Source organism: Pogoniulus pusillus, chromosome 22 (assembly GCF_015220805.1).
Source record: "Pogoniulus pusillus isolate bPogPus1 chromosome 22, bPogPus1.pri, whole genome shotgun sequence".
Taxonomy (NCBI): domain Eukaryota; kingdom Metazoa; phylum Chordata; class Aves; order Piciformes; family Lybiidae; genus Pogoniulus; species Pogoniulus pusillus.
The window spans coordinates 16,728,997-17,829,278 of NC_087285.1; the positions used below are offsets into that span (position 1 = coordinate 16,728,997).

The following is a 1,100,282-nucleotide window of genomic DNA, read 5'->3' on the forward strand; positions in this document are numbered from 1 at the left end:
CACTGTGACTGCCTGTTAGGAATGTTTGCACAAAGAGTAAGAGCTTTCTGTACCTAGGCTCCTGGGTTGGAGCAAGCCATTCACACTTGTGACATTTCAGTCCACATGGATGTGTTTCTGAAAAGAACAGTAGGTTAATTTCCATCTTGGGCACCACAAAATCCTTCATGTAAGGAGAGGCTAATGGAGCTGGGGTTGTGCAGCCCGGAGGAGACCTCACTGCTGTCTACAACTACCTGAAGGGAGGCTGTAGACAGGTGGGGGGTGGCCTCTTCTGCCAAGCAACCAGCAACAGAACAAGAAGACACAGTCTCAAGTTGTGCCAGGGGAGGTATAGGCTGGATGTTAGGAGGAAGTTCTTCACAGAGAGTGATTGGCATTGGAATGGGCTGCCCAGGGAGGTGGTGGAGTCACCATCCCTGAAGGTGTTTAAGAAAAGACTGGATGAGACACTTAGTGCCATGGTCTGGTTGATTGGCTAGGGCTGGGTGCTAGGTTGGACTGGATGATCTTGAAGGTCTCTTCCAACCTGATTGATTCTGTGACCTTCATCTCACTTTTTAAGTAGATGCAATTGCCTCAAGAGCAGAAAAGAAGATACAGCATCAGATATCAGATGGCATCATATCAGTCAATCCAGAGACTATCAACAGACTGTGCTCAGATCACTTCACTGTCTTCCCAAAATCAAAGTTGTAGGCCATTACAAGAGAGGACCCTCCTTTGGACAACAGCACAGATGGAGGATTAGTTATTTAAAACAAAAAAACAAAAACCAAAGGAAAGAATCCTTGCCCCTATATTTCATTGTTTTAGAAATAACTATGAGGATTCGAAGTAATTATTATTCAACTGGAATTTTTTGGAGGTGAAATGATCGATCTCGAAAGTGAATCTGTAAATGATACTGCACGTGGGATTTTGTCAGACACAGGCTATTGCTGCCATCTGCTGAGGAAGGGAGAGAACAGAACAGAAATAGCCAAGTGTCCAAAATCCTTTTCTGTTGGCCATTCCAGGGAGAAATTCCTTCAGAGGTGATGACGTCAGCAAGCCCATCTTCACAGATTCACAAGATGAAAAAGTGTAAATGCACTATTTTAATTCCTCCTAAAGCAATACTTGACAGGGGAAAATAAAGGGGGGGAAAAAGCAAGCAGTGAAGCCCAGCTGTTTGTTACAGTCTTTATGTGGTCAGCTTTTGTCTATTCAGATGATAGAAGGATGCAAACACTTTGACAAGAGTAATGCTTCTCCGATGTGTGAATGAGATACATACCCTATCATCACTACCTACCACATAGAATCTTACCACGTGTTGGGCTGGAAAGGACTTTCAAAGGTCACTCAGTGCAAACCCCCTGCAGTCAGCTGTGACATCTTCAACTAAATCAGGTTGCACAGAGCCTGGCCTTGAATGCTTCCCGGGACGGAGCATCATAGAATCAACCAGGTTGGAAGAGACCTCCAAGATCATCCAGTCCAACCTAGCACCCAGCCCTAGCCAATCAACTAGACCATGGCACTAAGTGCCTCATCCAGGCTTTTCTTGAAGACCCCCAGGGACGGTGTCTCCCCCACCTCCCTGGGCAGCCCATTCCACCACCTCTAGAGGCAACCTGTGCTAGTGTTTCACCACCCTCATTACAAAAAAATCATTTTCCTTTTATCCACCTTAAATTTCCTCTACCTTAGTTTAGAACCATCACCCCTTGCCCTGTGACAACAGACTCTGCTGAAAAGATTGACCCCATCTTTCTTACAGGCAGGTCCCTTTAAAGAACGAAGGGCAGCAATGAGGTGCCCCTGGAGCCTTCTCTTCCCCGTGCTCACAGAGCTCACGATCACAGTATACGATCGCTGTGCAGCTAAACGGTTAGCGTGTAAGAACAGCGTTGGCAGATCCTGACCCACGTATGCTCCTTCAAAGCAGTTCCTTGCCAGCAGCTGGGACACGCTGACCCCAGAGTCTCTCTTCAGACACTACTTGGACGTAGTAGATCTCTCCTAACGCGAGATCGGTGGCTGCAGTCCCCACAACGGCTTTGACCTCACATCTTAGGAGAGGGTTGTGGTGAGGAAGCGGTTGAGATGTGGCCCCGGCCCGGCCGGGACTGCTACCTCGCCCAGGGACAGCGCAGCAAGCCCCGGCAGCGCCGCCGGACCGTATCGCCCAGCAGCGGCCGGGGCGGAGGACGCGCCACGCCCCTCATGCACCAATGGGTTGCTCCGATGGCACTTGGCACCGCCTCCCCAGCCAGGCCCTCTGCTGAGTGGGGCAGACTCTTGACTGATGTTCGGCATGTCCAATCAGAGCGTGCCGCCCCGAAGCCGGCGACCCCATAGAGGGGAAGGGACGTGCGCTGCGGCCGGAAGTGGGCGGGTGGCGGCTGCGCTGAGCGGGCTCGGCGGGCAGGTGAGGTGCGGCGGCTTCTTTCCTGCGCGATTTGGCGGCTTTCCTCCGCCAAGTATGTGGCTTAGGCGCCGGTGGGGTCTTGTATTAGCGCACCCCCGGCTCTTCTCTCCATCAGTGTCCTGGCGAGCCCCGCCTCGATGCTTAGGCCTTCCCAGAGCCTAACCTGGCTTGGCCTGGCGCACATCAGGGCCGGTCGGCGGTGGCTGTGGAGCCGCGACAGGAGGCCGCGCGGTCCCCTGAGAGTAGTACTTGCCCACTGCTGGTGTGCGCGATTTCCCCACTGGTTGGGCGCAGTGTTAGCGGGGCTCGGCTACAGAACAAGGTCTCCCTTCTCGTGGCAGCCCAGATTACAGGCTGGTCTGCCCTGGTTTGGGAAACGAACGCTCCATGTGCTTCTAGTGACGGTAATCCTCCTAAGAGCATACATTAATGAAAAGCTTGCGTGGACGTATTCGAGAGGTTTCCTGTATTCTACACATTGAGATGGCTTTCTTCTGGCCTCTTTTCTCTCAGTCAGCTCTTTTATATTGCCTTTGTTTCTCTTTATTCGGTAAAGTTGTCTTGCAGTTTGTTTAACATCTATTTCTCGGGATGTTCCCTAGGGATTTTTGCCTGGCAAAAATGGGTGAACCTCAGCAAGTGAGTGCCCTTCCTCCTCCACCAATGCAATACATAAAAGAATACACTGATGAGAATATCCGTAAAGGCCTGGCTCCAAAGCCACCTCCACCTGTGAAAGACAGCTATATGATGTTTGGCAATCAGTTTCAGTGTGATGATCTGATTATTCGACCCTTGGAGAGCCAGGGTATTGAACGGTTACATCCTATGCAGTTTGATCACAAGAAGGAATTAAGAAAGCTTAATATGTCTATCCTGGTTAATTTTCTGGATCTGTTGGATATCTTAATAAGGAGTCCAGGGAGTATAAAGCGAGAGGAAAAGCTGGAAGACTTGAAACTGCTTTTTGTTCATGTCCATCACTTGATAAATGAGTATCGGCCTCACCAAGCTAGGGAGACACTGAGAGTCATGATGGAGGTGCAGAAACGTCAGCGTCTGGAAACAGCAGAGCGATTTCAGAAGCACTTGGAGCGAGTTGTAGAGATGATTCAGAACTGTCTGGCTTCCTTGCCTGATGATCTGCCTCATTCAGAGGGAGGACTGCGAGTGAAGGTGGAAAAAATGGATACTGATGATAACAGCAGTTGTCTGGGGCAGAGTGAAATGCAGAGAGAGCGTTCTGGTGGCAAGAGAGATCAGGTTTTGGACAAAGATGCAGCTATGTGTAGCATCATTGATGAAATGACGTGAAGAAAACACTAACTTATCATAGTGATGGGCAGAATGTTTGGTGTTGGACAAGCAGATAAGGTGTTTATTGTGCACCTGCTGGAGGTTGCAAGTGACTTGTTTTCTGTTACACTTTGCCACTTTTGGCTTTTTTTGTGTATATCGCTGTGTTATTTTTATCCCCTTTGCTTTATAATGTGGAGAAGCCAGTCAGGGATCTGACCAAAAGAAATTGCATTTGGCAATTCTTGCATTTCAACTATGTGCTAGTTGTGTACAGTTTCAATGGGTCCTTTCAGGAACATGCAATTAAATATTAAAAATAAAATGTATGAAGTCTGCAAAATCCATTCCTATTTTTTTCGTGGTGTAACTATACTTGAGAGAACTTAAGAACTCCTTTATTTTGGATATTACGTTGTGTAATTTGTCTTGTAGAAACATGTTGTAGGGAGTCTTAAAAGGACTAAATGAACTAAAAAAATAATTGGATTTTGATTTTCTTATGTAAATTCCAATCAATTTACAAAAAAAAAAGTCTTTTTTAACACACAGATGCTTAGACTAGCTGATGCTTCCTTTGTAGCTAATATATATGTGTGAAATGACTCACTTTGCACTGCAGATGCTTTGTATTTGCCCTTTAAGTGGGTTCTGTGCCAAGCTGAGTGTTTCTCTCAGGAGTGAGAGTCTGAGTAATTTGCCCTTGTCCTAGTAGAGAACTTTTTAAGTTGGAAAGACCTTGCAAGTACTACATGAAATAAACCCCATATCAACCATATTTAAAGAACATTGAAGTTGCATTAGCCCAAAGCAAGAAGAAGAGAATGATTTGATAAGGAAATAGTGTCTTATTTACCTTATCCCTTCTATCAGGGAAATCCTACTCCCATGTCTTCATGGTTTCACAGTGCAGTATGGATGGTTTCTAAAGTATGTACAGCACCCCACAGCTGAGAAAACTTTGAGTGAGGGAACTTGCAAAAACACAGGTTTTAAATGTGATTTAATAAGCCATGTCCCTGCTAATAGTGTTGTTTTCAGAAATGTTACTTAAATGAGCAGGTGAAAGTATTATGTGTTGGGGATTGAGCTCAAGGCAGATGAAGATGAAAGGAACTGGAGCAAGTTTATGACTCATTGGAGAACATCATCTGCTATTTTAAGTGTGCATGACATAAGTAGCAATAAAGAAGCAGAAACATGGGGTTTCTTTCAGAAATGTAAAAATAATTTTGTGAAGTTAACACTTTTATCCTTTATTGAGCCACCATTGTTTCCTTCCTTCTCTCCAGACTATTGCTTGTAGGTGACTAAAGCAGTTCCAAGTGAGCAGAATTAATTTGCTGCCTACTTTGCAAATATTTCTCATCTTCAGCATGACATGTTTAGTGCCTCCTGAATGAGAGAAGTCATGCACTGTGGAACTAGAGTTTGCCAGAGTGTTTTAATTTTGCCCTTCAAAAAGAATTCTTGCAGATACTTGATGCTTTTCGTTGATTTTGGTGTCATTTTTTGGCTTTAAGGTACTATAGTTTCAAAATCCTGCACAAGTTGAGTTCTAGCAGCAGCTAGCAATTGCAATATACTTGCTTGTGAAACCACTGAAGCTAGGGGGGATTATATCATTTAAAAACACTCCAGACTGCTTTTACTTTGCAAAAAGTGTAATGAATAATTTGTTTATTTCAGATTGTTATTTTCTGTGTTTAATGAAAACCTTCAGAAAGCTGTGAGTGGCTTCCTGGGCTTTTTCCAGCCAAAACAGTGAATTTTTCTTCCATGGACAGGTCAAAGCAGTGATAATTTTCCTCTTTTGGTGTTAGAGCTTTACTTGGGGAAAACAATGTGCTGCAGCTGTGGTGAAGGCAGGGGATGGCACATGGCTGTCAGCCAAGGGAAATGGGCATTTCACATCTTGGGTGATGTGACTCATAGACTAGCAAATTTGATTATAAGTGTTTTCTCTAGTGTGTTAGTCAACCTGCTCCTGGTAAGATCTCTCCTTAGCTCAGCAAATACTGATTTTCTTTGTGAGTGTGATAGAATTTGTAGTATTCTGCTCCTGAAATGTATTGGAAATGCATGTCTAAGGATCACAGGATGTTAGGCGTTGGAAGAGACCCAAAGAGATCATCGAGTCTAGCCCTCCTGCCAGAGCAGGACCATATAATCTAGCTCAGGTCACACAGGAACACATCCAGACAGGCCTTGAAAGTCTCCAGAGAAAGAGACCCCCACAACCTCTCTGGGGAGCCTGTTCCCATGCTCTGTGACCCTTAGAGTAAAGAAGTTCCCCCTCGTGTTGAGGTGGAACCTCCTGTGCTGCAGCTTATACCCATTGCTCCTTGTTCTATCCCAGGAAGCAAGTGAGCAGAGCCTGTGTGTCCCCCTTCTGACACCCAGCCCTCAGATGTTTCTAAATGATTATTAGATCCTCTCTCAGTCTTCTCCAGACTAAAAAGCCTCAGGTCCCTCAGCCCCTCCTCATCAGCCAGTGTTCCAGTCCCCTAATAATCCTCATAGACCTTTGCTGGACTCGTTCAAGCAGATCCCTGTCCTTCTTAAACTGGGGAGCCCAAAACTGAATGGAGTACTCAAGATGGGGTCTCACCAGGGAAGAGCAGAGGGGGAGGAGAACTTCCCTTGATCTGCTGGACACACTCTTTTTAATGCACCCTAGGATCCCATTGGCCCTCTTGGCCACAAGGGCACACTGCTGTCCCATGGACAACTTGTTATCCCCCAGGACTCCCACCTCCTTTTCCACAGGGCTGCTCTCAAACAGATTACCTCCCAGCTTATACTGGTGCAGTTTATTGTTCCTCCTACTCTACACTTACCCTTGTTGAACCTCATTAGGTTGCTCTGAGCCCAGCTCTCTCTTAGGAAGTGTGATGAGATGAAGTTAACATCAGGTGTTAGGCAGCAGTTGGATGTTTTCTTAATTCAAAACAAACCCAAACCAGAACAAAAAGGAAGAAAAAATGAAAAGCACAGTCCCTCTGCTACTCTGCCTGAACAAGCACAGGGATAACAGGCATATGTTAGCTGGAAAGTTCCAAAAGTTTCTTGATACAGAGAGCCAAGTCTGTGACCAGTGAGAGAAAAGCTCTGATTATATCAGGGGAAAATGCTTTTTTAAGAACTCAGCTAGAAAATAGTACAACAAAGAGATATTTCCAACAGTGCCTCTAGGCTTATTTCAATACTGAATCTCGTGGTTGGTTTATGTTTTCATGAAGTATGATATGACTGTGCTCTGAGTCAAGAAAAATTGCAGCCACTTTCAGGGCTGCTTGAAAAAGATGATGCTGGCAATTTTTCTGCATAAATGGTGCTCATCTCTTGCACAAATAGACATCAGGAATTCAGAAAACAACTCAGAAATTGTATCAAGGAATTTCGTATGATCTGTGCTTGAAATGAAGCCTAAAGCAAGTGGGTTAGCTCTCCCCTGTGCCTTTCACATCCTCCTACTATGTGACCAGAACAACTTTCTTGGGGTTACAGCCGGCAGTCTGCACGCAAACTGCTGTAGGCTGTGAACCAAACAATGTGGGTGAAGAGAGTAGAAGGGGCTCAGGCAGAGCTCTGGGATAACATTTTCTTTCTTTTCTTAGCCAATTTTTTATTTTATTGAAGATCTCAGATGTGGCCCATGCAGAGGAGGAATCCATATGGACCCAGGGATGTGTCCTGCATGTTTTTACCTGTTGAATGATCACTATCATGGCACATCTGTGGTGAGTGGTGTCACCCAACTTCTGCCAGAGCCAGCTTGCCCTGCCTTTTCCTTTAGTGCAAAGCAGTTCAGGATCCTGCCATTAAGGATCAATTGCTTCTGTAGCAGCTGTCTGCAGGTTCCTGTTTCTCCGCAGGAGAAAAGAGAAAGCATCTTAGAGTCCTGCTTCCAGCCACTGCTTACAAAAATCCCCTTTTATCCCTCTTTCTCCAAGTTCTCTCTACAAGTATGTTGATAGTCTGGCTCATGGCTATTTTAATTTCTTGAATTTCCTTCTTTTTGCTTAAAGAAACTCTCACTCTGATGATTGTAGGGGCTTGGTTCTCAGTGCCAAGCAGCTCTGTTGGTTCTGGTTCTAGCCCAGTGTATGGTTTTGGGTGTGTTTCTGGGAGCATTTGTGTTGTTTCAGTTATTGACAAAACCCAACTCCCTGCAACTTAAATTTGCTTGTATAAAGCAGTGCAAAATTGGTTGGTTACTTTTGCAAAGAAATTTGCTTGCCTTAGAACAAAATGCACTTGATCATAGCTACAGCTCTAGTCCAAACAGTATAAAAAGACTGAAGAAGAGTTAGTTAATCCAGGGACAGAGTGACCAGGGGCCACCATTTCTCAAAACCTGTATTTCAACAGTATTATGTCAAAGTCATTCTTGAGCCTTTTAAATAAGTGACCTCTGTATTCTTTGTGTGTTATTTTGTATAGCAAAAGCCTGGATTCATACTTTTTAAGGGTCATAGGATGAAAGACTGTGACTGTCTTAGGATACAAATGTGTAACACCAGGACAGCTTGGTGATGCTGCCACATTAGAGCCACCAAAGCAAATCACACTTGCCAGCAATGCTCTGAGCTGCTTCTAAGTGTTAGAACCAGAAGCTGATGATTAAATGCTTGAGTACTTCCTCCCAGGAGTCTGTTATTTTTCTAAGTCCTTTCTGTACCATGATCTATTACTTACAGTAATCTCTTACCCAAATTCTATCTGCTATGGCAAAAAAATCCCCCAGAAGTGGGGAGCAGTGTGGGGCAATGGGTTACTAATGGCTGTATCAGCTCTGCGGTGTGAGCAGTAGTTTCGTCTCGGGAAAAGAAGAAGCAGCTTTTTGAAGTGCTGCCAAGTGTTTTTTAGCCTTTTAGTCAAACCACAGTCAGCAAGACTTCAGCTGTGAATGTAGCAGTGCTTGGCAGTGCTGCTACAGACTGACAGACCAAGCACCGGAAGGGTGATCCGGATTAGACCAAAGGGCATTCTTGGATGTGTCTGAACATGTGTACTAAGAAGTAAACCCAGGAGTTTACCGAAAGTTTTCTTGAATGTGCCTGAGGGGTGAAGAGGAGTTCTGTTCCTTATCTTCAGCCACAATGTCTCATTTCCTCACCAATTGGATTTTTCTGATCCTGTTTACAGGTAATTAAGCCGCAACTAAGTGAATAGGTGAAGGTGGATGGGAGGTAGCATGCATTAATGTTTCAGAAGGTTGTAAAGAGACATGTTAAAAGGAGAAGAGTGGCCACATGGCACAGGAACTGCAGTGCTGTGCTATTAAACAGTTCTTTATCACAGTGGCTCAATAGCCTTCTGATGGACTTATAGCCTTTTTAACACCGAATCGTGTTGAGGATATGATGGTTTTAAAGATGCTGCTTCTTGGGCTCTCTGTAGTCTTGTTAGTGAATGATCTTTTGGGCAGATAATAGATAATATTAGCTAATAATGCTCTGAGATGAGGAGAGAATTGAAACCTTTTTAGAAGACATAAACCCTAAGGATGTTTCATCTCATCAGGCTTTGTGAAGATGAATGCTTAGGAAGACAAATAAAATGTCAGGTGTGGGTTCTGGTAGTTTTCAACCAATATGAAATTTAATTGGTAATTTTCCTTCTTTTTTAAATTTTTTTCCCTTTCCCTGAGGAAGAAGTCTTCCTAGGAAAACGTTGTTAAAGGCAAGAAAACAACAGGTTGCAGACAAACATTAAAAATTTAGTGGTAGAGTGTGTTCTGCAGAAAGAACAGGGATATTACAGATATAATTTAGTTGTTTATGAAGCCTTTCATGATGAGATTCATGTAGAGCCTATTTGTTAGATTAAATAGAATACATTCTTTTCAGATATTAGTTTCTAGTATGCTATTGTGGCAAAGCCTGTAAATGCAGACTTGTTTTGAGCTGAGCTGGGCTGGGGAAAGCAGATTTTTCACAAGGGACAACTGCACTCAAGCTATAGAGTGCTTGGGAGTCACAGCCACATGTTGGTGGACCTGCCTTGGGAGCCCTTCCTAATAATAGACTGGGCTAGACTTTTGCTAGAGATAATTTGCTGCCTATAGCTGCCACAGAGAATTCGATCCCTGCAGTGTTTATATGGATAGATCAAAATATTTACACATATGGTCCCATGTTACTGAGTTTGAAAAGATACCTGCATAGTGCTAAGTGCAAACAAGTTCTCTTTGAAGTACAAGCAGGCAGGAGCCCTGCTGTGTAACCTGGAAGAAGGTGGTTACAGGATAGCTGTGAATGGATCACCAGAGCACAAGTTATTTTGCCTGGCACTAAATATAGCTTTTATTCAAACCTTCCTGAAAGGAATATTGACTGAAGTGGTCCAAACACAGCCAAAGAAACATGAATAGGCTTCTGCCTGCTGGGTCTTGCTGTTTTCACTCAATAGCATGAAAGAGCCTTCTGGAAATGTGAAAAATTACTTTTAATGGGAACCAAACAAGTTAGAAACTGCATGAGGGAGGAAAATAAGGTAGTGAAAGGAGAGAGTAAAATTTCTCTGGAAGATATCTTCTGAGAGAAAAAAGACAAAATCTGTCATCGAGGGGGGAAAAAAGGGGCAAGGTGTTCAGCAGTGAGCATTCTGATGGAACCTGCTGTTTGGTGGCTTTTCACTGAAAGGCAGGTAGAATTTCCCACAGTGGCTTTAATAGAAGCCAGTGTCTCACCGTTCCCTTATGAATCACTTGGATTAAATCTGAACTAAGATGGGGGTGAGGAAGAGATCTAACAGTCCAGATGTGGCTAAAGAGAATCTACCTCGTTGTGCAGATCCAAACTCTTTTCTCTCTTCACCTCCCTGGCTGGCTGCAGAGGCTGCAGGAGGTGTGATTCTTCTTTCTCTAGCTATAGACACATTCTGAACAAATCATAGAATCATAGAATCAACCAGGTTGGAAGAGACCTCCAAGATCATCCAGTCCAACCTAGCACCCAGCCCTATCCAGTCAACTAGACCATGGCACTAAGTGCCTCATCCAGTCTTTTCTTGAAGACCCCCAGGGACGGTGCCTCCACCACCTCCCTGGGCAGCCCATTCCAATGCCAATCACTCTCTCTGTGAAGAACTTCTTCCTAATATCCAGCCTATACCTACCCTGGCACAACTTGAGATTGTGTCCCCTTGTTCTGTTGCTGCTTGCCTGGGAGAAGAGGCCACCCCCCACCTGGCTACAGCCTCCCTTCAGGTAGTTGTAGACAGTAATAAGATCACCCCTGAGCCTCCTCTTCTCCAGGCTAAACAGGCCCAGCTCCCTCAACCTCTCCTCATAGGATTTGTGCTCCAGGCCCCTCACCAGCTTCGTTGCCCTTCTCTGGACATGTTCCAGCACCTCAACATCCTTCTTGAATTGAGGGGCCCAGAACTGGACACAGTACTCAAGGTGTAATCCCTGGCTCCATCGTTGCTCCTCACTGTGTCAGTGCTGTTGGCATCCACAGCTCTGTGTAGAAATCCCAATCCAGCTGACACTTATGAGTTGGAGGTAATGGGTCGTGCTGGCTATGTGAGAAGCTTCCACTTGCCTGCACTGTGCTCAACAACCATGTTTGTCTTTTTTCTTCCACAGCCTCCCCCGTATCAGGTTCAGTAGTGAGAGGCAATGTTGGTCAGAATGTCACCGTGCCCTGCTTTTACAATGTTAAGATGACACAAGGCGTCACATCAATGTGCTGGGGTCGTGGCAGCTGCCCCGCATCAAAATGTGAGCAGACCATTATCTGGACAGACGGCTGGAAGGTGACGGAGCAGCACAGCCCTAGGTACGTGTTGAAAGGGAACCTGCTCGTGGGCGACGTGTCCCTCACGATCGTGACCGCTGAGGAAGCAGACAGTGGCACCTACTGCTGCCGTGTGGAGGTCCCAGGCTGGTTCAATGATCAGAGGAGCAACCGCAAGGTGGTGATAGAGAAAGGTGAGTACAGAGGTAGCTTTTTCATGGAGCACAGCACCACTGAGCTTTCTTAGAATCATAGAATCAAGCAGGTTGGAAGAGACCTCCAAGATCATCCAGTCCAACCTAGCACCCAGCCCTATCCAATCAACTAGACCATGGCACTAAGTACCTCAGCCAGGCTTTTCTTGAAGACCCCCAGGGACGGTGCCTCCACCACCTCCCTGGGCAGCCTATTCCAATGGGAAATCACTCTCTCTGTGAAGAACTTCTTCCTAATATCCAGCCTATACCTACCCTGGCACAACTTGAGACTGTGTCCCCTTGTTCTATTGCTGGTTGCCTGGGAGAAGAGGCCAACCCCCACCTGGCTACAATGTCCCTTCAGGTAGTTGTAGACAGTAATAAGATCACCCCTGAGCCTCCTCTTCTCCAGGCTAAACAGGTCCAGCTCCCTCAACCTCTCCTCATAGGATTTGTGCTCCAGGCCCCTCACCAGCTTCGTTGCCCTTCTCTGGACATGTTCCAGCACCTCAACATCCTTCTTGAATTAGAAGCGCTGCTGGAGAATTTAAGGGGAAGCGCAGCGTAGGGTAAATAAGCCATCTAAAGTGCTGTACTTGAACCTTTTGCATAGCAAATGATACTTCATTGGGAGGTGGTGGAGTTGCTGTCCCTGGAGGTGTTCAAGAAAAGCCTGCATGAGGCACTTAGTGCCACGGTCCAGCGGACTGGATAGGGCTGGGTGCTAGGTTGGGCTGGATGATAGTGGAGGTCTCTTCCAACCTGGTTGATTCTATGATTTTCCCTGCTTGATTCCAGAGTAAAGCCCAGGGACACACAATCAGTACAGGGCATTTTTAAAATCAGCTCTTCCTTTGATCTTTATGCTCTCTACAAAGAGCAAAACTAATCATATATGGAACAAGTAGCTGGCTTGTGTAGCTGATGCTAGCGAGATTTTGGTACAGGAACACTTTCTCACTATTTAAATACACTCTGAAGTCAACTAAAACATATCTTGGTTTTGTTCTATTTTTTTTAACATCAGCTAAGATCTCAACTGCAAGTCCTCACACTTCCACCTCTGAACAGACCTCAGGTAACTATATGCAAATATTCATCTCGATAGCATATATAAGCTATGCTGCAAATGGGGATCTTAGGAAGGAAGCAAAATGATCATAGAAATGTCTTGACTACAATTCACTAAACATTGCCATAGAAGCAGGGGTCAGAACTTGGATTTAAAGTCTGTCTGGCAGTATGTAAAGAGTCCAACAGAAAGAGTGTGCCTACATGAGAAGTTTGCTTCCGGGTCTTTTGCTTAAGTTGATGGTTTGTTGGTGCTGTGAACATTGTTTTTCTTGTAGGTGTTTTGGTACTTTGTTTTCTTGGTGGTATAAAATCTCGCCTTGTCTTCTGGAAATGCATCTTATGAACAGTAAACCACATATCTCAGAATCATAGAATCAACCTGGTTGGAAGAGACCTCCAAGATCATCTGATCCAACCTAGCACCCAGCCCTATTCAGTCAACTAGTCCATGGCACTAAGTGACCCCTCCAGTCTTTTCTTGAACACCTCCAGGGACGGTGACTCCACCATCTCCCTGGGCAGCCCATTCCAATGGCAAATCTTCAGGAGCTGGGTGTGGCCACTGCTTAATAAGCTTATTTGTCACTCTATAACATAGAACTACTTTATTTGGCTAGCTTAAAAGTGCATCTGATTCGGGATCCCATCTCAGTAGCAGTCAACAGCAGATAAAGGATCATGGACATGCTGGAGCATGTCCAGAGAAGGGCCACGAGGATGCTCAGAGGGCTGGAGCACCTTTCCTATGAGGACAGACTGAAGAGTTGGGGCTGTTCAGTCTGGAGAAGAGGAGGCTCCCAGGTGACCTTCTTGTGGCCTTCCAGGATCTGAAAAGGGCCTACATGAAAAGCTGGGGAGGGACTTTTTAGGCTATCAGGTAGTGACAGGACTGGGAGGAATGGAGCAAAGCTGGAAGTGGGGAGATTCAGCCTGGATGTGAGGAGGAAGATCTTCAACATGAGAGTGATGAGAGCCTGGTCTGGGTTGCCCAGGGAGGTGGTTGAGGCTCCATCCCTGGAGGTGTTTAAGGCCAGTCTGGATGAGGCTGTGACCAGCCTGATCTAGGGTAGGGTATCCTTGGCAGGGGGGTTGGAACTGGATGCTCCTTGTGGTCCCTTCCAGCCCTGACTGATTCTATGATTCCATGAAACTTTATTACAAAGCCAAAGTCCTCTTCCACCCTGGCATACTGTGCCTCACGTCCTCTGTAGCCTTTGTGTATTTACTAATGTAAGGCCTCTCTTTTTAAGTAGAAGAGACTGTGAACAATTATTCCCCACACAGTTTCTCTATCCCACTCACAAATTTATAGACTTCTATTGTCTACACACTCTTTCTTTTTAAGTCTGAAAAAGCCAACTTCAGTTTCCAGTCCCTGAGAGAGCTCATAGTGGAACAACAGCTCATTCTCTGGATTTTCAAATCAAAAATCAGGAGTGCTGGGTAGCAGAGATTTCTTTCTCCACATCAGGTATTTCCAGAGAAGCAATTCTAAAATGTTACAACAGTTGCATTTCCTTTTTGGAAGAGGAAGTGAAAACTTTCTCATACTGTTTCTGTCCTAGCTGCAAGCAACATGGCTTCCACTCCCATGACTCATGGGTTTGCTTAACCCTTTGACATCCTCCTTAGCTGCTGCTGGAACTGGGATTTTTACAGGTTAATATGTGCATGCTTCTACAGAGGGAAGGTGGAAAAGGCAGATGGCTGTGTGCCTCTGATGTAGGACTACCCCAGCAGTCCAAAGGACTCTTGAGAACAGTGCTTCTGGCATAAAGGCAACAATTTAAAGTATCAAAGGAACCAGCTGGGACTGTCCTAATGTGAACAGAAAATTTTCAGGAAGTTTATATATAATCTGACAACACATAGAGAAACAGAGACTGATGATATGGAAGACATCATTTCATAATTCTGAACTGTAAGTACTGCCAAAAGCTCTGCAACACGATCTGCAGGTCTTTATGCAGAGATATCCCACTCTGCTTGGTCTATTATGTAGCTGTCTGGGACTTCATAAGTACCAGTAGCTTTGTCTAACTGTACCACTTGCTCTTTCAAGGTCCTGAGCTAAGCTTAATCACTTTGAATCAGATAAGTTTGCTTAGGCAGCCATTGCCACTTCTTGGTTCCAAAAAAGGTGCCTGCCTTGGTAACTCTTTCCTTCTAGACCCTGTGTTGAGATAAAAGCAAGAGCTAAGTCTTTTCTGGAAGAAATTCACAGCTCTGAAAAGGGTGGCAGAGGCTGCAATAGTCAGAGTTTTGTGCTGCCCCTGAGGACACCAACTGCTTTACGATCTGCAGACCTGATGCTCCTGACACAGAGATACTTAAGCTTGGTGGTCCCAAGTTAGCAGCACAAACTCATCTCTGCCAAGGCAGAATGGTTCCCTATGCAAGTGGTGTGTTTTTTCTTGTCTTTGCTCAGCTCAGGGGAGCACCAGTGAATCATCCTTTACCACTGCAAGAACGTGGCCATCGCTCTCTGCTTCAGAAGCTCCTCAGACTGTAAGCATCTCTGTTGTGCTGTAGCACAGTAAGATGAACTGGACAGAAACGAGAGGTTACTGGGTCATCCCTGCAGTTCACTTGTACTCCTGAAGTACAATTGCAAACTTAGTGCTTATGAAAGAGAAAACTGCCTTGCCTGCAGAAAGCACTTCCTGCTGCTGCAGGAAGAGCTTTAGCAATATCTGTATTGCCTTTCAGGCCTCTGATCCCTGCTCAAGCACCTTGGACTGCTTGGATGTAACTGCAAACCTGCAGGTATGGCAGGATGTGGGGAAGAGTTGAAACTGGGCAACCTGACAGCATAGGGGTGTCCTGCGCTCCCTATGCGAATGAGGTTCAAAGGGGCAGCTCTGTGTCTGCCCTGCTGAGTCCTCCAGTACATACTTCAGGGTGACAGGCAGTAACATTACCCAAATTTTGTCAGGAAGACAAGACAGCCAAGCTTGTCTTTGGGAAGGCCTGCTGTGATGTACTGCTGTGGGCATGTAAACTGCTGCATGTGCAGGCTGGAAGTCAGAAGCCTTACTGTGCTTCAGCATCTATCCAGACCTGGATTTCAAATGAGAGGTTAGAACTTCAGAAAGAAGTTTTGCCTAAATAATGACCACTGCAAGGAGAAGGCATATTTGCCTTGAGCAAGTACTGAATAAGCTGTCAAAAAGCTGGGAGATCAGAAGATATTTTAATCATAAAAAAGAATATCTTCACTAAATAGTATTAAACCTGAATGAATGTGATTTGTCATGACTTCAGATCCCTTCACAATCCCAAAACATAATGTGTTTAGCAGTGTGCTCAGGGAGATGGTGGAGTCACCATCCCTGAATGTGTTCAAGCAGCATGTGCACATCAGGTATGGTTTAGTGGGCATGGTGGTGCTGGTTTGATAGTTGGACTGGATGATCTCAGAGTTCTTTTCCAACCTTAACATACCTGTGATTCTATGATTCGCACAACTGTTACAGTGATTCTGCTTGAAACTAGTCCTGTACCCCAAATTAGGCTTCTGCTCTCAAGTGTAGCTTTACTGCAGGGTTGCAAAATGCCCAAATGGGTATTGTATGGGTGTCTTGCCTACAAAGTCACTGATGCTCATCTGGTTTGTGCCTGACAGGACATGTCTGTATCGCTTCCCAGGCAGCAGTATTCAGAAAATGGATTGTACATTGGGATTGGTTTATGTGCAGTACTTCTAGCTGGCCTTATTTTGGCTCTGTTCCTCACTAGACGTAAGTACTTTTCACAAGTGGTTGTCCAAGGTGCATCTATTCACAGCCGTGGTGGAATGCCACAGGTCTTCTACTTCAGGGGTGTGATCTAAGGTCTGTGATGGCTTCACCCTCTGCCCTGCTCTGTGGTTGCTTGCTCAGGTCTTCCCCTTAGCCTCTAAAGCACAAAAGGGCAAGCTGCCGGTGTGGTGTTGTTTTTTATCTCAGTCTCCTTAGCAACCGCTCAACCTGGGGTCTGATGAGGAAATGCAGAGTACAAGCCCATATCTCCTGTCCCACTCATTTCCTCCTACCCATTCTTCAGTTGCTGTCACATCCCAGTCATTCCCAATAATAGGAGGGGCACTAGTTTCATGTACCCAGTATTCTTCTGTATCCCAGATTTCCTGCATAGAGGCTTGTGGTCAGATCAAGCCATATGAACTAGGTCTCATGGAAATAATGGGGATTTCCTCTTCTGAAAACATTTGTTTACAGTTCCCTTATTTAGTTTCAGATTCTTGAGGTTTCTTTTTTGAATCCATTACTTTATTGACTTCCCATAGCCTTACAGAAAATTATTTATTGTCGTTTTTCTTTATTTTCATTCTGGATGGAGCTCAGAATTTTTATCCAATCGGAAGAAGAAAAGTGACTTTTCAAAGTAAGTGGTCTATTTCTTTTCTGCTTTAGCCAGCAGGACAAATTCAGTTGCAGCAAGAAAATGCAGTCAGTATGCTGACTCCACCACATGCTTTGGCTTGCTTTCTTAATCTCAAGTTTATAGGAAACATTGGAAGAACAACAACCCTCCCTGCTGCTTTATCATTAATTAGTAAGCAAACATGAGTGTAACTGTCAGCTCATTACATTAGGGAGCATGCAAACTTCACGTGGGGCTTATCTCATGAATGGAAAGATGATTCATTATCAGTCATGTTTAAATGAGTGCTTTTGCATAGATTACAATTTTCCACTGAGCTGATTGATTTAGTTACCTGCTTTTCTCTCTTCCTATTGTTGCTCTTTTGTTTAACCATGTGGCTTTCACTCTTTGTGCAGCTTCGTTGCATTTTGGAGGCCAGGAGGTTCAGGGAACCATAATGCCCTGGAAGATGAGATCCATGTAGAGGAAAACATTTATATAATACACTAAGAACTGGATGCATGCCTGCCTTTGTCGTCACTGGGACATTCAATGCAAAATGTTAGCTGCTTGGCAGCTAAATGTGACTGGAATACTGAAGCATTATTCACATCATTTGAATAAAACAAATAACAACTACACTTTCAATTAAAATCTTTATCAGTGTCTTCCAGAAACAGAAACCCCACTGACTCGAATGGAAATTTCCAGAATCTGCTTATCAACCCTAAAAAAAGAAAAGTTCCCATGATATTTATTACCTGCCTCAAATTATCTCTTCCTTGTTGGGAATAAAAGAGGAAGTGCCAGAATGACTACTCCATCACTAAAGCAAAACCACACATGTTTCAAAAAACTTTGTCTTTACCATGTCTTGCATTTGCCAGCTACAAGGGTCCAGGCCATCAGAGGGCAGAAGCATTCTCATAGCTGCCATGACAACGATAACGAGGCTCAATCCTACTGGCCACAGCTCTGACTTCTTGCCTTCAACCAGTTCCCACCTTGCCTCACTACCCAATCCTCTACACCACACTTCCTCAGTTTAGCTGTGAGGATGCTGTGGGAAATGGTGTCAAATGCTTTCCTGAGATCAAGATAAACCATGTCCACTGCACTACTATCATCTGTCCACCTGGTTATGTCCTCATAGAAGGCTAGCAGGTTGGTCAAACAGGACTTCCCCTTGGTAAAACCATGTTGACTGCTCTCAGTGATCTTATGCTTAATACACCTGGAGACAGCACCAGGGAGAAGTTGCTCCATCACCCTTGCAGGGATGGAGGTGGGGCTGACCAGACTGTAGTTACCTGGGTCCTCCTTGCCCTTTCTGAAGACTGGAATGACATTTTCTTCCCTCCACTCCTCAGGCATCTCTCCTGTTCCCCACAACTTAACAAAGATGATAGAGAGTAGCCTAGCAACAAATTCTGCCAGTGCCCTCAGCACCTGTGGCTGTATCCCATCAGGACCCATGGACTTATGGATGTCCAGACTGCTTAACTGATCCCTAACCCAGTCTTTGTCAACCAAGGCAAAATCCTCCTTTGTTCTGACTTGCTCTGGGGCCTTAGGAGTCTGGGCCTATGGAGAACAATCCTCAGCAGTGTAAGGAGAGACAAAAAAGGCATTCAGTAACTCTGCTTTCTTTTTGTCCTCTGTCACCAGGGCACCCACCTCATTCAGCAGTGAGCCTACATTGCTTAATGTTAGTTTTGTCCTGCAACATATTTGAAGAAGCTCTTACTGTTGTTCTTAACCTCTCTTACATGGTTGAATTCCAAGGAGGACTTAGCTTTCCCAGTTACCTCCCTACATCCTCTGGCAACAGTCTTGTATTCCTCCCAAGTGGCCAGCCCCTCCTTCCATGACCTGTAAGCTCTCTTCTTCCACTTGAGTTTGCCCAAGAAGTCCTGGACAGCCTGGCTAAGGTGAGATACTGCAAGCGAGTGTGCTTGCAATGACTCATGAAGGAGGGAAAGGCTCCTTGTTCTGTTGAGGAAGGAAGGAATGGAAAGCAAATTGAGATAGATGACTCTGGTGTGCTTTGCATTTTCACTTTTGTGGTGCATTATCTTGGATCTGTCTGTTGGAGCAGGCCTTGGAAGCTAAAAATTGTAGAGGTGAATTCATTGTCAACTGAAGAACTCCACTGTTAGGTGATTCCTGATTGCTGGGCTGGGGAAGACAACAGAGGAAACTAGCTTTGCCATTTTCTTTCTTCATGTCACATGTTGGCTTGTGCAAGAATGTACTGAAACCAAAGAGAACCTGCAAACTGTGTTTTGCATCTGGCTATTAGTAGAAGAGCTAAAGAACAGTGAATGACTCCACTGCAGATGTAGCTTTTCCTCTGCTTGGCTGAGCATGTTGCTGCTGTGGGCTCTAGCCCATGACTAGAGCTGATAGAAGTCTGATCTGATCTCTGAGCTTGCTGTCAGAAAACACCTGCAGCGAGCTCTAATTTCTGCAACTTTCACCAAATTGATTTCTGCTGTGATGTTTTGGGCTCCCCAGTTTAAAAGGCACAGGGAGCTGCTCGAGAGAGCCCAGAGGAGGGCTAAGGATGATAAGGAGACTGGAGCACTGCCTGATGAGGAGAGGCTGAGGGACCTGGGGCTTTTTAGTCTGGAGAAGAGAAGACAGAGAGAGGATCTGATAAATGTTTATAAATATCTGAGGGCTGGGGGTCAGGAGGTGGGGGACAGGCTCTGCACACTTGCTCCCTGGGATAGAGCAAGGAGCAATGGATGGAAGCTGCAGCACAGGAGGTTCTACCTCAACACGAGGGGAAACTTCTTTACTGTAAGGGTCACAGAGCACTGGAACAGGCTCCCCAGAGAGGTTGTGGAGTCTCCTTCTCTGGAGACTTTCAAGACCTGTCTAGATGTGTTCCTGTGTGACCTGAGCTAGACTCTATGGTCCTGCTCTGGCAGGGGGGTTGGATGATCTCTTTGGGTCCCTTCCAACCTCTAATGTCCTGTGATCAGAGTTAGACAAATATGGGCTTCCACAAATATCTGATCCCAGCTATTCATGCTTTTATGGAGCTTGAGAAATACTCTTGCAGACTCCTAATCATGGGAATTGCTTGCCTATAAGGTTTTTTTTTCGGTGTTGTTTATTTTGTTGTTGGGTTTTTTTTGTTGTTTTTTATATGCAGACTAATTCAGACTAATCTTAGACAATTGTCATGCAAAATGAATTTATGGTCTATCTGATAACCTAAATCTTTCTTCAAGTTTCCTTTCTGCTCTACAGTTACTTGGTAAGCAGACTGCAAAGGTTGTGCAGAGCAAGAACCTTGCCTTGGATGTGCAGTGCAATACATACAAAAGACATGCAGGCAGAAGCTCTCTGCTTTTGATTACTTCCACTCATGTCAGTGGATCTTGGAACAGGCACTGCAAAATGAGGCCCAGAGATGTACAGGTGGAGCTGATTCACCCCCTGAGAGGTGGTCCAGCTGCACACAGGCTGGCAGCATATTGAGCATGTGATAGGGCTGCAAACACATCATTTTGAGACAGCACTCTGCTGTTCCTTTGTTGCCTGCAAGAAGCCACTAGATAGCAGTACAGATGCAGAAAGCAAGCTGTGTTTTTCTGGTTCTTCCCAGGACACTTGGGTGTTGAGTGGCCTTCTTCAATTCACTGTGCTGCATTTAGTCAGGCCTTGCTAAAGAGACAAAGCTAATGTGATGCTGTTGTTCACTCTCTTCCTGTCCTAACCATCTGCAACACACTGACCTACTCTATTTTGACAAGTTTCATGGAAGCTGCTAGCTGAATAAAGATCCAATTTTGTGTCCCAGGTGGGATTCAGCTGCTCCCTCCTCAGGCTCTACCTGATGCTCCTCAGGCATCAGCTTGCAGCCACTGCTTAACGGTGAGCAATGGGAGAAAAAGGAGAAACTGGGATCATTGCAGGCAAAAAGTCTGCAGGATGTTGGACACATCAGGTTTCATTAGTTCTGCTCACAGAGCAGCTGGGGCTGTGTGTACTGGGCATTGTGTGGACTGTACCTGGTAGGATATTTTAACTGTTTGCTGGTGAACCTGCCTTATAATGTTGACAATAAGACACTGATGTATGGTTGTGTCTGTCCCATTGCTCCCACGTTGGAGCATGTGAAGCTACAGAGCAACACAGTGGCATCATTTTGATTCAGAGTAAGGTCTTAGAATAGTTCTCTGAACTTCATGCTGCTGGCTACAGCAGCATTAGTTGGCTACATGCTGGTGAAAGAAACCAGGCATCCAAGCTTTGCTGGAGCCTGTTGAGGTTCTACTTCTTGCCAGTGTGATGTGGTGGTGGGGTGGTGGGTGTGGATACTAATGAGAGGTTGTGCTAGTTTGAAGCAAGCTGGAATGTTTTGGTAACAGAACTAGATAACAGGCAGTGAAATGAAAAACAATTGTGTCTACTTCTCTCACAGTCACGCTGAGAACTCTGGGAAGAAGAAAGACTTATTCTCCATTTTGTTTCTCACTCTTGCTTTTGCCTTGGACCTGGTCACATCTCATTAACCCTGCTCCTACTAACCTTGCTCCCTAACCTCTTGGCTGCACCTCTTTTCTTCCTGAGAACTGGGGTAAGGTTGAGAGGGCCGGGGGGAGGTGTTGGGGTGGTTTGAGAGCCCCTCCTGGGGACTCAGGTTTCTGGGAGGGGAGTTGTGCTTTTGTATTGTTTATCCTTTGTATATAACTGTATATAATTGTATATAACTGTATATATTGTAAATAGCTGCTTGTAAATTCTGCTAGCTGTAAATAAATTGCTTCATCTATATTCCCAGGGTCCGTCTGAGTTAGCTGGGGCAAATTCAAAAGTGGGGGGGGGCGGGGTAACCCCCAAACCATCACATTTTTAATTGGCTTTCCCAACGTGGGGCTAGATATTTCAGTGAGTGGAAATTAGCTCTGGGAATTAAGATGAAGCTAATCAAGCAGCTATTGTATTTGGTTGGTGCATTGCTCTGGTCTGGTTTTGTTTACTTGGCATTTAATTGGATAAAAGCTCAAATTGTTGCTTATTTCATTGATCTGGCTTATAATAAGGCTAAAGCTAAGGTTTCAGATATGTTCTGGAGCTGGGGTGATTTTATTCTTGGTTATGCTGGTTTTAATATCTCTGAGAATATTACCAAGGAAATTACAGGAGCTCTGGTCAATAATGTGACAATCAATGGAAATTCTGCTTTAAATATGGCTCTAATGAGAGTTATTCAGCCTAAGACAGGAATTCCAACTGTTTGTATAGGCACATGCTCGTGTAAAACTGTTTTTCTTCTCACAATTTTTAATATTTGCCTCATGATTTTAATATTCATATTAATTTTGGCATTATTGGTGAAAAATTCAAAACCAGGTTCTGTAAGAGCTAGGAAAAATTCTGTGTCTCAGAAGCAGTCTCTTTCACAGCAAAACAAGGGAACACAGTCGTCGGCTTCCCCCTTGCCAGCCTCTGCCCCTCCTTCTCCAAGTGCTGGGAACACAGCCAGTGTTCCCGCCACTAACGTAAACAATGATAAGGATAACCAAAACAAGCCACAGAGTTCAGCAGGAGCCTCAGGAGGACAGGCAAATACCCAAAATCAGAATGTCCCTAGCAAAAATGAAAACAAGTCAGGGTTGGCAGGCATCCCAGGAGGACAGGCAAACAATCCCACTAATGCTAATGCTAATGCTGGTAACGCTAGCCCAGTCAGTCCAAATCCTAATGACACCAGCTCAACCATCTGTCACTCAGTCATCCACAATGCACTGGAGAAAGGTAAAGCTCCAGAGCACATCCAGTACATCGACGACATCATTGTGTGGGGCCAAACTGCTGAGGAAGTCTTCGAGAAAGGTAACAAAATCATTGACATTCTGTTGCAAGCAGGTTTTGCCATTAAGAGAGACAAGGTCAAAGGACCTGCCAAAGAAATTCAGTTTCTGGGAGTGCGGTGGCAGGATGGTCGCCGTTACATTCCTCAGGATGTGATCAACAAAGTCTCTACCATGGCAGTTCCCACCAGTAAGAAGGACACACTTTCTTTCCTTGGTGTGGTGGGATTTTGGAGACTACACATTCCTGGTTTCAGTCAGATTGTCAAACCTCTGCATGATGTGACTCGTAAGAGAAACAATTTCGAGTGGGGACCTGAACAACAAGCAGCCTTTGATCAGATCAAACGAGAAGTAGTCCATGCAGTGGGCTTGGGTCCTGTGAGATCTGGTCCGGACATTAAAAACATTCTGTACACGGCTGCCAGTGACAATGGTCCAACTTGGAGTCTCTGGCAGAGAGCTCCACATGAGACACGTGGTCGTCCTCTTGGTTTCTGGGGACGTTGTTACAGAGGTTCAGAGACAAATTACACTGCAACAGAGAAAGAGATTCTAGCAGCCTATGAGGGAGTGAAAGCAGCTTCTGAAGTGATTGGAACTGAGTCACAATTGCTTTTAGCTCCTAGACTGCCAGTTCTGAACTGGATGTTCAAAGGCAAAGGTTCATCACCACATCATGCCACAGATGCAACCTGGTCTAAATGGATGGCTTTGATAACCCAACGAGCGCGAATGGGTAATCTTGACCGACCTGGTCTGGTGGAGGTGATCACCAACTGGCCGGAAGGCACAGACTGTTCCAAACCTCCAGAGGAGAAAATAACTCGTGCTGAGGAAGCTCCTCCCTATGGTGATCTCTCTGATCAGGAAAAGAACTATGCTTTGTTCACAGATGGTTCCTGTCGTCTTGTTGGGAACAAGCGAATATGGAAGTCAGCGGTTTGGAGTCCAACCAGGAGAGTTACCGAAACGAAAGATGGCGAAGGAGAATCCAGTCAGTTCGCTGAGGTAAAAGCTGTTCAACTTGCTCTTGATGTGGCTGAACGTGAAAATTGGCCTATCCTTTACCTCTACACCGACTCGTGGATGGTAGCCAATGCTCTATGGGGTTGGCTGAAGGACTGGAAGAAGAATGGTTGGCAGAGGAAAGGAAAGCCTATTTGGTGTGCTGATCTATGGCAGGACATTGATGCACGGCTGGAGAGAACTCCAGTGAAGGTGCGGCACGTAGATGCACACATGCCTAAGAGCAGAGCCAATGAGGAACATCAACATAACCAGAAGGCAGATCAAGCTGCTAAGATTGCTCAAGTTGATACCAACTCTGAACTTGACATTGACCTTGATTGGAAACACCGAGGTGAGCTGTTTTTAGCTCGGTGGGCCCATGACTCATCTGGACATCAAGGCAGAGATGGAACATACCGATGGGCTCGTGATAGGTCAATTGACTTGTCCATGGACGCTATCACCCAAGTCATCTATGACTGTGACATTTGTGCTGCTATTAAGCAGGCTAAGCGAATCAAGCCCTTATGGTATGGTGAGAGATGGTCAAAGTACAAGTATGGTGAAGCCTGGCAGATTGACTACATCACTTTACCTCGATCTCGTTCTGGCAAGCAGTATGTGCTAACGATGGTAGAAGCCAGCACTGGATGGTTGGAAACCTATCCAGTTCCACATGCTACTGCACATAACACCATTGTTGGTTTGGAGAGACAGATCTTGTGGAGACATGGAACTCCAGAGAGAATTGAGTCAGACAATGGTACTCATTTCAAGAACAATCTTGTGAAAAACTGGGCCAAAGAGCATGGTATTGAATGGATCTATCATATACCCTACTATGCACCAGCTTCAGGGAAGATTGAGCGCTACAATGGTTTGCTGAAAACCACCCTAAAAGCCATGGGGGGTGGAACTCTGAAAAACTGGGACAAACATTTAGCACAAGCTACCTGGTTGGTAAATAGTAGAGGTTCAGTAAACAGAGCAGGACCTGCACAATCAGATTTGGTCCAAACAGTAGACGGTGATAAAGTTCCTGTTGTACATGAGAAGAATCTGTTAGGGAAAACTGTTTGGGTATTTTCTCCTTCGGGCGAAGGGAAACCTGTCCGAGGGGTGGTTTCTGCTGAAGGTCCTGGTCATACCTACTGGGTAATGCAGGAGAATGGTGAAATCCAGTGTATTCCACAGAGAAATTTAACTTTAGCTGAGAGAGCTTAAATTCAGAGTGTGTAGCATAAGTTGTTAGGAGTTTTCTGTTCTAGGTAACATCGGCGCCCAACACTGAGAAAAATCTACAGTATGTGAGCACGAACCCAATATCACCTGGGAGTCCCTGTTCTGAGCTTTTGAATCACCTACATCTGATTGAAGTGTGAACTGAACTTGTATATATTGCTTTAGATGTAAATATTGGTTTAGATTAGTTTGGATAATTCTCAGCGATACTCTGAGCGAAGTAGACAAGGGGTGGATTGTGCTAGTTTGAAGCAAGCTGGAATGTTTTGGTAACAGAACTAGATAACAGGCAGTGAAATGAAAAACAATTGTGTCTACTTCTCTCACAGTCACGCTGAGAACTCTGGGAAGAAGAAAGACTTATTCTCCATTTTGTTTCTCACTCTTGCTTTTGCCTTGGACCTGGTCACATCTCATTAACCCTGCTCCTACTAACCTTGCTCCCTAACCTCTTGGCTGCACCTCTTTTCTTCCTGAGAACTGGGGTAAGGTTGAGAGGGCCGGGGGGAGGTGTTGGGGTGGTTTGAGAGCCCCTCCTGGGGACTCAGGTTTCTGGGAGGGGAGTTGTGCTTTTGTATTGTTTATCCTTTGTATATAACTGTATATAATTGTATATAACTGTATATATTGTAAATAGCTGCTTGTAAATTCTGCTAGCTGTAAATAAATTGCTTCATCTATATTCCCAGGGTCCGTCTGAGTTAGCTGGGGCAAATTCAAAAGTGGGGGGGGGGCGGGGTAACCCCCAAACCATCACAGAGGTAGCCTCTGACTCTGATGTGCTAGAGTCCAACAGACCTGCAAGTCCAGGAGTCCATTGCTGATATTGTCTTGAGTGGGGATATCAAATAGCTGATTCTTCTCCAACCTCTCTGTGCTACTCAAGGTTTTCTGGCCCTGGTTGTGGTACCACTTAGGCTTTCTGTTTTCCAGGTTTACTCAAATTGGACTCCCTATCTAATCCTGCTCTTGCATACCTGCCACCATTCTTTTTGCCCTTCCTTGAACCCTGTCTGTATCTAGCCTATGGTTTAAGTGGGCTAGAGCTATACATATGATCCAAGGTATGTTTGTAGAGTTGTGTAATGCTGTCTTCTCCTGTTTTCTACCACTTTACTTATATTCAGTTTGCCTTTTTTAATGCTACCAAGCAGAGGGGTGAGATTTTTGTAGACTTCACTACTCTTGATAAGCCAAAAATCTCCTTTTTGAAGGGATAACATTGAGCTAAAGTCATCATCTTATCACTGGAACTTGAAATTGCTTCTTCCATTTGCACCATGCTACATTTATTTGCACACAATTTTCTCTGCCTGCAATTCTTCGTTCCTGACCTTAATGCTCTGAATTACTTCTGCTTTATTGCTGATCTTTTCCACAGCAGAACTTAGAGATAATTTCTTTATCTATTGGTTAGAAAGCACAAAAAAAATGTCAGAAGGTTTAAAAAGTATTTCTTGGAGATTGTGTTACAGATCATTTGGAAGGACATTTTTTTTTTGCAAGAGAACATTTGCCAGGGCGTTTCCAGGGCTGTCTTTGCAAATAGAAAATATGAAGCTGGTGAAATAAAGAGGGAAGTCTTGAAGCAGAAGGCAGAATCAGAGGAAATCAAGGGATTAAAAAAGTGCAAGTTAAGAGAAAAGTCAGAGGTGGAGTCTAAACCAAGCACTCTGGAGTGTAAAAAGCAGAGAGCTTGCTCTCGCTGCTCAGCACCACAGAATGGTAGCGTGCCTTTTGTTCTGTGCAAAGGCAAAACAAATGGCTTATTGAAATCTCTCATGATAGCACCATGCTGAGTGTCTTGGAAGAGGAAGGTGAACAGAACAGAATGGCATAGAACAGCTCAGTTCATCATCTAGTCCAATTGCCTGACCACTCAGACAAACAAAACTCAATGCATTCTGTTAAGGACGTTGTCCAAATGCCTCTTATCACTGACAGGCTTGGGGCATTGACCCAAGGAATGAGCTCTGGGAAACTTGTTCCCATGTTTGCTTCCTCTGGTGCAGCTCTGAACCATTTTGATGCACCCTGTTATTGGATATAAGAGAGATTGGCATCTCCTTCTCCACGTTCCCTCCTCAGGAAGCCATTAGGAGCAATGAAGTCACCCTTCAGTGTCCTCTCTTCCAAACTAGCCAAACCAAGACTCCTTATCAGATGTTCTTTCCAGCTCTGTCACCAGCTTTGCTGGCATCCTTTGGATGTATTCAAGTACTTTCACATTCCTCTTAGATTGCAGGTCCCAGAACTGCACACAGTCCCCAGGCTGAAGCTGCACCATTGGCAGCTCCAGCTGAAGAATCACCTCCTGACTGGCCTCTATCCGGAAGCGTAGGAAGGAAGCAGTTGTGCTACATAAAATCTGGAAACGGAGAAATGAGACTTGAGTGGAGCTCACTCAGCACCTCTGCAGAGCACAGATTTCTCTCCTTCCAGCCACTGCCCCGGAGTGTCCATCAGCTAAAATGTCCCATTTGGTGGTGTTCCGCTGGCTCGTGGCACAGATCTTTATAGGTGAGTCTTCACCTGCTTTTTGTGTTCTTGCTCAGGAAGGAAGACTTGGGTAAAATGAAAAGCAGTGACACTTCTTCTGTGAAAGCAAAGTGCTAAAAAAAGGTGGTAGTTGTATTCAGAACTTCAGAAGTTTTCTTAGCTTACTGACTAGGTGAGATTGTTTACATTTTATTTTGCTTCTTTTTTTGCTTTTAAAGGGTGTTTGTCATTTCCTCTCTGCACAGGTTTGGTTAATTCCCTTGTCCCCCCCAAATTATCTGATTTCTTTATTAGTCTTGAAAGTGTGCTGCTGGCTTTTCCTCTTCATCTATCTCCCCATGACACTACAATGTTGGCAGGGTGTAATGAGTCATAGAATCATAGAATTAACCAGTTTGGAAGAGACCTCCAAGATCATCCAGTCCAACCTAGCACCCAGCCCTAGCCAGTCAACCAGACCATGGCACCAAGTGGCTCATCCAGTATATACATGACAAAGAAAGGATTTTCTGTAACTCTGAGGGCTGTCTGCTGTTATGAACTGAGTATGGAAGAGCAGGGCTGGAGATTCATCTCCTTTTACTCCCACACATTCAGTGCATCCACTTAAAAATTCAAACCCTAAAAGAGATAGAAGTCAAAGAAGATTAACTTGACAGATTGGATCATGCAAGAGTGGTTGGTACCAGGTGGCCAGCACCAGAACGAGAGGACACAGCCTCAGGCTGTGCCAGGGGAAATTTAGGCTTGAGGTGAGGAGAAAGTTCTTCACTGAGAGAGTCATTGGGCACTGGAATGGGCTGCCCGGGGAGGTGGTGGAGTCGCCGTCCCTGGAGCTGTTCAAGGCAGGATTGGACGTGGCACTTGGTGCCATGGTCTAGCCTTGAGCTCTGTGGTAAAGGGTTGGACTTGATGATCTGTGAGGTCTCTTCCAACCCTGATGATACTGTGATACTGTGATGCCAGCAACATTTCTGAATGAGCACTGATAATGCAGCTTCCAAACTGCCTGCAGGGGCTCAGGAATGTGGGATGCAATCTCCAAGTGGGAGTTGTGCTTTGAAATTGTTTGGGCATTCCAGGAAATTCTCTCTCAGGTGGCTAATTATTAATAGCTCATCTGTGCCAGGATGAAATACTACCATAACTGCTACAGCAACTGCAATGCTTTTAAACAGGTTTGAAAAGCAATGGAAGAGTCTGGTCAGCAGTCAGATGCCTTGAGAGGCAAGAGGTGATCCCTGCCCCAAGGAAGCAAAGTCCCACAGCCTCCATGATGTCTGCTGCACAAGTGGAGCTTTGCCAGCACTTTGTTGTAGCCCAAAGAGTTCCAAAGTAATTTTTTTTGGGGGGGTCTTTTGCCAGTCTCAGCAGAAGAAACAGGAGGGCTCTTTCCTTGCCATATCTTCAGCCTCAAAAGAAATTGGTGGTACTCACCTCCATTTGCCCTTGTTTCAAGAAAGTTCTTATATGCAGAGCTGCTGAAGGGCGAGAATGGTTTCTTGCTACCTTCTCTCTAACTCAGCTACATGCTGAGAATGGGTAGTTTGAGGCAGGAAACCAGCAGAGAGGGCACTTAAATGCTTCTTTTCTGCTTCTCAGTCATTTTCTCTGCACTTTCATCAGTACAGAAGCTTCAGAGAAAAAAAAAGAATAAAGATTAGGGTTGATAAGGGAAAGATGGCAAATATCTTCTCTAAAGAAGAAAATTTATTCCAGAAACAGATCAAGAAAAAAATATTTTTCACCCAGCTGTCTTTGCTGGAAGATGTCTGTCTGTCTGTCCATCCAGTGGCAAGTCTGCAGGACAGAAAACTGCTCAACAACAGCTCTTGGTGTTGCTGCTTGATAGCTGTCATTGCTGAGGGCTGGTTCAAGAGAGACTATACTCAATGTGTGTGCTGCTAGAAGCAGAGAATCATAGAGTCAGTCAGGTTTGAAAGGGACCACAAGGAGCATCTAGTTCCAACCTCCCTGCCATGGGTAAGGACACCCTAGCCTAGATCAGGCTGGTCACAGCCCCATCCAGCCTGGCCTTAAACACCTCCATCCATGGGGCCTCAACCACCTCCCTGGGCAACTCATTCCAGCCTCTCACCACTCTCATGCTGAACATCTTCCTCCTCGCATCCAGTCTGAACCTACCCACCTCCAGCTTTGCTCCATCTCTTCTAGTTCTGTCACTCCCTGATAGCCTAAAAAGTCCCTCCCCAGCTTTTTTGTAGGCCCTCTTCAGATCCTGGAAGGCCACAAGAAGGTCATCTTGGAGCCTCCTCTTCTCCAGACTGAACAGCCCCAACTCTTTCAGTCTGTCCTCATAGGAAAGGTGCTGCAGCCCTCTGAGCATCCTCGTGACCCTTCTCTGGACACACTCCAACATCTCCACATCCTTGTAATAGTGGCTCCAGAACTGGATGCAGTACTCCAGGTGGGGTCTCACCAGAGTGCAGTAGAGAGGGAGAATCACCTCCCTTGACCTGCTGGCCACACTTCTCCTGCTGCAGCCCAGGCTCTGGTTGGCTTTCTGGGCTGCAAGTGCACACTGCTGGCTCCTGTTGAGCTTCTCATCCACCAGGACCCCCCAAGTCCCCCTGCTCAGTGCTGCTTACCAACCAGTCATTGCTCAGTCTGCATTTGTGCTTGAGATTGCCTCCACCCAGATGCAGGACCTTGCACTTGGTCTTGTTGCACCTCATGAGATTGGCTGGTGCCCACCTCTCCAGCCTGTCTAGGTCCCTCTGGATGGCATCCCTGCCCTCCAGCCTGTCTGCTGCACCACACAGCTTGGTGTCATCAGCAAACTTGCTGAGGCTGCACTCAGTGCCACTATCAATGTCACCAACAAAGATGTTGAACAATACTGGTCCCAGGACTGATCCCTGAGGGACCCCGCTTGTCCCTGGCCTCCACTTGGACATGCACCCATTGACAGCTGTATGGTCCAAGCAATTATGAATATTCCTTTCTATTCTGAAAGATATATTTGGTATCTGGAGTCCATTTCTCTCTCACTTGGATTAAGAAATTAGAGCTGCAAACACCACTGACTTCAGTAGGACCACCCAGGCATAGCTGATTCTCAGAGTGCCTTGGGTCAAGTATGGATGCTGTGGAGGATCATTGCCACAGATGCTAGGATGTCTCAGGAACCTCCTACTTTTTCTTTATGTTTTACTACTACTTCTGGAAAATATCTGTGGAAGAGGCTGCACCTGAGAAGGAAGTTATTTAGTCCTGGCAGAGGTTCATAATGGCTGAATGAAGACTGTTGTGGTATTGAAGCTTTCCATACCAACCTGCAGTGCAGGCAGCTGTTAGCAATAGTAGCTTCACATAAATTAAAAGAGGATTTGAAACTGCAAAACCTGTAACTTTCTAGCACCAATACTGGTGGGAAACTGCACTGGAGACACTCTGGAGCCTTGTGTCTTGCTTCTTCCTCTGTGTATTTATTTATATATTTATTTATTGAATAAATTGAGGGCTCTGCTTCTTTCAAAGGGAAGAGCAGGCACATTTTGATTTGTTAAAGGCTTGCTTAATGCTCTAAACTTTTCTGCTGTGCAGGACTGGGATGAAATAAGAATAGAAGCTAGCTTCAAACTTTTCTGCTGTGCAGGACTGGGATGAAACAAGAATAGAAGCTAGCCTCAAACTTTTCTGCTGTGCAGGACTGGGATGGAATAAGAAGAGAAGCTAGCCTCAAACTTTTCTGCTGTGCAGGACTGGGATGAAATAAGAATAGAAACTAAGCCCATTTTGCCTCATGCAGTAGTGACTTTAACTCCAGGAGCAGTTCAATATGGTTTTTGCACACATCTTTGCTGGGGTGACTGGTAAATACACACTGTCTTAGTGACTAACAACCTCCATCCCTTTGGGATGGTTTTAAGGTCAGCTGGAGGACTTGTGCTGTTCTGTTGTCACAGAAAGAGGCTGTTTGCTTGTTTTGCTGTAACCAGGCAAATGAACTGGACTAAAGGAAGCAGCTGTCTTACAAAGCCTTATCCTGCACACAGGAACTAATTTTTGGGGGGGCACATCCTACCTCATTTGACTGCAAAAGCTTCTGTCCCTCACACCATATTGCACGTTGCTTTGTCTGCCTCTACTCTTCTAGCCTTTGGAGCTGTGGAAATCTGAAGGAGTTGGCTTCTCTTGCCAATGGGCTAAGCAATAATGAAGCTGAAATGTCATCCCAATAACAAGTCGTGAGACAGCCTGCCACAGACTAAAACCTCACTCAGGGAGTAGCCCATTAAAGACAGAACAAAGAGACATGGACACAGTTGGAAGCATCTGTTTGCTATCTGGGAGTCATGCCAAAAAGAAAAGGCGTTCAAACAGCTGGCAAAACAGAAAGGTTTGGCAGACCAGAACTGCAGCTGGTGATAATAGCAGCAACTGCTCTAAGTCCTCTTTGAAGTAAGCAAGCTAGTCATGAGTCATCAGATCTGAAGCAGAGGACCAGATCTGGATGCTCCCCAGGTCTCCCAGTTGCTGCTCCAGCATATGTAAATGATAACATGGGAGAAAAAGGCAACAGGATAGGATGACCAATACAGGTGAATGTAGATCAGAAAATATTTGCTTGTTCATAGGAACCTTTTTTTTTTTGGTGTGTGTAGTGCCTTCCATGAAGAAGAAATCTCTTTCAGAACAATCTGGGAACTGAATAGGCAGCCAAGAAGGAATAGTGTGTAACGAAGATTCAAACTAGGCACCAAGGAGTGTGTTGGCTGTAAACACCAGCTAAATCTTGGTCATTAGGGCTCAGAGCATAAGGAAAAGGTGCATATGGTCTTTTTAACATCAGCATAACATGAGCAGTTAAATCTTCCACAGTGCTCTGCAAGGTAAGTGAGATAGTTGGCAGGGATTGCTCAGAGAAAAAGCAGTGCACTTTCTGAAAACAGGTTCCCATCATTAGATCCTACAGCTCTGCCAGCTTAATTAGGCCCTAATTTCACACATGAATAGGTGTTTTGGAACCTGCTATTGAGACTGTCAGAGAAAGGCAACCATAACAGCATTTTCTTTCTGAAGGAGGTGATGGTGGACTGAGAAAACCAGATGCATTTCACACCAGGTTTCTGAACAACTTTCAAAGGGTCTCTTGGAAGAGGAGAGAGGATGGAAATACAGTTCCCAAATCCCACTTTCACAGGTCTAGTCTGCACTCAGGCTGCCAGCAACAGACCTCATCTTCCCTCACCACGTATTTGATGGTGACTGGGGCCAGACCGTGGAGCCTCTCCACCACCAAGCCAGGCTGTTGCTTATAGTACCCTAAGCCAATAGCTGCTTCAGGAGAAGGCTTGGGGGGATTAGCAACTGTGGCTTGTCTGCAGGCAGGGGTGTAGTTTAGGTAGAGTCACTCATTGAAGACTGCCAGCATTCACCTTCCCTTCTTCTTCCTTGACAGCCCAGGCTGCGTCTGAAGCTGTTGTTAGAGGAGTGGTGGGGCAAAGTGCTCTGCTGCCTTGCTACTACCAGGTGGCACGACATACGGATATCTCTGACATGTGCTGGGGCAGAGGCCCCTGCCCAAATTCCAAGTGCAGCAACAAAATTTTGCACACCACTGGGAACAGGGTGACGTTCAGAAAGTCTCAGGAGTACAACCTCCAGGGCTATATTTCCCACGGGGATGTGTCTCTCACGATTGGGAGAGTGAAGGCGGAAGACGCGGGCACATACTGCTGTCGCGTGGAGATCCCGGGCTGGTTCAATGACATCAAGCAGAACATACGGCTGGAGGTGGTCACAGGTGAGTTTTGAGGACCTTTGTGCTACAGCCAGCAGGGAGAACAGTCTCAGGAGGTTAAAGCTGGAGTTTTTCACAGGATCGCAAGATGTTGGGGTTGGAAGGGACCCAAGGAGATCATTGAGTCCAACCCCCCTGCCAGAGCAGGACAATACTATAATACACATCACAGAGGAACACATCCAGAAAGGCCTTGAAAGGCTCCAGAGAAGGAGACCCCACAACCTCTCTGGGGAACGTGTTCCAGTGCCCTGTGACCCTTGCAGTGAGGAAGTTCCCCCTTGTGTTGAGACAGAGCCTCTTTTGCTGCAACTTACACCCATTGCTCCTTGTCCTATCCCAGGGAGCAAGTCAGCAGTACCTGTCCCCCCCCCATCCTGACCCCCATTTATCAAATAGTCTCTCAGTCTTCTCTTCTCCAGACTAAACAGCCCCAGGTCCCTCAGTCTCTCCTCATAAGCCATGCCCTCCAGTCCCCTAATCATCCTTGTAGCCCTCTGCTGGACCCTCTCCAGCAGATCCCTGTCTCTCTTCAACTGGGGAGCCCAAAACTGAACACTGTATTCAAGATGGGTTCTCACCAGGGCAGAGTAGATGGGGAGGAGACCCTCCCTTGATCTGCTGAACACACTCTTTCTTTGTTCATTTTGGCAACAAGGTTTTCCTCAGTGCTGTAGTTTTTAAGACAGGTCTGCACCCAGTGGCCAGTTTGACTCACAATTTTGATGAGAAAATAGTAATTTTTACACCCCCCCCCCCTTCTTCCCCCCCACTTTCAGACAAAATCCCCTTCCCATTATTTTGCTGAGTTGCAGGCTAAGGAAAAGAGTCCTACAAAGTCTGTGCTTTGCAAAGCAGAGGCAAAAAGATTGCACCCCACACACTGCAGAAAGACATGGTTGTTCCTGGCTTTTAGAGAGTGTTCAGGAGTGCAGTTGGTGTTGTGCCTCTGTATGCCTGTTGTAAATGATGGAACAGGAGACTCTGTGTGTGTGTGTGTGAATCTGCAATCCTATGTCTATCCCTAAGGTGAAAGGCAACAGGGTTTGTAAAAATGCACCAGTTGCAAAGATTGGCAAGAAGCTTGTAACTGAAAAGGGGGGAAAAAAGAGTTATTTTATTTATTCTCTTTTTATGAGGGCATTGAAAAGAAAAATAAAACATGAAGCTTGGAGACTTTTCCATTCTACCACACAAGGTTCTGGTCCTTCCATTTCTCTAACAGCTTTGAAACCTAACAAAAAGAAAAACAAACAAAATAGCTGGGGGGGGGGGGGAGGGAGACAGGACTCTTTAGGATATCAGGTAGTGATAGGACTTGGGGAAACAAAACAAAGCTAGAAATGGGTAGATTCAGACTGGATGTTAGGAGGAAGTTCTTCAGCATGAGAGCGGTGAGAGCCTGGAACAGATTGTCCAGGGAAGTGGTGGAAGCCTCATCCCTGAAGGTGTTTAAGGCCAGGCTGGATGAGGCTCTAGACAGCCTGATCTAGTGTGAGGTGTCCCTGCCCACAGCAGGGGGGCTGGAACTAGCTGATTCTAGTGGTCCTTTGCAACCCTGACTGATTGTCTGCTTCTCTGACAAAGAAACCCCCACATGTGCTCTGGCTGGGACATGTTTTCTGCTAGTTAAACAGCCCTTTTAAGCACTGACTCTCCCACCTTCATTCTCAGTATTTTAGCAGCTAGATAACTTTTACTCATTTCTTGGCTGCCTTTCCTCAGGGTGGGTTGTGAATGCTCTAATCCAGATTTTCTCTTGGCTATGCTTCTTCCATGCAGCCCCTCCAGTGACGACAACCACCACGAGAAAGGCTCCCGTTTCCCCCCGACGTTTTAAAAGAACAACAACTGTTGCTCCCCAAGTAACCTCTGATCATCAAACAACAGCAGAGGCTTCTGTCCTTTGGACGACCACCATCCCAGAAGCAAAAACTGACACCACTGAGTCTCCAGCAGTAATCACGGAGGAGCCCATTGCTGCCCCAACGTCTGCTGTGACGGAAAACAATGCTTTTCAAGCAACTGCTGTGGCAATTAGCACTTCTCCAGGTTATTCAGCTGGTTTCCAAGAAGATGACATGAGGACTGAAGATGATGGCATGCTCTTCCTATCTGAGTCTGCCCCTCTTCCTGGAGGTACAAACAAATAAGCAGCAGCAATCCTTTCTTTCTTTTTTTGTGCAGCAGGTATGGTCTGCGTTAGCCTGACTCTGGCATCACAGACACTCTCCAGGTACTTCTGTTTGCACCTGGGAATTCTTCTCTGAGATGCCTATAAGTATTCCTCAGTAGGTTTAAGGAAACACAGTATTGTGGATGATGCTAAACTGGGGTGAATGGCCAAGAGAGCAGAGAATCATGCTTCTATTCAAAGGAGTTTTGATAGGCTTGAGAAATCATGTGACAGAATCTTCCCAAAGTACATCACAGAATCATAGAAGCAACCAGGTTGGAAGAGACCTCCAAGATCATCCAGTCCAACCTAGCACCCAGCCCTATCCAATCATGGCACTAAGTGCCTCATCCAGTCTTTTCTTGAAGACCCCCAGGGACAGTGCCTCCACCACCTCCCTGGGCAGCCCATTCCAATGCCAATCACTCTCTCTGTGAAGAACTTCCTCCTAACATCCAGCCTATACCTACCCTGGCACTACTTGAGACTGTGTCCCCTTGTTCTATTGCTGCTTGCCTGGGAGAAGAGGCCACCCCCCACCTGGCTACAATGCCCCTTCAGGTAGTTGTAGACAGTAATAAGATCACCCCTGAGCCTCCTCTTCTCCAGGCTAAACAGGCCCAGCTCCCTCAGCCTCTCCTCATAGGATTTGTGCTCCAAATCAGAAATACAAAGTCCTGCACCTGGGATGGACTAAGAGAGATTCACCCTAACTATGCACTGTTTTTCTTTCTTGATTTAAGAAAGCAAATTAAATTGGTCTGCTGTAAAGGTTCACTTAGAACTCACTCTGCTTGAGCAATCAAGTCAGTGAGGATTCAAACCATGCTGAAAACTGAGTACTGGCATTGTCACCACACCTGAGGGCTGCTGCTGTTGTTGGTATTTGTTATGATCAGCGAATTAGGATCATCCAAACCTAGGTTTCTACTTTAGTCACATTAGTGTCTTCTTTTTCACAGACAGAAGTCTGCACACAAAGCTGATTTTGGTACTTTTTGGGGTCTTGTATCAATGTGAAATTCTATCTGACTTAAATCTCTGAGGACAGCTTTTCTGTGTCCTCTCTTGTCTTCCAGATGTAGCAACGTGGCACTTGGTGCCATGGTCTAGCCTTGGGCACTGTGGTAAAGGGTTGGACTTGATGATCTGTGAGGTCTCTTCCAACCTTGGTGATACTGTGATACTGTGATACTGTAACGTGTCCCTGTTAAACTTGGTAACAGTAAATCATCTGGTAACAGTTAATCATCCACACCCAAGCAGTCAAAAACATCTAACCCCAGGCCATACAAATCAAGTTATCTAGGTTGGATGAGCTGCAGCTATCGGAACTGAGGGGCAGGTTTTCAGCCCTTAGTTGCAGATGCAGAGTCATGCAAGCAGTTTTGAATGTTGCACAAAGACCTTCCTAATCCATGATCTTTATAAGCACTCCCTTTTCACTTTCTTTCAGTGACTACTGAATTACTAAGCACACCTCCTGCTGCAGAAGAAACTGAAAGTGCTCACACTTCTCTCATGGTGGAAGACCTGCCAGTTATAGGTGAGTAGGATAGCACTGCAAGGTCAGAAGTTGCCTGCTCATAGAATTGAAGTTGTCATAAGCTAAAGTATTGGCTATTCTGCAGAGAGCACCAAATATGTGCTGATAGCTCTTCACTGCACCTGGAAATAAGAGTTATTTGGAGCCCACATAAAAATGGTTTGAAGTCAGTTGTAATAGTAGCTGAGAAAAGCATGATTTTAAGCATCCAAAGGAAGCAGATTTTGAGTCACTCACTGCTGTCAAGTATCTCAGGTCTGAGAGAAGTTAAGAACTGGTCTTTGGCATCGTCTGAGATGAATTCTCAGATATCAGATTTGCCATCACTGTGAGTTCATTGAACTTCATATTTTAAACCCTCTCTGATTGCTGTCTGCTTTGAGCCTCTGTGCTTGTTTGAAGCTGGCTAGAATGTTTAGGTGAGAAGAACTAGATTACAGGCTGTGAAAGGAAACGATGGTGATGTCTACTTCACTCATAGGCTTGCTGAGATGTATCAGAACAAGAAATAAAAACATAGATAAGCACTTCTGCTGCTGGCAAGCTTGGAGCTGCATCTCTCTTCTAAACTCACCCTCTGTTTCTTTAATTAATCCACTTTGCTTCCTAAACCCCTGGCAGAACCTCCATTCTTCCTTGGGACTAGGGTAAGGTTGAGAGGGGTAGGGGGAAGGTGGAGGGACGGTTGGGAGCCCCTCCTGGGGACTCAGGTTTCTGGGAGGGGAGTTGTGGTTTTGTATTACCTTTTACCTTGTATATTCCTGTATGTACTGTAAATATCTGCTTGTACATTCTGCTAAGCTGTAAATAACAAGCTTCATTCAATTTCCAGAGCTGGCTGAGTCTAGTCTGGGTGATTTCCAAAGTGTGTGTGTGTGTTGGGGGTGGGTAACACCTAAACCATCAGAGCCTCACTGAATGTGTGGCAGCAAGCTCAGGTCTCCAGTGCTCAACATGTGTCCTTGGGTATGATGCAAAGCAGCAGGCAGTTACCATGACTGTCAGTCATTCCTTTAAGAGGAAAGGCACCAGGTATACAAAATTATATCCTATCTGAGGAGCAAACAAACTTACATGAAGCCTGCACTTTATGTCTCTCAATCAAGTATAAAAGTAGAAAGGCTCAAGTTATCTATAGCCTGCTCACTACATGCCCTCAAATGAGTATTTGGAAAAGGAAAGCCAAAATTCAAGGACAACATGTCATGTTTGGATGTGAAGAGTCCTTTTAGTTTCAATTAGTGCCAAGGATCTCTTCATTCTTAAAAAATACAGTATTTAGATCTTTTTGCCTCTCATTTTTTCCTTCTTTCTCTCTCTCTTCACACCCCCCCCCCCCCCCCCCCCCCCCCCCCCTCCCCCTTCCCCCTTTTTCTTTTCTCTAGACCTGGAGGCTTATAACAGAAACAGAGTTGAGACAACTGTCTCTTTATGCCCTTGGAGAGGGCTCACAGAAAAGACTAAACTGGTCCCCTGGGCATTCGTGAGGCTTTCTCGTCCTTTCAGCTGTCATCTTTCTGATAGGGTTCTAGATAATGTGTCAGTTTTGCAGAGGGTCTTGCCCCTGGGAATCTGGGGGCAAATGAAATTGTGACTGTGACCACAAAGGCAGTAACAGTAAAAACTGTACCAGGGCTATGTGAGTCATTGACTCTCCTACCCATGCCAGAACTTGTGTTACGCTGTTTCTGAGAGCCAAACTGTCACGATGTGTGAAAACCCTGCAGCATCATTGAGCACTGTCTAGTAAAAGCCACATACCAAGTTAAGTTCATAACTCAGTCCCCTCTTGCTCTGTGAACTAGTGCACTAAATGGACCAACTTCAGCTTCACTGTGATGTTCCTTCATTTAGATCTGTATTTCGTTTCCTATCTCTGCTCTCTGCAGTGCTATGCTTACAGAAATGAAAACTCCTTCACAGCAGACAGATTTTTACTGTTCTGCTTCATCTATTGCTCCTGGGAAGCCTCTTCCTTGATGAAGACTGGCATTTCCCAGTGGTTCCTGATATACAATGGTTTCTACCACTGTGGTGGAAACAGATTGTTCCCTTTTGGCTACAAGGAACTGTTTTTCTCCTATGGAGGGCCACGTTTTGCCCTCCTCATTCTCTGAGAGTTTACTCCTTGACTAGAGCAGTGACAAGCACAATGTTCCTCACTCTTTCAGGAGACTGTGCAGTTATAAATTCATTCTCTTTTATTTTCAGAGAATTCAACAAGGTCAGATTACAAGGCTGAGAAACATGATGATAATGGAGATAAGGTAAAACTTTCCAAAGTCTCAAGAGTGTTTAACTAGAAGGCAGAAGGACAGAAGGACATGCTAGTGAATTTTGATGCATTCATGCTAAAAGGGCAGTGTATGCTAACAACAGCTTGAACTTCTTCTGTTCAGAAGTAACTCAGGAACTATCTATTCACCTTTCCGTTGGATAGAGCCAAACCTCATCCCCCTGACTCTCCCCTAAGAGAGGCAGCATTAGCATCCATAGGGTGTGACAAGGCAAAAGGCAGCTTAGGAGGGCTGTTACACTTCTTTGTCTCTAATTAAGAGAATCATAGAATCAGCCAGGTTGAAAGAGACCTCCAAGATCAGCCAGTCCAACCTAGCACCCAGCCCTAGCCAATATACTAGCCCATGGCACTAAGTGCCTCATCCAGGCTTTTCTTGAACACCTCCAGGGATGGTGCCTCCACCACCTCCCTGGGCAGCCCATTCCAATGCCAATCACTCTCTCTGTGAAGAACTTCCTCCTAACATCCAGCCTAGACTTCCCCCTGCACAACTTGAGACTTTGTGCCCTTGTTCTGTTGCTGGCTGCCTGGCAGAAGAGACCAACCCCACCTGGTTACTACCTCCCTTCAGGTAGTTGTGGACAGCAAGGAGGTCCCACCTGAGCCTCCTCTTCTCCAGACTGCACACCCCCAGCTTCCCCAGCCTCTCCTCACAGGGCTGTGCTCCAGGCCCCTCACCAGCTTTGTCACCCTTCTCTGGGCATGCTCCAGTATCTCACCATCTCTCTTGAATTGAGGAGCCCAGAACTGGACACAGTACTCAAGGTTTGCCCTGACCAATGCAGAGTACAGGAAAAAGAGAAGGATGAAGGTTAGCCATTAATAATGAGTTCACAGTAAGTGGGATGGATCTAGCCTCAAATACATCAGAAGAAGTTTTAAGTACTTAAGAGGAAATGAATGTTGTTTATGATGATCAACCTGGCATGTTTTCTTTGTACTTTGACATGCAAGCTCAGAAAAGCATTGCAAAATGGATGTGGCACTTGGTGCCATGGTCTAGCCTTGAGCTCTGTGGTAAAGGGTTGGACTTGATGATCTATGAGGTCTCTTCCAACCTTGATGATACTGTGTGATACTCTGAAAATCAAGTCCAGGAAGAATATTTCAGAGCTCTTAACCACTATGGCATCTGCTACAAGAGCAGGTCTGAAGAGAACGTGCTTCTAAAGCCTTTTTTCTTTCTGTTTTCTGCCTTCCAGTTTCCCAGCTGGGCCATGATCATTGCCTGTCTCCTAGCAGTGTCTGTTCTTTTCATATTGGTGCCCTCGGTGTTGTTTTGGAAACGTAAGTCTCCCTAAGGACATAACTGATTAATGTTTCCAGTGCTGGCCTGGTGCAGCTGTCCTTCTGCAGCTCTGCTTAATTTTCTGCAAATCTGCCATGGCCCTGGGTCATTTTATGGGGGTTGCTGTCCTTACTCCAGGGCTGTATCACCGAGAGGAGACCGGGGAGCATGAGTTGGTGGGGATGCAGCAAGAGGAGACCTGTGCAAAGAACCTGTTCACTCACTTGCTGCAGGTCTGGCTCATCTCTTTGGCCCTTGCTTTATAGCAAAGTGGTCCTGTGCTTTCCTAGAATTGCTCCTGACAGAACATTGATGTAACAGATCAGAATGAGATCCTTTCTTCCCTGCTTAGCCTGTGGAAACATTACAGCTTGCTGGTTTTGCTTCTGAACCCATGTGATGAATTCATTAGAATTAGAGATTTGTTTTGCCATTGTGACATTAATATTATTTTGCTTCTAGGTAAACACACAAAGAAGTTTATAATGAGAAGGTAATCCATTTTGTAATTTCCTATTAATAGTTCCAGTGTAATTTTTCTTAGAGGCAGGAAGGTGTTGGGCATCAGTTGCGATGGGTGGATTATTGGCTTGTGTTGCTGGCTACCAAAGTTGTCTCATTTGAGCAAGCTTCAGATAACATCACTCCACAAAATCAGAGGGGCTCCTGGATACTGATTCTGTGTAGCAATGCACAGACATCCAGAGCACTGGAGGACCTGAGCAACTGTTATTTGCTGTTATGCAATGATCTCAGCTTAAAGAAGTACCTAACCTGCTTTATTCTTTGATCAAATATCAGGGCATGACCCTGCTGGGGTTATTTTAAAGAGATGAAGTGATAAATTGTTATGATGATCAGCTGGCAAAATGATTGGTCAGGCAGGAATCAGAGATTTATGGACAGTCCTCCATGGAGTGGTAATTCATGCCAATACACAAAGAATGGCCTTGTGAAGGGTAAACTGCAGCAGTGTATCGAGCCAAGCTTTCCACCACTAGAGTTCTCCAGCTCTCATGGGGCCACTGCACTCTCTCACACACTCCTTGGGTCACACTGAAGTGTCTAAGGTGACCAAGGTGATAATTTTGAGGCAGGTATGAAATGCAGAAGTTATGATGTCTCACCCTGTGGAGGTGTAACTGGTAAGTGCACATGTTCTGGCTTATCTTAAAGGATTTTCTCTAGGGAAACCACATGGTAGTCCAATGAGGCATCCTCCCTTTGCCAAAGACCAGTACTTTTCAGTGGTAGATGGTGTCCTGCTGCACACCTCAGCAAAGAGATAAAGACTGGGGGCCAAGGAATTTTTCCTGCATCCCATGATGTTTACCCTCCAGCTGTCACTGTGATATCTGAGCAGCCCTTCCCTGGCCACTAGAAGAAAGCGAGCAAGGTAAAGAACTCTCTAGTGTAAAAAGTAGGCACTGCACCATTGAAGTCAAGGGACTCAGTGGCTTCTGGTCTCTGTTTCAATGAGAATTTGCTGATGTTACAAATAGGAAAGGATGCTCTGAAGCAGCAGTGTGCTTCTGGCCCATCCATAGTGAGCTATGCTTCTCACTACAGCCTTCAACCAGCAAGAGACCTTGAAAAAGTCTTCAGTGGCCCTGAAGGAGAAACCAGCACACTTTCTCTGTGAGCAGCTCCAACATCCTCTGCAGATGCCATGGAGAATAAAAACGGGCTTGTTTCATGCTACATTGAGAGATGTTTATGAGCCCTCAAAATATCAGTGGCTGTCAACCAAACAGCGAAGCTTCAGCTGTGAAAAATTAAACTCTTTGTGCAAATTTTGCTGTGTCACCTTTAAAACTCTTTGCATAGAGAAGTTTCTTTGGGAAGGTGATTATGCATTATTCATAGGTTTGGTTGGTGTTTGTTTTTTTTTTCCCTGGGATCTACCTTTTTACTAATACCACACTATAGAATTGATTTGGTTTTCTCTATTTTTACTAATGCTCTTCCTTGAATACAGCTTACACTGTGAGAAACTGAAGAGGGAAGAAAGGATGTAGAATGTTGCCTAACTTCTAGTTGCCAAAGACAAAAAAAGAAAGAAAGAAAGAAAAATTCAGTAAATAAAATGCTTATTTCTTTCATATAATCAAGGGAAAACATTAAGCCACAAGACTGCTGGAAGTATAAATCAAAATCACAGATTACTTAAGGGGTACCGATGCTGCCTGTGCTTCAGCATGTTTGAATGACCCTTGGGGACTTTGTTAATAAACTTTGTAATTTACCACTAGTAATTGTATTTTTTTTTATGCCACATCCTGAGGCATATCATAGAATCAGTCAGAGTTGGAAGGGACCACAAGGAGCATCTAGTTCCAACCACCCCGTGCCATGGGCAGGGACACCCTACCCTAGAGCAGGCTGCCCACAGCCTCATCCAGCCTGGCCTTAAACACCTCCAGGGATGGGTCTCAACCACCTCCCTGGGCAACCTATTCCAGGCTCTCACCACTCTCCTGCTCAACAACTTTCTCCTCATGTCCACTCTGAACTTATCCACCTCCAGCTTTGCTCCATTCCCCCCAGTCTTGTCACTCCCTGAGAGCCTAAAAAGTCCCTCCCCAGCTTTTTTGTAAGCCCCCTTCAGATCCTGGAAGGCCACAAGAAGGTCACCTCTGAGCTTCCTCTTCTCCAGACTGAACAGCTCCAACTCTTTCAGTCTGTCCTCATAGCAGAGCTGCTGCAGTCCTCTGAGCATCCTCCTGGCCCTTCTGTGGACACACTCCAGCATCTCCACATCCTTCTTGGAATAGTGGCTCCAGAACTGGATGCAGTACTCCAGGTGGGGTCTCACCTGAGCAGAGTGGAGGGGGAGAATCACCTCCCTTACCCTGCTGGCCACACTTCTCCTGCTGCAGCCCAGGCTCTGGTTGGCTTTCTGGGCTGCAAGTGCACACTGCTGTCTCGTATTGAGCTTCTCATCCACCAGCACCCCCAATCCCTCCCCTCAGGGCTGCTCTCCAGCCAGCCACTGCCCAGCCTGGATTTGTGCTTGGGATTGCCTCAATCGAGATGCAAGACCTTTTTGAACAGGATTAGTAATTCTCCAGCTGTTGAAATGCCTGATGTGCTGTCTCAGATCTCCAAAGAAGTGCTGCAGCATTTCCAGAGGTGGGAATATGCCCAGAAGATCAACCTGCAGGGAAATACATCTCAAAGGGACTCCACAGGCTCCCCCCTTTTGTAAATCCATGTGTCCCCCCATCAATGTGCATAGGGGATCCCCTGGTATCTGTTTAGTATCACAGTATCATCAGGGCTGGAAGAGACCTCACAGATCATCAAGTCCAACCCTTTACCACAGAGCTCAAGGCCAGACCATGGCACCAAGTGCCACGTCCAATCCTGCCTTGAACAGCTCCAGGGACGGCGACTCCACCACCTCCCCGGGCAGCCCATTCCAGCGTCCAATGACTCTCTCAGTGAAGAACTTTCTCCTCACCTCGAGCCTAAATCTCCCCTGGCACAGCCTGAGGCTGTGCCCTCTTGTTCTGGTGCTGGCCACCTGAGAGAAGAGAGCAACCTCCTCCTGGCCACAACCACCCCTCAGGTAGTTGTAGACAGCAATAAGGTCTCCCCTGAGCCTCCTCTTCTCCAGGCTAACCAATCCCAGCTCCCTCAGCCTCTCCTCCTAGGGCTGTGCTCAAGGCCTCTCCCCAGCCTCGTCGCCCTTCTCTGGACACACTCAAGCATCTCAATGTCCCTCCTAAACTGGGGGGCCCAGAACTGAACACAGTACTCAAGGTGAGGTCTAACCAGTGCAGAGTACAGGGGCAGAATGACCTCCCTGCTCCTGCTGGCCACACCATTCCTGATGCAGGCCAGGATGCCACTGGCTCTCTTGGCCACCTGGGCACACTGCTGGCTCATGTTCAGGCAGGTATCAATCAGCACCCCCAGATCCCTCTCTGTCTGGCTGCTCTCCAGCCACTCTGACCCCAGCCTGTATCTCTGCATGGGGTTGTTGTGGCCAAAGTGCAGCACCTGGCTGCTTAGAGTTGCCTTTTGGTCCTCATGACAATGACCTTCCAAAACCAGTAGCTCTCATGGTGGAGTCTTCTTGGTGATGCACCAAGCAGCCCCATGGTGTTTCCTTTAGGCCCCCAGCACTCTGTTCCGTGGTAGCATAGTTCTGGCTGGCTGGGCTTTGTATGGGTAAGACTGAGGCTCCCACTTCCACCACTGCTGCCCATTTACCTTTCAGAGAACTTTCTGGTGAGAAGCACAATGCAGATCTTGGCCATCCCACACGAGGTGAGTGGGGCCACCTCAAGTGTTTCTCAGCTTCACAGGCAAAAATGCTGTGACCTCTATGGAAAGGCTTTGGAAACACTAAAAACAGTGAAGAAGAGACAAAAGACAGCATTCACCTGCTGCTGCTTCTAGTTGGACAGAAGGCCTGGGAGAGAGACTATTGGTGCTGCTAAGGAAGGAATTTGTCCTCAGTCCTTCTCTGCAGCAAAAAGCTGCGCTCACACTCTTACCCCATCCTCAGGGGCACCAGTGGGATCTGCCATCCCTGTTTTCAGCATTTGGGTGTTGCAGAGTTGGCAAGCAGGCTGTGGCTGGTTAAATGCTCAGACATGTCCCTGTGTTGTGCTTAATGCTGAGGATGAGGGTGGTTTGGACATGTAACTGTCTGGGCATGTGTGTGGTTGGCAGAGGACAGCAGCCCAGCTCTATGTTGTGTGACCTGGCTTGGCCCCGTGCTGCCTGAGCAGGAGGCAGGGCTGCTGGCAGCACAGAGCAGTTCAGGGAAGTCCCAAATCCTCTCTGTTATCCTCAAGCCCTGTGAATGCTGCCACAATAGCAGCTCTGTAACACTAACCTGCTCTTGCACCACTCAGCTGGGAAAACTGGAGCCTTCAAGATCAGCAACACACAGGAGAGGGCAGCTCATCATTTCACCATGCTAGTAACATCCTTTCTGAGAGGGTTTTTTGGCTGTGTTTCAGATAGGTTGAGATTTAGCCTTTAAAAAGCACACTGAGTAACCAGCCTGGGAATGTTAGTAAAGTGGAACTGGCTGCAGAAGCTGGGTTTTTATCTATGGGATACACTGCAGAGCTTTTGTGTACCTCCTTGAGGTCCTCACTAACTCTGCTGCAGTGATTATGGGAACACAGCATGGGAGAAGATTCAAATCCATGCCATTGAAAGATCTTGATGTCTGGGTTCACTGGTCCCTGCTAGGGCAGGTCCAGACCATGGCAACTTGAACACTTTGTGTTCAAAGTGCTTAAGAGCATACTGTGGGAATAACATCTGATCAGAAAAAACCACCATGTGGCAGCTCTGGTCTTGCCCTCTAGTCATGCTCAAGGCTGTGGTGAGACTTTCTGACTCTACAGCATCTTCTTGCAGGCTGTGAGTTAGGGTCAGCAGTCTCACTCAGTTGAGCCTGGTTTCAGGATCCTGCTGTGCACCCTGATCTGGTGGCACTGTGGGAGACAGGAGAGTCCCTAAACAGAAGATGTGGCTGCAGGCTCCTAGGTTGGGTTTGCAGGGCTGAGACCAGTGTCTGCCCCATGCTGATTAGTGCAGCTGCTGCTACCCCAGTACTCAGCATGTGCTGAGTCCATGAACCTGTGACTGCTTCGACTCATGAATCCCACAAAACTCTGTGAGAAATAAAAGAAGGGGGGGGAAAAAAACCCAAACAGTTTTGATATACTCCTTTAAAAACTACCCCAATGCCCCCAAACCCAAACATCCTTCGCCAACAATAAAAACAAGCAAACAAACAAAACCCAATCACAAAATCCCCCCCTTATTTTTTTTTCCTTCCTTCAAGCAAACTTGCTAATTAAACCAGCAACTGCAATTTCCAATTGGCAAGGCTGAGTCAATCCTTTTGCTCTTATTAATTAGCTCTGCACTAATGACTTCTTTAGAGCAGGTCTGCCTCTTGCTGGGGAAGCTTCTAGTGTGTTTGCTGAGGTCCTGCTTTGGGGAGCTGCACAAGGGCAGAAGAAATAGGAGTCAACAAAATCATTTGATCTGATCGACCATGTGGAAATGCAGTCCAGGAATACTGTAGGGGAGCTCTGAGTGTAAGTTATGTCTCTGAGCTTTTTTGGTTTATCTTTTTTATCCACCACAGCTGCTAAGGTTTAGGTTCAGAGTAGCAATTGGAAGCAAAGAATCTGGGATGGTTATTTTTAAATGAGAATACATTGAAGTAATTTTTGAGGAGCTGACTCTGGCTGTCAGTATATTCAATAAAAGGTTAAAGGGAATGCTTTAAAATATATCTAGAGGAAAAAGAAATGATGTTTTCCAAAAGCAGGAGAAGCCCCAGAATGCATTTTCTGGGTCTAGTGAAGAAAAACTGGTTGAAAGCAGGATTTTAGAAGGAAAAGACTGTCACAGAGTATATCAATGGCATCTGGAAATGTTAGGCTTTCTTTTTAAGACCTCTGCCTTGGAAGGAAAAAGAAGTAGTGCACTTGAGTAAACATCAAGCAGTGCAACCAAGAAAACCTTCCAGTAAGCAGCTATAACCAATACACAGAATTTCAGCTGTGAAGTTCTATGGGGCTCGTTTCAGAGAAACTTGGACAAAAGCTGACCCCTGGCAGGTGTGAGGCTTCTGCTGCTGTGTCTTGTATGGGATGCAGGTTGCACTGCTACAACTTGTTGCTGCTCTTTGTGCTCTCTGAAGTAGATCTCCCTGCAAAGTCTGCCCTCACTGCCTCCCAGATTGCTGCTGACAAACAGTGCTGTGCCATTGGCTTTACGACTGCCATGCACTTCCCAAAAGCCTCCAGGCCTCCCAGACCTTTCATCCTGCCACCTCTTACACTGGCCAAGTGCTAGGATCTGGAATCATCCACCTTTAGCTCCTCTCCCCGGTGCTCTGAGCTGCTGCAGTTATTGCAGCGCTCACAGGCTTGCACCGGGAGCCTGTGGTTAGAATGAGGCTGGGTTTAATTTGTTCAGAGTCCATGTCAAGCCTAAATGGTGTTACATCTGGGGAGACTGGCTCTGCTTCATGGAGCAAGGTGGGTAACTAAGGATTTAGCTTTTGGTCCAAGTAATAATTTCCACTGGACTCCAGCACTTGGTGGACAATTGTCTATAACAAAAGGACCAATTAAATGGGGTAAAGAAGTTCTGACGTGAAGAGATAATGACTGAACTACTCGATTAGCAGGGAGGAAGTACAGAAAAGCAATTAAAAAGGGAGCTCTAGCTATTCTGAGACATGGGATTGGCTACTGAGAAAACAGGAGGAAGTACTGGGGGTGGGGAGGGCAAGTGCTGAGTTAGGAATACAAATCCTTTAAAGAGAAAGCAGAGGAATGAATTAAATATCATTTTGAGATTAATAAGAGACCTCTCTTAATAGACTTTATTGGAGCTGACTGCTCTGGTGGTCCCTTTCCAACTCGGCAGCACATTTCATTATGGTTCCACCTTCGTTTCCTAGCTGGAATGTGCTTTTCTAGGCATTTTTTAAGGTTAATATAAATAAATCTCTGGATTCCAAAAGTGGAATCTAATTGGAGCTTAAGAAAGAGAAAGCAGGAGGGAAGAGCGTGGCTGAGTACATAGGAAATTAGAAATAAGAATAAATAGCATCATGGGACTTGGGGAAAGAACAGAGATAACCACACAGTGTGAGATGAATGCATGAAAATGTGGAAAATTTTAGCCCGGTAGAAAGAAGATCTGGGATGTGCTGCTGCAGGCTTGACAGCAGATGGCAAAATTGAGCTACAAAGACAGATGAGGGAAGCGTTGGAGAGATTAGAAGAGGCTGTAAAGGCATTGCAGATTCGCTGCCATCAAGCAGAACAAGTGCAGCCACCTTCAGCCACCATGGAGGTAGCATCAGGATCTGACCTGGTGGCCGTCTCCAATGAACGCTTTTGGCATGCCTGCCCTGGGCTCTGCCTTGTGTGCCCTCCAGCAGCACAAGTTTTCTGCAGGTCTCAGTAACAGGTGTTCCTGATACTGTAATTGGTGCTCTTGAGGCTCAGCCCCAGATGGGAGCAGAGTGGCTTTGGTTTCTCTTGCTAGTTTAAATAGTAAGCCCCAAGCCTCAACGCCTCCTGCAGTCACTCTGTGACAGAAGTGACTTGGCAAAAGGAATGTCTGCTGTTAACCATCCTTTAGCTCATCTCAGCATCCATTCCTTCTTGCTGTCAGGTGCATAAGAAAAGGTGATGGCCTTTCTCAAAGAGCCCTTCAGATGATGGCTTTGGGGAGTGCTCAGAACTGATGGAAACACTGAGATTCGACTGGGGGCCCATACACAGGCATGGCTCTCCTCCTTCATGTATGTTTGTATCCTCTGTGATTCAGCTGATGTTAATGTACCTCACTGTGCTCAGTTTTGGGCTCCCCAGTTTAAGTGGGACAAGGATCTGCTGGAGAGGGTCCAGTGGAGGGCTTTGAGGATGATGAGGGGACTGAAGGGCATGGCTTATGAGGAGAGGCTGAGGGGCCTGGGGCTTTTTAATCTGGAGAAGAGAAGACTTAGAGGGGATTTGATAAATGTTTGTAAGCATCTGAAGGCTGCCAGGCATGGGGGCACAGGCTCTGCTCACTTGCTGCCTGGGATAGGACAAGGAGTAATGGATGTAAGTTCCAGCAAAAGAGGTTCCACCTCAACACAAGGGGGAACTTCTTTACTGTAAGGGTCACAGAGACTGGAATGGGCTTTCCAGAGAGGTCATGGAGTCTCCAGAGAAGGAGACTCCAAGGCCTGTCTGGCTGTGTTCCTCTGTGATCTGTGTTAGATAATATTGTCCTGCTCTGGCAGGGAGGTTGGACTCAATGATCTCCTTGGGTCCCTTCCTACCCCTAATACCCTGTGAGCCTGTGATCCTGTGACCTTGACTCCTTGAAGGTAACTCGCTTTTTATGATTAGATGTACATCTAATGAAGATTCAGAGCTTCAGAGTTGCTCTCAAACACCAGAGCTGGTGTCATGATTAACAGCCATTCAGTAGCTAATACACACTGCACAATCACCTGCATATTTAATACTGGGCAGAGAATTTCTGTGGAGGAATAGAATCATAGAATCAACCAAGTTGGAAGAGACCTCCAAGATCATCCAGTCCAACCTAGCACCCAGCCCTATCCAGTCAACTAGACCATGGCACTAAGTGCCCCAGCCAGGCTTTTCTTGAACACCTCCAGGGACAGTGACTCCACCACCTCCCTGGGCAGCCCATTCCAATGCCAATCACTCTCTCTGGGAAGAACTTCCTCCTAACATCCAGCCTACACTTCCCCCAACACAGCTTGAGACTGTGTCCCCTCGTTTTATTGCTGGTTGCCTGGCAGAAGAGGCCAACCCCCACCTGGCTACAACCTCCTTTGAGGTAGTTATCCAGTGATGAATCATTTATGGGCTTTTGGATCATTCACTTTGCACTGAATGAAGTTGTCTCCCTTTCACAAAGTGAGACCCCCCCCCCCCCTGACATGGCCTGCGTCACAGACCAGGCTGTGCAGTGATGTGTGTTGCTGGGATGAATTATTTATTGGACGTTTTAGATCACTTGCCCAGCAATGGAATTTTAAATCTGTTCATATCCTTTCCTAAGTATATAAAAAGGATTTTATGTACATGAAATTCATCTCTCCTTCTTCCTCGCACTCCCTCCAGTGCACTAGTGAATTATCCATGAAGCTTGGGTTGGGTTAGTTTGGGATGCAAAATTTTCTCATAGAGGATGCAATGGCAGTGTCCTAGCCTGGGGGATTGTGTTTTGGGCCTGGTGTGCAGAAGGTGTTGCATGAGCCCTTTAGAGCTCAGTTGTGTCCTATTTTAAATATTGGGAGTGGAATAATTGGGATTTCTTGGCTTGTAATACACATGCAGGCTGGGGACAGAGTGGCTGAGAGCAGCCAGGAAGAAAGGGACCTGGGGGTACTGATAGATAGTAGCTGAAGATGAGCCAGCAGTGTGCCCAGGTGGCCAAGAGAGCCAATGGCATCCTGGCCTGGCCAGGAGCAGTGTGGCCAGTAGGACAAGGGAGGTTATTCTTCCCCTGTACTCAACACTGGTCAGGCCACACCTTGGGTGCTGTGTCCAGTTCTGGGCTTCTCAATTCAAGAGAGATGTTGAGGTACTGGAACATGTCCAGAGAAGCACAACAAAGCTGGTGAGGGGCCTGGAACTCAAACCCTATGAGAAGACGCTGAGGGAGCTGGGGATGTTTAGCCTGGAGAAGAGGAGGCTCAGGGGTGACATTATTGCTGTCTACAACCTCCTGAAGGGAGGCTGTGGCCAGGTGGGGGTTGGTCTCTTCTTCTAGACAGCCAGCAACAGAACAAGGGGACACAGTCTCAAGTTGTGCCAGGGAAAGTATAGGCTGGATATTGGGAGGAAGTTGTTGGCACAGAGAGTGATCGGCATTGGAATGGGCTGCCCAGGGAGTGGTGGAGGCACCATCCCTGGAGGTGTTCAAGAAAGGACTGTCTGAGGCACTAAGTGCCATGGTCTAGTTGACTAGACAGGGCTGGGAGATAGGTTGGCCTGGATAATCTTGGAGATCTCTTCCAACCTGCTTGATTCTATGATTCTATATTATTTTGGGGAAAAACTTCATCTCACATCAATTAATTCCCAATTCATAACAACCACACACCTCCACATTAGCACAATCTAGGCAAGAACAGCCCAGTCTTTTGCATGCATCACACCTTGTTTTTCTCATTAACCAGGTGTCCCCCTATCTCTTCTCCCCCTTGGGAGGCATCCTGAAGCCACAGGAGCCAAGGTCAAAATGCTCAGTCCGCTGGTTATTATTCCTTCTCACATTGCATCCCCACAATGGTGTAGTCATATTAAGCCCAAGGGAGCTGTGTGCAGGGAACTCATCAGTGGGCCTTAGTGTGGGGAGTATGGAAACTCCCTAAGACTGTAATGATCTAGCTCTGTTGTGTTGTTTGTTTGTATTTTTAATGTCAGCCTGTAAACATCAGCTCATGCCAAGACTGAGCTTTCCCAGAGCATTCCTGTGAGCTCTGCTTCAAGGACAAGGGGAAATCAGCCTCTCACTGGAGTGGTGAGTTGATGCTGCTTTTGAATTCTACTTGGTGTTTTATATCCTTGGTCCATTATCTAATGGAGAATATGATGAGGTAATTATGGAAATACACAAATTGCAACCTCATGAATACCAAAGAAATTTGTGGTGATCCATGCTAAAAGAATGCATAAAAATGCAAATCATTTGTAAATGGGGAGCAGTAAATCTTGTTAATATTAATAACTGAGAGTGGTTAATTGCATCAAGTCTGGATGAATTCTAACCAAATCCCTCTGAAGAGAAGTTTTTAAGGCTCTGTTCTGTGAACTGTGTACCATGAGGTTAAGGGGAGCTCTGACTTGGATTCACTTAGTAAGTGGTTGCCTTTGACTCCCTCCATAGTCCAGGGAGGGAGGCTGGGACTGGTCCAGAAGGTGACCCAGCCCACCGAAGGGAAGGTGTGAGGTCCTCTTTTGTGGCAGAACTTCTGAACTCAGCTGGGGACTCCTAACTCTCTGCAAGACTCTGATTCCATTTCATAGGGACTCATCATTAGGAGGCTTTGTGTCTGCTGTGTGGCTCTAGCAGTACAGTTAGGTTAAATAGGACTGTTGAAGAGAGTGTCCTGTGTGTATGAAACCTTGTTGCCTTCTCAGATATGCAGGTTCTGTCCTAGCTGGACCAGTGCTGGAGAGCATGGCTGAAATCAGTGACAGTGAAATTAAACCTCTCCAGTGCCGAAGAGGAATGGAGCTGGTTTTAAGCTTACTGAGTGATGCCAAATATGAGCATACAGATTACAAAGCCTGCAGAGGTCCTGTGGCAACAATGTCACCTGAATGGTCTAAACCAGTTCTAAGACTGGAAGCAAGATGCTGGGAAACTACAGAGCCTCCCCTTCTGCAGCATAAACTCTGCTTGACTGGGTCTTCTGTGGGCTGACGATGGGGTTAGGGCTTGTCTTCAGGCTGCTCTCTGGGTTTTGCCACATCACAATGCATCTTGCTTGGGTTTTGCCACATCACATTGCATCTTGTTTGGGTTTTGGCACATCACATTGCATCTTGTTTGGGTTTTGCCACATTGCATTGCATCCTGTTTGGGTTTTGCCACATCACATTGCATCTTGTTTGGGTTTTGCCAAATGGCATTGCATCCTGTTTGGGTTTTGCCACATCGCATTGCATCTTGTTTGGGTTTTGCCACATCACATTGCATCTTGTTTGGGTTTTGCCACATCGCATTGCATCTTGTTTGGGTTTTGCCACATCGCATTGCATCTTGTTTGGGTTTTGGGTTTTGCCGCATCACAATGCATCCTGTTTGGGTTTTGCCGCATCACAATGCATCCTGTTTGGGTTTTGCCAAATCGCATTGCATCTTGTTTGGGTTTTGCCACATCGTATTGCATCCTGTTTGGGTTTTGCCACATCACAATGCATCCTGTTTGGGTTTTGCCAAATCGCATTGCATCTTGTTTGGGTTTTGCCACATCACAATGCATCCTGTTTGGGTTTTTCCACATCACTTTGCATCTTGCTTGGATTTTGCCACATCGCATTGCATCCTGTTTGGGTTTTTCCACATCACATTGCATCTTGTTTGGGTTTTGCCATGTTGCATTGCATCTTGTTTGGGTTTTGCCATGTTGCATTGCATCTTGTTTGGGTTTGCTCCCAGCAGAAAGGTAGAACATCCATCTGTGTTCACAATTTTGCCTTTTTTGATCTGTTGTTGTGATACCTCTGGGCAATTACTGGGGGGGGTGGGGTGTTAGGAGTATGCTGGGTTGAGGTTCCCCCTAGATATCCACTCACTGAAGAATTCCCAAGCCATTACCAAACTCTTTGTTTGTTTCTTTTCCTTTAAACTTTGCCAGGCTTCTCAGTGACTGGATGTTTGGTAGGTTCATATTTATCAGCTTGCTCTTCCCTCTTTAGTCCATTCATTTCCTGTCTGTAGCTGAGTTATTCTACAGAAGAAATTAATTTTATAATACAAAGATACTGGATGGCACTTTCAGACATGATGCCTGCAGCTTCATAAAACCTGATGGAGGAGAGAGGAATATTCCAAGAGAAAACGAGGAGAGGTCATGATTTATTGCTTATAAACAGCTCCCTGGATCTTATTATCTTTGCTGTGTAGAAGCCTGGGGATCTAGATTGAGCTTTATAATTCACATCGAAATTCATTCTATCACATGTCTCCTGTAAAGTCACATTCTTGAATGATACAGCAAACCCTATTAAACAGGTACTCATTAAACTACAACACCTTATAAATCCTTCCTGAGTTTTGTTGACAGTACACATCAAACACAAACCATTAAGTGCTTTTCATTTTCCTGGTAGTCTGCGATCATAATGCATTACATGACAAAATAATGTGTTTACATGACAGATTTAATGCTTGATCTGCTGCATGAAATGCTTCTGAGCACCAGAAGATAAGAGAAAAATGTAACATTATACTTCCAAGTGTCTATTAATTCTTAACTAATAATAAATTACAGTGGGATGTTGATAGAAATGGATGAGAGAGACACATACACATGGGAGGAATTCATGAGGATCAGCGACACGGCAATGAATACTAAATGCAGACATCATAGCCAGAGCTAAAATGAAGCATTTCTATGTTGGCAAGAGAGCTTCCAGAGCCTGTGGACTTGCTGCTGTTCCATTTGAGTGTATTTCCTCTTTTGTAACAGGCACTGGCTTGTAGTGAAGGTCATGTAAGACAGATTTACTTTCGCTTGTCTCTCCCTCCAAAGTTGTGCCAGAGAGGAGTCCCAGCTTGCTCCATCCTGGGAATTGGCCATGGCCAGCATTCAAACTGGACACCAAGCCTGAGGCATGAGAGTTCCCTGTGCTGTCCTAGCAGGTCTTCCTACCAGCTCTTTGTGTTGTGCTGGACCTGAAAGGGTTACCCACTTGTCCCTCTTAAACCTTGTGAGCAGAGTGGCTTATCCAGTCCAACCTATCCCCCAGCCCTATCCAGTCAACCAGACCATGGCACTAAGTGCCTCAGCCAGGCTTTTCTTGAACACCTCCAGGGATGATGCCTCCACCACCTCCCTGGGCAGCCCATTCCAATGCCAGTCACTCTCTCTGTGAAGAACTTCCTCCTAACATCCAGCCTATACTTCCTCTGGCACAACTTGAGACTGTGTCCCCTTGTTCTGTTGCTGGTTGTCTGGCAGAAGAGACCAACCCCACCTGGCTACAAGCTCCTTTCATTTAGTTGTAGACAGCAATGAGGTCACCCCTGAGCCTCCTCTTCTCCAGGCTAAACAACCCCAGCTCCCTCAGCCTCTTCTCGTAGGGTTTGTGTTCCAGGCCCTTCCAGGCTTGACACAGTGAGTTCTTTTTCCTCACAAACTGTCAGACTGTGCCTAGCCTGACAGCTGAAAGGGCACCGTGGGATGGGTCTGTGGACCATGATGCAGCTCTGTGGACCTTGCAGCTCCACAGCAAGCCTCTGCATAGATGCTGTTCAGGGATGATGAGGGACAAGGGCAATTACCAACCTTCCTGTGGTTGGGAAAAACAAACAAAAATCAACCCTTGCTTGCAAGTGCTTGTTTGCAAAGTGTCTCCTACCATCAAAAGAAAATAACCACATTTCTATGTTTGTTTGGACTTTTTTCCATCCAAAAATTTATTCCCCCCCTCCTTGGCCCCTCAGCTGGGAACTAATCCATTCCTGTATCTCTTGTACTGATCCATGCCACCTGTGCACAGTGCTGGGCTTGTGACTTCCCACCCTCATCCTACCCCAGGCTATGCAAATCAAACCTCAAGGGGAATATTGCTGCCACTTGAATCAACTGTTGTGTTTCAGCAACGACTTTATGCTTTGGTTTGGATATTGCTTCCTAATTATCTTCCAAATAGAGCACTGATAGATTTAGTCTCAAGACTCTCTGTGCCAAATTTCATGTTTTGCTTTTTAAAACTTCTAAGGAAACTGTTTTTACTTGTTTGTTTTCATCAAAAATGATTGCTGGGTTTGGAGCTCCTTTATGAGGGAATGGTTATTCCAACAGGTCTCATTTCTGCACAGTGCTACTGGTCCTCAGACAACCCTTTCCCTCCATGCATTCCTATTTAATTCATGACTTAGTTGACTTCAAGCCCCAGCAGATGACTGCCAGGGCCTTGAATTTGGAATTTCAAGAGTGGTATTCAGCCACTTCACAAGTTTAGAGTGTGAGGGCAGCTGGGTCTATTAATCTTTAAAAAGAACCCAAATCTCTGCCTTTTATTGCAAGCAGGAGCTAAGGAGGAATTGGTATGTGGGAAAACAATGCTCTAATAATGACATACAATCAAAGGGAGGGTAATAAACCTGCTAGTTCTCTATATTTACTGGGAGAGTTAGCTGGGGAGCAGGAGCTGAGGCTTGCTTTAACTACAGACAGCTTTCCCCTTTCAGTTTTTATGGCTTTCTCAATCACTTTGCTCATCTGCTGCTGGAGTCTTTTATTTGCTGATAAAGGCTGTTAACCAGTTGGAAAGTCAGGCCAATGAAGTTATGTAAAAGGCAGAGAACAGTTTTTGATAGGGTAGAGTCACGATGCCAGAGGAATGGAGGAGATGAGAGGGCTACTGCCCCTCTTGTAAGAAAAGCCAAAGTCCTGAGAAGGGGAAAGAGTGCAGTGAGCCACTTATCTAATCTCTTTCTCTCCCTAATCTATTTATCTAATCTATTTTCCAAGCGTGTCAGAGTTCAGTGAAGGTCTGGATGATACTGTTAGTCATGTGATGTACTTTTAGGTAGTTCTGCAAGGAGCAGGAAATTTCTCTCTGTGATCCTTATGGGTCCTTTCCTACTTCAGGTACCCTATGATTCTATAATTCTTCATGTACACTGCTTCTTGACATCTGCTGGTGCTGATGAGACAAGAATTCTTTCTTATTCTGTTCCCTCTTTTCCAGAGCAATTTCTAAAGTCCCCTTTAATGAAGAAATGAGTAGCAAGGGCTGATTTGCAATAGAAGAGGCTGCTCAGGCTGCCTTGCCCAATGCAGTGGTGTGAGCAGCTTCTCTTAGTGAGGAAATCATAGAATCAGCTAGGTTGGAAGAGACCTCCAAAATCATCCACTCCAACCTAGCACTCATCCCTGTCCAATCAACTAGAACATAGCACTAAGTGCCCCAGCCAGGTTTTGCTTGAACACCTCCAGGGATGGTGACTCCACCACCTCCCTGGGCAGCCCATTCCAATGCCAATCACTCTCTCTGCCAACAACTTCTTCCTGACATCCAGCCTATACTTCCCCCATCACAACTTGAGACTGTGTCCCCTTGTTCTGTTGCTGGCTGTCTAGGAGAAGAGACCAACCCCACCTGGCTACAACCTCCCTTCAGGTAGTTGTAGACACAATGAAGTCACCCCTGAGCCTCCTCTTCAGGCTGCACACCCTCAGCCTCTTCTCACAGGGCATGTGTTCCAGGCCTCTCTCCAATTAAAGCTCAGGAAGACTTAGAGGTACACTAAAAGCGACTTTCAAACTGACTTTGTGGTACCTTTCTTTATCTGGAAGCAAACAATGATGCAAATGGGAAAACTTCCTGATTTTAACGTTGCAGTTTTCCTCTGAGCAGACTTTAGAACTGTGTCTGTGCAAACCTGGATACAGGGAGCAGTGCTATGGCTGTACTATTTGCTTTGCTAGCAGAGTTTCTAGGATCAGAGCATCAGACTTGTGTAGGCTTTCTCATGTGCCCATGGGTGCATTGACAAATCCCAGGCTCTGCTGAGAATTCAGATCTACTTGTTTACAAGCCATGTCTGGCAGTGTGATCTTATTTCATGGCATTTTGCCTCCAAGGCAGTATTTCTAACCTCTGGAGCTCTACACATGATGCTACTGCAAAATTAAAGAGGACAGTGCTATTAGTTTGAGGTCTGAGAGAGATAGTCAGCATGGAAAGCTGGAGTGGAGGGCATGAGGTCTTGTGAGCCACAGTGAACCTGGCTTTTTTTTTTGTTGTTTGGGATTGGAAGTTTTTCTGGCAGAGGCAACAGCAGTGCAGAGTGTGTTTTGTTGTGCTTCCTCAGCCTTTATTTATTTATCTATCTAGGTATTTATTTATTCCTTTCTGAGAGAATGAAAAATTAACCTGCAATGTCACATCTGGAAGGTCATGGACATTTATTTTGTGTCTGTGTATATATATATATATAAGATATCACAGAATTAACCAGGTTGGAAAAGACCTTTGAGATCATTGAGTCCAACCTATCACCTAATACTTTCTAATTAACTAGACCATGGTACTAAGTGCCTCATCCAGTCTTTTCTTGAACATCTCCAGGGATGGTGACTCTACCACCTCCCTGGGCAGCTCATTCCAATGGCAAATCACTCTTCTGTGATGAATATATAGATACATATATATATACACACACATATATATATGCACACACACATATAAGCATATATATATATATATATACACACACACACACACACATTTGGAGGTATGTAGGCGTGTGTGTGTGTGTATATATATATATATATATATATATTACCAGGGTTTGGGCAGAACTGAATAGTCTGAGAAAATAAGGAGAGTAAGCAGGATTGAGTAAGTGAACTGATAAGGAGGCACAGCTGCAGATGAATGGCCTTGGGAGGCTGGCAGAGAAGCTGAGGGAGTGCTGAGCTCTGCAAGAAGCCAGGCTGGTCAGCCCTGGGAACAAGCAATGTTATGGCTAAGTTGTTGCAAAGGGGGATTAAGGGGGGTAGTTGGTCAGGTCTGCCTCTGTGTGTGTGGACAACCCATCTCTGCTCTGTAAGCCTATCAAAAGTACTCACCCCTCTACCAAGCTCCACTATGTAGGTATCAGGCTTAGCTTCAAGAAATGGATTGGCCATTATACATCACATTGGTGTAAGTCTGTGTCTCTCCCTCTCCTGCACAGCCTAGAAGAGAGGCCAACTCAGCAATATATACACATAAACATCTTCTGTAGTCTTTAAAGATAAAAAATAAAGAAGAAAACCATCAGAGAAACAAAAGCCCAAACCAAACAACATTAAAAAAAGAAAAAGCTAACCAAAAACCCAATCCCAAAACCCAGACCATAAAACTTTTCCCAAGCTACTATCTTTCAGGTCCCTCTAGCAAATTGCTCCTATAACTCAGTCAACCTGAGTGAACTTTAGACATTTTCTACAGTCTTAAAAAGGTTTGCAATTTGCTTTAGCTCACTTCATGTCTCCAGAGCTGTGGATTCTCTTTAAACCTCTACTTCTCTGCAAGTGTTTCAAGGTCTTGAGTACAGCAATGTTTAGTTTTCCAAAAAATTCCTGGAAAAAAACATTTATTCTTTTCAGATTGTCATCTTGATGTGATTCATCACTTGGAAAATTGATTTTACCAATGCATTTTTGTTCCCCTTTGAATCTTTTTGCCCTGAAACGAACTGGGAAAGAGTCCTGCAGTACTTTCCTATAAAGTCTCCCCTCTCCCACATTGTGTAGGGTAGAAAAGCACCTCCCTCCCTTTTGCTTGTAGTCCTGAGAGATGCCCTTGTTCCCAGAAAGAAATATGAAGTCAAAACTGATGACTCTGTCTGGAAGTAGCCCACTGTACTGTGGACAGCTCCTCCTCAGAGCACAGCAGTAGTGTTGGTAGCCTCGGAGAAATATTGCTGACTGCAACAACCAATTCAGTGGATTTTCCTTTTCCTCTCGGGAAGCAGTTTGCTCAAAGCCCTCTGCAATCACAGAGCCTGAGAGAATAGTTTTAGAAGGTCTAGGAAAGGATTTACTCTGTGTTAGCCGACAGACTGCAATCTCCAGTTTAGAGCAGTTAATTGAAAACCAGGGAGGAAAGGCTGTTAAGAGGTATAATGTGAATCCTGGCTCAAGGTACTAAAGTCCAGCTATCAAACCAGGTTTTTCTCTATTTCTTTCTTGAAAGAGGTGCAAGTTCAAGGGACAGAGATCTGAAAGGTTTTGGGTGGTCATAAAGCTGCTTGGTAGTGATGGAACATGCCCTGCTTGCAGAGCAAAGTGGGTGCAAAGGGGCTTGCTGTGAAAGCCCAGTAGGTGTCTGACACTATGTTTGTTAGGGTAATTGATTTCCTCTGCTCCTATAAACATGTGTGTATGAACTTCCCAAACTGCTGTTGTGTCTGCTCTCTCTCTCCTCTAGCAGTCTGGAATTTGGGTCCAGAGCATTGTGACTACTGTGTCTGGATCTGGGCTTACTGTGTCCAGTTCTGGGCTCCTCCATTCAAGAGAGATGTTGAGGTGCTGGAAGGTGTCCACAGGAGGGCGCCAAAGTTGGTGAGGGGCCTGGAGCACAGCCCTGTGAGGAGAGGCTGAGGGAGCTGGGGGTGTGCAGCCTGCAGAAGAGGAGGCTCAGGGCAGACCTCATTGCTGTCTGCAACTACTTGAAGGGAGGCTGTAGCAAGGTGGGGTTGGTCTCTTCTTGCAGGCAAGCAGCAACAGAAGAAGGGGACACAGTCTCAAGTTGTGGCAGGGGAGGTCTAGGCTGGATGTTAGGAGGAAGTTGTTGTCAGAGAGAGTGACTGGCATTGGAATGGGCTGCCCAGGGAGGTAGTGGAGTTGCCATCCCTGGAGATGTTGACTGGATAGGGCTGGATGCTAGGTTGGACAGGATGATCTTGGAGGTCTCTTCCAATCTGGCTGATTCTATGTTTCTATGTAACTTGGTTACAGCAGAGCAGGTTGGTGCCCTGACCCTGTGCCTTCTGCTGCCTCACAGGCAGTGGTTGCTGTGCTGGCACTGGACAGATTTGCCTAGATGCTTCATATTATGGAAGATCACTTCCCAGACTGTGGTCTCTTAACTGTATATAATAGCACTGAAGGTCAGCCTCACCTCAGAGGAGGCTGATGTGAATCCTTTTAGACAAAGTGCAGCCAGTGAGTCTGCCCATGTGTCTGCTGGTGTGTGCAGTGGGTTCCCTTTTCTACCCTCTGTGGGAAGGATTTGAGATCTCTTTGGCTGAAGTTAGATTTTCTGATGGAGAAGAATTAAAAATGGATTACTTTTTTTTCCTAGCAGGCTCCACTACTTTCCTGCTGGGGCTATTTATGTAGATCTGGATTTAAACATCTCCTATTTACCCATAAATTGTACTAACCTGGTAAAATCCACGCCACTTTTAGGCAAGTCTGTTCCACTTGGAAAGAAGATAGAAATCTTCTGACTTCAGAAAGCATTCCTAAAAAGCTCTCATCTGAGGCACAAGTGGGGTCAAAGGAAGCTAGAAACTGAGACCCAAAGTTTTCTGTGCCTCCTCCTCTCCAAAGCTGCCAGCTGATACCAAAATCTACTGGTGGTGTTTTCCCACATTAAATCCCCCCCAGCCATCAGAATTTTTTGCTTCCTGACACTACTACTTGTGGGTTAATAAAATCCAGAGTCTTAACAGGTTTGGCTGCTCTCCTTCTGCTGCAACATCTTTGAACCCCCTCTGAGATCCAGCAATGAGACACACAAGCTGGATGTCCCCTCCAAGGGGCTCAGCCTGAAGGTGACACTGCCTCAATACTGAATTTCCTGTACAATGTAAATGCTGCAGCATTCTTCTAGGACATGACCAGAGGAAGTAGAGGGCTGAGGGCAAAATGTCTTCTTTTTGAAGTAACCCACAAATTCCAGTGTGTGCTCATGCACTGGAAATAAGAAATTCATTTCCACCCTTCTCCTGAGGGCATCTAGCCTCACTTCTTCCAAGGAGGTGGCCAAGCCAGTGGCTGCTCTGCAGTAGTGACACTTTCCTCCATCATCTGCAGATGGGATACTGGGGAAAAAAAAGAAGAGTGAAAAAAACCGAATCCTACTGGTGACAGAGAGAGAAAGCACTGCTGGAAAGGAGTGCAATCCATGGAAAGGCAGACCTGAGCTCCACGAGACTCTGCCCCACTGTTGTTTTTTCCATTCAACAGCCATTCCATAAAGCTTTTGGACCAGGAACAAAGTTCTTTTCCCTCTCCTTGAATGTCTTAGCAAGCAGCTTATATCCACATAGATCTTGAGTTCCTTTTGCCTGTTAAGAAGATTGCAGGTGGATCATCCCTCTGGGTGGTTTGGCTTTGGCAGGGTCATTTCCAAGACAGCTGCTAATCCCTGTGCAATGCCTCTCTTTCAGGCCCTTCACTCTGGGATCTGGATCTGCTCCAGTAGCCAAGCACCTTTACTCAACCCCAGAAACTGGCATGCCTAAATTTCAGATGCAGAAGGTACTTTCATCCAGCCCCAAGTGTATGCACACAGGAATAAGTAAGCTACTTGATGAACTGATTAAAGATTTATAGTTCTCAGAGTATATAGCTGTCTTTTGGGGAAAATCCTGGATCAGAAATCCATCTCTGTCCTCACTAATCCGTGTATTATTCTGTCTCATTACTCTGTATTGATTCATTTCCATTTCATGTTGCAGCATTGGGTGGGTGTCTGATACTGCAGTACATTATTTAACTGTTTCCTGACTGACTTTGGCATTTGGTGGTGCCTGTTAGCAAGGTTGACTCCTCTCTATTTATTTAATGATGGTGCCTCAGTTTTTCCTACTGGTTGATTTGCTGGTCATGTTCTGCCTGAGTCCAAAGTTGACTCTTTTGTTCCTTCTCTTTTCTCTCCATTTTACGACCTGCTAAATTTTATCAGGAATTGGGTTTGTCTCCTGACTTTCCAATTGATGCAACCCACATTTATGGTGCCATTCCCTGGGAATTAACATAGGGAAATGGAGTGCAGATAGATATCCTCTGCTATCACATACCTCTAGGCTGCCATTCAACCACTGGAGTGAAGTACATGGAATATTTAGGGAGCTTTACCAGACCTCTAGGCTGCCATTCAACCACTGGAGTGAAGTACATGGAATATTTAGGGAGCTTTACCAGACAATGAGTACCCAGACTGAATTCCATGCAAACTCAATGTAGTAGGACCAGAATTCTGCCTGTTTTCTCTCTTCATCTATATATTTTTGACTTAAAATTTCAAGTCAGGGATTCCCTTCCCTCTAAGGAAGGGACAGTGAAAACTGATTTCCAAATCTGGGTTCCTGGGCATTATTTTAATACAGATAAAAAGCCTTTTCTCCTCCCAAAGCCCACCACACCACAGGTACTTGTCTCTAAGAAGTGTTTCTTGCCTTCTAGTGATGAGTAAGTTGCTGTAGCAAGCCCAAATTGCTGCAGCAAGCCTAAGCTTGGGCTGAGTGTAGATTGGGCTGGCATTGCTAGCACAGACACAGATCACAGAATCGCAGAATGTCAGGGGCTGGAAGGGACCTCTAAAGCTCATCTGGTCTAACCCCCCTGCCAGGGCAGGATCACCTGTATCAGATCACACAGCAATGCATCCAGGTGGGTTTTAACTATCTCTAGAGAGGAAGGCTCCACAACTCCCCTGGGCAGCCTGTTCCAGTGTTCTGTAACCCTCACAGTGAAAAAAATTCCTCCTCAGCCTCCAGCCATTGCCCCTTGTCCTGGCATTGGGCAGAGCCTGGCTCCAGTCTCCTGACACTCACCCTGCATGTATTTATAACCATTCATGAGGTCCCCTCTCAGTCTCCTCCAAGCAGCACAGCCTCAGCTCCCTCAGTCTCTCTTTATAAGAGAGATGTTCCATTCCCTTCATCAGCTTTGTGGCTCTGCGCTGGACTCTCTCAAGCAGTCCTATGTCCCTCTTGAACTGGGGGACCCAGAACAGATGCAGAAGGGTGATGTGTTCTCCAACTGCCTGCTTGCACAGCCCTTGTCTTTATTAACAACTGGCTGGTCCCTCTGCAGAGGGACTGCTCCATGTCTCTCTGGGCCTGACCCACTTGCAGCCTCTCATCAGCTGTGACGGGCTTTTCATATTTTAAAATGCCAGAGAACATTTATCAGCCCCAGTGGTGATGAAACCCTTCTTCAACATTCCCAGGCTTGTAAAAGTGGTGTTGCAAGGGACTGCAAAGCACTTCTGTTTAGTTTCAAATCCACTTGTAACAGCTGGACTGGATCATCTCTCATGCTCAGAGCATCACAGCACAGCTACCCTTCTCAGCAGGCTGCTTTCTCCACGTCAGCTGCATCCCTTCAGGATGTCTCTCCCCCAACTGGCCCTTCCTGAAATGCATAGCAGATGCAGAGGAACATTTTTCCCTTGGGATTTCTCATCTGTTTGCTTTGCTGAACTGCCTGAGCGACAACAGCAATACCTCTAGCATCACTCTCCATCAGTTAGAAAATCCTGGGAGTTCCCTACAGAGCAGCTCTTCTGCTCACTTCCTCTTGATGCACAATAATAGTCAAAGACAGCTTGACTCTGCTGTGTAACTCCTTCCTTGCTTGGCCAGAATGCTCTCTTTCAGGTGTTTTGAGGATGTGGCAATGCCTGAACTTTGGGATTTTTGCAACCCAACCATGCCACAATTGCATTCATCCTGCAGCTGGATAGAAGAGAGTCAGCTGTCAGAGAGATAGAGTTTAGGGGTGTTCTCTTTCCCCTCTACTCTGTCCTGGTGAGACCTCATCTTGGATACTGTGTTCAGTTTTGGGCTCCCCAGTTTAAGAGGGACAGGGATCTGCTGGAGAGGGTCCAGTGGGGGGCTATGAGGATAATTAGGGGACTGGAGCACTGCCTGATGAGGAGAGGCTGAGGGACTTGGGGCATTTTAGTCTGGAGAAGAGAAGACTTAGAGGGGATTTAATAAATGTTTATGAACACCTGAGGGCTGGTCAGGAGCAGGGAGACAGGCTCTGCTCACTTGTTCCCTGGGACAGAACAAGGACCTTATAGTAGCCTTCTAGTAACTGAAGGGGGCCTACAGGAAGACTGGGGAGGGACTACTGACAAGGTCTTGTAATGACAGGGTGAGGAGAAATGGGTTTAAACTGGCAGAACTAGATGTTAGGAAAGGGATCTTTACAGTGAGGGTGGTGAGACGCTGGCACAGGTTGCCCAGGGAGGCTGTGGCTGCTCCCTCCCTGGAGGTAATCAAGACTAGGCAGGATGAGGCCTTGAGTGACCTGTTCTAGTGGGAGGTGTCCCTGCCTATGGTGGGGGGTTGGAATTGGATGAGCTTTGAGGTCCCTTCCAACCTCAACCATTCTATGAACTAACATCCTGGGTTTGTCTCGCCAGTGGCACAGCTGGGAGCATGACTCACCTTCTTCCTTCTGCTTGCTCCTGGGCGAGTGAGCTGGAGATGTTCCCCTGTCTTTGATTTAAATACTCCCTGTGATAAAAAAGAAACTCTATCAGGCTTTAATGGAAGATGTTCCCATGGTTAATTTCTCTCTTTGATTTGCAAAAGAAAAAAACCCTAGAAATTGACTCCTCATAGTTAGCTTGGCTTGATCCAGTTTCTGCTTCCAGCCTTTGGGTTTTATCCTGCCCCTGCCTGCTAGATTAAAGGGTTTTCCCTTAATAGAAAGTCATATGGATATTCTAGTGACCTCTTAGCCTTCTCTGAGTGAAATCAAATAAATGGAAACTCTTTGGTGTCTTACTGCAGGGTAAGCTCTCCTGACGAGGGTCAGGGCAGGTTGGTGGGGGTCTAGGTCAGAGATCACACACAAAAAAAGAGGAAAATATTTGTGTCCTTGTCCCACTTTCTGTAAACCTAAAATAGATGAACAGTGAGAAGGGATTGGGCACTTAAATACATTTCCTCTCTCCCCTCTTCATGATTCAAATTAACAGAGAACTAATGGATGAAATTAATCAGGTGCTGGTTCATCCATCTCCTTCATGAAAAGGCAGGTGAACATTAAACTGCATTAAGCATTGCTTTTTTTAGGAGCAAATTGAGATTCCATACAAATGCTGTTAATTAAAGATTGAGAGCCAATTACATGAATATATACAAGAATGATTTGAATACAGATGCTACAAGATTGAAGGAGGGACTAAAGAAACCTGTCTATGCCCCTAAAAGCCAATTTGAACACCTAGTGCTTCATTTCATACTTGATAAAGGCATTTAGGCATAATGAGATAATAAATCTGCTGAAAAACAGGACAAAATTATTAAAATTGGAAGTTCTTGAAGTGCAGAACTTGCCAAGGGTGGAAATGGGAAAGAAGTGGGTTACTGGGGGTATCTGATAGGAAGAGCTGTACCCATGCGATTGGCTGGCAGGCAGGCAGGCAAAGGAGTGGCCTCTTTGGATTCCTGGTCTTCCCTCTTTCTTCCCACTCTTCCTGATATTGCTGTGTGTCTAACAATCCCTACCCATTGTTGTGGAGAATAGGCTTATCCATGTCCTGCCTTACCTAGGCACGTTTTTCTGCTCCACCAGAAAGGCAAGCGGGAAACGGACAGAAAACCTGGAGCCAGAGAGTCTGGGCTGCCCAGGGTCCTGTGGTGTAAGGTACACACACTTAGCTTCTGCCTGCCTAGTGCCAGGCCTGTGCTTTTCCCAAATTAGGGAAAAGTGAGCCTGTGGCTTTGCCTATATGGTAAGATTTGGCTAACTGCCATCCTGATTGGCTGTTCTTGTGTCCAAAGGGCAATGAATCTCGGCCCACATTGATAAAAGGAGATAGGCAGGTGAACAACCTGCTCTTGCTTCCCTGCTCTTTGCCTGCTCTCTCTGTTGTGCCCAGCCCTGCTGCTCTTGCACACTGCCTTATGCTTGCCTGCTAAACTGCACTGCTGCAGGTTACCAGGAGCAGACCCTGGATGCCTGCATGCCATTGGCCTGTGTGGCCAGCGTGACATCATGCTGAGACTACACCACATCTACTCTGCACCTGAAGGTCCTGCCTAGAATCCCTGGCCATATATACAGATGGTCCAGAAGAAGCCAGGAGACAAAGTCAGAGATTGTCTGCGTCCTTTCCCCAGAAGCCAGGAAGATTCAAGCCTCAACATCCAACAAGACAGAATCCCCTGAAAGCATTTGGGCACTGTCTGGACTGTGGGCAGCCCCCACGAGGGTAACTATAATAATCTGTGAGTAAATGCTTAAATACCTCTGTAATTCTCTATTGCCTTCTGCCATAGAGCAGAAAGAGCTTGAGCCCATCTAGCAGGCAAACAGCATATTGGCCACAAGCAGCATTTGGCTGTGGGAATAGTCTATTCCAGTTCAATTAATGCTAATATATTTTGCTGGTTATATTAGATGTAGATTATATGCATAGATGTTTCCATAACTGTGTAAGAACCAAAATATTATTAAAATTAGGGGTTGGGGGTGGTGAGAGTTCTGAATAGCAACATTAATAAACAATATTAACTTGGAAAAATATCATAGAATCATAGAATCAACCAGGTTGGAAGAGACCTCCAAGATCATCCAGGCCAACCTAGCACCCAGACCTATCCAGCCAACTAGACCATGGCACTAAGTGCCTCATTCAGTCTTTTTTTCAACACCTCCAGGGATGGTGACTCCACCACCTCCCTGGGCAGCCCATTCCAATGCCAATCACTCTCTCTGACAAAAACTTCCTCCTAACATCCAGCCTATACCTCCCCCAGAACAACTTGAGACTGTGTCCCCTTGTTCTGTTGCTGGTTGCCTGGCAGAAGAGACCAACCCCACCTGGCTACAGCCTCCCTTCAGGTAGTTGTAGACAGCAATGAGCTCTGCCCTGAGCCTCCTCTGCTCTAGGTTAAACAACCCTCCCTTCCATAACACCCATACCTCTGCTCTGAAGGTCTGCAAATGAAAATGCAATCTCTGCCCAGTGATTCTTCCAATCTATGCACGTTTTCTTGTCCAAAACAACAGAACAAGAAGTCAAATCTGTAAGAAACTGATCACAGGAGCAGAGTCCTGTTGAATAAAGGCAGCATAATTTATCCCTTAAATAATAGGAGATTTGGGATGGTCTTGAATTATGTGGGGTGAATTTCATGGGTTTAGTGACCTCCAAGCAAGGATAAAAAGAAAATATATGACTTCTTATCTATAGCCACAAATAAGATACAGCTCCTGGACACAGAGGATGAAGGCACTGTAGTTTCAGGAGCTATGTATGGAACTTACATTTGCAATCATTTCATTTGTTATAAAACATTGATAGGATGAATTCAGTGCCTCCATTCCCCTCCAGAACTGACCTTCTCCTAGGAACAGGCTGCTGAAGCATTTAATATTTAGATTGCTGCAAAAACTACCTGCAGCAAAAAAAACTGAAGCAAGAAAAAGGGAATATGGTATCAGGGCTTTGTCACAGAATACCTTCATTGCCCTTTCAGTTCAGGTTAAGGAACATTAGGCAGCAGAACCCCCTCAGATCTCACTTGGCAATTGCAGAGCTGGCATTTCAATGCTCATTGCTGGGATAGCAAAGGTAGGTTTGGCTCTGCCTCTCTGCAGATGAATATGAGGAAGTTTTGTACCTTTCCTTGAAGTATCTGTCTGTCATCACATCCTTGCTTGATAGCTGTGAGGACAAGAAGGCTGTGCTGGCTCATACCAGCAGAAAATTTTAATGCAACAACATCCCAGTAATACAATAGAGAAAGGTCCTCATGAGATGATGAGGGAAAAATGCACTGAGTGATCACAGGAGTATCTTGTTCATGCCATAAGCACTAAACCATAACAGCCAGAAACAGGTTAGGTCTCACCCTCCCATCCTAAATTCTAAATCCTGGGGGATTTAGTCTTTGTCTCAGGTCTCCCAGGGGCAGCATACTGGGACAGAGGAAAGTTGAGCTGTGTGTTATGCATATATTTTGACGATGTTACACCCAGAACAGAGGAGAAAGTCAAAATTGGTTTGATTGCAGGCAGATAGGCACTGTCTCTGCCAGGAAAAGCAAAGAATCTGTGCAAAGAAAGGCAGTGTCTTTTGGCTTGCACTGTGCAGAACAGAATAGGTGATATCACAGGAATGCTAGGGATGATGGCAAGGGAAAAAAAGTTGGGACAGAGCAGCTCCTTGAAAATATTTGGCCATTAGGTGACATGCTTTAGCTGTGTTTCCATCAGTCAGTGCTGGATAACAGCAGGCAGACACAAACTCTTCTGGGTGAGCCAAATGTAGCTGTCTGGTTCAGTTTCATTCACGCAGGAACTTGACAAGAAATCTTCTGATGAAGAACCTTCCACTTCATCCAATTCCTGATTAATTTCATTCTCCACTTAAATGCCATTGGAAATTCAGGCATCAGCTCCCTTGTGTTCAGAATAAACACCACCAATATATTTTGCTTGGTTTATATCTCTTTAGGTAGGTATTGTGAGATAATTTGGTCACCAGAACCCAGGTGTAGCTGTTTAATTTGTGCAGAGGGTGGCATTTCAGCACCATGGAAGGCAAACCAGACCAGGAAAAAGAAAGTGTGAGTAACAAGAAGGATCATAGAATCATAGAATCAACCAGGTTGGAAGAGACCTCCAACATCACCCAGTCCAACCTAGCACCCAGCCCTAGACAATCAACTAGATCATGGCACTAAGTGCCTCATCCAGGCTTTGCTTTAACACCTCCAGGGACAGTGACTCCACCACCTCCCTGGGCAGCCCATTCCAATGCCAATCACTCTCTCTGACAAAAACTTCCTCCTAACATCCAGCTTAGACCTCCCCCTGCAAAACTTGAGACTGTGTCCCCTTGTTCTGTTGCTGGTTGCCTGGGAGAAGAGACCAACCCCACCTGGCTACAGCCTCCCTTCAGGTAGTTGTAGACAGCAATGAGGTCTGCCCTGAACCTCCTCTTCTGCAGGCTGCACACCCCCAGCTCCTTCAGCCTCTCCTGATAGGGTTTGTGTTCCAGGCCTTTCACCAGCTTCAATGCCCTTCTCTGGACACCTTCCAGAACCTCAACATCTCTCTTGAACTGAGGAGCCCAGTTTCAGGGAACTTTGGCAACCAGCAACAGAAGAAGGGGACACAGTCTCAAGTTGTGCTGGGGGAAGTACAGGCTGGATGTTAGGAGGAAGTTCCTGGCAGAGAGAGTGATTGGCATTGGAATGGGCTGCTCAGGAAGGTGGTGGAGTCACCATCCCTGTAGGTGTTGAAGCAAAGCCTGGCTGAGGCACTTAGTGCCATGGTCTAGTTGACTGGACAAGGCTGGGTGCTAGGTTGGACTGGATGATCTTGGAGGTCTCTTCCAACCTGGTTGATTCTATGATTCTATCTGGCTCATGCCACTGATGTCTCTAATGCCTTTGGTCAAAACAAAGACTCTGAGAGCAGCACAGAATAATGCTCTCCCAGAGTCAGAGAGATGAGTTTGCCATTTCCTGGCAGCAAAGTGTGTAGAAGCACATCTGTTCAGCTCCTTTTCTGTTGTCTTCTGCTCCTATAACAAAAGATGAATACATGCTTGGCCATCCCTCGAAAGAGCAGCATTGACTTCTTAGATGCCATCCACATCACAATGACTCAGTTGAAAACGATGGCTTATGTGGAAAAAGCAATAACATTAGGAGCATTTGAAAGATTTGTGGCAAACTTAGATCAGAGTTCTAGGGAAGCAACTAGATTAGCACTAATTAAAAACTATATTTTAGATTTAAAAGAACCAGTAATGTATGGATGTAAAACTCTCAGGTTTTTGCTCCTGACTTCAAGACTTGGTTTGTTGTTGCTGCAGTCAGCAAATGGAAAGCTCCTGGGTTTTGCAGTGTGCCTTGCTGGGGGTGGGGGAGGGAATAGTGGAGATAAGAAGTGGGCTGGTGGGGAAGGCATAAATATTCCTTTGAAAGCTTTTTTTAATATCCATGTATAAAGGACACACAGCCTGCAGTGACCTCTCCTCAGGTGATGGAGTGCCTCTGCTTAAGGTCACTTACTTATGCTTCTATTGTTTGCTTTGGAGCCCACCTCTCTTCTTGAATAATTCACGAGCATGCTTAGACCCAGGCACCCTCTTTAATGAGCTGGGGAAGCAGCCAGGACTTTGAGCTGCAATCAGCTTCAGAAGCTCAAGTGCAGGGCACAGGGCTCCAACATGCACTGTGTTGTGCAACTACATTGGTCTTCCAGCAGCTTACACTCAGCAACAAGAGGAGGTTGTCAGAGCCCTCACAGTGTTTCCTCCTCTTCAGCCTTTTGAGATAAAGTTTGTAAGAAGTAAAGGATAGAAATTTATTTTCTGCTGTGAGGACACATTTATGCTTCTGTTATGAGCAGCAGATCTGTTACGAGCTAGTGTGAGGTGTCCCTGCCCATGGCAGGGGGGTTGAAGCTAGATGATCCCTGAGGTCCCTTCCAACCCTGACCATTTATTCTATTCCATAAGAGTAACCAAACATTCCATTCATAAAATCATAGAAATAACGAGGTTGGAAGAGACCTCCAAGATCATCCTGTCCAACCTAGCACCCAGCCCTAGCCAATCAACCAGACCGTGGCAACAACTTCCTTCTCCTAACATCCAGCCTAGACCTCCCCCAGAACAACTTGAGACTCTGTCCCCTTGTTCTGTTGCTGCTTGCCTGGGAGAAGAGACCAACCCTACCTGGCTACAACCTCCCTTCAGGTAATTGTAGACAGCAATGAGGTCTGCCCTGAGCCTCCTCTTCTGCAGGCTGCACACCCCCAGCTCCCTCAGCCTCTCCTCACAGGGCTGTGCTCCAGGCCCCTCACCAGCTTTGGCGCCCTCCTGTGGACACCTTCCAGCATATCAACATCTCTCTTGAATGGAGGAGCCCAGAACTGGACACAGCACTCAAGGTGTGCCCTGAGCAGTGCTGAGTACAGGGGCAGAATAACCTCCCTTGTCCTGCTGGCCACACTGTTCCTGATGCAGGCCAGGATGCCATTGGCTCTCTTGGCCACCTGAGCACACTGCTGGCTCATCTTCAGCTACTATCTACCAGCACCCCCAGGTCCCTTTCTTCCTGGGCGCTCTCAGCCACTCTGTCCCCAGCCTGTAGTGCTGCTTGGGGTTGTTGTGGCCAAAGTATAGAACCCTGCACTTGGCCTCATTAAATCTCATCCCATTGACCTCTGCCCACCCATCCAGCCTGTCAAGGTCCTTCTGCAGGGCTCTCCTACTCTCCTACAGATCCACACCTGCTTCTAGCTTGGTGTCATTTGCAAACTTACTGATGCTGGACTCAACCCCCTGGTCCAGGGGATGGTTGACTTCAATTAGTTTGAGCCTTAGGTCTGTTTGGCTTGTGTGAAACTGAAATAGACTTACAGTTAAAGGAGATTTGTGTTCTCCTGGTGTAATGGTCCTGCCTTTCAGTTTTTACTCCTGTTGTTTGTAGCACAGGCTACCTTGGGATTGTCAAACCTGGGCAATGATATGGTTTTTCTGAATTCTTGTTTCCCATTGTAAAATGAGCTTTAAAGAGCAAGGTTCAAGTCCCACAAAGGTAGAGTTTTGGGTTGGGTGTTTTTTTTTTTCCTGAAGGAGTGCTGCTAAATTGAAACATTTGTTCTTCTCCATAATGCAAAATAAGTACTGGCATGAAGAGCTCTACCACACTGCTGCTGAAGCAGCTCAAGTGTTCCATCTTGACATTTTCAGAATGGAAGACAGATGTTACCAAGATGTTTATGGGATGGCCTGTGTTTTTCTTTAATGAAGAAATCATTAGTGAGCAAATGTCCACAGAAGGGCTGAACTTCAGTGGAATGGGATTTTTCTGGTAGAGAACCTTACTGCTGCTTTTACTTGGCAGCTAATTGGCACATCCTCTCCGTGCACATGTCCTTGATCCTGGTCGCCTGATTTGATCAGAGCATCTTCCTCCCAGAAGACATTGCCCTGCATACTGCTTTGTGCCACAGCCCCAGGGCTTTTTGCTCTGTGGAGATGCCCTGTGAGAGCTGCACAATCTTTCCCAAGTGGTGCAAGGGGATTTGTGCTGGCCTGTGAATGAAGGTGAGTTGTGTCCATAGAGATCAGTTGGCTGTAGCCTCAGTGCTAGGGAAAAGCTCTCTCTGAGGACCAGTAGAGATGGTTTGTTATCAGATGCCAGAGCTGAGGTGAGCCCCATGAGCTATCATGGAAATCTTGTGTAACAGCACATATGGATTCTCTCTGTCACTCTGTCTTGTTGTAAAGCCTGGGCTTTAGAGATGGGAAGACTGGGATATGCTGGGCAACTTTGAAATGCTCTGCACTGACATACTTCAGGAAAAAATGGGGGTGGGGGTAAAAAGGCTGTGTTTATGTGTATGTAAACTCTAGTCAGGCTGGTGTCTTTTCTCACTATGGCTGTGTTGTGCCCATTCTTCTCTGCTACCTATGGCTGCAGAGTATAATGCTGATTGACCATTAATTGCTCACTGATTGATAGAAAGCATAACTAAGGTTTTATTGTGTAAGTCTGCTTTCACTGAATAAGAACATTAACATTGGCAAATTGATATTAAACAGAGATTCAGGGCAGTAGCAGCTCCAAAGTCCAATCACTGCTTATTCTTCTGAAAGCTAAAGGCAGAAATTGCAGTCCTGCAGGTCAGACCAGAAGTAGCAGTGTTGGGTCTTAATCTTAGCTCTTCTCTGTGTGGGCAATGACAAGAGCTTGATGGAAAAAAGCCATCTGAGACCTAAGGAGACAAAAAGACATGCTCAGCAGAGGTGCTGCATGAGGAGAGGGCTGACAGTGGTAATCTCATTTTCACTCCTCTATGAATTATTCAGAAGTTTTGGTCTTTGCAGTGCCAAAATATTTTTGCAGTATCAGAGCCAATGGCATCCTGGCCTGGCTCAGGAACAGTGTGGCCAGCAGGACAAGGGAGGTTATTCTGCCCCTGTGCTCAGCACTGGTCAGGGCACACCTTGAGTAGTGTCCAGTTCTGGGCTCCTCAATTCAAGAGAGATGTTGAGGTGCTGGAAGGAGTCCAGAGAAGGGCAATGAAGCTGAAGAGGGGCCTGGAGCACAGCTCTGTGAGGAGAGGCTGAGGGAGCTGGGGGTGTGCAGCCTGCAGAAGAGGAGGCTCAGGGCAGAGCTCATTGCTGTCTACAACTACCTGACGGGAGGCTGTAGCCAGGTGGGGTTGGTCTCTTCTGCCAGGCAATCAGCAACAGAACAAGGGGACACAGTCTCAAGTTGTTCTGGGAGAGGTCTAGACTGGATGTTAGGAGGAAGTTGTTGGCAGAGAGAGTGATTGGCATTGGAATGGGCTGCCCAGGGAGGTGGTGGAGTTGCAGTCCCTGGAGATGTTGAAGCAAAGCCTGGCTGAGGCACTTGGTGCCATGGTCTGGTTGATTGGCTAAGGCTGGGTGCTAGGTTGGACTGGATGATCTTTGAGGTCTCGTCCAACCTGGTTGATTCTAGGATTCTATGATTGTGAGCCCAACATTTCCCCATAGCTGCTGGAAGAAGAGATGATCCAACTGCAGGAATTGAAACCCCTTGAACTCCACTCACCTGTGGGATGCCAGGGCTAGGCTGGCTGAAATGTGCTTTCTAACAAAGCAGAGCTGGGCACCAGCAAAGCCACTGCTGGGCTCAGCAGATGCAATCCAAAATCTGTATGCACACATCTGTCTGGAGCTCACTATGGATTTGTTGCAGTTGTCATAGCCTGCCCCCACAGAACCAGTGCTGCAGGAAAATAGTAACACAGAGATCCCCACATTTGAAAAGCACTGAGCCTTTGCATGGGATCATTTCCCTGGAAGGTACATCTATATATGGGACAAATGAAAATTCCTGCTTGATTCTCATCCTGCAGCTCCAGATCGCTGAGGCTGCTGGAGGATACATTTCAGGCACCTTTTAGTCTTTCTGCTGAAGGTGGCAGTGCAGCTCCTTTTCTTCTAACCGTCCCAAATCTGAAGTGATGAGTTATTTGCTATGGTCCAAAGGGCAGCAGAAAAGCCTGACCAAATTTAACTAAACCAGAAGGGCACAAAAAGGATTCTGAACAAAAAGTGAGTGACTTGCTTGCCCTGCCCATCCCTTCTCAATTACTGAGAGCAAATAACTTGCGTGTAATGGCTATGGGGGGAGAGGCAGGGAAAGGAATCAGGAAAGTCTTTCTGAGAAAAAACCCAGGGAGCTGCAGGTGGGAAAAGCAGATGAACCCCACAGCATTTGCACAAACACAGTCTGTGCCTGGCTCGCTCGGGACTTCACAACTGGCCTCAGAGCTGACACTGAGTGGCAGCAATCTGGCACTTGGGGCTCTGCACTGGGAACCTTCTCAGGCTTAATGTCTATCCCTTGCACCATGGCTTGGAGGAGCAGCTCTCCACAGACCCTCAGAATACATGCCAGCAAGGGTTTCCTTACTTTTCCTAAAGGCATAAGGAGAATTAAACCTCTTAGCTTCTTCTCCTCCTGCCTGATGTACTGGGTACGTGGTGCAGAAGATTCCCATCACATGGGTGATGTCTGTACGACTGTCAAGGTCAGACTTCCCCAGCACTACACAGGCACCCAGTGTTCTTTCACTTCTTAGACTCCAGATGAAGATTTGTTTTCTCTTGTGAACTGTGTTGGGGTAGTGGAAGGGAGGAAACCAGCAGTAGTGGAGCAAATGCTCCAAGTCGTGTTCAGGTAGGAGAGGGAGCTGGTGGGACTCCTTCTTACCATCCCAGATAATTCAGCAAGGGAACACCGTGTTTAGGATGGATTCACCTTGACAAAACTGTCCATCAGACCATAACGAGTTCAACAGACCCAGCCAAACATAAAGACACAACTGCATGGGGCTGAAGAAGCTAAGGTGTTCTGGGGTTTATCCAGGAGAAGGTTAAGAGGTGACCTGGTCACAGCCTGTAAGTAACAACAGAGGGCAGAAGAAGTTTTTTAATTGAAGGGGAAAAGTAGAAGTATATTTCAAAGGCTATAAATAGTAGCTACATAAACCTAAATGGGAAATAAGATAAGCCATTCAGTGGCTACCCTGGGCAGGTAATAGGAGGGTATGAGCAAGATGTCTTTCCTGCCTGTATGCAACACCATGTGCACTAATCTACAAAGTCCATAAAAGCCTTCCTGCAGTTTAGCTTGATTCCATGCAGCACAGGAAGAGTAAACAGAGAGGAAAAGTATATGGATCCAGGTGATGGAAATTTACTTTTGACTGATTGAAACTGAGGTGACATAAAGCAGATGGGTTGTCTTTTTTTTTTTGTCCCCTCACCACTGCTAGCTTAAGGAAATGAAATCTTTCATGATGATCCAATTCTTTATTAATTTTCATACAAAGAACACAAAATATTGTGGCTGTGGAAGAGCTGAATGTGAAGGAGAAGTAAAATATGTACATAAGCCAGGATAACTGACAGCTTTAATACATTTTCAATTTATATGTGAATATAGACACAATTCCCCCTTGCATAAACCAAACAGCTAGCCACAGGGTATAACATGGGAAGCATAAAATCAAAGCCATGTGCAGCACTTGAGCAGAGAAAGAGTGGTAGAGTGGTGGCAGAGGGCAGGTACTGCCTGTTGGCTTGATGGGCTGAGCACCTCCCTCCTTCCATACTCATCTTTGCAGTGTACTCTCTGTGGCCCAGACAGGCACAAAACTCTGGTCTCAGTGTTGAACACTTTCTTCATCAGTAGCTCAGATGCACTGCTAGAATCAGAGAAATCATCAAGGTTAAGGAATTGATTGTAATGGGAAGGGAAAGCTGGGATGACCAGACCCTAGCTGTTTGCTAGCAGCTTCCAGACTGCCCAGAGAAGCTGCTTCAGGATTGTTCTAAATTGCCCCAGGCTCCAGTTAGAGCCCATGTGCCTTCAACAAAGCTGGTGAGGGGCCTGGAACTCAAACCTTATGAGGAGAGGCTGAGGTAGCTGGGGTTGTTTAGCCTGGGGAAGAGGAGGCTCAGGGGTGATCTTATTACTGTCTACAACTACCTGAAGGGAGGCTGTAGCCAGGTGGGGGGTGGCCTTTTCTGCCAGGCAAGCAGCAACAGAACAAGGGGACACAGTCTCAAGTTGTGCTGGAGTAGGTATAGGCTGGATGTTAGGAGGAAGTTGTTGGCAGAGAGAGTGATTGGCATTGGAATGGGCTGCCCAGGGAGGTGGTGAGGCACTGTCCCTGGAGGTCTTCAAGAAAAGCCTGGATGAGGCACTTAGTGCCATGGTCTAGTTGACTGGATAGGTCTGGGTGCTAGGTTGACCTGGATGATCTTGGAGGTCTCTTCCAACCTGGTTGATTCTATGATTCTATGATTCAGGCACATTGGTGCTGCAAAACTACCCTAGCCACCTCGTGATGCTTCCACCCCAAATTCTTGGCTTGTTTAAAAAAAAAGGGGGAATTAAAGGAGAACATCCACAACAAAAAAGAAAAATAGTAAACAAGGAGGAACAGAATAAGAGAGAGAAGAGCTTAAAGTGCTGTGCACCTGCAGCAGCAGCCTGCCCGGCTGTGCCCACTGCCGCCTGGTCAATTAGTAGCATACTCAGGTCATGCTGCTGATTGGCACCCTGGTGGGGGAGCTCAAGGTCACACTGAGGCTCTTGGCCTTTTTGGAATCTGTGTAGCTGCATGACACAGAGAAACTTCATTAGGGATAAGACCAGCTCCCTATAAAGGCTAAGTTCTGATGAGTGGAGCTTTTCCTCTTGTGCCACGATGAGGGCTGCTTGAATTAATTTAACACAAGCAGCAGCCAAAGCCTCCCAGGCAGCTCTGCACTCTCCTTCCCCAAATGGCTGTTTTTTTCCCCACTGGCCTGCCCCATGATTTTCAGCTAAAAATTTGCAAATATTTAGCATACACCACCAAGATTTGCTGCAGCTGCTCTTCATTCTTCCAGGGTGGCCTCAAGCTGAGACTGGGCAGGTTTAGATTGGACATTAGGAAAAGTTTTTTTACAGACAGAGTGGTCAGGCACTGGAATGAGCTGCCCAGGGAGGTGGTGGAGTCACCCACCCTGGATGTGTTTAAGAGTCATTTGGATGTGGTGCTTAGGGCTATGGTTTTAGGGTGAATCTTGTAGAGTAGGGTTCTAGGTTGGATTTGATCCTGAGGGTCCTTTCCAACCTGGATGTTTCTGTGATTCTGTGACAGTTCTTATGCAGCATGTTATTTTCTAGGAATTTTGCTGGTGATTTCTTGACATTTCTCACAGAACAGAATCATAGAATCAGCCAGGTTGGAAGAGACCTCCAAGATCATCCAGGCCGACCTAGCACCCAGCCCTAGCCAATCAACCAGCCCATGGCACTAAGTGCCCCAGCCAGGCTTTTCTTCAACATCTCCAGGGACAGCAACTCCACTATCTCCCTGGGCAGCCCATTCCAATGCCAATCACTCTCTCTGCCAACAACTTCCTCCTAACATCCAGCCTAGACCTCCCCTGCCACAACTTGAGACTGCGACCCCTTGTTCTGTTGCTGCTTGCCTGGCAGAAGAGACCAACCCCACCTGGCTACAGCCTCCCTTCAGGTAGTTGTAGACAGCAATGAGCTCTGCCCTGAGCCTCCTCTTCTGCAGGCTGCACACCCCCAGCTCCCTCAGCCTCTCCTCATAGGGCTGTGATCCAGGCCCTTCACCAGCTTCTACCTGAAGTGTTCAAGGAAGATCTGGATGAGACAGTGCCATGGGCTGGTTGATTGGCTAGGGCTGGGTGCTAGGTTGGACTGGATGATCTTGGAAGTCTCTTCTAACCTGCTTGATTCTATGATTCTATGATTCTATGTGACATGGTTACAGCAGAGCAGGTTGGTGCCCTGACTCTGTGCCGCCTTCTGTCTTGCAGGCAGTGGTTGCTGTGCTGGCACTGGACAGATTTGCCTAGATGCTCATAATCACTTTCCAAACTGTGATTCTATGAGGTCCCCCCTGAGTCTCCTCTTCTCCAGGCTGCACACCCCCAGCTCCCTCAGTCTCTCCTCACAGGACTTGCTCATCACTTTCAAAGCATTTGCTTGGTACTTTTCAGGCATCTATCCTTAGGTTCTAGGAGTTCATACCAAACCTTGTGAGAAGTTCCTTACTGCTTTCTAGGAGTTGTGCTGGAGAACTCTTTCAGCTGCTGTCCACAAATTTGGGTGGGAATTGCCCCATGCTTTCTGGGAATTTTCCCACTCCTTCCTAGGCATTTTCCTACAACACTCAAGGATTTCCTCCACTGCTTTCTAGGCATTTTGCTGCTGCTTTCTAAGAATTCATTCTGCTGCCTCACTTCTGAGGCAAAAATCCTGTAATTCTGCAAGAAGTCCATTCTTTGAGCACATCCTTGCCGTGCCAATGGTGCCCAGGTTGTTTGTGGTCAGGTAAAGCAGATCATGGCAGTAACATGGAGAGGAAAATACAACTGCTACATCTTCATCCATGGTTACAATCTCATTCTGCTGCTGCAGTTTCCAACTGTTTCATGTCAAAGCTGAGATTTGAGGAGAAACTTCTGTGCTTTAAAAGAGTTGTTTTGGTGTTGGTTTCCCCCCCCCCCCTCAGCAGAGCAACACTTAAAAGGAATTTTGCAATTAGACTTGCTAATGTTGGTGTGTGGTAACAGCCAAGCACGATGCAGCCTTTCTGTTTGGCACAGCACTGATGAATTGTCAGGAAAAGGAGCTGATTCACTTTACTAAATTAGAACTGATGCCACAGGCACTGTGAATGTTAACATCCATGTAATTATGCAAAATATTTGTACTTTTATCTACCTTAAGCACGGTACAAGTGTACAAGACACAGAGGCTGTCAGAAAAACACCCACAACTTAACCAAAAAAAGAAAACTTTCTTAACTCCTTGGTTCCCAGGGGAGGAAGAGAAGGAAAAAGAAAGAAAAAAGGAAGGTGTAGAGACAGGTTCTATCTAACTTTGCTTTCTGCAGAGTATCATCAAAAGCAGAATAATGCAGGATTCAGAGTCTGGGCTCATCTGCTGCCTGGTAATGGGAATTTCTGGGAGCAGTGCTCCTTCCACTGCAACCCAGGGAAAACAAGGATCACAGTCCTGGTGAAGAACCATGAAGTCTGCACAGGGAAGTGGAAGAATAAGATATAGAATCATAGAATCATAGAATCAAGCAGGTTGGATGAGACCTCCAAGCTCATCCAGGCCAACCTAGCACCCAGCCCTAGACAATCAACCAGACCATGGCACTAAGTGCCTCAGCCAGGCTTTTCTTGAAGACCTCCAGGGATGGTGACTCCACCACCTCCCTGGGCAGCCCATTCCAATGCCAATCACTCTCTCTGTGAAGAACTTCCTCCTAACATCCAGCCTATACTTCTCCCAGCACAACTTGAGACTGTGTCCCCTTGTTCTATTGCTGGTTGTCTGGGAGAAGAGGCCAACCCCTATCTGGCTACAGCCTCCCTTCAGGTAGTTGTAGACAGCAATATGATAGGAGGAAGTTCTTCACAGAGAGAGTGATTGGTAATGATGGAACATCCCCTGCTTGCAGAGCAAAGTGGGTGCAAAGGGGCTTGCTGTGAAAGCCCAGTAGGTGTCTGACACAATATTTGTTAGGGTAATTGATTTCCTCTGCTCCTATAAACATGTGTGTATGAACTTCCCAAACTGCTGTTGTGTCTGCTCTCTCTCTCCTCTAGCAGTCTGGAATTTGGGTCCAGAGCATTGTGACTACTGTGTCTGGATCTGGGCTTACTGTGTCCAGTTCTGGGCTCCTCCATTCAAGAGAGATGTTGAGGTGCTGGAAGGTGTCCACAGGAGGGCGACAAAGCTGGTGAGGGGCCTGGAGCACAGCCCTGTGAGGAGAGGCTGAGGGAGCTGGGGGTGTGCAGCCTGCAGAAGAGGAGGCTCAGGGCAGAGCTCATTGCTGTCTGCAACTACCTGAAGGGAGGCTGTAGGCAGGTGGGGTTGGTCTCTTCTGCCAGGCAACCAGCAACAGAACAAGGGGACACAGTCTCAAGCTGTGCCAGGGGAGCTCTAGGCTGGATGTTAGGAGGAAGTTGTTGTCAGAGAGAGTGACTGGCATTGGAATGGGCTGCCCAGGGAGGTGGTGGAGTTGCTGTCCCTGGAGGTGTTCAAGCAAAGCCTGGATGAGGCACTTAGTGCCACGGTCTGGTTGATTGGCTATGGATGGGTGCTAGGTTGGACTGGATGATGTTGGAGATCTCTTCCAACCTGGCTGATTCTATGATTCTATGACACACATATGGAGAAGGCAGACACACATAGCAGTCCCTTTATAATGCCTCTTGCTGAGGTTTTGTTTTGGTCTGTATTTTTAAAGCCATTTCCAGGTATCACCACCCTTTCCTGCCAAGCCAGAGAACAACTCCCCTGTCTGAAGTTGCTCTGAAGAAGTCAGAGGGAGGTAAATCACATAACATTATGGAGGCCATTGATTGACCTTTTCTGCTTGCCAGCTTGAACTTCTTGTCTCAATGGTAGGACTTGACACAGGACAAGACAGGTAACAGTCTGTGGAGCTATGCCAGCACGTTTCATCCTGACAGACTCTCTCAAGCTGAACTAATTGAAAGGATAAGCATGTTTAGAAGTGATAGTGGACCCATTCCACTTGTTTTCAGGTCCCTTTGGTGACAAGAGACAAATTTTTGCAGGTCTGTAGTGCCATTGGAGTCCTACTTCTCCCTATTTGGGGAAAAAAAAAAGTTAAATCTTAATAGTTTAAACACTAAATCATCCACACAATTGGAGCTGCCAAAGGAATTGTAGAAATAACCCCAAATATATGATTTAACTTTCAGCTGTTTAAAGTTTTGATCTGAATTTAATTACATTTGAGGAGTGGAGGTGGTGGTGGAGGTGTTACTATAGAACACTAAAGCTGCAACACTTGCCAATTTCCAGGTGACTTCTCAAAGGAGAAATGTCCTTAAGAAGGGTTTCAAGGTCAGTCACATTTATTTTTAACAACAACAAAGAAAAGAAGGTTAGGTTATTGAAAAAGATTCTGATCAGCAAACTCCTTGATTCTTCACTTTGGTTTCCTACATCCTTTTCAGAACACTTTGGCTCTTTTTCCTGCTCAGGCACCCAGCAACAGAACAAGGGGACACAGCCTCACGTTGTGCCAGGGGAGGTCTAGGCTGGATGTGAGGAGGAAGTTGTTGGCAGAGAGAGTGATTGGTGTTGGAATGGGCTGCCCAGGGAGGTGCTGGAGTCATCATCCAGGAAAAGCCTGGCTGAGGCACTTAGTGCCATGGTCTAGTTTATTGGATAGGGCTGGGTGAGAGGTTTGTCTGATCAATCTTGGAGGTCTCTTCTAACCTGCTTGATCCTATGATTCTATGATTATTTCTCTAAGGAGCTCCATGCCTATGCTGGGAGAGGTATTTGACCTTTGAATGTTAACAGTCATTCAGGTACCAACTCGTTTAGCAGAACAAGCACCTTCCTTCAGTAAGCTGCACCTTGGCTGACATGTCTAAAACCATCACTCCACAGCAGAACCTGGGAGTGTCCTGGGAGAGATGCTGTTTGTCCATCAGGCTTGAGAAGTAAACAACTCTTCATCAATATTAACATGGTTCTGAAAGTCAATACCCAAAAGCTCTGCTTATATTCCAGGAGATGGGGTCAGTGCTATAAAAAAAGCTTGGCAGTTAATTCCCCTTCCTACTTTTCTGATAGCCATTGGAGAGAGGTGTTATTAGTGAATCAAAATGTTTAATTTAACCTCAAAGTACCTCCAGAGCCTTGCAGGCTTTGAGGTTCTCTGCTGGATCTCACTGTAGAAAGGGATTTGCTATTTCCTTGTACAAATGATGAGTTTTAATTCCTAATACTGGAATTATCAGCAAGGTAAATATCAGCACAGTGTTGCAGTGGTCAGGGCAGGTTCTGCCATACCAGGAGAGAGTTAAGGAGAACAGACATCTGCTACAATCCATGACAGAAGCAGGATGTAGCCCATAGATGTTCTGAGTTTGTTCTGGTGTCTGTGGTTTGGTTTGGTTTGGTTTTGCCAAAGAGAAAGCAGGAATTGGTGATTTTGAAGTGGCAGCCTGTCCTGAGCCAGTAAAGCTTTATTCCAGCACATCTCCTAATCCATCTCATTCACAAAATCATCAGCTAATCCTTTCTACTGGTTGTAATCATCTACAAAGCTTCAAAGCCATTTCTTTCTCAGATAGCACATTAAACAGAACGGGTTCTGCTGTAGATACTTTACTACTCAGCAAAAGCAGTCATGTTTCAGTGAGAAACTGCACTTAAGCAGGACCTAACTGTAACAGCTACGGAACATCAGTGGTGTTTGCTGCCTCCTCTCAGGAGTGATGGCCTCAGGGCAGGCATTCCCATTGCTTGGTTGTGGTTAAAGCTTGAGGCTTCACAAGCATAGCTCGTCATGTTAGAAGAACTAACTGTTCCTTCTCCTAAGATCCATTTGATCATTTTATCTGAGGGTTATACACATGGGATTGCTGGCAGGTGCTCCCTCTCAGAGAGCACTGGGAGTCTGGATATGGCACAGCCAGAGAGGGATGGAAATGAGCTGTGTCACAGCAGGATGCATGATTGTCCTCTTCCCTAATACTGTCCAAACAACTCACAGTGATGAGGCTGAGTCCTGCCTCCTATGCATAAACACAGTTTATTTGCTCTTCTGGCCAGAGGCTCAGTGGAAAACTGTGCAAGTGGCTTCTCACAGATGCTTTTCAACCCTAGAGGCACATCAGTGAGGAGCGTCTGTGTACGCCTGCGTGCATAGATGACAAAGTGCTGGTTTGCCATCAATAGAGTTTTGGCCTGTGGACAGAAGGAAAAATATCCTCATTAAAACACCCTCAACAAACAAAATCCCAACACCCTCCTGCCCTCCCCATCCCTCATGTTGTGATTTAACCCCACCTGGAGTACTGTGTACAGCTCTGGAGCCTCCAGCACAAGAAGGACATGGAACTGTTGAAGTGAGTCCAGAGGAGGCCATGAAGATGCTCAGGGTGCTGCAGCAGCTCTCCTATGAGCACAGGCTACAAGAGTTGGGGATCTTCAGCCTGCAGAAGAGAAGGCTTCCAGGAGACCTTGGAGTGGCTTTCCAGTATCCTACAGGAAGACTGGGGAGGGACTATGGACAAGGTCTTGTAATGACAGGATGAGGAGTAATGGGTTTAAACTGGCAGAGGGGAGATTCAAACTAGATGTTAGGAAAGGGTTCTTTATAGTGAGGGTGATGAAACACTGGCACAGGTTTCCCAGGGGGGTTGTGGATGCTCCCTCCCTGGAGATGTTCAAGGCCAGGTTGGATGAGGCCCTGAGTGATCTGTTCTAGTGGGAGGTGTCCCTGCCTATGGTGGGGGGGTTGGAACTGGACTCCACCACCTCCCTGGGCAGCCTGTTCCAGTGCATGACCACTCACTCAGTAAAGAACTTCCTCCCAACAGCCAACCTAAACCTCCCCTGATGCAACTTGAGGCTGTTTCCTCTTGTCCTATCATTAGTAATTTGGAAGGAGACCACCTCCAGCCTCACTATGACCTCCTTTTAGGTAGCTGTAGAGGGCAATAAGGTCCCCTCTCAGCCTCCTCTTCTCCAGACTGAACAACCCCAGCTCCCTCAGCCGCTCCTCACAGGCCATGTTTGACAGACCTCTCCCCAGCCTCATCTCCCTTCTCTGCCAGTCTCACATTAGTACTGTTGAGCTGAGGTGTTCCTGGGGGCTGAAGTCTGTGGCTTCAGGAGCCCTGCTGTAGCATGGTCCTTCAAGTCACTTAACAGCCTTTTTTATTTGGTTTGGGTTTTTTGTATGGTGTGGGTTGGTGCTGATGGCTTGACAACACATCTCAAGCATCTTTAGAGTCTTGTCCAAATAGGCTACTTCAAGATGCCTCACATGACATCCCCCAGATCAGATCCACTCCTCATTAGGAGATTTTGGGTGCTGTTTAAGCAAGGGCAAGACAGCAGTGTGTGTCCTCCAACAAATGGGATGTGACTCAGGGAGAAAGTCTGGCTAATGTCCTGTTCAAGGCAGGATTGGATGTGGCACTTGGTGCCATGGTCTAGGCTTGAGCTCTGTGGTAAAGGGTTGGACTTGATGATCTGTGAGGTCTCTTCCAACCCTGATGATACTGTGATACTGTGAAACCTGGTGAGGCACTGCTCTTTGGTCTGCTTGCCTCCTTGTGGTGTCATTTGCTGGAAAGCAAGAGCTGAAGTGAAAGGAGGTGGTTTCCAGTCACTAATTTCAAGCTCAAATAATTGCAGCTGCTGATGGCATAGGAGGGTTGACAGTGCAAAGCTTGAAGTGCTAATTATCCCACCCTTAAGCAAAACACCCTATTTTTAAGCCAATAGGTTAATACACCAAGATTTAGCTTGGGAACAGTCTCCAAAGTTGTTTGGAATTCTTTCTTATGCAATGACTAGGTGAAACATTTTGTCAGTCATGAAATCTGTTCTAAATCCAAGAGAACTGCTGAGAAAGAAGCAGTCTGCATGTGATCAGAGAACAGTGGTGCCTTCAGATTTGCTCTTGCAGGACTTTTCCTATTTCAATTAGCAGCCAGGATGCATAAGAAAAATGTTTTCTCTGTCTCCTACATAGATTTGAGACAGCATAGAAGAAGGCAGAAGTTCAGCTGAGCAATGGCTAATGTACACAGGAGGTATTTGATTTGTATCAGCTCTCATAAATAGCTTGAGCTCTGTGTGCGAGTCAGATGGGAGACTGCCAAACTTCTGTGTCAACATCACAGCGGCAGCAATGAAAAAGAAAAGAGGAGACACCAGCACAGAGAGCAAGCTCTGGGAACAATCCTTCCCAGTGTGACTTTCTGCATTGTTAGACCAAGAAGGAGCAGCTAACTGGAGAATGATTTTCCTAAGAGAATCTCACCTTTTGCTCTCAGTTGCATGTCAGCAGCTCGGCTAAAGCAGTTGGAATAACACTTCCAACAGAAGAAAGTTCAGATTGCATGGCGAGGAGTGCCAACTGGTTGGATAAAAGCAGGATGCAGAGATGACAGATGAGTTCCACTAAAGGTATTTTGCAAGTCAGAAACACTTTCACCTGGGCCTTTCTTCTGAACCAACCACTAAACGAGGCAGCTTTAGAAGGCTGCTTCCCTGGGACGTGTCCTTTTGCAGAACTCTTGTGGTTGCTTTGCTAACACTTCAGAGATCCAAATCCTGTTTTCTCTGAAGCCAGCTTTGCTGCACTCATAAATAGTGGTCCTGCTTGCAAAGTCTTACTCATCAGTGGAAATCCAGACAATAACATTTCTACTGCATCTGCTCCATGAGTGGAAAGAATTTTCTAGGTGAGACCTTTAAAGATGTGCTGGTCCTGAGCTTTCAGAATAGGCTAATGACACCTGGATGCTAGCTCTGAAACTATGGCTGGGAAAAAATCTCTGGGTAAACCTAAGCAGGATGTCTATAAATGTTTCATTGCTCTGAATATTTGCTGAAGTTCTGTTCTCCAGGCACTAACTACAGAGGGCAGAAAATAATCTCTTACATTCCCTTTCATATTTCACCCAGCTAATGCTCAGAGAAGATTAACAAAACTGTTCTTTACTCTGATGTGTCTTTTATTTTCTTGGGTTTTTTTGGGTTATCTTTTATTTTCTTGGGTTTTTTTTTTGTTATCTTTTATTTTCTTGGGGTTTTTTGGGTTATCTTTTATTTTCTTGGTTTTTTTTGGGTTATCTTTTTATTTTCTTGGGGTTTTTTTTGGGTTATCTTTTATTTTCTTGGGGTATTTTGGGTTATCTTTTTATTTTCTTGGGGGTTTTTTGGGTTATCTTGGTTATCTTTTATTTTCTTGGGGGTTTTTGGGTTATCTTTTTATTTTCTTGGGTTTTTTTGGGTTATCTTTTATTTTCTTGAGTTTTTTTGAGTTATCTTTTTATTTTCTTGGGGTTTTTTTGGGTTATCTTTTATTTTCTTGAGGTTTTTTTGGGTTATCTTTCTATTTTCTTGGGGTTTTTTTTGGGGTTATCTTTTATTTTCTTGGGGTTTTTTTTGGGTTATCTTTTATTTTCTTGGGGTTTTTTGGGTTATCTTTTTATTTTCTTGGGTTTTTTGGGTTATCTTTTTATTTTCTTGGGGTTTTTTTGGGTTATCTTTTATTTTCTTGAGGTTTTTTGGGGTTATCTTTTTATTTTCTTGGGTTTTTTTGGGTTATCTTTTATTTTCTTGAGTTTTTTGGGGGTTATCTTTTATTTTCTTGGGTTTTTTTGGGTTATCTTTTTATTTTCTTGGGGTCTTTTTTTGGGTTATCTTTTATTTTCTTGGGTTTTTTGGGTTATCTTTTTATTTTCTTGGGGTTTTTTTGGGTTATCTTTTATTTTCTTGAGTTTTTTTGGGTTATCTTTTTATTTTCTTGGGGTTTTTTTGGGTTATCTTTTATTTTCTTGAGGTTTTTTTGGGTTATCTTTCTATTTTCTTGGGGGTTTTTTTGGGGTTATCTTTTATTTTCTTGGGGGTTTTTTTGGGTTATCTTTTTATTTTCTTGGGGTTTTTTGGGTTATCTTTTTATTTTCTTTAGGTTTTTTGGGGTTATCTTTTTATTTTCTTGGTTTTTTTTGGGTTATCTTTTATTTTTTTGGGGTTTTTTGGGTTGTCTTTTATTTTCTTGGGTTTTTTTCGGTTATCTTTTATTTTCTTGAGTTTTTTTGGGTTATCTTTTTATTTTCTTGGGTTTTTTTTTGGGTTATCTTTTATTTTCTTGATTTTTTTGGGGGTTATCTTTTTATTTTCTTGGGTTTTTTTTTTTTTGGGTTATCTTTTATTTTCTTGGGTTTTTTTGGGTTATCTTTTTATTTTCTTGATTTTTTTTGGGGTTATCTTTTTATTTTCTTGGGGTTTTTTTTGGGTTATCTTTTATTTTCTTGGGTTTTTTGGGTTGCTTTTTGTTGTTTGGATTAGGGTTTGTTTTTTTTCCATGTGTTCATTTTGGTTTGTTTTCAATATCTGGAACCAGATATGAGGGAGTTTAAATTATTAAACTTGTGGTAATTCTATGACAGGCCAAAATTAATACCAACATTGCTCTCTGAACTGTGTCTCAGGAAACTTACTATGGGAACTGGACTGGTGTGCCCAAAGAAGAACTCAAACTGGTTTATATGCAGTAAGAGCAGCCACTGTATGCTTGCCAGCACCTACATAATCCATCCCAAGCAGAATCTGTGGCAATCTCTCTAAGCAGTTTAAAGGGAACTGCTTTGTACCTCAGACCTCAAGTTTTCTTCACTGGTGGACTCTGAGAAAGAGGGAGCTCAGCCATCTAAGACAACATCTTCCCCACCTCCTCCCTTTCTTCCTGCTTTCAGAACTGCTCTCTCCCATTTCATATTTACTCAGCGTGGTGTAGAGTGGCTGACAAAGTTTTGCATCTTTCACTCACAGGTTACTTTAGAGAGTGGCATTTGTGTGAGTGTTTGCTTACAAGTGCTAACTGAGCTGTTCAGCCATCAAATACTACCTGCCCTGAAAATAGTGCAGTGTGCCCAGGTGGTCATGAAGGCCAATGACATCTTGGATGTATCAGGAAGAGTGTGACCAGAAGGACCTGGGAAGTCATTCTGCCCCTGTGCTCAGCGCTGCTCAGGGCACATCTTGAGTGCTGTGCCCAGTTCTGGGCCCCTCAATTTAAAGAAAGATGTTGAGGTGCTGGAATGAATCCAGAGAAGGGCAGCAAGGCTGGTGAGGGGGCTGGAGCACAGCCCTGTGAGGAGAGGCTGAGGGAGCTGGGGGTGTTCAGCCTGGAGACAAAGAGGCTCAGGGGAGACCTTACTGCTCCCTACAACTACCTGAAAGGAGGTTGCAGCCAGCTGGGGTTGATGTCTTCTGCCAGGCACCCAGTGACAGAGCAAGAGGACACAGTCTGAAGCTGTGCCAGGGCTGGTTCAGGCTGAATCTTAGGAGGAAGTTCTTCACTGAAAGAGTGATTGGCATTGGAATGAGCTGCCCTGGGAGGTGGTGGAGTCACCATCCCTGGAGGTGTTTAAAAGGAGTCTAGATGAGGCACTTAGTGCCATGGTTTAGCTAATTTGAAGGTGCTAGGTTGGGCTCGATGATCTTGAAGTTCTTCTCCAACTTGTTTCATTCTGATTCTCATTCTGATTCTGAAATGCAGCAGTGTGTGGAATTGTGATGCTCTTCAACCACTTTTGTTGAGGAAGCTCTGGAGGAAATAATGAAATGCTTTGGTTTCATGTAGCAGAAGAGTTTATCAAAGCTTCAGTCAGTGCAGAAGTACTGATGTTCATCTGGAAAATGGAAGAATTAACCTGCACATAAAAGCAACACCATGAATTTTCAGAAATCAAAGTTCAGCTTTACAACATGGATTAGCCTTTCCTTTTTAGCAGCATATGGAAGGTAAAGTCACTGCCTGATGGGTTGCATCTGACAATGAAAATTACATGGTCTGACAGCCTTTCTGCTTAAGCTAGAAGGTCAACTTCCATGGCAACAGGAATAATTCCTTTTTGTAATTGTTCAGGGTAAATAGAAGTTGCTTTTGTAAGTTTCAGCCAGACATCAAGTATAAAATCTTGTGGATTAGTTAAGGTGGGAAGCAGATTGTCTCTTCATAGGTGTCTCGAAGATGAGTCAATGCAAGATTGCAGCAAAAGATAACTGCTGCAGGTATCTTCTTGGTCTCTGTTTCATTTCTTCTCTTTGTCAACTTCTGCTTTTCCCAGATTTTGTCTAAGCTTTTCAAACAGCTTCTGCATGACCTAATGCTCAGGTGAGTTGCAGATAGAAGGATTCTGTGTTAACCCCTGCAAGAGAGCTGTAAGGATGCATTTCAATAGATGTTTGTAAACATCTGAGGGCTGGGGGGCAGGAATGGGGGGCAGGCTCTGTTCACTTGCTCCCTGGGACAGGACAAGGAGCAATGGATGGAAGCTGCAGCACAGAAGGTTCCACCTCAACACAAGGGGGAACTTCTTGACTGCAAGGGTCACAAAGCATTGGAATGGGCTTCCCAGAGAGGTTGTGGAGTCTCCTTCTCTGGAGACTTTCAAGGCCTGTCTGGATGTGTTCCTCTGTGATCTCTGTTAGATAGTGTGGTCCTGCTCTGGCAGGGGGTTGGACTGATCTCCTTGGGTCCCTTCCAACCCCTAATATCCTGGGATCTTCTAATATGATAGATACTGGAGCACACCTAGGAAAAGCTTCAGGTTGTCTGAAATACCCAGATTGCCTGAAGCCTGTTCTTGCTAATTATTTCACTGTGTGTTAGAAAAGAATCTCCCAAGAAATGCCATAATCCCAGCACAGAGGTGGCTCCTATGGACCTATTCTAAGCCCCAGGTTTCCTGATCCTCACACATTAGTCTCCAAGTCAATCTTCCTCAAACACTTTGCTCTAATTTTATCATGAGACTGAAAACTCACCAACACAGCCTGAGTTCCACTTGGCTGCTAAAAGCCAGTAACAACACTTTGCTGAATATTAATGCTTCCTCCTACATGAAGCTCTTCCAAGTCTGTGCCAGCTAGTAGCTGCTCTGATAGACAGAGTGTGAGGTATTGGCAGAGACAAGATTCAGGGCCCCAAAGTGAGAAGCTCATCTCTTTTGCCCTACTCAACTATATGTCAAATGTCAGTTCCACCTTGGTGGTAACTTAGATCTCTTTGCATTCTTAGGCTAGAGCTAGGTGAACTCAAATGAGCCTCAGAGTCACTATCTGTACAACCAGGAGTTATCTCTCTCTCTCTCAGCTGCCCTTCACACTGGTTTTATGTCTAGACAGAGGTTGGAAGAATGCTGTTTCCACATTAACTTTGTGAAACTTGCTGGCTTTTGTAATTCTGGAAAGCAACTTTTTGCATCTGAGAGGTGTCTCATCTGATGTCTGAAGAATCTACTGCAGGAAATGTCAAATCAACATTTCCAACCTTCTGCTAGTTACAGGGAATATAAGCAGAGGAAGACATCTGTCAGTCTTTTGCCAGCTGAATATCTGGGAAATAAAAAGTTGGCCCAGAAAAGTTGGTGAACTGGGGCATTTTAACAGCTATTTGTTAAGCAAACGTTGGCAATTAACAGAGAGCTTAGAACATTGCCTATCAGGTGTTCCGTGTGCCTGGCATCTCATTACCTAACCTACAAGTCATAGCTGCATCTGTTACTTAGTGTCTGGCTGAGAGGACCAGCTCAGGAGCTGCACCAGGGAGAAAACAAAGGTATTACACTAACACTGGAAAAATAAAGGCAGGACAAAGAGGTCTTGAATGGAGCATCTTCTGCACCCACGACTTTATGCTCATCTCTCTAGGTTGTCCCTCTGCTGGGGCAAATCCCAAGTTTATTGGAGACAGGAGCTAAATTCAAACTTATGTTCAATTACCCTAAGGATCATACTAAACCCAGATATTTTTTTGCCTACTACTGCTTAGTTGTGCTGTTTTTTCCTTCCTTTGTAATGATACAAGTCTTAAAAGTCTGAACACTGGAGATCTCCAACTCCTCTGCCTCTTGAGAAGCCACTGTTATTTCTGGTACCATTGCTGATAGCTTCCTCATTTGTGCCCAACAAAGGGACAAAAGGAATGCTCTGCCTGGCCAGAAAGGGAAGATGAACCTAAGACAGAGATGAAGGTCCTTTTAGTTTGACGTTCCTCCAGCAGTGCATTAGTTCTCTATGCTTTGGTCACTGTGTTTGACTTTTGACTCCCAGTATTAACAAGCAGGGAAGGAACTGGGTAGATTCAGACTGGACATGCAGAGGAAGTTCTTCACCATGAGAGTGGTGAGAGCCTGGATGAGTTGCCCAGGGAAGTGGTTGAGGCCTCATCCCTGAAGGTGTTTAAGGCCAGGCTGGATGAGGCTGTGGGCAGCCTGATCTAGGGTAGGGTGTCCCTGCCCATGGCAGGGAGGTTGGAACTTGCTGATCCTTGTGGTCCCTTCCAACCCTGACTGATTCTATAATTCTAACTGTCTTTTCAGGAAGCCACTCCATAAAATTCTCTGCATGAGAGAAGATGGAGTAGCCAGGCAATATACCAGTTCTCATATCACAGTGGTGATATTTACTTGTCTTCTAACCCTGTTCTTCCTTCTTGACACTGTCTTCAAATCTGCCATGCAGCAGCAGATGCCCAGGACGTAGAAGCTTGGCTTCAGTGGTCAGTAATTAGAGACACTTTCTTCCAGAGATTCAGAACTTCAAAGATAATGACTTGGAGATCTGAGCCTCTCAGCACTGCCTGTGGCTTTTCCTGCTGTTAGATTCATACATTCAGGTGGCATTCACCAAGTGCTTTACTGAAGATGATTTATATCACAAGATGAGCGGAGACCTCATTGCTGTCTACAGCTACTTGGAGGGACATTGTGGAGAGGCTGCTGCTGGGCTCTTCTCACAGGTAATTGGAGACAGAATAAGGGAGGAATGGCCTCAAGCCAAGACTGGGGAGGTTTAGATTGGACATCAGGAAAAAGTTTTTCATGGAGAGAGTGGTCAGGCACAGGAATGAGCTGCTCAGGGAGGTGGTGGAGTCACTGACCCTGGATGTGTTTAAGGTTCGTTTGGATGTGGTGCTTAGGGCTATGGTTTAAGGTGACTCTGGTAGAGTAAGGTTATAGGTTGGACTTGGTGATCCTGAGGGGCTTTTCCAACCTGGATGTTTCTGTGGTTCTGAGAGTTAAGTTGGTTGAACCTTGTATCTAGGCAGCAGATTCTCAGTCTAGCCATACTCCCAGCCTGAGATTTGACTGAAAGATTGATTTCTTTGCACAAGTGGGAATTATTCCTGATGCTCAGGAGTCCTGCTCCCTTCTGAGGGGATAGCAGATGTCCTTGACTTCCTACCCTCTGGAGAACTGACTGCTAAAGAGGCTGCAAGCATTAGTTTAGGTTGCATGCTCTTGCCTGTAAATGGAGCACTTGCATAAGGGATGTTTCAGTCTGCTTTAGCCTCTCTCTTTACACCTAATCAGCCTTTTCATCTTGTGAGAGGTGTCAGGATGTCAGAGGCTCTCTGAGACAGCTCCCCGCCCAGCCGAGCCAGAAGGAGCTTTGCCTCTCAGGCAGTCTGGGACATAATCCATCCCATTTTCCACAATGACTGTAATCCTAGCGCTGTTTAGTCAAGCATGGCCATGCTACAATTAGAGCCAAGGGCTTTAAACATCCAAATGATGCCACTGGCAGAGCCTGTGCTCCAACGAGCAACCTGCCAGCACCTCCTCTGTGATTTGTGCAGCCTTTTCCCAACCAATAGCTGAAGTGCTTTAATGTGGAAGGAAAGGCTTTTCCAAGCTCACCTCTGACTTCCATACATTCCCTTTACTCCTTCGGCACACTTTGTCTCTGGGCTTTTAAATAGCTGCCATGGCTGAAGGGACCTCCTTTTCCATAGGAAGCTTTAAAACTCTGACTCTCCTATTGGAATGCTGAGTGAAGTTCTGAACACCAGCTCCAGTGCCAAAAGAGGGAAAAAAAACTTAGCTCCTCTGAGAATTCCTTTCCGTGCAGCATGTAGGGAACCAAAGAAACCCAAACCAACCTAGCCAACAAACCAAAAAACCTCTCCAAATTCCTTTCATGTTGATGAACAGAAACCCCCATCCTGCTGCCATGGCCACATCCACTCCTGAAAGGCAGCTACTTTGCATCCTTCCATTAGCTGCTTCTCCTTAGGTACTTGAATGGTGCTTTGGGACATGGTTCAATGGCCATGGTGGTGTTAGTTCAACAGTTGCACTTAGTGATCTTAGAGGTGGTTTCCACTGAAACAATCCTATGATTCCATGAATGCTCCCACCCAATCAGACCTCGTTGTGGCACTTCTGGATCAGGAAATAAAATGCCATCAGCAATTCTTTCAGCTGTCTTTTTGCTTGAGCCTTCCTGTTGCAAAGGATTTTTGTTAATGTCAACAGCTTCTTGAAAGGCTAAAGCTGAAACAGTGTTCCCTGGAAAATGCAAATCACAGGTGGATGTTAGCAGCCTAATGCAGACGAGCCACATTCTTGTGCCAACAAGCTTCTAATGCCTGTAAGTTGACCTGTTGACACATTAAAGACTTGTAGTTCCCTGCTCTAGCCTACTGAGTTCTCATTAATCACAGCGTGGAGCTGTGCAGGGCAGAGATGTCTGAATGGTGCAGGGCAGCATCAGCCCAGAGGTGCTGAGGGTGAGTGCTGCTGCCTGGCGTAAGATGATGCAGGGGGTTGTACACACCTGACATGCTGGCCTGGTTTGTGCTGAGCAGGTTTATCTGCTGCTGTTTTGGTGGAGGATGACTGCCTTTCCTGTGCTGGGTTTCTGTGTACTTAGTGTAAGCAACAACCTTTTAATTCTTCTCCACTGCAAGCAAACTACCCCACAAGATTCCACTTGGCTTCTGGAGTGAAAGGAAGCTGCCCAAGTGCCTTGGGGTCCTGCACAGCATCATGTGGTTGGCTGGTAGTGGGCTGAGGGTGATGCAGCCTCTGTGAATTCCTGATAATTCATTTCTCTGAGGTGGCAGGGAGTGAATTTAACATTTCTGGATTCTCTTTAGGTCCTCCTAAGGCAAGAGTCAGGCATGTGTGATAGAGCTTGCTCTTTCAATTCTGTCAACAGTAAAATAACAACATCCTCGAGTTCTAACTGCTCTCATAAATTGAGCAACTGCAGTCAGGTCAGATGCAGTTATTTGCTGGAGTCAATGTAACTTTACAACTGTCTGGCAGTGAATTCTGGTGCACATGAAACCAAAGCCATTAGAGCATTAGATCAGCTTCACATCTGATGGAGGCAGCTGGTTTCTCCGAGCTCCCAAGCATGCTGCATTTATTTCTGTTGCATCCTGGTTTTTGCTGTACCTGAAACTGCTATTACATGTGCATTGGAGCTTCCAGCCTCCTGCCTGCTGCCTGATGGAATGGTCTGGGCAATGTGCACCTCACCTAATTATTGTTTCATGTGGTGAGATGAAAACATAAAAAGCCAGCCCCTTTCATATGCAATTAGGGGTCACTTTATATAGGTCATGTAATGTTAATGGAATTTAGCAGCTTGTAAATGGTTTTTAATTGCAAATAATTTGTTGCAATTTATTAATTGTTAACCCTGAATTGCCTGCCATGTCCATTCCTGCACCATCCAAGGCTCATCTTAAAGTCCTCCTTGCCTTCATAGCATCTTTCTGCTTTTAACCTCACTTCCTGGAGGCAGTGCCCCAGAAGCTGCAACAAATCCAGAACAGCCCAGTCCAGTCCAGGCCAACCTGACTGCTCTGCTTTTGGTTTGTGCCAAGCCACTCCTGTCTATGTTCTCATGCTAGCTTCCCTATCACCCCTCTCCCTGCCCCAGATGCTACTGAATGCAATTCTCAGCTCTACTAGGAATCCAGCCAGGTTTGCTTGTGCCCATGATCCATGCTTACATTTCAGAAACAGGGCAGCAGCAGCCCATTAGCTTAAGAGCAGGTTGGCAGCTGCTTGGCTAGCGTCAGGACTGGGGCTTGGCTGCAGCCACGCAGTCAGAACAGGTATCTCAGCTGAGGAGAGGGGAAAAAAAGACCCACAAAAGCATTAATTTAATGTCATGCTAAAGGCCACTGTTGGTGTGGAGCCCTCAGTGCAGAGCCCATTCAGTGCTGGGCTGTCCTTGTGTCTTTTACAGCGTGGCTGAAAAGAATTAGTTTAAAAGCAGGATGTGGCCTTTTTATCTCCCAATTTCATTGTTCCATCATTAGCCTTTAAGCAGCAACTCGCCCTACTTCTGCTTTAGCTTAGCATAAAACCAGAGTGGTGAGGCAAAGGTGGGAGGTGGTGGGTGACACTCTGTGTCTGTAGAGCCAAAAGCGCTCCTGTCACCTGGCACTGGATGATTGCAGTGCACAAGTGGGGGCACAGGGTACCTTGGGATAATGTTAGCACACCAGGCTGGTGTTTGCTAGGAAGTGGATGCTTAATTTTTATCTTGGTCTTAAATGTCCTTAGTGTACAGCTCATCATGTGTACTGCTAAATGTCTTCTGCCACAGGCACAGCACGCTCGTGTCCCTTGTCGCCACCCCGGGCAGGGCTGTGCTGCCAGTTTATGTTTCCTTTGACTGCTAAAAAGTTCATTGCAAATTAATTCATAAATAATTCATTGGACCTTGCATTCTGTGCTTCAAAGTTCACTGTGTAGGTGGTAGGTTGTGGGTTTGCTTGGAAGTGACAGTGCCTTTCTCCTCTTTTATTTTGGTGGTGGTGTTTCTCTGTGTGTGTGTGTGTGTGCAGAGTTGCCACAGCATTCACAGCCTGTTGGTTCCACTATAGATATTTTAATGTCTTTATAGCAGGCAATTTAGTTATTATGGTTCAAGGTGATTGTACTGCAAAAAAAAACCCCAAACAAACCAACAGCCAACCCTCTCTTCTGAGCTTGGGGTTTACTGAAAACACCCAAATGCTTTTGGGAGTTGTTACAACTGACACGAAAAAGAGCACATTATTCAGAAATGTATCTTCCTCCAGCCCCATGCATATACACACACACATTTTCCCTCTCTCTCCTCTCTCTCCCCTGCTTCCCAATCAGCCAGCTATTATTCCTAAGCCTGCTCAAACTGGAAAGCAATGAAAAGTTTTTCATTAGCCTGGTTTGCAAAGACAGGTTTGTTTGGTGGGGAAGCGTTAAGATAAAAGCAGTCTTCTCTCTGGGACCAATGTCAGCTCTACCACTGCTTATTTCAGCCCTGGGGCCTTGGTTTGTTCCCATAACAGCATTGAAATCCATATGAATATGTTGTGTGGGATGTATCTTGCGCCTTGTGACATAACTGTTGCCATGGCAAAGTGGGGATGTCTTGCTATGGAGCACCCTGGCTACTATGGGCAACCTGGTCTAGCTAAGGATGCCCTTGCTGACTGCAGGGGGAGGGGTTGGGCTAGATGAGGACCCTTTCAACACAGACCATTCTATGATTCTATGATTTTTATCCTACGTGCTTGCATGGCTCCATCCTGCCATGCTGGGAGGAGTGGGGCATTCCTTCATCACTCTGCCTTATGTCCTGAATGCACTGGGGATGCAGCAGATTGCAGCTGCTGGGGCATGGTGCAGCCAAACCCAACTGCAGCAGCTTCCATCGAACCCTCATTCCCAAGGCAGGAGATGTGGATGTTGGCTGGACAAAGGAGGAGATCTCAGGCTAAGAGAGGCAGGCAGCCACACAGCAATGCAGCATGTGCATGTACTACTGCTTCTCTTCTTTTGCCTTCCCCTCCCTTTCTTTTTCCTTCTGATAGATCTCCTCAGTGTGGCAAAGCAGATGTAAGACCTACATTCAGTGAGGAAAAAAAAATCCCATCTCAGTCATGTTCAGCATCCTTTGGCTGCCTTGGAGCTCTCAGCTGCTAAACTCAAGTTGTGGGATGAGTTTTGTTTTACAAGGTGCTGAAATCCAGAGCAACACTGAGGGCTTATGGTTCCCTGTGTACTTGTGGGCTATGCTGTCAACTAAAATACTTCTGTTCCCCAGCCTAAGTCAGGCAGCGGCATGGGAATGGAGCTATTGAGGAATGAGAGGTGGGACCTGGAGCCTCCAGAGTGGTCCATTCCTGGCAGAGGCCCTGGCTGCCCACCAACTCTACCCAGCTGCTGTGTGCTGCAGTGAGGGGAGCACAAAACCAAGCCAGAAGAGCTCATTTCAGAGAATCAGAAGGTGTTTTGTGCTTGTCCCCTCCCTACATGCTCCCGCTGAATGGAGCAGAGCAGATGGCCACACACATTCCTCAGCGAAGAGGCAGTGGGGGATTGTCTGCCTCCATCACCCTGCTGCTTATGAGGCTGAAAGCAAAGCCTAGAAGTAAGGTGGCAAAAAAAAAAAATCATCCCTGAAAGTGTGAAAAGGAAACTACCACAGCTGATGTCACACAGGTCTAGTCGATGGCCTGAAGCAGAGCTGTTATGTGAAGGGCTATTCACAAAGCCCAATTTTAAAGAGTGCAGATCATATCAGTAATGTATATTACAATAGCCCAATAGTGTGAGTCAAATATTTAAAGACTACCTACATGCTGCTTTTTATTCTGAAATGACTGCACAAAAGAGCCAAGTTCTAGCTGCTGGCCAGACTTCTTGCTTTTTTCCCTCTATTAAATGAGGCCATATAATTTTCCTCTGGGATCCATTTGGCACTGGAGCTATTTAGGTCTGAACCTTCGTCACTAAATTCAGGAAGATTTCTCTGTTCGGTTTAAAGAGAGAAGAATCAAGGTCATAGAAGTGGAGTTAAAAAGGAACAGCTACCTCTCATCACTGATTTCTGGACACTGGTCATAAAAACAAAACTAATCACCTCTATTTAACAACTCAGCTTCAGCAGCAGTAGCTTGTCTGGGCTTAGATGAAAAATACAAACCCCCAGCTACACTCAGGTTTTAAACTGTTGAGAGGTTATTATTTTACAGAGGATGAAATGGACTCATTTAATCTCAATGATTCTTTTACATCTTTTTTTTTCTTTTTTTGGGGGTGTTCCTCTTTTTCTGTTTTCTATTTAAAACAACACAAAGCAGCAAATTACCTACAGGGGTAGAAAGGAAAGAAAGCAAAAATTGGGAAGCACTCCTGGGAAAAAAAAAAAAAGAAAAGCAAAATACCTGGGAAGAAATTACACATTGATACTTTTCCCAGGAGTTCAATTTTGAAAGACAAATCCTGTTGTTAACTACAGCTTCCCCAAGCTTTAAAAATGGTTAAGATACTGCTGCTCCTGAGCACCACTGCACTTAGCACTGCTAGCGTGGGGGCACTGTGAATATGCTGCTGTTAAGGCTGAGTTTCATAACTGCTCACTGCTTAAATCACACCACATTTACAGGCAGCTGATGAGGAGTTTGCTGGTACTGGGGAAAGATCTGGCCACTGACTGCTGAGGCAGTGCTGGTGCTGCCCATGCAGCTACACTGAGCTGCGTCTCCTGAAGGTGTTGGGAAGTTCTTTGCCAACCTGCTTCTTAACGGGGGTTAATTCATGAATTGTTTCGTTGTCAGAGTTCCACGTTCAGGCCAAGAACTGCAGCTGAAATTCAGCTGAAAGATGTCTTTTTCTTTATATTAAAACCAAAAAAAGGCAAACAGACCAAAGCCAGTGAGTGAGAAAAACACTCTGCATGCCCATGAAAAGAGCACTGAGTGAACTTACCTGGAGCTTGGTAAACAGCAGCCCTTGCAAACTGGTAAACAAGCATCCCCATAGCCTGGATTCTGGCAGTGTCTTCAGCTGTGAGGACTGGGCTCCAACTCTCTGTGCACTTGGAAGGCAGGCACAGCTTTTCAGCCGGATTGCATTCTTGCTCTTCGTTCAGATAATGAACCTCAATCAATGCTCTCATTTACTGACAAAATCCAAGGCGAACAAATTCATATTTAAAACCCAGCTCCTGCAAAATGCCCTCAGAAGTGATTGCCTGGCATGTGCAGAGTCACTCATGAGCATCTGATTAGTTAGCCAATTAAAAGAAGACTGATGGATCGTTAAAGCAGCCAGAGGTTTTCAAGAGGCTTTCTGTGAGTTGGTTCAGGCTCCTGGTTTTTCAAAATGTTTTAATTTCATTTTTTTTTCCCCAGTCTGACTTGAGCTTGTGCTCCTTACAGTGTGTGCAGCATGGGATTTCACCTGCCTCTGACTCCTCTTGGAAAACCTTGGGGCCCTGCTGGTTTGGAGCACAAGCAGCGCCAGATCCCCGCTATGAGTGAGTCATCCTCTTCGAGAGCTTTCTGATGCTCAGGCAGCACCTCAATGCCTGCAAAACTTCTTGGCTGTGAGTTTCTAAGGCTAGGACAAGGGTGAGAAGTTCAGCAAACTGTAAGCAAGACAGTAACTCAACTATCCCCCAAAGGGAAGATTTCTTCTTTTGCTGACAACAGGTTTTCTTCCAACAGCCAGCCACAGAGATTCTCATTCCACCCTCTGCAGCATTTGTGACATGAATAAATCCTGGACATGTTGCTGTGGAATGGATCACTGGTGTGATCCAGTCTGGCATACCCTAAGGACAGTTGTGCTGGGGTAGGTACAGGCTGGATGTTAGGAGGAAGTTCTTCACAGAGAGAGTGATTGGCATTGGAATGGGCTGCTCAGGGAGGTGGTGGAGGCACCGTCCCTGGAGGTGTTCAAGAGAAGCCTGGATGAGGCACTTAGTGCCATAGTCAGGTTGACTGGTTAGGGCTGGGTGATAGGTTGGACTGGATGATCTTGGAGGTCTCGTCCAACCTGCTTGATTTTATGACATATCTATTCCATATGGAAGTTTGAGATCTGATTCATGCTTTCCATTCCCTCTCCCCAAACCACCACCCCCAAAACCCAACAACAACAACAACAAAATACCCCAACCCCAACCCAAAAACCCAAGCAAAGAAAACCCTCTACATCTCTTTCCTTCTTAACAATCATTATTTTATTAATATATTTTACAAGATTGATTGCAGTTGAAATCATTTAAATACAAATTCTTTCTTTTTTTTTTTTTATACAGAAAGTGTAATAAAGTTAAAATAGTTCCTTGTGTAATTCATAGCATTATTGCAATGCTTACAAAATTTTGCATAGAGTGTGCAAGGATTGATGTTATTCCATACAAAAAAGCTTTATATTTCCCCACACAACCACACACATACATAAATTAATTAAAAAAAAGAGAGGGGGAAAAAAGAAGTAGTCAAAAAAAAAAACCCAAAAAGCCAAACAAATCTGAATTTCTTCATGAGAACAGTGGTAGAACTTAAAATTCATTTTGTCCTGTTGACATGATCAAGGTCATTGGTGGTTGGCAGAGGTCAGACAAGGTATTTTACCATCACAGATGAAAACTGCTAGAGCAGGTGGGTCATGCCTTTTATCCTACTGGTGTAGGTTTTGCTTCAACTCACACTGAATGCTGCTTTTCCATTGGGTCTACCTACACGGAGCATTTGTGGGTTAATAGCAATGATTCTATCAGTGTTTGTGCACAAGGAAACTAATTGCAATAAGGGGTGGGCAAAAAACAACCCCAAACCAAACCCCAAAGGAATCTGAGTCAGATCCAGCATGTTGATCCCCCTCCCTGCTCCCACATTACTGCACAGTGCAGGTCCAGACCAAGACTGGGCTTTCAGCTCAGGAAAAGCTCTGACCTAGGGAGGAACAAACACAGTATATGGTAACTGCTCAGATCTGCTCTTTAGGAGGTCTCTGGCACGCTCTCACTCTGTGGTATTTGTTCATCTTAACTTCTGTGCTCACCCTGATAACTCACAAAAAGTGAATTCCTCCAGCAGCATCTGCCCTGTGAAAGACACCCTACAAACAGTGCAGCCCTGCTCTACCATGAATGGGACCAGCAGAGCCCTGGTACCTGCCCAGTGAGACCTTCTTCACGCATAACTCACCAACATGGGTGAACATGCTTCCATTTTCAGGCAGCAGCTTGAGCTGGCAGTGACAGGAAGACTTCCCACAGCTCTTTATCTGCACTCATGAGAAAAGGAAACCCCAGAGGCACAAGGACCCTCCATGCCCCAGGCTGATGCCAGAAGCACCTGGACTATGGTTTAGACAAGACAGCTGAACTCTTCCTTTCGATTTCAAAAGAGGTGGAAACATTTTAGGGCCAAAACCTCAGCTGGTGAAGGCTACCAGTCAATTAAATGGAGGCAGATCCTGATTTACACCAGTGACAGAGTCAAATCCCCATGCTGTGAATGGTCTTGGTGCACTGCTCCTCCAGCCCAGTTTTCCAAGGCAAGCATCATGCCTTGCTTATATTTGTGGTGCAGAGGACCTGGTGATGGAAATAAATGAGAAAGGGCAGAACCACCCACCAGCTTCCCTCACCCAGCAGGCTTTCTGAGCAGAGACAGCAGACCAGAGTACCATCCCCATGGCATCCCCTCGGATGTTGTACTAACAGGACAAAGCAGAGGGGGCTTAAAAAAAATATTCATCAACTCCTTTTGGAGCTGCTGCCAATGATTTCAAGGTAGCCAGAGGCTTGTTAAAAGCAGCAGCCAACAACTACTAGCATGATTTATACCACTCAGAGTGCAGATACTTATCATCTGTAAAATCACTGATACTGCCCAAGCGTTTCACTTGCTGCTGCATCAACAACAGCACCAATACCAAGCACAGGAGCCCAGAGGAAGACTCAGATGAAGACAAAATGATCAGGTTTTGGTTTTGTGAAGGAGCTAGCTCTCTGCTCTGAGGCAGCTGCCCTAGAGCAATCTAGCCGTGATGCTGGGGTGCGGTGGTGTCTGCAGCTAAGCGAGCATGAGGGGAGCTCTAACATCAACACTTTCTCAGCCAGGGGCTGGCCTTTGGTAAGAATAGAACCACCCACAATTATTCTTTTGCTCTCCGGCCTGAGCCTGCCTCAAGATGTTTCAAGGACTTTGTTATGAGGAATTTTTTTTTCTTTTAAATATCAAAGAAACTACATTGCTTTAGAAAGTGATAAAGCATTTAGCAGTAGCAGGCTTTGGAACGCTTTTATCTCCTACTGCCGATTAAGCCTTTTCAACGGGGCGGAGAGGAGAGTACAATGCAACTTAAAATTCCTGTTACATGCAAAGATGCACATGACCTGTGCCTTGCTACCAGCCTATTCCTGTTAGAGAAAATACACTGGAAAAGGTGAGACTTTCCATTTGGGTAGGATCTGATGAAAGGCTTCCAAAAAGCCCTTTTTAATCTTAGAAGAAAAGGCTGTTTAACTAAGGCTGCATGTTATTATCTGAGGCATTTGGTAGCAGGCAGCAATGCACATGCAACACTTTCTCCCAGATTTCTCCTTCTCTTGCTGGCAGAAAGATTCAACCAACTAACCACGAGAGCAACATACAATTATGTATCATTTCACAGTGGACATGTCCTGCCTGGTTTTCTGATACTGATTGAAACCAAACACAGCTCACTCTATGGAGGTGAGTCGCCTCAAGGGAAATCCGTCTGAACACACAGCTACCAGCTGGTGGCAGAGAATCCTAGTGACTGAGTACTGTGTCCAGTTCTGGGCCACTCAATTCAAGGGACATGTTGAGGCACTGGAACATGTCCAGAGAAGGGCAATGAAGCTGGTGAAGGGCCTGGAGCACAGCCCTGTGAGGAGAGGCTGAGGGAGCTGGGGTTGTTTAGCCTGGGGAAGAGGAGGCTCAGAGCTGACCTCATTGCTGTCTACAACTACCTGAAGGGAGGCTGTAGCCAGGTGGGCATTGGTCTCTTCCCAGACAACCAGCAACAGAACAAGGGGACACAGTCTCAAGTTGTGGCAGGGGAGGTATAGGCTGGATGTTAGGAGGAAGTTGTTGTCAGAGAGAGTGATTGGCATTGGAATGGGCTGCCCAGGGAGGTGGTGGAGTCACCATCCCTGGAGGTGTTCAAGAAAAGCCTGGATGAGGCACTTAGTGCCATGGTCTGGTTGACTGGCTAGGGCTGGGTGCTAGGTTGCCCTGGATGATCTTTGAGGTCTCGTCCAACCTGGTTGATTCTATGATTCTATGATTCTAAGGTGAGAGGCTTCCTGGAGTAGCACCATTGCTAACTTTCCCACAGGAACTGCACTTGTAGCACATTAATTTTTCAAGGACTCACACCTCTAGTTCAAAGTGACTTGGATGCAGAATCTCAGCGGTGCACTATGGTTTGATTTTCCTCTTCACTTTGGATAGCTTAAATATGCATCCATCTTTTCCTGTGTATGGAAAGTGTGTCGCTCTTCACAAGGGCACAACGCAATTGGAGTGGCAGGACAAGAGAGTCTGGAATGATAAAGCCTCAGGGCTGTATGTGCATAACCACAGGCTTCTCAACCACAGCTGACTTAAAAGCTTTCTAAACACAAGCTATTCACTACAATTTTCATCAAAGCCCCAAGCCACTGTGGTTATTGTGGATGGAAACAACAGCCTAGCAATCTTGAACAGCCCAAGCTGTAAGTGGTTTCAGTGACAGTAATTCCACTGTGTGCCATGAAAGATCAAGTATAATTGCTAGCATATTTAGTAAAATGGATATTATTAATTTAAAGTATAATAGTGTAAACAGACAGAGAGGTGTGCTGCATTACTGTGATTAGGGTGATGTCTCTTGCCATTTCTTTCCTTTTCCTCCTACCTGCCCTGTTTAATTCATTCCACTCTTGCTTGAATAATCACATCAGTGCCATGTTAGTGTTTAACCCTGCTCCACTCGCAGGCATAAACTCAGCTACATCAGCTGTGAAAACACAGCAATTGCTGGGCAGAATTTACCTAAAGGTCCCCAATTTCACCTCAATGCCACTGCTAGACACAAGTTTTGTTTTTAGGGGTATGTGAGACTGCAAAGTGATAAAAGAGGCTGAGGGAGTGGGAGTTGTTTAGCCTGGAGAAGAGGAGGTTCAGGGAGGATCTATCTCACTGTTGTCTACAACTACCTGAAGGGAGGCTGCAGCTAGGTGGGGTTAGTCTCTTCTGCTAGACTACCAGCAACAGAACAAGGGGACACAGTCTCAAGTTGTGCCAAGGGAGGTCTAGGCTGGATGCTAGGAGGAAGTTCTTCTCAGAGAGAGTGATTGGTATTGGAATGGGCTGCCCAGGGAGGTGGTGGAGTCACCATTCCTGGAGGTGATCAAGATAAGACTGGATGAAGCACTTAGTGCCATGGTCTAGTTGACTGGACAGGGCTGGGTGCTAGGCTGGACTGGATGATCTTGGAGGTCTCTTCCAACCTGGTTGAGTTTGTGATTCTATGATATGAAGATGAGGATCCAGGGGCTGCTGACCACCTGCAGGCAGCCTTGTGCATGGCTGGACATCAGCCACCCAAATATTAAGCAGCAATTTCAGAACTGAGGAGAAAGGTTAAAATGGGGAGAACGAAACTGGTGCCAGGAGAGCGTTCTTCAGCAGCAATGGCAATAAAGAGGTTGGTATTTTCACATTCCAAAAGCACCAATCCAGTGCTTGGCAAAGCTTCCCAGGAACGTGCCCTGTGCTTGCTGGGGTGAATTCTGGATGATGACATTTCAAAATGGAAAATGTCAGCCATAAAAGAAAAAAAGAGCATAGACTCTAACTTTTTGGGGTTTTTTTTGGGGGGGAGGGGTTGTTGTTTTCACTGTATGCACTTCTAAAGTGAAATCATTACGGCAGACTTATTCTTTCTCCCAGAGCAGCCACTGGATTTCCACACCCTATGAGGAGAGGCTGAGGGAGCTGGGGGTGTGCAGCCTGGAGAAAAGGAGGCTCAAGGGTGACCTCATTGCTGTCTACAATTACCTGAAGGGAGGCTGTAGCCAGGTGGGGTTGGTCCCTTCTCCCAGACAACCAGCAACAGAATGAGGGGACACAGTCTCAAGTTGTGCTGGGGCAGGTCTAGGCTGGATGTTAGGAGGAAGTTGTTGTCAGAGAGAGTGATTGGCATTGGAATGGGCTGCCCAGGGAGGTGGTAGAGTCACCATCCCTGGAGGTGTTCAAGAGAAGACTGGATGAGGCACTTAGTGCCATGGTCTAGTTGACTGGATATGGCTGGGTGCTAGGTTGGACTGGATGATCTTGGAGGTCTCTTCCAAATTGGTTGATTCTATGATTCTGCTGGAGTGCAGGTAAGTGAACAGCCTGTAGCATTTACTCCATTTATTTACACTTTCAGCCCAAGATGAGGCCTTTTAGCCTTTCAAATTGTTTCTCCACATTTCAAATTTCAGGTTACCTTGCCCTCTGCAGACATCTTAAGATGTTCCACATTATTTCCTTTTCTCCCCATTAATGAACTCGGAGTCTTCCTGCCACTTTACTCTCCCAAATGCAGCTTTATGATAAACCTGAATGTTTTCCTGCCCAGTTCAAAAAAGCACCATTAAAGTTAACGCATTTCAGGTGTGAGGACAACTAGAGAAGGGATGAATTTCTCTAAGTCTTTGGTCTTTGTCTCGTTCTCTTTTGCAAGGGGAAAAGTTAAAGCCATAACAAAAAAAGAAGACTGGCTTTTGTTGTAAACAAGTTATGTGAGGGTGTACACACACACACACACACTGCTATGTATTTGTGAGTTGTGGCAACAAAAGCTGATTTCCTTCAAGAACATCTGCATCTGCAAACTAGCTATGAGGTGAAGTAACCTGACATCTTCACAGGTTCCAGCTGAGGGAGCTGGGGTTGTTTAGCCTGGAGAAGAGGAGGCTCAGGGGTGACCTCTTTGCTGTCTACAACTACCTGAAGTGACGTTGTAGCCAGGTGGGGTTGATCTCTTCTCCCAAGCAACCAGCAATAGAATGAGGGGGGACAGTCTCAAGTTGTGCCAGGGTAGGTATAGGCTGGATGTTAGGAAGAAGTTGTTGCCAGAGAGAGTGATTGGCATTGGAATGGGCTGCCCAGGGAGGTGATGGAGTCACTGTCCCTGGAGGTGTTGAAGAAAAGCCTGGATGAGGCACTTAGTGCCATGGTCTGGTTGACTGGAAAGAGCTGGGTGCTAGGTTGGACTGGATGATCTTGGAGGTCTCTTCCAGCCTGGTTGATTCTATGATTCTATGACTCTCTCTTTAACCTTGGAGCAGTTTCTAGGGAGGTGTTTTTTTTTTTTCACTTAGACATCACTGCATATGGCAGATGGTATTTTTAGGCTTATGCCTTAAACTTCTTTTGTTTGTGAAACATGGTATTTATGATTAAAAAGAAGCCCACACTTCAAAACACAACTGTTCAACAGCACATGCCTGAGCTAACCAAACACAAAGCACTCTTGCACATGCTTAGTTTTCTAAAAATATTTATGTAGGGAAGAGGCCTCATACATATTTTAGAAGCTGTTGGCTTCCCCTTGTGATGACTTCTTTTAGTGTTAACATTTCTTTGTACTTTTAAGCTACCCATTTCAACTGACTCCCTCGGTAATATACTTCAAAAGTGAGGAAAAAAACAACCAAACCACAAACCCAACCCCCAAACTAAAAACAACCACAAAGAAACTTGGAGAATATATACAGTTGTTTAGTCAATATCAGGATCAGCTGCTTTTACTAAGGGAAGATTCAGATTGGATGTCAGGGAAAAAAAATCATCACCACGAGGGTGGTGAGACACTGGAACAGGTTGCCCGGGGAGGTGGTGGAAGCCCCATCTCTGGATATACTTAAGGCCAGTTGGATGGGGCTCTGAGCAATCTGATCTAGTGGGAGGTGCCCCTGCCCATGGCCAGGGGGGTTGGAACAGGATGATCTTTGAGGGCCCTTCCAACCCTGACAGTTGTGTGATTCCTTTACAAAAGGCATCTTCCCTCACCTATGACAGCAGAAAGGTCATTCACTGCGTATGGATGAGGTACTGGTGCCAAGTTCCTGACTGCTTACTGGAGTGGTGCATTTAGAGCAAACTGAACAAGGCTTCAAAGCCCTATAAAGTTAAGAGTTACAACACATAAAGGCATTTATGAATGCTGCAGTATTCACGGTTGCCCAAGGTGTAGTGACATTATACTATCATAGTCCCTAGATTAGCATTTCAATGCGGTTTTAGTGCTCCAAGTCTCAGCGCAGACCTGCAGCAGGAGTCAGTCCCACAGCCACCCTGAGGGCTGCCAGCACTTCTGCTGCCCTCCGAGCTCTGAGTTGTCACCTATCCATCTCCTGTCCCAGCTCAGGCCACGAAGTCGTTGGCATCTCTTGCACTGAGCTCAGCAGAAACAAATTCAGCATCCACCCCAGCCTTGCCTTAGCGTTAGGAGGTAAAACTAAACTCTGACTTGAGACCAACTGTATCTCCCCAGACAGCAAACGCCCACCTGAACAGAACTGCAGGCCTGATTCACAAAGAAGTACACAAACTCTCGTCTGGTTCTGGCATTTTATCTGATGAAATTCCAGCCAAGGAGCCTCCAGTTTAAACGAACTCAGGGAAAACCAAGCCTACAGGTACAGCAACTGGGAGGGATTTCTGGGAAGGTGGGAGGAAAAGGGATGCTTGTGCATTTGCCTTGTCCAACGGGTGAGTCAGCCACTCCGCAGCAGCCCCCAACAACAAACTGAAGCAGGAGACAGCTGGATGAGCTTACATGCTGTTTTGTAAACATGCCTGTGTTCTTTTTCCCCCTAGAATCTCAGAAACACACTGCTGTCTGCTCTGCTTTGCTGCTCACTGAGCAGCAGGGGACTAATCAGGTGGCCAACACAAGCACAGGCAGCATCATCTAAACTTCTCTCTTAAAACTCAAGTGGGGCTCAAATGATTTAGGAGTCTCTATAAGGGGGCAGACTTCATTGCAATGACTCCTTGTCTTTCAACACAACATCAATTTTCATGCCCTTTTAACATGGAAACACGAGTGTAAAATATACTGAATCAACCGGCATTTCCTTTGTGTAGGCATCGTTAAGGTACCCTTTGCTCATCTTGGAGAAGTCTCTGCAGTGTGGCACAGATGCAGAAGATTGTTCCCTAACAGCAACCCAATAGAAAATCAGACCAAAATAAATGGCTGAAAGTCCTTAAGCAGTTTTATGGCCTCCAGGATAGGTGATAATCTCATCCAAGAGCCCAGCTGAGAAGACCAATCGCTTATGATTCATTTGTTGGGATGGAAATCCTCCACAGAGCAGCTAGAGAGTGCATGGAGATGAGGACAGAGTCATGGGCATCTTGGGAGCAGAGCATGGAAATAAGGATGTAGCATCCTAGGTGGGTCAGTCCCTGTGTCCAGCCCTGCCTTTCTCACCAGCATTAGCACCCCCAGGGGTCAGAAAGTTAATGTGACTCATTTTCTATACAGGGTGATGGCTTTAGACTGAAAGAGGGTAGATTTAGATTAGATCTAAGGAAGAAATTCTTCACTGTGAGGGTGGTGAGATGCTGGAACAGGTTGCTCAGAGAAGGTGTCGATGTCTCATCCCTGGAAGTGTTCAAGGTCAGGTTGGACGGGACTTTGAGCAACCTGGTCCAGTGGAAGGTGTCCCTGCCCACAGCAGGGAGGTTAGAATTAAATGATCTTTAAGCTCCCTTCCATCCAAAACCCTTCTGTGATTCCATGATTCTCTTCCTGCAGCACATGTCTTCACAACTGCTCACATGGCATTTGTTTCTGAATAGGACCATGCAATGCCTGCTATAAAGAGTTGTGACTGATATCAAATGAGGCAGAGAAAACAACTCTACAGTGAATGTACGACTATGAATGGGACTTCAGTCGTGGTCCCAGAGGTAAGGTACACAGACAGTATTTTGCTATATTTAACATGGTAAAAAAAAAGGCTGTATCACTCTAGATGCCCCTACAGTCTTAATGCATTTCATTAATATCTGTTTTAAGTTGCACAACCAGTTCCCAAGACACCCTCCTTTCCCTCCCCCCCCAAATAAACTAGTTTTAATAACAAGATAAATATGATGTGCTTCTCCTTGCTGAGTGCATTGACTTAAGGCATAGGCACAATTCCCCTCTTTGAACAGAGATGGTAAAGTCCTGTGTCCCAATACAATTATTATCCTGGGTGACCCTTTGCATTCAAACATTGACTCAAGACATAATAATTACAGGAACCACTCATTAACATATAGTTTGAATTCATTAATTAATCAGAACACATTACTGAAATAAAAGCAGATCATTCAATCCTATTTCAGGAATCAATTTTAAGGGAGGGCTGCTTTGTTAGGCAGCAACAGATCTAATCTAAACTCCATAGAAATCTTTCCTTTGAATCCAGTCAAGATTTGGGTTGAGATAGAACAATTAATTGAAGAAATAATAATAATAATAATAATAATAATAATAATAATAATAATAATAATAATAAAAAACCAACCCTGGTACTCTCCAGACCACAAGAAAATAGGTAGGAACTGTTAAAAATGGAAAAGGACAAATTAGTTCTGAAGATATCTGTCAGCTACATTTTATCTTGAAGATAGCCTGAAGAACAGCAGCTTTGCTTTGCTTTGCTATCACTATGGATGGGCACAGATCTGTCACAGTTGCATATGAGGTAATACTTTCAAGAGCATCTCAGTGGCTTAGAAACCTTTTTATGTCCTTGGACGTTTTACTGCGACTTGGATACTTTTGCAGTAATTAATGTATTTGTTTTTCAAGGCTTTTTACATGCACATGGATGCAATTATGGGTCAGAATTCAATGATCTGGGCTCTTCTTGTTATTTTTTCCAGAACTTGAGCAGTGGAAGTAATGTTACCAGATAAGATTTCATGTTTTATCCTGCCTGTAAGTGATTCACAGACTGTAAACTAAGGAAAAACTTACAACCGTGAAAAAAATTCATCCACAAAGTTTGCAGGGCTCAGGTTCTAGAGGAACCAGCATCCAAAGCCCTTTGCTTTCCAGTAATCCACCTTTGTACCTATCTTCATAAATCTTAAACAAAATATCAGTTTCATTGTCAGCATCTCTGAAAATTGCAATCTCCACCAAATCTAAGTGACCTTGGAGGGTATATGCTGAAAAGAAAGATGACAATACAGCACCTGTATTCCACACTCCTTTTGTGTGAATGCCTCTGTGTCTGTGGGCACAATAGGGTCATTTTTTTCTGTTTCTATAGGTATTGTCAGGCAACATTCACAGCTTTAATCTCTTGAAACTCAAAGGTGCTAATGGATCCGGGACACCAGTTAACTAAGGAGGTTCTGGGTCATAATTTTTTCCTTCCAAGAACTAAATGCAGTGCCAATTTTGTTAGCACGTAGGTGACCTTAGGGTAGGGTTAGAGCTAATGTGTCATATCCGAATAGCACAAGGCAGCCTTGGCCATGCACAGGCAAGTCCCAAACCTCTCTAGTAAAACAGATCATTATTCCAGCAAGATCTGAACTTCTCTGCTGCAATCCATTTCTCACATCAGGCAGCCACGCTTCAGGTGAAAACTGAAGTGCGCGATCTAATCTCAGGTATCCTGGATTACTCTAGTATGGGTAATTCTTGGAGTTAGTTTGTTTCTTTTCCTTATGCCACTGATTTAATGGTGCAAAAATAATCAGAGATGCTTCTCTTCCCTTTGTATGTTGATGGGTCTACACCGGTTCCAGGGTGTTGCCCAGACAGCAATCCTATTGCTCCGAGAACACGATCGAAAAACGAGGGGCGATCATTAAAACTATACTAATACAGAAGGGTCCAGAGGGGCATGGACTCCAAGTCAGCAGATTGTACCAGTAAATTTTGGTGTGGGAAAGAGAAATGCTACACAAATGTAACAGGGTCACCCTGGGATTCCTTGTACTGAAACATCATTTTACACAGAGGATATATATATATTTATATATCTATTTTTATATAGCTATTCACACACACGCGCGCGCACACACAAAAAAAGTCTTTGATAGGCTTTCTGTGTTCTAGTAAAAATAGTTGGCAGCTGCAATCTGTGAGACCAGAACTGGCTTTTGTGCTGCCTGTGATGCCCCACCACAAATTGTCTCTCAAAGGCAGACGCTCGTATTTATCTGGCAGGTCGAGCTGGTTCCTGCCTGAGACAGAAATAATCTCCCATTGGGACACACACAGAGCTCGTAGATTTTTTGCCTGGACCCTGCAGAAGAGGAAGATCCTTGAGGCAAGTTAGGTAGTTTGATTTTTGCAGAGTTCAACGTTATCTGAAGTTGGATGGAGGGACAGAAAGAAAGAGAGAGAGAGAGTTAGTGGCGAGCTGTTATTTTTGATCTCGTGTTTAAAGAAGCTTCCCTTGGACAGCTCAGCAGCTCCAAAATCTGAGTAGGCAAGCCTATCAGGATGGCAAAGCCTGACACAAATCTGGGGAGGGCAGCCTATCTGCCTTTACCATCAGCCACCTAAGACCTCCAGTTTGTTTCTGCTAATCTGCCTATCGCATCTCCTTGGCTTGTAGTGTCCTGGGGCACGCCTGTGTATGAGCTAACCCAACCAGAGGTACCCCACTGCAGCGTGGGGAGCACCTATGGTTTACGTCCATGCAAAGACTCTGCTCCTCCAGCAGGACTTCTGTCACCCCACTGCTGGCTTGCAGGCTCACAGTACTGTCTTTTATGTATATTTAATGTACACATGTAACACCTTTCTGTACATTAAAAATAACTTACATGCCATGAGAGACCTGAGCTTTTCCTGCTAAAACAGAACATAAAAGGGAACATGTGGCAGCTCTCAGACACGTGGCATGGCTGAGGAGGGCACAGTGCGATAACCTGCACACCAGAATATTACAGGGTGACTGACAGTATTGGCTCTTATCTTGCAATTACAGTAAGGCTCCAGTTTAGAATCCAACTATCTAATCTCTTGAAGGAGACAGGTCAATGTATGCATTTTTAAAGCAACTTAGTGTTAAAAACATTAAGGCGAATGCCTTGGATTTCAGTTGCAGTATATTAGGTAGGAAGGGCTGTATGTGTGAGAGGGTTTTTTTTTGTTAACACCCATGGTCTGGGTATGGAAGGTCTTAAAATGCAAGTATTTAGGACAGGAACTGCAACAAAAAGCCCATTCTATTAATTACATCTGACACTAAGATAGAAAAATGTGAGCCTATGTTGGAGCCCTTTTGCTGGGAAGCTTGAGTTCAACAGGAAGATCCTGACGAGGCTCTTGGTAGATTCCCCACCAGAAGCTCCTCAGCCACATCTTTTGGTGTCTTCTATCATTATAGCAGGAGGAGGGGATGAGAACCATGTGCCCATGCATTTTTGAGACACCAGAAGAGGCTTAACTCAGCATCTATTCTACTTTTGTTTTCTTATCAGCTTTAGTTATTCTTAAGCTTCCCTTTGGAAGCTTCCCCAGCGCAACAACCTGTGCCTCCTGATGCTCCCTTTCTTTCCAAGATGAAAACATCAACGACAAAAGCATTTCAGATCAATAATGGTATATTAAGCTCTTCTTGTATACAAAAATGTATGATAAAAGATTTAATTATGTTGGCCAAGTAAATCTCAGTTTAAAGTGACAAGGAAACAAAGAATTTAGGAGCACTGTGTATTTTACAGCTGCATAAATCTGCTTGAACAACAGATGCTATTATCCAAGCACTTTAAAAATAATGAATCAGCCTTTGCCACGGAGCAAGGCTTGTTTGCATGCTGTGTCCAATCACTGCTAGCAGAAACGAAGCTAGGAAGTCCTGCTTCACCAATCCCTCCACACCAGTGGCTCAAATGGAGCTGGTCCGTGACTCAGAAGGCTACCAACCTACAGAGGATTTGTGGCTTGGTTTGTTTTCTGCTGCAAGTCTCAATGTCTTTCACTTACCTCTCCATCTTTGGATTCCAGCCTGAGCTCTGTCCTGCACGTGGCTTTCAAGCTGCCCGCCTCGGCGTTGATCTCGATGCCTTTTGGAGCTTCCATCACCAGAGCCCGTGTAGGTGACTCCAGTCTGTAAGAGAAAGGGGAGTTGGAGAGCTCGGTGCCTCCTATAGTCATGCTTTATCTCAGGCTCTCATCTTGCAAAGCTTGACCATCCACTGCATGGCACCTTAGGACCTGCTGAGGTTCAGATGTGTGCCTGGTCTAGTCAGTGGAAAGAATTCATGCCCACTGTAGTAGAACACTCCACAAATCCACCCTGATAATGTTTCACATCAGCTTTGCTATGCTTTAAGTGCTGGGGCAAGATACAGAGTGCAGCAGATCTGCTGTGATCAGCTGGCTCATAAGCAAGGTCAGATTTCTAACTCGCTGGTGCTAACTGGGGTATTAGCAAAGCTTTAGTACCTACACAGAGAGTGCAAGCACTTGTCTTACTCAAGCCACTGGTCAAGCAGGAACAAATCAGTTCTCCAGACTTCCTACAATGTGAGGATTGGAAGTGTCTAAGGCCATAAGAAAACTGATGAAAATGACCCAGCTGAAGACCTCAAAAATCTTGGTCACAGCCAGGCCCTCCTCTAAAGTGCTTTGACCTCTCCTAGCCAGGGATATGACAACTCTGTCATAGCACTAACACAGCTAAACCTTTTAGTTCAGGCATTTGGCCTTAATGCTGTAAGAAGCAGGAGCACAAGGTTCACTCTTCCATGCTGATAATCCATTCATAGGTTTGTATTATACTTGTCTCTTCTCTTCTCTATAATACAGTCTCTTATGGCCTTCTCTATTGAAAATGGCTATAAAACCCAACTCTCCCTCTTTGGGAATATCCTCTTACTTGATTTCATCACCATTTATTTACTGTACTACCACAAAATCTAGGCTCTGATCTCCTCAGGTGAAGGATGTAGGCACAGAGAACAGAAACTCCTCTGCTTTCACTGCTCTGGGCAGGCAGCACAGACAGAACTGAAGCAGAGGGCATCACACAACCGCTGGGGTTACTTGGGCAGCTTTTAGGATTTGCTTGCATGACTGCAGAGGCACTTCAGCTGTTTCTCTGCTCTTCATATATAATCATTTGTGCAAGTAAGTGTATTCTTAAATGGACTCCTGCTGGTACTGAGACAACATTATGGTAGAATAAGGGAATTCAGCTATATTTATTGCAGCCAGCAGTTCAATAAAGCAAAGGCACAGTTCCCTCTGTGTGGCACTTTTCAAGTTATGACTTTCCTCCTTGTTGGTGCCTTCATATGGCTGCTTTCTGAACACCCTTCCCTCATGAACTCAAACTCATCTGTAATTTCCTGGCTGACTCTGCTAAATCTAAATTTCAGTGAAGAACTGAGGCATATGAAGCCCAAGGAATGAGCATGGTCTTATGGTTAGCAGCTTCTGCACAATCTTTGTGAGCTGCTTTTTCTTTGCTCTCTGCAGGGAAGTTACATCTCATATAAACCTTCTTCTGATCTCTCCACTGCTATCACCCCCTTGGCTGGTTCCTGTACAAGGAACCTAAGATTAAGACTGCTGATACTTTCCCCCCACCCCCTCCTTCCTGCTTGAATTGCAGATTGCATGGAGGGGAAAAACCTGCAAAGAATGATTGACATTAAATAGTGCTACTTGGCAAATGACTCCCTCTGACCTTCCAATTGCAATAACTGCCCTTCCAATATCTGTTAGAATTCCTTTATGGTAAAAATAGCCACAGCACTCAGCCTTAGGGCTTGCACATGCACTCTGGTGGCATTCATTATGGTGGCTTAACTTGTTGTCTGCCCCATGCCATCCCTAGAGATTCCTGCCCTTGGGCACGGTGTGTTCTCATACTCTGTGGTGCAGCTCACAAGCTGATATCTACTCTAAATTAGGAAGGACAATCTGCTTGCACTATGTACCCAGGATCCAATCTGCAGAGGCTGAGATGCAGGCACATACTCCCTCCTGCCACCTCTGCTCCAGAGGCAGGAACCTCCAAAGGAGAAGCAGAGAGCTGGTGTCAGTAATGTCTTAAGTCATTGTAGTTAAATTCACCAAAGGATATGTCCAAATCCCAAGACAGCTGAGTTAATCTAAGGATAAAATAATTCCCAGAACCATGGCCAGGTGATTCTTCAGCTCTCCAACAACTCAGCAACTCTTTAATTTCTCTGATGTCCTGGCTGTCTCAATATATTTGTTCACCTGTTCATCTTGTAGCTCTTCTGCCTACTGAGAAATAAATCTTGTAAGTGCAGAACAGTGTTTGGACACTACAGTGCAAAAGCCCTCATCTGCAGCAGTGGCAGCTCTCAATTCCTGCCCTGTACTGCAGCAGCCTCCCAGTTCCACACCATTTTTTTACTGGAGAACACAGTGAGCTGGGAAATTGGTGTTTGTCTTCCCATGGTGGGGATGGATCAAGAGGGACCTTCGCCTTTCCCATATGCACACAGGTTCCCATAACATTAAATCAAGTTAAATTCATGCTTTGAGCAAGCTATTGAGTACCTGAGAGTCTGTTAGATAACACTGTCCCAAAGTTTCATTCCCTTCTCATATCTAACAAAAGGACTGAGTTGCTTTCCCTTCTCTAACCAATGAACACCTACAGGCAGCACAACAGCATCTTACAAGCACTGAGGACAATCTATGCAATTAGACCCATCCAAAACCCTGTAGGGCTTCTTGTGTCATAGAGGTATGAAGGACCCTCTTGAGCATTTCCTGATAGTCCATAGCTCCAACGCTGGAGCTTTGCTGCTTCACAACCTGCCCCGCTCCCTGCAGCACTGACACCCACTCTGTCATCCTAAATCAGTAGTTCAGACAGTTGCAATCTTGCTGGTATGCTGAAATGAACCCAAATTTGCCCCTTTAATGCTAAAAACACCATTTTGAGGGCCAGGCTTGCCTTCTTTTCAGCAGAGCCTTAATGGTATGGAGATGACTGCAAGCACTGCAACAGCAAAGCACAGCTCTTTCAGCAATGAGAAACAGGCTTGTAGCCCACATGGTTTCACACTTGTGCCATGGGTTTAGAGTCTGACTCTCCTCTCTCTTCCATGCTCAGTATCACTGTAACTGTTTGCATGGGGCTTTTGTCCCAGTTTATGCTTCTGTAAACAATGAGAGAAAGATCTTAATAATTTTTTTTCCTTAGCATTTGAGGGGCAGATGATTGTAAAGGATTTAATTTGATGACTTTCTGATATCCCCAATGAATCCCTGAGACACTTGCTTTTAAACCAGGACTAGAAAAATCTATGCAAAGCCAGAGAAAGCAGTGGAGGATTTTATGCTCCAGGGAGTTTGAGTAATGTTTACTGAATACTTTCATTTGAAGCAAATGTTTAAGAGACACTTTGTTTTTAAACCTAATTTTGTCTTCCAGAGCAGAACCAATTTGGAGACTAATAATGAAAGAAAATGATTTAGTGATGAACAGATAATTTGTTCAAAATCAACATTTGTTTTCCAGTGAGGTACTCTGGAGCTTTCAGTAGGATTCACATCTCCTGGTTAGGTGTAAGCCTGCACTTACAGCAGTAGGCTGGCAAGGCGGCTGCGTGAATATAGATTGTTTCATTATTTGCTCCTGCTCTTGAATTTTCCATCCCAGCAATTGGCACATAAGCCCTTTTTATTGACCATGGGTGCTGCTTATTTTTGCTCCAATATGTCTAGGACTGAATTCTGACCCCTCTCTCAGAGCTGGGCAAGGAAGGTAAATTCACCACTATCCACAGAGTAGCAGCTTGCTGAATTCAGGATCGAGATATGATGTTGCCATAAAATTGCTCCTGTCTCACCTACAGTCTCCTAGTAGGTGGATGAAGAGACATTCTCCTGTCTGGGTGATTACCCACAACACAAGAACTTCTCCTACAAATCCCAGGTGTCAAGTAAGTCCAAAATTTTAAATGAAAAGCTACAAGTAACAGCATTTTCTGAACTATCAAAGGACCCAGGTTTCACTTCCTACAACAGGTGTCAGGGGCTCCTGAAAATCCCATTGAGCACCTAAATGCCATAACAAATCTGACCCTTAATCTCAGTTCTTAGTTCTGCAACAGAGGTAATAGCACTTCCCAGCTCCACAGGGAGGATAAAAAGATAAATATATTAGTGGTTGTGAGGCAGTTACACACTGTAATAACTGAGGCCAGGCAAGTACCATAGCCAAAGATAGATGGTTGGCAGATGGGTAACTGATCTTTCCAAAGCTGCAATATTAGGCTTTTACCTTCAAAAATACTGTTGGTCTTGTTCCTCCCACTGAGCACACTTGGCCTGCATATCAATGTGTGAGATGATGTATGCAGAGGAAGCCTTTCTGCAGCACACCATGCTTAACAGACAGTGCTAAATGTGCCTCTTAAGCCCTTTTACTCAAACCTATCACTGAAGCATCTCACATTTTACAGAGAGGTGATGACACGTGGGCAGCTCACAGTGACTCCTCTCCAGCTATCGCTGGAAATTTTGTGCTCCTGGGAATCAACAAGGAAGAAAGAATTTTCTGTGTCCTCCCTGCTCTACTTTGAAAACTTCAGCAATAATTTAAAGGAGGCCAGCACTGGAGATTGCATTGTGGTTTCAGTGAAAGTTGTTCTCTTGGAAAGATCATTACTTACCCAGATTTCCAGGTTTCATTTCCTTCATCATAAACAGTCACATTAATCACTCCAGTACCATGGACTATAGTTCCTTCTTGTCCCTCCCTTCACCCACTCTAAGATACTGTGCTATTTTCCTTGCTGTTATTGGAATGGGCTGCCCAGGGAGGTGGTGGAGTCACCATCCCTGGAGGTGATCAAGATCATAGAATAGAATCATAGATTTTTTTTGGTTGGAAAAGACCTCTAAGATCATCCAGTCCAACTGTTAACCTGACAACACCATGGCCATCAAATCATAGAATAGAATCAACCTGGTTGGAAGATTATCCAGTCTAATCCATCACCCAACCCTGTCCAATCAACCAGACCAATCAACCAGATAAGACTGGATGAAGCACTTAGTGCCATGGTCTGGTTGATTGGCTAGGGGTGGGTGCTAGGTTGGACTGGATGATCTTGGAGGTCTCTTCCACCCTGGTTGATTCTATGATTCGATGAGCTGCCTTTGGAATTTGGGGAGAAGAGAGGCTATTACAGATGCAAAAGCAGGAGCTGTTAATGTGCTTACAATAAAGTGGACATAAAAGACTAACACAGATAATTCAGGCAGGAAAAATATTTGCCAGGGTTCAGCACTGATGCAAACTGGACTTGCAATTCCTTGCTGGTAACAAAAGCTGCAGCACAGCAGAGGGATGATCTGCTGTGCTCGTTGAAAGGAGTTAACATGAGCTGGGGACCTATTGCTGGCACTTTAAAATGATTTATTACTTTTAAAAAAAAATTTAATATTTATTTTTTTTTTAAAAGAAGGAATGGCCTCAAGCTTCAGAATTTCTTCTCCTCAGCAGGATTTTGCTGTGTAGGGCACTGATTTTTCTGGCAGTATGGAAACGGGAAGAGACATTTACTCTCAGCAGGCAGCAATGCTTATATACTCCTGAGTTTACTCTCAAGAGGAGCATATGAGGCAGCACTGTGGTAACATGACTTAATTTAATTTTGCTAAAAACCTCTGGACTGAGCATAGAGCATGTATTACTGCAGCTGTAGCCCATTACTTCTAATGACTCTAATTATTTCTTATGGTATCCATCTGACCAGCTATAAGATTTCACATTGAGCATAAAATTAGCCAACGTTACCACTGTGCCTGCTCACATCTCATGCAGTTGGTAAATTATGCTAGCAAGTAAACGTAGAGCTCCATCAATTTGGTGGTAATGAACCAGCATCTTAGGTTGAAATTTGTGTTCAGCTTTATCTGCCTTGTTTCAATGAAATCAATGGGATCACCCACTCACAGTCACACTTCTGACTCTATTATTTGCATGTTATCATGTATATTCATAGAACAAAACACAGTAAGAACTGGAAGTTATTTGGCTTTTACTGGCTTGCAAAGAGAGCAAGCTTAGTTTCTAGGCCTACAAAGACTTAAAATAATAACAATAGCAGGTTGGACTGGATGATCTTGGAGGTCTCTTCCAAACTGGTTGATTCTATGACTCTATGAATATTAATTTATTATTATTATTATTATTATTATTATTATTATTATTATTATTACCTTTGCTGGAGAAGGAACAATGAGTTGGGTCTGCACTGACCTGGTGAAAACCTGTAAACCTCAAATGATTCCAATTTTAAGCAGTCTTGTAATCTCCCAGAGAGCAAAAGACTCCACCCTGAGCCCTACCCTGTGTCATTAGATCTCCTTCCTACTGGAACTGCCATTTTATGAGAACAAAATAAGGTAAAATACAGCAACAGTGAGCTTGACATGGAACAAGGAAGACTTAAAAGAAAAAGGAGCTGGCCCCAGTACATCAGAGTGAGAAATTAAGAACAAAAGGGGAGAATGTATGATTTGCCCAGGGAGGTGGTGGAATCACTGCCCCTGGAGGTGTTGAAGAAAAGCCTGGATGAGGCACTTAGTGCCATGGTCTAGCTGACTGGCTAGGGCTGGGTGCTAGGTTGGACTGGATGATCTTGGAGGTCTCTTCCAACCTGGTTGATTCTAGGATTCTTTTTCCAACATCCCATGATTTTGACATACATGGCCCAGCACAAAAGCAGTAAGTACTCTGAGAGCTTATGGAAGAGATTATCACTAATAAGAAAACATGTATCTGTGTTATTTATTGCCTAGTATTGACATAAATCTTCTTCTCAATTGCATTTTAATGAAGCACACCAATTACTGTTTGAATAGGGACATCTGATTGTAGTCTCAATCACCAGAAACAAATCTTGCTTATGGAAGGTTTCCAGGGTATTTTCTTTAGAAACATTAATTACAGAAGTAAACAAGGCTATATTATTATCATGTCACCCCACTGCAAAGCCTGCCTATTGCTCTAAATACTGTTTGGTTTGAGAGCATGTATCACTGTACAGTTTCCAGTGTTTATGCTGCAAATTTAATAGATGAAAATTCCACTGCAGTCCCTACTCTCAAACAGATTTTTATGGCTGTTGGTCCAAAGCCTCATGTAATTCTGAATGTGATCTAGTGCCCAATGAAGGAAATTCCTATCAGCTATCATCCACAAACCATGGTTAATTCCTATGGAAAATCCAGTTAAATCTGCCAGAGACCTGCCAGAAGAGGTCTAATGATGCTTTGCTGGAAAACACATTTTCCTAATTGAGCTAGAGATGTCTGGTTCAAAGGGTGCAGCGACTTTGCTTCTCAGTATTTGGGCAACACAGATGCTAAAGAGATTCTGTACAAAGCTCAGTAAAGAGAAAAAAAAAACAACAAATGAAGGAAATATGAATTAACCTTCTCTTTAATGCTTGTGCTACTTTGAAGCTAGCTAGAATGTTTTGGTGAGAAGGATTAGATCACAGGCTGTGAAAGAGAAAAGCAATGATGATGTCTAATTCACTCATAGGCTTGCTGAGATGTATAACAGGAATCCAAACACAGTAAAGGAGTCCCTGCTTCTGCTGGAGAGCTGGGAGCTGCATTTTTTTTCTCTCTCTAGCCTCTTTGCATTTCTCTGATTAATCCACTTTGCTTCCTAACCCCCTGGCCAAATCTCCATTCCTCCCTGAGACTGGGGTAAGGTTGAGAGGGGTGGGAGCAGGTAGAAGGGAGGTTGGGAGCCCCTCCTGGGGACTCAGGTTTCTGGGAGGGCAGTTGTGCTTCTGTATTACCTTTTTCCTTGTATATTTCTGTCTATAACTGTCTATACTGTAACTATCTGCTTGTATATTGAGCTAAGCTGTAAATAAAAGCTTCATTCAAATTTCCAGAGCTGGCTGAGTCTAGCCTGGATGATTTCCAAAGTGTGTGTGGGGGGTGGGTAACACCCAGACCACCACAATGTTGCTCATAAGCTTGGTCACAGAACCTTGTGAAGAAGCTACATAAGTAGTTCTCCTTGGATTCTGCAAGTGTTGCAGTCCCTGATGGATGGATGAAGACCTGAGCATGTACCTGTGTGCTTGCTTCATCCTCACCTCCTGGAGCACTGAGTCGACCAAATCCTGACCACTTCTCTCTCCTTCAGCTCTGCTAATTCAATCCCAAGCTAATGCCTGGAATCTCACTTTCCAACTTTCCCTCCTCTTCATTTATTTATTTATTTGTTTATTTCTAAAGCAGAGCTCTAAAAGCTGCAATACAAAAGGAACTGCTTCATCACAAGAAGTGCAATGCATTTGCTGCTCTTTTGGCTAACTTTAGCTTAGTGCCAAATGAACCAGTTTAGACATTTTTCACTTAGTTTGAGCCACAGGTACTGTGCTTAGGGAACTTTTGCTAAGCAGAGTCCATGTGAAAACAATACTGTCCTGACCACACACTGGAAACATCTTAGTATCTCTTCAGAGTATAGTTTTGGGAGGAGGGCTGAGTAACAGAGCAGTCTGAAATCATTACAGAGCAGATCAAGGCCAGCACAAACCCTATGAGGAGAGGCTGAGGGAGCTGGGGGTGTGCAGCCTGCAGAAGAGGAGGCTCAGGGGGGACCTCATTGCTGTCTACAACTACTTGAAGGGAGGTTGTAGCCAGGTGGGGGGTAGCCTCTTCTCCCAGACAACCAGCAATAGAACAAGGGGACAGTCTCAAGTTGTGCTGGGGGAGGTCTAGGCTGGATGTTAGGAGGAAGTTGTTGGCAGAGAGAGTGATTGGCATTGGAATGGGCTGCCCAGGGAAGTGGTGGAGTTGCTGTCCCTGGAGGTGTTGAAGAAAAGCCTGTCTGAGGCACTTAGTGCCATGGTCTGGTTGACTGGATAGGGCTGGGTGCTAGGTTGGACTGGATGATCTTGGAGGTCTCTTCCAACCTGGTTGATTCTATGATTCTATGATTCTGTATGCTCAGCTAATGCTCAAGGAAGTTTGGAAGGGGTCTACACAAATGAGTAATCAGGAGTTTGCAAGCATGGTACTGGCTTGCAAGACTAAGCAGGTGAGAACCAATTTCCATTTTCCTCTAAAAAAAAGTCTTTCCTCACCAAGAGTTCAAGCATATACCTACCCTCAGCACCCTGGAAATGCCTTGTTGTAGTCTTCTACAACACTTTGCACTAACTGAGGATTATTCAGAGTACTAAAAAGCAGCAAACTAGGAAAACATAGAGAAATCCAAACACAGTTTTAAATGCTTTGCAATTGGCTACCATTCTAAACCATGGGAATTGCTGAAGAAGATGCAATTGTATGAGCTGTCCTAAATGTTTTAGAGTTTAGGTGTTTAGTTTGGCTTTTAGAATAACTTCTGGAATGGTTGCAAGGACCTAAATAGAATATTTAGAAGGGAAAAGCAGAGATCAGACAGAAGACTCCTAACATAGGGAGAAAAATGTACCATGTAATACTATTGAGACCCGGTTTCATTATGAACTCAAGAAGTGGTGAAGGGTAGAGACTGCCAAAGAAAAGAAGTATGAGATTAATGTTTAACAAAGTAGAGGTATGGCTGAGGAAATTAAAATCATCCTCATAATTAAAAATTTCTGTTGCTTATAAATCAAGGAAAGAAATTATCATAGAAATTGGGAGATAGTCCAGAAGGATGTGTGGTAAATACAGATGTGGTTTAAGAAGCTGATGTATTTAAGTGGCCAGGCAAGGGATTTGGGGATGTAAAATGAATTATTCCTGGTTTAAGTGTAGGTATGACTTCAACTCCCCTCACTCAATGGGTTGTGAGCAGATTGGTCTTGCTCTGAATCTTTCCTGTGTCTGACAGACCCAAGCAGAGAGCTGTCTGCAGGATTAACTCCATCCTGTTGTGCTCAATCTTTTGGGCTTAATTGATAAATTGGAACATTCAGAGTCACCAGTGTGTCACATGGTGGGAAACCTCCATGTAGCAGAGGAAGATGCTGTGTGGCTGGGGGCTGCCGTCATCTCTTGGCAGAGGTGTTATCATCTGAGAGCATGGGTGTGAGTAGTAAAACCACAGCTACTGTCCATAGGTCAGATGGAGAAGATTCAGCCTGCCAGGAGCCAGCCATATGAGACATTATGAAATACTAGAGTCAGCTTTGGCTGAAGGAAAGTGTGAGTACTAGGAGGATGCAGCCAGGCTCTCCTGGGTGATGCCCTATGCCAGGACAAGGGGCAGTGGGTGGAAGCTGAGGCATAGGAAGTTTCATTCAAACATGAGCAGGATTTTTTTTCACTGTGAGGGTGAGAGCACTGGAAGAGACAGCCCAGGGGAGCTGTGGAGTCTTCTCTCTGGAGATATTCTAAACCCACCTGGACGTGTTCCTGTGTGATCTGATAGAGGTGATCCTGCTCTGGCAGGGGAGTTGGACTGGATGAGCTTTGGAGGTCCCTTCCAGCCTCTGATATTCTGTGATTCTGTGAAAAGCAAAGGACGGATGTCCCCTCTCCTGGCATGATCAGAAGTGGGATAGTAAATGACATGCTCACCGAGCAAGCTGAGCTGTAACTAAGCCCTAGCACTGCCACTGACGCCACTAATTAGAACTCACAAGCCCTTAATGAATTTTATTACAAAAAATTCACCACTAAATGTCTTACAACTTAGGTAGTCTGGGTCAGAATTGGTCAAGTAGTGGTCTGAAAGTTCCTTCATAGAATCATAGAATCATACAGGTTGGAAGAGACCTCCAAGCTCATCCAGTCCAACCTAGCACCCAGCCCTATCCAATCAACCAGACCATGGCACTAAGTGCCTCATCCAGGCTTTGCTTGAAGACCTCAAGGGACGGTGCCTCCACCACCTCCCTGGGCAGCCCATTCCAGTGGGAAATCACTCTCTCTGTGAAGAACTTCCTTCTGTCTGTGTGTCCTAATACAGCATGGTCATGCCTCTGTTCCCACTGACCACTGCTTCTCTGTGCAGTAAGCATGGCAAAGGAACAGACTCCTCAGTCAGATGTGCCAGATCTACTTTATATATAAATCACATTAGGGGTATTTTTGCTTGTCTGCTATACCTTGTTACATAACTTAGTGCAGTACAATAAAGCACACTGAGAGAAGAAAGAAAATGCTCTGCCTGTGGGGTGCATTAATGAGCACAATCATTTCAAACATGGAGGAGAATAATTACTTTTCCTGTTACCATAATTGCCTAAACCACAAATGCATTTTTCAGAAACAAAGGTTGGGCTGGTGTAAGTTTCTAATTAAAGGTTGAAAGCTTGTAATTAAAAGGCATAAATTGGAAGAAACCCTTTCAAACAGCATTACAGAAGAGGCTGCTAAAATTGGGTATTATCTTGACATACTGTTGCAGACCCAGGGAGGAATAAATGACATGGAAACAAAGCACTGCAGCTCTTCACTGGGGCCACTGACACCATGTGCTACCTAACATAGAGTCACAGAATCAACCAGGTTGGAAGAGACCTCCAAGCTCACCCAGCCCAACCTAGCACCCAGCCCTGTCCAGTCAACTAGACCATGGCACTAAGTGCCTCATCCAGGCTTTTCTTGAACACCTCCAGCGATGGTGACTCACACTGCTGCCATCAGGAGTATGACAGACATCACCAAGTAGGTCTGTGGGGCCACTAAATCTCCTAGAAGCTCCAAGCCATTGGACTGAGTAGAGAGACAGCTATCATGTAGCCTGTAGGTAACACCTGAGGCTCAAAAGGGCATTTTCCTGAAGCTTTATGGGCTTCTGCATGGTGGCAGCAGGAGAAAGGTCACCTCATTGGCCTCATCTGATGGAAAGATGTGAGTTGAGTCAGCTAAAGCTTGCTAGATTAGCCCATAAAACATTTGCTAACATATAGACATTACACAGTGCTCTGCAATTACATCCATGTACGTGACCAACAGGTCAATTCAGGCACAGTTTGCAGGTTTGCCCTGCTTTGGAAGAAGGTGGCATGAGCCACGTCTGGTTTTCAGGGTGTTAAATAATCCTGCTGAGCAGACCAGCATGTCATCACTGACAGAGAAACTACTGTCACAGGATCACAGGATGTTAGGGGTTTGAAGGGATCCAAGGAGTCCAACCCCCCTGCCACAGCAGGACCACACAATCTAGCACAGATCACACAGGAATGCAACCAGACAGGCCCTGAAAGTCTCCAGAGGAGGAGACTCCACAACCTCTCTGGGCAGCCTGTTCCAGTGCTCTGTGACCCTCATAGTAAAGAAGTTCCCCCTTGTGTTGAGGCAGAACCTCTTTTGCTGCAACTTACACCCACTGCTCCTTGCTCTATCCCAGGCAGCAGTGAGCAGAGCCTGTCCCCCGGCTCCTGGCCAGCCCTCAGATATTTATAAACACTTATGAAATCCCCTCTACATCTTCAGACTAAAAGTCCCCAGGTCCCTCAGCCTCTTCTTATAAGAAATGCCCTCTGGTCTCTTAATCATCCTTGTAGCCCTCTGCTGGACCCTCTCCAGCAGATCCCTGTCCCTCTTCAACTGGGGAGCCCAAAACTTAATGCAGTATTCAAGATGAGGTCTCACCAGGGCAGAGTAGAGGGGGAGGAGAACCTCCCTTGATTTGCTGGGCACATTCCTCCTAATACACCCCAGGATCCCATTGGCCCTCTTGGCCACAAGAGCACATTGCTGTGCCATGGTTAACTTGTTATCCACCAGGACCCCCAGGGCCCTCTCCACAGGACTGCTTTCCAGCAGATCACCTCCCAGCCTGTACTGGTGGAGTTTATTATTCCTCCCCTGTCCCATGATAACCCAATGTACCCAAACGAGAAGATTACTGGCAGGGGTGCAGCGCTATGCAAACAGTGCAGTCATTGTCCTCTGTACTCTGCATGCTTTCTTCTGTATCAGAACTGCTTTATGAAATGCTGATCTATGTTTCTATTCTAAACTTCTTTTTGAAGTCAATCTGCCATGGGATTTTTACTTGCCATTTGGTCAGAGAGAAAGGAAAAGGGTCAGGTAGATTAAAAATCTCACGTGGAGGGTGCACAGGTTCAGCCTTCAGTACTTTCTGCAATCATGATTCACTTTTTCTTCTCTCTGATGATTTATTCTATTCTTTCTAAACCAGATTTGACTTAATAATAAATCACTCACAATGCAAAACAGAGAGATAAAAAAAAAAAAAGGGGAAAAGAAAGATTTGAAATGGCAGAATGGACAAGAAAACCTGCTGGAAAAAAAGAAGTGTCTATCTGCATCACAGAGTTGATGGTGATACCCTTTGGAAACACGCACACACTTGCCTAAGTGGATTTGAAGAGCTTATTTAGCACGACAAATTGGCTACAACCTGACAGCTATTTCTGAAAACCCATTTATAGACCTTCAGACACTCACACTCCTGTGGCACAGCCATTCATTGTACAGTCAATTTATAATGATTCCACCAAATTAAATCTTTATTAACAAACTTATCGACTCCGGCTTTGACTTTTTGTCCCCTTTTTAATTAACTGCAGTAATGAGACAAATAACATCCAATAGAACAACTGACCAAACATTTTGTTTAAAACCTGCAGTTTACTTCAAGCAGCTTCACAAAATAATGAAGGCTGTATTGCTGCTTGCTAAATGTCAATTTTCACACTCTGTTGAGTCTTTTCTGAAGCTCGTCAGCCACAAATCTGTAGTAATTTCCCCCCTCTGAACAGAGCTATATAGGACATACAACAGGTTTTCACTTACTTGTCATTTTTGTGCAGGAGAGGCACCATTTGCTATCCCCAGTGTGCTTACAAATGGTAAATATGCATAAATAATACATTTAAAGGGATGCCTGTGCCAAAGTTGTGGCCTCTTTCACAGTCACAATCTACACCAGCAATAAGGTTGTATGTCTGCTTGTGTAACACCACAGAAATGATCCAAACTCCTCAAACCCAGCCCAGCACCATCCTATTTTCAAATGTGCTGGGCTTCTGTTCAGAGTTAGGGAGGGTTTTCACCCTCCATGCCAGTTAGTTACAACTTTTCTCCCCATTTGGAAGCACAATTTCTATTTTCAGACGCAATTCCCTGCCCTGCTGCCTGGCAGACAAAAAAACCCAGCCTTGTATGAGCAAGTCCAACCACACACAGGGACTTGGCTCCAGTGAGAAATGGACTTGATGTACATTTTACTGGGGAAAAAAAGGTAAAAAGTAGTGCACTAACTCAGAGCCATCTTTCATAGAATCATAGAATCAAGCAGGTTGATTCTCCAAGATCATCCAGTCCAACCTAGCACCCAGCCCTAGCCAGTCAGCTGGACCATGGCACTAAGTGCCTCATCCAGGCTTTTCTTCAACACCTCCAGGGATGGTGAATCCACCACCTCCCTGGGCAGCCCATTCCAATGCCAATCACTCTCTCTGCCAACAACTTCCTCCTAACATCCAGCCTATACTTTCCCTGGTGCAACTTGAGACTGTGTCCCCTTGTTCTGTTGCTGGTTGTCTGAGAAAAGAGACCAACCCCCACTTGGCTACAACCTCCCTTCAGGTAGCTGTAGACAGCAATGAGGTCACCCCTGAGTCTCCTCCAGGATGCACAACCCCAGCTCCCTCAGCCTCTCCTCATAGGGTTTGTGTTCCAGGCCTTTCACCACTTCATGGCCCTATAAAATGCCTTTTACAGGGTCAAACCCACTGTGGCAATCACTACATCTGACCTAACTTTCCCCACGTTTTACTAATTGTTGAAGTTGAGATAACAAAGAGGGATAACAAAAGGTACTGTTTAGCTCAGGATACTGCTGCTGAATAGGGAGGATGTCAACCAGTGTCTAGTCTTGATTTCTGGCATAAACCAGCCTGGAAGTCAGTTGCTCACTGCTGTGTCCAATTTAGCTGAACCTGCTTATTAACAACACAACCAACTTTTCATAAGTCTCCAGTGATACAGCTTTGTCTATATCCCTCCTTTATAGCACTGCTTTGTAACCTGTTTTGACAATCACAAAATCACAGAACTTTACAGGTTGGAAGGGACCTCCAGAGCTCATCGAGTGCAACCTCCCTGTCAAAGCAGAATCCCCTAGGGTAGTTTGCACAGGAAAGCATCCAGGTGGGTTTTGAAAGTCTCCAGAGAAAGAGATTCCACAACCCTCTCTGGGCAGCCTGCTCCAAGGCTCTGGTACCCTCACTGGAAAGAAGTTTCTCCTCATGTTGTGTTGAAACCTTCTATGTTCCAATTTGTAGCTGTTACTCCTTGTCTCATTGCTGTGCACCACCAAAAAGAGATTGACCCCAGACACTTGACATCCACCCCTCAGATACTTGCATACATTGATCAGATCCCCTCTCAGCCTTCTCTTCTCCAGACTAAGAAGTCCCAGGCCTCTCAGTCTCTCTTTGTAAGGATGATGCTCAAGTCTGCTAAATTTTCCTTGTTGCAACTGTGCAAAGAGGTGAAAACCAAACATATCTTCTCTGGTGGAATGCCAAGATAAACCCAGAAATGGGCAAGTCAGCTGAGGGCTGAGGGTGAGAGAGACTCAGTGCTCCCCCATCTGACTGGCTACCACTTCATCATCAAGCAGTTTGGCAGGGCAACAGAAAGGATGGGAAGTATTTTAAGTTAAGTCTCACAGATCTTTGATAGCCTAGAACTGAAAATCAGAAAGCTTTTTCAGGCATCCAACTAATTTCTTGCTTTCACATATGGAAAGGAAAATAGGTTGGGAAATGCTGCAGAGAACAACATAAAGTGATTGTGTGGGTGGGTGGAAGGAGGAAAGGAGCAGAAAGAGACTGGGAAAAAAAAACAAAACAACCCAACTTGCTGAGAAAGAGAGTATAGAGATGTCTCTAAAGGGACTATTTAATTCTAGGAATAGGATGTTTTGAAAACTCTTAGCATCAATTTATCTTCAACTAAAACCAAAACTGTTTTCTGTTTATCTTCTGCACATAATCATGCCTGAGTAAAACATGCATTTTAAGGCAATGTTTGGCAATCTTTCAAGAGACATATGCCAGGTGATATTTTTCTTAACTAAAAGAGTGTCTGGACCTGCTGGTGGCAATTTAGTGTGTGCTAGATGACCACATGAGCATGAACCCACCTCTGCATAGGGCAGTTACATCCCTGTCCCACTCCACCTGCAACTGGTGCAACTCAGAGCTATGAAGCACTGCTGCTTGCAGGTGTTTGTCTAAAGAATCAGGGAATCATAGAATCAACCAGGTTGGAAGAGACCTCCAACATCATCCAGTCCAAACTAACACCCAGCCCTGGCCAATCAACCAGACCATGGCACTAAGTGCCTCAGCTGGGGCTTTTCTTGAACACCTCCAGGGACAGCAACTCCACCACCTCCCTGGGCAGCCCATTCCAATGCCAGTCACTCTCTCTGACAACAACTTCCTCCTAACATCCAGCCTAAACCTTCCCTGGCACAACTTGAGACTGTGTCCCCTTGTTCTGTTGCTTCTTGCCTGGCAGAAGAGACCAACCCCACCTGGCTACATCCTCCCTTCAGGTAGTTGTAGACAGCAATGAGATCACCCCTGAGCCTCCTCTTCTTCTGTTGGCTCTGCTTAGGCTATTTGTTAGGTGCCAATGGGCTATGGCTGGCATCCAAGCTGTAGGATGTTGACCTTAGAATCGACCAGGTTGGAAGAGACCTTCAAGATCATCCAGTTCAACCTATCATCTAGACCATGGCACTAAGTGCCACATCCAGTCTTTCCTTGAACACTTCCAGGGGCCTTGTTTGTTTTAAGGTATAGAAATCTCCATCTGTTCTCCAGCTCCTCACATCAAACACAGCAAAATGAGTAGATGTTCACTGTTCTCTGACTTCCATGAGGTTCCTTCCATCTTTCCTTGGGCAAGTCTGTCGTTTGACTGTAATAACTTCTCTTATATGACTTTTTAGCAGATAACAAAGAGACAATTACAGCTGCTAATGGAAGAGGTCAAATGGAGGTGAAATGAAATGTATTAGAAAAAATGAACTCATGTCAGAAAGCCTCCATACCACTCAGTGGCATAACTGCTTCCTAGAAGAGGTTTTTAGCTGGGAATTTAATTTCATTTTAGTTTATTTTGATTTTAAAAAGAGAGGCAGGCAGGTAGGAGAACTGTCTTTGTGGCTGATGCACTGCAATTCAATTTCCAGCCCTGCGATGAACTGCCTCCAAGACCATGTGTGAGCACATCCCATGCTCCCTGGGTTTACTGCAGCATAGCAGTGGTGACTAGCCCAGCAGCAGTAAGTCACAGAATCACAGAATCAAGCAGGTTGGAAGAGACCTCCAAGATCATCCAGTCCAACCTAGCACCCAGCCCTAGCCAGTCAACTAGACCATGGCACTAAGTGCCTCATCCAGGCTTTGCTTCAGCACCTCCAGGGATGGTGACTCCACCACCTCCCTGGGCAGCCCATTCCAATGCCAATCACTCTCTCATGGCAATAACTTCCTCCTAACATCCAGCCTAGACCTCTCCTGGCACAACTTGAGGCTATGTCCTTTTGGTCTGTTGCTGGGTGCCTGGGAAAAGTGACCAACTCCACCTGGCTACAACCTCCTTTCAGGTAGTTGTAGACAACAATGAGGTCACCTCCAAGCCCCTCCTTCTGCAGGCTGCACACCCCCAGCTCCCTCAGCCTCTCCTCATAGGGTTTGTGTTCCAGGCCCTTCAGCAGCTTTGTTGCCCTAATTCTTCCCAACACAGCAAAATGATACATGCAGCTCTTTGCTGCTGACTTCTCCTAACACCCAAGGCAACTCACTTGAAAACTTTCTCATAGCAGACTGTCACCTGTGCTGCAGAATGTGGCCCTGAGCCATTATCTGTACAAAAAACTTCTCCAGACAGTCCAGTGTGGTGGGACTACTCCCAGGTTACACAGAGACAACCCCACTGACTTCCCAAGTACTGCCTTTAAAGGAAGTCAGTAGAGTTACCTTGGGAACATAACATGGGAAAGGAAACTGGACATTAAAATCAGCCTCAACTCTTCCTTAGCATGGTCAAACAGTAAGAATGAAGAAGCATTGGAAGAGTCAAAAAAATGATTGTGGTTATTTTACAGTCTTCAAAACCACCAATAAGCAAATCTGCAAGGTATTTTTCCCCCTGGAATTCCTTGTTTTGTCTCAATTGCCTGCACCCTCATGGTATCTCTCAGCAGACACATCAACACTATATATTGATTGCTTGCTAAGTAGCAGGAGGGAAAATAAAACAGGGAAGAACTTTGTTTAGATTCTATCACACATGGAATCAGGACAATTTGCTGTGGGTGGCCACCACTGCTAAAGCCTTTCTGGTGAAAATTCCTACCTTGGTATTCATCTGTGTTGGTAACCAAGGCTGCCACTGAGCCATGCAGGGCAGAGTTAGGGTATCTCTCTTCCTTTCTGTTTAGAATCTGGAGTGTATGAAAGATGTCCTGATTTCTACCATTTGAAGCTGTCTCTTTGCCAGGTTTCCAAATGCCATCTGCTTCCAATTGACAGAAAAGTGCTATGCACTAAGGCTGACCCATCACACCCCTAGCAGGAGGAGCACCAAAATCCAGCATTCCTTGGAACACCAACATGTCCCAGCAGGCAGGAGTGGTTAACTGCAGTTGCAGAATAGTAAATCCAGTGCTCATCTCAGCTTTGTCCTGCCTCAAGCCCCTGCATTGCTGCATATCAGCCAAAAGCTAATCCCAGTGTGCCATGTCTGGTCTCCTTTTGTCTTTCCTTCTTTGCTCAGGACACAGCAGGTGCAAGAATTACCTCTTTGACTATTTGCACAGCATCATGGCTGCCCAGGGAGGTGGTGCAGTCACTGTCCCTGGAGGTGTGCAAGAAAAGCCTGGCTGAGGCATTTAGTGCCATGGTCCAGATGACTGGTTAGGGCTGGGTGCTAGGTTGGACTGGATGAGCTTGGAGGTCTCTTCTAACCTGGTTGATTCTATGATTTTATCTACAGCATTTTAGGAACTAATCCTATGCAAGAAATTTTCAGCCAAAGATGCTTTGCACACCCAAATCCAATTAGCTGTGAAGTGGAGGGGAAAATATTTAAACAAACAGGAGCATTAGAAAGGAGTGGACATTTGTAAAGACATTTACTTATCTGCTGGTCTGCTTTCAAAATTCTGACATTGCATCTCCCTGTGTCTATTGCATGTGAAGGAGTTAACTCTATCTTATCTTCATGGAGTATCTGCTACCAGATCTTCTGGCCTAAATGATTTCCATTCTCACATAACAAGCCACATTAATGCTCAAGGGAGGGAGCCTATTTTATCCTCAGACTCAGTAAAAAACATGGACAATGGGATCATGAGTCCCATCACTCAGGTCTTTCAACAGAACCTGACTCTGGCATGAACAGCAGGGGAGAGTGAGACAGCTGCCTCTTATAAATCTTGGAAATTGCCGAAGAATTACTCTTCTGCCCCTCAAATGTAAGTTCACTGCAGTTCTTGCTTCAATGATTCTCACAGTCCTCTTTTTTTTTTCTCCCTGTCACCAGGAAAACCACTCACCAGGCAGAAACAACATTTGCTTTTGGCCTAAACCTGAACATTTGCAGGTTTTAGTGTATAGGTGATGACGGTAACCGAGACCCCAGGGCAAACCCATTGAAATGACCTAAGCCCCAAACCAGCACAAATGTGGAACACAGCCCTGTGAGGAGAGGCTGAGGGAGCTGGGGGTGTGCAGCCTGCAGAAGGAGAGGCTCAGGGTAGACCTCGTTGCTATCTACAACTACCTGAAGGGAGGTTGTAGCCAGGTGGGGGTTGGTCTCTTCTGCCAGGCAAGCAGCAACAGAAGAAGGGGACACAGTCTCAAGTTGTGCCAGGGGAGGTCTAGGCTGGATGTTAGGAGGAAGTTGTTGGCAGAGAGTGATTGGCATTGGAATGGGCTGCCCAGGGAGGTGGTGGAGTCGCCATCCCTGGAGGTGTTTAAAAAAAGCCTGGATGAGGCACTTAGTGCCATGGTCTAGATGACTGGACAGGGCTGAGTGCTAGGTTGGACTGGATGATGTTGGAGGTCTCTTCCAACCTGGTTGATTTTATAATACTCTGCCACTTCAAAAGAGTTCAACTCCATCCCTGCAGCATGTGTGGCGGATGAAGGGGGACCTGCTGAGCTCCTCCAGTGGGAATGCTTGCCTAGAGCTGCAGGGTCCAGCAGGGCATAGCTCTGGCAGTGGGGATGAGGAGACAAACTTGGGGGGCAGATTTCACCCAGCGATGTAAGCACACTCCTAGCATGCTTCTACAAATGCAGCATACAGAGTATCTTTACCTCCTCTAAAGGATATCTTTTATAAAGCAGTCACATCCTGACAGTCATGCTGCTTTAACTTTACTGCTCCAGTTAGAAGTATAATGTAGGAAGAGCTTAAAGAGATATAACTGGACAGGTCTGTTTTAATTGCTCCCACTAGACCTGTGCTCTGTGACCTTGGACATCTACAGAGCCATAAATACAAGCTTTTGATTGCTGTTCCCATAGTGACTGACAGGAAGAACACACTGGAGGGTGTACTAGGAGTGCTTCAAGCAGGCAAGCAGCAACTGGAAATGATTAAGTTCAGAAGCTCTGGGGACACTAATGTCACTGTAGGCCAGCCAACCTGGAAGATAAACACTGCTCAGCACCACAGAAATGATTTTTCTATTTGCTTTCCACTGAGAGTGAACCAGGCTACACTACAGGCACTAGGCTTGGCAAATGAGACCATGAGCTCTTCTGAGGCAAATTTACCAGCTCTTTCTGCTGCTGGAGATGTCAAAGCTACTGGTGGGGCCTGTCACATTTGTGCTGTATACACTTACCATTGAGGAACAGGAACATCAGCCCTGGAGCTCAGTAAGACCCACAGAGCAGGGAGCATCTCTCACAGAGCTCATTTCTACATGGAGCAACACGCAACATAGGAGGCTAAATCATCCCAGGCAAAGCTGACAGATATCTGGGCTGTCCCTCTTCCAGAGTCAAAGCCAGTGCAGTTATTTTTGTAGTGCTTTGCATTGTGCACTGAGAGGGTCACTGGGTTTGGTGTGGAAATAGGATACCTTTGGCATCCCACTCCAAAAGGGTAAAGACTTGGCAGAGTCACCTGGGGAGCTGAATGTAGCTTGTTCTGTGACTGCAACACCCAGCTCTTGCTCTCACTGTGTTCTGTGCTGTGAATGTAGAAACAGAATTCAAATAGCTCTAAACTCTCCTATTTCAATATAAGGAATGGTAGGGTTTCAGGAAAAAAAAGTAGAGACACATGCTGGTGGCCTGAGCATATATAAAAGCAGCTCAGGAATATTTATATTAGCAGAGTGCACAGCAGGAAAAGTTGAGCTGTGGTAAAGGCAAAGCTGCCAGAGTATTTCTGAGTGACTTGCTGAATAGCCTGGCATGGTGTGCTTGCTGGCTGCCTATCCACATAGCTTCATTAACTCCCTGGTGATCAGAGCCTTACACATCACAGGAGAGGGAAATTTACATATGGCCACACCTAGCACTGCCCATAGATCACACCAAAGTCATAGCTCTCAAAACCACAGTGGCCTCACCACCTCCTTGACTTTATGCAGGTTTGGAAAGGAAAACAGCAGTTCAACCATCCAGGGTAAATCAGTAATTATTCAGATAGAATGCAGCAGTCTACCTGTCTACACACTTTGTACATTACACATGAGTCTTCAACTCATGTATATGAAACTCTGCAGACTTTGGTATTGTGGTAACTTTAATACCAAAAGAAAAGAAGTGAGCCAATAAAATAACAAGGTATCACTCCTCTCTTACGACATGTATATGTAGGGTCTGCCAGGGCAATTATGGCATGTCTTGAAGTCAAGTTTATTTGTCTTTTATGAGAATGAATGAATGAATGAATGAATGAACCAGGTTGGAAGAGATCTCCAAGATCATCCAGTCCAACCTAACACCCAGCCCTGTCCAATCAACCAGACCATGGCACTAAGTGCCCCATCCAGGCTTTGCTTCAACACCTCCAGGGATGGTGACTCCACCACCTCCCTGGGCAGCCCATTCCAATGCCAATCACTCTCTCTGCCAACAACTTCCTCCTAACATCCAGCCTAGACCTCCCCTGAGACAACTTGTGACTGTGTCCCCTCATTCTGTTGCTGGTTGCCTGGGAGTAGAGACCAAACCTCACCTGGCTACAGCCTCCCTTCATGTAGTTGTAGACAGCAAGAAGCTCAGTGGCACACCAGAAGGAGACACTGCACTATTGTCATGCAGTAACTTATTATCCCAATCTCTTCTCTTATGCCTCCAGCCTTTCACTGAAAGCAGATTCCATCATTTTTCAGGTAGCTGAGTCAGATCTGCAAAGTTTGCACATTCTCAGAGTGCTCACAAGCACTTGAAGCAGTAGCTATTTGTTCTCTTTAAGTTTTGGTTCCCCTTAATTTTGTTTTTCAAAGTAGAAAATGCAAGATTTGTCCAATTTTCTCTCCCTCTTTTTTAATGATCAGCTTATTACCCCTTGAGAGTCACACAGGGCAGATCACCACACTGAGAAATCGAGTGTCATGAAACAGTCAATCTCTCAGGTGCTCACATGTCTTAAGACACTTTGGGAAATATTGACTAATAATAATCACTGCCTGCCCTGTTTCACTGCCAATCTCTCCTTCAGAAAATGCACTTCTTAGAGTGGAGAAATGACACATTTTAGGGGAACTTTGCATTTTTCTAGCTGCAGCAAACCACAGGCAGAGTAGCTGACGGGTCCTGATGGATAACACATACACTAGCAGGTTCCCAGAATGCTTATCTCTGAAAAGAAGGAAGCTCTGCAGAAGTGGTCTGGATAGCTCCATAAATCAATGCCACACCGTTAATTCCTGACAGCCACTAAATATTAAGGGATGGCCAATTTAAAGGATTGGTCCTACAAAACTCTCGCAGTCATTCTTTGAAGAGGGCCATAATTTCCATTTGGGGAGCAAGAGAACCATTATATGTAAGTATGCAGTGGTTCTGCTGACATTTCAGCCTAGATCTTGAAGGCTAATTTTGCTCTTCATCACTCCTAAGTAAAAGCCTAGCCAAAGATGTTGATTCTGTTTATATGGAGGTTTGGAAATTGAAGCCAGAGAAACATTTATTTCTTGTAGGATCATTCAGTCCCTTTGACAGGTTAGCCAGTGCTGTAACCCACCATAGCCTGGACTAGGAAAGCCAGGCAGTAAGGAAATGTTATGTGCTTTGCTTCACCTAGAAATGGAGAGCATCTAGCTAGAGGAAAGCTCCCTCAAGATGGTGATTATGAAACCAACACTCGCTTTGGTATTGCGCAGACACTCTGACACACGGCGGGAGTCAGAGGAACGCTTCTACCGTGTATCTGAGCACCTTTGCCTGCAGAACTCCCACTGCAGTGACATCGATTCCCCTTTCAGATCACATCAGCTCACAAGGTATGATGCAACATCATTGAAAACGAGCATGCATTTATTAAAGGTTACATCAAAAAATATGCAGGCACCTTGAAATACTTTTCAGGCTGTGACGGCGGGCAGAGTGACTGAATATATGTCAGAGGTTTATGATGGACTCTAAAGTGTCTTCATTTAAGAGGCAGCATCCCTTTTTATAGGCATCCTTTATTGCTTGATTTATTCTTTCTATCTGTAACTAACCTCTAGACTCATAGATTTAGACTCTGGTGTGATGCTGCTTGAATGCTGCGCACCTCAGAGCTCTGCAAAATGTTCTGACAAAATCATTGCTTGGTCCTTTCTCACTGGTTAGAACAATGCTGGTGGCTGGAAAGATTAAATGACACCCCACTGCTCCACTGAGAACCCATAAAGTCAACATATTTAGTGGATGTTTTTGAGAATCTGTCACATGCTAAGCAGGAAAGGACTGGGAGAGATTTAGTGTTCCATTTTCCACTCTCTTTACCATTATTGCCTTTGATGTCTTCAGTAAGACCAGGGCATGAGGAACTGAGCCTAAGTGAATAACAAACTACTCTCTTCTTGACACAAGCAGTTTGATCCCATTCAGTGAAAACAGCAAGTATGGAAGTAGGCAGGGCACAGACAGGGTAAGTCCCAAGCAAAGGCAGCTACCAGATCTCAGGGCTGAATTCAGGACTCAGGTTGTTTCCAGATGCACAGCTCATGCAGAAACATGTACAATATCTTTACAAGGCAACCTCATGAACTTCAATTGAAGCAAATCATACAGAGGTGATCAAGAAACATAACATGCCATGTAAGGTCAGCTTTACCTCATGACTTCATGCAAACTTACTTTCTTTAACAAAGGCAAAGCACTGCCTGCAGGATGTAGCCTATTAATATCAACACTAAAACTGCATCAGTAATCCCACATCACCAAAATTTCTCTGCTGTAAAAACTGTTAATGAATAAAGCCAATGCCTGCAATACAACACACCCCTAGAAGTTTGGATTTGGAGAGGGCACAAATGCATTGCCCAAATCTCCTGGTATTGTATGGCTGGGACTGGCTCTTTTAACTGTGCCCCCAGGACAGTTCATTATGCCCCAGAGGAAAAAGAATTGGTTACCTGGCACTGCAGCAGCTCTGCTATGAGGATAGACTGAAAGAGTTGGGGCTGTTCAGTCTGCAGAAGAGAAGGCTTCAAGGTGACCTTATTGTGGCCTTTCAGTATCTGAAGGGGGACCACAAAAAATCTGGGGAGAGACTACAAAAAAGCTGGGGAGAGACTTTTTAGGCTATCAGGGAGTGACAGGACTAGGGGGAATGGAGCAAGGCTGGAGGTGGGGAGGTTCAGACTGGGCGTGAGCAGGAAGTTGTTCAGTATGAGAGTGGTGAGAGGCTGGAATGGGTTGCCCAGGGAGGTGGTTGAGGCCCCATGGCTGGAGGTGTTTAAGGCCAGGCTGGATGAGGCTGTGGGCAGTCTGATCTAGGGTAGGATGTCCCTGCCCATGGCAGAGGGGTTGGAACTGGATGATCCTTGTGGTCCCTCCCAACCCTGACTGATTCTATGATTCTACTGAGAGGTTTGGAGGTTTAAGACAGAAACACACAGCAATAATGAAGGACTTCATTTTTACACCCTAAGAGACTCTGTCAGAAATGTCATTTGTAATTCATTAGGTGCATACAAACCAAACAAAAGCTTGCTAAGTAGTTTTTAACCTAGAGAACTCTGAGTTTCAACCCTTGGCTGAAAGCTCAGGATCTTTTCCCAAGTTTCTGTATGCTTTCCAGGTGCTCCTTTTGGCAGCAATTGAGTACCCAGAATGAAATTCTTCAGATTTGTAAGAAAGCTTCGCTGTTTAGACAGAGCTCCTCAGCTGATTCTTGTAAGATATCCTGTTGGGTGTTTTTTTTTTTCCCTCCTAAAGAGACTTTTATTGCAATGTGAATTTATTACAAACCATTTCACATGCACACATTTTCAATCATACCTTGTGGGTCATATGAGAGAGAATTTAATTTCAGAAACCTTAGGAAGCAATAATAATCTTTAACCTCTGGCACTGCACGAGAAGATACTGCATATTTTCCATCAAAATGAACAGCTCTAATAACCTTCCATTAATATCCATTTATATTTATTACTCCTTCATTAAAGTTAAGACACCAAATCCTCACTAAAATATATATATATATATATACTGACATTTTACTTCTTTCTCTGTCTTTTAAAATGTTAATATGTAAGGAAGTGGACAGGACATGACACATTTTTATCACTGTCACACAGTTCAGCACCAGGAGCATAAACCCTTTGTGCCTTGCTTTTTGCCCTTATTATATCAAATATAAGCATATTTTCACTGAGTTCGCTGGCAGGGAACATCTCCTTACAGCAGCACATCCCCTCATTATCCAGCCCTCTCAGCTGTTCTCAGACTCACCAGGAGGCCATTTCCCCTCTGCTTTACAACCTCTTTTATGATCCTTAATGGCCTAAGTTTGGGTTTTTTTTTTTTGGTTTGCTTTCTTGCTTGATTCTCTTATGTCATTTTGCAACATGTCCTCAGCCAGCCTTTCTACAACCATCCTTAATGACATGAAACCAGGCAAAGAATATAACAAGGGGACACAGTCTCAAGTTGTGCCAGGGGAGGTATAGGCTGGATATTAGGAAGAAGTTCTTCACAGAGAGAGTGATTGGCATTGGAATGGGCTGCCCAGGGAGGTGGTGGAGGCACCGTCCCTGGGGGTCTTCAAGAAAAGCCTGGATGAGGCACTTAGTGCCATGGTCTGATTGATTGGCTAGGGCTAGGTGCTAGGTTGGCCTGGATGATCTTGGAGGTCTCTTCCAACCTGGTTGATTCTATGATTCTATGATTCTATGAAAGAGGGAGAGAATGTGTTTTCCTTTTTGTATCATGACAATTAAGAGATAACTCACAAACTGCAGCAAATTCAACATGAGAAATAGAGAACTACACCTGAGTTGCAGCTGGAAAAAGATCTGCCAGGTGACTTCCAACAACCCAACACCCATTCTTGTTATCCTAACATGACAGAAAGTTCCTCTCCTGCAGCTACTGCCCACACCGTGGGACATTTGCTTCTTCCCTCTGGAGAACCAAGTTGTACAGGTGAATGTGGTGGTTTGGGTGTTACCCGTGCCCCCCCACTTTGGAAATCACCCAGATTAGATTCAGTCAGCTCTGGAAATTTGAATGAAGCTTATATTTACAGCTTAGCACAATATACAAGCAGATAGTTACAGCATATACAGTTATAGACAGAAATAGACAAGGGAAAAGGTAATACAGAAACACAACTCCCCTCCCAGAAACCTGAGTTCCCAGGAGGGGCTCCCAACCTCCCTTCCACTTTCTCCCACCTCTCTACCTTACCTCAATGTTGCCTTGTGCCCCAAGAAAGAATGGGGGTTGGCCAGGGGGGTTAGGAAGCAGGTGGATTAATCAGGGAAATGGAGGGTGAGGTTAGAGAGAAATGCAGCTCAGAGCTCAGGCTGTGCTCAAACTCCCTTATCTATGTTTGTACTCCTGTTCTTATACATCTCAGCAAACCTATGAATGAAGTAGACATCACCCTTGTTTCTCTTTCACAGCCTGTGATCTAATCCTTCTCACCAAAACACTCTAGCTAGCTTCAAAGTAGCACACTGAACATGTTTTTTTGGGCTTTCTTGGAGCCACTCACCTGCTTTTGGGCCATTACTGGATTGCAATTACTTTTCTGCTTCCTCATCTGCAAGGCCCCAAAGCCACACTTGAACTACATGCTTGTGAGTGGAGTTCCTCTTTCTATCCAAGGACACAATGTCCTTGTGTAGCTGAAGGCAGACATGGTGTTATTTTACCTGCCAGCAAAGCCATGTGTATGTATTGAGGTATGTATTTATGGCAGCCACCTCTGCTGATGGATGAAATGGTAGCTGTCATTTTGCCTTTCCAACCAGCAATGGTCCACCTTTAATGTGGTGCTTTCACACATTTGGCCTCAAAAATATGCTGCTTTTTTCAGTGAGTTACTCCAGTGCCAACTCAGCTGGGAATCAGGGTAGGGTACTGGCAGCTTCAGAAGTGTCAGCAGAATCTGGAAATGAGGTGGTAAAGCTCACAGGCTCTCAACATTACTAAGAGAAAAGAAAGAGGAACCACTTGCCAGCTTCTGCCTGTGCTGCTGGCACAATTTGCTTCTGCATTTCCATTTCCTTCCTTCATGCAACATGAGCCTGCACAGGGTGAAAGATGGGTCACTGACCATCTCCAGTCCAACAGTGCTGGCCCCAGACGGTGCACAGCAGCACACAGCCAATGCTCACCCACTAAAAACACAGGATTAGCATTCTAGAACAACTAGAGACCTGGGGAACAGCTTTGGGTTGTGCAGGGCACCCCAAAGATGGACATGGGTTTGACTGCTCAGTCATATTTAGAAAGGGATTTTCATTGGCCATGTGCTGTCTTTGTAGGGAGAGGCAGAGCAGAGTCCAGACACCATTTGAGAGCAGGGAGTTACATTCCTTTAGCATGAACTCAGCAACATCACCTGGTCAGAAATGATTGCTATTCAAAACAGCCAAAGGTGTCACAGTAACCCTTGGGAAAATTCTATACTGCAAAATACACGAGAGGTAGAGCAGCAGCAGCCACCACACGTTAAAAAGATACAACCATTTCAAGTCCTGAGGAAATGACATAGCTACTCCTGTCTGGCCTACAGAAAACAGCTCTGTTCCACCCAAAACATAATTTCAGAATAAAGGTTCTGTAGGCACAGTGAATATTTATGATTTCTTTTAGTAAGGACATAAAATAAATACTGCTTTCAAAAGAAAGAATCTCATTATAATTATGGGCACATTTCTCTCCTCTCCTTAATAAGGTTATGCACAGCTATTGATTTCTGACTACAGTCTAAAGTACAATTAGTGTATTTGTAGAAGTGTCCTTTCTAATCACAGTGGACTTGTACAGCTTAAAGCATCTCACTCAAACTAAAGAAGTGTTCCTCCCTTGATACAGCCAAACCCTCTGGCATCAGAAGATTGCAGTAGGAAACAAAACCCTGAGGAATCCCTCTCTTGGGCAGGAGTCCTGGCTTTGTCCTTCCCTCTTTTGCACCAGGTTAATGAGAAGGCCGTGTTAAAGGCTCAGATTGAAGGAAGCTGCTTCAGAACTGCTGCTCTTCAGCAGGTGAAGCACTGACTGAAGTTCCTGTGTGGGCTCTGCATGGCTGCAGGCACTGGGAGCTCTGGTTGCAGAGAGCTCTCAGACTAGAGTGGGAAGCCTCAGCGGGGAGATATTCCTTCCTTAAAGGCAGGCACTGAGTGCTGAGTAAGGAAAAGATATTTACTTTGCCTGTTTTGCTCTTCACTTTGGGTTTTAGAAATGTGAGATAGGCAGCTAGAGAGAAGTATAAAGGGCCAGAGAGAAATACAAAAGAAACCCATGTATTTTTTCTACCCAAAAGCAAACATGGTGCTCAGTGGATTACATTCCTCTCATTACTTTGAGATAAGAACAATGTTCAAAGGCAAATCTCCTCTTCTGAGCTAGTCAGTCATTTTGAACACGACTGCATTCTAAATATCAGAGTATGTGCAAAGGATTGGGATCACAGTGATAGGTGGGTAAGGTGCTTTCCTGGCCCCCTTTCTATTTACTTCTGTATTTCACGCTCAATATCCTTGGCACCAACAGCTCTATCTCAAGTTCAAATGTTATGATAAAACAATAGTTACTGAGCCTCACACAGAACTTTACACATGCTGCATCCTAGACCAGCACACCAACCTGCTCACAGTGCAGCATCTCCCACATCACAGCACCACTAGCCAGACTCAGCTGCAAGGCAAACATGCAGCCCAATTTGCACTGAAACTGAGTTGCCTGCTCTTTTCTCTAGATAATAAGAATCATAGAATCAGTCAGGGTTGGAAGGGATCACAAGGATCAGCCAGTTCCAATCCCCCCTGCCATGGGCAGGGCCTGGGTAGCTGCAATTGGGAGCTAAGGTTTCTACTCAAAGAGGTGAAACAACAGAGTGCTTTATGGGGACAGGCTGAGAGACCTGGGGCTTTTTAGTCTGGAGAGGAGAAGTCTGAAAGGGCATTTAATAAATGCCTGTAAATATCTCAGCTGCTCACTTGTGCCTTGCGACAGGACAAGGGGCAGTGGATGGAAGCTGCAGCACAGGAGGTTCCACCTCAGCACAAGGGGGAACTTCTTTCCTAGAAGGGTCTCAGAGCACTGGCACTGGCACAGGCACTGGCACTCCCCCAGAGAGGTTGTGGAGTCTCCTTCTCTGAAACCTTTCAAACCCTGTCTGGATGTGTTCCTGTGTGACCTGAGCTAGACTGTATGGTCTTGCTGTGGCAGGGAGGTTGGACTTGATGATCTCTGCAGGTCCTTTCCAACCCCTGACATCTGAGATCTTGAGATCAGGCTGGCCACAGCCTCATCCAGCCTGGCTTTAAACACCTCCAGGGATGGGGCCTCAACCACCTCCCTGGGCAACCCATTCCAGCCTCTCACCACTCTCATGCTGAACAACTTCCTGCTCACTCCCAGTCTGAACCTACCCACCTTCAGCTTTGCTCCATTCCCCCTAGTCCTGTCACTACCTGATATATAATTGCAGCTTTTAGGCTGCAACTAGTCAATGACCTGCATATCCTGTTACAGCTGACACCCTTGTGCTAGTTTGAAGCAAGCTAGAACGTTTTGGTAAGAAAAAGTAGATAATTGGCTGTGGAAGGAAAACATTGGTGATGTCTCCTTCCCTCAGTCTCGCTGAAGAAGAATGTAAACATTAGATAACATTTTCGCCATTTATGACTTCACTTTCTGGCTGGGCTTGGATGGAGCTGCATCTCCCTAACCTCACTGCCACTAACCTTGCTTCTTAACCTCTTGGCTGAACCTCTTTTCTTCCTAGGACTGGGGTAAGGTTGAGAGGGGCAGGGGGAAGGTGCAGAGGTGGTTGAGAGCCCCTCCTGGAGACTCAGGTTTCTGGGAGGGGAGTTGTGTTTCTGTATTACTTTAAACTTGTGTATTTCTGTATATAACTGTATATACTGTAAATATCTGCTTATATATTGTGCTAGATGTAAATAAATAGCTTCATTTATATTCCCAGAGTCTGGCTGAGTTAGCTGGGGTACCTTCTAAAGCGTGGGGGGGTGGGTAACAGCCAAACCACCACAATCCTCAAAAAGCAACCCTTAAAGCCTGCAGAAGAGGTGTCTCTCCCAGGGCACCGGCAGTAAGGGGCATCACTGTGGAACATGGCAGCCCTCCTTAATCATTAGCAGCATGTAAATGAAAGGCAACACCTTCTACAAACATCTGCATTCTAGAGGTTAAAGGGCACTTTCATCATTTTCTGTAGGACCTCCCAAAACTCACCACCTCAGGGCGCAGACTAACCTAGCAGAGAGATACATCAACGTTAGATGTCTCACCACATCCTTTTAATCAGCGCACAGTCAATAGTCTGCATTCTACCAATAACTAATTAGTTTTGCAACTTATTTCCACAGATGTCATTGCAAAATCTATCTGAGGAATGTCATCTGCACTTGAGAGAAGGACAAGCATTGTAATTAAGTATTAAGCCATTTCACCAGTGTGAGTCTGCCATGGAGTGTGAAATGGCTATAATTCACATATTGAAGACCTTGCATTTATTAGCATCTATTTTCTACTCAAGGTTAACGGTGTGCTGCAGAGAGAGTTAAAAAAAAAACCCAATAGAGGCAGAAAAAGCTCACATTTTTGTTACCCAAATGGGTTTATGTGCACGTTTGAGTGTACAGATTGGTCACACAGATAGGGGTTCTCTCGGGTGCCAGAGGACTTCTGGCTCACGCACCTCTGTGGAAAGCACTCGAAGGTTAGATGAAGGCTCTGATTACGGAGTAAGAGACAACTCTGCTGTTGAAAGCTAATGACAACCCTGGATGCGACGCACCTGGGCAGGATACAGATCTTGTGTACAAGAGAGATATTCAATCTGAGATAACAGTCAGGATTGATGATCAGTATCTCCCAGAAAAAAAGGCTTTGTTTGCATTAGGAAACCCCTACAGAATAAATGTAGAGAGAGAATAATGAACCAGGGTGTTGAATTATTGTATTCAGGGCCCTGGAAAAGTTAAACTGTCTCTGTCTGGAGCCATTGCTCCAGCTGCGAATACGCAAAGGAGGAGTCACAGAGTCACAGAATTTACCAGGTTGGAAAAGACTTCCAGGATCATCAAGTCCAACCTATCACCTAACCCTTCTACCTTTTGGGTGATTGTTTTCTGCATCTTGAAATAGAATAAGTCCCACACACACTCCTTCCCCTGCTAATATGTGTTTTAATCTACAAGAAAAAACATTCTGGTGTTTCAGTCTACAAGAAAAATCATTCTGGTGTTTTAATCTACAAGAAAAATCATTCTGGTGTTTTAATCTACATGAAAAATCATTTTGGTGTTTTAATCTACAAGAAAAAAAATTTTGGTGTTTTAATCTACAAGAAAAATCATTTTGGTGTTTTAATCTACAAGAAAAATAATTTTGGTGTTTTAATCTACAAGAAAAAAATAATTTTGGTGTTTTAATCTACAAGAAAAAAAATAATTTTGGTGTTTTAATCTACAAGAAAAAAAATAATTTTGGTGTTTTAATCTACAAGAAAAAAAATTTTGGTGTTTTAATCTACAAGAAAAATAATTTTGGTGTTTTAATCTACAAGAAAATAATGTTGGTGTTTTAATCTACAAGGAAAATCACTTGTGTATTCTACCAACAACCAAACAAGAGAGATACTCCCACTGCTATCTCATAAGCAAAACAGCTTGGCAGCAATTTCCTTTAGGAATTTACCTTTCACCTCCCTATTCCCACTCCTGTTTACAGGTGAGGGGCTCCGTAGCTCTGGTGGAACATGCATGCTCTCAGCAACATGCATGCTCTCAGCCTTATGTGCCTGCGAGTGCATCTGGGAAGAGCCACTCACCCTATTGCAGGCTGCTCAACCACCAAGTCCGACTGCTTTGTCCCTCTTCCCTAGCTTCAGTCTACCTCATTTTTTACTGCAGTGACATACTGTGTTCAAAACATCATCCTGCCAAGCTCCCCTTTCTGCCAAGCCTGCTTTCACCCTCCATTAGCCCTCTCTGAAAAGGATCTGCCTGTCTATGGACAGATGCTATTAGCGGTGCTGTGAACAGGGCAGGGTCATGATTTATCCAGCCGGGATAACTCAGCAAATCCCTGTCAATGCCTTTGCCATTTCTCAGGCATGTACCTGCGGAGTATCATAGCCAAATCTGGGCTTTGCCTGTTAAAAACAAGGGAGAGAAGGGCACAAAGAGCTAAATCCTCCCTTTCTGGTGCCAGGTGTGAAAACAATGAAGGCCATTAAGAGAAGATTTGCTGGGGTAAGGAAAGGGAACAGCAACCCCCTCTCCTTTTCTTTTTGCAAGAGAAACACTTTAACAGGTGGAAAGCCCCAGCAATCATCTGCCTCCTTAACTCGAGGCCTTTAATTTGGAAGGCATCACAAGGAGCATCTAGTTCCAACGCTCCTGCCATGCCCAGGGACACCCTACCCACAGCCTCATCCAGCCTGGCCTTAAACACCTCCAGCCAGGGGGCCTCAACCACCTCCCTGGGCAACCCAGTCCAGGCTCTCACCACTCTCATGCTCACGTCCAGCCTGAACCTCCCCACCTCCACTTTTGCTCCATTCCCCCTAGTCCTGTCACTCCCTAAGCCCAAAAAGTCCCTCCCCAGCTTTTTGTAGCCCTCTTCAGATACTGGAAGGCCACAAGAAGGTCACCTGGGAGCCTCCTCTTCTCCAGACTGAACAGCCCCAACTCTTTCAGTCTGTCCTCATAGCAGAGCTGTGCCAGCCCTCTGAGCATCCTCCTGGCCCTTCTCTGGACAGGCTCCAGCATCTCCACATCCCTCTTGTAATAGTGGCTCTAGAACTGGATGCAGTACTCCAGGTGGGGTCTGACCAGAGCGGAGTAGAGGGGGAGAATTACCTGCTGGCCACACTTCTCCTGCTGCAGCCCAGGCTCTGGTTGGTTTTCTGGGCTGCAAGTGCACACTGACAGATTATAGTGAGCTTCTTGTCCACCAGCACCCCCAGATCCCTCTCCTCAGGGCTGCTCTCCAGACAGCCACTGCCCAGCCTGGATTTGTGTTTAGGATTACCTCAACCCAGATGTAGAGCCTTGCACTTGGTCTTGTTGAAACTCATGTGGTTGGCTTGTGCCTACCTCTCCAGCCTGTCCAGGTCCCTCTGGATGCCATCCCTGCCCTCCAGCCTGTCTGCTGCACCACACAGCTTGGTGTCATCAGCAAACTTGCTGAGGCTACACTCAGTGCCACTATTCATGTCACCAACAAAGATGTTGAACAAGAAAGTTTCTTCCAAGAGCAAATATTTCAGAAAGACTCAGCTGTCAGGGGACAGATCAGATGTGGCTTCCTAGATTAGAAAACAGAGAATGAAGAGGACCTCTGGCATTCAAAAGAAACTCACCAAAGTCCACTTTATTAGTGAATGAGCCCAAAGTTTAGTAACTAGGAATCTGTCCTCCAGTTTTACTTGTATACTGATGTGTGCAGGTTGATGTTTGTGGCAACAATCATATCAATGCCACCCATCTGTGCTACGTGAAAATAACTGCATTTGTTACAACATGGAAAGTAAAGCTCACCCCAAGTCTGTTTCCTGTGAAAGTGGTGGGACTACCAAAATTACTGTGATTGGACTGGTATAACAGAGCAAACAACTCTATCCTTTCTGGTAAATCAGCTGGAAAATAACACCAGCCAGACACAAGGCTACATTGGCCACTTCTCCCTTGCTGACACCTCACAGGATTCCCCAAGCGTTTGCTGTGAACTGAAAAATGTTTCAGTATCACACACCAGTCATTATAAATGACTTCCATTTCTCACCAATTACTTTCCTTTTCATACCATTTTTGTGTGTGTGTGTGTTTTTCCTCCAATTTCTGGTCTCTTAATCTTTATTAACGTAATGGGGTTTAGACAGAAACATTATTTGTGTTCATACTTAATGAAAATGCCTCTGCTGCCTTGTGGGAAAAAAAAATGTGGCTGAGAGAAACCTTAATTTGATAAGAATTATTGTTTTGCAAAATGAGGATTGTTACATTAGCTCAGCACTGTATTTAAATTGCTTTTTCTTACAATAGGTCTCACTTGGACTATTTGGATAGTTCAGTGCCGTACACGGTAAGGTAAAATTGTGCTAATAAAATCAAGCTGCAAGTACATTTCATCTGCCATTTGGTACTTTTGAGTGCTTCATAATTAACTTTGGTCAAAAAATTACCTCTTTGAGCCCAAGGGATTAATTCTCCTTTAACTATATTTGTGCATTAAAGGGAAAACAGCCACCCCTTGGCTTCCTGGCCTTGGCTGAGCAGCTTACTGCATTTTTAAGCTACAATAAGTGTGGAGGAACTCCAGGTGTGTGCTTCCTCCCCCCTCATGGTGTGAATTTCATGCTGTCTGATTTCTTTTTATTTAACTCTGGGAACAGAAATGCCTTAAAGCAAGTTTCCATGCTCTGGGGGCTCCTGCCCAGCGTGATGTGGACACCGGGGAGGTGCTTACGCTAGCTCCTAGCCCAGGGATGGGATGGATGCTGTAACAGTGCCCACCTGGTGCACAACCTCACAGCTTCCAGCACTTAGCAGTTAGCAGCAGCATCCTGATATTTTTTCTTCTATTGGATCACTCACTTTTTAATCCCCTTCTCTCAAACTCTTTGCCTTCTTCCCTACTCACCAGCCAGTCTAGCCTTTATTCCTCACTGCAGAAGGCCTCTGATCTTGTGTTTGTCAGACAACTTCTGTTAGCCTCTTTGGCATATATTTGCCTTTTTGAAGAAAATAAACAGAGAAAGGCATGTGATTGCTGCCAGTGTCAAGGAGAGGCTCTCAAGACAGGCTCTTGACAAGTTACTTGCATGCTACTAAAACAATCCACTGAGAAAAGGTCATTTTGAATTCAACTTTTATACATAGGCAAACACATTACCATATGTCAAAGACACCAACCTGCATTAAAAATAGCCAGTGTAGATAAGTACAAATAGTTCAATGTCCAAACAAATCTCCCAAGCCTCTCCCTTGCCCTAAACCATTTAGGCAATGTTAAACATTCCAAGAATATGAAAATAATTTGGATTTGTTTGATTTCCTTTTTACTGTTTTTGACCAGTTTAGAAGTGAGAAGAAGGGAACAGTTACCAAAACTTTACTTTACATAAACAAAAGCATGGAAATGTTCACAAAGTATATAAAGTAGTTTTTCAATCACCTCTAGTTATTAGATGATGATTATTAATGAATATTCTGAATCCCAAACAGGACACATTGAGCCTAGACTAAATAACACCTTGCACTAATGAAGACATTTATGTGCTCTGGCATTCCCAGAACAACTGGTGCTGAATAGGACTGTTTTAAGACATGTGAGTCTGCCTGCAGCACAGGAAAGCACCTTCTAAAGAAGAACCAGCAGCAAAGTCCAGACCTGTACCCCATACCAAACCTTGTGATGGGTTTAGCAGGTAAAGAAAAAGCTATGCACATATTGCTACCTGAATTTGCTCCACCTAAACCATTGCAGACAAATGTGTTGTGAGAAGGGCACTCACAAAAGAGGACCACATCTTCTCTGTTCTCCAGGACAGTAAGCATCTTTTAGAGCAGGCAGTTCCTAATAAACGAATTAGGCTATAGGAACTGAAGATTATTTATCAGCTCTATAGGGACAGAAAGTCTGCTAAGAATGTGTGTGCTGTTGCTTGGAGCATGTCAGTCTTAGTGACACATGGGCATGACTGGAGGCCTTTGGGAGATGGGAGAAAAAGAAGGAAAGGAACAGAGCTGACTGGCATGATAGCATACTGCCTATCTTGAGGGGAAATCAGCCTGTCTGTTGAGGAGAAGAGGAAGGGAAAGGAAGCCATACAGATGGTCTGACTCCCAGTGGTGACAGGAGCAGTTGGTCTCCTCTCCTTCCAACAGCGACAGTCGCTGTCACCTTATTTTGAAGTCTCCTAAAGAAAAAGTGGGAGTCAGTATGGTACTGAAAAGAGCAAATGGATAAATCACCAACTAATTGTAACCATTTGGTCTAAGAAGAGTGATGGAGGTTGGCGCCTGGCGACAGCCTGCAAGAGCTGAATGTGCACTTTCCCCCCCTGAGAACTTCATCCTTAGGAGGAAAGAAAGTTTGCACTATTTATTACAGAGAAAGGTCTTTCAGAGTCAAGCCAGCTACTGAGTGCCTGTTTACAATGCTGCTTTCCCAGCAATGTATGACAGCTTGGGACCCATTGGCTGCCATCTCATTCAGCCCCATTTTACTGCAGCATCTTTTTAAATAGGCCAAAAGGACACCTTATGCACAGAGTCTGCTATCAAAACAGGAAGGCAGCAAAAAATGTCCCTCAGAGTAAGATTACTTTCCCTGTTAACTCTGGACTGCACCCAAAAGACACCATTTTACCTAAGAAGCAGCCTGTGCTCCAGTATGTAGAGAGAGAAATGGATGGCTCTTGGTGTGAGGAGGAATTGCTCTTGGAAAACCTTGCTTTCTCTACACAGTGCTTCCACTGGCTCTTTTCTTCTCAGCATGGTGGAGAAAACCACTTAGTTTTGCCAAGGTGACATTTTCAGAAACACACAACACGTTTTAGGGTCTGTGGGACTGTGTTTTACAAGGGAAACGTTATTGAATGGTTTTAAAGAAAAGAAAGGAAAGAAAAAGGAAGGGGGAAGGGGGAGAGGGGAGGGAAGAAGGGGAAAAGGGGAAAGGGGAAAGAAGAAGGGGGAAGGAGGAAGGAAGAAGGGGGAGGAGGAAAAAGGGAAGAGAGAAGGTGAAAGAGGAAGGAAGAAGAGGGAGGGAGGAAGGAAGAAAGGGTTAGAGGAAAGAAAAGGAAAGGGAAGGAAGAAGGGGGGGAAGGGGAGAGGAGAGGAGAGGAGAGGAGAGGAGAGGAGAGGAGAGGAGAGGAGAAGAGAGGAGAGTAGAGGAAAGGAGAGGAGAGGAGAGGAGAGGAGAGGAGAGGAGAGGAGAGGAGAGGAGAGGAGAGGAGAGGAGAGGAGAGGAGAGGAGAGGAGAGGAGAGGAGAGGAGAGGAGAGGAGAGGAGAGGAGAGGAGAGGAGAGGAGAGGAGAGGAGAGGAGAGGAGAGGAGAGGAGAGGAAGAAAAAGGGAGGAGGGAAGGAAAAAACCCACCAGATTTTTACATGGTATTTGTCACTCAGTCCACTAATTTCAGAGTCAGTTATTTAACACCTCTCTCCATAAAACAAGTGGAATAACAACATGAATTTAAAGCAGATCAAATATACTGCATCAAGTCCTCACATGGACATTGCCATTAATTGTTTTCAGTTTCACTTAGCTTAATTTTCTTCAGAACAGAAGCATACTCAATCAGATTAATGCCATTTTAATTCACATTTGTCCCCTCTAATATGACACCCTACAATTACATGGAGTAAATTGCCCTCCCATGTTTAGAAATGTCCTAAGGAATCACAAAACTCAGACCTAAACCTTGCATCTCTTTTGCACTGTTAAAAATGGGATCTGGTTTTCTAAGTTAGATGCCAGTGGATGTTTTAACCATGACCTTGCCATGTTTTTTTTGTTTGTTTGCTTGTTTCCTAAAATATCAGTAAGTATGGCTTGTGCCAGAAAGCCTTTGTCACCTGAACCTCACCTACAAACTCACCTACCAGCTGACCACTCTGTTTGTTGGCTCTGTCCAGATGAAACAGAGAGTCCTTGTTCCCTGCCCTTCTGGGGCTTCTGCCACCACAGCAGGCCCTGTCAGCTGCACTTGAAGCTGAGCAAAGACCATGTTTTCCCCCTTCTTTTTTCTAAAAGAAGTGTACTAAAATTGGGAAAACTAAAAGGCAGGGTTAAAGTCACTGCATGGAGAAAAGAGAACAAACTTCCATATCGAAATGAATCACACCACCACTGCACTTGCTGTCTGACATACGATCCCCAGAGTGCAAAATGGGAACAATTAGAGTGTGTTCAGAGAGAAACTGAAAGATAGAGATAGAGGAGGCAGCCAGGATATTTTTCATCTTCCACGGTGATCTATCTGGGCCATAACTGTCCTTAGCATCAGAGCAGAGAGAGTTAATGAGAGGTGCTCTCCCAGCTCGGTGCATCTGCAGTAAATCTGCAGTGCTGGTGCACAACTTCAGCTGTCTGCAGATTGCTTCATCCCTAGCAGCTTCCAGGAAAGAAGAATTTTCAGCCCAAGACCTAAGGACAAGATGTCCTTCTGGAGACTTTTTTTCACCTTCTCTCTCTCTTTTTCTAAGGAAGGGCAATTAGAGCATTGATGGCAAACCTCTCTTGGTCATAAGACACCAAGAGATTCAGTCAATAATTTATGAGGCCATATGATTAGTCTGTTTGCAGAGACCAGTCATCCAAACTACCCTGCAGTGCCACACTGGGTTTGGTTTGGGGGGTTTGTTTTTTAAATAAATAATGCTTAGCATTAGCTTGAGGGCAGAGCTGGTTCCAAGGAGTTGTGCTGTTTATTCCCTCCTGACACAATGCTGTCAGCAAGAGGTATCTCTGTGACTGTGAGCAGTTATGTGCATGCCAGACCCTGCGCAGGTCACGAAGGGTTTGCATTTCTGCAAGACAAATAATGCTGGAGAGTGTTATCCTTTTGCCTGCTGCTACTGCCTGTGGCTCAGCACAGACTTCAGTACCTCTCTGCTCAACCAGGATAAGCTTTCCCTATTTTCTTTTTTGAATGCTGAGCCAAGGGTATGCAGAGCATGTGACAGAGGAGAAATGATGCTCTTACAACCCATGATTGCCTTTACCTTGGCCATATTACATGCAAACACAACAAGTCCCTTCTCTTCCAAGGCATCCTCCTAGTGATGCCTTTCAAAGCGAATCCCCAAGCTCTTATGTGAAAGCAGAAATGATGCCCAGCAGTATGCACAACTCCAACAAGGTGCCACTGAGTTACCATGAAACCATATTCCAAAGTTTACCTTAGTTCCTTGAAGGGGTCTGCCCTGACATTGGGAGTTTCTATAGATTTAGGGAACACTGTGCCTTCTGCTCCTGAAATCACAAAACAAAACAGAAGACAAATTGTAAACATCATAAGCTGTTATCAGGGGAGTGATCAAATCAAACCTAGGTGCAATTTAACCCATTGCCTGACCCCATTTCTCTCTTGCACACATCCCTTCTGTCCCTGGGAAAAGACAGACCTTGATTGTCTGAAATTGGTTGCCTTGATTACAACTAGGACTAGCCTGCAAACTGCACTTCTGGATGTATGAGCAGCTGCTTGCATCCCAAATCTGGGAAGTGTTTGCTGCCTCAGCTGATGCTGGGAGCTTGTAAAAGATAGGTTGGTGGTAACCAGGCATCTAATCCAGCTACATCACCCATTAACAAACCTGAGTGGGTTTTCATGTCTTTTGCTGTGTTCTGAGAGATACTCTAAAGACAAAACCAGATTTTTGCTCAGTTACTGCAAATGTCTCTCCAGTCAGGCTGTCTCCTGCCTGGGGAAAGGGAGAGAGCTGTTCACCTGATGAAACACAGAACAAGCCCTAGTCCTAGCCTGAGCGCTGCTTTGATGTGTAACAGAGAAGTCATTCTGCTCATTTCCCTATTTGCTGAGTGGTTTTAGATCACAAGCTGTAATGTCCTAGGTAATGTAAACAGCTTTCTTAGTTTCAGACCACTGCAATCCTCTTCTATAACCACCTGCAAAGCCCAGGTTGGGCCATTTCACCCAGCCATCCCTGCATCAGGTCCACATATTGTGCCCAAGCCGTGCTGTGTCTCTCTGGAAAGAAATGCTCTCCCTGTATCATTGTTCTGATGAAAGGCAGCCCATGCCATCCTCTGGTAAGCCTTTCCACTAATTTTACTTTAAAATGTCACCTTAATTGGCCTAATTTCAGCTTTCAGCCACTAAGCCTTCTCATGTCCTCACCATCGGGTCTGCACGAGCAGACTCTCTGCCTTGTGGAGATAGTTACTGATGGTGACCCAAGCATTCCAACCTTCTCTGAGTCTCTGAAAACTCACAGCTTTCTGAGTCATTCAATCACTCACCGTGAAGCTGACTTTCTGGACTTGTCATTGCTCTTTTCTGAACCCATTCTACTTTTGAAGTGCTCTCTCGGGACACAGCAGCTGCCGCTGCCGCTCCCTGCCAGAGAACGTCATCTCCTCCCTCCCATTGACACTAAGCGCAGCTCAGAATGGCACTAACTGCCTCACACACAGCAGTGCACTGGAAATTAATGTTCACTTTTCTCTAATATATAGCTGCCTACCCAATGAGCAAGTATGACCTGTATTCTTAAATCTAAGCCTGTGGTCCTGCCTTCAGACACGCTGTGAACAGTTAGCCATTTATTATCTGCAGTCACCACAGCAGGTTCAGTGTCAGCACACAAATGGCACCAGTGGCATCTTTTAATTTCCCTAATTTCTTTGATGAAGCTGTTGGTGCAAACCACAGATCCTGATGAGACCTTTTCTAGGTACTGTTTTAGATCTCCCTTAACACATGCTATTGTAATTGTTACCTATACATAGGCTGGAAGTCGCTGCTACAGAAGAAAAAATGCTCTGAGAAGATGCAAAACAAGTTAATACAACATCCTTTTGCAACCTCTGCTGTAAGTGAGAAACACCTGTGCTTTGAATGAGGCTGCACTTCCTTTGCTTCATTATTACATCTGTGATTCATGGTGCCCAGAAAGCCCCATCCCTGGAGGTGTTTAAGGCCAGGCTGGATGAGGCTCCAGAAAGCCTGATCTAGTGTGAAATGTCCCTGCCCATGGCAGGGGGGTTGGAACTAGATGATCCTTGTGGTCCCTTCCAACCCTCACTGATTCTATGACTCTGTCCTGTGATTATTAGCTTAGTTTCTCCAAGCTGTCCCACGATCACAGTATCACAGTATCACAGTATCATCAGGGTTGGAAGAGACCTCACAGATCATCAAGTCCAACCCTTTACCACAGAGCTCAAGGCCAGACCATGGCACCAAGTGCCACGTCCAATCCTGCCTTGAACAGCTCCAGGGACGGCGACTCCACCACCTCCCCGGGCAGCCCATTCCAGTGTCCAATGACTCTCTCAGTGAAGAACTTTCTCCTCACCTCCAGCCTAAATTTCCCCTGGCACAGCCTGAGGCTGTGTCCTCTCGTTCTGGTGTTGGCCACCTGAGAGAAGAGAGCAACCTCCTCCTGGCCACAACTGCCCAATCAGGTAGTTGTAGACAGCAATAAGGTCACCCCTGAGCCTCCTCTTCTCCAGGCTAACCAATCCCAGCTCCCTCAGCCTCTCCTTGTAGGGCTGTGCTCAAGGCCTCTCCCCAGCCTCGTCGCCCTTCTCTGGACACGCTCAAGCATCTCAATGTCCTTCCTAAACTGGGGGGCCCAGAACTGAACACAGGACTCAAGGTGTGGTCTAACCAGTGCAGAGTACAGGGGCAGAATGACCTCCCTGCTCCTGCTGACCACACCATTCCTGATGCAGGCCAGGATGCCATTGGCCCTCTTGGCCACCTGGGCACACTGCTGGCTCATGTTCAGGCGGGTATCAATCAGCACCCCCAGATCCCTCTCTGTTTGGCTGCTCTCAGCCACTCCGACCCCAGCCTGTATCTCTGCATGGGGTTGTTGTGGCCAAAGTGCAGCACCCTGCACTTGGAGCTATTGAATGCCATCCCCTTGGACTCTGCCCATCTGTCCAGGCGGTCAAGGTCCCGCTGCAGAGCCCTTCTGCCCTCCAACTCAGTCACATCTGCACCCAGCTTGGTGTCATCTGCAAACTATGCTAAAGAAAAAAAATCAAAGTGAAAAGAAACACTCTAACACTTACAAAAAACCCCAACCCTAACTCCTTTTTAACTTAGAGAAAAACAAAGTAATCTCAAAGCCCATAAAAAGTAGTCTAAAGTTTGAAGCTTTATACTTGGGAATTGAAATTGATCCTATGGCACAATACAGATATTTAGCTCTTAACTTTACTATAAGCCTTCACCATTACCAGTTGTCAAAAGCAGCTGTACCTTGCCAGCCATGAAGGTTATTATTATCAGATCTGTCTTCCCTCAACAGTTTCCAAATGATTTAAGTCTCTCCTTATCCACACAATTGCCTTGGCTATTTGCTTTGCAACAAAACTTAGACAAAGATGCAGTTGGCAGATATCTGCATAATAAAGCAAGGTTTTGGTGAAGGGAGGAAGATGAAGAAATGCAGATGGAGAGGTGCACGTAGATATTCTTGTACCTTTTCCACCTGTATTATGTAAATGGTGACTTTACGTTGGCAATTCTGATTCATTTTTACACCCTTTAGGTCTGCTACTTCGGTTATGCAAAGCCCCAAATAATGGTCTGCACATCACCAGAATTGCCTGCAGAATACAGAGAGACTTTAGTGTGTTTCTAATGACTTGGGGTTTTCCAGGCTTTTCTGATTTAATTGGAATGAATGAAATAACTTTGGAAACAAAGCCAGTGAAGACTTCATTGCAGTCATTTCAGGAAGGCTGAAAATGAAGATGGCTGCTATTCCTTCCTACATCTCTTTTCCTTTCCCTACACACAGTTCTTAAATCCTTTATTCCTGTTTTCTTCATTCCCAGATCCATGGAAGAATGTTTTATCCACTGGGAACAGCAATGAGATCTCTAAATCCTTCAGTTTCTCTCTTGTAATACGAATTAGAGGTGAACACTATCTGTCTTGATAAGGTTTCTTGCCTTGACAATATCATTCCTTATTATTCTGTTTTGAGAGCAGAAGAAATCCCCAAGGGCCACCTGTCTCTGTCACTGAATAGGACATCAGCCACAAGGGGATGCTGAGGGACCAGGACTGAGGCATCCCTTGACTTGGCTGTCAGCAGCTGAGGGACTCCTTGAGCTGGCCATCACCCAGCCGCTGGAAAGACACTGATAAGCTTTCTTCACCTCACCTCATTATCATTTTAAGTGTCTCCATTTCTGTAGCAGGGGCCTCACAGATTAATTAAATCCTCTGGACAAGTCCTTCCTTTGGTTTCATCTGCTGTCTGATGATTTCACTGGACGCTTGTTCTGCCTTGGACTGTGAAAAACAGTAAATAACCATCCTCTTCTTTTCATGCCACTGGAAATTTTATGGACCTCAAATGAATCATAGAACCATAGATCATGGAATCAACCAGGTTGCAAGAGACCTCCAAGATCATCCAGTCCAAATGTGTCCACTCTCTCTCCTACACTGAAGAATTTCAATCTCTGCCTGGAGGATCAGCAGCTTCTGCAGTGCCTTTTGGTGGAAACAACTGCCTTGGACAGATTCAACTACAGTGGACACTTGTGTTGAAGTGTGGCACTTGGACAATATGGCAGTTCCTAATCAGCCTGTGATAGCATCAGTGCTAGATGGTAAGTGAAGGCATTAGGCTGGAGAAAGTGACCTCATTTGGTGGTTTTACTAAAGGCTTTGGCCAGAAAAGAAAGAGAAAGTTTTAGGGAAATGTGCTGTTGACAGCAAACTGGGCTACTCTGGCTCTGCAGAGAACTGTGATGTCATGGCTAAACAAATGTTTGACCCCAGGAGGTGGAAGAAGAGAGAGAGAGTGAAATGTAGAAATCTGAAGTCCAAAGCCATGTGTTTAGAAAGTAGCAAAGATTTCTTCTCCGTGTTGGATGCTTCCAGGATGGGAATGTTCCTAGATAAAGGCTAAGTGCTACTCATGATTCACGGCAGCAGCACAGAGAAGGCAAATAAGACATTAAACTGAAAGGCAAATGTAAGTGTAGCAGGAAGGGGGAAACAATCACATTATTTTAACAATTATCAGTGAATACTTGAATTACTACATAGCTTCCAGCTCACCCTAAGTGCACAGGAAAGAAATACTGTCAAGACTGCAAGAACAGACAAAGCCTATCCCCCAAAAGAAGACTAGAAGGACTTGGCTTTTTCAGCTTAGCAGCATGATGGATAAGGAAGGATATGAATAGGATAATATTGAATATAATGCTACTGTTGGCATGAGAGCAAGTGGCAATAAACTAGTCCTGAATATCTTTGGGAAGTGTTTTCTAGCCAAAAAAAGGAGCTAAAATGGGAGCAGCTTTTCAGTTAGATCTAATAAATGCATGACTGTAAGATATGGCGCCTAAAAACCAGGGGACAAGATTTGCAGGACCAGAAAGGATCTTTTAGTCCTGCACTCTTCTGGTCTTATTTTAACTTTCCACTACCTGAAGAATAATTGGAGTTTGGTGAATGGTAATGCACAGCTCCAGCAGTTCAAGAATTAGCTGCTATAATCTTCATTCTCAACCAAATCTACACACCCCTCCTCTCCCTTTACTGAGTATAAAGTGAATGTAAATTGATTTTATTATTATATGACACAGCTTCAGCTTCCTGAGTGATCTGTTATTAAAATACCTGCTACCTACCATGAAAAATCCATATCACAAAACTCCTATTTCATTCCAAACTACTGAAAATAGTTTTTTGAGGTTGGGGTTTTTTTTTCATCATAGGAGACTCTCTGCTGCTGCTGCAGGTAACTTACCTGCCAACAGCCAAAGAATGTTAGGAGAAAACAATCATATAATTTGTATTTAAGCATACTATGCTGTACATCCCTAGGGAATAAATTATTCCTTCTCACAGTATTATATCAGAGTCACTTCTATTAAAAGCCATACCTACTGACTCCCTCCTCTGACACTGTGTAATTTACCACCGATAAACGTTCATAAACAGTTTGACTGAAAAATCCATAAAGCCATTTCAGCTTTATTTTAAGTTCCATTTAATGCCCCTCAAAAATGATTTCATCAATGTGTTTCCATTAGCTGGTTCTCTGCCCAATAACTTAATTCCACACCATCAGTCAGGAACTTATAAAGCATATGACAGGATCTACCTGAAGTGTTTGGAATCACCATAAAGATTTGCTCAATGAGCAGGTGTTTTTTTCTGTTTCCTTCTAGTGCATAAGGTGTGGAAATGTCCAAGACCCCTACATACATCTTCACTCTCCATATCTGAGGTGATGCAACTTGTAACTGCTGCATTGTCTGAAAAACTTAATTGGTAGATGTTCTGAGATAGGAGCTTTAGCTTGGGAGACTTCTTCACAGAGAGAGTGATTTGCCATTGGAATGGGCTCCTGTCCCTGGAGATGTTTGAGAATCACAGAATCATAGAATCATAGAATCAACCAGGTTGGAAGACCTCCAAGATCATCCAGTCCAACCTATCACCCAGCCCTATCCAATCAACTAGACCATGGCACTAAGTGCCTCATCCAGTCTTTTCTTGAAGAAACTTCCAGCCAGATGAGTCTAGTCTGGGTGAATTCATTGGGGAGGGGTGTGGTGGGTAACTCCCAAACCATCACAGCCCTCTTCATCCACATGTGAAGTTTGTTGATCAATCTCATGAGCTTTGTGAGAGAAGACCAGAAAAGACTGGATGAGGCACTTAGTGCCATGGTCTAGTTGATTGGTTAGGGCTGGGTGCTAGGTTGGACTGGATGATCTTGGAGGTCTCTCCCAACCCGCTTGATTCTATGATTCTATGATTAGTAACAGCCCACCAAGCCAAAGGCCTTGGTATGAGTTCAACACTGTCTGGGTGTCAGGAGCTCTCTAGGCAAAAGAGGACTTAAAAATGCTCCAAGAAGGGAAACACATCTCAGCTGGAATAATTATCTTCTTAACCAGAAACAAATCCAACCAGTGGAAAGTGGGCAGCAACAGCTCAGCTTTCAAGCTGCCTCTCATTTTCTCTGTGTGCTGCAAAAGCACCTGAGCTGCTTGACACTGTCCTGGTACCTTCTCTGGTGCAAAAGCAAGGGCCACCCCTTGCTCCCTCTGTCCAGACACAGGCTCCAGCTGTCATGGCAAGCTAGTGATAAGACACTATTCTTCTGCACAATACTCGCTCTAGGCTTCCACTGCTATCAGCTGGAAGGGAGAGAAGCGCTGAAACGCAAGGCGAGGAGAGGTATTTTTAGACTAATGATTGATGCTCCTGCTGTCAAGGGTAGGTGGCAATCAGCTGAACAGCACTTGGGGGTGAGCAGCATGTGAAGGAGAGAAATCAGGTTTCTGCTCAGGTGCAGATGCACCTGGCTAGCTCTTCCTCACTTGCCCTTTTTCTTTTCTTTCCAGACAACACATTGCTTTCCCTCTCTGTGTGTCCTTTCAGCAACAATCTGAGAGCCACAGCACACATTTAGTGGTGCATATCCCTGCTTTGTAATGAAACTGGCATCTCAGAGCCCTGTGACGGACTAGGTAATGAAGTTGTCTTAAGTGAACTTTCCTATTTAGCGCCCTGCCTCAATGCAGTTCTGTCCAAATGAGGGCAGGAGAAGGATTTGCTGTGATTCTTTTTTTTCTAGAGGTATAGCATGCTGGTGATGCTCATAAACTACCTCTATTACTGCTATTATTGATCAGGACACGTTCAGCAATTTGTCCATGGAGGCACCCATCTGACGAGGTTCTCTCCTCTGCTGGTCTCAACAGGGTAATCTGTGACAGTCTCAGAAAACTGTCATGCAAACAGATGCCCAGAAAGTAAATACAACACAAGGAAAAATGATTTGTGCCTGCTTCTTTTAATTCCTAGCTTTAAAAGCCTTATCTACCCTTAATTTGTGTTTTAAATGGATGGACACAGTAAGTGGTGTTTCTCCCCTTGAATCCCATCAAATCTGAAATCAATAGGAGCTCCACTTCAAGGCCCAACAATAATAGCCTGGCTCAGTTAAGCCAGTGCACTGAACAAAAGCCATAAAGCTTCATTCACCTTTCTTTCTATGATACTATAAAAATAGTTCACTGCAAAGGTTTGTCTGTCTGTCCATCTCCATTGTCAAAGTGCTGGGGATGGGCAATCTCTGTAATGAAATCATGTGCAGCATCAACAAAGGTCTTCATAATTAAAATGCAATATCACTTATTGAGATTCTTTTAGATGTAGGCACATGGGAAGTGAGGCAATTCCTAGGCACTGGGCTGTGGTCAGACAAGAACTCCTTGTGACTCCGGCACTGCCAGCTCTGCTGGGTGGAGTAGAAGCAGTTCTCTGACTCATAGTCCTAAGAAATGAATGGAGCTCAGTTTTAAGGCAGAAAACTTGCAGACAGTAAGATGAGCTGCAAGCTCTAAGCTAAGCATGTAGTCATTAGTGGTGCTTGTGTCTGCAGGCACATGTTGATCTTCCACAGCCTAGCTGCAGTGGCTGAATGCATGAGAAATGTAAAGGGAGTAACTGAGAAGAACAGTTGTACCCAAACTAACCAAAGTCACACAAGTAAAGGTTATGACAACTTAAGCTGACCTCTAGACGTTCCCTTCCTGACTAGTCTCCCTGGACTGCAGCAAAGCCTTTGACACTGTCAGCCACAACAAGCTCCTGGCACAGCTGGAAGCTCCTGACTTGGACAGATTCACTCTAAAATGGCTCAAAAATTGGATGGAGAGCCAGGCTCAGAGAGTGGTGGTGAATGGTGCCACATCCAGTTGGCAGCTGTCACTAGTGGTGTCCCCCAGGGATCAGTGCTGGGCCCAATCCCGTTCAATATTGTCACTGATGATCTGGACAGGGGGATTGAGTCCAGCATCAGTAAGTTTGCAAAAGACACCAAGTTAGGAACAGGTGTGGATCTGTTGGAGAGTAGGAGGGCCCTGCAGAGGAGCCTTGACAGGCTGAACGGGTGGGCAGAGGCCAACGGGATGAGATTTAAGAAGGCCAAGTGCAGGGTTCTACACTTTGGCCACAACAACCCCAAGCAGTGCTACAGGCTGGGGACAGAGTGGCTGAGAGCAGCCAGAAAGAAAGAGACCTGGAGCTACGGGTAGACAGTAGCTGAACGTGAGCCAGCAGTGTGCACAGGTGGCCAAGAAGAGCCAGTGGCATCCTGGCCTGGATCAGGAGCAGTGTGGCCAGCAGGACAAGGGAGGTTATTCTGCCCCTGTACTCAGCACTGCTCAGGCCATAGCTTGAGTGCTGTGTCCAGTTCTGGGCTCCTCAATTCAAGAGAGATGTTGAGATGCTGAGAGGTGTCCAGAGAAGGGCAACGAAGCTGGTGAGGGGCCTGGAGCACAGCCCTGTGAGGAGAGGCTGAGGGAGCTGGGGGTGTGCAGCCTGCAGCAGAGGAGGCTCAGGGCAGAGCTCATTGCTGTCTACAACTACCTGAAGGGAGGCTGTAGCCAGGTGGGGTTGGTCTCTTCTGCCAGGCAACCAGAGACAGAACAAGGGGACACAGTCTCAAGTTGTGCTGGGCAAGGTATAGATTGGATGTTAGGAGGAAGTTGTTGGCAGAGAGAGTGATTGGCATTGGAATGGGCTGCCCAGGGAGGTGGTGGAGTCACCATCCCTGGAGGTGTTCAAGCAAAGCCTGGCTGAGGCACTTAGTGCCATGGTCTGGTTGATTGTCTAGGGCTGGGTGCTAGGTTGGACTGGATAATCTTGGAGGTCTCTTCCAACCTGGTTGATTCTGTGATTCTATGACTAGTTTTGGGGTCCTTCAATGCTTTTTTCTGCAGCTCAAAAGCATCAATGTCATAACTGAATTTCTTGGCATTCCTGTGCCAAGTTGCAAAGCAATTCAGAGAAGCACCTGAAGTAGCAATACACAATGGAAATTTATCAAGCAGAATATTCTGTGAGCTTTGAGCAGATCAGCTTGTGAAGGCTGGGGAAGACACTTAGAAAACAGAATATAAATCTGCCACACTTTTAAACCTGATTTCAGTGTTTGGTAAGTGTACAGTATGTTTCTTTCATAATCCTTGTGACATTTAATCAATATTAATCTGATGGTGGATGATTCCTCTTTTTCCTTAAACAGGATTAAGGTAACACAATCTGAACACACATTTCAGCCAGGACTCAAAGCCTATACACTTTACATAAATGCTGTCCTTTTTGCCTGGGATGTACTTTGAAGTAAAAGCAAACACAAGGAAAACTTCTCAGTACATCTGCCTCGTGGTTCAAAAGACAAGTTTACAATTTGGGTGAGTGGATGTTGAAAAAGGAGGGCAAATGTTAGTTGAATTTGTCATTCAGTGCAGTGGACAGTAGTGTCTATGCCTACTGCCCTCAAAGCAGCAAAGCAATCAGAAGCATTCATTCAAGAACTGTATGTTTAGTTCAAGATCTGGTCATTTTAATTCCTTCCCTTACACTATAGGGGGAAAAAAATGTTCATTTGGAAGAAAGCATCCAAAATCTCACCCCAGCCTCTGGGGTTATAAGAAACCCTCCACCCAATTCAACCAAACAATCTTTTCTATACAGCTTGTTAATTCTTTGTCACTGCTGATTCCAGATTAAATCATTTTATCACATCTGGCTTTTCCATCAAGATGGCAATAAGGCAATTCCTAATTGAGAGCAAAACAACCAAAGAATTTTTCTTGTGGCTTTAATCACTGCTCTTTAGTTTTGCTAAGCCTACTTTTTTTTTTTCCCAGCACCACAGCTCTACAATGAGTCCAAAAGGAATTTGATGAAAGCTGAGAGCTACAGACAGTGGAGGTTGTTACCAGTCTTGGTAGTGCCAGTGCTAAAAGCTGGTATCTTCATTTGTCTGCATTTTCCCCTACTTGCCTCAGTTTATTCTCAGTTCCTCTTCCACAGGCCCAATGACTACATGACAGCTTGGCAAGTGCTCCAGGGCTGCGTTGGTATTACTGCTTAATTACCTATAGGGAGTGTGTATTGAATCCTTATAGCTGCTTCCTAAAGAACTTCATACATCTGCAGCAAAAGGTCAACTGCCTGTCCAAGCCTTGGGAGCAGCATGGTTGTGGCATGCTCTTTTCTCTTGCTGAGAGCACAGAAGGGAGCACTGGAGTAACTTCTACTCCAGTTACCTTTAAAACAGCCTGAGTGAGCAGGAGCTCATTTGCAACTGGATGAACTGGGAAAGGCTTCTGACCCCAGGCTGGTGGTACAGTGTTACCTTCCAGAAGCACAGCGAGGTGCCCCAGCAAGGTTCCAAGAGCATGCTTCTGCATCACCGAGTCACATCTGAGTCAGAGCAACTCCCTCTCCGCTGCCTTTGCAAAGGAAAAGAACCATAGTAGGAAAATGCTTCAATCTGCTTAGCAGTGAGTCTTGTAGCACCAATTCTCCTCTGAAAAAGCTGCTGACAGAGCTGTAGTCAGGATGTGGTTTTGAGGACAACCTACAGAACTCACAACACAGGGATTCAAGTCTGGTATTTATCCTCAGGGGTAAAGATGCAGTGAACCCAATGGTGAGCACTGCAATACAGGAGAGATGTGGAGGTGCTGGAGTGGGTCCAGAGGAGGGCAACAAAGCTGGGGAAGGGCCTAGATAATAAATCTTATGAGGAGCAACTGAGGGAGCTGGGATGGTTAGTTTGAGGAAGAGGAGGCTGAAGGGAGACCTCATTGCTGTCTACAGCTACCTGAAGGGACATTGTGGAGAGGCTGCTGCTGGGCTCTTCTCACAGGTAAATGGAGACAGAACAAAGGGGAATGGCCTCAAGCTGAGACTCGGGGGGTTTAGATTGGACATTAGGAGAAGGTTTTTCACAGAGAAAGTAGTCAGGGACTGGAATGAGCTCCCCAGGCAGGTGATTGAGTCACCCACCCTGGATATGTTTAAGAGTCATTTGGATGTGGTGCTTAGGGCTATGGCTTAAGGTGAATCTTGTAGAGTTGAAGTTTGGACTTGGTGATCCTGAGGGTCTTTTCCAAGCTGGATATGTCTGTGATTCTGTGAGGCCACAAAGCTCCCTTTAACTCTGGATCAAGCCTGATTTCAACACTTGGCTATGAGGGTGGTTCCCTCTGCCACAAACAAATGAGCAAAATGCCACTTTGAAAGCATAATGGCTGTTGTAAAGGGCAACTGTGCATGGCCTGATCCATAATCACTTCTGAACAAGGATGCATGCAGCAAAAATGGGTTGCAATTCCTGGAGGTTGTTCCATTTGTAGCTTACACCACCCTCAGCAATGACTGGTACCAGCCCAGCAGCCTTGTGGATTAATTAGATGTAACTACTCTTGCACTCATTAAAGTTACTCTGCTGTAAACACAGCAGCAAACACAAGCTGGAAAGGACATGCCAAGAAGATACTCAAATTGTGATACTGAGGAGAGGCCTACAACTAGTCTGGCATTACAGCCACAACTCTGCAGGATTCCTCCCAGATCAAGTTAATATGAGCTCCCTGAAAACATTTATGGATGTGGAGCTGTAGAGACAGCTGGGCTAGTTTGCACAGACATGAGCTCACCAATGAAACCCAGCACCCTGTGTCCTGCAAATAACAGAGCAGGTTACTCCCTTTGCCCCAACAGCAGAAAATCCCAACCAAATCCTCCCATTTCTAGGGGGAGGTGAACCTGCCTATGGTGGGGTGTTGGAATTGGATGATCTTTGAGGTCCCTTCCAACCTAAACCACTCTATGATTCTATGATTTCAAAGACCTTCCCAAATGGCAGTCATGCAGTGATCTCATTGGCTATAAGCTTGACCTAGGTTGCTTTTATTGTTGGTGTTCCTCCACCAAAAGCTCTAAAGTCCTTAATATACAGCCCAGTAATAAAATGCTGGAAATGTGCCTTGGAATGAATTACTCCAACCTTATTAATTAATTTGCAATAACATTTCAACAGTTGACTTCTCTCTTCAGGTGCATCCCCAGGCACCTGCAGAGAAACTAGAAAAAAAATGCTCCCAAACTAATGTTCCTCAAAGTCCAAGCTCTGGTCAGTATTTGCATGCCCCATACAGTTCATTGCCCAGAGGGAATATGCTACAGTGGAAAAAAGCTACAAGGTAGAAATAGAGCTACTGGCTCATTATTTGAAGGGAGGGCATGCAAAAGGTTGCTGAGATCAAAGGTATGTTTTAGCCAGATGTGGTGATGGGAAGGACTGTGATGTGGGAAATCACAGCTGTGGTTGTTTAGCCTGGAGAAGAGGAGGCTTAGAGGTGACCTCATTACTGTCTACAAACTGCCTGAAGGGAGGCTGTAGCCAGGTGGGGTTGGTCTCTTCTCTCAGGCAACCAGAGAAAGAACAAGAGGACACAGCCTCAAGTTGTGCCAGGGGAGGTCTAGGCTGGATGTTAGGAGGAAGTTAGGCTGGAAGAGACCTCCAACGTCATCCAGTCCAACCTAGCACCCAGCCCTAGCCAGTCAACCAGACCATGGCACTAAGTGCCTCAGCCAGTATTCTCTTAAACACCTCCAGGCACAGTGACTCCACCACCTCCCTGGGCAGCCCATTCCAATGCCAATCACTCTCTCTGCCAACAACTTCCTCCTAACATCCAGCCTATACTTGAGACTGTGTCCCCTTGTTCTATTGCTGGTTGTCTGGGAGAAGAGACCAACCCCCACTTGGCTACAACCTCCCTTCATGTAGTTGTAGACAGCAATGAGGTCACCCCTGAGCCTCCTCTTCTCCTGTATGGTTGATTTACAAAAGGACAGCAGCCAGCCCATGCAATCCAACCTCCCACTCAAACCTTCCCCCTCACCCCTCAAACCCAGGGACTTCTGCTGTTAAGCTGCAGCAATGCTGTCTTCTGCATTTTTATCTCAGCTCACTGTAATGTATATGGATTCCCATCAATATTTAGTCTTGAAATAAATAAATAGGTTAAATCCATCATAAATATTAAACACCAGGATAAGCTGGCACATTTCCCTGAAAACAAACTCCCCAAAATAATCCCCACATAGATGGCAAGGCCCTTGGGAGAACTGACACTGGCATGTCATCAGATGTTGTCTTATAAGGCTGCACTAAGCATCTGACCAGAGTTTAATTTCTCTAAGAAGTTATGCTGATTTAAATTGCTTCAGATTTAATTAAAAATGCTTTTTTTTCTACAGAGATAATAATGTAACTCTGTTAATTAGTATCAAGTGGCATCTAGAGGGCATATTTAAAAACTAATCTGGAGAATAAATAGAGCTAATTAAGACTCAGAATAATGCTTTATGATTGTCTTTTGTTTATAAATGCTCTGACGTTCAATATGTGATTAAATGAAATTGGTAATTAATATATATCAAAGTTTTGGGGTTTTTTTTCAATGCTCTTTTAACTGAAGACTATTTATTAAGCACCATTTTTCAGGCAGTCTGAACACGTTTCATTTCTGGGAAGAGGGAGGAAGGGGAATCTGCTGCATGATGTACCACATATGAATTCCATTAAGAACACCTCTATTGTCTGCTGTAAGGAGCCCTGTGTCTTTATCACCCACCATGGGCCAGCATCTCCACATTCCTCTTGTAACAGTGGCTCCAGAACTGGATGCAGTACTCCAGGTGTGGCCTCAGCAGAGGGGAGTTGAGGGGGAGAATCACCTCCCTCAACATGCTGGCCACACTTCCCCTGCTGCAGCCCAGGCTCTGCTTGGCTTTCTGGGCTGCAAGTGCACACTGCTGGCTCATCACAGTATCACAGTATCATCACGGTTGGAAGAGACCTCACAGATCATCAAGAGGTCCCAGCTCATGTTCAGCTTCTCATCCACCAGCACCCCCAAGTCCCTCTCCTCAGGGATGGGACTTGCTATACATGGAGGCATTAGCCTGTGTTGACCTTCTGTTAGCCAAAGTGCATTGCTGACTCTGCATATGGCCAGTGCAGGGAGGGTTTGCACTTCACTCCCTACACAACCCCAGGAGCAGCACCATGGTTCTGTTCAGGGAAGCTCTGCAGGGAAGGTTTGCACTTCACTCCCTACACAACCCCAGGAGCAGCACCATGGTTCTGTTCAGGGAAGCTCTGCAGGGAGGGTTTGCACTTCACTCCCTACACAACCCCAGGAGCAGCACCATGGTTCTGTTCAGGGAAGCTCTGCAGGGAAGGTTTGCACTTCACTCCCTACACAACCCCAGGAGCAGCACCATGGTTCTGTTCAGGGAAGCTCTGCAGGGAAGGTTTGCACTTCACTCCCTACACAACCCCAGGAGCAGCATCATGGTTCTGTTCAGGGAAGCTCTGCAGGGAAGGTTTGCACTTCACTCCCTACACAACCCCAGGAGCAGCACCATGGTTCTGTTCAGTGGGAGGGGAAGTGGCAGATTTTGTCTTACAAATCTAATCCTTGCAGAACCAGAGTTGTGGTTCTGTGGAGTGAGGACATCTCCAAGGTTTTCAGTAGAATTTCTTTCATGACCATGAGGTGCTCTAACACTACAAGAGTAATGCTTGTACAAGAAAGAAGTGCTAACAGCCAGGATGTTCTGCCATCTGATTCCACCATAAGAGTGAAGGAGATGACAGGACAACTGCAGGCACTGGCAGATGAGCCTAGAAGAAGAAGAAGGAACAAGAAAGGACATAATGCTCAGATTCTACATGACTTTTTGCAGGCAAGTGTGAGCTCCTTCTGAGTCATCTGGAGCAACACAACTGCTGAACTCCTGGCTGGCTCTATGCAAGGCAGAAGGAACTCATCCTTGCTTCTGTAAAAGCTTATGTAGATGTTATCAGACCTGACCATGGCCAAAGGGCTCAGAGGGCTGCCCCTGTCCTCAAGCATTACTTTCCACTCTCTCCTATGACAAGTTCCACTGGATTCACTAAATCAGATAAAATTGTTCAAGTACTCTAAATTACTTCATGCATGAAAACCAGAGGGGACCAACTCTGTCTTTCTGTGTCCTTTAATGGTTAGAAATCAGAAATAACTCCCCAGCATAGAATTAAAATAAAACCCACTTTCATGTGGCAATCTGCACTACTCATAGAAGCAGGGAATCATAGAATGAACCAGCTTGGAAGAGACCTCCAAGATCATCCAGTCCAACCTAACACCCAGCCCTAGACAATCAACCAGACCATGGCACTAAGTGCCTCATCCAGCCTTTTCTGGAGCACCTCCAGGGACGGCAACTCCACCACCTCCCTGGGCAGCTCATTCCAATGCCAATCACTCTCTCTGCCAACAACTTCCTCCTAACATCCAGCCTAGACCTCCCCTGGCACAACCTGACACTTTGTCCCCTTGTTCTGTCTCTGGTTGCCTAGGAGAAGAGACCAACCCCACCTGACTACAACCTCCCTTCAGGTAGTTGCAGACAGCAATGTGGTCACCCCCGAGCCTCCTTTTGGAGCACCACCAAAAGCAGCACATAGAATCACAGAATCATAGAATGGTTTGGGTTGGAAGGGACCTCAAAGATCATACAGTTCCAACCCCCCACCATAGGCAGGGGTACCTCCCACTAGAATATCTCCTACTTGTATTTGGGTTTTATTCATATCCACCAGGAAAGGACCTGGGAGTCCTGGTGGATAACAAGTTAACTATGGCACAGCAATGTGCCCTCCTGGCCAAGAAGGCCAATGAGATCTTGGGGTGTATTAAGAAGAGTGTGTCCAGCTGATCAAAGTCAGCTCCTTCCCCTCTACTCTGCTCTGGTGAGACCTCATCTTGAGTACTGCATTAAGTTTTGGGCTTCCCAGTTTAAGAGGGACAGGGATCTGCTGGAGAGGGTCCAGCAGAGGGCTATGAGGATGATTAGAGGACTGGAGAGAATGGCTGATGAGGAGAGGCTGAGGGACCTGGGACTGTTTAGTCTGGAGAAGACGGAGAGGGGATTTAATAAATTATAAACATCTGAGGGCTGGTTAGGGGCAGAGGGGAACATGACAGGCTCTGCTCACTGCTTCCTGTGATAGGACAAGGAGCAATGGGTGTAAGCTGCAGCACAGGAGGTTCCACCTCAACACAAGGGGAACTTCTTTACTGTAAGGTTCACAGAGAACTGGAACAGGCTCCCCAGAGGGGTTGTGGAGTCTCCTTCCCCGGAGCCTTTCAAGGCCTGTCTGGATGCATTCCTCTGTGATCTGTGCTAGATTGTGTGGTCCTGCTCTGGCAGTGGGGTTGGACTCAATGATCTCCTTGGGTCTCTTCCAACCCCTAACATCCTGTGAACCTGTGAATTCCTTATTTTTCCAATGCTAATGTTGCAAACTACTGTAGCTACCCAGAGCAGAGAGCAATTCAACAAAAAAAAAGCAAGCATCTCTCTTCTGATGACAAAGCTCCAGCATTACTTTGTAGAAGAAACTTTGAGAATCAGCTCTGAAGAGCATACAAAGAAAAAAGTATAAAAGTAATCATCATTACCAGGACTAAAAGCTAGCCCCAAGCCCCATAACTGCTTCTCTACCCTCTACAAGATGACTTAGATGCCAAATTGCAGACAGACAGCTCCTTCTACAAGTAGGTGTTCAGCAAGTTGAGATTATTTACATCACGTAGATAGGTGTCAGCAGACACATACCAACAGCACCTGAGATCCCAAACACCAGAGAAATGATCAAAGGAACTTGTCTGTGTACTACAAGTTGGACTAGCCTCAAGTGCAGACAAAATCACTGGAAGAAACACGAGCATATGGTGTGACACTTCCCAGCGTGGCAAACAGCCATGGCAAACACTTTTGGAGATAAAATTAGATTGAGGAAGAGAAGCTGGAGAAAAACAAAGCCAAACATGAACTCTGAAAGCATTTCAGCTCAAGGTCATTGAAATACTTGCCATGTAATATCACCATTGGTAACATTCCACAGTTTGTTTTCTGATAGATGTGCATGAGCCTAATAAACCCCAAGAAACACTCAGCTGCAGATAAAAATGAAAGTACACTACAGTGGTTAGCAGTATTTTTGATGCTGCTCATGCTGGAGACTAAAACAAGGCAGAAACTCAAAATAGATATAAAAATTGCTGGCTTCTCCAAACTACAGAGTAAATAAAAAGCAATATTTTTATAAGCTAGTGATCTGAAAAGGAGTACTTGAAACTGGTAAGGCAAAGTTTCTGTATCTGTTTTCTATTGCTTTAAAAGAATCAGTGATATAAATCTCTCTCATTTTAAGGTCTCCAAGAAAACACTTTCAAAGTATTGCCTCCTGACTTCACTTACCCTGCACAAAGACTGTACATTTAATTAGCTCTGAAGGGGGCAGTGTGAAGGGAGATTTGTGGTAGCACATGGATCAAGACAAATGTTTCCCAGCCTTGTAACAGTGATAAAAAAAAGTCTTGAATGGTCCTTCTCAAAGTTTTAAGTTAAAAAAAGATACTGTTGATGTGAGGTTCAGCATTTATCCTTGTTATAGCTGGTGACTGAACCAGACCAATATGTAACAACAGTGACCTGCAATGAGCCATGTCTACACATGGCCTGTCTACAAACAGGAGCTATTTAGAACAGGGTGACATCAGGTAAAAAGAAATGTGAAGGGTTGGATACAAAGTTCCATTCATGATGGTTAGATTCTGAGGCACTCCTTTTAAGCTCCTTTAGATTATACATAATCTATATGTTTGGCAATATGTAGAAATAACAATAATAACAACAATATATTATGTATAACTGTATATAGATTAATAATAGATAATAGATAATATCTATTATTAATAATATATAATAGATATTATCTATTATATATTATATTTAAGTAATATTTTATTATATATTTTATATAATGTAGATTAGTAATTATTATTATTATTATTATTAATAATAATAATAATAATAATAATTGTTATTATTATGTACTCTGTATAATTCTAAGCTACTCCATTGATCTCTCTGCTTTTTAGATGCTTACTAGAAAAGGAACAATTTAGAGCCAACAGAAGCATCCAAATCAAACCTTTAACAGACAGGCATCAGTGCACCCAGAGAGACCAGAGGCACTGTTATGTAACTAACTGCTAGCAATATTGAGCTACCCAGTCTGGTCCTACATGAAGACATTAAGGAGCAAATCTTAGACTAACCACAGAGTAGGGATTGAACTGGAGAGCAGGAGAATTCAAGTTCCTAGTAGGTAATTTCATGTAATTCTCAAATCACATTTAAAAGGTTTACTATTGTCATAACTGCTTCTTTCTCTGAATTATAAACCATTAATCTAAACAAACAGCAAGCAACCTCCCCTTTCAAACTCCCCTTTCAAAATGTATCCCCAGTTTCTGTTAGGAACTACTGATGCAAAGCCTCACAGGCAGGACAGCTGGGGAGGCAGATCTTGCACAGGTAAAACTGGAGCTCAGGCTGCCCTGTCTGAAAAGACAGAAGGGGAAGCAGTGGCCTTGGGCTCTTCTCTGGTGCACAGGACACTTAACCCTATCCACAGCATAGCTGAAGAGAGCTCAGAGTGGATTGTGGCTAAGGAAATATTGTTAATATAAACCCCATCAAACAGAAAATTTATTTGGGCTGCCAATTCCTGTTGAAATTTCACTGCAGATTTCTTCCCTTGGAGTTTGCTTTAGAATAAAGGAGGAGCTGGTGAAAGGAGAGTGATTAAAAAATTGAAGCCTGAGGCTTTCCTATGCACAGTGCCTGCATCCTTAAGAGTGATCCCTTAGTGTCCTTAATTTCAGGCCCAAAAGATGAAGTTGTTCAGTTTCCAAAGCTGGTTTTAAAGTTACTTTACTGAGTCAGATAGACAAACCACTTCCAGGGGACTTTTCTTTCTGGAGGGGAAATAACATATTGTGCAAATTAAGAAGCCTCTCAGACAGAAACTCCTGGCCATTATCTGCTTGGGAAAGATTCAAAGCAATAGACACTGAAAGGCTTTATCTCCAAAAGAAGCTTTCTGCAAGCATGAAGGAAAATCAGGCACAAGTCTAGTAAAATTTGAAGAGGTACATATTAGAACAGTGACTTAGTGAATAATCTTTTACCTAAAACTCTCAATCTCTCTGCTCCAACCACCACTTCGTTGTCATCTGCAGAAAACAGCAATTTTCCAGAGAGGGTTTTCACCTCAAATTTTTGGCTGTGTGCTTCCACTGCTTGGGGACCTAGAGGGAATAAGAGATTTACCACAATCTTTTAGTGAAAATTGTAATAAAATACACAGGAGCTTCATGCATTTAATAAATCCATCTGCTGAGATTCCCCTAATAGCTCTGCAGGTACCACCTGCATCTGACACATCCAACAGGGAAGTCTGTGCTTTTCAGAGGGTGACCTCCCATTAGAAAAAAGGCACTGTTTTCTACCTGAATAACAACTCCTCAACTATTTCTACTTGTGTTTTTGTTAAGGCTTATGCATGACATAAAATCATGGCACAGCTGGGCAATGTTGACTAAAAGGCACTCGCATGTGAAACAGCAATGAAGACACCCAGCCACGCTTTAGGAGTATTGGTGCAGCTCTAGGAGGCTGCAAGAGCTCCCAAGTCCATTTTGCTTGGACTGATGGTGTGGTGTAAAAGATTCGTGGGTTTCTGCCTATTAAATACACCTGGATGAAAATGGTCTCAGTGTCATGCACAGTCCAACTTTAAAAAATGGAGAATAGACAAATACCAATCCAGGAGCAAATGCTTTCTTTTAAACCCTTTCAACTATGTGCAGGCCAAGACAATGTCAGGCTCTCCCCACATTACTGAAAGTTTTTAGCATGGTAAAAATTTCCTTTGTGCTCTTATCTCCATCCTGTTACTTCTCCTGCAAGCTGCTGGGCACTGAAGTGCTGGAAAGCCTCCGGCAATGTGGTTTGTTGTGGAGTCTGCATAAACATCAGCTGCTTGCATAGCAATTCTGTGCAGGTCTGTGGCTCAAAGGCTACAAAGATCAAACCCCTTGGTTACCAACCTAAGTTAAACTTTGGACAAATCACCATTTAACAGCTCTGAACAACCCAGTTTGAGCCACAGACTCTCTGGAATACGTCACTGTACAAGGCAGTTGATCTGACTTTGCATTAATTCTGGTCATCCTCATGACTAGCCTCATTTCTCTTGTCTCTTGAGAGAGAAGGCCTGAAGACTGATGTGTTCTAGGATAGGCAGTCTCCGACTCCATCTATACCCACCGCTGCCTGCACAAGTCACCTGTATTGGTATAAAGGCACACAAAGAATGATGTGCGTGGTGCAGGCTACAGAAAAGTGAGGCTATGCTGAGATCCCTGGAAACACTTAAAAATCCTGCAGCTCTTCTGAGAAAATCCAGTACTTTCAAGTTGTAAGTCTGATTTACATCTTGCTAATTAACTGCCTCCCTACTCCTCACCACAGCATGCACTATGCGGGACCATATATTCACTTCGCTCTGAAACTAAAGCTGCTGAACTCAGTAACCTGAGCATCGCTGCAGGAGACATCACTGGCTGTGCCCTCCCATGCTCTTGTGATATTGAGGTGCTTAACTGAACCAAACAACTCCTTGAAAATGTATGGAGAACCAACAAACCAACATGTTCATTCCGAATGTGAGAATCTGGGAGCTTGGGGTTGAATTTATTTCCTTCCTCCCGGCAATTTTCATGCATGCTGCTTAAATCATTGCTTACTGAAGCTGCATATTTAATTATTTAATACTGTGACTAGAGGGCAAGATGTTATATAAGCAAACCAAACAACCTACTCTCACACAGAAACAACATGTTTATGGATTACTGGCTCTGCCACACAGAAGAACTTCTCCCAGTCCCTAGATAAATCTCAATGAACAAATATATATCCTATATATATTATATATTACCAAATATAATGCATGAGGCTCTTTCAATCCAAATTACACAAGCATTCTTTCAAAGACTTGCTGTGCACCAGGGATTTATGAAACACCAATTTTCTCATCAAGCACACTCATGTTTGGGAGCACAAAAGTGTTCTTCAGCAGCAGTAAGGCACAGAGAACTCTAAATTGCCAAGCGTCCCAGCCCTGCCACAGTTAATATGCAGAGTTCCCAAGATCCTGGGAATGTTAGAAGTGTCTGAGGGAAAGCCTGTGCCTGTTACAACAAAAATGTCAGCCTGCATATGTTCTTCTTGACCCTGAAGTTGTACAACTAACCTTTCTGTCTCTGGATTGGCTTTCAAATGAAAACGATGGTCTGCTTCGTTATCAGAAGGTACCAGCCAGCTGCCTCTCCAGCACAGCTTTCATGTCTTTAGCTCTGTTTCTACAAAGTGGGGCAAAGTTTTCATTTGTACTTCACAAGAGACCTGGGCTCCTCTCCTGTGTGCTGTCTAAAGCCAGCACAGCATCCCACAACACAACCACTTTCATCCTTACTTAATTCTTTCATGCAGCCTTTCCCCCTCCTTACCTGTTACGAGGCGAGTAAGGACTTTAGTCTTCTCATTGAGGATGTTCACTGTCACATTTCTGGCAGACTGGAAGTACAGTGGATTGCCCTGGAACGAGACCACAGGAGCAAGTACGTGAGACAGGGGCAGCTGCCTGAGACTGGTCTGCCTGGGGCACCTGGAGCTTTGCCTAGCACTGCTGGGCTTTTGTCAGTGGCCCAGGTTTGGGTGTGTGGTTGATGAACAGGCTACTCTGCATCAATGTTTACTGTCCAGACAAAACCACAGTCCACATTTCTGTTTGGCCCAGACAATGTCCCCTTGGTTTAAGGCACAGTTGGCTTCACTGCCAATATAAGCCAACCAACTCACTATTTTGAGATGTGCATTTGATACAGGACCTGACCTAAGTGTCCTGAAGATCACAGTGCTTTGGGAGGGGGCCTGACAGCAGCAGTCCATCTCAATCTGCAACACTGCAGTTTCAGGTGGCTCCAATGGGTGACTCTGTCTGCCTACCACGCGGCCACATGAGCGAGCCAGGACCAAGTGCTGTCAACACGAAAACTGTATGAAGCTGTACAAAGTGCCTTTGATCTCAAAGCAGTGAGGACCCATCTGGCATGTACCACTGTCACATTTGACACTGGCACACTGCTCGGGACCAGACCCATCCCATTATGTCTGCAGACGCCTAAGTTTTCCCCATTCCCCACTTGCCCACACAGGTTTCTACCCATTTTTACATTTCTATGCTTTAAGTTTAGGTCTGAGAGAAGAGCTGGAGCAGCTGTCAGCACACAGGAGTCACACAGCTACCTGGCAGCATCCATCTCAGGTATTGCTCCTGCAGAGCAAAGCCCAAGAAAACCCACAGAGAAAACCATCTGGCTCCTTCTGTGTGCAAACACATCCAAGACAACTGGGAACTTGTGTTTTCTACAGGCAGCCCCAGCCCACACAGCTGGTTTCTCAGAGGCTATTAGCCACCTACAGCACTAGCACAGGGTGACCTCAACTGAAATCAACCAGAATTCTGACGTGTGAGGTGGAAATTCACTGCCAGTATCTCTTCATAATGTCTACAGAAGGCAGCTATTTGACTTTGTTTATGGAGTCATGCTAAAATGCTTTGAAAAGGCCAGGGAACCTTCTAGTCCACATTCAAGTGGAATATCATTCAGTCTTCACAGTTTTGAGACTCTTGTTACTAATCTGCCTAACAGCAGACTGCACTACAGAAGTACTACAAGATAAGCCAGGTGGCTCACATAAGAGCCATGGAAGAAGTTGCTCTGAAGAAGTCCTTGTAAGACAAGCTAAGAGCTGGTATCCACCTACAAGATTTGAAATACATAATCAGGCCTTGAAATGCTTACCCCAGCGTAGTAATCTCATTCACTGATTCAGAGCTCAGATTCAGGCAGCCTTCAAAAAACTGAATTTCCCTAATGGAAGAGTTATATTTTTATTGGTCTGCAGGGAAGGAAGGTTTCAAGCACTTAATGCAACGCCCGCTCTCATTTCCATAATTCTTCTTCCATTAAGAAATGAAAAAGACCTGAAAAAATTACTCCCTTTTGCTCAAAATTCTGCATATTTTCTCTCCATCACCTTCTGTTTACAAAGGTAACAGCACTGACATCTTTCACTGAGCATTTAAGAAACATTTCTCCTGTTGCAAGCTTGGTGGTGACATCAGCTTCCTTCAATCACACACAGGAGAAGGAAATAATTAAAGCAGCACGCGAGTTCTTGAAGCAGTTAGCAATTACAACTGAAATGACAAACCCTTTCCCTCCTCTTGCACTTTGTTATCATGAAACAAAATATTCTGGTGCACGAGAGCAAGTGGAAATCTTGATCTATATGGCATTATCACCAGCAAAAAAATGATTATGCAGTGAAGCAATAGTCTCATAGGCTGTCATAACACCCAACAGACCTAGAATTAGCATATCAGCATGAAATAAATAAGCATGCCTGACTAATTATGACACTATTCAGTATGAGACATGCCACACTTTGGAAGTGTAATATGCAACAATCCAGGCCCAAATCTTTTCAGAGAAGTAATACTAAAGAAATAAATAGATTTTATTCTTGGCATTGATGCAAAGAAAGTGGAAGTGAATGGAAAAAGTGGGTAAATTATTCTTTTGGATTTAAAAGAAGTCGGGAAAATAATGTTCTTTTTTTTTGTCTATCTGCTTCTCTCTGAGAGGTTCAACTCAATTCTTCAGAGAAGCACAGAGAATCATAGAGTCAACCAGGTTGCAAGAGACCTCCAAGATCATCCAGTCCAACCTATCCCCCAGACAGAATATATCTGGTGTCAGCAACCACACAACAGCCTGACATACTTCTGTGCCTGCGCTACTGGATACACTGAGAAATCTTTCTCTCTGCCATTTGTTCTTCTTCCTCTCACCAGAAACACAACCAAAAGGTTTCCTTGCACTTCTCTCTGCAGGAGCAGACACCAGTCCCAATCCACCTGCTGCCACTGACTTGCTCTTTATGCCCAGACTTCAGCTGTTAGGACTTTAACCTCCTCACAACAACTCTTTATTAACAGTGGACTGTTAGCAGAGTCCCAGCTCATGCCCATCATTATCCATCCCATTGCACTGCACTCAGCTACAGCCCTCCAAGCAACTTCCTATAAACCTTGCACATTAAATCAGTGGTCACTTCCCTTCTGAGACTGTTTGTACATTAGTGTTTCTTTCCAGTGGCTCCTCTGATAACTTGACTGCTTAAACTAAACTAGAGACATCTACCAGAGCAGGATGCATTTTTCTCCCGTAGGCTTTCCTGTTTGCTTCTGATTTATGTAAAACATTTTCTTTGCAAGACACCAGTGGGTGACCCTTCCCTGGGCTGCAGGTCCATTTATGAGGGCAGGTGAGACTGAGATCTTTTAAGGACTATTTGGGTCAGTTATCTACTTCCTGTCTACCGTGAGCTACTCTTCACCTGTGCAGAAAATCTTACCTGGAAAATAGATCATTCCACCTCTTACTGCAGCCCCTCACTAGCAGACCCAATGGCTTAACAACAATGCAAATGCTTGCAGACACAAAAAAGACCCTCCCCTACCCTGGGATGCAGGTCCATTTATGGGGGCAGGTGACACTGGGATGTGTCAATAATATGTCAAAACAGAACAGCCTCTTCCCTCCTGAAGCAGTGAGGTATCCAGCAAAACACAGGAGACTCTGTAAAAGACATGGGCTGATTGCCAGGTCAAACACATGGCAAAACAAGCCACAACAGCTCCCTAACTCATCTTCCCTTGTCTCACTTTGGAAGAGATGCTTAAAACTTCTGTATCAGAGAGTACAAAAGAAAAAGCACTTTAAATGACAACCTTAATTTGCAGCTGAAGCAGTCACAGCCAGTGCCACCTTTAAGGCAATTCAGTTCTTTCGCAGATGTCCTTAGAGTGGTTTAGGGAATTGTTACAAATATTTGTGAAATCCTTTTAAATTTCAACAGGTAATTTGAAAATAAGGCATCACTGTCAGTATGTTTCTAATCTGAGTGGTCAAAAAGAGTAGTTTTGATTTGATGCTGTGGATTCAAAGGCTTCACACAGTAAGTGCAAGGGAAGCCTGGGCATGGTGAATTTCCCGCAGGCTTGACAAAGTAATGGGAAGAATGAAAACATTAAAACGTGATTCAGGTTGGCAAGGAGCAGTCTGTGGAGAAGCTGCTCATGGTACCATTTTCCTGCTCAATTTTGCCTCTCGCTGACACTGCAGAAAGCAAACACTGCTCCATACACAGCTGGACTGTCAGAGGGCAAAACTTTGTTTCCTGTAAAGCAAGCAGCCAAGCCCAATCGGACAGCAAAACCTCTCCTTCACCTGGCCAACAGCCACAAGCAGCACGGTCACTTGCCTGCACCTTCATGTGTTGCTTTAAGGAGCTGCTGAGAGAGGGGAAGTATTCATGTGGGTTATAATAAATATATTTCTTTCCTAAAGTGCATTCAGTCCAAGTTTACCAGCAGTAAATGTGATAATAGCAATAACAGCAATGATACTTAGACTCCTGCATTGCATTTTCCATGGGTAGGAGAATATCACAGCTGCAGCAGGCACCATTCCACAGTCTGGTGTTGGAGCAGCAGGTATCCATTGCTGGGACACAAAGCAATTAACTTTTGGGCACCTGAAATGTCCTTCATGAGAATCAGTAAACTTCATCACAATCAGCTAATGAAAATCTACAAAAGAGATCACCTCTGTAGTGCTTCCTCATGTACCCAGACCCACCTGCACACACAGCCTGGGACACAGCACTGCATGCAAGTTTATTACTGCAGTGGTCAGGCATGTCTGAGGCTTACCAGGAAAGATGACTTTTTAAGCCTTATTCTGTCATTTTTGGTCAGTTGACACAGATGTGCCTAAGTATCCTTAACCTAGTTTTGCGTGTTCTTCTATGACCTGTTTCATCCTTCAAAGGGAAGCACCAGTAACACTCTCACAGCGTGATGCTAAATGAAGAGTTTCCTGACCACAGAGATCTCCAGAACCTGCTGTGAGCACACAGTCAAAAACCAGCAGACCTAACCATGGGTGTTCATATCTTCCTCCTATTCCTGCCTTGAGAGCTGAAACTCCTTTGGGGAGAGTTTGATGCTGTAAAAGCTCAGAGTTTCCCCCATAAACGAGAATGTTGAGGGAAAACAGTTGGGTAGAAAATCTTCAGAACTGGTAGCAGATACTGGAGAGATCAAGCAATTGGCACCACTGTGAATCACAGCAAACCTCACCAGAACATTGTACAGGCATTGTGCACCTCCTGAAAAGCAGACAGAGCACTGGACAGTGCCTATCTTTGGCTGTGACAAACTTGAGATACCTAGTGACCCCCATTCCTATGATCTTGCTTGGAAGGACAGCCTGGCTTTTATCTGCATCAACAGCAAATCTCGACCTCAGGCCAGACTTGCAAGCCAACCATTACTGTTTCTATTTCAAAAGTAAACCAAATAACTCTTCTTCATGTTTCTGATCTAACTCCTCACAGCAAGAACAGGATTTTGTCCAGAAGCCTTCTGGCACAAAAATTTAAGTCATGTAGCTAAATCCCTAGGTGCCAGATTGAAAACATCCCTTAATATGATTTGAATGTACTTTTTGTGGCTTAATCACTGAGTGTCTTCTGACCTTGACTTTGTCCTTCAGACAGTTGAACGAGTGTAAGACGTTCCCTTCTTCAGTAAAACTTCTGCTTTGACAGTCTAAGCTTTTCATAACAGAACGAAATCAAACCACGAATGGAATTGCTAACAGATTAAAATGAATGCTACAAAATGTCCCAGCATGTGCTATCCTAATATCTAAAGTTGATTGCTCTTAGGAAGGAGGCAATAGGTCCAAGGGAGAGATAACAAAATGTAGTCTGCATCCTCTTTTTCTGGGAAACAAAACTTCTTTCACCACGGTAATGTGGTCAGGTCACGTAACCTGGATCAGGAATGGAGGTGATACAGCTCTGATCTGCACCTAGCACTCAGACATAAATACAGCATTGTGAGCTTAGTGCACTGTGCTCCAACTTCTGATGTTTTCCTAGGGATTCAAATGCTTAAACAAAACTAACCAAAACTCATGTTCTTTCAGTGCAAACAAAGTGCAGCCACCTTTGCAGAAAGATATGTTCTACAGTACCACGAAGCTCAGAAAATACTGTGCTGCAAACTACCCAATGTGACACGTTTTAATGGCATAGATAGTGCACATGTTTTATGTCCAATATCCTCCTCTTTTATGGCATTTCTTGAAGTTCATTTTAATAACAATAGAAACAAAAGATAAAATTCCCCCAGCTGCATTAAAGCAATTACGACTCTGACTCTTCTTTTTAAAGTGCAAAGAAGGCAGGTCTGTGATGTGAGATCAAAATGACTGGGTTCTGCTTTTGGATGGCTAGCCAGGGGAGGTTGTATCCCTCAAAGTGACTTATTTCTGGCAATCCAGGGTTTTCTCTCTTTAGAATATAATATCCACCCTCTTTGAGAGGAGCTGTTTCCTCAAGATGCTTAATCAGCTGCTTTGCAGCTGAGATTCTTCTGAAAATTAAATTACACCAAGTCTGCTGGCATTAAAAAACATCACCAAGTTGTTGGATCTGCCTTGACTTCTTTGCTATTCTTTTTTCTTTACTCCATTGACTTACAAAGAAAATGATTATAATATGATAAAATGGATAGGCATGCAGATAAAACTGAAATGCAACTACACATGTTGGAGGTCTAGTATCTATGGGGGTAAGAAATATGGATTTGTAATAGCTGAAGGTTGCTGCACATTCACAAAACTTTCTGCATTGGTAGGACTGGAGAGAGACTGTTTATGAAGGCCTGTGGTGACAGGACGAGGGGCAGTGGCTTCAAATTAGGGAAGATCAGATTTAGGTTGGATGTTAGGAACAAGTTCTTTGTTATGAGGGTGGTGGAACACTAGGACAGGTTGCCTAGGGAGGTGGTTGGGGCCCCACCCCTGGAGATATTCAGAGTGAGGTCCAACAGGGCTCTGGGCAACCTGATCTAGTTGAGGATGTTCTTGCTGACTGGCACTGGAAAAAACCTGACACATTAAGTATCAGATACATTAAGTACTCAGGACCAAGAGTCCTCCAGCAAGACATCTTCAAATAGCTGAAATTATGAGAATAGCACAACTTGTAAAATAACCAAATAATACTGAAAATGCTTCAACCACTTCACTGCACACAGAGTTCATCCAAAGGTGCTATACCAGAGTTGATGAAATGTGTGCTGATGATTAACTTTGCATCGCTAGGGAATGGCTCTCCCTTGCACAAACTAATCAAGAAACTGTAATGCTCTTAAAGAGAAGAACAGCAGTCCTAGGTTTTGAGCACACTGATCTCACCACTTCCAGTAAAAATAAAGCATGTCTCCATCAACCATTTCAATTTACTCGAACTCTTCTGCACAGATACCAAACCACAGCTGCTGCTTAGGGGCAGCTTGTACTGATCTGATCCTTGTCTATAGGAGGTGTTGCGGCGGCAGGACTATGGATTTGTGCTAAGCTGTTTTCTGCCTCAGGCTATCCTAGTTATGGTCAGACTCCAGCAGTGAAAGATCTGCTGAAGTGAACACACTGTAGACAGGCACAGGATCATAGGAGAGAGGGAGGGAAAAGCAGAGAGCTCTGCTGAGGTTTAAAATATTCTAAATCACCCAACTATATCGCTACGGCACTGCTCGTAACTTACTCCAGACAAGTGTGCAGACCTCTGTTCATGTGTTTTCATTTTTATGGCCTTTCTAGTATGCCTACTGCCTGCCTTAAACATCTTCTGAAACTGCTGGTAAATCATACCTCACTATCTATAAAAGGCATTTGAAGACAATAATAAAATTATACAGAACTGGTAATTTCTGAGTTACTTTCTCTAACTGTCAGCATTACTTGGAGCAGAGTACAGCCAGAAACATTTAGGATCTCAGTTAGTGAGGTGAATGCATATTAAAGAGTACATATGGTTAGTACTAAGAAAGGCACAGTAATACCTTCCTGAAGCCTGACTCAGCAGACACTTGGGTTCTACAACACTCACAGGCACCTTTCAGGCAATCTGTCACTGCACTGCACAATGCCAAGTCATATATCCAAATATTTTCCTCCAGGAAGGTTTTATGTGGCTATCTCTGAACGTTGCTTTGAACTTATAACTTCCTTTGCTGCCTGTCACAGATTGCTTGGTTTGTACCACCTGCGGCCACAGGCAGCTTAGGTGTGACCCGCAGCACTTTGAGCTGCCAGCCAGCATTCATCTGCAGACACTGGCAAGAGTTAGGTGTAACTCACATGGCTGAAATGGTACAGGTAGCCCCTCTGCCTCACCAGAGAGAAGAGCTGGCAGAGAGTGAGTTTGGAAGTAGGCTGTCAGCAGAATCTGAGGACTTCACTCCCATGCTTCAGCCAAGGCTGCGCTCCCCCCTTCAAGCCTTGTGACCGAGGCTGGTGACAGGCAGAACTCTTACCTCAAGAAGACTCCTGAGTGGAAATGTAAAGGAGTTAGTGGGTTGCAGTCCAGTTTCCTGATGGCTGCCATCCCTCCTGCCAAAGTTGCCATTAATAATGTCCTTCCCCTCCTAAACTGGTGGGGATCCTTAGTAGGTGTTAAGCATTGGTGCTAGGTTGGACTGGATGATCTTAGAGGTCTCTTCCAAGCTGGTTGATTCTATGACATTCTACGACATATGCATGTACAACACGAAACACAGGCAAGATCCTAGCAGAGGCCCCTGGTGTTACTGAAATTCAGCTGCTCCTAATAAGAAGAAGGGAAAACATTCCCATCTGTCTGGATCAGGAAAAGGAATTCATGAGTCTCTGATTCATCCGCATCCATATGCTGATATGTAGACAATACTTATGGACACATAGACATATGCAAGGTAGCCAGCAACAGAAATCAAATCAATCACAGATCACAGCATGCGATTTGCCTAATTATGAGTAACACCTCACATTTTTTATCTAGGCAAAAAGCACTTTGTGAGGCAGCAGATGGCATTGCTAGGGGATGGCACCGTCCTCGACAGTTGCAGATGCAGAGCGTTTACACAGCACGTTGGAGGGGGGAAAAAAAAAGACACAACAACACAAGCTGCTTCCTGGGAAAAAGATTCAAATGGAACAAGTGTCACCAAACAAAACACACGCATTTATTGATGTTCTGAACTTATCTGATCCAGCCTCTTTCCTCAAATCAAATACACAGGCGCAGGCCAAGGAGTGATGCTATCTAGGCATCATTAAAGTCTCTTAGATAGAGCTGCCACGTGAGCTGCCTAGCACAGAGAAGCAGAGATGCAGACCAACTCGAGTCTAGTTCCAACCCGCAAACAATTTAAATCCACACAAGCAGAATCAATAGGAAGAAGCCCTGCAGAGAAAGCAATTACAGTACAAAAGCAACTATATTACAAGCACGGTTGTGGCTGGGAGGCAGGATGCAGAAGGCCATCCTCACTTCTGTGATTACCCAGTGGAGTTGTCTCCAATGCATCTGGCCTGTGAAATGACAAGGTTCAGCCCGGACATGTTCCTGCAATCAAAGTGCTTTTGTTTCTGGGCTTCTGTTGCAATTATAAGGCGGCTCTTTAGGAGACCTGTCCTTCAGGTTTGCTGTGCTCCATGGGCAAAAGCAGGCATGTGCATCAGGAAAAATGTCTGAATGCCTCAGAATGCTCTCTTTTCAAGAGTTTTTTTCGAGTAATAACCTCATTTCCTGGATCTGCAATTACATATTCATTGGAGACTGTGTCCTTGCCACTGTACAAGACACAAGGAAATATCATCTGACCACTCCTGGTGATAGAAAGTTCAAGTTTTCTGTTCAAATTCTTGCCTTTATTTGTGGTTTCTCTATGTTTTTTCCCCCCGAGCTGCTGTAAGCACATACACTGACGTGACAGGCTTGAAGCAGCCATAAAATGATTGATGAAAACCATATTTTGGCCTTGTTGTGGGAATATTTATTGTAGAAATACACTCTGTTAACTCTGTAGGAGCATATCTGAGAAAACAAGAAGGACAGAAAAGCCTGGAGAAGAGGAGGCTCAGGGGTGACCTCTTTGCTGTCTACAACTACCTGACGGGAGGCTGTAGCCAGGTGGGGTTGGTCTCTTCTCCCAGGTACTCAGCAACAGAACAAGGGGACACAGTCTCAAGTTGTGCTGGGGGAGGTCTAGGCTTTATATTAGGAGGAAGTTCTTGACAGAGTGATTGGCATTGGAATGGGCTGCCCAGGGAGGTGGTGGAGTTGCTGTCCCTGAAGGTGTTCAAGCAAAGCCTGGATAAGGCACTTAGTGCCATGGTCTAGGTGATTAGATGGGGCTGGGTGCTAGGCTGGACTGGATGATCTTGGAGGTCTCTTCCAACCTGGCAGACTCTATGATGATTCTAAAGGCTGGGCCCACAGTTGAACCTTTGGTACCAAAATAATTTGATTTGCTTTAATTGTGATAGAGGGTGATGAGGTCACGGAAACTTTTGCACAACCACTTTTTGGACTGTGTTTACCCAATCACTTTTTCTGCTGTTTTTTTTTCAGTACTCAGCTTTAAGAAGCTCTGTTGGTCTACATGACTAGACAGAGGCTTCCCTATAGAAATAAACACAGAGGTCAAACTCACCTGCAGTGCCATTAACTGTGTGAGTTAGTGTCAGACACAAGCTGGCTCGGAGAGGAAGAGCTGCAAACCTTCATTCATAGAATCATAGAATCAACCAGGTTGGAAGAGACCTCCAAGATCATCCAGTCCAACCTAGCACCCAGCCCTGTCCAGTCAACTAGACCATGGCACTAAGTGCCTCATCCAGGCTTTTCTTGAACACCTCTAGGGATGGAAACTCCATCACCTCGCTGGGCAGAAAATCTTTGAGTGATCACTCCTCTCAGAGAGGTTGAAAGTCTAACAGCCAAGGCAGCAGTACACTTGAAAAGGTAAAATGACAGATGTAGCTAAGCATGTGACACAAAATGGGATTGATCTGAAACAAAGATGATAAGCATGGGGGATGATGCTACACAAGACACATACCTATAGAGATAGGCAAAGGCCTGATGAGTTGGATGATTGCAGGAGCAGGGTGGTTTGTGCTGGGATTTGACTGTATCTTGTGGCTGGCATTCAAGAGACTCTCTTGAGTATCTACTTTAAGGTGAAGAAAGGAACACCAGGTACTGTCATGGTATAGGGCTAAAGACCAAAAATACTTCCCTAGTCAACACCACTGAGGAGTAGTATTTTGAGAGATGTCAGGCTTGCACAAAGAGCAGCAGATGCTTTCTCCATGCCTGGAAGAGAACAGGAAATGTTGTTTGGGGAAACGGTAAGTAATGGCAAAAGCAGCCAAAAAGATTAGTATGTGTGAAGGTAAAATTGAGCACAGGGAGGCATATAAAAGTCAAGAATCCTGATTTACTATTTGGGAAACCACCAGGGTGGCTCAGCCTGTCTGGCTCTCTCCACTCTTAAACAGAAAGCATTTTCTTCCTGATGTTTTCATTCCTGGAGTTCTTTCCAAACTCTGGAGGAACAAAATTGCTCTGTGAAGTCACCTGACTAGTGGTTCCCACCATGAAAGGTCCTACCTGCTTGTTCCTATTTCTTCTACTTCCTAGAATGCCTCATAATAGAGAATGCTGCAGAGAGAAACAAAAAACCTGCTGCTCTCCCAGCTGTGCACCAACATCAAAGTTCATCATTTATAACTAACAGTTGGGAGCTTAAAGAAATCTATGTAGCAAAAATCATTTTGCAGTAGGAGTTGAGGATTTCAAGAGGTAGCAGAATACAGATAAAATATTTCTGGCTTGAAGCAACAGTAAATATGCAGTAGCAGGCTCCTCTCAAGCCAGCAGTATTGAAAACATAGATGCCATTACCCTATGTGACCTTTACTACATTTAAACAGTGAAGGATGTGCTGCAAGTAAGTGGAGAGGATGCACTCTGAACACTCGACCACAGGAAGTGTCAGAGGAAACATGTTCAGGTTCATCCCACGCAACCAACTCATTAAATCAGTTCAGGTTGATCACTTACTCTTGACCTTTTACAACAATTAGTCTGCAGTTGGGCTATGGATTATTTGGCCATTCACTGTGTGGCTTCACCTGTGCTGCTCAACACAACAGCAAATCTGCTTAAAGAAAAAAATCAACAGCTCCAAGGGGAGGAACAAGAATGCCCCACTTTGTACTCCTAACCTGCACAAAATGCTTTGAAAAATCATGAGGTTTAGAAAAATGATGAATTGTTCATGCTCTTATAGATCAACCTACTCAAGGAAAGACAGTAGCTCTTGGCCAAAGAACTGAAAACCTGGCTAGAGAGATAGGCTTGTTCCGTCAGACAAATAACCTCTTCTCTCCTCAAGCAACCCAACTCTCTGTAATTTTATTTATTTCTCTGCTTTTAAATATTTATATCTTACAAAGGTTGTCACTGGGAAAAAACACATCTTACTCTTCAGCTCTGCTGCCTTGGGCTGCAGTGTTGTCAGGTTGCATCCAAGAGGAAGGCTCAGCTTACATTAATACTTGGAAAAGAAGACTTTCTAGGCACTGTGAAGAGCGATACAGATGACTCAGTGAACAGCAAGCTTCTCTCCAACCCAGTAGCCACCCATTCATGGTGCCATGGGCAAGCTTTTGCAGCTGATGCTGGTCTCTTACTAGACAGGCAGAACTCAGATGTTAACCACTTTTATTCATTAAGTGCCCCATGACAAATCCATGCCTTGTCTAAATCAAGAGAGTGACAATAGAATGGTATTGCTTTCCTTCAGGAGAAAAAGAGAAGCAGAGTTTCAAGCTGTAGTTTGAGAGAAAAGAAAAACTTGGATCACAAAAGTAATTTTCTTTGCCTCAGGGATGATCTCATTGCTGTCTACAGCTACCTGAAGGGAGGCTGTAGCCAGGTGGGGTTCGTCTCTTCTGCCAGGCAACCAGCAACAGAACAAGGGGACACAGTCTGAAGTTGTGGCAGGGGAGGTCTAGGCTGGATGTTAGGAGGAAGTTGTTGGCAGAGAGTGATTGGCATTGGAATGGGCTGCCCAGGGAGGTGGTGGAGTCACCATCCCTGGAGGTGTTCAAGAAAAGACTGGATTGGGCACTTAGTGCCATGGTCTGGTTGACTGGCTAGGGCTGGGTGCTAGGTGGGACTGGATGATCTTGGAGGCCTCTTTCAGCCTGGTTGATTCTATGATTCTATGATTATCCAGCCCAATCTTTATTTTACGTAAGGACGGCAAAAAAGGGATCATTCACTGATGGACAAACAAGGAAGAAATACTGTGAGCTGACACACCTGGAGTTTTCTGTTACTCTCTTTCAGAGGGGAACAGACTCCCTGCTAGTACTTCATACAGCTGCCTCAGAAAACCTCAAGGCCAGACTGGAAGCAAAGTTAAAACCTCTGGACTCAGAGTTAGAGCAGATGAAGAAGAAATCATTGGATATATAACATTTTACATTAACACCGAGAACCATCAGTAAAAAGTAGCAAAAAAGAAACTAACAGAACAGGGCACCATGGAAATTGCTTTCCTTCACCTCCCCAAGAAGGGAAGTTTTACTTGAAAATACCTGCCAGCTCTGTTCCACACTCTTTCACACTTGAGGCATGTGATCTGCTAAAGCGAGCACAGGCATGGACACAAAATTCCTCACACCAATCCTCAGCTGCTGTAGAAGTGAAGGAGCAAGCTGCTTTGCTCACACTCATCCTAGTCTCCTCTTCCACTTTGTCTACCTATTGATAAGGTAACACCTTTTGAAGGAAAGGGCAGCATCTGTCCCCATGTTTGTACAGAGACCAGCAGGATGGACACCTGCCAGTGGCTTTGCAATGCCACATATGCAGCTTATTTAGAAATCACAGGGCATAGCCCAGCAAGCAAAACAATGAACACTCAACTCTCTGCATGTGAATAGTCTCACTGATGCCATTAAGACACGGAGCAATGGGCATAAGCTGCAGCACAGGAGGTTCCACCTCAACACAAGGGGGAACTTCTTGACTGTAAGAATCACAAAGCACTGGAACAGGCTCCCCAGAGAGGCTGTGGAGTCTCCTTCTCTGGAGACTTTCAAGACCTGTCTGGATGTGTTCCTGTGTGACCTGAGCTGGATCGTGTGGTTCTGCTCTGGCAGGGCGGTTGGACTCGATGATCTCCTTGGGTCCCTTCCAACCCCTAACATCCTGTGAGCTTGTGAAATCACTTGTGTCTGTAAATTATGCACATAATTAAATATTTAGCTGGGCTGAAGTCTAAATCAGTGATTCACCGACAAGTCAGCATGGCTATGTCTGTGACTAGATTTATCCCACAAGTACAGCAGTGTCCTGCACTCCAACACTGTGCTGGCATGGGACTTTCCCTTCTTGATAGACACTGGTGCTCCTGGGAGCAGACAGCCAGGCAGAGTCTTAGACAAAGAGAGATCAAAAATAGAGATGTTTCAACTAGGGGGCTGTGAACAGCCAAAGAACTCTTCATTTTTCTTTCAGAAACAGCAAGTCAGTTTTCCCAAGACCTTCAACCAATTTGCCCTAAAAGAACAGAATCAAATTTAGAGTTGTTCTCAGTCTGCTCTGTGTTCTTCTTTCTCAAAATCCAACATCTGTCATTTAGAAAGAGAACAATCAGAGAAAGTCTTATTACTGGCACAGCAATGGGTAAGTGAAACCTGGAAGGTCTGGCGTTCCTTTGCTGCTGCAAATCAAAGAACGCACAAACCGAAGTGTCTGTAAACCCAGCTGTGTGTGCCTGTACTTCCTAATGACAGCACAGCTTGGCCTGCCAAGTAATGATTGCCTTACAAAATACATAACTCTGCTGCTGAGAGTTTTGATCAATGGAAAAGTTGCAGAAGTATTTGCTATCCTGTGGTAAGAAGATATGAAGCTCTCTGCTCTTGATGATGCTCAGAAATACCAGAAAAAAAAAATTCTTTGTAATTGGCTCTTGCTATTGGTCCTTTAGTGTTTCCTTTGTCTGTTTGTCTGTCTTCTCTCTACCCACACCTGAAGGGAGGTTGTAGGTAGGTGGGGGTTGATCTCTTCTCCCAGACAACCAGCAATAGAACAAGGGGACACAGTCTCAAGTTGTGCCAGGGGAGGTCTAGGCTGGATGTTAGGAGGAAGTTGTTGGCAGAGAGAGTGATTGGCATTGGAATGGGCTGCCCAGGGAGGTGGTGGAGTCACTGTCCCTGGAGGTGTTGAAGAAAAGACTGGATGAGGCACTTGGCGCCATGGTCTGGTTGACTGGACAGGGCTGGGTGCTAGGTTGGCCTGGATGATCTTGGAGGTCTCTTCCAACCTGCTTGATTCTATGATTCATACTGTCTAAAGTTTTACTGCTTTTATCATTTTTAGTAGTAAGAAGTTGTTTTAACATTTCAGCCTTTCCAAAGCAGCCAGAATCCTGACTGTCAGCAGCAATGTCTAGACACAGTAAATCCTTAAACTCAAGGCCTTTGCCCTTGAGAGAGAGAAATGCAGCACGTTTTTCCCCAAGCAGTTTCAGGTGCTTTGTAAAGCTTATGTCTTTCTGAGGCTACAGCTTGTTAAGATGGAATCTGGATCAAGTTTTAGACTGAGAATTCAAGGCTACTCTATGAATGTATTGAATCCCACAGGCTGGTTCAGGTCAGCTGTAGTCAACTACCAGCAGAGCTTCTCTTTTAACAGTAATACCTTTCTGGCAATACAAGTCAGCAACAGAAATCCCATAATCAGCAGGTGTGACTGATGTGTCCTGCACTCGTGAGTCCCCCTATAAGCCCTCTGTGCTGGTTTTCCTTTTTTTTGAATATGAGATTAAACACAGAAAAATAAGGATGATGTACAGCTCCTGAAAGTTTAGAAGCCTGTAGGAATACTGAGGCCATAATAAATAGCTAATTAGGAAAAATGAGCTGCAGAGCAGCTTCCAGGGTAATTTGTAGAGGTAGAATGCAAATTCAAGATGTCAAACTGAAGCTGAAATAACAGCAACTAGAGGAGTGGTGCATATCCAGGGAAGGCAAGAAACTGCCTGCCAAATTCATTCAGCTCAGCCATTCTTTCTTTCAGCTTTAAAATCAATAATTCTGTATCTTTCCCCTTTTGGGGGAATAAACTAAATCAAATGTTTCTTCTAGTCCCTTAGGTTCTAGTGAGGAGAGGCTGAGGGAGCTGGGGCTGTTTAGCGTAGAGAAGAGGAGGCTCAGGGTAGACCTCATTGCTGTCTACAACTACACGAAGGGAGACTGTAGCCAGGTGGGGGTTGGTCTCTTCTCCCAGGCAAGCAGCAACAGAACAAGGGCACACAGTCTCAAGTTGTGCCAAGGGAGGTCTAGGCTGGATGTTAGGAGGAAGTTGTTGCCAGAGAGAGTGATTGGCATTGGAATGGGCTGCCCAGGGAGGTGGTGGAGTCAGCGTCCCTGGAGGTGTTCAAGAAAAGCCTGGCTGAGGCACTTAGTGCCATGGTCTAGTTGACTGGCTAGGGCTGGGTGCTAGGTTGGACTGGATGATCTTGGAGGTCGCTTCCAAGCTGGTTGATTCTATGATGCTATGATTCTATGATCCTAGTGCCAGCCCTCCTGTCCCAAGGCTCACAAGTAACTGAAAAAATGATCTTAGCTGATTAGCAACATTTCTGCCCCACCAAAAATACTCAGCCCCACTGCCCTCCTGTTCACAGCTGAAATGCAAGCAGGCTCTGGGATCATGGCAGTAACACATTGCAAATGCTCAGAGACCACAAAGCACCCAGCCTTAACTAGGAGGCTTACTTTGAGCTGTGATGCACATCACTTGCTTTTATGACCACGGCTACAGCTAGAAATGTTTAAAACAAAGAGGAGGTGGGAATTGGTTCAGTACAGCAAAACCAACACAGGAACTCAGCCCCTCCCCTCTCCTTACACAAACAGCTCAAGCAGAGAAATTTCATCTGTCAAGGGGAAAAAGTCAAACACATCAGGAGATCATTTGGGAAATTCTCCCTTTCCTTCACGTTTCGCTCTGGAGCTGTTAGTTACCAAGTCCATGGCCCACACTCCCTTCTTAGAAGGCAAAAGCAGCCACTGACTGTAAAGTGGTTATTCAGCTCATGGGTTCAGATCCTTCTGCAATGACCATATTGGGTTTTCTGGATGTGAGATCTCCACTGATGTTAGGATAAGAAAGTAGCAACATGCTGCTCCCAGAGTTAGTTCAGAGGTTCACCCATGATGAAAATACAGATAAAAGCCGAGGTAGGTAGCCCACTTGGCACAGCTGATTGACTTTAATAGGTGTTGATTACACTGCTCATATTGCATGAAATTAAAAAGCTTACAAATGTTATGAGCCATTACCCTTCCATTTAAGAGAGCTTATGACAAGTTAGCAACATTTAATGAAATCCTTTTCAAAATGCCATAGGCAGCCTCCACGAGATTTTGCTTTGAAAAGCAGCTTGTGGAGTTCTTTCACAAAGTTTGTTTACTTTGGAGCTCTCTCTCTTGCTCTTAGAGTCATAGACTCACAGAACCAACCAGGTTGGAAGAGACCTCCAAGATCATCCAGGCCAACCTAACACCCAGCCCTAGCCAGTCAACCAGACCATGGCACTAAGTGCCTCAGCCAGGCTTTTCTTGAACACCTCCAGGGACGGTGACTCCACCACCTCCCTGGGCAGCCCATTCCAATGCCAATCACTCTCTCTGCCAACAACTTCCTCCTAACATCCAGCCTAGACCTCCCCTGGCACAACTTGAGACTGTGTGCCCTTGTTCTGTTGCTGCTTGCCTGGGAGAAGAGACCAAACCCCACCTGGCTACAACCTCCCTTTAGGTGGTTGTAGACAACTCTTCTTTGGGATACTCTGATTTTGCAGCTCTTTCCCTGTTGTGCTCTCAGTAAGTGGTAGGTAACACCAGCTCCTTAGACAAATGACAGAGAACAAAGCAAGATTTAATTCTGGTGTTGTTGGGAGTACCTCTTCAGCCAGCCTACAAGATTTGCTTTCAAATTCAAAGCTGAGAGACTTCTGGCCAATCTCTATGAAGGTAAAGGAAAATGTTTTCACACTTGCTGTAAAATTTGCTTAAACTTCCACCTTTTCAGCACACTGGAAATATCACAGAGCCACTAACTGCCCCCAAAGCATGGGAGCAACCAAGGTTCAGGCTGAGGTAGGCTCACTAGATTTTACTGCTTAAGAAGGAAATTCATTAAGAGAAGAGCACATCAGTTTTATCAATCCCACTGGACACTGGCAGCTGACTGCCACATGCAGACTCAAATCTGCTGTGGTTGGTGATGGCAACAATATCTGTACCTCAGGTGAGGACACTTCTGCCCAAATCATGCTTTTCTTTAACTTGCTTGGCTGCTTCTGCTCATTTTTCCTGCTTGCCCTGCTGACAGCCAGCTCTTCTATCTCTTGATAGCTGTTGGGCAAGCAAGGCTCAGACTGACCAAACTGAGAGACAGTTACAGCAAAAGCACACTGGCACAGAATCTAACAAGAAGGTATCTGGAGTGGTGCCACAACCAATACTTAACAAACCCCAGGAGGAGAATGGGAGATGGCCAGGCATGGCTGGGAGCTCTCTTTTGCTGGCTCTACCATCAGGAGCAACCTTGTTCTTTTTTAGAATTGTTAGGGCTTTTAAACAATATTATAACATCTGCTGCCAAAAAACGACCAAGAAGCTGTGAGCTATGAAGATGCAATTAAAGGAGGTATCTTGCTTCAGAAGTGGGCCTTGCATAGCAGGAATTTTCTCTACCCAAAGCTATGGTGGCAGCCAAACTGCTCCAGAGGCCAATGCCAGAAGACCAACATCTCCAGGAGCTGTCAGAAGCACTTATACACTCGACCAAGAAGCTGTGAGCTATGAAGATGCAGTTAAAGGAGGTATCTTGCTTCAGAAGTGGGCCTTGCATAGCAGGAATTTTCTCTACCCAAAGCTATGGTGGCAGCCAAACTACTCCAGAGGCCAATGCCAGAAGACCAACATCTCCAGGAGCTGCCAGGAGCTCTTACACACTCACTTATATCATAAAGCATGAAAAAAAACAGGTTTCTCTCTTCTTTGAAGAACCAGTCACTAAGAGAATAGTTAAATACTGGCAGATATAATAGCCAAAGAGGTTGTGGGAGTGTGCAGGGACTGCTAAGTGACAGCAGCACGGGGAGACAAACTTCATTTCCACCCTGTGATGGTTTCAGCAAGCGTGCTGAAATCCTTAAGCACTTTGCTAGACCAAATCATCAGGAACTAATTCAATATCCTTTTATTGCTCTGTAAACTCTGACAAAGGAAGAAAAGGAATTATTCTTTTCTCCTTCCTCAAAAAATAGCAGCCTTCTGTCATGCTATCTATCTGCACCTTTACTGAGAGCTAGATTTCTGCCACACACTTTGAGCATCACACAAAGTTGCAATTATCCTGCCATCTGCATTGTCTTCCCTCACGGGTGAATGTTGCCTTTTCATCCAAATTAGTATGTTATATTGTTTATGAATCTGTATTTGTGGCTAGGAGGCAGGCATGCCCCATTGTGGGCACATGTCATTGTTTCATCCAAATACATGGTTTATTGTTTCCTCCCTGCCTATTTTTAGCTCTGAGGCAGGTAGACCTGCGGAGCAAATAATAGAAAGGAACACGTCCCTCACAGAACTGCTTCTGTGCTTTCAAATTACACCACTCTTCTTCCAGAAAGGAACACAGTGAGACAAGTACATTGGCAAAATAATTATTTATCACTCTTAAAAGCTTCCTTTAAAGTTTCTATCATTCACATACTGGCTGGGGAAAATGTAAAGTACAGGCAAGCATATTTTATACACTTGCTGGTCTAGCTTTTATGATGATGAGAACTTACTAAACACGAGTAAAGGGAATACTAGTTATCAACCTTCATTCACAACTGTAGATTTTTAAGGCCAAACAGATGCTCCTGCAGAACCACAGCCAAGTGTGGATGACAGGCCCAGTCCTTCTTCCTCTGTAGTTGCATGTTATCTAGTATGTCTTCGAATGAGACCAGGCTTGCTCCAATGCTGCTCTCAGTGAGACACTCACTGCTACACTGAGCAGGATAGCCTGGAGAAGAGGAGGCTCAGGGGTGATCTCATTGCTGCCTACAACAACCTGAAGGGGGGGATGTAGCCTGGTAGGGGTTGGCCACTTCTCCCAGGCAACCAGCAATAGAACAAGGGGACACAGTCTCAAGTTGTGCTGGGGGAAGTACAGGCTGGATATTAGGAGGAAGTTGTTGGCAGAGAGAGTGATTGGCATTGGAATGGGCTGCCCAGGGAGATGGTGGAGTCAGCGTCCCTGGAGGTGTTCAAGAAAAGCCTGGATGAGGCACTTAGTGCCATGGTCTAGTTGACTGGATAGGGCTGGGGGATGGGTTGGAGTGGATGAACTTGGAGGTCTCTTCCAACCTGGTTGATTCTATGATTCTATGATAGGGACATCTAACATCACTCAAAGAAAGGGAAATGCAAAAAAAGCTGCATTTAGGATCCTTCTTTTAAATTCTTCTTTCATTGATTAAAAATAACAAGGAGTCAACCTACAGCATTAAACTAGCTAAATACACTAAGAGACTCAAAATCTGCTCAGTGAATTTTGTCATCACTTATATTTGTGCAACAATAGAATGGCTTAGAGCTCCCCCAGGCAACAGAAGACAGAGATTGGTGCCCATGTTAGATCTGTTCTCCCAGGCTCTCCCATCAGCATGAGAGCTGAACAAAGAAGACCCCCAGTCAAGAGCTTTATACTGCAAAAAACTCTTTGTCAGGCAAATCCATAGTCTTGTCTTTAAATGGATTCAGGATAAGAAAACTTAAGCCCAGGTGTAAACATCTGCAAAGTGAGCTTGATATTTTTTCTATCTCTGCACTTGAAATAAACATCAAAAGGGCAAACTCATCCTAATCCTAGCACGGCAATGTCTTTCTCTGCTTCCTAAAGCTAAGATTATCATCACACTGGTTGTCACACAGCTCTTGAGAGAAGTAATTCACCTGATTTCCCTGTATAATCACAGCACAGGATTTTATGTTGGGATAGAAAATAGCTTCTTCTCTCTCTTGCCCTTTTAAGGGCAACTCACTGAGCTGGATGTGGCAAGCTTCAAAACACTCCTGCCCCACTAAGACAGCTAAATCTTTACTCATCCTAAGTTTCAAGCAACCTGTCAGACAGCAGCTCCTCTCAAGAAAGGCAGGAAAACTTCCAGTCTTACATTTCCATTCAAATTAAAGCAATGAAGACCGAAGACCACAAAACTGTTGCCATTGCTTTCTGGCACATAAAATTAACAATTTGTGCTGCTGCGTGCAACTTTCAGTCAAAGTTTGTCTGATTTATAAGCAAGCAGATGGTTCACATGATAGCCCACAATAAATTACAACAGTTAGAAAGACAGCTACATTTTGAGAGTGACAGTGCAGCTGAGCTACAGATGGGTTTATAGATGACCCTTCCAATTTTTAATAATCTCCATAATTTATGTGCAAGTAAAGAAATGCAAAGATTCCTAATGCACCTTCTTGACTAAGTACAAATCACTTTTATTTACACAGGCAATACTTCATGGTCCAGTTAACTTCTTAATTAAAGGCAGAAAGATGCTCACGTTCCATGCAAGTGGCATGGAAAATACTCTTTAGTGTGCAATATGTTCTGCTGGGAATTTAAGATGCTCTGAATGCTCCTGGAAAAGTGAATGCCTCTATCTTAGTTCTTTAAAAGAAGACTACAAGGATGCAAATGTTGCTGACACCAGTTACTATTCATTAATCTCCAGATCAGCTTTAGGCTCATGCAGTGACAAGGCTATGTTTAGATGTAAGTGCTGATGCTTAGAAATAGGCACTACAAACCCAATTGTACTGAGCCAGGACTAAGACAGGGAAACAAGAGGCTCTGTGATTAGGATGAGGGAGGGAACTGGGGTGTCACACTTCGATGAGGGAAAAGTAAAGCAAGCGTGGGGGTGGGGTGTGTTATTCCTGTGACAGCAGGCAGTGATGATGCAGACAGAAACTGGAAGCAGTTTTATGAAGCCAGTTCATGTCAGTGATTTTGATAGAACTTCTCCAGTATGGGACTAAACCACATCGGCCCCATCCTTCTGCTACCATTTTGGAAAGAACTCCCAGAAAGATGCCTTTGTTGGGTTGTCATCAATTGCATGCCACAGTACAACAGTTCTTAGTTCTAATTTCAAGTGCAATGAGTTACCTTCTGAAAACAGTACAGCTAAATGCAACTATTCTGTCCAGAAGGCAATGAAGGGAGCAGTATTTGCTAGAGCTCCTTAAGGTACAAATTACAGAAATACAGAGGTCCCTGGGGATATCTGAAGGCTTTTTGTCCTCTCTACACCTTGGTCTTCCTTTCCTGTCAAATTAATCTGAAAAAGAAATCCACTTCAAAGTGGGAATCCAAAACTATCCTTAAACCAGAAGGTACAGCTGCTAGGAAAGCAAGTCTATGTGTAATTTTAGTTACCACCTTCCTGGGGCTTAAGAGATAGAGAAGAGAAGAGAAGAGAAGAGAAGAGAAGAGAAGAGAAGAGAAGAGAAGAGAAGAGAAGAGAAGAGAAGAGAAGAGAAGAGAAGAGAAGAGAAGAGAAGAGAAGAGAAGAGAAGAGAAGAGAAGAGAAGAGAAGAGAAGAGAAGAGAAGAGAAGAGAAGAGAAGAGAAGAGAAGAGAAGAGAAGAGAAGAGAAGAGAAGAGAAGAGAAGAGAAGAGAAGAGAAGAGAAGAGAAGGGAAGGCACCAGTGATAAATGCAAACTTTCAGGAATTATCACCACTGATGTTCTGGAGATATTTCATCAGGGATTGCCCAGCTCTGCCTGCAGCAGGGCATCACAGGGAGCAGCACTGCAAGACACACCAGTGGGAAAATGCAGTCCACGAAGGTCTGCAGCCACTTGCACAAAAGGAGTCGTCTGTCATTTCCATGCAGCACCAGCACCCCTTCATCCTCTACACAGATTGGCAGAGAAATGAAATTTGTTGGTTTGGTGTGTTTCTTTTAAATGAAAGTCTTCAATAAATTAGCAGTATCCACAAAGTCTTTTGAACTTTAAGTAAAACCATTATCTGTTACTGCTCACAAGTCTTAGGTCAATTAAACATATGAAAAATATTATATGTCAGCTTATTTCTGGGATGCTCTTTCCCATTATTTGTCATATTGTTTCTGTTACCCTTTTGCATATTTAAAGCTGCATGATGGACTTCTGAGAACCCAAAGAAGATTACTGTGGAATTAGTACGGATGTTCATCTGTGCTGCAGAATGCTGAGTTGGGCACTTCATTTTAGCAGAATTCATCAAGTTCAGGAACTGCTAGCATGCTTCCTCCCAAGAGAATACTGGGTCATGCTACTGTTCTTCAAAGAAATGTTGCACTGGTTATGTAATAATGGTTTAAAAATCTCCCGTAGCTATTATCCTCTGTCTGATCACACTCCCTTTGTTTGCTTACGAGAGGCCAAATTCACACACAGCACAAGAAAGCAGAAGTTGATTGACATCATTAGGATTGCCCCTATTGTCCCCACCCCAATAGTAATTTCAGCATTATTGTGAGTAATTTGAAACTCAGCCTAGGCTATTCCATTTTAACTCCACCAAGAAGTCAGAGAAACTATACACATGGTTTATGCAACCATGGTCAGGCCTTGAGTCCTGTGTCCAGTTCTGGGCCCCTCAATTCAAGAGAGATGTTGAGGTGTTGGAGTGTCCAGAGAAGGGCGACAAAGCTGGTGAGGGGCCTGGAACACGAACCATATGAAGAGAGGCTGAGGGAGCTGGGGGTGTTTAGTCTGGAGAAGAGGAGGCTCAGGGGTGACCTCATTGCTGTCTACAACTACCTGAAGGGAGGTTGTAGCCAGGTGGGGTTGGTCTCTTCTCCCAGGCAAACAGCAACAGAACAAGGGGACACAGTCTCAAGTTCTGCTGGGGAAAGTACAGGCTGGATGTTAGGAAGAAGTTGTTGGCAGAGAGAGTGATTGGCATTGGAATGGGCTGCCCAGGGAGGTGGTGGAGTCACCATCCCTGGAGGTGTTCAAGCAATGCCTGGATGAGGCACTTAGTGCCATGGTTTAGTTGACTGGCTAAGGCTGGGTGCTAGGTTGGCCTGGATGATCTTGGAGGTCTCTTCCAACCTGGTTGATTCTATGATTCTGCAGTTTCCAGGATTCATCTACTAAAGCCAGCAGAGATGCTTCAACTCACTGGGCTGTGGACCAGACCCTCTGGCTTGCAGCTAGATCCTTCTCTGGCTAACAGCAAAAGTAATCCTGGAGGAGGGGTAAAGCAAGGAACAGACACACAGGCCTTACACCTTACACAAGTATCTCTTGTTCCTTGCATTCATTAAACTGCCAGCGGTGTGGAAACCAGTTTCATAACCTCAAGGAGGGGACACCTTTTGTCCTCCTTGCTGTATTAAAATGTAGATCGATATGATAATACAAACCCAGTAAAGTCCACAGTAGCAAGAAGTGGTTCTCAAGCCTCTTAATAATCAAATATTATTTCCAGAGATCTAACTAGAGAAAAAGAAATGTAAGCAGCAATTTGCCAGTCTATTCATCAAACTGAGTGCTGCAGCTTTCCCTCACATTTTATTTTACCCAGGGTATGACATTTAAGGTTCTACAGTTCTGTTTTAATTCAGGGATGAAAACGTTTATAGATATGAACATTTTCTTATTAGCTTTTCTTCCTAAATGATTATGCTTGTTCAAATCAATTCTTAGCCATCTTAGAGAGGTTACAACCTTCAGTAACTGAACCAGACATTGTACTGGCTGTTGTGTTGATTATGCTGCGAGTCGGAATTGCTGCGAGAGCACTGAAATGCTGAGATAAAAGGATGCTAACTTTATTTAATTAGCTATCTGCCATTGTTATCAAAATGGAAGGTTAGCATCTGACTCAAATTAACACTTTGGATCAGGCAACAAGCAGACAGCATCTTCTGAGAAGGACCCTGGCAACTCTGTAAGTGTTTCAATTTCAAAGCTGCTCAGGACAAACAGGATTGCATTAGAAAGAGCAAAAGTCACTGACAGCCAGTGAAGTGCTGCTATGAAAATGCTATTTCAATCACACTTGGGCTCTTTCTCATTTTCAGTTGTTAACATCTTTGCCACTTTTGTCAGGCAGTCTCTCCTAGCAGCACTGAATTTCAGCTTCACACAACATAAAACAGGACTGAGCTCATCACAGAGGTTTATTGTGCCAGCTGACATCGGATCAGGGCCTGATCTGTGCCAAAGCATCACCTCTCTGCCCACTTGAGAAGTAACTAGTTAAACACGAGCTGGATTCCACAGCTGCCAGCCATCCCTCTACCTCACAAATACGAGGTCTTTCAGTCGAGGGTCACCAAAGATTTATCACAAAACAAGACAAAAAGACAATCTAAAACCCCAAAGGTCCTGGAAGCACTTTAACTGTGGCTTGCACAAACTAAACCTGTGAATATCAACTTTGTCACCGCTCGGAAGATATAGTACCCACATTAAGCCCTCAAAGGACATCCACTAACTCACTGCCCAAATTACATTTGTATAGAGTGGCCAAAGTAATTTATCCAATAACCACACCACCCTGCCACTTCATGATTTCTTGCTGTTAGTGCCACAGAAATGTGATTAATCCTTTGCCAACAACTTACTGGTCTTGACCGGATTTCTTTGGCGTAGAGAGGTTTCAAGAATTCTGAATCTCCTTCAAGTTTTAGACCTTTTTCTGTGATTCTCAGGTTCCCCATTCCATCCTAAAACAGACAAAAAAGAAACAACCCTATTAGTTACAGTTATTAAAGTCATCAGGCTGCCAACAGTAGCTGATTCTTTCCCCCCTCCTGGAGCACAATATGTAAAGCACTGGGAGGCACTTAGAAAATGCAGTTACTTGTGTTATCCTTTTAGCTCTGCTTCTGTGAGAGGGGAAAAAAAGTCAGAACAATCTGCAATGCCCCCCAGTAAAGCATTTACACAGATGAAAGATGCTCTTTTAAGCTAGTCATCTCAGAGAGATGCAGTGATGCTCTGTATTAACAGGCATCTATTAGCTGTAATATTCACTGCCTGCCTGTACATTAATACACCTTCTCATTCATAGCAAATCCATATAAAGACTACATGGTTAATTCTACTGAACTCCACGTAGAGAATATGTGATTAATTCCACTGAGCTGACAAAATAAGGTTAGGCTGTGTAGGAGTACTGCAATAAAAGGTGGTTCACTCCTGGTATTTGGGGAAACATGGAGATCTTTGGTGGGACTGCTCCAGGCCTATCAGCCCTTACAGGAAAACAAAAAAAGGTGTGGAAACCTGTTGATTAGTTTCTAGTCTCACAGTCTGTCCTACACTTTTGATACTGTTAGGATGCCACCCAGCTTTATGAGACTGTATATTTATGCAAATGTTTACTCTGGGAGAAGGAGGTTGTAGCCAGGTGGGGTTGGGCTCTTCTCCCAGGCCATCAGCAACAGAACAAGGGGGCACAGTCTCAAATTGTGCCAGGGGAGGTCTAGGCTGGATGTTAGGAAGAAGTTTTTCCTAGAGAGAGTGATTGGGATTGGAATGGGCTGCCCAGGGAGGTGGTGGAGTCACCATCCCTGGAGGTGTTCAGGGAAAGCCTGGATGAGGCACTTAGTTCCATGGTCTAGTTGATTGGATAGGGCTGGGTGCTAGGTTGATCTTGGAGGTCTCTTCCAATCTGCTTGATTCTATGATTCTATGCTACAACAGGAGTAGGCTCCTCAGAGAGGCTGTGGAGTCTCCTCTGGAGACTTTCAAAACCTGTCTGGATGCATTCTCGTGTGACCTGCACTGGATGCGATGGTCCTGCTCTGGCAGGGGGGTTGGACTCGATGATCTATGGAAGTGCCTTCCAACCTCTAACATCCTGTGATCTTTCCAATAGGCTGCCCCACTGTGTTGGGCTAACACCTGACCTTTTCTCTCCCAGGCTGATCAGCTCAGGACAGGAGCCCTCGCTCTGCTGCTTGCACAGCCCAAGCACACACCAGCAACCTGAATCTTTATGTACAAACGTTTGGGTCTCCTGAGACGTTTTCATGCCCTTCAAACCACCTTTGCAAAGCCCATTGGCCAGGCACTGACTGATGTAACATGCATTACTATGCTTTCCTCATTTGGATTTCACAGTTGCAGCTCTCTATCCTCACCCTCTCCCCAGCCCTCCCAGGCTCCCCAGTGCTTCCATGGCAAAACCCTTCGTGACAAACGGACAAATGGCCTGAAGTGTTGGCTGCAGCACTTCAGCACATGACTGCAAATAGTTTCTTTTCTCTAAAAATGGTTTAGTTATATGTGCGTAAAAGATATAATAAAACATCTGACAAACCATAATAGCAAAAGAAACACATGTCAAAATTTTATATGAGTTTCTGCTACAGTTTTTATGCAGTAAGACAGGTAAGTATATGGATACATTGGCACAAAGCAGAATGGGACCAAACTCTATTCCACCTCTATGCTCTGAAAGTCATAACTTCCACTAAGACAAGGGGTTTAGGCTCATTTAGGCTATAATTATTAAGAAAAGAGTGTGTGTGTGTGTGTGTGTGTGTGTAAGAAACATGGTGTGGACAAAGAATTGCACAGTTAAATGTATAAGCAAAAGCACATCAAACGCCAAGGGAGGTGGTGGAGTCACCATCCCTGGAGGTGTTGAAGAAAAGCCTGGCTGAGGCACTTAGTGCCATGGTCTAGTTGATTGGACAGGGCTGGGTGCTAGGTTGGACTGGATGACCTTGGAGGTCTCTTCCAACCTGCTTGATTCTATGATTCTATTCTAAATGCAAGATACTGTTTCTAAGATGCAGCATCATTGACAAAGTCTCCAAGGACTGAGGTAAGTTGGTTGGCTTGTTAGTTTTTTTCTGAGTGAAAGATGGTCTGAAGAATACCTTTTAGCACAAATCTGACATCACTAGGATTTGAGACTGATGCCAGCAAAAGCTATGTCTACGTATGTATAAATTAATACTGGGTAAAGACCAAGAGTCAAGTAGTCAAGAACTGCTGCAAAACCTCTCAAGCATACCCCTGAAGGAATCTGTTGCCTTTTTTTTTCCTCTTCAACTACCTGAAAGGGCATTGTAGCCAGGTGGGGGGTGGCCTCTTCTCCCAGGTAACCAGCAATAGAACAAGGGGACACAGTCTCAAGTTGTGCCAGGGTAGGTATAGGCTGGATATTAGGAAGAAGTTCTTCACAGAGAGAGTGATTTCCCATTGCAATGGGCTGCCCAGAGAGGTGGTGGAGGCATCGTCCCTGGGGGTCTTCAAGAAAAGACTGGATAGGGCACTTAGTGCCATGGTCTAGTTGATTGCATAGGGCTGGGTGATAGGTTGGACTGGATGATCTTGGAGGTCTCTTCCAACCTGGTTGATTCTATGATTCTATGTTATATGATCCACTGTTCCTGCCAGCTCTGATTGAAAATTTAAGCACTACAGCACAAAATATATACATATATATATACCTCAGGATCTCCAAGATATGTCAGGATACAATAATCATAAAACCTCAAATCATAAATGGAGTAAATAAGAGAAGGACACTGCAATGAGGGACACACACATCAGCACTTCCAGGCAACAGGATTCATGTTATGGTGAAAGACATGTTGAAACAAAGGCCATGAAGGCCATAGGATGGCAGGAGCAGTAATGTGGAGGAATCACTGATCTATACATATGGAAATGCCATACTGACTGGCATCTTGTTACACAGTTTAGGGACCCAGTGAAAGGCTTGTCTTTTTTTCAGGTGCTGCTAGACATGTCCTTAAACACCAAGCTCCAAATCAGAAGACCCACCTCAGCACCTAACTCACAGATGTTCCAAGGATTTAACAGGAAAGGGATGTATACTCTGACAGAAGCCCTAAGAATCACAGAGTCACAGAATTAACCAGGTTGGAGAGACCTCTAGGATCATTGAGTCCAATCTATCAACTAACCCTTCTAATTAACTAAACCATGGCACTAAGTGCCTCATCCAGTCTTCTTTTAAACACCTCCAGGGATGGTGACTCCACCACCTCCCTTGGCAGCCCATTCCAATGCCAATCACTCTTTCTGTGAAGAATTTCTTCTCAATGTCCAGCCTGAACCTGCTCTGGAGCAGTTTGACACTCTGTCCCCTTGTTCTGTCACTGGGTGCCTGGGAGAAGAGACCAACCCCCACCTGGCTACAACCTCCTTTCAGGTAGTTGTAGAGTGCAATAAGGTCTCCCCTGAGCTTTCTCTTCTCCAGGCTGAACAACCCCAGCTCCCTCATGTGCTCCTCACAGGGAAGATCAGGGGAAGACCAGAAGAATCCAGGAAAACCACATGTGTTTGGATGTAAGTCTTACAAGTTTTTAATCCAGCTGCAAAAAAAATAAAACACCTCTGTCAACTTCCTTCCTGCACTGAGCATGCACCTCCAGCACCACAAGTGGAATCCCTGTCACTACAAGTGAATGGGTACCCTGAACTGTTGCCAAAAGGTATGAATTTGGAGGAATAAAAAGCAAAGACACAGCACAGCTTGGCAGCGACACCAGTCACTTGCCAGAAGCCATCCTGCTCCGGGAGGCATTATCACTCCCAGGGTGTACCCCGCTGAGTAAAGATGGTTCTTGCCATGGCATGGTGTCTTACTAACAAAAAGCAGGCTTAGGCATGCTGGGTGATAAAATGACCACTGTCATCTCATCTTGAAACGAAAGCTGTAAGCAAACTTTCGGGAGTGACACGTGCTGAAAATGCTACTGCTTGTTGAAGGGAGGGGAATGAGAGATGGGTCACAAAGTGCCACTTGCTACATTTCTTGTCCCAGGCGTAAATTATTGTCTTATGAATTCTGGATTGGTAGTGGGGCAGAATGGGTTCGTTTATCTCAAGCAGAAGGATGAAGGAAAATGAGTGAAATATGATTATGCACCGAAGAGCCCAGATTAAATTTTGATAGTGGTATGCTTGGCGATTTGAGCGAGCAGGAATTATTGCAGCTTGCTGCAGATCCTCACACCTTCTGTGCTGCTAAAAAACCTCTACTGGTTTTTTCTCCAAATAGGTATTTCAGTAAGGTTACAAGCCCTAAGGGCTTTTACACTGCAGGGTCTTCTCTGGTTCCATTAAGGAAAGCTGCAGGTCATACAAGCCACATACAGTTGCAAGAATGACTACCTCTGAGGATACTCAATCCTGATCACTTCCAGGGCTCACTGCTGAGCTGAAGTGGGTCGATAGTTTACCAGCAATATGGACTGATGGATAAAGGGACCTGCCAAGTCACCACTGAAGCTGTGGCAAACTAGTTCACAACTATATTCTGTCCAGAGTAGTGATACAGATCCAGCATTTTATTCTGCTTCTCTCTTGGGTGTTCCTCTTCCTTCCTCTCCTTCACCCTCTAAGTGCCCCTGGATTTTTATATATGAAAATCACACAAACAGATCTCACATTTAGCTTACAGCTGGCAAGTCCTATGCATCCCAAAAGAGATATCCTGCCCACGAGACAGTATACGACAACCAGATGTGTTCTCTTACAAAACCACTGGGATGGAGAAAAAGAGGCACTTTCCTGTGTTTCTCCTCTCAAACTTTGATCCTTCCCAACCTCAGATCCCTGCTCACTTTTCTCTTCTCCTGCTACTGCCACAACTAATGAAAGCTGCACCCACCAGACTTCCCCAGTGTCTGGGACCTGGATGCACTGCTTAGCACTGACTCTTGCCACGATTAACTCTCTGCTGCTCGTGTTTCTCACAACTAAAGATGACAGCTTTTGTAACAAGCCTCAGGGTCAGCAGGTGATAAAACAAGCAAAGTTTGTCACGTGAGTTTAAAGTGAATGAGTATTCTGGCCTCCTGCAGTACAATCATTACCTTCCATTAGGAAAAAAAAATACAGAGCTTGGAGAATTTATAGAGAGAGACCAAAATACAGAGACATTAGTGGTGAACTGTTGAACGAAAGACTGCTTCACATGTTGTGTTGGAAAAAGCATCTTCATCCTCGCTAAACTGTATTGTTTAATAACAAATACATGTCATGTCCTGATACACAGGACATGTTCCTATGGAATTCCACAGACTGTGACCTATGAATGCAGCAGAAGGCTACCCAGAGTATCACACAGTATCACAGTATCACACAGTATCACCAAGGTTGGAAGAGACCTCACAGATCATCAAGTCCAACCCTTTACCACAGAGCTCAAGGCTAGACCATGGCACCAAGTGCCACGTCCAACCTTGCCTTGAACTGCCCCAGGGATGGCGACTCCACCACCTCCCCGGGCAGCCCATTCCAGTGTCCAATGACTCTCTCAGGGAAGAACTTTCTCCTCACCTCCAGCCTAAATCTCCCCTGGCATAGCTTGAGGCTGTGTCCTCTCGTTCTGGCACTGGCCACCTGAGAGAAGAGAGCAACCTCCTCCTGGCCACAACCTCCCCTCAGGTAGTTGCAGACAGCAATGAGGTCACCCCTGAGCCTCCTCTTCTCCAGGCTAACCAATCCCAGCTCCCTCAGCCTCTCCTCCTAGGGCTGTGCTCAAGGCCTCTCCCCAGCCTCGTCGCCCTTCTCTGGACACGCTCAAGCATCTCAGTGTCCCTACTAAACTGGGGGGCCCAGAACTGAACACAGCACTCAAGGTGTGGTCTAACCAGTGTAGAGTACGGGGGCAGAATGACCTCCCTGCTCCTGCTGGCCACACCATTCCTGATGCAGGCCAGGATGCCACTGGCTCTCTTGGCCACCTGGGCACACTGCTGGCTCATGTTCAGGTGGGTATCAATCAGCACCCCCAGATCCCTCTCTGTCTGGCTGCTCTCCAGCCGCTCCGACCCCAGCCTGTATCTCTGCATGGGGTTGTTGTGGCCAAAGTGCAGCACCCTGCACTTGGAGCTACTGAACGCCATCCCCTTGGACTCTGCCCATCTGTCCAGGTGGTCAAGGTCCCGCTGCAGAGCCCTTCTGCCCTCCAACTCAGTCACATCTGCCCCCAGCTTGGTGTCATCTGCAAACTTGCTGATGACTGACTCCATGCCCTCATCCAGATCATCTATGAAGATATTAAAGAGGATGGGGCCCAGCACAGATCCCTGAGGGACACCACTAGTGACTGGCCGCCAGCTGGATGTGGCACCATTCACCACCACTCTCTGGCTCTGGCCCTCCAGCCAGTTCCTAACCCAGCATAGACAGAGACCACAAGGTTTTATTAAACATTGTGTGTGTGATGGTGTATATCCTTATCTGCCACTCCATTGCTTGTGAATAAGGGAAAAAAAAACCAGCAATACTGATTATCTGAGGCACTGACATCTGACAATTGCTGTTTCTTCCCTTTTTATTAGTAAACTCCTCAGCAGACAGTGAATGATTTTATTGTGTAAAGCACAAGCCAGCTCTGTGGGAGCTTCCAGGAGGCAAGTCCCAAACCAGAGGCACAGATTCTCTTTTTATGTAATTCTTTGTACAATTTAAATGCTATTGTTAACTGCACTGTGTTGAAAGGGGACAGTTACGGTAAAACTCTGAATAACACAAATGTCATTTTGGTGATGCTGAAGGACAAAGAATTCGTTGGGTTTTTTCTGTTAGTAGCTTGAGAAGCAACTCAGCTTTACAACCAGTTACAAATGATGGTGGTGAAGCCCAACGGTGCTGCTATCACCAAGGCTCCTCTTTGCTTTTTGGTTAGCAGTGTGGCTAAACATGTGGGTAAAGCTTAAATGGTTTTTGTTTTCCTTCTCTACTATTGTGGATTTCTCTTTTGTTGTAATGTGTGGCTGATAGCAGGGAGGTCCAGGTAACAGGATAAGAACGCACAGCCATCCTAACACAAAAGCGCTGTGGTAAATACATGGAAGTGGCATTAACTGCACCAACCTGGACTGCTTATACATAGAAACAGGAGTCATTTTCATGCCATCCATGGACAGCTTTATTAGATCAGGCTGGGCTCATGCCACAGCTTAATCCAGTCAAGAAGCAAGGTGGTGATAACACATATTCACTGTGGCCCTTCATGCCAGGATGCTTTGTTCTTTACAAATAATAAATTCAGCCTCACACTCCTCTAAACTTCCTCTGTTCTCCTGGCATTTCTGACCAAAGAGGCAAATCTGCTGTTTACTGAGGTCTTTCTAAGGATTTTAGGAACACCAGTGATAGGGAACGCAGAGTACTCCAGCTGTTTGCTGGCCACCACTGGCACCAGTGGGTGTTTGCTCATCTTTTTTTCCTCTACCTCCACTCCTTTTCACTTCTTCTCGAGAAAAACTGCTGGCAAGGTTTGTCTGTGCATGGCAGGTAAGCATTTACTTTTTTTTGCTAGGAATAAATTGAAGTTATGTTTGGCAATGTCCTGTGGGAGAGAATTATCTTTGGAGACTGCTCATGTCAGATGGCTGAAACACCTGATTATCGTTGCCTGTATTATTGATTGCTGTGCTCTGCATCGCTTCCAGGTATGTGCAAGTTATTACACAGCTCAATAGATCCAAAGTTAGGGAAAAAAAAGAAAAAAGCAAGTGCAACTGACCTGTTTTTTGTGGGGTTTTTTTTTCTTTTCATCCTTGACTGGGAAGATTTTTGAGCTGTTTTGCCCCTGACTTGACATTAAAATGTTTTCAGATTCCACAGATTTAAGGAAGGTCTGTACAGATACACCTTGTTGCTGGTTTCTCACAGCCTCTAACACCTACTTGCTCTAACAGGATCTGTTTTTCCTTCTTCTCCTAATTTTCTTCAATTAATTGGTCATCTTGATAAAGAACATAGTATCCAGCTGTGGGTGAGCAGCAATATCATCCTATGGAAGCCAGGAGAGCCTAAACTCCTACCTGCAGCACCAGTCCTATAAAGTTAAAGCTGGTTGCACAGCACAGTCTGGAGCAACAAATATACTGTAAGCAATGAGACAATGTGGGACAACTCCTTCCTCTGACACATGACCTTATTTTGAGACCTTATACATGCACTCAGGTTTGTGCAGACAACACAGCCACCACATAAATCATGTTCTTGCAGGCACAGATACATGCTTATGCTTTGAATTCCACTATGAGATCTCATGTCCACAACTGGCATTCACCTCCCTCCCCTTCTGCTTGCTTATTGACCTCAGACGTCGCTGTCAGATGTCCTACTGGTACTAAATGTTTTCATTTAAAGGTGACACTTGCAGCACAAGATAGCTGTGCTAAGACATAGGTGGGTGAAGGAGGGTGACCCTGAGCACCTTGCATTGCTATGAAGCAATACACATGCCCCCATCCAGGGAAGCAGTGAGACACAGATGAAGTGCAGCTAAAATCTCTGCAGCTTAATTGCTGCATTAAACCAAGGCTATAAATGGCAAGACTAACAAGCAGCTCTCGCTGCTCCCTCCCGAAGGCTCCCTGCAGAAGCTGGTGAGAGCCTGTGAGAAGCCACCTCTCTACAACCTCTGGCACTGCAGTCATCAGTTACAGGGGGACACGGGAGTGAACGAACAGAGACCAGCCATGGGAGTCACCCAGTGGAGAACAACCCCTAGAATCTACTGTCAAAGCTGTACAAGCTGAGATGCAGAAAATCTCAACTTCTCTCCCATCAGACTCACATGCCATGATGATGTTAGAGATGTCGTCCATGTACATCTTCCCACAGTGCCTTTCCTCCTGTTTCTTCCATGCTGACCAAGCGCTCACCAAAGCCACTGCCATTTATCAAGAAGATTGCTTGAAGAGCCCTATCAAGCTGTCACTGAACTCAAATGCAACTCAGGCATTGGCTTTAGTGGAAGTTAAGAAGAAAAGCCTCAAGCAGCAGGAAGCACAGGATCAAAGGTGATTTCCAATTGCTGTTTCAAATCAGCTACAACTGACCAAAGCAACTTGAAAGAATTCCAAACTAGCGCTGGAATAACTTCCAAACAAATCATTCAGCCAGAGCTGGAAGAAAGCTCAGTTCTGGATTTACTGCATATTGTTGGAACTATTTAGGCAAGAAGTATTTCTTCCCAAAGCAAACTGCTGGTGAGTTTACTCAAAGTATGATCATGTGTGACACAACAAACCCAGTATCGCTATAAAATAAGCACCCAATTTGAGAGTGCCTTTTTGCAGGGGAAAAGATTAGCAGACCTTCTGGGGAAAGGATGATGAATCCCAACATTGCTACTACAATACAACCATCATCTGCAGAATTTCTCTCTAGGGCAATAGTTTCCATTTCCACTGGTGCAGCAAGGAAGAGATCAAAATTTGCCTTTCAGTGCCTCCCAATTCCCCGTTATGCAGCACCTTGGCACCGAGCATTGTAAAATGAGACATGTTCCTGCTTTTTTTGCTCCAACACAAATAGTAAGGTTTCACATCTCATCAGCAACATATATTCCAAATGTGTCCCTTGAATTCTCCACCTTTCTTAGTCTGGCTCATTACCATATTTATCACAGTATCACAGTATCACCAAGGTTGGAAGAGACCTCACAGATCATCAAGTCCAACCCTTTACCACAGAGCTCAAGGCCAGACCATGGCACCAAGTCCACCACGTCCAACCTTGCCTTGAACAGCCCCAGGGACGGCGACTCCACCACCTCCCCGGGCAGCCCATTCCAGTGTCCAATGACTCTCTCAGGGAAGAACTTTCTCCTCACCTCCAGCCTAAATCTCCCCTGGCATAGCTTGAGGCTGTGTCCTCTTGTTCTGGTGCTGGCCACCTGAGAGAAGAGAGCAACCTCCTCCTGGCTACAATCTCCCCTCAGGTAGTTGTAGACAGCAATAAGGTCACCCCTGATCCTCCTCTTCTCCAGGCTAAACAATCCCAGCTCCCTCAGCCTCTCCTCGTAGGGCTGTGCTCAAGGCCTCTCATCAGCCTCGTTGCCCTTCTCTGGACATGCTCAAGCATCTCAATGTCCCTCCTAAACTGCTAACCACAAGAGAAAAGTCCTATGCTTCAGAAATTTGTGTGTGCTCAGAAGTTGGGGGGGGGGGGGGGGGGGGGGGAGGGGGAAAGGAAGAAGTACTCTTAGAATGCAGGATTTTAATAATAAAACTAGGACATAAATCCACTGTACAGTCTGAAGGGTTTCAGAAAGGGGTTCCATAAATGATGGTCTGAGACTCCTGAATTATGATAGCCTGCCAATCACCAAATGAAGGAAGGAATAAACAACTCTTATTGCTTTTTTAAACTACCAAGGTCTTGGACGTGACATCCCCTGTGGCATCACTCCACATCCGAGTTACACTAGGGCTGAACTGAACTCACTTATCTTTATATTGCTGGAAGAATCTTTCAGGGAGAAGGAGATCTTTTTCCCCCCCTCCTTTCTCTATCTCAGTGGATTCCTTCTGTAAGTTCTGTACTTACACTTTGAAGTAAGATTTCTCTGACTAATCCAGTATTTAGCAATTCCCCCCAACCAGCAATGAAGCTGGCAGATCAAGGGCTGGCTGTGAAAAGGAAAGTACCAGGTCTCACACTGGCATTTCTGAAGGTGAGCTCTTGAAAATGAGGCAAATTATTGGCTTATTTTTCTGCTGATGTGAACGTGCCAAAACAAATCAGGGGCATAATACCAGGTCTGTTCAAAGAAAAAAGGCTCAGATGAACAAGCTTTGGTTTCAAACCCCTGTTCAAGATTCACACCAACACTCAAGGTATCACAAATATAAGCATAGGTGGAGAGACTCGGTAGGGCTGTGGCCACTCACAAGTCTCATCTATAAAGCACTTCTGAGGATCCCATCTCAGCAGACTGATTTACAGTCTACAGGGAAACTTGAACAAAGTGCCTGTTGAACTGACCTTCTCAGAACCCACTGCACCTGCATTATGTACTGGCTGCTATGGCAACATCAGCCTCCGAAGGTAGGCTAATCACGATGTGAATTCCTATTTTCAGTTGCTTCATTTACTCTCCTCCACTATTATCTCCTCTGTTTCCAAAAGCCTGGAGAAAACAGGGTGAATGGGGAAGAATATTTTCAATGCACCTCAATTAATCACTTCTAAGCCCAGATTCAGCTAATATTAAGCACTTAACTGATGAGCCTGCATTTGGAAGATAATCAATCCATGCTACCTCTGCAGTCAGGGGGAGAGAAAATGGCCACAGACTCCACCTAGCACCCACATCAGTCTCTGGAAGTGCTATGGAGCTCCTCCAAGGTGACTTAGGTGTTTTTTTTCTGGAAGCCTGTGATAAACCTGTATGTCAGTAGCACGCAACAGAATTCAAACAGAAAATAAGTGGGTTGCCAGGCAAAACAATAAACAAATACCACAAAATATACTTTGAAAATGTGATTCCAACTATACTGATGTAGAGGGGCTCCAGGGATTATTTTAATGATTTCTTTTTTGGTTTTAATCAAGTCCCATACTTTGAATAAGAGATAGGAGATTGGGTAGATTCAATTTATTTGCAGAGGTAGCTAAAGAGGAATTTGCTTTAAAATCAAATTCTCAGCGTTAAGAGGAATCCAAAGTTCCCTTGTTAAGAAGCTGCCCTCACGGCTAAGGAATTTTTATGGCTGCATTCATCACTAAAAATATATGATTTTGCTCTTCCACACTATCAGAATACACTGAGAAATAATTTAAACTGTCTTCTAGACTTATCTACAGTGTGTATATGACATTGTGGTTACCAAGGGAGGCTCTGGGGACAACAAAGAAATAAGAGAACTGCAAGTGCTGCTCCCAAAGAGGCTGAAATCAGTATATTGCTTCTGCTGCTTTTTGAACAATTGCCAGCAAATAATTATTCATAGAGGAGAATATATGGGTATCTTTAAGGTCCCTTGTCACCACAAACGGTGGGCAAAGACTGAGATTGGATCTGTGGAGTGTATCTCCTGATTTCAAATAGCTCCACCAGTTTATGCCCAGCTGGTATTACCCTAGAGCAAAGAAGCAGTAAATGGAGGGCTTTTGCATGACAGGCTGTGATGGGCCAGGAGCAGCTATGGGACAGGAGAGGAGTAGCAGCCGCTTCATTACTTGTCATCATTTACTCCTCCCTGAGCTCCCAGCCCCAAAGTAGTTAGCAACAGAATGAACACACAGCCATATAACCAACATAACAGTCCCACCTCCCTGCATGGCATGCCCCATACTGTGTGCATGCACATGAACACCTTTTTTGGGGAAACCAAGGCACAGAGTCAGCCATCTATCAACAGTCACACCAGAAAGCCTCATTAGAGCTCCCAAAGCTTCTCTCTAGCACCTTGTTGTGCCACAGCACTGCAGCTGAGAAACTATATATATCCTGCTCCTAAGAAACAACAGGTTAATTTTAGCAACTTTCAAATGCCAACAATTCAGACTTCAGCTTCTCTCTCTTCTCTCTGTGGTCTGCATTCCTCTGCTTCCCTGCCAGAACATGCATTATGCTTAATGCCAGCTGTCTTCCTCATGTTTTAGTGCACATTCAAAAGTGTTTACTAGACTGAAAACAATGGTCACTGCAGAGCAAGGGAACTAGGAGCTTGCTCGTAATCAACTGTTCACTGTGAGGGTGGTGGAAGACTGGAACAGCTTGCTCCCAGCCCTGGAGACCTTTAAGCTCAGGCTAGACAGGGCTCTGAGACATCTGATCTAGCTGAAGATGGCCCTACTTACTGCAGGAGTGTTGGACTAGATAACCTTTAAAGGTCCCTTCCAACCCAAACCACTCTATGATTGATTCTAACTGGAGTCCAGAAGCATCCTGCAAGACAGTGCTTCCTGATATCATAGAATTACAGAATCAAGCAGGTTGGAAGAGACCTCCAAGATCATCCAGTCCAACCTAGCACCCAGCCCTAGCCAGTCAACTAGACCATAATTTCCAGAATTAGCATTGTGGTAGTTTATACTTCTTGAGCTGTGTAGGCTGGATGTTAGGAGGAAGTTGTTGGCAGAGAGAGTGATTGGCATTGGAATGGGCTGCCCAGGGAGGTGGTGGAGTCACCATCCCTGGGGGTGTTGAAGCAAAGCCTGGATGAGGCATTTAGTGCCATGGTCTGACTGGCTAGGGCTGGGTGCTAGGTTGGACTGGATGATCTTGGAGGTCTCTTCCAACCTGGTTGATTCTATGAATTTCCCTACTGTTTACTTTTAGAGGAAAACAAAGGCAAAACAACCTTCTCCTCTCCCCCTCCTCCTTCCCCCCATATCCAGAACTCATGCACAGGGTGTTTTTCATTTAAAATTATTTATTGAGTGGGTGCTTACTGAGTCACAGGGGACTTTTACCAGATGCCAAGAGATTCTCTTGGAAGTCAGGAATGCAATATTATGTGTATGTAAATCAGGCAGTTCTGTGACATAGCCAAGATTCACATACAAAAATATACAACTGGCATTGGCAGACTACAACTGAGCAAAACCACACCACCTCCTTTTTTTTTAAACACTTCTTCAAACAGAGAGTCTTAAAGTCACAGGAAAGTGATTGCTCCTACCACGCTTTGGCCTTTAGAAAACATAGCCCCAGGTGTACTTCATTACATAAATACACCTTTTTTTGTAGGGGATTAGCAATTCTTCCTGCTTCTGCTCCTTTTTAAAATGTGCTGCCAGCAGGAACAAACTAAATCACTCATATAACCTGGTCTAGTTGAACCTGGTCTAATTGAGGATGCTCCTGCTGACTGTGGTGGGGTGGAGTTTAGACTAGATGACTTTTGGAGGTCCTTTCCAGCCTGGACCACTCTATGAGGGAGGTGATTCTCCCTCTCTACTCTGCTGTGGTGATACTCCACCTGGAGTACTGCATCCAGTTCTGGAGCCACTATTCCATGGGGGATGTGGAGACACTGGAGTGTGTCCAGAGAAGGGCCACGAGGATGCTCAGAGGGCTGCAGCAGCTCTGCTGTGAGCACAGACTGAAAGAGTTGGGGCTGTTCAGTCTGGAGAAGAGAAGGCTCCCAGGTGACCTTCTTGTGGCCTTCCAGGATCTGAAAGGGGCCTACAAAAAGCTGGGGAGGGACTTTTTAGGCACTCAGGGAGTGACAGGACTGGGGGGAATGGAGCAAAGCTGGAGGTGGGGAGATTCAAACTGGATGTGAAGAGGAAGTTTTTCAGCATGAGAATGGTGAAAGGCTGGAATGGGCTGCCCAGGGAGGTGGTTGAGGCCACATCCTTGGAGGTGTTTAAGGTGTTAAGCTGGCTGAGGCTGTGGGCAGCCTGCTCTAGGGTAGGGTGTCCCTGGGCATGGCAGGGGCATTGGAACTAGCTGATCCTTGTGGTCCCGTCCAACCCTGACTGATTCTATGATTCTATGATTTTATAACCTGCACATTTATTTAGTTAGTTATCTGCTGTGTGCAACCTCACCTCAGCTTTTCAAATCTTTTTCATTAGCACCAAGACCACCTAAATAATGAAATCTTTAAAAATAAATACTAAGTGCCTCAGATGTTTATCGTGAAACATCTTTGAATCCTCTGCCAGGCATTGTGCATTTGTGACATGAGCTGCTCCTGGACACAGTTCTGCAGCAACACCAGCACTAGTACAAAGTGATGCCCACTCTCTCCATCCTGGCACAGCAAGCAAGAGTGAGCAGAGTATGTTTAAATGTGATATAGTTTCCAGTGGTTGTCTGTAAAGTTTGGCAGAAGCCCCTGGTTATGCTCCCCAGGAACCTTCCAAAGAAAACAATCCAACAAGTCACAGGAGGAGGATGCAGCACTCTCTGCGAGCAGCTGCCTGCTCCCATGGGGCAGCCCTGACCAGCGCTCGGCACACTTGCATGCAGCTCACAGCACGGGGGGCAGCCAGGATCAGGCTGCATTAAAACATGCCAGAATGATGAACTCAGTGAAATGCTTTTGATCAGCAAGTGCTGCTGGTTGGAAGCACACTGGTATGCTCCTCAACACATCCTGTTGTAGACAGTTGGCTGGCTCAGCTGCAGCAAGAGAGACTGAGCTCTCCATCACGGTTTGGACAGGGCTCTGAGAGCAACTGAGATGTTTCTTACAGCTTTTTTGTTGTTTTGGCAGTCTGTGTTTTTTTACTGCCTGGATAAGACTTTTCTTTCCAAAAGAAGAACCACCAGGGGATAACGAGACATTATTGCTTGGTTAGGGACCAAAAAATGCTCAAGAAGGAATTTTTATCCCTTAAAAGAATGCAAAACATAGAGAAAAACCACTGAGGCTAACATCTGTATTTCCTTATGGCGGCCCCTTGGCTGTCTTTCAGATTGCCTGAAGCCATGAGATATTTTTCCCTCTCTGCACTGAGGCCACACATCAGCACCACGCCTGGGACGTGGCTGTGGCAACAAGGTAGGAGCTCTGCATGACTGTTACCTCCTTCCCTTCCCATCTACCTGAATCCAAAACAAGATTTCTCTCTCTTGTTTCAGCTTTTACCACTGACCTACTTGACAACTGTAGTGAATTTAATCTCAAAACACTCAAGGATACAGGGCAAAAAAGATTTTTCCCAGGCTACAGATAAAGAATGTAGTTTCAAGAGCTTAAATGGCTCAATGGGACATTCTGGTGACCGAAGAACCTTGTGATAAATTTGGGATATTAATGTAAGAATGAAGTCACACTGCTAGAAGCAATATCTTATTGACAGAACTGCTAGAGAGCTGCAAAGGTAATAAACAAAGAATTGAGATGGATTACTGGTGATATGCTTTCGAGTGCATTACTCAATGCCAGCTGTCAGATACCTTGTGAAGTCCTCACACAGCTGGGTTAAATAGTGCACCTCTAAATACCTTTCTCAAATGGGGCTGTTAATGAGAGTAACTATGGCACATGTGACCTGTAATTCAGGTAGAGGTACCAATGGAAGTGCTACAGCTGATTAGTCTGATTGGTTATTTCAAGTCTGCCTTTGCTGACAGCATAAGAGATGTACATTTGATTGCTAGCACTATGGCTATGTACCATGGCTATTTTGTCTCTCAAGGTGGGAGGGGGGGAAAGGTTGTGGTTTGGTTTTTTTTTTCTAGTTACTGGTGGGGCTTTAAGGGCTTTAGCTGTCTTAGCAATCAGTGAAATACACTGAGTGTTTCTAGGAATTCTCAAAAGACTATCTAGAACTCCTAACATAAGGAATGGGATCAGATCATAAGGCCAGACCAGAAAGGCAGGCACATCCTGGGCTGCATCAAAAGATGCATTGCCAGCAGATCCAGAGAGGTGATTCTGCCACTTTGCTCTGGTGAGACCTCACCTGGAGTACTGCATCCAGCTCTGCAGCCCTCAATATAGGAAGGACATGGACCAGATGAAGCAGGTCCAGAGAAGGGTCATGAAAATGGTCAGGGGGCTGGAGCACCTCTGCTACAAAGGCTGAGTGAGCTGGGGATGTTCAGCCTGGAGAAGAGGAGGCTCTGAGGAGACCTAATATCAGCCTTCCAGTACCTAAAGGGAGCCTATAAGAAGGTTGGAGAGAGATTGTTTGCAAAGGCCTGCAGTGACAGGACGAGGGCAATGGCTTCAAACTACAGAAGAGCAGATTTAGGCTGGATGTTAGAAACAAGTTCTTTACTATGAGGGTGATGAAACACTGGAACAGGTTGCCCAGGGAAGTGGTTGAGGCCTCATCCCTGGAGATCACAGGCTATTAGGGGTTGGAAGGGACCCAAGGAGATCATCGAGCCCAACTCCCCTGCCAGAGCAGGACCACACAATCTAGCGCAGGTCACAGAGGAATGCATCCAGACAGGCCCTGAAAGGCTCCAGAGAAGGAGACTCCACAACCTCTCTGGGGAGCCTGTGCCAGTGCTCTGGGACTGATATTCAATGAAAGGCTCAACAGCGCTCGGGGCAACCTGGTTGAGAATGTCCCTGCTGACCACAGGGGGCCTTGCACTAGATAACCTTTGGAGGTTCCTTCCAACCCAGACCATTCTACGATTCTATGATTCAGAACAATATGCTCCTATGGGATGTTTGCTGCTCAATCCTGAAATGCCTGACAAAAATCTCTTACTTTAATTAGTGTTCCAAGCTTCTGTAGGCTGTAGGAGACATTCCTCAGAAAGCAATGTTTATGCCTCCCATGCTCAGAGATTATGTCATAAAGTTTACTTCCAATAGTTGCTACCAAAGGCGAGCAGCAAATGCTGCAGATCAAAATGCTGAAAGTCCTCAGAATCATAGAATTAAGCAGATTGGAAGAGACCTCCAAGATCATCCAGGCCAACCTAGCACCCAGCCCTGGCCAATCAACCAGACCATGGCACTAAGTGCCTCATCCAGTCTTCTCTTGAACACCTCCAGGGAAGGTGACTCCACCACCTCCCTGGGCAGCCCATTCCAATGCCAATCACTCTCTCTGACAACAACTCCTTCCTAACATCCAGCCTAGACCTCCCCTGGCACAACTTGAGGCTGTGTCCCCTTGTTCTACTGCTGGTTGCCTGGAAGAAGAGACCAACCTTCACCTGGCTACAGCCTTCCTTCAGGTAGTTGTAGACAGCAATGAGGTCAACCCTGAGCCTCCTCTTCTCCAGGCTAAACAACTCCTTTCCAAAATCAAAAAAGACAAATATCCACAGCTCTTGAGAAGTGGCAGTGGAAGTCTTTGTAACTGTAAAGACCTTATTCAAGAAAAGATCAGTCTAAGAGCAGAAAATCCTTTGTATGCAACTTAAGGATAGTTTGAGTTATTTTGGGAAGGATTTTAATTTCTGTGAAATTATGAAAGAACCAAAGGGATATCTCAAAAGGCAGACTCAACTGAAGGAAAACAAACATTAAAAGAGTAATTATATAGAGGCAGGGAGTATTTCTGCTACTCAAAAAAACCCAAACCCAAAACAAACAGAAAGAAAATTGGGATTCAGCTGCAAGCTCATTAACAACCTGTATTTTCAAAGCTTACTGATGTGTCTAGGGCCAATATTTGATGGAAATATTGAAATCCAGAGTAAAGTCAACCCCAAAATCTGACTCAAACCCATCCCTCATTCAGCATTTCTTCAATCTCAGTATTTCTCAGCTTAGTTGCATCTTTCCATTCTTTGGGAGCTCTGCTTCTACAGTAGAGGTAAATCACTTGAATATCTACTATGAAGCCGTGCAATGAGTTTGTTAAAGTCCTGATAAAGGTTTATGTTGGGTTTGGGGTTTTTTTGTTGGTTTTTGTTTTTTTCCTTCTCAATCACTGGCACAGGGGAAGGAAATCTTATGTAAATTAAGATAATAATAGCTTCATTTGTTAAACATCAGACTAAGTGTTTCTGCAGAAGTGATGGAAAGTAACACTGGTAAGTAAAGAAAATAGCAGGGTATAAAATTCTTAATAGTCATTAATTGAGGCAAATTAATGACTATTATCAGGCAGCTCCCTGAATGATGTTCAAGTAACTGAAACACATTAATTGAATTTGAAAAATTAAGCTCATAGCCTTCACCTTTGCTCCTTTTAAACAATTCCAAAGGTGTGCCAAAGACCCAAGTCACCTTCAGCAAAATTCTTTGTCACCTGTTAGCTGTTTTGTTTATTGTGACATAAAAGAGGATCCTCCAGTAATATCTTTTTTTCTTACCATAATTTGTGGCTCAAGATGATCAGAGTCCAAACCTCTTTCACTTGACTGTTTTGTATGGTGTGTGTCCAAGGTGGATCAGAGGCACACCTGCCCCACAGCCTCCGGAGTGGATTTGGAGGACATGTCTCAAGGGGCTGGGAAAAGGGCACTGAAACCGAGGTACAGAGCCTGGTGATGGGAGGGAAGGGTGACACTGCTGCTCCAACACATGCACTGAGCTCAGCAGTGCTAAGCATCTCCAAATCATAGAAACATAGAATCAACCAGGTTGGAAGAGACCTCCAAGATCATCCAGGCCAACCTAGCACCCAGCCCTAGCCAGTCAACCAGACCATGGCACTAAGTGCCTCAGCCAGGCTTTGCTTCAACACCTCCGGGGATAGTGACTCCGCCACCTCCCTGGGCAGCCCATTCCAGTGCCAATCACTCTCTCTGACAACAGCCTCCTAACAACATCCAGCCTGTACTTCCCGCAGCACAACTTGAGACTGTGTCCCCTTGTTTTCTTGCTGGTTGCCTGTGACAAGAGACCAACCCCACCTGGCTACAGCCTCCCTTCAGGTAGTTGTAGACAGCAAGGAGGTCCTCCCTGAGCCTCCTCTTCTGCAGGCTGCACACCCCCAGCTCCCTCAGCCTCTCCTCACAGGGCTGTGCTCCAGGCCCCTCACCAGCTTTGTTGCCCTTCTCTGGACACATTCCAGCACCTCAACATCTCTCTTGAATTGAGGAGCCCAGAACTGGACACAGCACTCAAGGTGTGGCCTGAACAGTGCTGAGTACAGGGGCAGAATAACCTCCTTTGTCCTGCTGGCCACACTGTTCCTGATGCAGGCCAGGATGCCATTGGCTCTCCTGGCCACACTGCTGGCTCATTTTCAGCTATCTACCAGTAGCCCCAGGTCCCTTTCTTCCTGGTTGCTCACAGCCATTCTGTCCCCAGCCTGTAGTGCTGCTTGGGGTTGTTGTGGCCAAAGTGCAGAACCCTGCACTTGGCCTTGTTACATCTCATCCCATTGGCCTCTGCCCACCTATCCAGCCTGTTTGGGTCCCTCTGCAATCCCCCATCTTTCTCCAGACCTCAGCTGCAAACCACACAGGCAGCTTTGCCCACCCTTGCCAAGAGAGCACAGTCCTTCAAATCCACATGGGTATGCCTGCATGGTGCTGCCCAGTGCCACACAGAGATACCTGCAGTGCAGGAGCTGGCAGAGGCAGCACTAAAACTCCATTAGTGCCAAACTCCACTGAGCTCTAAATAAGTGACCTTGTGGCTCCCTACACAGAACTGTGCTGTACAGTACAAATTTATCCACATAAGCCTTCCACTATTTCATTTCCCTGCAGGTCTCGTGTCATCATTTCATTACATGCTGTCCTTTTCCAGCAAAACTACATTTTACTTAAAAGAGGGCTGTGAAGAATAAATGCAGCCAGAGTTAAACAAATAAGTCAGGTCTGTGGGTGTACTGAACTTCTAGAGGGATCTTGCAGCACTTTCTCATTTACCCTGAATGAGCTGAACTCTGCTTTGCTGTAACATGAAAAGTAATTGCATTGCCTGCACAGCAACTAATTTTTAATGGTTCCTTTTTCTGCTGCATCTTATGCTGTGGGTTTGGTTCTTTTTTCTTTCTGAGGAATCTCTTGTTTGTCAGAGTAAGGCAGGGATCTCTAAATCACTGAGAAACACAATTTTGTTTACTCAACTTTTGCATAAGGCAAACAACTTACATTTGCTTTACAAATTCTCCTCTGGCTATTGACTTTGTACATTATTAGTGGCTTGTTAAGCTCGCTGTAAATCTTTCAAAAGGAGTCACTTCATTCTGTAAGCTCTCCATGTTTTGGCTCCTAGCTGTATTTGGGACTGTGCTCAAATATTTGTTTTCTTCCATGTTCCAAGAAATATCTTATCTGTCTCTACAATCGCTCAAGGAATTTTGGCGTAAAACTGCCCTTTATTTTCTGGCCAAATGGAAAACATTTGATCACCAGGATCTCTTTCAACTGATGAATACAGACCCTGACTCACCAGTCATTGGCTGCATGTGGTCAAGCCTTCACCCCTGCAAGGAGCTGCTGCTATGCACAAAGGGAGAGGGTGGCATTGCTGGAATAGGTCTTCTCCTTCATACTAGAATCACAGAATAGAAGCATAGAATGGTTTAGGTTGGAAAGGACCTCAAAGATCATTTAGCTCCAACCCTCTGCCACAGGCAGGGACACCTCCCTCTGGAATAAGTTGTTCAAGGCCTCATCCAGCCTGGCCTTGAAGACATCCAGGGAGGGAGCAGCCACAACCTTCCTGGGCAATCTCTGCCAGTGTCCCACCACCCTCACTGCAAACAACTTCCTCCTGACATCTAGTTTAAAGCTCCCCTTTTCCAGTTTGAACCCTTCATTCCTCATCCTGTCATTACAAGACCTTGTAAATAGTCCCTCCCAGCCTTCCTGTAAGCCTCCTTCAGCTACTGGAAGGCTACTCCAAGGTCTCCTCCAAGCCTTCTCTTTTCTAGGCTGCAGAGCCCCAACTCTTGTAGCCTGTCCTCAGAGTAGAGCTGCTGCAGCACCCTCAGCATCTTCCTGGCCCTCCTCTAGACTTGCTCCAACAGTTCCATGTCCTTTTTGTGCTGGGGGCTCCAGAACTGCACACAGGACTCCAGGTGGGGTCTGAGGAGAGCAGAATAGAGGGGCAGAATCCACTCCCTTGCCCTGCTGGCCACACTGCTCTTGCTGCAGCCCAGCACATGGTTGCAGTCTGGGCTGCCTGTGCACACTGCCAGCTCACATTGAGCTTTTCATCAACCCAGACCCCCAGGTTCTTTTCCTCAGGGCTGCTCTCCAGTCATTTGCCACCTAGCCTGGAGCTGTGCTCAGGATTGAACTGTAATGTCCACTTCATGGACTTCAAACTCCTGTTTATCACTCACACTGCTTTTAAGACATGCAGTTAACAAAAACTTGTGCCCATAGTTAATACAGGTAATATTTTTAATTGTCTTAGCCACAGAACACCAGCAGCTGTCCTTGGATTTATCTACAGAGTGTCTTTTGATTGGAATGGGAATAGATATGAATGCCTATTAATTCAAGTGAATTAATGACCTTATATATCCTAGCATGGACTTTGGGTAGATAGTTCTTCAGCAAAACAAAGGAGCAGGCGCTTAACTGTGCTTCACTCTGGGCTGATCCATTAACTGTTGTGTGTCCTCTCAAGAATCTGTGTTCATTAACTCAAGTTAATTGCTATCCAATTGCCTTGAGTTACAGTACTCCCCTAAACACTAGTGCAGGAAAGCCTCCTAGAGATGCAATGTATTTACCCATTAAGTAAGCCACACCATGTATTGCTGGTAACTGATTACATCTAGCTGTGAAATCACAACTTCACAGTTACACTTTTCTTAGGAGGACTTCTCTTATACAGGTAATTGGAGTGATACCATTTCCTTCTTGCTCTAATAAAGCACACTGGCATTGATATTACTATTACTACACTTGGCCAAAGCTGTTCCCTGACATCCTCTGTTTTTCTATATAAACCATTCATTCAGATGGAAAGAATGGCATGCATTTGACTTGATGATTGCAGAAGGGCACTCACATCACTGCAGAAGTTTTGCAATCTTTAGGGCTATTTTCAAACCTCTCAAAGATTTTTTGCCTCAGTCTTCTCACAGAAAATTTCAGAAAGGTACCTTACCCACTTCATATCTCTTGATTTTTTGGGCTCCTGCTAGCAGCAAGACAGCATGGCCAGAGCCTTTCTTTTCACAAGCTACAGCAATTCTGATAAACAACAGTTTAGAAACTAGCTAGGAACAATTGACAAAGATCTCAGGCAGTCATCACAGCAAGAAACTAAAGCTTTTTAATAATAAAGCACACCATTGCATGAGCAATATGCTGGCATCCTCCTGCAACACTGAGATGTATTTAAAGCATTTTAAGTGATCGATAACTTCACAGTATTTGAAAAGAAGACAGTTAAGGCAACTTCACCAAAGAAGAACTCATGGGTTTTAATTGTTTTTAAACATAATTTCCACATTAAAGGTAAAAAACAAAAAGAATTAGAGCTAAGACCAAAGGCAAAGCTGTAACAATAAATGTTTTTAAAACTAATGAATGGCATTTGAATGTATTTCTACTCAATATGTCCTCCTGGAACTAATGGAGCCCCTCTTGGGCACTTATATCAGATGAACAAAGAATAATTGTGAACTCTTAAAGTTGTTATATCCAACTGGCACTCTAAAGCTCTCCTGATGTGAATCTGGGATATGAGGAGGAATCCCACCCCAGCAGCTCCCCATCTAACCATCACCCTGTGAAAAGCTCTTTGCCCCAGAGGAGAGTTTTATTGTACCAACAACAAAGCAAAGACATCATAAGCACTCATTTGCTCCTAATATTGCTCAGTCTATGCCATGAGAGAACTTTGAACACTTGTTAAAGTTCTATATTACTACAACAGTGAATCTGGAATTTGGATGTGGATGTGTGGAAGCCTACCCAGCTTCTGCCAGGGCAGCTTGCACAGCTCCTGGTTATGATACTTGTCAAGATAGGGCAATAGGCAGAAGTGGCCCTGTCAGCTCAGAATGCACCTCTGCATCTCAATGGTTGCCTGATGGGCAACACGAATGGAAGAGACAGAGAGAAAACATCAGAAGGAAAAGAGAAGGAAGCATTAGAAAAGGCAGCTCTATGGAGCATATATAAGAATAGCACCAGATTCCTTTGTTTCTGAATCACAGTGACAGGATATAACCAGTTGCTTAGTTAACACTCACTAAACCATGCAAGAGTGAATCTGCTTACACTCACTGGGGCAACAGATACTGCAAGCAACACATGGCTCCTCCTCTCCCTGAGCCACATTACAGAGAGTGGGGCAGGACTACAGGGACAGGATGAAGACACTCTGGCAAGAGATAGGATCTTGCATGCCTCAGAACGGATTCTAGCCCCCCTACTCATTACTCTGTCTGCCTTGCAGGGCACTGCTATGCAGAGAGCACACAGAGAAGCTGCATTGAGCTCCATGGCTGGAGAAGTCCTGATTTGGAGAGCAGGGATGAGCATCAGTCATCAATGCCATGTCTTATCCACTCACTGACTTCTCGATGCCATTGACCCGAGGACTTCAATCAAGTCAACATACTTTCTTCCTTCTCTTCCTCCTCCTTGATACAGTAATGAATTATAGCACCTCTAATGCCAAGCAAAAAAGCCAAGCCAAGGAGAGGCCACAACAGAGCTGTGCTGAATTGCACAGCATATGGTTAGCACTATCAAAGCAGCCAAAACTCAACAGTGACTCGCAGTGAATTTCACACAAGGCTCCCATCAGGATCAGCTCTTGCCAGTTGCTAATATCAGCATAATAGAAGGGGAAAATTTCCAAGCTGTACATGGCCAGGCAGCATCTTCTCCTCTCCATGACAGCACCTTTGGAAGCAGGTGCTAAACAGTGCCTGCCTCCTCAAGATCTTTCCAATGTCTCAAATCCCCTAATAAAGGAATGACCAATCCTTTCTTTCAAGGCAAAACCCCATGCAGGGCATGTCTTTTTCCCAGTGCAGAAGACCTCTCTGTACAGTTCCTAGGGAAAAAAAATCCCCAGGGTAGTTGCTGTCTACAACTACCTGAAGGGAAGCTGTAGCCAGTTGGGGTTGGGCTCTTCTGCCAGGCAACCAGCAACAGAACAAGGGGACACAGCCTCCCCACCTGGCTACAGCCTCCCTTCAGGTAGTTGCAGACAGCAAGGAGGTCCTCCCTGAGCCTCCTCTTTTGCAGGCTGCACACCCCCAGCTCCCTCAGCCTCTCCTCACAGGGCTGTGCTCCAGGCCCCTCACCAGCTTTGTTGCCCTTCTCTGGACACTTTCCAGCACCTCAACATCTCTCTTGAATGGAGGAGCCCAGAACTGGACACAGCACTCAAGGTGTGGCCTGATCACTGCCCATGATTAGTTTGAAATATCTCTGTATTTCACTAGCAAGAATCCAGTTTGGAGTCCTTCAGACATCCCTCTGGGACTGCTTTCCCCACGTGTGTCCCAGTTCCATGGGCTTTGTTAACATATCTTGGTACAGCTGCACGATAATTTATTCATGAGCATTAAAAAAAAAATCATTTAGATTTCCAAACAAAGTAATGCATGCTGCTGATTCATTTACTCCAAATTAAAAAGCTTCATCTTCATCTCTCTCTCCCAACTCTCAGCATTTTAATTGTTTCTTCCTTCATTGTTAGATCAATATCAATCATTGTCTTCAGTTACCAGAACTTGCATGTTCCTGAAAACGATGTTAAATTTAGATGCTAATGAAAACTGTTTACACTGTTTAACCACAGAAATGAAACCTCTATTACAAACCATAAAAAACTTGTTACTTATAACAAGAAACCTTCATTTCTACCTCAATCTTCTTCCCACCATCTGCTGTCCTACAAGACCCATCCCAGAAAGCAGGGATTGAACAAACGAACAATAAAAAGGGTAATTGTTAACTTTGCTTCACAATGCAACAAGCATTAAAAGGATGAAAATAGTCCCATTAACCATTACATTGAATCATAAAACCACAGAATCAGTCAGGGTTGGAAGGGACCACAAGGATCAGCCAGTTCCAACATCCTGCCATAGGCAGGGACACCTTACCCTAGATCAGGATGTCCAGAACATCATCCAGCCTGGCCTTAAACACCTCCAGCCACGGGGCCTCAACCACCAACCTGGGCAACCCATTCCAGGCTCTCATCACTCTCATGCTGAACAACTTCCTCCTCATGTCCAGTCTGAATCTCCCCACCTCCAGCTTCGCTCCACTCCCCCTAGTCCAGTCACTACTTGACAGCCTAAAAAGTCCCTCCCCAGCTTTTTTGTAGGTCCCCTTCAGATAGTGGAAGGCCACAAGAAGGTCACCAGGTCACAATAAGGTCAATAATTGAAAATAATGTTACAAAGCAAACTACTCCACCTATGCCAGCACGTGCCAACATTCCTTCTCTTCAGCTCTCTTCCCAAACAATGAACCAGACACCCACCTAGAAATATATAACTGACCCACAACGCCCACTGAACTTTCTGAAGACAGAAGAAAAGGCCAGCTATTAAAAGAAATATGACAAATATATCCTACCCTAACAATAGATGAGAATTATTCTTTCACCTAACCCACCACACAGCTAGAGTATTTTAAACATTTATGTTCTAACTATATAAATAGTATTTGCTCAGCCAGTCCCTCAGAACTGGCTACATGAAACGCTGAGACTACACCTGTGTCATTCCCAGATGTTTTCCTCAGAGGTCACCATGGGTCTTTGTACAATTACAGACACTATCATGTTCTGGGAATTGCTGCATCAATCAGCATCAGCTTCCCTGCATGTGTGGATGGAGAGAGCTTAAGGCAGACAGTGGGTTTCCAGGATAAAAGCCACATTCAGAAAAGTCCACTCAAACCAAAAAGGTCCAAATCTCCTAAATCACAGAATGTCAGGGGCTGGATGGGACCTTGAAAGCTCATCCAGTCCAACCCCCCTGCCAGAGTAGTATCACCTATACCAGACTACAGAGGAACACGTCCAGGTGGGCCTTGAATATCTCCAATAGAGGGAGACACCCCAACTCTTCTGGGCAGCCTGTTTCAGTGTTCTGTCACCCTCACAGGGGAAAAAAATTCCTCCTTATGTTTAAATGGAACTCCCTATGCCTCAATTTCCACCCTTTGCCCCTTTCCTGTCATTGGGCATCACCGAGCAGAGCCTGGCTGCATCCTCCTGGCACTCACCCTGCACCTATTTATAAACATCGATAAGGTGACCTCTCAGTCTCCTCTTCTCCAAGCTATAACATAAACTGTCATTCACATTTCTTGTATGAATCCCAAACCTAAATGTGGGGGAAGGCTAAAATTATTACACAACTCAAAGGGAATGTTTTAATTATTTGCTGTGCTGCAGTAGTGAAGCAACCTTGGAGAGTCATCTTTCCTTTTTATTGGGGTAGATGAGACGCAACCAGACAAGGTGAGACAGTCTACACTGCATTTTACTTCTTAATGCTTGAAAATCTTTATTTCTTGTTCCTTCCTGATCTGCCCCCAAAGAACGCTCAAGACACTTCCATGGGGCTTGTAGCACGAAGAAAACGGTTTCATTTGTGACTTGTACACCAGTTATGTTCCAAGGAAGACCAAGAAAATCAAACACAGCCATGCTACACTGCTGCTAAATAAAGTCCCATGAAGGAGGAAGCTAATGAGCTCATTTGAGTAATAATGTGGTAATGTGGTTTATGCCATCTGGAATGCAGAATGAACATCTCGTTCACTCTCTGCTTTCTCTCTCTGAGTCCTAATCCCCCCCACCCCTTGCTAATATACATGACTGCAGGGAGATTGTTTAGAGTGATGATGTAAATCCACTGGCTCCCAGAGACAAAAGCACAGATTTGTATATTATATATTAATAAACCCCCAACAAACATACAAAGAAATAAACTGTAGGTAAATGCATCATCCTTTTTATAATTTGGGCAATTTGGTTGGAGAGCTACAGTCTACCTCCTGACTGAGCTAATTCTCTACCTCAGTTACCTTACACACCTTCTTTAATGAATACGTGTTCCTTTGATTAAATTAACATTTTTGTCTACCTAATTAGCCTGAGAAACCTGTGCTGAACCAATCTGAAAGTGACTTCATTACTGCTCATTGGTGCGTGTTTGCTACCCATCACTGTCAACTCAACAGGCAAAGGATTAGAAGAACATTAACTCTGGCTTATTTGGCTTTCCATAGCCACCGTCACACTTGGAGCGTGCAGCCAATCCAAGCTTTCAATCGACCTGGTAGGACAGTGACAGATGTTTTAATCATGTGGCTTCATTCATTAGAGCTCATTTGCCTGGTTGGCCAGGTTTGTGCTTCTGAGAGACAGTTGAAACAAAAAAAAATTAATTAAACCTAACCAGTTTAATTACCTTTTTCCATTCATCCTTCAGCTAGAAGAGTTCACAAGTAATGCCAAACTGAAAATCCAAATAAAACCCAGTTTATCCAGAGCAATGAGCTAATAAGCCTGCTGACCAGAAGATGCATCACTGCTTGTCTAGGAACATAAGCACAAGTTGCTTAATAGGCACTTAATGTACATCAGTTAACAAAATCATACCAGAGCTAATGAATATATATAATTGGGTAGGCAGCTGCCACTAAAGAGAAAAAAAAAGTTAGTGAAGCCACTTTGCTAATTCAGTTTGCAGAGACAATTAGAGAAGGCCCTTGAAGACAATTCAATAGACACTGCTAATACTGTGACTCCTATTGATTATTTGCATGGTGATATCACCTTGCTTCACTCCCGACCAGCTTCTCGTACAAAGAACACTCATCCACCTGCAAAATGCTAAAGAAGGAAAATCAAACAAATGTCAACCCAAAATTTGATACATTAAATAATTAAGTTTAAAACATGTTATATTAAACCCCATCAAAAGCAGTGATGGAGTGTCCAGATTTCAATGAACCTGCCAGGATTCTTCTGCTTAGCCATCACTTTAGATTCCATCTAATGCAGAGGTAAAAATGCAACTAAAATACTTTTTTTTTTCCCCCCTGAATAAGCTCTGGGAAGATCTACAGCTCAAATCTGTGGTGATAATTAGTGAAATCTGCACCATAAACTCAGCATGTGAGGCTCTGGAAAACCTCTGCCAGTGAAGCTGATACTGAGCACTATCTACCACAAACTCTCTGCCTGTTTTGACTTTCTGCTTCCACTTGCTTTGTTCTTTCACTATCAAAGACCTTGAAGTCTCACGTCGCATTAAATGTCATTCTTCAACAAAATAAATCTCTCTCTCCATCTAGAAACCCTTCAAAACATTAAGAAAGTTTCATGTTATTTTATATATGGCATTATAAGAAACCCAACATCTGCATGGAGTGAGAGAATGCTTCTGGAGGTTGTTATCAAAGATACATTTGACTCTTTCCCCTATCACCACAGACTCTTTTTTTAAACCAATTCCCAGCAGCTGAATAGATATGAGAGAGAACTGAGACAGGAAAGAAAATCTTTTTTCCAAGATCATCCTTGAATGTACAATACAGGATGCTCTAGCAAGCCAGAATGGTCCCTGTGACATGGCTCACAGAACCGAGGAATAGGGAGATGAGGCAGAGGCAGCCTGAAGGACAACCTACTCAGACATCATCCACCAGCAGTGGATGGAACCCTCAGCCCAGCCCAAGAGGCAAGAAATCTGGAGATGGGAAAGCACAATAGCATCATCTTCCCTCACACCATTTATCCCCCTGACCACCAAAGAACCTAAACAGTAACTCATGACCTGCAGTATAATTTAGCAGATCGTAACTACATTTTTGTCTGCAAATAATTTCTTAGAAAGCTCTGGATAAATAATAAATAGCACTACACACATTTTATTCCAGTCATAGTTTGCTCTTATCTTGTCAAAAAGATATTTTTTTCCCCCAAAATATCCTGTGGAGACCATTTGGAGTTTGTTTTCATTTTCAGGCTCTGCTGAACTAAGCATTTGATTCAGAGAAAATAACAGGTTTGAAAGAAAGGCTCTGGGAAACTTAAACATAACAGATGCTTATTTGCAGACATCTGATTTAACTGAACTGAAAATCCCAGTCTAAATCCTGAAAACCATAAATGTCAGCCAGCTAGAACAGAATAATAACCACTTATCGATACGGATGCACCTAGTAGATAACAGAGTTCCTGGATCATAATATTCATATAACTGCTCTGCTTGCTTCTCCCAAGCTCTCAAATTACCCCTGGCAACACAGTATCTCATTTCTCAGGGCTGTGCCTTGATGGTTCACAGTGAAGGGACTGATGCTCTACAAGCAGGGAGTTTTCTTCCAGTATCAGGTGTGAACTGTTTAGCCTGGAATTAACATGCAAGGATATTCCCAGCAGCATAAATGGCCAGCAGTGGTCACCTGTGCCACTTTCAAAAGAGCCCACTGAACACAAGATGACAACTCACACCTCCTAAATCTAAATCTCTTAATCTCTGAAATTACAGAACGTGTGTGATCAAAGTAAACTCCCAGGCAAAACCACTCCGAAACATCAAAGCAGCCCGGATCAGCATTTGGCTTTTCTGAGTGCCCATAACGAGGCAAACTCAACTCAAACAGCACTGAAGTATCCGAAAACACGGTGAAGATAATCACCTGGAAATTTATAACCACTTGAAACAAAAACCTTAGCACCAAAAATCAACCCAAGAGCACACTGGCATTTTATTGACAGCTGTGAAATTTCAGCTTAGAAACTAGCACCAGGTCAGGCTGTTTAATACTTTCTTATGCTTTTCTCTTCACCTGAGTAAGGGATAAGACACTCACAGTCCAAACAACTTGGATGGCACTTTGCCCTTTAGCCTGCAAGTTATATGTCTCCTGTGCTCTTGGCCTTTTGAAAGCAGACCCAGGTTACCTTCATATAACATGAGTCACAATCTCAGTGAGGTGCAGCCTCGCTGAGGTTATCTCTGTAGCCAACAAAAATAGCAGTTACTGGAGGGGTGACTCATCTTGCCCAAATCAGATGTCTCCTGTGGGAAGTACTAAACCACCTCTTTCCTTGGATACCTGAAAACCAGCAAAGGAAATCTCAGATGGGATGTGTAACGTTCTGCATTCCGTCAGCCCACGGTCTAACCCGGCCGCGTTAACGCCACACCATCTTCCTGTTTGTACTTCTAATTACTTTCCATTACACTTCCAAATTTGTCTGAGAATTACTTTGAGAAATGTTGGCAGTTTGATCCCCCCCTGATTTCTTAGAATCATGGCTCAAAGCCCAATGCGACATTAATGGAGTTTAATTAAATTCATTATGCCGTTAATTCAGAGTGATCTGAGACAGTCTAGAACTCTGCTGCTGATCTCAGTGGGAACTTGGCTCAACATTTTCAGGACAGATGAGCTGACAGACAGGGAGGTGGCTGGGTAAGGTTGACTAGAGGTACTGTCTGACTGGATGAGTCACATAGTGCCATGGTCTAGTTGACTGGCTAGGGCTGGGTGCTAGGTTGGACTGGATGATCTTGAATGTCTCTTCTGATCTGGCTGATTGATTCTATGGTTTTCATATCACAATATCCTGTAACTACTGTAAAATGCACCAGACATATTTTGTTGGGCAATTAGGTGTTGTCTAGAATTTGATGAAAGCATGTGGTAGCTTCAGTGAGACGTTATGCAAATCTCTCAAGAGGAAATATGGATGCTGCATCTCTTAAAATATTGATTCAAAATGAGGAAAAAACCTTTTTTTTATTAAATACTCCCTGATGTACATGTAAATGTTTATGCTGGGAAAAGATGAGATGCTAGCATCAGTCACCATAAAGTGAAAAATCAATTTTGCATAAAAAGTAGCTTATTCAAGTTAGCTGTGAAACAGAAGAAATTGATTACATCACTATATATTGCAAAGCGGTTGCTCTCTCATGTTGTATTTGGCAAGCCAGGGCACTGGGAAGAGACAGAGTTATTAAATGAGGCAGCAGTAAGAGAAAAAAAGGAAGGGCAGCAACATGAAAAGGAAACAAAAAAGAGGAGACAAGGAGCTAATAATGACATGCTCTGTGAGTGGTCAGGAAAGCAAGAGAAGACAGATCACTGTACAGTCAGGGAAGTCAAGAAAAGAGATCAATGTAATACATACCATGGGGCATAAGGCAAGAAGAAATGCAATATATAATGAAGGGAAGCAGCATTAAAATCCTGGGTCAGAGCTCACTGGGTGCTCTGTCCTTTTAGCTGTGCGCTGGCAGTCCAGAGGGAATTAAGCCAGCAGTGGAACATGACCGTGCCAGCCCAGCCAAATATTGGCCTGGGGCAGTGTGTCCCTGAGGGCCACTCTGGAGCTGCGTGTGGCCAGCTGAACACAGCTCATACCGATGTCAGCACTGCTTCAGTCCACCCTGATCACAGGGTATTTACAGTAAAAGGCAAAGTAAAGAAGGGAGCAGCACTACAATGGGGTCCTGGGCAGCTCAGCTCAGTGGTAAACACTGCAAGAGCAGGACTCCTCTCCATGCTCTTGATGGGGCTCAGTGCTAGCTTCATTCAAATACCTTCATGGAGAGCAGAAGGCAAAAAAGGTCACACAAACACAGTTAATAGGAAAAGTGAACACACAGCTTAAATACTGCATGCACTGCTGCAAAACACTCGAATGTGTCCAGAGAAGGGGGATGAAGCTGGTGAGGGGCCTGGAGCACAGCCCTGTGAGGAGAGGCTGAGGGAGCTGGGGGTGTGCAGCCTGCAGAAGAGGCAGACCTCATTGCTGTCTACAACTACCTGAAGGGAGGCTGTAGCCAGGTGGGGTTGGTCTCTTCTCCCAGGCAACCAGCAACAGAACAAGGGGATACAATCTCAAGTTGTGGCAGGGGTGGTATAAGCTGGATGTTAGGAGGAAGTTGCTGGCAGAGAGAGTGATTGGCATTGGAATGGGCTGCCCAGGGAGGTGGTGGAGCCGCCGTCCCTGGAGGTGTTCAAGCAAAGCCTGGCTGGGGCACTTAGTGCCATAGTCTGGTTGATTGGCCAGAGCTGGGTGCTAGGTTGGACTGGAGGATCTTGGAGGTCTCTTCCAACCTGGTTGGTTCTATGACTCTATAAAATTGCAATAGTCCTCTTTCTCCAATGACCTTTAGAACACCTCTTATGTCCTTAAGGGAGCTGAGCACTCCAGCACACCCCACTTCTAGCAGTGACACCCCACTGAATAGAAAAAACTTCCTCTGTGTATTCATAGCTCCTAAAACTCCCATGCTTAGGATCAACAGGGCACGAACCCAGGCGCACGGCTAAGGCGCTGCGCTCCTCCTGCCTAAGCGCGTATCAAAAATGTAACGCTATAAAAGCACTTCAACACTATTTTGGCTCTTCTGTGACACCGATATTCATTTCCCCCTCCACATTATAGCCTCACTTCTGAAGTTAGAGTAGTAAAAGTAATATCCCTTTGCCACAGGGCAAAAACTTTCATTCCACACTTATGTAATGTATGTTTCTTCGGCGGGGAAAGTTAGTGAAAAATGAGCTTGCAGAAGTGACTCTCCTTAAAGTTAATGTTCCAAGCTTTTTTTTTAATGTGATGTGTGTAAGTGAGGTTTTACATCCAGAATTTATTAAGTAAGAAGAGTTGGGCCTTAAAGGTGCTAGCAAAACCCTGAGGACACTGCAAGAGTATAGTCCAGCCTTTTAAATTAGATACTAATTTCCCCTCTCCCTTTTTTTCCCCCCTTTTCTTATTCATGGACTGCTTGAGGTGAATGGCTACATGGAAAATAAAATACAGAGCCTGATGGATATTGTTGAAAGCCATTCAAATATTCCACTACCCATAATGACACAGGGAAGAACTGTATCTCACGTCTTCTGGAGAGTCCATTTAATCTGCCAGACCTCCATTAGTAATTACTTTCATTATTACCCCTGTCCCAAAAAGGCTATTATCTTTATCAAATAATTGATAGTTCTGACTGTCCCCTTGCAAAGGTTGCAGTCTAAAATTTTTGAGAGAAAATCAGACTGGATGCCTAAGTGCTGGATGTTTGCAGCCAGATAAACCCATGTCTAAATCTGTGCAATAAAGACCTGGGCACACAGATAAGTCAGTGGAGCCAAATGCAGTGGTGAGGGTCTATCGAGACACTTTATCGTGCCTGTTCATATTTGTAAACCTGGGGTAAAAGCTGGGCAGCTATAAAGAGCATTCTGCAGTTTAACAGGGTTAAGCTAACAGGAATTATCTTGCATTTGTGGTGGACAAGCAGCATTTAGCTGCACAGCCTATTCTTTGGGATTTGATAGCACGTGGGAGGATTTGAAAAGACATCTGAACGCTTTGCTCAGGCACATCCAGGCCTGGTGATTGTGTCTCAGCTGGGATTGACCAGCAGCATGGCACCTAAGGAAAGAATCACATTTCCCCTATTGTTAGTTATCATAATTCACTGAGGCTGCAAAAAGACTTACCCATTTCCTGCCTCTGATAAGAAAAGGACATTCTGTGCCCTTTGTAAACATGCCCATTTCTCCACTGTTTTCATAGCTAATCATACAGCCATAGATCAACCAGGTTGGAAGAGACCTCCGAGATCATCCAGGCCAACCTAGCACCCAGCCCTATCCAGTCATCTAGACCATGGCACTAAGTGCCTCAGCCAGGCTTTGCTTCAACATCTCCAGGGACAGTGACTCCACCACCTCCCTGGGCAGCCCATTCCAATGCCAATCACTCTCTCTGCTGAGAGCCCCATATGGCCAAAAGGCTTATGGAAAAAAACCCACTAAATGTGTAAGCACGAGCACATGCTTTGGCTTCTCATACACTGTGGAATGCCTGCATTTTATAATCATGAATCCATGTTTCTGCTTATGTGCTCAACATGTTTTACAGTTCAAAACTGTGAGTCCTTACTGAGTTCAGCTACAAACACATTTATTTCGAATAAGGTTTTGCTGGGTTGGATTTTGGCTCTTGTTATGTGAAATAAGATTTCTGAGGCCACATAAAGGGCAAATGGTTCTTGCTTTTAGGTACTTTACCAAGAAGTCTCCTTTCATTCCTTAAAGAAAAAAACCTTTCCCAAGGCAGTTTAGAGTATCTAACAATTACCCATCTAAAAGGCATGTTTAACTCTTCTTGTTTATAGATCTGCTGGATAATATTTACATGTTCCCAGCTCTCACTGAGCTCCTCTGGTGAATTCTCCTTCCCTACACACACCACGAGGAAGGTCCTATAATTTCAAAAGTAAATATTTTTACTTTCTTTATAAGCACACTGGAGTAATTAACCCCTTTAGAAGTTAGTGTATTCATTTCTCTAGGTATAAAAGACCTCACCTGTGCAGAATAGTTTTAATTTACCCTGGATTGCAGGAAGGCTCAGAGGTTGCAGAAGGCTTTCAGCACCTAAGCACACCTTACCCTCATCTTGCTGCTCACAGGTTTCTCCTGGTTGCAGTTCAAGTTTCTTGTTTTTGCCCTTCCCACAGTAATCAGGCAGATCAGGCAGTTATGAGGACTAAAAGTTCCACAAGATGATGATGGGCTACGTAATAAAGTCACACGAGTTTTTTGGACTCTGATAATGAACCTTTGGAAGGTAGGAGAGCCCTGCAGAGGGACCCAGACAGGCTGGATGGGTGGGCAGAGGCCAATGGGATGGGATTGAACACAGCCAGGTGCAGGGTCCTGCACTTTCGCCACAACAAACCCAAACAGCACTACAGGCTGGGGAGAGAGTGGCTGGAGAGCAGCCAGGAAGAAAGGGACCAGGGGGTACTGGTAGATAGTAGCTGAACATGAGCCAGCAGTGTGCCCATGTGGTCAAGAGAGCCAATGGCATCCTGGCCTGGATCAGGAACAGTGTGGCCAGTAGGACAAGGGAGGTTATTCTTCCCCTGTACTCAACACTGGTCAGACCACACCTTGAGTGCTGTGTCCAGCTCTGGGCTCCTCAATTCAACCTGAAAAAACAACCCTGTTTCAAACTGCTCAGCCACACTGTATTATTTTCTTTTCCCTATCTCATCATGATCTTTGCTTTGGTTCTGGAAGCCATTCTGAACCCCGTTACCTTTGTAAGGAACTATTATGCCTCAAATTCTAATTCTTCATCTGCTTTAAGAGAGTTAGTAAAGAGCTTTCACAACTTTGATGGGGCTACATCTATATTTCAGGATTGCTTTGTGGGACAATACATCACAATGGCAGATCCTTTGGCACCCTGTGGCCTCCCATGCATATGTAGCTTGAATTATAAAGACAGTAACATACTAGTAGCACAATTAAAAACATGTTTAGCATTCCCTCAAGGAACCACTCCTTCCAATTACTTTCTGCTAAAGGTGTATTAACCTGCTGTGGCAGCCCACCACGACGAAGACAACTGTTGTTCTCATTGCTTAAGTTTAAATACTGAGTGTGAAAAAACACTCTGGATTTCCATAACCTTGAAATGTCACCACACATGGATTATACTTATGCTTAAACACAGCCTGCTCTTTTAAGCAGAACCTTTACAAGTCCTCACACACAAACAGGGCTTCGTGCACTTTGGCAGCAACACATTTTACTGCATTCCATTTGCTGTGGGAATGCAATAAACAGGAGGTGAATGTGTAATCATGCAGCTAGGAAAAAAGTAATATGTAGGCAAAGAGAAAAACTAAAAGCAGAGACAAGAAGGGAAGAGCAAGACAAAATAGACAGACAATGTACTTTCATGCTAACCTTTTCATTACACTGAGAAAAAAAACCACATATAAGCAAGGCTGTAAAATGCATCAGGGTGGAAGGGACCCTTGGAGGTCTTCTAGTCCAACCCCTGCAGAGTGAGCAGAGACATCTTTAAGTTGCTCAGGTTGCTCAGGGATGTGTCTGGGGATGGTGCCTCCACCACCTCTCTGGACAACCTGTTTCAGTATTTCACTGTAAGGAACTTACTCCTAGTGTCCAGCCTAAATCTACCCTGCTCTAGTTGAGAACTAGTGCCCCTGGTCCTGTCACTGCATGCCTTTGTGCTGCAGCAAGCCTGTTTCAGCTCACCCCTGGACAACTCCTTCCAAAACACCACTGAGGCATACTGCCTTACTCCTGGTGAGCAGTACGCTGCTAGAGAGCCCACTAGTTATGCCCAGACCAGGGGCCAAGTATTCCTGACACGCTCTGGAACCTGCAGCACCTACACACCACACTTTTGCAGAGACAAAACGAAGCTTGCCTTTCGCAGCTTTTCTGCACCAATTGCCTAACAACTTCCAAGTGCATCCATAGGTATCATAAGCTTGCAGACCAAGGCAGGCTGATAGCTTGCCACATCAGTCTGCAGTTAGTTTCTGTGTGCAGCTACTGCTGTTATCTTGTACTGAACTACAATAGCTCAGCCGATACGTGAGAGCGAACAGAAGCTGCACAATGACAGCTTGGCCAGTGATCTGCTCTGCAAATCGCTCAGACTAGCTTCAGCTTATCGAAATCTGTCTTCTCCAGAACAACCTCCAAAACATGACTAATAGGCTGATTCTCCTCCAACAATATCTATCTTGGTTCCTGCTGTAAAATAATCAATTACACTAAATGGAATTATTTATACAGAATACGAAAGCAGTTTGGCTTCGGTGGAAGTAATATGCTTATCAGATGGATTAAGATCTAATAGGCTTTTCTCCCTGAAAGTATAGCTGTTCCTGATAGTCTATCGAACCTCTTATGTAAATTACTTTGCTCTTGACAACATAAATTAGATAAAAGAACTATATTCTGTTTACAGGCCTCAAGTAACAAGATTTTAAATATATTTTAAAGCAGTGCCAATAGAATCAAACCCAGCATTTATGAACTGAGATTGCCTTCGCTTAGTCCCACTAACGAAACCAAAGTGAACTCTGCAGACTTTTTGTTAGTACAGTGACTCCATGAAAATCAAATATTTATGTCTTTGGTCTAGACGACTTAATATACAATTTCTCTATCACAGGAAAAAGAAGGCAATGCCTTCCTTAATGCATGCCTTAATGGAGCATCGTATTTCTCTAGGATGAGCTGAGAAACGCTGAGGGCTGCACGACAGAGTTCAAGGCAATGGTTAGAGGGAAGGAAGCAGCAAGAGCTCATGACTGAAGTGAGCTGGGGGTGTGCAGCCTGGAGAAGAGGAGGCTCAGAGCAGACCTCATTGCTGTCTACAACTACCTGAAGGGAGGTTGTAGACAGGTGAGGATTGGTCTCTTCTGCCAGGCAAGCAGCAACAGAACAAGGGGACACAGTCTCAAGTTGTGCTGGGAGAAGTATAGGCTGGATGTTAGGAGGAAGTTGTTGGCAGAAAGAGTGATTGGCATTGGAATGGGCTGCCCAGGGAGGTGGTGGAGTCACCGTCCCTGGAGGTGTTCAAGCAAAGCCTGGATAAGGCACTTAGTGCCATGGTCTGGTTGACTGAATAGGGCTGGGTGCTAGGTTGGAGTGGATGATCTTGGAGGTCTCTTCCAACCTGGTTGATTCTATGATGCTATGATCACCAGCACATAAGGATGCCAAAAGTTGCCTGTTCATGGAAAAATCACAGCAGAGCAATGCTCCACAAAAACTTATTCAGAAACACATTCAGTAAATGCCATTGGAATGGGCTGCCCAGGAGGTGGTGGAGTCACCATTCCTGGAGGTGATCAAGCAAAATCTGGCTGAAGCACTTAGTGCCATGGTCTAGTTGACTGCATAGGGTTGGGTTGGACTGGATGATCTTGGAGGTCTCTTCCAACCTGGTTGACTCTATGATTCTATGAAAATGTATTCAGATTTCTAGGAGCTGTGCTTTGTCTTCATTTCTTACCATTTTCCTTTGGAAGATGGTAGAGGAGCCCTTGTACCTCAGTTAGAGAAAGAGTGTTCCTCCTGTCCTTGGAGGTGCATTACAACCCCTGAAACTATTTGTAATACCTTTATCATAAGCAAGTCTGCAAACCCGTTTGTTAATATGCTTGCAATAAGGAGAGGCAATGCCTAAAGCAGAAATATATTTAGTAATAAGGAAATGGCATTTTTCAAAAGCAAAACTTTGGACTTGCAATGATCTGGAGTACAGACAGATTTGGGGATTTGTAGATTCGTTTTTATAAGCTGGGTAATACATTCCAAAAAGCAGTTTGGCTCTGTATGCCCATTTCACAGTTCTGGACTAATTAAAATCAAGTAAATTACACTTGGCCCAGAGCTTGGCTAAACAAAAAACAACACCACACACTAAAATGAGTCTTAAATAATTTCTCCAAAGCCCAGCTGATTTTCCTTATGAGATGCAAGCAAGCATTTGTGCCAAACGAGAACACGTAATTTATGATGCCATTGAAAAGCTGGTAACTGTTTTTCTTACCTGAAAAAAAATGGTTTAAGAAATGAATCCCTGGCTTGATTATGATTCACTGTGTGTATCAGTCCTCTGCATCATGGGACTAGAGTATCCTTTTATCTGTGTGATTCGTCAGGACAGACTGAATAATGACAAGTGGAGTGCCAAGCCGGAGTTTACTTGCAGATTGGTTAACATCATTTTGTTCCCAGAACAAGTCTCATCGGCCCTTATCAGGAGTCTCCCAGAATTGTTTGAAAGTTACAGGCAGCACACCAAGGAAATTAATTTCCCTGTCTCCCTCCTAGCGTTGTCCAAATCTTGTTACCTTTATTCACACGAAGTAATTCAACAACCTTAGCACAAAGTGTTGCTACGTTTTTGCTTAGTCTTACAAAACCCAGTAATATAGAATTTCTAGGGACCTGTGCAGGGTTCACTTTCCATTAGGCTTGCACAGGATATTTTCTTTTATACACACATATTTCATTGCTGTTTATTCTGTATTTACTTGCAATGATTATGAACTCACTCTCTGTGAAGAACTTCCTCCTAACATCCAGCCTATACTTTCCCCAGCACAACTTGAGACTGTGTCCCCTTGGTTGCCTGGGAGAAGAGGCCAACCCCCACCTGGCTACAATGTCCCTTCAGGTAGTTGTAGACAGCAATGAGGTCACCCCTGAGCCTCCTCTTCTCTAGGCTAAACAACCCCAGCTCCCTCAGCTTCTGGCTAGGGCTGGGGGATAGGTTGGACTGGATGATTTTGGAGGTCTCTTCCAACCTGGTTGATTCTGTGATTCTGTGAGTCTATGATTCTATGACTTTAGGAGAGCCTTAAAGGAAACATGGTTCACCCTGCAGCTGCAGCTTGGACTCAAGGGGGTGTTCAGCCTGCTCCATTCGATGACCCAAGGATGCCACTTCTCCTTTGCAGCAAGATGCAGTAGGGATGTTTTAATACCTTGGGAAATCCCACACTCTGTATTTTCAAAGAATGTAGATCTTCTGAGCTCACTACCAGAATTAGGAGAAGTGTATGTGAATCAGGCTATGTTTTAGTCTTCTAGTCTGCTCCCAGATTCCAGCTTTATGAATGAATCAAACAGAAATGATACAATGGGAAGCACTTTGCACAATGGAACGACTGGGAAAATGAATTCAGGGGGAAAAAAAGTTTTCAGATAAAAGAAATTGCACTAAGACCTTCTAACTGAAACAAGGACAGATGCAGCTTTTAATGCTGGTTTCCTACAACAAGCAGGATGTATGATCATACCCTGCATGTCTGCATGAGCAACTGTGTGTCTATGCCATGAATTTTTAAACACACTGCATTTTAAATCAAATTCAGCAGAGATGATCTGGATGATGCCTTTGCCTTATGCTTTAGTAGAGACTTCAGCACAAAACAATGCAGTAAAGAAAACAAATCCATGGTTTGAGCTTTACAGTGGTTCTCAAACAAACTTCTAGTGTTCTATCTCACATTATTGTAATGACAGGACGAGGAGTACTGGGTTTAAACTGGCACAGGGAAGCTTTAGACTACATGTTAGGAAGAAGTTCTTTACAGTGTGGCTGGTGAGACACTGGCACAGGTTGCCCAGGGGGGTTGTGGCTGCTCCCTCCCTGGAGGTATTCAAGGCCAGGTTGGGTGAGGCCTTCAATGATCTGTTCTAGAGAGAGGTGTCCCTGCCTATGCCAGGGGGTTGGAACTGGATGGTCTTTGAGGTCCCTTCCAACCTAAACCATTCTATGATCTGGAGCTTATGGGTGGGAGCATCAGTTGTGACAGCTGCATTTTTGCTTTTTTTGATTGCATTCAGTGACTCTGTGCTCCACAGCCTCCCTGGAGATGTCCAAGGCCAGGCTGGATAAGGCCTTGAACGACCAGTTCTAGAGAGAGGTGTCCCTGTCTATGGCAGGAGATTCCGGAACTGGATGATCTTTGAGGTCCTTTCCAACCTAAACCATTCTATGATTCTATCAACATCTGTGGAAACTGCCCCAAACTACCCACAGCAGCATAGCCTCAAGCAAAAAGTACTTTCTACCCACCTTAGTATTCTGAGTCCTGGGAATTGTTTAGAGAGCCTGCCTGTGGCTCCTTCCAGCAGTCCTAATTCTCAGGGAAGTTTTGCACTGAAGCTTTTTAAAGCGACTTTGTTCTGATTCAGACATGCAGCTAAGAGTGCAGCAGTGACTCACGGGGCAATGGCTAGATGGGGTTTCTGTTTCAGACCCAGCAACTCCAAATATATTCCTCCAAACAGACGCTGCGGTCAGATGTGCTGTTCTGCACAGAGCCGAGCGACTGCGAAGTCGTCACCTTGCACCCACCCACGCTCAGCCGCTCCTCGGTCCACCCCCACACAGGGCACAGCACACCCAACCATCCCTCGACCCAGTTCTGTCAAACCAGTCTGGATTTCTGAAACCTGCTATTAAAAGTGGTTTAAGCAAGTTTGGATCTTCGTGACAGAACCAAGAGAGGGAATGACAATTTGTGCCTTTGTGCCAGCAGATGAGAGACAAGCAAGAAACCTTCAAAGGATGAACCTCTTCTGAACCTGCTCATCACTTCTGACCACTGTGTAACCCTCCCCGGGACCAGTCACCTTGCTGAGCTATGCTACGCTTAGAATCATAGAATCAACCAGGTTGGAAGAGACCTCCAAGATCATCCAGTCCAACCTAGCACCCAGACCTATTCAAACAACTAGACCATGGCACCAAGTGCCCCAGCCAGGCTTTGCTTGAACACCTCCAGGGACAGCAACTCCACCACCTCCCTGGGCAGCCCATTCCAATGCCAATCACTCTCTCTGCCAACAACTTCCTAACAACATCCAGCCTATACTTCCCCCGACACAACTTGAGACTGTGTCCCCTTGTTCTGTTGCTGGTTGCCTGGGAGAAGAGACCAACCCCCAGCTGGCTACAGCCTCCCTTCAGGTAGTTGTAGACAGCAATGAGGTCTGCCCTGAGCCTCCTCTGCTGCAGGCTGCACACCCCCAGCTCCCTCAGCCTCTCCTCACAGGGTTTGTGCTCCAGGCCACTCACCAGCTGTGTTGCCCTTCTCTGGACATGTTCCAGCACCTCAATATCTCTCTTGAATTGAGGAGCCCAGAACTGGACACAGCCACACTCAAGCTGGGCAACAGCAAAGAGAGCGTATGAACTAATTCAATGCTCAGCTTCTGCCTTCACCAGGTTTGAAGACCTGCTTTCATTTATTGATTTATAGGCTGCAGGCAGTTATATTAAACAAAATCTACAGCACTTTACTGAGAACAAGAGAAAAAACACTGAGGATGCAGACCTCTCCAATGTGGATGCTGAACAGATGTTTTTAATGTCTATCTGCATTTTGAACTGAAATTAAAGGGCACAAATCTCAAAGGCTTTAAGATCTCTGCCAACGCCTTGTGAATACTAACGAATGGCACCTAATGATCCATCAAAAGATGGGATTTTTCTAATTCTTCTTTTGGGGAAAGTAAAGATTTAACTAACTAAACAAAATAAGAGATAGAGAAGTGGAAAGGGGGAAAAAAAAGTATCAAATAATAAAATCAAGAACTTTAAACAGGATCTTAAAGCCCCAGCTACAAAGCCTGACAGCCATGCAAAAGTCTGACAGCAGAGATAGGGTTTAATATTCTTTTATATGAGGGAGCTTTGAATCTCATTTAATTTTATCAGACTTAGAATCATTTGCTAGGGGCCAGACAGCCAACTAGTGTAAATCAGTTGAGCTCCATTAACTCCTATGGAATTACAGTTTCCAATTTACATCAGCTGAGAACCTTGCTGTTATGCTACTATTATTAGCTGCTATTTATAATGCAATAATACCTAAAGCAGTCATCTCTAACATGTGGCTCAACAGGCTTCCTGACATTGCCTGCAGACTCTGCCCCTCCAGCAGATGTTGCTCAGAGCAGCAAAGTTGTCTGTATGTTCTTGTCCCATATCCAACCAGCTGGACTACTGAAATTGGAGTCTACTGGCTAATATTGAAGTCTGAGCTAGGTTTGCTATGATGATGATGGTAATAATAATGCACTTTGTTACACAAAAGCTGTCTCCTAAAAAAAATATTTAATAGTGGCAATCTGCTGGAGATTAGGAAGGATTAAAAAGAGATAAATGATATGGGGTTACACAGAAGGCTGGCTGTAGAGCTGCAGGAAGAAGCAGAACATCAGCACCATCCACTGTGATGTTTGGGCCACTTGCTTCTCAGGAAGTTAGAAATCATCCATATTCAAAGCTGTATGGCATGACTGCAGAGATCCAAATCCAAATCAGCTCTTGCAGTGAAAAGAGTCAGTTTTTAACTCAGAATTTCCTAGTCTTAAAAAGAAGTTTCTGAAGTTGATGCATTGGGAATCTTCACACTACCTAAATTTAGGACCTAACTCCTGTGCTTAAATTAGGTGGTTCGAGGCATTCCCTCAAGTGCCATTTAGTGCAAAAGCACAACTTAGATACCCTGAGATATTTTCTGAAGGATTCTAATTCTCTCTTTTGGTGGTTCAGAAGATGCTAAGGGACTCCTCCTCCTCGCAATCAGACATCAAAATAGGTTGACAACACAAAGAGCTCCCCACACTCATCTTGGGGATGCAGACAGGTTTCTGTATCTTCTTGTGTCTCTATTGTTGCTTAGAGTTCATTTATTAAGGATGTACATCCTGCTCTGGCACTGTCCAAAGAAAGAACCTCCTGTGCCCATGAAGCCCACAAAGGTCAATCAGCTACAATCCTTCACATTATGTACAAAGAATCACAGAAATATTTACAATGGAAAAGTCCCTCAGGATCACAAAGTCCAACCTAGAACCCTACTCTGCAAGATTCACCTTAAACCATATTGCTAAGCACCACATCCAAATGGCCCTTAAACATATCCGGGGTGTGTGACTCCACCATCTCCCTGGGCAGCCCCTTCCAGTGCCTGACCACTCTGTGAAAAACTTTTTCCTAATGTCCAACAGTCTAGCTGACTGGCTAGGGCTGGGTGCTAGGTTGGATCTTGGAGGTCTCTTCCAACCTGGTTGATTCTATGATTCTATGAGTCTATAATCTAAACCTCCCCAGTCTCATCTTGAGGCCATTCCCCCTTGTTCTGTCTCCAATTACCTGTGAGAACTGTCCAGCAGCAGCCTCTCCACATTGTCCCTTCAGGTAGTTGTAGACAGCAATGAGATCTCCACTCAGCCTCCTCTTTCTCAAACTAAACAGCCTCAGTTCCCTTAGTAGCTCCTCATAAGATTTATTCTCTAGACCCTTTGCCAGTTTTGTTGCTGGAATGTTTTCTTCCTAACTCTGTAGGGCAGATAGAAACAAAAGAGCACATGCCATAGATTTGGTCCACTCCTTCATTAGCTATTTGACCTTCACACAAAACTGCAGAGCTTTCCTTCACACCTGCTAGATTACCTGCAGTTCCTGTTCCATGCTCCCATTCAGTCTCCTGCTACACATAGTGAAGGCAGACCCCAATCACAAAGCTGAAATCCCCTTCAGAGACGATCCAGAATTTTCTTTGAGGTTCGGCACTAGCCTATTCCTACATGTGCATCTGAGGTGCACAGATCCACTGGGGCCAGGAGGAGGCAGAGTAGAGACACCAAAGAAATGATCATCCCCATTAACGAATGCAGCATGAGACCCCTATCTCATGGCATGATCAAAACTTGGCAGCATTTGTAATCAAAGCAACCTATGTTCCTTCCCTGTTGGCTTCCCGTTTTGAAGCTGAGCTCCCCTTAAGTTCAAGGGCTTGGGAAGAGAAATCTAGCACAGAGCTTTCTCTTTTTATTTATGAACTTCTACTCTGCAGACTTCAATCTCACAGGTGCTCGAGCTTCTGCAAAGTCTCTGAAGCAAACAGGACTGTTCACACTCCTGAAGTGCAGTCCTTTGCTGGATCAGGGTGCCAGTGTCAACCTTTCTGAGCTCTCTACAGTCTGTTCAAACATTTTCTAAGGCACATGGGTTACTGTTAAATATAGAAAGCCCTCTGTTCAATTTTTTTCTTCCCCAAGACTGTCACACACTGCTGAGTTTTACAGCAGTGCTGTGCACAGATCTGCAGAGCACAAGGCTGCCTCTGCTTGTCCAACCCAAGGCTGCTTGGAGAGGCTGAAGACAGATCACCTCCAAATTTACAAATACTATGAAAAACTTTCCTATTAGGATCCAAGAACTGTTACTTGTTTATAGCAAAGACCACATTAGAACATCTTCTTCTCCCCCTGTCAATAACTTGGCTGACTACAAATCTTGAGCCATTTGTTGGGTTTGTGCTGCTCTCTAGGAGGATAACCGAGAGCTCTGTATAGACTGATCAAGCAAGCCATTAATATTTCACAGCTGGGCTCAGGTTGATTGGCAATAATTATTCCACAGATTATTTTTTCATTTGAAGTGCAGCTGGTCATCCATTACTTTCTCCACGGCTTTGAAGGTCCAATCATTCCAATTATTTTTATCAACAGGAGACAGGTAAACTGGTTCTATGGAAATCTTCCCTGACATGGGCATTGAGCAGGCGACTGGAAGCCTACCTCCATTACAAATCTGCTCTTGAGAGCTGAGATGCTTATGTACAGTGGCAAACTCTTCCTCTGATTTCCCAGTCTAGAACACAATATGTTTTGCTGCTCTAAGAGCCTGAAGCTTTGGCCTGTGCTTAAAGCTGGTGGTCACTCAGCTTCCCCTGTGTGCTCAGATACCTTGGACAGGACTGGACCATCAACTGGTTTCCATCAATGAAGATATCAGACAAGTCAGCAAGTGGCATACTTCAAAAACACAATAAAGCCTTGCACTGCCATAGGACAATGGCCAATCTGGTTCCTGAAGGTCACATAGTGTTTTCTTCACATATCAGCTGTCCCATCAGTCATGTAACACAGTCCAGGCAGGGCCACTGGCTTAGAATTCCTGGAGAACTCCAGGTGGCTGAAGGGACACAAAGGCGACTATCCCACATCAAGGGCATCTGCAGAATTCAGATACTGAAAAGAAGGATAGCTTTCACATGGTCTCACAGCAGGAATCATCTGCATTGTCCAGAGCAAAGGAAGCCTTTCAAACTTGCCCACATTTCTTGCCAGCTTTCTCTTTGCATGTGACACCATAACTGACACTAGGGAGCTCAAAACCTGCAGTGGCCTGAGCACTGCAAATTCTAAGGTCAGAAAGGGTTCACCACAAAATTGGCAATCAGATTCATCCTGCAAGAAAGCATTTAATCTTGGAAACATCAGCTGGATTGAACCTGACTGCTGATGAGTTATTCTGCCTTGCTTGACTGGAAGGTCATAAACATTTCTGGTATTGATGGCCTGGTGGAAGTCAAGGCTCCATGCAGATGGACTGTTCGCTCCCCATTCCTCATCCACCAAGAGCTTTCTGCTCCACTTGTTCAGCAAGTGGGCACTTTAAATAACGTGGGAAAATGCCACTTATCTATTCATGGGGTTCTCCTGTCTTGCTGCTGCAGTGCTGCCAAGTTTGCTTCAGGACAGAATTTCATTCTGCACCCATTTTTCTTCATCTAAAGGTCCGTTTAAGAGATCTGCTCTACATTGGTGTCAGCTGCTCTGTTCTGACAGCAGCTACATTTGTTTCACCCTTCCAAGTGGGAGTAAGATTCCTTCCCTTTGACTCAGTGGGAGGGAGACTTCTGCAATTCTTTTCATGCCATTGCTTGAGTGTGAGCATTGCAGCAGCTCCTCCTACATTAAGACCAGACTACTAAGATTGACAAAACGAGGCTGTAGGGCTCTTCTTCTCTCCATTATTCTGATCAGGCTCTTCAAAGAATCATAGAATCAACCAGGTTGGAAGAGACCTCCAAGATCATCCAGTCCAATCTAGCACCCAGCCCTATCCAGTCAACTAGATCATGGCACTAAGTGCCTCATCCAGTGCTTTTTTTGACACCCCCAGAGACAGCAACTCCACCACCTCCCTGAGCAGCCCATTCGAATGGGTTCATTCCAACTTCTCTCCAGTGCCACCCACAAGCAAAATAACTTAATGTGTGTGCTAGGTGTGCACTGCCTTCTGCATTTTGACATGTTCCTCTACATAACTTGTAATATGACTCCATGCTCCACTGGAAACACCAAGGCAGTGAGAGGAATACAAGCTCAGGGCAAGATGCAGAGAGGTACATTTGGGATATTCTCCTTCACGCACTGCATTGCAGCTACTGCCTCAAACCTATGTTGCTAACGATCCTCAGAACTATTCATGCTTTGCCATGGTGCTGGTGAGGGGCCTGGAGCACAGCCCTGTGAGGAGAGGCTGAGGGGGCTGGGGGTATGCAGCCTGCAGAAGAGGAGGCTCGGGAGTGATTTCATTGCTGTCTACAACTACCTGAAGGGAGGTTGTAGACAGGTGGGGGTTGGTCTCTTCTGTCAGACAACCAGCAACAGAATGAGGGGACACATCCTCAAGTTGTGCCAGGGAAGGTCTGGGCTGGATGTTAGGAGGAGGTTGTTGCCAGAGAGAGAGTGACTGGCATAGAACAGGTCACGCAGGAATGTGTCCAGGTGAGTCTCCAGGAAAGGAGACTCCACAACCTCTCTGGGCAGCTCATTTCAATGTTTTGTCACTGAAAATGACAGTATAGACTGAATGTTAGGAGGAAGTTGTTGCCAGAGAGAGTGATTTGCCATTGGAATGGGCTGCTCAGGGAGGTGGTGGAGTCACCATCCCTGAAGGTGTTCAAGAAAAGCCTGGAGGGGGCACTTAGTGCCATGGTCTGGTTGATTGGACAGAGCTGGGTGCTAGGTTGGACTGGATGCTCTTGGAGGTCTCTTCCAACCTGGTTTATTCTATGATTCTACCTTGTGAGAGTCTGCACACTCCCACCTGGCTTCTTGTGGAGAGATACCTCCCCAAAGTCAGCAAGTCCAAGCTATCTGTGAGCATGTTTGTGAATGCTGAATTGGGTTTCTTCTCTCAAGGAGCCACTCCAAGGCTGAAGACCCACCTCTGCCCAGTGGTAGTGCCAATAAGAGCCCTGCACAGAAGCCAGCCTTTGTTATGCAAGACACAAGAGATTATCCCTACACAACACATTCACTTAAAACACTTGGAAAGTGCTATTAGAAGTGCCCTTATTTCAGCTCAGTGAGTATGAAATACATGCATAATATTCAGGAGTTACGAGGAGATAATTTTATTGGCTGTAATAGCCCATCTTACTGAGTCCCTGAAGGCACACTCCACAACCCACCAAGCACAGGAGTGTCCCACTGGGTATGTCTACACTGCTTCTTTATGAAAGAGCAAAAAGGAGTCCTGGGAGCTGCTGAGAGCAGAGTGCCCTGCCACACTCATCTCCTGGTCACAACCTCCCAGATGACCTGCAGACCTTGCCCTGACAAGGCTGAGTGCAGCTGCTGCCCTCCAAACTTGGCTCCCAACAGCCTGAGCCACCTGGTCTGCACAGCTTCCCACAGTCTCCACGGGCTCCAGGCCATATTTCCCAGACAGGGCCTCAGGCTGAGCTCCCAAGATTGCTGTCTGGAGGGACAACAGGTTTTGCATTGGGAATTTCTACATCCCAGCGTGTGCCCTGCTCTATCAGGAAATCTGGGGCAATCAAATATTTAATGCACTGAACGAGAGAACTCCCAGCTAAGAGGAGCAGCAATTAAAGACCTGCTGACTCATCAGATATCAAAGGAGAAGCAACACAGTGGGGAATAGAAATATTCTGAAGGATCCAGACATTTGCAGTGCACTGGGCCAGAAATTCACATTAACAGCATCCCAAACAAGTTGGGAACAATGTTTGCTTAAAATCCCCAGTGGGAAGCTGCATCATCATGAAGAAGAAAGAACAAAGAGAAATGGCTATTTTGAAATTTATAAAGAACACATCTTTCATTCTGCAGCAAAAGAATGATGGAAGATGGCAGTGTTACACTCCTAGCTGCCTGGAACCTGTCTGGACAACTCAAGTGGTGATGTAAGGGCTTTGGAAAACAGGCTCTTTCAGCTTTCTCTGCAGTCTTACCCACTTCTATGTGCATACATCAGGCATGCATCTGTATTTCATCATGAAGTCAGTCTTGCTTAGTATCTGCCTCTGTGTCTGTGTGTGCTGCTTGCTGGCCCTGGATTGAAGCCCTGACTGAAGGATCACAGGATGTCAAGGGTTGGAAGGGACCCAAAGAGATCATCGAGTCCAACCCCCCTGCCAGAGCAGGACCACACAATCTGACACAGATCACAGAGGAATGCATCCAGAGAGGCCTTGAAAGTCTCCAGAGAAAGTGACTCCACAACCTCTCTGGGGAGCCCGTTCCAGTGCTCTGGGACCCTTAGAGTAAAGAAGTTCCCCCTCGTGTTGAGGTGGAACCTCCTGTGCTGCAGCTTCCATCCATTGCTCCTTGTCCTATCCCAGGGAGCAAGTGAGCAGAGCCTGTCCCCCATCTCCTGACCCCCAGCCCCTAGATATTTACAGACATGTATTAAATCCCCTCTCAATCTTATCTTCTCCAGACTAAAAAGCCCCAGGTCTCTCAGCCTCTCCTCATCAGGCAGGGCTCCAGTCTCCTAATCATCCTTCTAGCCCTCCTTTGGACCCTCTCCAGCAGGTCCCTGTCCCTCTTATCCTGGGGAGCCCAAAACTGAATGCAGTACTCAAGATGAAGTCTCACCAGGGCAGTGTAGAGAAGACACATGTGAGTCTGATCACAGATCTTACTGTCACATCTGATTTGGTTTGAGCAGAAGACAGTGCATGAAAACGCTGAATCAGCATACTGGTGACACACGTGGAAAAGGATTAGAAAACAAAGCTCAAGTCCAATAAGCCTCATTCCTGAGCCCAGTGAAAGCAAAACTGGACCTGCAGCCATTAATACCCCCATGAGCAGGGCTGCTGCAAGTACACGGGTTCTCTAAGTGCAAGCACTATATGAAGTGATTTGGAAAGTTCCACAATTGACTGCGAGGAGATATTAAAAACATGGAATGGTTCCTACAGCTGATGATCATAGAATGAACCAGGTTGGAAGAGACCTCCAAGATCATCCAGTCCAACCTAGCACCCAGCCCTAGCCAATCAACTAGACCATGGCACTAAGTGCCTCAGCCAGGCTTTTCTTGAACAGGCATCTACTACATATTTCTACACCTTTATAGATAAGTGTGATGTCACTCACTGGTCATCAGCCAGGCAAAGAGTAGCACAGAACTTTGTAATTGCTAGACAGACCAAGCACCTTCCTTGCTGCAAAACTATGCTTAAAAGCAAGTAACTGCATAGGTCAGTACAGAACTGGTGACTTGCACCCTTGCAATTTTTTCCCTTGTGAAAGTTCTCTCTGTCACCAGATGGTTCACTTCTCCAAATGTCACTACCAAAAAACCAAACACCTTTTCTTTCTGCAATATCAGAAGTGTGAACTAAAAACCACAATGGCAAGGCAAAGTTTCTCCACAATGTTCCTCTGCTTCCTTTTCAGTAAGCCTTCCTGGTATCCTGCAAATATCCACTAAATTCCTCAGCTGTAGTGACAATATTCTGATTTCACTGCCCAAAGAAGGTCACCTGAGCAAGACTATACACCTCAGTTCAGGTGCTCATCTTTAAGTTTGGCTAACTTTAAAGCAAAGTGTCCTTTAAGTGCACATCACTTTAGCCTGAAAATACTTAATCATTAACAATTTAAAGCAGAAAGGAATTTAAGTGAGTTAGACATCCTGTAATGGGCCTTTTGACTAGGGCCATTAGGAACACTTTGGTTCAGTTCAGACATAATTTATCATCCGCAGTGGAATTCACCTGAAAGGCAGGCAGTGCCTTCTGCTCTTGTAGCTCCTCTCTTAAAAGGGAAAAAAAAAGAAAAAGAAAGAAAAAAGAGAATGAAAGAAAAAAGAAAAAGAAAAAGAAAGGAAAAAGAAAAAGAAAGGAAAAAGAAAAAGAAAGGAAAAAAAAATCCATTCAGCTGTTCTGATGATCTAAATAGCTTAAGGTTATGAATGCCAGATAGCTCCCAGCTAGGCGTTTACTGCTGTCTTTAATAGCCCAAAACCTATCAGAAACCTCCTGAGGCTAAATACAGACAAGAGAGGAAAAATGTAATCATTTTACATTTCAGTCCCTGGTAGGAGAAACCTGCTGAAGGAAGGTTACAGCACTATAGACTGGTCTCCACACCATTTCCAGCCCACCAGTTAATTATCACAGTGTGGTCAGCTTTGCTGACTCCAGGGCACCCATGAAAGCAGCAGAGCTACCCGGGGACTTCTGCAGCAGCATCTCCCAACACTAATGTACTTCTGGATGGCAAAATAAATGAAGGGAAGGGCACAGCTTAGCTATTAAACAGCAACAGGGCCATAAAATAAGACATTTCAGCATTTACGTGTGAGGTTTAGGCAGGTGTCAACTTCCAGTGCTGCTCCAGTTATTCTGTGGAATAGAAAGCCTGACAGTCTCCCTAAGCATGGCTCATTTTTATACCAGCAACATATAAAAATGCTGATGCATTATACTGTTGTGTATAAACATTAAAAAAGTAGCAAAAGCAAGCCAGAAAATGTTTAAGTCCTTCAGAACTTAATAGGAAAAATATCCAGCCATCTTTCTGAGTGATTACAGAAAATTACATCCCTATGAAAGAACTCTGGAAGGTAACAAAAAGCTGCTAGGATGGACATGTTCTCTGCTTCATCTAGGAGATTCTGAATGTCATTTCCAACCCAGCTGTAGTCATTTTGTGGCTCTCAAGTCTTAAACTTTTTTTTCCTACACAGACAAGTTCAGAAAGGGCATAAAACAGCTGAAATACAGCTCAAAACAGCAGACTATAAAAATGCCATATTCTCACATTACACTGCAAATACTGTACTGATGTGTGGTACCTTCCTCCCTTTCCCATAATTTAGGAACATACATGGTGGCACTTCTACTGCAGAAATCTGGGTACAGCCAGGCCAGCCAATATCAGCATAGAAAAAAACCAACATCGTGTTGAAAAGAAAGGTTTGCTCCTTTGTTTCTAACAGCACCATGTTGAACACCTGACTGGGCATGGCTGGGAGTGACTTTTAGTGGAGCTAAGATGAATAAGGTTGAGAACTTCTATAAATACAACCAGCAAACTGCCCATTAGCCAGGCTCTTCTCTGTGCTAGTTTGAAGCTAGCTAGAATGTTTTGGTGAGAAGGATTAGATTACAGGCTGTGAAAGGAAAACAATGGTGATGTCTACTTCCCTCATAGGCTTGCTGAGAGATATAAGAATCCAAACACGAATAACACACTACTTCTCCTGATAGAGAGCTGCAAGCTGCATCTCTCCCTAGCCTCTCTGACTAATCCACTTTGCTTCCTAACCCCCTGGCTGAACCTCCATTCTTCCTTGGGACTGGGGTAAGGTTGAGAGGGGTAGGGGGAAGGTGGAAGGGTGGTTGGGAGCCCCTCCTGGGACTCAGGTTTCTGGGAAGGCTGTTGTGTTTCTGTATTACCTTTTACCTTGTATATTTCATAGAATCAACCAGGTTGGAAGAGATCTTCAACATCATCCAGGCCAAGCTAACACCCAGCCATATTCAGTCAGCTAGACCATGGCACTAAATGCCTCACCCAGGCTTTGCTTCAACACCTCCAGGGATGGTGACTCCACCACCTCTCTGGGCGGCCCATTCCAATGGCAAATCACTCTCTCTGGCAACAACGTCCTCCTAACATTCAGTCTATACTGTCATTTTCAGTGACAAAACATTGAAATGAGCTGCCCAGAGAGGTTGTGGAGTCTCCTTTCCTGGAGACTCACCTGGACACATTCCTGCGTGACCTGTTCTATGTGATCCTGCCCTAGCAGGGTGGTTGGACTGATCTTTCAAGGTCACTTCCAACTCTTAGGGCTCTGTGATTCTGTGATTACTTTCACATGACAAGGATGGACAGGGAGAGGAGTGGAACATGCAGACTTTGAGACTACTGTTGGCTTCAAAGTTTTTAAACTTCTAATTTACTCATTAAAACTGAATAGAGACACTTCCCATTGGACTCTTTATCCATAGGATAAAAGTAAGTGGTTGAGCAGTAGGTAAGCCATGGTAAGGAAGACTGCACCACATGCCTTGAGGTCATTTGCCCCCCATCCCCACAGCACAGACACGATGACAGCAGCCTGGCAGTACAGGAAACTGCTCTGCTTCCCCTTTTTGTCATTTTAAAGGATTTTCATGGGGGGCTGGCAGCTTTGGTAACTGATTAGTGCATATTACTAAGACAATTCACAGGGCTTCTATAAGCCAGAAGGAGTCACATGCTGGGAGATCTGCCTTCTGCTCTAAATATAGCAGTAAGAGAAATGAAATCCAAGTGCCAGATTTCAGTGGGATTTCCCAGGGTGAAAAGCATCGCACACATGGCTCATTAGAGACCTTTAAAACAAAACCAAGAACTACAGATTGCATCAGTGTGTTCTCTTCCTGGTGCTGTTACTGAAAACACTTGGAATGAATGGTGGTCATTTCCCTACCATGAATCTCATCACCTCTCTACTCTCGTTTTCAGCAAGCATTCCAGCCAGCTCATCCAATAGGAATATCCATGCTAATAGTGACTGAGCAGTGAATTTAGCCATTAAACTTCACATTTCTTACTGGATGGATTAATTTTAAGAACAGGAACACATCAGATTAGGAAAAGGAAAGAAAGAAATGAATGCAGCAGATTAGCTGACTCCCATTTACTTGAGTCCATGTACAATTGTCTACCACTTCCAAGTTTCTGTGCCACGATTCTGAAGCTGGGTGCCTGAATCTGTAAGATTTTGGAGCACAGATCTGTAGTTGTTCCCAGCTATTTCTGTCCACAGAGCTCTCTCCTGGGCCCTTTTCTGTGTTTTGTACTGCACAAAGTCTCTCAGCATCTATGTATTTGTTTCAAACTGACAAACATAATAGGTTAGTGAAATCCATTTGAAGTGTCACTCTACAGATGATTACCAACCAAAAGCAGCAGTCTTTTTTTCCCTCTGTGAGGGAAAAAAGAGAAGTTAAAAAAACCTCCCCAAGCCAGGATACACTTTTTTTCCCCACATTTTCCCTCTCTTTCAGAGTTTAAAATCCTTCCTTTCCCAGCCTTGCCTGCTGGAGCTCTATGCTGCCAGCCATTTCTTCTCTCGTTTATACCAGTGTAAACCTGAAGCGATGTCACTAAGCTACATCCCTGTAAGAGGAGAACCAAGTCATGCATCAAACAACAGGCTACTTACTCCATGTTTACTTAGCATACTCTACAGGAAATATGGAATTAAGTGCCTTCCCAGCCTCAGGCTCTGACTACACCTGCAGCATAGATTATTGCCCCAAATTGGGAAGCTTGTCTCTGATGCAGGCAGTTCCTAGAGGGCAACCTCTTAATGTCATTTTGGTGAGTGCAAATTTGTTATGAGTTACAGTGAGTTGGTACCTGGGAGGATGGGAAACACAGCCACAGTGCTGCTCCTGTGGGTGGGAGAGCACAAGATGCCTCAGCTTTTGCTGCCTTGCAGGTCTCCTGACATGGTGAGCACTGGGGTCTTTCACTGGCACCACTGTTCCCATACAAAGAATTGTTATTTCAGTCCTGCATATGTGAAATCTTCTCATTTTCTGCTCAAATAAAGAGGGACTGACAAAGTAAACTACTCTGCAGAAATTCTTCCTGTTAGAAGAAAGGTGTAACAGCAGTAAATTTAGCTCCACTGGGAAAAAGAAAGGAATTAACTACACCTGCCCTTGAACACAATGGGTTTTCTTGACCAGTGTGCAAGACTGAATCCTTTATAACACTAACAAAGACAAATATCTTTGGTCAATAGGTCTTGACATGTAACTTCAAATAAAGATGAAATTTGCCTTATAACCTGTACCTGCTGGTGAACTGAATCATTCTTCCTTCTAGACAGTGAATGCAGTTCTCTGCAAAACCACAGCAGAACTGCTGGGATCTACCCAATCTTCCTATAACCCAGCAAGAAGCTGCTCAGGTTAAAGTTCCCCCTCTTCATAAGGCTTTGCTGCAAATCTTCTCTCATTCTCAGCTGATGATAACTCTCCACAAACAAGTGCTTGATGCAAAAGTGGTTTGTGTGCACAAACAGGTAATTAGCAGGAATTTGCTTTCTAGCACTCAGAGGAAATAAAGACTGCAAAAGGCATTTGATTAGTTTCCTAGAAAATAAATTCTTTAAAGTCTTGTTTTGAAAGATGAAGTATTTGTTGTCAAAAACACCCTGCAAAACAATCTGCATCAAAATCAGCACCTATACACACCTGTATCATAGAATCAACCAGATTGGAAGAGACCTCCAAGATCATCCAGTCCAACCTTGCACCCAGCCCTGTCCAATCAACTAGACCATGGCACTAAGTGCCTCATCCAGGCTTTGCTTGAATATCTCCAGGGACAGTGGCTCCACCACCTCCCTGGGCAGCCCATTCCAACGGCAAATGGTAAGTCTTGCACCTACATGAAATACAAATATTTGGGGTCTCTCTCTCTGTGTGTAAAGAACTAAAGCACCTTTTTTCCCCCTCAAAATGAAAGGGTGCACTTTCCCAGGCACATTAGAGACAGGTCACATACAATTTCATGTCTTTAACTGGAGCTGCACCTTCAAAAAATATGACAAATCTGCTGCTGCCAAGCAATGACGTTTCCATTTCTGACATTTCACCTGTAGCCCTCTAAGAGGTCATCCTGAAAGATTTCAGTCCATCTAGACCTTTTTTGTGTGTTTCAGCACACAGTGAACACAACCTTTAGGATAATAAAAAGTAGCAATCAGATGTGTGTTGCCTCTGGCTGGTGTGGCACAAGGCACTAATGCGCGGCGCAAGAACACAGGAAAGCTGAACGCTCTCGTCAGTTGCAGCACTGGTAGAATAAACAGTAGAAAATAGCCATGTCTGCTGCTACAACACACACACACACACACTTTCATTTCTGTCATGCTTATTTTCAGATCTGCAATACAAGGAGGGATTTTAATAGAGCTGAAGGGTGCAATCAGAGCGACAGCACTGCCAGAAGCGGCACGGAAATGCTGATAGTTGTAATTAGGCAGAATGCGTATTGAAGTGCTGCATGCTTGAGCATGAGGCTTTAATGTGAGGTGCTGCTGTGCTCCTCCCCACACACAGCACCCACAAGCACTCCCCTCCAGCCACAACTCGCCTCTCTGTGTCAAAAGGGCACTGTGGCACCTAGGTGAGGTAAGCAGAGCTGGTTCCTAATAGCCATGTAAGTGATGTGTGGTTTACAAAGCCTGCTTTTATGTCACTCCACAATTACCACGATAAGGTGCTAGCAAGCAACCAAGAAGCTTGCTCAAGCCCATCTATGAGAGAGTGATTTGCCACTGGAATGGGCTGCCCAGGGAGGTAGTGGAGTCACCATCCCTGGACGTGTTGAAGAAAAGACTGGATGAGGCACTTAGTGCCATGGTCTGGTTGACTGGACAGGGCTGGGTGATAGGCTGGACTGGATGATCTTGGAGGCCTCTTCCACCCTGGCTAATTCTATGATACACTCTCATGTCAACACCAAGTGCCAAACTATAAACAGTTTGTTCTGAGGAAGATCCACTTCTTCCAGGAAAAAAGACTAAGCTTGTGCCCTTGGGCACTGTACAGGTGAAGGGGCACAGAGATGTTTGAGATGTTCACAACCCCAGAGGCAGCACTGCTGCTTAGTCCTCCACACTTCAACCTTGCAAAGCCTCTCTCCTGTGCTATGTGTGACAGGCTAAGCCAACAGGCTCAAAACTTTTCTCTGAAATAACCAAAATATCATGAGAAAGGAGTCAACAAAAACTGTACAAAGTTAGAAACTTGTGATGGAAATTCAACCATCAGGAGGACTTAGGCAAGATGTCTACCCATAGCCCCCTGTGTGGGACATCACCACATAACATGTCCAGTTTGAGAGGATGGACTTGTACCCCTGGACTACTCAAACACAGCACAAACCAGGCCTTTGAGTAATTAAGCTTTAATTTCAGCTACTTAAGTCACAGTGAAGAATCATTCACAAGAATGCTCAGTCACCTTAATTGCATAAAGATGAAATAATTTCCAGGGACCTCGTGTGTGGGTGTAAACTTTCAAGTTCTGTTATTTTTTTTCCCCCTTTTCTTGTGGTGGGGTGGAAACTCTAAAGACTTCAATTAGAAGCAATTACTGGAGATGCAGAGGCTTCTGTGAGGTTAAGCTGCCCTTCGTTTTCTCAAGAGAAGCCTTTAATTAAATGCAAATAATCACAAATTTCATAGAGCAGATTGCCATAATTTCACTATTAGTTACTGGATCTCATTTGAAAAAGGAAAAGAGGTGGGCAGCAGCACTGGGCGGATGCAAAGTAATGAGAACTCAAGAGGTCAAGGCTGAATTACCTGTGTAAATCTATTTCTCTTCTATAAATCTGTCTGCAACCACATAATTTCAGTGTTAACAGGTTGTCCTTCATGCAAGTGCACTGGAGTGTAGACCCATAGAAGCTCAGGCCTCAATACAAATAATTACCTCAGTCCATCTTACTGTTGACCACAGTGGCGAAGGCAGGATGGGTAATGGGGAAGATGTAATTGAAGGGGAAATGACCAGAATTAAATGCAAGCTATGATGAATTCAAATGGTATCTTCAAGCTCAACACCATAGCAGAGCTCTGGAAGAACAGGCACGTGTATTTTAAATACATCTATCAAATCAGGTATGGTAGTGAAGAAGCACAAGAGATAATAGAGAGTCTGCAGAAGAGGAGGGGAGAGACAAATTCTTCACAACCACAGGTCTGTAACTCGTACTTAAAACCATCAGTCTCTAGGGCAGGTTCTGACAGATACAGAAAGAGAATGCATATAACTCTAGAGAGAATATGCCACTTTTTTTCCTACTCTCTTTCTTTAGTCAAACACAATCTTGTCCTAGACAGCAGGCGGCAGTTAGCTCACAAGCTAGGGCTTCTGCCAGAGGTGAAGTTTGCTGCTGCTCAGTACTCTGAGCAGTGCACACCATTTCAGTGTAAAGGAGAGCCACCTCCATCCACTTTCCATGGATTATCCTACAAGCCAAGGGGCAAACAGCAGAGGTGCAGCAGAAAATGCCATGAAACATTTTAAGAAGCAGCTTTCTGAGAAGCTGATGGCTTTGCAGTTCCAGGATGTGTTCAAGGAGGCATGGAGGTTACTCCAAGCAGCACCTCAGTCTTCAGGCAACCATGCAGAAGAGGTGCTTCAGAAGAAGCACATTTTTGTTATAGCAATGGCCTTTAGGGTTTCAAAGCTGAGAAGGTCACAGAATCAACCAGGTTGGAAGAGACCTCAAAGATCATCCAGTCCAACTTATCAACCAGCCCTATTCAATCAACTAGGCACTAAGTGCCTCAGCCAGGCTTTGCTTCAACACCTCCAGGGACGGCCACTTCACCACCTCCCTGGGCAGCCCATTCCAATGCCAATCACTCTCTCTGGCAACAACTTCCTCCTAACATCCAGCCCAGACCTTCCCTGCCACAACTTGAGACTGTGTCCCCTTCTTCTGTTGCTGGTTGCCTGGGAGAAAAGACCAACCCCACTTGGCTACAATGTCCCTTCAGGTAGTTGTAGACAGCAATGAGGTCACCCTTGAGCTTCCTCTTCTGCAGGCTGCACACCCCCAGCTCCCTCAGCCTCACACAGGGCTGTGTTCCAGGCCCCTCACCAGCTTTGTTGCCCTTCTCTGGACATGTTCTATACAGATCATTGCTCCCTGTCCTGCCAAGAGCTCAGTAGGGATGTCAGGAAGCTCAGAAGGAATGGAAAAGCACAAAGGACAACAAAAGCAGCAGTAGAAAACTTACTCTACAGCTCAGCTTGGCACATCTGTTTTGTTGGGCGGTTTTGTTTGTTTCATTTGCTTGTTTTGCTTTGGTTTTTGTGGATTCCCCAATTAAATCATTTCTCCTGCTGTACAGTGAGAGTATGGGGAGGGATCAGATTGTAAGGTATGCAGAGGAGTAACTGATTATTGACATTTTAGTAGTGAGCTTGGTTTTGTTCTTTTGCACAGTTATAATAATACCTTTTACATGTTCTCTGAGAGACAAATCTCTCTCTGCTTCAGAACTGCTAGTCTGAAGATCTTTTGTTGGCACTGAGACGAATGCTAATGTGAAATATCTTATTTCTTCAGATGAAAGAGAAGCTGAGAGCAATCTCCTTTGGAGGGAGGTGGCAGAAGCGGGGATCTGGGATCAGGAGTTTATGACTCATCTCCCTGCACAGCCCTCCCATGCCCTCTTGCAGCTCGCTGGGTCCTGCTGCCGTCACACTGTGAAGCAGCTCTGCCCAGTCTGATAAAGCTTCCCATCAGGCAGCACACAAGACTCTCTGCTCACAGGCAGGAATGCCCAGAAATGAAGCATTATGCCAGAGACCAAAAGCTCAACCTCATACTGAAAACCACCCAAATCTCTGCTGCTCTCCCTGCTTCTCCACCTATTTTTATCCCTCTGTCTTGGAGGGATCAAACAAAGCCATAATGTATTTTAATGCAGCAATGTGTTTTCCTGCTGTGGAGATAGGCACAAGAAAGGATATAGAGGCTCACCAGCATGGCCCACACAGCAAATCTGCCAGGTGGTGTTCTGCCTGCACGCACACACTGAGCTGCAAGCATGAGGACAGAGATGCTGCTGTGTTTCCAACAACTTTCTTCAAATCAGAAGTACTAACCAAGAGATGTTGAGTCCTAGGGCATCTCAGTGTCAGGGCTACATTCACTAATGTCCACCAGTAGCACCAATAACATTCTTTTTCTGGTATGGGACATTTACAATCTCACTCATTCCTGCTGAGTAGTTAAGTACACAGCTTATACAGCATTTCTGCAGCAGAGACACCAATAGCATTGGTTTGTTTTGCCTCTGAAAAACACCAGAAACTAATTAGAGTTGAGATATTCCTGTCTCCTGGACACATACTTTTGTTCACATTTCTCAAGTATGAACAGTGGCTTAGACACAAGTGAGAGCCCTAACTCTGTCCATTTAGATGGAAGCACAACCATCTAAGTCTCAGTTCTCCACAAATGCCAACTCAAAATATTTGAGGGAAAAGGATTATCACAGGCTCACAGGATATTAGGGGAGGGAAGGGACCCAAGGAGATCATTGACTCCAACGGCCCTGCCAGAGCAGGACCACACAATCTAGCTCAGGTCACAGAAGAATGCATCCAGACAGGCCTTGAAAGGCTCCAGAGAAGGAGACTCCACAGCCTCTCTGGGGAGCCTGTTCCAGTGCTCTGGGCCCCTTGCGGTAAAGAAGTTCCCCCCTGTGTTTAGGTGGAACCTCTTATGCTGCAACTTACACCCGTTGCTCCTTGTCCTATCACAGGGAGCAGTGAGCAGAGCCTGTCCCCCATCTCCTGACCAGCCCTCAGGTGTTTATAAACATTTATTAAAGCCCCTCTCGGTCTTCTCTTCTCCAGACTAAAAAGTCCCAGGTCCCTCAGCCTCTCCTCATAAGAAATGCCCTCCAGTCTCCTAATCATCTTGGACCCTCTCCAGCAGATCCCTGTCCCTCTTCAACTGGGGAGCCCAAAACTGAACACAGTACTCAAGATGAGGTCTCACCAGGGCAGAGTAGAGGGGAAGTAAAACCTCCCTTGATCTGCTGGACACACTCTTCTTAATACACCCCAAGATCCCATTGGCCTTCTTGGCCAGGAGGGCACATTGCTATGCCATGGTTAACTTGTTTTCCACCAGGACCCCCAGATCCCTTTCCACAGGGCTGCCCTCCAGAAATGAACAGGCTGCCTTGTGCAATAGAGAATAAAACCAAAGAATTGCCTAAATGATTCCAGTGCAGCACATTCAGCTCGATTTAGTGGTCCTACTGAAAGATTTCCTGTTTCACTATTTCTTTTGCTCCCATGCCATATCTGTAAGCACATTCAACGATAGGGCAGGCTTCTGAAAAACCCAATGGTTCAGCAGAGAGTAGAGACAGTGAGGTAAGAATATGGAGTCCTTTCAGTACTTTTTGGCAACAAGGAAGCTGAGAGCCTTAACTGCTTATTCTGGCTGAGAAAATGTAGTACTAGGATAATAAAAATCAAGTATTATCAGGGACTGAGTTTTCAAAGGCATAGCACTAGAAGAAACCAGTGCACAATAACTCAGCAAGACACCAGCGCCAAATGCTTGACACTCTGGAGGCCACATCAATGAAGGGGTCAGTCTTGTAAAGATATCATGCAATATCCTATTAAAGCTGACTATATTATTCTAAAGTCCAAAGGAGTGATGGCAAAAAGGTATTCTATGCTGTCTTTAAAAAAGAAAAGGTAACTAAGATCAATTGGAACTATCTAGGAACGAAATTCGGTCTCTAAAGAGAGTAAAAGAAAACTATAGCACATTTTTTTCCCCTCAGTCCAGGAGGAAGGGAATTACAATTTACTGTAAAAAAACCTCTAAGTAAAAAAGCATTATGGTGAAGGATTTGATCAATTGATGGCAAAGACAAGACTCCTACTGAATTCCATGGGGCAAGGATTCCACTAAAGAAACTTCTTCACTAAATAGTACAGTCACTCGTAGTGTTGCTGGTGATGTGAGATCACTACAAGATGAACATCTTTATATTGATGCAGTCAAGGAGGGAGGAAAGGAAGCACACAGAGCTCTTGGGTCGTGCAGGCAGTCTCAAAACAATTACTTGGTTTATAAAAGGAGCTGCATGAATTAGGCTGGAAGAGTGCACAATTTTGGATGCATGTGTGCGAGGGCGAGAGAGGGGAAGGAAAAAAGAAGTTTATTCTTCTGTTAGGATATAGCAATACTAATTCTAACTCTGAACAATTTCAGCTGACTGATTACAGTTGCACTGCAAAGCAGAAGCTGAAAAGCAGATCAGATTTCTTTCTCATGTGGGCCATACCATTACACCTAAAGAATTTCATTCTCATGTTGGCCTTACCATTACACCTAAACAAACTCCAGAGGAATCATGAAAGGTGACTATAAACTGCACAGTCATTTTCTTCTTCATTAAAAAGAAGACATCAGAACAAAGTCTGTTCCTTTAAATCATCAATACAAGAATCCTGCCTGTTAGAGCAATGAGCTTGCCTGACTCGAATCCATCTTTACTGCTGTGTTATTACCCTACTGTTTTCCTGTAATTAAAATGTGGCAGGTAGTTTACACACAAGAGGGAGTAATTGTATTGGAAATAACTGTTCATAACCAAAGTTTAAAAGCTCATTTTTCCTATCAACTTTTAATAAAGGAAGATAATAATGATATTTAGCATTTGTGCCACCTAGAGCAGCATTTTATCTCTCTAAATTGCTAACATTTCATTCAACAATGCTAAAGCACACCCCTTCAGCTAAGAATGCAGCCTGCAGGAAGAGAAAATCTGAACAATAGCAGTCATTAATTCCTGTCCAATTAAAATAAGGAGAATATGGCTGAATCTCATGCTAAAGGACACAGACCTTCAAAAAAACCTTGTGTGGTTCTGGAAGGGAGAATTTCAACCTCAGCCTGATCCGATCAGGGGAGGAAGATTCACCTCTCTCTGCATCCAGGAGGCCTGCAAGGTGCTTTTGGGGTCCTTTGACCAAGGAGGAGTATATGCATTTCATGCAGCTTCCCAGTGGAGTTTCAGCTGAGGTTCCCCAAGTCTCACTGGAGCTACCTAGAAATAAGAAGCTCTATTCTGTTTAGAACCCTTCCTGCTGTCTAACAGATGATAGTGGGGTACTACTGGATAACAGTTTAGACTCCTAACATAGTTTAAAATACCAGGCACCGCATGCTGCCTCTGTGGAGTCAATGCACTGCCATTGCCCACTATGTGAGCCTTCTCCTATTTAGAATAAAGACATTGGTTTGCTGTGTTTATGTAAGCATATCTCTTGTGCAACAGGAAGCTTTTAAAATGGTTTTAGTTTACTATTAATAGTAGAGATTGAGATCCCCAGCACATCATAGGCACACAGCATAAAACAGGCAGGTACTTACATGCACAGCCACAGGCAACCCTACTGCTGAAGAGCTGCATCACTGAATGTAAATGCATGTGGACCACAAAGAAGAAGGTTAAGAGCTGTAGCTCCAGCCTTGTAATCAGACTGGCATATATGAACCCTTGCAGAGTCTGGGGCAGCCTCATCCAGGTTCTGTGTACCTAGATGTTAAACACTCCCCAGCTTGAGGCTGAGGCACCACCACACAGAACTGGAAGCAGGACATACTCCAAGCCTGAGCTGGACCTGCAGACTGAGAGGGTGAAGCACACACAGAGCCTGCAGGCAGTGGTGTTTTCTCCCAAACTCAGTACGTGCAAAGCACATGCTTCTACCAGGCATGTCCAACATCTAAATGAAGCTGAGTTCCCTTTACCTATGTATTATCAGGAAGCTGGGTGCTGAATGGTGGTTTCTACCTCAGGTTAGAACACCAAGAGGGTGTATTTGGGTTTGAACCCAAACTGGTGGCTTTGGTCCAGATTAATTCTTTGGTTTGGCTTAAGAATCAAAGTAAGGTTTTGAGGTAGCAACCTTCAAAGAGCTTTCCATAGTTCCAGAGCTGCATGGCCCTGATGTAAATAAATGGGACAAATGGACCTGGCTATAGCAACCAGCTGTGGGACAGGCAGGTGATATTTCAGGCCCTTCTCTTATACAACCTGTGCCTGATAAAGGCCTGTAAAAGAAATGGAAGATCAAATACTACTTGAGAAACCAATGATGGTGCCAGAGGTCAATGACCAACTGGCCCCATGCAGAGCTGACACTGCTTTGACAGCACTGTGTCAAAGGCAATAGGCACATATAAATTTGTCTAAGCCTTGAACAGTCAGATAAAAGGAAAACCTAGAATAAATCAGTAATGCCTTGCTTACTAAAAGCCATGGATTGGAAGGTCATGGTTTGATTTTACAGGAGTTGTCTCCTGGAGCATGAGCCAGGAGGACATGCAGAGAGGACAGAAAGGGAGGTGGAAGTGGAGTGGATGGGTGCTGCCACAACGTGCATGAGAAGGTGGTGTTTTTTTTCCTCAAGATTGTCTTACTGCATCTCCTCCTCCTTCTCCACTCCCTATTAGCAGCATTTTAAACATCCCCAAGTTTTCTTGAGCAGGTTTGCTGTGCTCGTTAAAATACTGTGAGCATTTATTGGCTATAATGAGCACTCATTAAATTCTGGTAAGTGCCAAGACTGTTCTGTGGCACTGAATAGACTCAGGTTCTGGAGGAGAGCTCAGGAGAGGGAAGGTACTGGAAACACTACACTTTCTACAAGAACAGAACTACAAACTTTCCCCTCCTTTTTTGCTCTGCAAGCACTAGCACAGCTCAAACCCGTTAAGCAGCAGCTATTGCTTTACTGACTACTCAAATCATTCTCCAGCCCCAGAAGGACTCTCAGCTCCTCTTATCAGAACAGGAACAAATTAAAGATTTTTCCATATTTACATCTCCTCATTTGAGAATTTTTCTACATTTGTTGTTTAGAGATAAAAGTCTGCCTCTAAAAATTCACTTAGCAAAGTGGTTTTCTCAGCCTCAGGGAATGGTGCAGGAGGGATTGCAGAGCAGGATCCAAAGCAGCTGGTGAGGCTGCAGGAGTCCAGGAGATGAATGGGTGCATACTGGGGCAAGGATCACATTTTACATGCCTTGTTCTTCTACTTTTTTCCAATTGGCTGTGTCAGAGACACACATCCTGACGAGTGTGGCCATGCCTGTAACCACAAAGTGGTTCCCACTGCAGGATTCAGTGCTACCATCTGTCTTTTTATCACTGAGTGCTGTTCATCGCCTACTAACATCAGAGGATATGAACTAACTAAAACCATACACAAATATACTTTACCCTGGACTAATCCCCAGTGACTCAGAGAGCAAGTGACTATTTAAGGAAATAAAATCAGACAAGAGCTTGAAAATCAGTGCATTAAAAAGAAAAAGAAAGGGGGGGAAAAAAGCCAGTGTATATCCTAGTGGGATGGAGAGAGCTGCTGGAAGTAGGAGGTTTCTGTAGGTATCCCTTCTGCAGATGTCCTGCAAAATGCAATGCAGTACTGGAGGGGAAAGGAGCAGAGAAGCTTACCTGACTTCCTAAGCAACTTGTGGAGAGTTGACTGACCACCATCATCAAATAGCAGAAAGCACTGTTCTGACATAGTGAAGTTGCATTTCTGAAAGGTGATGATACCCATACCACTGCCTGGATGATGAGCCTACGACCAAGCCTTCCATCACCTCAGAAATATCTGTTTTTCAACTACTTGCATCTAAAGATCACAATTCAGCACAAAATGTCTATCAAAACAGCATTGATTTCACAAGACTAAATAACTGCCCTGGCTTAGCATTAATTGTTCCAGTTTGGCTCATTCTTCACCCACTCATTGGAGCTTTTGGTGGATTGCTGCTTTATAATTGCTTGCTCCCTAAGCATGCAAGCATTGCAATCTTCTGCACACCTTGTCAGCACGCTGGTTAGAGAAAATGAATGCTACATGTTCCCCTGACACAGCATTTTGTCTGCTGGACACTCTAACTCAGAGATTGTTTACTCAACTTCTCATGGCCCATTAATGACATAATGTTGTACACAGCTGTTTAGGGCTTCACAAGACCAAAGCAGAGAAAGAAATGCTGAGCGATTTCAAACACGCTGCTGACACTGGAGCCTAGTAAAGTCCTTGAAAGCAGTCTAGGAGAATTCAGCCTTACAGTTCTTTCATGAAGTAAATCCAGGTATAAAGTCCCAAACTCAGATTCTTCTGAAGACTCAAACAATCCTAAAATAACCACATTTGACCATGGTGGCAATGACTGCTTTGAAAAAGAGAGGACCGATGATTTCATGTCAATCACCCTACTGGTCCAAATTACCTACTGAAGAACTGGGACCTGCCATACATGAAGGCTCAAAAGCCTGGGAAGTGGAGTATGCCTGGTTCATCAAGTCCAGACTTCCAGGCTGCTTAAGCAGGAGTGGTCATGGAAATGGCCATGGTATGTCATGGAAAAAGGCAATTTAAGGTCAAGGAACTCCTTATGATCTCGAAAAGCATTTTAACAGAGTTGAAGTGATGCAGAGAGCACTCTGAGTGCAGAAGGCACCACCTGCCCCACTGTAATCTACCTCCTAGTACAGATGCCCACCACTTTCCTCGGGGCTTCTGGAAAGCTAACTCTGGCCAGGAGATCTGTTCAGCAGGGGAGTGTTACTGGAAGGACTGATGTGCACCACCCACAGCACAATGAGGATAAAGATATGGTCTACCACACCCAGAGAATCACCCTAGAAGTTTTATTTTCCTTCATGAAACTTCTGGAAGCATTTCATTAAGGAACAACATGAATTTTCCCTGAGAAAAAGGCAAAAGGAGTTTCTTGACTTTCAAGTCATGAAAAACCACCAAATCACAGAAAAAGTCTAAAAGAAAGGCTCAAACACATTTCCACAGCCCAGTTCATACTAAAGTACTTCATTAACACAACACTTTGGAACTGAAAATTGGGGGAGGGTGGTGTCTGTTGTTTACATATACACATCTATATATACAGCAGGTAGGAGGCACATGATTTGCAATGCTGAGCTGATTCCTCAGCCTGGCAACACTGCAGACATCTCCAGCAGATAGAGACAATCATTGGGCAAATTTGTTTCTCCCTGTGGTAACGGCAATCCATGGCAACTAAAACATCCCATTATCGAAGCTGCATCTGAAGCCACACTCAGAGGAAAGACCATCACCCTCCCTCTCATTTTCCCCACACCTTTCAGGGTAACCCCTACTTACAATTGTGAAGTTCATAACCTTCAGAATCCAGATGGTCATAGCAAGGTTCACCAGGATTAAAATCATTAGGAGCAGCACAAAGAAATAGAGGCATCTCTTCCTCCAGCCATAAATCCCCACTTTGTATACCTGGGGTCCTTCCGAGGTCTGCATGGTGCTCCGGTGCGTGTACTGTTCCTGAGGCATCTGAAACAATCACAAAGAAACAACCATGGGTATAAAGCAGCAAGGCAAAGCCGACGATAAGAACTGCTTTTATGTGTCAGTGCCTCTTAGAGGGGTTTGTTGTTTTCAGAGTTTACCAGCTGGGCAGCGTCTCTTTTGAGATCTTGGTTCTGCATTATTTTTCTGTCTGCTTACTGCATGCAGTAACAACCACAGAAAGCATTAAAAAAAAAAACAAGAGAGAGAATTTTAGGTGTTAAATGTATAGCTACATTTATAAATACATTTAAGCCCACTGTCTGAAGGTATCCTATGGAGATCACTCTTAAGTGGCTCTGTTCAGCGCCCCAGGTTTTGCAAGGCAGGCACTCCAGGGCCTCTAAGGATCCTGAGGGGAAAATTTTGCATGCGTTTGGTAAAAGCAGTTGAGTTCAGCAGTTTGGTTTGAAGATGCAATATTCCTTCTCAGAGGCTTTAATTTAAAGAAATCAAAATGAAAAACAAACAAACAAACAAAAATCACCTCAAAGAAAACCATTCCTTCCAGGCAGCGAAAAAAGGCAAACGGGAAATGTTTGCCTTTCTTGCTTTCCACACCTCAAACTTTCTTCACCAAGTGAACTTGAATCATAGAATCAACCAGGTTGGAAGAGACCTCCAAGATCATCCAGTCCAACCTAGCACCCACTCCTAGACAATCAACCAGACCATGGCACTAAGTGCCTCAGCCAGGCTTTTTCTGAACACCTCCAGGGACGGCAACTCCACCACCTCCCTGGGCAGCTCATTCCAATGCCAATCACTCTCTCTGGCAAGAACTTCCTCCTAACATCCAGCCCTCGACCTCCCCTGGCACAACTTGAGACTGTGTCCCCTTGTTCTGTTGCCTGGCAGAAGAGACCAACCCTCACCTGGCTACAGCCTCCCTTCAGGTAGTTGTAGATAGCAATGAGCTCTGCCCTGAGCCTCCTCTTCTGCAGGCTGCACACCTCCAGCTCCCTCAGCCTCTCCTCAGAGAGCTGTGCTCCAGGCCCCTCACCAGCTTTGTCAAGGTTGTCCTGATGCCACATCATGAACAAATTATCCCCAAAGATCTGTGCTGGTCTAAAATGACTCTGGTACCCTGGGTGGGTAGGGCAAGCCAGGACAAGACTGAGGCCCAAACTAAGGAAAGAGGGAATGAAGAAAAGCTGGTGCTGAGGAAAGCAGTGAAGCAGCAGGAAGAACTGATTTAAGTGTCCTCTGTGGTAAGCACCGTGCCCCCTCCTCCACCCTGGCACCCATCTAGCAGTCAGGGACCTGTCTGCTTCCACGTGGTTGGAAAGGGAAGGGTGCAACTAGCTTGGATGGGGATCTGGAGGACAGCCACCCCACAATGGCTGCAGGCACATGGAGTTGTGCTTCTGTCAGCATCCTGTGCCACACAAATGGAAGCATTTCTGCTCTCATCCTTCACACTGGCGGTCTGCAAAAGCCACATTCATGGGCTGCCCCCAGGGATCAGCTTATTCCGTTGTCAGACTTGTTTGACTCACAAGCTGAGGCTATCTCACCCTCTCCAATCACACATAGTTTGCTGGATGTTTTGCATTTTAGACTCTAGACAGATAAGAAGCCACCAAACGTGTTCTTGCACTACTGATTTGACACCACAGGCTTCTTCCTCAGGGTTCTGGCATCAACATTTGTATGCAGACAATTATAAAATTCACATAGCAAGAGGAAATAATGCAAGTTCCTCTCCGTGGGAGTGTGATCTGCGAGGGTGGAATGAGACAATGGCAGAAATTAGACGCTCATTGATAGCAGCTTATGTTTGTTTTCCATTACTTTCCTGGTTTTCTTCCTTACATTTGGTTAATAAATTCATACTCCAGGATCTAATAACATTCAGGATGCAGTCAGTGGTGGGGTAGAGCCCATTTCAAGCCAATGCAAGGTGAGCTTCATGGTAGAACTTTTACTCCGGCAGTGCTGCACCAGGGATGAAGTTCACACTTCATCTTTGCTGCCGCAGTGCTGAAGCCCACACGTTGGAGACAAAGGCTGCCTGAAGAACCAGCTACTCTTTTTTTTTTACCTTCCACTGCTCTAGAAGTTGCTAAGACCTATGTTTTCTGACCTTGCTTAGTGCTGTCACTTGCAGCAGAAGGGATCAGCCACGAGCTTTCACCCCTCACCCAGAGTGAAACAGGTGCTAAATAAATCTATTCAGGCACTAAATTCTTTTCAGATCAGAGGCACTGAATCTCTCCCAGTTTAGACCTGTACATTCGAGGTGTTCCAGATGGCTGTCTTTAGTCCAGGGAGGCTGGTACGCTCACACCTCTGCTCTCAGCCCAACAACGATGCGCCTCTGGAAGGTGGAGGTGCCCACTTCACTATCAGCAGCTGTGTTAATCCCCCACATTCATACCCAGTAAGACTCAAAAACAGTAACATATTAGGTCCTTCTAACATTTTCCTCTCAGCTTTCTGAACAACTGTAGTTTAAAGAATTTCCTCCCCCTTACTCTTGAGGGCTATAGTTCACCAAGGAGAAAAAGCAAGTCTGACTCGTGCATAGAAGGGCACTGCAAAGGATACCCACAAGAGACAGCTCATGGTACCAGCACTGCCAATCTGCAGGCAGCTGCCAGGCCAAGCTCCCTCCTTCTGAACAAAGGTGCTGCCTGCTCTGGCTAAACTCTAACTAGAACAAGGCGAGCTGCAGACAGCCCGTCCACGCCTCCAAGCCCGTCTGCTTTATTCCAGCTTTCTCAACTGATCTAAAAAAAGGATCTCAAGTCCCTCCAAATCCTGCCTCATTTACAACCTCAGAATGCCCCAGTCTCAGTTATTGCTGAGATCTGCAGCCTCAGTTAGTGCAGATAGTCGTATTATGCTGGGAAGAGCTCATGGTAAAATAAGCCTGTCCTTAACCATGGTTGGCTCAGCCATTTCAGCTGATATCCATTCAAAGTACACCACCAGAAAAAGTCCATCAGTATTAAAGAGCAGTTTTCAACAGTGCAAGCAGGTTCACCATCAACCACTCCTCCAGTTCACACCAGCTAGGGTATCTATACAGCAAAACCACTTGCAGCCCAAATAGATCCATAGCTTTTGGCAACAGGGAGCAAAGCAAGTTGGTTTTAGCCTAGGTGATCCTGCTTTGGCAAGGGGGGTTGGATTTGATCTTTGGAAGTCCTTTCCAGTCTCTAATGTTGTGTGATTCTGTTACAACAGATCCAGCTCTGCCTGCATCAGTGTTTTTGCTCATGGGTGTCAAGTCAGCAACTGTGGAAGGCTTTGCAGCACAGAGCTCACCAGAGAGGAGCTCAGTCACCAACAAATACACTCACTTGGAGGAAAAAGAGACCTTTTTTACACTGCTGCAACCACTCTGATATGTGCAAAGGGAAAACTTCAACAACAATAAATTACAGAGTTTCCACTACCTGGGGGAAATTACAACCACAACTACTGTACAGTCAAGGATTTTATTGCCTAATATTTTAACAGGGGATCCTGGAGAGCACATAATAAATGCAGCCTCTCCCTTGGAGAAAATTAACAAATTGCATTGCTCACCCTCCCAAACCATGAACGAGGTTTGGCCAATAAGAATCAGTATGAAATACCCAGCTCAAAATATCTCTTTATTGCAAAACTTGTTATTCTCTTTATCTCATTCCTGCTCTCTCTCCTTTTGTTTTTCTTTTCCTATCTTCTTTTCTTTATTTGCTGCCTGTAGGATGGAGAAAACAGCATATCCAGCTGGGGCAAAACTTTGCAGGCATCAAAAGAATTTATAGGAGCAGAACATAACAACAAAGAGCAACTTGCGTCCACACAGCGGTCTGACTTTGGGAATTCCTCCAATTCCAATAAAATATTTAGCTCACAACTGTCCTAGCAGAGATGGAGCAACTAAAGTGCTACAACACGCAGGAGGAGCATGAGTTAGCCATGCAGCATAAATGTGTAACAAGAAAACAACATGGGAATCACAGAGAGCACATTCGCTCCATACACACTCTCACGCAGTGATATTTACAGCTGTAGATGATTTCTAGCTTGCATTTCACAGAATCAGAGGATCAGTCAGAGTTGGAAGGGACCACAAGGATCAGCTAGTTCAAATCGCCCTGCCATGCCCAGGGACACCCTACCCTAGAGCTGGCTGCTCACAGCCTCAGCCAGCTTAACACCTTAAACACCTCCAAGGATGGGGGCCTCAACCACCTCGCTGGGCAACTCGTTCCAGCCTCTCACCACTCTCACGCTGAACAACTTCCTCCTCACAGCGAGGCTGAACCTACCCTACCCTGTGCTTTGCTCCATTCCCCCCAGTCCTGTCACTCCCTGAGAACCTAAAACGTCTCTCCCAGTTTTTTTGTAGGCCCCCTTCAGATACTGGAAGGCCACAAGAAAGTCAGCTGGGAGCCTCCCCTTCTCCAGACTGAACAGCCTCAACTCTTTCAGTCTGTCCTCATAGTCCATGTCCCCTCCTGAATTGTGAAAATCAAATGAAGATGCTCAGAGGGCTGGAGCAGCTCTGCTATGAGAGTTGAGGCTCTTCAACCGGAGAAGAGAAGGCTTTGAGGAAACCTTGGAGTGGCCTTCCACTATACTGAAGGAGGCCTACAGGAGGGCTGAGGAGGGACTATTTACAAGGTCTTGCAATGACAGGACAAGAAGTAATGGGTTTGAACTGGCAGAGGGGAGATTCAAACTAGATGTTAGGAAGAAGTTCTTTCCAGTGAGGATGGTGAGACACTGGCACAGGTTGCCCAGGGAGACTGTGGATGCTCCCTCCCTGGAGGTGTTCAAGGCCAGGTTGGATGAGGCCTTGAGCAACCCGTTCTAGAGGGAGGTGTCCCTGCCTATAACGAGGCGTTGGAACTGGATGAGCTTTGGGGTCTCTTCCAACCTAAATCATTCTATGATTCTATAAAATGTTCCTATCTGCAGTTCTCTAGGAAGAGAAGACAGAATGATGGCCAGAGAGTGCTGAGGTGTGTTAAAGAGATGAGTGGAATCCAAAGGCCTGCAAGGAACCAGCTATACCTGCTATCAATAATCTCCTCTATGTGGGAGGGAAAAGTATGCTACTCATAGTTTGCATCTTAGCAACTTCTCCTAACTCAAGCATTAAAAAGAACTAAGGCACCAGAAAAAAAAACCCAAAAAACCAAGAAACAAAAGAGCCCCAACTCCCATAGCCTGTTCTCATAGCAGAGCTGCTCCAGCCCTCTCATAGTTTGCATCTTAGCAACTTCTCCTGACTCAAGCATTAAAAAGAACTAAGGCACCAGAGAAAACCCAAAGTATTACTGTGAAAAGACATCCAGTGGTTGCTCTTGCAAGGTCCTCCCCCCACCTTTCGATTCCAGTGGTTGCTCTTGCAAGGTCCTCCCCCCACCTTTCGATTACTGACTGAAGGGGGAAGGCTGCTAGCTCTTTAATTGGATTTTCTTCTTCAGGAAAGCCACCTAATTTCATGAAAGTGGTGAAAAGATAATACTGAAACAAACACAGAAATTGGAAAGAGAAGCAGTCCTTCCAGAAGCCACATCTGAAAGTGTCTGCCTGACATGAGAGGGCTCAAAGGCACCCATGCACAGCACTGGAGCATCCTTCGCACATGTACAATTCCAGTTGTAACACAAGAAGTGCAGCTTGCCAAACCTTCACAGTTTAACCACAGGCAATATTACCATGGCTACAAAAGTGTAGCCTGGAACCTGGGTAATTCTCCAAGGAATTCTTGCTGCTGCACAGAAACAAAACCCAAACCAGTAGCACTAAGTTTTGCAGAGGAGCTGCACGCTGCATGCACATGAACAGTGCAAAAAGGGCCTGATACAAAATCCAGCCCATTCAGAGAAGCTATTCATCCTTTTGCCTTAGCATACCTTAGAGATATGGCCCAGGAGAGGAAAAGATCCACTAGTTTTTTGAAGGCCACTGGAAGAGTCACATCACTATATTTTCTGACCCACACAGAGTGAGTACTACCAGCAAAGGAGCTTCAGCAGGTGCTGTCTGTAAAGCTGAAACCAGGCTCAGGTGAAAGGCATCACAAATCAGAACTGGCACTCAGCTTCCATAAACTACATCAGTTATGGCAAATATTCATTGCATGTCTCTCTCCTTTCTGTTATGTCCTTCCGGCCTGAACAAGTGGACACAGTCTCAAGTTGTGCCAGGGGAGGTATAGGCTGGATATTAGGAGGAAGTTCCTCATAGAGAGAGTGATTGGCATTGGAATGGGCTGCCCTGGGAGGTGGTGGAGTCACCATCCCTGGAGATGTTAGAAAAGGAGACTAGATGAGGTACTTATTGTCATGGTTTATTAGAAGGTGTTAGGTGATAGGTTGGACTGGATAACCTCAAAGGTCCTTTCCAACCTGGTTAATTCTGTGATTAGAAAAGCCTGGATGAGGCACTTAGTGCCATGGTCTAGTTAACTGGATAGGGCTGGGTGATAGGTTGGACTGGCTGATCTTGGAGGTCTCTTCCAACCTTATTGGTTCTATGATTCAATCAGGTTGCACAACCTCGATTAATGATTCATCAGGAAGAAAAAAGTTCTTTTAAATGCACAGGGGTGGATAAACACCTTTCCCTTGCAAACATCAGAGCTGTAACATCCCTCAGCCATGCTGGCTTTGTAGGCTCAATGAGGGCTATGTATGGGGTGAGGCATAACAAAAGGAATCAATAACGTTCCTGTGCCTGTGAGGGTTTCTTTGATCAGTGCTTAAATGATGTATGCTTAGTAATAGAACAACTTTAAGCTAAAAATGGTTGCAATCTGGGGAGACAGCTTCTCTCTTATGACCCCACTTGAAATTTGCTGCTGAAAATGCCCTAGAGCTCATGAAAACCACAGCACAGACCAAAATCCCCTGAGCCCTGCACAGCCAATATGGCATTTCTCCTCCCTACCTACTTGGTACCAAAGTTTAACCTCTTCTTGAGAAAACCCAGGAGCATCTGACCTCAGGCTAACCTGTAGCATGGTGATGGGAACACGTTTCTAGAGATAGGGGTTCAAATTCCCTCAGGCTTTGCACCTACATTTCTCCCTTCTGTTTTCTCTGTACCTACCACCACCATCTTCTCTCTTTATCTCTCTCTATTTTTTTTTTAATAGAAATCTTTTGTTTTAGGCTACAATGAGTAAAAAAACCCCAAACCAACAAACCAACCAACTAAAAAAAAAAAAAGAAAAAAAAAAAAGAAAACAAAACCAAAGCCTCGAAAAACCCACAAAAACACAAACAAACCTAAAGTCCCTTCAAAGGTGCTCTTTGTCATATCACTGCATGGCAATGCACTTGGATTCACTAGCCGTAAATGCTCTGCAGATTCATCCTCTTTAATTCCTCTGTCTTTTAAGTGCACATTGCCCATCAAGTTCACAAGAATAGACATTTCTTGAGCATGACTGCGAATACAATTTGACATGAAGATGAATGTTTTGAGCCATACATCAACAAGACTTTTTGCCTCTCCACTCCCCACAAAACTCTCTCTCAAGCTTGACACCACCAGGCCCATTAATCTACAAGTGCTGTGACCCAAAATTGATTTATGGCCCTGGACACGGACCAGTCCACAGCCTGGGTCTCCATAAAAGGATCATACTCTGGAAAATGACTCCTCACTCTTCTCACTTGTAGCTTGGCCAGCAAGGGCTGAGCAGTGGGGAATAGCCCAAAGGATAAAACACATGCTGGGATAGTTAAATCTTATAGTAGTTTTCTCCAGTGCCATCTAAGCCATGAGCTTGGGCTCTTGTTCCTCAATGGTTGTGCCAGCATAGCCTCTGTCACTGCCATTGATGTCCCAAAAGTTGCAATTTTCCTGCTCTGGCCTTCCATGAGTTGGGAAGATCTAGTTCTTCTCGCCAAAACATTCTAGCCTGCTTCAAACTAGCACACCATCATCACTCAATGCCCACTTCTCAGACTTCACTGCAATGTGATATGTGGCCAAAGAGACACAGAAAGGAAGGAAACTTCCCAAATATCATTTTCTTCTTTTCTGATTAGCTTCTATCAGAGGGGTACATCACACTCTTCAAATATCTAGACTGATTCCAGCAAGCAAGCCCACCAACAAGCTCTGCCTGGTCTGCACAGTCCAGCAGTGCATGCTTTGCCTGGTCCATGGGAAAATACCACTTTTCCCATCCACATTCTAGCATCTTGAAGAAACTGGACTCATTCAGCACAGACAGTTGGGGGATATCATGGGGATTCAGCTCAAAGCACCTCTAGTGCAGCTCCCCCAGTGCTCCAGGCTGCTGCCTACCTCTAGCATCTTGAGAGCTCATCTAAGTTCCCCAGTCACTAGAGCTGACAGCGTTTTGACAGTAAATGTGCTTGAGAGTAAGTCCACTGCAAAGGCCTCAGTTCATAAACCAGTATCTCTGAGTAGATCAGCAAAAGAAAAGCTGAACCTGGGATTTCTGCTCTGCTCCATCAATGATCTGCATTCAAGGACCACTTACAGTAAAACTCAAAGCATATTACACTTTGCCAGAACAAAACAAAACAACAAGTAGCTCCATCTCTGAATAGCATCTTGTAAACCCAAAGTGGTATTTTATTGTGCTGGTGCAAGAGTCTGCAAGCAGTGTCATGTTACCATTGCTTCTCTTCTCTGAGAAGAAGAGAAACATGTCTGCTCTCCTATATATGAGTGCTCCTTCTAAGTTTTAGACTTCATTTCATGATAGTCACCTCCTCTCTCCTTTTTTTTTTTCAGAATTAATGAGAAAATGGAAAAAGTTTCTGCAGCAAGTTCTCTTCTGTATCCAGCTCGTCAGCAAAGAATGCCCTGCGATTCGCAGCGACACATTCACACTGCATGCAAACATTGTAGTGGCTTTGCTGCATTCGCACGCTGGTTCCTCTGCACCACTCTGATGATGTGAAGCAATCATGAGCCTATGTCCGTCTGTGCCAAGTTTATAAATGCTCTTTCCCACCAGAGTGTCTCAAAGCAGGGTGAACAAATATGAGAACCACACTAAAATAGCCAGCAGCAGGTGTGGCTGCAGGAGGCTGTGCGAACAGCAAGAGAAATATAATCAACTGAGCTTGAATCAGAAAGCAAGCTACAGGAGGTGAGAGTTGGAAGACTTCTACCCCAACACACTCTCATTCCACTGTACCAAGAAAGAGATATGGATGTAGGAATGTGCAAAGCAGGATCGTAATATAGATTTATACTGCTGGAGTCCAACTGGCATGGCACAGATTAAGAACTGTGGGCTTGAGCATGTGCCAGGATCCAGAGCAGAGTTTCTGCAGTGATCTTTCTCGTACAAGTTAAAACTCGCTTTGCTGCATCTTCCCTCCAAATGATGTGCTTATTGTGCTTTATCCATTTGTTCATTCACACAGACACACTTGCTTTCTAGTTTGCTCTTGGGAAGGATCAGGAGAAGACATGTATGTGTTAGGGTGTGCTAATGTCTCTCTTATCTCCCAAGATCAAGAGAAACTCCAATTTAACTTCAGATGCATAACATACTGTCCATATATGCACATACTCTCCGGTCCTTTTGGATACAAAGCAAAGCTTGAATACTTGTCATGGGTGGAGCTGCAGAAAGGTCACTGCTGACAGGCTGACAGGGAAAGGCTCAGGAGCAGCTGCCAGAGTTACGGAGGAAAATATCACCTCCCTTGATCAAATTCAGCCCAGGGTGTTGTGAAGAGCTTCCTCTGCCCTGCCTGAACTCACACCCACACACCAGTGTCTTCAGCTGGGGTTCTGTGAAGAATGGATACAACAAACAGCCCAGAGAGGCATTCAGGCATCCCATAATCCAGACCACTCCTGTACATGATGAAAAACCTGCACTGGTCATCTTAGCCAGATGTGGAGCAGGAGCACCCCTAAAGCTAGGTATGGCAGCACGGCCCCAGCTGCTTCTTGCTAAGGCAGGTGTATTTCTGTTTCTTTGTCTCTCTGGCTCTTCAAAGCTGGTGATCAGAACTGGGAGGTGCGTTGCTGCATGATCAGATGAAGGAACCTGAATTTTCTGGGTTTTTTTAGGGGAAAAAAAGCTTGTAACTAGCAGTCAAGAAGATAATAGGCTGACTGGATGCCTAAATTATCAGCTGCTGAGAGGAGCAATAGAGCTCTAAGTCTGCAGGGTAAGATGGTAGCCTGTGAAGGCTCAAGCAGCCTAGATCATGGGAAACCTTCATTTAACACAGCATTTTCACCACAGGTGTATTTTCTGCAAAGCAAACTTAGAGCTTACTAAGCCTCTTCAGTTTCATCATATGCCTCTCTTTCACAGCTCATCTCTGTCCTTCCTCTCATTACCTCCTGGATGTTACAGTACATCCTTATGTATGAGAGGATGCCTTTCCTGCTCCCCACATGAGCAAAGTTCCTCACTTGGCCCAAATCAACCCATTTCAGTTGACCATCACTTTCACAGGAAACAGATATGGTGGCAAGGAAAAGATGCTCCCAAACACCTTTCTTTTTTCCTCTTCCATCACATAGCATCTGTTTGTATTGAACCAGATAACATTCCCACTGACAATCAAAATCCACTGAATCCTACTCTTTCCAGGTAGGGTTTGCTGCCTGCCATTATCCTTTGGAGTTGCCTACATATATACTTCAGCAGCGTTCCTGGGAGAAAGCTTTGTCCCTGCCACATTGGATCTGATGCACTGAGGTGGTGAACTGTCACTGATATTTTCTTTTTGATTGCCAAGATGAATGACTGAGCCCTGCATGTGCAATCCCACTGGATGCAGTCAAAGCAAACTGCGGGGTCTGCTCTCATCAACCAGCCAGAAACGCTTAGCTCTGTCCCACTGTATAATTTAATATCCTTAATCCATTCCTTGATGAGAGAAGCAAACACCACACACCACAACTAGAAAACATGCCTGAAAAGCACTTCCAACACATCAAATAACATCACTGTTAAAATTCAAGGAAGAGACATTAGCAGAGGCAAAGAAGTTTCTGAAGCTGCACAAGCAGACTCCTCCCGACACCTCCATCCGCCTTGACGAATGTGCCGTACCCTAACTCCCAAACACAAGCCTGCCATATAAGGTGCTGGTATCTCTGCAAAGGCAAGACAAGCTTTAATGCTGCAACTAAAAGGATGAAAGAGCACTGCCTAAATCTGGCAGGCTCCTAAAGAGAGAGCAAGCTTTTTATCATAAACGTTTCTTAAGTTACTTGGAGAAAGAACCGCAAATCAGCAGTTGCAGAGAGAACAGCCTCTAAATTAATGATTTTCCTTCTAATCTGCTCTACATGGTTTCTGACTGTGCTGTCTGTTGCAGTTATCTTATGCTTTATAAAATACAGAAGAAAATATGCAGAGAAACCACAAGGCAGTTATTATTACTGGCTTAACACCCCTTTTCACAAGCTAGCTGTACCAGGAATTGCCGAACAACCCCCAGACAAACATGCTTGCAATTCATTAAGCAACTACAATACAACGGTCATATAAATAGAGGACTGAATTGCACTTTGCACTAAAATCTGTAAGGGGCAGATGGTCCAGAGCCACCCTTTTAGTGGCTGCAGTTTACATATGTACTTATTGCCCCAAACTGCAAAAGTTGGGAGTTATTTTGTCTCAGCGCTCCCGCAGCAGGAGTTGCTTTGCTTTCTGACTTAGTACTGAAGCAAACTTAGCCAGAAACCACCACCCAGCCTCAAACTTCTCCCATCCCTCCACGAAAGTGCCACAACTTCCCATTCTCTCTCTCTCTCTTTTTTTTTTTTCCTTTAAAGAAGAGTCTGAAAGCAAGAAGGCTCCTTGCAGGAGCAGAAAAGAACGGCACATCAGCCCGGCTGCAGCAGGAAGCAGGCACGCAGCTCTTACCTCTGCCTTGGGGGACAGCTGCAGAGCTGGAGGGGTGCTGGAGGCTGGGGAGAAGATGCAGCACGGCTTTGGGAGCAGCACGAGGCCCGGCCTGTGCTCATGAGCTGCCCCTGTCAGATTTTCCAGCAGCAGAATTGCAGCCAAGTCCCTGCCCATGCCTGAAGAATTTCCTGAACAGCACTCTCGTTCTTTTTCTAACTGCTTTGAAACCACACTGTCTGTACTTCAATAAGGCTTTGTCAGGCCAAGTTACAGCTACTGGGCTGGCTCCAGATAGCAATTGCAAACAGATGTGTTTTGTATTAAAAGCCCCCTTCTCCGTGCACACATTCAGACAGAGACACCCCCACCCCCACATCTGCCCCCAGCCTTGATCCTGCAGGTCTTGCCTTTGCAGCTACAAAGCTAGCCCGTTTGGTTAAAGAGAATAAAAGGATTACATTGGTGGTGATTTGCTTTGGGAAGAGGAAAAAGAGGGTGGGAGGAATCCCATTCCTAGAGATAACACCTTACCCTGCTTCAGCTGCTTTGCTGGTACCAACGATGACAGGTGCCCAGGATAACAGACAGCTTTACCAAATCCCAGCAAGCAAGCAAGCAAGCAAATACAGGAATTCAAATTTCTGATCACCACTACTCTCCTCTTACCTTTGCCTCTGTCTCTTCTAAAAACTGTGAGAAAAGAATGCATATTTTTAGCATCTCCAGACTCAGTTCAGCACATCAGAATTGTATCCTAATCTTGACACACACTCCTGTAGCTGCTTATACTAAAAATAATAGAACTATTTTTGAGTACTTTCATCCCTCTCTACTTTCCAGCTGTCCAAACCCTTAAAAATATTTTAAGCACCTTGCATCTCCTTTTACAGAGCATTAACATTGCTCTGGGGTTGGCTTAAGGAAAAGAAATAGAAGACAAAATGTTATACCTTTAGTCAGAATGGGTCCCAGTTCTTAATGTCAGTAATCATTTCCAGACAGCACCATGGGTCAAGGCAGTGAACGTGGGCTCTGCAGCTCGAGATGCCCTCTGCCTGGCATGTGCCCGTGAAGCAGAGCCGGAGTAGATGAAACACACATGGATGTCCCCCTTATTCCACCACAGCTAAGTCCCACCAAAGATGAAACACAGCAGCAGAGTTGTCAAGGTAACAATATAGAAAAGAAGACAGTTTAAAGAGAGAGAGTTATATTTTTCCCACTTCATGTTCCCTTTCAAAACTGTGCACTCCACTTCCATTGGGTTGCTCTGTTCTCTGTTTTACAGAGGTGTGGCAGCCAGATGAAGTGTTTACAAGAGACAAATGTGGCTGAGGAGTGGAAATAATTGGAAGCCTTATGTATGGTCTGATCTGGAGCTCATTGAAGGCAGTGGGAAGCCTCCCAACCTCCGTGGGCTGTGGATTAGGTCCATAGCATGGGCTCATGTAGTCACTGGAATGCAAGATCTGCCTTACACACACTGGCAATGAGATCTGAGAAAAACCACATGGGTCTGCCTACACAGAAAGGCTGCAGCACTTCATCCATCCATCTAGCCTGTTCTGAGAACTGCTCTGGTAACACTGTGAGTGGCTCTCACCTGCAGCCTGCCCTGCTACCAAAATGCCCTCTTCTTAGCTCCAACCAAGAGCAGGATGCCAATCAGCAAAATGGCCCACATGGCACAGGCCAGATTCTGGCCACATAGCCCAGCACCCAAGTGCACTGAAATCAGTGGGGATGTACACAGGGTGTGATGCTGTTCTGCAGAAGGGCTACACGAATATACATTGCACCCAGTCATTCTGCCTCAGTTGTCAGCACTGTAAGCCAAGGGAAAGGCATGCACACACACACACACTGGCCACACACAACCACTGGTGATAGCATTTCAGATTTATTTGCACAGCTTGTAAAGAGCCATTTTGTGCCAGAACAAAAACCACAGACTTTTGGACCACAAAAGCCAGCAGAGCTGTCGATGCAGCTACAGGAGAGTCTCCTTAGCTGGCTGCAGTGGCAATGATAATACTCTTTGGGCTGGCAACCAGTAAGGGCTGAAACCAACGGCGCCTAAAACCTTTGCAGTCTCAGTATAAATAAACCGAAGCAGAAAAATATGAACCACAGATTCACATAATTAGATTTTCAAGACAATCAGGCATCAGCAGAGCTGTCTGCAAGATGATGGTAGTCTTTGCCTTCTGTCTTAAACTTCCTCATGGTCTTTACTCAGCAAACCAGTTAGTTTGGTGACAGGCAGTAACCTCAGTGGACAGACAATGTGTTTTGAGGCAAGCACATGTTTCAAGGCTGTGTAGTCCAGGACTTCTTACAGGAGCCTGGCTCAGGCAGGGCCAAAATCATTTCCCACATGGCAGTGCAGTACTTTGCAATCAGTCAGCTCTTTACATAGAATCACAGAATCATAGAATCAAACAGGTTAGAAGAGACCTCCAAGATCATCCACTCCAACCTAGCATCCAGCCCTATCCAGTCAACCAGACCATGGCACTAAGTGCCTCAGCCAGGCTTTTCCTGAACACCTTCAGGGACAGCGACTCCACCACCTCCCTGGGCAGCCCATTCCAATGCCAATCTCTCTGCCAACAACTTCCTCCTAACATCCAGCCTATACCTCCCCTGGCACAACTTAGGACTGTGTCCCCTTGTTCTGTTGCTGCTTGCCTGGCAGAAGAGACCAATCCCACCTGCCTACAGCCTCCCTTCAGGGAGTTGTAGACAGCAATGAGGTCACCCCTAAACCTCCTCTTCTCCAGGCTAAACAACCCCAGCTCCCTCAGCCTCTCCTCATAGGGTTTGTGCTCCAGGCCCTTCACCAGCTCTGTTGCCCTTCTCTTGACACCTTCCAGTACCCCAACATCTCTCTTGAATTGAGGAGCCCAGAACTGGACACAGCACTCAAGGTGTGGCCTGACCAGTGCTGAGTACAGAGGCAGAACAATCTCCCTTGTCCTACTGGCCACACTGTTCCTGATACAGACCAGGATGCCACTGGCTCTCTTGGCCACCTGGGCACACTGCTGCCTCATCTTCAGCTACTATCCACCAGTACCCCCAGCTCCCTTTCTTCCTGGCTGCTCTCAGCCACTCTGTCCCCAGCCTGTAGCGCTGCTTGGGGTTGTTGTGGTAACTCGTTGGCTTTCAAACGTTCGTCCATGTGAACCCCTAATTATTTGTCTAAGGAGGTAACAGTTTCAGAGAGGGAGATTTCCATGAACCCTACACAAAACTCTCTTTTCTCTCATCTTTCCCAGTTCCCTTGGGAATAGTCTATACATCTGTGGGCCACATGCTGCAAAGCACTGCTGGAGATAACTTAATCCCTTATTAAAAATGTAAATGATCTCTTCTGTTTATGTGCCATACTTTCTATTTTCAGAGTATTTATGCGAGCTAGCAGCATGCTGGCAGGTAGAGACATGGAGAGGTGACAGCATTAATACTGCATTTTTTCCACTGGCATAATTAGTAGGCCAAGTCTATAAATATTTACATTAAATCTGCCAGGCATCACACCAACCTCATTGATAACTTAAGGCTATCTTACTGTAAACTGCAGTAATGACTAACTGTTTTGTCATCAAGTAATATATAAAATGCTCCTCCAAGCTAAGCCACTTTGGCTAGGTTGTTTTCATCTTTCTCACTTGAGCATGGGGTTTAAAGGTGCTCCAGGCATCAGAATTGTGGCTCAGGGACTGTTCTACTTTTCTGCTATCGAGCTACCATTTGTAATACCACTTGTGCTACCAAAAATATATGAACCTTGCAAGTGTAAAACTTAACTTGATGTCAACACAACTATCAATGTAACTGCTGTTATTTCTCAGTACTGGCAGGGTTATGAGGATCAAAAAAAAAAAAATCAACCTTACTGAGCTCTTTGGGAAGATAAAATCAAATTAACTCCCTTTGAGAGCTCTAGAATCATTGCAGCTGGTGACTGCAACATGTAGGGACTTCCATTTCTTGCAGAAGATCCACTCCACCTGGTTCCATGACTTTCTACACCAGAAAACATGAGAGACCTACAAAAGGCAGGAAGAAAAGTTTCCTCTTTGCCATTTATACCTGTCCTTAATTATGCACAAAAAAAAATAATTAACCAGCAAGTCATTGGAGTTTTTCTTTCCCTTGTACTCTGCCCTTTCAAGGCCTCATCTGGAGTACTGCATCCAGTGTTGGGCTCTCCAGTTCAAGAAAGACAGAGAGAGAGTCCAACAGCAAGCTACAAAGACAACAAGGAGACTCATCCAGGCATAACTGCATAATCAGGGAGGTTGGACTAGATGATGTCATAGAATCATAGAATCAAGAAGAGACCTCCAAGATCATCCACTCCAACCTAGCACCCAGCCCTGTCCTATCAATTAGACCATGGCACTAAGTGCCTCAGCCAGGCTTTGCTTGAACACCTCCAGGGACAGTGACTCCACCACCTCCCTAGGCAGCCGATTCCAATGCCAATCACTCTGTCTGCCAACAACTTCCTCCTAACATCAGCCTTGACCTCCCTTGGCACAACTTGAGACTGTGTCCTCTTGTTCTGTTGCTGCTTGCCTGGCAGAAGAGAACAACCCCCACCTGGCTGCAGCCTCCCTTCAGATAGTCATAGACAGCAATGAGGTCACCCCTGAGCCTCCTCTTCTCCAGGCTGCACACCCCCAGCTCCCTCAGTGTCTCCTCACAGGGCTGTGCTCCAGGCCTCTCACCAGCTTCATCACCCTTCTCTGGACACATTGCAGCACCTCAACATCTCTCTTGAATTGAGGAACCCAGAACTGGACACAGCACTCAAGGTGTAGCCTGACCAGTGCCGAGTACAGGAGAAGAATAACCTCCCTTGTCCTACTGGCCAAGAGGTCTGCTCCAACCCCTACCATTCTGTGCTTCATTTTGGCATTTTCTAGCAGTTGAAGATTATTTCATATTTACTATTAACGATATTCCCAGTTAATTCCCTTTCACTGATAATATCTGCTCACATAGAAAATCAGACTTGGGGTTTTCATGCCATGTAGATTTCCAGGAACCTGCTCAAACATCCCCAAATCTTCCTAAGAAAATCATGGCAAAACAGATATGCAGAAAGAGGCAGCATGTAAATGCAGCTGTGTGTGCACCTGGAGTGGAGGAAGAAGTCAGATTTTAATATCTGAACGAGATAATTAAGCAATCCTCTTGTTTGAGCTTTCTCTCCAGTGATTTTCTTTTTAATCCATTAAATGTTTTGAAATATCACATCAGAATAAATATAAATGCCACAATAGTTTTTTAGTCTTGGCTGAACAAAACCATCAGCCTAATTATTATCATCTTAAATCACCCTCAGCCTTGGACTCTTCTAACAAATCTCATGCACAGCTGTGAGGAAAGGGAGAAGCCAAGCCTCATATGAGTGTCACATCCTTAACTGCAGAACTAAGGTAGTTTTGGGGTTGTAAAATTAACTCTCTCAGATCAGAAGGCAGCTATTGGCATTCTTGATGGATTTGCTGAGCCCTGAGCATCCAGAGAGGATGGAGGGCAACATAAAGAGAGGGGAGGTGTGAGTTCCCCAAATACATCTAGCTAGTGGCAGTAGCTGTAGGAGAGGAATGCTTCACCAGAGGGAGAAACCCCATCTCTGTGTGTGTGTGTGTGTGTGTGTGTGTGTGCAGGAAGGGAAGGCCTGATTTGATGGTAGGGAGCAAAATCCTATTTAAGCGCTGCAGCTGCGAATGAATGAAGGCACACAGGTCATCAGGTAATCACACAGAGGGCTGAGATGGGCTTGTTGGACAAGTGAAAAGGAAATGGGAGAAAATGAAAAAGCACTCGTGTGTGTGTGTGTGTTCAGCTGTAAGAAGCCTGTTGTGACTGTGCCTGGAGAGTAACTGACTGAGCATGCAACTGTGCACTGGGAGCAGCCAGACCTGCAGCGCCTACATCCTCACCCACTGCTCTAGTTTCTTTAGAGCAGATAAACACAGCTACATCTCAGCAAGAAGCTATAAATATAGGACTGGTTATGAGATGCACAATCTTCTAATTCTTGGAAGCTAAAGACAAAGAGGGGCAGAGCTAATGCTACTCTGGCCCTGCTCTTGCAGACAGGCTTTCCAGGTTGCTCTGAACTCCAGTAACAGCAGAGATGACCCTGAAGGGGAAACCTTGCTTCACACAAGACTAAGCTATTTAGATCCAAGTGCTAAATTTTGGCCCTTCTATTCATCTGAGTTAGCAAACAAAGTGATAGAGTAAACGAACCAAGGGAAACACTGTAAAAAGCCCTGGTGCCACAGTAAATGTCCAGGTGAGCTGGGGAACAGGAGAACAGCATTCAGTGTCACTTGCCCAAGGCTGAAAACACAAGGCCAGTTCAGGTGAAGGACTGAGATTTATGAGAAGCCAGACCTGGAGAGCTGCTGCTCACAATCCGGGGTTCAGTAGCATCTGCTTCTCTGCTGCTACTATGAGACAAGCATCTAAATGGCAAAAAGTCATCATCAAAGGCAGAGATCTTCCACTGCACAGACTTAGGAGAGCTGTAGAAAAGGGAGAGTGGAGAATGGAAATTCGAGTATCCAGTGTGTCACAACAACAGCAGGCTCATGCTTAATGTTGCTGACACCTGCACTGAGAGCAACCTCTCCTAATGGCTGTTTTTTTTTCTTAGGGTCCAAGACCTGCAGACTCCCTGAGCCCATTTGCAGACTGCAGTGCACCTAATCAGAAAGCTCTGTGCCATGCTGCTTCTCCCACAAAAGCTGCAGCAGTGTTTACCTGTTGTCCAAAGAGCCACTGCCAGGGCCTCATCCAGCCCTCTCCCCACCCCCAACCACTGCCTTGCAATTATTCTGATCATCTCAGCCATTTGCAGGCTCTTCACAGGAATAATTGAAGGCCAGTAGAGCTTGTTAATAGGTAAAATGGAAAGTGTTCCTTTTCATTTCTCCAGCAACATTAAGGTAATTATCCTGAATCATTCTCAAACTACGTGGGCTGTAATTTGGAGGCAATATTACTATTACAGAGCCCTGTTCTTCCAAGTCAGCATGTGTCATACTCCCCATCCAGAAGTTATTTATCAATAATCAGAAATGTCTTCATCTAAAAACAACAGAGCTTCTCCATTTGCAGCATCACAAGGAAGCAGGAGGAGCGTGACCGTGCCAAAGTGTGCCGCTTCCCTGGCTTCTACCCCTCTGGTATAAGAAATGCAAGCAAGAAAAAAAAAAAATAGCTGTGAAGATTAATTTCATACAGATAGAAGAGCAAATGTGCAGTTGGCCAGGCCAATAATTATGCTTCTATTAAAGTCTTAACAGTATCCAAATTTATTACTCTTATCTGAGCAGCCTTACCCTTCGTTCTCATACAGCTGCTCACTAAGCTTTGGTTAGATATATGCCCCAGCACAGACAAATCTTCACCTCAGCCTGCAATAATCATCTTTAGGGGGAAAAGTTTCAAGTTTCTCTGACAGGTCTATCGTGGTGGGGATTTTTGGAGCATGGCTATGCCTTGCTGCTTACATTTAACACAGAGCATGGTTGCTGGTCAAGCAGAGCTGCTCAGCAGTCTGTGCTTATCACAGTCCTTCCCTCTGTGCTCCCAGCTACTTTTACTCTGTCAAGAAAGCAGCTCTGCTTGTTCTTACACTCAGATATCCTATTATATCACAAAGTTTAACACCACCAATGCACCCGAGTTCGGCTCCACCGAACAGTTTTCGTAGGCAGCATATCTGTATCTTGACAAAGCCATTAGGAGGACTCTTGCTGAACACTAACAAGGCAGACTGTCAGTCCATGAGCAGTATTGGACACTGCCCTCTGTTTTAATGAGCTGTGTGTGGTGTGACATTCTGGACAGCAGGACTTTTGCATGTTCCTGTGAGTTTCCCGAGATGAGCAGCAGTGACCTTCATACATAATATCTGATCCAAAGGAGAACTCTTGCCCTCTTCCCATGGCATTAGCTAGTTGCCATCAAGCCAAAACAAGACATGGAAACTGATACAAAACTGGGTATAGAGAGATGAGATTAGATTTAAGAAATCCTGGGTTTTTTTCCACAATGAGGGGAGGTGAGACACTGACCCAGCCTGCCCAGAGAGGTGACAGAAGCCCTGCAGCCCAATGTCCAAGGTCAGATTGGACCTGATCTGACAGAAGGATGTCCCTGCTCACAGCAGGGCAATTTGGCTTATGACCTTTAAAGATCCTTCCCAACCTAAGCCATTCTGATTTTAAAAACTGATGCACAACATTCACTCTAGAATAAGAAGCAAGGAGATAGCAGCTCTGGGAATCAAACTGATGAATGCTTTTTGCCCAAATTCCTTAGCTCTGCTTATATCCTACAAGAGGTTGTAAGATGCATGCTGTTCACAAAGCAGCTCATAACAGCATGCAGGTAGTTGGAGATGTGGCAGAGTAATGATTATGCTTATATACAGATGCACATATGCACATGTCCCTCACGTGTTCTGAGTTTCAACAAAGAGTGAGGAGGAAGGTTTAAAGAGCAAATTGATAAGAACATTAAACCACACGGAGATTCCATAGAATGGCTAAGCCAGAGAGAAGGAAACCAGTGTCTGGATATTTACTTCATTGTGCAAAAATTCTAGACTCAGATCTATTTACAGAGATATACCCAAGGGCCTTTCCATCTCAGCATCCCTGCTCCAGTTATTGGCAGGATGTCACAAAGGGTAAAAAGTCACTTAATTGGGAAATCCCTTTATCACTGTAGCTGTTGCCTCTCTTGGAGAGGATGCCTTCTGCTTTCTCATACTTAACCAGTGTCTCAGAGTCCAGGCTAGGGTTTTTTTCCCCGTGTTCAACTGCAGCAGTAAGGGCTGCAATATCCTGCAGCCCTTATGTAAGGGCTGCAAAGATGAAGAGACCACTTGTACTTGCTCTGCTGCCCTTTGTCTAAATATTTATCTAGTTCAGCAGCTGGTAAGGCTTAGTCCTCACTGCAGCACCAGAGAGGGCTGCAGCCTCTTCTGAAGAGTCATGCCAAGGTTGACTGTAAAAATATTTGGCCCCACAAGAGTAGGGAAGATAAAAACAAGTGTCTCATCCCTTCCTTTGTGGAGTGGAGAGTCAACATACAATTCAGTTCTTGGCACCACCTTTTTATCCCATAACCTTGTAATTGCAGACTTGGATTAGCTGTGAGCACAGTGACCCCAGCAGCCTGCAGCAGCACCATACTGCAGAAATCTTTCCTGCAGAGTGGAGGAATGGAATGACATCCCTCTTGCAATGTTAGCTTCTACAGTAGAAAAAGGAATGGCTTATTGTGAGGCTCCCTCTCCAAGCATCTGAACGTAGCCTATGGTTTGGCAGCAAGGAGATTTTTTTTGGTTAGTAGGACATGGGGAAAGCCTTGTCTCATTCACTATTTTGGAGTGAAATTTCATCAGTGATATGATTAATGTTAACATTATTTCTGCCCTAAATTCTCCATTCTCTCAGGCTAAAAATATGGTCCTAGATTTTCTGATACTGTCCAACAAGAATCACAAAGGGACTGAGGGAAAGGAGAGTAAAGGAGAGAGAGAGACAGAGAGATGCTTTGTGTCTTGTATCTACGCTTCCTTTTAGGGCAAAGCAGCTGTTGGGAAGGTAAGAGAGCTGTTCTCTTCTAAATTGCAAGGGACTCTATCTGCTCACTTTTGCCCCAAAATGATGACATGTTTGCGAGGATGCTTCTCAAAGTGTAACACAGTTTTCATGTTCTCTCTGACTCACAGATATAGTTACAACCACAGTTTAACACTCCAAAAATCACTATCTGAGAATTAAAACTTCCTTACTTTATTTTGTTTTTTTTTTCCATGTGCCTTTCTGTCCCACTGCACTACTCTCATCATTCACAGAATCATAGAATCAGCCAGGTTGAAAGAGACCTCCAAGATCATCCAGTCCAGTCTATCCCCCAGCCCTAGCCAGTCAACCAGACCATGGCACTAAGTGCCTCAGCCAGTCTTTGCTTGAACACCTCCAGGATGGTGACTCCACCACCTCCCTGGGCAGCCCATTCCAATGCCAATCACTCTCTCTGCCAGGAACTTCCTCCTAACATCCAGCCTAGACCTTCCTTGGCACAACTTGAGACTGTGTCCCCTTGTTCAGACATGTTCTGTCCTCCCAGGGTCTGTGGACTGGGGGCATACTGAAGCTGGAAGTAAACTTTCCCTCCACTACAGCAGGAAATACACCAAGCGAAGAATTCAATCCCTCTCCCTCAAAACCTGCTTCCAAATGCAAAGACGACTTAAAAAAGGGGCTTAGTGATTTTTGAAGTCCCTACCTTGCAGAAGATCAGCACGAGGTAAATCAACACATCATTTATTCTCAACGACGTGTGGAAGCGTGTATGTATATTTAAGTGGAGTGATATTAAAGTAACAAGTAATATATTGTTACAGTGGGGTTAGATGTGAATTCTGCAGCAACAGCTCCTATCTGAAAAGGCCAGAAGTTAAGTGTCTCTCAGCATGCTGCTCTAGCAAAGGAGCATCTGCCCCCTTGTAGGAAGCAGCACCGTGCTTCATTTGCATTAGCACTGCTGAGCACAGCCTCCCCCTTTCACCCCTTCAGCTATTTATCATCATCATAGAAAATCAGGAGCAACTTAGCACCGTGTTAGAGAAGTTTCCATCCCTACTGCCACACAGAGGTTGAACTGATCTCCCTGCAATGCAACAGCGAGGCCAGCTGCACTTCTTTTAACCTAAATCATGCAAGCAGTGAGGCTTCAAAGGAGAGCCAGTGGGGGGAATGTGTGTTTGCAGGGGATGCTGCTGGGAGCAGGGTCTGGAACAGTCCCAGAGGTTTATGTGTTTATCATCCCAACACATAAACTTCCTCTATTTCAGTAGGGCTCCCTTTCACTTACTTGTTTTTATTATTCTACAGCTGGAACCCCACAGCAAATCTCTCAAAGGTTAACAGGCCTGTCCAGAAAGTGCAAGAAACAGCCCAGCTACAGCCCATGTATTTTAATGCTCTGCATTACAACAATGAGCTATTTTTATACTGGAGAGCAGTCCACAACTAGCAGTATTTTGGTACTTGTGTAAGATATGACAGAGGCCAAGCAAAGGTGCAATAACAGCTGTAAGACAACCTGCCTGCAAATAATAATAGAAGACCACCATAAAGAGGGAACAGGAGAGAGAAGGAAAACAACAAAGTGGGGAGATTCAGAGAAACTCCAGCAAGGGCACCTCCATCTGCTAGCCTTGGAAGTGAAGTAAATGTTGTGGTGCTACAGCAGGTCGGCACACATTTCAGACAGATGGTGATCCCCGTGTGAAATCAGTCAATCTTCCTTTGATAGGTTTCAGAAGCCCTGCTGCTGTCTTGCTAAGAGAAATGACACCTTTATGCTGAAAGTTACAGGTTGTTGCAGGCAAAAGGACAGAAATACACCCACACACTGTCCTGGTCTGCTGTACACTCAAGCTGGCTGTGTATTTTGCTTGCAAGGAGTGCTTGAGACATCTCTCAGCCACGTGCTCTCCAAACCAACATGTTTTAGAAGCTATTTAAAAAGGAAAGGTGGTTAGCACAAGACATGTGTTACATCTCCTCATTCACTGCAATGCAGTCAGCAGTAAATCTTTAAGTAATACTTAAACCTCACGCATCAGTAAAGGATTTCTGAGAGCCTTACGATAAGAGATTGTTGCCACGCCAAAGTCAGGGCCCATTGATTCTTTGGTGGTGCAATGAAGCCTGAACTTGTCTCAGCACTGGGGAAAAGGACATTTTGCCACATTAATCTTAGAAAGGTTGAGTAATCCTTTCCTCTTGCCAAGGAGCAGATGACCACCTGGGCTGCATCAGGAGAAGTGTGGCCAGCAGGTCGAGGGAGGTGATTCTCCCCCTCTGCTCCGCTCTGGTGAGACCTCATCTGGAGTACCGCATCCAGTTCTGGAGCCCCTGTTCCAAGAGGGATGTGGACAGGCTGGAGCATGTCCAGAGAAGGCCCACAAGGATGATCAGTGGGCTGGAGCACCTCTCATATGAGAACAGACTGAAAGACTTAGGGCTGTTCAGTCTGGGTTGGTTCAGACTGGATGTGAGGAGGAAGTTCTTCAGCATGAGAGTGGTGAAAGCCTGGAATGGGTTGCCCAGGGAGGTGGCTGAAGCCTCGTCCCTGGAGGTGTTTAAGGCCAGGCTGGATGAGGCTGTGTGCAGCCTGATCTAGGGTAGGGTGCCCCTGCCCATGGCAGGGGTGTTGGAACTAGATGATCTTTGTGGTCCCTTCCAACCCTGACTGATTCTTTGATCCTAAAAACAGCGTAGCTCTGGTTGAGATCCACTGCTGCCCTGTGCTGTCGGAGGTGGAACCAGAGGCTCCTGCATCAGGAGATGCACCAAGCAGGGAGCAGGCCCCCACTCATGCAAATACTTGAGCACATCATGTTTTAAATCCTTTCTGTAATAGGTGCTTACATGAGCATTTGATATAACCCAAATTACATGCAATTCTATCCCCAGACAACTGGAGTAACCCCTGAGCAGAAACTGGAGTAACCTATGAGCAGAATATCTCAATAAAAACCTGCTTTGCTGACTCTTTAAATAAGCACCAGAAGCCCATCAGCCTTCTGCATTCTCCATCATTTTATCTACTTTCAAAAGTAACTCAGGTTGCCCATGTGATCTCCTTCAGGCCTTAAAGCTGTGAGAGTGAGGGCCAAACTGTCTATCTGCAAGACACATCACAAGGTGTTAACAGTCAGTCCAGGCATGAAGGCTGGGACCACGCCTAGAGAGTAAGGGCCAACAGTTTTGCACCATGATAACACCTTTTACATCAGGCCCTTGAGAGATTTCAGCCCTGTCTACCCTAAATTATTTGCATTTTTATATAAGGATGAACCCAAGAAATACTTAAACATAAAATCTGTCACAATTATGTGCTGGCATTTCTTTATAATTATCTTAAATACTTCCTTCTCGAGAATATGTGGTTGAAAATGCAGGAAAATTATGCTGATCCTTTGCTCATAATTAGAAGGATTCAATAAAACCTGGTGCTTAGCATGTTTTGCATCTGTATGCTCTTTACAGAAAATTAATCTCAAAGATACCTCTCTCATTTTGCAGCCCTTTGCTACACAGCACATCTGATCTGGCAAGGATGGTCTTCATAAACAAGTACCTCTTGAGGATTATTTGAGGTCATTACTTTGACCACAAAATAGTTCCCTATCACTTCAGTTTCCCCTTCTGCTAATGTTATGCAAAGCTTGGAGAATCATGGGCTTTGGCTTGTTCTGAGAAGAAAACACTTATGGCACTGGTGATTCTTCTTGGAAGCCTGGTTATTTATGAGTAGAAGCATGGAATCAAGCAGGTTGGAAGGGACCTCCAAGATCATCCAGTCTAACCTAGCACTCAGCCCTAGACAATCAACTAGACCATGGCACTAAGTGCCTCAGCCAGGCTTTGCTTGAACACCTCCAGAGATGGTAACTCCACCACCTCCCTGGGCAGCCCATTCCAATGCCAATCACTCTCTCTGCCAACAACTTCCTCCTAACAGCCAGCCTAGACCTCCTCCAGCACAGCTTGAGACTCTGTCCCTTTGTTCTGTTGCTGCTTGCCTGGCAGAAGAGACCAACCCCACCTGGCTACAGCCTCCCTTCAGGTAGTTGTAGACAGCAAGGAGGAGGAGGTCATCCCTGAGCCTTCTCTTCTGCAAGCTGCACACCCCCAGCTCCCTCAGCCTCTCCTCACAGGGCTGTGCTCCAGGCCCCTCACCAGCTTTGTTGCCCATCTCTGGACACCTTCCAGTACTTCAACATCTCTCTTGATTTGAGGAGCCTAGAACTGGACACAGCACTCAAGGTGTGGCCTGACCAGTGCTGAGTAGAGGGCAGGAATAACCTCCCTTGTCCTGCTGGCCACACTGTTCCTGATGCAGGCCAGGATGCCATTGGCTCTCTTGGCCACCTGGGCACACTGCTGGCTCATCTTCAGCTACTATCTACCAGCACCCCCAGGTCCTTCTCTGCCTGGCTGCTCTCAGCCACTCTTGTCCCCAGCCTGCAGCTCTGCTTGGGGTTGTTGTGGCCAAAGTGCAGAACCCTGCACTTGGCTTTGTTAAATCTCATCCCATTGGCCTCTGCCCACCCATCCAGCCTGTCAGGGTTCCTATGCAGGGCTCTCCTACCTTCCAACAGATCCACACCTGCTCCTACCTTGGTGTTATCTGCAAACATACTGATGCTGGACTCAATCCCCTTGTCCAAATCATCAATAAAGATACTGAACAGGACTGGGCTCAGCACTGATCCCTGGGGGACACCACTAGTGACAGCTGGCAACTGGATATGGCACCACCACTCTCTGGCCCCAGCCCTCCAGCCAGTTCTTGACCCATATCAGATTGAATCTGTCCAAACCACAAGCTGCCAGCTGTACCAGGAGCTTGTTGTGGCAGACAGTGTCAAAAGCTTTGCAGTCCATGTAGACTGCATCCACAGCCTGCCCCACATTCTCATTCACAAGTTACATTTCCATGGTGGGAAGGAAATAGTAGGAAAGGGAGGGGGGAAATAGTAGTAGTCTCAGGGCTCACTGCTCCAAATATCTTCCAACCAGCGTTTAGCCAAAGCATTTGCTCAAAACGTTAGCTGCTTCTTGAAATTGAAAGCAAGGATGAATATGTACATTTCAGCACAAAAATGTCTTAATTAGGGAGCACCAATGAAGCCAAAGCCACAGGTAGACTCATAAACCCTGTTGGCATAGTTTACTTCTGGATCCAATCATGTTTGGATTCAGAAAAAGAATGCCTAGGAAGTGATAAACAATTGTCTGCTTTCCTATGCAAAATGGCCCTTTGTGTCATGGTAGTCTTATTAGTTTTCCTGTGAGTGCAAAAAGTTAACTAAAAATGCTTATGTGTACTAAAAGAGCCAAAAGATGTTTATGGAGCTTCTTTCTGCTGTCTCCCCAGAGTGGTTCAATGTATCTTCAACCCTATATATAAGCATCTTTATTTACTGCTCTGAGTATCTGATCTTCTTTTCTCTCTGTGTGAGAAATTTTTCTTCTTCCTTCTGACTGCTGTTCCCATTTTTAAGCCTGAAGAATACAAAGTAAATATGGCACTGCATATAAACAACACACAATACAACAGAGCTTCTAAATCCAGAGTCAGCTGAAGACACCAAGTTTGGTTTCTTTCTCAATGATTGATGTCCTCTAGAAGAAATAATAATTAGATGGCAAAAGGAGGAGGAAAAGAGGCATGTGGAATGATACAAGCATTTAGTCAAAACATAACTGAAACACTGATAAAAAAATAATACTTTAAAGATGCTTTAGCCTGAATAAGACAGCATTACTGTCTGTAAAATGGATGAAAAATCAGGCCCCTCCAACAAGAAAAGGACTGCAGAAATTTGCTACACGCTAATGCCATCTACCAGGCATCAGTGGAAGTAGCAGGAAAAAAAAGTCAAATAAAACACTACCAGAAAGGTTAAGTTAGAATTTGTGCCTCAGCCTCAGGTTTGCTTTTTTTTTTTTAGCAAGTATCAAATTCAGAATAGAATCATAGAATCAGTCAGGGTTGGAAGGGACCACAAGGAGCATCTACTTCCAAGCCCCCTGCCATGCCCAGGGACACCCTAGCCTAGATCAGGCTGGCCACAGCCTCATCCAGCCTGGCCTTAAACACCTCCACGGATGGGGCCTCAACCACCTCCCTGGGCAACCCATTCCAGCCTCTCACCACTCTCATGCTGACCATCTTCCTTCCCACCTCCAGCTTTGCTCCTTTCTCCCCAGTCCTGTCACTCCCTGATAGCCAAAAAAGTCCCTCCTCATCTTTTTTGTAGGCCCCCTTCAGATACTGGAAGGCCACCAGAAGGTCACCTGGGAGCCTCCTCTTCTCCAGACTGCACAGCCCCAACTCTTTCAGTGTTCTTCTGTCTTTCCTTATTTTTTTTTTCAGAGCAAGGATCTCAGGGCATCCACAAATGCAAATATTTATCACTTCTAATTGGCAAGGTTATGGAAAAAAACCTTTTTCATTTCCCTTCCAACACAACTTCGAGGCACAACACATATTTACAAGACTCTATTGTCACTCTCCTGAGAGCTGCCACTCTCTTATGCAAGGAAAACACTCTTATTTTGTGACAAATCCTACACTGTTTCAGAACCTACTCAACCTACATTGACTATTTTGATCAGTGAGTCCTAGCTCAGGAAGCTTTGCAAGTAGTCACACTGTCAACATAATAATACTCCTTATCTGTATGTGGAGACCACTTCCCAAGGAGTCCCTGATAACTGTACAGAGGCTGCTACTTCTCTCATCCCAAATGGCCTCAGATTTATAACCAGCTCCAAAGGACACCTCAAGCACTTATCCAAAACCTTAAGAACAGAGTTGCTTTGCCAGAAGAAACATTCTCACTGCTGCTGAAGATGAGCTCCTCAAGTCACCTCTTCTTAGAGCTCCTCCTCCTTTCTATCCTCTCAGCCATGCCTTTTGTGCAAAGACAGAAAGCTGAAACAAATGAGCCTCAAAGGCAGCACCAGGAGTGCATCTGTGTCGTTTTAGGGAACACCTTTGTTATTGCATCTTTTGGAGACAACTTTTTTACTGAATCCCATCACATCAAGACAGCTGACTTGCATGGCCACTGATGCCCTGACTTCTTTCTCTGAGCTCCTCCCCTGGCAGTTCACTTTCCTTAGCAAGCCCAAGGCAGCTAGGCTGTGAGTAGTGCTTTGCCTTAGTTTTGCAAAGACAAAGACTCCTGCAGTTGGAGCACTTCTTTGGCCAAACTTTCTACAACTGCTGATGCAGCTCTCATCCCATATCTACCTACAGATCATTCCTTGACTCCTGCCAAGAAAATTCTAGACATGGTCTGAATTCTTTCCTGCACTGGCCAGCTCTTGTCTCAGTTTTTGCAGTTTACAGCCTCCTGGAGGACTTTTTGAAGTCTATTTGTGCAGGCTTCAGCTCCTGTTCTGAGACTTGCTTTGTGTAGATTTTTATAGGTTCTCAAGCACTTAACTTTGACATACATGCAGAAAGCTATGAAATCAGTCTGACCTCTCATGCATTAAAACCCATCTGTGCTGTAGCTTAGGCACAAAAAAAAAGGGCAAAATACACAACAAATACAGGTATAATGTTATAGAATTCTCTAAGCAGCACAGGACCCTAAAACACTGAGACAGGAAAGAGTGGCCACGACCTTCTCTTTATCCTATGTACTTTTCACAACCTGAAGCGAGGTTGGTTTGTTGTATCTTTCAATTTCCCTTTTGAATGCCCACCAGAAACAAATAGCAGATGCCTGTACAGTCTTACGACAGTGAGAAATAGATGCAGCTATAAAATCTGCCACTGCTGTGCCTTGGATACAGTCTCCATCTGCTGATGCATGTACACACAGACAGTGAGGGAGGGACAAAACAGTATCTGAAACCAGCAGAGCACAATGTGGACCTGAACCATTTGGTAAGACTAAACTTCCACTTCAAAAAGAACATTATCTACCTATGCTCCTGATATTTCAGACACAACCTCATTTCTTCCAGTAGCTAAACTTACCTGAAACTAATAAACTAAAAAAGACTTTCAGTTCCTAATATCTCTTCAGGAAAATACTCCAGAAACTCAGACACTTAGAATGAAACAGAGCAACATCAACTCTTTACATCAAATTTATCTTCCCCCCCCCTCCAAAAAAATACTTTGACATATCAACCAACAAAGGCCGTAGCCAGAAATTCTGCCATTGTCTCTGATCTTCCAGAAGGACAGAAACAAGAGCTTTTTAGCCACCACACCAAGCCTGTCACTACAATGGAAAGTTTCAAATGATGAAGCTGTACTGAATAGTCACTGATTAAGACACTGCAGCCGTGCTAGGAGTTGTTGTTGATTCAAGGTGAGAGGAATTGCACTGAGCTGGAGTTAGCTGGCAATGCACAAAGAGGAATTTCCATGTTGTCAAAAATCTTCTGCTGTGTCTGATTCTGGCATTATTTCCTACTGGCTTCTTAGGAAAAAACAAGCCCTCATCACACTGCCTTTGGTGCTTCTTTTGCTCCTTGGATGAATATTCTGCAAATGCAAATAAAATGTTCAACAGCAGCAATTTACTTTCTGTCTCTTATAAAAAACGATTGCAGGCAGCCTGGCTTTTGTATTGGGAGCTGGAAGCAAGTGTGTTACAGCAAAGCCTCTCTGCCAGGTCTGAGGTCCCCTCCTTCTACCCTTTGCTTTCTGCGAGATAACAAGAATAAGGCACCACAAAGGCCACATTAACGTGGTGCTGGTCTCTCTGTTTTGTCTCATCTCTACTACAGTTAAGTGCCTGCATGACTCTAGCAGGATGTAGCCACTCATGAAATTTAGTGATGATGATCTAAACCCATGTCCCTGAACTGCAGAAAGAGGCTGCACAGACAATCCCAAGCTGGGCACAGAATCAATACCAGGGAGGAATATTTCATTATTATCACAATGTAAGTCTAAGGTTTCGACAGCCTGTGTCAGGAGAGCCGAGACCTGCCATCACAAAACTTTTATTTCCTATCTGTTGGGCTTTTAAGCTTCCAGCTCCCCAGAGTAACAGTCATGCTTGAGACTGCCAGGGCTTTTTTCTCTCCTGTATCCAAAACTGCAAACATGCAGTGCAACCATGCTTAAGACTGTTGACTCTCCTCCCTCTTACAGAACACCATTTCATTGCCTCTGTTTTGCCTGTCTTTTCCTTCTCAGGGTACTGGCAGCACATGGGTTAATGAGATGATTATCTGAAGGGAAAACATTTCCAATAAATCAGCAGATAGCAAAAAGGGGAAAAGTACTGGAGTAATTTTTTCTTCTCACAATTTCATTATGCTCTTGGCTTTGAGCCATTGTAAGGTAAATCACCCAAGTCATGTAGCACAGACATTTCTGAAGGGACAGTTATTTAAACCGCTCTGTAAGGTGCACTCCTTGTTTTGAATGGAGAATGCTGCTTATTTTGTATGGCACTTTATGCACATTTAAAAGTTTTGAAGAGAGAGCTGCAGTCAAAGCCAGAGCTGTAAATTTGTCTGCAAACAGCACATCACGCCACCAGCCTCAGTGCAGTCCTCACAGCTCACATTCTCTTTTCCCTCTAGCACTCGCCTCTTCTAGTCCCTTTTGGCAACAACTCCTGGAGTCAAGCTAACCAAGGGCAAGCCTGCTGAGCTGGTGATGCTCACTAACTCACTTCTCATGTCTATCATCCTCTAGTATTCACTTACCAGGCACTGGCTCACAGCTCCTCAGCAAACACTGAAAATCTGCAAAATTGTTCTGCTTCTATCACTGGGAAGATGAAACTCCCAGGAAATAGCAGCTGCTGGCAAGAAGTTTTGAGAGTCTTGTCATCCTCTTTGTCCCCTACAACACCAGTGTGACTGAGAGGAGACAGAGCAGGAACAGCAACCCAACAGCAGAACATTGTGCACAAAGATGGAGTGTGAATAAAAGGCAAATACCGTAGTGCTGCAGGTAGCCTTGAAAGCGTCGGCTTCTGCCGGCACAAACTGTTTTCCAGCCCATTTTAATGGCTTCTAACTTCATACAGTGCCATTAATGTTCAATATTTCTCTCTTTGCAGCTCACAGCTTTCAACTTAATGTGTTCATTGTTACTTCTCCTCTCCTCCTCAGAAGTCACTGAAAGTGCATTTACCTTCACGATTCGGAGTTTTACACAATTTACTGAAACACTGAGCATCCAATTACAAAAATCACACATAAAAACCAAGCACACCAAAAGAATCTCCAGGTAATACAATAAAAAAGCACCCTCACACACACTCTGGCAGACAGGAAACCCAATTAATGCCTTACACAGAAGCTCTTTGTGTTTGCACTCAGGCTGGAAGGGAGAGCCTCGCATTTGCTGCACGTAGATGCGGCACAGCTTAGCTATTTCCTTTCTGGCTGTTCAAAGGTTGCTTGCTTTCACCCTCCATCCATTGCACCAACCTCCTGCGTGGGCAAGGTTCAGCACAGCAAGAAGCTGCTGCAGGAGACAGAAATTCTTTATCCTAGTTTCTAAACTAGTTGACAGACATTTCCAGCTGCTTTTCAAAGCACGTTCCCCTGCCAGTCAAAATTACAGGCTATAATTAAGCAGGCAATAGCTAAGCAATGTCTGTCTTCTACCCAAGAACCCAATGAACAGATTAATTTGCCAGTGAAACAGAGTAAGATGAGTTCCTACCAGGAAAAAAAAACTGGCAGAATCAAGGTACCATCAAATTCTTTTTTTTCCTATTTAGCAGCAAGTTAAATCCATTATTCTTCTGCAACACAGAGTTTCAAAAGTTGCCAAGAACTCAGAGCTTTCTGTACTAGCCCACACCAATGCTGGTGATCTCAGTTCAGCCAGCAAATTCAGCTCATGAAGACATCAATGTGTCATTCAGCTGCATGATCAGGATACTAATATCTTCTTCTATCAGGCAAGTTTCAATTTGGTGTCCCATGAAAATAACATTTGCTACCCTGCACTGGGAACTCACCAGCACTAATCTACCCAGAGCAAGAAATAGAACCTCCCCAAGGAAATAATACAGAAACACTCTATCACCTTCAGCTTCCTCTTCCTCTCTTGGTGCCCTACTGTCCTTCTAGCACACTCGCAGTAGGCACCTTAGCATAGACCTGCAGAAGCGTGTTGAGGACCACAGATCTCACCAAGGCACCCACTGTGCTGCCTCACAGCTATTCAAAAATGGCATCAGGTATCAGAAGGACAATGAGCTGACACACAAACCACTGTAGGGATGACAGAATCTGAGAGCTCTTGTAGGCTCTTGAGACCTTCTAAATACCTCAGCTCTACCTGACATTTCTTTGTGCAGTATCTGGTATCTTTACTTTGCATCATTGAACTTTAATTAGTTTAACAACTTGCAGGGGACTTTTTAACTCAACAGGTTTTCCACTGTAATGTTTGGTTGTAGCAAGAGATCACACTAAGATAATGAAAAGTATTGGAGCAGCTGAAAACTTAATTAAAACACGTAAAAATTAATTACACTGCTCATCATTGATTTTGTCTGGGAAAAAAAAAAGAGCTGATATTGCAAATAGGAAATCAAAAGCAAAGAGCTCACATGGAGAATTGCTGATGTATTAGAGGAAAAAAAGATGCTCCCGCTGAGAGGAGCCATTCACGCCAGGTCCACCACCCAGTGCTGAGCTGAATTCCATCCCACATTGCAAAATTGCCAATCAAGCATCAATAAGGAGGCTGATTAAGGTGAAGCCAGAAGAACAGAATACGTTATATGAATAACACAACTATTATGTAGACAATTGTACGTGAGATTAGAATCACATGATTAATAAAGCCAGCCTTCCCAGGAGCTTTTGCTGCCTCTCTACAAAAACAGGAGTTCAGCAGTGTAGCCATGAAATTGTCATTCCTCAGGCTCTCCAGAAATGTCTCAGACACCTGCCTGTCCTAGGACTGCACCATTTGGTGCTGCCAACAGGGGTTAATACACCCCTTAACGGCCACAACTGAACAGGACCCTGCTCATGCCTGCATTCAGCCCCCACTGTTAGGGTGGTAAAGGAAGCAGGTCAACGCTCTAATCCTTTCTGCTTTATCCTGGAAAAATTACAGGCTGTTTTCTAACTGAAAACAATAATAATCTCTCCCTGCTGTCAGTTCCTGAGCTTGTTTACAAAGCATAATTATATCCTATTTCAAGTTGGAATCAGCAGAACCAGTTAATGCATGCTTTTAATAAAATACCACAGCACTGCAAGGCCAACCCAGTAGTGGAATTCATTTTATCCAACGCTCTACCATAGACTCCTTTGGGCAAGTCACTTAACTTCCCTCAGCCTCAACTATGGAACGAAGGAAAAACACTGTTTTACCAAAACCAGCAGAGAGATTATCTCATATTTATAAAGCCTTTTCAGATCCTCAAGTTAAAACCACAGCAATGTAAAGAAGTACTGACCCAGATAAGGGTTAAGAGCAAAATCTTTTTTTTCCCACTGACAGCTCTCAAATGACCTTGTAATGTTAGGATTTATTTTCACATGCAAAGAAAGATGTGTCGGGTCTGGGAGCCAGGTTTTGCTCTAACTGAGGATGACTTGCTATCAACAGGAAAACAAGTTTAGTCACTGATCCAAATGTCAAGAGCTGCCAAATCAGCGCTTTGATGAAATGTCAGGAATACTAACGCGGTTTCAGGTCAGCTCTGATTTAACACAGCGGAGCCAAAATGGAATCTGGTCACACTGGGTTTGGGGTTTTTCTGTTGTTTCCTTCCTCTCCCCCCCAGGAAAATAACCAGGACCCATCGCTACATGCATTATATATACTTCTTCACTTTCTTTGAAGCCAAGCTGAACAAGCTAGGAAAAAAAAAGCCAACATCTGAACCCATAAATATTTCCATTTCTGTGTTTTAGAGGACTCTGATCTCCACATGCTGCAGCTTCAGGAGTACAACTACCCCATTTAATGAGACAGATGAAGCATTCAGATTTGTTTGGTTTTTTTTCCCCACACCTGCCACTATGCCTTGCACAGAAAGATTGCATGCAAAGAGTCTTCCAGACATAAGGGTGCTCACAGGAATCAAAACACAGCCTTTTTCGTGGATGGATGTGAAAAGGACAGAAAGCACAAAGCAGGCACATACAAAAAAAGATAATTGTGTTCTATTTTCTTAGCTAGCAACAACAAAAAAAAATGACAAACAAACAACTAATAGCTGTTATTTGAATTCATTGCATTAATCCCAATGGGATGTCTCTTTTGGTTAAAGCAGCCAGATGTTTCCAAAGGCAATATTTAAAACATCCATATGCCATTATAAGTAAAACTCCATAGGAAAAGAATGGCAATCAAATCCTTGGCATGGCCAGCAGTGTGCAGCCCAGAGGGTCAACCAGAGCCTGGGCTGCAGCAGGAGAAGTGTGGCCAGCAGGTTGAGGGAGGTGCTTCTCCTCCTCTGCTCCTCTGGAGTACTGCATCCAATTCTGGAGCCACTATTCCAAGAAGGATGTGGAGATGCTGGAGTGTGTCCAGAGAAGGGCCACGAGGATGATCAGAGGTCAGGAACAGGTCTCCTATGAGGACAGACTGAAAGAGTTGGGGCTGTTCAGTCTGGAGAAGAGGAGGCTCCCAGGTGACCTTATTGTGGCCTTCCATTATCTGAAGGGGGCCTACAGAAAAAGCCAAGGAGGGACTTTTTAGGCTCTCAGGGAGTGAAAAGAGGACTAAGGGGAATGGAGCAAAGTTGGAGGTGGGTAGGTTCAGGCTGGATGTCATTACAGGACCTTGTGACAGTCCCTCCCCCAGTCCTCCTTCAGATACTGGGAGGCCACTCCAAGGTCTTCTCAAAGCTGTCTCCTCTCCAGGATGAAGAGCCCCAACTCTTGTAGCCTATCCTCATAGCAGAGCTGCTGCAGCCCTTTGAGCATCTTTGTGGCCTCCTCTGGACTCTCTCCAACAGTTCAATGTCCTTCTTGTGTTGGGGGCTTCAGAGCTGTACACATTGCTCCAGATGACACTCTGCAATGACCCATATGCTTCATGCTGTATTGATGCACACAGGAGTGTTTCTAAAGGACCTTTTATGTGCAAAGTAGAATTCTGCTCTCAAGTTTCAGCACACACTTTAAGCCAATTATCTATCCAGTATTACATACCGAGGAAGTCGTACTGTGGTACTTGAAAACCCAAATAAGGTCCTGTTGCCAGCATGGCAGCAATTCACTTTATAATCCAACCTGGACAGCACTTCCATAGGAGAGGATATAAAAGTATCTCCTGCCAGGAGAGCGCTGCCAGGTTCTTTATAAATACTACAGAAGTTTCCCGAGCAGGTGGCCCATCAAACTCAAATAATTGATCCATGTCAGCTAGACCTGGAAGCTCAATAGTACAGCACATCATTACAGCAGTCAACATAAGAAGAAAGTCCTTGTGGTTTCCCCTGCAGCAAGCAGTTGAAAGGAGACTGAAAAGCTCTGCTATCTTTTCAGCTTTGCACATGCTTCCCTTGAAGTCTTCAGGGGAACAGCAAATACTAATAACCCCTGCACCGGGCCCCTCCTTGAGGACTCACCTGCTTTGCTGAACATAGGAGCATGATAATATTCTCTCTTTCTTTATTGGAAGCAGTTCAAGGTGGATGAAAAAGAAACAAGAAAAGAAAAGAGAAAAGCTCCTTGGCAGGTTGAAGCAGTGCTGTTAAATGGCCCATTTCCCCAGGTAATGTGCAGGTTTAAAGGGAGACTTTCCTCGGGCCCACAGGACCACACTGCTCTTGGTGGCACTGCCATGATGACTGTGACAGTGTTACAAAGGGCACCAATTCATTAGCGCGGGCAGATGCAGCAGTTGCAGCTGAAATCACTTCACTGCTGCCTCAAAACTACCTGCTGGAGGGGACAGACACCCTGGCAGGGATGGGGTCGCCACTGTTTACAGCCTGACTCCTTCATGCCAAGGGAATTACTCCCAGTTACGGTGGTCTTCCCTGGTCACACATGGACATGACTCCTCCACGTCAGGGACACAAAACTCCTCCATCACTGCACTTCCTCAGGTCAGCCACCACCTAAGTTGGTTATCATTTCTGCTTAAGCATCCAAGCCTCCATTGGAAGGCAGAGAGCTGGAAATTTAAGGCTTGGAAGTAACTTACTAACTCCGCACTAGAACTCTGCAAAGATAAAAAGTGATGTCTGAATCATTGCAGGCGCAGAAGAAAGCTCTATCAGCCCCAATCACTTCATGAATTATTTATTGCATTTGCACAGGGAAGTCAGAGGGAATGCAGCTATTAAAGCAGTAGCCTGCAACCTGTTCTTTGCCTGTAAGATCTTCCAGTGCTACCCACAGCAATGAGAAATGAAGAAAGTATGAAAGGCAACGACTGGCACTACCTATGGAGTGTTGCTCCTTCAGCATCAAGCCTGCAGCGCACAAAAAGTTGCAGACCGCTCCTTCAAACAGACATCACTACAAACTATCATCTACAGAATGTATTTCTTTTCTTATGTTAAGCATCTCTGTTCCTTCGGGGGGGTTAAAAATCACCTGGAAACTTCACCAATGACTGTGCATCTAACACTGTCACAGGTGCTTGCACAAGTTGTTTCGAAGCATTGCAAACAGTGCAGCGAGGCAGTTAGGGGTGGATGCTGCTTGCCAAGCAGGAGAGGGAAGGTTAGAGAGATTTTGTGCCACCAAATACATACCAGAACATTGCCTCAGATATTGAGCTCAAAATTAGCTGTACTTGTGCTGAAGTTAGCCTAGGGACTGCAATATGAACAAGCCTCATAGCTCCCACTGAGATCCTTTGCTGCTCACAGTCCTGAGAGGGGGCTCCCTGCTGTGAGATATGGAAATGCAGACACTCCTAAGGGAAAGAGTGAAAGAATCCTCTCTTTCTATCCCCTCATTCTCGCTACATGTAAAGACTCAAGATGCAGTTTCACAGTGTGGCAGGTAAACATGGAACCTTTGAAAAGCCATTGTGTGTTAACGGCTTCATTCTTACCACCTATAAGAGGAGTGAAACCTACAAGTGCTAGGACCTTTTCCAACTCAGAAAGATGCTGAAAATTACTTGGACATTGGACCATTGCTATAGACAAGTTTAGAAGCTTACTGGTTTGACTTTGGGGCTTCTTTTATTACCCCTAAATTTTAGACTGTGAAGCACTAAGGTCAGTGAGCTCAGACCTCACCTCCCATTGCTCCCACTAGCCAACTCCAGGGCAGCTCTCAGCAGAAATCAGGCAGAGCTCAGGTTAAATCACCCCCTGGAGAGAAAAGAGAATTCTGGGTGCTTGTGCTCCCACCTAAACCTTCCAGCAAGATGTATAACATTACATAAGATGACATCAAGCCTTTATTTTTCAGTTTCCACCTCCATAAGTACGTATAATAATACTGAATTGTAAGGCTTAATTAGATAATTAACATGAAAGTGCCTTTAAAAAGACTATGTACACACACAGCACTACTGTATTATTAGTGTAGGCAGGCATGGGGAGCTCTTAGAGATTTTCTAGCACATTATTTGTTATTCTGGAAGAAGTCTTTAACTGCATACAGCAGTAGTATAATTATTATCATCATCAGATTCACTTCCTAAAGTTATTTATGAAACACTGCAATGAAAAAAAAATAAATTAAAAGCATCAGGCTAAGTAGCACTAAGCTGAGTTTCTGTTTTGTTGTGTGTGCTGATTAGGAATGCTGCTAAACTGTTGCTTTGCTGTAGTGAAAGTGCTGGTGCCAGAAACTTGGTTATATGTTTGCCACTAGAATCATCAGCATTCAGATGCAAGTGGTAGGTATCAGCAGTTTCCATACCTGTTTGGTTTTATTTGCATTTCTTTGCAATGGGACTTTATAAACTTTTTTTAGAGGGTGGGAATAGGAGGAGTCTACTGAAAGATTACAACAGCATGCAGAATCTTTGGAACTTAAATTCTTGGAATGGGTTGCCCAGGGAGGTGGTTGAGGTCCCATCCCTAGAGGATAGGCCAGGCTGGATGAGGCTGTGGTCAGCCTGATCTAGGGTAGGGTGTCCCTGGGCATGGCAAGGGGGTTGGAACTGGCTGATCCTTGTGGTCCCTTCCAACCCTGATTGATTCTATGCTTCTATTGGACCTGGCAAGGCTGCTCTTCTCATTCTTAGCAATCAGGCAAAACCAAGGCTGCTTTTCCATGTAAAAAATTCCCTAGAGACTATTTCATACTGTCCATACTGCTATGGCATAGGGAATGAAGAGGTCAATTCTCCCCATAAGTGCACAGAGGCTTCCACATACCTACTTCCTATCAGCAAGAACATGAATTAGCTGAACAAATTCTTTTCAGAGCAATAAAATGGCCAGGAATTGCATCCACCAACCTGCAGTTTCTAATAGTCCATATCAGTGCTTTCTAATTTTGAAGAAATCAATAAACCAACCTATTCTCCAAAGAGCAAATATCTATAAATCTCATTTCCAATAATAAATTTTAATTTTTTTTATCCTGCTCACTTTGATCAGTCTCCAGCACTCTGGTACAAAAACCGGGCAGAAAATGCGTTTCCACACAACTTTAATTGAGTAGAAAACCCTCCATAAAAGAGCAGGAAAGAAATCTAAACAACATCAAATATTTATATCATGGGAAAACATCAAGAGATCTTTTCTGCAGCTTGTACTGTATATATTTCACATGTAAATTAAGCTGAGTGGTTCCTCTTCATAGCTTCAAGCTGCTGCTAATGCTTCATAGATTTTTCAGGCAGACAAATATTGGTGAAAAGAGTTTTATAGCCTTCATACTGAATCACAGAAACAACCAGGTTGGAAGAGACCTCCAAGATCATCCACTCCAACCTAGCACCCAGCCCTATCCAGTCAACCAGACCATGGCACTAAGTGCCCCATCCAGTCTTCTCTTGAACACCTCCAGGGATGGTGACTCCACCACCTCCCTGGGCAGCCCATTCCAATGCCAATCACTCTCTCTGCCAACAACTTCATCCTAACATCCAGCCTAGACCTCCCCTGGCACAACTTGAGACTGAGTCCCCTTGTTCTGCTGCTGGCTGCCTCGGATAGGAGATCAACCCCCACCTGCCTACAGCCTCCCTTCAGGTAGTTGTAGACAGCCATGAGGTCACCCCTGAAGTAGAAGTCAAACGCACTGACATGTGGCCTTGGCTCAGTCTCATTATAATTTGTACCCCTGGTTTAATTGCTGCTGTTTGAATGCAAATCATCCTCTCCCTTCATGCAGCTCTGCCATATTTAATGTCAAGAGTGGGACATCCCAGACGTGCTGGAGTCTGCATGCCTTACACTAAAACTAGTGCTGGCTTACACCAAAACTGCAGCAGCTTTGGAAGGAAGTTCAAAAAACCCCTGATCTGCTCTTTTTTTCCCAATGCAAATCAGCACTGCTTCCTCCTGCCCTGGCTTCACTTACAAACATAATCTGTTTGCTGTTTCTAAATGCTTAGACACGCCGCTTCGACGCAGCCCTTGTAGCGCTCCCGCTCCGACAACGCAGTAACGGCAGTACATGGCAAGAGGCGAATTACCTCCAGCAGCTGGCAGCTCTCACGTCAGCAATTCATTGAGGTTTCCAAACAGCATTAGGATAAATTAATGCTTGTGATGGAAATTGGCCAATGCAATTAGATCACGGTACTTACACTCTGACATTTTCTATTAGCAAAAAATGTATGCCAATACCGCTAGGTATTGTGCATGAGACAAGAGACAATTCATGCCATGGACTGCCACTTAGCCAAAACAATGGACTGCAGGATGAGCAGATGGCAAAAGCCTGCCATTCTCCTACCTGCTTTCGGCCTCAAGTCTCTGGCTGACTACAAAAGCAAACGGCATCACTTTAAAATATGTAACAGCAACTGTTGTAATTAGCAAAACCATCATCCCATTGGATGTTTTCCAAGCTCAGGAACGATGGAAAAGTTTAAATGCCTTTCAAAGGGAGCTAAACACATTCTGAGAGGGCAGGTCCAGGATGGTCTAAACATGATTGCTGGCTCAAAATGTCCTTCTGAACTACGAACTGTCAGAAAGTAGGAGCATATGGCCTGAGATGAATCACTTCATCCATCCTGTTTACTTCCTATGTGACAGCATCCACTACAAGTGACAGATGAAAAAGAAACTTTTGATACCTTACCCAGATTGGTCTAACACATTTCATAACCCAGGACCTCCAGGAATAACTGCTCCACAAGCAGAGCAAGTTAGTGGGCAGGATCCAAACAGGAGCTGGGATGGAGGACAGTGTTTCATGGCCAACTCAGGATATTCATATCAAGTATTTGAACAGAGATACCTGCCTGTGAGGCATTTTGTGCCATCCTAATGGGAGAAGAGGGAGAAGACCCTTTAACCCAGACCTGTAAATCCACGTCTGCTTTAAGAGATGCATGCTTGAGGCTCATTGATGCGCCTAACAGCAAAATTGCACTTAAGCACCTTATTGAATTCACATGGATTTATCAAAGCAACTCAGTAATTTATGGACCTGAAGCCTGAAAGTGAGAGTTTCTCTTGTTTAACCTAAAGGCATCATCTCGGGCTAGCAGCTGCAGAAGGCTTATCATCTTTCCTAGCTCAGCCACCAGGGAAGGAAAAAGACACATTCTCACTGCATTATACCCGATAGGTGCATACAGTTTCTTTCCTTACAGATTCAACCAAGCAATGACCTACACTTGTGTTTGATAGAGATAAGTTAGTGAAAAGCTATACATACGAAGAAGACAACTGGCTACTCTGTCTGACTTCAGCTGGGATTTGTTTCTCTTCTGAGGATTCTTGGTTCAGTTGCAGTTCCCTGTGGTTTTTTTTTCCTGCATAAGCAAACCTGTCTCGGACACAGACTGGGCTTCCTGGGTTTCCCCTGAAGATGCTGCCCTGAGATGGATCACATCATCAATGCAGTGCAACCCCCAAGAAACTCTGAAGCATGTGTGGATTGTACTGTATTTGCTCCAAGATAAAGTCAGACAACAAAGTGTTTCAGCAAGGATTTTTTAGCATAATCTGTGGCCAAAAATTCAACAGGAGACAGAAAAGCCTCAAAAGGCAAAAAATAGAACCAAGCATATTCAAATCATGGCTGCAGTTTTGAGATGCTGCTAAAGATGACTGCAGCCACAGAGCATTTTTCTGCAGCTTTCTTCCCCCTCAAACTGTTAAATGCCAGTTGACCCTGAGCATGCAGTCCCAGCTTTTCTGAACACATCCAGAGTGTGACAAACGCCAGGGAGGATAACCTGACCTGTTCCCTCTCCGGCTCAATACATGTACTTTTGCCATCACGTTCATACTGCACTATCAAGTATAGGATAGCCACAACCCTGGCATGTCTGCCTGAGGGCATCTCCCAGCATGCTTAGCAGGATGGGGACCAGAATCATATCATGAGGATGCTTGGGAAGCCTTCCAGCCTAGACAAGGGCAGCATATGATGTCTGCAGGGCACCTCCCTGCAGCACCCATGAGCATTTCTAACTAATGCTTACAGTTAGAAGATCACCCATTTCACATTCCTACTGAAAAATAAAGTGTGTTTGAGGAAGCTGGAAAAAAGGCAATCTGAACACCTACACTTAAACTGCTGACTTCAGACTACTGTTGCCTTTGTAGTTTTAAGTTCTGGTTTTAGGTAGGGGAAGGCTGGACAATTGCATTCAACTATGTAGCCCAAAGAAGCATAGCAGACATGAACTGAACTGGATCCTGAGTTGGCTGTTTAACAGGGCTACACTGATTTGCATCCAGTGAAGATCAAACCCATGCTTTTCTTAGCCTGCTAGAACTCAAACCATTAAAGAAACAAATCACCTTTTATCACAATAGCCTCATTATAACTACATAAAGTAATTCTAAATGGAAGATGTATTTACTGTGGAATATGCATACACATATTCAGAAAGCTATTATGTATGGAAGTGTATTTGAAACCCTTTGGACTTAGTACTACTTCTTCAGCACCAACATTTATCTCTTAAAAATGAATAATACATTTACAGGCTACCTTTTATTTTAAAAGCAGAGTCAGTGGTGGGAAAAGCATGCTTTGCTTCTGACTAACAGTAAGCAGCAGGGATTGCACCTGATCTGTCCCCAGAGAGTAAAGCACTGTTCTGATGTTCCATCCTGCAGATGAGAAGAGCAAAAAAACAACCATACTACTGCACATCACCTGTGCAGTGATGGCTCTCCTAAAACTTTCCAGTTAACTAGCGTGTCCAACTTGCTCTACCTTGTCCTACATTCAGTGTAGGCAGTGTCTTAGGGTGAGAGCAAAACCACAAGTTACTCTCCTTAGTTACAGTCTCTAAGGCAAGCATAATGTATCAGAAGGTGACTCCGGACAGCTTTATCCTGCACAGTGCTTTTCCAACACCATTTGTTTGTACTGAGCAGCTGCAGAAGATGCAAGAGCCAACACAAGAGGCATCATGGTGAAGAAGGAAGAAAGCAAAAGAGTCTTATTCAGTGTGAGTCAGAGGTCCAGGGGGATCTGCATTCTCAGAAACAGCAGTAGGAGATAAGCAACAACAGCCTTTTTTCTTGGCTTTCCCATCAGGCTGTTGCTTCCCAGAAGAAGAGCTTCACAGAGCACATCTGCCCCAGACCTCGGCTTCATCCCAAGAAACTCACCCTTCACCCTGCCAGGACAGCAGTGTTGCTGACATCGCTTTTGTCACACAGAGGAAATCAGCAAATGAGAGCAGTCTGGAGAATATTTCTGTCTTTTCTCCACCCAGCTTAGCCAAAACCTTTCAGAGGAACAAAATCCCCATCAGCTTTATGGTCTAACTGCCTCTGCTGCATCATCACCTGTTTCCTTGATCAAGGAGAGGAAAACCCCATACCAGAACCAGCCCAGACTGCCACCACCTCAAACTTCATGCGGGAAGGGCTGGGAAAAACTATGCAGGAATTTTAAACGTTGTATAGATTTTATCTTCCTTTCCCAAATCTCTGTGCTCCCTCTGTGGTCTAAACAACCATACAAAGAACTGCAGGCTGGTATTCAAGGAAAAGGCTTTGCCTCCTTCATTCTCTCAGCAGCATTATCCATCCCTTCAGCAGCCCTTCCACCACGGAGCATGGCATCCTGAGTACAATCGATGCTTAAAACATTTGAAAACAGGACTGTCACAGCCCACGAAATGCACAGGATTTAACGTCTGCAGAAGCACAAAAGCACTCTCTCCAGAGCACTTAACATATTGACAAGCCATGTGAAAAGGGAACGTTTTTCTCCAAGCTGCTGGTTATTTTGGTTCCTCTGAGGAAAGCATCTCTATTGCAGTGTCACACAGAGACAGGGCCCCTCAGATGCTGCAAGTCCTCGGTCTTCTCTGCATTTTATACCAAAATAATCATGCCAATTAATCTAAGCTGGGTGGGGAATCTTAAACTGTATGCAAGCAGGTCTGTTTGATGCCTCAGAACATTTTCCAAGGGAATGTCTATACATGGCAAAAGATTTAACTTCCAAGCTTTGGTTTCAATAACTTGAAAATGGCAAAACCAATCATGCAACCAAGTGGCAATTCCCTTAATTCATAGAATGATAGAATCAACCAGGTTGGAAGAGACTTCCAACATCATCCAGTCCAACCTAGCACCCAGCCCTAGCCAGTCAACTAGACCATGGCACTAAGTGCCTCAGCCAGGCCTTTCTTCAACACCTCCAGGGACAGTGACTCCACCACCTCCCTGAGCAGCCCATTCCAATGCCAATCACTCTCTCTGGGAAGAACTTCCTCCTAACATCCAGCCTATACTTCCCCCAGCACAACTTGAGACTATGTCCCCTTCTTCTATTGCTGGTTGCCTGGCAGAAGAGACCAATCCCCAGTTATAATTAAGGGAGTCAATTCAGAATCAATAAAAGGACAATTAATCTGTGGATGTCACTGGCTCTGAATTATGCTGATAGCCCCAAAGAGGCGACCCAGTGACCTCCAACACTTCTGCCAGGGTCTGAAGGTTTTCACACACTGATCTGTTATTTTATGACAGACGTGCTGTTAGAAAATACACTGATGACACTGTCAGGAAATACTGAAGAAGAAGTGAACTGAAAAGCCTGTGCCTTTCAAAAATCGTTGCAATTAAACTTGTTCTTGCTTTGGATCGTCCTAAAGGCACGAAAGTCCCATTGCCAGGAAAAAGGGGATTCAGTGGAGGAGTGTGTGTGCTCTCCTGGGGACTGAGGATCCAGATGGTCACTCAGGACCAGAGCTGGAAATAACACAACCCCATGATGCAGACATCATGGTATTTCCTGACCTAAGCCACTCTGAGTTGCTTAGCCCCTGTCCCAGGAATCAGGTTGTACCAGTGGCACCAGTGGTGCCAGGTGTGGCAGGACTGGCACCGCCATCAGAACGGTGTGAAAAGGACAACCACCACCAGCATCACTCTGAGCTGCCTTCCCTTCCTAAGGGTTTTCCAGCAGGTCTCCGGCAGGTCTTGGAGGGGAGGAGCACACAATTTAGCACAGCTCCTCTGTCCAAGGCAGCCTCTTCTTTTCAGTTCTCATGGAAATGGGGCATTGCAGGGTGAAAAAGAAAAGAACAAAACTGTAAGTCTTTTGGTTTGTTCCCTTTCACACACCTGGGCACAGATCACCATGGCACATGCAGATTTATGTTATCAGTGAAACACACAGACTGGCACAAAGAGAAATTACTTGGCTTGTTTCAGGACAGAGTTTAGCAGCTCGTGAGACATGTCAGTGCTACAGAAAGTAAATGCAGTGAAATTTAACAGAAGAGAGGAGCCGGTTTTGTGGAGCGACTCCCTCCTCAAAAGACAATCTCTCTGACTTCGCTGGCACTTCATTACTTATGGAATATGGGGCTACTGGAGCATGTTAAAATATCACATTCTGAGCCCTTGTAAAAGTGTTATATTAAAGAATATGTAAAAGCCAGAAGCAGGGTAAGCAGAGGTGCAACTAAGCTACCATCCAGGGGTGACTTAAGAAGCTTATCTGCATTATTCTGCACCACTCTGCACTGACAACTTTAACAATCACTCTAAGAAACATCTTATTTCCTCCACCACATCCCATGCATCTGCAGCTAATGACATATCCAGAAGAGACTTCATTACAGATGTTTTATCCTAGCCCACACCCCAGGAAATGCAGCTTTGACTGACTTAGCCACGTATCTGAGAACAGTGACTTGATCTGCCTCTTCATTTCTACTCTTTTCCTGGTTCAGGGCTATAGCTCATCTTTTGGTGCCTTCCTGTGTTTCTTCCTCATTATCAAGCCCCTGTCTCATGAATTTTGAGTTACACATTTCACCTCCTCTGGCAGGAGTTCTCCAGTGTGAGATGACTAACAGACATTAAATTGTTAGTCTTATGTTCTCTTTAAAATATGCTCAGAGCAAATGCTAATAGCAGCACATCTCAAAAGACTCCTACCAGCATTTGTCTTGATCTTTCATTACCCATCTGTCAAAACCCAGGTGACAGTTACAAGTTTAAATCAAAGTTCAGAGGCACCTCTCTTCAATTCAAAAAACCCTTTTGCCTCTCAAGGCCTACATTTTAAGAAGCTGGGTGTGCTCATCAAGTCTCAGCACTTGAACTGGTGGCAGGAGACTGCCTACATGGGCACTGCACACAGCCAGAAGAGCTAGGCAGTTTCACATCTCAGAAACACTGGAGGGCAAATAAATCACAGCCCCTGGGTTTACTCTGTACCTCCTCAAAATGGTTCACACGGCTTCAACTTGCCAAACCAGGCAGAGCAAGGTGATTTCAAGTAAAAAGAGTGGCACCAGCTCAACAGCTGGCATCACCAAGTCAGGCAGATACTTGTTTTGAGATGCTGGAGATCATCAAGGTGTGCTAATCTGATTGGAGAGGGAGATCAGCCACAGTGTGAGACTGTGCTTTGGCATGAGGGAGGATCATGGAGAAACACAACCAACAGAAAGCTCAAAATCCTCGTCTGCCATTCCTGTTTCTGCACTGGAGTCCCAGCTCTTTGGATACAATCTACAGTTCTAGGGATTGAGGTATGAGACTCGGGGGTGATCTCATTTCTGTCTACAACTACCTGAAGGGAGGTTGTAGCCAGGCGGGGGTTGGTCTCTTCTCCCAAGAAACCAGCAATAGAACAAGGGGACACAGTTTCAAGTTGTGCAAGGGGAGGTCTAGGCTGGATGTTAGGAGGAAGTCCTTCCCAGAGAGAGTGATTTGCATTGGAGTGGGCTGTCTAGAGAGGTGGTGGAGTCACCATCCCTGGAGGTGTTGAAGAAAAGGCTGGATAAGGCACTCAGTGCCATGGTCTGGTTGATTGCTATGGCTGGGGGATAGGTTGGACTGGAAAATCTTGGAGGTCCCTTCCAACCTGGTTGATTTTATGATTCTATGAAGTTAATCTTCCCAAACTGCTTTGACTAGAAACCAGGCTGAACAGAAAACTCAGATCCAAGTAAGAAAACCTTCCCCAAAGCTCTGGCAGACTTGTGTGCAAACAAGTGCCCGCTGTTCAAACAACCAGCAACTGTCAATCATGAAATCATCAGCCACAGCCCAACACTGAGTTTGTTTAGCCAAGTGTTTGTACTGCCTGCTGTAGACTATTACTCCTATGCATTTCCAACAGTTGCAGCACACTTCCCAGCTTTTATTTTGTGTGGTTTAATTTTACTTGAATGTCAGACATCTATTGAAAAGCACATGGAAACAGACTCTCTGGTAACTTCTGGGTATAGATGAATGCCTTTGCATAGAATCATAGAATCAAACAGGTTGGAAGAGACCTCCAACATCATCCAGTCCAACCTAGCACCCAGCCCTAGCCAATCAACCAGACCATGGCACTAAGGGCCTCATCCAAGCTTTGCTTCAACACCTCCAGGGACGGCAACTCCACCACCTCCCTGGGCAGCCCATTCCAATGCCAATCACTCTCTCTGCCAACAACTTCCTCCTAACATCCAGCCTAGACTTCCCCTGGTGCAACTTGAGACTGTGTCCCCTTGTTCTGTTGCTGGTTGCCTGGCAGAAGAGACCAACCCCACCTGGCTACAGCCTCCCTTCAGGTAGTTGTAGACAGAAATGAGGTCACCCCTGAGCCTCCTCTTCAGCAGGCTGCACACCCCCAGCTCCCTCAGCCTCTCCTCATAAGGTTTGTGTTCCAGGCCCCTCACCAGCTTTGTTGCCCTTCTCTGGACACCTTCCAGCACCTCAACATCTCTTGAATTGAGGAGCCCAGAATTGGACACAGTACTCAAGATGTGGCCTGACCAGTGCTGAGTACAGGGGAAGAATAACCTCCCTCATCCTACTGGCCACACTGTTCCTGACACAGGCCACAGTGTGTCCTTCAGAGCGGATAGAGCTAAACTGATGCTTTATCGGACACCCTAAAAAGTTCACTAAGGGACTAAGCACTACTTACATCTTACAAGCACAACTTTCAGATCAAACTGTCGGCTTTGGATTTCTCTTTCTGTTCTACTAATTTGCAGAAAACTTCCACCAATTCCAAATTAAGTGATCACCACATCCCAGTTTCATGTTGGAATGGGTATGGAAAGTAGCTTGCACTGCACACAAACAGCATGTTCCCATGCAGAAATGATTTTGCAATTCCATTATTTGCAATCACCTCGCAATGTTATGCTTCAAGGGTTGATTTTGATACCCTGAATAGAAATGCTGTTTCCACATCCCTGTCTTGCTGCAAGAGACTTGGCAACTCAGTGTGTCCCACTAATCCTGTGGTTTTATTCGTAGGTCACATCAGAGGTGAAGCTGCCAGCACCAGTGAGGGGTGCGTATCTATGTTCTGATCAACCCTTCTTCAGCTTAACCTTCATCTTGTCTGCACACTCCAATTGGACTTAGAAAACAACTTGGGAGCTTGTTCTAAATAACAGCAAACCCACAGAAGCAGCATCTTAAAGGTACCACTGCCTAGATGCAACGGGTCCTCAGGAACCTGACTCACTTTTTGTGCCAGTTTCTTAAACGAGACCTAATAAATCAGGCTAAGGCTATAAGCCAAGCAATGCATCTTCTTCGGGGGATGGCAGAATACAAATGCAATAATTCATTCTGATTATGGTGTTTGATTACTGAGTGTTAGAAAAGGCTCAAAGAGAATGTAACTTTTAATTATGCCATTTCATGGCAGTTCATTGCAAAGCCAGAAGCTCTTTTCAGGGCCGTGCAAATGTTTGCCTCATTCCTGATAAAGCCTGAAATATGTCTTGGTGCTTACCATAGCCTCTGGGCATAGTCTGTATTCATTCTTGCACATCTCACTGTTGATTTGCTGTATTTTTGCTGCTGCTACCCTAGCAACCCTATGAAACACAAAGAGCTTTTTTCTGTGCCTCTCATTTATATGAAGGGGGGTGAGGAAAAAAGTATGTAGATATTTCTAAATAAACAACACCTGCTATCAAATGCAAAGTCATGCAAGAGTGGAACATGGTTATTGTCATGCAAATTATGGTTGACCAAGAGCTGCAAATAAATACACCCCAAAAGCACTGCATCTCCTCTGCATACATCACACTGAGCACGGCCACATACTTCTCTCTGGGGGATCCCTGACATAAATATAGTAGCCTAAGGCTGAAGGAGTAAAGTGAGATTTGAATATGCTGTGGCTATTTGAATGTCTTCTGTATGCAATGAAGGGCAGAAATACTTCCAGCTGACTTTTTTTGTTATTATTATCATCATTTTTTCACTTAAATATTTCAAAGGTCGATTCTTTGGCACAAATCTTTGAAGCCCTCCCAGCAGACAGCAACGTCCATTTGTGAAGTTCAAACAAACTAAGAGCAACTCTTACTTCACCATCTCCTATATTCTGGGAAAAAAAAACATCTTGGCATCTATCACTGAAGTGAAGCAAAAGCATGAAGGGAGGCTGCAGCCTGGTAGGGTTGGTCTCCTCTCATAGACAACCAGCAATAGAACAAGGGGGGACAGTCTCAAGTTGTGCCAGGGCAGGTCTAGGCTGGATGTTAGGAGGAAGTTGTTGGCAGAGAGAGTGATTGGCATTGGAATGGGCTGCCCAGGGAGGTGGTGGAGTCACCATCCCTGGGGGAGTCAAAAAAAAGCCTGGATAGGACTCTTAGTGCCATGGTCTGGTTGACTGGCTAGGGCTGGGTGCTAGGCTGGACTGGATGATCTTGGAGGTCTCTTCCAACCTGGTTGATTCTATGAAGAACCCACGAAGTCTCATGTTTGGATTAATACTAAAGCCTGTGTTTATAGGCAAGTGTGTGTAAGACAGATGGACATGCAGGCTGTAGATCCTTTTGAGTTTTACATACGGGGAGGCAATGCAAAGAGTCAGAAAAGCTACAGAGATGGATATCACAGCCTGTGTCAGTGGCAGAAACAAAGGAGAGAAGATATATTCAAGGGATGCTGCACAGAAAAGTAGAAGCATGTCACAAAAGCTTGGAGATGGGGGAGGATTGAGAAGTGACACCACTGTTGTGACACAGGACAGCAGTGGAGCTGTCAACATTAACGGGAAAAGGAGAAGGCTGGGAGGATTTTGAAGGACAGATAAATAGTTCAGGGTTTGAGCTGTTGGGCTTCGGTTGTCAACAGGGCACCCAGGATCTGCTGAGGAAAAGGGAATGGAAAGAGAAATCTGTGAATCATCAGCTCTGGATGGCAATTAAAACCTTCATGCCATGAGCTGCTCTGTCAGCAAGCTCATCTCCTGCAAGATGGGTGGAAGCTGATCAAAACTTGGCATTTTTTACCTAGAGGAATTGATGCAACTCATTGTTTGTGTCCACTTTCTAATTATGCTCATGTGGAAATTTAGCATATCTAGGTCAGAGGTTTGCCTGGGCTGTCCAAATGAGCCACCCTTGCCTCCAGGTTTTAGTCCATGAGGCCCTAGAGACCAGTTGCCAAGAGAGATAGGTACATACTGAAGAGGTAATTTTGAAACATCCATTCTCTGCATGGTAATTAGACAGAGCCAGCTGATTAGGCTCACGGTTAAATTAGCCAGCCTGCCTTTGAGGCTTGCTGGGGCAGCTCTCCTCCCAGAGCAGTCTAAGGCTTATCAATTTATTTCATGTTGATTTGTCAGGACCATGCTGTATTATTATAATTTCCAGCATCTGTTCTTATCATTTTCTTGCTTTCTCATCTCACAATGGCCATGGACACTTACATCAAAGAGAAAAAAACAACCCAAACCATTATACAGAGATTAATTTTTGTTTCCTTTTGCATGCACAACTTGCCACCTGACACTGAGGTGCTTCAAATGCTCACTCCCAGGCAGTTTTCTAGCTACAATCCACATTCATTCAGGCTGAACCCCCTCATCAGGTTCAGCCTACCCACACAAATTCATCCAAAGTAGAGATACTTATTACAGGGCTTTGAAGCAGATGTTTCTCCCATCTCTCTACCCTTCTGACTGCCAGAAGCCCTGAGGCAGTCACCATCTACTGCCCATGTCAAGCTCTGAACCTGTTTGTGCTTCATATTTTCTTGGGGTCACTGCAAAACAGCAGGACCGTGCACAGTTTTTATCAGAGATGCCAGTGAATATATTGCTTTGGGCTGGTTTTGCATTGCACAGCAAGAGAAGAAAGTCACAGTGCCTCAAATGGAACTTTTTGTCACCACTCCAGGAATTGCAGGACCTTTATCTTAGTGTATGATTTGCTCTTGCATCTTAAGGGATTCTGAAGCAACTCCACACATCTCTATTTACCAATCTTTAAAAAGATTTAAATGCAAGCATTTTCTCCTTAGAACCTGTGAATGGAAATGTGAATCAAGCAGCACTAACACAGTCAGGAATTAGGCATGTATGCTCCCTCCCACATCCCTACACCTGGCATCTGTGATGCTCTTGTCACCAGGGAAGTCCCCCTGCCCCACTATGCACCTAGAAGACTACAACCAGTTCTCACTATAGTTGTTTTGAATAGGCTGCACTGAGCAACCTGACCTGGATAGGGATGAGCATACTCTATCTTTGTACCTGCCAAAGTGATACAGCCCTCCAGAAGGAAATCAGCAGGTGGAACTGTACACAGGACTCTCAAAGTCCTTGAGAAAGCCCCACTGCTAAACTCTCCTCCAGAAATCCTATGTGTAATCCCTTCACAGCTACACTTGTCCCATGTAAGCAGGGCTTGAGTAGTAGCTCAGACTGCTTCAAGCTTTGCTGCTTGTGAAAATGTCACCCTCCTGTTTGCAGTCATACAAAATGGGCCATCTTCCCTCCCCAGTCCTTGCTTTTCTCCCAGGGAAAAAGGGCAGCACTGGACATGTTTTTCACATGGGTTCACAGAAACATCTTCCTACAGCCTGGGCAAGGAATGCCTCCAGGGAGAATATCATAAGGACTAGCCCATAAAGTTAAGTCAGCTTCTCCAAAGTACAACACATGCAAAGAGCCCCTTGACACACCACTGTGAGTCACAGGTACAGATTTTAGATGGGTGTCAGAATTCAAAGCAAAGCTTAATGGCATTTACTGTTCAGAAACAAGCCTTATTTTTAATACATTTCTCAGACTTGTCATTAGGCACTTCTGATTTACAGTATTAATGCCAGGCAACCGTGTTACCTTCATTCTTCCCTGCAGGATTACGTGAGAATATTCTTTAGAGAGAATATCACACTGGGCTAAGGTTAAAAAACAATCAAGACATGTAGCAAGCTCCAAGGTGCCTTCTTGTATCTCTGAAATATAAATGATTCTGAAATACATAGCCATAAAGTCAAAGCTTTGCTAAGCAAGTAACAAATACAGGAGGAAGCTCTGCTTCCAGAGGCTCTGAATCACACCGACAGCTACAGTATGTACGAGGTGAAACTATTCCTGAGGACGCCGAAAGCTGTCAGCGGAAGGTAGCAAAGCACTGGCCAGTTGCTAGACTTTGGCTGTAATTCACTCGGGAATCCATGCAGGGGGATGGACCTGCAGCTTAGAAAAAGTGCAGGATGTGTCTCAGGGAGACTTTTATATGCAGATGGTAAAGACTCAGGGTCTTGCGCTCTTCCGCCAACGACTCTCACTAACCGCTAAATACTAACTGGTGCCAGATTGAAGAGGAGGCTCAGGGGTGACCACGTTGCTGTCTACAACTACCTGAAGGGAGGTTGTGGCCAGGTGGGGGTTGGTCTCTTCTCCCAGGCAACCAGCAACAGAACAAGGGGACACAGTTTCAAGCTGTGCTGGGAGAGGTCTAGGCTGGATGTTAGAAAGAAGTTCTTCACAGAGAGAGTGATTGGCATTGGAATGGGCTGCCCAGGGAGGTGGTGGAGGCACCATCCCTGGAGGTGTTCAAGAAAAGCCTGGATAAGGCACTTAGTGCCATGGTCTGGTTGATTGGATAGGGCTGGGTGCTAGGTTGGACTGGATGATGTTTGAGGTCTCTTCCAACCTGGTTGATTCTATGATTATTAAATGGTTGGGGAATTTCTTTCTGCCTCCTCACAGCAAAATATCACTGCTGGACATAATCAGTCAAAAGACACAAACTCACTTTGCTTTAAAAAATTCTGTCCTTTAACAACAGGAAGAAAGTCAACATACACTGATGAAAAGTACTTAAGTGGGACACTGCCTGTATTTATGAGATCAATACTTGTGTTTTAGGACTCCATGAGACTCTTTTTTTCTTTGACAAAGAATTTTTCTTTTGCCAAAAAAAAAAAAAAAAAGAAAAAAAAAAGAAGAAGGAAAAACTACTTTCAAAAGCTCAATTGGGCAAATCATCTCCTAAGACTCAACACAACTTCTCCCACTTAGGTCTATTAACATATCAAAACCTATCACCAAGTTCTGGCTTTTCAAGATTAGTCTTCCAAACACATCTCCAGTGTGCTAGTTTGAAGCTAGCTGGAATATTTTGATGAGAAGAATTAGATGCTAGGCTGTGAAAAGGCAAAAATGGTGATGTCTACTGCACTCATAGGCTTGCTGAGATGTACAGAAACAAGAACATAAACATAGATAACACAGTTGCTGTGTGTCTCTGGCTATCTGCACTTTTCTTCCTAACCTGCTGTCTGTGTAACTAATCCTTCTGCTTTCTAACCCCTCTGGCCAATCCTCCAAACTCACCTTGAACATAAGGCAAACTCTGGGATAAGGTAGAGGAATGGAAAGGAGGTGGAAGGGTGGCTGGGAGCCTCTCCTGGGGACTCTGGTTTCTGGAAGAGGTGTTGTGTTTCTGTATTACTTTTAATTTGTATATAACTGTATATATGTATATATTTGTGTATATATGCCTGTATATTGTACTGTGGGATCAAACACATTCATTGGCATTTCTCTGTGGAGATGTTAATTTCTCCATCCACAACTGAGACCCACAGTGAGAGGTATCAGATCAAGGAAAGTGGATAACTTCATTGTGCTATAAGGAAGCAATTTTCCCTATCTATGGCAAAGAAAAACATAGGGAGCACAGAAAATTACTCCAGTGGGCTACAGCAGAAAATCCCCAGGGGTTTAAAAAGAACCTGTGACAAGACCTGAAGGGCAAGGCTCAAGTTCTGCCCAGGGAAAGACAGGCATGCTTTCACCCATCTCAGCTGCCTCTCTACCCAAAGCTGCAGGAAGGAGCCGACCCTCAGTTGTGTTTGTTGTCCCTGAGCAGCCACTGTGCAACCACAATTTCTAAGGGTATAAAGAGCCTACTGCTAGGTGAGGATGAAGCAAAGCAGAAGCAGGCATGTTAGGATTTCTATTTCCATCCCTAAGTATCAAGTTCTTGAGCTACCCAAGTCACAAGTGATGTGTAGAGGAATCTGGTGCCTGGGCAGGCACCCAGCCAGAGGTGGCAGGAGGGAAACCCTCTGAGAAGCAGCAATATTGATCCAGCAAGCTGTGGTCCAGGCAAGAATCACTAGCACACAGGAAGTGTAAATACACTTCCACACCTCCTCTGAACCACAGCCTCTGTTAGTTTAACCTGTGTCACTGCAATTCTCTTTGACTCTTATTTTGTCCCCTAGGCATGTAAGCCTTCTTGAATGTAAAATACTTGCTAGGAGACATAAAGGAATAATGTCAGAGGCCTGATATATGGCATAAAAGACAATGAGACAAACTTCTCTTAATTTCTAAAATACAGCTTGCAAGTTATTTCCAACTATTTCTTCTTAGTCCAGATTCAAGGAGGAGTTACTAATTTTTGTTTTAATGACAGTGAATTTAACTTGTTGGTTTTTTTTTTTTTCAAGCTATTAAGAATACAAAGAGAGTTATATATTGAGTAATTCCAGATAGAAGTGCATAGCTGTGTCTCTGCTAGAGGAATATATATAAGATTATGCAGATCATTAGTCAGCTAACTTCAAGCACATGCCACATGTTAGAACACCCAGTAATCTGTTCTACAAAAGAAGCCATAGTCAGTAATGATCAGCCTGATTTGCCTGACAGAACCTTACAACATTTCCAAAGCAAGTGCAGACCACAGGACTGCATTTAAAACCTCTGACAGGAGCCTTGGTTTTTTTTCTACTTACTCTCTGTAATCCCCTACAAGCAAGCATAAGCTGCTGGAGGCCCAGGTGCAAGAGGCTGAAAAGCACTTTGAACACCAAGCAGAAAGGCAGCACATTGTCTGCTCACATCCCATAGGTAAGCATTTATCAAATCCAAGATAAAAATCTGGCAAGTTTCATATTAAAGGAGCCAGAATGAAATCAGTGATATGCAAGTGCCTTGGTGCAAAGCAAGTGAAAAAAAATTCAAACCAAAACAACAATCCTAAACCCATATCCTACCTCTCAAGCTGTCTGCAGAACAAGACCTTATAATCACATGCAGCATGAAAAGAATGAGTGAGAGTAAGTAGACACCAGCACCATTTTTCACTGGCAGATCATAGAATCATAGAATCAACCAGGTTGGAAGAGATCTCCAAGATCATTCAGTCCAACCTAGCACCCAGCCCTAGCCAATCAATTAGACCATGGCACGAAGTGCCTCAGCCAGGCTTTTCTTGAACACCTCTAGGGATGGCAACTCCATCACCTCCCTGAGCAGCCCTTTCCAATGCCAATCACACTCTCTGGCAAGAACTTCCCCCTAACATGCAGCCTAGACCTCCCTGACCTCCCTGGGCACAGCTAGAGACTGTCCCCTTGTTCTGTTGCTGGTTTCCTGGGAGAAGAGACCAACTCCCCACCTGGCTACAGCCTCCCTTCAGGTAGTTGTAGACAGCAACGAGTCATAGAAGTCATTGCAGTCATAGAATCAACCAGGGTGGATGAGACTTCCAAGATCATCCAGTCTAACCCATCACCGAGCCCATGAGGTCACCACTGAGCCTCTTCCTCTCCAGGCTGCACACCCCCAGCTCCCTCAGCCTCTCCTCACAGGGCTGTGTTCCAGGCCTCTCACCAGCTTCACTGCCCTTCTCTAGACACGTTCCAGCACCTCAACATCTCTCTTGAACTGAGGAGCCCTAGCAGCTCCTGGTTATGTTGCACAGAAAATTCATGTGATACATAACTCTAAATGCAGGTTTGCTTTCCTCTCTCCTATTTATGACAAAACCAGAGCTTTGGCAAGCAAAGATTAAAACACCATTTTAAAAGTAAGATCCCAGTTCAGCAGAGCACTGATGCCCCGAGGCACTTCCAAGTTTGCCTGGTATTGCTCAAAACACGACCGAAAATCGTCAAAACCTTCAGCATGCAAGAGCAGCTTTCTCTAAACAAGTAATCTTAATGTAGATGGATCTTTTCAATTCAATTTCCAAGCCAAGCAATGTTTTGTGATTTAGTCCCACTAAACCTTAACAAAACAGCACAAGGAACACATCTCTACCTCAGCTGTTGACACAGTCTATCAATATTAAAATAATCTGGCATGGACCAGCTTCCTAATAAGCACAGCATTCCAGAGATGGTGCAAAACAAAACTGTCTTAACTGTGTGATTTGTGGAGGATACAAAACATAAAACCTAGGCAGAAGGAAAACAAAAAAAAAGTTGTCATTGGCACAGCAAGATGTAAAAAACAACAACAACAACAACAAAACAATTACAAGGCTGAGTACATTAAATTAAACTCGGTGCAGTCACTCCTGACACAAGTCCTACTGTCGGTAATTGCACGTATTTGGACTTGTAATTGTTAAAAACATCACACTGCAAGTGCTTGATGCATCTGAGATTCTGCTTCTGAAAAGCCAGACAAAATTCCCCATAGAAATCTCAGGCTTTGTTTTAACGTGAGCTCCTGTAATATTTGATTCTTTGCTGCTGCTTCTTTCACTGTTTATTGCCTAGGGATCAAAGATCCATTTTGTAGTGAAAACAAACTCCAAATCATTGTTTGCATGCTCCCTCACCACAAGAGACTTAAGAGGCACAGCTAGAGTGACTGAAACCCATTCATCTCCCCAAATTTCTGATCCTCTAGGGAATCTAGAACAATGTTTTAATAGGGCTCTTGTTGTCAAACTACCACAGCTTTCATTCTCAGTCATCAAAGTCCAAACTCAACAAATTCAATCTGCAAAGACCAGCAGACAAGACCCCAAGTGACACCTGAACTCCTTCTCAGCAGATAAACTGAATCACTCCTCAAATGGATGTTGTCTTAAAATGCTCCAAATCTGCACTCATAGAATTACAGAATCATAGAATTGTTGGGACTGGAAGGGACCTCAAGGATCATCTACTTCCAACCCCCCTGCCATGGGCAGGGACACCTCACACTAGAACAGGTTGCTCAGACCCCATCCTTATTAGCCTTAAAGACCTCCATGGACGGGGCTTCCACCACCTTCCCTGAGCAATCTCTCCCAGTGCCTCACCACTGTCATGGTGAACTTCTTCCTAATATCCAATCTGAATCAATCCACTTCTAGTTTTGATCTCTTCCCTGTGGTCCCATCACTACCCAACATCCTAGGAAGTCCCTCTACAGCTTTCCTGTAGGCCCCCCTCACGAAATGAACTTACCAAAACCATTGCTGTATTAAAATGCTTCAAATCAACACCCATGAGGTCACAGAATCATAGAATGTTTTAGATTGGAAAAGACCTCAAAGCTCATCCAGTTCCAACCCCCTGCCATAGGCAGGGACACTTCCCACTAGAACAGGTTGCTCAAGGTCTCATCCAACCTGGCCTTGAACATCTCCAAGGAGGGAACAGCCACAACCTCCCTGGGCAACCTCTGCCAGTGTCTCACCGCCCATACTGGAAAGAACTTCTTCCTAACTGTGCTAGTTTGAAGCTAACTAGAATGTTTTGGTGAGAAGAACTAGACTACAGGCTGTGAAAGGGAAACAATGGTGATGTCTACTGGAACAGCAGTTCTAGTGGCATTGCTGATCACAATTCAGTCCAACACCATTTATTCTGAAAGATTCAAGCACATGGGAAGCTTTCTTGAACTTAGGAAACCTGTTTGCCAGGTTAAGATTTGGGCTTCTGTACACTGTTGAACCCAAACACTCCCTTGTCACTTTCCTCCTTCCAACCTGGAACTCAAACTAGTGATCAGTATCTACATTAAGATGAGAAACATTCACTGCCCATGCCCAATATCTTCACAAAGGAGTTTTGCCAGACTTCAATACCAATCAGTTATTCAAGCAGGTGAACGGGTAGCTTGCAGGATCTCCTCTAAAATCTCTCTTGTTCCTCTTAAATAGACTTTGAAAAGTCTTAATCGCTGTTCTTAAAAAAAGCAAGCTCCTCAGAGAGCACTGAAATAGTTACACATTTATGAACCTCAACAAATGTTGTCTAGATAAACCTAGCATGTTTCATTTAACTTTAGACACATGACCTTTTTTGGTGCCTGCTGATATGGTATGTTCCACGTGTAATGTTTTTAGCTTGGATTAGAAGAAACCTCCGCAAAGCTAACAAACCTTTTGCTACAGATTCAGTCCCCAAGTGGCTCTTCCAGATGCCTTGCTCTGGTTATCTCTGCTCTGATGAAGTCTGGATGAAGCAGAGAGGTTAAATCACCACCAACACATGGGCCTCGGTCCAAAAAGCCCTCGACACATCTGCCCCAAGCCCTGAGAAGTGGAATGGGAAGAACTAACACAACTCCACTACACGCTACAAGATCTTCCATCACAGTAAACATTGCCAAGCATGACAAGGATGCAAAGAATAATTCATAGCTAAGGCTGGCAATTTGTTTGCCATTACACATTAGGCTCCTCCCTGCTTTCTGAAGGCATGTTGAAGCAGGAGGCTCACTGAGGTAGGACCACCAGGCCAGGCTGCTCAGCAGCCTGCTCTCCTGTGGCCTCATTAGCTGAGCTCTGCAAGCGAAGCAGCCGAGTAGTGTCCCAGATTTTCACGCACCAACTCTGACATTTATGAAGTATTTTCAGTTGTGACAAGATCAAAAACTCAGCATTCTTTCAAATCTCATAATAACTCTCAAACATCCTCAGCAGAAGGATGGGGGGGGGACACCAAACCAAAAAAAAAAACCCAAAAAATCCCAAACCAAACCACAACTGAAAATGATAAAGCTCTTATTAGATAAAACTGGAGGAACTATGGGATTTCTCCTCCCTGCCTCCACCTCACTCCAGCCTTCATTTGATTTCTGCAACATACTTTGTTCTTAGAAAACACTAATCACATTACCTCCTGGACAGGCTTCTTTGCAATCACTGCAGTCCTTCCCATCAGCACTTCTCAGTCACTTTGTGACTCCCATTTTGAGCTCTCAACCATCTAACTCCTATGATTCCATTTAAATGTCAATGCAAGACAACTCCACTTTGCATGTTAGAGCATCACCCTCCAGCTAAGATGAAATAGAAGTTGTGTCAGGACTTGTGGTCTAAATTATTTGTTCAGAGTTCTATAAAGTGGCTGTTTTGTTTTATGGATTTTGCCATTAAAAAACTATTGATTAAAACTATGAGGTTTGTGTGCTTGCACTTAAGGATTGTTAAAAGTGATGGGAGGAGGAAAGGTTGAGAATACAGTAGAAGGGAGCCTCTCTTGGTCACAGCAAACTGTTTAAGACACCAGCACAGAAAGGCACATCTCTTCTATATTCATAATCACAAAACTCTTAAGCTGTCCTTCATTCATAATTACAAAAATAAGGCAGTAATGACATATGGTACTCTCCCTTCCTTGCAGCCAGGCAATTCCTGTTATCCACAGCATATCCTGCTATCTACAGAAATCTCCCCATTGCCTTATGTCATGGGACGGACCGCTGAGTGCTACCACCAGCATCAGTTAGAATTGAGGGCACCTTGCACTTCCATAGCATTATTAATCCAGAAAGACAGCACTGAATATAACCTGTTTTTCCTCTGACTTTAGAACCAAGAGCTTGGCCAATCCATGTGTTTGAACAAAAGCAGACCAATACTGAAATCTGCAGCTGTGCTGGACCAAGCAAGGGCATAACCATCTCAGCTAACAATATAACGCATGTGGCATGGAAGGTGGAGGAGAAAATGTTGAAGGCATCAGGTAACCAACGTCCTGGGCAGGCCTGTTCTGAACTTCCAGTGTTAAAGACTCTGTAACTCTCTAGAAATGACACATTTCTATCCTTTTCCATTTCTTTGGTTGTTATACAAGTATTAAAGCATTTGCTTGTGCAACCTTAGATGATGTTCTAATCTGTATTAATACCCAGCTTTTCTTAAATCTGGATAACTTTATGCCCAAGTAACATGCTGTAGGAGAGTCTTGCAGAGGAACCTTGACAGGCTGCATGGGTGGGCAGAGGCCAATGGGATGGGATTTAACAACGCCAAGTGCAGGATTCTACACTTTAGCCACAACCCCAAGCAGCACTACAGGCTGGGGACAGAGTGACTGGAGAGCAGTCAGAAAGAAAGGGAGCTGGAGGTACTGGTAGAGAGTAGCTGAACATGAGCCAGCAGTGTGCCCAAGTGGCCAAGAGAGCCAATGGCATCCTGGCCTGGATCAGGAATAGTGTGGCCAACAGGACAAGGGAGGTTACTCTCCCCTGTACTCAACACTGTTCAGACCACATCTTGAGTGCTGTGTCCAGTTCTGGGCTCCTCAATTCAAGAGAGATGTTGAGGTGTTGGAACATGTCCAGAGAAGGGCAACAAAGCTGGTGAAGGGCCTGGAGCACAGCCCTGTGAGGAGAGGTTGAGGGAGCTGGGGGTGTTTAGCCTGGAGAAGAGGAGGCTCATTACTGTCTACAGCTACCTGAACAGGTGGGGGTTGGTCTCTTCTGCCAGGCAACCAGCAATAGCACAAGGGGACACAGTCTCAAGTTGTGCTGGAGGGGGCCTTGGCTGGATGTTAGGAGGAAGTTGTTGGCAGAGAGAGTGATTGGCATTGGAATGGGCTGCCCAGGGAGGTGGTGGAGTCGCCGTGTCTAGAAGTATTGAAGCAAAGCCTGGATGAGGCACTTAGTGCCATGGTCTGGTTGATTGGCTAGGGCTGGGGGCTAGGTTGGACTGAATGATCTTGGAGGTCTCTTCCAACCTGGTTCATTCTACGATTGTATTTGCAATACCATAGGGGGAAAAGAAAAAAAGACAACTGAATACTGGACACAGGCTGTGCTTTACCTGACTGGTTGTAGTAGCTCTATTGATAGCTCCTACCTAGACTAAGCATGACAGAGTCTCTGAAGTACACATGAACTGAAGCAAAATAATAACAGGAGCACACCCATGGACAAAAGGAGGAGTTTTCTGGGTTAGAAGATATACAGTTTTGTTACTTACTTCTCTAAGGATTTGGGGTTTATTTTTCTTTTGTTGGCTCACAGCCCTTATTCTTACTTTTTTTTTCCCCCAGTCACTTGTTTATTCCAAACACAAAACAGCTATTAAGTCCAAGCTGCTCAAAAGAAAATATACAATTGAGAACATCTCAACTATAAACAATACTTGCAGATCTACTCTATGAAAACCATAACTGAAAAAGAAAAGCAAAGAGCCACTCTTTGACACAATGAAGGCACAGACAAAACAGGCAGAAAACAATTTTAAACAACTGCCACAAAACCCCAATAAACCACACATCACTACTCCAGACCTGCTTGATAATATTCCAGGGCAATATAAAAAGGAATGATCAACAGCCATGACTTTTAATTAGCAACTGGATGTATTCTATTGACTAGAGCCATGTTACATTGTTTTCAGTGTCTCAGGTGCACTGGAGAAGAGGAGGCTCAGGGGTGATCTTATTGCTGTCTACAATTACCTGAAGGGAGACTGTGGCCAGGTGGGGGTTGGTCTCTTCTCCCAGACAACCAGCAATAGAACAAGGGGACACAGTCTCAAGTTGTGCTGGAGGAAGTATAGGCTGGATGTTAGGAGGAAGTTCTTCCCAGAGAGAGTGATTAGCATTGGAGTGGGCTGCTCAGGGAGGTGGTGGAGAGTGGCCATCCCTGGAGGTGTTTAAGAAAAGCCTGGATGAGGCACTTAGTGCCATTGTCTAGTTGACTGGATAGGGCTGGGTGACAGGTTGGACTGGATGATGTTGGAGGTCTCTTCCAACCTGGCTGATTTGATTCTATTCTAAGAGAGTTTTGCCTTTACAACTTGATGCACTCTTACTGAAATGAAATCTTCCACTCAACCTAAGCTGGGCAGCCACGCACAGCATAAAATACAAGTCCTTGTTTACATAGCTAAATTGTGATTAATGTGCACCATATGGAATCAGAGGCCAGCCCCAGCAAACACTTCTGTCTGTGCAGAAACTCGTAAAGGGCTTGCAAAAACAGGCGAGTCGGCACTCGCTAAGGAATGGCAATAAGGATTAAAAACAGAACACCCACCAGTGGCTTAGCAGTTTTTAAATAGCAACACTGGCAATTAGAATAAATACCAAATAATGCTTTAACTAGGCAAAATAATTCTGCAAGCCGTGCTTATGAATGCAGTAGATAATCAGGACAGGTACTTAGGACGTGGGGATTATGTGTGGGTTTTCATTAGTGGGAAGAATGCAAACGATACTTCATCTAGGAAATTGCATAACCAAACTGCAAGATTAAGCCAGCCTGTTAACCTGAATCAGAAATGCACAGGAATGTATAATTAATGTATTGTTCAGGCAGGTCTCTGGCATGACACAGAATGCCAGTAAGCAGATCACCAGGCACTGGAACCCAGCACAGCTCCAGTAACCCACAGCAACTGAAAATCCTCTCCTTACTGCCCCCCTTCCTTAAGCTTCCACCTTAACACATTCTTACAGTATTTTTTGCTATGTAGTTGGTGTGGTTACAGAAACAGCAAGTTGAAAGCATTCCCTGAATGAAGCAATGCCATTTAACCAATACTACTCCAATTCTGAGTGGTCCTTGTGCTTCTGCTTTGTTTTTTGTCAGTGTTGGCCCTGGTGCTGGAGCAGATGCAAATTTCTGGACTCCTGCTAAGTCTCACTAATTTGAAATGGATGATGTATAAACATGATTGAAACAGCAGAGCTGCAGACCATACAATCTTTACCTATGGTGTTTACCACAGAGGGGACAGTGACTCCAGCCTAAGAGCTCAAAAACATCAGCCATTTTCAAAACACAGAGAAGAGACCCTAAAAAATCATAGAATCAACCTGCTTGGAAGAGACTTCCAACATCATCCAGTCCAACCTAGCACCCAGCCCTAGCCAATCAACCAGACCATGGCACTAAGTGCCTCATCCAGGCTTTTCTTGAACACCTCCAGGGACAGTGCCTCCACCACCTCCTTGGGCAGCCCACTCCAATGGCAAATCACTCTCTCTGGGAAGAACTTCCTCCTAACATCCAGCCTATACTTCCCCCAGCACAACTTACTAGAAACATCAAGGCTGTCCTGCCTAAGGTCACCACACAAATCTGTCCTGTAACCCTATGAACAAACACAATCAGTTTGCAGTTGCTGACTACAAACTGAGCATACCTTACTGCTTTATACACTCAAAGCAGTATTTTCATTAGGGGGTTTTGGTTGCAATATTTCATGTGATAGGTAGATTAAAAGAAAAAGATGAAGGACTAAATATTAAATAACTTAAGTTTTCTAACATTAGACAAGAAAAAAATGTAACTATGTTAATCCCCAAAGAGAGAAAAGTCCACAGATGGCAGTCCTGAAAACTTGCTCAGAGTCCAGCCCCAAGGCTTGTAACTGAACTCTGTTGAATTGAGGAAAGTTTGATTTTCTGTAAAACTACAAAAGTTTTGACTTTCTTGTCTCTTTTACAGCATTAATCACAGGTGCTGAGCTGCTAGGAGCTGAATCCAAACCACAACCAGAGTATTTTATATAAAATCACTCAGCTTTTAGAGCTTAAAATCCTATTTGACCTCTGACTGAACAACCACTTGTCCTGCAGAGCATTCAGTTTCTGCCAAGCTATCAGTCAAAATAGCATCAAGAACAAATGCATCTTTAACAGTTTACTAACATAACACATAAAAACTCACCCCAAAACCACCAAGAAGAAGCAGCAGCAAACTGAACAAATATCCTCACAGGCAACATTAATCTTCAATGAATTTGCTTCAGGTCTCAATATAATTATCATCAAAACACACTAAATTTCTAGAAACTGAAGCAGCCTGATGGGTTGATGTCTCTGCTTCCTTTTCCATAGAGTATCTGGAGACTTAGTTTCAAGTATTGGTACCTACTGAGGAGTGGGTGTTAAGCTGAGGGGTGAGTGCACAGCTGGAGAGCACTGACGTCCCTCGACCCCGTTTCTGACACACAGTTTAATCAGGATGTCTGGGTACCTGTTTCAGGTTTGATCACCAGTCAGATGCTCTTCCAAGGGAATTGAGCTGAACTGAAACATGAGCCTGGCTGGCACCTCCTGTCCTCCTTCCAAACTTGGGGTTGAATTACTCTTTCTGAACAGAAGTGAGAAGATACCCAAGAGCCCACTGATGACAGAAGCCAGCAAGAGCATCTCAATTGCACCAACAACAGACAGCTCACATATTTTGCTATAATTTCTTATTTCAAACCACTCTGCCAATTATGCCACTGTAAAGTGCTGAGTGTAAAAAGAACCCAACAACAACAAAAAAGCCTTTTTTTCTAGACATGAATATTTGGCCAGAAGCTAACCGATGAAACCCCTGCAGAAATGACACTCGTTGGGTGTGAAGCTGGTTTTGTGTTACCCAAACATATTATTCCAGCATAGAGAAACAACTCAGCAAAATGAATTGTCCCTGGAAGAATCAACATTTTCTCATCTGCATTCAGGATATATAAGGGTACGGAGGTTGTTTTCTGGGGGCAAGCCATGGCAAAAGGATCAGGAGAGCTATGGGAGGGAATGCTGCATTCTTGAGCCTTTACTGACAGTTTTGCTCTGCAGACCATGGGTCTGAGCATGACCCTGAGCTCACAGCAGAGCAAACTGCTCAGCCAGCTGCTGTCATCTCCTCCACAGCCTTTTAGAAAGGAGGCAGGGAAGAAGCCTATCCAACATGGTTCAGCTTTCAGCTGCTGAACAGCCTTCTGCCCAGTCCCATAGCTGGTTTCAGATTCTTCTATTGATCAGATTTACACAACATGGTGCTCCCAGGAATGTAGAATAATGAGAGCAAAACAGGCTCTTCATTTCAGGGATGTTTGTGTGCTAAGAAGGGTGTGAAAGCATAAATCAGGCCAACAGACCTGCAATAGCCTCCTCTGTATTTCTTCAGTTCTTCTGGTCTCATTTTCTTCTCTTGCATATCTTCACCTTCTTTGCCCTGCTCTGTTTGGAAACTCATCTGATTGTCACTTGAGATGACAAATGCCCTTTCTCTCAGTGCCCCTTCCCTGGTAACGGATGTTGCCTTTCACTATCACTCAGCTTGTAGAATTAATTCTCTTAATTAAGTGATGTCTGCATTTATTGCTTCCTCATTTTTATTTTACATCTTTCTAGCTCTTGTTTTCCATGGCAAATCTGCTCAAAATCCATTGCTCATGCTCTCTATTTTATAAACTGCGGCTTAAATAGCACAAATCCTCTCCTTTAAAACATGCATCAACTTCTGATACCATGGTTACCTTTTACCTTAAACTGCTGGTTTTGTTATTTCCCATAAAATATAGACATGCACTGGGTTCAACTCTGGAAGGAAAATGAAGCACACTATATTGATCAGAGAGGTCTGAGGCCAAAAACTACTATTCTGATCATTAGTTTGACAGCCCATACAACACAAAACAAATATTTGCCTCATGGGATTCCTGCACATACTAATTCCACTTAAGAGCTACTTGGTTGCTTCAAGGTATAGATTTTCAGTCTGCTGACCTGAAGTTGTCTGTGTTAAAATTAAAATAAATCAGCAATCACTACTTTCTTTACTGCCTTCTGATTAGTTTGTTCTTTTCATTATCATTGGAATGGGCTGCCCAGGGAAGTGGTGGAGTTGCCATCCCTGGAGGTGTTCAAGACAAGACTGGATGAGGCACTTAGTGCCATGGTCTACTTGACTGGCTAGGGCTGGGTGCTAGGTTGGCCTGGATGATGTTGGAGGTCTCTTCCAACCTGGTTGATTCTATGATTCTATTCATATATTGCACTACTTTCGAGGCAGCCAAGACAGACATTTAGTTTTCAGCAATGATCTTGGATTTTGTTTTTCAGGAGTTTGGGGACTTGGTCTGTTTGCTTTCTGTTCTGTTTTGGGGGTTGGGTGTTTTTTTGTTTGGTTGGGTTTTTTCCCTGTCTTTTTTGTTTGTTTGTTTTTGGTTGGTTGTTTTTTGTTTTCATAGAATCATAGAATGGTTTAGGTTGGAAGGGACCCCAAAGATCACCCAGTTCCAACATCCTTGCCACAGGCAGGGACACCTCCCACTAGAACTGATTGCTCAAGGCCACATCCAACCTGGCCTTGAACACCTCCACGGAGGGAGCAGCCACAACTTCCCTAGGCAAACTGTGCCTCATTACCCTCACTGGAAAGAACTTCTTCCTAATATCTAGTCTGAATCTCCCCTCTGCCAGTTTAAACCCATTAACCCTTGTCCTGTCATTACAAGACCTTGTCAGTAGTCCCTCCCCAGCCTTCCTGTAGGCTCCCTTCAGATACTGGAAGGCTACTATAAGGTCCCCTCAAAGCCTTCTCCTCTCGAGGCTGAAGAGACTTAACTCTTGTAGCCTGCCCTCATAGCAGAGCTGCTGCAGCCCTTTGAGCATCTTTGTGGCCTTCCTCTGGACCTACTCCATTTTGATTTGTTTTGTTTTTTTGGCTTTATTTGTTTGTTTGCTTTTGTCTCTTATAGCAAGAATTCAGGAATGTTAAGTAGTCTCCTGAAGTGAATGGAGAGAAACAATGACCAACAGTTCAGCAGGATTCACAACAGATTTTACACTGCTACCTCTTCCAACCTCTCTCTGCACTGCAAAGGTATTATAAATAGGGCTTTGCTCTGCAAGAAGAAAACATTCGCCTAGGACATGAAAATAATTTGCTTTTTTATTGTTTTAAGTCTCTTTCCCTCTCCTTTTCCTTGTCCAATTTTCATCCATCAATACAGCAATATCAGCAACGCAGGAGAAAGCAAACCATTTCAGTAGCATGATATTTGGTAGGGGGTGAGCAAAACACTGTTTGCATCGATGGCATCTGGGATTTCTTGGCAATCTCCTCTACAGAAGCTAGCTGGGGTCAACCCTACTTAACCTACAAATTCAGATGAAATGGAATACATTCAATCCATTTGATCTACAGACCCTATAATATCTGACATCACTCATGCTAAAAAGGGAGTCTAATTTTATTAACATAGTGATTGTTTTGACTTAAGTCTGAAGACATAGTGATCCATACTCTGAGAAAATGGCAATGAGAGAAGATGGAATATTCCCCTTACAGAGAGCTGACCCCTCAGGTTCATACCTCGATATTTCACAGCACTCAGCTGGGGAGATCCCCTGAAGCTCTTCCAAATCCGAGTGTGTGGGACCGTCCACGTATAGCTCGTTCCCTGGTCTCCTGCACCACACAGTGGTGGGGCAGGAGTGGATAACCATCCTGAGGATGTGGCAGTGACTTAAGACTCACCATAGAATCACAGAAACATCCAGGTTGGCAAAGCTCCTCAGGATCACCAAGCCCAACCTAGAACCCTACTCTACAAGATTCACTCTAAACCATATCCCTAAGCATCACATCCAAATGACTCTTAAACACATCCAGGGTGGGGGACTCCACCACCTCCCTGGGCAGCTCCTTCCAGTGCCTGACCACTCTGTCGGCAAAAAACCTTTTCCTAATGTCCAATCTAAACCTGCTCAGTCTCAGCTTGAGGCCATTCCCCCTTCTTCTCTCTCCACTTACCTGTGAGAAGAGCCCAGCAGCTGCCTTTCCACAATGCCCCTTCAGGTAGCTGTAGACAGCAATTAGGTCTCCCCTCAGCCTCTTCTTCCTCAAACTAACCACCTCCAGCTCCCTCAGTCACTCCTCTTAAGATTTATTCTCTTTGTTGCCCTCCTCTGGACCCACTCCAGCAACTCCACGTCTCTCCTGGATTGCAGTGCCCAAAACTGAACACAACACTCAAGGTGTGGCCTCACCAAAGCGGAGTCCAAGGGGACAATCACCTCCCTGCTCCTACTGGCCACAGCATTTTTAATACAAGCCAAGATGCCATTGGCCTTGTTGGCCGCCTGGGCACACTGCTGGCTCATATTCAGCTGCCTGTCTATTACAACCCCCAGATCCCTTTCTGCCAGGCAGCTCTCCAGCCACACTTCCTCAAGCCTGTAGCACTGCAAGTCCATCATGCAGTCCATCTCAGTCTGCATCTATAATGAAAACACCTCTATTTGGACCAGTTATTTAAATACCCTTTACGGTCAATGGAGACAAAGAAGTCCTTCTAGGATATGAGTCATCCTATCCACTCAGACATATACCTTAAAGCAGAAGTGTTGTGCCTAAAGGAAGGACCTGTTCCACTTCCTTCATTACAAAGGGGCTTTCTGTGAATAGGTCCAATGTTGAGATCTCTAACTTCATGAAATATCTAAATTAATAAAGTTAATTCAAGTTGGTCACATACATTAGAAACAACTTAATCTACTAAATAACCCCAGGACAGGAAATAATAATTGGTGTATTCATTCAACCTACTTGGCTCCCAGCTTTGATGTATTGCTGGGGAAAAAAGAAGTCATGGTAAAATATGATTTAATATATACTCCTTCAGCCTCAGCGTCTGGTGGATCTCTGTGCTAACAGAGTAGGTCATGGTATACCCAAAATGTCACAGCAAATGATCTCATGAGGGAATTACACAGGTCATAGAAGAAAAGAGGCAAGAAAAGAATTTTATACCTGTCATTCCCTGTATAAAAACTTCAGACAGTCAGAGCAGACACTCTGCTACATACCAAGAAAAGACAAGGAAATGAAAGGGAAAGGAGGGAAGAAAAAGCAAAGGGAGATTGTTAGTCTTCTATGAAATACAAGATGATTAAACACTGTCAGGCTTTAATCCCTGCTGACAAGGCGAGCTGCATGAGAGATATGGGTTGATTAATTACAAGGAAAAAAGGCTGTGACACAGGCATATGAGGCAGAAACACAAAAAAAAGGAGGGAATTGTTATTTATTTATTTATTTCAAAAGAAAAGGTATTTTGCTAATGAGAGCAGAACCACTCCTTTGGATCTAAAAATTCCAGCACTAATGCAGTCTCCCTGCTCGTACCAGAAAAAAAAGAGCTCTCATGGTTGAATTTGCTTTCCATAACAGAAATGAGCTTAGGCCCTCTGTGACCCTTTCTGGCAAATACATGAGGTCTTACTCCTGCTGGCAGCAAAAGACGATCCTGGAAATGTTGGTTCAACCTTCTGCAGTGGCAAGCAGAGCTTCCAACCTGGTTGATTATATGATGATGATTCTATGATGACTCATGTAGGACATCTCTTAGAGTGGGGAGATGGAAGATTTCAGAGAAGTTTTGAGAAGCCAAGGTGGCAGGAGACATGTGGAACAGCATCAATAAGGAATAATCATTTGCATTTGGTTTCTCTCTTCTTTCACCTGACTAGTCACTATTCAAAGCTCTCCTAGGCTATTTCCTGTACTAGGAGAATTGGATCACAGAATTATATTTGTTTGGTGTAGCTTCTGCCTCTCAAATGCTGAAGTGTAGCATAATGGTCTCTAAAAATAAATATATATATATATATATAGATATATATCCAGAAACTTGTTGCTTTCCTTGCAATCCTAAGCCATGCCCTTTGGCCACAGCTCTGCCAAAAACAATCTCCTGAGGGCCTGCTCACAGGGCCATGCTCTGAGCCATCACTCTGTCTCAGACATGATTTCTATTTCACACAGACAAACCCTGATGAAACTCAATTTCTTGTTCCAACAGCCACAATTGATCTGGCATTTGGAGAGCTGTTTCTGTTGTTTTACTAGTTGCTAAATAAATGGGGATTTAATTCCAGGCTGCCTAGAAACTAGTCAGCCTAGATCTAGAATGGCACCACTAAGGGTGAGATTTTGGCATGCGACTTTAGAAAGATAAGAGAAAAAAAAAAAACCAATCAAAATTAAAATGAAATAAGAGCTTTGTTCAATGGTACCTCCCTTGATACCCCAGAAAGTACATCAGATGATTTGAAATAATTTATGTTAAAGCTGAAAAGATGTACAAAACATTTCCAGGGGTAAGGGAAGCTTGACTGAGAATCGACCAGGTTGGAAAAGACCTCCAAGCTCATCCATTCCAACCTAGCACCCACCCCTAGACAATCAAATAGACCATGGCACTATGTGCCTCATCCAGGCTTCTCTTGAACGCCTCCAGGGATGGTGACTCCACCACCTCCCTGGGCAGCCCATTCCAATGCCACTCACTCTCTGCCAACAACTTCCTCCTAACATCCAGCCTAGACCTCCCCCAGTACAACTTGAGACTGTGTCCCCTTGTTCTGTTGCTGGCTGCCTGGCAGAAGAGCCCAACCCCACCTGGCTGCAGCCTCCCTTCAGGTAATTGTGGACAGCAATGAGGTCTGCCCTGAGCCTCCTCTTCTGCAGGCTGCACATCCCCAGCTCCCTCAAGCCTCTCCTCACAGGGCTATGCTCCATGCCTCTCACCAGCTTCATCGTGCTTCTCTGGATATGTTCCAGTACCTCAACATCTCTCTTGAACTGAAGGGCCCAGAACTGGACACAGTACTCAAGGTGTGGTCAGCTACCAGCCCAACTTAGATGCTCCAGTAAACTTCCCTGAATTAAAGCTAAAATCATCAAGCAATTTTGGCAGCTGAGACAGGTGTTGTAGTTGGGGATTTTATCAGGAAGGAACATATCATAAAGCCAGAGACTGGCTCTGGCCAGTCCTCTACATTACAGACCTCTACATTAGAGGTGAGTGTTCTCTTTCTCAGGGAAGTTGTGAAGTTGTCATCCTTGAGGTGTTTGATAAATATGTAGACATGGAACTTTGGGACATGGTTTAGTGGGCAGGGTGGTGTTGGGCTGGCAGTTAGACTTGCTGATCTTGGAGATGTTTTCCAACCCTTACGATTCAATTATTCTATACAGCAGGCAAAAAAAAACCAAACCCAAACAGATAAAATAAGGTTTTGTAATCTGAAGAGAAGGAAGCAGCTGTTCATGTCCTCACTCCTAATTTTCAAAGTGGGAAACTGGCCCCTGCCTCAAACATGACCACCCCACGGCTGCTTGCCCATGGGAGAACATGGCAATCTGCAGCGTGTGTGGCAAGCACAGGCACATGCCTGAGTCTGATCTCTGCGTGTCCAGACTCACCACTTCTCTTTAGACCCCAGGGAAGGTGTGTTGCTGTCAGAATACACTGAGAAAGACAACAGTTTGGTTAAGCACTGCCATCCCAGGGATTAGGACACATTCCAACATTCTCTCTCCTTCCTTGACAGCGAGATCAGATCAGTCCCCTACATTCAGGGGTTCTCTGGCAGCACCTGTATGAGGTGCCCTGCTCTACTGAAGATTCACATTAATTTTTGTACCTTAGAGGTTTTTAGCAAGATCCTTGCTTCAGCCTAATTTAGCCAGCTCTGATGACCACAACAGCTGGAGGTGAAGAGTTCAGAACAGATTACAAATCCAGACTTTTTCTTAATCACAATTTCAGCTTTCCTCTCTAAACCACTCAACCTTTTCAGATACCAATTCCAACACCAAGAAATAAGAGAAGATGGAAAAGCAGCAAAAGAAGATACAAGAGAGGGGACAGAGATTGGAAAACAGAGACAATCCATTACAGCCCCATAATTCGAGGCCGCAAAATTTCAGTCTGCATGCACCAGCGATTCAATTACTGTATACAGCTTTACCCTTCAGCAGCAGGAGAATTACAGAAAAACACATTTTTAAAGGTTAGTGAGAGAATTTTTCATTGACAGTGACCTGCATCAATAGAAGCAGACAATGTAAGGTAGGAATTGTATTCGCCTCCCTCCTCCAAAACAGATATTAACCATGTTTTGGGCTGTGAATGAAATATGTCTGCTGATCTTAATCTACTCCCCACAGAGAGCAAAGCCAAAGAACAAGCTCACTTAATTACCAAGTTCTGCACAAAATACTGAACCTGACATTATGAAGCAGGCTCTCCTGGACAGAGGAGCTGATCCCTATGAGACATTTAGCAGTAGATAAAAGCATAGAAGCCACAGATACAGAGCGTACGGATCAGAAGGGGCAAGTTTAATGCTCCTAGCATCAGGAACTCCACTCCTCATCCCACATGGTTGTGCCATCACTCTCTGAACCATTTCTCCTACTACTCCCTCACTATTACTTTGGCAAACTGTGCATATTTAATTGCAGATATTTTAGGCTATATGGGGTACACTCAGTGCTACATACCAGAGGAGACTTTACCCCAGAACTGCAGCTCCTCAGTGTTTTCACAAGTGTAATTTACAAACATTTCCCTAAAGTACTTCTAAAGTTCACAAAGCCAAAACTGGTTCTTTAGATGAGATGTTGGGGTCCTGATTAAACATCATTTTTAATTACCTAAGCAATAGAGTGTTGCCAGCACTTGCACTTGTTAGACAAGGTAGAAACATATTAAACATATTATTCATAGAATCATAGAATCAACCAGGTTAGAAGAGACCTCCAAGATCATCCAGGCCAACCTAGCACCCAGCCCTAGCCAATCAACCAGACCATGGCACTAAGTGCCCCAGCCAGGCTTTGCTTGAACACCTCCAGGGACAGCAACTCGACCACCTCCCTGTGCAGCCCATTCCAATGCCAATCACTCTCTCACATGGCAAGAACTTCCTCCTAAAATCCAGCCTAGACCTCCCCCAGCAGAGCTTGAGACTGTGTCCCCTTGTTCTGTTGCTGCTTGCCTGGCAGAAAAGACCAACCCCACCTGGCTACAACCTCCCTTCAGGTAGTTGTAGACAGCAATGAGGTCACCCCTGAGCCTCCTCTTCTCCAGGCTAAATAATTCCAATTCCCTCAACCTCTCCAAAACATTCTAGCTAGCTCCAAACTAGCACAATTATTAACTATTTACTAATCACAAAAGGTTAGGGGCTGGAAGGGACCTCAAAAGATAATCTAGTCCAACCCAAATCACAGATGAATGCATCCAGGCAGGTCTTGATTATCTCCAGAGAGGGAGATCAGCAATGTCAAGACAGAATACAGTCAAAGCAGTGAAAGCACTACTAATTATATTACTCTAAACTCAGTTTTCTCAACCCAACATAGAGCTCTCCAGAGAAATTCTCTTGATGTTTTTTTTTTCCAATCAGCTAAATAAATTGTAGCCTTCTGAAGAACCTGGGGCAAGTGACAGCTTATTCTTTGAGAAGCCTGCTGTACAACCGGACTGGCAAAACAGCAAGATCATTTCCATGGAATACATTCCTATTTCCCATCCTAATTACAGATGGATTCAGTTAGTGTCACTAGAATTATAATAATTTGTCTAAGTAGCAGGCTTTTAAATGAAGCTGGCAATTGCATTCAGGAGCTTCTCTTCCACGCATGATTCATACACAGTGTGTCTCTGCTTACTTTCCATGCATGAGTGGCTATTTTGTCCCCAAAGATCCAAGATAATACGATAACAAGGATCCAACAAGCAGACGTACACTTTCATCTTTTCTCACTTGCAAGCATTTCCATTTGAAGGATTATCATCATCCCAATGCACATCTGCCAGCTGTCACCCTGCTGCATCTTCCCCTTGCAGCGCTGCTGTTCTCTCCCCCGCACAGGCACCCGCATGACACACGTGCAGGGTTGTTAGTGCATGCCGGCAGTGAGTAACTCCCTCTCCACCTTCAGACAAGATTAAATACCCTCCCTTCCACCTTCCAGATGCTACACAGGTGGGCTGGTTGGTTGAAGACCATGTGCTCTCTTGTTCCATGCCTGATTTCTCTCATAAGAGAAGCTTGTGGCTGATTCCCTACAGGCAACTGATTCACCTCCAAGGTGACACCATGCAATATATTTTACTTTGGGGTAGAATCGACCAGGTTGGAAGAGACCTCCAAGATCATGCAACCCTGACTGATTCTATAATTCTATATGATTATAAATTGTGCCACACTATAAATATTACTTCAATCCTTAACTTCCAGCCAGCTGAGTTAGTCTGGTGTATTTGCTGGGGGAAGGCAGGAAACTCCCAAACTGACACAAAACCAGACCTTGAGTACTGTATCCAGTTCTGGGCCCCTCAGTTTAAGAAAGATGTTGAATGGCTTTAAGAAGAGTGCTTGAATGTGTCCAAGGCCCAAGGGCACCAAGGATGGTGAGAGGCCTGGAGTACAGCCCTGTGAGGAGAGGCTAAGGGAGCTGGGGTTGTGCAGCCTGGAGAAGAGGAGGCTCAGGGCAGACCTCATTACTCTCTACAGCTACCTGAACAGAAGTTGTGGCCAGGTGGGGTTGGTCTCTTCTGCCAGGCACCCAGGGAGTGAACAAGACTACACAGCCTCAAGCTGTACCAGGGCAGGTTCAGGCTGAATGTTAGAAAGAAGTTCTTCACAGCAAGACTGATTTGCATTGGAATGGGCTGTCCAGGTAGGTGGTGGAGTCACCAGCCCTGTAGGTGTTTAAAAGGAGGCTGAATGAGGCACTTAGTGCCATGGTTTAGTTAATTAGAAGGGTTAGGTGACAGGTTGGACTGGATGATCTCAAAAGTCCATTCCAACCTTGTTAATTCTGTGATTACATGTGATTCTGAGACACCTTTCCCAAAGAGAAAGGGAGGATTACCTCCTTAGAACACAGAGCCCCTATTCCAGCTGTAGCTATTAAATAATACTTTTACATATGTAAGTAGCAAGTACAAACTATTGGCAGGAGCCCCAGCAACCTGAAACAATTAGGAAAACCGGATAATCATTTATCTTGTAATATATATACACATATATCTGGTGTGATATATATATATATATATATATATATATATACACATATATATATCTTAGAATCATAGAATCAACCAGCTTGGAAGAGACCTCCAAGATCATCCAGGCCAACCTAGCACCCAGCCCTAGCCAGTCATCTAGACCATGGCACTAAGTGCCTCAGCCAGGCTTATGCTTTAACACCTCCAGAGACAGTGACTCCATCACCTCCCTGGGCAGCCCACTCCAATGCCAATCACTCTCTCTGCCAACAACTTCCTCCTAACATCCAGCCTATTCTTCCCCTGGCACAACTTGAGACTGTCCCCCCTTGTTCTCTTGCTGGTTGCCTGAGAGAAGAGACCAACCCCCACCTGGCTACAGCCTCTTGTGAGATATATACATATATCTTGTGTGAGACATACATATATGTATCTTGCGAGATATCTATCTATCTATCTATCTATCTATCTATCTATCTATCTATCTATCTATCTTGTGATGTATATATGTCTCTATATATATATTGTGATGTATATATATATATATATATCTATCTTGTGATATAGATATATATCGAGAGAGAGAGAGAGAGAGAGAAGCAACAGGGGCCCAATTCAGAGCAATATTCCAAGTTTGGTAACCACGACAGAGATTGCTTCATCATAATGTTGCCTGTTTCCAGAAAATAAATAAAGGAACCCTTTTGGAGTTTTTTGCATGTGATGTCAGTTCATTTGCTCAAAGGGGCAACAAGACAGCTCTGATGGAGATAATCAAGAAACCCAGGGGCAATTAGGTTTTAATGTTATGACAGTGTGGAAGGATATCAAGCTCCTCATTATAGCCACAAGTTTCTTGGCAAAATGTTCCATAATAAGGCACATGGGATAGCAGCATTTCTTTGCAGAAGGTTTTCATGGCTTTTTGTTGTTCAAACCTTGCATGGTTTGAACTACTCACAGATCCTGCAGATGTCAATCTGCTACAGCACCCCGTTTCACTTGAGTAAACATTATTACAGTTGAAACCTACACCAGGCAGAGGAAAAGAAGGTTTGCAGACATTCCTGCCTTATACAAACTGAAGGATAAATACGACAGCGCAGCAAGCAGTGCTACAGAGGGCACTTTGATTTCTCTGCTACAGCTACACTTGATATAGGGATGTTCTCTGGTGTCCCTTGTGTGGCCTCTGAATACTTCACATTTGGCAAAGCACTACTCTTCCCAAAAGGCCAGTTGAGGGAGCAGCCCTGGAAAGAAGAAAATCTGAAGAGCAGAAGCCAGATGAATAACTCACAGACAATATGTTCCAGAAAGAGATACTCAACCTGGGCTCTGTTTTTCAATTCAATTACTTTCTGCTGTTCACACACTGCAATTTCCCACTCATTTACAAAAGCTTATGAGTGTATCCTCTGTGGAAAGTGAACACTCAAGGTCTGCCTGGAGTACCATCTTCTCCTGACGCAAAGGCTGCTGCTCAGGCTGCTAACAGCACCAAGAATGAAATGGACTTCACTAAGTAACAGAAATCTTACCTGTAAGTTACTTCCTGAGCCTAAAATTCCATCTAATAATTAGTCATTAGGGGAAAAAAGCAACCTAAAAGAGTATTTTAATACATTTCAAAGCAGTTCAGCAAGACAAAGTCTAGAGATTCCTACCCTTCCACGGACTCCTGACATGCTGCCCATGAGAATGATGCAGCTAAAGGCAGAACTGCCATCTATTCTCCTCCTGTGCCCTAGTGCTCCAGGTGCAAAATGCAGCTCATCTTACTCTCCTTCTTTGCTTTTGCTAGAAGTACTCTTACACTCTTCCCTCTCTAATTGCATGAAAGCTCTTGAAATCATTGATCATTTCTCATAGTGGTCTAGCAGAGAGAGAAAATGGAAAGAGATGCAAGTTAGCTCTTAAGGGGACCATGTTTAAGCCATGGGGGACAAAGAGGGGAAAGCACCACATATCTTCCCCACTGTAGCCTGTCTTCCTCCCTACACTTTTCTGACTATGTGAATTCAAATCCAGCTTTAGCAAGCCTGTGCTGTGGAATATAAAGCAGAGCAGTATGCAGCTTCAATTGAAAGTCTACAACACCTAGCAAAGCACCCAATGCCCAGCATACAGTCAGTGTGTCTCACCTGTCAGAGAAAGGAGCCCTGGTGGGAAATGATGCTCAAACAGCCATCTCACTCTCAGGTCCAGAGCCCTGGCCCACCTTCACAGCTTCCAGCTCTCTACCCTTTACCCTGAAGGCAGTAAGTACCCACAGCATCACCAAGTTCAAGCTTCAACCAGTACTAGTTTACACTCAATTTGCACAGGTGTAAACTGACTACTGAAGGCACAGGAGAATCAGCTTTCTTCAGCAGCCGAAGGTGAAGTGATGGTCTGTTTTCAGTGGCACGCCCTCCTTTCTCAAAGCTCCCTGTAACACATGAGCCTGCTACCCTTTGCCTTCCCTCCCCGGGAAGCTGATTCTCACACTCCAGCCCGCGCTGTAAAAACACCAGCTTTGCAGCAACAGAGAGAAAGGGAGCAAAATAAGGAACTCATGACAAAAGGCTAGCTGTTCACAGCCTTCTTTACTAGTTCTGCCCTCAGACTTTGCACCTGATATAGTTTAGTTTTATATGCAGGTCACTCAGTCATTCTTCCTGCATGTACATCAGGCTCTGCTGGAAAATGTGACCATTATCCATCAAGTCCTTCCCTTTAGTCAGCTTCCAGGGGAAGAGTAATAGATGCACTTGTGTTGTCACATCATTGTCCAAAACATCAGGGTAAAAAGCTCTGAACATTAAAAATTCCCTAAGGAAATCAGTTCTTAAAAAAACAGAATAAGGAGGGGGGAAAAAAAGGAAAACCAAATTGAGAGGGACAGAAAGATGCAGAATATCTCTTCTTTTTTTTCAGGAATGAGCTATTCAGAGAAGTGCCCTGATTAGCTGCATGCCACACTGTGGGGTTTTTTTCCACTGAAGTTTAGACTGCATCTGGATAAAACAACATGTGCACACACAGCCTTTAATTTCCAGGATCCAGAATCTGAAAGAGTCTTCTCTTTGGACATCATACATTAAAAGAGCTGTATCAGTTTGAAGGGTGAATGTAATCTCTTCCCAGGGCACTTGCATTAAGATTGAAAGAGCGTGGCGAGGTGATAGCATCGGGCAGTGAGAATCTTCATAGATAGTCAAGGAAAAGGAGGGAAAAAAAAAGGAAAGAGGAAGATGAAATCAAAGATGACAAGAAGTGGCAGTCCAAGTTAAGAGGAAGAAGAGGTCAGGCACACAAACTAATCAAGGTGGCACAGTAATATTTTCCTGGTGTGGACAATCTCTATGATCTGCTTTTAGAGGATTTGCTGAAGTTAAGAAAGAGCTAAGCAAAGCTTCGATCATTTAAAGCCAAGTAAAATACAGACAGGAACAGGGATATTTCTTTGTGAGATGCAAGGAAGAAAAGCAAAGTGGAATAGGAAGTAAAGAATATCCTGTCCTGAAAAGCCAGAAAGTGAATTTTACTGACCTCTACTCACTAACTCCTAATAATACTCTGAACTGGGACTACAAACCCTGCAGAGGAGCTGTCACCAGTCCTAGCAGGCTAATGATATTGGTACATATTCCTACATTTGCAAGTGCACAACATCAAATCCTCAAATGAGAAAGATAAGGCATAATAAATTTGAGAGCACTTTGCCCACTATATCTTCACTAGGTTCTTCTTTTGCACAGCCCCTCACTGCAGCACAATGAATACATCCAAGAAAGGTGCTCGTGAAAAATAGGAAATAAAGCCAGAGTTAGATATGTCTGCAGGAATCTGGATCAGAGCTGAGTAACATCACCAGTTCAGTCACCACCACCACATACACCCCTTGCCTCTCCAAACTCAAACACACACAGCCTTGCTCAGCAAGCTCTGAAAAGGAACTTTTCAACCTGTATCTCTGCAAGGTGCCCCTTTGGACAGGGGAGGCTTGGCAACACTCTCAGCACTACAACCTACCCCTAGTGGCTTAATTTGGTTTGTGTATTACTGATAAGTAATTGATACAGAGGAAATGAATGTGAAGCTGCCACCGAGTCTGCTTCTGCATACAAATATGGGCAGCTGAATGTGAATCTGCAGCAAAGGCTGCAGCCCAGCCTTTCCTATGGCATTTCCAGTATGGACGTGCTGAAAATATCTCAACATAAAGTGCTTCACTTTGTACAAATGATGCTGGTGTGACTGCTCGATGTCTTCTCAGAGATGAAACTGCAAAAGGCTGAAGGGATCCGATAAAAACAAAGATAAGGTGTGATGCAGACACTGCTCTGGATGAATAGCTGGAGAAGAGAGAGACTTTAAGGGGTAACACAATAAGAAATCAAGATGAAGAGGAAATGCACACAAAGACAAGCATACAGCTCTCCACATATTCAGCCTTTAGGCACAATCTTCCTATTCCCCCCCTCCAGGAGCCAAAAAGCCAGCCCCAAATTAATGTCAGCGCACAGCCTAATTTATACTTAGTGCCGACTTTGTGCCTGCATCAGATTCCTCCACAGCCTAAGACGCAACAGTGTAAAGAGCCTCATTCTCCTTATTTTATCAAATTGTGTTAACTTTCTCTCTGCAGCATTCTCTCGGGCTGGCAACACCGAGGACGTGCAGGAAATGTAAATCACTCCCCTTTTGATACGATAAACGTGGCAGTGAATTGCATCCCAGAAATCAGCTCAGGATTATAGCCGAGAAGTCGCTGAAAGGCACTTAGCTGTGGCGTTGTGCCAGGAGGGTAAACTTCAGCTGGCAGGTCAGTGCCAGGCGGGCTGAGGTCTTGGGAAAGGAGAACAATACATAACACCAAGCTAGCTGCAACTGAACAGACCTCAAAGCCAACAGCCTCGAGGTCAATGTATAATTAAGGAATGCCAACAGGTGTGAAAAACAAGTGTGTATTTATATATGCAAATCCATGGCAGAGCTATATTAAATATGAATAAGCACCTAGAAAAAGCAACAGCCAGCAGGCTGTAGGATAAAATCTATTTGTCAGACAAATACAGATGTCTATAAACAACCACACAGGAAAAAAAAAAAAAAACCCAAACAAAAAACCCAAACCAAAAATCCTGCATTTCCTGCATGGAAGTAAGTGTGGTAGAGACCATGATTATTATCATTTTAATCGTGTATCATTTAGTTAAATATTTTGTCAAGGAGTCAGCAGATGTTGGAATGCAAATAAAGATCATCAGAAATTGAAAAGAATTGTTTTCCCACTGCCTTATTTTCCTGTGTAAATGCCACTGCTAACAGCTACTAGCCTTAACCCTGGGCCAGGACTCCACTGAATTCAGCACTGCACAAACACAAAAAGAAAAAGCAGGCTGAACCCTAAGGAATTTGCAGCTCTAACAGAAAAAAGGCAGCAGATGGATATAGACAGAAATAATCAAGAAGTAGTAGTTAACAAGGCAGGAGTTAGTCTCAGCAAACCAAATCCCTGATTGCTGTGAGCCTTGTACAGGCACCACAACAAAGAGGAGTTTTGATCATAGATGCCCTGCAACACAACGAAGCTCTGCACATCCTTCATCTTCACCGCTGTGCTCCATCTGTCGTCTCCACACTTGCTAGCAATCCTGCCTCACTCATCCACTATACTTGGGCTTTTAACACAAAACCACTTAGGGCCAAGGCATGTTGTGCACGATGCTCTCCAGCACATCAAAGGGCTCAAACTGGTCATAGAGACAGGTAAAACCATTTATGAGCAAAACAGCTCATGAATAATATTTATTAACTAATCACTCCAAAGAGCATATCAGGAGCATGCACACAAGTCGAAAGCTGAAACTACCACACACTGGATCCATGTAAAAACCAGAGGCATCCGTTGAGGAGGAATTTTTTTCACTGTGAAGGTGACAGAACACTGAAACAGGCTGCCCAGGAGACCTGTGGCGTCTCTCTATCTGGAAATATTCAAGGCCCGCCTGGATGCATTCCTGTGCGATCTGGTATAGGTGATCCTGCTCTGGCAGGGGGGGCTGGACTTGATGAGCTTTCAAGCTCCCTTCCAGCCCCTGACATCTATGATTCTATGATCAATATTTGAGCAACACTGCCTTCTGATGGCTTTCAGTTACTCCACACACCTCTTGCTCTAAACGTGAACCATGCCAAGGAGAATACGAATGGTTGGCACAGAATCATCTTGCGCAGCTGAGACACACCATCAGTAAATGCACGTACTATGCTTGATCTCAGCTGCAACATCCAGAGGCACCACAGTAATAAAAACTAGCCCAACAGATCCTTGGACAGTTATGACAAATAAGCACCATAAAAATTTCTGAAACATCCTAAAGCAGTTTTCCATAACAAAGAGAAGATCTGCAGGAGACAGAACTCTTGCTGGAAGGTTTTATTTTGGCGTATCTGCCTCAATGACCTACATGTTACTACACCTCTCAAACTAATTTTAAGTCAATATTTAATTTGTGTAACCAAACCTGTCTTTCATGACACAAAACCATTCCACATGCCTTTCAGATTCTTAAACTAAATGCTTATAAGTCATGAGGGAAAAAGGCTGCTGTGCAGCACCAATACATTCCCTGCTGATGGCAAGATAGACATACACTGCCCTTCCAGCCTCCACTTCCACCTTGTCAACAAAGGGACAAACAACAAAAATAGCCACTAGAAAAAATGTAAAAATGGCAAAATTGGGAATAAATGGTAAAACAGGTAGCTTCTGCAGCACTGCAGGTGGGACAGATGGGTAGAGGTCATAGCACTGAGCTCACTTCCAAAACTCTTCTCAGCTGCAGCAGGGACCCAAAGAAATAGTTGGGTGCTGCGAAGAGTTGTTTCCTTTTCAAAAGCCTACACAGAACATTTTATAACATACTACATGATTTCAGTGAGGTCTCCATGGGATAAATCTTCAAAACAACTCCATCTGCATAACAAAAAGAACCAACAGCATTTTATATATCTGCACCAGGAACATCATGAACATGTATCTTGATAGCTGAGACTCAAAGTTGGCAGAGACTTCACTCTGCAGAGTTAGGCACGTTCCATATCTATTACTTACATTGCTTCTTCTGTAAGATACAGTGAATTGGAGACAGAAGAAGGGGAATGACATCAAGCTGAGGCTGGGGAGGTTTAGATTGGACATTAAGGAAAAGTTTTTCACTAAGAGAGTGGTCAGGGAGTGAAATTGGCTGCCCAGGGAGGTGGTGGAGTCACCAACTCTAGAAGAAAAGACTGGACGGGGCACTTAGTGCCATGGTCTATTTGACTGGATAGGGCTGGGTGATAGGCTGGACTGGATGAGCTTGGAGGTGTCTTCCAACCTGGCTGATTCTGTGATTTGCAAGGTAAGAAGGCAGCTCTTACATGCCCAGTGAAGTGCTAGCTGTAACTTCCATGCACAAACGTGCAATGTGACACATTTTCAAGTGCAATTCAAATGTCAAAAGTGGAAAAGAAATAGCATGTAAATGAACCTCGCCTGCTCTTGAATCACCGTTAGCAAATCTCAATCTCTTTAAGCCTGGTAGTTTCAAATCAGGCCCATTTAACTTGCAAAGGTAGGTTTGGTTTTCCTTATCACCTCCAACGCTTTACAAATGCACTCTTAAAAAATAAGAGTAATGAGAGACATAAACATATAGCTCAGTTGCTGAAGGCTCGCTGGAAAAATATGTAATAATATTTACAGCCTCCAAGCTATGTTGCTGTCAGTGCTGTTTCTCTACACACCAGAATGCAGATTACAGGCTTGCCAGTTCACACTGGAAATAGGAAATAAAAGAGCCCCACCAGAGAGGAGGTGGATTAGTATTTGTATCTACTAAAAGCACAACTCTTAACTTCAGAATGCAGTCACAACAGCACAAGTCCATTTACTTCCAGTTATTATTTCTCATTTCAGTGCAGCATTTTGTACCTGGCTTTCCTACTCAGGAGTCCATGCTATGCCCTGAATTTTGTACTGCAACTGGTGACATTACTCCAGTTGCTATAGAAATAAGGCAGGCTTACTTTTATTTACATTATGGCATCACCTGGAAGAGCCTTTAATTAATCAGAGTTCTTTCTTCTACACCTTTCAGAGAAGGATCAGAGAAAGAGGGCATTTATAATACTGATGAGGTTCTTCAGTACAAAGTGCTGCCTGTTTGGAGAACTTAAAAGAAATAAGATGAGAAATAAAAGGAAATAAATCTATGTGATCTGGCCTAAATGCTGGTGATCCACTTCTTAGTAGGAAGCAAGAGAATGCCTAAAGAAAAAAGAATTGCAGTACTTGCCACCTGCATGGACCAGCATACACTGGAAACACCACAAGATCTAGATGCACTCTTACTTATAAAGCTTTCTGCTTCCCTACTCCAGCTCTACCTAAAGGATTTCACTTAACAACCACCTCTGAGAAAAATGAAAAGTGCTTTCCCATGCAAAACTAAACATGATTTTCACTTTGTTGTTTTTCATGTCATGCTAAAATAAAGCCACAGTGGATTTTCAATTGATATTTGATATATCACTCCCATTCCAACTATTAAATACTCGTTTCTATGGCCTGACAGAGATTTTTAAGTACAATATTTACAGACATATAAACACATTTAAAAAAGAAGAAAACCAACACTGCAGTTAATGTACTAGAACAGACACAAGATTTCTGAGGTTTATTCCACTGCAGACTTCTTGTGCAGCTCAGTCAAGTCCCTTAATCAACCTTTACACCCAGGCTTCCTGCTCCATCTAATGAACAGGTGAGCTACACAAAGGGATCACTGCCTAGGACATGCTCCTGAGCTAAGCTGTCAAGCAGAAAAGCCAATAATAACTAGTATAAATCCCCATCATCACACTTAAAGCAATTATCAAATGTTTAGTAGCCTCCAAAGTGAAAGCTAATAAACCTGCTTATTTTAGCAGATAAAGTCAAATTACTTTGATTGAAGTCTGGAATTGTTCAAAGATGAACAGCTATGGCCTCATTTGCTTTTAGTTATTTTTGATGAAATGTCAGCTCAAAAGACTGAAAGATATTTCCTAGTTATTTAGGCAATGTAAAACTTGGGCAGTTATTTTCCAGGCAACATGGCCAGCCTGACAGGTTTTAAATGAATAAAAGTGATATTATTACAATTATCATTAGAAGAAGATGTCCCTCATCAAAATGTGTCTGGATTTTAATTGACAAGGTCTGGGTTAATGCTGTGAAAATGCCAATGAAAGCAAAGCCTGTGGCTCATACTAATTGTCAGCACCAAAAAACCTCAACCTCTAACCCATCACAGATTTATCACTCCCTGCACACTGTACTCAAGACAAGAAACATTTGAATTAATCATTAACAACTAGAAATTCCTCCCAGACAGAAAGCGAGCAGAGTGCAGGGCTGCCCAACCCCCTTTCCCTTGCTCCTGAGCCAAGGAGAGGTGCCTAGGAGCCTTCCTAATGAGACAGACTTGTTTTGTTGTTGATTCACTGCCTTTGCTTTTGAGAGCATTGCAGGGCAAACTCTCAGTTGGTCCTAATAGGAAGAGAGAGACATTAGTCTAAGCAAACTGCAGTGCATGTCCTCTTACCTCCCAGGCCATCAACTCCAGCACAACCATGGCATATGAGATGATGATACAGTGTGACCATGGTGGGCCACATGTGAACACAAATCCTAAGGCAGAAGGAGCTTCCTTGTTCCCATGCAATTGGTCCCCCTTCTCAGGGAAGACCAGCTCAGTGTACAGCACACCCAGCAAATACATAGTGCTTGCCCAAAGCACTGGGACTGGTACTCAGCATGCCCAATGTGGTCCTGCTGCCATCTTCATATGGACTCATCCCAAAGAGTGGTACTAGTTTCTAGTATATCAGACTATGTAACTGAGCATCCACCATTTGGGCTGTCCTGTTAATGCACAGTAGGTCCAGCCACAGTCACAGGGTCATGCCAAGTTGAAAAGCAACCCAGTGAGCTTCCTCTGCAGCGGTGTTCACCAGCTACAGGGCAGTTAGTCACATTTGTTACAGAGACCAAGAGGCAGTCAAAATCCCAGGAGAAAAGCCATCAAAGAATGACATGAAAGCACAGGCATAGCATAGTTGTCCTTCACACTTTGGTGGCACCCCTGGGACAGCACAACAGTGCAGAGGAGGACTTACAACCTCCCTACTTGTGTACTGTGTAATACTTCAGCCACAAACTCAGTAACTCTTGGGAAGACTCCCTCAGCTGCAATGCTAGTCAGCACCTCTTCTCCCACTCAATTTCATAAATAAATCACAGACAGTCTGTAAAAATCGTCTTGAATTCTCTTTATTTTCTTTTCTCTATCTCAGCATGCTGGTGAAAACCTTCCAGAATATTGCTGGGCAGGAGGAGAGAAGCTGAAAGCCTGCAGAACCTGACAGAGGCAGGAGGTCTGCCAGGGTAATAGCATACTCCTAAGCCTCACATTGCCTTTTACAGTCTTTAGTCCAAATGCTTTGGATCTCAGCAACTCCATCTGCATGGGTTATGGCATCGTCACAACACAGCTTGAGTGCACATCAACTTGTTGGTCCCCCAGTCCAAGCTTTTATATGACAGCTGATGCAAAACCACCAGAGTTCCTTCTCACATGGCATTAAGACTGGGAAGGACAACAGCACTGGGAAGAAAGGAAGTGGAGAGTCTCCAAGAAGATCAGGGGCCAGTTTCTGAGATGGAGGGCAAAGGGTACAGTCACTGATGTTAAAAGGCACCAAACTTGTTTGGTGAGATATAAATAGAGCTACTTACTCCACCTAGCAGGGAAAAAAAAACATGTGTGAGGGTTTTTTTGTTTGTTGAAATCTTTGTATTCTCAACTGACTACTCAGGAGAAAACAAGAGATGCTGTGGTGAAGGAATGCCACCTTGCTTAGAGGGTGCCAGTGCCACCAGGATCTCTGCTGGCCACTTCCCAGTAACTGGGAGGCAAAGACTGATGGGGGCATTAGCCCATCAACAGAAACGCTGCTCATTTCACTGCCCCTTTTCTCCCAGAGGAGAAAGGCATCAGCTGCTTCTTTCACCCCCATCTACCCTTACTTTCTAGACTTTGCTGTTTTCAGTATAGCAACCACAGAAAACACAGGCTGGAAAGCTCCCATTAAATGATGCCAAGAAGAACCTTCCACTTACAGCTAACGCTTGGCTGCACACATTCTCTCTTATTTCCAAATGTTTTCAGTATGTTTCAGCTTCCCTTCATTAAATATATTCATAATTATTTGCAGCACATCTAGAGCATTTGTATTGCAGGTCTGCGCTTCCAAATACAGCCTCCTGCAAACTGCCAGTGTATACCTATCCAAAAAGCAGACATGCCACAGAGCTAAAAGCATGATTAGTGTTAGCTAATACTTTACAGCATGTGCTAGCCAAAAATAAGAGGTAAGTGAGCTTGGGCACAGTGAGAGGAGCAGAGGTGCAAAGGCCACCCTGCCTGCAGCTGCTTATCATCTGAGAGACACAAAACCGAAGTGGATAAAAGAGCAGAGAGGGAAGAGCAAGACAGGAGAAGGCTGTAAGCAGATACGGAACTGTGTTCTCAGAAGGTTTTCAGCCAGGTAATTTCAACAGAACTGCAGCCCAAAGAAGCACATGGCTGTTTTCACCTCACTTGGACTCTGCCCAAAACATGGCCCACAGGCTGCCAAGCAGCAGCTCTGCAGAGGACATGGGGCTCCAAACTGCTTCATATTCAGGGAGGAAGAAGGTGAAGGTGCACTCTACTCACACTTCATGTTTTCTACTCCACAGTCTCTAAATTCCTCAAAGACCAGAGTGCAAAGTCATTACAAGGAGCTCATTGGTGCTCGCAGGAGAAAGCTCTCCAGAAGAAAATAAACCACTGTTTCAGCATGCTCTCTCAAGCAACACTACAAACATCAGAGCCCAGAAGGCAGAGCCACAGGCTGACAGTCCACGAACAAGCCCATTTGTGTGACTTTGGCCAGACCCATTGACTTCTCAGCACTTCAAGAGTAGTCTTACATTACTGTTCTGCAACTGATATCCCAAGGATCTTATGTTAGTTCTGGAGTTTCTTATTTTCTTTCAGAAATTCAACTCAGTTCTGTTGCTGATATCAGCTTTTTCTAATTCACTTTACACCAAGATATTTGTTATCAAAAATTGTGCTTTGATATGTGTCAGGTTGATGGATTCAATAAAAGCCCTGTCAGGAGAAGCTGAGTGAGTAGGACTGCAGAAGTGGTGTCATCAAGGGAATTGATACGTTAACAGCCAGCCTGCTGATCTTGCAACAAAACATGCAAACTTAATAGCCATTTCATTTTCTCACTCTGGCAAAACAGTTCAGAGAAACACTTGAAAACATTTGCATGGATGCTACTCAAGCGCGCGAGCTTGGCGTGCACACCGATAAAAGCTGGGTGTAAGAAGTGATCCTCCACGCTGCCCTGCTTTGCTGTTTGGTGTGCAACATCTAGCCACGAAGCACAAAGACTTCATTCAAAACAAAGCTTTGAATTTTACTTTGGGAATTCATGGTGATGGCCCATGATGCTTCAAATCCTAGAAATCAGACTGAGACATAAGAAATAAGATCCATCTCAGCTGAGTTACCGTATTTCCACCTGGTAGCCTAGGGTGCTTTTCAACACCTACTGCCTTCAGTTACTTGGACAAGCAAAACACCAGTACTGCACTATTATGCTGTCACAGATTCATTTGGAATTCTGCTTGGTTTTATACTTACTGGGGTTAAAAAAAAAAAGGGACTTTTATTAGTAATGTGTTTGTATTTTTCTGCAATCAGGAGCAACCTGCAACCAGGTCAAACCATTTTAGGAGGGCTCCAGAGCTTCCCTACCTTTTCCTTGTTACAATTTGGAGTGTTCTCTATTTAGGCTTTTTCTTCCTTCATGATAGGCTGGAATGGATGATCTTGGAGGTCTCTTCTGACCTAGTTGATTCTAATCTTTTGAGAAGAGAAGGCTCAGAGGTGATCTCATTGCTGTCTACAGCTATATGAAGGGAGGCTGTAGCCAGGTGAGGGTTGGTCTCTTCTCCCAGACAACCAGCAACAGAAAAAGGGGACAGAGTCTCAGGTTGTGCTGGGGGTGGTATAAGCTGGATGTTAGAAGTGAGTTCTTGCCAGAGAGAGTGATTGGCATTGGAATGGGCTGCCCAGGGAGGTGGTGGAGTTGCCACCCCTGGAGGTGTTCAAGAAAAGCCTGACTGAGGCACTTAGTGCCATGGTCTGGTTGACTGAATAGGGCTGAGTAATAGATTGGACTGGATGATCTTGGAGATCTCTTCCAACCAGGTTGATTCTATGATTCTATATAAACTTTCCCTTCTCACAATGTAGGAGGGCAAATTTCCTGTCCTATTTTCAGACAACCAGTAGACCTTGAACTCTTTGTCAAGTCATTAGAAAGTTGTATTAAGGTCTCATTTTCACATGCAAACCCCCAGGCACACAAAATCAGTGTTTGTCTCTGAGTTAATAAATTAAATAAGAAGGAAGACATATTTGAAGAGGGAAAAAATAACTTTTATCAGACAACATAATGCAGGGATTAAGAAAAGGACACCTGCTCACTGCTCTGCTGCAGGCCAAGAAGGGCTTGAATTGCAACTGCTCTGCTTCACCTCTATCAACCCATCACAGCTGCAACACCACCTCTGCACTGTCTAATTCAGAGAGATTTGGTTAACTTGAACTGGTTTACAAAACATCTGGGAATGGCAAAAAATGTGATGTTGAGCATCAACTTTAAAAAAAAAAAAGGATAAATAATATTGCAGCCTAAACAAAGCAAAGAGCACAGCAATTAAATCTGAAAAAGGTGAATTACATGGAGGATTTATGCCCATGTAATGAAGACAATTAATTGCTACAAGATCCATAAAACACATTAAATTAACAGGGGTTGGTTTTTTTTCCAAGTCTACTTGCAAGATAAAATTTATTAACTATGTTTAATGGCTACTTATTTTTTTTCTCTTACATATTTATTAAATGTGCTTTTTTTTCCAGTGGAACAGAGCATTTTACTAAGTGGATTCTACTAATCTGAAAATGAGCAGTTTAAGAAATAAAGAATTACTCTATGTTATTTAGAGATCCATTTAAATTAGTTCCTCCCACAATAAAATTGCCTTCACTACAATTGCTGAAATGCTGTTAAAAGGGAATCTTCTTGACTGATGCAAGCAAAGATGAATGAGTTCAGCTAACATTATTTGGACAGAGGGCCACTGCCAGCAGAGAAACAGAGCAAATGCAGGTTCTGATGTCATTTGGTGTTACTGGAATAGAGAAAACAACTCTGTTTGGGAAAGGACACAAGGAAGAAACTGGCTTAGCTCAGAGTAGTGACCTCAAACAGATCCACACCCAAATCTGATGCTTTGCCCCACAGACTCAACTGCTTGGTGAAAGCTGTCTGTGCCTCCAGCTGTGGGTATCAGATGCACCTTCTGCAATGGTTGTGCCATGCAGATCAGAGACACATCTTGATTGCTTGAAAGTGACCTAAAAGTGACTCTTTTCTTATTTATCATCTGTAAAATGAGGAAAAGTAGCTCCTCTGTCTTACAAGGGTGTCATAGGAACAGACAGTTGATGGTAGTTAATTATCCCAGTAAGGCTGCATAAACTCCTAAGATGAAGAGAGAGGATAAAAACAGGTTTTAGCTACTTGCATGGACCACAGCAGTACTCCCAACTCTAAACTTCAGCACAGTCTCCTCAATCAATGATGTTCTTCTTAAAGATTGAGTTTCCATAAATGTGAGCTTCCCTCAGATAAGAACAGTTTTTAGATCTGACAATCATAAGTTTTTAGATCTGACAGTCACAAAGCAACATGTAGACATATTGCCAAAGTCCAACCTAGAGTGTAACACCTAAATAATAGCTTTGCATAAAGCAATCATGTGGGAAATGCTCTTTGTCCTCCCAAAATATGAGTTAAGCACCTAATTTAAGCTATCCCCAGTAACCGTTTCTGCAGTTGTTGGAGACAGGTGTGCTAGTTTGAAGCCAGCTGGAATGTTTTGGTGAGAAGAACTAGATTACAGGCTGTGAAAGGAAAACAATGGTGATGTCTACTTCCCTCACAGGCTTGCTGGGATGTATAAGAACAAGAAACAAAAACACAGTTAACCACTTCTGCTGGGCAACTGGCTGAGCTGTATCTCTCTCTAGCCTCTCTGACTAATCCACTTTGCTTCTGAACCCACCTGGCCAAACCTCCATTCTTCCTTGAGATTGGGGTAAGTTTGAGAGGGGGAAGGGGAAGGTGAAGGGGCAGTTGGAAGACCCTCCTGAGGACTCAGGTTTCTGGAGGGCTGTTGTGTTTCTGTATTACCTTTTTACCTTGTATATTTCTGTATATAACTGTATATACTGTAAATATCTGCTTGTATATTTTGTTAGTTGTAAATGTAAGCTTCATTCGTATTTCCAGAGCTGGCTGAGTCTAGTCTGGGTGATTTCTAAAGTGTGTGGGGGGAGGGGGGCAGGGAACACCCAAACCATCACAACAGGCAATCTCTACATCAACAGAGCTCTGCCAAGGCACGAGAGTTTGAGCCAACAATATCCACAGGTAAGACTACTACTGCAAGCAGACCAAGAGCAGCAGAACAGGTGCACGCTTACCTGGATGCCTTGTGTCTTCCTAGAGATTTATTTTCCCTTCTTTTTATTAACATCCCTCCACTAATACCAAGTGCAGGTGTTATATTGCTGCTTTACTTTCCACACCAAGCTTATACTGCTGGTTCAGTCACATAAGACAAGTCAATACCCATGTGTAAAACGAAAAAGGATAGCATCACCTGATGCCATTCTACTGAGATTTGGGAACCAATGCTTTAAATTTGGGGATTTTTTTTTTCTATCAGCAAAGCTTTGCCTTCAGAAAAAATAACTTGGCCTAGATAAAAGAAGACACAGAATCAGAGACTGTATTACTGTAAATGTCCACAATACACTCCTCAATTTCCTGCCTTGCTACGTTTATGGCATAACCAAGGCAATGTTGGTGTGGATATGAGAATCTCCACACACAAAAAATTTCAGTGCCATGCAATAAAGGAGTCACAAACAATTAAGCAATCCATTGGCATTTTTTTCCACTCCTTGCATACAAGAATACACAAAGCAAAGCACAGGGCTGTATTGCAAATGGGCTGCTTTGGCATAGTTTTTTTTCTCTCTCTCATCTCTGCCCCTCTGAACTGCAGACATCAGTGAAACACAGAAAGTAGGACTTCCAAAACACAGGTACCTGTCACCAAGTATGCATCACCACCAGCAAAACGCAGCCGTAGGTGAGCATTTTGTTCAGTAACACACTTGGGTATAAACACGCATCCTCTCAAGCCCAAGACTTTAAAAACACTTCACTGTTGATGAATGATCTCCAAATGCGGCAAGAGCAAAGGTTAGTTACAAAGGCAGGGCGAGCGTGGCGCACACAAAGCATCCAACACAAAGGCTGCTAATTGTCCGTTTTCCCCATAGTCACATACTCAGAAAAGAGCAAAGAGGAAGGAGCAGGGGGGAAATGACTTACCTTACCAAATTTGAGTGTTGGACACAACTCCTTTCAGAGCAACATTGGCGTGCAGGTAAGTTCCTCAGGCGACCACCAGCCACAATTCCTTTCTGAGCTCTCCAGAGGCTCCAGCTTCCCCTTGTCCGTGTCCCTGAGGAAGATGCAGTGTCCTCCAGTATTTCAGAGCCTCAGCTGCAAAAAATGCTGTTCAGAAAAAGGAAAAAGAAGGTGTGGCATTAAATTCTAGGGTCAGTTGTTTGGCAGATTCAGAGCAAAACATAAGACAACATCGGACAGGAATGAAATGTCAAGGTAGGACAAAGAGTCTGTGACAATCCATCATGCGTGGCACCTTTGGAGGGCAAACTTTGTATTCAAGAACTGTGGTGCAAAGCTATGCTTGCTTTACAGTACTTTAATAGTGTTCCTACCCCAGGAAGTGAATGTCAGCCTGGCTGCTTTTTATTCCAGTTCAATACTGCAGTAAGAAAGTAAGTAATATGCTTCTCCATAGGGAATATTTTAATTCATTAAGGTCTTTCTGAAGAATAACAGGATTTTTCATACTAAAAGCAGAGACATTCCCTCAGTCTTAATTCTTTGCACTGTTAAAATGGCTCTCACTCAAGGAATTCAAAGCTTCTGAACAGGCAACCACATTAGGACCTCACGTGAAACAACAGGTTATCAAAGTTCAGTCTCCAGAGCAATTACCAGTGACAGGTAAATGGCATGAGCTTTCCTGGGAGGGTGAGGGCTCAGCATCACCACATTTGCTAGCTCGCCATCATTGCCAGATGTGCTCAGTGTTTCCAAGAGGTCAGACCTCAGCACTGAACATGGATGTGGGGGCCTGGATGTGTAGACGTGCAGGCAAGAAGACAGCAACGGGGATGACCACCTGGCAGCAATACTGCCAGCAACCACAAATCAAGAAGCTGTTCATATGTTTGTCACTGTCAGGGCATTAATCATCTCTAATTGCAGCTATATGGGAAAACACTCAAAGGGCTATCCTTCATACACCTAGACAGCACAGCCTGGGAAGTGAGACCAGGCAAGGCAGCATAAAGCAATCAAAGACCGAGCAAACAGTAAGATCCAAACTCCCTAGGAAGGATACATGTGCATCAGTAGGTTTGTGTTCTTAAGCCAGGCTCAGAGATGGTTTTCTAGCATTAACACAACACAGCAGCCATGAGCACAGTCTAACTTTACCTAATCAAGGAAAAAAATAAAAATCATATAGACATATTTATTTCTTACAGGTCTCCTACACAGGAGAAAGTCTGTGGCAGCTCAAAATGCCACAAAATCCCATTACATCTTCACACAAAGTCCTGAATCCATGAAGAGGTTACAGCTAGCTGGAAAACCCATTCGTTTTTGGGTTTGTAAGAAGGAAGATTTCAGTAATCTGCATGCAGAACTGCCCATACTGAAAGCTGTCATCATAGTGCTTTTTAAGAATTCTCTCTATATATAATTTCCACCAAAAGTCCACATAGCAGTCATAGTCACACAGAAGGGAACAATCAAATGTATAAGCTTTATTTAGTGCCAATTTCTTCATTTGTCCTTGTGTATGTTTATGTTACATTCCATACCTAAAGGCCCTCAAAGTGGAGCCACTTGAGAGATACCCACAACAGGAGTCAGGATAGCAGAGCCTAGACCTGCAGATCTTGGTCCACATTGTCAGACCTTCTGCCTCTTTTGAACTCCGACATGAAGGAGAAAATTGGACCTTCATAGCTTCTGTCCTCTTCTAGGCTAACCATGAAAAATCAGACTGCCAGCTGAAATGGCTGCAGAATGACTTATAGGTATAGAAATGGCTGATGCTGCAGTAGTTTGATCTGCAGGTAGCAGCAAGACCTAATTCTACTGCTTTTAAGGGATTTCTATCTCTGGAGACCATACTTACAGTTACTTTTCCAGTGTTGCTCATAAATATTAAACGCAAAATAGTCTCAATGAAAATCAGTGCTAGATTTTGGTGCACTAACCACAGCATCGTCTGAGTTGAGAAACAGAAGTGACACTAACAGGACTAGATCATCATGGCAAGAAGAGTGCAGGAGGCTGGTCACAGGCTGGAAAAGATGTGGTTAAGAAAGCTCCTATTTAGTACAGCTCACCAAAGTTCCTCACGGCCAAATTTCTTTGGTGAGGAGTTGGCACGTTCCCTCACTATGCTGCTACATGTCTGGATGGTTTCTGTACTGTGAATTCCTGCACTGCTGGGTGGATCATAAGTGGCAGTACTGGCAGCTCTTGACCAAAATAAAAAAGCCAAACCAAGACAAGCTACCCTCACTCTCAACCACTGCCATTACAGCATTGGGAGCATAGCAGCAGTGAGGGGGGGAAACGTCGCTGCCAAGCAATTACCTGATCTAGGCTGGAAGTGCAGTGTACTGGTAACATGCAGTGATGCAGGAGGACAGGAAGTAACAAGATGTGTGGACGTGGACACAGAGAGGAAAAAAAACACCTTTGGTCATGACAAAATGCAATGATTGTGCATCATTTCCCCTCTCTGATACAAGAGAGATGGTGCAGCGTAATGAAATTAAATCCATGGCCAGGACCCCCATGAGGAGCAAGGTGCAGATGTTCCAGTCTGAATGCAAAGTGCTTCCTCTATACTCTGATCACAGGATGTTAGGGGTTGGAAGAGACCCAAAAAGACCATTGAGTCCAACTCCCCTGCCAGAACAGGACCATGCTTCACACAGTACAGAGGGAGAAAGGGAGGGAGGCAGGCCAGGCAGTGTTCCTAGTCATCAATGCAGTAAAGTATAAGACTACTAAAAAATAATGGAAGCTATAATTTATATTGAGTGAGAACATTTCAGGGGAAAAGGGAAATAAATGTTAAAAGATAAAACATTTGCCAGTCCTGTGGCCCAAACCTGCATGATTTTGCAGAGTAAACCCTTTACACTGCCAAGGCTCTGCTGACTTGGTGGTCAGTGACCTAGCAGGCAAGTGGTTTCCCCCTAAAAGTCAAGGAGTCTGGGCAGCCCATCACACAGCTCCTGAGATTCCATCTCAGACCTTTTTGACTTTGGGCACCTCTACTGAGCAGTCACTTGGAGGGACAGAAAAGCCTGGGCTCATGGTGGAACAGCCACTCAAGCCTAGAGCCCCAAGAGCATCCAGTGGATACAGAGTGAGACACTGCAGCTGCAGACTGAAAAGAATGGATTTTCTTTCAGGGATACTGGTGTCTAAGAGCTGGCACTGCTGAAACCAAATCAAGTCTGCACTGACAGAAGTAACCCCCATGTGCTAGAAATCCCACCTTTTTGATTAGTTTGGGTTCTAAAATGTTGCACTCTTCCCCCATTCTCCCTTGATCAGAGGAGTGGAGCTAACTGCCAACAAACTACAAATTACTTGCACTTCAGACTTCTGCATTCAGTTTCTGCAGCCCTGGATTGAGTATTCAGGTGCATTTCTAAATTAACATAGTTAAGTGGTATCAGGTGAGTCTTCAAGTCACAAAAGCAGCCAGAGATGTTCACATTAATCAGAAAAGGCAGAGGAGACATTTTCCAGTAAAATGAGAGCATTTCCCTTGCAGGAGTCTGAGTCCTTTACTGATAGAAAGCATGAATTATACAAAATAACTATACACTTTCGAAGCAGCAAACCAAATGAAATATTAAATTTGAAGCCATCACTTCTATCTCAAGATGTTCCCAAACCACAAATCAATGAAGGCCAGGAGAGTCTCTCACAGGAAGCCTTGCTCTACCTTTCCTCTGTTCTTATCCTATTCTTTAGACATCAGCTATTGATCACTGTCAGGCTGAGGGCAGGAGCTGGCTGGATCCTTCTCTGACCCAGCATGGTCATCCTTAGAGACACAGCTTGCACCTTGTGGTTAAATATGGCAACACTGGTGAGCATTTGAAACTTCAGCTAGGGCAGAAGAGGTGTCTAGAAGCTGAACAACACACTTGCAAGCAAATATTACAGTGTAGTAGGTCTTCAAATTAGCATTAGTTTGTTTCATCAAAAATTAATTGCAATCTACCTAACCACAACTGAAGAAATTAGTTTGGCATAGAAAAGATTAAATATTTAAGTCTGTTGACTTAAAAATAATTGGAACCATATCTTCTTGCTTTAATATTCAATTTCATTTTACTGCTACTTTGATCATTAAGACATCAAAATTTCCTTCTGTGTGTGCATCCATGCAGATGTGTAGGACACGCTCAGGTATATGTAACATGTTCACATATAGTCTCATAATTTCCCTACTAAACTTGAGTAAACATAGGTTCAACTAATGCGGAGCATAGGTTCAACTAATACAGAGGAGCTCTGCTGGTAGAGCCAGAAGACAAGCTGTGAAACAGAGGCAAGGGAAAACACATTTTCATTGCTAAGTATTTAACAAGGTCAGCTTCCTCTGTAAGTGTAGGAAAAAAGATCCCACAGCAGACTCTGAACACAGCCAATTCATTAGCAGGTATATCTTCTAATTACAGCCTTGGACATTAGTCCCCTGCAGCTGAGTAGGCAACTGCTGCATTTTGCCATATCCTCAGGATCAAGCTAGTTGTTTTCTACCGAGCTTCAGAATAGCATGGCTAAATGCAATCCCACCACACACTAGCTTCAGCCAAAAGCAAGGGTATTCAGTTATCTCAAAGGATGCTTCTGGCTCCTCAGCTTAAGTCCTGAGAAAAGCTGGCTTCTGCATTTTATACCATTTGTTCCTCTGCTCCTGCCATGTCAAGGATCAACAACTCATCCTATCAGCTCCATCTCTGCTAAAGATCTCACATTAATTTAGTGTAAAGGTGACACTGGTGAAAAAAGGAATAAAATGAGACTTTGAATCCTTCTTTCCAGAAGGCTAATGGTAAAAAATTGGTAGCAAGGCAACTTTGGCACCTTTCCAACTGTAACACACACAACATTGCCCAAAGCCATATCCCAGACATACTTTGTCATTCACGATAGCTCAGTACAAAACATAAATAAAACAGAAGTTGTCAGCACTGCTGGCACTCAGCTATTTTGAGGCTTTTAGTTGGGTTTTTCCTTCCCTGCCAACAGAACAAGTAGTGAAATAGCAGAACTGCAATTCAAGTGATAAAATCCATGATTAGAAAATTTGGTGGATGCTGCCAGTGTGATGGACTTCCTCGGGAAATCAACTCAGGGAAAGAACACAGGCAACAATAAAATGAAGAATATGTTGACTGAATACAATGACTACAATGCAATGGTGTGAAGCTGCTGAAGATCAGTGTTCGGTTTTGCTATCTAAATACAAACTAAGGGTATTCTGGACAGAGAAAAGAGCAGCAGTGGTTAACCTGCTTGCCGTATCACAGAACCACAGAATCAACCAGGTTGGAAGAGACCTCCAAGAGCATCCAGTCCAACCTAGCACTCAGCCCTGTCCAATCAACTAGACCATGGCACTAAGTGCCTCAGCCAGGCTTTTCTTCAACACCTCCAGGGACGGTGACTCCACCACTTCCCTGGGCAGCCCATTCCAATGCCAATCACTATCTCTGCCAAGAACTTCCTCCTAACATCCAGCCTATACTTCCCCCGGCACAACTTGAGACTGTGTCCCCTTGTTCTGTTGCTGGTTGTCTGGGAGAAGAGACCAACCCCCACCTGGCTACAGCCTCCCTTCAGGTAGTTGTAGACAGCAATGAGGTCATCCCTGAGCCTCCTCTCCTGCAGGCTGCACACTCCCAGCTCCCTCAGCCTCTCCTCACAGGGCTGTGCTCCAGGCCCCTCACCAGCTTCCTTGCCCTTCTCTGAACACATTCCACTACCTCAACATCTCTCTTGAATTGAGGAGCCCAGAACTGGACACAGCACTCAAGGTGTGGCCTGACCAGTGTTGAGTACAGGGCAAAAATAACCTCCCTCATCCTACTGGCCACAGTGTTCCTGATACAGGCCAGGATGCCATTGGCTCTCTTGGCCACCTGGGCACACTGCTGGCTCATCTTCAGCCTACTATCCACCAGTACCCCCAGGTCCCTTTCTTCCTGGCTGCTCTCCAGCCACTCTGTCCCCATCCTGCAGTGCTGCTTGGGGTTGCTGTGGCCAAAGTGCAGAACCCTAGTATGAACTACTCCTGTCATAATAGTATTAATATTACATTATGAGGTGCAGTATCTTGCGATGTTAGAAAATGCTAAAGACGCTGCACAAGTCTGTCTGCTGTTGCGTATCAGTAAATAAGTTCTGGAAATGAAATCCAAGAAATGCAGTGGAAAGGCTCCCAGTTTGAAATAAAACATGCCTGCTGAAGCAAGAAGTAGCCTTCGCTAATGTAAGCTCCTCAAGTTCAAAAGCATTAAGTTGAGGGCCACCGCCTACCTTTCTAGCTGCTAACACTGCATTATACTATTAAGGTTTTTTATTATTATTACTACTACTGCAGTCTGGTTCCACTATAAAATAAGATCTCTTGGGCTCCTCAGATTCAGAAGTTCACATCTGCCCTTGTAGTGAAGCTCTTTCACAAGATACTGTTTCTTCTGTCAGTTCAATTGAAAGCGATGATAAAGTTATAGCGATGCATATGTCCTTGTCAAATAACTCTTTCAAAGGGTTGGATGCACATTTGTGGGAGAAAAAAAACAATGCTTAACTGACTCCCTTAACAGCTTGCATTTAAACTGGTCAGAACTTCAAAATAATTGAGCAGCAGCTGCACGATGCAACCTTTGCTGACACAACTATATCTAACTGAATTTCCTCTTATTTGAACTTCAGATGGGAGCCTCAATAAAAAACAATCATGACACATATTGGTATCACAGCTAAACTGCAAGCCCAACTTTTACACTGAGTGTGATATAACTGGCTCCATCGGGTCTATTCATAGCAAATTTGACACATTTACCCAGCCCAAAGTGCATTGTATCAGCATTAACTTGTTTCACTGCTTGCTGAAAGGCTTTATTTCCAAATTTAACATGGCAGAAACCTTAGTTATGTGGAAAGGTAAAGACAGTGCCTTTTCTTTTCCCTGAACCTCTTTCTTCATCCTCTTTTTGGTTTAGCCAGGGATAGACTAAATCAAGCTAGGAGCAGGTGTCAATCTGTTGAAGGGTAGAAGAGCCTTGCAGAGAGACCTTGACAAGCTGGATGAGTGGGCAGAGGCCAATAGGATGAGATTTAACAAGTCCAAGTGCAGGGTTCTGCACTTTGGCCACAACACCTCCAAGCAGTGCTACAGGCTGGGGACAGAGTGACTGGAGAGAAGCCAAGCAGAAAGGGACCTGGGGGTACTGGTAGATAGTAGCTGAAGATGAGCCAGCAGTGTGCCCAGGTGGCCAGGAGAGCCAATGGCATCCCGACCTGGATCAGAAACAGTGTGGCCAGCAGGACAAGGGAGATTATTCTGCTCTCGTACTCAGTCCTGTTCAGGCCACACCTTGAGTCCTGTGTCCAGTTCTGGACTGTTCAATTCAAGACAGATGTTGAGGTGCTGGAATGTGACCAGAGAAGTGCAATGAAGCTGGTGAGGGGCCTGGAGCACAGCCCTGTGAGGAGATGCTGAGGGAGCTGGGGGTGTGCAGCCTGGAGAAGAGGAGGCTCAGGGCAGAGCTCATTGCTGTCTACAACTACCTGAAGGGAGGCTGTAGCTAGGTGGGGGTTGATCTCTTCTGCCAGGCAAGCAGCAACAGAAGAAGGGGACACAGGCTTGAGTTGTGACTTTTCTGGGATAGTTCCTATATTCCGTAATTGAGGTACATTTGAGGATGAAGAATGTTGAAAGTTCGAGCACCTTTGGACCTCTTCACCACAGCTAATAGCACTTAAGTGGACTGTGTTACAGGATCAGGACATGAAAACTTAAGCCTTTTATAAACATACTGTAGTTCTATTTCTCTTGACCACTATTTAAGCTAATTTGAACCCTGTGCATTCATGTTTTGCCATGCAAAACTGATTTCTCCTTATCTTCTTCAGACACATTTTCAGCTTCCTTTTGCCGTTTTATTTTATTTATTCTTATATATATATACATATATAAAAATACTATTTTTGTTCAGGGATTCTCTTGTTTGAATACTTCAAATAAAATTTCCCAGTATTTCTGGCACTAGCCTCACTCTGCTCTCAATAGAATTGGTGAGATTTATTATTGGCCTGCATTAAGACTGGTCATAAGAAACAACTATTTTTACTGCCCTAATCTGTCACTGTTCAGAGACACTCTGCTTTGTGTTACTGTCATTTCTAACCCAATTTCTGTTGGAAAATGAATAAGCAAATGCATATCTCCATCCGCTGTTAAATGTCATTGCAAAGCAAACCTTTCGTCCTTTGCTGAAGTTGCTTATCTCTGAAGTTATTTATTTAACTCTGTAACTTTATTGTTTATCTCTGTGGAACATATTGGGATAAGCTGGTATACCAAATGTTAGAGAAAATACAAGTGTATTGGATTCTGTGGCACCTGGAGGACACACAGCTGTCAGTCACTTGTCAAGCCAGAATCTGTGCAGGGTTTTTCCATTATAAATTCATATTGCTATTTGCAATGTTCTGATTTTAAAAGCCACATGCAGCATCAAACTCTGGTGCGTTTCCTGAGAGTCTAGATGCAATTCTCCTGTGACACTTTAAGCCAGATGTAGTTACATTGGGAAAAACAATTGATTTTAGTCACATTGCTAACTTGAGTTGCATACAATGTGTTGTCAATGCCATTGGATGGGCTGCCCAGGGAGGTCATGGAGTCACCACCCCTGTAAGTGTTCAAGAAAAGCCTGGATGAGGCACTTAGTGTCATGGTCTGGTTGACTGGATAGGGCTGAGTGCTAGGTTGGGCAGGGTGAGCTTGGAGGTCTCTTCCAACCTGATTGGTTCTGTGATTCTATAATTCTAGCCTGGAATTACCACCCCTTGCCATAGTTTTACACTGTTGCAAGCCAGAGTCAACCAAGTCCATAAATGACACCCAAATGCAGTCTCACTCGGTGCACGGATTTGAGACAGGAGCCTGAACAGTACATCAATTTCCCTTGAAAAGCATCAGGCTAACTCTTTAAACATAGCTTTTCCCATGCAGATCATGTATTTGGGAAAAAAAAAAAAACAGCTTCAGAGGGATATCAGCATAAAAGTCTGGTAAATCTTTAGAACTATTAATTGCTTTAATTTCAGTCACTGCTACAAGAGGAACAGAGCCAAAGGACACAGAAAAGGGCACACAGAGGTCTGGCAGAGCACCAAGGAGAAGGTGGGGTGGATGGACACCTGAACTAGCCTATGAGAACTGTAAGGGCTGAGTGAGTGCACTGGAGAGCTAAGAGGAGGGGAGAGTAGACCTGAGGCTGCAGGAGGGTAACAGAGCTTTCTAGAAGTGTTAGGAGTTTGGCATAAGGTGAAGCAAGTTGAAAAAGGATCATAAAAAAAGAGGAGCGGATGCAAGCGCCAGAAGTTAGCCCTTTGATATACAGCACTTGCAAATTGAGACTCCTTTAATGTCTCCTCCCCTTTCCAAGCACATACACTGCTTCAGCCTGTGCTCCCTGGGCCAGGCCATCTTGTCTTATCTACTGAACTACAGAAAACCTTCAACAAAGATCAGTACAATACAAAGCAACGAGCAACCCAATACTGATGCAGAAGGCATCCCTGCCTCAGACTCCACATGAGAAAGATTTTGAGTTCACCCACATGAACATCTCCTGCTGACTGCTCAAGAGAGGAGGTTGGATGGCCTTTTCCAACAAGTCACCAAACTATCTGAAATAGTCTTGCTCACCCATAAAATAAGGCAGTGTCATACTGCTTCAGTCAGGGAAGGTTGGCTTCCTTCACGCGCTATAAATCCTAACGAACGGAGCAGTAACACAGCTCTCTGCAGGCTGCATGGCAGAGCCAGCAAGGATCTGAACTGCCTTCAGTCTCATTAGATGCTCAGGAGTCTCAGAGCAATCTTTCGTTTTGTGCTCCAAAGCAAAGCAGCTAAAAGTAGACTATCAAATATACGGGAGTTTAGAATAACCTTGTTATGAAACACGCTGAATTCTCTTCTGACGCAGCTCAAGATTGCTGACTCCGTTTGAAGTCCATGATTAGTAGACCCCAGCCAGAAATATGTCACTAAGCCCAGGCAGAGCTTGGCATGAGATAAAAAGACTCATTTAGCCACCCTCGGCAAAGAAACTATGCAAAGCACCTGAAGTCTACTGGAATCGAGTCATGGCCAAGCTATAGGAACAAAACACAGATGAAATCTATTCATAAGAGGGCAGCATTTGAGACAGAAATTGGTCTTATCACTGATAAAAACTTTAGTCTCCTACAGATGCACAATGACGGCGTTAGCAGAGCTTACAAGGTAACTAACCACCTGTGCCATCAGGTGGTTAAATCCTCTCACTTCCACTCACAGTTCATCGTGCCAGCAAGTAACTGCTCCATTAACATCTCTTTGGAAAGATGATCCCATAGACATCACGTACGAGTTTACTGTGCTTTGCCTCTTTTTAAAGTCCTTTTAAGCCCCCAAATAATAGTAACATCAAAACCATCCTGCAGTTCTTCATGGATTTAAGTCAATTAGCACAAATTCATCTCAAGGGTAAATTTTTATCAGTCTGCTCACCCTTAAACAATTGGATACTGCAAAAACGCCTACAGCTATCTACTTGCAAGGGACTGCAAATGCTTTGAACACTACTAAAATAAAGTTCATTGACCTGAATTTATCCCTGGTGTAACTTCGCTGACTTTGGTGGGCTTTTGCCAGTGATAAATTTGCCCACTGGGTTCTGAGACATGAAATGACTATGAAATCACAGCTTGTAGAAATGTCAGTGAACAGGTTTGGATGTGGGCAAGCCTGTCCATCAAGGAAGCCTTCTCATGACAAATCTGCAAACTTTTGGCAGCTTGCAAAATGCTGCTCTTAGAAACATTTTGATAAGCTATAAATAGACTGCTCAATCCATGCTAAATTATAATGGGTGAAGACTAACAGACTAGAAATATCTGTAGGTCTGGAGTTTCAGCTGGGGCTTTCAAGACTTCTTTGATGGGAGATAAACTGTCAGACTTTAAGGTTTTTCTGAGTGTGTGAGCATGTGCAAGTAAGCACATGCATGCTAGAGTCACTTCAGGGTTCTTCCTATTTCTAATGAAAAACAGCATTTTAAAAGTCAGAAACTGACACCATTCAAAGAAACTGAAATGCCCTGTGAAATTCCCAATGGAAAAAAAAAAACAAAACAAACCAGAAAGGTCCAACCAAGTTCATAATCTCATGTCCCTGAAATTTCCAACTTACAGAAATCACATCATTTCAGGTGCCCCTGAATTCTCTCTTGAGAAATCTTACGATCATAGCATCAACCAGGTTGGAAAAGGCCTCCAAGATCATCCAGTCCAACCTAGCACCCAGCCCTAGCCAGTCAACTAGACCATGGCACTAAGTGCCTCATTCAGGCTTTTCTTGACTCCACCACCTCCCTGGGCAGCCCATTCCAATGGTAATCACTCTCTCTGCCAACAACTTCCTCCTAACATCCAGCCTAGACCTCCCCCAGCACAACTTGAGACTGTGTCCCCTTGTTCTGTTGCTGCTTGCCTGGCAGAAGAGACCCTCACCTGGCTACAACCTCCTTTCAGGTAGTTGTAGACAGCAATGGGGTCACCCCTGAGCCTCCTCTTCTGCAGGCTGCACACCCCCAGCTCCCTCAGCCTCTCCTCATAGGGCTGTGCTGCAGGCCCCTCACCAGCTTTGTTGCCCTTCTCTTGATGCAGCACCCTGGATTTTTGAGCCAACCTGAAGTTACACTCACCACGCTCTACTCTTCTGGAACAGCAGCTAAAAGGGTTGAATCTTGCCAGCTCTGGCCCTCATTGAGAGTACAAATAGTTGCATATCCTTACTAGCTCATTTGTTCTTCTTAGGAAAAGCATTACTGCTCTGATTGCTCTCCAAGTCTGAAGGATGACATTGGAATATGGTACACGCGCATCGCAAAAAATATGAAGCAATAAGAAGAGGAGGAAAAAGAATGCATGAGCACTCTGCAGTTAATGAGCACATAAGAATTCTCGTCTTTTCAGACCCATACCATGCATTGTGTTTCTGCTAGCAATCCAACAGAGAGATGGAACAACCACTACCCAGCAATAACCATTTCACAGTGGCCATTACAATTACGCACAGGCAATTATCCCAGTGCCAGAGACCGATGGGAAGTTTGCTTTCCCCTTTCTATTACACCATGGAAAGACAAGAAGCAGTTACAGTGTGTATTAATGGTTCTTCAAACAGATACTTGATTACATCTACCACTGAATATTTCCCTTCATGTTTTAGCAATGCATCTGACCACGAGAAACAAATTTATGCCTACAGTTTATCATCATAAACCCAACTCATTTTACGTGAAAAACCTACAGTTTAATTGCATGATTTAGATTTGGCTGGTAAAATGTGTACTGAAACATTACTCTCTTAATTATGTTAATTTATAACTGAAAAAGCTAAATTTACAAAGGCAATAACATTAATTATTTACTTGCCCATTAAAGCTGAATATTTATTACCGAGCTAATTGGCTTCATAAGACTGCCAAAAAATTAAAAACGACTTTATGAACTGATTTATAGAGGAACGATACTACTGTATCTCTGTGGGTTGTGTGTGTTTAATGGATTGCTCTGATATACCAGCATGTTTCCTTCATTTATAGCCTGTAAATACAGTCTTTTCAAAAGACTTTCCCCCCACGCCCTTGATAAAGATGTCAGTTGTGACTCAGAGCAAGCTCGTTTAGTGTTCTCTACCCAAAAGCCTCTGCATAGCCAACTCTGAATACGCAGAGCATCATACACGCAAAACATCCCACTGCTGCTGGGTTATAGCATGCTGCTCTGGATTTTCACTGGCCTGTAATCAGAGAATCAACCAGGTTGGAAGAGACCTCCAAGATCATCCAGGCCAACCTAGCACCCAGCCCCAGCCAGTCAACTAGACCATGGCACTAAGTGCCTCAGCCAGTCTTCTCTTGAACACCTCCAGGGATGGTGACTCCACCACCTCCCTGGGCAGCCCACTCCAATGCTAATCACTCTCTCTGGGAAGAACTTCCTCCTAACATCCAGCCTAGACCTCCCCCAGCACAATTTGAGACTGTGTCCCCTTGTTCTGTTGCTGGTTGCCTGGGAGAAGAGACCAACCCCCACCTGGCTACAACCTCTCTTCTGGTAGTAGTAGACAGCAGTGAGGTCACCCCTGAGCCTCCTCTTCTCCAGGCTAAACAATAATGAGTAATTTATGAAGATTGCATCTGGCCTGGTCACTGAAATGCTGGCTGAACATAGGGCTACACCGGGTTAAATCAACCTAAAAGGGAAGCATGGCAGCTCAAAATGCAGCCAGGGCTGTTAAGAAACAACACCTAGTAGCAATGAATCTCCATTCTCACTAATATTTTGACTTCATTTCCATATGCAAGATAAATAATTTATTCAATATTTATTTATGCATGCATCCACAAAATAATACAATTAAGTTAGCAGTGCTTACAGAACAGTTTGGGTGTTACCTTAATGCATGATGAAAGGCTAATTTTGATTGCTGTCTAGACAGAAATTCTAATTCTATTTGGCAATGTCTTTCATCTCCTGCTCAAAGCAGATACCTTCTCTCACCGCCTCTGTTCCTCAAATACGCGACTTTCCCAGGGGGTGACTGAATTGCTTAAGAGCTGCAGCAAGCATGACCACTGGCATGAAGCAGAAGAGACTGTTGTGATCTTCATTGCTGACCACGCTTCAGTCAAAGTCCCTTTTGACTGTGAGCTACTGATAGCACTCTGCAGAGTGCACAAGATAAACTGAATGGAAAAGTCATGCCTGAGACAGAGCTCGGGCAGTAACTAGCATGGTCAGTTATATAGTTGTCTTCAAAACAGGATGATTAGGTCTAGAATGCAATCTAAAATTCCAATCATGGTGTAATTGTATTGCAAAGAGAAGACAGGAGTGCCCAAGAAGGACATTAGGTCAGTGAACTAAGCAGCTCATCTGATGTGAGAAGAAATTAGAATCACAGTTTAAAACTTTACTGCTCCTAAATTTTTTTGGGGCAACTCCTTTGCTGCTCTCTGCAGCCCAGCAGCAGAGCCAGTCATATAGAAACATAGAATGGGCTGGGCCAGAAGTGACCTCTAGAGGTCATTTAGTCTGCTCCCCCTGCAGTCAGCAGGAACATTCCCACTAGGCCAGATCACCCAGGGCCGCATCACACCTCACCTTGAATGTCTCCAGGGAAGGGACCTCAATCACCTTCCTGGGCAACCTGTCCAGTGCTTCACCACCCTCATAGTAAAGAGCTTTTACATAGTGTATGAACCTCTGTCTTGGGAAAAAAATCACCTGGCTTCAACTATCAATATCTCACACTGATCAAAAGACTGGATGCAGGACGTACAATCATTTATTATTATTACACTGATAAGGGGGAGGAAGGAAACAACCAAACAACAAATTCAAACCTTCTAACAAAAGTCTGGTCCTTTTGTCAGCTCCTAACACTATGATGCAGTCCTAAGACAGCATGACAAGTCCATCCAACAGCTGCCTTTTCCAAAATGATGCAGGACATGCATTCTTATGCCAACAGAGCTGACACACCAGTACCTTTCAATTGTATTCTCTAAATACAAAAGAAACACTGCATGGGTACAAGACACAGAACTGGCAAGAGCCTGAAGAATCTGACCTGTGATGTTGAAGACACAGCTGCTGACAGTTTATGTCAATGCCCCCTAAATTACAAAGGGTGATATTTCAAATGAGTATGTCAAATCAGGTTGAAAGTAGAACCAGTGCATACACACATCCCTAACAGCACAGGGATTGTGTGGCAGGCTGCTGCAGGTAGCCCTGTGCCTACAAGGCAGACACAATGCGGGTAGTGGTTGGCTTGCCTTCAGCCTGCACCTGCACATTTCCACATGGTCACTTGCAAGTTTCTCTTTATCCTCTTGCAAGAGCATCTGCTTTGCATCCTGATCAAAAGGCTGCTGTCACCATTGCAAGACTCCTCATTAATTTCTGGAGTTAAATCAGAATTGCAGAGTTTGTTCTATGGCTCACTGTGCTCAGGGCTACAACAAACGTATGCACATTAAATAGTCATGGGAGCAAGCACCTCTTTAGTTTTGCATTACCATGCAGCTAGGAGTTTGGTGCAGCACACTTCTCTGTGGGCTTTCACTGATAGCCTGAATGCACTGGAAAGAGCTCAGTGTGGTGACATTCACCGAGACACCGTGACACAGCTAAAGCTTTGCCTCAGATACGTTTGACTTGTCTAAATTACATCCGTGGCTCCTTCCTCCCAACAAAGCACAGCCTAAGGAGATAATAGCAACCAGTGCAGAGAAGGGATTTTTTTTTTCACCTGTAAAATATTATTACTTCACAAATAAAATAATTAGGCCAAAAGTCAGTCTCATAAATATCAATTGTTGAGAAAGCTCCTGTGGGTTAACATCCATGCACAACTTGTTTATTTGTGCAATGGTCCACTGAAATGCCACTTTTTTATATATATATAACTTGTCAGATACATTTCTCAGGAAAAAAAAAGTATTCAAAGTGAAAAACAAGCCTTTTGTTTTAAAAGCTATAGAAGGAACTAACTCTAACAAACTCTGAAAGTCTAGGCTGAAACCAAACCAGAACAGCAGAAGAGTCTGCTGAACCTGGTCTCTCCCTCACCATTATTAAGGTATTAATGGCTTGGCACCAACGTGTGCCAGCACATCAGCCTGCAATACCCAAATCAGGTCTGGCATGAAGCAGCAAACCTCACAGATAAAGACCTGGTACAAGGCAGCGCTGGTAAACAAGGATAATGCTGCATGACAGACAACTAGCAGAAGGGAGGATGGCAAACAGAAGATAATTGCGAGGCATGTGGTATTTTTAGCAACAATCAACCAAAATGCCTTAGACATCAATTTCAAGCCACTTAATCCTCTTAATGACATGCTATGGCATTTGTTTATGATTAGGGTTTCACTTAATTTTCTATAGAAGATTCCCTTCAGACTCTTGCTTTCAATATGCTTTGTAAATACTCTGTGAATACACAGAGTATTAGGTTAGAGTTTAGTTATCACAGTGCTAAATTATTCCAGCTGGGTCATTATTAACTCTCCTAATTTTACTATCGCTTGCTATCATTACAACAACGCAGCACCCTACGGTTGCTTTTATTACAGAGCATAAATCCAGTGCTTGTGTAACATGCTGGAATGTCTACTCTGCAACTTTATGCCAGAGGAATGTTTTAAAAGAATTATCTTTAAGACAACTTTTTAAAGGCTTACCTCTAGATTCCTATCCTCCGCCCACCACCTTTTCATTTGATGTTAGGTAAGTTTTCTGTATGTGATACTCTGCTGCAGTACAGGCTATTGCTCAAGGCAAAACTCTTTCATGGTAAATACACTGGGGAACGAGGTGGTGGAGAGAGAGCAAAGAAGAGGAGTGTACTGCTGTACACAGCAATTTCCATTAAGAGAAAGCATTTATAAAAATAGACATTTTAAAATACCTTAATGCATATTCCCCTCCCCCTTCACAGAATTTATGCTACTGCATATATCTTTTAACTAACACGAGCTTCTGTTTGATTTGGTCTTGATTCAGGAAAGCATTTCAGTCAGGGAAGAGCTTTTAGCACCTGCTTAAAATCTGTCAGAGAAAGAGGCAAGCAGGTGCTTCAGTGCTTTCCTAAATCAGGACCACACCTGGATTTATGAGCACAGAAATCCTTCCAGGCCATGCACTTATGCATAAAGAGTTTGAAATGTCAGTATCGAGGCACTCCCTCCCCTTTGGCACACCTTTGAGTCTTGTAACAAGAGGCCATAACTCTGGTTTAAGCAGCTGTTCTGAAATAGTCATGAACATGACAGCATTGTTAGGTCCAGCTTCCCCAGTTCACCTCCCTTCTTCTGTAACGTTGTAGCATTTGCCTGAGTACAGCAAGCCACAAACTAACATTAGTAGTATTAGTACCACCAGCACAGGTTTTGTCACCTCCCTCTAGGGCTGTCTACATCCTTTGTGAATTGTGCTTGTTTGAAGCTAGCTAGAATGCTTTGGTGAGAAGAACTAGATTACAGGCTGTGAAAGACAAACAGTGATGATGTTTACTTCACTCACAGGCTTGCTGAGAGGTGTAAGAACAAGAATCCAAACATAGAGAAGGCACTTCTTAGGACACTGCCTGAGATGCACTTCTCTCTGGCCTCTCTGCCGTCTCTCTGATTAATCCACTTTGCTTCCTAACCCCCTGACCAAACCTCCATTCTTCCTTGGGACTGGGGTAAGGTTGAGAGGGGTGGGAGAAGGTGGAAGGGTGGTTGGGAGCCCCTCCTGGGGACTCAGGTTTCTGGGAGGGGAGTTGTGTTTCTGTATTACCTTTAACTTGTACTTGAGTCCTGTGTCCAGTTCAGGGCTCCTCAATTCAAGAGAGATGTTGAGGTGCTGGAACGTGTCCAGAGAAGGGTGACAAAGCTGGTGAGGGGCCTGGAGCACAGCCCTGTGAGGAGAGGCTGAGGGAGCTGGGGATGTGCAGCCTGCAGAAGAAGAGACTCATGGGGGACCTCATTGCTGTCTACAACTACCTGAAGGGAGGCTGTAGCCAGGTGGGGTTGATCTTCCAGGCAACCAGCAACAGAACAAGGAGATACAGTCTCAAGCTGTGCTGGGGAAAGTATAGGCTGGATGTTAGGAGGAAGTTCTTCACAGAGAGAGGGATTGGCATTGGAATGGGCTGCCCAGGGACGTGGTGGAGTCACCATGCCTGTAGGTGTTCATGAAAAGCCTGGATGAGGCACTTAGTGCCATGGTCTAGTTGACTGGATAGGGCTGGGTACTAGGCTGAATTGGATGATCTTGGAGGTCTCTTCCAACCTGGTTGATTCTATGATTCTATTTCTGTCTATAACTGTATATACTGTAACTATCTGCTTGTATATTGAGCTAAGCTGTAAATAAAAGCTTCATTCAAATTTCCAGAGCTGGCTGAGTCTAATCTGGGTGATTTCCAAAGTGTGTGTGTGTGGGGGGGGCAGGTAACACCCAAACCATGACACGAATGCTGTGTCACAACAGCTTCTGCTGGCCATCAGTTTGGGGATCCACAGCAATACACCCTGTGATCCTCTCAAGCAATGGTGCAACTGGTTTCTCTTTTTAATGATTGTAGCTTATGCACGCTGGGGAAATGTACTTTCTGGTCCAACACACAAGCAATTAATTATTAAGACAGAGCCTTCTTGCATGTCTTGCTCAAAATGTCCAATGACATTTGAGTTAAATATCAATAACAGCTCTTAAGATTCTGTTCAAGGCAGTTGTACAGCCATTAGCAGTTACTGGCCAGTGAATTCCTTGCTACCTGGGAATGGGCACCTCTGGTAAAAGCTTCTACCAATCCACCAGTCAAAAAGTTTGAAAGCTACAAGTTGAAGCTCAGCTTTCCTTCAGGCAGGTGAACATGGTGCTTAAGTGAGCATCAGACTCCTGGCTAGAGACAAAGTGCTTCTGCTTTCCTCTCTTTAGGGTCAGTCACCCAACCATGGAAGGAAATTAGATGAGTTTGGGCTCAAAACAATGCTAAATCACGTTAGATATCATTTGCTGCTCACAGGTATGTCCAAGTTCAATCATTTGCTCTGTACCTTTTGGGTATTTACAAACTTCTGTTTCTCTTGTACAGCTCTCTGTGCCAACAGTCCTGTGTTTGCTTTTCTCCAGATTTCTGACAGTTGCCCTCTTCTCCATGAGCTTCTGAGAGCTGCTGTAAATAATTTGGTGGTACGTTTCAGAAGGCCATACTGACCCAAATATATCACACTTATCTAAATACTCCTTATCTTGTTCTTGCCTTTGCTTGTAACCCCTTCTTACAGGCAACACTGTTACAGATCTGACACGATTATTAACCTTTCTGGGAAGAACAGAGCAAAACAATGGCACTTGGGATTTCTGTCTTCTCTGTCTAGTCCATTTATTTGCTTCTCTTTCTTACTCTTTGAGTTTTGTCTTTCTCTTAGTGCTTGTGCTTTTGTAAGTAATTTCATAACCCACTACAGCAGTAACTGCCTGCCTCTCAGTTCTGATTTTAGCCTACGTGACTGCACATGCGATGTTCTTCATAGCCACAAATCTTTTGCTCACCAGATTTGCACCACTGCACACTAGTGCAAAGTTCCTGATGCAGCCATGCCAGTTGCTTATGACTTCCTTTTATTCAGTAAGACTGACACTAGGAACACAAAGCCTATGAGGAGAGGCTGAGGGAGCTGGGGGTGTGCAGCCTGCAGAAGAGGAGGCTCAGGGCAGACCTCATTGCTGTCTACAACTACCTGAAGGGAGGCTGTAGCCAGGTGGGGTTGGTCTCTTCTGCCAGGCAAGCACCAATAGAACAAGGGGACACAGTCTCGAGTTGTGCTGGGGGAGGTCTAAGCTGGATGTTAGGAGGAAATTCTTCCCAGAGAGAGTGACTGGCATCGGAATGGGCTGCCCAGGGAGGTGGTGTGGTCACTGTCCCTGGAGGTGTTCAAGCAAAGCCTGGATGAGGCACTTAGTGCCATGGTCTAGTTGATTGGCTAGGGCTGGGTGCTAGGTTGGACTGGATGATCTTGGAGGTCTCTTCCAACCTGCTTGATTCTATGACACTAGGTTTATATGCAGTGACTTCAGAAAAGGCTTGGCTACAAATTTTGGATGCAGAGGCACTCTGAAAGCCACCTTACACCTTTCATGTGCACTGCTGCAGCAGAGATAATGTATCCTACTATGCCAACATTCATCCACCCACTAAGCGACGCACAGCTAGACTGCATATCTCAGGGGGAAAGGCTGAACAAAAAGCCTCTCAGATTTCCACTTTTTAGCCCTCCTCACCATATGCAGTGATTAGAAGCGACACAGCAAACATCTGCATTTCCAGGCAATTACTCGCCGTACCTAACTCAAGGCTAAAATCTCAAGAATGAGTTTAGTAGGGGCTTGCCAGCTTCCTTAATCTTAGTTAAATGCATTTTCTCAAATCATCACTGCAATCTCCTTCACAAAAGATTTTCAATTTCCACAAAAATAGTCTAAAAATAACTGCTTTCTCTTCTTAGGCTGTAGCCACTTAACAGATCCAGGAACTAGCAATTTATTCCATGTTCAGCTAACCTGATTGAAATGCTGTGAGTTGAACTGATCAGCAAAAGTTTTGTCTTTAAGTCTTGACTGGAGTCTGGGGAAACACACTGACATCATGCAATGAAAGCAATTTGAGAAACAGACTGTATGCAAAAGCTGGGGGAAAAAAAAAAGACTTGTGTGCATTAAGCCAATACGACTGGGTAAAAGGTCTGAATGTGCCCTACATTTTTTGCTCTCCAAACAAAGTATTAAAGAAATAGGTCACAAACTGGCAGGACTGAATTGTCTCTAGATGTCCATGGCTTTCTGCCCATGCCCTACACTTGTTCTAGCCACATATACTGTGCAAAACATGGTTGCCAACAGGCACTAAGAATGTTGAACACACTCCTATAAAGGGCGACAGATGAAAGATGCAAAGAGATGGGATCCTTACCTAGAAGAGCTCACAGAGAGGCTGGTGCTGTCCTGGCAGTGGAAACAGGGGTACATAGGGGAAAGAACAAGTCAGAGGTCTCATTTCTTTCCTATGCTATGCCTCCCAAATTATCCTAGTCTTTGCCTCAGCTCTACAGCACTGCTTTTATTAATAAACTTCCACAGAGCATCTTCAGTATGAAAGTGTGGGGGGTTCCCTCACTCAACAGTGTGCACTTCAGCTCATATTTCAAACAAGCTCAAATCCCAGTCTCTTTTTATTCATTTTCCTCTACCCAAACTCAACCTGCTCTGACATTTCAAAAAGAAGCTGTGTAACATATCCTATACTTCTAGCCATCAACATGTCTGTATCTTAAGCTGTCTTTCAAAGGCCTACTGCTCAGAAAATCTCAGAATCATAGAATCAGCCAGGTTGGAAGAGACCTCCAACATCATCCAGTCCAACCTAGCACCCAGCCCTAGCCAATCTACCAGACCATGGCATTAAGTGCCCCATTCAGGCTTTTCTTCAACACCTCCAGGGATGGTGACTGCACCACCTCCCTGGGCAGCCCATTCCAATGCCAATCACTCTCTCTATCAGCAATTTCCTCCTAACATCCAGACTAGACCTTCCCCAGTACAACTTGAGACTGTGTCCCCTTGTTCTGTTGCTGCTTGCCTGGCAGAAGAGACCAACCCCCACCTAGCTACAGCCTCCCTTCAGGTAGTTGTAGACAGCAATGAGCTCTGCCCTGAGCCTCCTCTTCTGCAGGCTGCACACCCCCAGCTCCCTCAGCCTCTCCTCATAGGGTTTGTGTTCCAGGCCCCTCACCAGCTTCTCTGGACACGTTCCTGTACCTCAACACCTCTCTTGAATTGAGAAGCCCAGAACTGTACAGAGGACTCACGGTGTGGCCATACCACTGCTGAGTACAGGGCAAGAATAACCTCCCTTGTCCTGCTGGCCATACTGTTTCTGAGGCAGGCCAGGATGCCATTGGCTCTCCTGGTCACACTGCTGGCTCATGTTCAGCTACTGTCTATCAGCACCCCCAGTTCCCTTTCTGCTTGGCTGCTCTCCAGCCACTCTGCCACCAGCCTGTAGTGCTGCTTGGGTTTGTTGTAGCCTAAGTGTAGAACCCTGTACTTAGCCTTGTTCAATCTCATTTCATTGACCTCTGCCCACCCACCCAGCCTCTCAAAGTCCCTCTGCAGTGTAAGTTATTTTCCCCTCTGAGAGCAGTAGCCTTGTAGAAGTGTCCCACAAACAATTCCAATCAAAATGTCACTTGCCCTCCACCTAACCTGCCTTCAGAGTTTCTCTCATTAATATTCTGGTGGCATCATCCTTCAATACCTTTTGGATTTTGTGTGCTTTGGCCGTGAACCCTCTTAATCCCTTCTATTCTAATAAATATAATTTTCTTAACCTCTCCTCCTAGTTTATAACCCCTGAGGCACTTTATCATCCCTGTTAAGGCTGTATCCATAATTGCCCCATCTAAAAAGATCAAAAGGAACCAACAAGAAAGTGCCTACTTAATACAAATTGTTACATGAATAATCAACATCTCCTGCTACAAACTCACCCTTCCCACTGTACCCTCTAAGTGTTCAGCGTTTGTAGGTAAATCAGTTGCAGATTTCTGCATGTCAATCAGTTTGGCCAAGGCTGTCCCTGAAGCCACAGGGTGCACTAATCATAGAATCAACCAAGTTGGAAGAGATCTCCAAGATCATCCAGTCCAACCTACCACCCAGCTCTGTTCAATCAACTAGACCATGGCACTAAGTGCCCCATGCATACAGCAATATCCATCTTTCTGGTATTTGTGGCAACTCACTCCAACTACACTTACAGACACGTGCACTTCTGTTCTCTGGAGCTAAGTGAAAATTCCCACCTGCCCAAGCTGTGTAACAGACACACTGCCCTCCACATATCCATACACAGGCTCACAGATGAGTTCATGCACACAAACAGCTGGCAGACTGTTCCTTGCATGTCATGTAAACACAAATGTGCATCTACACAGATATAAGGACAGGTTTAACAGTGCTGCTATCAAGGAAAGAGAATGCTGCCCGTAACCACTTTTAATACAAGAATTATGGATGAAGGTAACACACCAGCTAGCCTTCAGTGCCCACTGTGGCCAGCATTTATTAGTTGCATAGATCCACAAATACTCCCCTGATAAGCACTGTAGAAGTGTCCAACGGATGAGCATGAAGTGACAAAAATGCCCATGGCATGAAAGATAAACACCTTGCAGAGAATATCTTTATGTCCTTATGGATTATGCTATATGATATTTAGAATTTGAGGTCTGCCACAGCAGGTCAGATAAGTGCTCTGTTTAGACCAGAAACCTGAATCAGGCAGTAGCAAAAGCAGATGCTTCAGTGGCAAACAGCTGTAGAACAACTAAACCACCAGGGCTATTTTCTTCCTAATCTTGAGTCACCAAAGAATCACAGAATCACAGAAACATCCATGTTGGAAAAAACCCTCAGGATCACCAAGTCCAACCTATAACTCTACTCTACAAGATTCATTTTAAACTGTATCCGTAAGTACCACATCCAAATGACCCTTACACACATGCAGGGTCAGTGACTCCACCATCTCCCTGGGCAGCTCATTCCAGTGCCTGACCACTCTCCATGAAACTTTTTCATAGAATCTAATCTAAACCTCCCCAGTCTCAGCTTGAGGCCATTCTCCCTTGTTGTGTCTCCAACTACCTGTGAGAAGAGACCAGCACTAGCCTGACCATAATGTTCCTTCAGGTAGTTTTAGACAGTCATAGAGCTGACAGGTAACCTGAAAAGAAAGAACTTCTCTACCTCTCAAGCATCTCCCTTTCAATCCCTGCCACTGTATGATGAATGGTCTCTGTGCTGTAAAATGAGGTCCAACCCTTTTGACTTCAGTTCCTGAGCTTTTGTCCACAGTGGCACCTTGCTGCAGCCTTGACAACTCTCAATTCAAGAGAGATGCTGAGATATTGGAAGGTGTCCAGAGAAAGGCAACAAAGCTGGTGAGGGGCCTGGAGCACAGCCCTGTGAGGAGAGGCTGAGGGAGCTGGGAGTGTAAAGCCTGCAGAAGAGGAAGCCCAGGGCAGACCTCATTGCTGTCTACAACTACCTGAAGGGAGACTCTAGCTAGGTGGAGTTGGTCTCTTCTGCCAGGCAAGCAGCAACAGAACAAGGGGACACAGTCTCAAGTTGTGCTGCGGGAGGGCTGGGCTGGATGTTAGGAGGGAGTTCTTGCCACAGAGAGTGATTGGCATTGGAATGGGCTGCCCAGGGAGGTGGTGGAGTTGCCATCCCTGGAGGCGTTGAAGAAAGGCCTGGCTGAGGCATTTAGTGCCGTGATCTAGTTTACTAGGCTAGGGCTAGGTGCTAGATTGGACTGGATGATCTTGGAAGCCTCTTCCAACCTGGCTGATGCTATGATTCTGTGACACAGTTGCATAGGGTGAAGACTGTGGCACGTTTCACAGAATGCAAGGCTATGACCCATTTGTAATGGAGTAACAACCTGTGCAAGCATGAAAGGTGAAAACACATTTCTCTGTCCTTGGCATGCTTTGTAACTACACATCTGCTCCTCAGTAGGTATAGCCAGTAGTAACAACCTGCAGAAATGGTACTAAAACTGCAGCCCACGCCAAACTTACGACTCTGTTTTTCTTTGCCATTATTATCTATCAGGAGATGGTTACTATGAAACATTATCTGCATATTTTATCATGGCTACATTTTATGCTACAGGAGCAAATCAGTGACTGAAAATAGCTTTGCACTCCTCCACGAACTCTCACTGTCTCTACAAGATCTTAAGTTGGTAGTTCTTTATGACAACCTTATTTATCTAGGCAACTCCCATGCTGCTGATCTCCATCATCACTAGGGGTGGGTGACATACACTGCTGTTTAACACTGCTGGCCTTTGCAAAGAAAATGCAGTTCCAGCTTTAAGGAGTGAGGACACACTGTCACTTGACTGGGTTAGTGATATATGATATAATGAACATTCACAACGCTGCTATGTAATGCTAAAATACCAACCCAGCAGCATAAGCCAGGCCAAACCTGCAACTTGCTTCCTCACAGGCAGACCTTCAGCTTCCAAGCAGCACCTGGTACATGGAGAAGATAAACTGGAACCCATGTATCCCCAGGTCTTTGACACTCAGCAGCACCTATTTTCCTCCAGAGGTTCACTGTTACCAAGCTACTCATCCGGCTGTTTTCTGCATCTCTGGATAGTTGCACAGACTGGCAAGGAAGACAAGAATCCCAGGAATCTGAGTCTTTTGGGGGCATGCCAGTCACAATTTCTCTCTTTCAAAGCCATGAGTCTGAAGATCTACCTTGTGCTGCAGTTGTCACAGAGGCAGAGTCCAGCAGCTCAGCAGCCCTGGGATAGCAACCAAAGAGTTGTGACTTCTAGGCTGTCTCTCCTACAACATGGACTCCCACAACTTCTTATCACTGCTTGAGCTGTCCATCAACTGGGTTGACTGAGGCCTACTGCTGCAGAGCAGGGAAATGGAGCTCAACTGGAGTTTGGCTTCAGCTACACACTGAAACTTAAAATGCTCCCATTACATCTGTTCTGTGGTTCTTTTGGTTTATTACATTTCTAAACAGATTTTCTTCTCACTCAGAGAAAGAACAACTTTGTCTCTCCTTCCCACTAACTTAACTGCAAATTTGACTTGAAAACAGCTCTTTGTGGAGAGTTTTGAGTAACTGCCACATAGCTACTTCTCATTACAATGCTCTGGATGCAATTTTCACACAGTTAGGAGCTTCAAAAAAAAAAGATGAAGTGCATCTTTCTTTTCCAGATAAATGTTTGCATGTTAGCAAAATAGTTCTGCTTGTAATTCTCTCCTCCTGTAAATGCAAGCTACAGGAGCTTATACCTACTCCTGAGCAGTAGCAGTGATACAACTCAGACTAGAAAATACTATTACCAAGCTAGAATATGTACTGCTCTTTATCCTGTAAACTAAGCAAATAGTTTCATGAGCTCTACTCTAGGTCTTGAGCTATAAATAATGGGGGGACAAAAACCATTTCCAGAGTTTCTGGTTGAAACAAAGCAGTAACACTCAACAGTGACCAATACATGCTCTACTCTTGCCTTGAGGATACAACTGGTTATGGAAAGTCTACATACAGGTGTAACCAGCCAATTACATGACCACGAAGATCTATGAATATTATTAAAAGCCCAGCTGATAGAATTAATTTGCAAAGTACAGGTTTGTGAATGCAAAGCCACTGAAAAAAGGAAGAGCTTTGTTCAGACTTGGCTGCTGGTTAAAAAAAGAAGTATTTCTCTTTCCTCCTACTGGTGAAGGTGCTGGCTTGACAGCCCTGAAGAGTGATCTATTTATTCAAAGTAATGCTGGCAGCAATGGTACACATTCCTTCCAGTGTGCCCAACGCTGTATCTATTTTCAGTTCCATCAGTAAGCTAAAGGTTAAAGCTATTTATTTAAACCCACACCCACATGCCATTTAAATTGACCCAAATTATTGTCTGAGTTGTAACCTCTCTGTATTAAAGTCCCCTCAGGGGGCTGCTTCTTCATTTCAGGCTCAGAAAATTCCTCCCTCGTAGGATAAAAGCAGGGTAAGGAGCATCTCCAAATAGAAATGGAGAAGAAAAGTGGGTAGGAGGAGTTCATCTTCAAAGAATGCCTCTTGGTGTTGTGAATATTGCAGAAAGTTCCCATTTTATTAGGCAAATACCTAGAGAGGTCAGCTTCAGCCAACATACATGCCTGTGTCACACTTGGTTTAAGGATTCAAAGAAAGATAGACAGACAAAAAAGAAAACCAGAACATGTTCTGCCTGCTTTGGGCTGTACCTAGAATGAAATCCACCAAAACACCCTAACATGGAAAAGTGGTCCCACACAATCAGCCCACCACAGAAATAATCTTCTGCAAACAGTCCCCTCTGTGCCAGAAGACCTGGAGGACTGAGGAGGAACAGGAGCCTCGTGCAGTCATGCACCAGTTAACATGAGCAAAGTGCCATCCCAGGAGTGAAATTACTCTCTAGGCTGATAAAAGGCAAAGGGAAAGCAGCATCTGGCCTACAATATTTAGCCTTTTCTACACAGTTTAATGCTGTGTGAAGCATGGTAAAAGCAAAGCTTCCTCAGCCCCAGGAAGACAGCTGGCGATGAAACGCAGCAGGGACACCATATGATGGAAGGCTCCTAATTACAAAATCTCTGTCTTGCCTGTCAAAGCAACCACACAGTAGAACTGAGTAGCTCATGGAGTCAGGGAAAATCAGGCAGAGATAAGACTTGAAATCCATCTGCAGATGCAAACTTCCTGTGCCTCTGAGTACAACTCTTGGATCTAGCTCTGGCCCTAAATGACACAGTTCAGCAAAGTTAAGCTAGCCCCAAAGTACAGGGGTCGTCCAACTTCGGCTTCTGATGGGTAGCAAGCCACACAATGACATACTCAGCAGAGAATTTCAGCATCAACAAATCACGGACACCCAATTCCATTAGTGTGACTGAACCTGGACACCAAGATTCACTCACATCAACACAAAATCCAAGGATGGGAACAAAAACCAAACCAATCCAACAAAAACCACCACAGTAATCCAAGAGGTTTCAACTTCATTTGATGTTTGTTAGACACATAAGAGGAAAAGAAAGGCTTTCTTTCCAATCTATATAGAGTACCTCATTATATACTGATATTGTTAATTGCTATTCAAGTGCCCAGGGGCAAAGACATAGTACACTTTTAACAAGCTCAAAAATACTGTTAAATACATCAGTACAATATAGAGAAAGGCAAAGCCCAGCAATACTGAGAAAGCAAGCCCAAAGAGAACCAGGGGAGGCAATCCCAAGCTGATGGACAGAGCAGTACCGGTATCCGCTAAAGCCGTTTTAAAACTCACTACCTTTATGCTACACTTCAGTCGCCACTGTGACTACAGCAATCCTCTGAGTCTACTAATAGCAGCATCTCACTGAGATCATTGCAGTAACATGAAGGGCCACATGTCAACGAACTTCTAAATCTGGGCTTTCTCTCCTCCCCTCTTCTTTGGTTGCTGAAGCTCAGCTATATTAGCACATCAGCACCATCGGAATTATAAAGGCACCACCGTCTGCTGGGAAGGAATCAAGCAGTGACATTTTCAGCTGTATTGCCAGCATGTTTCTGCAGCACCATGACGGGGGGAGGAAAGCCACTGGAAGAGCTAGCTGATCTCTACAGCAAATAGAATTAAGCTCCTGCTAAACCATACGACTTCTGCTAAATTTGAAGCACAAAAGACAAAACTGTTTTACAATTCACTACGAGGCAAGCCCAGCCCTGCAGAATAAGCATCCCCCAGGCTGTGAGCAGGTGGCAAAACTGGATATCCAATTGTTGAGGGAACAGTAGACAGATATTTAAAGCTATTGCTCAAAGGGTTTAAACACCGTGTTGTAAATTAATTCATTGCAATTTACTGCATAGCTGATGAAAAGCAATTCACACCTCATATGCTGTACAAGGTTTGGTGAAATCTGACAGGTGAGGCTTTTGGCCAAACAAAGCCTCTAATGCCAGAGGCTATTATTTGTGACCATGCATTCAGTTCCAACAAGTGTTTGTTTAGCACAGAAGCAGAGTTTTCATGAATTGGGAGCAAACTGGACTTGGTTAAGGCTTCAAAGTAATTTACAAGTAGGTACATAATGTACTAGTAAACACAAAAGAAGTTAGTCAGAAAAGTAAGGAGATTTTCATTTCAAAGAAGAAAAACGGTCACAGAAATTCTCAAATAGTAAAACAAGGCTGATAAGCATTAACTCTCCACAAATTAAATTACTTAAAAAAAAAAAAAAGGAGAAAAAAGCAGGACCAATGAGTCCTGATAGAGAAAATGACTAAATTAACATATCAAAGGAAGGAGATAGGAGAGTAATCCAGAGGGTAATAAAAAAGAAAAGTTTAAGGGACACCTTGGGATAAGTTTTCTTTGAAGTGCTGCACTTCCTAAAATAATAGGAGGGTTATCTAAACATGCCCATCATGCATCACAATTATTGTATTACACTTTCACTTACAGAAAATTCATTACATAAGTGGAGAGTAAGTGCTCCTGTGGAACAGGCCTAATTAAAAACCCTCATTGTGCATGGAATTAGTGGCAGGGACACAGAAACCAAGTCTCTACTTCAGACCTTGGGTGTGCACTCAGGCCACACACAATCTTCCAAAGCAGAGCAGCCTGGATGTGATTGAAATCTTTACAGTTAGTGCTTCTTAGGAAAGCTAAAACTGGTCCCACTATCCTATACTTCATATCTTTTCCTCCCAGATCCCATTTCCACACACCACAGCTGTCACCTTGGACATCAGATGCAGTAGCAACATGACCACCAAGAACTGTTATGTCACATACAATTGGTGGCATTCCATTTTTTTATATATGTTGGAGCAAAAAGCTTCACAGGACAGGAAAATAGCATAAGCAAGCTTAGAGCATGAAGAGAACCAATCAACCATCACTTAGCAAGTGGTTCTGTAGGTGCATTTCCTTCATGGAGACATCGTCCTTGTCTGCCATGGCGGTGAACCTGACTTAGCAATTTACATCACAGTAAAAGTTTAAGGAACATTTTAATTTTAGGGAAGGCTAGAAGAAGTGGCACCAGCTGAAGAAATGTCCAGTTTCTATAGAGCTAGATACTATCTGTGGCTGTACAAGACTAAAGGGTCGTCCATACTCCACAAAGCAAAACCACACCAAAGTGGTTCCTTTGTTACTTTTCTGACTGTGCTGAAAATGAAGTGATTGTAGTTTACAAGGAAATATACACACAGTGCATTGCCTGAGGGACTCCTTGGGCAAGGTCTTTCAGAAGGATAATCCTGCTTCCTTTCCTAAGACCATCCATATATTCACACTATGCAGTATGACTTTGGCATGTGCTTTTATTTTGGGAGATTTAAGATCATAGAATCAGTCAGGGTTGGAAGGGACCATAAGGATCAGCTAGTTCCAACCCCCTTGTCATGCCCAGGGACACCCTACCCTAGATCAGGCTGCCCACAGCCTCATCCAGCCTGCCCTTAAACACGTCCAACCATGGGACCTCAACCACCTCCCTGAGCAACCCATTCCAGCCTCTCACCACTCTCATGCTGAACAACTTCCTCCTCACGGCCAAATCTGGAAATACTTTATTCTGTTTCATTTATTTTATACTTAATGGAGTTAAGCTTGCCTCAAGCCACTCTTCTTTCTCAGCCCAGTTCCACGGGCACCTTGCACGTGCAGTGGTGCATCCAGAGCAGATCTGCACACCTGAGCTGTCCTGAATCCAAATGGGATAACTCAAAACGAGCAGCAGCAGACAACTAATTTCTGAACTTCATTCTCTAATGTATGTGACGGATGATACAGATATCTCCAGATAACTGATCTACATCCAATAATCAAATATATGGTAGATGTGATCTTTACATGAAATTCACTCTGGAAGCTAAAATGGAAAAGAAAATCAGATCATTAAAACTCTGTGCTTAGTAATTCATTATTTAAAGTGACAAAATCTATAAAAAACTCAGGCAGAAACATCAAATGCAGCTGAAAGAGTCATTGAGAACCAAATTAATATTTTAATTGTGTCAACACTGAAAAAATACAAAAAAATCTTTAATTGAGAGGAAGTGCAGAATGAGTACCAAGCACAGTGATTTATCACCTTCTCTCCATCATTTAAATAACTGTTTCTTTAATAGTCACTGAATTCTTTCTGTGGAGTTTCAGCCTTAGTCTCTCTCTGTCTCACATGCAAAAAAATAAAAAGCAGTTTGCATTTTCAGTGCTCTCTGTAGTGCTTCAGAAAAAAAAAAATTCAATTGAGAAAAAGCCAGTGGTTTCCCAGTAGCCATGTCAAAAATCAATTAGGATAAAGGACCAAGGATGGAATTAATAAAGCTTTCTTCACCTCTGCAGCTCCGCACTCACTCTCTAAGCAATATGAATGGGCTTGTTTGCCATAAAGTCTCCACGAACAATGAGTTTCAAGGAGTAAAAACTAAAGATATTTATATACTTGTAATGCAGCACATTGCTTTCAAAGCCAGGTCAGCTGTTCAGGGTGATATTTTAGCTACACACACTTTAAATTATTTCTCCAGCTTTCACCTTAAGAAGTGCTTCCCTTAAACACATCCCCTCAAAAAGCAGTAATCATAGGATCAATCAGGTCAGAAGAGACTTCCAAGATCATCCAGTCCAATCTAGCAACCAGCCCTAGCCAATCAACTAGACCATGGCACCAAGTGCCTCAGCCAGGCTTTGCTTGAATGCTTCCAGGGATGGTGACTCCGCCACCTCCCTGCGCAGCCCATTCCAATGCCAATCACTCTCTCAGCCAACAACTTCCTCCTAACATCCAGCCTAGACCTCTCCCAGAACAACTTGAGACTGTGTCCCCTTGTTCTGTTGCTGCTTGCCTGGCAGAAAAGACCAACCCTACCTAGCTACAGCCTCCCTTCAGGCAGTTGTAGATAGCAATGAGGTCACCCCTGAGCATCCTCTTCTGCAGGCTAAACACTCTCAGTTCCCTCAGCCTCTCTTCACAGGGCTGTGCTCCAGGCCCCTCACCAGCTTTGTTGCCCTTCTCTGGACATGTTCCAGCACCTCAACATCTCTCTTGAATTGAGGAGCCCAGAACTGGACACAGCACTCAAGGTGTGGCCTGACCAGTGCCGAGTACAGGGGAAGAATAAATTCCCTTGTCCTGCTGGCCACAGTGTTCCTGATGCAGGCCAGGATGCCACTGGCTCTCCTGGCCACCTGGGCACACTGCTGGCTCATGTTCAGCTACTATCTACCAATCCCTTTCTTCCTGGCTGCTCTCCAGACACTCTGTCCCCAGCCTGTAGCACTGCTTGGGGTTATTGTGGCTGAAGTGTAGAAGCCTACACTTGGCCTTGTTAAATCTCATCCCATTAAATTGTAAAGTAAAACCAAAATAGAACACAATACAATAAATAAAACTAAAAGATAAATAAAATCATGAACATTTGGCTTGACTGCTTTAAACAGTCTACAGCAATCATTAAACAGGAGGTTGCCAGAATTGGAGTTCTAATTAAGCGAAGATTAATTGTTAAATTAACTTAAATTTAACACAATTGAACGATGTATTATGTTTATAAGAATTGATCGACCACACATTTAACACCCAGGCACAGATTCATATTTAGTAAGATCTATTTTTAACGTTTAGTTGACACAGCATGCAACCACTATCATTAAATGTCTATGATCATTACCTTGGCACTGCCAAGGATTTACAGCATTCCTGTCACCAAACAAATAAAATTTTACAGATGTTATTCCTGCCATCAAATTTCTACTCTTTAATTACACCAGCACATAAAGTACACTGAATAGCAACATTTCATGGCAAGGGAACAGAAGAAGACTCACACTTTCCAAACACCATAGCTGTCAACTGAGACTTCTACTTTTAGGAGTGACTGCAGGAACAGAACGCAGGACCAGGACTAGTCCGGGCCCTGCCAAACAGCAATGTTCACTCATATCATCCCAGAACCACCACTACCTCTCCTCTGTTTCCCAACTACACAATGGAGAACTGCAAGTTAGTGCTGCCAAACAGCAATGTTCACTCATATCATCCCAGAACCACCACTACCTCTCCTCTGTTTCCCAACTACACAACGGAGAACTGCAAGTTAGTGCTGCCAAACAGCAGTGTTCACTCATATCATCCCAGAACCACCACCTCTCCTCTGTTTCCCAGCTACACAATGGAGAACTGCAAATTAGTATCCAGGAAACAAGAGACATCAGCACAAGAAGGACATGAATCTGTTTGGAGTGAGTCCAGAGGGGGATTCCAACTGTGATCTAAGGGCTGAAGTTCCTCTGCTGCAAGAACAGATAGAAAGTTGGTACTGTTCATCCCGGAGAAGAGAAGACTCTGGGAGACCTTATCACAGCCTTTCAACACTTAAAGGGATCTAAAGAAAAATGCAGAGTATCTTCAGCAGGGACGAAGAGTGATGGTTTTAAACCAAAAGAAAACAGACTGAGACTAGCTATAAGGAATATTTTTTTTAATAACAAGGATGGTGAAACACTGGCACAGATCCCCCAGAGATGTGGCAAAAAGCCCCATCATTGGAAACATTCAAAGTCGGGTAAGACTGGGCTCTGAGCAACCTGACATAGTTGAAGATGTCTCTGCTCACTGCAGGAGGCTTGGACTAGATGATTATTAAAAGGGACCTTCCAATTCAATCCATTCTCTGATCAGCAGAAAGCAGGAATTTGGATGAAAATGCCCAGATAACCCCAAAAGTGCATCAGGGAAAGAAAACAAACAAACAAACAAACAAACAAAAAAAAGATAAACCTGAAAACAGCTCTTGCCTCTTTCTAGAGAAAAATTTCTTCTTCACCTCAAGCCTCACAAGTTAATGAATTCTGAGTAATGTGCTGACTGTTTTCACAATGGCACATTTGCCAGCCAGCTGAGATTTCCAGTAGAACCAGGAGCAGTTCCAAACAACACACACCATCCTGCCAGGAACTCTTGTTAAAAATTTGATGTTTCTAAATAAGATTAGAAGAGAGGGAGAATGGAAGCTACGAATTAATGCAAACAAACCAGCAGCAGTCCCCAGGCACCACAACATATGACTAACAAAGTGGCAGTTCCAGTAGGCACTAAAACACATCCAGAGCCTTAACTGGCCAGCCATGTGCTTAGTTTAGTTAATTAGAGCCAGATCTCTACACAGGCAGGACAAACCCCTTCATTCCCAATATAATTTGTAGGCTGTTACACATCCTTTATAGAAGATTATTTATCCCCATCATTAAAGTAACATACAAAGCCACGAGTGTCTTTCATGAGCTTGCCTTTACCACCTAAAAAGCTTTTTTTGACATGGTGATTGAGAGGAAAATTTAGGTTCCTTCTGCTGAGAAAAGCCAGTGCAAGATAACAAAGCATTCCCATACAAAGGAAAACCAATTCCAATGACTTCAGCAAGGGGTTTATTGAAGAGAAGCATTTCATATGCTCCTGCCGTTCCATCTGCAAATCTCAGTTTTTAGCCTCGGTGTAACAATTGTGTCTCCCACTCTATTCATTTTATTCTGAGACACAGTGTATTTAGAAAACTATTTAATAATTCAGTGGGTTTTTTCTCAGCCAACTTACAGCATTCCCTTTCCAGAAAGGCTCAACATTGCAGGACTAATTCTGGTATGCTTACTCATGCATAGCTGGATTGCAGGAATGTGGGAATAAAACAAATAAAAACAGCCACTCTGCACTTCTTCAAGCAGGGTTTTAATTTCACCTGTCGTTGGCTCACAAGTTAAATGAGCCTAAAATTTTAAGAATCCCTCGAAGATCCAGATCTGAGCTCTCCTTAATTACGTCACCTCACTGAAGGTAACAAATCCACGTGGATTTGTACTAGCTAGCAACTGCAGGAACTTCAGCAAGAAGTCACGGGTGGGTATCTGAAGGTGGCATTTAAATCTTGTAAGCAAACGAAGCAGCTTTCATGTCAAAGTCCCAGAACAGCCATACTGGAGCTGTTTGCTTTGCCCAAGCTGCGTGAGAAGAATCAACCACACATATGTGCTCCTGCCCTTCAGAGACAGGTGAATTGCTGAGTGTGCAAAATACTAACTGGCTGCAGTTCACAGGATCACAGGATATTAGGGGTTGGAAGGGACTCGAGGACATCATCAAGTCGAACCCCCCTGCCAGAGCAGGACAGTACTATCTAACACAGATCACAGAGGAACACATCCAAACAGGCCTTGAAAGCCTCCAGAGAAGGAGACTCCACAGCCTCTCTGGGGAGCCTGTTCCAGTGCTCTGTGACCCTTACAGTAAAGAAGTTCCCCCTTGTGTTGAGGCGGAACCTCTTTTGCTGCAACTTACACCCATTGCTCCTTATCCTATCCCAGGGAGCAAGTGAGCAGAGCCTGTTCCCCTCCTCCTGGCAGCCTTCAGATGCTTATAAACATTTATCACATCCCCTCTAAGTCTTTTCTCTTCAGTTAACTAAACCCAAGCTCATTACTGGTCAAAAAGTGGAATGTTAAGAGCCGGCTGAGTCTAGTCTGGGTGATTTCTAAAGCGGAGGGGGATGGGGGACACCCAAACCATCACAAAGGGTAAACATAAAAACCATTTCTGGCTTTAGGGAAATCTTCACATGTCCCTTCTTTAAGCTCCTCAACGCCCCTCTGTTCCTTCCTTACACAACCATGTCCCTTCCTCTTGATCGCGTCTTGGCTCAGACACTCTTCTTTATTTTGCTCATTTAAATGTTCTCTGAGCAGTTGATTTGCTCAGATATTGACATACATTGCTTCTATACCCCAAACAGATACATCATTATGCCACATATGAGGATTTGGTAAGAAATACCACAGCAATGTTGTGGGACTCACTACCTAAACAATAACCCACTTCATTTGCAGCCAGCCCACGAGAGCTGCGCGTCCTGCCGGCGATGCCACTCAGCTTCTCAGCCGCTAACCAAAGTCCGCAGCTCACATGCCCAGACACCACCAGGCTTTCATCTACCAGCCAGCTGAGGCTCACACTTTATTTTCAGGACGCGAATTGTTTCCAAGCTTACATTATAGACTTGATTTTCACTACTAACAGTTGTTCTTTAACACCAACAAAAAGAAATTCAGATTTAAAAAAGCAAGTTGGTTGAGAGCAGGAGAAACATCTCACCGAGTGGCTTTTGCGTTTGGGATAGGCTCTGCTGTGCTTGTCTCAAGCGACGCTCAGGGTTTGCCTGGCACTCATCCCTACCACCTGCATTCCGCGGCAGCAGCAGCAGCAAGAGCTATTGGTATTCCGAGCATAGCCCGGTTAAGACTACCACCATATGCTGACAAAATATCTCTTATTAGATCCTACAACAGCTGTTTTGCTACCACCCTGTATGACATAAGGTGAGAGCAAAAGGTAATTACAGGGAGAAGAACTAAAAGAAGCTGAACAGCTCAGCCCAGGCATCAATCATTTGTATTATCCTGCTTGGACCAGTAAACTTCGTGCACAAAGTTGGATGCAGCTCTCAAAAAGTGCCTCTGATGCACAGATTTACCTCTACAGTCCATAAGGAAAATGATTCCCAATTTAGTTTGTTAACAATGGTTACTCAGAGCTGCCAAAGTAAATACAAAGCATCCTACCTTCTAAGAAGAATAATGCAGCAATCTGGAAATATTACAGTAATTCACTTTTGTTCTAAATGAAAAGAGATAAATAAACCTATTAAACACAAATGTTTCTGAAGGAAATCCATTTTAGAGCAGAGAGCATCTAGACGTTGCATTATCAAAAAAGTTAGCTGTGACAGAATATTAATTTTCTTAGTGAAATTTGGTCTCATTTTACAGCTTTTCTACCTTAATTAGAAACTTAGTGAAGTGTGAATTGCCAGACACTGCCCTTCTGAAAATTGGACAATAATAGCTGTCAGGGATCCAATCAGAGAGAGAAAAGGAAGGCAGAAACAGTGACATTAGCAAAATACCTTTGAGTGTTTCAATCTTTGTCTTGATAAAGTGAGAAATGCTGACTGCTTCCTCTGCCACTGCCATCTCATAGTGCCAAGAGGCCTGAAGCACTTCTCCTATAAGGACCGACTGAAAGAGTTGGGGATGCTCTATCTGGAGAAAAGCAGGCTCCAACGTGACTTTATTGTGGCCTTTCAGTATCTGAAGGAGGCTTACAAAAAAAGCTGGGGAGGGACTTTTTAGGCTCTCAGAGAATAACAGGACTAGGGAGAATGGAGCAAAGCTGGAGGTGGGGAGAAGATTCAGACTGGATGTGAGGAGGAAGTTGTTGAGCATGAGAGTGGTGAGAAGCTGGAATGGGTTGCCCAGGGAGGTGGTTGAGGCCCCATCCCTGGAGATGTCTAAGGCCAGGCTGGATGAGGCTGTGGGCAGCCTGATCTAGGGTAGGGTGTCCCTGCCCATGGCAGGGGCGTTGGAGCTAGCTGATCCTTGTGGTCCGTTCCAACCCTGACTGATTCTGTGATTCTATGAATTACAACCTGAATGCAGTGCTGAACTGCAAGGTGAAAAACAGTACCTGTAAAATCTCTGCACAAAAGAAAATCTACTCTCCTTGGAGTTATTTGTTTAAAACGACTGCTCTATTTATATACCAATATTGACACAGGATTGAACAGCACTACAGTGATCTCTTCTGGCATGGAATACATTATATTTTTTTCAAATAGAACTATTCTAATACTTTCAACAATTGTCAGAAGTATCTATTACAAAAATACCCCTTGCACTGGGAACACAATGGCTAAAAGACACTTCATTGGGTGTTGATATCCTACTCATGCAGTGCAATCGGAAGCATAAAACAGTTCCATAAATCTTTGGAACCAGTTAGCCTAAAAAAACCCTAAATGGATATTAGAAAGATATTTATGATGACAAATATTTTCCTAACTCTAAATTAAGCAGCCTTGACTTGCCTTGAATTTACCCATGGGCAGGTACTGTGGATTAACTAGGATACAGCAGCTTGTTATCCCAGAGCTCATACACACGTGCTTACCCTGGAGTAGCTTAGACTTAAGAGGTGAATCAATAGGGTAGATCTCTAAGATGTCATCCCTAAAGAATAGGAAAAGGTCTTCCTAGATTCAAGCAATACAGTTAACAATATTCTCATGGCACAGATACTAATTTCTCACACATCTCATGTCTGCCAGGGAGGAAAGATCCTTTATGTGGCAAGGGCAATCATACTCAAGAAATCCCCCTGGGGATCGAGCAAGCAGCAGCAATTTCAAGTGAGACCGAGTTGTAAAACACTCTCTTTCTTTTTCCCCTTTTTTTTCAAAACCTGAAAAATATCACAAGGAAATGCTGGAATTTTTAGTCCACCTCATCTTTTTCTTTCCCCAGTTACTTTAAAATAAAAGAGAACTGAAAACACAGTAAACACTTTGCATTCTAACAATGTGTGGGTTTTTTTCCCAGTTAACCCAAGGGCTATCATCCATCTGCAAAAAAAAAAAGCCAAACCAACCCAGCTTTAAAATGTTGTGAAGAAAAATAGTAGTTGGAAATAGTGGGGGGGGGGGGGGGGGAAGGGGAGAGCAGGAAGAAAGAGGAAGGTCTCATTTCAAATCTAACTAATAACAAATAACCAACCAGGCTTACATTAAGCAAACAAACATGTTCAATATAGAATCATAGCATGGTTTAGGTTGGAAGAGACCTCAAAGATCACCTAGTTCCAACCCCCCACCATAGGCAGGGACACCTGCCACTAGAACAGGTCGCTCAAAGCATCATCCAACCTGGTCTTGAACACCTCCAGGGAGGGTGCAGCCATAACCTCCCTGGGCAACCTGTGCCAGTGTTTCACCACCCCCACTGGAAAGAACTTCTTCCTAACATCTAGTCTAAATCTCCCCTCTTCCAGTCATTACCTTGTCAACAGTCCCTCCCCAGCCCTCCTGTAGGTCTCCTTCAGATACTGGAAGGCTTCTCCAAGGTCTCCTCAAAGCCTTCTCTTCTCCAGGCTGCCGAGCCCCAACTCTTGCAGCCTGTCGAGCCCCAACTCTTGCAGCCTGTCCTCATAGCAGAGCTGCTGCAGCCCTCTGAGCATCCTTGTGGCTTCCTCTGGACTTGCTCCAACATTTCCATGTCCTTCTTGTGTTGGGGGCTCCAGAACCGTACACAGTACTCCAGGTGTGGTCTCACAACAGCAGAGTGAAGGGGGAGAATCCCGCTCCTTACCCTGCTGACCACCTGAATACACCTAGCCTACACTTCACATCCACCTACTGATATTAGGGGACGAGATGCCCCATCATGAGACATGATTAAGGCCAGTATCACCACCACTTTCATTCACTTAGAAAAATATTAATAACTAAAAAAAAACCCAACAGAATGCAGGGGGCATTCTCACAGAAACGAGAAGCTGCTGCCAGGGCTGGAGGCATTGCCCAGGGCAAGCAGCCACGCAAAACCGATCTGCCCTGGCTTATGTGTCGCTGCCCCAGGAGGCTGCAAAGACACAAGGAATTCAAACATGAATGAAGTGTTTGCCTTGCCTTGTCCAGTGTAACTCCTCAACACGCCTGGCTGGCGTTACAAAATTGTCTGCTTCAGCACAACACTTGCCAGAAATTATTAAGGCTCAGATTTCTCATAGAGAAAGATTGGCTCCTCTGCGCTACTACCAAGATGGCTGGTGGAGGAACAAGTGGCTGCATGAGGCAGCCAGCGTGCTCCAGGGCTTTGTTTTATCCTCAGACAGAGGAACTGGGTAGAGATGAAGAAGTTGGTTTTTTTTTCTTGCTTCACTGCCCTTACACTGGAACAATTTAGTCAGGTGAGAGGGGCAGCAGCACTGACCATGCTGCATGGGTGCAAATTGCCTACATGCAAATATCTGCTCTGGAGTGAAAAAATGTCACCTTGCACCCCACTGTTTCCAGCACATTACCACTTCCCTGTCTGAAAAGCCTTATTCAGCCCAGTTAATCCTGTATCCATAAGCACCTCATCATCCATAGCAGATTTATTCTCACAGATCACAGGGAGGCAGAGAATCACACAAATCATTGCTACATTCTTTTTTTGAGCAAATGAGGATTGGTACCAACCTCGCTGAGGTGCAGCCACGTTCCTTCATCAGCTGCTCTGTCCTCATGGAGAATAACCTGTCCTTTTCCTTAATTGCTCCTGCAGCTTTTCAGTATCTTGAGTATTATCTAAAATACCAGACAATATTATCTACCTGCATCACATTAAGCATTTGAGAGCTTAATTACAGCATATTTCCAAACCCAGCAGATTAAGAACAGCCTAAACTCAACTCTGCAGACTGAAGTCAGGGCTGCTGTTGGTCTTATATTGATCCCTGACTGGCAAAAGAGAATTAAACAGCAGATCTTCAGCCAATATATCAGCTAGCTAAAGACAAGCCTACAGCAAGATTTTCCAAGAAGCACCTTTGCTCCCTGCCCTGCTCAGGATGGGTGCACAGGGAAGGGATGATTTTAACACCCTGTTTATACCCACACAGCCCAAGGTATGATACAGTGAGCAGCATGCTTCACTTGTTTCCAGCTCCTCAATAAAAGGACCTACTGTGCTGCATGGCATCCTGATCTCTAAACTGGTGAAACACGGGTTTGATGGATGATCACTAGATGGATAAAGATGGATAAAGAACTGGTTTGATGGCCACACCCAAACAGTGGCTGTCAGTGGCTCCATGTCCCAGTGGAGGCCAGTGACAAGCAGAGTCCCACAGGGATCAGTCCTGGAACCAGTCCTGTTTAACATCTTTTTCTGCAACGTGGACAGAGGCACTGAGTGCACCCTCTACAAGTTTGCCGACAACACCAAGCTGTGTGGTGCAGCACAGGTTGGAGGGCAGAGATAGCATCCAGAGGGACCTGGACAGGCTGGAGAGGTGGGCACAAGCCAACCACATAAGGTTCAACAAGACCAAGTGCAAGGCTCTACATCTGGATCAAGACAATCCCAAGCACAAATACAAGTTGGGCAGTGACTGGCTGGAGAGCAGCCCTGAGGAGAGGGGTCTTGGGGATGCTGGTGGACAAGAAGCTCAACATGAGTTGTCAGTGTGCTCCTGAAGCCCAGAGAGCCAACCAGAGCCTGGGCTGCAGCAAGAGAAGTGTGGCCAGCAGGCTGAGGGAAGTGTTCCAGGCCTCTCACCAGCTTTGTTGCCCTTCTCTGGACAGTACCTCAAAATCTCTCTTGAACTGAGAAGCCCAGAACTGAACACAGTTCTTGATACATGGTTAAGGCACACATGCAGAAACGTTTTGGTCAGAAAACTAAGCTCGTATGAAGGAAAAGAACAGGGGTAGATGCATGAAGATTGCTCACACACAGCTTCTCACAGTGCTGGATACTGCTGTGCTTGGAAAGTGAATCCATATACTCCATGGATACAGGGCTTCCCTAGTACTATGTATTTCATGATATTGTGACCAAAAAAAACTGAGAACATCAGAATGGTCTGGAAAAGTCTGTCTCTGGACTAAACATGGCAAAAATAAAATGAAATTAAATAAAGCAAAACTATGTTAAATAAATTGTTGAATTAAGGCCCAGGAATATGTTTAACTATCTCTTGAGTTTCCTAAAAGGCATAGCCAGCTTGGGCGACACCTGGAGAATAAGTAAATGAGTCAACACAAGGCCTATTAGGAGAGGCTGATGGAGCTGGGAGGTGTGCAGCCTGGAGAAGAGGAGGCTCAGGGCAGAGCTCATTGCTGTCTACAACTACCTGAAAGGAGGCTGTAGCCAGGTGGGGTTGGTGTCTTCTCCTAGGCAACCAGCAACAGAACAAGGGGGGACAGTCTCAAGTTGTGCCAGGGCAGGTCTAGGCTGGATGTTAGGAGGAAGTTCTTCACAGAGAGAGTGATTGGCATTGGAATGGGCTGCTCAGGGAGGTGGAGGAGTCACCATCCCTGAAGGTGTTCAAGAAAAGCCTGGATAAGGCACTTAGTGCCATGGTCTGGTTGATTGGCTAGGGCTGGGTGCTAGGTTGAACTGGATGATCTTGGAGGTCTCTTCCAACATGGTTGATTCTATGATTCTAAGAATCATTTCTTGATTTGGTCCTAAAGGAGTGGGAAAGGAAAATGACAAAAACAAATGTGCTGATGTACCACTGCTGCTTTAACTCCACACTTTTGGAGAGGAATGAAACATAATCAACATTTCCTCCCACCAAAAAACTTTGCCTGTTTTGAAAACCATTTTTTTTTTTAATCTGTCAAAGCACTTTTAACCTAATCTTCCTACTTCACAACGTAGCTTATTTTCCAGTGAAGCAGAGCAACACATAGAGCTTCGTATCCCCTAAGAGGATAAATGTAGCTGCCAAGCACTCCTTTGTTTTGCATGCTTCTGAGCCACCCCTCCTGCTCCTCTCCATTTGTTTCCCAGTCTCCTACCCACCCTTCTGCTAGCACTGCACTGGATAACAGAATCACAGTCAAAGCTACCTTGAATCAGTGCAGCTAAATGTCCAAAAATCTTTTTGCTCTGAAACTGCTACAGCTCCCAGCTCCATATCTATCTCACCAGAAGAAAAAAACCCAGCAACACGAAACAGTACTTTGAAGAAAACTGAGGACAGACAGGATGCAATAAGTAGTCACTAATATTTGACTTTCAAGAAGCTAACCTTCTCCTACAAGTTCATGGTCTTTTTGCCTATTTTCATACATATAAAATGTGTTCAGGTCACATGCCCAACAGGATCTAATGGTAGCTCAAAGCCAAATCCTGCTGCAGTTTACACCTTGTGCAGGCAAACACAAGAGTACTGAAATTCTATTTAATAATGTGTTTTTTTTCAGGCTAAAAGGACAAGTAGAGGACTAGGTAAGGGAAAAAAAAATATATTCAATGAAACTCCAAATATGCAGGTATCTTAAAAGTCACCCAAAGTCAGGAGAGAGTCAGTCCCTGTGCTGCATGAAAAGGAATATGCTTGTGTACTGACCCAGCACATTACAGCTAGCTTGTTGTGCTAAAAACCAAATAATGATATTTTTGGTTGGTCAGTTGGGGCTTTTTTGGGGGGGAATGGAAAGCTCACATTCATCATATGAATAAGGATGCTTGCAAACAGTGCACCTACCTAGCATCCTAGGCATATTTGGACAACAGCCAACTCTGAATACGCAGAGCATCATACACGCGAAACATCCCACTGCTGCTGGGTTATAGCATGCTGCTCTGGCAACAACGAAGGGAAACAAAAGGGAGAGCCCTTAGGAAAGTATAAACTTGAGCTAATTAGATACTTTGTCTGGAATAAAGAGAAATTTAAACCACAGTTGCTTCCTCATAGCTAATATTCACATTAACAGAGAGGCAACTGCTACTAGGATACACCTAACGACTGCAGAGCAGACCTTTCTATACCTCTTGGTGGATTACAGAGGTCTTGAAGACAATAAATAAGAGAAGCGTGGATGCTGTCAGCAGAGACATGCTTTAAACAGGACTCTGCATTGGTTGTTTTTTTTTAACAATGTAGTGGTTTATCCAATTAATCATCCCACTCTCTCCTTTTTTGCCCCTAGGTAGGTCACTGGATAGTGATGCTAATTTGTCAAAGTTCTCGTGCAATTTTCTGCTTATTAAAAAGTGAAGAATCAGGCTGCAGTTTCACAATCTATACCACAGGAGTCAACCCCAGTGCCAAGGTCTCAGAGTGACCTCTTGGTGTTGATCAAGGAGAAAATAATTCTCCTTTATTTAAAGTCTTTATCTCTTTCTGCATCAGACACATCAGACACTACAGCTTCCTTTCCAGGGGTACTTGGGGGCTTTGTTTTTTTAAACACCTCCAAGGAAGAAAAGAGGAAATAACACACCAGGTTCATTATTCCTGTCCAATTACCTTCTGACTTCACACAACTTAATTACATAAAGATGGAAATTCAGTTTCATTTTAAAACAGTATTCAAATGCTTTCTGTAAAGAATATTCTGCACATGCCAGGAAAGGATGGAAATTGTCATTCAAAGGCACATGTCAAATTGAAAGAATTAGAAAAGAAAGAAAGTGCAGTTCTTTGCTGTGAAGGATTCAGCCACAAGGGAGGGGAGGAAAGGAAGATGAAGTCTCTCCCTTCTAATACATGTTGGAAAAATAATAAGAGGAAGGATGTGTGAATGTTTTAATTTCATATATCCTCTTCAGTATGTGAGGGTTTAGGAAGCTTAAAAATAAGGCTCAAGATTTTGACCGCTTCAAGCTCCCCCAGGAATAGGTTTCAGTTGCTAAAATAATCTCAAACTCAGATGCTTACATGTGCAGTGAAGTCAGTGGGGCTGCCACTGAAACACGTTTCAGCAGTTATGAGAACCCCCCATCAATCTTCACATGCTCCACGAGAGAGGCTTCAGACAGGCTGCTGGCCACCAACCCTTCGATAATTCATTTCTGTAAAATCATTTTCTACCACTCACACAAAGCCCACGGCCAGTCTGGTCTTTGAAATGAGAGGGACAGTTTGGCAGGCTGCAGGAGGCTGTAGGTGCTGGAGGGCAGAGTGAGTGCTGTGTCCAGTTCTGGGCTCCTCAATTCAATGTTGAGATACTGGAAGGTGTCCAGAGAAGGGCAATGAAGCTGGTGAGAGGCCTGAAGCACAGCCCTGTGAGGAGAGGCTGAGGGAGCTGGGGGTGTGCAGCCTGCAGAAGAGGAGGCTCAGGGCAGACCTCATTGCTGTCTACAACTACCCGAAGGGAGGCTGTAGCTAGGTGGGGTTGGTCTCTTCTCCCAGGCAAGCAGCAACAGAACAAGGGGACACAGTCTCAAGTTGTGCCAGGGGAGGACAAGGGGACACAGTCTCAAGTTGTGCTGGAGGAGTTCTAGGCTTGATATTAGGAGGAAGTTCTTCACAGAGAGAGTGACTGGCATTGGAATGGGCTGCCCAGGGAGGTGGTGGAGTTGCCATCTCTGGAGGTGTTGAAGCAAAGCCTGGATGAGTCACTTGGTGACATGGTCTAGTTGATTGAATAGGGCTGGGTAATAGGTTGGACTGGGTAATAGGTTGGACTGGGTAATCTTGGAGGTATCTTCCAGCCTGGTTGATTCTATGATTCTAAGAAAGGCAAAGGAAGAGGCTTGAGGGGGTTTCAGGCAAGGGCTGGATTTGGAAGGAGAGTGGAAGACTGAGAAACAACAGAGCTTCCCACCAGTGGTGAGCTTCAAGTTTCATATTCTGAACAGAAACCTTAAATGCAAGGGTCAAAAATTATCAAAATATGACACTTCAATGGGAGGGGAAGCTGCTCACAGCATGTCCTGGAGAGAAACCAGAAACACAAATCTGCTCAAGGGAGACTGGGTTAAATGGAGCTCACCAAAACCAGGTAAGAGGGTCCTGTCAAGAAGATTAAAAGCAAGTAGATGCTTGCACAAAAGGATGGAAGAAAGATCAGAAACCAAGAAGTGTGAAATGGGAGGAAACCACAAAACCTGACGGACAGGCTGAAAGGTGAGTCCACCCTAAAAGACAGTGACAGGAGACTGCTGCTCTGATTTATGTCCATTTCATCAGGTGGTAATAAAATGCTAAGCACATAAATAGTAAAAGGTAAATGCCTTGAGATTTGATCTAGGCTCAATACTTAAAGTCTTGGGGAGGAAGAGGTGAAGAGGGATTTCTTCCCCCCCCCCCCCCCCAGCCTAGATTACCTGCTTAGCCAAGACAAGGAGCTGCCCTCAAACACCAAAACACTGCATTTTTCAGTCTTGACAACTCCCAGCTGCATTTGGTGTCACAGTATGCTAAATCTATAACTACCTGAAGGGAGGCTGTAGGCAGGTGGGGTTGGTCTCTTCTGCCAGGCAACCAGCAACAGAAAAAGGTGACACAGTCTCAAGTTGTGCCAGGGCAGGTCTAGGTTGGATGTTAGGAGGAAGTTGTTGGCAGAGAGAGTGATTGGCATTGGAATGGGCTGACCAGGGAGGTGGTGGAGTCATCGTCCCTGGAGGTGTTCAGGAAAAGACTGGATGAGGCACTTAGTGCCATGGTCTGGTTGATTGGATAGGCTGGGTGCTAGGTTGGACTGGATGAGCTTGGAGGTCTCTTCCAATCTGGTTGATTCTATGATTCTCCCTTCTCCAAACTTGCAAAGTGAATCTCAAGGCTGAAAGACTCAAGCTTAGCAACAAAACATGAGGCTCTACAACCTGCATTTGTGAGATGTTGTTCACATGCTCCTTCCAATAAAACACACAGAAGTAGGAAGACTTCAATACTCTCCAAAAATCCCACAGTGCTCCAACTCCAGGAAATTCAGAAGTACCATTATACTCATGCAAAAGTTCACCATTGTGATGGCCCCAGCAAGGGACATCACCATTGTTTTCCTTTCACAGCCTATGATCTAGTTCTTCTCACCAAAACATTCTAGCTAGCTCCAAACTAGCACAACCATATGTTTCTAAACTAAAGCATCTATCTACTCTTGCACTCCTGATAAATTCCCTGGGATGACAGAACTGAAGAGTCTGGCTTACTTAATCTTTGAATTCCTTGGATTTGCAGTACTTCTTTTGGCAAAATTCTTACAGGGCTGTAAGGAAAGCTGGGAAATAGCTTCATGTAAAAAGGTACTCTCATATTGAGCTTGGATGAGCACAAAGTTTTTTTCTGGAGACTACAAAGAGTAACAGACACGGCTTCTCTGAAGGCTCAGTCTGTCTCTCCATGTGTCACTACAGAAAATACTAAGTTTTTAATGAGACAGAGAGGGATGATCCACTGGGTACAAGGCAACACAGGTCCAAGAGGATGTGCCTTGCTCTGTCAGCAGCTTCCCACATCACACAAATCCTTGTCCACAATCCCATGTCCACACTGCGATGGATGAGGAGTGCAAGGATTCACAGCAAAGCTGCGGTTTCACTGCTGCATGGTGCCTTGCACCTCTTCCAGACTTGCATCTCCAACTCTGCTCCTCTCTCCCTCCCAGATTTCTCTCTTTCCAGTTATTTTCCATCACTGAAGACGTCACACCAAGCTTTCTCATCAGCATGAAATGTTCACTGGAAAGAGTCAGGTTTATTCTGTTCAATATGTTTTTGCTAGATAAGCACTTGGGAACTGCTATTTGTCTCGCAGAATTCTTGTTTCCTCTTGATACAGGCCACTAGTCTGCAAGCCTATTTCTGTAGCCTTCTACTTAACTGTGAGTCTTGCTTCTCCTAGTTCTAGGCATGATTGTAGTCAAGCACTGTCCTGCCCTGATATGCATGCAGTCACACTTTTTTCAGATGTATTTTTATTCAAATACTGCAGGTCTTTGTTGGAAGCAATGTTATTTTTTCCTCCACAAGAACTGGGATGCAGTACCTTGCTGGTTGATGCACAACAATTTCCCCAGAGTGCAAAACCATCCCCCAGGTACTTCTTCTGCAGGAATAGAAGCAGGCTGAAAAGCTCCAGCAACTCGTGAGCCTAGCCCAGAAGCATCACATATTTTCAGGCTTCTCATCTAGATACTAACTGACCAGTGGTGGTGAGAAAATAAGTGTTGCTTGCCAAACAGCCATGAGGGATGGCCTCCTTGAGAAAACACTGGGAATGGGCACTGCTCCAGATGGACAGACTGCACCAAAATACACATCAGCTTATCAACCTGTGTCAAAACTAATTTGTCAAGTGTCTCCCAACAACTTCTGTATTTTGAAATACATTACAATAGGGGAAAGCACCGAGGCCAGAGTCTGACCATCTCATCACAAGGAGGACTTCATGACTGCCACAAAGCACCGAAAGAACCCCCACAAATTTCAATTAGTCTTCTGATAAAATCATGCCAAGAGACAGAATAAAGCTTTTCATTCTTGAGCATCGTTCTCCTATTGAAACAATTTGCTCTGAACCAACGAGCTGGAAGGATGAAAACCCAAAGCTTGGCACCAAAGTGCAGAGAAGAACAGCACTGCCCAGCACAACCCTGCTGCCACCACAGACTGGTACTGCACCTCAGTGCCTTTGGGAAACAAACACTGGGCAGATACCTCTGCTGCAGAGCTTGCAAGACAGCAATGAAGGGAAAAGAAAGGAAGACGTATTTACAGGCTAAAGGCAACCCTCCCCCCAAGCACTGCAGTTTCTGTTGAGTCAGAGCTGTCATCTGCCGTGCAACAAACTTATCTTCACTGTCCATTTTGCCAGTAAGATTCAATCAAGGCTCCCTGACTCCTCAGGGAACCAGCACTTTAGCATGAACTACTTCCACTCAAAGGTAATGGAGTGAGATTGCTCATGCCATTATTTTAAATGGTTTGAGGCCACACAGTCCCCAATTTCATTAGCTGCGTTTATATACGGACCCTTACACTTAATACCGCGGAACCAAGAGACACGTGTACATTGTGTGTCATCTTCCCATCGCCACCAAAACAAAGCAAAACAAACAAACACACACACACCAACCCTGGAAAAGGCAAAAAAAAAGCCAACCTAAAATTCAAACCCACCTCCACTTCTGCAAATGATCAGCATAAACCAGAGTACCAGTTTAAATGCCTCCACGTGATACAGCAGCTGTATGGGGAGGGCATTTCTGCACAGGTGTGTGAACATCACATCCTTCAATCAACTGTTTGCCAGTGGAAGACAGAATGAGTCCTCTCCTATTCTGCTTTACAAATGAGGAAAATTACCACCAGTCAGACCTTGCACACACTGATGTTGGCAGGCAGAGCGAAAGTGGGAGCCTCACACTTTACCTTCGCTCAGGAGTTCATCTAAGTTCAGATGTTATGTTTAAGCTAATTAGCTAAATTGCTGCCAGAGGCTGTGTGGGCACTGAAGAGGTAGGTCAGACCCGTGTGCTTGCAACCGTGCTCACACACAGGGGCACGCAGGCAGAGAACGTGCACCAGGAGCTGCCTCGCTCATCCACTTAAACCAGCCTCAGACCAGTTTAGACTCAGTTGAAACAGGTTTAGAAATAAACTCGGAGGTTGCTACAACATAGCACTGTAATAACTCAATGAGCATCTGTCTGTGACCTGGGCAACACCTCTGGACCTCTCTAGAACATGTGAGATACAGGGAAAATACTCAACAAATGGATCTCACCTTTTACAGCATGACAGGAGTGAGGGGAGAAGCAACTTGAACACACACCCATGAGCAATTAAACTTTAGGTGGCTGAACAGGTGTGAGAGGAATCAATGCCCACATGCTTTTTTTTTCCCCCTGGAAATATTCTCATTTTGTATCCATTTCTGTGCTTACTTAAAGCAAAATTAGTGCTCTCTGATAGACTTCATAGCTTATCTAGTTGGCTGTTCATTTTTATTAAGTATTCTTAGTCTCATTTTGTACTTTTGCATAAGACACTTGAAAGAATAATAAAGGAATATGAAAAAAAAGGAGGTGAATGCTGATATGCTTTTATGGCTAATTGTTAATTGCAACATGGATACAGTTAGGCAACAGATGCTGTGAACACTTTTTAGCTACTGCTAATTTTTGTTTTGTTCTGTTTCTGTTACGAAACAGATTTTCCTTTTAAACAGCTGCCGGGTGATTTGCAGCATGGAAAATAAAAGCCACCTCTATCACACAACAAAGAAACTATGATTTGCTGCTAATCCAAAGAAGGGGAAAAATTAAAAAGGGGGGGAAGAGCATTTTCAGTGAAACACAAGGTGTTAGGAAAAGAAAAGGAGTAATCAGCTGGGATGTAAAGTTGCCCTGCAAACAATGTCACAAGCAAAACATATTGCAAGAAACAAGCCAAGCACAAGAAAACAAACTTGGCTCATCCACTTCAGTAGGTGCTTTATGGAGGCAAATTGCTTTATATTCTTCAGTTCTTCACCCCAGCACCTCCTCTCACCTTAAGATGGATACCACAATACTGCATTAAGCAATGCTATGGGAATACTTAGTGGAGTGATCTTGTTCCAAGATGGACTTGGGTTGAAACTTAATCTGCATTTCACCCTGCACTTGGCATTAGAGAAGGTGAAGTCAATTAAATGCTGCTTCACCTAGAAGAGTAGGGACCCCTTGGTGATGAAGTTCTTTTCTCCACAGACTCAGCTCAGCAACAGCGAAGCCAGGTTTCATTCCTGCACACCCAGAGCACACAACACCCACCTGGGCCACCAGACTCAAGACACTTCAGTGGAAGCCCAGAAGCTCCAGGAACCAATCCCTCCTTTCCAGAGAAGTACCACTGGGCTTCAAGTGACAAATGACTCCGAATGTCTGAGCCCCACACTCAGAAAAAGCCAGTGTCTAGATTTCACAAGTGTTCTACCCTGTAAATCTGCCACTGTAAAAAGAACTTCATCATCCACAACTCTGAGGCAAATTCAGACTTTTAGTGCAGTAGAATCATAGAATGGTTTGGGATGGAAGAAATCTTAAAGATCATCTAATCCCATCTCCCTGTCATTGGCAGGGACACTTCTTACCAGACCAGGCTGCTCAAGGCCCCATCCAAGCTGGCTTTGAATACTTCCAGGGCTAGAGCCTCCACAACTTCTCTGTGCAACCTGTTCCACTGCCTCACTATTCTCACGGGGAAGAACTTCTTACTATTGTCTCATCTAAATGTAGCTTCTTATAGGAAGCTTGATGAGAGAGCACTCTCTCTTTCCACCCATTGGAGGGACAGTGAGAACCTCCCCAACCACATGGCCACTGTGCAACACCAGCAGCAGCCTGGAAAAGGTTCTGTGGCCACTGTCACCTGGTGGGACTCAACACACCAGGGTCCAGACCATGTAAACCACTTTATTTCCATTGAAGTTAAGTGGATAAAAATACTCTTTACAAACTTCAAACGATAGCCTAAGAAGGCAGAACTCAAATGTCTCTAGATGTCTCAAGCACAAAATTCCAAATACTTATGGAACGGCACTGGGAAGCATGAAGCAGAAGGCAAGCAGAGACCATAAGAGTACCAAGAATGTAAGATATGAGCAGAGGGGAAGAAAAGGAGCAACTTTTGGGGGGCTTTAAAAGGTGCCACGAGATAGCATTTGTATTATACCAGCATGACAGAATTATAAACAATGAAAAATGTCAAGACACAGCCACCTAGGCAGGTCCAGAACAACAGTGATGTGAGATGGCAAGTGCAGGCACTGAGGCTATAAATTTATAGGATGAGAAGAGAAGCCTCCTAAGTACAATATTTACTGCCTACTCAGTATTCTTTTTTATTTTCCTATGTTTGCTTGACCTTGGACACTGCCTGTTTGGTATTCTCTGAGCAGTGCAGAGCTCTCTTTCAACACCCAGCAAACCTTAGCCCTTGCAGGCTCCCAGGCTAAGGTATTTTGCCCTGCCTAACATCAGATACCAAATTCAGGAGCTGCCTTCTCTCCCTAATGTATAAGATAAGGCAGTAATGACAGCCTATAAAGCCCTCCACATACACACAACTGATGAATATTCATTACAAGTCAACACATAACATTTATATCATTCCAGCCACACAGGGAGGATGAAATGCCTCCCCCAGGTAGTGACACCTCACTCAAATCACAACGGGCCACTTTGTACCACGTTAGATAAAACCTGCAGCTGCTCACATCCTTTGCATTTCAAGCCAGGTTTTCTCCTCCATAAACACCATTCAGAAAGGAGAATGAGGCATGTATCGCATCCCTGCTCACACTGCACAACGCACTCATGCAGACCCAAAGGTATTTTTTCCATGAGATGAATATTTTTCAGGCTCTTTTGGACTTGGAGGAAAAGGGCTTCGGTGAAATAAAAACATCTCTTATCTAAAAAGAACTGATGGTTTAGGAAACAACTGACAGAGCAGCAGCTGTGTCCTGGATATGTACATTGTTTTATATGAAGGCACTCCTTAAAAGAGAATCCCAGAAGTCCAATTAGCTTGTGAGCATCTATCTCCTGCTGACCTCTCCCAGCATCACGAGGACACATCCCAGGCCTGTTTCATGCTTTCCAGGACTATATCTGGGCTAGAAACATCAGATGATTATTTTTAACACAACAACCATGAGCATCCTCAGCCTCTTTGGACTTCCATACATTCATCACACTCAGCACAGGGAGCCTTCCAGATTAATACAGAGATACAGGAATGGAGATGGAGAGATAAACGGGGTGGCTTGAATAAACTGTAGATTAGAAGGCTTTTAGGCACATTCCTGCTTCATCCTCACACGGTGCCCACACCACCTCAACATGCATTTGTACTTAATCATCAGTTGTACACTGCAAACAGATAAAGTCCTCAACCTTAGTTATACTGAACTGTGCTGATTTACAATAGCTGAGAATCAAGCCCTAAAGCTTTGGAGAGACTTCATTAGCTCTATTTCACCTCCTGGATGAAGACTAAACTCTGCACTCATCAATATGATTCACTCTCTGCTTCGCTTCGGAACTCATGGCCTCTGACCGTTCGTGCTGCATTCACAGGAGGTTCCTCCCAGTATGTTCTGTGGGGAACAATCTATTTCCAGAAAACTCTGACTGGATGTTGCTGTGAGTGTTTTATCTGAAACAGCTTCTGCAGCAGACCGTGGAAGAAGATTATGATAAAGACCACTGTGTCCTGAGGAAGGCCTGCACGGCTCACGCCACCCAACACTTGCCCTTAGGCTCTTGCTAAAGCACCCCCAGGATAGACTGGAATGCAGCTCCCTCTGCTTCAGGTAATCTGGCCTGAAAATCCTAAATCATACAATCTTAGGATTGTTGTATAGACTCCAAAGCAGACCTGAGTGAAGATCAGCTCAAAGGTGCCCAGGCTACCACAGACAGTGCTGGCTTTAACAAACATGGAAGGAAAGTGGACTGCATGTAAGGATCCGGAAAGCAGGGTTTGTGCAATCCATACCGTCTGGTGTGTATACCCATAGCCCCTGCCTGCTTCCAGGGAACAGAGAGGGACACATGCCCTGCACAGCACAGACCCAGCAGCCTGCCATCACTCGTGAAGGGGACACACAGGATATGAGCCCATCTGTGCAGCCCATTGTAAAGGGTTAGCCCTCCTGGGGGCTCTGAGCTCTAAAGCACCGGCTGTAATCAGAACACAGAAAACATACTACAATTAAAATCTAGACATTCAGTGATTTGCAAAGGGGATCACACATCCTGAGCTGGCTCCCTGAAATCTCGTTTTTACAAGCCCAACTGCTAAGCAGCTTGCACCAAGGTGCTCATTTGTCATACGTCTCTTCACTCTGCAGTTCTTGAATTGTTAAACGTGAAAGAGAGTAGTAATTCAGCATTGTTCCATTGCTTATGAAAGCCGTGCAGGAAAAAAACACATCAAAAACAATCTAGGGCAGCTCATTTGAAGTACAAATGACTTATGCATGCAATACAAAATGCAACAAGTGCCTTTCAAGCTGTCTCATTTATGATAACACAAAAGTTGCTGATGGAATGAGAATTCCCAGGTAGTTATCAGGGAATTTTGCATATCATTTGTACTTCATACTGCATTAGCAACTCTCTCATCATGTCAGCAGCTTGAAAAAAAATACAACAATGAATTACATCTTTCCTGGTTTTCACTCGGCTTTGACTGAGTAACCTCATCACTTATCTCAAATGATTTTGCATTCAATGCAAAATGCTTTGTCCTTTTCTAAAGGCAAAAGAAACCTAACACTTCCCCTGAATTATCCCAGTTTACCAAGATGAATAGCCAGCCATCAACACGAGACATATCTGGTTATGACATCTCCAAGCTGCACCAGACTATCACGTATCTCGCTATTAGCAAAGAGGACAGGACCAAAGCTAAGGCTGCTTTTTCATCCTTGACCTCTATGAGCTAAAGGAGGGGAAACAACCCACATCCCAGAGGTAAAACAGACATGCTCGTATGGATGGATCTCAGGAGTAGAAAATTACACCAATTAAAAAAAAAATGCAACCATTTTAACACTTTTGCTTGAATTCTCAGCAAAAGCCAAGGAGAAAGATCTCAGATTTTTGGTTCCAGTTTATTGCTCTGGCTAGAGCTGTATTAACACTCCACAGACTTGACGCCTCTGTTGACAGCTTCTATGAAGAAGAGCAGCCAGCGAGAGAGTAAAGCAGAATGTGTTGTTACCAACAAGTTGTGAACACTCCTTTGTAAAAATGCCTTTCTAACTTTCTGTTATCTCCAGCCCCAGGCTCCGATTTTAGTACTCCATCAAACACCACTTTACCCAGGTTAGGACACTTACCCTGCAGCAAAGCAGCTGCTCCAAACACTTCCCTGGCTCAAGCAGAAGCCCAAACAGCACCTGCCTAATGCACCAGAAAAGTTGAATCTGTATCATCACTTACGCACCACCTTAACTCCAACAGCAGACAATCAAGGATGCACTGGGCAAGGGAACTTGCATCTCTTGTGGTCTTACACCACATCATCACTCATTGCCATAAGATCCCACAAATTCATTCCCTAGGTTGCTTCCTAGGAACTTAATCCAGCAGTGCAGTTCAAAGTCTGAAAAGGTTTATATCAACGCACAGTACCAACTCATCTTGTGCCAGTGCTGGCTGGAGTCAGGCAGAGGCTTTGCAGATGCTGTGGCTGGCAATAACCACAAGACTTTGCCAGCACATCTGAATCCTGATCTGACATTGCAGCTCTGAAGCCATCCTGAGAGTGCTAAAAGCAGGACTGGAATCAAGGGACAGTGCTTTTTAATTTGTGCAATTTGCAATTTTGCCTCGTTAGGCTTGTGTACCCTCATTAGCCTGCACAGTCTCTGCCACTCCTTTCTCCTCTTTCAGTATCAGCAGAACTTGACTGTTTTTTAAATAGTCCTTGCTAGATATTTAGTTTCTCTTAAAATAGAATTTGCAAAAAACAAAAACATAACATTTAAATGCCCTTCAGCAGAACATCTTCTGAATTACAGCACGCATTAATTTTTCACAGAATTTGTGAAGCAGTTTTATCTTCTCCCATCTCGCTTCAAATGACAAGAGGAAAGGATTCAGTAGAAGCACCTATGTAAGGTTTATGAGCAAAAATATGCATTGAAAAAAAGAATTCACTCAAAAAAAATTTCCTGCTTTTTTCTTTCCTTTTTTAAAGATGGTCATGAAACAGTAATTTCTGAAATATAAGGAGATTTGCCTACTACCTCCAGTCAAGCAGACAGAGCGTCAGAGGCCTGACAACATACCCAGGCTGAAAACAGGTGTTGAAAAAATGTCTCGGTTCTAATTTAGAATCATAGAATCAAGCAGGTTGGAAGAGACCTCCAAGATCATCCAGTCCAAACTAGCACTCAGACCTAGCCAATCAACCAGACCATGGCACTAAGTGCCTCAGCCAGGCTTTTCTTCAACACCTCCAGGGACAGTGACTCCACCACCTCCACAGGCAGCCCATTCCAATGCCAATCACTCTCTCTGCCAACAATTTCCTCCTAACATCCAGCCTAGACCTCCTCCAGCAGAACTTGAGACTGTGTCCCCTTGTTCTGTTGCTGCTTGCCTGGCAGAAGAGACCAATCCTCACCTGGCTACAAACTCCCTTCAGGTAGTTGTAGACAGCAAAGAGGTCACTCCTGAGCCTCCTCTTCTGCAGGCTGCACACCCCCAGCTCCCTCAGCCTCTCCTCACAGGGCTGTGCTCCAGGCCCCTCTCCAGCTTCCTTGCCCTTCTCTGTACACCTCCCAGTACCTCAGCATCTCTCTTGAATTGAGGAGCCCAGAACTGGACACAGCACTCAAGGTGTGGCCTGACCAATGATGAGTACAGGGGAAGAATAACCTCACTTGTTCTGCTGGCCACACTGCTCCTGATACAGGCCAATTCCCAGAGACTCAAATATAGTTGATAGAACTAATAACAGTTTATAGAATGCCCTCCTCTTTTCCCCCTTCCTTCCCAAATGAAAAGGAATTAGATGGAGAGAGAGGAAAAGTATGAAGACCTAAATAAATAATCTCACTGCAATTTGGAAGTTAAAAGAAGAAAAGTTTAACAATAAATAAAAGGCATGTGAGGTAGGGAAATTACAAAGAGGTAGGGAAGGGAAAACAAGATACAAAACATGTAAATACACAACCAGATTTGATGGCAATGGGTTTTGTCCACCTGGTGGTGATGATGGCTATGAGGCAAGACAAAGAGCAGCAGGAAACAGGAATGGTGATTCTGGCAGGCAAGGTGGGAGGGAAGAGAAAGTCCCCCTGCTTTTATGGATCTTCAGCCAAGAAGGGGGAATGGTCTAACTACCACACCTGGTAGTGTTCAAACCCACCCCTGGGGAGGGGTCAAGACCACCTGGGATCAGGTTCAAGATCTTTCCCCTCAGGAGGGTTACCCCTGTACAAAACAAATCACACCTGAAACCAGCAGAGGAGGGGGAGAGGGGGAAAGTCAAGCAACTACTGCTAATCCAAAACGTCACAAGCAAAAAGCCTGCAGACACACTCAGAAAACATGAAACAAGCAAAAAAACCTGATCCTAATTGCTAATGGAACATGGGCAAAGTGAGCTCATTCAAGCAGATTTAATTGCCTTTCCACAAATGACACTTTGAAGCAAGAAAGCAAAGCTTGATCACTCAGGAATTTCAAGAACAAGTTGGACAGCCATCTGTCAAGAGTAAAGCAGGGCTTGGAGGAACAGGTCATGCCTTCAGGCAAGAGGACAGACAAACTGACCTCTGCTGTCCTTCCTGGCCTCCTTTTTCTCAGTAAAATCTGTGACAGTAGAGGAATACACATAGAGAATCACAGACTCACAGGTGGAAGGGACCACAAGGAGGTGCTGGAAGGGGTCCAGAGAAAGGCGACAAGGCTGGAGAAAGGCCTGGAACACAAACCCTATGAGGAGAGGCTAAGGGAGCTGGGGGTGTGCAGCCTGCAGAAGAGGAGGCTCAGGGGTGTGCGGTGGAGAGTCCCAGAGGGTGCGAAATGGGCTTGAGCATATCCTGTCTTGTCCAGACATATTTACCTGCCTGTCTGCATTGCAGCCAGAGGCGGGAAAACAGAGGACTCCCAGACAGACGAGTCCGGTTCAATCCGGTCGCCTGAGAGGGGTTCCATAAGGCCCACGCCCCTGCGCGTGCAAGGCCTCTGCGCCCCCAGTTCTGGAATACAGCAGCCTGTGGGGTCTGCCTCTTTGAGTCTGTTTGGGTGACTGCCAAAGGTGATTGCGTGGCCAACAAGACCACTAGCCTCGGCCATTGTCCCATAAAAGGGGGTGAAAAGGTGAATCATAGAATGAACCAGGTTGGAAGAGACCTCCAAGATCATCCAGGCCAACCTAGCACCCAGCCCTGGCCAATCAACCAGACCATGGCACTAAGTGCCTCAGCCAGGCATTGCTTGAACACCTCCAGGCACAGCAACTCCACCACCTCCCTGGGCAGCCCATTCCAATGCCAATCACTCTCTCAGGCAACAACTTCCTCCTAACATCCAGCCTAGACCTCCTCCAGCACAACTCGAGACTGTGTCCCCTTCTTCTATTGCTGGTTGTCTGGGAGAAGAGACCAACCCCACCTGGCTACAGCCTCCCTTCAGGTAGTTGTAGACAAGCTGTGTCTGAGTTAAATATGCATCAAGAGCAGCGTGGCAAGCAGGGCAAGAGAGGGAATTTACCCTTCACTCTGCTCTCCTGAGACCCCACCTGGAGTACTGTGTGCAGTTCTGGAGCCCCCAACACAAGAAAGACATGGAACTGTTGGAGCTAGCTCAGAGGAGGCCACCAAGATGCTCAGAGGGCTGCAGCAGCTCTGCTATGAGGATAGGCTACAAGAGTTGGGGCTCTTCAGCCTAGAGAAGGCTTCAAAGAGACCTTGGAGTAGCCTTCCACTATCTGAAGGGGGCCTACAGGAGGGCTGGGGAGGGACTATTGACAAGGTCTTGTAATCACAGGATGAGTAGTAATGGGTTTGAACTGGCAGAGAAGAGATTCAGAGTGGATGTTAGGAAAGGGTTCTTGACAGTGAGGTTGGTGAGACACTGGCACAGGTTGCCCAGGGAGGCTGTGGCTGCTCCCTTCCTGGAGATATTCAAGGCCAGGTTGGATGAGGCTTTGAGCGACCTGTTCTAGTGGGAGGTGTCCCTGCCTATGGTGGGGGTTTGGAACTAGATGACCCTTGAGGTCCCTTCTAAACCATTCTATGACTTTATGAACCTATTGCTTTGGCTAGCCTCTAAACTTACAGGGGATTTGTTTTACAAAAGGGGAAAAAAAAACTCACACACAAAACCAAACTCAGGAAAAAGATGCCACAAGGAAACAGTTTTCCTTTTTCCATTCACTGCACATGCATTTTGACAAAGATGACACATTTTAGATGGATAAGCACAATTTCCCATCATCAGGGAAGCCTTAAACAACCCCTGACTGCTTATATCGTCATCCCTTAGGCTCCTATGAAATTGCAGTTATTTGTTCAAAACAAAACGATGAGGCCTGTGATATAATAGAGCAATTTAAGCAGTGAAGAATACAACACCTGTAATTCAATTTCATGGCAGCTGGTTTCACAACATGTTTCTGTAACACTGTTATGGTATAGGAAACTTCTCTCAGAGTGTAGCAATTCTTCTTTAAGTAAGCCAGGCTCTCAAGAGAGAAGTGGGCTTTAAGTAGACAAATATTATAGACAATAAGCAATTTGTATCTCCATGCTAGTCCCTTCAGTTCAATTTCCAGTTAGTTGCCACTTTTCCAAGGGTTTATATTTTAGTGAATATTTCACACTGAGAGGCTGTTGTCAGAAAAGGTAACAATAAAAGTCACCTGAGTTCTCTAACCTTGAGTAAGTTTGCAGGCAGAAGAACACAGAAGAACTTCCTTTCCCATTCATCTTTGCTACAAGAGTCACCATATACAAAAGAGAAGGGAAAAAAAAACCCTGTAAATTCCAGGCATATGACCTTCCCAAAAAAGTCAAGGAGGCAGCAGGAGGAAGATGGAGATAACAACAATGACCAGTCAATGCAGCAAGCACAGCAAAAGCATTCTCCCAAAAGAATTAGCTAAAAACCCTGCAGCTGAACTCCATCCAACAGTAAATACTTCTTATTTTACATGGCAAAGGATGAGACCATTTGCTGTCTTGGTGGAAAGTGTTTTAGAGTACAAATTCATGCAGATACCAAAAATAAGGTCTGTAAAGAGTAATGTTGATATTCCCCCTCAGTCACAGAATCATAGAATCAGCCAGGTTGGAAGAGACCTCCAAGATCATCCAGTCCAACCTATCACCCATTCAGCACCAAACCATGCTAGCATGTCCACTTTATATACTGATTAAGGTCTGTAAAGAGTAATGTTGATATTCCCCCTCATTCAGTACCAAACCATGCTAGCATGTCCACTTCATATACTGAAATTAGGAAGAAATTATACACCCAATTAAGGATCTCCATCCAGGTGTGGTGACTGCAATAAGTATCAAAGCAGCAGTTCCACAACTTTTCTTGCAACGGTATAGACTATCCCTGAAGATGAAAATGTTCTCATCTCTTCTCTCCAGCTTTCTGTTCCTAATATGTCTTCTTCCTCTGCATGAGAGAAAGGTCAGAGGTGTAGATGGACGAACCATGCCATGATGAAATTCCTGCCCAATTGCAGTCATCAGCATAGAACAGTTTGAACCCCATATCAGCAGTACAAGTGACCAATTCTGTGCTACCAACTCTAGCCTCAAAACAGAAAACCAGTTAAATCAGAAACGGGCTAGTGGCTCCTTCCTGCATTTCATGTCTGTTTATACACTTACATTTTATATCATGTTAAGCAGTAGAGCCACTGCCTTGAGCATCCCAATCCCGATTCTGAGATTCTTCATCAACAACCATTCCACCTACATTGATATTCCACATAAGAAGATGAAACAGCTAAAAATATCTGAACTCTTTAAGTGTGTTACTATGAAGAACTCCATTCAAGAATGGCTCTTCACTTCTTTCTACATAGGCAGCAAAACAAGTTGACATGCTGAAAACACAAGATCTCAATCTGCTGGCCCAATCCAGGAAAACCTTGAGTATGCTAATGAAAGTTGTTGTGCCAACCTGTATAATTAGAGAGGAAAAATTAAGCAACTCTATTTAATTAGCTACCCATAAGGTAGTAATAATTTCTACAAGTATATACATAGCAAATAAGAGTCAACTGAAGTCATTTCATCCCCCTCTAACCCTTGAATTTGTTGCTTCTACAGGCTGCATCTGGTTGCACATCAAAGCTTCTGTAGGGTTGTTCCTTACACTCAACAGGAAGCTCATAGTTTTTTTCATCTAAAGATATTCAATCTGTATTCATCAGTGACTTCTTCCCATAGCCCTTTAATTAGCTTGGCATGCTACCCACTACTAGAAACACAAAGAAAACTACAAATGAACAGGACTGTGCTCTACTTCCAACAAAACAAGACTGACACAATTGGCACCTTCCAATGCAGCCAATACAAAATACTAAGTTGGATAAATCTGGGTGCCTTGGGGAGAACACTGCAACTTCAGAGAGATAAGTCTTTGGAAGATCCAACAACACCCCTGGTGTCTAAAAAAAAAATTGGTAGTAAAATGTACATGTTAGTACAATCTCAGAGCACAGGAAAAGAGTGTGGTGTTTACAGGGAGCTCACAACCTGGGGTTGTTCTGTTCTGCACAAGATGGGGCTCACCCTGCACCGACAGGACAGACATCTATTCAAAATTATTACTGAGCCTCCTTTTGGAGCAGGTGGAGAGAGATAACCATGTGGCCTACACTCTACATCCTATGTCTGGTGTGCATTCATTATATCCTAAGGCAGAAGTCTAAGAAAGAGATATGGTTGCATCTGGAGGTGCCTTTATTTCCAACATCTGCAGAGGGAATATCAAACAAAAAAAGACTAGGGCAGCTTTTGTTGGCTAAAGCTAAGTTAAACTCAATTTTACTGCAAGCATCTCAGAGAACTTGAGATGACTGTGGATCCCTCTGCATCACAAGTCTGCAGGGATGCCACATCTGCCTTGAGGAATCACAATGACCATAGCTAACTTGGATTGAAGCACAGTGTATGGCATAATAAGAATTCAATTTTAAGCAGAGCTTTATAACATTGATAGAATAACAACAAAAACAGCACCCTAGAACTCCTGATGTTTGGCAACCAAGCCTGTAATGCATGCACCATGATTTAAAGACTCCCACCACGAAGCCCCATCATTACTGAGCACTATGAAAAAAGTGTATCAAGAAGCCAGACCAGACCAAGGCATTTCTGATTTTGGTTGAGAAAAGGGAGTGAACCCAGAGCTTTAGCAACTGATAGCTCATTATACAAAACATGGCATTCACTGAATATTTCATCTTTTCAGGCCTCTCAATCATTCAGCTGGTTGCAATGTTAGTTCACTGTCAGGCCTGATGCTGATTAAAACTCCCTATCCCAGCCCAATTCCCCTCATCGCACTCCTATGGCATATTTGTCTTTTAGCGCGAACCTTGGTGTCAACAGTTAATAGAGTTTATCCCTTCCTCTTGCAGAGTAAAAGACCTGACCTGAATGAAGCAGCAAATGGCACTACCTTTTATTTCCACATCAGCTGTTTCAGCTGAAAGAGGGTTTACAGGGGACACAACCATCTCATGAACCCTACACATATTGAATTTTGTAAAAGGACCTCTCAGGGTTTGATCCTTCTGTGTCGTCACATCAACTCTTTAAAGAGGTGCACCAGGCAAAACTCCCTCCAAAGCCCAGCAGAGCTCTACCAGCAGGAGGTGTGCAAAGAGCAGCAGAACTTCTCAAAATTAGTTCAACAGAAACAGAAAAATATTTACAACTGTTGCCTTGCTGAAGGAAACAAAGGCATAAATCTCCTGCAATCAAAAAATATAAAGAGATGAGTCAGGCTTTTTCTACACAAGCATGGATTTCAAATTAGGAGCTCAGAGGGTTTGTTCACTTAAAGCATTGCCTCAATTCATAAACAACAAAAGATTGCTCATCACACAAACTCTGCTCTTAGTGCTATCTCTATCCTTGCATAAGGCTGAGAACTAGGGGTGTGGAGTGTGTGTGCTTTTTTGGGCTTGGAGAAGTTAAAGGTGAAAGCAGCATAATGTACTTCATTTAGACTGGTAAGATCAGCACAGTGTCGTAGCATGCATCTGCACAGCATCTACCTTAGCTAGCCTTTCTTTCTAGGAAGTCAACATTCCTCTAGCTATAACAATAACATGCAAAGCAGGCACAAAAAAAGAGTAGGAAAGGCTTTGCATGACCACGCCACAGCTGGAGAATTGAGGGTCAAAATACTTGCACAAGGGCTCTCCAGTAAGTACATGTTGGAAGTCTACACCAGAAGCAACCACTCAGACTGTGCTTCAGTGCACAGCTCACAGGAGCACCCTCCTCCTTCAAGGCAATTTCACAGTTGTCTTTTCTTACATATTAAGAAAATGGCTTTGAAATCAACTTTCTGAATTCTCACACTGAAACAAATCTCATCCAATTCCTAGTTGTGCAAGTTGTGCAAACAATTTTATACCTGTTGACTTGATAACTTTTGCAAACACTTCATCATTATGAAGGAATTGTGGCCAGAGAAAATGTGATACAGTTCAGGCAGGCCCTGTATTAGATATTCAAATTCATCACCAAGATCAGCCTTCTCAACCTCTTATGTTTGATTAAGTCTCATCTCCTAAAACCTGATTAAATCTAGTCATCCTCTTTAAATTATTATTCCTCATTGGTCCGATGCTGCTAAATGTTTCAAAATGTGACAGGAATCTAGTTTTAAACAAATCAGCTGCAAAGTCTATTAAAATCATCTTTAGCAAGCTAGTAATCTCTTTGATAGATTCACCAGCAGCAGCAAGTGCAATGCAAGTCATGTACAGTAATGCTCACACCAGCAACAGATGGGCCACATAGGACTGCAGGAGCCTGCAAACCACTCAGGCAGCCAGCGACAGCACACATGCCAGTGTTTCAACAAATTTTGCTCTGTACCCACAAAAGCCCAGAAGACAAGACCCAAAAGCCAAATGTTAAAAGGGAGGCAGCACATCAGAAGTACAGCCACTTGCAGGAGGCTCCAAGGCCTGTTGAGCCCAACACTGACTCTTGAGCGCATCTCGGTTTAAGTTGCATTACTTGGGGATGTGCCTCTCTAAAAATGAGGGTTTGTTGAAATATAAACAGCTTTCTTCAAGAGGTAAGCAAGATCCTAGATGTCTTTCTAACACAAAAATATCATTTTCCCCAACACAAGGATATGGAACTGTTAGAGCAAGTCCAGAGAAGTGCCATGAAGATGCTCAGGGGGCTGCAGCAGCTCTGCTACGAGGATAGGCTACAAGAGTCGGGGCTCTTCAGCCTAGAGAAGAGAAGGCTTCAAAGAGACCTTGGAATAGCCTTCCAGTATCCAAAGGGGGCCTGCAGGAGGGCTGGGGAGGGACTACTGACAAGGTCTTGTAATCATAGGACGAGTAATGGGTTTTAAGTGGCAGAGAGGAGATTTAGACTGAATGTTAGGAAGAAGTTCTTTAGTGAAGGTGGTGAGACACAATGGCACAGGTTGCCTAAGGAGGTTGTGGCTGCTGCCTCCCTGGAGGTGTTCAAGGCCAGATTGGATGAGGCCTTGAGTGACCTGTTCTAGTGGGAGGTATCCCTGCCTATGGTGGGGGGTTCGAACTAGATGATCTTTGAGGTCCCTTCCAACCTAAACCATTCTATGATTCACATGGCAACAGGAGGAGGCCAACACTGCCACTGCCTGCAAAGCAGTCTATAGATTCAAGACCATCAAGTTTTATATTATCTAAGGACCTTAGACCCCAAATTCAGTTTTAGAAGCACAAGCATTTTTTGGCAGGTGAGTTTGCATCCACTTAACTGGGCTGGTAGCACAAATGGAAAAGCCCCTGCCTCTACTGTCCCTACACACAGCGTGGTCTCTCTTAGAAAAGGCTCTGATCCTTTCAGCAAGCTAAAGAGAACCAGATGGTTTTTTTTTCCCCCTCTTAACCATTGCCCTCCAGCTCACATAGGACCACTGGCACTTCTAAGCAGTCCCATAACAAATACCAGAAATACAAAGAAAGATTTCAGTGGTGAGTCAAACTGGGATGATAAACACGAGAAAAGTCTCTTGAAAAACAGGTGTCCTCCAATGTTGAAAACTGAGAATCGTTTTGCAGCAAAGAAAATTCCTGACACCAAGTGCTGCCTTGCAAACTCAACCCCAAACACCACTCCTCCGCTGTCACCTATTAGTAACAGTCATATAAATAAGCATCTGCACAAATAGAAGGTTTTGTTGTTTGTTTTTTTTTTCTTCTTTATTTTTTCCAGGGGTTTATGCTCCTTGGCAATTGAGGAGTCTTTGGGGAAAAAATTACTAGCAGGTCCTAGGAGATTGTCCTGTGTGCTGCTAAGCTGAGTTTTCTGTCTTCCAAAGGTAGCCTTTTTCAGCATCAGCAGTAACATAATGCAGGCAATCACCACTCATGTCGAATTGCCATCAAACCATTGATGTTTAGTAAATTAAAGGCCCTATACCATCCATTGGCCATGCTCAGGGCTGCTTTCAAGGTGGGGATCACAGAATATTAGGGGTTAGAAAGAACTCAAGGAGATCATTGAGTCCAACCCCCCCGCCAGAGCAGGACAACACTATCTAACACAGATCACAGAGGAACACATCCAAACAGGCCTTGAAAGTCTCCAGAGAAGGAGACTCCATAACCTCTCTGGGGAGCCTGTTCCAGTGTTCTGTGACCTTTATAGTAAAGGAGTTTCCCTTTGTGTTGAGGTGGAACCTCTTTTGCTGCAACTTACACCCATTGCTCCTTGTCCTATCAGAGGGAGCAAGTGAGAAGAGCCTGTCGTTCCCCCCCAACCCAGACCAGCCCTCAGATGTCTCAGTCCCTCGGCCTCTCCTCATCAGGCAGTGCTCCAGTCCCCTCATCATTCTCATAGCCCTCCACTGGACCTTCTCCAACAGGTCCTTGTCCCTCTTAAACTGGGGAGCCCAAAACTGAAGGCAGTATTCAAGACGAGGTCTCACAAGGGCAGAGTAGAGGGGAAGGAGCTGACTTTGATCAGCTGGACACACTCTTCTTAATACAGCCCAAGATCTCATTGGCCTTCTTGGCCACAAGGGCACAATGCTGTGCCACAGTTAAGGAATGTCCCCTTACATTTGTTTTAAAGGAGCTTTTTGGTTTGGTTTGGGTTTTTTTCAACTTGGAAATTGCAAGTGATTCCATTCAGCAAGCAAATCATAGAAAACTCATACACACTGGAGAAAAAGAAGCAGCAGCATAGGAGAAAGAAAAAAAATATCAAGTGAGGACAAAGATGTAGTGATAATAATAGCAGAGGAAAAACTTGAATCAGACACACAAGGGCAACCTGCTGCACTCAGAACCACTGCAATCCAGAACAGCAGTAGAGTCTTTGTGAAAACAGTTTGCATCACCTACTACCTATCAGTCTGTCAGCCACAACAGCAGAAAAAACTTACTGTGCCCTGAAATGCAGGTTGCTGCTGTAAGCCCCTGACTGCCCATATCTTTCTTCTGCCCAATCCTCTTGTACGTGCAAGTTCCTCAGCCTAACATGCTGAAGCTCTGCAGCTTTGGTATCTTAAAGACTTAAGAATGCAGATGTGTTCTTGCTCACAGATCTGAAATGCTTTGGTTCAACCCTTCATGGTCAACCTTGAGGTGGTAGAGTTGCCACCCCTGGAGGTGTTCAAGAAAAGACTGGATGGGGCACTTCGTGCCATGATCTAGTTGATTGGACAGGGCTGAGTGATAGGTTGGATTGGATGATCTTGGAGGTCTCTTCCTACCTGGCTGATTCTATGATCCTATGATATGGAGCCTTTCAAGGGGTGTAGCAGCACCAGAAGTTTCACTGGGACAAAGAGAAAAGCTCTTTCACCTCTGCATAGTGCACATTTCTCTTTCAAACTGGAAATGCCCAAAAGAAGGTAAATTAGCTTCTGGAACACTCCAATGAGAATGTTCATAAAATATTTTCACAGAAAATCAAGTCTTTGTCTTCTTAACTTGTTTAGCACACCCAACACAGTAAGAGAAGCAATGTAACTGTCCCAGGTTAGGGTGGATCCTTTCCCCAGTAGAATAAACTCACTACCATGTGGATTTTTTATGGAAAGTCAGGGAAAAATGAAATTGTATTTCTTACAGTTTAAATATAACAGTGTAAGGAGAATAAATTACTAGAGAAATATAATAATCTTGGTGAAGATGGGGAAAGGGTCAAAAGCAGCAGCAGCCAAAACAGCAGCAGGGGAAGACAGCAGTGAACACAGCTGAAGCAGCAAGGGGAAGGTCCAAGCTGTGCTTCCAGTCATAAAACTCTTGGTGCTTCAATGAAGTTATATTAACTTATCCATTGTCACCATTCTATGACCTATCCCTAGAATGGTCACCTCTCCACTCAGAGCTTCTACTTCTAAATTTCTCTATGTTGAAGATTTTTATGTCTGAGCTAGAAATCTAGCTCAAACAACCACAGTAACATTTCACTGGGTTGGTGCATCTGTGAACCACAGACTTCAGTTACAAGTTTCAGTCAAACCAAGCGCAACGACGTCAACTTTGCAACATCTCCTGCTGTCACAGGTACTTAGGGTGATGTCTCACAACAGGTCTACAACAGAAAAGTGCAAAGCCCCAGGCTTGGATTCCTTGTTATAGATGCACAGCTTTGTTTATTAGCCTGTAATTTGTTTATTCTCCTTCTCTAAACTGAAATTCAAAAGGGGCTGTCAAGACAGAAAATTCAATCTAAACAGGTTCCCTAAATACATTTATCCTGGGGCAAGCCCAGTGGTTATTTGAGGATGGCAACTGGCACCTGTGGCCTTCAGAGAGGCATTTCTGGACACTGATGGAAGAGGACAGCTGGCTGGGCTGGCAGAGGTGCCACATTTGATTGATTGAGTGATCCCAGTGTCACAGACTTGTAGGTTGTCATTAATGGTCTGCGCCTCCTCCGAGCAGGAGGCACACGCCATGTGGCAAAGCACTGCTGCTGCTGCATGAGCCAGGGTCACTCCAAAAGCGGGGTCTAGCCTGTGTGCTTCTCCTACCTCCCAGAGACACAGGGCTTTTATTTAAAGTTGTTATTTGTGCATGCAAATAGGTAGAACATAAGTTGATTTTGCCAGCCGCGAGGTGTAGGGCACCGCAGCACACAACTACTGAACAATCATTGCCTCTTGCATGAAAAATCCAGCAAGTTTTATGGATAAACGAGTCATAAAACATTTTCTTCAGGCTATTTAATTCATCAACTAGCTGGACAGCAAATATGCTAGGATGTTAATTTAACCGAATTATTCCCCTCTCAATAAGGTAAATGTTAGATGAAGATCATTAGGCAGGCTGGCAAGCCTGTCATCTTCCTTCTGCCAGATAAACCCACAATATGAAGTAGCTGCTAAAGAGGCTCTGGCAATTTGAAGGGTTATAATCGCTCTGCACAGACACTTAGAATCATAGAATCAACCAGGTTGGAAGAGACCTCCAACATCATCCAGTCCAACCTAGCACACAGCCCTAGCCAATCAACTAGATCATGGCACTAAGTGCCTCAGCCAGGCTTTGCTTCAACACCTCCAGGCACGGTGACTCCATCACCTCCCTGGGCAGCCCATTCCAATGCCAATCACTGTCTCTGCCAACAACTTCCTCCTAACAGCCAGACTAGACCTCCCCTGCCACAACTTGAGACTGTGTCCCCTTGTTCTGATGCTGGTTGCCTGGGAGAAGTGACCAACCTCACCTGGCTACAGCCTCCCTTCAGGTAGTTGTAGACAGCAATGACATCTCTCCTGTATTGTTGGAGCCGGTTTGGGTTTGTTCTTTCACCCTACAGTTAAACTGCTTTGTCTTCTAGGATACCGAAGCTATGATTTCAGAAGTTAAAAACCCACATGAAAACCCATCAATACATTCATAAGAAACAGAGCCTCCTGCCTAAGTGCTGCTGTGTGTGTCACATCACAGCTAGGTAACTTGTTCTTGACGTGCTATTGAGTTTATTTGACCATCAAGTAAAATAACTTTCACAAATTGTGTTAGTGTTTTTCCCCACGGGAAGTGCTATTACTTATAAGTAGATCTTGACCTTGCAAATAAACTCCATCCTGTCTTTTGATAGTTTAAAAAATGGGCCAGAGTTTCTGGCAGTTGTGTGATGGAAGGGTACATTCTTTTGGGGGGGAAAAAAAAACACAATCAAACAAATAAACAAAAAAAACAAGAGAAAACAACACCACTCCACAGCAAAACAAACAAATGACACAAAACCCCACAAAATAATTCCACAACTGTCTCAAATTGTCAAACTGAGAATCATAAAATCAACCAGGTTGGAAGACACTGCCAAGATCATCCAGTCCAACCTAGCACCCAGCCCTAGCCAATCATCCAGGCTTTTCTTGAACACCTCCAGGGACAGCAACTCCACTACCTCCCTGGGCAGCCCATTCCAATGCCAATCACTCTCTCTGGCAACAACTTCCTCCTAACATCCAGACTAGACCTTCCCCAGCACAACTTGAGACTGTGTCCCCTTGTTCTATTGCTGGTTGCCAGGCAGAAGAAACCAACCCCCACCTGGCTACAGCCTCCCTTCAGGTAGTTGTAGATTTAGCATACTGTGGCACCAAATGCAGTTTGGAGTTGTCAAGACTGAAAAATATTGTGGGTTTTTGTGATCACAAAATCAACCATTTTGGAAGATACCTCCAAGACCATCCAGTCCAACCTAGCACTCAGCCCTGTCCAGTAGAATAGACTAGAATAGAATAAAATAGAATCAACCAGGTTGGAAGAGACCTCTAAGATCATCCAGTCCAACCTATCACTCAGCCCTGTCCAGTAGAATAAACTAGAATGGAATAAAATAGAATCAACCAGGTTGGAAGAGACCTCCAAAATCATCCAGTCCAACCTAGCACCCAGCCCTGCCCAATCAACCAGACCATGGCACTAAGTGTCTCAGCCAGACTTTTCTTGGTAAAAATATTTCCTTTTTATTGCTCTCAATTTGCTGCAATGACATGAAGCAAGCAAAAATAGAGGCAAATACTCCAAACTGCAACAAGGAAAGGGTAGGGAAGCTGTGACACAGAGCCCTTCAAAAATGGTTTGACCTGGTTGCAGGTTGCTCCTGACTGCAGAAAAATACAAGCACATCACTAACAAAAGTCCTACCTGAATTTTGATTTTTAGTTTATTTTACCCCAGAAACTACAAACCCAAGCAGAATTGCAAATGAATCTATGACAGCATAACAGTGCAGTACTGGTGTTTTGCTTGTCCAGCTGAAGGCAGTAGGTGTTGAAAAGCACCCTAGGCTACCAGGTGGAAATACGGTAACTCAGCTGAGATGGATCTTATTTCTTATGTCTCAGTCTGATTTCTAGAAGCTTTCCTATGCCTTCTCTTTTAAAAGTCTGATAAACTCCCACAGCAAGGACTATGGTTTCCAAGGCACAATCACAGCAAAGGCTCCAGTACCAACACACAGCTAATCAGCATGTAGGAAGGAGTGGAGGGATAGAGGATAAGTTAAAGCGGCTCACTTTTTACTGACATATTTCATTCCAACTTGCTCTCCTCTCTCTCAGATGTATTTCTAAATGCATGTAAAACAACACAGAATCATAGAATCAACCATGTTGGAAAAGAGCTCCAAGATCATCCAGTCCAACCTAGCACCCAGCCCTAGCCAGTCAACCAGACCATGGCACTAAGTGCCTCATCCAGTCTCTTCTTGAACACCTCCAGGGATGGTGCCTCCACCACCTCCCTGGGCAGCCCATTCCAATGGGAAATCACTCTCTCTGTGAAGAACTTCCTCCTAACATCCAGCCTATACATGGCTAACATCTGGATTGTTAGTCATCTATATTCCTCCCCAGCAGTAAGAATTCTCCTATTTAATGTAGCAGAGCTAAAGCAGACACAGCTCTCATACGTTTACTTATCTTCATGAAGAAGCTACCGAAGCATCTCAAAACTCCCACCCCTCTGGGTCCTAAGCAGGCTGACACACACTGCTTCTGTTCCATTTTTGTTCCATTTGGCCTGCATTATGTTGTTCTTGTTTCACTTCTGAGCCCATGGCTGTTGAAAGTCTGCCTCTTCCACGTGGATAGTGCTTTTGTAGAAAAGATAATAAAAATTTATTCAGCAGCTCTTAAAAGTCTCCTCACATAGAAAGGCACGTGGGGAAAGCAGTCTTTCAAAGCTTTGAAGCTATATACCAAAACATCTGTTCGGGTTTCAAGGAGTTTACAGCCCAGTTCCCAGAGCCCCTATCAGCAGGTTGAAGAATTCTTCAGAGCTCTGGTGTAGCTATTTTCAAATGTCTTCCTGCAATCAAACATAGAGGTTTGAGCTTCAATACAAAATGTAATACTTCTTTTCCCCCTCTCCATGTTTCCAGTGCTCTTTATCTAATTCTTCCAGCAGTTGTTCCCATAAAACCTATTACAATTTTTCAGCAAGACAGCTTTGGATTTCTTCAGTATTAAAGATTTCAGTTGGAAAGTTGAGGGTCAACTTCCATGTTAGACAACATACCACACAGCACTTAAAGAGAAATACTAAGCATCAACAGAGTTACCCTAATTTTTTAACACAGAATCACAGAATTTCTTAGATAAGACCTTCAAGATCATTGAGTCCAGTCATTAGTTTCACACTGGCAAGTCCTTGACTAAACCAATCCCTCAGCACAACATTTAACCACTATGAATCACTGTGGTTGGAAAGGACCACCAGGATCATCCAGTCCAACCTTCATCCCAGCATCCTTCATCACCAGACCATTCCAGTCCAACCTTCATCCCAGCATCCTTCATCACCAGACCGTAGCCTCAAGCACCACATCCACTCTCCTTTTTAACACCTCCAGGGAAGGTGACTCCACCACCTGCCTGGGCAGCCTGTTCCAGTGCCTCACCACCTGCTCCGGAAAGAACTTGCTCCCAACATCCAATCTAAACCTCCCCTGATGCACAACTTGAGGCCATTTCCTCTTGTCCTGTCATTAGTAACTCAGGAGAAGAGACCAGCTCCAGCCTCACTACAACCTCCTTCTAGGTAGTTCTAGAGGGCAATTAAGGTCCCTTCTCAGCCTCCTGTGAACACCTGTGAAGTTTTCAAGAAGATATGTAAAAACTTACAACACACACAAAACCACATTCAAATGAGAAGTTGTTCATGAGCCCAAAAGTTCATTGAATTAAACATTCTGGACTGTCACAAATACTGTTAACTGGTAACAGGTTGGACTTGATGATCTATGAGGTCTCTTCCAACCTTGGTGATACTGTGACACTGTTTGACCTGGAATAAATATAACACGACAAAAATATCCAAATCCTTTCCCAAAATAATCCCTAGTTGAGGTCTAAGGGCTTCCTGAGACAGTAGAAGTTGTTTTTCATGAGAGAACCATCAATGTATTTTCCCACATCCTGAACCCACAGAAACCTTTTAGTAATCAGATCATCCTGCATGGAGACTTCCACACCCAGGTTGTCTAGGAAGAAGAACTTCTATCCAGGCTCTGGCCAGTCTGATCTAGGGTAGGGTGTCTCTGCCCATGGCAGGGGGGTTGGAACTAGCTGATCCTTGTGATCCCTTCCAACCCTGACTGATTCTATGATTCTAATAATCTCCTTCTGTTTAATTTTGATGTGCCCTGAAGGGTTGTGGTTTGCATTTTGTTTTCTGGTTCTTCTACCACAAAAAATTGTTTTAAAAAATGAGTTTTGTCCAGCTCACAATTAGCAGACCTTGGCCTTCATCCCTTCACTCTGCCATGTCTTTTCCAGATGTTTTCCCATGTCCTGTATTGCTCAGCCATTTCAGCCTTTTCTTTAAGCTTAAAGCTATTATCACCTGCCTGCCAGAGTAGTCTGAAATTTGACTTCTCTTTGACCAGAAGAAAGAAATATGCAGCTACAGCATATCTGCAGGACAGCTTCCTTCTCTAAAGTGATAAATCCTTGAACATAGGTGGCTAAGAGACAGCACAGCTTCACCAACACACCAAAAATCCAATTCACAAGCAGCAAGCCTTGCACAAGGACTACAATTACATCTCATACCAGCCTATCTAGCAGTATTTTCTGCAGTACCCCCCCCCACAAATTACTTCTACTACATGAGAAATTAATTCCAAATTCTCTCCTCTGACTTTTCCATCAAGGAACCTCTAGGGTGAAAAAAAAACCCACTCTGTGGCCTTCATACTGCTGAGCTTGAAAGTTATCAGCAGCCATGGCTTTAAAAAAAAACCCCAACCAGAAAGCTGATGGCTTTCTTTAAAAGGCCATGAAACAGAAGTTAAATCTTGAAAGATTCTCAGTTTAGCTGTCCTTTAAAGTTCCCCCTAGGTTTTGCTCAGCAACCACTGAGAAGAAAGCCTCATGCAGGCAATTTCAGTTTTATCTCTGGAGTGGGTGGAAAGAACTAAGAGGATGATTTGTTGCTGGCCTGACCAAAGGAAGACTGGGAGGGAGTTTAACTTCTTATGGATATGTTAGAGTAGCAAACACTCCTGGAGGCAAAATTTGGAGGATGGCGTTGACATAAAAACAAGGGGATGCAAACCAGCTGTGAACAGACACATGCCAGAAACCTATGAGGTTCTATACCATTTTGCCAGGAGGAGTAACTGGGGCAAAAAGTGTTTGCACTTCTGAAATGGAGTTTGATCAGTTAATGAAAGCGCTTACACAAAGCGATTGCTTATGGTGGATCCAGCAACCTAGGAGGTCACCTCCCAGATACATATGCTCTTGCTAATGAGTCCCTGTGCACAGTTAGAAGAAAGAACAGGTAACAGCAAATGCTGTATGGAATTCTGGAGGTTTGCCTGCATTTTGCCCAGCGTTGCAAGACAGACAGCTTTTCACTTCACGCACACAAGCAGGGTTGATACAGTCTTAGCAATAAAACCTACCAAGATACTCTTTTCTACCCCATATGAAGATGATCAAATCAGTGCAGCTGAAAAGCACACAAATAATTTTTTTTCTTTTTTTTTAAAGACTTCACAGCCAGGAAGCACAGCTCCCTCCAAAATTTGGTTTCCTGCTGAAGTGGAAGAAAGAGTAATCTTCAATAAATATAATTTTGCCCCCTTTAGGCTTTCAGTAACTCCTGTGGCCAGAAGCTCAGCAGTCACAGACACTGTTACTGACGTTCTCCAAAGGAAAATTTACAGTTCTTCAGAAATGAACCAAGAACAATTACTCAAGATGATGTCTTCCAGCAAACCATATGTGGACCACACACCCTGCAGTGCCTCCAGCCTCCTACAGATCCACTTGTGTAGGCACTTCAGGTCGTCTTGAACAAACACCAGCTACAGCAAAGAACATTCATTTATCCATGTCAGACACGGTGGATGTCAACATGACTCTCCCAGATCTTCAGCAGACTTCATCCAGAGATGGAACAGGATACTCTGACACAACTCACCACTACACTCATGTCAACCCAGCTCCTGTTTACTTTCTTAACCTAGTTTGTCAGTCATGCTTTCCTCTTATACTCTGCTGTGATGGCTTTACAGGATCTAATCTGTTGAAACAACTGATCAACCACTCTGAGAAGTCCACGTTTGGCAATCAGCAATTCTTTCCTTTTCTGTTTTCCATTTATCATACTTGAACTAAAACACACAAAAATTAAAAATAACTGAATAAAAACCTTTTAGGAATAAATCCCAATTTAGCTCTAACGCAAACACACAGTATCATTTTTACAAACCCTAGAATCATAGAATCACAGAATCAACCAGGTTGGAAGAGACCTCCTTTCAGGTAGGAGATCCATTTAAGCCATCCATATCATTGAGGCTTTTAATATTTGCCCTATGCTTGTGGCTTGCTTTTATCATAGAATCAACCGGGTTGGAAGAGACCTCCAACATCATCCAGTCCAACCTAGCACCCAGCCCTAGCCAGTCAACTGGACCATGGCACTAAGTGCCTCAGCCAGGCTTTTCTTGAACACCTCCAGGGACAGCCAACTCCACCACCTCCCTGGGCAGCCCATTCCAATGCCAAACACTGTCTCTGGCAAGAACTTCCTCCTAACATCAAGCCTATTCCATTTCTAAAGGACTGTGCAAATCATCTCAAGAAGACTTTCATACCTCTGCTTTTTGAAGGGACTGGAATATTACGACAGCAGCAGCAAGGCAACTAGCACTAGATAGGAGATACTTCTAAGACCGGAACAAAAACACCATCAGCTAATTGAGTCTGCTCCCACCACACAACTCAATTTCCCACCATCACCACCTCTGCATTAAGTCATCTTCACTCTAACCAAAAGTCTCCCAGAAAGGCATTCTGTCATGATCAGCAAACGTCAAAAGGAATGCAATGTACCATCAGCTCAGTACCTGGGTCTTATATGTTACATCACCTTCTGCCATCCAGCAAAATGGCTAACTTTTAATTCTAATTGGTCTGGCCTTAATTTCAAGCTGTTAGTTATTCATATGCCTTTCTCCACTAAATTAAAGGCCTGTTATCTGCCACAGCGATATGCAGAGAAGAGCAAAGCCCAGCTCTGCAATTCAGTCTGACAAAGAGAGATAAGTTTTCCTCGTCCAACCAGAGCAGCTTCCGAGGCTGGTGGAAAATCATCATGATTTTAATTCAGCTACGCTGGTTTATAACCAGTAGGAAATGTGACCCCCGTAGCCTCAGCAGCACTTTACAACAAGGTGCTAAGGAAAATGTCCTTTTCAAGAATATTTATTAGTAAAATGTAAAATGTGATGAAGTCAATGTCTAGCACTTACCTCACACTCCTTTTTCTCACCTATCCAGACTATGTTCACAGAAATGAAATGAAAGTTAATTCTCCTATTTATGCTCTGTTCAAAATTTCTACGCTTCCCTACACCTGCACTCAGCTGTATCTGAATGATGGCAATGGGATAAAGATAAAATAAATCAAAACAGTACAGAAATGCTCTTTGGGGTTTGGCTTTTTTAAGTCTACAGATCAACAATCCCATTCCTTTGCTGCTTCTCCAATCACAGTTCGTGAACTGCACTCCCTTATAAGCAAAGTGAGCTTTCTCAGCAGAGAAAACAGACTCTCTGCCTTAAAGAGAAAACCTTTACACAATCCTCTTGGCTCCTAGGATTCCTCACAGCACAGTTTTCTATTTAGAAATCTCCTCCCCCATATACAGCACACCAGGCTGTGTTGGTGGAATGGTTTAAAATACAGATCAGCTCCTCCTCTAAACAGTCCTGCCCTACCCTTTGCACTCTTCTTTGAGACAGAAGAAATCAGGATGCTTATTTAAATTACACAGCACCATAAAACACTCTCTAGACACTGTATTTTCAAGCCAGCCTCTGGACAGTACCTTGCAGATAACAAGGTCAGTTTGCAGCGATGTAAGAATACTTAGCCCTTGGCAAGTAGCTGAAGTCAGAGCTGGAAAAAACAATTAAAGCATTGTCAATTTCAAAGGAACTTCTAATAACTGAAGACTTTATAGACCATACTGCAGCACCTCAGGTTGGATGCCTGAGCAACTGGAGCAGAGTGTGACACGCACAGTATCACAGTATCATCAAGGTTGGAAGAGACCTCATAGATCATCAAGTCCAACCCTTTACCACAGAGCTCAAGTCTAGACCATGGCACCAAGTGCCACGTCCAGTCTTGCCTTGAACAGCTCCAGGGATGGTGACTCCACCACCTTCCCAGGCAGCCCATTCCAGTGCCCAATGACTCTTAGTGAAGAACTTTCTCCTCACCTCGAGCCTATATTTCCCCTGATGTAGCTTGAGGCTGTGTCCTCTCATTCAGGTGCAGGCCACCTGAGATAGGAACATCAAATGCTGCAGTGAGCAAGCCCCAGTGTATTAGAACTGCTCACTGCAACAAAAACAAGCAATTGCAAAGGGCCTTTGTCAAGCTTCATGGCCTTCTGTCTAATACTCTGTGTGTATGCACAAGCTGAGTTGCTTGCATTCCAGCAGGAGTTTCGAGCTGACTTCAAGTCACGCACTGGAGTTAAGAGCCATGCAGAACTACATGGGAGTTGTTTTACAAAGGCAGCCAGCAGCGAGGTCTTCTTTTGTTAATATGGTCATTATATGAAAAAGATGTCAAATGCTAGCTTTTATGCCAGCTGAAGCTTCGTCTTGGGGAAAATGCTCTTTGAAAGTTGCAATCACTCCAGCTGCGCTGAAACCAAGTATTTAGACTAAGAAAATAATTTTAGTTTCTCTCCTTTTTTTCCTCCCCTTCCTCTTCACACAAAGCCCAAGTATTTTCTTGCTACCACACAAGGCTTCCACCTCTCCGTTTGCCAGAAGATGGCCAGCCCATCTAGTACACACAGTTCTCAGCAGACATCCAGACCAGTGCTTTGACTTCCATTCCCCTTCTTGGAAATACCTTCCCTCCTCAACTCCCAGCAACGATTCTCTGTCCAACACTCAGCTCCCCACCATCTGAAACCTCTTCCCTCTACAGCTTCAAGTTACTGCTTGACCAAACACTCCCCTAGGAGACCAATCTTACACAGAGAGCTTTTAATTCCAAAATGACATGAAATGCTTTGATAATAGAAAAGCATCTAGGTGTGGATTATTTTATACCCAAATGAAACACATGGAGAGATATGGCCAGACTGCCCCAAGCATAACTTATCTTTAAAGCCAGTGTGACAATCAGAAGCAATAGTGCAATCAGAATCCCCTGTGGTTCTTCCATTAATAAGACACTTTGCCTACAGCAGCCATGGAAAATTGCATCAAGGTTTGTATGGCATTTCCTATTAGCTGTAGGAGCAATCCTGAAGGTCAGAGCAAGAGCACTGCATTCTGCCTAAAGTTTTACTCATAGAGGCAGAAGATGTAGCCAACAAGTGAGGCCAGAAAAGTATAGAAGCTGCAAGAGAGGGACAGCATCCTGAGATACTGAAGCGGTCTTTAAGCAAGGTGAGGTGTATGTGGCAATAAAACCTGCAGCTCAAATATTACTCACAGCCATAAGCACTCAGATCCTCTTTCCTCCCCATTAAATCACACTTCCCTCCCACAGATGAGTGTTGTCGGGAGAGCTCTGTGCCAGCCAGAGGAACAGACTGAGATGAGTGGGGAGAGATTAATTGAAAACTGAGAAAGAGGAGGATGCCCAAGATAGCAAGCAGCAATTCTGCAGGGCAAACAGAGAAAAGAAGCTGCATTCAAAAAGCAGATTTACAGATTTGGGTGGCAAATGTCTAAAGTCACTGGGGCTTGGGACTGCCAACAGATTTCCTAATGAAGGAAGCAATGAGACTCTCATTTTTTACCTAGACTAGTCTTGCTTCTGGGGAGATTAGTTCCCTTCCTGTGGAGCCTCTGGCTTCCACAACACTGAAAACCAGAATTTTCTCTGGGCATCATTTCTCATCCATACAATGAGTGTAATGATGCCATGCCTAACTCCTGGGGTCTCTGTGCAGGCAGTACTGTAACAACTGTGACAAACTATGCCAATATTACTCACAAAAGGACAAAGGATACCAAGACAATCAGAACAAGACTTGCAGGAGGCAGTTCCATTTTTAGCATCTTCAGAAGAAATTAAGTCATCCAATACTGAGAATGGAGCACCTCTTTTTCTTTCCCCTTTTTATTTGCTCTTTCTTTCCTTCTAAAAAAAGTCAAACAACATCAAATCTCCGGCAACAGAGTGGTTCTCGTTGGTTAGGATGAGGGTAAAATGTCTTTAACTGACATAATTTTCATCCTAACACTCAAGTTTACCAGCACAGGTGATGAGACACATCAACTATGCTGGGTGGTGTAGCAGGAGATGGGAAACTGCCCTGCAGCCTAGCAATATTGTGAAATACTGTGGTGATATGAATTACTTTCAGAGGCTAAGAAGTCATGTGAACTCAGATTTAGGGGAAAAGGCCGAAAGCAAATGCCTACTGACTATGGAAGTAGTTTTGTCAGCAACTGGTATCTTAACTAATGATATTCAACTCAAAATCAGTCTCTACAACTGGAGTGAGAGGGATGCTCCAAGGACACTAGAAATCCTACTGTAATGAGAGCATTACAGACTCTCCTATCTGCTTAAACATAAATGCTCATGGACCACACAACTTCTGGCTTTGCTATAGGGGTACCTGTGAAATGAGAGATGATGGCAGATTTGATAGTATTGCAAACAGAAGTCACCAAATTATTCAGGACTTCTGCTAAGTATTTTCTTCCTTTAAAAAAGAAATGTCTTGATTCTGGATGTTGACTCTCCAAGAAGGATAATGCATCTCCTTTCCCTCTCCAACTGCTTTGAAAGGATGATCAGAGGGCTGGAGCACCTCTCCTATGAGGACAGATTGAAAGAGTTGGGACTGTTCAGTCTGGAGAAGAGAAGGCTCCAAGGTGACCTCATTGGGGCCTTCCAGTATCCGAAGTGGGCTACAAAAAAGCTGGGGAGGGACATTTTAGGCAATCAGGTAGTGACAGAACTAGGGGGAATGGAGCAAAGCTGGAGGTGGGGAGGTTCAGACTGGACACGAGGAGGAAGTTGTTCAGCATGAGAGTGGTGAGAGCCTGGAATGGGTTGCCCAGGGAGGTGGTTGAGGCCCCATCCCTGGAGGTGCAGCCTGCTCTAGGGTAGGGTGTCCCTGCCCATGGCAGGGGGGTTGGAACTGTCTGATCCTTGTGGCCCCTTCCAACCCTGGCTGACTCTATTAAATGGTTCCTCCAGCTTAACCCAGAAAGGTCCTCACACACCATATGAAACAACTGATATGAGTCTTTGAGGGGAATTATCTCCTGTAAAGAGGGAATTGAATTAAACTCTGAGCTCTAATCGTGTTAATAGCCCCACCTGACACTACAAATCACCAATGCAATGCTTTGTTCATGCTCATAACTTACTGATAGTGCAACCTTCTGCAGAAGATTCCTTCTCCTTAAAAAGACATTTAATAGATTTGCACCCACTCTTCTTTTAAAACACACTGGCTCACACTGTCAGCTTTCCTAATGCTCTAGGCACTGATTTCAAGTTTCATAATCAATTATATCACTTTGCTTCACGGCGGTAATTTGATTACTGCTTTTGGGGTGTGACAGGCGTTTGTGAACATTTCTGCCTGTCTTCATTCGAAATTGCTAATCTTCCTTCCTTTCCTCCTCCCCACAAAACCTGTGCAAAATTGATAAAATAACATCAATAAATCAAGGCAGTTGCATTTTCCCCTGAAGTGACTATATTTCAGGTTTCTTCTCTGAAACACAAACAAGGACATAGTTCATCTAGCTCAACAGCATGTCCAAAAAGGGGCATAAAATGATGATGATGTTTTGTGGCATTTATTGCCAGTTTTGTTAATGTGACTGACTGCTTTTCCAGAGCAAGCTGTCTCTTCCAGATCACCCTATCTTTGAAACAATCACCGCTACCACCTAACGTTTTGTAATGAATTACTTCACGCCGATTGCTATGACAGAGCCCACACAGCAAAAACAGAACTGCAAGAACTCAAGGGGAAAAAAAACCCAAATGATTAAAAAAAAAACCAAAAACCCAAAACGTTTTCTTCTGACAAGTTCAGAATCCTTGCTGACCAACCTGTACACCACAGTTCACTGCTGAAGTGCAGTAAATTTGAAAGCGTTCATAGGCGGCACCAAAGGAGTGAAGTTCAAGCAGAAATTGTTACCTGCTTCCCAATAAAGAAGTTTTAATGAGAGCAACAATGGTAAGCAGGAAGTCATAGAATCACAGAATCACAGAATAGTCTGGACTGGAAGGTACCTCTAAAGGTCATCTGGTCCAACTCGCCCTTGGCGTGGAGAGGAGAAGGCTCAGGGGTGACCTCATTGCTGTCTACAACTACCCGAAGGGAAGCTGTAGCCAGGTGGGGTTGGGCTCTTCTGACAGGCAACCAGCAACAGAACAAGGGGACACAGTCTCAAGTTGTACTAGGGCAGGTCTAGGCTGAATGTCAGGAGGAAGTTGTTGGCAGAGAGAGTGATTGGCATTGGAATGGGCTGCCCAGGGAGGTGGTGGAGTCACCGTCCCTAGAGGTGTTCAGGAAAAGCCTGGATGAGGCACTTAGTGCTGTGGTCTGGTTGATTGGACAGGGCTGGGTGCTAGGTTGGACTGGATGAGCTTGGAGGTCTCTTCTAACCCGGTTGATTCTATGATTCTATGAATTAGACCATGTAATAACCAAGTTCTAAGACAGGCTACAGAAAGATGCATGCCCATCCCTGAATCTAGTGGACTTCACCTTTCTTAAGGGTACTTAAACCCACTTAAATTTCCACAAACATCTGGAGAGATTAGAAGCGGAATACAGCCAATATAATCTACTGAATTTCCTTTTAGGTCAAGTGTTGTGGGTTTTCTTCCAAGCTTAAGTTATTGGTTTCTCTCTTCTTCAAACCCACATAAACACAAAGCTTTCCAGAAGCAGGCCAAGTGATCACACAAAAAATTCTCTTAGCCAGGGTTGAGCAAAACAGATTTTCTTCTTTGAGTCTCTCCCTTATGCATAAATATTGGTGGAGATAAAATACTGCATGTGTTACACACACTCAGGCCATGGAAGCTTAGAGCAGGTGATCTGTAACTAAAAGAGATTACTGTGAAACAGAGAACTCTGCTTATCTGGCATATCCAATTCAAAATATTTACAAGTAATTTGTGTTCCCTGGTTCCATAAAGTATTCCTCTCTTCCTTGTCCCATCGGGTCACCAATTTTTGTTAGGGGGATGTTCAGCCTGAAGAGAAGAGGAGGCTCAAGGGAGACCATATTGCTCTCTACAACTACCTGGAAGGAGGTTGCAGTCAGCTGAGGTTGGTCCCTTCTCCCAGGCACCCAGTGACAAAACAAGAGTACACAGTCTCAAGCTGTGCCAAGGCAGATTTAGGCTGAACGTTAGGAACAATCTCTTCACAAAGACAGTGACTGGCATTGGAATGGGCTGCAGGGTGGAGTCACCATCCCTGCAGGTGTTTAAAAGGAGGCTGGATGAGGCATTAAGTGCCATGGTTTAGTTAATTAGAAGGGTTAGGTGATAGGTTGGGCTCAATGATCCTAGAAGTCTTTTCCTACCTGTTTAATTCTGTGATTCTGTGATTAATCTCAGAGCAATTTCCCCCCCTCACCCTTGTTGGACAACCACACTGACATAAGAATGTTCATTAAAATTTCAACTGCAAACACACTGCAATGTGCTAATTTGCAACTGCACAACAGAATGGCCATTACTGAGATAAAGGCAAATGGATCAGAACGATGAAAGAACAACAAGTTAGCTTTTGAATCAGGACAAACCCAACAGCCTAAACAGTCATATTTAGCCTTTATGAATGATTTATCACATGGGAGGAAAAACAAACTCTATCATGAGCCTGTTTGGTGGAAGGAACCACTGCCATAAGAAACCACTGTAAATCAGATGCATTTTCTAATGCAAAAGGAGTTGCATAATCTCTTCCAGGAGCTAAAGCTCAGATGCTGACACAAGGGGTCTGGGAAGTGTGAAGCAGCAAGATACAACTGACCAAAAACCTGTATTTGAAAAAAGCAATATACATTCCTGGAATGAAGAATTCCTTCTTAACCATTTTACTCATTCCTTCTCCTCAGCATTCATAGTTCTGTCACAAATTAGCTGCAATTTTCTTTTTCCCCCAAGACAGAACCTGTGCCATGTAGACAAGCTCACAGACACTGAATTACTGAATCGTGCATGTAATTTATTTTTCCTTGCAAGTTACTTTCACATGAATTCCTGTGAACTAAGTTACAAAACCCAAGCTCTTTTACAATGCCACAGCAGAAGCAATCTGCTTTGCTCCTGCAGGTTCTGTTTACTGAGCTAATGAAGACATTCATCAATTAAACACTAAAAGTTATTTTAAATGTACAATTAGCATCCTCCCTTTACATACAGGAAGCTCCCATGTTGCTTTTGTTTCCAGATGGAGATTCATGGCTGCAAAGAAACAGTGCATCTGACCTGTGCTACAAAGCTTCTCCTGTGCAGTCATCACAGAAACTATAGCAGAAGAGTCAGTTCCCACTGTGCTGCTCTCTCACACCATTTAATTGCTCTTACCATAGAATCACAGCATCAACCAGGCTGGAAGAGATCTCCAAGATCATCCAGTCCAACCTAGCACCCAGCCCTATTCAGTAAACTAAACCATGGCACTAAGTGCCTCAGCCAGGCTTTCCATGAACACCTCGAGGGACAGTGCCTCCACCACCTCCCTGGGCAGCCCATTCCAATGCCAATCACTCTCTCTGCCAACAACTTCCTCCTAACATCCAGCCTATACTTCCCCCGGCACAACTTAAGACTGTGTCCCCTTGTCCTATTGCTGGTTGCCTGGGAGAAGTGGCCAACCCCTACCAGGCTACAGCCTCCCTTCAGGGAGTTGTAGACAGCAATGAGGTCTGCCCTGAGCCTCCTCTTCTGCAGGCTGCACACCCCCAGCTCCCTCAGCCTCTCCTCACAGGGCTGTGCTCCAGGCCACCAGCTTCACCACCCTCCTCTGGACACATTCCAGTACATCAACACCTCTCTTGAATTGAGGAGCCCAGAACTGGACACAGTACTTAATGTGTGGCCTGACCAGTGCTGAGTATGAGGCAGAATAACCTCCCTCATCCTACTGGCCATACTGTTCCTGATCCAGGTCAGGATGCCATTGGCTCTCCTGGACACCTGGGCACACTGCTGGCTCATGTTCAGCTACTATCTACCAGTAGTACCCCCAGGTCCCTTTCTTCCTGGCTTCTCTTCAGCCACTCTGTCCCCAGAGTCCCTTTCATGGTCCCTTTCGAATTGAGAAGATGTTACAATTTTTCTGTCTTAAAAAGTGAAGATTTTTCAACAGCCCAAAACATCAACCACTAATCAAGCAACTCTCTCAAACAGTGTTTGAATCAACATTATTGCACCAATTTGTATCCCCACATCCCCATTTGCCAGCATTACAGTTTGTGAAAGAGAGAACAATTCAGTATTTCAAAGGAAGCTAATAACCATCACAAGAGCTCCCATGAGTAACATTACTTAATCTGGAGTTTTGCCTTCAGGAAGAAAAAGGAGACAAGGGAAAAAAAAAACCAACACAAAAAACACTTCAATAAACAAGAGACTTAGAAGAGGAGGGAAAAAAAGTTATGGTTAGGTGCCAAAATTCAGACCCTTTTTGTCTTAAAATCACAGATATCCCTTCCCTGCCCCCAAAACTGGGGAATAATGCCTCAATGGCAATGGAAGGTAGAGACTTAGGAAAAAAAGGCAGATGTTGGAGAGAGTGATTTCAGAAGGAGCCTATTCATTTCTGCATTAGACTCCCTGTAGCTCTATTAAACCAGCAGCTTTAAGGCATTACGCATTCCAGAGCATGTTCCCCATAACACACCTACCATGCATGACCTTGACTCTGCAAGAAACATGGAGGTAGTTTGTTACTCCTCATCCTCTTCTGTCATCATTTTGTAGCTTCCAAAGGTAACAGACTGCTGAAGGGAGCTACCAGCACAACACAGAGAGAGTATCTGCTACAGCAGATATGCTGCAGACAAAGCCAACTTGAAAGGGTATTTCCAGGGGAGGAGAAGCAGAAGGCATTGCACACGCTTCATCCTGCAAGGTTCAACAAATCCCACAAGCAGGCTGTAATTACAAGAAACTGTTTGGCAAAAGGGAAGATGAGAAAAAGAAGCTACCTGCAAGCCTATAGTTCTCGTGGAAAAAGAAGTCTGCCTTCTTGGGAGAGCAAGGAAAAAGGATGCAATTCATGCCGCTTTGGAGGACTTGGGGAAAGGAAGAAGGGAAGAAAGGATGATTCTCTTCTGACCAGACAAGTGGCTTTGCTAAATACACAAGGTCATCACAAGTTTAGAGATAGTAACTTAAAACTCGGTAAGTAAAATCTGCGTTGTACTGGCAGAACAGTAAAGCTCACCTGGAGACTACACACAATGCTCTAACTGCATTGGTTCTTCAGAGCTGACTCACAAAAGCAAGAGCAGTGACTGACAGATGTGATTAAAGTTTCTCACCAGCTTTTTGGGGAACAAAAGGCCAATCTGCATTTGGAAGCTATTTCAAACTGTTCTAAGAGTCCTGTAGAATAACCAGACTGTTTCTCAGCTGCCCACATACCAGACCAAAACCTCCATGAGGTAACCAGAAGAAACAAAAAAGTCTGCGTTTCTGCCTACTATACCTTGCCCAGTTCTGACAGAGGATCTTGATGCCAGCGAATAGCAATGGATTCACAGGTGCAAAGGCTCACATCTGCCTTGCTTCAAATCCTTCCTCACTTTCATAGACTACCTGCAAAGGAAGACAGAGCCTAGTACCATGCACAGGACCCCACTAACCACACCATGGTCACACAGTCCAAGGCTGGGGACTTGCACCATTCAGTAGCTTCAGGTTTTAGAGTGCCACATCCAGTACATGATGCATTGCTCATTCAAAACCTGAACCTCCACAGATGTCTCGCACTGGTGCCAGAACAAGAGCTCAAGGTGCCTTCAAATATTAATCACAAATACAAGAAAATGGAGCCTTCCACAATTCAAAACCTTTCCCATTGGAAAGGAGATTAAAAGTGTTGCCTAAAGTCTGTCCAGAAGTTTCTGGCAGAGACACATTTCAACATGATCACTGCCTTACAGAACCGAGCAGCAGCAGCCTTCCCAGCTGAGAGCCTCTCCATCTGCACAGCACCGCTCAGGAGCTCCCTCTGAAAATTATTCATCAACTCTACGGTCTCACCTCTGCAACCAGAACTCAAGATGACAAAAGTGTAGTGCTTCAGCAAAACACTCTCCGTGAGCTAACGCCAGCAGCCTCTCAGCTGTGGCAGATGTGGCGCAATTCTTGCCTTCATTCACACATCCTAGACTGACTGGGGTGATTTCAAACACTTGCCTCCTTTTTTCTCTGCCACACACAGCATATCATTACCCCCCGAGAGGCCACTTTACACTTTGCTCTCTTGCCTCCTTACTCCTCTTTTGTTGTACGGTTAGATAAATAATACTTAAACGGCCCCACATCCTGCGGGGAAGTTGCTTAAAGCATCACTCAGGTTTTCTGCAAACCTTCATGCCACTGCAAACAAAAGCCACTGATTACACCTCAAACTTCACAGCCCTTTGCAGCATGGAAACCATAATTAAGTTAAAAAACAACAACAAAAAATGTTATTCAATGTCATTCACTTAACCATCAAAACACTTCAGACAGCTGCAAAGATGACAGTAGCCTGTGATACCTGCTCTGCACCTTCCTGTTATTTCAGGAAACTCTAAAGATACCTCCTGGAAAAAAAAAATCAAATCACTGTGTCCTAATTAGAAGCTTCTGAAGACAAACATCAATTGGGATGTACCAGTCCCACACATTAAATACTAATTCAGGAAGTAGGAAGCTCCTCTCACCACGTCCTTCAGATGAGAGGCTGCAGACTTAAAAACACCAGGTTTAAAACCCAAGCTGAAAACTCTGCTGTTTAATAATGAATCACAGCAGTTGCATTTGAGATGTTAGAGTTCCTCCAGTAATAAATAAAACCCTGACTGCAGCAAGACAGGTTTTGAGAAGCTCGCTTGCAGTCGCTGAGCCTTACAGAACAGGATTTTGTGCTCTTGATGCCAACACAGAAGTGATAAAACCTTTTTTTCCCCTCACACAGCTTCAATCACTGAAAAGGGGCATCAGAAAAAAAGGGGCCTAACTGCATTAAAGGCACCACATTTCCTTTCCAGGGGTGACACTGTCTTCTAGTCCAGTGATCAAATACAGCTGTGAGCAATCACATCAAAATACCTCAAGTGTGACACGTTTCCATGCTGATTGTTGTTGCTACAATAACATTAACTTGGGCATATTCAGCTTTTCTGCTGCAAATTCTCAGCACATGAGAATACCTCCCAGCCAAGGTCACTCCAAATAATGCAAGTGCCACTGTGGGGCAAGCCAAAAAGGTATGGAGGGGAAATGAGTGCTGCAGAGCCTGCTACTTCCATCTGATCATTTAATGCCCATCTCATTATTTATTACAGACATAAGACAGTCTAAAGCCCAAGTCCTGCAGGGCAGAGACTTAGATACTTAAGCATACAGCAGCAGATGCATTTAACATGAAGACTATTAATAAGCTCATTTCATTTGTGGGGGAGTTTTGGGTTCTCTGTACACTTTCCAGCAAAAAAGGGAACGAGCTTGTCTCCAGGAATTAGATACACAGAATCACTGGATATCAGCGGCTGGAAGGGATCTCCAAAGCTCATCCAGTCCTCATCCCCCTGCCAGAACAGGATCACCTATACCAGATCACACAGGAACACGACCAGGTGGGTTTTGAATACCTCCAGAGAAGGAGAATCTACAACCCCCCTGGACAGCCTATTCCAGTGTTCTGTCACCCTCACAGGGGAAAAAAATCCTCCTCGTGTTTAAATGAAACTTCCTATGCCTCAGCTTCCACCCACTGCCCTTTGTCCTGCCATCAGGCATCACCCAGCAGAGCCTGGCTCCAGCCTCCTGGCACTCACCCTGCACATCTTTATAACCATTGGTGAGGTCACCTCTCAGTCTCTTCTTCTCCAAGCCCCAGCCTCCTCAGACTCTCCTCATAAGAGAGATGTTCCACTCCCTTAATCACCTTTGTGGCTCTGCACTGGACTCTCTCAAGCAGTTCCATGTCCCTCTTGAACTGGGGGGCCCAGAACTGCACACAGTACACCAACCCCATTTGCGCTTCTAAATCACTAATGTAACCATCATGGGGCAGGTATTCAGTGATTCAAGATCAACAATCTGACATGATTCCTGCCTATATGCGACCAAAACCTAAACCAACACTTGGGGACTTTTGGACAGGACGTGTGATACAGGCAGCAAAAGCATGCAGGAAGAGAAATGCCACACAAAACCCTTCGGAACCGCTCTTTTGCCTTGAAAGGATAAAGGCATCATCCTGAGTTATTTCCCACACAGGCTGCCTTCAACAGGGTGCCTTTCAACCTCATTTGAATTGCTTGTTACACTAATTGGCATTAAACACAGCAAGCTGCCACAGTAATGGCACAATGAGAAATGCCAAAGGTGCAGGCTAGGTATGTCCCTCCTGCAACCTGCACCAAGCAGTTGTGCTAGCTGCAGGTGGAGGTGGCTGCTACATGAGATGGATCAATTCTGCAGGGCCTGTGTCAGGAGGGAGGTGCCACGATGACAACCCAATCTGGATGAAATCACAGGAAGCCATCAGCCTTGCAATGGAGAGTGCAGAGCTGTGCTGCAAGTAGGACTTCACGTGTTTCTCCACTGCAATCCTTAGATTTTATTGGCTTAGTGAAAGTGAAAATGAAAAACCTAAAACTTGTTTCTTCTTCTTTAAGAAAACAGTCTAGAAGATAGACCTTACTTGATAGACCCTATTTGTACAACATCCAAGGCCAAGTTTGGTTACTAAATCATAGAATCAGTCAGGGCTGGAAGAGACCACAAGCATCATCTAGTTCCAACCCCCCTGCCATGGGCAGGGACACCTCACACTAGATCAGGCTCTCTACAGCCTCATCCAGCCTGGCCTTAAACACCTCCAGGAATGGGGCTTCCACCATCTCTCTGGTCAACCCCTTCCAAGGTCTTACCACCATCATGCTGAAGAACTTCTTCCTAACATGACTCCTTTTTCCCTGCCTACTAGACAGGTCTAGCACTAGAGGGCTCATTTTTGGTGCCTAAGCCTTGTTTCACAGTAGTACCTCATAACCTGCTTTAATCACTAAAACATTGTTAGTCTAAGTTGAACAGGAGGAAACCAGACCCATTCCTCTCTCAAAAGTAACTAACCTGCAATGTTCTGCTTTTCACTAGGGCTCAAAGTGTCATTTCAAGCCCTCTCCTTGTCCTGATGCAAAAGCTTCGGAGCATTCTAGCTGGGTGACTGTTGTTTACTCTTGAACTTTTAACTGAGAGGTAAGGCCCTGAAATATAATCAATGCTCACTTTTGAAACTCTAAAATTTTAATTACCATTTCCAGACACCCTCTATCACACGTTTTATGTACAATCAATGCTGACCCCCATAAAAGCAAAGCACTCTCACATTTTGGAATACAAGAAGTTTGCTCTTTACCAAGGAAGCAATCAATTGCTGATCATCTAACCGCCTCTGTGTACACATCTATCACTCTTCTGTTATTGCTGGATGTTAGGAGGAAGTTGTTGGCAGAGAGAGTGATTGGCATTGGAATGGGCTGCCCAGGGAGGTGGTGAAGTCACTGCCCCTGGAGGTGTTCAAGCAAAGCCTGGATGAGGCACTTAGTGCCGTGGTCTGGTTGAATGGACAGGGCTGGGTGCTAGGTTGGACTGAATCATCTTGGAGGTCTCTTCCAACCTGGTTAATTCTATGATTATGTCCCAAGAAAGCAAAACTGCTATAAAATTCTGCTTCTGATGCATTTAGTCTGAGAATTTATGTAGATTCTTACTTACAGTGACAGATGTTTGAGTTGCTTGGTTTGGGTTTTGGGGTTTTGTTTGGTTGGGGCTTGTTTGGTTGGGTTTTTTTTGTGGTGTTTGTTTGGTTTGGCATTTTTTTGTTTGGTTTTGGGGTTCTTTTTTGTGGTTTGTTGTTGATGTTGTTTTGGTTTCCTTTAAAAAACCGAACCCTGGCCAAATATTTGTTCCCTATAAAGCAGCTGGGGGGGGGGGGGGGGGGAGGGGAGAAATCAGAATTAAATCTGGCCACATGAAAATTTGACCAACATGGTTTGACACTGCTTCCTTCTGAATCATTCTTAACATGCTGAGACCCGAATGCATGTTGACACATCAAGGCACCATTGTGTGAGAGTTGTCACGTTCTGAAAGTTCATAAACATACTCTGCTTTTAACACATCATAGCAGATCATGCCATAAGTAGCTTGTCACACCCAGATTTTTGGGTTGGGTGTTTCCTTTCCTTTGATCACAGGTGGAGGTCAGTTTGTAATCTTCTCAAAGCTGGCACCTTAGCAAGTATTATCTACATAAGAGGTTTGGCTTTAAACAGGCACAATACTTCCCTTATTAGCACATACAAATAGGCATAAAAGGCCTTGTGACAGATGTTTAGAGAAATGATGTGCCAGGACACCAGTGATAAAATGCTAATCTTACCTTCAATGTGTGTTCAAACTCATTAATATGGATGTGTAGGTGAGCATCCGTGGGTAAATTAAATTGGTGTATCAGGTATGCTGAGCTCAGCCAACTGTCTGCTGAAATCAATAGGATTTACACTGGCCATGCAGAGAGGATATTAGTTAATATCTGTATGTTTGGGGCTAGAGACTAGAGCACAGTTAAGAACACACTCAGCTTTTTCTTACTCTTTCTACATAGGACCTAAAGAAATGTCAAGGATTAGCATTCTGTAATCACATGCACAGGTATCTTTGAGGGTATGCTAAAGAACACCAAGCCTTTATTTAGGTGTAAACCACAGCTTTGCACAAATATGGGCAACTAAGCTTAGAAACAGAAAGGCTGGAACACTAAACTGAACACAGAAGCCACACAAAAATCAGTGTGATCTTGGAAACAGGAACTTCAGCACAGCATAAGATGATAGGCAGCTCAGGGCTACAAAAGATGGGAGAGAGTACTCTGCTTATGCTGAAAACTACTTACCAAAAAGCTTGTATACAGCCAGTGAATATTCAGGAGCACAAGTTACTTCCATCTTCACAACCAAAGCTGTAAATACAGCCACTGATATTCCCACAGCTAAACAGTTTAGGAATTCAGGAACTTCTGAGTGTCAACAATGCAGGCAAAAATTATCCAACTTCTCCTGAAATTATTCAGAATGGCATCTTGAGCTCTTAGTAAACTTATTTGCTCATCTCAAAGGAGCCATGCAGGTCAGAAACAGTGCACTGAGAATAAAAGTTCTGTACTACATCCAAGTAAATGATTTCTGTGCCAGGACAGTCAGTATGACATCACTGTGAGGCAACACAGGCCAACTTTAGGAACCTGAAAGGGTATTCACATGCAAATATAGATGATCACATCTGGTACTAAACATTAAGGCTAAAGATAAGATGAATGCAGAAATTGCTGGTGTGGCTGTTGAAAAGATTCACCACCAAAAAAGACCTTTCAAACTACTGGGCTTTTTGTTAAGCATCCATCTAGGGTGCAAATCATAATCTCCTTTCTCAACAACGTGGATGGCAAGTCCTACCTCAAAGGATGACTTTAAAAAGAGAACAGCATTCTCCTGTTATAATCTGTCAGTTACTCAACACTTTTAAAGGAGAGCTTCCATTTGAAAGGCCTCTAAAACATCAAAAATATGACATCCTTTTATCAGTTGGATTGTATTCTCCATAACTGCCAAGACCTGAAGGCTGCAAGAGTCTGTATGGCACCCACAGAGCAAGATTTGTAGTAAATACTTGGTTTCTTTGAAGCTCAAATGGTATCCAGCTGTGTTTGAAGTCCCTTCACTCCCTACTCCCTATCCCTAGGATGTCAAGTACAGTCCAACCAAAGCAGGAGAAAAAGTAATTTCTCTTCCTAGGAGAAAAGAAAGAAAAAGGGAAAAGATATGAGAAAACTTCCTTAAGTGAAGACAAGAAGTGATGTCTGTGCTGCTTCTGGGGACAGAGTGGCTGGAGAGAAGCCAGGCAGAGAGGGACCTGGGGGTACTACTGGTAGATAGTAGCTGAATATGAGCCAGCAGTGTGCCCAGGTGGCCAGGAGAGCCAATGGCATCCTGGCCTGGATGAGGAATAGTGTGGTCAGTAGGATGAGGGAGGTTATTCTGCCTCTGTACTCAGCACTGGTCAGGCCACACCTTGAGTGCTGTGTCCAGTTCTGGGCTCCTCAATTCAAGAGAAATGTTGAGATACTGGAACATGTCCAGAGAAGGGTGGTGAAGATGGTGAGGGGCCTGGAGCACAGCCCTGTGAGGAGAGGCTGAGGGAGCTGGGGGTGTGCAGCCTGCAGAAGAGGAGGCTCAGGGGGGGACCTCATTGCTGTCTACAGCTACCTGAACAGGTGGGGGTTGGTCTCTTCTCCCAGGCTACCAGCAACAGAACAAGGGGACACAGTCCTAAGTTGTGCTGGGGGAAGTATAGGTTGGATGTTAGAAGGAAGTTGTTGGCAGAGATAGTGATTGGCATTGGAATGGGCTGCCCAGGTAGGTGGTGGAGTCACCGTCCCTGGAGGTGTTGAAGCCAAGCCTGGCTGAGGCACTTAGTGCCATGGGCTAGCTGACTGGCTAGGGCTGGGTGCTAGGTTGGCCTGGATGATCTTGGAGGTCTCTTCCAACCTGGTTCATTCTACGATCAGAGGGCATTCACCAGAAAAGGAGCAGAGTGCAAAGTAATATTCAACTCTTTACCTTCTCCTCTTGCTACAGCAGTGAACCTTGCATGTTAATCCCTAGAATCCTCTTCATTTAATAAATGCATTAAAGTCTATTGATTTTTAGTGACTATGAAAGGTCAAGTGAAAACAAAGCAGGAACATTTTGTAAAGCATGGGGCTGTAAAAGGAGAAAAAAGAAATCCTAATGAGAGTAAGCAGTAACTGTGGAGATTGAAGAGAAATCTCAGCCAGTCATGTTCATCCCTCAGTTGCATGGATGTAAGCAAGAAAGTACTTCCACTTGGGCCAAAGCTTCAGACAATATGCTCTGTGGCCTTATCCTGGGTTTATATTTGTATACACATTAGACACATTTTAATCTCACCCTCAGAGATTATCAGAATTTGTTTAAAGCCCACGAGAGTCTTTTTTCTAATCCTGAAGCATGACATCCTGTTCAATATAGACTAAAGGAAGATAGCAAAACACTTAACCAGCTGCCTTGCAGGGGAGAGGAGGATAAGAACTGATGACCTTCCACACACTTGGGGTATACCAAGTCAAAACATCATACTGCAGGTAATGGGCTTGCAAATGAAAGGCAAACATATGCTTCATTTTAACTATCTGTGATTTGAAACCTCAGATGCCAGGTAATTTTCTGAGCAGTCTCATTTTCTCTCTCAAACTTCCCTGTTCCACCTAAACCTATCCACAATGAAAAATGATGCTGTGATTAGAGTCATGCTTAATTACTATTTGGTAATAAAGTTTATGAACCAACATTTTACCCAAGCCTGTGTATTGTCTTATTTTTATATATTCATAAATATGCAGAGCCATTAAGATGATTATTAATTGCGGCAGGATACAATTAGGTGGCTTTCAGCAACAGCAGTCTTTGAAACTGTTAATGTGTATTCACTGCTTTTCCAGTGCCTGTCTTCAATTATTCAGCTTTTAGAGGATCTGTTATGATATAATGAATGTTCTGCTTAAATACCATCGCTGCCTAAAAGAAAGGACACTGATCTATTACTAAATTAAGCTCAGGCATGTAGTGAGCTGTGCCATTTTGTAAAGCATCCACCAAACTGATTACCTGTACAGCCTCACTCTGTTCACAGCACTAGCAAGACACACACTCTCTCAAATAATTCCTTTTTAATCTATTTTCACAGCCTTTTTACACCATTAATCCTTAATTTCTAAACTAATATATTTTAAAGGTCCAAACACTGGGTGGAAACAGCTGCTGATGTGCCTGCAGTGGGAATAGGCTACAAAACTATGGACACTACACACTATAAACCACCAAAACACAGAGTGAACAGTTTGCCTTTTCAGGAGTTACTCCTCCAGAAGGGAAAACTCTCTTTGAAGGTCAGCAGCCTGACCTCACTGGTATTTACTACCCTGACTTCACTAGCAGCCACTTACAGGATGGTTTAGGCATCTCACTTCGGTAAGCAGTGCCAGTCTTCATAATGAGCAGGATATTGTTACAGCTTGCAAGAACTGACATTAACTTTTAGCTTAAGTGGTAGATTTTACCTCTAATGTGATCATTTGCTTTTGAATTCCTGCCTTTAAATCATTCCAGTCTAACCTGACCTTACTGCCACCCTGTGCTCTTCTCTACCCCACACTACTGCAGGTGTCCAGACATCCCTTACAAAGCCATTAGAGAACTGCAATACTCATTTTGTCCAATTATATTGTCATCCTCTTTGTTCAGTTTGCTAATGGACAGGCAACTCAAGGTGACAAAGAAAGCAAAAGCACAGTTAGAAAGCAACACTGAGGGTGTTGAAGTTAATGCTGAAGTCCTCAGCACACAGAAGGGGACTGCTCCCCAGACACGATCCTAAAAATGTAGTCAGCAATCATGCATCACACCAGCAGTAGCACTGCTCATGCTATCAGCCAAAGTGACTGTGTGGCACTCTGGCACTGATGCTCAGAGCCCACTGACAGCACAGAAGGCAGACACAGATGTGGAATTTCAGGATGAAGGATTTGAGAAGCCCTGTACACATACAGGTTGGTTGTTCACTCTGACTTGAGATGCTTGGGGTTTTTTTACAAGTACCTGAATGAGATCCTCAATTGCTATGCACCTGCAAAGGCCAATGCCAACCACTGTAGAAATCTCAAGGCCCTCACCTTTTCTGTCCCTCAGAAGGGTTGTCCTGGCCCTGCAGACATAGGAATAAACAGTTCCAAGTGAGAAGGAGGAACTTGTGCTCCCTGACAATGCAAAGGAGCTAAAACTTATCCTCAGAATTACTCCTTTGCAATAAGAATGGAGGCAGTGATGAGTAAAAACACTAAAGTGGCTTCTCTGGTAACTCTGCCAGTTGGACACATCTCAAAATTGCTTTAAAGAAAGTAAAACAAAACCTCATTTTTTCATCTTGTGGGGGTTTTGAGGTTTTTGTACATGCAACAAGCACACACAAGGAGGATAAACTAAATTTTAAAAGGAAACTCTCAAAGCTATTCTAGGAAGGAAGGGGGGAAAAGAGACAATCCTGTGCCAGCTACATGGCATCATCTATTTCTAGAAGGTACTCGCTGCTATGGAAAAGGAGGAGGTGTAAGATGATGGAAAGGTGTCAATGCTCCATTTCTATCTGTAACAGGCTGGGAGAACTGCTGGAGCAGGCAGTGGTGCTGGCAAGATGACCTCATTCCTTTGATCTCTTTAAGCAGTGATTTACAGCATGCACGCAGCAAGGAAGCAGCACCCACGATGCTGTCCTGCCTCTGTGCACCTCACACCAGGCAAACACAGCCCATGCAGAGTCCTCCCAACTCAGAGAGGCTATCAGCTGCCAGCCAGCATAGACCTGTTCTGCACAACTCCTTCCACAGTGTATTTCATAGATGCCCTAGCACTCAGATCCTTACTTGATTCCAGCTATTATCACACCACGCTGGACTTCACCCAGCCAAAATGAGATGAACAAAAGCAGTGATTACTTAACAGGAGATAAGTGCATTCATAGCCAGGATCCCTACTGCAACAACTATTTTTACTGCACAATACAGAGCTACCAAATATACTTTCCATTTAATTATAACCTCACAGTTAACTGCAAAGTTGACACATGCATTTCATCAGCAGACAGGATTTTAATAAAGAAGTACAATCTTAACACAAAACTCTCTAAAGTACTTTGAGAAACAAGGATCTGCTAGATAAGAGGCTAATATTACTGGAACTTCACATTAGCATATGAAAATTTTAGCACATTAGAAAAGAATTAAGCTTTGATCAAATCCTAGTCAAGCAGTTTGGAAAATCAGAAAAATTAAAGCTGAGATGCATTAGCAAGACAGCAAATGAATATAAACATAATTTCTGATGGTTCCACTGCAAAAACCTACAAGACTGCCAATCAAGACTGACTTTTAAGAATGCAAGTGAATACAGAAGTTGTTATTCTTCAGATCACAGGGCTTTGCTATGAAAATAATCAATGAGAAATCATATTAAAGCTGCTTTCTGCATTCATTGTGTGATTTGGTAGAGAAGCCAACAAAATTAAAGCCCTCCCAACATGAGAACACGACACAAACATCGTATTCTCCAGATCACAAAACACTGCATTCCAAGATACCAGTCAAAACCCAGAATCAAACTTGCAGTGCAATTCAATGAAGTATCATTAAATTAGACTCATCTATGGGACAAGAGCCTCTGTCCTGTAATAGTGGCTCTGGGAAATTAGCCAGACTGATTACCGGTATAAGAAATCTTTCCTTTGGCTTCAAAGCACTGATGTCAGCTCCCTCCAATTTGAGAAGGATGCACAGCAGATTACAAATAAGAGCACAAGCTAAAGGATTACAGCAGGGTAGGAATAAAGGAAAAATAAAGCTGCTAGCACTCTAGTAGAAGTCCACAGAAGTTTTTCACTAGAGCAATTAAGTATCTCAGAAGATTCAAACCAAGAGTAAAGTTTGGTACCCATCTTTAGGGTCATCCGCAGAGGATAGATTGGACTGAATGATCTCAGAGGTCTCTTCCAACCTGGTTGATTCTCTGATGGGAATGGGCTACATAGGTGTCATGGCCAGGCTAGCTAACCATAGCCAACAAGGCAATAAACCCTAATCAGGCCCAAAACTTGCATGCCACTGCCGATTCTCCTTTGCCTTGCTGCAGAGCAAAAGCACAAACATTACAGAGGTGAGGAACCAGCAGCCAGAAACAGCTCACCTCTGGAAGATACACCACCTAACGGCTAAGACAAACTGAGGAGCATCATCCTGACCCCTCTTGGCAAACAAAGGAAATCATGCTCTTCAGGTCTCAGACCAGCAATCAGCACTGGTGGAGCACAAAGACTAGAGAAGAGACTGAGTGACCTTCTCAATGCGCAGGGACACAGCTGCTGGCTTCAGACTGCAGGAGCAGGTCGTGCTGAGAGGATACTCTTTGGTTTAGAAAGGGACTGATGACCTCTCTCTCCCTGCCCTCCAGCCCAAGATTTGGGATTTTACTTTCTGTGATTCCAATAGCATTGCATTAAGATACAGGTTCTGGCTGGCAGCCTCAACTGACCTTTTTAAAGGCCTGAAATAGATTTAAACTCAAAGTCTCTGGCAAAGGAAGGCTGGCACGCTTCCTTCACCCCACCAAACAGGGTTTGGTCCCAGTGACACCCCCCCACAGACCAGACAGGATGAAAAGGACAAGTCTCTTACAATATGGCTCTGACTTTGAAATTCAGATGACAGGGCTTCTGGACATATGGTATCTGACAGCTCTGTAACACAGCAGCTCTGGTCACCCCTTGAAAAATAAATCAAAGTTTCCAGAGAGCCATGCTTTTCCAACTCTGTCTTCATAACTTTGCTGAAGGGGTCCGTGGGTTCCAGCAACCAGCCCCTTCAGGGAGAGCAGGCAGATTGAAGCAGACATGGCAGCTCCTGCAGCCCAGAGCTACCAAAGTGAGTTTCCCCATCCTTTCTTGGTTTTAAACTGTGTCATTAAATAGAATGCATCAAATTCAGCCATGGAGGAAATAGCACTCAAAACATAAAGATGAGCATAGAATAATCAGGTGCAAAAAAATTCAGCTCCTCTGGAAAAAGTAACACAAAGGGGTTAGGCAGCTTCTGTGGAAGTCAGGAGGAGATGGTAATATCATGAGTTAAATATTACTCCAGTAAACTTGAAAACCCTACAAATACACTGCTTCATAGAATCAGCCATGTTGGAAGAGACTTCCAAGATTATCCAGGCCAACCTAGCACCCAGCCCTAGCCAGTCAACCAGACCATGGCACTAAGTGCCTTATCCAGGCTTTTCTTCAACAGCTCCAGAGATGGCAACTCCACCACCTCCCTGGGCAGCCCATTGCAATGCCAATCACTCTCTCTCCCAACAACTTCCTCCTAACATCCAGCCTAGACCTCCCACAGCACAACTTGAATCTGTGTCCCCTTGTTCTGTTGCTGGTTGTCTGTCAGAAGAGCCCAACCCCACCTGGCTACAGCCTCCCTTCAGGTAGTTGTAGACAGCAATGAGCTCTGCCCTGAGCCTCCTCTTCTGCAGACTGCACACCCCCAGCTCCCTCAGCCTCTCCCCACAGGGCTGTGCTCCAGGCCCCTCACCAGCTTTGTTGCCCATCTCTGGACACATTCCAGCACCTCAACATCTCTCTTGAACTGAGGGGCCCAGAACTGGACACAGTACTCAAGGTGTGACCTGACCAGTGTTGAGTACAGGGGCCAATCTGTGACCAGTCTGGGTTTCACTCGGCGGCACTGTGCCCACTGAACCCCCACGTGGCACCCCACCTCTGCTCCGCTGCTGCAGATGTGCATCCATTCACCGAACATAAAATATTCAGGGGAACATAAAACGTTTAGGTGAACCACTACATTGTGCAGCCCTGTGCAAAACGGCTCCAGGGATTTCTCATCTTCTGACTGTCATTTTAAAGCATGTGGGAGGAGGAAGGCAGCCAACAAAGAGAAAGAAAGCCAGCAAAGTCTTGGATTGCTGTTGAAGTGAGCACGATGTCCTCAGCATGATGTCTCTCTCCCAGCACAGACCGCAGGAGTGGGGCACTCACCATGGCAGGGATTGCTCTGAGAACCTTCCCCTCTGCAACTCTGACTGTAGCAATTGCAGACAGACAAGTGGAGAATTAACACACATGTTTCACAGACCAAAGCATCCTGGAGCTGAACGGGAAAACTACCATGCAATAAAGCAGGATGTTTGTTTACTTCGAGCCTGACATCTCACTTTTATTGTGCAACCTTCCACTTTACTAACCCAAATCAAGAGCTGGGGAAGCCCTAAAGGAAACCCACAAGGAAACCACTTGAAAACCATCACACACCACTAAGAGAATACATTTTCTACCACTTCAGGAGGAGATGAAAAGGGGCAAATATAATGGGAACTTACTGTTTCACACCAGCTCATGAAATATCCAGCTGTGTCAAGGAGAAAGGACTGTGCAGCTGCATGGGGAACTTATAGCCACTATGATACCTGAATAAAAATCCATCACTTACAGGATCGCACTGTTTTGGCTACCCTTTAACTCACTGTGGGTTTAAATCACCTTTAAATCATCATGTTATCACCTTCATAAACTTCAGTTCTTCTATACCTTACAGCAATGCCACGTGCAGATTGCACACGTGCATCTGGTACTTCGGCATCTTCATAGATGATCTGGATGAGGGCACCGAGTCAGTCATCAGCAAGTTTGCAGATGACACCAAGCTGGGGGCAGATGTGGCTGGGTTGGAGGGCAGAAGGGCTCTGCAGCGGGACCTTGACCGCCTGGACAGAAGGGCAGAGTCCAGTGGGATGGGGTTCAATAGCTCCAAGTGCAGGGTGCTGCACTTTGGCCACAACAACCCCATGCAGAGATACAGGCTGGGGTCGGAGTGGCTGGAGAGCAGCCAGATAGAGAAGGATCTGGGGGTGCTGATTGATACCCACCTGAACATGAGCCAGCAGTGTGCCCAGGTGGCCAAGAGAGCCAGTGGCATCCTGGCTTGCATCAGGAATGGTGTGGTCAGCAGGAGCAGGGAGGTCATTCTGCCCCTGTACTCTGCACTGGTTAGACCACACCTTGAGTGCTGTGTCCAGCTCTGGGCCCCTCAATTTAGGAAAGACATTGAGATGCTTGAGTGTGTCCAGAGAAGGGCAACAAGGCTGGGGAGAGGCCTTGAGCACAGCCCTACGAGGAGAGGCTGAGTGAGCTGGGATTGGTTAGCCTGGAGAAGAGGAGGCTCAGGGGAGACCTTATTGCTGTCTACAACTACCTGAGGGGTGGTTGTGGCCAGGAGGAGGTTTCTCTCTTCTCTCAGGTGGCCAGCACCAGAACAAGAGGACACAGCCTCAAGCTATGCCAGGGGAAATTTAGGCTCGAGGTGAGGAGAAAGTTCTTCCCTGAGAGAGTCATTGGACACTGGAATGGGCTGCCCGGGGAGGTGGTGGAGTCGCCATCCCTGGAGGTGTTCAAGGCAGGACTGGACGTGGCACTTGGTGCCATGGTCTGGCCTTGAGCTCTGTGGTAAAGGGTTGGACTTGATGATCTGTGAGGTCTCTTCCAACCTTGGTAATGCTGTGATACTTCATGTACTTCCTATCATAACTAAGGTTATTAGAGCAGCCCTGACTCAGAGGCTCAGGGTCAAGCTGCGCCAAGTCCTGTACAAACAAAATAGCTTCTGTCCTGGGCAGCTCCCCAGCTCATCATCTGCTCCTGTCTGCATTTATCTTACTTCAACAAGGGAAAAGCAGTTCCCATCCCTGTGTCTGCTGCAGCACTCAGCGTGGCATCGGTACTAGCAGGTCCTCTAACTCATTTTGTCTTAATTTCAAATCCACAAAGTAGATCTAAGTTTTGAGTGAGTTTTTGCTTTCAGAAAGTTTGGAATTGAGTAGGATCCATTTAAAAAAGAGTGAGAAAAGGCCTGGAGGGGACAGACTGAAATAAAAAATATAAAGTAGGGGCCATAAGTAAGGAGGATAATATAACAAATGTAATTGAAGACAGTCACTCAGAATGAGTAAAAACCATCTAGAAAAAAAGACTATGTAAAGGGTAAAAGTGAAGTGTGATAGTCCTGTCACCTTTGGGGCTTTGAGAGATGAGTAATAAGAAGTTTTGGATTACAGATCATAGAAAACAGGTCTGGAAGGGACCTCAAGAGGTCATCTAGTCCATCTCCATGCCCCAAGGCAGGAGCAGCTCTACAGATATTATTTCTGACAGATGTTTTTCTAACCTATTCTTAAAGGCCCATATTGATGAAGGTGCCACAACCCCCAGAAGCAATCTAATGCAGCATTTCATCCCTGAAACTTTTTGTCACTGAAGTAAATCTCACCTGCTGCATCTGAAGCCCACCATCCATTATTTCTACTCTTATCCCCAGCCCTTTTTCCCCCTGAACAAAGAGAAGGGTCTTTGCCTCTCTGCACAGCAGGAGAAAACTTCAGCAGTGTCCTGAGTGACCCAGCCTTGGCTTTGTAGTAATTCTTGCCACTGCTGCTCCCATTACTCTATTTAGTTTACAACATCAATTCTTGGAATGGATACTGAACAAATGCCACCATCAAGGCAACAGGACAGAATCACAGAATCAATCAGGTTGGAAGAGACTTCCAAGATCACCCAGTCCAACCTAGCACCCAGCCCTAGCCAGTCAACCAGACCATGGCACTAAGTGCCTCAGCCAGGCTTTGCTTTAACACCTCCAGGGATAGTGACTCCACCACCTCCCTGGGCAGCCCATTCCAATGCCAATCACTCTCTCTGTCAACAACTTCCTCCTAACATCCAGCCTAGACCTTCCCTGGCACAACTTGAGACTGTGTTCCCTTGTTCTGTTGCTGGTTGCCTGGCAGAAGAGATCAACTACCACTGGACTACAGCCTCCCTTCAGGTAGTTGTAGACAGCAATGAGGTCTCCCCTGAGCCTCCTCTTCTGCAGGCTGCACACCCCCAGCTCCCTCAGCCTCTCCTCATAGGGTTTGTGTTTCAGGCCCCTCATCAGCTTTGTCGCCCTTCTCTGGACGCATTCCAGGACCACAACATATCTCTTGAATTGAGGGGCCCAGAACTGGACACAGCACTCAAGGTGTGGCCTGAGCAGCGCTGAGTACAGGGGAAGAAACTTGAAGTGATCTGTCTCATCTACAAATGATTAATCTTGAAGACCCTCTCTTCTATCTAAAGATGAAGGAAAGGAGAATCACAACTCCACAGTGCTGTATTTCTATGAGGATACCAGAGCTGTTACCTTCAGCAATTCTCGTCCTCCCAAACCTTGCCCTTTCAAGTCACAAGCTCTTGTGCCAGCAGAAAATATTCAGAGAGGGGGAAAAAAAATAAAGTGTCTGTCCCCCATGATTTCAAGTGGTAAGGCTCTAGATAATGACAGAAAAAAAAAAGGCAAAGATGTTAGCCTGGTGCCAATGCTGCTGGGCAAATTCCTGTGGATGCTTTGTATAGGATCTCTTCTTTGAGCTGTAATGTTATGGCATTAAGAAAGGGTCAAGCAGGCTTTTGAGAGTAAAGAAGCAAGAGCTGGTGAAAGAGAGATTTTCTTAATAAATGTGAGATTATAAACAGGAAATTAGAAACCAGATCTCTCCAGATATTTATACAGGACAGCAACATCATAGGAATTAAAGATGTGGGGGTCTTTTTATTTGTTCGGGGGGGGACACACACACACACACACACTGCATTCTAATTCAAAGCAATCCAATCTTGAAGCTGTTCTCCCCATATATGTCAGCTACCATATTTTCTATAATGAGAATTCAGGGGTTTGCTCTATCACATCATTCTGACAGCTTAAAGTACTTCTACAAACCACTAAATATCTTGGAATTCACATCAGTACAAATGTTACCATCAAGGATCTTCCTAGGAGTATTTCTGACTCAAACAGTCCTTTTTTTTCCCTCCTTATGAATCCAATGACCTGCTCTGTTTCCCAATGCCAATTAAACATCCAAGAAAAGGGAAGAAGAGGGAACATCAAAGTTGTTAAACTTCTCTTATGCCTTTCAGCCAAAAGCTTGCCCCCTTTTCTGAGCCTTTTATAGTCTAGGCAGATCCCAACAGCATTACCAGTCGAGGGAGAGCTCTTGCCTAAGGAGCTGTCTGCCTAAACTCCTCAATTTATTAGAGCCTACAGACATCAGGGAGCAAAAGGATGCAGTCAGCAAAGATGAGTTGCAGGAGAAATAAATCAAAAAGCATCCACTATACACACAGGTCTTGACTGTAGAATTCAAAACTATGCAAAACAAAGCACCCTGATTAATTATTAATTACACCACGTATCTCTTAAAAGCTATACATTCACTTTATCAATCTGAAGGTCACATCCAAGATGATACAGTCATTCAATCCCACAGCTCCAAAGTATACAATACCAACTATGTTCCCTTCTGGGTCAGTTCCTTCCTCTGATCTCTGCATACTTGGACTTAGTGCAATTAGGAATACACATTCAGCAGGACTGAAATTAATGGCCCTACATAAAAGAAGAGCCTGGCTCAATAAGCAAGCCAAATGCCAAGCTTCTTAGTAAGGAAAGAAACACATTCACAGAATCACAGAACATTAAACATTGGAAAGGACCTCCAGAGATCGAGTCCAATCCCCTTGCCAAAGCAGGAACCCCCAGGGTAGTTCACACAGGAATGCATCCAGGCAGGTCTTGAAAGTCTCCAGAGAAGCAGGCTCCACAATCTTTCTGGGCAGCCTGTTCCAGGGCTCCATCACCCTTAAGTTTCTCCTCATGTTGAGGTGAAACTTTCTATGTTCAAGTTCATAACTGCTGCTCCTTGTCTTATTGCTGTGCATCACTGAAAAGAGATTGCCCCCATCCACTTGACACCCACCCCTCAGATATTTATAGACATTGATGAGATCTCCTCTCAGTCTTTTCTTCTCCAGACTACACAGCCCCAGGTGCCTCAGTCTCTCTTTGTAGGGAAGGTGCTCAAGTCCCCAAATCATGCTTGTGGCTCTCTGCTGGACTCTCTCAAAGTAATGGGAACACAAAATACTTGGCTCTTGGCCCTTTGGGATAGATTTTTAGAAGAAAGCTGCTAGTAACTCTACTTATATGCTCACCAGGTGCTAAACTCTTTAAAAAAAGTAACAAGAAGGGGGTTAAGATGTGCTGCCACACTTGTGGTGCCTAAAGAGTGCTCTTGTGTCTTCTGGGAGAAACACAACAAACCAAAACCAAAACCCGAACACCCCAAAAAGGAAAGCGCAAACCCAAAACCCAACTGAACTTGTGCTCCAGTCTCCTTGCCTCAAAGTGGAGTTCTATTACTGATCCAGAACTTGTCTTAGAGTTCAACTAAGAATAAAGGATCACAGAATGTCAGAGGCTGGAAAAGATCTTGAAATATCATCCAGTCCAACACACCCACCCCCCGCTCTGCCAGAGCAGGATAGTCCAAGCATCTTCCTTTAGCCATTCTGTTCCATGTAGTGTATGCTTCTTTATACCTCACACAAACAGTTTTATCCTAACCCTGTCCCTACTGGCCAGCACTCTCCTTAGATATTTGACTTCCTAAAGCTTTAAGAAGGATGTGTCTATATGTGTGTGTGCAGATATACAGACACAAAACCATAAATACAAATCTTGGCTTCCACTTCAGCTTTGACAGCACTTTGATTGTTTGTGTTTTTCAGAAGCCTATAGATTGCATCCCACTCTACTATCAAAAATTTAACTGAAGATAGAAAGGCTCAAAAATTAGATGATAAATAAAGAAGACTCCTGCTATGTTCTTCAAGGTTTTGTTTTTTTTTCTATCAGGACTCATTTGAGTCAATTATGCCTTTTACTTAACGAGCAAACTGTCAATAATTAACAAAGCAAAGCAACACTGAAGGCTATGAGGCTCACAAAAAGCAACAAGAAATATGTTTCTGGGTTTTTGCTATGCTAGATGAGAGATCAGTGTGCCAGAGGCACAAGTAATGGAAATGTACTTTTATATAAATCTCCTTTCTTTGCTTGGATTATTTCAAAATGACTGCACTGGAGTGGATATTAACCTAGCTATCAAACTTCCTGCAGTCAGCTTGCTTTTTACACTTTATTAGGAACACAACCACCGTGGAATCACCAAAGGGTGGTTAATATCATTGTGCTCTTTCTTGGTTAAATACACAAGAAGTTTACACTAGAAACAGCACAAAAAGTCTGGCAATCAAATCTTCTGTCCTTGTCATCGTATACTCCAACCTTCGTGCCAGACATGATGGATGGGTAGACCTCCCTTGTTTTCAGCATAGCAGCACCTCCTTGCATGTCCATATGCCTCAGCCAGAGCTTAACAACCAAACAGTGGACAAACACCTATGAAGTGGAGCTGTTTTCTCCCCTTTGTTTGCTGAACTGACATTTAAACTCATCTTTTTCAGAAGCTGGGGTCCACACTCTGACTAGTTAAATACAACAAATCAGGAGTCACATAAAGAATGATAGAATGAACCAGGTTGGAAGAGATCTCCAAGATCATCCAGGCCAATCTAGCACTCAGTTCTACCCAATCAATCAGACCATGGCACTAAGTGCCTCAGCCAGGCTTGGCTTCAACAGCTCCAGGGATGGCGACTCCACCACCTCCCTGGGCAGCCCATTCCAATGCCAATCACTCTCTCTGACAACAACTCCCTCCTAACATCCAGCCTAGACCTCCCCTGGCACAACTTGAGACTGTGTCCCCTCATTCTGTTGCTGGTTGCCTGGGAGAAGAGCCCAACCCCACCTGGCTACAGCCTCCCTTCAGGTAGTTGTAGACAGCAAGAAAGCACTTTGTATTTGCCAAAAAATACCCATTACTATTCCCACCTTACTCTCATTGAATCACAGAACCGTTTTGGTTGGGAAAAGTCCTCTAAGATGTTTTACTCATTTCTTCCTGCACTATCAAAAGTCTGTGCTCAACACTGACCAAAAATGCAGCTATATAGCTGCGTGCATGAATACTGCGCCTCGTTTTGGCACAATAAAGTTCCATGTTGTAACTAGCAAAGATTCCTCCTTCTCAGAAAAGTATGATTGTGTGATTGCACATTATTCTAAACCAAGAGCTAAAAGAACTTATCCCTTTCTCTTCCAAAATGTTGCATTCCACATTTTCCTTAATTTTTCTACCCTCCAGCACAGATAGCAGTATCTTGCTTTGTGAGTGTATAGGCAAAGTTCAGCATTTAGCAGTGGTGAGAAAATTGGTTTAGATCCCTGAGGGAAGGTGCTATAGAAGTGCATTCAATACAGCTACAATTCAATCCAGCTTTCTGGAGCTGAAGAAAAAAACCCACAAAGTGCTTTCAAAGCTGAAGCAAAAGCCAAGGTTTGTATTTATATTCTTGTGTATGTATATCTATATACATATACACGCACACAAATAGATACTGTGATGGTTTGGGTGCTACCTGCGCCCCCACACTTAAGAAAATCACCCAGACTAGACTCAGAGACTGGAAATAACAGAATGAAACTTTATATCTGCAGCTTAGCACAAGATCCAAGCAGGTATTTACAATATATACAGCTACAGACAGAAACATACAAGTTAAAAAGGTAATACAGAAACACAACAGCCCTCCCAGAAACCAGAGTCCCCAAGAGGGGCTCCCAACTGCCTTTCCACCTCCTTCCCACCCCTCTGCCTTATCCCAGACTTTGCCTTATGTTCAAGGTGAGTTAGGTGAATCAGCCAGGGGGGTTAGGAAGCAGATGGATTAGCAGGTTAGAGAGAGAAAGGAAGCAGCCAAAACCAGAGAGCAACTGTGTTACCTATGTTTGTGTTCTCTTTTTTGACATCTCAGCAAGCCTGTGAGTGGAGCAGACATCACCACTGTTTCCTTTTCACAGCCTAGCATCTAATTCTTCTCAGTAAAATACTCCAGCTCAGTAAAATATTCTATCTAGCATCAAACTAGCACATATACACACCCTTCTGCTTAAAACTTTAGGAAGTCAAACATCTACAGAGCCTGCTGGCCAGTAGGGATAAGGTTAGGGAAAAGCAGGTTGTGCAAGCTATAAAGAAGAATACACTACATGGAAAAGAATGGCTAAAGGAACATGCTTGTACTGTCAGCATGTTTTTATCCATAAGATAGGAACAAAACACAATCAAAGCAATTAAATATTTAACTTGAGAAGGGAAAAAAGTTATTTGTGCATAACCCTCTTCTGAGTTGCTATAATGAACACATTTATTTAACTTAGGACAAGTTGCAGCATAAGAGGTTCCACCTCAACACAAGGGGAAATTCCTTTACTGTAAGGGTCCCAGAGCACTGGCACAGGCTCCCCAGAGAGGTTGTGGAGTCTCCTTCTGTGGAGCCTTTCAAAGCCTGTTTGGATGTGTTCCTGTGTGATCTGTGCTAGATTGTATGGTCCTGCTCTGGCAGGGGGAGTTGGACTCGATAATCTCCTTGGGTTCATTCCAAACCCTAATATCCTGTGAGCCTGTGACCAAAAGTGGTTTTTTTTTTTTAAATCCAAAATATGCACTAGGAGAAAAATGAAATGGGGGGGTGGGGGGAAAGGCAGGTAAAATTAGAATGCAAAGAAACAAATCTGCTTCACACAGTATTTCCCTTTAAAAAAGGGAGCCCATGCTGTGTAATTACATAAAGGTAAACAACTCAGAAGGCTCACTGTAAATGGTACTGTATGCTGAGCCATTTGTCATGCTGCACAGCTTCCAGAGGAGAGAGCCTGCAACATGTTGCTCTCCCCCTCTTTATCTCATACTTTTGCATAATGCAAATTGTGGAGAGAGAAGGCTCAGTCCCCCCACTGAAACGATGCAGTATCGATATTTTGTCTCTGGAAGCTTAGTATGCAGTGTGAAAATTCACTAGTTAAAACAAAACAAGGCAGAAGTAGTGGTTCAGACAAGCAAATTAAATATCTGCTCCTCTCTGACCTCCAGCATCTCAGGAAAATTGGGTGGATGAAAGAGCCCTGGGCACCACTGCCAGCAGATCTCCCCGAGTTCCTCAGCCTTGGCAGAATTATAGGGGCAACTTCACACATGGATGAACTGTTCTTGAACAATCTTTTTAATGCAGTAGACACAAACAGGCTTTCCTCCAATACCAGGAAAGCATGTCCCACATGTTTATTTCTTTTGAATACTATTTCTGCAGACAACTCAGTAACATTTCTGGAGGAGAATTCCTCTCCAATAGCAGTGCAGGGGTCAGAGTTAAGGCTTGGGGAAAGACAGGTGTGGGGAGCCTTAAGCAGCTATTTCCAGAGCAGATTATCTCAGATGCAATTCTACAGAAAAGAAGGTGCATTTCTATGGGGTCCCCAGGAGCTGAAGATGCCAAAGACTTTCTGGGCCAGAACTTGATATCAGGAGACAAATATCATGACAAAAGGGATCACTCCTTAGTGTAGAAACTTTTGGTTATCTTCATCTGCAGCAGTTACAGTGGTGATGGTACAGCCACAAAGGTGAGAAAATAATGAGTATAGAATGATTCTCAAAGGTGCTACTGCCATGGTTGTGACAGTCATGCAGGAACATGTTTGCCCCTGCTGCATCTCCTAACAGGATAGGGAAAGCAACACAAACATCAGCAGTGGCCAACTCAGCACACACTGACACTGCTGCTCCGGTGTGGAGATGCTCAGCATGAAAAATAAAGCCAGTCTGAGGTTGACTAATTGTCCTGGCCCAAAGCTTATCAAGGATGAATGTAAGACTTTGAAGTTTGCTGAGCTAGGACCCTTCCAGGCTTCTCACTTTAAATATTTAAACACACAGTGGCACACATTTCCTCAGTGACAGAAATAGGGATAAGTATCTCCACCAGCTTTTGCATGTACCAGCTAAACACATACATTCCCTAGTGTGCTAGTTTGAGCCTAGCTGGGATGCTTTGGTGAGAAGGATTATAGGCTGTGAAAGGGAAACAATGGTGATGTCTATTGCACTCATAGGCTTGCTGAGATGTATAAGAACAAGAACATCAACATAGACAAGTGAGTTGTTTGCTCTTGGTCTTTGAGGCTGTGCTAGTTTGAAGCAGGTTAGAATGTTTTGGTGAGAAGAACTAGATTACAGGCTGTGAAAGGAAACAATGCTGATGTCTACTTCACTCATTGGCTTGCTGAGATGTATAGGAACAAGAAATAAAACCATAGATAACCACTCTCACTTGGGCTGCTGGCTGAGCTGCATCTTGCTCTCTAACCTCACCCTCCATTTTTGACTGATCCCTTTGTTTCCTAACCCCCTGGCCGAACCTCCATTCTTCCTTGGGACTGGGGTAAGGTTGAGAGGGGTAGGGGGAAGGTGAAGGGGCAGTTGAGAGCCCCTCCTGGGGACTCAGGTTTCTGGGAGGGCTGTTGTGTTTCTGTATTACCTTTTACCTTGTATATTTCTGTCTATAACTGTATATATTGTAAATATCTGCATGTACATTGTGCCAGCTGTAAATATAAGCTTCATTCATATTTCCAGAGCTGGCTGAGTCTAGTCTGGGTGATTTCTAAAGTGTGGGGGGGCAGGGAACACCCAAACCATCACAGAGGCTGTACTTCTGTCTAACCAAACCTGCTGTGTGACTAATCCACCTGCTTCCTAATCCCCCTGGCCAACCCTCCAAACTCACCTTAAGTGTAAGGCAAAGCCTGAGGTAAGGTAGAGGGATGGAAAGGAGGTGGAAGGGTGGTTGGGAGCCCCTCCTGGGGACTCAGGTTTCTGGGAGGGCTGTTGTGTTTCTGTATTACCTTTTAACTTGTCTATTTCTGTCTCTAGCTGTCTAGATCGTAACTACAACGGGATGACATTTGACAGGGCCAAGTGCAGGGTTCTGCACTTTGTCCACGGCAGCCCCGGGCAGCGCTGCGGGCTGGGGACTGAGTGGCTGGAGGGCAGCCAGGACGAAAGGGACCTGGGGGTACTGATGGATAGTAGGCTGAAAATTTAGGCTCGAGGTGAGGAGAAAGTTCTTCACTGAGAGAGTCATTGGACACTGGAGTGGGCTGCCCGGGGAGGTGGTGGAGTCGCCGTCCCTGGAGCTGTTCAAGGCAGGATTGGACGTGGCACTTGGTGCCATGGTCTAGCCTTGAGCTCGGTGGTAAAGGGTTGGACTTGATGATCTGTGAGGTCTCTTCCAACCTTGGTGATACTGTGATACCTGCTTGGATCTTGTGCTAAGCTGTAAATAGAAAGCTTCATTCTATTATTTCCAGATCGACTGAGTCTAGTCTGGGTGATTTTCCAAAGTGTGAGGGAGCAGCTAACACCCAAACCATCACACCTGGTTTCCAAACAAATTTGTATCAGTCTTTGACCCCAGGAATTGAGGAAATGGCAGAAAGGAAATAAAGTTAAGAGGTTAACCTTTGACAGCCTTTGCTCTGAGATCAGAAGGAGCGGTGCCATAGGGAGCATCTCTGCTCAGCCCTTGAACTCTTGAGCACTTTGCACTGAGATTTAGTGCCATGTGTACTCAGCAGTACATAGAGTGCTGCCAAAGTTTTGATTTTTTAAACAAATAAAGGCCAGAAAGTGCAGATTTCCTTAACTCTCCAGCGGCTTCAATTATGCAGCACTGCATCCGCCATGTAAGCAGTATTTCCAGAGCTCTAGCACTTGACATTTTGAGATAAAATATCATGAAGAGAATTTGTGAACCTCTCTCTCATCATATACCCCCTTTCCTCCCTTTGAAAGTAAATCCTTACAGCAACAGACCATTGCTTCAAACTATACCCCCTGCCTCTCCTTCCCTCAAATTCAACATCAAAGACCAGACAGACTTTAATGGCATCTTTAAAACCATTCCAAGTCTTACTTAAGAGCTTTTCTTTTCCACTGTTAGGCTAAGCAATTACACAGAATCAACCAGGTTGGAAGAGACCTCCAAGATCATCCAGGCCAACCTAGCACCCAGTTCTACCCAGTCAACCAGACCATGGCACTAAGTGCCCCAGCCAGGCTTTGCTTCAACACCTCCAGGGACAGTGACTCCACCACCTCCCTGGGCAGCCCATTCCAATGCCAATCACTCTGGGAAGAACTTGCTCCTAATATCCAGCCTATACCTCCTCTGGCACAACTTGAGGGTGTGTCCCCTTGTTGCTGGTTGTTCATTAAGTCCTGCAGCTGGAATGGCTCTTGCCTATCAGTAGGATGCTTTGATGGCTTTTTGCTGAGCTCCTACCTTCCCTTTTTCAAACCCAGGATCACAACAAATGGCTTGAAAAGAAGAAAAAAAGAAAAATCACTGCCACCTGCTCAGGTCAGCACCATTTTGGCCAAATCTCAGAGTCCTTAAACTGGTCACTGCGAGTTTGGGTTTCCTTCTCTTCTCCTCTTACCCTTTCACAGGATGTTAGAGGTTGGAGGGGACCCAAAGAGATCATCAAGTCCAACCTCCTTGCCAGAGCAGGACCATACAGTCTAGCTCAGGCCACAGAGCAATGCATCCAGACAAGCCTTGAAAGCCTCCAGAGAAGGAGACTCCACAACCTCTCCGGGCAGCCTTTTCCAGTACTCTGTGACTCTTACAGTCAAGAAGTTCCCCCTTGCTTTGAGGTGGAACCTCCTGTGCTGCAGCTTATATCCATTACTCCTTGTCCCATGTTCACCCTCCTCAAATCTATCCTCATTTTCAACGCCCTGGGTCAGAAATGGCAGGCAGATAAAGACACAAAAAAGTAACTTTCAGTGAACTTCTGTGAACTTCTAGACTGCCTTGAATGTGTGCAGGGACATAAACTATTTTGTCAACCTAAGCTAATTAGTATGAGGAGTTTAATGGTACCATCTGTGTGACTAGCTTCTCCACTGGCACACGGATTTATCAGTAGAACTGGAGGAGAACAGCCATTAATTCCACCCCATTCTTCACAGAAGACAGCTATAGTGAACCCACCTCCTGTAAAGTAGATTCTGGATGCATTTTCTCTGGACAGAACCTTAGTTCCAATATCATCTTGCTCTTACCTGATGCAAACATGCTGCTTTCCAATTCTACCCTACCTTGTTTGCTACCTTATGTAGTATGCCTCTCTACTTGGATGGCTTTTCCTGAAAGGTCAGATATTCCTCACCTAGCTGGTGGCCTCCCAGCAGAGTCTGAACTGATTATTATCCCCTGTCTACTTATATAAGCTATGGCCAAGACAAAGGTTGGCGTTGTTAAGATGTGATGTCCTGCCAAGGATACCTTCACAACTGGAAGAGCTGATCTGACAGCTCTGAGCAGGGGAGGAAAAAGAAAGAAAATACTAAGTTGCTTCTCTCCTTCTCTATTGTTTGCACTGTGCTGTCATGCTGCACAAGGGGGCCACACTGGCATCTGCTACACTTAGAATCATAGAATCAACTGTCTTGGAAGAGACCTCCAAGATCATCCAGTCCATCCTAGCACCCAGCCCTAGCCAGTCAACTAGACCATGGCACTAAGTGCCTCAGCCAGGCTTTGCTTCAACACCTCCAGGGACGGTGACTCCACCACTTCCCTGGGCAGCCCATTCCAATGCCAATCACTCTCTCTGCCAACAACTCCCTCCTAACATCCAGCCTAGACCTTCCCTGGCACAACTTGAGACTGTGTCCCCTCGTTCTGTTGCTGGTTGCGTGGGAGAAGAGACCAACCCCACCTGTAATGTAATGGAGAACTGGTTTCAGCATGAGGGTCTCTATCAACCTATGTAAAGCCCACTCCTTCCCCAAGAGAAATACTTTCAGCCCACAAGAATAGGAGCCAGTCTTCCCCTGCTTGTGTGTCCAGCTGAAGAGCATCCCAGGTACACTGTGAAGCACAAGCAAAAGGAGCCAGCTAAAGACAATTCTTTCTATGGAAAAATGTCAAAGATAAAGAGGAGGCAGAAATTCTCAGAGAGAGGAGGCCATTAGCTAGGCATGAGAAATGGGACAGTGGATAACATATTAACTCCTGGAAGGCCCCTTAGCCCTCCCATCAAACAAGGCTGTGTGAAACATGAAAAGCCATTTGGAATGTCACCTAAAAGCCTCCTGCCTTATCATCACTCCAGTTACTACAGCTAAATATTTTTCAAGCACCTCAGCAGAGGACAGTTAAATACATATGCAGTGACTACACAATACTGGAAGGGGCTGCTAATGAAGCTGTTCTTCATAACAGGGCACTTTTCACCAGAACAGGAATTAAGGAGAAAGCAGCCTAGAAAGTACTGAGATCTCTAACAGTTTGCATCCCAACATCATCCATACGAGAGAAGCAGCTCATTTCAGTGCATGCTTAAAAGAAGACAGTGTCACCTTATCAATTATTCCTCCCCACTTCTGTGCTGCAGGATCAGTAGATCTGAAGTGTGTGGAAGCAACACTTACGCCCAGAGCCCTGAGGTAGCATCTGCTACCAAATGATCTCACCTAGCAGAAAACTTATTTGAAGGAAGCATTTCAAGAACAAAGGAGAATTTAAAAGTCAGAAGGAACAAAAGATAAGGAGAATTGGGGTAGTCTGCAAAGCCAGCTAAAAGGAAATCATACCAATAGACAGCTAGAAAGCTGACCATTCAGGAAGGAAAGTCTTGCTTGCTGTTCCACCACAAACAATGAGGAAGAGTGAAAGCAGTCTGGATTCTTCCATTTGACTTCTGCCACTCCTGCTGATGTGAGCTTGGGAAAATTCAATATCCCTGTCAGACACGTTGAAAACTGTTCGATTATTCAAAGAGCAAAATGCTAGAGTCAAGAAAATGGGATCAGAAGCCTGGTCTCAATGCTATGGGCAGAAGAGCACAGAATGGCTACAAAGACAGCAACACCTGCAGTGTAGGCATTAAGCAAACCTTCAGAAATCCAAGCACAGCATTTCAACAGAAACAAATGGATTTAGGAGCCCAATGCTCCTTGGATGAATTGCCTTTCTAAGGCCAGAAATGGCTTTTTTGCAATTCTTTCCTCTCCATCCCAAATATTATAAAATGTATCCAAATCCTCACCCTCTTTGCTAAAGTTCTTAGCAATTTTATTTCTTTCTTCAAACTCATACTACCTTCATAGAATCACAGAATGGTCTGGGTTGGAAGGGACCCCCCCAAGGTCATCTAGTCCAACCCACTCTGTAGTCAGCAGAGGCATCCTCAACTACATCAGGTTGCCAAGAGTCCCGTCCAGCCTCATCTTAAATATCTCCAGGGATGGGGACTCAGTCACCTCCCTGGGCAACCTGTTTCAGCATTCCATTAGCCTCATGGTAAGAAACTTGCTCCTAACATACAATCTGAACCTACTCTTCTCTAGCTTGAAGCCATTGCTTCTCATCCCATCACTGCAGGCCTTTCTAAACAGTCTCTCTCCATTCTCCTTGTAGGCCCTTCAGATACTGGCAGGTCACTATTAGGTCTCCCCAGAGCCCTGTCCAGCCTCACCTTGAATATCTCCAGGGATGGGGACTCAATCACTTCCCTGCACAACTTGTTTCAGCATCCCATTACCCTCATGGTAAGGAACTTGTTCCTAACAACCAACCTGAACCTACTCTTCTCTAGCTTGAAGCCATTGCTTCCCATCCCATCACTGCAGGCCTTTGTAAACAGTCTCTCTCCATCCTCCTTGTAGACCCCTTTAGGTACTGAAAGGTCACTATTAGGTCTCCCCAGAGTCTTCTCACAGCTCCCTCAGCCTTTCATAAGAAGAGGGGGGGGGGGGGGAATAAAGCCAAACAAAACCCCACAAAACCAACAACCAAACAGGTAGTGCTGTTTAATTGGCTGGGTAGATTCCTACTGATGTGGCTTTTCAAACTTTGTGCAAGAGGAGTTCAAGCTCTGAGCATGCAGGTCTTAGTGTGTCTTTTTTGTTAGCAGTCTCCCAGTCAAGAAAGTCTGCCTGACTCAAAGGATGACTTAGTGTCACAGGAATCATATTTCTTTTTTTGCTGTTCCATAGCCACTCATCTTGAACTGACATTGTACAGTGCTCTTCTCTGCCGGTGTCAGATGGTGTATCAGCATCCACAGCAGCCTCAGCATCTTCTAGATGAAAAGTTTCTATGATTAACTTTAAAGATGTCAATCGTTCGCCACATTCAGCATTCAGGCTTGTTCATCAGTTAGCAATAACATTCCTGGCTGAACTGAAAATGTGTTCTGAGTAAGTGCTGGGAAAAGGAAAGCTTAAACGTTTGACAGCAGTTGGAGATGAAGCAGACTATACTTTTCATTTCTGAAATGAGGGTGCAGTGATTTCAGCAGGCTTCTGCAAGAGAAGAAGCTCCAAGATTATGGAAATAGACCTTTTCCTGCAAGGTTTTTTTCTGACAGCCACAATTCTACATTTCTCAGCTCTGCCCTGCAATTAAAAAGGGGAAGATACCAGAAATAGCTGAAGAAGCAAGAGACAAGAAAGAAAAAAATAAGCTGATTCCAGCTAGTCCTCTCTCTTCTATGTGTACCGTACACATTTCATTATTAGATTAGAAGCTTCTTCCAGCAGCATCTCCCTGGGCTTTGAAATTGCCACCATTAAAGTACGTCACAAAAAGTGATTTTTAAGTTGTGGATTGTATTACAGAGAGAATCTCATTTTTTAAAATGTAATGGAGGAAAAGCATTCATTAGAGGACTGTGACAGCTGAGGGAAAGAACATTCATCATATTGGGAGGATAGAGAAGAGGAAAAATAAAATCTTGGAATGTGTTCTTGCTCTCTCAGCCTGAACATCTCTCTCTTCCCTGACTGGTGTCAAATATGATCAAACAAATTAATTCTGCACATACTAAAAATGAGCTTCTCCAGTTCATTCAGTTCTGAAGTCATGGTCTCTCTTCATTTGCACTTAGGTTAGACCAAAACCTAAATAAAAAAGGGGCTGATGGAGGCACCGTCCCTGGGGGTCTTCAAGAAAAGACTGGATGAGGCACTTAGTGCCATGGTCTAGTTGATTGGATAGGGCAGGGTGATAGGTTGGACTGGATGATCTTGGAGGTCTCTTCCAACCTGCTTGATTCTATGATTCCACATACTGGAATGCAGAGGGATCTCCCAGCAAGTCAACCAAGCTGATTTTCAGATCCATGCTGGTGTTGGCAATGTGTGTTGGTCACAAGGACAATAAGAAAGCAGTAACAGCTATGATCCCTGCAGTACCAGTGCTTGTAGCCACAGCTCTTTCCCATGGCCTTCTAATCTCTTTTTACTGGTCTTCAATCACCCCTGTTGCTCAGTGTGTCATCGGGGGACATCTGCTCCCTCTGTGCTGCTCAGCATCACTACAGTGTTTCAGCAACAGTTTAAGAAGAATAAAATGGGTATCAAGACAAACCCAGAAGTGAGTGAAACACTAAGCTCAAAAAAAATCACCCTGGCTGACAAAGTCAAGTAAATTCATGTCCTGCTCAGATGATCAAAAAAAAAAAAAGACAGAAGATAGGAACAAAATAAGTACAGGCAAGAGAAAGGACAACACCAATGTTGCATGGGAAGCAAAGATTTCTCCCACGCACAAGCAAATAAACTCCTCATGCATTATTCATGGGCTGTGCAGCTGGGGACCAGCACACCTCTTCTAGAAAGGGGGAAAAAAACCCCCACACACACACCCACAACATTCCTCATAGCTTCGAAACTGCAGAACCACCCCAGGGGAAAAAAAAAACCAACCAAGGAAGAGGCTGAGGTGCGAGGCAAGTTAACAAGTCAAGCAGTGCAAAAAGAAGGAGAGTTTCTTTAATTATAGACACTGGATACTTATCCAAGGAGATGCTAGACAGAACTGGTCCACAGCTGAAAATGATACTCAGTGTCTGTAATAAGTAGAGAGGAGAGGGGGAGAGAAAAGCATTTCCTAGCCCAAGTTAACCACAGCCACGTTTAAAAGAAAGCACATCCACAGTTCAAGCAGATGTGACATGGTTGCATTTCCCAACAGTGTCCTGATAAACTGAACCTTTGCACAACACTCTCTTACTACAGTTTATTAATCCCCATCTGCCCCTGCAAAGGACACTGCATTTTCTCCATGCACAACTGAAACAACATTAATAACAACCTCTAAGGGTCAGGAGAAAGTCCAGAGCCAAGCTCTAGCAGGAGTCCAAGTTGGAAGAGACACTGACTGTGCAGTTCAGCAATTGAAGAGAGACAGCTTTTCCCCACAGCACTAATTTAATACAGAAAGGAACCTTCACTAATCTTGAGAATGGTTTATTATTACCTGTGTAGCAAATGGGACTGCAATTGGTCTACATCAAGCATTCGTTTTCTACAGGGCATTTTAGACTTTAAATGATGAAGGACCAGACTTAAACCAGAAATCTGCTGGAAGTTTGCCCTTAACTTTAATTTGATTTAAGCATGCCAAAAGGCAGGGAATGAAAGTACAGCATTAATGAAAAGACCTCAGCAGAATGAAGGGTGCAGGAAGGATCCCCCTCTGGCTGGAATCTACATGGGAACCCACATCTGCACCAAACCTTCCACCCTCTGAGACCAACCCCTGTGCTGGGCTGGGGAACAGAGTCCATCCTGAACGGTGTCTGGGCCACCAGGACATGCAGTGATGCTCCTTCCAAGCAAAAACCACAAGACACTGTCAGTGGAGTTGTCTAGCTGAAGGCCAGCTGCACATACAATCGATCTCACAGGAAATAAGTGACCTCACTCAAAGGCACTTTGCTATTTGGCTATGACATTTTTCAGTGTGTTCCCACGGTCACGAGCATGAGTGAGTTCTCTGACTGAAGGGAATTTGGCTTTGCCAGCAATGAGCTTTGGGCAAGATTCTTCTCCACAATTCCTCCAACATGCTTTAGGAAAAGAACCAGCATCACTCACTGAGCACCAGGATATGGGATAGAATCATAGAATCAGCCAGGTTGGAAGAGACCTCCAAGATCATCCAGTCCAACCTAGCACCCAGCCCTATCCAGTCAACCAGACCATGGCACTAAGTGCCTCAGCCAGGCTTTTCTACAACAGCTCCAGGGATGGCAACTCCACCAGCTCCCTGGGCAGCCCATTCCAATGCCAATCACTCTCTCTGCCAAAAACTTCCTCCTAACATTCAGCCTAGACCTCCCCTGGCACAACTTGAGACTGTGTCCACTTGTTCTCTTGCTGGTTGCCTGGGAGACCCCCCCACACACTCCTTCAGGGAGTTGTAGACAGCAATGAGGTCACCCCTGGGCCTCCTCTTCTCCAGGCTAAACATCCCCCAGCTCTCACAGGGCTGTGCTCCAGGCCCCTCACCAGCTTTGTTGCCCTTCTCTGTTCTCTGGACACATTCCAATACCTCAACATCTCTCTTGAACTGAGGAGCCCAGAACTGGACACAGTTCTCAGGGTGTGGCCTGACCAGTGCTGTGTATAGTGGCAGAATAATCCCCCTTGTCCTACTGGCCACACTGTTCATGATCCAGGCCAGGATGTCATTGGCTCTCCTGGGCACACTTAGCAATAAAGAACCAAACTGTTGGTCATGGATGCCATCACAGCAGGAAGAGCACTAACAGCACGTGGAAAAAGAAAAGCCACACACAAGAATAAGTTGTATCACAGGCTGGTCCATTAAACACAAGGATGAAGCCCACATGCACCAACTTCTGAAACTGAGTAACCGAGAGGGTTAAAAAGGACTGCAAATCTGTTATAAAACCAGAGCTGTTTCTCCAACATGGCACACAGCTCCCACCACTTCTCTCCCATCCCTTCCTTGAACATCTGCATTACAAAAGAGACTTCCTCTAAAGCCCTTCCTGTGATGAGCTTCACTGAAGAAAAGATTGGAATCCAAAAGAAAGATAAAAGCACAGGGCTGTGGGTCAGAAGAGGTCAAAAAAAGGCAACACACTCTGTTACTGGGTTCACAGGAATGTTTCATTAGCTATTTCACTTCCCTTCCCCATCCTGCACTGCAGAGAATGTCTTTTTTTCAGAGAGGTGCCAATAATCAATGTAAAAGATGTGAAAAATCCCTTAAATGTCTGCCTTTTTGTAATTAGTGCTCTGTATTTTGGAACAGAAAGCAGAGTACCAGAGCAAAGCCATCACCGGGAAAATGGTCTGCTTAAAGCAAATTTCTCACATATGAAGAGCATTGTGAAGCCCTTAAGAGCCTAAAAATATTTTGATAGACCTTATCAGGCAGAAGGAACGAGGTGGGGATTTTACAAAACCTGATCTTTAAACCTGAAATGTGTGAGCTGTACCTACAGGCTCTTTGGTTATCTAATGTGCTCATCAGCTCAACTACAATTAAATCCATGCCCTGATACCTACTGGCTGAAGTGCAGGTGAACTGCAAAACTGGTTCCCCTCTGGGTTGATGATGGCTAACACACAAAAGCTGATTATCTCTCCTAAAGATTACCACTCTGCCTTCAAGGTGTAGGATTCTCTGTTCTTCGGGACCATAGGTTCTTCTGTTTGGGATTCCAGTACATAAGCAGATACCTCCTATTTCTGACCAGCCTTTTTAATCAGTCCATAAGCAGATTCCTCCTGTTTCTGACCATCCTTTTTAATGATGAGCCAGAACTGCAGCAGAGTCCCTGAGCATTCAACTCTTCCCTGTGAAGTTGAGGGAAATTCAGTCCTCTCAGATCTGGAGGAAATCCAGCCAGGTGTCTCATCCTCCTGCAATCTGCTTGGCTCCACTGACTCATGGAAGGAGATCACTCAAATTTATGCACAAGAATACACTCACAGAACTTGGAGAGATTATAGAACTCCACAGAATAACTGTGAATTTGGAAATAGATTTAAGCAGCAGCTCAGAGTCAAGCTTTCAGCTTGTGACACATGCATCATGACTGGAGTGCCTTCCAGGCACTCATGGACACACACCCTTCAGCCAGCCTGTGGGTGCCTTGCACAAAACACTTGCTAACACTGGAGATGTTCTCATCAACAGTAGGTCTTGGCATGCCCAAGGGTGTTTAACTGGACTACACAGCACAGCTCACAAAGCACACCACCATTCCCTTTTTACTTCTTTGGCCACAACAACCCCAAGCAGTGCTACAGGCTGAGGACAGTGGCTGGAGAGCAGCCAGGAAGAAAGGGACCTGGGGGTGCTGGTAGGTAATAGCTGAACATGAGCCAGCAGTGTGCCCAGGTGGCCAGGAAAGCCAATGGCATCCTGGCCTGGATCAGGAGCAGTGTGGCCAGCAGGACAAGGGAGGTTATTCTGCCCCTGTACTCGGCACTGGTCAGGCCACACCTTGTGAGTACTATGTCCAGTTCCAGGCCCCTCAAGAGAGATGTTGAGATGCTGGAACATGTCCAGAGAAGGGCAACAAAGCTGGTGAGGGGCCTGGAACACAAAACCTATGAGGAGAGGCTGAGGGATCTGGGGGTGTGCAGCCTGCAGAAGAGGAGGCTCAGGGCAGACCTCACTGCTGTCTACAACTACCTGAAGGGAGGTTGTAGACAGGTGGGGCTGGGCTCTTCTGCCAGGCAACCAGCAGTAGAACAAGGGGACACAGTCTCAAGTTGTGCTGGGAGAGGTCTAGGCTGGATGTTAGGAGGAAGTTGTTGGCAGAGAGAGTGATTGGCATTGGAATGGGCTGCCCAGGGAGGTGGTGGAGTCGCCGTTCCTGGAGGAGTTCAAGAGAAGCCTGGATGAGGCACTTAGTGCCATGGTCTGGTTGATTGGACAGGGCTGTGTGCTAGGTTGGCCTGGATGATCTTGGAGGTCTCTTCCAACCTGGTTGATTCTATGATTCTTGCTGTGCAAATCCTTATTACCCATAATGAGGTGTAAATTACTGAGACAGAAGAACAGAAATGGAGCAACCACTCCATTCTCTGACAAACTGACACAGAAATGCTGCCAATTTGAGATGTACACACATTTTTCCTTTAATTAATTCTTTTTAAAAAATAAAACAAACAGAAACAAACAAAAAAAAACCACCACCCACAAACCAGCATTTTTCTGCTACTTGCAGCTGAAAGCATCAGCAAACTACAGGATTTGGGGAACAGCATCATAATTCAGAGGCTTTCACTGCAATCATTAGAACAATAACTTGAAGCACAGAATGAGGTCCAAGCTAAGCACCTTGGCTCTATCTCTGTCTACCACACAGATGATCCTCTCTATTGTCTCTTATTTTTATCACCAGATTACTTAGCTTCATTACTCTGGGAAGGAGATGTGACTGTACAGAGAGGGATTATTCCTTTCTCTTACTCAGTTGATAGTTAATTAAACCAAGTTGTTCAAAGCATATTTTAAAGTTAGAGGAAATATTAGCTGCTAAGTAAGATTGAAATTTGAAGTCACTAGTCCAACCTCACAGGCTTTCCTACTGAGCAACCACATCTATAAACCACAGGGTTTCTGCACAGAGGGCTGTCCAGGCATTGCACCTCAGTCCTGTTCCCCATAAGGCTTCCTCAGTTCATCCAACACTATCACTACTGAAAACACTAATCACAGAATTACAGATCACAGAATTAACCAGGTTGGAAAATACCTCCAGGACCATAGAGTCCAACCTATCACCTAACCCTTCTCATTAACGAGACCATGGCACTAAGTGCCTCATCTAGCCTCCTCTTAAACATCAGGGATGAGGACTCCACCACTTCCCTGGGCAGCCCATTCCAATGCCAATCACTCTTTCCATGAATAACTTCTTCCTAACAGCCAGCCTGAACCTGCCCTGGCACAGTTTGAGACTGTGTCCTCTTGTTCTGAGTCCTGGAAAAAAGAAACAAGCATCTGAACACACTCCCAAGACATCCAGATTTGTGGTGCAGTTTTAGAGATTTAAGAAAGATTTCCTTACAATTGGCATATTCTCTCAGCTGGGGAGGATTTAGATCAGCATCAAGTCCCAGAAATTGCATTATATACACTATGGAAAACCTTCTTATAATTCTGATTATATCAATCCATATGAATAGGGTCCTGAAAGCAATAAGACATTAGAGGAGAAAAGGAAAGGAAATTATAGTTAAGAAGACAATACAATTGGAGTTGCCTTAGTGGATGAGTACTTGTCAAGCTTCTACACGAGTTTAAACACCAGTGCCATTGGAGGTTGAAGGAAAAAAAACAATCAAAACAATTAGCAATAACTTAGAGCAAATGTTTTTCACCATCCAGACTTCTCAACACCATCCCTTACTTCTGCCATATTTCCCTTTCCCATTTTGATTTCTCACATCAATTCATAGAATCATAGAATCAACCAGGTTGAGAGAGACCTCCAAGATCATCCAGGCCAACCTAGCACCCAGCCCTACCCAGTCAACCAGACCATGGCACTAAGTGCCTCAGCCAGGCTTTGCTTCAACACCTCCAGGGACAGTGACTCCACCACCTTACGCTAGGTTTGGATGTGGAAGCATAACTTTATGGGTTATTTCCTCACTGAGTGTGCAGCTAATAATATTCCAGACTCAGGAATGGCAGAGCAAAAGCATTTCCTTTTAATTTGAAAATAAAATAAAATCAAATCATAATGAAGAATATTTCCACTTGAAACATTTAACCTGCAGTTTGAAAACTAATCCATGCTTTCATCTGTAGAGAATGATACACAGATAGAAAATATCATAACATCTAATCTATGCCAGAAAAAAATTCTGGAAGATTAAAAACTGATGGATGCTAAACAGTTAACATTCAAATTACACAAATGAGGAGGAGGAGTGCAATGTACTTACTGAAATTAAATGTACCTGCTCCCTGGGTATAAATTCAACCCCAGCAATTCCAAACTCCCTATATTAAATTTTATTCATGAAGTTCAAACCAAGATTCTGCTGATAAAATGCCAGACTGCATCTGCACTCCCCAGCAACAATACCAATAATAATTCCTGTTGCTCCTTTGCTAAATTCAGGATTCTTATGTTTTATTGCAGCCACACCAGACCCTTAACCTAGCCAAGTCTGTGCTGCCAGTGGGCACTAAAATCCTTCCAAAAATAAACATACTTGTAGTTCTGCTATCTTGGCTCACAAATGTCCATTTCTCTTCAGCTTATCATCAGTCTAGTTGCTAGCACACTGCTGCTAGTCCTGAGAGATCCCAAAAGGTACAGACAGACACAGAATAACTGCCATGATTGGAGTGCCTCTCCCTCCCATTCTTTAAGTGCTCTTTTGGGAGATGTTTCTTCAATGCATGGGGTTAAGCAGAGAGAGCTGCTGTTTTGCAAAGCCATGTTCTGGCTCAACCAGAAATTGTAAGCCAAACAGCAGAACTGCCCTGGTGGCTGGTCTACATTATGTAGAAGATAGGTGGTTGGATTTAAAAGGCATATTCACATGGCCATCTGATAGACAGGTTTCTGTACACCCTTCTCTGGCCACAACAACACCAAGCAGGGCTACAGGCTGGGGACGGAGTGGCTGAGAGCAGCCAGGCAGAGAGGGACCTGGGGATACTACAGGTAGATAGTAGCTGAACGTGAGCCAGCAGTGTGCCCAGGTAGCCAAGAGAGCCACTGGCATCCTGGCCTGGATCAGGAGCAGTGTGGCCAGTAGGACAAGGGAGGTTATTCTGCCCCTGTACTCAGCACAGGTCAGGCCACACCTTGAGTACTGTGTCCAGTTCTGGGCTCCTCAATTCAAGAGAGATGTTGAGGTACTGGAACATGTCCAGAGATGGGCAACAAAGCTGGTGAGGGGCCTGGAATACAAACCCTGTGAGGAGAGGCTGAGGGAGCTGGGGATGTGCAGCCTGCAGAAGAGGAGGCTCAGGGCAGACCTCATTGCTGTCTACAACTACCTGAAGGGAGGCTGTAGCCAGGTGGAGGTTGGGCTCTTCTCCCAGGTACCTAGCAACAGAACAAGGGGACATAGTCTCAAGTTGTGCAGAGGGAGGTCTAGGCTGGATGTTAGGAGGGAGTTCTTCCCAGAGAGAGTGATTGGCATTGGAATGGGCTGCCCAGGGAGGTGGTGGAGTCGCCGTCCCTGGAGGTGTTCAAGAGAAGACTGGATGAGGCACTTAGTGCCATGGTCTAGTTGATTGGATAGGGTTGGGTGCTAGATTGGACTGGATGATCTTGGAGGTCTCTTCCAACCTGGCTGATTCTATGATTCTCCTACCTCAAGGATATGCAATACTGTGCCACTGAGCTACAAGTCAAATTCCTAACAGTGCTTAGAAGCTCATTTTTGCAGCGTTGCTACCACAAACACTGCGTAGTAGCCATCTAAGCCATGTTTTATGTCAGAACATGTTTATGTCCTAAGCTCTGAAGCAACTGTGGATGGCAGACAGTGTTCAGCTTTATACACTGCTCATTAAACAGTTGTAGTCAAATGAGGGAGAGCACAGCAGAAAGCACTTCAAATGCACCAACAAGTTAAATGAAACATTCATGTTAAATGAAACAAACAACCAAACAAGCAGAGTAGAAAAGAGAAGCCCAGGAAAGCATGCAAGAGCCATCATCAACTGTGCAAAGTGATTAAAATGAGGAGGAAAAAACAGCTGGTCCCTCAAGGACAAGACAAGAATGACTAGTTTCATTTATAGCAACAGAGATACAAGTTCACTGACAGAGAAAAGCAGCAATGCTCTGGTCTACTTGATTTGGCATTAAGTACAGACATGCTAAGCCTGACATTTTGGGTTCAACACATTCAAGGAGAGGGGGTTTGAACCAAACTTTACTTCCCAGAGTTGTTGATCACTCAGCCTGCTTTTCCTGATGATGACAGTGCACAGCTATTTATTTTGAACAAACTGTAGGTGCACTTATACTTTCAGCTGAGTTTTATGAAATATGTTTGTAGACAGAAATTAAGTAAGCTTTGAAGCAAAAATGGATAACTGCTGCACTCTTCTCTCAGGCAGGAGATCCATTTAAGTCATCCATATCACTGAGGCTTTTAATATTGGCCCTATGCTTGTGGCTTGTCTTATAGAATCAACGAGGTTGGAAGATACCTCCAAGGTCATCCAGTCCCACCTAGCACCCAGCCCTAGCCAGTCAACTAGACCATGGCACTAAGTGCCTCATCCAGGCTTTGCTTCAACACCTCCAGGGACGGTGCCTCCACCACCTCCCTGGGCAGCCCATTTCAAGGCCAATCACTCTCTCTGCCAACAACTTCCTCCTAACATCCAGCCTAGACCTCCCTCAGCAGAACTTGACACTGTGTCACCTTGTTCTGTTGCTGGTTGCCTGGGAGTAGAGACCAACCTCCACCTGGCTACAGCCTCCCTTCAGATAGTCGTAGACAGCCATTAGGTCACCCCTGAGCATCCTCTTCTCCAGGCTGCACACCCCCAGCTCCCTCAGCCTCTCCTCATAGGGCTGTGCTCCAGGCTTCTCACCAGTTTTGGCACCCTGACTGCAGAGTAAACCTCTGTTACCACGCATGATGTTGCACACCCAGATGATGTCCCCTCAGGCTATCCTGAGAGACACACAACCTGAGGAATAAGCACACAGCACAAGAAGGGATTTCCTTTTCCAGGTTTTATGGTATCAGCATAAACTCCACAATGACTTCCCATTTCATTTGCTTTCTCCCCAGATGCCTAGTGACTACTCTTCTATCCTCTTATATGCCAAGGCTTGAGATGAAAGACACATTTCTTCTCCTCCACAACAATGTCTTTTTGCCTAGATATGACCACATAAATATGTTGAGACATAAGAGGTGTGAGATGCTAATGCTTAGCTTGCAGGCAATAAGCACAGCACTTCTTTGCAGAAAAGACAACACATGAGATTCTGGGCCAGATACTTCTTCAAGTCTACTGCTGTTCAGCTTCAACCTTACATGAGAGACATTCAAATGGGGTCTCATTTGAAACAGATAGGCACAAATATATTTATCTGAGGACCATGAAGCTCATGATTTGTTCATCAGAGATCCCAAAGTGAAAGTAATTTTGTCCTGGAAGGACATGCAATATCTGGTGTTAATAAAATCCAAGGAACCCAAGTGTGCTGAAAGATATGCCCAGGTTGTTGGATTGCTTTCTGGGCTTTTAATGACACACATTCTAAAGGCAGCTTCTTCAAAACCAATTACAGAACAGCAACATAACTCAATCTGCAGCAGTAGGTAGGCAAAACATGATGGTATCATAATACTTCAACTAACATATTTTACTGCTCTTATTAAATGAGAAGAAGAAAGCATATTAAGAATGCAAATACTTTATGCATTTGCATCTTCTCCCCTTCCTCTACACGCAGTTGCTCAGAGGTATCCAGTCCCAAAAAGACAACTAGCAACAAATTATTGCCACTGATCTTCCCAGAAACAGAGAAAATGGTTTTTTTACATGCTTAGAGAATTCAGTCTTAGTGAGAACCTTAAGTAGTAAAGCACATCTTTAAGTGAAATGATTTATTGGCCACTCCTAGGGACTTGCAACCTAGCACTGGGTAGAGGTTTTATCACTGAAATGCAGACAGTAAAGGGAATTACTTGAAATAAAACTTCCTCTATCACATCACATGATACTTTAAAGAAAACAACAAAAAAAAACCACCCACCCAATGTTTTTTTATCTGGATTGTGGAAGGGCAGAAAGGTTTAATACAGAAGTTTGCAAACAGAGCCCAGAATGGAAGAACATTTTTTCCTCAAGTTCATGTTCTGACTTTGTACCATGCCTTGCATATACTTCCTGGACATATTTCTGTAAGCCATAAATCAAGTACTAACCAAACTATACAAACTATTCCACTTCTAATAGCACACATTATTTAATGCAGAAACATCTCAAAGGGCAAAAATCTGCCCAAACATACGCACGGCATTACAGAGAGGGACCAAATATTTCTTATGAGACAAGGCCATCTAACAACTGCTACCAGCTTTGTAGCAACAGAACACTTGAGCCATCAGTAGTCTTAGTCTTAAATAATTTAAGAACTATTCTGGATCTAAATTAAGTCTTTAATTAAGCAATAATGCCCCAAATCCCCAGAAGCTACACATAAAGGAGTGACCAGGATGCCAGAAATATCAAAACTTAACTCCTGAATCACTTTCTAAATCTTTCCTCAAGCAACAGATCAGCTTCAAGAAGTCTTTACCAGCCATGAAATACTTTGAGGGAGAACTCTGTGGTAGGGGGAAAAGAGTTACTTGGAGTGAAGTGCCACAAACTTCCTAAGACAAAGAGTGGAGCTAAGCAAAGGGGAGACACCTTGTTACAGCTGGCACGTTCTGTGTGGCTGAGATACTGCTTTCACATGAAACCCACCTCAAATACTGCTTCCAGTTCTGAAGACCTCATTATAAGAAGGATACAGAACTGCTGGAGCGAGTGCAGGGGATGGCAGCAAAGATGATCCAAGGGCTGGAGCACCTCTGTTACAAGGATAGGCTGAGGAAACTTGAGTTGTTCAGCCTGAAGAAGAGAAGGCTCTAGGGAGACCTTACAGAAAGGCTATCTACAGGAAGGCTGGAGATATAAGACAATAGGCAATGGTTTTAAGCTGAAGGAGAGTAGGTTTAAACTGGATCTCTGGAAGAAGTTCTTCACTACAAGGGTGGTGAGACTCTGGAGTAGCTTGTGCAGAAAGGTTGTGGATGCTTTTTCCCTGGAGGTGTTCAAGACCACAGAATCATAGAATCAGCCACGTTGGAAGAGACCTCCAACATCATCCAGTCCAACCTAGCACCCAGCCCTAGCCAGTCAATCAGACCATGGCACTAAGTGCCTCAGCCAGGCTTTGCTTCAACACCTCCAGGGACAGCAACTCCACCACCTCCCTGGGCAGCCCATTCCAATGCCAATCACTCTCTCTGCCCACAACTTCCTCCTAACATCCAGCCTAGACCTCCCCTGCCACAACTTGAGACTGTGTCACCTTGTTCTGATGCTGGTTGCCTGGGAGAAGAGACCAACCCCACCTGGCTACAGCTTCCCTTCAGGTAGTTGTAGACAGCAATGAGGTCTGCCCTGAGCCTCCTCTTCTGCAGGCTGCACACCCCCAGCTCCCTCAGCCTCTCCTCACAGGACTGTGCTCCAGGCCCTTCACCAGCCTTGTCACCCTTCTCTGGACATGTTCCAGCACCTCAACATCTCTCTTGAATTGAGGGGCCCAGAACTGGAGCAGGTTGGATGAGGCCTTGAGCAATCAAGTCTAGTTGAGAGACATCTCTGCCCATGGAGTAGATGATCTCTAAGGTCCCTTCCTACATAAGCCATTCTATGAAATGAGCATTGTGAAGTTTCAGTAAATCCACCAGTCACAGCAGCAGAAGCTCCTTTGATGCTGTAACACAGGTAAGCAATACAGTATCTCCTCATAAACCCTAGATGACATGGAACAAGTCCAGCTGTATTTAGTTCCTCAGCCCAAAGAGGAGTCACGGCCAGAACACCAGCATACCCCAGCAGCATTAAAATACATTCATGAATACAGAAGTGTTCACACACTTGCTAGGAAAAGACAAAAATAACCTTTAGAACTGCTGAGCAGCAGTTTCAATTAATAGGTCTATTTTCCCCATCTATGGACAGAGGATTTGCTTGCCTAACTCCCATTAATTTTAACAGAGTTGGACATACAAATCCCTACCCAAGGTGGAACACCAACATTCCTACTGCTGCACCTTTTGCCAAAGTTTAAGCAGAGCAATTCACTCTATTTTAACCTCTGCCCAATTTGCTCACTCTCAGGAGCTTTAAATGTAAACTTAAAAAACAGTGAGCATTGCCTTGAGAAGAAAATACATTGTTCTGCCTTTTTCAGTTATTAATCAACAAGCACAGCCATCCCAACAGACCAATTACAAAGCAATTCAAAGAAGAAAACAAACAGTAATAAAGTACACAGATAAATCAAATAGAGCTAACAGGTCAAATATTTGAGATGAAACCTTTCCACCCCAAACAGAACAACTGCTCCACTGCTTTCTGTGCTTACTCCCTGCAATCTCTAACAAAACAAAAAAAAATAAAGCTGATTATTTTGAAAGGTAGACTACATTAAAAGAAACATCACTAAAACATGGGGACAGGGAGGTGGGAATAGAGAGAAAAATTAACTACTAAAGGATTCCAGTTCTGGGCTACTCAATTCAAGAGAGATGTTGAGGTGCTGGAATGTGTCCAGAGAAGGGCGACAAAGCTGGTGAGGGGCCTGGAACACAAACCCTGTGAGGAGAGGCTGAGGGAGCTGGGGGTGTGCAGCCTGCAGAAGAGGAGGCTCAGGGCAGACCTCGTTGCTGTCTACAACTACCTGAAGGGAGGCTGTAGCCAGGTGGAGGTTGGTCTCTTCTCCCAGACAACCAGCAACAGAACAAGGGGACACAGTCTCAAGTTGTGCTAGGGGGAAGTATAGGATGGATGCTAGGAAGAAGTTGTTGGCAGAGAGAGTGATTGGCATTGGAATGGGCTGCCCAGGGAAGTGGTGCAGTCACCGTGCCTGGAGGTGTTGAAGCAAAGCCTGGCTGAGGCACTTAGTTGACTGGATAGGGCTGGGTGCTAGGTTGGACTGGATGATCTTGGAGGTCTCTTCCAACCTGGTTGATTCTATGATTCTGGTCCCAGTCAAACAAGTCTCAGGCTTCAGTTTCAGTTGTGGTCCACTTCACTTTGAAGTTCACAAGGGCCCAGGTGCCTCTACAGGCAGCAACATATATATGAACAGTAAAGCAAAATCCCAAAGACCAATGCAGCCTCACCACAACCAGAGACAAAACACATCTCATGGAGAACTGAAGACTCATTCCACTCAGCAAAAAAGCAAAGCAGCGTGGACAAGAATGGACAAAAACTACTATCAACATCAGCACATGGGAAAAGCTTCAACACAACAAGCTGCGAGCTTAGCTATTGGGCAAATGAAGAGTTAAAGATGGATCAGATACACTTGGTATCGAGATCCAGTGTGAAGCTGATCAGAGCTCTGCCTGCAGCAGATGCAGTGCAATGGGTGTGAGAGGCAGCTGCTTTCCCATCGGGATCAGAAGCGACATGCTGCTCGCTGACAGCTTGTCAGAACATTGTCTTGCATATTTGGGACTTCTATTTCCAAAAATCTTTTCTGTGCTAATGACTTCCTACAGACATTTTGAAATGTTTTAACTGCTCTGGTTTGATCCAGTGAACCAATGATGCTGTGATTTGAGGCAAATGCAAGAAGAGCTGCAGCAGTGAAACCATTCAGGACTTTCCTGGATATCCAGGTGATGGAGAAGTAAATTCTCATCCTCTCCAGATGTAGATGAAAGATGGGATCAGTGTACTGGTGAAGTATGATCTCCTGTTTTGGCTGCAGTGACCTGCCACGCACAGAAAAGGGATTTTCCATTCTGTATGGAACTTTGCCATTTTGAACTGCCTTTTCAAACCAAGCAAGAAGAAAAGGTCAACATTTCTAGATACCAAAACTCTTAGAATGTTGATTCAGAAGTATTGACATCTCCTTAACAAGATCAAAACAACTTCAAGCAAATATGGCACCGAATAATAAATCCACAAGTCAAAAGGAAGCCAAGCATAAAAGCCACATGCAGTGTGTAAACATCTCCCCTATCCAAACAATGGCTACAAGGGCTGAGCATGACTTGCCCAAAGAAGAGTGAGCTGTCAACATGGCTCCACTTTCATCAAAGGCTCCCACTTGTTTCTTGTGCATTTCCTTCCTCGCTCTTTTTTGTGCAAGGCTTGGCATTAGATTTTGTTCATAATGCAGCATCTGCTCAGCATTTAAAACCCAACTGTCCTATTACAGAGCAGTAATATTGTCCCTGAAGAAGATTTTAAACCTCTTCTTCCGGTCTTGCTATTTTCTTACATAAGACACCATCCAAGCTAAGTGTTATAAAGTTGTTTGGGGTTCACACTGAGCCAAGGTGGGCAGAGAAGCCAGCCAGCATCCTCCTCCCCATTCCACAGGCACCACCTTCCTCCTTACATGACTGACAGAGTGATGTTCCCCTGTACTCAGCACTGGTCAGGCCACACCTTGAGTGCTGCGTCCAGTTCTGGGCTACTCAATTCAAGAGAGATGTTGAGGTGCAGGAAGGTGTCCAGAGAAGGTGAATGAAGCTGGTGAGGGGCCTGGAACACAAACCCTGTGAGGAGAGGCTGAGGGAGCTGGGGGTGTGCAGCCTGCAGAAGAGGAGGCTCAGGGCAGACCTCATTGAGGTCTACAACTACCTGGAGGGAGGCTGTAGCCAGGTGGGGTTGGGCTCTTCTCCCAGACAACCAGCAACAGAACAAGGGGACACAGTCTCAAGTTGTGCCAGGGGAGCTCTAGGCTGGATGTTAGGAGAAAGTTGTTGGCAGAGAGAGTGATTGGCTTTGGAATGGGCTGCCCAGGGAGGTGGTGGAGTCACCATCCCTGGAGGTGTTGAAGAAAAGCCTGGCTGAGGCACTTAGTGCCATGGTCTGGTTGACTGGCTAGGGCTGGGTGCTAGGTTGGCCTGGATGACCTTGGAGGTCTCTTCCAACCTGGTTCATTCTATGATGATTCTACAATCTACAAAGTAAGACAATTTCTCTCTACTGCTAATGCAGCTCGGAAAAAAGGAGCAGACTTTTAACTTCTGCATCCCTTCACCAGACATTTAAGTTGAACATCCTTAGAATCAATAATAATAATAATAAATGGCAATTATGTTAATAAATTAAAAAACACCCAGTGCAACACTGAGGCAAGATTAATATGAGTGAAAAGAAGGAAGAACACATGAAATGATGACAGGAAACTGTGAAGGGCAATGTCATAACATGTGGGTAATAGCAGAAGCCATGAAGAGCAATAATACCAAGCGAATTTCTGCCTTCCAGCTACTATGAATGACAACTTTAGAGTGCTTTGTTGTGCTAGTTTCAGGCTAATTGGAATATTTTAATGAGAAAAATTAGATTGCAGGCTGTGAAAAGAAAACAAAGGTGATGTCTACTTCACTGACAGGTTCGCTGAGACAGACAAAAACAAGGACACAAACATAGATTAGACAGTGTCTCTATCTGTCAGAGTCAGTGTCTGTGTTTTCTCTCCCTGGGCTTTTGCTGTTCTGATGATCTGTGTAACCCAATTAATCATCTGCTTCTAACTCCCCTTGCCAATCCTTCCAGCTTGCCTTGCATGTATGGCAGACTCTGGGATAAGGCAGAGGGGTGGAAAGAAGGTGGAAGTGTGGTTGGGAGTCCCTCCTGTGGACTCTGATTTCTGGGAGGGTTGTTGTGCTTCTGCATTACTTTTAACTTGTATATTTCTGTATACAGCTGTATATATTTGTGATAGATTGTAAATATCTGCTTGTATATTGTGCCAAGTTGTGAATATAAAGCTTCATTCCTTAACTGCCAGCCGGTTGAGGGTGAATTCATTGTGTGTGGGGAGGTAACTCCCAAACCATCACATCTGTTGACATAGCTTCTGTCCCATCAGCTTTGAGAAGTGCAAAGTAAGAAACCTCCAGGAGGCTCAGAGCCTTTTCTCTAAGTGCAGTGAAGATGCTCAGATGCCATTCAAAGTGCTGCAGAAACTAAACAGCCAAACACTCAAGTACCACAGCAGACATTTCAGGCTTTTCAAATAACACAACATTTTTGTTCCCCAAGAAAACCTTCCACTGAATCTTATTAAAGATTTGAAATAAGGTGAGGATTTTTTTCCCCCCTCCCTTTGCAAATACAACTTATCTGAAGCTGGGGAAGAAACCAATCACAAGCTTGACTGCCTGTGTTGCAGCATGGGTGATCTTTCCCACTACACAGACACTACTTAGTGCCAGACCAATTAGAATTAAAAGTTAGCCACTTTGCTGGATGGCAGAAGGTGATGTAACATATAAGAGCCAGGTACTGAGCTGATGATACACTGCAATCCTTTTGACATTTGCTCATCATGGCAGAATGCCTTGCTGGGAGACTTTTGGTTAGAGTGAAGACATAGGCTTAATGCAGAGGTGGTGGTGGGAGTCTGGCTTGTGTTGTGGGAGCAGATCCAATGAGCTGATGGTTTTTTTCTGGTCTTAAAAGTCTCTCATATCTAGTTCTAGTTGCCTTGCTGCTGCTGTTGTCCCTTCAAAAAGCAGTGATGTGAATGTCTTCCTGACATGCCTTACACAGTCCTTTAGAAATGGAATAGGCTTGATCTTAGGAGGAATTTCTTCCCAGAGAGAGTGATTTGCTATTGGAATGGGCTGCCCAGGGAGGTGGTGGAGTCACTGTCTCTGGAGATGTTCAAAAAGGGCCTGGATGAGGCACTTAGTGCCATGGTCTAGTTGACTGGCTAGGGCTGGGTGCAAGGTCAGACTGGATGATCTTGGAGATCGCTTCCAACCTGGCTGATTCTATGATTCTAACCCCACTATCTGACTTCATACCTCCTTACTGCACACCTCCAGTGGTTAATGAATGAGCCACATGGAGAGATGTGCTGGAAAAGTTAAGCAAGAGAGCTTGTGGGTAGAGGAAATAGGTTGTTACAATAACAAGCAGTTCACTGTGGGAACGCTACGCGTGCTGCATCGTCTTATTTGTATTTCACAGTTAATCTCCCAGCTCACAAAAGTTTTATCAGATTGGAGGCATGTGCTGTATTCCCCTTTATAAAATTTTACAGTCCCCTGCTATTCTCAGGCCTTGTTTTATAGGCACAATTTGCTGCTTTAATCTCGCCCAATTGTCATGTTCTAAATCACGGTGTATAAAAATGTCTTAAAAGGAGAGATGCGCTGAAGGGTAGTACTTAATTACACTTACTGCTTGATTTAAATGTTATCTGTGCTTTGCCAAGTGCCAGGCACAGAGTAACCCAGCAATGCAAATCTGCACAACCTGATACAAGTCATTGCTGAGCTTTTAATAACAGCCCTGCTTCCCTGTGCAGAACAAGGGGACACAGGCTCAAGTTGTGCCAGATGAAGCTGGTGAGGGGCCTGAAGCACAGCCCTGTGAGGGGAGGCTGAGGGAGCTGGGGGTGTGCAGCCTGCAGAAGAGGAGGCTCAGGGAAGAGCTCATTGCTGTCTACAACTACCTGAAAGGAGGCTGTAGCCAGGTGGGGTTGGGCTCTTCTGCCAGGCAAGCAGCAAGAGAACAAGGGGACACAGTCTCAAGTTGTGCCAGGGGAGGCATAGGTTGGATGTTAGGAGGGACTTGTTGGCAGAGAGAGTGATTGGCATCGGAATGGGCTGCCCTAGGTGGTGGTGGAGTCACCATTCCTGAAGGTATTCCAGAAAAGCCTGGATGAGGCACTTAGTGCCATGGTCTAGTTGATTGACTAGGGCTGGGTGCTAGGTTGGCCTGGATGATCTTGGAGGTCTCTTCCAACCTGGGTGATTCTATGATTCTGAGGAAGGTGTGTTCCTCCTTCTCCTCCTCTCACATTAGTTTCTTAGGAAACTAAGTGAGGAGATTGGAGAAGTTGGTAGTCTGTTGTGTCTTTCAAGTCACTCTTTCTTAACTTATTTATTTTGATCTCCTTGCAGAAATCTTTGTCAAGACCATTTCATTGGTCATCTTCATGAATCTAATGTGTCCTAATGAAAGTGAAAAGCACAGTCCACAGAGCAAACAGAAAACCCATTTGTTCAATGGTTTTGCAGCACTACTGCTCCAGAAAAGCTCCTCTTTTACACACTATTCCACCCCCAAAACCCTGAAATCCAACAGACCAACCACCAAAATTAAAGCCACCACCACCATTTCAGGCAATTAATGTTTGGTTTTCAACTTCCTCCTCCCCAATCTGAGCAAGGCCATCAAGGGACTGATTTGCCTCTGCACTAACTACACAAGATGTGCAGTTAAAATTGTGTGGCTCAGGGGAGCAGAAACACAGCTTAGAGTACACCATATCCAAGGAGTTTCTACTTCACGCTCCAGTCCCTGCTCCAAGCACACATCAGACAGATCATCACAGGACCACTTCAGCTAAATCACTCTGAACTTGGGGAAAAGCAAGAGAATGACCTCCTCTGCTTAGGTTCATCATATTTAATGAGCCACTGGAGGTAGAGTTAAGTGCTACAAATCTATCCAGCAGCTTTATTTCTGGTCCCTACCACCAGCATAAATTCAAGTCAATTCCCCTTTTTTTTCACCCCCTCTCCTTTATTTTGTTCCCTTCAGCATGCTGTGCCCATGGTTCAGCACTGCCAAAATCTACAAGGGACTGCAACACACTACATTGTGCACTGGGCAAGTAGACATGAAAGAGCATGACTGAGACAATCCTATATACTCAGCAGCTTTCTATTCACATGGAATCTCTAATTTCATACACATCTCAGTGTCAGAGCAGTCACAGTTATGCACTACCAGTCCTTATCCAGCTGTGTAACACAGCTCCAATCATGGGACATTAGCATTGTTGGATGCAAGATAAACTACAATGTGGTCCCTTAGGGTTATATGAAATATCTATGTGCTAATGTTAGCAGCCACAACTGTGCTTACACTTAGTTCAGCCTTGGCAAATAAACAGCTATGTTATGCAGTCTTCTGAATAAAGCCCAGTTGGAGAGAATAAAAAGAGGGAGAAGAAACCCAACTTGGAATGATTGGGCACTTTTTCATCTAATTTTAAGCACCTTCTAGAGCCCAGTGATGCAAAATACCAACTACAACTACCTGAAGGAAGGCTGTAGCCAGGTGGGTTTGGTCCCCTCTCCCACGCAACCAGCAACAGAACAAGGGGACACAGTCTCAGGTTGTGCCAGGGGAGCTCTAGGCTGGATGTTAGAAGGAAGTCGTTGGCAGAGAGAGTGATTGGCATTGGAATGGGCTGCCCAGGGAGGTGGTGGAGTCGCCATCCCTGGAGGTGTTCAAGAGAAGACTGGCTGAGGCACTTAGTGCCATGGTCTGGTAGATTGGCTAGGGCTGGGTGCTAGGTTGGCCTGGATGATCATGGAGGTCTCTTCCAACCTGGTTGATTCTATGATACCCTTTAGCTTCACAAAGAACTGAAGCAATATAAGACCTTGCATGGCAGAAGCTGAACACCTCAGCAGAGCGTGGCTGGACAAGAAACAGGCATAGCAGCAGCTTGTCCAGCTCAAGGTCAGCATTAATCCTAGGAAGGCTCTGGTAGAATGACTGTTTTATAAGCAGTTCCCCAAGCCCAGCCAGTGGACCTCTGGCAACGTAGAACAAGAAGGAGGATATGAAGTAGCAAAAAACCCTACAGTATTGGGAAAATGCTGCTCCCAAGAAGCTCATTCATACATTTTCTCTTAAAATGAAGAGCAGTATTTTCCAGACCACTGGTATTTGAAAGCATGTGAAGAAGTTCACTTCTGTCTCAGGGGATGCCATCACACCTCAGCAGTGATTCTAATTAAAATTTTGATGACAAAAGCGCATAGTCCTCTGCAAGTAATTTAGAGAGTCAAAGATGGTAACGGAGCTCCAAAGCGCCTGAGACCCACAGAGTCATAAAACTACAGGCCTAGGAGTAATGAGTCGTCTGCTTCAGTTTGTTTGATGACTATAAAACATTCTCCCACATAAAGGCTCCTCTGAGTGGCCACAGACTAAAACTTCTCTGAAGGCAGATCAACCTTGCCTCTTCCAGAAACAGTCACTCCTTCGCAGGGAGAACATCAGCCAAATGATGCAGTGAACCCTGATCTAGGGTGGGGTGATGCTGCCCCATGGCATGGGGGATGGAACGAGGTGATCCTTGTAGTCCCTTCCAACTCTGTCTGATTCTATGAACCCCTCACTTTTCATAGTTATATCACCCTCCTGAGAACACTGGCTCCTCTGCTGCATCTTACCACACTCCTCTTTCCATAGCACCTACCAAGTTTGACAACTCTGGGACTTCTTCTCATCTCCAAAGAATTCAGCTCCTGTTTTTTTCTTCCTCTCCGAAAGTAATAGCATTACAGGATTAATTACTCAGCAAGGTCTCTACAAACTCATCCACCTTTGAAACACCCTACAAAAGCACAAGTGAAATCCCAGAGATAAACAAACACAAACTCCCTTTTAATTAAGCACTGTGCCTCTCTGTAGGGGGTGATAGAGCGAGCAGATGTGGGGGGGGGGATTGCCAATTAAGACACAACTTCTTTGACAGGAAGGGTACAGCCATACACAGGAGGAAAAAAGAGAGGGATTTGCCATCCAAGTCATTATTTTAATTGGCTGCTCAAAAAGATTATTCACTCCTGACATCTGATGCTGCCAGAAAAGTATCACTGATCCAAAATACCAAAGAGCCATCAAAATGTGTTCTAAGTTCTAAGCTGCTCATACCACCTCAGTGTTAATGCTACCTGTGCTCCTCGCTCCTCTTGGTTAAGAAAGCTGCAATACAGGGAGCTAATTCTCAGGGTTAATTAGGCACAGAAAGAGAGAACTCTTGGATTTCATTTCCTGCTATTGATTGCCATTATTCACTGAACACCAGGCAACCTTAGCTAAAACTTCTTGAAAAGAATGCATGGGATTTTTAGCTTAATTCAGCTTAAAAAACAATACTAAAACAGTATCAACCAACCCACAACAGCCATCAGACTATTAAAAATCATGTACATAGCTAAAGCAAACACTAGGAAATGGCCTGAATCAGGATGCATCCAAATAGCAAACCTGAGGACAGATTGGTCATATTCTACATAACTTCCATTGATTTGACATCCAAATATTTTCTTTGTGTTGACCTTTATCTTCTGTGATCCTAATGATGATGCTGCTATTTTCTCAGCCTTGTTAAACAGCTGCATATTAACTTTCACTTCTGTTTTTATCTGGTTTTAATGGAAATGCAAATCAGTTTTTGCATGGCTTGCTCCATGCCCTTCTATCCTCTTGGGAGATAAAGAAAGGCAGGAACTGAGAAATGGTTTCTCCAATTTGCAGCCTGTGTGGGAATCCTGATTTTGCTGTCTTGCTGTGTCTCCACCACAGAGGACAGAGCACTGTGAAGGGAAGAATTCAGGCACAGGCACCCAGACCTGCTTCATCTGAGCCTTCTTCCTCTGTACACAACAGCTTTGTCATCCAGTCCTATCAAAACACAAAAGCAGGTTGGGATGTCACTGTCTCCACTCAAAATAAAGGAACGTGACAGAAAAGGACCCCCAGCCTCTGCGAACAGAAGAGCTCAGTTCTTCCTAGGAATGGGATAACCAGAAACGTATCCCTGCCTTGGGAAGAGAGCCCAGGCTGCAGAGGTAAGCTGGGGCAGAGAAGCTATGCCCTCCTGGAGCTCTCCAGCTGGCAAGTCAAGGACAACATCGTTACTAAGCCACACAGTTGTACACAGCAAAAACAATCACAGCTTTTGTGGGTGGATGAAACACGCCTGTAAAGGTGACCAACGTAATCCTAAGGCACTGCAGACTGTGAACTCTTTTGTGCTGGTTTGGTTTTTTTCTTTTTCTTTTTTTTTTTTAAAGAAAAAAGATGCAATTTGGAAATGGAAAGGGCAAAAGCCACCAGCTCGCTGCTTGGAAGATGCATCAACAAACACCTCATTTAGAAGCAGCAAAACCTCCCAGGGGCAAGGCTCTCTTAAGGGCCATCATCTTCCTTAACCTTCCCATGAACTACACCCCATTACCCACTCTTCAGAGTATGTTGCTCTACTAATTATAGTCCTCATTTCTAGTTCAAATTGATTCATAGCCAAAGTACATCTTTTATTCTTGCTTCATTACTTTAACTTATTTACAACTTCTTTTTTTTCTCATTTGTACTCCCCCTCAGTACATTTTTAATTAGTGATTAGGATTCTCTTCAGCTTTCATTCTCCTTTACTCATCTCCTGTCAGGGCTCCTTTCTAGGGCTTTCATCACACCACCAACTCTCCTATGGTCCTGCCTATGTTTGGGTTCATCTTTCTTAACAGAGAGTCACTACAAATGCCAGCACTATTCTAGTGGAGACATCACCAGTGATAATTCCAGCATCAGCACCAGAAAAGCCTCCTCTGATCTGCTGTCTACCTCTAACCTTCCACAGCTTCATTCAGACAGCAGTCACAGACTGGCCAATACATGTCCTACTCTTTTCTTGCTTTTAACTGTAGAGCTTCCAGCTTAATGGACAAATCCTTACAAGCCCTTCAGTGCACGACTTTACACACTGCCTTGTATTACCGAGAGGTGACTTTTTCACAGCACAAGCAACTGCATAAACCACTGCCATTACAGATCAATACACACACAACTTTAAAAACAAACCCTCTTATTTCCCAGTTTTGAAAACACCCAGAATGAAAGAGAAAAAAACTAAGCAGGGAAACAAACAAAACAAAACAAAAAATCAATCCTCTCTCTCCATCTCTTCTCTCTAGGAAGTACCTCAATGTCAGGCCAAAAAAGGACAAAAAAGAAAGAGGAACTTACTGATACTTTCCCTTTACTTGCTTACCTTACAACCAGTGCCCAATTTTGGGGCTGTGCACAGTCACTGGCTCCACGGCACTGGGAGTTCTTTGGGAAGAGACTGTCTAGTGCACAGCTGGTACTGAATGTCCACTGACTCCCAGTCCCTCCCCAGTCACAACTGTAGGTAGTGCTGAGAGTCAGGCCCCATGCTGAAAGCTTTCCCCACCCCTCCTCACACTCTGTAGGTAGATCCCTAGGGCTCAGTGCTGGTGCAGTCCTTACGCACTAAAGCATTATCATCCTTGGTTATTAATCGGAATCTGAATAAAACGCCTGAAAAAATAAAGGCATTAAGGATATTTCATTTCTGAGTAAAAAGCTGAAAGAATCTAATTACAGCTAATTAACTTCTGCACAAGGAAAGTACATGTCCTACTATGGGGCTCCCACTCATCTAGCAGAGATTCAGTGTCTGGAAATCAAAGCTTGGTCCACTGAAGCCCAAAACAGAAACAAGATGCAATTTTTTCAGTACAGTGGAGAGCGATTTTGTCCTCAGTTTTCTTACCCAGACCTTCAATTGCTTGGCTCCATTATCCATATCCATTATCACTAACTCACTCTGGGTAATTTTTTTAATAACTAAATAAAAAGAAGTGGGAAACTGTTTTCAAAGATGCAAAGAGCAAGAAGTGAAGAATCAATTCCATCTAAGCAGCTAATTTAAACACCCAAGCTAGGAACATCAACTCTTTACACAGTCAAGAGGAGAGGATCAGGTTCTAAATTCAGAGCTTTAACCCACTCTGTAGAGGCTCTAGTGACTATCCATGGCCTTGAAGCTTCCAAATTTGAACCCTGTGACTACAGCATATTTTCAGTTAACATTATGGGGATTTGGACACCTAATATTGCTTTTAAACTTTTAACTGTAGCAAGAACAGTATGAAGAGTTCTCTCTTTCTTCTTGAGAAGGCAATGCCGTGACTAAAGCACGCAATACTCTAAACCATCTACAAGCTTACAGTCAAAATTCACTATCTGCAGCACACTACATTCAGGTACTTGATGCTTCACGCTCGAATACACCTCTAGAAAGAGATACATCTTTGCCATAACCATGCACAAAGCAAATTCCACCCCAACAGGAAGTGTGCAAACAAAACCACATTCCTTTTTCCTCCGTGTCACATCCATCCTTTGAAACAACTCCTCTGTTACTTTACAACTTTAAAAGCAAGCAAACACCAAACTCTCACCTCTCCCCTGCTAACAAAAACTCTTTTAAGCACAGTAGCTCTTGAAAAATGGTATTAAAGTGACTGCACTTGCACATAACTCTCACTGGACTTTATCTGGTACAGGATATTGTCAGAAAGCAGAAAATGCAGGTTGGGCTCACACTATCTGCAATAAAACAGGCAGTCCTTCATTTTAACAAGGTACTCCTGCCAATATCAGCCCTGCTGTGTAAAAACCTAATGCAATGATTTTGTTGTTTATACAAGTGCAATGAAACCCAGCAAAATCAGATGTGATCGAAGGCACATGGTGTATCTTCAACAGGCAGCTCACAACCCACACACCTTGCACCAAGGCAGCTGCCAGGGCACTGCTGCAGCCCTGCCAACAGCCCAGAACGAGCAAGCACACATGCAGCCCTCAAGCCCTGCACATCTAACAAAGCCATTTCAAGAATGGGAAGCAAAGTTCAGCAATTTCTCCCCAGTGAATCATTTAAATTTTTCCATCTGCCCTCACAGGGCTGATGCAGTGAAGCTGAATGGTTTCTCCATGAAAGGAGATGCCAGTGTTGCTGGGATCTACCCCTCTCAGAATCACAGAATCAATAAGGTTGGAAAAGACCTCCAAGATCATCAAGTCCAACCATCAACCTCACTGTGCCTCACTAGACCGTGTCCCAGAGTGCCATGTCTGTGGGTTTTTGAACACTCCCAAGGATGGTGACTCCACCACTTACCTTGGGTAGTCTATTCCAATGCTTGATCATTCTTCCAGCAATAATATCTAATATCTAATCTAAACCTCTCCAAGCCATTTCCTCTCGACCTATCAAAGTCACTGCAAGACCAGCAAGGGTCAAGCACCATGAACTGACTGGACAAGCAATCCTACAAACCCAAAGTAGGCTCTCTTAATCTCCATGAATGGACCAACAGGTCAGTTCTCTTTTCTCTTCCCTGCAGGGCAAGACCTCCTCAGAAACAGGCAAGTTGTCTACTGTTATTTCTCTAAAACATGATTCTAAATGACCTCACTCAAGAATGTGTCACATTTCGGGTTCTGTTTCCATCTGCACATGGTATTTCCACCCCTCAACACAGAGGATTGTAACTGTGGTCATCTCTAGGAGGGATCATGAAGTACAGTACAAGGACAAGCAAGTAGCTCTGGAATGAAATGACGCAGACAAACACTGGCTGGCAGCATAAAACCCACGCTGATGATTGCAAGTTCATCTCTGTCTTGAGCTCAGTTGATCCACGATGGTCTCTTGTTAACCTCAACTGGCTGTCTTTGGGAATTCATCTCAAACAAATTCATAACTTGTTCTAAGGTGCTGGGTGAAAAAAAGAGGCAGGAGTAAAAAGATGAAAAAGCTTCAGCAACTTACTAAGGGAGATAGAGAGGAAGGAAGAAATTATCTCTTCTTTTGTCATCAATTAAGGTCGGATGCTGCAAGATAAGATGAGCAATGACAATAGGCTGCTTAAGTTGCACCAACAGGTACCCATCAGAGCAAGGAGTGACCAGAGACATCTCACTTAGTTTTAGGGGCACAGCACAAGGACATCAATGCACACAGATTGCATCTGGAAGCTCTAGAGCAATATCAAAGAACAAGGAGAGTTATTGGCACATTCAGGGCTCTGCCTTCTTGGGACCAAGCAAGTGGAAATTTTATTTCTTTCAGCTGCCACTACCCCAGGGTGGATCTCAGAACTGAGACTGCAGCTGGTCCATGAAAGAGAAAAGCTGTTCCTCTTCTAACAGCAGGTGTGCAATTGAGGCACAGCAAATCCCAAAAATAAGGGAATGAGGAGCAACAAAATTAAGCAGAATTATGATCTAATTTTATGTGCGAGTTTTCCACTGAGTGACTGTTCCAGTCTTAGCACAAGATTCTGAGGCTATTAGGTGAATCTCTTTAAAATCTGCTTACTGCCAAAATAGGTGGTCCAGGTCTCATCATTAAGAGGACACTATGTACTTCTACAAAAAATATGACCCTTCTTAATGCAAGGTCACCATCGTGGCCCAGAGAGGAAATTCTTGATCAGAGAAAACTGGGAGATTGTGCTGCTTTACACCCGATACTCCCATAACCTCTGGACAAGGCTTTCCTCACCCTTTGGTGAACAGGATGACAATTTAGTGAGTAAATGCTTTCTGCTGCTACAGCAGAGAGGTTTGATAGCTCTATTAGCCTTGGCACAAAAGGTCACAAGGAACATGTACCCACCACAACCTGGTGCTTCAGGAGAGACCAACAGCGCAAAACAAAAGGAAAGATCTAAGAATGTCAGCCTGCCCCTTCTGAGGCAGGCACTTACAAGGACTACACTTTTCTCCCACTTTTCATTACAAGACTTCATACATATATATATTTCAGACTCTCCTGCTGAGAACACAGATTAGCTTCTAACATTAAATTTTCCATAAAACAGAGTTACAGTACAAGGCTACTGACAAATCCTGACATCAGAAGCCTGCAGTACTGGTATTCTGTTAGGGTTTTGTAGAGAATGAGCAAAGATGAAGGGAGTAAAAGAAAGTCTCTTCCTAACTTTTAAGTTTATTTCTGGAACCTTTAAAATGTGAAACACTCATTGAAGTTCCTTTCCTGGGCATACAGATAGGGTACTGCTACAAACAAGAATGGCTTAAAACTATAATACATTTGGGTTTGGTCCACATTAGTTCTAGAGTTCCATCTATTCCTCACAATAAATACAATAAAGCTTATTACCACTGAAAAAGTCTGTCTTGTAAGCCTCAGGACACCACTTTGACAACTTTCATGGTGAAATTTGGCAGGGCCATGCAGTGCAGCATGATAACACCACAGTGACGTATCAGTGATGCTGATGCACCATTTTCATGCTTTCTGGTTCTGACTTCACAACTCTGAACAAAGCTTTAATGTTCCAAATCAGAGTGAGAATAAAAAGGAGAAAAAAAAGGGGGGGGATAAATCACACTACAAGCAAAATATTATGTAAAACACTTCTTTCATTGGCTTCCCACAGTTGAATGTTTCATTAAAAAACCAAATGTTCAAAGACACAGGCTGCTGAGTTTTAACTTCAATGCAAGAAAAATTGATAGAGAATATAATAAAGAATGAGTGAATAATGTACTCAGGAAGAGTTATATATTTTGCAGACAGCAGTCATGCACAATCAATCTGTTAAGACTTTCCTGAAGGAGTTAACAAGCAGGTGAATGAGGTGACATGGTCAGGGGTATGCACCTAGCTGATGCAGTCCAAGTGCTCTTCCCAAATCCTTCAGCAAAGAGTCTCAAAGAATCATTTAAAAGAGCTCTAAAGAAAAAGGTAAGCTGGAGTGAGACAGAAAGAAAGGGCATCTTAAAGATCAACAACTGGCAAAAAAAAGAAATAGATAAAATCAGATTAAATAATAAAGACTCATTTGCCACAATGACAGGAGGCTGTTAAATCATCTGGGCAGCTGTGCTGAGACCTAGATTAGTCCATATACCCATTAATGGTCTGAGGTGGGGAAGGAAGAGCTAAAGAAGTGCCAAACTTCACTGACAAAAAAAAGAACAAGATTAAGTCCAGATAAAATTGTAACTGATGTGAAAGCTGCAGAGGAGTCTCCAGACACTGTGCTTGGACAGCAAAATGGCAGAGTAAATTAAATGTTAATAAATGCAAAGCGCTGCACTTAAAAAAAAAAAGAAACAAAATACAACTGTCAACATAGACTGACAGGCTCTGAATTAACTGTTCTGACACAGAAAAGAGATGTAGTTATTACAGACTGTTATCTGGAAGCACCAGCTCAGCAGCAACAACAAAAAAAAAACAACCAAGTAGAGCCTTTCAGAACTTTTCAGGAAAGATATCAAGACTGAAAGACAAAATAACTGCTACAGAGGGAAATAAACTCATGGTCTACCTGCATCTTTAAAATGCATCTATTTCTGTTGTCCCATCTCTAAAAGAAAATGTACACAGATGTGCAACTGGGATCATAGAATCAATCAGGTTGGAAGAGACCTCCAAGATCATCCAGGCCAACCTAGCACCCAGCCCTAGCCAGTCAACCAGACCATGGCACTAAGTGCCTCATCCAATCTTTTCTTGAGCACCTCCAGGGAGGGCAACTCCACCACCTCCCTGGGCAGCCCATTCCAATGGCAAATCACTCTCTCTGTGAAGAACTTCCTCCTAAGATCCAGCCTATGTTTCTAGACAGTGTGTTCTTACAAGTTAAGAACACATGAGAAGTAGAAATACACTGGGACTCTACAGCCTGACCCGGAGTCCAATGACCCAGGACTGCTACATGTGACAGACGGGACACTGAGCTACCTGAGCCTTCTGTCTGACCACACACAAGTTGTTCCTTGTTAAAGATGCAGAGATGTGGTGTTGAGGAACATAGTTTAGCACCAGTCTCAGTAGAGTTAAGTCAAAGTCTGTAAGCATATAAGGTGTGCTCTCTGTCTAGGATGACATCTGGCCACACCTTGAGTCCTGTGTCCAGTTCTGGGCTACTCAATTCAAGAGAGATGTTGAGATGCTGAAGCATGTTCAGGGGAGGGTGACAAAGCTGGTGAGGGGCCTGGAACACAAACCCTATGAGGAGAGGCTGAGGGAACTGGGGGTGTTTGGCCTGGAGAAGAGGAGGCTCAGGGCAGACCTCATTGCTGTCTACAACTGCCTGAAGGGAGGCGGTAGCCAAGTGGGGTTGGGCTCTTCTCCCAGGCAAACAGCAACAGAACAAGGGGACACAGTCTCAAGTTGTGCCAGGGGAGGTCTAGGCTGGATGTTAGGAGGAAGTCGTTGGCAGAGAGAGTGATTGGCATTGGAATGGGCTGCCCAGGGAGGTGGTGGAGTTGCTGTCCCTGGAGGTGTTTAAGCAAAGCCTGGATGGGGCACTTAGTGCCATGGTCTGGTTGATTGGCCAGGGCTGGGTGATAGGTTGGACTGGATGATCTTAGAGATCTCTTCCAACCTGTGTGACTCTATGATTCTATGATCATAAGGAGCCCCCACCTCTCCTAGGACGTGCTGGCTGTGTGTGTCCAACCAACCTCCCTTCTTCTAGTTCATACTTGTGCCACAGGATGTAAACCTTTCATAACAGTGCAGCTGGTAAGTGCAATTGAAACATTTTTCTGTTTCTGACTCAGCTGCAGTAGCTGTAATATCCTCCATGTCAGCAATAAGGAGATTGATAAATATGATACTTAAAATCATTCACCTCTGACTGCACAAAGCTCTTTTGGGAAACACCTAATAACAGCAAACATCACTATTGTAACAATCAGGAATTAGTGAGTAGGTGTTTTTTTGTCTAAACCAAGACATAAAATGCCCACCTTCAAAATTGTTTTCCAAGCATGTAACACCAGCCTGCACTGTCACTGAGATACCAACTTGGGCAGAGGAATTTCAAAGTACTTGTTGCTCAGCAGCCAAAGAGCTCCGTGGGGGATCAAAGAGAACATGAAAAAAAAAGAATATCTAACAGATTTGGTTTTTCAGACAACCCAATTGATGTGTCAGATCTTCTATTAACACCTTCACAAACCATCATCTGCTGATAAGTAATTACTGCATGCCTGATTCCATCCCCAGTATTTTTGCTAACAGGAGCGGCAGTAGGATTGGCCTCTTCCCTATTAGCCAACTCAAACCTCTATCTTGCTCTCAAGTATCTTAGTTAGAGATGTTATCTCCTTTTAAATATCAATGTTTGGCAAAGCATAAAACAATCAACCTATCAAAGCACTGCAACTTTATCATTACCTCCCCCTCCAGATTAATCACATTTTACTACAAGCACACCGCTACGAAGGTACAGGTAGCAATGGATTTCCCAGTGCCTATACTGAAACAGCAACACAGCTAATGACTTCCTACAAAATGCTGGTGCAAACTCTGTGAACAGAACTGCAAAATAATTCTGTTATTCAGGACCAACATGTAAGCAGAAAACTGAGCTGAAGTCTGTAAGGGCTGTGATTCTTCTTTGGTCTGACTGAAATGAAATTAAAAGGAGTCGAATTAAATAAGGTAGATTCTCCCTCTGAAGTTCCTTTTGGTTTGATTCTCAAAGAAGTCGTGTAAACCAAGAGATGCAATCTCAGTGTTGGAACATCTGTAAACTAGATAACACAAAACTGCTAAAATTCAGGGTTAATATTTTACCTGAGTGTGACAGTAACAACAGATAAGTAGCATAAGGTAGGAAAGCCATTTACATCCTATTTTATCCATAAAATAAGTTGCAAGAGGAGCAAGGCTGCCCATGCTGACACTCCAAAAAAAAAAAAGGTGTGTGTTTTCTGCATGAACCATTTTGCAAGTTCATATACATAGATATAAAACAGAAAGGTTTGCAGGTTATTTTTAAGTCATTGGAAAGACTCTCACACCCCATACCAGGGCTATGCATATCATGTGTAGACATGGAAGACTTTCAGTATAGCTCAAGCTTCACTTTCCAACTCTCCACTCTTTAGATCTCACACTTGCAATGCTTTAAAAGGCAGAATAAAAGCTGGGGGTTGCAGCAACGCACAGCTTTGAAAGACTTCAAAAAGTTAGTGGAGCAAGACAAACTGCACAAGAATCTTCTACAAGAAGTCGGGCTAGCAGCAGCCCAATAGCTCAAAAAGAGCTCTCATTTAATTAGCTATTTGCTATGTATAAGAGAGGCTGCAGGAAAGGTCCAGTGCTGCATCCTCATTTGTGCCTTGCTGTGATCCATACAGCAGCAATTCAGTCCTGAGCCAGCCAGAGCTCATTATCCAGCAGAGATGAAATCTCCTCAGCAGAGAGGTGTTTCTCTTGCCGTTAATAGCATCGGCTCGATACGGGTGCCCAGTGCCTGCTCCTGGCAGAGCTGGTGTGACAATGATACAGGTAGCTTGCGTGCTGGGAAGGTCCTGGCAGAGACAGGGTGGAAGCACAGATGAAGACTGGTTTCTTAGAAGAGAGGAAATACTTCACAACCAGTTTTGCAGAGTGGGTAAGAAACTGAAAGTAAACTCAGAGCTGGCTGTGGTTTGGATTTGCTTTCACAAACCAGCACAGAAGAATCTTTCCTGGGAGGCCAAGTATCCTGCCTGGCTCACAGGCACATCCAAACCACGCTCTCTCTCTTCTCGCTGAGTAGTACATTCCACATTTGCCACTTGGGCACATTTCCCTATCTAAAAGAGGGTTAAGGTCCTGAGCATCATCCTCTGCTGATCCTCAGCTCCTGCTTTAGAAGAACGCTTCCATTTGTTTAGAAAATGCCAGGTGCAGAGCTGGGTCATGCCCTTTGATCAGTCAGGAGAGATTGTCTGGAGCTTCATTCCATTCAAACTCCTCAAGCTACCAGGGCAAGCAGCTTGATCTGATTTACCTACTAAAAGCCACGGTAAATGGCACCTCATTGATTTAAGTGGTGTCAGAGCACAAATGCTCCCTGCTCTGAAGCTGACCATGGCTCCCACTGGGTTTGGTGGCAGACAGGGAACAAGCCAGGTCTCCAAAACACTGCCTTATTCAATCCAACTGGATGTGTTCCTCTGTGATCTAAGATAGATTGTATGGTCCTGCTCTGGCAGGGAGGTTGGACTTGATGATCTCTTTGGGTCCTTTCCAACCCTAACATCCTGTGATCCTGTGAACTTCCCATCGCTGCCTTTTTCCCCTTCATGCTTCTCATCTTGCCTCTATCTGGCAGTGGTTTAACAGCTGTTTTCTTATCACATTAAGCTGACATCTCTGACCAAAAAAAAAAGTCTAATTTTCCTGGATTTCCACACTGTATGCTACAGGGAAGCAAATTTTCACTGAAGATACTGCCCAAGCAGCACAAATTTCACTCTTGAACCAAATACCTTTCCCACCCTCAAAAAATACAAAATACATTTTAAAATTCAGGGACAATCTTTTCCTCAACCTTCCACCCCAAAAAGATAGCAGACCAGCCCTCTAGCCAGTAGCACGAGTGGCACAGTGCCAAGGAAGTCAATGGAGCTACACTGATTTACAACAGCGAAAGATCTGGCCTGGAGAAAAGGCGTGTGGGTTACTTGGTGCTTGAATTTCAACTGATTCAAGGGGTTGGCTTTGGGTTTGTTCTGTTTTGTTTGTCTCTGAATGTCTGGTAAATCTTCAGGAACTAAAGGTCAGCTCTGGTATTTCTTCCTAAATATTTAGGAAAGGCTCTGACTGTTTAAGAAGCAGTGGGACATACAAGCCTTGTCAAGCATACTGCCTCTTGGATTTGGACCCATCTTCTCTATCACAGCCACCTACTCTGCCATCTGAATTAGTCTGTTAACCTAGAGACTGAGGCACCTACTTTTGATCGAGAAGTGAAAAATGACAGCTTAGGTCTGAGCTTTAAAACAAGACGAGATAAGAAGAAAGAAAAAAACTAAGCAGAGAGGGCGGCTTTGGGAGTTCTTTCTCCACTGTCAGGCAGAGCGATGTGGCTTTGGCTGTTGGCATTTTTGGCTGCTTGTGCGATACGCTCTGTTCTCCCTCTGCTGAGCAATCCAAGCACTACAGAGAATAACGGAGCTGCCTTGCAGCAAGAGGTTCTTCAGACGCGTCAGTATTGCAAGGCAATGATCTTTATTTCTCAGGCCAACACCAGGAATAAAGGACATAAACACTACAGAGCTCTACTCAGCCCCATTCTCCCACCTCACCCACAGAAATGTGCACCAACCCAGGCCACAGCTGTGGCCAGCAGGAGCAAGGAGGTGATGTCCCCTTAGACTCTGCTCTGATGAGGCCACAACTCGAGTGCTGTATTCAGTTTGGGGCACCTCAATATAAGAAAGATGTGGAGGTGCAGAGTGCCAGTGCAGAGGAGAGCAAGGAAGCTGGGGAAGAGCCCGTAACTGGGCTGGTGCAAGACCCCATAATGCAGGTACCTGCTCACCTGCCAAAATCAGTACATCAGGTGATGACTAAAGACAGCCAAACAGGCAAACCTCTTGAGAAGGCAGGGGAGATTTTAACTAAGTGGTTAGCCCTGGCTGACACATTTCCAAAGACAAAACATGCCCGTGTTAACACTAACACCTTCCATACAAGCAACAAACGAAAAATACTATACCAACATTTCAGCCACTGGGATGATCTTAGAAGATCTTGGCTCATCCCAGTGATGGCAAACATCTCCCTGGACGTGGTCCCAGCAGTGCTTTTATGCATTGACAGTAGTTCACCAACACCCAACCTGACAAACCCCACTGTTCCCTTAAGACAAAGAGGGGCAATAATAGGAATACCACCACAAGCCAATACTACCAGCTTACCACTTCCTGATGCAGTAGACTGAGAGAACTTTCTGTGTAGCACCAGATTCTTAAAGTCATCACGAAATTTGAAAGTAAAATATAATGAAATCTCATTGTACATATCAGATTCTCCCACTAAAGTGAGTGGTGATGCTGAGATTTTAGAAGGTTTTCACATCTGTAAGGAACCAGTATCCTTCCTTGCTACGTAGAGGGAGCAGGTAAAACCCTCAGTGCTCCACCTTTAGTGAAAAGCAAGACCCTCCATTTCTCAAAAAAAACCCATGCATCCCTTTTCACTAGGTCTGCATAAATTCAACAGAACACCAGCTATAATAATGTCAGAAATCAAGGGAGCACAGGGGAAGGGAGAAAAAAAGACAAGACTTGACACTAGAATGGCAAGATTTCAGGTGTGACCCAGTAATGCGATTGGGATCCTTTTGAACCACCTCAAAATGAGTCAGGCAGCAGCTCACCCAGACGTGGCCTGTATTGAGCACAGCTGATCAAGGCAGAAGGAAAGAAAGAGAAGAATTCACAGGTAAAATGCACAGGTAGACAAGTCACACCTATACCAGCCAGCCCTTAATCAGTGGGCTGCTAAGCAAAGCATCCCTTTGTTTCTTTACAACATTCAGCCCCACACTGGAAAAAAATAAAACCAAAACCAAACAACAAAAACTTTCCCACAGGGCCCATCACACACCCAGGGAGCATAAAAAGTCATTGAGACCTAAGAAATATTTTTAAAGAAACTGTTAAGTTGCTAATTTGATTTAGTAACCTACTGTGTCATCCCACCCCCAAAAGTTAACTGTTTTCAAACTACTCCAGGCATATTCAGCAAAAATCTCTTATTAAAATCAATGAGAGAGAAGCTGTTGGCTGCATGTTGTGCTGGAAAGTTGCAGCTGAAATGAAAAGGACTCCTATGCTTTCACTCCACATCCAAAATTCAAACATTTTTAGTTACCTCATAAATCAAAGTTTGTCACTAAGCTACTCCTAATGTGCTGTCTTGCCAAACCTCTAGAAAAGCATCAAGGTAGCTGTTAATTATTTTTTTGACTATCACTCAGGAGTAATTTCCTGGGTGAAGAACCATGAGCTGGTGCAGAATCTGCCTCCGTTACTCTTCTGGGGGTTGATGGTATCAAGGCATATCTGCTGAGGGCCAGAGACAAATGGACTCTGAGGGTGATGGTGTGTGCAAGCTTTTAGACTGAAACACTTTCCACTTTAAGCACGCTTGGGGGACTCAATGTAAACTGATAACAGAGCCTAAGATGCTCACAGATGAAATAAAAGCAAGAGTAGACAACAGAGAAAGTTATTTTTCCACCTAGAAAACTACAGCATGAGAAGATTACTCTGGAGGTTTTAATCAATGCAAGTGAATCTTTTATATTTTTCTCTGGCATTCCCCAAATAAGTCAATACGATGCCAGCACTTTCTCAGCATAGAGTGACCACTTCCCAGCAAGCTCGAGTTACAATCTTTATCAAAAGAACTAAAGAAATGCATTATGATTTCAAAGAAAAATAGCAAGCAAGGAAACAGAAGCAGCAGGATAACATTACAAGGCCTGAGAGGCTTTCAGAGAAACTTTTTCTTTACTTCTTTTGTTTCCAAGGATGTTCAGAAGCACAGAAAAACTAGCTAACCACAGGTTGCTGCTGCACAAAAATACCCACAGCTACCCTGCAACTCGGGAACAGCAAAACCTGTGAAAAATGCACATCGCCAGCAGACACTGCCTAAAGGCATTTCCAGACCCAGCATCTCCACTCCCCTGAGGGTAACGCACCTACTTGTCCATCTGCTTCACCACAGATGACACCAAGCTCTCTATGTATTCAAGCCACTTCTAGTGCACCCACAGAATCTCTGCATGTGTATTTTGTCCACACACATCACCTTAATGGGCAGCAGACCACGTTGTGTAACACACTTCTATGTAATCATGAACACACGAATAAATTGTGGCCCTGCCTGCCTAAAGGTGCAGATACAGATACAGACTCTCCCTTGGCCAAACAAAATGTAGGCAAGAAGCTTTTTCAAGTGTGGATCAAATTACAATCCCACCTTCAGCTGCAGCCTGGATAATTTGTTTCTCTAAGCACCAAAAAGAAAAGAAAAAAAAAAAAGTACCTTTATAATTTCCTCTTTGTAATGCTCAGTTTGAACTCACCAAACCAAAGAGAGTTGTCACTTCCTAACCGTTGAAAGCTTTAAGCACCACTACCTATTCTAAGTTACCTGCAAAAGCAAAGAGGTGCTAAACATCAGGGTCACCTCATCTACGGTTCTTCAAACAAAGTGTTGGAAGTTTCCAGAAGGCACAATAAGGATTGAATCAACATCCCCGATGCACTCTGGCTACAAGGATTTCAAGAGACAAAGGTAAATTTTCAGTGGCAACCAGAACGCGGCCATTACCTATGGTAATGGAAAGTTTTAGAAGCAAAGCTCCTGCACTTTTACCGAGAGGTAATGCTCTCAAAAGAGCTTTTACCCTAAGGAATCCTGTCTGGCTTGTTTCAGAGTGATGACTCTTATTTTTCCATTTCTCAGTATAATTTTTCCCTCAAACTGGCATTCAAAACTACAGCTCTTCCTCAGGTAAAGAAGAAAAAATTAGTTTGAAACACAAGAGTAGGTCGGTCAATAGATACACATCATCAGGAGAAGGCAACGGAATTGTGTTAATTCATGCCAAACGAAACATAACCAAGATTCCTCTCCATTGAGATGAAGCTGGGATGATTACGGTCATTTATAGCAGATGCTGCTCCTCGCAGCACAGGGCACGAGTGCTCATTCCCACGTCTATGTGTCAGAGAGCAAATTGCAACTGTTAGCAAGAGGAGGACTCGGCTCCACACACTTCTGCAGCAACGTCACTGGCTGACCTATTCTGCCCAGCACACAACTGAGAGCTGCTCGTTCTTCTTTTCAATGAGGCACTGTGCAAGTGTTGATTTAATGGTTCATTTATCAACCCCGCTGAATATTAAGCAATTCATTTTGACTTAATTTGGACAATTCAATTTCACCCATCCTGTCTCCGCTTGAGGAATACGAATTGCTGTCTAGGGAAAGCCTGTTTTAAAAGTTGATTTACCAAGAAGTACTTGGACCTGTGGGCTTTTATGCCCTCCCACAGTCCGACAGGTATTTTCATCTGACTTTGTTGTTTAGCTTTTACATGTTACACTTGAAACTGGCAAATACCAAAGCAAAGCAAGCACATTCTTAACGCCACAAACCAAATCTTTCTGCAGGATTAGCTGCTCCCCAAGAAAACCACCCCAAAAAGCAAAGGTCTCGTTAGTACAACCCACCGGGCTGTGGAATTCCCTAACGCTTGGAGAAAGGCGCTTGCTTCTCTTTGGAAATCCGTTACTTTTCTTAGAAAGTTTTTGTTCCTGAATGCATTCTCCCAACAGGAGAAAAAATAATAATCAATGTAGGCAAGCCTTAAACCTCAGCCTCCCGCCGGAACAGTGCCTCATTCATGTGAGTCTGCCCCGCCAAGAGCTCCCACAGCGAAACACAAGCCCCGCTATAGAGCCGGGGTTCAGGCCGGCGCGGTCCAGCGCCACTTCCCGAGTCTGACCCACGACAGCGGCGCTGAGGGAGCGACCCGGGGGACGGGGCAGACCCTCCAGAACAGCCGCTACACCTGTTGGTGACCCACTCTCGCCCCGCCTGCAGCCCTCGGTACCGCACAGCCGCATACCTTACCCAGCCGGGCGCTGCCACAGCATTTTCCCCCCCCTGATTCCGCCAGCTTTGCGCCCGCTTTCACCTGCTGCTCCCGAGCTGCCGGACTGGTTCCCCTCCCCGCAGCTCCCGCACACGTTTAACATTCAGCCCAGCAGCTCCGTCCTGCCGGCAGCCCCACGGAGCCCGTGCCCCGGCAGGGCACTCCTGAAAGTCCCTTCCCACGGCCACGGCAGCTTCGCCACCACCCCAAACACAGCACATACACACCTTCCTCCCAACAGCTTAGCCGAGCCTCCAGAGTATCAGGCAGCATCCTCCACTGCCAAGAGCCACTTTTCCCTCCGGTAACGCACACACGGAGCCACCGCGCTGCGAGAGAAGGAAGCGCGGCAACACGGCAAGCTAGCCGGACCAGCCCAGGAGTACTCGAAGGGCCGCAGCTGCCTACGAACGGCAGCTCCGTCCAGACCCCGAAACTCCACCAAGTCGGAGCTCGGGACTGGGCAGGGGCAGCACTGCCCGGGCATCCCCGCGGGCGGCTCGGCCCGTCGCGGCACTCACCTGTGCGGCGGGGCGGGCTCGGGGCGCGGGCGGGCTCGGCCCTTCAGGAGATCATGCCGCCGGGGCCGCCGCGGCCGGGGGCGGGAGCGCGGGGCCGGCGGCGGAGCGGCTCCTCCGGCAGCGGGGGCGCGGCGCTGCCTCACGCCGCGGCGCAGAGCCGCGCCGCCTCCGACACGCGGCCGCGGCGCCCGGGCCCCGACGGGGGGGCGGCGGGAGGGGGGCGGGCCCGGCCCCAGCTGTGCCCGCCCCGCTCCGCCCGCGCCTCTGTCGGCACCGGCTGCCGGGCTCGGCTCTCCTCACGTCTTTTGCCTTTTCCATTTCCCCTCTTTTATTTCTCTTTGCCTTTCACGCTGCTTTTCTCCTTTCTCCTCCTTGCCTCCCCCACTTTCTCCCGTTTCCTCGTTTCTCTCCTTCTTCTATCTCTCCATTCCCTCCCATTTACCCATCTCCCTTTTTCCTGCCCCTCTTTTCCCCTCCCTTTTTCCGCTACCTTTTTCCGCTACCTCCCCTATTCCCCCCACACACATATTTCTTCTGCCTTCCTCCCTTTTTTCTCCTCCTCCTTGTCCCCGTTGTCTCCCTGCCAAAGCCTTTTAGCAAAGGAGACCGTGGCCAGCAGCCAAACAGCCTCTCTCTCCAAGGAGATGGCCAGGAGCTGAGGAAGCGGATGGCCCCGGGGAGAACGGGCTGCAGCAGCCACAGTGTGCAGCACACGCACTCCGCACAGCCCCCGCACCCCGGGACCTGAACGGACCTAATCTGTGCATGGCTGGCACAAGAAACTGCTTCCAGGGCCATCCTTCCCTGCCACCCTCTGGGAAGGTTAAGGTAAGCCAGTGCAGTGTTTCCAAAGGATCCAACAAAAATCCAGGAAGCAAGGCCTTGTTGTTCCTTTGATCCTGAGCAGCTCACCCTGTTTCTGGCGGCACTGAAACACCCTCGATAGCCCAAGCCCTTAGGTCTAAGCTGCTCCCCTAAGGGCCCAGCCTCAAAACGCCTCAGATACCCCCAGAGAGTGGGATGTAGGCTTCAGGAACACCATGGCTTAGCTTCACTTTGCATTTGTGTGTTGGAGATCAGTGGAAATGCTTTTTTCTACCTTAAAGAAGTTGGTTGGTTGGCCACCAAGAGCCCAATTTTGGTTCATCAGAGGTCTGTAAACCCAGTTACCAACTATATGATATTAAGCAGGGAGTACAGTTAAAACCCAAAACCTAAGCTGCAGATATGATGCTATTTCAGGTCTTCGTTCATTCTAGGTTAAAGACTTTGGTTCTTTTCTGAGGAAGACAAGTGATTACTGATGAACCTTGGAAGAACTCAAGGGGAAGCTTGGATACACAGATCATATGGATTACTTCTGTCAATTTGAGCTACTGATAATAGACTGTAAAGCTAATCATTGGCAGAATAGAAATTTGATTCTTACAAAGGTTTATCAAGAGCTGGTTGGGGTCTCTGTGACCCAGTGAGCTGCTGCTGTGCCACTGAACCTCACCACTCACACCTCAGCCACCTCACTAAAACAGCACCAGATAAGATATAATGAAGTAAGCCAAAGCCAAAACCTGATTAAATAGCAAGAAGTTATTCTCTTCTGTCTCAGGGTCACAGAGTTTGAAGGTGTAGTGAAGCTCTTCTCTGGCCCATCTAAAAAGCTTGCAGACCCGAGCGTGTGCTTTTGAGCAGCACCTGGAAGGGACACAAAGGTCCTGCCCTATCCTGGTGCCTCTAGAGATGTACTCTTTCTACATGTGGTAGGTTATACAGAAAATTTCTGTTTTCATCTCATCTCCAGCCAAAAACACTGTGGAAGTGCTCAAGAAATTTGACACACCAGAAGAAAATTAAAGCACATCAGCAAAACTGGGAGGTATCAAGCACCATAAATTTCATCAAGTCAGGCCAGCAGCTTGTTTGACCTATGGCTCTTCATTTTCTCTTTTGTTATTCTTTTAATTTTTAGTGCTTTCCTGACAGTTGTTGTCCTTTGTTTGCACTTATTTGAACTGTGCACTCTATCCAGTTGGCCAGCAATGACAAGGAATGCTAATTCCATTTAGTTACCAAGAAAAAAAAAAGCAATAAAAGCAAATATGTTTCCCTAAGGCCCCAGCCTAGAGTGATGAAAAATCCAGACCAAAACCATATTTTGTTAAAATCAGTCTTAAATGTCAGCTTTTATGCCACAGAAAAATAAAAATAGGAGGAAAAAGTGCATAAGACAAACTGAAATATAATTAAGGGACCCTTCTTAGCTCTAGTAATTGCATCCCAAATATATCCCCAAGCTGGGGTAAGAGCAAAAGTCTCCACCCTAGCACTGGGCAAGCCCTAATCACATTTCAGATGAGCCTTGAACACACAAATGTTGTATGACTGTAGTTGAGAGTATTTAAAGCTACCAGCTCAGTGACAGCAGCAGCTGTTGCTCCTGACCTCAAGGGAATCACAGTTCTGGTTAACACAAACACTTGTTTTGCACTGGGAGTCACTGGGATCTCAGCTGCTTGAGCTGCTGCAGTGGGTTTCCAGCGCTGCGCTGACCACAGGCAGGAGCATGCTGCATGGTCAAAGGAAAAGGTAGCACGAGCAAAGAGAAGGTAACTTCTTTTAGCAATGACTCTATTTTCCCTGCCTTCACAAATGAACAGTTACTGCTCACATTTTCCAGCCCCCAGCACTGAAAAAATGTGTGTCAAAGACTCAGAAGTGAGACAGTTACCTGTAAAACAGTCTGATGTTGGGGAGAAAGAAGGGAAAAAAAGAAGGGGAAAAAAGACAGGAGAAAGAAGGGGAAAAAAGAAGGGAGAAAGAAGGGGAAAAAAGACGGGAGAAAGAAGGGGAAAAAAGACGGGAGAAAGAAGGGGAAAAAAGACGGGAGAAAGAAGGGGAAAAAAGACGGGAGAAAGAAGGGGAAAAAAGAAGGGAGAAAGAAGGGGAAAAAAGAAGGGAGAAAGAAGGGAAAAAAGAAGGGAGAAAGAAGGGAAAAAAAGAAGGGAGAAAGAAGGGGGGAAAGGAGGAAGAAGGAAGAAAAAAAAAAGAAGGGAGAAAGAAGGAAAAAAGAAGGGAGAAAGAAGGGGGAAAAGGGAGAAAGAGGGAAAAAAGGGGAGGAGAAAGAAGGGGGGAAAAGGGGGGAGAAAGAAGGGAAAAAAGAAGGGAGAAAGAAGGAAAAATAGGAGGGAGAAAGAAGGAAAAATAGGAGGGAGAAAGAAGGAAAAACAGGAGGGAGAAAGAAGGAAAAACAGGAGGGAGAAAGAAGGAAAAAAGGAGGGAGAAAGAAGGAAAAAAGGAGGGAGAAAGAAGGAAAAAAGGAGGGAGAAAGAAGGAAAAAAAGGAGGGAGAAAGAAGGGGGAAAGGGAGAAAGAAGGGAAAAAAGGGATGGAGAAAGAAGGGGAAAAGGCAGAAATAAGGGGAAGGAAAAAAGGGATGGAGAAAGAAGGGGAAAAGGCAGAAATAAGGGGAAGAAAAGAAGGGAGAAAGAAGGGGGAAAGCAAAAGAAAGAAGGAAAAAAGAAGGGAGAAAGAATGAAAAAAAGGAAGGAGAAAGAATGAAAAAAGGAGGGAGAAAGAATGAAAAAAGGAGGGAGAAAGAATGAAAAAAGGAGGGAGAAAGAATGAAAAAAGGAGGGAGAAAGAATGAAAAAGGGAGGGAGAAAGAATGAAAAAAGGGAGAAAGAATGAAAAAAGGAGGGAGAAAGAGTGAAAAAAGGAGGGAGAAAGAATGAAAAAAGGAGGGAGAAAGAATGAAAAAAGGAGGGAGAAAGAATGAAAAAAAGGAGGGAGGAAGAAGGGAAAAAAAGAAGGGAGAAAGAAAATAAATCCTCCTTTTATTTAGCTTGTGATTACTAAGTCTGTAGGAATCCTTTTTGAACCAACTTTTTAAGGAGCACTGATCCACTCTTCCCCCTCCCCTTTCTTTCCTTGTTTTTTTTTTCCCAGGAGCTAAGGCTTCAAGATTTAAAAAATGAAAAAGGTATACCATGTCACAAAGCTCACGATGCAATCTCATTGCATTGGTTTTGGCAGCAGTTCACTTGGCTCTGGAAATAATAAAGTGGGAGACTGAAATGACAAACAAACTGGAGATCCAAACCAAAGTACCACCAGGGAATGCAAAGCAGATGGCCAGCTAAAGAAGACCAGCCCAAAGAATCACTGTACTCTTTGCAAGAAGCTTATTGACTGCATCCACCATGGTGGCCTCCTTCTAATGAGCTTGTCTGGCATGGTGTGCATCTTGGTGTGCAGCCTGGAGAAGAGGAAGCTCAGGGGTGAGCTCATTGCTGTCTACAACTACCTGAAGGGAGATTGTAGCAAGGTGAGGGTTGGTCTCTTCTCCAAGAACAAGGGGACACAGTCTCAAGTTCTGCCAGGGGAAGTATAGGCTGGATGTTAGGAGGAAGTTGTTGGCAGAGAGAGTGATTGGCATTGGAATGGGCTGCCCAGGGAGGTGGTGGAGTCACCATCCTTGGAGGTGTTCAAGAAAAGCCTGGATGGGGCACTTAGTGCCATGGTCTGGTTGATTGGCTAGGGCTGGGTGCTAGGTGGGACTGCATAATCTTGGAAGTCTCTTCCAACCTGGCTGATTCTATGATTCTATGATGTCCATGTCATTAATTATTAATAAGGGGACTAAACAAGCCAGAGCCTTCACAGTTGCAGATCATTTGTATACCTTCTCCTAGCAAATGGGGAGATTCAAGAGCATTGGAGAGCCCAGGGGAGAATCAGAAATAACTCTGTATTTCTATGCCACCTTGCACCCACAGTGCTTTAGCTGCTGATTTCATAGATTCATAGAAAGGCTTCATTTGGAAGGGACCTTAAAGATCATCTAGTTCCAACTCCATGCCATAGGCAGGGACAACCTCCACCAGAGCAGATTGCTGAAGGCCTCATCCAACCTGGCCTTGAACACCTCCAGGAAGGGAGCACCCACGACCTTCCAGGACAACCTGTTTCAGTGTCTCAGCATTGTTACTGTAAAGAAAGCTGTACAGTTCCCTATCAGAAAGATAAGGTTGGTGTGTGCTTTCAGGAAGAATGCTCTTGGCATGCTTCTATTAAAATGCCTACTTTGTTTCACTATGCCATTATAATATTGTCATGAGAGACTTTATTTTAAAATTGCAAAATTAAGTTTGTGCTAAACAGGAGCTGGCGCAAGGGAAATTCGATTTTGGGACTCCCCATAAACTTGGAAGTGTGAGCATGTGAAATCACACGTAGAAATCCATTTTCAGGAAGAGAAAAGAGCCCTAAATTACATTGTCTTCTGTCACACCCACTTTGCTCAGCAGGGGGAAACACAACAATCTCAACAGTGACCATCTGAACTAAGCAGTGTGGTAAAAAGCCCTGCAGAGCTCCACTGGGACCGATCCTTTCTGTTTACCCTTATCAATACTTTGGTTTATTGGAGAAGAAAATAATTATGATGGAGTTGATTTCAGGCTGCCAGCCCCAGCAGATTCTCTGTGCTGCCAATAGTTTTCTCTCCATGCCTAGCTCTTAGCAATGCTGACTTGTGTCGTTGTGCTTTTAAAGCATGTAGCCCTTTTCTTCAATGGCCACTCTTATTATCAGTCTAGAAATGCAGTATTTAACACTGACTGAACCCTACCTGCATTCCTCTGTGGCTGTTTGCAGGGATCAGGATTTTGAAGTTTGGGCTTAACAGGAAAAGTTTTTTCCACAAGCACAGGGAGCTAAATCCTACCCACCATACTTGTGCATGTTGCTCCATTACCTGCTGGTTTGAAATAAGCAGAATTTAATCATTTGAGGCTGAATTCCAGCCCCTCATGAAGGCATCATCACTTCTGTCCCCCTCTCCCAGCCCGTCTGCTCACAGCCTGGTGCATCACTGGAGTGCAGCCAGGCAGCCATAGAAATGCACTGAGTGAATAAGGTCTTCCTTCCCTATCAGCCAATAAAGATAATTACACAGGCCAGCTTATATTAATTTGGGTTCAGCCCTTTTCCCACTCAAATTAATGTTGCTTTTGCCATTGACGCTGATGTTAGCAGAAGCTGGCCCAGTATCAGGGAGCTAAATTTAGACTGCTTCTGCCATTTGCTGGTCATCCCCCTTCTCCCGTGCCAGCTGAGGGAGTTACTGGGCCAGCTGGGAATTGATACTAATTCTAGGAACAGCCCAGGTATCTGAGGATCTGCTGGGTGTCAACACCTCCTGCAGGAGCTCAGGCAGTGGGAGCCCCATGACAATCAAAGCAGCACCATCTCTGCCCCTACAGCACCACAGCCTGGCCTCAGGCACGCTCGTCCCTTGGGAGCTCATTTGCCAAAATCAGCATTAAATGGGGGCAGAGAAGGAGACAGACACACAGTATTTTTGTCTACAGAGGCTTGGAGGCAGGGGCCAGCAGCTTGCCAGGAAGGTGCCCACGTGTGCTCATGTGGATGTGTAACAACACTGCAGTCCTCAGAGATGTGGGGAGCTGTCAGGTTTTCATTCCATTTCCTCAATGCAGAAGTTGCTTGTTACCAATATTGGTGATGCCACTCGAGAAATCAGAGGAAATCCATCACAGCCTGTGAGGTTATTCTGGTGTAACGAGCAGCCCTTGTATCTCATTTTTCAGCAGTGAGACTCAGCCCCTACTTCTCCCTGCCTGTGCTGCACAAAGCCGTGGGGGTAGTGGCTCAATGGAAAGCTTGGGGGCTTTTCTGCAGACAGCAGCTCATGCTCTCCCTGCACACATGCAGGTGTGGATGCAACACACACATATACACAGATTGTTCTGGAAGTAGCATTTGTTCTTTTAAGCAGTAGCCTGCCTGTCAGCCGGTCTGGCTATATAGATACATAGGTATTTACCAGCAAGGCTGAAAAGTCTCCTCAGCCATGCTTCCATGGTACACACCTATCACCCCAATTTGCAGGTATCTCAGAAGGACAAACAGCTCTTCTCTTTTCATATCCTGCTGCTCCAACAACTTTGCAGAAAACTTTGCTTAATGGACTTGTACCATGGTGGGTGTAACTGCCAGCAAAAGCTTGCCTGCTACTGGGAGCAGAGTCACATGTTGTGATTGCTCTTAGACTGTTCAGATTCTCTAACAACTGAGAGAGGGGGGAAGAAAGAGAGAGAAAGAAAAGGCAGCTGTTTCTAACTGAGACACATTCCTTTGTTGTCTCTGCCTCAGCTGCAAATGCTCTCTGTTACACTGATTTCTTTTAACTGGTCAGTGCCTACCCTGTTTCCACAAACACAGAAAGCAAACTGTTTATCATTCCAAACTCCCAGGCTCACGCCAGATAACATTTGCCGATCAGCTGCCAAGGCAAGCTTTACCCAGGGGAAAAAAAAGAAGGAAGAAAGAAGGAATGGCAGATTAAACAGATCAGTTCTGATTCTTACCTTCAGAAGCAGACTTCATTCAATGCCCACAAATACTTTTACTTCATTGGAAGTCTCTGAACTAATTTTAGCTTCCCTCGGGGATGCCATGTAGGGAGAGCAGCCTCCTCCCTATCAGTACTAATCTGCCTAACGTAACAGCAGGACACCTGCTGCCAGTGAGTCATGCTTTGTGTGAAGCTAACTCTGTACATATATATAGGCAAAACCTAAAGACAATTCTTACTTCCCTTCATACCCCATGTGTTGTTTGTGTCTTCCTGTTACTCTAAGCAAATCAATCAGTGCAAAGCAGACAGAAGGCAAAAAGCACAGGAAAGTTAATGTTCTCTTTGGAGCAGAAGCTCTAGAGATAAGTAGCAGGATAATGCTTATTTATATTTGTGGCACGTGTGTATATCTATATCTGTGTCTTTACATGTGCACAGACTGACTGTAGTGATTTGCCATTGGAATGGGCTGCCCAGGGAGGTGGTGGAGTCACCATCCCTGGGGGTGTTCAAGAAAAGTCTGGATGAGGCACTTGGTGCCATGGTCTAGTTGACTGGATAGGGCTGAGTGCTAGGTTGGCCTGGATGATCTTGGAGGTCTCTTCCAACCTGGTTGATTCTATGACAGCCTTGCAAGCTCCTGCTTTGGTACATGTAAACTTGTGTTTTCACTGAAAACATGAATGGAAACCCGATGATTATAAAACTTAAGCTCCATCATGAATCCATCTTCCTTGCTTACACACAGTAAGAAAGAGGGCCTATGTAGGGGAAATTCAGGTTTATAACCTGCTAGCATAGAGAAGAGAAATCTACTATGTGTTCTCCGTATCAGCTTCCAGAGAGAAGGTAGAAGTGCCTGAGTGGTTGTGCAGCAGCTGTTGAACATCAGGTGTGTTCCCCCTTGTTTATTTCACAGCCATAACTTGCAGTGACAAACATATCTCTAGAACAACAGTTTGGTCTGTGCTAGGAGCCTGATTTAGCTCTCACCCCCAAGCCATGCATTTCATTGTTATGGGCTCCACTTCTAAACTTTTGAGAGCTGCAGTAAAGAGCTGCTAGGCTTGGCTTTGCAGTCTCTGGAAGATCTCTCTTTTATTCCTTTCCTGTTTCTCTCTCCTCTTTAATTCCCCCACCCCCCAGAATGTGAAACTTTGGCTAATTCTATCTTTGCAGAAAGAAGATGTTCTCACTTTCTGCCTTGGGCAATACTTCCATTCATGATGGACACTCATCCTTCTTAACCTTAGCTCACCTGACCATCCTTAAATCCTACAATGTAGTCACTGTTATTAAAGGAGAAGGTAAAAAGTCCACTAACACCAGTGGAATAGGATGGATGCTTACAGGAGATGAGAGACCACCTCACAGTAACTTCAATGTCTCAGACAGAATCAGTATTAAGCACTACAACAAACGAAACCACATCACAACTGATATAACCTCATCACCTTTTGTCTTCCCCCCTCACCAGAAAAACACCTCAACTATTCAGTGTACAATGAAAACCTTGCTGAAGATTTACAAAGCCATCACATTGAATGTATTGTGGGAGAACAACTGAAATATTTACAAAGATGATGTCTGTTCCCAGAGAACTCTGCAGATGTATTTCATTAGAACCTTGCTTTTGGGTTGGTTTTTTTCTGCCTTTTTTTTTCTTTGCTCTCATCCCATGCCTCCCTTCTCCAGTTGAACTGTTTGGGTGATGGTAGAAATTAAGAAACCATCTTAGCCTGTATGGCTCAGCTTCTGGGCAGCAGCAAACAATTGAATTCAGAATCATAGAATCAACCAGGTTGAGACCTCCAAGATCACCCAGGCCAACCTAGCACCCAGCCCTAGACAGTCAACTAGACCATGGCACTAAATGCCTCAGCCAGGCTTTGCTTCAACACCTCCAGGGATGGTGACTCCACCACCTCCCTGGGCAGCCCATTCCAATGCCAATCACTCTCTGGGAAGAACTTCCTCCTAACATCCAGCCTATACCTCCCCCAGCACAACTTGAGACTGTGTCCCCTTGTTCTCTTGCTGCTTGCCTGGAAGAAGAGACCAAACCCACCTGGCTACAGCCTCCCTTCAGGTAGTTGTAGACAGCAATGAGGTCACCCCTGAGCCTCCTCTTCTCCAGGTCGTCCTTCTTTGAGCAGCTTAGGGACACATGCTGCATAACACTCCTAAAACATTACATTTACATGTGTTCTAGGCTCTTTGAACAGAGCTCAGAAATTTATTTAAAGCTTGGTAATCTAAAATAACCCCTGGCACATCATCATCTTGCCACTTAAAACCATCATCTGACAAATCCTGAATGTGTGGGTGAAAGGAAAGGCAGAATGTCCCAAATACCAACCCTGGGTCTTCTTCACAAATGAAGGTATACAAAAGAAATCTGTGGATCATAGGATCACAGGGTGTTAGAGGTTGGAAGGGACCCAAAGAGATCATTGAGTACAACCCCCCTGCCAGAGCAGGACAATACTATCTAGCACAGATCACAGAGGAACACATCCATACAGCCCTTCAAAGTCTCCAGAGATGGAGACTCCACGACCTCCCTGAGGAGCCTGTTCCAGTGCTCTGTGACCCTTACAGTAAAGAAGCTCCCCCTTGTGTTGAGGTGGAACCTCTTTTGCTGCAATTTACACCCACTGCTCCTTGTCCTATCCCAGGCAGCAAGTGAGCAGAGCCTGTGGCCCCACTCCTGGCAGCCTTCAGATGCTTATAAACATTTATCAAATCCCCTCTCAGTCTTCTCCAGACTAAGCAGCCCCAGGTCCCTCAGCCTCTCCTCATCAGCCATCCAGTCCTCTAATCATCCTCATAGCCCTCCGCTAGACCCTCTCTAGCAAATCCCTGTCCCTCTTAAACTGGGAAGCCCAAAATGGTATAGTTTCCTTTATGTATCCATCTGACTCTCCAAGTTCTGCTGTAGCAGAAGTAGCCAAGACTGAATTCAGATAGGTAGACCCTGAAAGCAGTCGGCATTTTAACCCACACACTCTGTGGTCCTCTATTCCCCCCTAGTGACCAGCACATACTAAGGGTGTGCAGCCTTCCAGCTCAGCACTGCTGCTGTGTCTTTTAAGCACCAGCAGTAGATTTGGCTTAGTGCTTCAGGAGTCCTACTGCCCTCTCCTAGGCCAAAGACCTACTCAAATCCCACACTTCCCACCTGCCTTCATCTCAGAAGGACAGAAGTAACCAGCCATGGTGGGGAGTTACAAACCAAGCACGAGGTGCAGGTCTGCCCTGCCCTTTCCCCACTGATAACCTGAGCATGCCATTAACATTTTAACTAACGCAGCACCTCTGTGTCTCTGCCAAACCAAAAAGTAGAAGCAGAAGGAAGCAAAAAGCCCAACTCCTTGCCGTGTCTACCTTTGAACCCAAATAGTTTTCCTTTGTTTGCCTTGATTCTAAATGTATTTAGAACATGGGGCATATCTTTCCAAAGAGTGTTTTGTATTTACAGGGTGTCTGTCGGGTTATACTGCTGCAATATAATTGTTTTCCTGCTGAGAATTATAGCAGTGGAGTTAGTCTGGGTACGATTACAGCTAATTATAGTTTCACTCTGGAATTTAAAGGCTCCCTTGCAGCACTCTCCCCTTCCCACTTTGGGGCCCTGCCCTTGGATCTTGCTGTGACTGCTGCCCCTGATAGTAGTAACTGTAGTCCCTAAGGTCACAGCCTGCTATGCAACACATGGATGCACTTGAGGTTTGCTTGCTAGGAGTGGGTAGGTCATCATGGTAATGGTATGAGGGGGGAATCTATGAAGAACATCCTACACTCTCAGCTGGAGCTGAGACAAAGCTTTGCTAGCTGTGTGTGTGCCTGGAGGAGCTTGACCACAGGAAGGCAGCAATCCCCACCTGGCAAGGCTTTGGGATTAAGATCACTGCAGAATTTGCATCCAAATGTAGGATGTTTGATAAAGAGCAGTTATGTTCAGAGTGGTTAACAGCTGAAGAGACATTGACTCCTGTGCACTGAGCACTGGATGACTGCTTTAACCTCAGAAGCAGAGCCTTACAGCTCAGGTAAGACAGCAGGGAGAGCCAAGGTGAATTCATCTCTGCTCCCTAATGGAAGCATTTCTTGACAGCTTTCATAATTGTAGCTGTTCTTTTTGCCTCTAAATCTTTACAGTTTGATGTTGGAATCACCTTTGCATCATAAATCTCTTCCTTCTATCGTAAGTTTACCTGTTGCTGCTGATACTCCTGAGCAGAAAGCTGAGCCCTGGCTGTGCTTGAGCAGCCCAAGACAGCCTCGACATCAGCTCAGCACAAACCGTGTGGATGGCAGTGAAGCACTACAGGTACCTGAAGAAATCCTGCCAAGCCTCTGCAGATGGACAGGGCAGAGCACACCCAGGCAACCTCATTGCTCTCCCTGCCCCAGATGGTGCAGCTACAGGAACAAATGTGCTCCACTGCTGAGCAGCACCGTGTGTTTCCCAACAAAATGTCAATGAGCTTTCCAGATTAAAGCATTAAAAATGTATGAGCAGCAACTGTCACACATGAGGGAGCTAATAACACTGGTAGGGTTTTTCTTTTCAAAACCAGATAAGATAATTTTTAATATCAGTGAGTTCACATGCAGTTATAGTTTTATCAACTTGAAGGCCAGGAAGACTCATTAGATCTTACTCATTTGACCTCACAACAAATCATTGTATTCTACCCAGCTATTTTTGATTGAATGGAGCCATAAGGCTTGAGAAAGTCAATAGTGGAGCAAAGCAGAAAGTTTTACTCTCGAGCCATCAAAAAGCAGAGAATCTTCTTCCCTACATCCGCTCCCCAGATAATTTGCTCCAAAGACTAAAATCACCTCCCAGTTTAAAAAAACAAAACCCCCAAACCCAACAAAATCACCAAGCTGAAAATCCTGCACTAAAGCTCACATCTCATTTAATGATAGCTGGTTCAGCTTTCAGATATGGGCTCTTCGTTCACAGTTTTCTCCTATTATGACAGAGTATTTTCTTCCCAGAGATAGGTTCACAGACAACACCACCAACAAAAATCACCTCAAACCTTTTTGTGGGTCAGCAAAGCCTTTCAGATCTTTCATTAGACTGTCAAATAATTTTAGCCTTTCTTTCCTACCCATTCTCCAACTTTTCTGTACCCCTTCAAAGTCTCAACACAGTATTTTGCTATTCCAGACCTGGTTCTAACGATGTTGCACATAAAAGTAAAATTACCTCTTTTCCTGTTATTGACTGCTCTCTTGTTTATATATTTACAGGCCACATAAATTCCTTTTGTCAGGTCATCACAGTGGGATCAATGCACAAAGGCTTTGTGGAGCTCGGCTGCCTTCATCCCCTGAGCACTACCTGTGCCCCTGCAGGCAGGGCTTTGCCCTTGTAGAGACCAACGTGTAATTTGATGGACTACTCATCTTCTTCACTGAAAAACTCAGCTTCCCCAGTGCTAGTTTCCTTTCTTCTTCACTCTTTTGGTCATTGTGCTTTGCAGGAAAAAAAATTAACACCATGTTTTTGCAACAACGGAAAGCTTTGCTACTTACATTTAACCCTAATGTGCTCCAGAAACCACAGGTCCATTCTGTCCTGATTCTCCATCGACAGCTACTTGTTGAGCTCTGCCAGGCACTTTGTGATTCATTTAATGGGTATTCTAATGTTACTGAATAGAGCTAATGCTTAATCAGCAAGCTATTCACTGCCAAGTAAAACACCTTACAAAAGTCTAAATGCCCTGAATTTATACAGTCATTTTTGTCAACCAGACATGTAATATAATCAGAGTGAAAATTAGGTTTCTTTGACATGGTTTGCCATAAAACCATGTCGTTGAGACTACTCACTAATTTACTTCTGCATCAGCTTTTGAATTATTTAACCCAAAATGATTACAGACTAACTAGCCTGCCTGAGTCTTAACAAATAATACTTCCTCATAACAACCTTCTCTCTACAATTGATATAAACACATTTCATATGAGTGGGTGAGCATTATTAAGCTTGTTCATAAGGTAGCTCTTTACTTTCAGGAAGACTAGACTGGATTATTTAGAATCATAGAATCAACCAGGTTGGAAGAGACCTCCAAGATCATCCAATCCAACCTAGCACCCAGCCCTATCCAGTCAACTGGACCATGGCACCGAGTGCCTCATCCAGTCTTTTCTTGAACACCTCCAGGGATGGTGCCTCCACCACCTCCCTGGGCAGCCCATTCCAATGCCAATCACTCTCTCTGCCAACAACTTCCTCCTAACATCCAGCCTAGACCTACCCCAACACAAATTGAGACTGTGTCCCCTTGTTCTGTTGCTGGTTGCCTGGCAGAAGAGACCAACCCCATCTGCATACAGCCTCCCTTCAGGTAGCTGTAGACAGCAATGAGCTCTGCCCTGAGCCTCCTCTTCTGCAGGCTGCACACCCCCAGCTCTCTCAGCCTCTCCTCATAGGGTTTGTGTTCCAGGCCCTTCACCAGCTTTATTGCCCTTCTCTGGACACCTTCCAGCACCTCAACATCTCTCTTGAATTGAGGAGCCCAGAACTGGATACAGCACTCAAGGTGTGGCCTTCCCTTTTGCAAGTTTTCACAGGTAAACTGGGATTCAGTGGGTCTAGATGCCTAACCACAGGGGCAGAGGACCCTGATCCTCTCAGTACCTTGCATCCCTCCTTACAATGCCTTGTAGCACTCATAAGGTAAACAAACAAACAAATGAAAAATAACTTCAGTACCATTTTCTTTGCAAAAGGAAAAAGAAGTGACTTGAGGCATTTCTGCATGCACCTGGCAGCACGCAGTGGCCACCGCACACGGGTTTGTGATTTAGGCACCCAGACGCACTCACTCTTTAACTGCATTAGTACAAAGCTAGAGCCATGATTTCATGGGCTGAAGGATAGCCATGGTTAGGAAGCCACCCAGCTGCCAAGAGAATTCCTCTGTACCAAAACCCACCTTTTTTTCCCTTTGCACCAGGTTATTTGAAGAAGCCTAAAGGTATCCTTTAAGTGCATTAGTACAGAACTAGAGCCATGATTTCATGGGCTGAAGGATAGCCATGGTTAGGAAGCCACCCAGCTGCCAAGAGAATTCCTCTGTACCAAAACCCACCTTTTCTTCCTTTGCACCAGGTTATTTGAAGAAGCCTAAAGGTATCCTTTAACTGCATTAGTACAAATCTAGAGCCATGATTTCATGGGCTGAAGCATGGCCATGTTTAGGAAGCCACCCAGCTGCCAAGAGAATTCCTCTGTACCAAAACCCACCTTTTTCACTTTGCACCAGGTTATTTGAAGAAGCCTAAAGGTATCTGCAAACCTCATCCTCTTTGCCCATTCCCCACCCTACTCCTTTATTTTTCAAGTTCATTTTGTCCTGCCAGAACCTCTGTTGCCAACCTCATCAAATAATAACGAAACCTCAAGGAATTCAGCAGAGAGCTCTATGTTTTGCACAGAAAGACACAATGGCTTCCCAGTGCTCCTGCTGTTACTCAGAAATCATGCAAAATGAAGCTGAGGCAGGGAGCAAAGCAAGGTATAAAACTGAAACCTTCATACTTCACAAGCATACCTCATTTGCTCTGCTGTCAGGAACTCAAAACCCCAATGAAAAGAAGGGGGGGGGGGAATAAGAAAGAAGAGAAAGGGAGTAATTATATGCAAGACACTAGGTTTATCACTTAGCTTTTAGTAAAATACTGACTCCTGAATGATCTTTGTCACATCTCATAAAAAAACAGCCTCCAGGTGATGAATCTTGCCACAGGCATTAAATGGGGTGCTGCTGGAAAAGGAAAGGAAGGCTTGGCTTTAATTAAGTAAACTACCTGCGTCTGCACTTAGTCTCAGTTTTCATGATTTGGAAAAGTAGGATGCTTGAGGGCTTGATTTTTGTTTGGTTTAAATATTCATGGAATTTTAAATGCCTTCCATGCCGAGCTTGGTGGACCTGATGGTAAATGGCTGAACCAACTCGGGCATTCCCTGCAGTGAACAGCCTCAGCTCAGAGGATGCTAGAGCTGAGCACAGGAAGGCTCTGCTGGGACCCCTCGTAGAGGGAGCAGAGTGCACTTATTGACTGCAGGAGGGAGATGGATGAGTGTGCAACATGTTCCTATCAGCAATCCAGACATCTTGGACTGGTTTTGAGTGCTGACATTTCACTATAACCTGAATTTTTGCACAGGCTTTAACCCACCAGTTGAAGCCAGGAAGGACAATGCTATGAACAAGGGGTATGCAGTGGCGAGGAAGAAGAAGGAATTATCTGTCATCAAGAACAATAAGTCATCATTCCCAGACAGTATAGCTGGATAAAAAAAAATAGCCTCATGGATAAAGAATTGATTTGAGCAAGAGGAAATGTCCCAACCTCATCTTCAGCCTTCCTGGCAGATCTTGAATGTTTCCAAATAGAGACCTAAAGTGAAAAAAAAACCCACTCCCTGCCCTAGATGTGATCAGAGTAGTCCATGCCATGTTGAGAAACTCTGCTGCAAAGCCCCAGTTAAAATTCCAAGGAAGAAATTCAGGTTATATAAAGTAATCTGGATTTTTCAGCATTAAAAAACAAAGGTACCATAAGAGGTGCTGAGATATTCCACAAGCAGTCTGTCATTTCCAGTTTCATTCTAATCACTAATCAACTTTTAATTCAACATTAACTTTGGACTCAGCTTTCTCAACCAACTCATATTGGCATCAGGCATCCCACCCAATACTCTGCCCCTCAGATTCCTTTTTATGTTTTTTAAAGTGATTTTTACAAGCCACTTTAAGAGATTTAAGAATACTCTTAAATGTCAGCTTCAGGCAGGAGAAGGTGGGATGTGGAGATGCTGGAACATGTCCAGAGAAGGGCCACGAGGATGCTCAGAGGGCTGGAGTACCTCAGTACAGGCTGAAAGGGTTGGGGCTGTTCAGTCTGCAGAAGAGGAGGCTCTGAGGCGACCTTCTTGTGGCCTTCCAGTATCCGAAGGGGGCCTATATAAAAGCTGGGGAAGGACTTTTTAGGCTCTCAGGGAGTGACAGGACTGGGGGGAATGGAGCAAAGCTGGAGATGGGAAGATCCAGAGTGGAGGTGAGGAGGAAGTTCAGCATCAGAGTGGTGAGAGGCTGGCACGGGTTGCCCAGGGAGGTGGTTGAGGCCCCATTCATGGAGATGTTTAAGGCCAGGCTGGATGAGGCTGTGGCCAGCCTGATCTAGGGTAGGGTGTCCCTGGGCATGGCAAGGAGGGTGGAACTAGATGATCCTTGTGGTCCCTTCCAATCCTGACTGATTCTATGATTCTATAATTCTAAGGTAGCTATTGGTCTGGTTTTAGAGAGAATTTTTGGCTCAGTTTCTTCTTCCTACCCTGCTAATCACTGATGTATTTTTAAATGAATCCTAAAATACACACCAGGAAACTCTATTAAATAAAAATCATGAATGGCATGCAGACTGTGCTATTACTGTGCATAAGAAGATAACAAGACTCAAGAGACTGCCCTTTACATTCTGCTGCTCTTGCTAACTACAGATCTGGCCCAGCAAACTCACACATTGCATGAAGAAGGGAGAGCACCACAAGCCCTAAACAATATGCCTGGAAAGAGGCTAGAGGAATAAGAGATCAGAGAGATAATCAGGATGCCATGAGCTGCAGCTCTGTGTTCTCAATTAACTAAGTGATTGGACATGCACAATCAGAGATCCCGAACGCATCGTTTGTAGGTTATCAGCGATCAGATGGAGCAGCACTGGACTCCCCCTGCCAACAAACTGGAGGAAAGAATTAGAATTCTGGAAGCTTTTTAAAACCAGGCTCTCACCTCAAGACACAATAAAAGAAAAGCTTTTAGATCATTCCTGGCAGAGGAGTTGGAAAGCTGCCATGCTCAGACAGAGTAACTATGGTAATCCATATCAGGTTGCAGAAATCATCTTTAGCATACAGTCTTTTAAGCCCTCCAAGAAGCTTTCTTCCTAATCTACTTAAACAGTAAAAAAAAAAGTGTGTTTCAAGGTCAAACAGTACCAATAATGGGATCTAAGACACTGAATGGGAAGCAGGTTGAGGGTACATGTCCCTGAGCACCAACTGCTATCTCCGCAAGGAAGGAGAGCCTGAACCAAGGAGGCGGTAGCTGGGCAGGGGACAGACATCCCTGTCTTGTGCTCTGCATTGCCATGTGAGCTTAATCATCTATCATCTGCAACGAAGACTGCACAATTAAGATGCACTGCAGAAAACCTATGCTTAATTGCTTTGATGCCTAGGTGATTGAGAGCTGAATACATTAGTGTGTCAAAATTACTGAACACAAAGGCCTTGATTCTGTTCTCTTCTGTGCTGTTGTAAGTGATGCTCAGAGTTCCCCTTCATGAGCATCTGAGGATTGCTGTAGCTTATTTACGTAGGCAGGCTCAGGCCTAGGTGACCCTCCAAGGCTATCTAAATGTTTGGAGTTGTAATGTGCCTTGTCTAAAGGAATCTGATTCTATTGTTCACTTAGGCAGAATTAGGAGCATAGAAAATCAAATTCCATTATTTTACAATTAATTCAGAATTAAACTCCACTCCTCAAGTCCCCATGCCACACATAGCCCAAACTTTTGCCCTGCTTCATCCTGTTGTGTGTGTGCAGCAGACTGCTGTATCCATCTATTCACCTTCACAAGTATTCCTCAAGTATATGAGGGATCCCTGCACCTCTCAGAACACCCTTGAAATTCAAGACAAATGAGGGTCATCTGGAGCTGAACTCAGCAAGGATGAAGAGGAGCAGATGTGGCACAGGGGCATTTGAGGGAAAAGACATGACAAATAAAAAGCCTTACATCCTGAAATCCCAACTGGCTGTGCTGTAAAGAAGGCATATCAGACTTCCTCCAGTCTTTGCTGCCTGCTGAGCCAGACACCAGCTTTCCCTCCCTGTGAAGATAGGAACATCTCTGACAAATCCAACACAACATCAGAACTGAGAACTGTTCCACATTAATCTGAACATTAAAGGGCCAAAATCTCAGAGATCAGGTGTCTATCACCAAATGCATGTTCACACACATTGCTTTTTTCCATTTTTTCCTTTTCTTCTTTTTTTTCCTTTTCTTCTCTTTTTTCCTTTTCCCCCCTTTTTTCTTCCCCCCCCCCTTTTCTTTTTGATACTGACATTTTTCCTCACTTACAGGGTTGTTTTTTTCCCCCCTTTCCTTATATGCAAAATGATTGTACTTGCACGCACAAAGCAGCTGGATGCTTATTTGGCTGCTCTCTTCATATGAATACAATACAGGGCAAACATCTGTGTTTTGGGGGGAAAAAAATAAATGGATGTCCAAAAAAAGCATGCAGGCAAAAAGCCTCAATAATGACAGATGCAGCTTTGAAAATCAGAGCTAAAATATCCATTTCTCTTGTTGTGGTGCAATGGCAAGAAGCTGAACTGCCACGATTGCAGTGATTCCATCATTTTATTATGTATGATCTAGCAGTACTAAGCACATTTCTTGGGAATGTGTTGAACTCTTATACATTAATGTGGTTTTAGCTCTTATCACTTGTCTGTAATTTGATATTTGCATTTAGATCATTCTCCTCAGTTCTCAGTTGCAGTAGTTGGGGAAATCCCTAACCTGCAATTTAGAAGGGGAAAAAAAAAGAAGTAATTATGTGCAATCAGAGTCTCCAAGTAGAGGATCTTTTTATGGGACTGCATTTACAGGTGAAGGACACTCAGTTATGTCCTCCAAACAGGTCTGAAAAAGTTACTGGCAACACCTAGAATACAGCAGAGGACAACAATTTGAAACTCAAGACATGTGCATGATACCATTTTTGCCATCTCTTTCCTTTCCATTGCTATCTCACATCAGTTTCAGGAGCACCATTGCAGTCCTATATGCTTGGGTTTGTGTGCTGTGTCTCTGCACCCATTGCCTGGGAGGCAGTGAAGTGCAAAAGGTGTTGTGTAGGGCCATGATGATGAAGGCTGCAGGAACGTGGACTGAGGAGCATCTTTTATGGCCAACCTGCCATGTGGCAGAGAGCAATGCCAAGCTCCATCGTGGATTTGCTGGGACAGGCTTTAACTCTCCACTGCAGTGTCACTCTAGTCTCTTTTCTTTCAGCATCAGCTGCTACTGGATGCTACTGGGTTTTTGTTTTGTGCAGTATTTTGGGTTGACTGGGTTTGGTTTTTTTCTGGGGTGGGAGGGGGGTTAGGATGCTTTTTTGTTTAATTGGTTTGGTTTGGCTTTTTCTACAGAGAAGCAGTCTAGACAGACCACAGTGAACTTCAAGATTTGTAGATACCAAAGCAAAGAAGAAAATTTATAGCTCTTCTGGCAGGTAAACTCAGCAATGATGAATGATTTATCTTCCCATTCGTATGACAAGTGCTGTTTCACCCAGAAAAGCCTAACAAGACTTTTGCATCAGACTCATTAGCTTTCTCCAGAATACCTCACCTCTGCTTGCACATGGAGTGGCCACACAGATCCTACTGGCCAGCAGCCCAACCCAGACCAGGTTTTTCCCACCTTTCCACCTGCAGAAGCAAGTCTGAAGCCAGTAATGCCTCCTTTCTTAGTTGATGTAATCTTCCTCCTTCACCACATCCTTTTTCCCTACCACTGCCATGCTCCACAACCCAAGAAGGTGCCTCAACTGCAGCAAGAGGAGATGACACCAGCCCACAAATCACAACCACCTCATTAGCCACTAAGATATTGATGCTCATCAACTGCAATTAAAGTGGACAGAGTGCGAGCAGAAGTCCACATCTGCCACTGTTTCCTCTAGCTGCAGGCCTCTAAGGTGGCAGGTTTCTCACCACCTCTGTTCAGCAGAGTGGGAGATGCCAGGTCTGAAAGCTGCTCCAAACAACAGGCAAGAGGGAAAATAAAGATGGTGATTGCACCTGAGAGTGTGGGTGAGGGCTGTCATGTGTTACAGCCTCTGACTCTGCTGCAGCACCTCCAGCTATGAGGCAGCAGCATGTCCAGTGTCTGCTGACAGCAAGTCATGCTTCTGATGGGAGGGAATGAAGAATAACAACTTCCCTGTAAATGAACTTTGCTTATTTTTGTCATGTCAGTATTCTTTAGCACACACGTTGATGGGATATGCTTGCTAGGACAGCTCTGCTGGTGGCTACCAGCAGACCTATGTATCCTCTCCAACTATTCCTTCCTGGGTTTGTAAGCCTTTTGGCTTACAATGGTGGAGTGCCTAAAAGCTTCCTACAGCCTCCTTCAGTCCAGTCTCTACATAGTTCTCTGAGGAAGAGGAGAACTCAGGCAGAAGCATTGCTATACAGGGCCCCTCTGCAAGAAGGCAAGTACAAGCACTTTAATTCTTCCCTCAGGCAGTCCTTTGCACAGACCCCACAAAAAAAAATAGGCAGGCAAGGAGCATCAATGAGTATTAACTAACACATTATTATATAACCACTCTGCTAACCTGAGCATCCTCTGAGGAAATAACAACTAGGGAGAAGAAGCACGAATGAGACTCTAACTGTCAGCTTTATGGGTGTCTGCTGCTGTAATACGACTCCTTCAGCTGTGATGGAAGGAGCTGGCACACCCGAAAGAGGTATAGGAGCTGATGTACAGCTTCTCATATGCACATTTTCCACCTGGAACTTGTCTGTGAAGATACGGTCTGCTACGCTGTGTCTCTGGCACAGGAGGGAGAAACAGATGGAGAGATCATCTAAAACCTTTTGTTCTCCATAGTTAATAACCTGGAGCTCTTCTAATATCTAACATGTGTAGGTTGGCTTCATCTCTGTGTGCAAGCTCTTCAAAAAAGAACCAACTACCTTCACCAGTTGGCTAATATGGAAATGTGCAACTGTTTTACAAGCAGAAAACGTTAAGCTCTTAAAACCATCCCGTCCCTTCCGAAATACTGTTTACAGCAGATCTGTCATGAACATCAGTAACTCACCAAGCTGCCTCAGTGCAATATGGCATTTTAGAGCCAACAAAATTGGCAATGAAGCTGGCCACATTTTGACACACGTTTAGAAGTTAGGAAAACCTTTTCTGTTCTGTTCTTTTAAGACTCAAACATGTTGATCAGCTCTAGCAGAAGACCTCAGTGCTTCTGACCAACGACTTTTCAGCACATCACCTCTTGCTCAAAGTGTAGCACTGGGCTTATTCAAAATTAAACAACATTTTGAAGTGGTTATTTTCCCCATGAAAGAAATGTCCATTTCAGTCCAGCTAAGCCACAATACAATATTGCTGGTGGAAAAAATTTCCTTCCTAACCCCTGCAGAGTTTCTTGTGTGCTGTGAAAGACATGATTTTATTATCTTTAATTTACCATGCAAAGCCACAAATAGCAGTGGCCGTAAAATTATCCAGCCCTTGTTAGAATGCAGCTGGAATACACACCCTCCTTTGATAGTGGATTCCAGAGGAGGACTTCACACTGTGTGAAGAATCACAGCCTTATTCCCATCCACGAAGTGCAGGTAACATCAACTCACAAGAAGCAGTCAGAGCTTCTTGCCAGAATGGAGCAACAGCTGAGACAAAAGTCTCTGTCTCCAACAAAGTCCTTATCTGACACTGCAGTCCATGGCTCTTGGCAGCCAGACTTAAACTCCCAAATGAAATTGAGATTTTCCCTTTCACCATTAGGAGCTGCCAAGGGAAGCCAATGTTGTTCATTCAGCCTGCAGATTGCACTTTTCTGTTCATAAGTCATCTGCTTCTTTGCGACTTAGAGGGAATACAGATTTTTCTTGGGACACCAGGACTCGAGGGAATTACCTGTAGTTAAACATCTGATTAATGGCTCATTAAGAATCAGCAACAGTGTTTATTCAGTCCCTGTCTGAGTGTGGGTTTGTAATTATGTGCTTTTGAGACTGCAGGTGTGTGAAATATTCATAACCCAAATGGAAACACGATGGAGGTGCAGCTTGTGCTTACTCAAGGGCTATCTGTTCTGGATTATAGATAGGAAAGAGAAAAGCAGAAGTGCAATTATTACTCTGCCCAGGGAGTACCCAGACACTCACTACGCTCTTTACAAAGATATTAAACACTAAGTTTCTGCCCCAAATAATTTATTCTAAGTGGTAGAGCTTTTTATCCTCCATATGCCACCTCTGGTGCTACAACTATATGTGAGGCTTGCTTGTAAATGCAGCATTCATCCTCTGATTATTGTAGTAACCACTGCACACTGGAGGGGCTGCACTTCTCTGGGTGAAGGAGAGAGAATAAAGGTGCTTGACTGGATCTGTCTTCAAGCCTTCTGGCCATATATTAAAATCACAGCATTCTGTTTAATGGGGAATTTTTCCTTACCTTCATCCCTGAGCTGACCCCTAAAGAACACAGGCCTTAGCCACTCTCTGCTGTGCATGATTTACTTCTGCCCTTTGCTCCATCAGCACCAGAGCAACCGTGGACATCAGGCAGCTGCAACCTTTGACTGTGTGCAGAGCCAGCTAGCATCAAGTTACCAGTGATTTTAAAACAGGCAACCAAACTGCTCTACTTGTGAAGGTGAAACAAAGACTGGGGATCAGGAGCAGGGATGAGGAGGTGGCACCTGTGACTCGAGAAAAAATTTCCCATCAACTTCAGGTGGGGCAAATCCCCTTCTGAACCAGTTAACTTTTTCTTGCTGTGGTTGCTGCTCTAAGCATCAAGCCTTCCCAAAAAGCTGCTTCCTCCTTCTAATTTATTTTATGTCTTTGTTTTTTAAAAGGGTCATTTCAGAATTCCTCTGAGTCCCATGGATGCTGTGCTACCACCTTGCAGAGACTCTCGCTGGTACTGTACAACTAAACATTAGCCACAGGAGAACAGGAACAGATAGCCAAGCAGAAACAATTCTAAAAGCAGTGAACCATCAAATGTGAGGAAAGCAGAAGGAAACTGACAGATGAAGGACTGTGCAGAGTCCCTAAATCCAAAGCACATATCTGAAAGAGCACTTTCTTTAAAGAGGAGTATTTCTAATAGCCTTTCTTCACTGCAAAAGGGAAGGACTTATCTGCTTGCTATCACTGATTGCCTGATGCAATACAGCCTAAAAGAATGCACTCAAGTGTTTTCAGATGATGGGAGGCAGCAGGCAGGATGGTCACAGCTAGGCAGTGCCTTGTGTCTGCAGGTTCTGTGCAGATCTGGTGGGTACAGCTCGACCCTGGAGGTTCCTGCTGCCTGAAGGCAGTAGTTGCATCTCCCTCTGTTTTTTCCCTCTCTTCCCAAAACTGAACAAACTGAAAATGTGCTTCCTTCTCTTGGCTCATGGGTAAGAGCAGTCTGAGAGAGACATTACACCTGCGGCTTGAGCCAAGAGCTTCAGACATTCAGAGGGCAACAAAGGAACCTCCAGGCAGTGACCATACTGAAGATCCCACAATTTGGGGCTGAATGCTACTATAATTTTTAGAAAGATTCCAAAATCCATTAAAGAAAAAAAAAAAAAAGGGCATTTAAAGGTGAGAAATCCACCATGTAAGCTGGTGATTACTAAAACCATTTGCCTTTCCTCTATTATGTGTGTTTCTCACGCCAGCTGCCAGACCCAGATCATGCTGTGACATCCTCCATGATATCCAAGGGTCCTTTGCTGCCAATACTCTCCCCTCAGAGCCAGTACTTGTAAGATTCCTATCTGCTCCTCTTGAACAAGGTAAAGAGGCAGAGCCACTTTCATTCTATAAAGCAGGACTCCCAGTGCTCAACCCATTCTTGTATTTATAGATGTATAAAAAATTGTCACATATCATTGCAAAAATGGTCTGTCTTTATTGCTCTGCATAGTGGTAATATCTGCATGAACTCATTCTTCCCCAGTTCACACATTCAAGGCTCCTATTTAATTTCTCAGCCACTGCCACCAGCTCATATTGAGGTGTTTATCATTTCAGAATTACAGTCCCCTCAGCCAGTAAGCATGACCTATTTTCTTGGTTCCTGGACCTCCTATTTTCTCTTGTTCACATGAGCGCTGCTCATTGCAGCCAGATCACTCCAAAGAACCAGTTTAGTGTTTACTCATCTGCCTGCTTTGCTGTAATCTGTAATTTTTGTCATTAGCATTTGGATATTTTCTTCTAGATGATCAATAATGATGCTCTATGGCAGTGAACCAAAAATAGATTGCTGGGCAACTGAAGAGAAGCAGCCACACTGAATGAAGGTTCCCTGCTCCCAGTTACTGTGAGTAGCTAAAATAGCTGTAAAAACTCAAGGCCACTTTGAAGGCCCATTTGAAAGAAAAAAAAAAAGCAACAAAACCCCAACTTTTTGGAAAGCCTCCAAAATAGAATCATAGAATCAAGCAGGTTGGAAGAGACCTCCAAGATCATCCAGTTCAACCTAGCATCCAGCCCTATCCAGTCAAATAGACCACGGCACCAAGTGCCTCATCCAGGCTTTTCTTGAACACCCCTAGGGATGGTGACTCCACCACCTCCCTGGGCAGCCCATTCCAATGGCAGATCACTCTCTCTGTGAGAGAGAAAAAAAAGGGAGACTTCTATACTGTTTCAAGAAAACCCCCAAAACAAAAAAAAACAAAGCTGGAATATTTTTTCTATTTTTTCTTTTTTCTTTTTTTTTTTAACAGTCTTTTTCATGAGAAAAAAAAATTTAACTATGTCAGAGCTTTTGAGTCCCAAAGGATAAGGACACAACAGAGCAGTCATCCCATCATTGTTTTGTTAATTCTTTCTTACTGTTGGCATACATGGCAAAAGACTAGGAGAAAATTTATCCTAGTTAAAATGTCTCTCAGCCTTTCAGACTCAAGAAGAGTCACTGTTTATGCTCAGCCTCCGTTTCCAGCAAAATAAAGGAGAAAGACTCTGTGTGGGGGAGGAAATCCCCTCCCAGTCTGCAATCTTAGAATCATAGAATCAGTCAGGGTTGGAAGGGACCATCCCTCTTGTAATGGGGGCTCCAGAACTGGATGCAGTACTCTGGGAGTGGTCTCAGCAGAGCAGAATAGAGGGGGAGAATCATCTCCCTGGCCCTGCTGGCCACATTTCTGCTGATGCAGCCCAGGCTCTGATTGGCTTTCTGGGCTGCAAGTGCACAATACTGGCTCCTGTTGAGTTTCTCATCCACCAGCACCCCCAGGTCCCTCTCCTCAGGGCTGCTCTCCAGCCACTCACTGCCCAACCTCGATTTGTGCTTGGGATTGCCTTGACCGACATGCAGGACCTTGCACTTGGTCTTCTTGAACCTCATGTGGTTGGCTTGTGCCCACCTCTCCAGCCTGTCCAGGTCCCTCTGGATGGATCCTTGCCCTCCAGCCTGTCTGCTGCACTACACAGCTTGGTGTCATCAGCAAACTTGCTAAGGGTTCAGTCAGGGCCACTGTCCATGTCACCAACAAAGATGTTGAACCCCAGAACTGATCCCTGAGGGACTCTAATTGTCACTGGCCTGCACTTCGGCATGGACCCATTAACAGCCACTCTTTGGGTGTGGCCATCAAGCCAGTTCTTACCCATCTAGAGGTCCACCTATCAAACCCATATTTCACCAGCTTGGAGACCAGGATGTGGTGCAGGACAGTGTGACAGGTCATAGAATCATAGAATCAACCAGGTTGGAAGAGATCTCCAAGATCATCCAGTCCAACCTAGCACCCAGCCCTAACCAATCAACTAGACCATGGCACTAAGTGCCTCATCCAGTCTTGCTCAGGTCCAGACCAAGGCCATCTTCCTGTCTTTTTGAAGCTGTATGTTTGATAAGTTCTGGCAATAAGAAGTCTCAAAAGATGGACTGTTTCCTTTCAGTTTGAACTGTGATAGTTTCCTAGCATAGCTCTGGTCAAGCTTTTCAATCTGCTGCAGAAAGGCATTCAAGAATGTGCCAAATACTAAAATTCAGCATTATTTACTGTGGTATTGTCAGTGCTCTTTGGCTTGGTGGGCTTTGGTACAATAAATTAGCATACAATGGTAGTCCCCAGTTGATAGGTCTTCCACCAAGCAGCAACCCTAAAAATGGGCTTAGAGCACTGAGTTACAGAAATAGCCTGCATTTCTTAACCAGTCTTGCACTATGAGAGTCTTCTACTACCTGCCCAGGGTTATTTGTGATGTACATCTCAGAAAGACAAGCTTTGAAACAGCTTTAGAAGAAGATGGCTTGAAGAAGGATATGTTCATGCATTTGCTCACAGGTATTTTTCCTTTGCAAAGCCCAAAAGCTGTGAGCAATGTCAGGGAAACCCAATACTTAATTTTAGGTGTGTACTTGTACCCAGCTAAATCAGGGCTCCTGGTGCCTTGTCTCTCATCTTTACCACAGGGACTTGTTGAGCTGCTTAGCTATTTGTAGTTTTCTTGGTGGTGGACATCTTAATACAAGAGATCTTTCTAAGATTGATGCAGAGAAGCCCATCATGTTTTCCCTCAGCTGTGTGATTAATGCTCTTCAAAGCTTTTAAAGTGTACATAGCAAAAGATAATTGTCAAAGTTCAGGTATATGTCTAGTGAATTCATTGCTACCTCTAGGATACAATTTGCCATGCCCTGATGGAGTAAGACAGTCTTATAAACAAAAGAAAGTGTAATGAATGTAACAGGAAAAGAATAAGCCTTTTGTTGTCACATAAAATGCCTCCCTCTCCTTCCCCAGTGCAGGAATACCTATCAACACTAGGTTTGAATCCTACCTATTAAACGGGGGACAACAGAATCATTTCGAAGGACCAAAAGCCATTTCTAAGAAGAGCTTCAATCTGAGAATTCACTAGCAGCATCATTAAAATCAGAGCCCAGTTCCCAGGCTCTAGCCTGCAGTCCCAGAGGGCAAGGACAATATTGCACTCAATGTTGTTCTGAGCTGGTGAAGGCTCATCCACTCCACGGCCAGGGCAATCTGTTCTCAGGAAGCCCTTCTCCATTTCTTTCATCTAAAAGCCTTAGCCTGGAATCTGATGTGTCCTCACTGTCACAACACACAGAGCAGACCTGCCCTTCATTTCAGGCTTTCAAACCTAAAAAATGCAACCAGTGCTCTAATTAGCAGCTCAGCTGACTTCTGGGCTGTGAAGGATTGAGGAGTCACAGCCAACCTTTGATTTTAAATCAAGAGGGTTACAGCTTGGCCTTCCTTTGAGGAACAATGCTTTCTGCACTCCACTACTCATTAGGAAGGAAGCTTTTGCCCTTTTGCTGCCATACATATGCTTTATTAAAAGGCTGAACTTTGTAATAGGGGAGAAGTTACACTTAGATGCTCAGTTCCACCCCTTCTTTCTCTGTGCCCCCCAGAGCTCCGTGGAGATGGGGCTGCAATGCTTCTGCTGCCACAGAGATGGGGCTGCAATGCTTCTGCTGCACTGCTTCCCCACTTCATTGTGAGCAGTCATAGAATCAGTCAGGGTTGGAAGGGTCCACAAGGATCAGCCAGTTCCATCCCCCCTGCCATGCCCAGGGACACCCTACCCTAGAGCAGGCTGCACACAGCCTCATCCAGCCTGGCCTTAAACACCTCCTGGGATGAGGCTTCAACCACCTTCCTGGGCAACCCATTCCAGGCTCTCACCACTCATGCTGAACAACTTCCTCCTCACGTCCAGTCTGAACCTACCCACCTCCAGCTTTGCTCTATTCCCCTCAGTCCTGTCACTCCCTGATAGCCTAAAAAGTCCCTCCCCAGCTTTTTTTGTAAATCCCCTTCATATCCTGGAAGGCCACAAGAAGGTCACCTGGGAGCCTCCTCTCCTCCAGACTGCACAGCCCCAACTCTTTCAGTCTATGCTCACAGCAGAGCTACTGCAGCCCTCTGAGCATCCTCCTGGCCCTTCTGTGGACACACTCCAGCATCTCCACATCCCTCTTGTAATAATGGCTCCAGAACTGGATGCTGTACTCCAGGTGGGGTCTGACCAGAGCAGAGTAGAGGGGAGAATCACCTCCCTCAACCTGCTGGCCACACATAGGAAGTTCTATGCAGAGCAAAACCCACCGAGAGATGAAGGTTGCTTTGCTGGTTCTATAAGGGCTTGGGTTGGGTTTTTTTTTGACTCTTCTGTTACAAAGCTTCTCAAAAATCCACATCAGGCCCAGTTTATCCCAACCCTACACTGAGTGCCTCGCAGCATCTGTGAAAGCAATTAAGAAGCACTATTCCCAAAGCTGTCTTCTCCTCAATTATGTCAGCAAACAAAAATGCATGACTGGGTAAGACCTTCCCTATTGAACAATCCAGGCCCACTTATTTTCACTTTGATCAGGGGAATGAAGTCAGCAGGGAGCAGGGGAGGCAAAGCAATGTATTCTGTCTCACACTTCTGACGTTTACAGATGAAATAAAGAGGAAGCAAATGAAGTTCTTCACAGAGAGAGTGATTTCCCATTGGAATGGACTGCCCAGGGAGGTGGTGGAGGCACCGTCCCTGGGGGTCTTCAAGAAAAGTCTGGATGAGGCACTTAGTGCCATGGTCTGGTTGATTGGTTAGGGCTGGGTGCTAGGTTGGACTGGATGATCTTGGAGGTCTCTTCCAACCTGGTTGATTCTATGATTCTATGACAAAGAGCAACTGGGAAACTTAACCCATCCTGTCTGCAGGTACACCAAGCACCACACAGCCTCACATTCTGGGGCTGGAAATTGAGTGGTCATTATAGTTAGCATAACGAAAAACAATGGGAAATTTCCACTGGGAATTTATCTCTCAAAATGCCTCCTTTTTTTTTTTCAGAGGAGCTCGTTGCAGGATGATGTATTTTGTGTATCTCTGCCTGTTTCTGATGGGGCAAGAGATAGCATTAATTGCTGTGCCTTATCACTGGAGAAGGGAAATAAAAGTCAAGGAAGAACTTACCTTGAATTGTGTTATCCTTTTTAGTAGAATAAATGCATAGTTAGTCTGCTAAATAGAAACCACCAATGTGCTCCACAAACCAAGAGCATATTGCTTTCTTTTTTTCATGGATCAGTAATGGATGTTTCATTTGGGCTAGGGGTTTTTGGTTGGTTGATTGGGAGTTTTTGAGGGGTCATGGAGGGGAGGTTGGAGGTTTTGGTGAAGTTTTTTGACTGAGCTATTGTGCTGAGGCAGAATAAATATTTTTCCTCATCACAGACACCACCCCCATCACCTCTGCAGTCACTGCTGGAAAAGGCAAGTTTGCATTTCTCAGCTGATGAAATATTCAGCAGTGTCTGGGCAGGGAGGGTTACTATTAAACGCACCCTACTAGGAGGGAAAATATATCACAGTGCTTCTATAATCAGAAACACAGCATCTGTATTAGCTGATTTGACATCACCCTTAAAACACACTTGGTCTTGCATGTAACTGCCTAAAAGAGCTGTACTCATTCTTTCTCAGCATCCCTAGCAAGCAGTTTGAGGAGTTATAGGATATGTCACTTGTGCCTGCAAGGTGAATGGGCGGGGGGGGGGGGGGGGATTATATTCTAAACCATAGATTAAATGTTTGCAAAGGCAGTGGATGCACAACAACAGAAAGAGAAGCTGCTTCCCTGTCTGCAGACCTAAGTCTTGGTGCATGCAGAGGTACTGATGGTTGGAGAGGCAGCAAGCTGAGTTTATAGCTCTTTACATAAAAACTTGCTCGACCATTGCTTCATTTCAATCTCCTGTTTACTGCTGGTTGTATCTGCTTATAAATTAGAACAATAAGTTGTCCTGAGCTCTTAATGGCACGTTTGACTGCTGCTTTGAAAGATCATCAGTACAGTCAACAAAACAGTATTAATGGGTCATTACTCCAGTAAAGCAAACCAAGGAATGATAACAGTGGTGGCATTAATAGGATGGTGATAATGAACTCTTGGAAATTCTCTAGTGCTTAGTATCAAAATCTCTTAACAAAGGAGATTGGTCAGGCCATATCTTGAGTACTGTGTCCAGTTCTGGGCCCCTCAATTCAAGAGAGATGTTGAGATACTGGAATGTGTCCAGAGAAGGGCAACAAAGCTGGTGAAGGGCCTGGAACACAAACCCTATGAGGAGAGGCTGAGGGAGCTGGGAGTGTGCATCCTGCAGAAGAGGAGGCTCAGGGCAGACCTCGTTGCTGTCTGCAACTACCTGAAGGGAGACTGTAGCCAGGTGGGGGTTGGTCTCTTCTCCCAGGCAAACAACAACAGAATGAGGGGACACAGTCTCAAGTTGTGCCAGGGGAGGTCTAGGCTGGATGTTAGGAGGAAGTTCTTCACAGAGAGAGTGATTGGCATTGGAATGGGCTGCTCAGGGAGGTGGTGGAGTCACCATCCCTGGAGGTGTTCAAGCAAAGCCTGGCTGAGGCACTTAGTGCCGTTGTCAGGTTGACTGGCTAGGGCTGGGTGCCAGGTTGGCCTGGATGATGTTGGAGGTCTCTTCCAACCTGGTTGATTCCATGATTCTATGGTGCCTTTCACCCCACTTTACATTTGGGGAAACTGAGAAAAGGAGCAATGTCTGGATTCTCAAATTGTAACGCAAGCAGATGCTTACATCTCAGAAAGTGATATTTGTCACAGGCCATATTCTAGAGGTTTAAATTTACCATAACCTTCTCTTTTTGAGTCTGAGCCTCTGGCAGGGCAGGAGAAGGCTTCTCTGAAGGAGAGGGAAAGGCTGTGGCTGCCCTTTGCCACCCTCATGTCAATCCTGTTTGCTAGTTCATGCCCATAGTCTTTCAGCTCTTTAGAAGTATTCTTCATCCCTGGAAGAGCTCCTTCCCTAAAAACATGTTGTATGTACTGCTGATTTTTTTTAAGGCTTGCTTGGATGGAGATATGTGGGAAAATTAATCCCAAAACTCCTCTATGAACTTGCTAAAAATCAAAGTAGCCTCAAGTGGTTTAAGCTAAGCTAATGATAGCCTGACTGAGCATGTCTGCACAAAGCTTTTGATGCCATGTGAATCATCACTTTAGCACACTCTTAATTTTAGGTCAGCAGCATTACAGAAAAACGTTTTCAAAATAAAGGAGAAACACCAGAAGAGCAACAGGATGTGGATAACAACTGAGAAGCATCTTCACAGCCACTGCTCTAAAAAAGACAAATCTTACAGTCTTGACCAGGAAAGACACAGAGAGAGTAATTTACCATTGGAATGGGCTGCTCAGGGAGGTGGTGGAGTCACCATCCCTGGAGGTGTTCAAGAAAAGCCTGGATGAGGCACTTAGTGCCATGGTCTAGCTCACTGGATAGGGCTGGGTGCTAGGTTGGGCCAGATGCTCTTGGAGGTCTCTTCCAATCTGGTTGATTCTATGATTAATCAGAGACTTGTGAATAATGAAATCAGAGTTTTGGCATCTCAGAAAGACACCAGAGGCTGCTCTGTGTCCTCACCTCTGAAGAAGAACAGAAGAGTGAGTAACTCAATGTAGACACTGCATACCTCCTCATACTGGAGGATGGGGCCTGGTAGCACATTTCCAGTCTCCCAGTGATCTCCCCCTAGGAGGTGGCTGAGCTTGCAGCAGCTGTATTTCAAGTGCTTTAAAAGCAAAGTCTGCCCAGCAAACCCACATGTGTGCAGGACATGTGCAGAGCACGGGCAGCATGTGGGCAGCACATGGGTGAGATGTGCATGGCACACGGGTGGCACGTAGGTGTGCAAGTGTATTTCTCCTAATCTGCTCCTTTTGAACAGAAGTAGCACAGTCAGTGCTGGAAGTGGACCAATGCCTTGGGGAAATATTGCAGTTTCTCTCAGTTTTAGAACCTAAGCATCAGTTTTGATTTGCACTGTGTTCTCTAGCTAGATCGATGTAACATTGCACCAGCTCCCTTTGATGAAACAGGGTCATCCTTCTCCTCGCACAGCTAAACATCTCACCCAGGCTCCCATCATTTCATACCACAGATCAACTCTAATTTTCTTTTCTCTAGCATAGCATACTGCCATTTTGCTCTGCTCGTAGCCTCTGAGAACACCACTGGAAAGACAATTTTCTTAGCTTCACTTCAGACACTATGCCCTTCCCTTCTAGACAGCCTCCTCTCACCTCCCTTCAGCGGCCACATCAAACCTAAGCTGCTTGGTTGGTATTTTTAAGGCGCTTCACAACTTATATCTGTCTTACCCATAATTTTTCACTGAATTTCAAGAGATCAGCTCTCACCTTCAATCAGCTCCAGTGCCAGATGGAAGCAGCCCCAAATCCTTCCCTCCACCCTCCTCAATACAGCAAACTAACATGAAACAGCAATGCCTCCCTTCTGTGCCAGAGACTCTGGCAGATGGCACCACCCTGTTTATTACAGGATAATCCCTTTTTTTAAGGGAAGATAAAGAAATACACAGAAAGTTTAATGAGGACTTTGAAATAAGTTCCTGCATCTTTACACAGATTGGACCTCATCCCTGGGGTCACTGAGTGCAGCCCTTACTATCATAAGCACTGCATCCTATTACCTCTCCATAAACATACTGAGATATGGGTGGATATTAGGAAGAAGTTCTTCACAGAGAGAGTGATTTGCCATTGGAATGGGCTGCCCAGGGAGGTGGTGGAGGCACCGTCCCTGGGGGTCTTCAAGAAATGACTGGATGAGGTACTTAGTGCCATGGTCTAGTTGATTGGTTAGGGCTGGGTGCTAGGTTGGACTGGATGATCTTGGAGGTCTCTTCCAACCTGGTTGATTCTATGATTCTATGATTCTATGGCTTAAAAGTAGTTGAGGTTTTGTTCACTGCCATTTCTGACAAAAAAAAAAAAGCTTCTTCAGCTTCCCTGTCCCAGTGGCTAAAAAACTTCTCTGCTGTGAGTTTATTCATGCCCCTTCATTCATGTGATAATACTGTTCTGCAGTGCAAACAATCTTTTCCTCCCAAATGTTTTTACAGACAGCAATCATAACCTTGGCTAAGCCTTCGTTTTGCTATGGTCAACAAGCCACAAGCCTTTAGTCCTCTCTTGTAAATCAGGCTCTCTGTTTGCTTGATCTTTTTAATATGTCCTTTTAATTCACCTCTTTTGAGCACATACATTCCCCAAACGGCTGCATCAAGCAAGGATGTTCACAAATCCTTATCCACACAGCTGGTACTTTTCTTGAAGTAGCCTTTGCACAGCTCATCCCAATGGTGGGCATAACATTTTGGATTTTGTAGAGCTGATGTCAGGCTAAAAGGCCTGCACAGATTGGCCTCCCAATTCCTCTCTCTCTCTCTCTTAAGTACGGATAACTGCGTTTGCTGTTACTCAGCCGCACAGTGCCACCCTTGAGTTGATAGATTTATTAAAAGCTCTTACAACCAGATTTGCAATTTCACACATCCCTTCTTCCAGAACTTTAGGACCAAAAGTTTCCACTCCACACCCCATCCGCCTCCACTCCCCCTAACTTGTGGTATAGGAAAACTTGAAGCTTTTACGGTACTTATGGTGATGAAAACTCTGTTCCCACATACTCCATCCCATTAGCAACTGCACTTTTTTTTACCCCTGTGCAAACTGGTTACCTTGAATTTCTGTGTGCACACATAGGGAAACAATCTCTGATATGCTAAGTGGTGATTCTATGCCTACAGGGGAAATATGACAGTAGATTTGTCCTGAAATGTCAAGAAACACGTCAGATATATCAGATATATAATATCAGAAACTTAGCAGGGCTGGCATCAAGATGTACAAGTGTGTCTTAAAAATCTCTTTGTAATGCTTGAGGTGGAATAAGCACCACATGGCAACAAAACCTCTCCCAGGATTTAAGTGCATTTCTGCAATAAAGAGAAGAGAACAATGCTTGTGGCAACCACAGCCTGAGTAATTGCCTGGGGAGCTCATGAGAAACCGAAGCCCAAGAGAGGAAGGAAAAAGGGAATACCAAATAAAACAAAAAAAAAAAAAAAGAGAAAAGTTACAAACAACTATTGCAAGGTGCCTGAACAGCTGCTTCACTGCTGCAGCAAAAAAATACTTTCTGCTTTCTTTAGGAACATCATCCCAGCTCTCATGCTTTCAGTGAAATCAATGGAGAGCACTAGAAGAATCCATTAGCATCACCATCAGCTGCTGTGCTATGGATGTGCTCTCTGGTATCTGTATCTTCAAATTCTCCAAGTAAAACTCTCTCTAGCTGTCTGACATGGAAATAGGCCTCGCAGCTGAAACACTTCAGGGTCCCTTTAGACGAGGCTTAACTCAAAACTGTAGCTGGTGAAATTGCTTGGCTGTGGAACCTGAGAGGAGTGGGATGTCTGCTGCACAGCTTGGCCAAAGTCCTGAGAGGCAGCTGGCACTAAGGGCAGCACCAGCAGACACAAGGAAGGGGCAGTGGAGGATGAAGCATTTAAAATGCAAGTGATGTGAATGTGTGGGATATCAAGAGAATTGATTGAGTTTCTTTCTCCTATTTCACCCTGGGCAAATCTGTGTCTAAGCTAGCGCTCAGCCAGCCAAGGTGCCATGCACGGATTATGTTTGGTATAGTATTGTTAAATATAATAACTTTATGGAATTGTCTGACTGTGGCACAGCTATAGGAAATTGAAATACTGGAACATAAGCCATGGACAGGCGAGAGTGCACGAGCTCAGAAGTACTGATAGAAGGTTGGAATGACCTTAGAGAAGGGTGTAACAAATGTACGGCTGGAGCCTGTGGTTTTCTCCTGTCTCTGCCTAGACACAATATAAGTGTTGCTGAGAAAATATGATGTCTACTCTAATTAGTATGTGATTTCTGATGCAAGTGCATGTGACCAATTGCAGTTACAGAACGACAGAATGTCAGGGGCTGGAAGTGACCTCAAAAGATCATCTAGTCCAACCCTCCTGCCAGAGCAGGATCACCTATACCATATCACACAGGGATCCTGCATCCCTATAAAGCCAGCTGCAGTCTGTTGCTTCCCTTTTCTCTCTCTTCCTCCTCCCGGGAAGGATGAGCAGGTTCTTATCTCCTCAGTGAGGGGAGTAAGGTCTGGCTGACCTCAGCAGTGCTGCCAATTAGGCTTAGAGCTGCCTAACTGGGGCCTGGAGTCACCTAGCCAAATTTTGTGCTGTGTCACAAATAGAGTGGTATGGAGGGTAGGGAGCAGGGCATGGAAGCCTGGGTTTTGTTGGCCTGGTATAGACAGAAGTTTCCATGAAGCTTTGGCTTAGTGAGCTTCTGTGTTGAGCTGTGGATTTCTTTGTGTTTCATATGCTCTGCTACGCTTTGCACTGTAGCACTGCAACACTGTACTGCAGGAATCGTCTTTGCATTTGAACTTTCCAATTCACCGATCCTGTGTGTGAGCAGTTTTCTTTTGCCCCTTTTGGAAGAGGTAAAAGGACAATCTGTCCCGCTTTAAACCATGTGTACAGGGTTAACCCACCTGGGGGAGTGGTCTTCAACCTGACCCCAGATGGACTTGACCCCTCTCCAGGAGTGGGTCTGGACACTACCATGTGTGATGGTTAGCCCACTACCTCTTTCTGTCTAAGACTAGTAAAAGCAGGGGGCTTCCTGTTCAATACAGGTTGTAGCCTACTAATGAGAGGTATAAAAGAACATCACAGTATCACAGTATCATCAGGGTTGGAAGAGACCTCACAGATCAAGTCCAACCCTTTACCACAGAGCTCAAGCCTAGACCATGGCACCAAGTGCCACGTCCAACCTTACCTTGAACAGCCCCAGGGACGGCGACTCCACCACCTCCCCGGGCAGCCCATTCCAGTATCCAATGACTCTCTCAGTGAAGAACTTTCTCCTCACCTCGAGCCTAAATTTCCCCTGGCGCAGCCTGAGGCCGTGTCCTCTTGTTCTGAGGAATGCAATAAATGGATTTGGATTGGCTTGCATCAAGCTTGCTTCTCCCTGTCTCTTCTTCTGATACCCTATTACCAATGGAAATCGGCCTGTGGCACCCTTAGATACATGAAACTGGAGTCAGGGGGCCAAACAAGCCCAAGCACCAGGCAGAAGGAGCAAGCCATCCAGTCTGGACTGGGGCTGGCATGCTGCTGCTAAGCAACGTGAAGACACAACTCACAGCCCTGCCTCCGAAAGCCATTCCAGGCAGCATCTTACTCCCCGTACATTAGATGTCAGTTTACAAACGGAAGCGACAGATCGCAAACCATTCCCCTCTGCTGCTGTGTGGTCTCATCCTGAACCCATCTCCCTGCTCCCAGATCGTGCCAGCTGGTTCTGCGTGCCCTGGAAGCACACCTCTGCTAAATCATCCCCCAAGTCTCCAAAGTACAATTTTGTTTTATAGTTGCTGTCAAACCAAAATGTTTCACCTTAATTTCTTACAACCAATTCCACTGTCTGCCTCGCTCCCGTTTGGTATTCATTCCCCTGTCAAACATGCATTCATTTGTTGACATTTTTATTAAATTAGGCTGCAATAAATCTGTCTGCATTTATGTTTATATCCCTTCATGCTCAAGTATGCAAAGGACCCCAAAGTACGTTGCATACATTAAGTACATGTCCAACTGCTCGTAGGCATTTCACAGAGGGTAAATAAAGCCAAAGTACTGGTAATCAAAAATGGTAATGACCCAATCTGGCTGGGCTGGAATGGGACAAGTGGAAGTAATGTTTTTGTTCAAGTGAGCAATCTTCTCTGCTTTGAGCTGAAGAGAAAGTTGAGAAGAGCCACACTTCCAGGCTGTGAAAATTCACCATTCTTTTTATTTCCCTATGGACAGAATAAAGAATTTCTTGAGCCCCAGTGTCAGTAGACTTTTTTTGAGTAAAAAATACCTTTCAAATGGTTGCATGCTACCAAATGGTATCACAAATCACAATGTTAACGAAATTCCAGCTTTCAGTGAGTGATCAGTGCTACTCAGCTCTTAACAGAGAGTTTAGAAACACCCTCAGCTCACTAAGCACCATGTTAATACAGGTGTGCACAGATGCACAGGAAAGGCAAGAGTGTGATTTCACTGCTATCACCCACCAAGCTGTCACTCCTCAGGAAGAAATCAGACCAGCTAAATGCTGCCTGGAAAAACCTGAGGAACCAATAGGGCACTGAACCAATAGAATCAATCAGATTGGAAGAGACCTCCAAGGTCATCCAGTCCAACCTATCCCCCAGCCCTATCCAGTCAACTAGACCATGGCACTAAGTGACCAGATCAGCTGTCTCATGTTTGTGTCATTTGAAGCTACTTCCCAAAACTTCTAAGCAGAAGAGTGGTTCTGTGTAGTATTTTGTTAACACAGCTGCAACAGGGAGTAGAGGAAGTTAAAAGGTCACTGAAGGTTGAGGCTTCCCTCAGCTCTCTCCTGTTGTCCCCTGCTGTATGGGTCATGCCTGCTATCACGCAGCACAGGTGCCCTGCAATTCATAGGCGTAAGCTTGGCATGCTAAAGAGGCCCTTCACGCCTTGCTTCTGCCTCCACGCCACGGGTGAAAGGAATGCAGAGAATTCACAGCAGCTCCTCCAACTTCAGAGGGCTCTGAAGACAGGAAATTTTTGCTAAATTACAATGTCTCAAAATTGGCAACAGCACACTGATTATGTCTCATTGTGACTGTGATGTCCTTGGCGACGGAGCCGGGAGACCGCAAAGTGAATATAATGCTCCTATGTGTGACTCTAATGACTGATGATGCTCTGCTCTGGGTAGCAATTGTGAAGTAACTGAGAGTGACGACAAAGAAGATTGCCTTTGTCTTTTTGCTTCAGAAGAACTTTATGTGTAACTGAGGACTACAACATGGTATTGCCAGCTACACATGCTGCTAATAGGGAAATGCGCAGCCTCGTCAAGTAGTTCATGCTGATCCGCCCTGTGTGTATGGTCGCACAAGGCAGGCTGAGCACACGAGGTGGGGAAAGGTGGGTGCTCACTTCTACCCAGAATGAAATCATAGAATCATAGATCAAACAGATTGGAAGAGACCGACAAGATCATCCAGGCCAACCTAGCACCCAGTCCTAAACAATCAACCAGATCATGGCACTAAGTGCCTCATTCAGTCTTTTCTTGAACGCTTCCAGGGATGGCACCTCCACCACCTCCCTGGGCAGCCCATTCCAATGCCAGTCACTCTCTCTGACAACAACTTCCTCCTAACATCCAGCCTAGACCTCCTCCAGCACAAGTTGTTCTGTTGCTGCTTGCTTGGCAGAAGAGACCAATCCCACCTGGCTACAGCCTCCCTTCAGGTAGTTGTAGACAGCAATGAGGTCTGCCCTGAGCCTCCTCTGCTGCAGGCTGCACAGCCCCAGCTCCCTCAGCCTCTCCTCACAGGGCTGTGCTCCAGGCCCCTCACCAGCTTTGTTGCCCATCTCTGGACACATTCCAGTACCTCAACATCTCTCTTGAATTGAGGAGCCCAGCACTGGACACAGCACTCAAGGTGTGTCCTGACCAGTGCTGAGTACAGGGGCAGAATAACCTCCCTTGTCCTACTGGCCACACTGTTCCTGATCCAGGCCAGGATGCCATTGGCTTTCTTGGACGTGGACACAGCCAATAAGTGTCTCACACTACATGATCAAATTAATACATTAAATTCAAAGTAGGATTTTTTTTTAGTGAGGTGTTAGCAGCTTTCCTCCCTTTGATTGCTTCCCATTGCTCTGATAGGTCAAAGGAGCTATCACACTGAATAAGTGGTGAATCTAACTGGAATATTTTAATTAGAGAAATTAGATTATTGGTTGTGAAGAGAAAAGAATATGATGCCTATTTCACTCATAGGTTTACTGAGATGTATAAAAAACAGAAGACAAACATTAATAAGGCAGTGTCTCTCCCTAGCTTCTGCTGTATTAACTGCTTCTGCCTGACCCTGCATGTAACCCAACTAATCATTTTGCTTCAAACCCCCCTCGGTGATTCTTCCAACTCACTTTGCATATAAGGCAGACTCTGGGATAAGGGGGAGGGGGTAAAAAGAAGGTGGAAGGATGGTTTGGAGCCCCTCCTGGGTGCTCTGACTTCTGGTAGGGGTATTGTGTTTCTTTATTACTTTTAACTTGTTTATACCTGTACATAGTTGTAAGTATTTATAATATATTGTAACTATCTGCTTCTATATTGTGCTAAGCTGTGAATATAAAGCTTCATTCCTTAACTTCCAGCCAGCTGAGTCTAGTCTGGGTGAATTCATTGTGTGAGGGGGCAGGTGACTCCCAGAACCACTACAGTAAGACAAATGCTGATTCCACAAAGGGATGAACTAAATGCTTTGGTGACATGCAGTGAATGCAGTTGTGTTGTCTTTGGGACCTGACCTAATATCGCTGCTTGCCAATCCTTTGTGCCACAGGGAAATACTAATGTGCTCAGGAGTACCTTCTGTTTCATGACCCTACTCAGGGTCAGCATACACACAGGGAACACACACAGTGTCCCACATTAGACAGGGATGATGGATTTTTACTCCTTCCTTAAGTACTATCTGATAGAGCTTGAAGGACTTTGGTACAGACAAATGCCACCATCAGTCGAATGGAAAACATTGTGTGTCAGCAGTCACCACAGGGATGGGAGAGGGGAGGAATAACTCACAGAGAAAAATGCAGAGGAGGAAGATGCAGATCCCACTCTGATACCTTCTACAGGAGCTCCAGATCTCAGCTGAGCCTCACTCTCTTGTGGCCAGCCCATCACAAAGAGACCTGCAGAGCTGAGCCCTTGCAGTTAGCAGATCCAGCCTGGCTGTGGGACCAGCAAGTGGTGCTGGAGGTGGCACCAGGCATGCTGACCACTGCACATGAACTGACTACTTTGAGTTCTACACACTGTCTGAACAAACTAATTTAAACTTGTGCAGGTCAGTCTCCAGAGATTGAAGACTGACATAAGAGGGGCACAGAAATCTCTTTCTGATCTGCCAGAACAGCAGGTCCTTAGAAGTCCAAGGCAGCACATTTACTATTTGCCTTTGAGGGATGGGAAAATTGGAAAAGAGGAAATTGGTTAACTTCAAGATAACACAGCTGGAGCAGTGCCACCATGAAGCCTTTGCTTTGATGGTCATTCAGACTCCTGAAGATATTGGACTGAGCAAATTTTGTTTTAATCCATTCTGGAGAATTTTAAAGTCAAGATATTGTTGTGAAAATGAGCCCTTTGCTCAAACCCTCATGCAGACTTGATTACCATGTTGGCCTTTCTGTTCTGGCTGTCGTGGTTTATTAATCTCCCCTCCCATTACTGCAGAAGCCAATGATGAACAGGAATGTAATGACAGGCCTGAATAAATCCTTCTGAAATTCTTTCCCTATGAAGACAGCAAGTCAGTGCTCACAGCATCTAATCCTCCTGCTCGTGACCTCACAGAGAAAATGATGCAGAGAAGGTGATGTTTCCCTGACACCTCAGGAACAAACTTCAGTGCAGTACAGAAATCCATGTCCTGATGCACTCAGTAACAAGCCAGAGGGTCTTTCTGAACTAGAAGAGACTAATCACACCTGAAGGCTGTTCCAATAAGCTGCTAAGAAGGCACATGAGTGGTTTTCAGTGCACCAGAAACCTGCTTTTCTGTCGCTGCCTTAGCTCGTTCTTTCAAATTGGATAAAGTTTTGAAGCTCAGTTTGTGTACCCTGAACACATTTCATAGTTCTGCAGCTCTCTGGACAAAATTCATTGCATGCAGAGGGTGAAGGCCATGCCCAAGACCTGTTTCCACCTCAGTCTAGAAGGCTGGTCTTTTTGCAACTTTAAATGGTGCTGACAGCTTTGGGGGGAAAGCTCCAAGGAATCTAGTGGAGGCAATTTAAAAAGTTGGTGCTCCCAGCAGTCTGCTCTCCCCAGAACAATTAGAGGCACACATGTCCTTGCATTTCAATGGCTTCAATGTTGGGGTTGGCATATTAATGTGAGCCTATCATCAGCCACATCTTCAGCCAAAGCACTGAACCTTGCGCAGAGGCAGCTATGTGGCTTTGGCTCCTGGGCAGTAGCCGAGGGGACAGGTCTTTTCTAGCCTCATCCCTTGACTCGATTTCTCCATGACCTCAGCCCCTGCCTCCCTCCTCAGCAGACAGAGTTTGTTTTCATGGTGTTTGTTACTTCTGCAGGATTTCCTGGCCAGGCTGTTTTGAGAGAGCGGTTTGGTGGTGGTGAAAATAATGCACTGGGCAGTGTCATAACTCCAGGAGCAGCAAGCGCCTCCCAAACAGCTCCCACAGCCTCCTACCTGTAGAATAGGGGCCAGGACACACAGCAGCATGGGGCCAGCCAGAGCCTATGTGCACACAAACCCTCACCTTGGAAGCCCAGCCACGGATAGGAATTTTTGCATGAAAATTTGATCTGCCAATGCAAATGGCTGTCCCAGCTCTCCATTCTTCAGGCCTGCCTTGGCTTCACATGAGTGATTTTGCCTTTTGTTCCTACAGCTAAACATTGCTTTTCCTCAGGAACACTGAGCAACAATTAGAGCAACACAAAAATGGTAAGAATAACACAAACCCAGCATATTCCTCACGACACCGACAGCCAGAATGCCTTTTAGCATGGCAGAAAGCAGAAGCATCATCACGGTTGACAAGCAAACAAGTGAGCAGGAGCTGTACTTCAAACCTCTAGCAGCCACTACCTCTTTGCTGAAAGCATTTGAGAAAGCTAGGATACCTCCATGGCCCTGTGAACACACTTCACAGTGCTCAGGAATTTGGCACTTGGGATAACAATCACTCTGGTTTTTGTACCTTTTCATCTGTGACAGCACTGTGGTACAAAACCATTCCAGCACTGCTAGGTTATAAATATGTGTTTCCCCAGTAGTAATTAGTACAAGAAAATCAGACTAAACATATTAGTTGGAGTTGGCTTTTTCAATTCTCTTCCTGTAATTTTACACTTCACAGTTGCAATAATTGTAGCCCTTATGAACAATTATGTAAAATTATGTAAAATGCAATATGATCAAGGTATTAGACTGTTATTATCCCAGCTGCAAATGCATGAATCACTACTACAGAGCACCTTAAACCCCCAGAATTTTCTGTCAGATTGAGTTTAGGTGACTTTTTCCTGTCTTTTGAATGTTCATGACAATTAAATCATAGCTTGATAAATATAAAAGGAAAAAAAAATCCAGCATAGTTATTATAAGTGCTCATTAGGAAGCACAAGAGTGGTTTTCAAGTGCTGTGCTTGTTTTACCACTTTAGTTAATTGACTGGCTTCTTACTCAGCTGGAGAACCCTTTCTGAAGCACATATCCAAGCAGGGATGGGATGGATGTGTGGGTATCTTTGTGGATCATCCTGGTGGGAAGTACAGATTTGGCAGAGTGGAAGAATCATAGAATCAAACAGGTTGGAAGAGACCTCAAAGATCATCCAGTCCAACCTAGCACCCAGTCCTAGCCAGTCAACTAGACCATGGCACTAAGGGCCCCAGCCAGGCTTTGCTTGAACACCTCCAGGGATGGTGACTCCACTGCCTCCCTGGGCAGCCCATTCCAATGCCAATCACTCTCTCTGCCAACAACTTCCTCCTAACAGCCAGCCTAGACCTCCCCTGGCACAACTTGAGACTGTGTCCCCTTGTTCTATTGCTGGTCGCCTGGCAGAAGAGCCCAACCCCACCTGGCTACAGCCTCCCTTCAGACAGCACTGAGGGTCCCCCTGAGCCTCCTCTTCTCCAAGCTAAACAACCCCAGCTCCCTCAGCCTCTCCTCACAGGGCTGTGCTCCAGGCCCCTCACCAGCCTTGTCGCCCTTCTCTGGACACCTTCCAGCACCTCAACATCTCTCTTGAATTGAGGGGCCCAGAACTGGACACAGCACTCAAGGTGTGGCCTGACCAGTGCTCAGTACAGGGCAAGAATAACCTCCCTCATCCTGCTGGCCACACTGTTCCTGATCCAGGCCAGGATGCCATTGGCTCTCTTGGCTATCTGGGCACACTGCTGGCTCATCTTCAGCTACTATCTACCAGTAGTACCCCTCGGTCCTTTTCTTCCTGGCTGCTTTCCAGCCACTCTGTCCCCAGCCTCTAGTGCTGCTTGGGGTTGTTGCGGCCAGAGTACAAAACCCTGCACTTGGCCTTGTTCAGTCTCATCCCATTGGCCTCTGCCCACCCATCCAGCCTGGCCAGGTCTCTCTGCAGGGCTCCCCAACAGATCAACAACTGCTCCTAGCTTGGTGTCATCTGCAATCTTACTGACCCTGGACTCAATCCCCTCATCCAGATCATCACTAAAGATGTTGAACAGATCTGGGCCCAGCACTGATCCTTGGGGCACACCACTAGTGCCAGCTGCCAACTGGATGTGGCACCATTCACCACCACTCTCTGGGCCTAGCCTTGCAGCCAGTTCTTGACTTAAGAAAGCTTAGCCTGATGTTCACTGAGTTACCTGTTGAATGCATGACCACTGCAGACAGCTCACAAATCACAGAAGGAGTCTGAAGAACTTATCTGACTACAGACAGAATTTTCCCTGTCTGCTTGAGCCTGCTTTGTTTCCTGGGGTGCAGTGATGCATGTTTTCTCTTGGGGTTAAAATACATGTATATTTCTCTCTCTGTCTGTCTGTATTTATTTAAATTCCACATATTTTAAATTTAAGTCCATGACACCAACAAAGATGTTGAACCCCAGGACTGATCCCTGAGGGACTCCACTTGCCACTGGCCTCCACTTGGACATGGACCCACTGACAGCCACTCTGATTCTACATGCAGCAACATGAAGGGTTTTGCTGCCACCACTCAAGACCATCCACCAGCTATGCCACAAAAACTGAACAATTAATTCAGAAGAACAAGAAACTGGACCCAAGATAACAAGAGCTGAAGTGGCAAAGAAGGAAATGGGATGCCTCATCGTGGAGGAAAGCATGTCACAATACTCCCCTTCTCCAGTTCAAAACACAACAGTCACATCCTAACAGGTTGTTATGGAGAAATGAGGCTTTTAAGGAAATTGCAGGGAAAAACTAATGCCTCTTGCTCCCATTCACAGTCCCAGGCGCCTGTGCCGAGCCTTTTGGTGACAAACATAGGCGCTGACAGCAGGACTCAAATAATTCTTGAATCAAAAGGGAGAGCACTCAGTATCTACATCTGGAGCAGAAAGCCATCTCCTGTTTTAGATAATTGCCTACGGGAAACAGTGATAGGGCTGCTTTATAGCTGGAGGCTGGCTGCAGATGCCCAAGTTTGCAGTAATTATGTAACTGGCAAAGCCAAGCCCGTTAAACTTTAGATCAGCATTAGTAAATGCAAGAGAAAGCTATTTACCTAATTGTCTGGAAGAAAACTATGCCCCCTCTCCTCCCCCCTCCCCATGTGCAAGAATGAGACAGTGCTAATTGTGGCTCATAGCACAAGGTCACTGTTCAAGAACCTTGTTGTACTTTATTTTTCCCTCGAAGGAGAGGGGGATAAAAAGAAGCAGAAGTAATGTGTGCAGAGGGGAGAAGTGAATGCAACTAGAAGTGAAATGCTGATGTTGGTTCATTAAATGATTTGTGGCAAATGAGATAAGAGATCGACATTCTCAAAGAATAATGTCTTTAAATACCTTGCACTCAAGATTCCTCCTCTAGGCAACTTTTCATCTTTCTTCATTAAAAAAAAAACAGCATTAAATTTTATTAAAGAGTCCCAATTAAGCTGGTAACTTGCTTCAAAGAGCATCCAGGCTTAAGGGGATACGTTAAACGCTAACAGTGATGGGAAGATGCATCCATAAAGCTGAGTTTTTAAACCGGTGTTGTTGTAACTGGTACAATTTGGCTTGCACACCCTTAAGGCGTTCTCCCAAACCCAACTGATGCTTATTTTGGGAAGCAGCGTGTAAATGCTTGGATTTTAAGATCAAGTAGGTGGCAAAGTTAGCTGTTACAAATGCAAAGTTTTCATGATAGCCTTGGAAGATGGCAAAGGACAATTGCCTTTCTTTCTAACATGAGCATTTTCCTTAGGTCCTAAATTTATTTGACGTGAGGATGGCATCAGACACAGCTGAAGCAAACCCCATGAATTTAGCATTAATGCCATCTACCCTGACAAGATGCATACCTTGCCTTCTTGTTTAAGCATAATTGGCAATAAACACAACAGCTCAAAAATATACCCTCGGTCTTGAATGGAGACAAACCAGGGGAAGAAAGATGTCAGTCCCATCTGTCTTAATTCTTGTGGTCAAAACCAAGAGGGAGGTGGACACATCATCTTGTTTTCAAACTGCTGCTCAGAGTATGAAATCAGAAAGGAAAAAAGGCAAGTGCTACCAATAGCTCTTGTAGCCCAGTGCATGGAAGTGGCTGCGTGGGTGCAGGGTGCTCCTAGGCACACCAGCAACCCTGGGAAGAGGAGAGAATCATAGAATCAGTCAGGGTTGGAAGGGACCACAAGCATCATCTAGTTCCAAGCCCCCCTGCCATGGGCAGGGACACCCTACCCTAGATCAGCCTCATCCAGCCTGGCCTTAAACACCTCCAGGGATGGGACCTTAACTGCCTCCCTAGGCAAATCATTCCAGGCTCTCACCACTCTCACGTTGAAGATCTTCCTCCTCACGTCCAGTCTGAATCTCCCCACCTCCGGCTTTGCTCCATTCCCCCTAGTCCTGTCACGACCTGATAGGCTAAAAAGTTCCTCCCCAGCTTTTTTGTAGGCCCCCTTCAGATACTGAAAGGCCACAAGAAGGTCACCTCAGAGCTTCCTCTTCTCCAGACTGAACAGCCCCAACTCTTTCAGTCTGTGCTCATAGGAAGAAGAGAGAAGCTGTCTGGTGTCAAGCTGAAAAAGTCTGAAAGCTGCCATCAGATCCTAAGTGGCATGAACCAGCTGCATGGCCTGGCTCAATGCTCTTTCAAAGGTGCCTGCCTGTGGGTAAGGGATGACCAATACTCGCACTTCATCACTGTTTATCTTCCTCTTCCTCTCCAGAAGATAAAGACAAATATTGCCAAATCATTCAGAAGATGCAGCAAGGTCCAGTTTGAACTCCGTGAAAAATCTGAGAGGAAAACCAGAAGGGGAAAAACCTGAGAGAAATAAACTTGTTACCAATCTTGTGCAGTGACAACAGATAAATAGGACAGGGAGCAAAAACTGCGGTGCTGCCAGGGCCCTGCTGATCCCAGAGGAAAGAGGATGGGAACACAAGCTCCGATCTTCCCCTTGAGAAAACCACACTCTTAAATTGAGACTTCTATCCTGCGGAAAACCACACTCTGTTGTTCCTGTTGCAGATCTTCTACCTCTGCAATGCTGCATGTGGCCGTTTGAGCTAGATTTCTAGCTCAGACTTAGTGGAGAGGTGAACATTCTAGAGATAGGCCATAGAATGACAACAATGGATAAGGTAATATAATTTCACTGGAGCATCAAGAGCTTCATGTCTGGAAGCAGAGCTTGGACGTTCCACTTGCTGCTCCTGCCGCTTCAGCTGCGCCTGCTGCTATCTTCCCCTGCTGCTGCTTTTGCTGCTTGGCCACCATTTGTCCCCTTCCCCATCTTCCTTAAGGTTATTTTATTTCTCTAGTAGTTTATTTCTCCTCATACTGTTAGATCTAAACACAATTTCATTTCCCCCTGACCTTTCCACAAAAATCTGTGCTGTGGTGAGTTTATTCTACAGGGGGGTGGGGGTTTGGGATCCACCCTAACCCAGGACACTGCACAAGGAAACTACTTATACAGCCATCCGAGTGTCACATTCATATTTAGACACTGATAGACTCCTTTGCTTTACATTCACATCCTGCATTTCCTTCACTTCAAATCGAATGCTAATTTCACATTCATTCCTCATAGCCAGATTTAGACAAGGCACCCAGCAGTGCATACTTAGGGAGGGTGTTATTATTATTATTATTATTTTTTTATCAGAGTATGTCATTCCCAGGTAAAGGATGTGCTGTCTGCAAGGTAATTATGTATGCTGGAGAACACTTACATTGACTGGGAGGCATATAAGTCAATTGCATATTGGATTGTGCATTATCTTATATTTATTATTTGCTGTCAAAGTGGTTTTGAAAAACAATGCTTATGAGCTGTGTGTACTTTACTATAAATATGGGGTCTCCTGGAGAAGGTACAAGGATCAGGAGAAATTAATTTGACAGTTCTGAGGTAACCTCCACTGTTGGTTTTTTTTCCTCCCCCATGTGCCACTTGCAACTCCAAATCGGTGCTGGATACAGAGAGAAAACGCTGGAGGGATTCAGAGTTCTCTATTACAGTGGGAAGATAGAGGAAGTCTTGTTTCATGAGGTCAGGAAGGTGCACAGCAAGAGTCCATTTTCCTAAGAAAACGATTAATAGCACCCTTGAGAGAATGCCTCCACTTTTTTAGCTCTTATTTTTCCTATTTAATTCCTCATACAGGAGTCAGGTTGAAAATGATACCTTTCTCCCTGTTTCAATGAAACAGTCTATCTCGCACAGAAAAATCAATTCCAAGTGGGAATCATGTGTACTGCAACATTCATATACAATAATTCTCCCCTCTCTCCATTGTGCACATCTCCCCTGATGATAAATAATGGAGCCACTTCACAGAGGGTGCAAGGTGACAGCAGCTCTGCTTATTCTGACCCAAGGCTGGCTGAACAACTTTACCTTGTTGCAGGCAACAGAAGCCTGATGGAAGAATTTCATCATTCCAATATGCATAGAGGGCTTAGAAGCGAAAGGAGAGCAAAACAAGTTTCTCTGGAAGTGGTGCAAAATAGTTTGCTAATGCAATTATTATTGATGTTGTGGCTTTTCACACTATGCTAATTCTTCTCCTTGCTGTATGCCTTTTCACTCACCTCACTGAGAGTTGGCACTGCCATCTGTGTGACTGTGTCAGAGCCTCTGCACTGTGCCAGTATCGCACAGTATCATCAGGGTTGGAAGAGACCTCACAGATCATCAAGTCCAACCCTTTACCACAGAGCTCAAGGCTAGACTATGGCACCAAGTGCCACGTCCAACCTTGCCTTGAACAGCTCCAGGGATGGTGACTCCACCACCTCCCCGGGCAGCCCATTCCAGTGTCCAATGACTCTCTCAGGGAAGAACTTTCTCCTCACCTCGAGCCTAAATTTCCCCTGGCGCAGCCTGAGGCTGTGTCCTCTCGTTCTGGTGCTGGCCACCTGAGAGAAGAGAGCAACCTCCTCCTGGCCACAACCACCCCTCAGGTAGTTGCAGACAGCAATAAGGTCACCCCTGAGCCTCCTGATGGATCTAAGCTGATCTGTAACCACACAGGACTTGCTTCTTCAGCTCTGCCTTCCACTCCCCCCACTCTCCCCCATGCCTACACAGGTATGTTTTTTTTAATAGAAAACAAAATCAGACCTGATATTTAAAAGTCAGGTGCCCCAAGCACACAAATTCTAGGTTGAGAAGCAGAGAGATCTTATTTGACCAAGACCAAAAACCCCATGAACATTCTCATCCTTTTTCTGCAACACTCTTGATGCTACAGCTCACCTCTCCTGGCTCAGCGCACAGTGACAGGGACCAGGACATACCTTGTGTGTTAGTGCAGCTTCTGGCAGGGGGTGGCTGGAGGAAAAAGCAATTACATTTTATGTTCTGTCTTCCCACTTGTATTTGTTTCATTAGCCTATAAAACTTCACAGGGAACAATCAAAAGAAGTTCACTGGCTGCACAGCAAGTATGCTGAGGTCGAACCTGCTTCAACTTGCAAGTTTACCTTAACTCTTGTACTGGGACAATGCACTGACCTGCTCTCCAAGTTGATTAGATAAATCTTGAACACAACCGTTAATCACACTCTTTATTCCAGCTTATCTTCTAACCAAAGATAAAGTAGAGTTGCTGGGTTGTTTATCATAGCGTTGGCATGGTATTATCTGCCTTGAAACTTACAAATTCCTCCTGCCCAAAGGTGTGGCAACGAACAGGCATCAGAAGCACGTTTGTGAAGAAAAAAAAAAGCACAATTTTGCAAGGAGAGATGAGCCTAAGAAAAAAACCAAACCACTGTTTTGCTTCCTTTGCACAGCTCTTTTGCCAGCTCTTGTTTGCTTTGCTATGCCCCCTGTTTTGGCTAACGTTGTTTTATCAGGCTCCTAGACTAATGAACAAATCATCTCCATTTCTCATTCCTAGGGACCTCCCTGAATTCAACTCGATTTATCTCCCAAAAATCCTTCAAAGCTTTTCTCTGTTAAAGAGAGGAAAGGGGAATTTAAGAAAGCTACTCTTTCCAGCCACTATAATTGAGATTCTTTTAATGCTCTCAGCAGATTTAGCAACAAGGAAAAAAAAAAAAATCACTTTTGCAAAGGATGTGGTGGCAGAAGGCACTGAAAATTATGTGGACCTTCAGTGCCTAGGGAATGAAACATAATATTAAAGAAGTAGGCATCTACCTTACATGGTGGAAATATGCTTGATATTTATCAGTTTCTGGCTTTCTGTTGGCCTCCAAGGACGAACCCATCATTAACCTCAGGCAGAATCTTTTAATTCACCCAAGGTCCAGACATGGCTCCTGGATGCTTTCATGATGATCCTTAGCAAGACCTGTTCTAGAAAGCAAAGCCCTGATAAGATGTGATGTTTCTGCCTGAAGGCCACTCGAGAGCTGGACAGGAAAGCAAAGCAGGTGGCAGAGTGTCAGTAATGCTCCGAAGCCTGAAGAAAACCTTGCAGCAGAAACATCACCTTTCATGCTAGACCACTGCCTTCACAACACCTCCAGTTTTCTGATGTGTGTTTCCTTTACTGTGATTTTATTTTGCTCTTTGCATAGGGATGAAAACACAGGTCCAGATTTGCATTATCTGGCTGGTTTTTTTTTTTAAGTGATATCTATAATTGTCTTCTGGAGTCCAACAGTGTTCACTGAGTGAATTGATTTTAAATTGCTGTAATAATGCTGCAAAATTCCTTTATTAATGCTGGGGTATATCAAGGCAAATCAGTTAGATTTCCATCTAGGATAATAAATACTTATAGGCAAGTGTAAGCAGATCACAAAAAGCAGCAATTTTACAATTGCAGTTCTCTTCCATCCTGTTTCTCCAACAGCCACTAGTCCATCATCACCATAAATTAGAAGGTCCCTGTAGGATTCATCTGAAGCTTAGAAAAGATGGGTTTCTAATTCTGTCACCAGACACCCTTATGAAAAGTCCCTGTCCTGTCTTCCTGTGCTTCCAGACCTCACCAGCCTTGGTGCCCTTCTCTGGACATGTTCCAGCACCTCAACATCTCTCTTAGAATCATAAAATCAACCAGATTGCAAGAGACCTCCAAGATCATCCAGGCCAACCTAGCACCAAGCCCTGGCCAATCAACTACACCATGGCACTAAGTGCCTCATCCAGGCTTTGATTGAACAGCTCCAGGAACAGCAACTCCACCACCTCCCTGGGCAGCCCATTCCAATGCCAATCACTCTCTCTACCAACAACTTCCTCCTAACATCCAGCCTAGACCTCCCCTGGCACAACTTGAGACTGTGTCCCCTTGTTCTGTTGTTGGTTGCCTGGCAGAAGAGACCGACCCTCACGTGGCTACAACCTCCTTTCAGTTATCACAAGGCAGCTGTAAGGTCTCCCTCATCCTATCCTCACAGCACAGGTGCCCCAGCTCTTTGATCATCCTTATGCCCTCCTCTGGACTCACTCCAACAGTTTGATGTCCTTCTTATGAGATGTCTCATGCAGTGTGTGTCAGACAGTCCTGCCCACCAGCTATTTAAACCCAATATGCATTCCACAAAGACTGCAAGCCACAACCACTACGTGAGCCAATATAACCTCCTGGTGTCCTAGCTGGCACCAGGAAAAAGTTGTTATGATTATAGCCTTTCTTATGCTTTAATTTTTTCTCTTCTAGATGAAACATTTCAAGTGTAATTTACTGAATCTTTCCCATGGGAATTAAGGCTGGAGTTAATGTGTTATTTCAGTTGGACCAGACAGCTTGCAGAGCGTGGCCAAGCCACGGTGCTTCTCTGAGCCTCCAAATCAAAATGCAACATGCCACACACACCTGAGTTACATATCCCACACCCAGATCAAACACAACTGAAAAAAAAAAGCTGCTCCTTAGGATAATTAATGCAGTTATAGTCAGCAAATTTCAGATTCACTGGTGACTGAAGCCTTAAATAAAGGAGGATTTTCAGAAATACATAAATCCCACAGGATCCATTTGCCCCTAGAATTCAGGGTTTATCAATACCTGTCACATCCCTGGTAAATAAAGCGTGTCAGGTACCTACATTGCAGTGATAATTGGTGGGAGTGTGCTGGTCTGTCTGAGGGGGGCTGCCCCACCTCATTCACTAAAGGAGGCTTATTGCTATGGCAACAACTGCATCCTATGATTTGCTTGCTACAAATACTTGCAGAAAATACTCTGTAATGATCCATGCAAAAAGCAACTGTTACCTTGACCTGGTGCAATTAGTGTGCTCAAATCTGAGTTATTGCTGCCACATTCTGAATTCCAATTACTCAAATGCTCTGACTGCTTCGGATTAAGGAGGGAAAGCCTCACTTCTGAGCTCATGGTACTATTCTCTGTAACACGCCTGAACTTCCTCAAAGGAAGGAATGGGAAACAGAGTGGTCTGGTTGGTAGGAGAAAACACTCAGACAGCAAAAGGAGCAGGGGTTTTCCTCAAAGGGCTTCATCATGGAGCACAGCCATCCCTTCCTGACATTACTTCTGCTTTCACATTTCCTTACCCAGGGCTTAGAAGTCACAGTAACAAGGTGTGACCTTCTGTTTGGAAAGGATTTGCTCCTCTCCTATTCAATGTGTTTTAAAATGTTGACACTGTCTGAAATATCAGCATCTTGGTCCTCACATACAAGAGGACCCTGAGCGTGGCTGCTCAGCATAAGCACTGCCTTCCCCAATTTTGCTATCTGTGTTACCATGCAGAAGGCATTCAAACAGAAAGACAGCCTGAAGCCAGATATTAAGGTGTACCATGAAAGTGTTTGCCAAAGGATCTCAAGGAGAAAAATTAGGAGAGATAATTTGTCCTCCTGCCTCATATCATAGAATTGTAGAATCAAGCAGGTTGGAAGAGACCTCCAAGATCATCCAGTCCAATCTAGCATCCAGCCCTGTCCAATCAACCAGACCATGGCACTAAGTGCCTCACCAAGGCTTTGCTTCAACACCTCCAGGCAGGGCAATTCCACCACCTCCCTGGGCAGCCCATTCAAATGGCAAATCACTCTCTGCCAACAACTTCCTCCTAACATCCAGCCTAGACCTCCCCCAGCACAACTTGAGACTGTGTCCCCTTGTTCTGTTGCTGCTTGCCTGGGAGAAGAGCCCAATCCCACCTGGCTACAGCCTCCCTTCAGGTGGTTGTGGACAGCAATGAGGTCACCCCTGAGCCTCCTCTTCTGCAAGCTGCACACCCCCAGCTCCCTCAGCCTCTCCTCACAGGGCTGTGCTCCAGGCCCCTCACCAGCTTCATTGCCCTTCTCTGGACACGTTCCAGTATCTCAACATCTCTCTTGAATTGAGGGGCCCAGAACTGGACACAGCACTCAAGGTGTGGCCTGACCAGTGTTGAGTACAGGGGCAGAATAACCTGCTAACTCCTGCTGCCCACACTGCTCCTGATCCAGGCCAGGATACCATTGGCTCTCCTGTCCACATGTGCACACTGCTGGCTCATCTTCAGCCTACTATCTACCAGCACTCCCAGGTCCCTTTCTTCCTGGTTGCTCACAGCCACTCTGTCCCCAGTCTGTAGCACTGCTTGAGGTTGTTGTGGCCAAAGTGCAAAACCCTGCACTTGGCCTTGTTAAATCTCATCCCATTGGCCTCTGCCCACTCATCCAGCATGTCAAGGTCCCTCTGCAGGGCTCTCCTACCTTCCAACAGATCAACACCTGCTCCCAGCTTGGTGTCATCTGCAAACTTACTGATGCTGGACTCAATCTCCTGGTCGAGACCATCAATAAAGATGTGGAAGTTAATAGGGAATGTGACAATATCCTGACTATCCCATGGAAATGTCCCTTATATAGCCACTTACTGCACATCCCTATCATCAGAAAACTCAAGTAATTGCATGTCTGTCTCAGCCAAGTAACTCATGAACTATTTCCCAATTGGAGTTTGTGTGAAATTTTACATTTAAGGCAACTACCAAGAGTGAGGATGAAAGCAACAGGAGTGCCTCTACGGAGGGAGTCACAACCAAACTGTACAAAGTGTTTCTGAATAAACAACTGTCTTTACTCTTCCACTAAAAGGCTTCTTACTCTTACTAACTGAGCATCTTTCAAACTCTGTTTAAAGACAGGATTGCAATTTCAGCACAGAAACTAAAAACATCTTACAGACTTGCTTCCCTTTCCCACAAATCAACATCTGGCAAGAGAAGCAACTTCATGTACTAAAGCCTGCAAGGTGTCAAGTGCTGCAAGAAATTCCTCCTTGCACCACTGCTGTTTAAAATGGCATGGCACCAATTTGGGATATGAGTGATCTATTGTGGCGAAGCTGATTCAGTGCCTCATAAAGGCAAATGCATCACTCTGACCCATCTGTTCCATGGACATAATCTTAATTGCAAACATAGGGTCACATCCCAATAAATCAGCAAAGCTGCAATGAAGGTGCCTACATTGATGCCAGCTGAACATTTACCCAGCACTGCCTACAGTCATCGCTCAAGAGAATTTAGGGACAAAAAGAACAAGGAGATTGCCATCAACCTCTTCTTCCTTATGGTGACTCATTATATTTATTGAACCTAAAGCTCTTTGTGGGCAGAATCCAGGTCCTGTTTCTATAAAAAACCAAAATTTTCCCAGACTGGAACTTCAGCCCAGGCATATGACATAACATGGCAATGGTTGGGATGAGTGATGGGCCACATAAACCTGAAGGAGAAATATGTATCAAGTCACTGAAGAGATGCAATAGGATCTGTCCTAGGCTTGCAGGGCTGAGCATGAAGAATCTGAGCATCTAGTCTCAAAATAAAGGTTAGCCTCAAGATAAAGATTAGAAAGGAGAAAGCATCTCCATGTCTCACTCTTCCCCAAATGGCACAGACATAGATGATCTCATTAGCTCGTCTGTGTAATTTACACTTCTAATATGGCTGGGGAATAAAACAAATATTCAGAAATAAGCAACAGGATGCAGATAGAAGAGGGGGGAAACCTCACAGTCCTCTCTCATCTAAGTTCCTTCTTTCCTTGCCAAATGTTATATTCCCTTCCTGGGAACCCCTCCAAGTTTGTGTCTCCAGATGCCACATTGCAGCAGGTTGCCTGGAATCCCTCCTACCCAACTCCACATCATTCAGACTGAACAGGCAGGGCAAACACAGGGTGGAGAGAGCATTCTATACTTATTTATTTCCAGATGGAAATCGAGCCATGGAAATAGACAACAAAGAAGGAAAAAAAACAAACCACCCAAAACCACCCAAGCAAAAGCAAAAACCCCACCAAAAAGAACAACAAAAACCCCCAAACCAACCAACCAGAAAACTACAAAGAAACTTTAAGCATCTTGAAACTTCTTTGGAGGAAATTGGTTGAATTCTGGAAGTATGGACACCTGAACTGTGTTTTCTCTTGCTAACCTAGGGCTCTGGAAGGTGGCTTACAGGCAAAAGAAATGATCAGTGTGGGAATAAGAGAGACTTTCAGAACAAATGGAAACAGAGAAGGTGCAAATGCAACCCAAAAGGATTCATTCTTACCTGACTGGGCATCCTAGGTAGTGTTCAGCTCTCATTTGAGCTAGGACCATGTAACTGTATGCTTCTATCAGAGTACCTGTCTTGATTATGTAACAGTAGATGAAGGACTTTCCTACTAGAAGTACCTGCCAGTCTATGGATGAAGCAGAGTTCTAAGGGACAGTGCCTAACATATGAGTGGTTGAAGTTAAATGAGGTGAAGCCCTCTCCTCCCTTGGGGCAAGAGCTAAACCATTGCTACATCACTCTACACCTCTCTTCTTTGCTTATCTACAGAGGAAACTGAGTGCAACTCTTGCTGAGCCCGAACTTAAGCAATTTGGAGCTGACCCTAGGACCTAGTGCCTTCCTGGAAGCAAAGTACCACCAGTTACCAAGGAAATCTGTTGATCTTTAGTATTTTTGACAGTTAAAGAATGCACTTGTTTTAAACACAGATAAATCTGGCTGAAGGAGTAAATTTGACCAGACTTAGAGAAGCGAACTGGTGTAACACAGCTTCCTTTCATCCCCTTGCTATGTATCTCCAAAGACCACTGCTATCCCTTCTATGTCTCTCTACCTCATTTTCATTTTAAAATGTGCTTTAATGACTGCAAGTAGGTCTGCAGTCCAGAAATAGAAGTCTCAAAGCGCAGAGGGCATTAAGTTCCCATCCACCTCACCTGCGGAGCAGAGTCCAGACCCAAATTACCTGACTATCAGAAGAGACCCCTGTGCAGTATTTCATTCTAGTCCCTTTTTGGATACTATTTTACAACACCCATCTGGCCTTCAGTCCAAGTAAGAATTACTCTTAAACCTGTTTCTCTCCATCTCTCTCTATTTTACTCTCCTGTCTCCTTCTCTTGCATGAAGAATGGCTGGTAAAAATTTATTGTGGGTGGGATTTTGAGGCTCACATCCCATTAAATTTAATGGGAGCTGAGCATCTAAATCCCTTAGGCAGCTTGAAAACTTCAGCCTCTATTACTACTGCTCTGCTCATTATAACCAGATTTGTACATGACAGCTCAAGAGCCCTGACTCCAGTGGCAGAGATGAGGTTCTGTATTGTGCCGCTCACGGCACACACGGGGTAGGCTGCCTTTGCTCACAGCTCATCTTGTCACAAGCTCTGCAGCTAACGCGAGAGCAGACAGCAGCCTGTAATCTCCTTATGGTTAGGGAACTTTCTTGTAGGGGGTTTTCCACGAGAGAAAGACAATGCCAAGTAAATCTGCCTTTGTTGTGACTATTTGAGGACCATTTAATTCTGATTGTAATCATCGACTTCTGATGTGCGGTGTACAGTAGGATGGAGGTGGCTGTAGGATGCACAGCTGCATCCTGATATCAAAAGGAAGCGCATTTCAGGGGTACAGTAGGATGCACAGCTGCATCCTGATATCAAAAGGGAGAGCATTTCAGGGGTACAGTAAGATGCACAGCTGCATCCTGATATCAAAAGGAGGAGCATTTCAGGGGTACAGTAAGATGCACAGCTGCATCCTGATATCAAAAGGAAGCACATTTCAGGGGTACAGTAGGATGCACAGCTGCATCCTGATATCAAAAGGAGGAGCATTTCAGGGGTACAGTAAGATGCACAGCTGCATCCTGATATCAAAAGGAAGCGCATTTCAGGGGTACAGTAGGATGCACAGCTGCATCCTGATATCAAAAGGGAGAGCATTTCAGGGGTACAGTAGGATGCACAGCTGCATCCTGATATCAAAAGGAGGAGCATTTCAGGGGTACAGTAAGATGCACAGCTGCATCCTGATATCAAAAGGAAGAGCGTTTCAGGGGTACAGTAGGATGCACAGCTGCATCCTGATATCAAAAGGAGGAGCATTTCAGGGGTACAGTAGGATGCACAGCTGCATCCTGATATCAAAAGGAAGAGCATTTCAGGGGTACAGTAGGATGCACAGCTGCATCCTGATATCAAAAGGAGGAGCATTTCAGGGGTCAAGGTAGACTTTGCTGGGCTGTCAGAACTGCCAGGTTCCACCACATTAAATTTTTCATCAGCTTTCTGCTTAATTTACTGAAATTAGAATTTACCAGGAGGGCACAACTGGAAAGAGAATGGCTTTTTAAAATTTCATGCACATCCTGCAGGTCTTCATTGGTGAGGTGTTTAACCATGTTGGTGTTAATCACACCTGACAGGGCAACCTTTCTTATTCTCATCAGAGACTTCCCTGTCCCTCTTTTCATGTCACTCCAGCCCAACAGTGCTGTAGAATAAAAGGGGTTAGAAAACCTCTAGGAAACCTGAGGGAAAGTAAAGAGCACTTGGACTGTCATGAGAAAACCTTACCTGCTGTGCACTGTGCAGGCAGGATGGGACTCTCAGAAAGGTAAGATTTCTCCATAATAAACAAAGGGTGCTCAACACCTTAGTTTTTTGCTGCCATTGTTGTTCTAAGGTGTCATACATACATATTTCATTCTCTGCTGCTACATGTGCTCTGAACTCCAATCATTGGATGTATAAAGATATGTTGAAGGTTTACATTGCCAGAGAAGTCAGTGGAGGGTCAGACCCTTAAGAACTCTGGCATATCTGAGCCTGTGTTTACAGTGTGAGGCACAGATTTTGTTGTCCTAGAAAACATTCTGTAATATACTGTGAACTTAGTGGTCAAACCATGCTGCAGCAGAGAAAATTTCAAAGGAAATGGAGTGCAACTCTTTCCCTTGCTGATGCTACTGCTAAGCTATGCAGCTTGTGATGAATATGCAACTGATTCCTAATAGAACTGAGAAGCAGATAGGAAATCTACATAGTTTTGTTCTTTAGGGAGGTTTCTGAATAATAAAGCTGCCAAATTATATCTGGACACAGGTGATGAGTGGGTTGAAAGCAGCCTTGAAGAGAAGGATTTGGGGATATTGGATGAAGAATCAGAAGAACCAGCCAGTAGCCCACTAATCAGAGGTACTTTTTTTTTCAGACAGAGAATATGAGTGGTGAGGAGGCTCTCCCTGCCCTCCTCCCTGACCTCCAGCCTCAACCCTCATTCATCCTCCAGATTGCCTCCAGGCTGGGCCAGCTCACTGCACCATCCCAGGCGTCTGTGTCAGAAAGGTCTTGCAACAGGGCAGCCACCACTGTGATGTTTTGTGTGCTGTCATCTGGTCACCACATCACCAGGGGCTTCACAGCTTGTGTAAGGCCCTTCACACACTCTGTACAAAGCCAGGCAGGCAAACTAGCTGAGGATCCCCACACAGAAGAGCTGTATTAGTATGGCTCCTTGCCAGACTAACAAACCCACACCTCATCAGTGCCGCCTGGCTGCCCCCCAGCAGCACAGTCTGCTGCTGTTTCCCCCACGAGCATCTTTTGAGAAAGGTCTAAGTAAACTGTGCTGAGATTAACAGACAAACAAGCACCAACCTATAGAGTCAAAAGCAACCATCCTGCATGAAAGCCAAAAACATAGAGACACTTTGCATTGCAGCTATTCCTTCCCCCTAGCTGTCAACCAGAGTTGCTCTTCTGTTGATGGTAGGACATCTCATGTCCACATCACTCTCTGTAGGTCTCAGCTGTGTTAGCCAGGATCTGTGGCTGTCACTATGTGGGCCTGGGCTGTGCTACCCTCTCTGCCACCATTCACTGGGTACCAGAGTACCAGACAAGGGTAAGAAAGAGCATCTAAATGGGGCTGCCATGCACAAAACCTCATCATTTTACATAAATCTGGAGTAGGTGACTTAACATGAGTTAAACTTGGCTGGTTTTAAGCAAGAGTGAGTTCAAAAAGCTGCAAAATCTTCCTTACATCTTTTACTTTAAGTAGACAGATGATTACTTTTATCAGCAGCTACCATATGACATTTATTTAGGCAAAATCATCCATGGACTTCAGATGGGAGTTTTGTCTCCAATAAACAACAAAATGGCTCTCCAGCTACATAAATATTGGACTGTCACTAGTTAGATAAGGCTGATAAATTAGCACTTCTATGCCAGCAAGGGACAAATCTCTGGGCAGCCCTGTCTGGTTTATAAAGCAGGGACTACTGTTCATCAGGAAAATATGAGCAGTGAGCTGGGGAAAAGGAGCCCAGAGAAAGTGGTAAGGGTAAAGGCAAGAAAGGCAAAGTGAAGATCTAAAAGCACATTCGGGTGCATGTTCAGGCAGAACAACATGTTCTGAGCATAAAGAAGTCTGGCAACCTGTACTAGCATACTGCAGAGAGCTGAGGGGCGTTTCAGGGGAGTTAAGCAAGCCCAAGTGGACCTACAGCCAGGCGTTTTCACTGATGCTGAGATCCACACAGTGTCATAGAAGAGCCCAAATTCTTTGTGTGCAAAACTGTTCCTCAGGGTTATGCCTGGGCACACAGCAGCAAGTCATCTGAAGCAGCTCTCTGGATGAAACTCCTTTTGCTTTAGCAAATCTCCACAACGTGTAGATGGCTTCACATGCTGCATGACAAAATTCCAAGTAATTACAAAGCTGATAAAATTGGTGTTAAAGGAGCCAATATCTCTTTGGGATGCTTCAGATAAGCTGATCATTGCATCTTCAGAACAATAACGTCTTCTTTGAAGACAGAGATGAAAAGCAAGATGAGTTGCAGTCCTATCTGGCTTGATACGAACAGAAATCTGCACGATGCTATTAGAGATATGAATGATACTGGAGTTGTGGCTACAGGAATTGTAGTAGGGAGGCTTTAATGTTCCAGATGGAAAACTGAAAATAAATTCCACTTATTAGAGTGGGCCTCAGATACTTGATTGTGATTATCAACACATTTCTTTGCTGCATGGACTCTAAGTAAAAAAGATGCTAAATGCTCGTCCTTAAGGCAGCGATAAATTCAGACAGGGACGCTACAAAGAGTTTTGTTTAAGTGAAGCAATATGAGTTTATTTGCTTAAAATGAAAAGCAAATTCAAAGAGAATGTCTCTAAGTAATGTCTCTCCAAAAGGAAAAGTTGAAAATTTAAGAGTACTATTTAGGGAATTATCTGACATAAAGAGCCCAGTGACCAAACTGCAGAATCATAGAATCAACCAGGTTGGAAGAGACCTCCAAGATCATCCAGTCCAACCTAGCACCCAGCCCTAACCAATCAACTACACCATGGCACTAAGTGCCTCATTCAGTCTTTTCTCGAAGACCCCCAGGGACAGTGCCTCCACCACCTCCCTGGGCAGCCCATTCAAATGCCAATCACTCTCTCTGTGAAGAACTTCTTCCTAATATCCAGCCTATACCTCCCCTGGCACAACTTGACACTGTGTCCCCTTGTTCTATTGCTGGTTGCCTGGGAGAAGAGGCCACCCCCCACCTGGCTACAATGCCCCTTCAGGTAGTTGTAGACAGTAATAAGATCACCCCTGAGCCTCCTCTTCTCCAGTCTAAACAGGCCCAGCTCCCTCAACCTCTCCTCATAGGATTTGTGCTCCAGGCCCCTCACCAGCTTCGTTGCCCTTCTCTGAACATGTTCCAGCACCTCAACATCCTTCTTGAATTGAGGAAGCACTGAATATCTTGAAGCTATAGATTCAGACATCATCTGGAAATCATACATACATCATTATTTTCTTCTTCCCAGCTCTGGGGGCATCACTGGCAGATTTAGACTCAGCTTATTTTGAAAGTTTACAGGCCAATGAGAAAAACTCCAGTAGAGAACCTCAGAAATAAACCAAGTTCTCAAGAACCATGAGAAAAGCATGAGAATAAGTCTCAAGAGATAAAATAAAAGCAAAGGAGATTTTAGTTAGAGATTAAGGAAAACTCTCCAGCATGGAACTAGTGAAATACTGGGCTAAACTCTTAGGTGATGAAAATCCCCATGCAGTAAGTTTTGAAGAACAGATCAGCCAGCTAGCCAGCCACTAGGAGCACTTAATTACATGTTCACCTCCTCTGAGGCAGAGAGATGGATTAGATGATCTCCCAAGGTCCCTTCCACTCTTATAATTCCTATTTCATCTATGTAGCATCTCCCTCTTTTTCACTTCTTTAATGAAGCAGAGGAAGTAGACAGGAGAAGGGAGTATTTCAGATGCTTAGCTAGCAAGATGAAGGACACAGCAAGCAGAGCAAACTGAAAACTGAAGCCCAGAGAAAAAAATTAACTTATGACTGAGATCTTGAGTAGGAGAAGAAAGAATTCACACTGCATCCTGTCCTGACCATCCTCAACATTTCCCTTGAGCTCAATCATTCTTGACTTATCTTTGAGGAAAGCAGTCACAGCAGTCCACAGGCAACCTGCAGCTGGTTTGAACCACAATACCAATAAAACACTCTTATGTTTAAGGGTTGGGCATTTTTCTATGCTTCTGCTTAATCCATTTTCCCCTGATTCTTAAAGCCTGATATTTTCTCTGCTGTATGTCATGCGAGCATCACTCCTCCTGAAAACAGGGAGGAAAAAAATATCTGGAAGTGGTATAATCTACCTTCTTAAAATTGGTAATCACCATGGCAAGCATAATGCATTTCCAAGGCACTCTCTGCTGTCACTAGACATATTTATTTACATCACACTATTATTGGGACTTAAATCTCTATTTTTAACAAACAGCCTGAGAAACAAAGTGTTTCAGCATAAAAGAGGGTGAAACAACTGGGATGATTCAGCCCACTCAGGATGCTATATATTTCTCCACTGCTCCATCAGTACCTCTGAATTGTAGTTCCCAAAGCAACCAAGCCTCAGCCTTCAACCACAGTTATATATCTGCCAGGGAAAGGGATAAGAGCAGCTTTACCCTAGTTTGTGTACTCTGTAATCCTTATTCTGCAGCTGCCTGTTTCCACAAGAGGGCAGAGGATGAAGGCTGCGGTGTGTTGACACCTAAGTGTTATATACGACTGCATAGCAACTGCTTGCCATAAAGTGGTGTCAGCCATACTGCCCTATATCTCCACAGCATTCTTTACCTACGGTGCAATGATGACATACAGTGTGTTGGATCACTTCTCTGGCTCATGTGCTGCACACTACAGCCCCCAGCCTAACACTTGCAACATTGCTACGTGACCCTCTGCAGCGCTGAGGTGCAGCCTGCCCAGGGTGCAAGCGCCAGGCGGTGAAATATCAGCTAGAGCTTCGTGCTGGCATCAGTTCCCTTCCCTCTGCCCCACAGTACATACAGCAAAACAAGAGCTGGTGGCTGGATTTTATTATGAAATGCTTTCATAGCTGTACCCCTAAAAGAAACAAAAATAAAGGGTAAGCAGTCCTATCCTCAGCAAGAGAAAAAGCTGCTGTCACGCTGGGGTGGTGGCTAATGGCACACAGTAGCACAGTATTTCATTAGGATTCAGTGTGCTCTCACGTTAACTGCCAAGGACTCAATGGCTTAAAGTGAATTCCAAAATAAGATTAGTATTCCAAATAAAATACTCCTGAAATATGTGTATTTCTCATTTCATTCTAATGAGCTTCAGTAAATGCAGAGTGCTGCTTGTGGGCAGAATTTGAATTCGGAAGGGGCACAGCGAACCGCAGCCGTTGCGGATCAGCATCGTATCTGGGCACAGAGAAGCAAGAGGCACAGGCATTTGGGTGGGCAAGTCTTGCTTTGCAATGGGTTTGACAGCTACAGCAGAGGAGGCTTGGGCAAGGAAAGACTCTGCAGCTGTGTGGTTCCTCAGCTTTTTTTGATCCTTCCAGAAGAGTTTGCCCATGAAGCTCTGTCTCACTTAAGGAGGAGTATAAAACAGAGTAATACTGCCTGGCAACCTGCTCAGGTAGCAGAATAGGAAGGAGCCACACATTCACGTATTTGCTGTAACCACTCAATCTATTAGGTCTTAAATAGCCTGTAAAAAACATCAACAGATTCATCTTCATAGAATCGTAGAATCAAGCAGGATGAAAGAGACCTCCAGCATCATCCAGTCCAACCTAGCACCCAGCCCTAGCCAATCAACCAGACCATAGCACTAAGTGCCTCATCCAGGCTTTTCTTCAACACCTCCAGGGATGGTGGCTCCACCACCTCCCTGGGCAGCCCATTCCAATGCCAATCACTCTCTCTAGGAAGAACTTCCTCCTAACATCCAGCCTAGACCTCCCCTGGCACAACTGGAGACTGTATCCCCTTTTCTGTTGCTGGTTGCCTGGCAGAAGAGCCCAACCCTTACCTGGCTACAACCTCCCTTGAGGAATCACAGCCTGTAGCATAGTCACACACACTATCAAATCCTCAGACCTTTCCTTCAGTCACCTCTTTTAGTTTTGGTGGTGCTCCTTTGTTTTGGGACTATGCTTGGGCTGAGGCACGGTGATGAGAGCAGCCAATGGTAGCAGCCCCATAAAGGACAAAACATCTCATTTACCCCCTCCTCTCGGCAGAGCTAGGGCTTCTCACAAAGCACCACGGCAACTGCGAGCACAAGCAGGCTCTAAAGTGTGTGAGAAAGAGTCATCCCTCTCAGGGCATGGCAGTGCTAGCACCTGCGGGTCTCACCTCTCCTCCAGCTCTCTGCAATGTCACATCTTTGCTGAACAGGACAAAAAGCCTTTCAAAATTCAACCCATAGTGGGACCACCCATGGTAAGAAAAATGACTAATGCCCAGAGTTATGAAGTAGCCATGACTTTCTGACAACCTTACTCCCAGGGGACCCTTTTTGTATTCCTCTGCTGTTTTCTTTTTCTCTCCTCATTTTTTAAGACTGTATAAAATGCTTACTGAGTGGACTTCAGGTCCAGAGCTGAAGGATGATGTATTTCTAGCTAACAGCCTTTTAAAAGAAGTAGCTAGGAAAGAGGTGACAGCATTAAGCAGCAAGATAGCTCTGTAATTAGTGGGAGTCATATGGGAACAGAAGACTGATGTACCAGGGCCAGGAAAATGCTGGAAAGAGAATGAGTGGGGGAGATAAAATGCAAAGGAAAAGGAAAAGTAGCTTGGAGGCTGGTGGGTGAAGGATCTGGAGAGACCTCATTGACCTGCAATAGTCAGTAACCAGAGCAAAGGACAACAGTCTGTGATGGCATGCCTGTGGCTGGTGAGGGAGAAGAGAAAGGGTCAGACCAGCCACGACTTCTGGAAACAGGGCACATCTATAAACCAGCAGGCATCTCTAATGCCCTCCTATACATAATTCAGTTAGTCACTTGATCCCTTACAGGAGGGAGCAATAATCTAAAGTGCCTTGTCGCCAAGCTTATGATAGAGCAGAAAAGACTGTGACATTAGCTCCATTAGCTACTTCCACCCCTGGAATGAGAAATTCATCAACACTTCATTGCTAGTGTGGGGTTCCTTGGGCTGTTAATGTTTAAAGTCAAGAAAGCTTCAGTGGGAGACTTGAGATTGACTGTTACATAGATAAGAAAATGTAGATTCTTAAGTCTGAGCCCCAGTATAAATGAGAGCAGGATTTTGATCTGTGTGCTTTCAGTAGAGGAAACAGTACCCATGACATCTCCACAGCTCTCTGCACTCACTGTCAGTCCTCTGGCACGACAGAACACAACTTCTGTCCTAAGCTTCACAAAACAACATCTGCCCCAAACATTACTGCACATTTGAGCACTTACTGGCTGTAGGTAAAAGACTAAGAAAAGCAGTCTGGCCACAATAGGTAGCTATGGCAGACCATGATCTCGTTTGGCTCTCTGGCCATGCTGTGCACCGGACAATGTTTAATTAGAATTGACTCACCCTCCAGTACTGAAAAACAAATTAGACACTTGTCTAGATTACCACAGATATGAACCTAGACATGAGATAATTAGGCTGCTGTAAGGCACCCTGCTGCAGGTTTCAGGCTGTTCTGCCACTCATCCTTCTTCACCCAAGGCCAGGCAGACATAAATGCTGAGATTCACATCCCCTCTAAAATGGCCTCACACAAGGTGCACAGGCAGCGTGCTAAAAGGCAGGGGCACACAAGTTCTTGGCATGAGATGCTGTCAAAATAAATGCTGGGAGAAAATAAATGCATTCTGTAAGAAGACATCATATTTTAACACAAGGATTTATTAACTGAGCCTACAGAGCAGATGTGATTGATCCAGTGGCAGAGTGTCAATACTCTGTTATTTTCTGTGGTAATAATTATGTTTCCCTCCACTTTAGTCTACCTTACACATAATGGAAGATGACAGATTCTGGGGAGTAACAAGTTCAGATGACTCTGATTTCTACTTTCAGGTAATTTTAAAGTGTTTTCCTACAGTGAATTTGTTTGCTGATAAACATTGACTTGAAGTACTAAAAAGACTTCCTCAAAATGGGCTTCTTTCAGAAGCTGAAGCAGTTCATTGTTATAAACTGGTATCTAATCATAGAATCAACCAGGGTGGAAGAGACCTCCAAGATCATCCAGTCCAACCTAGCACCCAGTCCTAGCCAGTGATCTAGACCATGGCACTAAGTGCCTCATCCAGGCTTTGCTTCAGCACCTCCAGGGACGGTGACTCCACAACCTCCCTGGGCAGCCCATTCCAATGCCAATCACTCTCTCTGCCAACAACTTCATCCAAACATCCAGCCTAGACTTTCTCTGACACAACTTGAGACTGTGTCCCCTTGTTCTATTGCTGGTTGCCTTAGATTTGGTATGAGAGACATATGCTCTTATTACACTAATAGAGGCACTCTCATTATTCTGTACTCCCTTTCTTCCCAGAACAGCTGTAACTTAACCTCCCACTCCAAAGCTCTCACTGGGGAGTTGGAGAGGTGTGTCCCCAAAACATTTCAATAGCCATCAGAATGTATTTTTCCAGATAACTACAGCAGAACGTGAGGGGAAATCATTAATTCCTGAAGCTGGAGAAGATTCAGGGCTATGCTCCTTTATGCTCTCTCCCTAAAGAGTTAGAGTGAGTGTCCATGCCTAGCTTGGTTTATTGCTTAGCCGAGGTCCAGAGGGGTGCTTTTAAAACAATACCACTTCCACCTTCTCCTTAGCCCTTCCTAGCTGGAGTCTTTTGAAGACCAAGTCTCTGCTGCCTTTCCCTCCTGTATATTGGTTTATGCACCTGCTGCTAAGGCCTCCCTCATTTTCCTGACTTTGAAGGGTAAGAAAAACACTCTGCTAGAAGGACAGCAAAGAAATCTGCAGTGCTTCTTTTTTTTGTTGCTTTGGTAGGTAAAACTGACCTAGATATCTCAAACAGCAGGAGGAGAGAAATGCAAATACCTCTCCCTCTATATAAAATTATTCAACAAAACAGAAAACTCAGGGATCTAAAAGGTGAGGGATGATTTATAAGGGAAGATGTGGGAATATTCTCTTTCCACTTCCCCAGCTGTGGGTGTCTGATGTGCACAGCTGTGTCCTCCTTTTCACTGTTTGAACTGCTGTCTCTACAGCACCAGTCCCCTGACTTCTCTTTCCTCCTAAAATCTTTGCTTCAGCTGGCTGCTTCTTATTAAGCTTCCCCCAGAGATATATGTATTTTTAAGATATTAAGATAAAGAAAGGAAACCTAAAAGGGGCCATGTGTCTGCACACAGGCACGTGTGTGGCAAAGCCTGTCTCAAAATTAGCCTTTCCTTTCCCCACCCTTTGTTTTTTAATGTTTGCACAGGGGGGGAAAAATCTCCCATTTCAGAAGCTCATAGCTGCAATTATGCTTCTCAAAAGCAGGTGACAGGTGAAAAAAACCCTAAACTCACTTAGGCAAGGTGGGTTCAGAATGTCTGTAATGAACTGAAATGACTTCAGCAAGTCCCCCTTTCATTTGAAAGCCCAGAAATCACCATTATTTGAGCTTTTCCTGCATTTGTTTCAATGCACTGTAATTAGGCTCCAATTTGTGATGTCTCAAGCCAGCTAGCTTTTTAACTTGCATTGTCTGCTAAAAGGCTGCAGTCAGAGCTGTAGAGTTGGTCAGCTCGTTTGGATCTCTGTGTCATCGGTATCAGTCAACTGGAAACACAGGGGCAAAACAAAATCACCTCTCTCAGGAATATGCAGAATACTCTGCATTCCTCTCCAAAGCCCAGCACCAGTACATCTAGCACAGGATCAGATCTTTGCAATACTTTTAAGTGGTTCAAGTTCATGCACAACCAATGACTTTTATTTCTGGGCCACCGCTGGGACAATTACAGCAGCTCCAAGCAAATATTTCAATCATCCCCATCCACTCCAGCTCTGCAGGAGCTATTTCAAGTCTTTACAGTGTAACCAGCCAGGTTTCCTAGTGCAGGATCATTATGTCCCAGCCAGCAGTGCCAAGGACACAGAAGAGGCCCCTTCATCTTCCCTGTGACTCCTTGCAAAAGTAGCCCCAGAGGGGCCAAGATGTTGCTGTGCAAAATCTGCAAGATCTTTAAACAAGAGGTGAAGACAAAGTATATATTGATGTCAAAGCATCAGCCACAAGGTAGATTTTGCTCTGGTAAAGGAAGAAAAGCAGTTGCTGGTGAGCCTGTACCACTTCACTCTCCTGCTCCTTTTTATCACAAGTGACTCAGAACAAACACGGTGAAGCAGCCTAAAATAGCCTTTAACTATCTCTCAAGCAGTTTCATTATGCAATAACTTAGCCAAGGAACCATGATTCTGCCCATTTTGCTTTCCCATAGTCTACTACCCATGAGTCCACAGAGCTTTTCTTTCAGCCTTCTCTCCATCCCCTCTCCCCCTTCCCTCTTATTTCCTCAAGAACAATAATTGCCAGAAGACTGTGACTATGCCAGACCTCTGGAAGCTGCATTTCCAAGAGTTCAAGGCAACACTGCATCCCTTCAAGTCAAGCATTAGGGAATGTTAAGCTCCATTAATGGGTCAAGTGAGTGATAAGCTCACTTTACCATCCCAGCAGACAGGTTTGTGCCCTAAGCTAACATCACAGGCAAAGCCATAATTCATCTTTCAGGCTCTGCTTCCACCTGTGAACTGAGATACGCTGTCATAGCTGTTCCAGCAGGGAAAGTTTCATGAGCAGTGTTGACTTCAACCAAAGTTTTTGCACCCTTGGTATAAAAATAATAAGTGCTTCAAACAAACCCATATATTTATCAACTTAATTAGTCCACAACAGTATTCCACACCATCAACTTGTGAAAGTTTTCAAGTTAACTGCAGATGATACATATTTGGGGCAAACCATTGTAACTTGACAATAATAAAGATTAGTTATAGAGCAATAAAAGTGTTATGTCAGGTTCTTACAGCTGGACATTAATATGGTAAAATGCAGTTATCTTTTTATGCTTTGTTGGCTGACAGAAACATCTAGAATCTGAGGGAGACCATGAACTTTCTTTAATCTCTATTAATGGGTCTTTAAATTGACCCGTTTGGAGAAGCATCTTCTTAAAGGCTATAAAACACTCCTGCAGTCTGCAGTGCTCCTTACAAATAGGTTAGTAATCAGCAGAGATCTCAAAGACAAAATGCAGTTGTTTCACTGGGTGTGTAGTTGCTGCAGTTCAAAAGAATAAAAGATCTGACATCAGGAACAAAAGAAGAATCTTTTGTTTGCTTTTTGTACTGAATTTGGAAGGGAGTTCAACAGTGGGAAGCAAAACGCACCAAGCTCACTGGGTGCAGGTTTGTGCTGGTGGGGAGGGTGGAGAGATAGGTAGTAGGAAATGTAAAGAGACAGGGAACCACTGGAAAATGGGAGTTTGAGGTTGTGTGGACATTCTGGCAGGCATCAGGATTTGTACACACAGGAACCCTCAGGAAATTAAAGCCAGGCTAGCTTCTGAAACAGATTCCTTGAGTGTATTAAGCAGGACTGTGGGCAGTTTCAGTTCTGATTCGGAATGGCTGCACTAGAATCCATTCTGTTCTTTTTGGAGGGGTTTTTATTCCAAGGCACCCATGACTGTGGGCTGGAAAACTCACGTGGAGTTTTACTGGAGTTAGTTAATTTACAGGTATAATTATTTTGGACAAAGTCTGTGCACCTCCATGTAGTCAAAGGCTCATTGATGTGTCGTGATGCTTCCCACCCTATCCCTTCTGCTGCTACTCATATAACTTGCATGTTCCTTTTCCTACAGTATCCATAGGAAGCTTATGGAGCCCCCAAGCCTACTATCTGCAATTTTCTGCACTATTAATAACAATGTGTGAAAGCAATGAAAGACCTATTGAAGCCTTGATGGATTGTGAGAAAAAGGAAAGTGATTTTTGGTTTTAAAGCTGCATTTAAAATCAGCTCATTACACATATTGTTTTATTTTGCACTGCATGACATCAACATTCTCTATTTCCTATTCACTGGAGGTTAAAACATCCAAATGGATTCAGCTTCCAGGCCTACAGTCCAAGCTGTGATTTGGTTAAGTAAGACTGGCTTGATTTTCTCCTGGATAAAAGCCATTTAAAATCAAGGAAATTATTCATCCCAACAGATAGTGCAGCTTGGAAATGATATTTTCTTTCAAAGTAATGTAGCGGATTCCTGCACAAATCCAAGCAAATTTCCACTAAATAAGAGAGATTTCATATAAAATCAAAATAAAAGCTGTGTTTCTCTCAAGAGGCTCCTCATTTCCATTTGCATCAGACCCCTAAAGATATTTGTTACATGTAACCTAGTTGATGATTATTTTCCCATGCTTTTATTGTTGCAGAATTGCTTCTTTCCCCACCCACCCCCCAAAAAAAAGTCCAAAATTGTGAACCAGACAGAGGCAGGCCTGCATAAAACACATTGTTCTCATTATTTTATCCTTCCCAGCTTAGAAAGAGGATTCTGGAAGTCAGAGAAACAGCTTTATATGTGGGGAGGCTATGCCTAGTGTGCAGCTGGGAAGGGTTGGAGAAGAGAGGGGATGGGGGAGGCAACAGGGTGGGCAGACTCGTTGGAAGGCAGGAGCTGCTGCTGGTGTGCAGTGGTAGCATGTCTGCAGAGCTCTCAGATAGGAGGACAAGTGCAGAATTCAGTAACTTGGCAAAGTCTTTGTATTAAACAGGGATAGGAGTGGAGGAATTGTGCAATCAAAGCCTGAGGCAGTGTCAGGCAACTGTTACACCCCGAGAAAATCCTGCCAATCTCTCAAATCAGAAGAGACTGTTTTCTCTTATGTTTTGATTTTTAGCTAGTTCAAGGTTTCAGATGGAGGAAATTGTGGGGACTGGCTTGGCTTTCCCCTATAAACTCTGAGTGTTAGGTGGTCAACATAAGAATGCTTTCTGGTCAGAGCTATCTGCAGGTTCAAAATGCTGGTAATTGGCAAGTGTAAACTGTTGATAACAAATCAACATTTACTTTGAACAAAAAGGCTAAAAAGCTTTTATCTCAAAGAGTTTAGTAACAGAGCCAGAATCACAGGGCTTAATAGATTTCACAAGTCAGCCCCATCACAGGACAAGAAGTTATTACACCTGAATTATCACACAGATCTTGCTGTAATCTCTCCTAGAAAAACCTCACTAAACCAGAGGAGAGTTAATCTACGTTCAGTTCTTGGGACTGTAAACTCCTGCCTTCCTGTATGGTACACAGAACAGCAGACCAGGCAGAAAAACCTTCTTGTAATCACCACCCTGTCACGTGCACCCCAAGCACTGTACACAAGAGCACTGAAATAAAATCATAGAATCAACCAAGTTAGAAGAGACCTCCAAGATCATCCAGGCCAACCTAGCACCCAGACCTGTCCAATCAACCAGACCATGGCACTAAGTGCCCTATCCAGGCTTCTCTTGAACACCTCCAGGGACAGCGACTCCACCACCTCCCTGGGCAGCCCATTCCAATGCCAATCACTCTTTCTGCCAACAACTTCCTCCTAACATCCAGCCTAGACCTCCCACGGCACAACTTGAAATTCTGTCCCCTTGTTCTGTTGCTGGTTGCCTGGCAGAAGAGACCAACCCCAGCTGGCTACAACCTCCCTCCAGGTAGTTGTAGACAGCAATGAGGTCACCCCTGAGCCTCCTCTTCTGCAGGCTGCACACCCCCAGCTCCCTCAGCCTCTCCTCATAGGGTTTGTGTTCCAGGTCCCTCACCAGCTTTGTTGCCCTTCTCTGGACATGTTTCAGTATCTCAACATCTCTCTTGGATTGAGGAGCCCAGAACTGGACACAGCACTCAAGGTCTGGGCAGTATAATCTGGAGGACACACAATTGTCTCAGCAGGATTAAAAGCTGTTAACAAAGCAAAGAACAAGATGGGAGGCCTGCACTAATGTCTATGCCAGTTTATCTGCAGTAGGTCTTTGACTGAAACCAAGGGAGTTATCCAGAATAGCACCCCCCAAACTGGAAACGTCAATAGTTCTGTTCTTGTGCAGCTACCCATAAGAGAAAATATCTGAGAGTTCATATTTCATGTCCTTGCTGCCTCTTCTTTATTCCAGCTTTCATGTTTCTTGAGATAAGTACTTCTTGTAGCTCTCCTTGGAATGAACTACATGTGGTAAATATAGTCAGGGTGCTCTGATTTGGGCTTGCAGAAAGTTTCCTGGCCTGGTTAAAAAGAACAATGATTTTTAAAAGCTTACATTTTAAGATTTAAGGTGAATATGAAGAGCAGTCAGAGTCCTGGTTCTGGGCTTTATTGCAGTGCAGGCATGGCTGAAATCGTCTTTAGAAATGAGATTTCTGTTCCTGGGCTCCTTTTAAAGTTGTTCCACCCTTACCTGCACACAGTGATGGAGATGTCTCAAGTTGTGCCAGGGGAAGTATAGGCTGGATGTTAGGAGGAATTCTTCACAGGTAAAGTGATTGGCATTGGAATGGGCTGCCCAGGGAGGTGGTGGAGTCACCATCCCTGGAGGTGTTGAAGCAAAGCTTGGCTGAGGCACTTAGTGCCATGGTCTAGTTGACTGGACAGGGCTGGGTGCTAGGTTAGGCTGGATGATCTTGGACATCTCTTCCAACCTGGTTGATTCTATGATTCTAAATCTATGGGAAGGAAGGAAGCTGTCTGAGAAGCTGAGGCTGATTCATTTGGGGGCCAATCAGGACAGGAAGAGACTGGGAGCTGTTTGCTCAGGGCATGCTGGAAGTTAGGTCCTCAAGACACTTTGTGTTTGCAGAGGAGACATTTACAAACAATGAAAATCTGAGATGCTGACTGGCCTCCCTTTGCAGAGAAGGAGCTCAAGTGTGGGAGGGTTGTCATTTCTGATTACCCAGAAGTGGGCCTGCTCCAGCTTCTCTGCATTTGCTCTAAGCACCTCAACCAGGCTGTGGGCAGGCTAACAGGAGTAAATATAAGGACAAATCTGCTTCCTTCACACATGGAACTGTTCAAAAGCATCAGCATTGGGTTGCCATGCTCCTCTGATTACAGTGGTAGGAAATACATTCATTCCAAGCTCAGTCTTCGTTAACTGCTGTCCCTTTAATTCAGCATTTCTGCAGCACTTAGCTTCACTTTTTCACACCCTGCTTTATTTTAATGCTAATTAGCTTCGCTGAGGTATAGATCTCCCTCCCTCCCTCCAATCTTTATATTCGTTTGTTTGTTTTCCAAGACACCACTCTTCCCTTCCTTTGGATTTTTATACAGCATAAAATCGTCTGCATGAAAGTACTTCCACCAATGTTTCACCGAGGAAAAAAACCCAGGCTATTTACCATCATACCCAAGAGTGACAGTGGCTCCTTATTCTCAAAACACCAGCCTGAAACACCCCTGAGTCTGCCTCCATCACAGCAGAACATATGCCACTTTTAATCAACCTAACTGCTTCTCTGTTTATTAATCTCAACTCCTCAACCAATCTAGGGATGATAGGGGAGGAAACTAAAAGAAAGAGAAACAACATCTTGACAAGTCCACTGTCTCATCTAATAAAATTGCAGTAAGCTGCCCAAATGAAAGCCTCTAGGAAAAAGCAATCACTCAGGATTCAGTGGGGAAGACAACCTTTGCCTGCTGCCTCCAAAAGACGACTGGTGACACCAGCTCTGTGGCTCTCTGAAGATGGAGATGGCTCCTTTTAGATTTTGCATCATGCTGTTATTCCTTCTCTTTTTGTTTGGCTCACAAAGCTGCTTTCAATAGTTTCTTTTGAAGCTGTTTCTTAATTCTACGTGCAGCTGAAGGTAGCTGGGTTTTCAGAGGCAAACCCAACACTCTGAAGAGCTCTGAGAAGGGCTGTACAGAGCACACGGGAGAAACTTGCTGAAAACGAACCAAGTTTCTTGTTAAACTATTACATGAAGTTCCAGAGTCTCCACTGCAGTGCGTGCACCTGCATTAAAGATGTGGCTTGGAGTTTGTAGAAGGGCTGCAACTTCAGTTTCAATAAAGTCTGTCACATCCTCCCCAGGCTTCAAGAGTCTGTCCAACAGATCAAGGGAGGTTCTCCTTCCCCTCTGCCCTGGTGAGACCTCATCTTGAGTACTGCGTTCAGTTTTGGGCTCCGCAGGTTAAGAGGGACAGGGATCTGCTGGAGAGGGGCCAGTGGAGGGCTAGAAGGATGATTAGGGGATTGGAGCACTGCCTGATGAGGAAAAGTTGAGGGACCTAGAGCTTTTTAGTCTGAAAAAGAGAAGACTAAGAGGGGTTTTAATAAATGTTTACAAATATCTGGAGGTTGGGGGTCGCTGGTGGTGCTGGGGGGGAACAGGCTCTGCTCACTTGCTCCCTGGGATAGGACAAGGGGCAAAAGATGTAAACTGCAGCACAGGAGGTTCCACCTCAACACAGGGGGGAATTTCTTTACTATAAGGCTCATAGAGCACTGACACAGGCTGCCCAGAGGTTGTGGAGTCTCCTTTTCTGGAGATTTTTCAAGGCCTGTCTGGATGTGTTCCTCTGTGACCTGAGCCAGATTGTGTGGTCCTGCTCTGGCAAGGGGGTTGAACTCGATGATCTCTTTCCAACCCCTGATATCCTGTGAATCAGGACCTCATCCTCATGGAAAACGTGTTGGGACTTCACAATGCCCTAAAATTGTGATTGATCTTCCCTCTCATCATCCCTTAGGTCCCTGCACTGATTCAGGATGTTAGAGGCTGAGGCATTAACAGCTGTAAGTGTTCATTATAAGCACTGGGCCCCATGCTGCAACCAGCATAAGGGAACAGCGTGCAGCACCACATCAACACCTATTTAGTTTTACAGTCTTATCAGACCTACGCAGTACAATGGTGCATCTCAGCAGAGTGAACTGAAATGTCTCATTGAGTTAATGCTTATCTCTGTGCTCTGAGCTCACCTTTCAGGAAAGCACCACTCAGCCAACAGAGCCTGGCTGCTCCGCATGCAGACTCACTCTGTTATTCAACATGTCACTTTAGAGAGGTTGCACACAGCTGGTTGCATGTAGACAGCTGCCAGGAAAACTTTGCCTCTTGAAGTGAAGGATTTGCAGTGGCTCCAGAACTGAGGGCAGGAGGAGAATGAAGTGCCCTGAACATCCCCTGCAAAGCATGGGGAGCTCTTGCAGCTTCCAGCCAGTGAAGCATTGAAGCAATCAGCAGAGACATGCCTGTGTTTTGCAGTTGGGGAGCAGTAGGAGACTACAATGATTAACAAGGACACTGGAGCGGTTTGCAGGGTGAACTCACACCCGCGGACAGTGAGAAATGACCGCGATTAGTAGTCAGAATGATTAAAACTTCACAGGGCAAGCTGACATCCACAGACAGGGGAGATGTGATGATTAAGTAGGTGATGTCCACCACCTCGTCAGGGGGAGGCTCAGCCACGCGGCAGCAAGATGGTTATTAACATGGCGACATCAATAGTTATTAACCTGGCTGCGTCAGCGCTGCTCGCGGATGAGCTTGGCTTCACAGGGCCAGACGAAGAAAGCGATTAACAGAGGAGCTCAGCAGTGCTCTCGGGGTGAATTAAGATGTATGGACAGAAATAGGATTAATGCAAACGCATCAGCGTTGACCGCGGTGCGACCAGACTCACGGGCAGAAGACTCAGATTAGCATGGCCTTGTCTTGTCAACTTGTTAGATGGCTCCTCATTAGGAGGGCTTGGGCAGTGACTGTGCCTCCAGAATTCAAGGTTAAATGTTGCCCAACTTGGCAACTGGTGAAATCGAGCCAAAAGGGAAAGCAATTAGCTAGTCTAGACAGACCCTCACATCTGTACAAGTGTTTTGATGTCTGTTGGCTTGTGCCAAATACATCAATTAGTTTGCAGAGAAGCAACATTAGACTCATAGAATCAGGCAGGGTTGGAAGGGACCACAAGGATCAGCCAGTTCCAATGCCCCTGCCATGGGCAGGGACACCCTACCCTCATCCAGCTTGGCCTTAACCACCTCCCTGGGCAAAGCATTCCAGCCTCTCACCACTCTCATGCTCAACAACTTCCTCCTCACCTGCACTCTGAATCTCCCCACCTCCACCTTTGCTCTATTCCTCTCAGTCCTGTCACTCCCTGACAGCCTAAAAATTCCCTCCACAGCTTTTTTGTAGGCCCCTTTCAGATATTGGAAGGCCACAAGAAGGTCACCTGAGAGCCTCCTCTTCTCCAGACTGAACAGCCCCAACTCTTTCAGTCTGTCCTCACAGTCGAGGTGCTCCAGCCCTCTGAGCATCCTCGTAGCCCTTCTCTGGACATGCTCCAGCATCTGCACATTCCTCTTGGAATAGTGGCTCCAGAACTGGATGCAGTACTCCAGGTGGAGTCTCAGCAGAGCAGAGGGGGAGAATCAGCTCCCTTGACCTTCTGGCCACACTTCTCCAGCCCAGGCTCTGATTGGCTTTCTGGGCTGCAAGTGCACACTGCTGGCTCATGTTGAGCTTCTCATCCACCAGCACCCCCAAGTCCAACCACATAATCTGTCTGGTCTTCAGGCATACAGGTATTCTCAAAGGGTTAATGGAAATCAAGATGTAAGAGAAGTTTGGGTACTTGGCAAAATTCTTGTTGTTTGCACAGAAGCAACAGGAGCCATGTATGCAGAGTCTGTGCACTCCATATGGCATAGTATGGCATGAAATGTCCAGTAGCTAGAGAGGCAGGCACACAAAACTCACATTCAGCACCTGGTAAAAACAATTAAGCTGATAACCTTGCAGGCTAAATCTCTCTTTCAACAGGACAGATACAGCAACTTCATTGATTAGCTGGGTTCTGCAGCTCAGAGGCCCTGGCACAGCTGGGATTCTGGGGGGTGAACAGGGGAAGCAATCACTTTCGCTGTGAGTGCATTGTTTCTCCTTCTGGGGTAATCATGTGTTTGTGCCCCAGTTCAGTTCAGAGCAATCAATACCAACATGTCACAGCTGTGCAGCCTACATGACACTTGCGAGCCCTTGGGCATACTGAAGAAACGTGGAGGTGTGTTTTAAATGCACTGGTAATGCAAAAAAAAAACCAGCAAGGCAAAGAGTGAGAACTGCTACTAAAAATCCAGAAAGCTATTTTCCTGAGCGATGTCTTTTGGCTACCGTGACAACCAAACTCCTATCTCAGTGCTTCAGCCAGTTGTATACTGTCCTGGGATACCCCAAATTCCTCTCTTCTCCCTCTCTGTGGGAGAAGAAAGGCACAAAACCCTGTTCCATCCCCCCTCCTCCCCCCGAACTTGAAGGGGGACAGCAAAAGGTGCCTCGTTGCACATGGGTTGACCTGTGTAGAAGCCCGCGCTGAAATCGGGCTGGTAATTGGGTGAGTTTTCATGCCCAGCATAAATGGTCAATGGACACTTTGTCTAGAAAAAAGGATAGCTAGAGCAAGGGTTGCTGCCTTCAGGGTTCCCACCTTGAGAGTTCCCATCTTGAAAAAGCTTCTACCTTAACACAGTGCCCGGCAGGATAGGCTCCTGCCATGCCTGGACTGTCCCCGCTTCTGGACAGCTCCTACCTTTTGTATGGCTCATGGTTTTATCCCATCCCTGCTTCTGGACAGCTCCTACCTTTTGTATGGCTCTTGGTTTTATCCCGTCCCTGCTTCTGGACAGCTCCTACCTTTTGTATGGCTCTTGGTTTTATCCCGTCCCTGCTTCTGGACAGCTCCTACCTTTTGTATGGCTCTTGGTTTTATCCCGTCTCTGCTTCTGGACAGCTCCTACCTTTTGTATGGCTCCTGGTTTTACCCCATCCCTGCTTTTGGAAAGCTCCTACCTTTTGTATGGCTCCTGATTTTATCCCGTCCCTGCTTTTGGACAGCTCCTACCTTTTGTATGGTTCCTGGTTTTACCCCATCCCTGCTTTTGGAAAGCTCCTACCTTTTGTATGGCTCCTGGTTTTGCCCCGTCCCTGCTTTTGGACAGTTCCTACCTTTTGTACAGCTCCTGGTGTTACCCTGCCCCTGCTTTTGGACTGTTCTCCCCACTTTTGCACTCTTCTGTGCAAGCCATCAGGTTTGGCGAGCCTCAGGTTCTTAGAGAGCGAGCCGGCAGCATCTGGACCACCCTCTCACACCTTATCAGTAGCCAGCTTCCTGGCTGCCTCCTGAACTGGAGGACCCTATCAGTTTTGACTGTCCCCTGCCGTTGTGAGGGCAGCGTTGTCCCGCGACCATCCCACTCGAGAAGAAGTGCTTGAGACATTTCCAAGTTTGGCAGCTCTGTAACTCACCTCTAACTTCTGTGGCATGGATCTCTATTATTGGATATTGCCTGCAGCATCAGAAAGCTGCTCCTGCAGAGGAACCCAGTAAGGGATCACTGCCAAATGCCTATCTCACCTTCGTGAGTAAGCTTTTCCCTTAATCTTCTGCTCAGCCTGATTGATAGTGGGGTAAAGCTGTGTTTGTAGCTTAGCCTTTTCCATTGCCTGACTTCCTAAATATCCAAATTTATCTATACCACCCTTTTGTAAGATATTCCTGATCAAACCGAGCCTGCCAACAAATTAACCTGATTCAGTATGTAGTTTTGGGGGCAGGGCACCAGGAAAAGACAATCACTCTGGTTTTTATACCTCCTGACTCTGCCATGTTAATTCCCTGCCTCCACCACACACACCAAACTGCTTCCAAAGGCCTGCAAATGGCCTGCCTGCCCTTAGCAAAGAATAGAGGGCAACAACCTCAGAGGTGGAACACTATTACACACTCCTCTTTTTCAGATGAGAAGGAAAGCTACGAAAACAAAGCCAGCAGGGGATTGAAGTGTCAGGAAAAGCTGTCTCCTCTGGGTTGGGTACAATGCAATTCTGTATACAAACAGCTAGCTAATTATTTCTTAGTGCATATCAGCTAAGGCTGACCTGATTAAAATCATAAATCAGCCCATGCCTCTGTTTTTATGCAGTGAGAATCCATGTCTGTGTTTGCATATTAATTAAGATATGCTAAGTAATCAAAAACTCTTGCTAGGGGAAGAAAAGAAAACCCCAGACTGTAACCTGACAGAAGCAAACACAGGAGTGTGGCACACCAACTTTTCACTAAACTTCCTCTGTTTGCACTGTGCCCTTTGAAGTTAAAAGTGGTTCCCAATCACCTCTGATTTCCTTCCATCAGGTTTTAAGAGAAGATGTCTCTGTCATGTGCAACCCACGACTTGTTTCCACTTGGTGGGGGAAATAGCATGAAAGCTGCTGCCAGGCTAGAAAGCTGCATAAGTTTATAAGCTGCAGCATGTTTTTTAGCTGCAGCATGTTTTTTAGCTGCAGCATGTTTTTTAGCTGCTCTCCCCCACGTGCTATGTGCTACCAGATTAATGTCGCTGCTCAGCACAGCTCAGAGTGTTGATGTTGAAATATTAAAGCTATTTCATCAATACCAGGTTTGGAAAGAGATCATTCATGGTCATTAGACTAGCAAAGCATTTATTCTGGACATCAGAGAGAATCCCCACGGGTCCTAGACATCATGCTGCAATCCCCATAATGCCATTAATATAATGGCCTCTTTCTTCTTTATTAGGATTTTACAGCTAAATAGGATGTAAGGAAACCTATCAAGTCAGTGGAGTCCAGCACCCTACAGTCACTCCTGTCACAGAGTCCATATGCTGTTCTCTGTTGGTTTTCCTGTGTGAGAAACTACATTCATTAACTGCTATCACTGAGCTTTTTCTCCTAACAGCTACATGATGCTGTGGGGCTAGTATCTCCAGCAGGATGTTAAAATACCCTGCCACGGTTACAGTGCATAAAGCAGCTGAAAATGCCCTCCTTTATTTCTTTTTTTCCCCTCAAATTATGCAAAGTTCAACAAGGAGCAATTCAGGTTGGGGGAAATTTTCCTCTACATTGTTCCAAGTCAGAGCTCAGGGGGCTGAAGCTGGGATCATGCCTCCACCAGAGCAGTGCTGCAGCCCTGTGACAAGGTGTGGAAATGGTTCTTGTCAGGAACTCAGGGGCATTTTTAACCAGCCCTAAAAGATCTGCTGCCACTCATACCCTGACTATGGAAACATAGAATCAGAATCACAGAATCAGGCAGGGTTGGAAGGGACCACAAGGATCATCTAGTTCCAACCCCCCTGCCATGGCCAGGGACACCCCTACCTCATCCAGCCTGGCCTTAAACACCTTCAGGGATGGGGCCTCAATAAACCTCCCTGGGCAACCCATTCCAGGCTCTCACCAGTCTCATGCTCAACAACTTCCTCCTCACCTCCACTCTGAATCTCCCCACCTCCACCTTTGCTCCATTCCCCCCAGTCCTGTCACTCCCTGACAGCCTAAACAGTTCCTCCCCAGCTTTTTTGTAGGTCCCCTTCAGATCCTGGAAGGCCACAAGAAGGTCACCTGGGAGCCTCCTCTCCTCCAGACTGAACAGCCCCAGCTCCCTCAGTCTGTGCTCACAGCAGAGCTGCTGCAGCCCTCTGAGCATCCTCGTGGCCCTTCTCTGGACACACTCCAGCATCTCCACATCCCTCTTGTAATAGTGGCTCCAGAACTGGATGCAGTACTGAAGGTCTCAGCAGAGCAGAGGGGGAGAATCACCTCCCTCGACCTGCTGGCCACACTTCTCCTGGTGCAGCCCAGAAACCTTGGTATCCCATTCTTTCTGGGCCACTTTTACATCATCTAGACCTGCAGCCTCCTGGCCTCCTCCTCTTCTCTACTTCCCAAAGCAACAGGTGAAGCTACAGCTTCAAGTAAGCGCACAGAACTGCCAGCCAGCTGGGTTATGCTCCAGGGCCCCTTCACAGTGATGTGCCCAAAAAGAGATTTATGCAAAATGTTCTGCTAATGTAGGCAGGAGGCAGATATTCTGCATCTGTCTGTCTGCAAACAAGCAAGAGGAGTTGCTACATTTGGATGATGCTGCTGCAAAAGCAACACCACAAAGACAGATGGGTTAAGGCATCAGTGAGTATCTAATCCCCCACAGCAGTGTTTTCCCAACTAAAAGACAGGTGCCCACCCTCTCCATGGAATAACCTGCCAAGACTTGTCTGGTTGTCCTCGCAGCACACAGTTGCTGTGATAACGCTCTCCTTACCAGGGCCGTTTTGGACTGACTAATGACATTGCCTCTGCAGAGAGCGAGGCTCTGTTTAGCAACAGGCTTGATTCCTGCCAGGAGATTTCAGACACAAAAAGGCCTGTGAAGATCCAGAAGAATACATTTCAGGTTTGGAATGCAGGCATTTCACTGATTACAAGATGCCAACAATCTGGTGCAATATTGCAATCAGCTTCTTATAAGACAAGTCCAAAGCAAAGGACTTCACCAAAGGAAATATCATTGTCTTTGCCTGTTATGTACAGACATAAAATGATCACTTTGAAGAGAGCTTTACCCATAAAAGTGTTTAAATCTTGTAAATTCTTTAATGCCTTTCCCCCTAGCATGGGTCCTTAAATTGCCCTGCAGAGAGCACTATTTCTGTTCTTTGATTCCTGCCTTTAAAAGTTTCAGTAAAGCAAGCAGGGAACAGACCTGTTCCAAACAGCCCAATAAAAATGGCTGATAAAATATCAGACACACTCCTGGAGCAAGTTAAGAAACCTGCAATCTGTTCAAGGACGTTTTGTGCACAGGAAATAATAATAATAATTAAAAAAAGGAGAAAGAAAATGAGATGGGCTAAATTTGTCAGTTAATTATTTACTGTGAATTATTTACTCAGACGAAGTTAATTAAGAAATACTTCTAACAGGAACATTTTTTTCTGCCCTTACCCTTGGAAATTAAGCTATAGCTGAAATCTTCCCAAAGGCACAACTCTGAGGTGGGTGCTGGAGGACCTAAGCCCCACAAGTGGTGCTTCTATCCAACCAGATGTGATCCAGCTCAGGGATAAAAACTGTACAGTAACATAGCATGGGGGCTGAAATAAGGTGGTTTGGACTCCCAAATGCAGGTACAAACCTGGACACAGTCCTGCTCAGGTGAATCTTGGCACAGAGCTGGCTTATACCTGAGTATATGGAACCTAAGACAGGGAAATACATTTTCCAGCATTTCTTAGAAGAGGAAACACCTTGTTACATATAATCATAGAATCAGTCAGGGTTGGAAGGGACCACAAGGATCATCTAGTTCCAACCCCCTCTGCCATGAGCAGGGACATCTCACACTACATCAGGCTGCCCAGAGCCTCATCCATCCTGGCTTCAAACACCTCCAGAGATGGGGCTTTGACCACAGAATCACAGAATTTCTTAAATAGAAAAGACCTTCAAGATCATTGAGCCCAATCACTAATTTCACACTGACTAAACCAAAACCCTCAGCACAACATCTAACCACTGTGAATTGCACCTCCCTGGGCAACCCATTTCAGGCTCTCACCACCCTCATGCTGAAGAACTTCTTCCTACACATCCAGTCTGAGTCTACTCATTTCTAGCTTTGTTCCATTCCCCACAAGTCCTATCACTACCTGACATCCTAAAAAGTCCCTCCTCAGCTTTCTTGTGTGTACTGAAAGGTCACAATAAGGGCAACTCGGAGCCTTCTCCTCTCCAGACTGAACAGCCCCAACTCTTTCAGTCTGTCCTCATAGCAGAGGTGCTCCAGCCCTCTGATCATCCTCATCAGCAGCTATTTCCTTGCTCAGAGCTGTGAATTACTCTTGTAGCACAAGTTAAGAGCATCTGCAGCAGCTGACAAATTGGACTAAAGGAAATTGTACCAAATGTGTGCACACTTTAATGAGAAGCTTCTAGTTACTCCACATCTGGGGTTTATATCACTTTCCTTAGTCTCCTACTTGAAAACATTTCACATTGCCCTCCTGAGTTTGTATCTGACCTCAACGTCTTTTCTCCCTAGGAAGACAGAGCAAGGACAGCTCGTGAGCAAGGATAATACTGCATGAGAAAAACTGTCTGAAGTGCTTTTGACACAGTGAGAGATGGGAAACGTTTGTGTGCTCTGGTGCACATGCACCAATTGCAGCAGCACAGGGACCAAGCTTGCAGGCATTAATGCAGCTGTGTACGTAGCCGGGGGGATGCATCCGCATGGATACGCCAAAGACAGGCTGCTTCTGGGTCATAATTTTGCTGTCTTTACTTACACTTCCTACTTGCCAGTAGGAATGATATTTGCAGAGTATGATAAGAAGGCATCATTTCTAAATTATGGATTGTTGCTTCCACCAAGTTTTCTCCTCCTTATGTTTTTCCACTCTGCATTTCTTATACAGCGACTGTGCTTTATCACTTGGAGAACAACACTGTAAGGTTTCTCTCAAAGCTTCCTCACAAAAAGGAAAACAGACTATTTGATGAAGCTATGCTGAAATTCCTTTTCCAAGCTGAGCTTGTCTCAGGGCTGCAGTATGAATCATAGAATCAACCAGGTTGGAAGACATCTCCAAGATCATCCAGTCCAACCTAGCACCTAACCAATCAACCAGACCATGGCACTAAGTGCCTCATCCAAGGTTGTGCAGCATCTGAACTAGCTTTAAAGACAATCAAACCCAACTTTTCTTAGGCATTTCCACTCATTTTGGTTTCACCTGCTATTGAGAAAGGTTGTGTAGCATCTGAACTAGCTTTAAAAACAACCAAACCCAACTTTCCTTAGGCATTTCCACTCGGTGGCCACCCAGTCACTTCGATACAGCTGCTTATACCCATCAGCAGCGAATAAGCTTGGTTGGCAGATTAACTGACTTAGTGAACATTGCAATCAATTTTTCATAATCCCTCATTTATGGTGTAATTTCATATAAAAGTTGCATGACTCCCTGGGACCTCCAGTATGGATTGTGGATTTCAAATGCTCACAACAATCCAAACTGTCAAAGCCAAAAGTCACTGTGGATTTGACAATTGGATTTCGGTGACTGGTTTAGACAAATGTTTGCTTCCTGGAGGTCATCCCATTAGGAAATCTTGAGCACAGAAACATCTACAGCAAAGAAACACCAACAAATGGCAATGGCAGCTGAATCAAAAAGGACCACTTGTTTCAAACAAACCTGATATGATGTTTTCTCCTCTTAGAGCTCAGGCTGCTCTAACACGGAGTCGTGGCTCTCCATGTCTGTGCGACACGCACAGAGATTAACACAGGGTCAAGCTGATAGACTAATTCCTAACATCATTTGCATTCATGCATAATCTTTGCAAAATATTTGCCTTTCTCATCTTTTTTTAAGGGCAAGAGACCCAAAGAAATGACTTGCCTGGTAAAAAGCAGTTTGTCTCAGTAGGGATGGTGTTAATGGATGGATAGCATAATACCTTTCATAACTTTCAAATTAAATATTAAGCTTTTTAACAACATTTTGGCTATGCTGTCACAACCACCCCACTGTAGGTCATAGTAGGGCATCTGTCTTTAAATATTGCATGCTGTTTAGTGCTGATCATCCTCTAAAAGACTGATTACTGTATTGAACTTGAACATAAAACTACTGGTATTGCTCTACAATCTACATAGCTGAAAAAATTAATCAATCTATTGTGGTTTATGATGAAGGGAAACTCACAGCTACAAGCAGAGCTAGAAAAAGACTTCATGGTGGACAATGACAAAAAAAAAAGTCAGAATTTTGCTGTTTTGCTTTTGCTTCCACCTAAATGTGCTAGTGCTAACCTCATCATAGAAACACAGAAACATCCAGGTTGGAAAAGCCCCTCGGGATCACCAAGTCAAACCTATAACCCTATTCTACAAGATCACCTTAAACCTAAGCACCTAAATCCCTAAGCATCAACACCAAACGACCCTTAAACACATCCAGGGTGGGTGACTTCATCCAGCTCCTTCCAGTCCCTGACCACTCTCTCCATGAAAAACCTTTTCCTAAGGTCCAGTCTAAACCTCCCCAGTCTCAGATTGAGGCCATTCCCTCTTGTTCTGTCTCCAGATACCTGTGAGAAGAGCCCAGCAGTAGCCTCTCCACAATGTCCCTTCAGGTAACTGTAGACAGCAATGAGGTCTCTCCTCAGCCTCCTTTTTCAAACTAACCATCCCCAGCTCCTTCATAAGATCTATTCTTTAGGCCCTTCCCCAGCATCGTTGCCTCCTCTGGACCTGCTCCAGCACCTCTACATCTCTCCTGTATTGCAGTGCCCAAAACTGATGCTCTGGTGCCCGAAACTCACACTCTGGTCTGTCTTTCATCCCAAGGTTCTCTGTGGCACATAAACTACGCAGGAACACAGGGTTGTCTTAAAAGGTGGCGCCACCTAGAAGATGCCAAAGAGCTGCTTTCAGTTGTCGGCTATTCCCTTGCAGCTCCTATTTTGCTCCCATCGTTATCCTATTTAAGCCCCAAACAATTACAGACAAAACAATAGAAATCTGATCACACAGAGTTATTGCATCCTGTCACAGTGCTAAACAGCCCAGCACAATGATGAATAAACTTCTTGTGAAGCTGCTCATTCTAACGTTTATGATTTATCATTGCAAGAGCTGTTATCTGTAAAACCTTTTTCTTTTGCTGCAGGAATGAAAGCCTAATGCAGAGACAGGCTGCACAGTGTGCTTCAGTCTGATGCAACTGCCAGCCAGAGTTGGCAAAGTGATAGGCCACATCTGATATGAAACTTTCTTCTACTTAAAATCTTCTTATGTCAGGAAAACAGTTCAGTATTCACACACTCATCTACTACTTCTTTCTATTTTTGGCAGTGATTACTGATTTGGACTTGGTGCCATGGTCTAGTTGACTGGATAGGGCTGGGTGCTAGGTTGGACTGGATGAGCTTGGAGGTCTCTTCCAACCTGGTTGATTCTAAGTGCATTTTTTTACATGGTCACTGCACTAATGGTACTTACTCATCCCTTCAAATTAGCTACAACTACTCCATTGGCCTCTATTCTGGCCTGAGCTCTGGCACCAAAATATAAACAACTCATCCTTGCTCCATGCTTTCTGCATATTTGTACCTGAGATGATACACAAACACCATTTTTAAACAAAGGCTCCTCCTGATGGCCTCTAAAACCATCCTGAATTTAAGCAGCAGTCCTTGTCAAGTTTTATGCACATCAAACACTTTTAGAGAAGACAAATGAAATATTCTCTACCAATTCTCTGCTTGCATTTCATGACTGCAGCACAAGAAACAGTAAATCTAGCAGAGCCACAGGAGATCTTGCTGAGGTTTCTTGAATTTGGTTTACTAAAGATAATATCAAATAGGCAAATTACTTTGATTCCCCTAAGAAATAGTATGTATTAGGAATGAAAACACTAGCTGCCAAAATTTACTAGGACTTTTTTTGGTGGGAATAAATGGCTCTGTCTTGCTGCCTTAAAAATAGATGCACAAACTGTTAAACATCTGAAGTTTCTATGGCGCAAAATAGTAAAGAAGAACGAAGAATTATTTCTCTCTGCTGGCTGTGCACTAGACACAAATCTAAGAAATGGTGCTTATGTCTCAAAGGAATGTTAAAAATCATCTTTTCTTTTACTCATATGCTTACAGAATGCTTAAACACCTACAGAATCTGACAGTAAGTATCATCAAATGCAAAGAGCAACGACTGCATTTTTCCTGCCTCTTACTATCTTGCAGACCCTGAGTCCTGAGCACAGTCAGTCTTTTCCATTTCAATCCCGTGTCATCGTGCTGTTTTAGGACTATACCCTGGGCCTTCCTGGAGTAAACTCAAGTAATCTGAACCTGGATTCCAAATCTCTTCTTGCCTCACTGCAATATTTCTGGACACCCTCATGCTCAGGGATAATTGATGGAGAAAAAATCATAGAATCAACAAGGATGCAAGAGACCACCAAGATCACCTGGTCCAACCTAGCACCCAGCCCTATCCAGTCAACTAGACCATGGCAATAAGTTCCCCATGCAAGTCTTTACTTGGACACCTCAAGGGACAGCAACTTCATCACCTCCCTGGGCAGCCCATTCCAATGCCAATCACTCTCCCTGGCAAGAACTTCCTCCTAACATCCAGCCTATACCTCCCCCTCCACAGCACAACTTGAGACTGTGTCCCCCTGTTCTGCTGCTGGTGGCCACACCTTGAGTAGCATGTCCAGTTCAAGAGATGGCCTATAAGCTGGACCTGATCTCCCTTTGCATCCAGTGTCTGTAGTGAAAAGATTCTGTTGAACATGTTCTTGAAGGACACTTCATGAAGGACATTCAAGAGACTTGCTCACATCCCTTTGTTCTCCCAGGCAAACTACCACCTACTGCCCAACAGCTTGGACAAACTCACACTACTTCTTCCTTCAGCCGTGGAGGCAGACTTCAAGAGCTGGAGGTGCTTGTGGCCAGTTGGCAATTAATTTGAAACAGATCCTGTAAATCTGTTGCTTTAAAGTTTGGTAGCTCATTTGCATCCAGAGGCTATAATATGCCTGATCACAGCATTGTGGCAGTTTCCTCTTAAAATCCCTGAGGCTTTAATTGAAAATAATCAGCGGTGGAAGTTGTTCTAACAGTCCACACTCACTGACGTAAACAAACACAAGGCTTGAAAGCTGTGAATGCTTCTGTTTGCATCTGTGGCTCTTTCACCAAAAGGCATGTTGTTGATTCCATTTATTCCAAACACAGAATAAATGAATGCTTAATTTGGAAGCCTATAAATAAAGAGCATGCTCCATTACAGCAGCAGCATCTAGAAGCAGCCTTGAAATGATGTTCTCAAGTCACTAATGCTATTAAGGATTTCTATAAGCTAAGCCCCAGCCATACACACTCAGAAGTTCAGGGGGAAGTGTGTTCCACCCACTTCAGAACAACCCCCACTGTAGTTCAGGGACTGATGGCTCTCAACAGCACAAAGCTCCTTTATGAATTATCTTCATTACTACTATAATCCTTCAGTGCTTCCCAGCAACGGTGTTAAACACAAGGTGAATTCAGTGCAGTAGGAAGCAGCACAGGAAGAATGGTGCCTTTGTCAATTTACTTATACCTGCCAGAACATGGCAAAGATCTGGGGGGGTTCTGGATAATTTAAAACATTTTCTATGGTCAATAGCAGTGAGAGATGCACAGCTTGTTAGCTCTGCCACCAGTGACAGGCACCTGAAGTGCAGTCCTTTCCTGGTGTGCTTCCCAAGAAGAGAGGAGTAGCTCTGGCAAACTGTTTGAGACAGGCAGGCATGTAGCTGAGATAAGACTCACGTTCTTTTCTCCTGGCAATCTCTCTGGACTCATAGGATGACAAAACGTCACATATAGAAACCAAGCACCCCTGATGTATAGGGCAGGACCAACGTGTACCTCTCAGCTCACAGTCTCTGATTTCTACCAGATTCACTTTTCCTCATTGCAAAACTGCACAATTAGAAATGACTCCTCAGGAGAGTTCTGTGCTCAGGTATTTACCAAAATGCCTGGAAGTCACAGAATCACAGAAACATCCAGGATCCCTCAGGATCACCAAGTCCAACCTGTAACCCTATTCTACAAGATTCACCTTAAACCACATCCCTAAGCATCACATCCTAACCAGCCTTAAACATACCCAGGGCTGGGTGACTCCACCACCTCTCTGGGCAGCTCCTTCCAGTCCCTGACCTCTCTCTCCATGAAAAACCTTTTCCTAATGTGCAGTCTAAACCTCCCCAGTCTCAGATTGAGGCCATTCCCTCTTGTTCTGTCTCCAGCTACCTGTGAGCAGAGCCCAGCAGCAGCCTCTCCACAATGTCCCTTCAGGTAACTGTAGACAGCAATGAGGTCTCCCCTCAGCCTCCTCTTCCTCACACTAACCATCCCCAACTCCCTCAGTTGCTCCTCATAAGATTTATTCTCTAGGCCCTTCCCCAGCATTGTTGGCCTCCTCTGGACCTGCTCCAGCACCTCCACATCTCTCCTGTATTGTGATGCCCCAAACTGAACACAATACTGGAGGTGTGGTCTCACCGAAGTTAAATCCAAGGGGGCAATCACCTCCCAACTCCTACTGGCCACAACATTTTTCGTACAAGCCAAGATGCCATTGGCCTTCTTGGCCACCTGGGCCTCATTCTACTGAGCTTGACTGACAATTTCTTCCTCCAGACTAGTGGCTGACATCCTGCTTGCCAAAAGGAAGAAGCTGGCACTGGAGAGAGGAAGAGGATGTACTCCCAGCAAGCTGCAACAGCTTCAGCTGCCTCCAAATCCAATGGCAGTCAGGCAAATGAGTTCTCAAATGGTTCTTTATGGTTAAGTCTGCCTTGTTGAGCACAGCACAGGCACAAGGAAAAGGACCACAGCAAAGCTCTGTATCTTGAAAGATGTTGATTCTACCAGTGTTGATAATTACTTGGGTAACTGAGAGACTACTGAGAGTCTTTGGGGATTTCAAGGGGAAACTGTCACAAGGCTGTGAACACAGGCATTGTCTGTGCATATTAGCTGAGGTAAGAGAGTCACAGATTCATAGAGAGGTTTAGGTTGGAAGGGACCTTAAAGATCATCAAGACTTGTGATCTGCCCTAGCATAAATAAATACATGAAAATGCCTACAAGGAACTTCCTCTCCCAGCTTACATATCCTTTTGGGACCTAAAGAGGCAAACATTCTTCTTGTCTCTAATACCTTATCTCTTTTGGTTGAACATCTTTGCCTTTCAAGATCCAGTAGGCGAAAACAGGCAGCAGTCAAAGTTTTTATCTGGGGGACACAGGAAGGCAGACAGAGAAATAAAATGGAGGAGAGGTAAGACCAAGGTGTTGAGTGAGATCCTCCTCTCAGGATTGCCACTGGGTGAGCAGGCACTGGGAAAGAATCATGGAGATGGTGACTCCCACAGTCAAAGGGAATGACTGGGACTGACTGATGACCCTGCAGAACTGAAATAATCACTGTAGACAGGGCTGTCATATTTTATCTGTGCAGAGACTTCTAATTTTTCAAGGCCCTCTTGCCAGTCATCTTTTTAAAGGCACTCCAAAACAGCATTGCCCTGACCTTGGAGCTTGCTTACACAGACCTCTCTCACAGCACCTCTAAAGAAAACCAAACCCTGTTGTTATTGTAGTTTTGTGATATTGACATAGCAGAAAGACAAGTCAGGGGTAATGCTTAATGGTTACAGGTTTTCATGCAGCCTTTCAATCAAAATTTAATAGGACATTTATAGTCTCCAACATCAAATTAATGAAATGGTTTCAAATGTAAATCCTGGATGGTAAAAATTCCTCACAATTTATGTCTCTGCATCTGATATCCAGAATGCAGTGAAAAGGTTTTTAATCACCTCTACAGGTAGCTGCTTACCTAAGAAATAAAGAATCATTTTCAAAGTTCAAGGGCTTGGGCTAATGCAACAGAAATTTGCAGAGCTGCAATGGAGAGGTCCTTCATGATGAAGGAAGAGCATGAACTGTGTTCAGTTCCCTTATATTTTCACAGTATCACAATATCATCAGGGTTGGAAGAGACCTCACAGATCATCAAGTCCAACCCTTTTCCACAGAGCTCAAGGCCAGACCATGGCACCAAGTGCCACGTCCAATCCTGCCTTGAACAGCTCCAGGGACGGCGACTCCACCACCTCCCCGGGCAGCCCATTCCAGTGTCCAGAGTCTTTCAGCCAAACTTCAGCAGCAGAATTCCTTTCTGACCCCAAAAGTTATGGTGTGAGGATGGCAGCCACCAATAGAACAAGGGGACACAGTCTCAAGTTGTGCTGGGGGAAGTACAGGCTGGATGTTAGGAGGAAGTTGTTGGCAGAGAGAGTGATTGGCATTGGAATGGGCTGCCCAGGGAGGTGGTGGAGTCACTGTCCCTGGAGGTGTTCAAGCAAAGCCTTGGTGAGGCACTTAGTGCCATGGTCTGGTTGATTGGCTAGGGCTGGGTGCTAGGTTGGACTGGATGATCTTGGAGGTCTCTTCCAACCTGGTTGATTCTGTGATTCTATGATTCTATGAGGACAATGGAGTTCAAAAGATACTTAGGAAATTCCTATGGTAATTTCCAGTCTAAGTAACATTAAATTCCACCTGAGAATGGGGTTTGTCAGTTCTGAATGGGGAAGAAAGTCACACAGTGTAAAAGCCTGGAGGTAACAGGGTGTTTCTCTGTGTATATCCAGGATGGACAAGTAAATGAGGCAGAAGGTGAATATGGATCATGGAAAACTTCTGCATAGGTAAGGCTGTATTTGATCCAGCAAGCTGAATGCTGAGGTCTGATATCCTGGCAGCACGAAAAAGAATAGCAAAGTTCCCCTTCACTGGCTTTCCTTCGGAGTGCACAGCATGCAGGCAAGCAGGACCCATCCCACTTATCAGTATTAATGAAAACAAAGGGAAATTGCACTTCCAGAAGGAAACTCTGTGGTGCCACTCTTCAGCTGTGAACTGAGCACTCTTAACTTGCAGTGCCAACAATCCATAAAACTCACTGTCAAGCACTCGGTGTCCAGAAGGCATAAGAAGTGTCAAGAAATGCTTTATGCTGTTGCTAACACACTAGAAAAGGCTTGATCACTAGATTAAACTGGAGAACAGGCTGACACTCTCTGAAAAGATATTTGGATGAGACAGTAATGGTAGCTAGAAGAAGGGCTTTGACTTGTGTAAAATAGGATGGATCAAAAAGGGCATCCACACTCTGTAGATCTCACAAGCAAAGGATGCCGACAGACCAAGCAAGAGCTGCAGCTGATTGCTTCCAGCCAGTCTAAAACCAGAGAGAGATAGCAAAGGTCATGTTTCCCAGAACTCTGTTTCAGTCTTGTCCTTCAAATAGATGCAGCAGGTTGCAGCACTTTTCCTTGCTGATCTGTGATTTGAACAACTTTAGCTTGTGCTTGGGTGCCCACAAGCCTGAGAAACCATAAGGGCAGACAGCAAGTGCTGAAGGGTGCACATCTGCCTTGTCTACAACTGCATCTTTTGTTTCTTCTCTATCTGGGAAGCAGAGAGGATATGCAGCCCTGCACCACCCAGTGCTTCTCCTTGGCCTGAGGAAATTCTAGCAATGTGTCAGCTTAGCATTACAGGAATGGCATCAAGGATCTACAGTGCAATGGAGAAGGCAGCTCCCAGCTGGGAAGGAAGTGTTTCTGGGCAAGTCAGCTAAGGCAGAGCACAGTCACTGGGGAGGGTTTTAAGGGAGGTGGTGAAATGAGGACAGAATAACTGGGACAGTGTCAGCAACATTTTAGTTCTTTGCAAAAGTTCTAGGGGGAAGATGAGAGAATCCTTCTGATGGAACACCTACCTTTTAATATGAACAAAACAATTTGGATGCTACAAGCATCTTTAGTTTCTCAGATCAGGATTAGAAGCAAACCCCCACCACAGTAGAACCAGAAAATGCTGCGTATCTTTCAGGAAATATTACCTTGATGTGTATCCAGAATAGATAAAAGAAACCAAATTAAAACCCAATTGAGAAATATGAAGCTCTCAGATAAAATATTTTTGAATGCTAAATGGAATTTGTGAAGCTCCATTGCCTTAACCTCTGCTAATAAGCTGCTCAATAAACTTCATGAAAACATATTTTATGTACTGATAACATCTCAAAGTATGAAAGATTTTGCAGTTGTTCAGCAATCAGTTACCAGCTGGATTATGGTCCACTAATGCTGTTAGATTTCTGCAAGACAGAAGGCAGCTTTTCAACCATTTGTTATTTTAATGATGAGGAATCTCTCCATAAGCCTTGTTAAAACTTCATTTAATCCATTACAAAAGAAACAAAGACATTTGGAAGTGTATATTAAAAAAATCTCAATCTATCAGAGCAGAAATTATGGGGTCTAGGGAAGCTTTTAAGGAGCATCTATGGAATAAAATGGCCCTGCTAATTAAAGGACTGTATCTTTTAAAGTTTGACATTTAGGGACTGTCTTCAACAGGGACCAAACTACTCTGCATGATAGCACTCTTAATGGCAAAGAGAAAAAGGAAGAACCTTTACAAAGCTGCAGCCAAATGACTCCATCTATTCCAAATATCACTCAAACATTTGCAAGGGTGATTTTACTGAGTTTTCTCCCAAAAATAACTCAAAGAGGACAGAGGCTGCAACCTCCTTGCCCCTAAATCATGGTGAAGTTTTTCCTTGCAGAGATGAATTCTTTGGTTCAGTGAGAGGCAGATGTTCTTCAGAAACCTGACTGCCCCTGCTAGGATGTGAAATCAGTTCAAAGAATTTAATCATGCACAGCCCATGAACCTATGTCTAATTCCTGATAATCCTAGGAATATAACAGCCCAATCAAGCAGGTGGGAGCTGCATCACTTTGCCACTGCTCTCTTAATTTGCTAAGTACTACTGCAGACATGGAAGAGAGATTTCCATGGGGCTCTCTAAAGAAAAGCAATCAGACCTGAGCTCCCTGGTCTTTCTCCAGCACATCCCATTCCAGATCTGCCATGTTATCTCCTCTGCACCAAATGAGAAAGCTTTTGCAGTGACTAATCTCTTTTTATAACCCCCAGAAAGCATCCAATGCAATATATTACCTGAATGAACATTTATTTTATAGATAATACATTAAAGGTAGAAAATGCTCATTTCTGAGTGCACAAAATGCTGCATTTTCCAAAGGACTGAACACTGACTTCAGCCCTTCAATTACCCTCACAATTCTATACCTGCAGAGCAACATGCCAAAAATTTGCAATCAGTTCAATAACCAAGTTTGACTTTTGCACTTCTAGGTGCAGGTGAAATGTTGATCCTCAAAAAGAGAGGCTGCTTACTCAACAACAGACTGAAATTCTGCAGTCTCCCTCTCCAAGATTCCTGGCACAGCAGTGACATTTACAGCTTAGCTTCTCATATTCCTGAGGGAAAGACATGCTATTCCAGCTCCTGTGATCACTACATCTTTCATCAGCTCTAATGAAGCTCCCAGTTGTTATTGTAAGAGTTAAGCAAAGTTCCTCCTGGGAGGTTTTTTCCCCCTTCAAAAATTTCCCCAGACTTGAGGTTATTAGCTAAGCTACCCACTAAACTGGGAGTAAGCTGAGGATCACCTCTTAGATCTTGATAAGGACATGAGCTATCATATCTACCTGCTTTCATCCCTCCAAGGGACATCAGCTAAAGCTGTATCAAAGTTAGGTCAAAGGTCCAAGTGCCAAAAAAAAAAAATTCATTCTGAATACAGCACAAATGTTAAATGTCCCAATGCTATCCAATGATTAAGGAAGTTGAACACCTTCCTTATGAGGAGAGACTGAGGGAGCTGGAGCTTTTTAGCTCGGACAAAAGGACATTAAGGGGTGATCTCATTAGCATTTATATATATGTAAGAGGGGAGTGTCAGGAGCCTGGAGCCAGCCTCCTCTTGGTGATGCCCAGTGACAGGACAAGGGGCAGTGGGTGGAAGTTGAGGCATTGGAGCTTCCATGTGAACCTGAGGAAGAATTTCTTCACTGTGAGGGTGACAGAGCACTGGAACAGACTGCCCAGGGAGGTTGTGGAGTCTCCTTCTCTGGAGATATTCAAGAATCATCTGAATGGGTTCCAGTGTGATCTGCTCTAGGTGATGCTGCTCTGGCAGGGAGCTTGGACCAGATGATCTTTCAAGGTCCCATCCACCTCCCAACATTAGAATCCTAGAATCAACCAGGTTGAAAAAGACCTCCAAGATCATCCAGGCCAACCTAGAACCCAGCCCTGTCCAGTCAACCAGACCATGGCACTAAGTGCCTCTGCCAGGCTTTTCTTCAACACCTCCAGGGACAGCAACTCCACCACCTCCCTGGGCAGCCCATTCCAATGCCAATCACTCTCTCTGCCAACAACTTCCTCCTAACATCCAGCCTAGACCTCCCCTGGCACAACTTGAGACTGTGTCCCCTTGTTCTGTTGCTGGTTGCCTGGCAGAAGAGCCCAACCCCACCTGGCTACAGCTTCCCTTCAGGAGGTTGTAGACAGCAATGAGCTCTGCCCTGAGCCTCCTCTTCTGCAGGCTGCACACCCCCAGCTCCCTCAGCCTCTCCTCACAGGGCTCTGCTCCAGGCCCCTCACCAGCTTTGTCGCCCTCCTGTGGACACCTTCCAGCACCTCAACATCTCTCTTGAATTGAGGAGCTCAGAACTGGACACAGCACTCAAGGTGTGGTCTGACCAGTGCTGAGTCCAGGGGCAGAATAACCTCCCTTGTCCTGCTGGCCACACTGCTCCTGATACATTCTATGGTTATATAAAAAGAAACAGTGCCACTGTGGGTTCTTCTGCAACGTTTGATGCAAAAATACACTGCAGCTCCCACCCTCTTCCATACCAAACCAGATGTTTGCCATACATACAGCTGTTCTGAGACCTTCTGTTTTCAGCTACAGAAGCAAAGCTTGTGCCAACATGCTGCTGTTTGTCTGCCTCCTTCCAGTAACTTTTGAGAGAAGCTTCACAACTTCCCAAAGTTCTTTTTCCACCCCCCCCCCCCCCCCCCCCCCAAGCTTGTAAAATATTAACATTTGAAATTGCCTCACATAATGCCACTCTTGCTAGAAACTGCTGGGATGGTAAATCAAATGACATCTAGAGGGGCTAAAGAGTTTTTGATAAGAGACTGATCTTGAATGAAAGGGGAGAAAAAAAGACACTTAATTCAAAGTCAATTAAAAATGGAATTATAAAATATCTAGATGAGAATCACATAATGAATATCAGCAGAGTCTGTAAATGAAAATCAGGCCTGAAATTCCTCCAAAGGGTCAATAAAGTCTTGAAAACCAACTTCACAAAAAAACTTTGACTTCTTTAAAGCCTTTCCTGAAGCTCTTCATAGCACTCCATTAATGGCATAAGCAGTCATGGACTCAGAAACAAGCAGTAGTTCTGAATCTTAACTAAGATTCCAGTTTCTTAACTAAGGCATGAGATATAAGAAATTACCATTCACTGCAGCATAATATTAGTAGAAATTATCCCCATCTTCTCTAATGATATTGGCTGAATATAATTTCTGGAATATAGGATTTACAGATCCAATTCTGCTCTTTGCTTACCAGAATAAAAGGAAATATTGATTTGCCATTGGAATGGGCTGCCCAGGGAGGTGGTGAAGTCACCATCCCCAGAGGTGTTCAAGCAAAGCCTGGGTGAGGCACTTAGTGCCATGGTCTGGTTGATTGGCTAGGGCTGGGTGCTAGGTTGGACTGGATGATATTGGAGGTCTCTTCCCATCTGGTTGATTCTATGATTTTTTTTGAGGAACTAAATTTTTTACTGCCCCAATAATCAAGAATAAAAACTTGTCCAGCAGAAGATGAAGCAAGGGAGGATGGAAGTCAGAAGCTGTTTGGAAACCATATGTCACTTTAGTATGACAGAGCAATTGGGGTGGTTGAAGAAAAATGCATGCATATATCATAAATATTTCCTTTGGGACTATCAAAACCTACCTCAAAAAGCAGCTGAGTTCAATAATAACTGACCTTTTTCCTTCCCCCACAACTCTATAGTATGTCCTTAAAGAATCTCAGGGGTGCTTCACATTGCTGTCTACAACTACCTGAAGGGAGGCTGTAGCCAGGTGGGGTTGGTCTCTTCTGCCAGGCAAGCAGCAACAGAGCAAGGGAACACAGTCTCAAGTTGTGCTAGGGGAGGTCTAGGCTGGATGTTAGGAGGAAGTTGTTGGCAGAGTGATTGGCATTGGAATGGGCTGCCCAGGGAGCTGGTGGAGTTGTCATGTCTGGAGGTGTTGAACCAAAGCCTGGATGGGGCACTTAGTGCCATGATGTAGTTGACTGGTTATGGCTGAGTGCTAGGTTGGCCTGGATGATCTTGAAGATTTCTTCCAACCTGCTTAATTCTATGAATCTCATCACTACAGTCAGTTAAGCACGTCCAAAGATGCCCACTGAGACAGACCACCTGTTAAGAGCGGGATAAAGACACACAGTTCCCCTCTGTTACTTAACTGATGGACAAATGTCAATCTAAGCCCTTGCTCTTTCAGTTGATGGGAAGAAAAATGGCCTGAACTAATATTCATTTAAATTTCTTAATGCACTGCTCCAGCTGTTTGTCACATCCTGACACACTGTCATGTTGTTTTACAATGTGATGTATTGTAACCCGATATGAAGTGAACATAATTCATTTAGAAAAATGCACTAATGCCTTCAGACTCTTGAGGAGAAGACAGGTACTTGCATTATTTCTTAGCACCTGATCTAGATTTATTAGAACAGGTGGAAATAGAGACTAAAGTACCTACTCTGCTCTCAAACTGCTCTGGAAAGCATCAACACGTCCATGTTGTGCGCTCTAGAGGTGCAGTGTGCTCAGACCCATCCCACTGCACCCTCATGTGCCAGGTACTGCAGCAACTCTCTGCACTCTTAGAATCATAGGGTCAACCAAGTTGGAAGAGGCTTCCAAGATCATCCAGTCCAACCTAGTACCCAGCCCTAGCCAGTCAACCAGACCATGGCACTAAGTGCCTCAGCCAGGCTTTGCTTCAACACCTCCAGGAATGGTGACTCCACCACCTCCCTGGGCAGTCCATTCCAATGCCAATCACTCTCTCTGGGAAGAACTTCCTCCTAACATCCAGCCTAGACCTCCCCTGGCACAACTTGAGACTGTGTCCCCTTGTTCTGTTGCTGGTTGCCTGGCAGAAGAAACCAACCCCACCTGGCTACAACCTCCCTTCATGGAGTTGTAGACAGCAATGAGCTCTGCCCAGAGCCTCCTCTTCTCCAGGCTAAACAACGCCAGCTCCCTCAGCCTCTCCTCATAGGTTTATGTTCCAGGCCTTTCACCAGCTTTGTTGACCTTCTCTGGACACCTTCCAGCACCTCAACATCTCTCTTGAATTGAGGGGCCCAGTACTGGACACAGTACTCAAGGTGAGGTCTAACCAGTGCAGAGTACAGGGGCAGAATGACCTCCCTGCTCCTGCTGACCACACCATTCCTGATGCAGGCCAGGATGCCACTGGCTCTCTTGGCCACCTGGGCACACTGCTGGCTCATGTTTTAGTTAGCTCAACAGACAGAGACAACTAATTCTCTGTGAGATTGCACAAAGGAGGAGGAAATGCATGGTTAGCTGCATCAAAAGGAAGGTGAACCACTCTTTCATTGTGGTTTGCTGCAGACACTGTAATTCAGGAAGCATTGAGACTCAAAATACAAATATTTTCTCACCAAACATTACCAAGGGAAAATAGAATATTGTGTGCATCATCTTCAGCTTTAAAGAGTGTGTTTGTGAATGATAGTTCAAATTTCAGTCAATCACTATTGTAGCTTTTCTTCCAATCTCTGTGATTCAGTAACTGGACTCATCTCTCATCGGTGCTGTTAAGCAGAAAGCTGACAGATATTGAAAGAATCTTCTCTTACCCTTGCCACAAATAATATTTAAGGCTCACAAATGGGAATTCTTAAAATAGCTACAGAGCTTTGGCTGCAGTCTGAGGAAAGCCATAGTACAAACAACATTCCTTACTCTGCACAGCCCAAAACAAGGCTTCCTACTCAATCCAGGGAGCTCAATTGCATAACAGCTAATTGATTAACTAGATCAGGTACACGTGGTTCAGGGGATCTCTGGATCTTTATCGGTCATAGCTGCACTGGTGGGCAATAACTTCAAGCTAGATATCAAAAGACCTACTTCAGTGACCACCCCCAGCCCTTGTGATAGTGATGTTTACAAAGATGGCCAGTCAGTGGAAACTTCTTGAAGTGCTAAAGCAACCCATCACACTCCTGTTCCTAAACCAGAGCATTAATTTTGCTGGTTGATATGACACTCTTTATATCTTGGAAGCAATTTCAAGCAATGCTGAAAGAGATACTCCCCCTTGCTAAGGAGGCAGCGTTTAACCAGTGCATCTCTCTGGGAAGAACTTCAGCAGGAAATGCTAAAAGAGGACCTGCAAAGGCAAGAGGAAAGGCCTTCTAAACCAGCTTTAAATAAGTAAGAGCCAGGAGGTCCCTTTCACAGTATCACAGTATCATCAGGGCTGGAAGAGACCTCACAGATCATCAAGTCCAACCCTTTACCACAGAGCTCAAGGCTAGACCATGGCACCAAGTGCCACGTCCAACCTTGCCTTGAACAGCCCTTTGGAAGGATGGAGGATTTCACAGTGGGGATTCACACTAATGCTGCCAGGTAAAAGAAGGGAAACATGACAAAATTTCACCAGCAGAACATATAACTTTCCTTCACACAAATAATGCTAGAGATGGGCTCTGGAGGCAGCACAAAGCAACATCATGCCCCAAGCCAATCCTCTCAGCCTATTTCTTACACATTAGCATTCATTCAGCTACACAGCTGCCATGTGCTTACTGTGCTGTAGGAAGTCCAGCCCTGTATGTGGCTTTTCAGACCAGTGCCTTACTGAGGCTGTGTGAAAAGCATGGCAGCATAACCAGAAGAGTTAACTGCAGCTCCAAGACACAGAGGAAAGAATAACTGTGCCTGCCTTAGCTGCTCTCGTGTGACTGTCCCTTCCAATCCAGAAAGGCAGATTTCTTCTGCTGAGGGCACTTGACAGAGTTGTCAACCACCCCAACCATGCAGACTCGTGGTTTGGTGACATATTCTTGCCATCACCTGCAGAAATGCCCCATTTGCCCAGCAGCAGCTGCAGGCTTTGACTGCAGCTGACAGTAGACTGTAACATCTAATGGACTTGTGCTGCGCGTCTGAACGCCTAAGGACTTGTGTCATGTGTCAGTGCCACTTATATTAAGGGCTCCATTAGGAGTGCAATGATCTAAAGAAAGGTCAGCTGTCACAGCTGATGACACAAGTGTCACCTTAGCTTAAAACGCTTTTGCACCAAACTCCCCAGCTAACTAGATGGCGCTGATAGCCTTGTCTTAAAGCCAATGACATGACACCTTAGGCTGGCACACACTTAGGGATGGCACTGGCTGTAGCCACAGGAATGCAGAGCTATTTCCTAACGGGATCCGTGGCACCATCCCTGATACTTCTTTTGGGAATGTGCTAGTTTGAGGCTAGCTGGAATGTTTTGGTGAGAAGAACTAGATTACAGGCTGCAAAAAGGAAACAATGGTGATGTCTACTTCACTGAAAGGCATGCTGAGAGGGATAAGAGCAACAATCCAAACACATAAGGGAGTAGCTTTCTGTCCAGGTTGTGGGCTGCATTTTTCTCTCTAATCTGACCTGATTCATCCACTTTGCTTCCTAACCTCCCCATTCTTCCTTGGGAACAAGGTAACATCTGGGGTAAGGTTGAGAGAGGGGTGGGAGAAGGTGGAAGGGCGGTTGGGAGCCCCTCCTGGGGACTCAGGTTTCTGGGAGGGGAGTTGTGTTTCTGTATTACCTTTTACCTTGTCTATTTCTGTATATAACTATATACTGTACATATCTGCTTGTATATTGTAAATATAAAGCTTCAATTTCCAGAGCCAGCTGAGTCTAGTCTGGGTGATTTCCAAAGTGGGAGGGGGGGCAGGTAACATCCAAATCACCACAGGGAAGAGCACCTCTTTGGTTTGGTACTGGAGCTGCGAGACCAGAATGCTCTGCCCCTGAACCAGCAAAGCATTACAGGAGGGATTTTGTGAGTTTTTAGATAGAAAACAAGAACTTCTGCTACTCTGGCTCCTGTTGCTGAGTCTCCCACAAGAAACAGTAGCTCTGCCCACACTCAGGACAGAGGAACAAGATGCAATACGCATAGCAAATGAAATCAGAAACAACTGCTAAAAAGTTAGCTGAGTTACAGCACAGAAAACAGGATTAGAGGCAAAGCAGAGTCACCACAGTGGAATTACTGTTCTGGTGGATGGACTCGCATGCGTAAGGTAATCCGATTCAGGCTGAAGCTGGAGGACTGCACCTCCACTGAAAACTACTCTGAGGCTTGGAAAGCACTAAGGCAGAACTGATTCATTCTCAGCTGATGCCACCAAGGTGTTAACGACAAAACACGACCACCACATTAAGCTCGTGGGGTCAAGTGACAGCTTTGGCTGCTGTCAGTGCAAAAAGCTGCCACTGACTTCAATGGGGCAGGTGTAAGTCGATTGTTAACTATGCCTACCTTTTTATGCTGCACATGTTATGAAGGCATTCATGTTTTTCAGTCACCATGCAACCCTGCTACTCTAAAATCCTGTATTTTTTCTTCCCTCAAATTATTAAGGCAGTAACAGTTGCATAATAGCTAATGTTGCTCATCCATTTGAGTAGCAGTGAAAGGAAGGCTCAAATAAGCTGTTTTAAACCACAATAGTTGATTGTTAAGTAGCCAGGGAACGCTGACTTATCGCTTTTATACCTCCAGTCCTTTGAACTAATTGTGTAAATCATAAAACTAAATTCAAGTCCTGGGTGCCTTCTCAGAATGGACTGCAGGGAGCCCTGCAGCTTTGTAACTAGGAGTGAATATGGTTTCATCTTGTCAATACAGGGTTTATTACCTGTATTGAGGAGAAAGTTCTTCACTGAGAGAGTCATTGGGCACTGGAATGGGCTGCCTGGGGAGGTGGTGGAGTCACCGTCCCTGGGGCAGTTCAAGGCAAGGTTGGATGTGGCACTTGGTGCCATGGTCTAGCCTTGGGCACTGTGGTAAAGGGTTGGACTTGATGATCTGTGAGGTCTCTTCCAACCTTGGTGATACTGTGATACTGTGATTACGGTGTGCTCCAGACAACTGACCTTGACATGCTTGACAGAGAGATGGCATTAACTGAGATCATCACCCAGTTGCTGGCTGAATGACACCAGAACTCAGATTTTCTTTACAGGAGTGCTGAAGTGGGAAGCTGGCCTCTAGTTTATCAGTAGTGGTTTGGGGCAAAAGTTTAGCAGAAGAACTTTTTTGGTGGTTCTCAGGCACAAGGGAAAACACATGTTGTGCCAAAATTGAAAGCCTGGTAGGAACAAAGACACAGAAACAGAATTTAAGGAAGAAAAGGACAGTTGTTGCCTTGCAGATTCCTGGATAGCTCCACACTGATTTTTACAACTGTTCCGCAAGCCTTCTCAGCCCAGATTTTCCTCTGTTCCTCTGTTGTTATCCACTGTGAAAGTAAAACCCAGGGGGAGTTGGTCTCTTCTCTCAGGCAACCACCAATAGAACAAGGGGACACAGTCTCAAGTTGTGCTGGGGGAGGTCTAGGCTGGATGTTAGGTGGAAGTTCCTGGCAGAGAGAGTGATTGGCATTGGAATGGGCTGCCCAGGGAGGTGGTGGAGTCACCATCCCTGGAGGTGTTCAAGAAAAGCCTGGATGAGGCACTTAGTGCCATGGTCTGGTTGATTGGCTAGGGCTGGGTGCTAGGTTGGCCTGGATGATCTTGGATGTTTCTTCCAACCTGGTTGATTCTATGGACATTATAAATGAGATCTGTCTTGGTGCATATCAAGAATGAAAGTGAATGATCATTTCTTTTACCAAAGCAATGGGCTTTGGCATTGGAAAAGAGATTCCAAACAACTTTGTCCCTAAGAAAATAACTGTTTTGACCAGAAACTTTGTACCTGGTGCTCAAACCCAGACATTTAGACAGCATTTCCCAGTAAAGCTGGGCAGCTCAGTAAACCCAGTTACTTGTTTCTGCCAAGCTTAGGGGCAGAAGTTTCACTGTTTTGAGAGAGAAACAGCACAATTCATAGAATCATAGAATCAACCAGGTTAGAAGAACCACAGCATCAACCAGGTTGGGAGAACCATAGCATCAACCAGGTTGGGAGAGACCTCCAAGATCATCCAGTCCAACCTATCCAACCAAGATCATCCAGTCCAGCCCTATCCAACCAACTAGACCATGGCACTAAGTGCCTCATCCAGGCTTTTCTTGCCAAATTCTGTTGAAGTGAATGACAAAATAATCTTTCAAACCTCAAAAAAAAAAAAAGTACAGACAGAAAGTTTAGTGTCTCTACATCTTTGGGGTTTTTTTTCCCAATCATCAGAAGTGGGGAAAGTTAAAAAAAAAAGACAAACAAACAAACAAAAAAATAAACCCAAACCAAACAACTGAAAAAAAGGAAACAAACCAAAAAGCACAGGGAAAAAAAAACAGACTTAAAAAATTCCAAGCTAAACAAAACCTCTATACTTAGGTAGTGACTTTTATTCACACTAAACTCACTCAGTATCAATCTCATCCAGACACACAGCTCTTCTCTGTTAAAGAAATTACAGTGCAGTTGCTCAGAATGGTGGTATTTGATGGGGGCCTTTTGCTACTGAAAAGAGCTATTTCATGAAACAGCCCCAAAAAAACCATTCTGTGAATGTTGGCCATTCCTATTGAGTTCTGCAATGCTTTTTTCAAAAGGCAAATTTCAGTGGCAGAAATCAATGTTTCTGAAAGGGGATCATTAAGGACTGGAAAATGTACACTTCTATTCATAAATGATCCGGAAAAAGAGATGAATAGGGAAAAGACAAAGTTTGCAGGTGATACAAAATCATTCAGGATAATCAAATCTAAAGTTGACTGTGAACTGTTGCATGAGGAACTTGCAGTACTAAGCAACTGGGTGATAAAATGGTAGATGAAGTCCAGTTTTGCTGAAGAAAGTATTGGGTGATGGGAAAAACATCTACATATGCAAATCAATGGGCTCTACATTAGCTAAAGAAGGTGGGAGAAGGAGGATTTAGAATCACAGAATGGTTTAGGTTAGAGGGGACCTCAAAGATCATTCAGTTCCAACCCCTTGCCATAGGCAGGGACATCTCCCACTAGAACAGGTTGCTCAATGCCTCATCCAACCTGACCTGGAACACCTCCAGGGAGGGAGCAAGTGAATAACTGCCCTAAGCCTTCTGAGGAGAAACATCTCTGTCCTCATTTACCATTGGAAAGGAAATACCTGGGTTGTGTTCAAAGGATGCTGGACTGGGCCTCATAGGTGTAGTGGTTTGGGTGTTACCCATTCACTCACACAGTTAGGAGTTCACCCAGACTAACCTCATCCACCTGGAAGTTAAGGAATGAAGTTAAGGAAATAAGCACCTCCAGGGAGGGAGCAGCCACAACCTCTACACACATTCTACTGCCTGTTTCCCTTTCTCAAACAACTGCTTTTGTTATTCTCTTCTCTCCTGGGAGGAGGACCTGGGGACAAGTGGACCCTTCCCCCTTGAGAATGACCAATGTCACAGAATGAGAGAAACCTCAAAATATGTCAAGCAGAAGCCTTCCATCAGTCTGTGTAAAGCTAAGAAACATACTGTGAACTGCATGGAAGGTGCTTGGCCTTGCTGAAATAAAACTGTTACCTTTCCACTGCTAGCAAAGTGTGTTTTGTTGGAGGGCTGGGAAAGGAGCAGTTTGTCTTTCCAGCTCTATACATTGAAATATGTTTGAGGTTACTGGAAGTGGAAAACCAAATTTCATTCTTGATTGAATTTTTCAGTAGATGGAAATGCTCATTTAATTGTTTTTTAGTATTTGACCTTTCTATTTCATTTGGTTAATCTTCATGAGGATGAAACAGCACTCATGACATTCACACATAGTAACTGGTGAAGGATGGAGTATGAATGCTGATTTTTGGACAATGTTCTGCTATTGTGGACTCCTCAGGAATGAAATCACATTGAGAGAGAGAAACTCAGCTTCTGAGAGACTAATTTAGTTTCCTTGTAGCCCTTGATTAGTCAGGGAATGTCCGTACAGGACACCTATGGAAATCCATCTTTTGGACCATGCCAAGGTTGCTGAAGCTGAACACAAAAGGCAAAACCTTGAAAACAATAATTTCCTTGGTAAATGTTATCAAATCTTCCCAATTATATGAAGATTATCAACTCTCCCAACAATGTGGCAGTTTCCTGAACATCCTCATGAGCCAGCATCTGAAGGACAGGATCCCTTCACTGCCAGTAAGGATGGGAGTGCAGCCAGATCCTCCACACTCTGCCCAACAACTTCCAGCAGTCTTTATGCCTGGTCTCACATTGCCTTCACACACGGTTAAACACTATGCCTGCCTTTGCCTACAGCATGACTTTCCAGGTCATTCTGGGTACCTCTGAAGGATGAAGGACACGACCTGTGTTGAACCTGGGATGGCTTCAGCCTGAAAAATGGCAAATACTTTGCTTTCCATAAAAAACCTCCCGCTGTAATAGGAAATGTTTGACAGAAATCACATTATCTGAGAGAGACAACACTTGTAACAAATGTGCAGCAGATGCAGATTCTCATCAAGGTCCACCACGTTCCAGGCAGCAGCATTGCTTGGCAATTGGGAGTTATCAACAGGCAGTGGCACAGCACTGAGGAGAGTCACCATCCCAGTTAGTGGTATGGTTCTCCATGTCCCTGGTTTGTCCCATGGTCCTAAGCTTCTTTTGTGAATTTAAGCTTTACAGACCTTACATCAGACTCAAGTTTGGCCTGTGTGGTATAGGTCATCTGTCTGAAAAGGAAAAAGCAAACCACCAGCCAGTCCAGCCTGATTTGGTCTAACAGGTTTCTCATTGGTTATCTGACAGCTTCTGGTACCCCACAGCAGTGGAATTTTAAGTCCTAAAGACCTTGTGCCATTTTTCTTTACACTGTCCTGCAGCCTTTTGTGAAGAAATCAGCTTGATTTCAGAGGAAACAATCCTTTTTGCTACCTCTGCCCACAGAGAGGACAGAAAACAGGTTGCAGTCATTTGGCACCTTCACTACTCCTTTGTGGAAAAGGTCAAAAACGCTGCAGAAGCATCAATTGTCTGTGCTGGCCCCCAGAACCACCTTGCTGGGCTGAATAGTGCTTGAGCAATATCAAGCACAGTGCCCAAACCTCTATGCAAACCCTCAAATCATCGCCTGGAACAGTTACAGTACATAGTCACTGCCTGATGCTGCTGCTCACTCACAGTATGCAACAGGATGTAGGTGTCCCCCCCTCCCCAGGCACACAGCATGATGAGATCAAACCCTCCCAGTTACCCTGGTCTTTTGAAACAGCAGAGCTCTGAGATTCATTAAAACAAACTTGCAGAGTGGTTTGGCCCCATTATGAAAGGAGAAGGCATAAGAGGGGGAAAAAAATAGGGAGAAACAGAATTCCTTAGAGATCAACACGTTCAATGATCCCTTCAAACCACCACAAATCTCATTTACTAAGTCCCCTAGGCTCTCATTAGATTTCTTTGTCAAAATATTTGCTTTTCTAAACTCACCCAGGAGTATGTTGCTCTGCATTCAGCCAGCCAGAACGCTAGTGGGGCACCAAGCAGCTGCTGAGATCCTATTGGCACCCACATTTAAGTACCTTCTGATCCATGGCTCCGCTCTGCCTCTGTGAATGACTGCTGTATATTCACTGGTTCAACCTGCTAAGGTTGCATTTCCACACTTCCCTTTTTCTCAGCTACTTAGCAAACCAATCCTTTTTTGAAGAACACAAAAGGGTAACAAAAGGATCGATACACGAGTGGATAACCTGTGCCACCATGGTTTGGCAGGATGTCAGGCACAGTTGGGGTAGAAAAGATTGAAATAAGCAAGAGAAAGCCATCAGAAAATGAAATTATACTTTATACAGACACCACCACCACCTCCCATCAAGCACTCCTGTTTTGTGTCAGCTATAAACTTCCTGAGAATCAGGTTGAAAGAGACCTCCAAGACCATCCAGTCCAACTTAGCACCCAGCTCTGTCCAATCAACCAGACCATGGCACTAAATGCCTCATCCAGGCTTTTCTTGAACACCTCTAGGGATGACTGGATGAGGGTACACTCCATCCCATCATGGAGAACAGCACTGGAGATGTTAAACAGCATTGGCCCCACTGTCTGCCCCTGGGGTGTATAGCTAGCAACTGTCCTCCAGATGGACTTCATGCTGCTGATCACAACTGCTCAAAAGTTGGGCAGCTCAGCCAGTTTTCCATCCACCTCTCTATGCACACCTCATTAGTTTGTCAATTAGGATGTCAGGGCAGACAGTGTTGAAAGCCTTGTTAATATCTAGATACACAACACCCACAGAGCTCCTCATTTCATCATAGAAGGCTATCAAGTCAACTAGACATGATTTGACTTTTGGTTTCCAACCACTCAATTTAACTCTGGCAAACACAAGTATTCCTTGCTTCCAATTTCCTCCTGGCCTCAGAAGCCTGGCATTCCTGAGGGTAAGTCTTAGGAGCAAAGGCCAAGGTGAAGACAGCACTGAGAACCCCAGCTTTTCCCCAGTGCTTTGTCACCAGCTCCCAAGATGAACTTATTTCTCTTGGACTGAAAACAGGCAGCAATGTATTTATCTTCCTGCAGCCATTATGGTAACTTAGGCACTAGTGGTTCTATGAACTCCACATGGACAGGAGATGTTTGTTTACAGACCACTGCAAGCTCAGAGCATTTCTCTTTGTACTGAAGAGACATCTAGGAAAGCCTGTGGCTTTTAAATGTGACAAGGGCATGCTAAGTGCTTGGGCTGGCTGGAATGCTTTGTCTAATCCAACTACACGAGAGTTACCTGAACTGCATGCTTCTCTCCTTGGGGAAATGAAGGCTAGGTACACCCAAAGGTATTTGCTCTTGTCTTCTCCTGGGGATGGGCCCTCAACTACATCTTCCTTCTCCCCTCATGTTGCTTTCAAACAGTGTGGAGACCACACAAGAAGAGAAACAAAGGGAGGGAGAAGTGAGGCTTTGCTTTCAGCTGCTGCTTTACAGAGGTGGCAGCTCTGCAGTTTTTGGCACATGCACTTTCAATTTGTGCCAGGGTAGCAGAGCAGTGTGTGTGAAACTCTTTGGACAGAAGTGACTTCTGGGTCTGTATAAAGCAGCTCCTCTGAGCAGAAGCAGCTGTCACACATGGTATGCCATGCTGAGTCCCCAGGTTTCCCCTGGCATCCCACCAACACCTCTGACACTTGGTATAGCTGAGAGATAAGGCAATGAAACAGTTGCCACAGACACAGCCAGGGTTTCCCTCAGTCTTTGGGAGCCTGATGGATGAGTACAACACCAGCTGGAAGGTTAGGCAGTTCCCTTGCCATATGTAAAGTACATTATCCAGCAGTGAGAAGGGGCATGGCACAGCCATGCAGTGTTCTGGTGGTCTCCAGATTCTAGAGGTGCTCTTGCACAAACTATTTGTGCTGGAGCAACAGGGACCAAAGCAAAGTGACAGAAAACTCTACCAGCTTCTCTTGCAAGGAGCCTTTCACCCCTTGGCCTAAATTTGGCAGAGGTGCAGGAATCTCATAGGCATTAAGTTCCTTCCTGTTTTGTAGAGAAAAGGCATCTTGCTGCTGGAATGAGATGCAGTGGCTTAGCAGAAAGAGAAGGCAGGCAGCAGTGCTGCAGCCCTCAGGCATCCTATTGCTCAGGGCACCCTTTGGTTTTTATATATATTTAAACAACACCAGAAATTAAACATGAAGTGGGGGAAGGCAAGTTTTGTCTGCAACTACTGCTCATGCTTTTAAGTACAAAAAAAAACCCCCAAAACCCTGCCATCTTCTGATAAGTTCTTGCTACCCTAGTCTCTTTTCTATGCTTTCCCTCTCCCCAGCAAGCTGATCTTGATCTGGCAGTCTACTGCTCAAAGTTTCCTCTTCATTCCTATCCTAGGGCACATTCCTATCAGTAAGGTACCAGAGGATCATATGCAGAGAAAACAAATGTATAGATCCCATGTGTTCCACAAACCATCTCCTCACACACTTCATCAAAAGCCCAAGCTAATGAAAAGCAGGGGTGAGGGGAAAAATTTGATAGAGTACCAAAAATCAACTCTAATATGCTTGACTCATCTGTTGATTTTAATTGAATGGTCTATATCTTCAGGCAATTTCATTATTCTCCCCAGAGCTGGGAAGCCAAATGAAAGACAAACTTCGTTAACCTCTGACCATGAAAATCAATAATTTTCAATAAAATTTAACTAATTTGTTTCCAAAGGCTCTCCCATCCTGACTCCACTAGCATGTGCTTTAGAGCTCATCAGCTATGGGGTATTTTATTTTCCTAGATAATCTTTTGCCAATTTAGCTGCAAAGCCTCAAATTTTACCTTTCATGCATGATCCCTTGGATGAAAGGCAGCTACTCTCAAGATCATGTTGTGCTGTAAATAAACAGTGTCCTCCTTGCCTTGTGTTCATAGCTGCTCTAGAGTGCCAATGCAAACACTTCAGAGTGTGCTACTGCTATTTTTTGCTCTGTTGAGGGTCACTTCTTCAGCCACAGAATTGATTTCCACAAGCTCACTTTGCACGCTTTAGCTCACTGAATTCTGCAACTGCTGAGCGCAAAACTCACATCCCTGTTTGACATAAAAATGCCAACCATTTCAGCACAGCTCTGGAAAGAGCTGAATATGAGCTTATTTTTGGGGAAGGCACTGAAAGCAAAGTGTGAAACAAATGCTTAATGTTTCTTTTAGCTCACTTTCTGCCAACAGAAAACAGCAGCCACTGTGGTACTCTGCTAATGAAGTGCTTTAGCTGCTAGATTCTTCCAAGTGGCAGGGAGAGGATATTTGTATAGATCTCTGCTGTCCAAGAGGAAATCCATTCCTTACCTCAGTGGAGCATAAAATACAGAAATTTCAGACCAGAAGTTGGTGTTCTGCAGAAAGAGCAAATATAACATTGCTGGAGCGTGGCAAATATCGATAAGAAAGGCAGATCAGTGAAGGGAAGAATCAAGCAATCCCCTCAAACACAATGGGCAAATCCCCACTGGAATTTTACCAATGGTATGGGAACAACAGCAGCTTACAGCAGAGCTGACACTACAAATACAAAAATGGATCTTTCTAATTCCTGGAGTAGGTAGGGCACTAGATTTTAAGGCTTCAGAAGCGACCTTTATGAAGAAAGCTTTAGCAATTTCCAGGTCATTGGGAAGCAATTTTCCAATAACTGTCTTTGAGAAGGGAGCCTCTGGAAATTTGTCAGGCACATCAAGGGGGAATAACTGGGAAGAAAAGGTGGGGGGGGTGGGGGGGGTGGTGGAAATGAGTAGAATGTAATGTCAATTCTCATTATATATATCAACTTGCATGGTATAACCCTCAGAGAGCATATTGTGCATAGCTATTCTAAGGGGTTGGATGACTGAGTACTCAAAGTACAGCCTTAAGATTTGCAAGCACTGGTAGGACTGAAATTAAGAAGTCCAAAACACTTCACAAGCAATAACTCCACATCTCACTGTCTGAAGTAGAGCTACACCATCCCCAAACCAAAGCCTTCTCTGGATATACCAAATATCTTTTCAAAGGGACCAAAGGAGTTGAAGGAGCAAATAACAAACTCAGTTCCAGAAGAAGAACTGTGAATGGAAATGACAGCACTGACAGCACTTAGATTTTGCTGCTCCCTAAGCAAAAATTCCTACCACTGTTCAGGAGTGCTTTTGCAGGCCAAGGCAACCAGCCCCAGCCCTTCTCTGGAAGGTTCCCTCCTTTAGACAGACCAGTCCTTCTTGACCAATTCAGCCATGGCTGCACCATGCAGAGCTCACAATGTGGCAAAGGAGACATCTTGCCATGGAAACGAGACCAAAATGCCCTTTCCCATCAAAATTCATTTCACACCAGCCAGTTTTTGCTGCACAGCAGCTTTATCTCTGCTCAATTCCTTCTGCCAAAGAAGTCCCTCACCTAACTTACACCCTTGTTTAAGTGAGACACTTCCTCAGGTTAATCAGCCCTGCAAAAACATCTCTTTTGCTGACTTTGAGAACCTTAGTAGAAGAAAAACAAATAAATTGAATTAAAGGTCAAGGAAAGTTGCAGCCACCTACAGCAAATTCCCCCAAACAGAGCTGAACATTTTGGAGGACCTTAATGAGAAGCAATCAGCTCACTACCCTGACAGCTCAGTTTAGGGAGTAAAACACCAACTATCATGTAGCTGGGTAATGTAGACAGCAAAAGCTACATGATGAGATCCTGCTTTTGGCGACTCAGCACAAGAGACTCAGCAAAGTGCACGGCTTGCAGAACAGCAGGCAAACCACACCCCAGCTCAACTTTCTAAAAGTCATAGAAGCAACTGACAGTAGATCCCTTTTCTCACTGCTTTCAAGTGAAAGTTGTCCCAAAAAATCAGATTACACCCACCAAAAATTATGATGATTATTGTGATCCTTCCCTCGCAGCGGGAAGCGTAGCAAGGAGTAAATATCATTAGGCAGAGGAAATCAATGAACTCTCAGAGCCAAAATTAAATACAATCAGGCATTGCTCAACATTAGATAAGAAAAATCAAAGCTATTAAATATTGGATTTAGATTAAATACAAGATTTTACTATTGATAGGTGAACACTTCAAAGGGAATTTCAGCTGGATTTGTCAACAGGAATGTGATTTCCACTAATGACAAGAAAAGGCTGCCTCTTTCAAGTTAAGGGTAAGAACACTTAGCAAAGATAAGCTATGTAGCAAAAGAAAAAGTAAGTAAGCCCCAAACAGTACTTTGGATCTTAGTTTCTTGTTCCTTTTCTGGAAGAGCATCACACATGGAGTCACTCAAAGGACAACAGGTTCTTATTTCTTCCTAGATACTAAGAATGAGGAGAGGCTGAGGGAGCTGGGGGTGTGCAGCTTGCAGAAGAGGATGCCCAGGGGTGATCTCATTACTGTCTACAACTGCCTGAAGGGAGGTTGTAGCAAGGTGGGGGTTGGTCTCTTCTGCTAGGCAACCAGCAACAGAACAAGGGGACACAGTCTCAAGTTGTGCTGGGGGAAGTATAGGCTGAATGTTAGGAGGAATTCTTCACAGAGAGAGTGATTGGCATTGGAATGGGCTGCCCAGGGAGGTGGTGGAGTTGCTGTCCCTGGAGGTGTTCAAGAAGAGACTGGATGAGGCACTTAGTGCCATGGTCTGGTTGACTGGCTAGGGCTGGGTGCTAGGTTGGACTGGATGATCTTGGAGATCTCTTCCAACCTGGCTGATTCTGTGATTCTATGAATGCAAGCAGTTGCATTCCAGTTTCCCACTAAGTTTTCAGCTGAGAGGCTTCCCACTTTCCAAAACCAAGATGGAAACGCTCTCAACACCAGGCAATCTCACCTACATATTGGATACCCAACCTCATGTCAAATCAAACCAACTGACCTCCCACCGTTTGCACAAACACTTGTCATGTTTTTTATCCCACTGTCCCCAGTGGGAATTTTATTGCAAGATTCATGACCACTGATAGAAACCTTTGGCAGCGGAGCAGTGATTGCATGGCAATTACTCCACAAATATTATCTATAAGTGCTCCATATTACAGGAAGCACTTTACTTATACTGTGGTTGAAAAACTTGAGTCATAACAAATAATTTTCTCCACTGACAGCTACATCTGCTGTTTAGCAGAAAACAGCTTCCAGCCTGGAAAGCAGAGGCATTTGTTTACCTGCTCACTGCAAACCAAGCAGATCTTCAGTTTCTTTTACTCAAGGAATCCTGTGGGAAAAGTGAATTACTGAGAAGGTAGCAATAGCACTATCACCTAAATCTGAAAGGGACCTACAGGAAGGCTGAGGAGGGACTATTTACAAGGTCTTGTAGTGACAAGATAAGGGGTAATGGGTTTAAACTGGAAGAGGGGAGATTAAAAATAGATGTTAGGAAGAAGTTCTTTACAGTGAGGGTGGTGAGACACTGGAACAGGTTGTCCAGGGAGGTTGTGGAGCACAGAATCACATCAGGGCAGACCCCATTGCTGTCTACAACTACCCAAAGGCAGGCTGTAGCCAGGTGGGGGTTGGCCTCTTCTGCCAGGCAACCAGCAACAGAACAAGGGGACACAGTCTCAAGTTGTGCCAGGGGAGATCTAGGCTGGATTTTAGGAAGAAGTTGTTGCCAGAGAGAGTGATTGGCATTGGAATGGGAGTGGTGGAGTCACCATCCCCAGAGGTGTTGAAGCAAAGCCTGGCTGAGGCACTTAGTGCCATGGTCTAGTTGACTGGCTAGGGCTGGGTGCTAGGTTGGACTGGATGATTTGGAGGTCTCTTCCAACCTGGTTGATTCTATGATTTAAAAACCTGAAATCTACAATTCTGTGATAAACTTCCAGACATTTCCTTGCAGAGATTGAGAGCTTAAAATGTGTGACATGCAGCCTTGTTTAGAGGTGCCCCAGCATGACTCTCTGTGCATTCACTAGCAGCTAAGCATGGCACACTCAAGTACCTCCTTAAATACCATAAACATTTCCCCAATGGAGGAAATGGATTTCTGATCACATCCACTGAGCTTTAAAATGCCCTGTTTAAAATTTGTTTGCTATATTTGTTTATTTATTTTAACACTACAGGAGCAGCTCACAGTGGCTTTTCCAAGTGCCTGAGATGCTTTTCTATATTAGAAGAGCTGTCATAAGTAACAGTTTAAAGAATTATGGCAATTCCACCTAAACTGTATAATAAAGGGATTGAAATGTTTGCTTCCTACATCATCTTGGAAAACTAGCTGTTCTCATGCTGCTTGTTTCATTATTGTGACATTGATGAAGAAGATTTAAAGGGCTAAAAATGCACCTGTGGATAGCACAATAGAGCAGTTGTGTTAGCGTCAGCACGGCTCAGTGGCAGCCCTTCCAAAATTAGCTTTAATTTCAAAGAACAAGGCAGCTGGGCATTCATTTTATGACACCAGCCTCCCTTCCTACTTGCAAAGAGTCTGCTCTGCTTACTGTCAATTTATTAGCTTTAATTAAAAAAAAAAAAAAAAAAAAAAAAAAAGGAGAGAAATTTGAGTTTGGAGGGGAAAAAAAAAAAGCACCCAAACCATAATCCTTCCTATTTCACCCATTTCTAAACTGCAAGAGGGCTGATTTTGCACCAGGCAGCAACTCAGAAAGATACTAAATACATACTCAAAGTGCAATACTTTCCAGTATAGTAATTAAGGTGTTTAAGTGCTTTATTCAGTGGGGTTGGACATCCAATTAGAAGGCAAATGTAGAAGTCGTGGGAGCTGTGAATTTCAATTGAAACTAAAATCAACAACAAGGGAGATTTTTTTTTTTGCCTTTTTGCCTTCCTAAACTCCACATAAAAATACAAATTTATTAGCTCTCGTTTAAAGTTATTGAAGACTATCAAAAGAACATTATTCCAGCATTGATTCAAAACCATGGGGTGCACTATCAGCATAATTAAAATGGAAGTATCTTGAGCTATTTTCCTTTCCTGCTTCCATATTACCATCTAATTGTTCGAAATGTCTGTTGTTATGGAGGCAAAGTAATTAAGCACAGCACGTTGCAACAAGGGGGATCGTAAAGCCAGAGCTGGCTACATTACCAACACAGATATCAGCATAGGAAAACATGAAGGGAAGGATCAGAATTGTAATTGAAAATAATTGGATGATCCAGTTCACTTGGCTGACATCAGGAGCAGTTGTGCAGTTCAGCCCTGGATGCTCGCTGTTCACCTGCGCTCTTAAAGAGAGTCCTTACAAGGGAAACTCTGCAGCACTGTAAAAGATCTACTTGCTGTCTTCTATGGCTTCTCAGGAGGTCTGAGCATCACCCCTCAGCATCTATGGTAAGCTGTCTAATATTTAGGCTGCTACCTCCTGAACAGTGGGCCAGACTCTTAAGTATCATAGGATCACAGGATGTTAGGGGTTGGAAGGGACCCAAAGAGATCATTGAGTCCAACCCCACTGCTGGAGCAGGACAATGCTATTTAACACAGACCACAGAGGAACACATCCAGAGAGGGAGACTCCACGACCTCCCTGAGGAGCCTGTTCCAGTGATCTATGACCCTTACAGTAAAGAAGTTCTCCTTTGTGTTGAGGTAGAACCACTTTTTCTGCAACTTACACCCATTGCTCCTTGTCCTGCACAGGGAGCAAGTGAGCAGAGCCTGTGCCCTGGCTTCTGGCCAGCCCTCAGATACTTACAAACATTTATCAAGTTCCCTCTCAGTCTTTTCTTCTCCAGACTAAAAATCCCCAGGCCCCTAAGCCTCTCCTCATAAGCCATGCCCTCCAGTCCCCTAATTGTCCTCGTAGCCCTCTGCTGGACCCTCTCCAGCAGATCCTTGCTCCTCTTCAACAAAGGAGTATGTGGGGTTTTGTCAACATTAAACGAGCTGAAGCCTGTTTGGGAAGCAAGTTTAAGATCTTAAAGAGAAAATCTTTGCCATCAAATGTCAGAAACCCAAGCACCACAGATATCTCCAGCTCTCAGCAAGTTGACTTGCACAACACTAATTTTGCAGGTCTCAACTTAGTAAAAATCAAAACTTACGACTCAGCAAAACCCAAATTTGCCAGTCAGCAATATGAAAACAGCCAAGTCATAACATCTGAAATGTCTGAGTGATGCAGCCTCCAAAAGAGTCTCTCTCTTCCTAATGATCACCTCACAACACTGATAGCTCAATGTGGGGAGAGATGTTCCTGTCTGCAGAAAGCCTTTATAGTTCTGGGAAAATGGATTTACATCACTCTCAAACCAGTGCCACCTGCCACAGACCTGGGAAATCATAGAATCGACCAGGTTGGAAGAGATCTCCAAGACCATCCAGGCCAACCTATCACCCAGCCCTGTCCAATCAACCAGACCATGGCACTAAGTGCCTCAGCCAGGCTTTTCTTCAACACCTCCAGGCACAGCGACTCCACCACCTCCCTGGGCAGCCCATTCCAATGCCAATCACTCTCTCTACCAACAACTTCCTCCTAACATCCAGCCTAGATCTGCCCCAGCACAACTTGAGACTGTGCCCCCTCATTCTGTTGCTGGTTAGCTGGGACTAGAGACCAACCTCCACCTGGCTTCAGCCTCCCTTGATGTAGTTGTAGACAGCAATGAAGTCACCCCTGAACCTCCTCTTCTCTAGGCTGCACACCCCCAGCTCCCTCAGCCTCTCCTGCAAATCAAATGCAATTTTAGTTAGAAGAACTACACAGATGGGGGATTTAGAGAGTCATGCAAGACTCTTCAGCAGTGTAAATAATTGTGCCTGTAATTGACATTTCTAGTCCAAACCACAAAAGGCCAGTGAGACAGGAGCAGGTGGGAAATTATTAAATCAAGGAGTACCAGTGGAAAAGGTAAAATGGAAAGGGTTAAAAAGAAGAGAGAAAGAAAGTTTCTGAACAAGTACTCTTTATAGGCTAAACTCGATGGGATCTGCACAAGAGCTGTTTGAGGATCTTTTAGATTCAAACAAGAACTTGAGGGCTGTTGGATGATCAGGTTTGAAAATTTAACCTGGTATCACTTTGCCTAACAGCATCAGCATGTCTGCCTCCAAAGGATGCTGCTCCTGCAACCAACCATCCCTGCTCCCACAGGGGTGCTCCGGGGCACAGGGCACACCAGAGAGATCATTAGCGGAGGCCCTGGAGCGATTAAGTTATGGCTGCTGACCTTTCCAAAGTCAGCTTATCAATCTGCAGTGCTCTCCTAAAATCAAAAGTACCTTTTATTGCTAAATAATTTACACAGTTTCCAAGCAAACTGCCTGCCTGTTTATGTTCTAAAATGAACTCTCCCACATGGACAGTTTTAACGCCCCCCTGGGGTCTCTTCAAACCAGCAGCCTTCTACAGTCATGCAAAGGTTAAAATAAGGTTAAGTCAGAGTATTTACTCTCCTTGAAATACTACACTGATCAAAATGCCCTTCTCTGAAATTATGCATCAGCCATTAGAGTCGTAGCCTCCTCTAATCAGCATAGCAGCAGGCTGGGACCAGCACGCTCCTAACTTTAAAACTCAGCTCCATCAAGTATCACTCAAGTTCTGGGTGCAAAAAGCCATATCTTGGTCCGTTCTAACAACCCCAAAGGCAGGATTGACCCAACTGAGACAAGTTACTGAGATCTGTTGTTGGCTGGCAGCAGGAAGAATCATAAAAGTCCTGCTGAAGAGCTTAAATGTCTTCTGTAGATTTTCTTAGGTGACAGGGAAGGTCAGAGAGGGCAGGGCAGTGGGCCAGGAGGCAGGAGAGGATTCAGAGCAGGGCAGGGGAGAGGAGCTGCAGGGAGCAGGGGCAGATGAGGTGGCTGTAGGTCACAGCAGGGACACAGTCACCCTTCAGTGCATTGACTGCTGATCATTGCATCTGACCACAGCACCAAGCAATAGACACTGCAGCTCTCCACACCAGGACAACATCACAGTTGCAGCAAATCCACAACAGCCCTGAGAGAAGGAGCAGGTCTTCTGTAATGTCTGGGCTTCAGCTACGAGGTGAGCCACACTGCACCACTCTCCAAGCACTGAGAGCTGCTTACTCCACGTTCAGCAAACTCCTAGCCACTAGATCGGAGTCCAGCCAAAAAAGGAAGGATTCAGCATCAGGATTTATACCTTGTCCATGCTGTTCTCTCAATGCAACCTTGTACAAGTCGCTTCAGTTTCTCACATGTCACCAGTGATACTAACAAACAAGTCCTGTGTTAGCAGGAAGCGTGGAAAAAAGCAAATGCTCAAAATCATTTCTTTATTGTTGCTCTCCATTTCCTCTTTAAGGTGTGCCTGACACCATAGCAAACACATGTGGCTGCTCAAAACTCTGGACCCTCTAAAAGCTCAGAGCTTCAGGCTGGCTGCAAGGTACCATCTTAAAGTTGAGACTGTAAGACTCTTGCTCTGACAAAATGATGCTCAGCACCATCTCCATAGAGATAACTGACTCAAAACCTCATGGATATCTTTTGTCTAGTGGCAAATCAAGTATTTGCTTTAAAGAAGCACCCAAGTGTTCACTCTCTAAAATTTAAGTTGTGTAACAACACTAAGAATCATAGAATCAACCAGGTTGGAAGAGACCTCCAAGCTCATCCAGGCCAACCTAGCACCCAGCCCTAGCCAGTCAACCAGACCATGGCACTAAGTGCCTCATCCAGGCTTTGATTCAACACCTCCAGGGACAGTGACTCCCTCACCAGCTTTGTCACCCTTCTCTGGACACCTTCCAGCACCTCAACATCTCTCTTGAATTGAGGAACCCAGAACTGGACACATTAATCAAGGCATGTCCTGACCAGTGTTGAGTCCAGGGGCAGAATAACCTCCCTCATCCTACTGGCCACACTGCTCCTGATCCAGGCCAAGATGCCATTGGCTCCCTTGCTTTTTCTACCCTAGCTCTAATTTCTCTCCCTAAAAGAAAATTTTACTCTGTTAAAAGTTTCTGATATTTGGTAGGGAAACCAATTAGTATTTTGTTGTTGTTGTTGCTTTATAAATGTAGGTTCTGTTGAGCTTCAGACAGATGACACATCCCCAGGCTCTGGCTACATTATCCATCAGACACAATGCAGTTTGGTTTTTAATTTTTTCTTAGAGCTTATCCAGGTTTGGTTTTTTTCCCCCAGTCCTGAGAGGCAAGCAGATATGCAGTATTCCTTTTTAAACTCTTGTTCTTTTGGAGACAGAATTTAAACATGTTTTTAAGGAAAAGAACTCTGTTTTTTTAATACTACAATAGCAGAATTAAGCTTACTGAAATCCTCAGCTCTCCTTTCATCTCAGCCAAGACATGATTACTACACATAGCATCGTTAAACCTCTAAACTTTGCATGCAAACATCCCTTTCCCTGGGTTCTACATAGGTGGAGTGATAGCATGGGATCTTGAGACTGGTAACAACCACTTGGGTCTCCCAGTTCATCTTCCTGTCACCATGGGATTGTTCCCTATTATTCATTTTTGAGTGTCTTGTCTAGTCTAGTTTTAAATGTGCCAGACACTGAACTACTGCCACTTGCCCAGGGAGAGTCTATCATAACATAATATATCTCACTGTCACAAGTTTGGCTGAGGCTTGAAACAAGTTTTCCTTTGTTTCATTATGTTATGAGAGCCCTTATACCTTCTACCTGGAACTAAGTCTTTCCCTCCCAAGCTCGCATTTTGCAGGTACTTCTAAGATCTTCTTTGCTGTTTCCCACTACTTAATGATCCTTCACTCAGACACCACACTGTACAATCTGTATTTTGCCTGTTTACCTGTATTTGTGCTCAAAACTACTTTGCTGTCTCTTCTCTGAGCTCTTCATCGAGATTATGGTAACAAGCACTGAGACATAAGTCTGCAACCAGAGGAGCTCTCCACACGGAACTTAGAAAGCAATAGGAATTCAGAATAAAGGAAGTTCTAAGGCATTTATATTTAGTACAAAAGGACAGTGGGCTGTTCATCAGCAGACTTTGATTTAAAATTTCTTAGAGATAGATCAGTTTAGACAAGCCCTTAAGTAAGAAAGATTTCCCATGCCCTTTAGAGAGCCTATGGTCAAATCGGACAAATTTAACCGTCCCATAGTGGCTGCATTCAAAAACCTTCTCCAGATCAGAACTCCACTCAAATGAGATATGACATTTATACCACCTCACCAAAATACATCTCTAATGAGGTGTTTATTTGCTTCACATAAATAAATATTCATTGATCCAGCAGAGTTGTGAACTAGCCCAACACATCATCCAGCCAAAGAGATATTTGAAAGCTGCAGCCGGGACTGTTGGAAGGGGAACTGCTCTGCAGAAGGCAAAGAGTTTATTGCTTCTGAAAACATCCGACTATCAATGTCCTCAGGGCATCCTTCAGCTCATTGTTCCTCAGGCTGTAGATGAGAGGGTTCACTGAGGGAGACACCACCAAGTACATAATTGCCAAGACTAGATCCAGGGATGGGGAGGAGAAGTAGGAGTGCTTCAAATAGCCAAATCTTTGCCAAGAGAACTCTTGGCTAATCCAGAGGGAGAATTTGTACAAGCAAAAAGGTGCAAGCTAACATCATCGAGGCTAAGCACAAAACTCTGGCATTGGAGAGAGACCTCCCTACTCCAAGCAGCAGCATCTGGAGTGTGTGACCAACAGCACAGGAAGACACTGCTCTAATGCAAGAGTTAATAGCTTGCTACTTTAAAGAGCCTGTAGTGATGGTGCCTCTCCAAAAGCTGTTGGAATTATCATAAGATCTCAATACACCTTTGACAACATCAGCAGCAAATTCTTCCCTAGGGCCTTTTTTTTTTTTTGGTAGCTCTAACCATTGCTGGTCATGAGCATTTCCTTAAGAGGAAGTCTGTAATTAGCAAAAATAACCCAAATCTTTTCTTTGTTTGTTATTCGGTTTTAGCTGACCAAGGTGCAGAAATGATAACGAGGCCTTCAGAGGCTAACTGCCAAAAATAGCAAGCAAACTGAATATTTAAGAAGACTCTGTAAGTCATTGGCAATTACTTTAAGACAATAAACCTTGAAAAGCCAGAAACAGATCATGCTAAATACTCCTCTCTCCAAGAAAAAAAAGACACCTGAAAACTCTGCTAATAATTCAGCAGTGTCTGCTTTGAATCCTATTGCTTGTAAAATCAGTGCACTTTCCAAAGAACAGGATATTTTTCCTTTGCTTTTTGTCCACCCCCTCGACTTCAGTTCAGTTCACAGTTCACACCACCACAGCTACTTTAGCTACATTAGCTCGCTCATGTAATGTCACCTCCTGTTAGCACCAGGCAGCGAAGGAAAGAAACCTACATGACATGATGTAATACTACATGGTCCTGCTGAATGTAATGTAAGCTGTCAGAGGGTTGTAGTGCTAGACTTTGAAGGCAAGAAGGAAGATCTATTTGTGAATGTAGTTAGTGAGGAGCATGCCTTAAATTGTCTCAGAAGTTTCTCCTTCAGCAGACTGCAGGAAACCAAATCTTGAATGTCAATGCAAAACTTTCATGGCCTTCATTCTTTCCACCCTCCACATTGGCTGTTACTCTGACCACAACAAATACTTTTTCCCCTAATTTGACTCAGATCTATCATCTTCTCAAAAGAAATTTCAGTCATGAAGGTAAAGGTCCAGAGTATGAGAGGTTCACATGAGGCACTTGTATAGTCTTCCATCTATGGCACTGAACTCAGCAGGCATCCCTCACAAAGAAGGTTTGTAAGGTAGAGTCTTAGCCACTGGCTGCTAAGATTCACAGACTGCACTGGGTTGGAAAGGACCCTCAAAGGTCCCCTTGTCCAATCTCCCTGCAGTGAGCAGGGACACCTCCAACCAGATCAGGCTGCCTAATGCCACATCAAGTCTGATCTTGGGGCATCAACCACATCCCTGGACAACCTGTTCCAGAATTTTGTCACTCTCTTCACAAAACAATACCTACTTGACCACGCAGCAAGCTACATAGCAGAAACTGGGAAATATACAATCCAAAGAGCAGCTCCTCTGTCCCTCTCCATGGGGTTACTTTTGCTCCAATAAGACCTCATTTGGAGTAAGGTACTACTCAACAGGGGAAATGGTCACATCTCACTGCTTTCTAATTTGAGGCCATATGGTGAGCTGTTCACCTATAGAAAGGCTCATTTATCCTGTGGTGAGGAAATGTGACAGAGTGCAGCCACAGAAGAGAGAGGAAGAACTTTCCACAGACCAAAGACCTCTCTAAGCCAATCAGCACCTCAGAGGAATGGTCTGTGTTGGCGAGTTAACAAGATGAGCTGGGACTACAGAACATAACATTACTCTTCATACCACAGTCAGTCTGCTAAGAGCAGTAAAAACATTTCATCTGCTTCTCATCCCAAGACTTTGGAACCAGAATAATGATATTAAACATGGGGTAAAAAACAGGAAAACAAAGAAAAAAGACTGCAAAACAGTTATTAAAAAAAGAGAACAGAAAAATGTCAGTTCTGCATCTGCAAAGCTTGCCAAACTCTTGTGCCAAACGTGTATGCTCCTAGTGAGGACTCTCATCTGTCACTTCTGCAGAGATCACAGCACAGCCGGCAGCAGGGCTGCCACGCTCTACTCCCCGTGTGCATGTCCAGTTATACAGCAATGGCAAGGAGCAATCAGAACACCTACCTTAAGTGCTCTTGAGAGTACTGCATCCTTCAGCTTCAGAGAGTCCCAAGTTCACAATCCAGGCTCAAACTCCTGATTTTGACATCCATGCCCTGGCCCATCCAACAAATTGTTCATGCTTTGTGTTGATGTGCAGAACTGTAAAGCAGAAGTGGGAAAGGAGATTAAACAACTGCTCAGTTCTGAAATGCCTTTGTGTTAGCAAAGAATTCTGGAGAGACAAAGATAATCACATACTTTCTATATTCTTCTCCCAGTTTCACAACTTGTAGGATAAAAGGCAAATAAGTTCCTGTGCTGTGTGGCCCAGGAGGTTTTTTCACTACCAAAAGGATTGATATAGATTTAAGAGCTTCAGTAGCTACCTGACATCATCTGTTTTATAGGGACAAAGCTATAACTGAGAGACAGGAAATATTTGTGGGTGGAGATAATGTAACTTTTAAGACCAGTTCACAGAATTGGAAGTTACACACAAATGCTTCTTCACAGTACACAAGTCAAAAGCAATTTGTCTGACCAGAGATACTGATCAGACCAAAGGAAAGAAGATGGTGAGTAACTGAGCAGTAGAGACAAGATGTTAGCATAGAAGAGATGTCTCCCAATGAAAGGGATTGATGGCCAATTTATCATCTATGGAACAAGGAGAGATTAGTGGAGTGAAGGAGAAAAGTCCTAGCTGATGGGTGTGCACCTCCCTCCCTTCTAACTATTTTGGCTTCCATGCAGAAGTTCCATCTTATCACTTGGCTATTTTGTGTTCTTACCAACCCAAATGAAAAGGTTCATCTGTATAACAGACAGAAAATAAAACCATCTATCAGTCCAACTAATGACAGCAGACTGATTGGTACCATCAGTGCTCTCACATCACTGATGAGGGCAACCGTAACTGAAAGGTGACTTTATTAGGTCTTTTGTCTTCTCATTTCATAACCCAGTGGCTGAGATCAGATGTCACCTGGTGATAATATCAGCCTTGTGAGAATGACTCTAAACGTTCATTTTTCCAGTACAGCACCACAACCCCCACTTTGGACAGAAAAAAGGGTTGTCAGTGGCTAAAATACACCACAGAGATCCCTGCCCTTGCTTATGCTTGTGTGCATCTCATCCTCATTTTCAAGCGTCATTCCAGGTCGCTGGCAGTCATGCCAGCGTGTGAGCCAGCCACTGCCCCAGGGTTGAGCGATGCAGGTATCTGCAAGACTTCTGCAGACTGCAGGCTGGACCAGGGAGCCCTCAGACTGCAGCAGGCTGCCTCGTGGAATAATATGAATTTGAAGTAGTAAGTGCTCTCTAATGAAGGAGCCAAAGCTGAGCCGTTCAAATGCTTGCAGCCTATTGCAAATACAGCAACGCTCACTGACGCCCCATAAAAGTTTACCTCTAAAGGATACAACCTTCTATGGTTTCAAATAAAGCTACAGACATCTTGCAAGGTCTGGAAAATAAAAACCAAAGCCATATGTTATGATGCTGTCTACATTTTATCCTGGCTTCTCCAAGAATTCTTGTGTTGAACAACTCAGTAATGAAGATGCTAAGAGTGGCTGTGATTTCCGAAGACAAATGGTGATTTTGGGTGCCTGACAGGAGTTCCTGAAAGAGCTGAATGACTTTCATGTGATAAAGCTCCCTTCTCTCTGCAATTTGGGTCTATTAAGCAAAGCACCTCGGGTCACCAATCACCCTTCAAAATCCTGGCAGTTCATCACCACAGCACACATTTCCATAGAGGAAAAGCTTTAGCCTCAAAAAAAGATGTAAATGGGGCAAATAAATCTGATCCTAGGATTTGTTTTTTAAAGTCAGGAAACTAACTATTACTGCCAGCCTCTTTGCAGGGGCTATAAGAGATGATCATTTCCCTTGTAATGGTTCTGACATAAAGTGTGTATCAAAAACTGCATACTCTTCATATCCACCCAGCTGTGTTGAGCAATAAACATGATAATTATGCAGATAAGGCTTAAATAAATTCCTACACCTAAGGGCAACCAAATGCTTTTTTAAGCAAAACAATAATTAACCCTCCATAGGGCTGAATGAACACAGACCTTTGTTCCTACCCAAGGTGGGAAACCTGCATCTTGGTACCTCCCAGGCATCTGTCATAGATATAAATGGGTCAGTGTACTTCAGAGGAAACTGCTTCAGGGCTGTTCCTTGTGAGGTTCCAAAAAAAGGTCAAGAACAACAAGGTCTACCAGTTTCTGTATCCTGACACTGGGATCTGAGGTGTATTTCAGATAAACATCAAGGGTATTGCAGGTAAAGGGAGAGAAAGGCATAAAACACCAGTGGAATTGCTCACTAAAAAATAAAGAGGAGGCATGAGCTCGGCAGTGAAAGAAGATTCTCACAGTAAGGTGAGAAGGGCTTAGAAGTATGATCAAGCTACGGCAGTGTAATGGGTTAGCACACATTGGCTGATCTGCAGTGACTGCCCACACGCTCATTCTCAGCTCACAACAAAGATAAAGATGTGTTTATCTTCACCTCTTTCATTAAGTTGAGACTAATAGGCTTTACCTGGGATCTGTGACACTCCAAGCTACTGCGTGTGAACTGCTACTGCATGTAGAAGTCTCTGAAATGTGCTGGCTGTGGCTCTGGTCTGATAGGATGAGCAAGGCCAGCTGCTCATCTTCTTGCATGGCCAGGTTACCAACCTACTGAAGTGTTCTTGTGTTCTCACCATCTTATGTGGCTACTTCACTTATGCCATCTCTCAATGCAAAGACTATGTAGTCATACCGATGTCATTCACAAGCCAAGTGCTGAATTAAATGGTTTTGCCAGACTGTCCCATAGCAAATGGTAGTAATAAATACCACATGCATATACTTGCCCTTCTTTCATTGAATCATAGAATAACCAGATTGGCAGAGACCTCCAAGATCATCCAGGCCAACCTAGCACCTAGCCCTAGCCAATCAACCAGACCATGGCACTAAGTGCCTCACACAGGCTTTTCTTCAACACTGTTGCAGAGGGCAGAAATACGTGGCCGAGTCGAAAATTTATCAAAAATAGATATTTTTTATTTTTACAAAAACCCGCCCCCACAACTATATATACAAAGATTAATTTCGTTTGATAAACAGGTTCAGTTGCATGAGAAATCTACAAGGATACCATTAATAATCTGACTATATATATTTGGAAGTCAGTTTTTGGAAAAGGACTCAGCTATTAATTAATAGCGGTTTCTTACTAAATTAAGCTAAGCCAAATAACTCACTCAGGCTGGCTCGTGCGGTCTGTCTTCCTCCTCCAGAGGCTGCAGGAGTCGTTAAGGATCGTTAAGGGTCGTTAGGCAGACAAAGGTGTGTGCCTAACAGGAAGGTGAATCCTTTGGTCTCTCTGCAGTCCAGGCACAGGAGAGTGAGCAGCTCAGGCAGAGACATGCGTCCAACACGGGCAAAATCCAAAGCGGGAACCCCAAAGGCGGGAAGACCCCCAATAGTTATAACCTTCGCTAGACAAAGGGCAGAGTTACCACACCTTAGGCGCGAAAGCGCACGGCCAATCCCAGCCTGGCTCCAGCGCGGGAACTCACGGGGCAGTCGCCCCCTCCACGGGGCAGTCCCCGCCCCCTTCACGGCTGCAGGGCAGGCGAGGGGGGGGGGGAAACCAGGCGGCTTTTCCCCTTTCCCCCCGAAGTCCGGGCAGGAGAGGAATTTAGGGGTACAGGACTCCAGGACAAACACCTCCAGGGATGGTGACTCCACCACCTCCCTGGGCAGCCCATTCCAATGCCAATCACTCTCTCTGACAACAACTTCCTCCTAACATCCAGCCTAGACCTCCCCTGGCACAACTTGAGACTATTGCTGGTTGTCTGGCAGAAGAGATCAACCCCCACCTGACTACAGCCTCCCTTCAGGTAGTTGTAGACAGTTGTTTCTTCATCCTTCTTGGCTATTTTTTTGGCCTGAGATGGAATACCAAAAGAAGTATAAAATAATCTCTATCCACCACAGCTTTGCCTGGAGGGACAGTGCTGGTATCACAGTATCACAGTATCATCAGGGTTGGAAGAGACCTCACAGATCATCAAGTCCAACCCTTTACCACAGAGCTCAAGGCTAGACCATGGCACGAGGGACAGATGATCACAGAATCATAGAATCAACCAGGTTGGAAGAGACCTCCAAGATCATGCAGTCCAACCTGGGCCTACTCTGAGATTACAAAGTTATGGTTCACATTTAACACACCCACAGGAGGCACAGGATTTTCTCTGCACTCTACAACAAAGAAAGGAAAACCCAAAAGCCAACCAGTCCTGGCTCTGGTCGCTGAGTCTCCCCCTCTGGTTTGCCCACACTCCTGTGATATGCCTCTCTCATTTTTGTTTGCAACACCCCAATGATACTAGGCACAGAAGGACAGAAACTCGACCAGACCCTCTCTCTGCAATTTAGAGGCTTACCTATAGCTTCAGTATAGGCATAATAGTCTTAGGCTTCAGAGGAGCACACTTAAAACCACATGGAAACTTTCCTGCTCCCCGCTACATTTACTGGCTCTCGTTCAAAAGCTTGTTTCTGCAGACCCCCTGTTGGCTTCATCTGTTTTAAGAAGAAGGGGCATTTCTGAAGCCATGTCACTGAATGTGGAGCCCAGATCCCTGGGGAGGCTAGAAACCCAGCACAGCCTCCTTTGAGAAGCCTAGCACAATTATGGTTATTTCTTCAGAGGGGTAGCTGTCCTGAAGAGTGCCATGCTGAGACAAGTTAAATCTCCTTGAAATCTATTTCTCAGAGCCTGACGCTTCTGCCTCCACCTGCAGGGATGAATCAGACATCCCAGCGGGCTCCTGGGGGCACAAAAGGAGAAGTGGCTCAGGTAGTCCATGTGCAAGTCAGTCTATACTGTAGCCACCTGCAAAAGAAATGCTTAGTGCTAGTGTCAGCTTTGCAGCTATTCTGGTTCTTCCCTTAGGTGTCTGGGGGCTTACTGCTTCTCCCTAGCTGGGGCTCTCTGCTTCTCCCTAGCTGGGGCTCTGAGTTTCATATACTTTCTTCTCTTAACATATAAGTATCTAGAATTTAGACAAGTCAGCCTGAAAGAAAATCGAGGTGTCCAGAAAAACACATAATCATTGCCAGTTTTTTATCACCTTCCCAAAAAGAGGAGAGAAAAGCATTTACCTTGCGTGGACAAAGGATTATCTGCTACACCCCCTACGGAAATACCTTAAACAGGAGTAGGTCACCTACAAACTTCATCAGAAGCAGAGTTTAGACCCTTAAAAAAAGGCAAAATAAAACAAACCAAACAAAAATAAAATCCTTCCTCCAGAGTTTACTTCTGTAAGGAAAAAAGAAACACTGGATAAAAGAATAACTTCAGCTGGAAGAACTCAAGACTAGAGAACAAGCTGTCAGGATCTCACCTCTTGCTGCACTAGGATCTACCAACGCTGCCTAACTCTGGCAAAAAAGATTCTGAGTTAATCTCCTTGCCTGGAAGCTGTCAACTGCTATAAGCCAGAAGTTCAGACAACAGGCAGAAAGTCCCGTCTTTGGTTTTTATTCTCTCTTACATTGTTTTCCTGCATCTCTCTCTGGGTTTCAGTCCCCTGCTACAGGGCATCCTTTTGCCTCTCACTGCCCCATGCAATTTCACAGTACCCAGAAAATCTGCTGCCAAAGCACATTACTTGGCAGTTTTCTGCATTCAGCTTCACTGTGGTCATCTCCCTGGACTCAGGCCATCCTCCAATGTCTCCCAGCAGCTTCGAGTCATATGCTCCCACCATCTGACCCCCTGGACTCCCTGTCTCCACTAGAGAGGCAGGTTAAGCCAGAAGCCAAGTGGAGTTGAACTCCAGCCCTTTCAAAGAGCTTACACTGTCCAGCAACAGATGGTAGAGTGCAACTTCTAACCAGCAGGAAAATGATGTTTTCCACTCACCAACTGGAATATCAATACAAATCTCTAAGTATTTTCTGCTTCTAGTATGAAAGCTGATTCCATTTTGCAGTTCAGAGCTTTAGCCTTTGTAATGCCACCAGAGCAACCGAGCCCTAAGTAATACCATCCAGTTTCCCATTCAGCACCTCAGAAGAATGAATAGTTGGGACCACAATGGGTGATTTTGCAGCAAGTTCAAAGCTCCTAAGTAGGGATGTGTGTTACTGCTTGTTATCTGCACAGCAGCAATAGTGAAATCACTGTTGCAACATGAGGAATAAAAAGTAACTACTGATAGAAAGAACTAAGTTTCCAGAAAGGAAAATCTAAATTGTTCTAGTGGGAAGTTGTTCTAGGGACATCAGGATGCTCAAAGGGCTGTAGCAGCTCTGCTGTGAGAGCAGACTGAAAGAGTTGGGGCTGTTCAGTCTGGAGAAGAGAAGGCTCCCAGGTGACCTTCTTGTGGCCTTCCAGGATCTGAAGGGGGCTACAAAAAAGCTGTGGAGGGACATTTTAGGCTGTCAGGGAGTGACAGGACTTGGGGGAATGGAGCAAAGCTGGAGGTGAGGAGGAAGTTGTTGAGCATGAGAGTGGTGAGAGCTTGGAATGGGTTGCCCAGGGAGGTGATTGAGGCCCCATGGCTGGAGGTGCTTAAGGCCAGGATGGTCTAGGGTAGGGTGTCCCTAGGCATGGCAGGGGGAGTGGAACTAGATGACCCTTGTGGTCCCTTCCAACCCTGACTGATTTTGTGATTCTGAGGTATCCCTGCCTATGGCAGGAGGTTGGAACTGGATGATCTTTGAGGTCCCTTCCAACCTAAACCATTCTATGAGTCAATGAATATTTTCCCCAGGGACATTAATGTGAAGATTTTTACATCTAGTCATGTTCATTCCCACGTTCTTAGAGAAACAACCATGTTCAACCTACACTTTCAAAGTCACAGGCAGCTACCGTCCTATTCAAGCAGTTAATTACTGCTGTTTGCTAATTTTAAGGCATTTGATTCAAAACATTAATTACGTGCACACCTCTCTGATTGTAATGCAATGATAGGGGCTGGGTTTGCATCAGACCCGTGTTTTGCAGCGCTGATCTTCAGACCACATTCAAAACCCTCCCTGTATTACAGCTGCTTCCAGAACAGCTTTGGGAGTCCCTGGTACTGTGTTCATTATAAATTTAAAAACAATCTCCACTCTCTAAAGTAGAAGCCAGAATCCTCTGTAACTTAGCAACGTGACCAACTGCCAACAGTGGCAAAAGAAACCTCTAAGACCCACCTGCTCCCTTGCTGCTCTTATTTATTTGCCAAAAGTTTGTTACTCACTGATAAGCAAAGCAAACGAGGCAATAGCATGACACGTATGTTCCATATTTACCCACCAGTTTGATTGTTGACAAAGAAGTTCAGAAGCACACAAGGAATTAATAAGCCCCTGTGTGCACAAGTGTAAGCAGATAAGATCAGTAGTAGCATCTGTCAACCGAGTTAATAGAAGCAACTTGCTAATTGCATGAGAAATACTGGGAAGAAAGAGAGAGAGAGAGAGATTGAATTCCCTTTAATTGAATTTGAGCATGGCTTATAGCAACTTGAAATACTTCTTTTTGTGTAGGCTCCATCAAAACATGCGACCTGGCTTCGTAGAATGGTTTAGGTTGGAAGGGATTTCAAAGATCATTTAGTTCTAATCTCCTTGCCGTAAGCAGGGACACCTCCCACTAGAACAGGTCATTCAAGGCCTCATCCAACCTGGCCTGGAACACCTCCAGGGAGGTCGTGGGGCACAGAATCACCCAATGTGATCAAAGATCACATTGGGTGATTCTGTGCTCCACGACCTCCCTGGGCAACCTGTGCCAGTGTCTCACCATCCTCACTGGAAAAAACTTCTTCCTAACATCTAGTTTAAATCTCCCCTCTGTCAGTTCAAACCCATTCCTCCTCATCCTGTCATTACAAGACCTTGTCAATAGTCCCTCCTGTAGGCTCTGTTCAGATACGGGAAGTCTACTACAAGGTCTACTCGAAGTCTTCTCTTTGTTGTGATTACTTGATCTGCTAGAATAGAACACATTTGGGCTTCCTCAGAGTTGCATCAAACACTGCAAGGCTACCACAAGGTCTCCTCGAAGCCTTCTCTGTCTTCCTTGTGATTACTTGACCTGCTAGAATAGAACACATTTGGGCTTCCTCAGAGTTGCATCAAACACTGCAAGGCTACCACAAGGTCTCCTTGAAGCCTTCTCTTTCTTCCTTGTGATTACTTGACCTGCTAGAATAGAACACATTTGGGCTTCCTCAGAGTTGCATCAAACACTGCAAGGTTACCACAAGGTTACCACAAGGTCGCCTCAAAGCCTTCTCTGTCTTCCTTGTGATTACTTGACCTGCTAGAATAGAACACATTTGGGCTTCCTCAGAGTTGCATCAAACACTGCAAGGCTACCACAAGGTCTCCTCAAAGCCTTCTCTTTCTTCCTTGTGATTACTTGACCTGCTAGAATAGAACACATTTGGGCTTCCTCAGAGTTGCATCAAACACTGCAAGGTTACCACAAGGTTACCACAAGGTCTCCTCAAAGCCTTCTCTGTCTTCCTTGTGATTACTTGACCTGCTAGAATAGAACACATTTGGGCTTCCTCAGAGTTGCATCAAACACTGCAAGGCTACCACAAGGTCTCCTCAAAGCCTTCTCTTTCTTCCTTGTGATTACTTGACCTGCTAGAGTAGAACACATTTGGGCTTCCTCAGAGTTGCATCAAACACTGCAAGGCTACCACAAGGTCTCCTCAAAGCCTTCTATTTCTTGTGATTACTTGTCCTGCTAGAATAGAGCACATTTGGGCTTCCTCACAGTTGCATCCAAAGTGCAGAAGAAGAAATCAGCAATAAAAAAGATGAGAAAAAGCCAGAGATGATTTTTTTTTTTGCACACAAAAATCTTTTCCTGTAGATTAATTAATAATTATGTCTCAGGGTTGTTTTTTTTTTTTTCCTAGTGAGCTACTTCTCCTGCTGACTCTTGCTTTTTAGGTTATGGGAAGCTGCATCTTCATCCTCAGGGGCAGCATGTTTTAAAAATATGAACACAAAGACAGACTTCTTAAATGAGGTTTTGTTTTCCCTGATTTCTAAATGAGAGCTACTACAAGTTTATGTCTAAAAATGAAATTAAAACATCAGACAGGCACTAAAGCACAGAATTGGAAGCTGAATTTTCAATTCTTCTCTTTTCTTTCTTTGTTATTCTTTTAGCTTCCACTTAACTATTGGCAACCTTGTACACAATTCCAGCTACCAACCAAGGGGCCATGCAAGGCTGAAAAAGCAATCAAAGCTTTGGTAAATGATAAATTGTCTTTTACACTGGTATTTAGGCTGGAGACAGCACTGACTGATTTCTCAGAAGACCACAACAACTGACCAGCAAATAGCAGAGGCTTCTATAAAAAGGCTTCTGCTCAGACAGTGAAAGGCTCTTCCACCCTACGCTGTCTTTAACAAATCTACCTCTCTGTGTAGGACACAATTAATGGTTATGGCCCTGGTATGGCTTTTTCAGAGCCTTTCATGTCAAGGCTCACATTTTTCAGCCCTGGGTTGCCCCATTTCAATGGTATCAGCAGAGAATGAGGTCTGGAAGGTCAAGCTACAGACCCTGCCAACATGTTGGACCATTGCCTGGCAAAGACCTACTGGTTTTGGCTGCCAGCCTGCCTCTCTTCTTGCTCCGTATCCCAAAGCAGGGGAGAGATTAATTAGAGCAGCCCAGAGGCTTACTTTGATCACTGCACAACCCAGAGAGCAGACAGTGTCCTTTTCCCATTTGGGTTTTGGGCTTAGTACTACTAAAGAATCTGTCTTGGGTCTGGAAATCAAATCAAAGTTGCATGCACTTGGAGACGATGCCTTTCAGAGCTGTTTTGCTTCATTGAATAATGCACAATAACTCTACATGAGTTTATTCTGGTATCACAAGCTCTCAATCAAGTTCTGTAGCATATTCAGCCTCTTCCTGAAGCAAAACAAAATGGGTGGTGTGGGGTCTATGTGCTGTCTGTCACAGCACAGAAACAGACACCTTTTAAGACCAGCTCACAATGAACATTGCAAGCTACAATGGATTCCTTTATCTCCAACCTAACAGGCATCTTTATCTGAACTGTGCTGACAATGGTCTCAAGGTAGGCATTTAGAAAAATCTCATCATTTTCTTTCAGTCATTCATTCTGTTTTGGCACAAGCAAGTCCAGCTGCTTCTGACAGACAGAGTGAAGAGGAAGCAGCAGCATCCATAGCACTGGGAACTAAGAGGCCTTCTGGTGCCTCCAATCAGTTTGTGTTCCTTCCATTTGATCTCAGCCAAGTCATCCAGATTTCCTTGTTCCTGAGCTGATGGCCTCATTAGAAAATGGTGTGGAAATGAGCTGTAGCCCTCTGAGGAGCTTCCTCATCCTGACATTCTCCAGCAACAGCAAAACTTGATCTCTAAGCAATCTCCCTACCCTTTCAGACAGAGAGGAAAGGCTACAGCAGCTAGGAAAAGTAATTCACAGAACATCATCTCTCCTCAGGCTTTTCCATGCATGATCTTACCTTCTTTCAGTCTTTAAGTTACTCCAAAGCAAAGAGTAACCCTCACTTATAGCTCAAGTGACCAGACTGATGAAACATATTCTTGCCTCTGAATCATTGCTAACCTCTTGCCTCAAAACCTACCCTATAGAAGCCTATAGAAGGGCTCCTATATATATATATACACACATGTATATGCTGTGGAGCTGCAGGATGAGAGCGAGTGATTGGCACTGGAATGGGCTGCCCAAGGAGGTGGTGGAGTCACCATCCCTGGAGGTGTTCAAGAAAAACCTGGATAAGGCACTCAGTGCCATGGTCTAGTTAATTGGACAGGGCTGGGTGGTAGGTTGGATTGGATGATGCTGGAGGTCTCTTCCAACCTGGTTGATTCTATGATTCTATGATCATTTAACCTCTCGAAACAGGTTAAAAATCTCAAGCCTATAAAAACAAACCAACCAACCCCAAAAAGCCCCAACAACCTCCTCAGGAAGGTAAATGACTAGCTTAGAGCTAGACAAAGGTGATGATCAGAGCTGCATCCTCTACCAGAAACCTGCTAACACAGAAAACTGATTTTTAATGATTAAAACATGTCAATATGCTTCGTGGACCCACTGGTTCGTGACCATACTTCTAGAAGCAATTGCATGAGGGCTATTTTAACTATCAGCCCCATACACAGATTAGGCTGCAGTTTTCTTATTCTAGTTCTTCCTTCTTCTTATTCTAGTTCTGCCTTTTTCTTATTCTAGTTCTGCCTTTTTCTTATTCTAGTTCTGCCTTTTTCTTATTCTAGTTCTGCCTTTTTCTTATTCTAGTTCTGCCTTTCTTCCCCCCCCCCCCACATAAGACACCTTAATAACGTGCAGCAAAAAGAACCTTAAACCTCCAGCAAAGAAGACACCTTTATCTTGCCTTAATTTGTACTGCTTGTATCAGAAAGGCATTGCTAAGATTTAGATGAGGAGATATCAATGTAATCTCTCTGGAGTTGAACTAAGCTACCCCTGGGCCTGATGTTCTCATGGTTTGCCCGAGGACAACAAATCTTTCATCCTTATCTATGTATTTATTTGCTAATTAAAACGCATGGACTGCTTTTAAACACTGTTTACTCAAGAGGCCTTCAGCAGTGCTCCTTCACCATTAAAAAAAGAACATTCAAAAATTAAAATGCCAGCATTGGAAGGTTTTAAAGATGCCACATACAGAAGCCACTCATTAATATTCCTGAAGAGTAGCACCATCAAAGCAGGAAATTAACACCACAGGTCTATCTGTACAAAATAATTGCCAAGCTAAACACACAACAAGTGAAATCAGAAGCAGTCCAAGACAGACATAGAGGATGGACTTGGTTCTGCTCAGCTTGTTGCAGGGAGCTAAGGAAATCTGTGTTACAATCTCCATTTTTCCTCACTGGGTACTCCTAACAGCATGCAAAAAAAGCCCTGCAGCAAGAGAGGCAAAATTATCCAAAGCAAACTGGGAAGGTCTGCCATGCTCCTAGTGATGATGCTGTCATATTCAAAATTCAATTAGGAAGGCAGGCAGCTGAAATAGCAGCACCTTGCTGATGAGGCAAATCCTTCCCAGGCTGAAGGATAAAACAGTATTTCTGCAGCCTGTTCATGCAAGAGATTTTACAATGCCTGACAACAACGAGCCAAAGTACAAGTTCTCCTAATATTCTTTTCTTCTGAAGGCCTCAGATCAGCCCAGAGACATTAATTACAAACATTTAAATGAGTAATCAGATCTTTCTGGTTTTCTGCTTATCAGTCAGCTTGCCTTCATGGTGTTTTGAGATAATACACTTTACTTTGTTTGCAGTAGATTAGGGCCATGCATGTGGTCAGCTAATTCAGTACAGCTAATAAGCAGAAAAGGCCTATGAGGAGAGACTGAGGGGGCTGGGGGTGTTTAGCCTGGAGAAGAGGAGGCTCAGGGATGACCTCATTGCTGTCTACAACCACCTGAAGGGAGGCTGTAGCCAGGTGGGGTTGGTCTCTTCTGCCAGGCAAGCAGCAACAGAACAAGGGGACACAGTCTCAAGGTGTGCCAGGGAAAGTATAGGCTGGATGATAGGAGGAAGTTGTTGCCAGAGAGAGTGATTGGCATTGGAATGGGCTGCCCAGGGAGGTGGTGGAGGCACTGTCCCTGGAGGTGCTGAAGCCAAGCCTGGATGAGGCACTTAGTGCCATGGTCTGGTTGACCAGCTAGGGCTGGGTGTTAGGTTGGGCTGGATGATGTTGAAGGTCTCTTCCAACCTGGTTGATTCTATGATTGTGAACCACAGACCTCACATGGTTGCAACTCTGTAAGGTGGCAAATGCCATGAAAAAGCCACTTTTTGCCACAGGCTGCCCTTCACTGCTCTTACTTTTACCTTTATACCCATTTTGCTGATGGGGAGGCGAAGACTACAACAGGTTGCTGACTGAAGGCTGCAGAGCGTATTGGCAGAGAGACAGAGGCTAGAAAGCTGCATTTCTGATACTGTCTCCTGAGCTTTTCCCCATAAACAGAAGCACTCCTGCTTCTTTTAGCAATTTTGCTTTGCAGTTGGCTAATTAGGAACTCTTCCATGTTAAGCAACTTTCAGGGATGGATAAGCTTGAAAATAAGATGCTGGTTGATTCTCGAGGCTCTATATTTAAGTCAGAAGAACAGAGTATAATTATTTCTGAAGTAATTTCTGAAGATGAGATTCCTCTGGGAGAGATACCCACTACATCTGTGGCTCTAAAATGAGTGATATCATCCTCATTATCACATATCATCCTTCTTACATTGTAGTGCCCTTGTGCCTAGCATCCTTGCTCTTAGACACTGAACAAACCCATTTGGGAAAGCCAAGCTCTGCCCCTAGACCTTCTGTTCACAAGTACTACACAAAGTGAAGGATACATTCATGTTTTGGTACCCTACCTCTGTCTTCTGCCATGCACTGTGCCTGGAAGGAAAGCAAACCTGAATGACTTTTGGGATCCTGTACACTGAGAGGTAACCAATCAGCAATACCAAACCTCTGCCTGGATAAGGGGATCTGTAAAAATGCTGGAGTTGAAATGGCTTTATGTGTGAGTAACAGAAGAATAGATAGGACCTGACTTTAAAAAAGAAAACTCAAAACCAGGGCATCCATTTTTGCAGCCAGAATTAACTGACAGCATACATGCAACCACTTCAGCTGTTTACCAAGTGACTGGTGCATACAAATCAAGGGTGTTCAATGTCTAAATGCTAATGTCTTCATAGACTATGCAAGTACAGATTTGCACCTACAAGAACTGGAATCCACTTCCTTTAAACTTTAACAAATGTGGCTGAGAGAAAGGGAAGAGAGAAAGGCAGCATGAATATTTCAGGGTGTGCATCTTGAAAGCTTTGGTACAGCTGCACGACTCCAATTAAATTCAATAAGGGCTTCACATCTAAAACCCTGAGCAATGCTTTGAAAAGTCTGAGGGTTTGATGTTAGAGTACAACCTTCAGAGTCAATTGCTTTTGTTCAGCAGAAGCCTTCAGAGAAGCGCAGGCTCTCCTCTTTCTGTAAGAGGAACCCAAAAAGTACAGGAATGGGGGAAAGGCAGTTCAGAATAGACACTTGCATAAAGATTTGTCCAGCACAGTGTCTAAGGGGCCCACATGAACACTATTTCCAATAACAAAACATTCAAAGGAGTCAGGCTTTATCTTTTCCATCGCCCAGCATCAGACATGGCTCAGAACCAATTTCCAGGTTTTTTGGATAAGCAAAGCCAATTGGATGAAGGAAGCTCCTGAATAAAAGGATCATCCACTGGCTGATCCAATTCTAATCAGCACAATGATAATTCTCTCACCTCCAACAGGATTAATCTGATTGATTGAATGAACAATTTGGTTCATCTTTTGGAAGCACTCAGAGAGCCCAGATGTCTTTGGACGTGTGTGTGTGTGTGTTAGCGTTACACTGTGTATCAACAGAAAGCTTTTGAAGACACTCTCCTAGTCACCTCCACTTGTTGGGCTTTGATTCTCATCACAGCCTCTGCTTGGAGCATCCCATTTTAATTTGGAGTAAAATTAGACTGGAAGATGCACCCCAGGAACTCATCTACTGCCCTCAAGAAAATGATGGGCAGCAGACAAGTTGGACTACAGATGTCTGAAGCATATCCTCTGAAGTGTGTGCAGAGTGGGGCCCGGACCCCTTGCTCAACAGATATATTGAGATGCATCACAGTATCACTGAGGTTGGAAGAGACCTCACAGATCATCAAGTCCAACCCTTTACCACAGAGCTCAAGGCCAGACCATGGCACCAAGTGCCACGTCCAATCCTGCCTTGAACAGCTCCAGGGACGGCGACTCCACCACCTCCCCGGGCAGCCCATTCCAGTGTCCAATGACTCTCTCAGTGAAGAACTTTCTCCTCACCTCGAGCCTAAATCTCCCCTGGTGCAGCCTGAGGCTGTGTCCTCTCGTTCTGGTGCTGGCCACCTGAGAGAAGAGAGCAACCTCCTCCTGGCCACAACCACCCCTCAGGTAGTTGTAGACAGCAATGAGGTCTCCCCTGAGCCTCCTCTTCTCCAGGCTAACCAATCCCAGCTCCCTCAGCCTCTCCTCGTAGGGCTGTGCTCAAGGCCTCTCCCCAGCCTCGTCGCCCTTCTCTGGACACACTCAAGCATCTCAATGTCCTTCCTAAACTGGGGGGCCCAGAACTGAACACAGCACTCAAGGTGTGGTCTAACCAGTGCAGAGTACAGGGGCAGAATGACCTCCCTGCTCCTGCTGGCCACACCATTCCTGATGCAGACCAGGATGCCACTGGCTCTCTTGGCCACCTGGGCACACTGCTGGCTCATGTTCAGGTGGGTATCAATCAGCACCCCCAGATCCCTCTCTGTCTGGCTGCTCTCAGCCACTCTGACCCCAGCCTGTATCTCTGCATGTATTACTTGTTAATATGGGAATAGCCTTTAGGAAGACTTGGACATAGTCACACACACATCCACAGACAAAGTTTATGTTAAAAAGCAATGTAGATGCTAGGAAATCATCTTAATTTTTTATCTGACAAGTTACTCTAACTCTACTGATAACTGCATTGCTTTTTAAAAGTCCTCTTGTAAAAGACCATCTAAACCAAACTGTTCCCAGTAGGTATCACATAAACTGGCATGTTCCTCTCAACCTCAGGTGTGCATTAAGAAGAGTGTCCAGCAGACCAAGGGAGGTTCTCCTCCATCTCTGCTCTGCCCTGGTGAGACCTCATCTTGAATAGTGCATTCAGTTTTGGACTCCCCAGATTAAGAGGGACAGGGATCTGCTTGAGGGAATCTAGCAGAGGGCTATGAGGATAATTAGGGGACTGGAACACTGCCTGCTGAGGAGAGGCTGAGGGACTTGAGACTTTTAGTCTGGAGAAGACTAAGAGAAGATCTAATAAATGTTTATAAATATCTGAAGGCTGGAGGTTGAGGGACAGAGGGATGATGACAGGCTCTGCTCACTGCTCCCTAGGGTAGGACAAGGAGCAATGGGTGTAAGCTGCAGCACAGGAGGTTCCACCTCAACACACAGGGAAACATCTTTCCTGTAAGGGTCACAGAGCACTGGAACAGACTCCCCAGAGAGGTTGTGGAGTCTTCTACTCTGGAGATTTTCAGGGCCCATCTAGATGTGTTCCTCTGTGACCTGAGCTAGATAGTATAGTCCTGCTCTGGCAGGGGGGTTGACTCGATGGTCTTTGGGCCTCTTCCAACCCCTAACACCCTGTGATGAGACTCAAATTGTCACCTAATACTTTATCACCGACGATGTTCTCTCTTCCCAGCATTTTCAGTAATTCCTGTTATTTCATGCCATCTCTGTGGCACCACATCTACATATCATTATTTCAAGTTGTCATGTTCCATTCCACAAGACAACTGCTGCCATGTCAAATCATCACAGAGCAGAGCAGTTGCTTTCCTTTATCATTAAGGGCAGCTGCTACTCTGTACAAATTGAAACATCAATACACTGCAAAAGGGTTCCAGGCTACTGAAAACAGTTGCTCCTGAAATTAGTACACCAAATGCTTATCTTTTCCTCTTGTTCAACTTGTTAACCTGTATCACTTCAACACAAGCAGGAGGCATTTTCTTCAAAGAAACAAAGCCAAGAGGCTTCAAACATCCAGACTCTAGGTTATGATTGTCTAAACAGACAAAAAGAATGCGAGAGGTAGGCATTATTTTAGGTATCTTTTTGTATCATCAAGTACATGCAGAGAGAGCAGTTAAATGTTGTCATAAAAGCAGCTTTTGACATATCATAGAATGATCCAGGCTGCAAGGAACCTCCAAAAGTCATTCAGTCCAAATCCCTCTGCAGTCAGCAGGGACATCCCCAACTACATCAGATTGCCCAGAGCCCTGTTGAGCCTCACCTTGAAATTCTTCAGGCATGGGGACTCAACCATCTCCCTGGGCAACCTGTTCAGCATTCCACCACCCTCATAATAAAGAACTTATTCCTAGCATCCAATCTAAATTTGTTCTTCTCTGCTTTGAAGCCATTGCCCCTCACCCTATCACTGCAAGCCTTTGTAAACAGACTCTCTCCACCCCTAATGTAGGCCCCCTTCAGGAAGGCTGCTGCTAGGTCTCCCCAGAGCCTTCTCTCCTTCAGACTGTACAACCTCAGCTCCCTCAGCCTGTCCTAGTAGCAGGAGATTTATCTGGAGATTTGAACTTGCAGTATTTAAGAAGTTGTTCTTCAGTACAAGGGTGGTGAGACTCTCAAATAGGTTGCCCAGGGAGGTTGTGGATGCCTCCTCCCTGTGAGTGTTCAAGGCCAGGCTGGATGAAGCCTTGAGCAGATGTATCTAGTTGAAAGTTGCCTGTGCCCATGATGGAAGATTGGAGTAGATGATCTCTAAGATCCCTTCCAACCTAAGCCTATAATTCTATGATGGTCATTTCCACCCCACTCCAATGTTTTAACCACAAACTATTCTGCTGGCACAGCAATGAAGTAGATGAAGAAAATGGAAGAAAAGAGAGACCAGTAAAATCCCACCCATTGGAGTCACTGTTTGCATTTCCATTGTTTCCCCTGCTAATTGCTCAGGCAGAGCTGAAGAAAATGGGACTCATAAAAACAAATCTCATTGCAGAAATTATCAAAAGGGTCATAAATTTCAGTTCCCTTAGAACCTTAGTTTTGGGGCCTCCTTTTCTTTTTTTCCCAAGCTCCCATCAAACCTGTATCTATGAGTTTGATGCTTGGGAAAAGAAAACAGAAGGAGTCCTGCTGAGAAGAGATGCTCATGTAAATGTTGGCAGTTTCCAGATTCTTTAGGAAGTTGAAGTCAGCCAGATGAGTCCTCCCCTCCCTGGTATGATAACTTATGCTGTCTGTCAGAGTCTATGAGAATTTGCAGGCTCCAAATAGAGTAGATTATTCCCCTTTCACCCTTTGAGTGAATAAAGATGTCAAAAGAGATCAAATGCATTATATATTGCTGCAGAAGTGATGCAATGGCTGAGAGTTACCATGCAAAATAAGCAGTACAGGCACTGCATGAAGCATCAAGAGCTGGGTAGAAGTCCTGTTCAACAGGGACATGTTCCCATGTATGTGCAGCTTGTCCCAAAGTATTACAGGCTTCAGTGTGGCTAAAGGATGAAGAAAGGACTACAATACTCTCTATGCACATTCCATTCCAAAGCTGAGCAATAGCTGCATTTGTGGCTGGCAGACAAGACAAGAAAGCTGCAGATAGAGAAAATGAAGGAGAACCTGAAGCTACTTTTGTTTACAGGAGCAAACAGAAATACACTGCTTAGGTTTACTTTTGCTTTCCTACTTTTCCATGCCAAACTGTGCTAGTTTGAAGCTAGCTAGAGTGTTTTGGTGAGAAGAACTAGATTACAGGCTGTGAAAGAGAAACAAGGGTGATGTCTACTTCACTCATAGGCTTGCTGAGAGGTGTAAGAAGAAGAATCCAAACATAGTTAAGGCACTTCTGCTTGGGAGCTCTGGGCTGCATTTCTCTCTCTAGCCTCTCTGCCATCTCTCTGGTTAATCCACTTTGCTTCCTAACACCCTGGCCAAACCTCCATTCTCCCTTGGGACTGGGGTAAGGTTGAGAGGGGTGGTTGGAAGCCCCTCCTGGGGACTCAGATTTCTGGGAGGGGAGTTGTGTTTCTTTATTACCTTTAACCTTGTACATTCCTGTCTATAACAGCATATACTGTAAATATCTGCTTGTATATTCTGCTGGCTGTAAATATAAGCTTCATTCAAATTGCCAGAGTCAGCTGAGTCTAGGCTGGGTGATTTCCCAAGTGGGAGGGCTCAGGTAACACCCAAACCATCACACAAACATATACAAAAAGAGTAGAGAGAAAGGGCAAACCCCAAGTTTATGGCCAATATCCTAGCAAGCTTCTCTCAAAGGAATTCAAATTTACTTTTACTGCAGTACCCTTAAGGTACTTTGATCACAAGTTCACAAGGGCACAGAGGTAGTTGCATATAAACAAGCAGAGAAAGCAGAAGAAAACTCGTAAAAAGAGGAATTTAGGAGAAAAATTAGAGGAGTGATCAAACAGTGCAGAAGTATCTTTCACAAATTGCTTGGCCTCTCCCTTTTTCTTCTGCCATTACAGAATTTCTTAGGTTGGAAAAGCCCTTCAAGCTCATTGAGTCCAATCATGAGTTTCACATTGACAAGTCCTTAACTAAACCAAATCCCTCAGCACATCTAATCACTATGAATTGCTATGGTTGGAAAGGACCACCAGGATCATTCAAAAAGTTGCCCAAACCCCATGAGAGTAACAGGTGCTAATACTTTATGAGACACCCCTCTTCAGTACTTGCAGGAAAAAGAGAGGCCCACACCTTTCCCCTCCAAGGAGGATTCAAACTCAGCACTCCTAAAGGAGCCATGTACACATCCCATCAGAGCTCTGGGTACCACCTCTCCTTTGCCCAGAGGCTGGGCACCCAGTTTGGGGTCTGCCATTCTCAAATGGGGACACAAGCCAACCTATTGGAGCCCTAAACCTACCGCATGGTGCTGTAGGAACATCAAAAAGCATCACCAGGAGTTTTCCTCTGCTAGAAAAAAAAGTACTGAGAGCTACATGGGCTGGGTAGGAGGAGAGATGACCTCACTTCAGCCTTCTTTTTTGGGTTGGATTAAAAGAAAACACTGATGAAGAGTCAATCTTACACATCAGCCTAAGGTAACCTGCTTTTGCACTTTCTTTCTCAGCAGACAGTAACTCTACATTTGAAGATAACCATTCATGCATAAAATTACTAATAGAGACCATCTATCTGACAAATGTCTGTTCCTTCATAATTTATATCACTTGATCTATTTTCAAAGGTTAGCCTTACATTAAAATTACAGTTCTGTATAGGTCAGCCTGTTACTTAAAGATAAATTACTCCACCTCTTCGGGTTGCACTGTTGTGTTTTGATAATGACAGGCTTTTTATTCCCATGCTTTCCTCTCCCTTCTCAACAGCATAGCTAAAGTAGGAACACCTTGGCCATGCCTCCCTCTGTTCCTGTTTTAATTTGTTTTTAGTCTAAACATCTCCACTTTATTATCTTTTACTTCCTTTTAGCAGAGACCAAGGAAAGACTCAGCACTCCAGGATGAAAAGATGAATCAATGATACACAACAGGACTAGGCTAAACTCTTCAGCTTTGTCATGCTGTATGTGAACTAAAACACTGCATAACCAATACCACTAAATTAGTTGCAATTAAAGGACAATTTCTACTCTCCTCTAGATAAAGCAACAAGATGAAAATGTTTAGAGACAAAATGTCAGTGTAAAGTTCATGCATTTAACAACTATCCAGGAGATCTGCTTTATAAATGCACTTAAAACAGAGAAGTCCCTACTGGTTTTTTTTAGGGGAGGGTTTTGTGGTGGTGATTTCATACCACTGCAGTAGCCTGGAAAGTTACTGGACTACAGAAGACTTGGGTATTTTTAAACACCTGGCATAGCTATTTTCCTATGATTGTTAAGAACCATCAGGTTGTAACAGTTTGTCACATATCTTATTACAAATGCATCTCTGAATTACTGAGGGTGAAAAGCTCTTCTCAGGCACCACAGACATCTGCACACCAGATTAGTGCAGCAGTCTTTTAGCTCTGCAGCAGCAGAATGAAAGGGAAAAGCAACATTTGGAGTCTGTGAATCTTCTGTATTAGCTGCACAAGTATGGGTCTGCAGGACCAGCAAACCAGCACCAACATCACCTGGAGAGCCATGGCATCCCTCCCAGCACAGAGCTGCTCTTGAATGTGATAATGCCCCAGTAAAGATCAGAGTGTCCCACACAGAAACAATCCAAAAGAGGGAAATTCAGACTGCAAGCTGGGGAACTGTTAGGTCTCATGTAGCATGGAACAATGCTGAGTGACTTCCCCAAGTTTGGCACCTGACACAGTAGCTCAACTGGAAAAATTAGCCTTTGCCTTGCAGATAAAAATGAAATCAGAATCTGCATGACCCCTTGGAAATAGATTCTGAAGTCCACTGAGTCACTTGTGAAACCAATACAGTTAAAGAAATTGTCTCTGTTCCTGACCACATGTACCAAGTTCTCCCCAAAGCTAATTAGGACAGGCTTAGAAACAATACATGCACTTCAAATGTATTTTCCTAAGGCTCCTTCTGAAGCAAATGCAAGGGTAGAATATATGTTTATCAAGAGTAAGAAGCCAGCAACCAGAACACAGTTAATACACAAACATCAGTTTTCAGGTGCAATTAGCAGCAGCTATTCAAAAAGCAAATTATTCAGAATCATGATGGAATATTCAGGTATACATAAAGTGATCAACCAAATCCAGTTGTGAGGGTTTGAAATCCCATTTGTGGATGGCAGATGGTAGAGGAGAACCCAGTTCATGTACAAGAACAGCTATTGGGATCTCAGGACACTGGAGCCTTTGCCAGCATAGCTGATTTAAAGTGCATAATGCAACATGGGATTTGCAGGAAATGTTGGCAGTGCTGCATGGAATAACAAGATGACCCCTCCAATACTCATAGCAGACTGCCCTTTACCTGCACAAGGTGTAGGAGAAAGTGCTGACATTCTCTTCTTGCAGCTGCATGACTGAGCATGCAGCAGAAGCTCTGTATCTCCTTCCCGTGCAGCCCTCGCTTGGTGCATTCCCTTACTTTGGGTGCACCCAGGAACGATCTGCTTTGTGTTTCACAGGCTGGCAAAACTACAGAGCTGGTATTTCAGAGCCTGGGCAGCAAATGATTCACAAAGAAACAAAGCAGGCTTCAGATATGCCTAAGGAGACTGCCAAAAGTAGACCAAGAGGAAGAAGGAAGGAAATAGGTATTCCTTTGTTTTAAACTGAGTAGACATGAAAGGCTGCAGAAGTGGAGGTAGCTCATCACCACTCAGCACATCAACTCTTCCACGTATTGCCAAAGACAAAAAAGGAGGACCCCCAAACCTCCATTTCCTACAGGGGGTCTACCCCAATGTGAGGATTTAAGAAGAGGCAAGAATGGTGTAGGACACTGCAGCCCACAAGGCAGGACTGCACTAGCACAGGAGATACTTCCACTCCATCAGCAAATCTGAAGTGTCATATTCAGTCCACCCATTATTATTTCTGTGCAGATGGTTGTGACATCTAATTCCTTCAGGGCTTATAAAGCATGGAAATCCCTGCATTGAATCCTATCTTCACCACAAGCCAGGCAGAGACCAAGAAGGGAAATGTTTTAAATTAATTGATGTGGATTACCCCAGATCACCTTCCCCAGCTGTAAACTAATTCAGACTTCCTTTCAGCAAACTGTGACCAATATCCCCTCCTTTCTTACTGCAGCATTTAGTTCTCTTCTTGTCTTGGAAGGAGAGAATAGCTACAGTTTAAAAACAAACCAACCACCAAAATAAACCAGAAAACCAAATCCCAGAACAAACAAAACCAAAACAAAAGGGGAAAAAACCCCAAAAACCCAACCAGAACAAAAGCACTCCCAAGTGAGACAAATTGAACCCATACCAACGTACCATAAAAACATCTCCAGGATGTGCTCCAGCTTGTCTTTGCTTATCTATTTTAGTACAAGCTGGATGAGACAAAGCCTGGTGCCTGCAGCTCTCCCAGTCCAGGTGGGGTCCCACCTCTCAGCCAGCATTTCCTGTATCTGGAGCCTCTCCTGACTCTCCCAGCTTGAGGCCTCATTGGCCTTTCCTTTGCCATGGCTCTTGCTGTGTGATTATCTACATTTGCTGACTTGTTCTATGAGCATCCAGAGGCCACCCAGCAGGATCATTGTTGCTTTCACATGCACCAAATCCAATCAGTTCTAGTGCTGTGGCTGCCAGGGCAGGCTCTCATTTCTTTGTTACCCTCTCAAATGCCAAGGCACTGAGATGCCAGTGCTGTCTGAACGCACCCAGAGCCAATTGCATTAGCCTTCTGCCAACCTGGGGCCTTGTCTGCTCCCAGGAATTAATTCCTGTTTTGCTGCAGTGCACAACCAAAGTTTCAGGTTTCTTAGCCAATCTATTACAATTAGGTTTTTTTTCTGCAATGCATTTGGTATTCTTTATAATGATCCCTCAGAGTCTGTGGTTCTGGGAGCTCTCTGCACACTTTCTGCTTCTGCAGTTCCCTCACCTCAATGCAGAGGCAAACAGCAACTTTTCCATCTCTGCTCCTTTCTGTAAACCTGAATTGGGTAAGTGGAAGCAATCACCACAGTGCTCAGTGCTTGGACAGGTTTACATGGAGGGTGGGAGACAAACTGACAGGCTGACAAACATGCAGATAAGTTCAGTTTCCTCACTTTGGGAAGTTTATTTGCAATAGCTTTCATTTAAATTTTCCTAATGTCCAGTCTAAACCTACCGAGTCACATCTTGGGGCCATTCACAGAATCAACCAGGTTAGAAGAGACCTCCAACATCATCCAGTCCAACCTAGCACCCAGCCCTAGCCAGTCAACTAGACCATGGCACTAAGTGCCCCAGCCAGGCTTTGCTTCAACACCTCCAGGGATGGTGACTCCACCACCTCCCTGGGCAGCCCATTCCAATGCCAATCACTCTCCCTGGGAAGAACTTCCTCCTAACATCCAGCCTATACTTTCCCCACCACAACTTGAGACTGTGTCCCCTTGTTCAATTGCTGGTTGTCTGGGAGAAGAGGCCACCCCCCACCTAGCTACAACCTCCCTTCAGGTAGTTGTAGACAGCAATGAGGTCACCCCTGAGCCTCCACTCTTGTTCTTTCTCTATTCACCTCTGAGAAGAGACCAGCACCAACCTCTCCACACTAGCCTTTCAGGTAGTTGTAGACAGTGATGAGGTCTCTCCTCCTCTTTTCAAACTAAACAGCCCCAGCTCCTTCAGTTGCTCCTCATAATATTTGTTCTCCAGGCTCTTCACCAGCTTCAGTGCCCTCCTCTGCACTCAGTCCAGCACCTCCACATCTCTCTTGTATCAAGGTCCCTGACACTGAATGCAGTACTGAAGATGTGGCCTCACCAGAGCTAAGTTTACAAAGATTTCAGATACTAGACTGTTTATATTTGAAAAGCTAATTATTTTTCAAGGGTCTTACATTTTCTGCAAGATAAATAGTCGATACAATATCATTCCACCCTGAAATGTATAACTGCCATGGGTGTAATGGAGAAGTGGAAAAGACTTTGCTTAAACTTGCACTTATGTTTAGTACAATTGGCACTTTCATACTCACTGCAATTGAAAGGTTGTGGAGTCTCCTTCTCTGAAGACTTCCAAGGCCTGTCTGGATGCATTCCTCTATGACCTAAGCTAGATTGTGTGGTCCTGCTCTGGCAGGGGGGTTGGACTCGATGATCTCTCTGGGTCCCTTCCAACCTCTACCATCCCATGATGGAATCACCTTTGCTTGGTTTGTCTGTCCCTTTTCTCTTTGTCATGTCAAGCAGCCAGGCAGTCTGGCACTATTCTGCTTTGCAGATCTACCAGCAAAATAATCATGCAAGTTTTTTTCATCACAGAGCCTTCCAGGTCACTGCCTGAGTGCTCCCACGTGGGTAGTCCTCCCTGAGAAGCAGGACCCAGATGGAGAATGGCCAAAAGGAAGGAAGCAATTCAATGAGCTCTTCCATTCAGGTCTATAAGCATCTAGATCTATGTCCTATGAGAAGTAGTGAGAATGTTATTAGGGCATTAGTCCCATGGGGAAACATGTGGAGAGGATGAATTTGTAGGGTTTAAAGAAGGAAAAGATCTTGGGAAACTCCTCTTGAAGCTGATAGTTGGGGTAGGCTTAATCAGAGCTGTGAGCTAAGGGCCTGCTGCTGTTAGCTCACAGGTTAGCAATCCCTTTTTCTTTCTTCTGCAGAAGGCAAAACTCATCCAGACAACTCCTGGTAGACAGCAAGGGCAGCACAAGCCAACTGTCCTGAAGACAATTTGTGATATCTACTTGCCCTGAATTTTCACCCAAAGATGATGTGCTGAACCCTGATGCTGACCCAGTTTTGCAACCAACAGATTTCATAGCCTCTGGTTCAGAAGTATTATTGCCTACACTATTTAAGTCAAGATACCAAAATCACTCTGAGGGACTGCCAAGCAGTGTATTTAATTAAGCATAAATTACAGATGTGGAGGGTTATTTTGGCTGTACCTATGCCTCCTCTAGATCATTCTCTCAACCTGAGGAAAAAACAAACATTTCAGTTACCAGATGCTGCAAGCTCATCGATCATAACAATTCTCACCCCTGTGGCACCTCTGCAGATCTAACTCTGTATAGGGCAACTCGTTACCCTATGCAGTGTCAGTGAGACCCACATGGCCCTGACAGGCAGCTGAGCCTCAACTCCCTCAAACAGGCAGCATGCATCATGCCACGTTGCTCTTATTTCCTGGTATGCTTCCTTTCGTGGCTGCACACCATGCACAAGTCGTCAGGGAAAGGGCTGTGTTCACATTTGGGATCTATCTGTTTCTCTGAGGATGTTTTGATGCAACTGTCACAGCCATTTCACCTTCAACTGGCCCTCTTTCCACAGATGACCAACCAACCAAAACACCAGAGAGATTTTAAGCCTCCTTGATCTAAGGGAGGAGGATGAAAAAAGACATGATGCAGGCAAATGTCACATTTGTGCCACTGACTGAAACGTTGCTGCCAGGATACATTATTCAGCACCTAACACACCTACTGATACAACTCTGAGCTGAGCTCTCCTCAAAAGATCAGCCATCCGTGGTTTGCCCACAGCAGGTGGAAGAGATTCCATGCTGCAGTCCTAGGGTAAGAGAAAGGAATACCAACCAAGCCCATGGAAATGCATTGCTTTAGGAGAATCACAGCCACTTTTTGCTTCAGGAGGAATTTTCCAGAGCTATTCTCTTAGTACCCTAGATGTAGATAGGGGAGCTATGACTACAAGGACTGAAACAAACTAAGTTTCTTACTCTTCTTGAAAATCTATGTGCCAAGATGTGGTCAGGCCACATCTTGAGTGTTGTGTCCAGTTCTGGGCCCCCCAGTTCAAGAGAGATGTTGAGGTGCTGGAAGATGTCCAGAGAAGGGCAACAAAGCTGGTGAGGGGCCTGGAGCCCAGCCCTGTGAGGAGAGGCTGAGGGAGCTGGGGGTGTGCAGCCTGAAGAAGAGGATGCTCAGGGCAGACCTCATTGCTGTCTACAGCTACCTGAAGGGAGGCTGTAGCCAGATGGGGGTTGGTCTCTTCTGCCAGGCAACCAGCAATAGAACAAGGGGACACAGTCTCAAAGTTGTGCCAGGGGAGGTCTAGACTGGATGTTAGGAGGAAGTTGTTGGCAGAGAGAGTGATTGGCATTGGAATGGGCTGCCCAGGCAGGTGGTGGAGTCACCATGCCTGGAAGTGTTGAAGCAAAGCCTGGCTGAGGCACTTAGTGCCATGGTCTGGTTGATTGGCCAGGGCTGGGTGCTAGGTTGGCCTGGATGATCTTGTAGGTCTCTTCCAACCTGCTTGATTCTATGATTCAATAATAAAAAAAAATACTAGACCATACAACTTTTATTCCCACAAAGGTGTCATTACTACTAAAATTCTTGATAGTAACAAGGAGAGGGCAGAAGCAACACTACCAGCTCACAGCTTCAATCCTCATCTTCTTGCCCTAACACAAAGTTGGAAAGAGCATCAGGGCAGCAGCTGCTCGGAGCAGCCCATCCCTGTGCTCTGAACCTGCACATACAGATACAGCAGGATGCAATCATTCCCTGTCACATACACAGCCTTACCTCCTATCCAACTCAGAGAAAAGATACTGGCAGGTTCTGGTCAGGTTTTGCCCTCCTTATTCCTCTTGCATGGCTTTGTGCTAGAATCCATTTTGGGGGTAATGGGAAGGAAAATTGAGTTAGACCCTGTTAAAGGATTTGATAATGAATTTATTCATGAAAGACTTCAAGGCTTGAGTTTTCCATCAAAAGCCAGCACAGGCTTTGTTAACCATGCTCACCTATGACTTTTAGTAGAGAAGCCAAGATGCTACTTTCCTCTTGTTTCAGTATCTTTTTACACATCTTAGCCATGTACAGCCCCTTGGGAGTGTCAGAGCATCTCCTCTATTAACTAGGTTGGTGACAGTGAAGACCCTGGCACAGCTTACATAAGTCCTAAACTTCCCACACTTCAACACCTCTGCTCTGCAACTGCAATGCAAGATAAGCCAAAAGCCAAAGCTCTTCATTCTGCCACGATTTTCAAGGAGTGTTCAGAGATACAGAAATGTCCACTGCTCTCTTTAAAAGTGAAATTAAAAGCCATTTTCCAGCCAATCTGTGTTAGACACAAGAAATCTTCCAGAACAAAGACTGAGAACTCTGCAGAAGGCAGGGCACATGGTATGTTAAAGAGGCCTTTAGGGAGCTGCAAATTCAGCTCCTGTATCATGGTGAGACCAAAGGCAAGTATCAGGTCCTAGAGGCACAGAAAGCCATACAATAGGAATGAGGCTTCAGAGATCAGAGCCTGCATCCCTTCTATTTCAACATCTCACAGTGCTACAGCTGGAGCTTCAACCACACAAAAAGGGGTTTCACCAAATTCTGCTGCTTCTGCTCTGGCCACAAAGTTCAAGGGAAGGCAATTCTATTTTCTACTGTCTCTGTGCTGCATCTCTCTCATTACAAAGAAAAGGTGCTGGCAAGCCATGGCCCAGAGATGCTTCTGTCCCCAGCTAAGCAGTGCAGCTCAGACCCTGAAAGTACCAGAGAGAGACTAAAATGCACTATTTAAGCTAAAAGATTTTGAAACTGTGGTGGGTTGACCCTGGCTGGACACCAGTTGCTCACCACAGCTTCACTGTCACTCCCCAGCTGAGCAGAGGAAAGATAATAGATCAAAAGGCTCATGTGCTGAAATAATTCACCAATTCCCAAGTGGACTCAACTTCAGGGAGACTTACTTTAATTTGTGACCAGTGATAGGATAAGGAACAATAAAACTCAATCCTTAAAATTACCTCTCCCCACCCTTCCCTTCTTCCTAGGCTCAACTTCACCCAAAGGCAGCACAGAGGGATGGGGAATGGGGGTTGTCATCAGTTCATTACATGATGTCTCTTCTGCTCCTTCCTCATGAAAGGGAGAACTCCTCAACCTCTTCCCTCTGCTCCATTGTGGGATCCCTCCCATGGAAGACAGTCCTCTTTGAACTGCTCCAGCATGGGCCCCTTCCTCAGGTGGGGGGCACCCTCCTATCCTGTAGCCTCTAGCTACCAAAATCTTGCCAAACAAATCCAACACAAAAAGTAGAGAAAATCAACTTAGAGTTCCTTGGCTGAGGGATTAGTCCTGGGCATTTCTGCAGAGTAGTATCCTAAGGAGGGATTTGTCTCCTCTGGAGTCCCCTGTGCCTTCCTGGAAATGAATGTGTCAGCAAAAGTCCCCAGCTCAGCACAGCACTCAATCAGTACTTAAGCTTCACACAAGCACATGCTCATTTTAAAGCCCATAGAGTTGCTCCTTGGTGTTGGAAGATAGGCTCTCAGATAACATAATAACAAGAGAATGTGGGAGTTAGAGAGAAGTCCTCTCCTTTGTCTTGTTTAAAGGAGGCAGGAAAAGAGGTGCCCTCCTCCCAACACACTCCGAGAAAGCCCTCAGAGCACTGGTTCCACTGGTGTGCTTGATTCACACATCCTGCTGATACAGGAGCAATGAGCAAGTCAGGGAGCAGCTGCAGCAGACAAGAGCACTTAGAGGAGAGCCTCATGTGAGCTCTCCACCAGCTAATGCTGTGCTTCTGAGATTTGGGGATTTTGCATCCTGTCACCTGGATGATTCAGACGCAGGGTGTCTCAGCAGCTGTGAGTACCAGGGAAGCCAGAGACAGAAAATGAAGTGGAAACTCATCTTCCCCTGCACAAGCCTGAAGGTTACAGAGAGAACAGGAGGTTATGTCTGCAATTCTGACTGGCTGAGCTGTCTGCTGATCAAAACACAGAGACAGACACAGCCCTTTTAAGTTACCTTCCCCTCTGTCCTACTTACCCATGCTGTGATCAGAACAGGTTGTATGACACGTGCAGATGATTAATGATGGCAGTAATTAAGAGGGTAGCTGATTTTCACATGTAAAGACCTTGTTGGTCCCCTCTGGACCTCAGCTTTCCCTGCAGTCAGGGAACTCCTTACGATCCCTACAGCAGTGATTTATCTTTCTATCAATGAATGCATCAGATGCTTCACTTCTTGCTGCCTGGGGACTGCAGCTCTCCAATCTAATCAAGAACTTACAGGGCAGATAAGGAGCTCAGATTTAATGTCTGAAACTCTTAAGTTGTTGGGGAAGGTTTGATACAGAGGGCAGAAATGTCAGGGCAGGCTGAATTGAGATGAACTTTCACAAACCTATAGTTTATGAGCCCAGACAAACCATCACTGTTAAACAGTTTGTTTGGTTGGGTTTTCATTATCTTGTTTGGGGGTCATTAAATGCTTTTTGCCCAAGAAGTATCTAAGATTAATACTAATCTGGTTAGAAGAAAAGCAGGTTTCAGAAAGTTGTTGAAATCAACAGTGAAGTCACATAGTAGCCCAGATGGTTGCAAAGTCCAGAGGAATAGGGTAAGCAGCAGGGAATGGCACAAGGTCCATGCAGAGTAACTGAGTTAGTGCTTGCTGCCCAAGAGTCCTTCAGATGGATGCTGCTGGACTGTCTCCACAAGCTTCCTAGGGACTTGTCCATGACCAATGGCAAAACCAAACCCAGAATGAGGTGCCAAGCAATGAGCTAATTCCTCAAAGTCATCCAAGACTGAGAAAAGGCTGGATGGGACACAAGATTGCATGGCACGTAGGACACAGCCGTAATGACACGACATGAAAGATGCAAAAAGACAAATCTGAAAGCTTTGGCAATCTTTCCTCCATCAGGCAAACAAACAGGTATTGGCATCTATGCCTGTTCAGGCTTAACCTGGTGAATAATTGATGCATTTCCATGTGTTTTTATTCAGAAGTGACATTGAAGTTCCAATCTCCAATATTTCCTGATATTCTTCAGGATTAGAAGTTGATAATGATGACTTATAATCAGCAAAGGATCCACATTAGGAAAGACTTTGGGGGGGAAAAAAATGAGCAAGAAAATGGAAGACTGAAAGGAGAACCAAAAGGCAGCTCTAAAAAACCATTGCAGGAACCAGAGAGACACTTCCTTCACACTGAGCTGTCAGTATGTAAAAACATATTGTGGCAGGCTGTGGTTTACCTATGCTTGTGTGCAGCCATTGGAGGCTCAGAGGGACTAATTATGAAAATATGATTATAATGGATTAGTAATTCTGTCAATCAGAGCCATGCATCTGATAACAGAAAAAGCAATGGGCAAGAATGCCACAGGATGGGAAAAATTAATGCTGTGGGTTAGTACTAAATGCATATCTCAAAGGAGAAAGAGAGATTTGAGTCATGGAGGGAGGAAGATTTCATATCAGTAAGAAAAGTCACCATCCCTGGAGGTGTTCAAGAAAAGGCTGGATGAGGCACTTAGTGCCATGGTCTAGTTCACAGATCACAGTATCACCAAGGTTGGAAGAGACCTCATAGATCATCAAGTCCAACCCTTTACCACAGAGCTCAAGGCCAGACCATGGCACCAAGTGCCACGTCCAATCCTGCCTTGAACAGCTCCAGGGACGGCGACTCCACCACCTCCCCGGGCAGCCCATTCCAGTGTCCAATGACACTCTCAGTGAAGAACTTTCTCCTCACCTCAAGCCTAAATTTCCCCTGGTGCAGCTTGAGGCTGTGTCCTCTCGTTCTGGTGCTGGCCACCTGAGAGAAGAGAGCAACCTCCTCCTGGCCACAACCTCCCCTCAGGTAGTTGTAGACAGCAATAAGATCTCCCCTGAGCCTCCTCTTCTCCAGGCTAACCAATCCCAGCTCCCTCAGCCTCTCCTCATAGGGCTGTGCTCAAGGCCTCTCACCAGCCTCATTGCCCTTCTCTGGACACGTTCAAGCATTGGATAGGACTTGTGGATAGGTTGGACTGGATGATCTTGGAGGTCTCTGCCAACCTGGTTGATTCTATGAAAACCTCTATCAAATGAGTTGCTCAGAAAAGCATTAATAGCATGTGTAAAGCAATCTTTACAGTTTCTCTCTAAAGATGGCTTTGACTTCCTTGGGAAGGGTATGATGACTTCAAGCTGCACTCAAAAGTCTGCAGGCAGCATTAGGAAATATCACTAGATTGGCCTGCTCAGTCAAAGCAGCTGACATCTGAGCCACCAACAACACCTAACTTAGCTTTACAATCCCATTCTAGAATCAAAGAACATGAAAATCTGGGGAAGATGCTGCAATTTTGTGCAAAGAATGAGTTTTGGGTTTTTTTAATTGAAGAAGACAGCTCTTTGAACCTGTTTCCTTAAGGGGGATCCTTCCCTTTCTTTCCTCATCCATGTCTGGTTTGCTATTTAGGACCTTGGAGAAGAGCTGGACCATGGTCAGGGAAGTGGCTGAGGAGCTGCCTTCCCCCTGCTTTCCTATGGAAAAAACACCATCAAGTAATTTATTCCATAAAACAATGTGAAGCTTGTAAATATCTGCAAGCAGTTTGAACTTCAATTCTCTGCTTTACAGCTCTGCCAATATGCACCCTGGTAACCTGGCCAACTTGTGGCATATTAATGGTGTATTTCAATTTCTGTTCCTTCTTTGCTAGAAGGGGCTGAGGCAGCTCCCCATGTTTCTAGGCCAGCCTAGGAGGTGCACGTTCCTCCAGAGGAAGCAGCAAACTCCTGGCTCAGCCTCCACAAGCGGAGGGGAGCCAAACACAGCTGGGATCAGATCCGTCTGCAGCTCCCTGGGAGGTTTGTGAGCACTGTCATCTGGAAAATTAGGATGCTGCAGCTTCTCTGGCTTTCTCTGTCACAGTAGGGAGGGTGGAGGGGGTTGGGGGACTAAAGAGAACCAGCTTGTCAGTCCACAGTGATAGATAACTGCCTAAGCATTGGCACTGGCCTGATGATAAAAATATCATTTTTCTTTGAGCTGATATAAAACCAGCCAATTAAAGTCCTGCTCCTAATCCCAGGTGGCTGCTTCAGGTACTGGCACCAAAGCTGAAGGATGAAGAACTTGTACAGAAAAACAGCCTGGAAATGCTGGCCACAGAGCAAGGCTGTGACAAGATGCTGAAAACAGATCAAATGAAGACAAAAATACCTGTCTATTCTTGGCCTTTCCTTTGACCTGTTATTGCTGCCTCTTTGCTGGTGCTCCAGGCTAAGTCTCAGAGGCAGTCTTCTACTAACTGATGAGACAGAAAAGGAAAATATATATACTGAACTGAAACACAAAATAACTGAGCAATCTGGTATCATAGAATCAAGCAGTTTAGAAGAGATCTCCAAGAGCATCCAGGCCAACCAAGCACCCAGCCCTGGCCAATCAACCAGACCATGGCACCAAGTGCCTCATCCAGGCTTGGCTTCAACACCTCCAGGGATGATGACTCCACCACCTCCCTGGGCAGCCCATTCAAATGCCAGTCACTCTCTCTTTGTGAAGAGCTTCCTCCTAACATCCAGCCTAGACCTCCCCTGGCACAACTTGAGACTGTGTCCCCTTGTTCTGTTGCTGTTTGCCTGGCAGAAGAGACCAACCCCACCTGGCTACCGCCTCCCTTCAGGTAGTTGGAGACAACAGTGTCCTGAGCCTCCTCTTCTCCAGGCTGCACACTCCCAGCTCCCTCAGCTTCTCCTCACAGGGCAGTGCTCCAGGCCCCTCATCAGCTTCAATGCCCTTCTCTGGACATGTGGCAGGGGGTTGGTACTGGATGACTTTCGAGATCCCTTCCATCCTAAACCATTCTATGATTCTACCCACTGCCTATTGAAAAGAGCCCTGCCTCACTGTCACGAGCCTCTATCCTTCAGATATTTATGTGTATTTGTAAGCTCCCCTCCCAGTCTTTTCTTCTTCAGAGTAAAGAATTTCAGGTTTCCCAGCCTCTCCTTGTAAGAGATGCTCCAGTCCCCAGGACCCAGCTAACGTGAAAGATCTTCACGATAAAACACGTCTATTCAAGTGGAAGATCAGGGGTTTTAAGCATAATTTCTATCCTACATTCTAACAGATAGAGAAAGGCTTTATGCTGGTAAAAGGTGCAATACAAAAGCCAGCAAAATTAGAAAGCATGTTCTGGCCCCAACCTACACCTTTGAGAAGCAGGCTGGTAGGAAAAGAAAAGATGATAAGAAGGCAATATAGAGATAAATCACAAAGAGGTGAAATAAAATCCATCTTAGTGAGCCTGGGACTTCATCACCAAAGAGGCTGAGAACAACTTTGCCCATCATTCAGACAACAACAAAGCTGAACAAGCCATGCAGAGGGTTGCCTGCAACAACCTCACTGAAAACCTGTTTGAAAACAAAGAATGCAGAGAAAGAAGGGGAACAGAGGCATAGCGAGATGAACCCTGAGCACATGGTCTTTCACTTGCTGAGAATGCTTCTTTCATCCCTTCCTGCTGCAAAACACGTTACTTTAACAGTAACATACCCAGTGTCAGCTTCCTTGGGAGCTCCTTCTCAGAAGGCACAAACAAAAGGAGTTTTCAAAAGCAAGAGCACACAGAACTTTAGCATCCACAGCTCTGGGCAGATTGTAACAGAGAACCAAACAGGTTGGAAGAGACCTCCAACATCACCCAGGCCAAGCTAGCACCAAGCTCTAGCCAATCAACTACACCACAGCACTAAGTGCCTCACCCGGGCTTGGCTTCAACACCTCCATGGATGGCAACTCCACCACCTCCCTGGGCAGCCCATTCCAATGCCAATCACTCTCTCTGCCAACAACTTCCTCCTAACATCCAGCCTAGACCTCCCCCAGCACAGCTTGAGACTGTGTCCCCTTGTTCTGTTGCTGTTATTGTTTACATATTTTGCTGCTTATTGCTAGATCTGGTTATTATCTGTACAATGTTTCCATGACTGTACTCAAGCTGTGGCCTGACCAGTGCTGAGTCCAGGGGCAGAATAACCTCCCTTGTCCTGCTGGTCACACTGTTCCTCATCCAGGCCAGGATGCCATTGGATCTCCTGGCCACGTGGACACACTGCTGGCTCACATTCAGCTACTATCAACCAGCACCCTCAGGTCCCTTTATTTCTGGCTGCTTCAAATTTGGGCTGGTTTTCATATGAAAGCAAGTGAGCAGTAAGCATGGCTGTGCTGTCACTCTTCCAGGCCAGCTTCCTCCCACAAACAAGTTTCTCCCTGCTGAACACTTTCAGAACCTGCTAGTTAATATTTCTCCCTAAATGGAACAGCTGAGGGCCCCTGTGTGACTTGTGCTGTGGTTCCGAGGACTTTCCCTGAGCTTTGGTTTCTGATTCAGTAATTTGCAAAACCTGTTTGGTTTTTTTCCTGCAGAAACTCAATGGCTGCTGATGAAGGAAGATAAAAACAAATATCAATTCAGCTCTTATTTTGGGAGGTTTTTTGTGTCATTGTTCAGAGGGAGAGCCAAAGACACCATGTACAGCAAGAACAAGCTGTGGCGAAACCTATTAAATATGATTGTTTGGTAAAATGCCATCCTGCTGACATGGGCATTTTGAGTGACGTTGCCAGCTGATCTCAGTTCACACACAGTCCACTCTGGCTTATGGCATAGAATCATAGAATCAAACAGATTGGAAGGGACCTCCAAGATCATCCAGGCCAATCTAGCATCCAGCCTTAGCCAGTCAACTAGACCATGGCACTAAGTGCCTCAGCCAGGCTTTGCTTCAACACCTCCAGGGATGGTGACTCCACCACCTCCCTGGGCAGCCCATTCCAATGCCAATCACTCTCTCTGCCAACAACTTCCTCCTAACATCCAGCCCAGACCTCCCCCACTACAACTTGAGACTGTGTCCCCTTGTTCTATTGGTGGTTGCCTGGCAGAAGAGCCCAACCCCACCTGGCTACAGCCTCCCTTCAGATAGTTGCAGACAGCAATGAGCTCTGCCCTGAGCCTCCTCTTCTGCAGGCTGCACACCCCCAGCTCCCTCAGCCTCTCCTCACAGGGCTGTGCTCCAGGCCCCTCACCAGCTTCGTTGTCCTTCTCTGGACACCTTCCAGCACCTCAACATCTCTCTTGAATTAAGGAGCCCAGAACTGGACACAGCACTCAAGGTGTGGCCTGACCAGTGCTCAGTACAGAGGCAGAATAACCTCCCTTGTCCTGCTGGCCACACTGCTCCTGATGCAGGCCAGGATGCCATTGGCTCTCTTGGCCACCTGGGCACACTGCTGGCTCATCTTCAGCTACTCTCTACCAGCACCCCCAGGTCTCTTTCTTCCTGGCTGCTCTCAGCCACTCTGGCCCCAGCCTGTAGTGCTGCTTGGGGTTGTTGTGGCCAAAGTGCAGAACCCTGCACTTGGCCTTATTAAATCTCATCCCATTGGCCTCTGCCCACCCATCCAGCCTGTCAAGGTCCCTCTGCAGGGCTCTCCTACCTTCCAACAGATCCACACCTGCTCCTGGCTTGGTTTTATCTGCAAACTTACTGATGTTGGACTCAATCCCCTTGTCCAGATCGTCAGTAAAGATACTGAATAGGATTGAGCCCAGCACTGATCCCTGGGGAGCACTACCAGTGACAGCTGCCAACTGGATGTGACACCATTCACCACCACTCCCAGAGCCTGGCCCTCCAGTCAGTTCCTGACCTTTTTCAGAGCGAATCTGCTTATGTTCCTAAGAAACTTTCATGAGTTAGTATCTTCCACATTCTCTCTCTACTTATTTCCTGCATAACTAATTCCTACAAAGCTTATGAGGCCTGTTCAGTTCAAACACTGACTCTGCCAAGGTCAGAGACCTCCTCTGCTCAGCCGTGCTGGATGCTAATTCTTTTTCATCCCCTGCCCTCCCACTAGAAATAAGAATCAGGGAAGAGATGTTCTCTCTCTCATTTCTAGAACTGTTTTGCTCAGCTAGAGCTCTGCTACCACCTTTCCAATGATGGCAACTGCTGGTAATTGGAAAAAAAAAACCCACAAGTGGAAGAGTTGATGACTCCAGTTGAGAGCAATAGCTTCTTATTTACAGGGCTACAGATTCTGCTGCATCCCAGCACACCGTGAGCAGTGCTCCACGTTTCCCTTTCCCTAGCAAAATGGGACCTTTCACAGACTAAAGGAGAACCCATCATAAGCTGCATGGCAGACTTTGCCTGCAGTTTGTCAAGGCAAAGTAAGAAAAAAGTTTTTATTGGTATCATTTTATTTCCAGTCAAGTTCCATAAAATCAGTCTCTGGGAAGTTCCAGTAGCTGATGTCTGCATTTACAGGCTAATGCAGCGAGTGGGCATAGCTTGAAATAGATAGCTGTAAAAAGAGATAGCAGCAATGCAAATTGGGCTGAATAAGAAAATTATACCCTGAGTCCTATGACTGTAAAAACAGCAGAGGCAGAGCAAGTAAAGCTGAGGCATCTCTGTTTAAACCACAGTCTGTAAACACCAAGGAACCAGGCAGAGAGTGCAGCACTGGAGAAGAAGCAGCCTTCCTTCTAGGAACTTTGGAGGTGCTTTTACAGCTTCATTTGTATCCAGAGGGAAAACATAAGCCCCAAACTACACAAAAATGCTTATGTATGCAAAGTTTGGTGACTACATGTGAAAATTCTAAACTTAATTTTTTATAGGTGAGCCTGGGGGTTTGAAGTCATGTAAAATAACAACAATAATAACTCTTTTCAACTCTCCAGGTACAACTTACTACAAATCCACTCATTCGGTTCAAATTCAACCCTTTTGCCTTCTTTGTGGCTACAGAAGAGGATACAAACCTGCTGCAAGTTTCAATGCACCATCCCTGCTGAGCAGACATCACTACAAAGCATTGCTAACTCAACCTTTCCCCTTTGAACATGAAACAGTTTTGAGTTAGGACCTGGGGGCTTTTTAATGGTTTAGATCCCACTTTAGCTGGTGCCTAAAGCATAATGCCTGGAGCATAAACGAGAGGGCAGAAATCGAAGTCAGAGGTATTCTGCTAAGTCTAATTGTATTTATATTTCAGCTAACTCAAATCAAAACACAGGGAATTTGAAATAAAAGCTATAATTCCCAGGACACCCATGGCTCCCCAAAAAAGGAGGTGTAGCAGATACCTACAGCCTGTTCCTGCGATGGGGATGAGCAGGACTATGAGTGAGGCTGCATGCAAAATGAGCATGAGCTTGACCTTTGAAGTTATTCCCTCCTTGTGAAAGCCAAAAATTAGCTTAATATCTACAAATCCTGCTCTTTCAAAAAGATAATGACCAATTTCAGGGCCAGAGCTTGGAATAAGCCATCTAACTTACAGCAAGGATCATAGAATCGATCGGAGTTGGAAGGGACCACAAGGATCATCCAACTCCCCTGCCATGAGCAAGGACACCTCACACTAGATCAGGCTGTCTAAAGCCTTATCCAGCCTGGCCTTAAACACCTCCAGGGATGGGGTTTTTACTACCATTCTGGGCAATCCATTCCAGTGTCTCACCACCCTCATGCTAAAGAACTTCTTCCTAATATCCAGTCTGAATCTACTCATTTCTAGCTTTGCTCTGTTCACTCCAGTCTTATCACTACCTGACATCCTAAAAAGTCCCTCCTCAGCTTTCTTGTAGCCCCCTAAAGATACTGAAAGGTCACAACAAGGTCACCTCAGAGCCTTCTCCTCTCCAGATTGTTTGGGTGGTTAGAAACAAAGAAAATTGACTCCCAAAATAGCTGTTGCCCTGCTTTCCTTTCCCATCCAAAAGGGCTTGGTGCCCTGCTCAAAGCATCCTTAACCCTCCTCCTATGCAAAATGCCCACCAAAGCCAAGCACATGCAGCCCTTGGCAGAAGTGGAGGGGAAAGCATGTCAGATTTGGGAAGAAATGAGTGCAGATGCAGGCACAAGCACACGCCTGACTCTGCACTGGCTGTCTCTGGCTTTCTTTGCTTCATCTGCTGCCTGGGATTTACAGTCCTTTCTCATTTAAAGCTCTCAGTCGCCACTAGGAGAGCTGTGCAATACGAGCTGAGAAAGACATCAGGAAGGGACTGCATGCATGCTGCAGGTGACAATGAACTTCCTGCACATGTCATTCCAGGAAGGAAGTTCTTGGCTTACATACAGATATGCACCTTCCTAACAACAGGAGAGATGAACTACAATCGCATAATTCCCAGTGCTTAGGGATCTCAGTCCAAGATACTAATCTTTCCTGACTGTGACAAAAATCATAGCATCAACCAGATTGGAAGAGATCATCCAGCCCAACCTAGCACCCATTCCTAGACAATCAACTAGCCCATGGCACTAAGTGCCTCAGCCAGGCTCTTCTTCAACACCTCCAGGGACAGTGACTCCACCACCTCCCTGGGCAGCCCATTCCAATGCAAATCACTCTCTCTGCCAACAACTTCCTCCTAACATCCAGCCTATCTGTCCCCTGGCACAACTTGAGACTGTGTCCCCTTGTTCTGTTGCTGGTTGCCTGGCAGAAGAGACCAACCCCACCTGGCTGCAACCTCCCATCAGGTAGACAGAGATATCCAACAAGCAGGTGCCAGCAACTTTAGATATCACCTCTGAGACCTTGCTCCACACAGTTCTTAAACAGCTCTTTTTCTTCAGTCCTCTAAGTTTTGGCTTTTTTAAACCCTTATTCCACTAAGCAGCTGCCTCTGTTTCAACAGAAACCAGTTCCAAAAGTCCCAAACTTTCCCAAACAGCTCCATATTTTAAACCTCCTCCCGATTACACTGACCACCACTGGGTTTATTTATTTCCTTAATAACTCTCAAGCACCACAGCCTGCACAAACATAAACTTCACTTCAGCTCTTTCCACTCTCTCAAACCTCATTGCACCACCCAAACAGATTCTTTCAATGTTTCAGTGAAAAGGATGATTCTGAAGTTTCTTTTCATATTGGAAACACCATTTAAAGAAAAAATAAAGCTAACAGGTTTTTTACAAGCAGGATACACCAGCAAACATCTGTACTCAGAATACTGTAAACCTCAATAGCATCACTGACTTTGTGTATATAGCTCTACTACTACCAGGTGTAAAAGACAGTGGAAGAAAGTGCCACTTGCTGTATTTTTATATGCCAATCAGTACATGTATTTTTGTCAGCAAGACAGAAAGGCTCTCTAACCTTTGATGCTGCACTTGGTAGAAGCCATCTATGCTGGCACAAAGACATGCTTCAAAGTAACTGAGGTTGAGACTAGGATGTTCACACTGTGCTGCCACAGCTGCTTTGCCTTTCCAGATGAAAAAAAGGCAAAGCAACATTCTGGCTGAGCTTGCAAAAGCTGAGCTAAGATTTTTCTAGGGCAGAGACCAACTGCTTCTGCCCATCGTGTAGCTTCTTACAAAGCACTTTCACAAAAACTAAGGTCCTCCAAGCTCTGCTGCTGTTAACACAGTAACTTCAAGTGTTCCAGATGTTCATGAGCCATAGAATTAACCAGGTTAGAAGAGACCTCCAAGATCATCCATCCAACCTAGCACCCAGCCGTGGCCAATCAACCAGGCCATGGCACTAAGTGCCTCAGCCAGGCTCTTCTTCAACACCTCCAGGGATGGTGACTCCACCACCTCCCTGGGCAGCCCATTCCAATGCCAAATCACTCTCTCTGTGACGAACTTCCTCCTAACATCCAGCCTACACTTTCCCCAGCACAACTTGAGACTGTGTCCCCTTCTTCTGTTGCTGGTTTCCTGGGAGAAGAGAGCAACCCAAACCTCTACAGCCCACAAAAGACAAGCCAGCTAGAAGACCACTGGATGTCTCTATAATTTGCATTTAAGCAGACAGTAGCTTTCAGCAATTTCCCTGTTACTGGGGAAATGATGAAGAGGAGAAGCAGGAGAACAGAAAAGGAAGAGCATATAGGTTGGTTCACTTGACATTTATTCCGAGTGGTCATAAGGCAGAGGCACTCACATCCTCCACTCTTGCTCTAACAGCTGCAAGAAGAGCCATGGAAGCTTTTGAGCACACAAGCCCAGCTACCTTCAGTCATCACAGGGTACAATGCACTCAGCACGCACCTTGTTTCTGCCCCGTTATATCACATCCCCTGAGGACTGAAGCTGAGCCTCTAATGCCAGAACAGCAAGCGTTTGCACGAACAAGGTGAGGAGTAAATAGTCATATACAAAGGCACATTTTGGAGGTTTTGCATGACAAATGGCTCAAAGCTGTAAACACTTTTGAGGAGTAGTTAGCTCATCATGAGTGCTTGGGTCCTTGCCTCTTCTCACAATAAAATGAATTCATTTCGCCTCAGGATACTTTTGGTTTTCTAGCCCTCTGAGAAACCTTTTTGCACTTGTTAACCTTTATATTCCTGCGTTGAGTAGCAGCTCCATTATGTAGCTGTGCTCCACTGGGCTGGCTGGCCTCCACATGGATACCCATGAAAGAAACAGCCCATGCTTAAAGAGCTGATTTTGCAGCTATTTTCTATGTCCAAAACCAACCGTCTGAGCTGAATGCATGGTCAGCAAGCACCCACTCAGTCGCATTAAGACGTTTATACCCCTCAGCCAAACGTTGAAAGGGCACAGTTAAAAGGAGGCGGTGAAAAGTGCTGTTGAAATTGTAGAGCAGGGGATGCTAAATAAGGTGCCGAAGGTGACCTCAAGCTCTCAGGAATGAGGGGGTACAGCAGCTCAGGAGCTCAAACAAAGAGATGCCACTTACAGAGAGATGCTCTTGCACAGCTTGGTTACTCAGGTAAGAGCTTACAAACCATGGATGCTAGATGCATGAGGATTCTTCTTTTAGTCAAGCCAGACCAAGAGCCAGCTAGAAAATAGTTTGGGGTTGGTTTGTTTGGGGTTTTTGCTTCTTGCTGTTGTTTTTTCATTTGGTTGTTTATTGTCAGACTAAACAGCCACAGAAGATATTATTAAATGTCACTCTATTAACAAACTTCCTTTTCAGCTGCTCTGTTGCAATGGATATTCATTCCATTAAGCTTAGTGTGATAATGTTTAGTAGTCATTAATCTACACTCCTGGCACTGCGCTGTCGGTCCAAACAGCAGAGATCACAGTCAAACACATGCACTGGTTTCCTAAAGCCTCCAGCACAGGGAGTTACGGTTGGTCGTACGGATTTTGGCTTGGCTAACTGTTATTTGCTGTCCCTACTGTTCCCTTTCCTGGCTAAAACTGTTGTTGTAAGCAACTGAAGAAGCAACAGGGTCCGAATGATAACTAGCCTTTGTCTGCTGTCTTTTATTTGCAACAGCATTACACAGCAAAGCCTCGGGCGTGTAAATACAGCCCTAAGTCAGAGGCACTCCTTCATTGGCTGTAAGCAAAGGATTACCAACTCTCAGATGGAAGGATCAGACTTTGCTGCTTAGGCTGCAAGCACAAATGCATATATGAAGAAGCAAGCCAACTGGGATGATGTTAGGCAGGTGAATCATCCAACCAACAGCCCTTTAGCAAAGCAGAAGACCTCTCTGTAAAGTGAATTCCCGTCTGGATTATTACCTCCCAAAGCAATAACATGAATTCACCTAACATTTAAGCAAAGGGATATTGGATTTGACAGATCAACAACGATCCTGTTTGTCTACAGAGTTATAAGGTCACTACTGAAGACCCAGTTGAGAAAAGCAGGTGCATGTGGAAAGGGGCCAGATATCACAGGACAGCTGAAGGATATTAACCTTTGAAGAAAACAAAAGGTATTAAGAAATCATCAAGGCAGAAACTGTCCCACAGGAGCCAGCAGATCACTTTTCGTTGCTTACAGGAAACATGGTACAAGCCTGCCTGGCTCTGCAGTTGCTTGTTGGGGTTTTATTGTGTGGATTCTTTACTAAACATGGAGATCAGCTGGCAGATCACACAGCCCAAACACTACGAAGCAGACACCATACAAAACAAACCAAGCAAATAGTCCAGACTTTAAACCCCATGCTCCAATCCCACCCACTGCCTGGCGCTTCCAGATATGTCCACTGCAGGTTCCTGAGGCAATACTGATATCTGTCTGGAGACATGCTACTGAGAATTAAATTTCTAGAGAAAACCCATCCAGTGAGATGAACTACAGGAGAACATAGACAAATTCAATTCTAGGTATCAACTACAACGAGGTAGCATCTGCCCTGGCATAACGTTTTGTGCTCAGTGTGCTTAGTTTGCTCCCATCACAAGGCTTTTCCTTTCTAGATGCAATCAAACTAGGGTTAAAAAAACAGCAACTCTCCTGCTAACTTACTTTTTCTTCAGTTCTCTTCCCGTTTGTACAAGTCTTCATGGGCCAAAATGAATGTACCACACACACTGCATGAGCATTTCACTGATACCACAAAACTGAAGCTAATATTCCACAGCTCTCCCTTCTCACTGCTGCACAAAACGCCCAAGCCACCTACAGCAGAGAGCAGCTCATCTTTAGAGCTTACCACTGGAAAAATGCTAAGCCACATAGCCTAACAGGTGAAGGGAATCAAGAGACTTCTCTCCTGGGTCACACAAGCCTTGGTCCACCACCACCACTCATTTTCCTACTTCCCCAGCTGGTGGAGTGAGCAGGGAAGTAAAAAAAAAAGAGAATAAAAATCTACCTTTGGTCATAAGGCAGTTGGGATACAGAGGTCTTTGCATTGAAGAACATCTCTCTAAGTAATTGGCTCTAAAGTGCAGAAAAACCTCTGTTACTTGAGCCAGCTGATGACAGCTATCTCTTCACGGGGGGACACTGCAACATGACCTGCTAGGTACACAGACCCCGGGCTGAGACAGTCAGAGAGGCTGCTGGACTGGCACAGCCGTTCCTAACTGCGAAGCAGCTGGCTCATAGCTAAGAATGCTGCTTGGCTCTTGCCTCAATGAATGAATCCTTGCTGTATGCAGTGTCAGGCTGGAGTGACACATCAGAAAGAATTTACAGTTCACCTCTCCTCCAACACCAAAACAATGATCAGCCCAAGAAGCCCCTTGAAAGGAGGTGTTTAAGCTTGCTGGTCCTCAGAGATCTGCAGAAATCTGATACACAAAGCAAATGAGTTTACACCAGGCATTTCCACATCCCCCACTACACAGCATGCTGTGCTGCTTCATGCAGAGGGAACAGAGGTGGGCAACCGTTTGAGTACTGTGATGTGATGATTTGGGTGTAACCCGACCCCCACACTTAAGAAAAATCACCCAGACTAGACTCAGCTGCTGGAAATTGAATGAAGCTGTATACTTACAGCTTAGCACAATATCCAAGCAGGTGTTTGCAATCTATACAGCTATAGACAGAAATAGATAAGTTAAATAAAGTGATACAGAAACACAGCAGCCTTCCAAGAAACCTGAGTCCCCAGGAGGGGCTCTCAACCACCCTTCCACCTTCTCCCACCCCTCTACCTTACCCCAGACTTAGCTTAACGTTTGGAGGGTCAGCCAGGGGGGTTAGGAAGCAGACAGATTAGGCAGCAAGTTAGGTTAGAGAGAGAAGTTCATGCAGCCCCAGAGCCCAGAGAATGACTCTCTTATCTATATTTATCATCAGGGAATCATCAGAGAATCAACCAGGTTGGAAGAGACCTCCAGGATCATCCAGTCCAACCTATCCCCAGCCCTATCCACTCAACTAGACCATGGCACTAAGTGCCTCATCCAGGCTTTGCTTCAACACCTCCAGGGATGGTGACTCCAACACCTCCAGGGATGGTGACTCCAACACCTCCCTGGGCAGCCCATTCCAATGCCAATCACTCTCTCTGACAACAACTTCCTCCTAACATCCAGACTAGACCTCCTCCACCACAACTTTGAGGCTGTGTCCCCTTGTTCTATTGCTGGTTGCCTGGCAGAAGAGACCAGCTCCCGTTCTCTTTCTTATACATCTCAGCAAGCCTATGAGTGAAGTTTCCTTTTCACAGCCCTGTAATCTAATTCTTCTCACCAAAAACCCCAGCGAGGCTCAAACTAGCACACGTGAATACCAGAAACACCAGAAAATGGCCCATTTCCTCAGCTGCTTTCACTTGCAGCATTCCAGGTTCGGAAGAAATCGTCCTCTGAGCTGCAGCTCTGCCACCAGAGTGGTTGCACTGCAGTGGCTAATCCTGAACTAGTGCTCTTCTCAACACTCAGCACCCTATGAGCCTCATGCAAACACTGCTTCACTTTCCCAGGCACAGGTAAGCACAGGACCTCTGGCACCAAGGTGAGAAAATGAATTATCTAGCACCACGCAGACCCAGGAGTAAAGCTGAAGAAATTCCTGCACCACTAACTGCTGTTCCAACTCTTTTTTTTCTCCCTCCCTCCCTCTTTCAGCCTCCAAGGACTGAATTAAGAACTGCAAAGCAGCCAACAGCACTCTCAAAAGATGCTCTACCAAAGAAAAAAAAAAGAGCCAGGAGAACATGTTAAGTAGGCAAGTAAGGATTAGTTATGCTCATTTGGGGAGACTGTCTTAATCCTGAGGTAGCAGAGCTGCACAAAGAAGCTGACAAAAGAATCCAAATGCAATTCTACCAGAAAAGCAAAGAGCACCTCTTACCTGCAAGCTCAACCCTTTCCAGCAGGATTTCACTGCACTGGTTTCCACTCCAATTCTGCTTTTCTCTTCTCTTCAGTCAGCTTCCTTTTGTGCTTTGCTGGCTGCCTTGGTTTTTTATTTGTTGTACTTTACCCTCACTCTGGCTTTTCCTCAGCAAAGTTTTTAGCCAAATGCAGCAATCTCACGTCTCTCCTGACCTGCTGCTAGGAACTGATGGACAGCAGTGCTCATTATTTTACAGGTGCTCCTCATTCTGGAGAAGCTGTGCCGTTTATAACACAAGGGAGAGAGTGGTGGTGACAAAGGATTTTCCTGTCTAAGCAAAAACCTGTGACAAAAAGTTTCAATGCTTAATTCGCACACTCACTCTCTTTCAGAAGACCAGGAACGAGCTTCTTACTTGCCTACATACATGCAAAACCATTAAGTTGTGGTATAAGCAGATGTAGGTCCCTCATGCCTGTGATTTCTGCCTGAGACTCATGCCTGAGCACATCAGAGAGCTACTACAAGCAGCTTAGAGCAGTGGTGAATTTAAGTCCACAGCCCACACCTGAGGTGCATCTAACCCAATTGGCTGCATTTGCAAAGAGTTTTGCGGCCAATTTCTGAAGCTCTGAGCTTTATTCTTTACACCTGTTTGCATTCACACATGCCACGGTATTTCATGCTTCCATTCCTGCAGAAACCTGAGCTTCAGAGCAGGGAGCAAGGCCACCAGCACAGAGCCTGGCAGGGCATTATCCTGGGTGCAGTCTTTAACAGAGAAGAGCAGAGGTGTGCGGCACTGGGATAACATTGTTCCTACAGTGCTGTGTGATTTCAAAACCAAATTGGGTATCTTTTAGGGCTGGAAGCAAATCACCAATGAAAACACCAGTCAGACTTGTTTTACCAGCAGCCTGGCATCTGCCACAGAGGATAGGAACAAAGGCACAGAGACAAAGAAAGAAAGATCCTCGGGGATCTGGAAGACTAAAGGAAAAAAGGAGGCATTTCCTCTGGAAATTTGTGAGACTGTATTTGCTTAAAAGAACAAGCTGCAGGTGGAAAAGGACACGGTACCTTCATTCACACGTAGCAGGAGCTTTTGGGGAAACTCTTGTCTGCCTTCAGATAGTCACAAGCAAAAGGAACACTGGCAGGTAAATGTAGACTAAAGAGGGCAAATAAAGAGGAGTCCAGCTGCACTCTGCAAAGGAGCACAGTGAGACACTCATTAGAGGGCATGGCTCTCCCTCTGGATAGAAACAAAACATGTGTCGTGCACTAATATTTCAGAGTGAGGTCTTCCTAAGCACACAGTTGGGATATTAAATGTATATTTCTGTGCCACAGCAGAAACAGACACAAAGAGGAACGTGGCAATGCCTCAGTACCACGTTCCAAGCTTTAAAGTCACTTACAGTAGAGTGAAACCTATTCAGTATTTATCTCCTACAGGTTCAAGTCAGCAGTCCTCAAGCAGATGGCTGTCTTTAGCATAAAATGAGCACCTGAAGAGGGAAGGCAAAGCAAGGAACTCCAACCAGCCATCTGTTTCTTAATTTTAAAGCAGAGGGCACAAAGAACTTTGAGGAGCTACCAACTATGTCCACGCTGTGCCATACCCTCCCAATTACTCTATTGCCAGCATCAGTTAGTTCCCCTGTTGCTGTGCTGTGAGCCTTTCCCACTCAGTGCCTGAAAGCCACCAACAATTGTGCCATGAGTCACCGCCAGCTTCTCCAGAAATAATCATTCCCCCCAAGAGAAAATCATTCCCCCCCCAAGCCAAAACACCTTATTTGCAAATCACACCTGAGCAGAAGTTGATAGGACAAGCTGGCTCCATCTGTACTTACAGTATTTCTTTGGCTTCAGCAGGACATAAGCAAGTACTTAAACTCTTCACAAACCAGACCCCTGGAGCAACATGTACACTTCTTTCAAACAAATACATGCATTAGCCTTGTTCCAGATGGCAAATATTTGCACATTACCAGATATTGGTGAGAGTTTTTGCTCTGCATAATACACAAATGACAAAACAAAGTGGAATATGGTGCTTGGGGCTATGGTTTAGGGTGAACCTTGTAGAGTAGGGTTGTCAGTTGGACTCAGTGTTCCTGAGGGGCTTTTCCAACCTGAATGTTTCTGTGAAATCTACTTTCAACCTATGGAAGTTTTTTACACATTAAATGTCTCTTTTGGCAAGGAATCACAAATGACTTCATAGAGACATAGAATCAACCAGATTGGAAGGGACCTCCAAGGTCATCCAGTCCAACCTAGCACCCAGCCCTAGCCAGTCAACCAGACCATGGCACCAAGTGCCTCAGCCAGGCTTTTCTTGAACACCTCCAGGGATGGTGACTCCACCACCTCCCTGGGCAGCCCATTCCAATGCCAATCATTCTCTCTGCCAACAGCTTCCTCCTAACATCCAGCCTATACTTCCCCTGGCACAACTTGAGACTGCATCCCCTGTTGCTGGTTGCCTGGGAGAAAAGACCAACCCCACCTGGCTACAGCCTCCCTTCAGGTAGTTGTACACAGCAATGAGCTCTGCCCTGAGCCTTTTCTTCTGCAGGCTGCACACCCCCAGCTCCCTCAGCCTCTCCTCACAGGGCTGTGCTCCAGGCCCCTCACCAGCTTTGTTGCCCTTCTCTGGGCATGTTCCAGTATCTCTACATTGAATTGAGGATCCCAGAACGGGACACAGTACTCAAGGTGTACTCATATATGGGTGCTCTGCCCTCCAGCACCCACAGCCTACTGCAGCCTAGAGCTACTACTTTAAGAAAGACAATTCGTTGGAAATATTTCTACTGTTACATTTGTTTTTTAACAGGACACACATGAAATGCAGGGCAATGCCAGTCTCCCATCAGCTGCTCCTGTTTCCTCTGTGCTCAGCTCATTATTCTGAAAATCTTTTAGCCCTCAATTTTTTTACCATGCAAACTGCAGTTATTGCACCAAAGGAGTCAGACTGGGAGAACACAGATTAAAACTTCGACCCTCCTATCATCATAATGTCACCTTTCAGGGAGGTTTAAATGGCATATTACTTCTTCAGAGGCCTGTATGTTATGCTTATACAGTTTTACTCAAAGAAATACCCTTGAGAGACCTCTGCAACTTCTGCAGCTGGAGATGTACAGAGCAACCCAAGCACCACACCCCCTTGAATGTTTGTATGAGAGGTTGTCCTACTTGAACTCCTTCAGTACAATCAAACCTGCTCTCTGGTGTAGCTACACCAGCTTAACAACATAAATGTGAATTCAATTTGACTAACATAAAAGTGTTTGTGATTGTTTAGGTGTTACCCACCCCTCCACCCTCATGAAATCACCCAGACTAGACTCAGCCAAGCTGGAAATTAGAATGGAGCTTTCTATTTACAGCTTAGCACAATATACAAGCAGGTATTTACAATCTAGACAGCTAGAGACAAGTTAAAAACTAATACAGAAACACAACAATCCCCACCCCCAGAAACCAGAGTCCCCAGGAGGGGCTCCAAACCATCCTTCCACCTCCTTTCCACCCCTCTACCTTATCCCAGACTTTGCCTTACGTTCAAGGTGAGTCTGGAGAATCAGCCAGGAGGGTTAGGGAGCAGATGGATTAGTCACACAGACAGCAGGTTAGGGAGAGAAGGAAAGCAGCCAGAGACAGAGAAAGCAACTCTGTTATTTATATTTATGTTCTTGTTTTTAAATCCATCTCAGCAAGCCTATGAGTGAAGTAGACATCACCACTGTTTCCTTTTCACAGCCTAGCATCTAATTCTTCTCACCAGAATATTCCAGCCAGCTTCAAACCAGCACAGTGTTTTATAGAGGCAGTACAGGAATAGAAATGAAAAAGACCAAAGGAAGTCTGGATATTAGGAAGAAGTTCTTCACAGAGAGAGTGATTTCCCATTGGAATGGGCTGCCCAGGGAGGTGGTGGAGGCACCGTCCCTGGGGGTCTTCAAGAAAAGACTGGCTGAGGCACTTAGTGCCATGGTCTAGTTGATTGGTTAGGGCTGGGTGCTAGGTTGGACTGGATGATCTTGGAGGTCTCTTCCAACCTGGTTGATTCTATGATTCTAATGATTCTATGCCTCTATGCTTCTAATAAAGTTCCTTCTTTAACCATCTCCCTACCTCCACACTACAGAGAGTGCATCGGCATAGCTTGGTTTAGGTATCCTGTTTAGCAATATTTGGCCTAAATACAGCCATAAAGTGAAAGTATCCATGCTGGACAATTTTGCCTGGCTTCAAAAGAAGATAAAGGTCTGTCCATATTTTCACAAGCTATGCAACCAGTAAGTTAAAAAGCCAGTGAAAGTCAACAGACAAGACATGATGGCATTGACTGATCCTTATTTGCCATTGGAATGGGCTGCCCAGGGAGGTGGTGGAGTCACTGTGCTTGGAGATGTTCAAGCAAAGACTGGATGAGGCACTTGGTTCCATGGTCTAAATGACTGGGTAGGACTGGGTGCTAGGTTGGCCTGGATGATCTTGGAGGTCTCTTCCAACCTGGTTGGTTCTATGATGGAAGAGCAAGGACCAGGAGCCACTTTTTAACTTCCCATTAAGTAAATAAAATACCGAGAATGAAAACTTCACAACTTAGCAAAATCAAAGTAACATAACTCTGAATTATTTAAGATGGAAGCTATCCCAGCTAGGCTGAAAAAATACCAGGTGCTAATTTGTGACAATTGGAGACACACATTGTGCATGTGAAATTCATGAAAACTCAACAGCAGGGATCAAGCTTGCACCAGCTTGAATGACAGAGATTCCCTTGCTCAACTCTCCACGGTCCTGTTGTCATCACTGATCTGACAAGAAGATCAGAAAGGAAGGCAATGGTGACCTAAGGGGGCCTCTTTTTGACTCCTATCAAGGCAAATGCTCCTCAGAGAACCCATCAAAACATTAAATTCATCTTTAATCTCCTGGAAAAAGAAAAATAATGGTAAGAAGTAAACTAAACAAGCAAGTTAAAATTCAACTAAGTAATTTCTCTTTTTCTCCAGCAAAGACCCTCTTGTCCATAGATTATTCAAGTTAACTGACAGATAGTTTTATCAAAGCCTTGTCTGCAGGAAAAGAAAAGAATAATGCAACTTTAAATGCTGCTAACTGCAAGAAGGTCATAAAGATTTATGGTTTACCCTCCTGTAAATACCATTCTTTATAACTGATCCCCAGGAGATTTACTGAATGCTCAATAACCTTTGTCTGGTGGATGCAAGCAAAATCATCAGCACCATCTTGAAACCCAGTTTATTCAGCTAGCCAGGAGCACTGTGCCTGCAAATTGACCTCAACAGTGCTTTTCCTTCTCTCTCCTCTTCTGCAAGGTGGCAGTAATGAAGATGCTGTTGTGATGGAGAATCCTTGCAGTCAAGGTTGAACTTTAAATGTGCTGGGAAAGAGTTCTCGGAGCCAAATGTCACTGAGCTGGCCTTGCAGGCCCAGCACGGAAGATGTGTACATTGGGCTCTGCAGGATTACTGCTGGAGAGACTCTTTCACCTTCAGCTAAAAGGAAAACTAAATGTTTGCACTGAACTAGGCTGTGACTTGGCAGATGAAAATGGGAGCTACATCTGCTACTGAATCTTTCGTAGGTTTCTCAATTTTCATGTTCACAGTATCACAGCATCACCAAGGCTGAAGAGACCTCACAGATCATCAAGTCCAACCCTTTACCACAGAGCTCAAGGCCAGACCATGGCACCAAGTGCCACGTCCAGTCCTGCCTTGAACAGCTCCAGGGACGGCGACTCCACCACCTCCCCGGGCAGCCCATTCCAGTGTCCAATGACTCTCTCAGGGAAGAACTTTCTCCTCACCTCCAGCCTAAATTTCCCCTGGCACAGCCTGAGGCTGTGTCCTCTTGTTCTGGTGCTGGCCACCTGAGAGAAGAGAGCAACCTCCTCCTGGCCACAACCACCCCTCTGGTAGTTGTAGATGTAGGATGCTGCTACTAGAAAAAGCAGATAGGCAAATGGGTAAATGTTTAAGTGAAGTCAAATTTCTAGATACTTCAGCAAATGCTTGCTGAAAGGACCTTGACAAACTGCTCTCAAATTCTGTGCACAGCGGATGCAAGAAAAGCTAGGACAACACCCAAGACAAATGATCTTTTCCATTGGTCATTAGAGCTTTGGATCCCTGTGCAGTCCCAGATTGCTAGGAATGGCAAAGCTGCCTCCAGAGATGCTTCCTAGTATCTCTATGAAGCAAACTGTGGTGGAGCCCTTGGGAAAAAAAAGGCACAGGGAGCAACAGAAATGTAACTGGGGACAGCAAGAGGCAGCTCTCTTGCTCACTAGCTTTATCATGGCCACAAGAACTGGCGAGCACTGTGGCCAGCGCACACCGCCGTGCTCACAACCCCAACCACCTGAGGAGTTGTTGTGTGCACAGCGATCCAAATTCTGGACACTGCTGTGAGCCTTGTTCCTCCTGCTTACAGATATGCTTGAGGGAGACTTAGAATCATAGAATCAACCAGGTTGGAAGAGACCTCCAACATCATCCAGTCCAACCTAGCACCCAACCCTAGCCAGTCAACTAGACCACGGCACCAAGTGCCTCATCCAGTCTCTTCTTGAAGACCTCCAGGGACGGTGCCTCCACCACCTCCCTGGGCAGCCCATTGCAAAGGGAAAATCAATCTCTATTGGGAGAACTTTCTCCTAAATTCCAGCCTATACTTTCTCCGACACAACTTGAGACTGTGTCCCCTTGTTCTATTACTGGTTGCATGGGAGAAGAGGCCACCCCCCACCTGGCTACAATGTCCCTTCAGGTAGTTGTAGACAACAATAAGACTTGCTCCCATTAGCTGAGATTTGCAATTGAAATTTGGTTTGAAACTAGCAGGCTGACTGCTGGCAACAATTCGACGTCTCTATTAACTTTTGTTCATGCAAGAAGCGCAGGGTAAGGCTGCTTCCCTTCTTGTCCCCTGCAATCCCTCCTCATGGCTTAATCTCACCCTGCAGCAGCTGTCCACGCAAAGGGAGCTGCACAGAGAGCACAAGCCTCCTGGCAGAGGATCACAATGTCTTTTCTCCCATTCTCTCCTTTTCTTGCATAGGAAGAATAAGTATTGGCACAGCTGACAGACAACGAGGATATCACATGAATGCCTGGCTCGTACAGGCATTTTCAGCCAGCATTCAGCCTTATCTCCTCTGTGGAGCAAGGCTGACTTGCACTCACTGCCAAGAGGAACTTGATAGTGTGCAAGTGAGCTTTAAATCTGTGACCTATCTGATCTCTACTAGGGGTATTTTAGCCTTCCTCTCTCTTCTCCAGATTTATTATTTTCAATCAGCTTTTGGAAAAGGCAGAAATTAGAGCCCCACTCACACCACTGAAATACCTCCACACTTTAAGCAGTGTACTAGTTTGAGCCTAGCTGGGATATTTTAGTGAGAGAAATTAGATACTAGGCTGTGACAAGGAAACAATGGTGATGGCTGCTGCACTCATAGGCTTGCTGAGATGGATAAAAAGAAGAAAACAAACATAGATAACACAGTTTTGCTCTCTGGCTTTGGCTGCATGCACTTCTCTCCTTAACATGATGTCTAACTGTGAAAAGGAAACTTCACTCATAGGTTTGCTGAGATGTATAAGAGTCATTGGCTACTGGAATGGGCTGCCTGGGGAGGTGGTGGAGTCGCCGTCCCTGGAGTTGTTCAAGGCAAGGTTGGACGTGGCACTTGGTGCCATGGTCTAGCCTTGAGCTCTGTGGTAAAGGGTTGGACTTGATGATCTGTGAGGTCTCTTCCAACCTTGGTGATACTGTGAACAAGAACATAAACACAGATAAGAGAGTTGTTCTCTGGGTTCTGGGGCTGCATGAACTTCTCTCTCTAACCTAACTTGCTGTCTGACTAATCTGTCTGCTTCCTAACCCCCCTGGCTGATTCTCCAAACTCACCTTGAACATAAGGCATAGTCTAGGATAAGGTAGAGGGGTGGAAAGGAGGTGGAAAGGTGGTTGAGAGCCTATCCTGAGGACCCTGGTTTCTGGGGGGGTGGGTGGGAGGTGTTTCTGTATTACTTTTTAACTTGTCTATTTCTATCCATGGCTGTAGATATTGTAAATACCTGCTTGTATATTGTGCTAAGCTCTAAATATAAAGCTTCATTCTTTAATTTCCAGCTTGGTTGAGTCTCATCTGGGTGATTTCTTAAGAGTGTGTGTGGGGTGGGTAACACCCAAACCATCACAAGCAGAAAGTCAGAAGGAGTTCCCCAGACCTGGACCTAAACTGTCCCAATGTTAAAGCCTACTCTGATCCAGGATTACACTTAATGCAAGTCTTATGCCTCACAAAGTTCCCAAGACAGATGCAAATAGAGCCAAAGCTTTAGGGGGCTAAGATCTGGTGGTTTCTAACCCATTGCTATCTGAGAGCAAAGTTAAATCCCTCCTGTAAGCATCCATCTGTTATTTCCAGTCACCCAGCACCGAATAGAATATTTAAGGAGTGATTTATGATTCCATTTATTTCACATACCTCAAAATGAAGCATGCAAATAGCTAAACACTTTAGACCAGCCAGTGAGCAGCTCCCAAGAGTCCAAAAACATCTGCATCTGCCTCACCCCTACACAAAATACTCCCAGTTTTTAAGTAAGAGAATTAGGTTTTAAATTAGTCTATTTTCAGAGAAATTATGCCTTGAAGGAGATAACTTGGCCTTTGCAAGAAAAAAACAACCCCATCTCCCCTGAGTGACTCTTGGAAAGGCTGACAGAAGAGCTCTTCTTCCATCCACCCTCCCAAAAAAACCTCCACATTAAATTGCACAGATACAAAAATAACAAAAAGGTCAAAGTTGTTTGAAATTTAGTCAAACATAAATCCCCTCTCTGATAAGAAGTGGCCCTGGGGAGTGGGGTTACTACTGACCTTTTGCAACACAAGAGTCAACAAGCAGCACCTAATGCCAGGGGACGTATTACAAAGGTCTCCAAGCATGAAAATATGTGTATATGCTAATCAGCCTGCACATTCACTTGCACTTGTTTATTATCTCCACTGATCTCTCCACCACAGGATGAGGGGAAATCCCTGGTGTTGCTAATGATCTAGTTCATGCACTGAATAAGTCAATCTAGATCAGGGCAGCAAAGATTAATGGAGTTTTTGCTACAGGAGTTTTTCTTCTCGTCGTAGGAGATATTGCAAACGTTCCCAGAGGTGACTCCATACAGCTAAAAATGATTCCTATCATCCTCAGCTGGGGTGATACCCACGACAAAGGAAGCAAGAAGCTGACAAAACCTCTTTCTTTGTCCATTTGAATACTTCCAGTGGAGTCTTTTAAATGAGAGGAAAAAAAATTATTCTTCCTTGGAGCATCCTTGGGGATCCTCTTATTTCTGTCTTCCCAAGAGAGAGCACACAAGAAGGTCAGTGGAGAACCAGAGGATCTCTGTTCTTTCAGCTGGCAGAAAAGGTCAGAGCAGTACATAAATGCCTACCCTGACGGACTCCAGGCAGTAAAATAAGGAAGGCCATAAGAAGGCCTATAAATAATCAATATACTTGCCCTTTCTTGGCATATATCCTGGAATAAAGTGTTAAAAGGAACTTCCAAGGACTTGATGGAAAGGAGTGCATCAGAGCAGCAAGCAGCACTGCTCCCCTCCTGTGGCATCACTGTAGAGGGACACAGACCCCCAGAGTCCTGGTTTTCATACTGTAATCATGACTCCCTTGGTCCTGTGACTCACCCATGCTTTGGGGAGCTCTGTCTCCTTATGGCTTTGACCAGGTGTTTCTCCTGGTAAAAGCCTCCACGCAATTGCTGCACCCTCTTACTGGGTCCTGGGAGGACATTATGAAACACAACATCACAGATGAAGCATTTTAAAGGTTACAACATGGAGCTTGACTCTCCTGCCTCTGTTGGTTTGTTTAATTCCTGATGACATGAGCCATGTCAGAGCAGCCTGTTGCTTGAGAGGCTTTGTTAGCTTTAAAGACCTTACTTCATCCAAAAGGTATCAGCCAAGGCTCCCTTAATCCAGCAGCACTACCTCCAAATGGTGTAATCAAGTTCCCAGCCCTCTATGTTGTAACCTGGTAGGTAAGCAACAAATCCTCTCTAACAAAGCTTGCCAGGGCTCTCCCAAATCCATACAGTCATCTGCACTGTATTGTGATGCCACAGCAGAGAGGTTCTCTTGCAGAAAAGTCACACTATGCCCCAAAAGTTACTTGATCCCAAGTCAAGCACACCAAACCAACACAGAGTGACCAGGGTTGCCCAGGGAGGTGGTTATGAGGCCCCATCCCTGGAGGTGTTTAAAGCCAGGCTGGATGAGGCTCTGACCAGCCTGGACTAGGGTAGGGTGTCCCTGCCCATGGCAGGGGGCTTGGAACTAGATGGCCCTTGTGATCCCTTCCAACCCTGACTGACTCTGTGATGTTTTGTTATGCCTAGTCTCACATCTGCAGGAGATGTGATTTGAGAGAAGGATGCTCAGCCTAATGCTGCTAAATACCCTGAGATAATCAGCAGAACTTGAGGAAAAATTGATTCCACATTAAAAAAAAAAAAGAAACACCAGGCCTTTGTTGGGAAGCAGGCAGGGATAGAGAAGCAGCATACTGAGAGATCATGGCTTGCTTTCTTCCTTTTGTTGCAGCTTTCCTGAACTCCAGAGAAATAAGAGGAGCCACTTTGCATTCTGCTATGGTCAGGACATCACAAAGCTAAATTATATCACTCAGTTACACTGCTTGTTACTAAAGAAGGATGATAAACAAGTAACATCCTGAGAGAGCTCAGGAATAAAGAGGCCAATGCTACTGTTCAAAGAGATGGGATAGAGAATGCAGGAGAGGCAATGAGAAGCTGTTGCTTTGTGTAGACCCCATGAATGCCTTTGAGAAGGCATCTGCATTTGCTCAGTCTGTGCAGTGCCATCAGGTTTCAGAGGGTCAGTTCTGACCTTCATGAAATGCAGCAAGCCACAGGCATTTGTGCAGGTGGAGACAGGCTTTAAGAGAAGAGGCTAATGCCCTCATCTTCCATGCTCCTGGTGACTCAGCAGCACATCTAGTGTAACTTCTAGGGACTGTTTGGCTGACACCACTAGGTGGATGCTACCAGTAAGAAGGGAGGAAAGTACAGCAGAAGAATGTGTTTCAGTTTGAATCAAGCCTGTCAGTGTTAAGCAGGAAATCTGGGTCTGGGGTGGATCCTCAGGATAGCCATCTGGAGCACACATCTGGAGAGAAGTTAACCAGTGGCTCTATGCCACTATGATTATTCCTCCCTCAAGTACTGCAAATGGAGCATCAAAGCAGAAAGCAGGTGGTTCTTCCAGGAGGTAAATGAACCACAGAGAAGGGTCAGAAAGTGAGACACACATTTGATGAGGCTTGGTTTTTTTCCCTACTCATAAAAATTGTCAGAACAAATTACCCACTGGATGTTACACCAGGTTACTACATGCCAAACATCTCCATGCTCCTTGTTTTACAGAGAGTGGAAGTTCAGTGAGAAGCTTTCTCAGATGGGCATTAACTTAGAGACTATAAACCAGCATTTAGTGTTTCACATAAGTCCAAATCTACTGTGTTCCAATAGTGAAAGAATCCATCTCATCTAACTTGAGGGCAGCAAATTCAGGCACTTCTGAAATCCTTGAGAGATTTTGCTAGTTTTCTCATTCTGTGCCTAGCTGATCCTAAAAACCCTAATGTAAAGGAGAACATCCACACAGGATGCAAGCAATCATAGAATCAACCTGGTTGGAAGAGACCTCCAACATCACCCAGGCCAACCTAGCACCCAGATCTACCCAATCCATCAGACCATGGCACTAAGTGCCTCAGCCAGGCTTTGCTTGAACATTTCAAGGCACGGTGACTCCACCACCTCCCTGGGCAGCCCATTCCAATGCCAATCACTCTCTCTGTGAAGAACTTCCGCCTAACATCCAGCCTAGACCTGCCCCAGAACAACTTGAGACTATGTCCCTTTGTTCCCTTGCTGGTTGCCAGGGAGAAGAGCCCAACCCCACCTGGCTACAGCCTCCCTTCAGGTAGTTGCAGACATCAATGAGCTCTGCCCTGAGCCTCCTCTTCTGCAGGCTGCACACCCCCAGCTCCCTCAGCCTCTCCTCACAGGGCTGTGCTCCAGGCCCCTCACCAGCTTTGTTGCCCTTCTCTGGACACCTTCCAGCACCTCAACATCTCTCTTGAATTGAGGAGCCCAGAACTGGACACAGCACTCAAGGTGTGGCCTGACCAGTGCTGAGTACAGGGGCAGAATAACCTCCCTTGTCCTGATGGCCACACTGCTCCTGAGCCAACCCAGGATGCCATTGGCTCTCTTGGCCACCTGGGCACACTGCTGGCTCATCTTCAGCTACTCTCTACCAATACCCCCAGCTCCCTCTCTGCCTGGCTGCTCTCAGCCACTCTGTCCCCAGCCTGTAGTGCTGCTTGGGGTTGTTGTGGCCAAAGTGCAGAACCCTGCACTTGGCCTTCTTAAATCTCATCCCATTGGCTTCTGCCCACCCATCCAGCATGTCCAGGTCCCTCTGCAGGGCTCTCCTACCCTCCAACAGATCCACATCTGCTCCTAGCTGGGTGTCATCTGCAATCTTACTGATGCTGAACTCAATCCCTTCATCCAGATCATCAATAAAGATATTGAACAGGATCAGGCCCAGCACTGACCGCTGGGGACAACACTGGTGACAGCTGCCAACTGGATGTGGCACCATTCACCACTAATCTCTGGGCCCAGCCCTCCAGCCAGTTCTTGACCCACATCAAAGTGAATCTGTCCAAGCCATGAGCTGCCAGCTGTGCCAGGAGCTTGTTGTGGCAGATGGTGTCAAAGGCTTTGCTGAAGTCCAATTAGGCTACACCCACAGCCTGCCCCACATTCACCAGGCAGGTAACCTGGTCATAAAAGGAGATCAGGTTGGTCAGGCAGGATCTGCCTTTCCTAAACCCTTGCTGGCTGGGCCTGATCCCTTGGCCATCCTGTAGGTGCTTTGTGATGGCACTCAAGACAACCTGTTCCATCACCTTGCCTGGCACTGAGGTCTGGAACAGGTCTGGAATTTCCCAGTTGCTCTCTCTGTCCCTTGTGGATGGGCACTACACTGGCAGCTTCCAGTCTCTGGAGACCTCTCCAGTGAGCCAGGACTGTTGGTAAATGTGGCTAAGGCTCCTGCCTGGAGCCTCTTTCACACCCATGGGTGCCTGCTGTTTGCTGCTTGTTTCAGGGACAACTGCTCCCCTGTCCTATGGCAGTGGCTTCACATTGGCTGTAGATAATGCAGAGTTTGGACCGTGCCTTCACCAAGCAAGAACCTTGATACAGAAGTGAGCTTCCATCAAAACCTTGGTCCAAATGAGATTAGAAAAAGTAATTTTTTTTCCCCCTTAGAAAAACTGTGCAAGTTTCATGCATGTTGAAGTAGTGTCTATGAAAAAGGATTTCTCCTTTTCTTTTTCTCCCCTCTCGGAAAATGCTGACAATGTAAACCAAATTGTTTTCCCAGGACTTTGCAAACAGAGCCTCAATGTTTGAAAAGGAATGTTCACTCCTGAATATCAAAATATTTGAGCCTCACCTACATCTGAAGGAAGGTGTTAGCTGTACTTGTTCAGCACCACTGTGATGGTTTGGGTGTTACCTGTCCCCCCCCACTTAACAAAATCACCCAGACTAGACACAGCCAAGCTGGAAATTAAAGAATGAAGCTTTATACTTGCAGCTTAGCACAATATCCAAGCAGATATTTACAACCTAGACAGCTAGAGGCAAGTTAACAACTAATACAGAAACACAACTCCCTCCCCCCCCTCCCAGAAACCAGAGTCCCCAGGAGGGGCTCCCAACCACCCTTCCACCTCCTTTCCACCCCTCTACCTTATCCCAGACTTTGCCTTATGTTCAAGGTGAGTTTGGAGAATCAGCCAGGGGGGTTAGGAAGCAGATGGATTAGTCACACAGACAGCAGGTTAGACAGAGAAGGGAGGCAGCCAGAGAGCAACTCTGTTATCTATGTTTGTGTTCTTGTTTTTATCCATCTCAGCAAGCCTGTGAGTGCAGCAGACATCACCATTGTTTCCTTTTCACAGCCTAGCATCTAATTCTTCTCACCAAAATACCCTAGCTAGCTTCCAACTAGCACAACCATGCACCTGCTGGACTTGGAGAAGAGTTGCAGACAGACAAAGGATTCCAGAGCCCTCAGTTCTGTCCAGAAGACTCACTACATATCTATAAACAGGTGAAAGATAGCATGGGACTTCCCAGACCTCTTTGGCCTGGTATGTTGCACTTGTTTCTGGCCAACTTGCAGAAGGAGACACTCCTGTCTGCCTTGGCAAACAAGCCAAAGGAAAGATCTCCTTCTCATCTCCTGTCCCAAAAGATGAAGCTTTAAGAACTTCTCTCATATATTTTCTCTTATTATTGTGTGCTTGGATAAGAGGCCCAAGAAGAAAGAACAATATCACTGCTTAGGAACTATGAAAAGATTGATTCCATCTAGAGTTCATCCTGGTCTGAACAATGACTTGAAAAATCAGTGCTGTGAAGATTTTGACAGGTTGGTGACCTTTTAGCTTATTTTGTTAAGTGATTTCAGTCTGGGGAGTTTGCTCATCAGAAGAGCTCCCACCTGCTTTGTGCACTGAGATAAACTGCAGCTTTACCTGCAGCTGGCCCAGCATTTACATGAGCTGCTACTGGACAAGGATAGAATACAAAAACTGAAGGGGCAGCCACGGCCTCTCCATTTTTAATGGGAACAGTCCCTCAGAGGTACATAAGAATCAGGAAGAGGAGGTCCATGACCATAGATTTTTTTTGTAGTGGATATTAAAAATGTACCAGTGGGATCTGGGGGATTTGCAACAAGATAGGAAGCTGCTTCCTTATCAGTTCAGCCCTAGCCTAGACCAAGAGAGTTGCTACTATTTCATGTTCATGTTCAATGCAAGAGAAAGTGAAGCCTCCACATGATTCTCAGAGTCCTCAAAACCTTTGGAAATAAGACCAAGTCTGCACCCAAAGTAGTGTACGAAACATTTGTGTCCAAGGATGTTTGGCCACAACAACCCCAAGCAGCACTACAGGCTGGGAACAGAGTGGCTGAGAGCAGCCAGGCAGAGAGGGAGCTGGGGGTGCTGGGAGAGAGAAGCTGAAGATGAGCCAGCAGTGTGCCCAGGTGGCCAAGAGAGCCAATGGCATCCTGGCACGGATCAGGAGCAGTGTGGCCAGCAGGACAAGGGAGGTTCTTCTGCCCCTGTACTCAGCACTGCTCAGGTCACACCTTGAGTGCTGTGTCCAGTTCTGGGCTCCTCAATTCAAGAGAGATGTTGAGATACTGGAAGGTGTCCTGAGATGTGCAACAAAGCTGGTGAGGGGCCTGGAGCACAGCCCTGTGAGGAGAGGCTGAGGGAGCTGGGGGTGTGTAGCCTGCAGAAGAGGAGGCTCAGGGCAGAGCTCATTGCTGTCTACAGCTACCTGCAGGGAGGCTGTAGCCAGGTGGGGTTGGGCTCTTCTGCCAGGCAACCAGCAATAGAACAAGGGGACACAGTCTCAAAGTTGTGCCAGGGGAGGTCTAGACTGAATGTTAGGAGGAAGTTGTTGGCAGAGAGAGTGATTGGCATTGGGATGGGCTGCCCAGGGAGGTGGTGGAGTCACCATCCCTGGAGGTGTTGAAGAAAAGCCTGGCTGAGGCACTTAGTGCCATGGTCTAGATGACTGGCCAGGGCTGGGTGCTAGTTTGGACTGAATGATCTTGGGGGTCTCTTCCAACCTGCTTGATTCTATGACTGGAGCCACAGGGGGCTGAGCAGCTCTCTTGTGTCAACAGAAGAAACACTGATACACTTTCTTGGCAGGCGCAAAGGGACTCCTTAGCTACAGACTGAGTCTGGGCAAGGCAAGACTGATACCTGCCTCCATAAGCAGGGCTAGCTGCAACCATCTCCTGCCCAAGAGGTTCAGGTAGAACTTACAATAACTTGCATTTTGGGCTCATCTTTCACTTTAAGCCTAGTATCAATTAACTGGGTATTTTAGAGGCTGTTACACGTAGCCTACTGTGCAAGTCAATGCTTTGATTAAAGGAGTGCTCATTCCCCAGCAAATAAAATTAACACCAGAAGAGAAAGAAGAGAAGAGTACTGCAGCTCACATCTCTCACTTGCAGTGAGATCTGTGACCAGGTGTCTGGGTTAATTTATCTCCTAATGAGTCACTTGCATTAATCTAGCTTAAACAAAACACCACCAAATGGGTTTTCAGGTTTTGAATTTGTCTTTCTTGCATTTTCTCCTCTGTATCTTTAAATCCACTTGGAAAAGAGGTTATTTTTCTGAAGTGGCTTTTAAGAACTAACTGTACAAGGGATTAAGAGAGACAGGTCTCCTGCCTGCTCTGTGATTCACCAAGCCCACACAAAGACAAATAATGAATAAAACAGGGACTACCAGACACACTGCCTGGGCATAGCCCCCAGAGAGGATTTGGCCATGCATCTGCAGAGGCCAGCAGAGGCAAGAGTCAGTTCCTGCAGCAGTACTTCCACTCAGTTCCTTCTACCACCTCAGTCTCTAAATTGAAACTCTTCTAAGCAAGCTGTTTTTCCTTTTCCTCCTCACCTCCTCTCAGCAGCTGAAAGAATCAGATCATACCAGACTTATTCTTTCCTACACAGCCATCCTCAAGCTCCAGTGAGACAGAAATCCCAGTTCTGTCATTGTACAATCAGGTCTACAGAACACAGAAATCACAGCCAACACTTCTTGGTCACAGCTGACCAATGGCACATGTCCTACCTGTGCCACCTGTTGGGAGATTTTTACACTTTTTTCCCCTCAAAAAAGGACACAAGATCATTAAGCTCATATCTCATTTGGGTCACCAGACCTGTTTGGAAAATCCAGACACTTCAGGAAGCCGTAAAAACAGGAAGCCAATTTCAAAGGGGCAGGTGTTGCTCTGTTGGAGGGTAGGAGAGCCCTGCAGAGAGACCTAGACAAGCTGGATGGGTGAGCAGAGGGCAATGGGATGAGATTTAAGAAGGCCAAGTGCAGGGTTCTGCACTTTGGCCACAACAACCCCAAGCAGCACTACAGGCTGGGGACAGAGCAGCCAGGCAGAGGGGTACCTGGGGGTGCTGGTAGAGAGTAGCTGAAGATGAGCCAGCAGTGTGCCCAGGTGGCCAAGAGAGCCAATGGCATCCTGGCCTGCATCAGGAGCAGTGTGGCCATCAGGACAAGGGAGGTTCTTCTGCCCCTGTACTCAGCACTGCTCAGGCCACACCTTGAGTGCTGTGTCCAGTTCTGGGCTCCTCAATTCAAGAGAGATATTGAGGTGCTGGAAGGTGTCCAGAGAAGGACAATGAAGCTGGTGAGGGGCCTGGAGCACAGCCCTGTGAGGAGAGGCTGAGGGAGCTGGGGGTGTGCAGCCTGCAGAAGAGGAGGCTCAGGGCAGAGCTCATTGCTGTCTACAACTACCTGAAGGGAGGTTGTAGCCAGATGGAGTTGGTCTCTTCTGCCAGGCAACCACCAACAGAACAAAGGGACACAGTCTCAAGTTGTGCCAGGGGAGGTCTAGGCTGGATGTTAGGAAGAAGTTCCTGGCAGAGAGAGTGATTGGCATTGGAATGGGCTGCCTGTGGAGGTGGTGGAGTCACCATCTCTGGAGGTGCTCAAGAAAAGCCTGGCTGAGGCACTTAGTGCCATGGTCTAGTTGACTAGACAGGGCTGAGTGCTAGGTTGGCCTGGGTGAGCTTGGAGATCTCTTCCAACCTGCTTGATTCTATGATTCTAAGAAACTCTGGTCTTGCAATATTTACACGAGGAACAAACTCAGCTCTCACTTCCAAGACCTAAACTCTCCAGAGCCCTTTCCTTCCAGCCACTAAACCAACTTTTCTTTTCCTGAAATTCTCCTCTTTCAAAAGCTGTTCCCTAAGGCATCTGCATAAAGCAGCCTGACAAATGCCATCAATTTAATTCATATTAATGGCAATGAAAGTTAAATAATAGATGTTGCCCACTGTATTTGCACATCTGTAACTTCTGTCACATTGCTGGAAAGAGAAGCAAACAAATAAATATATGCCCTGCATTTTTTTTATGCTGAAGAAAGGGACAATTAGCTCTTTAAAACAAAAGCCTTTCTTCATTAGCTGGAGACAGAGCCATTTGTTGACATTTATTTAGGGTGATCCTCAAGAGCAGGATAATGAACGTACCAGAGCAGAGGCTGCTCGTGCCCAGCTGTGTACCTGCCGGAGCCCAGCAGACTCACAGCACTACAGTTGCTACCACAGGCAGATCTGCCAGCAGCTCCCCAGGGCTGGACCCGCAGAAGCCAACCTGCCTCCCCTGCCAGGCAACACCACCAGACTTTGTCACACCTCCGTGTTTTAGGCTAGCTGCTGCCGCCCGCCACACTGACAGGCCAGAGAGAGCTGGGACAAAATGTTCCCTGCCCTGTGCCTAGCAGATGGCAGGACTGGCAATTGCACTGCCAAGACCCAGCCAACACAGCACTGAGCATCGTGCTGTGTATCCATGCTGAGGTGCCCTGGGGAGGACCCAAGGCATCAGACAGCACAAATACCAACACTGCCATCCACCTTCAAACCTGGTGGTACAGACTGGAAAACAACCCATACCTGGAGCTGAGTGCCAGATTTGAGAGAGAAACAGCCAGCCCCTGGAGAAGTATGCTGACTGGGTGCTGCCCTCCAGCAACAGCTCCTCAGCAGAAAGCAAAGTGCCCTGGCCTGACTTCTCCAGTTCTGAGCCCCTCAGTTCAAGAGGGACATAGGACAGCTTGAGAGAGTCCAGCACAGAGCCACAAAGCTGACAAAGGGAATGGAACATCTCTAGAGCCATGGTCTAGTTGACTGGGTAGGGCTGGGTGATAGGTTGGACTGGATGATCTTGGAGGTCTCTTCCAGCCTGGTTGATTCTATGATTCTATGATTGTATAAGGAGAGACTGAGGGAGCTGGGGCTGTGCTGCTTGGAGGAGACTGAGAGGTGACCTCACAATGGTTATAAATAGGTGCAGGGTGAGTGCCAGGAGGCTGGTGCCAGGCTCTGCTGGGTGATGCCCGATGGCAGAACAAAGGGCAGGGGGTGGAAGCTGAGGCATAGGAAGTTTCATTTAAACATGAGGAGGATTTTTTTTTCACTGTGAGGGTGACAGAACACTGGAACAGGCTGCCCAAGGGGGTTGTGGAGTCTCCTTCTCTGGAGATATTCTAAACCCACCTGGATGCATTCCTGTGTGATCTGGTCTAGGTGACCCTGCTCTGGCAGGAGGGTTGGACTGGATGAGCTTTCAGCCTCTGACATTCTGCTCAGCACTGACTGAAGGGCAGCTGCTGCCATGACAGCTGAAGAGCTTTGTCTCCCTGTACAGCAGCAAAGCAGCTGGTCGTGGAAGGCAGAAAGTAAAACAAGCTGCAAACTTTCTGCCTTCTTTTGTTTGCCCCTGGATTTCAGGCTTTCGCAAGTGGCTACCTGGGCAGACAGAGTATTCAGAGCACAGAAGTGCACAAGGCATTTTCCACTTCCCGGAGAGGAGCCGTGGAGCGAGATGCCAACACCAATTCATCACTGCAGAGCCGCTCAAATCCTCTCCTTCCTGCTGCCAGCTGGGGCCGAGAGCTCTGGGTAAAATGCCAGCAGTCGAAAGGTTAATAGCAATGGGACTGCAATTCAAGCTTGCCGAGATAAATGAAGGTAGAGCGCAAGAAAAAGAGGGGGAGAGGATCCTTGTTGTGATTTCATGGCAGGCTTTTTCTTCTATCATCATCATCTGAAGAGTGTGCTTAGCGAAGTCACTCTCCAGCAGGCCCAGCACAGAGAGAGCAGAGGACAAAACGTCCCTGAACTCGCCCAGCCTGGCAAAAAGCGGCACCGTGTCTATTGCTGCACACATCAGCAGCCCCAAATACATCTTGAGCTGATCCTTGCAGCACTGAATTGCCTTCGCTGGGTAAACTTAACAACTCGTTGCATACTGGAGACCACATACATCATCCCAGCGCTGGATGTGGGAAAATAGACCACTCTGGACTCGCCAGGGGTTTAAATGACTCCTTCACAGAGCTGCAGAGGCACAGCTTACTGCTCCAGAGCACAGAGGGCTCAGGCTGCATCTAAACGCTCCAAAATCTTGACACCAAACTTGATGCTTCCAAGGAGTCCAGAGGAGGGCCACAAAGATGATCCAGGGGCTGCAACATATCTGCTGAGGATAGGCTAAGGAAACTGGAATTGTTCAGCCTGGAGAAGAGAAGACTCTGTGGGGGACTTTGTAACTGCCTTACAATAACAGAAGGGAACCTACAGGAAGGTTGGAGAGGTTTTTTTTTTGCAAGGGTTGGAGACAATAACTGAAGGGAACCTACAGGAAGGTTGGAGAGGTTTCTTTTTTGCAAGAGTTGGAGACAATAACTGAAGGGAACCTACAGGAAGGTTGGAGAGGTTTTTTTTTTGCAAGGGTTGGAGACAATAACTGAAGGGAACCTACAGGAAGGTTGGAGAGGTTTCTTTTTTGCAAGAGTTGGAGATAATAACTGAAGGGAACCTACAGGAAGGTTGGAGAGGTTTCTTTTTTGCAAGGGTTGGAGACAATAACTGAAGGGAACCTACAGGAAGGTTGGAGAGGTTTTTTTTTGCAAGAGTTGGAGATAATAACTGAAGGGAACCTACAGGAAGGTTGGAGAGGTTTTTTTTTGCAAGAGTTGGAGACAATAACTGAAGGGAACCTACAGGAAGGTTGGAGAGGGTTTTTGCACTGATAGGACAAAGGGAAATGGATTTAAATTGAAAGACAATTGGTTGAGATTGGATCATAAGAAGAAAATCTTTGCTATGAGGATGACAGGACTCTGGAATGGATGGTCCAGAGAGGTTATGGATGGCCCCTCCCTGGAGATGTCCCTATGGACATCCCTGAAGATGTCCAAGGCCAAGTTGGATCAGGCCTTGAGTAATCTGGGCTAGCTGAGAGGCATCCCTACCTACAGCAGGGAGGTTGGATTAGATGGTCTCTAAGATCTCTTCCTTCTATGATTCTATGAATAAAGAGTTACTCTGAGAAACCTCAGAGCTGCAAGCATAAGGAGATGCTGCAAGACTCACTTATAATAGCCAGTTAAGATGTTTTAATGCAAACTCAATGGGCAGTTTAAAACCCACCCAAAAAAAAACCCCACCAACACAAAATCACAGTCCTCACTCTAGTGGCTTATGTTCAAGGAACTATTTTTCACTCCTGTTTTCACTTCATCATTTCACAGCTGATGTTCACACTTACCTCAAACAAAACATTTTTTATTTTGATTAACTTCAGCCACTGAGCTGAGCAGTCAAAACCAGCAACGAGGGATAAAAGAGAAAGCAGAGAAAAATGCAGTGCCAAGAAGAACAAGAAGGATGATCTTTGTGGTGTATTACTTGCAAAATTCAGAGAGCTTTTAACATAGGTAATTTTTTTTTTTGCAAAAAGAAAAGGATTTTATTGACACTTAACACATAATAAAGAATTATGACCCATTTCATTTCAGTTATTAGAGAATAAAGCTGGAAAGAATGTATCACTCAAGATCATCACTCAAGATCTTACAATTTGAGCTGCTATTCAACAAAATATTTAAGAGAATAATATGAACTACCTATCCTGGCCTGAAATTAATAGAATTGGGGTTTTTTTTTCCTTTCCCTTCTCTTCTCTCTTGTTCTTTCCTCTTTTCTCACCTTCTCTTTTATTCTCTTTTCTCTTGTCTTCTCTCCTCTCCCCTCTCTTGTCTTTTATTCTCTTCTCTTCTCCCTTCTTCTCTCTCATTCTCTTCTCTTCTCCCTTCTTCTCTCTCATTCTCTTCTCTTCTCCCTTCTTCTCTCTCATTCTCTTCTCTTCTCCCTTCTTCTCTCTCATTCTCTTCTATTCTCCCTTCTTCTCTCTCATTCTCTTCTATTCTCCCTTCTTCTCTCTCATTCTCTTCTATTCTCCCTTCTTCTCTCTCATTCTCTTCTATTCTCCCTTCTTCTCTCTCATTCTCTTCTATTCTCCCTTCTTCTCTCTCATTCTCTTCTATTCTCCCTTCTTCTCTCTCATTCTCTTCTATTCTCCCTTCTTCTCTCTCATTCTCTTCTATTCTCCCTTCTTCTCTCTCATTCTCTTCTATTCTCCCTTCTTCTCTCTCATTCTCTTCTCTTCTCCCTTCTTCTCTCTCATTCTCTTCTATTCTCCCTTCTTCTCTCTCATTCTCTTCTATTCTCCCTTCTTCTCTCTCATTCTCTTCTATTCTCCCTTCTTCTCTCTCATTCTCTTCTATTCTCCCTTCTTCTCTCTCATTCTCTTCTATTCTCCCTTCTTCTCTCTCATTCTCTTCTATTCTCCCTTCTTCTCTCTCATTCTCTTCTATTCTCCCTTCTTCTCTCTCATTCTCTTCTATTCTCCCTTCTTCTCTCTCATTCTCTTCTATTCTCCCTTCTTCTCTCTCATTCTCTTCTATTCTCCCTTCTTCTCTTCTCTCTTCTTCTCTTCTCTCTTCTATTCTCCCTTCTTCTCTCTCATTCTCTTCTATTCTCCCTTCTTCTCTCATTCTCTTCTATTCTCTCCTCTTCTCTCTTCTATTCTCTCTTCTTCTCTTCTCTCTTCTTCTATTCTCCCTTCTTCTCTCCCTTCTATTCTCCCTTCTTCTCTCCCTTCTATTCTCCCTTCTTCTCTCCCTTCTATTCTCCCTTCTTCTCTCCCTTCTATTCTCCCTTCTTCTCTCCCTTCTATTCTCCCTTCTTCTCTCCCTTCTATTCTCCCTTCTTCTCTCCCTTCTATTCTCCCTTCTTCTCTCTTCTATTCTCTCCCTTCTTCTCTCTTCTATTCTCTCCCTTCTTCTCTCTTCTATTTTTCTCCTCTCTTCTATTGTCTTCTGGTTTCTGGTCTCTCTTCTCATTCTCTTCTCTCTTATTCTCTTCTCTCCTATTCTCTTCCTTCTCCTCTTTCATTTTCTTCCTTCTTCTCTTCTCTCTTCTCTTTTATTGTCTTCTCTCCTCTTCTCTTTTTTTTTTCTCTGCTTTCTTTTTTTTGATCAGATGCCTTCAGGTTATCTTGTCTCTTTCTCAGTTTTAAAAGCAGCAGCAAGTTTTTGCCTAGGGCAGTGGGATAGAGCCCAAGCCTGAAACTAACCTGTACAAGCAGATCTGACTCTCCACATACTTAACAATTAAGGATGCAGTTCTCAGATAGTGCTGGCAAACTTTTAAAGAAACAAACACAAACAAAAATAAAAATTGTATACAAGCAATGATAAATTACAACTCTAAATGAATTATTTATGGTATCCTAGGTACAAGAAATCAACTTTGTTGCTTCACTGATTTCCAAACCAGCCCTGCACTCTATATCCTGCAGAAAGCATTTCTTCCCACAGTCCTTGCAAAAAGATTTATATATCAAGTTTCTCATTTTCCTGCAGCAAACAGATTTTGAAATGAAATTTACTTGTAAAACTTATTTCTCATTTCTAACAGGAACGCAGAGGTAACACCTGATATGGGAAAAGGGATGGAGAACAGAGAGTGTGGAAACCTAGTTAAATCATTAACTATGTGAGCACTGCTATAAAGCATCATCAATCACATAAACACAAAGGAGCTGGGTTAAGCTTGAGAGGGTCTTGAAACGCTGGCATGGAGAAGAATACTGTATCCAAAAACAAGAACATTGGAGACTCCAGCCAAGAATGTGACCCACAATTGATGCAAGGTGGACAAAAGGTAGAGAGGTCAGACTGAGGAAAATGTGGGTCTTCCTCCCAAAGACCTCAAAAGGTGACTACCAGGTGGCAATGAGCATGTGTAAAGAGGTGGGACGTTGTTTAGCCTGGAGAAGAGGAGGCTCAGGGGTGACCTCATTGCTGTCTCCAACTACCTGAAGGGAGGCTGTAGCCAGATGGGGGTTGGTCTCTACTTCCAGGCAACCAGCAATAGAACAAGGGGACACAGTCTCAAGTTGTGCCAGGGGAAGTATAGGTTGGATGTTAGGAGGAAGTTGTTGGCAGAGAGAGTGATTGGCATTGGAATGGGCTGCCCAGGGAGGTGGTGGAGTCACCGTCCCTGGAGGTGTTCAAGAGAAGACTGGATGAGGCACTTAGTGCCATGGTCTGGTTGATTGTCTAGGACTGGTTGATAGGTTGGACTGGGTGATCTTGGAGGTCTCTTCCAACCAGGTTGCTTCTATGATTCTATGCCATCATAGAAATGAGCTCCAGGAACTGATTGTAATAACTCCACCTGTTCCCAGAACTAATTGTACTAACCCTACCCCTGTTCTGAACATGTATGATTTTGTAGCATAAATATTTCACCTGAACAAGGGGAAGTTGTGCAAGGGCTTTGGAGGAGGACCTCCCCTTGTAACCCAGTGCTGATTAAACGTGCCTTACCTAGTAACTCTTTGTGTGTTGTGAGCTCTCATTTTCCCTAAGTCACACTGGAATGGTATTTTGGAATATAAGCAGTTTTAAAGACAAAAGGTTTAAATGAATAAATAAAATAAAAGGTGGTGAGCCTATAAAGAGTTTTGCACCACTCAGGCACAATGCTGCTGCACAGCAGAAGCCAACCAAAACCATTCTTTGCTTCCAGTTTTTCCTGCTAATTCCTCTCAAAAGGAACAAAAAAAAAAACCACAAACCAAAAACAATCTCATCTACCACCTCACAAGCATCCACTTGCATTATTCATTATAGCAACTTGCAAGCACAAATGAGGGCACATAATTCATTTATATTTCACATCATTAAGAGGGGTATTATATCTGCAAAGAGTAAATAGGAAATATAATAGCATTCAGCTTTTTCATGCTCTGTGAACTAACAGGCATCGAAACGCCACGAAAGCGTAAGTAAATGAGAGGCTTTGTTGTTGTTGTGAGGACAGATTTGAAGCATGAGGAAAACAAGAGTCACACAAAACAAAAAGAATTGGAAAAGGATGTGTGCCCTGAACACATCAATTCTAGTTAAATATCCCCCAACAAGCTAATTAACCAAAAAAAGAAGTCATAACTTTCCTTGTGAAACTCCAACCTGAAGTACCTGAACCTCCAACCTAGGCTAAGCAGCCCAAGGTCTCCCATTACAGCAAAAAGGCTGCAGGACTTCAATTTGAAGGGAGATTGAGAGCTCAGGGTTGAGCTGGATCAGGTCCACCTTTAATAAAGTGGAGAGCTACAAAAGCCAGGTGGGGGTCGGTCTCTTCTGCCAAGCAACCAGCAACAGAAGAAGGGGACACAGTCTCAAGTTGTGCTGGGGGAGATCTAGGCTGGATGTTAGGAGGAAGTTGTTGGCAGAGAGAGTGATTGGCATTGGAATGGGCTGCCCAGGGAGGCGGTGGAGTCACCATCCCTGGAGGTGTTCAAGCAAAGCCTGGATGAGGCACTTAGTGCCATGGTCTAGTTGACTGGCTAGGGCTGGGTGCTAGGTTGGCCTGGATGATCTGATCTTAGAGATCTCTTCCAACCTGGTTGATTCTATGATTCTATGGTATAGTTGATTGGCTAGAGCTGGTTGATAGGTTGTACTGGATGATCTTGGAGGCCTCTTCCAACCTGGTTGGTTCTATAATTCTATGAAAATTGTTTATAGGTATTTCCTCCTTATTTAAATGTTGGAGAAAGTGCTAGTCCCAAATCTTGCATACATCTCCCACAGATACTCTTAGACCCCTCACTTAGACAAACAGAGCTCTAATGAGGCAACCAGAGCTATAATGAATGTCATCCTTTGAGCAGGCAACATCTGACAGTCCAAAGGCTGAAGAGATCTGTCCAGATACAAACTCATTCAGTCACATCTACTTTAAATTTCTGTCTTCTTTGAGGAAGGGTCAGGAACTGAAACTTTGCAGCTGAGAAGCAAGAGAGAACACCAGTTTCCTGGCATGTTTTATTACCTGAACCTGGAGAACACACGATTTCACAGACCAAATGGAGACACTCAAATCAGCCCAACCTACCACAACCAGTCATGTGCAGATACCACAGCAACAACTACCCAGCCCTGAGAGTGGACTGGCTTTACAAGGGCTCAGAGGCACATAAGCAACAGAACATTTAGCAGCTGGGGACTTCTCTTGAAGATCTCTGGGGAAGCAGGGAAGCATCTTGTGGAAAGCTAAGAATCTTCAGGAAAATCCTGAAGAGCTGAACTCATTTGACTATGGCTCCTGTATATGTTTATGATTAGAATGACAGTGAAACAAACAAACAAACACCCACCCATCAGGAGGTACCAAGAGGACACTAAAGAGTCACGAGAAATTACTGTGAAAAGTCATCCCATCTAGCTTGGCACAGATGGTTTCACTGGGATTAAAAGCTGTCAGATCACAAACCAAGTGTTACCATAAAGGAGGAGGCACATTCTGGGCTCTGTGGAAATCAGCTGTCTCTGGTTTCCACAGGACAGTCACAGCACCTCAAAAAAAACCCACCCCAACAAACAACAAGAAAACACCATTAAATCCATCCTCCTGGGATGAAATACACCCAAAGCATCACCAAAGCAGAGTTTTACAATGATGCCAAATTCCAGCAAATCTCCTGGGTGGTGGGTGCCCAAATTCAAGCTGTCACTTCAAAAGGCTCAGCCTCCACTTGGATGCATTACAGATATCAAGGACAAAAAACTGTCAGAAAACACTGGCAGCAAATAACCTACTGAGTGTGTAGCACATGCAGCAGAGACAGCAGCGTGGGTGCAGAATTGCCTCTACTCCATCAGAGATATCACAGGTTCACTACTGGGACACAGACTTGGCCCAGGAAAGAGATAGAACTCTTGCCCTTCATACAGGCTTCTATCCTTTCAGTAACATGTGGGCAAAACAACAAGTGCTGATGCAGAAGGTGGAAGCACTTTCACACACAAGTGTGGCAGCAAGGCTGACACAAAGAATTGACTCACACTTCTGCCTGGCCTTAGCATTTGGAGTGGACCACTGAAATACCTCATGCCTTGGTGTTGGTTACCCATGGGAGCTGCAGCAGAGATGAAAACAACCTCAAGTAGTCCTACTCCCAGATCTAATCCCACTGCCAAACTCTTCTGATCTCAGTGCAAACGGACTCTTTCCTGCTTGCTTTGCTAGGAAAACCAAGCACAGAAAATATTCCTGGCAGTGCTATAGCCCCAAAGACCTCTGTGCTAAAGAAGAAAAGCTCACTCATTTCAGAGCCATTTGTATGCAGATGCTTTTTCCGATTCGTTTTTGGAAGGTGGGTCCTGAATTCAGCATTCCTGCCGCAGGAGAAGCATAAAGCAATCGCAGAAAGAGGGAATGCAGCTGACCACAGCGATACAACAATTACACTGCAAGAAGAGATCAGAGGGAACATAGAAGGTGGCAACGTTAACGCGGCAATTACTCCTGAAATCCAAGTCCCAGCAAAAATGTTCCTTCCTTTAAGCAAGTCAGAATTCATTGCACTTCATATTTCTCCTTTTACAGTTATTTTCCAATGCATTAAAGGGAGGAATGCAAGGATGTTACATTTCATTTCAAGCATCCTTGATCTTTACTTGACTGTTTGTCTCATTTGCTTTAAAATCCCTTTCTGGTTTCCCCCAAGACAGTCACAGCACCTGGGAAAAAAAAGCAACATAAAGCAGGGAAAGGACTAAAGGCTTTACCCTGATTTCCAGGGCAGCCTCTCCTCTACACAAGCTGCATTTATAACAGTTTATTCTCAAGAGGGGCAGCCCACACTTCTTTGATTGAGTCTGAAACAGCTTCAGACTCCTGTGAAGCTTCCAACCTAAGCCTGTGGCAGACAAAGGGTGTCTAAACACTTTTCTGTGGACTACCTCCTTTGGAAACACAAGATATTGGCCCAAAAAAAAAATAATCACACAACACTGAAACCTTGTTGCTAGATTTGTTTTTACCCTTAAAGTCTAGAATGGCCAAGTCCAAGAGTTCTGGTACAGGCCAGAAAATCAGGAGGTTAAAGTTTTGGGTTTTTTCTGCTTTGTATGTTTGAAAACAACAATGAAATATTGTGCAAAACCTGTGCAATGTTCTTGTTCTCTGTTGTTTGAGCCTTAAGGATCACATCATAGTGCTTTGCTTATGAAGTTGGTTTTTTTCCCCTTTGCAAATGTAATCACAAGGGTGAAACACTACCAAACACCCCCCCCCAGACATCTGATAAAATCATGAGTGTTAGCCACTGTGATTACAGGTCGTTTCATCCTGCCTTCCTGATGCTTTTTTGCCTATCATCCATTAGAACATGTCAAGTCTATTTGGCATCACACGGCTACAACAGCTGCTTGAATCAGGGCAGATGCCTGTTTCAAAGTGACCACACTAAATGAGGAATAACTGGGGAACGTAGCACTCTGAGCAGTACTAACATTTCCTGCTGGCTTCAACCTTGCCTCTCTGCCCAGCCTTGTCTAGAGGATATCTTTGCACAGAGGGATGGAAAGGATTGTGAAAATGTCATGGGCTCTATGCTTCTGTACTCTTCTAATCCTATCGTGGGTGACTGGGACCTGTTCTCTTTTAGGATGACTGGTGAAGTCTGAAGGATGCTGCCACAGCTCAAAGCTGCAGCCAAGGATTAGCCTTGTATTAGCTGTACTGCCTAGTCACTTGTTTCCTTTCACTGTATCATTTTTTACCCTGTTTCATCCATAAGAAAGGGAAAAAAAAAACACATTCACAAAAGCTGCCATTTAACTCTGACACCTGGGAGACACTTGGGGGTGACTTACGCCATCATTTGGGCCAAATTACATCTGCAATGCAGGTAACAACAGTTGTACCATCTGGTCCACAGCACACACACTAGCATATAAACATTGATATCATAAAAAGTCATTATAAGCTGAAGTTTTTGGAGCCAACAAGCAGTGACTGGAAATGCTCAGTAACAACAACAGCAAAAGAATGCTTGGATTGCTCTCTGCAGCACAGGTTTCCTAAGATGTGAATCCAATCCCTGAACACTAAACAGGAATTACACAAAGCCAAAAAGTTTTTCAAGCAATGTCCAAGTGGAGAAAAAGAAATAAATAAGAGCCCTAACAAGCAGCACAGCAACTGCCCAACAAGCCTGGGAAACTGCTTTCAGCTACTTCTGAGTATAGGTGACCTACTCTAACTCTCCTCTAAATGCAGAACACGAACAGCCCCAGGAAAAAAAAAACAACAACACAAATTCACAAGCCCCTACAAAACATTAAATTCAATAGCATCTCTCCAAAGCCACCATTGCAGCGCGGAGAAAACAGTCAGCATGGATCAGAGCAGGGCTTTGCAAAGTTGTAGTGAACACAACACAGCAGTTTCTGTAACCTGTGCTGGGGCTGCCTATTCACAGCTGAAGTGTTAAGAGCTGAGCACTGTCATTAGAAGAGAGGAGAAAGGCCTGATTGTTCCTTCCTTTGTGTGCCACAGCACAAAAACTGCCTTTCCAGACAGCAGAGGATGTGGGGATGGCTCCCTGGGTTCCACTAAAGGTACTTGGTTTCAGCTCCTGCTTTTGAATTGATTCCGTGCATGACTTTGTCATACAAAATCCTTCCCTCGCATCCTCTGCTCCTTCCCCCCTTTTATCTCCGTGTCTGCATAGACTGCGCTGATGCTTCCTGCAGCTAAGAAAGAGGTGAGAGGCTGGACAAAGCATTTCTTATATTGGATAGAGAACACCTGCTTAAAGACAGGGTTGAGTAACGCTGTCCCAGGGGTCTGGCTTCCACTCTAGTATTCCCAGCTGAGGATTGAAAGCAACTCCAGACTCGCTTTTAGCAATGAAACAAAATAGGACTGTTCAAAGCCTCTTGTCCCCCTTTCAGAGGAGGATGCCATTGGGAAGCACAAGTTGGTACTTGCTGTAGTGGTAGAGGTTACCTAACTCTGCCCAGCACGTTTATCTGGTTTCCAGAACAGGGACAAACTGGGCTGGCTGGGTAAAGCTCAGTGCTGGGGGGAGCCAGGCAGCTTCAGGTTGTCCAGAAGTAGCTAGAGGTACTCAGCTTGTCCCCATATCTTGTGCAAAAGCCAACATTGATTCAGTTTTCCCAGAGGCAGCTCTTGCTTTCAGCACTGCCCAACAGGCATTGCTGGCATCCTTGTGGGCCAGAGCTCATGTAACAATGTAGGTGTTGGGCTCCTCTTCCTTCAGCAGCTAGCCAAGACCTAAACTGAGGAGAGAAGGCTCACCCCAAAGCTGCCTAGTTAGAGACTGGCACATCACCATGTTTGCCAGCCGAGTTTGTCGTGCTCCAATCATCTCTGCTTGCTAACAGGATGACCTTGCACCTAACCTCCATTTCTTGCAGCTACTGGAAAGGGCTGGCTGCAACCCATTACTAGGCAAAAAATGGCTCCAATTTATACTGAGACAAGGAGCATAGATCTGCCCTGCTGTCAGTTTTTCTATTTGGTGTAATTGGCAGTTGGAGTAGAAGCTGTACAAAGAAGGCCAAGTCATAAATAGTTTTCTAGTGATTTACTGGAAAACCCATGAGCCAAATTCATCCACATGGAGAGAGGGGGAAAAAAATGGCACCTATTGACTCAGCTATGTATTGACAGACTGATGCAGAGCACTGAACTTTCTCTCCACCAGTCTGAGAAAGTGCTCTTGTGAGATTCTAGCCACCAAAATTGTTTCCCTTCCTCCCAACCTTTCCTGGTCTGGAGTATGCTGTGCACAGTCTGGCAGAGCCACCAACTCGAGCTGAAACTCTGCTTCTATGATGCACCTGACATTTTTTGATCCTCAAAACTTCAACAAAGGTTTCCTTTTCACTTTTATCAGTAGGCACTGGGTAGATGGGCAAGTAGAGAATAAATGAATTGAAATCTTGTAGAGTCCCAGAGAATATATCTAACCCTGGGTTGTCCTGAAAGAACTATCTAGAGGGACAAATATGTTACTGTCTCATACCCAGTGGAGTAAGAGATGTAAACACATCCCAAGGCCAACCAAATGTGAAATGTTGCCAGATTAGATGCAAAGGAACATTTTGAGTCTGCTTGGCATTGGTATGAATGATAAACCAAGGTGCAAAAGAGTGTAAAAATCAGGCTCCAGGAGGCTTCTTTAGATGCATAAAGAACTCAGCAGAAAGGAAAAGGTTTAAAACTTCAAGCACAGAGCTCCTGGGAATGTAGTTGTTTTATCTATAGAAGAACAGAGCTGTCAGAAGCTAATATGTTTTCAATTTGTGAAATCCCTGCTATTGGAGCAATCTGCACTAGGTACCTTTTATTTACTTCTTCCTTGGCAAAGTCCAATTACTGAGATGCTCCATGAGTGATGCTCCTGGCCATCCCAGGTGACAGCCAGCTCTGCCGGTGAAAGCAGCAGCTTTTGGGGCTTTTGTGGATGGATCCATTTTATCCTTCTCTGTTTGTCCAAAGAAAAGAAAAGCACTAAATGTCCCGGGAGAAGTCAGGCTTAAGGAAGCTTTCTATACAGGAAAACATTGAAATAGAGCTATTATTTAGAAAGAGTTCCTTAACAATACCCCCACAAACAAGGACATTGAGATAGCTAATGTGCTCCAGATGGCTCATGCTCCAACACAGTCTCCTAGGTTTTCTAGGAGATTCCTGCTCCTTCCCTTTCTCTTCTATCCCTTTTTACCTTAGAGCACAAATGACTGACAGAGAGAGAGAGAGCTCCTCCTCTCTCAAAGTTGTGCAGAGCACAAGCGATTTAGCCCCTTGACCTCTGGGGCAATCCTCAGGCTGCTTCATCATTAACAGCTTCGGTTTGCAGTTTGAGTTGTTCCCAAAAGTGACTCCAAAAAAATTAATCCCCTGCCTTCCCAGACCACCGAGCTGACTCTTCCTTCCTTCCCAGCACCTTGTTTTGTTCACAGCTCATCCTGCCAGCAGAGACGTGTTCAGAAACAGAAACAGGTCTCTGTGGTGCCAGCAATGCTCATAACTCACAGATGCTGAGCAGAAACTTCTCCTGCCACAGCTCCTCTGCTCTCAGCGAGGTGGTGTCAGCTGTGTGCCCACAAACCATTTAACACGGGGATTGCTAGCACAGAGCATTAGCACCTGTCCCACTGCAGCCTAGGTCCCATCTATGAGCTGTCCTTGGCCTTAGGTCTCTGCTGAAGAGGAGATGCACAGGGTCATGCTAAGTGCATTAGCAAGCTGAGGGGTGTCTGAGAGCCTCTGCCCTTCTACAAGTGGGGAAGACGAAAGGAAGAGGTGTGCCCAGGTGGCCAAGAGAGCCAATGGCATCCTGGCCTGCATCAGGAACAGTGTGGCCAGTAGGACAAGGGAGGTTATTCTTCCCCTGTACTCAGCACTGGTCAGGCCACACCTTGAGTGCTGTGTCCAGTTCTGGGCCCCTCAATTCAAGAAAGATGTTGAGGTGCTGGAACATGTCCAGAGAAGGGCAATGAAGCTAGTGAGGGGCCTGGAACACAAATCCTATGAGGAGAGGTTGAGGGAGCTGGGCCTGTTTAGCCTGGAGAAGAGGAGGCTCAGGGGTGATCTTATTACTGTCTACAACTACCTGAAGGGGCACTGTAGCCAGGTGGGGGTTGGCCTCTTCTCCCAGGCAACCAGCAATAGAACAAGGGGACACAGTCTCAAGTTGTGCCAGGGTAGGTATAGGCTGGATGTTAGGAAGAAGTTCTTCACAGAGAAAGTGATTTCCAATTGGAATGGGCTGCCCAGGGAGGTGGTGGAGGCACCATCCCTGGGGGTCTTCAAGAAAAGCCTGGATGAGGCACTTAGTGCCATGGTCTGGTTGATTGGATAGGGCTGGGTGATAGGTTGGACTCGATGATCTTGGAGGTCTCTTCCAACCTGGTTGATTCTATGATAAGAGATCCCTCAAAGGACTGAACTGGCTGCTAAATTCCATCATCAACCCTCAGACCAAGCTGACCTCTGCTGCAACATCGTCCTGTCTTGCAGACAGGCCTCCAAATCCAAACTTTAGAGAAGAAGCCTTGGCAACTCCCCATTCCCCAAAGCAGAGTGTCTTTGCAATTCTCAGCAAAACAGCAGGAGAGGGAGAGCCAGCTGAGTGTCACTTTCTCTCCTGGCAGACCCAGAAACCTGCTCTGCAGGGGATGTTCATTGCCTCAAGCAGATGTGAAGGGATCCCAGTGAGCAAGAGAAAGTAATCCCACGCCACAGCAGATGTTAATGGCATCTCCTCCAGATTTAAGAAGAAAAGATAATGTTGAGAGAGTTTAAAGAAACTTGTGGTGTCAAGGGTGTGTTGTCTACTAGCCACAGCTGCTCTGGCCCAAAGAACAATTGACTGAAGTATTCCTCCCTTCTCTGGCAAGAGGAAGTACACAGAAAGGGGAGCATTTAGTCTTCATCTTGTCATCCCTTCCTATCTGCCCTGAATCCCCTTTTCTAGAGATAACTATCTTTACCACTTCCCTCTACTCAAAGCTCTATTAAAAATACACACACACATCTGGTGCCTTTTCGAAGCACTTACACTTCAGAAGGATGCTTTTTGAGAAATCACAACATTGGCTTTATTCCCAGCTATCAGTCTTTTATCTCCTTTTTACTTTCAATAGCCCTGTCATATATACAGGATTTTTTGATCTCTAGATACAAGGAGAGCTGCATGCTCACAGGGACCAGAAAGAAACAAGGGTGAGGGAAAAAAACACCACCAACTTCTGGAAGGAAAGAGAGGCATGCTGAACTCCACTATACCTTAGAGGCTTAAGAATGAACTGTGGTTGAACCCAAATATTTGATTTTTCCAGAAACAGTGTGCAGTATCAAAGAGTACCTCCTCAAAGCCACATTCATTCAGCACATGAACCCATTTCTGTGAGAGCAGCTCACTCAGGAAGGCTCTCCTCATGTAGCTCTCAGAAATCTCCCACCTGGACACACATAAGACCTGGTGGATGGCTCTGACCCTCTTTCCCTAACAGCTACAGTCATCACCCCTGCACTACAGAACTCACTGCTTGCTTTTCCACGTGACTGCCAAGTCCATTTGTCAGCTGTTTTAACAATAAGGTTCCTGATGAGGGGAGCCCAGGAAATGCAGTTTTGTGAGTCTGAATGCATCCCCTTTAATACCTGTGCCCATGCAGCTCATTTCCATTGGGATCGTAGAATCAACCAGGTTGGAAGAGACCTCCAAGCTCATCCAGTCCAATCCAGCACCCAGCCCTAGCCAGTCAATTAGACCATGGCACTAAGTGCCTCATCCAGGCTTTACTTGAACACCTCCATGGAGTTACATGAAGATCTTCATGGAGTTACAAGGTCTTATTCAATAGCCACTTCATGAAAACAGAAATTAGCTAATTTCAGATCCTGTTGGTTGGAAGAGACATCCAAGATCATCCAGGCCAACCCAGCACCCAGCCCTATCCAGTCAATTAGACCATGGCACTAAGTGCCTCATCCAGGCTTTACTTGAACACCTCCATGGAGTTACATGAAGATCTTCATGGAGTTACAAGGTCTTATTCAATAGCCACTTCATGAAAACAGAAATTAGCTAATTTCAGATCCTGTTGGTTGGAAGAGACATCCAAGATCATCCAGGCCAACCCATCACCCAGCCCTATCCAGTCAATTAGACCATGGCACTAAGTGCCTCATCCAGGCTTTACTTGAACACCTCCATGGAGTTACATGAAGATCCTCATGGAGTTACAAGGTCTTACTCAATAGCTACTTCATGAAAGCAGAAATTAGCTAATTTCAGATCCTGTTTGATGCAAGTGAAATTAAAATCCAAAAGAGGCAAACATGTAGTCTGAAACTTCTCTTTGAGGAGTATCTCCTGCTGTCTGAGGCCAGAGAAGATGGCATGTGACCTATAAATGCATGGGAAGTGAGTCAACATGGCCAACATTGTGAATACAAAGCCTATCTTGCAGCTGATGAGCCTTTAACCTGCTTGAGGCCAGGTTTTGCTGTGGTATGTGTTCAGAGTTACTTTGGAGATCATTCCACTAACATAAAACACAAAGTACACAACCACAGACTGCATCTTCAAATCTAAAGTATATCTGCCTATTTAAACAGACACACACATATATGTACATTTTAAATGCATCTCTTTTTCATTTCAGTGAGTCTGGTGAAGAAGCAAACAGAGGAAAAGCCTTAAAATCCTTGATGAGAGTTTGCAATGAGCTCAGTTTGAGCACCAGCAATTCAAACTTCATCAACTCAAAACGTCAGTGTGACTGCAGCTGCTCCAGGGCAGTCACCCACTGCATTGGGCTGGTGGACCAGCAATGACACAGCATGGGACCATCCCCATCTCCCACTCACCCTTGCCATTAAATAGAGATAGTGCTGCTCCTGTTAGAATCACATGTAGGAAGCCTAAATTACTGGCCTAAAAGGATAGCAACTGCACAAGTGTTATTGGTTTAGTTAGTAACCACTTCCTAGAAGCTGGTGGGGCTGCCACCTGCAGACCAGGGGACAGGGACTGCCCAGTGCTGCCAAAGCGCATTCCAGCACCAGGCACAAGCCACATCCAAAAGCTTCAACCTGCTTTCCATATCCTCATCATACACATATGAGAGTCCTTTTAGTTTGGAAAATAATGGGTACTGGTAGATAGTCACTGAACGTGAGCCAGCAGTGTGCCCAGGGGGCCAGGAGAGACAATGGCATCCTGGCCTGGATCAGGAACAGTGTGGCCAGAAGGACATGGAAGTTATTCTGCCCCTCCACACAACACTGGTCAGGCCACACCTTGATTACAGTGTCCAGTTCTGTGCTCCTCAATCCAAGAGAGATGTTGAGGTGCTGGAAGGTGTCCAGAGAAGGACAATGAAGCTGGTGAGGGGCCTGGAGCACAGCCCTGTGAGGAGAGGCTGAGGGAGCTGGGGGTGTGCAGCCTGCAGAAGAGGAGGCTCATGGCAGAGCTCATTGCTGTCTGCAACTACCTGAAGGGAGACTGTAGCCAGGTGGGGTTGATCTCTTCTGCCAGGCAAACAGCAGCAGAACAAGGGGACACAGTCTCAAGTTGTGCCAGGGGAGGTCTAGGCTGGATGTTAGGAAGAAGTTGCTGGCAGAGAGAGTGATTGGCATTGGAATGGGCTGCCCAGGGAGGTGGTGGAGTCGCCATCCCTGGAGGTGTTGAAGCAAAGCCTGCCTGAGGCACTTAGTGCCATGGTCTGGTTGATTGGACAGGTCTGGGTGCTAGGTTGGCCTGGATGATGTTGAAGGTCTCTTCCAACCTGGTTGATTCTATGATTCTAATGAGGGTTTTTATCAAACCTATAACCAGCTCCTTCTCCTAGCACTATTTGGTGACAGGAAGACAGTGATTCACTTCTAACAAAACTTTCAGTGATTTAATATTTCAAAGTTTTTTGTTGCACAGGTTGATGGGAAAGCCATTAACAATTCTGCATATACCTTATTAGAAAGGCTGCCCACATCCCAGCTCAGACAGAGCATAGCCTGATAAAAAGGCTTAATACATAAATGCTTGTTTGTGTTTGGAAAGTTCCTGGAGCTTAGCCAGACGTTCAGTGTGCTGAGGAAATACAGAGAGACAAGGGCCTGCTTTTAAAGCAGTGCTTGTCTGCAGCTCTGTATTATCCTGAGTGACATTTTGTCCAAGTACAGTAATAACACATGTCCTTGCCTGCTGCTGAAAGCAAAAGCCAGATTTTAATACCTGATGGAAATGAGTTTGCTTTTGGGAGCATCCAGACCTGGGGTAGGGGGGGAAAGGCAACCAAAAAACCCCCAAACCAAACAACTCACAAAACCATACCTCAAAAACATTCTGCTTCTAAAAACTCTGATTTCTTCACATATAAGCCAGTTTCCAACAACAACAAAAGCCTCTTAGCTAGCAGGTGTAATCTCCAAGCTGCTGCCATGACAGCCTTTTAGTAGCACTCACAACTTACACAGAGATGTTTTGCTAGAGATTGCAAGAAAAGCAGAGCACTGGGTGCCCCAGCTGACAAACACAGAGCCTGGAGGCACAGAGCAGGGCAGGAACTTTTACCCAAGCTCATCCAAGTCAGGATGAGCATCCAAGTCAGGATGAGGAAGACCTCCAGCCCCAGGGTTACTGAGAGGTACGTGGGTACCACCAGGATACCTGCAAGGCGATTACTCTCATCCTGATCCAGTGAAAAACCATAAGCGTATGGATTTTAGTGCCTGACTTCACTGAAGTCAGTGAGATGCAAACAGAGGAGTAAGGCTTGACCAACCTGCTGAGATAAGTTCACACGACATGCCAGGCAATCTCATCCAAACGTGACATCCAGTTTTTATCCTGCTTGCTTTGTCCTTCTGGTTGAAAGATGCTAAGGTTTAGGGATGAGTCAGGAGAAACCCAGTTCTGGGCCAGAAATAAAATCATCAGAAAGCTGCCATCAATAGGCTGCCATAAAAGAAGTATTTTCTCCCCATGGCAATGGGGAGATGTTTCTGCCAAGTGACAGCAAGCTCACTGCTTCCCCTTGTAAAAAACTAACCCTAACAAACGTGCTTGTGGCTGCCTGAATTTGTATGTGTGAAAGGTAAGGCTGTGGTAAATGCTTCCTACTGCAAATAGCCTCTGTTGTAGGTAAGAGTCCTACATTCGCTGCTACAATGCTCCCTTTGGGGTCCAGAGCACTGCCTGATCAATCTGACCCTGAGGTGCAGCTTTGAGCTGGCCTCTCCTATTTAACAGGTCTGAATTTCTTTAAAGGGTCTTTCTGGAGAGAGCGATGGAGGAGGGAGTGAGAGATCTGTAAAAGCAGGAGTGGAAAGGTAGTGAGAGGCCAACTGCTCCCCAACTTAATAAATGGGGGTGAGGGGCAGAATTTAATTAAATGATTCAGGCAGCATGTCTGACACAAATTAAATAAAGTGCTTTTTTACACAGTTAATTTATGGAACTCCTTGACACAAGTTATTGCACAAGACAAAGGGTTTTAAAAGGATTTTGTAAGGGACTAGACAAAGTCATCAAGACTTCATACCTAGGGGTAGGGCTTGAAAGCTTTTAAAGCAGCAGCTGCCACAAACTGGAAAGCTTTAGGTGAGCCAGGCTCAACATCTATTTACTTCTCATGGCTTTTCCTACACGTCTGTCACTAGGCAGGCTTTGGCTGACTGGATGATGGCTACTTCCATGTCATCCTTAAGAGTAAGCTTGTGCAGAGGGCAATGTGGGGATCAACCTCTACAAGGGAAGATGCCAGAAACTAAGCCTTCACATGCAACAACAGCCTCTAGGCAGCAGGACCCCTGACCCATTTTCTCCTACAGTTCACAGAGTTAACCAGGTTGGAAGAGACCTCCAGGATCATCTAGTCCAACCTATCACCCAACCCTTCCAATCAACCAACCCATAGAATCATAGAATCAACCAGGTTGGAAGAGACCTCCAAGATCATCCAGTCCAACCTAGCACCCAGCCCTATCCAGTCAACCAGACCATGGCACTAAGTGCCTCATCCAGGCTTTGCTTGAACACCTCCAGGGACGGTGCCTCCACCACCTCCCTGGGCAGCCCATTCCAATGGGAAATCACTCTCTCTGTGAACAACTTCCTCCTAACATCGATTGTAAATCACTTCTGAGGAGTTTTCTTAGCTTTTCAAAGACACAGAGCTTAATATTGTGTGCCCATGGAGTCACTTTCCCAAATGTATCTGCCCAAAGGTCAGCCCCATCGTGGCTCATAACACAACTAGCAGATGGGTCAGAGCTGCTCTCCACTGCTTAGATTATCCTTATTAAGTGAAAGAAGATATTTTAAGGTCTTTCTCTCTTCTCATTAAAGCCTCTGTCACAAGAATTACTTGTCACCACAGGTTTAATCTTCTGCAGAATCCAGCTTTCATGTGTTTGCATTCAGGAGATGGGGGACAGAACATGAGGAGGAAATTGGACCAAATTAACCTGCTCCCATGACAGTCCACAATAAGAACAAAGGTGGAAAATGGCAGAGAATTAAACTGTTCTTGACAAAAACTGTAATGACCTCCAAGAATGCCTCTAAAGCAACTGTCCAAGTAATAGTTTCCAAGAGTAATTTCAAGGATATGCTATGCAAAACCACACTTGCAGGATTTCAGGCTACTGGTTAACAAGACTGAGGGGGGGGGAAAGGATGGATGGAAGGAAGAAGGTAATCAATAACACAATTAGTAACACAGTAATCTGAAAAAAAAAGGTGATTTGGTTAAGGCCAGCTAGATTGGATCAGGTGAAACTCTAAAGTAAAAGAGAAGAGTTGAAATCTGTCTTGGTTTTAGTGATGGGAAAGAAAACACTTTGAAAGAAGTTGTACACCACAATGCCCTGCTTCATTTCAAACTCAAAATAATAACTGAGTGGAAAAATCCCACCCTAACAACCCAAAAAAAAAGCCAAAACCCCCAACACAACAAGCAAAGCAAACTGATTTTAGATAGGATAGCCTTAATTAGTCAATCCCCAAATAGCAAGATAGCATCAATCTAAGTCAGGGCAGAATTAGAACGAAAGGCTACCTGAGGCTGAGCCAATCCTCTGAATAAAGAGGATGTCCAAACCAGAAGTATTTCCACTGAGTGAAGAACAGCAGCTCTGAGCTGCATTTTCCCTTTTAAAGCTGGCTGAGGTAGCCAGGGCTATGTTTTCCAGGGAGTAATAAAGGAAAGAAAAAGCAAAACCTTGTTGCTGTCCTTGTAACAATGGCTGTGGCACTTCCTAAATGCTCCTGTTTGGAATCAATATTTCTGAGAACGGTGTCAGTTGTCATTGGGTCAAAGATGAAATTCAAAAGGTTGTCCTGGGATCATAAAAAGAGACTGAAAGATTGTCCTCAGCATAATGTTGGGTTTTGACCCCCCAGACACAGGCCACATTGAGGTAACATAAAAGCTGTTTGGCCACAGCACTGCACAACTGATCAGGGTTCAGGAAGAGGAGAAACAGAATCATAGAATCAACAAGGTAAGAAGAGACCTCCAAGATCATCCAGCCCAACCTAGCACCCAGACCTAGACAATCAACCAGACCATGGCACTAAGTGCCTCAGCCAGGCTTGGCTTCAACACCTCCAGGCACGGTGACTCCACCACCTCCCTGGGCAGCCCATTCCAATGCCAATCACTCTCTCTGCCAGCAACTTCCTCCTAACATCCAGCTTAGACCTCCCCTGCCACAACTTGAGACTCTGTCCCCTTGTTCTGTTGCTGCTTGCCTGGCAGAAGAGACCAACCCCACCTGGCTACAACTTCCCTTCAGGTAGTTGTAGACAGCAATGAGCTCTGCCCTGAGCCTCCTCTTCTGCAGGCTGCACACCCCCAGCTCCCTCAGCCTCTCCTCACAGGGCTGTGCTCCAGGCCCCTCACCTGCTTCATTGCCCTTCTCTGGACACCTTCCAGCACCTCAACATCTCTCTTGAATTCAGGGGCCCAGAACTGGACACAGCACTCAAGGTGTGGCCTGAGCAGTGCTGAGTACAGGGGCAGAATAACCTCCCTCATCCTGCTGGCCACACTGCTCCTGATCCAGGCCAGGATGCCATTGGCTCTCTTGGCCACCTGGGCACACTGCTGGCTCATCTTCAGCTACTCTCTACCAGCACCCCCAGGTCCCTTTCTTCCTGGTTGTTCTGTCCCCAGCCTTTAGCACTGTTTGGGGTTATTTTGGCCAGAAGTTATCCTTTCAGGTAAGACCAAGTGGGGCTACAGCATTTTCATAATGCATCTTTTAATCTAGTCAAACTCCACAGGAGGAAAGAAGATAATCCTTAGAGGATTTCCACTAAGTAAAAACAATAATATATTACCTAAGGGCTTAATACTGCTCTACTGACAAAAGCCTCTGCATGTTGTGGGGCAGACTCACAAATTCCAGTTCACTTCAGTGAGCACTTCATGTGGGAGGCATCTGCCCAACTCCAAATAGCTGCAGCATGAATATTTACATATGGAAATTCAGTTAGATTCTCACATATGAAGAGCAAGGTGCTTCCAGAGGGAAATCCTTTTCTTTCCATTACTGACAAGTAGACCAAAGCAGCCCTGCAGATGACTAATGCTAAATCACATTGAGGCTGGGGAAAAGAAGACTTGGAAACTAACTCTGAGGTCAAGATAAAGAGTGTCCTTCCAAAACTGAATTAAACAGAAAATTAAGAAAGCCTTGGTACCAATTAATACCATACAGCATGAAGTTAGTCATCACAGCATGAACCAAATCCATCCTTCAGACAGTATCTTCCAATGTCTTGAGAAGGCATTGCTGAGGCATTGCACAAAAGAATATGAGCCAAACTTCTGCTTCTTTCTTCAGGTACATGTCATTCTCCCACCTGCACTGCACAATTAATCTCTGGCTTCAGAGGCAGACTATGGAGCACAGATGTAATCAGTGCTATCATTGCCAGATGAAAGCAGAGGGAGATGACTTTGTGTTTCCTGGTTTAAAACTGATCTGTGATAAACAAGGGAGGTTATTCTGCCCCTGTACTGGTCAGGTCACACCTTGAGTACTGTGTCCAGTTCTGGGCCCCTCAATTCAAGAGAGATGTTGAGGTGCTGGAAGGTATCCAGAGAAAGGCAATGAAGCAGGTGAGGGGTCTGGAACACAGCCCTGTGAGGAGAGGCTGAGGGAGCTGGGGGTGTGCAGCCTGCAGAAGAGGAGGCTCAGGGCAGACCTCATTGCTGTCTATGACCTGAAGGGAGGCTGCAGCCAGGTGGGGTTGGTCTCTTCTCCCAGACAACCAGCAACAGAACAAGGGGACACAGTCTCAAATTGTGCTGGGGGAATTATAGGCTGGATGTCAGAAGGAAGTTCTTCATAGAGAGAGTGATTGGCTTTGGAATGGGCTGCCCAGGGAGGTGGTGGAGTTGCCATCCCTGGAGGTGTTCAAGCAAAGCCTGGCTGAGGCACTTAGTGCCATGGTCTGGTTGATTGGCTAGGGCTGGGTGCTAGGTTGGCCTGGATGAGCTTGGAGGTCTCTTCCAACCTGGTTGATCCTCTGATCCTATGAAAAGTTGGCATTGAGAAGAAACAAAAGCAAAACAACCCAAAACCAAAACAATTACTTGGTATGACAACACCCAAGCAAGCAAAGGTATGAAAGGCAGTTGGATCTTGGTGCTAACATCCCAAGACAAACCCTTGGACCAAAACCAGGTCAGACCATACCATAAAATAAAAGAAGAGGCACAAACCATGGTTTAGACTCAGAAATTGTTCAACATGTCAGCACACGAGTTCAGTGTCTGCTTATGTACCCCTCCCAATTTGTTGAAGCTGATTTTGGTAAGAGCACAAGGAAGAAAAGCTCTGCAATTTAAATAGACCTTTCTGACTGTCAGTTAGATTGATTACAGTTTTCTGCAAACAATACATTTTTAAATAGTTCTTTGGAGAGTTTATTTTACTCCCAACATTTTCCTATTACAATAAACCCCCTAACGAATGCAATCACATTTCTATTCACTGCCATTCCAAAGTCTTCCTCCCTCCCTTTTCTCTGGCCACCTGTTAGCTCTTTCTTCTCTAAATTTAACTCCCTTAGCTTTGTTTGGTAACCTTTTCCCCATGCCCTCATTATCTAAATTCTGCTCCTGCTGTGGTAAAGCTGGTGGGGGGCTGGATCTGGGCTTCTATTTTGGGAATGGAAGGGGGGAGGAGATAATGAATCAGTCCATCACTAGGACTTTATTTATGGATGTTATTCCCCAAAAAAATAAACAGATTAAACCTCCCAAGGTCTCTACCACCTTATTACAAAAGAAGTTCAAAACTTAAAGATATTTTGAGATGTTCTAAGACATTCCAATGTTAAGTCTCACTTCTGGCTACCTGTTACAATTCCTGAGTAGTAAAAGGGCAGTGGACAGTCCTTTAACAGCTGTAAACATGAGCTGAAGATGAGCCAGCAGTGTGCCCAGGTGGCCAGGAGAGCCAATGGCATCCTGGCCTGGATGAGGAGCAGTGTGGCCAGCAGGACAAAGGAAGTTATTCTGCCTCTGTACTCAGCACTGCTCAGGCCACACCTTGAGTGCTGTGTCCACTTCTGAGCTCCTCAATTCAGGAGGGAAGTGGAGGTACTGGAAGGTGTCCAGAGAAGGGTGAGAAAGCTGATGAGGGGCCTGGAGCACAGCCCTGTGAGGAGAGGCTGAGGGAGCTGGGGGTGTGCAGCCTGCAGCAGAGGAGGCTCAGGGCAGACCTCATTGCTGTCTGCAACTACCTGAAGGGAGGCTGTAGCCAGGTGGGATTGGTGTCTTCTTCCGGGCAAGCAGCAACAGAACAAGGGGACAAAGTCTCAAGTTGTGCTGAACCCTGTGCTTGGCCTTGTTTAATCTCATCCCATTGGCTTCTGCCCACCCATCCAGCCTGTCCAGGTCCCTCTGCAGGGCTCTCCTACCCTCCAACAGATCCACACCTGTTCCTAGCTTGATGTCATCTGCAAACTTAGTGATGATGGACTCAGTGCCCTGGTCCAGATCATCAATACAGATATTGAACAGGTCTGGGCCCAGCACTGATCCCTGGGGGACACCACTAGTGACAGCTGCCAACTGGATGTGGCACCATTCACCACCACTCCCTGGGCCCAGTCTTCCAGCCAGTTCTTGACTCGTATCGTGTTCAGAGTATCCTGTTTTATGCTTCTACAAACTCACCTGCCCCAATAAACCTAACCTTGAGCTAGCACAGTTTCAGGGCTCTGTGGGAGCTGGTTGGCACACATAGAAATCATGCAGCTCACGCACAGCCAGGTTACTGAGTGCATGAATTAGGATACAAGCATGAAAACAAAAGCTGTATTTCACCTACAGAGAGAGCCTGGAAAGCCCTGCTCCCAGAAAGCACATACTGGTTTGGAACATAGAGTGAGCTTGTGTTGGGACACGGAGGGAAAGCACTTTTTAAACACCAAAGATGCTGGCATGGCACCAAGCATTGGTTTAATTTCGTCCTCATCCTCGCTCAGAGCTGAAATGAGTCATCTTCCCCATGAAACCCGAATCTGTACACAACACTGCCTGTTAATTACCTTTCCTGCCTCCATTAAAGAGTGAAGTGACAGTTTCAACCTCTCCCCGGGCGAGCATTGTGTTCTCTCACTGTCTCCATCCCTCCCCAACAAATCTGCTTCCACAACTCAAGTGGCACTTGAGGTATTCAGCCCAGCACTTCAACAAAAATATAACAACTGATAATCTGACAACAAGAAGCCACCTCTTGAAAGCTCAAGCCACTTGTAACTGCATTAGATACAAACAGAGGCATTACTTCAGCAGCCCTGTCCAGGCAGCAGCTCATTTGGCCCCAGCCAGCATTGATCACACCAAGGTTGGGAGCAGTCATCTCCCAAATATCGCTGGCATAGCGCATTGGATCCATGGAATCAGGGAGGGTATTCTTCCTTGGGTTACATGGTTGTATGATTGCATACATAATGTATTGAAAAACACAGGGCTACCTGGCATCCCCCAGCCCAAATACCTCTCTCCAGCTCTGAGGAGGTGACTTTACAGCTATGATGTCATCACGGTGACCAGGCTCTGCTCCTTCTGTTGCTTGAATATGCCAACTCTGCTGCTGTCAGTTAGTCCACTGAAATGTCACAAGTGCCCTTTTCCCTTTGCACAGGGCATGAACTAGAAGGTATGCAAGTTGGTTGATGAAAAGCTCAATATGAGCCAGCAGTGTGCATGCACAACCCAGGCAGCAATCATGTCCTGGGCTGCAGCAAGAGCAGTGTGGCCAGCAGGGTAAGGGAGGGGATTCTGCCCCTTTACTCTGCTCTCCTCAGACCCCAACTGGAGTCCTGTGTGCTTTTCTGGAGCCCCCAGCACAAGAAGGACATGGAACTGTTGGGATGAGTCCAGTGGAGGGCCAGGAAGATGCTGAGAGGGCTGCAGTAGCTCTGCTCTGAGGACAGGCTGAGAGAGTTGGGACTCCACAGCCTGGAGAAGAGAAGGCTTCAAGGAAATCTTGGATTGGCCTTCCAGTATCTGAAGGAGGCTGCAGGAAGGCTGGGAAGGGACTGTTTACTAGGTCCTTGAGGAAGAACTTCTTTAGTGTAAGGATGACAGAGCACTGCAACAGACAGCCCAGAGAGGTTGTGGAGTCTACTCCTCTGGAGACCTTCCAGCCCTGTCTAGATGCATTCCTGTGTGACCTGAGCTAGATTCTGTGGTCCTGCTCTGGCAGGGGGATTGGACTTGATGATCTGTGGAGGTCTCTTCCAACCCCTAACATCCTGTGATAAATCAGGCAACGCTGAAGTTCCCACACAGAGTTGCAGGAGAATTTCACTGTTATTCAGGGATGTATCAAGAGCCATGCAAGACTTAGCCCAATAAGCCCTTGGGATTCAAATAGATTAGTGCAGTCATGCTGAGCCTTCTCAGAAGGGCAAACCTCACCTTTGTGTGCACTGCAGCACAAAGCAACACAAATTTGAAGGAACTGAACACACTGAATGTGGGAATGGGGGGAAAATGGCCTCAAGATGAGACTGAAGAGGTTTAGATTGGACATTAGGATAAAGTTTTTCACAGTGAGAGTGAGGTCAGGCACTGGAATGAGCCACCCAGAGAGGTGGTGGAGTCACCCACCCTGGATGTGTTTAAGGCTCATTTGGATGGGGTGCTTAGGGCTATGGTTTAAGGTGAATCTTGCAGAGTAGGGTTCTAGGTTGGACTTGGTGATGCTGAGGGGCTTTGCCAACCTGCATGTTGCTGTGATTCTGTGAAAGCCTTCAAAGGCAACAAGGAGGGGGAAATGGAGTAACATTCACTTTTATTCCTGTTCATAAATACTGTTTTACTCAGCCAGAACAACCTCCACTCCAAACCCCAGAGCAAAGCAGGTCTCAGTGGACACCTCTCCATTAGAAAACACAGCTAATGTGTGTAAGTACTTTTGCTACAGGAGAAAAATGGATGTGTTAATCACAGCAAGGTATTGGGTCATTTGTTTGGATGATGCCACAGGTCATTCTGTTATGATGGCCTTCAGCTGCACCTCATTCATTTACTTATTGTTCTGAATAAGTAAATAGAAACATCAGGGTTGATATCTTTATAGCATCTTTGCCACTGAAGAACCAGGGACTCTTTATAGCAGGATACCCACTGCTGTGATAAGCTCTTTTTTGCTGGGAATTTATTACTTCATCATAGTATGTTGTGTATTGAGTTGAACAGCTCCAGCTGAAACCAGTTCATTACTCATCTACTCTGTGGCTTATGGGGGAAAGCTCTGAAATGATTAAAAACAAATACATAGGAGGACTAGCATTATTCTTCAGAGGCAGGGAAATTCCAGTTACCACCCCTGTCTCATCTCAGAACCTGAAGAGGATGAGAAAATAAGAAAGGCAATTCCTGATTGTTAGAGTAATTTCAGGAGGCTGTCTAAAGCACAGAGCAGAAAGACTGAATTTCAGCCTTACAAGGTTAATAACAGAGAACTCATCTACATGAAACACTTCCTAGTTTACAGCTGCCTCTTTTTTTTATTGCCATTATTCCCACAAAATAGTTTAAAGCTACTTATTCATTTCGTTGAACTTCTCATAGGGTTGTTCATCACATTTTGCCATTGTGGCGAGTGACTAATGACCTTGGGAAGGGGGGAAAGTAGCCATAGGAGCATTAGCAGAATACTACATACACCAGATTAAGGAGGGAATGTTCAGCTCCTGCTCAGTGAGGTATGCAGCCTGCTCGACAAAGAATGATTTATAGGGAAGGCAATAGGAAAACTCATGATGGTTTGGAGATACAGAGTAGGCATAAGCAAAGCTGCAGCTCAGTGCAAGCAGAAGACTCGCCAGCCACTGTGGAAACACTAAGATGCTTTTGTGCTTGAGCTCACCTGGTCTGTACCCAGCTAATTCCTTGAATTCAGGCCTATCATGAATAAAAGGCTCTGCTGTGTTTTCTTCCTAGAGGCAGGGGAAGAAATGGGAGCAATCATAGCTAAACAGAGTGAGATTAGGATCTACTGTTTTCCTTCCAAGCAAAGGATGAACAGTTCCACAGGGAGTAGCTGAAAGTGCAAGATGCAGTAAGTTTGCAGAGGATATCAAGCCAGGAGCAGGTGTGGATCTGTTGGAGGGTAGGAGAGCCCTGCAGAGGGACCTGGACAAGCTGGATGGGTGGGCAGAGGCCAATGGGATGAGATTTAACAAGGTCAAGTGCAGGATTCTACACTTTGGCCACAACAACCCCAAGCAGCACTACAGGCTGGGGACAGAGTGGCTGGAGAGCAGTCAGGCAGAGAGGGACCTGGGGGTACTGGTAGAGAGTAGCTGAACATGAGCCAGCAGTGTGCCCAGGTGGCCAAGAGAGCCAATGGCATCCTGGGCTGGCTCAGGAGCAGTGTGGCCAGCAGGATGAGGGAGGTTATTCTGCCCCTGTACTCAGCACTGCTCAGGCCACACCTTGAGTGCTGTGTCCAGTTCTGGGCTCCTCAATTCAAGAGAGATGTTGAGGTGCTGGAAGGTGTCCAGAGAAGGGCAATGAAGCTGGCAAGGGGCCTGGAGCACAGCCCTGTGAGGAGAGGCTGAGGGAGCTGGGGGTGTGCAGCCTGCAGAAAAGGATGCTCAGGGCAGACCTCACTGCTGTCCACAACTCCCAAAAGGGAGGCTGTAGCCAGGTGGGGTTGGTCTCTTCTGCCAGACAACCAGCAATAGAACACAGGGACACAGTCTCAAGTTGCGGCAGGGAAAGTCTAGGCTGGATGTTAGGAGGAAGTTGTTGTCAGAGAGAGTGATTGGCATTGGAATGGGCTGCCCAGGGAGGTGGTAGAGTTGCCATTCCTGGAGGTGTTCAGGCAAAGCCTGGATGAGGCACTTAGTGCCATGGTCTAATTGATTGGACAGGGCCGGGTGCTAGCTTGGCCTGGATGATGTTGGAGGTCTCTTCCAACCTGAGTAATTCTATGACTCATGAACAAAAGACCTGGTAGAATGTCCCTATTTTCATTTTACTGAGCCTCATCTCAGTCACACTTTAGTACAATTTAAGCACTACCCAAGTGGATTCTTCACACAGCCCCTGTAGCTATTAACGCGTTACCAAACCTGAAGATGCCACAGGCAGCTGGAAGTGCCCAGATAAATTTGCCCTAGATAAACACCTGCCCAGAGAACCCAATGGCTGGAAGCAGAGCTGGGGAAAACAAAATAAAATCCAAATAAAGAGGAAAACCACAGGATCTTCAGAGAGCACATAACATAGGAGCAAGACTTCATAGGCAGATTAAAGTTTTTCTGTGGTTACTCTCTCTACATTTGATCTGGTTTAGTTATTTTAATACTAGGGTGAAAAGAAGATTCATGTCACCTATTTCCATGGGCTTGGGTTTTTCCACTTCTATTTTTTACAAGAGTAATCATCTAAAAGATAAAAGGTAACACTACTGTTCTGCCCCAGTGGATTTTACATCTACTCAGTAATCCTAGATGATATTTTGTATGCAAGCTAGCCAAGAACCAGACCTCTGTCTTTTTGGGTTGCAACCAAAACACTGCCAACTGCAAAAGGAGTTCTTTCCAGGTAAAAGTGTGTTGATGGACACATGTGTAACTGTTGCACACTGAAGTGCCATTGGAAACACAAGATCCTGTGCCAAGAGGTTGGTCACATATAGATTACTGAGCTGGAAAATTATTTTGGACCTAAACTATCTGTACCTCAATTTTATGGGCAATTAAACCTAATGTGTTGCCATTCAGAAAGCAATTAAGTCCAATATCTAGGATGTGGTGTCCCCTTCCAGTGAGTGATAGGAAGGAAACCACAGGATTCACTGTGCTGATGGATCATTTCTGGGACCCCCCTTGCAGCCTTAGGTCCTCTCACATAACAGGAATCAGGCAAAACTTGGAGGTGGAGCAAGAGGACATCCCTTGCATGGCTTATTAAGTGCACATACAAGGTAGATGCATTGGCCAACCTGGGAACAGCCTAGGATGGAGATTCCCCAAGCAATTAGACAGCTTTAGCCAAATCCTTTTGCAATAAGGAGGCAGGAACACTCAAAGATGAGACACCAGGGCTGCAGTAAGGGTTTCTATTATCTGTGAGCTTCATATCAAACACACTACACACACTGGTGTCTTCTCACTTTTCCTGTTGGCAGAAGATATCAATTCAAACTGACTAAAGGCATCAAACCCATCAACAGAGGCAACACAGACTTCAAAATCACCTTGGCTATGTTTAGCATGAGGCTTTTCATTCTTAAACTCCAGAAACTACCCAACCCTGAGCGATATCCCATTCCTGACATGTTGGGGGGCAGTTCTCAGTTCTCCATCTAGGTACAGACCTAGGCAGACATGGACCAAAATAGCTGCAGTCCTTGAGTGGGTGACCATGAAGTCCTCCTGCATCCTGGGCAGCCCATCTGCAACAATGCAGCAGGAGCTGTGGTGTCCTCTCCAAGCAGAGGCACTACTCTGGGCTCCCTCAGCCCCAAATATCACATATAGCCCATGGGCTACAAAAGCTTGTACTTGGTTCAGACAGTCAAAACTTCAAAACACAAAGGTCACCTGCCACCAAAGTCAGTGAAAGCTCCCAGTTGAGACCTTCAGAATTTAGGAGAATCATAGATTCAACCAGGCTGGAAGAGACCTCCAAGATCATCCAGTCCAACCTAGCACCCAGCCCTATCCAACCAACCAGACCATGGCACTAAGTGCCTCATCCAGGCTTTTCTTAACACCTCCAGGGACTGCGACTCCACCACCACCTCCCTGTGTCAGAGTATCCACTAATACCATAATATTTGTTTTAAATTCTATTATTACATATAATAATGCTGATGAACTGGGACATAATTGTGATCAAAAGGTTCATCCAAGGTCAGAGAGAAAGTTGGTTGCAAAAAAAACCAATCACAAGCCAAATCTAATCCCTTGCTATGCAGTCCTATACTTTGGGAGGATGATAATTGTTACTAAAGTTCACCAGCAGGTAGTCACCATGAATAAAAACTTAATTGAGAGTGCATGCAGTGCCTATTTTTTCAGCATAACTACAGAACAGAAGCAGTAGAGGGAAAAGCAAAACGAATTTAGACAATATCTCCCCAAACATTGCATTGAATCCCATCCCAGGGATACTATCTGTGGATAGTGTCATAGAATCAACCAGGTTGGAAGAAACCTCCAACATCATCCAGTCCAACCTAGCACCCAGCCCTATCCAGTCAAATAGACCATGGCACTAAGTGCCTCATCCAGGCTTTTCTTGAAGACCCCCAGGGACGGTGCCTCCACCACCTCCCTGGGCAGCCCATTCCAATGCCAATCACTCTCTCTGTGAAGAACTTCTTCCTAATATCCAGCCTATACCTACCCTGGCACAAATTGAGACTGTGTCCCCTTGTTCTATTGCTGGTTACCTGGGAGAAGAGGCCACCCCCCCACCTGGCTACAGCCTCCCTTCAGGTAGTTGTAGACAGTGATAAGATCACCCCTGAGCCTCCTCTTCTCCAGGCTAAACAGGCCCAGCTCCCTCAACCTCTCCTCATAGGATTTGTGCTCCAGGCCCCTCACCAGCTTTGTTGCCCTTCTCTGGACATGTTCCAGCACCTCAACATCTCTCTTGAATTGAGGGGCCCAGAACTGGACACAGTACTCAAGGTGTGGCCTGACCAGTGCTGAGTACAGGGGCAGAATAACCTCCCTTGTCCTGCTGGCCACACTGCTCCTGATGCAGGCCAGGATGCCATTGGCTCTCTTGGCCACCTGGGCACACTGTCGCACTGACTAGATCAGAAATTAATAATCATTATGAATCTTAATTTTTGTGTGGATATTAATTTTATTATTAATATTCCAAAAATCAGGACAATTCCCTGAGGTTCTTTGGATTTTCTGTTGACAGGAAGCAATTGCACAGAATGAAACAGTTTAAACAATCAGAACTTGGACTACAGGAACACAGAAACAGGACAAATTCTAACTATGCTTATGGAGTCTTGGCATTCACTCCAGCAGATGCACTCACAACTCTTTTGGTCCCTGAGGAAGTCTCCTGTATCAAAGACGCTTTCAAACTCGCAATGATGATGCCAGGATGAAACACAAAATATTTGAGGCAGAGAAGAAGGAATTGCTGCTAAGCCACTAGTGTGAGCTGCAACACACGGCTGCCTTTGCTGAGGCGCAAACGATGGGAGGCAGGATGGCTGATGCAGACAAAGGCTGCTGCAGAAAGGCATCGTTTAGGGTTGGTCTCTTCTGCCAGCCAGCCAGCTACAGAACAAGGGGGCACAGTCTCAAGTTGTGCCAGGGGAAGTATAGGCTGGATGTTAGGAGGAAGTTCTTCACAGAGAGAGAGTGATTGGCATTGGAATGGGCTGCCCAGGGAGGTGGTGGAGTTGCCATCCCTGGAGGTGTTCAAGAAAAACCTGGATGAGGAACTTGATGCCATGATCTGGTTGACTGGATAGGGCTGGGTGCCAGGTTGGCCTGGATGATCTTGGAGGTCTCTTCCAACCTGGTTGATTCTACTATCCCCCTTTATGTACTTCAGCTTGAAACTCAAACTGGCCACCCTTGTTCTGGCCAATGAATTAAAGCTTTGTGCCTCCTTTCACCAGGTAGGTGCATTGAGGGCAGCACAAGACACTCGACACGTGGTCCTAAGCCCCCCCAGCCCTCAAGGCTTTGCTGGGGCCAAACTCTTATTGTTTGCTCATCCTGAACCCACAACAGGAAGAGGGCAGTAAGGGTCAAACCAGCTTGGCAGCATATATGCCCTACCAGGACACTGACCAGGGTGAAACATAGGTCTTTCTAACAAGGCAAGTTAGCACCAAGCAGGAATTTCTTACAACATTTTTCTCTTCCTCTGTTATGTTTTCTACTGTTATTTGAATTCATCAGCTTGCCAGTTCTCTCATGACTGGGCAGCTTAGTGATAAGCCAGAATATTACAAATGTTTTCTCCATCTTCGAGAGCAATAGGTAATATCATTAGATTGCCCAGTTTGCTTTGGCAGTGATATGTTTGACAGACAAGCTGGTATCCCTGGTGTAGAGATGGGGCTGGCTCTGAGTAAGCAAGATTGAAGAGAAGCATTAGCAGGAACCTATTATCTCTATTCAATTTTCCCAAAGAGTAACCAAGGCTTCTTCTGTGACAGAGAATAAATGAAAACATTTACCGTCTGATAAAAATTAGTAAGCTGCTCTAACACCTGCCCATGCTGGCACCTTTCCTCACAGATTACAGGCCAATGAGGTGGCCTCAGGCAGACAGCAGCAAGCAGTTGTGACAGCCTCAGCAACTGCCACTCCTACCACCTGAAGACCTGGCGTGGAGAGCAGGGGCTTGAAGACAAAAACCCTGGCACCACTACTGAAAGGATGCATCTAATTAGTGCACTAACTCACACTTCAGCAAACAAGAGAATCATAGAATCAGCCAGGTTGGAAGAGACCTCCAACATCATCCAGTCCAACCCATCCCCCAGCCCTATCCAGTCAACCAGACCATGGCACTAAGTGCCCCATCCAGTCTTTTCTTGAACATCTCTAGGGATGGCAACTCCACCACCTCCCTGGGCAGCCCATTCCAATGCTAATCACTCTCTCTGACAACAACTTCCTCCTAACATCCAGCCTAGACCTCCCCTGGCACAACTTGAGACTCTGTCCCCTTGTTCTGTTGCTGGCTGCCTGGGAGAAGAGGCCACCCCCCACCTGGCTACAACCTCCCTTCAGGTAGTTGTAGACAGAGGATGGAGCCAGGGTCTTCTCTGTGATGTCCAGCGATGGGGCAAGGGGCAATGGGTGCAGGTTGGAGCACAGGGGGTTCCATGTGAACATAGGGAAAATCTTTTTCACTGTGAGGGGGAAAAAAAAACTAGAATGGGCTGCCCAGAGAGGCTGTGGAGTCTCCTCTGGAGACATTCAAAACCTACTGTGGTGCCCATTTTTAGGCACCACAATACAGGAGAGATGTGGAGGTGCTGGAGTGGATCCAGAGGAGGGTGATGAAGCTAGGGGAGGGCCTAGAGAATAAATCTTATGAGGAGAGACTGAGAGACCTGGGGATGGTTAGTGTGAAAAAGAGGAGGCTGAGGGGCAGACCTTATTGCTGTCTACAACTGCCTGAAGGCACATTGGGGAGAAGCTGCTGCTGGGCTCTTCTCAGAGGTAGTTTGAGACAGAACAAGGGGGAATGGCCTCAAGCTGAGACTGGGAAGGTTTGAACTGGACATTAGAAAGAGGTTTTTCACAGAGAAAGTAGTCAGGGACTGGAATGAGCTGCCCAGGGAGATGATAGAGCCACCCACCCTGGATGTGTTTAAGGATCATCTGGATGTGGTGATTAGAGATATGGTTTAAGGTGAATCTTGTAGAGTAGGGTTATAGCTTGGACTTGGTGATCCTGAGGCTCTTTCCCAATCTGGATGTTTCTGTGACTCTGTGAACCCACCTGGACATGTTCCTGTGTGACCTACTCTAGGTGATCCTGCTCTGGCAAGGGGTTAGACCAGGTCCAACCCCTTTTGAGGTGTCTTCCATGGGAAACAAACCAAGGAAACTTATCCCATTTATCTGCCTCTCTACACACTCATCACCACCTTTTGAGCCAGCAGTTACCACATCACTACTGCACATGTTGCTTTTTGGCCACCAGCTGCTGCACTGTAATGGTAGCACATTCAAAGCAGCATCACCCATGCCTGGGTGCTTCTGCAAGATGAACTCTTTCAAGGTACCAGGCTTGCAGCCTGTTGCCTTACCTGGCTAGTTTTACACCTTGTCCCATCCACAAGAATATTGACAACATATGAGGTCTGCTGAGGGGTCATATTTCTGCATCAGATCCTCTTGAGCTGCTGCACAGACTGGCAGTGATGTGTGACATAGCCAGAATTTCCCAATTTGTTGACTGTCACAGGTTTGCTTTCACCTTCCTGGAAAATCAGTCCCAGGAGTCAAAAGCCAGATTTTCACTCTCTACTTCAATGCCTCTGCTCAGCATGTGCTGGTTAATGACGATCTGTAATAATCAATAGACCACTCTTGACTTTCAGCTGATGGTGCAGTACTGTCAAAGAGGAAAGGAAAGGTGATCTGCAAGCTGGGGAAGGCTTTCTCTCTGAACATCCCCTCATACCTGTCCTGCTGGTGTCACTGCCACTTCTCCTAACTCCTTGTTGCCAGCATGTTCCTGTATTCTGGAATTAAGAGACTGACAGTCCCAGTGTTTAATGATGCAAACAGACAACATTCTGGTGACTTCCAAAAACTGCATGCCAGCATAGAAGCTGCAAAAAGGGTGATGGAGGCAGTTTGTCCCAGAAAACTTCACGCTTACAAAACCTGGGCCCCACCTGAGTTTGAATCAGGACCAAATTGGAGCCTGCGGTAGGAGAAAGTTGTTTCGAACAGAAGAGATCTGCAGTGCTCCTACTGCAAGAGAGCACCAGAGCTCAGCAACTGCTGTCTGCTTGTCTCCTGCCAATCTTATTTGACCTGCTAATACCAAAAGTAAAAAAAAGAAATGTTGGGTTTTTTTTTAGTAAAAGCAGGAAATGTAGCCCAAAATAAAGCATCCTCAGAGCTGCAGAAGACAGCAAAGGAAATAGCCTGAGATATCATCACACTCTTCTTATCCCATTTCATTCTGGCACCTCATACCACAGACATCTATCCAACAGTCAGACTTCTTTCAATTATGCAAAGAGACAGAAGATGTCACACACCAACACCTTGAGAGCACTCTGAGGTTGCAAGGACAGAAGCTGAAGGACAATTAAGTGCTCCTTGTGTGACATCAGCCAGGCGCCTAAATTGCTTTGCTTCATAACTTCCCAATAACTCCCACTTGATCCAGACAAGGTAGCAAGGACACATTGGATATTGAGGTAGGAACAAAAATATCCCACTTCCCAGGCTTGAACTCTTCAAGATAATCACTCAGTACTTACAAAATCCATTTGATCAAGTTTGATTCTGCATCAGGGCTTCAATAGAAGCCATCAGAAATGAGCTGCCAGTGACTGATGGACAGAGCCTGCATCTCCCTGGCGTGAGATGTCCCCAGACACGGTGCAGTCACTCCATGCTCCAGGGAACAGGTCTAAGCTCTCAAACAGGCAGGACCCTGCAGTGCCTTCCTGCAAAGTCAACCAGTAATAGTCCCCTTCAGGTCAGTAACCAGGACTTATCTCCTTGCAGTGTTAGTCAGGGTGAACTGAATTCAGCCAAGCTGGCACAAACACTTTGTGCAGTGCTCTTACACTGATGATCAATCATTCATGAGCTGGTTTTGCACTAAGGAGTTCTCAGGGGCTCTCCTGTCTGTTGCCAGCCCCACCATGCACTGTGGCTGTCACACGAGGTCCTGATGGCACCAGCTGGGTGACGTGTCCTATTGTAACTGTCACATCTGCTTCAAAGACCTGCCACTTGCGAAGCAGTTTGAGCTGAGACACACCAAGCGAGGCGTTTGCTTTTGGCCACTACAGGCTTCATGCTTCAGCACAGAGAGCACCCAAGAGAAAAGACAGCTGAGCACTGCAGATTTGTTCTCAATGGGTGAAGGTGGAAAATAAAACCAGTCTCCCCACCACTAAGACTAATCACCTGCCTCCCTGTTAAGAAGCAAGGCGAGGAGCCATGGAGTCTGCAAACCAGACTCTCTGCTTGGATAAAACAGCAGCTTAAAATCTTCACTGCAGGGTGCAGCTTTTTTGAGGAGGAGACATGAGTCCAAGGTTGATACTTGTTCACTTTGGACTCCAGGTATTTTTCCTCTCATACTGAGGATTTCTCAGCCTTACTTGAGGAGATGAATGACTCCTCAAGTCAACCTTGTGTTATTACAAGCCCAACTGCCAGCATTCAGTGTGTCAGTGGTGGGGCAGGGCTTTTCACAAGCTTTCTGGAGCAAATGTGAATCAAGTAAAGAGGGCAAGGGGCTACAGAAGAGTCTCTATTTTAGGGTTTACTCTCACACAATAAGGAACAATCATAGCAACTCAGTACCTTAAATAACTGTCACAGCTCAGCATAAAGCAATGACTACTCCTATCTCCCTCATGCCAGTGCAGGGAACCTGGGACAAAGATGCAACACTGAGATACACAGAGACAAGGGGAATTTTCATTTCAGCTGGTGCTAAAGGATTAGCAAAAGTACCTTAGGGCCACTACAGAATAAGACAAACACTTCCTGCATTTCTTTTCCTAGCAGGAAAACAAAAATACTGGGAGAATAAAAAAAACCACACACACAACAAAAAAAGCAACCCCAACCAAACACAACTACTTGACTGAAATGCACATCAACATTCCCTCTCTCACCGTGGCTGCTTCTCCAAACTAGATTCAGCACATGGCATTAAACCCATTTCAGAGCAGCTAAGTGCAATACAAACCATTAGCCTGAAGGTGAGAAAAGCCATCGCCCACTCCAATGGGCTGTTAGGTGCCTCATGCTGAACACTTCTACAGTGATTCAAGTGTTAGGTTATTGACATCCTCTTCTCCCAGATTTAATCCTTGCCATGTTTCTTTAGAACACCAGAGTAAGCCACACAAAGAAAAGCAGGCTGTAGCCAAGGAGAGGAATACACTCAAACAGATGCCAGAGGAGGAGAAACAAAGGCAGCAACAAGCCACATTTCTCACCACTTCTTGGTTAGATTTCTTTCTCCTGGATGTGGTTCTCTAGCCTACCCCACCACCAGCAGTTGGGGTTTTTTTACTGAAGTGAAGAGTTAAGAGGAAATGTTAATTCTGTTCAGGAGTTTTGTAGTAGTAGTCTTTGGTTTGGGGATGTTTGTTTGGTCAGTTTCTTGGGTTTGTTTTGTTAGCTTCTGTTTTGAGCACGCAGAGCAAGAACTGAACTGCTCCCAGCTCTGACAGGGACTGACCCCTGCTCTGTACTTGCCTGTTGATGTGGTGAGCCTGCTGCACTTCTTTGCCTAGGATGCTTTTACACTGTGAAATCCTCCAAGGCTTTGCTACAGCTAGAAAAGTCTTATTTATTATCCTAGGACATAGGGTTACTATTTTTTAAGGTTCAGGATTCTATACCCAACTCACAAGAACCAGCACAGAGCCTGTGTGCAGACAGGCCAGGTCCCAGTGTGTTGGTTATAGAGGACATGAACATCAAAGGACTTTCCTTCACTGAAAGAGCAGAAGCAAGTCCTCACTTGTTAACGGGGCTAAAGTGACTGAAATGGGACTCTGCAGACAGTGCTCCATGGAAAAGGAATTCTCCAAAAGGACTTGTTCCTGACTTGCTTCCATCAGCAGAAACCCCTGCTAGCAAAAAGACTTCTGAAAGATAGAAATGGGTCATCTTCTCTCTTAAACACTCCTGCATTTCTTGCCCTGGATAACCACTTAAAAGCATTAGGTGACAAATATTTTGTTGCCAAGCCCTGGAGAAGGCCCATGGGACTTGTCTTCTGACACCTCTGCTGGTAAATGAATGAGTGGCATAACAACAAGACAAGGGATTAAAAAACCCTAAGTCTTCCCAGACTCTGCCTAGGGGTATTTTTGCTGTGATATGCAGGCTGGCAGCAGTGCTGCTCACGAGATGCCACATTCCCACATTTCCTTGTTTTACAAGAAATTGATTTCTCTAGTTTAGTGAATCTTTAATGTGACAAAAGGAAAGGAGGCTGCAGCAGCGCTGGGAGGCTTCTCTTGGACACTACAATGCTGCACAGGGAAGAAACATTCACGTTGCTCCTGGACCTGCCTTTGAGTAAGCAATCACTTAGATCAGAATCAGAAATGATTTCATCAGGAATAAACAGAGTATGAAGGGTTGTATTTTTTTATTCTCCTAGTATTTTGTTTTCCTGCTAGGAGAGGCTGAGGGAGCTGGGATTGGTTAGCCTGGAGAAGAGGAGGCTCAGGGGTGACCTTATTGCTGTCTACAACTACCTGAGGGGTGGTTGTGGCCAGGAGGAGGTTGCTCTCTTCTCTCAGGTGGCCAGCACCAGAACAAGAGGACACAGCCTCAGGCTGCACCAGGGGAAATTTAGGCTGGAGGTGAGGAGAAAGTTCTTCACTGAGAGAGTCATTGGACACTGGAATGGGCTGCCCGGGGAGGTGGTGGAGTCGCCGTCCCTGGAGCTATTCAAGGCAGGATTGGACGTGGCACTTGGTGCCATGGTCTAGCCTTGAGCTCTGTGTAACAGGTTGGACTTGATGATCTATGAGGTCTCTTCCAACCTTGGTAATACTGTGAAAAGAAATGCAGGAAGTGTTTGTCTTATTCTGTAGTGGTCCTAAGGTATTTTGCTAATCCTTTAGCACCAGCTGAAATGAAAATTCCCCTTGTCTCTGTGTATCTCAGTGTTGCATCTTTGTCCCAGGTTCCCTGCACTGGCATGAGGGAGATAGGAGTAGTCATTGCTTTATGCTGAGCTGTGACAGTTATTTAAGGTACCGAGTTGCTATGATTGTTCCTTATTGTGTGAGAGTAAACCCTAAAATAGAGACTCTTCTGTAGCCCCTTGCCCTCTTTACTTGACTCACATTTGCTCCAGAAAGCTTGTGAAAAGCCCTGCCCCACCACTGACACACTGAATGCTGGCAGTTGGGCTTGTAATAACACAAGGGTGACTTGAGGAGTCATTCGTCTCCTCAAGTAAGGCTGAGAAATCCTCAGTATGAGAGGAAAAATAGCTGGAGTCCAAAGTGAACATGTAGCACCGCTGGGAAACACCAGGAGGGGGAACAAAGCTGGAAGGAGTGGACAAGACAGAACAGGGCAGCATGAAGAAGGCAGGTGCAGGTCTTTCCCTTCACAAACCACACAACGTTAGGGGCTGGGAGGGACCTCGAAAGTGCATCCAATCCACCCACCCTGCCAGAGCAGGATCACCTAGAGCAGATGTTTGAAGAGTGGCAACTCTCCTCAAGAACACAGAGAAGCCCTCCAGTGACAGCCCACAAGCCGTTTATCAGCCATCACCAGCTGAAGCAGCCCTCTCAGTGGCTGTCTCCTCACTTCCAGGACCTGCCACTGCAAACCATACCCCAGAGCAACGCTTAGGAGAAGGCATCTAAATCACAAACCAAAACGGGTCAGCGCTGCAATTATGATCAGTGAAGCAGGCATCAGTGTGTTGTGCATAATTAAAATGACTGTAGGACTTCTCTATAAATATCAACCAGGAAAGCTCCTCTTTGTGTGTGGGCACAAAACCGAGATGCAGGAAGCAGCCTGCTCCGATGTGACAACATGACCTTGGAACAACTTTCTTGCCTCCACACCAGAGTAATTACGCTGTTGAAATGTGTGATTGTGTCCCTCTTGCCATCAGCAGCAACCAAGCCTTTGCAGCAATAAATGTGTAACCACTACCAGTTCAATAAAGATCCAGAGATAGACTAATTCTGCAGTGGCTGCTGCTCCTTGAAGTTCTCTAAGGCTGCAGCTCCAAGAGCAAAAGCTCTTGTTTTCTCCTCTAAAAGTCTGAACTCAGCTTGGAGATGAAATCCACTCAAGATGATAAATGGACACCATGCAAAGCTTGTCTTACACACGTCTTTAAATATTTTACTTACTGCTCATCAATCTTCCCCATCTATGCATCATTCTCAACTACTTTGCAGCAAGAAAGCCAATTCCTTCAGGGAATTTGGGAAGCAAAATACATTCCCACTCTTAGCGACACTCTGATGACAGTAAATATGGAAATGTTAAACGAAGAGTGGAGATAAAACAGAGAGCTGCTCCAGATCGCTGACAGGCTGAGCTGCAGGGAAGGAAGAGCTGGCCCTTGCTGCTCCCAAGGTCGTGGGCAAATCCAGATGGCACATCCAGTGTTGGCAGTTTCATTGGGAACAGTTTGGAGCCAACAAATGAAGGCTGAAATCAGGCTCTGTTTCGAAACCTAACAGGTGAATAACACCACTATTCACGGGCAACACAATAGGAGCATTTCCATAGCCACTGAGACAGGCCAGAAATGTGAGGAGTGCCAACATGCATGGCATGCTTTCAATCAAAGCTATTGCAAAACACAAATACTTCAATCAATAATCACTCCCCTCCCATTCAATAACCCAGTAATCCCTTTTTGTCCAGCGTAATGCCTAGACACATTTCTATTGACCCAGTAGTAAACTCTTAGGACATACCATTCTTGGACTACTAATGACCAGGGATATTTCTCCCTGCAGCCAAGTATTTATCAGGCAGAAAGCAAATATGTGATTTATTGACCCATAATGCATTACAGATAAATAATAATGAAAGACCTATGCATCATTCTTGTCAATGCACTGAAAAGATTTGCTGAATGCACAGAGGCTGGGAGAAAGGAGGGGGGAAATGTTAATCTGCAAAACTAGGGATAAGGAGGAATAGGCCTACTAGGGAACCAAAGTGACCCTGCCCCCCAGACCAGACTATTGGCACTAGCAAGTATCCAGCCTCATCTTGTGTCCAAAAATGTAGCATCACCCCTGTACTGGTCTGATTTAGCTTCCCAGAACCCAAACACCTAACAGAATAATACAATAATAGGATATCTTCCCCTCTCCCCTTTTTGGGAAGAAAAGAATTAGGTGTAGAGAGGAAAAAGGAGTAAAACACCCTTAGAACAGTCTTGTTTCATTTGGGAAGTTAAAAGAAAGACTTTATCAAGAAATAAAAGGTATTTAAGGTAAGGGGAGTTACAGAAAGGTAGAGGGAAGGGAAACAAGGTACAAAAATATGTACAACCAGACTGATGGCAATGGATGGAGGTAGATTCAGGGAGGAGTTGTCCCACCAGGTGGTAGGATGGCAATGGATGGAGGTAGATTCAGGGAGGGGTTGTCCCACCATGTGGTAGGGTGGCAATGGATGGAGGTAGATTGAGGGAGGGTTTGTCCCACCATGTGGTAGGATGGCAGTGGATGGAGGTAGATTCAGGGAGGGATTGTCTCACCATGTGGTAGGATGGCAGTGGATGGAGGTAGATTCAAGGAGGAGTTGTCTCACCAGGTGGTAGGATAGCAGTGGATGGAGGTAGATTCAGGGAGGGGTTGTCCCACCATGTGGTAGGATGGCAGTGGATGGAGGTAGATTCAGGGAGGGATTGTCTCACCATGTGGTAGGATGGCAGTGGATGGAGGTAGATTCAGGGAGGGATTGTCTCACCATGTGGTAGGATGGCAGTGGATGGAGGTAGATTGAGGGAGGGGTTGTCTCACCATGTGGTAGGATGGCAGTGGATGGAGGTAGATTCAGGGAGGGGTTGTCCCACCAGGTGGTAGGGTGGCCATGTGGAAAAAACCAGGAGCAGCAGGAACCAGGGTGCTGCTGGCAGGCAGGTCAAAGAGGAAAAAGAGAAGAGGAAGTTCCTTTGTATTTATAAGGGGTCTAGAGAGGAAGTGAGGGAGGGCTAACCACTACACCTGGGGTCAGGTTCAGACTACTCCCAGGGAGGAGTCAGGAGGACCTGGAGTCAGGTTCAGACCACTGCCAGGAGGTCTGAACCTGACTCCACACTCCAAATCAAATGCTCCAAACTACCCCACAACCCAGAGCACAGTGGTGAAATCTAGAGGGGGGGGAAAAGCACAATCATATTTAAGATTAAGGAAATGTTGGTAGATCTTTCACAAGCTGAACAAGGAAAAGGATGTTGAGTAAAGCCATCCATATGAATGATTTTCAGTATGAAATGTTAATACAGTGGCCAGCATTCAAAGGTCACAAATAAAACAAAACTGAACTAAAGTGAAACACTGTGGGGGAAAAAAGAAAAAGGGAACAGTTGGCATTCTGAAACCATTCAAATATGGATCTTCCTTACAAAGAATAATGGTGTAGCCAAAATGGTCATCTCCTTGAGCTGAATAAAGCTTTTCCTGGAGAAGAGGAGGCTCAGGGGTGAGCTCATTGCTGTCCACAACTACCTGAAGGGAGGCTGTAGCCAGGTGGGGTTGGGCTCTTCTCCCAGGCAACCAGCAACAGAACAAGGGGACACAGTCTCAAGTTGTGCCAGGGGACAGATAGGCTGGATGTCAGGAGGAAGTTGTTGGCAGAGAGAGAGAGTGGCATTGGAATGGGCTGCCCAGGGAGGTGGTGGAGGCACCATCCCTGGAGGTGTTCAAGCAAAGCCTGGCTGAGGCACTTAGTGCCATGGTCTGGTTGATTATCTAGGGTTGGGTGCTAGGTTGGACTGGATGATCTTGAAGGTCTCTTCCAACCTGGTTGATTCTATCATTCTAAAGCATGAAAAGGAGAGGCACACAATATATGGCATTGTTGCAGCACTGTTGGGTTGCTGTTTTCTTTTCAAGTAATTAATTCTTGAGCTCCTGTTGGGAATTCTCCCTATCAAATTCCATTTTTTACATCCCTATTCAAGACTGTCATTTAAAGGATGTTACAAAAAAAAGGTTCAGAGAGCTTCTGGAATAGCTTTATAGAGCTGGTAACCCCCAGCAAGCAGGGGCATAGCAGCTCCTATCAGATGTCTCACTTGGACAATAGCTGGTTTTGGTGCAGGACAGGAGTCAGGGAGCCTAAGGAGCCTTCTGGATGCTAGTGAACTCCATGTTCACCTGCCCTAGTACTCTGGGAGACCCAAAGCATGACTTAGAGAGAACCTCCTAGGAGGCAGGATTAGGGGAAGCTGGGGAAACAGGACTTCAACCTGCTGCAGTGGAAACTATGTTGATGGGGGCTCAGTTATCTTTAAGAGTTTGAGAATTCCTCTTCAACCATTCCCACTTGCCATAAGTTTAGGCCTAAAGGAACTATTCTAAAGCAAAGCAGATAAGGTATATTCTCTTAGCTGAAGGACTCAATGCTTCAGTGTTTGAATTTGCTCTTCTCAGATATTAGTTACACACACATCAGCTGTTCAGGCATGTGGATAGGGCCATATAGATGTGTACCCATCTCACATGCCTTGACTGCCTGGGGAGGTGGTGGAGTCACCATCCCTGGAGCTGTTCAAGGCAAGGTTGGACATGGCACTTGGTGCCATGGTCTAGCCTTGAGCTCTGTGGTAAAGGGTTGGACTTGATGATCTGTGAGGTCTCTTCCAACCCTGATGATACTGTGATTCCAGCCTACAAGCCTGGTTATACATGTGCTTTTGTCCTGCTCTCACATCAGCATGGGCTGCTGCTGCCTTGCACAAATGCAGAGCACTCAGCCAGTTCTAGCACAACATACATGCAGCATCCCAACCCTGCTTCTGGTGAGAAGAGAGCTGTAACACCTCAGGGAACACATTAGTGCAAGCTTGCAAAACACCAGGCTCATGCCTTTGTCACCTAGTGCTGTGGTGATAAAGTGGAGGAAGTGTCCTTAGCTCTCAGCCTCTGCACAGCAGTTTGAGAGCACTGCCCAGCCCAGCTCATGCAGCAGGCTGGCTGAGCATGGCCATCTAGCAGTGCTCTCTGTATTTACCAGGTCACCTGTGTCTTGTTGCTCAAACTCAGAGGAAAATGAGATCTGTCTGCTAATACTTTCCTCTGCCAAAGCCTGTTAACTCCCCATCTGCCCTCCTCCATATCCCTCACCCTTGCAGGAGAAGAACTCTGTTCAAGGCAAGTAACATAAAGCAAGCTCATTTCCTTTGAACTTATTTACAAGTTTTACCATTAAACTTGCCCACATTATGCAAGCAGCTTGCAATCTTCCCTAATTCTCTGACTTTAATTATATAATTGAAGAACCTAAAAACTCATTTTTTCCAGGAAACATTAAACATTACCATCTTAATGAAATTCTTAATGAAACGGTCCTCTCTGCATGCAAATGACTGCCACTGGGTTTGCTTATCACACTGATAGACAAAAGGACAAATGCCCTTCCCTTTGTCAATCATCGAGAGTGACAGCCCCTTCTACTGACAGTGGATGATAGGTGAATAGATAACACGGATGGAATCACAGACAGGAGGAAGGCATAGCAGGAGAGGGTGAGGAAGTGGCCAGGAAAGGTCAATGAGTGTGAATAATCCAGGAGATCCACAAGGGATGCAAGCTTTTTCCTTAAGCTCAGCTAAGCTCAGAAGGACTCCACTCCAGCTGAGCTTTGACACCCAGGAAGAGATGAGCCATAGCTAGCTGGCAGTGGTCTCCCCAGGGGTCCTGTCACAGCCATGCTCTGTGCTGCTGACCAGACTAGAGAAAAGTTATTGAGAATTCCATATACCTGACTTGGCTAAACTGCAGCTCAGTTTTGCCACCTCAAGCATCCTCCTCATGATTCTTTCAGCTCATGCAGTCTCTTTGTTTCAGGATCCATTGTTGCAGACATATTAGAATCATAGAATCAACCAGGTTGGAAGAGACCTCCAAGATCATCCAGTCCAACCTAGCACCCAGCCCTAACCAATTAACTAGACCATGGCACTAAGTGCCTCATCCAGTCTTTATTACATTCCCCAGGAAACAGGAAGCCACAGCAGAGCCCCATGCTGGAAGGAGCCCTGCTTGGAGACCTGTCTTAGGCAACAGCCCCAAGCTCAGAGCCCTTTTCCTCCTCCATATAGCCAGATACATGCCCATCACAGGTAGCATCAAGGAGAAATGCTGGCACACCAAACAGCTGCAGGGATCGAGGTGTCTGCAAGGGTGAATACTCCAGGACTAATTGCAAAAGAGTAGGGCAAGCAGAGAAACCAATACTAATCTTCTAGCATAGCTCCCATCATCTCTCACCTCACTCCCCCTTCAGTCCTCTCTACTGTACTGTGCATGGGAGAGGAGCATCCCTCCCCCGCCAAGAGTATGCAGGTAACCCCTCTGGCCCCATTTCCTCTTTTGGCCTCCTCCAGTGACACATCTGCCTATGCTCTTCAGAGCAGACCTGTGGGAGACCAGCCTGGCCACCACTCCAAACACAGTGCAGTACTACTGTCCTAATTCACACTGCTGTCTACAACTACCTGAAGGGAGGTTGTAGCCAGGTGGGGTTGGTCTCTTCTGCCAGACAACCAACAGCAGAACAAGGGGACAGTCTCAAGTTGTTCCAGGGGAAGTATAGGCTGGATGTTAGGAGGGAGTTCTTCACAGAGAGAGTGATTGGCATTGGAATGGGCTGCCCAGGGAGGCAGTGGAGGCACCATCCCTGGAGGTGTTCAAGGAAAGACTGAATGGGGCACTTAGTGCCATGGTCTGGTTGACTGAATAGGGCTGGGTGCTAGGTTGGACTGGATGATGTTTGAGGTCTCTTCCAACCTGGTTGATTCTATGACTCACTCTGCTCCTTTTGAGCATTTTCTGGCAGGGTATTTTTATGCAGCTGATCTCTTGTGCAGCACCAAGCTCTGCCCAGGTGAAGGAATTTTTGACACGAGTACTTCGAATGCATCCATTCCTTCACTGTCACTTCGCGACCTCTGGCTCTTGTTTTTGATACCAGTTCAAAGACACCAGGAACGTCTTTCATTTTTATTCTCATCAAAAACATGTGTAGTTCAAAGACATGACCTTGGTGTCTGTGCTTCTGCAAACACCACCAGCCTCAGTGCTACACCAAAACCCATGTCACCGAATCTCCTTCCTTTAGCCTCTTCTAAATCTAATTCTTTCTAAATCCAATTCCCACAGATCAAGAGCAGAATAGTTATATTCAATCAGCATTAATTAGTTATATTTTTATTCCTCCACTCTCCTGCTTCACTGCACTTTTGGTGTCCTACCCATTCAGCCCACAGATACTGCTCACTGCACCCAGTTTCTCCTGAGTATTTATTGACAGTAGAACGCAAGCCCCAGGTGTCTTTGTATGATTCTCATTCAGATCTGCAATTATGTGGTACCTGGACACAGTAAACTTCAAACAGCAATACTTTGGGTGAGAGGAAAAGAAGGAAAATCCAAAGAGGAGTCAGGGTGCTAAACAACAGGTCTGGGGGTGGGGAGGGGACCATCTGCAAGAATTAATGATCCAGCAGCACTTGGAAAAAGGGCTTCAAACATGACCCCTGTGTGCTAAGGGCATTCTGCTGCCTCAGATTCCTGCTCCTGCCAGTGAGTGTCAGGCATTTTTGAAGATGTGAGTGCAAAATGATCTTTTCCATTTCAAAGTTTTAACAAGTATTTACATTTTTGAGGCAGCTCTAGGTATTTGACAAGCTAATTGCTTGGTATCATTCACAGATAAAAGATTTCTTTCTAGGACATACGTAACAGTAATCTCGAGGTGAGGAGAAAGTTCTTCACTGAGAGAGTCATTGGACACTGGAATGGGCTGCCCAGGGAGGTGGTGGAGTCACCGTCCTTGGAGCTGTTCAAGGCAGGATTGGACGTGGCACTTGGTGCCATGGTCTAGCCTTGAGCTCTGTGGTAAAGGGTTGGACTTGATGATCTGTGAGGTCTCTTCCAACCTTGGTGATACTGTAATCTGGGTGAACTCCTTATGCTTCTTTGAAGCAGAAGTTTGGGGGAGTCTTGCTTTAACAAGACCCTCACAGGCTCTCCCTGGCTTGGTTTCTCAGCTAAAAACATCTTCTGAGTGGAATCTCCCCCCTACTTGCAGACAAGCTCAGGTTTCCCAGCTATGCATCTTCCCTCAAAGTACTGCTCCCCCAGCTACTGCCCTACCCAGCACTGCACTGTGACATTCTCTCCGCAGAAATCCTTCTTAACATTCTGGCAGGCAAAGAGGCTCCTGATCCCATGATAACTTATGATCCTAAACAATAACAGGAATACCCTAACTCACAATTACCACAGCCTTAGTGCCCTAACAGTCCAGCTGAAGCCAACTGATATATTTTCCCAACAGAGTAAGAAAACATTCACAAAGCACAGAGGATCAAAATGTGACCTGCAAGGCCCAAATCAACTCATTAAAAGAAATAAATGGGAACAATTCCATGGGCCTCAGTGGGAATTCAATCCAGTGTACAGCTTATAAAGCACTTTCACCAAGTGCCTTTCATTTGAGGCACTCTGCAGGAGAAGTGCATCATTATTTGCTGTAACCCCAGAACCTTCCCTGTTCTAGTTTGTTTTTCACTACATGATTCATTCCACTCTTTCAGCATATTCCCCAGTTGTGCTTTTTTGTCCTTGGCACCATTTTCTGTCCTTTGCATCCTGTGTGCTGTATTCCTCAGCAATTATTTATAGATGGGACTTATCCACCTTCAGATCCATGCCCCCAGCTGTCCATCAGAACAGCTCCAGCTGTTTGTCTCCCAGGGATTCAATCACCTCTCTGCTCACAGACTGTAGCTCGACATTCACAACCGCTCATCCTCTCTGCAGTAGCAGAGCTCCATCCTCCCAGTTATAAGACTTTCCTTTACACTCTGTGACAGATATTTCCATACAGAGGTATAAAGTCTAAATGGATAGAAGTGGGGGGTCCTCAAAAATCTATTTTTTAGGCTGTTAAATGTAGTACAACATTGAAATTCTGCTCTTTATTCATCCCAATAGAAAGCTTTGTTTTTATCACAGTAACATTTGTGATGACAAAGAAAACGTAGCTCAAAGTGGTCAAAATCACACATGCTCAAAACCACACACAGAGACAGACTCAATCCCCGTTTGCTACATGGATTGTGGTTTGTTCTTCTGGCCTCTTTGATTTTCTCTGCTACCTTTTTCTTCCCTGCTCTATGTTTCTTTATTTGTGAAGGAATGAACAGTTTTTTGCCTTCCCTGAGTTGGAAGTGACAGGGTGGGGAAGGGAGCCCTTTAGCAAAGGGAAGGGGAAAGCAGCCAAATGCCTTGGAGATGCAGCAAAAGTGCTGATCCTGCTCCTGAGAGCCAGGAACAGCCTCCCAGTCACGCTCTGCAGCTCTGACCAAGAAGGATGCCCTTTCCAAAGACAGCATATTGATGACAAGTGACCATCCCATCACCACCCCCGGTGGCAAGAAGTCACTGCAGAGTCTCCTCTGCTCTTGCTCATGTTCATCTTGTCAACTCTGTGAAGATTTTGCACATTACAGCAGAGCTGCTGTATTATCCTGGCTGATGAGAACTTCATGTTTCACTCCTGACTTCTACAGTCACTTAAATCTATCCTTATCCAATTAATTTTGCAAACCAAAAACTGACTAGCCAGATAAACTCCACCGTGGCAAAATTATACAAGTTCATGTTTGTTCAGGAAACAGACCAAGAAAGTGTAAGGAGAGGCAAAGAGGAAAGGATTAACAAACTACTCAATACAAGATTGACTTCGGAATCAGTGCAGAAGCTGGGGAGGGCAGACATGGCACACTTTGGCATTGCTTGTCAGTTAATAAGGACAGCCACCTGCATGGGCTGGCACAGCAGTTTAAGCCCAGGTCTGAGCACAAGCACTCAGGCTTTGACCATGGGCATTAAAGAAGTGACCCAGTCACAGCTGGTAAGCTTCCTGTGTCATGGAAAACCAGCAACCAGCTGCAGAGTCAGGCATAGCCACTGGCACCCACTGCTACCCATACAGGTGCGAACACACAGAAGAACACACAGGAGACATGGCAGAGGTTTGCTAGAATAACATTTTCAGCTATTTGCTTGCAAAAGCTTCAGCTGGAGAAAAAACAATGATTTAAAGGACAGGACTTGCTGCTTCTTGCTGCATCTTTTCCATTTCCAAAGAAACATTTTGCATGCCTCATCCGTGCAAAAGCCAACAAATTGCTAGTCCTACCTCTTCTCATTTAGAGACAGGCAGCATGTCCAAAAGCACTCAGAAGTCAGTGAAGGGAACAGACTTCATTAAAGGTGTAATTAACAAAACTACTTCCCCAAACTTTGCCCTGAGCCTGGAAGGAGTAAGGCAGGCGGTTGTACAATCACCTATTTCATACGGTACCACTGCGGGCTTTAAACAAGAAGCAGAACTATGCCAGATTAGCTTCTCAATCCCACAAGTCTTACTCAGATAAAATGAACCTTTGTCTTAATGAAGAACACAGGTTGACATCCAAAAAGGGGAGGGGGAGAAAAGCACAACAATCCACTTCAGCTCTGTAAAAGCATCACCCCTATCATCCAGCTACTGAAAGGCAGAGGTTTAGGAGTGACAAGCTGAATATAGCCAAGCTACCCAAGGACCTAATGCAGCCACAGCCCATCTCAGAGAAACGAAATGAACCAGCATTAGCAATAACCCATTTCCTGATTTGCTCAGCAGGGACCAGCAGAGCTAATCTGGCAGCGGGAGGGAACACGCTGGGGTTTTCCCACACCAAGAGATTGCTCGCTGCCAACACGCACAACGCTTCCACTAATCCACCTTGCCTCCAAACAGTAGACTGTTTCTGTTTCAAGAAATAAGTGGGGATTAAAAAGAGGAAGCCTGAAAATCCAACTGACTTGAAATTAAACTGGCAGGGAAAGCGAGCTGCTGAGAAGCAGCAATTTGCTCCGGAAAGAGAGGCAGAGTTGCTGTGGGCTGGGAAGATCATGCAGAGGATGTAACAGTTAGATCCCAACAGCCCCACCCCAATTGGCATGGGGGCTCCTTCATTTCTGGGACTTCTTTGAATGTTTTCTTTTATTTGTTCTTTTTATTTCTTAATCAGAAGGAGAAATTCCCTCCCTGCTCACCTCTGAAGGAAGAAGCTTTTGAACAGAGCCGCATAGGCAGAACTCTCACTTGTGCTGCAGGTAAATAAATGTCTTCACTTAAATAATCTAACCAGCAGTGACATCTGCTTCAAGTGTTTGCTGCTGTCCTCTCACTCCCCCTGCCACACTTCTACCTGCCTTGCCTAAACCTGCACCCATTTGTATCCTGTTTGCTGCCAGTAACACCTGCCCACGTTTTGCCTTCAAGAGCAGAAGGCAGCTCCTCGATCTTTGACTGTAATCAGAGCAATGCTCATTTGCTCCAGCTGAGGGTCTGATCCCAGCACTTCCAGTGCTTGAGCTGTAACAGAAGTAGAATCAGATCATGTCTTACACGTTTGGGAGACACCCAAGGCATTTTCAGGTGCTGCAGAAAGCAGTAGAGGCAGTTGTACAGTTTGTGAGATTTTTTCCCCTCTGACTCAAAGAGGGAGGATGAGTGGAGTGGATATGGTGCAGTGATGGGTAGGGATCTTAGCCAGAAAGATTACTCTCTTGATTAACATGCACGCCAAGATCTGTCATAAGGTTTAGTGGCAGGGTTAGGAGTCCAGGGACACAAATCAGGCCCTTTTACAGTTCAAGGCTTACTTGCATTCAGGCTTTTCATTTGCAGCCATAAAAGCAAGAGAGACTCTGTAAGTCAGACAGTCTGATGTGGTGCTGCTGCGTAGGTCAAGGCTCTTAACAGGTGGCACTTTTGGCAAGCAGAGCTATCTGCTATTCAAATTTGGACATCTAAGTTAAATGTGAAAGGAAGTCAAAACTACTCAAACAATCCAGCCAAAGCAAGCCACTGAAAGAAGAGAGGAGGGACACATTTCACTTCCCAGCACCCAAAGGAAGGATGAAGGTTTCATTTGTACCTTCTTCCTTCGGATTGCACTTTGTTTTCCCCCATGTTACTGAGAGAAAGACCACTGAGAAGATGAAGAAATGACAACAGAGACTACTTGATTATATCTTAATCACATGTCCAGTCTGCAGTAGCTACATTCAAGACCCTGAAAGACTGCATTCTTTGCTACACGTGGTCCAGTCCATAGCAGAGCATCCCATAGGATATTTGGGGATATTACTGTTAGTCTTCCCCCAGAGTACACATCTGCCCATGGAACTTTGTGTACTCTGCCTAAGCCCTTCTCCACAGAAGTCAGAAAACCCTCTCTGGAATATGAAAACACTTAAAAACTGTTACTTCTACTTTGCTTAAGAGGAGAAGGACACTACTGTTTGCTAAAGATGGGGGTTTGCAAGACAGACAAAGAGCAGCACAGGGGAACAGTAACACAGAAACCAACCCCAAACCCAAAAGCTGCATCAATGTCACTTCATGCATATGAAGTGACAACTGGAATGGGTTGCCCAGGAAGGTGGTTGAGGCCCCACCCCTGGAGGTATTTAAGGCCAGACTGGATGAGACTCTGGCCAGTCTGATCTAGGGTAGAGCCTCCCTGCCCATGGCAGGGGGGTTGGAACTGGCTGCTCCTTGTGATCCCTTCCAACCCTGACTGACTCTATGATGTACCAGCAGAGAGCCTGACCCTGCAGACACTGACAGAAGTTTTTCCTTACAGGCAAATTCAGACAAAACCTGCCAAATATAATAACCAGGTGGGGGAGGATGTGTCCAAGAACAAACCCCTTTATTTGTATGGTTATTTCTCCATTAAGATGATGTCTTCTGGCATAATTTTCTTCATCCACTGCCCTTTATCTTTAACACCTCTGCAAGTCTCCCTGCTAGAGCAGAAACAGGAACCCAGATCTTTGTCTAGGAAAACTCATTTTGTTCTCAGTTTGTCTATCACTACTAATGTCTTGGGTTAACTAATTGAATTCAAGTCGCTTAATTGAAACATGTTAAGTGCAGTGCCTGTTTCTAATGAATCAGGAGAGGGGAAAGAGAAAACCCAAAGCAATGAGTCTAAAAGCTGTCTGTTGCAGTGTTGGGTTGTTTTTTTTCCATCTTGATGTAGAATAGGATGCTCATAAGAGTATTATGGAGACTATTTGCATTTCTACCTCCTAAGAAGAGAGAAGATATTCCTCTTGTGCAACAACAGCCCTGTAAATTTTGTTTAGCTTGCGTGGGATACAGTTAATTACAGTAATTTATCAAACAGGCACAAGGTAGCATTCCCCCACCAAGGTTTTATTTTGGTGGGTTTGGTTTTTTTTTTCCTTCTCTTGCAGTCAGAATCCTTAGTTGGTTTTTTTTTTTTTTTATATGAGACTGGTTTGTGCTAATTGAATTTTCACTTGGGTAGATAAAATCTTTAACAACTCTGGAATAACTAAGTGCTCTTTGTTCAACGATGTGGATCAGAATGATTTACAGCACCTTTCACATAATCATGCTAATTTTGCTTTCATATGATTAATTAAAACAATATGTTCTTTCTTTGTAAAATAGAATTAGTGCACCCAAGGAGACAGGTTTTATTGCAAACTTCTTTTTTTTGGTAATAAAAGCAATTTTCACACACACCATCTTCTTGGCAAAGCTAAGTAAACACTCTAAAGTGGGCAAGAAGGCTGCAAGTAGGATCAGATCCCTTCATGTAGTACCACTGATGAGTTCAGTAGATTGCACCAAAGACAATATAGCTCTGACAGTGGGAAGCAGGATAGAGCTAGCATGAAACTGGCCTGGACATCCCAAAAGCAGAAGTCCCTTCTCATTGCCATAGTTTCCCATAGACATCACATCTACATCAAGCTGAAGAACACAGACATCACAAAGCAGAAACTCATTAGCTAAATTGGATCATGCCTCTGGTGGAAGCTCTGGATTCTGCTTGCCATCTTTTGTGCCATTTGAGTGCTCCTAGAAGGGATTATCTCTCTCTGGTGGTCATGCTGAGCCTGACCAATAAGTTGGCAGAAAAAATGACCTCTGAGAAATCATTTGTTAAAGCAAATCTTATGTGCTGATTCCTTGGCTCACTACTCAACTGTGGGGATGCAAAGCATCATTGAGCCCTACAACTACTGGTGGGTCCACAGGTCACCTTAACTCTTCTGTGCCATTTGGGTTTTGATGCAATGCTTTTTCTTGTCCCTTCTGGTTTGGATTATTGTGCCTTGGCAGGATTATTTAGATCTCCTCAAGGTGAACACCAGTGAAATTCCCCAGATAATGAGAACGGTTACAAGAGGGTGGTGAAGTGGATCTCATGGTGGGCTCTGGAGAAGAGGCAGGTGCTCTGCCTGATGGCAAAAAAGTGAAGAGGAAGCCTCAAGAGATGCTCTAATAGCACCAAAGAGGTAATTGTGCAACCTGATATGTGAGAATGGAGATTCACAACCATCATTACCATTAACAGCAATCACATGGATGGGTAAAATCCCCATACAGAGCATGGAATATGCACCTCTAAATGCCCCCTCCTTTCTTATTTCTCTTCATTCCTGGACAGAGGTGCTGGAGAGGAAAGGCTAACCAACTCAACTTCTCAAACAGACTGAAGTCATAATATTACATCTCTGACTACACATCTGGACTTAAGACTTTCTCTAATGTGATAAACAGTGAAGGAAAGCCTAGAGCACTGGTTTCTTGAACCAATTAAAAACACTTAGAACAATAAAAGTTTACTTTTGTCCATCATCCAAAGATCCCAAAACACTGATGTGAAGAGGCTCAGAGTTTATTTCTCAACCTGAAACTTATCTAAGCATTCAGATGTGAAGCATCACAAGAATGAATGTCCAGTTTTAGTGCTTGGACCTTTATCGTTCATTGGCAGAGACAGGAGGAATAAAGGGAACCCAGAGGCATGCAGCAAAACCCTATGGAGACATCTACAAGTCCTAGAGTTGAGTAATGACATGGAGTTACTGTGCCATTCCTTCAGCTAGCTACAAACAAAGTAGACAGCTCAGCAAAAATTACCAAGTCAGGTAGGGCTACACATACAAAAGTTTAATCCTTAAAAACTGGATACCAAGAAACACCTCCATGTCAGAAAGCATTTCCAGAAGGTAACCCATCCCACACCATATTTAAACCTAACATCAATGCTAAAACACTCCAGCTGCAAGTGCTAAGCAGAAAATAAAATGCCCTCTGGAAAACAGGTGCAGAAAATATAGACATCAAATAAAGATGATCCATCAACAGGTGGAAAGAGCTCCAAAAAAAATCAATCCAGTTTAGGACAAGCTAAATAGAAATGGAACAATCACATCCAGTGGTGCAAGGAAACATGAGCACGGGCCCAAGGAGCCTAGAAAATGTGACTTCTCAGAGCAGCAGCACAGCTGACACAGATACTGAACTGGAAATACTTAAACCACTTCAGATTCCTATGAAAGACTGAGATAAAGAACAAGTCAGCAATGAAAGAGAGTAGGTTTGCATCACTGGGTTTCTGTACCTACCAAAAAGTCTCTGAGGATGGCTGCACATAGAACCAAGCAGGTTGGAAGAGACCTCCAAGCTCATGCAGTCCAACCAAGCATCCAGCCCTAGCCAATCAACCAGACTATGGCACTAAGTGCCTCATCCAGGCTTTGCTTGAACAACTCCAGGGATGGTGACTCCATCACCTCCCTCCCTGGGCAGCCCATTCCAATGCCAATCACTCTCTCTGCCAACAACTTCCTCCTAACATCCAGCCTATCTGTCCCCTGGCACAACTTGAGACTGTGTCCCCTTGTTCTGTTGCTGCTTGCCTGGCAGAAGAGACCAACCCCACCTGGCTATAGCCTCCCTTCAGGTAGTTGTAGACAGCAATGAGCTCTGCCCTGAGCATCCTCTTCTGCAGGCTGCACACCCCCAGCTCCCTCAGCCTCTCCTCACAGGGCTGTGCTCCAGGACCCTCACCAGCTTTGCTGCCCTTCTCTGGACATGTTCCAGTACCTCAATATCTCTCTTGAATTGAGGAGTCCAGAACTGGACACAGCACTCAAGGTGTGCCCTGACCAGTGCTGAGTCCAGGGGCAGAATAACCTCCCCTGTCCTTCTGGCCACACTGCTCCTGATCCAGGCCAGGATGCAATTTGCTCTCTTGGCCACCTGGGCACACTGCTGGCTCATCTTCAGCTACTACCTACCAGTACCCTCAGGTCCCTTTCTTCCTGGCTGCTCTCCAGCCACTCAGTTCCCTGCTCTGTAGTGCTGCTTGGGGTTGTTGTGACACAGAAGGTACAGATTCTAACAAAGTGAGCAGTAAACCCAGGGATACTTTAGCTGGAAGAGAACCTCTCAGTACCAGAGCAGGTGTGACAGTTGCAGTGAGCATGGCCTGTCATTATTGTAATTTCTGAGCTGAAACATCCACATTGATTTTAAATGATTAGAGAATATCTTTTCCCTATAGCAGTACTTCTTGCACCTGTCAGACTGTCACTGTTTTGCAGAAAGAGGGATAGCCTCCTGGGGTCAATATGTGGTTATGTTTCAAGTCATGTTTGAGCTCCAGAATGAACAACCTTCTGAAAACACACAAGCATACAGCACACACATATGGCTTTTCCACAAGTTCTGGCAAGCAAGTGGTTAAAGACCAAGGCGTGTGCGAGCCTGCAGCCTCTGTTAAGTACATGAGCAGTCACACTGGTTTTGGTGGAACAGCCACAAAGCTTATGGAAAGCACGTTTATACTGTTGGGTGAAGCACAGAAGGTAGCATCTTCTCAGCAACTGGTCAGAGTCCATGAAGGAAAACAGCTTTTGTGTGATTAAAGGACACTCTGTGCTGCCAACTATCCCCACATCCCATCTTGCTTTCTCCAGCAGAAAGAAGAGTGTATGCCTACTTAAAAAGTTCCTAGCACTACAGATAAGTCGTTGGGCACACAGTTGTCTCCAGGGCAAGCAAAGAGCAAAGCAGTAAACTGCATGTGACAGGTCACTTAATGCATTTCATGGTGAGGCTTAGGGCTGTAGTCAAACTGTCTGCTAGCAGACACTACTGTAGGTGTCATGACTATTTCTTTTCAGTGGCTCATGATCAAACTGGTGCCTTGAACAGTTCCTGGTCTTAATCTCCCCATACTCTGCAGCTCATGCGATAGGGCAGCTGTGGCAGCTAAGGAAGCTTAGCCGCTTCAACACTGTCACAACGAAATCCCTATCAAGAAGAGCATGGAGAGAACAGACTAGAGAGATATTGAGGTGCTGGAAGGTGTCCAGAGAAGGACAATGAAGCTGGTGAAAAGCCTAGAGCACAGCCCTGTGAGGGGAGGCTGAGGGAGCTGGGGGTGTGCAGCCTGCAGAAGAGGAGGCTCAGGGCAGAGCTCATTGCTGTCTACAACTACTTGAAGGGAGGCTGTAGCCAGGTGGGTTGGGCTCTTCTGCCAGGCAAGCAGCAACAGAACAAGGAGACACAGTCTCAAGTTGTGCCAAGGGAGGTCTAGGCTGGATGTTAGAAGGAAGTTGTTGGCAGAGAGAGCAATTGGCACTGGAATGGGCTGCCCAGGGAGGTGGAGTCACTGTCTCTGGAGGTGTTCAAGCAAAGCCTGGCTGAGGCACTTAGTGCCATGGTCTGGTTGATTGGCTAGGGCTGGGTGCTAGGTTGGCTTGGATGATCTTGGAGGCCTTTTCCAACCTGCTTGATTCTATGGGGAGTCTGTCTGTCCTCCCACTGCCTCCACCACTGTCCCACTGGAGCCAGGCTGTGTGCTGCACACCACTGACCCCCTCTCCAGTGAGTGGAGTCTTCTGCTTCTGTAAAATTAATTTGATAGCTAAATTAAACCAACAATTGCCTCATGTCCAAATACAGTCTGAGTGCACTTGACTTAGAAGGTGCTTCTCTTGGGAGCTAGAAGGGAGCTCCAGTTGTATTACTTACAGAACCTGGGCTAATCTAATTAATTTTTGATGGAAAGTGCTCAATTTTGCAGATGGTAGCTGTCTGTGTCTTCTGTAGCCAGAGCTACATGCAGTTGCTGGTATCTTTTCAGTTTCCCCTGTGATGTAAGAGATGATAAAGGGCCTAATTAATAAAGTCACCTTGAAAGGGAGACCTTCTGTTAATGGGAGAAGGGATTCAGCCTTCGGGAGAACTCCGATTCCCTCATTCCTATCCTGTCGGCCACTCGCGTTCCACCTGCTGAGCACAGCTGATTGCTGAGGGTGTCTGTCCTTGCTTTCACTGAGGCTTTCAAAGCAAGGCAGCAGTTACAAGCATCGTTACAAATGACATCCTGACACTGTGCCATTCCCCTCTCTCACCAAGGATCACATCGGTTCCCAGCGGAGCTCGCCTGCCCCCCACGAGCAGGAGCAGGGCGTTCTCACCCTGCAGCAAAGGGCTGGCAACTGGAGTGCTGACAGTGCAGAGATGATACCAGAGTAAATAACAATAAAGAGCTGCTTCAAACATAAGCCTGAGCCATTCAGACAATCACATTTGATTTTACACTCCCCTTCGGCCAAAGGAAGATTCACACAACTCCACCCAGGAGCTTCACATCTGCTTCCTGCAGTGCCAGGCAGCAGCCTCAAAGTCATTGCTAGGGCTTCCAGCAACCTCTCTAGAGAAGGCTGCTCCTCTTCTCTAACTTCCCTACAGAAGAGAGCACATATCTTTGTTTCTTCTTCTTTATCTTGACTACCCAGATCAATTTTCTATTTTTTCCTGCAGGCCAAACCACTGCTGGCTGTGGTTACAATAAACAGAGGCTCCAGTTTCTCATGGGCTGAGATAACAACGTGGCACAAGCAGAATTAAATCGAGCCAGTCAGCGTTTAAGGGTTAGTGCATTGTCAGCATGCTGGAGAGAGGTGGAGAGTATCACCTCATCCTCACAGCTCACAGGAAATCCTGATGGACACTTCAGTCCATAAAGCATGAAACACAACAGTAGAGATGCATCTCAGAGCTTGGGATTTAGTCTCAAGGGCAAAGTGGTCGAGTTCTGCTGAACCATGTCTAGGTTTAAACAGCAGAGAGAATAAGTAGCATCCACTTGGCTGCTCTCTCCAGAAGAGAGAAGCACCAGATCTGGGTCACCGTCTGTCAGCAACAGGGAGGAAATCTACCCAGAGAAAATTAGTCAAAGGAGGAAGTTAGGAAGTGAAGGTGAAATGGTTCTGCAAAGACTGGAGCTGCGAGAAAGAACTCTCCAGAGTGTTGATTCATCCTGGAGATGAAGTGGTGGATTCCGGTGCCACTGCAAGAGGCTGAGTGGTTTTGACCCTGCTCCCAAATGTGGGTGGTTTTCTATTATAACTGATAAGACTATCATGTCTTAGCATTTCAATCTATTTTAGAGCTATCACACTGTGCTAGCTTGAAGCTAGCTAGAATGTTTTGGTGAGGAGAACTAGATTGCAGGCTGTGAAGGGGAAACAGTGGTGATGGCTACTCCACTGACAGGCTTGCTGAGATGTATAAGAACAAGAAGCCATACATAGAGATAAGAGAGATGCTCTCTGTCCGGGCTGTGGGCTGCATTTTCTCTAACCTAACCTGCTGTCTCTCTGACTAATCCACTTGCTTCCTAACCCCCCTGGCTGACTCTCCAATCTTCCTTGGGCATAAGGTAAGATCTGGGGCAAGGGAGAGGGGTGGGAGGAAGGTGGAAGGGCAGTTGAGAGCCCTTCCTGGAGACTCAGGTTTCTGGGAGGGCTGTTGTGTTTCTGTATTACCTTTTAACTTGTCTATTCCTGTCTGTAACTGTATATGCTGTAACTATCTGCATGTGCTAAGCTGTAAATATAAAGCTTCATTCCATCTCCAGAGCCAGCTGGGTCTAGTCTGGGTGATTTTACAAAGTGTGTGGGGGGGAGGGAACACACAAACTAAGATTTGCAAGGTTTTGTCACTCAAAGTCTCTCAAAGCACTGAGAGGAGGAGCAGACACGAAGGGGATGGCATGCACAGCTCCATGCCCCAGTCTGGACCTAGAAACCCACATGTCCTCTCCTCCAGTCTACCACAACGTACCCAGGACTGTATGCACATCAGCAAAGGGAGCTCAGGATATCTCTGTGGGTTCTGGTGCCTTCAAAGCAGAGCATCTCACCATGAAACCCTGATGATAACAGCTTATTACAGACTCAGTAATGGATTGGAAGGGAGTTCTAAAGGTCATGAACCTCATCACCCAATCCAAGCCCTGAGATAAGAGTTCATTTTGAACATTCATTTCTATTAATGAGGCCAGAAAATCCAAAGCCAAAAGAATGAAGCACACATCCAGCAACACCCAGCCACTCTGACAACAGCCAGCCTGGTATCTCATGAACTTCTCTTGGGACATAGAGAGGGGCTCAAAAATGAAAAGCTCGATTTGGCAGCACTGACATTCTACAGCCTCCAGTACAATATCAAATTAGAGGCTTGATAGTCCCCACAGAGCCACACACTGTTATTTCTAACACAGTTGAGCTGCACTTAAAATGAGGACTTGTGAAAGGAGTAGACTACCATAAAAAGAATTAATTTTCTGTGCCCCAGATCAGAGCTGCAGCACTCAGCTGAGTCCTCTGGAAAGGAATAAGCCAAAAGCAATAAACCTATTAGCAGAATAAACTTTTCCTGCACCAAAAGGGTGAAACAGTGACCTGGCACATGAGTGGCACAGTTGGATGAATGCATTTTGTGTTTCCCAAATCAAAGCACATTTCCTAGGGAAATGGATCCTTTTGCTTCGAACAAATGCTTCTTTTGGGATTAGATATGTAGGAGCTGCAGCTCGACTTTACAACACAGCTGTGTGCTAAGCAGATTTTCACTAGAGCAAAGAAGTCATGGAGGTTGTTAGTGAGCAAAAAGCCAAAGAGGATGATCAGAATAGTTAGGCATTAAAGACCAAGAGAGAGCATTCTGCATGCAAAATGGCCTGGAGCTGCAGCCTTCAGTCCATGACAGAGCAAGTGTGGCTGGTACCTAATACGTTGGATGGGGGCACAGGCCCTCTTGAAAGGCAAGTGCTGCACTGCCCAGTGACTCCATTGCTCTTAGCCAGTCTTTGCCAGTGAAAGATGCAGAGTTTGCACTTCTGGCAGGTTGCAGCCAGGGCACATCTACTTTCTTTAAGCCTCTCTCCCCCATTCCCCAGGTTTCACAGCAGGGATTGATCCCTTATCATATTCTGCCATAGGTTACACAGGTCCTGTGCATCAGCTCCTCATCCAGGCAGTGCTCTCAGCCTCTGCTCCAAAAGTACACACACTTAAATAAAAATCTTAGGGCCTGACAACAAAACACTCTTTGACTTCCATAGAACGGCTTAGGTTGGAAGAAACCTCAAAGCTCATCCAGTTCCAAGCCCCCACCATAGGCAGGGACACTTCCCACTAGAAGCCACTCAAAGCTGTGTTGGATAAGGCCTTGAATACCTCCAGGGAGAGAGCATCCACAACCTCCTGGGGCAAGCCACTCCAGTGTTTCACCACCCTCACTGTAAAGAACTTCTTCTTTCCTCCCATCCTGATGCAGATAGGCCACATATTGCTAATGCACCTGTGCAGGTGAAGGTAGGAAGGTCACACCTTTAAAAACCAAACCAGTCAGACATCTCTAGAAGCTGCAGTCTTCAGAAAGGCAACAGGCAAGGAATGAAAACCAAAATGGCAGAACCAGAAATGGTTATGTGCACCCAAAACGCCCCTCTGGTGGTGAGAGGGAAATCTGCCTCACCCACAGCCCCAGAAAAATCCAGCCAGTCCTGCCCCCTTTCCTTAATGACACCATTTTATTTACATAGAAAAAGATGTACCTGCATTTCCATGAGCTCTTGCTGCTTTTTAATCTATCACTCAAGGAGCTGCTCTCTCAGGGAGTATTTGATGCTGAGCGAGAGGCAGCAATGCTTGGCAAAACCTGACTTGCCTATTTTCATGGAGGCTGTTGGAGCATCCATCAGGTGTGCTGCTCACTCAGCCCAGACAGACACTGCTCCCTGGCAAGCTTGGCAGAGAGCAGATATCACAGTGCTGTTGCTCACTCAGAGCACTGGGTTTCCCCCCCCTCACTACCCAGATGAAGGAGAAAGAAAACATTCATCCTTCCTCCTCACTTCACAGTCCTGGCATTGCTGAGCTCTACAAAAGTCTCCATCTTTTTCTGAATATGGTGAGGTGCAACATTTTTTCATTCCACCTTTAGCAGCATGGAAACTGGCACTTAGTTTTTAATGTGAGCTTTAAAGCCAAGTGGTTGCTAAGCTTTACACATCAGCAAAATCAATCTCCTTTTGGGCCATTTAGAGAGTTCAGGAGTTTGACACAGGTGCCTGCAACTAATCCCTTCCTCCCCCTTTTCTCTCCTCTCTCAAACACCCTTTCAATTTGGCTGGACTAAAGGCAGGGGTAAGGTCAGACAACCTGCAGGGGCCATAAACTACCAGGAATTAAAGCAGGATATTTATTCCAGGTTATCAAGCCCATTTCCTGGCCAGCAGAGTTTAGTGGCCCACGACACACTCCCATGTGCTTTATCTCCTGCTCTTGAATAGAGCCTGCTACTATTCATGTCTGGCCACTAGGACTCTACAGCTCTCTGGATGACCTGCAGGCTGGTTTGATCCTACCTGCAAAGGCTGTCTGCCCTCAAGGGGAAAAAAATAATTCAGGCTATAAAGGAATAGATAAGAATGTATTCCTGCAGAGATGAGTTCCTGAGGCTTTAGGGCTTCTTGCACTACCAGCAAGTTCATTGCACTTGTGAGATGTATCCATTCCACCACTGTTTTTAAACCTACATTAGAGAACAGGCAGCCTTTTCTTCTCTTTGGGTCTTCTGAAGGGAAAGATCAAGAGACTGGAATGGAAGGCAGAGGGGGGGGAAGAAAAAAAAGCCACAAACAGGACCAGTTCCAAGAATATCAGCTACTTGTCAGCTCTGCAAAAGAGCTGTTAATTTATAGAGGAGAAGTGTGCAGGTTCTTTCAGAGCCATACATCAAAGCCTTCTCACTATGATACCTGGCTTTATTTGGCCTTCATATTATGGACCAAATTGGATTTCTCTGGTTCTGGATAAATGGCACAAGGGTGATGTACACTGTGATTTATTGCTGTAAGTGCTTAAAATGCCTCCCACTAAATTTGTTGTGACCTTATCACACCATTAAAACCTGAAGTAAATAAGTGCACTGAGTAAAGGTTAACAACACAGCAAATAAAACAAACAGCAAACAGGGGGGATAGGACCTACTCACTCACATTGCTGGCACACTCCAGGGGATGAAACTGCTGCATGTTCTGGCAGCACAAGGGAAGAGCTCAAAGGATGCAGAGTTGTACAGATGGCAGAGATAAAGAATAGTGCTCAGTGACCCAGACCAACACCAAACCCTGCAGCCCACCAAGCATCACAGATTTGCTTGTCCTCCATGTGGAACAGCATTCCTCTACCTCCAGACCAGGCATGGAGGCTACCTCTAGAGTCAAAGCCCAAACACCACTGAAGACAACCCTTTACAAAAGCATTAAGGATACCACATACTGCCCAAAAGGAAGCAACTAGCAGCCTTTGAGGTGGGCTGGACTGTAAGATCACACAATTTACTTGCCTGCATTAGTCAGGTAATGCTCCTCATCCATCCCATGAGAGTGACAGCAGCGAGCCAGGCAGCTTCATGAAAATCCAGGTACCAGAGGTCTCATCCCCTTCTCAAACATGATCACCCTACCTAGAGGTTCCTCAGCTCCATACCTTCCTCTAGCTAGCTAAATCCAAAGAGCTAACCCACAGGGCAGAAGGAAAAGAATCCTGCTTTAAATAGGCTCCTTGCTGTTTCATAGAAGGGGGTGGTGCCATCACCAGGTGCTCCTCGTTGAAGCCAAAGACACTCATAAAGCTTTGTGCTACTCAGAGTAACAAGACACACCTGCCCAGCACCACAGCTGGCTCAAATCAAGTGAAATTGAGGGGGGGGGGAAGAAAGCATTTATCACTAGAGATACTTAAAAAAATATGCTTAAGGTCCTCAAGACAACAGAATAGAACTCCAATTTTGGAACAAAAGCTGAAGCAGTTTATTTGTTTGGCCTCTGCCTTCAGCTGACGCTGCAGAGAGTAATGCAGTTTATAACTCAAGCTAGTAGGTGGTGCCACCAACATCTCAGAAACCTTAGAGAACAATCAGTGATCTACTGTGTTCTCTGCGTGGGAAATGCATGAACACTGACAAAGCAGACAAGTCCTTAAAACTTAAGGACTACTTAAAAGCCTATTTTCCCCAGAAATATTCTGGTTCCGAGTCAGCAGGACCAAGGTTAAAGCAGGTTGGAATGTGTATGTGAATAGAGGCTGAGCTGCTTCCCACAGCTGTCCCATATCTTGGGTAATCTGGGCTCTGCAGGGTGGGAACCTATGCAGGTGAGGCTGAAGCCTCCTGCTGGGGCTGGCAAGTAGAAGGCATCAGCCATGGTGCTTCCCTGTAGCTACAGAAGAGGAGTTTCTTAACCCTTGAGAAGGTTCACAAGGAATCTTGTCTGCCCTGGCAAAAGTGAGTGGTATAATAACATCACTGAATTCCTAAGGTATTTGGGAAGGAAAAACAGGCTGGATGAGGGGAAGGGGCTTGAGAGGGCTCCTGCTGGAGACAGACCAGCCTCGTTGAGGTGAAGCCCCTGTGGCTAGGGAGTATCTCTGGTTTAGCACTGCTCTCACTTCAAAAATCCATCAGAAGAAGTCCATTATATCATGTGCTTTTAAGCACAATGTTTTTTCTTGGCCTCAAAGTCATCATTTTTAATAGGATGTTAGATAAATTTCATGCTACTTACTTTGTTTGGGTAATGCCTTGTAAGTAGGATTCGAGATTAATTTAACTTTAATTGTTTATTATTTTGGTTGGATAATGCCTCCTAGTAAGAGTTTTTAAATTAATGTGAACCTATTATTAAATTATAATTGAGCAATTATGAAAATAATGAATGTATGATCACAACTGCTGTTGGAATGAGGAGATTCTAATGACCTGACTTGCTTTTGCTGATACATGAGTAGAAAACATTTGTGTGTAGCTAAGTCCTGCCTTGGACTGTTTTTTTTGAAGGTCACTCCATTAGGTTGTAACCACTTTTAAATGAAAACCCTCACAATTCTGTTGAACAACAGTTCAACAAGCACGTGTTGAGCTGTTCTTGCTGGAGAGATGCATTTCCTTTGCAGCAACAGAATTTGTCCTATCAATGCAAACCTGTCCCATGTGTAGCAAATACGTGGTAACCCAACAGGTTATAGGAGCGTGGCTCAACAACTAAGTCACACACAGCATTAAGAAGGAAGCTACAGATCAGAGTCCCATCTGCCATGCCCAGCAAGAGGAAACAACAGCCATCAGTTTATGTGAGTAACTCTATCTCAGCACCCAGTTTTACACTCAAGAATGTACATCTGTGTTCAGAAGTGTAGCAAAGCAAACACTTCGCTCCACCCCCCATCAGTTACCTCCTGCCTCTGCCTTCCCGAAACAAGTCATTAACTGCATTTCAGCTCTTCAGTTCCAAAATCCTCAAGTTCAGCTGCAAAAATGGAACCCCTTTGATCTTAGATTGCCACTAATTCATAATTGATAAACCAGTCTGGAAGGAAGGGGAAAGCTTCGTCCCCATTAGTCGTTCCACTTAATATGTTCTGGTGCTTCAATTATGCAAAACCCAACACTCAGGGTCTGACTGCCTTCCAAAATGTGAGTCAATGGGGGAGAGGGAAAAACCCAGATCCAATTATTCCAGCTGTAAATCTTTGTAATAGCATAGATGTCATAAGAGTGATATCCAACACTGAACAATTCTGTTTGTTTCCCAAGCTGTTGCTTTGTAGAATCCCCAAGGCATCTGTTAATGACTTCAGGAAGCTCAGCAGAGGAGGACTCATTCTCCCCCACTTACATTTTTCAGTCAGGTCATTAGGCTGCATGCTGCAATGACCCCTTCTGGCCCAAGGCACTTGGAATAATACACGATCTGCTAAGTGTGTAAGCAAGAAGGAATGATTAACACAAGTCATGTTCCTCTTTATTTTGTAGAGGAAAGACTGTCACTTCCTCCTGAAGATGTTTGAATTATAAACGTTAAGAGTATGAGCACCGTGAAGAGAACTGTAATGTGCAGACAGCACCGAGCCAGAACTTGTTTCTTCTACTGTGGGGCTCTGACAGAAGCAGGACTATGCAGCAGGGAGCTCAGCTGAAAAGGCCCAGGTGCCTACATCACCTCATATGGACAACCAGAAAGAAAAATATATGGTTGTGCCTGTGGTCTGCCACCCAGCAGGCTGTTGAGTTTAAAGAAGAAGCATTTGGCTTATGTTTCTCTTAGAACTGTACAACCAGGCAGCAAACTCCCAGGGATCAGGGGAAGATGGAAAGCTTCAGGTTCTTTACCATGAAGGTGGTGGAGCTCAGGAACAGGTTGCCTCAAGAGGTTGTTGAGGTCCCATCCCTGGAGTTATTCAAAGTGAGGCTCAACAAGACTCTAGGCAACCTGATCTAGTTGAGTGTGCCCCTGCTGACTGTAGAGGGGGATAGACTGGATCACCTTTGGAGGTGGCTTGCAACCCAGGCCATTCTGTGACTGCATAGATGCTGTTCAAACGAAAACTTATTTTACTCTCAGTATGTCCCCCTGAAACCAGCTGGATCACCTGTTCAGGTTATTTGGGGCCCATATTTCTCCATCATTATCCTCATTAGCAGTCTGGTTTTCTACTGGCTTGTGGCAAGTGACTGATGGACTTCATGCAGCAGGAAGAGGTGAACTGCAGTTGGGTATTTTCCTAGAGCAGGACCAGTACAAGGTCTCTTTTCTAGAGGCCATCATAGCTTGTCACTGATTTTCTATAAACTTTATTCTCTCCCACAGTCATTTCCATCTATCAAATTTGTTCAACAGATCCTGACAGTGCTGGGAAGCCTGGGAGGTGCTCAGAATGCCTTTGGTTTCCTCTACCAAAGAACAACACAAGTATCTTGCAACAGAAGTTCACATCCTCTCTTTTTCTTTTCTCCTATGTGCAGTGAGTTTCCCAGAGTGACAGAGTAAAGTCAAAGGCTTAAAGCAAGCAGAGGAAATGTCTTCACATTGCATTTACTGCCAGAATATGTCAAAGCCATCCCATAAAACTCCCTGCACTTTTTGGTTACTTTAAGGGCTAAATCTACCAAGTTCTTAAAGCTTCCCTTGCTCTGCTCTTCCCTTCCAAAACTCTTTGAGTGTTCAGAAGTTGCAGGGTACACCATGCCCTTTATAAATAGATGTCACCACTCCTCACAAGCTATCCCCATTTCCCTCTTTCCTCTTTGTCATGTGCTGCCTGACACTGTTACTTTTGCCCTCCTGGCATTCTCATCATAGAATGAACCAGGTTGGAAGAGACCTCCAAGATCATCCAGTCCAACCTAGCACCCAATCCCCCTGCCCCAATATTTCAATAGAAAAAACAGCCTCAGCCTTGCACAAGCTGATGAGAGCAATAATCTGTCAGCTTGCTTCCTCAGGCAGCACAGACTCCTCCCCACAGCACAGGGTAGGGCAGGTGATGGGGTTCAGAGCTCTGGCTTTGCTGACAGCCTTTGAGAATCCTGTCCTGTGGCCATCAGGACTCAGACCATTGATCCAGGGTCAGTTCTTGCCTCACGCTTCGCCTCTCCTACTTTGCTCCGTGTTCTGTTGTTTTCATTCTCCACAGACACCTGGCAAAAGAAAACCAATTCTGCACCTCACAGACATTTTAATAATTCATATTCAACTTCAGTTACTGCAAGTTCAATAAACAAGTACTTATTAGAAAGCAATCATTTCTCCTTAAAGCGGGCAGTTTGGGGGAGTGAAATCACAATAATTACATCTAAGAATATGCATGAATAACAAACATTCAGCCCTCCTGGTTTTGTTGCTTTGCTTATTTGCATGAAAGCCTTCCCCACTGCTCCCCTTGCCTTTGTTTTAGCAGAGACTTTGCTTTTAATTGGACTGAATATTCAGCTGGGTTCAAACCCAAATTTGTATGTAAAAAAAAAAAGCTATACAGAGCAACCAGCTCACCCTGGAATCCATCAAAAATAACAAGAAGGATTGGAATGAGATTATTCCAAGAGCTCTCTTGCATTCATAGAAAACAGATTTATTGCACTTGCAGAGAAGCTCTCCCAGATAAGAGAGATGCAGGCGATAACATTGATTCCTCCTGCTTTCTCCTCTTGTCCACAAAGCAGAGCCCTGTGCATATCTGAGCTAATTCCATACCTGAGAAAGGTTTGCATGCACTGATAGCCTGCTCTCCATTTCTACACAGAGACCAACTCAACACAGCAACATACCAACACTCTCCATTTTTGCAGTCTCCTTCCTTCAGCCTTCCCTTGGGGTGCTTTGCACACTCCTATGAAATTCACTTGGTGCTAAATGGAAGCAATGGGGAACACAGCAGTCAGCACAAAACAAACCAGACATCATTAAATGGCAACTGAAAACACAACTTCTGCAAGAACCAGGAAAGCAGGTTGAAAAGCTCACTTCACTTTCAGTGAGTGTGATGGTTTGGGTGTTACCTGTCCCCCCATGCTTAAGAAAATCACCTAGACTAGACTCAGCTGAGCCAGAAAGTAAAGAATGAAGCTTTCTATTTACAGCTTAGCACAATACACAAGCAGATATTTACAATCTAGACAGCTAGAGACAGAAATAGACAAGTTAAAAAGTAATACAGAAGTACAACCCCCACTCCCAGAAACCAGAGTCCCCAGGAGGGGATCCCAACCACCCTTCCAGCTTCTTCACATCCCTCTACCTTATCCCAGACTTTGCCTTACATTCAAGGTGAGTTTGGAGGATCAGCCATGGGGGTTAGGAAGCAGATGGATTAGTTAGCAGGTTAGGTTAGAGAGAGAGAAGTGCAGCCTAAAGCCAGAGAGCAAAACTGCATTATCTACGTTTGTGTTCTTGTTCTTATCTATCTCAGCAAGCCTATGAGTAAAGTAGACATCACCACTGTTTCCTTTTCACAGCCTATAATCTAATTCTCCTCACCAAAATATTCCAGCCATCTTCAAACTAGCACAGTGAGGGTAAAGCCCATCAGCCTCAACCTGGAACAGGGAGAATGAACACATCCCTACCATCCACCCTAGCAAGCACAGTCACCCCCTCATGGTTGCCCAGATGACAGCGCCAAACTGCAGCCTGCCACCCCTCTGAGAAGATGCAGGCTGTGTGTTCCCTCCAGGGAAGGTTTGTTTTGCTTTTCTCATTTACAAAATAGCTGTTTCCATAAAGAGCATCATTCCTGCACTCCCACTCACAGCAAGAAAATTAAAACCAAATTGAGGTTTCTTCTGCCACCACTAGACAGGGGAAGGCTCCCAGGAAGAAAGAGAAAACCCCACCTTAAACAAGGTTTTGCAGGCATGTTGTGGAACTGTTTAATGGAAGACAACATGTTGGGAGGGCAATTTTGACTTTCCCAGCAGGGAGAAATAATACCTTTATAAGTTGGAGGCACACGAGTCCTCCACTAAGTCTTGCCTTGCTGGTTGCCCTGCAGTGATCTCATACAGCAGTCTCAGAAGAGGCCCTGAAGTCATCAACTCTAAAGGCACAGGGTCGGGGGTACCTCTCTGATATAATCTGCCTTCCTGGGGAAGATGTACATTTAACTCCAGGGCTACAAACAAAGGCCAGAGAGAAGCAGCAGCACATTCTCCTGTGTCAGGTAAAGTGTGACCTTTCAAGTTGTTTTTCAAAGCAGAACATCTTCCTGCACCAGAGGCACATGCAGCTCCAGCTAGGTTACCTGTGAAAGGTCTGTGCTCAGAGGCCAAATGAAACAGGATAACTGTGCAGTGGGTTTGAGAGCAGGCTCTACTGTCACCCCCATAAGTGCTGAACATCTGCTGATCCCAGAAGGTCCAGACCGCTAAACAGAAATCACAGGAGTCCAGGTGGTTTTCTTTGAAGTCATCTTTCTACTTGCTTACAAATTCCAGCTCTCAAAGTAAACCAGCTGAAGCTTGTCCCTCTGTAGATAAAAGTAGATCTGCCCTATACCAGTAGAGCTCCCAGGGTGCAGAGCAGTTCCTCTGCCCTATACCAGTAGAGCTCCCAGGGTGCAGAGCAGTTCCTCTGCCCTATACCAATAGAGCTCCCAGGGTGCAGAGCTGTTCCTCTGCCCTATACCAACAGAGCTCCCAGGGTGCAGAGCAGTTCCTCTGCCCTATACCAACAGAGCTCCCAGGGTGCAGAGCAGTTCCTCTGTCCTATGCCAATAGAGCTCCCAGGGTGCAGAGCAGTTCCTCTGCACCACACAGATTCCTGCAGGAGTTAATCACTGTAAAGCACAGTGAAAGGCTTTTGGCAAAAGGCACTAAAGTCACCAAGTCCCTTTTTTTTCTTGCAGATTACACATCTCATGTTAGTTTGTTGGGGTTTTTTTTGCTAAGAGCAAATTGAAATGAACATCATGAGGCACAGATTTGTAGTAGATCCTCATCTGATCTAAATTAAGAGAGCTCTGATCTGTATTCCTAAATCACACCTTCTTGACAACCCAGGAATGGCAGTTTGGTGGTGGAACACAAGGATGACTACAGCTAATGCTACAAGTCTCAGCTTCAACAAAGTTTGACTTATCAATTTCCCTTCATTTTTATAGTCTCCATTCCAAACTTAGAGGAGGAAAGAGGATTTGATTTCAGGATCCTAGTGTCTGTTTTCATGGCCTTAAGGTGCATGAGGGGAGGAAGTTCTTTACTGAGCAGGTGGTCAGGCACTGGAATATGCTGCCCAGGGAGGTGGTGGAGTAACCTTCCCTGGAGATGGTTAAAAGGAGGGTGGATGTGGCACTTGAGGATATGGTCTGGTGATGAAGGATGCTGGGATGAAGGTTGGACTGGATGATCCTGGTGGTCCTTTCCAATCATGGTGATTCATAGTGGTCAGATGTTGTGCTGAGGGATTTGGTTTAGTCAAGGACTTGTCAGTGTGAAACTAATGATTGGACTCAAGGAGCTTGAAGGTCTTTTCCAATCTAAGAAATTCTGTGACTCTGTGCTTTCCCTGTGAACTCCAAAGCATTTCATAAGAGCATGTGACTTGTGTCTTCTGCCAACTCATTTTCCCTGGTGCATTGGCATAGAAGCATGCTGGGCAGATGCAAAGCAAACACCACAAAACAACCAACATGTTTGGATCTAACCTAGTTTGGGAATCCCTGGGATGCAGGGGAATTTGAACTGGCTACTCAGTTCTGACTGAATCAAAAAAAAAGAGCCAGCAAAGCTCTGCCTTCCTTTTTTTAAGCTTATTTATGTACAGATCAAACAAATCAGACTTCCAAGTGCCTTCATTTAACTTTGATGCCAAATTTTGATGTCTTCCCCATTTACAGTAATCATTTTTATGTGCATAAATATTTTTTTCTTCCATCCAAAAAAAAACCCCAACCCATACTACACATAAAAAGGCCAACTCCATTTGAAATAGGCAGCATTTTCTGCTATTTGAAAACTCTGCATTTTTAATTTGCTCCTTATCAGCAGAGCACTTCTGGGGCAAAGAGAAGATCAAGTTTTTAATGCCTTTCAGTTGATAGAAATTAACGTTTTACATCTGTATTCCAAAGAGCTGGCTCATAGAAGGGTGCTGACATGTTTTCACACTCTGTCTCTAACATGTGTTATGTACCCAGTCATGGCTCTTTCTCAAATGGTTGCTGCTTTAGCCCCTGATGAGTACCCAAAAGACGACATTTCCATGCAGTTTAATCCACTTGAATCATAGAATCAACCAGGTTGGAAGAGACCTCCAAGAGCATCCAGTCCAACCTAGCACCCAGCCCTATCCAATCAACTAGACCATGGCACTAAGTGCCTCATCCAGGCTTTTCTTTAACACCTCCAGGGTCGGCGACTCCACCACCTCGCTGGGCAGCGCATTCCAATGGCAAATCACTCTCTATTATTCAGTGTTAGGTGGTGGTAAAACAGCTGTTAAGTGTCTTCCTTCCTCTTTCTTTAGAACATGATCTCAGCACTGCATTGGTCACCCCTTGTGAAAGATCTGATTGTATCTGGTGATGTTGTTCTTTTCTTGCTGTGGGCAGAAAAAGGTTAATGTCTTACATCCAAGGACAACGATACCGAGGTTATTGTACTACACTGGAGAGGGATAGAAGTGCCATAGAATCATAGAAGCAACCAGGTTGGAAGAGACCTCCAAGATCATCCAGTCCAATCTATCACCCAGCCCTGTCCAATCAACTAGTCCACGGCACTAAGTGCCTCAGCCAGGCTTTGCTTCAACACCTTCAAGGACAGCAACTCTGCCACCTCCCTGGGCAGCCCATTCCAATGCCAATCACTCTCTCTGCCAACCACTTCCTCCTAACATCCAGCCTAGACCTCCCCTGGCACAACCTGAGACTGTGTCCCCTTTATTCAAGTGTGTCACTTTATTACAGTGTGTTTGTTCACTTTTCCCTCCTCTAACTTCCACCTAACTTCAACAAAGCCCATCTTGATGACAGGAAGGATACCTTTATTTTTTAATCAAAGCAGATGGACATTTAAAAAAATTATTATTTCTACAAGATCCAGGAGTGATTAACTGAGCACAGGCAGTTACTGCAAAGATTTAATTAAGAAGTCTCAATATAATTTCTCACTGGTAATTGAAAAAGGGCATGGTCTAGGAAGGAAAGACATGCACCACACAGTAGAATATTCACATACTTGTTGTGGAAAGGAAGCTTCTAAGAGCAGAATCTTGAAAGCAGTTGCAGGCTCCCTGCAAGTTATTACTGCTCTGGGTTTCAGAGGTGTTGAGCATACTCAGCACACTGCAGGATTTACCTGTAATGGCTATCTGATCCAATCCCCAAACTGTTAAATGAATAAAATCCCTGCATGCTAGAGCAGGACATGAAGAAGATTGCCTGTGTTGCTGAGAGATTGAGATTATCAAGTGAATAAATCTAGCATGTGATAGATAAAACAAATACCCATTAAAAATATAAATCTCTCACCACTAGGAAGAAAAATGCATTCCTAGCCCAGCCTCTGAAAGCCTTCAGAAAGACAGGCATAACCAGCATCAGAACAGATGAAGAGGAAAAATAATTGCTTTCCAAGCATCCATCTGCACAGAAGTATTAAGCACAGCATCCTAAAAAGATAAGAGCATAAGAAAAACAAAGAGTATCCCTGCAACATCGAGGACTTGGTGAGAACAGGTGGAAAACTCTGCTTTGAAATGTGACACAGTAGAGACAAGCCCAGACATTTCCAGCTACTCAGCCAACACTGTAGCTGGTGCTGCATTCATCTTGGATGCAAATTTTCACTGGCTTCCCTAAGAGAGGTGTAACTGCACCAGACTTCTGACCCTTGTGCTTGATTCCAGTCAGCCCAAGTTCCACATTATCTTGTCCCTCCCCTTCACTAACTTTGGACTCACCTTGCTCTTTTAAGGGCATCACAGTTCCTCTTGTCTCACACTCCAGTTTCTCCAGCTATGTCTCTGTCAAGAAGGTGCCATTTGTCTTCCCCATTTGGCAGTCTGCAGCTACATTTCTGCATGTACCTAAGGCCCTGAGCACACTCAGGATGAAACTTAGCAACATTGTTATGTAAGAGGCTGCTACGAATAGGGATCCTGGGGGGCTTATCCAATTCACATGGACTGGGCAGACAAAACACAGCTGAAACATGTGTATGGATTTATTGCTGAACCTTCCTGGCTCAAGGTTCATTATCTCCAGCTTGCCCTCTCACAGGAACTACGCTGCAGGCTCCAACTCAGGGCACCTCAGTCACAGAACAGGCAACCCATCCAGAGAACCTTCAACCACAACACTAATCCCAGTAAAACCCTGAGCCTAGTCCTGTTGAGGGACCCCTGGCTAACTTAGGGCTGCCTTCCCCTGCTTGTGCAGGCAGAGACTTTTTCAGACAGTCCAATGTTCAGACTTGCTGAACTAGTGATACACCAGAGGCATGAGAGAAACAGAAAAGGGCTTTTCAAGGCAGTGGAGAAGATCAGAACCATTATTAATGGCTGAAAGCTAAAGCTTTGCAAGTTACGATACAGCACAGAGACAGAAGGTTGGAAGCAGAAAGACCACAAGGCAGATGTTCCACCTCCATTCTGCACCACAGTGAGGTTCAGCTATATACCCCTTCTGGTGGAAACTTCTGTTTCACAGCACACCTTGCTGTACTGGGATAATTCAGGGAATTCAAACTCCAGAAGAGAGACAGTAGCAGGACAAGGCTCATTACTAACAATTTAATCAGCCATTTGTGGGGGTTTCTGGGTTTGTGCCAAGTTCACCCTCAGAGTTTAGGACACACTGTGAGAGGAAGTAGGAGTCCTGTGCATTCTCTCAAGCTCTTCCATTACACCTGATTTATAGCATGACACTACTTGTTCTAGCCCATAACCTTGAGCTTGTAAACTACACAGGGGAAAATTTACTAACTACTGAGTTCACCTTAATGCACTATTGGGAATTTTAAATGAGGGAAAAAGAAGGTAAGGAATCAGGTGGCATCTAGAACAGCTGGTTGTGAACAGCAATCCTTTTAATGGCCCAGTGCAATGCACCTCACAGCTCACTCTAATTTAATTGGGAGTTTTAATTTATATGGCCAGGATACAGTAAGGACCTATGTTTGTCTTGATCTGAAGGAGATAATCAATAGGAGAGATGTAGACACATTTCACTGCTTATTAGCTGCACACACTGATGGAGTTTACCACAATAGCATGTACAAATGCCTTTACTCCACTCTTAGCTAGCCTAGGAGTTTGACTAATAATACGAGGCAGGAAACTGTTTTGCAGCTTTTCTACTATGAAATACAATTATCATCCACAACAGAATTCCCTACTGGTAAAGGAGTCCCCACAGAAAGGCAACAACAGCTGGAACACAGGTGCCACAGGTACTTACTGCAGTTCTGAAGAACCACATAAAAAGAGCCTGGGACTTGCATGAACACCAAGCAGAATGTGAGCCAGCAATGTGCTCCCATCACAGGTACAGCAAACTGCACACTCTGCTCCATTAAAGCATGGCCAGACAGCCAAGGGAAGCTAATCTCACTCTCAGCAGCACTGCTGAAGCTGCACCTGGAACATCAAGTCTGGGTTTAGGGCTCAGATGTACAGCACAAGAGGTTGAAGCTGACCTTGCTCATCCTGCCAAAAAGATGCTTGTCAGGGTGATCAGACTGCAACGGGAGTTACAATGTGGCAAAATCAACTGCACCAGGGAAGAGAACAAAGCACAAGAGGGGCCAGTGTGGGAAGCTCAGGATGGGCTTTGCAAGATGTTTTCACAGGGAGAGCAGCATAGCACAAGTAGAGGCCACCAGAGAGGTGGCTGGATTTCCAGCTTCGTGGGTGACTCGATGCAGTGCTCACAACGGTCCCAGCTCCATGCTAATTTAAGATAATGGCATCAGATGACTACAAATATGCTTTAGGTCTCTGCTATTCTTCATTATTCCTACACCTTCATTATTCTATTCATTATATCCTTTGAGAAAGGGAGTGAAGCTAGGTTCAGGTATGACAAATCCATTTTACCACACAACTCAATGGCTGTCCTGCTGTGTGATATGCAAAGTGGTGCTTAGCTGCAGGAGTCAGGTGCTCTGCCCCACATTTTGTCTTTAGTTTCAAGAACACTCTGTTCAAGTGCATTACACAGACTTTTAGATTAATTTCCTCAACTAATACTCTGAGGTGGATGCCTAATGTGCCTAGTGTAAAGTTGCACTCTCCTTGGTTTGTTCTCTTCAATGGCAGCCTGCCCTCTGTATTAGTGTATAACTTCCCTGAAACAAGAAGGGAGTGTTGATGTTACAGAGCAAATACAGAATGAGCTCTGCATTTTTCTCACTACTCCCAAGAGATAGCTTGCCCCTTACTTCAGTCTCAAAAGTCAGTTCCTGAAATCTTCCCCCTCCTTTCAAGTCATTTTCCCTAGGCAATGCTCCAGCAAACAGTAACTTGTGTCATCATTATTACTGCTACTACAGTGTCTTGGTTGGTTTAATTGGTGATTCTTTTAAATTTTAATTCTGAAGTATGACTTGGTAGATGCCATTCAGCAATAAAGACTTATCCTCTGAAAAGCTTGACTTAAGAGCACTTTCAACTGGACTATAGCTCATGGAGAAGAATGTCACACTATTTCCATGGTTCATTAAGGTCATTAGGAGTAACCTTATTTCCATTTAAAGGGAAATGCTGTTTGCAAGTGACTTTACAGCATCTCAGCAGTGAATTTTCATAGGGACTAGCAAAGAGCAAATAGTGATTCTTATTGTTCCTTCACTCCAATGGCAGGACTCTTAAGACACTCCCCTTTGTGCAAGAGGGTTATCAAAAGATTTGTGCTGCATGACCTCCATCAAGTTCATGCTGGGTACAGCAACACAGCTGAAGCACTGGGCAGAACATGCCTGTCTGTGCCCAGGTAAGATGTGATCCCTAACATCATCCACCTCACAACAGCAATTTCCAGTACAGACCTGACCAGAATCAGAGGTCCCTAACTGTCCATCATATTCATATTCCACATTTTTAAAGAGGGTGATGATCACTTTATAACTATATTCATTAGGCTTTCCCTACTCCACCTTTGATGAACTACTTCCTCCACTTTCCTCACTGGAAGCTTTAAAACGTTTATCAACAAGCCCAACAAGATTTTCCTCAATTAAATCTCACATTGCTGAGCACAGCTCACAGTTCTCTTCAGATTTCCCTGAAGTCTTGCTACACTTTCGTGCACACTTTGCTTCTTCTCTAGTTTCTGTAACGTCAGCACATACATACACCAGTGGTGAATTTACAGTGCCCCCGGATGTTACTAACAAAATCAGCAACAAGTAGAGGTCCAGCTGCCCCTCTCCCTCCCGTCTGCTGGTGATTCATTTAAGAATGTTATTTGGGGTTACAGTAATAAATTATCTTCTTATGCTCAAGACTTGCTGCAGTCAGCATGGAATTTTTTGTCTGAAACTATACCAAATACCTAACTGAAGTGTAGACACACTAAGAAAACAGAGAAGAATGAAAACCCCCAAAAGTTGACAGTAAAAAGCTTTATCACTGTATCTGACTCAATTTTTTTAAGGTTCAAGCAGGTTCCCACATCAATGTCCTAATGCACCTACCATAGAAACTACTTTGGACACTTACTGTCTTAGAAGTGAAAGGCAGGGATCAAGCCAGCTCAAGCCCATCTCACCAAATCTCCTATCAATCTACTGTCCCACACTCCTTAATGGTCCACAGTTAAGGAGGCTGTGGTGCTCCCTTATGCAGCACTGTTAGGGATGCTCTACAGATTTTCAGAAGGCAGAAAAGGGTACTAAGGAATAAAATGAACGCTGAAAAGCAAGCAAAGGTTTCCCACTTAGCTGTTCTGAGAAAGTAGTAATGGCAAGCAACAACCTTACTTTATGAGTGAAATTTTTTTGAAGCCCAGGTCTGTCTGTTTAGAAGAGTGTCAGGGCCACCTGCTGCATCATAAAGCAGCTGGAAGAAACATCAGTCACATTCTCACTTCTCTCACCATCTGAAGATTCCTAGCTAGAGCAATGGTATCTGTAAGGAGACCCAGAAGAGACCTGAAGCAAAATCTGTAGCATGTAGAAACTGGTGCTGAAGTAAAACCTGGCTTATAGATATTTTACATCCTTACATGAAAAGTGCTTACTGAACTTGGATTATTTTGTAATTCTTTTGTCTTCTCCAAGATCTTTGACCCTCACAAAAAAAAAGATTAAGGCATTTTGCTACAGCTTGCAAGAGATGCAGTACGAGAAAAGAGTTTTATAACAGTAGCTGGCAGAGCAAAGCACAGCTGTTTATCACAGCACACCAGAAACATTTCTTCAAACATTACATCAGGAACTACAGAGATAGAAGGTTTTATCAAGGTACATACCTTTCAGACAAAAGTTATAAATCACAGCTTCAGAGCAAGTAAGCATCACAGAAGGCAGACTCCAAAAAAACACCTAGTAATGGTAGTGAGCAAGGTGTATGCTTCTCATGTAAATTCACAATCTCCTAACACTCTCGAAACATCATGAGACCCTTTCTTTGGCAGCCAAAGGAAACAGCTGAATACCATTTTAAAGTCAGCAAAGTAACTTTTCTTTACTGAAACTGTCCCTTCACCATCACTCAAATACCAAAGCAAAGACATGTCAGAAAGATTACTGCTAGTTGGTGTGATACCAAGACTCAAATGAAGTAAGCAATTCGTCTCTAGAATACAGCCTAATGTTCCCAGAATAGAAAAGAAAGGTCTAAGTTTCAGCCATTTGCACAAACAAGCAACTGCTGATTCTTTTCATGTTGATGTTCATGATCTGAGTGAAATGAGATTCCTCCTACTAACCTCAGTCTTTTTCTCTTAAAAAGAGTAATGAAAAAAGGCATTGTTTTCAGAGAACTGGAAGTCTGATTTGTATATACAATAAGCCATTCCATATTAAATCCACAGAGCATTTTACTTGCCTCCACATTACAAAAGCAATTTGTTTCCAGACAGTGGAGATTAGCTGGTGCACTCTTCACCAAGACAAGCTCTTGTCCATATTGTGCCTGTTGCCCTTACCGAGCTTCCACAGAGAGGAGCCTGAACTCCGTGCACACATCAGACTATCAATGCCACGGTCAGAATCAAGAGCAGTCTCAACGCGCTGCGAGTTTTCACTGCCGCTTCCCTCTGACAAACTAAACATCGCCACCTACCGACTGCCACAGACTGAGCTTTAAACCAGTTTTTTATTCCCCACTCACAGACATACCACCTACGATGCACAACAGAAGGCTGTAAAGAAAGAGCATACCAGATAAAGAAAGCATAAATCGAAGCCTGATAATCTCAACCGTTACTCTCACTTGTTTCGTTATGCCGTTGTAGCTATTTTGAGATAGCAAGTTTTAGTCCAGGTCTTGATTTTGCAGCATGACTGTCAAGCACACTTTCACAGAAGACACAACCATACAGCACAGACAGCTGTGTGGATCTGAGGACAACCAGAGTTTCCTACAAGCTTTGTAACGGCATCATATGCTCTACATTTGATATTCCTGGGTAGAGCTTGAATGTTGTGGCCCAAAAAACCGCAGTAAAAGTATCATCTGATGCTGCTTTTGCAAGATTCTCCCGAACCCATGGCGTGACAACTAAATAAAAAGTCTGTGATGATTCTTCAGTAATCCAGCCCCAGCAGCACCAGAGATGTAACTAAAAGATGATTTTAATTGCTCTTTTATATACTTACATTGTCAAACAAGAAATACCTATCTAGTCACAAAAGTTTGTCACAGCGTGTGAACAATGGTTCTGTTTCGCAGTTGCTGCACGTATTCTTTCGCTTGGTCAAAACCAGTCTTTGGTGGCTCTGGAGGAGGAGGGGGACCTTCCACCAACTTCACAAAGTAATGGCACCTGGAGATCTTCATGATGCCAAACATGCCTTTGCCATGATAACGAATCCTCTTCGCATAGCGGCCTCTGCCCGTGGCTGACACAGCTGAAAGAAAAAAGGCAGGAGAAAGAGACAGCAACTCAGGCAAGAATAAACTACCACACATCTGCAGCTGAAACATTGCCTTGCCAGGGGATTTTTTTATGACTGCATATGAAAAGTTAATTCTATTTTGGATTCTCTCCACCATCTTTCTTCTCCTGCATTTAGCAGATGCTGCTAACAGAACTCCGTGAGACGAATTCACACTGCTCAAGAGCACCGAAAAGGTGAACTTAGAGAGCATGTGTGCAAAGATAAATACGTAGCAAAGGACAAATCCAAAAGAAGCTACACTGGGCACTTACTAGATTATATAGCTCTTCTGAAGGTGATATTAATTCCACTGCTTTTCAGTAGTTTGTGTCATGAATTTCTCTAGCAGTCCTGCAGACTTCATTTCCCCCCCACTTCTCCCTTTATTGTATTCATCATAGCCATTTTCATTATCTACACATCCAGCACTGCTGTAGCAGATAAACCTTCTCATGGTAAAAGGCCTGGAGGGCTCCAAAGAATTCTAATCAAATCTGCTCTACAATCCAGGTTACTTTAAGCTTTATGAGGTCAGTTTAATAACATCTATACAATATTTGGCCAAAACAGGAATTCTTTTCTTTGGACCTAAAACCACCTACAAGTATTTCTCTAGTAGTTTCCTGGGCAAGAAAGTGCTACAGTTAGTACAAGCTGACTCTGTAATCATCTGTAACAAAACCTTTTTATACAGAGAGCTACAGTCAATATTAATGTATTTCTATACAGTTTCTTATGGTCCTGCAAATCTTGTAGTGCTAGCCACAGACAATGCCTCCAGCACCTGTGTTTGTTGGCAACATTAAAAAGTAATAAACTCGTTCTGTCTACTGTTTCATAACCATGTTAAGCATCTTCTTCAAGGCTTTCTGTTCATACAGGCAGCAGAAAATCCACTCCTAGATGAATAAATCTTAAACCAAGTGCATCTAGCAGATTTCAGAAGAAGAGTGAGATACAAATACAACAAACTGATGGCCAAAGGCTCAGCAGCCACACTAACTTGAGCGGTGATGCTGCAGATACCTTCACCAAAACAGGAAAGGTAAGTTTACTAGAAGCTGTCCCCTGTTCAGTTCTGCTGATTGCAAGTAACAAAATCTCATTACAAAGTAAAACTTTTTCATCAAGCAGGATGACATTTTTCTGCAGGGGAAGAAGAAGCAAATGTACCTATATGTAAATTTGATTTGTACTCAACATTGTGATTTCTTACTGCCATGTCCTGTGCTTCTAACAGAACCTGTAACAAAGAGAAGAAATACTGAGTAGAAATTTAAGCAACATTATTTCTTATCTCTAGATTACATGGAAGAAACAGTTACAGAGAAAAATATTTTATAGAGACCAAGCTTTTTAAAAGACAAACAGCTTTTACACAATGTTCTTTTTGTATAGACTGAAAAAAGCTACAAGACAACTTTTTTATGTTTTGGAGTAGAAAAGGGAGTGTAAAAGATAGTTCTCATCAGCTTCTGTCAGCCTTCCATCCATGGACCTTTGTTTAATTAGACAGACTATAAACAAATTCCAAAGGTGCACAAAATGAACTTAAGCCACTCAATATTTTCAGTTAATCCAGGACACTGCTTTGTCATTATATTGCCAGAAATCAATGCTTTGACCAAGAAAATGAGTAATTTGATACGCCTAACAACTAGTCTGTGAAAGCTTTCATACCTTTACAGAACTCAGTCTTTTCCATGGTGATATCCTTTGTCTCTTACAATTTTAAGACTCAAGGCACATAGATGTAGCAGCCATTATTGACAAGGACTCTGCATTATTTACCACTTAACAGCAAGTATTGTTGGAGAGAGTACTCAGGTGTGATTTATTATCCTTACAAGCTAAAACAGCCAGCGCAAACGGCCCCTGCATATTTCTTTTTGAATGGTCTAGGTTGGAAGGGACTTCAAGGATCATCCAACTCCAACCCCCCACCATAGGCAGGGACACCTCCCACTAGAGCAGGTTGCTCCAGGCCTCATTCAACCTGGCCTTAAACACCTCCAGGGAGGGAGTATCCACAACCTCCCTGGGCAACCTGCTCTAGTGGTCACAATACTACATGACTGCTATAAAACTCTGTTGTTTGTGTTCCAAATGGGCTAAATAGGAACATGGACAAATGCAGAAAACATCTCCAAACTTCTTTTGGAAGGTATTAAGTTTTCATGGAAGTAACAGTGTTAAAGAATAGCACTACCTACCTCTTTGATCACCTTTGCTCCCTTTTTATCACTAAATTCCAGCTGAGCAAGAGCCTGATCAATAGACATTCCTTTTATCTGCAATCAAAGTGTTAAGGTTAACTCCTGTAGTTACAAATATTTCCCTTCACAGCATTTAAATTATTTTGCCATTAGAAAGAGGAACTCAAAAGATTTCAATTTCCTGAAATAGCATTTCTTCAATGTAGCATATTACATACAAATTTCTGAGCTAAATACTGAATAAATCTTACTAAAAACATTTTTCTTCCAAGTCCCCTTTGCCAGTTACTACTACACATGAAAATTCTTCTACAGTGCATAATCTGCCTGTGATCCTCCATACACAGAATCAGAGTGGTCTGGGTTGGAAAGTGCTTCCAAAGGTCATCTAGTCTAAACCTCTCTGCAGTCAGCAGGGGCATGCTTAACTATTCAGGCTGCCCAGAGCCCTGTTGAGCCCCACCTTAAGTAACTCCAGGGATGGGGCCCCAACAACCTCTGTCAACCTGTTCCAGTTCCACTACCTTCATGGTAAAGAACTTGTTCCTAATATCCAGTCTAAATCTACTCTTCTTCAGCTTGCAGCCATTGCCCTCATCCTATTGTTGCAGGTCTTCACAGTCAATCTTTCTCCATCCTTCTTGTAGCCACCTTCAGGTACTGAAAGACTGCTATTTGGTCTCCTCGGAGTCTCCTCCTCTTCAGGCTGAGCAACTCCAGCTCCCTCATCCTGTCCTCATAGCAGAGGTGTTCCAACCCCCTGATCATTTTAACGGCCTTCCTCTGGACCTGCTCCATCAGGTTCATCTCCTTCCTACACTGAGGGCTTCAGAGCTGGAGGCAATACCTCAGGTGAGGTCTCACCAGAGCACACTTGGGTAAAATAGCCAAACCAAACCTCTAAAGAACTACTTGCCTGCACAGCATCATGCCCTTCCCCAGAGATGCTACAATGAAGATGCTGATTAGACTGTGCCCAAACAGACATTAAATTTTACATTCTAACAAATAAAGTACAAAGTACTTTTTGCTTACCAGTTTGGCAAGATACCACATCTTTTCATGGCTGTATTTTATATCCCTCCGACAGTGATATATTTCCTAGGTGCAGAAAGAAGTTAGTAATTATGCTGTGAAAACAAGAAAGGACCACACACGTCTGCTCCACAATCTGTTTTTAACTAGGAATAAAGTAGGTGTGACTCCCTCTACTACACCATGAATCTAACAAATGGGCATGCTTTTGACATTTGGAACTGAACACATTAAAAAAAAGTAGCTAGCATAAAGAAAATTTTTAAACCATCATAAGAGATTTAGTTTATAAATAGATGTTCCTGAAAAGGATGATCAGATTTTTTTATCATCTTCTCCTTTCCTCCTCTCCAGCTTTTCAGGCAGTCTAACACTGACAGATTCACTCAGTCTCCAAAATATTACTCTGTTGTCAAGTCAAGTTGCTGGGATAGCAAGTAAATAATATTACCAGAGTGGATTTAATTAGCTTTTCTGAAATGAAGAAGGTTTGCATTTTGATTGGCATAAAGAGCTGTCTCCACAGACTTACTTAACATTGTAACTGTGCCAGCAGGGACCAAAACTAGTTAGTAAACTTTAACATCAATACAAATTTGAAAGAGATGGCATTCTTTATGAACAGGTAAAAAATTGATTTAATAAGTGAGTCGGTCGATAACTGCTTTTTCACATCCACTGCATTAGTCAGCACAGTGTCCTGCACGTATCTCCATGTCTTAAGCCACACTGTTCACCAAAGAAATAAATGCTCATGATCTGAAAAATGCCTTGTCTTTTGAAATGCAAATACTCTGCCAAGCAGTATGCCCACAGATGCCACAAGACATTAATTCCTAATGAATAGGAGGTACAAAAGTGTTCAGAAATTGCCCAAAACAAAGAGGCAAGAAAATTGCGGGGTGTAATCCTTACAGCTGGTCTGCGAGGTTCTCCAGGGAGCTGTGGAGGGTAAACAACCCTGTTCTTTTTCTCCCACTTCACAGGTTTCTGCAGATATGTACTTGTGTGGTCGCATGACAGAGGACGAAGGCTACTGGATGCCAGCCACCTGCAAGACAAGGCCACAGTCTTTCTTGAGGAGCACAAGAGTTCTCTGTCCCTGCCCAACTTGATGTGGAAAATAATTCAACAAGAAACCTCAGGCTTTCTAAAGCAAACCATGAACCATAAGTGCCATCAGTAGAGCAGTAGATTCCATATTCACTATCTCTGGATTGTCACACAAAGACACAGTCAGCATTGTGAAATTGGAAAGGAAAGAAGTTCTAAGCTACTTTCAGAAGGCAACCTAGTCAATACAAGCCAGTCGACAGCGAAACCCTCAAGTTTTCAGCTAGTTTGCTCAGCTCAGATGCAGAAAAACCAAGCTACCTTTTGCCCCCTGCTGACTAGATCAGGCAGCTACTCCTAATTAGAAGCAAAAAAATCGAGTTCAAGAGTTTTACTAACGCTGCAACAACTTCGTGCAGGTAGCCAAACTGTGCAAAGCATTTAACAAATGCCCGGCAAACAAAGTTTGTATCTCACACACGAGTTTAAGTAATATGGATATGGATTCCCCCCCCCCCCCCCCAATTATTTAGCCCAATCAGTTTAATGCGCAGAAATTTCACCCACCAAAACAAAAATCCATCATCACTGGATGTAATACCATCAATTAACAGGGGAATGTATATAACGACCGAGTTAATATAGCTGTTATTAATTTAGCAGCTTAAGTAGTAATAAACCAAGTGTTGTTTTCCTGCTATTAGCAGAACACCTTAGCACATTTGACAAAGAAGAATCTTACACTCCCCCTACTGTAAGGTAACTCAGCCCCATGTGGGCAACTGTTATTTACCCTAACTTCAGGAGGGAAAAAAGGACACAAACACATTGCAAGGAGAAGAAAACCACGATGAGCAAACAAACAAATACTTCTGTAAGCGAGGGGAACAAGAAACAAAAACGCTCTCTGGAATCAGGCATAAGCAGCAATCAGGAGACATACAAACTAGGAGAATTAAGTAGACGAAACAACTAATACATAACTCTGTTTAACTACAAGGCAGTGAAGCAAAGCACAGGGAATATAAGCCTGTTACTTCTCTCTCAGTGAGAGAGAAGAATTTACTTTGTTCTAGCACAAACCAAAGCTCTTCTGAAGTCAGGGACACAGTCAGCAGTGACCAAGGCTCCCCAGGGAGAGCTCCGATGTTCCTCTAGACTGAGAGCAAAGACCAGCAGCCACAGAAAAGCAATGACTGGGGAAGGGCAGAGGGAAGCAACAGGTCAGCCAGAGAAACACGGATATTCGATGGAGAGCGATAAGGAGGGAAATGCCATCATGCCACCATCTCCGAATACCCGGAGGGACACTACAGAGGCAGAGTACGTTCCCCGCAGTTCCAAAGCGGTGTGAGAACCCAGTAAGAAGGCCGAGCCCACAGACTCCAGCCACCAGCCCCAGAGAGCCTCTGAGCGAGGCGAGGCGGACCGTGCCTGCCTGCCCAGGCCGCAGGAGGGCCGAGCCTGCTCCAGGGCGACGGCAGAGCCAAACTCACCTCTCCGGCTGCGCCCAGCCGAGCAGACCGCGCACCCAGGCGCTACCTGCGGGGAGAACACAGTGAGGCGAGCACCGGCAGGCGAGACCCAGCGCCCCGCCAAGCGGCGCCCCGCTCTGCCCCTCCGACTCACCCACACCGAGCACCCAGCGCCCCGCCAAGCGGCGCTCCACTGTCCCCTCCGACTCACCCATACCGAGCGCCCAGCGCCCCGCTCTGCCCCTCCGACTCACCCACACCGAGCACCCAGCGCCCCGCCAAGCGGCGCTCCACTGTCCCCTCCGACTCACCCACACCGAGCACCCAGCGCCCCGCCAAGCGGCGCCCCGCTCTGCCCCTCCGACTCACCCACACCGAGCACCCAGCGCCCCGCCAAGCGGCGCTCCACTGTCCCCTCTGACTCACCCACACCGAGCACCCAGCGCCCCGCCAAGCGGCGCTCCGCTGTCCCCTCCGACTCACCCATACCGAGCGCCCAGAGCCCCAGCAAGCGGCGCTCCGCTGTCCCCTCCGACTCACCCACACCGAGCGCCCAGCGCCCCAGCAAGCGGCGCTCCGCTGTCCCCTCCGACTCACCCACACCGAGCGCCCAGCGCCCCGCTCTGCCCCTCCGACTCACCCACACCGAGCGCCCAGCGCCCCGCTCTGCCCCTCCGACTCACCCACACCGAGCGCCCAGCGCCCCGCTCTGCCCCTCCGACTCACCCACACCGAGCACCCAGCGCTCCGCTCTGCCCCTCCGACTCACCCACACCGAGCACCCAGCGCCAGCTCTGCCCCTCCGACTCACCCACACCGAGCACCCAGCGCTCCGCTCTGCCCCTCCGACTCACCCACACCGAGCACCCAGCGCTCCGCTCTGCCCCTCCGACTCACCCACACCGAGCACCCAGCGCTCCGCTCTGCCCCTCCGACTCACCCACACCGAGCACCCAGCGCTCCGCTCTGCCCCTCCGACTCACCCACACCGAGCACCCAGCGCCAGCTCTGCCCCTCCGACTCACCCACACCGAGCACCCAGCGCCAGCTCTGCCCCTCCGACTCACCCACACCGAGCACCCAGCGCCAGCTCTGCCCCTCCGACTCACCCACACCGAGCACCCAGCGCCCCAGCAAGCGGCGCTCCGCTGTCCCCTCCGACTCACCCACACCGAGCACCCAGCGCCCCGCTCTGCCCCTCCGACTCACCCACACCGAGCACCCAGCGCCCCAGCAAGCGGCGCTCCGCTGTTCCCTCCGACTCACCCACACCGAGCGCCCAGCGTCCCGCCAAGCGGCGCTCCGCTGTCCCCTCCGACTCACCCACACCGAGCGCCCAGCGTCCCGCCAAGCGGCGCTCCGCTGTCCCCTCCGACTCACCCACACCGAGCACCCAGCGTCCCGCCAAGCGGCGCTCCGCTGTCCCCTCCGACTCACCCACACCGAGCGCCCAGCGTCCCGCCAAGCGGCGCTCCGCTGTCCCCTCCGACTCACCCACACCGAGCACCCAGCGCCCCGCTCTGCCCCTCCGACTCACCCACACCGAGCACCCAGCGTCCCGCCAAGCGGCGCTCCGCTGTCCCCTCCGACTCACCCACACCGAGCACCCAGCGCCCGCTCTGTCCCCTCCGACTCACCCACACCGAGCACCCAGCGCCCCGCTCTGCCCCTCCGACTCACCCACACCGAGCACCCAGCGTCCCGCCAAGCGGCGCTCCGCTGTCCCCTCCGACTCACCCACACCGAGCACCCAGCGCCCCGCTCTGTCCCCTCCGACTCACCCACACCGAGCACCCAGCGCCCCGCTCTGCCCCTCCGACTCACCCACACCGAGCACCCAGCGTCCCGCCAAGCGGCGCTCCGCTGTCCCCTCCGACTCACCCACACCGAGCACCCAGCGCCCGCTCTGTCCCCTCCGACTCACCCACACCGAGCACCCAGCGCCCCGCTCTGCCCCTCCGACTCACCCACACCGAGCACCCAGCGTCCCGCCAAGCGGCGCTCCGCTGTCCCCTCCGACTCACCCACACCGAGCACCCAGCGCCCCGCTCTGTCCCCTCCGACTCACCCACACCGAGCACCCAGCGCCCCGCTCTGCCCCTCCGACTCACCCACACCGAGCACCCAGCGTCCCGCCAAGCGGCGCTCCGCTGTCCCCTCCGACTCACCCACACCGAGCGCCCAGCGCCCCGCTCTGCCCCTCCGACTCACCCACACCGAGCGCCCAGCGCCCCGCTCTGCCCCTCCGACTCACCCACACCGAGCGCCCAGCGCCCCGCTCTGCCCCTCCGACTCACCCACACCGAGCACCCAGCGCCCGCTCTGTCCCCTCCGACTCACCCACACCGAGCACCCAGCGCCCCGCTCTGCCCCTCCGACTCACCCACACCGAGCACCCAGCGTCCCGCCAAGCGGCGCTCCGCTGTCCCCTCCGACTCACCCACACCGAGCACCCAGCGCCCCGCTCTGTCCCCTCCGACTCACCCACACCGAGCACCCAGCGCCCCGCTCTGCCCCTCCGACTCACCCACACCGAGCACCCAGCGTCCCGCCAAGCGGCGCTCCGCTGTCCCCTCCGACTCACCCACACCGAGCACCCAGCGCCCCGCCAAGCGGCGCTCCGCTGTCCCCTCCGACTCACCCACACCGAGCGCCCAGCGCGCAGCCATCCTGTCCGCCTCGCTTTACGGCAGGCGCGCTGGGCGCACGCTCCGCGGAGCTCGCGTTTTGCGACGGCGTGCGCGGCGCTTGGCGGCACAGCCGGCGGCGGCGCTGGGCGGCACGGAGCGGCCCGCGGCGATGGCGGCGGTGGGCGTGCGGGTGCTGCCTGCCTCGCCCAACTGGTACAGCAGCCGCTGCAGCGACGCCAGCAGTGACGGCCGCCTCTTCGGCTTCGCGGCGAGGCACCGCATCTGCTTGTTGGATATCGGCGGCGGCGCTGCTGCCGCTGCACCCGCGTTTTACGGTACCGGCGGAACCTACTCCTGCGGGGGGACCCTGGGTCTGGGCTGTGCGGGACCCTTCCTCCCACCCCGCATTTTATAGCAGCGTCCTGGCAAGGCGGAGTCGCCGAGCCGCCGAGAACCGCTGGGGCACGTGGGGGCCGGCGGGAGCCCCGGGGCAGGTTGGGGGCGGGCTTGGGAAGATGCTGTGAGCTCACGGCGGGGGGGGTCCCATCGCCGTCTCTTGTTGTCTGCGTAGGGGAACTCATCGGGCACACGGACAGGATCTCCGGGTTCGCATTTTGCCACTGCCAGGGGCAGACCAACCTCTGCGCCAGCAGCTGCGACGATGGGAGCGTCAGAATCTGGGACACGGAGACGCTGGCGCCGGTGGCGGAGTACAGCTTGCACCAGGTAGGGAACCGCTGCCCCGGGGACCGAGGGGGTGAGACAGAAGGAGCTCGCATAGCGGGAAGTTGTAGATCTTGCGCACAAAGTGACGTTACCTCGAACCAAAGGTGAATTTCAAAGCCGGTGAAATGAAAGTCTTTTGACTGCTTCTGGGCAGCTTTTTGCTGTAGCCTGAGGACTGCAGCGTTGTTACATCATCTTAATAACTTGCAGGTTACCATCAAAACCTCAGGGAGCAGCTATGATCATAGTGAGTACTCACTGCACTTAACCCAGGTCACCTTCATCTTTTCAGCAAGTTACCATTCCACACACGACAACATAGATTTGGACAGTTACTGTCACTCAGGTCAGCATATGGGCGAAATACATCAGTTGTGCCAAAGCCCAGCAGAAATGAGATGCTTTAATTCAGCTGATGTTGGGGAGCACTCAGAGGTTATTTCAGAATCATAGAATCAGCCAGGTTGGAAGAGACCTCCAAGATCATCAAGTCCAACCGGTACAGGAAGGACAGGACACTGAACAAGACTCCATCTAGTTATCACACTGTGTCATTTTAGAATTGCTTTGACTTTTTTTAAACATTTATCCTGCAGATTAATACAATCCTTATTTATGCAGGAAAACCCAAACTAAGGTTGCTGAACTCCAGACCAAATTCCAGCTTGAGCTGTTCTGAAAAGACATGATACATCTGTCATCTATCTGCTACATAACTTGAATCGTAGAATCAGCCAGGTTGGAAGAGACCTCCAAGAGCATCCAGTCCAACCTAGCACCCAGCCCTAGCCAGTCAACTAGACCATGGCACTAAGTGCCTTATCCAGTCTTTGCTTCAACACCTCCAGGGACAGTGACTCCACCACCTCCCTGGGCAGCCCATTCCAATAGCAAATCACTCTCTATTATTCAGTGTTAGGTGGTGGTAAAACAGCTGTTAAGTGTCTTCTTTCCTCTTTCTTTAGAACATGATCTCAGCATTGCATTGGTCACCCCTTGTGAAAGATCTGATTGTATCTGGTGATGAAAAAGGTGTCATCGTTTGTTACTGGCACAACAGAAGTGACAGCCAGCAGTTCTTCCCAGAGCCTCGGACCATTTTTTGTCTCACTTGTTCTCCTCACAATGAAAACGTGGTGGCCATTGGGTAAATATTCATTGCACTTTGTTTTTCCATTCTTCTGCAAGAATCTTACAGTGAATTTTGGCTATGCTGTTTGTAAGGTTAGTTTAAGAAGTGTTAGTGGCTATTGGGTTTTTTTTTTCTTCTGATATATAACAGATTATAAATAACAGTTGGATTTGGTAGACCTGCAAGGGTCTGGGTTTGGTTTGCGTCTTTGAAGTTTCTTAAACCCATTGTTTTTTAATGATACTTGACTGTATTACTAATGGCTCAGTGTCATTCCTGAAGCCAAATGTGCTGGTGGCCCTTCATGAAAAGGCAGCTGCAGGTACCAGTGCTATACTGGAGGTCCCACTGACTATTAGTCTGCTAGAATCATAGAATCAGCCAGGTTGGAAGAGACCTCCAAGATCATCCAGTCCAACCTATTCCCCAGCCCTAGCCAGTCAACTAGACCATGGCACTAAGTGCCTCATCCAGTCTTTTCCTGAACACCTCCAGGGATGGTGACTCCACTACCTCCCTGGGCAACCCATTCCAATGCCAATCACTCTCTCTGGGAAGAACTTCCTCCTAACATCCAGCCTGTACTTCCCCCAGCACAACTTGAGACTGTGTCCCCTTGTTCTATTGCTGGTTGCCTGGCAGAAGAGGCCCATTGCTTCCTGTGATTTGGCTTCTCTGCTAATATGGAGAGAGTGGTCCTGGTAAAGAGCACAGGAATTGACTCAGGTACTATTTCACAAGGCTCTGAGAATCTCTTCATTAATTGAAGTCCCTGTTTTTAGCTACAAGGACGGCATGGTGGTTATAATTGACATCAGCAGGAAAAGAGAAGTACTTCATCGGCTAAGAGGCCACGACGATGAAATACATTGTCTGGCCTGGTGTCCTGTGCCTGGTGAGGAACGGTTACCTGCTTGGCAAGATGAGCTCCAAGGTATGTGAGACTGATTAATAGTTGGTGAAGTAATTTTTAGTTTGTGCAGCTGTCCTTTAAGAGAACTGAATTCCTTCTAGAGAGTAGTTAAGCAAAGGCAACTGATAAGACGAATGAAGTCTGTTCTGATACAAATATATTTTCAGTTAACTTTCATGGAGTTCTGAATTTTAAAGTATAATAACATGACTTTATTGGTATTCTGCAGTTTCTTCAGAGGAAAGCAAAGTTCCAAATGGGGACATGACACAGGACACAACTGCAAAGAAAGGTTGTTACTTGGCTTCGGGGAGCAAAGATCAGACCATACGTATCTGGAGCTCTACTAGAGGAAGAAGTAAGTAAGATAATAATGTGAGATACACAACAGTATGGTAGAAGAGGTCTTCTCTAACTGCAGCCTTTGTTTGCTAATTTGTTAAAGCACGGGGAGCACACTTAAAGTATCAGATTCACAAGACTCTTTTTGTCTCAGAGAATTTTGATGTACTAGGTCTAGAAGGGATGAGATTTAACAAGGTCAAGTGCAGAGTTCTACACTTCGGCCACAACAACCCCAAACAGCACTACAGGCCGGTGACAGAGTGGTTGAGAGCAGCCAGGAGGAAAGGGACCTGGGGGTACTGGTAGATAGTAGCTGAATATGAGCCAGCAGTGTGCCAAGGTTGCCAAGAGAGCCAGTGGCATCCCAACCTGGATCAGTAACAGCGTGGCCAGCAGGACAAGGGAGGTTATTCTGCCCCTGTACTCAACACTGGTCAGGCCACACCTTGAGTCCTGTGTCCAATTCTGGACTACTCAATGCAAGAGAGATGTTGAGATACTGGAACGTGTCCAGAGAAAGGCAATGAAGCTGGTGAGGGGTCTGGAGCACAGCCCTGTGAGGAGAGGCTGAGGGAGCTGGGGGTGTGCAGCCTGCAGAAGAGAAGGCTCAGGGATGATCTCATTATTGTCTACAACTACCTTAAGGGAGGCTGTAGAGAGGTGGGGGTTGGTCTCTTCTTCCAGGCAACCAGCAATAGAATGAGGGGACAGTCTGAAGTCGTGCTGGGGGAGGTCTAGGCTGGATGTTAGGAGGAAGTTCTTCCCAGAAAGTGTGATTGGCATTGGATTGGGCTGCCCAGGGAGGTGGTGGAGTCGCCATCCCTGGAGGTGTTGAAGCAAAGCCTGGATGAGGCACTTAGTGCCATGGTCTAGTTGATTGGATAGGGCTGGGTGCTTGGTTGGACTGGATGATCTTGGAGGTCTACTCCAACCTGCTTGATTCTATGATCTCTCTTGGTTCTGTAGGTGTAATGACTTTGAAGTTGCCACCCTTGAAGAGAAGAGGTGGAGCTGTCGATCCAGCTGTTAAGGAGCGCATTTGGCTGACTGTTCATTGGCCTTCTGGTCGAGCCACAGATGTTGTGTCCAGCTCCTTTGGGTAAGTAAGGCACACAGCAGCCTGCGTACTGCAGATCAATACCTGACAAAGAGCTGAGTAGGAAACTTTGACACCCTCTTCCTTCTCAGTATTACTTGAGAGAAGATAAAGTGGGAGTTCAGTAGTAGAAAACTACTATTTGTCCCATAACTTGTCTGATAATCCAACTGTAAGTTGACTGCTAATGGTGCTAGTTGTGGGTTTGCCCATTTAATGGGAGAAAAGCAATAAATCAGTTTGCAGTGTGTTAGCTATGGATGTCATTTTGTAGGGCTGTGTTTGTGTGTCTCTGCACATGTAGTAGATGTGCATCTACCTGCACTTCCAGTTTGTATTTGTGTGATACAATATGTATATAACCTATATTCTTTTTGAAGTGGCCAATGAAGTACACACTTCACTTTGCAGGGGAGAACTGCTGCTGTGGGATTTGACTCAGCCTGGAAAACGCAAATGGACCCTTCTAGGATCTTCAGAAGGACAAAACCACTCCCGCATTGTGTTCAATCTGAGTCCTGTAAAGCATCAAGACAAAGAGCTTCTTTTATCCATTTCAATGGACAGAGATGTAAGAACCATTTATGGTACTAACACAAAAATAGCCTGTATGCTTAGACAGAGTAAGGCTATCCCTTTTAAGGCCACCAGTTTTCTCCTAAAGTGGGTTTACTGTAGCATTTTCTAGCACCATTGCTTAAAATCTGTTTGGAGCACAGGTTGTGTATATTTGTGTTAGTTTATAAGCTCAATCTCTTACCGTGGTGCAGTGAATGGTTGTGACATTCTGCACTCAACAGTAAGCACCTAACAAAGGGAGTTTGCCATCTCACTTTCCTGTATGCTTCATTTTGAAAGGGCCTACTTTTTTTCCTTAACTTAATTGTACAAAGTATCTACTAAAAATAGTCTTCTACAGGTAGCAGCTTCTACTTTGAAGTCAGAAAAGGGACATAGTATCAAAATACCATCTTTTTTGTCTATTCAGTTAGTCTTCCAACTACTGCAGCCCTGTCTGTGACGCAGTCCTGTGGGTGTAGGTCACACACTGTTGTCCAACCTTGACTTTGACCCTGAGATTTTTCACCTCAGTCATGTTTTGTTATTCCTTGTTTTACCAGTCAGTACAATAATCTTTCTTTGTTCCTTAAATACTCTTCAGGTGAAGTGCTGGGACCTCTCAACTCTTGAATGCTGCTGGAGCATGCCCTCACTTGGGGGATTTGTCTATAGCCTTGCCTTCTCCCCTGTGGACACAGGCTGTCTTGCCATCGGTGTTGGAGACAGCATGATCCGGGTGTGGAATACTTTGTCCATGAACAATATCTATGATGTTAAAACCTTCTGGCAAAGCATAAAGTCCAAGGTTACAGCAGTAAGTGTGCTTTCAATTCCTTTTATTCTCTTGTCTCTTTTCCTCCTCTTGCTCTGTTTTCTCTCTGAAGAATATTTCTCTTTCACTCTGAAAGTGCTTTTTCCCAACTCAAAATCTGTAAACCAGGTTGTTCCTTTTGAACTTCATTCATCTTAGAATCTGGCAACGTGTTTCCAGACTTTTTTACAGCCCTAGGTGTTTATAATAGATCTAATGAAAATCATCTGAAGTCCACCTGACTGTTCATTACATTCTTCACTTTTATCCTCTTTGATGATTTTGTGCTTCATCCACGGTTTCTCTTGCCCTGCTAGGAAGTTTGATACACACAAAAGCCAGCATAGATGTCTTCAGATAGGTAGCCAAAGGCTACTGCCTGGTAAAATTGCAGGCAGAATTAAAATGTGGTGGTTGATCTTGTGCCCACCAGAAGTTTTCTTACAGTACTACAATATTTTCTGCTTTTACTTTGTAATGGAGATATAGGGCAGTACTTAAATCATTTTAGCCCATTTCATCTCACCCCCACAATAGCTCATAGGGCAGTCTGTAATACTCAGAGGGGTCAGATCAATTGGCTGGATAGTTTGGAGGGTGGGTATAAGAGATGGTGCTTCCTTATCAGCTTCAATGTTTTCCTTTTATTCATAATATAGAAAGAAAGTGTCCAGCATGAACTTCTTTCTGTTTTGCTTGTAGTTAGCCTGGCATCCAACTAAGGAAGGCTGCTTGGCTTTTGGAACAGATGATGGAAAAGTTGGCATATTTGACACTTTCTCCAGCAGGTAAGAAAGTAACTTTCAAATTCATTTTTGCCACATCCTGCTGCTATGTTCCCATACTGTACAGTTAGACAACAGCAGGATTAAAATCAGGCAAACAGTTGGATTTTCAGTACATCTTTTCTTTGCATTTTGACTGGTAGCTTCTAAGGTAATCTTACTCAAGTGATATCTCTGGGAGGTCATCAGTGAAGGAGAACTTGAGCCAGAAAGGCATCCTCAGAAAATGAAGAGCAACAAGCAGGTTCTAGTCATCAGAACAGTTTGGTTGTGTTTCCAGTAGTGTCCTACAGGAGATGTTAAGGAAGGCTTGGCTGACTCACTACTTTAGCATGTTATAGCACCTGGTGTCTGTTTTCACCCCTGGAAATATGTTGCTTTGCTGGTTTGATTTTATTTCTTTATATTTGTGTTTCCTCTGCTGAAATCTGACTGTTCCTGCTTCCTTACCTTCCTGCCCAGTGCTAGGAATAAGCCACCTCAGATCTCCAGTACTTACCACAAGAAGACTGTATACACATTAGCCTGGGGACCTCCAACTGCTCCTCTGTCTTATGGTGAGTCTTCAAGTACTTTGTTGCAAAGTTGCAGAGCTCAAAGATGCCATGAAATGGAAAAAAAGAGCCCCATTTGCTTGGTGCCAGTCCTTTCTAGCAGCTAACAATTCATTCTGCTCAAGGAATTGTTCACAGTCTTGCAAGACAGCAGAGCAATCTCTTCTAAGTGTTTAATTCTAGTAGCTCCAGGAAGTAGGTGGGAGTGGAGTACCACACCTCTGCACTTACGTCAGGGTATTACAGGCAGTAACTGTCATATCCAGCCTGGGTTCCTTTGCTCCAGATGTTTGTTTCTGCGAATGGAACCAAACAGAAGAGCTCCATTAGCTTTTCTCACACAACTTGATTTTTGGTTTTAAGTGCTAAACATTAAAGGGAATGTTAATGCTTGCAATGACTGTCCTAAGCTAAGGAGAGATGTATTGATAGAAATGAGAGGTCCTTGCAGAGGTTAGTGAGGAATTTCTTCCTACCAGATCACAGGCAGTCAGAACACATACATAGGCTCTTAAAATAATGTTTTGATTTATAGGGGCAGCAATGAGTTCTGAGGCTGATGAAAAACACTATTTTGAGGTTTTTCTTTTTTCTGTGTTGGGTAGGAGGAGAAGGTGAACAGCCCTCTGTAACTTTATATAGTTGTGCTGGGGAAGGTATTGTTTTTCAACATAACCCCTGGAATCTCAATGGAGAGGCAAATGACATCAACAGAGTTATCCGAGACACTAATTCGATTAAAGTGAGTATCATTTTGGAGTGGTTTTTAATGGCTTCTATGTAGTTTCTAAGACATAGTTTATCTGCTTGCCTCTGAAAAGGCATCTTTTTTTTCTTCCACGTGGTACACCTGCTTCTGGTATCAGTTACTTAATTTTCTGCTGTTTAGTTTACATAACCAGCAAAGTTCAGTTGAAATACAGGCTCTGTTTTTTTCAAGCTGTGTGTGGCTCTTGAACATAATTAGTTCACAAAGAGCTTTCCTGTTTCAAAACACTTCAAGTAATGCTCTGAATAACATCATAGCTTAGATCAAGTGGTGGACATGGATGAATTAACTATCTCAACTTCAGTTCTCTCCTTTCAAACTTTAAGACAGCCATCATTTTCACAGTATCACAGTATCACCAAGGTTGGAAGAGACCTCATAGATCATCAAGTCCAACCCTTAACCACAGAGCTCAAGGCTAGACCATGGCACCAAGTGCCACGTCCAATCCTGCCTTGAACAGCTCCAGGGATGGCAACTCCACCACCTCCCTGGGCAGCCCATTCCAGTGTTCCCACTTATGCTGCAGAGTGGTTGGTGGTAATGACCATAATAGCTTCTCAAGTATGATCAGTCATTTCGTAGCTAAAAGTACAAAATAAGTGAACTGGTTTAGATTTTGAGTTGCTTTAAGTCAGCATATTTCAGCTGAAGGCAATCAAATTGTATTGATTTTTATCATTTGGGTTTTGGCTTCTTCCTAAGAGTAGAGGACTCACTGGATTAAGAGACTAATGCCACAGGCAGTGAGGTGATCTGATTTAGGCATCTAAATTGTAAGTAGCTTTCACCTCAATTAGAAAGGATAGAAATAATTAAACTTTGATTTCTCTTGAATTTGCTTACAATGTCTGGAGCTGAAGATTCAGTATCAAGGTCCTATTGGAATCCAGACAAATTTTCCCTGAGAAATGTCACTGAACTCATAAAAATAATCACTGGTTCTTGCTTCAGTTCATTCCTCTTCCTGCTCAGGCTTATGTCACTGCCACAAAATGCAGTGGACTCTCTTCTGTGACTTGCATTTCTCAGACTTAATTGCTACACTGTCCAGTTGCCAGTCTTGCTCTGTCAAATGCACATGAGAGATTTAAGAGTCGTTGGCAATAGTTGTGTCTTCTTTCTACAGCACAAACTGCCTGCACGTACAGAGATCAGCTGGAAACCAGATGGCAAACTCTTGGCTCTTGGCAACGAAGATGGGTATGTTTCCCGTGTAGTTTAAGGCTGTGTTTGTGCTGATCCTGACTACAATCACTGTAGTGAAGCAAAAGTACTTTCTGTTGCCCTGGGTAGTCTCTGTCCTTTCACTGCCAATATATTTGAACTGTGTTAATGCAGCATTCATTGCTGTTATTTGCATTAGCTGCTCTTGGCATAGAGGTTCTACATCATCATGTTACATTATTTTTCAAGGACCCACTCATGGTTGAAACCATTTTTACTCATGGACTAAATGAAGGGTTTGAGAAAATAAAATCTCATTTATTTAGCTGTGTTTCATGTTCTGTTCTTCTGCATGAGCAGAAGAACAAGAAAATACTCATTTTCTCTGACTACACTATTCTTCTTACATTTCAGCTCCATTGAAATATTTCAGCCACCAAACCTGAAGTTGCTCTGCACTATCCAGCAGCATCATAAACTGATTAATGCCATCCGCTGGCATCATGAGCATGGGAGCCAGCCAGAGCTGAGTTACTTGATAGCTTCAGGCTCAGTCAATGCCATTATTTATGTGCATAACCTGAAGAGTGTCATAGGTAACAGTTTGAAGATTATATTCCCAGTCTTGACATCTTGGTTTGGTTAACTTCTGGTTTGTCTTGCTGGACATACTTGATCCTTTTCTTTTTTTGCTTTCAGAGAGCACTTCAGAAACTCCTTTGACAATAACAGAGCCTTTTCGAACTCTGGCTGGGCACACAGCTAAAATCACAAGCCTTTCTTGGAGCCCCCACCATGAGGGAAGATTGGTGTCTGCTTGTTATGATGGCACTGCACAGGTATTGTCCCACAGCCACTCAAAAGTGTATTTCTTTTTATTTCAAATCATTACTTTAGAACCAAGCCAACTAAACAGCAAAGCTTCTTTTGTGAGATAAACTATTGAAGTACTGCAGATTTACCCTTGGTAACCCTTTCCTGGTTCTGGATAGCAGGTACTCAGATGTTCTTGCACCTTGCAAGTTGATTTATAAGTCCATCATTATTTTCATATGAGCACCTTTGGATCCTTAAAAATGAAAGATGTTATGCAATTGTGCTGATGCAAATAAAGGAAGCCCCTTGGCTTTTCTCCATTTGCATGTTGGTGCAAACTCCCTACAAGAGAAATTTCTGTACAAGTGCCAGTCTCTGAAAAGAAAATGCATAGGGGGAAGATGAGACTTCCTGAGTAACTGGTTTACTTTCTTGGTTTTATAAGGTATGGGATGTTATGAAGGAAGAGCCACTCTGCAACTACAGAGGGCACCAGGGCCGACTACTGAGTGTCCAGTGGTCCCCAGTGGACCCAGATTCGATTTACACAGGAGCAGATGATTTTTCAGTTCATAAGTGGCACATCTCAAAGCAGGAGCATACACGGCCTCCTCAGGGTAGGTATATTCAAGCAGTGAAGCTGGAGCTGGGAAATAGAGGTTTGCCATGTTGAAATGGTACAGTGAGTTCTTAAGTTGAATTCAAATCTGCCTGTTTGGAAACAATCTCTATCTTGAGGGACAGACAGCTACAATATAATATGCTAAAAATCTCAACAGATAACCTCAGGGTAACTTTTGCAACCTTTTACAGGCAAAAAGAGCATAGAATGGGAGAAAAAAAGAAGTATGCAACCAAAAGTCAAAACTAAGAAGAAGAAAAAGCCTGTTGAAAAGAGTTCAGCCAGACAGGATCCAAGTGATGCCATGAATGGAGATGAGAGCATGAAGGAAATGTTGCCAGAGGAAAATGGAGTGTCAGACCATGAAGGGGAAAAAGAAGCTCAGGAGGTGGAGGTGCCTGATAAAGTCTCCATGACTGGTAATAATCAAATCATCTTTGTTCAATGGTTCCCAAGCAGTTTAGCCCTCAGAGCATCACCAAGTTTAATATTTGCATGCAGATTTTCTCCTGAGATGGTCTTGAAATAGTTCATTTGAAGGAAATACAGTTCTGGAATAAACTCGTTTAGGTTTAGTTGTCTTTAAGCAAGATTCTGGCCTGATGAATAAATTGACAGTGTTGGGCCATCATTTTTGTAAGTGTTGCCTTCTGGTGATTAAATCTTACAATGCTGGTGGATCTCAGTTGGTGTCTGTTGACATCTTGTTTAGCTTTCTGATTGCTTTATAATGCTGTTTTAATATTTCCTTTCCCTAAAAAGCTGTTAAGTTCTATGGCAAAGCAAAGCTTGGTTTCTGTGTATTTCAAATGAATAAGTAATAGAATGTGAATGTGTCAAGCATTCTGCTATGGGCTTTTCCATGCATTGTTTCTCCTTTTATCACCTCCAGTGTCCAGGGATCCATCTTCATCTGCATATGATTATTCTTCATCCAGCTTATCAAAGTCTTCTGTTACCCAGAAAGCTGCTCCTGTGAAAAAGGATCCATCTAAAGAGAAACCAAGTTAGTATGTTTCAGGGACTTTCAATAGTCCTGCCTCATGGCAGAGTTTCATGATCTAGGCTTCTGTTTGGCTGCAACCTCCCTTCCTAATATGACAACAAATTAAGAGTCAGAGAAAGAGGGAAGCTTGATTTTAAAGTCTCTTGGGTGTTTTAATGCTGCTGCTTTTATCTCTTCTGCTTGTCAGGTAAATTGAGTAGTTGTTTAATTTGGGCTTAGGTACTGCCTTTTAATTGCTAGTTTAATGCTAGGCAGGATGGGCAGAAGAATATGCAGTATCAGAATTGTTCTAATAGAGATTGTATATCGGACTTGTCTGCAACTACCTGAAGGGAGGCTGCAGCCGGTTGGGGGCGGTCTCCTCCCAGGCAACCAGCAGCAGAACAAGGGGACACAGTCTCAGGTTGTACCTGGGGAGGTGTAGGCTGAATATTGGGAGGAAGTTCTTCCCAGAAAGAGTGATTGGCATTGGAATGGGCTGGCCAGGGAGGTGGTGGAGTCACCGTCCCTGGTGGTGTTCAGGAAAAGCCTGGATGAGGCACTTAGTGCCATGGTCTGGTTGATTGGCTATGGCTGGGGGATAGGTTGGACTGGATGATCTTGGAGGTCTCTTCCAGCTTGCTTGATTCTATGACTTAAGCATTTATTTTCCTGTGTGAGGAAGAGGAGGGTTCAGAATGTGTTGCAGAGTTCTGCTGTAGGAGACACTTTTAACTGTGCAGCAGTGACTAAAATGTGTGGGATTTTTCTTTCCTTATTTTTTTTAAAGCTCCTGATGCCTCTTTGAAGAAGAGGAAGCCTCGTTCTATTCTACCCTGCAGCACATTCATGGATCACAGGTCAAAAGATGAGATGCATGAGGACTGCTTGAGGCTGGCTGCATGTCTGAAAACCAAAGGTATCAGTCTAAAAGTGAAATATTTGGAGGGTGGGTGCTCTAAAGTGTTCAGAAGCATGTGTCCAAGGGCTAGGCTTTGACCACTAAGCATTTATTGTTTGGTTGGTTTGGGGTTATTTTAATCATTTATCAAACTGTGTGACTAACTCTGGTCTCCTATCTAAGTTGTTTTGCAGTGTTTCAATGCTCTGTACAGACCCCAGACTGGTTTTGAGTAGGATCCTATGTTGTGGAGATAGTGTCAAATTGCATACATGCAAAGTGGTTTTCACCTTCAAAATCTAGCATGGGCAGTAGAAAATAAGCCATAAGGGAGATGTTTATACTCTCACAGTACTGTTCCTTAAAGCATGCAAAGGAACATTCTGTGTTTGGTTCAGAATAAATGTTCTGCACAAACATAGTCCTTCTACTCAAACTGAGATGGGAGTTCACAGTGTTGAATTAACACTTAGAGTTGTTAAATCTGTACAGGAAAGAACATAGAAGGTGGAGGTACTTACCAGCAGTTGAGTGTAATGGAGTGGTGCAGTGACCTGGCAGGGCCCAGTTCCCAGTCTTGTACCAGATCTTAAACTGAATCTTTTCCTCTGGTTTAGATGATAATGAAGATGTGTCCCCTGACCTCAAGGATCGTGTCCACTTGGGGCTGTTTGCAGACAGGGCTTCTCTGCACAAGATGATTGATGTGGAAGGCAAGTTGAATAATGAATCCACTTTACAGTATGCTCATTGTTAACTGTTACACTCAAGGAGAAAGCTACCTGAGAAAAATGCTTGCATCTACTGTGGATTGAAGTGCAGGATTGAGAATGCAGTACTGTGTGAAAAAGAAAGACATCTTTTTCCCCAAGTTGTTTTTACATCTTTCAGATGCAAACTTACAATACTTCAACCTTGAATAATCTCACTAGTGCCAAGTTATTTTGCTGTGTGAAGTAATGCCACTGCACTCATGCTGATAGGAAGTTCCTGTGTTTGCTTCCAAAAGGAAAAAATCACCTGGAGAATGGGCATCCAGAGCTCTTTCAGCAACTCATGTTGTGGAAAGGAGATATGAAGGGTGTCCTCCAGGCAGCTGCTGAGAGGGGAGAGCTGACAGACCAGCTGGTAGCAATGTCACCCATGGGTATGTTTGTTCTTCTAACACATAAGTAAATGGACTTAGCTGCCAAAGGTAGCTTTGTTCTGATTGTTCTGGATTAGAAACTCATGATTGTTCCTGACAGAGAGGAAGTTGATTTTAACTGCTTGATAACAAAAATCAAATATAAAACATGTCCTATTTAGAATCATAGAATTCCATGATTCTATGATTTTGTGATTCTATGAAACACAAAACATGTTCTATTTATGACAAAGACATGAATGTTTCCACAAGCAGCTTTGGGCTGGGTTAGCAAGAAATAAGAGTGGTTTTCTTTGGGACTTCTTGAAGGAGCAGCCCCATCCTTCCAAGCACAGAGCTGGTTCTTTGTAATACGTAGCAGTTCTTCCAGCTTGCTGTTGCTTAAATATGCTTTTAAGCTGTTCTACTGGTACTGAAGTCCAACAGGTATGTTCAGGCCCTAGCTTTGTCCTGTCATATTGCCTCAGTGACTTAAGGTGGTTAAGAAGAAGCTAATCAGGGACAGAGAAGAGGTACCTGATGAAGAAACCAGTGACCATGCATGTTACCCCACAGTAATTCTTCCAGCTTTAAACCTCTGATTCCAATGACAGTGCTTTCTCTTTTGCAGTTGGATACCAGGCCTGGGTTTGGACAGTAGAAGCCTTTGCAAAGCAGCTGTGTTTTCAGGAGCAGTATGTGAAGGCTGCTTCCCACCTCCTGTCTATCCATAAAGTATATGAGGCTGTGGAGCTCCTGAAAGTGAACAATTTTTACAGGTTCTGTATATTCATGTTTAGAATTTGCTTTTTTTCTAATGGGTAGATTTTGACACTTGGGTTGACTTTTTGTACGTGATTAACCTTCCTGTCTGGTTTCTCTTACGTGCATTAGGGAAGCAATTGTAATTGCTAAGGCCAGGTTGCGTCCTGAAGATCCAATTCTGAAGGATCTCTACACCAGCTGGGCAGCTCTGTTAGAGAAAGATGGTCATTATTCCATGGCAGCCAAATGGTAAGTGGTGTACTGGGAAGAAGACAGAATTGGTCCCATGTCTGAACCAAAGACAGTTCTTGGTTTTCTAGTAGCTGAAATCTGTTAACTGGTCATTATTTTTCTAAGGTGCTTTCTAACCCTGATCTCAGTGGACTCATAGAAGCTCCAGAGGGCAGTTCAGAGAAGAAAGACCAAATGCCATAGTAAGAGTAGAGCCAGGTCTTTCTGTAGACATCACTGGGAGTCTTTGCAAACTAGTCTAGCAAGGCTAAGGTTAGGATGTATATGAAAAAGACTGTGTGACGTTTCTAACCTCACTGCAAATTTGCAGTGCAGCAGAGTTCATCCTGAGTTTCTTGAGGCTTTGACTGATATCCTTATCACTGGGTTATCCTGCCTTAACACTAGAGTGTTTCAAATTTGTTACTGCCAAAATCACTAATAAGGCTTGAAATATTTTGGCTGGAACAGAGTCCTTTAATGCTGATTTCAGTTTTGGAATTTTTGAGGGTGTTGATGGTTGTGAAATCCAGAGAAATGCAGTGAGGATAAACTACTGCATACAGACTTTGTCTCTTGAATCTATTTCTCATCCAAGCTGTGCATGGTGTGCACATCACCAGAAGTTTCAGTATGGGTTATCAGGCCACATGATTTTCCCTTTGTAGCTCTACATCAAATGAGGCAGTAAACTGTACCAAAATTTAGTGAGGCAAAGTGATGAGAGCTCCAAGAACCTGTGGAAGGTGCAGGTTTATCTTCATCAATGTGTTTGTGTGCCATTGGGTTGTAATACAGTCTGAATGCAGTGCTGCACTACTAGTTCTGGGCTCCTCAATTCAAGAGAGATGTTGAGGTGCTGGAAGGTGTCCAGAGAAGGGCGACAAAGCGAATGAGGGGCCTGGAACACAAACCCTATGAGGAGAGGCTGAGGGAGCTGGGGTTCTTTAGCCTAGAGAAGGGGAGGCTCAGGGGTGACCTTATTGCTGTCTACAACTACCTGAAGGGGCATTGTAGCCAGGTGGGGTTGGTCTCTTCTCACAGGCAAGCAGCAATAGAACAAGGGGACACAGTCTCAAGTTGTGCCGGGGATAGTATAGGCTGGATGTTAGGAGGAAGTTCTTCACAGAGAGAGTGATTGGCATTGGAATGGGCTGCCCAGGGAGGTGGTGGAGGCACCGTCCCTGGAGGTCTTCAAGAAAAGCCTGGATAAGGCACTTAGTGCCATGGTGTAGTTGACTGGATAGGGCTGGGGGATAGGTTGGACTGGATGATCTTGGAGGTCTCTTCCAACCTGGTTGATTCTCTGATTCTATGATTCTAATCACATTGATTTGCTTTTATTTCAGTTATTTAGGGGCTTCCTCACCCTATGATGCAGTTAAGGTGTTGGCAAAAAAGGGGGATGCAACATCCCTTAGAACTGCTGCTGAGCTCGCACTGATATCTGGAGAGGAGAAGTTGTCAGCAACTTTGTCTTTCAGATGTGCCCAAGACTTGCTGTTATCCAGGAACTGGGTGGGAGCTCAGGAAGTCCTTCAGCAACATAAAACTTTATTTGTAAGTCTGAGCATTTCCTCTCTGCTTTCTTTAGCACGGTCTCTCTCCAGATTAACTTGATGAGCTTCCCATCTGTCAGTAGTCCATGAGTAGTCCTTTGAGTCTCACAGTATTTTTCTAGAAGTTTCTTGCAGTGCTCTTACGAAAACCCATGTGCCTTTGAAGAGGCAGAGGGCCCCTCCAAGGAAGGCTTGTAGGCTCTGTGCTTGTTAGTTATAGGAGAGGTAGTAGAAAAAAGAGGGGTTTTTTTTTGTTGGTAGTTTTGGGGTTTTTTTAAGGTTATAATGGTGGTCATGGAAAGAATGAAGTGAAGTATTTGCTGTTTCCATGGAAGAAGCAAGTGAGCTGACTCTTAAGTTCATCTGCTGAAGGCTTCATCCAGTAATTTGGGTTTTGTGCAGTCTGAGAAGCAGAAGGCTCACTTGGCTTGTTCTGAAATTTCCTTCTGACCTCTGAGTCTCTTATCTGCATTGTTCTTTTAGTAGCTGCAATTGTGAAGCAGTCTATCACCAACAAGCTGTTACTAGCCAGCGTGTTCCTAAATTTGGCTACCTGCTGTGGTCAGGAAGGGACTGTTTTTCTTTTAGCAACAGCTCAGTGCCTTTTTGTTGTTGTTGTTCAAGGGACAAAGACTCGTTTTCTGCCTTAACGAACTGCTTTGCAAGTGCCTTAGTGAAAGAAATCCCTGTGACCGAAAGAGCCTCGTGCCTCCCTGTTACCACAGCTGGGAGCTGAACAGAGAGGCCTCGTTTTGGGACATGGTGATACAAGTGTGGCAGAATGTATTTGGCATGGACACCATGGAACAAATCACGTGTGCACGGGAGCAGCTGCACAGTATTGAGCATCCTCCATCTACCAGAAATACACACCCAAAGCAGGTAAATGGATTTGAATCTGCATGCACAGTAAAACTCAGCCAGTTTATGGTGGTATGCCAGCTCTTACCAGGGACTGGTAAATGCATCCTGCTGCAGGATGAGGCCAATGGGATGAGATTTAACAAGAGTTAAGTGCAGGGTTCTACACTTTGGCCACAACAATCCCAAGCAGTGCTACAGGCAGGGCACAGAGCTGCTGGAGAGCAGCCAGGCAGAAAGGGACCTGAGGGTGCTGGTAGATAGTAGCTGAACATGAGCCAGCAGTGCCATGGTTTGGTTGATTGGACAGGGCTGGGTGATAGGTTGGACTGGATGATCTTGGAGGTCTCTTCCAACCTGGTTGATACTATAATCTGGGAGAAGTAGTGTCCCAGGCAGCTGGGACAGCCTGTATAGCCAACAGCTTGTTTCTGTTTTCTGTGCCAGGTAACAACTGGTACATGGTGTTGGTGCTGAGCACTGAGATGTACTGGCTGGGTAGGAGAGGTCAGCGTAGCTGAGTAGTCTCAGCAGTGATTCAGGGTTATGTGTTGGGAGAGGCAGGGCTGCTGCTTGTTGAAATACCCTGGAGTTCAGAAGGTCCTTTTACAGCCTGGTGCTCCTGTAAACCCTCTCTCTGACAGCACCAAGTCACTGACCTCTCATCTTCATCCCACTTTTCATGTGTTAGTAGAATACATGCAAACATAGCTGCTGATTTTACAGATGTATTGTAAGAGTGCTGTTTCCTGCATGCAGGAGACAATGCACATTGCACTGTTGTTAAAATTGCTTTTGGTTAAGTCATGTGCTTATGGGCTCTTCCACAATAGTAGTAAGTAGTGTGTAATTCACACTTAGCAGTAAAATTGTTACTTGTGCTCTCTGGTGCTTCCTGTAGGTGCTTTTCCATATCTCCCATGACCTGACCCTTGCAGCCCTGAGTTATCAGACTGCAACCTGGGAAAAGGCAGTGAAAAGTATTGTTGGAGCTGTGACCCGCAGTTATGATGCTGGAAATTTCACTCTGATGCAAGAGATTTGCAATATCATCCTTCCTGAAGGTAAGTCTTTTCATGTGCATCTCCTGGCACCAACAGATTGGGGAATCTTCCTTGTGTGTCCTTCACTGTTAGGTGAAGGAAAGAGCAAGACGTGCCCACGTACATAGGAGTCCAGACAGTCCAAGGGCTGCTGGGCTATCAAAACTCCTGAGTGTGGAAGGAAGCTCAACAGTGTCAGCTGGTGTGGGTGATGTAGAAAATGAAACAAATCCCATTCTGTAAACGAGATTAGGACATTGGAAAGCTGTGTTCATCACACAGTCACAGTCCCTCCAACCTGCCCTTGCCTTCTTTCTCTGCAGAATAAACATTGATTTTGCATCTCTTGATCATGTGAATACTCTGATGTGTAGCCAGGGACCAAGGAATTTTGCTGTAGGTGATGAGAGCATGCAGTCTCATGCTAGCTAGAACAGGATATTGTGTTTAAAAATATGCCAAAGGTGTCTGCCTTTGTTTTTCTGCTCGCTGCACCACTCCGGCAGCATCTGAGTAGATCTCTGGTTGGGGCTCCAAGATTCATGTAGTAGGACTGGTCTTTTTCTTTGGAAGTCTCTATAAACTATTTGTAATCTTCTTTTCATTATTAGGCTGTGATAACCTGAGACACAAACTGGACAGCACAGATTCTCAGAGCATGGATGCTTGCAGAAGTTTAGAGGCCTTTGTGGCTTATGGACTGCTGTATGACCTGTGGTGGAAGCTACCCAAAGACTCTGTTGTCTTGCAGAAAGCTGTTTTGGATCCTGAGCCGTGTCCCAGTGAGCAGACAACTCTTGAGAGGGGTTATGTTTCAGGTCAGTTCTCTGAAGAAACTCCTGATCAAGCTGCAGTTGAGATGGATGAAAACCACTGCAACACAACTGAAGTTCAGAGACGTGAGGCCGAAAGGGACTCAAAAACTGGCTCAGTTGATTTGGTGGACAGGCTGTCGAAACTGAATGGCTGCAAAGTGCTTCTTTCAGAAGAGTTCGCTGCTCTACAGAACACCCAGAGAGATATAGCTGAAGTCCAGCAGATTTTAGCAGATATGATTCACCAGCATCAGCTGCAGAGGAACAATCTCCAGGAAAACACAGATGGAAACACCCAGGAAAGCAACCTGCAGCAGAGTTCAGAGACAGAATCAGACAAACCACACTCTGACAGCCACCAGATGAATGGGTAAGCTTTAGAACATGAGTGAATGGACTAAAAAGCACTGCTTTTAGTGTGTGGTTGTGCAGCACATTTCTTGTTTAGCTCAAATTGCCTCTGATCTCTGGCTTGTCACCCAGGGACACTTCATTTACAGTTCAGAAGTCTTGCACTTCCCTAGGGCTGAACTACCATGTACAAAACTTGCTACAGCTGAGTAACTTTCTCATATGCAGGGCATGTTTGTACGGTGAATAAACAGGGTAGCTTGAAAAGGGGACAATAATGAAAAGGACAAGCATGATCCCAGAAGTCTGCCTCTCTGTTTGGGCCTTTGGCAAGAAGCTACAGTGTGTAACTCTTGTCTGAATCTGTGCTCCCTGTACAGGAAGGATGCTATGCAGTCATTTGAGAAAGTTACTCATGACATTTGCTCTCTTCTTGACAGTAAAGATGAAGTAAAGGAACCAATTACACTCCCTGAGCTAACAAAGCAGCTTCTAAAAGCAAAGCAGAAACTAGCAGAATTTCCAGACAATTTAAAGGTAAGCTTTCAGAAGAGGTTGAACAAGTGGTTCTGGGATAAAAAAGCTTTTTGTAAGGGCAGCCTCATCATAGAATCACTTTCATACAGAAGGTAAGGAGCAAAGATTTTGCGATCCAAAGAAAACTTTGAGAGCAAACTGACACAGGGCATCAGATTAATGTTTTCCTTTTGAGTATTAACATTTTCCATGCAGTTGTAAAGGGTGGGTAAAGCCCCTGCATGGGAGAACTCGGTGGGATAGTCTATATCAATCTCTTCCATGCATTTTAAAAGTAATCCCTTGCTACTTAGAATTCTGCATGCAAACTCAGTTTTGATAAAGAGTGGAATCAGAAATTTAAGGTATAAAAGGGCCTTTTAATAGATGAGGAGCTGTAGGAACTACACATCACCTCTCAAAAGAACATATCCTAGAGTGTTTTAGACCTTCTGATCTCTAGTCTGCAATATAACTAATTGTAGTGATTATGCAAACCTGGTTAAACAGGAGCTAATGCACTGGAAGAAGAGGTAGAAACACATCTGCCTCATGAGTGTCTGTTCCAAAGACACTATAAAGCAGTGTCTGAATGCAGAGATAGCTGCCCAAATGGGTTGTACTTGAACAATTACAACTGAAAGAACAGACATCACCTTATGTTCCTTTCTCTGCAGGTCTTCCCATTCCCTGACGTGCTGGAGTGCTGCCTTGTGCTCCTCCACCTTGAATCCCAGTGCCCTCCTGAGCTGCACCAACAGGCACTGGATCTCCTCAGGAAACATGGCAGTGCTAGTACTTATAAAAAAGCTGGCAGGAGGTTCTTGACATGACGTTGTGAAACCAGCCTGTCTTCCTTGAGCTGCATGCAGCTACTTAACATCAAGGCTGTTCTTTCTTGAAGGCTTGTTTTGAAGGCTGTGGTTACTTTGGATAAATCTAAACTACTCACTTCTGGTCATCAGCTGCTTAAGATTGTGCTAGAAAATTGAAAAGCAGAAGGTTGTGGCCTTGAACTGTATGCAGGACTTTTCTACCAGTCTAACTTGTTGGAAGGTATGCTAATTAAAGCTCTTGCCCTTTCCATGTGACAGAAACAGTTTTGAGCAGTTGTCAGTCTTTCAGCAGTGAAGGAACAGTAGGACCTCAGGAAAAAAAATCAGTAGTTTCTGTAAGCAAACTGACCCTTAAGCCAGTATTGTTCTTTTGTTGTGAGTTTATTTTCCCTCCTTTAAATAAAGTCTTCTACCACCATGAACTGGCATTTAATTTGATGCCTAGAAATGGGTATCAGTCGAGGGCAAATGCATTAAAAACAAGCCTGGGTGGTTGTTTGTTTCTTTGTTAGGTGTACTGCAGATATCAAGCTCAGTAAATAAAACAAGTATATGCTGTGACTTAGCTTTGGGTGATGAAACCCCCTGTACAGTATAAAAGGTAGGGGCAGGATGTTTTATATCTGTTTCCAGCATGACTAGCAAGAAGTAAAAGATTCTTCCAGGTCAAGAAAAGTCTTTTGGATAAATCCATGACTGAAGAATTGCTTTTTGCAACAGCAAAGGTAAATCTGAGACACCAGCAAGTTCCTCCAGAAGGTGCCAAAAACAATCCTGGATTATGGAGTCTTGAACATGCAAGATTTTGATCAGAGCTTTGTCTGTCCTGTTAGAAAAACTCTTCCTAAAAGAACAAAGTTACATAAGCCTTAGTGAACACTGCACCTATCTTAGTAATTTATCAACAGCTTTTTTAATGCAGCAGAAAAAATGGTAGCAGGGGAGTGAGGTTTCATGAATGGAAGAAGGTTGTAACTCCCCTAGAGATTAAGAAAAAAGTGGGAGTAGTAGATTCTATTTTTGTTTAGAACAAGAGCTCTTCCAAATTCTTCCAGCTAAAAATCAGACTTGATACTGATAGATTTCTTGCTCAGACCAACATGAAGAGCAGTAGGTGTTACACTGAAAGAGCCTTCTGTAGATGTGTTAACCACTAACTTGGCCTTGTTAAATTATGTATCAAGTACTTGAAAACCAGGAGAGGGAGACAATGCTTAACCAAACGGCTTAATCAAACATGTTAAGCATGAACCACTGGAGTTTAGATGAAGAAGGAAAACTTCACCCAGGATAGATGAGCAAAACAGATTTGGAACTTAAAAGAGACTAATGCTGCACTGACAGAATACTCCAGAGTACTGGCCAGCTGTGCTGAGAGATGAGCAGAAAAAGAACACACGTTCTCTAAAGAGATCTTAAGCTCAACATTCATCAGTTACTGGAAGATGAGCAGAAAAAGAACACAAGTCCTCTAAAGAGATCTTAAGCTCAACATTTATCAGTTACTGGAAGATGAGCAGAAAAAGAAGTCCTCCAAAGAGCTCTTCAGCTCAACATTCATCAGTTACTGTAAAAGAAGCTCAACAGCAGGTTTAAGAACTGCCCCAACAGCACATCATAAAATGGCAAGTGAAGGAAAAAACTTGAGCATCTGTGATACCAAAACCTGAACTTTGGGAGTTTTGTGTGCTTGATGGAAAATCCAAACCAAGGCCTGGTTTTAAAAGATTTATTTTACAAAAATTAAAAACGAGTATTTACAAAACATTTTAAACACCAGCTCTAAACCTCAACTAATCATGGATCGCTTCAGCTTGTTTAAAATGCAAGACAGAAGTCTTCAAAATATTTAAGTTTGCCCTATGCAAAAAGGTTTTAGTTTTTGATGGTTGTTTGGGTGTTTTTGTTCGTAATAAATGTCATTGTGGAGCTGTTGGGAAAAAAAAAAACCACAAAGCTCATTTTTAAAGAAGTCAGAATCTCAAGTTGATCCTCCATCCTCTTTTCAGATGTTCATAAGGAAGAGAAATGGAGCTGGGTTGGTTTTTTTTGTCTGCTGTTAAGCATATGGTAAAATTAGAGGCTGAAAAAGAAGGTGGGGAGAAGAGGAACAAATATTTACCCATCTGCTCGTGTTGCAAGAATAAAATTTGTGGGTTAAGATGAAGAAAACTGAAGTCAGAGCACTGGTCCAGTCCCTTGTCAAAAGTGAACTTTTAGGCCTCTTTAATCTGTTCCCAGAGCAATTTATTAATACCCTCAAGAACTAAGCTGACACTCAGTAGGGGTCAAACCTGTACCAACCATAGAAAATTAGAAACTAAGGCGAGATGACCAAATCAGCTCCAGTAACAATCCACTCCCATTGTTGTTAAAGCAAATCTCTGAATGTTTTTAGCTGCAAGGATCGTTTTTAATGTCATCCATTCCCAAACCTCTGCAGTGATCAAAGGGAGCAATTTTCACAGACTAGGGAAATATAAAATAAGCAAAACATGAGGTGAAGCAGTCACCCTCACAACATGCAGAAGTTTTAAAAGAAGCTTTATAAAGCAGATGTCTGTGTCCATTTTCACTGGATTTCCAGACCCTTAGCTCTACTGAATATTCTACCATTAAGTCTTCCTTGCAGATTCTGTACAGTATAAAGAGGAAAAAAAACAGAGGTATACAGAGTAGGTTCTGGTTTTTTTGCCCTTGATATTAAAAAGATGGCAAACCACAAATGCTGGCATTAGGAATTCAGTCATTTCTCTTCTTCTGGGTTTCAGATGAAGATGCAGCTCTTCAGCAAAACTGCAGGCTGTATACTGTAGATGCCTTTTGTTTGAAAAACTATTAGGGAAAATGGTTGAGGACAGCAGCTGCCAATATGGTAACTATGTTCTGCCGAGGGGTACCACTTATCACGGCTGCATGTTGTTGATAATAGCCAAAATGCTCATTTTCTCCTGGGCTGAGTCCACATCTTCATTTTGTTTCTGAGCCACTCCTGTCCCAAGGCCATACAGCCGCCCACAATACTTTGCATCATCAATTGTATCCTCAAAAAACAACTGCAGATAAAAGGAAGAAACAGGCATTGTTTAATTATGCCTCTAAATCAGAAAACACCCAATGTTAATTAATGAGCTCACTTGAAGTCAGCCACCTCCAAGATACAGCATGCAAAACACAAGAGAGGAATAAACAGAAGAGGTCTGTGCCAGTATCAATTCCCATTACTGACAGTTTGAAGTGTGATGGCCACAAGGCTCAAAAACAACCCAGAACAAACAAACAAGAAAAGCCCAACACATTTTTCATCTTGACATTTGTGAATAGGAGTTGGAGAAAGAAGACTTGTAGAGTACTGCAGTACCTCTTTCATTCTGAAGAATGCCATTCCTGTGAGAAGAGAGTCTGATCCTGCCTGGTGTTGTCGTCCAATTCGCTGCAAATCCAGCTGATCTGCCACTTCTTGAAGACCACCCTGTAACAACAACAGAACAGATTTTTATCTTCCAAGATCCATCTCTTGCCAAATTTGCCATTTTTCCCTAGAACAAGAGGGTAAACACTGGCTATAACAAATACATGCAGACTCCAGCAGTACACACACATCAACACTGGTAAATACACATTCTTGAACACATAAATACTCTTCTCAAAGACAGGTGGCCTTGCTTTACTGCTGCAGCTACCCAAGATGACACTGGGTACATTCATATGTTAAAAATGCTGGACCTTCCCCCCCGCCTTTTCCTCAGCCAAGGCCATAATTTAGTAGATAAATTACTTTCATCCCTCTGAGTGTCTACCAGTTAATCAAGTCATGTAGGAGTTCATGTATGCAGAAACTCCACCTTGAAAAGGGAAGATAAGTACGATGAGTTATGATTAGCCTCTGGAATTACACAAACCAAAAGGTTATGGGAATGTCCCCTATATAATATACATATTGATAAGTCTAGAACTGAGGAGGCCATAGCCAACAGACAAACTCAGTCACAGATGCTTTTGTGACTCCTAGACTTTATACATGTTCCAGTTTTAAGCCTTCACATGTGATCTGATGAACACTGACAGCAGTGATACCCATCCATCATTTGCTTACTGGGGAGATGCAAGTACCTTGAGGTTTTTGCAGCTCTTCATTAAGTACTTTACATCATATATAGAAGGGAAGAAAAGGTTCAAGATATGAAAAAATTCATGTTCCTCTTCTGGTAACCTGGAATCTGTCAACAACTTCACCATGTAGCCAAAGTCATAACCACTGAGAACAAAAGCATAAAGAAACCAGATTAAGCAAGCCTATTACTAATCTATGCTCAGTACCAGTATCTCATTTTCCACAAATTTAACATGCTGTAGCTTTTAAACCTCAGAATTTTTTTCTGACACTCATAAAACTCTGGATCAGAGCCAAAATTTACCCTGATCGCCTATCAAAAAAGGACTTTTGAGTGCTCCCTGGGTGTCACCACTAACCTCTTGAAGAACAGCTAAGCCACTAGGAAGCATATAACTTCTCTTCCCAACACTGCAAGTTTCTGTAGCTATGGGCAATAATGAAAAGCAGGAAACCCTGTAAGTATCTGTGACAACCACCTCCTCTTCCCTGAAACCTTTCATTTGTGGTATCAGGGACCAAAGGCTTTGTAATCAAGTTGCTTGAAGCACTACATCTTAACTACACAGATTTCTTCTACATAAACAAAGTATGGAAACTAAGTACACCACTATAAGGAAGAAAAAACAAAACCCCTACTTCACAATGCACACCATTTATTATGTGCAGAGAACACATTCTGACTGAACAACTCTTAGCATAGAGAAGACTGTTTATGGTGAAAGGACTTGCAAGCAGCACATACACAAAGTTCAGACCACAGTAAGCTCTAGTACAAAACAAACTGTCCTTGCTGCTTACACTTGACCTTGCGCCTTTTAGCTTATTTTAGCAACTGCAAAGCTGCTCCTTAAAATCTGCCTCAGCCTCCATGGACAAAAGCAGCAGTATTTCCATCAAGAGATTTCTCTCTTCCCAGCATGAGTGCCCATCTCAGACCTACCTGTGGAAGGACAGCCATTTCACACTGTCACTAAGGACAACCCCAGATGTCATCAGCAACTCAGCAAAATGCAGGGTATCGATCCCTTCTTCTTCGTGCTTCTGGAACTGCAGCCCAGAGCTGGCAAGGAGGTCTATGGAATCCTGAGAGTACATGTCCTCCCTGAAGGAGAAAAGCAGCTTTGTACTCAAGGTGCTACTAAGTCAAATTCATTTTGGAAATCTCTCCCCACACTATACTTCAAAACCTGGAGTGCCCAGTAGGTTATTCCTGCACTCCACACTTTTCTCCCTAGAAAATGCTAATTGAGTCAGTTCTACTACCACCATTGCAGCCTCCTACATCCACCACAAGCTGTTCTGTGATTGTAACTAGCTAATTCTGTTGCTAGTGCAAATTCCAAAGAATCCACCTCCAGAGAACTGAATGACATCTCAAAGATACCACTTTCTGCAAGGTAAACAGATGCACCACACATGAGAGCTCAGAGAAAAGGGGAGCTCTCCCAACCAGGAAGACATGCAACTCCAAAGCAGCCAGCATCATTCTCATCTACGTTTTCCTTTTTCACTTCACAGCATGCATCATCTCAGCATCACCTTCTGTTCCACCGCTGCCAGTAAACAAAGTTGTGTAATACTTGACTAAGGCAGGAGGACAGGAAGGAGTGATGATGTGCTTGGTGGAGAGCAGAGCAGCATCCTGACTTGTTTCATTTGAGGGTGGCAGGGGAAGGAAGGACATGACTACACAAAATAAAATGTAAGTCAACTGAGACAGAGCCAACAGAAGTGACTGCACTGTGAAAACCACTTTGCTCAGATTTTGATACCTTTGAGAGGTTCACAAATTTGTGGAAGTAAACACTGCAACTTTGGGATTCAAAAACTGCACGTCCTGCACATACCAACTATGATTTTTTTCAGGTTTTCCAGTGACAATTCCATTAAAATACTGATTTCCTACTAATGGGTGGTTTCTCCAAGTAAAACCTCTCTTTATTTCCAGGCAGTTCTAGTGGTGATGATGCTGAGTTTGTCTTTACATTACAAGGGAAGGGATAATGAAACCTGTTTCAACTGTAACCACAGTATGGAGAAGACAATAAAAACCGCCACACTTCATTTAACAAGATTCATTTTCCTGAACAGGTCTGATGGTTACTGCCGTATTGTTTTGCTTTAGATCCCAACTTATATTTAACATGAATCTATAAAAAGATGCTTCTTTTCTGCTGAAACCCTTTTTTTTTCCAGAAAGAGGTAGTTTGGGTTTTTTTTTTTTGTACATTATATAAATAAAGGAATAAAAATAACTGTATAGAGTTTAAGACCATAGAATCCTTCTAGGACAGCAGTTTAAGGCACATACAGTTGTTGGGCACAGGCTGTTTATCACAGAAAGAGTATTAAAAGATAGGACTTTAGCATGCTTTTGACTTCCAAGAAATATTACAAACTTCTGTCACACCAAAATAGGTTCCACACAATCTGTGTTAGAATCCAGGGGTTGGAATTAGTCAGATGAACGCAAGGACACCTGCTTTTGCCAAAGGAAAGTGTCACCAGCTGAGAGACCAGGCAAGCATTCCCCAGCTCAAGAGACTTACGTAAGGTTGAATTTGAAGTTGAACTGCCAGGTGTTGATGCCAGAAGGATATTCTCCTTTCTCATTTGTGAAAGTCAGGCCCAGCTGGATAATTTTGAGAAGGTCAACGTTACAGCGAAGGAGCTGATATTGGTAGTCTATGGAACTGCGGAATTCACCGATTGGCCTTACAACGACCCCGGGAAACTCTGTGTCCTGAGAGAGGAAGCAAAGCCTTATTTTACTGCTTACTCCATTAGTGATCACACCTATTCAATTCCATGCTGGCAGGCCTCAGCACTGCATTCTGTGACTTCTGCTCTAAAAAGTACACCTTTTTTCCTCCTTTTCTATAATCACACTTATTTTAAACTGCTCCAAGTCAGACACTAAAATAAAACCACCTACACAACTCATGAACTATTACATTCACCCATTTATTACCAGCCTCCCTCCCTACAGTTTTGTTCACCACAAAGCAATCCATCCAGTCATCCAATAAACACCACTGCATAATCTTAACATCTTCCTCACAAAGGATTAACCCCTTCATTTTCTCTAAATCTATTAAAAGGGGCTTTTATTTTGTGTTCTTTCCTGTTCTAAACACAAGTTAAATTTAGCACTCTGATCATCTGCATTCAACAACCCAGTGTTCAGACACTGTAAGGAGGTGCCAATCAAGCCAGACCTGAACAGCACAACCATGTACTAGATGAAGCATTTTACTTGCCCACTGATTGTGTGCCATCTCTAGTGAAAACCAAACCTTCAGACTATTATTTCCTCTCAGTCTAAGTCACATAACTTCAAATGACTAAAGCATGTGCAAAAACTTTTGTGCTGTGTATCTGGCAGAACTTAGCCATTGCCCAATGTTTTTTGTTTTTTTGGTCCACTCTTCCAGCACAGCACACTTCCAGCAACATCAAATAGAAGCAAGAAGCTCCTGACACATGGTAGCAAAAAAATCATATTCACATGCACAATTATGTCCAAAAGTAAAATACTGCACACTCTGCCCAGGTGCATGGTTTTATGCCACACTTAAGGACTTCAGCTATCTTGAAGTTTAGTGTTTCTAAGCAAAGTTGGCTTAACTTACAGCATCATAACTAAAACCACTTTTATTTGTGTAACTAAGTGGCTCCTGCCAACCACATACAGATGGCAGGAAGAGATTCTTACCATATGGGGAACGTTCTGGTTCATGTAAATAAATTTTCTAAACATATTGCCATATCTAAATACTAAGCAAATCCAGGTTTTTAGGGTGGTCTCTCTCATCTTTTATTCAACTCATACTTAACATTACTTGTATGAAATTCTGTAAAGCTTCTACTGGACTGCTTTCTAAGTTTTCACCACTGAACTTCTAGCTCAGTTTGAATGTGGACAGAAGACACTTCTCATTCAGGAATCAATTTACTACCCTACCCCAAACAATCCTGATGACACGTGAAATATTTACCATTGCAATGTAGCTGTAACTTAGAACAATTTCTCGAATTTTCCTCATCTCTTCTTCCAGATTGTTTGCCCATACTTCACAGATAACCTGGCTGTTCTCTGCAAGGGCTGCTGGCATCTTGCAGGGACCAGAGCAAGGTCAAATGACGCTGAACTCAGAGGACAGGGTAGAATTGCAAGCTGGGAGATCTTATCCGTGTGCTGCACTAAACAGATAAACAAATAACCTATGTGTAAGACAACAAATATCTATGTGTAAGAACAAATGCTCTGCTCAAATCAGACACATTTTCAGCTTCAATCTGAAGTTTACACCAAGTTGTTTCTTGCTTTTATCGCTTCCTGCAAATGAGTGGAATAAGAAGCATCCTGAGCATCTATTCAGGTTTCAAAAGCCGGATGCAGTTAGCAGTCCAGTTATCCCTTCGCCCTGCCTTCCTTCTCCCGGCACAAGCTCTGAAACTTCGGGCGTAAGGCACACAACCCGAAAACCCTCGCGTTTCATATTTAACTACTGCCATGCTGTTAGGAGCAGATGTTTATCGACATCGGCTTCTCTGATCTGACTCAGGAAGCAGCGACGTAAGAGATCACAACTTGTACTAGCGGCAGCTCCAGCCCCACCACACCGAGGCCGCATCCCCGCCTGTGTGCAGTTGCCTGTAACAACGCGGACAAACGGCACCACGTTTCGGCAGGCCAGGCCCAAGCGCTCCACGGCCGGACCCTGCGTGCCCTGAGGCCACATGCGGCGGGACTTAACGTCACCGCTACCGCCCGGCCCGCCCCGGGGGCAGTCCCGCCGCCCTCCGCCCGCCGCCCAAGGCTCCGACGCCTCCGCTCCGATCGCGCCTCGCGGCAAGCAGCCTCGCGCCGCGGCCACCAGTGCCGCGCAGGGCCAGGCCCCCTCGGCCACGGCTCCTCCCGGTGAGGACGCGGGAGGCCTTCCCCTCCGGTCACCGCTCCCTCAGCCCGGGGGTCCCGCCCGGGGGCCGCCCCGCCCGCACCTGCTCGCGCGCCGCCAGGCCCCGCCGCTCGCGCTCCCGGGCGCCGGGCCGCCTGGCCGCTCTAGCCCTCAGTCCCCCCCGCGACTCGTCTGCTCCGGCGCTGCCCATCGCCTTCCCTGCCCCCACGCTACCTGCCCGGAAGCCGGGGCCGGGGCCGCTGGCCTGGGCGCAGGCGCGATGCGGCCTCCGGGAGGGGCGGCACTTCCGGGTCGCGGCCTCTCCTCTCGCGAGAGCTGTGGCGAGCGGCCGCGGCGCGCGGAGAGGTGCGTTGGGGCGCGCGGGCCGGGCTCGGGGCCGGGCGCGCGCCCGGGATGGGGGCGGGGCCAGGGCGGAGGCGGGGGGAGCAGAGCGCCGCGCGCGGGTCTGCCCGAAGCGCCTGCGCAGAGCCCTGGAGGCGTCTGCCCGCCGCCCCCGGCGCGGCTAATGAGCGCGCCCGGCCGCGCTGCTCTGGGTGCGGCGGACGAGTCCAAAGTCCGCCGGTGGGGGGAGCGATAAGGCAGTAAGATGCTAACCTCTGCCCGCTGTCCAGGCCGGGCGGCCGCAAGCTGTGTGAGTGTAGGCTTGGTGCCGCCTCGGCAGCGTGGCGAGCCCCTAGCAATCCCGCAGACACATTCCTGGGACGGGGATAGTGCTGGGCCCCGGCTGAACGTTCCCGAAAGGACAGCGTCCGCGCCTCTCAGTCCGCGGGCTGCCGTGAGGCAGGAAGCTCAGCAGCTGAGAGGCGTTTGCTGCGCAGGCCCAGCCATGGCCGCGCCGCGGAGCCGGGTGAGGCTGCGGTGTGGTTGTCGCGGCCGTGCTGCTCTCCCGGCGCGCGTTGTTCTTCCATTGCAGCGCCTAGCAAAAGCGCCCTGGTCGAGAAGCTTAGCAGCTAACGTTCCAAGTACCTATTCCATCTGCAAACTCGGGCAGGCTTCTGCTGTTACTATTATGCAGAAATGCTGCTTAAGTTAGCGTTAGCAACAGAACGTTGTATCCAGTAAAGCGTTACAGCGTGTAGCTTAGCTGCCCACGCTTGCTTTGCTGCCTGGCACTGATGGCAAATGCTGGATTTGTTTTGAAGCTCGTCTAATAATTAAGCTTAGACAGTAATTTCTTTTAGACTGACAGCCTTCTGGAGATAATTCAAGAACCGTCTGGATGCATTCCAGTGTGATCTGGTCTAGGTGATCCTGGCTCTGGCAGGGGTTGCTGAACCAGATGATCTTTTGAGGTCCCTTCCAGCCCCTGACACTCTCTGATTCTGGACAGGGTTGCATCTGTTACAAGATACTGCAGCTCTGGTGCTGCTGCAGAATCTTGACCTACCCACCATTGGAGAGTCTAGAAAAACAAATCTTGCTACCTTGTACACTTCAGACCTGGTTCAATGTCTCAGATTTAATGTTCACACCTCAGCAGAAATACAGTTTTTAGAGAAGATGAGGTCTTTCTGAGTGCTTCCCTCTATCCACTCACCTTGGTGCTGCCAGCATCTTATGGTATCCCATCACTGAGAATTATTTTTATTCAAGGTTTATCTCCATAGATGACAGATAGTTGCCTTTTTGCCTTCTAAGCTCTGCAATCTTTTGTGTTGCTTAATTTATGTATTGCACAACATGCTAGGTTGGCAGAAAGTAATCTTCCCATGGCCACTTGAGTTTGAAACTTTGTGCAAGAAGGCATAGGTTGTTGGCAGATAAACGCAGGAGGTTGGATTACAGCACTTTCTAAATGCAAGGCTAGAATTATTCCTGAAGAGCTCAGGCTCAAATACACATACATGCTTCTGCCAATCATAAAACCAGTGCTTGACAGTATATTGATGCCAGGGGAAAAGGGTGGATGAATCTCAGGACACTAAAAGTGTGTGTGCTTTACTCTTCATTTTTTTCAGTCATGGCTAATAAAGGTGAAGAATAGCTGGCAAAACCACGCTGCTTTTAAAGAGTCTTCAAGTGCTTGTATTTGGAAGTTGTCAAACTTTGTTCCAAGTCTAGCACTCCAAAGCAGGTTCTTGAAGAGTCTTCATGCCCTCTATGTGGTTGTCTTAAGACCAGAATAAACAAACAGTTTGTGTGCCTAGACCTGTTACATTGTAAGATGGAATAAAGGGCTTTAGCTCAACAGTTTGACATTAGTTAGCTTGAGCTGCATGTCCTGAGTCATGCCTTCTTGTTGCTCAGCAGTTGTAACTGCTTAGTCACAGCACCACAAATAGAGAACTTAATCATGAGAATCTTTAAATGTGATTCAAGAGTTAAAAGATGCTGAACACCTTTGAGCCATCGTTTCCATCTGCTTAACCCTTCTGTTGCTCCATTGAAGTTTCCAAAGCCTGCTGCTGCAGTACTAGGTGATGGCACAGGAAAAGTAGTTCAGAATACAGAGAATTAAGGATTAGATGAAATCTGCTGAGTTCAGATTCCTCTTTCACGTTAGAGGAATTGTCAGTGTGGGTTTGTACAATCCTGAAAGATAATTCATTGCTGCTTCTCTTTCTAATGTATTTTGGTTTGGGTTTGTTTTTTTCAACCAGCGAAACAGTGACTATTACAAGAGCTGTGGAGAGTGAACAGAGAAGTTACTTCATGAAGTACCTGAGCAGAAAGTCTTTCTGCTGAGAAGAAATCAGAAGTCTTTCATGCATGACCAAAGACTGCACTAATGTTGGAAGGTCTGTGGTGAAGAGGCCAGTGCAGAGCGGGAGCTCACCAACGGACAGAAGCAGCCTTTAGATTAATTCCAGCCTGCACGAGACACAGAATTGCAGCAGAAGGTAAATTACTTTTCCATCCTTATGACTAATATGCTGAGCTGTCTGCACCTATGGAGTGTAAATATTTCAGAGATGACTGAACAGTGGCTAAAAAGAACCACTGAGGTCTATGAAATTCACTGCTTTATCTCCTGATTCTGGCTATTGGGTGAACAGCCCCCAGGTGCAAGCCCAAGTCCAAAATAACAATGGGCTCAGGGCCACATTCAGATGGCACTCCTCTCTTGAAATGCCAATTTCCACTTCCTCCTCTGCATGTGTGTAAATAGTTTGAAGGAGTAGCATTCCTCTCTCTTGAGTCTGCTGCCTCTGATAAATAACAATTAGTAGCAACAGCTAAGATTTACAATCTCTTTCCCCACTAGGGCATTGTTAGTCAAGAGGAAGTGTCAATGAAAACAGTGGCACAGTCTTAGCTCTGAACTGAAGCAATAGCAAATGTTTACCACACTAGGTAAACTAGAGGACATGCAGTCTGAGGTTTGGAGGGGAGTTTGGGGAATACTCTCCTTCCAGGAAGAAGTTAATTGATGAAAATACAGATGTTATGGTGGGTACAAGAAACCAAGGGCACCACTGCTGTTCATGCTTGCAGAACTCTCTGCAGCTCTAGCTGCTGCTTGCTTGAGATACTGCTTCCCAAACAGGACTGTGTGTAGCTTCACCTGCGAGTTGCCATACAAGACTAACTGTGGGGCTGCTACTCCTTGTTTTGCCTTCAGTGGAAATATAAATCTGCCAATTTACAGTGAGTAACACCCTCAGTTCTCGGAGCTTAGTTCACAATAGAGCACTCTATATTAGGCAAGTAACGTAGATTTGGGCCACATTTGCATCACAAAGACCAGTAGCAATGCAACCTTGCTTTCTGCAATCCCATAATTACAGACTTTCTGGTCTGTAAACATCATATTTAAAGACAATTTAATCCAAACACATGCTAACCTATTTGCATCTTATCCTTACAAATGGAACCAACACCTGTAACTGGTTTAGGGCACTATGTAGCAACAGGACTTAGTACAGACATGGTACAAAACAGTGAAAACTGGATTCTTTTTTTTTTTAGCCAAACACACCTCTGACCTATGGCAGCAGCTATTTTGTGCTCAAAACTTGAGCTAGTGCACTGTAAAAACTACTGATCTTTAAGGTGTGGGTGTTTGGGGGTTTTATTCTGCTACAGCAATTAACTCTTGATGAAGAAGTCTTACCTGCAGAGATGTACTCCATGCACTTCATAGACTGACAGCCATGCACACATGCCCAGGGAACACTGCCAGTGCTAACAGTGACATGGCACTGGCCTCACATGACTTGTCTGGGAGGGGACAGCTGGCTTCTGCTTGGAAGCACACCCCTGTTGCCTTTGCCTAAACCCTCATAGTGTTTCCACAGCAGTAGTAAAAGGTGAGGAGTTGAACTCTGAGCTTTGAATAGACACAGAGGACTTCTCCTAGGCTACCATCGGCAGGAGGTGAGCAAAGAATGGGCAGCTAGAGTTCAGGAGTGTAGTATCTTGAAAAGATATGATAGGAACTGAGGAAATCATTAAAAGGCAACATCATGTGTTTGTGTAGAGTACAATTAGAAGCTTTCTCAGGCATTGTGGTTGCCTTCAGAGCTCTGCAGTGCTTGGCACAGCAGGACACCCACCAAACATAACGCCTAGCCCTGCCTGTGCACATAGTGTGGATGATATGCATCTTTTCAGGTGATCGGGTAAGTTGTCCTTACATTTTCCTTTCTTTGTGCTCTATACTTTCATAGATAGTTGTAGACTTTGTTTCTCCCAGGAGCACCTGTTTTCCACTGCCTATAAACTACAAGTGTTGATTCCAGTGAAGTGAGGTCTACAGTAGGAGATTGAAGTAGGAGGGAAGAAGGAATAGCAAGCAGCTCTGGTAAGCAGCCAGTGCGTCACAGCAGACATAACCCTGTTACTGAGCTGCCCCTGCCAGCAGCAGGGCTGGCTGGTGTGAGGAGGAGGATGCACTGCTGTTCAGCACTGAGTACAGCATCAGGAGAAGCAGGCATTTGGGCAGCCTCATCCTGAGACTGTCTGAGCAACAGAAATATAAGAGACCAGCAGAGATGAGACATAAATAATAATGTGAATGCTAAAAGGAATGTTCTTTCTTTTTTGGACCCTGTTGAGTGTTTTAAAACATGACAAGACCAAATTGTCTTTTCTGATAGATGGAGTGGAAAATGTAGTGGAAATGGGTCTGTGACTTAATGAACAGTGGTTGGATAAACAACTAAGTACGTTTTTTAAAGTATTAGATTTCTATGTTGACTAACTTGGTTCCCTTTTAACATCAAGAGACTGGAAAAAATACTTCAGGGTAGAGAATTTAGTTTTGATCAAATATTTTGTTAACTGATAGAAAATAACAAAAAAAGAGAACTTTTTGTTTTAAACAGCACCAGTGCTAGCTAATATTTGGAAATAGCTATGGGCAGCTGAGATCTTCACTGCTTGATTTGGGGCTAACATGCCAGCATGGGACTGATGCCAAGCAGCTGAATGGCTTTTTTGTTTGCTAAAGAAGCCATGGCTACAGAAAAGCTTTTTTAAATGTGTTTGGCATATTCTGAGTCAGAAAATACATTATCCAACACAAAAAGAGTAGGTAAGGAGATGTTGGAGAAAACCTAACCCATCAATATCTTTCTTGTTTTAATGTAAAGAGTGTAAAATTTTATCCTGTAAATATGACTTAATAAAGGCAGGGTATGAGGTTTGAGGAGAAGGAGGGCAAGCAGACATGAAAGTTTTGAACTGGAAGTCTTTACCCAAGCAGGACTTCTATCATAATTTGATTATTTTAAAGGAAATACTACCAGAAATGTGATTATGATTGTAACTACTTCCTAAACTTACAGAATATGAGATTTAATCAAGCAATTGTTTTTTCTCTTCCTGAAAACTCAGAGCAGAGTTGCATTTTCTACTGTGCTCTGCTCTCTAGCATTTTGCATGCAAAGATTCGATAGGGTATGACCCAGCACAACTATATGGAGGAACCATTCAGTCTCCCAGCAAGCAACTGAGATACCCCTTTTATCTTGGTGTCTCTAAGGTCTAATGTGATCTACTACAAGGTCATCAGAGTAGAATGATCTCTCTAACCACAGAAAAATAAAACCAACTTTATTGTACTGTCTCAGCACTATAGTTTAATCTTGCTGTTTTCAGATGCCCACTGAATGATTGTAGAGAAGACAAGGAGGTGCACAGTAAAGGGACTAGGGATGTGAGTTTAATAAGGGAAATACTGACTGGATACTAAGGGAGAGTAAAGATAGTCAGACAGAATTCCCTGAGAAGTTGTGGAATCTCCCTCCATACATATACTCCAAACTCAACTGTTCAAGGCTCTGAACAAACTGCTAAGGAAGCTGGAATGGAACAAAGCCCCCAAAAGGAGGTGATTATTCCATCTTGACATACTTTGAGCATTGGTACTGTTTCTTTGCAGACAGTGGGCACACCTGCACTGAGATAGCTTCTGTGACAAGATGGGCATACAGTGCACATTACATAACATAAAATACATCCCTGTAATTGGGAGATATTTGAAAAGGAAGATAAGATCAATTTGTCCTGTGGCAAGTTATTTAGGCTGTTCTATCCAGGCCAGCAGCTAATTTGCAATTGCTCCTTGTATGTGTTCCCCAGATATGTTGGAGTAAATTCTTTCAGCAAGGTTGTGGTTGGCAAACTTGAGGTATTGGAGAGAAAAACACCACACACAAATCCTGTAGGCTGGCTTTGGTAGCTCACAAAATCTGATAGTGAGGAGCTGTAGATCTGGGAAAAGACTGACTTCCTTAGCAGGTTCCTCCTGTTAAACAATAGCACCATAGAGCACCTCTCACACTGCCTGTTTTGTGGCCAGTGGAGACAAAGTTAGTTTGTTTGGTGTTTTTCTAAAGCTGCCACCAAAAGTTAGCCTTTCCCTCAGGAGTACATACAAGTCTAGTGTCAAAATAGAGGGTTGGGAGTTCAGGCTTCTGGTTTTAAGTGTCAGATGATGATTTTGGGAGGGTTTCCCAGAACACTTTAACATTTTCTTCCACTAAAGTATGTAGTTTGGTGGACTGCTTGTCCTGTTCTGCCCCCGAGTAAGCAGGAACCCAAGGAGAAAGGTGTCCAGCGTTTTTTGTCTCATGCCCTTTGACCTGTATACTGACACAAAAGGTAGAGAATCAGAGCTGGAAACCCTTGGGAGTAAACAGAGCTTCTTGTCAGAGTGTGCCCAGAAAGCTGTCGTTTCAAAGCTAAAGTGGAACCTCCTGGCTAACACAGGGACTTCTTTCTGGCAGTGTATGCCTCCTTTCTGAGGCACTGCAAGAAGTGTCCCAAGAGGTGTGCAAGCATGGTAAAGGTAACAGAGTATCTTTCTGAAGAACCATTTCTGGACTGTTTTCCTTCGTGCCTCAGACAGGTGCTTTTCTGCTGCCTTCATGCTTTCCTTTGTTACCTTAGGCAACAGTTTGCCTGTGCTTGAATATTCCTCTGTGTGTGAAAAGCAGAATGGATTACATTCTGCAATCCTCAGTAATGTGGCCTTCATGTTATTATAATTTATGTGTTTGTTCTTAGAGGTTGGGAGAAGCCAAGAAAACCTTGAGGAATGTTTAGTTAGCTTTTGCTAATTATAATTTAGGGTAAGAGTGCAGCAATGTGAACCCAGCTAGGCAATAATCTCTAGGACAGCTACAACACCTCCTGAAACACAGAGATCTTTCCATGGCTATGGACAGCAGTGAAGCCTCAGGAGCTCCTTAAAGCTTGAGTTTGATTTTTATGTTTTAGCCAAAACTTTCAATAAATGATCAAGGCAGAACTAAATAAAAGGAGATTTATTCCAAGGTGGCCACCTGCCTGTGTAAGGACTTGAAATCCTCAAATTGACCATAATTGGATGGGAAGCAAAGATTATTTTCTCACCATGTTCTTAAGCTGTAACTTAGAGCTCCTCTGCCATGTGAGCAAAGGCTGCGTGGGGCTCTACTGTGTCAGTTCTTCATGGCACAAACTTGCATCCTTGTAGTCATATTTCTTATTTCATCCTCATTAGTTTAGCACCATTACACAGTTATGGAAAAAGGCAAGTCTCATATCATCATTTCTTTGCAGTCTGAGGAGGGCTGGAGTTCCTTCTGAGGGCAGTGTGTTCCTGGGCCAGATCAAAGGAGGCAGCCAGAGACCAGTGCAAAATCAGAAGCTTTGGGTCTGGCTCTTCTCTTGTTTTTCTTTGCTACCCTTGTATCCCTCTTAGTCTCGTGGGACAATACTAACTCATCGGGACATAAGGGGAGCCCTCTCAAGAGCTCAGCTTTGTTCAATGTCCAGCATGAAGGAGGGAGCAGGACAGGACAGAGCACAGAGAATATTTTAGTGTGGCAGCTGAACGCCAGGGATTTGCTGTTGTCAGCAGCATGTTCTGCTTTCCAGCTGTACAAGTTTCACTTACTTATATCACTTTTTATTTCAGATGATAAAAGGCTCTGGATATTCCACCATGGCTGAGCATCAGAATCAGGTAAAGATTCAAGGTCATCTTTAAAAGAAGGTGTTATGCAGATGCTTTGGAAGGCTGGAGGTGTTGAACCATCTTCTAAGGGAAGTGGCAGACACATCTACATTCTGATCACTTTAGCACAACTAGGAACTCACCTCTTAGCACTCCAGCAACATTTTCCCAGCATATTTTCCCTTCCAGTGGGCTGCAGCTACAGCTCCAAGTGGTGGAGGGCCTGTTACTTTTTCTTGCATGGCAGGAGGCCACAATACCCAAAAGCTGTGCCCTCTAGCTGGGCCCAGTCCTCAGAGTGGTCCTACTAAACCATTGCTTCTATACTTAAGGAATTTGCCAGCCTTTTAATGCAAGATGTCAAGCAATCCATGGATCAAAGTTGGAAACTACTGTGCTGGAGCTGTTGGCATGAAGAGAAAGAGGGTGTTAGCACTTGGACTTGATGAACAAGATTTGTTTCTTTTCTGTGTAAAGCTATCTGCTTCTACAGCTCATGTAATTATACTGTGTGGGACTGATTTCCATAATCACTTCATCACAGGCAATAAAAACACAGCCTCAAAACAAAACAGTTTCTATCCAATTGACTTCTAAAATTGCTTTAGCTGCTCTCTGTCCTGTGTCCAAGCAGGACATACATAGTGTCCAGTGAGTATTAGGAGTTCCTAATCTTTGGAACTTTGAGTTGTTCAGCTGGAAGGTGCCGAAGAATCTTGAAATACTAATTGGCCTAACTAAAAATTCTGGCATTTGCAAGACATTTTCTTTGGCATATTCTTTCTTCATCCCAGGAGAAACCAGGATTGATAGGATATGAGTCTGTTAATAAGTGCTAGGCTTTTTAATAGCTTTCGTAACCTCTATTCTAAAGACTGTAGGGACACATCAGCATTCACGAGGCATAACTCAGATGCAGCTGGAAGTATGAAACTGCTGAGAGAGCAGCTCTCCAGCCCATAATCCATCATGCCACTATCTGAAGCTGGAATGAGTGGCTGTCACCAGTCTTGCATTTGTAGTTCAGTCCACCCAGTGATGATGCTGGCAACTAATTGTGTCATATCTGCTATATACCTACCGTAGTCACGAACATCAAGGTGTAGGTCAAGAGTCTTTCAAAACTGCTTATTTCACACTTGCTAACTTAGAGAAATGGTAGGAGGAAATGTCTGGTTTAATGTTCAATGCCAACGAGCAAAGTTCTGTCCTGGGACAGATAAATATTGTTGACAATGTTTAGTGTTCTGTAGTTGTTACTGAATCTTAGCGAAGCTCTTAGCACCATGTAGAGAGGATTCCTCTATACTGCATTACCCTAAACACACCTGCATTTGAGAGTAATTTATTAGTAAGCTGTCTCTCTTGTTTATCCTCTCCAACAGGAGACAAACAAGACAGTGACTATGAATCATGCTATTTTCACTCAAGTCTGTGCAGGAAGGACAGGACACTGAACAAGACTCCATCTAGTTATCACACTGTATCATTTTAGAATTGCTTTGATTTTTTTTTTAACATTTATCCTGCAGATTAATACAATCCTTATTTATGCAGGAAAACCCAAACTAAGGTTGCTGAACTCCAGACCAAATTCCAGCTTGAGCTATTCTGAAAAGACATGATACATCTGTCATCTATCTGCTACATAACTTGAATCGTAGAATCAACCAGGTTGGAAGAGACCTCCAAGATCATCCAGTCCAACCTAGCACCCAGCACTATCCAGTCAACTAGACCTTGGCACTAAGTGCCTCATCCAGGCTTTGCTTGAACACCTCCAGGGATGGTGACTCCACCACCTCCCTGGGCAGCCCATTCCAATGCCAATCACTCTCTGACAAGAACTTCCTCCTAACATCCAGTGTAGACCTCCCCCAGCACAACTTGAGACTGTGTCCCCTTGTTCTGTCACTGGTTGCCTGGCAGAGGAGACCAACCCCACCTGGCTACAGCCTCCCTTCAGGTAGTTGTAGACAGCAAACTTGGGTTGGAATATTTAAATTTAAGCTCAACTAGATTGAATACTGCTTTTGAATGAAATTACTCCTGGAATCCAAAGGTCTTACTGGCAGTTTTCTGTCTCTTTGCAGTTACTTTGTATAGCTACAATCCTTATTGTGGCAAGAGTCCCATGAACATCCCAGCTACACTTATACTGTACTCAGGAATAACTCCTTCAGCAGATAATGTTGTTGTGACTGAGAGCAGGGATTTGGAGAACTTTATACTCTTGAGAAGCTGAGTGGTTTAGCTCCTTGTTAATGTGCAGTTGTTCTACGCAGATGGCAACACAGTACCTGCTAGCCAAGTTGTGCTCAGCACTAGAGCCAAGTAGTACCTGCAATGGCCCAAAGGCACAGCAAAGTAAATGATGCAAGGAAAGATGATATCCTGGATTAAGCTTCTGTTGTGCTTGGGGCAGGGGGGAAAGGCAAGCTTCTGGGCCTGTGAGCTTCACTTCAGAATCTGCCTTCAAAGCAAAGAAGAAAGTTGAGAAGAATGGTTCTGGATTAACTGGAGTGTTTGGATCATATGAGCACAAGTTTGACAGCTGTGGGGAGAAAGCCTACTGCACACTGAGAGGGAGAAAATCAAGGAGGGAGGTGCTGAGATGCAGCACCATTCCTTACCTGCAGGTCTTGTGTTCCTACTGTTCCGAGTTATCCAGAAGCCGCTAGTAGTGCTTTGGGTACTGATAAGTCTGTCGGAGGAAAACAGGGAAACAAAGCCATCATCATTAGTCTTCTTTCAGAGAGTGCCCATGTCAGTGACACTTCAGGTCTCTCTAGGCCTGCCAGATGGCTGTGTGTGTGCTGCCTGCCTCAACTCCACACGCAGTCCTCCAACAGCTGTGTTACTGTGTTCTCTTGAGAGTCCGTGCAACAAACCCAGGCTGTCATAGGGCTGCCTTTGCCACCTGCATTTCAAATGTGACCAGTGCTGGTGCAGGGCCAGCAGCACATCCTTACTCTTGTTGCTTGTTCACAGGAAGAGAAGCTCCGGGACGCCCTAAGGATCACTGCCTATGTCTTCAGTACAGGCCTGCTTGTGTTCACTGCCTTGGTGAACTCTGTTTCTTGGTAAGCTTGTTCAAAGGGGCTTGAGGAGAAGCTTTTCTGTGGAGAGGGTAAAAAGTGGATGATGAACAGATGGGCAACTAAGAACACATATTCCCACAGGTTCGTGCAGAGGTTCTTGGGCACTCCAGGCCGCTTCTGGCAAACAACATGGCTAAAATTCTACTACCATTACGAGGGAGATGAGTGGACAATCTTTCTCCTTGGTGAGCTTCAACAACTCTGCTATAGGAGGAACCATCCATGTATTACCTCTGAAAAGGGGACATGGATAGGTCTTCCTAACACACCCTTTCACAACACATGTAGGCTTCAAAGCCAGTCCCAGCTGATGTGGTAGAACTGTGCTGCCTTTGGACTGCTTCACCATTAGACCTCCCCTAGACAGATAAAACATTTGATCTTTGTGCTGCTGCTGCTGAAATGGCTTCTCTGTGAAGACACTTTGTTCCTGTGAGAAATCAGTGACTCGTTAGAGCTAATTACTGAAGGCAAAATTAGTGAACTTTACTCTTGCTGCAGCACCTGTAAAACTCTGCCTGTGAGTAACAGTTGGTGAGCAGGCCTGGTGGGGATGTTGCAAGGCCTCAGGAAACAGCTCAGCCTTATCCTACTTGTATTTAAAACCACCCATGACAGATCCCCCAGCCACCCAGAAAAGTCCTTTCTTAGCCTCAATTGTGGCAAATCTCAATTTATGAGACATTTGTCTTCTCTGACCTCCTCATTCCCTAGGTCCTAGCTGGATGTCACAACTTACCCATATTCCATTTTAAAGCATCTCAGGGCAGGGGACATACACCCAGGGCCCAACGAGGTCCTCTAGATGCTATGCCATTGGCTTGTTTCCAGTGTAGCTATACCTCTCTGTTTGTTCACACACCTCTGCCCTGTCCTCACACCCCAGGGGCTGCACTGGTGCCTGCCCTGGCTTTCTGGTGCTTCAATGGAATCCTCCTGGTGGCTGACGTGACAGGAAAGCCAACTTTCATCACTCGCTATCGCATCCAGCTGGGCAAGAATGATCCTGTAAGTACTTCTCACTCTGCCTCATCTGCTGATTAAACACTCCCTGAAGTCTCCTAGACTATAAGCAGGGAGAAGAACCTGTTATGCTTTTCTCTTGGAACTGGATCAGATTCAAGGAGAATCAAGCCAAGTCTTGTATATTCCCTGTAGATAGGAAGGCAGTTCTTAGAATTAGGCTGCTGATCAGATCTGGGTTGACTGCTTGTAGCATAGTTAATTCCACAACTAATATGGAAACTGCCTGCAGGTCTTAAAGCCTTTTATCCTTCCAGCTCAAACCTGCATTACTTCAGCCTCAAGTCCTGACTTCTCTTTTGCAGGTGGACACAAAGAAACTGCGCCAAGCCATCTACACAGCGCTGTGTAATCAGGTCTTTGTCTCCTTTCCCATGCTTGTGCCCATGTTTTATGTCATGCAGTGGTGGGGCAACACCTTCAGCAAGGAATTACCCACTTTCCAGTGGTTTCTTGTGGAGCTAAGCATCTTTACCTTAGTAGAGGAAGTTCTCTTCTATTATTCACACAGGTGAGCTGAGCACAGGAACAGAATGTGGTGGTTTTCCTCCGTGCCTTTAAGCTTATATGCACCTCCTGCAACAGCAGTAGTCCTAGTCCCAGTCCCTCCTCTCCCACCAGTCTTGTATTTATTTGGAGAGACTTAGAGATCCTGAAATCCACCCATACACCATGAGGCTGTGGTGCTGCCAGTAAGGAGTAAGCAAAAATGGGTAAAAGTACAAAGACTGGACAGCTCAGAAGTGAAGGAACAAAACCAGCAGGTAGCTTTACATGAAAGCTGTGAGCCAGCATTCTTTGAGACAAGTAAAAGAGGGCTGACTACCCTGAAAGAAAAAAGATCAAGAAATCAGTGACTGTTCACTGCATCTACAAAGCAGGGCTTAGCCCCTGACATTGCAGCTTTCTGCTGTATGTTCCTTCCATGCTACCTTCCATGACACACATGGAGCCCAAAACCTGCCTCTGTTTTCTCTGCTTAGGCTCGTTCACCACCCGGTCCTGTATAAGCACATTCACAAGAAGCATCATGAATGGACAGCCCCCATTGGTGTGGTCTCCATTTATGCTCACCCAATAGAACACATAGTAAGTGCCTTCCTCTGTGGTAATCCTCCAGTTTCTGCATGGAATGTGATTTCCAGGGGATGAGAAGTGGCAGCTGAAGAAAAGAAAAAGCACTCTCAGACTTCTTCCTTAGGAAGAGGAAGCAAATTGCATTGCCAGGAAGCTTGGCTGTAGAAGGGTTGCAGTACTTGTTTGTGCTGGACTTCAGAGCACAGATCCAAGGGCCTGCAACAGATAGAGAGCTGACTAAATGGTGCCTCCTTGAGCACAGAAAAGGTTGGGAGCACAGGCAGTGTTTTCAGCACAAGATGCAACATTTACAGTCTGGGTTACTGCATAAGCTCAGGATTCTGCCATAAATTTCCTGCTGGTGGCATGCATCAATATTTGCAGGAGTGTCTGCCAGCACTGCTCCAGCTTAGATTCTCATGAAAACACATCCCACGCCCAGAAGATTCCACTTACAAGTACTGTCTGCTGTTAACAATAGCCCTGGGCTGCAGCACCAGTTCTGAGAGTCTCCTTGGCAGCAGACTGAGCCTAGCCGGTGCAGCAAGCTGGCCTGGGCAGCGACAGCTACTGGTAGGACACAACAAAGCGATGCATCCAGGATCATCACATCACTGCCTTGCCTGCACGTGTCCCCAGGCCGTGCCCTTAGAGCTGCTTTTCCCAAGAGCTACTCCAGCATTATTCCAAGGTGAAGCTGAAATTCAGACCTCCGACTGCAGGGTGATTTACTGGAATCATGCCACACTTAACCCCCCTAGTTTGGTTTCATATCCAACATCTACTGTGAGCTTAGGGAGTCTGTGACTATGCTTTGCAGCAAGGCAAACTCAGAACAAGTATTTATTTGATGATTATGTACTTACAGTGAGATATTTGCAGAGGGATCTACCCTTTATGCTGTTGCACAAAACTGACACAATTTATCTATCAACCTGGTGAAACAATTCAGCTCCTAGAGGAGCTTGCTTCTTGTTGTGAACCAGTTATTAAGAGAAGCGTGTTTCTCTTTTCCAGATCTCCAACACGCTGCCTGTCATGACTGGCCCAATGATCCTGGGGTCCCACATTGTCTCCATTGCTGTCTGGTTCTCCCTTGCTCTGATAACAACAAGCATTTCACACTGTGGCTACCACCTGCCTTTCCTGCCCTCTCCAGAGTTCCATGACTTCCACCACCTCAAGTATGTCTGGGCACTGTTCAGTTCTCCTTTCTCCTTCTGCCTGCTCCCTGGCACCACAGATGGGCACAGATCCTTTCTGAGGGGCAAGTGGGTTTGCAGGAGTGAGGGACAAGCAGGAACAGCCTATCCATCTGGCTCACCTGATAGCAGGCCAGAAGCTGTCAGTTCTCAAAGCAGAGTGACTGGGATTTGAGAAGACTGTAGCCCACTGCCCACACAGACACCTCATTGACATCTACCCTCTCCACCAACTGAGCTGGAAACATTCTGGGTAAGGACAGCACCAGAGAGAGGAGCTGCTGATGAAGTTTCACCCAGGCTTTGTTATAGCTGCAAGGGAGATAGGTGCAGGGGCAGAAATCACATGGATGGCTTATCAGGGCTCTGCAAGCACATGAAAATGGCAAAGTCCAAGTAACCTCAGTCACTTCCAGTGGTGATTATTTTGTTTGGTTTCCAGGTTCAACCAGTGCTATGGTGTCCTGGGAGTGCTGGATTATCTGCATGGAACAGATACAGTGTTCAGACAAACCAAAGCCTACAAGAGACACAAGATCCTCCTTGGCTTCACACCACTCTCAGAAAGCATCCCTGATGCAGCAGAGAAGGCAGAGTGAGGCCAGCAGCCTGCAGTTCCTGCAGAGCAAGAGACAGTGATTGATGCCAAATAGTATTGAATTGGGAACGAGCTGTTGTTGTTCACACCTAACGAAAGCCGAAGCTGAACTTAAAACATGCTGCTTGAAATGACTGCACTTCTGCTGCCTCTTTTATTTCCTAAGGCACAACTCTCTCCTAATCTAGAAAGGTATTTTTAAGCAAAGTCTAGAGGGTTTCTAGCCATAATTACCTGCACTGCTCCCTGGTTCTAGCTGCCTGCATGCAGACTGGATGTGTTTTGGGCTACATGGCTTTGGGCAGTTCCCAGGGAAGTTCTCAGTATTAAGGTTTTAACACTTCAGCAGCATTCCACAGAAAGAGCAGCAAGATCACTCTAACTGCATGTGATGGGATGAAATCCATTGTTTTTCTGAGACTCAGAACACCTGGGATATGGGAGGCAACCCCATGAAAAGTCAGCTTTAGAATCCCTCTCCCCTGCACACGCAGAGGCCTGACTTCCCCTAAGCAGTTCTTCATGCAAGAGATCAGTGCAGATCTGGATTAAAGGCTGTCACATCCCCACCTCCACAAACTAGTCTGGAATCCTAAGCCAGATTCCCTCTTATGGGACAGGGAAGTTGATCTAGGAGCTGATGGCAGAAGCTCCCCACACAGCAAAGGAAGGCACAAACCAAAACTAATTCTGTGTGAAGAGACTTCCCAAGGAGAGTCCCTGCTGGCCTGTGTGGAGATCAGTGAACTCCAATATGAAAGCACCCAACAAAAAGTACCCATAAGCACTTAGCCCATCTTGAAGTGTGCTGCAGTTCCTCTCCAGGATCTGTTTAAGTCTCAATCCTCCCTAGGGGTCCTGGGACAAAAAGAAGACACCTTCCTCTCACCAGTGCCACACACATACCCTAAAAGCAAGCCCTCCCCGAGTTTGAACAGGCAGAGGGGAGATTCAAACTAGGTGTTAGGAAAGGATTCTTTACAGTGAGGGTGGTGAGACACTGGCACAGGTTGAGGGTGGTGAGACAATGGCACAGGTTGCCCAGGGAGGTTGTGGAGCACAGAATCGCCCAATGTGATCAAAGATCACATTGGGCGATTCTGTGCTCCACAACCTCCCTGGAGGTGTTCAGGACCAGGCTGGTTGAGGCCTTGAGTGACCTGTTCTAGTGGGAGGTGTCTCTGCCTATGGTGGGGGGTTGGAACTGCATGATCTCTGAAGTCCTAAATCATTCTGTGGTTCCAGGGAGGGTACATGCAGGGCTGACCCACGCTGCACTCACCTGCTGTCAAGCCCAGCTCTCAGCCATGGAATTCAACTCTTCCTGCACCCAGGGGCAAACCCAGTGTGCTCACCCACCCACGGCAGGCCAGCAAACAGCCCAGGCTGCACTGTCTTTTGAAGTTTTTATTTTTATACATTTTTTTTTGTATTAAAAAGGAAAAAAGCATAATTACCACAAATTACAAAGGACTAAAGCATTACTAGAATAATGAGAATCACATCAGCCTAGAAAGCAGATACTCTGAATAATATTAATGTTATAATACAAGCTCTCATTCAAGTATTTTACATTTTTCTCTTGTCCTTTTTATATGTGATGATGATCCTAGCACATGGGTCAAAGATTATGTCCTATTGACAGAAGATGGATCATGTACAGTGGGCCTTATTAACAAGATTTTCCTCCCAAGTGACACATGGTCTGTGATGAGTCATTTTAAGTCTGTCTCTACGATAAATGCAGCTGAAGAAGGTTGCACACACTTTTCTAGTTTTGGGAAACAGAAGGCTGAGTTTGGGACACACAGGGTTTGAGAAGGGCCAGCACATCGAACCACCACCACCACCACCCTTTTTGCTCCAGGCAAGTGAGCAGAGGGCCACCCTCACCAGGGCACAGCTCAGCAGGGCTGTGAGCCACAAATCCAAGTTTCTGACCCAAATAGGACTGGGACAGACTGGGAGGAGAGGGAGCAGAGCTGCACTGGGGAGGCTTGAGGGACCAAGTGGTGTCAAGAACCCCCTCTCGTGAGGGGCACCACTGGCACAAGCCAGCCTCAGTGCAGGGCTGACACCTGGAGAGCAAGATGCAGGGGACCAGTGTGGAGACCCGGGGGGATGGCCCAAGCACACTCCACATGCTGCAGAGTTCTAGCCAGTGCTCAGGGCATTCCCTGCTCCTCTGGAGCCTGCCACTGAGGGATGTGCTTGTCACAGATACATCGGTCCTATGTTCAAGTGTCTGCAGAAAGTGAAACTGTAAACTACTCATTGAGACGCTGCCCTCCAGCCACCTGCTCCACACCACCGAGATGAACATTTTCTTTTAAAAACAACAGAGAAAAAAAAGGAAAATTCACCTGTTACCTGTACTGGAGACTTCAGAAAAACCCAGCAACAAGAGTCATCAGGCATTCACCAGCAAGTGTAGCAACTCTCTCTTAAGAAGAGCCTAGCATCCATTCCAAACAGTGACAAAGTGACACAGCCAGTCTCAGAGGAGACAGGAGAAAGTAAGCATTGCAAACACAGCTTTGCTACATTTACACTTCTTTTTTTTTGCCTTTTTCTTGTTTTTTTTTCCTTTTTTTTTTTTTTTTTCCTTTCAATAAGGTAACTGGAAAGGCATTACCAGCTGGAGGGCCCCCTCTGCACTGCCGTGTGGCAGGACGCTGAGGTTAACGCAGTTCTGTTACAGTACAGTGAGCAGGCTCGAGCAGGACAAGGCGAGACTCGAGGGACTCCAAGGGCTACAGTGACAAGCTGCCATGGGCGGTGCGAGGGGGGCAGCAGGAAGAGGGACAGACAGGCGAATGGAGCAGCAGGATTATCACTTTTTAAACTCTCCCCCCCCCAAAAAAAAAAAAAACGAGCATAGCAAAGCAAGGAAGCCTCCTCTGAAACACAACTTCCACTTCCGACCCCATGCCAGAGCTCCTGCATCCCAAATACAGGCAGACACAGCTCGGGAGCTGTAGTGCCCTGGGATCTCCTGAGAAGGGTGAGATGGGGAATGCTCACCCTGCTCTGCCGGGAGAGCCCTTCCAAAAGCAGCTGGGGTTCCCCCGGCCATGCCAGTGGCTGGGCACCAGACCCTGCAAGCTGCAGGATGGAGCAGCACTGGCAGCAGTACCTGTGCCCAAATGCTCAGACCCCCAAAGTTGGAAAAGAAACAAACATGATCGTGGGGAAGCATACAAGCTCAAAGCAAGGGCAAACTCCCCACTTGGCTGGAGGGCAAGAGCTTCCTCATGAGCAAACCCCTTCTCTGGACAGCTGTCCCTTTGTCCCATGGTGGTGCCAGCCATGTGTGGCACTTTCCGTATGCAACTACACAGCAAGTGGCCAGAAGCCTCTGTAACTTGATCCCGTGCAAACCACAGGACAAGGGAATGCCTCACCGCGGCCAACTCCTTCTCAGCTTGGCACGGACCATGTGCTCTGCAGCCCTGGCCTCACCACGCTCACCCCCTCCTCAGCTTGGCATGGACCATGTGCTCTGCAGCCCTGGCCTCAACAATGCCACCATGCAAGCACAGGGGTGCAGGATGTTGCCCTAGAACCAGAGCACCGTGGAGCTCCCTGCCCTCTGCCACCACCCACACCGTGACCTCACGGTGGGCATCATGTTCCAGCAAAGAGCAGAAGCAAGCCACCTCATGTCCCCTCAGCCCAGAGGGAGACAGGCAGAGCAAGCAACAGCTGCCTCAGGCTGTCACACCCATCTTTCCTTTTCTCCCTGGCTACGCTGTCACTGAAACAGTAAAACAAGGCACAGAGTCCACAAGGGCAGCAGGACCACTGAGAGTGTTCCTCCTGACCCACCTTCCTCCGGGGAATGGGGGGTTTCACACAGGAGCCTCGGCCACTGTCTCAGCAGCAGGGGGGCTCAGCAAACTCTGCCATGCCGAGCCTGAAGTCCCAGCCTTAGAAATCTAGAAAATCATTTTAAATTAATTCAGATTTCGGGAAACTTTTTACCTCTTCTACCAGCCAAACAGTTCCACAGTCTGCTCCACAAGAAACAGCTCTGTGGCAGGAGCCAGTTCCTCCTCATTTCCTACTTCATTTGTTGCTAAAACACAGACAGTTGTCTTCAAAAGAGAACATCCACCAACAAGAGGAGCACAGGAACACAGCAGCAAGGACCATCCACGGCACATCCTGGCCTGCTTCCACTTGCAAACAACCAGCAAGGCATCTCCAATGTCCTTGATCAACCCCATCTCTATCCTCCCAGGCTCCCCTTTCCCAAACCAGGGGCAAACCCAGCTGCATCCATAACCTCAGAGATCTGACTCCAGCTCAGGAGGTGAAATCCAGAGATAACAGTCACTGCCACAGCGCTGTACTAATGTCACCTGCATGTCTGGCCTAGCTTGCACCCCACAACGCTGCTGATACAACAGAGCAAGCCACGACTCAAGACAGGTTAGCATGCTGGAATGCAGTACCTGTGGGTGATACCAAGCTGCAGGGTGATGTGGCAGAGCTGCCTAGACCAGGGCAGGATCACACCACGAGGAAACAGCAAAGCAACAGCTACCCAGCTTCACTCCAACCCAGCTGTGCTTTTCATTCTAGCAGCAGTTCATAAAGCTGCTCCACACAGACCAGTCCAGCCCCCAATCTACTAAAGCTGCACCTCCAACACAGTGTCAGTTTGGGAAAGTAACTTCAGCCAGGGCCTGAGAGCATCTGCAGCCACTACCGAACAACAACGTGCCCAAGCTTGCCTTCTCGATCTCAGCACTCAGCTCCTGGCTGCTCTCAGCTGCCAGCTCTGCAGCCATAGAGAGACAGCTCTGGAGAGATGGCTCTTCCTCCCAGCTGGGACACAGCACGGTACCATACGTTGGGAAAGTGCTGCTTGTTACCAGCTTGTGATGTCACACAGCTGCACCTCTAAGCAGCTCTGCACTGCACGCAGGAGCAGCCTCTGCAGGTCAGGAGGCTGGGGTGCCACAGCCACAACCATGCCAGCTGCAGAGCTGGTATCTCAACCCCAGAGACGAAGCACAGTAGCACCAAGGCGAGTGCCTCTGGCTGAGCTTCCTTCCTTACATGCTTTGTGAGAGCATGTCTTTTCCCCTACTTCTGGGCCCCAGGAAAAGATCTTGCCCTTCTGACATGTACCCACTCCAAGGGAAGGCAGGTCACAAGCCTAGAGAAGGCTGGTCTGCCAAAGCCCACCTGGTGCTGAGCAAGTAGCAGCACGGTGTTATCCCAGCTCCTGGAGATTCACAGGGACATGGCCCTGTGCACAGCACTCTGTGCAGCTGCCCACAAAGAGTCGATGCACAAAGAAAGCCAGGTGAGAGCCCTCCTTTGCCAGGCAGGTCTCCTGCTCCAACCCAGCTCAAGTCCCACCAACAGCCCTGGGCCAGTGACAGCTACAGGAGATGGAGCTCCCTGGGGCTGCATTGCTCCCTGTCAGCATCAAGTGGCACCAAGAACATGCCAGCCCTCCTCCCACCAGCTCGTAAGGACCAGTCCCTCCAGCTGCTGTGACAATCTCTCTGCTCACCCCCCCGACCATGCTGGGGGCAGACTGGAGCAGACCAACCTCCTGCCCCAGCCTGCTTGGAGAGGGTTTGGGGGTGCAAGGCCCCACACAGTGGCTGTGGCAGGGAGGATGCTACAATGGTATATACACAACACAGCGGCTTCAGCTACTTTGTCAGTACCAGTCTGGTTGGACTGCCCTCAGCACCTTCCCCCACGAGAATCTGGGCTGGCAGGGGGATCTCCACGATGGGGGAGGCGTCTGAGCGAGCTGCAGGGTCAGAGGAAAGGCCGCAGGGAAGATCAGCTCGGCAGCAATGCCATGAGGAGTCTCTGGGCCAGGGGAGCCGAGAGCCCAGCACACCCCAGGGTGCAGGAAGCCAGAGAGCCTCCCCGGTCCAGCTCCACCATAAGGCAACATTTTTTTTGGGTGTGGGTTTTTTTAAATGTTTTGTTTCTTTTTTTTGTTTTTTTTTTCTCTCTTCAGTAATACTTCCAAGGAAGAAAGCACAGGAAGATGTCTCTTTTTTGAGTTTTTTGTTGTTTTTTTCCTTTTTTTCCTTTTTTTAAGAGGAGTTTGTATTTTTTTGTTGGTTTTTTTTTTTTTTTTTTGTGTGTGTGTTAGTTCATTTTTCCAAGGGAAAAGGAAGAGAAAACCTCCTTCAGCAAAGTCCTGTCTTTGCTCACGATGGGCATTCCTGGGGCAGCGGGTGCACTGTCCATGCAGGCTCGAGTCCAGGTGCCTGCAGGCCTCCCACCAGCCGTCCTCGCGGGAAGGAGTCAGAATAAGCCTGTCCTTGGCAAAGGTCCTTTGGTTGACTTCCAAATTGTCCGTGAAGGAAGGGAGAGGCGGGCAGGGGGAGAGCCAGACCCTTGGGCAGGTTGGAGGTGCAGATGCTGGGGAGCAGGGAGTGGGAGGATGAACATGGCGATGCTCGTTGTGACAGTCGGTGCTGCAGAGGCACCGCCGCCGTCTGTCCGGGGGATGGGAGACGTCAGCCAGGTCACGGAGATCAGAGGCTCCGCAGCCCCGTGAGGCGCTGCGGCTTCAGGCCCCCTGCGGGGAACCTCGCTCCTCCGAGCCTCCTGAGCAGGCTGCCCTGCGATCCGAGGGGGGACACAGAGGGGAGTCGTGGGGGCTGCACAGAGCAGACTTGTTTTGGTAAATCCAGACGAACTTCTAGCAATAATTTAAAACTTGATATATATATATATAATAATAAAAAATTCTCCCCTTTCCAACCCAGCCAGAACATTGTTTTGAAGAGACACTAAGACGTGAAGTGTGTGCACAGGAGGGGAGGGAAAGCAAAGGGTGGGTCTGCTGGGAGCGGGCCTGGCTCTGGTCAGGGATGTAATAGCAAAATGGTGTTTCAGATGCAGATCATCTTTGCTTTCCAGCCCCAAGAGAAAAAAATCGTGTGCGTTGAAGGTTCTCCCAAGCAGCCTGTTCCTGGGCACCCACCTTCCAGCTCCCCTCCTGTCCCACTCCCTCAGGTCTTTCTTTCTCCAAGCCAATCACCCCCCAACCCCACCCGCCCACCCCCCAGCAGGAAGCAGACGCTGCAGCCTCTCTACTTCCCCATTGTCTGCGATTCTGCAGCCGATGGGGCAGGGGACTGCTGGCTCAGGTTTTTGGCATCCTCTTGTGCAGGCTGGCTGGGTGAGGCGTGGGCTTGGCTGGATGGGCACTGGCTGACCATTTTGCTGGAAGACTGGGATGGGTAGCGCTTCCTGCCATCTCCCCCTGACGTTGTTGGGTACCTCTTGTGTCCACCTTCCTCCCCCATGGGTGGCTGGAAGAAAAGCACCTCAATATCAGCACAGCTTCCCCAAAACACAGATGCCCTCCCCCTGAATCAGGGAACAGCTCTTTGGCAGACCTCCACTTGCAACTTCTCTTCCTGTCCCACAAAGAATAAATGTTTACCCCAAGCCCTCCTCTCCAAATCTACCACTGCCAGATTTGCTGACAGACAGACAGACTGACTTCCACTCAAGCACAGGGGTGACAACCTGCTCTTAGGCACCTTTTTCCCAAAGAGTGGCAAAGATTAGAAGCCCAGGAGCTGAAGCTCCATGCAGTGCTGGCTCCACTCGAGTCATGAAGGCTTGCTTTCCACCCCCTCGCCCAGAACACGAGGGAAGATGGGCTCATCCAGCTCCCCAGAGAGCTGCTCTGAAGTGCATTTGCAGCTCGTTCCTGGCCCGGCTGCAATGACACGGCACGACACTAGGCGTCACCAACCTCCCGTGCTTGGCACGGCTTCGGGACCGGCCTCCAAAGCCCTTCCGTCGGACTTAGACAGGGTCAAGGGGTGTTTGACGGGGGCACTAGTATGGTGCAGGCACTGTGCCTACTCACATCCACTCGGAAGTCCTCGAGGCGCTTGAACTTGCTGAGGTATTCTTGCAGTTTGCTGTTAATGTCCAGATTTTTGGCTTTAGAATATTTTAAGAAGGCCCAGAACTTTTCCAGCCCATAGAGCTGTCCTGGAGGGGAACAAAACCAAACCAGACATCAGAACCTTTTCCTCCAGGCTTTCCCACTGCCCCGTGGACCCTTGCTTCTCACTAGTGGGTACAACCAAGGCAAGATGGAAAACCTGGAGGGAAGCAACCTACACAAGTAAGGGGCAGCCCTCCCGACAAGGCATATCCCCCAGCTCAGCTGACTTGCTGTTCACAAGGCTCAGCCACACTGCAGGGCCTTAAAAAATCCTAAAGGAACCGGTGCCTCTAAAGAAATGTTTTGAGCGAGCTACAACCTCCTACTGCCCTCCTCCATCACCCCTGCTACCTCCCCGCAGTCCTCAGGACAGTGAGCATCCAATCAATCCTCTCTGTGAAGCGAGCAAGAAGACATCCAACCAGTCCCAGCTACACACACTAAAGTACCATCATGGTATGGCTTTCCCAGAGTCACAAGAAGTGGTCCAGGGATGACCATGCAGCTGGGCTACACCACTGCAAACCCCAGAGTAGGCCAAATGAGGCACCTACCAGCTTCATAATCCTTGATGGTCTCTTCTTGGAAGTCCTTAAATATATCTGGCCGGAACTTCTTCTCCAGCCCGTAGCTGTAGTATCTGAAAAGGCACTCCAGACCGTACCTGGAACACAGCACACACCACGTGCTGCTCAGACATCAGCACACCCAACACTCAGGCAGAGGCTTCTGAGCAAAGAGCCCTGCTTCCTACCAGCAGCAGGAGATGGCTCCGGGTGACCTCACTCCCACCTTTGAGCAAGGCAAAGGCACTGCCTTTATTGTGTTTAAGCCCTAAAAAAGGCCAAACCCTTCCCCCATCACTTCCCTCCCAGGAAAGGCCACTCTGCTGCTTCTCTCCTACCTGTATCCCTCCTTCCCATCCTCCACAGCCAGTTGCTTGAACTCCTCATACATCTTCTTGTTGAAGTGATCTCGGAGGAAGAAGGACCAGAACCGGAACAGTGTGTTCATCTCCTGGGACTGGCCAATGCCCAGGCGTTTCCGCTCTGTTTGGGAAGAGGGGATGGTTACAAGGCAGACCACCTCCCGTGCAGCCAGCTCTTGCATGGTTGCTCATCTGCAGGACTACTGTGACTTACACCCAGCCCCAGTGCTGGACACCCTGAGCTGCAGCTCACGCTCACCACAAACTGTGGGGAGACATCACTACCAGGAAGGTTGTCCTGTAGGACTCTGCTTATCTTGGTGTGAGCCCTGCAGCTGCAGCCTGCTCTTGCCCAGGAGCAGAGCACAGACACCCTGCCCCACGCCTCACGTGCCAGTGTCCCTACCGTTAAGGCAGCGCCGACGGTACTTGTGGTAGACATGTTGTGTGAAGCCGTTCTCCTTGAGCAGCTCGTGGGAAGGATGCTGGAACTTGGGCAGGGATTGTGGTGTGCAGCCGTAGCTTCCGACAGCAGGGGTCCCCTCCGAGGGGCTGGAGCTGGGCATGAGAGACTCCTGTCAATCCCTTTCCTTGGCATCAGCCAGCTGACAGCAGAGTGCAGTCACGCTCCACCCTATGACATGTGTCTGCTGGTCCCACCAGCTCCCTGTGACTATCTGCTCTGACTTTGGGATGTGAGCCACAAAGCATCCTACTAGAAAGGGAATTCAGTGTTTCCAAACAAGTCTCAACTTGTTTTCTCAGCTCCTTCCAGGAGGGACCAGTTGCATCTCAGTCCTTTCTGCAGCCACCTAACAGGAGACCACCCCTGCAAGACCGGACAGTACCTTTACCCTTCCAACCCACACTCATTCCCTTTCCCATCTCTGGCTCTGCCCGACCCCACACGCCTGCCTGCAGTACCTGATGGAGGCTGTCCGGGGCCTGTGCTCCCGGGAGTCCATCACCCAGCCCACGTGGCACTCCATCGGAGGGTTGGAACTGTGCCTCGTCTTCCTCTTCCGCGGAGTCTGCAAGACATGGTGCATCAGGGACATGCCTCTTTCTTCTCCACTCCCACCCTGCACCTCAGCCGCGGTCCCACCTTGGCATCTATCGTCCTGCCCTCTTTCACCACTGGGTAGAAACGAGGCGTCTGTGTTGGGTCCTTCAGCTGAGGCGTGCGAGGGGTCCGGGGGGTCCTGGCGTTACGGTAGTTGGGTGACTCTGGTACAGTTGTAGGCAAAGACCGGGCGATGGTTGAAGGCTCAGGGACTCCAAACAACTTGTTAGCCAAAGCGTCTGTGGGTACTGCAGAGAGAAACCCCCACCCCAGGTCAAGCTGAGCTCCGAGTGCGAGAGTGTCACTTATGGCCAAGGGACACCCACACCCCAGCCCTCTTGAGACAAGCAGCTTCAAATTCAGCATGTCACCATCTTGGCCAGACAGCCCAAAGCCTAGCGCAGATCCAAGGACTGAGCTTCCAGTGGTCCCACACAAGGTGTCTGATTCCTAGTGGCTAACGGCAGTGACAAATGCCCCCCCCGAGAGAAGGGCAGGCCACCAAGTGTCAGAAGCGGGCAAAGCACAGCAGGCAGCTGCCTTCCAGGTATAGAGAGGCTCCAAGACCAAAGTCACGTCCAGGGAGCTACCCCAGCCTGCCAAGATTTCTTCACTCAACTGGGACGCCTCTGCTTTTTGGCCTCCTCTGCTGAAGCCTCTAAACCTACCACTAGGAGAAGAACTGGGAAAGACAATTGTATATGCCTACGAGCAAGCCCTTCTCTTTGGCTACTACCCAGCCTCTGAGGGCCTCTCATCAGGCAGAAGAGGAACAAATTCAGGATCACCTGCTCATGCCCCCTGTCTCTTACCTTGCTGGAACCTGGGGGGACCAGGAGGAACTTCCTGGTTTGGATCCACAGGGGGCTCTGGGGTCAGGGTGTCAAACTGCTCTCTGCTGATCATATTCACCTTCTTGAAGTTCTCCACCTCTTGCTGCATTGGGAGAGGAAATGATGAAGCAACCAACTGCCCTCTTTTTTCCCCTCATATCCCATCAGCTCATCATGACCACTGTTCTGCTTGTGCAACAGCTGAGCACCAAGAGAGGCCATGGGGCCTGGGTGCCCAGAAGCATAACCTGCTGCACAGTGGTAGGAAGGAGAGATGCAGCAGACAGAAAAAGAGACACTGCCACGGGCCAGATGTGAACCACTTTGCTCCTCCCAAGCTTTCAAGGATCGTACAAGGTAGCTTCAGTCACCCCTGCTTGCTTCTTTTAGGCTTTTACCAACTTAGGTCAGGATTGGCACAACAAAGCTCAAGGCAAGCTCCATAACCCATGACTGGCCTCTACCACCTTTATGTCCCCAAAGCCTCCTCCCTGCATCCTTACAGCCACACCAGCAGTGAGGCACAAAGCTCCCATGTAATCGAGGAAGCCAGCACATACTGTTCTGCTGTCATCACACCCTCAGCTTCTGTCACTCCAGAGGGCAGCATAGCTTCAGCAGTGTGACAAGATAGCAGACAGGGAACACCAAGACCAGCTGGTAGCTCAAAGAGGCCATCTCGCTTTGCAGTCAAATTAAATTCCTTCAGTGAAGGAGTCTAGGCAAGTCCCTAGCCAGTCAGTCACCAAGCTGGGACTCCAGTGTTTCAAAGCAGCAGATGAGTTGTCCATAGAAAGCCACAGTCTGCACAAACTGGCACAAAGAAGGGGGAAGAACACAGGCCAAGTGCACTCCAGCCAGCTGTGAACCCGTCCCAGGAAGTGCAGTCTCCCAGGGACCATGCCATGGAGCATGGGCACCATCAACACTGCAGAGACCCAGTTTCAACCCTTAGATCTGTCACAATCTGAAAAAACCCTGTCAGACAGCAGAGCAACAGGTTGCATGCTCCAGAACACCTTACTGGCACTTTATTTACCTGGCTGCAGCCTCACACCACGTTACAGAGCTGTGTTTAACCCTGATTACAGCAGAGCATGATGCTAGGAGCCGGAATCTCAAGCACTGCAACAGGACTAATCCCATCTTAGCTGTACCCACGAGTGGGCTGTAACTGCACTGCCCCTTTCACCCCACACCAAGGAGGCAGACATCCTTCTGCACACAAGGCTCCCCACAGGCTCTCCCTCCTTGGATCAGCCGCTCTCACCTTGATCTGCGAATACTCCGGCTCAAACTGCTCCGTCCACAGGTCCTGCTCGTAGTAGTAGAGCCCATCGTTGATCACCTTGGCCAGCTCCGAGCTCATTTTCGCCCTGGACGTGTGGTTGCCAGTCCGATCGCCGCCAGGGTGCCGGCGCAGGTAGGGAGGCGTCTGCGTGACGATGAGGATCTTGTTGACGTCGCGGTCGTCGATCTCGTAATCCGAATCCTCGTCTGACCAGTCCGTGAAGGTGTTCTTGCGGCCGTCCATCTGCTCCATCTCCTCGTCGAAGAGGAAGTCCAGCTCCTCAGGTTCGTCTTGGTCCTTTTGCTTTTGCTGTTGCGGTGTCTTTGACTCCTCCGGTTTCTACAGGTAGAGGAACAAGAGTGGCACAACCTTACTGCTTGGAGGCCCAGCTATCGCCCCTCGTTTCCCTACCGCAGCTGGAAGCTGCCCATCTGTGGGGAACACTTCATTTACACCACTGAGGAGAAGTCGCAGAGCGGGTCAGATAGGGCCAGGAGAAACTATATCACTCCCATGACCAACAGACCACATTTGATCTGAAATCTGCCTTCTTAAGATTCAAGTCATCCCATCAACTCTGAGACCCTCAACCCAACAGCGCCTACATATCCACCTACCTTGGGCCTAGCTGGGGAGGGCCGAGGTCTCTTTTTCACTTCAATCCATGTCTCTGAATCCAGGTCTGGCAGACTTGCAGACAGGCCCTTGGGCATGGTCTTCAGGTTACTGACCTCCTCTGTTTTGGTGGGGACTGGGCTGGCAGGACGTGGGGAGCCAGGAGCAGACTCTACAGCAACAAAAGCCACAAGGTGCTTTAGAGGGAGGGAAGAAGAAGCCTGGAGGTTGTGTAATTAAATAGCCTGAAGGTCTAGCTAGCACCCAGTGGCCAAGGCTTACCAGCACACTGCCCACAAGTGCTGAGGAGGGAAGGGAAGAGGGATAAAAACCCAACAAGCCAAACATCTCCAGTTAAGGCTGTGATGCTAGTGGTGGCCACAGAGCTGTGCAGGTGATGATATCCCAGACATGCACAGCCCTAAAGCAGGTGTTTTGGTGCTCTCAGAGAAACCTTCACAAGAGCCTAGAGACAGTGGAAATAGATTTTCTCCTACCAAAACTTAGAGCAGCACCAAAAAGATCCTCCACTTGGCCACTGAAGCCCAGCCCTGGGCTCCTGTCAGTCCCTACAGGTGAAGTGACAAGAGCAGGGATCTGCATTGCCCATGAAGCAATGCAGATCCTTCCCCAGCACTATGTCGACAGCTCCACATCTGCTGCCCCATTTGTGCCCTCCCTCACTGAGGAAAAGATGGGTTCACAAGTGACCTCTGCTCTGCAGAGCAGCAGTAAAGTATGTTGAATTCTTTCAGCTTTCACAGCCTCAGTCACATTCAGGTTTCTCCACATGCAGAGGCAGTGGCACTCTGGGGGCCTAAGTCCATACCAGCTCCCACCACAAGCAGAAAGCCCTGCTGTGGGGAACATTCCTGACTTGCAGGGTCTTGGTCCTGCTGCAGTACCAACATGCATCCCACACTTCTCTCCACATTCCCCTAGTGCTTACCTGTCTCCTTCTGGAAGCTCTGCCGAGGCACAAACTCTGGGCAGTTGATGAACTGTGAGAAGTCAGTTTGTGTGTAGTCAGCCATAGGAGGGCCAGGCAGAGCCCATTTTTCTGGCTGCTCTTTTCTCCTGATCTTCTCATCCACAATTTCCACCACCTTGCTGTCCTTCAGAGCCTGAAATCAAGTGATACTCTGTTAACATAGGGCTCAGCTTTGACACATTGAGTGGCTCAGCCCCAGACTTTCCTATAGAGAGGATCAAGAGAAGGAGGGATCCTATCAAGGACAAGTGAAAGGCCCCACCTGCATCTCGCTTATAGTCCATCTTGGAAAACAGGCCTGACAGGAGTGTCAAGAATCAGAACAAGAAGGGAAGTCCATCTTTCCTCGCCCTCACCTTAATGATGAGGTTGATGTCAGTGGTCAGGGCCTGCACCCGGTGGAAGCTGGCAATCAGGGTGATGGGAAGGAAGCCATCCGAGTCCATCTTACGACGCAGGAAGAAGTCTCGCTCCAGGTTGTCCACACTGAAGTAGTATTCTCTGTAAGGACAACGCAGCAGTGAAGGACAGCCCAAAGCCACCTTTCTCTGAGCACCCCAGGGAAATAATCCACACACACACTTCTGCTACCTGGGGAGCCCAGACACAGGGCAAGCCTGTGCTTTAAGTCAACACACCTCAGTTCTAACCCTGCCCATGGGATTAGCTATGCAGTCTCCAGGGAGGGAGACATCTGCAAACATCCGACCAACGATCAGTGCTCAGACAAGGGGTGGAGCTTACATCTGCCGCTTGATGTAGTCTTTGAGCAGCTCCTGGTCCACGCTGTAGAGCTCGGCGCTGCTGATGTTGTCAAAGTAGTAAGTGATGTTGCTGGCATACTTCTGGGTGCGGGAGCCATCCGAGCCCTCGAATTTCCGGTACCCATACTGGTAGTCGAAGTGCCCTGTGGGACACCAGCAAGGGTCAGCACAGAGCCCTCTGTATCTGCTAGACAGGCCGGATGGGGCTGGACTCCTGCACAAATTGTTCCCTCTGCACTGTTTCTAGGATGCTCATAGCAGTCCACAATAGGGTAACACTCATTCATATCCCTCCTGATCTCAACCTTTGCTGCAGAAGAGATCCCAGTGAAGCTTCAACAAACCAAGCTCAAGACAGGCCAGGAGCAACTGGGCAGCCTAGGTGCAGAAAACCCTACACTGAAACTTTCTCAGGGTTAGCACCAACTGTCCTCATCAAGTGCTAGAGTAGATCCTCTTCCCTATTCCAAGCCATGACTCCTGCTTGGCTCTCACCGTGACAAAGCCTACACAGAATATCAGAATGCTTCAATTCCTGCATGTGGGGGTTCTGCGAGGGACAGAAAACAGGAGGAACAGCTTGGCCTCATTAGCAGAAAGATATTTGCCTTTATTAAAATACTAATAATTTGCTTTTATTAAAAGCAGCTCAACTGACCAGCTGGGATGACCTGGCACAGTATTTCCCTGTATCACTGAAGTGCTCCACCCTCCCCAGCCTGCTTTGGAGGCCCAGGTCTCGCTCACATATGTACAGAGCCCTGCAAACTTTGGCAAACGCCCTGATCTCTTCCTCCTATCACAAGGACCACACATACAATGATCACCTCCTCTGCCTCTGCCACGGCCCCTGCCACGGCCCCGGCCTCGGCCCCGGAAGGTCCCTCGCACAGCTCCTCCCTCGCTCTTCACGCTGGAGGTTTCGTCGTGGTCCTGCCAGCTGCGCTCGTGCTTGTTGTCAGGGTGCCAGCCTGAAGCAAGAGGGGGAAGGAGAGGCAGGAGCAGTGTTAATGGCTGAAAGCACTTCTTTGGAGCAAGCCCGCTGCACACAGTGCCCCTCAAATGCAGGACAGATGCCCACCACCCAGAGCTTGCTCTGCCCCACAGCCAGGGCAGGCAGAGGGGGTCCCCAGCCTGGGCTCTCACCTTTCAGTTCGCTGCGGGTGTTGGAGGGGTGCCTGTGCTGCTCGTTTTGCCGGTTGTTCCGAGAGGCTGTTTTGTCCCTAGGCACCTCTGACTTCATGTCTATCTGCAAAGGGACCCACTTGTGTTTGTTGCCTGTAAAAGGACAGGGTTTGGGTGTGACACTGGTTCAGTGAGTGACTGTTTCCCTCTCCACAGCCCCCACACAGAGAAGAGGGAAAGCAGCAGGGCTTTTTGGACCAGCTCTGTCCTCAATCGTCCCTCCAGGCTTCAATGGATGTAGAGAGGCTCTAACCACGACTCTCAGTCATGGAAGGACATGACACAAAACTCCCCTGCTGCTTTGCAGCAGTTGTCCTTCCTCTACCTCTTTCTGCCAACTGAGGCCAGACTGAAGCGATGTGTCAACCACGGCTGATGCAATCCAGAGCCAGGGGCCCGCCTGTGCCAACACGGGAGTGCACGTGAGAGGAAAACTCCTGCCACGCTCCACGAGCACAAACGCCCCTGCTTGGGCCCTGCTCCCATCAAAATGACCCTCTGCCCCCTTGAAGTGTGCAAACACCTTTGTGCCACAGCTGTCCCCACCTGGGCCATGTCCTGCATCAGACCCCCCAGAAAAAGCAGTGGATGTTTCCATCCAGCTGTGGGCTGCAGAGGAGAAACCTGTCTTACCTTTCTTCTTCTGGGATGACTTCTGGTTATCATCATCACCGTTCTTCTCCTCCCCAGACTCATCCGATTTGGTTTTCAGGCTCTCTTTGCCATCACTCCCATCCCCTTTCTCCTGCTCTTTCATGTCTTTCTTGACAGGCAGTTTCCGGAGGGATGGTGCTTTGTGTGGCTGCTGCAGATACCCAGTGCAGGGAAGAGTCAAGAAGTGAGACACAAAGAGCTGGAGGCAGCCCCCATGAACAGGAGAACCACATGCTAGGCTGGAAGCATCTCTGCTCTGTGCCTCCTAGAGGTGTCCTGTTCCTGGGGAAGGGCTTATATATCTGAGCAGGGTAAGGCCTTTACAGATGATGGACAGCGCTGAAGCTAAGACACAAGTCCCAGGCACAGAATCACTGAGGCCTGGTAATCCTGAATGAGGATGTCCTAACAAAGGACTGAACTACCTCAGTGACAAAAGGGTGAGTGACTCTCAGGCATTGACACAGTCAGGAGCTGGCAAAGAAGCATCCAAAAATACAAAGGTTTCAATGACAACCACATCCATAGCAGGTGAGGAAGGCCACCATGCTGCTTGGGCACACCAGCCCTTATATATTTTCATTTTCTTTTGTGCAAGTCTTCACTGCTGCTCAGGTCCCTTCTTGCACTGTGCAGCTCTGAGAAGAGCAGGCCTGGAAGCTGCCCTACCTACTTCACACAGCTCAGGGGTTCAGACCCAGCTTCAGGCTCCCAGAATAGCACCAAGGAGAGAGCCCAATACACAGGGCAGCCCTAAAAGGAAATCCCCTGCACACTATTCCTGGCTGCCTCCGTGCTGACATTCAGAACCCCAAATGGCCTGGCTCTGCCAGCACTCCCAGTGCCACAGAGGGAGGAGGTCTGCAAAGGCTTGGTCTTGTTTGCTGGAGCAATTCTGTGTTCTCACCTGGACACTCTTGTGGGCTATTTCTCCAGGTGTTGGCCAATTTGTGGCATCACCGAAGTCACCAACCTTGTAAGCAAAGAGAAGTCACATTTAGAGCACAAATGGTGGGTGCCAGGCCCTGCATCAACAGACAGAAGCCCTTCCAGCCACACCATCAGAAGCCACCACCCATCAGTGGCCTGCAAGATGGCTGTCCTCAAGAGGTTTGGGAGTGACAGCCAAACTGCATATAGACAGCCCCTCTCCCCACCCAAGCAGGCTCCTGAATTCATCCCAAGTAACTGCAGGCAAGCTGCCACCAGCCTTGTAAGCTGCCAGCCACCCAGATCCCACCTAGCTTTTTGTCCCAGCTGCAGTATTTGGGACCAAGCTGCCCGAGGCAGTTAGCTCACTCAGCCTTGGCCTTTTCCTAAACCCACCTGAAGCAGCCACATCCCGTTAAGGAAGCTGCCTCCACCTAGTGGCAGGCTACAGCCAGGTGTATCTTCACTAAGTGCCCAATTACTACCAAGTGCTGGCAGCAACAAAGCAAGGGATCATGTAGTAGAACTGATGGGGAAAGTCAAGCAGGTATCTGATGACCTACAGGACAGTGAGGACAGGATGCAAACAGCTGCCCAGGTACATGATGAACAACAGCAAGGCATCAAGTTTAAGATTATCTGGGCACAGGAAATCCTCTTTGCCCTTATGGCGTTACTACTTCTAAACTGATTTTAGAAGTCACTGAGTCCCCCAGGAGATGACATCTCTACACACAAGTGAGATATGCCCCTCTTCCCAGGAGGCAGGATTCCTGGGAAAGCCACTGCAGTGCAGGCCCATGCCTTTTACAGACAGGAGCCCCTTCATCCCCAGGGCCCTCCTCTCCCCGAGTGAACAGCTAAGGGAAGTCACATCAAACTTCAGTGCGTCCCACTGGCTGCTGGGAGCCAGCATCAACAGCCCATATCCTTAACTGTGCCCAATGTCCTCAGAAACAACTGTCCCTCCATCCCAGGTTGATGCCTTGGAACAAACTGTCCCAATTCCTTCAAAGGAGTTGCTTTGTTTGAAATCAATTACCCTGGCTCTCCATGTGCCAGTCAGGAACAGAGCGCACAGGGAAGGAAGGCCCTGCAGACACAAGGCTCTGTCACACCACCGTCCTGTCTGCGCCACAAAGCAGGGCACTGTCTAAGCCCACAAGGCACCTGGGATGTCCCTGGAATTTGGTGGGGGAGCTTTCCACATTTAAGTGCCTCCCTTTGAGACGGGTGGGGAGAAGGTCTGTCCTGGTCTAGCTGGGCAGAACACCAGTCAGAAAGCAGGCAAGACTATTCAAATGCTAAAGAGGAGCTGGATAATCAGGATGTTGTCCTTCATGCTCTTGTAGGAAACCAGGCCAGCATGTCAACCCTTCCACAACCAGCCTTGGGAAGGAAGTGACCCATTCAGGAGACTTCCAAGATGTTCTCGTGGTGCTGACAAGTGCACCAGAAGGTGGTGGCCAGCAATGGGGCCAGCAGGCACAGCCCTACCTTGCTTCCTTTCCGCTGTCTCGGGTTGGCAGCCCTCACCACTTTCGCAGGAATTGTGTGTTCTGCAAAAGGAGAACAAAGCTGTTAAAACACAGTGAAAAGCAAACAGAAAACAGAGGCTGCTTCTGAACTGGCTCTCACGAGGGCCCCATCGAGATCAGGTAACTCCTGATCAATCCAGGTTGCCAAGAAATGGACCTTTAACCCCATCCTGCCACAGGAAGGCACTCCCTTGACTTAGGTCAGTGCTCCCCACTTGGTCTTGCCAGGCAGGGAGGAGGGGTAGCAAGTTCAGCTTGCTCTGTAAAGCACCAGGCAGAACTCGATCTGCTGTTACATACAGCAAAATAAACATGCCCTTGAACAGACAAGGCCCACCACTGCAGCAGGGTGGCCAAATGGCTGCAGGCAGCAGAGGAGGGCTCTGTGGCACACAGGTGCTGCTCATCTCTTGCACAAGAGGGAAGGTACAGAGAAAGAGCCATGTTGTGTAGTGCCTAAATATTGTTACAGCCAAAAGGATTTAGGCATTTGAGTACCTCAGAGATACTTCAAAATATCAGAGTGCAACTGCTGAGATTCACCATGGACCTCACACAAGACCTGCAGCATGTCAAGACCTCAGCCCCATCATGACCCATCCTGGCTCCTGTTCACACTCCAAACATCCTTACAAGCAGAAAAAGAAATCTGACTTATTTGCTTCCCCTCTCAAGTTTGGCTGCAAGCTCTCAGGTTTAGGAAATCATGCAGGGCACACACAGAGTCCGACAGGGTAGAATGTTGCTGCTTAACATCAATCAGCCCCAAAAGGACCATGTATGAAGGTCTCCTACCTGGCAGCACTGCTCCACAGGGAGAGGAGAGCCAGCCAGCCAAGCTTCAAGGGGCAGCCTGTGCCAGCTGCCATGCACTGGGCAGGAGCAAGCACTTCTGCTGACTCCACTGGTTTGGTTTCAAAGAACAGCACCCCAGACTGAGCTTGGGGGTGGGGACTGAAGGCATAAGGGAGGTGAAGAGAAGAGCCTTGAGGCAGGTAGAGTCTATCTGGGGATGCCCTGGAGAACATCCTGAATAGCCTACCCAACTCCACTCAAAGCTGGCTTTGATCTGTTACAGCAGGACAACTTTGCCTAGAAGATCAAAACTGGTCCCTTTCCTAGCCTTGAAACCTGTGACTCATTTTGCTGGCCCAGTCTTGCTCAGAGCTGGAGGCTTTGAAGTGTCAATAAAGCAGAGTCAGATATGGCAGGACAGAGCCCAGAACCATGTGCACTCCCCTCCCTTGGTCCCCTTTCCCTAAGGCTCCTGCATGGGGATTTCACCCCTAGGAGGGCCCAAGCTCTCAGTAGATACCCAGATCTTCCCCTGTGGCCCAGGACTTCAGCCCACCCACACTGCTTCCCCGCACAAGCAACAGTCCCACGTGCCCCTCAGTAATTCCATGTGCACCTCACAGAATCCCAGCTTCACAGCACAATGCTTGCCACAAGGCTTTTAAACGTTTCTGCTACTGTAGGAGAAGCAAGCACTTTCAGAACAGCCCGTAAAATCCTCCATTCAACACCCACAGATGTCACCAACTAAATATAGCTCCAAAAGGCACCAAGTGCCACAGCAGAAACCCACAACTACCCTGGTTTTCCACAGGTATGGAGCACCTCTGCCCAATACAACAGCACTGACATATCTGGCAGTGAGAAAAAAACACCTGAACTTGTTCTGCAGCCTGGTTTGGGCACTGATCATTCTGGTTGGGGGAGACTGAGGCATCCTCTCTCACTGCAAGCATCCTACCCACTTCCCAGCACACTCCAGCCCTGGGGTTCACAGCAATGGTATCCAGCCCTTGACTTCATCTGTTTTAGTTCAGACACCTCATGGCCACATATATTCTTGTGCCTTCTTGGGGATCAGTCAAAGAGAGGCCCCTTCATAGCCTCTAGTGAGAGAGGACAAAAGGACACAGGCTGCAGAGATGGGTGTCACATCATCTTTGCAGAGGAGGGAGGAGATTAAAACAAGTTCTGCTACTTTTCTTATCTGCAAGATAGGAACAGGGATCCCTTATCTAGCTGAGGTGCTGAGAAGCCTAATTAGCATCTGCAGAGCGCTGCGGAAGACAAAACACAAAGCAAAGCGCTGCAGCTTGGCAGGAGGCTGCTCTGCGGAGCACAGCCAGGCCAGCACCATAGTGGGAGCTGCAGGAGGCTCTTGCAAGAGTGGACGGAGCCAAGATGTCCCAAGTCCTAGTTGCTCAGATCAAGACAGGAGACCAAGAGGGTACAATGATGCTAGCAGACAGACAGACACAAGAGCCAAGAGCTGTGGCAAGCAGAAATTGCACATGCCTGGCACCCTCCAGGGCATGCCAGCCTAAGCAAGTGCCTCAGCTCCCACCCATCAGTGATTCTGTAGCCACGCTGCTGGTAATCACACCCTCAACTGCTCTTCACGCTCCTTTATGGACTCTAGCAAACCCAGGCAGTTTAGTGAAAACCCAAACCCCCAAATCCAACCTATCCAAAACACATTTAGGCTAACACAGGCGCTCAGGCTTCAGGAGAAAACCTTCCTCTGTACAACACATCTTGTGGTGTACAATTGAAAACATCTCTACCAAACACCACAGCAGGAAAACCCTGCTGTCCTTCACCACAGCATCACCCTGGGAAACTGGGAGCAAGTAAGTGTTGCTCACTCCCACAGAGGAGCTCAGGACACGTAGTGCTAGTAAGGGATATCAGGTACTGCCCTTGGTTGGTAGACAAACCCTTAAAAGCTGCTGACAGATGTCTCAGACCTCCTGGCATTTGGCAAACCTCCTTTTGCATTGATTTGGTGGCACTAAGTAGTTTTCAGTTCTGCTAGTGCTGTCTGGCAGCTCCCCTCCACCAAAACCAGGGTCCCTCCATGCAAGGGGACAGACAAAACAGCTGCTTAAGTGATGTGATGCTGGCAAGAAGACAGTGGACAGTGAAGAAAGGAGTGGCTTTGCCTACAGCCACACAGCAGATGCTGGCACAGCCAAGAATGGAAAAGCAGGTCTTGAGTTTTGATCTGCTGCCTGCTGCTAGAACCAAATCATCTGCCCGTGTGGTTGCCCAGCACGAGGAGGTTCTTAGTAACTGAGGGGGCAAGGCACAGATAGGCAAATCCCGGCCCCGATGCCGGTGTTGCAGCCAAACCCCTCCCACCACCTAGGCACAGCCAAAGCATTCGCTGGCTTTCGACCCTTGCTCCCCAGCGCACCAAGAAGGGCAAAGCTGTGCAGACACCTTGCACTCTCCTTCCAGCCCACAGCTGCCCTCCAGGCAGGAGGCTCAGAGGGGCATGCGAGTGAGCAAACACCTCACACCTGGAAGAGGAGCTGCTGCAGGAGGACCAGCTAGCCAGGGTGACAGCAGCTCTACAGCTAAGTGTGACCCCCCCTTCCCAACAGGTACACATGCTGTAGGACCACTGACGTCAGCCTAGGACACGTTTACTACCTTACCTGGGAAAAATGAAACCTAATGCCCACTGGCTTGGTTTCCCACCCTTCCTTACACCCAGTGCAGCTTGTAATGGATTTCTAGAGAAGACATCAAAGTGCAACAAATCTTCAGGGCTGGGCAGAGACCTGGCCTTACGCTGCAGAAATACCTGTGGCTCTAGCAAGGAAGCTCTACTGCCTGCTCCTGATGTCTCTACCACTCATAGGCAACACTGGACAAGGCTCATAACACCTCAGCACCAGCAGGGACAGCCTCAGAGAGCAGCCCAGGCTCCCACCAGGATTACAGGGTCCTCAGGTCTGGCACACACCCTGTCTACAACATAGCATACCCCTCCTTCTCCAACAGCGAATACAACAGAAGGGAGCCAGCCTGTCCCCAGGCCACTCCAGCCCACAGCCTAGCACCTAGGAGAAACTGCTGATGGAGGCAGTTTTGAAGCCAACAGCCTGGACTTTGCACTGGAGAGGCTGAGGCAGGGGCAATGCTCCGTGCCACAGGTCCTGCTGGGGCTGGAAGAGCTAAACTGGTATCCCCAGTTTCCCCAGAGCCTTGCCAGGAATCTGAGGGTGCAAGCAGGGCAGCTAGCCATGCACTTAGCAGTCCAATGGGATCTGCTTCTCTACTTGACAGTTTCTGGATGATTTTCCTTCCTTCCTGTGCTTCACGGCACAGTCCTGGTGCATGTGAGGATGGCAGCTCATACCCAACACCATGGGACACCTGCTCTGGCAATGCTTCTTCAAGATGATGAGAAAGAGGAAGTGCAGCCTGGGCAAGGCTGAGCTGAGTCCTGAGCAGCCTGAGGTGATGGGCATTTTGCAAGTGAGAGAGGGAAGTGTCCCAGTCAGAATGATACAGCAAGGAAAAGGCAGTGTAACCTGAGGAGACCAAGGGATGCCCTGGTAGGGCAGCTTCTAAGAGCAGAGACAGAAACCATTAGACAACTTACACTGAAAAGGACTTCCCTTGCTCACACTATTTGTATGTACATGCTCATTGTCCAGGCAAATAGGCTGGCAACCAGCTCTTCCCCCTGGAAGATACCCAGCTCCTTCGGAGTCCTTCCCAGAGGGTAGCAGAGTCCCTCCTGGAGTATGACACACAGGACAGACATTGCAGGACAGCACTAACCTGCAAAACGATCCCCATAAGCATGACCCAACAAGCAGGCAGCCACAGCCAAATCTGCCAGGACCCCACTGTGGCTGGAAGAATCTCCTTGCTGGCCCCAAAGGAGTGCCAGGGAGCCAACAGAGAACAGCTGCACAAAAGCCTATCCCATCTTGTCAACATGAGAAACTCAGGGCACCAACTCTGTTCCTGTCCTTCCTCCAGACCTCAAACAAGCTCCTTCCCAAGGCGGCCTGATCTGCAAAGCTGCAGGGACAAAACACTGCTATAGAGGCTCTCCTGTGGCATTCACCACTGCCCATGTGCTGGAACATCATGAACTGAAATTTGAGCCTGACCAAGCCATCAGAAGACGCAGCTGGTGAGCTTCATGCTCTCCACCACCACACCTTCTCCAGAGACATTCACAGATTAGTACTGCAGGCCAGATGTGACCTGCAAGCTAACAACAGCCTATCCCCTCCCACCAGCAGCCTGCCTGCTGCAGATGGTGCCAAAGGATTTCCTTAGTGAGAGCACATCCCATGGAGGGCTCCCCTGAATTTAGAGGCAGAGAAGCCTTGAGGAACAGGCATTCTCTGTTCACCTCTCGTGGCTGTTGCATCTATTTTTTTGTAAGCAAGACTGCAACAGCAGGTAACAGACCCTTATTGTAAAGCAGCTGGGAGGCACAGGCAGGTAAGAGGGGATGCCAGTCTCCCCAGGGAGTGATTTAGTAGCACCCCTGCATGCAGAAAGGTGCAGATACTCCGAGATCAAGCAGCAGCTACCCCCTCTGCCTGCATCCCAAGGAGCTGCCTCCAGCACCGGCCTCCACCATGTGCCAGAGCTAACACTAGACTGAAAGGAGAAACAACTGTCTCTGCAGCTTCATCCACAAGCAGAAAGGCCTGAGATTTATGGCACTGAGAGCTTGGCATGCTCATGTTTTGCTGATGACATTACAAGGTCCATAAAACCAGCAAGGTTTGGGGCAAACTGGGCATGCAGACTGCATCTCCTCTATGTATGCCATGTTTTAGGGCTCTAGTTCCCATCAAATTGCAGTTGTAGCTGGAGGTGGGTGCACGAAGGGGCAAATCAAGGGAACACTGGATGGAGTTCTCCAAGAGCTTTAAATGAGATGTCTTCAGAAGGACATCTCCCAGCGTACAGGAGGCCTCTACAACAGGGACTCCAGCCCACTACAGGGAACTGCAGAGAATCACAGCTGGCCCCGTTGCTTGCAGCATGTGGTCTCACAGCTCCCAGCTGTCAGCACAGCATCTGGCCTTGTTTATACAAAGAGGGATATTTGCAACACCTCTGCAGTGTCAGAAGTTTCCTGCACATGCAAGAAAAGCTACAGTAGAACGGGCAAGGTCAGGACCAAGCAGAAGACTGGATCATAAGCTGCATGGACAGCAGGGATTTGGACTTGTAAAGTATGTGGGAAGTCTGTTCAGCAGGAGCAAGTGACGAGCTGCAAGCACCATGGCTCGAAGCCTTCTGAGCAATTTTCTGCAGCTCCTTAGCACTCAGCTCCACCTTACAAGCCCTACTGTAACAGCAAAGGAAGCAGAGAGCTGCCTACACTTCTCTGCAATGTAAGCTCTGCGACTGCTGCAAAGATCACTCGCTAAAAATAACTTCAAAAAGGGCATCTGACAGCTCCACAGAGACCATGAGAACACTCCCACCTGGGTGTCCTAGGCAGGCTCCAAGAGCTAAGGAGTTTGTCCCGGAAAAATGCAGGGAGAGGCCAGGGGTGCAGGGAGGCTCAACACAGCATGCCAGAGTAGTGCTGTCACAGACTGAGAGTGCAGCACCTGAGTTACATTCTCAGCTCTTCAAGTCCTCACTTTGCTTGGCTGATGCTCCAAAGAGCTCTCGAGCAGAGGGAAGCAAAACAGCTCAAGACACTTGCAGAGCCTGTATCTGCTGACAGTACCCAGTCCACAGCACACAGATCTCTGGACCAAGCAAGGGCACAGGATGGAAAACTCAGCTGTGGTCACAGGGAGCTTTCTAAACGCATATAACTGTTACAAGCTCTGCACACAAGCTGTCTGCAGGGTCTGGACCTACCCAGGATGCATAACCACCCTCCCTGCAGCCTCCCAGTCCAAGACATAAACCATTCAACTTGTGGCCGAGCTACACTCCAGAAGGAGCAGGCTAAGCAATGCCAACAGGCACTTCTAGCAGTAACAGCGTCAGCAAGGGCACCATGGGTTCCTCCTGGCACACACAGATACTATTAAAGGTAACAAATGAACTCTCTTAAGGGCAAGTAACATCTTTCCACTGCCTTTTCGAGCAACGTTCTTCCCTGAAGAGGATTTCTAGGAAACTTTTGACACATGATCCACGCTCACACCACCACACTGATCCCTGGGATGCCAGGCTCATGCAGAATGCAAAGGCACAGCAACTCCTACAGCTTTCTATGGAAAACGGAGTCCTCAACTAAGGGGTTTCTGCTGGGAAAGCTGATGGATGTATTGCACTGGGGACACAGCCAAGGTCACCAGGCCGACTGGACTCCAGAAATGTCAAAAAGAGGGAGCTGGGATGACTGAGGCCCTCCGGGTCACTGAGCCACCCTGCTCTCCCTCAGCATGAAGAAATGCACCCATCACCCCACTGCTGCTACAAGAGAGAATACTCCAGCATCAGGGCCTGACCCAGCTTGCCTGGTGCAGGTAAGTGTCCAGCCAGCAGAGCATTCTGCCAGCAAGTCTCCTGCCATCACAGAAGGGAGAAAAGCCTCCAAGGACAGCTGTGAACACTCTGTCAGGTTAAATAGTTCAAGGAGACAGACAGGAAAAGCCAGCAACGCTCCCAGTCAAAGGCTGCAGCAGGCAGCCACAGAGAGGCTGCAGTCCCTGAGAAAAGGCACCAGTTGATTCAGCTGCCACTCGGAGTAGTGAGGCACAGCAAGGACACCTCAGCACCGGGAGAGGCAAGGCAGCAGGGGCCCATGCAGGCAGGCTGAACTGTGGAGGAGCCAGAGGGTCAGGCTCTCCTCCAGGCTGGCTTTGAGAACAGATGACACAGTTCATGACCTAGAAGAACCAAATCATTGGTGGGGGAGAAGGAGGGGTGACACGAGGAGGAACTACAGGACAGCAAGGACAGACACATAAGGCAGGACAGGACTCGCAACTCCTTAAAAAACACAGCAAAAGCACCCAACCCAACCCACTCACCTTTGGGGACAACTGATTTGCAAATTAAAGGGGGGTGGCACAGCCTCCAGGAGGAAGCAGGAGCAGTTTCCCCGCTCCTGCTTAGCTCTGCTGCAGGGCTCTGCTAGACTCTAATGAAAAGCTAGTTAACAGTTAATTATTACCCATTCAGACACACGATCCCCTGCTCCGACCGACTGCCGGCCGGGAGGGATAAGGCAGTCACGTGATGCAAAAATCCTGCCCTTATGAAAGCAGGGACAACTATATTTAGTCGGGAAAATGATGACCTAGCCAGCCCGCCCCTCCCTGCCCCCCGCCCCCCGGAGCAGCCAGCCTGCCACCTCCAGAGCCTACCTCCATGCCACCTGCAAAGTCCTTCATTCAGCCAGGAGCTGCAACACCACGAGGATGGGGACACCTGGCACCAGAGCCAGCCCAGTGCTTGTGTACACGCAAGGTCTGCTTCGGCGTGGGTCAGATCAGCGCAGAGCCCAGGCTGGGCAGACCTTCCCTCCCTCCCCATCCTCAGTGTTGCTCAGCGGGTCACCTTGTCAGTGGGTAAAAGCTGATAAGCACCAAAAGCAACAAACAGGGTCCAGCCCAAGGTCCTAGACCTTAACTTGAAAAGTGGGAGGCACACTGGGAATCTGACCAGTGCAACCAGCACAGGGGTGGCATTCAGCATTGGCACTCCAGCTGCTGGCCTCTGCACAGTCAGAGATGGTGATGCTCACAGCTGGCGAGGAGTTTGCCTCACCTGGATCAGCCCACCTTTGGATCAGCCACCTCTCCCCACACAGTGGCTGGGTGGGCAAGACAGACACAGGCATGCTGGAAATGGAAAGGGAGCAAAGGCAGCTGTCCCACGTGTCACTGCATGGAGAAGGCCCCCCAAAAGAGGTGTGTGGCAATGAAGGCCAAGAGCATCACCCACTCCTCCTCACACTGCAGGGGAAGAATTTCAAAGGAGAAAGGAAGAAAAAAGAGAAAGCCGAGGAGCAGAGCTCATTCATCTCTTGCCATCAGCAGAGGGGTGCCCTCTGCAGCTGTACAGCGCACAAGCAGCGCCCGCAGCACGGGCAAGATGAGGTCACAGCATCGCTGCCGAACGCAGGGTATCACACCGAGGTGATCCCTTTAATGGCGGTCAGACTCCTCTGCAGCTGCATCTGGGGACTTGGAAGCTGACAAAACTCCTCCTGGGAAGCATCTGGTACGTCTCACTGTAAATATTTAACAAGGAAGAGACAGGAATCGAGAGCCAAGTGCCTGCCGCAAGATCCTCCATCTCCCAACAGTTGTGCTCTCTACAAGAGGACCATGTGGCTTCCACCCACACCAGAGGAGGGAGGCAAGGGGCTGCACAAGACTGAAGTGTGACCTCTGCACAAAACATGCCTCTGGAAATCCTATCATCTCAAAGAAGAGAGGCAGACACTGAGTTTCTAGAAAGGAGAGAGTAATGTAATTTAAATAACATCATTCTTGGTTCCTCACCACTGTGACTCCCGTGCGAGCCTTTGGCTACCTCTGCAGGGGGATTTCCTTCCCTGTGCAGTGGCCACTTGCAAAGCAACCACTAGACCTTGCCCTCAAATCCTTCACCAGGTCAGCTGCAAACCTGCCTCCATAGCAACATACAAGAGAAGGAGTCTATGCAACAGTTCAGCTCACACCCCCAAGGAAGACAAAATCACCACCAGGCAGAAATGCAGGCACATCTCTTGGACAGAGGAGAGCAACAGCAACTTGGTGGTAGGCCCGGGTGCAGCAAACATTCCCAGGGATTAAGTAGGCTAGACCTAGGTCAGCTGCTGAACAGCGTGTCTGAAAAGGTGAGCTAAAGAAATCCTACAGTCTTGTAACCACCTGGATTACACTAAGCACAGGTGGAGGGCATTCCTCTCACTGGCAAATCCAGAGCATTAAAACCGTGGCAGTAACAGGGCAGCCAAATATCCTTGCAATCTTTGGGAGCTGGCAGAAAGGCTGCTTAAGGTTTACTGTACCTTGGCTGAGCCAATTCCAGGGCCTGCTCTCCAAACAAGACTACAGAATGTCAGGGGCTGGAAGGAACCTCAAAAGATTATCCAGTCCAACCCTCCTGTCAGAGCAGGACCAACTACAACAGATCGCACAGGAACACATCCAGGCAGGTCTTGAGTATCTCCAGAGAGGGAGACTCCACAACCCCTCTGGGCAGCCTGTTCCAGTGTTCCATCATCCTCACAGTGAGAAATTCTTCCTCATGTTTACAAGGGACTTCCTATGCCTCAAGATACAACATCTTGACTTATTCCTCCCACCTTGAACCAGATACAGTGCAATTGATGTAACAAATGCTGCCAAATTCCTCACTGAGTGCACAATCATGTGGATCCTGCTGCATAAACTACTCTCCAACCCAGGTAACTGCACTGCTACAGGTAACTGCTTCCCCTGTCTCAATACACAGCATAAAAAACAGCCTTGGCAGAGAGAGCTTTCCAAAGAAGTCAGGAATTCTCAGCCACAAAAGAGTGCACCACAGCACTTTCTCTCCTAATTTAAAAGATCCACCTCCTCCCCTTCTATTTACAAAGAATTAAATCCTGCTTCCTTGAAGTGGGAGCATCACCCACATCTCTATGGAAAACTTCACAGTGTTTAATTCAAAGTGGCATTTGTAACTCAAGAAAGGTACCCAGCCACTGCTGACTATTCTCCAAAATTATCAGCTCAGGGTGCAGTAGATTTGAGAAAATTAATCAGAAGCAGTGACAGCAAGGCAGGGCATCACTTACTGCTCTGCTGAACACCAGCACATTCACAGCTCCACCCTGCAATCAGCTCTGGTCTCTGCATCTCAACAAGGGCACAGCAGTGTGACAGAAGCACAGAAGAAAGCAATTAAATCACCCAGAGGCAGCCTCCTAAAAGGTGAGATTAAAGAGGCTAGGATCCTCCTCTAGTCAGAGCAGGAGGGCTAGCTGCAGCACACAGTGCCAGGAGGGCACAGGAACAGCACTCAAAGCTAGCAGGAGATCCGTTTAAAGGGAGCAAAAGTATTGCCTTACAATAGCAGGCAGTAAACCTCACCACCCCACATGGCACCAAGTCCTGGGAGGTAGACAGCAAAGGCAGTCTCATAGAGGGGTAAGGCGTTCCTGGCCAATGGAAGTCCAGGTGGAGATGTGCCCTCATAACACTCCTCTAACAGAGGTGGATATATGAGAGTCCATCCCTCTGCCCTTATGCCACCAAGCTAAGCCCAGCATCGCTTCTCCCAAGGGTCTTAAAGTCTCTCAGCTTTCCACCTGAACTCCAGCTCAAAAGGTTTGAAGTGGCTTCTTCTGACAAGCACCCTACAGCTGCTGAATCCTGCTTGCTGGCTGTGGGGGAGAAGAGGCTGGAGGAACTGCTGCGCTATCCATCAGGGAAGTCTGTGAGTCCGTCATCTCCAAGAGCAGCTTCACTTCCAAATGCTGCTAGGTAACCAGGATGCAAACACTGCTGCCCTTTCACCTCCACAGACCTTGCACGTGACACCAGGCTAGGGGCAGAATGTCTCCAGCATCCACAAACCAACGAGTGGGCACGTGCTTTGGGGTGCATTACAGCTACCATGCCTACAAAATGGCTCAGGTTTGGCTCAAGCTCACCACCTAATGCAGGTCTCAACTGTTATTGCAACTCAGCATCCTCCATCACTAGCTTGGGTGGATGAGCAGACTTCAACTCATGCTAGAAGCAGACAGGCTCCAGAAGAGCCTGGCTGCCCCCCACCAGTGGTGCTACCCTGCCTTCACCTGCTGTGTCCACACTTCACTGTATTTTGAGATACCAGGGCTTGCAGATAAGCACAGCACATGGGAAGAAAAAGCAGAGCACCAGCTTTAGGGCCTTTCTGAGAAAGCATAGAAAAAAACCTGTGCAGGGTCCTGTGCAGCTACCTACCATTAAGAGGAATCCTGTTTAAGATTTCACTTCTTAAAAACAGAGAATTGTAAAAACCCTCTCAGCTCTGTAGGTAATGTCTTCTGCAATGCTACTGACATGTAGCATGCACCTACTGAAACGCTATCATCTCCTGCAGATACACACTCATGCCCCACCCTGGGGGCAGCTGGGAAGGTCCCCAACCAGCTGGAGAGAATGGAGCTGTGCCAACCAAAGCACAACTCTGAGTCTGCAGAACAAGTAGACAAAAAAAAAAAATCAAACACCCAATGAAGACAGATCTTCAGCAGAGTGGAGAAAAGCCTCTTACAAAGTCAATACATGGGAGTATTTTGCTTCAAAAGCATCCTTAATATTTTTCTTTCATGCATGTTCTGAAAGCAAGAGAATCAAGAAAGACTTACAATGGGTTGAGTTACTATTGGGGTTATTAATCCAACACCTGCAGAGGTGCAGGTGCATTCTGCAATGCTCCAGTGGGTTTAGTTCTATACCATGGCTAGAACTCTGGAAACATGAACACACAAACACACCTTCAAAGCAATGGATATGATTTTCACACTTCCAAATCCTGATCATGTGATGCCACCACGACCAGCAGCAATTTATCCTCACATTATAATGTGGACTGGGGAAATGTGATCCCATGCAAAGCCAAAGATGCAGATAGGACTTGAACACAGCGATGTATTTGAGGTCACAGAAGGCCAAGTCAGGCACTGAGTCCCAATCCCAGTGCTTTTGTTATGGGACATGTCCACAAGGTAACAGGATCCTAGTGACTGGTCTTGGTGTGACTGTGTAAAACACAAACTTTTCCTTCAGACTTGGCACTTCAACAACATCAACTTGGACAAAGAGATTCTGACAGTTTGGGGAAGGCAAGAATTGAGATCATCAATAACTGCTTTTAAAATACACATGCCCTTCCTGATTTTGCACCTGCATCCAAAGTAGCCCTCCATTTCTCACTAGGACCCCAGTCCACTTCTGCAGGGTCCCTCCTGGCAAAGTCAAACCTTGGAGCCAGGAAGTTTTCAGTGGTATTTTGCAGATGGCAATGCAGGGTGGATCTCAGTTGTCTTCAACAGTGATACTCAGCAGCAACACAGCCATCCCCAAAGGGAAGTCTGAACCTTTTCTAAGCATCACACATTCAAATGTATACCTCAGAGACTGACACATCAAGCTATGTACAACACATAAACTAACAGCAGTGATTCTCACTCACATTTCATCAGTGTTGTCAGTTTCTTGTGATGATCAAGACCTACAAACTCCCAAACTGTTCAATGCTGGACAACCAAAGTTGCCACTCTACAATGTACAGAGGAAGGTAACCCTCCAGCAGTTGCAGCCATCACTACAGGACAGCATCAAACACATCACTGCCATGCAGCAATGGCTAAGTATGAGGACTTTTTTGTTTGGCTTTCTTTGAGGAATGCTTCTTGTTTGGGAACTTCTAATTGTTTAAATTAACATCTATTTCATAGTCCTGTACTTTTCTTCTAAATCTGATCAACACAGAAAGAACTGCAGGGATGGCATGGAAGAGGAAGGTTTGAAGAGTTCAAATTAATACATACCAGACTGGCCATCAATTGGAAATATATCTGTAAAAGACAAAAAAAAAAAGTGATCAGTATGGGTTACAGCTGGAATGCAAATCATAATTAAAAGGTTCCTCCTCTTAATTTGTTTCCTTTACCTAAAGAGAGGAAGTATTTTCTTAGCATCCCAAGTTAAACATCAATCCAGCTTGGAACCTACCTCAATTCAATCACTTCTTGTGGGAAAGACTTAGAAGACTGCATTTATCTGAATGTATTGTTCTATCTGAATGTATTGTTCTCATAAATAACCTTCTATATAGGCTTCTAACACAAAGTGGTGAGAAATAAAAAGCTCATGAGCTGTACAAAGCTGCACACCAAAAGCTGTTCCATGGCACTCCCATACTCCCCTTGGCCAGCACGGAAACATGAACAGAGGACATCTAATGTGGTGACCCACCATGGTGGCAGCCAAAGCAAAAGCAGAATCAGCATTTTCCTTATGGTTCTTGGTCTTCAGAGCCATAACACGAACAGTACCCAGAAAACAGGCAGCCAGAAGCATGCATTCATCACCCAAATGGATGCTCAGTGCCTTGGCACATCATGCATCACTCTGGTAGAGCACTTTTGCCTTCCCCTTTTCCATCTCATGTGCCTCTGCAAGACAGCACATCCTGTTCCGCAGTGCTGCTGGAGTCTGGGCAGTTTCAGGTGCTCAAACAGATCATCCAACCCTCCCATGCTCTTTACAGTTAGAGGCACAGGTCCTTCTTCTGATGACTCTATTCATTATTGGGAGGAAGAGTTCACTGAAGTAGCTGGTCAAGACCAGATGAAAGATTTTTAGGAGCATGCATGAGAATAAGTGTGGAGAAACTCTGTTGATAGAGGCTCCTCAAAAGCTAAGGAAACAGCACTTTTGAGAGCAATACACTTCAAGGAACTTGGAAGTGGGGGAAGGGAGGCTTGCTGCAAGCCAAGGTCCTCCTAAAACAGGGGCAGGCAGGCCCCTGGCTCCTGCTTATCAGGTCCCCAGAACACACATTCAGCTGTAAAGTCATGAGAGTTGCAGCAAGGACTAACCCCTTGGACAGAGCAAAGCTCTCTGTCTGAACTCAGCTAATGCAGAAGCAGCAAAACCGTGCCTCTACAAAGAACTCCCCTTATCTGCCTTTAACAGTGCACCATGCTCAAGGCACCCTGACGGCAGGGATGCTTTCACTCCATCTATGAGCAGCAGAAGCAAGGGTGGAGGGAGAAAAGAACAGCTCTGCTGTTACACAGGGCTATGAGCTGTAGCCATGTTGAAGGCCTGTCTCAGAGAAAGAACAACACATCCAGAAAAGCCTCTGAGCACCAGTCTGGATGTTCTGCAGACTCTGCATCCTACTGCCACCCTCCACCAACACATCCAGGTAGACCTAAACATCTTGTATTTCTGAGATGGCTGCTGATGAGGTGACCGTGTAGAAATATCCTGTACTTGATCCACAGGACCCCAAACAAGAGGCCATTTCTGCTTGTGCCTTCTTTGGTAACAGACAGCTTCTCCACAGAGGAGCAAGCAGAAGCACTGGTTAATGCCTGCTACCTGTTTGGACCAGCTAGCTGTACCAGCTGTTACCAAAACCCAACACCAACAACTAAGACTACTACTACAGCAGCAGAGAACAGGAATTCCTTTGCACCAGCCAAGAACTACAGGCCTTGGCAAGCAGCCTCCTCTCTATACCCCTGCCAGGTACACTTCTCCAGTTTGCATTCCTGCTAGGCTGTCCAAGCAACTCTTCATCAGATGCACACCACAGCTGGACCAACCATCTACACAACCAGTCATCCACAAGAGGTCCAGCTATCTCCTTGTAGAAACCACAACTACTCAGTAACAGATTTGCCACTGCATGCACTAGAAAAGCAGTGGAAGGTCTTCAGTTGCTTAGGTCAGTAGAAAGCAAGGGCCACACACAATGACCACAGGCAGATACTGCTCATGTTCACCAGCACAACTCCTGTTGAGAAAAGACACCTGCCTCTAGTCTTAGCTTTCCTGTTTGGGAAGACTGAGCTTGTCTAACTCATCACAGCTACTGTTAATGCAGATTTGACTCCAAAGCCGAGACTCAAGAGCACTGGGCTTGCAGGCAGCTTTCCCCACTGCCAAGAGCAAGCACAGAACAAGCAGTGTGCAGGACTTGCTTGTTTGAGTAACAGGGAAACCAGAAGACAGATGAGGCAGGGCAGGTCAGGGACCATCAGGCGCAAGGACCCTTTGGGACACCTCCTTCCCTTGCAAGCACAAGTGACTAGATTAGAAATTAGCCTGCCAATTAAGGGCAGCACCTGAGGCACCCAAGAGAAGTCTAAATCAGGCAGCACTTTCTTTTCCCAAGAAGGCCATGGTGGGGAAGGAGGCAGAAACACGTGTGGCTGGCAGGACAAAGAGAAACCCCTTGGGCTGCTCCCCAAGGAGCCCATCTAGCACAGTGCAAGACTGAGGCTACCTGTCCAGGTAAGTTCCCTTCCCAGTGCTCCCAAGGTTTAAAAATAAGTAATCAAACATAAAGGACCAGGCAAGGACTGGGATCTTCCCAAGGCAAAGTCCCACCATGGAAAACCAAAGCCAGCAAACCAATCCCACTGATTGCTCCCACCATACACACTACTTTCCCACAGGACACTGATACCACATACCCTGATGCAGCCAAATCACAAAACAACATGCCGAAGCAGCTCCCCATAATCCAAGCAGCCAGCTGTCCAGCAGCCAGCACTCCTGTGTGGATTTGTGCATCTCTGCCCCTGCCTGCACCACACCTCCCAGCCAAATCCAGCCCACCACACCAGGCTGATAGAGAAGCAGCCAAATGGGAAAGAGCAAGAAGCAATACCACGATGCAAGGAAGATCCATACAATTTGGGCCCTGTGGTCTCGCATTTCCTTCCCCTTCCTGCACGCAGACACTTCTCAGCATAGGCCAAAAGGAGAAAGACCTGGTGTCTAAACACGGGGATTATAATCACCACAAGAACCAGTGACACTTCATCATAATGCCAGCCTCTGGCAAGCCAGGCATGTCCCTAACCCTTTCCCATCTTCCTCGTCTCTACGTTATCCTAGAGCCTACAACATCTCAGTGGAAACCATTTTTCATGCATCTCCCTGTTATCAGCAAAGGGAGACAGAGGAAGGAGTGAGCAGGAGGAGGTCAAGGATGCGTTGCAGCCAGCAGGATGTGGGGACAGGCACGGAGCAGCCCCTTCTGTGCTGTCATGCGAGGGCGCAGATGTGGTGCAGAGGCACTTGCTCCGAACACCAATACCCAGAGTTGCTGCAAAAAAGCCCAGGAGACATAACCAAATTGAGGGCAGCCCTTATTCCAGGTGGTGCCTGGGGGTGGATACAGAATCCCAATTTCTGCCTGATGGTATTTTTAAAACACGAGAGGATAACATATGCTAAAATGGGGCATTTAAAGAGAAAAGCTGATGCAGCCACATGCATACTCCCTCCCTAGGGGCTATATGGCCACTGCTGCTATTCAGGTATCTGAAAGAGGTCCAGAAATGCCATCCCTTTTACAAGCCCAGATGTCCCCTCAACCCACTCACTCCAGAAGCCTACTGGTAACTGACCTCCTCCACCAGCCATGCTTCAGACTCCAATTCAAGCCCCTAACAGGAAGCCTGCCTTCTCCCAGATCTGGAGATACAGCTGGGAAGGGACCTCCAGCACCCAGGGGCTGGCCACAGCCCCTCTACCACCAGTACCCCTTTTCTGCCACAAATGTTGCTTCTTCCCAGCAGGGCCTTTGAGACAGCAGCTGAGGGGCAGCTGATTAGCCCTGATGCAAGAGAAACGCTGAGTCGTTATTACAGCAACCCGCAGCCCTAACTGCCAAGAGAGGGAGGGCTGCAGGCAGCCACAGCCAGCTCCCTGCACCCCACTGCCCACCCTCCCTGCTCCCAGATATCCTTCTGCTCTCCAACCTGGGGGACAAACGACCTCAGCATGCTTTGTGTCATCTGCCAGACACCAAAGCATGCTGACTAGTACCACTGCATCAGTGTGCTGAGCAAGAGCTGCTGCTGGGCACACACGGCTATCAAGCACACATGATAGCTTGCTCCTCAGCTGCTCCCAGCAGGACATGGGTCTCAGCCACACTGTCACTGCTATGAGAAGACATCAGCTGATTTGTTCTGGCTTTCGACCCATGAAGTTGTAGCTAAATCATCCTCCACGTTCTGCAGACTAAAGACTCAGACATCAGCAAAAAAATGACCTCTCCAAGGTCTCGTAGGGAGTCAGCAGCAGAGATGCGACCAGAACTTGGTTGTGATAGCTCAAATGCTTGCAGGGCTGCACTGGCTGCCCAGAAGAGAGGCGGGGAAAGGAAATGCTGGCAGATAGCAGGACCTCCAGAGATCTTTCCTCCTAACCTGACCTGCCAGCCGGCGAGAACAATTCAGCTCTTCTGGCTACAACAGCAGTCCTCCCAGTGCAAACAGCACAAGCCAAGGGAAAGGTCCAAATTACATAGTCCAGCATCTGCTGCAAAAAGACCAGTGCTGTCTGCATCTCTTCCCCACCCCCAGGCAACTTTTCAGATCAAATCTGTATCATCCAGCTCCCCCTCAGAGGCCTAGACAGTGCCTGCACAGGTTCCCAAGACAGTTACATGCCTCTTCAAAGTAATGCACAGAGGAGAGGGGGCGAGATCTGCTAGGAAAAAGTAGCAAATCAAGAAACCCCAAACCCTAAGATTAGCATGGCCAATTACGTCCCTCATACGATCTTGCCTGCCTCCTGCTCCCTCTCCACTTGCTGTGGGAGCACTTACTTGCTGAGCAGCTCTCCCAACTCTCTTCAGGTCCAGGCAAACACCTCTCATAGGTCTCAACGGCATTCAGCTACTGTAGTAAGTATCTTTACCTTCTCCAAGAGAGAAGTCTAATATGGGTGAAAGATTCAGGCTAGACGGATCAACCTTAACGTGATGTTAGAGTAGCTTCAAGACACCCCTAGGGTCTGTGCAAGAAGGTAAAAAGCTACAGAAGCACTTAACAGCTTCTAAATCAGTTTCTCTACAAGGATACTGAGACCATTAGATCCTGGTAAGTAGTTTTATGCTCTCCATGTAGAGAGGCTTGGTCTCTTCTCAGACACCCTCACTACCTAGACTAAGCTGGAGAGCTGCAGCCAGCATGAGCTCACATTGATTTCATAGAATCATAAAATCAACCAGGTTGGAAGGGTCCAGTCCAACCTATGACCCAGCCCTATCCAGTCAACTAGACCATGGCACCAAGTGCCTCAATCCAGTCTTTTCTTGAACACCCCCAGGGTGTTCACTCTCACACTAAGTTAGTACCTAAATGCTGACATTCGGTTTCTTCCAGACAGAAGAGCAACAGAGATGACCAAGCAGGGCTGAAACTGTGGCTGAAGACATGGTCACCACTGGGACCAGTGCTGTGCCTGGAAAAAGCACCCTTCAAAGACCTGCTTGGAAGAAGGTCTAGGTCTCTTCTCTAGGCATCAGAGATGCCAGTGAAGTTCTGGTGAATGCACCCAAGCATTCTGACCAGAAAACACCCAAGAGCACTTCAAATAGACAGCCTTGTGAATCCAGCGCTCACAAATGCACAAGGCACACAAGGAATTACTGTAAGGTCACTGCTGTTTTTTCTCCCATCCACTTATCAGTGCTTGCATTGGAGAGAATAAACACTGGGCGTTCTCTCCCATTAACCCCTTCTCCCCTCACATCCAAACCGGACAAGCAGCAAGCCCCCTTTTGACCGAACACTCTAATTCACACATGCAACAAAAATCTCAAGAGAAAGTACAAGGCACCTCAAAGGTGCCTGATTACTGTTCCCCTGCAGCAGTTGGTGACCCAGCTCTCTGCCTCACATCCTTTAATCACCAATAAGCCTGAAGTGACACCACTGGAAGCCTCCAGCCTTCTAAGAGACAACCTCATAGGAGTCTGGGCCAAATGATCACAGTCACCCTCTGCAAATTGTTCTTTAAGGTACTGGATATTGAAGAAGCACTAGAACTCTAGGTCATCATCAAGCAAAATCAACATGTCTCAGAGCTTCACTGAAATACAAGACCTGTTTTAGTGCATCCCAGAAGTCAACTGGATCCCATGCTCTGGAAACCAATGCAGAATGGCATTTCCCTCTGACAGGGTCACCACGCACTGTGCTGCACCATGTTTTTCTGTGTGCACATCAAGGGCAGCCAGTCTCAGACCACAGCAAAGCTCTGCCTAGGGACAGCTCAGAAAACAGCTAGCTCTATAGAATATCCATTACAATAGACAGAAATGCAGCCTCTGCATGAAAAAGCATCCCTCCTGCTTTTCAAAAGCCCCCGCATCATGAGTATGGCCCATAACATCAGGCAGTGATGCCTTAAATCCCTGTGAAAACCTTGGGAACTGAAAATTGCAAGGTGTTCTCCACCTCAGTGCTGTGGGCAGAAGGCCAAGCAGGGGGTCTGTAGGATACACAAGGCAGCACAGTGAAGACAACGCAACTAAATCTCTTGACTGATAAAATCACCAGATTCATGGTGATGTTCTGAGATGTTGCCCCTCTCCAGTCCAGGCTATCTGGTTGGTTTCAACCACAGCTTTTCCAATCATCCTCCAAACTTCATCCTTGCTTGGTTCCACTTCTCTGCTGTTAATTAGATCAAGTCTGATTTCAGCTCCAACCGAAGTTAAGAGGGCTGTCTGCCTGTAATCTGCCATGTCTCTTCCACGTCATCTTCACAGTTGTACTTACAGGTTTAATTTTACATTTGAAAAACATGGATCACTTACAGCAAATTCCTTCCTGCACAGCATGCAAATGTCACATCTGTCGTTCACCAATTAAAAAAATGAGAGCCAGAAGAGTTCATCTGGGACTGGGAGGCCAAAAGAAATCAATCCTCCTTTTGTTCAGCTCAGTGAAAGACTCTCTGCAGTGGCACAGGACTTCTGAGCACTCAGAAGATGCATTAGATCATATTAGATATTCCCCTGAGCTCTCAAGGTTTAGCTGGGAGTTTGGAAGTGAAAATTAATATGATTACAGCCAGCAAAATCTCATGCTTTGTCATCTGAGCACATGATGGAGATATCTCCAATTCACTTTTCTGGCTTGTTGGGTGGGATCTCATGCACAAATACTCTATCACATCTACTTCAGTCAGAGTAAAACCTCTGGACAATATTTTTGGGACACATTTATCCACACTTCAGTATCTGCTGCTCAATAATTTCTCAGCATTACATATACTGTTGTCATTCTTTACACTTAAATCTTTGTTTTTCCTTTTAATTGCCCCTTTCCACAGCCTTTTAGCTGACTTGTCAACATGAGCCCATCTGGAGATACACAGGTAGGGCAAAGTGCTTCAGTGACTTATTTTAATACTTCTTTTTGTGCTAGGAGAGGCCTAGACTATTACTATTTTTACTATGGTCAAGCCTTTACTTTCAGTAGGCTTGTTCTGTGTGGGTGGAAGAGCTGACATGAACAGGCATTGCTACTGAGTTATGTGGGCTTTGTGACTGGAATGGCTACAGCAAAGGTATAAAATTGCTGTAGTAGGAATCTTAAATGTCTAGCAGTAGTAAACTCAGGGCTTCTTTTGCAACTTCTAAAACAAAAAAAAGGAAGATCTGACCTTGGAGAAACTGAATAAATGAATTTCCAGTAGTGTGAAGGTTGGCTTATCAAACATTAGAGTGTTGCTTATTGATGGTAAATTCTCAGTATTGCATTCCATCACTAGCTTCACCGTCTGTAAGTGTGCAAACTGGACAGCCTGGCAATTAACATTTGGTAAATTAACAATCACTCATTGGCACCACTGGCCAGAAGCTTTTAAAAGCACAGTTAATAAAGAAAAAAAAAAAAAAAGCAATCCAGAGTGGATTTAGTGTAAAGGCTGAATATGTATCACAAATAATCTGCTTAGACAGTGCTAAGCATTTAACAACGTACTCACCTTCTGGCAGCATCTCCCTGTTACTAGGCAGGTAAGACACCAGAGTCTCCACAAACCTTTTTCTCTTACTTTCCCACCAACACCACTCTAACCTTTCCTCATTTTTGTGGCTTTTCCAATTTTGTACTTGTTTCCCCACATACTTAGTCTGGAAAAACTCACCTCTCAGTGTTTCAGGCTTCTTAGAACCTCTTAACATACCCTGCCCTGAAAACTTCTGCTCCTTCCATGCATGCATGCATGAGGCAAGACAAAGAAGGCAAATGACTCCCGGGAGAGCAGAAGAGCTAGCAGCCCCTGCGTCCCCGCTGCTGCCGGCGGATCCCTCGCAGCGCGCAGCCATGCCCTGCGGACTGCAGAGTCACCCTGCAGGAGCGCGGCACACGCTGCCGCTCAGCTGGAAAAACGTGCTCAGCAGTGTGCTCGGGAACGGCTCCGCTCCCTCCCACCGCCCCGGGGCTGCACCCCCATACCGGTGCCGGGAAGAGGGCAGCAGCACCAGGCTGCCCCCAGGCTCACAGCGCCCCTCTGGCTGCAGTGGCACCCAGCAGGAAGGACACACTGCACATTTCCACCCACTGCCCAGCTTTCCAATCACGGTTTTACTCTGGCTCATGTGTCAAGGACACGTGAAGTTCACAAGCCCCATCCAAGTCCCCATTTCTTCTCAGTGCTCTTTAACTGTCGGCCTTGCTGTCACCAGGGCACCTCCACAGATCCCACCACAGGCCAAAGAAGTAACTCTGTGGAGCACCGCAAATACTGCACCACCTTCATCGCCTTCCTCGTGGGGTAAGGAAGCCTCCCCTGGGCCTCAGCAGACGTCAGGGCAACTCTGGGGAGCAAGTCAGGAACGGAGTGGGGAGAAGCACCTGTGGGCACATGGCCAGGTCACGGGCCAGCTCTGCCTGCTAAAGCAGCAGGTTGCAGACCTGCTCCAGCCACTTCAAGGGGTGCCTGGCAGAAAGTGAAATGTGCTTCCCCAGGAGCACAGGCTGGGCCAAGCCGCATGCCACGTGTGCTCCAGAGGGACCCAGAGCGCCACCTTCCAGATCGAGCCAAGACAAGGTGGCTCTGTCACCTCTGAATGTCATCCGAGCCTGACTAAATGGCACTGACAGACCTTAGTCACATGAAGGGCTACCTCCGTAGGCCATTTCTAAAGCAAAGGGAACCTTCCACCTGACCCATCATGCCAGAATATCCAACCCTGACAGGGCCATCATGGTCACCTCCTGTAGACCACTAGCCCCAAGTTATGCAGAGCAGATATGTCTATCAACTCTTCCAACTTATGACCATGTAAAGTAACTCAAAGGGTGACTCCAAACCAAAAAACCCAAAATCACAACCACTGCAGCATACTGAAGAACTCTGCGTTCCCATACAGCATGGCAATCCGTGCAAGCGGTGAGGCAGGCTGCTGCTCCTAAGTCAGCTTTGCTCCAGAAGGACATCGAAGGTAAACCACTGATAAAGCAGGTATTAGATCAGCCAGTTTGCAGCCCTTCCTCCATCTCCTTGCACGTCACAGCAGAATATCCCCCAGCACACACAGCTTTAATGCTGCAGGAAGAGCTCTTGATCCTGGGAAGAGCCACAGCAAGTGTTACGCAGAAGCTGGGCCAGACAACCTACTGAGGGCAGCTCTGGCAGCACCAGCAGCCTGGTGCTACAGCACATCACACACCGAGGTACTCAGCAAAGGTAAACCACCCAGGCCTGCTCCCAAAATGTAGCACCAGCACATGCTCTGATAGAGGGAAGTTCAGTTACGAGGATCTTCTGGGAACCTGCAATTACAGGATGAGCCTCTCTTTAGAGACATGTTGACACTTGACCATTGTTTCCACAACCCTTCCCAAAAAATCCCACGTACCTTGTGCAGTATTAGAATTGTCATCAGCAGACCTATTTTCCGCTCCATGGCTGTAGGACCTCCACATGCACACCCGCTTCTCCTTTCAGCCAAGCAATCCAGACCAACCCTGACTCTCCCTAAGAAGTAGTCTGATAATTGATTTAGTCAAGGCCATATCCAGTTCCTGTTTGTTCTGGTTGCCAGTTACTCTTGCCTAAATATGCAAGTATCTGCTCTCAAGTTCTCAGAGCGCTGCTTTAACTTCTTCAAAGACTTTCTTTGCCTTCTCCTCTGATCTGCTCAAATCACGCAGGTGTATTACTTGCTACCAGATGTTCAGAGTAGCCAGTTATTTCAATGCAAGGAGAAAAGTCTCCCAGCTCCAAATTCACTAACAAGGGTCTGGATCACAGAATGAGTTTCAATCTGAAGTCTGGTGTCTAGAGAGGCAAGAGAGAAATGCTGTGTGGGCCATGCCAGAGCCCACACATTCACAGAGTACCCAGAGCTTTACCCAAGCCCAGACGATGATTTCTTGCCTATGCAAAGCTGTGCCTAGATGGCATTCCCACCGCCCAGCAGGTATCACCAAGATTGTACCACCTCTTTCCCCAGGCTCCCTGTGTGTACAGCAGACCACAAACTTGATAGAGCTAGAAACATTAAAACCATTGGAAGTCAGTAAAGGTTCCAAAGCCAACGTGACCAGGGAATAAATAACACTTTAAAGACCATAATGTAAATATGTATTGTGGTTGGAATGAACAAAGCTTACCACTCCCAACTGGACTTAGGGTTAAGAACAAAGCAAAAAAGCCTTTACAGTTCTCCTATGGGTTATCTGCTAGATCTACAGTGAGGCCAACATACCTCCACTTAATGTCATTACCAAGATGGGAACAGAGCTGCTCTGCGACATGCACCACCATACAGGACTCCATGATCCCCTATTAGTATTCAAGTGTATTTAAGTTGTCACTAAGGTGATTTTTTTCAAAACTCTTGCTGTTTGCAGCTGTAGTAACTTTAAAGATTCAATGTGGTCTAGACAGGACTGCTTTCTACTAAAATGCCCACTTCTTATTTAGACATAAAGCAATACCACCAAGGTGGTGTCAGAGATCTATTGCAAAATAGTTTCAAGTACACAAAGAGCAACTCAACTCCATCCAAGCTGGCATTTGGTGTTCCCCTGAGGATAATCTCACCCTCTGAGCATGGCAAAAGGATAAAGTGGCATAATTTGGAAGGGAGAGCAGAGCATTGCAGCCCCAGTGCCCCCACTCCTGGCCCTACTTTTTGTACTTGATTTGGCTTCAGAAGTAATCCAAGTATCTTCTGCTTCTCAATTCAGTAAATCCCAGATACAATTCCAACAGAAACCACCTTGGCACCACAGGCAACAAAGAGCTTAAAAGAAGAGTTGTGAGGGTAGGGGAGTGTTTGGTGAGAATCCTGTAGCAACACCCTGGACCTGGCAATCTGGCACTGGAGGTCGCAGCAGAAGCAAGTGCTGAAGCCCAGCAACCAGGACCAGTGAGTCAGCTCTAAGGAGCCGTGCTGCATTCCTCAGCCTTCCTGAAACAGTGTAGAACAGGGCAAAGGTCCAGCATAAAGCCGAAGGGCAAAGGTATGTAGGGGAGTTAAAACACTAAGCTTCACGGTTTTTGGAGCAGTGAGCTCCAGTTACCTTCATAGTAAGATGGGAAAAGTTACTGAAATGTAAATTATGGTATTGGAACAAAAGAGTATTTCGGAGAGGAAACTTGGGGCAGGGCTGTGGGGGGAGGACTCCTGCTGCGATAGCTCTGTTGCAACAAACAGCCAGGAGAGGTCCACAACTGCATGCCACGACAGAGAAAGCATTGCTCAACGCTCTGGAAATAGGTGTGTGCAGCACTACCAAGCTGGATACCCAAGCGGGCAAACGCACGAGCGTACTCTGAACGCCAAAGAAATGCCAAAGATAAAATAAGCTTCCCATATATCTTATCTCCTGTACTGGAGGCTGGTTTCAAGGAAAGCCCTATGGGGAGTTAGTCAGCAAGGGGTGAGAAGCTAATGAATCTTCCTTTGCCTTCCCCTCAGTACCAGCAGCCAACTCAGCCTCTGCTCTGGCATAAAGCAACACACGCTCTCTCTGAACAATAGTCAGCTAACCTCTGGTGCTCGCTGCTAGCAACTAAGGTGTGCCTTCTGGAAAGTACTGTGTATCCGCCCAGTGCGTGTGCCAAATGGCAGCCAAGAAACTCTAATCAAGAAACTAAAACACCTCTTGCATCTCCACCAGGAAATATGTTAATTTCTCCTGACTGAGCGTTTGCAACAGGAATGAAAACCAGCGTGAACGTTAGTGCATGCAAAGCTTGGTAGTTGCAGTGCCAGGTATTAGAACCTGCATGCTCTTACTTCCAAGATGTCAGTGGCTTTAAGAAAAGTTCCAAGTGCCTTGATGCAACGTTTCTTGAAAAAACTCCAGCAGGTTTTCAAAACAGGGCACTGTTAACACCTGCCTGCACCAATGCTTGCATCAGCACCAGCCCTGGTGCAGGGCACAGCGGAGGAGTACAACATGTTCCAGAAGGTCGAGCTGCCTTAACTGCAAGCCACCCTTCTCCTCTATGGAATGATTTCAGAAAATACTCTGAATTTGGTTTAAAGCCAAAAGTGCAAAGCTGTTTTTGCCAGAAAATGTTTCCTTTGCTACTGCAGCCACACACACACACAAACATCATGCCTCTGCCAGTCAGGCTGCTGGCTGCATTTATTTACATGATAAGAAAAGAACATGTGAGAGGACAGTCAAACAGACATTGTTACTAGATCATTAGAGAGCAAAACCAAGGCTTCGTTAACAGTGCCAGGATCCCTCAAAAGCAGTAAGTAGTGTCAAGTACAAGCCTTGCCACGTGGGATGGGTTATCTCAGGACTCAAAGGATCCCCTCTGCTCCCTTGTACCCCGACTGTGAAAGGCACATGAATAGAAATGTAACACATGTCAAGCCACCAGGAAATTTGCTGGTGTATGACTCCAGCTGAGCCTCTGCTTACAGCATCAGCAGTATCACTGTTGTCTAACTTGATCTAATGGCTGCTCCACTTACTGCCACACCACTGTGCTTTTGGGGGAAGGGATTAAGAAGCCAGGAGAGGCTTTGCTTCAGTAGTCTTCCTTCCTGGAACAACAAAAACATTTACTCAAACACCCCATTACTGGCCTCATTGCCAACTTTGAGCATAAAAACAACGCAGCAGGTAAGCAAGACACTGACTTCCAACGATAAATCCTGATCTGTCAAAAAAGGACACCGTTCTTCAGCCCCTACATTAGCTCTCCTATGCTCCAGCAAGTCAAACAGTTCAAACTTCCCCACCCATATTCTGACACGGGCAACTAACCTCACAAAAGATCTTAAAGATGGCAGTTTCCTCTGGGCCACAGCTTAAGGCCTTTATTTACTTGTGTAAGCAACAGCTCCAACATGGACCATTAAAAAATGGGTGACAAGCTAAGAGGTGGGTCTTGGCCATTAGATCTGCTCTACAGGTCTATAATTAATAGAATCATTATAAAAAAAATAGGGCTTTCAAAGCCTGTAAAACAAGTCATAGAGAGATCTCTTTATCTTTACACTGCTGTCCTCACCAGGCTCATTGGTCTCCTCCTCATTACCTCTGGGAGGATCAGGGCTGGAAACATTTAGTGTCTCTAGCACACAAGCACTGCTCTGCGAACAGTGCTGGATTGTGAGCCATGGTTTTCTAAGGTCTGCTGAAACGCCGAAAACATCCAGCTATGACCATCCAGAGTTTGGAAGCTCTCAACCTGCTTCAAGCGTACAAAAGAGTTGCTCTTCTGAGGCCTGGAGGGTCACTGCAACATGACAGTACACCTCACCAGCACCATCTTTCACAAAAGCTCAAAACCCCAGATCTTTTTGTTGTTGCTGTAAGCAGCAAAGGCACAACAGGAGACTGCAAACACTACATTAAGGTACTAGGGCAAAGGGCTGCCAGGCAAGGTCAGCTGCCAACCTGCCTCTCGTGAGAGTTTGCCAGCCATGTTTATTTTACACGTTTTCTCTTCTGCTAATGAACTGGCAGCAAAAGAAACAATGCCCCAAGAGAGGAGAGCCAAATAGCAGAGTCTGGGTATTGCAGTTGCTGCTGCCAAGCATCCCACAACACTCCACTGACCAATTCCATTATTTAAACCACTTCACGAACACCGTGACTATCCTGCTCAGCCCAAGAAGATTCTGAGTGTTGCAGTATTACTTCCATGCCCTACCACAGGGTGGATGTACTACTGATGAACTCTCTCTCTCAAAAATACCCAAATCACCCTCCATATGTAGGGCAGAGTGCTTCATCTCTGCTGGATTAGACAAGCCATCCACCTTTGCAATGGGCCTGGTAGTGAATCCAAACACATTATAAACGTGAGCCTCAAACAAGAACAACCAATCTTGCAGTTTTGCATCTTTTGGTTTATTTCTAGGGAACTGTTACCAGAGCAGGCAGCAAGCACAACAGAGCAGCGGAGTGCAGCTTTCACACAAAGGAGCGTCGTGACCAGTTTTGTGTCACACCACATGAGGCAAATGCAGGCAGCAACGTTGTCCTGGATTTTGTTAGGCTTTGCTTATGCTGGGGTGTGCAATGACAAACCACCAAACACTATGAACATGGACTTTTACCTGGCACAATTAATTTCTCCTCTACACTCCCCATTAAGATGACAGTTTTCCAGGTGCAAATTGCAGAGCTGTTCATCTTCCAAAGATCAATACCTCTGATGAATCATCATGCCAGGCAATAACAGTTCTTGCAAAACACTAGCATATACAGTAACTGAGAATCTGATGTCATATCTGGCAGTGTGACTTTCGAGTTAAGAGAGGCAGGCTAGAAAAAAATAAGTCTTTCCAAGTAAGACACTTGGTGAAAAACTTCTGCGTTCCTCTTAGTACCAACTGACTTGAAGCAGGTGAGCGATGCTCTCCTGACAATAGCAATATTTTATCCCAGCTTCCGAGGAGATTGTTGTTCTGCAACTCCAGCCTTTGCCGACGGCAGCAGCGGGTTACAGCCGCGATTTGGAGAGCATCGCCCCGCTGGACGCTTCCCCACGCCACTCTCTTTTAGGGACACCCCCCACACACATCTCAAAAGCCGCGCACGCTTCGCTGCTGACAACCCCTCTCGCAGCTGCAAGCGTGCAGAGGCAGCGCCGCGCTGGGCGGCCGCCGCAGCAGCCCCCGACCCCGCCGCCATGAGTCGGCAGAGAAAGGCGAGGCGGCCTGTGCGCGGGGAACCGCCGCCACACACGTGGGCAGCGCCAGGCCGCCGAAGGGCCTCCCGGGGGGGCGGTGGCGGGGTGCGGCGAGGGCCGGGCCCTGCTCCCGGCTGAAGCCGCACGTTGGAAAGCGACCACGTTGCCTGCCTGCGCTGCGGCGGAATGCTGGGAGCTGGGGGGGATTGGAGACTCGAGCGGGGTGGCTGCCGCGTACCCGCCGACGGGGCATGGCCACCGAGGGCCTCCAGTCGCCAAGAGCACGGGTCCGCCGCGCCACCGCCGGGCCCTCGGCGGCCCCCGCCTCCCTCCGCCACTGCCGCCTCATGGCCGCTGCCCGGGCCGGGCCCGGTTCCCCTCCCCCGCACACGCGCTCCCCGCCTCATGGCCACGGACGACGCTGCCGTTTCCTACTTCCACCGACCCTCCTCACAAACACCCCGCCGCTCTCTCTCTCTTCGCCGCCCCCTCCTCATGCCCGCCGCGGGCCCGCTCGCCGGCAGGCCGCAGGCGCGGCGCCGTCCCCACGCCGTGCCGCATGGCGCGGCCGGCCGGGGCGCGGTCGGCGGCACAACCAACAACCCCCCCCCACCCCGCCGTTGCTGCCCCCTCACCTCACTCCAACCCCCGGCACCCACCTGGAGGCGACTGCCCGTTCACCACCGGCGCGGCGGCGGGCGCGTTCTTCGTCCAGGGGTTCACCTTGGGCGGCGGGGCCTCGATGAACTCCCGGCGCCCCGCGCCGCCCGCGTCGCCGCCGTCCTCCGCTTCGCCACCCGCCCTCAGCAGGCTCTCCTTCTCCTGGTTGTTGCTCTCCTCCTTCTGTTGCTTAGCGCTGGGCGGCCGCGGGGCCGCGGGGCCGCCGTCGGGGCCCATGGGCGGCTCGCCCTTCTCCCGGCCACCGTCCTGCGGCGGCTTCAGCACCAGGGCGCGCTCCTCGGCGGGCAGCAGCGGGGCGCCGGGCAGCAGCGCCTCCACCTGCGTCGCCATCTGCGCGCCCCCGCCCCGCCGGGGAACTCCCGAGTCCCCCCCCCCCGCCGCCGCCGCCGCGCGCTGCCTACCCCCCCTCGGCCGCCGCCGCAATATGGAGACGCGCGAGGACCACGCGACTGCCGCGGGGGCGCGCGCCGCGCCGGCTCGACCGCCCGAGCGCGCCGCCGGCGAGGGGAGGGGCAGGGGGGGCGCGGCCCCGCGGGCCGGCCGGCGGCGCGCACGTGCCTGATGCAACGCCGGCCGCGCCGGGAGCGGGGATCCTTAAAGGAGCCTTTCGCGCGGGGTGAGCCCCGCTGCAAGGTTCCGCTTCGGGCGTGCTCCGCAGCTCCGCTGACCGGCTCGGGAGTTCTGCAACTCGCTGGGGAACTCCGGAGCCGCCGTCCCGGCAGCGGCGCGCTGCTGCGGAAACACGAGTGGAGGCGTGAACCGGGGAGCAACGGGAGTGTTGCTGCACGCTTCAGCCCTGAGCCGAGGGATGGGGACGCTTTCCGGTGCCCACACCCAGGCGGCTGCGGGTGATTCGCTCTCCGGTGGAAGGGACTCGGTGCGCGTCCTGGGAAATAAGCCTGTGCTGGGGAAAGTCCCTGTGGCCTGAGCACCCACAGTCTGAGGAGCGTGGAATGCTCTCCGGCTGGTGGGATGTCGCTGTCTCCTCGCTGTCACTGACATCCTCTGTATTTGTCCCCTAATTCTTATGGTCGGTAAGGTGGAATCCAAACCCTGTGTGTAAGTGCACGCAAATTCCACATATCCAAAAGCAGCCTGCCACTGCCGGTACCATCTAGCACAACCTGCCTCTCTCACAGTAGCCCTTAGTCGATGCCTGTTCTACTCATAACAAGCCTCTCCTGGCCATCCCAGCGAGCGTGCAGCTCCACCGCTCCCCAGAAAGATCCATCTGGAAGCCTCGGCATATTCTGCAGCCCCGTCAGTGCAAATCCCACAGGAGACTCGGCAGCATGACAAAGCACTGAAGCTGTAGCTGCTGGCTGATGGTGCGTGGAGAAGGATGAAAAGCTGATTTCACAGTTTTGGTGCTAGAAGGCAAGATGAGGGTGAGAGGCAAACATGAGCTCAGCACTTCATTTGGAAAGGCAGCAGTGTCAAGATGCTGGAAGATCCACGCAGGGAGTGTCAGGCTCTTGAAAACGCTCCACTGATTCCATCTTGGCTCTCCACATCCCTCAGGAGCCAACCTCTTGGCTCAGAGCACCCTTGTGTGCCACAGCCTCGGGGATCACCAGCATGTGCCACATCCCAAATACATTTAAGCATTTGGCTGGCAAAATTGCAATAGGAAGCTTATACAGAAGTCCAGAAGAGCCGTCCAGAGTCCTGGCTGAATACCCAGCAGGGATGCTGCAGTAACACAAGCTGTGTCCTGTACCACATATGGCCCATTCTGGGGGCATCTCTGCATTCTTCTTGAGGTCACCTTCCCTGCTAGCCAGGCCCACCTTGTCTTCTCTAGGAACAGGTTCTTGGATGTGGAACACAACCCATTGCTGGTTAGGAAAGGTGAGGAACATGCAGCCCAGTTGAGTTCCTGCGCTGTCCCCCAGCCAGGGTGCACTCTTCATGCAGCTCAGGCCCTTTAGGATGCTGCACTGCCAGCCATGTGAGCAGGAATGAGCCCACAGTGGCTGAGGGCCAAACTGGCTCCGGAGCTGCCAGGCAGCTCACCCTCAATGCTTGCTCAATGGCAGCCAGGCCAAACCTCAGAAGAGTTTCAAACATTAGAAAATAAATGCATCAGTGAAGGTGAGAAAAGGAAGTGTCTGTGCAGCCCTCCTGCACCAGCCATAGAGATGAATGGCCTTGGCTGGTCAGCACTCAGACACCTATCATTGACATGAAGGGGAGCTGACTGTGCACCAACTCTGACCGGTGTAAACGCACACACTGCATCTAGCAAGCTCCATACACTCGTGTCCTTCAGTGTCTTCACCTCTGCCAGACCCGTCTTGCCCTGCTCCTTCCAGTGTCTACAGCACAGGGATGTTCTGCTCCTCAGCCCCAGGGGCTTGCAGAGAAGCAGGAAAGATGTCACTGCATCTCTGCAGCACAGTTTACTGCTTTCCCCAAATTCAACAAAAGCACCTAACCATCATCCTCGAGGCTTGTTCTTTGTCTCACTCTTCAACCCAGATATGTCACCAGGCCTGAGTCATGCCAAGCAGCTCCCAGTGGTCCCTCCTAATCCTTTCAGTTTGGATCAGGTTTTCTCTCATAAAGCAGTGGAAGTCAGTCCCAGTGTGTAGACTTAGCAGCTAACAGAAGAGTGCCAGCAACTCCCTGTCACTCTGCCGTGGCAAGTGCTTTCCAACCCCAGAAAACACCTATTAGTGACATACTGTGACCATCACAAAGCTCTGGAGTGCTTTTTGAATGAAACACCCAAGTGTTGTGTTCTGCTACCCCAAATACTGGCATTTCAACTCACTTTAGCTCAGAACCAGAACAAAGCACCTGTTCCTCCAGGTTTTAACAGAGAGAGCTCTTCAAACATCACTTTCTTAAACACAGCTTTTGAGGTCTCTTTGTTCTGGGTTTTTAAGCCGTGCTCGGAGGACAAGGGGCCCTGCAATAAAACACAGTGTGTATCCAGAACAGCAAACATGCCATTTCTTCTCATAGGGCAAGGTGATGGTCCCTTAGGCTTTTCCTATCTGCAGCTGTTTGATCCAGAGAGACAGAAGATACTCCCTGGCTCCAGGATAAACATGCTTGTACCTTTCCAGCAAAGCATATGAAGAACCAGCATGAGGAGTGAACACATTTACACTAACAAGTAATTTTCAACCTGTGTAATAAAGCAGCAGACACTAACGAGTTGCATTACATCCCCATTAAAAAGCCCCTCCACTTAGCAGGACTCCATGGCCCAGGGGCTGAGCAGTTGGCTATTACAGCCCAGCTGAAGGCATCGTGCTACTCAGGGCACTCGGATCATCTCCCATCATCTCTGCAGAGCTGCTGGCCCCTCACAGCTTCCATCTTCTGCCCACTGGGAAGCAGTGCTGCAAATGTGTTTTGTGTCAGAAGTGTGCTGCATGAGTTTTTCCTGGTATTAAAAAGTTAGATTTGAGTGAGAGTAAATGACCCATAATTAAAAATCTGAAGTCTGCTCTGAGGTTTTTGGCATGCTTTTAAGAAATGGATTGGAGGAGTGGGGTATTGAATGTTGTATAACTTCTTTTAGAGGCACAAGTTTTCCCTTCAAAAGGCACAGTTCTTGTGGGACTCTCCCAAAGTCAATAAATAACCTGGGTTGCTCAAGTATAACTCTGACAGCACCTCTATTTTCTAGTTATTGATGGCATTGGCTGGAGAGAGCAACACCTCCTCTGGACCACAGTTCCTCACCTTGTATATTTTGCTGCAGATATATTAGCCCAAGGTTGCTTAACAGGTCCCCTAAGCCATTTCAGTTTCCAGGTGCTTGTGAATACATGGCATCAGCTGACCACCAAGGCTGATATTTCCTTTGATGGATGTTTACCCCCCATGCCAACCCTCTGCCATCAGAAACTCCAGCAAATAAAAATATTTCAGGCACTTCTATGGAGGGAAATGAGCCATAAATGCTCCAGCATCCTTCTTCAAAAAGCTTTCTATTCCTTAGGTGAGAAATCCTCCATCTCTCTCAGGTCCCAGCAGCCCTAGAAGTCCTGGCTCAGCCCAGTCAGGGATGTGCCGCTGCCACAGAGAAACACAGCTTGCAGTCAGTGTGCTGTGAGTTCTGGGAGTCTGTGTTCCTCTGCCATGTGGGGTCACACGTCTTTCTGCCTTCTGCCTAGTGTGCAGGGAGCAATTGCTTTGTAGAGCTCAGTTCATTCAAGTGGTGGCAGTATCCTAAAAGCTCCCAAGGACTCAAGGTAAGAATCAATAAGATTTATGTGTGGAATTGCTGGGATATTTTCCTCTAAGCTCCTAAGAATAATTAACAGCCAAAAGGCTTGGACTCAACCACCAAAGTTATGAAATGCTAAATGAGAAGCAGCTCCCAGCAGGTTCGTTCACTCCTTTCACAGGTTGTACATTCACAATAAAACCATCAGCCATGCACAGTCACAAATTCTCTCTTTTTCCATGGGACTCCTGCTCCTGTCAGTGGCTGGCAGTTATTTAAGTATTGTTTAACCCCTCTGCAGTCAAAGCAAAGTCCGGGGCTTTGCCTTTCAAATCTTACCCCGAGCCACAGCACAATTCAATCATTGCTGGGTGTTTCTCTGTCAGGCAGCACATCAGGATCTGTGCTCTCTGCTGATACTTAGGACAAGTGCTACAAAACACAATACTTAGATATTCAGACTAGATACAAGAAAGACTTTTTTTTACACTGAGGCTGGTGAAACACAGGCCTAGGTTGCTGAGAGATGGTAGATGCACTGTCCCTGGAAATGTTTCAGGTCAGGTTGTATGGGAGCTCTGAGCAATCTGCCCAGGGAGGTGGTGGAGGCACTGTCCCTGGAGGTGTTCAAGAAAAGACTGGATGAGGCACTTAGTGCCATGGTCTAGTTGACTGGCTAGGGCTGGGTGCTAGGTTGGACTGGATGATCTTGGAGGTCTCTTCCAACCTGGTTGATTCTATGATTCTATGCTCTTGCTTGCTGTAGAAGGCTAGAACTGGGTGTCCTTTAAAGGCCCTGTCCAACCAAAGTGTCCTCTGGTTCTGTGGTTCCCTATATAGGAATTCCCTGCATGCTGTTCTCCTCCTTCAATAGGAAGGAACTGAGAAATAGTGAGTAGAAACGTCAAAAGCTCCTGTTTGTTTTGTGTGCAACAGTTCAGACTCCTGCAGGAGTGGAACAGAAGCTCTCTCTGAGACCAAAAGCTGCATCACATGTGTGAACAAAGAGGCTGAAGTGGGGGCAGCTCCACATCAGTTCTGCCTGACCCCCAGGAGCAACTGAACATTCTCACTTCAACCGCAGGGATGTGCTGTGTGGGACTGTCATGCTCCTGGTGCCACAAGGATCTTCCTTCCCTCCCCATGTTTCTGCTCCCATCCCTGCTCTGGTTGCAGAGGTTTCCATACTGAGCTGGTTTTCCTGCCTTTCCTACCCATGCTGTCTTTTGGGGCAATGCCCACCCAGCACAGACCCACCATGAGCCAGCACTGCTCTCCCAGCAGCTCCCAGCACCCCAGGGCCAAGGTTCCAGGCTGCTCTGAGCAGCCCCTCTCCTCTGTGCCCTGCAGCAAGCTGTAACTCCTGCTCAGCCTCGCCAGCTTTATGTTTGCTTTCCCAAACATTTTGGTGGTGCAAAGGAAGCATCAGCCTTCTGAATTATGAGCTGAGCCACCTCCAGCTCCAAGCTGAAGGTACATAAAGTGGGAGAGATGATAAACTGGAAGCAAAGCAATGCCAACGTGCAGAACAGTGCATACTGGTTTCACTTCCCTTCCAGAATGTCCCAGTGCCACTACATCAGTTTGGAGACAGTCCCCTTAGCCAGATGGCACCACCAAACCTGCCAGAGCCTCCTGATAGCACCCTGTCAGCAGCTGATCAGCAAGACAGAGGTAAAAAGGCTTCTGTAAAGTGCAGTGCCAGCACCCAGCCGTGGCCACCACTGTACAAGCACGGTCTGTGGGACACAGGCAGGGAGATTAAGAGATCTGTGTCAGCAGCAGGCCTGTGTATACAAACACAACAGCTGAAAGGGTTCATGCTTTGTCCCCAGAGAGGTCATTGGGAATGAGAATGGGTTGCAGAGAGGTGGACGTGCGATGTCTGTGTCAGACCTCCCTTTGGCTGAGCAGCCAGCAGGGTGATGAGTCTGGGGATGCAGAGTGAGATTGGCCTGAGCAAAGGGAGCACCCTCATCCCTCTGCTTCCCTCCCTGCAGAGACCCAGACTGGGGATATCACATAATGCTGTAGTGCCTAGAAGGTTGCAGGGAGCTTCCTGTCTCTATAGCAGTCCTTGGGAGAGCTGGAGAACCGCACCTGGTTCTGGAGACATGAGTGACTGAGAATGATTATTCCATGTGTTGCTTTAGAGAGTCGGCCCAAAGCTGTTGCTCAGGAAAGATTTATAGCTGCAGAGGGCATCTGCCAGGGTATAACTAACTCCAGGACAGAATAGATCTGCTTTCCCAGCTCCAGGGGGCAAGCAAGACCAAGACCACAGAATGCTCATGGCCACACTCCTGTAAAGCATCCAGGAAAATCTTGAATCCACTGCTCATGGAGAGCCAACAGACCAGGAGTCCAGGATGTGAGAGTCTGGTTTATGACTTCATTCTTGCCCTTTCCTTTTCTGTCCCTGTGCTTCCCAGTGAGATCCTAAGGTTCTTGACAGTCAGGGGAGCAACAATGGCAAAAGAGACCCACCCCAGAGACCCAAGACCTCTCTGCTTCCAGTGCTGTCAGTGGAAATGCACACGGGGTGGGAAGTTTAATTGCATAGCAGGGAATGCTGTGGCTGTGCTCTGCATCAATGCACTCGTTTTTACAATTACATCAAGCAAATAAAGAAGTGCTGATGGTGTTAGCTGATGGAGGTTGTTGCAGCAGTGACAGCTACTGACCAGTTCCAACCATGTTGGGTGATAGGTATCTCAGGCTGGAAATGTGGACCTTGCAGGTGGATGTTGTTACATTTTGGTTTCTTGATTTCATGGTGATACAAGAGCTTTTCTTATCCAGTGAGAGGGGCAGTGCTGGCCTGCAAGGGTCTGACCTCCTGCCAGGCTGGTTGTTAGACTCTGAAGTAAAATCACAAGCAAAATAAATGCAATGAGTGCAGTCAGAGACAGAACTTCTCACCTGTGCTTCAGTCTTGGATTTTTATGCTTCTTGTTTGTTCCTACAAATGTTTTCTTCCAATGGCAAGCAGAGAAAGGACTTCAGAGTGGAAACGACAGGAGCCAGAGCCAGACAGGAGCCCATCCTCTTCAGAGACAGACACCTTTTGAGTCCTCTCCATCTTCAGAAAAAAAAAAAACAGGCAAAGTAACACATATTGCCCCTCTCCACCCCTGCAAGTTTCTTGTAAGCTCCTGCTAGCACAGCAAAATCTTGTCTCTGTTTCAGTAGAGCCAGCATGAGGCTGGCACAGAACCACCCCAAGACAGCACTGGTGGCTTTTCAACTCTCCAGAAAGCCTTGGCAGTGATTTATGCCCTAAACCAAGATCGCCCTACAAGTCTGCTGGCCAGGAGAGCCATTGTTGCACTTGAAACAGAGGTTTTTTTGAGCTTGCTTCCAGTCTATCAGCCTTATCTTACTGTTTTGTAATTCCTCCCCTAAAGATGCCAAACCAAAGCTAATGCCAAACCAAAACATCTCCGCAGTTTATCCGAGTGGGGAGGAGCATGTCATAGTGGCCCGGAGCCTGGAGCACGATGGCAGCTGAAGCCTGCAGAGCAGCCAGGCACAGTTAACGCTGGGGAAGCACAAAACCTCCCCAGTACAACACCAAAGAAAGACAAAAGCCACATTAAGAGAATGCTTTTGACTCTTCTGCCTAATGGGACAGAGTCATGAGAGAGGGGAAAGCCCAGGGCAATGTCAGTCACTGCTGACACATCTCTCCCCTGACACACTGCCAGATCCCCAGGCTCTTGCCAGGGGTCTGGGGGTAGTTTTGCTTGACATGCTCCCTCCAGCAGACATGAGCTGTCCTGCTCCACGTGGTGTTGCAATTCCTGCCCCATCTCCTAATTTAATAATTTCCTCCATTAAGGCACCTCCTGCCTTTCTGCACGTGGCAACAGCATGTTCTGATTGCTGATAATGCTGGTGGAGGCTGGAGCATCGAGCCACCAGTGCTCACTAACTGCAGGGCAGTCGGGCACATCACCTGCTTGGTCTTCAAACTCAGATATCTCCTCCTAAGGCTCTTCAGCCTATCTCCCCCTCACCATGTTCCCTAGGGCTCAAATGCTTCCATGTTGTCCTCTTTTCAAGCAGGGGATCCAGTGACTGATGCAGGAGCCCCAGCTGACCTTTGGAGACTATTTAGGGTGGCATCATCATTTCACAGGGCAGTGAAAGATACTCCAGTGGAGCTTCCCCAAGTGCTGCTGTTTTGGGTGCTTTGCCTAGTGAAGCTGTTCTGTGCAATTCCTCTAGTGACCTACTTGGGCTGCGTGAGAGCCCAAACATGAGGAAAAGCCCCAGGGAAATTGTAGTGAGGTTGGATGCTCACATTAAAACATTTTCTAGCACACTGCATAGCCCTTTTCATCCCATCTGGAAGGTCTACTAGCTGCTAGAAGACAATCCTACCCTTTCATCCCACTCCCAGGAGGAGGACATGGCTTGGATCTGGTTCCTGGGCTGGACCTGTCCTGTCCCAGCAACAGCTGCTGGTGTTCAGTGGGTCGAAAACTCAGCCTCAAGAGTGATCAAGATCTGTCCTTCCCTGGAAGAACCATTTCCCCAGGTAGCAGCAAATGGCACCTTCCCCTGGGCAGAGGCCAGAGTCCTGTCCTGCTGTGTTGCTTTTCAGATAGACAGGCTGCAACTTGTGTGGTTCATGTGAAAAGAGGAGATAGTGGAGCCAGGCTGAGCACAGAGCTCTCGGGAGCAGCCAGGGGGACAGAGTGAGCCAGCAGGGCTTTGCCCACGATAAAAGCCCCAGCACCCACATGTGTAATCAGGAGAGGGCAGCCCTGGCTCTTAACTGCATCTCCAGCGAGCCAGGCTGGGTGGGGTGACACAAGCACCCAGGACCCCGGTGCCAGAGATAATGGGGCACCCAGGGAGGCAGAGGTACAAGGGAGAGAGGGGGCTGCCTCTGACAGGGAGAGTGTCCCACCATGGCAGGTGGTGGTGCAGCCCAGGAAGCCATGCAGCTGTGGTGTTTCTCTGCATGGTTGGCACTTTGGGAACAGTGCTGATTCTACCGCCCTTGCCCTGGGTCCCTGTAGGAGAATTCCTCCCATCACCTACTGTTTCAAGGGAAAGAAGAGCCAGGAAGAAAAAGAGAGATGTGTGGTGGTTCAGTACAGGGGGCTGCAGATCTTCCACCACCAGCATCCCCAGGCAGTCCCACCACATCCACTCCAACTCAGAGGCACTTGCAGGCTTGGTGAATTGCTGCTTGCAACAGCCTTTGTGTGCACCTATGACCAAGCCTGGCCTTCCTAAAATTGTATTGCACTGAAGCAGATCCCAGCCCCAGCTTTGCAGCCCCCACCATGCCTCTGGGGACACCATGCCCACCCTTCTGGAAGGAGCTGTGCCACCATCAAGGGTTCCACACTCACAAAGCAGTCACTGCTCTCTCCCTTGTTTTGTTTTATTTCTTTTAACCAAGCAGTGTGTTAGAGGAGCCAGACAGGCTGGACAAGATGCTTTCAGCTCACTGCCAGGGGTTACAGTTTTTCCCCCTACTGTTTCTTTGAGGGTGGCACAGCCCCAAGCCTCAGTCCAGCTGGTGGTGCAGCACTAGGTGTTTGCCAGCCCTGATCTGTGACTCAACAAAATCACCCATCCTTGTAAACAGGCACCCCAGAGCACTCTGAGAAGGAGGGGTGTCCTTGGCTCCCTCCCAGCATCACCCTGGTGCTGGATGCCAAGAGAGAGCTTTGGCTGCCTTGGCCGGCCATGCACCCCCGTGGGCTCTGGCTGTGCTCCCAGCCATCGGGCACATGCCATGGAAAACCCACTGAAAACCTGTTTACAGCTCTCAAAGCCTTCTGCTTTGCTGGGTTTTTAATGGGGGGGGGGGGGGGGGGGGGGGGGTAGGGGGGACGGACGGGGTGGGGGGTGGCTATCTCCCCCTTTCCTGGCCTCTGGGGTTCTCTCTAGAGAGGGGTCAGAAACCACCATTCGATGCAGTGAGAAGTGCTTATTCTTCTTGGGAAGGCTGAGCCCCCGGGATGGGGCAGGAAGAGAGGTATCTGAACTGTCATCGTGGCTCATGTTATCCTGGTGAGGTCACAGTGGCAGCTTTGGGATGGCTGAGGATGGAGAGCAGACCAGAGCCAGCTTAAATTTGCCAATATTCTTTGGCTTTCCTGCCGGGAAAGGAGCCAGAACACAGCAGAGTCGGGGAAATGATCACTAACCCCACAAGAAAAATCAGTTTGGAAGGAAATGCTGGTGGTGGCTTCTTCCAGACGCAGGCTGAGGAGCTGGAGAGCCGTGGGGAGCAGCTCAAGCCCGGCTTTGCTGCCATCTGCTGCCCAGTGAGCCCAGACCAAACACCTCCCAGCTCTGAGGGAAGCCCTGAACGTTGATTTCTTAGCCGAGGGATGTTCCTGTCACTCCAATGAACTATTAAAACCAGACCGTTCCCCCTTTCGAAAGGGAACTGTTCGACCTGCAGGGACAAGGAGGTTGAAGAGCATCTAGCGCGGGGTGGGGAAAGCTCTGCTGGCAGGCAGCTTCCTACAGAAAACCTCTGCCTGTCTGGCTTTGGCCCAGAAATTAATCTCAGGAACATGATGGGATGTTTGCAAGGTGTCCTCAGTGCAGTGCAGGTTGATATGCCCTGACTCAGCCTGGAACTGCCAGGTAGTCCCGAAGATAGCATCTCAGGTCCCAGAGCCAGCATCGCACAGTGCCAGCGCCAGGTGAAGCTAAGCTGCTGCAGCAGTGGAGATAAACATTGTGTACCTGTAACTGCAAACACCTATGTCTGCAAGAAAGTCACCCCAATTTATCAATCCACGTAGCCTGGGGGCCTCAAAGAGGCATTGTTTTGTTTCTGTGCCCTCTGCTCTCAGGGCCAGTGAGAGTTGATTCTATCCCCCTGTTCCCCCAGATCTCAGCTCCATAGACACCCCAGCTGCCACCAGCCCCAGCTACACCCTGGAAGAGTGGGTTGTTAGAAACCTGATGGTGAAAAAGCCCAGAGGGCTCATGCTCTCTACAAATGTGGACAGAATTTAATGGAACTCTTCTAGCCACTGCTGCTCCCTGTGCTGCTCTGTGCTCTGCAGGGACAGGAGAGACAAACCCTCTCCAAAACAGTGAAAGCCCAGCTGGCAGGAGGTGCCCAGGGCTGGCAGGGCTGTCATGGTTGCATGGTTAATTCACTCCACTTCACTCCTCATCCAGGAGCCCATCTCTGAGTCCCTATGTCCCTCTGGGACCCACTGTACCAGGAGGTGAGTGCCAGTGGTACTAAACATCAGCCTTTCCCAACACCAGCAGCCATATCTGGAGAGTTCTGCCGTGGGATCCGGGGTCTTCCAGGCGTTTACATGGAGTGTCCAGGTGGTGGCACATGTGGACTGTGGCCAGTGGCTCCACCATGGGCTTGGCCCGATCAAGTCCTCCTGTCTGGGCCGTGCAGCCAGTCCAGGTCACTCTCTGCCCAGGGATATTTCTGGCCAGAGGACAGTAACCCATTACTGGGAAGTCCCTGCAGCACAGACAGCACATGCACCCAGCCATTTGCAGATAGTGGCATTGCCCAGGTGACATTATCTCATGCTGCCATCAGTCTGCAGCAGATGTGATCCAGAACTGTAGGGATGCAAAACAAGCAGGTTGGTCTAAAAGCAAGGGGAGAACACTACAAGCAGCAAGTTCATAAACACCCTGGATTGTCAGATTCGTGCTTCTGGCTGCTGCCTCTTATGAGAACTAGGAATAGCTTCAGGAGGATCATAAGCAATAAGCATTAGCTCATGGGGTGGAAATCATAATGGGAAAAAGCCTCGTAGAAGGCCATCAAGTGAGGCCAAGGAGCCTGAAGGGTAGGTGTCAGGGTGGCCTCAAAAGCCACCTCAGCTTCAGGGTAAGGGGATGTGACAGTGTCCATCCCAGTTCTCTCCCGAGCTCTTACCTGCATCTGGGTATAAGACAGCACTGTCCTCCCAAAGCTCATCCCCTCCATGCTCCACAGGGCCCTGGTCTTATCACAGGATCACACAGGATCACAGGATGCCAGGGTTGGAAGGGACCCAAAGGAATCATGGAGTCCAACCCCCTTGCCAGAGCAGGACCATACAATCCAGCTCAGGTCACACAGGAACACATCCAGACAGGGCTTGGAAGGCTCCAGAGGAGGAGACTCCACAACCTCTCTGGGGAGCCTGTGCCAGTGCTCTGGGACCCTTACAAGAAAGAAGTTCCCTCTTGTGTCGAGCTGGAACCTCCTGTGCTGCAGCTTCCATCCATTGCTCCGTGTCCTATCCCAGGGAGCAGTGAGCAGAGCCTGTCCCCCCTCTCCTGGCCCCCAGCCCTCAGATAGTTATAAACATTTTTAAATCTCCTCTCTCAATGTTCTCTTTTCCATCCCTGACACAGCATAAATGAAGCCAAACTTGGGCTTCACCACCTCTGCTTCTGCTGTAGTTTGCTCCTATGGATTGCTGCAGCCCTGTTCCAGGGCACACTGCAGCCCTGCCCTGTCCTGCGCTGCGTTGCACCGCCCCGCAGCCTGGCAGCGCAGAGCAGCTGCCGCAGCTGAGCGCTGGTGCTGTGCTTGCCTGTCAACAGATGGAGCTAACGACCTGCCTGGTTCCTGCCTGGTTCCTGCCTGGTTCCTGCCTGGTTCCCTGATCAGCCTGCACCTGACTCCCACAGTGCTGAGGCCAAGACCGGGCCAGGGCTGCAGGAGGGCTCGGTGGCCAGCCGAGGAGATGGAGGTGCCCGTGGCTGGGTGGGGTGGGTGTCTCGGCAGCCAGAGTGGCCATGTCTGACTCTCCGTCCCTGACCTGTCCCATAGCCGCGGGACTAAACGCCCCAGCAGGCTCCCTTTGCGCAAAGAGCGATGCCAACTGGACACGCAGCCCCAGCGGGCTCTGACATGGGAAGAACGTGGGACAGCAGCCCACAGCGGGGTGATGCTGGGCACCAGTGGGAGCCAGCACAGGCCGGGGGGCTGGTGCACGGAGGATCCCATGGCAGCCTGGCCAGAGGCTGGAGGAGCTCTGCGTCAGGTCTCCTCCATCTGAAAGGGTCGGGCTCCCCCGTGATTAACTGCCGGGCTGCGCTGCGGATTAGCCGTGGGACCGCTGCGTTTGATGTACGGGGCGGGAGGCCGGCAAGGGATTTTCCTCCCCTTCTGGGGTTAATCCTTCCCTGCCTATCGCAGCCCTTTGATTGCAAAGCCTTGCAAGATAAACCTCCTTAGTCACCAGCAGACAGCAGGCACCAACCAAAAGGATGCGGACGGGAGCGTGGGCTCGGGCAGATGCGGTATTTGGGAGTCTTCCTGCAGCAGCTGGTGGCTAAAGAGTGTGTGTGCTCCTTGCAGCCCTGAATCCACCCTCCAGAAAGGGAGGAAAGTGCTTTTCTTTTTGCGGATCTTGATTGACTCTGCTTATTTAACCAGAGATCTAACATCATGAGACAAAAGAAAGCATTGAAGCACCAAACAAGCACTAGCCCCCACCTTCTCTGTTTGAATGAAAGCTTTACAAAGTCAGAGAGCTTCAGCAAATCACTAACACACCCGCAAACATGTGGTTTGGGATACGGCAATAGCCACACCACTCTCCTGCTAGCCCCAGCCAGTTTTTATCATACACATGTAACAGCCATAAAAGCCAGCCTGGAACAAGCAGGGCTGTTTTTGCAGGAGTGGGCGAGTTGGGGATTTTAATGAGCCTCAGTCCTCTCATATTTTTTTCTCTTTAAAATGCCAAAAGGCACCAGCCCAAGACAAGGCTTAGAAAATTCCTGTAAAATAGCTTGTAAGTGTCTAAAATTCTCTCGGTTTCCCTCTTTTAGGCTTAGAAATGCCACCCCCAAAACAGTGCTGTGGGGTGCAGGAGGGCTTGGAGAGGTTTCATTGGTCCCCTTCCCACCACAGGGCAGGAGCTGCTGCATGGTCTGTGCTGTGCTGTGACAGAGGGATGGGTGGTTTGGGTCAGAGAGTTTTCTAAGCAGATGGAGCTGATGAAAGGACAACCAAGGATGCAAAGCAGGGATGTCCTCAGCACATGGCACCACTGGGTGTTCCCTCTCTGGCTGCCAAGCTTGGGGAATTAAAGCCCTTCTAAGCCCCATGCCTGCACCTGACTGCTCCTCACACAGCCTTATTCAGCTCAGTGTTATAAAATACCTTTCACCTAACTTGGCCCAGGCTTGACTGTCCTCCTATGGTGCCTGAATCATTTGTCTTAATATCTAACCTTTGAGCTTTCTCATTGCAAATTAAGTTGATTAAATCTTGGCCCAGCTCCAGCAGACCCTGAGACCAATTGATCACTGTTGTCTCAGAGGTCTTGGGAGGCTCTTATCATATCCCACTCTGTCTCCAGCTTTCTAGAGAAAACAAACCCCATCTCTTTGGCCAGGTCGGACCTTCCACTTTGTCATCCCTGCTGCTGTGCCAACTCCTCTGAGCATCTGTATCCCACCTCGTGAAAGCAATTCTGAGCCCTGTGGGGCTCACTTTGATCGGTCTTCAAAGGAGGAACCTCAATGCCCTGAAAACCACCCCTGGGTCGCTTGTTTTGCCTATGCACTTGAGTGCACACATGAGTTGAAGCCAGGCAGATGACTTTCAGGATTCCAGTGAGGTACAGCCATCTGGTCTCCCATTTCAGTGCATGCTGGACTTGGTGTGCCTCTCAGCATCTCAGTGATGCCAGAAACCAGAACTGCATTTCATGCAAAGCACTCTGCCGTATGTTTCACTTAGAAATGCAGCTCTGGCTTTAGCAAACAGGGTTCATCCATTGGGGATGTGGGACCTGGACTCCACCACACTTCTAGCCTTGAGGTGATGGAACTGTAGAATTGGTTAGGTTGAAGAAGACCTTTAAGACCATTGAGTCCAGCCCTTAGCCTAACACAGCCAAGTTCATCACTGAACCATGTCACTGAACACCACGTCTACACATCTCTTAAATCCCTTCAGGGATGGTGACTCAACCACTTCACCAGGCAGCCTTTTCCAGGGCTTGACAACCCTTTGGATGAAGAAATTTTTCCTAATGTCTCATCTAAACCTCACCTGACACAACTTGAGATTGCTTCCTATCTCTTGTTTAGAGAGCAATCTCTATCTTCCTTACCCTATCTCTTGTTACTTGTGAGATCGACCTTCACCTCTCTACAACCTCCTTTCAGAGTGATTAGGTCTTCCTCTCTTCAGCCTCTTTTTCTCCAGACCAAACAGCTCTAGTTCTCTCAGCTGCTCCTCACAGGACTAGAAACCTCACCAGTTTTGTTGCCCTTCTTTGGACATGCTGCAGCACTTCAGTGGCTTCCTTGTAGTGGGGCCCCCAAAACTGAACTCAGTGTTTGAAGTCAAGGCAGGACATCACGCTGCATCATGGTTGGCACTGGAGAGACCAAGCAGCCCATAGGCTTCAGGCTGGAGGGTGCTCAGACCCTCGACCTTCAAGCAAGAGGCCACCAGAGGCAAACACATATCTGCTTGCACATCTGTATGCCCAGAGCCACGTGCTGCCTGTCCAGCTTTTCAGTCAGGGATGCCCCAGTCTGAAGGTGGAGCTAGCCAACTCAGCCTGCCCAGAAGATGCTGTGCTTTGTCCAGCTGCCTCTTGACTTTGCTTTTCCCCATGACCAACATCCCAAATTCCTCCACATTTGAGGTCAGCAGGGAGCCCTCTCTGGCTTCCCAGATTCAGTGCCAGGGATATGACATTTTTCACCCAATCCCCTGCCAATCATCATCCTCTTTCCCCTGCTTTAGGATTTAAGAGAGATCCACCAGGCAAATTGCTCAAAGCCAACATCTGAGCAGTTCTAGAAGTGCTTTCTGCCTGCTGCTAGACTCCTCGTCACCAATCTGATCGGTAGACTAAACAGCAGGGACCCAGGCTGATCCTCCCCTCCACTACTCCAGCCTGGAAACAGTGGGGGCTGGAAGGAGTGCAATGGTTAGCATCAAAACTGGCAGCACCGTCCCAATGGAGAAGGCCAAGGGAATCCTGCAGTTCCTTAATGGAGGTAGGTGGGAGGAGGTGGAGGAAGGGCTGAAGGGACCCTGGAAAATGCAGTCCAGACTGTGTGAAGAGGGGAACCTCCTGGGCTGGGGCTCACTCCCCCAGGGTGAGCTGGCCACAGTCCTCCAGCTTTGCATCATCCCTCATCCATTGTCAAACCTGCATGTCCAAGCCCAGTGTGCTAGGGCTAGGGTTTAGAAAATGTCTTTTCCCCCCTTTCATTTGCCCCAGACCTCTTCCTCTCACTCTTCATGCTCTACCCACAGATAACACAGACAGTTTTCCCTAAGGGCTGGGGCATTCATGTGGAGCAGCTGGTGCTGTTATCTAGGAGTCTCTCCCTTATCTGACTCCCTCATTTTGGCTCCAGGGAGTCAGCACCTCTCAGGTGAGGAAGGCTGAGTTACCAGCTGCCTGTGCTGGGCACCCACAGGGAGGTTATCAGCCTAGCCACCTTCTCGTCTGGCCAAGCCACATCAGATCGTGATGCTTGGACATCCCTGGGGGGGTGACAAGGTGGAAATGGGACATTGCAGCCAGGACTCCTAAAAATAAGGAAAGAAGAAAAGTGTTTTGGCCTTGAGTTCCTCTTTCCATCAGTTAACAGCAATGCATGATCATGCCAAGAAAAATGGAAGCAGTAGTGGGTGCTGGAGAGAGAGCTGTGGCTTTTACTGCTCTTATCTTGCAGCTTCTGGAGGTGCACACTGCCTGTGTGGGGGTCTGGGCAGGAACATGGTGCACACACCACAGGGAGACCAGCTCCCCTCTAAATCACAGCTTGCCATGATTTACACAGAGGCTCACAGGTTAGGTAACTGCAGTAAACAGAATAAACAGACCTCCCTCTGGATTTATGGACCGACAAAAGGACCTTTAACCACAGAAGAGATGTGCTTTCCAGCCCTCTTCTATCACCAGACCCCAACCAAAGGCTTAAATGCTTATGTCAAGCCTACAGAGCACAGGATTTGGGCTGGATTCAAGCTACTCCATCCTCCCTGCTACCCAAGTAAGTTATCTCATAGCTCATCTCCCATTCACCTCTCAGCTGCCCACTGGCACGAGTGTGCACATAATGGCAGAGGGGTCTGAGGGAGCAGGGGGAGGTTTTTTCCATCACTTGGATTTCAAATGACTAATAAATGTACAAGCAGGCAAAGATGTGAAAGTGCTCTGCAAAAAGATGACTCTTGCCTGGAGCTACCTGATAGAGGGCTTATCTTTCTGAGGTGCTCTTAGACTCTTCCTCCCCAGCAGCTATGCATGGTCAGGTGAGAAGCTTTGGCTGCTCTCACCAAGACAAATCTTCCTAGCACAAGAACTGCTGTCTAAAGAGAAACTAAGGGTGTTTTTTTTTTTCTCTTTTCTTGGAGAAAAAGAGGTGCTGGATTTTCATGGGGTTCTCAAATATCTGATGTGTTTCTCACTGTAGTTGTGGAAACTTGTGTAATGGTGATACTACCCATGCTTCCTGCCAAACCAAAGGGTGTGAACAAAGGCATGGTGCCTGAGGAGTCCTTTGGTGTCAACTTTTAGACTATTATTTTTAATGTGGCATCCCTGCAGAAAAAGCAGTTGGAAGAGAGGAGCCTGGCCAAGCCCAGGCAGTCACAGCTCATGATCAAGCAGCCTGTCCCACTGGTGGCAGAAGCATGGCAAGAAGTGCAGGAAGTAAGTGTAAAACCAGAAGCCAGGCTGAAAAGCTTTGGAAAATTTGGCATGAATAGGACTTCTTTCTTTCCTGTACTCATCCACTGAATCAGCCACAGCATCAACCACACAGAGCAGCCCAGAAAACACACTGCTACCAATAAGTTCTCCAAGCCCTGTGTTACCCCAGTGTTGATATCCAGCAAGGGAAAAGCATCCAAAAAACCACTGCTTTCCCTACATCTTGCACATCTTTGTTTAATTCCATTGGAAGCAAGCACACCAGCACACATATTTGAAATGGAACGATTTAAATCCATGAATTGTTGTAAATCCAGGAGAATTGCCAAATTCCTTGTTTTAATACATTTTCAAATTGCCTTTTCCTTCTGTCTTAGGGAGCCAAGATGTGGCTATTTAATTACAAGCACAGCCTCCATTTAAGAAATCCTTGTAAGGAGGCTGGGGTGGGAACACATCCGATTTTTCCATTGTCTGAGTGAAGTGCTCACTCAGTGGGATAAAGCACTCAATTAGAGTGTTTTATCCCAGGTCTACATTTGGCATGGCCCACTGAGTGATGCTTGGGGAATAGACCAGCAGTAATCTCCATGCTCTGGGCTCTTTCTTATCCTGCCTGTTAGAGGGGACCAAATCCAGACTCCTGCCAGGGGAAGGGGATTTGGGCTGGATGCTTTCTGCATCTTGAACCTGGGAGCAGAGGCATTTAGTCCTTCATGGCACAGGTTGGGAGAAAGAGAATGGGAAAGGAATATTTTTTTAAAAAAGGAGGTTTGGATCAAATGGAGGCAAAGAAAAATCATGGTAAGAGAAAGAAGCACTAATGGCCTTGCAAAGAAACTATAACGTGATCCTCGGAGTAGGTGCATTAAAATGTTTCCTTTGGCTTGGAGGGAGTTGCTCCAGGTGTATTAGCAGCAGCTCCAGCCTGAAAATCACTGCAAAGAGCTTACCAAATATCAAAGAGACCCAGAAATGAAGGAATGTGATGCAGCATTATTCTCCATCTGGGATGCCCTAAACCTGGGGTAGAGGTCTCTCAATGCTGCCTCTCGATGCTAAGTAGCCACTGCACCCTATCTGAGGGACCAGAGCCCTCTCAGTTCTGCTCCCACCCCGGGGACCTTAATTTAAACAAAAGCACCCCTCTGGCATGAAAAGCAAAGATTACCCCCTGAAGATCAAACTGTGTCATCAAGCTGCTATTAATAGATACTACTTGGCAGTGCAGTGGCTGTCCCCCTCCACCACCTGCCAAAGCCATCCGCTGCCCTCATCCCAGGTCGGGGACCAGTGTGAGCTACAGAGCAACTGCAGAGCAACCTCACTGGAGGTGAAGCAGGGTGGGAGATATATTCCCCCTGCCACCGACTCCCCAGGCTATGGATTAGGATCTGCATTGCCCTCTCTGCTCCATGGACAATGGTACCCGGAAAGGACCCCGGCTGGCCTGAGACTGCCCATGTGTGGTACCAACGCCCGCTGTCCAGGCTGGCGGAGCCATCCCATGCTGGTTCTCCATCTCTAGAACATACATTCCTCTGGGCTCAGGGAGTGCTGGGCCAGCTGTGGGTCCCAGGCAGAGTCCGGCCATGGTGGAGCCAGCCTCTCCCCCATCCATCATCCTTATCAGCTGGTGCTGGCAGCCCGGCAGTCCCTGGCTGCAAGGCTGGCGGGCCGGGGCCGTGCGGCGAGAGACAGGCAGGAGGCATCGCGGCGATAAGCCACGCTGCAAACAAAAACAACAGCTCCACTCCTTGGGGACTTCAAAGCGTGGAGCTGCAACTTACGGAGCCGCAGAGCCCATGTGAGTGCTGGGACCGTGGGTGCAGCCTTAGTGGGGGAGCTTGGGCAGGACGCGGTGCCAAGCCCACGATATGCTCGCATGGAGCTGTGGCTCTGACACATTAGGATGCAGAGAGGATGAAGGCAGGCAGCAAAGCAGCTTGCCCTTCTGGAGTGGGCACAATACGATAAAAGCAGCAACTCATCCTCAGGAGGGCTCACAGCCCGTGGCCATGGGCTCCCTGCACCCACGGGCTCCAGCAGCATCCCATAAACAAGTATGCTGAGAGATCTGCAAGGAGCAGTAGGGGCCATTGGCTTTTCACATGCAGCTCTCTCACCAGGCATAAAGTGGCATAAAATCGCTTTGGAGACTAGCTTGTGGGCTGTCAGGTGGAACATTCAGAGCTGTTCCTGATGAGAATAAAAGCCCAGAGACAACCATGCTCCGTCTGCCTTGGAGACGTCCCCCGAGCGTTACCGCTGCTGGCATGAACCGGCGTTTTATTCCTCTGGTGATCCCAGCGAAATCCGTGAGACCTCTTGTGGCATGAGCTGAAACTCCACACGTGTCTGCCAGACATCGCATCGGGGCATCACAGCTATACTGCCATCCAATCTGAGCTGCCACCGTGCCTTCGGGTCAGCGTCTGGGCAACACCAGGGGAGAAGGCACCTCAGAAAAGGAACTGCGTTGCAGTTAACACAGGCGTGAAGCATCTCGCACCTGGGATGCTATTTGGATGATCTACTGCTGCAAGCTGCGGGGAAAGAGACCCAGAGAGGAGATCAGAGGGAAGTTAAACCCAGGCTGCAGCAGAGCAGAAGCCTTGGGGAGAACAGGAATGTGGTATGGGGAGGATGATGTATAGCGATGTACATGTGCTCACACACATGTATGCGTACACATATGCTTATCCACGGGGTGATTTCCAGCTGCACATACACACCTCTTAATTTCAAAGTGTAAGGATGCTAGCAAAACAGAATGACAAACATCTTTGCTGGCAATTCCCTCTTTTTCTCCTTGTAGGATTGAATTTCATGGAGCTTTGACTGCATGTCAAGTCATGTTGAAAAATTGATTACCATTAATGCTTTAAAAAAATGTCTTATATCTATATCAGCTTTATTGATCAGGAACTTTTGTATTTATTTGTCAACAAAATGACTCAAATTTAGATTTTTAAATATTAATTTCATTTTATGTCCTTCTCCCCAGATTTAAGAGCCTGTTATTTCCATTTCCTTTCTCTCCCCTCTCCTCACTTTCACCAAATGAGGAGAGACTAAAGGCATAAGCAGATCCCCATCTACCTCACTGGAGCTGTACTTAATTGAATTAAAAGTGGAAATATTATCTTTCTTGATTGTTTGTTACCTAGTTCATCACAAATCAGATCAATTCCAGGTGAAGGAGGAAGTGTTTATTTCACTCACTACCTTTTGTGGAGAAAAGGCTCTTTTCATTGGCTGCCCTCACAGGAGGTGTAGAAGAAGAGTCCCATCACATGTACTGTGGTGAAAGGCAGACTGATGCTGGAACACTCACACTCCCTGCTCCATTTCTTACATTCAGGCAGTTCTTCTTCTGCCTTTCTCTTCCTGCCAAGACTATGACCTGGGTGCCTTTGGCATGCTGCCAGCCTCCCAGAGTCCTCCACGTTGCTTCCAGCAATGGCACTACATTCCAGCCCTTCATATGGGCACCAATCACCATGTACCAGGACTACGGTCACAAGCAACCACCAGGCAGCACCAAGATCATAGGCATGACCATGCACCAGGACCATGGACATTGGCAACCACCAGTTGCTGCCACCCATTTACAGCACAGCTCAGCCTCTTCACCTTTTATACCAGAGGCAGTGATGTCAAAGGTGTTTGCCACAGCCTGACTGGCTGTCAAGTGCTGGGGGAGTGGTGTCTCTGCTCAACCCCTTTTTAAAGGGAGCAAGAGCCCCCCCCACCCCACTGGAGATGGTCTGGTCTTTGCTGGGAATAGGCTGGCAACATCCTGTGCCTCCTCTGCTGCCCTGCCAGGAAAGAGTATGCCTGCACATATACATACTTACATACATTATGATACCTTGTTTTAATTACGTCAGAGCAAATGACTCCTTCTCTGATGGTTTATATCAGTGCTTTAGGTTTGTAATTTATCTTGGCACAGTCTAGACTGGAGCCACTTTGAAGCTGTTTCAAACAGGATGAGAACAAACAATTTTTCCAAAGTGGCTGGATTAAGAAAACTGGCAGCCATTCATCTTTGGGGGAAGCCTTGTGGCAGCACCGTGTCCCTGTTGGAGTCCTGCCAACCTCTCACTCCCTAACCTGCTGGGACAGATTGGTCCTAACCCTGCCGAGGGTGGGAAATTGCACTGCCGGCTACTGTGCACGAGGAGATTGGCAAAGGGCACCATCAGGGGGGTCTGCACAAGGAAGACTTGATTTATTGCTGGTTATTTGCACTTAAGTCTGTGCCCAAGACAAGGCAGCTGTGCTGAGCGGGTGGCAACGCCTGCAGCCAGTCCTGCTGCTCCTCCAGCCTGATGGGCTGTGGTCACCCCATCCCATACCCGGAGCATGGTTCCTTCACCTGTTCCCTAAGCCCTGCCCAGTGCATTCCATGTAAACCTTACTGAAGTCTTTAGTGCAGGAGATCTTTCCTTATTTTCTTCAGATGAAAGTAATCCTGAAAACATCTTTGCTACCTCCTACATTTTCCCCAAAGTGTTTCTTTCTTTAACACACTAAACCAACACCAAACTCTTTCATTGCCTGGGAAGGTGGTTTTCTTCTAAATAACTGTCTTCAAAGCTGGAGAGCACATTTCAGGAGAAGCACAGCATGGGGAATTTGTATCCCTGAGCCTTGCAATGAGCCTACCTGTATCCCCCACATGAACAGCCTGGGGGATCTCAGGGGATCCTCAGGGTCAGTCGGATCTCTTCGTGTCCTCAGGTACCAGTCTCCATCTCATTCAGGGATGGCTCTTTGTCACCCTAGGACCTGGCAGACTCCCTGGCTGTGCTGCATTGCCCTGGACCCAGCCCTGAGCAGCAGCATGGAAACACATGTGGTTTCTATATTTTTCCACCCAAACGCTGGGATTTTAAATATTCTAGCAGCACTGTTTGCTCAGCAAAAGCTGCCAGGCTTTATGACAGATCCCTCCTCCTTAAGGCTTTGAAATAGGGCTGTAAACATGCTCGCCAGGCTGAAGTGTTGCCTGTAAAGGGGGTTGCTCCTCTCATGATGTGCCTATTGGCTCCAATTAGCACTGGCAGGAGTCAACCGCAAAGAGAAGGCAAAGCTTATCCCTGGGAGTGAAATGATTTATTTACAGCATTTTTCAAAGAAAGATGAATATGCCTTTTTTTTCTTCCTTTTTCTTCTGCTTTTTTTTTTTCCCACTTTATGAAGCTCCATTTGCAACAGGAAGAAAAATCCCAACCATCCCTGAAAGAACTGGAAGCAGGAGGATGCTGTCTGCTTTCCTCAAAATGGAAATCCTGATTTGTTTAATAATCACCTGGCATTTTACTGAAGCCTTGTCCTGGCTGTTACCAAAGTGGGGCACAGAGAACCCTGCCCAGCCATGCCTGGAGCAGGAGATCAACATCTCAACATTGTAGGGTCAGGAGTTGGGGGCTGATTTTATCTTGGTTTGGGTATCTCAGCAAGAGGAGATGAGTTTTCTCAAGGTACTGCCTGGGAAGTTCACTAGGCACAAGGTGGAGGAGCTCAGCCCAGATAGATTTGTGACTCATCTCATCCAGCCATCTCGTCATAGACATGGGTGCTGTACAGACAGCTGGGTCAGGAAGCAGAAGCTCTTCTCTGCTTTGGGGCTTGCTGGAGGCCACACACTCTCAGTAGGGCCAATTTTAGCTGCTGGGCTGGGAGAATGATCACTCCAGGGGAAAACTTGTGGTAAACCCATTAGAAGACAAATCATCTCATGCAGGACAGCTGGGGAGTGGGCTTGATGAGATCTCCCTGTGCGGCCTTCTGCTCCCATGCCAAGATGCTCAGCAGAAAGCAACAGGAGGGTAAAGCTGCATGTCCCATGGGCCCCTTACACAGCACCACATCCAGACCCTGCTTACGATTCGCTTGGGTTCATAGTCCCACCAGTACAACCAAGTACCTGCTTCTATCCTGTGGGCTCCTTCCACCTCTGCTGGCCACAGCACAAAAGTCCCTTCTCCAGCAAAGCAGCTGCACTGTTAGGAAGGAACCAGGGCAAGGAGGCGTTTGTTCAGGCAGAAAGTTACAGCTGCTGCCTGCTACCGACTGTGAGCTCTGCTTGGCCAGTGAGAGCTGAGTGGCCTGGCCATAACTCAAAGCTGGAGCTGCCCAGGAAAGGTGGCAGCCAACAATGTGGGGTTTATGGACTTTGGAGAGGACTTTGTTAGTGGCAATCTCGAGGGGCTTTGCTGCTGGGAATCAGTGGAAGCTTTTTGTGCTTGTTAAAGGAGGGAAGGAGATGCAGTCAGCAAAGGTGGGGACCTGCTGCTGGGTTCTGCTCCCGTAGCATGTCCCCGCAGTCCCCAAGCCACCACGAGGGGCGGTGGCACTGGTCCTCGCCGCGTTTGGGGTCCTTCAAGGATTAGATAAGGCCTCTGCAGTGCCGTAGCTCCTCTTGCTCACTGGTGAAGGAAAGGGATGACGCTCTGCAGAAAGACGAGAAAGGATAAACCCACAAACCATCGATATCTGCCCGAGGATAATTCATGCCTCAGTTTCCCTGCTAGCCATACACTGCTGCCGTCAAGGCAGCTGGGCAGCCGAGGCTCAGGCACCAGGCTCGGCTCTGCCTCCTGAGAGAAAACAGGCGACAGCGAGAGCTGAGCAGCCCCAGCGCTGACAGCAGGCATGGGCCAAGGCCCCGCTGTGGGGCTGGGCTGAGCCAGGCAGCTGAATCAGCAAATAATTAGCAGCGGCCAGAGCCGGGGGGATTAAGCATCCCTCTCCTCTCCAGCCGTCCAGCCCGGATTAACCCTTTCATCCGCATGTCTCCAGAGCCCCGAAGTTTTGGTGTCTCCCCCAGGAGATGCTGCTCTAGGGCCAGCGCCGCTTCGTGGGTGCCGCGTCCGGCGTCCCCTGTCCGGAGCGGTGCCCTTGCCACGGTAGCAGGCAGGGAGCTGGCGCAGGGCTCGGGGGGAGCCGTCAGCCCTGTGCGCGGCGGCTCGTTTGTTCACCTCCGGGCAGCCCGATGACAGCGCTTCCCTTTGCTACCAGCTGCAAAAACCTGGCAGCTGATTTAGGAGAGCTCCCGGGGCCCAAAATGTAAACCGTTTTTCACCAGGAATGTATAAGCAAGCCATAAAATAAGGGATTTGAGTCTGGTCACATGGGACAGGCCTCCCATAAAATTGAAGCATTGATCTGTATTTTAGTGAGCAGCTCCGAAGCTGCCCGGATGATTGAGGACCTGAGCTTTAACAAAGTCTGTAATCTCCCACCATACATCTGAAGTGGCATGTTTGAAGTCCGAGGAGGGGTTATTTATGTTATTTGTATAATGCACGGTGAAAGGAGGGTAGCCGCGGCCGGAGCACCGGCGGTGGGCACTGCCGCCGGGCAGAGAGCAGCGGCAGGGCTCCGGCGCCTGGCTCTGCGGCAGCGCTGCTCCATGCACGGGCACGCCTGTGGCGGCCGAGGTGGCCTGAAAATGCAGCACCCAGCCAGGCTTCTCCCTACCGGCGCTGTCCTCTGCTCATGCCAGGCTGGGACTTGCCTCGTCCTGCTCCTCTGGTGGCAGTCTCTCCCTTCGTGGCTTGGGTCACCCTCCCTCCCAGTGGATCACTCTTCCCAGTGGGTCAGCCCCTTCTCAATGTCCATAATTCAGAATCACAGAAACATCCAGGCTGGCAAAGCCTCTCAGGATCACCAAGTCCAACCTATAGCCCTACTCTACAAGATTCACCTTTAAACCATATCCCTAAGCACCACATCCAAACCACCCTTAAACACATCCAGGATGGGTGACTCCACCACCCTGGGCAGCTCATTCCTGTGCCTGACCACTCTCTGTAAAACACCTTTTCCTAATGTCCAATCTAAACCTATCCAGTCTCTGGATCACTCTCTTCCCAGTGGGTCAACCCCTTCTCAATGTCCATAATTCAGAATCATAGAATCACACAGAATCACAGAAACAACCAGGCTGGCAAAGCCTCTCAGGATCACCAAGTCCAACCTATAACCCTACTCTACAAGATTCACCTTTAAACCACATCACTAAGCACCACATCCAAACCACCCTTAAACACATCCAAGGTGGGTGACTCAACCACTCTGGGCAGCTGCTTCCAGTGCCTGACCACTCTCTGTGAAACACCTTTCCCTAATGTCCAATCCGAACCTATCCAGTCTCAGCTTGAGGCCATTCCCCCTTGTTCTGTCAGTTACCTGTGAGAAGAGATCAGCAGCAGCCTCTCCTCAATGTCCCTTCAGGTAGTTGTAGACAGATAATTGTCTTCTTGACATCTGTCACCCCCCTCCCTGAAAGTGTCACCTGTTTCTGATGTGTGTCACATTCTTCCTAGCATGTGTGCCTCTACCACCCTGGTGTGTGTTAACCCATTTCCAGTGTGTCATCCCTCTCTGGAAGGCATCACACCTTTCCCAGCATATGTCACCCATTTCCAGTGTGTCATCCCTCTCTGGAAGGCATCACACCTTTCCCAGCATATGTCCCCCATTTCCAGCACATCATCCCCTTTCCACAATGGATCATTCTGTTCCTAGTGTGTCCCCTTAGCGTGAGGGCTGCTCAGGCTGTGCTGGATACATCAGTGTGCAGAGTCCCTTTGTGTTTGCAAAGCTATGGAAGGAAAAATCCCACTGCTGCCCTTCATTTCCATGGCCTGAATTGCCCTCACCCATCAGCAACAAAAACATAGTGGGAGGGGGGGAAAAAAAGTGGGAATTGAGTGATAAACAAGATTATTTCTAAATTCCACTCGGGCTCTGGGCAGCTCTGGTGAGGGTAGAGTGATGTCTGGGGTCTAAGCTGAGACAGGTCAAGTGACATCTTAAAACAGGACTTGGGCTTCCATGTCTGGGAGGTATTTCCTTTCCACCCTAAAGTGACTATCTGTCACTTGAAGGGGTTAAGCAAAAATTGTTAAAGGCTAGAAAATGTCTCCTCCAGAACCAAACTGAACCAAAACTACTGAGGTCACCCAAAACACATGGCAGCCTTTCAATGAAATTCCTTAGTAGCTTTGCTGCACCTAAATGTCCACATTTCCCTCTCACATATTTCTGGGGAGAGCTCTGAAACCCAGACCATTCAGTAAGTGTGGGGTAAAGGGAAATTCTTGGATCTGGTGGCAGCTCCCAGAACATTGGGCTCGGCTTGGTGCCAGCTGCTTCTCTGCCTTGCTGGGAGAGCCTATAGGAGTGTTGTGGTGCTGCAGTGCTGCACCAGCTTCCCAAAAATCCAGTTTTACCATTTGCTGCATCTCTCTCTCGGAGTATCACTAACCACAATAGTTTTCCCCAGGATGTTATCATCTAAATAACAATTAAACCCTGGAAAACCCCACAAGCCCCCCACTATGCAAGCCACAGCCAGGGCAAGTGCAGTAGCTCAAGCTCAGCCCTGCTTCCCCACTGCAGGCTTCAGAGGTAGGTAGAAAACTGTGCAATATTCAGCCTCCAGCAAGGATTTTGTAGTGGCCAGAGCCATGCTCCCGTGCCCTTGGCAGGACAAAGGGAGGCTGTGATTACTAAATCCCTTGCCCACTTAAGGCAGGCTCTGCACTCCAGCCCACGGCAGGCATATTTGAAATGCTTCAGGCCAGATTCAGACTCCTGTGATGTTCAAGCCTTCCAACGATAGCCCAGAAAAATGCCCTCCCCAAAATAGCTCCTGGTTGTCCTGATGAGCCCACATTGTTGAGGGGTTCTTGGAACAGGCACTTCCATGCCCGTGGGAGCCCTGGGATGGGGAGGATAGTGGGGACAAGAGGGGATGTGGCTTACTTTTTCTCACAGAGGCAGTCCCAAGAAGAAAAGTCAGGATAAAATTACTAGGGCTGGCCACTGCCAGACTTTGGCAGCCTCACATGGTTCAGGCATAGAGTGGCCTGAGAAGGGGCCCCCCCAGAAGCCTTGTGGGGTGCATTGCTCCTGCCCTACCAATGCTCCAGGAAAAGGAGTCAGTTAACTCAGCACCACTTAGAAAAGGGATTAAGCATACAAACCTGATAAGAGAATTAGGAAGGTTATAGCTCCTGCCCTCCCCACCTACCAGACAGGACAGGGACTGGGGCTGCTGGTGGTGGGGCTGAGCTGTGAGGTGGGCAGAATGTGCAGCCCCATGTGCTTTTTAGTGGTGGGGAGGGGGAAGGTGGCAGAGCAAAGCTGCAATAAATGTCCAGCATTTCACCACGTGAGGAAGAGATTAGGACAGATTTTTGGCAGAGGTCAGAGTGACGCTTTAATAGGGCTGCCTTTAACAAGTGTGTGTGTGTTTGTGTCTGTCTGTCTGTGTCCGTGTGTATGTGTCTCTGTGTGTGCAAGATGTCTGTGAAGTTCTCTTAATCATAGAATCTTAGAATCATAGAATCAGTCAGGGTTGGAAGGGACCATGAGGATCATCTAGTGCCAATTCCCCTGCCATGAGCAGGGACACCCTACCCTAGATCAGCCTGGCCAGAGCCTCAGCCAGCCTGGCCTTAAACACCTCCAGGATTGAGGCCTCAACCACCTCCCTGGGCAACCCATTCCAGGCTCTCACCACTCTTATGGTGAAGAACATCCTCCTTATGCCCAGTCTGAACCTCCCCACCTCCGGCTTTGCCCCATTCCCCCTAGTCCTGTCACTACCTGATAACCTAAAAAGTCCCTCCCCAGCTTTTTTGGAGGCCCCCTTCAGATCCTGGAAGGCCAATCTCAGAAACTGTTCCAGTTATCTGCTTGGTTTGCATGGACTGAGAATTAGACCCTGGAAAGGACCAAGCACACCACTTCACCACACCTGATGACCCTGACTCCCCACAGTCACTTGCTGCTTGGCCAGAGTTAAGTCTCAAACAGCATCTTGCACTAAAATCAGACAAACCAGCTGCTGCTTCCAAGACTTCTGCAGGAGACCACAGCCCAGCCTCACCCAGCTGGCTGCAGGGCAGGTTTTACACCGAAGCTAGCAGAGATCTGCAACTGTGAAAAATCAACTTTTGCTCAAACACCCCAACATTTTGAAAAGCTTTAAATGCCATCACTTAAAAAGGGGTGTGTGTGCAAATCATTTGCAGTCGGTCTCAGGAGCTTTGCTTGCCTGACTCATGATTAGGGCCTTTTTTTTTTATGTATCACATCAGAAAATACTGTAAAACATACTTTCAAAGCCTCAGAGGACCTCGGCCTCCTCGGAGTACTCCAAAAGCATCAATTACACCAGCATTATGGCAGGATAGTTTGTACGAAACCTCTTAAAAAGTCAGCCTGAGACTTGTGCCTTTAAATCCCGCCTCTGCCCCCAGGGCTGGAACTGATTTCTGCCCAGGTTTCGGCACTAGGAAATGTTTCAGTTTAAAAAAAAAAAACAAAAAGAAGTTGAAAAACATTAAAACCAGGCTGTATGCACTTATTATGGAGAAAATCCCACACAGATGGACTGCATTGAGCCACGAGCAATTATTTTCTGCCGTTCTCATGAGTTAATGAGATGATCAGAAGTCCCTGGCGGCCCCTTGGCATCATTCTCCTCTTCTGCAGCCTGGGGCTGCGTGGCACAGGCACGAGCACCCTTGCCAGCCCTGGGGCTCCCTCCTCAGTTGCCCTTGTGCAGCAGATATAGGGCACTAGAGTTTGAGAGGGGAGGTCATTCTGCCCCTGTACTCTGCACTGGTTAGACCACACCTTGAGTGCTGTGTTCAGTTCTGGGCCCCCCAGTTTAGAAGGGACATTGAGATGCTTGAGCGTGTCCAGAGAAGGGCGACGAGGCTGGGGAGAGGCCTTGAGCACAGCCCTACGAGGAGAGGCTGAGGGAGCTGGGATTGGTTAGCCTGGAGAAGAGGAGGCTCAGGGGAGACCTCATTGCTGTCTGCAACTACCTGAGGGGTGGTTGTGGCCAGGAGGAGGTTGCTCTCTTCTCTCAGGTGGCCAGCACCAGAACGAGAGGACACAGCCTCAGGCTGTGCCAGGGGAGATTTAGGCTGGAGGTGAGGAGAAAGTTCTTCCCTGAGAGAGTCATTGGACACTGGAATGGGCTGCCCGGGGAGGTGGTGGAGTCGCCGTCCCTGGAGCTGTTCAAGGCAAGATTGGACATGGCACTTGGTGCCATGGTCTGGCCTTGAGCTCTGTGGTAAAGGGTTGGACTTGATGATCTATGAGGTCTCTTCCAACCCTGATGATACTGTGTGATACTGTGATACTGTGAGAGTGAGGTGGTTTTGGAGGCAGAAGCATCACCATCTGGGGTGGTTGTTGACTGAAGCAAATTACCCCTTCACATCAGAACTTGTAACCAAAAGAAAAAGAGGGTAATTGTTATCAGTGATTCCCTTCTGAAAGGAAGTCTGCTGCCTCCCTGGAGTCCAGTCTAGGGATGTTACCAGAAGGCTGCCCACTGTAGTTCAGCCCTCTGATTACTATTCTTTGTTGGTTATACAGGCAGAGAACAATTGGATAATTCTTAACCGATTATCAATTTTCAATACAGTAGAGTTGTCGTCCTTGGATGAAGCACTTAGTGCCATGGTCTAGTTGATTGGATAGGGCTGGGTGCTAGGTTGGACTGGATGAACTTGGAGGTCTCTTCCAACCTGGTTGATTCTATGATTCTATGATTCTCAGAGCTGGCAGCTGTAAACCCCAGAATCCATCTGGTTTTGTTCCTGAACATCAGAGATCCACATGTCGGCAGGAGCTGGTACCCTACAGCATGGCTGAGCAGCAGCTGCTGGGGTTTGGAGTGGCATGGACAGCCAGGACAAGAGAAAATAATCTTCTTTCCCCCAGGTTTATGTCATGCTGCCAGGGGGGACCTGTTTGTCACCATTGCTGAGCACATGCCACTTTTTCCTGAGTCTAGGGTACCAGTGCTGAGTGGTCTCTGGGCCCAGTAGCTGCCCTCACCACTTCTCCTGCCAGGGCTCACCAATACGTTGGTAATGGAGAGCCCTGTCTCAGCCAGACCATGAATTGTTTATGTCCCCCAGTGCTGCTGCACTGCTGAGAGCCCTGAAACTGCTGGGTGTGATGCACACTCACTCCTCTGGCATGAGCAGAGCAGAAGGTGGTTGAGGTCTGCACCCTTATCAGCAGCAGAGCCCTAATTACTGTCCTAATGTCTAATACTCCAGGCTTGGCCGGTACCTTACGGGCCTGAATCCCTTAGACAGAAGCTGTTATTGTCCAGATGAGGGTTTTGAAGTCTTGCAAACATAAACCTATCCTCAAAGGGAATTTCTTTTCGCTGACACTTCCCAAGACAAAGAAACATTTCTGCCTGTGTTTTTGCAGATGGATCTGGCCTTTCCCCTCCTCTCCCCACCCTGGATATTTGCAAGGCTTCTGCTTTCAATAAGGAAGGGATGCGGGCAGGGGTCGGGAGGACCACCTCGGTGTGAGGTGGAAGAGCAGACCCCTGCTGCCAGTGGGGCTGCTATCATTTGACTGCTGTGAGGGGTTCCATTTTGCAGGACACTAGGCTAAGCTCCATCCTGCATCTCTGAGACTGTAAGCCCTGCTGCCACAGGGTGGGTGCAAGATGGGGCAGGTGGCAGGAAGCTGCTACAGACTGCTCTTCAAAGGGCATGGAGCTAGAACCTCTGGTGAGATTCACATGGACCTGGGCTGGATTTGGCCCCCATAGCCACTTGCCAGCTCTATCCCCCAATCTATTTACAGCAGGGAGATGGTTGAGTCATTTTTTTTTTGTACCAATCACTTGACAACAGCATGGTGTGAAGTTTCCTACTCTGACTGGGGTTGGCCAAGCAAAGCAGTGAATGGAAATCCCATGGCCTTCCTGCAGTGTGAGTTAATTGAACAGTGCCTCGTTAGCGATGCACAAGGAGAGAGCTTGGCACTCATGGAGCCCGGAGTAAAGCCCCTGCTGTCCACACTGGGCTGTGAGCAGGCCCTTCTACACCAGTAGAATCAGCGATTTAAAGAAGTAATCTGATCAGATGTAGCCAGTTATTGTAATGGACTCAGCAACTTTAACGAGCTACTTCAGACTGGATTACCACGGTCACTCATCCATAGTTCATTAGAGCTTCAGGAAGGGGATCCACGACAAGCCATGAAATACGATCTCCTAATCTCTCCTAAGCAGGAGAAGCCCAGCTATAAAGAAAATACCCTTTAAAAATGCCCACAGAGTGAATAAATCTCCCTCGTGCTAAAAAGCAACGAAAGGGGACCTGTGAGAGAAGGGGATCTGCTCACAGGATGCGTTTTCCATGCCTGCAGTTAAAGAGACCCCGCACAAGGGTGGTGTGCTTGGGTGGAGGAGTAAAGGTCTTTCTGGCTTGCCTTGATCAAAAATATCTTTCTGGTGATTTTCTTGGGGTTCCTGGGGAAAAAAAAAAAAAAAGAAATAAATAAAAGCTGGGTGGAGGAATGAGGCAGGCAAACCCACTGTCCCCACAGGCAGCAGCGGGCAGACAGCCTGGAAGAGGAAGGTCTGCCCGTCCTGGAGAGATGCCCAGTTTCTGGTGTTCCTCTCAGCCCGAATGTCCTCACCCAGTCTAGGGTTGGAAACATCATTTATGGCTAGTGAATGGCAGCCAACTGGCACCCACGCCCCTGAGACTGTCTGCAACCCATCCCTTTCCCAGGAAGGGTGAGTTTGGCATCACCCCAGGTATTTGCTCCCTAAGACAGTCTGCTGGGGCAAGGATGCTCCTCTGAGCATGGCGTGTCACCTAGTGCCATTGAGCTGTGTGTGTCTGTGTCTGAGCCTGAAGGCATTGCCCAACTCAGCTGACAGGGCTGGGACTTTTCTGGTGAAGTGGTGGACAAGGTGTCCCCTGAGACCTGAAGAAAGAGGGATGGGTCAGAGGTGTCCCAAGAGCTGGCAGTGATTTCAGCAGCTGCTTTTGCTGAGATGGGCCATGTCCAGCTCCACCCTGTGGGCAATGGGAAGAGGCAATATCCCTATGAATGGAGGAGAAAGCAGAGCTCCAGGAAATGTGGGACCAGGTCTAAGACCCTTGCACAATGGGTGTGGGAGGTTCCCTTATCTGGGGAAGCCCATGGACAAGGGAGATGGCATGGCAGTAGTAATGCCAGTACAGAAGAATGCCCAGCAAGGTCTTCCTAAGGAGGACATGTAAAGAGAAACCCTGAAAAGATTTCCTGCTCCCTATAAACCACTCCAGCCCTTATCAGGAAGAGCATTCAGCAAAGAGATGAACTGAAGACTTCATTAATAGTGCTGCAGCTGGGACTGCTCAGGGACTTAACCTGAAGCATGTGCTTCTCTGGCTGAGGGTCTTAATGCACTTAGTGAACATCTGGGTACAGCCCGCCCCTTCCAGACCTTTCTTCTCTCCACGGGCAGCCGGGTTATCTGGAAGGGAAGGAAGCCTTGAAAGCTGACTCTGTCCTCCAGAGCTGCTCTCATTCCTCGGCAGCCCCGGGGGACAATTTAGCAGTAAGGAGCGTCCTGTAAAGGAATGTCCCATGATGGACGGCGCTTAACGGGACACCTCTGCACGCACCCCTCGGCGGAGTGGCTGCGGGTGCTAACCCCAACCCGTTCCCAGCAGCCTCTTTGCGTGGAGAGGTGGTGCCGAGGCTGAAGGATGCCTGCGCTTCCCTGGCAGCGGGGCGGACGCTTTCCCTCCAGACACCTCCGCGCAAGCACTGGTACCTCTGGACGCGCAGGCTCTGCAGACTCCAAACGCCGAGAAATGTTTGACAGAGCAGCGCACGTATTCCAAACATTGCTTGATTCATGTTTTAAAGTCTCACTTGCGAGCATACTTCCCCAGCTCGGACATCAATCACTGCAAATATGTTCTTATAAACAAAGCAATACAGACTGACTGTCTCTTCCACCCCTACCATATGCAGGTCAGCGGGCAGCACCCCGAGGAGAGGCGCTCCTCAGCTTATCTGAGTCTCCCCCCCCGCCAAGGACATTAGCACAGGTAGCTGGGAAAAAGCAACAGGAGACCTGTTACCAGTGGCATGGTAGTACCCAAGTGCAGGTATCCCAAAGGAAGGCAGCTGAGGTTGCCTTTCTCCTGCTGCACAGCTGGTCCAGAAAGAGTCTATCTTTGCAAAGACCAGCCATGCCTTCAGCTTCTCGTATCCATCACTCTGCACACATCCCCAAACACACATAAGCTCTCCTGAGGCAGGGATGGGGGATAACAGAGTCAGGACAGAGTCTTTCCCAGCACCCAGGTGCCCTGAATGCATCTGCACACTTCGCCAGGTGATGAGAGCAGATGCCTAATAACCCCATTTCATGTTTTCTCCCCAAATGCCTCTTTGTCTCTTCTAATACCTACAAGAGAGACCCTCCCCACCATTAGGAGCCTGCTGTATGTGGTGTGGGCATAGGGACGCCAAAGCTGGCTGCTTCCCATTGTCACCATGTGTCACAACCAGCACCACCCTGCCTGCGTTGCAGGATGAGCTGTGCTGGGATGCAGTTGTATGTGCTTCCTCCACCACTCTGAACATCCCAGATGCTACAAGCCCCAGCCCTTGCCACCACACAGACAGGTCCCTGAAGTACACCCATCCACGGGGCTACCCTTGCTGCCAGTCGGGCATCTCAAGAGCCCCAATAGAAACAGTGAGGCAGGACAGGGAGGGTGGTAAAAACAGTCTGCTCTGGACTCATGGGTTTTGGAGACGTTTTAAGCAAACTTCCTTTCTCTAGGAGACTCCAAAAGTGCAGGATCCTGCTGGTAGGCGACTCTCGCACTCCTCAGCCCTCTGTTTAGGAAAAATAAATAGGAAAGAATCCAGCAGCAACTCTTTCCTTCTGCTGCCTGAGATGGATTGGCGCTTGCCACCAGAGGAAAACCGCCCCACCGTGATCCAACCCAGCGCTTTGTCCTGAAATGCTCTGCTCTAGCTGAATAAATGACTCATCTGAAGCAGGGTGACACATTCCAGCCCCAGACAGTGACACTGACAGATGCAATCAGCCTGCAAGGTTTAATGGGAACATGGCGTTAGTGGAGCCAGCAATGAGAAATTTATGAGGGATTTGGGAGAGGAAGAGGAAAACCAACAGTGTTTGCTGGTGCAGGAGGGAAGAAGGTCCCAACAGGGCAGCAGCGTAGTCATGGCATGGTGGCATTTGTTACAGGTGATTTGGGAGTAGAGGCCTGGCTGTGTGTGGGGGACAGCAGGATGGTGGGACAAAAACGGAGTCCTGACTCTTTGTCACCCTTGAAAGGGGAACTGGGAGATGGTGTTGTGGCTATCTCCTGCATGGGAAATCATTAGCTCTGTGGTCTGACCTAGACTCCCCAATTATTAAACCCCCATCCTGCTGCCAAGGACAGACAGAGCTGCTTTTTTAGAGCAGGAACATCACACCCCACTTAGGTTTGATCAGGTTCAACCTCTCCCATGTCAGTGTCATACATCCAGCCATAAACCATGAGCCACATCTAGTAGGTGGCTTGGCTTCATATAGTTCAGGGCTGGGCACCAGCCTACTGATGGGAGCCTGCTTGTTGCCCAAGCTTTCTATCTCAGCTGAAGGACTAAGAGGAGGGAGGCTTTGGACACACATACTCTTGATTTTCCTTCCACTCTCCTGCCCTGCACCAGTGCAGAGCAGAGCAGAGCAGAGGGGCTGTATCAGTCTGCATCTCGCCTGAGTCAGCCCGGCACCAGCTGCGATGGCCTAAGATATCAGCAAGTGGCCCAGCCATAGGGCTCCAGGGGGGCAATTAGAGAGGAGACAGCCCCTGCCTGCACCCAGATTCCTTCCCACACCACAGGGCAGGGCTTGGAGGACTCCAGAGCCGGCTGTGATTCTCAGGGGGCTGCACAGCTTTAGGACATTTCCCTGCAGAGAGGTGAGCCGGGCAGCCCTACCACAGCCTCCACAACCAGCCCTCTCTGACAAGGCATCGCTGCGAGGGCAAGAGAGGGGGACAAAAAAATGTCTCACTGTTGTAAGGAGATTTACTGGGCTCGTTATCAGCACAGGGAGAGCTGGAGCTTAGGGGCAAGTGGGAGATGCTTTGCCTATTGCGGTACTTTTTCCTACCGTGCTCTGAGCCCGGCGCAGGCAGGCAGCACACTCGGTTCCGCGCTCGGCGGCTCCGCGCTCGGCTCCACTGCGCCTCCAGCTCGCTGCTCACCGACGCAAGGGCTGCTCAGAGTCCAGAGCAACTCCGTTCCGCGAGAAACATGGTTTGCGTTGAAGTGCTGGTGTCTGTAATCCCAGCAGAGCCACTGGCGTGGCCAAACGCTGCAGCCCAGCTCACCCAGCTGGGGGCTGCTCTCCACATCCGACACGTTTGGGTCTCAGCCGCTGATTTTAACCGGGAATGTGGGTTGCAGCTGCGGCCGAGGCCAGAAGATAGGTGGTTATGGGACTTTTGTGGGTCTTCCTGGTCTCACTGCCCATCTGCAGCTTGCGCCAGTCTCACTACACCACCCCCGGGTCAGATTCTGTGGCTCATTTCCATGAGACTTCTAGGCTGTGGCCAGCTCAGAAACAGGAGTTCTGCCCTTGCAGAGAAGGGATGCTTCCTGAAGGTCAGGCTTCGTGCTTATTTGAGCCTTCTGCAAATACACGGGGCAGCACAAGTGTGCTAGGGAGCCAGGGCATCATAGGGATGTATGTGAGAAGGGAGAAACATCTTCTTCATCCCATATACTAAATAATAACATCCACGTGAAGAAAAACAAGGTCTGACCAAAGAAAATGCATCCACAAAGGCCTTTATCTGCCAGAATCAGAGAAAGATCAGCTGCAGTGAGGGAAGCAAGAGTGCTGCACACAGGAGACCCAGCCCAGCTAGAGTTTCGGCTCTGGTTAATGACACAGCAAATTAAGCCTGTCATCTTCAGGCAAGATATTTCTTGCCATTTCAGTTCAACAAAACACCAACCACCCTCTAAAACTGCAGTTTCACAGCAGCATGACCCCTTCTCTGCTCGTCCCCTCCTGAGGAAAACAGTGGGTGCAGCATCTCCCAAGGTGGTGAGGACATGGCAGTGGGTGCATGGTTCATTATCCAATTCTGGTGCCACACGGAGTGGGTGAGGCTGAGACAGCTTCCTCCTGGAGAGTCACAGCAAGGAGGACAGCTTGTCCAAAAGATCTCAGCTCCCCTTATAAACTGTCAGGCTGGCACAAATGGTAGTAATATTTTTTGCCTAACTGCATGGGTACTCCAATAAGGTCTCACCAGGCTGGGCATGCTGCAAAAGAGGGGCAGCTGCAGGACAAAAATTCATTGCTAAAGGTCCTGGGATAGAAACAGCTGTGTCTAAATTACAATTCAGTGCTACTAGCAGGAAAAGCAGCACCATATACATACACGCAGCACATGCACACATATTTACATTTGTAGTTTTATATACATCTGCATAAATACCACATTGGGACTACTGATGTGTCTATTTCTACCTTAGAAATTACCATGGTTATTTTTTCTGTGCATTAGGTGTAACACAGAGACAGAAAAGGACTTTACAAAGAGCTTTCACTGCTCCTTGGGGAGGGGTTTTTGCTTGTCCTGAGGTGAGTGTCTCTGGCTCCTGCTCTGAGTTTGCCCTAGCACTCCCATGAGCACCTTTGGGGTGCTCGAGGGAGTGCTGGTGGCAAGCTCAGAGCAGGGCCAACTGCTGCTTCAAAATATGTCAAAATGTGAACTCTGCAAGCATTTAACCTGCTTGGAAAATACATTGTGGTGAAGCAGGAGATACTTCACAGCCTGGGACAACCAGTGAGTCTCACCTCACCTCACCAGCACCCACCAGCTTCGGTCACATCCTGCAAAACATCCTCAGTGCTACTCCAACACCAGCACCAGTAGGTGGATTTATCATAGAATCATAGAATCAAGGAGGTTGGTAGAGACCTCCAAAAGCATCCAGTCCAACCTAGCACCCAGCCCTGTCCAGTCAACTAGACCATGGCACTAAGTGCCTCATCCAGGCTTGTCTTCAACACCTCCAGGGGTGGTGATTCCACCACCTCCCTGGGCAGCCCATTCCAATGCCAATCACTCTCCCTGACAAGAACTTCCTCCTAACATCCAGCCTAGACCTCCCCTGGCACAACTTGAGACTGTGTCCCCTTGTTCTGTTGCTGGTTGCTGGCAGAAGAGACCAACCCCATCTGGCTACAACCTCCCTTCAGGTGGTTGTAGACAGCAATGAGGTCACCCCTGAGCCTCCTCTTCTGCAGGCTGCACACCCCCAGCTCCCTCAGCCTCTCCTCACAGGGTTTGTGTTCCAGGCCTCTCACCAGCTTTGTCGCCCTTCTCTGGGTGACAGCATCTCAACAGTATCATTTCATAAAGCTTCTCTGAGAGCTTTTGGACTTATGGTGCAGAACAAACCTTTCTTTTTTTGGTCCAAACAAGATGCTTCTTGCAGAAATGGCAAGGTTAGGTTGGGTTGCTTTTATTTTAATGGCTTCTCAAAGGGCACAACTGGTTCACACGAAGCTGCTCTGAATGTTTCCAAAGCAAAGTTTAAGAGAACACTGGAGTTTCACTTAAGTGTATTTTAATGGAGAAGGCTTGGGGTTTTTTTTTCCCTTCATGTTCACTGCTCTTCTTGGGAAACAAGGAGCCAAGAGCAGAAATGTCTTCAGCTCAAAGCAAACTATTTTGTTTCAGTTTTCAGAATTAGGGAGGGATCAGCATTTTTACAGGAGCCTTTTTTTCCCCCTTCCAATAAGCTCCATTTCAAACAGGGTTTTTTTTTGTCTCCAGATCATGTTAGGAGGAGTCATATATTGACATACAATAAATAAAGTCATTATTCTCTGCAGGTCTGGATTCACTTTTCACATCACATCTGGGCCACTCAATTCAAGAGAGATGTTGAGGTGCTGGAATGTTTCCAGAGTAGGGCGACAAAGCTGGTGGGGGGCCTGGAACACAAACCCTGTGAGGAGAGGCTGAGGGAGCTGGGGGTGTGCAGCCTGCAGAAGAGGAGGCTCAGGGCAGACCTCATTGCTGTCTACAACTACCTGAAGGGAGGCTGTAGCCAGGTGGGGGTTGGTCTCTTCTGCCAGGCAAGCAGCAACAGAACAAGGGGACACAGTCTCAACTTGTGCCAGGGGAGGTCTAGGTTGGATGTTAGGAGGAAGTTGTTGGCAGAGAGAGTGATTGGCATTGGAATGGGCTGCCCAGGGAGGTGTTGGAATCACCACCCCTGGAGGTGTTGAAGACAAGCCTGGAAGAGGCACTTAGTGCCATGGTCTAGTTGACTGGACAGGGCTGGGTGCTAGGTTGGACTGGATGCTCTTGGAGGTCTCTTTCAACCTCCTTGATTCTGTGATTCTATGATCACATCCTCATCTCATGACTCCCCGAAAGCAAGGCAGGGCAATATGCACAGTGAACCACATGGACAGTAAGACACCCAAGGAATCTGAGCTTTTGTCCTTAAAAATATCCTCACCACCCTCCATGCCCATGAGTGCCCGGGAAGCACCCATATAGCTATGCTAGATCCCAGCTTGGGGTGGAGGATAGCAAGCTCTAGAGTGAGGCAAAGAGTCATCCTGAACCCAAAATCCAGGAGCTGCTGGATAATGGGGAGTAAAGCTGAGGCAGCTTTCATAGAACCAAAACCTGGTTTATCAAAACCATGGTTTTTAGTACCAAAGCACCCACACTTGGAGCACATCACTGCTGGATAAAAGGACAGAGGCTGGCAGGTATCAGAGGGTGTCCCCCAGCCCAGGGTGAGGCTGGTGGCTCTGCATTGGATTTGGGATTGTGTATTTCAGGAGCAGGTTCCAGAGCTGGCAGATGCAGGCTCCAGCAAATGAGGCAGAGGGTTGGATACAGCCTGCAGCTGGCAGAAACTTTCCATATGAAAATGTTGTTTTTAACTAAAGAAACAGCTGCCATAGGGGTCTTCTGGTTCCCCCTTCTTCTCCCCAGGTCATTTTAGGGGTATCTAAAGCAAAACCTAAGGAAGCAACACAAATAACTGACCCCCAGCTCTACATCATCTCCACACCCCAAGACTTGCATCCTAAAAAGGAAAACAGTTGCAGCCCAAATCCTGCCATCTCCCATTTATAAAACAAGGGGGAGAGGGTGGAAAAAAAGCACTAAAATTATTTAAAACCCTCAGCCCCCAAATAATTTTCAGTTAAAAATAAAAAAAGACTCTTGCAGACGCTTGTTAATTTTTAAAACCACCTCATTCTGCAGAAAACAAACCCAGCCTTGACAAATCCACCCTGTGACTCTGGCTGTAACCTGATGGCAGCCTGGTGGCTGCATGGACCTCCTGGGGGAAACCAGGGGGTAAGCTCCTGCATCAGGGGGGCAGAGGAACATTGGGATTTTGGGAGAGTTGAGGATAACGTGGATGCTAAGGTATTTAAAGGCAATGATAACTGTTTTTATCCTCCTGCCCTGGCAGAACTGGGAAGGCAGAGCCAGACCTGGCACAAGGCACTGGGTGATGAGAACTGGAACTGGCCCGAAGAAGTTGCAGACAAAACTATTAAGAAGCTCCAGGGTGGATCTGCAGAGAGAGGAAGGGTGGGAAATGTTGATACAGGGACATAGTCCCACCACAGGGAAACGTGGGCTGCTCCCTGGCTTCAGCTGATCCCTGGTGCTTGAGCATTATGCTGAGCCTGTGGCACAACAGAGTCACGTCAGAGCATCCCTATCCATTTTGATGGCCTGCATCACTGTCACCAGCCTTCTCCCACCACAAAGCCAACCACCTGCAATGTCAGCACAACCAGTGAGCCAGGTCAAATCCTGCACCAGACACAGAGCCAATGGGGCAGGAGAGAAGCCTCTCTTTCAGGGAAGGTGGGATGGCAGCATGACCAAGGATGGAGAAATCCCTTGTGCACCTGGGGCAATGTGGTACCTGGGATGGGAAGGGCCCTGAGCTCAAAGTGTGCCTCCTTCTGCTGGACACTGCAAAGCTAAAACCATCAGAGTAAAATGTGTGAAGGCAAGTCCTCATGGTGGCATGACAAGGATGAGATGTAGAGTGGAGTCTCCTCTAGAGATCTTGAAATCCTGCCTGGACACATTCTTGTGTGACCTGCCTTAAGCAGTCCTGCTTTGCAGAGGTGTTGGACTCCATGATCTCTGGAGGTCCTTTCCAACCTCTACCATACTAAGATTCTATGACAGCAGAGGGAGGGGAAGAAAGACACATCTCATGTCATGACCCACCTCCCTTTTCAGCACCAGCACAATGAGATGACCTGAACCTGCACCAGACAAAGGGAAAGCTGGAGGCAGCAAGCCCAGCTCTACCCCATCCCGATCGAGCAGTTTGTCTCCAGCCATGCCCCAAACCAGATGCTTCAGACGAAGACGCCAGGAGCTGCCTTAATAAGCGCTTATGCAATCCTTCTCGCGCAGAGGAAATGTCTTTCCCAATCCCCAGCCATTAGCAGTTGGCTGATGCCCTGGAGCAGGACATTTTAGAGCCCTTGTAAATTTACTTCAGGAGTGGAAAGTGGACGGAGGAGGGGAAGGCACTGTTTTTCGTCACAGACCTGCAGCAGTCAGGAGCTCTTCTCCCTACTGGCAGGAAGGTGCCACCATGGGTCAGCACCCAAAACAGAGGATTGGAGACAGGGTGGGGGATGATGCTGTCATCTCCTGCCCTGGGGTCAACAACTGGCCCCAGGGTTTGGGGGGGTTAGTGCTGGTCTCAGCAGGGAGTTTGAGCAGGGAAAGAAGAGGAGTTAGGGTGAAACCATCACCCTTGCTGCAATCCAGAAGCTCCTTCTTGATGACAAGAGGTCAGCTGCAGAGCAAGTGGACCAGCACTCCCTGCACGTGGGCCACCTGGGCTTCCAGTCAGAGCTCACAGACTCATTTCTTCCCATCATCTCCAACTGCATGCCCGTGGTGGGTAACGTAACACAAACAGAAATTCCCTTGCTGGCAGGTAAAGCCTCCTTCCACTGACATCTTTAGCAATCAGACGGGAGACCAGCACTGCCTTAAGTCAGACTCAGGGCACTCACCCCAGCCTGGAGTAAACACTTTGGTGCTGGTTCTAGCAAAGAGCTGCCTGACTGCTGCTACCTTCTCATAGCCTATTGTTTGCATCCACATCTAATTGCAAACTGACATGAGGCGTCTTTGGGGAGGGGCTGCCCCGCTCTGCCCCGTCAGCACAATGAGCTGTTGTTGATAGGGCGGCAGCAATTTTGCGGGTTAATTTACGGCCGCCACACCCCATTAGCGGCAATAAACGTGGAGCCCGGCTTGGCCCAAATTGTGAGTTACGGGTTTTCAAATAAATACATTTTCCTATAAACCCCTGCTCTGTTTAGTTTGAGTGTTCCTCGCAGACACATCCATCTACATAAAATACACAGGAGAGGAAGCTGAGCTGTGACTTCGCTCTGATGACATAAAAAAACTTTTCCAAACACGATGTCATTTACAGCACGGGCGAGGAGAGAGGACGAAAGAAAATAAACAGCCAGCGCCTGGCGCATCCCTTCAGGAGAACATGGAAAATTTAATCATCTTTTTTTTCCATAAAGCTTTGTTTTCCTTTTGATTTATCCACACAGGGCAGTGGCTGCTTGGCCATAAATAGATTGTATTTCTTGAGAGGCAAGGGTTGCGACCATCCTTTAAGTCGCTGGAGGGGCGGCACGGGAGGTGTGTGTGCAGAGAAGATGCCACAGATCGCTGCTGAGAGCAGGAGCGCTGGGATCAGCACGGCACAGCCACCACGGGTATCCGGTTCACTCCCAGTTCCTCCTGCTCCTCCAGCGGGGTTTTGACAGCTTAAACCTCACCTGGGCTTGCTTGTATGGTGGTGTAGGATCGAGCAGCACGATGCTGTAATTTTGGGGGACTAGAGCAGGCACAGGAGTGCAGGAGCACTGGCATGTTTCAGGTCCCCTGCAGCCCAGCACTCCTCTTGCCCCTACAAAACCCATGCAACAAACCCTCTTGGGAAGGAGAGTTGCCCTCAATGGTCTCACACAGCTGTGGCACTTGCAGCCCAGCTTTGGGCATGACCCTAGGGCTGGGTTCATTGCCAACAACTTAATTTCATTCACTTTTGCAGGTTCCTGTGTCACCGGGAGGAAAATAATCCCCCCTGAGCAGTGACACACGTGTAGCCAACCCCACACACCTCTCCGTGAAGCAGACTCCAATTGTGCCTCAGTTTCCCAGGGCTTTTTGTAACCATGCACCCCGGGCCTCCAGGAGCAGAACTGTTAGGAAGGTGCTGAGTGATTATTATTGCATTATTTCGGGCAAGTGCTATAAATACCCAGGGGCACCTTTAGACACAACCCAGCTGCCCCGGGGAAGCTGGCTCAGCCTCACGCTGCGCCTGCAGCAGCAGCTGCTGTAGGAGGGCCTCGAAGGAAGCGTTCGGGTGCAGAGGTACCTTGGGGCATAACCTGTTGGGGGACATAGGGAGGGGCCATGGGTTGTCACGGCTGGGACCATCTGGCTGCAGCCCAAGGCTGTGATGGAGCCCGTGGCAGGGGGATGCAGGCGCAGGAGGGTGCCGGGATGCTTGAGCGAGACGCTAGCAGGGAAGACAAGGGGAATATTTTACGGGGCTGCAATGTAAACAGAGCTGGAGCAGAGCCCCTTTTTATGGAGTCCCTGTCCTGCCAGTGCATCTGCCAAGGCCCTGATTTACACTCCTATTTAGATAAGGGAGCCAGAAGGGGGGAGCAGAGCTGGCGTCAAAGTCACAGGACACCCTGGGCTGCCGCTCACTGGGTGCTGATAAGGAGGTGGCCGAGGGACCGGGGCCAAATCTACAGCCGTCGTCCTAGGGCAAGAGTTGGGTGTGGAGCTTAGTATCTCCTGCTGCAGTGGGATGCTGAGGGCTGTGAAATCTGGCATAGCCTCACCCCCTGACACATGGCACAACCCCCTCCTCATCATTGCCCAGCCATGAAGGCAAGAAATACTTCTCTGGGAAGGATTTGAAGGAAAACAGGTGGAGAGAAACGTGGTTCCTCCTGCCATGCCAGCCATAAATTGCCTAATCTGAACCGCTTGGTGTTTTCCCCCCTCATGTGAGTGGGGAGACATGAAATTAAAGAAAATCACCAAAAGTTTGAGAAGTGCTAAATTTGGACCCCATGACAAAGGCAGTCTGGTTTGATTTAGAAGGTGTCGGTGTGAAAAGGCTCTGGTTTCATTATTTTATTAAAACATGAAAGATTAGAATGATTTTCCAAAGGAAAATCAGCCTGCTGGTCCCACTATTTGCTCAGCTGAGCACTTCCAAACTGCGCAGGGTCCAGAGACCTCCCGATGGGGTGGAGGGGTGGGGGAGAAATAAAGCAAGATAATGCCCGGGCTTGGGCTGGGCTTACCTGGCTTGATGGTCAGAGGCTGAATGGAGGTGGCTCTGGTGCACGGCTTGAGGTGTCGGCTCTTAGCTGGATGTGTCTGTGAGTGGACTCTGCAATGCAGGGCTACAGAGATGAAAGGGGTATTTTTTGGAAAAGAGATGACTTAAGGGGATGTTTTCCAGGGTTGGAGTTGGGTGGCACAGAGCTCAGTCTGGCAGGTTGATGGACCAAGCAGTTTATAAGGCTGGGCAGAGGCTCTATGGGCGAGCCTGAGTGGTTTGTAAGGGGAACAGGGCACTGCAGGTGATGCTCTGCCGGCATGAGGGGGAAGGAGAAAGCAAGGCATGAAGCAGGACCTCTGAACCTCTCCTGGGCAAGCCAGGCACTGACCCCCACTGGTTCTAAGCTGCCCTCAGAGATCCCACCCAGCCATGACTGTTTTGGAGGAAATGGGGGACACAACGCCCTACCGAAGGCCTGGCTCTAACGGGAGAGTAATCACTAGCAAATGTTTGCAGGGTGCTCGTTTAAAGGGGGTGGGGAGGGGGGGGTGCTTTCCAGCAGCTAAGAACAAAGCAGGGGGGAGCAACGCTGGGCAGATCCAGTGCAGGCGCCCCCTGCTCCGGCCGCCGGGGCCCGGCAGAACCAGAGACCCGCTTGCACCCTGCCCTGCCCCCCACCCCGCCCCGGCCTCCTGCCTTTGCAGCTCCCTTGTAACAACTAACGATGGAAAATCCGAGGCATTTAAGTGGCTCCCGAATCCGCCCGGGAACCGTGATTGAGAGAAGTCAAATAAAATTTGTCATCTTTAAAATGCAGGAGGACGTTAATGGTGTGTTAGCCCGGATGATTAATACAAGCGCCTGCAAACAACCCTCCAACGTTTCCACCCTCCGCTGCAAGATGAATCGCTGGAAAGCGCCGTTAATCGCTAACATACCTTGGGCCCAAAGCCCCTTCCTGCCCCGCCGCGCTGTGATCGCCACCGCCGTGCCCAGGCTGTCCTCGCTGGGAGTAACTGGAGCAAAAGCAGGGGTCAGCCTCAGTGTCACCCAGACAGGATCTGGGAGCCGTTGCCCTGGGGATCTGCCTGCCGTGGGTGCGGAGGGGAGTGAGACACGCTGCCAGGCTCAGGTTTGGGAGCTGTGGTAAAGTACAAGACCCCAAACTCAAGGAGCTCACCCCAGCCTTTTTGCGGCCAAGCTGTGACAGGGAAAGGCAGGGCAAATGCTCACTGCCCCATTATAAACAGATCTGTCTGTGTATGTAACACCCATTTGATGTATTTACGTGTGTGTGTGTGCAGTGTCTGTGCGTGGATGTGCAGCGCACACGTGTGCTTGCACACTACACATGCAGAGTGCATGTGTACCCAGCGTATGCAGCACACGCAGGTGGGGGATTTCATATGCATTTTACACCCATGTAATTTATACACACTTCGTGTGTACAGCACATGTGTGCTGCTGGGGGGTGTGTGTGTGTGACAGGTACAGTTGAGTGCCTGCGTGCAGCACTTCCGTGGTGTAACTGCACATGTGTGGGTGCAGCGTGTGGATGTGCAGCCCGCCTGAAGGTGCAGAGTGTGCAACACGCGTCTGTGCACGGAGACACATATGGACAACATGCTCCGTGTACAGGGAACCCCCATGCCATCACCACTGCCCCCTTAGTGCCTAGCCTGGGGGTGCCCAGCTAGTGTCTTCTCCTCCTTGTCTCCCGCATCACCCAATTCCCTCGGCACACTGCTCATGCTCTGGCTTCAAGAGCGGCACCGAGCACCCCGCTCTGCCTGGCCGGTCCCACACCCACTGGGCTGAGCCCGACCCGCGTGGAGAAGAGACCCAGCACTGCTCCCGCCGGCGGCTCTGGCTTTCGGGCAGCAGAAGCCCCCTGGTCACTGTGGTACCGCAGGACCCACACTGCCCGGCCCGTCCGTCGGGGCTCCCAGCACCCGCGACTCTCCCGCATCCATTGCCGCCTCTTGGCCCCCGGGGGGAGCTCGGACACCCCCGATCGGGGAACAGGGAAGCGGAGGGGACCGAAGAACGACGGGGCGGGGGCTGGGTTCCCCCCTCGGGTCACTCCTACGAGCACGGAGCAAGCCGGAGGCGAAAACAAGGAGCGGAGGTGTGAGCCCAAATAAACCGAGTCCCCACCGCGGCGCACGCCCCCTCTGCCTCCCTGCTCCCCCCGGGGCCCCCAAGCATCCTCCCCTGCCCATTGGCTCCGCGGCGGGGGGGCTCTTGGTCCTATATAAAGGCAGGGCTGGAGGCTCCAGAAGGGGTTAAAAAAAAAACCCCAACAGAACCCAACAAAACAACAACCCTCAAACCCCAGAGCAAGCCACCACCATCGCAGCCCCACACCGCCGCCGCCGCTGCTTGCCGTGCCCGCCCGGCGGGGAGCGCTTCCCGGCCGGCTATGGAGAGCTGCTGAGCGCGGCCCCTAGGGCCAGCGGGGCCGACCATGAACCTGGTGGGGGGCTACCAGCACCACCACCACCACCACCATCACCACCACATGCTGCACGACCCCTTCCTCTTCGGCCCGGCTGCGCGGTGCCACCAGGACCGTGCCTATTTCCCTGGCTGGGTGCTCAATCCTGCTGAGGTGACTCCCGAGCTCGCCGGGCAAAGCCCTAGCTACGGCCCCGCCGAGTACGGCCCGGCCGGACAGGGACGGCTGGAGGCTCTCAGTGGCCGCCTGGGCCGGCGGAAAGGGGTCGGGGGACCCAAAAAAGAGCGACGGAGGACGGAGAGCATCAACAGCGCTTTCGCCGAGCTCCGCGAATGCATTCCCAACGTGCCCGCCGACACCAAGCTCTCAAAAATCAAGACCCTGCGCCTGGCCACCAGCTACATCGCCTACCTAATGGAGGTACTGGCCAAGGACAGCCAGCCCGGGGACACCGAGGGCTTCAAAGCCGAGATCAAGAAGGCTGACGGCAGGGAGAACAAGAGGAAAAGGGAGACGGTAAGAGACGGGGCCAGGAGCGGGAGGCGAAAGCCCCTGGGCTAGGGAGTAGGGGGGAACAGCTCTTCCCGGGCCTGCTGGAGCCTTTTTTTTCCACCTTAAAAATAATTTAAAAAACTCACTCATGGGGAACGACTCAGCTGAGAAAATTTCCCCACAGGCCGGGCAGGCTCTGGGACGCTTTCCCCGAGGGATAAATCCCGGGACAGTCCGCAGCATAGCTTGCCGCCCGTTCGTCGTTTCCCTGCCCTGGCCGCTGTCCCGGGGTGAGCGGGCGCGGGTGCTTTTCGGAGCAGGGGCAGCCGCATCACTCCTTGCTACAGCGGGCGGAGTGGGGCTGCGGGGGGCTCCAAACTCCTCTTTATGCTTGGGCTGGTCAAAGCCTCACGGAGCCGAGTCCCGCGGCGGGCGCAAGGCGTCGGCGGCCGGCCCGAGACCTCCACCTCCTGACGGCTCCTTCCTCCCCCAAACCTTCTCGTCTCCTCTCCCACAGCAGCCCGAGGTCTACTCGCAGCCTTTGGGCCACGGCGAGAAGAAGCTGAAGGGCCGGACAGGCTGGCCTCAGCAGGTCTGGGCTCTGGAACTGAACCCCTGAGGGCTTCCCCGTCGCCCCGACGGCATTCCCCGCTAGCCCCTCCATGTGCAATGTCGGAGAGAGCCCGGCCCAGCCCCCGGAGCCGACTCAGGCGCAGGATGCGGGTACCCGGCCCGGTTCCCCCCGCCGAGACGGATGCTCCGCAGGAGAGAAGCGAAGAGCCCTGCGGGGCTGGATTCTGCCCACCCTGTCGGCAGCGCGGACCGGCCGGGCCATTTTACTCCTTCGCCCCTTCCCCCGTTTGCAGTAATCCTTGCTCCTTCCCGCTGTCAGCAACGATCTGCGGCTCCTGTCCTTCCGGGCCGTGCTGAAACGGTTTGATTCGTTTGCTGTTGTAAATATGAGCTCCTCTATCCCTGTCCCCATCCTTGTCCGCTGCTTGACAGACGTGTGGCTGTGATGAAACTACCTAGAGGTGCATTCGGGAACACTCCTGTGCCGGGAATTCTACCTCAGATCTGCATGACCACTTCCCGAGGGACCGGGCACACCACACCACGTATTTAAAACAGAATAATTAAAATAAAATGAAATAAAATCTAAACTTCAAGCAAGCAGCCTTGGGTCCAACCCCTCTGCTTTCCCCTGCTCCAGAGATGCAGCTGGGCAAGGGGCTCTGTAGGATTAAGGAGTTCCCTGAAGTCCTTGCCCTGCTGTAGGACTGATCTGTGAGAGGGAATTTCCTCCCGTGGGGATTTGGACTTTTTTACACTGTGCTTGTTCGTCCCAGGAGCCGGGAGGGCACTGTCAGTGTGTGTCTTCAGTCTGTCCCAGGTCAAAGTCTACCTCTGCCCTACGGCCCCTTCCCTCCTGATCCATGGAACCAGCTAGAGGGACCAGACTAGTTTTGGCTTAGGGAAGGATGGCAGGGTCAGGCCTTCCCAGTGGCTGGCTGGTGTGAGCATCACAGAGCTGTGGATCCCCAATTTTACTGCTGCCACGCAGAGCCTCTGGGCTTGGCTCCCCTTTACAGCTCTGGCACCAGCAGAAGCCTCTTCCAGAGATCTTCTCTCAGGCATTGCCTTGGCTGCATTTTGAAGGAACAACAGCCCTTCCTTGATGTCTGACCACCGGCCTCAGACACCCCAAGGCTCATGCAGCCCATAATCACCTCTGTCACCTTTTGGGCATAAGTCCTTAATAATTCTTAATAATCTAAATACTATTTCTCCTTCCTTTATTCTATGAACACACAGTTCTGTAACTGTGGTGCCTTCCAAGACGTGTGTGGGCTCAGGGCCTGACCCTACCTTCCCAGCCTGGCCATGCCACTGTTCCCAGAGACACCAGGATAAACTGTAATGCTGAGGCAAAGAAAAAACCAGCCTGGGGATGTCATATGTTGTTGTAAGGTTGATCTGAGGGCTCAGCAGGCATCAGTAAATTTACTATTTTAAACCAACATTCTGACTGCAACTAAAATACCTTTGTAGGAACAATGATGTGACACCTGTAAATCCCTCACATGATGATTAGCCTGTGCATGTGCAGCTGCACACACCAAACTCACACCAGCTTTCCTGTGGGGAAGCAGCCTTGGGGTTTATAACTGCTTGGTGTGTGTGTACAAACACAGATGGATGAACACACAGACGCTGGGGGAACAGCCAGCATGGCTAAGCCTCACAGACCCAGCTTTTCCTCACTTTGGAGCCACTGCACGGCCACTCACTCTGCTCCTGAGCTGTGTTCTGCTCTGCTTGAAGGAGGCCGAGATGGAAATGGATTGACTGAGCAGAGCAATGCCTGCAGCACTGTGGCTTTCCTCAGGCTGTGAAGAGGTTAGCGCAGCACTGAGGCTGTGACTGAGGCTAGAAGAGGACTTTTCTAAACCCAAATGTATGCAAGGAACAAAAAAACCCCAACCAACCCAAACCAAATCGAACCAACCAACCAAAAAACTAAACCAAAACAAACAACCCAAACAAAAGAAAAAACGAGAGAAAGAGAGAGAGAGAGAACAGAAAATTATCAGAAAACTGGCTCCAAACGTTCTGTTTTATGGCTGAATTTCTGAATTTCACAGTCCCTTATAGGAATGTGCTTTTAGAGAGAAGCTCCCACGCCACCACTAACGCTGTAAATCCAGCACCCCATAAGTGTGTCCAGCCCCAGTTCTGCTCGGACATGCCAGCCCATACCCAGGTACCCATACAGCAGCGGCCAGGGCTGCCCCTCGGCAGCAGGTGAGAGAAAGGGTTAAATGCGATCTCGGGTAAGGCAGGAGCAACTCTGCCCGGGAGTAGGAGTCCTCGCTCCCAGCACACCAGGCTCTGTCTGGAACATCGTTTGCAGCCTGAGGAGTCTCCACTACCCCAACAAACCCCCCCTGGTGGGTTTTTCCGTAGGGTTTTCCAGATTTTCTCCCAGGAGAGGGACACCCTGTGCAGTGAGGCGATGTTCTGCCTGCACCCACTGGATTGTCGCTTTTCCCGCCGCAAGTTTCTGGTGGTGGTACCTGCTGGATGGAAACTTCTGGGGAAGGTCTGTCCTGCGCCGCACTCCCTTACTCCTCCGCAGCTTTCCGAGTGAAAGCGCTCTCTGTTTTCCTATCTGCAAAGGGTTTCCCTGCCTAACAAGGGGATTTTCCTGTGAGATTGGATCTGCGTTTCGGGAGAGTGGGGGAAAGAACCCCTAACACAAACATTTCCTGTACCCCGGGGCTGTGCTGCTTCCCAAGACGCAGGCTTTGCCGGGGGTGGCTTTGCAAGCAGTCAGCTCCGTCTCCACATCGGCACCACACAGGCTCCCGGGCTGGGAAGAGGTGTTGGTGCCGAGCTCAGCACAGGGTCCAGCCGAGGACAGGGTCACCTCATTCACCCCCAGAGATAGGGGAGACGCAGAAGGAGTAACAGCCCTGCGCAGGGACAGCCTCTTCCTCAGGCAGCAGACCTGGGAGAGGTGTCCGAGCAGGCAGCTGCCGGGCTCCTGGTGCCGGCTGCACCAAACCTGGATGGAAGAACAGGGTGGCCACTAACTTTGGCTTCTTGGCCATGTGAGACCCTAGCTCATTGGCCAGGGGAGGTGGCCCAGCACGTCCCTACGGCTCGACCCTGCCATGAACTTGGTTCGGTTGGGAAGCAGCATGCTCTGGGCACGCAGCCCCGAGCTGGCAGCTGTCCGGACAGCAGCACGCACACGCAGGGATCACTTAGCCCCGGGGCAACATCATACGTGCAGTGTCCCAGCTGCTGGAATCTAGCCAGGAGGGACATGGAGGGGACCCGGCAACCTCGCCCGGCCCCTCACGTCTCTGCCTGGACAAGGGGGCAAGTGCTGGGGGCAGAGGGGCTGTTGGGTGCTTCCCACCCTGTGCCCTGCACTCCTGAGGTTTGAACTGCAAAGAAATGGATCTTTTTGTGCCTTTTCTGTATTACTTTGCTCCCTTTCTGCCAAGCTCAGGCCCTGCTTGTTGTTGTTGTAGGTATTTATGGGCCTGTTTATCTGATCTCAGGGGAGCCTATGCTTATCTCAGAAGCAGCAAGGGAAGGGTTACACTGGACAGCTCAGTAGACAGTATGGAGCCAAATAAAATACCAATCTGACAAAAAAGGGAAGGAAAAAAAAAGGGGGAGGAAGAAACACCCAGCCACCCACTCACCCTGCAGTGGAGGGTACCTGGACCATACCTTGGAAGGCCAGGAGTGCATCTGACACTTCTACACAGCTCCACTTCCTTGCTCCCTGGGCTGGATCCTGGAAAGGACCTGGCTGCACACACAGCCAACAGCCACCTTCCCTGGGGAGGGAGGCTCAGGTAGCACCCTCTGACGGGCATGATCCAGTCTGTGGACTGTGAGCCAGCCAGCACATCCAAAACTGCTGCTGATCTTAGGTGGACAGCACAGCTTCAGGCAAGACCGGCAAGGCACAGGGCAGAGGAGTGTTTGATCGCCACTGGAAGGGGGAAAGCAAAAGGACCGGGTGAAGTTTCAGTTGTTATGGCAGCTCAGTCATGATGCTGCTCTGTGCCTTTCTTTGGGGTGATTGCCACAATGTCCCTGGCCTGGGACGAGAGGCACAGCCAGCCCCCAGCCCCAGCAGGGACTCACTCAAGGTCGCCCAGAAGGTCATGGCCAGGGCCAGGGCTTCTGTCTCCTGTCAGGCTCTCTCTGGCCCAGCCCCAGCCAGTGACTTGGGACTGGGGGGAAGCATGAGTGAAGGAAACCCTCACAGGCAGGAGCTGTCAGGGAGCAGCAGGGAGCCCCATCTCTGCTCTGGCTTCTCTGGAGCCCCAGGGAGCAGCATGGCTGGGACAGAGTGAGTTGGATCGGATGGGATGGGGCTGGATGCAATGGCCCCTACTGTCAAGCCAGGTAGCGGGGGCAAAGGTAGCCCCATGCCAGGGATCCCCTTGAGCCCCTGCCCCTCCTCCCCACCCTGCCCCCCATTCTAGTTACTCACTCTTAAGGAAGCTCCTGATAGTTCTGGCTATTTAAGGTGGCCCCAGCCCCTTGCAGTAAGGGTAATTGGGCCATAATTTGTTTTTGGTGTCAAGATGGCGTCAAAGATAAGACAAAAATCTCCAGGTTTGGGGACTAAAGAGACAGGAGAAATCCTGACCTGGGGCTGACCTCAGAGGAATAGCCACAAGCTCCAGTGAGTAACATGGCAGGTGAAAGATTTACTACCAGGGGAGCTTTTTGATCCTCTCCTAACACTCGGAGCCTCTCAGGACAGTTGCTGACTCCCAAGTCAGACTGTCTCCTGGAAGTACTGCTCAGGTGGGAAGGTTTTCTGTCCAGTAGAGGAGGCCCCCTCAGCAGCAAAGTTCATGACATGCAATAGTTCATCCTCAAATCTCCACGCTGCTGGAGTCATGTGATTGAGAGACCCATCTAAAGAGAAGAATCATTTCCAGTCCATAGCTGTAAAAATGAGTGTACAAGCATGGGAAGACCCTGGAGCCACAAAGCAGATGAAGGCTGTGACATTTTTTGGTTTGATTTATTTTTTTAAATACATCCAAACTCTCTGGGTTTTCACCTCTAGGGTCGTCCCTGCTGGGATCTGCTAGAACTGAGCTCTGCCCAGGGTGTATTTCTCCATACAGCTGCCCATATGGAGAGAAGACCAGGATCACTGCATCCCTGGGCCAGTCTTCCCAAGATCATCCTTCAAACAACAAACTCACCATCCATGCCCTGCCCCTACCACTCCAAAGACAACCTGTGTTGCTTCACTCTGTGAAGACTCTTTCCCTAGAGTGGGGTGTTGGGAGAATTGAGAATTTACTCCTCTCACAAGACCTTGGTAACAGCAAACTTGGATCTGCAGCAGTTCCAGGAGCCCCCAGAGCTGAGGGTCCAAGTAGCTAGATGGTAAGTAGCAGATAGAGGGAGAGGCTTTGTGTGCAGTTCCTCGTTCAAAGTGACTGACAGAGCTGGGGCTGTTTTGTTTGAGGAAGAGGAGGCTGAGGGGAGACCTCACTTCTGTCTACAGCTACCTGAAGGGACACTGTGGAGAGGCTGCTGCTGTGCTCTTTTCACAGGTGACTGCAGGCAGAACAAGGGGGAATGGCCTCAAGCCGAGGCTGGGTAGGCTTAGACTGGACATTAGAATAAAGCTTTTCATGGAGAGAGTGGTCAGGGACTGGAATGAGCTGCCCAGGGAGGTGGTGGAGTCACCCACCCTGGATGTGTTTAAGGGTCGTTTGGCTGCGGTGCTTAGGGGTAGGGTTTAAGGTGCATCTTGCAGAGTAGGGTTATAGGTTGGACTTAGTGATCCTGAGGGTCTCTTCCAACCTGGATGTTTCTGTGATTCTGTGATCTGCTGGAGCGCAAATGGGAAGTGCAGGCTGGGAGAAGGATACTTACTGGTGAGAGGAGAGTGAGGCAGGCAGTTACTCGAGAGGCCTGAGCTGAGGGACTGCACGGCGAGAGCACACTCTTGGTGCCTCACTGGTTCCTTGTCTGCATCTCTGAGGCAGAGAAGGTCCTTGCTCGCAAAGTTTCCTTCCCCCTGCTTGTTCTTTTGTGTGAGGAATTCAGGTCCTGACCACCCTGAATGACTTTACAGTAACCAGAGAAGTGGGGGAATTTATGGCGTCGCTAGTGGCTGAAAGGTGAGGAATTGAGAGGAAAAGGGATTTTTTTTCCTTAGACTGCAGCTACCTCGACAAAACTCTCATGGCCTGTAACTGACCTGCACGAGGAGCAGCCAGCAGGGACATGGGGGCCACAGCAGGCTGGTTTAATTGCCTCAGCCAGGGGTTCCTTCCCAAACGGAGAAGTTAGAAGGAATTACAAGTCTGAGCTAGTGCACAAAGCTCATGTCAACCCTGAAAATGCCTCCTCTGCTCACCTGCGCTGTTCAGCTTTCACTGCTTTGGTCCAGTGCACGACAGAGAGTGCAAGAGCAGGCATTACACTGAAGGTCATCAGCTTGACTCAAACTCAAGCCTGGGTAGCTGTGTTCAGCAAGTCACTCACATAGGCATCAAGCCAGCTCCTTGGGGCTAAACCTACACAGTGCCATTTTAAACACCTGTTTCTAGGAATGTGGTACAAAGAGGTGGGAAGGCTTTTGTGGAGACACTTTTGCTGGCCTGCTTTGAGGAGTGCATGAAGGACTCAGAGCAGAAGAGCAGCAGGGAAGAGTGGGGAAAATAAGATCAGGAAAAGGCAGGAGGACAAGGAATAGCCTGGTGAGCTCCCTGGCACTGTAGTTTGTGTTATTCTAATAAGAAAAGTCCTGTGTGTAGCCAGTGTTATCACTGCACCAACCTGCTTTTGATGCCTGGGAAAACAGACACAGAGGAGTGAGATGGGTCAAGGCCAGCAGCAGTGCACCAATGGCTCTGCTTTTTACATGAAGATGAGGGGTTGTGGCCAGTAAAGCAGTGGAAATTCCAGTAAAAAAATAAACAACCTGGTTCTGTTGGGAAGGTGTGTATGGAAAAATGGCAACATCTACCTGTAGGGTACAAATATCCTTCCAGGGCAGGCTGGACAGAGAAGAGCTGAACAGCCCTGTTTCAGAACACCTGCTGGGATGTTGGCTGCCCTCTGTGGCTGGGCAGAGCTGGGGAGGTGTTGTTTCCCCCACATCTCCATAAAGATAGGCTGGATGTGGCTCCTAACTTTCCCACCCTAGCCGAACGAAGGGCCTGCAACTTGGACAGCAAGCCACCAAAGAGAGGATCAGATTGCCCAGGGCTGCCTGCCAGACCGTGGCTGCTGGCCTGCCATCTGCTCACCAGGCACAGGAGCTGGTGTAAACCTAGACGCCAAACTGAGCTATGAATGACCTGGTTCCAGGACCCACCACCTTTCCTCAAGATGGACTTGCCAGCACAGGCAGCAAGACCAGGAAGAGACATACGCAGGGCTCAGACATCTCTTGCTGTTGGAGCCTCCTTTCTGCTTTGTGATCACAGCTTGGGTTAGTGAGCTTGCTACTGGGGTGTCTGTTGCTATGCTTTCTGGCTCCTGGCAGGCCATATATGATGTAGGAAAAGCTGTGGAGCCACCTCAGTTACCTGACACCACTCTCTTCCCCATCTCAAAGTCTCTGCTCTTCACCACAGGTGCCTTGGTGCTCCCTGCTGAGCGTGCCTCAGCGAGCATGGACTGTTTCCTGCAACAGGTAAAGGGAATAGATCTTGGAGAAAATCCTTGAAACAGTAAAGTCAAAACACATTAAGGGGCTTTGAGGTACTTAGGGAAGAAGGCAACACTGCCTATAAGGATAAGAGATGTGAAGTCAGCTCCAGCTCCTTGCAAAGGGACACTGAGTGCTAGCAGTGCCATGCAGTTATCCTGTACTGGATACAGGGGGAATAGGAAAAAACAGGGGAAAAAAGCCAAGTAAGCCCTAAAGCTCTGCCTTGTACATTCAGCCCTCTCAACCTCGGAAAAACAAACCCATTAAATCCGCATTCACATCTTTCCCCAGCGCTCCGTGCTGCCCTTTGGGCTGGGGCGCAGGGGAGCGGAGCCTGGTTTCCATCAGCGCTGCGCGGGGGCCGCGGGACGTCTCACGCAGGGAATCGGACGTGTTCAATTTCAACGTCCAGCCACGGGAAAAAACCCGAAACCAAGCCCAAACAAACCAGTTTTACGATCTCCACATCCCGCTGCAGCATAATCCCGGCTCCGGTGTCTAACGAGGACGGCCAGCTCCTACCCGAGAAGGCATCTTTGGGACAGGGAAGTGGCTCCGGTCCCGTCCCGCCGCCCTGGGTTCGGAGGCGCAGCTGCGGAGCAGCCACGGCCGCGGGTTGCTGAGCGAACACTGCCCTCGCATGGCAGCAGGGAGCCCGCGGAGGGCTGTGCGCGTCAGGGCCATCAGCTCAGTCTGCTGATTGCTTAGTTTCCCAGCGTGACTACATTAAAAGCACCGAGCTGACTCCTCGCTGGGTTTGAGCTTGAACTCTTCTGTTGGTTTCTCGGCATGAAGCAAACACCAGGCTAAGCAGCGGTGTTTGTTATTCCGTGCAAATCACAGGTTAACCAGCAGAGCTGATTTCTGTCCCTGGAGTTTCCAGGTTATCCTCTGGTGATAAAACCAGCACTTGCACAACAGGTTGCTGCGCACAGCTGTTCTCCTTCAGCCCCTCCGCCTCTCCCTCCTGGGCAGGACGCTTCCTTGTAGGGTTGGCACTAGAGCCCTCTCACCAATCTGGGAAGGCAAATGACACGTTTTTCCCCCTTCCTCTGGGGCATGCTGCCCTTGTTCTCTCCTCAAGACCTTTCTCTGATACGTCCTAGAAGCTTACAACACACACAGGTGATCCACACCTGCTCCTTTAGTGACACCTACCTGTGTCACCTCTAGTCTTACCTTCAAGCTCCCTGGGAAAGGGACAACACTCTCGCAGCATGCCAACATGCTGCCTTGCACAAAAAGATCCTGATACATTGCAAAAGCCTTCAGATATGTCCACAAAAGCAGGCACCAAGGACATGCACTGGCTCAGTCTCCCCCAGCAGTCCAAGACATCAAGGCCAGCTGAGAGAACATGAGTCAAACACAACTACTACTCATGGGTTGTTTCTCACAGCAGACTGAAAAAACAAATACATTCAGCTCTCTCAGATCTCTTCTCTGCAGTCCATACCTACTTCCTTGCTACCAAAACCCTGGGCTGTAGGGCAGGAGGGAAGTGTCTCCTGCACCACTGGCAGTATAGACACGTTCTGTACGGCTGAAAGTCTCCATGCAGCAGCAACACAAGCTGCCACCCTACTCTCAGAAAGCATTTTAGCTGTTGCCTTGAACTGAAGAGACAAGTCACTTGCTTGTAAGACAGCACCAAGGAATAAGGATAAAGATGGTGTGGGATTGTATTGGGAAAAATGATGTGTGCAAATCTTCACTGCACATCAACAGTGTGACTGTGACAGTGATACATTAAAGTCAGGCATTTTTAGCATAAAGGTTTCAACATCCAATCACCCTCCTCTGTACAGACCCAAGTGTCTGAAAAGCTACACTACAACCTCTCTCCTGGGTAGAAATTCAGGCTGAAGTATGCCTCAGACAGTGCCTGCAGAGTGCTAGGAGATGCCATGACAGGGTTTGGGAGAACACAGAATCATAGAGTAGAATCATAGAATCAGTCAGGGTTGGAAGGGACCACAAGGATCAGCCAGTTCCAAGCCCCCTGCCATGGGCAGGGACACCTTACCCTAAATATCAGGCTGCCCACAGCCTCATCCAGCCTGGCCTTAAACACCTCCAGGCATAGGGCCTCAACCACCTCCCTGGGCAACCCATTCCAGCCTCTCACCACTCTCATGCTCAACAACTTCCTTCTCACGTCCAGGCTGAATCTCCCCACCTCCAGCTTTGCTCCATTCCCCCTAGTCCTGTCAGTTCCTGAGGGCCTAAAAAGTCCCTCCCCAGCTTTTTTATAGGCCCCCTTCAGATACTGGAAGGCCACAAGAAGGTCACCTGGGAGCCTCCTCTTCTCCAGTCTGAACAGCCCCAACTCTTTCAGTCTGTCCTCATAGCAGAGCTGCTGCAGCCCTCTGAGCATCCTCGTGGCTCTTCTCTGGACACACTTCAGCATGTCCACATCCCTCTTGTAATACAGGCTGCAGAACTGGATGCAGTACTCCAGGTGGGGTCTCACCAGAGTAGAGTAACATTTATTCAAGCCTCAGTTTCCTCACTTCATCAAAAACAAGTGAGACATCTTTGTCTGTAAGGCTGATGGTCACGAGGAACAGAAACATAGGGAAAAAAGTTCAAGCAAGCACCACATAGAAAGGGTGTTGCAGCTTAACTGAACACTGGGATGATGCATGTCAGCATCACTCTGGTGTAGCATCCAGCTTGCCAGCTGGGCATGGAGCTTTGATTCTGGACATCAGGAGCCAGAAGCCATGCAGGAAACATAGCCAAGGGTGTGCTTGAGAAGGCAGCAAAAGCACAAGGCTGAATTAGACACAAGGAAATGTGATCAGATGAGATGCTGCACTCAGCTGACTGTCCATGATACAGCATCTGTGTGAGAAATTGAAGCCCCTTCATCACTGAAAAGCCTGATGCTCCCCAAAATGCAAGGTCAGGTGGCTCTCCAACAACCTCCACCTTTATTGTGAGTCATCCTTTTGTCACATTCAAAAGATTCTATGATTTGCATCTGTGCAACCCACATGAGTTTGTCACAAAACATCCCATCATCTGACTTCTCTGCTTCAGGCTTGACACATCCCTGTAGGCAGCGCCATTCTCTGCTCCATGGCTGCAGTAATCTCCAGCCCTGGGGAGGTGGGTGGGAAATGACAGTGAATCAGAGAAGCCTGGCACAGAAAGTCTATGCAAAGCAGAATTCCATTAGCTCTGGAGCTAGAAGTGCTAAGGGCAGAGAGGCAAATAAAAAAGGAGTGTAGGCTTTGTTGCTCGATAGATCATTTATTAAAGTGAAACTCAGCTTTTCATCTTTGTCAGACAGTACAGAGTTAAAGTCTCATACACAGTGGAAGCAGGACATTTCCTACACCTCAGAGAAATGAGTTCTACAGTTTTTGCTGTAAGTCACTAAGTTGCTTTAACAATACACAGCTATATTACACGGTTAAAAATACAAGGTGTCCAAAACATTTGGCATAGGATCAGCACAACACATGGAGGCCAGAAACAGAAGAGGGAAGTGTTTTTCTCTCCCAGTAAGCCCGCTGAAAGACTCCAAGCTATTCCACAAGTTACCTGCCATTCCCATTCCCTGCACTCTTAGAGCACAGATGCCAGCTAGGACAGGAGTAAACTCAGCCTTTCTCAGGCTCAGCTAAGAGGCTCCTGGAGACTGCTGATGTGCAGGACGGTCTGCAGATTGCTTGCAAGGGAAGTCCAGGTTTAAGGCAGGACACCTCCCCACACACTCTCTTCATCCATTCAATTCATTCCAAACAGATGTACTCACAGGCAAGTCAAAACTGCAAAACCAGGGATAGCTGTGAAAAGTGCAAGGAGATTCTTATATCCTAACAGTTCATTTGCACTTTGAAAGTGGGAAATGAAAACTCCCTAACTCCACAAGCCAGAGACGGCTAAAGAGTATCAGCAACAAGAGGAGTGAGGCATCAATAACATTCCTTCACCTTTGGGACTCTTCAGTCAATACTCTGGGTGGTACAAGGACTCCTTCTGTATGGGAAGCTACCTTGTACTACCACTCTTGCAAAGTGACTCTAGTGCTCTAGGGAAGTATAACGATCTGTGAACTTAAATAAACAGTCCCTCAGCAGACCATTTCTCTCCCCTCCAACTGCAGTTACTGCTGAAGATCTCCCATTGGTATTTACATTTGGCTCAACCAAAAGATGTAAAGTGCACAGCTCCCCCCTTCCTCCCCTCTCATAAAACATCCATTACAAGAGCTAACACAGAACAAATCTTCCTCCACGCTGCTGACTGTGGAAGCCTGATTTGTTCAGTCTCTCTGTGGGCCATGTCCTGTTTTGTCTTCTCTGTGCCATCATGACCCGCTTGAAAACTCACACTGTGGACTTGTTTTCAAAGCCTCTCTGACTCCAGCTTGCACTTAAGACTAATTTTAAATGGCAGACTTGGCATGTTTTGGTCAAGTCTTGCACAGCAGGTATCTAGTGGTTTACAGCCACATTTCTAAGGAAAACTGGGACACCAGAGTACTGGGGGCAAGGGGTACAAACCAGCCCACTCTGCTCTTCTCAGGCTGAGCATCTAAAGTGCCTGGCAAAAGAAACATTAGCTTTTAATGCACCTGTTTACTTCAGGTTGATACACACCACTCTTTGAGGTGCAGAAATGTTACACCCCCGAACTCTTAACACAGCCTCCTTTGATATACTTGCACTTTCCAGCCATCAGATTGCCACCAACTCAAGTCTTCACATGCTCCAACCTCTCCTGAGCTGAGCTCAAGCTGATAACTATCAGCAATGATTTCTCCTTCTTCCCTTAAAGTGAGCAGAGGGTCAGCACACAGGATGAAATTAAGTCTGGAAGAGAGGTTTCCACATCATTTGGATTTCATACTAATAGCTTTGGATCTAGTCAGAAGTCTAATGAAGTTAATGCAACTCTTCGGTGGTGATTGAATTAAGCTATGTAATTGAGTTAGGCTATGTAATGGCTGGAGGGCTTCAAAGAGGATTCCTATGTCCCAGGGTGAATGTCACCTATGCAGGTTTGTAAGAAATAAGCTTCCACTATTTATAAATGGAAGATGATATCTGGTCATCCTCCATGCCCCCAAGGCTTGTGCTCCACGGTTCAAAGCTAGACAGAATTTAAGGCCCATCTGTGAAAAGCAAAACGTAAAAGGGAAAAAACCCAATTATACATATATAATCATCATCTCATACCGGCCAAAGCAATTTGGGTCTTCCACCTTTCCAACAAGTCCCACCTAAAAGTGCTGAGAAAATGTCCCACCTCATGGCTTCACAAGTGTGAGGTTCAAACACATTTAGTTTTGAAGTTTAAAACGAGAAGTTGGAAAGTCCTTTTCGTTTAGTTTAGTTTTAATTGGCATGCAGCATAAGGAGTCAGACAGACAGAATATGGTATCGTACAGAAGGACAATTGCATTGTTGCGTTTTCTGGTTATTAGACACTAAATGCTTTTCAAGAATCACAGGCACCCTGAACATGGATATTGCTACTGAATTGACGTGTGGTTTCAGTTTATAGCATGGCAGCCAGCGAGTGGCTGACTCTTCCAACAAGACATCAGCTTTCTTTTGCTCAAGGCATTTTGCTCTAGCAAGGTAATAAGGCATTTGCAAGGGTTTATAAGGCCATGGGGTCTGACAGCCAAAGATTCTTCTAGTTCTTTGGTGTCTTGCCTCCAAGCTTTCCACCTTATAAACAACTGCTAATGGCTGGTAAACATCTCTTCATCATCATCATCTTCAAAAAAGTATAATTGCTTCAAGAGCGAAACCAACAAGGATCACATTCTACATCCATCCATTATTTTCAGAAAGCAACAACAACAAAGAAAAAAGAAAAAAAAATAAAAACAAAAAAGCAAAAAGAAAAAAGTAAAAAAGGAAAAAGAAAAAAGGAAAAAAGGAAAAAGAAAAAAGAAAAAAAGGAAAAAGAAAAAAGAAAAAAAGGAAAAAGAAAAAAGAAAAAAAGGAAAAAGAAAAAAGAAAAAAAGGAAAAAGAAAAAAGAAAAAAAGGAAAAATAAAAAAGAAAAAAAGGAAAAAGAAAAAAGAAAAAAAGGAAAAAGAAAAAAGAAAAAAAGGAAAAAGAAAAAAGAAAAAAAGGAAAAAGAAAAAAGAAAAAAAAAAAGAAAAAAAGGAAAAAGAAAAAAGAAAAAAAGGAAAAAGAAAAAAGAAAAAAAGGAAAAAGAACAAAGAAAAAAGGGAAAAAGAAAAAAGAAAAAAGGAAAAAAAAAAAAGAAATAAAGAATAAAGAAAAAAGGAAAAAGAAAAAAAAAGAAAAAAGAAAAAAAGAAAGAAAAAAGCCAACCCCCCAGATTTCCTGGATACCATCTCTGCACAAAAGCATTCCAGTGAATACACCTGAACAGATGGAACCTGCCACCATAATTCCTTGAAAAGAATGGTTTTGCTGCTGGCTGCTAAAACTCTTAGAAATAAAACTAAATACAACAACAAAAATAAATCCCAAAGAAACTACACTTTTTACAGTTTTGGTCTAGAAGTTACAATGAGGCATAACCCTCTCAGCTCAGAAACTCATTTTCCCTTGATAATACCATCTGATTACATGAGCCCTTTGAAGATCAACATGCAGTCAGAGAATGTACCCTTTTAGCTGTCTGTCCTGAATGAGAGAAGCCAGATCACTTTGACTGATGTGGGAATTACTCCGCCCTTCCAATAAGGAAAGGAGCAGAGGAATCAGGACATGTTTAAACATTCATGAAATACTGGCACAACACAATTCTCTCCTCAGTCCTCGAACCTCTTTCTGGTCTGATGTTCTTAAAATCCATACTGAATGGAACAAGGAAATGCTGAAACAATCACACTCCCCAAAACTTCACAAATGGGATGTATGCTCTAGCAGAGTCATTCTGCCTATGACACAAGACTTAAACATGGTGAAGCATGTTGAACATGGTTTCTGGAGTATCAGCAAACACTCCAGAGCTGATGTGAAGAACTTGCTTTGAATTGTGACTTGATTTTTAAAGAAACCCTGTGAGAGCTTCAACAAGAGCTTCATTTTCTGAGCCCTTCATGCCTTACAAAACACAGTGCAGTACTAAGCTGGGATTGTGACCTGCGTATTTAGCTCTTCAATAAAGCTTCATCCAGTTTTGGAATATTAAAACTTGCCATTGACAAAATTCTAGCCAAAGTTTTTTACCGTTCAGTTTGTTGCTTAAGGCTTGTTGAGAATATACTCTCTATGTGGAGTCTTGGCATCTTGTAACAGGATGGAGACACTGGTTAGGACAGCAAAGAAACAAGAATGGTGCTTTAAGTGATGAAATCCCCCTGAACAGAATTTGAGGTCACTGGAGAACAGTCAGTCATGACCAACACTTTCATAAACTCCTTTTGCCAAAATAATCACTGTGTTATTTGTAAGGACACCTTGGCTTTAAATAACAAGTCAGAGCAATCTCCTCCTACAGTGCCCAGTTGCAGAGCACCAGTATGCCACCCTTCACTCACACAGCTGCTAGGGAAGAACACAGAATGCTCACCAAAGGCAAGTGCTTCAGGTCTGTGTGCCCTGCAAACACAGACGAAATGCATCATGCTCCAGTCAGTTCATTACCCCAGTTATAGTGCTACACTCCTCAACAAAGTCTGCTTTATACCAAATGGAGACAAGCCCACTAATCCATGCAGCAGTTTTGTGACAGCTGCTAAAAAAAAAGCTTCAGCACAAAATTCCTGTCACTTGTGACCGGTACCTGATGTGACATAGAGATTGAGGCAGATGTCTGAAGCCGCTGTGTCACCTGCCATCACTGAGCCCTGAATACAAGGGAAGTACAGGTAAGAGAATCAAACAAACAGTTCTACCAACATGATCAAAGGCAGCAAAGCAGCTGTACTTGCCTTAATACCACATTCTGAGGAAATGGAGAAGGTTTCAAATGTTTACAGAGAATTAATTAGTGAGTTCTTAAATAAAATAAACTAGAAAAAGAGATTGCAGAGAGTTGTTTGGTGTCCACATCAGAAGGGAGTGGGAGGAAAAATATTTTTAAAAAGTCATCAATTTCAGACTAGTCAAGTAGTGTTCACTGGAGTAAATTTGGTGAGCTGGAGCATTTGTAGAAGTTTGGGAGTTGAAGCACTGACTCAAGGCAAGACAGAACAAGTGTAGGTGGGGAGCGAGCTTCAGACAAACTTCCGACCCGTGCAGCTCGATACTGGATTGTACCTCTGCCGCTATTCCAGTCCTGTGCCACACTGCATGGTGGCTGGGGGTGCAGTCTGAATTCAGTGAAAAAATTCCATCTGTGATCTGAATTGCACTGAGATACAGGATTTCCAGAATTGGTTTAAAACACTGAGTCGACAAACTCCACAGTCCTACAGGTTTTACTTGGTTTCCTCATTTTCCTCATTTCTTTATTTCAAAGCAACTTTGAAATGAGAGGAAGAAGTCTTCAGAAACATGCTGGGCACATGTTTGCAGGTACTCCTGATAAGAATGTCTGTGTATTACCTTTTATTTCCTGTCATCCAGACCTACTGCATTAAAAAAAGTACAATATATTTCAACAGTTTATACACCTAAAATACACAATACCGTCTGTTCCTTCAAGGTCTCTTTTATTCCAAGTCCTGTTCATCTTCATTCTAGTTGCTTGCCGCCTTCTGATTTCTGGTCCAGCCTGCTCTTGTTGTTCTTTACCATGTAGATGAAATATGCAAGTGTCTCCTTTTCATTCACAGGAATATTCCTGAAGTGTCGACTGACAGTCTAGAAGGACAACATGCAAAGAGACAGGAAACCCTCAAATTAAAGAGGAGGAATAATCAGCACAGGGATTCTCTTCACTTCCCCAAAACAAGCTTACAGCCACTGAGCGTAATGGACTTTTAGTCAAACATGCACCAATTCAAACTGTCAGTCCTCATTTACCTCTCCCTCTTTACAGCTGGAATGTGTGTCTGAACACAGCAGAGTCTTGCTGTGTCAGCAGTATTTGCAGCCAACCTACGAGTGGAATTTGGAAGCCAGAACATCCTCCTGCCAAAGCAGCAGAGCCTCTCCTAAGTGACACATTTCATGCTGAGATTATCTGGAGAGCAACTTCCCCCTGCAGCTCAGTGTTTTAAAGGAGAGTGTCAGAAATAAACACTTTGCTGTGTGAACCAGACGTAGCAAAGTTTTAGAGCCCAGAGGAAAATGCCCTGGGTAAGCTTTTTTGAAAGGAACAGCAGAGGATTTGCAGTGGGGAGGTCAGGATTTGGTTAGGGCTACCCCTCTCTGACATTAGCATAAGCCCTGAACCATCAGCTGCTTTTTCCTCAGAATGTAGAAAACATCTTGGAGCTGGATGAGATCTGCTTCTCCAATGGAAGAAGTCCTTTTTTTGGTACCAAACACAGCTCTAGAACCAGATTTTGATGCAGGCTCAGCAACAAGTCACTCCAAGAAGATTTATGGAAGTTTGAGTTTTCCTTACGGTGGGGTAGCAGCAGGAGTCTAAGAGCCTCAGGCAGCAGTGATTCAAGCATGGGAGCTGGACGAGGATCCAGCGTAGGGTCAAAGCTGCTCAGACTTCACAGGAAATCTGGGAAGTGTGTGACAACTTTAAGTTAGGCTCCCTTTATTTTCTGCTTGCATAGTAGTTGTTTGTTTGTTTGTTTTCCTCCTGGGCACATTCATGGCAAATTGTCTAAGTCCTTCATGGCAGGAGGTAGCTGAGAGACTATGGACCAGTTAGTTAGAACATGAGAAGTCAGAACTACTAATGAGGACATACACCCACCCTGCTTGCTTCAACGCACTCTTACATGCACTACACTAGACATGCTCTAGACTCTGTATGTTTATTCCCTATTTGACTTTCAAAGACAGCAAAACAGTGTCTTGCTGTCTTTGTTGGTCTGCCAGTTTTTGTTCTTTAAAGCAAAATGAGAACAGAGAGTTTTGGGCAGACGGTTGTGAAAGTCTCAGCTTACAAAATCAACCTTGTTATCATTCAGTAACTGCTACAGTTTTTTCAAGTTTAGAGAAGACTTTTCCCACAAAATGCCTCCAGATCAAGCCAGGAAAGAAAGCAGAGCAGATGCACAACAAGCAGAACTAGCCCAAATAACAAAGAGATAGAGAATTCTTAACAAGTACCCCATATGGTGAGAAAGCAGCACTGGAGGCCCTTAAGGAAACAGCCTTTCATTGACTTAATACAGAATAACAAGACATAGGACAAGGGAGGGAAACAAGGAATCTGAAGTCATGGTCAATGATTCTGCCTTTAATAATAAGCAATTCCAGCCAGTTCAAGTAAGGAAAGAAAAACTAACAGGGGCACTTAAGATGACTAGCTGTGTTTAAGTCTGAGTTTCAGTGGAACAAGCATCTTCAGCTTACACCCAGGCTGTGGGAAACCAGGTTCTGTTTCTGCTCCCTAAAGGTAACAGATTGTGATGGTGAACAAGGAGGGAAGGGAAGTAAAGCAAGTTACTAAAACACGCTTGCAAGCGCCAGCTTCCCAGTCTTCCATGACTGTCTCAGGTGACAGCAAGCACGAAGTTTTCTCTCGGCATCATCCCCTGAAACCGTCTGCAGCACACGTGGTACTTGCCAGCAAGAGAGTCCTGACAGGTCTCAGTGTCCAAGCAATGTGCACTTTAGCAGAGGAGATAAAAACCTTCTTAATAACAGAGACGAGACTACCTCTATTGTCACTTACTTCTGCTAGCTGAGCCTTGTTGAGTCCAGGCCTCGTCTGCAACTTGTAATGTCTCTTGTAGCGTCGCAGAGTGTTCACTTGGAGCTGGAACAAGTCAACCTGGAAGTGATGCAGAGAAGACAGGATGAACGCTACCTTGAGCTTCTTTTAGGCAGAAAAGCAGAGTTATCCAAAAATAACTATTTCTTCCTCTACAGGACTGCTCTTTGCCTCCATTCAGCACCACATCAGTTTGTCTTACTGACAAATCTAAGTCTATTTTGTGGTTTTTAATGCTAAAGGACCAAAATAGCCCCAGGGAAATAGAAAATTTTGTTCTGGTTCACATGCTGTCAACAGAATTGCTGGCCAATTTCTGCTCTCAATTATACCCCTGCAACCTCCAAGCAAAGGGGAACCTTTTGTTCCCCAAAGGTTTAAAAAGCTCACACATGAAATATCAATTTAGCAGGCACTGAACAAATGGCTTCTGACATAGAACAGAGGACAGAGAAGAAATGAAATTCAGACACTTAAATGAGAAGTGCACAGTTGAAAAGCAAGGGGTGTGGGGAGGAGAGTACAGGAAGGAAGATGAAGATCATGTGGGAAATGGCAGTTCAAAGACAAAAGGGATCTGCTGAAAACCAAGAAGAAAATGACATTAAGCATGACACACTGCAGAGCTCCCTGTTCGGACAGGTGAAGTGCACCCCTCAGTTTTTAACCACAAAACATCCTGTATGCTCCACAGCACCAATTAGAAGCTAGCTGGGTCTTGACCTGGCAACTAATGTAAAGCCTTTATAAGGAGAGTCCTGAAGGAGGACCTCGTAAAAGGCAAACACAAACAGCCAGAACAGAAGATCATGTATCCTGAACCCCAAAAAATGAATGCTTGCTACTCTTTCAACACCTCCACACTGCAGGTTTGTAGACACCACAGCTCTGCTGACAAAATGATTCTTGCTGGTTTTTTTTTTTTTCTCCAGAAATAAAATGCTTTTTGCCAAAACAGGTGGCATTTCCAGCAGAGGGCTCTGCTGACGTGGCCAGAACTCAACTCCTCCACGAATATCACCTCTGCACAACTTTTTGCAACGTCAACAGTACCAGAAACATCACCAAAGCAAATACAGCACACAATGGCACAGAGAGGAGATTATTCTAGAGCCCTGTAACACAGAAAAACATCCCTCAGGCCTATTGCCTGAAAAGAAAAAGAGGTCACGAATTATTGGAAGGTAGTTTTACATAGCTCCAAAAATACCACCTATGTAAAGGTCTGGAGAAGCTTAATATCCCTGGATATCAAATATCCAAACAGATAGAGAGTGACCTACTGAATTCTCTGCTACATTTGCAACATGATGCATGCTAAGTAATGAAGACTCATACTGAGAACTCAGTCACCAGCAAAAATATTTTTACTTAAAAAAAATAATTATTTAAAAATAAATCTTATTTTTACTTAAAAAAATGAGTTAGTATCAAATATTATTTTCACAGCTCTCTGGAAGCAGTACATACATGAAACTGTTACCCCCATATACTTACTTTCTATGTAAAGTGTAAAATTTTCTATGGGCAAAGAACTCGTGCAGGAATGAAGAAGAAAATGAAGATTATTACACCTCAGAAAAAGGAATAAAGTCTTCATGCAAAGAGAGAGCAACCCTCTAAGCAGTTTCAGTGGCACTGCAATGTACAATGTAAATATTCTCTGATGCATTACAACATCCAAGTGGAACTGCAACATGCTCAAAATTGGTGAAACAACCTACACCCACTCGGCACCTACTAACCTCCGGGACATCGGTTTCGTGCTCAGGAGAGTCACCTCCATCATCACTCGTCTTCCTCTTTCTTTTGTTTCGGACACTTTGAATGAAGTTCTTGTGAAAATCACAAATGTACAGATGTCTCACCTAAGAGCCAAAAGCGGTGAAAAAGCAATCAAAACAGGTGCTGTAGGATCAGCAGTCAACAGCAGACACTTAGACACCACTATCAGCATGCATCCCTCATGACTGGCATGACTGACTGCCTCATGACATTAAGGAATTTCTAATCTTAAACTCTCTGGAGTTAGAGATAATTTACATTACAAAGACTAAAGGCAAGGAAAATGAAGGACTCGAGAGCTCCAGCTGAACCTGAACCTCAGCTGATAATATATTTCTTTTTTATGGCTGCAGTCATACACCAGGAGGAAAAAAAAAGTAATTGTCTGGAGGAAGGACGTTTGCTTCAGGACTTACTACCAGGTAACTACTAAGAGAAATACCATTCTGTTGCACTCTTGTAAACTTTCTGGTTTGAGTAGTACAGAACATTAGGAGATTATTAATGCAAGTGTTTAAAAGTTTAAATCAAATCAAAGTTGGCAAATGACCTCAATTAAAACAAGTAAAGCAAACCAAAACATGGCTCCTTCCTGTTGCTTATCCTGCCACAGAATCCCCTTCTAAACAAGCAGTATCTGATTAAAGTTAGCATATATACAACAAGTGATTAAAATTATGTAGTGTCTATAACAGAATCTCTTTATGCAGCCTGCTTCATGTTTTTCCTTCACTTTGAGTTCATTGGTCTGATTTCCCCTTTTTATTTCTAAAGCCTTACATCTGTCAACAAAAAAAAATCATTTCTACAATGAAAGAAATCTCTACGGCAGTAGACAAATCTGCCGAGGACTACAGGCAGGAGAAAGATTTCACTTTTTAAAAGTAAGATTATATTTCAAATGGAGACACTCTCTTCCTGTGACATGATGCATTTCAGCTCGCAAAAGGAACCAACCTAACCAACTGGGGAAGCTGCCGAACAGATCAATTCAAAACTTCATCTTAGTTTCTTTTTTGGTATTAATCTTCAGAGATCGGGTAACCAAGTCACTTCTGAGAAACTCCTTCTGTAATCTGTCACCTTGACGGGCTGCCTCCCCTCTACCTCTTTCTCTACTCGACAAACGACCTGTTTCTATCGAGACCTGACAGTTGTCACCTGATGTCATTAAGAGGTCAGCAGCAAATGGGGCTGTTTTGTGCCGACCAGCAAGCACACGAGTGTCCTGCTAGGAGGTGGCACACCTCGCCCTTCCCTTTAGACACAACGGCGATCACCTTCACTACAACGCAGATCCTTCCTAATTCTAAAAGTAAAGCCAGCGGCGTCTCATTGCAACAGGGATCCTGCCGTTGCACTCACTTACGGTCTGCAATGCGAAAGTGAAATTAAAACAGCTCAATTGCCACCAAAGCAAAGACAGCTCGCTCCGTCGCTTCCCCTGAACATCGTCAGCTCCCCACAGCACGAGAGCTTTCCCCCAAAACACACCGCTTTAGTGCTGCTTCATCACGCCTCAGCAGATTATCAGTGCCATGAGGAAAAAGCCGCATCTCTACCCAGCATGTTCTTCTCCTACCGTAGCGTAGTAACGCTGAGGATGCCAAAACGCAGTCCAGAGGAACCGAGCTGGCAACACAACCCATCGCCTCTCGCACCCCTTCTTTTACAGCCTGCAAGGGTTCAGTGAACCCCTTCAAGGGAGTCACAAAGCTCAACTTGCCGAGCGAAGGAGCAACTTTCTACTGCCTGCCTGCCTGCCTGCCCGCCCGCCCGCGGCGCCGGGAGCGCGGCCTCCCCGGGAGGGACCGCAGTGCGGTGCCGAGCTGGGGACGGCAAGGCGCGCCCGGCCAGCTTCTCGGTGAGTGGGGGCTCGGCGGCGGGCAAGACTGGCGGAGGCCGCGACTCACACTTTTGTCGATGTCCAGCTTCAGCTTCTTCTGTGAGATGCTCTTTTGGATCCTCTTGCTGAAGGACGCGTTGCCGGCGGGGCGCACGCAGCGGTCCCCGTCGTCGATGAGGCAGCAGCTCTGGCCATAAAAGGGGGCTGCGGGAGGCCCATCCCGGCTGTCCTCCTCGGTGCTGAAACCATTCATCGCCCACCCGCCCGCCCCTCACCGTGCGCGGGGAGTCGAGAACTGCAGAAACTGCCGCTGTGGCCGCCGCCGCCGCGCCACCCCGCGCCCTCGGGGGGACCCCGCCACCCCTGAGGGGGCCCCCCCAGTCTCACAGGGGTCCCCTCACGGCGGGGATTCCCCTCAGCGCCGGCGTAAAGGGCCGCGCCGCCGGGAGGGTCGCCCGCTGCCACCCCTCACCGGTGGCCACGGACGCCGGCCCGGACCCGCCAAGCGCCGCCGCCCGCGGGGGAGCCGGGACCCCGCACGCTCTGCTCTCTCTCACACACATACACACACACACAAAACCGCCTCCCCGGCAGCGGAAATCCCGCCCCCACGCCTCGCAGGCGGGGCGCTGGTTGGGCGGTGCGGCTCGAGGGGCGGGGCGCGATGCCGCCGCTCCGCGAGCGTATTGGCCAGAGGCGCTGCCTGTCTCCAGCCGCCGCCCGGCCGCGGCCCGCCTCCGCCTTCGCCCGGTAGCCGGAAGGTCGCCGGCAGAGCGGAGCGGGAGGCCGCGCGCCGTTGCCAGGGCACCGCAGTGCCCCTTCCCCTGCCCTGCCTTGCCCGGTGGCGGAGCGGCCGGAGACGCGGGCTTGGCTTCCCCGCAGATGCCTCTGCCGGCCGCTCCATCGCCGCCCGGCTACTCACCGCCACTCTGCCCCTAAAGAGGCTGGGCAAACCCGGCGGCTTCCTTTGCCCCGGAGCGGCCGCACGGCCTCATCCCAGCAGCAGGAGGTGGGGAGCGATCCCTGGCCTCCGGCCTGCGACTGCAACGCGGGCATCCGCCTAGCGCAACACAAGCCTCCCGCCGCGGCACTCGCCCGCCTCAGCCGCGGGTTTCTCTGACCAAAGCCGAACCGGCATTGCTCGAATAACAGCTGAGAGCTGCAGCGCTCGCTCAGTCTCTTCAACAAAACTCACCTCCACTCCAAGCATCTTCTTGGCTACATCAGCGAAGATCCGGACTCCTGATCTCGTGTAGGAGTCCCTGGATAAAATATGATTAAAGACTTTCCCCTCCCCTAATTATAAGGTGGTGATAACGAAAAGCTTAGACTTGGAAAAAAAATTCTCCGAAGCAATCTGATTTGCAACTTTGCATTTCCCTGAGCTTCAGGGAAGAAGATAAAAAAGAAGTGAGAGAAGGAGTGTTGAGGAGAAGGAATTCCTACTGATCTGTGAAGAAAAGATGTTACTTCTGGAAACGCAGTGACCTCTGCAATAGCAGACAGCATATGCTATTGTCAGAGCTGCGTGGGCAGCTGTAAATGGAACAGGATTTCATCTGCCTGGAGAAAAGACTTTCTGCACGACCAGAAAAAAAAACCCAAAACCTCCAACAACAACAAACCAAACCAAAACCAAAACCCTCAACCCTAAAAAACTGATTCTGTGAACTGAAATGACTTCAAAGTCTGCAGTGCCGCAGGTGGAAGGCCGTGCGTTAGCACGGGAGGAGCTGCGCTGACTCACACGCACGATACCTGTGCCCTAAAGAGACTCCTCGCACCCCGCGGCCATCAGATCTGCTTCCTCCACAGCCACACTGACACAGGCACCGCGCAGTCTGTTTGTTCTGCCTGCTCCCCGCAAGACCGAGAAACGCTAAAATCTGTCCTTTTTTGTCGTTGTTGTTTTCAGGCGGTCCTTCCAATAGCAAACACGTCTCATAAATCTGCAGGGCAGGGATTTAATACTCTTCCTTAACAGTTCCGCCTCTTGTCTTAGCTTTTAAGGCTGGTGCCCTCCGGCAGTTAGCAATTCCCGTTTGTCCGTGCGAGTGGTGTGACTTCTGAGGAGCCACAGTGCGCTCTCCTGGGCACGCTGCTTCCAGGGGGAGGGTGGGGGAAATGAGTGTTGACTTCACTCGCCGACCAACGAGCAGAGTGACAAAGAGATTTAAAGAAGCAAGATAGCACCGTTTATAAAAGCTCCTGGCCAGATTGGCTGGAATCTGCCTGCCTGAAGCAATACCCTCCTGGGAAGAAACATACCGCCATTCCCTTGGGTTTGGGAGAGCAGCCGAAGGCTGACAGTGATGCTGGAGCTCCCGATAGTAAGCTTGCTAGGTTTATCTTGACGTTACAAATAACAATCAAACGGCAGGCTGAGGAAATCGTGCTGGACTATCAACACTCGGGAAGCTGAAAACACAGACTGCAGGGACGGATGAGAATAGCAGCAGAGAAACAGATGAAAAGGAGCATGATCGTAACAGACAACACTTCCTCCTGTCCCTAGGAGGAGGATGTTCTGCAGGTGCTCCCTGGAATCCTCTATGGAAGGTTAGGAAGGGCTGGGGAAGCAGGCATCACCAAAGCCAGAACAGGTTGATACTTCCCATCAGGCTGTATTTCATCTTTGGCTGCACACTCTCATCTCATGCAAATGGAATGATTTTAAGTTGTTTTGCAACGTCTGCTAAGAGAGGAGAAAAAAAAAAATCCAACCCACAGTGCCTGTTTACTAATGCAGTGCTAAGTACCTCCAGCTCAGGCTAACACAATGACACCTTTTTTTTTTCCCTCCAGTCCTTCAGAAAAATAATTTAAAAAAAAAAAAGAGAAGGTGCAGGGAGGTGTTTGTGTAATTGCAGTTTATTTCAGCATATTTATCCTCGTGGGAACCTCGAGATTTCACAGTCTGCTAGTCTGGAACTCGCCTGCTGTGAAATAAACTGCCTCGCAGAGACATTCTTTATTAGGTATCTATCACTAACCTGATCTAATAATTCTTTGTGGGAGCTGCAATGAAGTGAGAAACAATGTTTCATAAACCCATCAGCACCTAGGCAGCTTTAGTGCCTTTGAAGCTGTAATAGCCTGCCTATCCAAGCCAGCCCTCTAATCAAATTAGGGGGACCTGCACAGGCCTGTAAATCTTAGCTGGAGCAGCACTACCCTCTAAAGACAACTCTGCAAGGTAGCTGTCATCTGGAACTTCCTGTTTTAATGGAGCCATTCAGGGTTCTTGGGACAGAAATACTGCTCTCCAAAAGGTCTGTGCTGCCAAAGATTTCCTGAGAAGCACTTTTCTCATTTTTTTTACACCTTTAGTTAGACCATTTCCATTTTCTTAAGGTCCAATGGAAACACTGCCCTACCACCTTCCTCCACACTCCCACTCTCCTCAGCCTTTTCTGAGGGTGGCACATATTGAACCTGCTAAAACGCTTAAGCTGTCACAGCTTTTGGCACATACTCCCCCTGGGAAATGTTCCCGTGGCCAAGAATCATGGCACTGTCTTTCCTTAGGAGCATGCCTTGCAGTTATCCAGGTCCCCTAGGAAGGAGCCTTTCCTTCACAAGTGCTGATTTCTCCACATACAGAATTTCACACATGCAGTTTTTCACTCCACAGAGTTAAGTAAAAAGAAGCTTTGGGAAGGCCCCCAGAAGAAATGGTGACAGTAAAAAGGGCAGAAGGTCCCAATAGCAACATGAGACAAGGCCACAAGCAACATCAGTAAACTCACTTTCTCTTGGGCTGGAAGATTGCTCTCCCAACTCAAAAGGTTGGAACACAAAAAGGGCAGAGAGACCTGTTTGAAGCCCTCCCCTGAAGACTGAGGTGTAGGACAGGTCTACCAGTGGCTGCTCTCAAGGCAGATGTGCAGAGAAAGGGCAGTGACAGCTTTATCCTGTGCAAAGCTAGGCAAAAGCTGTGTGATGATGAGCTCCCCTGAACTACATGAAAAGGGTAGTTCAGACAAGATGCATGAAGAGGCTTACATGATTGTAATGCTCTGTTTTCATTGTTGCACATCTCACACAAGCTTTAAGAACAACTTTTGGTGTTGAACACGTGCACATTTGCTGCAGTTCATTCATGGTTTGTCCCCATGCATTCAGTGAGGTGACAGCTTAGTGCAGGAGGTCTTTGTCAAGTGTGCAGCTGTCTTTTGCTCCTATGTGCTTCCCAGTGTGCCCCAACACACTGGTCCATGGCTACTGTCCCTCAGGAGTGTCTTGCCTTGGCACAAGTCATCTGCCATGGTCATGGTCCCTCCAGGACAGCACCCTTGAGCATGAACACAGCTGCCTCCACATCTCCTCCAGTTTGTCCACATCTCTTTACATTGCTCCTTACATCTCCTCCTCTCTTAGCTACCATTCTGTGTTACAACTTGTCTGAGCTGAGGTGTGTCAGGGTCCTCTGCAGCAGGGCTGCAATTTGGGGCATGATGGGTTGTTGTGGAAGCAGCAGTGAGAGGCAGACAGAGAGATGCCCACAGGCACCTCTGCAACCTTCAGCTGCCTGAATGTGCCACATACACCCAACACAGTGCTCAGGCATGAGCTTTGTGAAGGCAGCAAGCCCTGCAACTTCTACCCTGTACAAAAGGCAGACGAGAAGGATACTTCCCAAGGGGGCTGGAAGGAGAGCAGTGCCTGATGTGATGGGAAGCCTGCAGTGGGGAACCTGCAGACCAGTAACTAAGCTTATCCTCCTAAGCAGAGAGAAGGGAATCAATTGCTGGAGCCAAGCAGGCAAGGAGAGTCAGTTCTGCATACAGAGTTTTCAGAAAACACATTAAAAATTTATTTTAAATATATTATAAAAGGAAGTCCATCCAACTTTTAAAAACACTAGGTGTTCTATCAATGAGTCCCAATTTATGAAAGCTACTACATTAAAGTGCTACAAGTCCTTCACCACCCCCCAGATATTAGGCTGTTGGTCCCAATATGCACATAATAAATATACACTGATTCAAGAGGCACCATCCAGTTTCACAGATAAATGCATGCAGTACAAGGAATAGACAAACTTAGACCTTATCACCAAGATCCTGGAGAATGCATTTTGAAACCAATTCCCTTCTCCACCCTAGAGGCTAAAGCTATTTGTTATTGTTATCCTACAGGCTAACGTTTCACTCTGTTAGCTTGATAACTTTTTATCTTCCTTTGTGGCTCAAGTTCATATTTTCTTGCTCACTAATTTGGATTAGGACTTTTTTTTTTTTCCCCTGGAGTTGAAGTAGTAGATTTAAGTCCACATAGATCCAGAGGCTTTCAATAAAACTCCCAAATGCCTCACATCTGCTGGAAACATTGGAGCCTTTTGGGTCATACAGAAGCATCAAGAAAGCTCAAATGCAGCAAGTAAAGGAGCATATTCAGCTGGCAGAAGCAGAGTTAAAAAGCAGAGATGGGATATTTATTAGGCTTTCCAGAATCTGTCATTGCTTAGTTTCATACAGAGATCTCCAAGCTGAAGTGTGACGCTGCAAAGGAGCAATCAGAGTGGGAGTTACATTTCAGTTACACTTTGCATTTTTAATGTGAATAAATCAATCTTCTTAATGAGGAACATGAAATGAATTGACAACTGTGCGTTGAAAGCTGGTGGAAATTTCAGAGTTCTGATTTCCCATTCTCCACCCTTCGCTTCTCTCTTTTCCTCTCCACTTGGATCAGGTGAGAACTTGCAGCTTCTCTGAAAACATGGACTTGACACTCAGTGAATAAAGCACTTAAAGACAAATCTTACACAGGCTGGGAAACAGCAGCACACAGACTTCCCCTTGCTTAAGATCAGGCAACAGGCCACTGCTAGACTGGGAGCAGGAAGCAGTGCTCCTGATTCCCAGTCCAGCCCCCCTTTCTCTATGGATCCTGTGAAAGACCTTTTAATCTTACTCCCACAAACTGACATTAACTTCAAGCTACTCACCAAGTTGGCAAGAGTTTGCTCAATAGTTAAGAAGCTTTGCATGCTAAATGATTGTTAAAATGGAAACCTAGACTGCCACTTGTCAGATAACACCCTGGAGGTGCTCAAGAAAAGGCTGGATGAGGCACTTAGTGCCATGGTCCAGTTGATTGGATAGGGCTGGGTGATAGGTTGGACTGGATGATCTTGGAAGTCTCTTCCAACCTTGTTGATTCTATGATAAGGACTTTCTTTGGCACCACCAGGCTCCTCTATTGAAAGTGGTTAAAAATACAGGTGAGTAGCAACACGAAGCACAGCAGATGGGAGTGATGCAAGCTATGCTTGAATCCCTTGTGCTAGCAAAGCCAGACTTTCTCAGACATAACTTTATCAGGGCTCTTCTGATTGAAAGCATGACAAGCTGACTGCTAGAGGCTGTCTGTTCTCTCCAGTCAAAACCATTCAGGTGCCTGTCCATATCTTGAAAGACAATTTACAATGAAAGCTTCTCCCTTTGTAGACTGCAGTCACACGATTGCCCAGTGTGACTTCCAGGAGATCTCTCTCCTCAGTGCTGTGAGCCAGCATAGCTGCTATAATGATCCTACAGTGGATAGATAGCCCTGTGCTCCTGCAGTGCCAGTTGCTGGTGGTACCTGTTTGACTTTCAGTACACTGATGTTTCAGTGCAGCAGGGAAAAGGGAAGTTTGCTGACTTGAACTCTCCAAGAGAGAAGAGCAAAGCTCTTTGCATAGGCTGCTGTAAAAAAAAAAGGCAGGAAGAAAGTTAAACTGAGAAACTGCTTTCTTGCTACTTCTGTATTAGAGATTTAAACATATCCTTCAGAAGTTTCCCAGAGATGGAAGGTATCACCTTTCTGAAAGCACTTCTGCTCCACTATCGATGTGGCTTTGGGACTATTTGTGATTTCTGATCTGGATACTCAGGAAATAAATTGCAGGATCTTGAATGCTGGTGAAATGCATGAGCCTTCACCGTGAGGTGAGCCAAGACATCCTCTGGTCTAGCTTTAGCTGTTAGTGTGCCCAGAGGAAGCTGACCTCTTTTCCAAGTCTTCCTAATAGGAATGACAATCCCTCAAAGTCCTTAATGATAGCCACTGAACAGAGGAAACTCAGGAGCTTCTGAATTACTGTAGTTCACACAAATTTTGCACCTAGTTTAAAAAACACACACAAACACAAACACTGCACAAGTCAAGCTTTCTCTTATATCCTTATCTCCCAACCCCTTCCCCTCTTTTCTCTTGTCCAGCAAGGCACTAAGAAATGGTTCAAGTTTAAGCATTTGCTGTACATTTACATTTAAAAAGGCACATCTTTATTTTAATGATGCTGTATTCCTCTTTCAGTAAGGCTCACTCCTCTTTTATTACAGTGTGGAAAAGAAAGTTAATTTCCCAGGCATGAAAAAAGACACCTTGCACACAGAAGAGCCCCAAACCTCTAACTCTGTTTGTAGGCTTTAGAGATTAGCACCAGTAAATATCAACAACAGCTTCAAGAGCAAATCAAAGTATTATTATGTGACAAAAAAAAAACCCCACATCCAGGGATCCCCCTCTGTTTTTCTGTGATTTTGATACTTAAAAGCAGCAGAATTTATGCAGCCAGAGAGAGGTGTTTGAATATTTTTTTGGGGAAAAATAGGAAGATATTTATTTTTGCATTAGATAATCACTGGTATTTAATCTCCAGTCTTGACTTGCATGCAGATGTGAAGATTTGCCTATGCACTCATGCTTTAGCAATCTTGCTTACAAATAACAGCAAGTAATTGGAATAATTAACCAGATTGCCCAGAAAAGACTCAGTTAAAGATGTAGATGATGAAGTACAGCTTCTATTTCTCAATCTGTGGATGGATGGCTATAGTAAGTATTCTTGTTAGTCAACAAAGCCTCTAGGGTGTTGGAAATATAACTGATGAGAATAAATTAATAGCTCTAAACCCAGCGAGCCAGTCAGAAGCACAGAGAATTTGTGAGGCACTTATCACAACCAGATCCCACCCACACCTTCAGAAGACAGATCAGATGAAGCCCACTGAGAAGGACCCAGTAGGATCACTCACACTGAAGCTATGGTTTCCACGTACTGGTGGTCGATTGTCAAGCAGGAATTGCCTCGACAATTACCTAATCTTTTGGTGCAAACTGCTAGGAGCTATCTTTTCTCTCCACATTAAGATCACTAAGTGGTAAAAGACCTGTTCCTTACTGCAGTTCTCTTGGAAGTAAGCGTCCAGCAAGCCAAGCAGCCAGGACTCTCTGCACAAGGTGAGCCCAAGTACAAAGCAAGCCATGCATTGCAGAAACAGTTTTCTAATGAGAGGATTAGCTTCTAAGACACAAAGTTGCAAGCTGCAAGCAAAACGACCTACAGTCCATTTATAACTCACTGATTGTGTCCCAGCCATAAAAAATGAGTGCTGTCCGTGGACAAACAGCTTCTCGTTTCACAGGTATTAAAACATTCATACAGACGTCTAGTCAGGCCATCCAGGGATCCACAGTCAGCACTAACAGACTAATGAGAGCATTAATAACTTAAGGAAAGCAACAGCCAGGCACAAAGCACTGGAAGGTGCCTTGTCTGCCACAGAAATGAGAAGGGATCCTAATGACAGACTTGTAGTTACTGAGACCCTATGATCTCAGCTCTGGTGTTGGCCTCACTTCCACAGCAATGCTGCTGCAGAACTGTCACAAGGAAAGCCTAGAGCTTTTCTTCTTTCTTTGCTCCCACAGGGTTAGACACCACCACATTTGGCAAGCCTGGTCCCAGCTCTAATGCAATATCCATGTTTCCTTTGCTTTGTGACTGCATGACCAGGTAGGCTGGCAGAAAAGGACAGGCATGGCCTCAGCTGTGAGGATGAGAGGTGGAAATGATTTCAGGGCTCATAGTTAAAACATGAGACATGAGAGCTAGGGAGGCAGATAGTTGTGTCCCAGCTTGCTCCCAGTTGGCAGACACAGTACTACATGGCCTCAAAGACATCTGAAACACAGGCAACGATCCTATAACTGGCAACGCTACAAAGGGCTTTGCACTTCTGGAGCTCTGCAGAGGGAGCCAGCCTGTTCATTTCTTGATACCAGGCAAATATCTCCTTGACTTCACATGAGACAAAGAGACCTCAGAGGAGAGCTTCCTGCCCTTCTGAGAAGGGAAGAGCCATTAACCATACTTAAAGTCCCAGAGGGGTGCCCTGCTCCTACACCAAGTGCTTCAGCTTTCGTTTCTCAAGCTGGCTGCACACTAGCTGGGCAAACAGTGGAGCTGGGCAATTACCAGAAAAGGGCAAGTTTTGTTGTGCCATGTGCACAACATGTGGCTCCATCAGCCACAGCTTCTACCAGGAAATGCTATTGCTGCCCTCACTGTAAGACTGAGTTGGCTGAATTAGTAAATCTGGGTTTGTAACAACTTCATTTTAAAGCAGGGTGGGTGTGGGTTTGGGTTTGTTTTAAACACTTGCTTTGGGGATAAGACTTGAAACCAGTGGTCCTGCATTCAGCCTTTGGTGTCATTCCTTTTTCCAGTTGCTGGGATGAGACAGATATGGGCCAGTGTTTGGCAGATGCTACAGCCAAACCAGAAAGGGTTGCACTGCTAACTGAGCACAGAAGGCATAGGTACCAGTGAACTGAGCCCAGCAATTCCACATCTCTGCTTAAGTAAACAGATCTCCAGTGACAATAAACTGCACAGTGCTGTGGATGCTGGGAAGAGAGGAAAGATTAACAGCACACTCCCACAAGCCTAGAACACTACTGACCACAGGACTGCAATGAGCTACACACTGATGAACAACTGGATAAAGACCAATGGCTCATCTCAGCCCTAACTTAATTATCATGTATTAATCTGCTCACCAACTGTGAATTGAGTTAGCCTTGAAACCTCTAAAGGAAAAATGGAAGCTACCTTCATCTAGTAGATTTAGCTCTGAGAAACTCTTAGAGGTGTCTGTGTTACAATGATTCTGAGTAAGAGGCAATTTTGGATCCTGATATTCAAAAGGCTCTTAAAAAATCTTTACCTGTACCAACTGTACTTACCTAAAACCCCTCTGCTAATCTTTCACCTTGAAGATTCAACAGTGAGTGACAAACTGACTGCAAAGTGAATGGACCAGAAACCCAGAGTCCTCATCGCTAATAACTACAGCGATATTCCCCACACTTGGCTGCACTTCCACTAGAACTCATTCCTTTATCAGAGCTATGACTTGGAAAGTAATAATACTCAACCTGTTTGAAATATATTTTAGGCCAGGGCAGAAAAAAAAAAAAGAAATGATTTCACTTTACATTTTGATGGCCTTTTCTTCTTTTTGATTGGAGGATTACAACTTGTGTTCAAGATTCTACTTATATGGCCTTTGGAAGATAAAGCACCTATGTGGCAATGTTTCAGTGGGTGGTAGAGCAGCTACAGAAAGTCCTGGAGAGACCTGGATAACAGAATCATTTAACATCAGACCCAGATGGGAAATAAAACAGTAAAAAAAACCCCACCACAACCCAAAACAACACAATCAAAAAAAACAAACAAGCAAAAAAAAAACCCCAACACCAAACCAACCAAAATAAAAGGGGGGAAAAAAAAAGGGAGATTGAATCACATTCAGACTTCTCTAAAAACAGAGTTTCTGTTCCAGTCTCAGCACAAAAGTGGCTCTGGCAAAGCCTTTTAAGATTTCACCACCCCCAGAAGAGAAGGATGCAGCATCTTCACAATAAAGACTGGCCTGCTAGTTAACCTTCTCCTGAGATTCTCCCTTTTACCTTCATTAACTGTTTAAAAAAAAGTATTCTTAAAAAATCTTTTTGTAACCCTCCCCAGTAAAAACTAGAATTGTAAAATATATATATATTTCCCCCCCCCCCGTCCTCAAGTCTTTTAAAGATCAATATTTCTGTTAAATTTTTCCAAGACAGTTGAGTTTGTGTGTTCAAATATCCACTGCTGTGTTGGAGATGAAGGATTGCAGCTATTCATAAAGATCTTTCGGTCGCTCTCACTGCAGTCCATACAGCTGCTGCTTACAGGATGGTAGAGGGTCTTGTCCTGGGGAAGAGAAATTTGATGTCAGGTTGGCAAGCAGACAAGCAAAGCTCTTTTGAGACCAACAGAAAGAAGTCTTCAACACCACGGCAAGCTGTTCTGTTACTTGGATGTATCTGAAGAAGTTGGTCTGTGCTCAATTGGCTGGCAAGTGTCAGGGTCCATTCCTGCCCCTTGCAGCAGCACCCACCCCAGTCCTCAAATCTGCACTGGGAAGTTCTAAAGCTATGTCTGGAGCCAAATTGGAGGGCAAAGGGAGATGCTCGAGCGTGTCCAGAGAAGGGCGACGAGGCTGGGGAGAGGCCTTGAGCACAGCCCTATGAGGAGAGGCTGAGGGAGCTGGGATTGGTTAGCCTGGAGAAGAGGAGGCTCAGGGGAGACCTTATTGCTGTCTACAACTACCTGAGGGGTGGTTGTGGCCAGGAGGAGGTTGCTCTCTTCTCTCAGGTGGCCAGCACCAGAACAAGAGGACACAGCCTCAGGCTGTGCCAGGGGAGATTTAGGCTGGAGGTGAGGAGAAAGTTCTTCACTGAGAGAGTCATTGGACACTGGAATGGGCTGCCCGGGGAGGTGGTGGAGTTGCCGTCCCTGGGGCTGTTCAAGGCAGGATTGGATGTGGCACTTGGTGCCATGGTCTAGCCTTGAGCTCTGTGGTAAAGGGTTGGACTTGATGATCTGTGAGGTCTCTTCCAACCTTGGTGATACTGTGAAATTCTCAATCCTACAGCCTCATATCCTGCCACAGCTGCTCCACAGTACAGGGCCTGCAGACTGCAAAGACCAGGACATTTAGTCAAGCATCTACTTACCTGTTGCCCATAAAAGCATTGCTTAGGAGGAAGATACATAAATCCTTATCTACTTTTGCTTATCTCCTAGTACTCAGCCACCCAACAAACACAGCACACCTCTCTGCAAACAGGCTTTGCAAAGGTGTTGCATCACCTCAGTGCCAGCTGTGGACAGGACTGCAAGGGCAGTGTCTTAGCAAGCCTTGGAGAAGCAGTCCTCACCACTTCCAACGAGAGTAATTAATGGCATGATGGCAGCAGATTGTCTGCAGACTCTCTTTACACAGCTACCGTGAACAGAGGAATAAAAGATGAGTGGTGACATTTTAAGACGATTTAACCACCTGCAGGCAATCTGACACCTCACATGAGCATATGGGAACACACCTGTGTGGACAGACACACAGACTCACTTTTCGGTATCTCCAGAGCTGGTTCCCCTTCATTCCATGACAGTCATAGAGGGTCACAGGGCTGCTGTGGGAAATGGCATCGAAACAGAACTTCTTGGTGTGCTGGGGATCCCCAGGTCGGATGTCCTCTCGCCAGCTGAATGTGAACACCTGTCAGGACAAAGGGGACCCTCAGTAGGGCTGGTACTGGGCACCCTGCTTTCAGCAGCAGAACGATGTTCCTTTCTTTGCCCACAGGGTGGGGATGGCTTCGGGGAAAGGACATAATCTTTCAGAGAAAAACTACTTCTACCTGGGATGGCTGGCTAGGGAAATAGTAACAGCTACCCCACAGACTGCCACACAGCATGCTAAATGAGACGGTGCTGCTGCAAACAGCCATGCTAGTTAGCCTGGGTACTAATAGCAGCCTTCAATGTCTCTGCAATGCAGACATACATCATGGATTAAGTGAGCAGCTGACCAATTACAGCACTTCACAGCCAGCAAAAACGGCAGAGAGCTACGGGAGCTCTGAGTTAACACTGACAGTAAACACCTGGGTCTGCATAGGCAGCCTGCAGTCACCTTGAGAAGTCTGTCCCATGCCTCTGGGACAAGTGAGCAGGACTCCATAGGTCCTCACCCACTACACAGGAGCAACGGAAGGGCAAACATTAGGGCAGTGCTTCCTCATGCTCTCTTCTACTGACCCTGCACTGATCTCCCAGCACTTCTGGGTGAATTCAAAGGGATACTCCATAAATCAGGGCTTTATTAGCTGTGGTAGCTAGGCACAACCTGTGGCTGGCAAGGTTGTGGCTGCCAGATGCCAGCATGTGTGACCTGGAAATCCCTGAGCTTGCTTTTTTTTTTTGCACAAAAAAGCTACTCTGTTTCTGTTTCTCTTCTAAACCTCTCTGAGGAAAGAAATTACCATCATCACTTAGGCTCAATGCTACATACACAGAAGTTCAAAACCAACACTAGTTGTTCAAGATACTGCTGCACAGCAGTAGCTTAGTTTTGGACTGTGCCCGAGTAAATGTGGTTTTGTTTCTGGTTTTCATGCATCAAAAGTGATATGCAGCAGCTCTCCACCTCCTAGTACTGAAGCCATTCCCTCTGAAGAGTTATGCATGGCTGTGTAATAGAGGCATTGTTTCCTTGATCTTTTCTCAGCTCAGCTGTTAAAGTTTAGACAAACTAACATTTCCCTCTCTTCTGTTACAATAAAGCTGTCGTTTCTGGCACCTTATATGTTGAGAGGGTGAATCTATAGCCTGGACAGCTTCATCTCTCCCCAGCAATGGTTGGGTGTTTATAATGCATCTGCCTCCTGTCAGAAGGATGATAGTAAGCAGTTACTGAATGCTCCTGCAGGTTCATTAATATGCATGATGCTCCTCTATCACTTCTTTCAGCACAACCTTTGAAGTTAATATTCACTTTGTTACATATTACAGCTGCCTGGTTACTGGTTTATCATTTTGGCATATTGTTCTCTTACGCTTCCTCTTGCTTGCTCTGAGAACTTCAAAGTGGGGGTAAAACCTCTGCACAAAGTCTCGCCAGGCTCCAGACCCTGCCACAAGCACAAGCCACATCCTGCCACAGGCTCAATAAGTACAATTAGCACATGAGCCTCGGGGTGCATGGCACCCTCTGTTCATCTGGCAGGGTTTTGGAAGGGCTTTCTCTCTCAAACACCTGTTCTTGCTGCTTCTCCTTCCCCAGATTTATTTAGGGGATGATTACCAGAGGGACTGTTACCTGCACGTTGTTCCATGCTGCCTCTCCTCTGTCCTTCACACAGTTTTCCAGCCTCAGGGGGGATCCCAGAGCTCCATGCTTAGTATCCACACACAGTCCAGTTCCTACATTGCGTATCTGAAACAGTAAATTAGCCTCCAAATCTCCAGCTCTCACCAAGTCACAAGAAAGAAGCCTACAGCTGCCTCAGATGGAGCTGTCCTCACACAAATGCTACCACTAAGGCTCCTTAAATAACTGTGTATCTGAGCTGGCAGAAAACAGTTAGGAGAAAGCACAGGAGCTCAATCTGGGCCCTCTCATCAGCTGCACAACAGCCTCCAGGACCCAGCAAACCCCATTAGTCTGCAGAAGCTGCTGCCTTGTTGTGTGTAACAACCCATGACTTCACTCCTGGGGTGATTCTTTTCCCAGAACACAAAAATGACTTTCAAAACCTGGGATTGGTTTCCCTGGCATCCAGATAGGAAAGTTAAGGAGCAGAGTAGCTCAACACAGCTGTGTAACCCTTTGGAAATACAAGGCTTCTACTATTGCTGAGCTGCCACCTCTCCCTAGCCTTCCCTGTTGGCATGTTCTGCCTTCTTCTAAACACAGAACACTCAGAACAAGCCAAGTCTCTGGCATTTTTGTAGCTGTGCACTCACAAGAACAGCTGCCCAACTGCTTTCTTTTTACCATCTAATGGTAGAGGAGTTCTGCTCTTTGAAGCACGTTGAGCAGGACCTGTGACACCCACTTGCCACCCTACCCACAGCAAACCAAAACTGGAGCACACGGATAAAGCAAGTTTCAAAACCAAACCACAGCCTGTTTGCCCACTGCGGATTTTAGAGCACAAACTTGCCTCTCCCCAAGCAGCTGCTGGTGGTTCCACTGGTGGGTAAAACTTTGGCAAGTCCCAGGCGACCTCGTTCATGAACCACTTGAAGCTCTTGCAGTTGAGGTTGTTGCGGAGCTCCTTCTGAGCCGCGACGTCGCCCGCAGAGAGGTGCCGGTACTCCGGTCTGCGCTGGTAAATGAACTCTGCGTATTCATCCATCCACACCTCGGCCACCCGCTTCAGGTTCTGGGGTGGGGAGAGGGGAAAACACCTGAGAACACTCTGCATGAACAAACCACTGCCACGAGCACTTGGAACAGCTCTCCTCTGCTTGGCTCAGAAAGGATTTTCATTCACATCCACTCTTTCTCTCCAGCTTCAGGATGCTGGAGATTATTTTTATCATTCTCCAGTTTCTTTTCTGAAAGATATTTTCAGTTGAGGTCAAAACAGAATCCTGGCACTTGGCCATTATATCTTGTTCCTTCTGACTAAGGAAAAGAACATTAATCAAAAGTTGGGTTTTTTTGCCTTTTTTTTCCTGTTAAAGAGGTTAGTCAGAAAATGATGCTGGCAAATACCACAGGACATTCAAAGGTGCCTGACAAAAAGCTGCTTTCTCAAATCCTTCTTATTGCATCTATTATACCTATCTAGGAAGGAGATTTGTACTCCCTCCTGGAAACCTTAAGTTCACAATATTCTTTCTGACTGTTAGTTTTCCATTTCCTTGGGTAAAAAAGCTCTTCAAGAAAACCTCTGAGATAATGCAAGAACATGGAACTTCCAGGTGATGACCTTTCAGAGTAGAAGCAAAGGGATTATTTAATTCCTGGCAGCATATCTCTGTCAAGCTTAATCTGCTGTGCAATTCCAAGGCAGCAATGCACACCATCCTCTCTAGACACCTGCCCTGCTGCTTGTCACAATGCTCAAGAGACTGTTGGACCTTGGACTCTGGCAACATCAGGGATGTTTTTAGTGCCACACAGTAATGTGACCAGTGTAGTCATGACCCGCCTGGTGAATGTGGGGCAGGCTATGGATGTAGTCTACCTGGACTTCAACAAAGCCTTTGACACTGCCACAAGAAGCTCCTGGCACAGCTGGCAGCTCATGGCTTGGACAGATTCACCCTGATATGGGTCAAGAACTGTCTGGAAGGGTTTTATCACTGCTTAAGTTTTCCCAGTAGGAAGGGGATGTACTAACAAGCCCTGAGAGGAGAGGCTAAGGGAGATGGGGGTGTGCAGCCTGCAGAAGAGGAGGCTCAGGTGTGACCACATTGCTGTCTACAACTAGCTGAAGGGAGGTTGTAGCCAGGTGGGGTTGGTCTCTTCTCCCAGACAAGCAGCAACAGAACAAGGGGACACAGCCTCAAGTTGGCCAGGGGAGGTCTAGGCTGGATGTTAGGAGGAAGTTGTTGTCAGAGAGAGTGATTGGCATTGGAATGGGCTGCCCAGGGAGGTGGTGGAGTCGCCATCCCTGGAGATGTTCAAGAAAAACCTGGATGAGGCACTTAGTGCCATGGTCTGCTTGGTTGGATGGGGCTGGGTGCTAGGTTGGCCTGGATGATGTTGGAGGTCTCTTCCAAACTGGTTGATTCTATAACTTTGATGACTCAGCAGCCCTGCCCACCTTGTGTGAAGGTGGTCAACTCCAGCAGCAGTCATTTGTTACCAAAAAACCTTGGACATTAAGAAGGAGCAGTGCACTGACCCTGCCCCAAACGCAGCCTGCACGCAGCGAGAGCAGGCATTCATCCCAAGGTGACAGTATGACCTCAGAGGCTAAGAAACAGCCTCCCCTACACCTGTCTGCCACTTCCTTCCAGCACTGTGGGAGTATGCAAGAGCCAAACACTGAATCAAATGCAATAGAGCTCTTTCCTGAAGAGATGGCACAGACAGGAGAGCACTCTGTCCCTCTGACAGGCCATTGCTGGGCCGAGTGATACATCCAAATCTCTAACCACGGCGATGCTGTTAGGCTGGGAGACACTTGAACGCTCTGCAAGCCACGAGACTGCAGAACAGCTGGGTACCTTTTTGTGTTCTTCAGTTTTGCAGCCTTCCTGCTTCCATGATTTTTTTCTCCCACCAGAGGGCAATGCTATCCCTTCTCAGTTTGGAAATTGACTGGAGAAACCTAGTACTGGATAGGCAAAGGCTCCTTCTTCTTTGGGCTACACTAGATTAAGAAATAAGATGGCACAGAACATTCCATTGTGGAAAATTACAGCCTGCTCATTTGGTGGCCTGTGATGCTTGAAGTTGAGAGGTCTTTCAATCACCAGAACACAATCACCATGCTGAAGCCTGCTGCTCTTGGAGAGCACAGCTATAAAGTGACTGAAGTGCTACACAAATAAAGCCATATCTTGTTTTTATTGGCGATTCCATCGCCAGTGCCTGATTGCAAAGTCCTTTCCCAGCACCTCGCAATGGCTGATGTCTGGAGCATGGCAGCTGTCTGCTTGAGCCTGCAGCTCCCCTAGGCTCTTTTCCCGTTGTGCTGCACATCCACCATGGAAAAAACCGCCCAATTTGACCACTGTACAAGCACAATTTATGAACTGCAAAGCCCACATTTGCTTTCCATTGTGGGGAGAGAGGAGGCAGTGATATGGTCATATTGTAGTCAGACATCTGTGGTGGGGAACATCATTGCCACTTACCCTTGCCAGGCTGACTCCTGTTGGAACTTTGTAGGGAACATATTTTCTGTAGATGTGACCAACTCTAGAGCAGGGAATATCCTCCATGCGACCTCCACACATCCATACCTGTGGAACAGCAGAGATACAAATTCACTCTTGGTTATGTGGAGAATAGAGAAGAAGAAAAAACAACCCACATCAGGAAGAATTTCAGGTCATGAAAAAGCTTAACCCAGACTTTTTTTACTTCAAAGTACACTCTCCCAAATACCTCCCCTCCCTGTCTTAGCCTCCACTCCTATAACTATCTGCTTAGAGCCATGCAGCAAGCCTTGACTTAACACAAGTGCTATCAAGCCCAGTGGCTAAACAGTTCACTTTTGTATTCTTAAGAGAAGAGAGAAAAAACACCCCAAGCACCCAGAGAACAGCACACAGCACACTTTAACTTGATCTGTGTTATTACAGCAGTAGTAACCACAACAGTTAAACCAGGCTGCCACATAAGACCTGGGTGTAGGTCGTGCCACACTGCTGTAAAAGGCAGACCAGCCCTGTAGCACTGGGTTATGCAAAACACTCCAGAGAATTAATGAGCCTGGTCAAGTGCCAGGAACCAGAAGAAACCACAACTTTCCCCTGGGGTTACCAGTGCTCTCATATGGTTTCATTGCTGACATGCACTCATTGCTTTTGCAGCTTCACAATTGAGCAGAAATCCCTGCCTGGTGAAAACACAAATAGCTTAAAAAAATAAAACCCCTCAAAGTTACTACTGTTGAAGAAGGCTGCCTTGATGCTTGGTTAATGTCTGGATTAGGCCAAAAGTTTCTTTCCCAATCTGGTAAGATTTCACTTTGTTAAATACTCTGCAACAACTCTCTTTTATTCCTTATATATAGCACAGAGATAATAACTTTGTCCAAGTGAAACCAAAGGAGATGTTTTCTGAAGCAGCCAATCTACTTCATTAGGTCTAAGAAAAATATTCATATGTCCTTCTCAGAAACCATCTAATCAATACTTAAATTATCCTTTTGTATGCAAAAGAAATGACTTTCTGAATTCTTGAAGCATGGCACTGTCTTGCCCTTCATTTTGTCCCCAGATCTTATGTTAATGCCCCGATGGCAGCATTATTTAAGAAGGTCTGCTGGTGCTGCAGGCTGATGCAGTGTTCTTCTTGATCTCTCCATTCACTGTGGCTAATTTGAGCCACCACAGTTCACTGTACAATGAGCTTAGTCAACAGCTTCACACATAGCAGGCAATTCCATTAATATTCTACACTGACAATATTAAATACTTAGCTCGGAAGAGAAATATTTGGCCAAGGCTGCTGCATAATTATTAGCTCTGACACTAAAGTCCTCTGGAGTTTCAGCTGTCTGCTGGCCCTAATAATTACAGTCATTTGCTGACTGTGTATAACTTAATGGAGGTTGGTTGCTTTCAGTTAGAGGAATATTTTTCTCAAGACAACTTCTAAAATTCAGGGCACTGAATTGAATGTCCCTTACGGTGAGACAGACAAGAAGGAAGTTGGTAAACACTCCTGCCAGAGAACTGCATTCCTTTCGTCCCTGCTGTGCCTTGAGAGGCTGGTACAGAAAGGATGAAGATGAAAAAAGAAACTAGCACTCAGCTTCCACAAAGTTTCTAGTGGAATCAGAATTGTTTTATAGTCTACAGCTGCTTGTGCTGTTTGCTGCAGAGGGCCTCAGTGTGATTACTCTGCTAGGAAATTAACACGAAAACAAGAATTTGGGAATGCTTTGTGCTTCTATGACAGAAGTGGTTTGTGCAAGGCTGTAAGAGCTGCAGCAGATCTGGGAAACTATAAAAAGCTGCAGGAACAGCTGAAGACGCCCAGAGCTCAGCTGTACAGGCACACTCCTCAACAACCTGTACTCTTACCCTATGCGCTGCGCCCTGCATCACCAAAGCGCTACTTGCTCACAAGCAGCTGTGTTCCAGTGCAGCACAAGCCTGAATGCAAACACCAAGCTGCCCACAAGATGTGTCCCTGGCCTCTGAACTCTAAGGCACGGCTTTCAGTCAGGCCACTGGAGTACACATGTGCTCTGAAAACACGACTTCCCAAAGCAAGGGGAGAAAGAGTCCCCTGCAAGCCACATGCAGTGAGAGTGAAGAGCGCTGGCACTGTGGAGCAGTGACATAGACAGCACTGATCTGCCGAGTGGTACCCTAGGGAGGCAGGGGGTACAGGAGGCTAGACAGAACTGATGTTGTGGTGGGCCAAGAGCTCCAAGTTGCTACAAGACTCCAGGCACAGAAGAGGATACAACATGAACACATGCAATGATACGATAAGAAAAGCTTCTTAGCCGAGTTACTGAACAAGTAAAAGCCAAGATCAGTTTTACCTTCTCTCCTAATCACGCTTTAAAATATTTACTCCCAAGTGATGCTGTAATTACCCAGGGCTGCATGGAGCAACGGAAATCTGCCTAATTCCTGCTAGCAGAGCTCAGTGACCCTTCCAAGGTATTCTGCCAACTGAGTGCCTTTTTAACATTGTCTCATGCTGCAAGCGACAGCATGGCAGTGGCGGTACAAATCTAATTTTAAAAGCATGCTTCCCATTCATTCGGTGCTGCTTTGATTTATTTTATTAGCCAGCTTCTTTGTGTGGTGACAGAGCTCATTACAACCTCCATAAAGACAATTACCAGTCCTTATCTCTAAAACTGGAAAAAGGGGGAGAGGGAGAGAGTGTGACACGCATTGGTAAAACACAGCTAACAAAAGCATTAGGAAGCAAGAGTTAAAGGTCAGAGGAATCAAATTCAAGGGTCTGTCAGGGAACGACTGCAAGTTAAGCAAACCCAAAATAGCTGCGTGCTAGCTGAGGGAACTCTTCCACTCACTTAGTGATATTTGGTTGGGTTTAAATGAGGGTATAGTTCACAGGCTTGACACACCAGAACTTCGACTGCTAGAAATGCAGTGCTGTCAAACAGCTTAGACAGCAGCAGCGCTGTCCTGTGGGACAGAGCCTCTTGCCTGCGTGCTAACACCCACTGCCGCTCTGCTCCCCTTGGGCCAGGGGAGACAGCTGCTGCTGCTTCTTGTTTTACAGAAGGGTGAGATGGTGCCTCAGCTCCCTGGCTGACACGACAGCAAACATCAGAGCCTGAACTCCATGCACTTAATTTCAATCAGCCGCTTACTAGAATGCCTTAAGAACAAGAATTAAAGCTCGTCAGGCAGGCAGTGCTTTATACAACGATCTAATCAGATTGCATTAGGAGAGAATAGGAAATTGCTCTTCCTCCTCAGGCACAATTTTCCCCATCTACATTTTAAGCTAGGCATCTAACAGCTGACAGATCTACTAGAAGGGAGAGAAAACTGAGCTATGCTGAGGTCAATGGGAATACTGCAGCTGAATTTTCTAAGGCTGCAATCTCACCCTAATAACAAAACCATATCCAAGGCAAGTAAAATAACACCACTGGTGACATTACTCCTATCTTCTCAGTGGCCTGGGGAGATGTAACTCCATATTCATCAAATGACTCAGGAGCCTTTGACTCAGCTAATGTGCTATGAAAGCACAAGGTAATATGCCACCTATTCTCTACATGGGAATGCTCTCCTGATCCAATTCCCCTGCTGTTACTTCAGCAAACAATGTCGCGTAAGACAGCTGAACCTCTCCTCTCAAACACACCATACAATGCTGCAGTTGGTGTGTGAACACAAATTATCTGGGTACACAAGGTTTATGGTTTCCAAAGACAGCTCCATGATGCTTCCCAAGAGAGGAAAAACACACAAAGGAAAGAGACAAGTCTCGAAAAGAAAGCTGCTTCTGCAAGCCATGAGAGAAATAAAGACCATGGGATGGACCAGTGCAGAGAAGCTGGCTGGTTCAGAGAGCACACACTGAAGGCTGGGAGGACACAGTCAGTAAGTCAAGGGGGTTCTTTGCATAACAAGGTGAGAGCAAGGGCAACTAATAATTCAGGGAAATAGTAGCCTTCTGTATTTTAAGCATTAGCTGCTGCAGCAGCTGTGTCTTACTGCTCTACCAGAGATTAAGGTAGCTCAAAAGGCAGTGGGATCTCTGTTTGCACAACATAGACCAACACGGTCCCTCCTTACTGACTGGAGCATTTGACAGTAGTTCTCATGCTTCAGAGAGTGGAGGGGTCCATTTCTCTCATGCTGCTTGGTGAGAAGCTACTCTGGAATCTGAACCAAACACACAGGGTAAGCCAAACAAAAAAATTAAGTCACTGGTCTAAAATTGATCTCTGCATCACCACATAGGGAGGGAGAAAGAAGTCAGCCTGTGCTGCAGCTGAGAGCCTCAGAATTAAGCAGCATGTGCTGGCTTAAAAAAAACCCAAAACCAACCAACCAAAAAAAACCCCAAACCTCCAACAACACACAAAAAACAAAACCCAGCAGAATGCCTGGCCTGTTTCAGTGTGGGCAAACGTGAGCTGCTGGAAAGTGGTGTTTGTGCGTGCCCAGAATAAGCAGTGGAGGCTCACAATGGGCACTAACTCCAGCGATGCAACTGGAAACACTGTCAGAAGTGATTCCTTGGCAGCTGCACCCTAACTACGCATCTGCCAGGAGGCCAGTGACAAAATGTGAATCTGAAATGTGCTGCAGACACAGGGCAAAGGAGATGCACGCATTAGAGATGGGCACAGAAGCTGTGGAGCGTTTGGATTTGTTGGAAAACACACAATAGGTTTTGTGCTATAGGAACCAGGAGAAGCAATCCAATGTTGATGCTTTGGGAAAAGGATTTTAGAAAATCCAATGATCTACAACCACCAGAACAAGAGCAGTGGAATGTTTCCCACTGCTGAAGCAAGGAGTGAAAGCCACGAGTACTGCCCATGTGTTTTGCCTCCCCCTTAATCATAGAATCAACCAGGTTGGACGAGACCTCCAAGATCATCCAGTCCAACCTAGCACCCAGCCCTATCCAGTCAACTAGACCATGGCACTAAGTGCCTTATCCAGTCTTTTATTGATGGTTCTTTTCAGGGCAGCCATCGATGTGGCTTGTTTGTACTAAGCCTTTTGAATGTTATGAAGGCTTTTCTAAACCTGATTTTTCACCTAGCAAAGGGAATTCCAGTTTCTTAGCCTTTGCTCTTGAAGTACAGTGTACAACCAAAGGATTGAGAACCACCCAAGATCTGAGGCACAAAGTACACACCTATATTTATCCCTATACAAGTCAGAGACATCCCTTTGCCCACTTCCCTTTCCCTATACCCAAAAAAACAGAGACTATATAGAGGAGAGGCATGAAGCACTTTAGTGCAGATTATGTAAGCCAAACAGAATAGAAGCCACAAAAACACTGGCAAAGAGGCAACATGATTGCAAATAAAAATGAGCAGAGATAAGTGCTGTGCAAAACAGCATTTGCAGAAAGGAGCAGCTGAAATGCCTCGTGTATACCCCTCCAAATTAAGTACAATCAGCTCCAGTGGTTATGCAGGCAGCAGAATGTAGGCATTTGTTGGGTATACAGGAGCATTCAGAAAATCAGAGCTATTAAGTGGTGTTTAGAAGAGGGAAGACACATTGCCACTTGAGGTCAAAGTACTCAATTTTGTTCATATCATGACAGAAAAACACAAAAGACAGGAAAATCTTTGAGAGGGGAAAAGGTGTGGAAGTGACCCCTCAAAAAGCAAAAAACCCACCTCGATTAAGTGCACTGAACAGACAAACTGTGGCTGTAGACTTATGGGCAGCAGAAAGCAAAGGCAGCAAGTGCCACACAGAAATAGCTGTGCACTCTTGATTACCCAGAAGACAAGAATGTACTCAAAGGTCAGCATCTGGTCATCTGCTGAGATGGAGGAGAGCGGCTCTCACACTATGGATCAGCAGAACAGTTTGCCTGGAGCTTTCTGCAAGCAGCACTCATGGAAAAAGTGAGGCTCATTTGAACAAGTCATAACACCTGCAGCTCCAGTTCAAGCCTGCAATCTTCCTGATACATCTGTTGGTGACCTGAGATAGTGAGACCCTCGACCTGTAGAAGTGCTGGGTTACAGACACTGAGCTGTTCTGGATGCACACAGGTCAAAAGAGGAACTGTTTGAGTATGTGTTTTCTGCTTGAATATGGAACAGACAGATCACCTCCTTCATATCTTGTCTAGAAATTTCTGGTTTAAGGGGCTGAGAATACACAGAAAAACACAAATGATGAGTTAGGGCTAAGAAAGTTCATTTCTAATTCAAAGTTCATCTAATTTTTTTTGTCTCTCCAGCATGCTTTGTTTTCTAGTGGTGTTTGGTGTACATATTTCACACGAGGAGCACAGCTTCTGTTAACAGACTTTGACCCATCCTCTGGCAAAATGCTTTTTGAGGTACTAAACACTGATGATTTCTCTGTTGGTTTGCCTTCAGCCTTAAAGATTCTTCTCAGAAGCAGAGCCAGCTGATGACAGAAATAGTTAAGAGTCTTAAAACAGAAAGACAAGAGGCTCCTAAATAAATGTGTTTATTTCCAGTTTCTCAGCAACAGAGCTCTGGATCTTATAATTAAAGCAAAAATCCCCTGCAAAGCACAGCTTATACAGGACCAAAAAATAATATCCTCAAGGAAAAAAAAAACCTCAACTCAATAATAATAAACTATACCTTGTGAGGCTTGAGAAGGCCAGATCCAATGCAATGGATCAAAGATGAATCATAGAATCAGTCAGGGTTGGAAGGGACCACAAGGATCATCCAGTTCCAAGCCCCCTGCCATGGGCAGGGACACCTTACCCTAAATATCAGGCTGCCCACAGCCTCATCCAGCCTGGCCTTAAACATCTCCAGCAATGGGGCCTCAACCACCTCCCTGGGCAACCCATTCCAGCCTCTCACCACTCTCATGCTCAACTTCTCCTCACATCCAGTCTGAACCTACCCACCTCCAGCTTTGCTGTACTCCCCCTAGTCCTGTCACTCCCTGATAGCCAAAACAGTCTCTCCCCAGCTTTTTTTGTAGGCCCCCTTCAGATTCTGGAAGGCCACCAGAAGGTCACCTGGGAGCCTCCTCTTCTCCATACTGAACAGCTCCAACTCTGTTTCAGTCTGTCCTCATAGCAGAGCTGCTGCAGCCCTCTGAGCATCCTCGTGGCTCTTCTCTGGACACGCTCCAGCATCTCCACATCACTGAGCAGTAGCCCAGCATACCTGCAGGCACAGCAGTGGCTGCTTTGTTAAAGCTGGGCTTCAGATTTGGCACTCTTAGAATCTGAATTCCCACGAGATAATAAATAATGTGCAAGCAGGTACCCCACATCTAAAACCAGAGCTTTAAATTATTTGACAGTGCCCCTTTAACTACAAACCCTCGATCTGCTTCTACAGGTAAAAATGTAGCTGTGTGCTCGCCAGGAAATGTCACAGCTTCATAAATTCAGTGAACAAACCCTTCTATTCTTGCAATTCCAGCAGAATTATTAAATCTATCAGCCACAGAAGAATGTATCAATCCATCTTAATTTCTGAAAATACACTGAGCCCCTTTCAGCTAAAACTTCATTTCTCTGTTGCACAATGAAAGAAAAAAGAAGGGGGGGGGGATGTCTTTGCAGAGATTAATTAAAGCAAATTTATCTCTCCATAAATCACCATCTCTGGACTGAAATAAAACACAGAGTGTTTCAGAGAGGATAAGCAAACAGATGAATGAAGTAGTTTTATTTCCTGCAGATCAAGCAGGGTGACTGTCTGCTGTGGCATTAGAGACAAAAGGCTTCTCCAGCCACTGTCATCACTCTTGGAAACCAGCATTTGCAAACAGGGACAAGGAAAAGGGGCTGAATATTGCCACTGCCCCTCCTGCAGAGAATGACATTGTTACACGGTGTCATTACATGCAACACAAAGCACAAAGGCCTCTAACAGCGAGGACATCTCTGAAGAGGGTCCTGCCCCTCCCTGAGAGCACTGCAGAGGCCGAGGGACTTCCAATGTGACTTTATTCGTTTCAGTGAACAAAGGAAAATACAAGACACTGTCTTGAAACCTGTCCTCCCTTCCACTGCTTGCTGCACAGTACTACAGGGTGTAGATGTATGGCAATGTATGTGGCTTGCTGAATGCAGTTTGAGATGCCTCTGAATTGCACGGAGGCACTGAGATTTAGGAGTCTGCTTTGCAAGAGATCAGCCACAACTCACACAGGGATGTTTAGCTGCTGAAGCTAAGCTGTGCATTACATAACCATCCTTACCATCTTCTAGCCCCATGTCGAGGTCACCTTGCTTAGCTCAGTGACATGCAGATGCCTACAAGACTCTACATTCAGTCTCAAAGAGAAGCCAGACAGCAGCACCACCAGAGTTTAAAGTAGAAATCTCAGTTTGCTGCAGGCTATGGAAGGGGTTGCCACCTGCCTTGAGTGGTCTAGGACATTGCAGTGGGTTTCCCAGAAGAGATTTCAGAGTGCCATATTCCAAGATAATACAGGTCCTAGTGCTCTTGGTGGGTCACAGGGACTCGTTATGGTTAATGCTTGTTTTTGGCTGGCTGGCTAAACTCCTGTTCTAAAGCCTCAAGTGAATAGCTTGGCCAATCAGTAAATAACAGAACTGTCCCCAAGCCAGGCAGATAATGATCTAAAATCATTGCCAGCAACTGCTTTATTATTCCAGTTGTTGAGGATATCTTACAGAGTAATTAATAGTCTCAGTTCCTTGCAGCCAGGAGTCAGATGGATTGACTACAGACAGTCAATTACTCTCCTCTCTGGAAACTCAAGCTCAGGACTGAGGTCTCAGCTGGGCAAACAGAGAGCAGCCTGAATCCTCATTCCCTCAAGGAGAGCATGTCATCATCTTGCCAGGGTGAGTGCTAAGAAGCCCAGCAGTCAGACTGAGCTCCACACAGGCTGACTTACCCTTGCTGAGAAGAGCACATACATGGGGGGACAGCCCAGCTAGTCATGCTCCAAAACTGACCCTCACAATTCCCTGGTGACATCACTGCTGCTGCTTCTGTGTGCTATCTTACTACTCCCAGCTCTTTCACCTTTAGTCACACGCAAAAGCAAGGACAAGGAAGATCATTCACATTCTGTGCCTCAGAATGATTCTTACTTTTCAAAGCAAAAGTAATTTCTAGAGAACATAGCTCACCTTAAAGGATATTTCATACTGCTCTCCTCCCCATATCTCCAGACCTGCATCATACCCTCCCAGCTCCCAGAACCACTTTCTATCGACTGCAAACAGTCCTCCAGCCATTACAGGAGACCTTAAGGAAAAACCAGACTCCATATTACAAACACATTCAAAGAGACACATCTCTGGCTAAACATTTAAAAAACAAAGCATGATTTAACAGATATTCTTTTCACCACCCAATATTCCTGCTGCCTTTGCAGCCCTGTCAGAGCACCACTTGGCTTTCCATTATCTACTAATTTTTCACTTGCAAATGAGGAGGACCAGACTAGGCTCCCTTCAGAACCAGTCAATGCCTCTCCTCCAAACAGGCAGAAGAGTTCATCACTAAGTGACAGGACATAACCCCTCAGAGAGACCCGTATGCTGCACATGTGGTGCTCTGCCTCAACAGTAGGATCAAGTCATTAAGTCTGACCTCAGAAGAGTTTTATTTGGGTTGTTTGCTTTCTTTTTGAACACTGCAGAAGTAGAAAGGACAGCAGAACTGTCCCAATGTTTCCAAGCACAGCAACAGCAGAACATAACTTGGTCACAGATTTACTTCTGCAGTGCACTGCAATCATTAGAATTGCTGTAATTATTCTGCTAGGTTTTCTTGCTTCCCCCACCTGGGAGTGACATACAAGCTGCCATTGGTTTGCTGGTTTTGGCAGAGCATTAGGGATACTAAGTTACATTGGAAAGATCTCAGTACTAAATGACCACATTAAATGTCACACATTACAGTTTTAAATGAAATGTTAACTTCTGTGGGAATTAAGGTGGCAAAAAAAACAGCAACAGAAAGGGAAGTGTTCACAGCTACTACACAATGCATTTCTTTTGAACCAACAAAGCAAACAGCTGCTAAAAAGCAAGTAGCTCAACATCAGCCTCTGACTTTTACTACACTGAGGTGTAAATCAGCCCTCTAACAGGGTGCCACTTTGTTAGCCAGCTCTTCGCACGCTGCGTTTCAGTAACTTACTCAAAGGGATCACTGGGGTCAGGTTTCTGCAACTCAGGAGGAATGGGGATCCTCTTGTAATACATCTCCCAGTCAAATGCACCTCTCATTGCATCTCCAGCCTGAGTCTCATATCCAAAGTGGTCATGATCAATAACATCAATCATAGGACAAACGATAGTCTTGCGGTTTCGGGCAATGCGATCTGCAAGGCAGAGAAAGGCGTTAGAAAACCTGCACCAGCTGGTTCCTTTGACCATGGAGCTGCAGAAAAAGTGCATCACAAGATGAAGCTGCCCAAGAACAACGTAGCTTTCTTGCCCAGTCATTCTCTTTTGCTCCCATTTATGCCAATTTATCAGGTATTTCTGCAGTAATTGAGACACTCAAGCTACATCCATTGGGATAAAACCACCAGGTGCACACCTACAGTGACTGCCACCCAGAAGCAGAGTGGAAAGACACAGCCACACTACCACAGATACTCAAACCAGACAATCTTGTACGTGGAGAACAGCCTTTATTTTAATGAGCAACCAGAATGTGAACCCTCTCTGCTGAGATTCAAAGCCAGGGCAGTAACCCATTGCACCACCCAGCTGTAATTGCTGTGCCAGAACCTGGCAGGAAGCAATTCAGACTAATGGCATAACTACTCTCAGCAGGCTCAAGTGTACCTCCTCTCCTCAACCTTTTCTTCCAACCAAATAACACAAGACAGGATTAATTTCTACACAAACATCTGGAACTTCTTAAATACTTTATTACTGAGACAGTCTCTTGTTGGAAGTTAACTTTTGGAGCAGAGGCAACAAATGATGTTTCAGCTTCCAGCACAGGTCTAATAGAAATTCTTTCTGTGTTTTAAAATTAAAGCATACTCTGTGTTCTCATTGCAATGGCATTTAAGCTAATTCTGCCCTCCCTCCCCAGGGCTCGAAAAGCTGCAAATGTTCTACACTCTTACCAGATACAAAGTGTAGTGAAATCAGCAGTATTACCACCCAGTGGTCCTGCTGACAACTCTGACTAGGATCCTGAATCCTCCAGCTGATTTATTGTTGCCAGCTTCTCTGACATAGCCACATATCAGCGAGAGCTTTGACAGTCATTTGCAATATGGTTGTAAATGAGGTTGGCACTAGCCAGAGGCACACAGGTACCAGAAACAGAAGGCACTGTCCTCTCAATTAGTCATCCTTGGAAAGAACTGACCCTCTACAACTGAGGTCTCCTTAAAGATGAAGCCTGGCAAAGGACTACACACCTCCAAACACACACAAGCAGCTGTCATTCACAAAAAGTATTTTCTACAGTCTTGCAGACTTTAAAGCTAAATATAATTATAAAGGGAAAAACCCCACGCCTAAAAGCTACTTAAAAAGTGTATGTAAAGATCTTTTCTTTATAGCAAAGCCACTCCTCTCTGCAAGCTGTGAAATGAATGACCATGCAATAGTTTCGCTCTTCTAGCAAGCTGTTAATTAGTTCACATCTTATTTAGAATCATAGAATCAGTCAGGGTTGGAAGGGACCACAAGGATCAGCCAGTTCCAACCCCACTGCCATGGGCAGGGACACCTCACATTAGATCAGGCTGTCCAGAGCCTCATTCAGCCTGGCCTTAAACACATCCAGGGATTAGGCTTCCACCACTTCCCTGGGCAACCCCTTCCAGGCTCTCACCACCCTCATGCTGAATAACTTCTTCCTGACATCCATTCTGAATCTACCCATTTCTAGCTTTGTCCCATTCCCCTTTCTCCTATCACTACCTGACAGCCTAAAAAGTCCCTCTCCAGCTTTTTTGTAGCTCCCCCTTAAGATCCTGAAAGGCTACAATTCACCTGGGAGCCTTCTCCAGACTTAACAGCCCCAACTCCTTCAGTCTCTCCTCACAGGAGAGGTGCTCCAGCCCTCTGATCATCCTTGTGGCCCTTCTCTGGACACCTTCCAGCACATGCATATCCCTCTTGTAACAGTGGCTCCAGAACTGGATGCAGTACTCTAGGTGGGGTCTCACCAGTGCAGAGTAGAGGGGGAGGATCACTTCCCTTGACCTGCTGGCCACATTTCTCTTGATTTAGTGAAGAAACAAGAATATGACCTCTGCCATTTAATTAAGCAAATCATATGATAGTGCAGGACTCCAGAAGAGAAAACTGATCAGTGTATTAAAGGCTGCAGGTTGCCAACAATTCACCCGAGTCCTGTGCCAGGCTCTTTGTTTTCCCTTGGAAGACATTTCTTCCTTTTGTCCCAGAGTAAGAGGAGGGCAGCAGGCAGAAATAAACCCAACTCAACACCAACATCTGCTGGCAGCTTTCCAGGAGTTTAGCCTCCACACACTTACCTAAGAGAGGTGGCAGCCAGTTGACATTGGCCTCGCAGTGGGAGTCCAGGAAGGTGATGACATCCCCTATGGCCACCGAGGCGCCCAGCATGCGGGTTCTGATCAGCCCTTCTCTCTTTTTGGTTCGGAGGATTCTCACATTTGGGAACTGGGCCATATAATCTTCCAGGCGTTTCTTGAGGTGTTCTATGTGAAAGTGAGAAATTCAAAGGCTGTAGCAATTAATTTCTTACAAATGCACTTCCTCCTTCACCAGCAGCAGATGGCATTGGAAGTATATCCTGAGCAGTTAAGTGCAACACCAGGAAGAGTCAAGTACAAGTTATTTATTTTAGACCCAGGGTTTAAACATAACTGCTTAACCATGACTTCTGAGGATGTTCCAAAAACCTTAGAAGCAATAAATAAATAAATAGGGAAATTAGGGGAAGATGGAGAAGTGCAAGATGAGAAAGAAAGCAGCAGAGGAAGAGGAAAAGCAATAAAAAGCCAGCTGGCAGACCTCTGGGAGAACTTTATCAGAGCAGGGATTCTCAGATCCTCTTACAGAAAACCACTGTGGGTTAAGAAAGACACAGGCCAATTCACTTGCAAAAGTAAACTGCATCCAGTGCATTGAAGTTGTGCCTGTATTTTTCAACACACACAACATAACCAATCCACTCATGCATAAACAAAAACCAGCAAAAAGCCCAGTCAGACATCCCTCCAAGCTGGCAATGCAGAGCTGCTGCATGTATCTGGACGGCTACATTAAATGCTTATCAGAAGAGAGATTTGCATTTGAATATGGAAATATTTATGCTACTGAATATGGACTGGACCCACATCTGAATTAGCACAGACACTTAATAGTCACCACAAGAATTCAAACAGGAGAGCCACAGAGAAAGATTACTGAGTGATTGAAACAATGGACAGCTTGTTTAGATGTGGAGATGAAAAGCTTGGTCTACATAAAGAGTGAGGGGCACACAGCTGTCTTTACATCAAAGGCTGAAGCACCAAAGGAACACCTAAAAATAGGCTAAGAACTGACACTGGCCCAGTCACTAATGGGTTGATCTTTAGGCATCTGAAGTCTTGACTTGACAGCAAACCCCATTCACAGTGTGCCAGGGATAGCTCATGAATGCTACCCACTGGCATCAGCAGGCTCACAAGGAAACACCCCTCAGCAGGCAAAAGCTAGGTTGTCAAATCTAAGCAATTAGCTACTCTTAAAATCTCACACAACAAACCCTGAGTAGAGTCAACCACTCAAACACAAATAACCTTGCAAAGTTTATTTCTTTGACCACAGGCAACGTGTTCACTCCATTCGGTATGGAGTCCTCCCTGGCTTTCAAAGCAGGCGTGAAAGGCAGGGGCTGAAAAGACACACAGTGTGAAAGAGCCTCTGAGCAAGGCACCACGGAAGCTGAGTGCTGCAAAAGCTCTCTAAAAAGAGCAAAGGGACGTAGAAAACTAAGTTACAAGCTCTCCCCCTCATGCTGCTGACCCAGCAATTGTGCTTCAGAGGTTCAGCTACCGGGGGAGAAAAATGGGTGAAATCTCTGTGACTAATACACCTTCTGCAGCTTCTCTTTCAAGTTGCCATCACCTGCTTTCCTTCAAAGATCACCCAAATCAACTTCATTGCTACTCAGGTACATCTAGCAAGCATTTTACCATTTCCAAAGCTTTATTTAACATTCCCTAGGGTTTTTTTTCCTCACAAATGGATTTTGGTGTTTTGTCTGACAGGTCTAATTGCGCCACACCATCTACATAGGTTTCCTGCTCAATAGAGCCCTTAGTACTTCTTGCTCTCTTATATGCTTTTCCCTCATCCTTTTCAAGTCTCGCCTGAATAAAGCCTCTCAAGCAACCACAAATTTTGTCCACTCAATTGCAGCCTTCCACAGAGACTAGATGGATTATTAGTGCAGCTTCCTTCCTCCTGGCACAGTGGCTAAACTTAAAAAGCCAAAATAGCCAACCAAAAGCCACCACCACTGTTTAATGTCACAGCTCACTCTTTGCCATTGTCAGTTTATCACAAAAGATTGGTTCATCAGAAAAGAGAAACAAAACAGTCCTCACCTCAATCATAAATCAGCTAAGCCATAGCCAAAAGGTACACCTTAGCTAATCTACCCATGACAAGCCAAGTGTGAGTGTGGTTGTATGTGCTCCTGATAATCAAAGGAGTAACCATTGTGCAGGAGCTGTGGGACTGATTCCCCTAACAGTAGCTACAGATCAAGTTCAGACCTTATCATAGAATCAAACAAGATGGAAGAGACCTCCAAGATCATCCAGGCCAACCTAGCACCCAGCCCTGGCCAATCAACTAGGCCATGGCACTAAGTGCCTCAGCCAGGCTTTGCTTCAACACCACCAGGGATGGTGACTCCACCACCTCCCTGGGCAGCCCATTCCAATGCCAATCACTCTCTCTGCCAACAACTTCCTCCTAACATCCAGCCTAGACCTCCCCTGGCACAACTTGAGACTGTCCCCCCTTGTTCTGTTGCTGCTTGCCTGGCAGAAGAGCCCAACCCCACCTGGCTACAGCCTCCCTTCAGGTAGTTGTAGACCCCCCAAAGCACTGTCTTTGTAGCTGGGAGTGATCACAATCAGACAAGCTGTGGAAAAATCCAGGCCAGATCATTCTATTTTATAAGGCTAAGACTCATGGATTGTGAACTGCAAGGGAGCAAACTTTATTGGATCCACTTTCCCTTACTAAAGAGTTAGACTTTCACCCAACCTCACAACCATAACACAGCACAATAAAACATGCCTTGGGAAGAGACAAAAGGTTTCCCCATTTCCTTCTCCCTGTGCTATTCTTGCTGCCAGACCTGGCCTTTATAAGCCCTGATGAAAAACAGTTATTTCACTCTATTACAAATACTGTCACAATTAAGTCAATTTTTGCTTTTAAAAGAAAATCTAGGGAAAAAAAAAAACAAACACCAACCAAACAAACAAGTGCCATTAACTGCTACAAAATTTTATGAGGCTTTAAAAAAATATATTATGGAATCTTGTCACACTGAGTAATTTTTATTACAAGGGCAATTTTCTTTAATGAAAGTTGTTAGGTGAACTGGATGGATTCCAAAGGCTGCGCCAACGCTGGGCAAAGTAATACAGCCCCAACATATAAATGAGAATAAGATTATCTGCAGATTAAAAACCAGGCTGGTAGCATGCTAACAGACTTTGCAATAAACTTGATATACAGTGTATACATTAACAGCACCAGTCAAGAACTCCTGCTTGCTTTATTTTGAGCAGTAAATAAAACCGTGTGAAGACAGCAGAGAAACTTCAACAGCAGGTCTGCTTAACACAGGCAGTCCCAAAAAGCTTCTCAAAGTAAGGCTATTTGGTTTTCCTCAGGTCAAATTCTCAGGGTGGTCTTACTGCACTTCTTCCTTCTGGGCTCCCCAGCCAAGCAGAGCTGCCCTCTTGCAAGGACTTTGCAAGGTAGGAATTTCTGATGTCCGCCTGGCTTTTCATCCCAGCCACTGCACATCTGCCATTTGAACAGGCACCTAAGAAACGTTACCACTTCAAAAACAAATGTATGCAGAAGCCAGAGGAGTACAGAGGAGCCCAAGGATTTCCCCCCCCCCCCAGCCTGCAGAAGCAAATGCATGAGAATTAAGGCAACACGTACCTACAGGACCAGAAGAGCTTAAATAGCACTGCAATGGCAAGGTCCATGGGACTCAACTGTTCAAGTGTAAGCAGAAGCTACATTCTGTATTCTAAGAACCAGCAACCAGTCCAGGTCGCAAAAAAGCTGGGGAGGGCCTTTTCAGGCTACCAGGCAGTGACAGGACTGGGGGAATGGAGCAAAGCTGGAGGTGGGGAGATTCATACTAGATGTGAGGAGGAAGTTCTTCACCACAGAAGTGGTGAGAGCCTGGAATGGGTTGCCCAGGGAGGTGGTTGAGGCCTCATGCCTGGAGGTATCACAGTATCATCAGGGTTGGAAGAGACCTCACAGATCATCAAGTCCAACCCTTTACCACAGAGCTCAAGGCTAGACCATGGCACCAAGTACCACGTCCAATCCTGCCTTGAACAGCTCCAGGGACGGCGACTCCACCACCTCCCCGGGCAGCCCATTCCAGTGTCCAATGACTCCCTCAGGGAAGAACTTTCTCCTCACCTCCAGCCTAAATTTCCCCCGGTGCAGCCTGAGGCTGTGTCCTCTCGTTCTGGTGCTGGCCACCTGAGAGAAGAGAGCAACGTCCTCCTGGCCACAACCACCCCTCAGGTAGTTGTAGACAGCAATAAGGTCACCCCTGAGCCTCCTCTTCTCCAGGCTAACCAATCCCAGCTCCTTCAGCCTCTCCTCGTAGGGCTGTGCTCAAGGCCTCTCACCAGCCTTGTCGCCCTTCTCTGGACATGCTCAAGTATCAAGGTGTTCAAGGCCAGGCTGGATGAGGCTCTGGGTAGCCTGCTCTAGGGTAGAGTGTCCCTGCCTACGGCAGTAGGGTTGGAACTAGCTGATCCTTGTGGTCCCTTCCAACCCTGACTGATTCTATGATTCTAAATCATATTACTCATATGCCACTGGTGAAACCAACGTTGTCTCTGCTGTACAGTATTCTGCCTCTTGTCAAGGTGCTTTGCTTCAGTTCCCACTCGAAGACAGTATGAAGATGGGAGAGCCACTGTAGTCTGGAAGTTCAGAGAACTTTCTCCCTTTCGCTGAAGGGCACATGGCACAGAAGAGGAGGACTGGAGGATCTGCAGAACTCCCTTTTAAGCAGTCAGAGCTGGTTTCCCTCCCCTGCAGGTTATTTTGGCTGCTTTGCAAGCACCAAAACCTGGAGTGCAACCGTTCATCTGGCATTTGCTTACAGTTACCCTGGCCTCCTCTCTCTACCCTCCCACACACAGACACACTTGTTTAAGATTACAAATTAATCCATTCATCTTTACTTAGCTACTTGGCCCTTACTGCTGTTTAACAATTTAAGAATGAATTATCCTTCTTTCTGAATTCATCACAACGTGCAAGCCAAGCCTGCCTGAAATAGAAAGCTTTACATTATTGAAATTAACTTTTCTCCCTGTTTTGGTGCAGATGAGTAATCCTTTTATATAGCAAAGTGTCCTGTTATCCAAACAGGCAGCTCTTAACACTAGTTTTAATTTCCTTTCTGTGTTTTCACACTCTGATCACTAAAGTTGGTTGGGAGGATAATAAACTGATTTAATAAGTTGTACTATGAATCCCAGTCCCCAATAATAGCAAAGTGATTAAGCTGATCACAGCTTTCCAAGCCAAATCTTCTTACAAAGAAGAAAATGCCTGGGAAGGGAGAAAAATCAGCATCTGTTGCTTCACTTATGGCAGCTCTGTGGTAGACTCCTAAAGGGAAGTGGGCCCAGTTTCCACTGCCCTTTCTGCATCAATGTTGGATCTCAGCACATCTCTAGAAACAAAAACTGGTTGTGGGGGGGAAGGGTTTCTGTGCAAGTGACAACTGCTCAAAATGTACCACCCCACCTGCTAACAGAGTCACTCGTGATCTTTGCTACAATCTAAACAGAGTTAGGCTTCTGGCAAACTTTCTGCTGCTCTCTAAGGGTTTTACACCCAAGCTTCCATTGTGAGTACAAGAAGGTGCACAAGAGTGGAAGCTAAGAAATAAGCCAGACTGCAGGTTGCTGGGGAAAAGACAACTTGTGGGAGCCTGTGCTGTGTGCTCTGATAAACCCAAGTGCCTAAACGTCTACTGCCTTGCCTGTATCATCAATTACTTCCTGAATTTCTAAAGGGAACTTGCTCATTGCTTCCTCCACCCTACAGCAGACATCCCAGCCTCACTCAGTTATGGCTTCAGGAGATACTAGTACTGAACACAGAGACAAAAGTGTAATCTTTAAATGAGAAAATTCACATTTGCTGGCATTAGCATATAAATACACCCAAACCCTAGGGAAAATTTAGTAGGCTGCGTTTCCAAGCAGGGAAATACACAGGGAATAATCAACTTAGCTACAGCATAACCTCTTAATCTAGCAGGAAAGTTTCATTGGTGAGGGAAGTCTATTTCAGCCGTTTCTTCCCGAGGGAATTGAGAAAAATCCATTTACTCATCCCTCCTTCATGCTGTAAAGTTTAAACACCTTTTGTTCAGTGGAAGCAGGGGAGCTAGCTTGCTGTGTATGCATCACTTAAGTCCTGCACACTGACTCCCTGACCAACCCACAATATCTCTTTCGCCCCGTGTGCCATCACCCATCTTTCCCAGAGGAAGTAGTCATTCTCGTTAGTTTACTCTTCCCTCTTCTCATTTCATTAAATACATATCAAGATTAAAGCAACCACTTAGGTTTGCTCCTCTTCTGTTGACTACATTTGCTGCAAAGAGGAGATTTTGTGACTCAGTCGTTTTCTTGTTGATTGCTTTCAACATCTGAGAGACTGCTGACATACAGAGAGCTGCAGCTTTTGGCCTTTGCAGCTGCTTAAACAGGAGCAAACTCCCTGCAGCACGCTTAATATTCAGCTCAAGTTTGATGTATCCATGGTGACTAGCAGGAGGGCATTACTGTCCCAAACACCACCTTTGAACTGGGGAATCTCTGCCCTCATCTTCAGGCCAAATTAAGTGATTTTGAATATCCAGTTGTTTCAATGTTAACACTGTTCTACTAAATTGGCAAACACTGTGTGGGCACCGAAACACATTGAGACAAGCCACTGTGCCAATGGCATCACCACCTCCAGCAGCCCGAGGCTGATGTTGGCACCACACACTGGTTCAGGACCCTGGGAATTTATATTCAACATTCCTTACTAGAGTGAAAAATTGAGAGAGATCAATTAGCCTTTAACTGTCTTCAGTCTACATGACTGACTGCTTTCTGAGCACTGGAGAGTTGCAAAAGCATTTCACAACTTTGCTCACAGACAGAACGAAGCCAACTGAACACAATCTCTCTGCAGCCCACAGGGTCCAGAGCAGAGTGAGTGCACACAGACAGCTGCTGTGCTAGAGGGGTTAGTCTGCTTCACCCTAGCAGTCAATCACTGGTGATAGCCATGGACTGGATAGGATATCATGAGATGAGCCTAAAGCCTACAAGCAAGGCAAAGCTTGCCATCATTTGGAGAGATGCAGGCAGATCAAGCGTTAAGATATTTTGTGCTCAAACATTTTGGAACATATCAAAGCTGCAAGATTAAAGCCTTAAAAGTCACTGAGTTTCGCTGGGGAAAAAAAAAAAAAGAGAGAGAAAAGAACTCCTAACTAAACCAACTCAAACTAAAGCAATCCTCTGAGATTCAGCTTTGCCTGTATCAGTAGTGTTCATGTATATAGAACTTCCTGGCCTGGAAGTATTTGCTCTGCATAAATCAACAAAAAAAAAAAAAAGGAGAAAGACTCCAGAAAGAGCACAAGAATGAATGGAAAATCCTACTCCAGACTTTTGTCTTGTTAGAAGATGCCATTAGGTCCGAGATATAACCTACTTGAAAGTTGCTTTAATTTGGTAGGAATGCATCCCTTTGGAGTCCAAAGGCTTTGATCTGAAGTGCCTAAGTGAGGCAAAAGAAACCTAAAATTAATAGCATAGATCTACAAGTTTTTTTGCTTCAGGGTTGCAGCCAAGTGGAATACTGGAAAACTGATAATGCTTCATTGCTACAATAACAACTCCTATGTGTTAATATCCACAAATGACAAAGCACAACCACGTTTGTCTTGTAAACTCTGGGTCAGAGACCAGATAAACATTGGGCAAGTGAAAAAAAATTACCAATACTACTGCAGGAAGAGTAGAGACACATTTTGATTTGGAATCACAAGCTCGGCATGTCAGAAGTGTATTTCACAAACTCACACTTTACTCTTCCTTTAGACCTCTTTGTCATCAGTTCCCAATGCTCTCGTTTACTTTATTGGCAAGAAATGCAACTATCACAGTAAGTCAGTCACATCTGCCAGAGAGGCCAGTAAATCCATTAAATCCTGAAGCACAAATCCAGGACTGTGCACAGCTCTACTGATACCAAAACTAAACAGTCTCAGCCAATGCTGTTTGCAGCTCACACATTCATTTGAGCTGGGTGTCAGAGGGGAAAGGGTAGTACCAACAGCAGGTTGGAAAAGACCTTTGAATTCATTGAGTCCAACCTATCACCTAATATCTCTTCATTAACTAGACCATGGCATTAAGTGCCTCATCCAGTCTTCTTTTAAAGATCTGAGGTCCTGGAACATGTCCAAAGAAGGGCAACAAAGCTGGTGAGGGGCCTACAACACAAACCCTATGAGGAGAGGCTGAGGGAGCTGGGGGTGTGCAGCCTGCAGAAGAGGAGGCTCAGGGCAGGCCTCATTGCTGTCCATAACTACCTGAAGGGAGGCTGTAGCCAGGTGGAGTTGGTCTCTTCTGCCAGGCAACCAGCAACAGAACAAGGAGACAGAGTCTCAAGTTGTGCCAGGGGAGGTCTAGGCTGGATGTAGGAGGAAGTTGTTGGCAGAGAGAGTGATTGGCATTGGAATGGGCTGCCCATGGACGTGGTGGAGTAGTCACCGTCCCTGGTGGTGTTCAAGCAAAGCCTGGATGAGGCACTTAGTGCCATGGTCTAGTTGACTGGCCAGGGCTGGGTGCTAGGTTGGACTGGATGATCTTGGAGGTCTCTTCCAACCTGTTTGATTCTACGATTCTAAGATTTCCAGGGTGTTTAAAAGGAGACAGAGGAAGCTGGTGTGGTCAGACCAGCTCACATCCCTATGAGGCTTCCCACCCAACTCTGCTCAGCTCAGAAGGTACCCTCCTTTTAAATCTTGAGCTTTGGCTTCCACTGTTCAGTGTGAAAAACGATCCTGCTCCTCTGGAGACATCAAGACTTACTTAGCTTATGGGTAATAGGCAGCAGTGCTTTATGAATCGATGCTGTTGTGAGGGAATGGTGTAGCTTTTCTTCAGCAAAGATCATTGCAATTAGAACTATACAGAACAGGGACATGGTTTAGACTATCAACTTCTATTTTTAAACTGCAGCAGCATTACCTTCCACTTTTTTTTCCCCCCAAGTGAAGAAGTTTCCCCTTTTATACAAGTCCCTACATAGGAACAGCTGCTTTGTCAATACCACCCAAAATACATGCTCAAACAGCAGAAACTATGATCACCAATAATAGACATCAGCTATGAGTGCTGGCAGAGGGTGTCTGAATCACACTTCTAATTAACTTCTATGGAGAAGCAGCTGTAAAACATTAAAATGCTGATTTGCACTGCAGCTGGCAGATATCTGGAGTTTTGACTCCTAGCAAATGAGGACATGCACTTCAAGGTGAGGAAAATAGAATTGAAGCTGTTTACCTGCAGAACTCCACTAATAGAAGCTGCATGTATAGAGTTTCTTAGGAGCAAGCAATGCAGGGAGATTTATTTAATGAGCTGTAATGGAAACTCAGCTCCTCAATTATTTATTTTGGTTAAACTTTAGTTTGCCAGACATCCTTCACTACACAATAATTAGCTGAGAAAGAGGTCACAGTAAACTGGACCTTTTAAAGCCACCTCACCTCCTTTCTGGAAGAATCCTTCAGCTGTAGCAACTGATCTTAAAGCAGTAAATAGCAGATGATGAAAAGTAAAGGAGTTAGTTAATTTAGGCTGTCACCAAGAAAAAACCCAAAAGCTGAAGTAAACAACTACAATGAGCCCTAAGGTCCCTTAAAACACTAGAGAAGGTTTTTAATGCTCTCCAGACATTGCCTAATGAACAAGTCAGGTTTTAGATATCCTTTTATTAATGCTATATAAGTAGAGAAATGGTGTTTGGACACAATGAAAATGAATACTCTGAGAAGGAAAACATAAAATTGAACTCCATCCATGTTTCACTAAGAATCCAAACCAAGCTCTGCCCCTGACACTTGTCTGAAGTATCCTACACCCACAAGACACTGCCAGAAAAGGAGAGCAACAAATCATTCTTTCCTTTAACAAAAAACAGCCATCTGCACCAGGTTTATTCAGTCCATTTGGTGCTCACTACCAACCAAAGCAGTGCTGAGTTGACAAACTCACTTCTACATCATATAAACGCTTTGCTGTGCTCCCTCCTCTAAGCCACATCTGAGTTTGGAAAACAAACATCACATCTAGGCTGCGAATCATGACTGCTTAAGTGATTTTGAAGCCTGCTTCACTTTGTAGTATTTATGCCACTACCAGAACCAGCAATACTGAAAGCCAAGCTACTTACTATACAGAACAATTACCTCAGTAATTAGCTTCCACCAGAAACACTTTAACAATGAAGTTTTTAGATCTTGACTGAAGCCTGAAGACTGCCCTCTGTGACTCAATACACTTGGTAGTGGCAAACCACCAGACAAATGTCCAGGCTCACAAGCTGAGACAGGGAGTTGGGGCTGTTCAGTCTGGAGGTGAGAAGGCTCCGAGGTGACCTTACTGTGGCCTTTCAGTGCCTGAAGGGGACCTACAAGAAAGCTGGGGAGGGACTCTTTAGGCTGTCAGGTAGTGATAGGAGAGAGGGGAATGGGACAAAACTAGAAATGGGTAGATTCAGAATGGATGTCAGGAAGAAGTTCTTCAGCATGAGGGTGGTGAGAGCCTAGAAGGAGTTGCCCAGGGAAGTGGTGGAAGCCTCATCCCTGGAGGCGTTTAAGGCCAGGCTGGATGAGGCTCTGGACAGTCTGATCTAATGTGAGGTGTCCCTGCCCACGGCAGTGGGGTTGGAACTAGCTGATCCTTGTGGTCCCTTCCAACCCTGACTGATTCTATGAGGAGCCTAAGACTTAATGAGAGACAGATTCCAAAATGAGCATGTTTTCTGACAAAGAATTCCATTCTAACAAACATAAAGAGTACATTTGTTTTCTCAAACTTCCACATCTCTCCACCTCCAAGAACTAACCTTCTATACAAGGGGGAGGTCTTGCTGACAGTTACCTGAAAGCCATTATTTATGGGAAATCTAAACAAGCCTGAGGTGATCTTGCAATGCATTCTAGAAGCAAGGGGGAAATTCCCTTTATTTTTGTAAATTATGTCACAGAATAATCTTTTTATCAGTTGTTGAAGACAACAGTTGCTACAAATTCCATAAGAGACCTTGAAAGCAACATCAAGAGCAGGTTGGGGAAAAAACAGAGCTCCCTATGTTAAGGTAGAAAGAAAAAGCTTTAAAATAGTCATACTCAAAATTCAGAAAGAAAACCTGCCACCACTTTGTCCTAAGCACAGTCACTCCATATTCAGAGATACACTAACCAGATGCATTTTAGAGCATTTAAGAGGGGAAATAAAAAAAAGGGCTTTTAGAATGCATGTGCCTAAAGATGAAAAGATAATCTCTTTAGCTGCATAAATCCTTTACCGTGCCATTTAAAGATGAAAAAGAATTCAAGTATTAAAACCCTTTTCTATTTCAGAGACTAAGAACATGATTTCTTTCAATTAAGGCCTGGCAGATGTGGTTAATGGGACAGAGCTGTCTTTGCTACATACCTGATGCTGCACCAAATGACACATTAATCACCCCTTGCCTTCTCCCTTCAGTACAATCCTCAGTGACTTCTGCCCTTCAGACCAAATTACACTGCACATGGTTCAGCCAAGCAGCCTCACCCACATTTGTTTTTCCATTCAGATCATCCCATATGGCTGCCTCCAGAATTACTTGTGCTGCAGTACAAAGAGAGATTTGAAAAGCCACGGGGATTTATCTTTAAAAGGGGAAAAAGGAAGGCTTGGCTGTGGCTCCCTCTGACACTTGGTGAATGGATGGGCTTTGAGACTTCCCTGCCAGCAAACATTCAAGCAAGCTGCAGGATGGGGTGGAGACTGCACAGCACAGGAAGCCAACCAACCCGAGGTGAGAGGAAGGCAAATAAAAGAAAATGTTGGTCAAAACCAGGGGCTGTGATAACACTGCTTGGGGGTTGAACACTCCTTCACCTTTTCTAATAAAAGGCCTGAAAGCCTCTTGCTGCTTTTCAAAGACAAGCAGCGACCACATGCCAGAGCCTGTGCTCATAATGCTTCGCCGTCTCCCAAACATCAGAGCAGTTCTAATTCTTAAGGCACAAAGTCCTGCTGAGAACACACAACTAACAAACAGTGAGCAGAAGTGGGGAAAGTACAGGGGAAAAAAAATTAAGTGGCCAAACAAATAAACATTTTTGGGACTCTTCAATAGATATAATTTTCACAAGCTAAAATAAGGCTCAAGGGACAGGGTAGTCCTGGAAGACAAAGCTGGAAATGCAGGAGCTCTCTAATGACCTCCGAGGGAAAATGAGATCCCATACACCTTGCTTACAACAAAATTCTCTCCTAGAAACCAGCTATAGGCAAATATGCTTGCCTCTGGGAAGCACCCTAGCATAAACTCTGTTTAAACTAGAAGTCAGAAGGTTGAGTGTGCAAATATCATTGTCATATTGGGTTAAACACATTTAAGTACTTCAGCTGAAATTGTTCATGTCTCCCAGCCACAGCGGCAGATTTTGAGTGGCTACTGCAAGAAGGATGTTTAGTCTCAGTATCACAGTATCACCAAGGTTGGAAGAGACCTCATAGATCATCAAGTCAAACCCTTTACCACAGAGCTCAAGGCTAGACCATGGCACCAAGTGCCACGTCCAATCCTGCCTTGAACAGCTCCAGGGACGGTAACTCCACCACCTCCTTGGGCAGCCCATTCCAGTAGCCAATGACTCTCCACGCATTGCCACTGTGCAGGCACAGAGAGGTGCAAGGCAGCCAAATCCAGCTGAGTTAACAGCTTCCAGAACAATCCTGATGTTTGGAGACTGCAGTATTTTCAGTGCTGCCACATCCAACTTGACTACTGTATCAACAGAGCACTTTGCATCCAGCGCATGCTTTAGAAGCTGACGGCTGCTGCAGCACTCGCTCCAACAAGGGACAGCATTTGTTCTAAAACATTGTCATTTATATAAAAGTAGGCTTAAAATGAGGAAGAGCAGGCTGTCAATCAATATGCAAGTAACTGAACACTGAAACGTGACTTTTATATGCAATGTAAGCACATAGCCCCAGCCAGATTTCTGTTAAGCTGAGCCATAAACTGAGCCGTACCCAAAGCACTTCTGAGCCACCTGTGTGGCACGTACTACACTCTCCTCTCTGTGCTCACTTAGCCCCAAGTATGCAGCAAGATGTTGCTTTTAAATGACATTCAGCAATTAAGTCACAGCCTTCCAGCATGCAGTAGGTTTACAATGCCTTGAATAATTTAAGATTTGTGATTGCTGCACAGGGTGAAAAGGTAAAAGTCCTACCATGTTTTATGCTAAAGGAGGGGCTGAAACACATACAGTGCCAGTTTGTTCCAGATGATGATCCAGAAATAAGCAGCTCAAGTTTCTCACTGCCAGATTCAGATCTAGGGACTGAAGGAGATCCTGTAAAAATCATGAACTGCCTTTCTGTTATTCATTGCTTGCTACCAATAGTGAACTACCATATCATAGAATCAACCAGGTTGGAAGAGACCTCCAAGATCATCCAGTCCAACCTAACATCCAGCCCCAGCCAATCAACTAGGCCATGACACTAAGTGCCCAAGCCAGGCTTTGCTTGAACACCTCCAGGGACAGCAATTCCACCACCTCCCTGGGCAGCCCATTCCAATGCCAATCACTCTCTCTGACAACAACTTCCTCCTAACATCCAGCCTAGACCTCCCCTGGCAACTTGAGACTGTGTCCCCTTGTTCTGTTGCTGGTTGCCTGGCAGAGGAGACCAACCCCACCTGGCTACAGCCTCCCTTCAGGTAGTTGTAGACAGCAATGAGGTCGAATACATATCATACCAATACAAAACCCTGCAGCATGGCAAACTGACCTGCATTTCAACTTCTCTTCTCCTCTTCCCATTTCTATGATATAATGGAACCCAATTACCACTCAGCAGCAATGTAATTAAATAATCAAAAAAAAAGAAGCAGTTCACATCTGACAGCCCCCAGGAGAAAAGTGATGCACATGAAAAAAGCATTTCAGTTTACTTAGAGCCATTCTGGCAACAACAAGCTCACAGGGATATAATTAGTACCCTGCAAGCCAGCATATGAAAAGGCTTAATTTAGCTGAGATTAGAACTGAAGAATACCTACAGAAATTACAAGTGAAGCTACAAATCCACATAGGACTGCCAAAGCTAAGTGGTTTTACCATCAGGAATTCTGCAGTTGTAATGCACACATACTGCAGTCTGATTTCTGCTAACCCAGAAGGGCAGGCCTCAGTTTGGACCACCCTGAAATAGCTGCTGTTTATCTGAGGAGGTCAGTCTGTGATCTTTAGCAGTTCTCATTAACTAGCAGGATGAGGCAAACACCACCAGGCAGGTTAACTCTTATCCTCCAAGTCTGCTGAATGGGTGTCTCTCTCTTCAATATAATCTATATCCTTCCACATATTAAATCCCTGTAATTGTTTGAAGATGCTTACAGTCAGGGGAAGAAAGTCTTTATATCACAGACATCCCAGCTAAGTTTGTTGGGGAAAAAAATAATGGTAGTCTTATTTACTCCATTGATGCTACACACTACTGCCAGAGAGAAGAAAATAGCCCAACAATATTCACTCTCTTGTGACCAAAACTCAAAAGCTGGAAAGAAACTTCTTTTAAGTTAACTCAACCTAAAAGGGCAGCCCCACACAGAAAAATCCAAGTGACAGAGCTGAAGGTGACACCACAGACCACAGTACTGCATTAGGCTGATCCTACCAACAGGCAGCCTGGCCCAGAGCACTGGGGCTGATGTGAAATCCAGCAGTAAAGTTGTCTGAAATAAGGCTAGATTTGATCATTTACATTATACTGGACCTGAGTAAGGTCTTTGATACTGTCCCACATCCTGGTCTCCAAGCTGGTAACACACGAGTTTGATGGGTGGACCACTAGATGGATAAAGAACTGGCTTGAAGGCCACACCCAAGGAGTGGCTGTCAGTGGGTCCATGTCCAAGTGGAGTCCCTCAGGGATCAGTCCTGGGACCAGTCTTGTTCAGCATCTTTGTTGGTGACATGGACAGAGGCATTGAGTGCACCCTCAGCAAGTGAGACTCTGGTGAGACCCCACCTGGAGTACTGCATCCAGTTCTGGAGCAACTATTACAAGGGGGATGTGGAGATGCTGGAGTGTGTCCACAGAAGGACATCTGAGGATGCTCAGAGGGCTGCAGCAGCTCTGCTGCGAGGACAGACTGAAAGAGTTGGAGCTGTGCAGGCTGGAGAAGAGGAGGCTCCCAGGTGACCTTCTTGTGGCCTTCCAGGATCTGAAGGGGGCCTATAAAAAAGCTGGGGAGGGACTTTTTAGGCTCTCAGAGAGTGACAGGACTGGGGGGAATGGAGCAAAGCTGGAAGTGGGGAGATTCAGAGGAGACTTGAGGAGGAAGTTGTTGAGCATGAGAGTGGTGAGAGGCTGGAATGGGTTGCCCAGGGAGGTGGTTGAGGCCCCATGGCTGGAGGTGTTTAAGGCCAGGCTGGATGAGGCTCTGGACAGCCTGCTCTAGGGTAGGGTATCCCTGGGTATGGCAGGGGGCTTGGAATTGGCTGCTCCTTGTGGTCCCTTCCAACTCTGACTGATTCTATGATACAACAAGCACGCAAAACCCATAATAATTCAGACAGCAAGCTGTGCCAGCATGTTTTGATTTTTCAAATACAAAGGAAAGGAAACATTTCAAACCCAGGACTTGTAAAGCTTTTGCTGCTTACTGGTACGATTTACTGTCATCAGGACAGCTTTTTTTGGTTGAAAAATGTTTATTGCTAAAGGTCACAGAATTGTCTCTCTCAAACAAATTAAGAAATAAAAGGCTGTTGACACTTCCAGATGATGATTCATCTGTTTGAGAGCTCCAATAATGCAAAGCAACACAGCTGCCTCTCAGGTATGCTGCAGACCACAGCAGCCACCAGCTAGCCCAGAAATCTGTCTTCACTCTCCCATCACTTTGTTAGCCAACTTCTCAACCCTTCTCTTAGCCACACCAAAATATCCTTACTCTCAAGCTTAAAAACAGCTGAAAAGCACATGAAAGTAATATCTGCCAGCAGAAGCACTGATGTGTGCAGCAGCCAGCTTCCCATACTTACTGTTTCTATCATTAGAATCATAGAATCAATCAGGTTGGAAGAGACCTCCAAGATCATCCAGGCCAACCTAGCACCCAGCCCTGTCCAATCAACCAGACCATGGCACTAAGTGCCTCAGCCAGGCTTTTTTTGAACACCTCCAGGGATGGTGACTCCACCACCTCCCTGGGCAGCCCATTCCAATGCCAATCACTCTCTCTGCCAAAAACTTCCTCCTAACATCCAGCCTGAACCTCCTCCAGCACAACTTGAGACTGTGTCCCCTTGTTCTGATGATGCTTGCTTGGCAGAAGAGACCAACCCCACCTGGCTATAGCCTCCCTTCAGGTAGTTTTAGACATCAATGAGGTCTGCCCTGAGCCTCCTCTTCTGCAGGCTGCACACCCCCAGCTCCCTCAGCCTCTCCTCACAGGGCTGTGCTCCAGGCCCCTCACCAGCTTCATTGCCCTTCTCTGGACACATTCCAGCACCTCAACATCTCTCTTGAATTGATGAGCCCAGAACTGGACACAGCACCCAAGGTGTGGCCTGATCAGTGCTGAGTACAGGGGCAGAATAACCTCCCTTGTCCTACTGGCCACACTGTACCCAATACAGGCCAGGATGCCATTAGCTATCTTGGTCACCTGGGCACACTGCTGGCTCATCTTCAGCTACTATCTACCAGGACCCCCAGCTCCCTTTCTTCCTGGCTGCTCTCAGCCACTCTTCATGTGAAGCAAAGATACTTCACATATGAGACGTAGGAATTAAAGTGACTGATGGATTTCCTACAGAAAGCAGTGCAGAACGAGAGAGCAATGCTAACAGCACCTCAAGGGCAGCTCAGCAAAGCTCAGTGTGGTTAACTGAAGGCAGTCCAGAACAAGAGAGCAATGCTAACAGAACCTCAAGGGCAGCTCAGCAAAGCTCGGTGTGGTTAACTGAAAGCAGTCCAGAACAAGAGAGCAATGCTAACAGAACCTCAAGGGCAGCTCAGCACAGCTCAGTGTGGTTAACTGAAGGCAGTCCAGAACAAGAGAGCAATGCTAACAGAACCTCAAGGGCAGCTCAGCACAGCTCAGTGTGGTTAACTGAAGGCAGTCCAGAACAAGAGAGCAATGCTAACAGAACCTCAAGGGCAGCTCAGCACAGCTCAGTGTGGTTAACTCCAGCACAGGTCACTACACAACAAACACTAGCAAGAGGGATATAGCCTCCAAGTTGTTGAAGGTTAGTGTTCTTAACAGAGTTATTAAGGTGCTAGAGGTCTGTTTAGACAACCCTCAAGTGAAAGGTCATCATGAGTTGCAGCCAACCCTCAAGTGAAAGGCCATCACGAGGCACAGCAGAACATAGCTGATATTTTATCTTGGCAGGATAACCTCTCGATAAAAAACAATACTAGGTTTTTATTGAGCAATTATCCTCCCCATCTTTTGCTTCTCACTGGGGTTTATGATGACTGTTTACTGATCTCTTTGGGGAAGAAGCTGTTATTTACAGTTCATACTATGCCTCTCTGATCTCAGATGTGCCCTCTGCTATTACCACCTTCCACAGAAATTCTGTAACTTGAAAAGAAGGGGTGCCCATTTGTGGGACTAGCATCTGAAACAGAAGCACAGCGTTCCACCCTGCAGACAATGCAGAGGACTGATCATTTAGGAGTTTCAAAGAGAAGAAAGACTCTCCTCATTCTTCTTACTGCTTACCAGTTCTGAGGCACAGAACTGGTGAGCAGCTTGCCAGCTCAGACACAGAAGTTTTATCATCTGCCCAATTTAATAATGAGAAACAATAACCCAAAAAGGGACTTAGCAATTCAAATCCAAGGTAGTGTCCTTTTCAAATCTATAACATGGGAAGTTGCATCCAGGTTTGGAACCCTCTGCACAGGAAGGGCATGGACCTGATGGAGGAGGTCTAGACGAGGCCACAAAAGTGATCAGAGGGTTGGAGCAGCTCTGCTGTGAGGACAAGCTGAGGTTGTGCAGCCTGGAGAAGAGGAGGCTCTGGGGAGACCTAAGAGCAACCTTCCAGTACCTGAAGGGGGCTACAAGAAGGATGCAGAGAGACTGTTTGCAAAGGCCTGCAGTGATAGGGTAACAGTTTCAAGCTAGAGAAGGGCAGATTTAGATTGGGTGCTTGGAACAAGTTCTTTACCATGTGGGTGGTGGAACACTGGAACAGGTTGCCCTGAGAGGTGGTTGAGGCCCCATCCCTGCAGATGAGGTGAGGCTCGGCAGGGCTCTGGGCAACCTGACCTAGTTGAGGATGCCCCTGCTGACTGCAGAGGGGCTTGGACTAGATGACCTTTGGCAGTCCCTTCCACCTCAGACCCTTCTACAATTGTGAGTTAAATTACCATCTCTCAGGTATTAGGTTGAAGTGTTATGTGTGGGGGTTTCTGTTTGGGTTTTGTTTGTTTTAATAAAGACATACAATGGATAAATTAAATCCAGAAATTTGTAACCAGCAGCTTTTCAAGTCAAGAACCTGTGTTTAGAACTTAAAAGCCTTCTGAAGACTAAGGATTTAATTAAATGCAGGGAAGGATGTGGAAGCCAGTCCCAGCATGATTAAGGAGAAGCAGCAGCCAGCAGGGAACACTTCAGTGCAGAACTGAGAGCAGCAAAGATAAAATAGTTCACCTCAACTAGTAACTGTCCCAACGTGAACAGATCAACTCAGCCAACAGGAAAACAATGGGGGGGGGGGGGGGGGAAAGACAATTTTTTTATCAGCACTCTCTTTGCCTCTGTGTCCTTCTCTTCCCTGGACAATTTGCTCACTGTCCAACACCGGCAGTCTTTTATATCCATCTATAAATAGATGCTGCACACAAGTTAATCTCAGCCACTTCTTACAACCTTTGTATGAAAGATGGATGGCTGATGGAGAAGAGCCTGCATCTTATCAGAGGCAGGTTGAATAGAGCAAGAGTGAGCTGGACTAACAGCACGTGTACAGACTGACAAGGAGCAGGAACGGGAGAGCCATGAGTGCTTTCTTTTGCCTGGTCAGGAGGGCACGTCTAGAGAAGAAGGAAAATAGATCCACAGGAAATCAGTTTTCATTACTCCCATCCCTCTCAAAAGAAACTTGTTTGTACAATTCAGCTGTGGTTACAGCGTGAGCTTGTCTAATTTGCTTCTACACTGAGCAGCAATAAAGAGACCTTGTTAGAAGGCTGTTTTTTTCCCCTCTCCAGCTTAGTCAGAAAATCCTCTGAAGAAATATTTATTTCATATAACATTGATTTGCTCAAGCCATCATGCCTTGCCTGCAAACTAACTAGAGACACACTATAGAACAAACACAATAGCTGTTGGGTAGGACTTAATTGAAAGTCAGTATAGGTCAAAACACTAAAATACTCACAAGTCTGTTTCTGAGCTCATCTCAGGAGCTTCCTCCATGTCAGAATTTTGGAGGTCTATTCTCTACTTTCTGTCTAGTGCTCTCTTCCTTCAGCTGAGTAATTTCAGCAGTAGGACTGCTGTAGCTCATAAAGCTAAAGAGTCTTAGAAATTTTGAAAGAGAAAATAGAGTTGCTAGATCTGATCATAACCCCTGATAGTCAAATACTTCACCAGCATGGAGAAGAGGAGGCTCAGGGGAGACCTTATTGCTCTCTACAACTACATGAAAGGAGGTTGTTGCCAGGTAGGGTTTGGTCTCTTTTCCCAGGCACTCAGTGATAGAACAAGAGGACACAGCCTCAAGCTGTGTCAGGGCAAGTTTAGGCTGGATGTTAGGAAGAAATTCTTCACAGAAAGAGTGACTGCCATTGGAATGGGCTGTCCAGGGAGGTGGTGGAGTCACTGTCCCTGGAGGTGTTTAAAAGGAAGCTGGATGAAGCACTTAGTGCCATGGCTTAATGAGAAGGGTTAGGTGATAGCCAGCACCCGTGGGTGATGTTAGAGCAACCATCAAGACTAACCCTACCTAACCGGGGGGCCCACCAGGCCCCCCGGCCTTTAGATCACCTCCACCATTCACCCGGTGTGCACCACGGGCACTCACCAGTGACGATGGGAGGAGGATCCCTCTGCCCAGATGGGCAAGTTTAGGGCTTCTGCTTTTCCTGGGGCCCATTAAATAAGGGAGTGGGCAGGGAGGACAAAGTGGCCACACCTGGGGTGGGAGGAGACTCCAACAGCACCCAGGTGCTTCTGGTTTGGGGGAATAAAGGGGAAAATGCAGGGTGGGTGGGAAAGGGGCAGATGTGGTGGAAAAGGGGAAGTGGTGCTTAAAGGAAGGAGATGGAGAGGAAAAAGATGGAGATAAAAAGAGGAAGATGGGGTGAAAGAGGAGATGGAGAGGAAAGGAGGGAGATGGGGTGAAAGAGAAGATGCAGAGGAAAGGAGGAAGATGGGGGAGAAGTGGGATAAAAAAACTCCAAAATCTGGACTGTTAAAAAAAAAAAAAAGGTGGTTCTGCTTTGCAGGGGGGGGTTGGACTGGATGATCTTTGGAGGTTCCTTCCAACCCCTAACGTTCTGTGACTCTGTGATGGCAGCAGAACAGCAGCTACTTCAGAGGGCTTTCGATGTGATCTTTCTAGCTATGCAGTGTCTACACCATAGAGGCATTTATTCCTCCTTCACTCGATTGCTTTTTCCACCACAGCAAGGGTGCAAACTACAAGACAAAGACTCAATTTACATCACACAGCATTTAAATGGTTCAGAGAAAAAGATCTTTTGCTTTTCTGCTACAGAACAAGTAAATTCAGCAACTATGTCTACATGTTGCTGCTGCAATCTCAAGTGGTTGTTCCACTTGTGTTGATGCCCTTCGCCAGTGACTACGTGTCTTTGCATGTAGCAGTTAAACCCAGTCCAAACCGATTACTCCTGGCAATGCAGTTCAAAGCCAGGAGTGTAGCTGCAAGTCAGCAAGCGAGAGCAGGCAACGCTTAGGATGTGGCAGATTCACTTTTCAGGAGCACAAAATTCAGCAGAAAAGTAAGCCAAATCATAGGCATTCTGAAGCGGAAACCTTTTATTAAGGCTTCTTTTACCATTTGGTGTGTCCACAAAAGAAAAAAGCAGAACGTGATGAGTAAGATATTCCAAGCATCAAGTATTTAATCCTGGGGGCTGAGTGTTAAGGGCTACAGATGCCCTTTGCAGACTATTAACATCAGCTTCTTTGTTTATTTACATTGCTCACAAAACAGGGCACATTGGCAGCTAAACCAGCACAAACTGAATAGGAAACATCATTTTTTTTGGCTACACTTCTGGCTTGTTTGATCTTTTTGGCCAAAAGTTTATTCCTTCTGGAGCAACTAAAAACCTCCTTGGATGCCATCTTGTGCAACCTGCTCTAGGTGAACCAATTGGAGCAATTGAAAACCTCCTTGGATGCCATCTTGTGCAACCTGCTCTAGGTGAACCTATTGGAGCAATTGAAAACCTCCTTGGATGCCATCTTGTGCAAGCTGCTCTAGGTGAACCTATTGGAGCAATTGAAAACCTCCTTGGATGCCATCTTGTGCAAGCTGCTCTAGCTGAACCTACTCTGGCAGGGAGCTTCATGGATTGCATTGGGTTGGAAGGTAGACCCGATCCAACACACCAGCAGTGAGCACGGACACCTCCAATCAGATCAGGCTGCCTCGGGCCACAGCAACTCTGATCCTGGACTGCCTGCAGGGACCAGGAAAGGCCTGGAACACAAACCCTATGAGGTGAGGCTGAGGGAACTGGGGGTGTGCAGCCTGCAGAAGAGGAGGCTCAGGGCAGACCTTATTGCTCTCTAAAGCTACTTGAAGTGAGGCTGTAGCCAGGTGGGGTTGGTCTCTTCTGCCAGGCACCCAAGCAACAGAGCAAGAGGACACAGTCTCAAGTTGTGCCAGGGGAGGTCTAGGCTGGATGTTAGGAGGAAGTTCCTGTCAGAGAGAGTGATTGGCATTGGAATGGGCTGCCCAAGGAGGTGGTGGAGTCACTGTCCCTGGAGGTGTTGAAGAAAAGCCTGGCTGAGGCACTTAGTGCCATGGTCTGGGTTGGTTGGATAGGGCTGGGTGCTAGGCTGGCCTGGATAATCTCTTCCAACCTGGTTGATTCTATGATTCTATGACAGGGCCTCAACCACACCCCCGGTTAAAAAACATCCTGCTGGCAGTGGTGGGATTCGAACCCACGCCCCCGAAGAGACTGGAGCCTTAATCCAGCGCCTTAGACCGCTCGGCCACACTACCACTGCTGGGTTGGTCTAGATGGCATCGAGAGGTCCCTTCCAAACTCTATCATTCCGTGAAGGTTGACTCAAGCCCTGCTGTTGGCAAGTAAAGGAAAAACTCAAGTCACTATGCACGTATTTGGAAGTTCTTTGATCCGTAGGCACAGGAAGGTAAACATGGTGGAGATGCTACATAAATTATCATACCTCTGTCACTGAAGTCATCCACCAGCACTATCTCCGCTACCAGCTCAGGTGGGGAGCGGTTCAGGACACTGTGCACTGTCCGGAGCAGCGAGGACCATCCTTCGTTGTGGAATGGAATGATCACGCTGGTGTTAGGAAGCTTCTCCAGGTACAGCTTATTCTTGCAGCTGAACATAGACAGAGTAAGTCAAAAGGTGGTGCCAAGAAACATCAGAGCTTCCCTATCAATGACTATCAAGTAACTTTATTCATTCTTTAAGCCTCAAATTGATCCACAGTACCTAAAAAAACCCTCCAACTTTCAGGCTTGATCAAATCAGTGATGACCTCATCTAGTCTACCTGGCAAAAACGACTCAAACCTCCACGTGAGCTTAATGTGATGCTAATGGCTGGCAACAGTGATACAGGAAGTCAGAAGGACCTATCAGGAGATGAGGCTGCTTTTAAAGGAAACTCCAGCTACAGCTTAAGATAAAAGAAGTCACTAAACCACTTGTTTTCCCTGTCCTTATACCCTAAAGAGCACTAGGAAGAGGAATTTCCACACAGTTGTTTGAGAAGTTGAACACATCTCTTCTAGGCATGACCAGTACCTTGGTTTAGCTCACTTATTCTCAGTTTTCAGAGATGCAAATCACCCAAACCACATGTATGTCACTCAATTTCATATATATATATAAATAAAGAATATTATTTTCCTCTTTTCCTCCACAAAATGTGCAGGAAGTAAGGATTTTGTGTGACAGCACTTGACCTAAATGGTCCCAGAAGTTCAAGACATTGTGAGCAATACACAGAAGTGACAAAATCATTGCAAGGTAAGAGCTGCTCAATAAGAGAAACCCACCTCTCAGTAATGGCTCAACCCCCAACCTCTGCCAAAGGCTTCCTCTGTCATGCTAGACAATGATTTGAATCATACTTTTCCTAAACAACCAATCTTGCCTTTCCTAGTTTTCAACAGGTCTAATTTGACCTCTGGGATCAGTTCTGCAGACAGAAGGGAAGACAGCTGGGCTTTGAGCACAAAGCGCTGAAGAACTTGGATGAAGTTGGAGAGTTAGGTCTGCATTTAGACACCCTGAACTTGGGGGTATTTTGCCACAGCATTAATTTCCTTAATTTCTTGCCTTGTAGGGCTGTTTTCAAGGTAACTTCATGACGAAAACTCAAACTGCAACAGCTTGTGGAGTGTTTGTTTTCCTGCAGGTGTGTCCCCAAGTGAAGTTTGAACTTTGTTAAACAGGCAACACTGAAAGCCATACAGCAAAGAGTAGCAGTAACAAATACCCAGTAGCTGTTCCCTAGGGGACAAAAAAAATCTCCTTGTGTTCCCAGAACTCCACAGGTCCCCCACAAACCAGAGGCAGCTCCATGAACAGAGGAGTCAGAATCTATCAGTAGCACTGCCAGCAGGGCAGACTGCTCTCTCTCCATGGGGAGGAGAGGGAGGTCGCATCCCACACCCTGCTCTACCACTACACCAGACCTGTTACACAGCCTGTGCCAGAGCTGATTTGCAGACTCTCCTGCCAGACACTGAGGAGGCCCTCACTGTGTGCACAAGGTGGAGCATGAATGCAGGCAGCAATTCCCTCCCTGTTTACTGAGAGGGCTGGAAGGGCTGATGAGAACAAAACCTTCTCTGGCTGTGGCAGCTTTTCCCTGGTACCTTTCCCAGGAAATGGAGAAGGATGCACCTATGTTATAGAAGCTCAATAAATCTGTGGGTACAGGAAGTTACTCTGGTGTCTGTGTGAAAGGACAGTAGCTTATTCTGGGTCTAATGAATTGTCTTGGGGTGCTGCCAACAGCCTGCAGGCTTCGGCTGCAACACACAGATGCAAGATGCAGAATAAAGCTGCATGGACTGCTTTCATCCAGCTCTTGGCATTGCAATCCTGACCTTCTTCTCAGATAGCTAGTAGCTACAATTCTGTTTCCAATATGAAACAAGAGCCCTCAAATCTCTTCTAACTCTTCTCGAGGAAACTAGAATTCTCATTTTCTGACTAACTTTTAGAAGTGGGAAACTTTAGCTATTAAGTTTGACCATTAAGCACGGAGAGAAATTGTTTCCCTGCAGCTACCACAACTACAATTGCTTTACAAGACCTGCAAAATTAGTATTTAATATTAGAAACCCCAAAAGCACTTACAGGAAATGTTAGCAGGGGAAGACATGCCTGTTGAAACAAAACAATTTTATGTCTGCAGCAGGTAGATCCAGCACATGCCTGCCCTCAGCCCCTCATCCCCACGGTTAACAGAAAGCAGAGGTGACACAATACTTGGTGTATAAAGGTCCACACAAACCGCCTCAGCAAGGAGTAATCATATGGGCTGCTTCTTTGTTCTTCCCTACCCAGGCCAGCTTCCCTACTCAGGCCAGCTTCCCTACCCAGGCCAGCTTTTGAGGAGAATTCCAGCTGTGGCCCCAAAGCTTAGGACAGGACAGATGTTGCATTTTTCCCCAGTTCACCTTCTCATAGAATCACAGAATCCGTCAGGGTTGGAAGGGACCATAAGGATGATCCAATTTCAACCCCCTTGTCATGAGCAGGGACACCCTACCCTGAAAATCAGGCTGGCCAGAGCCTCATCCAGCCTGGCCTTAAAATCTCCAGCAATGGGGCCTCAACCACCTCCCTGGGCAACCCATTCCAGCCTCTCACCACTCTCATGCTCAACAACTTCCTCCTCACATCCAGTCTGAACCTACCCACCTCCAGCTTTGCTCCATTCTCCCCAGTCCTGTCACTCCTAAAAAGTAGCCTAAAAAGTCCCTCCCCAGCTTTTTTGTAGGCCCCCTTCAGATTCTGGAAGGCCACAAGAAGGTCACCTGGGAGCCTCCTCTTCTCCAGACTGAACAGCCCCAACTCTGTTTCAGTCTGTCCTCGCAGCAGAGCTGCTGCAGCCCTCTGAGTATCCTCCTGGCCCTTCTGTGGACACACTCCAGCATCTCCACATCCCTCTTGTAATGGGGGCTCCAGAACTGGACGCAGTAACTTACTCTCCTCGCTGTCCACAGCCACGTCTCCAAGCAGTCTCCTATTACCTCCTACTGTATGCAAAAAGCTATGAGAAGCAGATGCTCTGAACTACAGCTCCCTTTATTTTCTAGAATGCTCTTTGTAAACTTCACATCAGCCTAACTTTATTATAAATTGCCCTCATGAACCTCCCAACTAGCACAAATTGTGCCATTTCAAGTGTATCTTTTCAATGTGCAAAGGCAATGCACAACAGACCTTTGCAGCTGTGAATCCCTTTACTGCAAATCTCCATTACAGGTAACCCCACTCCCTGCCCAGCTAATCCTAGCATCCATTAGACACACCCTGCTTATCCTTGAGGCCTCCATAATTATAACTCACTACAGTGGGAAAAAGGATGTGTCAAGCAACAAGCAAACCAGGTGCAGCAGCAGCATTAATTACAGCTAAAGTTGGTGGTGACCCTGACACTTAGTAATTCTAACTGGGGATTGGAGGTAGAATTTGTGCATTTTAAGGAACTCTAAATAGGAGAATTAGCAAGGAGGAGTCAGCAACTTTGGGAAACAATGTGGGATATGATGTAATATATTAAATCCTCAGAAGAGGAAATACTGGCACTGGCTGATGTTTAAATTCTCAGAGCCCATGACAGCCCCTGTAAATGCAGGCCAGGCATAATTTAGGTTAGCAAACTCAAACTGTATTTCCTAGAACTTGAGTATAAGCTGATCAACAAGCATCTTCAGCTACCTGATTTATCTCTATGCTTAAACATTTCAGCTGCATGCCTAAAATATTTATGGAGCTATACTCACTACTCTTGGTTTATGAGTATATATTGAGAAAGGGTGTCAAGCTAGAGCATTTGATTAGTTTGCTGTGACAGCTGAAGAGGTAATCTCTCAAATATGCAGCTAACAAATTATAAAACCTGACTTCTAGAAATTATATCTCATGAATAAAGCAGATCCTGAATTCAGATTCACTAAGCTGTGATAAAACCAAGCTTCCATTCAAATGTCCAACAATGCTTTCAGATTGAGAACAGCACAAAGCATTTAAAAAGCTCTCAGTGTTGTATAAACAAGGGTTAAGTCCTAACTGAAGTGTTTTTGCTAATGAAAAACTCCTGGCTTGCACAAAATCCAGTTGACTCCATCCTAAGGGAACGACTCGGGAATGAAAAATAGATGAACTCAAAAGCCAGCCTTCAGTTGGAACTAGTTTCTACTCGTAAACCCTGATGAGGTTTTTATGAGGAAAGATGCCTTAGAAACTAATCCATAAATGAGACTGATGGCTGATAACACTCTTCATACATAGCTGAGTGGAGCTACTTGGGTCTTCTTCTGCTCCCGAGCATTTCATTGTCTTTTCTAGCTAGTGGCCAACATAAGAACTGGACAGATTGTTAAATGACAAATTCATCACCTGTCTACCACCAGGGCACTTGTCTACTGTGTCAGACATTTACAACAGTTTCCATTACAGAAATAACTCCACCTTATTACTTGCTAAAAGCTGTTGGCTATGGCAGTGGGCTCAGAAACTGTCATGTTTGAGAGGTAAAGGAAGTACCCACCTCTGAGTTAAGTTCAAGATCTTTTCTGCACAGGGCTGCATGTTGCTGGTAATTTTAAGTGAAAGATCAATTAAAAGGGGATTTCCTCCCCAGATTTGGTCTCCTCTGTTTCCTGTTGTAACTACTACACACTGTCTATTACAAAGGACAGAGCAGAACTCACACCTCTAGTGTGAGGCATCCCTGCTCATGGCAGGGAGGTTGGAACTAGCTGATCCTTGTGGTCCCTTCCAACCTTGACTGATTCCATGGTTTTATGAAAGGATTTTATTTGACAAACTGGAGCCCATCCTAAAAAAGAGCACACTCCTGCAGCTGTGCTAATTTAGGACCTGTAAACTTCCAGTGGAAGACAAGCAAACAACATACTTACTTTGGATGTCTGATGTCTGGAAGGGAACGGTTCAGAGAAATTTTATCACTCACAAAGATATTAAAGCCATTTTCCCTGTATGCCTGGTCCACTCGCTCTGCATCAGTCATTGGGTAAGGTTTTCCCTGTTCTCCATTTCCTATAGAAGGACAGAAAGCAAACATGCATCATTACTACTAATTGGTGCTTAACTGACCAGAAACTAATCTATATATCAAGAGAATAGCAGTCATCTTGCAGCCCTTGGAAAATGCCTTCATTAGTTTTGTGCTCTATGTCATATTTAGTGCTGGATCAACCGTGTCAACCTAACAATTTTATCTGATAAGCAGTTTTGCTACAGAGCACTCAGCTGTGCCAACCACAGGAGAGAAGTCCTCTTTGAAACACCAGAAACAGATGAAGGGGCTACGGCAGTGCTGTGGAGGATCTATAGAATGTTTTCTGTTTCACTGCAGGAAGAACACATATGGTTTGAACACCTCATGAGTGTTGCTTTTTTTGCAGCACAGATGGATATGTATATTTAACAACCTGAGCTCCTGCATAGAGGAGGCAGAGCCCTCACAGACACACCAGTGCAAAGATGTGACGTTCAAACTGGGCCCTTTCGCGCGATGCACAGCAAACCCCAGGACTATGAAATAATGCATGAATGTTAGCATCTAGAACATTTTTCTCTCTCCTCTTCTTTCTTTCTGCATCTCCCAGTTTTGGGAAAGGTACAGGCACACTTTTCTTTGTTAACAACAAAACCCAACCAAACAAAAATTAATGCTGCCCCTACCTTAAAAATACCCAGGTGATATTTTCACCTCAAAATGGTTATTGTGGAGTTGAGAGAGAAGATTTTAAATAGGATGAACACACAATAACTGTTTCATGATGTCAAGAACATCATTTTAACCTTGAAAATTCTGTTCTGCACTCAGCTAACCAAATAAAACCAAGCTAAATTCCAATCTCTATTCAAACATGTTTACATCACTCTTACATACCTACACGCTCAGAGTCCCTTCTTATAGCTTCTTTGTTATGCCAGTCCTTTTTCCTTTGTCCATCACCAAAGTAGGGGTCTTTCTTTTGCCTCACATACGATGCCTTTTAAAGGAAGGATTGGATATATTAAATACAAAACAGACAAAACATTTCCTAAACAGTCTCCCTTCTTGTAAAAGGCAATTAAACATCTTCCTTAAGATGAGGCCATCATGAGCAAGTAGCCTGAAAGGGGTGGAAGAGGAGGCAAGTTTTGCATGCTTTGGAACAGTACTTTATCTATAGCTGTTAAGTGAAATGTATTTTTTTTTTTCCAGGGGCACCCTCATGTATGCAGAGCAGGTTTTTTTTTTAACCAGAGACCCTGTTAAAAATTCCCATTTTCATTTTGAAAACATCCAATACATCTTACATCCTATTTAATTAACAAAAATGCTGTAATGGGAGACCTACTGCAGGATCGATATTAATGAGCACAATACTATACCTGAATACATTCAAAATAAGATTTAAAAGGTCATTTATTAAGGCTCTTGCTGTTCGACTTAAAAGCAAATTTTACACGAGGCATGAGCCCAATTAGAGCTCCTCATCTCATGATGTTGTTCCTGAAATTCAAAAGTAAAGGGTGCTTTGGAAACAAGCTAGCAAATGAAAGATGGGGCGAATCCAAGATCAAAGAGACTGTGGTGTGAGGAAATAAAACCAGGATACATCTCAAATACTGGCACCCCTAAAATCTATGAAAGTAGGTCTTAAGGTGAAGAAAAGAACATCACCTGTAAGAATGAGTTTTCAATTACATTGTAATATGCTGGGAGAATATAAATACAAGTCGTTTGTACCACCATTATTGCAAAAGCAGTTAAACAAAGAGCTCTTTTAATTTCTCCTGACCTGCAGAGCTAAATCCACAGGCTAGAACTTCCTAGAAAGAAAAGAACCTTCCCTCCTTGGAGAGAAAGAGGTTTAAGTTCTCACTAATGGGTCAATCAAACCAACCAACCACCAAAAAGCAGCAGTTGGCATAGTAACCTTGAAGGGTCATCAGGCATCTTTGCCATCTGGGGCACAGATGTCATATACCTGACTAGTTGAATTACAAACTCCTCATTTTCATGCCTAGATTTGTCTTGGGAAAACAGGGCATTTGGACATTTCACTTATTCCAAGGCAGCAGACTTCAGCCCGATGCAGTTCACCTCACTGCAGTCTGACAGATGAAGCTGTGGTGAACCTTAGAGAGAAGGGCTTGCAGATAATCCCCACTGAACCACCTCTTCTCTACAGCAGTCAGTGGGAAAGGAGCCCTGGGTATCCATCAGGGAAGACAGGTTTCAGCTATGATGCTCAGTGCAGGCACAGGCTCTGTGCATGAAACTGTACGAAAACCTTGGGTTGTGCTGGTTGGATTACCATGCCACAGGGTAATAATAAAGCAGTGGCCTAAAAGAAAGAGAGCTTGATCTGATTAAAAGCTGGCTGGTGAACTATTAGAAGGTTGGTTTGTTTTTTTTCCCCCTCACATAAGAGATTTTCAATCAATCTTGATCCATTCACAGATCATAAAATGATTTACACACAGCTTCTTGACATTTTGCAGATGGTAACGTACTTGGCAGAAGCCAAATTTCATCCATGAAAACAGACACTCAGTTATACATTTCAACTGACTGACACCACTATGTGGAGCATTGCTCACCCTGCTCCCTGTAATTCAGTTTTATTTTCACTGAAGAAGAGCTGATGGCTGCACAGGATGGACAAGAAATCAGATACAAAGCTAGTTCATACCATGGAAAACTATTAAGGAACTTCCTCTTCTGCCACCTGAGCTAACAAGGATATTCTCTGAAAAATACTTATGGTGCAGGAAGAAGGAGGGCAAGAAGCTCTCAGGGCAGCATAGGAAGAGCAGGACCACACTACGGGAGGCAATTAATGGGGGTGGAAACCAGACAGGCTGGTTAGCAGGAAAGGACACTGACACCAAGAGAAAAAGCAACCACTTTCAGAAAAATCCCACTAGGGCTATATTTAGATGTTATATTTGATTTAGTTATTTTGATCCATGGCTCCTTAATTTTCTTCATCTTCATTATTTGTTGCTTTCCACTCTGATGAAGTTCTACGAGTGGAAAGCATTAGCTCATTTTTACATTGTTACTCTCACTTCAGCACATAGAATCATAATCATAGAATCAGTCAGGTTGGAAGAGACTTCCAAGATCATCCAGGCCAACCTACAACCCAGACCTGTCCAATCAACTAGATATAGAATCACAGAATCATAGAAACAACCAGGTCAGAAAAGACCTCCAAGCTCATCCAGTCCAACCTAGCACCCAGCCCTATCCAGTCAACCAGACCATGGCACTAAGTGCCTCAGCCAGGCTTTGCTTCAACACCTCCAGGGATGGTGACTCCACCACCTCCCTGGGCAGCCCATTCCAATGCCAATCACTCCCTCAGCCAACAACTTCCTCCTAACATCCAGCCTAGACCTCCCCTGCCACAACTTGAGACTGTGTCCCCTTGTTCTGTTGCTGCTTGCCTGGCAGAAGAGCCCAACCCCACCTGGCTACAGCCTCCCTTCAGGTAGTTGCAGACAGCAATGAGCTCTGCCCTGAGCCTCCTCTGCTGCAGGCTGCACACCCCCAGCTCCCTCAGCCTCTCCTCACAGGGTTTGTGTTCCAGGCCTCTTAGCAGCTTTGCTGCCCTTCTCTGGACTCTTCTAAATCCTCACTTCTGTTCAAGTACAGAAACTGGTAGTCCTTCCTGAAGTTCACTCTGCACCCATTGGGACATAAACCAAAGAACATCAGCAATCCAGGGTCTTCAGCCCACCTCTGACTGCACATGCTGAGGGCCTGCGTTTGCTGAGGCACTGCAAAAGCCTCACCAACTCCTATCACACAGAAGTGCAGCTCCAGAGCAGCAGAGCTGTGGTGAAGAACCACAGAATCATAGAATGGTTTAGATTGGAAGGGACCTCAAAGATCATCCAATTCAACCCCCCCCCCCATAGGCAGGGACACCTCCCACTGGGACAGGTCGCACAAGGCCTCACCAACCTGGCCTTTAACACCTCCAGGGAGGGAGCAGCCACAACCTCCCTGGGCAACCTGTGCCAGTGTCTCACCACCTTCACTGGAAAGAACTTGCCCCTAACATCCAGTTTCAATCTCCTCTCTGCCAGTTTAAACCCATTACTCCTCATGCTGTCATCACAAGACCTTGCCAATAGTTCCTCCCCAGTCCTCCTGTAGGCCCCCTTCAGATACTGGAAGGCCACTCTAAGGTCTCCTCGAAGCCTTCTCCTCTCCAGGCTGAGGAGTCCCAACTCTTGTAGCCTGTTTTCATAGCAGAGCTGCTCCAGCCTCTGAGCATCTTCATGACCTCCTCTGGACTCCATGTCCTGCTTGTGCTGGGGGCTCCAGACCTGCACACAGTACTTCAGCTGGGGTCTGAGGAGAGCAGAGCCAAGGGGCAGAATCCCCTCCCTTGCCCTGCTGCCCACACTGCTCTTGCTGCAGCCCAGCATAGGGTTGCTGTCTGGGCTGCACTCACACTACAGGCTCCTGTTCAGCTTTTCATCAACCCAGATCCCCAAGTCCTTTTCCTCAGGGCTGCTCTTCAGCCATTCACCACTCTCCCCTTATCTGAAAGGGCTTCTGACCACTCCTGAACTCACCAGATATCAGTATCAAACTAAACTGCTTATTACCCTGCCTTGTGGGTTTCTACCCATCCCATTACACACTGCTGTTCTTATGTGAATTTCTACCTACTGATGATGAAAAAGGTACTTTGAAGTGTCAGGATGAACATGTGAGCCAGCCACAAGACATGTAAGAGAGCACTGGGAGGGCAAACTGATAACAGCACTTCTAGGGAAAAAGTAAGCATGAATCTAGTCCCTGGACTGATGTCAGCAAGGCAATCACAGAGCACCTTGACAAACATCCAGAGTTTATGGGGGGTAGCAACCAAAAACCTCAGGGTTTGCTCAACTGCAGGAGGCTGCCACTCATTGTACACATTGGGTGCAGCAGAGGTGCTTTGAGATGTTTCCTCAAGACATGGTGAGCCAGGCATGGCACAGGCAAGGGGAAAGCAAACCCAGCTTCAGCATCCATCCATGGCTTTGTCTGGGCTAACTTTCACATGAATGATTTATGCAGACTCTACCTGACTTTAGTTATTTGTGCCAGCTGATGCAAGCAGCTCTGGGTGACAGCTGTGTGGCACAGACAGCAGAACTGGCAGCTTGGTTATTTTTTGGTGTAAAATGGCTCAAATTTTCCACACCCTGAAGCAGACATGCTGGGCTACTGCGACAGTCCAGCCTGTCTACCTCCCTGGACACCACAGTGGTTTCCAATTTTCCATGCATGTCACCCCTCTGATCATCCCCACTAAACAACTCACAGAGCACACTGCAGATCTGTGAGACGTCTGCCTCTGTTTTGCAAGATCCCTGCTTTGCCAGGACTGCTCACTGGCCAGCTTCCTCTTCAGGACGCTCCCCTGCCAGGAAAAGTCCTGGAAAGCTCTCAGAGACCAAAGCACCTCCTTGCCAGGAGAGTTTTGCCAAATTTTTGAGTGCTGGGCTTGTGCATAAGTGTCATGCTGGGCACAGGAACAACTGGCAAGTCTGAAACCTCAATATTTTAAGTCTCTTTTGTCTCTTGTTTATAGCACTCCGGACTGAATTAGCATACCAGGAGAATCGTTCACAATGCCAATATCCCTGGTGCCACTTGCAGTGATTTGACACATGTAAACCTCCTACCAGCACTTCCCCCTCCCACCATTGGAAGAGGAAAGTGAATGTGTAGGAATAAGGTTTAGGTCTAGCAGGAGAATCACACAGTGTAACTCCAGGCCTTACAATACATTCTGTGCTTGAGGTAACCCAGCACTCTGTGAAGTGACCAGAGAAATCAGGCACCCTGGAGAAAGGGAAAAAGAGACCCACCAGCAAAATGACATCTAAGAGGGCACTGGTAAGAGTGTTTTTAAATCCTATCTCTTCTTGGGACTCTAACAACAACCTAAAATTTCAGGAGCATTCCCCCTTCCCTCTGAACTCTAGCCTGACAGTGTCCCTTAGAAGATACCTGTGTACTGCTGCAGGTAGTTGTGTGGATTGCTCTCCCTTCAGAAGACACTAATGAATCATAGAATCAACCGGGTTGGAAGAGACCTCCAAGATCATCCAGTCCAGAGATGGATCAGGAGCTGCCCTCCACAGCAGCTCTCGGGAGATAATAGAATAGAATCACAGAATGGTTTAGGTTGGAAGTGACCTCAAAGATCATCCAGTTCCAACTCCCCACCATAGGCAGGGACACCTCCCACTAGAACAGATTGCTCAAGGCCCCATCCAACCTGGCCTTTAACACCTCCAGGGAGGGAGCAGCCACAACCTCCCTGGGCAGCCTGTGCCAGTGTCTCACCACCCTCACTGGAAAGAACCCTTTCCTAACATCTACTTTGAATCTCCCCTCTGCCAGTTTAAACCCATTACTCTTCCTGTCAGTACAAGACCTGAGATGGGAGACAAGTTCCCAGTATACCCCAAATGATTCACACTGACATCTCCAGCATCCTCCAGGGAGAAACCACACCACTGGGCTGTCAGCTGGATCAGGAGGGGCACCTCATGCCATCATCAAGCTGTACCACCAATGCAGCCAATGCTCATTAGGCTAAACCACGACATAAAAGCCATTAAAAAGCAGTTCCAGCCATCGTGGCTCTGGGTGAGCACCCTCAGGCTCTAGGCTAGAGTTTCCCCTGGTGTTTGTGCACTTCATATGGGATAATGTGAAGAGAGGAGCAAACTTTCTGCACAGCTTCAAGCCACTCTTCAGAGAGGTCATCAGTGTGGATGACAACACTCTCAGAGCAAGCAACAACCCGGTGCAAGCAATTTAAGTGCTGCGGGGGAGAGCACGAGCAGGCAGCAGCACACCATCCCTTCTGCACTGCTGAGGAAAAGAAGAAGACATCACAGACACTGCCACTGCATGATGTACAGAACCTGAATCAGCAGGTGGACAGCAGAAAATCTCATAGAATCATAGAATCACAGAATCAACCAGGTTGGAAGAGACCTCCAAGATCCAGTCCAATCTATCACCCAGCCCTAGCCAGACATAGGTAGGTGTATTACTGCTCTCAGACCCAAATAAGTTTATGCACACAAGCATAGTAAAGATGGGCTAAGCTAATCCCTGTCAAGGTCACATTTGTCAAGAGAAAAACTTCAGTAATTTGCAAGTTTTAAATTAAGAATCACTGAAAATATCTTGTTGGAAGAGTCCTCAGATCATTCAGCCCAACCTACGATCCAGCACTAAAAAGTCAACACTAAACCAGGTCCACACAGTGCTCGAACACTTCCAGGGCTGGTAGCTCCTCCGCTGCCCTGGGCAGACCATTCCAATATTTGAGAGCCCTGTTTGTGAAGAAGTATTTCCTAGCATCCAGCCTGAACCTTCCCTGGTGCAGCCTGAAACCATTTCCTCTAGTCTTGTCACCTGCCACCAAGGAGAAGAGGCTGCCTCCTCCTCACTCCAACCTTTCTTCGGGTAGTTGTAGAGAGTCAGGAGTACATGAATCAGTTCTTCAGACCTTTCTGAAGTGCAGTGTTGGTCTTTAGAGGCATATGGAGCATGAGTGTTGATCCTGAAGTCCTGAGGAACAAGCTCTGTACAGGTCTCAGTCTTGGAGACAGACAAGGGCTGATTTATTCCTGTCAGCACCAGCAAAGCAAAACGAGGCCTGGGTAGGCTGACTCATTACCTGCTCCTCTGCCTGCAGTGCTCATGATGTTACTGCACTGCACGACTAAAGCCAAGGGGGATTCACACAAGATACACACCACATTCATCTCTGTGGGAAAGGACACCCCACCTGGGTGGCTTTTAAAATCTGAAAGGGTAGACATAGCTGCAGATGATCCTGACAGACATGCTGCATTCTGGAGCTTCTTTTTCGGTCGTGGGTGAAGAAAGTTCCCTTAGTCAATTCAATTCAGAAATGCTCCATTAAATTTAATTCAGTTGAGCAAATGTTAGCAGGTTAGAATGTTTCTAACTGCATCCCCCTGCAAGCAAACATATAATATTGGTATTGGTTTTGTGGGTCACTCTTAGAACAGCAGATCTGAAAAGTCTGCTGTGAGTCACTGACAAGTTCTGTCAATGCTGTCTGAACATGAAGCCTGAAGTTACTTCCAGTGATAGAAAACGACTATCAGTGTCTTTGCTTCGTGACCTTGCCAGCACCCACCATCCACACAGCCCCGGAGGGAAGGTGTAGCTGCAGTGGGCTGATCACCATCGCATTTCTTGTTAAGAATCACACTTTCAAGATCAACTTAATTTCAGCAGGCTACCAAAAAAAAAAAAAAAAAAAAAACAACCAAACAACCACCCAAAAAGCCAGTGTGAAGGATAAAACATTGCCTTCTCCCACTTCTCAGCTGCAATTTTTATGCTCATCTCATCACTATTAGTAAAGCTGTGCGTGAAGTTGTGGGCACCATGCCATCATGGGCAGAGGGAAGATGTGCTTATCCACACCTAAAGTCTCTCTCACTGGGAAAACAGGCAGGTTGCTGACATCGGTGTTATCTTGGAAGCTCCTTTCTCCCCCCTCCCCCTTCCCCCCTCTCTTTTTCTCTTTGTCAGAGATGTCTGAGCTCTAGAAATCCAGACACAGCACACAGGGACCAGAATGTTGCTTTTTTTAGTGGTTTCCTTCAGGGATGCTGCATGGGATTTGACTCAATTATGCAAATTACATAACTTGATGATACCCCTTCAACAGACGCTCTAGACTGTGAGATCTCAGCAATCTGCAAAACACAGCAACTTTCCCAGGACTGATTTGTGCCTCAACTATTAAACAAACATCTCATTTGCAGGGAGCTTTGTCTTATGTGGAACGTTATATTTTATCTCAGTTTTCACCCTTACTCTATTTTCTCATTAATTCTAAGTGCATAGGAGGTGTCGTGTCCAAACTCCACCAGCACATCCCCCACCCCCTACCCTCATCTGCATTTTAGCTGTGGAAAACAGTGGCTGTTATTTGAACGCGGCAGTTACCAGTGCTGCATGGTGAGGATAAACCAGCATTACAGACAGGGATTTCTGTCCCCACGAAACAGGTCAGCAAGGCTTTAGCCTTTGCAGTTTTCTTCTTTGATCTACCTTAGCTTCTCACTTTGCAACGATTCCCTTTGTTTTTGAAGTGGTCAGTTTTAAACAGTCACACACACACCCCCCCAAGATTTCATAGCATGAAAGCTTCATTAAGATCTTCTAGTAACGTGCACAAGCCACTGAATTTTATTCATTAACTCCCACAGCAAGCCCATAAGTTCTATTTCAGCTCAAGCACATTTTCTTCTCCTTAAGCGCTGGAAGTTGTTTACCACTAAGGAGTGATTACTTCTCCAGCAATATCTTAAACTAATCTCCTGCCTGTTTCCATCCTTTGTTTTTTTGGTTGCTTTTTCTCTTTTTTTTCCTAAAGAAAACTGAAAATGAATTAAAGTAGAAAGGCATATTAAGCAATACACTGAAAATGGATTTAGACAGATTGCTGTAAATAAGCCCCTTCTGTTGTCTACCAGGCTGTTGCCTAACACACGCCGCCAAAGCAATTGATCAGCGTTCAAATGCCAAATGCACAAAAGAATGGCATTTTAATTTTTTGTTTAATCACTGTTTAATGTGACTGTCTCCAGCCAGAAGAAAAGAAAGGTGGCTGGAGACGTAAGCCAAGAGCTTTCTACACGCGAGGGAAAAGAAGATTTGCTGAAGTGCACGCACTAATCGCAACGCAGCGCGGATCCCGAAGCCTGCCCAAACAGTTGTTTTGCAGATTTGGTCTTCTCTTTAAAGCAAAATTCTGTGATCAGTCTCAAGAAGCATCTGTTCTGTTGTGTGTCTCTCTGGTTATCCCAGCACCACAGCCAGTCCTACAACAAGGTGCCAAGGATGACAAAGCGATCCAGAGAAACAACTGGGAAACAGAGAGCAAATAGAAACCATTCCTCTGTTTAATAAAGGAAGCTGCAGACTGAGGTGGATTCAGTGGAAGTCTCCAGAGCGTGCACTTTGGGTGTAACCTCGTTGTGATGATCCATGCAGAAATAAGCAACATCTATAAGCAGATCCTTTCCAATCTTCCAAAACCTAGAGCACCCAAGGGGTTTTAGAAGGCAGTAACAAGAGAGAGAAGCCAGGTCTGGCAGAGACAGGGCAGAATTCTCCCTCTCACTGCAGTGGAAAGCCAAGGTTTTAGTGACTGTGGGACCATCCACACTAAATGTAGGCAGCCCTTTCACAAACACAGCTATCAGGTCTTACTGCACCACGGAGAAATGAACTTACTTGATTTTGGTTTGTGAGAGATTCATTAATGCATATTGCACAACAAATTGGTGCAACACCCATGCAGCACAAACAGCCTCGATCTGGCATGAAAACAGCTGAGCACTCAGATGATCTAATGAAAAATATCTCCAACATCAGCTGGAGGCATTCATCCTAGGTCGGGAAGCTGAACATAACCTTGGTCAGTCAAAGCTCTTCATTTACTGGAACAGGAGGCAGCATTCTGCTAGAAAAAGATAACTGCTAAAAGCCTGTCATGCGATCTACCCAAGTGTTTTCAAAAGGTTAATTTTGGAAGCTATTTCAGTCCACTGAAAATTTAAAAGCTGCATTAACATAATCCATACCTTCAACATTTCAGGAACTATTAAAAGGCAAGGCAGGACTAAATGGCAGCACATCATGTGGAATGATTAAGTGCTATCAAAGACAAAAAAGCCAAGCACGTCTTCACAGCTGTGTTGCGTCTCAGATCCGAGTGACAGGTTCAAACCAGACCTCCAAGTTTCCTGCATGATGTTACCATGTGGCCATCATGCTCTTGTTTCTCACCTCTGACACTGCCATCTCTGTCTTCAGATTTGTTCTCTTTGAGAAAGCCACACTTCAGGATATGCAAACTGCCTGCTTCCTTCTACCAAGGAGAGCCACAAATACCACAGGCACTCCTGGATCACTTCTTATCCTGTGTCAGTTAATTCAACCACAGCTGGACCAGAACCAGCACATATAAACAAGCATGTACAGGCAAAGCAGTACCTTTTCTGCAAGACATCCAGGGACACTTGGTAGCTGCTCATAGAGCTATTTAGGAAACATGTTCCCTGTGCAACACCAGGCACACGGATCCTTGGTGGACTGGACAACTAACTCTAGCTGACTCTACATTTTCATGCAGAAAGCTTGTTGTATTAGGTGCTAGAACAATACTTGCTTGAATCGAAATTCCACCCCCCTTCCTCTTAAATTCCTTCACTTAACAAGTTTTGCTCAATTCCAATTGCTAAAAATCCCTTAGCACAAACAAAATTTTATCTAGCAAAAAGCCCTGGTTCATCAGCCCATTAAATTCTAAAGGCAGCTGCTGAGGACAGCAATAGGACATCCAGCTTGGTCCTCTATCTCTCCCAAACACCTTACATTTTGTTCTTCATTCACCTTTAGAAATAACATTATGGTCTTGCAGTGTTTGCTGTTCCAAACTTACTGTTTGACTAATTCAATCCAGGTTTCCAAATGCACAGTGCTTTTCCAAAGTCAGCACAGAGCACCAAGCTCTCAGTTCCTCCCTAGGGTTTTAGCACACCTTGTGACAGCACAGCAGTTTCAGCCTCAGAGTTTTCTCTCAGTTGTTAAAAACCCAGCTGGCCTACTTTCAGACTTCAGAAGAGGACTCGTTGCTTTCATTTACCTACAACAGCTTCCTCATCTTTTCTGTTCATTAAAACGTTTACAGCCCTTCCTATCTACAGAAATGCTCCATTCCCCACACAGCAGCATGTCTCAGGGATCTGCTGATGACTGTGGAATAAGCTCCTGCAGGCATTGAGTTGCAGCACAAACCTTGCTTTCCCCCTCCAGCGATAAGCATGCTTCTTTGACCTTGCCTAAGATACAACAAGAGATTATAGAATTCCCAAACAAGACGTCACTCCCTGGGCTACCCTGCAGACCAGATGGGAGGCACAACTCATTAAGTCACCTTGCCTGAGGTACAACAACCAGGAGGAGCTTGGGCAGCAAATACATAAAGTATGAAGACAGAATAATAGAATTGATCAGGTTGGAAGAGACCTCCAAGATCATCCAGTCCAACCTAGCACCCAGCCCTGTCCAATTAACTAAACCATAGCACTAAGTGCCTCATCCAGTGCCTCCAGGGATGGCAAGTTCACCACTTCCCTGGGCAGCCCATTCCACTGCCAATCACTCTCTCTGCCAACAGCTTCCTCCTAACATCCAGCCTAGACCTCCCCCTGCACAACTTGAGACTGTGTCCCCTTGTTCTGTTGCTGGTTGCCTGGCAGAAGAGACCAACCCCACCTGGCTACAGCCTCCCTTCAGGTAGTTGTAGTCTGCAATGAGGTCACCCCTGAGCCTCCTCTTCTCCAGGCTAAACAACACTAATCTCTAACTTGTTGTTCCAAATGAGATTAAAGACTGCACATCCTTTCTGCTTTCCCTGTTTGCTTTACATGCTTTTTGGGAACAAAGTAGACATGCAGCATGAATGCAGCATTTCATCATGTATCTAAGAGCTGGGGTTTGACCCCAGCTCCTGCATTTCATACTCATGGCTTTGCCAGAGATGTACTTTGCTTTCCACAGCAGCTGGTGCCTATCTGCAGCTGTCTTAAACACAACAAGCTTTATACTCAACAGAAAGAGCAAACAAGCTGGTACGGAGATCAATTTGAGAAGAGGACATCTGAAGCAGAACCCTCCAGATGTTTGGATACAGCCATGCTCCATTTAACAGCAGCAAATGGCACACAGGCTGGAGAGGCTTCCTGTAAGGACACACTTTGAGAACCATTTCTGAAATCTGATTTATCAGATAGGTTTGCAGAGTGAGCTGCACAAGCAGAAACACTTGAATAATCTGCCTTCAGATTGAACACAAAAGCAGGACGCAAATGCTATTAATTCCATCATTTCCATGAACTCCCTGTACTAGAGCTATAAACTCCTGATCAGATTATAGGAACAGTAAACCAATCAAGGACTGCTCAGATGAACACAACTTGCAAATATTTTGAATACTAGCAGAGCATCAAACCGTATCATCCTAGCAGAAATCTCATTAAAGACACACCACAACAGGCATCCTTTATGTGCTCAGTGCACAAATACTACACCAGACTGCAATTCATAGCGCTCAGACAACCAACAAACAATTACATCCAGGCTTGGTGCTGCACCAAGGTGGACCTGGCAAATGTGTGTCTGCACATCTGACTTCTAGTCTACTAAAGAAAATAAATGATAAAATAAAATCACAGCACTTCACAGGCTCACAGGATGTGAGGGTTTGGAAGGAACTCAAAGAGTTATCTTAGAGTCCATCCCCCCTGCCAGAGCAGGACCACAGAATTTAGTGCAGGTCATCCAGATAGGTCTTGAACGTCTCCAGAGACGGACACTCCACAGCCTCTCTGGGCAGCCTGTTCCAGTGCTCTGTAACCCTTAAAGAAGTTCCTCCTCATGTTGAGGTAGAACTTTCTGTGCTGCTCCTTGTCCTGTCCCAGGACAGAAGTGTGCAGAGGCTGTCCCTGTCCCTTCCTTCCTGACCCCCAGCTCTCAGATGTTTATAGATGTTTATTAGGTTACCCCTCAGTCTTCTCTCCAGACAGAACTGCCCCAGGACTCTCAGCCTTTCCTCATCAGGCAGTGCTCCAGACCTTTAATCATCCTTGTAGCCCTCTGTTGAACCCTCTTCAGTAGATCCTTGTGGCTCTTGAACTGGGAAGCCCAGAACTGGATGCAATATTCCAGTTGGGGCCCCACTAGGGCAGAGCAGAGGGGGAGGAGAACCTCCCTTGATCTGCTGGACACTTCTTGATGCACCCCAGGATCCCACTGGCCTTCTTGGCCACAAGGGCACATTACTGTCCCATATAGAATTTGCTCTCCACCAGGACTCCCATGTCCCTTCAGGCAGCTGTAGACAGCAATGAGCTCTGCCTGAGCCTCCTCTTCTGCAGGCTGCACACCCCCAGCTCCCTCAGCCTCTCCTCACAGGGCTGTGCTCCAGGCCCCTCACCAGCTTTGTCTCCCTTCTCTGGACACGTTCCAGTACCTCAACATCTCTCTTGAATTGAGGAGCCCAGAACTGGACACAGCACTCAAGCTGTGGCCTGCCCAGTGTTGAGTATGGCGGCAGAATAACCTCCCTTGTCCTACTGGCCACACTGCTCCTGATCCAGACCAGGATGCCATTGGCTCTCCTGGCCACCTGGGCACACTGCTGGCTTATGTTCAGCTACTCTCTACCAGTACCCCCAGCTCCCTTTCTTTCTGGCTGCTCTCAGCCACTCTGTTCCCAGCCTGTAGTGCTGCTGGGGCTGTTGTGGCCAAAGTGTAGAACCCTCCACTTGGCCTCGTTAAAGTGCAAGTCGTTAAAGGCCAAGTTATAATTCCTGCCTCATTAATTGCCCCAATAAAATCAAGGACAAAATCCACCTGCTAGGCACCCAAAGGGAGAAATTTAAGTATTTTCCATAGACACAGACAAAACAAGAGAAAACCACTCAATTTTGGAACATACCAGCATGGGAACTATACCAGCAGGATGCCTTGCACTTTGGAATAGAGAAAGGCACCAGTAAGACCAGAGATTGATCATAAAGTGTTTACTGAGGTAGGATGAGGCAGTCTGAAAACTTGCCAGCAGTTTTACTTCATAATAGTAAATAGAAATGATGTGGATTTTGCCCCAAAAGGCAGGCAGTGCACTGTGAGCTATCCATAAGCCTTGGAGAGCTGCAGCAGGCTTTGCAACAGCTGACAGCTTAGAACAGGTTATTTTACCTTCACATAAATTGGGCTGATGCCAAACTAATTCAAAGGGCACATTACAGAAGCCTGATGCCCTTGTGAGGGGCTTTGTCAGCACACAGGGTACACTGGCTTCAGAGAGGTTAATATCACTGATCTGAAATGCTCCTAGAAGGTAGAAAACCCCCACCAATATTTACAGCCACGTGACAGATATGACTCAGAAACTGGAATAAGAACTGTAACTCCCTTTTAGTTCTGTGCTAGGGACTGAGATTTGTGTTTTATGTCAGCAGGTAGAGAGTTTTCCATAGCAAGCTGCATATCAGGCTTAAAAATTGCTTTTTCCCTAATGAATGTTGAAGGATACTGGGATAAAAGTCTGTATTTTAGCTTTTCTTTACTCAAGCCTTTACCCATCATTAGGAGCTACACATAAAACTGCAGAACCATCTCCTGTCACAAATTCAACAGGAGGCACAGAGAGTGAGAACGACAACATCACTGCTGAGAAGTCAAACCCAAACCCAGACGATGTCAAATCGCCTACCGGCAGCACTTAAACGTCACTTGAGTTTGCACCTTCCAGCAAACTCCAATAAAGCAGAGAGAATCACAAGCATTTTTCTGTTTTATTTCCCACTCTCTCCATGCAGTACCTTCAGTGCTGACACTGCTGCCTTGCCTTCCAGTCACCTGGAAACCAACAGCACCCATAACAACCACTGCGACAGCTTTGGGTTAGGAACACCAAAAAAGAACCCCAACCCAAACCATTGCATCCTACTAAATATTTACTGCTGTGGTAATGCTTTGAAGGAGCTCACCTTTTGCTTTGCTTCCTGATTCACACTGCTAGCAGCTTTTACTTAGCAGCAATGCAGCAAAACCATATTTTTCTGGTTTTTTTTTTTTTGGCCATAGAATACCACAATTTTCCATTTAGCTGTTTTAAAGATCTTAAAGTGAATTCTCTACCAACTTCCTGGCAGACTTAATGCTTCTTGACAGTGTTATGTTAAGCTGCAAACATCGGCACTAAAAAGCAGTATTTAACGTGTCTTTTCTTTCCCAGAAGTTAACTGCTGCTCAGACAAATAATACACTATACCCAGCAATGGCAAATGCACAGACCTACACCAGGACCAGTCACACTCCCTTCAGAATCAGACTCACTGCTGTTACCCCAGTTGCTCAAAAAATCAGGGCCATGCTACCACCAATTGTCCCCTTTATGTTGTCAGTTCATTTGCTGTCCCTGTGCTTTGCTTGCATCTCCAGATTCTCTTAGTGCAGAACAAGAACTACTGTGAGGAGAAGTCTGGAGGTACCCTGTGGTGCAGAGCAGCTGGATAGTTGCTGTAGAAGACTCTCACAGTGCCCCTGTGAGCAGCCCTTCTCATCAGCAAAAACAGGTCACTCCTTGAGACCAGGCACAAGACTGCAAGACTGCGTTATCCCACCTGGAACAAAAAGCCAGGAACAAAACCCCCAACTTCAGTGCCCATAGAATCACAGAATCAGTCAGGGTTGGAAGGGACAACAAGGATCATCTAGTTTCAACCTCCCTGCCATGGGCAGGGACACCCTACCCTAGATCAGGCTGGCCAGAGCCAGTCTCAACCTCTTTTAAGAAACCAAGCCATGACTGGTGTGTTAAAAAGATGAAAGATGACTTGCAGAGCACTCACATCACACAATGCCTAAAGCCCCACCACGAACCATACGGGGAAAGTCATCCCATGGAATGTTCTGGATGCATTTACAGTCATGGACTGAGACTTGTCACCAGTTAAAAGCTGAAATACAAGTACATGTAGCCGGCGAGAGAGTGTCTACCACCCTTTCACCACTCCTCCCTCCACAAGGAAAGCATTGGCACAGCTCCCTGCAGTGCTCACGTGTACTGTATGTGCCATCTGGCCACACTTCCCAGGTTTAAAACTCCTCTCCTCAGCAAGCTGCTTAAGAGGTCTGATTATCCCTTTTGAATGCAGCACGAAATGATGAACATCACATAGCTTTACACCATCCCAAGGCTTTTAAATGTTCCTGTCTCCACCCTGGGCTGAGATGAGGCTGACCCAAGGCCAGGAAAGGATCAAGTAGCATATACTGAACTGCTGAATCTAGAGGCTAGATCCTGCATAGGTGCACCAGTCCCTCCTAGAGATGCTCATCACTGACAAGGGCAGCTGCAACTTGCAATGTGGTCACAACTCGAGTATTGTGTTGAGTTTTGGACACCGCAATACAGGAGAGATGTGGAGGTGCTGGAGTGGGCCCAGAGGAGGGCAGCAAATCTGGGGAAAGGCCTGGAGAATAAATCTTATGAGGAGCAACTGAGGGAGCTGGGGATGGTTAGTCTGAAAAAGAGGAGGCTGAGGGCAGATCTCATTGCTGTCTGCAGCTACCTGAAGGGACATTGTGGAGAGGCTGCCGCTGGGCTCTTCTCACAGGTAGCTGGAGACAGAACAAGAGGGAATGGCTTCAATCTGAGACTGGGCAGGTTTAGGTTGGACATTAGGAAAAGGTTTTTCCTGGAGAGAGTGGTCAGGCACTGGAATGAGATGCCCAGAGAGGTGGTGGAGTCACCCACCCTGGATGTGTTTAAGGGTCGCTTGGATGTGGTGCTTAGGGCTATGGTTTCAGGTGAATCTTGTAGAGTAGGGCTATAGGTTGGACTTGGTGACCCTGAGGGGCTTTGCCAGTCTGGATGTTTCTGTGATTCTGTGGCAAGATAGCTCACAGTGCCAGTGTGGCAATTGGGCATCCTAAGTCTGGTTAGGGTAAAGTAGGGGAAAGGTCAGAAGCTGACAAATAAAGTGGCTGGACCTGGGAAGCAGTTGGTTGACAGACTCAGGGTGCTTGTGGAAGACAGATGAGATTTCTGAAAGATAATGAACACATTTGGAGGACTGAGGAAGTGCAGGGCTGAGGAAGCAGGTACTCAAACCCTATACATGCCTAAAAAGGTGATGAATCACTTTTGGGCATCACTTAAAGTGTGACAAACAGCTACTACCAAAGCAGTGTCAGGAAACAGTAAGAAACAAGAAGCTTCTTTCTGTGTGACAACTGGGGCAAACAGGAGAGAGGAGAGATGCATCACTCGGCTCAGTGATGCAAACCTGAGTACCCCAAGCTTTGTGGCTGTGAATATCCACCCTGGAATTCACTCCAATCTAATCAAACATTCTGATGCAAACGTTCAGGTCGTGTGCCAAAATGACCTTTGCCAGAAGCTTTCCAGACCCTGTACAATTACCTATCGATTTCAATACCGGAACAAAAAGCAAGCCTGTTCCATCTGGTGATGTTGCCAGCACAGTGGGGAACAGGATTAACATTCAGAAGTGCTCCTGACAACAGGACAACCCATCCCAAAACTTCAAGTAAAGAAGGCATTAACTGTACAAACACACAACTCGCATGACTTGGGATGCAACTGCTCAGCAGCGGGTTTGTCATCATTCCTGGGTGCTGACACATCACAGGCTGCATGAATCTGTGACCTAAAGTTTGAGAGAAGGCAAGACTCATCCTGAGATAGGTTGCAGAAACATCATACATAGAAAAAAATGCAAAATAATGGGTGCTGCCTGGAGCAGAGATGACTGGGCAGAAAGGAAGGACAAGCACTACAAATAGATTTCACTTCTCCATGCTGCTACAAAGAAGAAAATGGAAAGACTAAAAGTGGGATAAATTCAGATTGGATGTTAGGAAGAAGTTCTTCACCATGAAGGTGGTGAGTAGGTGGTTGCCCAGGAAAGGGGTGGAAGCCCCATCCCTCGAGGTCTTTGAGGTGAGGCTGGATGGGGCTCTGAGCAGCCTGATCCAGTGTAAGGTGTCCCTGCCCATGGTAGGGGTGTTGGAACTGGATGATTCTTGAGGTCCCTTCCAGCCCTGACAATTCTAAGACATTAAAAGCACAACATATAGAATCAACCAGGCTGGAAGAGACCCCCAAGATCATCCAGTCCAACCTATCACCCAGCCCTGTCCAATCAACAAGACCATGGCACTAAGTGCCTCATCCAGGCTTTTCTGGAACAATGAAAGAGGCCTTTCAACTATCTGATAAATTAGTATGTTCCATCTTGCATCAAAAAACAATTGGACTTGGAAGTGTCTCAGCTCAGCACTTCAGGACATGGTGTTCTTAGGTTGAAGGTTGGATTCCCATGGTCTCAGAGGTCTCTTCCAACTGAACAATTCTAGAGTCCATGATTTTACCACAGGGTCTTAGATGAGGTCTCTCCCTTGGGAGAGAATACACTGGACATGACTATAACAGCCCAACAGTCTCAAGGGCAACAAAGCTGGTGAAAGGCCTGGAACACAAACCCTGTGAGGAGAGGCTGAGGGAGCTGGGGGTGTGCAGCCTAGAGAAGAGGAGGCTCAGGGGTGACCTCATTGCTGTCAAAAACTAATTGAAGGGACATTTAGCCAGGTGGGGTTGGTCTCTTCTCCCAGGCAACCAGCAATAGAACAAGGGGACACAGTCTCAAGTTGTGCTGGGGAAAGTATAGGTTGGATGTTAGGAGGAAGTTGTTGCCAGAGAGAGTGATTGGCATTGGAATGGGCTGCCCAGGGAGGTGGTGGAGGCACCGTCCCTGGAGGTGTTGAAGAAAAGCCTGGATGAGGCACTTAGTGCCATGGTGTGGTTGACTGGATAGGGCTGGGTGCTAGGTTGGCCTGGATGATCTTGGAGGTCTCTTCCAACCTGGTTGATTCTATGATTCTATGAATCTATACCACAGTATTTGTTGTTTTCCCAGGTCTGCCACAGCTCCACTAGCACAGGAGAGGTTCTATTCCAAAGAAATTGAATTATTTGGAGCATTTACTGCCCTTCAGGGTCATTACAAGAGCATAGCAATTAGCCCTAGGATAAAATATAAATTCTTTTCTCTATGGCACAGTCTAACCTTGCTATAATGAAGCTCCACAGGGACTGAGGAAAAAAAAAAAAGCTGTATAGCAAGGCATTCTCTGAAACAGAGATTTCTGCAGCTTGTCATACCAGAATAAAGAAGTACCCAATTTGATTCAAACATGTTCCATCCAGTATTTTTATGACTCTCACTTCAGATTGAAATAATACTGCTTAAGCATCGACAAAGCCCCCCAAAAATCAATAAAGAAATAAAACGTGTGGTTGTACATAAAATACAGCAGAGCATGACAGACACAAACTCCTCAAGATTTGCTTTGGTGTTTGTTCTACCAAGTCTTATTAAACAGGAAAAGCAATAAAAGCTGACACATTGCTAGGGACTGTTTCCAAGAGGGCAGGCTATTAGCAAGTCTTGTTACAGAGCATCCGAGCAATTCATTGTGCGCAGGATCTCTCTTGTGTCCTCTGAAAATTTATGGTCTGACACCTCATGGCAAAAACAGCCCTGGCAAAACACAGCTCACAACACTGAGCTCCACTTCACCTCTTTGGAGGAATCTGAAGGTGAATCACCCTTTCAGTTTTATAGAATCATAGAATCAGCCAGGTTGGAAGAGACCTCCAAGATCATGAAGCCAACCTATCACCCAGCCCTAGCCAGTCAACTAGACCATGGCACTAAGTGCCCCATCCAGGCTTTTCTTGAAGACCTCCAGGGACAGTGACTCCACCACCTCCCTGGGCAGCCCATTCCAATGGGAAATCACTCTCTCTGTGAAGAACTTCTTCCTAACATCCAGCCTATACCTACCCAGGCACAATTTAAGATTGCATTTTCCCCCAAACCAGGAGCACCTGGGTGCTGTTGGAGTCTCCTCCCACCCCAGGTGTGGCCACTTTGCCCTCCCTGCCTGCTCCCCTATTTAATCAGCCCCAGGAAAGGCAGCAGGCCTAAACTTGCCCATCTGGGCAGAGGGATCCTCCTCCCATTGTCACTGGTGAGTCCTCATGGTGCACACCGGGTGAATGGTGGAGGTGATCTAAAGGCCGGGGGGCCTGGTGGCCCCCCGGTTAGGTAGGGTTAGTCTCGATGGTTGCTCTAACATCACCCACGGGTGCTGGCTGTGCCTCCTCACTTAGGCTGAGCTATGTTCAGCTGCTTTTTTCTGCTCACTTGTAAATTCCTTTAATGAAAACTTCATCTACTTCAGGCTCTGTGGTTTTTAAATGTTCTGCTAGACACACATCTGCTGAGTGGGGAAGTCACCTTGGAGTAAGCAGGCTGAGGAAGCTAGGAATGAAGAGATGCAATTAGTGATGATGAACTGGTCTTATTATCATAGAATACTGAAGTTCAAGACTTGATCAGTGTCATAAGTGAAGAATCAATCTGATTAATTTTGCCAATATCCATTCTTTGGAAACAGTTTTTCATTGCTGCTCAAGCAAAAGGCCTGACCTGATGAATGAGGGCATTAACCAGAACTGCATAGGGCAGCCAATGCTACCCAAAACCTATTGGCCCCTTAGACCCATCTCCTGAGTGTGGAAAGATTTCACAGAGAACCCTTCTGCTCATGACAACAGCCTCTTTCACAGGCACTTGATGTAAACCCTCAACCCTGTCACTGCCAGAGTACTACTAGATAATAATTCAAGAGAAAGATAATAGGAATGAGAGTCCCATCCTTTTTCTGCACCTCAAAAAACCAGTTTCCCATTCCCATTATGATTTTGAAGGAACCATACCAGATAGAGCAACACAGCCTACAACAAGCTTTTATCAAAAGTGACAAGCTCAAGGCGTGAACATTACACCATCTCAAACCCTTTCAGCATAAATGAATGGCTAAAAAGTTCTGAGTGACTTTGCTCAGGAGGTGGACAGCACTCCGTGCTCCACCTGACCTTACTAATAATCATCCAAGCTTCAAATCTGCTACTAAAGTCTCCATTGTAAGCAATTATTTGCCTCTGTGCAAAAAATGTTAATTTCATGCTCTGTAAACACATCTCCTTGTGAAAGACCAGCCTGCCCATAAAGATTGCTTTTGACAGCCTGGTGGCCATCTCCTGCAGCAAGTGCCTGAAGCACAGGTAGAAACATCTGCTCACCTCTCTGTAAAGAAGAGGACAGATGGGCATGACACATTTACAGGTGAGGCACATAGAATGACCTCTGCAAAAGGGAGCTGGAGAGTTTTGTCACTTACATAAGACACAGTAACTTGACACTGTAAAATTGAAGACCACAGCAACTGCTTTCAAGTAGCTGCAATAATTTGTCACCACTATTCAATCAACTAACCTGTTGTGGGAAATATCATCTCTGCAGTGCTAGAATCAAGGAAAGGATACATGGCAGACAAAGGCTGTGGCAAGAAAGATGGCTTTTTAAGTACAAGTGGAAATGCAAGAGGAAGGCTTGTTGTTGAAATTCAGGAGAAAAAAATAACCAAGCACCACACTGGTTGCCTAAATTAGTTGCAGTAAGTAGGCAGATTATTTAGCCCAAATCAGTCAACCACATGTAAACCTGTAAGCAGTGTCTCCCCACAAGATCATGGAACATGATGCTACATGGCAAGCTTGCTTTTTTTTTTGCCCAAGAATTTGAATCCCAAACTAAATCCATTAGGGACACACAGATCTAGTTTTGGAAGTAGGCACATGCAAGATCATTGGGACACAGACTACACTTTCAAAGAAACATGATAAAAGGCAACTGCCTCCTGAAAATGCAAGGAAAATGCTACCACCTTTGCTGGAAAGGCAAGGGAATCATAAATATGCCAGGCCCTTAATGCTAAGAAACAATTCAACTTTGAATAATTCTATGCTATTAAAAGATGCACACTGAATATGGACTTAGATCACTTCATAATTCATATCTAACACATACTGTAAGTCACCTTTGGTACTGCATAGCAAATTGCCAACCTGAGTGGCCTTTCAGATGCATCTCAGGTTGGGGACAGAGTGGCTGGAGAGCAGACAGGCAAGAAAGGGAGCTGGGGGTACTGGTAGATAGTAGCTGAACATGAGGCAGCAGTGTGGCCAGGAGAGCCAATGGCATCCTGGCCTGGATCAGGAACAGTGTGGCCAGTAGGACACGGAAGGTTATTCTGCCGCCGTACTCAACACTGGTCAGGCTACAGCTTGAGTGCTGTGTCCAGTTCTGGGCTCCTCAATTCAAGAGAGATGTTGAGGTGCTGGAAGGTGTCCAGAGAAGGGCAACAAAGCTGGTGAGGGGCCTGGAGCACAGCCCTGTGAGGAGAGGCTAAGGGTGTTTAGCCTGGAGAAGAGGAGGCTCAGGGCAGAGCTCATTGCTGTCTACAACTACCTGAAGGGAGGCTATAGCCAGGTGGGGTTGGGCTCTTCTGCCAGGCAACAAGCAACAGAACAAGGGGACACAGTCTCAAGTTGTGGCAGGGGAGGTCTAGGCTGGATGTTAGGAGGAAGTTGTTGGCTGAGGGAGTGATTGGCATTGGAATGGGCTGCCCAGGGAGGTGGTGGAGTCACCAACCCTGGAGATGTTGAAGCAAAGCCTGGATGAGGCACTTAGTGCCATGGTCTGGTTGACTGGACAGGGCTGGGTGATCTTGGAGGTCTCTTCCAACCTGGTTGATTCTATGATCTCAATTCACTTCAACATGCATACAAAGCATTGAAATACTTTCAACCCTTTCAAGTTTTCACTTCTCTCTTAGTGTTGCTTTACATATGCCTTCAACTACATCTAATTTCCCATGCCCTGTGTTAAAAAGTACTCCAGGGGCTGCGCATTAAGGGGATCCATTTTTTTGACTTCTGAGAACTTGAAGTCACAAGCAAAGAGACTTCAAGATTTAAGTGTTCATATGATGCTCAGGATGAGGAAATATTTATGTATTTCCATAAATTCACCACTCTGCAAAGAGGCAAGACAAGTTCACCACCCTCAAAAGCATAAGCCAGAGTAGTTGGCTATTATGAATTATAAAAGTAAAAAGCTGGGATAAATGTCATAGTTTCAGTAATCCCATTTAGGACAGCTGCTCAGCTGCAGCCTACATGGGACTGGATTTTCACCAATTACATTAGGAAGAAGGACCATAACACTTACTGTAATGGGATGTCAATCCTGCCAAAAAGTAAAACTTAAGATGTTTAATATATGCAATTCAGTGGAATTACTTTCTAATCCATGTACCAAACCAAACTCACGACTGCTATGTGCTTAGAGGTAAAACTAATCTTGGATAGATATATCCTGATGCTTTTGTCCATGGTCTGAAGTAAATCCTTACAGATGCTTTGCACAGGTCAGACAACTGTCACTTTCCTCTACACAGCCCAGCACAAACAGTTTGCAGAATTCCACTGCTGCTCCACACTCATCATCCTTGGGAGGAAAGCTCAATTAAAAAGGCTTTTTTCTTGTTTCAAATACAGCTCATTGATCTAGTTCACAAGAGGTCCTCATGCAGAGCTATAGCTGCACCATAGAGAGGGAAGTAAGCTGCAAAATGGGAACAAGATCATCTAAGTGCCTTGATTAGTGAGACAGCTTATGTCAAAGCCCTCCTGAACACACACTTTGGTTACTGGATTCATCAGGCAGGAGAGCATATTCAGGCAAGTAATTTACTGTTCTTCCTGCTATCTCTTCCACTCACAAACAAATTCACACCTTCATACTCCCTTATATATAGCAACATATATGTATCTGTCTCCATTTGCCCCCAACTTTCAGGTTGATTGAACCAAAGAGGTTAAAAACCTTCTGAAGCAAGAAGCTGCTTCTGTAAAAACAGAAGGGAAGTATAGGTTGGATGTTAGGAGGAAGTTGTTGCCGGAGAGAGTGATTGGCATTGGAAAGGGCTGCCCAGGGAGGTGGTGGAGTCATTGTCCCTGGAGGTGTTCAGGAAAAGACTGGATGAGGCACTTAGTGCCATGGTCTAGTTGATTGTCTAGGGCTGGGTGCTAGGTTGGACTGGATAATCTTGGAGTTCTCTTTCAACCTGCTTGATTCTATGATTTTCTGGGTCAGCCTTAAGATAATCAAATGTTTACTAGAGAGTAGGAATGCAACATGACTTGGGCTGCCTAGTATACCTATCTTTAACATACCCAAACAGTTGAAACTAATTTGTTGCTGCAATTTAAATCACTTTCTGTATCTAAAATCTTCTAAAGGTCCTTGATTTAAAGACTGCATCAAGTCCATGTTAATATTTTAATGTCAGTGACCGTTAAGGAAGATCCTGATTACATGACTACAGAACAACACTGTTCTGTTTAAGTCATCTTTGCAAGCTTCAGAAAGATCACTGCACACACAAAAAACCCCAATACTCATGCAGTTAAAAGTCTTCATCACTTAATCCTCTATCCTCAGTAACAGCTGTCCACAATGATTTACTCAGCAGCTCTCACTACTGTGAGACAAACACTTCACCCAAGAAGGGAAAGTATGCAGAAACTATAGCCCATGGTGGTGATGTGGGGAAAAATCAAATACTTCAACCTCCAAAATTCTTTTAACTGCATTTTCCAAAAGTAGCAGTTGTTTTGGACAAGCCAAGATATTCCACTTAAACCACAGGGACAAGAAACCACCTCAAATCCCTTTGACTTAAATAGAAGCCAACTTTGTGCTAGTTTCCATTAGAAGTAGGATCATTTTCTTTTGCCTGTAAGAAGATGCAAGCCAAAGTTCATAACTGCTACAGATTTCAAAGTATTCAGATCAATCTGCTGCATAAAAACACTGCTTGCTTTTGATTGATGTTCCAGAAAATGAGATGTGGCTTGTCTTTTAATCAGAAATGCAAGGACTTTGGGTTCCATACACAGTAGAGAGAAGGGACCTCTGAGCATAAGCATGTTAAGGTAGCTGTAGTGGAGGGGTACAAATTATCTTCTGAGACTTCCTTTCTGATGAAGTCATGGCAAGAAATCAGAGCAAGCTCTAGAGACAGTGGAAACATCCTGGGTGACTGAAGAGGAAAAAAAAACCCAAAACACTTTATTGTGGCTTAAGCAACCACTAAGAAAAAAAATCACCTCATGAACAGCAACCTTCAATGTAAACTCCCTTAACAGTAATTGGTAAGACATGAAAAGGAGTCCAACTAAACACATGCAACCAACAGCTCTACAGCAACTTAGAATTACACACTGCTCCACACCCCTCCCCAGCAAGTATTTGATATATACATAATTCCAGAGCCACTGCACAACTGGCAAGCATCAAACCCAAACCTTTGGCTGAATGTTTCATTTGTTCTAGCACAATGACACAAAGAACCATTTTATGTTCCTGTACAAACAGAATCAAACATGAAAACTTCTCCTCTTTGCCAGGTGTCAGTGAGAGCCTTTGTTCAGCTGCACAAGAATTCAGTATAACTAGTTCATACTTAAAAATCAGTGTGCAGCAGTGAATGTTCACCACCTCAAAGCAAGGAGAGATTTGCTAGGAGGATTATATCTAAGCAGTTTTAAACACTAATGTGAAGTAGCAAAATCCAAATCATTAGACTTGCATTTGCTTGCTTCGGCTCCCCGCTGCAGGGCACTGCGCCATGTCCCTTCAAGCAAAGCATGCAGGTCCCTGCTCAAGTAGTTACCCATTGAGCCTTGCCATCTCTAATCTTCTCTTGGAATTGCTCCCCAGACTGCAGGGATTTCAAAGGGCAAAAGCTGGCTTAGATTTAAACTGGTCTGAAGCTGGAGGAAGGCTCTTTAGGGGTAACATAGATGGGCCAGGAGATTCCCTTTGGTTACCCTGGGTGGAACTAATCAGATGCATTGTTAACCTTTTAGATCTAAAGGAACATCTCCTACTCTGAAACTTAAAATGATTGCACAAAAAGTCGTTGGTAACACTTAAGCAATCCCCATTTTCCTCAAAGATTTCTGGCAAAACCCACAGCAATTTCAAACAATTAGGACAACCATTGATTGATGGACTGCTAACATACACCCAGTCCTTATCCCACCTACTGCCTGTTTGGCACAGCCCTGCCTGACAGAGTATTTCCACTACCTAATTCTGAGCATTCAGCCTTCATGCACTCAGCTTGTCCTTGCAGGATGGCTCCTGTCTCGCCTTTCTCTTCTCCTGTACTGACCTGACTGAGAGCTCAGGGTGCTGCATACTGAATCATGTTTTAATGAGATGTCTGCAGTGAAGCACAGATATTTTTCCCAGCTTCTCTCAGGCTATGGACAATATGAGTGAATAGTTTATGCAATGATGTCTGAATCCTGGAAATAAAGGACATGTGAGGCAGTTCCAATGTCAATAATCACATAGTCCTTCTCCACCCCAAAGCCATACATCTCAACAAACAAGCAACATTTTGTGTCCCATATATGTATGAAGATGCTCTTTTGGGTGTGCTTTCAATACAAAGCTCTGCAGCAAAGACAAAAAGGCCTTCACTTAGTAAAGTTCTCTTAATCCTGAGCATAGTAATTGAAATATCACAGTACTTTCTGCAGCAGAGGGCTGTGCTTCTGTCACTGATGCATCAAACAATGCTTCCATACATTCAGCTTTCCCCCACTTAATGCTAAAAAGCTGTCTAAAGGATGAACTGAAATATGTATCTTGAGGTACCTTTCCAGGCAAGTGTCCACCTTTTAGTATTAGCAATTGAGGGCCAGTGGGTAACATCCTGGGCAAGTCCATCTGTGGCAGTGTTTGTTCCAGTCTCTAAGCCTGTCCTGACTCACATCTGTGTGGGCCTGACCACAGAACCTTCTCAGCCAGCAAATCCCCAGACAAGGGCAGAAACTAAGTTTTCTTGACTGAGACACTGAACTTTTAATTCCTGTAACTTTCACTTTCAACATTTCCTCAGAATACACTGCATGCAATATTTAGAGAGCTGCTGGCTTCCAGGAGACATTTGTCAACTCTCTTTTAGAAGAGCTAATGTCTAAAACATCTGCAGCTGGTTCTAATGCATCAGGAAAATAAAGTTGTCTGCTCTCAGTACTGTGCCAGCATTTGAAGGGAAACATAAAATCAAACCCATATGCCTTGCTCTCAGTTCAGTCTCAAGTGATCTATATTTTACAAGGTAACTTACTATTAATGTTTTAAACCTCGATGAACTGAATTCTACTAATTGGAATTATTGGGCTTTTTAAAAACACACCCTCTTTAAACTCCCACAATCCAGCTGGTTTTGACTGTTAGCAGTCAATCTCCCAAAAATCTTCTGGGAAAAGATGTCAGCCTTCAGAAGTTACTGTCAAGTGCCATGCCCAGAATACCTCCAGAAGTTACTGTCAAGTGCCATGCCCAGAATACCTCCCCTCACTTCTCCCCCAGAAATAAGTTTCCTGCAATTGTTTCATCAGGTAGTCAGCATTACAGGTGCACACAATGCCATCCCTTCCTGAGTCTTTTACTTTGTGGCTTTTCAATTTATCTCCACCCAAAATAACTAATGGCTTACTGCTCCAAATGAAGTGAATGCCAAGCAGTGATTTTAATCGAATCAGGGACTCAGTTTTGACCCAGGTCTTCCATAACCCCATGAATAAAAGTCATTCAAACAAGGTGATAAATGTTTTCCTGCTCCAAAGGTTCCTGAACTTTATGAATCAGCAAAGATATAAGGTATACAAACCTCACAGGGTATAGCTGAGACTTATAATGCTGTGGACTCACTTCAGCAACACAATAGGGGCAAAGTTGCATCGCTGTGCACACAACCGGCTGCTGATAGGGCACTCTGGAAAGCCTCTCCCTTCCTTTAGGGAGTGTTTCTACATACACCTTCAGCTGACACCAGCTCAATATCCTTTGTCTAACTGTGCATTTGTTCAGGCTAAATTACTGTATAAAAAAACCTTCCACAGCTTTAGCTTGAGAGTTGACTCCAGAAAGGCTGTGCCTATGCCTGAAGAGGCTTTCCTGTATGGAAAGGTTGAAGCCAACTGAAACTTGACCAACAGGCAGGAAAGTGTATCCGTTTCAAAACAAAGAGCAAACAATTGTGGGCTGTGAGCAAAGAGCTTCAACCCCCTAAGGACATCCCACAATCCAGATGCAGAGTGAGAGAACGAACTCTGAATGCTATCCAGAGGAAATCCTCTCGATAAACACACAATGTGCTTCGGAAGTGGCCCAAAAAGGATGTAAACCTTCCCCAACCACACCTTCCCAACATGTGATAGAATTCTTTTGGTTGGAAAAGACCTTCATGATCATAGAATCAAGCAGGTTGGAAGAGACCTCCAAGATCATCCAGTCCAATCTAGCACCCAGCCCTCGACAACCAACCAGACCATGGCACTAAGTGCCCCATCCAGGCTTTTCTTGAACACCTCCAGGGACAGTGACTCCACCACCTCCCTGGGCAGCCCATTCCAATGCCAATCAATCTCTCAAAGATCAGAGTCCAACGAATACAGTCGTCTAACCATGTTGTTTTGTGGGTGATAGAGAAGCAACTGCCACAATTACATTAGTGCCTTGTCTTTTTAATGCAAGCAGCAATAAACCTCTTCTGATCTATGCTGCTCTGGAGGAGCTACCTCTCACAAACAAGGCAAATCTGCAAACCACTTTTAAGAGCAGAGCAGGAAAAGAAGACAGAAAACTGACCTCTCTGGGTAAGATGTTTTACAAAAGAAATCATCTAGTACAGTGATGGAAGAGGCCAAGCACAACACATTTTGGGTTCATATCTCCTGGGAAACTTCAAGGAGATAAGCAACCCTGTCACGCTTTGTTCTTTCAGCAAAGAAATGTTTTTCTCAGACCCACAGATTATGTCCCCTGCTTATTGTCATCACTGCTTAGTCTCTGATCTCAGTGCAAAGTGCCTAAGAATTGCCTCCCCTCCTTCTCTCAGAACACAAAGACACTTGAAAATTTGTCTTCAGCTTTTAAGTGCTCAATAGCCGCGTAGTTTTCCAGTAATGCTTTTGCTGACTGACCACTTACCAGGCTTTCCTGTTACTTAACAGTAATTGCACAGCAAATATAGAGAGACACTCATCCATTCCCACTGCAGAAGCTTTAATAAGGGTAGGTAATTACAGGGCTTTTGATACATCAGAAGATTACAAAGCAAATAGAAAACAATTGACATTTCACTTAGTGTAAAAAAAATCTGGGATGATGTACATGATAATAGTGCTCTCTATAACCACACATTTGTTCTGGGGCTGAGTTCTAGGCTGACATGCTCCTGCAATTTCCAGTCAGAATCTGAACATCAACTTGATAAGCAGCTTCACAGATGCTGCTGTGTCCCAGCAGAAGCAACATAAGCTGACAAGGTTCTGATTTTATTTTTGTTTTGGTTGAAATCTTTTCCAACTTTATAGAACCGAGCAGCAAAACGTCAAAAGACCAACTGCAAACTCAGAAATGCCTCTCTGTACTGACTTCATCGTGTAATTAGCAGCTGAATTTTCCTGACACCAGTTGAGGAGAGGTTAAATATCATCTGCTGTACAAGTTAACTCTGTTCTCACCAGGAAAAGGTGACACTGAGCACAAACCCTATGAGGAGAGGCTGAGGGAGCTGGGGGTGTGCAGACTGCAGAAGAGGAGGCTCAGGGCAGACCTCATTGCTGTCTACAACTACCTGAAGGGAGGCTGTAGCCAGGTGGGGTTGGTCTCTTCTGCCAGGCAACCAGCAACAGAAGGGGACACAGTCTCAAGTTGTGCCAGGGGAGGTCTAGGCTGGATGTTAGGAGGAAGTTGTTGGCAGAGAGAGTGATTGGCACTGGAATGGACTGCCCAGGGAGGTGGTGGAGTCGCCATCCCTGGAGGTGTTGAAGCAAAGCCTGGCTGAGGCACTTGGTGCCATGGTCTGGTTAAGACAACCACATCTTTTAAGACAAAAACCTCTGCTTTATTGCCACAGAAATGAATTTCTTTCCAACATCTAGCCTTTTCAGTTATGGTACACAGAACATAGCCAGTGGTGGAGTGCCTTGAAAATCCTAAACCTCTAATTAGACCCCAAAACCTACAGCACCCAATCCATGTCAGTAGGCAGAGTTTGAGTTTAAGGCACTATTTTGACAACAGAGAATCACCTCTTCTCAGGAGGGACAACCATGGGATAGTGCAATCTGCCTTCAAAGGCACATCTCTTAGGCACTTGTTAGCTTCACATCACCTAACCAGTGAATGAAATACTTGCAGCAGCACAGTGCTGTGAAACTAAAAACAAAAAGGTTGAAACTAAAAACAAAAAGGTTGAAACTAAAACCAAAAAGGTTGAAACTAAAACCAAAAAGGTTGAAACTAAAACCAAAAAGGTTGAAACTAAAACCAAAAAGGTTGAAACTAAAACCAAAAAGGTTGAAACTAAAACCAAAAAGGTTGAAACTAAAACCAAAAAGGTTGAAACTAAAACCAAAAAGGTTGAAACTAAAACCAAAAAGGTTGAAACTAAAACCAAAAAGGTTGAAACTAAAACCAAAAAGGTTGAAACTAAAACCAAAAAGGTTGAAACTAAAACCAAAAAGGTTGAAACTAAAACCAAAAAGGTTGAAACTGGGAAAAAAAACTAAAAAATAATTGAAACTAAGAAAATTGAAACAAACAAAAAAAAAAAAAGAAAATTGGAACTAAAAGAATGAAGAAAAAAAAATCAAAAAAATTGAAACAAAAAATTGAATTAAAAAAATGAATTAAAAAAAAAGAAACAAAAAAGAAACAAAATAATGAAACCAAAAAAGAAACTAAAAAACAAAAAAGGGAACAAGAAAAAGGGAACAAGAAAAAACCCAAAAATAAACAAAAAAAGAAACGAAAAAGACACAACCCCCCCCCCCCCAAAAAAAAAACCACAAAAAAAGAAACAAACAAACAAAAAAAGAAACTGAAAAATGGAACTTCTTTGTAACCCACAAGCAGCACAATATTACTTTGTAACCCACCCCAGACTGTAGGTCAGCTTTGGAAGGAATGTACAGTCAGCTGTCAGAAGACTCCTAAGAAGTGCCTGGAACATTTTAATAGCTTAATTCTGACTTAAAGAAATCTTTAATTAAGACAGCATTTAGAAAGTATTTTCAGAACAATCTGGAATCCTGTGGAATGTCTTAAGGCTTCCAAGGAAGCCTGCTCTGGCTGAGTGCTGAGATCAGTCATGACTTAGAGAAGGAAAGCTGCAGTTAGAAGTGACCAACTTCATCCAACATCCTAACGTGCAGTTTGCAGGTGTCACTATTTGGCACCAGGATCACCCAGCCCTGTCTGTTACCATCTTCATTGGAGGAATTTGCTTTTTCCTCCAAAAAGATTGCATCACCCAAATGGCAGTCGTACAGGACTTGACTTTCAAGAATTAACTGCTGCTTGCTTTCACACTAGCAAGCCACTGCTAATCCATGCCTCGGTGAAAAAGCAAGTGAATTAGGTCAGGGCAGCTTAAGTGCCACTAAAATACATTGCATAGCACCTTATATCCACAGCTCAGACAGCACTTCCTTACCCACAAGCAGACATCTAAGTCCAGGTGGCCAAAGGGTCTTTGTCTGGATACCAATGAACTTAACTTTACTCTTTAGAGAAGGCTTATGCCTTGAAAGGTTTATCAAGTACATGCAGCTCCCAAGAGATTATTTGGAGGAGATTAAACCCTGCTGAGATGCTGTTTTGTAACTTCTTTCAACTGTAACCTTTGTGAAGTACAACAGGTCTCCTCCTAGTAATAGAAGCTCAGAGATGGAGCAGCAAAAGCCACAGAAGAGACACCTTTCTTCCTTTCTGAAAGCTGCCCCCCCAAATGATGCCACTCTGTGCCTAGATAGTACATTACACTGCAAGACACCACAACACCTTAACATTTAGTTTCTGTTAGATACACACAAAAGGAAATCGATTACACAAAAGGAAATCGATTACACAATAGATGTTTTCTTTCAACCTCGAGCTGCACACCACTAGAGAAAGCAGAGCTACTTTGACTCATGAAAGCAAGAGAGGATGTGCAATCCATCACCACCAAGGCCACCGCTTTAGTGCGAGCACTTCCAGCATCAACTGCACATTAACCTGCTGCACCAGAACACGGTTCCCACCTGTGAGGTGGGTGGGTGCCTTGGCAGCACACATTCACAGGCTTAAAACATCCACCTTGCTGACTCCACAATGAAAAATTAAGGCCACTCAGGCAGTCTATTAACACAGATTAATCGTTATGTCAAACACTGTGTCAGATCCATGGGATGCCAGCTGTCTACTACTATAAAATTGCCAGCCTTGCTATAATCAGTGCCAAGTGTTTTGCCCAATGCTGCCCATTCTGTCAGCTGGGTTTGGGATGTAATGTGAGGACAAGGTGAAGACATAGGCATTTTAGTTCCTTTTCTTGAAGTCCAGTGCTCCAGAGAAACATAGAATCATGGAATCAACCAGGTTGGAAGAGACCTGCAACACCATCCAGTCCAACCTAGCACCCAGCCCTAGCCAGTCAACTAGACCATGGCACTAAGTGCTTCATCTAGGCTTTGCCTGAACACCTCCAGGAACATTGACTCCACCACCTCCCTGGGCAGCCCATTCCAATGCTAATCACTCTCTCTGGCAACAACTTCCACCTGACATCCAGCCTATACTTCCCTTGGCACAACTTGTCCCATTGTTCTATTGCTGGTTGCCTGGCAGAAGAGCCCAACCCCACCTGGCTACAACCTCCCTTCAGGCAGTTGTAGACAACAGTGCATTCAGTCCCATTCCCACTATGCAGTTAGAAAGGAGAGCAGTCAGCGACTCTCCCAAGTCAGTAAATATGCAACTGGCAAGAACTACATCAGTTCTCTTACTGCCCTGTGTTGGGCTTGAGTGTAAACCACCATGAGGAGCAAGAACCACTAAAGTAGCACCCATTTCAGACTGGGCACACAGATATATGCTAAAGTGCAAGAGACAAACTGTAACAGGAATAACACAACTGTCTTTGCCTACCCTTTTCAACTGCCACCAACCTCACGTGCAGCAGTTACAGGATGAAAGGTTCAGCAACATTCATGGTGTTCTCTTACTGTCACCTCTCAAAGGCAGCACTGGTAAAAAGCAACTGGCAGCAAACCCACCAACATTTGTAATATTGCAGGACTGACTGAAGTGATGGTACAAGATTTACCTGGCAGGGATGTGGCTAAACTCTAGACTAGCTCCTGTTGCAAACTGTGCCACTTCTCAAACATTCAGTGTTCCAGGGACCCAAGTCAGCATTTATGGCTACTGGTTGGGGTACACTAAATCCCTCTGGAAAGCAGCTCTGCAGGTCTTTTGCTGAAGAGCATTCATTAACACATCCACCATTCTGCTGCAGGTCATGGTAAGGAGATCTACATAGGCTGTCCAAGATACTCTGCAGACTAGTAAGGAGGAAATGAGCTAAAGTCAAGTTTGCTTTGAACCACAAAAGACACTTCAATCTTGAGGAGCTTCAAGAAACCAGGTGATATTTTTCCAACTGCTTCCTCAAGTATTAGTATGTCTTAAGGTTAGAGTTTTTGGAGGAGATTCATTTTCACACCGTTTAGCCCCATTTAGCTACTAAGCATAATTGCTGATGTCGACATTAAACTCCTAAGTCCAGACATGCAATTAAAATGTTGGATTACATATATTTCATTAAATTTTAAGGGTACTCCATAACCAAGCAGCTTTCAGGGGCTTCTCTGCCAAACAGCTGCTTCTTTTAAGGAGCTGCTGAGAGTTTTTTGAGGCTTTTGAAGCTTTGCACCCTGTGATTTCAAACAAGATCCAGGTGCACAAACTCATCTCTTTAATTCTTGACCCTACTCCCTGGCTGCACACGGTGTGGAACCAAGAACACGTTGCACACACACTCAACGGTGATGTGTTATGCATTGTTCTTGCAGCCAGAACAGGATCCTAACTGCATAATCCAGCAGCACTGAACACATGCCCAAAATCATTCATGTTAAGCTGACAAGGTTTATAAATAGGATGAAAGAAAGTTTTCTTTGGTATTCTGTTCCACCTCCTGTACAGAGGAGATTGCTGGAGTTGATGAACAAGCCTACATAACAGTGCATCCTAACACTTCACAAGCAAGAGACAACAGCCTTCCATCAGAAGAGGAAGGATGAACACTGTGCCTCACTGCTGATCATCCAGAGCCATTGCCTTTCCTCTGCTACTCAGGAACAGCAGCCTTTCAGAGAGCCACTTGTACACATATTTCTGCTAAAATAACCCAGACTGCATCTGTGAACACAGCCAGAACCCCACGTGAACCCATTACTAATGGATCCAGCCTCAGTGATGCCGAAGACATCCTGTTGTTGTGAAGGTGTGACTCACAAATGAGGTAAGCTGGTGCTCCTCTTAAATGTTTAGACCTTTAGCAGTTGTAAAGTATCAGAAAGAGATTAAAAATAATCACAATTTCAAAAATCAGAACCTTTCACAGCTCTGACAAGCAAAGGAAACTGGATCCAGAAATCTCACGTCTGGGTCAACAGATTCAAGTACAAAGCAATTACTAGAAAGACACCACACATGAGAAGACTGAAAATGCCCAAGATCATTAAACACTGGATTCAGCCACTGGTGAAAATCCAGCTGTCCCTTTCAGAAAGCTGTGCAGTACTTGTGACTAGTAGGGGAAAAAAGGCAAATTATTGCACTGCTGAGAAGCTGCTTTTTCCCAGCACAAATACCAGCAAACAATCTAATTTTAAAGGCATTTTCTATAGAGCAACTTTAGGGAAGGAAGGTAAATATACTTTCAGCTGATATTGCTTTAGGGGAAGCAGTCTTCCTTTGAAGGTTTTACTTTCTCCTTGTAGAGTTCCAACTGGGCCTCCTGCATGCTATGGAAACACAAATCAATCCTCATGAAGCCACTGCTTTTCTCTGAAGGGCCCAAAGAATTTAATTCTGGTTTTCCCAAGAGTTCCTCAAAAGCAGGAACTTTACAGGCTAGCAAAAAATCAGACCTAAAACAGCTTTAAAAATTCTTAACTGTGGGGGGGAAAAAACCCTACACAAAAGGGCAAGGCAGGTAAGTCAAAGCCATAGTGAGCTCAAGACAGTTATTTCATATCTTAATTAACTTTAATTGGAAATAACTTGGCTTCTTGCCTTATTGCTTTCAGTATTAATAGTCAAATGTCTACTCAACAAAAAATAGCACTGAATGATTGAGAAGTTTTATTTGAACCAGGTAATGCTATGCAGCAACCCAATACACTCTTTTTCTAGCTTTCAGGGATTCTCTAATCTCTTGTGACTTCCCTTAATCCAAGCTATGCTGAGCTGCTCTGGCAAAAAAAAAAAGATTTCAGAGGGGAAAACAAGCAGTTTTCATAAGCAAATACTGGCAAAGATCAAATACAGACATCAACTGTGATAAAGGGAGCAGGGCATTTTCATTTTGCTCCCATTTATATTGAACACAAATTTTTTTTGGCAGACTCCAGCATAACTGACAGGATATAAAGAATGGGATGAGGCAGGGGACCATCTTTTACAGCACTTGAGTGATGACTACATCTATGGTGTCAAGGGCTAAATCTACAAGACACTTGGATATTGCAATGCCATGTATCTTGCAGCTGAACTTCCAGCTTTGTGAGTTCCACAGTGGAGTCTGTAGCCTTGAGTGAGGTCTGTAGGGACCTTTAGGATCAAATCTAAAAAAAAAGACAGATGGGTAACATCTGGCTTTTGACCTCTGATTGCTCCAGGTCTCAGGTACAGAGCCCTTACATACAAGGCAGCCTCTATATCATGCAAGAATCAACCCTACACTTCTTTACCTGCTTTGGTGCCTGAGATGTTCCTCTCAAGCAGATCAGGAGTTATTTGTCTGGGGTTTTTCTTGTGTGTGGTAAAAACAGGGATGCAAAGTTAATAGAGTACTGTAACTACTGCACTGCAGCTCTTGAGAAGCTGTCAAGGATCCCTGTGGTAGGGGTAGCAAGGCATCATCTTCCTCTCCACTCCAGGGCTTGGAATGCCAAGTACCTGGAGTCCCACAGGGCTCATGCAGAATTTGGGTCTGAACTCGGTGCTGTTGCCAAGAGATGGTCAGTGCTAAGAATGGCTGCTGGGCTGCAGGGAGTAGGATGAGGTGGCTACAGCTACTTAGAAGGAAAACATGAGCAATGCACCCAAAGGGCTTGTGTAGCAAGAATCCTGGACCTAGAGGGATGGGCTGGCTGCTGAGGATCATTCTCTACCTGAGCCCTCAAATGCTTTTCAGCCTAAATCCACAAAAAGAGTTGGGTAACAAAGGGCTTTCCTAGGGCTTTCAGTTCACTCAGGCATACCCAAAGCACACAAATACCTTCACTGCATAAACCAGGATAGATTTAAAGGGCTGAATGAAGAAATGAAGGGAAGCATACAGAAAAAGGTGCCAGTTCTCTCAGGAAAGCCTCCACCAGTTTGGAAAGCAGCATGTCAGTTACAAGCAGGCACACCTAAAAATAACCATCCTCCAGCCCTACTGTAAACCCAATCCATAAACCACTCCATTTCTCATGTTCTGTCCATTCAGCTTTTGCTACACAGAATCATATTTCTCCTACTTCATCCTGCAGCACTGGCCCCACTAATCACTGACATATGCTCCAACACAGAGCATTTCCTCTGGCATGCTTTAAAAAGAAGCACTGTCACCAGAGCCATAGAAGTGCTGGCAAATATGGACTGTCAGCTTTTGTTTTCAAGGACTATAAAAATAGACTCCAGTGCATTAGGCTTGATAACTCAGAGCCTCTAGAAATAATTTTTTTTTTAAAAAACAACTTTTCAGATGACTTGTTATTGTTTTCAAACAGCCAGAGAGGAAATTGGTAGTTTTACATTTCATTTAACATTTTCAGGTTCAGCCAATACTTGAGTTTCATTTACACGACTGACAACTCCCAACTAATCTACTGGCAGCGCCAGTGCGCTCTGCTCATGTGCATCAATTCAGGGCTTCTCATTCTGCTAGGAGCAGCCTCTTATTATACAAATATCAGCACTTGGAAAGCCACGAGGCATCACTTGTTTCCAGAGCTTAGGCCTTTTCACCCGTGGTAACCAGGATTAGTTTATACTGATAACAGGTCTGGCCAAAACACAAGGAGAAGAAAGGGTCTTGGCACGGATTGAGGTTTGAGGCACTTTCTTGTTAGCTTGTAATTGCTTTGCCAAGGACTCTTCTTCAGTAATCAGCTGGCCCAAGTTCCCACTTGCAGGAAATACACAACTTTGGTGAAAGGAAACCTATTATCTTTTATACATAGACACTCTACAGCAATCAAAAGCAAGGGCGATGCAGAAAGGACCTTCAGATGCTGTAGGTGTGACTCTGCCAAAGTTGGACTTGCAGAGCACACAGTCCACACCTGGAAATCAGAAACAGTCTGAGGCAGAATAGAATAGAATAGAATCAACCAGGTTGGAAGAGACATCCAAGATCATCCAGTCCAACCTATCCCCCAGCCCTATCCACATGTGCAAAAAGAATCAGCAACATCAGCAGGAAAATGCCAACAATGATAAATTGGATAGTCCTCTGGTCTCCATACTTGTGACCAGACACCTCTGCCAGCTCCTATGCCAAAATCCCAGGTCTTCCAACACCTTGCAGATCTTTATTCTGCAGATTGATTCTATGCCCTCAGAATCAGGCAAGCAAAATAATTTTGAGAAGCTTCATTCCAAACACTGTAATTGTACCAGTATCATTTTGCTGCTGTGAACAAGACCTGTGAACAGATGCTGGGTTTCTGAAAAGAAATATTTCTTCCCAAGGATAAATTAGCACCTTGCATCAGACTCCAAAATAGCCACCCAAAAAAAAAAAAAAAAAAAATCCCCACAACTGGGCAGCATGCAACAGAAAAAGGAGCTTTAGATATTTCCAACACAGTAATCTGCAGCCTAAATATCAGAGTCCAGAGTGTATTGGGTGGATCAGCAAAAGAAATGTGCGCAGGAGCGGGAGGTAAAAAAAAAAGAGTTATTCCTTATTACTTGGCTATCACACACTAAACCCTGGCACTAGGCCACCTGGAAGATAAATGAGAAGAGAGAAGATAATCACAGGGTTCACTTCTTTCTGAGATCCAGAGTAAGCCTGTTACGTAGTGGCTAACATGAACTGACAGTCAGGCTAAATTTAAACGACCTTCTGTAATGTTACAGAAAATATCTTACTTGCCTAACTGAAGCCCTTTACAACTGTGTTCTGTCTGCATTTACCCAGCTTTTGGGGGGTTCTGATTTTCTTGACTGAGGGAATACATTTTGCTTTTCCTTAACACGAGTTGAAAGTGCAGTCTCTAAGCAGAACCACTTGCAAGGAAATGAGAGTTAAGATTAAAGTCAGTCGGAGCAGAAGTGATGGAGTTGCTAACTCCTTTAAAAACAATAACACAAAAAGGAGAAAAAAGCAAACAAACAAAATCTTATGGGATGCCAGACCTGGTTATGTGGTTATTTTTGTATCCTACTCTAGATCAAAGTCACCAAAGACTCCTATTTTTCAAAGGAGCATCACACTTTAAGACATCCTTGAAAACTTTGGTCTAAGCAGTAAGAACACTCAAACTCTGTTTTACCTGTTTTATTTATTAAGCAACAGCTCTTGCTTACCAGTGAAAATTTCCTTTCTGGAGTCCAGCATCAGTAAGTTTGCAGATGACACCAAACTAGGAGCAGATGTTAATCTGTTGGAAGGTAGGAGAGCCCTGCAGAGGGACCTAGACAGGCTGGATGGGTGGGCAAAGGCCAATGGGATGAGATTGAACAAGGCTTAGTGCAGGGTTCTGCACTTTGGCCACAACAACCCCAAGCAGCACTACAGGCTGGGGACAGAGTGGCTGGAGAGCAGCCAGGCAGAGAGGGACCTGGGGGTACTGGTGGATAGTAGCTGAAGACGAGGCAGCAGTGTGCCCAGGTGGCCAAGACAGCCAATGGCATCCTGGCCTGGATCAGGAACAGTGTGGCCAGTAGGACAAGGGAGGTTATTCTTGCCCTGTACTCAACACTGGTCAGGCCACACCTTGAGTGCTGTGTCCAGTTCTGGGCTCCTCAATTCAAGAGAGATGTTGAGGTGCTGGAGTGTTGCCACAGGAGGGCGCCAAAGCTGGTGAGGGGCCTGGAGCACAAACCCTGTGAGGAGAGGCTGAGGGAGCTGGGGGTGTGCAGCCTGCAGATGAGGAGGCTCAGGGCAGAGCTCATTGCTGTCTAAAACTACCTGAAGGGAGGTTGTGGCCAGGAGACAGAACAAGGGGACACAGTCTCAAGTTGTGGCAGAGGAGGTCTAGTCTGGATGTTAGGAGGAAGTTGTTGGCAGAGAGAGTGATTGGCATTGGAATGGGCTGCCCAGGGAGGTGGTGGAGTCACCATCCCTGGAGGTGTTCAAGCAAAGCCTGGATGAGGCACTTAGTGCCATGGTCTGGTTGGTTGGACAGAGCTGGGTGATAGGTTGGACTGGGTGATCTTGGAGATCTCTTCCAACGTGGTTGATTCTATGATGTGATTCTATGATATGATCTGAAGACTGAGAAATGTTAGGTAAGCTCAAGAAAAAGAAGGAAAAAAAAAACCCCAAACCAACCAAAGAACAACAAACAAAACCAGAAGAAAATAAAACCAACTCAAAAATCTCTTTTCCATCATGGAGAAAAATTGTTTCCTTGCTAGTGTCATGAACTAGCTAAAAGTAATTTCCCAAATGAATGTGAACAGAAGTAAAGGTAATTTACACAGACAAGCCTACGTGATCTTCCGTGGAGGAAAAACAAGACTGGCTACCAGAGGTTTTAAATGTTACATCTTCTGAATAACCATAAGCAAAAAATAGAGAAGAGGATGACTTTCCTGTGAAAAGTCACCTTAGCCTGCAGACAGCTGGAAGCAGAGGATTGCAGGCTTCAAAGATCAAGCAGAGCAGAACTTTTCATAACAACTTTGTCTCATAAAAACAGTTGCTCAGGAGGGCAGAAGCAAAGACGTGTGTAGGAGGGACAGCTGACAGTGTTTCCAGATAAGATCAGGCAGAGCCCTGAAACATCACAAGGCTTTGACTAACAAAAGTCTAAAATGTCATTCTCATTAGATTTTTTTTTTGAAAGGGAGAGCAGTCAAACAAGAAGGAAGATTTTATGCATCCAGAAGGTTCTCGCAGGAGATGTACTGACCACTGCGCAAATCATCTCTCTTTGTGACCAAGCAGCTCTACAGCAGGAAGTGAGAGTTCATTTACAGGCATCCAAGTCTAAGACACAAGTTCAAATATGTGTACCTGGCAAAACACCCTTCAGCGTTTGTCTGAAGTTTAACCCCTTGGCTGCTCGTTATACCAGCAAACAGCTGCAGTTGCTGTGCATTTAGAATGCTCTGAAATGCCTTTTTGGAAGTTTCACCTCAGCAGTCACCTTGTGAACTGCAACATAATAGTAAGTGACCTTCTTGTGGCCTTCCAGGATCTGAAGGGGGCCTATGAAAAGCTGGGGAGGGATTTTTTAGGCTATCAGTGAGTGATAGGACTGGGAGGAGTGGAGCAAAGCTGGAAGTGGGGAGATTCAGAGTGGACGTGAGGAGGAAGCTGTTCAGCATGAGAGTGGTGAGAGGCTGGAATGGGTTGCCCAGGGAGGTGGTTGAGGCCCCATCCCTGGAGGTGTTTAAGGCCAGACTGGATGAGGCTCTGGCCAGTCTGATCTAGGGTAAGGTGTCCCTGCCCATGGCAGGGGCTTAGAACTAGCTGCTCCTTGTGGTCCCTTCCAATCGTGGTCCCTTCCAATCTTGACTGATTCTATGATTCTAACCACTCAGAAAGGTACATCAGGGAAAGGTGTCAGGTCACTGCTCAATCAACTACACATGATATACAGGAGGGAACTAAACATTAATGTTGAGGGGAGATACTCTGAGCAGAAACCAGTTACCTTGCTGCAGAGGCAACACCCAGTTAACCAGGGAAGAACACCAGTATTCACTGCTTTGATAGTTTTTAGAAGCTTTCTGCTACTTGTGCTAATTGGGAAGACAAAAGTATTACAGCTGAAAAATGAAAACAGAGCTGAGATTGAAAGACAGAGACACCAAATAAACACACAAGGAGGTTGGGGAGCACTATGCAGTCAAGCCTTTGCTGACTCCAGCTTCCTCCCCTTCCTTTGCTTTCTATTTCTGGACAAGGAAAGAATCAGAATACCCACAGGAGTTACACCAACTTGCTTACATTAGGGGGTCCATCTTAAACCTTTAATATGTTTGCACTGCTTATGATTTCAGTTTGATTCAGTACTACAGAAAAGCAAATGATATAGTAATAGAAACCAAGTTTTACAGGGTGCAAATTTTAAACCATTACCATTGGAGCACAAGACCTAGGAGGAGAGGCTGAGAGAGCTGGGGTTGTTTAGCCTGGAGAAGATGAGGCTCAGGGGTGACCTCATTGCTGTCTACAACTACCTCAAAGGAGGCTGTAGCCAGGTGAGGTTGGTGTCTTCTGCCAGGCAACCAGCAACAGAAGAAGGGGACACAGTCTCAAGTTGTGCCAGGGCAGGTACAGACTGGATTTTAGGAGGAAGTTGTTGTCAGAGAGAGTGATTGGCATTGGAATGGGCTGCCCAGGGAGGTGTTCAAGAAAAGACTTGATGGGGCACTTAGTGCCATGGTCTAGTTGATTGTCTAGGGCTAGGTGCTAGGTTGGCCTGGATGATCTTGGAGGTCTCTTCCAACTTGGTTGATTCTATGATTCTACTGTTTAGTAAGTGCCTCTAAGTGTGCTTTTGTTCACTGTAGTTGTAAGACCCCTGAGAACACTCAGAACAAGTAAGGAACTTCATCCCTTTCTCATGCTGGTGGCACAAGTTCACGTCTGCAACAGCTAACAGTCTCTGCTGTCAAGAAAATCACAGGCAGAATATTTTTGTTAATTCTTGTCAGCTACAGAAGGTAAAGCCATTAATGGTCATCAGCCTTAGGATGGTAACTTGTCAAGGTGGAAAGACATGAATCACTACCAGGGGGAACTCCACGACTGGGCCAGCAGAGAGCTCAGCTACAGCAACATCACCAACTTTTCTGCTGAAGTGACACTGCTGTGCTGCTCATACTCCAGTGTAACGGTGGTTAAAAAGCCTTAATTACAGATATATGCTCCAGAGAGCTCCCTTTTAACCCTGGAGCTAAGATTAGAGAAAATAGAGGAATTGCAAAAGGGCAGAGAATAGAGCTAATTATGTAGAGAGAAAAGCAAACGTAAAGACCAAGAAACAGCAGACCCCCCTGCTTTGAAGCTGCAATTTAAAGCTTTAGCAAGTTTGTGAACAATAAGGAGACATGTCAAGTGACATGTTTCTTATCTTTTAGAAGGTGCACAGGACTTTGGATGTGGAGCTGCCAGCAGGTCTCAGTCACAGCAGAAGTCACTCTTCTACCCAGACATTAGAAAAGGAGGGCTGCCTGGCAACTTGCTGTGCTCCATATCGATTTACTTATCTGTAACTCTCTCCAATCATTTGCCAGACTCTTTAAATCTTTCAAAAGAGGCATGGTGTGACAAGCCAGCCATAATTTGATATCCAGTACTACTTATATTCTTAACAAAGCTGCATAGACAAACACTCCCTTCCTTGTTAGCTATCCATCGTCTAGCCAGGCTAACACAAAATGCAGGAAACACCACCACGAGTGTCAGTTACACTGATAGAAAAGATACCATTACCACCAAGAGGTCAGGCTTCACACTGAATAAAGTGGGGCCAGTAACACTTCCTTACCTCCCTGGGTTGCAGGAAGTCATGAGCAGCATGACAGAAAGTAAAATCACTACTGGACCCTTAAAGAGATAGAGATTTGAAAGTTTCTTCATCACAAGCAATTTGAAAGGCAACCCAAAAGCAGAACACAAAGAAATACAATTAGAAAGGGAGGGGCTATCACCCCTGGACTTGGAAATAAAGCAGCTCCCTGAGAGTGACTTCAACATCAGGATTTGCTCAGGAGGCTGTGAAATCTGATGAACAGATTCACACTTCCTGTTAACTGCTAAAATTTCCCACTGGCAGCAATCAGTTTTGCAAATAATCAGTTTGGCAAGCAACCTAGGACCTGAAGTCAAGTCAGAATGTCTTTTATACTTCTCTCTAGAGGCAGAGGAAGCCCAGATTAAGCTGTTTCTAGAAGGAATGCATAGATGGGCTAACTGCACTAGGACTCATTGAAACGGTTCTGCCCAGGGACATCAGCTCAGGTTAAGGCTAAACACAAATTTATGTCAGAAGGGCTATTTCTGACTTGATTCCAGAAGAGGGACAGATGGATACAAGGTTAACAAAAAGTAACTCTTCAGTTTTAACCCAATTTACCTCGGTCAGGCTGAAGTAACATTTACATTAACAACTATTTAAACACTCCTAGAACGTAGAGGACAAGGGTCCCCTAGAAGGGGTAAGGTCCTCGACTCCACATAGCAGCTTCTGTATCATAGAATCAACCAAGTTGGAAGAGACGTCCAAGCTCATCCAGTCCAACCTAGCACTTAACCCTATCCAATCAACTAGTTGAAACCATGGCACTAAGTGCCTCACCTAGTCTTTTCTTGAACACTTCCAGGGACAGCAACTCCACCACCTCCCTGGGCAGCCCATTCCAATGCCAATCACTCTCTCTGGCAAGAACTTCCTCCTAACACCCAGTCTGTACCTCCCCTGGCACAGCTTGAGACTGTGTCCCCTTGTTCTGTTGCTGCTTGCCTGACAGAAGAGACCAACCCCACCTGGGTTTCCCTTCAGAAAGTTGTAGAGAGCAATATGATGGAGTGTACTGTGATGGCATCATCTATGTCTGCTTGCCATCACAGTACACTGCATCAAACCAGCCAGCTCTTAATCCTTTCAGCTACAGAAAAAATCATTTCCAGTTTTCTAATAAAAGTGATCCAGAAAAAAAAATCTACAGACACACTCAGGTCACGTGAGAGTACCTACTACTGTTAAAAGATTTCATATGCACAGTCCCTGAAGCCACCTCTCTCTCCATACCTACAGAGCATCATGCATTATCCATGCTACTACCAAAGAATTTAAAGCGACATAACTCAGAAGTTATTCTACAGAGATAACAGGATGGAAAATGTGAGGTGTGATGGACACTAGAGAGAGAGTGTCCTCTGATGGTAAATATCACAGCAGCTTTGTTTACAGAAGCATTCACAGCATCCTGAAGTACCAGGAAACTCAGCACAGTGCACTCCAATTAAGGTGCATTCCACAGAAGCCTGCCAATGGCAGCTCTGCTAAACGTCAACAGGATACCAGGGGAGCAGGTTGAAACAGCAGCTTTCATGCTGGATCAAAACAAATTTCTGCAGCACTTTTTTTCCCTCCCCACCCTCATCTCCCCCTTCCAGTGCTATTTCAAGCACACTGTGGAATACCTACTACAAATTCCTAGTGCAGGCCACCACCTCTCCACTTTCCAGAAGGAAGCTGAAGGCTACCTGTCTGTGCCACCTGGTATTGGGAAAGACTGCAAACAGGAGCAGTGAGCAGGTTGTTTGACCAGGAAGGTTAACTGCACTCCTTTATCTTTTTACAGCAATGCCTGTAACTGTATTTAAACAGGGAGTAGAAGATGCTATCATGTATCTAAAAGTCTGATTGATTGCATTTTCCTGCCTAATTTCAACAGAACTCCTCAGTGGTGGTAAGAATTTTTCCAGTAGTTTATCAGCTCACCTTAGTAAAAGACATGGCAGTTGTGTGCCAGGAATTGGTAACCATATATGCTCTTAAATCTTCCTGTCTGTCATGATTTCATACATATTCATGCAGGAAAACACCGCTCTGGAGACCACTACATGATTATGGTTTTCATTAGTGACCTAAAAAGTAGTCCAGGTGTCAAGACATAAAATTTTCCTGCTGAGATCTTCCTTCCATGAAGAAAGGTAACTACTGTAGCTATTAGAAGCTGCACACAGAGCACCTTTGAATGGCAAAACAGAACCATTTGTCTGATAACAGAAGCACAGAGATAACCTCCCCTGAAGAACTACAAGTATAATAAACCTTTGGTTGACCTCCAATACAGCCCATTTGTAACTGCTGTTACAGTGAAGGCCACCAGAAAGAGCAATGAGACAAAGTGAAGACCACTGAAAGGTGCAGTTTCTTAATCTTTTCCAAACTTTACTTTGCACTTCACTGCTGGGAGATGGGTTAGGCACTTCACGTTCACTTCAGCTCACTTAGCTAATCAGAAGTGTGGTCCACACTTAGTGCAGGAAAACCTGCTCATTTCCTAAGTGTGCTGGAGTGATCAACATTAGAGTAGCCCATACTGGAAATGAGTCTCTCTTAAACAGGCATGTACAGCTCTAGCACTTACACTCCAGTCCATAGATGTCAATTGTTTTACACTATGCTTACCAAAACAAGCTTTTCAAAGTTTGCTTTTATATCAGCTGGTGAGCGACTAGAAAATACAACTGCAAGCTCCAGTCTCCAAGAGGTCTGCGAGGACCTGGGCCCCAGATTTCAGCAGCAGCAAGGTGTAGGGCATGGCCAGTGTAAGTACCACAGAAGTCTGCCTAGGAAGCATGGTAAGTTGGTTATTTACCTCTGGCTATCAGAAAGCAGAGAGGTTTTCCTCTCGTTTTTTCCCTGAGTCCTTCTCTTCCCTCCCAGCCTTGGCAGCAGAGTCTGCTAAATCACCCTCTTCCTTATTAGCTTTTGCCAACCACAACGTGAAGCTGACAATCCTTGACAGCCTCATAGCTGCCCCCAGGTGAGAATGGCAAAGTCTATCTTCCTCCTCTGCTGAGCAGGACAGGAGCAGAAGCAGTCTGGAAGGCAGCACAGTACTGCTCCCTACTCAGCTCATCATCAGGGCTGCATTTTCAGCAATGTCAGCTGGAAACGTGGAGCTTAATTTCACTAAAGGCAAAGTTTACGACCCCAAATTTTCCAAGAGGCCCATTCTGACGAACCATTTTTATTCAACCACAGCTGGTTTCTCACTCACGACACAGCAGCAGGCAGGTACATCCCAGTTCAGCAGGCTGGCAGCAGAGGGCACCACACAATCACCGATGTGATTTATACACTTCCATCATCCGGCGAGTTAATTTATAGAGCACAAATTACTACTACTACAAGCTACAGGGCGACTGCACAAAGCATGCATCGCATCAGATAAAAACGCTTGCACTGAAAGGCAGCTAGTGTGTTACAATGCTTTTAGCCAGCAATTCAGAGCGAGATGTTCAAGCGTAGCTTCTCCGAGTTCAAATGCCACGTTCCCCCAACAGCAGGTATCATGCCAAGTGCCATCTCCAGCCTGACCACACAGGCAGAGAGCAGTTATCTCTGCAGAGCATTAGAAGGCACATAAATACTTGCATTAGTCCAAGCAGAAATGACAGCACCCCAGACTAACTCATTTGCACGTACTGCAGGACTACATATCAATTAAACATTTTGGCTGAGGATGCTCAGCAGGCTCTGAGGCAGACAGCAGAGATTCAACAGACAAAAGGAATAGCTGCATTTCTCTTGCCTTTTCCTACCCCCACCTACAGATCATATGTTTTGACTTATTGGATCCTTGCTATGTTAAAAAAAGAAAGACAAATCTACACACAAGTCAATCTGCATTATATGAGCACACCAATACAGGCACACTGGTGAGCAAAATGGTGCAATCACAAAGTCTAAGGTGCTTCTAAGCTCATACTCTCACTGTCAGAAGGAACATTTCAGCACCCTGATACCATCATGCCCATTTAAAGGCGTGACACTAGCCCAATCTGTTACACACACCATGAAAAAAAGACTTCCCAGTTCTTATCATCTACACAGAAAAAGGACACTTCTGAGCATGCAGCTGTAGGGAAGAGTAACTCAATGCATCAGCTCTTTTAAAGACATCTGCAGCATGACCTTGAGGCCAAGACCTTGATGACTTAAGGCCACCACTTCTCTACAGAACCCGAAGCACCTAACAGAGCTGCAGAAGAACAAACCCAAAGGCAGAGGGAAAGACCATATAGACCTAATGCACCTTATTAAAGCTATACATTATTTTCAGCTACCATAATGTTTCCTCTAAACATGTAAATACAGAAGCAATTAGCTGCCTAGGCACTTCTGCAGGAACCATTTAGCATAATCTTTCCTAGGATATATTTACATAGCTCCTGATTGCTTAATTTTCTGACATGTTTGTTTCAGGCACTGGAAAGATTAAATAAGGCAAAGTCGCCTACACTGATGTATTGCCATTTGGAAGGTAACATGAAGCAAAAGGCTGACAACAAAAACTTCTAGTAGGTTTTAAACTTCAAATATTTAGCACCACAATTCTATGCCCTAGGAATTGCTTTATAGCTTTAATTCAGCTGTTTCTTAAAACCTTCTCCTTGCTCTTGCTGTTACTCTGAAAGATAAAAAACTACTGCCTGAAACAGCAGACACCATTTAAAGAGAAAGAATGAGCCTGGACAGAGATTTCATTGAAAAGCTCAATTCTGCATCACATGCGAAATGTCCTCAATTCAAAGATTAGCCTGGGAAAAAAAAAAGGCAAATTAAAAGCAGAAACAGAAGAAAATCTTTTCTAACTGCTAGGAATTCCATTTTTTTTTCTGATGTAGCCTCCTATCATCCAGAGTTTTAGTATTAAGCCAGCTCTTCTGAATGGCTTCATGAACAAGCAGTCAAACAGAACGCTCATTTGCAAGCTGGAAGTTGATTAGTAAGTACAAAACCCATGAATGCTTGTCAGGACCGAGGAAGAGAGACTGGAACCATTGAATGTGGGGATGCTCAAAAACACTCTCTGCAGTCAGCTGGCAGATACCTCTATGACAACAGTGAAAAAAAACCCCACACCATTTGGTTTGTCTTTATTCTGCTTCATCTGAAACTATTTTTAACAAGACAAGACAGTTGTCCTTTAGGGTACATTTTCCCTTGCTCAGTGTAACAGAAGCTATCATTTCAGAGCCCGATTCTTTAAAAAATAGACAATTTAATACATGTGTATCTTCACTCACAGACCCAGTGCAGTCCGTAATTCCATGGTAATTAGATTGGAAGATGAAGCCTTTAGCCTAAAACCCAGTAACTCTGATTTACACAAGTGCAGAGAGGTTTTATGGCAAATTCTCCTGTAAGCTGCACAGGCATTTCCTGCCCAGCTCAACACATCATCAAAACAAAAGCAGATCTCAATTTACTGACAGCTGCCATACTTTAAACAGACATAAAGAAAAACCAGAGTCAACATTCTGTACAACACAGGCAACGCAGTGCATCTAAATATCCAGAACACTGAACGTACACAGAAATCAGCAGTGATGTAGTGCAGTGTAGGAACTGCTTGGCTTACAGCTACCCAAAAGCCAGTGTCACTGGGTTTTTTTTTATCCCTTATAGATTTAATCAGAATTAATAGCTCCTTCCATCAAGGAACTTTGAAGTCTCCTAAGAATAAATTACCAACTTTCTCTTCATAACCTCTGGAAGACATGTGATTTTACAATGGTCTTCGTTTCACCACGTGAAACAATGGACCATAAGGCTTGATTTTTATCACTGATGCAAAATAGATTCCCTGCATCCAGCAGAAATACAAGCATAGGTTAGTAACATCAGGAACTCCAGGGCACATAATGATCACTGTGTTAGAGGAATTTCTGTGTAAGACTGAGGATCTGCTGCAAATTTATGTTTCATGGCAGGCAAGAACCGATCCCTTTCTCTACCAGCATGGGACATTACAAGGATATGCTCATGATTATACCTAGACTTGACTTTCAAAGACGTTTCTTCTGGGAAAGAAGAGCTCAGCCTCAGTTTGACTACACCTCTTTCTGAAAGCCTTCTCTCCCTCAGAGCAGAAATTGCCACAGTAGGTTTCCCCAGCCTTTAACAGTGCAGGCATAGCGGCAACTCTCCAAGGAGGGAAAGATTTAGACAACTAAGAGTTTTAAGTGGTTTTGAACAAGCAGAGCCTTGTAGAGCGGCAGCTGAACAGATAGTTACGCACAGACACATCAAGCTTTCAAGTCCCAATCATTCTTAATGGTACAAAGCCAAATCCAGAAGGGGATAAAGCAATTACACAGCCAAAAGTAAATGCCGCTAAACTGAGCTTTCAAACGTCTAATTTGGGTGATCTAGCCTTCCTGTCTCACACACTAAGCAGAATGGTTTGTCTGTTAAATTTACTACTACACCAGTGGGACAAAGAAGGAATGCAGTCATGTACTGCAATATCATCAGGCCACGTATGCATCAGGCATCCTCAGTGCCTCTCAGGGAGGGTTATCCACCCCTCTTTCCCCAGAGGAGGATCAATACACAGACTAATCTTCAAGCTCTACCTGGTACTTTCTGCTAGCCCGTGCCTTAAGCTCTGCGGGGACGCAGAGGTAACGGGTGACGTTCACTCCCTGTATCTTTCCGAGGCAGAAAAAGAGAAACAGAAGAGAGAGGCACGCTTGGGAGACAGAATTACTGTCCTTTTCCATGCAAGGGTGGGACAAGCTCCTCTTCCTTATTCCTTGGAGCAAAGATCAAATATCTTGCTTTATTCCCTTACTGAGCTCAGCCTAAAAAAGGCAGGCAGATCCTCCGGTCCTTATATCTGTGAATGACCGGAAAAGTACTCGCGTTATCCCCCACCCGAGACACAGGCTACAGAACAGCATCTCCTTCCTTAGGGGCACAGCAACCCACCTCCTGCACTCCTCTCTCCCGCTCCCTTCTCTGCAAGGGGCGACTGATGCTTCTCCTCCCCGCCCCAGATGTTGCCCAGGTCTTCTTGCGACAAGGAAAGCACAAGCCCCCTCAGCTCATGCGAAGGTGGCTGCTGCTGCTCCTGCTCCCACTCCCACGGGGGCAAACTCGCGCCCCGCATCTCCCACCCCATGCACACGGGGGGCCGCTCAGCACATATCCCCCATGCTATCACCGCCCCCCTTCCCCGCCGCCACTCACCGGCACTTCGCCGGCCGCTGCCCCCGGTGGCCCCGCGGCGGCGGCCCCCTCCCCGCCAGCCGCCCCACCGCCCTCCAGCTGCCGCTCTCGGTAAAGGGACCAGAGCCCCACGTTGGGCAAGAAGACGAGAGCGGCCAGCACCAGCCCCACCGCCTGTAGCAGCCGCTTCTGCTTCCGCCGCATCGGAGCCGCCGGCGGGGAGGAGGAGAACGGAGAAGGAGGAGGGAGCTCGGCCCGGCCGCCCCCGCCGCCGCCCTAAGGGAGCCCAACTTTCCCCCGCGCCCGGCGGCAGCGGCGGGCGGCAACTCCGGCACTTCCGCTCCGCGCGCGGGGGAGGCGTGGCCCCGGTGGCCCCGCCCCCCGCCACCGAAGGTGGCCCCGCCCCGCCCGCTGCTCCGCCCCGCCCCGCGCCCCTCCGCTCCCCGGTGGTGTCTCTGTCCCAGTGACTCCCGATAGCGGCTCCCTAAGGGTCCCCCAGCGCCGGCACGGGTGGACGCCGCGGGAGCGGGCGGCGAGAGGGCTCCCACACGGCCGTCGGTGGGGGAAACCGCGGTGCTTAATTGCTCCAGAGAGGCTCCGCAATTAGCAGCCCGCCGTCGTTAACCGCGGCCATTAAGCAACGGCCCCTGCGGCAGAGGCTGGCCGGGCCCTGTGTGGTGAGCGGATGCTCGGCAGCGCTTGCCCTAAGTAAATACAAGCAGTCTGCCAGGCGTGGAACACGCCGGGGTGTGGGGAGACACCGGCCAACACGAGGGAGGAACGGCGGGAAAGGACCGACCCCCAGGTTTCAGTGGGGTCCAGAGACTGGCTCTGAAAGGGGTACGGTAGAGCAGCCTGTGGGGATGCAGGTGTGCCCCAAAGGGTTGCAAGTGCCGTTCGAGGAGTGCAGATGCCCCTCAAAAGGCTACAGGTGCTCCCCAAGGGGTGCAGGTCCCCACGGAGAGTTTGGGGGACGAGGCTGCCGTTCACAATGTTCCACTGATGGAGATGCCCAACCTACCAACAGGCAGGATTGCTTCTGATCAATGCCGTGGTGATCACAGAACTACAGCATCATTTAGGCTGGAAAAGACCTTTAAAACCATTGAATCCAACCATAAATGGCTCCTATTAAACAGGAATGCTGTTTATTTGGGTAGCAATTAAGTAGCTTCTGCTATACCATAAACTAGATAATTTATAGGCACAGGATGGAGGGGGGTTAAAGAAGAAAAGAGCTTTTCCAGGAATGAAGAGTGGATTCATTTCTTAACTGAAGATCAAATAGGCCTCTTGATTAGGGAGATGTCCTGCCAGTGGAACAGCCGTGCAGCTTGGCTAACGTCAACAGCAAAGCCATGGCATGCAGTGCCCTGCTGGAGGGACTGCTGATATAAATATTAGGTCTCTTCCAATGTAAACTCCCTCAGGGAAATTTTTTATTTCCTAGAACAGCAACAACAGAAAGTCTCTGAGAGCCATTACATGCCTCGGCATTTGCAGTTCTTGCCACCCACACCAGCGAGTTAAACTTCAATAAACTTCCATAACCCACTAGATGGCATCTTCCAGCAGATTTCAGTGCCTGCCTGCTTCGAGAGCCTAATTATCAAGGAAAGAATTTAATTTAGGGAGCAGGTTACAATTCCTAAGTCTAACTACATATTAAGGAAGCTTGTACTTTCATTTTAATTATCGATGAGAATTTGTTACCAGCTGACTTCTTCACTAGAGATGTTAATGCCTCCGGTGTTCCTCCACGGGCAGAGAAGATACCAACCCATGAAATCCCTTTGCTCCTGCCTTTGGAGCAAAATGTATTCCCTTTATCACCACTGAATCACCTCCGGCAGCTCCGAGACTTTGGCCGCTGTTGAATAATGCATAGCCAGTAAAATTGTACAACAATAAAGCTACATATACATTACCTGATACTGTGAGAATCTAGGCTGGAAAGCTACAATACCTCTGATTTAATACTGCAGTGCCAGTGTACTGCCATATGGACCCTTAGAATAACATCCACATCCCCTTGCCTCTGCAAGAGCTCTTCGAAAAGTGGTTGTGAAATAGCAGGCGGTTTCATAGGTATGCACACAGGATTACAGTCTGCCCTTGGCAGAACATCCTCATTCATATAAAGAAATGACAGCCACAAAGTTTGAGAGTTAATTAAAACAAAGCTACTAGCTGGCTTGACATATGTTTAAATTTAGGATTGTGAGCCTGCTTGCTAAATTAAATGTTTGCCTCGTAAATTGACTTCAGCAGAGTTGCATGAAGTTGTAACTGGGAATGGAATTTGATGGGTGCTGCAGGTAGATCAGTATTTTGTGCATGACAGCATCCTGATTGATCAAACCCTCTGAAGAACCTCACAGGAATTGGAGTCTGGCTGCTCCTCGGTGATCACACTGGAAATGGATGCTCCAGATCTTTCCATCTCGCTTTAAGACAAAGTGACTTCTGTTGGAGTTAGCAAGTAAAATCATTTATACCACATGCAAATGCCTCAGTCCCAGAGAAACAGATGTGTTTCTTCTATCAAAGGTCCAGCATTCTTCTCTCTTCTCTTTCTCCTGAAGTGTTTTGGTGGAGACAGAGCTCTGATTCTGGCCTTGGGGATTAATTTGGTACATGCAAAATAAACATGGATTTATGTTTCTGAGAAAGAAGAGAGCCTGTGGCTGTTAAGCCTGTAACTGGAAAGGGAAATGGTGTGCCTTCCCCAGGCATCTTTTCAAAACAAATATAGGATAAATTAATAGCAGCTCAATCCCTGCTTGAAAGCTCTCTTTGCTAGCGAGCTGGGTTGCCAGTTTGCAGCTCATGTGTTGAGATGCTGCAGGGCAGAGTGCAGCAAAAGTGGGTAGCAGCATCATGAAGCCTTGGATGAAGGATATGGAGCAGGGGTGGCCCAACAAACTTGGTCAGGGAATGCTAGCAAAGGGCAAGAGTATACTGCAAAATGCTAATGGGAATGTGACAGGACTTCCTGGGATAAAGCCTACAGATGGCATGACAGCATGGGAACAAGATGGCAAAGATGTAGGGAATCGGTGCCCTCCTGCCTTCTGGTATTCTCCAGCTGCAGCTCCTCAAGGCACAGACTGACTTGCATAAAGGGCCCAATTCTGACCCTGGATTCCTGCAGGGATCGGTAAAGAGAAGTACTTAGTCCTATCCACCCCTGCAAGAGAGCTGAATGATCGATCATGTGGTCCCCCTCTAAGTGGGAAGAGGGGCAAGACCTGGCTTTTCATGTCCTTGGCTGCTGTGCCAGCTTAATAACATGGGTTAGAGGGAGAAAATACTGATGGCACATCTGTCTGTAGTATCAAGGGGTAAATGGGGAGCAAAATGCCACCCAAGAGTCTGTTAAGTTTTACTCTGAGGTTCAGAGATGCTGCAGATAGATGTTTAGGTCTACAACTACCTGAAGGGAGGCTGTAGCCAGGTGGGGTTGGGCTCTTCTCCCAGGCAACCAGCAACAGAACAACGGGACACAGTCTCAAGTTGTGCCAGGATAGGTCTAGGCTGGATGTTAGGAGGAAGTTGTTGGCAGAGAGAGTGATTGGCATTGGAATGGGCTGCCCAGGGAGGTGGTGGAGTCACTGTCCCTGGAGGTGTTGAAGCAAAGCCTGGCTGAGGCACTTAGTGCCATGGTCTGGTTGACTGGCTAGGGCTGTGTGCTAGGTTGGCCTGGATGATCTTGGAGGTCTCTTCCGTCCTAGTTGATTTTATGATTCTATGATACCACTCTGGGGGATGGAGTGGGAAACCTCAGTCTGGGTCTCTGTGTTCATGCTGTGCCCTGTGTCATATGGCTGCTCTCATAAGGAAAGTCAGCTCTCCACTTGTCCTTTGGGTGGGGTTTTGAGTAGACGTTTGTATGCTGGTGATGCTTTTTCTTTTCTCAAAATCTCATTTTTAACCAAGAGGAGGAAAGAAAAAAAAACAACCTAAAAAATGGATGAACCTCAGTCATGGCTGTGTCACAACAGGATTTTTTTTCCCCTGGCGTTTCTTTATACTTCAGTGTTTATTGGTTGAAGTTCAGCTCAAATCTCATGTGAACAGAATTGATTTGTTCCCCTTTTTCTTCCTTGATTAAAAGCAATGCCCAGGAACCGACTCACCGTTTGGCAGGAGCGCAGCCCTCCTCTGCCGCTCTGTAGGGGTTGCCTGCCAATGTGGCACCCCACAGCCATCCTGCTGGGCTCTCCTAAAACCTGGGGCTGCTTCCAGCCAGTGCTGGAGATGCTGTGAAACAATGCAAACGCTTGAATAGCTCAGAGAAGTGGAGATGATTACAGGCTTTTAAAAAGAAATTGCAAGCCCTGGCACTGCGGGAGGGCATCCAACCCTATCCCTATCTCTCCAAGGGATGGACAGACAGCACCACCATCCGTGAGTCCTTGTCCTCAGGCTAGGAAGCAGGTTAGGGAGCTTATCTGTGGTGTGACAGACTGGTGTGTTTATCTGCATAGGCTAGGCCAATGCACAGCTTTTTAGCAGAAAAGTAAATGAAATAAAAATGCTGATATTCCCAGTGGGTCTACCTGAGCAAGCAAAATCTCCATGCTTACCAGGGAAATCTTCCTGCATTCACTTTGGACAAACAAAGCTCTGCAGTGTGGGGCAGGAGAAGGTGGCTGAAGCTGGATGCTTCAGGGCCTCACTTGGAAAAGCAGTGACATTGCCTGCAACTGCTCCTCCAGCCTGGTGCAAAAGGGAAAGGAGTGGCTGAGTCTGCCTGCAGCCTGGAGAGGTGCAAACCAAGCTGTCGGAAGAGTTTCTCAAGGCAGAACAGTCTTTTAACTCCCCTGGCCTTAAATCAGGTGGGTAATTTCAGTGATAGCCTGTGGCAGGGGAAATTGCTGATGTCTCAGTTAAAGCACAGTCCTGGAGGACAAGGCAGTGATGGCTTGCTGGGAGGATAAACACTAGAGCAGAGAGTGAAGCAAGGAGGAGTGTGAGCTTCGTGCATCTCACATTGCAAACAGATGCACCGACAGATCCAGAGATTTGATTTGCATGGGAATGTGCTTTTCCCCAGGAGTAACCTGGATCCATTGCCCACCTCTGGGCTAGGCTACCCCACTGGCAGGACCATTAGTGACTGAAGAGAAAAAGTCCTTGCTGCGCTTTGCAGGGGCTGAGCAGTCGCTGCTCTCCCCTCAGGGCTTTGGCGGTCAGAGAGGACCTCACTGCTCCAGGCAAAGCCTTCCACAGAACCATGTCAGGCTGCTTCACTTTTAGCATTGCTTACTCCAAGCATCCCTGACAGTTTGTGCATAATTATCAGTGGAGCTCCGTTTGAGGATGAGGAGGCAGAGGGTCTATCCTCAGCTGTCTACTCCAGTCACCTTGTTCTTAAAAAGAATGGAAACCACGACTGTTGTTGCAATCTTTCTGGCTGGAATGGGTAATGAGCCTTGTCTGCTCCCTCTGCTCTGAATTCAGAGCTGCTGCAATGCACCTGACTGATTCCAAGTCCAGCAGAGCCAGCCAGGCAGGCTACATTCAAGATGTCCCCAAAACTCTCTATCTCCCACCTCTCTGAGCACGCTGTGAATATTGAGGCCAACATTTATGTGCTCCTTGAGGTATTTGGAAGCTCATGCTCTAATAATTAAGGCAGCTTTGAAGATCTTAGCCTTCAGCCACACTTTTCTGACTGGTTCCCACAGCAGTCATTAGTGCTTGGAACAGGTGCTGGGGTTTGAAATGTGCTTGTCGTGGGCTCGCATGGTTTTAGCAAAGAGGATCTTGAAGAGTTTCTCCAGTGCATTTACAAGGGCAATATACAGATGATTTCAAAGGAGGTTTTCAGCTTTCTTCTGACCATGAGTAGTTTGTGCGTCACTCAGCTGAGCCTAGAGGAGAGATCTTCTCTTCCAGCTCACTGAATGCACTCTAGGGTGACAGAAGCATCACTTGGATGTGAGGTCTTCTTCAGTGGAAATGTAGTGGATCAAGAATACTTATGTGCTCAAGCTCTTCTTTAACAGGTCATTTGCTAAGCATGATAAAATATGCTTACACCATTGAAAAGAACCTTATGGTTATCTCAATTCAAGAGAGATTTTGAGGTACTGGAAGGTGTCCAGAGAAGGGTGACAAAGCTGGTGAGAGGCCTGGAGCACAGCCCTGTGAGGAGAAGCTAAGGGAACTGGGGGTGTGCAGCCTGGAGAAGAGGAGGCTCAGAGGTGACCTCATTGCTGTCTACAACTACCTGAAGGGAGGCTGTAGCCAGGTGGGGTTGGGCTCTTCTGCCAGGCAAGCAGCAACAGAGCAAGGGGACACAGTCTCAAGTTGTGCCAGGATAGATCTAGTCTGGATGTTAGGAGGAAGTTGTTGGCAGAGAGAGTGATTGGCATTGGAATGGGCTGCCCAGGGAGGTGATGGAGTCACTGTCCCTGGAGGTGTTCAAACAAAGACTGGATGAGGCACTTAATGCCATGGTCTGGTTGACTGGTTAGGGCTGGGTGCTAGGTTGGACTGGATGATGTTGGAGGTCTCTTTCAACCTGGTTGATTCTATGATTCTATGAATGGGGGAAGAAGGATAAAGGTGCTTCACCCAGCACTAAAATACCTCGTGCTGAAGATAGCCAGGAGAAATGGAAGAATAAAGATGGCTATGAGAAAATTTAAGTGAAGTGCATAAAAACTTAAGTGATACGAATAATGTCATCTCGAGTTATTGCACTCAGCCCCACCAAAGGGAGAGGATCAAGGGCTATAAAATGTAAATAGAGGAGAATCAAATTCAGAACAGATGTCAAGAAGCACCTTCCCAAGTGAAGAATTTTTACAAAGCAAGGAATGACCTATCAGACAGGGCTGGAGCAGGCACACCAGAGCTTTCCAAGGTGAGGTGTCCATAAAGCACTAGCCTGGGGCTAAGCACAGAATGAAATGTGCCAAATGGCCTCTGTGGGGTTCTGCTCTGCCTTCTGTATCAGATATAAAAAGCTTCCGATTTTTCTTACTCAAAACAAAGTGACTGCCATCAGCAAGGGGGATCCTGAGCTGCCCTTTTTGTGGGAACCTCCTGCTTCCTTAGCCCTATGGATTGAAAGTGTGAGATCTTCAGCCTTGGAGGGAATCTGAACCACCCAACATGTGTCCATGAGGGTGGTGAGACCCTGGAACAGGTTGCCCAGGGAGTTGGTGGAAGCTCCGTCCCTGGAGGTGTTTAAGGCCAGGCTGGATGTGGCTCTTAACAGCCTGATCTAGTGTGAGGTGTCCCTGCCCATGGCAGTGGGGTTGGAACTAGATGATCCTTGTGGTCCCTTCTAACCCTGACTGATTCTGTGACTCTATGTCTACTGCCCATGGAGTGCCCATCTCAGGGAGAAGGTGACATTGCTGCCACCTGAGCAGTGAGCCAGAACAGGGTGTGTGTGGTGGGGACTCTCTCCACCTTCCTCATGAATCCTGCTGGGGCATGTCTTGCAGACATTGATTTTTGCCATTGCCAGGTGAGCATTTGGTGGCTGAAGTGGCTGCTAGCAGGTGTCTCAAGTGCCCAACTGGAGGGCACGGTCCTGAGCCTGCCCTTGCTCAACCACTTTTCCAGCAGGGGGAAGGCTCTCCTTTCTTAAAATAGGTCCTCTCCAAGGGCTCTTGTGTTCAAGAGACAGAAGGAAGCCAGGTCCTTTATTTCATGTCTCTAAAGAGAAAGGCACTAAAAAAAACCCAGTTTCAGAATCTGGAAAGCAAGGCATACACTGTGCAGAATGGGACAAGAGGATGACTTTGGGAGGTCAGATGCACCACTGGATTTGTGCTACTCACCTGTGGTAAAGCACTGGGAGAGTCAAGAGCTCTGTGCTCCTAGGAGTTTGCAGCTCAGGCTCATGGGATGAGTTGCTCCAGGGCAGGGCAGCACTTCTGCTGCATCTCAGAGACATTGTCCTGCACTTCTGCTGCGTCTCAAAGACATTGTCATCCACTTCACACTTCCAGGCTACTGTGTGACTCCAGGTCAGTGATGGAGTTCCTCTGATGCTTGGTGTGTTTTCCCAGGGTTTTTTTTATCTTTTAGAGGTGAACTCACATCATAAAGGCAGAGGTTTGGATAGAATCATAGAATCATAGAATCAACCAGATTGGAAGAGACCTCCAAGATCATCCTTCCTGTTTTCTTTCTTCAGTTCAGTGCCCCTAGGGTTGCTCTCATTCTTTCTATTGCTTCACAGTGTGCTAACACTTCTGGCCTCTGAGACACACAAGGACAATGTGTAAGGAATTGTACAACTCCCCTTCCTTGTACTTCATCCAAAATCCCATTATTCTCTGACTCTAATATATGTAAGTACACACAGGCTATCTGGAAGTCAATGAAGAGGCAGACATCTCCCTGGAAGGCCCTGTCCCAACAGGCAGTTCTAACAGGGAGATGCTCCTTTGGAGTATTTTTCCCCTTCTTTGACTACAGAAGATGGTACAGTGACTCACTTGGACCAGATGTTTGCAGGTGCACAGCTGGAGCTTGTGCAGAGTGCTGCCTTCATCCTGAAGGTCCCCAAAACATCTTTTCTTCTCCTCCCTCTGCAGTCTATAGTCCATTTCTCCCATCCTCCTTCTTCCTCTCCTCCTGCCTTGTGAGGCAGCCCAGCTGGTCACAAGTGTCCTGGAGCAGTGAAGAACAACATGCAGCTGATGTGTGTATGACAGGTGCTGATTAACGTGGGACCACCAGAAGAACTCCCTGTGAGAAGCTTAGTGCTGGTAACATGGCTGAGCTCCACAGGCTTCTTCTGCTGGGAGGAGGACATGGAAGCATCAGTGTTTGGCTGGGGTAGGTGTAGGAATAGAGGAGGAATGATACTAGCTTTGGAGGAAGCCTGGGAAGCAAAATTCTGCATCTCCTGTGCCTGTGTTGCATAGAAGGTGAGTCTGCAGAGCTGATGAGACACCAGAGGCACCCCAGGCTATGAGTGTCTTATCACATCACTGTTAACCATTGCTGAGGATCAGCAGCCCTATGGTTAAGACTTGAGCCTGTTGAGGAAGGCACTGTGCAGAGGTTTCTGACTCATTCCCAGAGGATACAGCAGGATGAAAGATAGCTGGTAGCTTCTTCGAGTCTCCTAATAACCATCATCTTGCACTACAGAGCACTGCAAGACACAGCATTTCCCATGGGATTCCCCCAGGCTCTTCATCCTGGGAAAAACACCTACAAGCTTCAGTGGAGCCAGGAAAATTCATCCTCCCAGGGACACCTGAGGCTGAGCCATGTCCATATCATGGAGAGGCAGCAGAAACAAGAGCCACAAATGTCCTTTGACCTGAGATGTGTGCTCAATGTCATGGTGGGCCAGGATCAGAGAGGTGGTACCAGGAGCCTCCTATTACTAAAGAAGAGGTAAAATGAAGGTGTTTGTTTGTAGTCTGCTGTGCCCCAGCATGTCTACCTGCAAATTTAGTGTTTGCTTGCTTTAATTTCTTGGAAACTAGGAAGAAGGGGAAAAAAAAAGTTAGATCACAGAATCACAGATCTCAGAATTAGCCAGGTTGGAAAAGACCTCCAAGATCATCAAGTCCAACCTATCATCTGACTCCTCCTAATTAACTAAACCATGGCACCAAGTGCCTGATGCAGCCTCCTTTTAAGCACCTGCAGAGATGGTGACTCGACCACCTCCCTGGGCAGCCCATTCCAGTGCCACTCTTGCTGTGAAGAACTTCTTTCTAACATCCAGCCTGAACCTGCCCTGGCACAGTTTGTGACTGTGTCATCTTTTTCTGTCCCTGGGTGCCTGGGAGAAGAGACCAACCCAAGCTGGCTACAACCTCCCTTCAGGTAGTTGTAGAGAGCAATGAGGTCTCCCTTGAGCCTCCTCTTCTCCAGGCTAGTTCTGGGACTTGTGGATTTCAGCCTGGAGCTGATGAGTGGGTTTGTCTGGGAGAGTGAGCTGGGGAGGAACTGGATAAACCAGAGTTGAGAAAGCAGTGCCCTACCTTGCTGCTGGGGTGTCTGAGAAGGGAGAAGAGTTACTGTGATTTACCAGGGTTCAAGAGCCATCCTGGGTTCATGCCAGCTCCTGGCAGAGCCCCAGCACTGCACACAGCCACAGGGATCAACCCTTCTTCCCTCTGGAGGGAGTTTTACCCACTGCGGTCAAAGCACCAGCACACAGTAAATGTGTCCAGCACTGGAGAAGAGAGATTGTCAACTAGGAAATCACATCTTGATGCTCCTTGCACAGGGACTGCAGAAGGGTGGATTGTCCTTTCAACTTATGTGGGCTGTTTCTCCAGGTACCATCATGTCCAGCAGCCCCTTCCTCCCAGAAATACATGAAGACAGACCAAGGCAGAGCAGGAGGAGGGCAGAACTCACTAGAGAGCTGTGTCAGAGCCATTTGCTCTCCTAACTGTGTCTAACAGACTGTGCAATAAGCCCAACAAATCTTTGCCAGGAACCCATGTGTGTGTCCAGCTTTTTTTCACAGAAGTGAAAGTGTGCTAATAGTTTTCTCTTGCTCTTCTCTGAGGGCTCTCAAGGCATTTTACAGAAGGGAAATGCCAATGTTTCCATTTCAGTGTGCTGTCAAGGGACTCACTAAGCCCTGTGCAGCCATTCGGTGTCAGAAGGGCCGAGAAGGAGCCCCAGTGCCTAGCCCCTTGGTTCATAGGATCATAGAACTCTATGTGCCCCAGTGCCTAGCCCTTGGTTCATAGGATCATAGAATCCTATGTGCCCTAGTGCCTAGCCCTTGGTTCATAGAATGACAGAACTCTATGTGCCCCAGTGCCTAGCCCCTTGGTTCATAGGATCATAGAATCCTATGTGCCCTAGTGCCTAGCCCTTGGTTCATAGAATGACAGAACTCTATGTGCCCTAGTGCCTAGCCCCTTGGTTCATAGGATCACAGAACTCTATGTGCCCCAGTGCCTAGCCCTTGGTTCATAGAATGACAGAACTCTATGTGCCCTAGTGCCTAGCCCCTTGGTTCATAGGATCACAGAACTCTATGTGCCCTAGTGCCTAGCCCTTGGTTCATAGGATCACAGAACTCTATGTGCCCTAGTGCCTAGCCCCTTGGTTCATAGGATCACAGAACTCTATGTGCCCTAGTGCCTAGCCCTTGGTTCATAGAATGACAGAACTCTATGTGCCCTAGTGCCTAGCCCTTGGTTCATAGAATGACAGAACTCTATGTGCCCTAGTGCCTAGCCCTTGGTTCATAGAATGACAGAACTCTATGTGCCCTAGTGCCTAGCCCCTTGGTTCATAGGATCACAGAACTCTATGTGTCCTAGTGCTTAGCCCCTTCGTTCATAGGATCACAGAACTCTATGTGTCCTAATGCCTAGCCCTTGGTTCATAGAATGACAGAACTCTATGTGCCCCAGTGCCTAGCCCCTTGATTCACAGAATCATAGCATTCTATGGTTTTATGAACCAAGGGGCTAGGCACTAGGGCTCCTTCTCACACCCAACACTCACAAATGCATCCTATGGCAGGCACCGTGCCCTGGCCTGGGGCTGCTGAGCTATCATCCCCTCTCTGTGAGCCTCAAGAGCCCTGTAAGTCCCTGAACTGGAGGGCAGTGACTTAAAAGGGGATGCTGAGAGGCGGTAGCCAATGCTGGGCAAGAGGAAAGAACTCTAAACTCTGAAAAATGAGCTGACAGCATTCCTTTGAGCTCCTGCAGACATACACCCTCTGCTCCACGGACACCTGGGTGTCTCTCATCAGCTTGCACTGGTTCCTTCCTCCGTCTGTTATAGTTGTGCAGATGAGGAGAGAAGAAATGTCATGGCAGAGAAGAAAGATAGAAGACGACTACAAAATCTGCAAGCTGCCAGTATGTTTCCAGTTGCTTTATTCTAAATCAATATTGAACCAAAGAGGAATTATAAATCTAGCAGATTACAGCTGAAGCAATGCCAGGGCATCTGTTTCCAGATATTCTTTCCTTTTTTCATTTTTTTTATTGGCTAGAGCAGCTGTTTTTACAAGAATTCACAGTAAAAGAGTTATTAAAACAAAGGGGGGGGGGGGGGGGGGGAAGAAATAACAATAAATTGGAGATATATAGCAGGCAAGGAGTAGCAGAGATGCAGGGCTGGGAAATAAATGGAAGAGAAGAGGAAAAGAGGAAGAACTCGACAACCAACAGTTTGTAAGCAGCATTAGGAGCTACAAAAGCTGGAAGATATTTGTTTTACAGGACAGTGATCCCCAGCTCCAGGACTGTGCTTGATGATTTATGGCTCCTGGCAGTCGTTGCAGAGGTTGAACTAAGAGCAACAGAGACAGAAAAGTAGAAACCAACCTTAGCACTTGCCTGTGGATTTTGGTTTTCTTTTTTTTTTCTTGTTCTTTTCTTGTCTGATGGAAGGAAATTTATTAGTAGGAAGCCAGAGGAGGTGGCTGAGGGTACTTAAGGGCAGATTCTCAGCTCAGTTCCTCTCTATGTCTAGGATGAAATTAACCTTTGATGAGTACCAGGTTGTAATTAAGACAACAGGCAGAGAACCATAGGCATTCATGTGCCTTAAAGCCTTTCTGTGCTTCATCTGAGATGAGGTAATTGACACAAGCCTGCTCACAGCCTGGCTGAGGGTGGGCTAACATGTCAAATTAAAGCACTGTGAGGTTATGAAGCCCATCATAACAGCCCTGGCTGATCACCACAGCTCTCTGGAAAGGTATGAACCCTCTGCACATGGTCAAGCCTGTGGGCTTTAGTCATGCTGGCATACCCTCTGTCTCCAGCAATCCCTGTAGTCTTTCTGTCCCCCAAACCTTTATACAACATAGCAAATTTATGTAGAAGCTATTCTAAGATAGACAAAACTAACCAAAACCTGGTGCCCCTCCCCTAGTTTGCCCTTTCTTTACACACCATCCTTTCACAATCTCTACCTCAGCAATGAGTGAACTAGAGCTCAGCTCACAAACCTTGGGAAACCTTTTAACAGTGGCATTTTGCAGGGCTTACTCTGGTGCTTCTCTAGCTAAATGGTCCCTGGTGTTTGGAAGCTCCATCACAGAGTGAGGCAGGTTGGCACCTGCTTGCTCTGCCAGCGTTGTGCAAACTGGGTGCTTTGCAGAGCCCTAGAGCAGGGGCAGTGCTGTGTGGCACTACATCTTGCTCAGCCTCTGGCCACGCTTAGGTGCTGTATCACAGCATGCCCTGTGTTGTGTGCTTGTCTTGAAATCAGGCAAAGAGCCCTTTTCCAAGAGTAGCTTATCTCCACAAGCAGGGACTCGCATTCCTCTCGTTGTGTGGCAGCACTGATCCCCACGGCTTGCAGAACTGAGAGAGGATTTTGACTCTTACCTGAAGGTGTTCAGAAGCCAGAAAAGAAAACCAGCTGTGTGAGGGGTTGGAACTGGATGATCTTTGAGGTCTCTTCAATATCTTTATTGATGATCTAGACAAAGGGATTGAGTCCAACATCAGTTAGTTTGCAGATGACACCAAGCTAAGAGCAGTTGTTGATGTGTTGGAGGGTAGGAGAGCCCTGCAGAGGGACCTTAACAGGCTGCATGGGTGGGCAGAAGCCAATGGGATGAGATTGAACAAGGCTAAGTGCAGGGTTCTGCACTTTGGCCACAACAATCTCAAGCAGCACTACAAACTGGGGACAGAATGGCTGGAGAGCAGCCAGGCAGAGAGGGACCTGGGGATGCTGGTGGATAGTAGCTGAAGATGAGCCAGCAGTGTGCCCAGGTGGCCAGGAGAGCCAATGGCATCCTGGCCTGCATCAGGAACAGTGTGGCCAGCAGGACAAGGGAGGTTATTCTGCCCCTCTAATCAACACTGGTCAGGCCACACCTTGAGTGCTGTGTCCAGTTCTGGGCTCCTCAATTCAAGAGAGATGTTGAGGTGCTGGAGTGTTGCCACAGGAGGGCGCCAAAGCTGGTGAGGGGCCTGGAGCACAGCCCTGTGAGGAGAGGCTGAGGGAGCTGGGGGTGTGCAGCCTGCAGCAGAGGAGGCTCAGGGCAGAGCTCATTGCTGTCTACAACTACCTGAAGGGAGGCTGTAGCCAGGTGGGGTTGGGCTCTTCTGCCAGGCAAGCAGCAACAGAACAAGGGGACACAGTCTCAAGTTGTGCTGTGGGAAGTCTAGGCTGGATGTTAGGAGGAAGTTGTTGTCAGAGAGTGTGATTGGCATTGGAATGGGCTGCCCAGGGAGGTGGTGGAGTTGACCTCCCTGGAAGTGTTCAAAAGAAAGGCTTGGATGAGGCACTTAGTGCCATGGTCTGGTTGATTGGCTAGGGCTGGATGATAGGTTGGACTGGGTGATCTTGGAGGTCTCTTCCAACCTGTCTGATTCTATGATTCATCCAACTTAAGCCATTCTATGACAGTATGAGTAATCCATCCTGCTTAACTTTCTGTGCTGCAAACCACCCTTACATCTGCAAGCAGCACTTACCTGAGAAACGCAGTGCCTGCTGCAGCCGGCACAATGCCACCTGCTTGAGTTGTTGAGGACTTGGCCTTGTGTTTCCTTCAGGTTTATTGATTCATTCTTGCAACAATGTACCATAAATAGATTTATTCTTACAGTTATAACCGAGCTGATGAGAGCTTGGGAAAGTGGAGGCTGAAAGAAAGCTGAATAGAAAACAAGCCTGAAAGCAGACACTTGTGGAATGAATGCATCTCCTAGGTGGTGGGAAGGTGGAATGAATGTTTCTCTCTCTATACACCATACTGGGCATGAATCCCTCACTGCTTTCCTTGGGGCTGCCTTTGCTTGCCCTCAGGAAACCCCACAGCCTCAGCCCATGCCATGCCTCCCCCAAGAGCCCAGGCTGAGTGCTCCAGCATGCCTCAGGAGGGTGCACAAGCCCCATCCCTCCCTCTCTGTGGTGACACCTTGTCTGAAAACCTGGGTTTGGATGTCTTTTTAACCTCAACCCTCTCCACTGAATGAAAAGAAGCAGAATTTTTTTTTCTTTCCCCTTTTCCCTCTACCTCCTGTCTTTAATTGCTGAAATATCCTGTCTCTTCTAAAGCACAGAGAGTCGTGGCCCTTCAGCTGCTGCTGCAGCTCCAGGATGTGACCCAAAGAGAAATTATTCATGGAAATTTGCAGGCAGCTCACAGACAGCTGCTGCCAGGAAGGCGACAGCCTTCCCCTAATCCACAATTTGATGCAGATTATTCAGACAGTGCTGCTGAAGAGTTAATATACTTGGCTGGGACAGGATAGAAATGATGCCTGCTTAATATGACAGAGAAGAAATGGAATCTGCTTTCGAAGGATGCATTGACCGAGCTGTCGTGCCTGATGCTGGGGAGACAAGTGTCTACAAGCTTCAGCTTAATGTGGCGTGGAAATGTATTGGGTTGTATTTATGCCCATATACAATACTTAACTGGCTATTGTGCTGATTAAATATTTAATTGGCTGTCTGTGAGGAGAAATGCACCATTAGTCTATAGGGAATTACACTGTTCCTCGTGCCTGCTCTTAAATAACATGTGCAATTTCTTGTCACTTAAGCATAATGTTAAGTGCCCGTTAAGGAGGTGTTTCCAAGGGAAATAAATACAAAACCTGCCTTCTGGCATTGCTTTAGGTGGACTTCAGCTTGTCTCAGCATGGGTACAGCTCTTACAGGCATCCAAGGGCTCTTACAGGCATCCAGGGGCTCTTACGGGCATCCAAGGGCTGTTACGGGCATCCAAGGGCTGTTACGGGCATCCAAGGGCTGTTACGGGCATCCAGGGGCTCAAGGGACAGTGAGGACATTCAAGCTGCCCGCTGCCTGTCACTACCAGCCAGGACACAGAGCCAGAGGAAGACTTTAGAGGTTCCTGCACTGCCAAGCAGCTTTTGAGGGGCTGATGAGGCAATTTCAACCTCTTTTCTTTTGGTCTTTTCAGTATAGCTCATCCAGGTGCTGTAAAAGGACAGAGAAGTGGGCTGCTCCCAAAAAAAACCCCACCTCCTTGCTGCAGCCAGGTGAAGGGTGTGGGCTCAGCCAGTGAGCATCATTGTCTTGGGGTTTTTTGGCCTCTTTTTGCTTGGGAATCTGAATTCAATGAGAGGAAAAAAAGAGGGAGGAAAGAGTAAAGGAGGGAGGCTTATGAAAGGAACTGTTTCTTCCCTTCCTCAGGGCTAACCCTGGGGTACAGTAAAGCTAAGTATGCTGAGCAGAGCTCACTTACCTTGCAGACTGCTCTGTGCTGAGTACCTGCAAGAGAAAATAACCCACACCACCCAAACTCAGGAATGTGCTGAGTTTTATTCCTTATCATCATCATTTAGTGGAAAACCTGGACCTTCTGATGTGAAAGCTAGTGGTGTTTTATTGGAAAGACCTCCCTGCTCTGAGAGCTCAGAGCACCACACTGACCGCTTCCAGCAGCACATTCCCCACTGGCCGTGTGGGCAGAGAGTCCCTCTGCCACGGGCTGACACAGCTCCTTGATTCATCCCAGCAGTGAAGCTGCCATCTCTGTTGAATCCTTCAGCAGCTTTAACTCTTTTTCCATTGACAATTTGGCAGCCTCCACCAACTGGCTTCTTCTCTTCGGCATATTTTCACACCCATGCACACGTGCCTGCTTGCAGAAGCAGCTCCAGGGCAGCATCCTGACTTGCAGCGAGGTGTCTGCTCTGTTTGATGCTTCAGAAGCATTGGGCAGCTATTGGGATTCGATAGCAAAACCCAATATCCTGAATAATGCAGCTTCATCTGCATCCTCAGAGCTGAGCCTGGGTTCAACCACCTGACAGCTCCTTGCTGCTCTCCCACGCTCCCTGTACTCAGGGGAGTTTTACTCTGCCACAAAGCTCCAAAGCTTCTCTTAACAGGGTTGACCCTAAAGACACAACTATCCTGGGACAGATAATAACAAATGCCCTACCAGGACTGGTGCACTGAAGGCATGGAATTAGTTTCAGCCAGGATTCATGTCCTCATGAGATGTGGGCAAAGCAAACTCATGTTCCCACGATGTGACATCAAGTCAGAGCTGCCACATCTGGGATCACCAGGGAGGTGTCAGCATGGCTCCCTGGAGGTATTACTCAGCTCTGAAGTACTCCAACATGAGTCAAGCCCCCCTTCCCTGGGCTCCAGGACCTTGGGGGAGGTGGGTGCAGCTTCTCTTAGTCAGGTTGGTTGTGTTTTCTTTCTTATTCTTTTTTTCCCCTTCTTTCTAACTTTCACACCTCCCCTCACTCTCTATTTTTGATCAACTGAGTCAACCCTGGGCTTGGCTCTTGAGGAGTGGAAAGGTGATTCTGCTCCATCAGTGGGGCACAGCCCACACTACTCCCCAGCCCATGCTGGCTCTGTACCAGCAGCTCCCACCACCAGTGTAGCTATTACAATGCATTTTTGCCTCAGTGAAGGTTGGGGTTAAAGGGCTGAGCATCTGAAACCTCCAGTGTGGAGCTGCATCAGCCCTTGGGAGATGCAGATGAGCATGAAGTGAGTATCCTACCAGCTTGGTATACCCCAGTGGGACATCAGCTGCTCTGGGCAGGGAACAATGGCTACAGGTGAGGGGCTGGGGCAAGACTTTGGTGGGAGCTGATGAGGTGAAAAGCCTTTCCCAGTCCAGGGACATATCTCTTGAAGGCTGCATGCCTGTGCCAGCCTTTCTTAGTGCCAGAAGCACATTTGTCTTTCATGCTCTTGCTCCATGCTTGGTGGTTTGAGCTGTGCAGGATGTGTTCTGGTCCAAATCTGGGCTTTGCTTGGCTTGGAAGGACCATGTCACAGGGCCAAGCCCAACCCTTGCACCCTGGGGAGAGGGGGCAAGGAAAGGCATAGGGGTTTAGCTTTTCTTTAGAAAATTAATCACACTTTAATTAGAGTGAAACCTGGAGACATGGCAAAGGATTAAGTGGATTATCTTCAAAGTAATTTGTTATCAAATATTTATCCTTCTGGGAAGGGAGGTGTAGCCTGAGAGATCCTGTGTTTTCCATGCTGCCAGCCAAGGACGTGCTATGTCCTTCATGCCCTCCCCTGCCCTGCTTCTGCCGCTCTCAGCCCTCTTGCAAGGTGCAGGCTCAAAGTGCGTAGCAAAGTCCCTTGTCTCCACGGGTCCCTTGTCCCCTGGGGCTACTGCTTTGAAGCCTGCGCTGTGCCAGGGCTTTGCCCTGTGCAAGCCCAGGGCACTGCTGCAGGGGGGATACTGATGTCTTATTGGTGATCTCTGGTCTACGTGGTGACACAGTGGGGACAGCCAGCACCGCTCGCCGGCTCTGACAGCAGGATGGATGCTCCCAACCCCACCCCCTGCCCGTGCCTGCCTGCTGCCTGTATCCACATGGTGCAGAAGGGGCCGAGGGGCTGCAGCAGGCAGCAGCTCTATCGCTGCCAGAGGAGCCAGTGAGATGCGTGGTAAATGGGATTCAGCCTGAGCTCTTTATCCATTCTGCAGACTGTGGGTTTAGTGCTTGGATGCTTCATTAACTAATAATAATGAGTCATTGTATTTGCCTCCTGGGCATTGTAAATGATCCAGTGTCAGGAGACACCACGAGGATGTGGAATCGCAATGAGGCTGAAACGGGCTGAGCCTCAGAGCGCAGAGGAAACAGGCACAGATGTCCCTCTGTGCTCCCCACCCGGGGACGTGCTCCTCGGGGAAGGGACAGCTGCGTGAGGATGGGGCCTTGCGGGGGCTCACGGCACCAGAGTGTTCCCACATGTGCTGGGGCTGCTGTGACTCTTCCTGCTGTCCCTCCGATCAGTGCCTTGAGCTGATTCTCACCATCCTCTTCTCACTGATGAAGGGACTGCCTGCACTGCCCTGCAAACAATTCTCACAGTCCCCTTCCAGTGCTTCACCTCAAGGTGATGCCCAGCTGTACCAGAGCCACCAACTTTGTCCTTCCTGTAAGAACAGTTCCCCCTCTGAACTGAAAGCAGAGCGATGTGCAGCACGCCAGAAAGGTGCAGCCTCTGGCAAAGAGCTCTGAGTGTGCCCGTGTGGCAAAGAGCACAGTGACCAACTGCTGCTCACCAACAGACATCCTCTGCCGCCAGTGTCACAGCCTGCATGCCTGCAGACAGCACCCATTTGCACACCAGCTTGGCATGCAGAGAGGGAACGTTCCCCTGCAGCCCCCCCAAATCCTCTTGTGCAGCCCTGTGAGAGCAGGGGAAGCCTCAATGCGCACACTTCCCTTCCCCGTGGCAGGCACCCATGGTATTTAGTGTGCCTCCAAAATCTGACTCCAAGAGCTACTGATAAGCAGCCAAAGAGGAGAAAAGTGAAAGCAACAGAGAATAATGAAACAGAAAAATGGGGAAACGAGCTGGTGGGGTGGCTGTGCGCAGAGCAGCAGCTGAGCAGAGGTCAGTTCAGCCCACACATCGAGTGGGACAGCAAGCACACCTCCTGCTGGGAGAGGCAGCTGCTAAGGGTCTTCTGCCTCAGTTCACACAGGAAACTCCACCTCGTGAAGAGCTCATGGGCTGTCAGATCCCTCTGGGTGTCAACACGTCCATGGCACAGCCACGGGATGCCAGTGGGGCCAGGAGCCCAGGTGAGCTGGGGCTGTGCGGGGCGATGTCCCAGCAATGCTGCTGGATGCTTGGAGCCCAGATTTCATCCCAACTTCATGCCCTTTGCTAAAGGGCATTGTGTCAGTTTTGGGGGACCAAAACGCACTCCAGTTCAGAGCTGGGGACCCCACAAAGCATGTGCAGATGGAGCACACCATCACCTCCACTAACCTGACTCATCACCCCCTCACAAAGCCAGCCAGCTTTGTTTGATGAGGCATTATTTTCCATAAGGCACACGGACTGGCATTAATTATATTTCTATCCTTTAATTCTTTATTAATTGAATCTTACATCAGCTTCTCTTTTGTTTTGCCTAGGATTAGAGGCAGGATGAGCAGGCAGCACCGATCTGGATCACCCCACATCCCTTCTCCAGGAGCCAACTCACCTTTAACACTCCCTCTTTACCTGCTGCAGCATCCCTGGCTCTAGGCTTTGCTCCAAGATCCATGATCACAGCTTGGCCAGAGCACGGAGCTGAGGCACCCTGGCTTGCTGCTTCCCCAGTGCTTTTTCCCTGGTGGATGATATTCAATAAGACCACATAATTCATGAACTACAAAGCCCTTCAGCAGCCTGACACGAGACAAATATAACTGCCTGCTCATTTCCAAAAACCAAACAGAAATATTTACTGCCTGCTTCTCTCTGTTATGTATCACACCATCATTAGCAATTTTGCCATCCCTGTTAAGCATTTGTCTGTAATAATGCAAATACAATTTGGAAAACTGCAATCTTATTGCCCTTAGCCCTTCCAGGCATGGTTTTTTCCCTGACATTTTCATCTTCATTTTTGGGTTGGGTTTTTCTTTTTTTGGGTTTGTTTGTTCTTAACATTTCACATCTTCCACAGCATAATGACCACTGTCTAGCTTTCTTTGGCTGCACATACAGTTCCCCATTGTAATTGCTGCTTTTATTTCACCACCATTTCACAAAAGCTTTTAGCATTTCTTCCTCTGACTTTCTGATCCTTCTGGCTCCAAAGCTCTCTCCTAATTCCCAGCCACATGTATATATAAAAATCCCCCCCCCCCCCCCCTTCCCCCCAATCATAGTTTCTCCCCTCGCAGCCAGCCGCGGCGAATGAGGCTTCCCAGGCATGCGATGGCTGTTTACACATTCTCCTCTTTCTGGCTCCAGGCAGGTTTATTCCCCGCCATGGCAACAGGGTCTGCTGCAGGGATGCACCCTGCTGTGCCCCAGCCCTAGTTTAGGGGAGGGTCCTCTGCCCTTAGTGATGATCAAGCTGGGCTTGCACACTACCCTCCCTTGTCCCCCTCCAGCAAAGTGGGAGGGATGGACCCCGAGCCTTGGTGCTGTGACTCAGTTTCCCTTTCTGAGGGCACCTGTTACACAATATCCCACCTTCGCTCGTCTGTGGGAGGTGAAGCAGCAAGAAAACTCCCACTGTGCTGCTTTAGATGTTAAAAAATAGGGAAGAGTGAGAATGTGTCAGCACAGTTTCTCCGAGCAGTGGCACAAAGGCACTCGTGTGATTCCGGCTGTACTCTACGTGCGACCCTGCCCAGGGTGGGGGGCTGCTGGGCTGGGGGCTCCTGGCTTCTGTGCAGGGAGGCAGAAGATGTTGCGAGGAGTTAAAAGCAGTTGCAAGGAGTCAAAAGCAGGCAGAGACCTGGAGGAAACATCCATAGGACCTTGTTTCTGTGGTAGAGGTTGCTCATGTTGCAGCTGGGAGGTATCTGGCTGGGAAAGGGGAGGGTGCTGCTCTGTTGGGGCTGAGGCAGATGCCAGCAGCGTGCACTTGCAGCCCAGAAAGCCAGCCAGATCCTAGGCTGCATTAGGAGAAGTGTGGCCAATAGGTCAAGGGAGGTGATTCTCCCCTCTACTCCGCTCTGGTGAGACCCCATCTGGAGTACTGCATCCAGTTCTGGAGCCACTCTGACAAGAGGGATGTGGAGATGCTGGAGTGCATCCAGAGAAGGGCCACGAGGATGCTCAGAGGGCTGCAGCAGCTCTGCTGTGAGGAGAGACTGAAAGAACTGGGCTGTTAAGTCTGGAGAAGAGGAGGCTGCGAGGTGACCTTCTTGTCGCCTTCCAGTATCTGAAGGGGACCTACAAAAAAGCTGGGGAGGGACTTTTTAGGCTATCAGGAAGTGACAGGACTGGGGGGAATGGAGCAAAGCTGGAGCTGGAGAGAGCCAGACTGGCCATGAGGAGGAAGCTGTTCAGCATGAGAGTGATGAGAGGCTGGAATGGGTTGCCCAGGGAGGTGGTTGAGGCCCCATCCCTGGAGGTGTTTAAGGCCAGGCTGGATGAGGCTGTGGGCATCCTGGTCTAGGGTAGGGGGGTTGGAACTAGAAGATGCTTGTGGTCCCTTCCAACCCTGACTGATTCTATGATTCTATTCTGTGGGTGGTGGTGTGGAAAAGAGGAGGACAGAGATGTCCTCCTGAGTCCCCAGAGTGGGAGCTCCATACTGGCTCTTCTCCCACAGGGATGCTCCAGCATGTGCTGGTCACTCCACCATGTTTCATCACCCAGAGGCTTGCTGTCGACAGGAATCCTTTCCCCAGGACCAGCATGGTGCAGTGTGAGTGCTCACCCATCCCTCTCACTGCCATAATGCCTCAGCAGGCCTCTGGCAAACCTCCCTGGGCCCAGGAAGCTGCCACTGTGCTTTAAAGCCCTTCCAAAGCTCCCCAAATGAGCTCTGAGGCAAAGGAGGTTGAGGCAAAAGTACCAGTCAGGCAGGGTGATGGGAAAATGGGAAGATATGTGGGCTGCCAGATCTAGCTGAGTCCTTCAGAGAGCTGCAGCCAGCAGGGTGCTGGGATTAAGCCCTCTAAATGCAGCCTGCAGCAGAGCAGGTTTGAATTCTCCACGTGCCTACCATTGCATCGCCCCCGAAGGTCCTGCTGCAGCTGGCAGTGGCAGCTGGTGCTCTCTCCTTCTCCTGTGCCTACTGCTAAAGCAAAGGAATCACAACAGGCACAACATCACACACACATCTCTCTCTGCCTCTGCTCCTTACCTGGGCTGATCTCTCAGCTCCAACCTTCCACCACTAATTAAACCACAGTGCCCCAAAACTTGGGTTTGTTCATTTGCTATGTGAACCTGAAGATGTCTGCTTGGTTTGGCAAGGTGACATCTTCAGCCCCCTCAGGGCTAGGTAAATCTGGGAACAATGTGGCAATCAAGGAGCGAGGCAGTTTTGAGGCTGTGTCTGGTCAGTGAGGATGTGGATCCTGTGGGACTGGCCCACAGAGCTGGAAGGCTCTGCACTCCCAGTGTTGCCTCAGGCCTGTTTTCAGGGCTAGCTGACTCTCAGTGTTTGATTCCCTGCCATGATGAGAGGGGAAGAAATCACCAGCAATAAGTTATCACACTTTGAACCTGCTTCTCTGGCACAGTAGGTGCTTGCAGAGCTCACCACCCCTTTTGCTCTGCCTTCTCTTGCCCCTTATTGCCCATGTCAGTGCATGGGAACAGCCCTTCCTCACTAGATAGGCTGTGATCTGTGAGCCCTGCACCGAGTCAGAGCTGCAGGAATAGGTTTAGGGATGAGAGCTGAGACTGCAGAAGTGACCCCATTGGAATGGGCTGCCCAGGGAGGTGGTGGAGGCACCGTCCCTGGAAGTCTTCAAGAATAGACTGGATGAGGCACTTGGTGCCGTGGTCTGGTTGACTGACTAGGGCTGGGGGATAGGTTGGGCTGGATGATCTTTGAAGCTCTCTTCCAACCTCGTTGATTCCATGATTCTATGATCCCAGCAGAAGCTGATCCTGTCTCTGGAATGTTTCTGTGTGCATGGATCAAAAGAGAAACCAACTGGATTAGAGTCTCTGCATCTCCAGGCATTTTTACCCGTGCAGAGCACTTGTACTATGCTCAAGCAGCCCTTTGGCTGAAAACAGGAGAGGGAAGATCCATGTGGGATTAGGTTTTCTGGGAAGAGAGGAGCCAATGTGGCTGGACTCTTGGAAAGCAACATGTGCATTGCCAGAGTGGAGCTGGCCCAGCACTGCCACAACAAAGTGAGGAAGAGCATCTTGTCTTCTCTCTCAAACCAAGCAGCTCATGGGTTTCTACATTTCAATTACATTTCCTGCAGTTTCATTATTTGCCTTCAGATTTCTGTGCTTTTGGGCTCGTTCACATCTTGCTTTTCAGGCCTTCTCCATGAGTGTGAAATCTGGCAAGGTGCTCCTGGTCCGAAGGAAAGCCAGGAGCTGTAATAAGCAGTGCTGGAGGAAGGCAGCAAGCATCAGGCTGGCAGGAATTAGTGATCTCACAAAATACGATTTGTGGTCAGAATCACTGCTGGAAGCCAGCTGCAGCTCACTCGCAGCCAGCTGCCTGCAGCCTGCCTGTTGCCAAGGATGGGCAAGCACACACACACACACACATACACACACACACTTGGGTGAGGTAGGACTTGGACTTGGAGCCCCATCTGGGCACTGCAGGAGCTGGTTGCCAGAATCTTGCAAGGTCAGCTTCCTGAGAAGTCTCTCCTCAGTGCCTGCCTTGGTGCTGTAAGTGTTTCAGCAGCAAAGCTCTATCATTAAGCTGCTGGGTGTTGGAGGTTTGAGCTGATGATCCCACGGCAGCCAGAAGGAGCCCTGGAAGCACACAGCTGTCCATCTGTCCTGTGAGATTGTTTTACTCTGGCTTACTTGCAGCCAAGTGAGCAGATCAAAAAGCAAATAGCAAAGTGCACTGATGGAGTGGTTAGGACTTGAATTTGTGTCATTGACCCCCTTCCCAGTGTGGGAAACTTCTTAAACTGGGCAAAAGCTGCAGCAGGATGAAATGTGCCAGAGCTGTGGAGACCCTGCTTTGTTGCCAGGGTGAAGGTGTGAAAGCCAGTCCCTGGGCACAGAATATCTGTTGTGGTGCTGGGAATAAGTCCACATTGTTATCAGGTCAATCATAGAATCATAGAATCAACCAGGTTGGAAGAGACCTCCAAGATCATCCAGTCCAACCTAGCACCCAGCCCTAGACAATCAACCAGACCATGGCACTAAGTGCCTCATCCAGGCTTTGCTTCAACACCTCCAGGGATGGCGACTCCACCACCTCCCTGGGCAGCCCATTCCAATGCCAATCACTCTCTCTGCCAACAACTTCCTCCTGACATCCAGCCTAGACCTCCCCTGGCACAACTTGAGACTGTGTCCCCTTGTTCTATTGCTGGTTGCCTGGCAGAAGAGCCCAACCCCACCTGGCTACAGCCTCCCTTCAGGTAGTTGTGGAGAGCAATGAGACCATTCCTGGCAAAACACCATTCAGGCCCCATGGTGGTCACAGGGCAGGTGGATACACAGGGCTGAGGAGCTCAGGGGCAGGGTGGAGGAAGAGGACAGAAGAGGGAAGCGAGGCCTTAAAAGGAAGCAATAATGCCAAGGCAAAAACTCTTTCCATCATCTCAGCTGGCAGAAGGTGACACTGGGCCTGTCACCCCCTTTCATTACGTCTCCAAGGCTTTGCATGCAAATTCAGGCAAACAATTTCTCGGCTCCCTTTTAGCACTCTGGGAGGGCCGATTTCATTTCAGGAGCAGTGGGGAACAATAATCATCTTGAAGTGTCTTCCATCCTGAGAGGCGCAGATAAGAGCCGCGCAGTGGACTAACAGCACTAATTTGACATTTTCAGTTGATAGCTTCGCAGATGACAAAAATCAGGCACCATAAAAGGCTGGTAAACTCCATAGCAGCAGGGTGACCCCCTCCTGTGCATCCCTCCTGCTCCCCATTTCCACCCCAGATGAAAGCCTCTCCCTGTCATTGCTCCGAGGAGGTGGTTTTGGTATGCGTGGGGCAGATCTGGCTGGTGGCTGAGCTCCGAGAGAAGGAGCAGGACAGGCCTGCAGGATTCAGGGAAATGTTGGCAGGTGCAGTACTGCTCCTCCTCTTAGGAGAAGTGAACTCTTCTGTCTTTTTGGAGAAGTCCCTGACCATGTATCTAAAGGGAAAGTGGCCAAGAGACCCAGTGGCATCCTGGCCTGGATCAGGAGCAGTGTGGCCAGTAGGACAAGGGAGGTTATTCTGCCCCTCTAATCAACACTGGTCAGGCCACACCTTGAGTGCTGTGTCCAGTTCTGGGCTCCTCAGCTCAAGAGAGATGTTGAGGTGCTGCAGTGTTGCCACAGGAGGGCGCCAAAGCTGGTGAGAGGCCTGGAGCACAGCCCTGTGAGGAGAGGCTGAGGGAGCTGGGGGTGTGCAGCCTGCAGAAGAGGAGGCTCAGGGCAGAGCTCATTGCTGTCTACAACTACCTGAAGGGAGGTTGTAGCCAAATGGGGTTGGTCTCTTCTGCCAGACAGTCAGCAACAGAAGGGGACACAGTCTCAAGTTGTGCCAGGGGAGGTCTAGGCTGGATGTTAGGAGGAAGTTGTTGGCAGAGAGAGTGATTGGCATTGGAATGGGCTGCCCAGGGAGGTGGTGGAGTCACCGTCCCTGGAGGTGTTGAAGCAAAGCCTGGCTGAGGCACTTAGTGCCATGATCTGGTTGATTGGCTAGGGCTGGGTGCTAGGTTGGCCTGGATGATGTTGGAGGTCTCTTCCAACCTGCTTGATTCTATGATTGTATGATTTTAGTGCTTTGACATAGCTCTTGCAGGTTCCTAATCCAAATCATGGAGCCAAGCAAGAAAGACCTCATTTCAACAAGCATCTCCAAGGTATTTTCCAAGTCCCCTCTGCTGTCTGAGACCATACAAAATGTGCAAGCAAAAGTCCTTGGCCCAGCTCCCTGTGTCCAGCCAGGAGTGCCTATGGTGGGCACTAATCTTATTTCCAGGCAGACACCAGAAACCTAGAAAGCCAGGCATCAGGACATCCTCACCTAGATGGGGCTCTGGGCAACTGGTTTGGTTGAGGATGTTCCTGCTGTCTTTGGAGAGGGAGGAAGGGGTGGACTAGATGACCTTTGGAGGTCTCTTCCAGCCTAGACCATTCTATGATTCTATGATTTTATAACTTGGTGAAAGATTCGTTTCCCTTAGGCAGGTATGAATCCACATGGGACTGTGTGCCTGAAGCAGGTATGGATCCACCTGGGGTTGCCTTCACAGTATCAATTTCTGCCAGGCATGAAGTCTTGGGGAAAAAATGGGGAGAAAATCAGTAATTTCTTCCTGCTGTAAGCAGGACTCCAGCTCTGCCAGAACAGCAGGGTTGATTCACATGAGGTTAAGCTGAGCCGCTGGCACTGGGGATGGTAGCTAATTAAACTGGTGACACTGGGGCAGGCCGAGCAGGACATGCTGCAGAGAGCACAGGTTTTGCTGATGCAAGGTTGCTGCTGCCAGCTGGAAAATGAACTCCTTCCCCATGCTTAAGAATGTGATTTTGTAGCCAGTTTTTGACCTGAATTGGGGCAAAATATAACACCAGAGTTTTAATTTTATTTAATATATATTTTTTTTCCACAGGAGGAGATATTCAGAGCTGGTGGAAAAAGCTTTAGGAGAGCTCAGTGGGGTTTCTTGGCTTGATGTGTGACTGCTCAACTGGTGCCCATTAATTTTGTTTTCTCCCCGAAGGCAGGAATGGGACTAGGCAAATGCCTTTGGATCTCCCACTCCTTCTCCCAGAGGAAATGCATAATTTTTCACCAATCTTGAGCTATTCCCAAAGGAAACATTTTCATTTTTATGAGAGTGGCATTTGCAGCCAGCAAACTGGTCTCCCAGGAAATTCCTACCTGGTTTGAAATTCACCTCGCTCTGTTGGGCTTTGATTGCTTTCTGCCTTCTTTTTTGGTTGCTGTTATGTTGACCCCCAAGCTGCTGAGGACAGGGTTATTCCTCCTGGAGCTGCTCTCAGTCTCCTGTGGGATAAAGAATAGAGATGCCAAGTCAGCCTGAGTCGTCCAGCACTTTGGGAAAGGTGAATGCTGAGCTGTGCCACTCTCTCCATCTCTGCTTTTTATCCCACATCCTTACCCTTTTTCTTCTGACTGCCCTTTTCCCCCACTTGCTGCTAGCAAGCACCCCTTGGAGCACCTCATCTCTGCTACCTTTTTCTGTCCAGTATGCTCTCTCTTCTGAAGCTGGAAATGTCATTTTCTTGTAGTTTCTCCCTGCTTAAGAGATTGGATTTGTGTTGCCTTGCACCAGCCCAGCCTGGCTATGGTCCTGCACCCAACGTGGGGAGGAGATGGCCTCAGCCACACTCCATCAGCGCCTCTTGCTGCTCCCACACATCGCCCAGCCCTCTCCTCCTCTGACATTCCTGGTGCCTGCCACAGAAACCAGCCTCATTTGCTTTGTCCCTTGCAGGGAAACTCTACAAGATTTGTCATCGTGTTCCCAAAGACAACAGGATAATGTCTTGCTGGCTTGGCTGGTTGCAGTTCCAGAGAGGGAAGCTTTGCTAATGCAATGGTAACATCTTGTTGATGTGGTCTGTGTGTTGCTGGTGAATCTGCAATGAGTATCACTATTGTTATTTTCCACTGGCAGATTTCATAGGAAAGGATCACTAGAGATCACCCCTCTCAGCTCTGGAGCAGGACCAGCTCTAATGATGCCATTTCTGATCAATATTTGCCTCTTCTGCTTGTAACTCACCTTCGCCTACTCTATGCTTGGAGATGGGACACACACCCCAGTATGAGACCTCAGCTTTCTCTGCTGGCAGACCCTTTTGATTTTCCCTTGCCCAGGGGCTATAGGAAAGTGTCTCCAGCCCACTAATGTTGTGTGTGTTCTTGCAGTGGATTCTAACAACCCTTGGCACTCAGGAAGCACCAAAGATCTGCATGTGTGATGCTTTGCCCTGCCACTGGCACTGATGATAGCTTCTGATGACCGATGGCCACGAGCCTCTGTGCTGGCCATGCCAAGGGGCCCAAGTTTACAATGCCTCCAAAGGTCCAGCTCTCTGGTAATGCACAGATAGAATCATAGAATGATAGAATAGAATCACAGAATCAACTAGGTTGAAAGGGACCTCCAAGATCATCCAGTCCAACCTAGCACCCAGCCCTAGACAATCAACTAGACCATGGCACTATGTGCCCCATCCAGGCTTTGCTTCAACACCTCCAGGGACAGTGACTCCACCACCTCCCTGGGCAGCCCATTCCAATGCCAATCACTCTCTTTGGCAAGAACTTCCTCCTAACATCCAGCCTAGACCTCCCCCAGCACAACTTGAGACTGTGTCCCCTTGTTCTGTTGCTGCTTGCCTCAAGGCTCTGAACACACCACCTAGACTATGTCTCTGGGGCTTTGGAGCCAAGTGTTACTGATCCAGGCACTTCATCCTGCCTTGTGTCTGCGTTGGTTTGCCCCAGCCTGGCCCCAGCCCGGTGCAGAGCCAAGTGACTCACAACCCAGCCAGGCTTTAGGAGCACATAAAGTGTGAACAAACTCACATCTTTTTAATATATTTCCTTGAAGACTGGTGACAATTTGACTGCATTGCTGTTTCGCTGCTGCACAGGACCCCAGGGAATTAGTGGCAAGTTTGTGGGAATGTGCAGGGCACTTAAATGTGTCAGGAAGGAAAAAAAAACCCAAAACAACTCTGCTGAAATGTTTACACTGCCCAAGGAGCAATTCCTCATCTTGCTGGAGAGCAGATTCAGCCCTGCCAGGCCCCAGCTGCTGTGAGGAGGACAACTTCTGCTATAGGAAAGGATTTCTATGCTGAGGCAGTTGGGTCCTCCCAAAATTCCTATGGTTTTGTTTTGGTTTTTATTTCTTTTATGGTTGGCAGAGAAGGGTGAGAAGTGTCACTGGAGAAAACAGAGCTTGTGAAAGCTCATAAAGAGGCTGGGCAAAGCAGCCTTATCCTGTGCAGGTTGGTCCTGCCCACCAGTGCCTGTCCCACTTGTGTAAAACCCCCAGTGAACTTTCCCTGTTCTTTTTCCAGGGAGGAACTTGCAAAATAATCATCTTCTAATCATAAAATCATAGAACCATGTGGGGTTAGAGGTCGTCTAGCCCAACCCCCTGCAATGAGCAAGGATGCCTTTACTCAGATTAGGTTGCTCAGAGCCCTTCCCAAACTCACCTGAGATGTTTCAAGGGATGGGGCATCTGCCACCTTTCTGGGCATCCTGTGCCAGTGTTTCACCACTTTTACATGGAGTGTAAAACATTTCTTCACTGTCTGTAGTCTAAATCTCCTTTTTTTTTTTTAGTTTAAAGCCATCACCCCTTGTCCTGCCACAATAGACCTTGCCAAAAAGGTTTTCCCCATCTGGGGCACAGCCCTATGAGGAGAGGCTGAGGGAGCTGGGGGTGTGCAGCCTGCTGAAGAGGAGGCTCAGGGGTGACTTCATTGCTGTCTACAACTACCTGAAGGGAGGCTGTAGCCAGGTGGGGTTGGGCTCTTCTGCCAGGCAAGCAGCAGCAGAACAAGGGGACAGAGTCTCAAGTTGTGCCAGGGGAGTTCTAGGCTGGATGTTAGGAGGAAGTTCCTGTCAGAGAGAGTGATTGGCATTGGAATGGGCTGTGCAGGGAGGTGGTGGAGTCACTGAGACTGGCTGAGGCACTTAGTGCCATGGTCTGGTTGATTGTCTAGGGCTGGATGCTAGGTTGGCCTGGATGATCTTGGAGGTCTTTCCAACCTAGTTGATTCCATGATTCGATGACCTTTCTTATAGGCCCACTTTAAGTACTGAAAGGCTGCAGTAAGGACTCTCTGAAGCCTACTCTTCTCCAGCCTGAACAACCCCAGCTCTCTCAACCTTCCCTTTTTAGGAGTATTCCAGCCCTCTGACCACTTTTGTGGCCTCCTCTGGACCTGCTCCATCAGATTCATGTCTTTCCCGTGCTGGAGATCCCAAAGCTGGACACAGCACTGCAAGTGGGGAGTTGCTAAGCTAGAACATGGATCTGGGACACCTCCAATCTCTGCATTTGTCTCAACACTGTTTCAGTGGTCCATATTGCAACTGGGATCTTTCTCTTGAGGAGAAAAACATCCAGTATTTGGCTAAATGTCTGGGGTAATATTTGCAAAAGCATTGAAATGTCCTCATCTCTGCAAATTGTCAGTGATGAGGATGTGAGAAGGGAGCCGTTGGCCCCTTGAGAGGTGCTGATGTCTTTGGTATCAGCAAGGCTTCATCTTTCAGTGCCTGCTCTGGGGCTCTGGCTAAAGGAAATCACAAGACTCAAGTATGAACACCACAAAATGAAGAGGGAAAATATTCTTGCTGGATCGTTATGCTCACACTCTTGCTGAGTTGGAGAGTGGGCTGGTGGGGCTTTTAAGGAGTGAATCTCATTAGCCCACTTAAGACAAAACAGAGCTGATGCTTCTGAGGTGAAGCTGGCTTGGGAATCAGCCTGCAAAGGATGCTGGATGCTCAGCAAGGTGTTTTCCCAAATTCTCACCACCATCTCAGCTGAAATATGCTCTTTGTGCTTCCTTCATCACAAAACCACAGGAAGGTTCATTTCTGATGGCCTCTGGGGATCCCTCAGCCTTCATGGCTGCTGCTCCCAAAATCAGATCCCCAAACTCATGGCTGTGAGGCAGCTCCTTTGCTTCCTTGGCTGTATCACAGTATCAACAAGGTTGGAAAAGACCTCACAGATCATCAAGTCCAACCCTTTACCACAATTCTCAAGGCTAGACCATGGCACCAAGTGCCACGTCCAATCCTGCCTTGAACAGCCCCAGGGACAGCGACTCCACCACCTCCCCGGGCAGCCCATTCCAGTGTCCAATGACTCTCTCAGTGAAGAACTTTCTCCTCACCTCAAGCCTAAATTTCTCCTGATGTAGCTTGAGGCTGTATCCTTTTGTTCTGGTGCTGGCCACCTGAGAGAAGAGAGCAACCTCCCCCTAGCCACAACCACCCCTCAGGTAGTTGTAGACAGCAATAAGGTCACCCCTGAGCCTCCTCTTCTCCAGGCTAACCAATCCCAGCTCCCTCAGCCTCTCCTCGTAGGGCTGTGCTCAAGGCCTCTCCCCAGCCTCGTCGCCCTTCTCTGGACACGCTCAAGCATCTCAATGTCCCTCCTAAATTGGGGGGCCCAGAACTGAACACAGTACTCAAGGTGAGGTCTAACCAGTGCAGAGTACAGGGGCAGAATGACCTCCCTGCTCCTGCTGACCACACCATTCCTGATGCAGGCCAGGATGCCACTGGCTCTCTTGGCCACCTGGGCACACTGCTGCTCCTTCCAGAGCTGCTCAGGCACAATCTGGAGCTGGCTCACACCTTCCCCACCTGGGTTTGGCATCATCAAGAAATAACACCTTGGTTCCTTTTATCCATTTGCCAATTTACAGCTCCTGGCTTTGCTGCAGCTCTCGGTTGTTCTCTCAGTCCCCAGCCAGTCGTTCAAGACTGCTGCGTTAGTCCTTAGTCTGCCAACTGAAGATGCTTTTTTGCTGCTGTATCCTGTAAGCAGGGCTTTGCTCAAGCCAATGTTAATGGATGACAGGAGAAATAGCTCAGAAGACTTTTAAAATCCTGCTGTTCTCGAAACTTTTATTTAGCTACAACAGCTCCTTTGTGATCACTGCTTGGGGTTCTCAAACAACAGCTGGAGACTAATGTGGGCTGTGTCTCTTGGGATCCACCCAATCCAGAGAGAAAGGCCAGCAAGGGTAGTGATAGAAGTGATGATCTTGCTAAGAAAAGCTGTAACAGCAAACCTAGAGCTGCACATAAATCCCATCTTCTTGTTATGCCACTGAGCAAAAAAAAAACCAAAACCAAGATAAAAACCCATCACAAAAATACCCTGCTGTAAAGCCTGTATATTGTAAAACTCAGGACATAAAAATAACAATAAAGCTGAAGGAAAATCTACAGGCACAAGCTCTGACCAAGCAATAACAGCCCACTCAAGGCGTGTTGTGGGCAGGAGAAGGCAACCGGAGGGGTGTCAGAGCCAGGCTGCAGGGTCAGACCTGCAAAACTTCTTCTGTGTTTTCAAGCTAATTAAAACACCTCAAAGCAAGAAATAATCACGTGCATGATGGAAACGCTTCCCCCCTGCTAATAGTCTAATTGCCAGCCGATCCCTGCTCAGGGTGGGGAAAGGGGAATAGGAAGTTGAGGAGTTGAAGCGAGTCTCGGGAAGGAGCAGATGGAGCGGGGCCGGGCGGGGATTAGCACTCTGCACACGCTGCACGCACACGCAGCCGGGCACAGCAGGGCTCCCCGCTCTGCATGGCGAGGAGGAACCAGTTCAAACAACAGGTCTTGCATTAATATCTCATTCTCCATAAATAAATCAATAAAGGGAACGCTCTTTGCCTGCTTCTCCTCTGAGTCACTCTCAGCCCTGCCATGCTTTGGGTCCTGCTTCAGCCCTCTGCTTTCCCTCCCCTGGTTGGAGGTGAGAGGGACAGGGATGTCACTGTCCCTACCCTTGCAAGGGCTTGCAGAGGCTGTGGGCACGATTGGAATGGCTGTCATTGGAATGGGCTGTCATTGGAATGGCTGTCATTGGAATGGGCTGCCATTGGAATGGCTGTCATTGGAATGGGCTGTCATTGGAATGGCTGTCATTGGAATGGGCTGCCATTGGAATGGCTGTCATTGGAATGGGCTGTCATTGGAATGGGCTGCCATTGGAACGGGCTGCCATTGGAATGGGCTGCCATTGGAATGGCTGTCATTGGAATGGGCTGTCATTGGAATGGGCTGCCATTGGAACGGGCTGCCATTGGAATGGGCTGCCATTGGAATGGCTGTCGTTGGAATGGGCTGCCATTGGAATGGCTGTCGTTGGAATGGCTGTCATTGGAACGGGCTGCCATTGGAACGGGCTGCCATTGGAACGGGCTGCCATTGGAATGGGCTGCCATTGGAATGGCTGTCATTGGAATGGCTGCCATTGGAACGGGCTGCCATTGGAATGGCTGTCATTGGAATGGCTGTCATTGGAATGGGCTGCCATTGGAATGGGCTGCCATTGGAATGGCTGTCATTGGAATGGCTGTCATTGGAATGGGCTGCCATTGGAATGGGCTGCCATTGGAACGGGCTGCCATTGGAATGGCTGTCATTGGAATGGGCTGCCATTGGAATGGGCTGCCCAGGGAGGTGGCAGAGTCACCGTCCCTGGAAGTGTTCAAGCAAAGCCTGGATGAGGCACTTAGTGCCATGGTCTGGTTGATTGGATAGGGCTGAGTGACAGGTTGGGCTGGATGAGCTTGGAGGTCTCTTCCAACCTGATTGATTCTATGATTCTTTTGGGGGAGCAGCATAGCAACTCTGAGGAGCAGCCTGGCTCTGGAGGGGCTCAGCTCCAAAGGAGAAGCATCTGCCCAGAGGTTTGAGGTGGTTGTCACTTGTTTATAACATCATTGCTTTAGAGTAATACAGCCAAAATGAGAGATTCAAGCCTAAGTTTTTTAGAAGTAAATGACTTGGAAAGAATGTGGAGGGGCTGGAGGGAAGTGCTGCTGTGTATTTCCATAAAGCCTGTTGATGGAGCAGAAATGGTCCTGTGGGAATCGGGCAGCGCCACCTGGGATGTGGAATCCTGCACCCAAGGTTGCTCCATCCCAACACCCAGGCTGAAAAACCAAAGAGCATTTTGGCAAAAGATGAAGGGGCTAATTAAGAGCCTCTAAAGAGGAAAACATCATTTGACAAACTGCAGCGTGGGGCCGAGAGCAATTCCCACTGCACGGCTGCGAAACAGCTGGGCTTTGGATTGTGTTGCCTCCAGTCAGCTTGCAAATTTAATAGGACACTCAAGAGAGCACGGGTGGGAAACCCAAGGCTTGCTTTGCCTTTTCCCCATGTGCACTCACAGGCTCCCCATCATTTCTGTGCTGTTTGCTCTTTTATTTTTTTTCCCCCCACAGCTTCTGTCTTATTGAGAAAATCTCCTCTGAGGCACCACAGCTCTGGCAGACTGAGGCTCTGTGCAGAGAAACCCTACCTGAGTCCTCCCAGGGCAGATGATGGCAGATAATGCACCAGAACAAGAAGTTCAGGTGGTTCGAGGCAAATTGTGTGTGCTGGGTTTTAATGCACACAGGGAGCTGTGCTGGGTTTTGTCAAAGGCAAGAAACTGGGTCTGCAGCTCATAACAACAGAATTTAACTCAGTGAAATGATTGATTTTAATTAGTCAGTTTCTGTAACCCACAGAAAAGTGGTGTGTGTGGTCGTGGTATCAGCACAGTACCCATGCTGGGGGGCTTGCTCTGGCAGTGGGGGTTGGGCTAGATGATCTTTTGAGGTCCCTTCCAGCCCCTGACATTCTATGATTCTGTGACTTCTGCTTTCTTGGAGGGTTTGCTCAGGTGTCCAGAGCTGATTTGCTTCTGGGGGCAGTTTTGCCCAGTGATGGGCCAGCCACTGAGCTGGGTGTGAGCTCTCTCAGGAGAAGAAGCACTCCATCTTGTCCCCTCCCTTGCGTTTCATTTTACAGCCCATCCTCTGAAGGCATCTCAGGTCTTGTAACACAAAGAAATCCTCACCCCTTTCGAATCAATGAGTCTGTGCAGTGAATACTGCAATTTCCAGTGCTTTCTGGGGAAGTCACCTCACGCTCCTTGTTTCACTGGATGTCCTTGTTCTGCTCTCCAGGTTTGGCATCCCTGTGCTCCCTCGTGCATGCCATCCCTCTTCGAACCCAGGTTTCTCTTGCTATTAGCAGGGGGTGGCAGGGAGGTGGTGTCTCGACATGCCAAGAGGATTGTTAACACAGTATATGAAGGTGTGGGCATTGGGAGGAGCTTCCTCCTGTGTGCAGAAAGCCCTTCAGGGTGGGAGGAAGAGCAAGAAGAAAACACAAATCCAACTGAGAGGGAATTCAATGAAAGCAAATGCTGCTGTTCGATGCCTGCTTGAGCAATTTGTCTTGCCCTTGTCCTGAGCCCGACCTTGATTCCTCTACTGCCTGTCCTCGGGGAAGCCGCCAGCTCTCCTTCCCTCTCCTCAGCATGGGGACCCTGTTAGCAAGCTGGGCACACTTCAGGTGAGGAGCAGTTGTGCTGCCCTGGGGCACAAGTGACAGCCCCGAGGCTCTTGGTGCTCACTTAGATCCCCTGAGTGTGAAGCTGTGACTGTGCAGCATCACCAGCATGACCCAGACCGAGCTGTCCTGTCTCACTTCTGCTGCCGTCGGTGCTCTGCAGCAGTCCTGTATCCTCCTCGGGGACCCTCTAATTGCTGCTTCTGGTCATAAAAACTGTCAGCTGGGAAGAGCTCAACACTTCCTCCCAGCCCAGCATCTCCAAAGCAGCTGATGCCACAGCCACTCTGTCCTTTAATGTCCCTAATCACACAAAGCACCGACGAGGGGCATGGTTCTTGCTGTCCCTACCTCCCGCCCTGCAACACAAGAAGCAAACCCCCTCGGATATTGCTCCAGCATCTGCAGAGGCTGCCCTGGCAGCCTGTTTCTCAGCTGTGGGACTCTAATTGCTTGCAGCACACTCCTGGCTTTTGTACCCGGGTCCTGAGCGTGAGCTGTTGTGGAGCTTCTAATTTTTAATAACTCAAAGCAGTCTTTGCTCTTAGGAGACCCTCCAGCACCAAGCCTCTCCCTCTTCCCTTGCTGCCTGCACCTTGCATCAGGCAGCGAGTGAGAAGGCTGCTGGGAGCGCCAAAGAGATGTGTGGGTGAGCAGCTGCCTGGTGCAAAGGAGGATCTGTGGGATGTTCCCAAGTGTCATAAGCCCCTGTTTCACCCAGAGATATAGGAGCAGTGAGTTTTACCTGGATGCTTATGGCAACCACTCTGGCACTTGCTCACCAGCTCAGTGTGATGCTTCTCTGCAGCTGCTGCCCCCAACAAAACTCCTACTGCTGCCTCTGCCCAGATGGAGCCTTCTCCTGCCTTGGGCACTGCAAGGCACTTTGAGGATTAAATAAATCAGATATCTCCTCAGGAGGAGATCACGGTGCCAATCTACAACAGAAGCACCAGAGGGTTTTGTCTGCCTTTTAGTCCTCTTCTAGACAGAGTTCAGGGTCTGCAGGCAGGCACTCTAGCAGCTGGGGTGTTGTCAGAGAGAGGAGTGCTGGGGCACAAACATGGGCTGAGAAGCAGATCCAGTATGTGGGTCTTAGTCCCACCTGTGGGAAACTGGCCCTGGGCAATCCAAATGTACTGCACTGGTGCTCAGCTCTAACTCAGCATAATCCTGGCTACTGACCCTTAAGTCTTTAAAAACTTGAACAGCTGCTGTCCCATGGTCTTCCTCTCTTCTCTGGCTCCCAAACACCTCAGGAGTGCTCTACCTGTAGCAGAATCTGCTATAGTGGTGACCTCTGTGATTATTGTATTACACTCCATTAGGAGTGGGCAAGTGCTTCCATCAGCTGCATTAGGATTTGAAACCCAATGCCTGCTGCCCTGGGATGCAGAGCAGGAGCTTGGGGAGCCCTCTCCTCTCCAGGATGGTGACTTCTAAGGGTACACCATTTACCGTGGCCAAATATTGATGGGTTCATAACTTATGGCTGGTGGAGTACAGTGCAGTCCTTGTGTGTTACAAGGTGATCAATAATGAGTAGAAATTAATGCACTGGAAATGATGGATTCAGTCCATTTGGAGTGTGGCTGTGGGCTGTCAGTGTCACTTGGCTTCATGGGGACAGCAGGGCATGGTGTGGGTCACAGATGGCTCTCAGGGCAATTCCCTTCATCTCCCTGAGCTCTGAGATGTGCACATCAGCTTGGCTGAGCCCTGCCAGGAGCCTGGGGGCATCTACTCAGAATGATAATGGTGAAACAAATCCTCACCTTGCACCAGCCTCCCAGGTGGGAAAGCAAAGCTCCTCATGGATTGGACATAAAATTCAGACTCTCTTAGTGTTTTTTAGGAGTGACTGGCAGAGCAGACTTGCTGTGGCAGCGGGATCTTTGCTGACCTTTCCCTAGATCATGACACAGCCTCTGCCATGGTGGCTGCCTTTGGGCACAGCCAGATGAGTCCTGGCTCTGCAATGAGAAGGGAAAAGGCAGCAGTACCTCTCCTCCTGCAGTCACAGGCTCTAAATATTGCCCTAGTAGTCAAATGGCTTTTCATCCCTGTAGAGCATGACCTGCTGATGCCTCCTGTGCACACAGCCCAGAACCCATCCTCTCCCATCTCACTCATTTTCTGCTTAGTTTGCCTAATAAATAGTGTAGGATTAAATTCTGCCATCTGCCCATCAACCTGACATGGCTGCTGGCCTGGCCTGGCCTGGGGCAGCCACTGTCCTTGGCTTACTGGTCTCCTACCCCTGAGGAAGGATAGGCTCCTGAGCTCATCCCAGAGGAGCAACACTGCTGAGAGGTGACTGGGCTGAGCAGAGGGGCTGGAGTCCCAGCAGAAAGATCCTGGGTTCCTGGACTGGGAGAGAATCATAGAATCAACCAGGTTGGAAGAGACCTCCAAGATCATCCAGTCCAACCTAGCACCCAGCCCTAGCCAGTCAACCAGACCATGGCACTTCAACGGCCAAGTCCTTGTGCCAGAGAAGAAGCTTTAGAGCAAGCCATGAGCAGGAGAGGGCCTTTCTCAGCCCATTATTACTTTTTGTCTATGGACAAGTCCAGAGTGAAAAATGAAGTCACATTTTGGCTGTTCAGAGAAAAGCAACAAGCAGTGGGCACTGAGTGGGACAGAAGCTGTGGGCACTGTGTGACAGTTCAGGACACTTCAGCTCCAGACCAGGCCAGGGACTCTCTGAGGTGTTTGTGGCTCCAGAGCTCCAGAAGGGGTTGAGGGTGGCACAACACGGACTGTGATGTGGGCACACACTCACAATTGGTCCCTGCCTCTGAGCACACTCCTGGGAGGCACTAGGAGAGGAGAGGATGCGACACCTACAACACAAACACCTGCACGCCCCATGGCTGAGGCTTGCTGGTGTTGCTGTCCATCTAAATAGCAGTTTTGGTCTCTCCCCCATCAAAGACAGATCCCTCCAGCAATGTTTGTAGAAAGCAGCACCAGAGGGTCACGTACTTTCAGCAGCTGCTGAAATGAGGAGTCCGCAGGATGCTCCCTCCATCGTCTGCCGTGGTGAACCTGCTGGCTCCAAATGTCACCTGTGAGCTGGAGAGAGCAGCAGCTCCCTTGGCAGGCTGAGCCTATCCTCCTGCCTTTAATTGTGGTGTTACAAACATGAAGTCTCAGCAGGGCTGCCAGGGAAAAAGCTCCAAATCACAAATACCTGCCATTATAGTCAGGCAGCCAAGCAAACAGCTTCTTGCATCAGCGCTGCCTTCTAAATATTCTCAGCTGGGGGCTGATGTAGCTTCTTTGAGTTTGCCTTTCAAGAGAGCAAATGAATCCATTTTTATCTTAAACAGTAAAATCTTGGTCACTGCCCAGCTTTACTGCTTGCTTGCCGACTCAGACACCTTTGGAATGATGAGTGCTCCAGCCAGGCGGTGGGAAAAGTGCTTATTTTCTGTGGGAAGGGCAGGCAGGTGCCTGGTTTCCATCCCAGCTCCCCACGCAGCCCTTCCCAGCGTGTGCTGGTGCGCACATCACTCTCATCGGCTCGGCAGCAGCACAGTGGCAAGGTTCCCCAAACACTTTAGTGCATAATAGGACTGGCTCAATAATCCCATTACAGGCTGTCTTCAGGGTGCCAGCACTAATTGGCAGGCGCTGGGACCTTCATCCCCAGCTGGAATTTTATTGCTCATCACAATCAGCCATGATGCTAAAGCCTCTCAGCCGCACATGTGCCATTAGCTCAGTCTGGAGCTGTGTCCTCACCGGGCACCTTCAGGGCCCCACTGCCACCAGTACCCAGCCTCCATCAGGGAAAATGCATGGTTATTGCTGCAGCTGATTTGCCTTCACTTCCTGCCTTTTGCAGCCTAACAGGGTTTATTTTGCTCGTGTCCAGTTGGAGCTGCTTGCTGCATGAAGTGCTGGCTGGTGCTGGGGAAGCCGTGGACAGCCCCATCCTGGCACCTGACCATGGCAGTGGGATGGGGACGAGTGGCCTCAGCTGGCATTGCCAGTCCAAGGGACTGCGTATGGGGTTGTCATTAGGCTGAGCCTTTGCTGCTCTGTCTCAGCTCTTGGCTTCCCCACAGAGCACTTGACACATGCTTCACCGTGAGTGCGGGCAGAGGGCTGGCTGCCGGCACTGCAGTGGGCACGTTTGTTTAAGCGTGGGGCTTTTTTCCTCCTGATCTAAAGCTCTTAAACAACAATTGTGGCTCATCCTTGCAGCTCGTTTTCAGCTACTCTGAGATTTGCCACTTCTAGGGCCCTGGAGAGGGCTGAGGACAGACTCTGACAATGCCCCTGGTGATGATTTATTTCCTTTTAAGTAATGCATGTTTCGGTCACTGTTCCCACTGTTGCACTTGGTAGTGATGAGTAAATTCTTTGTTGCTGCATTGGTGTTTCCCATCCTCATACATGACTTAGGTCCCAGCACCGTGGGCTGAGGTTTTGACAGCACACAAACCTCCTGCAGACTGCCCTTCAGCTGAAAGCTCATTACCAGAAGACACTGTGAATGCTAAAACTTTGCAAGGCTTCAGAAAGTGATTAGAGAAACTCTAGGAAGGAAAAAAAAAAATCATCAAGAGCTATTAAGCACCGAGCCAAGTTCTGGGGCCCAGACAGGTAGATGCCAGTGAAGTGTCCCTCAAGTCTGTCTGATGCATCCTGCTTTCTGCATCGCACTCTTCCTCGACCAGGACCAGAGCCGGGATGCTGGCTGGAGGGGCATGGCCCAGATATGTGATACTGGGCTCCATATACTCTCCCCTTCCCTTCCCTCAGCACAGGTAGTTACACCCCAACATGAGAAGGAACTTTACTGTAAGGATCACAGAACACTACAACAGGCTGCCCAGAGAGGTTGTGGAGTCTCTGTCTTTGGAGTCTTTCAAGCCCTGTCTGGATGCTTTCCTGTGCAACCAGTGCTAGATTCTGTGGTCCTGCTCTGGCAGTGGGGGTTGGACTCGATGAGCTTTTTGGGTTGCTTTCAACCCCTGACAGGCTGTGACCCTGTGACATGGGGATGGGGAAAGGTGAGTGCTTGGCTCCTGCCTCCTTGATTGGTTTGGAGCTTCGATTCCAGCACAGGGCTGCCTGTCAGGGCAGTGTTTCATGCTTGCTGGTGTCGGCTGATAAACTTTGATTTTCACTTCTGGGAATAATAGCCTGGTAATGAATTATATTCAGAAGAATAACTGTAATAGTCATAAAACTGCAAAGAGAAGAAAACTGTAAATCAGTCACCCCCTCGTAATGTGCTTACTTCATCTGAATCACCCTCCCTGGGCAGATTATCAATTTTATTTGGCTTTTCCATCCTAAACTTTTATTAAGTGGGGTGCCTCATGCGTAAAGATAGCGAGCACAAGCCATATGTTCCAGGGATTTATCTGTTTATTTCGCCTTCTTTTCCCTCCCTTCCCCCTCCTGCTCATGACTCTCGGGACCTGCAGGCGCCTGACATCGGACTGTAAAAGACACATCCCCAGTGTCACTTTACCTTTATTATGCACAAACCCCAAGCTCCTGGGTGGTGCTCTGTGCTGTGCAGAATTAGCCCGACCCTGCAGCACGTTTAGCTGCCGCGTAATTAAAATAGAAACCATTAGCATAGCTCCAGGGTAATCAAGGGGCCACATCCTGGACCCCAGTGTGTCCTGGGCTGCAGCACAAAGATGCTGCTTCTCCCAGTCGATTGCATGATGCTTGCTTCAAGCCCTGCAGGTAAACTGGGGCAAGCAGCAGACGCTGGGTGGCAGCACGGGTAGCAGCTGGGGCAGTGTCAGGGAAAGGATGGTGACAGTTTAATGTTGCACTGCTGAGCCTGAGCAGATGAAGAATGTGGTTTTGAAGGTAGAGTGACAGTGCCAAGTGCCACTGCTGCAGCACTTGCTGTGCTTTCTCCTGGCCACGAAGAGAGGCAGCAAGAGAGAAGACCTGAGCCCAACCATCTTCTTATGCGGGGTACAGCACAGCAACTTCTAGCAAAGCCCATGTCTTTTCTCTTTTTATGGGAAAATCACATTAACAACCCCCTTTTTGTCCCTCTCACACCTGCCTGCCCACGTCCCTTTCCCATGTTTCCTATCAGAAGTCCACTGGCTGCAGCTGCTCCCAAGGGGTGCAAGGCTGGCATCAGAACAACCCTGAGTCAAAGCTGATGAGAAAGGAATCAGAGCAGCCAGATGAGCTGGGGGAAAGGTGCAGATTAAAACCAGCAAAATGCAGCTGTTGGGTTCGGTGACCTTTTTGAAGGCAGGGAAGTAGCTGGAGTGGAGTTTGCTTCAGCTGGATGTGGCCTTGCCAGGGCCCCTGTGTGGCATTTCATGGCTCTTGGAAACACCAGCTGCAATTTGCCGTCATAAAGCAGCAGGCAAAAGGGGAAAACCACAGACTGTGATTTATGAGATGCTTCTTTTGGATGTTTCCATCTGCGACCTGAAATTATCAAGTAATGTAGAAACCCAGAACTGCTGCTCCAGCTACTTCCACTGAGTGTGCTTTCACTATGGTTTTTCATCCAAGCCCAGCTTCTCCTCCCCCATGCCCAGCAGCCTACAGCACTGGATCTGGCCACAGCTGCCTCTGGCCATACCTCCTGCCCAGCCACAGATTGGTTTGTGGCTCCTGATGGTCAGTACTTGGTGCCATGGTCTAGTTGACTGGATGGGGCTGGGTGCTAGGTTGGACTGGATGATCTTGGGAGGTCTCTTCCAACCTGGTTGATTCTGCGATTCTAAGAGGCAATGTAAGAAAGCATTCAGGTCGATTTTGTGCCTGTTAAAGCTCATCTTTGAATCCAAACTCCATGCTTCTCAAATTAATGTGACTATTTTTGCCTAGTTAGTGATGGCTAATGAAGCTGAGCCTCTCAGCACCAATCAAGAACTCTTGGCCAGTTTCTTTAGAGCTTAGCAGGACCTGAAACATGTCTATTGAGTGAAAAATATGCTGGAGATGAGCCTTTTCTGCTCTGGCAAGTAGGCCCTTGTGAGTTTTCCTGAGAATCAAGGTCTTGGAAATGTTTCAGTGGTGATTGTGTTAATACAGATGCCATTCTCATGGGCTTATCCTTCTGGCATGGCACACATGGACATCACAGTACAGGCTCAGAGGTGATGAGAGAGAGATCCTGACCTCTTTGTCTGGCTTCCTCATTCCTCTGTGTATCATTTGTGCCAAGAGCCTGGATCAGTCTCATAATGCCATTTTCCCAGTCTCCCTGGAGGAGATGAATTTGAGCCTGGAGATGTCCCATCTCACCAGTGCTTCTCTGGCTGCTGCTGGATTCAGCTGGGCTTTTTCAGAACTCCAGTTTGGCCTCATCTAAAGAAAGCCAGAGCCTGCCATTGATTGCCATTAGGAAGGCTTCATCTCTGCTCTGCAGCTCAGACTCTTATCAGCTTTGGCAGAGCTGGAAAATAGACTTAAAAAAACCAAAGCACAGAGGTGAGAGATCTGGGATGTGGGTGGAGGACAGGCAGAGAGCATAGCTACTGCTGTGACTCATGGAGGTGTTTCACTCTGCACCCAATTCACAGCATTCTTCTGTACCTATGTGATCAAAGAAGCTTGCCAGGGGACAATGAACAACCAGTGGAGTAGGGAGGAGATAATACAGCGAGGCTGGAGTGGAAAAGGTTGGAAACACCACAACATCTGCTGGGAGTTCATCCCAAGAGATGCTCTCTGGGGAGGGTCCCAGCTGCAGGCTCTGGTTGATAGGTTGGTATGGGGTCTCTGGTCCTCTATTTCCAGAGGTCCCAAAGGCTGTAAACCAGAGTGACCAGCCCAGGAGCAGAAAAGCCCTTGTGGGATCCCTGCGGGGTGTGTGACCTGCCCTCAGTCCTCCAGGGAGGGCTATGGGAGTGCATTGCTGATTATGCTGCTTGGCAGCTCCGTGAGAAGAAGCAGAGCTGTGTTCAAGAGTGGAGATTTGGGGGGGAAGGAGGGGCGCACATCGTGTGGAAATTGGATTTTGAAGGCAACTCTGAAGTTCAAAAGTAGCTGCAATTTGAACAGAAATCTGCTTTTTGCAGCCAATTAGCAAGGCTGTGGGAGCAGCAGGAGTGTCTGATGTTTTGACAGCGTTCAAAAGTCACGGGAACTAAACAGAGTGGATTGAACACACCACCCACGCCAGTTGTTGCTCCTGCAGCAGCTAACCGGCACCAGGCTCAACTGTCAACAGCTCCAGCAGGTCCTGGCGACCAGTGGGGTCCCAGCCTGCCTGCCAGAACCACCATCCCTGTCCTCCTCTGTCTGCTGGGATGGTGCTGGCAAGAGAACACCTCACATTTTTGGTTAACCTTAGCCAGAGCAATTTTGTATGCAAGGTTTTGTGTTTATACCACATGGTTCCCTATTTTTCTTCTTGGGTTGGAGGTTTTTCTTGAGCAGAAGAGTTGGGTTTGGGCTGTCTCTGCTGCAGAGGGTGCCAGTGAACTGGGATGCTCTGACTGCCTATCTCTGCTCCCCTGAATGGATGAGTTTGCAGCTGCTTACCTCTCTCAGCAGAGTGAAACAATGAGTCTGACTCCAAATTCATTTAGCAGACTTAGTATCTGGAGAGTCAGCCAGACCCAGCCTAGCATTCAAGACACAGCCAAGGCAGGGCAGAAGGTGAGTGAGACCCATCCCAAGGCAGGAGATGCCCTGTGCAAAGGGAAAGAGCTGCTCTACTGTTCTGAGGCTGCAAGAAGTGGGTCCTCAGGTGAAACACTGAGACTCCCACAGGGAGATTTTATTTCTCTCTTGACTAATGAACAGTGAAAGACTCCATGTCTGGTATCACACACACAGAGAGCCCCTCTGGGATCTGCTCGTATCAGGTAGAGCCTCTTGGTGCAATTCCCTTGCAGCTGTCTAGTGAAAAGAGGCTGATCTGCTGCTACAGTGCAGTTGTATCCCTTGGTACGGGGCTCAAGGGGCCCTCTGTCCCAGCAAGAGGAGGGTCTCTAGAATCAGGGTCCAAACCCTCTTTGTTCTGGCACCTGAGAAGAGTAGAAAATCCCTCCAGAGCTTGCTGCCTCTCTGCTGAGTCCTGCGTCTCCTTCCTGGGACAATTGCTGGGCAACAGTGAGTGATGGAGCCTGCGCTTTGGGGATGGCACCGAAAAGCCACCTCTGCTCCCAGGCAGAGCCAGCGTGGAGCCCCACAGCTTCCACACGAGCCCCTGCCGGGTGCCGTAGCTCATGTTGCGGGCGCTGCCATCATCATCCCGCTCCCTGCTCCACAGCCAAATTGAGGAGGAGCAGCAGCAGATCGGGAGCGGCGAGGGGGAGGAGGGGGAAGGTGCGTGTGTGTAGGATGCTCTCGGTGACTCACCGCCCCCCTCCCGCTCGGGAAGAGGGTGTGATGGTTTGGAGGTGAATGCTGGAAGCAGCTCCCTCCTCCCTCCCTCCCTTTTTCTCCCCACTCCAAGCAAGGAAAAAAAAAAAAAGGGAAAAAAGGGGGGGGAAAAAAAGCCATGACAGCTTGATTTAGGGCTGGATAATGAGGCAATTGTGAGGAGGATGGGTACAGCAGGAGCCTGTGCTTGCCAAATCGTTCGGCTTAATTGATCAAATATTTTTATGCATCGTTTATTCCTCTAAGGCCACCACAAACCCCTTCTCCTGCTGCACTGAAATGAACAGAGCAGCGCTGGGGATCACCCAGGCTGAACGCCGGTGCAAAGGCAGAGGTGGCTGGCTGGCTGGCTGGCTGGCTGGCTGCAGAAGATCTCCTCGACCACCCAGGACTTGCCTGGCTGCCTACGCTGCCCCTGCTGCTTGTGCCAAGTAGAGTGTGGGGAAGTGGATGTGGCCTCTCTAGGGCTCCCCGAGGCAGAGTTGCAGCCAGCCTCTGTCCAGCTGGGCTCATGCTGAAGGCCTGTCCGAAGCGCGGGTGCAGCCGTGTCTGCCACCCAGGCTGTGACTGTCCTTCCCTGGCACTGGCTGTGTCCCCAAGCACCAGGGCAGTGTGCCACGCAAAGGATGTCCCCACCATTAGTGGTGTGAAGGGAAGCAGCCAGTGAGCTAAGACAGACACAGAAGTAATTGCTAGGAAATGCTTCTCTCGTGCAATTAAGTCCCTGTAATCACTAAATGCCTCCACCAGAGCTGGGTCTGTTAATCTGCAAAGAAAGAAGGGCAAACCAAGTCCATTTGTTGTTGGCTTTTACCTCCTCCTCTCCTGGCACAGGATGCCCCCCCCCCACTGGTGGGGAATTGCTTTTGGTGCAGGCAGGCACATGGCTCTCACTCCGGTCCTCTCCCAAGGACGTGGCTGGTTCCAGGTGCCTACTTTAGCCACCTGAGCCTTTTGTGTCACCCACAACCCGTTCTTGCCTGGATTCAGGCTGCCTGGCACCATGCTGAGCTCCACATGCCCACTCTGGCTCTAACACATTGTATGGGGCTCTATGGAGAAAAGATGCTGCTGAAGGGAGTGTCGGACCCCAGGGGAGTTGTGGCGAGGGGCTGCAGGTCATGGGTGAAGGAAGGGCTATTGCTTAGAGCAGCCCTGTCCCTGTCCCTGTCCCTCCTGCGTGCAGCACAGTCCCCGGAGTGCAGCTCGGTGCCTGCGAGCGTCTGGCTCTTTGCTCCATGCTCAAAACAAGAGCTGCCTCTAGTGGTACCGGAGACGCCTCAGGGCTGACGCAGGGCTCCAGGCGAGATGCTCCTTCCCAAACCTGCTTTGGGAACTGCTGCCTGGCTGTCATGTGCCCCTGACACCCAACAACCGGCTAGGGCTGCACATGAGAGACCCCACAGCTTCTCATCGCATCCACCACCAGCATCCTCATTCTCTGTTTGTATTGCTCTGGTCTTCAGCATGGTACTGCCCCTCCTGACAGTGCCACTTCCAACCCAGATCCTGGCTCTGCTCTCATCTGCATGTTCTCCCTGCTGAGCTTGGTGTGGAAAAACCTTGACCCAGGCAGGCTCCCTTTCATCTAAACAAACCAAAAGCCTGGGGCTGCTCAGATGACAGCAGGAGCAAATTTATGCCTGGCGCTTTGCTGCATTGCTTCAAGGGCAGTTTGATGGGAAGCAAAGTGCAGGTGCTCACAATGCAGAAGAGATCAGCAGGGATGGCTAGCACTTAAGACATGTGGACCAGATGTGTGCTGCTTTCCAGAGATGGCTTCACTGGTGCACAGGGGAACGCCAGGAATCAAAGAGAATGGGTCTGTCCCATTGGCCCCATGGCTGGGACATCCTTCTCGGTCATGCTTAGTCCTCCCCACTGTCCCCTACACACCCTGACTGTGCCCTGCCCTGCTCTAAGGTCACCTTTCCAGGTCAGGGGATGCTGGAATATGCTTTGACTGAGATGTGGGAGGCAGATGATTGGTACAATATATCCCAAGATGCCATTTCAGACTCCATCTACAACCAAATTCTGTTTTCTCTTATTTAACCTCCCCAATGACAAGCCTTTGCTATCTGTCCTCTTGCCTCTCCTAGAGAACTAGGAGACAGAAGACCATATGATCCTTTTGGCCAAGGCCAGGTGAGGTCCACTATCACTCACAGGAAACAGAGGTCTCTCCCAAATGCATCTGGTCCTCTTCACTTTCACCTTTATTCAGAGCTAATAGAATGACAGAGGATTTCCTTGATCTCAGCATCACCCAAGGATGCTCCAGGGATGAGCAACTAGACCATGAAGCTCCAGAATAAGGCTGGAAATCCTGCAGACATCTGAAATGAAACACAGAGGAGAAGACAACATCAAACAGAGGAGAGTTAACATCTGGAATTGAGACTCCCAGCCCAAACTCAGAGGAGAAGGAGAACTAGCCAGCGCTCCTTGCTGCCAGTCAAACAGGACACTGTGGTTGAGGCATGCCAGAAGAACTGCCATTCTTTATGACCACTAATGGTATTTGCAGCTCTGCATTTAGAGATGATGATAAAAGTAATCAAACTGTCAGGAACAAAGACAGATGGGGAGCTGGCTGGAGCCAGCGAGGGATTCCCTGCCTTCAGTTAGCAGCTGTGATTTGTATGTCGTTCTCACCTATGCACTCCCAGGGCAGCGGTGCTGTACAAAAGCACTGTGGGGAGTACCACAGACACTGGATTTATCTGCACTTGAGCTTCTAGACCCATTTATGCCTTCTTTAGACATCACTGTGAAATATTGCAGGGGTCATAGTCCTTTCCCAGAAAACCTTTTGATGAGCAGAATTCCTTGATGAGATAACAATCGGTAGCTTAACTTCCTGCAGCTGAGTGTGTCTTGACAACCACTGACCTCTCTCTCTCTCCCCTCCTTCTTCCACATAAGGTTCTGAAAAGGTCCTGACAGCAAGCCCTGCAGTCCTTATGATCTAGCTGAGCTGCGAAGCACACGCTTCAGAAGCCTCAGAAGTAGAGGCTGCAGCAGCAGGGATGAAGGGGAGGGAGGTGCAAGGACTCCCCAGCCACACAGCCATTGACCTTGACCTGCCAGCAAGGTCCATAACTCGGATCTCTGATGGCTGTGTCTCCCTAGCTGTATATGGGAGACCTCTCTTGCTGTTCTCCAAGCTCTTGCTTTGTCATGATTCTGGCGTCCCTTCCTTTCTTCTGTCTCCAGATGTCTCTTCTCTCGTCTTACCTTTGTGTGGTGCCACGCCAGCACCAGGGACAGCCAGCAGCCTTGTTTTCTTTGTGACACAGGCATCCCACACGGGGCTGTGTCTGCGCTGATACCGTATCCATGCAACCTGTGTTTCAAGGATCGTGTTTGCTTCATTTCTGTGGATTAAAACAACAACAACAACAACAACCACAACAAAAAACCCCAAACAGTAAGAAAACAGCCTCAGTAAGAAGAGTTCTAGCAGTTAATTAGTTTCAACATTGAAAGGGCCACTGCCCAGCAGCTAAAAATCATCGTGTT

The 1,100,282-nt window shown here is 45.9% G+C and overlaps 12 protein-coding genes, 2 long non-coding RNA genes and 1 other non-coding gene across 43 annotated transcripts; 8 read left to right on the top strand and 7 right to left on the bottom strand.

Annotated features, from left to right (window-relative positions):
* The first annotated feature begins 2,329 nt into the window (after positions 1 to 2,329).
* Positions 2,330 to 4,055, top strand: MED7 (mediator complex subunit 7). Of its 2 annotated transcripts, none has more exons than XM_064161976.1 (2): positions 2,330 to 2,416; positions 3,019 to 4,055. In XM_064161976.1, exon 2 carries the CDS (start codon positions 3,038 to 3,040, stop codon positions 3,728 to 3,730), a length of 693 nt encoding a protein of 230 aa, XP_064018046.1. In that variant the 5' UTR covers positions 2,330 to 2,416; positions 3,019 to 3,037; the 3' UTR covers positions 3,731 to 4,055. The 2 variants fall into 2 exon arrangements, with proteins under 2 accessions (XP_064018046.1, XP_064018047.1); XM_064161977.1 differs by having other exon boundaries at positions 2,401 to 2,421.
* Positions 4,056 to 4,682: 627 nt separating this feature from the next.
* LOC135185327 (hepatitis A virus cellular receptor 1 homolog) lies at positions 4,683 to 17,898 on the top strand. Of its 3 annotated transcripts, none has more exons than XM_064161981.1 (8): positions 4,683 to 7,455; positions 11,310 to 11,654; positions 12,685 to 12,735; positions 15,160 to 15,239; positions 15,441 to 15,497; positions 16,357 to 16,471; positions 17,075 to 17,114; positions 17,513 to 17,897. In XM_064161981.1, exons 2-8 carry the CDS (start codon positions 11,387 to 11,389, stop codon positions 17,604 to 17,606), a joined length of 705 nt encoding a protein of 234 aa, XP_064018051.1. In that variant the 5' UTR covers positions 4,683 to 7,455; positions 11,310 to 11,386; the 3' UTR covers positions 17,607 to 17,897. The 3 variants fall into 3 exon arrangements, with proteins under 3 accessions (XP_064018051.1, XP_064018050.1, XP_064018049.1); XM_064161979.1 differs by lacking the exon at positions 4,683 to 7,455 and adding an exon at positions 8,628 to 8,863; XM_064161980.1 differs by lacking the exons at positions 4,683 to 7,455; positions 12,685 to 12,735 and adding an exon at positions 8,626 to 8,863 and having other exon boundaries at positions 17,513 to 17,898.
* A 9,753-nt stretch (positions 17,899 to 27,651) lies between these two features.
* On the top strand, positions 27,652 to 43,006 carry LOC135185045 (T-cell immunoglobulin and mucin domain-containing protein 4-like). Its single transcript, XM_064161338.1, has 8 exons — positions 27,652 to 27,700; positions 33,105 to 33,449; positions 35,229 to 35,585; positions 37,079 to 37,168; positions 39,380 to 39,435; positions 40,670 to 40,754; positions 41,218 to 41,248; positions 42,325 to 43,006. Exons 1-8 carry the CDS (start codon positions 27,652 to 27,654, stop codon positions 42,395 to 42,397), a joined length of 1,086 nt encoding a protein of 361 aa, XP_064017408.1. The 3' UTR covers positions 42,398 to 43,006.
* A 3,681-nt stretch (positions 43,007 to 46,687) lies between these two features.
* Positions 46,688 to 62,035, top strand: LOC135185017 (uncharacterized). The gene is made up of 3 exons (XR_010306328.1): positions 46,688 to 46,829; positions 51,711 to 51,807; positions 61,915 to 62,035. It is a non-coding gene; the product is annotated as an uncharacterized LOC135185017 (long non-coding RNA).
* A 13,863-nt stretch (positions 62,036 to 75,898) lies between these two features.
* Positions 75,899 to 757,375, bottom strand: SGCD (sarcoglycan delta). 17 transcript variants are annotated; one of them, XM_064161984.1, is made up of 12 exons: positions 675,104 to 675,625; positions 662,744 to 662,831; positions 661,936 to 662,061; positions 630,498 to 630,635; positions 357,902 to 358,087; positions 266,284 to 266,469; positions 199,622 to 199,723; positions 174,375 to 174,462; positions 171,993 to 172,112; positions 152,249 to 152,321; positions 112,695 to 112,818; positions 99,891 to 100,621 (listed from the first exon to the last, which is right to left on the bottom strand). In XM_064161984.1, exons 6-12 carry the CDS (start codon positions 266,467 to 266,469, stop codon positions 100,367 to 100,369), a joined length of 948 nt encoding a protein of 315 aa, XP_064018054.1. In that variant the 5' UTR covers positions 357,902 to 358,087; positions 630,498 to 630,635; positions 661,936 to 662,061; positions 662,744 to 662,831; positions 675,104 to 675,625; the 3' UTR covers positions 99,891 to 100,366. The 17 variants fall into 17 exon arrangements, with proteins under 17 accessions (XP_064018068.1, XP_064018054.1, XP_064018055.1 ...); XM_064161985.1 differs by lacking the exons at positions 661,936 to 662,061; positions 662,744 to 662,831 and adding an exon at positions 631,888 to 631,944; XM_064161994.1 differs by lacking the exons at positions 661,936 to 662,061; positions 662,744 to 662,831 and having other exon boundaries at positions 266,284 to 266,301; positions 266,413 to 266,469; positions 675,104 to 675,623.
* A 14,362-nt stretch (positions 757,376 to 771,737) lies between these two features.
* MRPL22 (mitochondrial ribosomal protein L22) lies at positions 771,738 to 781,714 on the bottom strand. 2 transcript variants are annotated; one of them, XM_064162010.1, is made up of 7 exons: positions 781,603 to 781,714; positions 778,983 to 779,028; positions 777,349 to 777,484; positions 776,434 to 776,499; positions 775,396 to 775,473; positions 774,356 to 774,425; positions 771,738 to 773,152 (listed from the first exon to the last, which is right to left on the bottom strand). In XM_064162010.1, exons 1-7 carry the CDS (start codon positions 781,628 to 781,630, stop codon positions 772,941 to 772,943), a joined length of 636 nt encoding a protein of 211 aa, XP_064018080.1. In that variant the 5' UTR covers positions 781,631 to 781,714; the 3' UTR covers positions 771,738 to 772,940. The 2 variants fall into 2 exon arrangements, with proteins under 2 accessions (XP_064018080.1, XP_064018081.1); XM_064162011.1 differs by lacking the exon at positions 781,603 to 781,714 and adding an exon at positions 779,173 to 779,189.
* On the top strand, positions 781,631 to 802,299 carry GEMIN5 (gem nuclear organelle associated protein 5). The gene is made up of 28 exons (XM_064162001.1): positions 781,631 to 781,926; positions 782,163 to 782,317; positions 783,283 to 783,464; positions 784,232 to 784,383; positions 784,592 to 784,720; positions 785,674 to 785,806; positions 786,215 to 786,374; positions 786,966 to 787,178; positions 787,878 to 787,963; positions 788,423 to 788,517; positions 789,120 to 789,256; positions 790,413 to 790,486; positions 790,865 to 791,046; positions 791,150 to 791,289; positions 791,712 to 791,883; positions 792,080 to 792,307; positions 792,781 to 792,894; positions 793,664 to 793,792; positions 794,392 to 794,487; positions 794,784 to 794,921; positions 795,532 to 795,679; positions 795,795 to 795,914; positions 797,246 to 797,456; positions 798,080 to 798,337; positions 799,218 to 799,380; positions 799,971 to 800,544; positions 800,966 to 801,062; positions 801,719 to 802,299. The coding sequence occupies exons 1-28, from the start codon at positions 781,761 to 781,763 to the stop codon at positions 801,872 to 801,874; spliced, it is 4,608 nt and encodes a 1,535-aa protein (XP_064018071.1). The 5' UTR covers positions 781,631 to 781,760; the 3' UTR covers positions 801,875 to 802,299.
* Positions 802,300 to 803,592: 1,293 nt separating this feature from the next.
* Positions 803,593 to 811,219, bottom strand: CNOT8 (CCR4-NOT transcription complex subunit 8). Of its 4 annotated transcripts, none has more exons than XM_064162007.1 (7): positions 811,130 to 811,219; positions 809,993 to 810,197; positions 808,544 to 808,737; positions 806,935 to 807,096; positions 805,991 to 806,135; positions 805,239 to 805,349; positions 803,593 to 804,933 (listed from the first exon to the last, which is right to left on the bottom strand). In XM_064162007.1, exons 2-7 carry the CDS (start codon positions 810,107 to 810,109, stop codon positions 804,784 to 804,786), a joined length of 879 nt encoding a protein of 292 aa, XP_064018077.1. In that variant the 5' UTR covers positions 810,110 to 810,197; positions 811,130 to 811,219; the 3' UTR covers positions 803,593 to 804,783. The 4 variants fall into 4 exon arrangements, with proteins under 4 accessions (XP_064018077.1, XP_064018079.1, XP_064018076.1 ...); XM_064162009.1 differs by lacking the exon at positions 811,130 to 811,219 and adding an exon at positions 810,999 to 811,123 and having other exon boundaries at positions 809,993 to 810,192; XM_064162006.1 differs by lacking the exon at positions 811,130 to 811,219 and adding an exon at positions 810,999 to 811,123.
* On the top strand, positions 810,793 to 826,438 carry FAXDC2 (fatty acid hydroxylase domain containing 2). Of its 4 annotated transcripts, none has more exons than XM_064162005.1 (10): positions 810,793 to 810,918; positions 813,517 to 813,756; positions 819,264 to 819,311; positions 822,294 to 822,385; positions 822,485 to 822,588; positions 823,290 to 823,411; positions 823,732 to 823,937; positions 824,410 to 824,515; positions 825,521 to 825,687; positions 826,148 to 826,438. In XM_064162005.1, exons 3-10 carry the CDS (start codon positions 819,264 to 819,266, stop codon positions 826,302 to 826,304), a joined length of 1,002 nt encoding a protein of 333 aa, XP_064018075.1. In that variant the 5' UTR covers positions 810,793 to 810,918; positions 813,517 to 813,756; the 3' UTR covers positions 826,305 to 826,438. The 4 variants fall into 4 exon arrangements, with proteins under 4 accessions (XP_064018075.1, XP_064018074.1, XP_064018073.1 ...); XM_064162004.1 differs by lacking the exon at positions 810,793 to 810,918 and adding an exon at positions 811,173 to 811,261; XM_064162003.1 differs by lacking the exon at positions 810,793 to 810,918 and adding an exon at positions 811,464 to 811,763.
* Positions 826,439 to 833,352: 6,914 nt separating this feature from the next.
* LARP1 (La ribonucleoprotein 1, translational regulator) lies at positions 833,353 to 874,499 on the bottom strand. The gene is made up of 20 exons (XM_064162013.1): positions 874,124 to 874,499; positions 858,344 to 858,370; positions 845,012 to 845,073; positions 843,492 to 843,557; positions 842,564 to 842,735; positions 841,892 to 842,023; positions 841,573 to 841,716; positions 840,726 to 840,888; positions 840,338 to 840,482; positions 839,940 to 840,114; positions 838,993 to 839,162; positions 838,355 to 838,714; positions 837,064 to 837,187; positions 836,294 to 836,499; positions 836,113 to 836,219; positions 835,595 to 835,746; positions 835,165 to 835,309; positions 834,815 to 834,924; positions 834,177 to 834,304; positions 833,353 to 833,607 (listed from the first exon to the last, which is right to left on the bottom strand). The coding sequence occupies exons 1-20, from the start codon at positions 874,473 to 874,475 to the stop codon at positions 833,386 to 833,388; spliced, it is 3,162 nt and encodes a 1,053-aa protein (XP_064018083.1). The 5' UTR covers positions 874,476 to 874,499; the 3' UTR covers positions 833,353 to 833,385.
* Positions 874,500 to 920,724: 46,225 nt separating this feature from the next.
* HAND1 (heart and neural crest derivatives expressed 1) lies at positions 920,725 to 921,826 on the top strand. The gene is made up of 2 exons (XM_064161311.1): positions 920,725 to 921,231; positions 921,725 to 921,826. Exons 1-2 carry the CDS (start codon positions 920,725 to 920,727, stop codon positions 921,824 to 921,826), a joined length of 609 nt encoding a protein of 202 aa, XP_064017381.1.
* A 15,455-nt stretch (positions 921,827 to 937,281) lies between these two features.
* SAP30L (SAP30 like) lies at positions 937,282 to 944,362 on the bottom strand. Its single transcript, XM_064161313.1, has 4 exons — positions 943,863 to 944,362; positions 941,910 to 942,032; positions 940,126 to 940,224; positions 937,282 to 938,183 (listed from the first exon to the last, which is right to left on the bottom strand). The coding sequence occupies exons 1-4, from the start codon at positions 944,046 to 944,048 to the stop codon at positions 938,055 to 938,057; spliced, it is 537 nt and encodes a 178-aa protein (XP_064017383.1). The 5' UTR covers positions 944,049 to 944,362; the 3' UTR covers positions 937,282 to 938,054.
* A 4,225-nt stretch (positions 944,363 to 948,587) lies between these two features.
* Positions 948,588 to 1,052,329, bottom strand: GALNT10 (polypeptide N-acetylgalactosaminyltransferase 10). The gene is made up of 12 exons (XM_064162022.1): positions 1,052,023 to 1,052,329; positions 1,002,234 to 1,002,336; positions 1,001,236 to 1,001,374; positions 996,280 to 996,446; positions 973,764 to 973,949; positions 971,432 to 971,615; positions 970,414 to 970,531; positions 961,284 to 961,391; positions 958,631 to 958,852; positions 957,784 to 957,900; positions 956,032 to 956,181; positions 948,588 to 954,830 (listed from the first exon to the last, which is right to left on the bottom strand). The coding sequence occupies exons 1-12, from the start codon at positions 1,052,203 to 1,052,205 to the stop codon at positions 954,663 to 954,665; spliced, it is 1,845 nt and encodes a 614-aa protein (XP_064018092.1). The 5' UTR covers positions 1,052,206 to 1,052,329; the 3' UTR covers positions 948,588 to 954,662.
* TRNAL-AAG (transfer RNA leucine (anticodon AAG)) lies at positions 996,010 to 996,091 on the bottom strand. Its single transcript has one exon. It is a non-coding gene; the product is annotated as a tRNA-Leu (tRNA).
* Positions 1,036,056 to 1,047,102, top strand: LOC135185342 (uncharacterized). 3 transcript variants are annotated; one of them, XR_010306452.1, is made up of 4 exons: positions 1,036,056 to 1,036,370; positions 1,042,141 to 1,042,464; positions 1,046,065 to 1,046,722; positions 1,046,851 to 1,047,102. It is a non-coding gene; the product is annotated as an uncharacterized LOC135185342 (long non-coding RNA). The 3 variants fall into 3 exon arrangements; XR_010306451.1 differs by having other exon boundaries at positions 1,046,065 to 1,046,192; positions 1,046,615 to 1,047,102; XR_010306450.1 differs by having other exon boundaries at positions 1,046,065 to 1,047,102.
* Positions 1,052,330 to 1,100,282: the final 47,953 nt, after the last annotated feature.

What these genes read in the sequence shown, in the direction of transcription:
- LARP1 (XM_064162013.1), bottom strand. Translation starts at nt 874,475, where the DNA reads ATGGCGACGCAGGTGGAGGCGCTGCTGCCCGGCGCCCCGCTGCTGCCC. An exon ending in GAGCTTCCAGAAGGAGACAG is followed by an intron (nt 839,163 to 839,939) that starts GTAAGCACTAGG and finishes TTGTTGCTGTAG; the next exon opens with AGTCTGCTCCTGGCTCCCCA. An exon ending in TCCCCCCAGGTTCCAGCAAG is followed by an intron (nt 836,500 to 837,063) that starts GTAAGAGACAGG and finishes TTCTCTCTGCAG; the next exon opens with TACCCACAGACGCTTTGGCT.
- HAND1 (XM_064161311.1), top strand. Translation starts at nt 920,725, where the DNA reads ATGAACCTGGTGGGGGGCTACCAGCACCACCACCACCACCACCATCAC. An exon ending in ACAAGAGGAAAAGGGAGACG is followed by an intron (nt 921,232 to 921,724) that starts GTAAGAGACGGG and finishes CCTCTCCCACAG; the next exon opens with CAGCCCGAGGTCTACTCGCA.
- FAXDC2 (XM_064162002.1), top strand. Translation starts at nt 815,452, where the DNA reads ATGATATGCATCTTTTCAGGTGATCGG. An exon ending in TGGCTGAGCATCAGAATCAG is followed by an intron (nt 819,312 to 822,293) that starts GTAAAGATTCAA and finishes GCTTGTTCACAG; the next exon opens with GAAGAGAAGCTCCGGGACGC. An exon ending in TTGGTGAACTCTGTTTCTTG is followed by an intron (nt 822,386 to 822,484) that starts GTAAGCTTGTTC and finishes ATATTCCCACAG; the next exon opens with GTTCGTGCAGAGGTTCTTGG.
- GALNT10 (XM_064162022.1), bottom strand. Translation starts at nt 1,052,205, where the DNA reads ATGCGGCGGAAGCAGAAGCGGCTGCTACAGGCGGTGGGGCTGGTGCTG. An exon ending in CTGGCTGCCACCTCTCTTAG is followed by an intron (nt 971,616 to 973,763) that starts GTAAGTGTGTGG and finishes TCTGCCTTGCAG; the next exon opens with ATCGCATTGCCCGAAACCGC. An exon ending in AGCTCTGGAGATACCGAAAA is followed by an intron (nt 954,831 to 956,031) that starts GTGAGTCTGTGT and finishes TCTCTTCCCCAG; the next exon opens with GACAAGACCCTCTACCATCC.
- SAP30L (XM_064161313.1), bottom strand. Translation starts at nt 944,048, where the DNA reads ATGAATGGTTTCAGCACCGAGGAGGACAGCCGGGATGGGCCTCCCGCA. An exon ending in ACGAAACCGATGTCCCGGAG is followed by an intron (nt 940,225 to 941,909) that starts GTTAGTAGGTGC and finishes CATCACTTCCAG; the next exon opens with GTTGACTTGTTCCAGCTCCA. An exon ending in ACAAGGCTCAGCTAGCAGAA is followed by an intron (nt 938,184 to 940,125) that starts GTAAGTGACAAT and finishes TTGTCCTTCTAG; the next exon opens with ACTGTCAGTCGACACTTCAG.
- CNOT8 (XM_064162007.1), bottom strand. Translation starts at nt 810,109, where the DNA reads ATGCCAGCAGCCCTTGCAGAGAACAGCCAGGTTATCTGTGAAGTATGG. An exon ending in AGAGCTGCAAAAACCTCAAG is followed by an intron (nt 805,350 to 805,990) that starts GTACTTGCATCT and finishes TTGTTGTTACAG; the next exon opens with GGTGGTCTTCAAGAAGTGGC. An exon ending in CATTCTTCAGAATGAAAGAG is followed by an intron (nt 804,934 to 805,238) that starts GTACTGCAGTAC and finishes TTTTATCTGCAG; the next exon opens with TTGTTTTTTGAGGATACAAT.
- MRPL22 (XM_064162010.1), bottom strand. Translation starts at nt 781,630, where the DNA reads ATGGCTGCGCGCTGGGCGCTCGGTGTGG. An exon ending in GAGCAAAGGTGATCAAAGAG is followed by an intron (nt 774,426 to 775,395) that starts GTAGGTAGTGCT and finishes TCTTTGTTACAG; the next exon opens with GTTCTGTTAGAAGCACAGGA. An exon ending in CAAATCAAATTTACATATAG is followed by an intron (nt 773,153 to 774,355) that starts GTACATTTGCTT and finishes TTTTTCTTTCAG; the next exon opens with CTGTGTCAGCCACGGGCAGA.
- LOC135185045 (XM_064161338.1), top strand. Translation starts at nt 27,652, where the DNA reads ATGTCCCATTTGGTGGTGTTCCGCTGGCTCGTGGCACAGATCTTTATA. An exon ending in ATGATGATAATGGAGATAAG is followed by an intron (nt 39,436 to 40,669) that starts GTAAAACTTTCC and finishes TCTGCCTTCCAG; the next exon opens with TTTCCCAGCTGGGCCATGAT. An exon ending in AAGAAGTTTATAATGAGAAG is followed by an intron (nt 41,249 to 42,324) that starts GTAATCCATTTT and finishes TTCTCACTACAG; the next exon opens with CCTTCAACCAGCAAGAGACC.
- GEMIN5 (XM_064162001.1), top strand. Translation starts at nt 781,761, where the DNA reads ATGGCGGCGGTGGGCGTGCGGGTGCTGCCTGCCTCGCCCAACTGGTAC. An exon ending in GAGCTCTACTAGAGGAAGAA is followed by an intron (nt 784,721 to 785,673) that starts GTAAGTAAGATA and finishes TTGGTTCTGTAG; the next exon opens with GTGTAATGACTTTGAAGTTG. An exon ending in TATTCCATGGCAGCCAAATG is followed by an intron (nt 795,915 to 797,245) that starts GTAAGTGGTGTA and finishes CTTTTATTTCAG; the next exon opens with TTATTTAGGGGCTTCCTCAC.
- SGCD (XM_064161986.1), bottom strand. Translation starts at nt 266,469, where the DNA reads ATGCCTCAGGAACAGTACACGCACCGGAGCACCATGCAGACCTCGGAA. An exon ending in AGAGAGATTGAGAGTTTTAG is followed by an intron (nt 152,322 to 171,992) that starts GTAAAAGATTAT and finishes TTGTGATTTCAG; the next exon opens with GAGCAGAAGGCACAGTGTTC. An exon ending in GACCCCTTCAAGGAACTAAG is followed by an intron (nt 112,819 to 152,248) that starts GTAAACTTTGGA and finishes TTTCTCTTACAG; the next exon opens with ACTGGAGTCACCTACACGGG.
- MED7 (XM_064161976.1), top strand. Translation starts at nt 3,038, where the DNA reads ATGGGTGAACCTCAGCAAGTGAGTGCCCTTCCTCCTCCACCAATGCAA.
- LOC135185327 (XM_064161979.1), top strand. Translation starts at nt 8,770, where the DNA reads ATGTGCCTGAGGGGTGAAGAGGAGTTCTGTTCCTTATCTTCAGCCACA. An exon ending in TTTTCTGATCCTGTTTACAG is followed by an intron (nt 8,864 to 11,309) that starts GTAATTAAGCCG and finishes TTTCTTCCACAG; the next exon opens with CCTCCCCCGTATCAGGTTCA. An exon ending in ATGTAACTGCAAACCTGCAG is followed by an intron (nt 15,498 to 16,356) that starts GTATGGCAGGAT and finishes TGTGCCTGACAG; the next exon opens with GACATGTCTGTATCGCTTCC.